The following is a 1027231-nucleotide window of genomic DNA, read 5'->3' as shown; positions in this document are numbered from 1 at the left end:
TAGAAGTTATTTTATTGCATGTAATAAAGATTTCTGCATCCTAAAGCTAATTAAGTCCCATGCTTAGGAGTGTGGTCTCAGTGTGCAAAACTGGAAAGGCAAGCCACCAAAACTGGTACTGTTGATCTGAAAAATGTGTATCCTAAAGTTCTAACTGTATTTATTTACATCTTTGATTAAAAACAGTGGGATGTACTACGACTTTAACTGTTATTTTAAACAGAGGTAGTTAATATTTCTATTTATGTTCTCTCCCCCAGCCATATAAAATGGTTCAAGCAGATATTTGGATTTTTCAGTATCTAAACCCCATGTTTGTAGAGCATGGTTAGAAATCTCTTACAGACATGAACAAGTAAAGCCACTTTCACTGTTGTATGTTTATGCTTCGGGTATCAGTCATGCTACCCATTCCTGTTGCTCATTCTGATTTTCTACATCACTTTTGCCTTCATTCAGTCTCCTGAGATTTGGCTTATCCCAAAGCTACCTCTCTTCTAAGTGCCCATCAAATATCATAATAAGCCTACTCTTCTTATTCTGTGATATAGTTATGTAGTGGTCACTGCCAAGTGTGAATTGGCAACAAGGGAGAGGCCCTTCTCAGTGGTGGCCCCCAAATTATGGAATGATCTTGTCGATGAGGTGCGCCTGGCGCCAACACTGTTATCTTTTCGGCACCAGGTCAAGACTTTCTTCTTCCCCCAGGCATTTTAGCATGTGTTTTTAAATTGTTTTTAATTTTTTTAAATTGTGTTTTAAATGGTTTTTTGTGTTTTAAAATTTGTATATTTGTTTTTATTGTTTTTAATTGCTGTAAACCACCCAGAGAGCTTCGGCTATGGGGCGGTATATAAATGTAATAAATAAATAAATAAATTAGCCAAACATCATACTAGACCATGAGCAGTCAATGTGGTACCCTCCAGAAGATGCATCTCTTTAACCTGGCCTTTGACGCTAAGGCATATATATTTTAGGACCCACCCTATTTTGTGACTGTAGGTGGTTTTAAATTGTTTTAAATGTGTGTTGAAGAAGCTGAGAGCAATGCCATCAGGAGTCTAGACCAAGAGGCTAGACTCCTAGCAGGGGCACCCAAGGCAGAATGGTCAAAGCTGAAACACCAGACTAAGATGCATCCAAACTCAGAGGAAGGCAATGGTAAACCACCTCTAAATACCTCTTACCACGAAAACCCTATGAACAGAGTATCCAAAATGCAACATGAGATAGTGCTGGAAGATGAGACCCCCAGGTCAGAAGGCACTCACCGAGCTAGTAGGGAAGAACAAAGGACAAGTACGAGTAGTGCTGTGACTAATGACGCAGCTGGGTCAAAGCCGAAAGGAAGCCCAGAGGCTGATGTGCACAGATGCGAAAGGAGAGTCTGGAGTTGTACAATGCTCACAATAGGAACATAGAATGTGAGAAGCATGAACCAGGGAAAGTTAGAAATTGTCAAGCAAGAAATGGAACGTATCAACATTACAATATTTGGCGTGAGTGAATTAAAATGGACTGGAATGGGACATTTTCAATCAGGCAACTACAAAATATTTTATGCAGGAAATGAGAAATCAAGAAGAAACAGGGTTGCTTTAATAGTGAGAAGTGATGTAGCAAAAGCAATTAGGAGCTACAACGCAAAGTCTGAGCGAGTGATCTCAGTGAGATTTAACAGGAAACCTATTAACATAACCATCATCCAAGTCTATGCTCCAATGGCAAATGCAGAAGAAGAGGAATTTGAAAGATTTATGCAGACGTACAGGAAGAAATTGATCACACACCAAAACAAGATGTGCTGATAATCATGGGGGATTGGAATGCAAAAGTAGGAAATAGAGAAGAACTAGGAGTTGTGGGGAAATGGGACTTAGGAGACAGACATGAAGCAGGAGTAAGACTTATTGAATTCTGTGAAGCTAATAATTTGTTTCTTGCAAAAACATTTTTTGAGCAACCAAAAAGACAACTGTACACGTGGACATCACCAAATAGTCAATATAGGAATCAAATTGATTATATAATTGGCAACAGAAGATGGAGAAGTTCCATACCTTCTGCGAAAACAAGACCAGGAGCAGACTGTGGTACAGATCATGAACTGGTCATATTGAAAATCAGAGTAAAGCTAAAGAAGATCAACAAAGCAATCATAATGCCAAAATACAATTTAAATAACTTCCCAGAAGAATATAAAGATCAAATAAGGAACAGGTTTGAGGCTTTAAACTTAGTTGACAGAGAACCACAAGAACTATGGAATGAAGTCAGAGAAATTATCAGGGAAGAATGCAAAAAGACAATACCTCTAGTTAAAAAGAAAGACCACAATGGATGACTGAAGAAACTCTTAAAATTGTTAAAGAGAGAAGGGAAGCAAAAGCAAAAGAAGACAGAAACATGGTCAGAACCCTAAATGCAACAATACAACGACTAGTATGTAGGGAGAAAGAGAACTATTACAATAGTTATTATAGGGAAATAGACGAGGACAACAAAAAGGGTAGAACAAGAGCCCTATTCCAAAAGATTAGAGAAATGAAAGGGAAATTTAAAGCAAGAGTAGGGATGTTGAATAATCAGCAGGGGAACACATTAACTGACTGAGATGAAATAAAAGGAAGATGGAAGCAATACACTGAATAACTCTATAAAAGAGATGCCAGGATGACAGATTCATTCACTGAGGAACCATATGATGAAGAACCAGAAATTTTAGAATGTGAGGTGAAACCTGCTCTTAAAATACTTGGAAGAAACAAATCACCAGGAACAGATGGCATACCAATAGAGTTGCTACAAGCTACTGAGACTGAATCTGTCCAAATTTTGACAAAAATTTGTCAACAAATATAGAAAACTAAACAATGCCCCACAGACTGGAAGTGTTCAATATACATCCCAATTCCAAAGAAAGGGGATCCCAGGGAATGCAGTAATTATCAAAATATTGCCTTAATATCCCATTCAAGTAAAGTAATGCTCAAGCTCTTACCATATATGGAGCGAGAAATGCCAGATGTCCAAGCCGGATTTAGAAAGGGAAGAGGGACCAGAGACCATATCGCAAACATACGCTGGATAATGGAACGGACCAAGGAATGTCAAAAGAAAATCACCCTGTGCTTTATAGATTACAGCAAAGCCTTTGACTGTGTAGATCATGAAAAACTATGGAATGCTTTAAAAGGAATGGGGGTGCCACAGCATCTGATTGTTCTGATACGCAACCTATACACTGGACAAGAGGCTACTGTAAGGACAGAATATGGAGAAACCAATTCGTTCCCCATCGGAAAGGGTGTGAGACAGGGGTGTATTTTATCACCCTATTTGTTTAACCTATACGCAGAACATATCATATGGAAAGCAGGACTGGACCAAGATGAAGGAAGTGTAAAAATTGAAAATTAAATTATCAATAATTTAAGATATGCAGACGATATCATACTACTAGCAGAACCCAGTAATGATTTGAAACGAATGCTGATGAAAGTTAAAGAAGAAAGCACAAAAGCAGGACTACAGGTGAACATCAAAAAGATCAAAGTAATGACAACAGAAGATTTATTTAACTTTAAAGTTGACAATGAGGACATTGAACTTGTCAAGGATTATTAATACTTTGGCACAGTCATTAACCAAAATGGAGACAATAGTCAATAAATCAGAAGAAGGCTAGGACTGGGGAGGACAGCTGTGAGAGAACTAGAAAAGGTCCTCAAATGCAAAGATGTATCACTGAACAGTAAAGTCAGAATCATTCAGACCATGGTATTCCCAATATCTATGTATAGATGTGAAAGTTGGACAGTTAAAAAAGCAGATAAGAGAAAGATCATTTGAAATGTGGTGTTGGAGGAGAGCTTTGTGCATACCATAGACCACAAAAAAAGACCAATAATTGGGTGTTAGAACAAATTAAACCAGAACTATCACTAGAAGCTAAAATAATGACACTGAAGTTATCATATTTTGGACACATCATGAGAAGACATGATTCACTAGAAAACACAATAATGTTGACAAAAACAGAAAGGAGTAGAAAAAGAGGAAGGCCAAACAAGAGATGGATTGATTCCATAAAGGAAGCTACAGACCTGAACTTACAAGAAGTGAACAGCGTGGTTCATGACAGATGCTATTGGAAGTCACTGATTCATAGGGTTGCCATAAGTCGTACTCGACTTGAAGGCACGTAGCAACAACAAAAACAAATGCTGTATTTTAAAATTGTTGTAACCTGCCCTGGGACCTTTGGGTGAAGGGTGGGTGATAAATGCTAACAACAACAGTAGTAGTAGTAGTAGCAGTAATGGTGATGATGCTGATGCTGTGGACTACGATTCCCATTAACTCCAGCCAGCATGGTTAATGATCAGGAACAATGGGAGTTGTAATCTACAACACATTGGCTATTCCTGCACTAAGCTTTTCCTAGCTCTGCAAAATACTGCTGGGCAAAAGCCTAAAAACAGGTATTGTTCATCTCTCAAATATCTGTGTTAATAAATCTTTGGTTAAATAAAACCTTCCAATTTTTGTCAACTTCCAAGTTCTACAATAGCATTACTAGTTTATTTGCAGGTGAACCATTATAGCCATGTGCTGTTTGCTTAGACACACAAATGAGAAAAGCTGACTATCTGTGCAACATATGCTAATATTATTCATTAATACTTACAGACCTAACAAAGTTATCAAGTGTATTGACTTGACCGCACACATTTCAATTCTCAGAGGAGTCTCTACAGCAACACCTGAAGTCTATTATACATGAACAAAGTGAACTTTGTTTTTAATTAATATGCATGATTGATGTGCTAGAATCTCATTTCCAAGGAAATGAATATGATAATTTGATGGTAGCTCATTTTCATTCCTCATTTTAATTAAAGTATTCTTTTATAAGTATAGGGATATCTAATTAGAAAGTAATAACACTGAATTGTTTTTAGTCAGGATTTTCACCAACAAAGGCAAGGTCAACCAGGATCCTAATAAACATTGCCATCCTGGTCTTGCATTTTCAACAAACAAGAGAGCAAACACAGTGGAAGTCTCTTCAGCATTAATACTGAAACTTAGATAGAGAGAAACAAACAGAAAGGAGGGAAGAAGGTGAAAGGGAGAAAAAAGAGAAAAGACAGGAACTTGGAAAGGAAAAGGAAGAAGAGAAGGAAGTTGGTATCGGCCAGCAGATGGGTTGCCTGATGATTGAATCTCTGCCCTATGGCATGCCAAATTCTGTAAGTTATAACCAATAAAGTTGTGGCCATTATAACACAATTACAGTCTACGTGTAATTATTGTTCCCAAGGGACCTCCTCAACTCAGCGCTGCTGGAAGAAAGAAGATGAAAGGGAGAAAAAGTAAAATAAAGTCAAAGGAAGAAGACAAGAAAAGAGGAGTAAAGCATAATATGTATGGAAAGCAAAAACATGGTTTCTCTTTCTTCTCAAGTAGAACTGTGCCTTATATCAGGTGTGGAGAATATTTGGCTCTCCAGATGTTGCTGAACTACAACTCCCATCATCCTCAGCAAGCATGGCCAATGGCCAGAGATGATGGGAGCTGTAGTTCAGCAGCATTTGGAGGGCCAAAGGTTCCCCATACCTGCCTTATATGAGTCAGATGGGATAAATAAGAGGATTGCTGTGTTGTGGGAAAGTACTGAAGAGAGAGCTGAAATTCTGAAACCCTGGATCATTGCATAGTATAGGGAATCTAACAAAGTGATAAGAGATGCAAAGCATATACAAGAAACTGGTGCTATCTTATTTACACCATGACTGCAATTGGCGTTTAATAGCCTAGTCATTTGAACCTTTCATGGAATAATTTGTCCATCACATATGAACAGCAGCCATCTTTAGATTCACATGTGGTTGAATAGTCACCAGTGAAGCAGTTCCATTAGCACAAGGACTTTTCCCCTCCCTCTCTCCCCACATTCCTCCTGAATCTGTTCTAGGGTTTCCCCCCAATTCTCCAGAACAGATTTGGAGAGGTTGTACAGTAAGGCACACAAAGAAAGGAGTGGGAAGGAAGTTCCTTGTGCAACATAAATTCTTGTGCTAATGGAACTACTTCATTGGATACCACTGCATGTCAATGATCCAGTAATATGTGGTGTGAAGCTGCTCTCAGTGCCTGGAGTATAAGAGCAGAACAATTTTTGGGTGTGGGTGTGTTTAAGCATAGCAAAAAGAAATTGAACTTTTCAATTTCATGAAATGGATCTGACTTGTTTACTGAAATAAATGCTAAAGTATACCTGATAATATGCTGAACAGTTAAGCATGTTTGAGGAATCACAGGTCTTAAAGCAGCGATTCCCAACATGGGCGGCAGCGCCCTCCTGGGGGGCGTTACAGCCTTTCAGGGGGGCATTGGCGTGACTACAAACTTTAGGGGAGCATTTGGGTTCATTAGGGGGGCATTAACATTTAGCGGTCTGATGCGACAGTTGAAGCATTTAAGTTTAATTTTATTTAATACACAAATCATTAATTTTTAAACTGTTTTGTCCCCAGTTAGAATGTATTTAATAGTCTCAATTCATGGAAATAACACTATAAATAGTGTGTGCTCTTTAGTAAAGAAATTCTGAATAGCGGCCAGTGTCATATCAAGGAATGGGGATATTAGCCATGCCCCGGCACTAGGTAATGTTCCGATGCTGTCTTGAGGGATGTTGGAACCAATCACAAGAGAGTGTTTGATAAGTTGGGTGTATTGGTGGAGGGCGCATTCTTCCAACGGATGAGTGCTGTGTGCAAATGGGTGACGCAGACAGTCAGTTATTCGCTGGTTTTCATCAGGAATGGGACACGCTCGCTACCCGTTGTTTCTGTGATGTTTAAATGAACTTGTTTAATGAAACAATGCTGGTAAACTGACTGAGTTTGTTGTTAAGTATCACAGTGTATTCTATTGGTTCATACTGTGTGGACTTAATTAGTTAGGATTTAGTGCAGTGAATTGCATACTAGTGAAGAATCGAAACCGTTTGGATATTGTTAGTCGTGGTGACTTAAGACTATTACTATCCAAGTATACTCCAGATATTGTGAAGTTAGCCAAAACTCATCAAGCTCAAGGATCACACTAGTATTTTATAATAAATCTCATTTTATTTACTTTTCTATAACTATGTATGTATATTAATAAATCATACTAAGAATTCAATATGTAATCTAAGTGCAATAAAAAGGCATGATAAAAACTATCAGTAATAATTGAAAATACCTTTTATGCATTACTCATATTTTAAGGGAAGAATAGGAAGCATTGGCATATATTTAATCTGAGGCACACAAAGATTTGCAAAGGGGCATTGGGTTGAAAAAGGTTGGGTAACGCTGTCTTAGAGGAAGTTGGCCAAGTTGGTATTTGAGATATCTCATAGTCTTATCCAGTATTTCTATTAATTTAAATTATAATTTTGCAAGTTTTATATTAGAATATTACTGAAAACAATATTTATGCTGCAATGATTCTTTTGGATAACTTCTTTTTAGCCAAAGATTGAAGATGAAGCTTCAGTATATTAGTAGAATATTAGTAGAATATGCAGTCACTGCCACCACAGTCTGCAGACAGCTCTTTCTTTTGAAAGCAATGTCCTTTCGAAATATTTTTGTCAGTGTTGGCAACCTCAAAAAGAATACCAAGGCCATTCATTTCTGCTACAGTGGATGAGTGGGTATGTCCTGAATTCTTCCTTGTATTTTAGGTTGGGACTCAAAACTAATTCCCCTGGCTGTCCTAAAGTTACTTAGGGAAGAACCCTAAATTCTGCTCCATCTGATTGTATTAAAGTAGCCATAACTACAATAATAAGAACATTTATTACATCAGGTCTTATTGGAGGACACCAAATGTGGTTTGTGCTGGTCGACAAGGAGGAAAGAGATAGAAGAGGCCAGCAAATCCACCTGCATGTCCCTCCCTAGCATCCTTGCTGACCTTGAGGCCCGTGAGTTTGGTTGGGACCAAGAAGGGGAGAGGAACACCAGCTGTGGCTGATTGCCACTTTTTTCTTTTGTGTTTGTGTTTTGCTCTGTTGCTACTATGGACAAGGGGTGGGAACGTCTTGCTATGGATGCTTGTGGAGAGGACAAGCACCAGACTGCCATGGGCCCTTGGGCACCAGACAGCGACAGGCCCATGCGTGTGCTTTAATACATCCAGTCGTGCTACCTTTTGTGGTGCTGTGACAGCGCACATGCCTGCCATCACCCAAGATGGCAGTGGGGGTGTCAACTTGCCCCTGTCAGCATCTTGGGTGATGGCAGGCAAGCAACAACACAACAGGAGGTGCGACATGGCATATTTAAGGGTGCACCAGCTGCATATATATGCGGTGGTGATGACACCTGCTATAGTGGAGCTCCCACTCTGCAATCCACACCACCATCCAGTCACATTCCATGACCCGATACTGGATGGGGATCATGGAACAGAAGCTCCACCCTCCCTGCCTCAAGGACCCTCAGGTAGCTTCAGGGGCCCTCCACCAGTGCCCAACATGGCCATCTGCAGGCACCAAACCTACTTGTGGACAATGATTCATATCACTCAGAGTAAGTTGGAAAGTAGGGGTGAAAGGTGTTACGTTGCTAAAAAGTCACAGAATGAGAGTCTGCTGGCACCACATTGGCGGAGGGGTGTGAGTGTGCTGCCATAGTTGATAAATGGGGTAGATGTTGTTAAGACCATTGGCTGTTTAATCTGTTTGAATGTCCTGTGTTTGGTTCTGCCTTGGTGAAATTGGAAGCTTTACTTTTTGTCTTTATTGTCCTTTTGCTTGCCTGCCTTCTGACAGGATTGTATATTGGACCTGTTTATATAATTTTGCAATTTTTATATATTTTTTCTGATTATTACTTTGTTCCCTGCTTTGGAATTGAAATTATTCATGGAGCAACAGGTTATAAATACTGTAAATAAATAAATAAATAACACTAGCTTTGTTGTACTACGATCTGGGAGACCAGGGTTCGAATCCCCACACAGCCATGAAGCTCACTGGGTGACCTTGGGCCAGTCACTGCCTCTCAGACTCAGAGGAAGGCAATGGTAAAACCACCTCTGAATACCACTTACCATGAAAACCCTATTCATAGGGTCGCCATGAGTCAGAATCGACTTGAAGGCAGTCCATTTTCCATTTTATTTAACCAGTTTACTGATAGCTAATTGACTGCACAGTTTTTCATTTATCATACATGTGATTTTAGCGTTAAATTCTTCATTTAATATCTTATCTCTCCCATTATTATTTGACAAAGTTATTATGGAAGTTAAGTGTTGCGTGCAATCTGGCCCTCTTCCCATTATAGCCAGATTTAATAAACATTAAAATTGAGTTGATGTACAAATTGTCCTATAATCCCTGATGACTCAAGGATTTGGCACAACTAGATTTATTGTTGTGTTCTTGTAAATATAATCTATTTTGTATTACACTGGAGAAGGATGCCAGTGAATTTAAACTACTCTTCAGAAAAAAATAACTGAACATTGCCAATGATGACTGCATGGAGAAGCTAACTACTTCTTATTTTTAAGTTAGTATTACCAAACACCAAAGGTGAGAGTAGAAGGCTCTCAAAGGGGAGGGAAAAAGTAGGCAAAACCCACTGTGCAAACTCAGTTTGAGATATATATTGATAGTCATCAAGTGCAGTACTTCACCTTTTCCCATGGGAGTGAATGGCAGTCATTCAGTTCTGTGAAAAACTTAAGGGATGTGCTTGGGGACATCAACAGTTGAAATAAAATTTTCCCCCTGCATTAGTGAATCCAGTGTTTTAAATGAGGTTTAGGTTTCCTATCAACTGTCCCACATAGCAGCCATTAGAATTCAATAGGAACCAGGGAGCATCAAGCCCTGGAATAGAATGATGGCAGTGTTTGGTGGAATGTTGGAATCCAGCATTTATTTACACAGATAATCAACTACAAATGGAAACCATCCATCCATTTCTGTTGGATCTTACATCTTATAGTTGGAATGGTTCCTGAACTTATCTGTATTTGTAACCCACCTCTCCTGTGCACTGGAAGAAAGAAATAACACGTTTTTTATTACGTTCTTGATTTAAGTTCAAATCATTCACAACTTTCAAAGAGCGCATGGTGAGGTGAGGAAAAGGGGATCATGATGGCTGTTCCCATCCTAAACCTATGCATGCTCATTTTTAAGGTATGAACGGTCCCATCCATACAACTATATGCATGGTTATATATGCTTTCACCTTGCAATCTGAAATGCCCAGTTTCCAATCACATTGAACTCTCGGTCTGTACAGTTGTACATATAGAGGCTCTTCAAAAGGAATATCTTTAGGCTGGGACAGATACTGCTGCCATGTTCTCAGTCTTCACCATCATTATGCGCATTCACTGAGTGTGCGAAGGGAGCTATTCTCTGGCATTATCAAGAAAAAGACCCATAACTGATCAGTACTCAGCAGCCCCATTGTTTGTGTGCTAGTGAAGCTGTTAAATGGCTCCATCATCAGCATTTAGCATGAGATAGTAAATGTGAGACAACTTCAAAGAATTTCCAAAGAAAGGAGCACCTATAGCAGTGGTGGAAAAACTTTGGCCCTCCAGATGTTTGTTTATATCGCTTAATCATCAAAATCCCTGATAAAATTCTGTTGAACTTGAGCTCCTTTCAGCCCCAGACAACATGGCCAATGGTCAGAGGATAATGGAAGTTGTAGAACAGCAACATCTATAGCAGGGGTGGGGAACCTCAGGCCTGGGGACCAAATTCAGCCCTCCAAGCCTCTCGGTCTAGAGCTTGGGACTCTCCCCAGGGCACATCCCCTTCCCAGACAAATCCTGTACTGGTTCTGCTTCACACACTTCTAACGTTTTTGTCCAGTTGAAATGTGTCCTTGAACTGTGATGATGCCTCTTGCTTGTCTGGATAGGAGAAGGCATTTGGCTGTGTAGGAGCAAGCCTAGAGTACAAAGGTAAAATTTACATCCACTGCTCCACCTGCTTTTGCCTTTGTCCCCTCCCAAAGCCGGCATGTGGTTCCTGGAAGATTGCCCAGAATGGAGTGCAGCCCTCACGCTAAAAAATGTTCCCCAGATCTACTCTAGAGGACAACAGGTTTGCTACACCTGCCCTCCTGCCATATGGCAACCACAAACAATGACTTCATCTGCACCATTGGCAAGAAAGCTTGGTGCATTAATAGTACAGCTGATTTCAAGAATATAGGACACAGGCTGTAAAATAAATTCTGTTAAAGTTATACAGCTTTCCATAGTTATACACTTTTCCAAAGTATGGCCTATCTACAAAAAATTTTTTCATTTCTTTCCTCTTTTTTATTAGTATGTTGAACCAATACTAATACAGTATATAAATACATAAAGAACTCATAAATATATGTATACAAATCAGAACAGAAACTTAATATTTTACAAGGTGCTTAATATTATATGTTTCTCAGTATTTTCTTGGATCTTGTTACATCAGTATTCCATTTTTCAAGATATAATTTGTTAGATCATCTACCTCCCCTAACCCTGATTATGTTGGTTCATTTTACCATGTTCACTAATTTCCAAGCCCTCAAAAAATAATTTTTTCTAATGCTGGGTATTTTTCCAATTGGCACAGACTGTCATGTACACAGCTGTTAATAAATGGATTATCATTTCTCAGTCATCAAGTAAAATTAAATCTTTAACATGTCCAAAAGAATAACCTGTTACGGTTTTCACTTCATTTAGAATAACCAACCAGGGGCTCATCCAGACGACTGAAAAATGTGTGACACGTGCGCTATGTGTGCTTATTATTTTTCAGTCGTCCAAATGACGTCGCTCTGTGTCACGCATTTTCGCGGGTTAAATCCGCTCCTTCCAATACCAGCAAAAATGCGATTTGCTGTTTGAAATCGGGAATTTCATTGGGACATTTTTTTTCATTGGGAAACAGCGAACAAAAAGGTGAAAAGTGAGGACTATCAGCTGACAAACCGGATATGGAAATGGTGGATTATCCCGCTCCATTTGGATAAGCCCCAGGTGGTTTTTATTCTGGGGCAAAACAAAGGCTGCATTCAGAGGAGTTCATTCCATTTTCCCAACATTTCCTTACCTGATAATTTCTGCATTTTATTTAATCTTTCACATGTCATAAAATCTTCTGGAAAGCTAGCAGAATATATTGGAAGTTTAGCACTCATTTTCTTCTTGTTTCCAGAAAAAAATCTGTTTGCAACCCCATTAACCCACAGAATTGCAGGAGTAAAGTGATGAAATTTGGGACAGTATACTGCACTGGCATACAGTTCTTTCTTGCCATTTTCATGGGGAAATTATGAGGGAACAGAAGTATGCATGTACAGAATGGATGTAGCAACATGTCCAATGATGTTCATTGTTGTGTTACAGCATGCCCACTGGTGTGAATGAAATTTAGCATTACATGGCAGTATATCAGTCAAAAAGCCAACGTTCCATAATGCAACAGGTATTGCAGTGTGAAAGGAACATTAGAAAACAGAACAGATGTGCTACCATTATAATCAGTAAAACTAACAGAATAAACCCTATGTCTGAATGCAGCCCAAAATATATGGGGCATATCAGCATTTATTGCTCCACATTTCCAGCATTTATAATTTACTCAGGAATATATTTTATTCAATTGTACAGGTGTCAAATACCAGTGGAAAAGGAATTTATAACAGCTTTCTTTGAGGTTTGCACTTAGGGTTTCCTGTGAAGCAGCATGTCTCTAAAGGAGTCTCATACCTTAGATAGCTTTCCCATTTGCTTTGGCATGGATTGCCAGAAGAGTTGATACTCATAATTATACTACACAATCTATTTAGTACCTTCTGGTTTGCCATTTAGATATTAAATTCTCAGAGTCATTACTTTCCCACTGGGTGACTGGCCCAAGGGCACTCAATGACCTTCATGGCTGCGTGGGGATTCGAATCCTGGTCTCCCAGGTCAGTCCAACACCTTAACCACTACACCACACTTCTCTTAGTGCACAATAAAGATTTTTGACATAATGGAATATAAGATATGAGTTGACAACATGCAATGCAAACTTTATAATAAAGCATATTCCAGTGTATGTATTGCCTTCAAGTCGATTCCGACTTATGGCAACCCTATGAACAGGGTTTTCATAAGGCTGAGAGGCAGTGACTGGCCCAAGGTCACCCAGTGAGCTTCATGGCTATGTGGGGATTCGAACCCTGGTCTTCCAGGTCGTAGTCCAACACCTTAACCACTACACCACACTGTCCAGTAATAGGTGCTCAGCCATAAAAGAGATAGTTTGTAGTTTTCAATCTTTTTCCACACCAATATATACATTTAGGATGCAATCTTAGACCCACTTTCGTGGGAATAAAGCCATTATAATTCAATGGACTTACTTTTGAGTGGACATGCATAGGATCACATTATTCTTTACCCAGCGAGGAACCATTTTCAGGAATGTTAATATTGTCTCATACTACCAGTAATTTAATCACCAAAATATGTACTACCAACTTGGGCAGGGTGGGGGGGAGAAACCCTGGCTGCTCAGAACACTGTAGCATCTTGTACTATGTTTTGCAGTTCCTAAAGAGAACTCCATGTTAAAGTAATGCTCGCTCATGACAGACCTTTAAAATTGTTAGGCAATAATATATTGTACCTTAATAGTATGCAAATCTGCATACCTTCTAAAACCGAGGCTAGAAAGGCAGCACTTTCTCGGGAATCCTAAAACGTGCACACAAAATTCATTTTATTCCTCATTAACTTTAAATGTTCTGCACTTCATTCATAATCAAGATACTGAGTCAGTAACTGGAAAGTATGAGCAAGGCCCTGCTAGCGTAAATCATTAACACCAGTATTTCTATAGATTTAAGACTTTGTTCTGCAATTTGTTAAATTCCGTCTCTTGATTCAGCACAGTAGGCGACAGGGTATTGTGCTAAATCTCTATTTATTTTATGAAATAATGTTGTTTATTCACATCTGAGTAATGGCTAAGTACACTCAGTGACTCTGCAAAAGCAAGGAACACACATTATCAAGTTCTCCACCCACTCAGTTGATTGGAGAAAATTATCAGTTTGGCTGCACTGGCGCTACCAGTTCATATCAACTCAACAGCTTTACAGCATTTGAGGCTCTTTTCTTTCTTTCTTTTCAGTCTCTGTTCTGAACCCACCTTCAATCTAGGCTTGTGCCTGAACAGTTGTGTCAAGATGTATAGTGGGGACTACGTAAGTACAATTAGACACGGTTTTCATGTTATTCTTTGCTTCCTTTTTACAGACAGACTGAAGATCATCTGCCATCAATTAGTAAAATAATTTGGTGACTTAGGCTGCAATCCAATACATGTCTACTCAGAAGTAAGTTCCATTGGGTTCATTAGGACTTACTCCCAAGTGAGTGTGCATTAGACGGCAGCCTTACTAAAGCATGCTTTGTCTAAAGATGTAGTAAATTTATAGCACAATCCTATACTTGTCTACCTGAAAGTAGATCCCACTGAGTCCAATGGGCCTGGGCGTCCGTGTGTGTGTGTGTTAAATGAAAGGGGAGCAGCCCAATTTCTCAAAAAAAAATGGGAACAATAGTGTCTCATATCTCAGGCTCTACAAATACTAGGAACTTACTCTTTAAAAAAGAAAAAGAAAGTTAGGAATCTGCAGATTACGGTTCAGGGGGCAGGCAACTGAGTGACCAACTGATGAAGTGACCAACTCATAAAAGTATACCATGCAGAATATCATTAACAGAGCCTGACAATAAATTGCTTAATCCATGAGTGTGATGATAATAACTCCTCTTAAGGAGTTCATTATTAATATGGCTACTAACATTCTTCTCCATTCTAAATGCTTTTAGCATATGCCTTACAAATTGCTTTGAAAAATCAATAGAAGAATATCATAATTAACAATTTCTCTAGCTATATAACTAAAAGAAAATATTTACTAATAGGCAAAACATCTTGTGGTTTAAGAACGTACCTATAGCCAAAACATATTTCTATCAAACTTTTAAAAGCAGGGAGATTGGGCAGCTATAGTGAATGCACCAGGGGAGCAGGAGACTTGACCTCCTCTCTGAGATATTATACTCTCCTACAAATTTGTCAAAATGCAAACACAATTTGGCTTGGTCTTTCACAGTCCAATCCACTTCCTGTGTAGCTTGGAAGAATTTGGTAACATGTGCCTCTGAGCATATGGGAGCGGTGGCAACACCTGCAATCAGGACTACATTTCCAAAGATGCAGAATTACATTTTTTGTATGTTTGTTGGTGTTCTTTGCTTCTTTCCTGTCTTACTACTGTTTCTAGAAAGAATATAACCTAGAAAATTATATTTCTCTCATTATTCATCCTAGAAATATGTGTCAAACCTATTTCCATTAATTTCAAAGGCTTTTTCACAGTCCATGGTATCTGTAAAGCTCTCCTCCAACACCACATTTCAAATGAGTTGATTTTTCTCTTATCCACTTTTTTCACTGTCCAACTTTCGCATCCATATATAGAGATCGGGAATACCATGGTCTGAATGATCCTGACTTTGGTGTTCAGTGATACATCTTTGCATTTGAGGATTTCTAGTTCTCTCATAGCTACTTTCCTCAGTCCTAGCCTTTTTCTGATTTCTTGACTAGTGTCTCCATTTTGGTTAATGACTATGCCAAGGTATTCATAATCCTTGACAAAATCAATGTCCTCATTATCAACTTTGAAATTATATAAATCTTCTGTTGTCATTACTTTAGTCTTTTTGATGTTCACCTGTAGTCCTGCTGTTGTGATTTCCTCTTTAACTTTCATCAGCATTCGTTTCATATCATATGGTGTCATCTGCATATCTTAAATTATTGATATTTCTCCCTCCAGTTTTCACACCTCCTTCATCTTGCTCCAATCCCACTTTCCCTATGAAATGTTCTACATGTAGATTAAACAAATAGGGTGATAAAATACACCCCTGTCTCACACCCTTTCCGATGGGGAACCAATCGATTTCTCCATATTCTGTCCTTACAGGAGCCTCTTGTCCAGAGTATAGATTGCGCATCAGGACAATCAGATGCTGTGGCATCCCCATTTCTTTTAATGCATTCCAGAGTTTTTCGTGATATACACAATCAAAGGCTTTGGTGTTATCTGTATAGGACAGGGTGGTAAGGAAGGGTGGGCATGGTCAATTAAAGATATAGAGCACACCTAGAAATTTGCTGGAATATATTTCACCTCCCACTGTTTTATCTTGTGCAAACTGAGACACTCCTCATTGGAGATTATTGAAGAATAGTCAGTGCCATTATTCCATAATTATTTTTGAGGGTTTTTTAGTGTAAATTATGCAAAGTGTTGCTTGTACTTCACATATTTACAGAACCAGAAGCAAAAGAAAATGATTTATTATGGGAAACTTCACCAAACTTCACTAAAATTACAAAGTAAATCAAACATATTTAAAATGACTATCTGAACTACATCAGCTGTCTTAATATTGTTGCTTCCTCCCTGCTAAAACAAGATCAGCACAGCACATGTCTTGTTTCTGTTATATGGGCTGATTGCAAGTATTGCCACTACTCACCATATGCTCAGAGGCACGTTACGAAATTCTTCCAAGCTACACAGAAAGTGAATTGGACTGTGAAAGACCTACCCAGATTGTGCTTGCAAAAAATCCATGCTGTCTATAGTATACAGCCACGAATTTGTAGCAATTTAACTGAATTTTACTGACAATCCATTTCCTTAAGGAAAAGTATACTGATTCCACTTGTCTTTTCTAGCACCATATTAGTCATTTTCATTTCCATTCCATTTTTCTTCGTATTTGATTATCCAAGTTCAATAATATTTGAATAATTCACATGTTTTGCTTATAGGCCTAGATTAACTTGATTTACTGCTACTTTTTAAATGCAGCAAATTATTTTACTGTTAGGTCCAGAAGGACAACTGGAGGCTGATTTACTTGTTAAATTGGCTGCTTATTTCCTCTCAAGTCAGCTTGTGCATATGATCTAATTATGTGAGTAGCATATCTTGTGAGCTAGGAAGTGAATATAAGAGCAGCAACTTCACAGAACTTCACATGTGACATTTCTCATGTTTAAAGTGGCATCAGCTGAAAAACAGTTCCGCTATAACAATTGAATCAGATTTTAACCTAGTCTTAGAAATAATTCATTTCACATCAATGTGTAATAACAATTGCTTAGCAAGTATTTGATATGTACAAAATACCAGGGCTGCAAACTGAAAAAAAGATTATCAAATCCAATCCCACTGCTGCAGGGCAAAACCATTCAGGCACTAGGCTTCTCCAAATCAAACTGCCATAATGCAGTCACAAAGGCGATACTGGAATAAATAAATATACCACACCCAAGATTCCTGCAAAACAGAGAAAGCAAATTGGAACTGCATCAAATTGGAGTGTTTCTGTTTTGGGTTCCAGCCAGCCAGCCATGCCATTTTCCAGGATATGCCATTCCACTCTCCCATCCCTATTTTTACATTCCCCTCACAACAGATGTTCAACACTCTATGGGCAAAGCACATGCTCAGTCCCAGTGCTTGGAAGACTCATTTAAAAAAGGAACTAGTTCCAGCTCAACTTCATCCTTTTACACAGTGCTGGGCTGAAGTACAGGGTCCAAAAGTAAATCAGGAGCCACACCCAAGTAATAAGACACTTACATACTTCAGGGACAGGTAAAATTGTAAAGAGTCATTAGCCATTCCGACCCACTATAAGAGAGAATTATTTTATGATACTACATACAAAAAACAGTGACTCTTTGAACATAAACAGAAGAACCATCAACCAAAAAATATTTCGTTGGGAATATATCCACTTCATCCAATGTCTTTTCTAACTGTGCCAAACAGTCCCTGATGCATCCACCTTTTTTTTAAGCCAACATTTATAAACATCACAACAGTAAGCTGGTTAAAAAGAACTGGCCAAGGAAATTCCTTAATTATACAGCCACAAGAATGGCTGTATAATATAGCCAGAGTGGATTTTTCACAATCCGCAATGGTAAATTGAAAATACCCCCATGCCATTCTGATGCTTCCCATAAGCTCATTTCAAAACAAAACATTACAGAACTTATAGTCCTGAACTCAGAAGTGCTTGCTTCACAACCCTCTTGATTTTCATGGCGATACACAAAACAGTCAGACAGAATAGAGAGTTCAAAGTCTAAATAGAAAGGGGAAAAAACCCAGAGCCCTTGTGCACTTTTTTCTGTCAAAGTTCTCACAATCTCTTGAAATTCATTAAAAATCAGCCATGTCCACAAAGTACCTGTAATCCTATTACTGACGTTGCCCCATACTCTGACATTCATCTTCTTTAGTTTAAAAGTTTTAAAAAAATGCCTGACTGATTTTTAATTAATTTAAGAAATTTTGGCTGGAATTCAATAATAATGTCGGGCATGCTCAGTAAGAACCAACTGTCAGTGTTTGCATAGCCAGACTCACAGCTGCTGGGCTTGGTTAATCAGGGGGCTACACCCACACCAGACTTTGATTTCACTTGAGACAGTCATGGCTTCCCCAAAAGAATCCTGGGTAATGTAGTTTGTGAAGGGTGCTGAGAGGAGACTCCTATTTCACTGACAGAGCTCCAGTGGCCAGACTGGTTTAACAGTCAGCCACTCTGATTGAAGGTCTGTGAGAGGAACAAGGAGTCTCTTAGCAACTCTCAGAACCCTTCACTAACTACACTTCCCAGGACTCTTTGAGAGAAGCCATGACTGTCCAAAATGAAATAAAGGCCTGGTGTGGATGTGGCCAGGGACAGCTTTGGTTTAAATTTGGGTGGGAGGCTACATTTGCCTGCTGTAGAATAAAAAGGTGGGGAAAACACTGAAAAGCAATGATACTGTTCACAATGTTTTCCTTTTGGAAAGGAAAGGGACTTCCCTTCTGCCCAGTGCGCACCCACCCAATCTCCTCCCCTCCCCCTCCTCCTCCTTCCCTGCCCATCCCCCAGGTCAGTGTTGGACTATGACCTGGGAGACCAGGATTTGAATCCCCACACAGCCATGAAACTCACTGGGTGACCTTGGGCCAGTCACTGCCTCTCAGCCTCAGAGGAAGGCAATGGTAAAACCACCTCTGAATACTGTTTACCGTGAAAACCCTATCCATAGGGTCACCATAAGTCGGGATTGACTTGAAGGCAGTCCATTTCCATTTTCAAATATGATTGCACAGAAATAAATCCCATTGAACTCAAAAAGTATGCAACTGATCAAACCCACCCTCTCTTCTCCTCCCTCTTATCCCCTCCCTCTTGCCCCTTCCCTCCCCATCCCCATCCCCTTCCAATCCCCTCCTTCCCCTCACCCCTCCCCTTCCTCCTCCCCATGGTCAGTTTTACCTATCTTGTGACTGCATGGAAGTAAATACCATTGAACTCTAAAAGCATGTAAATGATCAAACCTGCCCTCCCCTCCCCCTTCCTTTGCCCCCCTCCAATCCACTCCTTCCCCTTTCTTCTCCCTCTCCTCCTCCCCATGGTCAGTTTTACATATCCTAACCATGATTGCATAGGAGTAAATCCCATTGAATTCAATAATCACGCAAATGATCGGACCTGCCTTGCCCCTCTTTCCCTTCTCCTGTCCCTTCCTCCGCCCCTTCCCTCTTCCTTCTTCCTCCTCCCGTGCCCACTCCAGCCCTCCACTCCCCCACTGGTAAGTTTTACCAATCCTAAGCATGATTGCACAGGAGTAAATCCCACTGAACTCAATAAACATGCAAATGATCAATCCTGTCCTCCTCCCCTCCCCCTCCTGCCTGCTCCTATCCCCCTCCTCCCATCTGCTTTCCTCCCCTGCCTCCTTCTCCTCCTCTCCTCCCCCTCCCCTGTGGTCTGTTTCACCTATCCTAAGCATGATTGCAGGGGAGTAAATCCCACTGAACTCAGTAAGCATGCAGATGATCAATCCATTCTCAGCAAACTTCCACAGGATCCCATTTCTTACCTTCTGGATTAAATAGCGGAGAAATTCACTAATAGGCAAAAAACCTTGCAGTTTAACAACGTACCTATAGCCCACAGATATTTCTATCAAACTTTAAAAAGCAGGGAAATTGGGCAGCTATAGTGAATGCACCAGGAGAGCAGGAGACCTGACCTCCTCTCTGAGATATTGTACTGCCCTACAAATTGGTCAAAATGCAAACACAATTTGGGTTGGTCTTTCACAGTCCAAGCCACTTCCTGTGTAGCTTGGAAGAATTTGGTAACATGTGCCTCTGAGCATATGGTGAGTGGTGGCAACACCTGCAATCAACCCAAATAACAGAAACAAGACATGTGCTGTGCTGATCTTGTTTTAGCAGAGAGGAAGTAACATTATTGTATTGTATATAGTTTTGACTAATGTACATATTTTTGCAAGCAATTTTTCCTAATGTAGTTTATTCTTGTATAATATTTTCACTAATATATTCATTTTTATGCACACTTTCCCCTAATATATGCATTTTTGCAAGCATTGCTTAGCTGGAAAACCACATCACAAAAATTTGATTGTTTTAAAGGATGGCTGGATTTCGGTTCTCATGTTGTTTCAAAATGTGAAAATTTGCTAAATTTGGCTTTGAATGCGAACTGAATCAAATGTCTCAGACATCCCTTATAAGAGATTTGTTCTATTCAGTTCTGCCCATGGATCTCTAGAAAGCCTTTGTTTTACAAATCGCACGGATATTAAGGGAACCGTTTGTTTTGCTTGCCCTTACGACACCATTGGTGGCCATTGGTGGCCTTGCCTTGCTTTTCACAGCCCAAAACGCTTGTTGCTGCACCACACCAATCCTGATCAGAGCACACCAAATAAGTCCAGAAGGAGCATGGGAGAAAAGGATGAAGTGTTCCTTTCTGCTGGGCCCCTTCCATGTCATCATTCTTTCTGCAGTCATTATGTAGCACAGCATCAAATAGGTCCACTACTTCACTGGTACAAGTCAATAAATTTCTAACCCAGTTGTATACATTAGGTAACTGGTGGGAATATTATGCAATGTACACAACAGTCTAGTGAAACTTCTGATTTTGAGAGCTGTTTAATGTAGCATAGATCTATTGCATGACATATGATCCAGCAAGCCAAATGTAGCCCACCAGAGGTTTGACAGGCCTCAGGGGATCTGGCAGGTTACAATACATGGGCTACAAGATGGAGTTTAGCTTGATGGGCCAAAACAGGAGTAGCCAATGCGGTGCCCTCCAGATGTTGTTCAACTCCATCTCCCATAAGCCCCAGTTACCATGGATGGTGGAGGATGATGGGAGTTGGAGTCCAGCATCATCTGGAGGACACTTCCATTAGCTACCCCAGTTCAAGAATTATGCAAGCCAGGCATAATTAAATAAGGTAACAGCCATTGCTCTTTCTAAAATACATATTTTGGCAACAGATTTGAAAAAAATCTGGTGGTTAGAAGAACTGAAATATGGATTGTATCAGTGCAGCACACACACAAGGAGAATTTCCAAACCCTGCTTCCCCACTGCAGCTGCCTGCATCATGAGGAGATTCTCAGGAAAGACCTTGGTTTAGGGTGGCCTCTTACACATCACCCCCCAAAAAGAGAAAAGGCATAAATAAAAAAGACAACAGAAGACATTGATTAGCATAAAAGTGCATGTGTTTTTTTATATGTATGGTTGCAAAATGTAGAAATAATGACTATAATTTAAACAGAAATCTCATCATAGTGAGGAAGGCTGTGCCCAGGTGACTTGTTTTTTTTATCATTAATTTTTATTCAAATTTTCAAAAACAAAACAAAACAAAACAAAAATAATTAAACAATAAAATAAAATGTTGACTTCTGATTTGTCGCAGATCAGTTATAGGTCTACAATATATAACAAACCTGTCTCTTAAATTATATTACAAAATCACTTTCCTCCAGTAGTTATCTTAATTAATCATCAAATCTCATAAACATTACTTTATTCTTTCCACAAAAAGTCAAAGAGAGATTTCAATTCCTTGAGAAATATATCTATCAATTTTTCTCCAAATAAACATGTCGATTAATCCATCTCATCAAATCTGTTAGGTCCAATAATTTCAATAGACATTCTTCCATTATCAATGTTAATTCCATCTTCCATCTTCAATAATCCTGTTAAGTCCAGTAATTTCAGTAGCCATTCTTCCATTATCAATATCCCATAATAATCTTGCTGTCATAGCCATAGTCATATAATAAGAGTCTGATGGGAATTTCCTTTATCACAAATATTTCCTTGCCATCAATTCTGAATGTGTTGCTGAAATATTGTTGTAAAATCATATCTCTGTTCTTCTTTTTTACGAAATGCACTGGCACATCTCTTGAGAGTTTTTCCATTGTCACATATCTGTAATTAATTCCATAGATTTTTTCTATGTCAAGCTCCATCACATCATTCCAGTCCAGAAATTTATCCAAGACATTGATAGCTTTATCTCTAATATCTTCATTAATTTCTTCAGAGACAACGTTGAATTCCAAACAATAAATTTTATCTCTAATATCCATAAACTCCAAGTCTTTTTCCAGTTCCACATTTGTTCCAATCTCCAGGGCTTGCATCTTCCCTTTAATTTTTCTTTTTTCATCTTCTAATGCTTGTCCAGTTGTATCTCTGATCTCATCAACCTCCTCTCTCACAAGATCCCCTATTTCTTGAAGCTCCTGCTTCATTTTGCCAAATTCAATTTTCATCTCCTGTCTACCCGGTCTCAGGGTTTGTTTCGTTATCTCAATCTCATCCATTATTTTCTGAAGCATAATTACTTCCAGGATCTCAGCCACTTTCTTGATTGCCATTCTTAAAACCACGAAGAAAAAAAAACCACTTCTTATTCCAGCAACAATTGGGTTAATATTCCAAGCCTGATGACATCACAGTGTAGACAGCACAGCCTGCCTTATCTCTTATATGTTCAGGAATGCAAAACAAATTTAGTTCACAGCATCAAAACAGTTAGTGGCATCGTGAACAAGCAGATTCATCAAAATGAAATAGACCAAAAAAAAATAGTCCCAAACATATAATACTCCAAAAGTTCATAAATCAGATTTATTTATTTTTTTTCTCCTCGGAATAGAAATCCCTCATCCGTTTGTATCTTTAAAATGCACAAATTCCAGGCCAGCTTTTTGCAATTATAACAAAGATAAGCTTTTTCAATTTCTTTCCTCCTTAATTTCGTGAATGAAAGAGAAGAGTTATAACTCACCCAGGGATTCTTTATAGCTGATTCATTGACAAATCTCTTTTTGCTGCAACAATTTAAACCAGATGATAAAAATAGAAAGGATGCTTGCCTGTTAAAATCCGTTTTCCTTTGAAGAAAAGATAAACGTGTCGCTTAATCAGTTAGAGCTTGTTTGGAAGTCCGTCCGGCACTGCTGGCTGAACCTTCTCTCATAAACTAATGAAATCCAGTCCTCCCAACAAACACAGGCTTTTGTGGTTAATCTCTACATTTCTCCCTGCCCGGGAGAAAGTCTTTACCTGTCAAAAAAAAAAACGTTCTGACTGATTTTAAAACTGAAAAAGCTTCCTCTGAGACGAGAGCTCATCTCAAAGGCAGGCACAGGCGAAGTCACCCTTCCCGGAAGTCCGTGCCCAGGTGACTTGTGTGCTGCTGTTCAAGAACTGTTAATGGGCAACTTCAAAACCCCAACTCTCTGTTTATCTTTACATTGGACTTGAACAGGTATGTTTTCCTGGTGGGATGCTCCAGGATGCAGCTCTGTTACGTTTTTTGCAGCCATCCCCCTGCTGGAGTCGCTGTCTGTCTCTACAGTCAATCAAGCCACTGCTTGATGCAATGTGGAGTGTATGGTTGCATAAAGCTACACTCTTTCCTCTTACCTTAGGAGAGCCGGAGAATCCAGCAAGGTCAGGAGTCACTACAGTTAATCAGCAGTCAGTATGAATCTCCTTGCATGCTAATTGGCTCCCACCATCTATTGTTGTGGGGAGGAGAGAAACACGAGGAGGGAGAGAGTCAACAGGAGTTAAGAGGGGAGTTTACTGAGAAGAGGAGGGACAGCCAAGCCTGACTTGAGAGGGGGTTTGCATCAGTATCTTCCTAAAACGAAGGGCTTTCAAACAGTCCCCGCAGACCCATAGCAGCCAATGTGGAGGGTAGGTTGAGACAGCCACACTGGGGGCTGGGGAGGATGAGGTTAAGAATGAGGCAAAGCAGCGTTTTCTCACAGAGAAGGGGGACTAAGGAAGGAAGGCTGAAAGAAGGAAGGCTGCTTGTAAAATACAAGGTGCATTGCTTGCAAAGCATTTTTTTCTTCCTCAGTGGTGCTTTTTGCAGATTGTCTGGGATAAAGTGAAGGGTCAGAGGAGAGAGACAAAGGGCTAAGAAGAGTGGGAGTATTTTATAGACATCAATGAGCACGACAGAACTCCTCACAGCTAGTCTACAAAAAGCAGGTTTCTTCCAGACTCATTGTTCTTAGCCCTTTGCTCTGTCTTCCCCCACTCCCCATGAGGCTCGCTCTCCCACCTCCCTCCACTTTTTCACAATCTGCAAAAAGCACAATCCAGGGAAAAAGAACTGCTTTACAAGCAATTCCCCCTGTATTTTACAGGCAGCCTTCCTTCTCCTTTTCTTCAGCCTTCCTTTGCCCCCTTTTTTGTAGGAAATGCCACTTCACCTCACTCTCCACCCACTCTTCTTAGCCCTCTTTCACTCTCTGCCCAAGCACCCTCCATTTTGGCTACAGTGAGTCTATGCAAGGAGAAAAACACTTGTCAAGCAATGCCCCTTTTATTTTACAGGCATCATGTGTGAAAGAGAAGTCTTTTTCTCTGCTGATATGCAAAACGGAGGGAGAAGAAACATGCTTTTTGCAAATCAGCTGTGAGAGGGACTTTTCTTTCAGGCAGCAATACCTGTAAAATACCAGCTTCTTTGTCCCCACTCCCCATGGGGAGGGGAGAAACAACCACTTTGCTAGCTCTGTGTTTGGTGCCTTGGGTAGCACTGAGCACAGGGCTTAGCAATGCCCCATGTGCAGCAATTTCCAAACACCTGATTGATGGCAGGATGTTGTGGCTTGGGAACCCCCTGCAAAGGGCTTTGATAATTGGGTTGGATAATGATGTCATGTGATTGGCAGGAGGGCGTCCCTAGTCCCCTGTCAAATTTGGCCTGTGAGGCCGATTCTGATGACTCATGAAGGTACCCTGGACTTCTACATTTGCCACTACACTACTGGACTTGAGCCAGTTTGTCCCCTGAAAAGGAGGAGCCATGGTTGTCCTAACTGGAATATAGAACAGAGAGCTGCAACAGAAGGGGGGGAATGGCCAACATTAGGTGAAGGCAGCTTGCACAAGTGGAACACTGCTCACACAAGCATTGGTGCCAAAATCACAAACGGCAGGGTGCAGATCTGGGGGCCCTACAGCCTAAGAACCCTCAAATGACAGCAGAAAGTCACCAGAGTGTCTTTTGTGGCCAGTTGCACTGACTACTCAAAGTTAGGAAATGAAAGTGACCAGTGAGACTGAGATTTACTCCCAAGTGTGGCTGCTCTGTGTAACACTATTTTAAAAATTAAAAAGAAAAAAAGATACACTGCTACAATTATTACTACCACTATTTCCAAACAGGACCCCCTTAAGTTTTTGGAGGTTGGAGAGAAAGTAAAAAAGGACATAGTAGGTGACTCTCTTAATGGCAGAGGGTGAGGGCAGAACCACCAATACTTTATTCAGGGCCCTCCCAGCCGAGGGCATACCTTGCCACCATCCTGTTTCCCTTTAGTGCCTTCATCTCCCCAGCCTTGCAGAAGCCAAAGGTTACAAAATAAGATAATAAGCCAGCTAGCTCCTCCAGAGAGGCAGATCCTGCTACATTCCAGCTTGTGTCAGCCCACATAAGGATTCAAGACCACGTCTTTGGTAGCTGACTTAGCAGGACCCTTGGAGCTGTCCAAGGTCCTACATGATCTCTACGTGACATGTGCCTAGCCACTGCTAGTTTTCCTGTGAGCCTCAAGCACCCACAGAACTGGACAGCCATCTTGCCCAGGGTCCCCTCAAACCTGCCAACACTACTCTACATGAGCTGCCTTCACCTGATTCTGGATAATTTCCCCCTCCCACTGCAGCTTCCCATGATAACATCCCAGCCTTTTTGTAAAGGGGGGGATTTGGGAGGGGAGGTGTAGGGAGCTGTAGTGGGAGGGGAAATGTCCCCTTACACAAGCAGATTTCCACTCGTGTAGCATTGGATGCAAGCAGATATGTTTTAGGAAGTGTGTGTGTGCGTGCATGCATGTGTGTGTATACGTGTGTGCGCGCGCGCGCGTATATACACACACACATATCAGCAACAACTATTGGGTTGTCATTGTCATTGTTGATAATGGTAATTAGCAATAAAGCTGTTTCACAAATGACTTCTTTGCAAGAGTACAGCAAGAGTACAGCTTATTCACTAGTATGGAACATAGCTTGTTTTAATCCAGAATTCCCAGATGAAAACCATTCAGTCTATGAAAACCTAACTTTCAATGTTTGTTGTAAGCACAGTGACTTGCTAAACAAACAATATTAGAAGACTGTTCATGCTTCAGATTGCTTTTGCAGCCACAATGTTTTTATCATCAGAACATTATGTACCATAGAACCATTAAAAGGAAAAAGAATCCGCCAGCACATGTTGGGTGATTCAACTTCAGAGCCCAGTGGTACACATGGGAAGTAACCATATTGTCTAATATGTGCATAAGATGTTTCTTTACAAACATCCTCAGGACATGTTTATGCTTGAATTGGGCCCGAATGAAAACCTGCTGGATTTATTGTTTACTGCTAGCAATTACATCTGCACCATGTATTCAATATCTGATGCTCCAGCCCTTCTCTGCTTAGTGATGTGATGTGGCATTTCATCTGCTCTAATGCTTACCGAGGTAAATGCTAATCACATTTAGCTTTAACTAAGGTGTGCAAACCAGCGTCTAACCAATAGTGCCAGTGTAGACATAATTCTGTATCATAGTTCATGGTAACCAGAAAGGAGCAGGAAAATTGCAGGAACAAGAAAAGAAGGGAAACAGGGGGAGTGTGCAAGCCAACAACTGATCTCCTAACAATGAGATTGCTAGTGTTTTATTTCAGGTGGCCTGCTTTAAATAGAATATAGGTCTACAAAAGGACAGTCCTCTAATGGAATGAATATTACCCAACAATAGTTAGCATCTGGATGGCAGACTAAGCAGGCATGCAGATCACTTGGCCACAGTTTTCCCCACTATGATGAGATCTATTGTAGTTCTGCTTAAATTGTAGTAAGTTTATATCTATATCTATAAATCAGTATAATCAGGTTTTATGAAAATCTGTCTTCTTTTGCCTACTTTTTTTTTGTAATGCATTTCCTTGTTTTTGGTGATACATAAGTGGCCACCCTAGTTTTATCTGCATTGGAACACTGTGTGGGACAACCTTCATTTTGATCCCGGAAATATGGAACTGGGCCAGTTCTATTCTACTTTTCTGTTCTGAAATCAACAGCTTACTGGTAACTATTCTTTTTCTTCCCAGATCCTTTTATATTCTTCTTGGGTAGAAGCCTGGCAATAGTGAAAAAAGCTAATTTGTGCTATATTGATTTAAGTTAGGATAGTACAGACTCTTACAGTAACTATCTTTAAGTTCAGTATGCATGTGTGCAGGAGGCTGATTATTGGCATTTTTTCTATTTCTTCTTCTTTTGTAGACTGCATTTAGGGTAGCTCTGTAGTCAGTTATCCACAGTATTTTGTGAACTGCCTCACAGCAGTTGCAAACACGTTTTCTATTTTAAGGAGAAACTTTAGCGAGTCTGCAGGCTCTTCTTTATTTTGATTTATGATGTGCTCTCCCATCCTGAAAAATATCTTAAACTAATCTGCAGAAGGAGTTATTGTGATGAGATTGCTGTGTCAAAGCTGTTGGAATCATGTGATGGCACCAATATAATGCCCTTTTTAATAATTCACTCTGATCTGTGGGGAGATGTTAGTTGAATATTTCAAAGCCTGGCAAGGTATCTTATTCACCAGAGGGTATTTAAGGTCTTATTTCTCTTGGACTTTCAGATATATATTTTTATTGCCAAAGATTTTTTTTTACTTATGCTATCAAGATTTTAAAAATGGTGCTTTGGAAGAACAAATTCAATTTTAAATTGATCATGAACTAGGAAGATGTCAAAAGGGGAAACAATATACATTTGTAGGCTAATTCTTTTCTAAATCTGATGTTGAAATGAAAGTGGATTAAATGTTTGTGTATCCTTGTTTCAAACAGAAGCACAAGCAACTTATGTAAGAAGAATATTAGGCAGGCACCATCTCTACTATCTTTTCGGCGCCTTTTGAAGACTTTCCTCTTTCAACGAGCCTTTTAGGTTGAGACCTATCCCAGTCTGTGTCTGTGTTAGAATTGCTTAATATATTTTTTAATAATGTTTTAACCTTTTTTTAAAGTTGTTTTTTAAAAAAATGTTTGTAACTCTGTTTTGTTTTAATGTATTTTAAGATCTGTTTATGTGATGTTTTAAAGTGTTTTTAGTGCTTTATATGCCGCCCTGGGCTCCTGCTGGGAGAAAGGGCGGGATACAAATTAAATAATTAATAAATAAATAATGAAATTAACTCAAATTCAAAGTTTTAAAACTATCCGAACTCCAGGGGTTATGCATAAAAAACATTGTTTACCTAGGTGTGATGAAGCAGCTGTCATATCTGCCTTGTCCCTGGGGGAGGTGTCTGTTTCAAAAGGAAAATTGTATACTAAAGATATTTTAAACTGGAGCTCAGCTTACACAAGGTGGCTCCACCCACTTTAGGCAATTTCCTTCCCCACAGCAGCCGCCTAAACCTCATCTCTGCCCATTTGCTACCGGTCCAAGTTCAAGGTTCTAGTTTTGGTGTACAACGCCCTATACAGCTTGGGACCAGAATACCTGAAAGACCATCTTACCCCTCATATACACAGTCGATCACTGTGCTCTGCAGGTGAGGGCCTCCTGTAGATACCATCTTATCAGAAGGTCCATTCTGCACAACATAAGAAATGGATCTTTAGTGTGGTGGCACCTACCCTGTGGAATTCCCTCCCCTTAAATATTAGACAAGCGTCATCTCTGCTATCTTTTCGGCGCCTTTTGAAGACTTTCCTCTTTCAACAAGCCTTTTAGGTTGAGACCTATCCCAGTCTGCGTCTGTGTTAGAATTGCTTAATATGTTTTTTAATAATGTTTTTAACCCTTTTTTAAAGTTGTTTTTTAAAATGTTTTTAACGCTGTTTTGTTTTAATGTATTTTAAGATCTGTTTATATGATGTTTTAAAGTGTTTTTAGCGCTTTGTATGCCGCCCTAGGCTCCTGCTGGGAGGAAGGGCGGGATACAAATTAAATAATAAATAAATAAATAAAATCTCATGCTGTTCAAGAGGTTTCCTCAATCCTCCTGAGAGATTCTCAAAGTGAAGAAGGGAGGAGACTGGAAGGGGCAACAAGGGGATTGGAAAGCCTCATTGCATAAGCTTCCATTTGTATTACATGGGATCCAAGTTGTTGTTGTTGTTCTTAAACAGTAGCATTTTTATCCTACTCTTCCATCTGAAAGGTTCCTAGAGTGACTTACAAATATCAGTTATAAGACCATTCCTGCCCTCAGGCTACAATCTAAGACGCACAGCATGAGAAGTAATAGGAGGGAATAGGAGAAAAGTAAGCTGAGGCACTAAGGACTCATCCAGACATGCTTTTTTATTGTGCATTCATTATGATTTTTGCTCATTTTAGGTATCAGGGTGGTTATATGTGATCCAGCTTTCAGTGCTGTTTGCACCTGAAAGTTTCAGGGTGGGCATGCTGTTTTGTGTCCAATTGGTGCATGTCCTGTTTCCTGCAGAAATTCTGTAACTTTTCATACCACAAATGTTCACGGGGGGGGGATTTCCAGCTTGTATTGCACTATAGTGCAAGAGTACTCCTCCAGATGGCAATAATGCACTAACATTGGAGAAGCATCACAGAACAACTAATAAAGCAGAATGATATGTGGGCTATCCAGTATAAATCAGAGCTTGGAAAAGTTACTTTTTTGAACTACAATTCCTTCAGCCCCAGCCAGCATGGCCACTGGATTGGGCTGATGGGAGTTGTAGTTCAAAAAAGTAACTTTTCCAAGCTCTGGTATAAATCCACTATTAATGAATCAATGACATGTATACACCCAGGGCCGGTTCTAAAGGGTGGCCAGGTGGGGCACTGGCCCGAGGGCCCTGGATCTACAGGTGCCCCTGAGGGGCCCTCAGCTCCCCTTCCACGATCCACTCAAGCTGCCCACCATCCCCCCACTTCACCTACCTTTCTGTCTGCTGTTTTTTGCAGTGCACACAGGGTTGCCATCAATCAAGATGGCGGCAGAGGCTTCAGCCCCTCATAGAAACATCAGCCACCATCTTGATTGATGGCAACAGCCGCAAAATACAGCAGAGAAAGGTAGGTGAAGCAGGGGGATGGCGGGCAGCTCGGAAGCTCCTGTCCTGCGATCCACATAGTGGCTCCTGCCGCAGATCACAGAGGGGCCTGGGACAGGCTGATACCCAAGTGCCCCAGCATGCCTGGAGCTGGCCCTGTATACACCTACCCCCCCAAAAAAAACAGTATGGAGGGGTTCTGAATCTTAGTTACAAAGTTAGTTAGTGAACAGCAGGAATTGAAAAATTTAGGGAGGAGCCAAAAGTTGCTGGTTTTCCAGCAGAGCCAATGGAGATACCTTGCAGTCTCATCTCTCCCCCTCTCTCACAGGCTGCTAGATTGGCTGCTGTAGTGGATGACATTAAGGGAGGATCCGGATCCAACTGGTCTTTCAGCAGAGCAGATGGAAGGGCCCAAAAGTCCCATCTCACTCACCTCCTCATAGTTCTTACAGGTGCTACAAGTCCATTAACCTTCAGATCTTAATGATTTTTCAGAACTTAATAAAATTTAATTAACGTATGAGGCTATCTTTTAGTAACTCAGACCATCTGTCTGACAGTGGCTGTCCAAAGTCTCAAGCAAAGGTCTTTCCCCAGCACTTGATAGCCTTTAACTCAGGGGTAGCCAGCGTTATATCTTCCAGGTGTTGAACTACAACTCCCATCAGTCCCAGCCAGCACCAAGGATGTTGGCAGTTGCAATCCAACAATACCAAGAAGGCACCATGTTGACTTCCTTTACTTTAACTGGAGAAACTGGGGCTTGAACCTGGGGCTTTCTAATGACAAGCAGGTGCTCTACCGCTGATCTATTGTGTTTTCCCAAATAGGAATTGCTTGCTGCTAATAGTATGTGGGCATTTCTATCCTTCCTAGTTGAGGAAAGACATTTGGATATCCCACAGCAACTCAGTAACAACTTTGCATTTATAGTGTAATAGAAGATGTCAAATCGACTACTTGGTGCAATACTAAAGAAGTTCAATCAGATGTAAACCATCATTCAATTCACTATCTTGCAGATTTTACATTATAGTCATATACAGTGATTGATAGCAACAACTAGAATCAGTCCACTTTTTCAAATCTCTCCATACTGGCAAGATATATTAACTGACCTTAACAATGACTACTGTTGACTCTGAGAACCTTCAGAAAAAATGGATTATGTGCAGGTAAGAAGAGGAAGAAAAGTAGTAACTAAAATAAATAGCCCAAACAGCTCTGAAATTGCCCTAGTCTGGCTTGGTCCTCTTCCTTTGTATTACCAAAAACCCACAGAAAACAGATGTGTCAAACTTTATTGTGTGTGCCATTCCCAAAGATTTTGAAACGGTTCTCAGCATTAAGTCTAAAAATGTGGTTCAAGATGTATGGCAGAAATTTAAGTAATGGAAAAACTGTGCTTGAAGTATCAGATGACAAAGATGTCAGTGAGCAAGCAAAACATTTATTTTTCAAGGCTTGCAATATGATTTAAGCCACACTAGTTTTAGCAATGAAAAGAGCTTTTGCATGCAGTAATACCCCCTTGCACCTAATTATTGAATCTTGGTAGAATTATGGTTCTGTTGTTAGAATAAACTTTCCTCACATGTAAGTCATACTAAGGAGCAACTTGGGAACATTGAAAGTAACTGTATACAGAGTCAGATCATTAGCTCAATACTGTTCATACTAACAGGCAGCAGCTCCCCAGGGTTTCATACAGAGGACATTCTTAGCCCTGGAGATATCAGGAACTGAGCCTGGGACCTTTGGCATACAAGGCAGATGCTTTGCCACTAAGTTACAGCCCTACTATAGGATGTCAACTAGCACAAAGGTCTTGATGGACAAAGGGACAAACCACACATTAAGTGCAGGAGTTTGCTGTCACAAATAGCCAGCATGGGATGACTGATTTGGACTGGGACCATGGCATAATGGAGGTGGGGTAAGGGCACTTTGACCTTTTGCCCCCTACTGTGATCCCAGTCTGGAACAGGCTCCCACACCTGCTATTTGCAGTGGGGGAAACTCCCATCAACTTCAGTGGGAGCTCTCTCCCCATGCAAAAATCACACATGGGCTGAGATTGGGACTACAGCAAGGGAAGACAGGTTAAAAGCCCCTGCAGCTCCTACATCAATGTCCAAAATATTTCACTTAGGGGCAAATCTCATGATCAATGTAACATGCAGTTTTGCCCCAAAAGCTGAAAATGATAGGGAACATGGAAATTGTGTACACTATGGAAAAATATATTATGGAAGAAAGTTGTTCACATGCTCTATTCTACAAATTGATAACAAATGTTTCACTTATACTAGGATATTAAAAGACGTTATCCTGCAGTCATGCTTGCAATTATTTTGGATTTAGAAAAGTTGTCACATAAACTGCAATGGTCATGTGGTTTGTATAGCTCAGAAAAGCTACATTTATGGAAGTGGATCCATGATGAAAGCCAATCCAGGCAGAACTAAAAATTTGCATATGATCAACTTAGTCTAGGTTTATACAGCCCAGGCTCCTGTGTGTCAGCATGGGATTCCTTCAAATGTCACTGGGACGCACACTGGAATTGCTGCTGGTAACTTATAAACTGGTCTATATGAAATTATAGAATCATAGAACACTAGAGATGGAAGACACCTATAAGGTCATCAAGTCCAACCCCCTGCTCAATGCAAGAATCCAGCTTAAAGCATACCCAACAGATTGCTGTTCAGCTGCCTCTTGAATGCCTCCAGTCTTGGAGACCCCACCACCTCCCTAGGTAATGGGTTCTGTTGTCGTACCACTCTAACAGGAAGTTTTTCTAATTTTCAGTTGAAATCTCGCTTCCTGTAACATGAACCCATTATTCCGTATCCTGCACTATGGGATGAATGAGAAGAGATCCTGGCCCTCCTCTGCCTGACAACCTTTCAAATAGTTGAAGGGTGCTATCATATCTTCCCTCAGTCTTCTCTTCTTGAGGCTGAACATGTCCAGTTCTTTCAGTCTATTCTCATAGGGCTTTGTTTCCAATCCCAGATCATCCTGGTTGCCCTCCTCTGAACCTGTTCTAGTTTGTCTGCATCCTTCTTAAAGTGCAGTGTCCAGAACTGGACACAGTACTCACAATGAGAGCTAACCTGTGCCAAATAGAGGGGAACTAGTACTTCAGGCAATTTGGAAACTGTTAATGCAACCTAAAATAGCACTTGCCTTTTGTGTAGCCGCATCGCACAATTGGCTCATATTCAGCTTGTGATCAACAAAAATTCCAAGATCCTTCTTGTATCCAGTATTGTTGAGCAAAGTATCCCTCATCTTGTAATTGTGCATTTGGTTTCTTTTTCCTAGGTATAGAACTTTGCACTTATCCCTGTTAAATTTCATTCTGTTGTTTTCATCCCAATGTTCCAGCCTATCAAGATCACATTGAATCTTGTTTCTGTCCTCCAGGGTATTAGCTTTCCCTCCCAATTTTGTATCAGCTGCAAACTTGCCTGCACCTCCTCATCCAAGTCATTAACAAAAATGTTGAAGAACACTAGGCCCAGGACTAAGCCGTGCAGTACCCCATTTGTTACCTCCTCCCACTTTGAGAAGGAACAATTGATAAGCACTCTTGGAGTACGATTCAGTAGCCAACTATGGATGCACCTGATAGTTGTTCCATCCAGCCCACATTTAGCTACCTTGCTAATCAAAATATTGTGGGACACTTTGTCAAAAGATTTGCTGAAGTAGAGATGTATTACGTCCACAGCATTCTTACAGTCTACCAGGGAGGTTACCCAATCAAAAAATGAAGTAAGATTAGTCTGGCTGGATTTGTTCTTCACAAATCCATGTTGGTTTCTAATTACTGCATTGTTTTCAAGGGGTTTACAGACTGACCACTTTCTAATCTGCTCCAGGACTTTCCCAGGGATTGATTACAGGCTGACTGGTATGTAGTTCCCAAGTTCCTGCTTTTATTCCTGTCTTCAAAAAGTTTTGCCCTTTTTGAAGACAGGGATAACATTAGCCTTCCTCCAGTTATCAGGCACTCAGTAGTGTAGTGGCAAATTCAGAAGTGCAGGGTCCCTTCATGATAGTCCCAGCCAGACACCTTTTTTTTTTTGTCTGCTGGTTTAATGCCTTCAACAACAACAACAGACATCCCTAGGACCCAAAAAGCATTAAAGGGAGGAGGGTTAGGTACTGGAAAGAGTCTTCTCTGTGGCTGACTCACCTCCTTTCATTCTGATTGGTTCCAATCAGCAGGAAAGGGCAAGGAAACATCTTAGGAGACTCTTCACACTGCCCTTTCATGCTGATTGGCTCGTATGATCCTGGAGACATACAGGCCCTGCTGGAACCTGCTCCCCAAAAAGTAAGGGGTCTAAGACCCCCCGAGATCCTGGATGACTACACCGTTGCCAGCATTTTGCCCATCCTTCACAATTTCGCAAAGATTACAGACAGTAGTTCCGAGAGTTTTTCAGCCAGTTCCTTTAATACTCTAGGCTGCAGTTCATCAGGCCCTGCAGATCTGAACTCGTTCCAAGTGATTTCAAATTAGTAACATAGGAAGCTACTTTTATACCCTCAGACTATTAGCTCAGTATCATCTATACTGCCTGACAATGGCATTTCAGGTGAGGGAAAAATTTAGACCCATACATTTATTTCTCTTACAATGACTTCTAGGACTTCTGTTCTATTTCTATTTCACACTTACAGTGAAATGCTGGCTGTACCAGAAAAGGAAGTATAGATGTACTTACACTTGCCAAATTATATGTTGTTACCTATTATTTATTTATTTATTTATTAGATTTATATCCCGTCCCTCCCCTTCCTCCCATAAGGAACCCAGGGCAGCAAACAAAAGCACTAAAAACTCTCTAAAATATCATAAAAACAGACTTTAAAATATATTACAACCTACGTATTATCTACGTATCTGTAGTTTTAAGCACAAGGTTGTTGTTTTTATACAAATTGCCAGTAGAGGGTGGGAGCAGTAATCCAGACTGGAACACTAGCATGGAGGGTAGGGGGACTTAAGCCCTTTGTCCTCTGCTGTGGTCTTCATCCAGAGCAGAGGACCCATGCCTGCAAGTTGCCTTGGAAAGAAAACTTCCATTCATTTAAATGACAACTTTTTCCCTATACAAACTGCAGTTGCAAATTGCAGACCTAATCTGGATTGAGACTGCATGGGAAGGGAGGCAAGCCCTGCACTCCCATGTACTTGTAAATCTAGTTTAGGCCTACCTTGTCCACTACTTCAGGGCATTCTTTTATGTAACTGGCCCAACTTTTATTTATGTTATTATTTCTTTATGTAAGGCATTTATATACCAATCACTAGCATTTCTAATCAATGAAACAGCCTAATGGCATTCTTTTTCTCTTGACAGATTCAAGGGACAATCTTTCCAGCTCCAAATTTTGATCCTGTAATGGATGCCCAGATGCTAGGAGGAGCTCTGCAAGGAATGGGTACGCACATTTGTGTAACTAGCACCAAACGCGAGCCAGGGGCAGGGGAGCAAAGAAAAGAAATCCAGCATTCTCATTTGGACAAAATACAATATGTAGAACAGACAAAACCCTGTGAAAACATTTTGTAGAAAATAAATAACAATGCATGTTTTTCAACCCATACTTTTCAAAAAAAGACAAAACCTTAATTATATACTCTGAAAAGAAAAGAAAGTAATTGCATCCCTTAGAATACTACTTCATTACTAGAATAAAACTAAATGAAGGCTGCAGTCCAAAAGCTGCACCATTCCCTGTCCCCAGCATCCAACTCAAATGAAGGTATGCTACATCCTCCCCCCTCCCCCATTTTCACCCCAAAACAGTTTGGAGATTATTCACAAGAGCTTTTTGAAAACTTGAAATTAGAACCACTCTAGAATTATGGGACTTGAATATGGACTCCAGAATGGAGTCTTGAAAAGCCACAAAGCATTTGACCTCTATTATTGTGCAGCAAGGTCTAGCATTTTTTGGGGATGTCCCCAGACTATAATAGATCTCAACAGGTATGCTCAGAGCCATCTGGATTATACAGCCACAAGAGTGGCTGTATACTATAGTCTGCATGGATTTTTTTGCATTCCACAATGTTAAATTGAAAATACCCCCCATGTCATTCTGATGCTTCCCATAAGCTCATTTCAAAATGAAACCTTACAAAACATATAGTCCTGAACTCAGAAATGCTTGCTTAACAACCCATTAAGTTTTCATGGCAATACACAAAACACTCAGAGAGAATTGTCAGTTTAAAGTCCAAAACAAGAGTAAAGGTTCCCAGATCATTGTTGAACTTTTTTCTGTCAGTGGCCTCATAATTTGTTAAAATTAATTAAAAATCAGCCATGTTCACAGAGTACCTATAATCCTATTACTGACCTTGCCCCATACCCTGACCATCTTCTGCAGTTTAAAACCTTAAAAAATTCATGGCTGTTTTTTAACTAATTTAAGAAAATTAACATTGGAGTCAATGATAAGCACAGGCATGCTCAGTAAGAACCAACTGTCAGTGTTCTAAAAGCCAGACTAACAGCTATTTGGCTTGGCTAATCAGAGGGCCACACACAATCCAGACATTTATTCCACATTGAGCAGTCATGGCTTCCACCAAAGAATCCTGGGAAGTGTAGTTGGTGAAGGGTGCTGAGTGCTGATAGGAGACTCCTATTCCCCTGACAGAGCTCCAAGGGCCAGAGTAGTTTATGAGTCAGTCCCTCTTCCCAGAGAATTCTGGGAATTGGAGCTCTGTGAGGGGAATAACAGTCTCGTAGCAACTCTCAGCACCACAAACTTGACTTCCCAGGATTCTTTCAGGGAAAGTGGAATAAATGTCTGGTATAGATGTGGCCAGGGACAGCTTTGGTTTCAATTTGGGTGGGAGACTACATGTGTCTGCTGTAGAATAAAAAGGTGGGGAAAGAATTTAAAAATAATGATGCTGTTTTCCTTTTAAAAATATTTTCCTTTTGGAAAGGAAAGGGGCTTCCACTCTGCCCAGTGCCCAATCTCCTCCCCTCCCTACCCCTACCACCTCTCCCCTCCACCTTCCTCCCTTCCTCCCCTCCTTCTCCCCTCCCTGCCACTCCCCCACATCAGTTTCACATATCCTAAGCATGATTGCACAGGAGTAAAGCTCAATAAGCATTGCAAATAATCAAACCTGCCCTTCCCCCCTCTCCTCTCCCCCTCCTCTCCCTCCCTTCTCTCCCCTTTTTTCTCCTCCCCCTTCAAAACCTCCCCCTTCAAAGCCAATAAATGGCTTTGAAAATAATAAAAATTAATTTGACACAGATTTCTAGGATGAATGAGTGAGAAATAATTTGCTATGCTAGATTTTCTGTAGAAACAGTACTAACACAGGAAAGAAGCAAAGTAAGAACACCAATGTACAAAAAATGTAATTCTTGGAGATGCAATCCTGATTGCAGATGTTGCCACCACTCACCATATGCTCAGAGGCACATTACCAAATGCTTCCAAGCTACACAGGAAGTCAATTGGATTGTGAGAGACCAACCAAAATTGTGTTTGCATTTTGACAACTTTGTAGGGCAGTTGGCTATAGGTATGTTCTAAAACTGCAAGGTTTTATTTGCCTATCAGTGAATAATTGCTACGTTGATGATGTCATCAAACTGGATACAGGACACTTTGGCACACATTTCCAGGAAACCCATTGTGGTCTAAACATCCCAGTGGTTACCAAGATCCTCTACCTCACTTTTGTCCTAAGTATGCCCCTTAAGTACTTGTCTCCTACAGCTTTGCTCCACATGTGACTGTACCAAGCAAGGGTGTAAACCAGCATAACCAAAGAAGCAAAGTATGGTGTCCACTAGCTGCCTCACAAATAGGAGTTAAGGTTGCCCTACTTGTCTATTTTGTTCAATGATTCTGGATTGATGCAAAACATTTACACCGCACTTGACTCATTTTGGAAACAGCAATCAAAGGCATGCTCTTCTATTTGGTCAGTCATTAGTCCCAGTGAGAACAAAATCACCTTTCTAACTAGCACATCCCTACCGGTAAACTAATCGTTTGCCACAAAGTCTACGGTTACATTGATGGACACTCTCCAGTATCACTTCTTTGTTCTATTTGGTTCCTCTATCTGATCAAGACATCCTTTGGGGCATTTGAATGAGCCATGTATGTTAATCAAGCCGTAATTCCATAAGTGTATATGATTACCACTGTAGGTATCTTAAATGTCAGTGAAGAACAACTCTTGCTCTACACAAGATAGTCTTTTGAAATTTTGTTCCTACCAATTTATAAGATATATATGAAGACTAAATTTTTTGAAGATAGTAGAATTTTATTAATCTCGACTTTAATTATAGTGACTCAGTTATAACTAAGAAATGTCATAAAAGCCAAACAGTAGGAGATTTGTGCTTTCTTAATAAATAAATGTAACTCAACAATTCTTGGTTTCCATACACTCAGTCTTCAAGGATTTTCCATGTTGACACTAACTGAAGAGTCTCTCTGCAGCAACCATAAAATCTTTTTGTGTTGCAGAGAGCATCATATCCCTCTCACTCCATCCTTCCACGGTATGATTGAGGATGCCCTACAATGTGTACACAACTTCCCTGCAGGCTGTATACTGCAAAGGAAGATCATTAGTGGTAGGCAAGCTGTCTATCCATAATGATCTTATCTTATCAAGAAGCTTCTGAAAGTCCTGTAAAAGTTCTGAAGCTACCTAGGATTGCCTAGAAAAGTTTTAAAGCCACTGTTTGTAAGTTATCAATTTAGGACTAAACCCCAGTCATAACCTGAAGACCATACACCTTCTTCTTCTTTTCCTTTTTTAAAAATTAGGCTACAAAGGCATGGAGCATTATCCAGAAGCCGCTGTGAAGAAAACGGGGAGGGGGGGAGAGAGAAACTGCTGTATTATACAGCCACGAGAGTGGCTGTATACTATAGCCAGCGTGGATTTTTCACATTCTGCAATGTTAAATTGAAAATACCCCCATGACATTCTGATGCTTCCCATAAGCTCAATTCAAAACAAAACTGTACAAAACTTATAGTCTTGAACTCAGAAACACTTGCTTAACAACCCTCTCAATTTTCATGGTGAAAACAGTCAGAGAGAATCGAGAGTTCAAAGTCTAAAAAGAGAGAGAGAAACCTCAGAGCCCTTTAGGACTTTTTTCTCTGAGAGTTCTCATAATCTGTTGAAATTCATTAAAAATCAGCCATATTCACAGAGTACCTGTAATCCTAATACTGACCTTGCCCCATACTTTGACCTTCATCTTCTGTAGTTTAAAAGTTAAAAAAAAATGCCTGGCTGATTTTTAATTAATTTAATAAATTTTGGCTTGAACCAAATTATAACGTCGGGCATGCTCAGTAAGAACCAACTGTCAGTGTTCGAAAAGCCTCACAGCTGCTTGGGTTGCCTAATCAGGGGGCCACACCCACACCAGACTTTGATTTCACGTGAGACAGTCATGGCTTCCCTCAGAAAATCCTGGGAAGTGTAGTTTGTGAAGGGTGCTGAGAGGAGACTCCTGTTCCATTGAAAGAGCTCCAGTGGCCAGACTGGTTTAACAGTCAGCCGCTCTGATTGAAGGTCTGTGAGGGGAACAGGGAGTCTCCTAGCAACTCTTAGCACCCTTCACTAACTACACTTCCCAGGATCCTTTGGGAGAAGCCATGACTGTCTAAAGTGAAATAAAGGCCTGGTGTGGATGTGGCCAGGGACAGCTTTGGTTTAAATTTGGGTGGGAGGCTACATGTGCCTGCTGTAGAATAAAAAGGTGGGGGAAACACTGAAAAGCAATGATACTGTTCACAATGTTTTTCTTTTGGAAAGGAAATGAGCTTCCCCTCTGCCCAGTGCCGACCCACCCAATCTTCTCCCCTCCCCATCCTCCACCCCTCCCTGCCCCTCACCTGGGTCAGTGTTGGACTATGACCTGGTAGATCAGGGTTCAAATCCCCACACAGCCATGAAGCTGACTGGGTGACCTTGGGCCAGTCACTGCCTCTCAGCCTCAAAGGAAAGCAATGGTAAAACCACATCTGAATACCATTTACCACGAAAACCCTATTCAAAGGGTCGCCATAAGTCCGCTCGACTTGAAGGCAGTCCATTTCCATTTTCAAACATGATTGCACAGAAATAAATCCCATTGAACTCAAAAAGTATGCAAATGATCAAACCCACTCTCCTATTCCCTCCCTCTTGCCCCTTCCCTCCCCCTTCCTTTCCCCTCCCTCCCCCTCCAATCCCCTCTTTCCCCCTCCCCATGGTCAGTTTTACCTATCTTAAGCATGATTGCACAGAAATAAATACCACTAAACTCTATAAGCATGCAAATGATCAAACCTGCCCTCCCCTTTCCTTTGCCCCCCTCCAATATGCTCCTTCCCTCTCCCCCTCCCCCATGGTCATTTTTACCTATCCTAACTATGATTGCATAAGAGTAAATCCAATTGAACTCAATATTCATGCAAATCATGATTCTATATTGTTTTACATTTTTAAATTGTGTTTTAAATTGTTTTTTAAAATATGTATTTTAAATTGTATTTGTTTTTAGTTATTGTAAACCGCCCAGAGAGCTTCGGCTATGGGGCGGTATACAAGTTTAATAAATAAATAAATAAATAAATAAATCAGACCTGCCTTTCCCCTCCTTCCCCTCTCTCCCTCCTCCCCTCCCCTCTTCATTCTTCCTCCTCCCCTGCCCACTTCAGCCCTCCGTCCCTCTCCCCCCCGGTCAGTTTTACCTATCCTAAGCATGATTGCATGGGAGAAAATTGCACTGAACTCAATAAACATGCAAATGATCACATCTGTCCTCCAGTCCCCCTCCTGCCTGCTCCCATCTCAGTCCTCCCCTCTGACAAAGTTGTCAAAATGCAAACACAATTTGGGTTGGTCTTTCACAGTCCAATCCACTTCCTGTGTAGCTTGGAAGAATTTGGTAACATGTGCCTCTGAGCATATGGTGAGTGGTGGCAACACCTGCAATCAGCCCAAATAATAGAAAGAAGATATATGCTGTGCTGATCTTGTTTTAGCCGGGAGGAAGCAACATTATTAAGACAGTTGATATAGTTCAGATGGTCCCTTTAAATATGTCTGATTTACTTTGCAATTTTAGTGAAGTTTCCTATAGGAAATCATTTTCTTTTGCTTTTATTTCTATGAATATGTGAAGTACAGCAACACTTTGCAACATTTACACTAAAAAACCTCCAAACATAACTGTGGAATAATGGCACTGACTTCTGCAGAATAGTCTCCAGTGGACCTCAGAAGTGTCTCAATTTGCACAAGATAAAACAGTGGGAGATGAAATATATTCTAGCAAAATGCTAGGTGTGCTCTATGTTTTTAATTGATCGTGAACACCTTGCCTTAAATAAAGTAGTTTAAACATAGCAGGCTGAAAACATCCTCTTTTTCCCAACAGCTAGAGTCATTGCTGAAGTAGCAACATATTATAATCAGTCTGATTTTACATCAAACTGCAGTTTCAGATTCCACTGTTAATGCACCCAAAATAGAAATAGAACATAACCTCCAATTTGAAACACAAAAGGCTGTCTTCACCATCATATGACACTGACCGATAAAAAGGCTTTGAAATTAATAAAAATAAATTTGACAGATTTCTAGGATGAATAATGAAGGAAATAAAATGTTCTTGTTAAGATTTTCTGTAGAAACAGTAGTACCACAGGAAAGAAGCAGAGTAAGAAGAACACCAACAAACATACAAAAATATAATTCTCCATCTTTGGAGATGGCAAGTGTTGCCACCACTCACCGTATGCCCAGAGGCACATGTTACCAAATTTTTCCAAGCTGCACAACAAGTGGATTGGACTGTGAAAGACCAACCCAAATTGTGTTTGCATTTTGACAAATTTGTAGGGCGCTCCAATATCTGAGATAGGTCAGGTGTCCTGCTCCCCTGGTGCATTCACTATAGCTGCCCAATTTCCCTGCTTTTTAAAGTTTGATAGAAATATCTGTGGGCTATAGGTACGTTCTTAAACCGCAAGGTTTTTTGCCTGTAAGTGAATTTATTATACAATCCCTTTGCACACATATATATGCAGTTTCAATCAGTAATCCAGCTGTAAGTAGCCATAAAAACTGGCACCCTGTAACATTAAAATAAAGATTTAAACAGTATCTGAAAGATGTAAACACAAGGGTCAGATACAAATCTTTACACAATGACTAGCTCTTCTTCAGTAAAAGCTATTATCTATTCTTTTGATGTGCTCATGTCCATTGCCCTTGAGAGATATGGCAATGCTAACTATTTGTAAGTGGTACACCAGCAAGTCAAGGCACATAAATACTCTAAATACCACTGGGGTTTGTAAACGCCAATGGGATATTAAACTGTTGATTTTTTTTCTACAGGAAATGCAATTAACACAATTAGCACAGCAATCACTGCCCAGTGCCAATAACACCAGCATGATAAACAAATTACTGCTCTCTAATCTATTATATTTTCTTTCTCTTGAAGACTGTGATAAAGATATTCTGATTGATATTCTAACACAGCGCTGCAATGCTCAGAGACTCATGATTGCTGAGGCTTACAGGAACATGTATGGCAGGGTAGGTTTTGATAATTTCATTCATGTCTGTACTTTTCAGTCTCGCGTTCCTATCACTGGTTACTGGTTTTATACATTTTGTCCTGGAATATCCAGAAGTATTGCCACGTGATTGGTTGGCTACATGTGAACATACAGTTACTTGCTTCATGACCATCATATTTCTAGATTACTGGTAGGAAACCTCAGGTCTGAGCACTAATGGGGTTCTTACCCCATTTGGCTATTACTTTGACCTTGTTCTGTTTTGATCCAGCACAATACTTATCTTCATGAGCAAAGACAACTGGAATGGAGCCTATAGAGCACAGTGTGTGGGGGGGGGGGAACACCTTAGGTGAACCAATGGTCTTGCATTCACCTAGTGGAATCTCTTCTATCCCTCCTTTCAATAAAAAAGTATGTGCAAGAATATACCTAATGCTATTTCAAGCTGCTTTTACAAGTTGCTGATCAAGCCAAAGGCCCATCTAGTCAAGCACTCTGTTATCATTGTGGCCAACCAGATGTCCATGGGAAGGCTACAAGCAAAACATGAATACAACAGCACTCCCCCCACCAGCAGCAACTGGTATTCAGAGGCACCCTATCTCAAACAGTGGAGATAGAACATTGCCATCATGTTTAGTAACCATTGATAGCTTTATCCTCCACAAATTTATCTAATCCTCTTTTAAAGCCATCCAAGTTGATGGCCAGTACTATTCGCTTCTGGAAGAGAATTCCATAGTTTAACTATGTGCTCTGTAAAGAAGTGTTTTCTTTTGACTGTCCTAAGTCCTAGTGGAAGGCAGCATGGTGGCAGACCTTTGCACTAGAAGCAAACCCTTTCTGAAGAAGCTAAGTGACTGTGTTGAGACATGATGCTAAACTATGGTTTAGAAATATGTGAACGAGCCTCAGATTTGTTATGTCCAAATCCTGTCAAACTTTGGTTACTGGCAACTGTGATTTAAGGGAACGTGTTATATAACCCTGATTTGTTTCCATAAACCAGTAACTACAGTTCCAACATTTGGACATAACAATAAACCATAGTTAATTGAAAATGGAAGTGAAAGCTTCCAATCTCCTCCCTGAGGCTTGTGCATGTTACTCTAAACCATAGTTTAACTTTATGTCTGAACTAGATCATATGATTTATCCAGACCTAGGGTTGACAGCAGGCAGCCATGGGCTTTTAGCAGGGCAAATTATTTGTACAAATGAAATCCTCCTAGAAGGGTATACGTTCAGCTAAATCAGATTATCATGGCCACGTCACACTTTATTCAGCAATCACATTTGCTGCAGGTGCACCAGTTTTACAGCAAACATATAAAGTGTGAACAACAGGTACATATCTTTAAATACAATATGTAAATGCTTAAAAGTGAAGACTTGCTTCTATCATAGGCTGAGTGAGCTCCAGCTGCTCAGCTCTCCTCCCATGCCTCAGGGGACAACACTAAGGATGACCAAGGTTGAGAACAGGAAATGTCACCTGAATGATCTCTCCCAAAGGGATATTTTCTATTTCTGATATGAGATTTGAGATATCATTATCATGAGAATGTTTTGTAAGCCACTTTGAGTGCCTATCACAGCTATGAAACAGGATATAAGTATCCTAAATAAAATATATAATGCTGCAATCCAATACATGTCTACTCAGAAGTAAGCTCCATTGGATTCAATGAAACTTACTGCCAAGAAAGTATGAAGTGGATTTCAGCCTAAGTGCCTATACATGTGGCAAATGTGATTGTCAGATAATGTGATGCAGCCCAGAGTACTTAACCAAATTTCAGCTGTTAAGTGATGTTGGAAAAATTTGGTATCACTCTACACCCATCTTGGGATGATCTCATAGCTTTTATATGCAGGCAGAAAGAAAGTGGCACCACACAGGATCTCTGTGCACTACACAACTTCATCAAATGATCAGGATCACTGTCCTGTCTACTGACTGGTATCTATGGGTCGAAAGAGAAGACACATGTGAGACAACCAAGGTTGACACAGCTCAAAACAGTTCACAGACAGGCAAGGTTTTAGGCTGAAAGAACAATCAGACCACTCAATACTCCTACTTTCAGTTTCAAAATGACTGAAATCATTCATAAGGAAGGTAAAATTTTTGACACTGGAATGAATTTTACATTGCAAAAGGAATACATAAGAAGACAAAACCAGATATAAATTGAAGCACATATTGAAACAATATCATCCAAACTGGTTCTCTGATTCAGCCATAAGCACAAGAGATGCCTTCTTACAATTACCCTATGCTGATTTCTCATAGCCAAGATAATTAGAAAATGTTAATAATGACAACTCAAACTTGTCTTATCTTATTTTTCACTGCTCTTCTTCATTTACCCTAGTTCCAATTGCAGGGGGTAATTTTTAATTAGTCTCCATTTGTATTATTAATCAGTTTTCCTACAGGCATGCTGTCAGCAGCAAATGTCTTAATGAATTAATTTCTATTCCACGTGTGATTTAGTGGCTGTCAAATGTATCTAATGTGCATTCAGCAAAGATTACATATTGTTTCTTCATCATAAATTCATTTTTAATTTGTATGTCTCTTTCCTCATTGCTGTTCTGTCTGCTGTGTTAATTATATTCACTGGGCCTGTGGTTACCTTTAATTATTCACCATCTGAGAGCAGCTTTTGCTCTAACTGTGCCATATTTCATTTATAGTTTATATTACCCCTTCATTGCTAGTCCCATGGTAATGAAAGTAATCATACACAATTCACAAAGAAACACTTAAAGCCAAGTTGCACTGGAGGACACATCCCCTCATGTTTTGATTCAGTCAATCAAAATCCAACCCAGAATTGGTGATCAAACCAAAATAAAGGCTGGTTAAAGAGGGAAAGATCCTCCATGGCGCAGAGTGGTAAGCGGCGGTAACGCAGCCGAAGCTCTGCTCACAGCCGGAGTTCGATTCCAACGAAAGGAGGAAGTCGAATCTCCGGTAAAAGGGGTCGAGGTCCACTCAGCCTTCCATCCATCCGTGGTCAGTAAAATGAGTACCCAGCATATGCTGGGTAAAGAAAGGCCGGGGACGGAACTGGCAATCCCACCCCATATATATGGTCTGCCTAGTAAATGTCGCAAGACATCACCATAAGAGTCGGAAACGACTCGCACTACAAGTGCGGGGACACCTTTACCTTCAAAGAGGTTGCAGTTGCAAGTGCATTTGGAGGAAGCAGATTATCTGGATCCATTTCAGTCAGGCTTCAGGCCTGGATATGGGACTGAAACAGCCTTGGTCGCCTTGGTGGATGATATGAGGAGAGCGTTGGATAGGGGTGAGTGCACCTTCCTCGTCCTCCTGGACCTCTCAGCAGCTTTTGATACCGTTGACCACGGTATCCTTCTGGATCGCCTGGAGGAGTTAGGCATAGGGGGCACTGTATGGCAGTGGTTCCACTCCTTCCTCTCTGATAGGCACCAAAGAGTAGCATTGGGGAATGAGGTTTTGGACCCTTGGCCTCTCACTTGTGGGGTGCCACAGGGCTCCATCCTCTCCCCAATGCTATTTAACATCTATATAAAGCCGCTGGGGACTATCATCAGGAGATTTGGGCTGCAGTGTCACCAATATGCAGATGACACGCAGCTCTATCTCTCATTTAAATCTTCACCAAGGTTGGCTGTAGAAACCCTACCCAAGTGCCTGGAATCGGTGAGTGGCTGGATGGGAAGGAATAAGCTGAAGCTGAACCCTGACAAAACCGAGGTACTGTTCGTGGGAGTCAAGGGAAGGTTAGGGGATTTGGACCTAGTGCTCAATGGAGTACAATTGCCCCTAAAAGACCAGGTCTGTAGCCTCGGGGTCATTCTTGACTCCCAACTGTCCATGGAAGCTCAGGTTTTGGCTGTGAGCCGGGCAGCGCTGTATTAACTCCATCTGATACGGAGGCTACGCCCCACCTTCCCAATCATCTGCTCCCATCGGTGGTACATGCCCTGGTCTTCTCTCACCTAGACTACTGTAATGCGCTCTATGTGGGGCTACCCTTGAAAACGGTCCGGAAGCTGCAACTGGTACAGAATGCCGCGGCGCGCCTGATTAGAGGCAGCCGCCGGTGAGATCACATCACTCCAGTGCTAAAAGAGCTGCACTGGTTACCAGTTGCTTACCGGGCCCAATTCAAGGTGTTGGTTTTGACCTTTAAAACCTTATATGGTTTCAGCCCAGTCTATCTAAAGGAGCGCCTCCAGCATCATCAGCTATGCCGCCCAACAAGATCAGCCTCAAAAGACCTTCTCTCCATCCCATCAGTCAAAACAACTAAACTGGTGAGGACTAGAGAGAGGGCTTTTTCAATTGTGGCCCCCACCCTGTGGAACTCCCTCCCAAATGATCTCCGCCATGCCCCTTCTATGATGAGTTTCCGCGGGGCTTTGAAGACCTGGCTCTTCAGGCAGGCTTTTGGGGTGGGTTAGATTTTATCTTCATTGTTTTTAGATTTTCAATGTCTAGGTATTATATGCCTATGTTGTACGTTGCCCAGAGTGGCTGGACAGCCAGCCAGATGGGCGACTAATAAATTCTATAAATAAATAAATAAATAAATAAATAAGCCCCCATCCAGTGAAGATGATTCATGTATGGAGACAGAGTGAGGAGCCACTTGCTGAAAGAGGTACCATAAATGCAAAGATTGGTATACATCAGCCTTTCTCAACCTTTGGGTCCCCAGATGTTGCTGGACTACAGTTTCCATAATTCCTCACCATTGGCCAGGTTGGCTGGGACTGGTGGGACTTGTAGTCCTGCAACATCTGGGGACCCAAAGGTTGGGGAAGGTTGGACATGGTTAAAAAAAAAAATCCTATATTCAGTATCAAGGAGCTATGCACACAGTGATCCCTTCTAGAGCCCTATTGCATCCTCTGACACGTAGTCATCATGCCAGCTTTGGGAAGACCAAGGAGGATGTGGGAAACAAACCTTCCAAGTGAACAGCACCTATAAAGCGGGTCATGCCAACTATTTGTACAGTGGGCACTAACACTCACAACCACACATGAGAATCTTTGGATCAGGGCTAGGCATTTTTGGAATAGTGCTATTGAGAGAGAGAAAGAGAGAAAGAAACACACTGATAAGCTTTGGCCAGTTTCTCACATCAAGAAATATCACATTTTAATTTAGCCAGAAGCAGATCTGGGAAACACTTCACAAGACCACAACCTTCAGAGTGTTTTCAGACCCCTCTTATGTTAGAGAGCAGGGCTTGAGGCCACATCTGGTCGTAGACCTAGGAACCCCAGCTCATCCTAGGAGAGGGCTGAGGACTTGCCTATCCCTCCCTTCAGCTAACCATTACTACAGTCTCCTTCCTCTCTGGTCTTGGTGCTTCTGAATTTCCTCTCTCACCTCTCCTTGTCCCTTGCCTCTGCAAGCTGTAAGATCACAGACTCCATTCCCATTCATCCCTGTACCCTGCTCATTTCCCTTCTGCTCTTAATTATGGTTCATTGTTACATCTGCAGCACTGTTAAACATAGTTAACACTAACTAGGGTTTGCTAGAAATTAGGATCTGATTAAAATTCCTAGTTGAGAACAACCATGTTTAGCATTGGTACCAGACATAACCTAATTCTAACTGTGGTTAGCATTGTTATAAACATAACAATTAGTGATGATTAAAGACAATAATTGAATGGCAGAGCTCTTTGCACGCAGAAAGAGTGTGAGATCCTATAGCCCACAGGATCTCACACTCTGTGATTAAATCCCTTAACCACAGCGATAGCCTTATTACAGCCAAACAGAATGTATACATATGCAGAAATGAAAAGTAGAGAAAAATGAGCTTATTTCTTGGTTGCAGCTTAATCCCATGTATGAACCAAAACGGTTTTAAATTATTGTGTATATATATGTATACCATTGCTAATAACCAGGGCAGTGGTTCTAAAAGTGGAAAGCACATCTCCCTAATGGAGTACAAACAGCCTTCCCCGCTGTATGTCTTGGTTCAATCAGGAGTCATTCCCTCTCACTCAGTGTGGAACAGAGCTTACATCCCATATCTCTTATTTATTTGAAACACTTGTATCAAATAAGCTCAAGGTGGCATACATCGACCCACTAGTGGCCAGCAGGAAGGGTCAGTGGCACACACCTGACCTCCCATTAGCAGAGTCACTCCTGCTTACTGGGAGGGAGAGGGGTGAGGTGAAGGGGAGGTTGGTACAGAGCAAAACTGATGCTCCTGTTGGTGCACCCACATAGTACCGATTTCTCCTTTGCCTCACCCCTCTCCCTCCCAGTAAGTGACAGTGACTCTGCTGATGGGAGGCCAGATGCACAGAGATGCCCCTTCCTGCTGGCTGCTACTGCATGGACCCAGGTTGGATTCTTTCTTTTTAAATGTTGACCTATTTATTTCCAAGATGAGGGAAAAGGCATTTTCTTTTCTTAAATACATTGCGGGCTAGTGGTTTCTACTTAGTATGTTCAGTATGATAAAGCTGAAAAATTCCTGGATAACTAGGAATTGAAATGTGTACTGTGTTTTCTATCACTCTCATACACTAAAGCAATGAATTTGTACTGATAAATCCAGCATGTGCAAGATGACAAGAGCTAACCTTCTTTTCCCAAGGATCTGCTAACGGACCTGAAAGAAGCTCTCTCACATCATTTCAAGGAAGTTATGGTTGGACTGATGTATCCACCTGTATCATACGATGCCCATGAGCTCTGGCATGCTATGAAGGTACCTGTTGAACACTCAAAACTATAAGGAATACTATATAACTACAGTATTTTTTATTTTTTTCAATAAATTATACTTTATTTATTGAGATTTGGCTACAAATGATGCAGGTCAGGTTTTTATGACTGAATCTGGAGTGATTTTATGTCCAGGATACCTGGCAGACCAGGATATCTAGCAGACCATCTCCCCCAGGACAAGCTGATCTTTGGAGAAAACCCTTCTGGGCATTCCAGGGTCAGCAGATTGTCACTTAGTGACAATGTAGAAGCAGGCCTTCCTGAAGTTAGGACACACCCTCTGGAAGGCCCTCCCCTAGGTAATTTGTGCAGCAGACATAGTAATCACCTTTAAACATCTCTTAAAATCTTATATAATTACCCAAAATTTCCTGGACTTAATTTTTTAAATTCTCTTTTTTTGAACACTGCTCATTCACATCTCTAATATATACTTTTGTTGTGTTTTTACCTAGTTTTTAGGAAATTTTTATTGAATGTTAGTGTTTGTACTTTTTATGCATACTGCTAAGATGAGTGGTATATTAAGTAGTATAAAGATTTTATAAACATTTTATAAAATAAATAAATAAAATGAGAGATAATATGTATATGATTATTTAGAAACATTTCAATCTGGGTTCAGGCCTGTCCATGGGACTGAGTCAGTATTGGTTGCCGTGATGGATGACCTTTATAGAGACTGGGACGGGGGAGTGCAACCTTGCTCTTGCTTCTGGATCTTTCTGTGGCTTTTGATAGCATTGACCATGGAATCCTCCTGGACTGGCTCCATGGAATGGGAATTGAGGACACAGTACTATGGTGCTTCCGGTCCTACCTCTAGGGTGAGTCCAGAGAGCAGCACTGGATGATTGCCTTTTGGCCCCCTGTTGTGGGGTGCTGCAGGGTACCATCTTATCACCAATGCTATTTAATATCTATATGAAGCTGCTGGGTATAGTCATTAGGAGTTTCAGGACAAGGTCTACTTCTCTATAACACTTGAGCACTTTGATCTGTGGGACAGGTACTGTTACAGGTGCCACAATTCCACACTTGTAAGAAATTGTTCTTTTAGTGTGGTGGCACCAACTCTTTGGAACTCCTATTGGCATCAGAGAAGTGCCCTCGCTGTATTCTTTTCAGTGCTTGCTTAAAACATTTTGGTTTAGGCAAGCTTATCCAGATGCATAGATGCTGATGTTTTAATTTTTTTTGTCTGTTGCCGTTTTTAATTACTTGTTTTTAACTGTTTTATCAATAATTTTAATGTGTTTTGTAAACCACTTAGATGGGTTTTTTTATAATCAAGTGGTATATTAATTTTTATTTTATTATTTTATTTATTTATTATTTAATTTATATCCTGCCTTTCCTCCAGGAGGAGCCCAGGGCAGCAAACAAAAGCAATTAAAACACTTTGAAACTTCACAAAAACAGACTTTAAAATACATTAAAACAAAACATCTTTAAAAACATTTTAAGAGCTTTGAAGACATCTTAAAAAAGAAAAGAAGAAAAAAGGTTAAAAACACATTATTTTTTTTAAAAAAGGTTTACAAACATATTAAAAAGCAATTCCCTAGGCTCCTGCTGGGAAGAAGGGAGTGATATAAATCAAATAATAAATAAATAAATTCCAACACAGACGCAGACTGGGATAGGTCTCAACTTAAAAGGCTTATTGAAAGAGGAAGGTCTTCAATAGGCACCAAAAAGATAACAGAGATGGCACCCGTCTAATATTTAAGGGGAGGGAATTCCACAGGGTAGGTGCCGCCACATTAAAGGTCCATTTCCTATGTTGTACAGAAGGAGGTATTTGCAACCGGTTGGTAATTGTTACAGACCAATGGATCCAGGGTGGGCTTTTTCAGGAGCAGTTGGATCACCGCCTCTTTCAGGGCAGCTGGAACTACTCCCTCCCACAATGATGCATTGACCACACCCTGGATCCACTCAGTCAGACCCCCTCAGCAAGCTTTAATAAGCCAAGAAGGGCAAGGGTCGAGAGGACACATTGCTGGCTGCATCATCGCAAGCACCTTGTCTATGTCATCAGGCCGCATCAACTGAAACTGTTCCCAAGAAGTTGCAGCAGACATTGCACTGGACACCTCATTGGGGACTACAGTAGATGTGAATGGAACATCAAGACTGCTAGGGAGGCGAGCAACTTTACCCTCAAAGTGCTTTGCAAACAATTCACAGTGGGCCTCTGAATGGTCTAAAACTCCATTTTCTGGAGTTGATGTAAACAAACCCCTGACAATACAGAAAAGCTCCACTGGATGGCTACTTGAGGATGTGATAGAGGCAGAGAAGTGGGCCTTCTTCGCTGCTCTCACCACCACACAGTAGGCATGGATGTTTTATTTGTGCCCAATCAGCTTCACAGCACGTCTTTCACCACTTGCGCTCTAGCCGTCGTCCAGCCCAGCCTGTTTCATTGCCCTTAGCTCACTGGTGTACCAAGGTGCAAACCGGGTTCCACAATGCCACAATCCTACTTGGGGGCAACTGTATCAAGAGCCCAACGTGCCTCGCTTTTCCACAGCATGACAAGGGCTTCAACAGGGGTCACCTGCTCTACCAATTTCAAACTCCCCCTGGGCATTCAGGAATCCAATGGATTCCATTAGTCTCCGGGGGCGGACCATCTTAATATGTCCACCACCCCTGCAGGGAAGGATCAGAGCCATAAGTCTAAACTTCACCAGGAAGTGGTCAGACTAAGACAATGGGGTGACATCCACCACCCCCTACCTCCAGACCACCCCTTCCTCCATCTGGAGCAAAAACCAAGTTGAGGGTGTGCTCTGCCCTATGTGTCAGGCCAGTAACAACTTGAGACAGCCCCATGGTCATCATGGAGGCCAGAACACTAGAAGCAGCCTCAGCATGGACATTGAAATCACCCAGGACTATCGTTCTGGGCTCCTCCAATACCACAGCCAACATGGCCTCCACCAGCTCAGTCAGAGAAGCTGCTGGGCAACAGGGTGGACGGTACACCAGCAGCAACCCTAGTTTCCTGTCTTCTTGGCCCAACACCAGGTGCACACCCTCACAGCCTGCTCCAAGACGGAGTGGTTTCCTGGTGACAGAGATGGATGTTCTGTAGACCACAGCAACTCTTCCCCCCCCCGTCCCTGCAGCCTATGCTGGTGTTGCACTGAGGATCCCGCTGGGCAAAGATGGGTCATATCAACTCCTCCCAGGTCATCCATCAAGGTCTCAGTAATGCACACCAAATTGGCACCTTCATCCACAATCAAATCATGGATGAGTGTGGTCTTATTGTGTACTGATCTGGCTTTAAACAGCAACAACACACACAGGCCAGTGGGCACAGCAGATGAGCAATGAGAAACCTATCCATGAGAGGAGTGGGAGGGAGGAACAAGGTGTAGATAGCCTTGTTTATTTTAATAAATAAAATAAAAATAAATCAATAACTTATGATTCCACAGGTTTATTTTATGGCCAGAACTACTGGCTATTAGGCACACTGTCCAGTTATTATATACATAGCCCAAATTCTGCACATTTAACACAACACAAATATATATAGTGCAACTATTAGTGGTGAAACTATTTCTACATAGACTGAAACCTTGTATCTTTAATAGATTGCCTAAGCTTTAAATAGTTTGTTGCCTGGTCCTATGCTTATTTATTCAGAATTTTAAGGGGATGGCATTGTCAAGTAAGTGTGCATAATGTTGCAGTCTTAGCAGAGCAGCATGCTATTATTAAACTCCACATACACAACAGTTCTTTACTCAGCAACAAAGGAGAGCACAGTATCCCTGCTTCACCAGCCTGATTTGCTTCCACACTGGCTGCAGAGAGGCTACCAGTATTTAATCCAGCTGGACCGATAAAGCAGGAAGAAAGTATTCTGCTTCACCAGCACAACATGGCTTGCCATGGAGAAACAGATTGCTCTCTTCCTCCATGGCCATCTTGCTGCAATTATGTAGGGAGCAGAACTGGACAGGTGAACAAGATGGTGAGTTAGAGAGAGGGAAAGTGGATAGCCAAGGGAGAGTGCCGGGGCCAGATTCATAGGCCTGGCAGACTGGATCTGGCCCACAGGCTGAAGGTTTTTCATCCCTTCTTTACTGCTTCATAAGGATGCAAGAGCAAATAGTGCCTTGCAAAAGTAATGTCCCCTGACCAATCCTCTCACATCACTGAATTACAAATGATACATTGTGATTTCGTTCTGTTTGATAGTGCTATGGGTTTGGGGTTGAGATGGATGATTTCTGTGAGTCCCCTTCCAGCCTCTGATTTGGAACCCTGCACCTGGAGGTGAAAAACCCACTCTGCGGTTCAGATGAGTTTCCTTTGTCAGTCTAATAGAGTGGCCAGATGAGTTAATGGGCCTGTCAAGTACCCATTAACTGGGCCAGGGAGATCCTATTGTTATTGCAACTCTTCAGGACAGCCCCCCCCTTCCTGAGGCCAAGGAGAGGCTTGAGTTTTGAGTTGAGTCTAGGGAAAGGTTGGGAACTGGAGGCAGGAGAGAGGCTGGCTCTCTGCACCAAGACTTTAGGGTGCCTCCTGTAAGCCTAATGTAAAAGCAAGATATTGGACTGCTGATGCTTTGGACCCCTCCATCCTAAGCTCAGGTTGGAATGTCTGTAAATAAACCATATTTCATAAAGACACCACAGCCTCCACTGACCTTCTTTCCAAAGAAACCAAACCCCTGGGTGTGCGCAGGGAACCCTGGAAATATCTCACCACTCAGAGATTGGGGTGGCACACAAAAATATTTTATTTTGAAACACTGAAACTCAAAATCAATTATTGTAAGGTGACATTGGTTTTATGTTGGGAAATGCCTGTAAGAAACAAAAACCGGAAACATATTGCTTGCATAAGTATTCAGCCCTTGTGCTGTGGAAGCTCCCACTTTACACACATGAAGGAAATTGCCCTGTCAAGGACACAGTTACCTTACCATTGGCCTCCACCTGTGAACCATTAAAGTTGCTGTCACATGTTGCTTGCATAAGTGTTCAGCCCCCACCCATTAATATTGCAATTAATTGCAATTAATTGGTATATTGCAGCTATGAGCTTGTTACATTTCCCACCTTGTTTCATCAAAGGAATTACAATGTTCTAATTGATACTGATAAACTGTCATAGGCTTAGGCAGTCTGATGTTCAGTAATCAATGTGCTGTTAAAGCAAATGGGATAAAAATCACTACTTCCCAGGAAAACAACAACTTGAAAAAGAAACCAGCATGCTGCATTTATTCTAAATAAACATATTAATTGTATTTTAAACTATTGTTTGTACTAGCAATGTTTTTCTCATTCAATGTAGGGCGCTGGCACAGAAGAGAACTGTCTCATTGACATATTAGCCTCAAGATCAAATGGAGAGATCTTCCAGATGAAAGAGGCCTACCTAATGCGTAATTACCACCATAATTTTCTGAAAATGTACAGTAACAACTGAAATCCAGAACAGGCTATGACTAAAGACATAATTACATTACAAACATACATGTTTCATACTATTTTGCCATGGGCTTTCCCACAGAATCTCAGGAATTGTGGTTTGATGAGGTGCTGACAGACCTCCACACACACACAAGCAGAACTACAGTGCTCATGATTCTCCCCTATTAAACCACGTTAAGGCTACAATCTTTAAAGTAGTCCTTGCTGACTACATTTGGTGTTATATCCCAGCAAACATTATTGGACTGTGCAGTCAGCTAGTGGCATGTGTATACTTTAAATATGCCCCTGAATTGCATACTGAAGCAGATTTTAGATGTGTTTCCAAACTGTAATGGACAATTCGTATTTCTTTTATTTATGCCCACATTTCTATGAAGACAGAATTGTTTATCCAAACCAACAAACCCTGTCTTCAGAAATATGTGTTTAGAGAAAAATGGTTTCTGTACGCAGCAAACTGCAATAGCAATATTTATTTATTATTTATTTATTTATTATTTGATTTATATCCTGCCCTTCCTCCCAGCAGGAGCCCAGGGCGGCAAACAAAAGCACTAAAAACTTTAAAACATCATGAAAACAAACTTTAAAACACATTAAAATAAAACATCTTTAAAAATATTAAAAATACAGCTCTATTACCCCATCACTTAATGAAGGAAGTAGTGTTTTAGAAATATAATGTACTAAGGGGGCTCACCAATCCCCCAACACTGCTGTCACCCCCAGACAACCCCATGCCCTTTGCCAACTCACTTGCCTCACCGGTTCCTCCGCACCACACCACCCCGGATAAACACTGCCGCCTCCCCAAGAGAAACTCCACCACCATGTAGGCCTCCCACCTGCCGCACCCTCCCACCCAGGCTGCTGCTGCTGCACATAAACCATCCACTTGCTCACCCACCTAACCTACTAGCTTTGGCAGGCGGTGACAGGCAGTGCGAGAGATGTGCAGGTGAGGGGGGAAGCATTTTGCTGTAATTTGCAGCACCACATCTGTGGCACTATGAACTGCACAGTGTGACATCTACATTTTTATGTATATATAGATTGTGCTATTTTATTTCTCCTACACTCTGAAAATGTATATGCAGTAAAAAAGGGGATTTTGATGACCATTGGACCCAGCTTGTTCAACATTATGTTTAATACCAAGAATAATAAAAACCATGTGAACCATAATTATTCTGTAGTCACAATAAGTTCTTTGTTGTACTAATTTTCCTCATTGAACATGTGGTCAGACTGGTTAAAAGTAAAAAGTTGGCATTATTAGGTCTTCAGAAGAGGATCTTAATACTAGCAGACAGTTGTTAACAATTCAAATTCAACCAGAAAAGCAATAAAATATTCAGGGGCGTCACTACCGGGGTGCGGAGGGTGCGGACCGCACCGGGGTGACACCCTGGGGGGGTGACACCCAGAGCCGCCCCGCCCCGCGCCGTTACCCGGCAAAGGAGCCGAGAAGCACTCCGAGTCGGTGCAGCCAACTCCTCCTCGGAGGTGGGCGGGCGAGACCAAAAGCAGGCACCTGCTTGCTGATGGTGAAGCTGGGACAGGCCTCCCACCACCAGCCTGGAATGCATGGTGAGTGCGCGTGTGCACGCACACGTGCGCACGCAAGACCACCCCCATCCATGCACCTGGGAGGGCATGCACCAGAGGTACGCACCCCCCTCCCACACTCCCGCTAGTGACGCCGCTGACAATATTGCATACAATTTTGTTATAATTCAGTCAAATACATTATATGAAGATGTTTTTGTATATTTTACAGCAGCCTTTCCCAACCTTTGAGTCCCCAGATGTTGCTGGACTACAGTTCCCATCATTGCTGACCACTGGCCATGCTGGCTGGTGCTGTTGGGAGTTGTAGTCCAAAAACATCTAGGGACCCAAATGTTGAGAAACGCTGTTTTAGAGTTTCAACATTTACTATTTTAGTCAGACACATTGTGCTTAGAGAATCATTTCTCACCCCATTTATATTCTATTTTACATTTTAGGGACTGATTTTGTAGTTCCTGTTCAAGAACTTACTCTGCTTACTATGCTAAGCCTGTCTTGCAGCATATTTATTATGATTATTTATCTGCTTATAGCGGAAAAGTCACACATAGTATATCTTCTGTTCTCAGGATCCTTACATTAGAGACAACATTATTTCCCACTAAGCTGTGCAGTGGCTTTCTACAGCGACCTGCTTGCCAAGAAACCCTACTATACCTCCAATGGAACTTCTGTATGTTCCAAAGGATTCTAAGAAATATTCTAAGGTGCACAATCAGCTCACATTGGGCCTCACCATCATTCCACACAAACTGATTTATGCACATTCAAGCACACATAGCACTTCTGCAGAAACACATTACATGGGATAATTGTACAAGCTGTTTCTCAGGGAAGCTCAGCTGCCATTTCTGCTCTTCTCTTGGCAGAATTGTTTTTGTTCTTGATTTGTCCTACCAAAGGTCTTTGCAATCTCAAGTTCTATGTGACACAGTTGAAAATCACTGTTCTAGCTAGTAGACAATTAATTACTTTTGAAAAACATCAAATTGACATCTTTTGGCATGTGAACACTTTTGTTCATATTGGCTTGAAATGTTTTGCTGACCCATTAAATGTTCAAAAACTTATTTTGTTCTTTTTAGAATACGATAGTGACCTTCTTCAAGATATTTATTCTGAGACCTCCGGACACTTTAGGGATACCCTTATGAACCTTGCTCAGGTAATAAGTACATAATTATTTTAAGAATCTGATGGTAAAAAGGCAAAAATCTTTTTGTTCAAGGATCTTTTGGTGCTCAAGTTGATCAGAATTTAAAAAATTAACTTTTGTAGAAAGAATAGGGGAAATTGATTTCTGAATTTTCATCTATAACATCTTTGGCCAAAATTTGAAAAATTTTAACTGCTGAAAGAAAACTCAACTCCGACCTTATTTCAAAGGTATATTCACATTCTAGTACTCTTCTACAACTTCCACATTTCTTTCCAAAGAAATATTCAAGAAATCAGTGTACGTTATGGGTTTACAACATTTTGAAGAAAGAAAGGGGAGAAATTATATGTAGATTTGAGCTGGGAATGGCAATTATATACATATAGAATGTTTGTATGAATAAATTCGGAAATGTCTCTGGTTTGTTTCCTCTTCTGGCTTTTCTTTTTCTTGGAAGCTTTTTAACTGCATAAATGAAATATTTTTTTAAAAGAAAGCATCTATGGCCCAGTTCACATTAATGCCTTACTATTCACTCTGTGATTTCCTGGTTCACAGGAAACCATAGTTTGCCATTACATCTGAATCAACAAACAACAGCTTGCACTTACCCTCCAAACCCAAATTGGAAGTTATGGTTTGAAGATATATTCCAATTCTGGTTTGAAGGGCAAGTACTAACCAGCTTGTGAATTTGGATGACAAACTAAGGTTTGCACTATATAGGAACTTAGGGAAAGAATCAGCATGCATGAGAGCAGAAGGGGCATTGCAAGCCCAAAGTTTGCTCATGAAATACTAAACCGTGGTTTGGGTTACCTGTGAACTGGCCCTTTGGGTTCTCCTCCTCTACTCTCCCAACAACATTATATAAAATAGGATGACATGGGAGAGGTTGTTTAATTAGACACGTGTACAAAAAAAAATGAAAGACAGCATGGACAGAGTGTGAAATAACTGGATTTAGGAGAAGACAAGAGTGCATATATAAAAGGTGAGTACATACACATGACGCCATGTAGATGTAGGGGCTGGGCTCAATCTTAGAAGATGTGGAGCAATACTAAAAAGGATTCTGAGCATGCGTAGTGCACTATTCCCTCAACTGAGTAGCTACAACCAGGTTCATATGAAATTAAAGAGATAAGTTGGCTTCTAGGGCAAAGGATGTGGTACACTGGTGAAATGATCACAAACTCTCACTTGAAGTTACACATATCTAACTTTTTCCAGGGAACCAGACAAGAAGGATATGCAGATCCCGCTATGGCTGCTCAGGATGCTATGGTACCAGCAATTTTTAGATTATTTTGAAAAGTTGTTTGATGTAGTTGCCTCTTGCTCATTAGTCTTCTTCTAATGCTCTAGGTCATATGGGAAGCATGCCAGCAAAAAACTGGAGAACACAAAAACATGCTGCAGATGATTCTGTGCAACAAGAGCTACCAGCAGTTATGGATGGGTAATTTATTTTCATCACAGCTTAATGATGTTAATATGTAATGGAAAAATCCATATAGCACTTGCTATGCACAAACACTAACATTCTCAGAAATCAGCGAACTTAGTTTAATTCATACTGATTGTACTTGAAGGCCATTTCACAGATGTTTCATGGAGGGTAAGGCTATCAATGGCTGCTAACCATAATGGTGATGTTCCACCTCCATTGTCAGAGGCAGTAGGCCTCTGAATACCAGTGCTGAGAATCACAAGTGGAGACAATGCTGTTGCGCTCAGGTCCTGCTTGCTGGCTTCTCATAGGCATCTAGCTGGCCACTGTAATAACAGGAAGCTAGACGATATGGGCCTTTGGCTGATCCAGGAGAGCTTTTCTTATCTTCTTATGGAGCAGCTACTTCCCCCACCCACCCATGAACACACCTTCCTATATATCGGATCGCACAGATGACCCACAGCATGAAATAAGACATGTGTGCCATCCATCCCACTTGAGTGTACACACTTTTTGCTGCACTCAACTGATATCAAAGGAGAGAAGTAACCATATCTGAAACAACAATAAAGTATAGTATAAAATAGCTAGATAATGGGCTAGAATCAATCATGTTAACATTCTTATCTTGGCCAAATCAAGTCCCCCAGTGACAATAGCTACAGTAGTTATTACTTATGGCATACAATGTAAGTATAGCTAGAAGCAAAAATCTAAAAATTTGTACAATTTTATTGGTTGGATCAGTAATGCTTATCAAAGCATATTCCTCAGCCAGAGGGCTAATAATATTTCAAATCACTGAATACTACGTTGGATCTTTATTTTAAAATCTTCAAACTAGCAATGAACTGGAGTGCTAATATTTCAATTCCTTTATTAAAATTGACAAAAACAACTGCTCATTAGCCATAAATATATTTTCTTAAGTTTTTCAGGAGTTTCAGACTATCTCTGGACAAGACATAGTAGACGCCATTAATGAATGTTATGATGGATACTTTCAGGAACTACTGGTAGCAATAGGTAACAAAATATTTATAACTACAATATGTTACAATCTTACTATTTTATTAAAATAGCTTTTGTATTATCACTTTGTAAAAGTGACACATTTTGAATACATGTAATATATTACCACATACTCAAAAAGAAAATTTTGAAATGCAAGCTGGGAGAAGCACTTTGTTCATCTAAAATAGCACTACAATAAACTTTCCAACCTACTATTTACCTGGAGGAAATTGCTGCTCACTCTTGAGTGAGCAGTTAATTGTACTCCTTGTTTTATTGCTGTTGCTACAGATTTCCTGCAGGAATGTCTAGATCTATTCTCAGTGAAACTACTGGCATCAGTTAAAGCACTTTAGACTCCAGTCCAAATACTGCTTTTCTGTGGAATTCATCTTGTTGACTTCTGAAGAGTCCCTTTCAGCTGTAAAATATTTAATCAAATAGAGGGCACAAAGACAATTAATTGCCTGCAAACTTTGGAACTTCTAGTTCTATTGAGTAATTATTTTGATAGCCCCAATAGAAGGTTAGAAAACAAAGCATTTTAAAGCCATCATGAAATTTGAGTTCCTTACCTTGAAATATGAGCTATGGAATTTTAGGACTCTTTAGACATTAGTGTTCTTTTTTTTGTTCCATTCCAACCCATTCGCCATCAGATTTCATCATCAATTTTTTTAAGAAAACATTCCACAAAAGGTGAAAAGAAATGGGCAGAATCCTACCACCTGACAAACAAATAATGATTACTAATGTCTGATTTGTTTGGTTTTGAATCTTGTGTAACTTCTTTGTCTGATTTCCCCCTCAGTTCTGTGTGTGAGAGATAAAGCTTCCTATTTTGCTTATAGGCTTTACAATGCAATTCACGTGAGTATTTATGTAGTTTGAGAAGCACAATGTACTATTATTGTGTTTGTATGTAGCCCAGTTCTCCTCTAGAAGAGTTATAATCCACAATTTTAAAGTGCTGCTTGCTAGCTTTAGGGCTTTATTATAATGATGTCAATTACAAATCCCAAACAATTCACTTAATGTAATGACACAGCAGATGCAATGCAACTACACTTTTTTAAAATGTCTTGGATACAAATCACGGCCAGCTTTACAGCATGATCCTAATTGTGTTTACTCAGAAGTATGTTCAGGGGACACTTACTTCTTGGTAAATATGCTTACGATTGTAGTCCTAAACTCTAGTCAGTTACGTCCAGGAATATAGGACTGTATGTTTGGCCATCCCTTATTGAAGAGCTGCTGCTTCTAGCATACCACATGTTCAGGGTAAACATCTGCAGTGGTCTATTAGTGTTGGTTCCCCACATGATTTTGAACCCTGGAAGAACCTGCTGCAGATGTTTGCTCTGAACATGTGGGAAGGCAGATGGAGCCAGTTAACAACAGGAGCACTAAACATGGAGCATTAGCTCTTTACGTGAGTAATGTCTAAAGGAAGCTTAGGGGGGTTGCTATTTAAACAGGGCAACATTAGTGGGGTTGGAAAATTGAACTGATGGGAGTAAAAAAAGTGACTGTATTAGAAATTCTCCATAACCGCTGTTTAGATCAATGAGATCCTGCTGCAAACCCCCTCCTACTGAAAATATGCAACAGCAAGTACATATCCTTCAATTGAAGACAAATCTTCACATTGAATTAAAAAGGCACAATTCTGCACAGATTGGTGCTCCCTCTGGTGTACAAACATGGAATTGCAAGTTATGTGCCATCATGCTGCTCCATAATCTGAAAAATATTCTGGACACTTTCAGTTGCACTCTTCTATATAAACTTCATTTGTAATCAGAACACCTAAAGTGCCAGCTTGTGGCCATAGGTCAAGCCCCTGTACACCCCAAAGAACCCTAAATGCTGCATAATTCATTGGTCAGTTAGTGCTCAACCCCTGGCTGGGCTTTGTTGCAAGAAAGTGACTGTCATTTTTTTAAAAAAGTCTTAATTCCACACAGTAACTTCCTTACAACATCTGAACAGACATCACAAGGAACTTCCTCTACTTCCTTGAGCATTGATAAACAGGCTGGAGATAGTCATATTCCAATTCCACCAACTCATTTATCTATTTTATTTCATTGATGAAATGTCTATGAATTTTAACTTCTCATGAATAAGTCCTGCTTCTTCATGCAATTATTCTCCTGCTATTTGCACAAGAATATGTTGGGAGGACTAACAATGAGGTACAGCTTGACCCTCCTTCTTCCAGGGGGCACCTGGATAGTGCAGACACATCTTAGGACAAAATAGACATGAAGAGGTAGCTATAAGTATTTTATTCATGCATACATAAAGGGTCTCTGTTTTGTTGTTTTTAAAAACATGAACAAGAGTGTGCAGAATGACGAGGGAAGGTAAACCTTGCCCCCTCCCTCATTTGAACTCACTGCACTCTGAAGTTCAAGCAATTGTCTCTCTAACTTTCAGTATCAGACCTGGGATGGGAGGAAATTGAAACAACATACAAGGGGAGGCGAAACTGTTTCATTCCCCATCCATACACACTCAATTTCACTTAAGAAGAGAAATGTGAATGGTTTGGTCCTTCGATTTTTTTCTCTCATAAATGCTTAAAGGCTATGAGACTTGCTTAAAACTACCTGGCTAGATTCCTTGGATCTTTTTCAGACCACAGGACCATACATGCAAAGAAAAGCATTTTAAAATGCTGGTAATGCAGCAATTTGCACATATTTCTAATTGCTGCCTTGTTAGCTGCTTCCCTTTTATCCCACATAATTGCTCAAGTTAAATCTTTAAGTTAGATGTTAAAAGTAACATGTGTACATCCCATCCCCTGTAAAGGATGGGGAGGAATAGCACAATAGTGAGAGGTTACATCAATGCAGTCCAATTAAATTAAACTGCAGAGTAACTCCGACTTGGCATCAGAATATGGAATCATGACAAGTAAATTGGAGAAAATAAAGTATTTTTCAGGCATAGTTCTTGAAGGACAAGTGAGGCTATGACTAGCTGCACAGACCTTTGAGTCTTCTCTCAGTGAATATACCTGCATCCGTGTACCAATGCTATAGTCGCATTAGCACTGATGTTCTGCTTGCATGTGCTCAATGGTGCAACAAATACTCTTCTGAAAAGAACTCACAAACACAAAATACATTCGCCTGTTAATTTTAAAGGTATCTGACACAGTATAACTAGGTGTAAATATAGTATAAAGGCTTTCCTGTAAAAATAAGCATTTTACAAGATTTCTGTAAACTCTTCATCATAAGAATCAAATCCTGAAAATAGCTATTTCATTCCCTCTCCATTGTTTCCTCCTGGAGAAAACCCCCATCCTAAGTAAATGACAAATATGTCTTGCCATACAGAAATAACATGCAGACCAGCAAAGTGCAGTTTAGCTTTCTCTGTCCACTAGATGTCACCATGGTTCCACTAACATGTAGTCAAAACTCTTGTTTGTCTAGAAACCAGTCAAGTATCCAGATAGCGGTTGTGCCGGCTAAATTAATATACTGAAGTTGTTGGTTGTGCTAACTAAATGAATATGCAGCTACTGAAGTATCTATTGCAATAATTCAGCAATTACTCAGGGATTTCTGCAAACAGAGTTGCGCTTCATCATTATTTGAAATTGACTTACTATTATAAACTCACATCCTACTTGAAAATTTCGTTGCCTAAAAGTAACAAATGAAACTTATGCTACTCTCCTATATACAGTTACTTGGAAATCAAATCCATTGTTCTCAATGGGATTTACTGTGAGTAGCCATGTATAAGATTACACTGTTAGATTAAAACAGGAGCTAATTTTATTTTTCTGGTTCTCCTTTTGTTTGGTTCCTTGCTGTGCTCAATGCAGTTAGCAAAAAAATTCTGACTAACATTTCTCACAGCTACATTCCATGACTGTTCATCCTAATTTATTCTTTGGGACAAAACGTTAACATATTTCAGTGCTATGTTTTATGTATATAAAAGCACCCTGACACTTACAAGAGTCAATTGTCTGGTCTTCTTTCAGGAGTTAGGATTCCATAACAAAACAGTTATAAGGATTCTGATTGCCAGAAGTGAAATAGACCTGAGGACCATAAGACAACGGTATAAAGAGAGATATGGAAAATCACTATTCCATGATATCAAAGTAAGTCTGTTTGGGTTTAGACTGTGGTAATTTATTCCGCCCTGGGCTCCTACTAAGAGGAAGGGTGGGATATAAATTTAATAAATAAATAAATAATTTAGCCATTACAAAACAGACAGTAATTCTAGACACCCATGTTGATCCTCAAATACCAAGAAGACAGAGAGTAAATAATTCCTTCTGAATGGATAAATGGACCTTGTTTCTTAACACAAATTGACCCCGTCCCTCTTAACTGTTTACAACATGGCACAGATACAGCTGGAAAGATGCACTGCAACTCTGAAAGATGTGCTTGTTATTACTGAACAACTTCACAATTCCCCCTCCCCCCATCACCTTGGAAGCCAAAATAAGCTTGATGCCTGCGGGGCTTTATGCATTGTTACTCTCGATTACTGTGTAAGTGCTCTTGTTGTAGCTGCTGCACTCCTCATTCTGCATGCGGCATTTTGTCTGGTGAAATGGGAGTTTGTCTGAGAAAGAACATCCACATAAGCAACTGAAGATCATCCCTAACTTTAACTTTCCTGTCCTGTAGGTTAACATGTAGTAGTACCAAAACAGTCCTCAAACTCCTCTTGATTAATTTGCCCTCCTATCCCACATTCCAAGCCCACACATTCCCATCAGGAGCCTTGCCCTTTAAAGAGCCTTTGGGTTCCCCCACAAAATAACAGGGTTTTGTTTTTTAAAGATATAAAAAGTTTAATAAATACCTGTTTATATTGCAGCATTTTTCTTCTGGACATTACGAGAGAGCATTGCTTGCCATCTGTGCAGGTGATGCTGAAGATTATTAAAAGGAAGAAAACAATGTTGGAAATGAAAATGTTAAAGGCTGAAAATGTTTTAAATATTAGAGATCCAAGCTGTGCCCGTTATTTCTCTGTATTCTATCATACTTCTCAGTGCAATCTATTTAATATCTTTTTTTTCCTAAAACCCTTTTTTGAACAAAGATTTTCAGGCAGAAGACAATTTTCTTCTGAATGTTTCACATTTTTACATTTACAATGCTCACTTCATTCAGAGCTCAACCCTGAGCATGCTTACTTGAAAGTAGACTTGACTAAAAACCAGTGGAACTCCTTTCTATGTAAATCTGTTGTATAATGTTAAGTGCAGAGTGAGAAATCTCTGGGGTCCCATCCAGCCTATACCTTGAGTTTGGTTTCCTTGGAATGGAGGTCACTGGAGGCTGCTGCCGTCTTCTGTGATATCAATATCATTTACACATATATACAAGCCGGGTATAAGTTGGAAGACTGACTGTTGTTTTTCAGACACATGCATCCTGCTGAGACCAACCCCAGCCAAGGGAAGGGGAAGGCCTGCCCCCTTCTGCTCACCTTCCAGAAGGTTCTCCCACTGTATGTTTCTGTGCAACTCATTGCCCTACCTTTCATTACAAAGCAGATAACTGACCCAGCTAGACTTCCGCAACACTAATTACTTTACAAGGAAATTGGTTTGACCAGTCTCTTTTTCTACAGAATCCAGTCTTATAGCTATAAAAATCACAGGATTGGAAGGGATCCCCCAAACCCATTTAATCTAACCTCAAACTCATTACACTATCAACAACAACATAACAGCACAGACCTATACATGTTCAGAAGTCCCATTATATTCAATGGGGCTTTTTCCCAGGCAAATGTGCAAAGGATTGTAGCCTAAGAATCACAATGTGACATAGATAGGCTAGTTTTGCTTCTGTTGCACACAAAGATAAACTAGACTTGTTGACAAGAGAGCAACATCTACTTAATCAGTTTGTTAATATCTGTTCTTAGTAAGCTCTCCAAATTCATGCTTAAACAAAGTCAAGATCCTGCTTGTACCTCACTGACTTCCATAGGGCGTAATCCCATTATCAACTACTTACATTTTGGCAGTTCAATCTGTGGTCATTATTAGCATATTTGCTTAGTTATTCCTTAGTTGCATTTTCATAGAATCATAGAATAGTAGAGTTGGAAGGGGCCTATAAGGCCATCAAGTCCAACCCCGTTTTGTTAATTTCTGGTCTGCATTAACACATTTCCCATTGTTTAAATATGTAAAGGTTTTTTTTTTCTTATGCACTTATTTTATACATTTCTATCCTGCCTTTCTTTCCTCATGGAACCCAAAAGGATGTACACGAGCTTCTTTCTATGCAGTCTCCCATCCAGGTACTAACTAAACCTACTTATTTATTTGCATGAATATTTACACACTGCCAACTCATTTAAAAAATATCAAGGCAGTGCCCAATACTTAGCTTTAGCTACATGATGGTTCCTCAGACTATGCCTGAGACAAAAGGTCAAATGTTAGGGAAGCAGGTGAGGGCATGCATGCGTTAAAATCTACAAGACCCAGCTCCTGACTCCCTCCATTTCAGCCAAAACATTGGCCATCTTCTAAAAACAGTAGGTAAAAAGGTTGGTATAGGAAATAGAGAAAGCTGGGGTTCCTCTGAAATTTGAATACTTATATCAAACACCAGACCTATACGTAAAACCCATTTATATCAGATTTGCAAATCTATGTGTGCAGATTATGCAGTAGCATGTATTTACTGAGAGCCAGTGTGGTATAGTGGTTAAGGTGTTGGACTATGACCTGGGGGACCAGGGTTCGAATTCCTACACAGCCATCAAGTCACTGCCTCTGCATAAGTAAACCAAGATACGAACATGACTGCAGTGTTAGATTAATACTATTTTAATTATCAATTGAGATTAAGCTTTATTGACCTCATAATTGTATTGCATTTGAAGCTACCTATCTAGCTCCAAATACTTTTAATCATCCATAATTAAAAGCTATAAGCAAGCTGCTGGCCTATCCTTGGGAGAGCCTATTTAAAAAAATGTGTTTGTATCCCAGATTTGTTTGTAACTTTTTCTCACCCTCCGTTTTGTTGATGGGAGAGTCTATATTGTCATTGGAGAAGGATGCTGCCCAACAATTCTCCTTTGAAATGATATTTTAAAGGGGTGGGGCATGACTCTAGCTCTATTTCCCCACCACCACCATTGATTGGGCCCGAGTGAAGAAGGGGCACGTTCCGATAGTGGCAATTACCAATAACTGACACTGTTACTGAAGTCAGCACGTGACGGGAAGTGAGTTCCTTCCCTCTTTCAGGGGTTTGTTTAGAATGCGTTGCAAAGGACCACAGGGTCATCTTAATAGCAAACAAACAACCATGAAGTTGTTAGGAAGCTCTCTGCCGATGCATGCGTAAATGGAGCCGAGCCTAACTTGCGCCGTCTGCCTATCGCTCTTCCAGGACATGTTGCCGGTCTATTCGCACAACTTTTGCCAGCCAGCCTGGTTGGGTGTGTCAGCCAAGCCCTGAGTGAGGTAGAACTGCCTTCCTCTTCCTCATGCCAGGCTCCGCGAAGCGATGAGCCAGAGGTTGGGCAGATCCCCGGGCGTGCCTCGCGGATTGTGTCTTCGTTACCATGATGGTGGCCTCGGGGGGCCATCGCCTTGCTGGCCAACACCACCCTGGGCCGGGTGGCGCAGCTGGTCAAGGGCGCAGACCACGCGAAGCCTTGCTGCTCTGCTCCTCCAGCCAGCCGTGTCGGGAGCCCCCCATGAGAAACACCCGGGTGGTTCCTGCGGACGTGTTGTCGTGGGGGCTGCATTATATAAAGAGCGCTGCAGCATCCTCCACTCCGTCAACCTCATCATCACGGCCTACCAGGAGGGAGCCTGTAAGCACTTCTCTCCTTTGCACTGGCCCAGCTGCCCAGCCCACCGCTCGCCCTCCTTATCTCCCTGCACTTGGGACAACCTAAAACCATAAAAGTCCCGCGTGGCCTTGGAAGCATGCAGTGGGAAACACAGCAGGATCTCTTCTCCCTCCAGAGCTTGGAAGATTACTTTTAAAAAGTAATAAATTACAGTTACAATTACTTGACCAAAAAAGTAGTAATCACTGTTACAATTACAATTGCTCTGAAAGCAACTGATTACTTTACTTTTTCTCAAAAGTAATCACTACAGTTACATTTCAGTTACTTTAAAAAAAACGCCTACAAGGTGCTGGCCTTGGCTGCTGCACATCTAAGTAGCCTAAAACAATATTAAAAATAAACACACACACACAGGGGGTAGTAGAATACTTTTTTTATTCATAAGATTAACAGAATGGCACAACAGAATTTCACTGATACCCCAACACTTGAAATCAAATTTTACACTTGAAATGCTTTTATGATACATTCTCACGATAGTGCTCACTCAGAACTCAACAAAACCACATATTAGTTGCTAATTAAGATTGTACATCCAGTCAGCTTGAATGATGACTCACAAGTCCCCTCCCTTTCCCCCCATAGTAAATTGTGGCATACTTCACCTGTTTGGGCAATTTGTCCTAGAAGTTTACAGGCGGCAAATGAACTTTGGAGCCTTTGCCTTGTAAAAGAATCTAATGTGGTCTGATGACAGCAGGCCTTGTTCTTCCGGCAGCGTGGGAACGAGAGGTGGGGGGTGGCAGGAGGTGCAGTGGTGGGGGAATGAAAGGCGGGGTGGTGGGGGCAGCAGGAGGTGCAGCGGCAGGGAAATGAGAGGCAGGGGTGGCAGGAGGTGCGGCAGGGGAATGAGAGGCGGGGGGTGCAAGAGAACGAGAGGCGGGGTGGTGTTGGGGGCGGTAGGAGGGGGAATGAGAGGTGGGGCAGCGGGGGCAGCAGAACATGCTGTGGGGACAGCTGGGGGCACAAGCAGTGGTGGGGGTGGCATTCCCTCTGGTATATCTGTGCCATTTGAGATCGGATCCATATTACAAGGGCTATTAAGACAAAGACCAAAAAAACTTGACATATTAGAATCACCACAATGGGGTGCATTAAAAGGTTTAAACCTCCTTTGGCGCCTCCTCCCCAGCCAAACAGGGAATCCCACCATTTATGTGCCCCTATCTGTTTGATCTTGGCTGCTATATTGGAAATTGTATGGCGCTTGTATTTTATCTGGAGTGTAGCTTGCTCTCCCATTTGTTTAACTGCTTCTAATTATTTCTGTAACATAGGATGAGAAAGTAACTTCTGGAGATCAGCTAAACCATACCCTAATACAATGGGTTTGAGGTATTGAAACAAATCTGGATTAACTAATATTCTCTGGATGGTCCATACAGGGACTTTAAATGAAAAATCACATCCTACTATTTCCTCAATACCACAAAAGCATCTATTGATATATCTTAGCATAGGTTCAGATTCAGATTCTTTATTCGACCAATGGTCAGCTTAAAACATGGTAAAATAAAACATACATGTAGCAATATGCTATATGGCATTTAGTTAATACACTGTTTTAAATTTGAATATTAATTATTAAAATGGTATAAAACATTAAAAGACTTTGATTTGTTAATTAGTTTCTATAAAATCAAAGTTAAACCTTAAGTAACTATATTAACAACCTTTTATTAATTTGTTTATTAATCATTAAATAACATAACATAACATCCAAGGATTAACTATACCCTATTATGTGAAGCTCTATTATTTCTTGAGGAATCACCATATTTAGCACTAAATATCAACCAATATGTCAGATTATGATTTTTCGTTTTCAGTGAGAAAGGTTTTTATGATATCAGATCGTAAGTTTTGTACGGCTACACTAAATTTTGCTACTTGGTTCGTTATTTTAGAGGACGTATCCCCAAGGAGATATTCCATCTGATCAGATTCAGATTTATAAGGAATGATCGCTAACAGAGGAGTAATTATTTGTTGCCTTAAAGTCTTGTAGAGAGGGCAGTGGAGAAGTATGTGTACATTGTTCTCCACTGCATCTTCGCCGCAAAGACACACACGCTCTTTATAAGGTATTTTAAGTAGTCGACCATCCATAACTGCTGAAGGCAATACATCCAATCATATCTTAGAAAAGGCTTTTCGATATTTAGGTGTTTCTAAAGTCAACAAGTATGACATTGGCTTGAAAAATTTAGGGTTATGTCTTTGTTTTTTATTAAAAGTAGTTGCTGTTGATGGTCTATATCTGTGAAACGCTGTCGTATTCCGACTGATGCTGCTTCATATCCCATAAATTTGATAAGGTGAAGAGAGAAGCCTATCTGAGATGATTTATCTGTAATTAATTTTGCCCAGGGAGATTGGTAATTATCAATCAAAATATCTGGCGCAATTCCTGACGGATTAAAATTAAGTTTTAGCCATAAATTAATCCTCATTGCCCATATCTTGGTTTCAATTAGTTGGGTTCCTACTTCCAATCTTAAAATATTATTGGGAACACATGTCGGAATTGACAGAATGGATCTCAGAAAAATGGTTTGGATTGATTCAAATGTATTAAATTTCAAGTTCTTATTTGTTTGGGATCCGAAAGTCAATTGTGCCAGTATTTTGGCATTGAAAATCTTCATGGCTGGGAGAATAGCCTGTCCTCCTCTTGAATAGAAAAAAGCCTGCAATACTTTTAAGGTTCTCCGTGCGTTCAGAATCATACATTGATTATGTATCTGATGGCTACCAGAGGTATGGAATACATATCCTACGTACTTTTGGGATTTAACCTGTTCTATTTTGTGTCCATTAATTTGCCAATTAGGTTTAGATTTTTTATGGGTGAATGCTATTATTTTTGTTTTTTGGTAATTTATTGTTAGTAGCTCAGTCGAACAGTAAATTGCTAATTTAGCTAAAAGCCGCTTAAGATCTATTGGGGTCCTAGCATAGGTTGTATATAATACTTATCAATAACAGCATAATCACAAAACGTTCTAAGGCACACACACCCATGTCCAGAATATACAATGGTTGAACTTGATTCATTTCTTAGCATGAAAGAGCAATACAATACATTAATCATTCTGAGAGAAAAGCAATCTTGATGGGATTCCAAACTATCATCTTCACAAACAAATCCTAACTTCTTATGATGTTGACAACCTTTCACATTAATGGTTACCCATCTTGTATGCTTAATTATGGCCCACTGGTGAACTTCCTGGGCATAAAGAACTAAATCTTGAACTACAGTGATTCCCAATGGAATTACAGGATATACAGTAATGATTTCAGACGCTTCTACCATTACAACAGACAATCTTAATGCATGATTTTGCTTATCATATGTGGCATTGACAAGGCTCCACCAGTCTTCCAATTTTCTTTCTCCCTTGGACACGATGTCGAATTAGGGACCTAATTTCCCTGGGTATAAACCCACTATCTGTCATGTGAATAAGTTCCATAGCCACCGTATGGGCCCAATTCTGCATTTGGGTGCATGTAATGGCCAAGGAAATAGTCTGTTGTAAGGACTGCATGGTAGTTATCATGTCATGATAATCTTTTTCCATTCTCTGTTCCCACATTGGAAGTAAACTGGCTATGATTTGGGGGGTTTCAGTAGTCTTTTCCAGAGCCCTATTGATAGGTTCTGTCATCTTACTTATTTCTTCAGTGGTATAATGTCATTTGTTGGCTAATATTTCAATATTGGTAGCATCCAGAAAAGCAGCTCCAGTACTCAGCCACCCTGACAAATCCCGCTTATTTCTCTTCCCATTCTCCCCTTCCCATAATTTAACCCAATTATCCCATCCCTTATTACTCATCTCTAAATATGATGCACAAACAGGGAATTCCTTTGCAATGTTTAATTTCTCAAATGAGACTACCACTTCCTTAAGTGCAGTCCCTGGTTTTATCAATAATTGCTGGGGGTGGTTCAATTTAATCACATGAGATCCAACAAGATCATAATCTATTGAATTAAAAGGAATATATTGTCCATAATGGCAGTACTTTTCCTGGATAAACATTATCCAGTCTGGAGGACCGACAGTGTGTATCTTGGTTACGTCCATAAGTCCATTGAACCTCTGCCAATTTGTCATAGTTCTGGGATATTCTTCCCCTTTTGATGAAATCAGGACAAGAGCCAGTTCATCGGTGGGTCTTCTTTTCTTGGCACTTGCCATAAAAACCTGAAGTGTAAAGGTGATCCCTCCCCCCAAGTGACCATAGAAATCCATAAAATGTTGCAAACTTCTTCATGAATCATGTCGCTACCTTGGGACATTTCACCGAATCGTGGGGTGCAAGAAATCTTGGTGTCCACAGAAGAATCATGGCAAAAATGAACTTGCTGCTTCTGGGGACCCTTGGTGCATTTAATTAATCGTGACTCCTCACAAGCAGCACTCTGTGAAACAGGTAGCCGATGGAGGATATATTTTTCCAATTGTTGTCTCCTGGAAGCATTACTTAGCAACCCTGGAAATCGATAGGCCATCTCCACCTCTGTGTCCTGATAACAGATCCAAGCATTTGTGGGGATGGGCTCGATGTCAGTATTTTCCAGGACACCTGCCTTCCATGCTGCATGCGCTCCTAAGATTCCCCATATCATCAACAGGATAGTGGGCATGTTCTGGTGCTTTAAGAAAATAAAACAGAAATTATTTTTTTCCCTCCCCTTCCCTTGAGTCAATCCATTAATTTGCCCAAGACATTCCTTACCCACCACAAATAGTCACTGACTCTTTAACCTGTTCACGGTTTTTCTACGTTTCTCAAACCTTCTGTCTACATCCTGTATGCCTCAATCTTAAAACTACCCCTGTCCAATGGGAACTGGGGTTCCTTCCACATACCACCCTTTATTAAAGGTTATGTCACTATACTTTTACCTGCTATAGGGAAGCTTAAAACTTCCAGGACCACCTCTGCACTCCCTTCTCCCATCCTCTCTTCTTTAATCATTTGCTTAGACAAACAGAGCAAATTTCTTCAAAAAACAACAACTAACTGAACAATTGCAAAACCCAGGGAAAGAAAAAAATGCATAGAACACCATTCAAGCTGTGCCCATTGAAGAATACCATATTACATCTTGGGCAATGAAGTCCTGAATTTGGGATGCATGCACACAACTAAAACTGGAGGGAGAAAGCACATCAGGTGGTTTGTCCTTCCACTCCTTAGTTACAAGAACTTGTACCTTCAGTGAGGCACCAAGAAAATATTTAGTATTACAGGCATCTTTGTCAGTGTGTCTGTAAGTCTTACCCTCATGTCTTTGTCTGTACACCATCTGAATGCACTTTCCCTGCTTCTTACCATGGGTCACACTCGCATCTTCCCATTTCTTAGATTTGGATTTGCTTACAGGATCCTTTGCTGCTTTTGTGTCCAAATCTTTTTTGTGTAATGCATTTGAATCTGAGATTCCTTTCCTTAATGTTGTGCTTAATTCTGATACATGTGGGATCTTCCTCTTTTGGATTTCTCTTGCTGCAGATGCAAAACAAAGCACAGTTAGTAGCACCAGCATATAACATGCCAAATACAATTGTGCTTCCATTTGTACCATGTACCCTGTTTGCAGAGCAATTGTTCTGGGTTCCCTGTTACTCACCCTGTCAGGGACTGCATGCAATAACACATTTGCATCAGTGCTGGAATTTGCACACACAAAGCGTGACAATGAAGAAAGCAGCTCCCTGTTGGAATTGGGGTTTTGCAGCTTGTCCATTCTCATGCAGATGGCATCAGAAACCAGCTGCTGTTTTGGAAGCCAAATTGTATTAATTTTCAAAGTAACTTCAGATTCTGGATAGACTCTTCCTGAAGGTAGAAGCTCTATACTTTGAGTCTTGTTTTGATCCAAAGGCTGTTTGCCAGCAAGAGATTGTTCCTTAGGAAAATAATGTTCATTAGCAAGAGACTGTGGTGTAGTAGACCCAAAGGAAACATTTAAATCAGTATTTCTTTCCATGGAAGTGGGCACATCTTGTGTGTTTTCAAGCAAATCTGAAGCATTTAAATAAAGGCCTGCAATTTCAGAAGATATTTTTGTATGTTCCTCTTTAAGAACATTAACAGGACTTTGCTCAGTAACAGAAGCCCTTCTGTTTCCAGCTGTTTCTGGACTTTCAACTTCTTTGGTTAAAGAAAACTTTTCCTTTTGTGCCAAAGAGGGTTTTGCACTGTGATCCATGACACCCTGTTCTAGGAGAGAATCGCCTCCCTCCGTAGCTACAGACTTTGCACTACAGACCTTTGTTTTTTGCAGACTGGATTCATCTGAAAAAGCCATGCCTGGTTTTCTGGCCACTGTTCCCAGTTGGTGGCCTCCACATTCATTCTGCCCCACAAAGCTGGTGCTAACATAGACACGGTTGTGACTGGAGCAGCAGGAACTGGGCAGCCCTGGGTTCGATTGTGGACATCTTGTATGGCCTGCCTCTGCTCTTCTGAGCGAAGCTGGATAGGAGCAGTGGGGGCAGTGGGGGGGAAAACAGAAGCAGAGGTGGACGGGGCCATGTCAGGAGCCTGTGCTCTCCTGTTTAAAGCATTCAGCAAAACTTCAGTGGGTTGCTTGTGAAATTGATCCATATTTTCTCCCAAATTTCTAAGTATGGACCAAAGCTGATTATGGAAGGGATCCCCAAAATCCACCTGTTCATTCCCCTGTCGTGTCTGAGTAGGGCCTTGTTGGGGGGGAGAAAGGTTGCCGTGATTGCTGCTGGAGTTATTGAACCCAGATCTTCTTTCTGCCCCTTTTGATTCGAAATTACCCCAATTGGAACCAGGGGCCAAGAAAGGGCGATAGTTTCCTCTTCCCTGGGGTCCCCGATTTGCATTGGGTACAACAGATGAATGAGGCCCCTGACTGGTATATGTGACAGTTTGAATCGGCTCAAGCTGAACCTTCTTCTGTGCAGTGGTGGCTCCCCTCCAACCTCTTGAAGGAGCTCAGAGACTTGCGAAATAGCTACACTCAATTCCCGCCAAGTAACACCTTCAAGATCCATTCTCCCTATTGCTAACTTAGTTTGAGCATTTAACCCCATGTGCACAGCTTCCAGAAAGTCTCTGTTATTATACTCATACTGGCCATCTTCCCGAAGTCTGACATGCTCTGATAAATGTGCAAGGAATTTCTTCCGATTCACATGGGCTTTCCCCTACACCTTGACTCTCCATAACATATGCCTTCAACACATTCATCCCAGGCAACAGAGCCTTGATCACAATTCTCATCCAATCATACACATCCCCTGCATTCCCCATTCTGAACCTTGCCTCTATGGACACTCCATCCTGCTCAGTGGCACAATATCTTGCCACTTGCATTAAATCTTGAGCATAATAATAATAATAATTTTTAAATAATAATAATAATAATTTAATTTGTGTGTCGCCTATCTGGCCTATGGCCACTCTAGGCGACGTACAATTCAATTGCAAAATGCATCACAATAAAATACAAATAAAATACAACATGACAGTAAAATAGTAACAGTTCAGAGTAATAGGCAATTTGTACTAAAAATTAACCCTCCCCGGCCTGTCTGAAGAGCCAGGTCTTCAAGGCTTTGCGGAATACGTTCAGGGAAGGGGCATGCCGAAGATTGTATGGGAGTATCAGCAGTAGAATACATTTCATCTGCCCTAGTTAACCATGTCAAAACTATGTCCTTATTCAAAGGACCCAAACTATCAGTCACTGCCTTTGCCTGGGGAGGGGACCAACATACAATCTCTTGGACAATTTTATTACGAGCTGGCCCCATCCCAATGGTTTCCACCACATTTTTCATTATAATGGGTGCAAGTACCTGTGACTCCTGCCATTCAGGATTTAAAGGAGCAGATGATACAGCATCTTCTGGGAGGGGGGGAAGGGCCCATTCCTCATCCCCATCACCCGAAACATGCATAACTGTGGCCACCAGCCCCTGTTGGACCTGCAACTGTCTTTCCAGTTCTTTAAGTTCTCATCATGGCTAACATTCAACTTTTGCTCTCGTGCTCTAACCACCAGGTGTTCAGCAGTTAATTCTGCCCTGGTACATTCATCCTCTTTCTTTTTCAACTCCTTATGAGCCATCTCAGCCTGGACTAATGCTTCATCTCTCTCCCTCTCCATTTGTCTTAAAGCAGCATCCCACCTGATTTTTTCTGCTACCATATTCATTCGTTCACAGCCAAAATTGTCACAATCATTTCTTCATCCTTCATTCAAATCTACCCGTTCATTATTCTTTGCAGTATCCCACATAAGCCTGTCATGGTTTTCATAGGGTCATCTGTCTTAAAACAATCATCATCCCATACACACCTTCCTTTCTTAATCAACCATTTCTCTAGGCACTCTACTGGAATCAAAAAGTGTTTTGTGCCCTCCGTGGCTGCCACTTTTGCCATAGCTTAGAAATCTCCAACACCAAAAGCCAAATGCAAAGAATACAATAGTGCACACACAAACAACCAAGCCTAGTCTCAAAATAAGTTCAGGTATGAGCCACCTTCAAATCCCACATTCCCAGATCAAGTCACTTATGAGTAAAGCTGTTGTCACCAGCTTTTCCTCCCAGATTGACTCTCAAAAGGAAAAACCAGAGGTGGGGGGGTATCTAAAGGGACAGGAACCAGTTAGGAGTCTCTGCCAGCCAGAGCACTGAACATTCCCAGTGCAAATCCTATTTCCACCTTTTCCAAGTACCTAGCCCCACCGGCTCAAAATACTTGCAAGGCTTCGTTCCCCAGGACGTTGGGGAAGGGGAGGGAGACACAAATGTTATCAAGGGCTTTCAAAATGGATGGGACCCAGTTTAGGGAACCCCCTTAGTAGTTTCTGGACACCAGTGGGTTACTCTTCTCTCCAATATCAACTTTGGCTAATCGCTGTGCCACAATCACAACCACCATGTGCCAAAGCTTTGTTGCCGGGGACAGAAGGGGAGGAAGATAACCATGTGCCAGAGAATTTTATATAGCCACGAGAGTGGCTGTATACTATAGTCAGCGGGGATTTTTCACATTCCACAATGTTAAATGGAAAATATCCCCCCATGCCATTCTGATGCTTCCCATAAGCTCATTTCAAAACAAAACCTTACAAAACTTATAGTTCTGAACTCAGAAACGCTTGCTTAACAACCCTGTCAATTTTCATGGCGATACACAAAACAGTCAGAGAGAATCGAGAGTTCAAAGTCTAAAAAGAGAGAAAAAAACCTCAGAGCTCTTTTGGACTTTTTTCTGCAAGTTCGCATAATCTGTTGAAATTCATTAAAAGTCAGCCATGTTCACAGAGTACCTGTAATCCTAATACTGACCTTGCCCATTCTCTGACCTTCATCTACTGCAGTTTAAAAGTTGACTTCCCAGGAGGATCCCTCCGCCTGTGCAGCCTCTGAGACGGCTCCCGTCTGGATGAAACTTTTTCAGTTTTAAATCCAGTCAGAAGGGTCTTTTTTGACTGGGGATAATTTCTTCCGGATAAGAAAGAAACGTGAGATTTTCCACACAGCTTTGTTGTGATTGTTGGAGACTGGAATTCGTCAGAATTGTCTGTGAAAGAAGGTCTTCCAGCAGCTCGGACGGAGCAAGAATTTCTAGCTAGCTCAGCTGAAAAAGTGACCCATTTTTTTTTCTTTAAAGAAAAATGGTCTAACAGGCAAGCATTCTCCTGTCTGCGCTTATCACTTTCTTATCTATACAGCTAAAGAGATTTGTCAAAGAATCAGCAATTAAGAAAATCTGGGTGAGTCAAAACTTTCCTTCTCTTTTACTCACGGAACTAAGGGGGAAGAAAATAAAAATAGCCTATCCCTTTTTATTGCAAAAAGCTGACATGGAAAATAGCATCATAAAGATTACAACGGATGAGGGTTTTCTTTTTGACTTATAAGACTTTGGTGTAATATATGTCTGGGACTATTTTTTCTGATTTGCCACCAGCAATGTCCTCTTTGCCTCAACCTGACAATAAAAGATGTAAGCTGTGGCCCATGAAGGACCCCGCTTCTGGCCCATAAAGGACCTCGCTTCTGGCCCATAAAGGAACCAGATTTTCACCCCAGCACCAAGTATGATGCAAGCTAAACCATTATGGGGCAGTTAGCCACCAACAATGTGCTCTTTGTCTCAACCTGACAATAAAAAATATAAGCAGTGGCCCATGAAGGGCCCCGCTTCTGGCCCATAAAGGACCCCACTTCTGACCCATGAAAGAACCAGGTTTTCACTCCAGCACCAAGTATGATGCAAGCTATAACATTGTAAGGCAGTTAACCATCAACAATGTCATCTTCTCCTCACCCTGACAATAAAAGTTGTAAGCTGTGGCCCATGAAGGACCCTGCCTCAGGCCCATAGAGGACCTCGCTTCTGGCCCATAGAGGACCTCGCTTCTGGCCCATAAAGGACCCCACTTCTGGCCTATGAAGGAAACAGGTTTTTGCCCCAGCACCAAGTATGATGCAAACTAAACCATTGTGGGGCAGTTAGCCACCAACAATGTCCTCTTTGCCTCAACATGACAATAAAAGATGTAAGCTGTGGCCCATAAAGGACCTCGCTTCTGGCCCATAAAGGACCCCGCTTCTGGCCCATAAAGGAAACAGGCTTTTGCCCCAGCACCAAGTATGATGCAAACTAAACCATTGTGGGTCAGTTAGCCACCAGCAGTGCCCTCTTTGCCTCAAGCTGACAATAAAATATGTAAGCTGTGGCCCATGAAGGACCCCGCTTGTGGCTCATAAAGTACCTCGCTTCTTGCCCAAAAAGGAACCAGGTTTCGCCCCAGCACCAAGTATGATGCAAGCTAAACCATTGTGGGGCAGTTAGCCACCAACAATCTCCTCTTTGCCTCAACCTCACAATAAAGGATGTAAGCTGTGGCCCATGAAGGACCCCGCTTCTGGCCCATAAAAGAACCAGGTTTTCACTCCAGCACAAAGTATGATGTAAACTAAACCATTGTGCGGCAGTTAGCCACCAACAATGTCCTCTTTGCCTCAACCTGACAATAAAATTTGTAAGCTGTAGCCCATGAAGGGCCCCGGTTCTGGCCCATAAAGGACCCCACTTCTGACCCATGAAAGAAGCAGGTTTTCACTCCAGCACCAAGTATGATGCAAGCTAAACCATTGTGGGGCAGTTAACCATCAACAATGTCATGTTCTCCTCACCCAGAGAATAAAAGTTGTAAGCAGTGGCCCATGAAGGACCCTGCTTCTGGCCCATAAAGGACCTCGCTTCTGGCCCATAAAGGACTCCGCCTCTAGCCCATAAAGGAAACAGGTTTTCACTCCAGCACCAAGTATGATGCAAACTAAAGCACTGTGGGGCAGTTCGCCACCAGCAATGTCCTCTTTGCCTCAAACTAATAATAAAAGATATAAGCTGTGGCCCATGAAGGACCCTGCTTCTGGCCCATAAAGGACCCCACTTCTGGCCTATGAAGGAAACAGTTTTTTCCCCAGCACCAAGTTTGATGCAAACTAAACCATTGTGGGGCAGTTAACCACCAACAATGTCCTCTTTACCTCAACCTGATAATAAAGATGTAAGCTGTGGCCCATGAAGGACCTGTTTTTGGCTCATAAATGACCTCACTTCTGGCCCATAAAGGAACCAGGTTTTCGCCCCAGCACCAAGTATGATGCAAGCTAAACCATTGTGGGGCAGTTAGCCACCAACAATGTCCTCTTTGCCTCAACCTGACGATAAAAGATGTAAGCTGGGGCCCATGAAGGACGCCGCTTCTGGCCCATAAAGGACCCCGCTTCTTGCCCATGAAACAACCAGGTTTTCACTCCAGCACCATGAATGATGCAACCTAAACCATTGTGGGGCAGTTCACTGTTGCAATGAGTTAAAATTAAAATGTTATGCTGAAATAAAATCAAATAATGCTAAATGAAACATATGCTTGCCTCCCTTATGAAAAGTATGGGAGTTTTCCGCTTATCAGCTTCATTCACAATTAAAAATGTTGTTCCCAGCTTACCGGACCAAAGGTCAAGGATAGAGGAAGTTTGGAGGGAGAACAGAGAAGTGGACCAGAATAGACAGATGCTGAGAAATCAAACAATGATGTATTTCTGATTAGCTATGCATTTCTAATGTTATGTATGTGACGCATCTATAGCCTATAAATATGATGGCTGTCAGCAATTCTGGAGAGTCACTTGAGACTGGCCCTCCCTTTGCAAAGGTTCAAATAAAGGCAAGCATTTGCGGTACTCTGGTCTCGTCTCTATTCCTTATTGGCATCTCAGGGAATATAGAGTTCCTATCAGTCTGGCCTCCATTCAGGCCTGGCTCCTTTTGTAACAAAACTGGCGAGCCAGCCAGGAGATTCCGCCTCAGACGACCTCTGCTGTCTCGTACGGGGCTGCAGACAGTTGGATGAGAGCGCTCCAGGCCCAAGTTGTTTGGCCTGCATCCGGGCCTGCACCAGGCCGGCCGAGGCGGCAGAGTATCGTCACCATCAACAATGTCCTGTTCTCCTCACCATGACAATAAAAGTTGTAAGCTGGTGCCCATGAAGGACCCTGCTTCTGGCCCATGAAGGACCCTGCTTCTGGTCCATAAAGGACCCTGCTTCTGGTCCATAAAGGACCCTGCTTCTGGTCCATAAAGGACCCTGCTTCTGGTCCATAAAGGACTCCGCTTCTGGTCCATAAAGGACTCCGCTTCTGGCCTATGAAGGAAACAGTTTTTTGCCCCAGGACCAAGTATGATGCAAACTAAACCATTGTGGGGCAGATAGCCACCAGCAATGTCCTCTTTGCCTCAACCTGATAATAAAAATGTAAGCTGTGGCCCATGAAGGACCCGCATTTGGCTCATAAATGACTAAGCTTCTTGCCCATAATGAAACCAGGTTTTCGCCCAAGCACCAAGTATGATGCAAGCTAAACCATTGTGGGACAGTTAACCACCACCAATGTCCTTTTGGCCACAACCGGACAATAAAAGATGTATGCTGGGGCCCATAAAGGACCCCGCTTCAGGCCCATGAAAGAACCTGGTTTTCACTCAAGCACCAAGTATGATACAAGCTAAACAATTGTGGGGCAGTTAGCCACAAACAATGTCCACTTTGCCTCAACCTGAGAATAAAAGTTATAAGCTGTGGCCCATGAAGGACCCAGCTTCTGGCCCATGAAAGAACCAGGTTTTCACTCCAGCATCAAGTATGATGCAAACTAAACAATTGTGGGGCAGTTAGCCACCAGCAATGTCCTCTTTGCCTCAACCTGACAATAAAACATGTAAGCTGCGTCCCATAAAGGACCTCGCTTCTGGCCCATAAAGGACCTCGCTTCTGGCCCATAAAGGACCTCGCTTCTGGCCCATAAAGGACCTCGCTTCTGGCCCATAAAGGACCTCGCTTCTGGCCCATAAAGGACCTCGCTTCTGGCCCATAAAGGACCTCGCTTCTGGCCCATAAAGGACCTCGCTTCTGGCCCATAAAGGACCTCGCTTCTGGCCCATAAAGGACCTCGCTTCTGGCCCATAAAGGACCTCGCTTCTGGCCCATAAAGGACACCGCTTCTGGCCCATAAAGGACACCGCTTCTGGCCGATGAAGGAAATAGGTTTTTCTCCAGCACCAAGTATGTTCCAACCTAAACCATTGTGGGGCTGTTAGCCACCAGCAATGTCCTCTTTGCCTCAACCTGACAATAAAATATGTAAGCTGTGGCCTATGAAGGACCCCGCTTCTGGCCCATAAAGGTCCTCGCTTCTGGCCCATAAAGGAACCAGGTTTTCACCCCAGCACCAAGTATGATGCAAGTTAAACCATTATGGGGCAGTTAGCCACCAACAATGTGCACTTTGCCTCAACCTGACAATAAAAAATGTAAGCAGTGGCCCATGAAGGGCCCCGCTTCTGGCCCATAAAGGACCCCGCTTCTGGCCCATGAAAGAAGCAGGTTTTCACTCCAGCACCAAGTATGATGCAAGCTAAACCATTGTAGGGCAGTTAACCATCAACAATGTCATGTTCTCCTCACCCTGAGAATAATAGTTGTAAGCAGTGGCCCATGAAGGACCCTGCTTCTGGCCCATAAAGGACTCCGCCTCTAAGCCCATAAAGGAAACAGGTTTTAACTCCAGCACCAAGTATGATGCAAACTAAACCATTGTGGGGCAGTTAGCCACCAGCAATGTCCTCTTTGCCTCTAACTCATAATAAAAGATATAAGCTGTGGCCCATGAAGGACCCTGCTTCTGGCCCATAAAGGACCCCACTTCTGGCCTATGAAGGAAACAGGTTTTTCCCCACCACCAAGTATGATGCAAACTAAACCATTGTGGGGCAGTTAGCCACAAACAATGTCCTCTTTGCCTCAAGATGATAATAAAAGGTGTAAGCTGTTGTCCATGAAGGACCCTGCTTCTGGCACATAAACGACCTCGCTTCTGGCCCATAGGGAACCAGGTTTTCACCCCAGCACCAAGTATGATGCAAGCTAAACCATAATGGGGTAGTTAGCCACCAACAATGTGCTCTTTGCCTCAACCTGACAATAAAAGATGTAAGCTGTGGCCCAGGAAGGACCCTGCTTCTGGCCCATAAACAACCCCACTTCTGGCCTATGAAGGAAACAGGTTTTTCCCCAGCACCAAGTATGATGCAAGCTAAACCATTGTACGGCAGTTAACCATCAACAATGTCATGTTCTGCTCACCCTCACAATAAAAGTTGTAAGCTGCGGCCCATGAAGGACCCCACTTCTGGACCATAAAGGACCTCGCTTCTGGCCCATAAAGGACTCCGCCTCTAGCCCATAAAGGAAACAGGTTTTTGCCCAAGCACCAAGTATGATGCAAACTAAACCATTGTGCGGCAGTTAGACACCAGCAAAGTCCTCTTATCAACCTGATAATAAAAGATGTAAGCTGTGGCCCATGAAGGACCCCGCTTCTGGCCCATAAAGGACCCCGCTTCTGGCCCATAAAGGAAACAGGTTTTTGCTCCACCACCAAGTATGATGCAAACTAAACCATTGTGGGGCAGTTAGCCACCAGCAATGTCCTCTTTGCCTCAAGATGACAATAAAAGATGTAAGCTGTTGTCCATGAAGGACCCTGCTTCTGGCCCATAAAGGAAACAGGTTTTTGCCCAAGCACCAAGTATGATGCAAACAAAACCATTGTAGGGCAGGTAGCCAATAGCAGTCCTCTTTGCCTCAAACTGATAATAAAGATGTAAGCTGTGGCCCATGAAGGACCCGCTTTTGGCTCATAGATGACCTCGCTTCTAGCCCATAAAGGAACCAGGTTTTCGCCCCTGCACCAAGTATGATGCAAGCTGAACCATTGTGGGGCTGTGAGCCACCAGCAATGTGCACTTTGCCTCAACATGATAATAAAAAATGTAAGCAGTGGCCCATGAAGGGCCCCGCTTCTGGCCCATAAAGGACCCCGCTTCTGACATATGAAAGAAGCAGGTTTTCACTCCAGCACCAAGTATGATGCAAGCTAAACCATTGTAGGGCAGTTAACCATCAACAATGTCATGTTCTCCTCACCCTGAGAATAATAGTTGTAAGCAGTGGCCCATGAAGGACCCTGCTTCTGGCCCATAAAGGACTCCGCCTCTAGCCCATAAAGGAAACAGGTTTTCGCCCAGCACCAAGTATGACGCAAACTAAACCATTGTGGGGCAGTTAGCCACCAACAATGTCCTCTTTGACTCAACTTCATAATAAAAGTTGTAAGCTGTGGCCCATAAAGGACCCCGCTTCTGGCCCATGAAAGAACCAGGTTTCCACTCCAGCACCAAGTATGTAAAGCTAAACCATTGTGGATCAGTTAGCCACAAACAAGGTCCTCTTTGCCTCAACCTGACAATAAATGATGTAAGCTGTGGCCCATGAAGGACCCTGCGTCTGGCCCATAAAGGACCTCGCTTCTGGCCCATAAAGGACCCCGCTTCTGGCCCATAAAGGAAACAGGTTTTTGCTCCAGCACCAAGTATAATGGAAACTAAACCATTGTGGGGCAGTTAGCCACCAGCAATGTCCTCTTTGCCTCAAACGTACAATAAAAGATGTAAGCTGTGGCCCATGAAGGACCCCACTTCTGGCCCATAAACGACCTCACTTCTAGCCCATAGGGAACCAGGTTTTCACCCCAGCACCAAGTATGATGCAAGCTAAATAATTATGGGGTAGTTAGCCACCAACAATTTGCTCTTTGCCTCAACCTGACAATAAAAGATGTAAGCTGTGGCCCAGGAAGGACCCTGCTTCTGGCCCATAAACAACCCCACTTCTGGGCTATGAAGGAAACAGGTTTTTCCCCAGCACCACGTATGATGCAAGCTAAACCATTGTAGGGCAGTTAACCATCAACAATGTCATGTTCTGCTCACCCTCACAATAAAAGTTGTAAGCTGTGGCCCATGAAGGACCCTGCTTCTGGCCCATAAAGGACCTCGCTTCTGGCCCATAAAGGACTCCGCCTCTAGCCCATAAAGGAAACAGGTTTTTGCCCAAGCACCAAGTATGATGCAAACTAAACCATTGTGCGGCAGTTAGACACCAGCAAAGTCCTCTTATCAACCTGATAATAAAAGATGTAAGCTGTGGCCCATGAAGGACCCCGCTTCTGGCCCATAAAGGACCCCGCTTCTGGCCCATGAGAGAACCAGGTTTTCACTCCAGCATCAAGTATGATGCAAACTAAACAATTGTGCGGGAGTTAGCCTCCAGCAATGTCCACTTTCCCTCAACCTGACAATAAAAGATGTAAGCTGTGGCCCATTAAGGACCTCGCCTCTGGCCCATAAAGGACCTCGCTTCTGGCCCATAAAGGACCCCGCTTCTGGCCCATAAAGGACCCCGCTTCTGGCCCATAAAGGACCCCGCTTCTGGCCCATAAAGGAAACAGGTTTTTGCTCCACCACCAAGTATGATGCAAACTAAACCATTGTGGGGCAGTTAGCCACCAGCAATGTCCTCTTTGCCTCAAGATGACAATAAAAGATGTAAGCTCTTGTCCATGAAGGACCCTGCTTCTGGCCCATAAAGGAAACAGGTTTTTGCCCAAGCACCAAGTATGATGCAAACAAAACCATTGTAGGGCAGGTAGCCAACAACAATGTCCTCTTTCCCTCAAACTGATAATAAAGATGTAAGCTGTGGCCCATGAAGGACCCGCTTTTGGCTCATAGATGACCTCGCTTCTAGCCCATAAAGGAACCAGGTTTTCGCCCCTGCACCAAGTATGATGCAAGCTGAACCATTATGGGGCTGTGAGCCACCAACAATGTCCTTTTTGCCTCAACCTGACAATAACAGATGTAAGCTGTGGCCCAGGAAGGACCCTGCTTCTGGCCCATAAAGGACCCCACTTCTGGCCTATCAAGGAAATAGGTTTTTCCCCAGCACCAAGTATGATGCAAATTAAATCATTGTGGGGCAGTTAGCCACCAACAATGTCCTCTTTGCCTCAACCTGATAATAAAGATGTAAGCTGTGGCCCATGAAGGACCCACTTTTGGCTCATAAATGACGTCGCTTCTGGCCCATAAAGGAACCAGGTTTTCGCCCAGCACCAAGTATGACGCAAACTAAACCATTGTGGGGCAGTTAGCCACCAACAATGTCCTCTTTGACTCAACTTCATAATAAAAGTTGTAAGCTGTGGCCCATAAAGGACCCCGCTTCTGGCCCATGAAAGAACCAGGTTTCCACTCCAGCACCAAGTATGTAAAGCTAAACCATTGTGGATCAGTTAGCCACAAACAAGGTCCTCTTTGCCTCAACCTGACAATAAATGATGTAAGCTGTGGCCCATGAAGGACCCTGCGTCTGGCCCATAAAGGACCTCGCTTCTGGCCCATAAAGGACCCCGCTTCTGGCCCATAAAGGAAACAGGTTTTTGCTCCAGCACCAAGTATAATGGAAACTAAACCATTGTGGGGCAGTTAGCCACCAGCAATGTCCTCTTTGCCTCAAACGTACAATAAAAGATGTAAGCTGTGGCCCATGAAGGACCCCGCTTCTGGCCCATAAACGACCTCGCTTCTGGCCCATAGGGAACCAGGTTTTCACCCCAGCACCAAGTATGATGCAAGCTAAATCATTATGGGGTAGTTAGCCACCAACAATTTGCTCTTTGCCTCAACCTGACAATAAAAGATGTAAGCTGTGGCCCAGGAAGGACCCTGCTTCTGGCCCATAAACAACCCCACTTCTGGGCTATGAAGGAAACAGGTTTTTCCCCAGCAACACGTAGGATGCAAGCTAAACCATTGTAGGGCAGTTAACCATCAACAATGTCATGTTCTGCTCACCCTTACAATAAAAGTTGTAAGCTGTGGCCCATGAAGGACCCTGCTTCTGGCCCATAAAGGACCTCGCTTCTGGCCCATAAAGGACTCCGCCTCTAGCCCATAAAGGAAACAGGTTTTTGCCCAAGCACCAAGTATGATGCAAACTAAACCATTGTGCGGCAGTTAGACACCAGCAAAGTCCTCTTATCAACCTGATAATAAAAGATGTAAACTGTGGCCCATGAAGGACCCCGCTTCTGGCCCATAAAGGACCCCGCTTCTGGCCCATGAGAGAACCAGGTTTTCACTCCAGCAAGTATGATGCAAACTAAACAATTGTGTGGTAGTTAGCCTCCAGCAATGTCCACTTTCCCTCAACCTGACAATAAAAGATGTAAGCTGTGGCCCATTAAGGACCTCGCCTCTGGCCCATAAAGGACCTCGCTTCTGGCCCATAAAGGACCCCGCTTCTGGCCCATAAAGCACCCCGCTTCTGGCCCATAAAGGAAACAGGTTTTTGCTCCAGCACCAAGTATGATGCAAACTAAACCATTGTGGGGCAGTTAGCCACCAGCAATGTCCTCTTTGCCTCAAGATGACAATAAAAGATGTAAGCTGTTGTCCATGAAGGACCCTGCTTCTGGCCCATAAAGGAAACAGGTTTTTGCCGAAGCACCAAGTATGATGCAAACAAAACCATTGTAGGGCAGGTAGCCAACAGCAATGTCCTCTTTGCCTCAAACTGATAATAAAGATGTAAGCTGTGGCCCATGAAGGACCCGCTTTTGGCTCATAGATGACCTCGCTTCTAGCCCATAAAGGAACCAGGTTTTCGCCCCTGCACCAAGTATGATGCAAGCTGAACCATTGTGGGGCTGTGAGCCACCAGCAATGTGCACTTTGCCTCAACCTGACAATAAAAAATGTAAGCAGTGGCCCATGAAGGGCCCCGCTTCTGGCCCATAAAGGACCCCGCTTCTGACATATGAAAGAAGCAGGTTTTCACTCCAGCACCAAGTATGATGCAAGCTAAACCATTGTAGGGCAGTTAACCATCAACAATGTCATGTTCTCCTCACCCTGAGAATAATAGTTGTAAGCAGTGGCCCATGAAGGACCCTGCTTCTGGCCCATAAAGGACTCCGCCTCTAGCCCATAAAGGAAACAGGTTTTCACTCCAGCACCAAGTATGATGCAAACTAAACCATTGTGGGGCAGTTAGCCACCAGCAATGTCCTCTTTGCCTCTAACTCATAATAAAAGATATAAGCTGTGGCCCATGAAGGACAATGCTTCTGGCCCATAAAGGACCCCACTTCTGGCCTATGAAGGAAACAGGTTTTTCCCCAGCACCAAGTATGATGCAAACTAAACCATTGTGGGGCAGTTAGCCACAAACAATGTCCTCTTTGCCTCAAGATGATAATAAAAGGTGTAAGCTGTTGTCCATGAAGGACCCTGCTTCTGGCATATAAACGACCTCGCTTCTGGCCCATAGGGAACCAGGTTTTCACCCCAGCACCAAGTATGATGCAAGCTAAACCATAATGGGGTAGTTAGCCACCAACAATGTGCTCTTTGCCTCAACCTGACAATAAAAGATGTAAGCTGTGGCCCAGGAAGGACCCTGCTTCTGGCCCATAAACAACCCCACTTCTGGCCTATGAAGGAAACAGGTTTTTCCCCAGCACCAAGTATGATGCAAGCTAAACCATTGTACGGCAGTTAACCATCAACAATGTCATGTTCTGCTCACCCTCACAATAAAAGTTGTAAGCTGCGGCCCATGAAGGACCCCGCTTCTGGACCATAAAGGACCTCACTTCTGGCCCATAAAGGACTCCGCCTCTAGCCCATAAAGGAAACAGGTTTTTGCCCAAGCACCAAGTATGATGCAAACTAAACCATTGTGCGGCAGTTAGACACCAGCAAAGTCCTCTTATCAACCTGATAATAAAAGATGTAAGCTGTGGCCCATGAAGGACCCCGCTTCTGGCCCATAAAGGACCCCGCTTCTGGCCCATGAGAGAACCAGGTTTTCACTCCAGCATCAAGTATGATGCAAACTAAACAATTGTGCGGGAGTTAGCCTCCAGCAATGTCCACTTTCCCTCAACCTGACAATAAAAGATGTAAGCTGTGGCCCATTAAGGACCTCACCTCTGGCCCATAAAGGACCTCGCTTCTGGCCCATAAAGGACCCCGCTTCTGGCCCATAAAGGACCCCGCTTCTGGCCCATAAAGGACCCCGCTTCTGGCCCATAAAGGACCCCGCTTCTGGCCCATAAAGGAAACTGGTTTTTGCTCCAGCACCAAGTATGATGCAAACTAAACCATTGTGGGGCAGTTAGGCACCAGCAATGTCCTCTTTGCCTCAAGATGACAATAAAAGATGTAAGCTGTTGTCCATGAAGGACCCTGTTTCTGGCCCATAAAGGAAACAGGTTTTTGCCCAAGCACCAAGTATGATGCAAACAAAACCATTGTAGGGCAGGTAGCCAACAACAATGTCCTCTTTGCCTCAAACTGATAATAAAGATGTAAGCTGTGGCCCACGAAGGACCCGCTTTTGGCTCATAGATGACCTCGCTTCTAGCCCATAAAGGAACCAGGTTTTCGCCCCTGCACCAAGTATGATGCAAGCTGAACCATTATGGGGCTGTGAGCCACCAACAATGTCCTTTTTCCCTCAACCTGACAATAACAGATGTAAGCTGTGGCCCAGGAAGGACCCTGCTTCTGGCCCATAAAGGACCCCACTTCTGGCCTATGAAGGAAATAGGTTTTTCCCCAGCACCAAGTATGATGCAAATTAAATCATTGTGGGGCAGTTAGCCACCAACAATGTCCTCTTTGCCTCAACCTGATAATAAAGATGTAAGCTGTGGCCCATGAAGGACCCACTTTTGGCTCATAAATGACGTCGCTTCTGGCCCATAAAGGAACCAGGTTTTCGCCCAGCACCAAGTATGACGCAAACTAAACCATTGTGGGGCAGTTAGCCACCAACAATGTCCTCTTCGACTCAACTTCATAATAAAAGTTGTAACCTGTGGCCCATAAAGGACCCCGCTTCTGGCCCATGAAAGAACCAGGTTTCCACTCCAGCACCAAGTATGTAAAGCTAAACCATTGTGGATCAGTTTGCCACAAACAAGGTCCTCTTTGCCTCAACCTGACAATAAATGATGTAAGCTGTGGCCCATGAAGGACCCTGCGTCTGGCCCATAAAGGACCTCGCTTCTGGCCCATAAAGGACCCCGCTTCTGGCCCATAAAGGACCCCGCTTCTGGCCCATAAAGGACCCCGCTTCTGGCCCATAAAGGACCCCGCTTCTGGCCCACAAAGGAAACAGGTTTTTGCTCCAGCACCAAGTATAATGGAAACTAAACCATTGTGGGGCAGTTAGCCACCAGCAATGTCCTCTTTGCCTCAAACGTACAATAAAAGATGTAAGCTGTGGCCCATGAAGGACCCCGCTTCTGGCCCATAAACGACCTCGCTTCTGGCCCATAGGGAACCAGGTTTTCACCCCAGCACCAAGTATGATGCAAGCTAAATCATTATGGGGTAGTTAGCCACCAACAATTTGCTCTTTGCCTCAACCTGACAATAAAAGATGTAAGCTGTGGCCCAGGAAGGACCCTGCTTCTGGTCCATAAACAACCCCACTTCTGGGCTATGAAGGAAACAGGTTTTTCCCCAGCACCACGTATGATGCAAGCTAAACCATTGTAGGGCAGTTAACCATCAACAATGTCATGTTCTGCTCACCCTCACAATAAAAGTTGTAAGCTGTGGCCCATGAAGGACCCTGCTTCTGGCCCATAAAGGACCTCGCTTCTGGCCCATAAAGGACTCCGCCTCTAGCCCATAAAGGAAACAGGTTTTTGCCCAAGCACCAAGTATGATGCAAACTAAATCATTGTGCAGCAGTTAGACACCAGCAAAGTCCTCTTATCAACCTGATAATAAAAGATGTAAACTGTGGCCCATGAAGGACCCCGCTTCTGGCCCATAAAGGACCCCGCTTCTGGCCCATGAGAGAACCAGGTTTTCACTCCAGCATCAAGTATGATGCAAACTAAACAACTGTGCGGCAGTTAGCCTCCAGCAATGTCCTCTTTGCCTCAACCTGACAATAAAAGATGTAAGCTGTGGCCCATTAAGGACCTCGCTTCTGGCCCATAGAGGACCCCGCTTCTGGCCCATAAAGGACCCCGCTTCTGGCCCATAAAGGACCCCGCTTCTGGCCCATAAAGGACCCCGCTTCTGGCCCATAAAGGAAACAGGTTTTTGCTCCAGCACCAAGTATGATGCAAACTAAACCATTGTGGGGCAGTTAGCCACCAGCAATGTCATGTTCTGCTCACCCTCACAATAAAAGTTGTAAGCTGTGTCCCATGAAGGACCCTGCTTCTGGCCCATAAAGGACCTCGCTTCTGGCCCATGAAGGACTTCGCCTCTAGCCCATAAAGGAAACAGGTTTTTGCCCAAGCACCAAGTATGATGCAAACTAAACCATTGTGCGGCAGTTAGACACCAGCAAAGTCCTCTTATCAACCTGATAATAAAAGATGTAAACTGTGGCCCATGAAGGACCCCGCTTCTGGCCCATAAAGGACCCCGCTTCTGGCCCATGAGAGAACCAGGTTTTCACTCCAGCATCAAGTATGATGCAAACTAAACAACTGTGCGGCAGTTAGCCTCCAGCAATGTCCTCTTTGCCTCAACCTGACAATAAAAAATGTAAGCTGTGGCCCATTAAGGACCTCGCTTCTGGCCCATAGAGGACCCCGCTTCTGGCCCATAAAGGACCCCGCTTCTGGCCCATAAAGGACCCCGCTTCTGGCCCATAAAGGACCCCGCTTCTGGCCCATAAAGGACCCCGCTTCTGGCCCATAAAGGAAACAGGTTTTTGCTCCAGCACCAAGTATGATGCAAACTAAACCATTGTGGGGCAGTTAGCCACCAGCAATGTCCTCTTTGCCTCAAGATGACAATAAAAGATGAAAGCTGTTGTCCATGAAGGACCCTGCTTCTGGCCCATAAAGGAAACAGGTTTTTGCCCAAGCACCAAGTATGATGCAAACAAAACCATTGTAGGGCAGGTAGCCAACAACAATGTCCTCTTTGCCTCAAACTGATAATAAAGATGTAAGCTGTGGCCCATGAAGGACCCGCTTTTGGCTCATAGATGACCTCTCTTCTGGCCCATAAAGGAACCAGGTATTCGCCCCTGCACCAAGTATGATGCAAGCTAAACCATTGTGGGGCTGTGAGCCACCAACAATGTCCTTTTTGCCTCAACCTGACAATAAAAGATGTAAGCTGTGGCCCAGGAAGGACCCCGCTTCTGGCCCATAAAGGACCCCACTTCTGGCCCATGAAGGAAATAGGTTTTTCCCCAGCACCTAGTATGATGCAAACTAAACCATTGTGGGGCAGTTAGCCACCAGCAATGTCCTCTTTGCCTCAACCTGATAATAAAGATGTAAGCTGTGGCCCATGAAGGACCCACTTTTGGCCCATGAAAGCACCAGGTTTTTAGTCCAGCACCAAGTATGATACAAGCTAAACCATTGTGGGTCAGTTAGCCACAAACAAGGTCCCCTTTGCCTCAACCTGACAATAAAAGATGTAAGCTGTGGCCCATGAAGGACCCTGCTTCTGCCCCATAAAGGACCTCGCTTCTGGCCCATAAAGGACCCCGCTTCTGGCCCATAAAGGAAAGAGGTTTTTGCTCCAGCACCAAGTATGATACAAGCTAAACCATTATGGGGTAGTTAGCCACCAGCAATGTCCTCTTTGCCTCAACCGTACAATAAAAAATGTAAGCTGTGGCCCAGGAAGGACCCTGCTTCTGCCCATAAACAACCCCACTTCTGGCCTATGAAGGAAACAGGTTTTTCCCCAGCACCAAGTATGATGCAAGCTAAACCATTGTAGGGCAGTTAACCATCAACAATGTCATGTTCTGCTCACCCTCACAATAAAAGTTGTAAGCTGTGGCCCATGAAGGACCCCGCTTCTGGCCCATAAAGGACCCCGCTTCTGGCCCATAAAGGACCCCGCTTCTGGCCCATAAAGGACCCCGCTTCTGGCCCATAAAGGACCTCGCTTCTGGCCCATAAAGGACCTCGCTTCTGGCCCATAAAAGACCTCGCTTCTGGCCCATAAAGGACCTCGCTTCTGGCCCATAAAGGACCTCGCTTCTGGCCCATAAAGGACCTCGCTTCTGGCCCATGAAGGACCTCGCTTCTGGCCTATGAAGGAAACAGGTTTTTGCCCAAGCACCAAGTATGATGCAAACTAAACCATTGTGCGGCAGTTAGACACCAGCAAAGTCCTCTTATCAAACTGATAATAAAAGATGTAAGCTGTGGCCCATGAAGGACCCCGCTTCTGGCCCATGAGAGAACCAGGTGTTCACTCCAGCATCAAGTATGATGCAAACTAAACAATTGTGCGGCAGTTAGCCTCCAGCAATGTCCTCTTTGCCTCAACCTGACAATAAAAGATGTAAGCTGTGGCCCATTAAGGACCCCGCTTCTGGCCCATAAAGGACCTCGCTTCTGGCCCATAAAGGACTCCGCTTCTGGGACATAAAGGACCCCGCTTCTGGCCCATAAAGGAAACAGGTTTTTGCTCCAGCACCAAGTATGATGCAAACTAAACCATTGTGGGGCAGTTAGCCACCGACAATGTCCTCTTTGACTCAACTTCATAATAAAAGATGTAGCTGTGGCCCATAAAGGACCCCGCTTCTTGCCCATGAAAGAACCAGGTTTTCACTCCAGCACCAAGTATGATACAAGCTAAACCATTGTGGGTCAGTTAGCCACAAACAAGGTCCTCTTTGCCTCAACCTGACAATAAAAGATGTAAGCTGTGGCTCATGAAGGACACTGCTCCTGGCCTATGAAGCACCCGCTTTTGGCCCATAAAGGACCTCGCTTCTGGCCCATAAAGGAACCAGGATTTCACCCCAGCACCAAATATGATGCAAGCTAAACCATTGTGGGGCAGTTAGCCACCAACAATGTCCTGTTTGCCTCAACCTGACAATAAAAGTTGTATGCTGGGGCCCATATAGGACACCGCTTATGGCCCATGAAAGAAACAGGTTTTCACCCCAGCACCAAGTATGATGCAAGCTAAACGATTGAGGGGCAGTTAGCCACCAACGATGTGCTCTTTGCCTCAACCTGACAATAAAAGATGTAAGCTGTGGCCCATGAAGGACGCCGCTTCTGGGCCATGAAACAACCAGGTTTTCACTCCAGCACCATGAATGATGCAAATTAAACGATTGTGTGGCAGTTAACCATCAACAATGTCCTGTTCTCCTCACCCTGACAATAAAAGTTGTAAGCTGGGGCCCATGAAGGACCCTGCTTCTGGCCCATGAAGGACCCTGCTTCTGGCCCATGAAGGCCCCCGCTTCTGGCCCATGAAGGACCCCGCTTCTGGCCCATGAAAGAACCAGGTTTTCACTCCGGCACCAAGTATGATACAAGCTAAACCATTGTGGGGCATTTAGCCACAAACAATGTCCTCTTTGCCTCAACCTTAGAATAAAAGTCATAAGCTGTGGCCAATGAAGGACTCTGCTTCTGGCCCACCAAGGACCTCTCTTCTAGCCTATAAAGGACCCTACTTCTGGCCTATGAAGGAAAAAGGTTTTTGGCCAAGCACCAAGTATGGTACAAGCTAAACCATTATGGGGCAGTTAGCCACAAACAATGTCCTCTTTGCCTCAACATGACAATAAAAGATGTAAGCTGTGGCCCATAAAGGACCTCGCTTCTGGCCCATAAAGGACCCGCTTCTGGCCCATAAAGGAAACAGGTTTTTGCCCAAGCACGAAGTATGATGCAAACAAAACCACTGTAGGGCAGTTAGCCAACAGCAATGTCCTCTTTGCCTCAACCTGATAATAAAGATGTAAGCTGTGGCCCATGAAGGACCCGCTTTTGGCTCATAAATGACCTCGCTTCTGGCCCATAAAGGAACCAGGTTTTTGCCCCAGCACCAAGTATGATGCAAGCTAAACCATTGTGGGGCAGTTAGCCACCAACAATGTCCTCTTTGCCTCAAGATGACAATAAAAGATGTAAGCTATTGTCCATGAAGGACCCCGCTCCTGGCTCAAAAAGGACCTTGCTTCTGGCCCATAAAGGAACGAGGTTTTCGCCCCTGCACCAAGTATGATGCAAACTAAACCATTGTGGGGCAGTTAGCCACCAGCAATGTCCTCTTTGCCTTAATCTGATAATAAAAGACATAAGCTGTGGCCCATGAAGGACCCCGCTCCTGGCTCAAAAAGGACCTTGCTTCTGGCCCATAAAGGAACCAGGTTTTCGCCCCTGCACCAAGTATGATGCAAACTAAACCATTGTACGGCTGTGAGCCACCAACAATGTCCTCTTTGCCTCAACCTGACAATAAAAGTTGAAAGCTGTAGCCCATAAAGGACCCTCCTAATGGCCCATAAAGGACCTTGCTTCTGGCCCATAAAGGACCCCGCTTCTGGCCTATGAAGGAAACAGCTTTTTACCCCAGCACCAAGTATGATGCAAACTAAACCATTGTGGGGCAGTTAGCCCCCAGCAGTGTCCTCTTTGCCTCAAGCTGACAATAAAAGATGTAAGCTGTGGCTCATGAAGCACCCTGCTTTTGGCCCATAAAGGACCACGCTTCTGGCCCATAAAGGACAACGATTCTGGCCTATGAAGGAAACAGATTTTTGCGCGAGCACCAAGTATGATGCAAACTAAACCGTTGTGGGGCAGTTAGCCACCAACAATGTCCTCTTTTCCTCAACATGACAATAAAAGATGTAAGCTGTGGCCCATAAAGGACCTCGCTTCTGGCCCATAAAGGACCCCGCTTCTGGCCTATGAAGGAAACACGTTTTTGCCCCAGCACCAAGTATGATGCAAACTAAACAATTGTGGGGCAGTTAGCCACCGACAATGTCCTCTTTGCCTAAACCTCACAATAAAAGATGTAAGCTTTGACCCAGGAAGGACCTCGCTTCTGGCCCATAAAGGACCCCGCTTCTGGCCTATGAAGCAAACAGATTTTTGCCCGAGCACCAAGTATGATGCAAGCTAAACCGTTGTGGGGCAGTTAGCCACCAACAATGTCCTCTTTTCCTCAACATGACAATAAAAGATGTAAGCTGTGGCCCATAAAGGACCTCGCTTCTGGGCCATAAAGGACCCCGCTTCTGGCCTATGAAGGAAACACGTTTTTGCCCCAGCACCAAGTATGATGCAAACTAAACCATTGTGGGGCAGTTAGCCACCGACAATGTCCTCTTTACCTCAACCTCACAATAAAAGATGTAAGCTTTGGCCCAGGAAGGACCCTGCTTCTGGCCCATAAAGGACCTCGCTTCCGGCCCATAAAGGACGCCGCTTCTGGCCCATACAGGAAATAGGTTTTTGCCCCAGAACCAAGTATGATACAGACTAAACCATTGTGGGTCAGTTAGCCACCAGCAGGGTCCTCTATGCCTCAACCTGACAATAAAAGATGAAAGCTGGAGCCCATGAAGGACCCCGCTTCTGGCCCATAAAGGACGCCGCTTCTGGCCCATGAAACAACCAGGTTTTCACTCCAGCACCACGAATGATATAACCTAAACCATAGTGGGGCAGTTAACCATCAACAATGTCCTGTTCTCCTCACCCTGACAATAAAAGTTGTAAGCAGTGGCCCATGAAGGAACCTGCTTCTGGCCAAAAAGGACTGAGCTTCTGGCCCATAAAGGAAACAGGTTTTCACTCCAGCACCAAGTGTGATTCAAACTAAACCATTGTGGGGCACTTAGCCACCAGGAATATCCTCTTTGCCTCAAACTCATAATAAAAGATATAAGCTGTGGCCCATGAAGGACCCCGCTTCCGGCTCATAAAGGACCTCTCTTCTGGCCCATAAAGGAACCAGGTTTTCGCCCAAGCACCAAGTATGATGCAAGCTAAACCATTCTGGGGCTCTGAGCCACCAACAATGTCCTCTTTGCCTCAACCTGACAATAACAGATGTAAGCTGTGGCCCAGGAAGGACCCTGCTTCTGTCCCATAAAGGACCCCACTTCTGGCCTATGAAGGAAACAGCTTTTTCCCCAGCACCAAGTATGATGCAACCTAAACCATTGTGGGGCAGCTAGCCACCAACAATGTCTTCTTTGCCTCAACCTGACAATAAAAGATGTAAGCTGTGGCCCATGAAGGACGCCGCTTCTGGCCCATTAAACAACCAGGTTTTCGCTCCAGCACCATGAATAATGCAAATTAAACCATTGTGTGGCACTTAACCATCAACAATGTCCTGTTCTCCTCACCCTGACAATAAAAGTTGTAAGCTGGGGCCCATGAAGGACCCTGCTTCTGACCCATGAAGGACCACGCTTCTGGCCCATAAAGGACCCCGCTTCTGGCACATAAAGGACCCCGCTTCAGGCCCATGAAAGAACCAGGTTTTCACCCCAGCACCAAGTATGATGCAAGCTAAACCATTGTGGGGCAGTTAGCCACCAACAATGTCCTCCTTGCCTCAACCTGACAATAAAAGATGAAAGCTGTGGCCCATGAAGGACGGCACTTCTGGCCCATAAAGGAACCCGCTTCTTGCCCATGAAACAACCAGGTTTTCACTCCAGCACCATGAATGATGCAACCTCAACCATTGTAGGGCAGTTAACCATCAACAATGTCCTGTTCTCCTCACCCTGACAATAAAAGTTGTAAGCTGGGGATCATGAAGGACCCTGCTTCTGGACCATAAAGGACCCTGCTTCTGGCCCATAAAGAACTCCGCTTCTGGCATATGAAGGAAACAGTTTTTTGCACCAGGACCAAGTATGATGCAAACTAAACCATTGTGGGGAAGTTAGCCACCAGCAATGTCCTCTTTGCCTCAACCTGATAATAAAGATGCAAGTTGTGGCCCATGAAGGACCCACTTTTGGCTCATAAATGACCTCGCTTCTGGCCCATAAAGGAACCAGGTTTTCGCCCAGCACCAAGTATGATGCAAACTTTTCTTTTCTAGCCTATAAAGGACCCTAGTTCTGGCCTATGAAGGAAAAAGGTTTTTGACCAAGCACGAAGTATGATGCAAACTAAACCATTGTGGGGCAGTTAGCAACCAGGAATGTCCTCTTTGCCTCAAACTCATAATAAAAGATATAACCTGTGGCCCATGAAGGACCCCGCTTCTGGCTCATAAAGGACCTTGCTTCTGGACCATAAAGGAACCAGGTTTTTGCCTCTGCGCCAAGTACGATGCAAACTAAACCATTGTGGGGCAGTTAGCCACCAACAATGTCCTCTTTGCCTCAAGATGACAATAAAAGATGTAAGCTGTTGTCCATGAAGGACCCTGCTTCTGGCCCATAAGAGACCACTTTTCTGGCCCATAAAGGACCCCGCTTCTGGCCCATAAAAGAAACAGGATTTTGCACAAGCACCAAGTATGATGCAAACTAAACCATTGTAGGGCTGTGAGAGACCAGCAATGTCCTCTTTGACTCAACCTGACAATTAAAGATGTAAGCTGGGGCCCATGTAGGACCCCGCTTATGGCCCATGAAAGAACCAGGTTTTCACTCCAGCACGAAGTATGATGCAAGTTAAACCATTGTGGGGCAGTTGAACATCAACTATGTCCTGTTCTGCTCACCCTCACAATAACTCAAACTCATAATAAAAGATATAACCTGTGGCCCATGAAGGACCCCGCTTCAGGCCCATAAGGGACCCCGCTTCAGGCCCATAAGGGACCCCGCTTCTGGCCCATAACGGACCCCGCTTCTGGCCCATAACGGACCCCGCTTCTGGCCCATAACGGACCCCGCTTCTGGCCCATAACGGACCCCGCTTCTGGCCCATAACGGACCCCGCTTCTGGCCCATAACGGACCCCGCTTCTGGCCCATAACGGACCCCGCTTCTGGCCCATAACGGACCCCGCTTCTGGCCCATAACGGACCCCGCTTCTGGCCCATAACGGACCCCGCTTCTGGCCCATAACGGACCCCGCTTCTGGCCCATAAAGGACCCCGCTTCTGGCCCATAAAGGAAACAGGTTTTTGCCCAGCACCAAGTATGATGCAAACTAAACCATTGTGGGACAGTTAGCCACCAGTAATGTCCTCTTTGCCTCAAGATGACAATAAAAGACGTAAGCTGTTGTCCATGAAGGACCCGGCTTATGGCCCATAATGGAAACAGGTTTTTGCCCAAGCACCAAGTATGATGCAAACAAAACCATTGTAGGGCAGGTAGCCAACAGCAATGTCCTCTTTGCCTCAACCTGATAATAAAGATGTAAGCTGTGGCCCATGAAGGACCCGCTTTTGGCTCATTGATGACCTCGCTTCTGGCCCATAAAGGAACCAGGTTTTCGCCCCTGCACCAAGTATGATGCAAGCTAAACCATTGTGGAGCTGTGAGCCACCAACTATGTCCTTTTTGCCTCAACCTGACAATAAAAGATGTAAGCTGTGGCCCAGGAAGGACCCTGCTTCTGGCCCATAAAGGACCCTGCTTCTGGCCTATGAAGGAAATAGGTTTTTCCCCAGCACCAAGTATGATGCAAACTAAACCATTGTGGGGCAGTTAGCCACCAACAATGTCCTCTTTGCCTCAAGATGACAATAAAAGATGTAAGCTGTTGTCCATGAAGGACCCCGATTATGGCCCATAAAGGACCCCGCTTCTGGCTCATAAAGGAAACAGATTTTTGCCCAGCACCAAGTATGATGCAAACTAAACCATTGTGGGACAGTTAGCCACCAGCAATGTCCTCTTTGCCTTAAACTGATAATAAAAGACATAAGCTGTGGCCCATGAAGGACCCCACTCCTGGCTCAAAAAGGACCTTGCTTCTGGCCCATAAAGGAACCAGGTTTTCGCCCCTGCACCAAGTATGATGCAAACTAAACCATTGTACGGCTGTGAGCCACCAACAATGTCCTCTTTACTTCAACCTGACAATAAAAGTTGAAAGCTGCAGCCCATAAAGGACCCTGCTAATGGCCCATAAAGGACCTTGCTTCTGGCCCATAAGGGACCCCGCTTCTGTCCTATGAAGGAAACAGCTTTTTACCCCAGCACCAAGCATGATGCAAACTAAACCATTGTGTGGCAGTTAGCCCCCAGTAGTGTCCTCTTTGCCTCAAGCTGACAATAAAAGATGTAAGCTGTGGCCCATGAAGCACCCTGCTTCTGGCCCATAAAGGACCACGCATCTGGCCCATAAAGGACCCCGCTTCTGGCCTATGAAGGAAACAGGTTTTTGCCCCAGCACCAAGAATGATGCAAACTAAACAATTGTGGGGCAGTTAGCCACAAACAATGTCCTCTTTGCCTCAAGATGATAATAAAAGGTGTAAGCTGTTGTCCATGAAGGACCCTGCTTCTGGCACATAAACGACCTCGCTTCTGGCCCATAGGGAACCAGGTTTTCACCCCAGCACCAAGTATGATGCAAGCTAAACCATAATGGGGTAGTTAGCCACCAACAATGTGCTCTTTGCCTCAACCTGACAATAAAAGATGTAAGCTGTGGCCCAGGAAGGACCCTGCTTCTGGCCCATAAAAAAACCCACTTCTGGCCTATGAAGGAAACAGGTTTTTCCCCAGCATCAAGTATGATGCAAGCTAAACCATTGTACGGCAGTAAACCATCAACAATGTCATGTTCTGCTCACCCTCCCAATAAAAGTTGTAAGCTGCGGCCCATGAAGGACCCCGCTTCTGGACCATAAAGGACCTCGCTTCTGGCCCATAAAGGACTCCGCCTCTAGCCCATGAAGGAAACAGGTTTTTGCCCAAGCACCAAGTATGATGCAAACTAAACCATTGTGGGGCAGTTAGCCACAAACAATGTCCTCTTTGCCTCAAGATGATAATAAAAGGTGTAAGCTGTGGCCCATGAAGGACCCCGCTTCTGGCCCATAAAGGAACCCGCTTCTGGCCCTTGAGAGAACCAGGTTTTCACTCCAGCATCAAGTATGATGCAAACTAAACAATTGTGCGGCAGTTAGCCTACAGCAATGTCCACTTTCCCTCAACCTAACAATAAAAGATGTAAGCTGTGGTCCATTAAGGACCCCGCTTCCGGCCCATAAAGGACCCCGCTTCCGGCCCATAAAGGACCCCGCTTCCGGCCCATAAAGGACCCCGCTTCCGGCCCATAAAGGACCCCGCTTCCGGCCCATAAAGGACCCCGCTTCCGGCCCATAAAGGACCCCGCTTCCGGCCCATAAAGGACCCCGCTTCCGGCCCATAAAGGACCCCGCTTCCGGCCCATAAAGGAAACAGATTTTTGCTCCAGCACCAAGTATGATGCAAACTAAACCATTGTGGGGCAGTTAGCCACCAGCAATGTCCTCTTTGCCTCAAGATGACAATAAAAGATGTAAGCTGTTGTCCATGAAGGACCCTGCTTCTGGCCCATAAAGGAAACAGGTTTTTGCCCAAGCACCAAGTATGATGCAAACAAAACCATTGTAGGGCAGGTAGCCAACAGCAATGTCCTCTTTGCCTCAACCTGATAATAAAGATGTAAGCTGTGGCCCATGAAGGACCCGCTTTTGGCTCATAGATGACCTCGCTTCTAGCCCATAAAGGAACCAGGTTTTCGCCCCTGCACCAAGTATGATGCAAGCTGAACCATTGTGGGGCTGTGAGCCACCAACAATGTCCTTTTTGCCTCAACCTGACAATAACAGATGTAAGCTGTGGCCCAGGAAGGACCCTATTTCTGGCCCATAAAGGACCCCACTTCTGGCCTATGAAGGAAATAGGTTTTTCCCCAGCACCAAGTATGATGCAAATTAAACCATTGTGGGGCAGTTAGCCACCAACAATGTCCTCTATGCCTCAACCTGATAATAAAGATGTAAGCTGTGGCCCATGAAGGACCCACTTTTGGCTCATAAATGACCTCGCTTCTGGCCCATAAAGGAACCAGGTTTTCGCCCAGCACCAAGTATGACGCAAACTAAACCATTGTGGGGCAGTTAGCCACCAACAATGTCCTCTTTGACTCAACTTCATAATAAAAGATGTAAGCTGTGGCCCATAAAGGACCCCGCTTCTGGCCCATGAAAGAACCGGGTTTCCACTCCAGCACCAAGTATGTAAAGCTAAACCATTGTGGATCAGTTAGCCACCAACAATGTGCTCTTTGCCTCAACCTGACAATAAAAGATGTAAGCTGTGGCCCATGAAGGACACTGCTCCTGGCCTATGAAGCACCCGCTTTTGGCCCATAAAGGACCTCGCTTCTGGCCCATAAAGGAACCAGGTTTTCACCCCAGCACCAAATATGATGCAATCTAAACCATTGTGGGGCAGTTAGCCACCAACAATGTCCTGTTTGCCTCAACCTGACAATAAAAGTTGTATGCTGGGGCCCATATAGGACACCGCTTATGGCCCATGAAAGAAACAGGTTTTCACACCAGCACCAAGTATGATGCAAGCTAAACGATTGAGGGGCAGTTAGCCACCAACGATGTGCTCTTTGCCTCAACCTGACAATAAAAGATGTAAGCTGTGGCCCATGAAGGACGCCGCTTCTGGGCCATAAAACAACCAGGTTTTCACTCCAGCACCATGAATGATGCAAATTAAACGATTGTGTGGCAGTTAACCATCAACAATGTCCTGTTCTGCTCACCCTGACAATAAAAGTTGTAAGCTGGGGCCCATGAAGGACCCTGCTTCTGGCCCATGAAGGACCCCGCTTCTGGCCCATGAAGGACCCCGCTTCTGGCCCATGAAGGACCCCGCTTCTGGCCCATGAAGGACCCCGCTTCTGGCCCATGAAGGACCCCGCTTCTGGCCCATGAAGGACCCCGCTTCTGGCCCATAAAGGACCCCGCTTCTGGCCCATAAAGGACCCCGCTTCTGGCCCATAAAGGACCCCGCTTCTGGCCCATAAAGGACCCCGCTTCTGGCCCATAAAGGACCCCGCTTCTGGCCCATAAAGGACCCCGCTTCTGGCCCATAAAGGACCCCGCTTCTGGCCCATAAAGGACCCCGCTTCTGGCCCATAAAGGACCCCGCTTCTGGCCCATGAAAGAACCAGGTTTTCACTCCGGCACCAAGTATGATACAAGCTAAACCATTGTGGGGCATTTAGCCACAAACAATGTCCTCTTTGCCTCAACCTTAGAATAAAAGTCATAAGCTGTGGCCAATGAAGGACTCTGCTTCTGGCCCACCAAGGACCTCTCTTCTAGCCTATAAAGAACCCTACTTCTGGCCTATGAAGGAAAAAGGTTTTTGGCCAAGCACCAAGTATGGTACAAGCTAAACCATTATGGGGCAGTTAGCCACCAACAATGTCCTCTTTGCCTCAACATGACAATAAAAGATGTAAGCTGTGGCCCATAAAGGACCTCGCTTCTGGCCCATAAAGGACCCCGCTTCTGGCCCATAAAGGAAACAGGTTTTTGCCCAAGCACCAAGTATGATGCAAACTAAACCACTGTAGGGCAGTTAGCCAACAGCAATGTCCTCTTTGCCTCAACCTGATAATAAAGATGTAAGCTGTGGCCCATGAAGGACCCGCTTTTGGCTCATAAATGACCTCGCTTCTGGCTCATAAAGGAACCAGGTTTTTGCCCCAGCACCAAGTATGATGCAAGCTAAACCATTGTGGGGCAGTTAGCCACCAACAATGTCCTCTTTGCCTCAAGATGACAATAAAAGATGTAAGCTGTTGTCCATGAAGGACCCCGATTATGGCCCATAAAGAACCTCGCTTCTGGCCCATAAAGGACCCCGCATCTGGCCCATAAAGGACCCCGCATCTGGCCCATAAAGGACCCCGCATCTGGCCCATAAAGGACCCCGCATCTGGCCCATAAAGGACCCCGCATCTGGCCCATAAAGGAAACAGGTTTTTGCCCAGCACCAAGTATGATGCAAACTAAACCATTGTGGGGCAGTTAGCCACCAGCAATGTCCTCTTTGCCTTAAACTGATAATAAAAGACATAAGCTGTGGCCCATGAAGGACCCCGCTTCTGGCTCAAAAAGGACCTTGCTTTTGCCCCATAAAGGAACCAGGTTTTCGCCCCTGCACCAAGTATGATGCAAACTAAACCATTGTACGGCTGTGAGCCACCAACAATGTCCTCTTTGCCTCAACCTGACAATAAAAGTTGAAAGCTGTAGCCCATAAAGGACCCTCCTAATGGCCCATAAAGGACCTTGCTTCTGGCCCAAAAAAGGACCCCGCTTCTGGCCTATGAAGGAAACAGCTTTTTACCCCAGCACCAAGTATGATGCAAACTAAACTATTGTGGGGCAGTTAGCCCCCAGCAGTGTCCTTTTTGCCTCAAGCTGACAATAAAAGATGTAAGCTGTGGCTCATGAAGCACCCTGCTTCTGGCCCATAAAGGACCACGCTTCTGGCCCATAAAGGACAACGATTCTGGCCTATGAAGGAAACAGATTTTTGCCCGAGCACCAAGTATGATGCAAACTAAACCGTTGTGGGGCAGTTAGCCACCAACAATGTCCTCTTTTCCTCAACATGACAATAAAAGATGTAAGCTGTGGCCCATAAAGGACCTCGCTTCTGGCCCATAAAGGACCCCGCTTCTGGCCTATGAAGGAAACACGTTTTTGCCCCAGCACCAACTATGATGCAAACTAAACAATTGTGGGGCAGTTAGCCACCGACAATGTCCTCTTTGCCTAAACCTCACAATAAAAGATGTAAGATTTGACCCAGGAAGGACCCTGCTTCTGGCCCATAAAAGACCTCGCTTCTGGCCCATAAAGGACCCCGCTTCTGGCCTATGAAGGAAACAGATTTTTGCCCGAGCACCAAGTATGATGCAAGCTAAACCGTTGTGGGGCAGTTAGCCACCAACAATGTCCTCTTTTCCTCAACATGACAATAAAAGATGTAAGCTGTGGCCCATAAAGGACCTCGCTTCTGGGCCATAAAGGACCCCGCTTCTGGCCTATGAAGGAAACACGTTTTTGCCCCAGCACCAAGTATGATGCAAACTAAACCATTGTGGGGCAGTTAGCCACCGACAATGTCCTCTTTACCTCAACCTCACAATAAAAGATGTAAGCTTTGGCCCAGGAAGGACCCTGCTTCTGGCCCATAAAGGACCTCGCTTCCGGCCCATAAAGGACCCCGCTTCCGGCCCATACAGGAAATAGGTTTTGGCCCCAGAACCAAGTATGATGCAGACTAAACCATTGTGGGTCAGTTAGCCACCAGCAGTGTCCTCTATGCCTCAACCTGACAATAAAAGATGAAAGCTGGAGCCCATGAAGGACCCCGTTTCTGGCCCATAAAGGACGCCGCTTCTGGCCCATGAAACAACCAGGTTTTCACTCCAGCACCACGAATGATATAACCTAAACCATTGTGGGGCAGTTAACCATCAACAATGTCCTGTTCTCCTCACCCTGACAATAAAAGTTGTAAGCAGTGGCCCATGAAGGAACCTGCTTCTGGCCAAAAAGGACTGCGCTTCTGGCCCATAAAGGAAAAAGGTTTTCACTCCAGCACCAAGTATGATGCAAACTAAACCATTGTGGGGCACTTAGCCACCAGGAATATCCTCTTTGCCTCAAACTCATAATAAAAGATATAAGCTGTGGCCCATGAAGGACCCCGCTTCCGGCTCATAGATGACCTCTCTTGTGGCCCATAAAGGAACCAGGTTTTCGCCCAAGCACCAAGTATGATGCAAACTAAACCATTGTGGGGCAGTTAGCCACCAGCAATGTCCTCTTTGCCTCAAGATGAAAATAAAAGATGTAAGCTGTTGTCCATGAAGGACCCTGCTTCTGGCCCATAAAGGAAACAGGTTTTTGCCCAAGCACCAAGTATGATGCAAACAAAACCATTGTAGGGCAGGTAGCCAACAGCAATGTCCTCTTTGCCTCAAACTGATAATAAAGATGTAAGCTGTGGCCCATGAAGGACCCGCTTTTGGCTCATAGATGACCTCGCTTCTAGCCCATAAAGGAACCAGGTTTTCGCCCCTGCACCAAGTATGATGCAAGCTGAACCATTGTGGGGCTGTGAGCCACCAACAATGTCCTTTTTGCCTCAACCTGACAATAACAGATGTAAGCTGTGGCCCAGGAAGGACCCTATTTCTGGCCCATAAAGGACCCCACTTCTGGCCTATGAAGGAAATAGGTTTTTCCCCAGCACCAAGTATGATGCAAATTAAACCATTGTGGGGCAGTTAGCCACCAACAATGTCCTCTTTGCCTCAACCTGATAATAAAGATGTAAGCTGTGGCCCATGAAGGACCCACTTTTGGCTCATAAATGACCTCGCTTCTGGCCCATAAAGGAACCAGGTTTTCGCCCAGCACCAAGTATCACGCAAACTAAACCATTGTGGGGCAGTTAGCCACCAACAATGTCCTCTTTGACTCAACTTCATAATAAAAGATGTAAGCTGTGGCCCATAAAGGACCTTGCTTCTGGCCCATGAAAGAACCGGGTTTCCACTCCAGCACCAAGTATGTAAAGCTAAACCATTGTGGATCAGTTAGCCACAAACAAGGTCCTCTTTGCCTCAACCTGACAATAAAAGATGTAAGCTGTGGCCCATGAAGGACACTGCTCCTGGCCTATGAAGCACCCGCTTTTGGCCCATAAAGTACCTCGCTTCTGGCCCATAAAGGAACCAGGATTTCACCCCAGCACCAAATATGATGCAAGCTAAACCATTGTGGGGCACTTAGCCACCAACAATGTCCTGTTTGCCTCAACCTGACAATAAAAGTTGTATGCTGGGGCCCATATAGGACACCGCTTATGGCCCATGAAAGAAACAGGTTTTCACGCCAGCACCAAGTATGATGCAAGCTAAACGATTGAGGGGCAGTTAGCCACCAACGATGTGCTCTTTGCCTCAACCTGACAATAAAAGATGTAAGCTGTGGCCCATGAAGGACGCCGCTTCTGGGCCATGAAACAACCAGGTTTTCACTCCAGCACCATGAATGATGCAAATTAAACGATTGTGTGGCAGTTAACCATCAACAATGTCCGGTTCTCCTCACCCTGACAATAAAAGTTGTAAGCTGGGGCCCATGAAGGAACCTGCTTCTGGCCCATGAAGGACCCTGCTTCTGACCCATGAAGGACCCCGCTTCTGGCCCATACAGGACCCCGCTTCTGGCCCATACAGGACCCCGCTTCTGGCCCATACAGGACCCCGCTTCTGGCCCATACAGGACCCCGCTTCTGGCCCATACAGGACCCCGCTTCTGGCCCATACAGGACCCCGCTTCTGGCCCATATAGGACCCCGCTTCTGGCCCATAAAGGACCCCGCTTCTGGCCCATAAAGGACCCCGCTTCTGGCCCATGAAAGAACCAGGTTTTCACTCCGGCACCAAGTATGATACAAGCTAAACCATTGTGGGGCATTTAGCCACAAACAATGTCCTCTTTGCCTCAACCTTAGAATAAAAGTCATAAGCTGTGGCCAATGAAGGACTCTGCTTCTGGCCCACCAAGGACCTCTCTTCTAGCCTATAAAGAACCCTACTTCTGGCCTATGAAGGAAAAAGGTTTTTGGCCAAGCACCAAGTATGGTACAAGCTAAACCATTATGGGGCAGTTAGCTACCAACAATGTCCTCTTTGCCTCAACATGACAATAAAAGATGTAAGCTGTGGCCCATAAAGGACCTCGCTTCTGGCCCATAAAGGACCCCGCTTCTGGCCCATAAAGGAAACAGGTTTTTGCCCAAGCACCAAGTATGATGCAAACTAAACCACTTTAGGGCAGTTAGCCAACAGCAATGTCCTCTTTGCCTCAACCTGATAATAAAGATGTAAGCTGTGGCCCATGAAGGACCCGCTTTTGGCTCATAAATGACCTCGCTTCTGGCCCATAAAGGAACCAGGTTTTTGCCCCAGCACCAAGTATGATGCAAGCTAAACCATTGTGGGGCAGTTAGCCAACAATGTCCTCTTTGCCTCAAGATGACAATAAAAGATGAAAGCTGTTGTCCATGAAGGACCCCGATTATGGCCCATAAAGAACCTCGCATCTGGCCCATAAAGGACCCCGCATCTGGCCCATAAAGGACCCCGCATCTGGCCCATAAAGGACCCCGCATCTGGCCCATAAAGGACCCCGCATCTGGCCCATAAAGGACCCCGCATCTGGCCCATAAAGGACCCCGCATCTGGCCCATAAAGGACCCCGCATCTGGCCCATAAAGGACCCCGCATCTGGCCCATAAAGGACCCCGCATCTGGCCCATAAAGGACCCCGCATCTGGCCCATAAAGGAAACAGGTTTTTGCCCAGCACCAAGTATGATGCAAACTAAACCATTGTGGGGCAGTTAGCCACCAGCAATGTCCTCTTTGCCTTAAACTGATAATGAAAGACATAAGCTGTGGCCCATGAAGGACCCCGCTTCTGGCTCAAAAAGGACCTTGGTTCTGGCCCATAAAGGAACCAGGTTTTCGCCCCTGCACCAAGTATGATGCAAACTAAACCATTGTACAGCTGTGAGCCACCAACAATGTCCTCTTTGCCTCAACCTGACAATAAAAGTTGAAAGCTGTAGCCCATAAAGGACCCTCCTAATGGCCCATAAAGGACCTTGCTTCTGGCCCATAAAGGACCCCGCTTCTGGCCTATGAAGGAAACAGCTTTTTACCCCAGCACCAAGTATGATGCAAACTAAACTATTGTGGGGCAGTTAGCCCCCAGCAGTGTCCTCTTTGCCTCAAGCTGACAATAAAAGAAGTAAGCTGTGGCTCATGAAGCACCCTGCTTCTGGCCCATAAAGGACCACGCTTCTGGCCCATAAAGGACAACGATTCTGGCCTATGAAGGAAACAGATTTTTGCCCGAGCACCAAGTATGATGCAAACTAAACCGTTGTGGGGCAGTTAGCCACCAACAATGTCCTCTTTTCCTCAACATGACAATAAAAGATGTAAGCTGTGGCCCATAAAGGACCTCGCTTCTGGCCCATAAAGGACCCCGCTTCTGGCCTATGAAGGAAACACGTTTTTGCCCCAGCACCAAGTATGATGCAAACTAAACAATTGTGGGGCAGTTAGCCACCGACAATGTCCTCTTTGCCTAAACCTCACAATAAAAGATGTAAGATTTGACCCAGGAAGGACCCTGCTTCTGGCCCATAAAGGACCTCGCTTCTGGCCCATAAAGGACCCCGCTTCTGGCCTATGAAGGAAACAGATTTTTGCCCGAGCACCAAGTATGATGCAAGCTAAACCGTTGTGGGGCAGTTAGCCACCAACAATGTCCTCTTTTCCTCAACATGACAATAAAAGATGTAAGCTGTGGCCCATAAAGGACCTCGCTTCTGGGCCATAAAGGACCCCACTTCTGGCCTATGAAGGAAACACGTTTTTGCCCCAGCACCAAGTATGATGCAGACTAAACCATTGTGGGTCAGTTAGCCACCAGCAGTGTCCTCTATGCCTCAACCTGACAATAAAAGATGAAAGCTGGAGCCCATGAAGGACCCCGTTTCTGGCCCATAAAGGACGCCGCTTCTGGCCCATGAAACAACCAGGTTTTCACTCCAGCACCACGAATGATATAACCTAAACCATTGTGGGGCAGTTAACCATCAACAATGTCCTGTTCTCCTCACCCTGACAATAAAAGTTGTAAGCAGTGGCCCATGCTTCTGGCCAAAAAGGACTGAGCTTCTGGCCCATAAAGGAAAAAGGTTTTCACTCCAGCACCAAGTATGATGCAAACTAAACCATTGTGGGGCACTTAGCCACCAGGAATATCCTCTTTGCCTCAAACTCATAATAAAAGATATAAGCTGTGGCCCATGAAGGACCCCGCTTCCGGCTCATAAATGACCTCTCTTCTGGCCCATAAAGGAACCAGGTTTTCGCCCAAGCACCAAGTATGATGCAAGCTAAACCATTCTGGGGCTCTGAGCCACCAACAATGTCCTCTTTGCCTCAACCTGACAATAACAGATGTAAGCTGTGGCCCAGGAAGGACCCTGCTTCTGGCCTATAAAGGACCCCACTTCTGGCCTATGAAGGAAACAGCTTTTTCCCCAGCACCAAGTATGATGCAACCTAAACCATAGAGGGGCAGTTAGCCACCAACAATGTCCTCTTTACCTCAAGATGACAATAAAAGATGTAAGCTATGGCCCATAAAGGACCCTGCTTCTGGCCCATAAAGGAGCCCGCTTCTGGCCCATAAAGGAGCCCGCTTCTGGCCCATAAAGGAAACAGGTTTTTGCCCAAGCACCAAGTATGATGCAAATTAAACCATTGTAGGACAGTTAGCCACCACCAATGTCCTCTTTGCCTCAACCTGATAATAAAGATGTAAGCTGTGGCCCATAAAGGACCCGCTTTTGGCTCATAAATGACCTCGCTTCTGGCCCATAAACGAACCAGGTTTTCGCCCCAGCACCAAATATAATGCAAGCTAAACCATTGTGGGGCATTTAGCCACCAACAATGTCCTCTTTGCCTCAACCTGACAATAAAAGATGTAAGCTGGGGCCCATGTAGGACCCCGCTTATGGCCCATGAAAGTATCAGGTTTTCACCCCAGCACCAAGTATGATGCAAGCTAAACCATTGTGGGGCAGTTAGCCACCAAAAATGTCTTCTTTGCCTCAACCTGACAATAAAAGATGTAAGCTGTGGCCCATGAAGGACGCCGCTTCTGGCCCATTAAACAACCAGGTTTTCACTCCAGCACCATGAATAATGCAAATTAAACCATTGTGTGGCAGTTAACCATCAACAATGTCCTGTTCTCCTCACCCTGACAATAAAAGTTGTAAGTTGGGGCCCATGAAAGACCCCGCTTCTGGCCCATGAAGGACCCCGCTTCTGGCCCATAAAGGACCCCGCTTCTGGCCCATAAAGGACCCCGCTTCTGGCCCATAAAGGACCCCGCTTCTGGCCCATAAAGGACCCCGCTTCTGGCCCATAAAGGACCCCGCTTCTGGCCCATAAAGGACCCCGCTTCTGGCCCATAAAGGACCCCGCTTCTGGCCCATAAAGGACCCCGCTTCTGGCCCATAAAGGACCCCGCTTCTGGCCCATAAAGGACCCCGCTTCTGGCCCATAAAGGACCCCGCTTCTGGCCCATAAAGGACCCCGCTTCTGGCCCATAAAGGACCCCGCTTCTGGCCCATAAAGGACCCCGCTTCTGGCCCATAAAGGACCCCGCTTCTGGCCCATAAAGGACCCCGCTTCTGGCCCATAAAGGACCCCGCTTCTGGCCCATAAAGGACCCCGCTTCTGGCCCATAAAGGACCCCGCTTCTGGCCCATAAAGGACCCCGCTTCTGGCCCATAAAGGACCCCGCTTCTGGCCCATAAAGGACCCCGCTTCTGGCCCATAAAGGACCCCGCTTCTGGCCCATAAAGGACCCCGCTTCTGGCCCATAAAGGACCCCGCTTCTGGCCCATAAAGGACCCCGCTTCTGGCCCATAAAGGACCCCGCTTCTGGCCCATAAAGGACCCCGCTTCTGGCCCATGAAAGAACCAGGTTTTCACTCCAGCACCAAGTATGATACAAGCTAAACCATTGTGGGGCATTTAGCCACAAACAATGTTCTCTTTGACTCAACCATAGAATAAAAGTCATAAGCTGTGGCCCATGAAGGACCCTGCTTCTGGCCCACCAAGGACCTGTCTTCTAGCCTATAAAGGACCCTACTTCTGGCCTATGAAGGAAAAAGGTTTTCACTCCAGCACCAAGTATAATGCAAACTAAACCATTGTGGGGCAGTTAGCCACCAACAATGTCCTCTTTGCCTCAACCTGACAATAAAAGATGTAAGCTGTTCTCCATGAAGGACCCTGATTATGGCCTATAAAGGACCTCGCTTCTGGCCCATAAAGGACCCCGCTTCTGGCCCATAAAGGACCCCGCTTCTGGCCCATAAAGGACCCCGCTTCTGGCCCATAAAGGAAACAGGTTTTTGCCCAAGCACCAAGTATGATGCAAACTAAACCACTGTAGGGCAGTTAGCCAACAGCAATGTCCTCTTTGCCTCAACCTGATAATAAAGATGTAAGCGGTGGCCCATAAAGCACCCGCTTTTGGTTCCTAAATGACCTCGCTTCTGGCCCATAAACGAACCAGGTTTTCGCCCCAGCACCAAATATGATGCAAGCTAAACCATTGTGGGGCATTTAGCCACCAACAATGTCCTCTTTGCCTCAACCTGACAATAAAAGATGTAAGCTGGGGCCCATGTAGGACCCCGCTTATGGCACATGAAAGAACCAGGTTTTCACCCCAGCACCAAGTATGATGCAAGCTAAACCATTGCGGGGCAGTTAGCCACCAACAATGTCCTCTTTGCCTCAACCTGACAATAAAAGATAAAAGCTGTGGCCCATGAAGGACGGCACTTCTGGCCCATAAAGGAACCCGCTTCTGGCCCATGAAACAACCAGGTTTTCACTCCAGCACCATGAATGATGCAACCTCAACCATTGTAGGGCAGTTAACCATCAACAATGTCCTGTTCTCCTCACCCTGACAATAAAAGTTGTAAGCTGGGGCCCATGAAGGACCCTGCTTCTGGCCCATAAAGGACCCTGCTTCTGGCCCGTAAAGAACTCCGCTTCTGGCATATGAAGGAAACAGTTTTTTGCACCAGGACCAAGTATGATGCAAACTAAACCATTGTGGGGCAGTTAGCCACCAGCAATGTCCTCTTTGCCTCAACCTGATAATAAAGATGTAAGTTGTGGCCCATGAAGGACCCACTTTTGGCTCATAAATGACCTCGCTTCTGGCCCATAAAGGAACCAGGTTTTCGCCCAGCACCAAGTATGATGCAAACTAAACCATTGTGGGGCAGTTAGCCACCAACAATGTCCTCTTTGACTCAACTTCATCATAAAAGATGTAAGCTGAGGCCCATAAAGGACCCCGCTTCTGGCCCATGAAAGAACCAGGTTTTCACTACAGCACCAAGTATGATACAAGCTAAACCATTGTGGGTCAGTTAGCCACAAACAAGGTCCTCTTTGCCTCAAACTGACAATAAAAGATGTAAGCTGTGGCCCATGAAGGCCCTGCCTCTGGCCTATGAAGGACCCGCTTTTGGCTCATAAATGACCTCGCTTCTGGCCCATAAAGGAACCAGGTTTTCACCCCAGCACCAAATATGATGCAAGCTAAACCATTATGGGGCAGTTAGCCACCAACGATGTGCTCTTTGCCTCAACCTGACAATAAAAGATGTAAGCTGTGGCCCATGAAGGACGCCGCTTCTGGCCCATGAAACAACCAGGTTTTCACTCCAGCACCATGAATAATGCAAATTAAACCATTGTGTGGCAGTTAAACATCAACAATATCCTGTTCTCCTCACCCTGACAATAAAAGTTGTAAGTTGGGGCCCATGAAGGACCCCGCGTCTGGCCCATAAAGGACCCCGCGTCTGGCCCATAAAGGACCCCGCGTCTGGCCCATAAAGGACCCCGCGTCTGGCCCATAAAGGACCCCGCGTCTGGCCCATAAAGGACCCCGCGTCTGGCCCATAAAGGACCCCGCGTCTGGCCCATAAAGGACCCCGCGTCTGGCCCATAAAGGACCCCGCGTCTGGCCCATAAAGGACCCCGCGTCTGGCCCATAAAGGACCCCGCGTCTGGCCCATAAAGGACCCCGCGTCTGGCCCATAAAGGACCCCGCGTCTGGCCCATAAAGGACCCCGCGTCTGGCCCATAAAGGACCCCGCGTCTGGCCCATAAAGGACCCCGCGTCTGGCCCATAAAGGACCCCGCGTCTGGCCCATAAAGGACCCCGCGTCTGGCCCATAAAGGACCCCGCGTCTGGCCCATAAAGGACCCCGCGTCTGGCCCATAAAGGACCCCGCGTCTGGCCCATAAAGGACCCCGCGTCTGGCCCATAAAGGACCCCGCGTCTGGCCCATAAAGGACCCCGCGTCTGGCCCATAAAGGACCCCGCGTCTGGCCCATAAAGGAAACCAGGTTTTCGCCAATGCACCAAATATGATGCAAGCTAAACCATTGTGGGGCATTTAGCCACCAACAATGTCCTCTTTGCCTCAACCTGACAATAAAAGATGAAAGCTGTGGCCCATGAAGGACGGCACTTCTGGCCCATAAAGGAACCCGCTTCTGGCCCATGAAACAACCAGGTTTTCACTCCAGCACCATGAATGATGCAACCTAAACCATTGTAGGGCAGTTAACCATCAACAATGTCCTGTTCTCCTCACCCTGACAATAAAAGTTGTAAGCAGTGGCCCATGAAGGACCCACTTTTGGCCCATAAATGACCTCGCTTCTGGCCCATAAAGGAACCAGGTTTTCGCCCAGCACCAAGTATGATGCAAACTTTTCTTTTCTAGCCTATAAAGGACCCTAGTTCTGGCCTATGAAGGAAAAAGGATTTTTACCAAGCACGAAGTATGATGCAAACTAAACCATTGTGGGGCAGTTAGCAACCAGGAATGTCCTCTTTGCCTCAAACTCATAATAAAAGATATAACCTGTGGCCCATGAAGGACCCCGCTTCTGGCTCATAAAGGACCTTGCTTCTGGACCATAAAGGAACCAGGTTTTCGCCTCTGCGCCAAGTACGATGCAAACTAAACCATTGTGGGGCAGTTAGCCACCAACAATGTCCTCTTTGCCTCAAGATGACAATAAAAGATGTAAGCTGTTGTCCATGAAGGACCCTGCTTCTGGCCCATGAAGGACCCTGCTTCTGGCCCATAAAGGACCTCTTTTCTGGCCCATAAAGGACTCCGCTTCTGGCCCATAAAAGAAACAGGATTTTGCACAAGCACCAAGTATGATGCAAACTAAACCATTGTAGGGCTGTGAGCCACCAGCAATGTCCTCTTTGACTCAACCTGACAATTAAAGATGTAAGCTGGGGCCCATGTAGGACCCCGCTTATGGCCCATGAAAGAACCAGGTTTTTACTCCAGCACGAAGTATGATGCAAGTTAAACCATTGTGGGGCAGTTAAACATCAACTATATCCTGTTCTGCTCACCCTCACAATAACTCCAACTCATAATAAAAGATATAACCTGTGGCCCATGAAGGACCCCGCTTCAGGCCCATAAAGGACCCCGCTTCAGGCCCATAAAGGACCCCGCTTCAGGCCCATAAAGGACCCCGCTTCTGGCCCATAAAGGACCCCGCTTCTGGCCCATAAAGGACCCCGCTTCTGGCCCATAAAGGACCCCGCTTCTGGCCCATAAAGGACCCCGCCTCTGGCCCATAAAGGACCCCGCCTCTGGCCCATAAAGGACCCCGCCTCTGGCCCATAAAGGACCCCGCCTCTGGCCCATAAAGGACCCCGCCTCTGGCCCATAAAGGACCCCGCCTCTGGCCCATAAAGGACCCCGCCTCTGGCCCATAAAGGACCCCGCCTCTGGCCCATAAAGGACCCCGCCTCTGGCCCATAAAGGAAACAGGTTTTTTCCCAGCACCAAGTATGATGCAAACTAAACCACTGTGGGACAGTTAGCCACCAGTAATGTCCTCTTTGCCTCAAGATGACAATAAAAGACGTAAGCTGTTGTCCATGAAGGACCCGGCTTATGGCCCATAATGGAAACAGGTTTTTGCCCAAGCACCAAGTATGATGCAAACAAAACCATTGTAGGGCAGGTAGCCAACAGCAATGTCCTCTTTGCCTCAACCTGATAATAAAGATGTAAACTGTGGCCCATGAAGGACCCGCTTTTGGCTCATTCATGACCTCGATTCTGGCCCATAAAGGAACCAGGTTTTCGCCCCTGCACCAAGTATGATGCAAACTAAACCATTGTGGGGCAGTTAGCCACCAACAATGTCCTCTTTGCCTCAAGATGACAATAAAAGATGTAAGCTGTTGTCCATGAAGGACCCCGATTATGGCCCATAAAGGACCTCGGTTCTGGCCCATAAAGGACCCCGCTTCTGGCCCATAAAGGAAACAGATTTTTGCCCAGCACCAAGTATGATGCAAACTAAACCATTGTGGGACAGTTAGCCACCAGCAATGTCCTCTTTGCCTTAAACTGATAATAAAAGACATAAGCTGTGGCCCATGAAGGACCCCGCTCCTGGCTCAAAAAGGACCTTGCTTCTGGCCCATAAAGGAACCAGGTTTTCGCCCCTGCACCAAGTATAATGCAAACTAAACCATTGTACGGCTGTGAGCCACCAACAATGTCCTCTTTGCCTCAACCTGACAATAAAAGTTGAAAGCTGCAGCCCATAAAGGACCCTGCTAATGGCCCATAAAGGACCTTGCTTCTGGCCCATAAAGGACCCCGCTTCTGTTCTATGAAGGAAACAGCTTTTTACCCCAGCACCAAGCATGATGTAAACTAAACCATTGTGGGGCAGTTAGCCCCCAGTAGTGTCCTCTTTGCCTCAAGCTGACAATAAAAGATGTAAGCTGTGGCCCATGAAGGACCACGCTTCTGGCCCATAAAGGACCATGCTTCTGGCCCATAAAGGACCCCGCTTCTGGCCTATGAAGGAAACAGGTTTTTGCCCCAGCACCAAGTATGATGCAAACTAAACCGTTGTGGAGCAGTTAGCCACCAACAATGTCCTCTTTTCCTCAACACGACAATAAAAGATGTAAGCTGTGGCCCATAAAGGACCTCACTTCTGGCCCATAAAAGACCGTGCTTCTGGCCCATAAAGGAAACAAGTTTTTCCCCAGCACCAAGTATGATGCAAACTAAACCATTGTGGGTCAGTTCACCACCAGCAGTGTCCTCTTTCCTCAAGCTGACAATAAAAGATGTAAGCTGTGGCCCATGAAGGACTCCGATTCTGGCCCATGAACGACCCTGCTTCTGGCCTATAAAGGACCTCGCTTCTGTCCCATAAAGGACCTCGCTTCTGGCCCACGAAGGAAACAGGTTTTTGACCCAGCACCAAGTATAATACAAGCTAAACCAGTATGGGGCAGTTTGCCACCAACAATGTGCTCTCTGCCTCAACCTGAAAATAAAAAATGTAAGCTGTGGCCCATGAAGGTACTCACTTCTGGCCCATAAAGGACCTCGCTTCTTGCCCAAAAAGGAACCAGGTTTTTGCCCCAGCACCAAGTATGATGCAAGCTAAACCATTGTGGGGCAGTTAGCCACCAACAAAGTCCTCTTTGCCTCAACCTCACAATAAAGGATGTAAGCTGTGGTCCATGAAGGACCCCGCTTCTGGCCCAGAAAAGAACCAGGTTTTCAATCCAGCACAAAGTATGATGCAAACTAAACCATTGTGCGGCAGTTAGCCACCAACAATGTCCTCTTTGCCTCAAGATGACAATAAAATTTATAAGTTGTAGCCCATGAAGGACCCTGCTTCTGGCCCATAAAGGACCTCGCTTCTGGCCCATAAAGGACCCCGCTTCTGGCCTATAAAGGAAATAGGTTTTTGCCCCAGCTCAAAGTATGATGCAAACGAAACCATTGTGGGGCAGATAGCCACCAGCAATGTCCTCTTTGCCTCAACCTCACAATAAAAGATGAAACCTGTGGCCCATGAAGGACTCCGATTCTGGCCCATGAAGGACCCTGCTTCTGGCCCATAAAGGACCTCGCTTCTGGCCCATGAAGGACCCCGCTTCTGGCCTATGAAGGAAACAGGTGTTTACCCCAGCACCAACTATGATACAAACTAAACCATTGTGGGGCAGTTAGCCACCAGCAATGTCCTCTTTGCCTCAACCTGACAATTAAAGATGTAAGCTGTGGCCCATGAAGCTCCCCACTTCTGCCTCATAAATGACCTCGCTTCTCGCCCATAAAAGAACCAGGTTTCCACTCCAGCACCAAGTATGATGCAAGCTAAACCATTGTGGGGCAGTTAACCATCAACAATGTCCTGTTCTCCTCACCCTGACAATAAAAGTTGTAAGCTGTGGCCCATGAAGGACCCTGCTTTTGGCCCATAAAGGACGCCGCTTCTGGCCTATGAAGGAAACAGGTTTTCACTCCAGCACCAAGTATGATGCATGCTAAACCGTTGTGGGGCAGTTAACCATCAACAATGTCCTGTTCTCCTCACCCTGACAATAAAAGATGTAAGCTGTGGCCCATAAAGGACCTCGCTTCTCCCCATAAAGGACCCGGCTTCTGACCCATAAAGGAAACAGGCTTTTGCCCCAGCACCAAGTATGATGCAAACTAAACAATTGTGGGTCAGTTAGCCACCAGCAGTGTCCTCTTTGCCTCAAGCTGACAATAAAATATGTAAGCTGTGGCCCATGAAGGACCCCGTTTGTGGCTCATAAAGGACCTCGCTTCTTGCCCAAAAAGGAACCAGGTTTTCGCCCCAGCACCAAGTATGATGCAAGCTAAACCATTGTGGGGCAGTTAGACACCAACAATGTCCTCTTTGCCTCAACCCCACAATAAAGGATGTAAGCTGTGGCCCATGAAGGACCCCGCTTCTGGCCCATAAAAGAACCAGGTTTTCACTCCAGCACAAAGTATGATGCAAACTAAACCATTGTGCGGGAGATAGCCACCAACAATGCCCTTTTTGCCTCAACCTGACAATAAAATTTGTAAGCTGTAGCCCATGAAGGACCCTGCTTCTGCCCCATAAAGGACCACGCTTCTGTCCCATAAAGGACCCCGCTTCTGGCCCTTAAGGAAATATGTTTTCGCCACAGCGCCAAGTATGATGCAAGCTAAACCATTGTGGGGCAGTTAGCCACCAGCAATGTCCTCTTTGCCTCAACCATACAATAAAAGATGTAAGCTGTGGCCCATGAAGGACCCTGCTTCTGGCCAATAAAGGACCTCGCTTCTGGCCCATAAAGGACACCACTTCTGGCCGATGAAGAAAATAGGTCTTTGCCCCAGCGCCAAGTATGATGCAAACAAAACCATTGCAGGGCAGGTAGCCAACAGCAATGTCCTCTTTGCCTCAACCTGATAATAAAGATGTAAGCTGTGGCCCATGAAGGACCCGCTTTTGGCTCACTGATGACCTCGCTTCTGGCCCATAAAGGAACCAGGTTTTCGCCCCTGCACCAAGTATGATGCAAGCTAAACCATTGTGGGGCTGTGAGCCACCAACTATGTCCTTTTTGCCTCAACCTGACAATAAAAGATGTAAGCTGTGGCCCAGGAAGGACCCTGCTTCTGGCCCATAAAGGACCCTGCTTCTGGCCTATGAAGGAAATAGGTTTTTCCCCAGCACCAAGTATGATGCAAACTAAACCATTGTGGGGCAGTTAGCCACCAACAATGTCCTCTTTGCCTCAAGATGACAATAAAAGATATAAGCTGTTGTCCATGAAGGACCCCGATTATGGCCCATAAAGGACCTCGCTTCTGGCCCATAAAGGACCCCGCTTCTGGCCCATAAAAGAAACAGGTTTTTGCCCAGCACCAAGTATGATGCAAACTAAACCATTGTGGGACAGTTAGCCACCAGCAATGTCCTCTTTGCCTTAAACTGATAATAAAAGACATAAGCTGTGGCCCATGAAGGACCCCGGTCCTGGCTCAAAAAGGACCTTGCTTCTGGCCCATAAAGGAACCAGGTTTCCGCCCCTGCACCAAGTATGGTGCAAACTAAACAATTGTGGGGCATTTAGCCACCAGCAATGTCCTCTTTGCCTCAACCTCATAATAAAAGATGGAAGCTGTGGCCCATGAAGGACCCCGCTTCCGGCTCATAAAGGACATCTCTTCTGGCCCATAAAGGAACCAGGTTTTCACCCAAGCACCAAGTATGATGCAAGCTAAACCATTCTGGGGCTGTGAGCCACCAACAATGTCCTCTTTGCCTCAACCTGACAATAAAAGATGTAAGCTGTGGCCCATGAAGGACGGCACTTCTGGCCCATAAAGGAACCCGCTTCTGGCCTATGAAGGAAACAGGTTTTTCCCCAGCACCAACTATGATGCAACCTAAACCATTGTGGGGCAGTTAGCCACCAACAATGTCCTCTTTGCCTCAAGATGACAAGAAAAGATGTAAGCTGTGGCCCAGGAAGGACCCTGCTTCTGGCCCATAAAGGACCCCGCTTCTGGCCCATAAAGGACCCCGCTTCTGGCCCATAAAGGACCCCGCTTCTGGCCCATAAAGGACCCCGCTTCTGGCCCATAAAGGAAACAGGTTTTTGCCAAAGCACCAAGTATGATGCTAATTAAACCATTGTAGGACAGTTAGCCACCACCAATGTCCTCTTTGCCTCAACCTGATAATAAAGATGTAAGCTGTGGCCCATAAAGGACCCGCTTTTGTCTCATAAATGACGTCACTTCTGGCCCATAAAGGAACCAGGTTTTCGCCCCAGCACCAAATATGATGCAAGCTAAACCATTGTGGGGCATTTAGTCACCAACAATGTCCTCTTTGCCTCAACCTGACAATAAAAGATGTAAGCTGGGGCCAATGTAGGACCCCACTTATGGCCCATGAAAGTATCAGGTTTTCACCCCAGCACCAAGTAGGATGCAAGCTAAACCATTGTGGGGCAGTTAGCCACCAACAATGTCCTCTTTGCCTCAACCTGACAATAAAAGAAGTAAGCTGTGTCCCATGAAGGACGGCACTTCTGGCCCATAAAGGAACCCGCTTCTGGCCCATGAAACACCCAGGTTTTCACTCCAGCACCATGAATGATGCAACCTAAACCAGTGTGGGGCAGTTAACCATCAACAATGTCCTGCTCTCCTCACCCTGACAATAAAAGTTGTAAGCTGGGGCCCATGAAGGACCCTGCTTCTGGCCCATAAATGACACGGCTTTTGGCCGATGAAGAAAATAGGTTTTTGCCCCAGCACCAAGTATTTTCCAAACTAAACCATTTTGGGGCAGTTAGCCACCAGCAATCTCCTCTTTGCCTCAACCTGACAATAAAAGATGTAAGCGGTGGCCTATGAAGGACCCCACTTCTGGCCCATGAAGGACCTCGCTTCTGGCCCATAAAGGAACCAGGTTTTCGCCCAAGCACCAAGTATGATGCAAGCTAAATCATTGTGGGGCAGTTAGCCACCAACAATGTCCTTTTTGCCTCAACCTGACAATAAAAGATGTAAGCTGGGCCCATGAAGGACCCCGCTTATGGCCTATGAAAGAGCCAGGATATCACTCCAGCACCAAGTATGATGCAAGCTAAACCATTGTGGGCAGTTAGCCACCAGCAATGTGCTCTTTGCCTCAAACTCACAATAAAAGATGTAAGCTGTGGCCCATGAAGGACTCCGATTCTGGCTCATGAAGGACCCTGCTTCTGGCCCATAAAGTACCTCGCTTCTGGCCCATGAAGGACCCCGCTACTGGCCTATGAAGGAAACAGGTTTTTACCCCAGCAACAACTATGATGCAAGCTTAACCATTGTGGGGCAGTTAGCCACCAACAATGTCCTCTTTGCCTCAACCTGACAATAAAAAATGTAAGCTGTGGCCCATGAAGGACCCCGTTTCTGCCCCCTTAAAGGACCCCGCTTCTGGCCCATGAAACAACCAGGTTTTCACTCCAGCACCAAGAATGATGCACGCTAAACCAGTGTGGGGCAGTTAACCATCAACAATGTCCTGTTCTCCTCGCCCTGACAATAAAAGTTGTGAGCTGGGGCCCATGAAGGACCCTGCTTCTGGCCCATAAATGACACGGCTTTTGGCCGATGAAGAAAATAGGTTTTTGCCCCAGCACCAAGTATTTTCCAAACTAAACCATTTTGGGGCAGTTAGCCACCAGCAATCTCCTCTTTGCCTCAACCTGACAATAAAAGATGTAAGCGGTGGCCCATGAAGGACCCCACTTCTGGCCCATGAAGGACCTCGCTTCTGGCCCATAAAGGAACCAGGTTTTCGCCCAAGCACCAAGTATGATGCAAGCTAAACCATTGTGGGGCAGTTAGCCACCAGCAGTGTCCTCTTTGCCTCAAGCTGACAATAAAATATGTAAGCTGTGGCCCATGAAGGACCCCACCTCTGGCCTATGAAGGAAACAGGTCTTTACCCCAGCACCAAGTACGATACAAAGTAAACCATTGTGGGGCAGGTAGCCACCAGCAATGTCCTCTTTCCTCAAGCTGAAAATAAAAGATGTAAGCTGTGGCCCATTAAGCTCCCCGCTTCTGCCTCATAAAAGACCTCGCTTCTGCCCCATGAAAGAAGCAGGTTTTCACTCCAGCACCAAGAATGATGCAAGCTAAACCATTGTGGGGCAGTTAACCATCAACAATGTCCAGTTCTCCTCACCCTGACAATAAAAGATGTAAGCTGTGGCCCAGGAAGGACCCTGTTTCTGACCCATAAAAGACCTCGCTTCTGGCCCATAGAGCACCCCGCTTCTGGCCTATAAAGGAAACAGGTTTTTCCCCAGCACCAAGTATGACGCAAACTTAACCATTGTGGGTCAGTTAGCCACCAGCAGTTTCCTCTTTGCCTCAAGCTGACAATAAAATATGTAAGCTGTGGCCCATGAAGGACCCCGCTTCTAGCTCATAAAGGACCTCGCTTCTTGCCCAAAAAGGAACCAGGTTTTTGCCCCAGCACCAAGTATGATGCAAGCTAAACCATTGTGGGGCAGTTAGACACCAACAATGTCCTCTTTGCCTCAACCTCACAATAAAGGATGTAAGCTGTGGCCCATGAAGGACCCTGCTTCTGGCCCATAAAGGACCTCGCTTCTGCCGATAAGGGACACCGCTTCTGGCCGATGAAGAAAATAGGTTTTTGCCCCAGCACCAAGTATTTTCCAAACGAAACCATTTTGGGGCAGTTAGCCACCAGCAATGTCCTCTTTGCCTCAACCTGACAATAAAAGATGTAAGCTGTGGCGCATGAAGGACCCCGCTTCTGGCCCAGGAAGGACCTCGCTTCCGGCCCATAAAGGAACCAGGTTTTCGCCCAAGCACCATGTATGATGCAAGCTAAACCATTGTGGGGCAGTTAGCCACCAGGAATGTCCTCTTTCCCTCAAACTGATAATAAAAGACATAAGCTGTGGCCCATGAAGGACCCCGCTTCTGGCTCATAAACGACCTTGCTTCTGGCCCATAAAGGAACCAGGTTTTTGCCCCTGCACCAAGTATGATGCAAGCTAAACCATTGTGGGGCTGTGAGGCACGAACAATGTCCTCTTTGCCTCAACCAGACAATAAAAGATGTAACCTGTGGCCCATGAAGGACCCCGCTTATGGCCCATGAAAGAACCAGGTTTTCACCCCAGCACCAAGTATGATGCAAGCTAAACCATTGTGGGGCAGTTAGCCACCAGGAATGTCCTCTTTCCCTCAAACTGATAATAAAAGACATAAGCTGTGGCCCATGAAGGACCCCGCTTCTGGCTCATAAACGACCTTGCTTCTGGCCCATAAAGGAACCAGGTTTTTGCCCCTGCACCAAGTATGATGCAAGCTAAACCATTGTGGGGCTGTGAGGCACGAACAATGTCCTCTTTGCCTCAACCAGACAATAAAAGATGTAACCTGTGGCCCATGAAGGACCCCGCTTCTGGCCCATAAAGGACCACGCTTCAGGCCAATGAGAAAACCAGGTTTTCACTCCAGCACCAAGTATGATGCAAACTAAACCATTGTGCGGCAGTTAGCCACCAGCAATGTCCTCCTTGCCTCAACCTGACAATAAAAGTTGTAAGCTGTGGCCCATGAAGCACCCTGCTAATGGCCCATAAAGGACCCCGCTTCTGGAATATGAAGGAAACAGTTTTTTGCCCCACCACCAAATATGATGCAAACTAAACCATTGTGGGTCAGTTAGACCCCAGCAGTGCCCTCTTTGCCTCAAGCTGACAATAAAAGATGTAAGCTGTGGCCCATGAAGCACCCTGCTTCTGGCCCATAAAGCACCTCGCTTCTGGCCTATGAAGGACCTTGCTTCTGGCCTATGAAGGAAACAGGTTTTTGCCACAGAACGAAGTATGATGCAAGCTAAACCAGTAAGGGGCAGTTAGCCACCAACAATCTGCTCTCTGCCTCAACCTGTCAATAAAAGATGTAAGCTGTGGCCCATGAAGGACCCCGCTTCTGGCCCATAAAGGACCCCGCTTCTGGCCCATGAGAGAACCAGGTTTTCACTCCAGCAAGTATGATGCAAACTAAACAATTGTGTGGCAGTTAGCCTCCAGCAATGTCCACTTTCCCTCAACCTGACAATAAAAGATGTAAGCTGTGGCCCATTAAGGACCTCGCCTCTGGCCCATAAAGGACCTCGCTTCTGGCCCATAAAGGACCTCGCTTCTGGCCCATGAAAGAACCAGGTTTTCACTCCAGCACCAACTATGATGCAAGTTAAACCATTGTGGGGCAGTTAACCATCAAAAATGTCCTGTTCTCCTCACCCTGACAATAAAAGTTGTAAGCCGTGGCCCATGAAGGACCCCGCTTCTGGCCCACAAAGGACCCCGCTTCTGGCCCATAAAGGACCCCTCTTCTGGCCCATAAAGGACCCCGCTTCTGGCCCATGAAGGACCCCGCTTCTGGCCTATGAAGGAAACACGTTTTTGCCCCAGCACCAAGTATGATGCAAACCAAACCATTGTGGGGCAGTTAGCCACCAGCAATGTCCACTTTGCCTCAACTTGACAATAAAAGATATAAGCTTTGGCCCAGGAAGGACCCTGCTTCTGGCTCATAAAGGACCTCGCTTCGTGCCCAAAAAGGAACCAGGATTTCGCCGCAGCACCAACTATGATGCAAGCTAAACCATTGTGGGGCAGTTAGACACCAACAGTGTCCTCTTTGCCTCAAAGTGACAATAAAATATGTAAGCTGTGGCCCATGAAGGACCCCACTTCTGCCCATGTAGGACCTCGCTTCTGGCCCATGAAAGAACCAGGATTTCACTCCAGCACCAACTATGATGCAAGCTAAACCATTGTGGGGCAGTTAACCATCAAAAATATCCTGTTCTCCTCACCCTGACAATAAAAGTTGTAAGCCGTGGCCCACGAAGGACCCCGCTTCTGGCCCACAAAGGACCCCGCTTCTGGCCCACAAAGGACCCCGCTTCTGGCCCATAAAGGACCCCGCTTCTGGCCCATAAAGGACCCCGCTTCTGGCCTATGAAGGAAACACGTTTTTGCCCCAGCACCAAGTATGATGTAAACTAAACCATTGTGGGTCAGTTACCCACGAGCAGTGTCCTCTTTGCCTCAAAGTGACAATAAAATATGTAAGCTGTGGCCCATGAAGGACCCCACTTCTGGCCCATGTAGGACCCCGCTTCTGGCCCATAAAAGAACCAGGTTTTCACTCCAGCACAAAGTATGATATAAACTAAACCATTGTGCGGCAGATAGCCACCAACAATGTCCTCTTTGCCTCAACCTGACAATAAAATTTGTAAGCTGAAGCCCATGAAGGACCCTGCTTCTGGCCCATAAAGGACCTCGCTTCTGGCCCATAAAGGACCCCACTTCTGGCCCATAAAGGAAAAAGGTTTTTGCCCCAGCTCAAAGTATGATGCAAACTAAACCACTGTTGGGCAATGAGCCACCAGTAATGTCCTCTTTGCCTCAACCGAACAATAAAAGATGTAAGCTGTGGCCCATGAAGGACCCTGCTTCGGGCCCATAAAGGACCTCGCTTCTGGCCCATAAAGGACCCTACTTCTGGCCCAAAAAGGAAATAGGTTTTTACCCCAGCACCAAGTATTTTCCAAACTAAACCATTATGGGGCAGTTAGCTACCAGCAATGTCCTCTTAACCTCAACCTGACAATAAAAGATGTAAGCTGTGGCCCAAGAAGGACCCCGCTTCTGGCCCATGAAGGACCTCGCTTCTGGCCCATAAAGGAACCAGGTTTATGCTCAATCACCAAGTATGATGCAAGCTAAACCATTGTGGGGCAGTTAGCCACCAGGAATGTTCTCTATGCCTCAAACTCATAATAAAAGATATAAGCTGTGGCCCATGAAGGACCCCGCTTCAGGCTCATAAAGGACCTTGCTTCTTGTCCATAAAGGAACCAGGTTTTTGCCCCTGCACCAAGTATGATGCAAGCTAAACCATTGTGGGGCTGTGAGAAACCAACAATGTACTCTTTGCCTCAACCTGACAATAAAAGATGTAAGCGGGGGCCCATGAAAGAACCAGGTTTTCACCCAGCACCAAGTATGATGCAAGCTAAACCATTGTGGGGCAGTTAGCCACCAACAATGTCCTCTTTGCCTCAAGCTGACAATAAAAGATGTAAGCTGTGGCCCATTAAGCTTCCCGCTTCTCCGTCATAAAAGACCTCGCTTCTGGCCCATGAAAGAAGCAGGTTTTCACTCCAGCACCAAGTATGATGCAAACTAAACCGTTGTGGGGCAGTTAACCATCAACAATGTTCTGTTCTCCTCACCCTGACAATAAAAGATGTAAGCTGTGGCCCAGGAAGGACCCTGCTTCTGACCCATAAAAGACCTCGCTTCTGGCCCATAGAGCACCCCGCTTGTGGCCTATAAAGGAAACAGGTTTTTCCCCCAGCACCAAGTATGACGCAAACTAAACCATTGTGGGTCAGTTAGCCACCAGCAATGTCCACTTTGCCTCAACTTGACAATAAAAGATATAAGCTTTGGCCCAGGAAGGACCCTGCTTCTGGCCCATAAAGGACCTCGCTTCTGGCCCATTAAGGACTCCGCTTCTGGCCTATAAAGGAAACAGGTTTTTCCCGCAGCACCAAGTATGACGCAAACTAAACCATTGTGGGTCAGTTAGCCACCAGCAGTGTCCTCTTTGCCTCAAGCTGACAATAAAAAATATAAGCTGTGGCCCATGAAGGACCCCGCTTCTGGCTCATAAAGGACCTCGCTTCTTGCCCAAAAAGGAACCAGGTTTTTGCCCCAGCACCAAGTATGATGCAAGCTAAACCATTGCGGGGCAGTTATACACCAACAATCTCCTCTTTGCCTCAACCTCACAATAAAGGATGTAAGCTGTGGCCCATGAAGGACCCCGTTTCTGGCCAATAAAAGAACCAGGTTTTCACTCCAGCACAAAGTATGATGCAAACTAAACCATTGTGCGGCAGTTAGCCACCAACAATGTCCTCTTTGCCTCAACCTGACAATAAAATTTGTAAGCTGTAGCCCATGAAGGACCCTGATTCTGGCCCATAAAGGACCTCGCTTCTGGCCCATAAAGGACCCCACTTCTGGCCCAAAGGGAAATAGGTTCTTGCCAGAGCTCAAAGTATGATGCAAACTAAACCATTGTGGGGAAGTTAGCCACCAGCAATGTCCTCTTTGCCTCAACCGTACAATAAAAGATGTAAGCTGTGGCCCATGAAGGACCCGCTTTTGGCCCATAAAGGACCCCGCTTCTAGCCAATAAAGGAAAATGGTTATTGCCCCAGCACCAAGTACGATGCAAACTAAACCACTGTGGGGCAATTAACCCTCAACAATGTCATGTTCTCCTCACCCTGAGAATGAAAGTTGTAAGCAGTGGCCATGAAGGACCTCGCTTCTGGCCCATAAAGAACTTCGCCTCTAGCCCATAAAGGAAACAGGTTTTCACTCCAGCACCAAGTATGATGCAAACTAGACTACTGTGGGGCAGTTAGCCACCAGGAATGTCCACTTTGCCTCAAACTCATAATAAAAGATATAAGCTGTAGCCCATGAAGGACCCCGCTTCTGGCTCATAAAGGACCTTGCTTCTGGCCCATAAAGGAACCAGGTTTTCGCCCCTGCACCAAGTATGATGCAAGCTAAACCATTGTGGGGTTGTAAGCCAACAACAATGTCCTCTTTGCCTCAACCTGACAATAAAAGTTGTAAGCATTGGCCCAGGAAGTACCCTGCTTCTGGCCCATAAAGGACCCCACTTCTGGACTATGAAGGAAACAGGGTTTTCCCCAGCACTAAGTATGATGCAAACTAAACCATTGTGGGGCAGTTAGCCACCAGCAATGTCCTCTTTGCCTCAACCGTACAATAGAAGATGTAAGCTGTGGCCCATGAAGGACCCTGCTTCTGGCCTATAAAGGACCTCGCTTCTGGCCCATGAATGACACCGCTTCTGGCCGATGAAGAAAATAGGTTTTTCCCCAGCACCAAGTATGATGCAAACTAAACCATTTTGGGGCAGTTAGCCACCAGCAGTGTCCCTTTTGCGTCAAGCTGACAATAAAAGATGTAAGCAGTGGCCCACGAAGGACTCCGATTCTGGCCCATAAAGGACTCCGATTCTGGCCCATAAAGGACCCTGCTTCTGGCCCAGGAAGGACCCTGCTTCTGGCCAAGGAAGGACCCTGCTTCTGGCCCAGGAAGGACCCTGCTTCTGGCCCAGGAAGGACCTCGCTTCTGGCCCAGGAAGGACCTCGCTTCTGGCCCAGGAAGGACCTCGCTTCTGGCCCAGGAAGGACCTCGCTTCTGGCCCAGGAAGGACCTCGCTTCTGGCCCAGGAAGGACCTCGCTTCTGGCCCAGGAAGGACCTCGCTTCTGGCCCAGGAAGGACCTCGCTTCTGGCCCAGGAAGGACCTCGCTTCTGGCCCAGGAAGGACCTCGCTTCTGGCCCATGAAGGACCTCGCTTCTGGCCCATGAAGGACCTCGCTTCTGGCCCATGAAGGACCTCGCTTCTGGCCCATGAAGGACCTCGCTTCTGGCCCATGAAGGACCTCGCTTCTGGCCCATAAAGGAAACAGGTTTTTGACCCAGCACCAAGTATGATACAAGCTAAACCAGTATGGGGAAGTTAGCCACCAACAATGTCCTCTCTGCCTCAACCTGACAATAAAAAATGTAAGCTGTGGCCCATGAAGGACCTCGCTTCTGGCCCATAAAGGACCTTGCTTCTGGCCCATAAAGGAAACAGGTTTTTTCCCCAGCACCAAGTATGATCCAAGCTAAACCATTGTGGGGCAGTTAGCCACCAACAATGTCCTCTTTGCCTCAACCTAACAATAAAGGATGTAAGCTGTGGTCCATGAAGGACCCCGCTTCTGGCCCAGAAAAGAACCAGGTTTTCAATCCAGCACAAAGTATGATGCAAACTAAACTATTGTGCGGCAGTTAGCCACCAACAATGTCCTCTTTGCCTCAACCTGACAATAAAATTTATAAGCTGTAGCCCATGAAGGACCCTGCTTCTGGCCAATAAAGGACCTCGTTTGTGGCCCATAAAGGACTCCGCTTCTAGCCCATAAAGGAAACAGCTTTTTACCCCAACACCAAGTATGATGCAGACTAAACCATTGTGGGGCACTTAGCCCCCAGCAGTGTCCTCTTTGCCTCAAGCTCACAATAAAAGTTGTAAGCTGTGGCCCATGAAGGACCCCGCTTCTACCCCCTTGTAGGACCCCGCTTCTGCCCATGAAACAAGCAGGTTTTCACTCCACCACCAAGAATGATGCAAGCTAAACCATTGTGGGGCAGTTAACCATCAACAATGTCCTGTTCTCCTCGCACTGACAATAAAAAATGTAAGCTGTAGACCATGAAGGACCCTGCTTCTGACCCATAAAAGACCTCGCTTCTGGCCCATAGAGCACCCCGCTTCTGGCCTATAAAGGAAACAGATTTTTCCCCAGCACCAAGTATGACGCAAACAAAACCATTGTGGGTCAGGTAGCCACCAGCAGTCTCCTCTTTGCCTCAAGCTGACAATAAAATATGTAAGCTGTGGCCCATGAAGCACCCCGCTTCTGGCTCATAAAGGACCTCGCTTCTTGTCCAAAAAGGAACCAGGTTTTCGCCCCTGCACCAAGTATGATGCAAGCTAAACCACTGTGGGGCTGTGAGCCACGAACAATGTCCTCTTTGCCTCCACCAGACAATAAAAGATGTAACCTGTGGCCCATGAAGGACCCCGCTTCTGGCCCATAAAGGACCACGCTTCAGGCCAATGAAAAAACCAGGTTTTCACTCCAGCACCAAGTATGATGCAAACTAAACCATTGTGCGGCAGTTAGCCACCAGCAATGTCCTCCTTGCCTCAACCTGAGAATAAAAGTTGTAAGTTGTGGCCCATGAAGCACCCTGCTAATGGCCCATAAAAGACCTTGCTTCTGGCCCATAAAGGACACCGCTTCTGGCCTATGAAGGAAACAGGTTTTTGCCCCACCACCAAATATGATGCAAACTAAACCATTGTGGGTCACTTAGCCCCCAGCAGTGCCCTCTTTGCCTCAAGCTGACAATAAAAGATGTAAGCTGTGGCCCATGAAGCACTCTGCTTCTGGCCCATAAAGCACCTCGCCTCTGGCCCATAAAGAACCTTGCTTCTGGCCTATGAAGGAAACAGGTTTTTGCCCCAGCACCAACTATGATGCAAGCTAAACCAGTATGGGGCAGTTAGCCACCAAAAATGTCCTCTCTGCCTCAACCTGACAATAAAAGATGTAAGCTGTGAACCATGAAGGACCCTGCTTCTGGCACATAAAGGACCCCGCTTCTGGCCTATGAAGGAAACACGTTTTTGCCCCAGCACCAAGTATGATGCAAACTAAACCATTGTGGGGCAGTTAGCCACCACCAAAGTCCTCTTTACCTCAACTTGACAATAAAAGATGTAAGCTGTGGCCCATGAAGCTCCCCGCTTCCGCCTCATAAAGGACCTCGCTTCTGGCAAATGAAAGAACCAGGTTTTCACTCCTGCACCAAGTATGATGCAAGCTAAACCATTGTGGGGCAGTAAACCATAAACAATGTCCTGTTCTCCTCACCCTGACAATAAAAGTTGTAAGCAGTGGCCCATAAAGGACCCCGCTTCTGGCCCATGAAGGACCCCGCTTCTGGCCCATGAAGGACCCCGCTTCTGGCCCATGAAGGACCCCGCTTCTGGCCCATGAAGGACCCCGCTTCTGGCCCATGAAGGACCCCGCTTTTGGCCCATGAAGGACCCCGCTTTTGGCCCATGAAGGACCCCGCTTTTGGCCCATGAAGGACCCCGCTTTTGGCCCATGAAGGACCCCGCTTCTGGCCCATGAAGGACCCCGCTTCTGGCCCATGAAGGACCCCGCTTCTGGCCCATAAAGGACCCCGCTTCTGGCCCATAAAGGACCCCGCTTCTGGCCCATAAAGGACCCCGCTTCTGGCCCATAAAGGACCCCGCTTCTGGCCCATAAAGGACCCCGCTTCTGGCCCATAAAGGACCCCGCTTCTGGCCCATAAAGGACCCCGCTTCTGGCCCATAAAGGACCCCGCTTCTGGCCCATAAAGGACCCCGCTTCTGGCCTATGAAGGAAACACGTTTTTGCCCCAGCACCAAGTATGATGCAAACTATACCATTGTGGGGCAGTTAGCCACCAACAATGTCCACTTTGCCTCAAGCTGACAATAAAATATGTAAGCTGTGGCCCATGAAGGACCCCGCTTCTGGCTCATAAAGGACCTCGCTTCTGGCCCATAAAGGACCCCGCTTCTGGCCTATGAAGGAAACACGTTTTTGCCCCAGCACCAAGTATGATGCAAGCTAAACCATTGTGGGGCAGTTAGACACCAACAATGTTCTCTTTGCCTCAACCTCAGAATAAATGATGTAAGCTGTGGCCCATGAAGGACCCCGTTTCTGGCCCATAAAGGACCCTGCTTCTGGCCCATAAAGGAAATAGGTTTTTGCCCCAGCTCAAAGTATAATGCAAACTAAACCATTTTGGGGCAGTTAGCTACCAGCAATGTCCTCTTTGCCTCAACCTGACAATAAGAGATGTAAGCTGTGGCCCATGAAGGACCCCGCTTCTGGCCCATGAAGGACCTCGCTTTTGGCCCATGAAGGAACCAGGTTTTCGCTCAAGCACCAAGTAAGATAGAAGCTAAACCATTGTGCGGCAATTAGCCACCAACAATGTCCTCTTTGCCTCAACCTGACAATAAAATTTGTAAGCTGTAGCCCATGAAGGACCCTGCTTCTGGCCCATAAAGGACCCTGCTTCTGGCCCATAAAGGACCCTGCTTCTGGCCCATAAAGGACCTCGCTTCTGGCCCATAAAGGACCTCGCTTCTGGCCCATAAAGGACCTCGCTTCTGGCCCATAAAGGAAATAGGTTTTTGCCCCAGCTCAAAGTATAATGCAAACTAAACCATTTTGGGGCAGTTAGCTACCAGCAATGTCCTCTTTGCCTCAACCTGACAATAAGAGATGTAAGCTGTGGCCCATGAAGGACCCCGCTTCTGGTCCATGAAGGACCTCGCTTCTGGCCCATGAAGGAACCAGGTTTTCGCTCAAGCACCAAGTATGATAGAAGCTAAACCATTGTGGGGCAGTTAGCCACCAACAATGTCCTATTTCCCTCAACCTGACAATAAAAGATACAAGCTGGGGCCCATGAAGGACCCCGCTTATGGCCCATGAAAGAAACAGGTTTTCACCCCAGCACCAAGTATGATGCAAGCTAAACCATTGTGGGGCAGGTAGCCACCAGGAATGTCTTCTTTGCCTCAAACTCATAATAAAAGATATAAGCTGTGGCCCATGAAGGACCCCGCTTCAGGCTAATAAAGGACCTTACTTCTTGTCCATAAAGGAACCGGGTTTTCGCCCCTGCACCAAGTATGATGCAAGCAAAACCATTGTGGGGCTGTGAGAAACCAACAATGTCCTCTTTGCCTCAACCTGACAATAAAAGATGTAAGCTGGGGCCCATGAAGGACCCCGCTTATGGCCCATGAAAGAACCAGGTTTTCACCCCAGCACCAACTATGATGCAAGCTAAACCATTGTGGGGCAGTTAGCCACCAACAATGTCCTCTTTGCCTCAACCTGACAATAAAAGATGTAAGCTGTGGCCCATGAAGGACCCCGCTTCTAGCCCATACAGGAAATAGGTTTTTGCCCCAGCACAAAGTATGATGCAAACTAAACCATTGTGGGTCAGTTAGCCACCAGCAGTGTCCTCTTTGCCTCAAGCTGACAATAAAATATGTAAGCTGTGGCCCATGAAGGACCCTGCTTCTGGCTCATAAAGGACCTCGCTTCTTGCCCAAAAAGGAACCAGGTTTTCGCCCCAGCACCAACTATGATGCAAGCTAAACCATTGTGGGGCATTTAGATACCAACAATGTCCTCTTTGCCTCAACCTCACAATAAAAGAAGTAAGCTGTGGCCCATGAAGGACCCCGCTTCTGGCACATAAAAGAACCAGGTTTTCACTCCAGCACAAAGTATGATATAAACTAAACCATTCTGCGGCAGTTAGCGACCAACAATGTCCTCTTTGCCTCAACCTGACAATAAAATTTGTAAGCTGTAGCCCATGAAGGACCCCCCTTCTGGCCCATAAAGGACCCCCCTTCTGGCCCATAAAGGACCCCCCTTCTGGCCCATAAAGGACCCCCCTTCTGGCCCATAAAGGACCCCCCTTCTGGCCCATAAAGGACCCCCCTTCTGGCCCATAAAGGACCCCCCTTCTGGCCCATAAAGGACCCCCCTTCTGGCCCATAAAGGACCCCCCTTCTGGCCCATAAAGGACCCCCCTTCTGGCCCATAAAGGACCCCCCTTCTGGCCCATAAAGGACCCCCCTTCTGGCCCATAAAGGACCCCCCTTCTGGCCCATAAAGGACCCCCCTTCTGGCCCATAAAGGACCCCCCTTCTGGCCCATAAAGGACCCCCCTTCTGGCCCATAAAGGACCCCCCTTCTGGCCCATAAAGGAAATAGGTTTTTGCCCCAGCTCAAAGTATGATGCAAACTAAACCATTGTGGGGCAGTTAGCCACCAGCAATGTCCTCTTTGCCTCAACCTGACAATAAAAGATGTAAGCTGTGGCCCAGGAAGGACCCTGCTTCTGCCCATAAAGGACCTCGCTTCTTCCCGTAAAGGACACCGCTTCTGGCCGATGAAGAAAATAGGTTTTTACCCCAGCACCAAGTATTTTCCAAACTAAACCATTTTGGGGCAGTTAGCTACCAGCAATGTCCTCTTTGCCTCAACCTGACAATAAAAGATGTAAGCTGTGACCCATGAAGGACCCCGCTTCTGGCCCATGAAGGACCTCGCTTCTGGCCCATAAAGGAACCAGGTTTTCGCTCAAGCACCAAGTATGATGCAAGCTAAACCATTATGGGGCAGTTAGCCACCAACAATGTCCTCTTTCCCTCAACCTGACAATAAAAGATGTAAGTTGGTACCCATGAAGGACCCCGCTTATGGCCCATGAAAGAACCAGGTTTTCACCCCAGCACCAAGTATGATGCCAGCTAAACCATTGTGGGGCAGTTAGCATCCAGCAATCTCCTCTTTGCCTCAAACTGATAATAAAAGATATAAGCTGTGGCCCATGAAGGACCCCGCTTCTGGCTCATAGATGACCTTGCTTCTGGCCCATAAAGGAACCAGGTTTTCGCCCCTGCACCAAGTATGATGCAAGCTAAACCATTGTGGGACTGTGAGCCACCAACAATGTCCTCTTTGCCTCAACCTGACAATAAAAGATGTAACCTGTGGCCCATGAAGCACCCTGCTTCTGGCCCATAAAGCACCTCGCTTCTGGCCCATAAAGGACCTTGCTTCTGGCCTATGAAGGAAACAGGTTTTTGCCTGAGCACCAAGTATGATGCAAACTAAACCATTGTGGGGCAGTTAGCCACCAGTAATGTCCTCTTTGCCTCAACCAGACAATAAAAGATGTAAGCTGTGGCCCAGGAAGGAGCCTGCTTCTGGCCTATAAAGGACCTCGCTTCTACCCATAAAGGACACCGCTACTGGCCGATGAAGAAAATAGGTTTTTGCCCCAGCACCAAGTATTTTCCAAACTAAACCATTTTGGGGCAGTTAGCTACCAGCAATGTCCTCTTTGCCTCAACCTGACAATAAAAGATGTAAGCTGTGGCCCATGAAGGACCCCGCTTCTGGCCCATAAAGGACCTCGCTTCTGGCCCATAAAGGAACAAGGTTTTCGCTCAAGCACCAAGTATGATGCAAGCTAAACTATTATGGGGCAGTTAGCCACCAACAATGTCCTCTATCCCTCAACCTGACAATAAAAGATGTAAGCTGGTGCCCATGAAGGACGCCGCATATGGCCCATGAAAGAACCAGGTTTTTACCCCAGCACCAAGTATGATGCAAGCTAAACCATTGTGGGGCAGTTAGCATCCAGCAATCTCCTCTTTGCCTCAAACTGATAATAAAAGATATAAGCTGTGGCCCATGAAGGACCCCGCTTCTGGCTCATAAACGACCTTGCTTCTGGCCCATAAAGGAACCAGGTTTTCGCCCCTGCACCAAGTATGATGCAAGCTAAACCATTGTGGGACTGTGAGCCACCAACAATGTCCTCTTTGCCTCAACCTGACAATAAAAGATGTAACCTGTGGCCCATGAAGGACCCCGCTGCTGGTCCATAAAGGACCCCGCTTCAGGCCAATGAAAAAACCAGATTTTCACTCCAGCACCAAGTATGATGCAAACTAAACCATTGTGGGTCAGTTAGCCCCCAGCAGTGCCCTCTTTGCCTCAAGCTGGCAATAAAAGATGTAAGCTGTGGCCCATGAAGCACCCTGCTTCTGGCCCATAAAGCACCTCGCTTCTGGCCCATAAAGGACCTTGCTTCTGGCCTATGAAGGAAACAGGTTTTTGCCTGAGCACCAAGTATGATGCAAACTAAACCATTGTGGGGCAGTTAGCCACCAGCAATGTCCTCTTTGCCTCAACCTGACAATAAAAGATGTAAGCTGTGGCCCATGAAGGACCCCGCTTCTGGCCCAGGAAGGACCTCGCTTCTGGCCCAGGAAGGAACCAGGTTTTCGCCCAAGCACCAAGTATGATGCAAGCTAAACCATTGTGGGGCAGTTAGCCACCAACAATGTCCTCTTTGCCTCAACCTGACAATAAAAGATGTAAGCTGGGGCCAATGAAGGACCCCGCTTATGGCCTAGGAAAGAGCCAGGTTTTCACTCCAGCACCAAGTATGATGCAAGCTAAACCATTGTGGGCAGTTAGCCAAGAGCAATGTGCTCTTTGCCTCAACCTCACAATAAAAGATGTAAGCTGTGGCGCATGAAGGACTCCGATTCTGGCTAATGAAGGACCCTGCTTCTGGCCCATAAAGGACCTCGTTTCTGGCCCATGAACGACCCCGCTTCTGGCCCATAAAGGACCCCGCTTCTGGCCCATAAAGGACCCCGCTTCTGGCCCATAAAGGACCCCGCTTCTGGCCCATAAAGGACCCCGCTTCTGGCCTATGAAGGAAACAGGTATTTACCCCAGCACCAACTATGATGCAAGCTTTACCATTGTGGGGCAGTTAGCCACCAACAATGTCCTCTTTGCTTCAACCTGACAATAAAAGATGTAAGCTGTGGCCCATGAAGGACCCCGCTTCTGCCCCCTTAAAAGAACCCGGTTCTGGCCCATGAAACAAACCAGGTTTTCACTCCAGCACCAAGAATGATGCAAGCTAAACCATTGTGGGGCAGTTAACCATCAACAATGTCCTGTTCTCCTCGCCCTGACAATAAAAGTTGTGAGCTAGGGCCCATGAAGAACCCTGCTTCTGGTCCATAAAGGACCTCGTTTGTGGCCCATAAAGGACCCCGCTTCTGGCCCATAAAGGAAACAGGTTTTTGCCCCAGCACCAAGTATGATGCAAACTAAACCATTGTTGGGCAGTTAGCCACCAGCAGTGTCCTCTTTGCCTCAAGCTGACAATAAAATATGTAAGCTGTAGCCCATGAAGGACCCCGCTTCTGGCTCATAAAGGAACTTGCTTCTTGCCCAGAAAGGAACCAGGTTTTCGCCCCAGCACCAAGTATGATGCAACCTAAACCATGGTGGGACAGTTACCACCAACAATGTCCTATTTGCCTCAACCTGACAATAAAATTTGTAAGCTGTAGCCCATGAAGGATCCTGCTTCTGGCCCATAAAGGACCTCGCTTCTGGCCCATAAAGGACCAAACTTCCGGCCCGTAAAGGAAATAGGTTTTTGCCCCACCTCAAAGTTTGAGGCAAACTAAACCATTGTGGGGCAGTTAGCCACCAGCAATGTCCTCTTTGCCTCAACCTGACAATAAAAGATGTAAGCTTTGGCCCAGGAAGGACCCTGCTTCTGGCCCATAAAGGACCTCGCTTCTGGCCCATAAAGGACCCCGCTTCTGGCCTATGAAGGAAACAGGTATTTACCCCAGCACCAACTATGATGCAAGCTTTACCATTGTGGGGCAGTTAGCCACCAACAATGTCCTCTTTGCTTCAACCTGACAATAAAAGATGTAAGCTGTGGCCCATGAAGGACCCCGCTTCTGCCCCCTTAAAGGACCCCGGTTCTGGCCCATGAAACAAACCAGGTTTTCACTCCAGCACCAAGAATGATGCAAGCTAAACCATTGTGGGGCAGTTAACCATCAACAATGTCCTGTTCTCCTCGCCCTGACAATAAAAGTTGTGAGCTAGGTCCCATGAAAACCCTGCTTCTGGCCCATAAAGGACCTCGTTTGTGGCCCATAAAGGACCCCGCTTCTGGCCCATAAAGGAAACAGGTTTTTGCCCCAGCACCAAGTATGATGCAAACTAAACCATTGTGGGGCAGTTAGCCACCAGCAGTGTCCTCTTTGCCTCAAGCTGACAATAAAATATGTAGGCTGTGGCCCATGAAGGACCCCGCTTCTGGCTCATAAAGGAACTTGCTTCTTGCCCAAAAAGGAACCAGGTTTTTGCCCCAACACCAAGTATGATGCAACCTAAACCATGGTGGGACAGTTAGCCACAAACAATGTCCTCTTTGCCTCAACCTGACAATAAAATTTGTAAGCTGTAGCCCATGAAGGACCTTGCTTCTGGCCCATAAAGGACCTCGCTTCTGGCCCATAAAGGACCCCACTTCTGGCCCATAAAGGAAATAGGTTTTTGCCCCAGCTCAAAGTATGATGCAAACTAAACCATTGTGGGGCAGTTAGCCACCAGTAATGTCCTTTTTGCCTCAACCGTACAAAAAAAGATGTAAGCTGCGGCCCATGAAGGACCCTGCTTCTGGCCCATAAAGGACCTCGCTTCTGCCCATAAAGGACACCGCTACTGGCCGATGAAGAAAATAGGTTTTTACCCCAGCAACAAGTATTTTCCAAACTAAACCATTTTGGGGCAGTTAGCTACCAGCAATGTCCTCTTTGCCTCAACCTGACAATAAAAGATGCAAGCTGTGGCCCATGAAGGACCCCGCTTCTGGCCCATGAAGGACCTCGCTTCTGGCTCATGAAGGAACCAGGTTTTCGCTCAAGCACCAAGTATGATAGAAGCTAAACCATTGTGGGGCAGTTAGCCACCAACAATGTCCAATTTCCCTCAACCTGACAATAAAAGATACAAGCTGGGGCCCATGAAGGACCCCGATTATGGCCCATGAAAGAACCAGGTTTTCACCCCAGCACCAAGTATGATGCAAGCTAAACCATTGCGGGTCAGTTAGCCACAAACAAGGTCCTCTTTGCCTAAACCTGACAATAAAAGATGTAAGCTGTGGCCCATGAAGGACCCTGCCTCTGGCCTATGAAGGACCCGCTTTTGGCTCATAAATGACCTCGCTTCTGGCCCATAAAGGAACCAGGTTTTCACCCCAGCACCAAATATGATGCAAGCTAAACCATTATGGGGCAGTTAGCCACCAACAATGTCCTCTTTGCCTCAACCTCACAATAAAAGATGTAAGCTGTGGCCCATGAAGGACCCCGCTTCTGGCACATAAAAGAACCAGGTTTTCACTCCAGCACAAAGTATGATAAAAACTAAACCATTCTGCAGCAGTTAGCCACCAACCACGTCGTCTTTGCCTCAACCTGACAATAAAATTTGTAAGCTGTAGCCCATGAAGGACCCCGCTTCTGGCCCAGAAAGGACCCCGCTTCTGGCCCAGAAAGGACCCCGCTTCTGGCCCAGAAAGGACCCCGCTTCTGGCCCAGAAAGGACCCCGCTTCTGGCCCAAAAAGGACCCCGCTTCTGGCCCAAAAAGGACCCCGCTTCTGGCCCAAAAAGGACCCCGCTTCTGGCCCAAAAAGGACCCCGCTTCTGGCCCAAAAAGGACCCCGCTTCTGGCCCAAAAAGGACCCCGCTTCTGGCCCAAAAAGGACCCCGCTTCTGGCCCAAAAAGGACCCCGCTTCTGGCCCAAAAAGGACCCCGCTTCTGGCCCATAAAGGACCCCGCTTCTGGCCCATAAAGGACCCCGCTTCTGGCCCATAAAGGACCCCGCTTCTGGCCCATAAAGGACCCCGCTTCTGGCCCATAAAGGACCCCGCTTCTGGCCCATAAAGGACCCCGCTTCTGGCCCAAAAAGGACCCCGCTTCTGGCCCATAAAGGACCCCGCTTCTGGCCCATAAAGGACCCCGCTTCTGGCCCATAAAGGAAATAGGTTTTTCCCCAGCTCAAAGTATGATGCAAACTAAACCATTGTGGGGCAGTTAGCCACCAGTAATGTCCTCTTTGCCTCAACCTGACAATAAAAGATGTAAGGTGTGGCCCAGGAAGGACCCTGCTTCTGGCCCAAAAAGGACCCCGCTTCTGGCCCAAAAAGGACCCCGCTTCTGGCCCAAAAAGGACCCCGCTTCTGGCCCAAAAAGGACCCCGCTTCTGGCCCAAAAAGGACCCCGCTTCTGGCCCATAAAGGAAATAGGTTTTTCCCCAGCTCAAAGTATGATGCAAACTAAACCATTGTGGGGCAGTTAGCCACCAGTAATGTCCTCTTTGCCTCAACCTGACAATAAAAGATGTAAGGTGTGGCCCAGGAAGGACCCTGCTTCTGGCCTACAAAGGACCTCGCTTCTGCCCATAAAGGACACGGCTTCTGGCCGATGAAGAAAATAGGTTTTTGCCCCAGCACCAAGTATTTTCCAAATTAAACCATTTTGGGGCAGTTAGCTACCAGCAATGTCCTCTTTGCCTCAACCTGACAATAAAAGATGTAAGCTGTGGCCCATGAAGGACCCCGCTTCTGGCCCATAAAGGACCTCGCTTCTGGCCCATAAAGGAACCAGGTTTTCGCTCAAGCACCAAGTATGATGCAAGCTAAACCATTATGGGGCAGTTAGCCACCAACAATGTCCTCTTTCCCTCAACCTGACAATAAAAGATGTAAGCTGGTGCCCATGAAGGACCCTGCTTATGGCCCATGAAAGAACCAGGTTTTCACCCCAGCACCAAGTATGATGCAAGCTAAACCATTGTGGGGCAGTTAGAATCCAGCAATCTCCTCTTTGCCTCAAACTGATAATAAAAGATATAAGCTGTGGCCCATGAAGGACACCGCTTCTGGCTCATAAACGACCTTGCTTCTGGCCCATAAAGGAACCAGGTTTTCGCCCCTGCACCAAGTATGATGCAAGCTAAACCATTGTGGGACTGTGAGCCACCAACAATGTCCTCTTTGCCTCAACCTGACAATAAAAGATGTAACCTGTGGCCCATGAAGGACCCCGCTTCTGGTCCATAAAGGACCCCGCTTCAGGCCAATGAAAAAAACAGGTTTTCACTCCAGCACCAAGTATGATGCAAACTAAACCATTGTGGGTCAGTTAGCCCCCAGCAGTGCCCTCTTCGCCTCAAGCTGGCAATAAAAGATGTAAGCTGTGCCCCATGAAGCACCCTGCTTCTGGCCCATAAAGCACCTCGCTTCAGGCCCATAAAGCACCTCGCTTCTGGCCCATAAAGGACCTTGCTTCTGGCCTATGAAGGAAACAGGTTTTTGCCTGAGCACCAAGTATGATGCAAACTAAACCATTGTGGAGCAGTTAGCCACCAGTAATGTCCTCTTTACCACAACCTGACAATAAAAGATGTATGCTGTGGCCCATGAAGCTCCCCGCTTCTGCCTCATAAAGGACCTCGCTTCTGGCCCATGAAAGAACCAGGTTTTCACTCCAGCACCAAGTATGATGCAAACTAAACCATTGTGGGGCAGTTAACCATCAACAATGTCCTGTTCTCCTCATCCTGACAATAAAGTTGTAAGCCGAGGCCCATGAAGCACCCTGCTTCTGGCCCATAAAGGACCCTGCTTCTGGCCCATAAAGGACCCCGCTACTGGCCTATGAAGGAAACACGTTTTTGCCCCAGCACCAAGTATTTTCCAAACTAAACCAATGTGGGGCAGTTAGCCACCAGCAATGTCCTCTTTGTCTCAACCTGACAATAAAAGATGTAAGCTGTGGCCCATGAAGGACCCCGCTTCTGGCCCAGGAAGGACCTCGCTTCTGGCCCATAAAGGAACCAGGTTTTCGCCCAAGCACCAAGTATGATGCAAGCTAAACCATTGTGGGGCAGTTAGCCACCAACAATGTCCTCTTTGCCTCAACCTGACAACAAAAGATGTAAGCTGGGGCCCATGAAGGACCCCGCTTATGGCCTAGGAAAGAGCCAGGTTTTCACTCCAGCACTGCAAGCTAAACCATTCTGGGCAGTTAGCCAAGAGCAATGTGCTGTTTGCCTCAACCTCACAATAAAAGATGTAAGCTGTGGCGCATGAAGGACTCCGATTCTGGCTAATGAAGGACCCCGCTTCTGGCCCATAAAGGACCCCGCTTCTGGCCCATGAAGGACCCCGCTTCTGGCCCATGAAGGACCCCGCTTCTGGCCCATGAAGGACCCCGCTTCTGGCCCATGAAGGACCCCGCTTCTGGCCCATGAAGGACCCCGCTTCTGGCCCATGAAGGACCCCGCTTCTGGCCCATGAAGGACCCCCGCTTCTGGCCCATGAAGGACCCCGCTTCTGGCCCATAAAGGACCCCGCTTCTGGCCCATAAAGGACCCCGCTTCTGGCCCATAAAGGACCCCGCTTCTGGCCCATAAAGGACCCCGCTTCTGGCCCATAAAGGACCCCGCTTCTGGCCCATAAAGGACCCCGCTTCTGGCCCATAAAGGACCCCGCTTCTGGCCCATAAAGGACCCCGCTTCTGGCCCATAAAGGACCCCGCTTCTGGCCCATAAAGGACCCCGCTTCTGGCCCATAAAGGACCCCGCTTCTGGCCCATAAAGGACCCCGCTTCTGGCCCATAAAGGACCCCGCTTCTGGCCCATAAAGGACCCCGCTTCTGGCCCATAAAGGACCCCGCTTCTGGCCCATAAAGGACCCCGCTTCTGGCCCATAAAGGACCCCGCTTCTGGCCCATAAAGGACCCCGCTTCTGGCCCATAAAGGACCCCGCTTCTGCCTATGAAGGAAACAGGTATTTACCCCAGCACCAACTATGATGCAAGCTTAACCATTGTGGGGCAGTTAGCCACAAACAATGTCCTCTTTGCCTCAACCTGACAATAAAAGATGTAAGCTGTGGCGCATGAAGGACTCCGATTCTGGCTAATGAAGGACCCTGCTTCTGGCCCATAAAGGACCTCGCTTCTGTCCCATAAAGGACCTCGTTTGTGGCCCATAAAGGACCCCGCTTCTGGCCCATAAAGGAAACAGGTTTTTGCCCCAGCACCAAGTATGATGCAAACTAAACCATTGTGGGGCAGTTAGCCACCAGCAGTGTCCTCTTTGCCTCAAGCTGACAATAAAATATGTAAGCTGTAGCCCATGAAGGACCCCGCTTCTGGCTCATAAAGGAACTTGCTTCTTGCCCAAAAAGGAACCAGGTTTTCGCCCCAGCACCTAGTATGATGCAACCTAAACCATGGTGGGACAGTTACCACCAACAATGTCCTCTTTGCCTCAACCTGACAATAAAATTTGTAAGCTGTAGCCCATGAAGGACCCCGCTTCTGGCCAATAAAGGACCCCGCTTCTGGCCCATAAAGGACCCCGCTTCTGGCCCATAAAGGACCCCGCTTCTGGCCCATAAAGGACCCCACTTCCGGCCCGTAAAGGAAATAGGTTTTTGCCCCAGCTCAAAGTTTGAGGCAAACTACACCATTGTGGGGCAGTTAGCCACCAGCAATGTCCTCTTTGCCTCAACCTGACAATAAAAGATGTAAGCTTTGGCCCAGGAAGGACCCTGCTTCTGGCCCATAAAGGACCTCGCTTCTGGCCCATAAAGGATCCCGCTTCTAGCCCATACAGGAAATAGGTTTTTGCCCCAGCACCAAGTATGATGCAAACTAAACCATTGTGGGTCAGTTAGCCACCAGCAGTGTCCTCTTTGCCTCAAGGTGACAATAAAATATGTAAGCTGTGGCCCATGATGGACCCCGCTTCTGGCTCATAAAGGACCTCGCTTCTTGCCCAAAAAGGAACCAGGTTTTCGCCCCAGCACCAAGTATGATGCAATTAAACCATTGTGGGGCATTTAGACACCAACAATGTCCTCTTTGCCTCAACCTCACAATAAAAGATGTAAGCTGTGGCCCATGAAGGACCCCGCTTCTGGCACATAAAAGAACCAGGTTTTCACTCCAGCACAAAGTATGATATAAACTAAACCATTCTGCGGCAGTTAGCCACCAACAATGTCCTCTTTGCCTCAACCTGACAATAAAATTTGTAAGCTGTAGCCCATGAAGGACCCCGCTTCTGGCCCAGAAAGGACCCCGCTTCTGGCCCAGAAAGGACCCCGCTTCTGGCCCAAAAAGGACCCCGCTTCTGGCCCAAAAAGGACCCCGCTTCTGGCCCAAAAAGGACCCCGCTTCTGGCCCAAAAAGGACCCCGCTTCTGGCCCAAAAAGGACCCCGCTTCTGGCCCAAAAAGGACCCCGCTTCTGGCCCAAAAAGGACCCCGCTTCTGGCCCAAAAAGGACCCCGCTTCTGGCCCAAAAAGGACCCCGCTTCTGGCCCAAAAAGGACCCCGCTTCTGGCCCAAAAAGGACCCCGCTTCTGGCCCAAAAGGACCCCGCTTCTGGCCCAAAAAGGACCCCGCTTCTGGCCCAAAAAGGACCCCGCTTCTGGCCCAAAAAGGACCCCGCTTCTGGCCCAAAAAGGACCCCGCTTCTGGCCCAAAAAGGACCCCGCTTCTGGCCCAAAAAGGACCCCGCTTCTGGCCCATAAAGGAAATAGGTTTTTCCCCAGCTCAAAGTATGATGCAAACTAAACCATTGTGGGGCAGTTAGCCACCAGTAATGTCCTCTTTGCCTCAACCTGACAATAAAAGATGTAAGGTGTGGCCCAGGAAGGACCCTGCTTCTGGCCTACAAAGGACCTCGCTTCTGCCCATAAAGGACACCGCTTCTGGCCGATGAAGAAAATAGGTTTTTGCCCCAGCACCAAGTATTTTCCAAATTAAACCATTTTGGGGCAGTTAGCTACCAGCAATGTCCTCTTTGCCTCAACCTGACAATAAAAGATGTAAGCTGTGGCCCATGAAGGACCCCGCTTCTGGCCCATAAAGGACCTCGCTTCTGGCCCATAAAGGAACCAGGTTTTCGCTCAAGCACCAAGTATGATGCAAGCTAAACCATTATGGGGCAGTTAGCCACCAACAATGTCCTCTTTCCCTCAACCTGACAATAAAAGATGTAAGCTGGTTCCCATGAAGGACCCTGCTTATGGCCCATGAAAGAACCAGGTTTTCACCCCAGCACCAAGTATGATGCAAGCTAAACCATTGTGGGGCAGTTAGAATCCAGCAATCTCCTCTTTGCCTCAAACTGATAATAAAAGATATAAGCTGTGGCCCATGAAGGACCCCGCTTCTGGCTCATAAACGACCTTGCTTCTGGCCCATAAAGGAACCAGGTTTTCGCCCCTGCACCAAGTATGATGCAAGCTAAACCATTGTGGGACTGTGAGCCACCAACAATGTCCTCTTTGCCTCAACCTGACAATAAAAGATGTAACCTGTGGCCCATGAAGGACCCCGCTTCTGGTCCATAAAGGACCCCGCTTCAGGCCAATGAAAAAAACAGGTTTTCACTCCAGCACCAAGTATGATGCAAACTAAACCATTGTGGGTCAGTTAGCCCCCAGCAGTGCCCTCTTCGCCTCAAGCTGGCAATAAAAGATGTAAGCTGTGCCCCATGAAGCACCCTGCTTCTGGCCCATAAAGCACCTCGCTTCTGGCCCATAAAGGACCTTGCTTCTGGCCTATGAAGGAAACAGGTTTTTGCCTGAGCACCAAGTATGATGCAAACTAAACCATTGTGGAGCAGTTAGCCACCAGTAATGTCCTCTTTACCACAACCTGACAATAAAAGATGTATGCTGTGGCCCATGAAGCTCCCCGCTTCTGCCTCATAAAGGACCTCGCTTCTGGCCCATGAAAGAACCAGGTTTTCACTCCAGCACCAAGTATGATGCAAGCGAAACCATTGTGGGGCAGTTAACCATCAACAATGTCCTGTTCTCCTCATCCTGACAATAAAGTTGTAAGCCGAGGCCCATGAAGCACCCTGCTTCTGGCCCATAAAGGACCCTGCTTCTGGCCCATAAAGGACCCCGCTACTGGCCTATGAAGGAAACACGTTTTTGCCCCAGCACCAAGTATTTTCCAAACTAAACCAATGTGGGGCAGTTAGCCACCAGCAATGTCCTCTTTGTCTCAACCTGACAATAAAAGATGTAAGCTGTGGCCCATGAAGGACCCCGCTTCTGGCCCAGGAAGGACCTCGCTTCTGGCCCATAAAGGAACCAGGTTTTCGCCCAAGCACCAAGTATGATGCAAGCTAAACCATTGTGGGGCAGTTAGCCACCAACAATGTCCTCTTTGCCTCAACCTGACAACAAAAGATGTAAGCTGGGGCCCATGAAGGACCCCGCTTATGGCCTAGGAAAGAGCCAGGTTTTCACTCCAGCACTGCAAGCTAAACCATTCTGGGCAGTTAGCCAAGAGCAATGTGCTGTTTGCCTCAACCTCACAATAAAAGATGTAAGCTGTGGCGCATGAAGGACTCCGATTCTGGCTATTGAAGGACCCCGCTTCTGGCCCATAAAGGACCCCGCTTCTGGCCCATGAAGGACCCCGCTTCTGGCCCATAAAGGACCCCGCTTCTGGCCCATGAAGGACCCGGCTTCTGGCCCATAAAGGACCCCGCTTCTGGCCCATAAAGGACCCGGCTTCTGCCTATGAAGGAAACAGGTATTTACCCCAGCACCAACTATGATGCAAGCTTAACCATTGTGGGGCAGTTAGCCACAAACAATGTCCTCTTTGCCTCAACCTGACAATAAAAGATGTAAGCTGTGGCGCATGAAGGACTCCGATTCTGGCTAATGAAGGACCCTGCTTCTGGCCCATAAAGGACCTCGCTTCTGGCCCATAAAGGACCTCGTTTGTGGCCCATAAAGGACCCCGCTTCTGGCCCATAAAGGAAACAGGTTTTTGCCCCAGCACCAAGTATGATGCAAACTAAACCATTGTGGGGCAGTTAGCCACCAGCAGTGTCCTCTTTGCCTCAAGCTGACAATAAAATATGTAAGCTGTAGCCCATGAAGGACCCCGCTTCTGGCTCATAAAGGAACTTGCTTCTTGCCCAAAAAGGAACCAGGTTTTCGCCCCAGCACCTAGTATGATGCAACCTAAACCATGGTGGGACAGTTACCACCAACAATGTCCTCTTTGCCTCAACCTGACAATAAAATTTGTAAGCTGTAGCCCATGAAGGACCCCGCTTCTGGCCCATAAAGGACCTCGCTTCTGGCCCATAAAGGACCCCGCTTCTAGCCCATACAGGAAATAGGTTTTTGCCCCAGCACCAAGTATGATGCAAACTAAACCATTGTGGGTCAGTTAGCCACCAGCAGTGTCCTCTTTGCCTCAAGGTGACAATAAAATATGTAAGCTGTGGCCCATGATGGACCCCGCTTCTGGCTCATAAAGGACCTCGCTTCTTGCCCAAAAAGGAACCAGGTTTTCGCCCCAGCACCAAGTATGATGCAACTAAACCATTGTGGGGCATTTAGACACCAACAATGTCCTCTTTGCCTCAACCTCACAATAAAAGATGTAAGCTGTGGCCCATGAAGGACCCCGCTTCTGGCCCATAAAAGAACCAGGTTTTCACTCCAGCACAAAGTATGATATAAACTAAACCATTCTGCGGCAGTTAGCCACCAACAATGTCCTCTTTGCCTCAACCTGACAATAAAATTTGTAAGCTGTAGCCCATGAAGGACCCCGCTTCTGGCCCATAAAGGACCCCGCTTCTGGCCCATAAAGGACCCCGCTTCTGGCCCATAAAGGACCCCGCTTCTGGCCCATAAAGGACCCCGCTTCTGCCTATGAAGGAAACAGGTATTTACCCCAGCACCAACTATGATGCAAGCTTAACCATTGTGGGGCAGTTAGCCACAAACAATGTCCTCTTTGCCTCAACCTGACAATAAAAGATGTAAGCTGTGGCGCATGAAGGACTCCGATTCTGGCTAATGAAGGACCCTGCTTCTGGCCCATAAAGGACCTCGCTTCTGTCCCATAAAGGACCTCGTTTGTGGCCCATAAAGGACCCCGCTTCTGGCCCATAAAGGAAACAGGTTTTTGCCCCAGCACCAAGTATGATGCAAACTAAACCATTGTGGGGCAGTTAGCCACCAGCAGTGTCCTCTTTGCCTCAAGCTGACAATAAAATATGTAAGCTGTAGCCCATGAAGGACCCCGCTTCTGGCTCATAAAGGAACTTGCTTCTTGCCCAAAAAGGAACCAGGTTTTCGCCCCAGCACCTAGTATGATGCAACCTAAACCATGGTGGGACAGTTACCACCAACAATGTCCTCTTTGCCTCAACCTGACAATAAAATTTGTAAGCTGTAGCCCATGAAGGACCCCGCTTCTGGCCCATAAAGGACCCCGCTTCTGGCCCATAAAGGACCCCGCTTCTGGCCCATAAAGGACCCCGCTTCTGGCCCATAAAGGACCCCGCTTCTGGCCCATAAAGGACCCCGCTTCCGGCCCATAAAGGACCCCGCTTCCGGCCCATAAAGGACCCCGCTTCCGGCCCGTAAAGGAAATAGGTTTTTGCCCCAGCTCAAAGTTTGAGGCAAACTACACCATTGTGGGGCAGTTAGCCACCAGCAATGTCCTCTTTGCCTCAACCTGACAATAAAAGATGTAAGCTTTGGCCCAGGAAGGACCCTGCTTCTGGCCCATAAAGGACCTCGCTTCTGGCCCATAAAGGATCCCGCTTCTAGCCCATACAGGAAATAGGTTTTTGCCCCAGCACCAAGTATGATGCAAACTAAACCATTGTGGGTCAGTTAGCCACCAGCAGTGTCCTCTTTGCCTCAAGGTGACAATAAAATATGTAAGCTGTGGCCCATGATGGACCCCGCTTCTGGCTCATAAAGGACCTCGCTTCTTGCCCAAAAAGGAACCAGGTTTTCGCCCCAGCACCAAGTATGATGCAATTAAACCATTGTGGGGCATTTAGACACCAACAATGTCCTCTTTGCCTCAACCTCACAATAAAAGATGTAAGCTGTGGCCCATGAAGGACCCCGCTTCTGGCACATAAAAGAACCAGGTTTTCACTCCAGCACAAAGTATGATATAAACTAAACCATTCTGCGGCAGTTAGCCACCAACAATGTCCTCTTTGCCTCAACCTGACAATAAAATTTGTAAGCTGTAGCCCATGAAGGACCCCGCTTCTGGCCCATAAAGGACCCCGCTTCTGGCCCATAAAGGACCCCGCTTCTGGCCCATAAAGGACCCCGCTTCTGGCCCATAAAGGACCCCGCTTCTGGCCCATAAAGGACCCCGCTTCTGGCCCATAAAGGACCCCGCTTCTGGCCCATAAAGGACCCCGCTTCTGGCCCATAAAGGACCCCGCTTCTGGCCCATAAAGGACCCCGCTTCTGGCCCATAAAGGACCCCGCTTCTGGCCCATAAAGGACCCCGCTTCTGGCCCATAAAGGACCCCGCTTCTGGCCCATAAAGGACCCCGCTTCTGGCCCATAAAGGACCCCGCTTCTGGCCCATAAAGGAAATAGGTTTTTGCCCCAGCTCAAAGTATGATGCAAACTAAACCATTGTGGGGCAGTTAGCCACCAGTAATGTCCTCTTTGCCTCAACCTGACAATAAAAGATGTAAGCTGTGGCCCAGGAAGGACCCTGCCTCTGGCCTATAAAGGACCTCGCTTCTGCCCATAAAGGACACCGCTTCTGGCCGATGAAGAAAATAGGTTTTTGCCCCAGCACCAAGCATTTTCCAAACTAAACCATTTTGGGGCAGTTAGCTACCAGCAATGTCTTCTTTGCCTCAACCTGACAATAAAAGATGTAAGCTGTGGACCATGAAGGACCCCGCTTATGGCCCATGAAAGAACCAGGTTTTCACCCCAGCACCAAGAATGATGCAAGCTAAACCATTGTGGGGCAGTTAGCATCCAGCAATCTCCTCTTTGCCTCAAACTGATAATAAAAGATATAAGCTGTGGCCCATGAAGGACACCGCTTCTGGCTCATAAACGACCTTGCTTCTGGCCCATAAAGGAACCAGGTTTTCGCCCCTGCACCAAGTATGATGCAAGCTAAACCATTGTGGGACTGTGAGCCACCAACAATGTCCTCTTTGCCTCAACCTGACAATAAAAGATGTAACCTGTGGCCCATAAAGGACTCCGCTTCAGGCCAATGAAAAAACCAGGTTTTCACTCCAGCACCAAGTATGATGCAAACTAAACCATTGTGGGTCAGTTAGCCCCCAGCAGTGCCCTCTTTGCCTCATGCTGGCAATAAAAAATGTAAGCTGTGGCCCATGAAGCACCCTGCTTCTGGCCCATAAAGCACCTCGCTTCTGGCCCATAAAGGACCTTGCTTCTGGCCTATGAAGGAAACAGGTTTTTGCCTGAGCACCAAGTATGATGCAAACTAAACCATTGTGGAGCAGTTAGCCACCAGCAATGTCCTCTTTACCTCAACCTGACAATAAAAGATGTAAGCTGTGGCCCATGAAGCTCCCCGCTTCTGCCTCATAAAGGACCTCGCTTCTGGCCCATGAAAGAACCAGGTTTTCACTCCAGCACCAACTATGATGCAAGTTAAACCATTGTGGGGCAGTTAACCATCAAAAATGTCCTGTTCTCCTCACCCTGACAATAAAGTTGTAAGCCGAGGCCCATGAAGGACCCTGCTTCTGGCCCATAAAGGACCCTGCTTCTGGCCCATAAAGGACCCTGCTTCTGGCCCATAAAGGACCCTGCTTCTGGCCCATAAAGGAGCCTGCTTCTGGCCCATAAAGGAGCCTGCTTGTGGCCCATAAAGGAGCCCGCTACTGGCCTATGAAGGAAACACGTTTTTGCCCCAGCACCAAGTATTTTCCAAACTAAACCATTGTGGGGCAGTTAGCCACCAGCAATGTCCTCTTTGCCTCAACCTGACAATAAAAGATGTAAGCTGTGGCCCATGAAGGACCCCGCTTCTGCCCCCTTAAAGGACCCCGGTTCTGGCCCATGAAACAAACCAGGTTTTCACTCCAGCACCAAGAATGATGCAAGCTAAACCATTGTGGGGCAGTTAACCATCAACAATGTCCTGTTCTCCTCGCCCTGACAATAAAAGTTGTGAGCTAGGGCACATGAAGAACCCTGCTTCTGGCCCATAAAGGACCTCGTTTGTGGCCCATAAAGGACCACGCTTCTGGCCCATAAAGGAAACAGGTTTTTTCCCCAGCACCAAGTATGATGCAAACTAAACCACTGTGGGGCAGTTAGCCACCAGCAGTGTCCTCTTTGCCTCAAGCTGACAATAAAATATGTAAGCTGTAGCCCATGAAGGACCCCGCTTCTGGCTCATAAAGGAACTTGCTTCTTGCCCAAAAAGGAACCAGGTTTTCGCCCCAGCACCAAGTATGATGCAACCTAAACCATGGTGGGTCAGTTACCACCAACAATGTCCTCTTTGCCTCAACCTGACAATAAAATTTGTAAGCTGTAGCCCATGAAGGACCCTGCTTCTGGCCCATAAAGGACCTCGCTTCTGGCCCATAAAGGACCTCGCTTCTGGCCCATAAAGGACCTCGCTTCTGGCCCATAAAGGACCCCACTTCTGGCCCATAAAGGACCCCACTTCTGGCCCATAAAGGACCCCACTTCTGGCCCATAAAGGACCCCACTTCTGGCCCATAAAGGACCCCACTTCTGGCCCATAAAGGACCCCACTTCTGGCCCATAAAGGACCCCACTTCTGGCCCATAAAGGACCCCACTTCTGGCCCATAAAGGAATTAGGTTTTTGCCCCAGCTCAAAGTTTGATGCAAACTAAACCATTGTGGGGCAGTTAGCCACCAGCAATGTCCTCTTTGCCTCAACCTGACAATAAAAGATGTAACCTGTGGCCCATGAAGGACCCCGCTTCTGGTCCATAAAGGACTCCGCTTCAGGCCAGTGAAAAAACCAGGTTTTCACTCCAGCACCAAGTATGATGCAAACTAAACCATTGTGGGTCAGTTAGCCCCCAGCAGTGCCCTCTTTGCCTCATGCTGGCAATAAAAGATGTAAGCTGTGGCCCATGAAGCACCCTGCTTCTGGCCCATAAAGCACCTCGCTTCTGGCCCATAAAAGACCCCGCTTCTGGCCTATGAAGGAAACAGGTTTTTGCCTGAGCACCAAGTATGATGCAAACTAAACCATTGTGGGGCAGTTAGCCACCAGCAATGTCCTCTTTACCTCAACCTGACAATAAAAGATGTAAGCTGTGGCCCATGAAGGACCTCGCTTCTGGCCCATAAAGGAACCAGGTTTTCGCCCAAGCACCAAGTATGATGCAAGCTAAACCATTGTGGGGCAGTTAGCCACCAACAATGTCCTCTTTGCCTCAACCTGACAATAAAAGTTGTAAGCTGGGGCCAATGAAGGACCCCGCTTATGGCCTAGGAAAGAGCCAGGTTTTCACTCCAGCACCAAGTATGATGCAAGCTAAACCATTGTGGGGCAGTTAGCCAGCAACAATGTCCTCTTTGCCTCAACCTGACAATAAAAGATGTAAGCTGTGGCCCATGAAGGACGGCACTTCTGGCCCATAAAGGACCCCGCTTCTGGCCCATGAAACAACCAGGTTTTCACTCCAGCACCATGAATGATGCAAACTAAACCATTGTGGGGCAGTTAACCATCAACAATGTCCTGTTCTCCTCACCCTGACAATAAAAGTTTAAAGCTGGGGCCCATGAAGGACCCTCCTTCTGGCCCATGAAGGACCCTCCTTCTGGCCCAGAAAGGACCCTCCTTCTGGCCCAGAAAGGACCCTCCTTCTGGCCCAGAAAGGACCCTCCTTCTGGCCCAGAAAGGACCCTCCTTCTGGCCCAGAAAGGACCCTCCTTCTGGCCCAGAAAGGACCCTCCTTCTGGCCCAGAAAGGACCCTCCTTCTGGCCCAGAAAGGACCCTCCTTCTGGCCCAGAAAGGACCCTCCTTCTGGCCCAGAAAGGACCCTCCTTCTGGCCCAGAAAGGACCCTCCTTCTGGCCCAGAAAGGACCCTCCTTCTGGCCCAGAAAGGACCCTCCTTCTGGCCCAGAAAGGACCCTCCTTCTGGCCCAGAAAGGACCCTCCTTCTGGCCCAGAAAGGACCCTCCTTCTGGCCCAGAAAGGACCCTCCTTCTGGCCCAGAAAGGACCCTCCTTCTGGCCCAGAAAGGACCCTCCTTCTGGCCCAGAAAGGACCCTCCTTCTGGCCCAGAAAGGACCCTCCTTCTGGCCCAGAAAGGACCCTCCTTCTGGCCCAGAAAGGACCCTCCTTCTGGCCCAGAAAGGACCCTCCTTCTGGCCCAGAAAGGACCCTCCTTCTGGCCCATAAAGGACTAAATATTATGACATAGATCAGTGGTTCCCAACCTGGGGGGTGTGAAGTAATCCGGAAGGGGCTGCAAACAGTAAAGAAATTAATTATTAATTTTTTAAAAAAGTCTTCACTCCCTGGACACAGTCTGCTCCCCACTGCCGCTGCAAATGACACCTCCTCCTTGCTCCAAATGAGAAGGGAGGACTTTTGCTCCAGTGCTAGAGCATCTTTCAGGCGCACCAAAGGCAGGCATCTGCCTCTAAAATACATGGCAGACACCAAAGGAGGCTGAGGTGGAGATACCAGAAAGAAGAGGGAATTACTACCACTGACTGCCGTCTCCTCACACTACCACTACTGATGACGTCCTTACTCAGAACGAGAGGGCTTTTTGTGAAGCAAAAAGAAGCAAGGCTGCAAGGAAAGGCCGCTTTCCCCCTTCCTTCCTGGCAACCAAGCTGCCTTCCTGGAGGGAGGAGGTCACAAAAAGCTTTGAGCTTATAAAGGGGGTCCCGTACTCATAAAGGTTGGGAACCACTGACATAGATCATTAAAAAAAGATACTGATGATCACTTTTTGATACTGAGCTACAAACATTTCTACTGAAAAACCACAGCCCAGAGCTTTCCTCTTTCCCAAATACCAGGAAAGGCTTTCCAGGGGACAGAGTATGTTACAGTGGGAGCAGTAGGCTGGAAAGCCCAACTGATAAATAAAGTTCCCCACATTTATATTTTGAGTGTAGTTTTGTGTATTTAAACGCACAATATCCTCAAGAAAGAATCAAGTGTACCATGTTGGAAGAACAGTTTCAGTTCATAATCTTTTAAGCAGCTTGTTTTTGTCGCAGCCCCCTCAAAATATTTTCATATATAAATATTCGATATATTTAGGTCTGCACTTTCACACATTTATCTATGAGTAAGTCCTATAGATCTCTATAGGACTGTATAGACATGTATAGGATTGTTCCATGAAAGCCTACATCAAAACCCACACATACTCTAATAACGGGCAATGAAAAATGCAATATTTTAATAACTATAATGATGATAGTGACAGGTTAGTATTTTCTTTTTAAAAGTTGGTGTTTTGATTTTAAAAACTTAAGAATCTGCAGGAAAAATGAAAAGAGTAAAACTACATTCCTGTTTCTGCCAACACTCTTTCATATTGAATGCACCCCTTGACAGGAAACAGTTTCAGGAAATATAACAAACGCAGAATGCCTTGCCTTGTTGCCAGTAAAAGGGAATTGCTTCAATGGCGCATTTAATAAGTGTCATTGAAGCCATTTTCTTTCCCTGGCAGCAAATGTGTATATAATAGACTGTACACTCGTTGAATGTTACATGTGAATAACTGTACGAGTGTACAGCCCAGCTACTTGTGTACCCAGGTACACAGACTGTACACTCGTTGACTGTAACGTGTGAACAGGGCCACAGAGACACAGCAGTTCAGAGAGGAGCTGAAAAATGATAGCAGTTTGAATATAATAAAGGAAAAAGCCCTCCAAAACAGAATCCCCTTTACATCAACCCACTCACCAGCTTCAGCATCCTGGCCGCCATCACCATTGCAGGTACGCCGTGGATCGCACTCATCTAGCAGGGTGGCAGGTGCCGTTTCTCCAAGAAGATCTACGTGGCTGCATCAACAACAACATCAACATCATAGTATAGTGGCAAATCCAGAAGTGCAGGGTTCCCTCATGATAGTCATGCCACGGCCCCTTGCTCGCTTGCTCTCAGTCGTCATCTCCACACTCCTCAGTCCTTCCCGTGTGTGCCTTCTCCCACAACAACAAAAGTTCCTAGAAGCCAATCAGCATGGAAGGGGAGTGTGTTAGTACTGAGAAGAGCCTTCTCAGTGGCTCTTACCTCCTTTCACTCCCATTGGCTTCAATCAGCAGGAAAGAACAAGAAAGCATGTTAGAAGATTCTTCTCAATGGCTAACACACTTCCCTTTCATGCTGAATGGCTTGTAGGATGCTGAAGACATAGGGACCCTGCTCCCAAAAAAGTATGGGGTCTAAGACCCCCTGAGGTCCCGTATGAATACATCCCTGGTCTTCAGTATATGACAAAAGCTGTACAGTGAAGGTGCCAGACGCATCTCTACAGGGAGAGAATTGCACAACTTAGGGCCTGCCACAAAGAATGCCCTTTCCTGGGTCACCACCAGCCAAGCATCTGAGGGTGATGGAACTACCAAGAGGGCCACTTCTGCCAATCTCAACACCCTAGAGGGTCTGTAGGGAAGGAGCTAGGCCCCAAATATCTGAAAGACCAAGTCATTTAAACACAAGCATAAGCACCTTGCATCAAGCCCAAAAAGAGCAACCCAGAGTTTTATGCTTTATACATAAAGATACAAGGGGGTTGGGAACAGCATAGGCACACAGTCACAAAGCAACAAGCTATAGAGAGACTTAGGCAAAGTCTCTGGGAGTATTGGTTACAGGAAGTGACTGGTGGTGCTGCCTAGCAGTGGGATCTAGTGAGATCTATGCTAGAGCCGAGTGAGAAACCATATGATGAAAAAAGAGGAGCTGGTGGAAAAATGTATAGAGTACCATTTACCTCATGAGGGTAAAGCGGTGGATGAATTGAGAGTGGCATTAATAACACATATGACAATCCAAACCAAAGAACCTGCAAGAGAAGAAACCCCAGAAGGGTGCTTACGTAATCCTGCTTATGTGGCGTATTTAAGAGAGAAGTTAAAATTGGAGGCTGAGAAATTGAGAATGGAGGCAGAAAGATTTAAAATGGAGGTGGAGGAAAAGGAAAAGCAGCAAATGATGCAGATGGAAAGGTTGAGAATGGATACTGAGATACAAGTGGAAAGATTGAAATTGGATAGAGAGAAATTTCACTCTGAGGAGACAAGGAAAGAGAGAGATGGAGCAAAAATAAAAATTACTCCAAAGGACTTTGCTGTCTATGAGCCTGGTCAAGATCCTCAAATTTACCTCACAACATTTGAAAAGGCAGCTCAGATGTGGGGGCTACCTGAAGGTAAATACATGCAGTATTGATCAAATCTGATTAAAGGGGAATTGGCTGAAGTGTATCACTATTTCCCCTCAGACAGGCCAGTAACATATGCTGAATTCAAAGAAGCAGTGTTACAAGGGGGATTCACACGTTACTCTGTAACCAGGTAGAAGCCCCCTGTACCTGGGTACAGCTGCTCTTGAGAAACAGTCTACACGTGGTGATTTCAAAACTCACCACGTGTACAGGCGTCCTGAAAAAAGCCGTCTTCTGCTCATGTGGTGATTCTCCCTGCATGCTGTCCCCGTGGAGCTGGTCATGAGCAATTAGTTTTTCTCCCCAGGGACAGCCTGAGCCTTGTTCCAGCAGCAGCAGCAGCCAATCAGAAATGGGCTGAAGGAAACGTCAGTTGCCACGGAGAGGGAAAGAAGAATAAAGCTAAAATGGAGGCAAGGGAAGGGAAGGGAGACCAGCCTGAAGCAAGGAATGAGCTTGAGGGAAGGAAAGAGGCAAAAAAACGGGAGGGGGAGCTTTGAAGGACTCACTGCAATTTTTAAAAGGTCTACTCAGAAGTAAGTCCCATTGAGTGCAGTGCTTGTGTGCTGGCAATGAGTGAGTTTGAGGAAAGGACAGAGGGGGAAAATGGAGAGGAGACAGCTTTGCAGGATTCACATTTGAATTTTAAAAATGTCTACTCAGAAGTAAATCCCACTGAGTTCAGTGGGGCTTACTCCCAGGTAAGTGGAGCAGAGCTTCTGTGTGAGCAATGAGCTTTAAGGGAAGAAAGGAGGAAAAAATGTCTACTCAGAAGTAAATCCCACTGAGTGCAGTGGGGCTTACTCCCAGATAAATGGAGTGACTAAAAATGTGAGAGACTTGTCAGGAAGCTAGAGCTAGGTTTAAAAAATAAATTTGTTTTACAAACTTAAATGGAGTTTAAGCCTCTTGTGGGCTCAGACAAGTGGAAACGGCTATTTTGAGAGAAGAGCAGAAGGAAAGCGAGTGAAGAGAGAGAAGGGAGAGAGATTCTGAGGCCTCGCACTGTAATTCTAAAAATGTCTACTCAGAAGTAAGTCTCAGTTCAATGGGGCTTACTCACAGGTAAGTGGAGTTAGGATTGCCTAAAAAAAGGCAAGTGTTCTGCCAGAGAAGCTAGAGCTAGGCAAGGACTGTTTACATTCTTAAAGTACAATCCTAACCCCATGCCTACTCTAAAGTAAATTCCATTCAGTTTGGTGGGACTTACTCCCAGGTAAGAAGCATCAGGATTCCAGCCCCTTAAAAGAAAGAGTTGGGGGGGCAGAGAAAGGGAGGGGAGTTTGCCTCTGTGTCTGCTCACAGTCCAGTACAGTCCTAGCCATGTTTACCCAGAAGTAAGTTCCACTGAGTTTAATGGGGCTTACCGCTGAAGTGAATGTGAATATAGAATTACAGCCTTTAACGTCTAAATTCAATCCTTTCCTTTAAATACTAGGTGATCTATCAATAAATATTATAAAATTTATGATGTCTGTTAAATGTTCAATGTGTCATCACGTGACTCTTATTGTTGCTTGTTACCAGTAGTACACCTACTATTCAGGATAGTGCCACAAATAGATTCCAAACCTTGCTCCAACCCCCCTGTGCAGGTAATGAATAATAGCTGCTATCACAGCTGCAATAATAAAATAACTCAATGGCTAGGTAACACATTGGTCAGAAATGATAGTTCTCAATAGATAATAGAAATTTTGGGTAATAGCTATCCCTTCTATCTTAACAACATAATCCCAAGCAGGTTTATCGAAAGTTACTTCCACAGTTCAATGGAGCTTACTCTCAAGTAATAGTGCAAAGGATTGTAGCCTTAATCTTATTTAATGCCTTATTTCCTTTACGTCTCAACTTTCTTGCAAAGAGCTCAGTGTGGCATACGTAGTCCTGCACCTCTCAAATATATCCTCAGAATAGCCCTATGAGGTAGTTTAGGCTGAGGTGGTGACTAGCCCAGACGTCACCCAGTGAGTTTCATGGCTGAATGAAGGTTTGAATCCAAATCTCCCAGGCCCTAGCCCAGTACTCTTATCACTACACCACACTGGCTTTTGCAGAACTTCTACACTACAGTACCTCTATAAATCCAATATAAATTACCCACTACACTTCTCTTCCTTGGTCTTTTAAAACCTACTGAAATCAATGGTAAGGTAAATTCTCTTGTGTGCTTTCGATTTCCTCCTAAAGGTCAAGAAAGAAAAATGTAGCCAAGACTCTTCCAATAATTTGATGACATAGGTCAGCAGTGATACATGGGGGGGAGGGAGAATGGCAGTGGCACAGAGATGGCAAGGTTGGGGGTGCTTTGGTGGAATGCAGCACAAGCTTGCAGGTGTGTGCCCACCTGCTGCAGGATGGTGGTGCCACCAGCCCTGAACTTGCAGGCACCTTGTCCCATTCAGTGAGTGGCAATGTTGCCATTACTGAGAGAGCACTGCTACTGCGGAGTCAGAGATCCACCCTGCGTTTTACTAGAACCTCAAGAACCACCAACTGCAGCCAGCTGCAAAAGACATACGTCTAGTATGAAAGAACATGGTGTCTGAGAAGCTGCTGAGCACAGGGTTATCAGAACTGAGATGAGCCACAGTCTTTCCACACAAAAACCCACTCAGATTACCCCCCACTTTCTTCATTTCAGCAGTATAATGGTGGGATGGTCATTTTCTTGTTTACATTGTGAAACAGGAGTCTGAAATCCTCACTGATCTTCTGTGAGTCATCCCGAGATACACCAATACATTTTGATCTACGTTCTGCCCACCCTGCATTTAAAGTGCTATCCAAAAGCTAAATATTATGACATAGATCAGTGGTTCCCAACCTGGGGGGTGTGAAGTAATCCGGAAGGGGCTGCAAACAGTAAAGAAATTAATTATTAATTTTTTAAAAAAGTCTTCACTCCCTGGACACAGTCTGCTCCCCACTGCCGCTGCAAATGACACCTCCTCCTTGCTCCAAATGAGAAGGGAGGACTTTTGCTCAAGTGCTAGAGCATCTTTCAGGCGCACCAAAGGCAGGCATCTGCCTCTAAAATACATGGCAGACACCAAAGGAGGCTGAGGTGGAGATACCAGAAAGAAGAGGGAATTACTACCACTGACTGCCGTCTCCTCACACTACCACTACTGATGACGTCCTTACTCAGAACGAGAGGGCTTTTTGTGAAGCAAAAAGAAGCAAGGCTGCAAGGAAAGGCCGCTTTCCCCCTTCCTTCCTGGCAACCAAGCTGCCTTCCTGGAGGGAGGAGGTCACAAAAAGCTTTGAGCTTATAAAGGGGGTCCCGTACTCATAAAGGTTGGGAACCACTGACATAGATCATTAAAAAAAGATACTGATGATCACTTTTTGATACTGAGCTACAAACATTTCTACTGAAAAACCACAGCCCAGAGCTTTCCTCTTTCCCAAATACCAGGAAAGGCTTTCCAGGGGACAGAGTATGTTACAGTGGGAGCAGTAGGCTGGAAAGCCCAACTGATAAATAAAGTTCCCCACATTTATATTTTGAGTGTAGTTTTGTGTATTTAAACGCACAATATCCTCAAGAAAGAATCAAGTGTACCATGTTGGAAGAATAGTTTCAGTTCATAATCTTTTAAGCAGCTTGTTTTTGTCGCAGCCCCCTCAAAATATTTTCATATATAAATATTCGATATATTTAGGTCTGCACTTTCACACATTTATCTATGAGTAAGTCCTATAGATCTCTATAGGACTGTATAGACATGTATAGGATTGTTCCATGAAAGCCTACATCAAAACCCACACATACTCTAATAACAGGCAATGAAAAATGCAATATTTTAATAACTATAATGATGATAGTGACAGGTTAGTATTTTCTTTTTAAAAGTTGGTGTTTTGATTTTAAAAACTTAAGAATCTGCAGGAAAAATGAAAAGAGTAAAACTACATTCCTGTTTCTGCCAACACTCTTTCATATTGAATGCACCCCTTGACAGGAAACAGTTTCAGGAAATATAACAAACGCAGAATGCCTTGCCTTGTTGCCAGTAAAAGGGAATTGCTTCAATGGCGCATTTAATAAGTGTCATTGAAGCCATTTTCTTTCCCTGGCAGCAAATGTGTATATAATAGACTGTACACTCGTTGAATGTTACATGTGAATAACTGTACGAGTGTACAGCCCAGCTACTTGTGTACCCAGGTACACAGACTGTACACTCGTTGACTGTAACGTGTGAACAGGGCCACAGAGACACAGCAGTTCAGAGAGGAGCTGAAAAATGATAGCAGTTTGAATATAATAAAGGAAAAAGCCCTCCAAAACAGAATCCCCTTTACATCAACCCACTCACCAGCTTCAGCATCCTGGCCGCCATCACCATTGCAGGTACGCCGTGGATCGCACTCATCTAGCAGGGTGGCAGGTGCCGTTTCTCCAAGAAGATCTACGTGGCTGCATCAACAACAACATCAACATCATAGTATAGTGGCAAATCCAGAAGTGCAGGGTTCCCTCATGATAGTCATGCCACGGCCCCTTGCTCGCTTGCTCTCAGTCGTCATCTCCACACTCCTCAGTCCTTCCCGTGTGTGCCTTCTCCCACAACAACAAAAGTTCCTAGAAGCCAATCAGCATGGAAGGGGAGTGTGTTAGTACTGAGAAGAGCCTTCTCAGTGGCTCTTACCTCCTTTCACTCCCATTGGCTTCAATCAGCAGGAAAGAACAAGAAAGCATGTTAGAAGATTCTTCTCAATGGCTAACACACTTCCCTTTCATGCTGAATGGCTTGTAGGATGCTGAAGACATAGGGACCCTGCTCCCAAAAAAGTATGGGGTCTAAGACCCCCTGAGGCCCCGTATGAATACATCCCTGGTCTTCAGTATATGACAAAAGCTGTACAGTGAAGGTGCCAGACGCATCTCTACAGGGAGAGAATTGCACAACTTAGGGCCTGCCACAAAGAATGCCCTTTCCTGGGTCACCACCAGCCAAGCATCTGAGGGTGATGGAACTACCAAGAGGGCCACTTCTGCCAATCTCAACACCCTAGAGGGTCTGTAGGGAAGGAGCTAGGCCCCAAATATCTGAAAGACCAAGTCATTTAAACACAAGCATAAGCACCTTGCATCAAGCCCAAAAAGAGCAACCCAGAGTTTTATGCTTTATACATAAAGATACAAGGGGGTTGGGAACAGCACAGGCACACAGTCACAAAGCAACAAGCTATAGAGAGACTTAGGCAAAGTCTCTGGGAGTATTGGTTACAGGAAGTGACTGGTGGTGCTGCCTAGCAGTGGGATCTAGTGAGATCTATGCTAGAGCCGAGTGAGAAACCATATGATGAAAAAAGAGGAGCTGGTGGAAAAATGTATAGAGTACCATTTACCTCATGAGGGTAAAGCGGTGGATGAATTGAGAGTGGCATTAATAACACATATGACAATCCAAACCAAAGAACCTGCAAGAGAAGAAACCCCAGAAGGGCGCTTACGTAATCCTGCTTATGTGGCGTATTTAAGAGAGAAGTTAAAATTGGAGGCTGAGAAATTGAGAATGGAGGCAGAAAGATTTAAAATGGAGGTGGAGGAAAAGGAAAAGCAGCAAATGATGCAGATGGAAAGGTTGAGAATGGATACTGAGATACAAGTGGAAAGATTGAAATTGGATAGAGAGAAATTTCACTCTGAGGAGACAAGGAAAGAGAGAGATGGAGCAAAAATAAAAATTACTCCAAAGGACTTTGCTGTCTATGAGCCTGGTCAAGATCCTCAAATTTACCTCACAACATTTGAAAAGGCAGCTCAGATGTGGGGGCTACCTGAAGATAAATACATGCAGTATTGATCAAATCTGATTAAAGGGGAATTGGCTGAAGTGTATCACTATTTCCCCTCAGACAGGCCAGTAACATATGCTGAATTCAAAGAAGCAGTGTTACAAGGGGGATTCACACGTTACTCTGTAACCAGGTAGAAGCCCCCTGTACCTGGGTACAGCTGCTCTTGAGAAACAGTCTACACGTGGTGATTTCAAAACTCACCACGTGTACAGGCGTCCTGAAAAAAGCCGTCTTCTGCTCATGTGGTGATTCTCCCTGCATGCTGTCCCCGTGGAGCTGGTCATGAGCAATTAGTTTTTCTCCCCAGGGACAGCCTGAGCCTTGTTCCAGCAGCAGCAGCAGCAGCAGCCAATCAGAAATGGGCTGAAGGAAACGTCAGTTGCCACGGAGAGGGAAAGAAGAATAAAGCTAAAATGGAGGCAAGGGAAGGGAAGGGAGACCAGCCTGAAGCAAGGAATGAGCTTGAGGGAAGGAAAGAGGCAAAAAAATGGGAGGGGGAGCTTTGAAGGACTCACTGCAATTTTTAAAAGGTCTACTCAGAAGTAAGTCCCATTGAGTGCAGTGCTTCTGTGTGCTGGCAATGAGTGAGTTTGAGGAAAGGACAGAGGGGGAAAATGGAGAGGAGACAGCTTTGCAGGATTCACATTTGAATTTTAAAAATGTCTACTCAGAAGTAAATCCCACTGAGTTCAGTGGGGCTTACTCCCAGGTAAGTGGAGCAGAGCTTCTGTGTGAGCAATGAGCTTTAAGGGAAGAAAGGAGGAAAAAATGTCTACTCAGAAGTAAATCCCACTGAGTGCAGTGGGGCTTACTCCCAGATAAATGGAGTGACTAAAAATGTGAGAGACTTGTCAGGAAGCTAGAGCTAGGTTTAAAAAATAAATTTGTTTTACAAACTTAAATGGAGTTTAAGCCTCTTGTGGGCTCAGACAAGTGGAAACGGCTATTTTGAGAGAAGAGCAGAAGGAAAGCGAGTGAAGAGAGAGAAGGGAGAGAGATTCTGAGGCCTCGCACTGTAATTCTAAAAATGTCTACTCAGAAGTAAGTCTCAGTTCAATGGGGCTTACTCACAGGTAAGTGGAGTTAGGATTGCCTAAAAAAAGGCAAGTGTTCTGCCAGAGAAGCTAGAGCTAGGCAAGGACTGTTTACATTCTTAAAGTACAATCCTAACCCCATGCCTACTCTAAAGTAAATTCCATTCAGTTTGGTGGGACTTACTCCCAGGTAAGAAGCATCAGGATTCCAGCCCCTTAAAAGAAAGAGTTGGGGGGGCAGAGAAAGGGAGGGGAGTTTGCCTCTGTGTCTGCTCACAGTCCAGTACAGTCCTAGCCATGTTTACCCAGAAGTAAGTTCCACTGAGTTTAATGGGGCTTACCGCTGAAGTGAATGTGAATATAGAATTACAGCCTTTAACGTCTAAATTCAATCCTTTCCTTTAAATACTAGGTGATCTATCAATAAATATTATAAAATTTATGATGTCTGTTAAATGTTCAATGTGTCATCACGTGACTCTTATTGTTGCTTGTTACCAGTAGTACACCTACTATTCAGGATAGTGCCACAAATAGATTCCAAACCTTGCTCCAACCCCCCTGTGCAGGTAATGAATAATAGCTGCTATCACAGCTGCAATAATAAAATAACTCAATGGCTAGGTAACACATTGGTCAGAAATGATAGTTCTCAATAGATAATAGAAATTTTGGGTAATAGCTATCCCTTCTATCTTAACAACATAATCCCAAGCAGGTTTATCGAAAGTTACTTCCACAGTTCAATGGAGCTTACTCTCAAGTAATAGTGCAAAGGATTGTAGCCTTAATCTTATTTAATGCCTTATTTCCTTTACGTCTCAACTTTCTTGCAAAGAGCTCAGTGTGGCATACGTAGTCCTGCACCTCTCAAATATATCCTCAGAATAGCCCTATGAGGTAGTTTAGGCTGAGGTGGTGACTAGCCCAGACGTCACCCAGTGAGTTTCATGGCTGAATGAAGGTTTGAATCCAAATCTCCCAGGCCCTAGCCCAGTACTCTTATCACTACACCACACTGGCTTTTGCAGAACTTCTACACTACAGTACCTCTATAAATCCAATATAAATTACCCACTACACTTCTCTTCCTTGGTCTTTTAAAACCTACTGAAATCAATGGTAAGGTAAATTCTCTTGTGTGCTTTCGATTTCCTCCTAAAGGTCAAGAAAGAAAAATGTAGCCAAGACTCTTCCAATAATTTGATGACATAGGTCAGCAGTGATACATGGGGGGGAGGGAGAATGGCAGTGGCACAGAGATGGCAAGGTTGGGGGTGCTTTGGTGGAATGCAGCACAAGCTTGCAGGTGTGTGCCCACCTGCTGCAGGATGGTGGTGCCACCAGCCCTGAACTTGCAGGCACCTTGTCCCATTCAGTGAGTGGCAATGTTGCCATTACTGAGAGAGCACTGCTACTGCGGAGTCAGAGATCCACCCTGCGTTTTACTAGAACCTCAAGAACCACCAACTGCAGCCAGCTGCAAAAGACATACGTCTAGTATGAAAGAACATGGTGTCTGAGAAGCTGCTGAGCACAGGGTTATCAGAACTGAGATGAGCCACAGTCTTTCCACACAAAAACCCACTCAGATTACCCCCCACTTTCTTCATTTCAGCAGTATAATGGTGGGATGGTCATTTTCTTGTTTACATTGTGAAACAGGAGTCTGAAATCCTCACTGATCTTCTGTGAGTCATCCCGAGATACACCAATACATTTTGATCTACGTTCTGCCCACCCTGCATTTAAAGTGCTATCCAAAAGCTAAATATTATGACATAGATCAGTGGTTCCCAACCTGGGGGGTGTGAAGTAATCCGGAAGGGGCTGCAAACAGTAAAGAAATTAATTATTAATTTTTTTAAAAAGTCTTCACTCCCTGGACACAGTCTGCTCCCCACTGCCGCTGCAGATGACACCTCCTCCTTGCTCCAAATGAGAAGGGAGGACTTTTGCTCAAGTGCTAGAGCATCTTTCAGGCGCACCAAAGGCAGGCATCTGCCTCTAAAATACATGGCAGACACCAAAGGAGGCTGAGGTGGAGATACCAGAAAGAGGGAATTACTACCACTGACTGCTGTCTCCTCACACTACCACTACTGATGACGTCCTTACTCAGAACGAGAGGGCTTTTTGTGAAGCAAAAAGAAGCAAGGCTGCAAGGAAAGGCCGCTTTCCCCCTTCCTTCCTGGCAACCAAGCTGCCTTCCTGGAGGGAGGAGGTCACAAAAAGCTTTGAGCTTATAAAGGGGGTCCCGTACTCATAAAGGTTGGGAACCACTGACATAGATCATTAAAAAAAGATACTGATGATCACTTTTTGATACTGAGCTACAAACATTTCTACTGAAAAACCACAGCCCAGAGCTTTCCTCTTTCCCAAATACCAGGAAAGGCTTTCCAGGGGACAGAGTATGTTACAGTGGGAGCAGTAGGCTGGAAAGCCCAACTGATAAATAAAGTTCCCCACATTTATATTTTGAGTGTAGTTTTGTGTATTTAAACGCACAATATCCTCAAGAAAGAATCAAGTGTACCATGTTGGAAGAATAGTTTCAGTTCATAATCTTTTAAGCAGCTTGTTTTTGTCGCAGCCCCCTCAAAATATTTTCATATATAAATATTCGATATATTTAGGTCTGCACTTTCACACATTTATCTATGAGTAAGTCCTATAGATCTCTATAGGACTGTATAGACATGTATAGGATTGTTCCATGAAAGCCTACATCAAAACCCACACATACTCTAATAACAGGCAATGAAAAATGCAATATTTTAATAACTATAATGATGATAGTGACAGGTTAGTATTTTCTTTTTAAAAGTTGGTGTTTTGATTTTAAAAACTTAAGAATCTGCAGGAAAAATGAAAAGAGTAAAACTACATTCCTGTTTCTGCCAACACTCTTTCATATTGAATGCACCCCTTGACAGGAAACAGTTTCAGGAAATATAACAAACGCAGAATGCCTTGCCTTGTTGCCAGTAAAAGGGAATTGCTTCAATGGCGCATTTAATAAGTGTCATTGAAGCCATTTTCTTTCCCTGGCAGCAAATGTGTATATAATAGACTGTACACTCGTTGAATGTTACATGTGAATAACTGTACGAGTGTACAGCCCAGCTACTTGTGTACCCAGGTACACAGACTGTACACTCGTTGACTGTAACGTGTGAACAGGGCCACAGAGACACAGCAGTTCAGAGAGGAGCTGAAAAATGATAGCAGTTTGAATATAATAAAGGAAAAAGCCCTCCAAAACAGAATCCCCTTTACATCAACCCACTCACCAGCTTCAGCATCCTGGCCGCCATCACCATTGCAGGTACGCCGTGGATCGCACTCATCTAGCAGGGTGGCAGGTGCCGTTTCTCCAAGAAGATCTACGTGGCTGCATCAACAACAACATCAACATCATAGTATAGTGGCAAATCCAGAAGTGCAGGGTTCCCTCATGATAGTCATGCCACGGCCCCTTGCTCGCTTGCTCTCAGTCGTCATCTCCACACTCCTCAGTCCTTCCCGTGTGTGCCTTCTCCCACAACAACAAAAGTTCCTAGAAGCCAATCAGCATGGAAGGGGAGTGTGTTAGTACTGAGAAGAGCCTTCTCAGTGGCTCTTACCTCCTTTCACTCCCATTGGCTTCAATCAGCAGGAAAGAACAAGAAAGCATGTTAGAAGATTCTTCTCAATGGCTAACACACTTCCCTTTCATGCTGAATGGCTTGTAGGATGCTGAAGACATAGGGACCCTGCTCCCAAAAAAGTATGGGGTCTAAGACCCCCTGAGGCCCTGTATGAATACATCCCTGGTCTTCAGTATATGACAAAAGCTGTACAGTGAAGGTGCCAGACGCATCTCTACAGGGAGAGAATTGCACAACTTAGGGCCTGCCACAAAGAATGCCCTTTCCTGGGTCACCACCAGCCAAGCATCTGAGGGTGATGGAACTACCAAGAGGGCCACTTCTGCCAATCTCAACATCCTAGAGGGTCTGTAGGGAAGGAGCTAGGCCCCAAATATCTGAAAGACCAAGTCATTTAAACACAAGCATAAGCACCTTGCATCAAGCCCAAAAAGAGCAACCCAGAGTTTTATGCTTTATACATAAAGATACAAGGGGGTTGGGAACAGCATAGGCACACAGTCACAAAGCAACAAGCTATTGAGAGACTTAGGCAAAGTCTCTGGGAGTATTGGTTACAGGAAGTGACTGGTGGTGCTGCCTAGCAGTGGGATCTAGTGAGATCTATGCTAGAGCCGAGTGAGAAACCATATGATGAAAAAAGAGGAGCTGGTGGAAAAATGTATAGAGTACCATTTACCTCATGAGGGTAAAGCGGTGGATGAATTGAGAGTGGCATTAATAACACATATGACAATCCAAACCAAAGAACCTGCAAGAGAAGAAACCCCAGAAGGGCGCTTACGTAATCCTGCTTATGTGGCGTATTTAAGAGAGAAGTTAAAATTGGAGGCTGAGAAATTGAGAATGGAGGCAGAAAGATTTAAAATGGAGGTGGAGGAAAAGGAAAAGCAGCAAATGATGCAGATGGAAAGGTTGAGAATGGATACTGAGATACAAGTGGAAAGATTGAAATTGGATAGAGAGAAATTTCACTCTGAGGAGACAAGGAAAGAGAGAGATGGAGCAAAAATAAAAATTACTCCAAAGGACTTTGCTGTCTATGAGCCTGGTCAAGATCCTCAAATTTACCTCACAACATTTGAAAAGGCAGCTCAGATGTGGGGGCTACCTGAAGATAAATACATGCAGTATTGATCAAATCTGATTAAAGGGGAATTGGCTGAAGTGTATCACTATTTCCCCTCAGACAGGCCAGTAACATATGCTGAATTCAAAGAAGCAGTGTTACAAGGGGGATTCACACGTTACTCTGTAACCAGGTAGAAGCCCCCTGTACCTGGGTACAGCTGCTCTTGAGAAACAGTCTACACGTGGTGATTTCAAAACTCACCACGTGTACAGGCGTCCTGAAAAAAGCTGTCTTCTGCTCATGTGGTGATTCTCCCTGCATGCTGTCCCCGTGGAGCTGGTCATGAGCAATTAGTTTTTCTCCCCAGGGACAGCCTGAGCCTTGTTCCAGCAGCAGCAGCAGCCAATCAGAAATGGGCTGAAGGAAACGTCAGTTGCCACGGAGAGGGAAAGAAGAATAAAGCTAAAATGGAGGCAAGGGAAGGGAAGGGAGACCAGCCTGAAGCAAGGAATGAGCTTGAGGGAAGGAAAGAGGCAAAAAAACGGGAGGGGGAGCTTTGAAGGACTCACTGCAATTTTTAAAAGGTCTACTCAGAAGTAAGTCCCATTGAGTGCAGTGCTTCTGTGTGCTGGCAATGAGTGAGTTTGAGGAAAGGACAGAGGGGGAAAATGGAGAGGAGACAGCTTTGCAGGATTCACATTTGAATTTTAAAAATGTCTACTCAGAAGTAAATCCCACTGAGTTCAGTGGGGCTTACTCCCAGGTAAGTGGAGCAGAGCTTCTGTGTGAGCAATGAGCTTTAAGGGAAGAAAGGAGGAAAAAATGTCTACTCAGAAGTAAATCCCACTGAGTGCAGTGGGGCTTACTCCCAGATAAATGGAGTGACTAAAAATGTGAGAGACTTGTCAGGAAGCTAGAGCTAGGTTTAAAAAATAAATTTGTTTTACAAACTTAAATGGAGTTTAAGCCTCTTGTGGGCTCAGACAAGTGGAAACGGCTATTTTGAGAGAAGAGCAGAAGGAAAGCGAGTGAAGAGAGAGAAGGGAGAGAGATTCTGAGGCCTCGCACTGTAATTCTAAAAATGTCTACTCAGAAGTAAGTCTCAGTTCAATGGGGCTTACTCACAGGTAAGTGGAGTTAGGATTGCCTAAAAAAAGGCAAGTGTTCTGCCAGAGAAGCTAGAGCTAGGCAAGGACTGTTTACATTCTTAAAGTACAATCCTAACCCCATGCCTACTCTAAAGTAAATTCCATTCAGTTTGGTGGGACTTACTCCCAGGTAAGAAGCATCAGGATTCCAGCCCCTTAAAAGAAAGAGTTGGGGGGGCAGAGAAAGGGAGGGGAGTTTGCCTCTGTGTCTGCTCACAGTCCAGTACAGTCCTAGCCATGTTTACCCAGAAGTAAGTTCCACTGAGTTTAATGGGGCTTACCGCTGAAGTGAATGTGAATATAGAATTACAGCCTTTAACGTCTAAATTCAATCCTTTCCTTTAAATACTAGGTGATCTATCAATAAATATTATAAAATTTATGATGTCTGTTAAATGTTCAATGTGTCATCACGTGACTCTTATTGTTGCTTGTTACCAGTAGTACACCTACTATTCAGGATAGTGCCACAAATAGATTCCAAACCTTGCTCCAACCCCCCTGTGCAGGTAATGAATAATAGCTGCTATCACAGCTGCAATAATAAAATAACTCAATGGCTAGGTAACACATTGGTCAGAAATGATAGTTCTCAATAGATAATAGAAATTTTGGGTAATAGCTATCCCTTCTATCTTAACAACATAATCCCAAGCAGGTTTATCGAAAGTTACTTCCACAGTTCAATGGAGCTTACTCTCAAGTAATAGTGCAAAGGATTGTAGCCTTAATCTTATTTAATGCCTTATTTCCTTTACGTCTCAACTTTCTTGCAAAGAGCTCAGTGTGGCATACGTAGTCCTGCACCTCTCAAATATATCCTCAGAATAGCCCTATGAGGTAGTTTAGGCTGAGGTGGTGACTAGCCCAGACGTCACCCAGTGAGTTTCATGGCTGAATGAAGGTTTGAATCCAAATCTCCCAGGCCCTAGCCCAGTACTCTTATCACTACACCACACTGGCTTTTGCAGAACTTCTACACTACAGTACCTCTATAAATCCAATATAAATTACCCACTACACTTCTCTTCCTTGGTCTTTTAAAACCTACTGAAATCAATGGTAAGGTAAATTCTCTTGTGTGCTTTCGATTTCCTCCTAAAGGTCAAGAAAGAAAAATGTAGCCAAGACTCTTCCAATAATTTGATGACATAGGTCAGCAGTGATACATGGGGGGGAGGGAGAATGGCAGTGGCACAGAGATGGCAAGGTTGGGGGTGCTTTGGTGGAATGCAGCACAAGCTTGCAGGTGTGTGCCCACCTGCTGCAGGATGGTGGTGCCACCAGCCCTGAACTTGCAGGCACCTTGTCCCATTCAGTGAGTGGCAATGTTGCCATTACTGAGAGAGCACTGCTACTGCGGAGTCAGAGATCCACCCTGCGTTTTACTAGAACCTCAAGAACCACCAACTGCAGCCAGCTGCAAAAGACATACGTCTAGTATGAAAGAACATGGTGTCTGAGAAGCTGCTGAGCACAGGGTTATCAGAACTGAGATGAGCCACAGTCTTTCCACACAAAAACCCACTCAGATTACCCCCCACTTTCTTCATTTCAGCAGTATAATGGTGGGATGGTCATTTTCTTGTTTACATTGTGAAACAGGAGTCTGAAATCCTCACTGATCTTCTGTGAGTCATCCCGAGATACACCAATACATTTTGATCTACGTTCTGCCCACCCTGCATTTAAAGTGCTATCCAAAAGCTAAATATTATGACATAGATCAGTGGTTCCCAACCTGGGGGGTGTGAAGTAATCCGGAAGGGGCTGCAAACAGTAAAGAAATTAATTATTAATTTTTTTAAAAAGTCTTCACTCCCTGGACACAGTCTGCTCCCCACTGCCGCTGCAGATGACACCTCCTCCTTGCTCCAAATGAGAAGGGAGGACTTTTGCTCAAGTGCTAGAGCATCTTTCAGGCGCACCAAAGGCAGGCATCTGCCTCTAAAATACATGGCAGACACCAAAGGAGGCTGAGGTGGAGATACCAGAAAGAGGGAATTACTACCACTGACTGCTGTCTCCTCACACTACCACTACTGATGACGTCCTTACTCAGAACGAGAGGGCTTTTTGTGAAGCAAAAAGAAGCAAGGCTGCAAGGAAAGGCCGCTTTCCCCCTTCCTTCCTGGCAACCAAGCTGCCTTCCTGGAGGGAGGAGGTCACAAAAAGCTTTGAGCTTATAAAGGGGGTCCCGTACTCATAAAGGTTGGGAACCACTGACATAGATCATTAAAAAAAGATACTGATGATCACTTTTTGATACTGAGCTACAAACATTTCTACTGAAAAACCACAGCCCAGAGCTTTCCTCTTTCCCAAATACCAGGAAAGGCTTTCCAGGGGACAGAGTATGTTACAGTGGGAGCAGTAGGCTGGAAAGCCCAACTGATAAATAAAGTTCCCCACATTTATATTTTGAGTGTAGTTTTGTGTATTTAAACGCACAATATCCTCAAGAAAGAATCAAGTGTACCATGTTGGAAGAATAGTTTCAGTTCATAATCTTTTAAGCAGCTTGTTTTTGTCGCAGCCCCCTCAAAATATTTTCATATATAAATATTCGATATATTTAGGTCTGCACTTTCACACATTTATCTATGAGTAAGTCCTATAGATCTCTATAGGACTGTATAGACATGTATAGGATTGTTCCATGAAAGCCTACATCAAAACCCACACATACTCTAATAACAGGCAATGAAAAATGCAATATTTTAATAACTATAATGATGATAGTGACAGGTTAGTATTTTCTTTTTAAAAGTTGGTGTTTTGATTTTAAAAACTTAAGAATCTGCAGGAAAAATGAAAAGAGTAATAAGTGTCATTGAAGCCATTTTCTTTCCCTGGCAGCAAATGTGTATATAATAGACTGTACACTCGTTGAATGTTACATGTGAATAACTGTACGAGTGTACAGCCCAGCTACTTGTGTACCCAGGTACACAGACTGTACACTCGTTGACTGTAACATGTGAACAGGGCCATAGAGACACAGCAGTTCAGAGAGGAGCTGAAAAATGATAGCAGTTTGAATATAATAAAGGAAAAAGCCCTCCAAAACAGAATCCCCTTTACAGAGACTCTGAGGGATCAAACTGTGTGGGATAATGGTGTGCTGTACAGGCTGTGGTTGCATAATGAACAGGAGAATCACTGTGAACCAGTGAAACAATTGGTGGTACCTAGCAAATTTAGAGCCAGATTGCTAGAGGTAGCCCATGATGTCCCATGTTCAGGGCATCTTGGAATAAAGAAGACCAAGAAAAGATTGGCTGCACACTATTATTGGCCCAATATTTCTAAAGACGTCAAACAATATTGTTTATCTTGCAACAGATGCCAAAAGGTGGGGAAAAGTGGAGTAAAGACAAAAGCACCATTGAAGCCCCTTCCTATAATAGGACAACCCTTCTATAGAGTGGGAATAGATTTGGTGGGCCTTTTTTCCAAATCCACAAGGCATGGCAAGAAATACTTATTGGTGGTGGTGGATTTTGCCACCAGATACCCAGATGCTGAAGCACTAGTGGAAGCCCCTGTAGTGGCAGAGGCTTTATTAAAAATCTTTATGAGACTGGGTTTCCCTCATGAAGTGTTGACGGATCAAGGCAGCATATTCATGGGAGAAGTGATGCAATGTATGTGGAGGTGTTGTGGACTAAAACATTTAAAGACAACTACTTACCATGCAGCAACTAATGGATTAACAGAGATTTAATGGGGTTCTGAAGGGCATGATAAGAAGTTATGTTCAAGATCACCCACAAGACTGGGATGAACGTTTGGGGTGCTTCTTATTTGCATACAGAGAAGTCCCTCAGGAGTCAACAGGCTTCTCACCCTTTGAATTGATGTTTGGTAGAAAAGTGCGGGGACCTCTGGAACTGTTAAGAAATTCATGGGAAGGGACCCTGCGAGAGTACAAAACATCTGTGGTCAATTTTGTATTAGACTTCCACAACAAATTAGCATCAATGATGGAAGTTGTGCAAAAGAATTTAAGTCAAGCTCAGCAGAAGCAAAGTTACTGGTATGATAGAACAGCCAGAGAGCATGTGTATGGTGTGGGAGATATGGTTATGGCATTCATACCCAGGAAACACGATAAATTACAGGCCAACTGGGAGGGGCCATATACCATAAGGGAAAAGCTGACACAGTGACTTATGTGATAACCACAGACCAATTAAAAAAGCATAAAGTGGTTCATGTAAATATGTTGAAACCTTATCACACCAGGGATGCAAAGGTGTTGCAAGTTACCTTATTCCCTGAAGGAAGTGGGCCTGATTTACCAGATTTGGTTCAGGAAAGTAAGGCAGAAGATGGGTTGGATCAGTTGGAATGGTCGGGGGAAGTCGATGGAAAAGTCCAAGAAGAAATAATGAGGGTGTTGAATGAATACAGGGAACTTTTCAGTAACAGACCTGGAAGAACCAGTGTGGCAAGGCATAGTATTGACACTGGAAATCATTCCCCTATTAGATCTGTCCCTTACAGAGTGAATGGGAAAGTGTTGGATGAGATACGAAAGGAAGTATGAAAGAAACAAGTGAGAGCATTTTTAGGTATGGCAGGTTTTTACAGAAAGTTTATAAAGGGGTTTGGAGAGATAGCAACCCCACTGCATGAGTTAATGCAGAAAAAGTGTGCTGAGTTGTGTGAGATGGGATGAACGGTGCCAAAAGGCTTTCGATCAACTGAAGCAAGTGCTGTGTCAGGGTCCGATATTGATAGCTCCGGACTTTGAACAACCGTTTATAGTGGCAACAGATGCATCTGATTTGGCTCTTGGAGTTGTGCTGATGTAAGAGCGAGAGGGCATCAAGCACCCCATTGCCTACTTAAGTCGCAAACTGTCGTCAAGGGAAAGACACTACTCTTCAGTCCAGAAGGAGTGCCTGGCAGTCGTGTGGGGCCTAGGAAAGCTGAGACCCTACGTCTGGGGAAGGAAGTGCACGGTCATCACGGATCATCGCGCACTGCTGTTTCTGGGCACTATGAAAAATAGCAACACCATGCTGCAAAGGTGGTCCTGGGCACTGCAGGAGTACCAGATAGACTTTGGTTACATCAAGGGAAAGGACAACGTGTTGGCAGATGGACTTTCGAGGCAGATGGCGGATACTACAATCGAGTGAGCAAGATGTAACATATAAAGGACACTTTACCCCAAAGTGATGGACACTTGTATATAAACGCGATGTATTAGTCCTGGGTACAGGAAAAATACTCTGCTGTTATTTAAAGGGGGGGGAATGTGATGTTCCTGTAGGTTAAGCATCTGTAAATATGGTAAGTGTGGGTCTATTAGGTGATGTATTGTAATTGACTGAGAGAGAAAGGGGGATTACATGGGTGAGAAGCTGAAGTATGCTGGATGATGATTGGCTGAGTGGCTGGCTGGCTGAAGGTATAAATGGAGGTTTGTGAGTGATGGGGGAGAAGTTGTTGAGTTGGTTGGAGTGAGGTCGTTTGGTGAGGGTTGGTTGGCAGAGTTCTGAGGGAAGTTTGGATTGTATTTGGCTGATATTTAAAGAGTATATATATGAACAGAAACATAAAGAGTGACCATATATGAAACCATACGCTTGTGAAACATTCCTAAAGTAATCTTGTTATTTCCTGTTGTTAGTAAATAAATACTTATTTGGTTTACCAAAGGCCTGATCCTTGGCTGGGGGAATATACAGACCCGAAGGTAGGGCAAGGTAATTACCAAGGCTGAACAGAAACTGTATCTAATGGTGGCAGCGGTGAAGGGAGATATTGTAACAAGTCAAGTATCCAGAGCAACCCAGGGTTGTATGCTTTATATATAAAGATACAAAGGGGTTGGGAACAGCATAGGCATACAGTCACAAAGTAACAAGCTATAGAGAGACTTAGGCAAAGTCTCTGGGAGTATTGGTTACAGGAAGTGACTGGTGGTGGTGCTGCCTAGCAGTGGGATCTAGTGAGATCTGCGCTAGAGCGGAGTGAGAAACCATATAAAGGACGGTCCTGACTGGTGGTGTCCCTGGTGGTGCCTAGTGAAAGGCAGAAGCCACAAGCAGGTGGGAACCTGACAGGGAGAACCAGGGAAGGACGTCAGAGTCCAACAACATCTGGAGGGCACAAGGTTGCCTATCCTTGGCCTAAGAGAGATGCTCCAACTTTGAACTCTGTGGGTGACCACATGGGGGCACATGTGCACAGCGATGGGGGCTCCCCATTCTAACCCCTGGGAATCCCTCTAACCTTCTGCATCAATAGATTTCTACTAAGATGCGGTAAGGCCCAGGTTGAAAGTCTCACTGCTGGGAAGCGAAGGCAGAAAAATACCTTCCCACAGTGGTGGACTGAGGTCACTCCCTACTGTAAAAAACAAACTGGAGGAGAAGGAAGAGGGGGATCACTGCAGCATTCAAATTTCCTGAAGCATCGTACCCAAAGATATCCCCATTGCGCAAGTAATAATTTGACATTCAGGTCCACAGTCCATCTTGGCCGAGCATGTAAACATCATCATTAAACAGCCCGCCCCTCCTGGCCTTGTGTCATACAGGTTGTTTCTCTAGTCACAGATCTGCAATCCCAGCAGTCACCAACCCCGTTAAAACCATTGCGGTGTCCTGTTGGCCTTTGTAGAAGCTGAATTAAACATTAGCATCTCTATTTGGGTCAGCCTCACGTTCCTACATAAGCAGCTCTTCCAAGGAAAGAGAAAGGCTGCTTTTGAGCAAGCGAGACATCCACTTACCAGAGACAGAAAGGACATTTGGTCCCTGACTGAACAATTAGGATAGCCTTAGGATTGAACAAATAAGGCAGCTTTGGTCTGGGAAGAACAAGCATTAGCCAGAAGATGATACAGGGCAATCAGTTAAGACCAGGTTGAACACAGGGCAACCACAGCAGAATTAAGAGTCTGTTCTCCAGCTGATATAGGTTTTGCCAGGTAAAAGCTGAGTCACACACTTGAGAAAAGCAACCTACCCTGTTCTGAGCTTCTAGGATTCTGGGGGCCTATGTTGATTGATCCTTGTTGGAAACTGGCAGCCCTCTAGAAGGTTGCACTACAGCTCCGATCATCATCACCCCTACCTGCTGGCCATGCTAGCTGCTGGGGCTGAGGGACACTGGAATCAAACAACACCCGAAGGGTCCCCCACTACCTCTGGCATAGGCAAGATGGAACTAGATGGAGTAATGGCCTGGCTCTGTAGAAAACAGCTTTCTATGTCTATTATAATCATCATAATCATAATATAATTTATATCCCAGCCTTCTGCCTGAAGGAGCCCAGGGCAGCAAACATGAACAAATCAATTCATCAGAAAAAATAAAAGCACACTAAAAACATTCTAAAATGCCATTACAGTTAGAAAGATTCTAAAACTTACTGTTCCTAAAAAAACACCAAAAAACATTCTTTCAAGCAGTGACCTTTGGGTTGCCAGTAAAACTCCAAGGGATGCCTTCAGGGGCTGGGGTCCCAGTTACAGAAGATATAAAGTTTCACCAAAGTACTCACCCAAGGAGAACAGGGCTGCAGATGTAGCACAGGCCAAACAAACCAAGGGCAAGCACAGCCCAGAGAAACAGTTTAGGTCCAAATGTGATCCAGAGACAAAGTCAGGCAACACTGCAAGGTCAATAACACAGGACATTCAGGCAAGACACAATTCAACAAGGCAGAAAGGCTAATCACAAGCTAGAGACCAGAAACCTGTGTTGCTTCCAAAAGCTGAAATGTTCAAAGGGGAGGCCTTATATCCTCTGGCATTCTAAACCACACCCTAACCACAGCTGCAAATAGTGGAGGAGTATCTATTACTTACTCACTCCTTACTCATGAGTAGACCAATCAGTCAGGTTTCATGGACACATACCTTGACATCACTCTTCAGCCTGGACCCGAAGGTTCTTGCACCATCACTCTAGAGCAGCCTTTCCCAACCTTTGGGCCCCCAGATGTTGCTGGACAACAACTCCCATCAGCCCCATCCAGCATGGCCAATGGTCAGGAATGATGGGAACTGTAGTTCAGCAACATCTGGGGACCCAAAGGTTGGGAAAGGCTGCTCTAGAGGATGCCGGAGGCATTTCCATAAGAATGTAAGAAGAGCCTGCCGGATCAGGCCAAAAGGACCCATCTAGTCCAGCCTCATGTTCTCTCAGTGGCCAACCAGATGCCCCAATGGGAATCCCGCAAGCAGGACCTGAGCGCAAGAGCACTCTCCCCCTCCTGTAGTTTCCAGCAACTGGTATTTGGAAGCATACCACCTCTGGCCATGGAGGCAGAGCGTAGCCACCCACCCCCTCCTCTGACAGTTCCATGGGTTCATCATCAGGTATCAACCCAAAGGAGCCCTCAAGGGGGCCATCAGCGTTGGATTCAGGGTGGGGCTGCCTGCTCCCCAAGGTCCTCAATCTGTGGAGTGTCTGGTTCACCCTCTGAGGACTCCATGTCTGGTACCAGGTCAGGGCTACGCATGACAGATCCTGGGTGTGAGCAGAGCTTGGAAGATTACTTCTAAAAAGTAATAAATTACAGTTACAATTACTTGGCCAAAAAAAGTAGTAATTGCCGTTACAATTACAATTGCTCTGAAAGTAACTGATTACTTTTTCTCAAAAGTAATCACTACAATTACATTTCAGTTACTTTTAAAAAAACTCCTACAAGGTGCTGGCCTTGGTTGCTGCACATGTAAGAAGCCTAAAACAATATTAAAAATAAACACACACACACACAGGGGATAGTAGAATATATATTTTTTTATCCATAAGATTAACATAACGGCATAACAGAATCTCACATTCCCCCAAGCAATGAAGATACCCCAACACTTGAAATCAAATTTTACACTTGAAATGCTTTTATAATACGCTTCTGTTATGTCTCAAAAGAACAAGATGCTCAAAGAGCACGTCAGACAAAGAATGTCTTTTTACAGTTGTTACGTTGCCACCAGTACTGAACAGGCATTCTACTGCATCCAGGATCTCGCAGATAGGCAAAAACTCCACCTCAGCCTCCTCCTGGTCATCACCATCATCATCATTTGCACTGGTGTCTGCAGCTTCTGCTGGTTCTTTGGCCATGAAAACTCTGAACACTTTCACAAAGTTGGAGCCATTGTCTGTAGTCGTGCACATAACCTTGTTGTGAAACCTGTACTGCACATGCACATCATGCAGTGCTTTTGCAAGGACGTGGTATGTATGGCGCCCCTTCAGACGCTTACAAGCCAAGGCCCCGACCTCACGTTTCAGTGTAGTTAGGTTGATCCAGTGGGCTGTTTACCCCAAAATAACTCTTCTTGCCATTGGTCCAACAATCTGCAGTGGTTGCTATATATGCCACAGCACCCATTCGGTTTGCAAGAGTTTCTCTCATGTGGCATTAAATAATGGATGCAAACTAAATAGTTAAATAAAATCCAAAAGTTCACAGATATTTATATATAAATATTTATTTTTATATTTGTAGTTTGTATTCTTCTAAGCCACTTTGGACAGGCTTTGCCCATAAAAGTGGCCTATAAATATTTAGAAAAAATAAATAATAATTTTGTAAGGTGGAACATTCAGCCCTGTGGAACGCCACCACCACCTGAAATGATGCAACAGGTTTATCAATGGGCTCCTACTGGGAGAAAGGGCAGGATATAAATCTAATAAGTAAATAATAAATAAATAAAAATCACATTAGTGAGAACTAGGCCTTCACTGGGGAACCTGTGGCCCTTCAGAGACTGCTGGACAACAGCTCCCATCTTCCCTGACCGTTGGCCATGCTGCTAGGGGTGATAGGATATGGAGTCCATCAACATCACGAGGGGAGCAGATTCTCCACCCATGACTTAAATCAGCCTTTCCCAACCTGGTGTCCTCCAGATGTTTGGAATTTGGACTACAACTCCCATCAGCCTGAACCAGCACAGAGAGAAAGCACATGTCATGGTTATTACATTAAAGAACCCCATCATAAAACAATCAAATTGCCCCTCCCTGTAGATTTTACCAAATCAAAGTAAGTAAACAGTTAACCTTGCAGGATCTGGCTTCTCAGTATAAATTTATTTAGGGTTTGCCTAACCCCAGGCAAAGGTTATCAGTTCTTTCTCTGTGTGACATTTCCCTAAGTCTTTATATCAGTCTGCCTCGTTTCCTCAGGGGCAAGAGCTTCAGTACACCAAGTCCCAACGCTTCTTTTCCCCTGACAAAGATGCTTATGCCAGTAAGAGCAGGACAGCAGGAAATTTAACAAGTTATCTCTGAGCTCTCACCATGTAAGATGTACCAGTTCTTCTGATAACAGCAACAACAAAATAAACTCTCCTGGTGTTGTCACCCTGATACAGTGCATACAGTGCAATACTGCATATCAAATCCATTTTAACATTTGAAAATGCCAGGAGATAAATTGAAAGAAAGCGCAACATGGATCTGCTTTCCCAATCCTCATTAAAGCAATGAAAGTTATGTGGATAAATCACATGACTGTACTGTGATCACAGCATGTCCTATCAATAGTGAGCATGATTATACTATCTGCAATATGGAAGGCAAGTAACAGGCAGACCTAACTGTAAACAGGCTAACTGCAAACATTTAGGCTATTCCTATTTACCACAGACATTTCTAATTCCTGTCTGTTATAATCACTTTCCCTCGTTTGCCTTAAAAAAAATGTTAGTGTGTGAACACATTCCCGTTCCATGCCCGGTACTTCCAGGCAAAGGGGCAAGTTTGCAGCCACAGCCGAAGCCCAGGCCTCCATCATGGGGGGGGGTGCACGTGGCGCACCGGCACGCCATCGTGACACACAGAAAGGAGGCGGGGCGGCGGAAGGCCATTTAAGGCCACACCACCAGCCTCCCGCCCTCCTTTGAATTTTGGCAGCGGCGGCGGCGAGGCGGCTCACTCTCTGGCGCACGTAGCTTGGCACTGCGATCAGCGGCGAGGCACCTGGCTCGGCGGTGTTGAGGCAGCATGCCCTTGGCCACGGGAGGCCCTTCAGCGTGGCAGGGATCCAGCGGAGGGGCTGGGCGCTGCGAGTGGCAACTGCGGCAAGGTGCCTGGTTCGGCGGGGTTGAGGCTGCGAGCTGGCAAGACCTAGAGGCGGCGGCGGATCCAAGGCCTTACAGGCGGCACAAGTGCACAGGCGAGGCGGCCTTTGGCTGCGTTCTTTCCTCGAGGGTTCCCCATGGGGATCCCCGTTGGGGTGGGTGGGAAGATCATCAGCCCCTCACCCCACCACAGAACAGGGGAATTGGGTGCCAAATCAACACAGAGATCCTGATAGGAGTCAAGCTTTTAGTATGGTTTATGGCATAGCTCCATTTGTCGGCTTTAGCAGCGTATGTTAACAAACCAAATACCATAAATATGAAAGGAAAATAAAGACTTCACTCCTTAGCATCCACTCCTATTAATTTACACCCCTTGGTTGCTAAGCACAGTCTTTTTCTTCTTACAAGTTTATAAGAAGGAGAAGAGAGACAGTATAGTCAGAACTACTACAGAGATGACCTAGCAAACACTGAACAATAACCACTAAACAAATATTAACCAAACTCACCTACAGGTAAATCACAAAAGCTAGCCAAGTGGTTCCAGCAGCAAAGTAGCACAAAGGCATATATTCAGCTCAGAGTCAGGATAAAGGAGAATAGTAATGCTATCTGCCTCCTCTGTGCAAGACATCTTTCCTGGCTGTCAAAACCTTTGTTCTCAAACACAGGCTGAGCACAGATTTTTTGGAATATGCTTTTTAAAAGTAGGAGCTAGACCACAAAAGAGCAAATGCACAATTGCAACACAGCTGTATATGACACTCTCCTCTATGTTTAAAAACATTGTTTTCGATAAAGAAGCACTTCCCACCTTTCATTATCCTGCACCCAGATAAGCTCCATCACACATCCCATTAGGTCACTTGGTGGCCCAGGAGGCCGGGATTGTCTGGGGCTGTACAGGGGAGCCAATTGGTTGGTGACTGGGGGGTGCAGGGTGAGAAGAGGGCAGTCTGGCCAAGCTGTGAAGGTGCTGGGCCCCCTTTAGTGCTTCCTCACGCTTACCACCTCCTCTTTCTGGAGGCACTCCCCTTGCTTTAGTGGAAGGGAATAGACCCGGCAACACGCTCAATCTCAGGATGCCACCCAAAAGGGCAAAGTGGGCCGAAAGGGAAGGGCAGGGCCCCCAGGGCGGAGGGTAGACGCCCATCCCCAGCTGCGGAGTGGAACATAGCCAATGCACTTCATGTGTTGTTATTGCTGGGATTATTTTACCATTTACAGAGATCTCGGACCCTGGAGATGAAGGATTGTAGCTCAGTAACAGATCACTTGCTTTGCATGCAGAGGGTCCTCAGGTTCAGCCCTCAACACCTCCGGTTGGGGCCAGGAGATACTTCTATCTCCTGAAATAGGAATAGACTCCTCTTCTTGATACTGAAGTATATTTTTAGTTTAAACCGACTGTTTCTTTTCATTTACCAATTACCTAGAGAGGTACTGGGCTATTTGACACTGGGGACATTCCAGGGGCAGCTGGACAGCCATCTGTGGGGATGCTTTTATTAAGGGATGTACTGAAAAGGCCATTCCACTTCCACACTGTCTTTGCAAACCAGGAAAGTTTGGAGAGGGGGTTAGTCAATTGGGGAGAACTTGTGGATGAGGGGCAAAATTTGCCTGCACTCCCACACCCTCCTGCTGCCCGTGGTGGCCTCTATGGCATGCACCATTAAAATGGCAGCCGCAAGCAGCGAACGCTGTGAGTGATGTTTCATCCCAGAGCATTTGGGGAGAAACATGTGGCCATCAGTTGGAGGCCATTTGGATTGGAACGATGCAATGTAATCAGAAGGAGGTTGCAGGAGCCAGTAGGGATCCCAATTAGTGCTGCAACCTCACCTCCAAAACTACCTCACCTCCGCAAATGCAAAGGGAGCTCATCCCCTCTTTCCACTGTCAAGCTTCTCCTCCCCAAATACGTTCTTCAAAACCCAGGTAAAAATATACAAACCTTTCCATTAGTTAAGTCCTATAAACCTCAGTCCAGACACCCATTTAACCTTTGATATTCTGAGTAAACACACTTGGGATTCTCTGTATGGGCGCAATCACGGGCACCCTTCCATGGGAAGAAGTAACAATACACTCGGTGGGATTTTCTTATAAGTAAGGATGCATAGAATTGGTCCAAGTCATATTTCTCTGAGTAAATTATTTAAACATAATGGAATTCCTTTCAGTAATGATGTGCAGGCTGCATATTTGCTTGCATCTTCTCTTTAGCTAGTTTGCAAACTGACTGTAGATAAGGTGGCCACCTTTTTTACAGGCCACTAGTCCTGTGCTTTTAAGAGTCATTTGATCTGCAGACATTAGAAGATGACATTGCTCAACTCCATGCCATCTAATACCCGCTGAATATGAACCCGCAATTAAACACGCCAGAAGGTTAGCAGAGGCTGCTCAAGGAAAGTGTCCCTTCCCAGCTAAGCTCGAGGTGCTATGGACCTTGCTGGCAGACTGCCCAGTTTATGGGGAGACTCATTTTATGATGCGGTTTTTTCTTTATTAGGCGGTTTTTCTGGATCCTATATTGTGGCCCCCGGCTTGCCCTTATGGCCGGCAATTTTAAATCAGTCTTAGGTACGGACGCACTGGTCCAGGGGACGATTGATAAAGACATACAGTTGGGCAGGGTTATTGGCCCCTTCCCATCATCCCTACAAGTGGGGTCAGTCAGTAATGGCTTCATACCGGATAGTTTATGCACAGTGCACTACACTGCATTCAATATGGTGCGCGCCTGTGGCAGAGGTGCCTTATGGGCAAGTGTGGCAGCTAATCTGCCTGCATTGCCGGCTGTTGAGTTTTGCCTTTTAGGTCGACTATGCAGCAGAGCATTACCTATGGGCTGCTGTATTCTTGTATGGAGCACTTCAGCTCTTTCTTGGAAGGGACAGTCGGAAGACGAGAGGGCTCAGAAGCAGTGGGGCACTATTTTCATGGTTTACGGTTCACGGGTAGGGCAGACTTTGGGTGCAGGTTAGCACCTGACGGCACCATTTATAGCGTGGCTATGAGCTAGGGGGTTCCTTTGGCAGCTGGGAAAATGGAGGACCCTGCCCCAGGGTTCACTGGGTTTATGGTGCCATAACAGGGATTTCACAGCCTTACCACAGCTTCAGGGTTTGTTTTGTTTTGGCTGCCTTATGCGCCAGCCTGTGGTGTGCCCCCCTTTTTTTCCTGCAGTGTGTCAATGGTGTTTCAGTTAGAGGAGGGACCGACTCTGGGGGGGGGGAGAATTGCTAGTCCCATACCACACACCGGGAGATGGGGGAGGGGAGTCAGAGATGGCCATATGCCTATCTGTTGCCCCAGCATGCTCACCAGCTATCAGAGGGCAGGAGGGGATTTCTGGGAGTTACGGGCCGGCAGGGGCTATACAAAGTGTCCGTGCTCAACTGACCCGCCAGGGATTGTTGGTCAGTGAGGTGCCCTGTGACCAGCAGTTGCATGCAGCAGCCCTCACACTTAATTTTGGAGCCTTCCGGATTGGGGGTGGGAGTGTTTGGGTCCAGGTCAGACTTCCCTACGAGCCATCCGGCTGTCCAAGGTTTGTTTCCAGGCAGACCAGGGGCGCAAGAGGCACACCATTATTTTATCCTGCCCCAGGACTGGGCACTTGTCCCGTGAGGGCGTCATGGTGTTGTTTTTTGGCCTGTAGCTACAGGCCCGATTGCCTGATATTCAGGGGGAGGGATCTTCCCTCATAAAGTTTTGGTCTAGCATCACAGAGCCTGGGAGCAGACGCATGGGGGTTTTGGGGGGACATGCTCCTATGGAATTGAGGCAGAATACCCAGCAGGGGAATTGCCTACCTGGAGTACGTTCGCCCCTGGGGCGAGTCTGAAGGTCCAGGACCCAACTGTTCACGATTGTTTCTGTTTTGGCAGATTGCTGGACGGGGATGGAGCAGATGCGCAGCCAACTCTACAGCCATGGCATGATCTTCTAGGCTGGCCGTGGGGCCGCAAATGCACATTGGTTCACAGCTGGGCCTCTGATGGTGGGGCCACAGTTTGGTGGCTGGGTCGACAGAGTATGTGCTGGGATGGTCTCCTACCCATGTTGTTCCAGCAGGGTTCAGTGCGGAAGATCCCACAAGTGGTGGTCATTCCCCTGGGTGGGAATGACCTTGGTTACTCAAGGGCAAGGCCCTCAGTGGCAGGCATGTGAGGACATGTGGTTGAGGCCACAAAAGCCTCTGGTCGTCTGCCATGGTCAGACATAGAGGGCAAGGCCCTCAGTGACAGGCATGTGAGGACATGCAGTTGAGGCTATGATAGCCTCTGGTCATCTGCTGGAGGGCAATGCCCTCAGTGGCAGGCATGTGAGGACATGCAGTTTGTGAGGCAACAATGGCATCTTCTTGACGGACCTGCAGAGGGGTCTGCACAAGTTTCTTATCGGGTGTGGGGTAAAGGGAGACTAAGCAGAGGCTTGTCCCCCTTTTGTGGCAAGGAAGTGCGGGGGAAAGGTTAAAAGGGAAAGGGCAGCTAGGTGACACCTTTAGGCACCTTTGGGGGTGATTGGTGGTCCGGGGGCCTGCAACTCAGGGCTATACGGCCCGGGGGCAGAACACGGGCCACCTTTGGGGCCAACGTGCCTCATCCGCTCGGAGTTTCAGGGCTCCAGGGGGCGGTGATGCGGGTTGGACCCCCTACACATCTTTGGGTGTGGCCCGAGCTGGGGTCTGGCACAGGGCAGCCCCGGGCTCAGGCAAGGGTTTGGTTGCCCTATGGCTGCAAGCAGGCTTTGCCTGGATCATCAGAATGCTCCCGCACTTGATTTCCCCTCTGCAGGTCCATTATTCTAATTGATTCCGTTTAATAAAGTGGCCCATGATTTAACCCAATGAATGGTGTTTGTGTTTTATTTTGGCAATAGGCCACAAACCAAAAGTCTTCAGTTTCCAGCCCCTTCCCAGCATCTAGAAGTTGAACTGTGAGGTGCGGCAAGGTGGCACAGGAAGAGATACAACTTGAATCTAGTGCATATGAATGTAAATGCACAATAACTAACACCAAATATCAGAGAACTGCTCAACTTCTACACACACACCACGAAACAGATAATGAAACTGATCAACTTTTTATACGGAATTATTAGCAAAATATCCATCACATATACATCAATAGTCTCCATGTATTAGGCATGCTCCCTATTTTCTGCTACCTGTCTCTATATTGTGTGTTTGTGTGTGATTGCTGTTAGCTACACACCACCATGTTCCTGCTTTGGCTTTTAGGGAGATGTCTATTTAAAAAGAGTGTACCAGTTTCCCTTTTAACCTCCTAAAGCTAACCTGTTGTTATAGTAAATGCACCAGAACGTGTTTTAAGCTGGAGATATTTTACTTGAAACATGAACAACCTGATCTGTACTGAAAATTAAGATATTCTATTAGTCATCCTTAAGATTAAAAAATAAACTGTTAGAGATTAGTTTAGTAATATATTTGCTTCAGAAGCTAGTTCAGGGCAGATGATTACAGCAAATAAACTTTTATTGTTTCAACAAAAGTAGCCAACTTAAGAGAATACAGAGGTAAATTAACAGAAAAACCTTTAGCAAAGGCAGGGTGAGTGGCTTCAGTCAGACTGTGATCCACAGCTTGGAAAAGTTATTTTTTTAAACTACAACTCCCATCAGCCCCAGCCAACATGGCCAAGGGATTGGGCTGATGGGAGTTGTAGTTAAACAAAAGTAACTTTTCCAAGCTCTGATGCTGTAAGAAAAGAATAGGATATCAATATTTGATTTTTGTTTTCTCTCTTCCCCTGGAACATACTGGAGGCAGCAGCGAAGAGTCACCTTAGAGCAGAGATGGGGAACCTCAGGCCAGATAGTTAAATGCAGCCCACAGACCTCTCTATCTGGCCCCTGGGACTCCCCCTAAACCACCCCCCTGTGCATTTGTCAGGGCAGAACAAACTCTGATCCTGCCTCTTACTCTCCTGGACGGAGGATAGAGAGCGATGTCTGGGAGCCTATAGGAAGTAGCCTACTATACCAAGGTAAAATATATTCTGTCCACTTTTGCTTCTGGCCCCACCAACCACTGGCATGTACCCCTCCCCTCTAGGTTGCCCAGATAGGAATGCAACCCTCAGGTAGAAAAAAAACCCCTCCTCTCTTTAGCTTAGCAGGCCCAGTCCTAATCATGTTTTGACTTTGATATAAGTGCCACGGAAGCCAATACACCTTGCCTCATAGGAAGGAGAAGATGTAACTACGGACTAGGGCTAAAAAAACTTTCTCCTCCTCCCCCCCCGCATCATCTTACAAAATTCTTGAGGAGGTGCTGGGAAGCCCCCTCTCCCCTCTGTTTCTTACCAGAGTCTCCATAGAGCTATTCCTCAAGCCGGAGGCTGAGACGACCAACAAATACCACAGATGCGCGAGACTAAGGCCCTTCTCCCATATTTGAAAACGTCGCTTTATCCCGCGGCACACGCGCACCAGTAGGGAAGGCCGTTCATTGGCCAGGTGTCTTTTGTGAGGCTTATCACAAAAAGGCAGGGGGGACGGATGGAAAGGATGGAAGGAGAACGGATTTTTTTAAAAAAAAAATCTATACTTGATGTAGACCTGCACAGAAGATTAACTTGTGGGTTTAGTTTGACTGCCCGGGCAGAAGTGGATGTCCATAGATAACAAAACAGCACTAAAAACAGCAGTTTCTGTTGTAACTCAGGAATTCCTCTGTATGCAAGTTAAGATTTTTAAAAAAAATAAAAAAAATTGATAGGAACAGTGACCGCAGCAATTGTTTACAACAGACAATGCTCCCCCTTATTGTCTATACACCCAGGGCGGTCTGCACCCACCGTGCCGCCCTTGGCACACCACTGGAGTGAGGCACATGTCTTCTGTTCACCAAACACAGGAGCAGAACACTTCCGCTTGTGTGTCTGTGTGTGTGTGTGAGAGAGAGAGAGAGAGAGAGAGATTTTCAGGTAAAACTCGGGGGGGGACGACTGGTGGGGGGGCGGGGGCAGCAATTGGTGGCAGCGGGGGGGATAGGCAATGGTGGCGATTGGTGGCGGCAGGAAATAGAACATGCGGTGGGGAAAGCAGGACTCTCAGGGGGATGGCAGAAGGTGTAGGGAGGGCATGCGCGCGCGCACACACACACACACACAATCGTCACTTACCTCCACGCCTCTTCATCTCATTCTGCTGCTGCCTTCTCCTCCACCATCCATTTTTTTCTCTCCGGAGCTCTATGACCCCGACTCTTCACCTCCTTCCTCGTGCCTCCTAACACAGAGCATGAGGGAAGAATGAGGCTGCGCAGAAGTGCAGTGTGAGTGAGGCACATGTCTTGTGTCCACCAGTCACAGGAGCTAAAGACTTCCGCTTGCTCTCACCCCCTCCCACCCCCAAGTAACATCCAAACCTAACGCTGGAAACATTAAAGTCGCGGCTGAAAAGTAGGGAAATTACTAGTAGTTCTATTGCTTGCAAAATGTAATACAATTACTCCCTCGTTAGTTAAAAAAGAAACAAATTACAAGTAACTAATTATTTCTAATGAGTTACTTCCAAGCTGTGTCTCCCTCTAATTATTTGTTGCATTTGAAAACTTTGAGAATCACTGCCATTCATTCTAAACTGCAAGCGATTTAATAGGTTTCTCTCCCAAGCACGGAAACTTAAGCAAATGGTTCCCAAACATTTTTCCCCACTTGGAAATGGAAGAACGCTTTATGATTTTTCTGCCTGTTACAGAAATTACAATGTGCTGTGCTAGGCACTGTGATTTTTAATTGAATTTTTATTGCTTTTTTCCCTTATATTGTACTTTACTGTACTATAATTTGAATTCCATAAAACCCAAATTATAATACCATAAAATACAAGATAAAAAATAAAAGAAGTAATAAAAATTTAATTAAAAATCAATATCAGTATTTAATATGATGGATTTGCCTTCTCCTGTAGTCAGTCTCAAATCCACATGCATGCCATGGACTTCCTGAATAATGCTTGCAGATTACTGGTGGTCCGTGCACCACAGTCTGGGAACTCCTGGTTTAAACTAAACAGGAGAGTAAAAGAATTCAAAGATCAGATGTAGGTTAAAGAAAAAGAGATGATGCTGAAGTTGGTTCCTAGTTCCCAGTTCCTTATTTGCTGGAAAGTTCAAAACACTAAAAAAGAAGAGAAGTTGACAGCTACAGCAACTTTAAGACAAAGTTAACTTGTCTCTGAAGCCCAAAATATATGTTGGGGCACCCCGTATGATATATCACTGTGATTGGGAGACTCCCCCCACCCCATCAAGAATAACAATAAATTTATTCAGTCAAAATGATCAGGCTTCTGAAATGGTCATAAATGCATAATGGTATCTTAAAATCATAAAAAATAAGTAACTGAGGGTGCCCACCCCAAAATCTGCTCTGGGCCAGGACAAATCATACACCCCAGGAAAGGGGAGGGTGTCCTGTATGAGATGCCACTGCATCCTGCCTGGCCCAGAGCTTCTGCTGGGCACAGGACTCGGATGAGGGCATCTATGCAAAACCAAAATAGAGAAAACACGCAGGAAAAAAGTAACTGGGAGTGCCCACCCCAAAATCTGATCTGGGCTAGAACAATCATACACCCCAGGAAAGGGGAGGGTGTCCTCTATGAGATGCCAATGCGTCCTGTCTAGCCCAGAGCTTCTGCTGGGTGCAGGGCATGGATAAGGGCATCTACACAGAACCAAAATAGACAAAAACATGCAGAAAAGAAAGTATCTGAGGGTGCTCACTCCAAAATCTGCACTGGGCCAGGACAAATCATACATCCCAGGAAGCGGGAAGGTGTCCTCTACAATCTGCCAGTGCTTCCCACCTGGTTTCTGCTCGGTGCAGGGTACTCGTAAGGGCATCTATGCAGAACTAAAATAATGAAAAGTAGAGAAAAATATGTAATTTGGGGTCACCACTCCAAAATCTGCTGTGGGCCATGAAACATCATTCACCTGAGAAAACTGCCCACCTATTGTAAACCACCCAGAGAGCTTCGACTATGGGGTAGTATACAAATGTAATAAATAAATAAATAAAAAGGGAGAGTGTCCTCAACAAGATGCCACTGCATCGATTTTCTTCTCGAAACACAAAATGAATATGTGCATCTATGCACAAGTAATGCAGAACGTATATAAGGAACTGTGGGTTCCCACCCCAAAACATGCTTTGGGATCTACAAGTCATACATCCATGTATGCAGGAGAGAGTTCCCACCCAATTCAGAGCCTCTTTTGCATGTATGGTACTGGCAAGGGCACATATGTATTAGAAAAATAGCAATTATGTAGAGGAAAGAAAATAAGAAACGGGGGTGCCCATCCTAAAAGATGATTTGGGGCACCACAAATAATATTTCCACGCATGTTGAAGAGTGTGTTCTATGAGATGCCATCCATGCATACTTTAGAGTGTCATCTATTAAATTACATCTTCACGAAGTCATTGTTTGTTGACTCTGCCACAAGTCATTCTGTCACGAACATCAGCGACTTTTAAAAATAATAATAATTGAGCTATAACAAGGTAACAGGGAAGACTAATACAAAAATTAAACATTAAAAAATTCCACAAAGATCATAAGCATTGGCCATAAGCACTGGAGTACCATAGAAGACACCGTATCATTTTCTGGGGTGTTTGATTTGTCTTGGCCCAGAGAAGATTTTGTGGTGAACACCCCCCAGATACAGTACGTACTTTTTCTTCACTTTTTGTCTCTTTTGGTGGTGCATAGATGCCCTTATACATGCCCTGCACCCAACAAAAGCTGTGGGCCAGGTGGGAAGCACAGGCATCTCATAGAGGACACCCTCCCCTTTCCTGGGGTGTATGATTAATCCTGGCCAGGGCAGATTTTGAGTTTGGCACCCTGTTATTTTTTTGTACACGTTTTGTCTTTTTCGGTTATCCATTGATGCCCTTATATATGTCCTGCGCCCAGCAGAAGCTCTAGACCAGGCAGAAAGCACTGGCATGTCATAGAGGGCATCCTCCCCTTTCATGAGATCCATGAGTTGTATTTACCCAGAACATATTTTGGGGTGGGCACCCCCAATTATTTTGTCCTTTTGGCAGGTAGTCTATTTTGGTTCGGCATTGATGCATCATCTGTACCCTGCACCCAGCAGATGCTATGGGCCAGGAAGCACTGGCATATCATGGGAGATCACCCAACCCTTTCATGAGGTGTGTGATTTGTCCTGGCCCAGAGCAGATTGTGGGGTGGGCACCCCCACAGTTACTTATTTTTTTCTGCATGTTTTTGTCTATTTTGGTTGTTCATAGACACCCACATCCATGTCCTGTGCCCAGCAGATGTCCTGGGCCAGGCGGAACACACTGGCATCTTGTAGAAGACACCCTCCCCTTTCCTGCTCTGTATGATTTGTCCTGGCCCAGGGCAGATTTTGGGGTGGGCACCCCCAGTTACTTATTTTTTTTCTGCCTCTTTTTGTCCATTTTGGTTGTGTGTAGATGCCATTATTCCTGTTGTGTGCCAAGCAGATGCCCTGGGCCAGGCAGGATGTGGTGGCATCTCGTAGAGGACACCCGTTTCCTAGGGTGTATGACTTGTCCTGGCCTAGAGCAGATTGTGTATTTGGCACTCCCAGTTATTTATGTTTTTCTGCATGCTTTTTTCTATTTTGTTTTTGTGTTGGTGCCCTTATCCATGCCCTGCACCCAGCAGTTGTTCTGGGCCAGATGGGATGCATTGGCATCTCATAGAGGATACCCTCCCCTTTCCTGAGGTGTATGATTTGTTCTGGGCCAGAGCAGATTGTGGGGTGGGCACCTCCAGTTACCTATTTGTTTCTGCATGCTTTTTTCTATTTTGGTTTTGTGTAGATGTCCTTATCCATGCCCTGTGCCCAGCACATGCTCTGGGCCAGATAGGACACCCTCCCCTTTCCTGGGGTGTATGATTTGTCCTGGCCCAGAGCAGATTTTGGGGTGGGCACCCTCAGTTATTTTTTATGATTCTATGACATCATTATGCATTTGTGACCATTTCAGAAGCCTGATTATTTTGATTGAATAAATTTACTGTTATTCTTGACGGGGGAGCCCCTCGATCACAGCAATATATCATATGGGGTACATATATTTTGGGCTTCAGAGATACGTTAACTTTGTCTTGAAGTTGCTGTATCTATCAACTTTTCTTCTTTTTAGTGTTTTGAACTTTCCAGCAAATAAGGAACTGGAAACTAGGAACCAACTTCAGTGTTGTGAAAAAGAGTGTGTAATACTTTATTCTAGCAAATACACCACAAGCCACTTGCAGCCTGAAATAGTACAGAATTAGAACTTAAGCACCTAGATGCATAGGACCAGGGTGGGGTGTGTGTGTTTGAGAGAGAGATGGGGTAGAGCTTGCATGTATGTATAATACTGAGTTGCCACTCAGTTAAGGAAACTTTGATTGTTTAATCACATCAGTTTTACAGACTCATCCTATATATATCTCACAACTTAAAAAAAATACTATGGTAGGTAATAAGGAACAAAAGTAAAATTATACAAATCAAAATAAAATAAAAACTATCCTATGGATAGTTCAGTGCACCTAAATCATTAAGGCTGCAATCTAACACATGTCTACTCAGAAGTAAGCTCCACTGAGTTCAATGTGTGTATTGGATTGCAACCTTAATTAGCAGGATTAGACACTGTTGGATGCACATAGGACTTTAGTGTTAATTGATAGCACTGGTTTTGAAGAGGGAACACATCTCAGTCCTCCCCTCTGCCTTTTCTCCCCTCCCTCCTCCTCCCTTCCCCATCTCCTGTGGTCAGTTTCACCTATCCTAAGCATGATTGCAGGGGAGTAAATCCCATTGAACTCAATAAGCATGCAAATGATCAATCCATCCTCAGCAAACTTGCACAGGATCCCATTTCTTACCTCCTGGATTAAAAAAGCAGAGAAATTCACTAATAGGCAAAACACCTTGCGGTTTAAGAATGTATCTATAGCCCACAGATATTTCTATCAAACTTTAAAAAGCAGGGAAATTGGGCAGCTATAGTGAATGCACCAGGGGAGCAGGAGACCTGACCTCCTCTCTGAGATATTGGATTGCCCTACATTGTCAAAATGCAAACACAATTTGGGTTGGTCTTTCACAGTCCAATCCACTTCCTGTGGAGCTTGGAAGAATTTGGTAACGTGCCTCTGAGCATATGGTGAGTGGTGGCAACACCTGCAATCAGCCCAAATAATAGAAAGAAGACGTGCTGTGCTGATCTTGTTTTAGCAGGGAGGAAGCAACATTACTAAGACAGTTGATATAGTTCAGATGGTCACTTGAAATATGTCTGTTTTACTTTGCAATTTTAGTGAAGTTTCCTATAGGAAATCATTTTTTTTTGCTATTATTTCTATGAATATGTGAAGTACAGCAACACTTTGCAACATTTGCACTAAAAAAACCTCCAAACATAATTGTGGAATAATGGCACTGACTTCTGCAGAATAGTCTCCATTGGACCTCAGAAGTGTCTCAATTTGCACAAGATAAAACAGTGGGAGATGAAATATATTCTAGCAAAATTCTAGGTGTGCTCTATGTTTTTAATTGACCGTGCCCACCTTGCCTTAAATAAAGTGGTTTAAACATAGCAGTCTGAAAAAAAACATCCTCTTTTTTTACAACAGCTAGAGTCATTGCTGAAGTAGCAACATATTGTAATCAGTCTGATTTTACATCAAACTGCAGTTCAGATTCAACTGTAGGGATGGTGTGTCTTGAGGCATGGGCAGTGTTAGGTTTGTGCCACACAGCATTTTGAGTTTTAGCCAAAAAGCTCTATCTTGGTCTCATCTGACACAAACCTTTTCCCACATCACAGCTGGGGCACTCTCATGCTTTCTGGCAAACTCCACACATGCTTTCAGATGGTACTTTTTGAGTCACGGCTTCTTTCTTGTCACCCTCCTATAGAGGCCAGTGTTATGCAGAGCTCTTTATATGGTTGAATGGTGCACCATTACTTCACTCCCAGCCACTGAACTCTGTAGCTGCTTCAAAATGATTGTTGGCCTCTATGTGGCTTCTCTCACAAGTCGTCTTCTTGTTCAAGCACTGAGTTTTGAGGGATGGCCTTTTCTTGGAAGTGCCTGGGTGGTGTGAGGCAGCTTTCACTTCCTGATTATTGATCCAACTGTGCTCGCTGGGATATCCAAACACTTGGATATTATTTTGTACCCTTTCCCTAATCTATGCATTCATATTACATTCTCTCTCCCATCTGTAGAATGCTCTTTGCTCTTCATTTTCCTTCAGATCCACAGCCTGACCAATGTTCCTTCAAGAGTGGGGGTTTTATCCTGACAATGTGACAGCAACTTTAGTGGTTCACAGGCCAATGGTCAGGTGATTGTGTCCTCGATAGGACAATTTCTTTCATCTGTGTAAACTGGGAGCTTCCACAGCATGGGTTGAATACTTATGCAAGCAACATGTTTCAGTTTTTTATGTTTCTTACAGACATTTCCCAACATAAAACCAATGGCACCTTGCAATAATTGATTTTGAGTTTCAGTGTTTCAAAATAAAATATACAGAACAAAATTACAATGTATCATTTGTAATTCAGTAATATGAGAGTATTGATCAGGGGTCTGATTACTTTTGCAGGGCACTGTAACTAGTTAAGCTAGGAGTAATTTTTTATGGAAACACACAAGCATTTTTATTTGAAAAATGTTTTTTACTTCCAATGTGTTAAAATGATTTCCCTGGTGCAATTTAGTGAAGTTGAAGTAGATTTGAGTTCTGGTCCATTTTATCATTGAAAGTAAGACCTGCCATTTCCTGCCTTTTAGCCAATCAGTGCATACCGGTCCTAGAAGGATCACTGACAGCCTGTTTATTTATTTATTTATTCGACTTATTAGTCGCTTATCTGGCTGAATATTCAGCCACTCTAAACAATGTACAAAGCAGAACATGTAAACATCAAAACATTAAGAAACTTAACAAAAAAACTAACAATAACGTAAAAGCAACAAATTCCAATAACAGGGCTTCTCTCCTGTATAGTCCGGAGGTGTAACTACCGATGGAGGTTCCTGGTGTAAGCATAGAACCAGTGTGGCAATAGTTCATTTGCGAGATGTAAAGCAACATCCTCCCCCAATCTTAACATCCAGCAACTCCAAGAAAGAGAGGGGCGGGACAACAGACCCCTCAAAATCAAAGCCAACAGGGCAGTTCTCAAGGAAGCCAAGGCAGAGGAGCCAGGGTGTAAATGCAACTGATAACAGGCAAAACAAACAGAGGCCGCATGGGGTGCCTCCCACTCCTCAGAAGCCGAAAGATTATCACAGCAATGGCATCTTCCAAGGTCAGGCTGCAACACCCGACCCGCCAGTCTCCAGATCCAGCCTGCCTCTGTGTCCAGCCCTGCTTGGCGCTCTCCACCGCGAGAGGCAGTGGCGACGGCGGCGGCCTGATGTAGGTAAAGTCTCTGGGACATACCGGTAGCTAGCGTCCAATTCAGGTCAAATAACGAGGGAGGCAGTATAGAAAGTATGGAAAGAAGGGAGGGGGGCTCCCCCATCTTTCCCATGCACTCCCAAACGTTGCAGCTTCCAGTGGGGGGGGGGGAATTACTCCGTAAAAGCCATCAGTAGAAGAGCTCTGTTGACCATAGCTCCCTCACCCGTAGCCAGCAATGACCAGGAATTATGGGAATGCGCCAGTTGCCTGCAATTTCAAGAGTGACACCTCAAGTAAGCATCGTCAGGAGTCCCACTTTATTTATTAAATAAAAATTTCCCCTCCCCATCATATTGCTCTTTCAGAAGCTCCGTATGTGGAGCCTAACCTGCACCTCACAATTCTTCTAGAGTTATATTTTCTGAGGCCTGGTTTCTACCCCCACCATTCTCTATTAGATTACCACGGTGCCTGAGAGTGTATGTATGCTGGTTCCTGTTCTGAAGGCAAAATCTAAGAGGCCTAATTCTTCTGTCCATCCATCTACATACCCATTCTAATTTACAGCTTGCCACCACTGGCAACAAGAACACTCTTCCTGGAAGTGATGATGCTTAAGATTCCATTCCTAGCTTTTTCTGAAAACTGTCACCTGTCACTTCCCCTTGGACTTGCCCCATCTGTGCTCCTTTCACACTGCAGTCAGTACATCATTTGCTTGACAATAGTATGCTTAGTAGCTCTTCCTAACTACAATTGGTAAGTCACAGTCTGGGGTAACTTGCATGCTTAAGAACCAATCTTCAGGTTGTTTGGGCCTTATTAGGTGCAGAGATGCCATTAAGGGAGTAGGAGCAAATGATGCATGACTGTGTCCAGTGAAAGCGAAGTTCTACTTCCGCTGAGAGGCAATATGCCTCTGAATATCAGTTGCTGGGAATCACAGGTGTGGAGAGCACTGTTATTTAGAAGTTCTGCTTGTGGAATTCCCATTGATATCTGGTTGGCCACAGTGAGACCAACCTGCTAGACTGGATAGTTCCTCGACCCGATCCAACACAGCTCATCTTGTGATACATGATAAACCTTGGACCTTAAATGTAAGGGAGAGGGCAGGCAGAATGGAACCATCTATTGTGACATGTAGGAGCAGGGAAGCCCAGCATCAGTATATTTCCCCTCCCATTTCGACCACTGCTCACAGAAGGGTGTCACCTTAATACTGGTACCATTGTTTGCAATTGTAACACCAATAGGAAGAACCATCAACTGAGGGCATATTTCATTTTATAAATACATCCATTCTACTTCAGCATGTGGGGGTTGTATTTGGCTAAGTATCTTAAGGGATAACTGTTCCTGCCTGTCTGGCAAGTGAAACCACTTCTTTCCCAAGGATAATGCTGACAATCCCTGTTGCTTAAAAGCATTTTAAGGAGCAACTATCTTTAGGCATGCCACTGTCTCAATTTCAGTTTCACATCTATATATAGAAATAATATGAAGCTGTGAGGACCAACAAGCCATGAGCTGGAGATCAGCAGTTACTTGTGAAGCAATGCTTTTATTTTTAATTTCTTAGTGGAAAGTAAAGCAGGGAGAAGAGCTGGATGTTTTGCACAGTTGGCCTTGCCAAATATTTATTTTATTTAGTCCATTTATGGACTGTTTACTATCTACAGATCTCAAAGCAGTTTACAAAAAATCAAAATGCATCGTCAAAATACCTAAATATACAATAAGCACAATTTCAGATGATTTACATTAAGAAAAATCCAAATATATAAAATACAAGATATCTCTATAATATCTATGGAATTAAGATTAGAAAAATTGTTAGGCAGCATGATACAACCTCCCAACCAACATTAAAACATGGTATGAATACAACCGCTGTACCCATTCACCATCTCATACAATATCTTTATCAACCAACCACTCCTATCCAAACTAGTCACATTCAACAATGTTACAACCCACATGCACTCATTACTTTTATTTATTAATTCCTCCTAGAAGGAGCCCAGGGTGGCAAACAAGTGATAAAACACTAAAAACATATCTCTTACAAAGGATCATTGTCAAGGATATAAAAATAACGTCCTCATCTCTGCAGTGCTAATGATCTCATACCCTGCACCCACTGAACTCTCAAATACTCCCCTTCCACATCTCACCTTGGAGGGGACCAGTTCCATACTAGGCTATCACTCTAGGAGGTAAAAAACTACTTCTCACTAAAAACTGCCAACAACAGAATTGTCCAACATATGGTATAACTACATGAGTTCACCCCATCCTTCCTGGGGGGAAAAAACTCCATAAAGGGAAATAGAAATTACTTATTTTCATTTTTTAAATTTGCAAATATAATGGGGGGAAAGAGAAAAATAGAATAATTATAACTATTAAAAATTGCCAGCTGACATTAACAATAAGAATATCCCACCAAATCTTATTTAAAAGTTTAAATTAATGCAGGCAATCCAAATGTCCAATGAAGTATCTAAACAAAATTGACGATAAGCCACATATTTAAATGTAAAAAAGGGCAGTGAGATTTCAAACTCCTGGGTGATATGTGGTGGATGTTTGCTCTTCCAACCTGCAGTAAAAGTCTCAGCCCTTGTAAGAGCTCACATAACCCATTATCTGTTAGTCCTGCAAATATCAAGAATTTCTCCAAAACAAAGTTGATAAGAGCAGTAGTTTGCCGAAAGAAAGCAAACATTACAGGATATGCCCACATCATATGCCTCAAAAAGTCATTTTTAGCATTACATCACTAACATCTATCTGAACTAACCAATCCCTTCCCATAAAGGTGCTGTGAAGTCCAATATACTTGAAACATTTTTTGTTTTACCTCTGTGAGGGTTAAACTACAGTTCTCAGGATTCTTTGGGGAAAGCCATGTGCTGTAACTGCAATGAATGTATCGTGTGGTTGTGAACAGTATCTCAGCATCTATGTTAAAGAAACAGCCATATCATTTGCACAACTAGTATGATCTTTATTGGGCTTCAGAATAACAGAGATATGATCATATACATTGAAATTGGCAGGGTCCCTAACTCTAAGCAACTGAGGAACTAAGCAATCTGAATTGTCTTTTATCATTCTATTGGAAAACTATCTGGCCCCAGGGCTTTCCCATTCCTCATGCTATCAATAATCTTCTTAATTTCTTCCATCCACAAAAGTTCTGCAAGAATTTCCCATTGTTGCAGTTCTAATTATGGAAGGACCAACTGTGAAAAGAAACTTTCAAACTCACAATCCATAAAAAATTGTAACAAAGGGAATGAGGATTCACTTATTTATTAGTATTTAAAATGTCCCCAATACTATAGAATTTATTTAAAAAAAACAAATTCACACAGACACTCAAACTAAAAGAAGTAGTCAATGCCCAAATACTCTTCCTCGTGGATTTATTTAAAAATAGTTAGGTATGCTTACTTGAGATTTTGTGTCAGGTATTTGGCCATAAGTAGAAGAGAAGCATTTGGAGAACAGATGGAGAAGCATTTTCATTTCCAAAACATATTATAGTAACCACTGGGTGAGCAAAGTGAATGGGAAAAACTGGAGCAAAACCAGTGGAAAGAACTTGCTTGGGGAAACAGAACTTTTGAGAGGGGTGAGCAACCCTACTGTTGAATAAAAATGATTTCCCCTTCACTGTGTCCACAGTAGTTGAGTGCTCCAACAAAAATGGTAAAATCTCTAAAATTGTCCTGTGTATTACAAGCAAAATGAAGGCATAGCCAGTGAAGACTGGGCATACTCAGTAGTCACAGACTGCAGACTAACTGTTGCATGAACAAAAACAACTTTTTGTTGCTGGTCCAACAGATAAGTCTAAAATCTTTAAAACTATATACCTATATTAAGGGAGCAGACATAATCAAACTAATGCTAGATATCCAATCAACAAATCACTGATAATAATTTGATACAACTGAGAAGTATTATTCTTTCTACAATGCATAGTTTTTCAGCGCAGGCATTTTCAATGTACCAAAAGATTCATTTGATGATTAGTTCCAGTTAAACCTTTTCCAGTTTCTCCCAGTAATTCTGACTTAATTGTTCAAATGCATGCACAACATTGTCATCCTTATTGTCACAAAGTTCAGACAAAGAAACACTGGAAAAGAGGAGAAACAAAAGTTAATTAAATGCTTTGATAAGAAAAAATATAAGAGGCGTACTTCAACCCTGAAAAGTGCTTTCTTGTATTTTGTGAAAATGGTCCTGGCCCAAGACATTTGTGCCTGAAGCACAGCGCAAATGACATCATCCACTACCATCACAGGGGCCAATACTTTGAAGTCTTGCTGCACCATTCAGATATCAATTCCTGTCTTCATAAAAAAAAAAAAACCCAACCCAATATATACACAATGGTGCTTCTTGAAGCAGGTCACTTCACCCAGTTATATAGCCGGGACAGCCCTGAGTTTCTTTCTGGTACACCTGAATTTAGCATCTGTCTAAAATAAATATTACTTTTGTTTAATAGTTTTGTTGCCTCTGAATTCTGACCCTATGAACTACAGTGCTTTGAACAGATGTTCAAGGCATGTTATGTTTGAAAATACAGAGAAGAGCAGTGGCCCAAGTCAAATATAGAAAGTTTTTGTCATTTGCATTCCTCACTGTTAGCAAATCCCCATGAACAGCTTATCACCTTGGATGTAAAGAAAGAAATGGAGGTGATGAAGTGTACTGGTGTTGGTCTCCAGTGTGAAAACTGGTTAGACTATTACATGTTCGATAATGAAAGGCATAGAAAGTCATCTAGAGTAGAATCTAGATCCATGGTAGAGATCAAGCCATTAACCTGTTAAATTGTTCTAAAGAACAAAAGCAAACAACCAAAACTTCATTGCAAGTCCAATGTATTGCTGTATTTTGCATACCTGATTGCTTTAAGAGCAAGGGCAAAGTCTTTCAGCAAAAGATAAGCGTCTCCTTCATGTATACTAAAAATTTAAAAAAGTAGGTTAACAAAGTTATATATATCAGGTACTTTTAGTATTCAGTTAATACAGACATGATTCAACTAGCAAATGCATCTTTCCCTCATAAAGAAAAACTGTCCTGCAGTTCATGAAAAACTAGCAACAAGGAAACTTTGCATTTGACTTAATTTAATTTAAGCTCTGATAAGGATACAGAAGTGACAGAGTGAAACTATTGTGACCAATACTTTTCAGTATTCAAAAATCCCATGTATTGATTGAAATGCACAACAAGTGGCCGTGACCAAAAAGGAGGGTTGTAGCTTACGGAGATGATGCTGTAGAGCCCCATTATGTTTAGTGTACGCAATGCATTTAGTCATTTAGTTTTTTATACTAATAATGAAAGGAATCAAGAAAAAAAAATCTCTCACCCATTATCCTGAGCCATTGCTACCAATGATCCATGTTTATAGAAGTCAAGCGCATATGCATTAAGTGGCATAATTCTTCCCTGATTATCATGCATCTTTGAATAGAGGATTGGAATATTTGCAGCAGTAATACCTATTGTTCGCAATATGACCTGCAGAAACAGTAGAACACATTTCTTTTTCATACTATTGTTACTTATTTGTATATCTTCATCATACAGCAATAAATCCATTCTGAACCTATAAACATTCTAGACGGGATCCCAACAACCCATTTCATGTGCTTAAGGGGAGAGATGGCAAGTCTCTCAGACAGAAGCAGACCTTGGTAGTAACCAAGAGACTTTCAAAAGCATGGATGTCTTCTGTCAGAAAAAGAATTAAAAAAAACCCACTCAGACAATGCGCATGAAGTACCCCTTTCATTCCTAACCCATTTGTCCAAAATTAACAATAGTTCATTTTATTTTATTTAGATATTTTTAAACCACACTTTCATATAAGGCTGCATACAATCTAAAAATAGAATATTACAATAAAAAAAACAAGAACGTCAAACACATGAGTAAAAGCTGCTTGGCAAAGAAACTCAAGTGCAAAAGGCCTGTCTGAATAATAGTTTTCAGATCACTCCTGCCAAATCTCTATTGGGAAGGAGTTCCACAGGGCAGGGCCACATCAAAGGCTCAGTCCCTGGTAAAGGCCAGCCAAACCTGGGCTACCCATGGATCCACTTGATCGTTAGCCAGTCCAGCTCCCAGAGAGGGGCCCAGTCTCTCAAGTGAATTATCTAATGCCCTCACACTGGTAAGTCTGATTTCCATATATATATATATATATATATATATGAAGTAATTTGGTACCAGAAAACAGGGAATACACAAGTACAATATAATCTACAATCCATGACCTCTTTAGTTCATATGGCATTTCCAAATGCTCTTGAAATTAGTAGTCAAACCTTTAGTAATACTTTATAAATCTTCCCCACTTACACTGTTGACAGTCCCTGCATGTAGTAAATCAAGTTCTGTATTTCTTGAAAGGCACGCAAAAGGTGAAACTGCTGTCCTTCCCTTGTCACAGCTCATTAAGTGAGATGCAAGCGGAGAATCAGATTGTTCTTTACTTGAAAAATCTAATAAAAACATTGAAAATGTAAATTAATCAGTGGATAAAAATAGCAATAAATATAGAACAAGGTATATTTATTCTATATGACCAAATATATTTATTCTTTATATATATATTATGACCAAAGTCCTCAGATCTCCCAATATATGTGAACCATACATTCTTTTATTCTTCTTCACTTTTTTTTGTCTGTAGTGAAACTAAGCCAAAGGGTATGTAACTGAAACAATCAGATATTCATCCCTTGTCTACCCATGCCTCCGTTTCTCCTCTTCCTCTGTTGATTCCCTGTGGTATTTTAGGTTGCAATATATACATATTGCCATACAAATATATATATGCACTTTATTTGACATTTAGGATCAGATTTGGAAGAGACCGAAAAGACCAACCAGTCCATCCTCCTATACAAACACAGAATCAACTCCTATCAGCCCCACACAGCAACCTTTTCTAAGGGTGGGGGTTCAGGATGATTAACAGGTAGCATCACACATATTGACTAATATACTCCACCTGACAGAATGCACCTCCCTGGTTTTGCCCCCCTTCAAAATATCCGCATGTTGAGCTCTATGGATGTAGGCTTCCCCTTTTTAGATGTCCTCACTCAACACGTGGACATAGGGGGCAGGAGAGAAGAGCAGGGAGGTACACAATATAATAATTCAGGTTCATTTCCAGAACAGAAAAAATAAAAGTTTCATAGAATTTTTGGTACAGCTTGGATTGTTTTGGAGGACTCACATGTAACTTGAATAGAAAACTAAGCCAAATCTTTATTTGTAACCCTTGCCCAGGCAGTCTGATCTGTTGCCCAGACAAATGTTGAGCCATCTTTGATGTCAACAGTGTAGTTATATGTGGCAAATTAACCCTTAACACTGAGGCCCAAAATGTGCTGAAGTGTTAACTGCACTAGAATCCATTCCACTCCAACCTACGGATTTTGCCTATGCTTGAAAGGTGTGACTCTCATCTACACTGACAGAACACCAAGAAAGTATAAGAATGCAAGAAGGGAAAAGCTCTGGAAATAGGAGTAACCTGACAATCTTGACCATAATCAAGTCAATAAGACATTTCATGCAATTGTAAGATGGCATTGAATCTCTCTCTGTCTCTCTCTCTCTCTCACGCACGCATGCACACACAGGGATAGGTCTCAACTTAAAAGGCTTGTTGAAAGAGGAAAGTCTTCAAAAGGCGCCAAAAAGATATTCAAGGGGAGGGAATTCCACAGGGTAGGTGCCACCACATTAAAGGTCCGTTTCCTATATTGTGCAGAAGGAAACTCCTAATAAGATGGTATCTGCAGGAGGCCCTCACCTTCAGAGCGCAGTGATCGACTGGGTATATAAGGAGCAAGATGGTCTTTCAGATATCCTGGTCCCATGCTGTATAAGGCTTTGTACACCAAAACTAGAACCTTGTACTTGGCCCGGTAGCAAATAGGCAGCCAGTACAATACTTTCAGCAGCGGAGTGACATGTTGGCGATACCCCACCGGAGTGAGCAGTCTCGCTGCCACATTTTGCATCAGCTGCAGCTTCCAGACCATCCTCAAGAGCAGCCCCACATACAGCACATTACAATAATCCAGCCTGGAGGTTACCAGTACATGGACAACAATGGCAGGGCTATCCCGGTCCAGAAACAGCCGCAGCTGTCTTACCAACTGAAGCTGATAAAAGGCACTCCTAGTCATGGAGGTCACCTGGGCCTCTAGTGACAAAGATGGATCCAGGAGCACCCCCAGACTATGGACCTGCTCTTTCAGAGGGAGTACAACCCTATCCAAAGCAGGCAACTGACCAATTACAGTAGGGCCCCACTTTTCGGCATTCTGCTAATGCGGCGGTCTCAATTAGACTCAGTTAGATTAAGGCCCTACTCATACAGTGCTTGTTCCACTTTTATGGCATTTTTTGGGTGTCGGGCACCATTTTATTGATGGAGTTCTGCTTTATGGAGGGTTTCGCTTTTCAACTGGGGTCTGGAATGTAACTCGCCATATGCATGGGGCCCTACTGTATCCGAACTTGGGAACCACCAACCCACAGTGCCTCCATCTTGCTAGGATTCAGACTCAAGTTTATTGGCCCTCATCCAGCCCACCACCGAGTCCAGGCAGTGGTCCAGGGCTTGCACAGCCTCTCCTGATTCAGATGTTACGGAGAAATAGAGCTGGTATCATCAACATACTGCTGACATCTCGCCCCAAATTTCCTGATGACTGCTCCCAAGGGCTTCATATAGATGTTAAACAGCATGGGGGACAAGATGGTACCCTGCAGCACCCCACAGCACAACTGCCAGGGGGCCGAAAGACAGTCACCCAATGCTATTCTCTGAGAGCGACCCTGTAAAACAGTGCCTCCAATACCCACCTCACCAAGTTGGCCCAGAAGGATACCATGGCTAATGGTATCAAAAGCTGCTGAGAGATCAAGTAAGAATAACAGGGCCGCACTCCCCCTGTCCTTCTCCCAATAAAGGTCATCCATCAGGGCAACCAAGGCCGATTCAGTCCAATAACCAGGCCTGAACCCAGACTGGGATGGGTCAAGATAATCTGTTTCACCCAAGAGTACTTGCAATTGCTGCGCCACAACCCTCTCAATCACCTTCCCTAAAAACAGGATATTTGCAACCGGTCGGTAGTTGCCACAAACCAGTGGGTCCAGGGTGGGCTTTTTCAAGAGTGGTCAGATCACCGTTTCTTTCAAGGAGGCTCGAACCACTCCCTCTCACAATGATGCATTGACCACACCCTGGATCCACTCAGTCAGACCCCCTCGGCAAGCTTTAATAAGCCAAGAAGGGCAACGGTTGAGAGGACACGTTTCTGGCTGCATCATCACAAGCACTTTGTCTACATCATCAGGCTGCATCAACTGAAACCGTTCCCAAGAAGTTGCAGCAGATGTTGCACTGGACACCTCATTGGGGACTACAGTAGATGTAGATGGGGCATCAAGACTGCTACGGAGGCGAGCAACTTTACCCTTAAAGTGCCTTGCAAACAATTCACAGTGGGCCTCCGAAGGGTCTAAAACTCCATTTCCTGGGGTTGATGTCAACAGACCCCTGACAATACGGAAAAGCTCCACCAGATGACTACTTGAGGATGCAATGGAGGCCCTCACCGCCACACAGTAGGCACAGTTATGATGTTTTACTCATGCCCGATCAGCCTCACAGTGCATCTTTCACCACTTGTGCTCAAGCCATCGTCCAGCCTGTTTCATTGCCCTTAGCACACTGGTGTACCAAGGTGCAAGCCGGGCTCCACAATGCCGGAGAGGGCACTCAGAGGCAACTGTGTCAAGAGCCCGACGCACCTCGCTGTTCCACAGCATGAAAAGGGCTTCAACAGGTCACCTGTTCTATCTACTGGGAACTCCCCCAGGACATTCAGGAAGCCTGTGGATTCCATTAGGCTCCGGGGGCAGACCATCTTAATCTGTCCACCACCCCTGCATGGAGGGATCGGAGCCATAAGTCTAAACTTCATCAGGAAGTGATCTGACCATGACAATGGGGTGACATCCACCCCTCCATCTCCAGACAACCCCTTCCTCCATCTGGAGCAAAAACCAAGTCAAGGGTGTGCCCTGACCTATGTGTTGGGCCAGTAACAACTTGAGACAGCCCCATGGTCGTCATAGAGGCCATGAAGTCCCGAGCTGGAACACTAGAGGCAGCCTCAGCATGGACATTGAAATCACCCAGGACTATCGTTCTGGGCTCCTCCAACACCACAGCCAAGACGGCCTCTGCCAGCTCGTTCAGAGAAGCTGCCGGGCAGCAGGATGGACGATACACCAGCAGCAACCCTAATTTACTGTCTTTACAGCCAGCTCCAAGACAGAGTGGTTTCTGTGACATTTAAGTTCTGTAGACCACAGCAACTACTCCCCCCCGTCCCTGCAGCCTGTGCTGGTGTTGCACCGAGTATCCAGGTGGGCAAAGTTGGGTCAGATCAACTCCTCCGAGCTCACCCATCTAGGTCTCAGTAATGCACACCAAATCGGCACCTTCATCCACAATCACATCATGGATGAGAGTGGTCTTATTCTGTACCGATCTGGCATTAAATAACAACACACACAGGCCAGTGGGCACAGCAGATAAGCAACGAGGAACCCATCCATGAGAGGAATGGCAGCAAGGAACAAGGCGCATATAGCCTTGCCCTCGTCTTCTATGGTAATTCACCACCTCCTCATGGCTATATTTCCCTCTGCCTGTAATCATTGAAATTGGGGTGGCATCCACCATGTTCCTCCACACTAAGACTCCTCCTAAACACCTGATACGGACCCAACACGAGCCCACCAACAAAGCCTGCCGGAGCCAATTATCCCAGTAGGCCTCTGCGAGAATTGGAAACAGTCATACCCATTCAATTTTTTTCACGCAGGACCCATCTACTCCACTTCCTATCTCACACCCAGGGAGGGCCAGCGTTCTGCCAGTTACAGATTCTCACTCTGAAGGCATCTGGCGACTTTCTCCTATCATTCAGTTCACTGCAGACTCCCACCCTGTGCAGGAACTACACATGCACCACACAGCCTCCCCACCACCAATCTCCTGTAGATTGGTTTAAAAGAAAAGGTAATAGAAGGGGGGGTAGTGTCCTCATGACTCCCTAAGGGACTCCCCAAGGGGCAACCCCCTTTGGTGTCACCACTTTGGTGGCGACCCCGGCGGCGGCAGACCCACCGCCCAAGGGCAGCTGGGCTTTTATGTCTCCTGCTCCCAGCCAGCAGCTGCTGCGGGAGGCTACAAGATTAACTGTAGCCTCTCTCTGGAGCCAGGGTCAGACAGGGGTCCCAGTCCTTGCAGCACTTACTAGGGACTTCAGCTGTCTCAAGGGACGGCAACCCAAAGGAGCTAGCAGCAAGCACCCAGATGCTCAGATACTCACTCCCAGTCACTATCCTTATAGTCACTTCTGAATCCAGCTAAAAGTGATCTCCATGTTGTAATACCAAACCGCTGTAGCTCTGGTAATTATGAAGAACCTTGGCCAGGTTGATGAGAGACATTCTGCACATATCTACTCAGAAGAAAGACCCATTGAGTTCAATGGACTTATGCCTACTGGACCACCATTATAACTAGTGTGACATCATGCCCAGGGAGTGGAACTAGTATTTATATTTAGGTTTCTATGATCTGAGTTCCTTAATACAGGGTTCCCTACCAATCTCCCAAGCCCCCTGCCACTAGGGAGTCTGTAACCAAACCATCTTATTGTGGTAGCAGCAGTGGGAGATCCTGTGGTGGAAGAACCGCTACTACATCCTAAGTGTGAGTGGCTTGGTCTAGCCAGGGCAGATGAGGGAGGCCCTTTTCATTGGTTTTTTTCACCCTTCAGCTCTCCTCCACTGGAGGGACATTTATGTTGCTTCCCAAAGCCTACTGACAGCTGACTAATGGGTTTCAGGTTTGCACACTATATCAGTTTTGTATCAAAGATATATAAACGATGTCTGCTTACCAAGGTCTGAAAGTGGAAGTTTATATTCTTGCTTCATATCAGCCAAGGTGGAAACAGTCTGTAGAAACTGTCCAAAATTCTCTGCTATTTTGCAGTTGTATTCATGCAAAGCATTAGCAAAATCTTCAGGGAGATCTTCAAGAAACACCTAAAGGCAACAGAATATTTGCCTGAGAGGTAAATAATTTTCAACCCTGAAAAGTATTTTCCCATTGATACATTTAGACCAGGGGTTCTTAATCTGAGGTCCATGGAACTTGGATGGGGAAAAAAATTACATCTTTATTTTCACTAACCTGTAACTGAAATTTAGCATCTCCTTCAACTATGAATGTAGGCAACAAATCACAGTAGTATTAGCAGTACCTGTGACTTTGTCACCAATAGAAATCACAGATATTTTCATATCACATTACAGTTGTTGCAGATATCTCAAAATATTGTTTACACTCATCACTACTTCGAAATTATGGTAGTTATTAGACCTGGCTCTAGATCGCACATGATCGCAGTCTTCCTCTCTACAGACGCTCATGCGACATAGCTGGCCAACTATCGGGCAACTCTGTGCCTAGTAGTCATTCAGCCACCAAAAGGTAAAGTCAAGCAAAACTTTGACTGGAAAGAAAAGCTTCATACACTTTGCACAGATGGAGCTCCTGCAATGCTTGGTAATACATCTGGTTTTGCTACGTTAGTGAAAAAAGAAGCTCCTCACGTTGTCGTCACTCATTGCTTTTTACACAGACATACACTGGCAACAAAGACTCTTCCAACAACCCTGAAAGAAGTTTTGTCAACAGCTATAAAAATCATCACCTTTATCAGAAGCAGGTCTCTGAATCATCACATTTTTAAAAGATTTTGTCAGGAAATGGGAGCAGAATATGAAGTGTTTCTCTACCACACAGAAGTTCACTGGCTTTCAAGAGGACAAGTCTTGAAGCGCTTGTTTGAACCAAGGGCAAAAGTTTCACTTTTGCTGAAAGAAAAAAAAACCCACCCTTGGAACACTTCGAAAGAAAGGATTTTTATCCATGGGTTGGCTTACCTGGCAGATATTTTTAACCATATAAATGAGGCTGAGAGGCAGTGACTGGCCCAAGGTCACCCAGTGAGCTTCATAGCTGTGTGGGGATTTGAACCCTGGTGTCCCAGGTCATAGTCCAACACTCTATCCACTACACCACACTGGCTCTCGTGAATGAGATAAATCTTTCAATTCAAGGTCCTGAAGTCACCATTATGGATGCAACTGACAATTACAAGCTTTCTTGGCTAAGCTGCCGATATGGAAGAAGGGAGTAGAGGCCGACATCCTTGCAAACTTTCAAATGTTGGAGGAAGTGCTTTACCAAGATGGAGTTGAGATACAAAATTCTCTGTCAATTTCTTTGAAAAGAGAAATCTGCATATACCTGAAAACACTTCAGAACTCTTTCAAAAGTTATTTCTATCTTGATGGCATTAAAGTTGAACCATGGATCTGCAATCCTTTTCTTTCTGATATAAACTGTATCGAAGATGTTGACCTAGCCAAAGATGAACTCATTGATCTTAGGACAAAAAACTTACTACAATTGGAGTTTAACTCAAAAAGCTTTTGAGAATTCTGGTGTTCCTTGAGAGAAGCCTATGCTCGCCTTGTAAAGCGAGCTATGGAAGCTTTAATTCCATTTGCAACAATATATCTTTGCGAATTGGGATTTTCAACACGTAATCATCAAAACAAAAATTCAAAATTGATTGGATGTCTAACATGACATGTGTGTTGCCTTGTCAAAGACCCCACAGTTTAATGTTCTTATTCAAGCTAAGCAACAACAGCCTTCACACTGATATGTCTTCAAAAATAAAATTTAACTTTAACTTGCCTATATTTTAAATGTATTGTCTTATTTAATGTGTAAATAAAGAAGCACATATATTACTATATCACAAATTTGTTTTCTTAATATTTTGATAAATGTATTTCAATATAATTACTTTCCTTTGTAATCCTATGTGTTTTATTTTATGCATTTAAAAACATTATTCTGAGAAGGGGTCCATAGGCTTCACCAGACTGCCAAAGGGGTCCATGGCACAAAAGGACCCCTGATTTAGACATAGCTGGACTAACTGCTGCTCTTGTATATAGTTATTTCGATTAGGGATAGAATGATCTGTCAAACTCGGTTCTCTCTGTTTCTCATTTTTCTAATCTTAAATGTGGTTCTCCACATTTCTGCAGCAATTTCCATTTATTTATTTTTTTAAAAGCCTCATGAAAATTCTTCAGGATTTTAGTGTAAGTTTCTCTGAATAAGTACATTTTTGTATGCAATTCTGATGAATGTACATATTTTTGCAAGCAATTTATCCTAATATAATGCATTTTTGTATGTTATTTTCACCAATATGTTCATTTTGTGTACACTTCCCCCAATACATGCATTTGTAAACACTGCTTGGTTGGAGGACTGTATCACAAAATTTGGATAAGTGCAATTTTCAAAGGATGGCTGTGTTTCATTCTCACATTGTTTCAGGAAGTGTGAATTTGATACATTTGGCTTTAAATTCAAATGGAATCAACTTTCTCCCCCATCCCTAATTGGGATATATTGTTACAGCAGTTCCCATTTATATTGTATTGTGCTTATAGCAATGAAGCCTCTGGCACTAGTCATGTGGACTTGTGTAGTAGGTCAGTTGCTCAAGGAACTAAACCCTTTGCAATCCAGCTTCTGGGAGACAGAAAGTTGACAGTTTGGCTGGGACTAAAACCTCACACCAGGGGTAAGTGAAAATCAAGAAGAGATTAAAGGATTTAAGGAATCAAGCCCAGAGGCAAGGAGGTTGAAGGAAGAATAAAGGAGTAGGGGAGGAAAATTGACAGTTTCGTCCATCGCTAGTCACCAGCATCCCTTTTTTTCTTTCCATTTGTTAAAGGGCAGCAGTATTCAGTATTCAGTGTGAGGTGAGGCTGCAGCCACCACCATCTTCATTTTTCCAGAATGCCTCTACACAGCCAGACTGGAAAAATTAAGATAGTGGCTTCTCTTCCCTGAGCCAGGCTGAGTGCCAATGACTGTCTCTCAGGTGGAGAGAAGGTGGCAATGAAACTGCAGGGACAGTGGTGGGGATGCACAGTGGTACTCAGCCTGGTACTGAGAAAAGCAGCAAGGGAGAAATGGCTACAGCAACTGCCACCTTCATTTCCTGGGGGCAGTACAGAGGGCACCCTGAGTTCCCTCAAACCCAACATGGAAATTGCTCAGAAGCATAAAGGGGGGGGAATAGTCCTCCAATGTCTAGGTTTAACGTGAAAATTCTGGTCATTGTGCATTCTACTGTCACTGCAATGCTGTGACTGGCAATTTCAAATTGGGCTGAAAAGCAGGGGCAGGGACAGGATGCATTCCACATATTTATTTGAACTTACCAGCTTTCTTTAGCTGCAGGCTGCCCATCATGTGTGTCTGGAGCAGGAGCAAGGGCAGCAGTTTCCCACTTGCTCCCTGTCCCTGTGAAACATAACCCCCAGATTCCTAGCTTTCATTTTTAAAAAGAGTATGTTTCTAGCATTTGTAGAACCTGAGATATGAGGCAAAATGTACAGGCACTATTTTTCTCAGGGTTTTTTGTGATAAGCCAGCCTGCCCTGCTCCTCACTTTCAGTGTTTCACATCCACCATCACCCTGAATACTTTCTGCAGACACCCATGCTTTCAATCTGCGTTTTACAAAGCAATCCTAGCAACTGAAAGCCAGTGTAACGTATAGTGTCATAACTTATGTCAGTTTAACTTGCCCCTGTTCCAAACTCCATTCAGGAGGAATCTGACTTATACCACCCTTTTTGCTGTCTAATTTTTGCCAGGTTGCTAGGTTATGTGGCCAAGCTGAAAAGGGTTTAGAATAGGTGGAAATCTCTACTCGTCCCATCCCTGCCAAACACCTCAGAATGCCCCTTTTTGAGGGAATTACATTGACGTACGTTCTGCGAGGCTGAGCTGGGCTGAGGGATTTATGCTAGCATATCTCCAGCTGAGCTGGGAAGAGGGATGTATGCAGACATAGCCGTGGCTGAGACAGCCCAATATCCACCAAATTCAAACTCTCTCATCCCAGCAGATCTTGGGTTTGGATGGCTCCTGACCATGACGTCTGTGACACCAGCTGGTGCTGAATTACAAAGTGGTCGCAAAAGTTCATCCTCCAGCTTCAGAGAGATGAGGGAGGTGTCAGGTTGGCTGGGTTAAAAGCTCACACATGGCTATGGAAGTAGGGGCAGTGTAGAGTGAGTTGAGGGCTGAAAAACATACTGGAACCAATCCCCAGAAGGAAGGACAGAAACCCAGAGGCAAGCTGGCTAAAGAAAAGGCCATATAATAACTTTGAGATTTAATGAAGATTCTGTACCCTGAATAGATATATTTTTATATGCAGTACAGAAATGAGTAAGGTGATGAAACAAAACACAGGAAGCTGGCATATATAGGTGGAAGAGATAGAGACTCAAAGAAGAGGGGTGTGTCTAGAGAGCGAACAGGAAATAGAGTTGCCAGATCTAGACCCCAAGAAGGCTATTGTGCTTTTAGCTGTATTGATTTGGAATTTTTTCTCATAATCCAAACCACCTCACAGTATTAGAGTCCAATACAGAAGCTGCTTACTTGCAATTCTAGATGCCTTATTTCCCTAGTATAAATTTAATTTATCATTCAAGGAGTTGTCAACACAGAATAAAAAAATGGAGGCGAGGAGAGCAGTACCCAAAGAGAATTAACAGCATGTGGATTCTTCTGTTCACCTTTGATCACTGTTTATCGCACCTTCTTTAAACTATATCATTCTTTCCAAATTTGGCATTACCTCTTCATCTTTGTACCTTCTGAATATCGGTGGCCAATGTTCTTTCTCACATTTTCAGTGGCAAATAAACAAGATTTTGATCTTACCATTGATTGGTAAAATTTCCTTTCAGACTTAATAGCAGCAGCTGGTATATGCCTTCTTCCGAAAAGATGTGCCAATACTAGCACCAGCTTTTCCATCACATCCTTAGAGAAAATATGTGATCCTGTTTGGTACAGAAATCACCATTATATCAAATTAACCGGCATAATATTTATTTTTAAGTAATACAGAGTACTGCGATTTTAATGAACACACTTACTGCACTCAGCTCTTTAAGTTGGGTAAGAACTTGTAAACGTAACAACTGTAGTGACTCATAGGCAATACAGTTTTACAGAGGAATCATAAAGCCTTCCTTGCTCCCCCAACCTGGATTGGAGGTGGCCTCCAAAACAGGATTGTGGTAGGTAAATCATGAACCCCACACCTTCCCCTTCTCTAAGCAAAACAGGGAGGGAAAAGAAGTAATTGGTGCCCCTCCCCCTGTGCTCATCTAAACATACCTTTCTTACTTGGTTGACATAACTTGTGGAACAAGCCTTTCACGAGAAATGTAACTAGAACAATATTGGAAGGTTCGTGATAATGCAAATGGGTCACGAGTCCACAAAATCCTGTAGTGTTACCTTCCCTATCCACATATCCCTAAAAGAAGAAAACATTTTTGTATTTTAATAGATTTCCTACCCTAACTCAAGAGGCAAGCTGCAAAATACCATCTCACTTCAATCATGAGGTAACTTGTGAGCTGAAAAAAAGCAATACTCTCACATTGGTGTAACAAACTGTGCAGATGTTTTACAAAAATAATACAAACTAATTAAATTTCTTAAGTATTATAATAGTCATGAAATGGAAATGGACTGCCTTCAAGTCAATTCCGACTTATGGCGACCCTATGAATAGGGTTTTCATGGTAAGTGGTATTCAGAGGGGGTTTACCACTGCCTCCCTCTGAGGCTGAGAAGCAGTGACTGGCCTAAGGTCACCCAGTGAGCTTCATGGCTGTGTGGGGATTCGAACCCTGGTCTCCCAGATCGTAGTCCAGCACCTTAACCACTACACTACACTGGCTCTCTATAATAGTCATAGAAGATTAAAAAATGTGAAGCCTTCCATTTGTTCTAGAGCACACAGCTCATTTTGCAGAGTTTGGAGAAGTGAAGTGCCAAGCACTGAACTTTGAAATTTACTATCTGTAAGTGTGGACCAGAATGAAAGTTTGCAAAGTTTTCCAAAATTGAGCTTTCAGGAATAAATCTTGTGGGGGAATATTTCATTGGGGGTGGGTTTAAATCATTTAGGTGCAGGGCATTTTTTCCTATTCTTTTAAAACAAGGAAAATATACTTGATGGTGGTAGCAGCAGCAAAAACTGCGGTCTTCTTGGTGACAACCATTTTTCTAAGCCAAAAAGATCCTGCAAAAATGCTACATTGTATCACTTCAGAACCATTCTTGGGGAGAAAATGGCTGCTCCCAACTGGTGGCATCCGAGAAGTACTCCATTGCTGTTGCCACCAAAGGCAGTAACAAAACTAAAAATTTTCCCTGATTAAAAAGAAAGGAACAACCTTCCAACATTGCTTACTACCAGAGTAAGGGCACCACCCCCTACCAAAAATCTAATACACCTGAACATTAACAAAATGTCACATACACACTCCAGAATATTCACCACCTGCAGGCTGGTGAATTTCAAGTGATTATTTACTTTTTCAGTCCTGTGAGCTCAGAGACCCATACCATGCAGGACTCTTGCGTATCAGAGGGTGGTGCTACGTAAAAGGTAAGACCAAACCATTTGATTAAATAAGACTTGAAACCTTACCTCCTTCACAAGGAACTGTAAAGAAAACAAAAAATAGAGCTTCAACATCTTGAGGGCCCTTGGTTGTTTGAAGGATAACAGTGAATGTTTCAGTAACGACAGGACCTTTTGGAGGGGAGAAATTGATTAATACATTCCCAACATGTATATCTGACTAAAATATTTGAGATTTTAAAAATTTGATTGATTCAAAGTATTTCTTAACCACCCATCATCAAAAGATTACAGGGTGGTATACAAAAGTGTGAATGAAAATGCAATTTAAAACAACAAAGAACAGTGATATAATTGCACAACAATTGTGCAATGAAGAAAAACACACCATTCAACTAAGCAAGGGAGAGGGACTTCAGTCTGGTAAAGTGTGCATGTTTTCAAACAATCATTCAAATAATGATTTGAAAATTGTGAAAATGACACAAGATTGCCTGCTGTGGCTGAAGCGCATCCCAGATATTGTTGGGATATGTGGTTCAACTCCAACTTGTGGGTTGAGGCTGCATGGGGTTAAAAAGGGTAGCTAGAGAGGAGACCTCCTGATTGCTAGGCTAATACCTATCCTTTGATCTCCAGCTGTCTCTCCCTTCCTGCTAGACTGATATGCATAGGATGTTGACCACATCTCCTTCCTTCTTCCTCTCCAGGGGGAGAGCAGACATCTTCTCTTTGTCTCTCCCTCTTCTCCAAGCATGAGGGCAAACACTATGCTTAGTGTTTCCAGCTCAAACTTAGCTAGATGTTGAACTCTTTCCTATCAAGTATGTACATCCAGAATAAAGTAGTTATTTCTTATTTTAAAGCTTAAAGTCTCTGTCTGACTAATTCGCAGGGAAGGTGTAATCTTTAGCAAAGATTCAAATACACAAAGTTCATTCAGACGCTCAAATATCTAATTTTGCTACTCTGCAATAGATATGTGATTCCATTTTGCAGAACGATGGAAATATCCATACCAATAGTCTGGAAAGTTTTACATATCCCTGATTGGTGCCTATGTCTCTCTCCCCCCTTCCACCTGTTAGAAGTGGGAAAACAGCAACTCCCATTTGGTCCTCTTTGCATGGGGAGAGAGACAGAGAGATGGTCCTCATAGCTGGCTAGGCTGCCACTGAACTGCGCTCATCTTTTCTGTCTGTCTTCCTTCCATGTAAACTGATATGTCTCAGGGAGCTATTCACACCTCTGGCTCACTTTCCTGTTTACTCTCTTCTCTGCTGACCACCGAAGAAGAAGGAGCCATGTTCTCTTTGTCTCCTCTCCTCTAGCATGAGGGGCAACGTCCAGGCATGGTCATTGCAGCCTCCAACTTAGCTAGATAACTTAGCAGTTAATTTACTAAATCTCTAATTGGTCTACCAGCCATTGGAGCACCCAACACCACTCTCCCCATCCTGGTGATGGAATAGCATGTGTTTCACTGATCCAAGATCTGTGGAACTAAGGTGGTGGTGCATATTATGCCAGAAGCATGAAAAGCAGATATGTTAGTCGTGCACCCGCTGCTGCTTTGTCATTGTAATGTCCAAACCACCCAGAGAATCTAGCAAATAATTTATCATCTCAAAAAACCAAAGTCACTTTATTTATTTATTTATTTATTTATGCCTTTGAAAAACAGATTTCTAGCTCTGTTGGTTTCAGAAAAAGTTTGGAAGCATGCAGGCCAGTCCTGGAGCCCACAAGTGCTATGTAGGGACAAAGCAGATGTGATGTTAAATGAATTGGTCCATTTAAAAAACTACTCTTAAAAAAAAAATTAAACAGTGGTCACTAAGGAGGGAGGTGGGATTACCATTGTGGCAAATGAAGAGGGGAAGGGTCACAATCCTGATGCCAACCACACTGCTGTTTTCATTGCAAGGAAAGCTCCCATGGATACCACTGTGATCTTTCTTCTCAATACAAAGGGCAGCAGTGGGGGGGATTTACATTGGAATAGCAGCGAAGGAGAAAGGGTTAACCTCCCCCTCTTCACCAGGTACAGTCCAAATTTTGAACGCTCCTTACTGGTGGCTATTTAGTGTTTTTTTTTAAAAGTAACATACATGTTAAATTCATTAAGACATTTAGTGTCATGTATAGTATGGCCTAGAGTCTTCCAGTAATCAGAACTATCCAGAAACATCAATATGCTATAATGGCTAATGAAGCTTCCATTTGTTCCATACAAATATACTTAATTTATTCCCATTTACTTGAAATTAAAAGTAGATTAAACCTTGGCCATTACCATTTAGTGTTGATTTTTAACTTGTAGAATGAATTTTGAAAAACGCACTGGTTTGAAATTCTGTGAGGAAATTAGAGACGTTTAATTTAGCCTGCATTCCTGTAAAGCTTTCCCAGGTCTAAGTCCCACTGAAGTCAGTGGGTTTATTTCTGAGTAGACACATTTATGATCACACTGTTAATTAAGCTTGGAAGGTTTCATACATTGTTTTCCAATGCAAACCTCTGTATGTCAGCAGCAAGTCCCATTTGTGTTCAAACCCATTGTGTAGGTATAGGATTGCATCATAGATTATCAAAGATTGCTTTCATATAAGGATGTGGACTACCTTTGCTTTTGCATCCACTTTATCATCTGCTTTTGAAGCCAACAGCATGAGTCTCAGTATTAGAGAAATACTCAGAGGAAACTGTCCTCGAAGTTCAGGAACATTTGATTTAATGAGTTTCTGTATTTTAGGCAATGGAATGTCATAGAAAAAGACATCTCCCAACAAGTCGTAACCTCGTCGCCCAGCACGTCCAGACATCTATGAGGAAGCAATCAAATTTAGAAATCATCAAAGCAAATAATCAAGCAAAATTTGAAATCAACACATTTAAGACTATAGCAGAGAAGCTATTCATTCTGAACAGCAAATATTCACTTTTTTATTTATTTGCACCAATTTCTCTTAAGAGTGTTGTACCTGCGGAGGTAGTAGGGTAAGGTGAGACAAGCTTGGTTAATATATATTAAAATCTAAAGAGGGGAAGCCCTGAAAAGCCATCAAGTTGACATTTCCAAAAGGTTCTCAATACCAAGTTTGAGGGCCAAACTACACATGACATTAGTCATGCAATTCTGCTCTTAATTGTAGGGTGTGTTTTTCTTTTTCTTTTTTACAAATAGCCAGCATGGGAGGCCTGATCTGGATTAGAACCCTAGCAGAGGGGTAGGGCCAGGAGTGGTTGGTGCCCATTAGGAGGGGTAGGGTGGAAGGCAGGGAGACCTATAGTAAGTGCAACTAAAGCCAACAACAATTAATTCTAATTTTGTTCCCATCCTCCTCTTTTCTGAGTTCTGCAAGGGCAACACTGAGACTGAGGGTCCCTCCAGACTGGTATTTTTTGTGAGTGTATTCTGCAACATCCCATTGACACAATAATAATGCATTAGTGGTTGATTTATACTGGACTGTCCACACATAATTATGTTTTGTTAATCGTCCTGCAATGCTTCTCCAATGTTACCACATTATTGCCATCTGTAGGGGCATTCTTGCACTATAGTGCACCAAAATGGGTCAAAAGAAACCCTGGGACATTTGTGGCATGAAAAGTACAGGATTTCATCAAGAAGCTATGGGACATTCACTAACTGGAAATGAACCAGCATATCCATGCCAATAAGTTTGCAGGCACCAACAGTATTGAACACAGGACCATGTATAACTGCCCCAATAGCATCTTGAGCACAAATCAACATGATCATAGAATAAAAAGGATGTCAAAAGGGGCCTAATGGAAGAGGCAGCTGGCAATCAGTGCCAACCTGCTGGACTGGTTATAAGCAAGAAGGCAGGGCAATTGGGGGCTGACTGAAGGGCAGATGAGGTTGATGGGGCAGTGCTTAATTTATCTAATGGACCGGCCTCTTTTGACTGGGTAGGGGGGGCTTCAACTCTTTGCCCCATGCTGTGGGTCTAATCTGGATTGGGGTCCCTGCAACATAATTTGCATTGCTGTAAAAGATCTCATTTAAGTGCTATTGCACTTGGGGGCTCTTCATAGGCAACTGGTTGGCCACTGTGAGAACAGGATGCTAGATTAGATTCGTCTGATTCTGCAGGGATCTTATGTTCTTAAACTGCAAGGGTTAAAACTTCCTACCTATCACACCAGCATCCAAATTTGGATTGGGGCTCCTGTGCTAATTATTAGTTTTTTTAAAAGTCAAGGGCAAAACCATGTGAATAACATCATGTGTGGTTCGGTTTTAAGATCACTTATGCCTGCTCAGCAAAGGAGCAGAACTGTTAGACCAGCAAGGTAGTTGAAACACCAGCAGAATTTTCAGTTGTCCAACATCAGGTACTACTACAAACATTTGAAAATGATTTTCAGGGATCTTGAAAAAAGAGGTGGAAATCTCCCTATCCAACGCACTGTAAGATGAGGCATAGGCAAGATCCCACAAGCACTCGTGTATATGGGACAGGAAAAAACTGATTCAGCAAGCCAATCAGCAGGCTTATACTTTTAGACAGCAGAGGGAACCTAGATCTTTTTCATTTCTGCTTGAATTATTATTGAATAATGCTACCAGATTTATTTATTTATAATTTGCATAGAATTTATGGCATCTATATATTCCATTAAAATTCATAATCATATTTTAAAAAAATACAAGGTATAATCCATCCCCATGTAGGTATAGCCTTGCACTGGCAGGGATTGGCACAGGGCTCAATGAAGCTTTTCCTTGCTGTTCTTACACAACTGGCCCTCAGCATGGATTCACTGCAGCACATCAACCATTACAGAGAATAAGAGCACTGTACATTTCTTCAGTATTAACCTGGCATTCTTCTCCTCCGGCGGCCAGAGTAACTTATACGCCACAGCCCTGGCAAGGAAAGCAACATCTGGATGAGTTTATGTGATGAATACATGACATACCCATGGATACCTGGTGTCCCACATGGATGAATCCTGAGTGCTGGGCCCTGTGCCAGTCCTTCCCTTCACTTTGGATGTGCTATTTTTTAAAGTATATTAATTATGCCCATCTCCGAAATATGTATGAGCTTTTGACTAGTCCTAAAAATTAATCTCATTACCTGTCTATAGTTCAGAGCATCCAAATATACAGAATTCTGTACAAAAACAACAGATTTACATGGCATGTTGATTCCCAAAGCCAATGTTCCTGTGGCTGTAACCACCTTAAAAAAAGAAAAAAAGAAGGAACTCAATTACAGTGCCATCCTATGTATATAAATGCAGAAGAAATCCCCATTCATCTTAATGGGACATACTCCAAGGTAGGTAGGTGAAGGATTGCAGCTCTTATTGTAGTTTTAAAAGATGACTGTTAACACCAACTATCAATGTTAGTACTGCGATAAAACCTATCCATGCAGCACACAGTGGAGCTACATAAACAGGGACAGAGTTGGGGGAAGAGATTAATATAGGAGCATACAAAAATAGTGGCAGCATCTGAATCAATGCCAGTTATTGGATCTTGTGTATATTTAGTTAGTTTCAATTTCTATTCCACCTTTTGCTATCCAGTACACTTTCAAATATTCTATTAATAAAATGTCATCCATCCAGTCCATCAAGAAACTATTACATCTGTGACTTCAAAGCCAATTTTAAGCATACGATTTTTTTAAAGCCTCAAACTATTTTCATTCATTGCAATCCCTAAAACCTGCACTCATAGAAATATTGCAAGGAACTGACCTAATGACACTTCTGTGTTAAACGTCATGTTCATACAAGTTGGCCCCAAAACCACAAAGGGAAGGGAAATCTCTCTTAAAAACACACCAAACAGTAAAGGTTTCTCTTCCACAGAAGAAAAAACCAACTCCACCCATCAGCCCGAAATTTGGTGGGCTTCAGTAGAGGCTCCTATGGCTGCAAATTTCATCCATTTCTGCCAAGAAATAAAAAACTTAATAGGAATCCCCCCTTTTTAAATCCCATTTTGAAGGCTTCTGACACAGAAAACCATGCACTGTTTATCTCAAATTTGGCAAGCTTCATCCCCTCAGAAGGGGTTCTTATGCTAGCAAATGTCATCCATTTCTGTGGGAAAATAAAAAGTTATAACTATTTGTTCATTTCCTTATTATCGGCAATAGAGAAGACCCAAAAGCTTCTGGTTCAAAGTGAAACAAGAGCTCTATTCAAAACATCAATGCAGGTTCCAAAGTGAATTCTTTTTTGTGCATGCCTCTAGAAGGACAGGGAGAAAGGAAATTAGCTGGCCCAGTTTATTCCCCTTCCCTCACCTACCCTCTTCTCTCACCATAGAACCACTGTGTTTGTGGGGTACTCTTTCCATTCAGCAATAGAGGCCTTGCATGTGTCTTACTTGCACAAGAAGTAGGACCAACTTGATTCATGGACTTTGATGTGCCCAGGAAAGGAGCATACTTGCCAAGTACTGCTAGGACTCCCAATTCAAATGGGATACTACACATTTCTTACACAAGGTTCATGTCCAATGACATATTTAAAGTAGATCATTATCTGTTTTCCCTACAGCATTAGTAAATCAGCATAGTACTCACTCAGACAATGGATCCCTAGGATACTGGTGATAACATTTAAGTTTACTTATATAATGCTTTTCCAAGGTGAGCTATGCCCAAAGTGGCTGACAATGAACATCAGCTTCTTATCAAAATACATACAACTGGGAGCAGGGTAGCAGGTTTTTTACAAAGCATATCAATAAATAACAAACAAAAAAAACAAGCAATTTGATAAGCATAGGATATATTACAATGAAATAATCAAGACTAAATATATGTAAATTCTACAGAGCAAAATCAAAATTATCAGGACAATTTGTTTTAAAAGTAACCCAACACTACTAGTGCTAGGCTTGCTGCACTCCATGGGGTCCCAACAGCCTGATTTAAACACAGTGCAAGGTATGGGGGGTTCTTCCCATCTGTACAGAGCAATTAACCAATTTAATTTATTATTTATTTATTTATTAAATTTATATACCGCCCGACTAGCAATAGCTCTCTGGGCGGTGAACATAAAATAGCATAAAAATACAATGAATAACAAAATAATACTAAAATACAATCAACAATCCAATACAATAAACATTTTTAAAAGTAAATCAGTGTAACTTAAAATGCTTCAGAGAATAGGAAGGTTTTGACCTGGCGCCGGAAGGAGAGCAGAGTCGGCGCCAGGCGTACTTCCTCGGGGAGACTGTTCCATAGTTCGAGGGCCACCACTGAGAAGGCCCTAGATCTTGTCATCACCCTCCGGGCCTCCCTGTGAGTTGGAACCCGGAGGAGGGCCTTCGTAGCAGAACGTAGTGCACGGGCCGGTTCATATCGGAAGAGGCGTTCCGCAAGGTATCGTGGTCCCGCACCGTATAAGGCTTTATAGGTTAATACCAACACTTTGAATCTAGCCCAGAAACATATTGGCAACCAGTGCAAGCTGGCCAGAACAGGTGTTATATGCTCGGACCGCTTGGTCCTTGTCAGCAATCTGGCCGCCGCATTTTGCACTAGTTGTAGCTTCCGAACTGTCTTCAAAGGTAGCCCTACGTAAAGCGCATTACAGTAATCCAAACGTGAGGTTACCAGAGCATGTACCACTGATGTAAGGTCCTCTTTACTCAAATAGGGACGTAGCTGGGCTACCAACCGAAGTTGGTAAAACGCATTCCTAACCACCGAGGCTACTTGAGCCTCAAGTGAGAGGGAAGAGTCTAAAAAGACTCCCAGACTACGAACCCGGTCCTTTAGGGGGAGTGTAACCCCGTCCAGGACAGGGTATATATCCACCATCCGATCAGAGAACCCGTCCACCAACAGCATCTCAGTCTTGTCTGGATTGAGCTTCAGTTTGTTAACTCTCATCCAGTCCATTGTCGCGGCCAGGCAACGGTTCAGCAAATCGACAGCCTCACCTGAAGAAGATGAAAAGGAGAAGTAGAGCTGCGTGTCATCAGCATACTGATGACAACGCACTCCAAAACTCCTGATGACCTCTCCCAACGGCTTCATGTAGATATTAAAAAGCAGGAGGGACAAAACTGACCCCTGCGGGACCCCATATTGGAGAGCCCACGGTGTCGAGCAATGTTCCCCAAGCACTACCTTCTGGAGACGACCCGCCAAGTAGGAGCGGAACCTCTGCCAAGCAGTACCTCCAACTCCCAACTCCGCGAGCCTCTCCAGAAGGATACCATGGTCGATGGTATCAAAAGCCGCTGAGAGATCAAGGAGAATCAACAGAGTTACACTCCCTCTGTCTCTTTCCCGACATAGGTCATCGTACAGGGCGACCAAGGCTGTCTCGGTGCCAAAACCGGGCCTAAAACCCGATTGAAATGGATCTAGATAATCAGTTTCATCCAATAGCGCCTGGAGCTGGCCAGCAACCACCCGTTCCAAGACCTTGCCCAGGAATGGAACATTCGCCACTGGCCTGTAGCTGTTAAAATTATCTGGGTCCAAGGAAGGCTTTTTCAGGAGTGGTCTCACCACTGCCTCTTTCAGACAGCCCAGGACCACTCCCTCTCGTAAAGAGGCATTTATCACTTCCTTGGCCCAGCTACCTGTTCCATTCCTGCTAGTTTTTATCAGCCGGGAGGGGCAAGGATCCAGTACCGAAGTGGTTGCACGTACCTGTCCAAGCACCTTGTCCACGTCCTCAAGTTGAACCAACTGAAGCTCATCCAACAAAACAGGACAAGACTGTGCTCCGGACATCTCACTAGGATCTACTGCTATAACTTGAGAGTCTAGGTCCTGGCGGATACATGAGATCTTATTCTGGAAGTGATCGGCAAACTGATTACAGCGGGCCTCCGATGATTCCACCGTGTCCGGAGGATTTGAATGGAGAAGCCCCCGGACAACTCGAAAGAGCTCCGCTGGGCGGCAAAGAGATGATTTAATAGTGGCAGCAAAATGATGTTTTTTAGCTGCCTTCACTGCTCCTACATAGAGCTTAGTCGAAGCACTAACCAGCGCATAATTGTATCCGTCGGGAGTTCGTCTCCATTTCCGCTCAAGCCGCCTCCTATCTTGCTTCATCGCTCTCAGCTCCGGAGTATACCATGGAGCTGTATGAGCTCTACACAGGAGAGGGCGTGCAGGAGCGATCGTGTTTACAGCCCGGGTCATCTCCGTATTCCACAGAGTGACCAGGGCTTCAGCAGGAGCGCCAGTCCTATCAGCCGGAAAATCCCCCAGAGCCCTTTGAAAACCTTCAGGATCCATTATTCTCCGGGGGCGGACCATTTTAATAGGTCCCCCACCCTTGCAGAGGGAAGAGGTTACTGAAAGTCTAAACTTCAGCAAGCAGTGGTCTGTCCATGACAAAGGGAGTGTTGTAAAACTCCCCACATCCAGATCACTTTCCCCATGCTCAGTAGCAAAAACAAGGTCTAGAGTGTGCCCCGATACATGTGTTGGACCACTAACATATTGAGACAGCCCCATGGCTGTCATGGAAGCCATGAAGTCCTGAGCCGCGCCAGACAAAGTGGTCTCGGCCTGAATGTTGAAATCCCCCAGTACTATTAGTCTGGGGGACCTCAACAATATATCCGAGACCACTTCCGCCAGTTCAGTTAGGGAAGCCATTGGGCAGCAAGGTGGGCGGTACACCAAAAGGATTCCCAGCCTGTCCCTCTGGCCCAACACAAGGTGCAAACACTCCAGGCCAGTAACTGAATGAACATGGTGCTTGGTGAGTGAGATGGAACTCTTAATTTAAATGTTATGCCAGCTACATGGAACACCACATGGGTAATTTAAAAAAAAACAGCATCATTTTTAATGAGGCCTAAGTGATGGGAAGGAGAAAGGATAAGTCATGCCAACCAATCCGGTCTCTCCATTCAACTGTCACTCACCCCTCTTTCTGCCAGCTTCCAGTCCCCTGCACTCTAGTAGTGTAGCAATAATAGCTAATTTAAAAGGGGAAGAAGATGAGGATTCCCAACCCCTAAGGAAATATAATCCAGTTGATTTGACTTTAATAGCCAGGAACATATTTAAACAAACCATATGCCAAATAACTTGCAAGCATACAGAGGGTGATTGATAACATTAAAAAGGCATTCTCTCTTTCTCCATATACATACACATACATACATAGACACATGTGTGCGCATGTGTGTGCACACACATATGGATATTACATTGAGGGAAAATCAAATCGGTAAACCTGGATAAATCCCCTTCTGAAAAGCATCTCCACCATTTGCCTCCCTTTGGCTTCCAGAGAAGCATGATGATATCCAATGCCTCTTAGTGCCAGGTTTCGCAGTATTTGGTTCTTTTTCAAGAATCTTGCTCGATCAAATATCTTGGTCAAAGACTACGGAAGGAAAAACATTGTCTTAATAATGAATACGTAATAATAGTAGATGTGTCAAATCAGTTTGTCATTTCTACAACTTATTACATAAATGTAAAATGTAAATGTACGGCCTTCAAGTCGATTCTGACTTATGGCGAACCTACGAATAGGGTTTTCACGGTAAGCGGTATTCAGAGGTGGTTTACCATTGCCTTCCTCTGAGGCTGAGAGGCAGTGACTGGCCCAAGGTCACCCAGTGAGCTTCATGGCTGTGGGGGGATTCGAACCCTGGTCTCCCAGGTCATAGTCCAACACCTTAGCCACTACACCACACTGGCTCTCGCATAAATGTAAACTGACTTTAAACTGAATATATATTAGAAACCTTTGCCTATGTAAGTTTGACATCTTCTAATTATAAATTTGGGGAGATTTTCATAATCTGGAATATGCTGTGGACATACACAAAATATAAACATAAGAAATAATAAAATGGACAATTGGTGTATTGCTATTATATGTCTAGTTTTTAATGAAGATCAAGGGAAGCAGTTATTTATCAGAGTTTTATTTTAATACTGGAAATTAAAGAGTTTTAACCTCACCTCATTATCAATGGCATGTTCATTTGCATAGGTGCAGTCTGAAGGGATTTCAGAAATCTTCTCCATTTGCTTCCTTATGCTATCAAGCTCAGCCTCCCAGACAAATTTTTTGTCATCTTTATGGGTTACTCTAGTGTCGCTGCACAGAAGAATAAATTAATTACCAAGCAACATTTCAACATTTGTTGTTTCAGTTTCATGTATGCAATGAGACCCACCACACCTTGTGCTTCATTATGCATTTTGCACTTGAAAGGATGTTCCTAAGAACTCATTACAGGTGTGTGTGTGTATGCGTGATAACCAGACAGACAGACAGACAGAGGACTCATTTATATGTGATACAATGGTTCACATGTCATAGTAAGACTTGGTTCCTGGATTACTGTGAATGGGCTGTGAGAACAAACCTTGGCTTCCCATTGTGGCTTGTTTCAAGAGAAGCAAAATGTGGTCTTAGATTTGAACATCATGCTACGCCAAACTTCTTGTTGCTCCTGTTTGCGTTAGAGGAGACATGAAATGGTAGCTATTGGGCAGCATGCGCTCATTAATGGCAAGCAATTAACTATGGCTTACTGCAGGATAGTCAACGTGGTGCCCTCCACATATTTTTGACTTCCAATTCCATCCGCTCCAACCAGCATGATTGATGGTCACAAAAGATGGAAGTTGTAGTCTATCAACATCTAAAGGGCTACCCCACACTTAGTATGATGTGCAAACAAGGTCAATTAAAATAAAATGGACTAAGAAAATACCAATTGTTCACATATGCTGAATCATCAGACAAGAGCAGGAACTGGAAGAACGAGGCAGCAGTGAAGTTGGGGCTGCACAGGTGGGAGTGCTGGATTGACTCCGCCCATGCATCAGCATAGCCTGCCCTCCACTGCCGCCTCACCCTCCTGATAAGACTCCATGGCCAGGAGTCTATAGTCTCTTAGTGTAATATTATTCTTAGAGTGATTACCTTTACACTGTGCTCACAGAGAACACATTTGCGGGTAAAATTAGCATTTTTGGAGCACAGTATGATACAGCATTATTGTATTCTGAGCATTTGGGAACAAAGCAATTTGAGATGTGGCATGGAACTTACTGGCCACTACACTGGTGAGAAGATATTTAAGACAAGGGCTAACTCAGCCAATGTGTCCCTACTCAAAGATGGAAGTGACTCAAGGTTACAGGGTGTGGGGGGACTTCTTCAAGCTAAGAGGCAGCGTAAAAATGTTTTTAATAAATAAATAAATAAATAAATAAGAGAAATAAATAAGAAATCAAGTGATTACTTGTTCCTGGAATACATAGAAAAATTCTGCACAAATACAATGAGAGTCTCTGAAATCTTTCCCATTTCTAGTTATCCTGCCTCTACTATATTTTATCACTTAGTTTCTCTTTACATTTTGTCATTGTCCTAATGGTCTCCAACACTAGTCTGAAACAGGAAGTTGGTTAGGGAGCTAAGGATGACTGAGTTAGATTCAGAAATCACACTAAGGGTGGAATTCAATCCCAGTACTACTCAGAATAGACCCATTGAAGACCATTAGGTTCATTAGTTTCAACAGGTCTACTTTGAGTAGGACTAGGTGGAATACAACCTAAGAAAGCTATCCTAACTGCCCCCCACTACTCAGTGAGGGGCACTACTGCATCTGTAGCCATGTTGCACATAGCAGCCAGGCAGAAGGTGGAGGGGGTAGGCAAATTGCTGAGTCAGCCTGGTACTCAGCTGGGCTCACGGGCATTACATAATGGTGTGGAGCTGGCTTGGGATCCAATGGATCCTAGGCTGGCTCAGCCCTTCCCTGCTCTTGGAACACTCTGTTTTGAGGCTTTCTTCTGGCTGCCACCAGTGGGAATCCTATCAGTGGAATGCCCACCAGGACATTGGGTGGGTGAAAGGGGAGCTCCACAATAATGGAGTGATGCTGCTGTCACTCCGCAGGTGGTGGCTGGTGGGAGACCAACAGAGCTGGGTAGAGGTGGGACATCTGTGCCAAATCTAATCTCCCCCCTCCCCTAGCCTGGCACAGAACGGATTGCATTGCTCTGCCAGACACCAAACAAAATTTATTTATTTATTTATTATTTGACATATATCCCTCCCTTCATCCCAGCAGGAGCCCAGGGTGGCAAACAAAAGCACTAAAAACACTTTAAAACATCATAAAAACAGACTTTAAAATACATTAAAACAAAACATCTTTAAAAACATTTTTAAAAAAAAGCTTTCAAGACTTCTTTAAAAAAAGGTTTAAAAACATATTAAAAAACAATTCCAACACAGACGCAGATGGGATAAGGTCTCGACTTAACTAAAATGTGTGCAGTACTTACAAAAGGTTTCCAATACTTACTCAGTCTGCTTTTTCTTCACACTTTTTTCAATCTTTTTTGATTTTTTTAACATTTGTTCTTGTTTTCTATTCATGTGGTTATCTCCTAAGGAGCTGCATACTTTTTCAGTCCGTTGTTCTGGTCTTTTAATGCTGAATGCAAGAATTGTCAGTTAGTGTTATCATAAAATGATGATTTCAAGTTGAAAACTGGATGGTATAAAACTATGAAAATGTAGGAATAGAAGATTAATCATTGCACATTTTTGTATCTTATTTGCCTTTTTAAAATGAAGGTTAAATCTATTGATATAGAAATGATAAGTTTATCTGAGATTATGTACAACTGAAAAGCAAAGAACTGTCATGTACAAATTGGTTGATGCCAATTGTGAAATTATTATCAAATTTAGCTCAAGGAATGGGAAGGCAGAGAATAAAATGGATTAGTAATCCTTTTTTTATAAAAGGCCTTTCTTCATTTGTTTTATAAAAGCAGGTGTTTTCATTTTAGACATAATTAATATTGGATGTGAACTATCTACATACATTTTATACGTTAAAAAATAAATTCCAAAAGAAGGTTTATAACACTTACTCATTTTGATCTGCCAAAGATTTTTCAATCTTCTTACATTTTTTTGTTAACCATTCTTCTTTTTCAGAACCTGGGATTTGCTTCTTACTATGCTTGTCCTCTAGGAACTGGCATACATCTCGAGCCAATTCTTCCACTTTTTTAATGCTGAATCTTTTAAAAGAGGTGTTTAAACTCTGATTACTTACTGGTAATTAGATCCCTTACAGTGTAATTTTATACATGACTACTCAGAAATAAGTCCCACTCTAATGTGCTGCGGTTTTCCTTAGATTACCATGACAGAACAAAGAGGAGGGTAAGAAAGAGCAAGTAAGGTCTAAGCTCAAAGGCTGATAGGAGAGGAGAGATCAACATCTGCTTTGGTCACAGATAGGGGCTAAACTGTCTGAAGGGAGAAAGACTATACAAAAGGACAAGCCACATGCTCCTGTCTTGGGTGAATCAAGAGACACAACCTTCCAAGTGGATGTCTCCCATATCAATCTGAGAAATGCAATCTATGATAAAAATGAGCTCAACTAATTTATTGTACAATTCACACAGTTTATATGTTCAAATAAAAACAGCTGAAGAAACAGGAACTTAGTAGAAAGGAAACAGAATTAATTGCAAAGGCACCCAAACCATCAGTATAATTTGCTTACCAGGTTTGGGGTGGGGGAAAGGTGGAGCCACACTCCATAATCTCTGTCTTTATCCCACCCATCTGGACCTAGGAACATTTCATTTGTACCTCTACTACTTTTCTTGATGGGCTGCCTCCCCCCACTCTGACCCTGCCTATTGTGTATAGGCTCTGTATAGAAGACCCAATCAATAAATTAAGACTGGAAGCAGGCATGGCAGCTGTGATATCTCACTCCACTTGCCATGCATGATTATCCTCATATTTTGGTCCTCTACACAGGAGCAACGTTGAACAAATTGGTGGAACCAGAGAAGTAATAAAAGTATTCAGAAGGATTACCGCTCACAGTTGATATGCACATTCCTGTGCTACCAAATTCAAGATGCCCTGATCAAAAAAGGCAGACAAGCAAAGTTTACAAAAGCAATTATTGAGAATACTTTCAAAAATCACTTACACAGGACTGCTTGTGCTAAAATAACATTTTTAAGAGGCTTTTTAGTAGTCTGTATTGCTTCTGCATGCAAAAGATTTTGGAAGAAAGCACTGTCATTTTGAAGTTTAAAATCATTACTGCACGTCTGATAGTTGCTTTTGCTTCTTGTTGTTTCCTGCCCCCCTCTCCCCAAATCTGAATTACAACTTCTCTACTTGTCTTACTCACTCTATTTGTCTTACTCACAGGAAAAATAGTGCAGGCAATTTATCCATCAGTTTTAGTTTTTCAACAAAATGAGGAAAGTACATCTGCATCTGTGTTTCAGAAGAGTAAGATGAAGGTTGAGGTCTGAGCAGCAGCAACACTTTGTTTGCCTAGACAAAAAGTTAACTGCAGTGAAGAATATGCAGTTCCATTCCTGGATGTCACTTTTAGATAAACAATAATGAAAAACAAGAAGACATGGCAGCACTGTTACTCCATTTCAGTCTGTAGACCTGAGTTTGTTGTTCAGATACAATATTTGATGCAGAGAGTAGTATCTCTTCGTTCAGCTGCAGAATCTGAACACTTTCCAAAGTGCAAACCCCAGTAAAGTGTGTTCAGTAGTCTTGCCAAGATGTGACCAAGGCATGCATGACAGTAGCCAGATCTGTTTTCTGCAGGAAGGACCACACCTAGTGCACTAGCCAAAGGGTGTAAGAATGTTTCTGGCCACAGCCACAATCTGGCCATGTGGTAGCAAAGCTAGCCAAGAAGAACTCCCACACTGCATACTTGATTCATTTAATATAGGCTGACTACCCAAGCCCCCAAAGCTATATCATCATAATGCCTGGATATTCAACAATTGACTTTTTAAAAAACACAACCTTAAGGATTGTATTCAGTCAATAGCAGATCCACTGAAATTAACAAACGTGAGTAATTTAGATCCATTCATTTAAATGGGACTACTCTTCATAGAACTTAGTTGGACGCAACCCAACTAAAGCCAAATAATAGACTGTAAAGATTAAAGACTATTTGAGACCTTTGGAAAATAAGAGGAGGATAAACTGGTAAATAGATGGGAAATAATAAATACCTCCTTACTGTTACCATGTTTAGTCCACATTTCTAGCTCTTCTTTCAGCTCTCTCTCATAATTTCTAGCATCAGCCTTTGTGATGACAATTTTGTCCTTAAAAAACTCCTCAGGATCCAGCTCCTTAATACCAAAGATCAAGAGGGAAATAGTGACTATAACTATTCTCTTCTTTTTGTAACAATTGCTCTGAACATACACACACACACATATATATAGCATATACTTACATTTGCCCTTGGCCAATTTCTCTGAGCTTTTACCATGATGTCATACAATATAACAGTTTCTCGAGGAGACAGTGAAAGGTCCAAGGGAAAGCCATACTTTTCAATCTGTAATGTTAAATAAAGAAAAATAAAAAAGGTCTTGTTTTGTTGTTCTTATTTATTTATTTATTTATTTATTTATTTATTTATTGTACTTTTAGACCGCCCTATAGCGACAAGCTCTCAGGGCGGTGTACAGCAGAATAAAACCACATTAAAATACAGGTGAGTGTGGGTACAATACAACTATAAAAACATTTTAAAAACACAGTTAAGACAAAAATTAAAATAAAATTACAATTAAAATTACTTCGGTCACATCCCTACCGTTCATTTAAAGCTCTCTTTAAGAGTCATGGCTTCCCCCCAAAGAATCCTGGGAACTGTAGTTTGTCAAAAGCCTCCCAGCTCGCAGTAACTTTAACAAACTACAATTCCCAGGATTCTTTGGAGGAGACCATGACTCTCAAAGTGGTTTGAATGGTTTAAATGCACGCTGGGGATGTAACATAAAGAACACTGCTCAATGATGCAGTATCAGTTTCAGTGATTAGGATTTGCTTTTAAGCACTGATTAGCATGTCTCAGATTTCTATAGTTATGGCTTTTAACCAAGCAACAGATTGCTATTTCACCTAATGTAATATTAAACTTACATGCTTCACAGTTAATGCAGCATAGGGATGATAATGATGAATAGTGAAATCACCATGGTCAAGGGAGCATACATGTTTTTCTAAATCATTGTATCTCTCTCCATACACCACTGAAAACAGAAAATTTGAAATAAGTGATCTGGCCATACTTAGATAAGAAAGCCAAACACAGGCTGTTTTTAAACTTCTGTGTCAACATGATGTAGTTTTAACATAACGTATTTTTGAAACTCACTCACGACAAACGCGAAAATATATTTTCTGGTGTTATAACAAATTTGCTTTTCAGTACATACCTAATTTAACCCTGTATGATGTATTTTGTCTTTTAATACTTTTCTTTTCTTTTGCTCCTTTCTTCATAGATGTGAAACAGTCAGAACTTCGTGCTATTGCAGCTTCAGTATGTTGCCAGTATCTTTTTACTGACTGCAACCAACTTTTTGAAAAAGAAGAATTACTTTTCCAGTAAACAACAGGCTCTATCTATACCAGTAGCAGCCTGTATGGTGGAACAGAGCCCCAGAGCCACCCTCCTGACACTAGCATTGCTGTAACTTACCTGGGTAGGGCTGGAGGGGGACAGGGCTGCAGCAAAGTTGGGGTTATGTGGGCATAATGGCTGGGGCCCTGGAATCACTCTACCAGTAGAGCCGTGCAGGCTCAAACTCAACACCACCTAGCCCCATCTAGGTAATCTGCAGTGTCACCGGTGTCTGGAGGGTGACTCTCTGGCTCTGCCCCACCACATGGGCTGCTACTGATCGACACATTCTTCAGAATAAAAATATCTCACTCTTATAACATTGTCAAGCACACTTCATTGTATTCAGGGCTACATTAAGTTTTTTAAGCAAAGACAGGATGGCCACCTAGCAGAGATGTTGTAACAGTAGATTTCCTTTATCAGCAGAGGCTGGATTACGTCCTTTGATGCCCTTCCCAGTCTATGATTCTTGTTGTTGTTCTTATGTGCCTTCAAGTCGATTACGACTTATGGCGACTCTATGAATCAGTGACCTCCAAGAGCATCTGTCATGAACCACCGTGTTCAGATCTTGTAAGTTCAGGTCTATGGCTTCCTTTATGGAATCAATCCATGTCTTGTTTGGCCTTCCTCTTTTTCTACTCCCTGCTGTTTTTCCCAGCATTATTGTCTTTTCTAGTGAATCATGTCTTCTCATTATGTGTCCAAAGTATGATAACCTCAGTTTCATCATTTTAGCTTCTAGTGATAGTTCTGGTTTAATTTGTTCTGACACCCAATTGGTCTTTTTCGCAGTCCATGGTATTGGTAAAGCTCTCCTCCAACACCACATTTCAAATGAGTTGAGTTTTTTCTTATCCACTTTTTTCATTGTCCAACTTTCACATCCATACATAGAGATCGGGAATACCATGGTCTGAATGATCCTGACTGATTGTTATGTATGTGTAAGTTATCCATGAGAGCTGATGTAGCATGGTGGTTAAGATAATGAGTTATGTTCATGAAACTCCTCAGTTCAAATCTCACCTTTGCCACAAACTTGTATGGTGGTCTTTGACAAACCATACATTTCTCAGCTTTAGTCCACCATCTGAACAACACTGGTTTACCTCACAGGACTGCTGTAAAGTTGACTAAGATGTGCATCTGGATACAAAGTGCTTAGAACATTAGGACACATGCTATATGAATGCTAAGCATAATTACTGTGCTTATTTACTGATTTGTCCAAGAAGAATCGATCCAGAGATGCAATTTCATTCCATGTTATCCCTGACATATGGAGACCTGCAAATTTTCACAAGATCAAGCTGTAGTTGAAGACACACAGCCCTAACCTACAATACAACACTTTCAAAGTATGTTTTGGAAATGAGTTCACACCCCGCTTAACATCATTCAGAGTTTACAGCCATCTTACTCAGCGAGATGTTTCGGGTTGCTTATGGTTGCAGAGAGGGCCAAAAACGGGCATCGAATCATAACCAGAAGATGCTCCCAAACTTCTGCTCCAATTTCACCTCCAAGACAATGGACCTGAAGAAAAAAACAACTACCCATTTATACCAAAGAATATAAACATACACACTCAAGAGTCTCAGCGTCTCATTGCAGTACAGGCTATGAGCTACTCCTGATGGTAATTTAGTCCTTTCTCATCAACATTCCAGACTGCAACCTATTTCCTTTGCCCCACAGAGTTTAAGGGAGCCATGGTCCTACCTGCATAGCCATGCCTCCTTACCTGCTGCCCACCAAAGCCCAATCTTGTATTCTTAGCAGTAGTGGTGCATGTGGTGGGCTGGGCCACACAGATACACCAGCTGGAGCATCACATTGGTGGCAGTGGTCCACTGGTGCAACCACATGGGCATCCCACTCTGGTAAGCAGCAGCAACATCAGTGTCAGGAGAATGGCTCCACCTGACCACACAAGCCACTACAGAATCTTGGTCACACTAGAGTATAGTGTAATTGGCTTTCATGTATAAGGATCTAGATATAGTAGGTAACAATAAATATTTCATTAATTCTGCTAAAAAATTATGCATACATACCTCATCAAATATAACGTATCTTATCCTTTGAGCCCATTTCTGGCGACGAGGTGACAGAAGTAAGATTTCTAAACACTGTGGCACTGTTACCAGTATCTGAAACAAAATACTGATGGACTTTTAGAAGCATCCCTGCTAATAACAGTTTAAAATCAACATGAATATTTTTGAAAAAGCAGCTAAATGCCAATGATATGAATATGACTAGTGTTGATGAAAAGAACATCATAGTTATTTATAGAACTACTTACACTAATATATCCCTGATTTTCTGCCAGCATAAATCCACTGGCAAAAGCATACTTCAACATATGCCAGCATATTGGTGCTTCTGAGGTTTCCTTTTTTTTTATCATTAATTTTATTCAAATTTTCAAACAAAACAAAACAAAAAAGAAACAAATTAAACAATAAAATAAAATGTTGACTTCCGATTTGTCGCAGATCAGCCATAGGTCTATGATACATAACAAACCTGTCTCTTAATACATTACAAAATCCCTGTCCTCCAGTAGTTATCTTAATTAATCATCAAATCTCATTAACATTACTTTATTCTTTCCGCAAAAAGTCAAAGAGAGGTCTCCACTCCTTGAGAAATATATCCATCGATTTTTCTCCAAATAAACATGTCAATTAATCCATCTCATCAAGTCTGCTAGGTCCAGTAATTTCAATAGCCATTCCTCCATTATCAGTGTTAATTCCATCTTCCAACTTCCATCCTTGCACCCATAATAATCTTGCTGTCATAGTCATAGTCATATAGTAAGAGTCTGATGGGAATTTCCTTCATCACAAATATTTCCTTGCCATCAATTCTGAATGTGTTGCTGAAATATTGTTGTAAAGTCATATCTCTGTTCCGGTGCTTCTGAGGTTTCCTAAAGCCCGTAGTCTTGTGCCAATCCTGAACACAGGCCTTAGTGAATGTACTAGGACTGTCTGATGATTACATAGAGAGGATTGCACTTTAACACTACTGTGGAGGTAACCAACATTGTGCCCTCCAGATATTCTTGGACCAGAACTCCCTGTCCCCTGGCCATGCTGGTTGGGCTGATGGGAACATTGGCTACTCCTTCACAATTGGCTATTTCTTTATCTATTTAATACAAAAAAGCCTCATACTGAGGAAAGGCTTGACTCTGAAAATATTTTCATTGTTACATTTTGCTTTGGTTATATTTTCCTTCCTACCTTCCTTTCTTTTTCATTCTTTCCCAGTTCAACTGTTTTAGAACATTTCCCAGGACCTTTACCCTGACTAAATGTATTAGCTGAATAAATGCCTTTGCTAGGGAAATCAGTAACAACCATATATGACTTACCTGGCAATTCAAGGCATCATGGCGATAATCTCGAGTGAAAACACCACATACAGCAAGACCAGCTGGCAATGCTTTGTCAAATCGATTGCTAATGGTTGCCCACACTTGATTAACGAGAGCCTAAAAGCAGCACATTAGCAACACAAGTTAAACTGTGGTTTAACCAAGTATGAATTCATAACCCACTTTCCTTCATGAGAAAATTCAAAGCAGTGGGACTAGTCTGCTCATTTCTTTGGTAAATGAATAGACAAATTGCTTTGGTCATCCACATAAAGAAAAGCGGGTTATAAATGTTTCAAAATAAGTAAATAATGCATACATGTATCATATAAGAAATACAGAAAAAGTACAGACAAATCTTTAATCTGCAATTTAACTTAAGGATGGGTGCAACTACATCCTCACTACCCGTTCATCAGCTAAGTGGCATTAGAACAAGCTGGAAGACTTCTGACATCACCACCAAAAATACACAAGCAGAAATTCCTCTACACACTGTGGAACAGCTTCAGCAGCTCAGCCATTTCACCAGCCAAGTCCCCCAAACTGAGTGAAATGTATGGCAATCATAGCAAAGAGCACACCCATCCTGATTTCTAACCTTCCTCATTGTTCAGACACTGCCATGGTGGAAATCTACCCAGGACATAACCTGATGTAAGTAATCCACCTCCCACTTATTCCAACCGAAGGGAAAAGGAGAAAATCAAGATTGTCCCTTCTACTTCTTGCCACTTATTTTCGGTGTGTTTTCTGTGTCCACCTCCCATTTATTCCAATGGAAAGAAGGTTGCTCTTCCCACTTCCTGCCACATTTTTTCTGTGTCTTTCTTCCCCACTTCTCCCAAGCTGGGATAGTTTGGATACAGGGGATGTTTTGTGGATGCAACTGTCAAAAACATCTGGTTTCTAAAATGGTTCTGAGGCAAGAAATTGTGGGGGGAAACATCTTGTCTGAAATGGGGCCTCTGAAAGGCCATGAGTTTGCAGTTTTCACAGCTGAAGCTAGTTAATTAGGCTACAAGCAAGAACACCTGCTTATCAGTTGTCTGGTACTTCAAGGCCAACCGGCCTGGGAAGGTTGATGAGTGTGCGAACGTTAGGCACAAAAGCTCCAGAAGATTTCATCATCAGAAAGCCCCCTGATTGGCTAATTAATTCTTGATTCTCTTATGGTTGCTGGTGCTACCTGAGGTGAGGTTCCATTTTCCATCTGCTATGCAGGCTATACATCTCTGGGGGGATGTGGAACCATGAAGTTATTCTGCTATTTATCTCTTTGTAAGTACAGACTAGGTTAGACAGTTTTGTTATTTTGTTTTGTGACTGTAACTCTCTCTGTATTTTACCTGGCCCTCAGGGGTGTTTTTGCTATTCACATATTTTGCTGCTATATTTGTGCACTTATATCTTATTAAATAAAGCTACTTCTTATTTACCAGTGTGTGTTCATTGCAGTGGAGATTTGGCTCCAGATCCAGAACCTTGGCCAATTAGCCACAGATGACTGTATAACAGGATATTTTGCCTAAGGCTCCAAGGCAAGGTGTGTATCTTTGGCTAGTGTCTGTTGGAATCCTTGGCAGGTCTATTTCTGGCACTTTGGATTTCCCCTTGGCCCAGAGTGGGTGCCCAGGTTAAGGGGTGGTGGTAGTTTACCTACTTTGCAGGGTTGGTGTTGGTTTACACAGCCCTGGTAAGGGAGGCACAGGTTTGTGCCTTGCCAGGATCAATTGCCCTGGGTCTGGGAGTTGAGTCCTGGGACTGAACCGGGAGTGGTTCATGACAGTAACTATGGTGAATTCTCCCACCCCTTGAAATACATCAATAGGATTGTTCTGTAAATCTTGGTTGCATGTATCCACTTGCAGAAGCATGCTGTGATCCATAAAACAATAGTTACCTGTTCTTGGGGAGGGGATTATATGTATGGAAAATGAAGAGGGGCGAAAGTCAAGTTTTGCAATCTGCATTTGGTATTTTTGATCCTTAAATTTGATCCTTATGGGCCAGAATCGAAACAAAACTATGATACATAAGAAAATAAGAGCCTTCTGGATCAGGTCAGTGGCCCATCTAGTCTGGAATCTTGTTCTGACAGCAGCCAACCAGATGCCCATGGGAAGCCCGCAAGAAGGAGGTGCAAGAACATTCTCCCCTCCTGCCATTTCCAGTGGCATTCCACTGGTATTCAGAAGAACACTACCTCTGACTATAGATGCAGAGCAAAACCATCATGGCTTAGTAGCCATTGATAGCTGTGTCCTTCATTAACTTGTCTAATCCTCTTTTAAAGCCATCCAAGTTGGTGGCCATCACTACCTCCTGCGCAGAGCTTGGAAAAGTTACTTTTTTGAACTACAGCTCCCATCAGCCCAATCCAGTGGCCATGCTGGCTGGGGCTGATGGGAGTTGTAGTTCAAAAAAGTAACTTTTCCAAGCTCTGCTCCTGCGAGAGTGAATCCTCTAGTTTAGCTATACATTTTACAACAGAATGTAGATATGACATATACTTTTTCAGAAGAAGTTTTAAGCTGTTTCCTACCTTTGTAGGAGCAACATACACAACCACACTTTCATCACTGTCTCTCAGGATTTTTTCCATGCAATAGTAAGAGGCATATGTTTTTCCCGATGACGTAGGAGCAACAATGACTGCAGACTCATTATTATCCACAATGTCAAGAAGTTCTCGCTATAGATTAATAATGATGTGATTGCATGTCATTATCTTGTTTATATTATCCACATTCATTAATATTTAGCATCTGTACTATAATATAAACAGATGTGTATATATTTGTGAAACTTTAGCATGATTGCTTTAATTTTTTTTATCCATTCAAATCCTGAAGTTGCAGAAATAAATGACCAATAACACAAAGTATCTGCTACCGTGCCTGCACAACATGACATCAGATTCAAAGACATAGTGGCACTCTAGATGGTTGCTTGGACTACAACTCCCTTCATCCCTTATCATTGTCCATGCTTGCTGAAACTGATGGTAGTTGTAGTCCAACAACATCTGGAGAACCACAGGTTTTTCATCCCTTGCATAGACACTTAGGATGATAAAGCACATTTATGTTTTCTTTCAAATTACCAAACTGTATGGAATGGTTCCTGTATGTTTTTCCCAGTGAGACAAATAACACCTTGGGGGTGGATGCACCAGGTGAAAGTGTTCATAATCATACCTCCTGCCAAAAACCAACACCCACATATACTAATGCCTTGAAATAACTTCTCTATAAAAATAGGAAAATTCATTGAATAGCATATTGATAATAATACCTGCCATGTATCTGGAATAAAATATTGCACTCTGGGATCAGGATCTTTTCTTTCTTCTCGTATAAGATAGGGGCTCATGTACTGTAGCTGAAACCGGGAAGACCCCATGCCAACAGCATATTTTGAATACTTCCTCTTAAGTGCCTTTCTCTCATCTTCCGATACCTACAAGCATTTAGAGGTTTCAGTTTAGCTGCATGTTTAAAAATGAATGGGCCTTTTTCAATATAAATAGTATGAATCAAGTAGAAATAGTATACCTAATTAAACATATCTTGTCATAGTCAAAATTCAGCTAACAGAAGTCACTTCTAAGAAAGTCACTTTAGTAGAAGTGACTGTTACAGAAAAAGCCGCATAGTACATTTTGCAAATGGGGCAACTGCCATGAGAAAATCTAAGTGAAACACATTTACATTTGCATGCAGATGTTTCATAATTACATAGTTACCTTGATATATTTTAAAGAAATTGCCAAGTTGTCAAATCCAAAGTACCAGAGGCATTTGGCAATCTGATGAAAGTCCGTCTCCTTCAATAAATTCTCTTGATCATAATTTGCAATCAATGAGTGGATTCTTCTCATCACTTCAACTGCTATATTTAAGTTTTTGTTGGTTTTGCCTTGAGGGGTAAAACACATGAAATTTCACTCATAATGGTAATCAGATGATAAATTGTATTTTCCCCAGATTTTCTCAAAAGAAATCATTTGGAAGAGTCGCTGTATTGGGGCCCCTTTAAATCCAACCATATGAAGATAGCTCCATGTGGTAAACCTAAAAGATGTAGAAGGTCCCTGCATGGAACTTCTAAAGCTCACCATGCAGCAGTAAAATGTTGCAATCCAAGAAGAGCATCAGCATGTTTATGCAGAGCAAGTAGTTTAGCAATAAGTATTCACTAATAGGCAAAAAACCTTGTGGTTTAAGAATGTACCTATAGCCAACAGATATTTCTATTGAACTTTAAAAAGCAAGGGAATTGGGCAGCTATAGTGAATGCACCAGGGGAGCTGGAGACCTCACCTCCTCTCTGAGATATTGTACTGCCCTACAAATTTGTCAAAATGCAAACACAATTTGGGTTGGTCTTCCACAGTCCAATCCACTTGCTGTGCAGCTTGGAAGAATTTGGTAACATGTGCCTCTGAGCATATGGTGAGTGGTGGCAACACCTGCCATCTCCAAAGATGGAGAATTGCATTTTTTTATGTTTGTTGGTGTCCTTACTTTGCTTCATTCATGTTACTATTGTTTCTACAGAGAATCTAATCTACAAAATTTTATTTCTCTCATTATTCATCCTAGAAACCTGTGTCAAATTTATTTTATTAATTTCAAACCCTTTTATTGGTCAGTGTCATATGATGATGAAAATAGCCTTTTGTGTTTCAAATTGGAGCTTATGTTCTATTTCTATTTTGGGTGCATTAACAGTTGAATCTGAAACGGCAGTTTGATATAACATCAGACTGATTACAATATGTTGCTACTTCAGCAATGATTCTGGCTGTTGGAAAAAACAAACTCAGCCTGCCCAAGAAGCATGTTTTCAGGCTGCTATGTTTAAACCACTTCATTTAATACAAGGTGGGCACAGTCAATTAAAAACATAGAGCACACCTAGAATATATTTCTCCTGCCACTGTTTTATCTTGTGCAAACTGAGACACTCCTGATGTCCACTGGAGACTATTCTGCATATTCACAGAAACAGAAGCAAAACAAAATGATTTCCTATAGGAAACTTCACTGAAATTGCAAAGTAATTCAGACATATTTAAAGTGACTATCTGAACTATATCAACTGTCTTAATAATGTTGCTTTCTCCCTGCTAAAATAAGGTCAGGTCAGCACAGCACATGTCTTCTTTCTATTATTTGGGCTGATTGCAGGTGTTGCTACCACTCACTATATGCTCAGAGGCACGTTACCAAATTCTTGCAAGCTACACAGCAAGTGGATTGGACTGTGAAAGACCAACCCAAATGGTGTTTGCATTTTGACAACTTTGTAGGGCAGTCCAATATATCCAAGAGGAGGTCAGGTCTCCTGCTCCCCTGGTGCATTCACTATAGCTGCCCAATTTCCCTGCTTTTTAAAGTTTGATAGAAATATCTGTGGGCTATAGGTACGTTCTTAAACGGCAAGATATTTTGCCTATTAGTGAATTTCTCTGCTTTTTTAATCCAGGAGGTAAGAAATGGGATCTTGTGCAAGCTTGCTGAGAATGGATTGATCATTTGCATGCTTATTGAGTTCAGTGGAATTTACTCCCCTGCAATTATGCTTAGGATAGGTGAAACTGACCACAGGGGATGGGGAGGGGAGGAGGGAGGGGAGGAAGGGCGAAAGAGAGGAGAGGGAGGGGAGCAGGAAGGAGGTGGAGGGGAGGACAGGTTTGATCATTTGCATATTTATTGAGTTCAGTGGGATTTACTCCTGTGCAATCATGCTTAGGATAGATAAAACTGGCTGGGGGAGAGGGAGGGACAGCTGGAGTGGGCAGGGAAGGAGGAAGAAGGAAGAGGGGAGAAGGGAGAGGAGGGGGAAGTCAGGTCTGATCATTTGCATGCTTCTTGATTTCAATGGGATTTACTCCTATGCAATCATGGTTAGGATAGGTAGAACTGACCATGGGAGAGGAACAGGGAGAGGGAGGGGATAGGAGAGGTAAGGAGAGAGGGGAGAGGGGAGCAGAAGGAGCAGGACAGGGAAGGAGGGGATTGGAGGGAGGGGGCAAAGGAAGGGGCGGGGGAGGGTAGGTTTGATAATTTGCATGCTTATTGAGATCAATGGTATTTACTCCCGTGCAGTCATGCTTCAGATAGGTAAAACTGACCACGGGGAGGGGGAGGAGGAGGGGGAGGGGGTTGGAGGGGAAGGAAGGGGCAAGAGGGAGGAGATAGGATGGAGAAGGGTGGGTGGGGTTGATCAATTGCATACTTTTTGAGTTCAATGGGATTTATTTCTGTGCAATCATATTTGAAAATGGAAATGGACTGCCTTCAAGTCGATCCCGACTTATGGAGGCCCTATGAATGGAGTTTTCATGATAAACTGTATTCAGAGATGGTTTTACAATTGCCTTCCTCTGAGGCTGAGAGGCAGTGACTGGCCCAAGGTCACCTAGTCAGCTTCATGGCTGTGTGGGGATTCGAACCCTGGTCTCCTAGGTTGTAGTCCAACACTAACCTGGAGGAGGGGCAGGGAAGGTAGGAGGAGATTGGGTGGGTGGGTACTGGGCAGACGGGAAGCCCCTTTCCTTTCCAAAAGGAAAACATTGTGAACAGTATAATTGCTTTTCAGGGTTTCCCCCACCATTTTATTCTACAGCAGGCACATGTAGCCTCCCACCCAAATTTAAACCAAAGCTGTCCCTGGCCACATCCACACCAGACCTTTATTTCATTTTGGACAGTCATGACTTCTCTCAAAGAATCCTGGGAAGAATCCTGGGAAGTGTAGTTAGTGAAGGGTGCTAAGAGTTGCTAGGAGATGCCCTGTTCCCTTCACAGAACTTCAATCAGAGCAGCTGACTGTTAAACCAGTCTGGCCACTGGAGCTCTCTCAGGGAAACAGGAGTCTCCTCTCAGCATCCTTCACAAACTACACTTCCCAGGATTCTCTGAGGGAAGCCATGACTGCCTCACGTGAAATCAAAGTCTGGTGTGGGTGTAGCCCGATTAGGCAAGCCCAGCACCTGGGAGTCTGGCTTTTAGAACACTGACAGTTGGTTCTTACTGAGCATGCCCGACATTATCATTTGGTTCAATGCAAATTTTATTAAATTAATTAAACATCAGCCAGGCATTTTTTTTTTACTTTTTAACTGCAGAAGATGAAGGTCAGCATATGGGGCAAGGTCAGTAACAGGATTACAGGTACTCTGTGACCATGGCTGATTTTTAATGAATTTCAACAGATTATGAGAACTCTGAGAGAAAAAAGTCCAAAAGGGGTCTGGGTTTTTTCTCTCTCTCTTTAGACTTTGAACTCTCAATTCTTTCTGCCTGTTTTGTTCATCGCCATGAAAATTTACAGGGTTGTTAAGCAAGCATTTCGGAGTTCAAGACTATAAGTTTTGTAAGGTTGTTTTTTCAAATGAGCTTATAGGAAGCATCAGAATGGGAAGGGGGGTATTTTCAATTTAACATTGCAGAATGTGAAACATCCACACTGGCTATAGTATACAGCCACTTTTGTGGCTGTATAATTTATGCACATAATATACAAAATGTCAGAACGTCATTAGTCATAGTTGGAAGCAAGTAGACAGTGGAAAGGAAAGGTCATATGGCTACTGGGAGCAATTACTTATTTGGGGGAGGGGGAGGTAACCCATTTCTCAGAACCTGCTTTGTGAACAAGTCTGGGTATTCTGATATAAAGCCAATAGACCTCTTTTTGGATCCTACTTAAAGCTATATGTGTTTGGAGCTGCAAAAGCTCAAGTCTGTTTGAAGGTCTCATCCTCTGGCCTGTGATTCTTCTGAAATGCAGAAATTTAGGAGTTGGCTGTAGTTACTCAGTAGTGAGAGAAGCCATGTGTAATACTTTTTCTTTACATGCTAGCCTGAACTCTAGCACTAAAACAAGTTCTCCTATAAACTCTGTTTAAAATTAAGTTGTGCATTCAGGCCTCCTTTCAGTTCTCTTACCTGATGCATGTCTTTCTTATCTCTATGTTTACCACGTCTGGGCTTCTGTGACATCAAAGTAGCCAATTGTTAAGATAGATCTAAAGAAATCACAGGCATGTTCTGGCATTTGCCTGAGTGTTTTGAGCACCAAACTATGTAGGGGGCAGGGAATATAGACAACTCTGCCTTAATGCAACTGAGCATTGCCTCCCACCCACACTCACTCTGACTTTATCATATTTGGGGGGGGGGACACAATAGTGTAGTGGCAAATTCAGAAGTGAAGTGTCCCATGATAGTCACACAAAGCCCCTCACAGCCATGCCCCTTCACTTGCTTGCTTGCTGTCCACTGTCATCTCTGCACTCCTCAGTCCTTCCTGCATGTGCCTTCTCCCACAATAGCAGATGTCCTTAGGAGTCTATCAGCATGAAAAGGGAGTGTTAACTACTGCGAAGAGTCTTGTCAGTGGCTGACCCACCTCCTTCACTCTGATTGGCTCCGATCAGCAGGAAAGGACAAAGAAGCATGCTAGAAGATTCTTCTTAGTGGCTAACATGTTCCCCTTTCATGCTGATTGTCTCATGGGATGCTGGAGACATAGGCACCTGGCTAGGACCTTGCTCCCAAAAAGGGGTCTAAGACACACACCCCAAACCTGGATGAGTATACCGCTAGGGGAAAGCTGCATAGGTATTTCTACTCAGGCATGTTTGAACATGAGTAGAACTCTCAGTGCGATCAGCAGGATTCCTGACTGCACAGAGTTCTACTTACATTCCTGTGAATGTGAATAGCAATCCTATGAAGGTCTTCCCTGCGCAACACAGGGAAGGTCAAGGACCCAGGGGCTGCAAAACGTGCAATTATGTTAGGGGCAGAGCTTGCATGCATGCCCCCATCCACCCCCTACTAGGGATGGAGTTTGCTGCCTAGTTCCGATTGAACGATAGTCCATCGTTCAATCCCAATCCACCTTTTTCTTGTTCCCACTTGCTTTCACGCTTGCCAATTTGATCTGCTGTTTTAGTTTCTTTGGTGGAAAAAAATATATGTAATTTTTAACGTAAATACCTATGTAAATCCATGGAAGTTGATGAATAATAGCAATTATAATTACAAAGATAATTACGTAAAATTGGGAGGAAAATTCAGGGGGAAGAAAGCCATGCTGATTACAGCTGCGGCCCGCCACAAGAAATCAGCGCTGGTCCAAAAAGACAGCGGACTGTCGGGTTCAGTCAAAATCCAGGACTAAGTCTGATTTAGCGGATATTCTCCCCCATCCCCACACATTTGGGGGCTTGTATGAGCACTGAGCAGGCCAATAGTTGAGTATGCCTTACCAGCCTGCCTTGTGGACTGCTCTAAGTTGAAATTAAATGTGATGTTCTACCATTAAATACTGCCCCCCTCAAAAAAAGATAGAGCAAGTTTTTCCAATTCTAAAGTGTAACAGAAAAATTCTGCAGGATGGGAATCTGATGCCTTAGGTTTGGAAGTAGTCATTGAGGGCTATACATAGAACTTACTGTGTACATCGGAAAGGGAAATTCCACACTCTGGTCAAATATCCCTGCCTTTTCATCTGATGGCTCTGTCCATGGATTGTACACTATGTGAAGCTTCAGTGGTTGAAATGGGGACTATATAAACTACTATTTATTGAATGTGGGTGTGAGTTTTGTTCCTGGCACTATTTTTCCCCCAAATATGAGCATTCTTAGCTTTTAAATACCTCATGATCTAAATGTGCCAGGCCTTGAGAAGGTCTCCCAATTACATTAACACTTAGAGAGAAGAGGTTCTCTCTATATCTATCTCTATAGAACCACTAACAGGTGTTGCCACAAGGAGACAGCAACTTCATGAGCTCACATACCCTCTGCCTTGCACTGTTCCATCCACAAGCCAAAGCAAACATTCAGTGCTGTCATTTCAGCACCACTTTTCACAGATGCACTTTGACATTTTTTAAGAAATTCTTCTAGATTCTTAATCCCAGATGTCATATTTTCTTTAATGTTGCTTTCCATCGTCACTGAAAGGGCACCCCAGCGACACTCTTCTTTTTTCTCTTCTTCAATTCTCTTCCTTTTTTTGTTCTCCTCTATAATAATTTCTGCTTTTGTCTTCTAGGAACAAAAGGAATAACAGAAAATCAGCCCAACAGCTCTCACTTTATTTCAGTTCTTTGAGGCTGAGATTGGTAGGGTCCCAGCTTCAAAATGTGTTTATGTACCCATGCAGTTTTCAAAAAAGATCAGTGAAGAACTAGAGCGTTCAGAAGGCACCTGGCCTTGGATGCAACTAGGGATGGAAGGATCTGTCAATTTCAGTTCCTTCCGTTTCTTATTTTTCCAATCTTAAATTCAGTTCTCCACATTTCTGCAGTAATGAAAATTCTTCAGTGTTTCAGTGTGAGTTTTTCCAAAACACATTCTGTATGCAGTTTTGACTAATGCACACATTTCTGCAAGCAGTTTCTCACAATATAATGCATTTTTGTATGTTATTTTCACAAATAAATGCATTTTCATGCACATTTTCCCTAATATATGCATTTTTGTAAACATTGGTTGGAGAACTGCATTGCACAATTCAGATAAGAGTGAATTTCAAAGGATGGCTGTGTTTCAATTCTCATGTTTATTTATATTTATTTATAAAAATATTTATATACCACTAGTCATAAAAAATGCAAAAGCAGTTTACAACATATATAAATACACAATAAAACTACATAGAAATTTAAAATCAGAAATCATTAACTATTGTTTCAAAAAGTGCAAATTTGATAGATTCAGCTTTAAATGCTGAATTGACTGAATTGACTTTCTCCCCCATCCTTAGACGCTACCAGGCAGACAGACAGATGGCAATACTTCAATGGACAGGCAATCAGCATAGACTGAAATGGATATGGACTATGAAGACCTGCTGCATCACATAACAACATCTGACACTTCAAAATAAGCCTAATGAAGGACAATAAGCAAAGCTATGCTCTTTAGTTAAATAAAAGTTAATGGTTTTGAAAAACAAATTTAAGCGAAATTTCAAACAAAACCAAAGGAAATCCTTGGAGTTGGATCCCATCCAGAGCACCTCAGGAACTCAATATGAAATTCCTCAACTACCATGCAAAATAAGTAATATCACAAAACAAAGAGTTTTCTTACTAGAGGCCTGCAAGGCCAGTATAATGCTGTTTGGGTACAGGTACAGGATCCAGGAGAAATTGCAAAGCTATCCCTCTAAAGCCTAGTTCTTGCCGTAAACCAGCCTTTCCCAACCTTTGGCTCCCCAGATGTTGCTGCACTACAGTTCCCATCATTCCTGACCATTGGCCATGCTGGATGGGGCTGATGGGAGTTGTTGTCCAGCAACATCTGGGGGCCCAAAGGTTGGGAAAGGCTGCTCTAGACTTATGTGTGGGTCACATTACTTCAGACTTTAGGTATGCATTGAACTGATATTTTTGTAAATTCCCTCTATACCAAGAGCTACGTAGCTTTCTATGTGGAAGAACGTTATTTGTACAGAGGAGCATTTACTTCCATCTAGAATGATACACTCAGATAGTTTTGCTACCTCAGTGAGACCAATGCCTCAATTCCTAGAAAGTACAGTTAAGACTAGAATTTTTGGGACTTCCAGGAAGGGTGACTTCGCTTGTGCCTGCTTTTGAGAAGGGCTCCCGCCTCAAAAGAAGCTTATTCAGATATAAATCAGTCAGAACATTTTTTTTTGACTGATGAAATTTCTCCCGGGCAGGGAGAAACGTAGAGATCAACCTCAAAAGCCTGTTTTTGTTGGGAGGACTGGATTTCATTAATTTATGAGAAAAGGTCCAGCCAGCAATGCCGGATGGACTTCCGAACAAGCTCTATCTGATTAATGCAATACGTTTATCTTTTCTTCAAAGAGAAAACGGACTAACAGGCAAGCACCCTTCTTTCTATTATTTTTTTTACTTGGTTTAAATTGTTGCAGCAAAAAGAGATTTGTCAAATGAATCAGCTTTAAAGAACTTCTGGGTGAGCTATAACTCTTCTCTGTTATTCACGAAATTAACAGCTTATCTCTGTTTCTATTGCAAAAAGCTGTCCTGGAAGTGCATTCTAAAGATATAAACAGAAGAGGGATTTCTATTCCGAGGAACATTATATTGTCTGGGACTATTCTCTTTTTGGTCTATTTTATTTTGACGAATCTGCTTCTTCACGACGCCACTAACTGTTTTGATGCTGGGAACTAAATTTGTTTTGCATTCTTGAACATAGAGAGATAAGGCAGGCTGCTCTGTTTATACTGTGATGTCATCAAGCCTGGAATATTAACCCAATTGTTGCTGAAATAAGAAGTGGTTCTTCTTTATTTTTGTTTTGTTTTGTTTTCGTGGTTTTAAAAATGGCAATCAAGAAAGTGGCTGAGAATCTGGAAGTAATTATGTTTCAGAAAATAATGGATGAGATTGAGATAACGAAACAAACCCTGCGACAGGGCAGTAAGGAGCTGAAAATTGAACTGAGCAAAATGACGCAGGAGCTTAAAGAAATAGGGGATCCTGTGAGAGAGGAGAATGAGGTCAGAGATGAGAAAAGAAAAAATAAAGGGAAGATACAAGCCCTGGAGATTGGAACAAATGTGGAATTGGAAAAAGATCTGGAGTTTATGGATATTAGAAATAAAATCTACTGTTTGGAATTTAACGTTATCTCTGAAGAAATTAATGAAGATATTAGAGATAAAGTTATCAATGGCTTGGATAATCTTCTGGACTGGAATGACGTGATGGAGCTTGATATAGAGAAAATCTATGGAATTAACTGCAGCCATGTGACAATGGAAAAACTCTCAAGAGATGAGCCAGTGCATTTTGTAAAAAAGAACACAGATATGACTTTACAACAATATTTCAGCAACTTATTCAGAATTGATGGCAAGAAAATATTTGGGATAGAGGAAATTCCCATCAGACTCTTATTATATGACTATGGCTATGACAGCAAGATTATTATGGAATACTGATAATGGAAGATTGGACACTGAAATTACTGGACTTAACAGGACTATTGAAGATGGAAGATGGAATTAATATGGATAATGGAATAATGGCTATTGAAATTATTGGACCTAACAGATTTTGATGAGATGGATTAATCGATATGTTTATTTGGACTATGGTTATGACAATAAGATTATTATTATTATTAACGAGATGGATTAATAGACATGTTTATTTGGAGAAAAATTGATAGATATATTTCTTAAAGAATTGAAACCTCTCTTTGACTTTTTGTGGAAAGAATAAAGTAATGTTTATGAGATTTGATGATTAATTAAGATAACTACTGGAGGAAAGTGATTTTATAATATAATTTAAGAGACAGGATTGTTATATATTGTAGACCTATAACTGATTTGATCTGCGACAAATGGGAAGTCAACATTTTATTTTTTTGTTTAATCATTTTTGTTTTGTTTTGTTTTTTGTCTTTGAATGTTTTATGATTTTGTTTTGTATGTTTTATGAAAAATTGAATAAAAATTATTGTAAAAAAAAAAAAAGACTACAATTGTCAAATTTTTGGACACGACACCTCCAAAGCCACTGTATTTGAAGTCACAGCCCAAGGGTGGGCTGTGCTAGAAAGCACATAATGTAAACACCTACTAAACAACTGTTATTCAGCAGTCACAGAGGGTGCAGGAAGCCACACATTCCCCTCTTAGTGCCGGGTGGAGTGAATCTCTTCTCAAAGAGGTTTAAAAGCACTCAAATTGGCATAATAATTCCTGTATATAAATGGATATTGCTATCTGTACAGAGTACCTGTTTGTACTATGTACAGGTGTAGTTGCTGTATTTTAATTTAAGGGCAACAGACAGAGAAAGGAAAATCCAATTATCACAGGGGTGGAACATTGTTCCTATAAAGAAATGTTAAAACAAAAAAAAGTGTTGTTGTTTTTTAAAAAAAATGTGACTAAGGAGGAGCATGATAAATATTTAGAACATTATGGATGGCATGGAAACAGCAAAAAGAGAGAGAGATGTTCCCCAAGGAAGATAATCAGAAAATGGTCTAGAGCAGGAGTAGCCACCATGGTGCCCTCCAGATGTCTAGGACTATAACTCTCATGAGCCCCTGTCAGCATGGCCAATGGTAGAGGATGATGGGAGTTGTAGTCCAAAGCATCTGGGGGGGTACCACAGTAGCTACCCCAGTCTAGAATAACTTTGCTGTGCTGCAAAGCATCCAAACCATCTGCCTTAAACAATATAATGAGAGAAAAGGACAATGTACTGAGAAAAAAAATGGCAATAAGATGGTACCTAGTGTGTGTGAGAGAGGTAAGTCCATTAACAAAACAAATGCGATCCTGACATGTGCTCAATTGCCTAAATAAAAAACAATGTCATTACATTAATATTAAATATTAATGTAATAATATTAACACAGTCTTCGTCTGTGTTAGAATTTGTTTAATATGTTTTTTAATGTTTTTAACCCTTTTTTAAAGTTGTTTTTTTAAAAAAGGTTTTTAACACCACTTTGTTTTAATGTATTTTAAGATCTGTTTTTATGATGTTTTAAAGTGTTTTTAGCATTTTGTTGGCTGCCCTGGGCTCCTGCTGAGAGGAAGGGTGGGATACAAATTAAATAATAAATAAAATAAGTAAATAAATATTCATATGGAAACTATTTACGGCTCTTACTTGGACTTTCTTGTTTTTTGTGGCATGAGGATAAGCCTTCTTTTGAGTATCCGGCTGAGGAGCAATTGTTTTCGAAAGGTTACCTTCTAGAGATTGACCATAAAATCGTAGAAAGGTTTGCAGTTTTTGATTGCTTCGAAGGGCCCAGGGGTCTTTGCTTGCTCCTGCAAGACACACAAATGGGGTTGCACACTTTATTTAACTTATGTCCTACCAGAGCATCAGCATTTCCCTGCAATCACACCTCTGTGCCTTTTAACATTACATCTTCCCTAAATTACACTCATAGTGATCAGGAACTAGACTTCAATGAAATGCCCACCTTCTTTGTGGCTCCTACTGCCTCCTTACTCCTACTACTCTTCAACTTGTTATCTACATTTTACTGTCTACCCAGTTGTCCTTTGAGATGGGCCAGGGCAGCTGCATTTCCCCAGTTCTACTCCCTGAGAGCAAGAAAGGAGGAGAACCCAGTACTGTTATGTAGTCTCCAGTTTGGCAGAGAAAGGAAGGAATAATTTTGTACACAACCAGGACTAGATTCTGCATGGCTACAGACAATTCTGTTTGGCAGAGGTACATGTGGGAAGTATCATCCCCTGGCCCATATCACCAATTTGGAATCAAGAAGACCATGTCTGATTATCACAAAATTGTTGGCTAGTAAAAAACGTGATGAGTAAGCCAGCCTGCAAAATCCACAGCAACCAACATAGCCACACTGATGACATGGGATCATAACGGCTAGAGACACAGAAGGTTCTCCCCTTCATTGCCCAGGTACCTTCTTTGCACCTTTCCTTCAGTTTCTAGTCGGTGAATTATTTAAATCACTTCATTTGACTGGCTTCTTGAAACAAGGAATTTTGACTTTGGAACTACAAACTTAACTCATACCTGACTTTGTAAAGCAAAACTTCAATATAAGCGTAGTTGCCAAGATTGTTCTTCCTATGCAGGTACATTTCTATTTCCTTAAGAGAAGCCCACGTTTGGACAAACTCTGTGTGAGCACTGAAGATGAGAGGGCCCATGACTGAAACAAATCCCCCCCCCTTTTTTGCTCTTACCTAGAAATCCCATATGTGTCCTGTCATAATCATCACTGAGAGGCCTTCTTGAATGCCAGTGCAGAAGTTCATCAAATTCTTTCTGTTTTTTAAGTGAAGTAACCACAGGATCATCACTAAGAAATAAAAAAATGATTGCATACATGATGATGTTTAAGTAATTAAAACATTATTTTTGGGGAGATCTGCTCTCAGTGCCACAGTGCACAAATCGGTCACAATGTATTGCAGGATAGGAAAACTGAGGCCTGTGGGCCAAATGCAGCCCTCCAGACCTCTCCATTTGGTCCTTGGGACCTTCCCCAGGCTATGCCCCCTCTTACCAGACCAAACCTCTTGGTAAACAAATATTGTTAAATAAATACATATTCATTCTTAAAAATCAAAGAAATGAAAAAAGATACATACCTTTTTAAATATGGCAGCTCAATTAAAATATCCCCAGCAAATTCATCCACTATGCTACTCATCATTGGTATAATTCCTGGTTTAGGAAATGTTATCTTCGATGCATTGTCTTTACCAAAAATAACATTATTGTTGTTAAGAAGATTACTACAGTAACAAGTGAAAAATGTAAATAAGAATTCAATGTCAGAAAATAGCACTTTTGTAATATAGGGAGAAATGCTGGCAACATTTCCCTGGAATACAAACGTGCATGAAGAGTGTCAGTGCTGTAGGAAGGAGATTAAAATATTAACTCATAAAAGTATGATCATAAATGTAATTGCTCTGGTACCAAATATGTGTTTAAAAATACACTAATGATTGCATTATCATATGAAATTATTATTGTCAACAGCAATATATTTTATAAAAATCATTACATTATTATATAAAATTATATTTATCAATGTAAATACATTATTAATATCCTATAGTATGTAAAAACAGTATTAGAACTATATTATATGGTAATCATAGAATTGGAAGAGGCCAACCCTTGTTGTTGCAAGAGATCAGCTGTTAACAGAATCCTTTATAGGCAGCCATCCAGCCTCTGCTTAAAAACCTGAATGGAACCCAGAAGGTTGTTACCTTTTCTAGGGGAACAGTCCTCTTCAAGAAATGTTTTAGAAGTTATTCGTAGAGGAAAAGATGGTCCAGTACTACAAGTTCCAGACAATGCTGTGATATGTTTCCACAAAAGGTTATAGTCTCTATTCATTTCTGTTCCTACATCCAAATCAAACTCTAAGAGAAACAGAGTGTGAAAATTAACCTTTGCAAGCAATTTTTGTACACATTTTTGCAAGCAATTTCTATATGTTTGAATGTTATTTTCACTGATGTATTCAGTTTTATGCAGACTTTCCGCTAATATGCATTTTTAAAAACATTGGTTGGTTGGAGAAATGCGCGGCAAAATTTTGATATGTGCAGATTTCAAAGGATCACTGTGTTTTTGTTCTCATATTGTTTTAGAAAGCGTTAATTTATAGATTTGGCATCACATGTGAATGGAATCCAATTTGTCCTCCATCCCAACTCACAAACTTTGTTCCTTTCTTCCTTCTCTACTTTTTATATTTCTCTTTGATCTTGATCTCAAAATAGCAGTCTTTGGTTTTGTCCTTGCAAAGTTCTCTCCCCCCAACCCCCAATCTGTGTTTTGCCCAAGAAAAAACGTTCCGTGTGTTTCTCATCTTTTTCACTGAGACTCTATGGCTAGGCTACTCTCAGCCTACTCAGTGTATACTCTACAGCCCACTCAACACACTCATCCATTGAAGCAGGAGGACAAAGCAGCAACACACTGGCAAGTATTATTTTAAAATTTTTACTACATGTCTATCCTGTCTTCGAAGTGCTAAAGGCGGTTTGCATGATTTCTCCATTTTTATTCTCACAACAACCCTGTGAAGTAGGTTAGATTGAGGGGTAGTGACTGGCCCAAGGTCATCCAGTAAGGAATAAGGAGGAGGAACCATTTGCTGGTCCATCTCAGGCAGAAAAATATATTGTATTAGCCCTGGTTATGAAGCTGTTAAGATTAACCAGTTTAGTGTTTAGACATAACATTAACTGTGGTAAATTAAAAAAATAGATATGAATGCTTCTGATCTCCTCCTCGTGAGGAGGAAAGGGGAGAGGAAGCACATGATCCTAAGACTTGCTGCAGCATGTTCCCATCATTTCTCATATCTGAGCTGACCCAATATAAACATTCTATATTCTATAATTTAAGATCTCCAAAGCAGAGGTCCTATAAAAAGAAAATAATGAGCTCCTCCACTGGCCTACATTGCTGTCAATTCCCAGTGACATTATACTAATTGGGAAACATCCTGGATCACAGGAGAGGGATATATGACTAGGTGTCACCTCTTTCATCAACAGCCTGCATCTCCGTGAAAGGGTTGCCTTACACAACGAAAATCCTGGGTCTAAAAATATTATAATTGAATGACAACATGAATGAAGTACCTGGGCCTTTTTCCAGTTCATAATAATATGCTATGTTCTTCCACAGGATATCATCACTTAAATCAGGCAGGGAAGAAAAATCCATGGTCCTCGAGGCCTGAGTGGCAAGATGCTGAAGAACATGAAATTCACAGAGTTTTTGCTGAAAGGAGAAGGAAAAAGATCTCAGTAGAATAAACACAATAGGGTTCATTTCATTCATTCCTACAGTGCAGTGTGCCAATATACAAAATGGAAATAATAAATTTTCAGCACAGCTGTGAATGTCAAGACTTCAGCATAGCTGTGCCCTGAGTCTTAAGGCTGTATGTTTATTTATTTATTTATTTATTTATTTATTATTCAATTTATTAGTCGCCCATCTGGCTGGTTGACCAGCCACTCTGGGCAACGTACACAATAAAACGATACATTAAACATTAAAATTTAAAAACCTAACAATAAAAACTTAACCCATCCCAAAAGCTTTCCTGAAGAGCCAAGTCTTCAGAGTCCGGCGGAAAGTCATCCCAGAGGGGGCATGGCGGAGATCATTTGGGAGAGAATTCCATAGGGTAGGGGCCACTATTGAGAAGGCCGTCTCTCTAGTCCTCACCAGTCTTGCTGTTTTTACCGGTGGGATCGAGAGAAGGTCCTCTGAGGCTGATCTTGTTGAGTGGCAACCCTGACGATGCTGGAGGCATTAATGAGCCTTCTTTCCTGTAAGGCCTAAATTCATTTTTCATGGTCACAGGTATCCAAATTATTTTATAAAACAAGTCAAGAACCTGTCTCCCTTTCCAAGAATGCCTGTCTTAGGACCACAGACACTGGAAATGATAGTAATTCAAATCTGGACAGCTGGGAAAGAGGAAGACAGGCAAAGTACACTTGCTGTGTTTCTAGGAGATGTCAGTGCCATGCTAAAGACATACATAATTGTCAGAGACCATCAGGGATTAGTGGGATGAAATTAGAAAACTAGACAGTCAGATTTGATTAGGTGAGAACCACTGATCCACTGGCAAATGACACTCTTATAAATTGAGGGCACCAAGGTGCCTTGGCAACAGGCCAGATTCCTGTGCTCCATTCAGATTGAGGGCACTTTCAGGGCTTCAGTTGCCCTCAAAGATGCTGCCATATACTCAGATCTGATTGGCTATATGGTATCTTGACCATCAGTTTCTCTCTTCACCCTGTAACCATTTTCTCACCCATTTGACACACATCCTGAAAAACTGGCTAAAGAAGAGCACTTTCTAAAGAAGAGCATGTTCACAAACTCACCACCCCATTTTAGTTTATCCCTGGTTAAAAACATTTAAAGAAAGGAGGCCAACATTCATAGTTACTTTATTGGAATAATATACTGGAAGTAGTCATTGCAATGTGTACCTGTTGCATAAATGTTAATACTTCCTTATTCCAACAGGCATCAATGAATCTCATCCGTGATCGTTGAGAAATGGGCAAATGATGTAGAAAAACCACACTGAGGCAATACATCCGAAGAAGGTCTCCAGCTTCTTCCAGCGTTAATGCTGTTTGCACAGGTGTCTTTGATGAAACAAAACCAAAGGGATTTTTTTAAACGAAAGAAATATATCCTACAAATCACATTTTGAGAAGGGGCTTCATTTGGCTCCCCATTTTTAATCTATCATTTTGCAAATGTGTCAAATTACATTGTCATGTGCCTTCAAGAATTGCCCACTGGTTTTTAATTATTTATGCCTCAGTTCTAGATACTTGTACTTGGCAGCAAGTCTAACTGATATCAGCCAACATCAAGCTAAAGCCTTAGAACCCAGTCAAATGGGCAGCTTTAGTGTGTGTTTTTAATTGTTACTGTACTGATGTTGTGTTTGATATATATTGGGATATTATACATTGTTTCATGTATTGGAGAAGGGCTGTAGCTCAGTGCTAAGAGCATCTGCTTTGTGTACAGAAGGTCCTAGGTTCAATCCCCAGCATCTCCAGGTGGGGCTGGGAGGGCATTTTGCCTGAAACACTGGTGAGCCATTTCCAGTCAGGGTAGACAATACTGAGCTGGATGGATCAATGGCTTGACTCACTACTAGGCAGCTTCCTATGTTTTCTCCTCTTTTATTGTTCTTGTTATGAAATATATATTACATATTTAACAAATATCACTAGTTGAGGACTTCCCAGGAGGATCCCTACACCTGTGCAGCCTCCGAGACGAGCTCCGTCTTGGATGAAACTTATCCAGGTTAAATTCAGTCAGAAGGCTCTTTTCTGACTGGGAATAATTTCTTCCGGTTAAAGAAGAAACGTGAGATTTCCCACATAGCTTTGTTTTGATTGTTGGAGTCTGGAATTCGTCAGAATTGTCTGTCTTCCAGCAGCTCAGACAGAGCGAGGATTTTTATGCTAGCTCAGCTGGATAAGTGACCCGTTTTTTTATACGGATTAACAGGCAAACATCCTCCTGTCTACATTCATCATTTTCTTATCTATACAGCTAAAGAGATTTGTCAAAGTAACAGCAATTGAGATAACCTAGGTGAGGTAAGACTTTCCTTTTTTTTATTCACGGAACTAAGGGGGAAGAAAATATAAATAGTTTATCTTTTTTTTTTATTGCAAAAAGCTGACATGGAAAATAGCTTTTTAAAGATTACAACGGACGAGAGATTTTTGATTGGGAGAGATAAGAAATCTTTTTGATCTACGGCTGGGACTATTTTTCCTGGTCTACTTTTTTTTTTTTTGACGAATCTGCTCATTCTCTCTGCTACTAGCTATTTCGACGCTGTGAACTAAAGCTGTTCTTACACTTCCGGGCAGATAAGAGATAAGGGCTGTCTAGCGTGTGACGTTAGTTTGTTGGAAAGATTAACTCCTTTGTAACTGGTTAAAGAAATAAGCTGCTCTTTGTTTGGGACATTGAAAATTGAAGGAGTTTTGTTCCTTTGGCTTTAAGAATGACAATTAAGAAGATCATGGATGTACAAGAAGGGACTTTATCTCTAGACATGTTTCAGAAAATAATGAATGGGATTAACTCAATAAAACAAGAACTGAGAAATAATAGACAAGCGTGGAGAATTGAATTTCACGAAATGAGACAGGAGCTGAAAGAAACTCAGGATTCTATGAGAAAGGAGAATAAAGATAGATCTGGAAAACAAAAAAAGGATGAAAGAGAAATTAAAGGCAAGGTTCAAACTATGGAGATTGGCTTAATTATGGACATGAAAAAAGATTTGGATTTCCTGGCTGTGATGGATCCTGGAGACAAATATTACAGTTTGGAATTCAGCGCTGTCCCTGAAGGAATTGAAGAGATTGGAGATAAAGATATTATCGGTTCAAAAAAATTCTTGGACTGGAAGGATTTGATGGAACTTGAAATGGAGAAAGTTAACAGAATTAATCCCTGTTTTGTGTCAATGGAAAAACCTTCAAGAGATGTACTAGTGTATCATGTGGAAAAGAGGAACAGAGATGCGGCTTTGCAACAATACTTCAGTGATACGTTTGGATTTGGTGGCAAGAAAATATCTGTGATGGAGGAAATTCCTATCAGACTTTTATTATATGACTATGACAGCAAGATTTTTGGGTGCGTAAAGATGGAATATGCAAGATGGACCCAATATGGATAATGACAGAAGAGCGATTTAAAATTACTTGACTTAGTAGATTTGATCAGTTGGATTAATTGGCATGTTTATTCAGAAAAAAAAATGGATTGACATATATCTCAAGGATTGGAAACCTCTCTTTGACTTTTTATGGAAGATTAAAATGATATGATATTAATGAGATTTGAAACCAACTAAGATAACCGTTGGAGGAAGGTGATTTTATAATCTATTAAGAGATAGGTTTGTTATATATTATATTTATAGCTGAACTATGACAAATCGGAAGTCAATATTCTTTCTTTTATATATATATATATATATATATATTTCTTTTTGTATTGTACTAGTTATTGATTTGTGTTGTTTTCTTTTTGTATTGTTTTGGTTTTGAAAATTGGAATAAAAATTAATTAAAAAAAAAACAAATATCACTAGTTATAAACAGGGCTTAATACATCTTAATACAAATTCTACTATGATACCCATAACCGATGAGGGTAATACTGTATTATTTCCCCCCAAAATGTTTAGTATGTTTTTATTATGGATTATATATATTGCAAATCACTTTGAAAGTTCTTTTTTAGTATAAAGAAATACATAAAAACTAATACAGTAGGGCCCCACTCATACAGCGGGTTACGTTCCGGCCCCCCACAGAAAAGCAAAAACCGCTGAAAAGCAGAGCTCCAGCCACCGTGCTCCAGCTGACAGCGATCAGCTGGAGTGCGCGAGCTCCCTGCACTATAGCTGATATTGCACTACAGCTGATTAGCTGTAATGCGGGATCAGCTGGAGCGCAGGGAGCTCGTGCACTCCAGCCTCCGCACTCCAGCTGACAGCAATCAGCTGTAATGCAGGATCAGCAGGAGCGCAGGGAGCTCGTGCACTCCAGCCTCCGCACTCCAGCTGACAGCAATCAGCTGTAGTGTAGGATCAGTTGGAGCGCAGGGAGCTCACACGCTCCAGCTGATCGCTGTCAGCTGGAGTTCCCTGTGCTCCAGCTGATTGCCCCACTTGCACTGCCATATTAGCGGAACGCCGTATAGCGGGGCCTTACTGTAAATCAAATGAATCATTAGTAATTTACATTTCCAGCCAAAGAACTCAGAAACTGCAACAGTTTCTTTAAAATGATAAATAAATAAAAATCTGACAAAAACAAAACTAGTAGTAGTAGTAAATTTATGACCGGCCCTTCACCAACAGGTCCCAGGGTGGGTTAAAAGTTTAAAATTTTATATTAAAAACAATTAAAACAAATTATAATCATAGGAATAATGTGGGTCCTGAAGACATGTATTTCAGGTGTCAAAGGCAGAGGTAAAGAGGTTTTCAGTATTTGCCAAAAACTGTCCAACCTCCTGCCCATCAACCAAAAACCACCCAGAACAGGAAGCCTCTGAACACTTCCAAAAACAATCAGGGTTGGACTTTGGTAAATCTCCCAATGGATGGGTTGTCATGTTTTTACTGCTCCTGGTTCTGTGCCCTTTACAGTAGCCTATCATCCAAAAATTAAGCAGGTGACACTTGTGGATGGTATCTAGGTGTGCTTGAAGCTGCAGAATGACCGTTCATTCAAGCATTGTCCTCAGAAGACCATTCAAATACGAGGGCCACCACAGAGGAGCCATTGAAAAATTGTTATTTTGGCAGCAGCTGCATACAGAGTCAGCAACACTTACAGTGTGGATCAACACAACTGCAGAGTGTTTCTATCCCAACACCATACAGTCCTGATGGCTGCTGGTACTGGTGCAGCAGGTCTGAGGTTGAAGATGGAGAAGTCACTAGCTGAGGAATTATATAGTATTGATGAAAGTAGGAAAAAAGGGGACAGAAAAAACCAAGTGTATGCGGAAATGTTAATTGCAAATATACAATAATATTTAAATGAAACTAATTTATTTTAACAATTTCCAGAAGGGTAGCCATGTTAGTCTGTTGCATCAACAACAGAGACTTGTGGCACCTTAAAGACTAACACATTTACTAAGGCATCAGTCTTTTATCCACTAGTCCACTTCATTAGTTACATGAAGATGCATGCCTATTTAGGATTATATTTCATGCATATGATGAGGTAGATTGTGGTCCACAAAAGTGTATGCCATATTAAATGTTAGTCTTAGGCTGTGGGCACACTAGTCGCTTCAAAAGCAGCCAGAATGCTTCTTTCGGTTGCATTTTGAAATGACTCTGCCCTAGGGTTGCCAGGTTCTTGGCCTGATCCTGTATCTTTAGAAGAGAAAGTCAGCCAAGTGCAGATGTTCTTGCAACTCTGTAATGGGAAACCACAAGGTGGAATTCTCCCTTCCCCCTCCACAACTTTTAAAGATACAGAAGACCTCTTGGTTGCCAGGCCCGGCCTCCAAGAGGTCTTCTGTATCTTTAAAAGTTGTGCAGGGGAAAAGGAGAATTCCACCTTGTGGTTTCCCATTACAGAGTTGCAAGAACACCAGCACCTGGCTGACTTTCTCTTCTCCTTAAGATACAGGATCAGTCTCAGGCCATGGACCTGGCAACCCTACTCTGCCCTCAGCTTTGCCAACCTCCCTTCGCCACTGCTCACTTCAGGCCTTTCAGGACTGCCCACAGTCATTGGGCCAATCACGGTCTCTGCCTGAGCCTACAGCAAAGCATTTCCATTGGCCTTTCCTGGAATTCAAATAGGTTGACCTACCAGTGAGTTGCAAAATCCTCCTGAAGCTAAATTTTTTAAAAAACATACTTGAGCTGAGCTGACCAGATTTTAGAGTAAAGAGGGGCAGAGTTTCACTAGCATTGAGTGCCCCCATTTTCAGAAAAGAGAGGTGGAGACGCACTTGAACTGGCACCTTTAATGTGCAACAAAGCTCTTTTGTTGTATTTTAGTACATAAGAAATTCTCACCTCTTTTGTAGAGGTAGTTTGGCTTTCTAGAACGTGACTGTGCATTTCCAGAACCAGCGAACAGGTGATAATACACACAATGTACCGAAGATCTTTGATATCCTTCTGGAATTGAATGAGCTTTTTATAAGCCTGCCATTTCAGAAGAAATAACATAGAAATATTAGTTAAAAAATTCCTTCAGATACAGATTTTTGTTTTACCCTTGAGGGTTTCTGTTGCTGCAGTACACACACGTCAGTTTCTTCCCATCTTTCTGAAGTTTTGCCAAGAATATATAAGCTCCCCACATAAGTCTAAATTGCATGGAGAGCCTACTTGGGCAGAGCAGGGTCCCCGCTTCAAACCCTCCCCCCCATTTGTTGTATGGAAGTTGGTAGGGACACGACTGAAAGGGCAAGGACAGCAAGCATGGTCTCACTCTCCCCCTCCCCTGCCTCATGCACATGATGGAACATGTCCAAACAGGGCTGATATCTGAAACATTTGCATTTGATGTTTATTTTGTCCCCTTCCCTGTATATAGGAAAAAGTACATGGGAAAATGTTATTCTCCTTTTCTTTCTTCCAATTCTTTTAACTCTTTTCTTTTTTCCACCTGACACCGCCTGTCACCCTTCCTTAAGAGCGAATGACATGGTGACACGAGAGCATGGAGTGGACTATTGTAAATATTGCATTTATATTTTGAGCAAATCAGAAATATGATGATGCTGATGAGAACAATGGGGGTGCTAATTTCATAATTGGTGAAAGGACCTTTCACCTTTCCTGCCAAAGCCTCTAGACTTGGACATCCAGAAAGAGGTAGGCATGCTTCTGTCCTGGACTCCTTCCAGTACTTCACCAGAGTTTGATAGTAATGATTAACTGTTTTTTCATGCTGAAAAAAAACAAAAAACATGAGCATAAGTTGTGCAGGATAACCCAGCCAAAGTTAGCACTTCTGAATTGCACTGATTTCCCACTAGAATCAGTTCCAAGTGTTTTGTTCATTATTACCCTTAATCATCAATTACTCATGTGCATGGCATTGCTGTGATGACTAGAGAGGGGTCACACTTTTAGCCCCACCCCCAATGTTATGTCTTTTTCTTTAAAGAGCAGAGCTTTGGCTGCAGTTGTCTGAAGAGAAAGCCCAAGGTGTGAAGTGGTTCTGTGAGATCAGGGCAACCTGCACCAATTGCATGCATTCCCTACACATGAGTAGGAGATCACACTTTGGGCTTTCAATTCAGACAACTGCAGGCAACGTGTAGTTGTTTAAGAAAAAAGACGGGACATTGGGAGTGGGGTTGAAGAAAGAACAGCCCTGCTCCAAAATAATGAGGGTTACATGTGTGTAGCATATGAACAGGGCTATTATTTTCAAGATATCCATTTCTCTTGAGTCCACATGAGAAAGGGGCAGCACAGAAACACCACTGGCTTGCCTGCAACTTTGCACCCGCCCACACAGCTTTATCCTGGACCTGTGTGTGTGGGTTAGGCAAAGGTCTAGAAGGGGAGCCAGCTGTATTCTTATAAGGTCTTCCACATGATTGGAAGCACAGCATAGGTCTCCCGAATGCATGAAGAAGCCTACATGAGTACATGGATTTCAGAAGATTCAAGTGACTGAAAGGTGCCCTACATTTATCAGGAATTAGATTTTAAAAGCTGTTATTACTGGCATTAATGCCATTATTTATTATTGCTGCCCTGGGCTCCTGCTGGGAGGAAGGGCGGGATATAAATCAAATAATAAAATAAAAAATAAATCAATAAATAAAATTATCAAAACTGAAGATAGCAAGCACCATCTTAATAAAAGAGCAGTTCCCCCTTATCTCATACTCACAGTGGAATATCTCTTATAAGATGATCTATGCTACAATACACATGCTTCATCCATAAAAAAGGCGGGTTGCCTATGTTGTTTTCCTCATATGCTAATATAATCAATTATTCTATAAATTTATGATTATTTTGTCAAATGACAGCCTTAATTAATATAAATGAAAAATATAAAAATATGGAAATCTTAGTTTTTATGCTATATTACCTAAGTAATTTATCCTTTTTATGTATCCTTGACTATTTTACTTGGTAATTACTTCCTGATTCTATCCGCTCAAGTTGCGTGACACACGTTAATTTCAGAATGCAGACTTTTAGAGAATGTTATGGGGAGCCACAAGTTCTATTGGCAAATACACGTTCCCAGATCCACATTCCCATTTGGGGAAGGGCCATAGATTAGTAGAACATTTACTTTGTATGCAGAAGGTCCCAGGTAGTGCTGGGAGAGAACCCTGGGAGTCACTGTCTGCCAGTGTAGACAATACTGAGCTAGGTGAACCATTGGACTGATTCAGTATAAGGCACCTTCCTTACAAATACAAATGATCCGTCCATTCTCAGCAAGCTTGCACAGGTTCCCATTTCTTACCTCCCGGATTAAAAAGCAAGCAAATTCATTAATAGGCAAAAAAAATAAAAACCCTTGCAGTTTAAGAATGTACCTATAACCAACAGATATTTCTATCAAACTTTAAAAAGCAGGGAAATTGGGGGGAAAGGACCATATGCTCAGAGGCACATATTACCAAATTCTTCCAAGCTACACAGGAAGTGGATTGGACTGTGAAAGACCAACCCAAATTGTGCTCGTATTTTTACAAATGTGTAGGGCAGTACAGTATCTCAGAGAGAAGGTCAGGTCTCCTGCTCCCCTGGTGCATTCACTATAGCTGCCCAATTTCGGTGCTTTTTAAAGTTGATAGAAATATCTGTTGGCTATAGGCAAGTTCTTAAACTGCAAGGATTTTGGCTATTCGTGATAACGTTAAGACCCTTGTTTACTTAATAAGGTTCAAAACATAGTACCAAACCTGAGGATGGCAATTAGATATTCACATGCGTGTTCACACACTCATTTGTTTCCAATGATGGCATATAAGAATTGAAAAGATATTTACTTCTGGCAAATGTGAACTTAAGAGGGATATTTATGTTCACTGTTCTTACGCTATTTATTTTTAATCTTTTGTTTTTGTCTTTTTACTATCACTTCCCCATATATGCATGCATATATATACATGTATGTATATATGCATATTGTATTTTATGTATTTTAATTGTACTTTATATATTTTAATTTACTGTAATGTCTTGTGTTTTTATTGTGTATGATTTTATTATGTATGTGTGCGATTTTATTGTAAGCCACCGAGTGCCCTATTGTAGGGTAGAAGGGCAGGATAGAAATATTTTAAATAAATAAATATTTATTGTGTTCACTTTTGGTTATTATTGTTGAATGTTTTTTTAAAAAAATTACTATGTACGTCACATTAAGAACTTCAAGTATATGGCAATCAGAAATAAAATCGTAGTACTAGTATTTTGGATTATGTTTTATTCAAGGAATATTTTCCCTCATGACTTCTGCCCAGATTATGACAAAGAGCAAAGTCAAGGAAAACTACACCTAATAAATGAGTTCTAAATGCTACCCTGTTCTGACCCTTTGTCTTAAAAATGATAGATGTGTGTGATCACACGGGAAATGCCTCAGAGTTGTTGCCTGGTGAATCTAAGGCAGCCTTTCCCAACCTTTGGGTTCTGAGATGTTGCTGGTCTGCAACTCCCATCAGCCCCAGCCAGCATGGCCAATGGTCAGGAATTATGGGAACTATAGTCCAGCAACATCTGGGGACCTCAAGATTGGAAAAGTTTGAATTCTAAGGTTTGTCATGCAATAGTTGGTGAGAAATATTGGAAAGGCAGGGCTAGCCCTACCTGTACGCAGACTGCCACCTCACACAACTGATTGTGGCTGTCAAAAAGAGCAGCACATTGCTAGTTGTTCAATTGATTATTATTGTATTTTCACTGCCAGAAAGGGAAAGAGGGAACTGTGGGATTTTCTATCTCAGGTGGAACAATAACTTGACCGGTCTTGGGTACTATGCATTTTGACTTGAACAAAGAGGAAGCACTCCATTTTCTGCTCCACCTCAGGCAGCAAAGTGTCTTGGTCCAAACCTCTTCCCTTTCCTTCATTGAAGGGAATTTTCCTCTACATTGCTGTTCACCTGTTTAAAAAAAGCATGATGTCTGTGTAGACTGTGGATGTGGTACCCGTAAACTCTGATTGCATCTGATTCTTGGCCTGAAGTAAGCACCACGTTGATTTTCTTTGACAAAGTATGCAGAATAAATACATGGAGAAAATATGTCTGCAGTTGATCCAGCCCTTCATCACAAATTATTAAGAAATATGGATAGTACTCTTGCAGAAAGTCCTGCCACTTGCAGTCTAAGCAGTTAGAAAATTCAGTGCGTATAGCAATTTCAGTGTTGTTTTTCAGATGGATTATCAATGCAGTACGCAAAGAAAGGAGATCAGCATTTTGGAAATACAGATATTCAATGTCCTGTAAGGAAAAAAAATGTATGAAATACCTCTCATTTTATTACAATAACCTACACAGACATTCAAAATAATATATTCTTTCTTAAGAGTTACTTTTAAGACTGCAATCCTGACTTACATACAGTGAACTCACTAAAGTTAATCATATTAACACTCCATACACACACATACGTGCACATGATTTCTGTCATCATCTCACCATCAAGTAGCAACCTTGCATGTGGAATGTGGGCGTGGACCTATCCAGTAAGCCCTGAGCTAAAAGAACGCGGTAGTCAAGAGCCCAAGTCCTTTCCACCAGGATCCTCAGAGACGCTGACCATGAAACAGATTCAACCAAGGAATGGGGACCCTACATATGAGGAGACTGCCAGTGCCCTCTCTTTGGCCCAGCCAATGCACCCGACACAAACACAGAGACAGATGATGGACAGGTGATGGCTGCCACTTTAAGACTCTTTGCTCCACAATGAAGGGTAGTGCTGGGAGGGGTAGTCAGGGCCAGAATGGATATAAAGGCACAGTTGGACCTGAGACTCTCTTATCAAACAACACATTATGTTAAGTCTGTTTCTTATAGCACATCATTACAACTGTCAACCACCTTTCTTTAACAAAAAGAAGACAACTGCAAAGAGAGAGAGAAGGTAAAAAAGAGAAAAATGAAGTCTCCAACCACTTTTGGCTCTTGTCCCCACCCACCACTGGCTCCAAAACTGCAACTATGCAACATGCACCACCCCTGACTAATTATACCTGAACTAATGCAGCCCTTGACATCAACAAGGTTCTCCACTCCTAGTGACCTGTCCATGATCCTGAAAGCCCTGTATCTGACTGCCTTTGCTATCTAGACTCTGGAATTTAGACTGTATTTTGCTTGTCTATGTGTTTATCCTTTGCTCACCACCACCCACCAGGGTATTGACCGTGAATTGGACTCTGGCTGTCAGTGGACTTTGCCTTGACTGGACAATTTCAGACTGAGTGATTATATTTCCACAGTATTGCATCTTTTGTCTACTATTAATTGAGAGAACTTTAACCCGTAGCAATGCCAGGGCTCATGCCATTGTGCTCATATCCTGCTTGTGGGCCTTAATAGGCATCTGACCAGTCACTGAAGGAACAGAATGCTGAACTAAATGTTTTTCTGGTCTGATCCAAGAGGGTTCTTCTTACACTTTTATGATTTTACAAAAACCTTCCAGAATTTCTAGAACTATGTATTGTATTCAGCTAAGTCCTGCTATGAGTAGACCCACTGAAATTAATGTACCTAAGTTATCTGTGCCCATTAAATTCAGTGGGTCTACTCTGAGGATGACTAGCATTGAATACCACCCTAAGAATTGTAATAATCTGAAGTTAGTCATGACCATTAATTTAAATGGTTCTAGTCTGGGTAAAAGTTAGTTGAATAAAGGTAAAGGTAAAGGTGTCCCCGCACTTGTAGTGCGAGTCGTTTCTGACTCTTAGGGTGACGTCTTGCGACGTTTACTAGGCAGACCGTATATATGGGGTGGGATTGCCAGTTCCTTCCCCGGCCTTTCTTTATCCCTCAGCATATGCCGGGTACTCATTTTACCGACCACAGATGGATGGAAGGCTGAGTGGACCTCGACTCCTTTTACTGGAGATTCGACTTCCTCCTTCCGTTGGAATCGAACTCTGGCCGTGAGCAGAGCTTCGGCTGCGTTACTGCCGCTTACCACGCTGCGCCACGGAGGATCATTATTATTCTAAAACAAGAGTGGCTAACCTTTTTTAGCCCAAGGGCCACAATGACAGTCAGCCACCCCTCCAAGGATCACGTGACAGCACTGGGTGTGGCCAGACACACATTCGTGCACACATATAAACACACACACACATTATACATATAGCACATAGACAGACAGACAGACCACTCACACTTACACTCACCACGCATGCACATTTACCACATACAAACATACACACAGAGCTCATGCTCTTACCAGACACCCAGGCAGACAGCACTCTCTCTTTCTTACTTCTCTCTCTTGCACACATACATGCACTCTTACATACACTCTCACACACAAACACATACACAAACCTACCCAGAACCAGTATGGAAATGTTGCCATTTAATTTTAAAGAGCAGGCAGGCTTTATCTCTGATCTTACTACTGTGGCCCTTAGTGCTGAGATAAAAAATCCCTCCAGCTGCCCTCCAGATAATGTCTTCAAGATTTAAAGAGCAGGCAGAAGGCTTCTCTGCAATCTTAGTGCTGTGACAGTGCTGAGATAGGAAAGAACAGATCATTTTGACTGCTCTTTAGAGATTCCCTCTAAAGGAAAGTCAAAAGGGATATTTTATCTCCTGATTGGAGAGCTTCTCTCTGATTTCAGCACTGAGATCAGAGATAAAAGATCCCTCTGGCTACTCTTTACAGAGAATCTCTAAATGTTAAATGAATACTAGAGGAGTTACACATTCCTTCCTCCAGTAAAGAAAACCACCTTACATAGTAAAAACATAAATGTATTTGTTACCTTAAAGAAAACAATGATATATTTTGCTCCTTTACTTGTTAAATCCAGGAGAAAGCGTTCAGCTAGGAAAAAAAAGTGCAAGTTTTGTCCTCGCTGTAATGTCAGTTCGCCTGCACAAGTGATGAATAATGAATCACCATCAATCAGAAAAAACTCTGACTCAACGTAGTCATTCAGCAAGCTGACATAACTGGATTAAAGACATAAATAAAATAAACAATGCAGTTTAACAGTAATTAAGTATACATAAAAAAACAACCTAATGCCAAATTGACCTCTCTAGGACCTTATGGTGAAGGGCAGGTAATAAATCAAATCAGGAAAAAGAAGACGACAAATATCTATTTTCTGAATAAGCTAAATGAAGAATGATTGCAGTCATAGTGGTTTCAATCTTCAAAATCTTAAGAATCAGATCTTTAGAAATCCTGTTCATGACTACATAGTCCATTAAATGCATGGGCTAATACGTGTCAGTGCCCAGTAGAAAGCTTGGGATGAACTAGTTTAAATTTAACTTAGGGTATTCTGGAATATGGGTTAAGACAATCTCCTTCTCCTCCTTCTCAAACACTACATACTGTTTCTCTTCCCACTCTGCTGCCTGACCCAAAACTGTCCAGACATAAGAGCAACTAAACCAAAGACAGCTTTGGGGAGAGGACACCTCCACTGTGACATTGATTACAGGAGCTTAGCCTATCATACGTACTCAGCTTTTGGTATTTCATGCAAAACAAAATCAGTAATTTCTCCCATGCATCTTTGTAGCTCTGAAAAAGAAAAAGGTATGCATATCTTAGATTCATTGCACATCTTATCCATTTTGCCATCAAGATCCTAGAGCAAAACCAAATGAGAAGCTATTATTTCAGATATTTCTTATTTCTTTTTCAACTTTTAGAACAATTTCATAAAAACAAGGATGTCACAGTACACAAAAGCCCTCTTCAGTTGCTCATCCCCCATCCTTGCCGGCCCATGACTAGAACTGTGTGTGGGAAAGGGCAGGAAGAGTCCATTGGCTCTGCTCCCTTGTTGCTCCTCCCTGCCATACTCTTCTTAACATAAGAACATAAGAAGAGCCTGCTGGATCAGGCCAGTGGCCCATCTAGTCCAGCATTCTGTTCTCACAGTGGCCAACCAGGTGCCTGGGGGAAGCCCGCAAGCAGGACCCGAGTGCAAGAACACTCTCCCCTCCTGAGGCTTCCAGCAACTGGTTTTCAGAAGCATGCTGCCTCTGACTAGGGTGGCACAGCACAGCCATCACAGCTAGTAGCCATTGATAGCCCTGTCCTCCATGAATTTGTCTAATCTTCTTTTAAAGCCGTCCAAGCTGGTGGCCATTACTGCATCTTGTGGGAGCAAATTCCATAGTTTAACTATGCGCTGAGTAAAGAAGTACTTCCTTTTGTCTGTCCTGAATCTTCCAACATTCAGCTTCTTTGAATGTCCACGAGTTCTAGTATTATGAGAGAGGGAGAAGAACTTTTCTCTATCCACTTTCTCAATGCCATGCATAATTTTATACACTTCTATCATGTCTCCTCTGACCCGCCTTTTCTCTAAACTAAAAAGCCCCAAATGCTGCAACCTTTCCTCGTAAGGGAGTCGCTCCATCCCCTTGAGTGCTCTCTGCAGCAGGGAGCCTGCTCTAGTCATAAAGGCTCCCCCTGCAGTTTATAACCCTATGTCATTGGGATTCTGAGAAGGCTCCCCAATGCAGTCATTCAACCCACAGCACCTGTAGGGCTGTAGAGATAGGTGACAAAGGTATATTGGAGGGTGGGGTGAGTGTGTGAGTCCCCATTTCCCTACACGTTGTGTGATGGGCATAGTGGGTTGTCTTCAACTAAGTTTACTCATGTCCATTAATTTCAATGGGTTTATTGTAAGTAGGATTAATGTTGGATACAACTCAGGGACTGAAGATGGTTGAAAAGAGCAACAAAATAAATTCACAGTGGTTTTGTATCACAACTGTAGTAATAAATGACTTGGGCCCCGAATGTCTGAGAGACCATCTCTTTCCCTACAGACCCTCTTGGTTGTTAAGATCAGCAGAGGGGGCCTTCTTGGTAGTTCTGCCACCCTCAGAAGTTGGGGTGAAGGTGGTTCAGGAGAGGGCTTTTTCTGTGGCAGCCCCTAAGTTGTGGAATTCCCTCCCTACAGAGGTGCATCTGGAACCTTCACTGTAAACTTTTCAGTGGAAGCTAAAGATGCACCTCTTTACCCTGGTCTTTTGCACTTGGGATATATGTTTTCAAATCCACACTATTCCTGTGAAGGGAATATGTTTTAATTGTTTTTAATACTGTATTTCAAATTTCTATAACCTGCCCTGGGATTTACTGGTGAAACGTGGGCAACAAGAATAATAAGAATAAGAATAAGAATAATAATTTGAAGATAAAAGCAGTCACACCAACAAGATTAAAGTTATTCAGAGACATGTACAAGCCATGGCTTTGCATACAGTTCTCCCACTGGAAAACAGCTACTCAGATAAAATGATGAGAGGCTCGTTCCCATCAGCTGAGACTCACTAGAGAACCCCTTTTGCACCCTGCACTTTGAAAGATCTCTTAGTCGCCCACACACCAGTATTGAGGGTTCTTCACATTTTCCCTGAAGCCTAAAGCTGTTCAGAGTCCTTGTATGTCAGCAACTGCACTCACCTGGGCTTCCATAGTTTCCAACAGCAGTGTATCCAAACAGGAGGACTCAAAGCGGAAACCCCACCAGAGACATTTCAGGACTGAGGATAAATCAGAAAAATAATGGAGTTCCACAACAGAAGGAGCTTATGCTTTTTACTGACTACACGTTTCTATATGGATATATATGAGCATACATAAACTCTGGCCATAGCCAGTAAATCAGCATTAATAAACACAATGCTGTTTGTTCAATTTGTGTTGATTTACAACACAAATCCAAAATTTATTAAGTAATACAACATGTTCTTTAGGAATTTCACACAATACACTTGCGTAGTCAATAAAAAGCTGATTTTCCCTGATTTATCTTCAGTCCTGAGATAAGTCTCTGGTGGGGTTTCCGCTTTGAGTCTGCCTGTTTGGATACACTGCTGTTGGAAACTGCACAAGCCCAGGTGTGTGCAGCTGCTGACATACAAGGACTCTGAACAGCCTTAGGCTTCAGGGAAAATGTGAAGAACCCTCAACTCTGCGCGTAGGCAAGTAAGAGGTTGTTCAAACGACTTCAACTTTCTCCCACCATTTCAACACAACCCTCCATGGCAATGGGCCATTCAGGATGGCAAAGCTTACGGATACCCCTCACCCCAACACCATTTTTGCCCACCTATGCTGGACAAGTGATAGTTTGGCATTTGGCAGATGTATGAGGGCCCTACACATGCATAAAGTTAAATGTGTACTGTCATGAACCTGTAATGGTCATGAATTATTAAAAATCTAATAGCAATACTTTGGCTCCAGTAAGGGACTCTGGGAGACGGTTACAGTTGGAAAAGACAAGCCTTTGCCAATTTGCAAATCTGAGTTTCACTTCCCAGCTGAAGATGGTTAGAGAAGCCTTAACAAGCCGCACCTGTTTATCTTTGCTGATTAGCAAGTGCCTGGTACCCAAGGTCATCCTTGGCCTGTACAGTTGGAAAACACAGTTGGGACGGGGGCCTGAAGGCGCGAAAATGTGACAAACATCAAGAAGAAAGTTACATCAGCCAATTCCTGATTGGTCAATTAATCTTGGACCGTTAGGATCCTTTTCCTTTAAGTATAGGGCTAGAGAGCCATAGCCTTTGTTCTCTGTTCTCTGCCTATGCTGACTTGGCACCAGAGTTCCAAACCTTCTGCCTTATGGTTCCAGGGGTTGCTTATGGGAAGGTAACCTATGTCTGGTTCCATTGCTTTATGTTGAACATCCATCTCTCTTAGGAGGGGTGCCACACAACCAACTACCTCGTGTGTAAGTAGTTAGGTGAGTTTAGTTTGTTATTTTCTTGTTGTGTGTATGAATTCTCTTGTAAGAACCTAAACCCCTGTTTGGGTGTATGGTCTTAAAGGATTACTTGCTGCTATATGTTATGTGCACTTATATATCTTAATAAAGCTACTTCTATTTAACCTGGTGTGTTCATTGAGAGAAGGGGTGGTTCTGGATTCAGTACCTTGACCAATCTCAGTCACTAACTACCAAAGAGGGTTGAGAAGTTAAAGGCTTAGATTTTAAGTGTTAAACCAGAGGTGCCTGGCAAGGAGTGTAACTGTGACTCTTGCCTTTTAGGACCTTGGTTTTATATATCCTCTGGGCTCAGAGATCCCCTGGCTCTGAGTAGAGCAGTATACAGGGGTGGTGGCAGCCTACCTTCTACCTTGCAGGGTTGTTGTGAGCGTACACAGCCTTGGCAAGGGTGAAGTAATAGCTTTTTGGTTCCAGTCTCATTTCCCTAAGGGTGGGGGTTTGAGTCTGATGCATGAACCCAGTACCTTGGTGGTCTAGGGGTCATGACATGTATGGCTCCACCACATGAGAAAGAATCTTGACTAGCTGGTGTGACCTCCCACCCCCAGTGTAAAACTAAAATGAAATAGGACCATGGAAGTGGCATCTTCTCTAAATAACATCAAGAAGAGTATAGACACAAATGAAAAACCATGCAGTTACTTACCTGGATTTTGGAAATCATGCAAACATGGTTCTTTTGGAACATTTGCCAAGGGTGATATTTGCTTGGACAGCCTGAACCTGTTCAAAGAGGCCTTATCTCCTACTAAACTTGCTTCATAAGCCATGATGGATATATGGTTTTTGACACAGTGTTACATGTGAACTGGGCCACCTTTGGATACTGGATGTACTTAAACCTGGGTCATTACTGTTCCATACACCTTGAAATTACAAAACACAGATATATCATTCTACTATTTTAACATTCTGTACTTTTCATAACTGTAATTACAAACATTACATCTGTAAATACATTGACACTAATTTATGTCTGTTCAACCCATATTACCCTATGATTCCCCTCAAAGATCTATCAATGGCAGTCACACACTGTTAAATTTACTAGATTCTTCACAAAATTAATCATTAGTGTTACCACTGCAATGTACTGATACATTTAATTCCTCCTCATTGTTAGCATTCGTGTGTCACTGCTTTTACAACACAAAGTAATGATAAATCTTGCTCTGGATAGCAGGAAATGTGACAATAGCAGTACTCATACAGAATTATGAAGCTCTTATGGATAAAGACTCAGTAGAAATGTTTTTTCCTGTTACAGGCTTATAAAACCATGTTGGATCATTTTCCCTAACAGGTATTATTGGGTGGCAGTCCCACCATCAGTGGCTACTGCTAGCCATGTCTATGTTCTGCCTCCACTGTCAGAGGCTGTATGTCTCTGGATGCCACTCCACCAGTGGGGAGCGTGCTGTTGCACTCAGGCCCTATAAGAAGCAAAGCCTACCAATAAACTTTGTACCAACTTCAATAAATATGTTTCCATGGCAATTTGTTCATGGCTTTTAAGCAAACCTACCCCGAACAGCAGAAAATGCCTTCAGCTTGAAATCTGCAAAAGTAGCTTAGTTATATTGCTGCCTATTTTTAAACACAACCTAAAATATTCTCTCCAGAAAGGTTCTTTGTTAAGTATCTACAGGGGGAGGCTATATGGACTTGGCTCCTTCAGATATATTCCAGGTTATCTCAAATATTTTCATTTTCATATGTCGGGCTAAAATGGCATTCCCTTATATTCTGCACAAAGAATCTATCCTCTTCTCTCCACACTGCATTACTCACATAAACTCCTTTCACCACCACCACCACAAAAAAGTGGGGCTCACACAGTGATCCCCCAGCCATATCCATGCATTCCAATGGCCATTCTGAAGGGCAATACTTTTCATTCAGGCAATTTGCAGTCCATCCCTGAAAGACCATTGTTTTATTTCAGGTGAGCATCCAAGTGGCCTTGGCATTGCAGTGGCCATTTGGAAAGTGAGAAGTGGCATTCGTTTTAGTATGCCCAATTAAAGATTGCAAGCTGTCCTCACCTGGGTGACCAAACCTACACTTGCAACAAATGTTTGCTTCACATTCTCTGCCCCTCCCCCCCACAATCCCGACTGGAATTGTGTGTGAAAAGCTAATGAAAGAGAAAGGGAGCCGTTTAATATATCCCCTGCCTGCCAACCTCTTCTCTTGCAAGCTGCATTTTGTCCTGCAAAGGAAAAGATGTGGCGAGCTGTATCCTTTCCCTTGTGGGGGAATTGGTTTTGAACAGATGACAGGAAAGGTTTAAGCAACCACACCTTTGTCTATGAGCATCCTCCCCTTAAGAGTCAATTCTAGTCTAAAAATGTGGGAGATTCCAGTTCTGCACAGCCCAGCTTGGCTCTTACGATGCAAATTATATGTTTCATTTATTTAATAAATCCCTATAACGCCCTACATCAAATCGGACCAGTTCCTCTGCCTCTGCAACTTTGCGGTCGGGTATAAACGGGGATCCACTGATCTATTTTCAATCTCGTTGGCGGATGAAGCGGACTCGGTTTACACTAGTCCCGGCCTCTGGAAGAATCTGGGTTTGAATCTAAATAGATCAGGGAAGGTGAAATAGACCTGGCGTCTGTCCCACTTCCAAACCATTTCCAAGTCCACCCCGGCACTGGTTTCCAGTCTACCCTTCATTCCTAAAATAAGCGGTGCCAAGACTCAAGCCTGCCGCAAAATTAGATTCTCTCTGACCCGAAGAGACCTGTTCACCACTGCCGTGAAGGGAAGTAGGTGGCTCCCTCTGCCTACTCTGGGGAGAAGGCAAGGCGCTCTGCGTATCCTCAGAGACACAGATGACCTCTTGGACTGCCTGCGCAGTAGTAATTTACTACTGTACAAATTGTGCCCTAATGACAGGCTCCAGGGCATAAATTCTACCAAGCTCTCACATGAAGCACCGGATGATATCCAGGCCTTCTCCTCCGATGGACCCTCCTTTTCAGTAAAATAACCCAAGGATGCGCGCACAGGAGCACGCACGCACGCACTCTTTCCCGGAGCGTCTCTCGCTTCCGCGGCGAAGCAGCGACCGGCTGACGTCTCTTCCTTCCACGACGCTTCTCTGATGTCTGAGAGGTAAAAGCGCACCATCGGGAGCTGGGCGAGTTCCTTTTATATTTACCAACGCGGAGCTGGAGATGTTGTCCACTCAAGACGGCACATTTCACTTTCGTTTCCTTCTGGCCAGACGTCATCAAGCGCATAGGTTTCGTTTCTCGCAGAGCCCCTGTTGAGAGCTGCACCCTCTGTGCGCCTCCTTCCAAGCGGCGCAGGCGACACCCTCCCCCCTCCAGTGTGTGGACCACATTGATGCGATGGGCATTAAAACAATAGCTTCTTCCTCATGGTCTTGGGTTGCAACCATCATACACTGTACAATGAACGTGTTCGGTGTGTGTGGGGGTGAGGAATGGGCCCGACCCGACCTCTGGACTTGACTGACTGACCCAACCTTGAAGGAATTTGCGCGAGTTCTTTCGCCGTGGTCGGGAACCTTATAAAGCTTCCCGCCAGATTGGCACCATAAGGCTTGTAGTCTCTGTGCGCAGGCAGGACTAGCCTGAGGCTGAGATGGGCAGTTCAGTGGCCGTGATCCACTCCCTCTCCATGCATTCATTGGCTGGGCATAACTAGGAGGTTACAATACTTGTGGAAAGGATTCTTCATCATTCACCTAGAATGCTTTTTTGTATATCTTCAATATTATGCGATCTGACAACAGTGCTTAGGCGGGGGAGATAATGTCTGTGTCATTGTATATAGGGTGAGGGTTAATATATTGAAATTTTTTATTTAAAAACATTTTTTTAAAAAAAATCAAAAGCAGGAAATAATCCACGAAGATGGCAGACTCTTAAAGGTAGGAAAGGATTCCTGAAAGAGAGTGGGGAGACTGCAGAAAAGCAAAATGAATTATTTCCATCAGTTTTTACCACATCCATGCCTGAGCCATATTTTAGTGGGCAGGCAACTGAATTAACAAATCAAATAGAAATTACAAGAGATTTAAGTTTTAGAGGAAGAAAAAAAGTTGACAAATCTGATCTGGACTCATCATGTACCTCAGAGTTCCCAAAGAACTCCATCCTTAACAGATTGGAAGCAACATAACTCAATTTTTAAAAAGGAGGGGTATCCAAGAAATTACAGACCCATTTGCCTAATGCCTGTCTCATGTAAATAATGAAAATCATTACCAAAAACAAACTAGAATTATTAAACGTATAGGAGAACTTGTTGCTAAGGCATAATCAACATGGTTTCTTCAAAGGAGTGTCATGAAACATGGATAGGAGCAATTTGTGACTGTGAGACATTAAATATTTGGACTAACAAACAGCTTCTGAGCCTAACTGCAAATGAGGTGCAGTATAAGCAAGTATAAAGTGATGCACATGGGGGTAAAAACAAACACACACCCTACTTTAAAATTAGAGTAATGGAATCTAAAAGGACTGTAACTAATCAGGAAATGGATCTTAGAATCATGGTGTATAACTCGATTACAACAGAGTCAGTGTGTTATATTGCTAGGGATTATTAGGAAAGGACTGAAAATAAAATGACCAGTATCACTTCCTATAAATCTTGAAGTTCTGCAACGTTTGGAATAACTTGTACAGTTCTGGTCGCCTCATCTCAAAAAGTAAATTGTGTGCTAGAAGTGTGAAAAAAATGATGAAGAGGTTGGATCACCTTCTGTAGAAGGAAGGGCTAATGCCTAGGGCCTTTTGTTTAAAAAAATTGTGTGGTAAAGAAAATGGAGATATCCCACACACACACTGGAACTGGAAGTCACCCAGTGAAATTGACTAGCCGTAGATTCAGGACAGACAGAAGAAACAATTACTTAACGGAATTCAGTTAGAAAATGTGGTGGTGACTTTTGGCTTAATTGGGTTTAAGGGGGAATTAGACAAATTCATGAAGGATTATTTATCAAACAGGGTGCTTATGTTCTTGGCTTAGGGCACATGATGGCAATCAGGATGAAAAGATTAAGTCTAATAAAGTATCTCAGAAGAATGGTTGTGGCAGAAGTTCTGAAAGGTATGCGAGAAGGTGTGTCCTCATTCCACTGGTGCTTTCCTAGAGAAACACAGATATTTTAACTATAATGCATGAATGTAGCCATGATATCTGTTTTGATGAGTAACTTCTTTCCATGGCTAGAAATGGTGTCACACCCAAATCTTCCTTTATTCTTTTTGACAGGTACAAGGGTGGTACGACCATTCTCTCTCCTTTTCCTCCTGCAAGCTACTCTTTGGACTTCCTGATACTTTTTTACCCAAATCTTTCTTTATGACAGGACTTAGCTGGTATTGAGATTGGGGTGGGGAACTTCAGGCCCAGGGTTCAAATATGTCCCTCAAGGTTTCTCTGTCTGACCTTTTGAACTCTCCACAGTCCATACACCCTCTCCCTAGGCTACACCCCTCTGCATTGTTCTGTGCTCTCAAATGTGTTTGCCTCACTAGAATGTGTGTTTGAATTGTGATAATGCCATTTGCTTGCCTGGAGAGTAGAGATATGTTATGGGGGTGTGTGTATGTAGAAACCTCTGACTTTTGCATGGCTGAAATGCAGCCTATTGTGCAAAAGTAAGAGTCCCATCTGTTGCTTCACCCACTCTGGCCCCATCACTTTTGTCCATCACTGGAATGGGTTGCCCAAGAGGGAATACAGTCCTTGGGCCAAAAAAGGTTCCCGACCCCTGATTTTGCTGTTGTTGTTGTTTAAAAAGGACAGACATTTTTTCCTCACCTATTTATTTAGTATTTATATGACACCCTTCCAAGACAGTTTACAACAAATTTAAGAGAGACTGTTCAAACAGAGTACCATTAAAACAGATAAAATAAAATGCTTTACAAGTTCTGTCCTTGCATTTGACACCTGTCCCTAATGTGCTCTGTCATCTCTGGCTTTGTTTTTGCTAATTTGGCATTTGCCCACCTGGTAGCCTCCAGATGTTTTGGACTCCATCTCCCATTAGACCCAGCCAGCACAGCCATTTTTGGACTGCATGTAAACATGTTTTTCCTGTACTGTTCCCTCCAAGAGCATCAACAGTCCCTTTGCTTCCACGGAGACTTGCTTCCTCTACTGTATTCAAGTGCATGACAGTAAGAAGCGCCACGCAGTAGCCTCTCCAGGCTCTGGGTGGTTGGAAGACCTCAAAAAAAAAAGGGGGGGGGGGTGAAACTGGGGACAGAGGCAGTGCTGAAGCCTTCAGACCACTTCACCAATACTTTTATTTTTACATTCATATTTCCATTCAGATTTTAGGGGATTTTCCCTTTAAATCAGAATGGAAATGGAACAAGACAGACACAGGCTGCAATCCAATACATATCTACTCAGAAGTAAGCTTCATTGGGTTCAATGTGACTTACTCCCAGTTAAGTGTGTACTGCATAGCAGCCTTAGTCCCATCCCCATTTACAACTAGGACAGAATGGACTTTAATGTGTCCATCCATCCTATATATGATGCATTTTTTCAGTTAAAGCAGTAAAATAAATTTAAGATAAAAAAGCAAATATGCATATATTCAATCCCCCCTTTTCTTGTTTTTTTCTCCAGGTTCAAAGTTTCCAGAAATTTTATATCCCTAACTACCATACAGTGCTTGCTTGCTGCTATGAAGAGTATTGTTCTAAAAATAATGTTACAGTATGGTTGCAACCTGCTGTACTTTGCTACTTTAAGAGAAATGCTTCATTGTACTGTTCTTGGCTATGCTGAGTTGTCCAAACAGGAAAGTTTATTTCTGAAATTCTGATTAAAGAGTAGTTTCATGAAGTAATATTTCATTACCCTATTTGTATGCATTGTTCATTTTGTTTTTAAACTGCTTGGGTTTGTTTCATAAACGTACAGAGATGCAAACTTATTTGCACAGAAAAATCATACTGAAACATCAACATTTTGATTTGAAAAAATCAGGCGTTATGCTGTATTCCTAGTCAGAATATTGCCACCTTTCCTACGTTAGTCATTAAGTAAACAAATACAGTTTTTAGAAAATTGGCTGAGTCATTGCTAATTAAATTAGAACAGAGGAAGTTTGAAGAAGCAGTGATCTAAGGGAAGGGAAGGGATGTCAAAAAATACTTGCATATGACATAGAGCACCCTTCCTGAATCTAGTGAGCCAACCATGACTACAACTCCCCATCAACCTCAGCTAGCATGACCAATGGTCAGGGATGATGGGAGCCAAAAAACTGGGAGGTGCTAGGCTGGGGAAGGCTAGCCTATTATATGTTTATCTACAGCCAGTGCAGTGCTAACCTGGGGAGGCACAAGGGCAACAGATCAGGGGACTGTGGAATCATGAGAAGACAAATTTCTGGATTTCACATACTGATTTGAAATAACCAGTCATACTGTGAGGTATTGGCCTCTACTACATCAAACATAATTTCACAGCAATTGCACAGATTCCAGACTTAAACTTTATCCAATTTTGCTTTGTAGCTTTCAGCCAGTTGCTTAAATGCAAGTACAACATTGTCATCCTTGTTTTCGCATAGTTCATCCAGAGAAGTCCTGCAAGTAGAAACAAAACTAAACTAAATTAAATGCATCAAACCTAAGGGGTATATTATATTCGCTGGTAGTAAAATATATTTAGGATCATACCCTATAGCTTTGATGGTAAGTGAAAAATCCTGGATGATGTTGTAGGTGTCTCCTTTATTAAAGCTGGGGGGGAAATACAGAAGCATTTACTCAAAACAAGTAGAGGTACATATCCCTTAAATGGTAGCAGTTAGAATCAGTTGTGTATGTACTATTCATTATTTCCCACAAATGCAGGAAAAACATGAAATGTAATGTGCGAAAAAATAAGCTTCCTAAATTGTTTTGGTTACAACCATTTTCAGAGTCTTTTTGCAAAGAGATAAGTGCAAATTTTTGCATGAAGTGAAGGAAGAAGCTAGATTTCCTCAGCAACCAGGGTGTAGTCATCCAGGGTTTTAGACTCCTTACTTTTTGGGATCAGGGTCCCTATGTTTCCAGAATTCTATTAAACAATCAGCATTAAAGGGGAGTGTGTTAGCCACTCAGAAGTGTAATCTAACATGCTTCCTTGTCCTTTCCAGCTGATTGGAATCAATCAGAGTGAAGGTAGGTGAGTCAGCCACTGAGAAGACTCTTCTCAGTACCCAACCCTCTCCCCTTTCATGCTTATTGGCTCCTAGGGGTGTTTGTTGTTGTGGGAGAAGGCATTAACAAGGATCTCATTCTCAACGCAGCAGCAAAAAAAGGGGGAAGAGGGCATGACTGTGACAAACATGAGGGGACTCTGCACTTCTGAATTTGCCACTACACTGCTGCTCAGCAACAAAATATTTGTTTGAATATTGAAGAAGTTGGATTTCCTCACATTTGATGTCAAACTATGAGAAACGATGTCTGGATCCCCTGCAACAGACAAGTTTATAAGTTGTCACTTATTGTGTGAAAACAGTGTCATCTGGAAAGTCCCCAATACAATCAACAAGTCTTGATAATATTACTGACAGCTGTGTATGTGTAGGAAGTAGCTACTTTGTGGGGGGGGGGAAGCCCACACCAATAGTATTGTTTGGTCACAGATGAAGTTATATGCTCAGATGAAAGGAGTAGCTTCAGCACTATATGGCAAGAATAGGAAATATGTTGAAACTACATTTCACTGATTATCACATACTTCAGTCTTTGCCAACTTGATGCCTTCCATGTGGTGGTGAAGCCTGAATACACTATTTTTTGCTAAATTTGATAAGTCACACTTCTGAATTACTTTGGAATTATTGTCGGCCATTGTTCTGAAATTTACTTGGTAATTGTGCTAGAATGAATGTTTTACTGCAGGTTGTTACGAGGCAGGGCCATGGAGCCTGCTAAACTACAATTCACACCCCACACCCCCACCTAATGGTATGGCTGGTTATGCTTTCCCACGAGGTTTTGTGCGAAGAGTAACAAGGGCAGAAATTAAGATACAAAACTAAAGCTACGGCATAAATGTTCTGCATAAATGTTATCTTGCTCTTTGACAAATTTCCCTCACCCACAGTGAATCCCATTGTTTGTTAGGAGCCTTAGTTTTCAGGGTCAGTTAGAGATACACACACACATACACAACATCACCAGACTTTCACACCCTCCTTCGCAGGAGGGGGAGAGAGGAAAAAGTCTTTTAAAACCAAGGCTTGAATCTAAAAAGAGAGGAAGAAAGAGGAAGGGGGCTGAGGAACATCAGAGCTCCCACACATGTGTACGACGCTCTCAAGGAACGCATCAAGGACTGCAGGGACAGAACCGGGGAGACTCTGGGTCTCGGTGCAAAACCTTGAGACCAAGAGATTCCTTCCTCGTTTTGGATCAGAGCTCTTCCACATAGCTTCAGCTGTATTCAACCGCCCACTCCGGGCATAGGATAGGTAATCTCTCCTACCTTTCACCTCTTATAGTAATAGGGTCCTTTGATTTCTTAACTTTAAAGTTATGAATGGGTTAGGATATTAATGATAAATGCTGCCACGCACCCAAGTAATTCTGTAATGCTTTCCTACTCTTTCTCTCAATAAAATCAAGCTTTGCTTTATTTTGGTTTGGACCTGCATTTCTTGGGTTAAATATATACACCATTTAAGCACATTTCAGGGCAAAGGGCTTGTTTTATCCCTAGCAAAAGATCCCCTCCTCTCAAGGAGGTGCGTTTCATGGGACATGAGGGTGGCAAATGCACACACTCAGGTTCCCAAGAGCACATGTCGTAACAACATCTGTGATAGTACAACTTTAGAAAGTGTAGAATATAATTTAAAACCAAACCTAATATATTGTTATAGGATTTCCTTCCAAGGAAATCAAATTCAAGGTGTGTGTTGGCAACTCTGAAATCTTGCACTGCTCGTAAATCAGAGTGCATGTAACAATATATGTACATGCATACACACACCTCACAGCATCCTAAATATACCCCATTGCCCTCCACCACCACAAAGTACCCATTATCACATGTCAGTGCTTCCAAGGAACCATGTTTGTAGAAATCAAGAGCATAAGCATTGAATGGCATTCTTCTTCCAACACAGTTTTCTCCATCCAAAGCACAGGAGCATTACTAGCATTAACACCAAGAGTCTGTAAGACAGCCTAGAAAACAATCAAATTTGTAGCATCAGACTTGAAACTGTTAGCCTTCAGTTTCGAAACAGTTTTGCTTTGGTATACACATAAGCTCTCATCACACATACTTAATCTTTATCTGTGGAGCGGTGTACAGGGCTGTGTATGCCAGCACTGACCTCTCTGCCTCCAACCTTACCACATTGAACCAGAAAGTCTGAAGGGGGATTATAAGCTTGTTTGGCTAAATGAAATTACAGTGCTCCCTGCAACCAGGAACACTGAACAGCCATGGATAGAATTTTAAAATGTCTGAAGTTGACTATGATACTCAAATATTTCTAAACAAGTTTTGTCTTCCACTTCTATGTTTTTGGAAAATTCAACATGCATGAACAAGAAGACAAAGACATGACATTTAATGAGTTTGGTGACCATCCGATAGTTATGAATGAAGAGGATGATAAAATGTAGTAGTAAACATTCTGTTGAAATGACAACTTAGGCCTTTTTGATTGCACAGCACAGAAGGTGTAAAACTACTGCAGTATTTTGTTACTTTCGACATAAGTTGAAAACCTTAGAGATGTAGGATAGTTAAAAGTTACTATTTTTAAAAAAACAAACAGAATTACCTTGTTAACATTGTGAACACTGAACAAATCTTGGTCTATCATTCCCGACAGGCATGCAAAAGGTGAGATTGCTGTTATTCTTTTTGTGCTCTTCTTTAAATTAGATGCCAAGTCAGAGTTGTCACAGTTTCTATCTGTAAAATCTTACAGGAATAATTTAGAGTTAGGCTGAGGTGAGTATACATGTCCACATCTTAAAACTATCTGATGAAGTGGACTTTAATCTGTGAAAACTTTTGCCACAATGAACTTGTTTGTCTAAAGTATAATACAGCTCTTTGTTGTTTTTTCTGCAGCAGGAAAATACGTCTGGAGGATCTTAAGCATGTTTCCCCTGCCCTCCCTCAAGGGGCACAGAGTGGAATATACAGGGCAATATCCTCTAATACTCCTAATTATCCTGTGAGGTAGGGTCAGAACTTTAACTGTATTTTGGCAGTGTGTCCACTTAACAAGCATCTCGCTTTTATATGGGCAATGACAGCATTCCTTTTTAATGTGAGCAGTCTTTGCTTCATTCATATGTTACCATAATGGTGCAGGAGTTGTTTGATTCCATGTGGTTCCTTTCCACACTGCTCCACTAATATCTAGATTTGCTGTTTTCAAACTTTCCTTTTTTAGGGGTCCCTTTCCTCATCCTCAGCTGACAAACAAGTAAAGGTTTGCTACAGAATCCCAGCATACAGCAGACGGTTTGGGATTGTGTTTTTTAGAACATATATGTTAATTCCAGAGTTCACACTCAGTTCATGAAAGGCCAGGTTAATCGGGTCTTGTTGTTTCCTCTACTTGATTAATCTATTTGATTAGGCCATGCCACAAGTGTCCCTTCTGTTCCCAGCCAGATCTGTGCATGGCCAACCAGAAGGGCCCCTGTGTCATGAGTACCTGCATGCTGGCTGCCCAAATCCCTTTCACTTCATAAGGCAAAGAACAAAGGGCTACTCTAGAGAAGCAGAGAGCAGGACACCCTGGTGAGCAGCAGGCACAGGCCAACAGGCTGAATTCCTTTCATCTCCCCAAGCTACATTTCCTCCTCTCAGCTCCCCTCTAGGCTGGGTACCACAACATCTAACAATTACTGCAGGGAAGTTTAATGGTGTGCAAGCTGCCTTTTAAGGAAATATGTTCACCACTACTGATTATCTCACTGCAAAAACCCCTTGAAATGCAAATAATGTGCGGTTACCCCCCCCCCGGACACTTTCCAGCATCCTCCTCCATGTAACTCCAGGTAATATTAGCAAAGAAAGCAACTTCAGCATTTCCAGGTAGAGCTGAGAATGCCCCTTGCTGTAAGCCTTGAAGAACTGCTGCTAGTCAATGTGGACAATAAAAAGCTAGATGGATTAATAGTCTGACCAGGGCCAGTTTAGGGGTGGGTGAGCTGGGTGGTCAACCTGGGGAGCCGAGCTGAGGGGGGAGCGCCAAGCTGAGCACATTGGATGATCATTTGTACAAAACTCTGAAAACAATAAAGACATCTCTGTAAATTCTAAAAAACAGTAAAACCATATCTGCTGCTATTATTATTATTATTATTAAACTTCCATCCCACCTTTCCTCCCAGAATGAGTCCAGGGAAGCAAACAAAGAACAAAACTCTAAAAACATCTTAAAAATAAAACATCTTAAAGACATCTTAAAAAGCAATTCCATCACAGACTGGGATAAGGTCTCTACTTAAAAAGCTTGTTGAAAGAGGAAGATCTTCAGTAGATGCTGGAAAGAAAACAGAGATGGTGCCTATCTAATATTTAAGGGAAGGGAATTCCAAAGGGTAGATGCCATAACACAAAAGGTCCGCTTCCGATGTTGTGTGGAATGGACCTCCTGATAAGATGGTATCTGCAGGAGGCCCTTACCTGCAGAGCGCAGTGATCGATTGTATATTCACTAATAGGCAAAAAACCTTGTGGTTTAAGAATGTACCTATAGCCCACAGATATTTCTATCAAACTTTAAAAAGCAGGGAAATTGGGCAGCTATAGTGAATGCACCAGGGGAGCAGGAGACCTGATCTCCTCTCTGAGATATTGGACTGCCCTACAAATTGGTCAAAATGCAAACACAATTTGGGTTGGTCTTTCACAGTCCAATCCACTTGCTGTGTAGCTTGCAAGAATTTGGTAACATGTGCCTCTGAGCATATGGTGAGTGGTGGCAACACCTGCCATCTCCAAATATAATTATATTTTTGTATGTTTGTTGGTGTTCTTCTTCCTTTGCTTCTTTCCTGTGTTACTAATGTTTCTACAGAGAATCTAAACTAGAAGATTTTATTTCCCTTATTATTCATCCTAGAAATCTGTGTCAAATTTATTTTTATTAATTTCAAAGCCTTTTTATTGGTCAATGTCATATGATGGTGAAGACAGCCTTTTGTGTTTCAAATTGGAGGTATGTTCTATTTCTATTTTGGGTGCGTTAACAGTTGAATCAAACTGCAGTTTGATGTAAAATCAGAATGATTACAATATGTTGCTACTTCAGCAATGACTCTTAGCTGTTGGATAAAGGAGGATGCATGTTTTCAGCCTGCTATGTTTAAACCACTTTATTTAAGGCAAGGTGGGCACAGACAATTAAAAATATTGAGCACACCTAGAATTTTGCTAGAATATATTTCACCTCCCACTGTTTTATCTTGTGTAAATTGAGACACTCCTTTTTTTTTTTTCAATAATTTTTATTCAGATTTTCATAAAACATACAAGACGAAATCATAAAACATTCAAAGACAAAAAACAAAATCAAAAATAGTTAAACAAAAAAAAAAAAAGAAAAAAAAAAACAAAAATAAAAAATAAAGAGTAAAATATTGACTTCCCATTTGTCAAAGATCAAATCAGTTATAAGTCTATAATATATAACAATCCTGTCTCTTAAGTCATATTATAAAATCACTTTCCTCCAGTAGTTATCTTACTTAATCATCAAATCTCATAAACATTACTTTATTCTTTCCACAAAAAGTCAAAGAGAGGTTTCAATTCTTTAAGAAATATATCTATCAATTTTTTTTTTCCAGATAAGCATATCGATTAATCCATCTCATTACTAATTATGATAATCTTATTGTCATAACCATAGTCAAAATAAACATTTCAATTAATCCATCACATCAGAATCTGTTAGGTTCAGTAATTTCAGTAGCCATTGTTCTATTATCCCTATTAGTTCTATTTTCCATCTTCCATCTTCAGTAGTCTTGTTAAGTCCAGTAATTTCAGTATCCAATCTTCCATTATCAGTATTCCATAATAATCTTGCTGTCAAAGCCATAGTCATATAGTAAGAGTCTGATGGGAATTACCTCTATCCCAAATATTTTCTTGCCATCCATTCTGAATAGGTTGCTGAAATACTGCTGTAAAATCATATCTCTGTTCTTTTTTTCAAAATACACTGGGTCATCTCTTGAAAGTTTTTCCATTGTCACATGGCTGCAGTTAATTCCATAGATTTTCTCTATATTGGGCTCCATCACATCATTCCAGTCCAGAAGATTATCCATGCCATTGATAACTTTATCTCTAGAATCTTCATTAATTTCTTCAGAGATAACATTGAGTTCCAAACAATAGATTTTATTTCTAAAGTCCATAGACTCCAAATCTTGTTCCTGTTCCACGTTTGTTCCAATCTCCGGGATCTCCTCTCTCACAGGGACCCCTGTTCCAGTCTCCAGGGTCTCCTCTCTCACAGGGACCCCTGTTCCAGTCTCCAGGGTCTCCTCTCTCACAAGGACCCCTATGTCTTTAATCTCCTGTGTCTCCAAACAATAGATTTTGTTTCTAAAGTCCATAGACTCCAAATCTTTTTCCTGTTCCACGTTTGTTCCAATCTCCGGGGTCTCCTCTCTCACAGGGACCCCTTCCAGGGTCACCTCTCTCACAGGGACCCCTATATCTTTAATCTCCTGCTTCATTTTACTCAATTCAATTTTCAGCTCCTTACAACCCTGTCGCAGGTTTTGTTTCGTTATCTCAATCTCATCCATTATTTTCTGAAACATAGTTATTTCCAGATTCTCAGCCACTTTCTTAATTGCCATTTTAAAAGAAAAATATAGGAAAACCACTTCTTATTTCAGCAACAATTGGGTTAATACTCCAAACTTGGTGACATCACAGTATAAACAGAGCAGACAGCCTTATCTCTCCATGCTTAAGTAAACAAAATGCAGTTCCCAGGATCGAAACAATTAATGGCGGTCGTCAGGAAACAGATTCGTCAAAATAAAATAGACCAAAAAGAGAGTAGTCTCAGACAATATAATATTCTTCAAAATAAAAATCTGGAATAGAAATCCCTCTTCTGTGTATATCTTTAGAATGCAAATCCAGGACAGCTTTTTGCAACAAAAACAGAGATAAGCTATTAATTAGTGAGTAGCAGAGAGAAGTTATGGCTCCCCAGTGAGATGTCAAAAACCGATCAATCTGGCAAATCTCTTTTAAACAGCAACAATTTAAGTCAAGTAAAAGAAAAATATAGAAAGAAGGGTGCTTGCCTGTTAGTGCGTTCTCTCTTAGAAGATAAGATGAACGTTCGCTTTATCAGATAGAGCTTGTTGTTGAAAATCCGTCCCACCTTCGTCGGCTGGACCTCGTCCCATAAATTAATGAGATCTGGTCGTCCCAACAAAAATAGGCTTTGAGGTTAATCTCTTCGTTTCTCCCTACTCGGGAGAAGTTTAATCAGTCAAAAAAAAAAAAATCTGACTGATATATCTGAATAAGCTTCTTTTGAGGCAGGAGCCCGTCATAAATTGAGACACTCCTGATGTCCACCGGAGACTACTCTGCAGAATAGTCAGTGCCATTATGCCACAATTATGTTTGGATTTATTTTAGTGTAAATTTTGCAAAGTGTTGCTGTACTTCACATATTCACAGAAATAGAAACGAAAGAAAATAATTTCCTATAGGAAACTTCACTAAAATTGCAAACTAAATCAGACATATTTAAAGTGATCATGTGAACTATATCAACTGTCTTAACAATGTTGCTTCCTCCCTACTAAAACAAGATCAGCACAGCACATGCCTTCTTTCTATTATTTGGGCTGATTGCAGGTGTTGCCACCACTCATGCTCAGAGGCACATGTTACCAAATTCTTCCAAGCTACACAGCAAGTGGATTGGACTGTGAAAGACCAACCCAAATTGTGTTTGCATTTTGACCAACTTGTAGGGCAGTACAATATCTCAGAGAGGAGATCAGGTCTCCTGCTCCCCTGGTGCATTCACTATAGCTGCCCAATTTCCCTGCTTTTTAAAGTTTGATAGAAATATCTGTGGGCTATAGGTACGTTCTTAAACCACAAGGTTTTTTGCCTATTACTAAATTTCCCGGCTTTTTAATCTGGGAGGTAAGAAATGGGATCCTGTCCAAGTTTGCTGAGAAGGGATTGACCATTTGCATGCTTATTGAGTTCAGTGGGATTTACTCCCCTGCAATCATCCTTCGGATAGGTGAAACTGACCACAGGGGATGGGGAGGGGAGGAGGAGGAGGAGGCAGGGGAGGAAACGCAGAGGGGAAGACTGGGATGGGTGCAGGCAGGATGGGGAGGGGAGGAGAAGGACAGGTTTGATCATTTGCATGTTTATTGAATTCAGTGCAATTTATTCCTGTGCAATCATGCTTAGGATAGGTAAAACTGACGGGGAGGAGGGAGGGCTGGAGTGGACAGGGGAGGAGGAAGAGGGAAGGGGGAGGAGAGGGGAAGGAGGGGGAAAGCAGGTCTGATCATTTGCATGCTTATTGAGTTCAATGGGATTTATTCCTATGCAATCATGGTTAGGATTGGAAAAACTGACCGAGGGGGAGGGGGAAGGGGAAGGAGTGTATTGGAGGGGGGCAAAGAAAGTGGGAGGTGAGGGCAGGTTTGAACATTTGCATACTTATAGAGTTCAATGGTATTTACTTCTGTGCAATCATGCTTAAGATAGGTGAAACTAACCATGGGGAGGAGGAAGGAGAAGGAGGGGATTGGATGGGGAGGGAAGGGGCAAAGGAAGGGGGAGGGAAGGGGCAAGAGGGAGGGGATAGGAGGGAGGAGAAGGGAGGGTGGGTTTGATCGTTTGCATGCTTTTTGAGTTCAATGGGATTTATTTCTGTGCAATCATGTTTGAAAATGGAAATGGACTACCTTCAAGTCAATCCCGAATTATGTTGACCCTATGAACAGCATTTTCATGGTAAACAGCATTCAGAGGTAGTTTTACCATTGCCTTCCTCTGAGGCTGAGAAGCAGTGACTGGCCCAAGGTCACCCAGTGAGCTTCATAGCTGTGTGGGGATTCGAACCCTGGTCTCCCAGGTCGTAGTCCAACACTGACCTGGGGGATGGGCAGGGAGGGGGAGGAGATTGGGTGAGTGGGCACTGGGCAGAAGGGAAGCCCCGTTCCTTTCAAAAAGGAAAACATTATTTATTATTTGATTTATTATTTGATTTATTATTTGATTTATATCCCACCCTTCCTCCCAGCAGCAGCCCAGGAGCAGAAACGCTAAAAACATTTTAAAACAGCATAAAAAGACCTTAAAATACATTAAAACAAAACGTTAAAAACATTTTTTAAAAGCTTTAAAAACATCTTTTTTTAAAAAAAGGGTTAAACACATATTATTAAAGAAAACATATTAAAAGCAATTCTAACACAGACATAGACTGGGATAGGTCTCAACTTAAAAGGCATGTTGAAAGAGGAAAGTCTTCAAAAGGTGCCAAAAAGATAGCAATATTCAAGGGAAGGGAATTCCATAGGGTAGGTGCTGCCACACTAACATTGTGAATAGTATCATTGCTTTTCAGCGTTTCCCCCACCTTTTTATTCTACAGCAGGCACATGTAGCCTCCCACCCAAATTTAAACCATAGCTGTCCCTGGCCACATCCACACCAGGCCTTTATTTCACTTTGGGCCATCATGGCTTCTCCCAAAGAATCCTGGGAAGTGTAGTTAGTGAAGGATATTGAGAGTTGCTAGGAGATGCCCTGTTCTCCTCACAGACCTTCAATCAGAGTGGCTGACTGTTAAACCAGTCTGGCCACTGGAGCTCTCTCAGTAGAATAGGAGTCTCAGCACCCTTCACAAACTGAGGGAAGCCAAGACTGTCTCAAGTGAAATCAAAGTCTGGTGTGGCTGTGGCCCCCTGATTAGCCAAGCCCAGTAGCTGTGAGGCTTTTAGAACACTGACAGTTGGTTCTTACTGAGCATGCCCCGCGTTATCATAGGCTTGCAGCCAAAATTTCTTAAATTAATTAAAGATCAGACAGGCATTTTTTTAACTTTTAAACTGCAGTAGATGAAGGTCAGAGTAAGGGGCAAGGTCAGTATTAAGATTACAGGTACTCTGTGAACATGGCTGATTTTTAATGAATTTCAACAGATTATGAGAACTCTCAGAGAAAAAAGTCCAAAAGGGCTCTGAGGTTTTTTCCTCTCTTTTTAGACTTTGAACTCTCAATTCTCTCTGACTGTTTTGTGTATCACCATGAGAATTGACAGGGTTGTTAAGCAAGCGTTTTTGAGTTCTGGATGTTTTGCAAGGTTTTGTTTTGAAATAAGCTTATGGGAAGCCTCAGAATGGCATGTGGGTTATTTTCAGTTTAACATTGCAGAATGTGAAAAATCCATGCTGGCTATAGTATACAGCCACTCTCGTGGGTGTATAATAAAAGGGTAAGACAGTCTTTCAGGTATCCTGGTCAAGCTGTATAGGGCTTTGTACACCAAAACCAGTGTCTTGAACTAGTGAGCAGCTAATGCAATTCTTTCAGCAGTGGAGCAACATACTGGCATTATCCTGCCCCAGTGAACAGTTGTGCCACCACACTTTCTACCAGCTGCAGCTTCCAGACTAACCTCAAGTGCAGCCCCACACAGAGTACATTACAGTAATCCACACTGGAGGTTACAATGGATGGACAACAGTGATCAGGCTATCCTGTAATTAATGTTCTCTCTCAGGAACTGGGAATGGCACCCAGCGTTCAGAAGCCAGAAGAGCTAGCCAGCCCAACCTGCACAGCCCTGCCAGCCTATACTGCCTCTGGGGCATGTGGTACTCTCCTCAGTGCCCCATCAGAGAAGAGCAGTTGTTCAGCAGGAATACTGTACATGGGATAAGGTGATCTCTTAGGTAAGTTGGTTCCAAGTTGTTTAGGGCTTTAAATGCTAAAAGCAGAACCTTGAACTGCACCCAGTAGTATATAGGCAGCCAGTGCAGTTCCCCCAGCAGAGGTGTGATTTGGTGTCAACAAGTTACCCAATTCAACAACCTAGCTGCTGCATTCTGCTACAGCTCTGGGTTAAGCCCAAGGTAAGCCCCACATAGATTGTTTTGCAGTAATCCAGTCTGGAGATTACCAATGCCAAGATCACAGTGGCCAATTAACAATGTGATCAGTTATTCATATTGTTTTGTAGTAATACAGCACAACCTATATAACAAATGTTAAGAATATACCTATTGCCATTACCTGTTTTTGACAATGGAAGGTGGTATTCTTGTTCCATGTCAGCCAGTTTGGCAGCATTCAGGAGAAAGCAACCAAAGATGTTTTCTATTTTGCTGTTATATGCTTTTACTGCATCAGCAAACTCTTCAGGAAGATCATCAAGAAACACCTGCAATAATTACATTAGTGTATCTGAGAAGAGCAAAAATACTAGGCCCTAGAATTTATTGGCAGCAAGCAACGGTGAGTTTATCTTACAAAGAAAAGGGTCTAAAGAAAATTAAACCTACCAGTTTCTCTTGAGGAGTGAAAGAGAGAACTAATAAGAGTTTTATTTTTATTTACACTACTCTCTGTGATTGTGAATAACTTTGGCCAACAGGGGCAACCATCTTTTCTTCCCAAAAATCTCTTGGGAATAATGCTGTGTCATGACATAGTGCCGTTCTAAAGGGGGGTTCTATATCATATTACTAAGGGAATACAATCAGGCTGCTCATAGCAGCCAAGCTGCTGCTTAAAGAGGCAGTCAAGCTTTTAACCTCACCTTTACAGAAAGCCCTCACCCAACAGTTCTTGGATTTTGCCCGCCTGTGGAGTTTCCCTTTAAGCCCTTTTTGAGACAGCTGAGAATAATGGTGAGCTGAAAATCGGCTGAAGGAATTTAGCCCTTTAAAAAGTGGTAAAAAGCAACAGCAAATTATTACCATATTTGTGTTTGTTATGCATGGTATTTAGAATAAAGTTTTTATTATCTACTTCCTGCCTTGCCTCTTGGGCACAACACTGCTCTAGGAGATTAATCCAATGTTTGGGCAGTGTTTTCACCCCACCTCACCACAAAAATAAACAACTGAGCTAAATACTAAGCCCACTGCTAGATTCTTTAACAATTAATAATTAATGATTTGACAGTTGACATCATATTTCACAGTTCTTGTCATTGTGAGCGGCACGTGAGATCTTTTGCACCAAGTCATGATGTTGTGCTTTCAAAATATTCCCCAACTTGCCAAATATTTATCTACTGGTAAAGAAAAAGTTACAACCAATCTGTAAATGGTAGCGATGGGCTCCATTTCCACAGTAATAGGATTTCCCATCAGATTATTTATTTATTTATTTTATTTATTTCATTAAACTTATAGACCGCCCCATAGCCGAAGCTCTCTGGGCGGTTCACAAGACAAGAAACATCAAAAATACAAGAAACGTGTAACAATATAAACACATTAAATGTTTAAAATGTTAAAAAATTAAAACAATATCAGCGCATACAAACATGTTAAAAAGCCTGGGTGAAGAGAAAAGTTTTAACCTGGCGCCGGAAAGATAGTAACGTTGGTGCCAGGCATATCTCCTCTGGGAGATCGTTCCACAGTTCGGGGGCCACCACAGAAAAAGCCTTTTTCTGCGTTGCCACCCTCCGAGCTTCCCTATAAGTAGGAACTCGGAGGAGGGTCTTTGATGATGAGCGTAGTGTACAGGCAGGTTCGTAACGGGGGAGGCGTTCCAGCAGGTATTGTGGTCCTGTGCCGTGTATTATTTCTGATATACTGTCTTTGTGGAGAGGATTTAGAAGTCACAATTCTCTGCACCTGTTTTCCGATTCAGTTTTTTTAGAAAAAAATCCACTTTGAAATCATTGATAGTGTGAGCATTAATTAGGAAACTGACAGAAAGCAGGCAGTGGGAAGACACTGACTTAAGCAATTATTACAGAGTTCACAAGATCGATACCAGTGAAGGAGATTCATTAATAAATAGCTATTATAATATTGATAATTCTCCACATATATATATGTATTGGAGCAGATTGGATAAGATAGCAGAGGAAAAAGGAACTGGATCGTTAAAGACCACAAGGGGGCCACGATTAAAAATGAAATGTAAAAAAGGAGAGGATTCCATCCTTTGTCAATGGTGCACATATCCTTTACTGCAAAATATAGATGACATTTCTATCTTACCTTTGATTGGCAAAATGTGTTCTTAAGTTCCATAAGACAGGGTGGTAGATATCTCCTTCCAAAGAGGTGGGAAAGAACTAGCACTAATTTTTCCATCATATCTTCAAAAAATATAGTTGCATCTGCATACAGCAGGGTAGATTTGTTACTTAGAGTAAATATGAAAACGTTAAACTTTATAGTGTTAAACCAGAAGATCATGTTTCACATTGGCAGTGGTGCTTTCAAATCCCTCCTTTCCAACAGCAACTAACTTTATCACTCAACAATTTATCCCTAAAATTTAGCAGAGCTTCAAACACCATCTCTGACAAAGTGAGGAGCTGTTGCTGGAGAAGGTATGGGGTGTTACAGAAGCTATGGCTTGCACAGAAGTCTTCACCTAGATGTTCTATATGGATCATGGCCTAAAAGTAAATGAAGAGTTTTCAAGAATAATTCATGTATAAGTGTGCATCAAGAATCAATGATAAACCTAACAATAAAAAGTAACAATAATAAATGTATCAAGTGTGTTTGTGCAGTCGGTGATGTAACATGTTTTGAAGTTTACAATCTGTGGTTATATAAAAAGGTAAAATGAAGCTTTCATGTAACAAATGTGTAATTGTTTCTCAGCCAGTTCACATCTTCACTTGAATATGTTCTATAATATTGTCACTAACAAAAGGCATTTCTCCCAGATAGCAACAGATGCACTGCATGAGAGTTTGAAGTAGTGATTCCCTAACTTTTTTCCCCATGGACCACTTGAAAATTGCTGATGGCCTTGGTGAACCACTTAATTATTTTTCTGCCCGCTGTAGTAATTGGAATGCATTGTGCCGGAAGCTGTATCATTTTTCATTGTATTTTTCTTGCTTCTTTTATTTCTTACATTGTATTTCATTGCATTACAATCTACATTCCATATAATTCAAATTGTACAGGAATAAAATATAAGAAATAAAAGAAGCAAAAAAAATACAATTAAAAATCAATATGAATATTTAATATGGACATGCCATTGACAACATGAATGAAGCTCATGGACCACTGGTTTGGGAACCTCTGGTCTAAGGCCCTGATTGGATAAAAGTGTGCTTAGCACAAAGTGTTGCAGTATGAAGATCTCCTGTTTAGATTCCTCCATTTTTATTCCCCCTTGTTTCAGTTCCCCTCTTTCCTACAACAGTCAAACAGCATTCCACAGTCACTGAGAATTTAATTAGTCCTCATTAGGCTATCTGGGGGGGAGTTCTAATGTTTGTTGTTGTTGTTATACTTCTGTAAATCTTGGAGTGCTCACAAGCCCACTGATACCTTCCTTTGTTGTATGGATGCTGCTGGCTTTGGCTACATAAGGACAAATGCTTGGAGAATTGGGTTTCCTATATATGGGGGGAAAAGATCCTCCGTGGTGCAGAGTGGTAAGCAGCGGTAACGCAGCCAATAGCTCTGCTCACGGCCGGAGTTCGATTCCAACGGAAGAAGGAAGTCGAATCTCTGGTAAAAGGGGTCGAGGTCCACTCAGCCTTCCATCCATCTGTGGTCAGTAAAATGAGTATCCGGCATACGCTGGGGGGTAAAGAAAGGCCGGGGAAGGAACAGGCAATCCCACCCCATATATACGGTCTGCCTAGTAAACATCGCAAGACGCCACCCTAAGAGTCGGAAACGACTCGCACTACAAGTGCAGGGACACCTTTACCTTTTTTATATATGGGGGGGAGAGCTGAACAAAATGTTGCAGCCTTCTGTTCAGTATTCCAGTATGTTATGTTATGTTATGTTATGTTATGTTTCTAGGCCACTTTTTGCCAAAAAAGGCCCCCAAGGCAGCTTACAAAGAATACACACATACCAAAAAAAACCCTCACAACAGATTTTACAAACATTTAAGCCAACAAAATCATTAACATTTTTAAAAAGCAATAGCAACTAAAACCTGGTAAAGGGTAGTCCCCAGAAAGAGGTCAGAAAGAGTAGGGGTGAGGAGGCAAGGCAGGTGGAGAAATATGCCCTTCATCAGACTGTTGCAACTGGTGACACTGGATCTTATGCTATGGCAGAGGGGAATGGAGCCAAGGGGGTTAAAAATATTCCTGTTTAAACATACATTAACATTAAAAAGTCCACTGGGAAGATTTGGGGTGGTGGTAGGAGGATCAAAGTCCCTCTGGGAGTCCAAGTCTGCCATCCATAGAGTATAATGGGTAGGCCTGGAATCTGCTTCCTGATGGAAGCCTGAATGGGGATGAATTAGTCCAGCTTAGCTGAGACGAGCTCCAAGAGCTTGGATAGGATTTCAAACTTATTCTTATCCAGGTGTCTGGTTCCCAGAGGAGCCCAGCATGGGCATATGTCCAGCCTCAAGAGGGAAAGCTGAAGCAGTAGATCTGGAGTCTCTGGGTCCAGCCATAAGATCTATGAGAGTGGGTAGACATGGCTTCCATGGAAAACCAATAATAATATAGACCTGGAGTTACTGGGACCAGCCACCAGACCTACCAGAGTGGGTAGACATGGACTCCACACAAACAAATAAAAGGTAGACCTGGGGTCCCTAGGGTCAGTCACATAAGAAGAAGGAGGAAATGGAGGCAGGAGTAAAGAGCGGGAAATATACAGTTTTTATGATTGCATGTACAAGATCAAAGCACAAACTATTTGTTTCTTTCATCTCAAACAAGATTTATATAATGATCTATGGGTGTGGCTAGTACAGATAATAAATATGATTTTATTGCCTGTACTTATAAAGCTGCCCTCAAGCAGGAGTTCTCCAAGTGGCTTACAAAGCAAATAAATAAATAATAAAAATACAACATTAAAATACAAAATAGAACTGTAATAAATTAATTAAAAATGAAAGTTTAAAACTGAGAGGCCCAGACTGTGAAGCATGTTTAAAAGACCTGGGCGGTGTATACACCATGCATTTAAAGCACATCCCCCCTCCCCAAAGAATCCTGAGAGCTGTAGTGTACCCCTCAGAGCTATAATTCCCAGCACCCTTAATAAACTACAGTTCCAGGGATTCTTTGGTGGGGGAAGGAGGAGTAATGTGCTTTAAATGTGTTTTAAACATATGGTATATATGCAGCCTGGCTTGTAGCCTGTTCTCCTAATTTTTTTCTCCCCCCTACTTTTTTTTTTATAATATCAAAAAATTAAATTTATTATAGGACAAAATTCTCCCCTCTACTTTTTGGTTCCCCACAACCACCAAACCTTAAAGCTGGCTGCAAGCCTGTATGCAGCCAAAGATAGTGCCAGGTGAACCTTTCTGAGAAGACTAATTCATAACTAGCATGTGTTTTTAAATTGTTTTAATTTTTTAAATTGTATTTTAAATTGTTTTTAAAAGATGTGTTTTACATTTGTATATTTATTTTTAATGTTTTTGGTTACTGTAAACCGCCCAGAGAGCTTCGGCTATGGGGCGGTATATAAATACAATAAATAAATAAACTGGTGTACCGCTACAGAAAATGACCTATGAAGAGGAACCTGAAGTTTGGGCTGATACATATGAAAGAATTTACCTTTCTCACTTGGCTGGCATAACTTATGCAGCAAGCCTTTGGTGAGAAAATCAACCAGAACAAAATTGGAAGGTGCGTGATAATGCAGATGAGTCACTAGTCCAGTATATCCCATAGGATTACCGTCCTGATCCAGATAGCCCTAGGCAAAAAAAAAAGTTTAGTTAATACATTTGGTAAAGTTCCTTAATTCTGTGAAATAACCAATGAGGACGGAAGTTGGTCTGAGTAAAAAGAATTACCTCTCTGAGAAGAAATTGTAAAGAAAATATAAAGTATATCTTCAACATTTCCTCATTCTTTTGTTGCTTGAATGATAACAGTGAGTGGCTCAACACTGACAAAACCTTAATTTTTTAAAAAATGCAATATTTAGTTTTTTAAAAAATATTTAAAATTCTAACACACATTTGGAAAAATGCCTTTTCAAATATTACAATTCCAAAGGAGCACTACTAATATTTATACTTACACTTATGCCCTGGTCATTAAGCAATTTCTGTTTTTAGTTATGGAATTTTTAATCATTCATGTGAACTTGGGAAGTTGCCCGGTAAATTGTGAACTGTATTGCTATGGGATTGGGATTGAACTTGGTGGCCTCTTGGCATCCCTTCCAACCCAGTGATTCTTCACTTTCTGCAAATGATTTTTTATCAGTATAGTGGCCTGAGGCATACTTGGGCACAGCCTTGGTCTTGAAAATAGTCCTGGCAAAGCTATGCACTACTTTCCTCTCGTTAAGGAGATTAGCTGGCTTTCACAGAAACTGTTCTGAAAGCGGGTGTGTTTTTCTTCCAACACCCTGCCCAGGGTATATAGCGATCTAGATCTGTGTGTGAAGAAATAGCAAGCAGATTCAGACTGAAAGCAAGTCAGAGGATGTTTAGGCTCTGTGAATCTACTCTTGTGCTCAGTGTGTATTTGCAAATATTTGTAAAATGCAAATATTACAGAATGCCAGTAAGCTTTCAGTGACCATATTCCAAAGGAACCAAACGTGGATAATGTTGGAATAGGCAAATGTTGCATGTTCCCTTTAAGGGATATTTGGGGAATATCCCATGTACCTGTTTTACCATGATGTAACTTCCTAACGGGTGGAGTTACTTACCTGACTTCCTCCTCCTTTGTCCTGGGGGATTTTTGAATATTCTCCATTGCTGATCTATCCACCATTGGGAGAGGCCACATGGCATGATGCTCTCTCTGCTGAGAGCATCAATACTAAAGAGTAAGATGGACTGAGACTATTTTTCTTTCATCTAAGCTAGAGCCTATGTTTCTGAACATATGAAGAATTTGTGAGTAAATGTTCTTTATCTTTTACCTAAGAAGATTGTGTCTGTCATTATTTATATAGAGAAAGGTTGGGACTGGTTACATTCTCACTCCGCTACTTGTGTTTTATATCTCTGCTAAGAAATAGGACCAACTGAATTAGTTCCTATTTCTCTCTGGTATTTTTATAATACCGAACAGATAAGTGCTACTGTGTGCCCCTGGGACCTTCTCACTGCTCAGGGAATCTTTCTTCCTCTTCTCAGGCTGTGAATGAACCCAGACATTTACTCCTGAGAATTATTTTGCTAGTACTATCAGCAGCCTTAAAACTTTCTGTATCTCTTCCATTCTATATTCGAAAAAAATGGAAATGGACTGCCTTCAAGTCGATCCCGACTTATAGCAACCCTATGAATAGGGTTTTCATGGTAAGTGGTATTCAGAGGGGGTTTACCATTGCCTTCCTCTGAGGCTGAGAGTCAGTGACTCGCCCAAGGTCACCCAGTGAGCTTCATGGCTGTGTGGGGATTTGGACCCTGCTCTCCCAGGTTGTAGTCCAACACACTAACTACTATGCCACACTGGCTCTCTATATTTACTTACCTTTTTAATTAGCTATACTAGTCTTAAGCAGGTTTCCTCAGAAGTAACTCCCACTGAACTCAGGGGGACTTCTTACTCAGTGTGTCAAGGACTTTAGCCTCAAAATATTTGTACTGCAAGTATTGTGGTCTCTCAATCACAAGGTTTTCTGAGGCAGCTAGTAATATCAAAACAAAACAGCCAATAAAATAGCCCACAAAACAGCCAAAACAAACAATACCACCAATTAAAATAGCTTATACAAGATCAACAAATTACATTCAACAGCAGAAGCAAATATCAGCAACTCCCCACCCCCCCAAAGCACAGGAAAAGAGCAGGGTTTTTCACCTATCCCTCAAAAGAAAGCAGTGGAGGGCCTGATAAACTGGCTCAAGCTGGGAGTTTTGAAGGAAAGGTGCCATGACCAAAAAGGCTCTGTCTCTTGTTTCCAGCCACCTCAGAAGATGGGAAAACTCTGAGCAGGGCCTCTGAATAAAATCTTAATAGCCAGGCAGATTCACATGGGAATCTTTTAGGTTCCTGGCCATTTAGAACTGTATAGGGCAACAACAGCACTTTGAAATGTCCTGAGAAATTGGTAGACAGCATAACTCTTTAAGAACTGGAAAGCTGCATTCCCTCCTGCCAACAAAAAAGTGCATCAGCATAATTATACAGCCACGAGAGTGGCTGTATACTATAGCCAGTGTAGATGTTTCACATTCTGCAATGTTAAACTGAAAATAACCCCCATGCCATTCTGAGGCTTCCCATAAGCTTATTTCAAAACAAAACCTTGCAAAACATCCAGAACTCAAAAACGCTTGCTTAACAACCCTCTCAATTCTCATGGTGATACACAAAACAGTCAGAGAGAATAGACAGTTCAAAGTCTACAAAGAGAGAGAAAAACCTCAGAGCCCTTTTGGACGTTTTTCTCTGAGAGTTCTCATATTCTGCTGAAATTCATTAAAAATCAGCCATGTTCACAGAGTACCTGTAATCCTAACACTGACGTTGCCCCATACTCAGACCTTCATCTACTGCAGTTGAAAAGTTGAAAAAATGCCTGGCTGATTTTTTAAATAAATTTAATAAATTTTAGCTGGGACCCTATGATAACGCAGAGCATGCTCAGTAAGAACCAACTGTCAGAATTCTAAAAGCCTCCCAGCTGCTGGGCTTGCCTAATCAGGGGGCCACACCCACACCAGACTTTGATTTCACTTGAAACAGTCATGGCTTCCCTCAGAGAACCCTGGGAAGTGTAGTTTTTATGAAGGGTGCTGAGGGGAGACTCCTGTTCCACTGAGAGAGCTCCACAGGCCAGATTGGTTTAACAGTCAGCCACTCTGATTGAGGTCTGTGAGGGGAACAGGGCGTCTCCTAGCAACTCTCAGCACCCTTCACTAACTACACTTCCCAGGATTCTTTGAGAGAAGCCATGACTGTCCAAAGTGAAATAAAGCCCTGGTGTGGATGTGGCCAATTTGGGTGGGAGGCTACATGTGTCTACTGTAGAATAAAAAGGTGGGGGAAAGCCTGAAAAAGAATGATACTGTTCACAATGTCTTCCTTTTGGAAAGGAAAGGGACTTCCCTTCTGCCCAGTGCTCACCCATCCAATCTCCTCCCCCTCCCCTCCTTGCCCCTACCCTGGGTCAGTGTTGGACTATGACCTGGAAGACCAGGGTTCGAATCCCCACACAGCCATGAAGCTGACTGGGTGACCCTGGGCCAGTCACTGCCTCTCAGCCTCAGAGGAAGGCAATGGTGAAACCACCTCTGAATACCTTTTACCATGAAAACCCTATTCAAAGGGTCGCCATAGGAGGTGATCGACTTGATGGCAGTCCATTTCCATTTTCAAACATTTGCATAGAAAAAAATCCCATTGAACTCAAAAAGTATGCAAACGATCAAACCCACCCTCCCATCTCCTCCCTCCTCTCCCCTCCCTCTTGCCCCTTCCCTCCCCCTTCCTTTGCCCCTCCCTCCCCATTCCCATCCCCTTCCAATCCCCTCCTTCCCCTTCCCCCCTCCCTCTCCCCTTCCCCCCTCCCCCTCCCCTTCCTCCTCCTCATGGTCAGTTTTACTATCTTAAGCATGATTGCACAGAAGTGAATACCATTGAACTCTATAAGCATGGAAATGATCAAACCTGCCCTCCCCTCCCCCTTCCTTTGCCCCCTTTTCCACTCCCACTCCTCCTCCCCCATGGTCAGTTTTTCCTATCCTGTCATTTTCTTTTGTTTCTGTTTCTGTGAATATGTGAAGTACAGCAACACTTTGCAAAATTTACACTAAAAAAACTCCAAAAATAATTGTGGAATAATGACACTGACTATTCTGCAGAGTAGTCTCCGGTGGACATCAGGAGTGTCTCAGTTTGCACAAGATAAAACAGTGGGACGTGAAATATATTCTAGCAAAATTCTAGGTGTGCTCGATGTTTTTAATTGACCATGCCCACCTTGCCTTAAATAAAGTGGTTTAAACATTGCAGGCTGAAAACATGCATCCTCTTTTTTTGAACCGCTAGAGTCAGTGCTGAAATAGCAACATATTGTAATCATTCTGATTTTACTGATGTAAGCAGTTTCAGATTCCACTGTAAATGCACCCAAAATAGAAATAGAACATAATCTCCAGTTTCAAACACAAAAGGCTGTCTTCACCATCATATGACACTGACCAATAAAAAGGCTTTGAAATTAATACAAATAAATTTGACACAGATTTCTGGGATGTATAGTGAGGGAAATAAAATTTTCTAGTTTAGATTCTCTGTAGAAACATTAGTAACACAGGAAAGAAGCAAAGGAAGAAGAACACCAACAAACATACAAAAATATAATTCTCTATCTTTGGAGATGGCAGGTGTTGCCACCACTCACCATATGCTCAGAGGCACATGTTACCAAATTCTTCCAAGCTACACAGCAAGTGGATAGGACTGTGAAAGACCAATGGTGTTTGCATTTTGACCAATTTGTAGGGCAGTCCAATATCTCAGAGAGGAGATCAGGTCTCCTGCTCCCCTGGTGCATTCACTATAGCTGCCCAATTTCCCTGCTTTTTAAAGTTTGATAGAAATAGCTGTGGGCTATAGGTACATTCTTAAACTGCAAGGTTTTTTGCCTATTAGTGAATAATATATTAAGAGCCAACACAGCAAATTATCCATTAAAAAATTGTCATCAATGATTGCTCAAAGGTAGAGAGTTTGGCAGAGTTTTCCTGGGAAGGAATTCCACAGTTGTGGGACCACTACTGAAAAGCCTCTGACACCAGCCAATCTACAAGAACAGGGTTCCCCACACATTCACCCAGTTGTAACACTTTCATTATAGAATTCCCTTCTGAGGAAGACCCATACTTGTTTTCTTCAGAAGATTATTTAATGCATGGGTGAACAATATTTTTGGCGATAAGAGCCATATTGACCCATGGTCAATTCTCCAGGGACCACATGTCAATATGGATTTGGCTGAAGTGTAAAAGCAAATGTGGCCAATTTTAGGGGTTTTTTAAAGACACATTTGGGGTTGGAGGTATCAGAAACATCTTTTGGCATCATAGACACAGAGCTGCAGGAATCAGGAATGGGGGAGAGAGAGAGAGAGAGAGAGAGAGAGAGAGAGAGAGAGAGAGATCACAGTATATTTTGTGGGATCACAAAAAACCCTTTTGTCATCACAGTATTACATCCAGCTTTGTTTTTAAGATTTTTTAAAAACATTTTTAAAATGACAACTTTTGTGGTATCTTGGAGTGGGGGCTATGCTTGGCCAGCCTTAATTTACAGTCTTCTGCAAGGGTTTGGAAAGTTTTGCTGAATGTTCTTTAAATCTCTTCTGCTCATTTATATACTTTTTGTATGCTGTATGACAGTCCTGCTGGATCAGATCAAAGGCTTATCTAGTCCAACATCCTGTTCTTAAAGTGGCCAACCGGCTACCTATGGGAAGCCCACAAGCAGGACATGAGCACAATAGCACTCTCCCACTATTCTGTTTATTCTGCTATTGTTAATGTTTATCTCTTTATACAGCTTTACTGTTTCCGTGCATGCATGCCCCAAGCTAGATCTAAGCAAAAGTCTTAAAAGATGGTACGTGACCAGTATTACCATAACTTTAAAATGAAGTAACCTTTATCATAAAGGAAAATATTTTAGGCTTCTTGCTTCTTGTGCCTTTTCTGCCAAAGTTTCTATTTTAAGAGATTTAGAGATTTTGGAAATATTAAGCGGCATATAAACTATTTTAAATAAATAACAGAGTAGTAGTATAATGGGAAATATAATTTCTTAGGCTATTCAAATAACATATGTAATTTACATTATTGTTTTACATTAGCAAAGTAGTCTGTTCATGTACCTTTGCCTTGGCATCTGCTTTATCCTCTGCTTTTGCAGCCAAGAGCATGAGTCGTAGTATCAGGGTGATGCTCAAAGGAAACTGGCCTTTAAGTTCTGGTACATTGGATTTCATCAGTTTTTCAATCTTGGGTAGAGGAATGTCATAGAAAAATACATTTCCCAACAAATCTTGTCCACGCCTTCCAGCACGCCCACACATCTTTAACAAAATAAAATGAAATAAAGATAATGCCACTGGGCCAGACTAGTTCAGATTGTGGCTTGTTTGGAGTGAAACAAACAAATATTCCTGGTTCAGACATGATTCTAAGCAAAGGATTGTAGCTCCCACTTATGCTACATGGGAATGATAGGCTCATTCACAGGAAACCATAAATCTTGGCTTACTATGATGTGCAAAGGAGGTCACTGCGTCATTTAAACAAGCAAACTTACGTGAATTAATCATTCTTGTTTTTCACTACTTTTCATAAAATGCCAAAATATTCTTAAGTGGCAAATAAGGATGATATCATTATTACCTGTCTGTAGTTCAGGGCATCTAGATATACCGAATCTTCCACAAAAACAACTGATTTACATGGCATATTAATTCCTTTTTTTTTTTTTACAATAATTTTTATTCAAATTTTCATAAAACATAGAAAACAAAATCATAAAACATTCAAAGACAAAAAACAAAACAAAACAAAAATGATTAAACAAAAAAAAATAAAATGTTGACTTCCCATTTGTCACATATCAAATCAGTTATAGGTCTACAATATATAACAATCCTGTCTCTTAAATCATATTATAAAATCACTTTCCTCCAGTAGTTATCTTAATTAATCATCAAATCTCATAAACATTACTTTATTCTTTCCACAAAAAGTCAAAGAGAGGTTTCAATTCTTTAAGAAATATATCTATCAATTTTTCTCCAAATAAACATGTCAATTAATCCATCTCGTTAATAATTATAATAATCTTATTGTCATAATCATAGTCCAAATAAACATTTCGATTAATCCATCTCATCAGAATCTGTTAGGTCCAATAATTTCAATAGCCATTATTCCATTATCCCTATTAGTTCCATCTTCCATCTTCAATAGTCCTGTTAAGTCCAGTAATTTCAGTGTCCAATCTTCCATTATCAGTATTCCATAATAATCTTGCTGTTGTAGCCATAGTCATATAATAAGAGTCTGATGGGAATTTCCTCTATCCCAAATATTTTCTTGCCATCCATTCTGAATAAGTTGCTGAAACATTGTTGTAAATTCATATCTGTGTTCTTCTTTTTTAGAAAATGCACTGGCTCATCTCTTAAGAGTTTTTCCATTGTCACATGACTGCAGTTAATTCCATAGATTTTCTCTATATCAAGCTCCATCACATCATTCCAGTCCAGAAGATTATCCAAGCCATTGATAACTTTATCTCTAATATCTTCATTAATTTCTTCATGGCATATTAATTCCTAATGCCAGTGTTGAAGTTGCTGTAACAACCTAAGAAAAATCAATACAAGCACAACTATTAAGAGCACCCAGTAATGGATTTAGACCTCGTTCACAGCCAGAAAATCATGGCCACTTTGCTTCTCCCCTGCTGCTGCCACACTACCAGGAGCTAAGCCATGGTTTGGTTTAGTGTTACATGAAACCCATTAAGGATGGGAACCGCCATCCAAAATATGCACACAGAATCCCTTTTTCTCCCCACACACTTTTGCATGCATCAGCCATGAAAGGGAAAGGGAAAGAAAAAATCCTACCGGCATCCTAAATACCCTTCCCCTTCCCTACATAAACTTTTATAAATTGATCAAAAACTCAAAATTGCACACAGTCCTTTGGGAGTACAGTTGGGTTCAGTCAGCTCAAGTTTAACCTTCCTGACTCTCCTTCCCTTCTCATCTCCCTTCCCCATGTCCATTTTTATTATTTTTATAGTTTGTTAGGACTGGAAGACAACCCATAGCTTGCTAGTGCTTGGGTTTTCCCCTTCTTAGTCAATCTAAAGGGCCAGGGTCATCTGACCCTCAAGAATTTGTAAGGAACAATCCAAGTAACTCCAGTTACTAAAGTCAAGGGCAATGTCCTAATTCACAGCAGAGCTTAGAAGAAAAGTCAACTTCTACCCCTTTGTAATGCCAAATAACAGAATCTCATTGAGATATATGGAATCCAGCAATTGTCCCTTTAATGCCCAATCTGGTCTAAATAAGGGTCTGAAATTGCTTAATAATATGCTTTTATATGATATAGGCATATGCCATGGTAATGATGCCTTAAAGCTGCATCTTGTAAAGAGTTAATTCTAAGAATGGATGATGCTATATTATGTCAAAAGAGGGGAGAGGCTAAAGGCAGTCTAATTAGAATAGACTGGGAGGGGATAGAGGCTCCATGTCAGAGTCATAGAGACTGTCAGGAGAAGTGGGGGCTTACTGGGCAGTCCTAGACAGGAAGGCCAAATAAGGAATGTGTACAGGAAGCATCAAATATGGGCAAACCTTTGATCTGTGGGTGCTTATCTTAATGGGCTGCCTGGCAGGCAATTACTCATGCTGCTGGGCAATGCTGGGCAGGAAGGTCATACATGGCCTTCCAGGATGGTAGATAGTTGGGCAGACTCTTCTGAAGCAACCAATGGGAGGAGGACAGCCCCTGGGAAGTAGGGATAGCCCATTTTGTATATAAGGGATAGCAGCCCATTGTTCTAGGAGATTCCATGTACCAATGTTAAGAGACCAGACAGGAGGGAGTATGTGACCCAGCAACTGCTACTGGTAACATCTATAATGGGGTGTCCCACTAGCTGATCAGGTTGTATAATATCTGCTCTGTAGTGTTAAGTCTATGTAGTACTAAAGTATATCTGTAAGCTGAATAAAACAAGTTAACTGGCACATCTGGTGTTAACTTTCATTGCTTACATGGATCTATTGGAAAGAACCAGTTGCCAGTATAAGATTTATGTCAACATACCCTTCTGTTTTGGAGAGTGAGGAATGTAATATCTGCTCTCCTTTCTATCTGAAATTTTGCTTCCTCTTCTTCCTCTCTCCAAGCAAGTACCCTTGCTATCTCCAGTTAAATGTTATTTATATCTGCATATCATTCTCTCTCCCTAAACCCAATTCATCTTTCTTCATGTTTCACTCTCCCCTCAACTTGATATTAGGATCCCCCCCTTTCCAGCCTTCTTGTATCACACATTGTTCTTTCTCACCCCAGCTTCCTGATTCCCAGATTTAACCAGATAACTATCAGCCCAATCTAAATTATGTCTACATAATTGATCTATCCATTTTCTGTAATAAACAACATTCCTTGTTACATTAAACTTCAGCTTGTGTCCTGATCGATGGGGAAGCCCACCACCATGGATAAGTGATAGCCCAAGTAATGGGGACATCAGTAGTTCTAGGGTTCTGCAAAGAATAGAAGGCAAGGCACCTTACAGGGCCCTAAGTGTGGGTTTCAGGATCACAGTTAGTGATCCTGCAGTTAAGGTAATATACAAATTGTCTCAGCGATGTCCTGGAGTGACTGGCAGATCTTTATAGCCTGGTCTAGGTATTCACTAACTGGAAGCCCTACCACCCTGAATGCAGCATCTGGCCATTTAAAGGGTCAGTGCCTTCCACTGCATCCATTGTCTTCTTCTAGGCCCTGGAGTTTCAAGTTCTGGGTATATGTTCTCAGGGCTCCCCTGATCTTTCAAGGAGTGTGTGGACCAATCATTGCAGCCTACTGGCAGAGGGGTTTTCTTCGGATTCAGGGGCTCCTCCACATGTGCCCATAGCTCAACATGGAATGGACCAGGAAGCAGATCCTTATCGACCTCAGGGCTGCTGTTGAAGGAGGCCTCTGCCTCCGAGAATTTCTGGTCTGAGACTTCCAGGAAGTTTGCTGTCTGGTTGATAATAATCCCTCCTCTTGAAAACCCAAATTCAACCATACCTGTGGTGCTAATCTAAAGATCCAAGCATGTGCCATTCAGCCACGCATCTAGGTAAGAACATATTACAACATTATATTTACTAACCTGAATATATCCCATTCTGAATAACATTTCCACGGATTGTCTTTCTTTGGCTTTCATAGCAGAATGATGGTATCCAATGCCTTTCTTTGCAAGATATAGGAGTTTAAAGAAATTTGTCTCCCTGCGCAATTGAAAAAATATCTTCCTGAAAGTCTAAAAATATAGAAAGTGGTATAAAAATGTCATTTATTATAATAACAACCTTATCCATGTCTCTTGTTAGTAACATGAATGTAGACACCATCAAGTTCTCAATATTCCAGCTGTAGTCTCTCCCTTCCATAAAAGGACACCTCAGCACCTTCTGAAGACCATCTTGCCTGGAGGAGAGGAAAGATCTAGTTTTCAAAAACTTTTGTAGCTTGTCTTTGCTGTTTTATTCTATATTTTTAATATTTCCATGTAAACCACTTTGTGAGTCTCACCTGAAAAGCAGTGTATAAATATATATTTTTAAAATGCTTCTATACCACCACAGTAAATGAGTCAAAGGTTTTAAATTTAGATAGTATCATGTGCAAAAAAAGATTTAAAAGTCCCAAGTTCTGTGCCATAATCATACTATTTCCCACCTTTTTATGCTTTTATTTCAGTAGGAATTTCATGTAATTCCTCCCAATGGTTTGTAGCACCATCCTGCCTCTGCAAGCATTAACACAAGACAATCAGAACATAGAAAGGGTAATGTTGTTGTTTTACATAATTAGATAGGCTTTTAGACAAAAGTATAAAACGTTAATGCTGAGATAAGGAAACACAACATTATGTCCTAAATTTAAATTTACTTTCCCATACTATTCCAATGGTGTAAAAAAACCTAGGGCAGTGCTTTTTTCCTAAAGCTTTTTTCACCATGGACTGACAACTTATTCATTTTTATGCCTGTTGTAGCAATTGTAATGCACTGTATGCTAGATGCTGTATTATTTTTAATTATATTGCTACAGGTTTGGGGGTTGAGATAGATTTCTATGAGTTCTCTTCCAGCCTCTGATTTGGGACCCCATACCTGGAAGTGGTCTCTGCAGCAGAGACGCCTGCTCCATTGGTCAGACTAGTCTCCTTTGTTAATCTAATAGAATGGACAGGTAAGCTAACGGGCCTATCAAGTGCTCATTAACTGGAGAAAGGGCCAGGGAGATCCCATTATTGAAACTCTTCAAGACAGCCTCCCCCTCCAGGGGCCAAAGAGAGGCTTGCAGTTTTAGTTTAGTCTGAGGAAAGGCTGGGAACTGGAAACACATAAAGAGGCCTGCTCCCTGCATGATGGCATTAGGATGCCTCCTATAAGCCTGATGGAAAAGCATGATCTATTGGACTATTAATGTTGTGAACCCCTCCAACTTATGCTTAGGCTGTGAATGTGTGTAAATAAACTATATATTATAAAGACAACATAGTCTCTGCTGACCTTCTTTCCAAGAAAACCAAACCCTGGGTAAGCGCAGGAACCCCTAGAAGTCTCGCACCACTCAGAGATTAGCAAGCAGCACAGGTTGAGAAAGATCACCAGGAAGAACAGAAACGAAGGCAATGAAAACACCAGGAAGAACAGAAACGAAGGCAATGAAAACGCCAGGAGGACCAGCAGCAAAGGCAACGGGAACACCAAGAACACTGGTAACGAATAGGGAAATTTGTTCAAAGCACCTTTGAAGACAAAAAGGGAGGCCCCACGTGAGGAGGTGACAGCAGTGCCTGGACAGCCACTGCAGGGGGTTGAGAGTGCCTCAGGAGCCCAGCTGCATAGCACCCAGACTGAGGTGGCTAAAGAGATCCAGAAAGTGGATGGGCAGCTGGAGAGCTTGGACTGTAAGGAGTTGCAGTCAATCACGGAGGAGGAAGAAGAGACAGAAGAAGGTGCCCCAGAGGAAAGTGGAGTACAGGCTGGAGAAGAGCTGCTGCTGATAGATTTCTTCACCCCGTGTGGCAGAGAAAGTACAGGAGGAACCGTATATACAAAAGGAGCTTCTAGCACCTGGAGAAATGGTTGTGCAAGAGAAAGTGCAGGAGGAGAAGTCTGAAGTGATAATGCAAGTCCAAGAGAAGCTGCCAGCCCCTGGAGAAATGGGTAAGATCAAATCCTTGATTGACTTTGCAATTTGGGTGCCCAGTAATGGCCTTACCATATGGGACCTGGCTCCTGTAATGGATGAAACCCTTAAGCAGACTTCAGCAACGACGGACACCCAGGGTCCCATGAGTTTTGAGGGCAAGAGACACTGGGAGGGTTACCTGCCTTTGTTTGGGCCCATGATTTACCCTGGAGATGGGTTGAGGGAACAGAAAGAAGATCCCTTTCTGCCAACCTGTGTGGATTAGACCAGCTAGTCCTGAAGAAGAAGCCCCCAGATAAAGACTTGTGGTAAGACTTTGATTTGGAGTTTGGAGCAGGAGATGAAGTGGACTGGCTTAAAGATTTTTCTCAAGGCAGCAAATGGGAGATGGCTACAGTCTGCTGTGTGCTGATGACAGAGCAAATGTGTCCCTAGAGAGGTGCCTTGAGGTCCCATGTGCAATCCCAAAGATCACTTCAACAGTGAAGTTTAAGTTAGAAGGTTCTGATCCACAACCGGAGAAGACCAAAAAGAATTCGAAGGGCACCACAAAGACTGAATCTCTGAATTGGGTTCAAGATTGAGGCATTGCCTGTTAAACTGTGATTTGTGCTCTTAGCAGGTTAATGTTTGAAGACTTTTTAGGAATTATGCCGATAGCTTTATGCAGTAAGGTTTTGATATTGAAGATTTGCTATAGCATGCCTGTTAGATTTTGTGTGTGTGTGCATGCAACTGTTTGGAAGGGCAAAGGGTACCGAGGCTGTAATATGGCTTAAACATGTCAGGAACTCACTATCTTGGGCAGTGCCAAATATGAGGACTGGGTAAGCGGTTTGGATGCAGAACTGTGTCTGGGAAGTCCAAGAAAGAAGAAGTCTAAAGAGAGAGTAATTAACTGAAAACTTGCTGTAGATGGATAGACTGTTTTTGTACTTGTGTTGTGTGAAAATGTGACTGTGCTATGACTATGCTTTTGATGATGTTATGTTTCAATGTCTTTATTAACCTGGCTGTTATTTCTCTAAAGCTGTTATTCTGTTGGTTGTTTGCAGGTCTGGGACAGACCTTTTTCAGGGAAGGGGGTAGTGTTATGGGTTTCAGGATTGAGATGGATGATTTCTATGAGTCCCCTTCCAGCCTCTGATTTAGGACTCTGTGCCTGGAAGCAGGCTCTGCAGCAGAGAAATCTGCTCCACTGGTCAGACTAGTTTCCTTTGTTAATCTAGTAAGAGTGGCCAGGTGAGCTAACAGGTCTGTCATGTGCCCATTAACAGATGAATAGACTTTGGGCCACAGAAATCCTATTGTTATTGGAACTCTTCAGTAGAGCACACACACCCATCCTGGATCCAAGAGAAGCTTGTGTTTTAGTCAGGAGACGCTGTGAACTAGGGTGACACACAGAGAGGCTTGCTCCCTGCACCATGGCCTCCTACCAGCCTGATGATAAAGCAAGATCTATTGGACTGCTGATGCGTTGAACCCCTCCGTCCTATGTTCAGGCTGTGATTGTGTGTAAATAAACCATATATCATAAAGACACAATAGTCTCCACTGACCTTCTATCCAAGGAAAACAAACCCTGGGTAAGTGTAGGAACCCCTGGAAGTCTCGCACTGCTCATAGTTTGGGGTGGCGCACAATAGTATTTTTACTGCTTCTTTTATTTCTTATATATTGTAATCTGTTGTATTACAATTTCAATTCCATAGTAATACAATAAAATACAAAAAATAAAAAATAAAAGAAGCAATAAAATGCAATTAAAAATCAATATGAATACTTAACATGATGGATGCACCATCTCCCATCTTCAACCACAAATGGCATGTCTGTTGGCCACAGAGCATCTGAATGAAGCTCGTGGACCACTAGTAGTCTGTGGACCACAGTTTTGGAACCGCTGACCCAGAGCATGGGAACAAGGCAAGTCACCAACATTTATTTATTTATTTATTTAAAATATTTCTATCCCGCCCTTCTACCCTATAATAGGGCACTCAGAGCGGCTTACAAAAATAAAATCAAACATGTACGTAATAAAATTGTAAAATCACAAAAACATTAAAATAAATTAAAATACAAAAATACAATTAAAATACAGAAAATACTATATATATATATATATATATATATATATATATATATATATATATATATATGGATTGGTACTAAAGGGACTACAAAGGTAAAATTTAATGTAGAAGGCATAAAATCAGTGTCAGGCTCTACCTTCAGTCACTCCCAAAGGATCTCTGGAATAAGATCGTTTTCAGAACTCTCCGGAAAACCATCAGGGAGGGAGCAGAGCAAACTTCTTGGGGTAGAGTATTCCAAAGCTTGAGGGCCACAGCTGAAAAAGCTCTCTCCCGCGTGCCTGTCAATCTAACATCTTTCACTCCAGGCACGCAGAGGAGACCAGAGGCAGATGATCTTAAATCCCAGGCAAGTACATATGGGCGTAAGCGGTTCCTCAGGTACACTGGTCCAAGGCTGTTAGGGCTTTAAAGGTCAGAACCAGCACTTTGAATTGGGCCCGGAAACAAATTGGGAGCCAGTGGAGTCGATAAAGCACAGGGGTGATATGCTCCCTGTGCCATGCTCCAGTTAACATAGTTATTTTCAAGTCTAAAAATTGCCACCATCATCCCCAGCAAAGAGGGCAATATTAGCATGGGAAATAGCTGTGCTGTCAACTCTTCCCACGCAACTTCAGGATACCTATGCTACTACAGTGTCATTCTTCATAAGAAAGAATCATTCTTCAGCAGCTCACAAGCTTGAAGAACACAAGCACAAGACAATGAATCCATGGTGAATTACTTACTTCTTCATCCATACGTTTATCATTTGCATATGTGCAGTTCTGAGGGACCACAGTTAATTTTTTTTTAATCTTTCCTTTAAAGCTGTATATTCATTAAGGGTAAGGATCGAGTTATCCACTCTGGAAGATGCCTGCTTTTTTGTGACACTGCATAAAATACACATATATTTAAAAGTTTTCTTAACTTTAATTTGTCTTATCTTTGTCAGTTCCATCCCATTTCCACATTAATCTTCATTTTTTTAATTTGCATGAAAATTTGTATTTAAATACATATTTAAATAATTTTCCTCACAAAATACACATTTCTGCATGTATTTTATCATAAAATGTGCATCTTAAAACATAGTTTAGTATGTTTGTTTCACCTGAGCGCTGCATCAAAAATCTGGAGTAATATGAAGTCCAAAAGATAATTATGTTCCACTCTGCACATTAGCCCAAAAGGTGTGGTTCAGGTTAGTTTACATCAGAATGTGCAAAGAACAAATTCCTCAGGAATTCTTATCTAAATCCCGCCACTCTCCTTATAGTCTTTCCTGCTATATCCCCCATACCATTGGGTCTTTATTTTCCTTCTCTTGCTCCTCTTTCTTTCTCCCTTTCCTTATAAGAGTGTTAAGCACTAATAAAATTTAGCATTTTTTGAGAATATATTTCTCTCTCATTTTTATGCTGCATGTAGTGCCTTCCTTCTTTGCTTCTCATCTCCTCAGCAGGTGCCCCACTATGCCAGGTGCAGATGCCAGGCCAGCCTATGACTTTGTCCTTGCTAGATGGCCTGTTGTTGCTGGTGAATAGCTGTTTTAGGTCTGGGGGGCTATCTGTAAGCAAGGACAAAGGGACAGACTGCTACAAATCCAGATGTCAACTCTGTCCCCTTATCTACTTAGGCAATATGATTACAGGACCTAATAACATCAGCCACAACATCAAGGGTTCATTCACCTACTTATCTTCTAATCTGATATATGCTATCATCTGAGTCCTCATTTCTACGTAAGAGAAAAAGGTCAGCCTCTAGACAAAAGAATAAGAACATAAGAACATAAGAAGAGCCTGCTGGATCAGGCCAGTGGCCCATCTAGTCCAGCATCCTGTTCTCACAGTGGCCAACCAGGTGCCTGGGGGAAGCCCGCAAGCAGGACCCGAGTGCAAGAACACTCTCCCCTCCTGAGGCTTCCGGCAACTGGTTTTCAGAAGCATGCTGCCTCTGACTAGGGTGGCAGAGCACAGCCATCATGGCTAGTAGCCATTGATAGCCCTGTCCTCCATGAATCTGTCTAATCTTCTTTTAAAGCCGTCCAAGCTGGTGGCCATTACTGCATCTTGTGGGAGCAAATTCCATAGTTTAACTATGCGCTAAGTAAAGAAGTACTTCCTTTTGTCTGTCCTGAATCTTCCAACATTCAGCTTCTTTGAATGTCCACGAGTTCTAGTATTATGAGAGAGGGAGAAGAACTTTTCTCTATCCACTTTCTCAATGCCATGCATAATTTTATACACTTCTATCATGTCTCCTCTGACCCGCCTTTTCTCTAAACTAAAAAGCCCCAAATGCTGCAACCTTTCCTCGTAAGGGAGTTGCTCCATCCCCTTGATCATTCTGGTTGCCCTCTTCTGAACCTTTTCCAACTCTAGAATATCCTTTTTGAGATGCGACCAGAACTGTACACAGTATTCCAAATGCGGCCGCACCATAGATTTATACAATGGCATTATGATATCGGCTGTTTTATTTTCAATACCTTTCCTAATTATCCCTAGCATGGAATTTGCCTTTTTCACAGCTGCCGCACACTGGGTCGACATTTTCATCGTGCTGTCCGCTACAACCCCGAGGTCTCTCTCCTGGTCGGTCACCGCCAGTTCAGACCCCATGAGCGTATATGTGAAATTAAGATTTTTTGCTCCAATATGCATAATTTTACACTTGTTTATATTGAATTGCATTTGCCATTTTTCCGCCCATTCACTCAGTTTGGAGAGGTCTTTTTGGAGCTCTTCGCAATCCCTTTTTGTTTTAACAACCCTGAACAATTTAGTGTCATCAGCAAACTTGGCCACTTCACAGCTCACTCCTAATTCTAGGTCATTAATGAACAAGTTGAAAAGTACAGGTCCCAATACCGATCCTTGAGGGACTCCACTTTCTACAGCCCTCCATTGGGAGAACTGTCCGTTTATTCCTACTCTCTGCTTTCTGCTTCTTAACCAATTCCTTATCCACAAGAGGACCTCTCCTCTTATTCCATGACTGCTAAGCTTCCTCAGAAGCCTTTGGTGAGGTACCTTGTCAAACGCTTTTTGAAAGTCTAAGTACACTATGTCCACTGGATCACCTCTATCTATATGCTTGTTGACACTCTCAAAGAATTCTAATAGGTTACTGAGACAGGACTTTCCCTTGCAGAAGCCATGCTGGCTCTGCTTCAGCAAGGCTTGTTCTTCTATGTGCTTAGTTAATCTAGCTTTAATAATACTTTCTACCAGTTTTCCAGGGACAGAAGTTAAGCTAACTGGCCTGTAATTTCCGGGATCCCCTCTGGATCCCTTTTTGAAGATTGGCGTTACATTTGCCACTTTCCAGTCCTCAGGCACGGAGGAGGACCCAAGGGACAAGTTACATATTTTAGTTAGCAGATCAGCAATTTCACATTTGAGTTCTTTGAGAACTCTTGGGTGGATGCCATCCGTGCCCGGTGATTTGTCAGTTTTTATATTGTCCATTAAGCCTAGAACTTCCTCTCTCGTTACCACTATTTGTCTCAGTTCCTCAGAATCCCTTCCTGCAAATGTTAGTTCAGGTTCAGGGATCTGCCCTATATCTTCCACTGTGAAGAGAGATGCAAAGAATTCATTTAGCTTCTCTGCAATCTCCTTATCGTTCTTTAGTACACCTTTGACTCCCTTATCATCCAAGGGTCCAATCGTCTCCCTAGATGGTCTCCTGCTTTGAATGTATTTAAGAACATAAGAAGAGCCTGCTGGATCAGGCCAGTGGCCCATCTAGTCCAGCATCGTGTTCTCACAGTGGCCGACCAGGTGCCTGGGGGAAGCCCGCAAGCAGGACCCGAGTGCAAGAACACTCTCCCCTCCTGAGGCTTCCGGCAACTGGTTTTCAGAAGCATGCTGCCTCTGACTAGGGTGGCAGAGCACAGCCATCATGGCTAGTAGCCATTGATAGCCCTGTCCTCCATGAATTTGTCTAATCTTCTTTTAAAGCCCTCCAAGCTGGTGGCCATTACTGCATCTTGTGGGAGCAAATTCCATAGTTTAACTATGCGCTGAGTAAAGAAGTACTTCCTTTTGTCTGTCCTGAATCTTCCAACATTCAGCTTCTTTGAATGTCCACGAGTTCTAGTATTATGAGAGAGGGAGAAGAACTTTTCTCTATCCACTTTCTCAATGCCATGCATAATTTTATACACTTCTATCATGTCTCCTCTGACCCGCCTTTTCTCTAAACTAAAAAGCCCCAAATGCTGCAACCTTTCCTCGTAAGGGAGTCGCTCCATCCCCTTGATCATTCTGGTTGCCCTCTTCTGAACCTTTTCCAACTCTAGAATATCCTTTTTGAGATGAGGCGACCAGAACTGTACACAGTATTCCAAATGCGGCCGCACCATAGATTTATACAACGGCATTATGATATCGGCTGTTTTATTTTCAATACCTTTCCTAATTATCGCTAGCATGGAATTTGCCTTTTTCACAGCTGCCGCACACTGGGTCGACATTTTCATCGTGCTGTCCACTACAACCCCGAGGTCTCTCTCCTGGTCGGTCACCGCCAGTTTAGACCCCATGAGCGTATATGTGAAATTAAGATTTTTTGCTCCAATATGCATAATTTTACACTTCTTTATATTGAATTGCATTTGCCATTTTTCTGCCCATTCACTCAGTTTGGAGAGATCTTTTTGGAGCTCTTCACAATCCCTTTTTGTTTTAACAACCCTGAACAATTTAGTGTCATCAGCAAACTTGGCCACTTCACTGCTCACTCCTAATTCTAGGTCATTAATGAACAAGTTGAAAAGTACAGGTCCCAATACCGATCCTTGAGGGACTCCACTTTCTACAGCCCTCCATTGGGAGAACTGTCCGTTTATTCCTACTCTCTGCTTTCTGCTTCTTAACCAATTCCTTATCCACAAGAGGACCTCTCCTCTTATTCCATGACTGCTAAGCTTCCTCAGAAACCTTTGGTGAGGTACCTTGTCAAACGCTTTTTGAAAGTCTAAGTACACTATGTCCACTGGATCACCTCTATCTATATGCTTGTTGACACTCTCAAAGAATTCTAATAGGTTACTGAGACAGGACTTTCCCTTGCAGAAGCCATGCTGGCTCTGCTTCAGCAAGGCTTGTTCTTCTATGTGCTTAGTTAATCTAGCTTTAATAATACTTTCTACCAGTTTTCCAGGGACAGAAGTTAAGCTAACTGGCCTGTAATTTCCGGGATCCCCTCTGGATCCCTTTTTGAAGATTGGCATTACATTTGCCACTTTCCAGTCCTCAGGCACGGAGGAGGACCCGAGGAACAAGTTACATATTTTAGTTAGCAGATCAGCAATTTCACATTTGAGTTCTTTGAGAACTCTTGGGTGGATGCCATCCGGGCCCGGTAATTTGTCAGTTTTTATATTGTCCATTAAGCCTAGAACTTCCTCTCTCGTTACCACTATTTGTCTCAGTTCCTCAGAATCCCTTCCTGCAAATGTTAGTTCAGGTTCAGGGATCTGCCCTATATCTTCCACTGTGAAGACAGATGCAAAGAATTCATTTAGCTTCTCTGCAATCTCCTTATCGTTCTTTAGTACACCTTTGACTCCCTTATCATCCAAGGGTCCAATCGCCTCCCTAGATGGTCTCCTGCTTTGAATGTATTTATAGAAATTTTTGTTGTTGGTTTTTATGTTCTTAGCAATGTGCTCCTCAAATTCTTTTTTAGCATCCCTTATTGTCTTCTTGCATTTCTTTTGCCAGAGTTTGTGTTCTTTTTTATTTTCTTCATTTGGACAAGACTTCCATTTTCTGAAGGAAGACTTTTTGCCTCTAAGAGCTTCCTTGACTTTGCTCGTTAACCATGCTGGCATCTTCTTGGCCCTGGCGGTACCTTTTCTGATCTGCGGTATGCACTCCAGTTGAGCTTCTAATATAGTGTTTTTAAACAACTTCCAAGCATTTTCGAGTGATGTGACCCTCTGGACTTTGTTTTTCAGCTTTCTTTTTACCAATCCCCTCATTTTTGTGAAGTTTCCTCTTTTGAAGTCAAATGTGACCGTGTTGGATTTTCTTGGCAATTGGCCAGTTACATGTATGTTTAATTTAATAGCACTGTGGTCACTGCTCCCAATTGGTTCAACAACACTTACATCTCGCACCAGGTCCTGGTCCCCACTGAAGATTAAGTCCAGGGTTGCCGTCCCTCTGGTCGGTTCCATGACCAACTGATCTAGGGAATAGTCATTTAGAATATCTAGAAACTTTGCTTCTTTGTCATGACTGGAACACATATGCAGCCAGTCTATGTCTGGGTAGTTGAAGTCACCCATTACTACCACATTTCCTAGTTTGGATGCTTCCTCAATTTCATATCTCATCTCAAGGTCTCCCTGAGCATTTTGATCAGGGGGACGATAGATCCTTCCCAGTATTAAGTCCCTCCTGGGGCATGGTATCACCACCCACAACGATTCTGTGGAGGAGTCTGCCTCTTTTGGGGTTTCGAGCTTGCTGGATTCAATGCCTTCTTTCACGTATAGAGCGACTCCGCCACCAATACGTCCTTCCCTGTCCTTCCGATATAGTTTATATCCAGGGATAACCGTATCCCACTGGTTTTCTCCATTCCACCAGGTCTCCGTTATGCTCACTATATCAATGCTCTTTTCCAGGCTTACATAGGGATGGGGGAGAAATTTGATTCAGTTCATATTTAAAGGCAAACTTACCTTATTTGCACTTTCCAAAACAATATACAAACCGAAACACAGCCATCCTTCAAAATTTGCTTGGATTTTGCAATGCAGTTCTCCAGCCAAATAATGTGTACAAAAATGCATATACTAGGGTAAAGTGTAATTAAGAATGCATATATTAATGTAAATAACTTACAAAAATGTGTTATGTTAGAGGAAATATGCTCTGCAAAAATGTGTATATTAGGTAAAATCACATACAAATATGTATTAGGATAAATTTGCACTAAAATGCTGATGAAGTTACATTAGATCTTTTTTTAAAAAAACAAACTGCAAACTGATGTGGAAATGTAGAGAACTGAACTTAATACTGGTCATATGAGAAACTGAGAGAAACCAACATTGACAGATTTGGCCATCCCTAATTGTGCAAAGGAGCTGCCTTTTACAGTCATAAGCATATTTGCTTCTTTTCAGGAAATGGGGGAGAGAGAACTACCAGTGGAACTGTCTCCCACTTTCAGGAAATACAGATCAATCTACATGTACTGCTTTCAAAATGCGTGCCACATCTTCCTGTTTTAAAGAGTGGAACCGGGTTCTAAGAGCAGTACTTGAAGGCTCCTTTCTGGAAAGAAGATAAAAACCACACATAGCTTTCAGAAATCAGTTCTGCTTTTTTCCCCCCACCGAAAAGGAGAATGGAACAGGCCTGTGTCATGGTCAGTACATGTTAGCACCGTGCTCTTTTCACAGTCCAGCGCTCATTTTGCAAAGAAGAAAGGTGAAGAGAAGTGATGTTCTTCCTTGCAGATGGATAGGGCAAGTGGAGGACAAGCAGTCACATTTGCCATTGTATCAACTAGGTGAGTGATCACTGGTGGAAGGAGCAGCAGCTTCCACCACTTGCCTTTTCTGTCTTGGCAATGGATGGGGGAGAGGAGCTATTGCCTACACAGGTGGCAGCAGCATGGTGCCAAGAAGAGCGAGCCACCAGCGGGACCAAAAACTCCCAGTGGTCCAGATCCCAAAGAGAGAGACAGACAGACAGACAGACAGACAGAAGGCTAGTGGTGGTTGCTTCTGTTTCTCCTCAGTTGTCTGTGTTGTCCCTTGGAAGGGTGCTAGGGTCTCTGAAGCTACCTAGCAATGCCAAACTCTTGATGCTGACTGAGAGGTAATTTTATACTTTGAGCTCAATGTGAATAATTTTTTCAGTGATTTAGGGAGGTTTAAACCATTATTTAAAATTGTTGATGTGCTGTTTCTTCAAAAAACATCTAAAAGTGTGTTGAACCAGAACACAGCGAGTGGCAATCCAGACATTTGCAGTGTTTCTGAAACAGTGGACTATGACCTACCAGTGGACCTTGAGCTGCCTCCAGGTAGGCCTCAGTGGCATAGCCTGCCCAGTGCCTCCTGACTTGCCTGCCCCACCCTCCTGTCCATTCCAGCACTAGAAAGTCCTTGCATGCTGAGTCAAGATGACCGGGAGACAGAGTAGTTTGAGAGGGAGGGAGGGAGGGAGGGAGGGAGAAGGGAAGGAAGGTCTCTCTCTCTTCTGAGGCGAAAGAGCCAGAGGAGGTGTTGAAGGAAATTTGAAAGGGAGATGAAAGTTTAATAATAAGCAAATTGGGAATAGCAAGGAACAGAATAAGGGAGGAAAGACGTTAGATGAGGAAAAAGTGAATATAAAAAGACCAGGCAGAAGGGGTGGAAGAAACTGGCCATTTGGGGTGGGAGGAAATAAGGCACTATTTGAGTATGAAAGGAGAATAAGAGAAGAAATTACAGGAGATTGGTAAAAAATACTTTGCAAGGTATGTGGGGGTGGGAAGGGGAACATATAAAAGAAAAAGCCTTCTCCACTTAAAGCCTCTGGATCAGGAAAATTCTGTGTAAAATGGAGAGGCTGAGTCAATACCTGCAAAGCAAATGTCTGTACTTAGTTTTAGGAATGCTGAGCTATGGAACACCGTGGTATAAGGAAAATGCTGCAACAGAGAATTTAGCAGTTTCCAAAAATGCATTAGATAGCAGTAGAAAATGACTGGCTCTGCCCCTGCACCACTGCTTTGTGACTAGTGGGCCTCAGTAATTTTCAGCCTTCTCAAGTGAGCCCTGTGGGGTAGAAAGTTTGAGAAACCTCTGTACTAAGGAATTCTTCGCATCTGTTCAAAATATCACAATCTACTGAAATCTACCATCAGGTAGAGCTCACGATAAAAATAGTAGTGTGATTCAGCCCAATTGCCTAGAGGTGGAAGTAAGTGTCAGAATCAGAATCTTACTTTTTCACATGTTAAAGAAAGCAGAGGAAAAAGAAGCATGCCTAAACGATGCTTCCTCTTTGGGGCTTCCTGTATGACATCCACAGTGGGGAAGTCCACATCTTGCCACAGGGCAATTCATGATTCTTTACACAATTTGGGATATTGCAGTGGGCAAGAGCACAAAAAGAAGCACATGTCATTAATGCATCTTGTCTCCCTGCTTGTGTGCAATGCAAGCCTGAGCAACCATTGCCTGACCCATCAATCTCAATATTGTAGCCTAGACAACCCCTCTCTGTTATTTTCAATATCCAGCAGGCAACAAAACCAAGATGTTTGATCAAGTTCCATGGTGCAACACTATGCATGTCTAGTGGGCTGTGTTCAGCTTTCTGTGTCACCAGTTATGCAAGTGTGCTATAATCCAACAGTTCTCACTCTGAAGTAAACTCTGGTCTCTTATATACTATCTAGTACTGTTATTTCACAAATATTCACAAACAAAAAGGGAACATGGGAAGGTGCTAGGGATGGGTGAGAATTTCTATTCAGTTCGCATTTCAAGCAGAATTTATCAAATTCGCACTTCCCGAAACAATATGAGAACCGAAACACAGCCATCCTTCAAAATTCTCATTTATTAGAATTTTGGGATGCAGTTCGCCAACTAAACAATATTTACAAAAACGCATGTATTAGGGGAAAGCGTCCATAAAAATGAATACGTGAGTGAAAATAACAGGCAAAAAAGACATGATGTGATGAGAAATGGCTTGCAAAAATGTGTACCTTTGTCAAAACTGCCTACAAAAATGTGTTTATTTGAAGAAATTCACACTAAAATGGTGGAGAATTTTCATGAGGATTCTTTTTTTAAAAAATTGCAGATTGCTGCAGGAATGTAGAGAACTGAATTTAACATTGGAAAAATGAGAAACTGAGAGAACCAAAATTGACCGATCTTTCCATCCCTAGCAGGTGCATCTCATAAATTATTGGAAACTAAATTGTCATTGACCTACCATCGTTATAAAAGGTAATGCTTGCGTAGTCCAGCAAGAATGGAGGATTCTCATTTGAGCCCGTTGTGAAAGTGGCAAATGACAAAGGAAAGCCACACTGAGGCACTGCATTCTACAAAGATCTGCTACTTCTTCCAGGGTTAATGCTTCTATCTTGTCCTGTGTATTGTGACAAGTCAAGGCATTGTGAGGTTCATTTTTAATTTCTGACAGTATTTTGAATATCATATTATTGTTATTTTTCTTTGTTAATGCACTCAGTCAGTTTAGTATTTAAAATAAACTCTCTTTAGTTCTAAACATGTGTGAGATACCGTAGTTCTGCATAGCTGTACCTGGAATACAGAATGGCTTTTGATGTCACAGCAACAGCTAGCATTCTGTGCCTGTGAAGTAGAGCTCCTTGGCTATACTACCTGTCAATGCAAAAAAGCCACACAAAACATAGTCCATTTCACAAGCTCTTAAAAGGATCTGCATACTGACTATCTTCTGGTTTAAAATGGGATTCGACTACTAAGGAATACAGGAACACAGGAAACTGCCTTATACTGAGTCAGACCATTAGTTCATCCAAATCGGTACTGTCTACACTGACTGGCAGCCGCTCTCCAGGGTTTCAGACAGGAGTCTTTCCCAGTCCTACCTGCCTTGCGGGACCTGACTGAGGACATTCTGCATGCAAAACAGATGCTCTACCCCTGAGCTATAGCCCATCCCAAATGTATTCTAATTCCCTCCCTTAAGAGATGCATCCAAAATGTGTCTTTTTCCACACACAGACACACACCAGTGGAAGCAATTCTCAACCGACTGACATAAAAAGAGTCCTCCTGAATAACTCTGACAAGAGTTTATTCCTCCTTTCAAACAAAACACTGTTTTCTAGGAAGGTGGTAAACAAGTCATATTGCTTTGCCATCAGTTTCCTTAAATGGTGGCTAGGAGTGCAGCCGTTTCTCGACTGGGATAGCCTGACTACTGTAGTCCACACACTGGTAACCTCCAGGCTGGATTACTGTAATGCACACTATGTAGGGCTGCCCTTGAGGCTGGTCCAGAAGCTGAAGCTGCTGCAAAATGTGGTGGCGAGACTGCTGACTGGAGCAGGGTATTCCCAACATGTCACCCCACTGCTGAAAGAACTGCACTGGCTGCCCATTTCAGGATACCTGAAAGTCCGTCTTATCCCTTATCCCGTCAATCACTGTGCTCTGCAGGTGAGGGCCTCCTGCAGATACCATCTTATCAAGAGGTCTGTTCCACACAACATAGGAAACGGACCTTTAGTGTGGCGACACCCCCCCCCTTTGCAATTCCCTCCCCTTAAATATTAGACAGGCACCATCTCTGTTATCTTTTTGGTGCCTATTGAAGACCTTCCTCTTTCAACAACCCTTTTAAGTTGAAACCTTATCCCAGTCTGCGTCTGTGTTGGTATTGCTTTTTAACGTGTTTTTAAACTTTTTTTTTAAGAAGTCTTGAAAACTTTTTTTTAAAAAATGTTTTTAAAGATGTTTTGTTTTAATGTATTTTAAAGTCTGTTTTTACAATGTTTTAAAGTATTCTTAGTCATTTTGTTTAACGCCCTGGGCTCCTACTGGAAGGGCAGGATATAAATCAAATAATAAATAAATGGAAACAAAAAGAAACTTTGACATATTTGAGTATTATTATATATTTCCTTCTTCTTCTGTGATCTTACTCTTAGGGTAGAGATACACTTACTGTTCCACCGGTTCCAGTGTGTCTCTACCTCTCTTTTCTCAAAACGGGGGCACACAACACTAGTCAAACTCCACTCATTTTTATTCTTAAAACCTTGTAGGATCAACTCCAGGTTGTTTTTGTAATTCAGCTTCAGAGAGGTTTCGCAACTGATTGTTGCAGACCACTTTGTCTTCCAGGTGTGGCCAATGGAAACGCTTTGCTGCAGGCTCAAGCAGAGACTGTGATTGGCCCTACACTTTACTGTGGGCAGTCCTGAAAGGCCTGAAGGCAGGAGTGGGAAAGGAAGGTGTGGTCAGAACACGGCAGAGTAGCTTCAAAATGCAGCCAGAAAAACCATTTTGGCTGCTTTTGAAGCGACAAGTGCACCCACAGTCTTAGAAAGGTAACTACCTAGATGACACAGCTCTCTCTCTGCCACCTTAGTCATTCATGCCACCTTTGTTGTCCCATCTAGACTCTGTCCCCCCTTTCTCCAGTCAAATATTCTATAAAAAGGTATGGTCACCACTTTTTGCTTCTTCCCTCCTGCCACTTAGACTGTGAAGAAAGTGAAGGGAAAATATAATTTCTATCAGCCATGATTTAAAACTGTGATTAAAGAGTTCCATACCTCTTCATTGAAAGGTTCTTTTAATGTCTCAGTGGATTTTGCTTTTCCTATCATGCTCTTGTAGATTTTCAGCACCGTTGCACATGTCAGAACACAGACAGCACACCTAATGTCTGATCCTTCTGGCTGCAAATCCTTAAGCAATAATATAGTCTGACAGACCTACAACAACAGTATAGATCAAAGTAAGGTATTTCTACATGAGAGAGGTTATACAGAATACTAGCCATAACATGAAAACAATGTGGGTTAAATTAGATGGCAGATAATGCCCCGAAACTCCCATGGTTTACCACTATGTAAATGAACCCCGTGTTCACATGCGTTCTCCTCCCCTTGCATACTCTGGCTGCCTTCTTATTTCTAATCGTAATGGCAAATCAGTTTGCAATTACACCTGAACTGCTCAATGATTTGTGCAAACCATAACATGCCCAAAATTGCAAAGCCAGTTAGAACTGTGGGTTCTAATCCTGTTTTGTGGCTAAACAATTGTTTGTGCTAACCATAGTTTGCCTGGTTTGGATTTAACAGTAAACTATGATTTGCTGCTTAATAAGGAAGAAGGAAATCAATGAGTGCAAGGGAAAGAAAGATCACATGAACACAGGGTTCATTCATGTAGGGCCATACACATGGTTTGGCATTATATCTGACCCAATCCTGAAAGAATGGATCACTTCTGTTTCTAATGTCTGCCTCTCACAAGACATACTGAAGTCTATTTTCAGAATGTGGGTAGACAATTCACACATAGCATGTCAATTATGAAGGGCACACTTGCACATAAGTACAATTTTTCTCCCTTCCAACTACTTGTGGGTTGGAGCTTGATGTTTTTGGGATGAAAAATCTTTGATTACAATGAATGTCTGAAACTGAGGAAATGTTAACATTCATTTACTTATGAATGTTGACAATCCCAAATTTTGTGAATTCCAGATTAATCCTTGCTTATTGAACGAGCATTAATGAATACAGACTTGCCATTGTATCTGTGTTTTCCAGTATTCATCAATTTATCTAGGATTGTCAATGTTTATGTATGAATGCCAACACTCACCAAGTTTCATTGTTGCACATACCTGGGTGCACCATTTAGCATGCTCTGCTCTATAATCCTTATTACAAAATATCATATAACTTACAACTGAGGACCAGTTCATACACAGTGGAAGTGTGTTGATTTGGCCTGAAGTCTGGAGGTTCCCTACCCTGCTGTAACATACTGCAATGCTCCTAAGCAGATCAAACCAGGTTACATTTTCATTTGTGGATGTAGATGATGTTATTTAATACAAACCTATTTGCTAATTAATTAATTCAATTATTATTATTATTATTATTATTATTATTATTATTATTATTATTATTATTATTATTATTATTATTTATACCCCGCCTTTTGGCCAAACGCCCTCAAGGCAGCTTACAAAGAAAAATAAACACAAGTATAAAAATACATCAATGAAAGCAATACAATTTACAAAAATTAAACTAAATAACAATTAACATTATTAAGAAAAAAAATGTCCAGGAAAGAAACACAGAATAAATTACATACATCCACAGCTGCCCTGCTTTGGGACTGTGATGGGTATGGGTTTCCCCAGGCATGACATCTTCATCCGGGTGGCAGAAATAGGAACAGAGGCAAACATAGTGCCCCATCCAGGTTCTTTCGACGCCAGGAGCACAGAGCAAAGGGTGGAGAGTCCGTGGGCTCAGGCAGGGCGTGCCTATCTTCCCACGTAGGGGCAAAGGAAGTGAGGCGTCCTCCCCGTGGGTTTAGTCATTGGGGGTGCAGCTGGGGTGGAGCTGGGCTGGGCTGCAGACGCTGCCAGTGCTGGAGCTGCTGTCGCCCAGGTTGTGGGGCCCGCAGAGCAGGCTAAGCTCTGAGGAGCCGCCACCAGGGCTGGGCTGGCGTCGGGCCATGCAGAGGCACATTCCTCCTCAAGTGCCAGGCAGAGCAGCTCCAGGTTGTCCTTGGTCAGGTGCTCCTGGAGGCCCTCCAGGCTGGCCAGCTTGTGGAGGCAGGCAGCCACCTCATCACACAGCACCTGTGCCACATGGTGCCCAAACAGCTGCCAGTGGCGCACCAGGCACTTGGCCTTGAGCCGGTCCTCGTCGAGGAAGCAGCACAGGTCGCACAGCTCACAGTTCTCAGCCTGCCGCCGCCCACTGACCGCCTTCAGCTTGAGGATCTCGCAATTTTAAAAGTTTAGTATATTTATTCATATTTTTATGCAAGTGCAAGGCAAACAACTGTTGTTTATTTTTTCCTATATGAGAAGATATGACTGTAAAATAGTTACGTTACCTCCTCATGCATCTTTCTTAAACTGAGTGTCAGATGTTTGTATAGCCATTGTTCGGTATCCTGGAATTTTGCTAAATATTTGAACATAGTTTCACAAGTATATAGAATATATTTTTCATACTAAATATGAAAATTATATAGTTATCAAGACAATATCTTTGTACCCTTTAAAAAGTACACATTCTAATGAGGCTCAATGCTGTAGTGAGGAGTCAGTGATATAATCTGTGACATCTTGGCCAACAATTAGAAAAACATTGCTATATTTGTTTAACAATGTGTTGTAATAAAAAGTCTGAAATAAAGATGTTATGTGGTCAGTACGTAGCAAACAAACCTTATATATGCATATAATATAGCATAGAACAGGGATGGAGAGAAGGTAGATTGAGATCTTCTACCTCAGAGAGTAGGTCTCTGGCTGATTTGCAGTAGATTGACAAGGGTTTCTGACTTCCAATTATTTAACAATAACAGCAACAAAATTACTTTTGCCTCCTAAATTAAGCAACCAAAATGAAAAATCCTAACTAGGAATGTACTTTTAAATACAAGGACTGTATGTTCAGTTCAGTTCTGATTCTGAAAACAAATCTCCTACATTCAGAATGTGCTCAGATGCATTCTACTCTTTAATTCTAACTTTTGCACTTGTTTCTAGTTGATAGATCTTGGAGTTCTAGTAAAAAACAAATCAGGTCTGACAATTGCTAAGTCTGGCCACCCTTAGCACAGAAAATATGACCTTTCCACTTCCAGAAAAACAAGATTAATTTAAAATATAAGTTTAACCAATTCAGTTCTTTAAAATGACAGCAAACTGGAAAATTTAATCAGCAAAGTCAGAAGCAAAACTAATTTCCTCCAATTCTTTAAAATATGTGTTTTTGGGGATTTTCTGGTGATTTATGGCGCTGACTCATGAGCAAGCAATAAAAATATTTACTCCTCATAATATGGCAAAGTACAGTGGTAACATCTGATTGGAGAGTGACTGGTGTTTAAAAAAAGCACTATTCTTACAATTTAGACTGCAATCCTCTACACACTTACCTGGGAGTAAGCCCCACTGAACATACGGAGACATCATTCTGAATACATATGTATAGGATTGCACTGTTACTTCACAATTCTGTATACATCCACTGAAAAGTAAGCCCTACTAAATTCAATGGGACTGTCTCCCAGGAAAGAGTGCATAGCAATGGATTGCAGTCTACATTAGCAGTAGCGGTAGGAGCTATGTGTGATGTTTATTTTGGATTTTAATCTGAGTTCATGTCACTCATGCCAATCAATTATAGGTAAACTCAGGTATTTTAAGTTGCTGAAATATTAAACATGGAACACTTGGATCACTGTACTCCTAACTCCCTTGCTCCCTAACTTAGGAGTGTTTGAGCTTGCAACTAAACACTATGGTTTTGTGCTTTTTCTCCTTCACATGCAGACATCTGATTCCCTGAAAGCAACCCAGTCTTGTTTAGGTTTATTATGATTCTTCTTTCCTTGTCCTCCATGGCTCTCAATAAAATTAATTCCAGATAGGCAGCTGTTTCCTTTCCTACAATGTCCCTGATTTGGCTTCTGCCAGAGCCCACCAATTCCCTGCCCACCTCTTTGTTGCCATTAGAATTCACAAGAAAAATGTAACATACCTGTTCAAAAAATTCCCTGTGTTCATACTTGCTCTTAATATGATAAGCAAAAACTCTAAGTGCATCAGAATTGTCTCCTGATGGGAGTACCACATTGATTTTCTTAGACAAAGAATGACTGAGGAATATCTTTAGATAGTCTGTGTGAGGGTAGGAAACCCCAATATCAGATATTATCATGAAATAGGGGTAACTTTTCTTAAGGAAAATCTGCCATTCTGCTGATAAACAATTAGAAAATTCTGTATGAAGAACAATATCTGTGTTGTGTTTCAGGTGTTGAATTAACATTGTACGTAGGAGAAGCAGATTAGGTTGCCTGAAATACATCTGTTCCACATCCTGTAGAAAACAAACACAGCGAAGTTATTTCTGGAAAATAAAAAACAAAAAACATGAAGACATACCCCTGACATTCCCCATAATTAGGATTTCTTGTGAAGGCACTCACGTTTGATCATATGTCTACCTCTTCATATTTTACAGCAGGTTTCTTTTTTAAAAGTAGTTTATTTATTTATTTATTACATTTATATACCGCCCCATAGCCAAAGCTGTCTGGGAGGTTTACAGCAATTAAAAACACTAAAAACAAATATACAAATTTAAAAACACATGTTTTAAAAAATAATTTAAAATAATTAAAAAAAATCAAAACATGATACAATCTAAATGTAATTGTGCAGCATCCTCTTCAGATGAATGGGTAACCAAGTGTCTGTGTGCACTATGATGCCAATTTACACAGTCATACCTTCCCCCAAAGAATCCTGGGAACTGTAGTTTAAGGGTGCTGTGAGTCCCCTCACAGAGCTATCGTTCCCAGAGTTCCCTGGGAAGCGGGATTGATTGTTAAACTACTCTGAGTATTGTAGCTCTGTGAGGGAATAAGGGTCTCTTCTCAGCACTCTTACCAAACTACAGTTCCCAGGATTCTTTGGGGGAAACCATTACTATTTAAAGTGGCAGAATGCTGCTTTAAATGTACAGAGCAGATGGGGTCCAAAAGAGAATGACATCTTATTACACAGCAATAGAGTGACAGAGCTTCATGTGAGTGCCTCCATATGACAATTCAACCACAGAAATGACAGGGAAAACATTCTTTTAATTTTTTAGTTCCTCTTGTGTCAATAGTTGACAACTGTAAATGATAATGGTACTAGAGGTTAACAAATTCCAAAAAAATGTAAATGTACTGCCTTCAAGTCGATTCCGACTTATGGAGACCCTATGAATAGGGTTTTCACAAGGCTGAGAGGCAGTGACTAGCCCAGTGAGCTTCATGGCTACGTGGGGATTCAAACCCTGGTCTCCCAGGTCGTAGTCCAACACCTTAACCACTACACCACACTGGCTCTCCTTAAATTCCAATTTGGTTATAATTCTAATTTTAAAGATAAGCAAACTGCTCAGGAATAGGACTCCCTAATAGGGCTCAGGGGTAGGAAATGCAGCTCCCAATAAGGAAGACCATCTGGGAGAAAGGGTAAGGGCAGTTATAAATGCCGAGGAAGCACTGGGAAAGGGCAAGTAGAAGAGTGGCAGTGGGACTGTTGCAGACTCTTCCTTGTACCCAGGATGCCTTATGTGTGACTGAGTGGCCTCTGGGAGCATGTGCTGCTTGTCATGCTTTCTTTAGAAAGCTGGAGAAAGGAGAGAGGAAGTGTGCTCAGTTGCTATCTCTACTACCCTGGAGCAGGGCTCAGGAAGAAGGAGGTTCCCAACCCTAACCTCCATATTTGAAACCCCATGGAATTCAAGGCAAGTTTGGCTAGAAGCTAGGAAATGGTGTGTGACCAATCAGGCATGGCTCAACCCCAAGAGAGACCCTGACAAAAACAAACATCAAAATGATTGATTGTCCATCCTTGTAGTGCACAAGGGAAGAAACCTTGCCTACATGGATAAGAGGAAGATCAACCTAGCTCAAGATTCTATTTCCAGCAGTGCCCAGACAGATGCCTCTTGACGTTTACAAGTAGGCTATGAAGACAACACTTTTCAGTGGCATATTGCCTCCAAACTGGAGGTTCTGTTTCCCTGTCATGGCTAATACTGGAGTATGGAAATTATCCATTCCATATACTATGAAATGCCTTCCCTGAGCATTCCCAGATGTGAGGCTCCATCTCTTGCTGGTGTTCAGCATCAGCTCAATATGTATATAATTAGCTAGGTCTTTGATGCCTAGAGGTTGACTGTATCTTCAAATATTTTATTGATCTGTTGCTGTTATGAGTTTTGTAAATACATATTTTTAGCACTTGATTATTACATTTAACATACATTTTAGTCTTTCTTTCTTTGAAATTTATTTGCATCAGCCATTGCAATTTATATTGCACATCATTGAAAAATGCAACTGAACAGTAAAAATTGCTTTAGACATTTGTAAGCCAATTTAGACAGCATTCTTTCATTGAAAACGGTGATAAAATCTATTAAATAAAATGAATTAATTAATCAAATAAATAAAATTCATTAATAGACCCATCCTGCATTTTGTCAAACAACCATCTAGGATAGTGGCCATCACAACATCCTGTAGTAATGAATTAAGTAATGGTGCATTGTACTACATTTTTTGAGGGTTGTCTGCCCTGAATCTTATCTGCAGTATTCAACAATGCCTTCCTTCCTGAAATACTGTCACATTGGAGAGAAGTTTGGTTAAATATAAGATTGATACACATTGAATACAATCCAGTCAAAGTTAAGTATTTTTTAATCTCACTGATTTCAATGGAAAATCTGAATTTACTCCAGTCGAATTTATTAGAATTTCAAGTGCCTAACTTTGGCTGGATGTTGCACATTGTCTGCAGTTTCATAAGGCTGCCTACAAATACAAACTGAACATGATTTGAAAGGTGTCCAGTTCTATGGAATATGTGTACCTGAAGAGAATGAACTTTGTAGCAGTCCATGCCAACATCTGACCATATAAGAATTAATCCAGGGTCTTGCAATGCTATGGGCACTATTATTGTGTAAGTTCTACTTTTTTCTAAACCATAGCATAGAATTCATTTGAAGCAGGGGTGGGGAACCTGTGGCCCTCCACACATTACAGTACTACAACTCCCATCATCCCTGACCATTAGCCATATTAGTTAGGGTAGATGGAAACTGGGAGCCATATTTGAAGGATCACAGGGCCCCCATCCCTGATTTAAAGTCAGTCAGCTAAACAAGAAAAATGAGGGTGGGAGGTGAACAGCAAATTAATACAACAAATGATACAAAAATACTGCTATAGGATGGAGGGTTTCAACTGGATGTCATCTTTCAGGTGCCTGGGTGTCATCTTTCAGATTTTTTATCTGTAAGATGAGATTCTAGAGATTACTAAAGTGGTTCAACCAGTCTCATTGTTAAGGTAATAGCTCTATATAAGTTAGTTAAATATGTCTTTGCATGACTAAAGAATACAAGTGACTTGTTACCACAGAAACTATTAATTGGAGATGCTTCCAGAAGTTGAGCTAAAGAGAGCAGGCCTTTCCCCCTCCCCTGCTGGAAGTGATGTCATCAGTATGACATGCCTCCATTGGATGAGTCCTCAGAGAAGGATGAGGAGCAGTGGATTGGCACAGCAGACCCAGGAGAGGGAACAAGCACAATCACCCAAGATGCAGCTCCAGAGCTGCCATCACTGGAAGATTTTCAGAACACAGCTGGAGCCCCTCAGTCAGACTGAACAGGAGGCCCCTCTGCCTCCTGCAGAGGTAAGACGCCTGCGACTAACAGAGCAACTCAGGCATTCTGGCTGTTTATGGTTACAAGCTCCAGGAGTCAGAGGACTGATTGGTATCACGTGAACCAAGGAGGGAAGTTTAAAAGGCAGTCAGAGGTCTTTTGCCTTCCACTGGAAGCAACATCAGACACCAGCATCAGACCCTTGCCAGCTGTGCCTAGACCCTTTCACGTCTTGAAACCTGGATTGCTTTATTGCAACATTGAACCCTTGAACTGCTACTGACCTTGTTTTTGGAAGATGAACTGATACGAGGAGCTTGGACTCACAGACCTTGCTTACCCTCATTATTCTCAAGCCTTGTCTGATTTACAACTCAGCTCCTGCCTGGCCAGCTGCTAATTGTTTTACAGTGCCATTAATCACCTTGGTGGAGCCAGCAGAGAATGACACAGTAAGTGTAAGAGAACAATACTTATTTATTTTATTTAAGATATTTATATACTGCTTTACAGATATATTTGGCTGGGAACAGACACAGAGGCTGGACTTGTTCTTGGTACTGAATCGGCCTCCTGGACATCTAACAGGAAAGCAAGATCTGTGGGACCGTTAATGTTGTGAGCCCTTCCATCTTATGCTTAGACCTGTATATATATGTAAATAAAGCCGTATATCACAAAGACACCATAGTCTCCTCTCCAGTGATCTTCATTCTAACAAAACCAAAATCAAGGTATGTGTTGGCACCTCTGAAATCTTGCATAGTTCAGAGATTGGAGTGTGCCTAGCAATATAATAGCAGTGCAATCTATTCTATTCAGAGGAAAGCACCATGATGGATCAGTTGATGAAAAGGTAGGGGTGCGTGCGTGCACCTGCGCGCGCACGCACACACGCACATACGTGTGTGCATGAGCATGTAAGAGGATGTGATGGCCACACCCACTTTTGGTCATATTCATCATTGGCATATGGCCCCTGGAAGGTTGGCCAAGATTGAATGTGGCTCTCAAGCTCAAAAAAAATTAACTATCCCTGGATTAGAGGCTAGAAACCTGAATAGACAATGAGAGTTACTTAAAAAAGGCTTAGCCAAGCTAGAATAGTTTTATGTTTATATATTGTAATTATGTTATATTTTGATGTATTCTTAATGTTTTGTATATGACTTTGTTTATATACATTGTTTAGAGATAATTATGTTACTTAAAGTGTGGAAATACTATTATTGTTACTGTTGTTCATACTAGTAGTAATATTACTTGGTTTTGAATGTGGAATTTGTATTGCATTTTTATATTGATTCTTTTTCGTTGGGTGTTAAAAATTGCTTAGAGATCTCTGCTGAAATATGAAGCAGTATATAAATTAACTAAAAAAAGAATTAAGTAGTGCTCTCATGTCACTCCAATTCCCATTTTATGAGTCTTGGGTCACATCCACACCATTCATTTAAATCACATATATACCACTTTTACGATCATGGCTTCCTCAAAAGAATCCTGGGAACTGTAGTTTACCTCTCACAGGGCTATAATTCCCAGCACCCTTAACAAACTACATTTCCCAGGATTTGAGAGGGGGGAACCATAACTCTATAGTATAGATGTAACCTTAAAATGCATCACTTTTTGCATGATTACTAAGAATATAGCCTTATCCAGAATAGTGTTAGAAATACTGGGCACCTCTGTCAGAAGCAGACAAACTAATAGCAAGAACAGATTAACAGAGTACACACACACACATGTACCCCTTCTTTGAGGCACTGTGGGGAGATCTGAAGGAGCACAATCTGCTTTATTGGTCCTAGCTGTATTCTCAGTCACTGTTCCATAGTAGTCTGAGATATGTACTTTGTGAAGGAAATTCTACTGACCTTGATTGCCATAGGTAAACTGAGGCATCTAAATGCTTCTTGCCCCCAATTCACCCATTCCTAAACGGTCTTAATATTTGTTATTTGATTATTTGTATGCCGCTTACTATCAAAATAGTTTTATATTGTCCTGCTGACTCACACAAAGAACAAGCCACTTCAGGGCAGTTTTGTGCAAAAGAGAGACATGTTTTAACTGGACTGTCTGTTTTCAAGTTTCTCCAGGAGTAATGGGATATCCACAGTCTTTTCCATAATCATAGGACAAAACCAACTTCAGAATTGATACAAATAAGACGTCAAAAAACAGACCATGATCTCCTATATTACTACCAACATGACCCAGTTTTCCTGAAATGCTGAAACCATGTAAAAGGATAATAAATAACATTTGTTATTACTGTACCCTGAAGAATACAATTACATATTTTGCTCCTTTTTTAATGAAATCACTCAGAAAGCATTCCACTAAGTAAATAAAAGACAAATATGGTTCTTTGCAGAAGCATCTGATAAGTAGTGAATCTCCATCAATCACAAAAAATTCAGATTCTACAAAGTCGTTCAATATACTGACATACCTATAGGGGAAAGAATGTAGAATAAATACATGAAACAAATGAAAACAAGGAGGCAATCTGATTTCTGTACGATTAACTTGTTATAAAACCCAATCCACAATTGAGCACAATTTCTCTACTCATAGGTATAAACTTTGGGGGGACGACTCTGGGGCTCAAGCCACCACCACCCCGACAGCCATTGACAGGCAGTATTGACAGGCTCACATGACGGACTCAAGTTACAAAAGCACCTGCACCACAAGACTGTCCCATCTTGTCACGAAGTCCTGTCTCAATAACCTATTAGTTCTTTGAAAGTGTCAACAAGCATACAGAGTTGACATTGTGTACTTGGATTTTTAACTACTTCATAAACAGTCTAGAGTTAGGGGTAAGCAGCAAGGTGGCCAAGTTTGCCAATGATACTAAAATGTTCAGGGTTGTTAGAACAAAACGGGATTGCAAAGAGCTCCAGAAGGTCGTCTCCAAACTGAGTAAATGAGAGGTAGAATGGCAAATGCAATTCAATGTAAACAACTGTAAAGTTATACTCGATGAAGATGTCAACCCAGTGCAAAGGGCAAACTCCATGCTAGGGATCATTAGGAAAGGTACTGAAAATATAACTGCTGATATCATAAGGCTGTTATACAAATCTATGGTGCAGCCACATTCGGAAAACTGTGTACAGCTCTGATTGTCTCACCTCAAAAGATATATTGTAGAGTTGGAAAAGGTCCAGAAAAGGGCAACCAAATGATTAAAGGGATTGAGCAACTCCCCTATGAGGAAAGGTTGCAGCAGTATTTGGGGCTTTGTAGTTTATAGAAAAGGCAAGTAAGAGGTGTCATGATAGTATAAAATTATTCAAGGCACGGAGAAAGTGGATAAAGTATTTCTCCCTTTCTCCATAATCCTAGAACAGCCTTTCCCAACTAGTGGGCCACCAGATGTTGTTGGACCACAACTCCCATCAGCTTCAGCCAGCATTGCCAACGGTCAGGAAAGATGGGAATTGTGGTCCAACAACACCTGGTGGCCCACTAGTTGGGAAAGGCTGCCCTAGAACCTGTGGACATCCAAGGAAGCAGAATGTTTGGAAGATTCAGGAAAAACACAATAAAATATTTCTTCACACAGTGCATAGTTAAACTATGGAATTCATTCCCACAAAAGGTAGCGATGGCTACCAACTTGGATGGCTTTAAAAGAGGATTAGATAAATTAGTGGAGGATAAGGCTATCAATGGCTATGAGCTATGATGGCTATGTTTTGCCTTCATAGTCGGGGCATTATGCTTCTAAATACCAGTTGCTAGAAACCATAGAAGGGGAGAGTGCTCTTGTGCTCAAGTCCTGCTTATGGGCTTCTCATGGACATCTGCCTGGCCATTGGGATGGTGGACTAGATGGACCACTGGCCTGATCCAGCAGGTTGTTCTTATGTTGTGTCATACTACAATTTCCAGTTCTTTGGGCTTTGTTCCCCCAAAAAGCCTGCTCCACTGGTCAAACAAGTTCTTTTGATAATCATTCTGGCCTGGCCAGGCTCTTTGTTCTCACTGGATGGATTAATGTACATATGTAAAAATGTTGTCAAGAGAAATCCTATTGACATAGGAACAAATGGGCAGGGATGCTCCTTGAGGACAGTGATTCCCCACACCCAAGGAAATAGTTTCTCTGTGTGTTTAGAGTTAGTCTGAGAAAATGCTGGGAACTTAAAACAGACTTGCTCTCTGTGTCTGAACCCCAAGCTATTGCTGGGAAGACTTCCCTATGAGCCTGATTTGGAAGCTGTGAACCCCTCCATCTTTACAGAGATTGGGCCTGATTGCCTCCACTACAACCCCTTCCACTGTGGAAGGGGTCGCTCCGCCACTCTGCAAAGCCCCACTGACCGAGAGTGGGAGTTTGGATCACACTTAAGATTTCTGTAAATTATACTGTATACAATTAGTTAATGTTTTACAGTATGACATAACTGTGTTAAAAATGACATGTATAGGAAATAGTGAGATCTCTTCTGAAATATTTATTTATTTAAATTTCTATACTGTTCTTCCATCCATAGGACCTCGGGATAGTGTATATCATAGTCAACTAAAACATAACCAATTCTAACAATAAAGTAAGACATATAAAATAAAATATATAAAATAAACAGCATATTTATACTTAAGTAAAAGTCCCATACTTACTCAGCTTTAGATAAAGATTTCCAAATAAATCTCGATAATTTGTTCAGAAATATTTGACTTGATTTTAGTTCTGAAATATATAAATGCACCCATGAATATAACTTTTAAAATACCACACATTAAGCCATCAGCACAAATTCAAAATATTAACTCAAAAAATCTCACCAGGATCTTGGGGATTGCTTATGTTTTCAAGCTCTGTTGAATCTTTAGAACTTTCCTGAATGTTACCATAGATTTTAACATCATCAGATTCTTTGTGTCCTTCACATGGTGGGGATATATCTTCTAAGAAACAGTCAGAAACCTCATTCTCATCAAAATCAGAACAATCATTGTCACCGTCACTCCCCTCCTTATTCAATTCTTCTTCTGAATCAGTTCCTGCAGAAGCCATGTCCGACTCTGGTGGGAAAGCATGTGCTCAGAAATTCTGGAAACTATAGATGTGATTGATCTAAATTGAAGCACCTTAGGGTTTTGTTTCAGTGGAAGAGTGAAGCATCTGTTTAACTTTCTCTCACTGAAACCAATGAGACTTCAGTCACTTTACTGTACTTGATTCATGTCCTATATGACTATCAATACCCACTAGTACAAATATCATAATACATGGATATCTTGTTTCTGGTGTTTACATTACTATTATAGCAACTGTATGGGAGTAATGGGCCATAGTTTTCCAGGTCTATATATTTGTGACATACAAATTGCAAATTATTTTTTATTAGTCTAAAGTCTAGTTAGTAGTTAAGAAATTTACATATTCCATATTAACATTTACCCAGTCCAGCAAGGAAGACCCAAATGAGGAAGCAGCCTTCCACACATGTAGCCAATGTGGATACAGATGCACATATGTATGTGGACAAGGAGGTACATCTCTATTAGAAACAGGCAAACTCCCCTGGGCTTTTCTCAGAAAGGCAAGGCTTGGAGTAGGCAGGCAAAGAAGTTTCTGCCACTTTTGAGGTCTCCACTGATCACACAAAGGAAGGGTAATTTGAACTATGAACTCTTGTCAAACAATTAGAATTAGGCAGCACCAAAGCAGCAATTATCTGGACCCAGTAGAAACATACGATGCAGCTGCCACCTTCCCCCATCTCTTTCCACACCCTAGTTCCTTGCCTGTTTTGAAAAACTGACAAGACAGGCTGGTTACCTTTAAGCTTTTTGTGTTGTTCCCTTTGTTTAATCTCCTTATGCTTCTGGTTGCCTGATCTGAACTTATGTGTTTTACGGCCCCTCCAGACAAGCTTTTTATTGTGCATGTATGATGATTTATACTAATGATGCTATTGGTGTGGTCATACACAATCCCACTTTGAATGGCATTTGCACCTGGAAATGTTTTGGGGTAATCACACAGCTTCATTTCCAATTGGTGCATATCTTCTAACTTCCTGCTGAAAATGTGTAAACTTTCTGTGCCACAAACGTTCTGGATTTTGTTTGTCCTGATTTTGTTATGCTATAGCCCCTCCAGAGAGCAATCTTGTGGTAGTGTTGGAAAACCACTGCAGAACAAACTAAAGCTGAATACTTTAATGCACTATTCCACTAATGCACTATTATGATGTCCCGAACACATTGCAGAATTCAGCCACAAAACACTAGTCTGGAGGGGCCCTTAGTTATACACTAGTGACAAATGATCTTTAGAGACGCTTCTGTTGAGACCAAAGATCTAAATCAGTTATTCACATATATTTTAGGGCCTGAAATCATATCAACAACACTGGCCCAGGGTTTTCAATGTCCCTAATTATGATTATGCTTGTCCTTCACATTCACTGATTTACCTGGCTGGTTTCCTGACTGTACATTGAATGGTAGGATAAGGAACTCTGGATTTTTATCTCTTGAGAGCATGCCACTCCAAGAAACACGCATCTATGCCTCAAAAATTGCAAGTCCTAGTTTCCTGTTCTCAGTCTCCTCTCCGTTTTGAAAGATGGCCTAGGCCAGCAGCTTACTGTTCAGTAAATTTCTTGTTCTTTTATGGCATTACTTCTAATTTGCTCTAGTCAATCTCACAAAATCATACCAAATTCAAGATCTGAACACCCCCTTTAGCTGTAAGTTTTAGAATCCCACTAAGTCTCTCTCTGTCCCCCACCCCAATTTTGAGGGAGGCAGGGAAATACTGTGGGCTGAAAAGGAGCCATTTCTACTCAGGTTCAGACCCTGTGTCCTAGTGTCAGGCTCCAGAACTTAAAAGTCTATCAAGCGCTCACATTAAGCACAGGATGACACCCACATGAGACAATGGAAGTCATGATGCTCCTTTCCAATAAAATAGCCTGGTAAGCATGCACACATACACAATTACACACACACTTTAACTGAGAATCTCATATTCCCCTTCCCACCCACCCACATTACGTTGCTTCTGTGGATGAAGTGGGGTCCAGCAGATGTCTCTTCACTCATCGATGCTCCTCTGATGTAAAAGTGCACAATCAGGGAAGAGCTTATCTTTTTAACCACGAGAAAGCTGGGACTTTGCCCGGGTGAGATGCACAATCAGCTGTTCCCTCCTTCTTCCCCTTCTTGTTGGCCAGAAGTTAAGTTTCGTTTACGATGCTGAAGTTGGTTACTAGTTTCCAGTTGTTTGAAAATTCAAAACACTAAAAAAGAAGGAAGTTTGTATGTCACTGAACCTGCCCTGTAGCCAGCCTTCCTTGTTAGGTTATATTGTTATATTTTTAAAATATAACATTAAACCCAATGCCTGGTCTCTGAGTTGTCTTCATGGGTATGGGAGCAATGGCTATGGAATGGTCAAGTTAACAGAAAATTTAGTATGAACACAAGGAATTAAATGACTGGCATATTTTTGCTTCACAAGAAAAAAGGTTAAGGAAACAGTGGACAAGGGGATACCCAAAGGTATTAGCTCTTCCTTGAGGGTCCCTCCTTCTAATCTTGTTCCTGGCCTTTAGATTTTCCTTCCTGTTAGACAATCAAGGGAAAAACTGGTTACTGGTTCTTAACTGGTTGCTGTATAAAGGACTAACTGTCCTGCTTGAACTCACTGAAGTCAGACTCGAACATGAAGGTGTGCTTTTATTAGTTCAATAAAAGGTTTCAGTTCAGAGCGCTTCATGAATCAGCTTACAGGTTACACAGGAATCAGCATCTCTACAGTACTTTACTACATTACTAGACCGGGCTACAGATATTGCAGCAATTAGTCATGCACCCTTCACAGCCTTAAGGATGGGGCTTCCTACTTGAGTGAGAAAAGTGTTACTGTAGGAAGCGTGCATGTACATGAGTGCTCCTTTGTAGAGGACAGTAAAAGAACATTGAGATTGTCATCACCACACCCTACGTGTCTGCAGTGAGGGAGGCTGGACCGCTTCAGCAAATCTTCCCCCTCAGGAGAGGGACTGTGTGGCAGTGGCGGAATGAGAGAGGAAGGGGTTGAACCACCTCAGCAAGGTCCTACTCTAGAGGAGTGGGGCTGTGCAGTGATGGCGGTGGCACGGACAAATATCTTATGGAATCAACTTCCCTGAGAAGTGTGATGGCTACTGGTTTAATAGCATTAAAATGTGATTAGACAATTCATGGAGGACAAGTAAAGGAAGGGCTACTAGCCATGATGGTTAAACTTCCAAGTTCAGAGGCAGTATACCATTAAAACATGAGTTGCTAGGAACCAAACAATGTAGAAGGTTACTCACTTTGTTCTGCTTGTGAGATATCCAGAAACAAACATATGGTTGGCTACGGTAGGAAGTGCCAAAATTCTTTTTTTTAAGAGGACAATAATGAACAAATGAGATTCAGGAGCAGTTAAGGTGCTGGACCACGACCTAGGAGACCAGGGTTCAAATCCCTCCAGAGCCATGAAGCTCACTGGGTGACCTTGGGCCAGTCATTGCCTCTCAGCCTCAGAGGAAGGCAATGGTAAACCCCCTCTGAACACTGCTTACCATGAAAACCCTATTCATAGGGTTGCCATAAGTCGGAATCTACTTGAAGGCAGCCCAATTCCATTTTTTTAAGTTTCCCAGGCTTAATCCCATTTCCAGACTATGTCACCACTGCAGTTCTGGCAGGTCAGTGTGGGAGAAACTGTTTCCCCTTTTAAAATTGCATGACTATTTTGTCCTTAGCTCTGTGTGAGGCAATTTCAATAAAATGAAGCTAGAGAGTTCTTGCAATAATTAGTTTAGGATTCTTAAAATAGCAGCGTTTGAATTTACTTCATGGTTCAGTTAAAAAAAATGCCTCTGTGACTTAGGATTGTCCCCAACTAAGTCCTACTCAGAGTAGACCCATTCAAATTAATGGACATATTATTCATGTCTATCATTTCAATAGATCTACTTTGAATAGGACTGGATGCAATCCTTCATTTCTTTCTACATAGAAATCTAGCTCTGCAGTCTGCACGGCATCCCTTTTTAGTTGAAATAGACCAACCAACAGAAATGTCTCAAAAAGGAGTGGTGTGGGGGAGAGGAGGAAAGGAGGCTTTTTTTTAAAAAAACACCCTAGTGACTTTAAAAAAAAAGTTTGGCTCAACCACTACTTAGCTTCCTCCATCCAAAGTAGCAGTTTTGATGAGTTATTCATCTTTACATTATTGCATATTTATTATGGAAGCACAGAGAAGGAAAGATAGAATATGGACAGTATGAACTGGCACTCTACTCTTCCCCTCCTCCAACCCCACATCCATTTGTGGGCTGTGAGCGCACTAGTAGCCTACAGCAATGCATTTCCATTGGCGACACCTGGAGGGGCAGTGGGTTGATATGCTAATCAGTTGTGAACACACTTTGAAGCTGAATTTTTTAAAAAATGCACTCAAACTGATCCCACCAGGTTTTACAGTAAAAGGGAGTGGGGTATGCCCCCATTTTCAGAAAAGAGAAGTGGAGGCGCACTGGAACTGGCAGAACAGTAAGTGTGTCTCTACCCTTGATGAGCCAGGGCTTAAATTGTGTTTATTTTTTCCACAGCATGGTTCAGTGACAGAATAAGGAGCACAGGATATCAAAGCATGTGCCTTTCTATTACTACTGTGTAACTAATACGAGAGCCAGTGTGGTGAAGTGGTTAAGGGACTACGACCTGGTAGACCAGGGTTCGAATCCCCACACAACCATGAAGCTCACTGGGTGACCTTGGGCCAGTCACTGCCTCTCAGCCTCAGAGGAAGGCAATGGTAAACCACCTCTGAATCCCGCTTACCATGAAAACCCTATTCATAGGGTCACCATAAGTCAGAATCAACTTGAAGGCAGTCCATTTCCATTTTCAACTGTAATACAAAGGATGTGCCAGTTTACAAAACATATAATGAGTTCCCCACAATCTTGGTTAGGCAACGTGTCTGAGGACATAGCTAAACCTTTTAGGGAAGTCAAGTCTTCCTCTTCTTTTTTAAAAAGTAAATTCTTTCCTCCCTCAGCTACTGATCAGCAGGCACTTAGCAACAGAATTTGTTGAATCCAAGAACTCAGTCTGTCAACATGTGTGGTACAGATAAAAAGTGGCTTTTAGCAAATTCAGAATTCCCTAATATGTACTAAAAAGAATCCAAAATCCACAGTTGGGCAATACCTTTATTAGGACCAATCAAAATATCACAACATAGTGAGCAATCTTTCAGGGGTTCTTCAGAATTGTTCATCAGGGCAAGATATTACACAAGTTGGGGGGGGGGGAGACAAAAAAGGACAAAAATTATACTTGGTATTGTAGCCACGACAGTAGCATTTAGACTCAGTTCCATGATGGAGACTGCAGCAGGTAGCATGTTACACCTAGGAAATACAGGATAAAGCAGCAATGGCTAATCTCCATATCTGAAAACATAAAAGCCCAGCTGTTACACAGATCACAAACAAAAAACACACGTTCCTGGTTAGGCACAGAGCAGAAGTTTAGAGAAACATTAGACTTTTTATGAGCAAAGCTGGAGATTAATTTTAGGTGGTTTACCATGTAAGAGAGTCAAATGCAGCCCATTTGTGTCATTCTTTTTGAATGACAATTGGATTAACAATTGTCTGAATGGCAGCTGGAATAGAACCTGCATTTAGTGGTAAATTTGCTTTGCACTGATCTTTTGTTCTGGAGTCGACAGTCTGGAGAATTTAAAAGTGCTTTACAGTAAAAGATAATGAAAACATAAGAACAAAAACAATTTAAAGCACAGCGGCAACAGGAACTCATTTGCAACTAAAAAAAAGAAACTGTCAGATTAAAACAACATCAGAAAGATGACATTAAAAGACCTGCGTAAATAAAAAGACAGCAAAATCTGTGCCAGGCAAATCTCCTTGGAGAATAAATCATTGCTCCCCATAAACACACATTGCTTTTAAAGAAAAAAAACTTCAGGTCGAAAGCAATAATTCCTGACAAGTTTGAGTCATGGTTCCTCTTATTTTAGAAATTAACCTGTATCACCTGTACAGATAACCAGCTATTCCAGCTCAAAGAAATATTTGGCATCTCCACTTGCCGTAACTGAAGCAGCAGCTTCGATGGTAGAGGTACAGGACATACTGGAGAGGTAAGCTGAGCCTATGCACAGTTAAGAAGACGTAAATCTCATTGAACATAAGAAAAGCCTGCTGGATCAGCCCAGCATCTTGTTCTCACAGTGGCCAACTAGATGCCTATGGGAAGCCCACAAACAGGACCTAAACACAAGAGCACCTTCCTCTCCAGTGGTTTCCAGCAACTGGTATTCCGAAGCATACTACCTCTGACTATGGAGGAAGAACATAGCCATCATGGCTAGTAGCCACTGATAGCTTTATCCTCCATCAATTTGTCTAACCTTCTTTTAAAGCCATGCAGTGGAGTTCAGTGGAGACTTGCTCCCAAATCAATGTGCACTGGATTAGTCTTTAGGCAACTGTTTGAACATTTACACTCAAGAATATACTGAGAAACATTTTCATTTTTACAGCATTCTTACAGACAGAACGGTAGATTGTTGGATCTATTGTACGAAATAGAAAACAGAAATAACAACAACTTCTTAACAATTGCATAACATATCAAAACATGTTCAAAACATGACACATGTATTATCAAGTTCAAGGGTGGGAAATCTTTTTCAGCCTGATGGCCCATCTTTCCCTCTGGGGAGCACATGCCAATAGAGGGTGGAACCAGAGGTAAAAGCATGTGGAGAAATTAATTTAATTCAACTTTGTAGAGTAGGCTAGTTTCTACATACATACACCTATATCCTCCATCAGGAAAGCAAGAGTCATTATCAAGAGTTCAAGGACATATTTCAGCCAGGTAAAAACCGTCAAGGAAGGTGTAAAGTAAGGCTAGTGGTGTGTGTGGCCTGGAGGAATAGAGTGTGTCTGAGGAGAGGTGTATGGCCTAGGGAAAGTCCCAAGGACCAGGCAGAGAAGCCTGGAGGGGGACATCTAGGCTTAAAGGTCTCCAACACTGATCTAGCTGAAATCCTTGCAACCCTTAAAGCAAGTCTGCCCTTTTTGGAGCTGGAATATTAAAGCATATTGGTTTTTATGAAAATGTAAAATCTTTAAACTTACACTTATATAAAGGTTGAGATCCAGCTGCGACAACAGCTATTCCACTAGTGGGAGCTTCATGCATAGTGTGGCACATGAACCAAATCCAATTAGCAACTTGGGCCAGCAGAAGTGTTGTGTAATGTTGACCTATTGTATACTGTTTTGTACCATTATGTTACTTCGGTCTGCACAACAAAAATAGCTTGTGCAACAATTACAACTATCCTGCTTCTTTGACTTACACTAGATCTTGCCCCAAAATAAAGAAATGTCATGCTAGATACGCTCCAGAAACTAAATCACTGAAACTCATTTGAAAGAGGTAACACATACGGGGTCAAAATTTTATTGTCACAACAACCATTTGAAGTAGGTTAAGCTGAAAGATAGTGATTGACCCAAGTTCACTCAGTGACCAAGAAAAAGTTTGAAACTAGATTTATCCTATTCAGATCCCGAACACTATCTGTTGGCTTCCCAGTCATATAAAGAATTAGCCAATCTACAATGCATAGTCTTCCAGCATACTCAAATTCAATGTACACACAGGTTAATTTTTCTGAACCATTTCCAGTTTTTTCCAGTAGTGGTTGCTTAATTGTTGAAATGCCCACACAACATTGCGGTCCTCACTTCCACAAAACTCACGCAAAGAAACACTGGAAAACAGAAGAAACAAATATTGAACGTTTTTATTAAAGTTGTGATATTGGAGCTGTGCTCCAGCAGTGTGCACAGTTTTGTAACAATGCCACTGACGTTTGCGTGCTGGTTTGCTCTCCTGCCTTAATTGCTCAGGAAACTTCGGGTTGGGCTGCAGGACTGTGATCCTAAGCACCTCTTTTGGAACCAAATCAACAAAACTTAACATGCAAGGAAATGCAATTAGGTTTGTAGAATAAGTAGTTTCCAAATGTTAGCAAATGCTAATGTTTGTCAGAGTATTATTTAAAACACAAAACATTCTCATGGGAAATCCTTCAGCACTTTAGTGTGAATTTCTCCTAATAAACACGTTTTTATATGCAGTTATGACTAATTAACACATTTTTGCAATCAGTATTTATTTTTATGTGTATTCCCCTAATATAAGCTTTTTTGTATACACTGATTGGAGAACTGTTTTGCAAAATTCAGACAAGTACAAAGTTTGAAGGATGGCTGTGTTTCAATTCTCATATTGCTTTGGAAAGTGTGAATTTGGTAATTAGGCTTTAAATGAGAAGTGAATCAAATTTCTCCCCCATCCTTACTTAGTCCCACTGAGTTCAGTGGGGTTTATACCCAAGTAAGTGGGAAAACAATTGGAGCCAGCATCAATATTGCCTGTCAATTCATATATAGCAGTGGATGATGTTAATCCATATAATCTATAGAATTGTGAGATGCTTTTAGCAGATGTTTTTTAAAAAATAGAAAAGCAGTATAGAAATATTTTAAATAAAAGCATGCAAGTATAGTGGTTCATAGGATCAGGGCAAAAGTCTGTTAAAATCAATTGTCTAAAGATGTCTAAAGAGAAGCAAGATTTCAAGACCAGTGTCCTGTTAAAGTAATAGTATGCTTGCCTGATTGATTGAATATTAAGGGCAAAGTCCTTCAGCAAACGATAAGCTTCTCCTTCGTGTAGACTAAAAAGAAAAGTAGATTTGCAAAGTATTAAATATTTTATGCAATCATTATTCAGATAATAAATTAAAAACAAGCTAAAATAGCAATTACACATTTCCTTCACGTTCCCTTGAACTTGAAATTACTTTGGTTCAAGAAAACTTGACAATATGGGATTTCAACACTTGGTTTAATAAATTTCAGGGCCAGTGAGAATGTATCAGGTGAATTAAAGCACTGTAATGAGGTGACTATGACTAAGAGCCTTCCTATATGCAAGAACAGCATGTGTGTACTGTGGATTGGATCGCTTGGGATTTGGAATCTCAGACACTTCATCGGGAGTGGCTATAACTATTAAAAGGGAAAATCTTATTTGCTGAAATAATGCTATTTTTAAAAACTGGTATACAAAGATGATCACTTGTCTTTGGATCATTTTTTCTTGGGAAGCGGACACAGTTTGGAGGTAGAGCTCCTGTTTTGCATGCAGAAAGTCTCCAGTTGTGTCCCCGGCATCTCCAATTTAAAAGGACATTAGTTAGCAAAGTTGGGAAAGATCACTGTCCGACACCTTGGAGAGATGCCGCTGGTCAGACTGGGCCAAAGTTGGGGAACCTGTGGCCTTCCAGATATTGTTGGACTCAACCTCTCATCATCAGCCCCCATCAGCATGGCCAACAGTCAGAGATGATCGGAGCTGGAGTCTAGCAACATCTAGAGAGCCACAGGTTCCCCATCCATGACCTAGGCAGTACTGGGCTAGGTGAACCAGTGGTCTGACTTGACAAGGTTACTTTATAGATTTCTGCATAGATAGACTGAAATTGCCTACCCATTTTCCTGAGACATAGCTGCCAAAGAACCATGTCTGTAGAAGTCAAGCACATAGGCATTAAGTGGCATTCTTCTTCCTTGTTTATCATATTTTTTTGAATAGAGGACAGGAATGTTTGCAGCAGTAATACCTAGCATGTGCAATATGACCTGCAGAAAGAAATATTATTCATTTATTTTTATTTATTTAGCTACATTTCTATCTGACTTTTCCTCCAGAGCTTAAGGCACTGTATATGACTGTCACTCCCTGAATTTTAACTTCACAACAACCCACTGAGGTAGGTTACGGCTGAGTCAGTGACTGGTTCAAGGCCACCCAGTGCCACACAGGGATTTGAACCTGGGACTCCCTGAAGGTAGTCCAACACTCTAACCACTGTACCACACTGGATTTCTGTTTCCTGTTCAGACTTTTCAGTTACTGTGGATTTTAGATTATTTTAATGCTTATGTCTTGAATCTGTAAAAATGCAATCATTTTTCTGAACATTACACTTAACAGTGGTCTATCACCGGTCACATTCACAAAATATCAAAGGATTTTCCACCCATAGCATATTTCTATGATGATTTGTTCACTCACCTTGTATCTTTAACTTGGTAACCTTCTACAGGTAACTACACTTAACTACATTAAGTCATAAGATGAAGTCTAGTCCAAGATAACACTTCCTGCACAATACTTGAATGCCATTGTTGTAAAGTCTGTGGAAATGCTAACATGCTTACATTTAAACATACTTATTTACATTTTCTAACTGCTATCCGGCTATGGGGCGGTATAGAAATACAATAAATAAATAAATAAATATAAACAAGGGGGGATATCAATGTGTTGTACCAAATTTTTTTCTTCCTCCACTGGAGGAGGGGAAGAGAACATTTGGATCCAACCAGTGTTAATTTCTATGAGGTACTTTATTTTCAGACTCTGTAATAAAAGCAACAACTTTGAAAATATGTGTCTTCTTGGTGCAGGATGCTCCAATTTTGTTTTTTTTCAGAAACAACCCCCTTTTAATATAAGCCTATTTTTTTAAAAAAAAGGAGTGACATAATTTAATACCAAAGATCTTTGTTAGACTTTTCTCATCTGTGAAGCTGTACATTACACATTGCAAACCAACCGGATAAGGTAGGATTGGATACTTTATGCCCCATAGACCTTGGATGAAAGGATACAAACAGAGACTCCGTTCGTCGAATCTCTTGGGTCCTAGACAGGTAGGTCTTGAGAGCCCTCCGGACATCCAACGAATGCCAAGCCTTCTCGAGAGGATGGGTAGGATTCGGGCAAAAGGAAGGCAAAACAACGTCCTGGTTGCAATGAAAAACTGAATCGACCTTGGGACGAAAGGAAGGGTCAGTCTTCAGCACAACAGAGTCCTTATGGAAGACGCAGAGGTGTCTAGCAGAAGACAATGCGCCCAACTCCGAAACGCGTCTGGCAGATGTGATTGCGATCAGAAACAGGACCTTGAAGGACAGAATACGTAGGGGCACAGTCCTGATGGGTTCAAACGGAGGGGGTTGCAAAGCCTGCAGAACTTTCGGCAAACTCCATGAGGGGAACCGATGGACAACAGCCGGAGAGCGTAGGGCGACTCCCCTCAAAAAACGTTTGATGAACGGATGTGAGGAAATATGATCTCCAGGAGAGGACACTGAGAGAATGGATGACAGAGTAGACGCATGTCGACGTAGAGTGTTGGGTCGAAGTCCCATCATAAAGCCACTATGGAGAAATTGGAGCACCTGGTGCACATTGGCCTGGGATGGATCGTGGTGGTGGGACTGACACCACTTGGAGAAAGCCACCCAGGTATGTTGATAAATGCGAGTGGTAGATGGTCTTCTCGAGGCCAAAATAATATAAATCACAGCGTCAGACAGTCCAGCTGACCTCAAGTGTCTCCGTTCAAACGCCACGCTGTTAGATTGAGCCAAGTAGGGTCCTGGTGCAGTACTGGACCCTGGGATAGGAGGTCTGGCGTTACTGGAAGTGTCCAAGGATCCATCATTGACATTGCCAGAAGATCTGAGAACCACGGTCGGCGTGGCCAAAATGGTGCTATCAGAACCAGCTGTGCCCTTTCGGTTCGCGCCTTCCTCAAGGTTTTGGCTAACAATGGTATGGGAGGAAAGGCGTACAATAGACCGTCTGGCCACGGTGTTGTCAGAGCATCCACTGCTTCTGCTGTTGAGTCCAGGTATTGGGCAAAGTACCTTGGAAGCTGGCAATTGTGACTGGAAGCAAACAGGTCGACTGAGAGGGCGCCGAACCGACACTGGAGACGATGGAAAATGGCTGGATGAAGTTTCCATTCTCCCGGGAAGACTTGTTGTCTGCTGAGCCAGTCTGCTGTCACATTCCAAATCCCTCTGAGGTGCTCTGCTTTCAGGGATTGTAGATGTTGTTCTGCCCAGACAAAGATGAGGGAGGCTAAGTCCTGCAGAGGACGAGACCTGGTTGCCCCCCTGTCTGTTCAAATGTGATTTTACACACGTGTTGTCTGTTCGAATGAGCACATGATGCAAAGGGAACAGAGACTGAAAATGACATAGAGCCAAGTGGACAGCCTTTAGTTCCAGCCAGTTGATGCTTCGAGATTGCTCTGCGTTGGGCCAAACCCCCTGAACGTACTGGGAGTTGCAGTGGGCTCCCCAACCTATGAGGCTGGCGTCTGTGGTCACGACGGTTCTGCGGGGTTCTCTGAACGACGTGCCCTTGGAGAGATGTTGGACCTTGGTCCACCAGCGGAAGGAGAGGCGCAGAGCGGGGCTCAAACGAACTTTGCGATGGTTGGAGCTGGCAATGTCTTTTTGAAAAGGCAACAGAGTCCACTGAAGGGGCCGAGTGTGAGCTCGAGCCCAGGGCACAATGTGGATTGTGGAGATAAACATCCCGAGCGCTCTGGCGAGAAGCATGACGTCTGCGGATGTTTGTTGCATCAGGGACCTTGCGATGCTTGTGATGGCAGTGATGCGATCTGGAGCCAGGAAGACCATTGCCTGCAGGGTGTCCAACATTGCCCCAAGGTGTAGTAGGCGTTGGGTTGGTTGGAGATGGCTTTTGTCGAAGTTGACAAGCCAGCCGTAGGCCTGCAAAACATTGCGGGTGATCATTAAATGATGATGAGCCAGCTCTTCAGACTTGGACCGTATCAGCAGATCATCCAAATATGGGTAGATATGAACCCCTTGGGTCCGAAGGTAAGCCACTAGGATGAGTAGCACCTTGGTAAATACTCTTGGAGCAGAGGAGAGGCCAAATGGCATCGCTCTATATTGAAAATGTTGGTGGCCAAAGGCAAACCGAAGAAACTTTCTGTGGGCTATGCAAATGGGCACATGGAGATACGCTTCCTTAAGGTCGATAGAAGCCAGGAAGTCTCCTTCATGCAGACTCTCGGTAATGGAATGGAGAGATTCCATTTTGAACCTGCGGTATGTTACAAAACGGTTGACAAACTTGAGGTCTAATACCGCCCTCCAAGATAAATCTCGTTTTGGCACAGCAAATAGGAGGGAGTACACCCCTTCCGACCTCTCAGTTGTTGGAACTGGCTCTATTGCCGCTATGTCCAAGAGGTGATGTATAGCTGTCTGCATGATGTTGTGCCTGGCTGGTGCCCTTGGGCAAGGAGACGGATGGAATCTGTCTGATGGGGTTGCCCAGAACTCTATGGTATAGCCGTAAGTGAAAAGGTCCCTGATCCAGGAGACCGTAGTAAGGCGCAGCCATCGATCTCCAAAATTAAGTAATCTGCCACCTATGGGGAGGGCGTTAATACTACTTGTGTAGGCGAGGGCCTCCCCTATATGAGGACGATGAGTTGCCCCTGCGCCCTTGGTACTGACCTCTGCCCTGGAAGCATCGGTTCCAGGAGCCCCTGAATGCGTTGGAGTCATAGGGTCTGAAGTTGCGGCCTCGTCCTCCTGGCCGCGTTCCTCGAAAGGACTGGTTAGAACGAAAGGAGGGAAATCGCCTGAAGGGCCTGTGGTCGATGTTCTTGACTGTGGCCAGAACCGGTTTTTGGGCGTCTTTTGGATCAACCAGAACTGCCTTTAGAGCTTCCTCGCCGAAGAGTAGAGATCCGGAGTAAGGAGCCTTGGACAGGTTCAGTCTGGCCGCTGAATCAGCTTGCCAGTGGCGAAGCCAGAGGGTGCGACGAGCGACTATTTGAGTCGTCATGGCTCGTGCCCCTAATTGAGTGGCATCCAAAGTGGCATCGGCCACAAAAGCTGCTGTCTTACGTAATTTCGATAGTGCTCTTCTGAAGGCGACAGGATCAGGGTTAGCATCCTCTAGAAGGTCATCCAGCCACATCATAGATGCTCTGGAGAAGATGGAGGCTGAAGCGGAGGCACGCATGGCTAAGGCAGTGGCCTCGTGATTCTTGCGGAGGGCGAAGTCTATTCGTCGCTCAGTAGTATCTTTTAGGTGGGATTCCCCTTCCCTGGGCAAAAGAGATCTTGAAACGAGGCGAGCGATTGGTTCATCTATGCCAGGGACATCTAACTTGGTGGCAAAGTCTGGGGCTAGGGCGTACAATCTGTCAGCCAGGTTCTTGAAGCGTCGGGCTTTGAGTGGATGAGCCCATTCTTCGGAGGCTAATTTGGCAATTGGGTCCGGCACCGGGATGTAGTGTTCAGTAGGTGCAGGGGATTTGAGGACCTTGGCCCCTTTGATAGCTGGGGCGGACGAAGTTGAAGGCGCAGTCTGGAGACCAAGGGTATGAAGTACCCTACGTGCTAGCGGTTGATAATCTGAGGTATCGAACAAGCGATACGAAGTATCCTCCTCATGATCTGAATAGTCGCTCCAGTCGTTTCCTTCAACATGGTCAGTGAAAGTTGACTCCTCCGCATACGAGGCTTCATCCGTACATCTGCCTCTGGCTACATCAAAGGGATCTGGTGAACAGGAAGGATGAGCTTCATGGAACGCACGTTGGTCCATGTTGAGTGGGGGTATGGCAGGAACTTGTGGTAGTGACTGCATACGCGTGAAAAAAGCCAGCATGGCTTGGAGTTGGGAGAGAAAATCAGGAGACAGCTGCAGACCAGATGTGGGAGATGTATGTGCCTGGTGAACTGTTTGAGGCGGTAAACCAGAGGTAGGTTCGTTAGGCGAACAGTGAGCGGGAAAGCCAACAAACTCTTCCTCGTCAGAGGCAGTAGTAGGAGAATGGAAAATGTCACTTATGTGTGTCTGTGCTGTGGCGTTGGATGGCACAGAGACATAACGAGGGCGCTTTGGTTTACTATGGCTGGAAAGATGTTTTGTCTTAGCCAGTGCTTTGGCATGTCTGGTCTTAGACGTGTTAGGATGTTGTGGCTTGGCTGATTGTGGCATGTCTGGCTGATCTGGCACCATGTGTGTTGATGGTGACATGCCTGTCTGTTCTGCCATCTTATATAAACCTGGGTGCAGTACACTGCCACGGAGGGGGCAGGATGTAAAGACCCGAACTGGCACAGCGTACTACCACGGAGGGGGTAGGATACACTGGCAGATGGCGAAATGCACTGCCACAGAGGGGGCAGAATGCACTGAGGTATCAGCGTTAATATAATATAGGCTGTTTTAGAGTTGGCACACTCAGATTAGTGCTGTAGGCTGGGTTTTTGGCTTGTTCACGGCCCCAGAGGGAGCAGGATATACAATGTAAATCAGATTTAATACAAGTCAGCCACTGATATTAAAGCTCCAGCCTTGATAATGTAATCCAGCCACTAGGATTAAAGCTCCAGCCTTGATAATGTAATCCAGCCACTAGGATTAAAGCTCCAGCCTTGATAATACAATCCAGCCCACTAGGATTGGAGCTCCAGCCTTGATAATATAATTCAGCCACCAGGATTACAGCCACAGTAAAAATGTGTGTAAATCAGCCCTGTGTAAGTTTGTCAGCAGCACATATACACAAACATACAGATAGATAGCCTGCAGGGGAGGTATCCGATGCTTAATAAATGGTAACAAAAAAGGCGGGAATTTTGAATTTCAAAAAATGGTGCCCGGAAAAACGGGCGGGAAAAACGATCAAAAAGGGGCTGAGGGAGAAGGAGCAATGGCGGCCGTCAGAAGCGAACTGGGGGAAGGGCTGCCCAGCACGGACTCGCCGAAAGCCGCAGTAGCGGCTCTGGAAAAACTCTGGAAGAAGCAGGTAGAGGAAAAAACGGCAGCCGCCACAGAGAGAGCCGCCGTCGCGGTCTGTAAAGCCCTTCGCAGTGGGATTTAAGCCACGTAGCGAGGGCGATCTGAGGCAAGGGAGTAACGGCGGGAGCCGCAGCTGCAAGCTCCCACTGAGATCGGATCAGCCGCAGCCGCGGCAACGATCGGGGGGGGAGGGAGGGGGATTCCCCTTCCCTCACAAGCGATCAAAAGCGATCAAAAAAGAGAACCGCAGCCGCGGTGACTGAGGGAGCCCCCTGGCTACGGATACGACAGAGCCGGGGGGGGGAGGGGGCTTGAAACTGCCAAAACAAAGAGAGCCGCAGCCGCGGTCTCAGAGGGAGCCCCCAGTCAAGGAAATACAAGAAATTAAATAGCTCTGAGGAAAGGGGAAAGAGAGCCGCAGCCGCGGTCTCTGAGGGGATCCTCAGTAGGCTAGACACAAAAACGGAAAAAAAAAAGCTTTAAAGAGAAATAGACAAACAAATACGAGACTTAGCTAAATGCTACGTGAAATTCCAATCTTGTTCGTACGAAGGCAAGAATGAACTGGAGAGTGGGAGGGGCATGACGTCCCTAGTCTTGACTTCAAAAACATTCTTGCCTTCGCACGATAGGTGGAACTATTTCCCACAGTGATGGCCCACTTCCTATGGAAAATGGTACAGCTCTGGAATATAGAAGGCAGACAGTGCATAACTAAATGTTGATTGAACAATATGGTAACCTACCCACTCACCCCACTTCCAGGGCTGAGAAAATGGTTCTACACATACCAGAATAATAGGGAGGGGGAGGAAATAATGGAAAGACAAGCAGATCTAAGTATAGTTACTTATACCCATGTTTCTCTAGTGGCTGTGGTTACATACGCCAGCACATCAATAATAGGAAGGAACATTTGAATAGGTTTCTAGGGGCTGGGTAGCATTGCGAAGTTCTCTCTGGAAATACCATCAGGCCCATGCTGAGGTCTGCCTATGTGTCTAAAAGACATGATACTGTTAGAGCTGACATGTTACAACCTCCCACTAAGACCACCAGTCAATTTCTAGAGAGCAGGCTTGGGAAATCAGAATTCTTTGTGTTTGCTTTTTCAATTATTTTACAAAAATGTTAGTAGACTGAACTCTGGCACAGTAGATATAATTAAATGCTTATGGGCACAATATAAAGCAGGAATGTGGAATTTGTAACCCTTCCAGATATAGTTGGATTCCAACTTCCATTGTCCCTGACCGCTGACCATGCAGGCAGGGGCGGATGGAAGTTGGGAATCCAAAAACATCTGGAGGGTCACAGGTTCCCCATTCCTGACATAGTCTTTGAAACCTGCCACAGTACATGAAAGGTTAACGAAACTGTTAATGAACAAGAATACTTGCCTCTCTGACAAGAAACTGTAATGAAAACAGGAAATAGAGCTTTAAAATATTCTGGATCTGAGGTTGTTCAAAGGACAGAAGTGAATTCTTCAGTAATGACAGAACCTTTAGGCAGAACAATATATATGCGATTAATATATAAAGCAGCATATCCAATTTGAATAGGGTGAATGTATCCAGATACAGTGCTCAGATAGACTGCAAGAAAAAGAGGTAAAAAACCAGAATGCTGAGAAGATATTTATTATTATGTACAGAAGTACTATTAAAAATATTAAAAAGTTTTTGCAAAAAAATATGTGAGAGCTTGAGGATATATTACAAGATGCTCTATAGAAGCTCAAAGCCCAACGCGTTTCAGCTTGTGCAACCAAGCCTTCATCAGGGGACACATTGATTCTTCATCAAATTACTATAACCAACTCTTACTAATAGTTTTGTAACTTCTCCAGAATTATAGTGACCCTAATCTCAAAGCTCAAAAATAGAACAGGGGAGAAAAAGTCAGAAAATTGGAATAAACTGCTCTCCAGAAGCATCCTGTGTTTTACATGAAGCAGAAAAATTAAGAGTTTGATCAGTTGCATCTTAAAAAGCTTCATAAATAGTTTTCATTAAATAAGGATTGGTTTTATAGGACAGTGAATATTACCTTTTCTCTTGCACCAGCTTTGTCGCTGGCTTCTGAAGCAAACAACATGAGTCTCAATATCATAGAAATTCGCGGAAGAAACTGACCCTTAATTTGGGATCTGTTAGATTTCATGAGTGTTCCTATTTTGGACAATGAGATATTGTAGAAAAATACATTTCCCAACAAGTGATGGCCACGTTGCCCAGCACGCCCAGACATCTAGAAAGGAAAAACAATCACAAATGGCATATTTTAAATACATTCCCCTTGTGATTAAAAACAATACATGCACAAATCTGCCACCACCTGGCATGTGGAAAGCAAGATGAGCAATGTGTGAAGAACCTGTACAAGTCCATAAAAAATGGAAATGGACTGCCTTTCAAGTCGATCCCAACTTATGGCAACCCTATGAATAGGATTTTCATGGTAAGCGGTATTCAGAGGTGGTTTATCATTGCCTCCCTCTGAGGCTGAGAGGCAGTGACTGGCCCAAGGTCACCCAGTGAGCTTCATGGCTGTGTGGGGATTTCAACCCTGGTCTCCCAGGTCGTAGTCCAACACCTTAACCACTACACCACACTGACTCTCTTTTTACAAGTCCATAAGGTAGGCCCATTGTTGTGCTTTTTTGATAGGCTTGTTTGATTGTATATTTTAATCATGGATTTTTTAATGTTTTGATGGAATTGTTTCATCATGTATTTTAATTATGTGTTGAATTTTATAGTCAAATTTATACTTTGTTAAGTGGTATATACATTACTACTATTGCTGCTGCTGCTGCTGCTACTGCTACTACTACTAGTAGTAGTAGTAGTAATAGTGGAGTTACAGTCATTGTTTGGTTCATATGGAATTTCACCTCAATCGAAGTGAATGGTGAAACCCTTCTTTGGAGTTTTATATGCCCGAAAGATTTCTAAATTACCAAGAAATGCTAGATAGGGCGTGCATATTTATTAACATGTGAAAAAAGTTTAGTGGCATATGTGGGTCAATGTTACCAAAACTTATGAGAGCTGTGGAAAAACTTCATATGTAGACAATGGTTTTTTTTATTCCTCCGTCCTGCAAATATATGCATTTCTTATATAAATTAATATTGAAAAATAACAAGCAACTTGTATATGTCAGTACCCATCTATAAGCCTGAGCATCCAAAAATTCAGAATTTTGTACGAAGATAACAGATTTACATGGCATGTTGATTCCCAAAGCCAGGCTCCCTGTGGCTGTCATCACCTGGGAAAAAAACAAGGCATAATTAAAAACTGGCTAATGACATCAGATACTGAAAGTGAAACAACTAGGCACAATGACAGAAAAAAGGCAGTGGAAATAAACCATATCAAAATAATAAGTGTATCAAAAATACTAGGGCTAACTAACTAGACTTTCCTAGTTATCGTTGTTGAGAACTGGTACACTTCAAGAAGATTTGAGGCAATTACAGTGCTTTTTATTTTTTATTATTCAGTTTTTACATTACAACTGAAAGAAAGATATTAGAGATCTTACTATGAATACCTGTGAAGTTATTAAATAATAACATTTATTTGTAAACACCAAGAGGAAAATAGGATGGCTAGCACTTATTTTGTACAACGGGGGGCAAATTTGAGAATGGCAAACCTGGATAAAACCCATTCTGAAAAGGGCCTCTTCAAACTGCCTCCCTTTCTGTGCCACAAAGGCATGATGATATCCTATGCCTCTTAATGCCAGTTTGTGCAAATCTTGATACTGTATCGGGAATCTTGCATGATCAAATATCTTTTGCAAAACCTAAATAAATAGGAAAAAAACAGTTTACATAATGCTCACACTCTTTATTAACATGAACTTCATTTTTCCAGTGATAAAACAGAATGAAGCAATTTAGATGCATCTCTCTTGGGTCCTCTTACTTTTTTTTCTTTTTGGCAAAGACCTTATGAGTTCTATCCCAGAACAAATGATTGCACTAGATATTTTTGGCAATGAAAAATTTGATGAGAGGATGACGGGTGCTTCTAGACAACAGCCAAGAAATCTTTTATTTTAACACTGCCCTTGAATAGCACTAGTCCAATGGTAATTGGGCTCCCTTTGGGAAGAAAGGTAAGAGATAAATAAAATAAAATAACAAATGTGCGTAGTGGTAATTATACCTGATTGCGTTTCCAGAGGAGACACTTGCCCCCTAAACTACTACAACAAAACAGCACAAAAATACACCCTCAAAGTTTACCTGTGTGCCAGATACGAAAAGAGCGGATCAGGTATTTTATGAAAGGCCACAGCTCAGTGGCAACAGCATCTGTTTTGCACACAGAAGGCCCAAGGTTCAATCCTTGGCATCTCATGGTAGTCTGGGAGAAAACTATGTCTAAATCCTGGAGCTCCACTGCCAGTCGGTGTAGACAATACTGAGCTACACCAATGGCCTGACTCAGCCTAAGTCCTTCCTATGTTCTTCCTGTGTTCTGATTATAAACACAGTTCAGTTCTGGTACTGACAATTGGTAAGTGCTGAATCTAATAAGAATCAGAATACATCCAGCCAGTGTGAAGTCTGCCCACTCCTGGCCTACAGCACATCTCTTGATTTTGCAGGGTCCTTGGGATTCCTCAGGATAGCTTTTCAGTTAAGGTCAAGGAATTGTTTTTCAGAACATTAATTTTAACGTTATAAATCAAAATATTTTTCCGCACCTTCATATCAACATCTTGATAATTTGCATAAGTGCAATCAGCAGGCACATCAAAAATCTTCTCAACTTGTTTCATTGTATTTTCAGGTTCCATCTTCCTAACTGGTATCTTGTCATCAGTACAGGATGCTTCCATGTCACTGCACAGAGACATATATATTAATTACTAAAAAACTTTACCAAAGATTTTTCTTTGTTATTACAGCTAGTGGTTTTGTAATTCCTGCTTTGGAATACAAACCTTAACTCATGACTCTTATCTTCATTGCAAGATGGGGTATTACTTTGCAAGTTCTTCTGCTCAGCACAGAAAAATGTCTCTATCCCAACCTGCCTGTCTTCTTTCCAACTAACCTTTTACCTATTTGGTGGTGGCAAGAAGTTATGGGAGGCCTGCCTTCATAGCACTTTCTGGATTGCTAGCACAGCACCCTAAAATATTAGGGACCATATGACATATAATTTTTTCAGGGGTTCTGAGTCGTCCATTGTATGGGTATCAGACATTTTCAAGGATCATTCGTCTGCTGCTGTAGCAGCAATTTAGCAAATGCCAGGGAGGGAGGACTCTAGCACTAGCTCTGCCTTTCCCAACTGATGGGCCACCAGGTGTTGTTGGACCACAACTCCCATCAGCATCAGCCAGCGTTGCCAATGGTCAGGAAAGATGGGAATTGTGGTCCAACAACATCTGGTGGCCCACTAGTTGGGAAAGGCTGCACTAGCTCTTTGAGTTTAATCCCACCCAGCTGGGCAGGCTTTATGAGTGGAAGTTTGGAATTTGCATGTCTTCAGGAGTGTGATAGGATCCAAATTGGGCTCAGAATGACAATGACAAAGCAGGAACTAACATTTATAGAAGATCTAAGAGACATGACAACATTCAGATATTTTGGGACCTGCTTGATAATAATTGAGAAAATAATTAGTTTGACATGCTATTTTATACAGAAAACATTGCAGGTGTAGTTTGTATTCATACTATATGTTCATTAGAACAATTTTGTTCAATTGAACTTACTCTCTAGATAAATGTGCACAAGATTGCATCCTGAGGATCAGTAACATACACATGGTTTTGTACATGCCACATGTTCTTAATACTTACTCAGTCTGATTTGCTGTCACAGATTTGGCAATCTTTTGACACTTTTTTCCTAATGATTGTTCTTGCTTTACAGGGTCTGGGATTGGTTTATTCCTTTGCTTCTATTCTAAGTAACTGCACACTTTTTTAGCCAGTTCTTCTGCTCTTTTAATATTGAATCTTTAAAAACAGATGTTAAAACTAAGAGTTACTTTCAAGTTAACAATTAAGTGCTTCAAATACCAGTTTTTACAGATGCTTCAAAATATGACCTGGGAAATGTTACCATTGTTGTTTATGCAATTCCTTGTTAAAGTACAGCTTAAGGGAGCAAACCAACTCATATTTCCGCCAGGTTGGGGGGAGTTGGATACAGCCTCCAAGGCCAAGGCAGCACCAGGACCCTGTCAGCTCAGCTAGGGGTCTTCTGGGGATGGCCAGCCAGGCTGACAAAGAACTGGCGGAAGCCAGCAGCAGCCCCAAAAACTGAGCATTCTGGGGTGTGGCAAGGGCTCAGGGGGGGACTTATGTGAGATCCTCCTTGCATTCAGAGCCCTCCCCCAGGTCCTGATTCAGCCAAAATTTCCCCTGGGCAGAAGGCCACTGGAGTAAATAAAAATTGTAATGGCATCTATGGAGAGCACATACTCCCCAGGATGCCAATTTGTGGGAGCCAGCTTCTTCCTGATCATACGCGCAGCTCCCAACAGAGCTGGTGCTTAGCTGGGCCAGTGGCTCCTGAGAGAGAAGTGCATGCCGCGGACCCTTCTGCTGGCTCCTCCGCCACAGCCCCCCCATTTGGATTGCTCTGTAACTTTCTTAGAACATATCTGAACGCTTCTTTCAATGTATCTTTTGAAATAAAATATAAATATGGTCAACATCCCACAACAATTCAGCACTTTGAGGTTTCTTTAATTCAGTGAGAAAGAAAGTCACATGCTTCAATCTCTCCTTGAAATCAGTGGGATAAAAATTGCTTAGTAACAGATTGGACCATTCCCTATATTTGTGAGAATGCCAAGTGAAGTCAGTACTTGATTTGGCAGATTAACACAGTCCTGTGCTCGAGAGGGGGTAGGTGGAGAGGTGAAACTAAAAGAGTATTTTAAGGCGTATGAGAGACAAAATCCTGTGCAACACAATCTAAAACGACATTGCAATGAACAATAGAGGCTAATAGGTAACATTTATAGCAGCAGTTCAAGGATTCTTTCAATAATGAAGAATCTCTTACATATTAAGCATGTGGCATTGTAGTACCGTATTTAGGAGACAGTGCACTATATAAATCATAGTCTAGTACCATTTATAGATGCGATGGATTTTTATAAAAGAAATAATCATTTTGAATCCTTTACTAATGATTCATGTACGACTGATGGGTTTTGCTTACTTAAATATTAGAGCTTTTTTTTTTTTAGAGTTCTGGGATTTATTTTTTGTTTTGTTTTCAGTATACTTTTATTGTAATGATGTAGAATAAATCTAAAATTATACAAAACAAGTGGCCCCTTTTAGTTTGTGTGACTTACGTAAAAAACAGAGCAGGTAATTTATCCATTTGTTGTAGTTTTTCAACAAAATATGGAAATCGGTCCCTCATTTGTTTTTCAGAACAGGATACACAAGGGGGTGTGAGCATTTTTAGCACTTTGTCAGCCTAGACAAAACAGCAATAGTTCAGCAAGTAAGAATTTCCAATCTTTGTAGAATGTCTTTCTGAAGCATATTTTTATAACTACACAAACACATACAAAAATATTTTAACTTGGTAGATTTCCCCCTCTATTTCAGTCTGAAAGACTGAGACAGCTGTAATTAAATTTGGCCCAGAGAGGTTTGGCTCTTTGTCTTCTCAAAGAATTATGGAGCATTTTTTTCAGTAGCATAGCTTAACACATTAATTGAGCAATCCAAACTGTAGGGAGCCAGTGTAATTTACCCCTATTCCAAACTCCATTCAGGAGTGGTGCTACTGCCAACTGAGCTGGCCCAAGCCTTTAAAAGAAGAGTTAACTTACACCCTAGCTGGGTTGCTAGGTCACATGATGGCACTGAACAAAGCTTGGAATAGGGTCAAGTCTCCTCCTGCTTTGTCCCACGCCTGCCACTCCCCTGCAATGCCCCCTTTTCAGGACTTACCCCAAGATAGAGGACTTCATGATGGCATTTCTCTGGCTGAGCTGAGCTCAGGGACTTCAAGTCAACATAGCACTGGCTGAGCCCAGACTCATCCAACTTAGCCAGAGATCCATCTGTTCCAAACTCCACTCATCCCGGGAGATCTTGGGCTTGGATTGCTCTCTAAGAAACTAACAACTCTGCCATATTATGCAAAAACAATCATCTAACAAAGTGTTCAGTCTCCAATACTGAATATTTCCATTTGGTTTAAAATAGGGCTGGGCAATTTGTTTGAGGCAATTGACTGCATTATGTTCTTAATTTATAACTGTTTTGTATTGCATTTAAACACAGATGCTTTAGTTGTAGTATATGTTCCCTATTAACTTCTCCTGGTCTTTTTTATAATGCTTTATCACACTACATTTCAACTGTCTTTTCTCAAAAGCTACTCAACTCTAATATTGTTTTGCCTCTTCTTGTAAAAAAAGTGCTTTGCTGTTATTTTCTGTAACTGTTCTAGTCTCATGTTTACATTTTGATATGATGATCAGTGCTCATGGTGGTAACATGGCTGATTTTTATAGTAATGTTATGCCTTCTTTATTATTTCTTCTTTTCTAGATACATAACATTGTGATTGCCACTTTGATGGTAGCTCCATAATATACTGCACTCTGCAAATGTGCTTCCCAAAACCACCCCCATCCAGACCCGCTGCATGCAGTGATGCATAAGTGTAGTCCTTGCCACCTATTTCAGTGCAAAACAGAGACTTCAGAGAAAAGGTCTGTGTATTCCCTTTATAGCACTTGAACTTACAAAAAAGAAATAGCTGGGTCATTGTGAATTATTTCCAGAAATCTTAAGCATATTTCCCTAAAGGAAGGTCTATTTAAATAGGTGGACATTATTTCCAAAAAAGTGGGCTTTTGGTTGAGATAAAAGAAGTCTTACTTGAATAGCAATGGCTAATTTAGGACTGAATTGCATGTGTTGTTTATTTTTCTATGGTTCATCCATCTTAGACAGCTGGAATAGCACAGTGGGGAGGAGAGCCTGGCTGGGAGTCCGGAGTCTGTGAGTTCAAATCCCCACTCGTGTCTCCTGGGTGTAAAGGGCCTGCTAAAGATCACCCCCACAGTGAGTGGCTCAGGTGTTATGTGCCCTGCCACCTGGGCAGCCGTGGGCAAGCTGCATAGTCCCATGGAGCCCAGTTGCCCCCCAGCTGGCAGTTGCGGACAAGGAAGGGGCTGGCTTGTGCAGCTGTGGCAAGCTGGGCAGGCCCTAGCCAGCTGGGGAGGACTAGCCTCAAAGGGAGGCAATGGTAAACCCCCTCTGAATACCGCTTACCATGGAAACCCTATTCATAGGGTAGCCATAAGTCAGGATCGACTTGAAGGCAGGCCATTTCCATTTTCATCCACCTTAAGCTTGAGAAATTTCTTCTTATCACAATGACAACACATAGTATTAGTTTTTATAAGACTCTAACAATTCTAACATTACCTTTCCATCTCTTCCTTTTGTCAAAATTTGTAGGCAGACATAGGCCTAGCAACAGACTGAAATTAAAAGCATGTTGAAATAATAGCAATAAACTTAAGAAATACCTCCTTTTTATGATTATGTTCAATCCACATTTGTAGTTCATACTTCAGCTCTTCCTCATAATATCTTACATCTCTCATTGTAATTACTGTCTTGTCCTTAAAGTAGACATATTCTTCAGGATTCAGTTTCTTACATCAGATAAAGGGAAAAAGTATTACAATTTTACATTTTATATATTTATTTAATTTTTAACCTACCGTTTTCCAACATGTTATCCCAGCACGGGTACATCAAATACAAAATCAAACCAACAATAAAACAACTCCAGTAAAAACATTAAAATAATGTAAAATCAATCAGTTTAACAACTTTTCCTCCTCACTATAAAAGTCAGTGGCCTAACACATCAAGAGCCCACATCATTAAATGCCTTACTTAAAGAGGCAAGTGTGATGTCACCTGTTTATATGTATATTGTTTGTGGTATGTAGTGTTTAAGAGTGAATGGAAGGAGTGACAGGAAATGAGTATTTGCATATGGATGGATTGGCTGAAAAGTGGAGGGGGAAGAGAAGAAGGGTGATATTTTTAGGGAATGAGGTGTGCTTAGGAAGTTCAGAAAAAGTTCTATGGCAGTTGAAGATAGAGTTAAAAGTTACAACGTCCACAATTTGAGTGGGGTCCAGGGAGAGACTAAGGGCAGAAACACACTCACTATTCTGCAGTTTCCAGTGTGTCTCCACCTCTCTTTTCTGAAAATGGGGTCACATGATGCTATTATTATCATCATCATCATCATCATCATCATTTTTACCCCGCCCTTTTTCCAAAGCTGGAACTCAGGGTGGCTTACAAATAAAAATGAATACATATAATAAAAACATAAAAAACCTGCATTTAAAATTGAATTAAACTATATACGACATTAAAACATTTAAACATACACTTAAAATGGTTAAAAACAGTTTAAAGATAGTGCAATTTAGGCAGTAACGCTAGTCAAACCCCCGCCCTTTTTTACTGTAGAACCTGGTGGGAACAACTTGACTCCATTTTTAAAAAAATTCAGCTTCACAGAGATTTCACAGGCTTCAGCAGATCAACCCGTTCCCCCTCCACGTGTGGCTAATGGAAACTCTTTGATCAGTGTGTTTACAGCCTGAGTATGATTGTAAAAGTGAATAAACAGAAGATAATCTAACTAGTAAAACTTAGTAACTTAAATATACAGTATGTGCTGGAGGAGAATGAAGTTGTTTCTTCCAAATGCAAATAACAAAAATTCTATTGTTTTCATCATCTCACACCTATTGCTTAATTGCTATTAATAGGGATGATAATACATATGTAATAAGAACTAACAACACGTTTTCACATCCTCACATCTTAAATAGAGCAAGAATTGGACCTGAGGGAAAGGTCCTGGTGGCATCATTACTTAGCGTGTGATGGAAGGCATTGCCTGTTGAGATATAGGTCTGGTAAGACAAGGTATTGCCATTAAAGGAGAGAGAGCAGGGACACAACAGTAAGCTTTTAGCTGAAACAGCTTACTGGGTGGGGCAAAGCTGCTATGCTAGCTTCACTGTTGTTTGCTGGGAGGGGGTGGTCGGTGCAATGAATTGACAGGAGCCCGATTGTGATTACCAATAAAAATATGTAAACATATATACTTACATGTTCTCTTGGCCAGTTTCTCCAGACTTTTACCATAGTGTCATATAGTTCAACAGTTTCTTGAGGAGACAGAAAAAGGTCCTCAGGGAAGCCATACTTCATAATCTGTAACACCAGATAAAGAAAAACACAACCATTATTTGTTAATTTCACATAAAAAGTTTAACAATGTCATTTTTCAGTGAAACTGGGAATACACACATATGTCCCTATTTCTATCTAGCAATTTCACAGTTCCCTATTTATTTAAAACCTTTGTGCCCTGTTTTTCCATTAAAATGCCCAAGGTGATTTAACAGCACAATGAAAATAGGAAATATACACTAGCTTCTTAAGATTACAATCCAATACACACTTAGCTGGGCATAAGTCCTATTGAACCCAATGGAGCTTACTTCTGAGTGCACTGTAAGACACCGCTGTATCCCATATGTGCCCACTTGAGCACTTTGCTCTTCAGAACAGGCACTGTTACAAGTGTCATACAGTACTCACTCTGCACTTGTAAGGAATTGTTTTAGTGTGGCAGCACCTAATCTTTGGAACTCCCTGCCCATTGACACCAGGCAGGCACCTTTGCTGTATTCCTGTCACAGCCTGCTTAAAATTTTCTGTTTAGGCAAGTCTTTCCAGACACACAGATGTTGATTTGTTTAATATTTTTAGTTAGTAACTCTTCAAATTGTTTTAAATATGTTGTAATTACTTGTTTTTACTGTTTTATTGATAATTTAATGTCATTTGTAAATGCTTAGAGGTCTTTATGTTCAAGTGGTATATAAATTTTGCTAAGTAAATAAAAATAAATAAATAAATAATATGCTATTACACTTACATGGTCAGCAGTCAGTGAAGCATAGGGGTGATAATGGTTGATACTGAAGTCATCATCCTTTAAGGAACATACGTGTTTTTCTAAATCATTGTACCTCTCCTTATGTACCACTGAAAATAAAATAAACTTTAAATTAAGTATTTTATAGGGCTCCAATGGTGTTGTTCAGCTGACGCCAGTAAGAATTCTGTCAGCAAAACAGGGAGGGAAGCAATTTTTTGTGATTCCCTTTCCCCTTGCAGACCTCAACCCCATACCATCGCCTCCAAAAGGTTGCAGGGGAGGGACAACTACTGAAAATTGCTTCCTGTTATCCTGACAGAAGCCTTAAATCTGAGCAACAACCCAAATATCTGCCTTATAAAAGGAACAGGAATGGCTAAGAGTGCCTTTTACTAACTTCAGCTAGTAAGACAATTAAGGCCATTCCAGGATCAGGGTAGCATGATCACAGTTGGCCATGCATTGGTAACCTCAAGGTTGGATTACTATAATGTGCTGTATGTGGGGCTACCCTTGAAGTTGGTCCAGAGACTGCAGATGGTGTAGAACACAGCAGCTAGGTTACTTGTGGGGGCAAACTACTGTCAGCATATAACACCTTGCTTGCAGGATTTGTGCTGGCTGCCAGTCTGCTACTGGACCAAGTTCAAGATGTTGGTAGTAACATATAAGGCACGATATAGCTCACGACCAGGTTACTTGAGAGACTGCCTTATCCCTTATACACCCAGTAGTTCACTGCAGCATGCAGGAGAGTTTTTCTTGCAAGTTCCAAAGACATCAGAAGCCCACTCCATATTAACCTGGAGCAGGACTTTCTCTGTGACTGCCTCTGTTCTTTGGAATAGCATTCCTGTTGAGATGCAATAGGCATCTGCTATGTGCTTCCTGGAAACAACTGAAGACATGTTTGTTCCGATGGGTCTTCCCAGATGGATGAATGGGCCTTTGCCATGGGTGTTTTGTGTTTTTTGTAATATCTGTTTTTTGCGTTTTTAACTTTTTAAAGCTATTTTTATTGTACATCGTCTTGACATGGGTGCATGGAAGGCAATAAATAAATAAATAAACAGGGGTAATATGCTGGAACTTCCATCCTGTACCCACTTTCTTAGGTGCAAGTCCCCATTTCACTCATTGGGGCTTACTTCTGAGAAGACATGTACAGGGCTGCACAGCAGCCAACTAACATACTTTTGCTTCAGTAAATGAAACTAAACCAGAACTATCACTAGAAGCTAAAATGATGAAACTGAGGTTATCATAGTTTGGACACATCATGAGAAGACAGGATTCACTAGAAAAGACCATAATGCTGGGAAAAACAGAAGGGAGTAGAAAAAGAGGAAGATCAAGCAAGAGATGGAATGATTCCATAAAGGAAGCCACAGACCTTACAAGATCTGAACAGGTTCATGACAGATGCTATTGGAGGTCGCTGTCGACACACACAAATGAAGCATAGGGAAAAAATGTTATTTTAAGTTATTTTTATGAGCATGCTGTGTGTGAGATCTGATATTTTGTGCTAAGAGTGTGAGCTTGGACTCACTGCCTGGGAGACCAGGGTTCAAATCCCCACAAAGCCATGAAGCTCACTGGGTGACCTTGGGCCAGTCACTGCCTCTCAGCCTCAGAGGAAGGCAATGGTAAGGCACCTCTGAATGCCGCTTACCATGAAAACCCTATTCATAAGGTTGCCATAAGTCAGGATCGACTTGAAAGGCAGTCCATTAACCTTGAAATGATTTGGCGAGTACTCTCTCAGCCTCAGATCTGCAATGTGGAGATGGTAATACTGGTCTATCTGACAAGGTTGATACAGTACTGAAAGCACTTTGAATGCTAAAAAGATGTTACATAGATGTTAAATATAATAATTATTATGACACATACCTAATTTCACTCTGTATAATTCTTTGGCACCTTCCCTGTTGTTTGTCTGAGAAGCCGTTGCATAAGAGCCAGAGTTCGACACTACTGCAGTTTTGGCACATTCCTTCCAGTATCTCTTTACTTTCTGTAGCCACCTTTGTTTGAAAAGAGGAAAGAACTATTACATACCCAGTCAACATAGGCTGCCTGCACACAAAAAAAACCTCCCGGCATTTTAGACCTTAATACTCTTCAGCAGGGGCAGAGTCATGGGGGAGCAAGCAGCCCCCCAAGCAAGGAGCTTGCCCTCCCCACTTGCCCCCCATTGCTGGGTCCTTATCTCCAGCCAATCAACATGAAAAAGGGGCATATTAGCCAATAGCCACTGAGAACAGTCTTCTGTCTTGGCTTGCTATTACATGTCCTTTCTTGCTGATTGGAGCTGATCGGTGAGTCAGCCACTTAGAGAAGATCATACACCTCCCCTTTCATGCTGATTGGCTCCTAAGGATGTCTGTTGTGGTTCTGGGAGAAGGCAAGCGCAGAGGGGAGAAACCAAGGAGTGTGTACACTTAGAGTGGAAACTCACTCATTGTTCTGCCGGTTCCAGTGCATTTCTACCTCTCTCTTCTGAAAACAGAGGCACACAATGCTAGTCAAACCCCACCCCCTTTTACTGCAAAACCTGGTGGGAGCAACTTGAGCACATTTTTTAAAAAATTCAACTTTACAGATATTTTGCAAGTCATTGGCAAATTAACCTGTTCCCCCTCCAGGAATGGCTAATGGAAACACTTTGGTCTGGTGACTAGTGTGCTTCCAGCCCTTAGGATGAGGGCACAGCAAGCAAGCAAGGAGCTCAGTAGCTTACCATTTTTATCACTGCTTTATTTTTCAACAGCCTTAGGAGGTAGGGATCTGTGTGTTTGCTTCTGTTAAAATGTGAGCAGAGTGGGAGCACTACTGGGAGGGGGGAGAATTTTTTTAAAAACTTTCATTGCTTGGGGTGGGGGTGAGAATCCTTGAAGCTCCTGAAATGCTATCCTATACAAGGCACCTTCCTTCTCTTGATAATGTTTGTAAGATTGGTCTGTCTGCTAAAGAGGTCAATCCTGTTTGTGAAATGAATGGGCCTGGGCAAGTCTGTTAAGTATCAATTTACATGTCTAAAGAATTGCAATAGAAACAAATAGCTAGTGATGCCTCCAGGAGTGGGTAGGCCTCCCCCCCTTTCTCACCTTGCTGGAGACTAGGGGCTAGTCTTTGGTTGCTTTCACACATGGGGCTGATTGCATTAGTTTAACAGATTAAAAAGGTAGCGCTTCTGTCCCGATTTCTAAAATCCCTTTCACACTGCAGTACCCTTTTGTGTTAAGGAACAGCAGCCTTTCAGCCAATATAACAGCATTATGCGCAACTGTCTTTCACATGGCTTGTTTTCGTCCGTCACCCATTATATACATAAGCACTGTTCCCCACTGTGTAGAGGGTCTAAGCTCTCGTCCCATTGCCGTGCAAGCCCTCTCCCTTTAGGATGTGACTTTTTAAATTATTTTAGTTGTACTGGAATGGGTGCGTGTGGAAAATGCTGCTATCTGCACCAATGCTGGAATATCAGTACAATTTTCATCAGGCAAACCCCCCATGCAACTAAAGAGCAGGAATGCACTGCATGCTGGGATGCCTGTCATGTGAGCAGCTGCAGCTAGTGAAAACTCTGGGTTCCCAGCCTTATTAACGGATTATTTTTGGTATCATTGATCATGGAAATTTGCACTAAACTTGCACTACATTCCACTAGAATTCCGGAGGTAGTTTGTATGTTGTGTGAAAGATCAAATATGATACACAAAGTACCAGGTAAGAAATTGTCAGAATAACGGAATAAAGTGCAGTGTGAAAGCAGCCATTGTGTAGTCTTGTCTGCAGCAGGGAGTTGGGAAGACATACAGGCGAAATTAAAGGCCAGCAATAGATTAAGAGAGATTTTTCACACTGCACATCCTGTAGTATTGGCTACTAATTTAGACGCCTTTTAAAAGGTGGTAAGACAAAGCTTTTGAGGCCAAAGAAAGCCTTTTTCTGTTGTTAGTTGCCCCACCTTCAGCATGTTAAGGTACCTTTCCTAATAGTGGTTCAGAGGCAGTCTATTTTTGAATATGCTGAAGGAGACAAACAACAGAAAAGCACGATTGGTCTTTTTCCTTACTGTAATTTGAATTTGGTTACTACATTCTATAAATACAGATATAAAAAAGGTAAAGGTGTCCCCGCACTTATGGTGCAAGTCGTTTCCAACTCTTAGGGTGATGTCTTGCGACGTTTACTAGGCAGACCGTATATATGGGGTGGGATTGCCAGTTCCATCCCCAGCCTTTCTTTACCCCCCAGCATATGCCGGGTACTCATTTTACCAACCACGGATGGATGGAAGGCTGAGTGGACCTCGACCCCTTTTACCGGGGATTCGACTTCCTCCTTCCGTTGGAATCAAACTCTGGCCGTGAGCAGAGCTTCGGCTGCGTTACCGCCGCTTACCACTCTGCGCCACGGAGTGTGTACATATATATATCCATATATGCCACCAGGCTTATGCAGATAACTGAGGGGATATCTTGCTGCAATAGTCTTTTAATGCTTTCTGATTTTAATTTTTTTTGCATGGCTTTACTGTGTGTGTATGTTTATATATGACAGTTGTAAACTGCTTTGCTTTTTTTAGTGGTATATAAATATTTGTTTAAATAGATAAAATATAAAATTTATATTATATAATTTTTTAAAAAAAATTACCTAAATCAATCAATATATGACTTATTTTAGAAAAAAAGAGTTTAGGAGGGCAGCTTTAGAGTGAAATACACTGTTATTTTACTTTGAGAGATCTTAACATGTGGAATACAGCTCACCCACCCGGAAATATACTTTGCCCTTCTGTGCCCCCCCCCCTGAAATATTTTTTCTGGTGCTGACACTGTTCTTCAGAACAACAAATGCAACCTTATAATCCCACAAATTATTTAAAATAAAGATGTTTATGACCATTTATTACATTTTCAAAAACCAGGGACCATTCTGCTTTACAAAAAAGACCTGATCCATACTTAATTTTTTTAGCATTTGTCTGTATCTGCTAAAAACATAATAAATAGTCATTGAAAACACACTTTAAAACAGGGGCAGGCAGAAGGCAGAGCAGGATTTTCTGGTAGACCTGTGCATGATTTGTAGCAGATCACGAAGGATTTCTGACTACCAGTTGTTTAGCAATAGCAACAGCAAAAATTATTTTTATTTCTAAATTAGGCTGCTCTAATGAAGAAAACTTGGGGAAAGCCAGGAAAAGGAACCTACAAGTATGCTTTTTGGGGAAGCATAATTTATGGCATAGCTAAGACCCAATAGCATATTGCCCCATCTTACTCAGCAAGATGTTCTGGGTTGTTAATAGTTGCAGAAAGAACCAAAAAGGGACACTGAATCATAAGTAGTAGGTGTTCCCAAACTTCTGATCTAACATGTCCTCCATGATAACAGACCTGTGATTGAAAATGAATGTTCAGCATTAGATATAGATGTGTAATGCGTGCAATAAAATAATAATGCGAACAGTTTTTTATTCCATTTAGAACATTGTGGCTGAACAGTACCTTCCCAGTTTTTTGAGTTCTAAACCAGGGTCAGATTCTGATACTCAAAAATGACAATGAACAATAGCTTATAAGTGGAATTTGGCTATACTGTTTTATAATACTAATCTTTAAGACAAATGACTGATATTTGAAGATTTTTCTAGCATGTTTCGCCTACCACCACCATCACATAGTCACAATAAGCAAGTTGGTTGATGCAGGTGACAGAGAATAATTAGGCAGCAACCATGTCAATTGACCACATAAATAAGATTGGCATTTGCTGCTCCTTCCCACAGTATTGCTTCATAACTTGCCAGGAGAAGGCAGGATTAAAGGCTTTAAAAGGCCTTGTATCTACAGCTATTACAAGATCATTCTGAAATAATTAAAAAAAATGTCTCAAGGGAAACCTAGGTTATTCAAGCAAAATCTTTGATCTCCACGGGTATTACATCCGGAAGAGGCAATATCAGGCTGAGGAATACCATGCTGGTTTAAACTCATCTGCAAGCTCAGTTGGATATAGCTAGCAGTTGAGGGCTCAAAGTTTACTTTAGACACACAAGGTGTGCAAAACCTTTACTGTTGTAGTTGTTGTCGCTGTTTAGATTTATTAGTCACTTGCTACCTGAAGGTCTCCAAGCAACTTACAACATTATTAAAACAAAGTAAACATGCCATACCATAAAAACAATAAAACAACAATAACCACCACCATACAGCCACTGAAAGCTTTGGCTAATACAATCATCATCACTAATACAAACTACATCATCTCAGTTTATCAAATACCTAGGGAAAAAGACAAGTCTTTGTCCGGCACCGAAAAGATGTCAAGGAAGGTGCTAGGCAGACGTTACTGGAGAGTCACAACTGAAAAGGCTCTCTCCCTTGTCACCCCTCTCCAAGTCTCCCTCAGAAGGTGGACCTGGAGAAGGGCCTCAGAAGAAGACTTAGGGTCCATGTAGGTTCATATCAGGAGAAGCATTCCAGAGCCATAAAATGCTTTAAAGGTCAAACCCAGCACTTTCGAGTTAGGCTCGGAAGTGCACAGGCAGCCAGTGTAATTGGCAGAGCTTGGAAAAATTACTTTTTTGAACTTCAACTCCCATCAGCCCAATCCAGTGTCCATGCTCTCTGGGGCTGATGGGAGTTGTAATTCAAAAAAGTAACTTTTCCAAGCTCTGGTAATTGGAACAGAATTGGTGTTACATGATCTGTTCACCTTGAACCCATCAACAGTCAAGTTACATTCTGCACTAACTGAACCTTCTGAACCATTTTCAAAGGCAACCCAACTTAAAGCACTTAAGGTAAATGGATGAACCCTTAACAACCACCTGTTTCAAAATCTCACATTCTTGAAATACAGCAATTTTGTTTTGAGGAAGCATCTGAGCAGTAGTCAATGGCATAACCAATGTAAACCCCCCAGAGATTATGCATAATTTACAGACATAGGCCTTGCCATGCCTAATAAAAACTTGGTACTGCACTTAGTTTTCTAATCTCAGGAAAAGCCACACGGATACTTAAGTAGCTTCCGCATCTCCGTAAAGAGCTAGATGGTTATGCATCTTAGTTCATCATGGCTGTCCTGGGATTAGCTGAATCCAGTAGTTGTCAAGATCTAACAAGGTCAGATTAACACGTATAAGATCAGACTAATTGTCCATCTAGCCGAGTGTTGTCTATCAGAACTCTATCAGGGTTCTGATGAATCTTCAGGGTTTAAGGAACAAATCCTTCCCATCGTTTGTTATCTGCTCCTTTAATCAGAGATATCAGAGGACTGAACCTGGGACCTTCTTCATACAAAGCATATCTTGTCCCTCTGAGCTATGATCCCTCCTCAGTGGAAGGTTTCTTTATCTATGGTCCCTTAAGGTATGAGATCTCTGTCAAAAAAATTCCCAGGAGCATTCCCTTTGGCTCTGAAAGTAGATAATGGATCCCTAATACCGGGGGGGGGGAGAGGAGAGAGAGAGAGAGAGAGAGAGAGAGAGAGAGAGATACGCACTTGGTATGGCAGATGCATCTGTAGAGATTTACAAACACTTGATCAGGGCAATATACTAAGAGCAGCCAATATCATGAACAAAGATTGTAAGCAAATTCTGAACATTAAGTACAAAAATGTCCTGTGTACATCTGTGTACAAATAGCAGATTGAATATTTCTTCTTTAAGAATAGCAGAAAGGAATAAATACTTTGTTATAAAAATAAGTGATGGATAACATATCCCTCATCAAGTATAACATATCTTATCCTTTTGACCCATTCTTCGTGATCAGGTGACAGAAGTAAGACTTCCAAACAGTGAGGCACTGTCACTAGTATCTGAAAAGAAGTATTGATGGCCTTTTAGAAAGCATATTTGTGACAACTCTTTGTTACTGGAATGAACAGGTTAGGTACATAAACACTCAATGGCCTGGATCCAAAGATACCCTTCCACTAGCAGAAACCCTCTTCCACTCAGGGAAAGTTTTTTTCCCAACCCATCAGAACACAACTGTATGAGAAAAATGACCCCAAATCCAGAGACGCTCAAATAAACTCTTTTTCGAGACCATTTTATGTCCTACTTCATATGCTACAACTTGTATTTTCTATATGCCTTCAGAGTGAGAGTCTGTAACTGGCAGAAGGCTGGCCCTCCCTAAGTGTGAGACAAAGGGGGAGATGACGTGCCCTGTGTTATAAATATTAAGTGGGTCTGACTGTTCCCAATTCTTACAGAAGCCTACTGGGATAATTGGCTCAGATAGGTTTTGTTGGTGGGTTCTTGTTGGGTCCATACCAGGTGTTTATGGGGAGTCTTAGTAAGGAGGGACATGGGTGATGCCACCCCAATTTCACTGATAGCCATGGGGGGATGGTGAATTGCCACAGAAGATGAGGGCAACGCTATCTATGCCTTGTTCCTCCCTCCCATTCCTCTGATGGATGGGTTCTTTGTTGCGCATCTGCTGTGCCCACTGGCCTGTGTGTGTTGTTTAACACCAGATCGGTACACAATAAGACCATACTCATCCATGATTTAATCACAGATGAAGGTGCTGGTCTGGTGTGCATTACCAAGACCTGGGTGGGTGAGATGAGAGGAGTTGATCTGACCCAGCTTTGCCCACCTAGATACTCGATGCAACACCAGCAAATGCTGCAGGGATGGGGGGAAGGGGTTGCTGTGGTCTACAGAGCTTCCATCTCTCTCATCAGGAAACCACTCCATCTTGGAGCTGGCTGTGAGGGCCTGCACCTGGTGTCGGGCCAAGGAGACAGGAAATAGGGTTGCTGTTGGTGTACCGTCCACGCTGCTGCCTGGCAGCTTCTCTGACTGAGCTGGCGGAGGCCATATCGGCTGGGGTATTGGAGAAGCCCAGAATGATAGTGCTGGGTGATTTCAATGTGCACACTGAGGCTGCCTCTAGCGTTCCAGCTCGGGACTTCATGGCCTCCATGACGACCATGGGGCTGTCTCAAGTTGTTACCGGCCCAACACATAGGGCAGGGCACACCCTCAACTTGGTTTTTGCTCCAGATGGAGGAAAGGGTGGTCTGGAGATGGGGGGGGTGGATGTTACCCCATTGTCATGGTCAGACCACTTCCAGGTGAAGTTTAGATTTGTAGCTCCAATCCTTCCCTGCAGGGGTGGTGGACAGATTAAGATGATCCGGCCCTGGAGAATAATGGAATCCACTGGATTCCAGAATGCCCTGGGGGAGTTTCCAGTAGATAGAGCAGGTGACCCTGTTGAAGCCCTTGTCACGCTATTGAACAGCGAGGCGAGTCGGGCTCCTGACATGGTTGCCCCCGAGCGTGTATTGTGGTATTGTGGAGCCCGGTTTGCACCTTGGTACACCAGGCTGGACGACGGCTAGGCTAGAGTGCAAGTGGTGAAAGACGTGCTGTGAGGCTGATCGGGCACGAGTAAAACATCATAACCATGCCTACTGTGTGGTGGTGAGGGCAGCGAAGGAGGCCCATTTCTCTGCCTCCATTGCATCCTCAAGTAGCCATCCAGTGGAGCTTTTCCATATTGTCAGGGGTCTATTGACTCCAGGAAATGGAGGTTTAGACCTTTCGGAGGCCCACTGTGAATTGTTTGCAAGGTACTTTAAGGGTAAAGATGCTTGCCTCCATAGCAGTCTTGATGCCCCATCCACATCTACTGTAGTCCCCAACGAGGTGTCCAGTGCAACGTCTGCTGCAACTTCTTGGAAACGGTTTCAGCTGATGTGGCCTGATGACATAGACAAGGTGCTTGCGATGATGTGGCCAGCAACATGTCCTCTCAACCCTTGCCCTTCTTGGCTTATTAAAGCTTGCCAAGGTGGTCTGACTGAGTGGATCCAGGGTGTGGTCAATGCATCATTACAGGAGGGAGTGGTTCCAGCCGCCCTGAAAGAGGAGATGATCTGACTGCTCCTGAAAAAGCCCACTCTGGTCCCATTGGTCTGCGACAATTACTGACTGGTCGCAAGTACCCCCTTTTTAGGGAAGGTGATTGAGAGGGTTGTGGCACAGCAATTGCAAGTACTCTTGGATGAAACATATTATCCTGATCCATTCCAGTCTGGGTTCAGGCGTTGTTATGGGAGTGAATCAGCCTTGGTCGCCCTGATGGGATGACCTCTATCAGGAGAAGGGCAGGGGGAGTGCGACCCTGTTACTGTTGCTTGATCTCTCAACAGCTTTTGATACCATCGATCATGGTGTTATTCTGGGCCGACAGTGGTTCCGATCCTATCTCCAGGGTCATTTTCAGAGAATAGCATTGGGTAATTGTCTTTCACCCGCCTGGCAGTTGTGCTGTGGGGTGCCGCAGGGTATCATCTTCTCCCCCATGCTGTTTAACATCTATATGAAGCCCTTGGGAGCAGTCATCAGGAGATTTGGGGTGAGGTGTCAGCAGTATGCTGATGATACCCAGCTCTATTTCTCTGTAACACCTGAACCAGGAGAGGCCATGTAAGCCCTGGACTGCTGCCTGGACTAGGTGGTGGGCTGGATGAGGGCCAACAAACTGAATCCTAGCAAGATGGAGGCACTGTGGGTTGGTGGTTCCCGAGTTCAGATAATTGGTCAGTTGCCTGCTTTGGATGGGGTCATACTCCCTCTGAAAGAACAGATCCATACTCTGGGGGTGCTCCTAGAGCCATCTTTGAAAGTGCTTTGAAATGAAATGGACTGTCTTCAAGTCAATCCCGACTTACGGCTACCCTATGAATAGGGTTTTTATGGTAAGCGGTATTCAGAGGAAGTTTACCATTGCCTCCCTTCTGAGGCTAGTCCTCCCCAGCTGGCTACGGCCTGCTCAGCTTGCCACAGCTACACAAGCCAGACCCTTCCTTGTCCACAACTGCCAGCTGGGGGGCCACTGGGCTGCTTGGGACTATGCAGCTTGCCCATGGCTGCACAGGTGGCAGGGCATGTAACCCCTGAGCCACTCATTGTGGGGGTGATCTTTAGCTGGCCCTTTACACCCAGGAGACACGAACAGAGATTTGAACTCACGGTCTCTGGACTCTCAGCCAGGCTCTCCTCCCAACTGTGCTATACCAGCTGTCTAGGAGTGCCTTTTACCAGCTTCAGCTGCGAACATTTCTGGACTGGGATAGCCTGACCACTGTTGTCCATGCTGGATTACTCCTAAAGTGCTCTGTGTGGGGCTGTCCTTGAAGTTGGTTCGGAAGATGCAGCTGGTGCAAAATGTGATGGCATGACTGCTCACTAGGGCAGGGTATCGCCAACATGTCACCCCGCTGCTGAAAGAATTGCACTGGCTGCCCATTAGCTACCATGCTAAGTTCAAGTTTCTGGTTTTGGTGTACAAAGCCCTATACAGCTTGGGACCAGGATACCTGAAAGATTGTCTTGCCCCTTATATACCCAGTCAATCACTATGCTCTGCAGGTGAGGGCTTCCTGCAGATACCATCTTATCTGGAGATCCATTCCACACAACATAGGAAGCGGAACTTTACTGTAGTGGCACCTACCCTTTGAAATTCCCTCCCCTTAAATATTAGACAGGCACTATCTCTGTTATCTTTTCAGTACCTACTGAAGACCTTTCTCTATCAACAAGCCTTTTGAATAGAGACCTTATCCCAGTCTGCGTCTGTGTTGGAACTGCTTTTTAAGATGTTTTTAAAGCTTTTTTAAAAAGATATTTTTAAGGATGTTTTGTTTTAATATGATTTTAAAATGTTTAGTTTTGACATATTTTAAAGTCTGTTTTTATGATGTTATAGAGTGTTTTTAGTGTTTTTGTTTGTCACCCTTGGCTCCCACTGGGAGGAAGGGAAGGATATAAATTTAATAAATAAATAAAAATAAGAATATTTAACATTTATCTCTATTTTAATTAGGAGTACTGACAAGAGTAAAGAACTGGTTTTTTTCCAGCTCAGAATTAACAGACTTAAATTATTTAAGTACCCTAATTTCAGTGGGTCTACTCTCAGCATGACTTAGTTGGATATCATCTATTGCTTTGAATAATTTATAATTTGAATAAATATTTTTTAAAACATAAACAACATATAACATACCTTACAATTCAGGACTGCACGGCGATAAGCTTGTGATAAAACACCACATAAAGCAAGTCCGCCTGGAAATGTTTTGTTAAATCGACTATGAACAGTTGCCTCCACTTGATTAACAACAGCCTGATAATTAAAGAAAAGAAATGCATATGAAACATAAGGGTCAAATGTCCCCTATTAAAGAAACACAAACAGCATCCAATCTAACTAAAATTAATCACAAAATAAAGTTAAGCACCAATTTCAGTTGAAGAATTCAGCATATCCTTAAGGCTTTTCCTTTGAAATTATTGTGCCTAAACCTTGGCAGAATTGCACTTACAGAGTCATCTGTAATTTATAAATCAGCCCAACCTGCATGTCTCAGGTTGCAATGCATGAACAGTGACCAAAAACTTCAGATTTTTTTTGTCTTATATACAGAGCCTTGATTTAGTAGCTTGCCAAGTTACTTGAATTTTTGCTTAAGTTAGAACTATGAAAGTAGTTTAAGATTTCCTTTGTAAATGGTCAGAAGTGATGTTACAATGTATTGGTCCAAATTGCACATCATGGGGTAAGCCATAAAATAAACCATGTCTGACCAAGATTGAGCAGTGTGCTAATGCACACTGTTGAATCGCTCCCATTTCCCTCCACATTCCTTGAGCGAGGAGCAACAAACCATGAAGTTTGGCTTATGACATGCAGACTAGCACTCATGGTATGTTTTGTCATGGGACCCAAGGAGAATCTCTGGCAAGGTTGGGAGAATGGACAAGAGGTTACCAACATTGGGAAGGACATTGCCAGCACTGATGAAGGAAATGTGGGGGTTACAGAGAATGTGTCTCCAGAAGCATCGAAGCTGGCTGCTGAAGTTACTGAGGAAGGCTCAGACAGCCTTTCCTTGTCTTGGCTGGCTAGTGAGGTCTCTCTTCAGGCACCAAGGCTAAGCATAACGGCAAAAGAGGTAAGTGCTAGCAAAAATACTGGAACTTCTCTGGCGGAGGAAAATGAAAGCAACTCAGCAGTCAGAAACTGGCATGTCTCCAAGGTCACAGAGGATAGAGACGGTTACAAGAAGCCAAATTTTGTCCACCACCACCCCGTCATAGCCTCTGCCTTGCAAATTGTGCTGAAAATAGTGCCCACCCTATATCTGCATATAAGAAGTATTTGCTGTTGCAACAACTCATCTGCTGTTGCTTCTAGCAGTCTGGTATGCCTGTTCCTGTTTGAATCCTGGTTTAGGCCTAGCATGAGATGCTAGATCCCTGTTCTGATTTCTGGAATAAAGCTTTATGCAGAAAAACTCAGTTTCCAAGACCCGAGTTTGCTTATCTGGTTAGGAGCCAGGTCATGTTTTCCCCAAACAATTCACAACTAGTTAGTCAAGAACAAGCCTCGGTTTACCATTGTAGTTTATTTGAAGAGAAACAACCCACACTAGCGGCTAGTGCAGAAATAAACCAAAGGCTGCAGTTAGTGCAGAATGCCATTGCCAGGTTACTAGTGAGAAGGGATCATGCTGATTCTTAGAACTCTGCATTGGCAGCCACCAGACCCAATTCAAGGTATTAGTACTAGTGTGTGAAGCCCTATACAACTTGTAACCCAAATACTTAAAACAGCACCGCCCCAAATACCTTCCAGTTTGAACTTTAAGATCTGCAGAGGAAGCCTGCTCGTGGTGCTGCCAGTAGGCAAGGCCTATGGTGCAGTGGGACAGGAAAGGGCAGGTCTTCTCACTGGCAGCTCTCCACTTATGGAACTCCCTCTCAACTGAGTTCAGATTGTCTCCCAAACTGCCAGGGTTTAGGCATCGCCTTAAAACATATTTATTTCACCAGGCTTTTTGATGGCTATCTGTACATTTAAAGCAGTGAGAGTTATATTGCATGCTGCTGTGTTTTAAATTTTGTTTTTAATTTGTTTATTGCATGCTGCTGTGTTTTAAATTTTGTTTTTAATTTGTGTAATTTTATGATATCTGCATTGTGTTTTAAGATGTTTTTTAATCACTATGGGGTCTAGCAGGAGGACAGGTGCGGGATAAGAACAATAAAATAAAAATGGCATGCTGCTGATTCGCAGTAAGCCACCTTACTGTGACATATAAGCATGACCACTGTACACATTTTCTGAAAACTGATAAAGTATTTGTTAAATGCTGTAACTAATAAGTTGTGTCATACCTGTGTAGGTGCAACATAAACAACCACACCGTCATCACAATCTCTCAAAATTTTCTCCATGCAACAGTAAGAAGCACATGATTTTCCTGATGACGGAGGAGCAACAATCACTGCAGACTCATTATTATCCACAATATCAAGAATTTCTCTCTATAGATAAACAATAATGTGGTCAACACATCAAGATATTATCTTAATTATGCAATCCACCATGTGTTCTCATCTTCACAATATAAATATGTGATTTAGCCAACAACTTATATCTAAGTTGAACTGTTGTTTAGTAAAATGCCCAGGAGGCAAGAGTAGAACCACTGAAGTGCAGTGCTCCCAACCCCCACTTCCCTGAGCTGCTCCAGAAGAATACCATGGTCAGAGATATGGAAAACTACCAAGAACGAGCAGGGTCATACTCCTTCCATTTTTCTCCTAACAAATGCCATTGACCGGGATGACCAAGGTATTTTCAGTGCCATGACTAGATCTGAAGCCAGACTGAAATGGTTCCAATCATGAGTTTTTCCATGCGTGCCTGAAGCTGGGCTGCCACCACCATATGAAGCATCTTGCTCACAAAGGGCAATAATTGTCCATTACTGGCAATAATTGTTAAACACTTCTGGGTCCAAGGAAGTCCTCTTAAGAGGGAGACGCACCACTGATTCTTCAAGACTGATAGTGTCTTCCCCTCCTCATGTAGGGGAGCTTTAAAATATATTACAAGTGTTCTGCCTGCCACTGCCCAGCCAATCAGGTCTCAAGGAACAGGGGGTGCCCTGGGTCTTGCCTGCTGCTGCTCAGCCAGTCAGGTCTCGAGGAACGGGTGCCCTTCCAAATGGAAGCAACAGGAGTAGTATTCTACAAGTGTCAATCAACTGTGTTGCAGGCTGTTTAGAGGAACGGCAGCATATCTTCAATTCTATCTCCAAACCAGGGGTAGTATGTTGCTGAACTACAATTTCCATCAGCCCCAACCAGCATGGCCAGTGGTCAGGGATAACGAGCTGTAGTTCAGCAACAGCTGGAGAGCCAAAGGCCCCCCATCCCTGCTCTAGAATAGAATAGAATTGGGGCAAAATGGGGAATAGCATCATGCATGGGCTCTATACTCCCTTCTAAAACATTCTAGTTCTGCAGCTGTGCCCCACTACAATAACCTACTCTAATCCGGGGAAAAATCTTTTATAGATTTTGAATACTGTACACCACTGTATAACATCTAACAAATAAATAGAAGTTAGTGGGAACATGAAAATGTCAAGAGCAGAGCTCTACCGTATCAGAAGTCTAGGCAAGTAAAACTAAACTACCATTTCAAATCTTATTATGTTTAAGTAAGAATTTAACTGTGGCTTCTCAACTCAACATGTCTGGACTGTGAGATCCAAACTATAATTTGTAAAGCATGTTTTCAATATAATTTTATAAAACTCGAACTTCCTACTCCCCATGTTGTATTTTCAACTAAAGTTGCTTCTCTCCTTCCCAACACCTACCATTCGACTCAGGAACCATCTTGCCCTCAGGCAAAGAGAGAGAGACACACACACAACTTTATAGCATGTCTAGGTTGTTTTAGTGTATAGTTTTAATTTATGTTTATTCAAATATAAATTATTATCATAGCGTATCACCTCTGTGCTTTATCGATTCCACTGGCTCCCAATTTGTTTCCGGGCCCAATTCAAAGTGCTGGCTCTGACCTTTAAAGCCCTATATGGCCTTGGACCAATGTACCTGAGGGACAGCTTATGCCATTATGTACCTGCCTGGGATTTAAGATCATCTACCTTGGATGTCCTCTGCGTGCCTGGAGTAAAAGATGTTAGACTGACAGGCACGCGGGACAGAGCCTTTTCAGCTGTGGCCCCCAAGCTTTGGAATACCCTACCCCAAGAAGCCTACTCTGCTCCCTTCCTGATGGTTTTCCAGAGACTTCTGAAAACAATCTTGTTCCGGAGAGCCTTTGGGAGGGACTGAAGGTAGAGCCTGACACTGATCTTATGCCTTCTATGTTAATTTTTACCTCAGTAGTCCCTTCCGTACCACTCCTTATATATGCATGTATGTGTCTGTGTGTATTATTTTATGTATTTTAATTGCATTTTATGTATTGTAATTTATTTTAATGTTTTTGTGATTTTTATTGTGTACAATTGTATTATGTACATGCTCAATTTTATTGTAAGCCATGCTGAGTGCCCTATTATAGGGTAGAAGAGTGGGATTGAAATATTTTAAATAAATAATTTGCTTTGTAAACTTTGCCTGAAAAGTGATTATACAAATAAATATATACATAAAATAATAAAATGAGTTAATGTATTTTTATACCCTTCTAAACCCATATTTATTAAAGTATTGTCCTACAAAATACAAGAGTTCACAAGATATGAGAATACCTGCCACGTATCTGGTATAAAATGTACTCTGGGATCTGGATCATTTCTCCTTTCCCTTATCAGGTATTGGCTCATATACTGTAGCTGAAATCGTGCTGACCCTATGCCAACAGCATAGACTGAATTGTTCTTCTTTAAAAAATCATCTCCCTTTTTTCCTGAAACCTAAAAGCATTTAGAGATTTGAGTTCAATCTACATGATATAAAAGTAACTCAGTTATTTATTTTCATCATTTAAGTAATTATACAGCCATAAGAGTGGCTGTATACTATAGCCAGCATGGAGTTTTCGCATTCAGCAACATTAAATTGAAAATATACCCCATGCCATTCTGCTTCCCATAAGCTCATTTCAAAACAAAACTCTACAAAATATATAGTCCTGAACTCAGAAACGCTTGCTTAACAACCCTCTAAGTTTTCATGTTGATACACAAAATACTCAGAGAGAATCAAGAGTTCGAAGTGTAAAATGAGGGGGGGAAATCCAGACCCCTGTCGGACTGTTTTCTGTCAGTGGGGCTGACTGTTAAACCCTTCTGGCCACTGGAGCTCCGTCAGGGAAATAGGAGTCTCCTAGCAACTCTCAGCACCCTTCACTGGATGTGGCCAGTGACAGCTTTGGTTTAAATTTGGGTGGGAGATTACATGTGCCTGCTGTAGAATAAAAAGGTGGGTGAAACCTGGAAAAACAACGATACTGTTCACAATCTTTTCCTTTTGGAAAGGAAAGGGGCTTCCCCTCTGCCTAGTCCCCACTCACCCCATCTCCTCCCCTCCCTCCCTACCCCAATCCTTCCTCCCCTTCTCTCTCCCCTTCTCCCACCGAGGGAACGTTACCAAATTCTTCCAAGCTACGCAGAAAGTGGATTTGACTGTGAAAGACCAACTCAAATTGTGTTTGCATTTTGAAAAATTTGTAGGGCAGTACAGTATCTCAGAGAGGAGGTCAGGTCTCCTGCTCACCTGTTGTATTCACTATAACTGCCCAATTTCCCTGCTTTTTAAATTTTGATAGAAATATCTGTGGGCTATAGGTACATTCTTAAACCGCAAGCAGATTTTTTTACTTATTAGTGAATATATATAGTATTAGCATAAATGCACTGGTTGTCTGTACATTTCTGGACCCAATTCAAGGTGCTGGGTTTACTCTATAAAGACTTAAATGGCTTGGGACCACAATACCTGACTGACCACCTCTCACATCATGAATATACCCAGACCTTATGGGTGACATCTAAGATTCTTTTCCATGTGCCCCCTCTGAAAGGCTCAGTGAGTGCCCACAAAAAAGAGGGCCATTTCGGTTGTAGAGCCTGGAATGCTTTTTTGAGTAGGGCCCACCTGATAATGATGCTTTCTCCTTTCTGGTGCCAGGTTTTGGATATTTGAGGGAATTTGATCCAGCTGAGAAAAGCCTTTATGTTAGTGCCGCTCTGGCTTGCTGACATTACCATCACCAACCTTGCTGGAAGTTGTATTGTGTATTGATTTGCTTTCTACATTTTGATGACTGTTCTTTTTAACAAATCCATGTTTTTAAACTTGACTGTAAGGCACCTAGAGCAGGGGTGGGGAGGCTTTTTGGCCCAAGGACCACAATACCTCATGGGCAACCTTCTAGGGGCCCCATGTCAGTGCTGGGCAGGGATAATGCAAAAGTGGGCGGAGGAATGAATGTGACTCTCACCTTTGTACATTAAGTTACACTCCAGCCATACAAAAGTCAGAGGTGTCTACACATACATGTATCTTTCCGTCCTCCATCTATTTATTTTCTTTCATTATATCCTGCCTTTTTTTCACCAAGGAACCCAAAGTAGCAAACATTGGTTCTCAGGTGGCCTCCCATCCAAGCCTGCTCAGCTTCAGCAAGGTGGTGGCCTCATGACCCTTCAGACCATTCCTTGGGACACAAGTTCAAGAACACGTTCCAGCCAAGCAAAACCACTCAAGGAGGACATGGAAAAGAGCCAATGAGAGGTGTGGACTGAGGAGGATGAGACCTGAGGGCCGAATAGAGAGGCATGGAGAACCACTTTTGGCCCCATATCTTAAAGTCCCCGCTCTTGATCTAGAGACTGCCCTTTGTTAGGAGACTAACAAATAAAATAAACAAATGAAAACAGCTCATCTGAGAAATCTCTTAGACCAATATATCATAATTGGTATAGTATGTGGTAGACCCAAGTTACATTTCCACACTTGCCCTCTTTCCTATTCTGCGTGCACGGACAAAGTTGAGCAGATGGTTTGTTCCCATCTTGGTTACGACAGAAGAGGATGGAAGCCGCAACCCCTATAATTTTATTATGGATATCAATTTTTTAATGCAAACAAGTATGTACCCATCATGATAAAATTACAGGGGTTGAGGCTTAGCTGTATAATTAATGTTTAATTACATTTTCATATATTACCTTGGGGTGTTCTGAAGTGACTATCAAATTTTCAAATCCAAGATGCCTTAGATAGTTGACAATCTCTTTATAATCAACCTTCTTCAAATAATCCTGATAGTTTGCGATCAGTGAGTGGATTCTTCTCATAACTTCAACAGCTAAATTTAAATCTTTGCAACTTTGGGCTTGAAAAGAAAAAGCTGAAAGAACACCAGTTTCAATAATTAAATACTCTCGTTCATTTGAGTAAATGGCAGGTGCTGAAGAAATAATGCTATATTAGCACCCACATTCCAGATAGATAATGTAGGATAGGCAAAATATATTGCCTATATTTTCCAGGTACATTCAGGACTGATCTGTTGTGGTTGTGGTTTCCTTGCCCAGACACACATTTGCAATGCAGCAGTCTGATCTTTTTACTGGATACACCTGGATACACCAGACAACATATATTCTAAGAGATAGTGGACAAATTCAAACAGCAAGTATCTACATGCTGCCTAGAAGTACAAGTCTCATGGGCTTGTAATGCTCATCTTATATATTGTATAACATGAGCATTAAAAACTAACTATTCTTTTCTGGCTCAGATTTTAATTAAAGCCAAAGAACTGTTTTATCCTTCCTTCCACTAATCACCAAATTCCCATGCTCCCTCACACCATTGCCACTCCCAATCCTTCCAGCCCTCTTCTTTCCCACCTACTCACTTTGCTGCTGCAGCTGCTGCTCTGGAGGTGGCAACCTGGGGATGGCGGAAGGAGAGTCTCTCCTGCCATCCCCTTCATCCACCCCCCAGCAACTGGAGAACTGCCAGACACAAGATCATTAAGAAATGTAGGACCTGGGTGGGAGTCCCTTATTGAATTGTAACATTGTCTGGATTATTTTGGATTAATTCAGATTAAGTCAAACAATTGTCCAATTTTTATTTTTATTTTGCAGGGGGTGGGGGTGGCGTAGCTTAATCTGAGACAGTCCGATTCTAGCCTGGGGAAGCTAGATGACTACTTTCAATCTGACCCTCTGGAGACTGTTCTACAAGGACAATGGGCTGTACCTGCCCAGGTCTCACTACACCACTGAATACCATCAATATATGTATGCTGACATGTTTGGTTATCTACAGTGGTTATTGTTAACTTTCCAGAATGTGCATGAGATAGCAGGATAATAAAATATATATGATACACACAGAGAAACTCATTTATTCTTTTTTAACAAGTGAATATGTCAGCACAATTATTTACTGCATCTTGTACAAAATTGGCTAGAGTCACTGAGGGTCAAATAACTCCCAAGTGCCAGATACAGTGCATGAGCTACCAGTTGGTTATTCCTGGGATATAGGATTACTGCTCATCTCTAATGCAAAGAAATATCAACCTACCTTCATCGTCACAGTGTTCTTTCCACACATCAAAGCAAGCCTTCATGTTTGCCATTTTTGATTTCTTTTCCTAAGTAGAAAGTAATAATGCAAATCACGATGCATATTTTACATTTGTATAAAATTACATCCAACAAATATTCTAGCCTTTCAAATAAAATAATAAAGCACAGAGGTGTAAGCAACACTCCACAAGTGGAGTTCTGATCTCACAATGGGACTTTATTTTCCTCACCTCCCCCTTACAGCTTCCTGAGTACCCTCCAAATCTGCTCCAGAGTGTCCCCCCAACCCTCTGAAGCAGATTTTGTGGGGGTGATTGGGCTGCAGGGGGAAGGAGAGGAAGGGGAAATCCCACTGCACAAGTGGAAATCTGTTTCACTCACACAACAGCAGCACAGAATAAAACCCAAAGAAATGTAGAACTGTCCAAAGGTTGATATTAGCATAAAAAGCATAAGACACCTTAAGATAGTTGTCTTCCAACATTATATAGTGTTTGGGTGAACAAGAGCCTGTAAAATTGCTGATAATGGAATCCCTATAAAGACAATGATGTATTCCAACATGATCAGCCAGGAGGATGGGCAGTATCTTCTGAAGGGGAAGAAATGGAATTTGGGACCTAGCACATCCCCACTGAAACTGTTGGGACATAATAACATGTGAAATCATTTGAACAACTTCTTTCTTGCCCATGCACAGGACTGAGGGCTCTTCACATTTTCCCTGAAGCCTAAGGCTGTTCAGAGTCCTTGCGTGTCAGCAACTGCACTCACCTGTGCTTGCACAGTTTCCAACAGAAGTGTATCTGAACAGGCAGACTCAAAGCAGAAACCCTATCACAAACTTATGTCAGGACTGAGGATAGATCAGGAAAAATAATGGAGTTCCACAACGGAAGGAGATTGTGCTTTTTATTGACTACACATTTCTATATGTATGTATAAGAGCATACATAAACTTTGGCCATAGCCAGTAAATCAAAATTAATGATACAACACAATTTCAAGGTTTGTAAGTAATACAATATGTTCTTCAGGAATGTCACACACTATACTTATGCAGTCTAGATAGCTTAACATAGAGATAAAAAAGAATGAATATACTTAAGTCTCAGCCATGGTGGCTAAGACAAGCCTCAGAATTTCAGCAGTCCAGCCAGGCAAACATCTGTTGGAAAAGTTGGATCATTCCACAAAGGACTGATAAACAACGGCAGGAGATATCTCTCAGCTAGGTCAACTGATCTGAAATAGCGGCACCTTTCTGTTCCCGCAGTCAGTTAAGATCTTTATCAGGACTTAGTAAGGCTAGCTAACTAGACATCTGGAGAGTCCCTATGAGGCAACACATTCTGGCCTCTCCATTGCTGACATAAAGCTCAGGATGTTGACCTAAGAGCCAATGCCTGGCTGTATGCCCCGATGTCCAGGAGGAAAGAAAGATGGGGAGAAAGAAATGGCTTGCCTTTTACCGGAATAAATACACTGCCTTGCATTAGAACTCTGAGGGGGGCAACGTATACTTCAAAACACTGAATACATGGACATACATAATACATACATAATATATAGGAGGCCCACCACACATGCAACCAAAAATATACAAAACCTCCCTAGAAAACATAGCCATCTTTATTCCTAAATACACCCCCACACATCCCTAATGGCCACATTTGCAGGATCAAATCCTGGCTTAATAAGCTAGGATATGCACAAGCTATATGCAGCGTCTTTTCTGCCACTATGCTCCTCCCTTCATGCAAGCAGCAAAACAAACCAGGAAGCTGCATATGGTGATAGCTTACTGTCAGTAGAAAGCTAACCATAGGTTCTTGTTACCTAAAAACTGGGAATTTTGGCAAAAGGCTACCAAACAAGCCAGAGTCACAATCCAACTATAAACTATTTGACTCTGGCTTGTTTGGAAAACATTAACTATGGTTTACTGTTTGCATTCAACTGTAAACTATGGTTAACTGAGGCTTCCTGGTTTTTTAACTACTTGTGAAGGGGAGAAATGAAGCAGCAAAAAGGCTGTGTGTAAGTGCATGCAGCTCATACATATCCTGGCTTATTAAGCCAGGATGTGATCTACTGAAGATGGCATGCAGATACCCAAGGCCACTATGGCTCTACTTTCATACCCATCAGCTCTGTTGACAATCAAGGAATGGATCATGGTAGATTTGTACAATAATGAATTAAACCTATGAAAATCTGATAAACTGCATAAATTCACCCAATGCCCAGCATAAGCCCCAGTGAAGATGTATCATATGTTCTGTAAAACTTTATTGTTTTGAGAATCAATGACTAGGGCAAATTTTCAAAAACAGGCAAATAGTACAGTAGGGCCCCACTTTTCAGCGCCCTGCTTTTTGGTGTTCCACTAATACAGCACCAGTGGGGCAATCAGCTGTAGTGCAGGGAGCTCCAGCCACCACACTCCAGCTGATAACGATCAGCTGTAAGGCAGGGAGCTCTAGGGGCCAAGCGCTGTCAGCTGTAGCACGGGGAGCTTCAGCTGTAGCGCGCAATCAGCTGTACTGTACAGGTGATCGCATGCTATGTCCCACTTTGCAGCGCTTTTCGCTTTTTAGCGGGGGTCTGGTCCCTAACCTGCCATATGAGTGGGGTCCTACTGTATTTTGAAGAGATCTTAAATAATTCTGGTTTACATTGTTGTTATCTAAAATATACAGTTTATCATGAAAGATTACCAAAAGGTTAGAAAAGAAGTTGCTGGGCTCTCTTCTTCTCTACCCATTGAGCATGTTGGCTGGGCCTGATGGGACTTGTTCAACAAGATCTGGAAGTCACAGGTTAGCCTGCCGCAGACTAGAAGGCATTTAATGTAACATCATTATGTTGTATCCAGACTTAAGTAATGATTAACTAGTCCCACTTATTACAGTGGGGCCTAAATTCAATTTAGTTTGGATCCAACCCATTGGTTTTTCAAAAGGGTTTAGAAAGAATCTAGAAAATTTTAAATTCTCAACTTAATCTCTTTCAAAATTAAATTGATGTGAAGCATTGTTTCAGGTTAGTTGATGGAAAGTATAATTTGAAGCAGAATTATAGAGAGTAGACTAAAACCTAACATCAAACGAACATTGACATGGACCTCAATACTGTCCCTATTTATGATGGCAAATCTCTCCAAACTCTATGCATATCTATCTCTTCTGAACCTTGATTGTTATGCACTTCTTTGTCCTTGGCAGCCAGGCCCACAAATCTAAAGTGCAAATATCTATGGCCAGCATTATCTTCTCTTTCTCACATGGTTACATCTTTGGCTTAATGAGCCAGGGTTTACATGAGCTCTGTGTACCCACACACAAGGCTCCTCTCTTCAAACAAATGAAAACAAAAGAGGAGTTAGCAGTTAAGCATAACTTTCCAGTAAGTAGAAACTGGGAAATATGTTTAATGGTCTGCAAATAAGATAGGTTTTATAAGTCAAACTATGGCTTCCTATCCTGGCTTGTTTGGAAGCCATTAAATAGTTTCCTGGTTAACATATAACCAAAAGCTATGACTAACTGTGGCTCCCTGACTTGCTTCCCTGTTTGTATTAAGGGACAGCATGTGGGTGCATACAGCTCATGCACACCCTGGGTTATTAAGCTATGATATGATCATGTGAATGTGTCATGTTCAATTTGTAGTGACTTTTGCAAAAGATAATTGAAACTGCAAAAACAGTATTTAAAGGAAGGGAAAGGTTAGAAAACTGAATAATGAAAAATTAAAAGTAACAACTCACAAACTATTTCAAGCACCTTTCCTGTTTGATGTATTTGTATTAATAAAGTATAAATAAAAGCAATCTCACATCTCTGATTTTTTTGCTCTTCTTGACATCAGTACGATACATTTTTGAATTATCCTCTTCTTTATCAATTGTTTTTGAACTGGCAAGTTCTTGCAATGGTTCATAAATACACTGAGATGCTTGCAATTCAGGATAGATTTGTAGGGTCCATAGGTTTTCGGCTACTCCTTCAAAATATAGAAATATCATGCACGCATATCCCTTTATCTCTTTTTTAACATTTCATTTTTCTTAAATTCTACCTTCAGTGGTTATAAACCAATACATATACACACACACTTATATCAGGGCAGCTAATGATTAAAATAAACTGTAAAACACAATACAGTAATACCTCAGTTAACAAATCCTCCAGGAAAGAAGCTCCTTTAACAAAGTCTTTTTCGGGTGTGGGGTGCACACTCTGACATAGTCAGAATGTGACTCCTTGTCTACTGAATTGTGGCTGCTGAACACAGCTCTCTCATGCATGGCTGGAATGGTGCTCCTTGTCAGGTGGTGCAGGTGCTTCCACGTATGGTTGTGTGTAGGGGAGGGTGGCACAGAGAGAGAAAGGCAGAGAGAGAGAGAGCAATCACAGGAGGGTGGCTGCCCTTTGCCTGCCTGCTTGAGTGTACAAAGCCTTCAAGTGGTCTGTACGCAAGGCTTACCTGACCTGGTTGTTTCACTCCAGGCATGGGTATTGTTAGCTTTGAATAAAAAGTTTGCTGAAATATGTTGAACTACTCTTCTTTTTTGTGGTGTAGGAACCTATCCCTATTCTTTCCATGTTTTTCCTCCCTCTGGAACCAAAGTTTCTGTTAAAGAAGTAATGTCCAGGAATCCATTCATTGGCGATCACTCGTGGCAGAGTAAGATTGTCTTCCAAGATAAGGTCATTGCTTGGAAGACGCCTGTGCGTGAATTTGTTTTATGTGGGGAGATCGGCGCATGACGATCAACACACAATCTTGACAGAAAAAGGCTTTGATCCAATGGCATGGATACCATGACAATTGGAAGTCTTATCTGCTGCAGCCTTCATCCACCTTCACAGCCATTGTAACGTACACAGTGTTATCCTCCGCCTGTTCTGCCGTTGAGGAATGCATGTACTTCATTAACTGAGGTATTATTGTAATGTAAAAACACTATATAAAAACACACATAATATAATAAAAACATTAACATGTGGAGCAGATCACAATATGTAGTCTGGGGGTGCTCGCAGATTCAGCATTGTCACTTCAGGTCCCAGTGGAATGGAAATCAGTGCCTTCTTACGTCCTTAGCCAAGACACACCTCTTTACACAGGCCTTTGGGGGTGAAGGATGAGTTCAGCTATCATTCCATCAGCAATGCTGCTGTTGGTTTTGCTTGTTGTTTGTTGTATTTTAGCTGATGGTTTAATGTACTTATGCAGTACATGGGCTTACTTGTTTTACAGTGTATGTAACCCGAGTTAAGACTGCATGGTCAGGGCAGCCTATAAGTAATATTAAAAAATAAGCCCTGACCTAGGTATTTGGAAAGAGCACCTCTCCCCACAGCAGTCTGCTGGGTTATAGTGGCACACTGGCAATGAACCTCCCTCCCCCTCGAGGCACGGACAGCTACAATATTGTCAAAATACTGTTGCCTAGTCAAAACACACTTGTTTTCCTAGGACTTAGGAGAAGAGTGTTGCTTTGTTTAGGTTGCTCTGCGACCTAGGATTATCTGAAATATGATACTGTTCATTTTCATTATAATTTTAAATAGCTGTGTTCTAATTGTATTTATGAGTTTTAACTGATATGGGGTTGAATCATATTCAGAGTAGACCTACTGAAATCAGTGCAAATGACTAACAAGTCTATCAATTTCATTGGGTCTACCCTTGTTATTTAATTGGTTTGCTGGAAACCACTTTGTGGTCCCATTGTGACAAAAAGCAATCTATAAGTATGACAGATATAATATCTCATATTTAGCTAATTAAAACAAATACAATCAAGGATGTATGTCACAAAAATACAAATAGGCCCACATCAGTTGTTCCAGTTTGCCATTTTTGCAATTCAGTATATTAATATCCACAATTTCCTTCCTAATATTGTCAACTTATACAGTAAATTGTGTATACCTTAAGTATACCTTTGTCATTCAGTCATGGCAGGGACGGGGGCATTTGATGCGATGACTAACCCTATCCTTTCAATGAAAGGTCTCATCAGCCTACTCTTGGGATTTTGGTATGTACTTCTATGTGGAACATTAACTCTATGCTACATGGGTGAATCCTTTCAGAATATGAGACATTGCTACAATGTCCCTACTTCTCCACGAACCCCATCAACTGAAAGCAAGGAGTAGTTTACAAAAATTTAAAGTTCTTGAAAACTAGAAGTTTTCAACTTAAATTACATAGAACCCAGATTGTTTGGAGTTCAGAGTACACGCACTCACACTTTTAACAGCCATACATTTGAGAATGAAGTGATAAAAATGAGAACAAATTTTTGAAGAAAAATCACTTTAAAAACAACAACCAGGAAGAAGCCTCGCTCCACTCGCCTGAGCGAAGCCTGGACGGGCGGTGCGCATTTGCAGTCTGGGGTTGGAAGCTCCATCTGCCATTCCAGGGAAGGGCAGCGTCGCGCATCATGCCATTTGTGCATCACGTGTTTCGCTGCAGTAAGGGGCAGGGCGGCCTTATGCTATTTAAGCCTGTGCCGCCCTCCTCCCTTCCCCGCTTGGCTTGTGAAGGCGAAGGTTGAAGAGGATCAACGACGGCAAGGGACCAGATCGCAGCAGCCATTTTAACTGCTGCACGCGGTTGGCGCCATTTTGCGTGGCAGCCTACGTGGCCATCAGTGCAGCAGCGGCCTCTCTCTGAGTGGGAAGGCCGGTTTTGAGGCCTCTGATGAGGCTAGTTAGAGGCTTCTGGCCTCTTGGTGGAGGTTTTCTGCCTTTTCGGGCAGCGGCGCAGCAGCGCTCTTTGAAGCAACGCTGCCAGCCTAGGCCTTGGGGGAAGCGGCGGGCAGGCCTCACAGGCTCTGGGCCTGACAAGCCCCCCCCCCCGAGTATCACACAAGCACTTATATTCACACATCATCTGGAGTGGGGTATATGGGAAGGGCGTATGGAGTGGGGTAGAAGGGAAGGGAGCTCCCCCCGTTAATACACAGACAAGTTTTTTATATTATAAAGTGCCATAGGCATTAGGTGCCTCCCTATACATTAGCTCTCTCCCCCATATACCCCCCATATGTTAGGCTTGCTTTTAGCGTGCCTCCAAACAAGTTGATATATAATTTGTTCTGCGATTCCGTGGCCATAATTCACTAATTGTTCACCTGATATTTTGCATTACCTTGTAGTAGGGCAGTGATTGCTTATTGATTGGCTCTATAGATCAAGGTTTGATTGATAGATAGATTGATCAGGCCAATCGTCAGTTATTGATTGATTTGTCAGATCAGTCAATAGTGTGTGTTTTTGACTTACCATGCCCCAGCTAAGGAGACAGTTGATGACCCATTAGGGTCGGTGGCTGCAGACACTGTCCCATTTGGAGAGACGTCAGTGCCTCTTGGCTTTCATTTACTCCCAACCACAAAAGAAAAAATCTTAAAAGGGGAGTATGTTGACCTTTTCTTCCTTTTATACCGGGAGCCTCCCAGAAAGGACAAGGAGAGAGGGGAGGGTTGCGATCTGGATAGGTCAAAACGTAAGAGAATGGATAGATCGTGGGCCAATTGGCTGTCGGCCTTTCTGATCTATGCAGGGGTTATAATACAGAAGCAGCCGCGGAGGGGTCCGCTGCTGCTCAAGTAAGATATTATCTATAGGGGATACTCAGAGTTCTCTGGCCTGGCATGGCTTTCTTATGATCAAGCCTTTAGAATGCGGGCGGCATTTGACACCACTTTGCCATGGGATAAAAAGGAGCCTGAGTTATGGTTGCAATTTTTGGTGGCCACCCATGCACTAGGGGGTGAGAGGAGCGACAGTGGACATCTCCTGAACAGGCAGACAGCAGCTACCCTTCCCCATGTTAATGAGGGGCAAGGGATTCAACAGTGGTTGCTCTGCTGGGAATTTAGTTCCAAGGGGGTGTGCACTCACAATCCCTGTCATTTCAGGCATGAGTGCTCCATCTGTGGAGGTTCCCATGCATGTGCCAATTGCCCCCGGGGTAAGTCATTTAGAGGGGGAGGAGGCAACCCCCTCCTGGCGCTGCTCAAGGTAAAGGGCCCTTCCCCAATTAAACTGGAAGTGCTGTAGACATGGTTGGTTGGCTACCCAGTTCATAGAGGTAGTCTGTTTTTGTTACAAGGTATTTCATTAGGTTTTAGGATACCATATACCGGCCAAAAGATTGCTTTCATGTCTCAGAACCTTAAGTCTGTCAGGGGCATGGAAGCGATTGTACAAAGTAAGATTGACAAGAAGGTACAGGCGGGTAGGGTACTGGGACCTTTCCCTGCCACCCCCTACAGCCACTCTGAGAGTGTCCCCCCTGGGTATAGCACCTATAAAAGCTCCTGGGGAATTTAGGTTGATTCATTACCTGTCCTATCCCAGGGGGCTTTCTGTTAATGATTTCATACCAGATAGTCTGTGCACAATGCGATATAACTCATTTGATTCCGCAGTGCACATGGTGCACGCATGCGGTAGAGGTGCCCTTATGGGCAAATGCGATATCAAGTCTGCTTTTCATCTCTTGCCCGTCCACCCGGGAGATTTTGAGCTCTTAGGATTCGCCTTTTTGGGCCAATTCTATGTTGATAGAGCATTGCCTATGGGCTGCTCTATTTCCTGTGCTGTTTTTGAGAGCTTTAGCTCATTCTTGGAATGGGCGGTCAAGAGGAGGGCAGACTCTGATTCGGTGGCACACTATCTGGATGATTTTTTGTTTGCGGGTGCTGCATTTTTGGCAGAATGCCAGCAACTGATGTCTCACTTTTCTGACCTGGCAGAGGAACTAGGGGTTCCCTTGGCCACGGAAAAGACTGAAGGTCCATCCCCAGTGCTGACCTTTTTAGGTATTGAAATCGATACTGAGGCACAATGCTGTAGGCTGCCCAGGGACAAGCTTGACCTATTGCAGGTCAAGCTCCAGGAAGTCTGTAAGGCCAAGAAAGTTTCATTGGCAGTTTTACAAGAACTTGCTGGGTGACTAAATTTTGCGTGCAGGGTAATAGTACCAGGCCGGGCATTTATCAGGCGGGTGTATGATGCCATGATAGGGCTTTCACCCTCACCCTAACCCTAACCCTACCACAGATATCGTGTCACAGCTACTCTGCGTGCTGACCTGGGGGTGTGGTTATCCTTTTTACAGGTTTTTAATGGGGTTTCTTTTTGGAGGGAGGACCTGCTACTGGAAGCAGAATTACAGGTTCAGTCAGCACCTCTGGGGCGTTTGGTTTTGGGGTAGTTTTTGGGAACTCATGGTGCAGGGGAGATTGGCCACAGGCTTGGATTGAGGATGGGCTAACCAAAGATTTGACTTTTCTCGAATTCTTTCCCATCGTAGACGTGGCCTTTGTCTGGACAGAGAAGCTACAGAACTCTACTGTCCATTTTTGGTGTGATAACTTTTGTTCTCCAGTGTTTACACCATAATGTCTTATTTCGGGCGATGCATGTGCCAGGTATTGATAACGGTGTTGCTGATGCTCTGTCGCGGAACCAGATGAAGAGGTTTTGACACCTGGCGCCGCTGGCCAGGGCTCAGCCGGAGACCGTGCCACCCAAGATTTGGGAGATTGGAGAACGGAGTCGGAGAGGGCCATAAGTCTGTCCGTTGTGCCCAGCACGCTGGCCAGCTATCAAAGAGCAGGTAGGGAGCTCCAAGAGTTTAGGGGCAGCAGGGGCTACCCTCAAGCGTGCCCAATCCCTGTGGAGCACCTACTGGAATTCCTGGTGGAAGGCCAGAGGAAGGGCCTTTCTGTCAGGACATTGAGAGGTAAGCTGGCGGGGCTTTCATTCTTAGTGAAAGCAAGGATAATACAGATGACTTTCGTGTCCGTCGGATGTTGGCTGGCTGGGCTCACGAGAGCCCTGCTGCCCCTGATGTTCGTTATCCGATGTCACCAAATTTATTAATAGGGCTTCTAGGGTGTTGGGAGGGCATCTGTTCTTCCCTTTACGAGGCTCAGCTGCTTCATGCAGCAGCCCTCACTTTATTTTTTGGAGCCTTTAGGGTTAGCGAAGTGGTGGCGGGATCCAAAGCGGACTCATCGCTTCGTGCACTAATCCTGTCAGATATTACTGTACAGGATGGGTGGGCAATCATTACTTTGCGCTGGTCTGAGACAGACCAGGGGCATAAAGGACACAGGGTGGAGCTAGCGTCCTCCCCTGTAGCAGATATCTGCCCAGTAAAGGCATTAAGCCGTTTCTTGGCTGTGAGGGGGACACAGCCGGGCTATTTGTTTATTCACGCTGGTGGTTCTCCTCTCACTAAATTCCAGTTCTGGGCACTTACCAAGCAGGCTCTCACAGGTTTGGGGGTCGACCCATGCAAATTTGGGACCCATTCTTTTAGGAAAGGGCCCCCTCCACCACAGCCACTATTGGATTTTCAGCCAAGAAGGTGCAGGCTATCAGACAATGGAAATCAAGAACGTATCGTGGCTATGTTCAACAGCTGGAGGAGCCTGGAGGGCATAAGCCCTAACCCCTTGTACTGATTTTTTTTTTTTGCAAGTTGCTGGTGGGGGACGGAGCGGAAGCACATCATAATCTGCGGCCACAGCATGGTCTTCTGGGCTGGCCATAGGGCTGCGAAGTCACGTGTGGGTGCGCAGATGGGCCTCGGTTGGTGGGCCACAGTGCAATGGCTGGGCCGACGAGGGATGCACTGGGATGGGCTCCTCCTCATGTTATTCCAGCAGGGTTTAGTGCGGGCTGTTCCGCACATGTTGGTCATTTACCTAGGAGGTAACAACCTGGGTTTAATGATGGGCAAGGCCCTTAGTTTGCAAGCAGGTGAGGACTTGCAGTTTATAAGGCAATGTTGGCCTGGGGTTCGTCTGCTGTGGTCAGACATTCTGCCACGCAGGGATTGGCGTGGGGTGTGGGACCCCTATGGGGTAGATTGGACTCGAAAGAAGGTCAACCGATAACTTCGGTTGGCTCTTCTTGCTCATGGGGGTTTGGTTTTGCACCACCCCAAAATAAGACAGCAAGGGCTGAATTGTACAGGGCAGATGGTGTTCACCTAACGGATGCAGGTAATGGCATCTTTTTATATGACCTGCAGAGGTGTCTGCAAGATATTCTTCTCAGCAGTGGGGTAAAGGGCTACTAAATAGAGATTTGTCCCCCTTTTGTGGCGGATAGGTGCAGGAAGGGAAGTAGGTAAGGACAGCTTGGTGGCTCCCTTAGGCACCTTTGGAGGTGATTGGCGGTTCTGGAGGCCTGTCAGGAAGGGCTTTACGGCCCGAGGGCAGGATATGGACTGCTTCTGGGCCTTCTTTCCTCATCCACCTGAGGGTTGTACGGCCCTGGGGGGGTGATGTTTTTAGGCCCCCCTTCTCACCTAAAGGTGTTGTTGGGTTAAGGGGTAAGATAAAAGGGGCTTACACTTGTACCCAGCAGGGGCTGGTTGCCCGACAGCTGTAAACAGTCTTGCTTATAGATAGTTCCACACCTAGGTTTCCCTTCTGCAGGTCAGTTAATGTTCTGTTTTGATAGTTTAATAAAGTGGCCCTTGGTTCAACCTAGTTTACTATGTCTGTGTTTTTATTTCAACGCTCAGCCGCAAGCCTCGCTCCGCCCGCCCGAGCGAAGCCTGGACGGGCAGTGCGCATTTGCGGTCTGGGGTTTGAAGCCCCATCTGCCATTCCAGGGAAGGGCAGCATCATGCGTCGCACCATTTGTGCGTCACATGTTACAATGCAGTAAGGGGCGGGGCAGCCTTAGGCTATTTAGGCCTGTGCTGCCCTCCTCCCTTCCCCGCTTGGCTTGCTTGCCACTTTTAAAAAAACAACCAGGAAGGAAAAAAATTACATTCTCCACAAATCGAAATAAACCTGCAAGAGCTTGTTTTATTATGGTCCGGAATATACTACTGTAAAGTTTAGTTGAAGTGATAATTATATATGATAAAATCATTTTTACATTATTTTACAACCGTTTCAGACAAGTAATTTTCACAGTACCCTCCCACCCTCCGTGTTCATAAACTTTTATCCAACCTGATTTTACTCTCATACTTAAATGTAGACATGAAAGTATGCCCCTCAATATGGCTATCCCCATTTGCCCACAATATAACAGAATCAAGCAAACTTAAGCCCTCTGATTTCATACGCTGAATGCACTTAATTTTGTGCTGGACTGTGGCTACATTTAATTACAAAACAATGTTATTGCATTGTACTATGATATGACACCCAGTCAAATCAGAGATCAGTCAGACTATTTTTTTTAATTAAAAAAATCACTCTCACAAAGATTACTCATTGTTTCTATTATTTCACTTTGTTGAAGTCAGTATGGTCTTATCCAAATAATGGCAAGTCAGTTTATGAACTATTTAAGTTAAGGGATCAGAAACTCTGATGCACACATCATCTGACCTGCCATCTAGAGTTCACTGTTCACTTCTGCGGAAGAAGCAGATCAGCACACGTCTTTCTTTGTACACATCTGCTCTCTTTATCAAAAGGAACTGGACAGCTTGCACATGGAAGAACTTTGCTGATGCAATAACGTGCAGGCTCTTGATTAAAGTGAGTGTTTTTATATTTTACCTGTTCCAGGATAGTCATCAAAGAGGGGTCTTCTTGAATACCAGCTCAAACGTTCTTTGACTTTCTTCTGTTTTTTTAGCAAGATAACAGCAGGATCATCACTTTAAAAAAAGTATACACAAACTGTAATATATTACAATGTTATTAAAGCAGGATTAAAACAATCCTGCTTTTAAAAATAAAGGGTTTTAAATGCATGTGCTGTAAGATATGTAAACTGTTAAAAATGTTAAAAATATATGGACTACTTTTATGCTGGGAAATATAAGCTTGATTTTACTATAAAAGAGCATGAGGTTTACCTTCATGCCAAATATTTGTGCCAGTCCAGCAGGTAATAATTGATACCAAGCTCTGAAATTATTTGAAAGACTATAGAAAACTCACCATCATTCTAAAATCCAACTAAGTTTTATTTTTCTGGGGAAGTCAGGAATACTTAAGAGTCTCCTTGAAGTTCTCCTTAGAAATCTCCTGTTCTAGGCCACAAATGGAATTAGGATTTATCAACTTCATTGAGTGGGGATTTGAACCCTGGTCTCCCAAGAACTAGTCCAATCTTCTAACCACTACATTCCACTGGCTCAACTACAGACCCCTATGTTGTTATGTACCTTCAAGTCGATTATGACTTATGGCGACTCTATGAATCAGTGACCTCCAATTGCATCTGTCATGAACCACCCTGTTCAGACCTTGTAAGTTCAGGTCTGTGGCTTCCTTTATGGAATCAATCCATCTCTTGTTTGGTCTTCCTCTTTTTCTACTCCCTTTGTTTTCCCCAGCATTATTGTCTTTTCTAGCTAATCTTGTCTTCTCATTATGTGTCCAAACTATGATAACCTCAGTTTCATCATTTTAGCTTCTAGTGAGAGTTCTGGTTTAATTTGTTCTAACACCCAATTATTTGTCTCTTTCGCAGTCCATGGTATGCACAAAGCTCTCCTCCAACACCACATTTCAAATGAGTTGATTTTTCTCTTATCTGCTTTTTTCACTGTCCAACTTTCACATCCATAGAGACCGGGAATACCATGGTCTGAAAGATCCTGACTGAAGTGTTCAGTGAACAGACCCCTATATAGACCCCTTATTACAAACTAATGCCTAATTAACATACAGACACAACAAAAATAACTTAACATAGCAATATGAAGGAAGGAAATTTAAAAAGAGTGGGCATGGCTAGGCAGATCTCCCTCTATGCGCTCTGTGGTTCCAGTTTCTCGCAAAACTCTGTTCACTCTTTGGCTAATTATAATTTCTCCAGGTCCTGCCTGCCTGCGCTTCCTCCTCCCCCCGCCCCCGTGATCTGCTCTCTCCTCCTGAGCTCTGAAGACCGAGAGAAAAAAACTGTGGGCTGCAGGCTTGCTCGGGCTGGCTCCTTTACCGCCCGCCTCCATTTCCTGGAGTGGGGGTGAGAGCCGGGGCAAAAGCATGCGCGTGTGTCTTTGCACTTGCATTTTCGGGGATGCTGGAGCCCCGGATTGCACACCTTCCTTTCTCCCACTTCCCCCAATACATTTCCTCCTCGAGGGGGAGAGGGGGAGAGAGAGGGGGAGAGAGGGGGAGAGAGAGAGAGAGAGAGAGAGAGAGAGAGGGAGAGAGAGAGAGAGAGAGAGAGTAGGACCTCTTCAGCCTCTTTTGAATAAACTAGCAGAGCCTCTAGCCTCTGCTGCAAAGGACTGCATTGTAGGACTGCAAACGCCATGCACACTTTGGCAAAGAGCCCCATTCAGCATGTCTGAATTAATATGCTTCGTATGCTATAGTTGCTGGACTTTTCCAAGTTCTCACTGCTCACGTAAACTGCTCCTGTCTGAAGTTGTTGGGCAACAAAACAAAACAAGAAACCCAGCTGGGGCCAGTGTCTGTGATTTTTTCTCTAAAGATAATTTTGTGCAGGGTGGGAGAGATTCCCTTTCTTTCAAGCACCTATTCCTTTGTTTAGGGAAACACCGCCCCTTCCCCTCCTCCGCAGTTAACATGCTAATGTGTGGGCACTGCAACAAGGAAACACTGATAGCAATAAACGCACGCGTGTGTGAACACTACAAAGAAAAACAGGCAATTTATTCGTAGCGAGGGCGGAAGTATCTGAACTGTCAAAATCAATTGCGATGGAAAATGCAGCATGTTTAAAGTGGATCTGGGGTCCCATGTAAACAAGCCCTTCATCTGCATGAAAGGGAAAATGACAGCTGATCTTGGGCTACTAGAAGTTAACACAACAGTGGGAGGAAGAGAAATGGGCAGGCCAGAGAACATGGATGGGGAAAAGCATATAATTAGGGAATAGAAAGCAAACAGCATTAGCGCTTCCAGTAACCAGGCAACAGCAGACTGGGTTTAGATTTTTATTTTATTTTCAGATTTACCGAAGATCAGGGAAATCCAAACTCACTGTAAAAAAAAAAGTGACATGGCTGCTGCTTGAGGGCAACATCATGCAGATGATGCCCAGAAAAATTAAGACTCAAATACACAGTAAACCCCCAGTAAGACGAGCCCTAAGTCTCACTCAGTTCAATGGGGTTTACTCCCAGTTAAGTGGGGGCTGCAACCCTGGATGCTTGAAATAGCTAAAATGCCTGGGTGAATGAAAAGGTTTCTGGATGGCACCCAAAAGAAAGAAATGTCAACACAAGACTAGCAATCCTCCTCCCAACGATGCAGGGAACTGAGGAAGCTGCTCCTGGTTATATAAATGGAGACTGGATTGCTGACTTTTAATTCTAGCCTAAGAGTAAAGCTATGAATGGACAGTCTATGTTTCTTTCTCAAGGTACAGAACGATCTTATTCCATAGTCAGATATTTAAAAATAATAATTGACAAACTAAAGCAGATACGTACATTTTTAAAAATGGCAGGTCACTTAAAATATCTCCAGCAAATTCATCCACTATAGCACATGCCACTGGTATAAGCCCTTGATTAGGAACTGCCACCTTAGATTCTTTCCCTTTACCAAAAATAAAATAGTTATTTTCAAAGAGATGATTCCAGCAACTTCTTCAAGTAAAAACTTGATGTCAACATATAGGAATCATTTAATAAAACAAGTCTGTTAAGTGTAGCATTGGGTGTCAGCAAAAGGAGTGGTCTAAATTCAGTCTCTGTGAATTTTACATGTGACTGAGAGATAATCAATTTAGTCCTGTTGGCACTAGCATCTTTGTATCTTTTAAAATATACATGGCATTCTTTGGAGACAAAGTACCTACATTCTACAAGTCGATCTAGAGGCTTAATTTTAAACTCCCCCGTCCCCTCTTTAAACGGTTAGAGCGGCTTCCGGTGGCTAGTAAGCACAGCAGATGCCACATGCCTTGAAAATGGTGTCACAATAGCTCAAGCAAGCAATGACATGTCATCTCTTCCCAGGGAAAAAGATGACTGCCCCCATCTACCCATAGAGGAGGGATGGCACATCACCTCACTCGTTACTCCCAGGGGCAGCTGCTGCACTTTCTAGACATTTCAAGCAGCTAGGACATGTAAAAAACACAATTAAAACACAGCACTGGGACCAGTTCATAATATCTGGTGGGCATCTGAAACACTACTGTCCATTGTGCACCAGAAGGGAAGATGAAAAGAATCTTTTTATTACAATATATGCACTATGCAGAAAATATGCACTAAGTAGAAAAAGGAATACTACTAGAACACAAATTTTTTAAATGTTCCCAAAATATACTGCAATCTTTCATAATTAGTTTATCCTCATGAGGATGTATTAGGTGATCATAGATAAGCTGGAAGATTTGCTGATGAAAAGAACACATATATATTTATGTGTATAAACAAATAAATAAAGGTAAACAAAATATATTACAGAACACAGCTTTAAGAGACGATTCCAAAAATCATAAATACTTGCATGATTAGAATTTACTGCAATCAACTGAGTGTGCATAGAGGAGCCAGAGATGAATGCACAGAGTTCTTATTAAAAAGTTTAAATCCCACCACACTGCTGTTTGGCAGGGAAATGCAAGTGAAGGGTGGGAGCAAAATATGACTGTCTACATCATCACCCAACTGCTGAGATTTTAGCTTTTAAAAGAAGACTTGCACATGCAGCCCTGACTGCTAGATTGGAGATGTGTAGCAGCCAGTTTCATGTTCCCCACTCCAGTCAGAGTATGTGGCCAGAAGTCAGCTTCCATGCACATAAAGTACCTAACTGGATTGGAGTATATATCTCACACCATTATTAGATGTATTATTATATTGGTTATATTATCACAACCCTGAAAGATGTTACCTTCGCTTGGTGAGCAGGTTGTTGTAAGAAAACACTTAGAACTTGTTCGCAGGGGAAAGAAATCTCCAACATCAACTCCCGTAGATAGCGTTGATACACTTTCCCACAAATATTCATAATCTTGGCCAATACTGGATCCTATATACAAATCACACTCTAAAAATATATAATATGGAAACAAATATTTGATTAATATTTTTTTTTAGTTTAACGTAGAGATAAATTAGGCAGCATTTCTACAACTTTGGGGTGGGACTGGCACTTTTTAAGTAAGTTTGAATAATTTCTTAGGGGGGCAAACGCTGGAATTATTTGGTGGGGTCCTACGTGAGAGAGAACTTTATTTATTTGACTTTTAATGCCACTTTTCAAAAGCAAAGGTCCACCCAAAGCAACTCACAATTCAGAAGTTATAAACAAAGACGAAAGAAAGCAACACCATCAAAAAATATACTATAGCCAGCATGGATTTTTCACATTCCGCAATGTTAAATTGAAAATACCCCCATGCCATTCTGTTCTACAACCTTCTCACTCTCTCACACACACACACACTCTCTCTCTCACACACACACACACTCTCTCTCTCACACACACACTCTCTCACACACACACTCTCTCACACACACACTCACTCTCACACTCACTCTCACACACACACTCACTCTCACACACACACACTCTCTCACACACACACACTCTCTCACACACACACACTCTCTCACACACACACACTCTCTCACACACACACACTCTCTCACACACACACACTCTCTCACACACACTCTCTCACACACACTCTCTCACACACACACACTCTCTCTCACACACACACTCTCTCACACACACACACTCTCTCACACACACACACTCTCTCTCACACACACACTCTCTCACACACACACTCTCTCACACACACACTCTCTCACACTCTCTCAGGAGAGCATTTCTGAATGAGCAGAGATCTAGGTTTCTGTTCACTACTGAGGAGGTATGACATAACTGTGTGCACACTCAAGAGTGAGCATAGGACTAAAGCTCTGTTAGGTGCTCAGTATTATTAAAACTTCAATTTTTAAGTGCCCACTATTTCTTTGCGAAGGAGGATAGGGAAAGAACCAGAATAAGTGGAGATCACACAACTTTTCTCTCATCTGAGAAGCTACTGTGACAGCAAGGACCCCTTCTGAACCAAAGTAAGACACTTCTGAACCAAAGTAAGACAATAGTTAGGTGCTATTTGTAAAACTGCAATGCTTAAGTGTCCACAAGCGAGGAGCATGGGGAAAACCAGCAGTTGGCCATGACCTCATTGGCCACGCCCCCATATCAACCCCACCAAGTCTAGTGGGCACCTACCAACAGTGAGGAAGATCCATATTCTAGGAACTAAACCCATCAGGAGGGAGTCAGCACCTCAACAACTCACCTCACTACTAAAAGGTTTGCTTTAGATTTTGACATTCCAAAAGGCTTCATTATTCAAGGACTTAAATAAAATGTACCTGGGTCTTTTTCTGTTTCATAATAATGTGCAATGTTCTTCCACACAAGATTATCACTTAAATCAGGCACAGTAGAAAAATCCACATTCAGTGATGTTTCATGGGCAAGATATTTCAGAACATGAAATTCACAATGTTTATGCTAAATGAGAAGAAAAATATTAAAGAAAACGCTTTCATTTTATGGATTTAATATTCAACTAGGCTGGCAGGGATTTTAATCAAGGCCACACAGCAAACGGGGGGGGGGATTAAACCTTTGCTGTTGCTGTCCGGCCAAACATATCACACTCCGATATCATCTCCAAACCAGCCCTCAGAGGAAAGGAGTGTTTTAATTTGTAATGTTGCTGTTGCGATATTTTAGATGTCGGAGAGGGAGGGTTTGCACATACCTGCCACCACTACTTCCTCAGAGTCATGTAAATCTGGGACAAAGGAAGAGAGTAGAGAGAGAAGGTTTAAGGGTTCATGTGGGTATTGGGCAGAGCTTGAAAAGTTACTTTTTTTGAACTACAACTCCCATCAGCCCCAGCCAGCATGGCCACTGGATTGTGCTGATGGGCATTGTAGTTCAAAAAAGTAACTTTTCCAAGCTCTGGTATTGGGGACTGGGGATGTTATTGAACCCTGTCATATTCCTAATAAAACAAAAAAAAACCCACCCTTTTGGGTTTGTGTGTTTTAAAACACCTATTTTGGAAAATAGTTTGGTTTTTCAAGCCCAATTCCAAATCTAGCTAAGGGGAGTTCACCTATCATTAGTTCCAGAACAGGCTGAATTCTGGGTATGGCAGCTCAAAATTCATCCCCAGACCATTTAGACTCCTTGTTGGCTCAACCTCTGTCAGCTGACTCATGCAAGTGACTCTCGTGTGTTAAGCAGAAATTGTTGGACTTTGAAAATACCCACAAGCTACTTTGCTGAAAGTAAAAAGTCAATATGTGATATACTAACTATCTGTTATTCTAAAAGACCCATGTACTGTGGTGATTTCGTAGGGAGGTTCCCTTTACATCTCCTTTTAAGATAGCTGGGACTAGGAGTATTCCCCGCTCCGCACAGTACTTACCGGCTGCGGGGCGAGATTTGCGGCCTGGGGTGAAGCCCTAGCCGCCATTTAGAGGAAGGGCAGGGGCGCCAGGACTGGCATGACATCATCAAGGCGCACTGTGGGCGACTAGCAGCCGAGCCTATTTAAGCTCGCGCCGGCCCCTCACCCTCCTCTTCTACTTCGGCGAGCGACGAGAGGACGACGAGGGACATAGCAGAGAGAGCTGCAGGACAGTTGGCGTTGGTTGGGCCTATTAATTGGTTACCCCCAAAGGGGGTTTTGGGAGCCCCAACAGCTGTGGGTGGTAGCACTGCAGCATGGCTGTGACTGGGGCAGGCCTCGTAAAGGGGCCTGACCAGCGGGCCTCGTAGTGGGGCCTAGCAGCAGCACGTCCAATACCCCCCCCCACCTAGCAGTTGTGGAGGGGTTGATTGCGGCCTTTTATTAAGCAGTGCGACGTTAGTGCTGCTGCTGGTTAAAAGAAAGACACACAGCATACTAAAAGGAAGTTTAAAAATAAATGAGACTACACTGGATATACAAACAAAATTAAATATAGTCAGGTTAATACACTGGTTAAAGACAGACTCATGCACATAAAGGGAAATTAAAAATAAATCAGAATAAAAGGGACGAACAAATGAAATTGTGTCTAATCCTTCTAGTTTAAGTTCCCTCTGAGCACTCCCCCCCCAACAGGTTCATCTTAGCCCCCCCCCCCCGATGATATACACAGGTTGGTTCTTTATTATATTATTATAGGGTGGATGCATGATGTGATGGCAGAGCACTTTCGTGAGGCTTATGACTTCTTGCTAGGCCCAGACATAGGAACAACTTCTTGCTAGGCCCGGGCATGTAGGAGGTTTGAAGTACTTAATTATATGATTATTATACTACATACTAGTATATTGGTGGGGCCTAGTGAGCCTTTTTAGCCTTTGGGCCTTTCACAGTTATATGATAATAAGGGCGGAGATAACAGTTTGCTAGAAAATGTCTAAATCGCTGTATCTTAAGTGAGAGGTCCTTTTGCATTCCAAGTGTTAATTTCAGGCTATTTGTTCACTCTGAGACAGAAGAGGCATTTACCTGAATTTAGTTAGGAATGGAAAGTTTAGCAGATGGTAATCATATTGATTGGGGAATAGGAATAAAGAGGAAAGCCCAATTTGCCTAATAGAGATCCCTCATATTACAGGATCTTAGACTCTTATTGACATAGGGCTGCCTTTTAAGGTCCAGGCAGACTCTTCCCCCCTTTACTGAGGATTGTGGCACCAACAACGAAACATCATTACCTGAAATTACATTTTAGTTAGGACTTCTGATATCATTACCTGGAATTACATATAGCATGCAACGGTTGCATTGGCTCATCTATTTAGATATGTGTTGGAAAACCTGCTATAGTGCAGCCACATATTGGTGACAGCAACACATCCTCATCATCTGCTGCTCTTGGATTTATGATATCATTTACTAGAAAGGGATATAGGATGTTAATTTTGCATTTTGGACATCTATTATGATAGGTGCCTACAAGGGGGAGGCTGCTGCAGTCGGCCAAATATGGGTGGCAGCGCCATATCTCCAGTATCTGTGCTTTGGGGAACTGGGTTAGCTGCACTAAAATGGTGGCTGGGAAAGTGTGCTTACTCATAAATTATTTCCTTTCTTTATGTGAAACAGGGAAATATGAGGCCAGTGGCCCTCACAGTGATGAGGAGAAGCACCCAGCAGTAGCTGCTCAAGGAAAGCGTTCCTCCCCTGTTAAGCTGGAGGTACTGGGACCTTGCTTGCAGACTGCCCAGTTCCTGGGGAGGTTTGTTTTGTTATGGGGTTTTCTTTCAGTTTCTGGATCCCATATTGTAGTCTCAGGGCTTGCGTTAAGGGCCTGCACTCTTAAATTTGTCTTGGGCATAGACGCAATGGCAATCAGTAATGGCTTCCTACCAGTGGGGTTACAAGGGGATTTATAGCTGCTGGGTTTTTTGCCTTTTCAGTCAATTCTATGAGGTAGAGCATTACATATAACCTTCCTGGGCATACCACCTAATTCACCACCAATCATACTCATGTGGTCAGTCAGTAAGGGCTTCATGCCAGTTAGGCCAAGAAAGTGTTTCTTGTCTGCCCTCCAGGTATTAGAGGACTTTTCCGGTGGTTTATGAGGTCGTAGCAGGGCTTTCACAGCCTTACTACAGGTTCAGGGTTATGGCTGTATAATAATTTAATGCTTGTTGTGATCAAATATTGATCAAGAAATTAGAGCCAAACTGCAGGCAACATTTTCTATTCTGGCCCAAATCATTTGGTCTAGTTTTCCCACACTCCTGGGGAAGAACTAACTAACTTGCTGTAGAATTACGTGACATAGCTCAGGGCTAGAGCATCTGAACTGCGAGCTGAAGGTCCATAGCATCTCTAGGTAGGTCTGGGAGGTAGAACTGGAAGTCCATGGATGCATCGGGGTTTTTGTGCTGGCTGCAGGCTTGGACTTATAGGCAGTGAGGCTTGGGAACTCTCCCGTCCATTTTAGTGGGATAACATGGTCATGGGAGAGGTCTGTGACTTCCTTCTATTTCAGAACGGTAGGGTTATGGCCCTTGTCTGTTCCTTTGTTCTCTAGTGCCCAGATTTTAATGTTTTCTTTTGGGGCATGGTAAGGTAGAGTATTGACACTGTTTTATTGAGGTGCTGTCATGGACTCAGGTGGAGCGGTTCAGCTGTGCTGTGCAAGCACACATTGGGAGATTGGGGAGCGGAGTCAAAGATGGCCATAAGCCAGTCTGTCGCCCCAGCATGCTCAACAGCTATCAGAATGCAGGAGTGGGGAGCGGAGTCAAAGATGGCCATAAGCCGGTCTGTCGCCCCAGCATGCTCAACAGCTATCAGAATGCAGGAGTGGGTTTCCCCAGGACTTCTGGGCCGGCAAGGGCTATGCGCCAGAGTGGCCTATTCGGTGAGTCACCTGCTGGGATTGCCTAGTGAATGGCTGGAGACTGGGCCTCTCAGTCCAAGCACTTTGAGGTAAAGGCTGATGATTTTCCCACTTATTCCAGGGACTTTAGAGTCCGCCGTATGTTAGCTGGGTGGGCTAGAGAACACCCTGCCACCCTCGATCCCCGTTGCCCTTTCTCACGGGACATTTTATTGAGTATGGTGGGCCAGTGAAAAACAGTATGCTCCTTAAGCTATGAAGCCAGACTATTCCAGGCGGCAGCCCTTATGCTGGTTTTTGGAGCTTTTAGGATAGGTGAGGTGGAGCCCAGATCCAAGGGAGATTTGTCTCGATGGGCCCTCCAGCAATCAGATGTCTCCTTGGAAGGGAGTTGTACCTGTATAACATTGATGGACCGGCAATGTTGCTGGACAGGGATGGAGCAGCTGCGCACCCTATCCTGGGCTTACAGTTAGCCCTCAGTCAATGGGCTGCAGTGTGGTGGCTTGGCTGGCGAGGAATACTTTGGGACGGGCTCCTACCCACTTTGTCCCAGCTTGGTTCAGTGCGGACATCTCTGCATGTGGTGGTCATTCTCCGAGTTGGGAATGACCTCAATATTTGAGTCAAAGCCCTCAGGTGGCGGGCATGTGCAGACATTCAGTTCGGGATGCAACGATGGCCTTGGTTACCTAAGGGCATGGCCCTCAGTTGCAGGCATGTGCGGACATGCACTTGGCGAGGCACAAGAAGGGCATGGTCCTCAGTTTGGCAGGCATGTGCGGACATGCAGTTGGCGAGGTAACGGAACGGCATAGCCCTCAGTTTGGCAGGCATGTGCGGACATGCAGTTGGCAAGGCAATGATGGCCTCGGTTACTAAAGGGCATGGCCCTCAGTTGCAACGAAAGGGCATGGCCCTCAGTTCGGCAGGCATGTGCGGACATGCAGTTGGCGAGGCAACGGAAGGCCATGGGCCTCAGTTTGGCAGGCATGTGCGGACATGCAGTTGGCGAGGCAACAGAAGGCCATGGCCTCAGTTTGGCAGGCATGTGCAGACATGCAGTTCAGGAGGCAACGATGGTCTCGATTACTTAAGGGCATGGCCCTCAGTTGCAACGAAAGGGCATGGCCCTCAGTTTGGCAGGCATGCGTGGCATGCAGTTAATAAGGCGACGTCGGCCTTGGGTACGTCTACTTTGGTCAGACATACTCCCACGTGTTGGCACACAGCTGGGGCTTAGCCAGTGGGCCACAATACAGTGGTTGGGCCGCCGAGGGATGCACTGGGACGGGCTCCTTCCTACGCTTTCCCAGTAGGCAGTGGTTCGTCATGTGCCACAGTTTTTGGTTATTCACTTGGGCGGTAATGACCTGGGTATGCTGAAAGACAGGGCTCTTATCGAGCAGGCGTGTGCTGACTTCCGGGCCATCGAAGGACGCTGGCCGGGAGTGCACTTGGTGTGGTCTGATGTTTTACCCCGTAGGCATTGGAATTGCGAGGGTGACCCTAGGGGCATAAATAGGACCCGCAAGAAAGTCAATAGGCAACTCAGGCTGGCTCTTTTGGACTCTGGTGGGTCGGTTATTCACCATCCAGAGTTAAGACGCAGTAGGATAGAGCTATATAGGTCAGATGGAGTCCATATGACAGATATGGGTAATGACATCCTTCTAGGGGACCTGCAGAGGGGTCTGTGTGAGTTGTTGTTTGGAGGTGGGGCAAGTGGGGACTAAACAGAGGTTTGTCCCCTCTTTGGTGGCAAGGAAGTGCGGGAAAGTGTAAAGGTGAAGGGCAGCTAGGTGACACCTTTAGGCATCTTTGGAGGTGATTGGCGGTTCCGGAGGCCTGCAGCTCCAGGTTATACGGCCTGAGGGCAGGATACGGGTCGCCTTTGGGGCCAACATGTCTCATCCACTCGGAGTTTCAGGGCACCGGGGGCAGGCGGTGATGCAGGTTGGCCTTCCTACACACCCTATGGTTGTGGTCAGGGCAAGGGGTTGGCAGATTGGCAGCCCCTTGCCTGGCAGGGGTTGAATCGCCCCAATAGCTGCAAGCAGGCTTTGTCTGACTCACCAGGAGAATCCCACACTTATGTTCCCCTCTGTAGGTTCGTTATGCAATGTGAACTTGGTTAATAAAGTGGCCCGTTATTTAACCCAAATATATATTGTGTCCATGTCTTATTTCACCCCTGGGCCGCAAAGAGCCAGCTGAACGGATTTAGCCAATAAAAAAAGAGATGGGACATAACAATTGGAACTGCTAGGCCTAGGCATACTTGCTATGATTGTTATTTTTTTATCTTAGAATAAAGTCCTTGTTATTTACCTCAACCTTGAATTTTTGACACAAGAAACATACCGTATAACCTCAAAATTATTAAATATCCAAAAAGAAACAGACCTTTAATTTAATTATATTACTCTAAAGAGAATTCACAAAAGCTTAAACGATATAATACACCTGTTGGTTTTTAAGGTACTACAAGATTTTTTTATGATTTTGGTGCAACAGACCAAAGATGCTTCTAGACAGGGGCTTAATATTACAGATGGGTCGTTTTGCTATCACAAAAAAGTCATTAGCAACAGAGTTTTTTTCTCCAACTTACCAGATTTTTTCACAGAAAGGAAAAGGCCTGATTAAATGTGGAAAAATACAGGCTGCATTTCAATGCTAACAATGTTGCATTGATACTGCAAAAAAACTTGCTTGTCTGAGGAGAACTAATCCCACAATAAATACCCATCTGGAAGCACAGTAGCAACATGGCTACCTCTCTAGAAATTGCTCAAAGTGCAATCCACAACACAACTCTCAGAAGAAAGCCTCATTGAACCAGAGCTTGGAAGTAATTTGTTAGGAAAAACAGATTTGTAATTTAATTACTTTTTTGAGAGATGCAGTTTCAGGGTAAGCGAGGGGCAGGCAGAAGTTGCAGCAGCAAGCAGCCAGGGTCCTAAAGAGCTGCCACTTCCAGTTTTCTTTCCTGCCCTTCCTTGCTTCCTAACAACCAGGATGCATCTTTGTCTTCTGTGGAAGGTATTTCCTGGAAATTCTTTTGTGCAAATTAAAAAATCCCCCTCCCTATAGGAAATGCAAAGATTTCCAAACAGATACCTGTCCAGGCACTTGTGAAAAATCAATTGGATTGCAGCCTTACTTTTCTTTTGCAGCCATTTTAATTCTGCCTTCTGTACCTTCACAACAGCCATGTGAGATAGGATAGGCTGAGAGTTAGGGACTGGGCTAAGATAGCAAATAAGCAAAGACAACGATGAGTAAAAATTTAAAATGTGAAAATGCTCATGCTCAGAGTATTTTTGTTGCTTGTTTGTCAAGGCTTTGTGTGTTTTATGTCTACTGTCACACAACTTCTTTTTGCCTGAGAATGCCGTATTTCAGTTACAAATGTTCTTTTTTAAAAAAAAATTGCCCAAATTCTGTGGTGGCTATTTGTTTTCAACTTGAGTTCTTTGCATGGTTTAGGGTTGGCATTGCAGGAGATCAGGCTCTTGTGCATTTAACAGGTGTGTGGCAGGTAGAAATTAAATGAAGCAAGCCTTTTCTACTATGGAAATATAATTATGGGGAAAGCTTCACCTTTTAACATTTTGTCTTTCAGACATCTTATTACTTGTGTGTGCCCCCCTCCCCAGGTTTAATTTTGATTTGTGAATGCTACGACCACTGCCATTCCCTCCCCCCAGTTACATTTGCAACAGCCCTGTGAGGTAGATTAGGCTGAAACAATATATGTACATAAGCAGCAGTGGGTACTTGTAGTTGGTACAGCATTAATAAAGTATAGCCCCTGAAATGTATTCTGGTGGAGTCCAGTCCTATATATGTCTACTCCAAATTAAGCCTCATTGATTGATTGATTGATTGACTGCGCTTGTATACTGCCCCATAGCCGAAGCTCTCTGGGTGGTTTACAGCAATCAAAAACATTAAAACAAATATACAATTTAAAACACATATTTTAAAAACAATTCAAAACACAATTTTAAAATTTAAAACAATATAAAAACAATTTATATTCATTGAGTTAAGTGGGTAAGTATATGGGATTGCAGTTTAATTTTTACCTCTGAAAGGAATGTGAAAAAGTGTAAGTGTTGGGGTATCACCATTGCAGGGGTGGGGTGGGGGGATGTGAGATTCTGTTATGCCATTCTGGTCACCTTATAGATAAAAAAAATGTATTCTACTACCCTGCGTGTGTGCATGTTTATTTTTAATGTTGTTTTAGGCTACTTACATGTGTAGCAGCCAAGGCCAGCACCTTGAAGGCGCTTGTTTTTAAAAAAGTAACTTAAGTGTAATTGTAGTGATTACTTTTGAGTAACGGTAAAGTAATCAGTTACTTTCAGAGCAATTGTAATGCTAATGGTAATTTATTACTTTTTAGGCCACGTAACAGTAATTGTAACTTTTTAAAAAGTAGTCTTCCAAGCTCTAAATTGAACAATGTGGGATGTACTTGTTGCCACTAAGTATGCAGAGGTTTCAATGATTTTCAGTTGGGTATGTTTCTTCACTTAGAAAAACTGCATGGACTCAAACAACAGAATGTAAATCTTATTTCATCTCTTACATAAGTAAGAAAGCACCTCCAAATTTTCAGTAAGTGAAGACATACATGGATGGAAATGAGTTTTGCAACAAAAACCTTAATAAAAATGATCTTCAATACACAGTCAATAATGACATCTAATTCATTTCAGAAACACAAGCTGCAATACCTACCTTTTGAATTAACACGCTGGATCCTTCATTCCAGCTGTTACCAATGAGTCTAACTTGAGCTCGTTGTGAAAGTGGTAAATGATGTAGAAAAGCCACACTTAGGCAGTACATCCTGATGAGGTCTGCAGCTTCTTGTAGTGTTAATAATTTTCTTCTCTTTTCCCACATGCAAACAAAAGGGAACATTGTATAAAACACATTAAGCCAACCACATTTTAAGAGGGAAATTCATCTAGTTTCCCATTTCGCCACTTCTAGTTTGTTTATTACATTTCTATCCCATCTTTCTTCCAAAGAGCTCAAGGTGGCATACATGGTGCCCCCTTCCTATTTTATTCTCAACAACAATCCAGTGAGGCAAGCTAGGCTGAGAGACAGTGACTGGCCCAAGGTCTAACCACTACACTGCTCAGTTTGTAATTGCTGTGGGCATGCTCTTATGTTAAGCAAAATCTTTCTTTTTCTCCCTGGTTTTTTTGTACAACCTGGAACTTGATGATAGACAATACAGTTCTGATGACCTTCGAGTACTCAAAACCACTGGAATTTGTGTTCCATTTCACCAGTCTGCATAGGGCTGCTAGGACAAAACAGTTCTCACAAGTTGCACTGAGGATGGGAAGAATGTCAGTCTGAATTTGGAGCTTGTTAGAAAAGGTTGGTAACTGGCATAAGCAGCACCTGCTGGAGTGTTGATTTGCCACAGAATCATTTCTGCAAACTTTTGTGTGTTTTATCCCATCTGATATATTTGTAAAAAACACCACTAACTGCAAGAGACATAGTTAAGGCTCCAGTATCATCTCCTTAGAACAGTGTTTCTCAACTGGTGTGCCTCCAGATGTTGTCGGACCACAACTCCCATCAGCCTCAGCCAGCATTGCCAATGGTCAGGAAAGATGGGGATTGTGGTCCAACAACATCTGGAGGCACACCGGTTGGGAAACACTGCCTTAGAAGGTAAATGAGCCTGTAAATGGCTGCCCTGGAATTTCCAACCACTTTGGAAGAGGGGATAAAGAGCACAAGATAGTAATACGTAAGACTGCTCCAAATGTTTATTTCCCATCTCACTTATTGGCTGTGAGCACACTAGTTGCCTACAGCAAAGCGTTTCTATTGGCCGCATCTGGAGGGGCAACCAATTGATCTGCCAATCAGTTGTGAAATCTATCTGAAACAAATTTTAAAAGCACACTCAAGCCAATCCCACCAGGTTTTACAGTTAAAAGGGGTGGGGTGTGCCCCTATTTTCAGAAAAGTGAGGTGGAGACACACTGGAACAGGCCCAACAGTAAGTGTGTCTCTACCCATAGATACACTGACTTAAAAGCAGTGCTGGTTGCTTTTAAATTGACAGTTTGATTTCTCCCTGTGAAATATTTAGGACCTTGTGGGTGTTAGGTGAGAAATATGAGTAAGAGTTGAGGCCCCTGTCTTACTGTGGAATGCTGAGATGGGCAGGGCCACGCATCTTGGTCCTAAGCACCCTCTCCAACCATGGGTTGGACTCCTTGGTTTTCTCAGAAACTGGGCAATGAAGCAGACTGGTTAACTGCTGGAGCACAGGTAGCACAAATCTCATCAGTACAACTGGAGAGGTGAAAGCTGAAATATTTTATATTGTTTTACTATCTTGCTATGCTTTTTGCTGTTATACACTGCCATGAGAGCAGGTAAAATTTTCTAAAACAGATAATGATGATGGACTGCCTTCAAGTCGATTCCGACTTATGGCGACCCTATGAATAGGATTTTCATGGTAAGCGGTATTCAGAGGGGGTTTACCATTGCCTTCCTCTGAGGCTGAGAGGCAGTGACTGGCCCAAGGTCACCCAGTGAGCTTCATGGCTGTGTGGGGATTCGAACCCTGGTCTCCCAGGTCATAGTCCAACACCTTAACCACTACACCACACTGGCTCTCTTCTAAAACAGAAGAGGATTGTATTCAGTTGAAGTCCTACTCAGAGTAACCCACTGAAATTAATTAAATTAAATTAGTCTTCTCCATTAACTTTAATGGCTCTACTCTGAGTAGAAACCATCACGGAATACCACCCTAAATAAAGAGACACATACAAAATGTGTCAAAAACTATTTACTTAACAACCATCAACCTCCACATGTAGGAAATGTTGGAAGGTGAGAGCAGGTCCAGCACAAGACATTGTGCCACCCAAGGTACATGCTATCACTGCCACCCCCCACCTCCACTCCTCTCCCACTCCTCCTCACCTGTTTTGCTGCCTTCCTCTCTCAGCCTCTGCCTCCCCTTCTGCTTCACTTGGAGGAAGAATGAGGCATGGGGATGGGGGAAATGCTCTGCAGAGCTTTGCACAGAAGCCTCAAGTCTGTGCGTGGACAGAAGCTACAAGATTGCAAGGACCAGGAACACTAATCCACCACCCACCATCTCCTGAGGCAATTGCCTCAGTTTGCATTGTGGAAGCACCAGCCCTGGGTGGGAAGTTAATTGGCTCAATACAAACTGTGAAGTAGACACAATATGAAGAGTGGGGGGAAATTGTCCACAGCAACTTTTATTGCAAGCATAGCATTAAGTAGACGCAAATGTGATATAGGAACAAATGAGCTCTCACCTGTTTTTTAGCGGTAGTTTGTAATTCCTTACTGTGCATGTCAAGCACCAATGAGGCCGAGACAATGCAGACAATATGTCGGATATCTTTTTCCCCCTTCCGGATTAAAGACATTTTATAGGCAATCTTGGTATGCGTGTATTAAAACAAAAATAGAAAGACAAGATTAGCCAAAATGTTCCAAGGTTTGGGGACTCTGCCAGAGCTTGGAAAAGTTACTTTTTTAAACTACAACTCCCATCAGCCCCAGCCAGCATGGCCACTGGCTGGGGCTGATGGGAGTTGTAGTTTAAAAAAGTAACTTTTCCAAGCTCTTCCATTTGTAAAGAAACTAGTACAACTCTATAGTCTCTTCATGTTTCTTAGGAAACCCTGCCAAAGATATACATAACAGCAGACAGTGCTTAATAGCATTTCTGTGACAGTGTTTTTGGCTTTTTGATTGACATTGCTTAGTGCAAGACAGTTCACTACAAATGCAAGAGCATCCAACAATATTAACTCTTATCTTTTGAGGATATCCACACCTACAGTACTGCAGTGCCTACATATATATCTACTGATCCTACTCTTATACATACATACACCAAAAAATTATATAGGCCACCTACTAACATGTTCTCTGGGTGGCTCATATGAAGTAAAGAATAATACACTATATTCAAGTTCAAGAACAAACAAAACAATTGCAGGTAAAAATGAGTTTATGCTGCTGAAAACATAGTTTAGCATTACAAATGTATAATAAATCACATTTTGGGACCCTCTAGACATCCTTTTTATTGTGCATTCATGATAATTTGTGCTCGTGATGCTATCGAGGTGGTCACATGTATTTTTCAGTATTGTTTTCAGCATTGTTTGCACCTGCAAGAGTTTTGGGGTGGCCACACTGTTTCAGTACCAGTCAGTGCATATCCTGTAACTTCATGACAAAATCCCATACTATTTTACACCACAAATGTTCTGGTTTATTTTTGTCCCGCTTTTGTTGTGCCATAGCCCTCCAAACAACAACGTGATAGCATTGCGGAAGCATTGCAGAACAAACTAAAATGCAAAATAAATTTACACACTTATTGTATTATGTTGCAGAATACACCAGCAATAAAGCACCAGTATGGAGGAGTCATAAGAGTCCAGATATTAAATTCACAAATTCTTTTACAGGCTTGAGTGAATAAAAGATCATGTGACACTGAAAATACCCTAAAACAGGTGTCAAGCGAGCCTATCTAAAGTGGTTACTCCATGGTCAGAACACTCTCTCCCTAGTAGCCATCCTATCCTGGATTGTTGGGCTGCGACAAATGGCCAACCAGTTTCATCTGGATAGTTCAAAAGGCTTTTAATCCGAGATTCCAGGAAGTATGTCTCTATCAAAGAGAACATGTCTTTTGTGGATGGCTGTGTGTTTGGCCAAAGCCATTGCTTGCAGAGCAGGAAATTGTCAGTTCCAGCCTTGCTGCACAAGGAGAGCCGTACACAGAGGAAGGGGCCATAGCTGAGTGGTAGGGCATATGCTTTGCAAGCAGAAGGCCACAGGTTTAGTTAAAGGGTTAGGAAGCAGGTGATGTAGGTCCATCTGAGACCCTGGAAAGCTGCTGCCAGTCAGAACAGAAAAGACTAGGCTAGATAGGCAACTAGTCATCACCTGGTAGAAGGTCGTTTCATATGTCAAATAGCCCACATGTCCAAGTAGAACTACAATAAAGTGAGCAAATGAACTCCTGTATTTCCATTCTACATTTTTGATAGCATTCCACACTTGATGTAGCTCATAAACTCCAAATTAAGAGCACAAGAGACTGATATCAAAAAACTCCTATGAAGTATTATCCAACTATTATTATTTGTTTACATCTCTGCCCCAGAGAGCTTACAATCTAAAATATGTAATCCTGCACAAATTTGGGGAGTCAGGATCAGTCTGTGTGATTGTTCCCCCACCCTAGCCCTCCTTCTTCTATATGAACTCACACACACACACACCCCTGTACAAGGGTTCCCTGGTAAAAATGAAATGAGAACATAACTAAAATATTTAATAGAACTTTGAATAAAGTGGGAATCTCAAAATAAGACAGCTTTTACTAAAGCACAATTCCTTTCCAAACCTGGAATCAGTTGAAAAGCCTAAGGTTTGCACTTTAATTTCTTCACATGGGTACAAATATACATGCAAATCAGGGCTTGCAGGAGGTGGGGGCTCCTCCCTGCAGCTTTAGCTTAGCTTCTCCCAGCCTTCACAACACATTTGACAGATTTTCTGGTCAAATGTGATTCAATAATCTGTCTTGCCTCTCTCCCCATACTTCAGGCAGGGTCACTCTTTACAATAATAATAATATTAACAATAATAATAATGCACATACATTAATTCAGTTAAATGTGCATTCATCCTATCCTTAAAAAAGAAAAAAGGAGTAATTTTTAAAACTGAGTGCTGCTTCAGGGAGCAGGAAGAGGTGAGTCGGTGATGTCACTGGTTTCTAGCCAAAGACCATTGTGAACAGCCAGCTTTGAATACAAACCCTCAGGTCTAGTTTCTCCAGAACAGGGTCTGGAGCAGGGTTAAACATACTATCTGGAGTAGATGCTGTGTTTAAACAAAATGAAGTGAGAGTGTTTCCACTATTCAAATTATGTACAATTATGCCCTTAGGGTCTCTAATCACTTCATTTTATTAAACAGGACCTTTTTCATTAGTGTGCAAAGAGCATTCTGTTCACCATCTGCAGAATGCCAGCTAAATTACAAAAACACCAGTTTACCTTTTGTTCCATAGTTTTCGTACATCTACAAGAAGAAAGTAATTCTTCTGTGCTAGACTTCTTCAAGGGTTCCAGTAAAATTTTCAAATACTGTTTAATCTTTGCTTTGTGCTTAAAAAGAAGGAAAAACAATCTTATTATTCATTTTTATATTTACTATGATTACATCAAAGTTAAGTGTTTACTTTCTACTTGTGAACACTAATGTAAGCTGAAGTAAGGTTAAGGAATTATATACAGGCAGGCCCCACTTTACAGCGCTTCCTTCGCCTTTTGGTGTTCCGCTAATGCGGCGACTTTCAATTAGGGAAAATCCCCACTTTAAGGCACTTGTTCCGCTTTTACGGCGGTTTTTGCTCGTCATGCACCATTTTCACGCAACGCGCACCATTATCATCAATAGTTTCCGCTTTTCGGCAGCAGTCCGGAACGGAACTTGCCATATAAGCGGGGCCTGCCTGTAAAACCAAAACAGAAAAATCTACAATAATTAAGTTGTCTGATCTTAAGATATTGAAGCCGCTCAATACGGCAACAATTAACAGGTGCCAGCACAAGCATCATATCACAAATACAACTAACCAAGCCATCCTACTGTATTCACGGTAAGGGAAACCTACACATATATGCATATGTGTGAATCAAAATCCAAACACCTGCTTCTTCTAGAGGAGGGTTATGGGGCATGCAGCTCTACGGTTATTGCTGGACTCCAAGTCCCATCATCCCATTAAAGACAAGTATTAGGTCATTTTGCTGGGATCCAGAAGATAACAGAAGGAATTTAGGTGGGATCATATGGTCTGAACAACAAGAATAAAGTTGAGAGGGCTAAGTTGTGACAAAGAGAGACCTGACAGTAGGTTGCTGTATTCTGAGAGAGTTTAGATCAGAGTTTTAACTTAGGGGTAGCAAGGAATCAGATTTTCACCATGTGGTACAGAAAGGATGTAGAACCTATGATCCTCTACATCTTATTGGACCTCAACTCCCATCAGCTTGAACTAGCACAGCTGATGGTTAGGAGTGGCCAGTGTTGCAGTCCAACATCTGGAGTGCCATAGATTCCCCGTCTCTGTGGTCCAAAGAGAGAAACTTGATGGTGAGAAACTGGAAATGAAAGTAAGGAGACAAAGGAATCCAAAGCAATTAAAGCTTCATGCCTTGTTGGAAGAGGGATGGTGATTTGCCAATGAGTACAAAGGCAGAAAGTCTTGGAAAGAAAGATAAAGCACTTCATTCTTGGCCACACAGAATGAAACACCCAAGTAGAAAATACCAGTGACGCAGTTGGAGATGTGGGAATGGAGGAAAGGTCTGCAATATTGAAAGTCACAAGATAGGATGAGGTTATCCTAAGGCAGTGTGATTTCAGGATCAGAAAAAAATAACATTTTCCCCCAAAGCCTTTTTTTGTTTTTCTGAAAAATTGGAAAAATTGAAACATTTTGAACTATAACATGTGTAAGGGTATAGAAGCTTATTTCAACCTGCCCAAACCTTCATTTTTTAGAAGTCCATGATAAATATTAAAAAGCAGAAACTAATAGTGATAGCTCAGAAAATAACAGAGATTAAATCTCATGTAACATTAATTGAGCCTTGGTTTCCTGTCCTCTTTTTCTGTTTTTTTTTTCTGGAAATGGGTGCTTTATGTCTGCTGGACACTATGGAGGGCTAGATGAGGCATAATAATTTCCAGAATACATAATAATTTCCTTTTTTTATTAATGTTGATGTTTTTTCCTTTTTTAATAGTTTTTTGCCTGTTCCTCATGAACTGGCAAAGTAAAAGAGATGCTAGGCTCCTAACAATTCAGCAGCTTTGTAGCTCCATTTGTAACAAAATAAAAATAAAAATTTAGAAAGTAAATTCGTAATTACTGGTCAGAATGAACTGTATTTTTAAGATACCAAACATGGTATTTTAATAGCAAATCAAGTTGTCCATAATCCATTTTAAGTATTATATAAAAGTGACTTTTTATCTGCAAAACGTGCAAAAAAAAATAAGTACTGCATATTTTTCAATTCCCTCCACCCAATAATATGTTTTCCCCTGGGAATAGAGCTGTTTTTTCCCATGGCTTCAAAATTTCTGGAAATTTTAAACCTCTGTCCACCCAGCTCCATTATCATAGATAGCAATGCATGTATAAAGTCATTCAGGAAGAGCCACTAGCAAAATCATGATTATTGGAGTCTAGGGGTTGAAATTAACTGGGTTAAAAATGTTACAAGTATTTTCTGCATATTAGGGTGCTTCCAGACTGTCACTATTTTGAGTGGGATTCAATCACATATTGGCAAATTCAATTTGCACAATTAAAGCTAAACTAACCCACTTTCACCAAAAATCAGACTTTTTGTGATAAAGGAAGTGACGGGAAAATGGATGGAAAAGCGTGTGATAATAATTGTTTGACCCCAAATCATATAACCTCCCCATAAACCATTCAGAATTAATGCCCAATTGCTGACAACATATAACCTTCCTCCAAACTTTGCACAAACAAATTAGGACAAACACTTAAAAGAACAGGTCGTCTGGAAGCAGCCTTAGTTTACACAAAATTGTTCTATATCATTATTCACCTGTTTAAAAAATTGTCGGTAAGACTGTCCACTGTGAATATGGTACCCATACATTCTGACTGCATCAGATTCTTGGCCTGAAGTAAGGACAACACTGATTCCCTTGAACAAGGCATGAATAATAAATATATGGAGAAAATCAGTCTGCCACTGATTCAGACCTTCATCAGAGATTATTAAGCAATATGAAAAGTTGTTTCTCAGAAAATCCTGCCAGCTGTCATCTAAGCAGTTAGAAAATTCAATCCGGACTGTAATATCAGTGTTGTTGGTAAGATGGAGTATCAATGCAGTTCGCAAAGAAAGGAGATACGGATTCCTTTGATATAAATATTCTGCATCCTGTTAAAAAAGTATATATGTAATATTTTTGAAGTCATCATAATTTGTAATAAACTGCCACATAACTATCAAAGCAAGTTATTCATTCTTAAGGATTACATGAAGGCTGCAAAACTATGCAATCACGGTATATCCACTTGGGTTAATGAAACTAAGGCCCTCTGAATATCCATTTATTTATTTATTTATTGCTTAGTTATATCAGCTTAGGTTAATGAATTCAAGGAACTCTGAACATCACAAAAATTCTACTTCGCAGCCCAATCTTGTGCATATTTACTCTGAAGTAAGTGCCGCTGAATTCAATGGAACTTGTTTTCAAGTATGAACAGCACTGCAGGCTTAGTTGCACATCAACATGAATATGGATTATTTTGTTTTAAGAGAACCATATGGATTATACATGTCTTCTCACCAGAGAATATCAGTCTAAACAGTAAGTCATAATTAAAAAGAATCTTCTACTTGTTACCTGGAAGAAAACAATTATACATTTGGCTCCTTTGCTTGTTAAATCCATCAAAAAGCATTCTACTAGGAAAAAGAAGTGCAAGTTCTGCCCTTGCTGTAATGTCAAGTCACTTGCACAGGTGATGAACAATGAATCGCCATCAATCAGAATAAATTCTGTCTCAGTGTAGTCATTTAGCAAGGTGCCCCTGAATAAAAGGAAACACATGTTAACTTTGTAGTAATGAGTATGTCCTAGATTAAAAGGAGGAAAAAACTTGTGCATACTTAGTAGTTCTTTAGAGCAGGACATTTTGATAGGTATACCCAGGCAGCTAAGCCAATGGCTGTCAGAGATGTCATAATATCAGTGACTGCTGTGCCATCAGAGCACTTCAGCCAATGGGATCAAAGGTGAAACAGGTAATAAAACTAAGATGGGTAAGGAGATGACAAAAATGAAGAGGTTAGAAAAAATATATATATATTATCAATAACTTGGAAGAATGTTTATCACTAATAAACCACTAATAATAGAAGGATAATACCAATAGTTATTTATATTAAACGTATAACAAAAACTGTGTTTGGAACAACAGATACATCATTGCCTTTGATGGTACAAAAAGAGGCTTCTAATAATTAAATTATGTCACTGTTGCTACAACCTTACAACTCTGAGAAGTTAATGAAAAAACAGTTTTCTCCTTTCTTCTGAAGATCAACAGCCTGGAGGCCAAGGCAAAATCATCCAATACTACTCTCTAGAACTGCCTCCGTAAGTAAGAATGAAACCACCATAAAATGGTGTCCCTAAACCCCAACTCATAGAGATGGTCCAGGAAAATACCGTAATCAATCGTATCAAAAGCTGCTGAAAGTTCCAGGAGAATCAACACTCCCCTTGTTCCATTTATAACCCATTCTTCCATTCAAGGGTATGATGTATAGGGTTGCCATATTGCCCGGTTAGCTGGGTTTTACCCAGATTCTTTGCATGCCACCTGGTGCCCATTTAGCCCCTCAGGTGGCCCGGACTCTCAGCTTTAATTTAAAAAAAATATTAAGTTTCTAGGTGGTCCGGTTCTCGAGATATACATAAAAAGGTCAGCCGCCCCCATGACTGTTAAATTTTTCTTTAAAAAGTACTGTGTAGCACTTCGTAGCTTTAACCCCGCCCATTCAGGATTGCAGCCAATCAGTGAAGCCAGGGTTGCATTTGGTTGACCAAATGTCTAGAAAACCTCATAGCAATGCCAGAAAATTGTGGTTCCCCCCCCCGTTTATCTGAAAATCTCATAAATTGGGCAAGTATATACATTTCAGTTTCTTTTCCTCTTGTGTGCAGGAGTCAGATCTTGGGCAGTGTTTTGAAAACCTTCCCAATACTTGCTTTTGTAAAAGCAATGCTAATCCCATATGCCCAGAGTAAATCCCACTGAATTCAACAGGACTTACATTTGAGTAGACATGGTTATGAATGTGCTGAAAATCAATGGGACTTTGGAGTGAATGTAAAAAAAAATTGTGTTTGTGTTCTAACTCTTTCTGTCTCCCCCCCCCCCTTCAGTCCTATTTTAAAGCAAGTAGGCAGGGCTTACTTAGGTATTACAGTTTTTATTCTGTAGGAAACGAATACTGATTTTTTAAAAACTAATAGTGATTTTTCTGCAATGACCAACTGGTTTGACAATAAACTATTGTATGGGCTGTATGTATTTATACATCTGCAGTGTGTGCGTGTATGGAGTGTTTCCAACAACCCTGTGAGGTAGGGTTGGAAACCAAGGCAGCTCACAACAAGAAATGAAGCCATTTAAAATCCAATAACCATAAAAACAAGTATAAACAGTTGCAAAACAGCATAAAGTGGCATGATTCGGAATTTTGGGTTGTGTGAATGAAGTTGCTTATCACTTGAGGTTGCAGTTCTGCCCCTGTTTGAGTAAGCCCCACTGAATACACTAGGACTTGCTTCTGAATAAATAAACCTAGGATTGCACTATAAATATCTTTACAGTTTGTGTAAATAATAAATATATTTGATAGTCATGCTTATATAAATATTCATGTATCATATTTTTGGTTTTTGGTTAGGAATCCTGACTGGTTGTGAGATGCTTAGTTTTCTGCCTTACTCATAGGAATCTTGTTGTGGTTGGTATGGTGTTGCATTTGAGAAATCATGGTATGAAATGGTCTGAATGAGTATAAGGCAGATTCCTTGCTTCCTAAAAGTGGGAAGAGACTCAAGGGCCACAGTGACTCCAACATGTGTTTTTATTTACAACATTTATATACCGCTTTATTGTAAAAAATCTCAAAGTGGTTTACAGAAAGAATTAAAACAATAAAATTATTGGCAAAAGCATTAAGGACAGATACTTAAAAACATTCAAAATAATAAAACCAACAATGAGTTAAAAACAGATTTAAAAATACAATAGGTTCCACATGCCTGGAGAGGCTTGCCTCAAGAAAACTGATTTTAGCAGGTGCTGAAAAGAGGGGTCTGCCTAATGTCAATAGGCAAGGAGTTCCAAAGCGTAGGTGCTGCCACTTTACAGGACTGATTTCTTACAAGAGCAGAACAAGTACTATGTGGCACCCATAACATGGAAAGCACAGCTTGAACTTGGCCTGGTAGCAAATCAGCAACCAATGCAGATTTCAGAGCAGAGGTATTATGTGCTGATAGGATCTCACTCATGTCAGCAATTGTGCTGCAGTATTCTGCATTAACTGCAGTCCCCAGGTCAGGTTGTGCTGCATGGGGGGATTTCTGTGACCTTGGCTGACTGGCTGCTAGGATTTTTTTAGTTTGGGTTTTTGGTTATGAATCCTGACTGCTTGTGGGATGCCAAGTTTTCTGCCTTACTCATAGGAATCTTGTTGTGGTTGGTATGGTATTGCATTTAGGAAAGTGTTACTGCCTTTTGTGTTGTTTTTTTCCTATTTGCATTTCACTAATCTTTAACCTCACTCCGTTACAGCCATAGAAGCAACAGCAGCATATGCAAGGTAATTAACTCCCATTAGTGATAAGAGCAAGAATTTATAATTATTATTTTAATTAAAACAAGAGGCTTATGAGTACTTTGAAGAGGACCAGATATTTATTTTCTTTCTGAGTCCAGGACTGGGTCTTTCATGATGCCCGGGGGGGGGGGAGCAGGAGAGTAGTCGATAAGACAGACATCCTGGCATTGGTAATCTAATTAGCAAGGTATGTGTGGGGTTGTTGCACACTTCCAGGCCCAGTTTCATTTTGAGTGTGGAGGTGGAAACTGTGTAGATGTGGTTGATCAAAGGGAGAAGAAATTTTGAGTTAAGCAAAGCTCTGCTTTTATAAAACCTAAGAAACATACAGATACTTTGAATGTCTGAGCGCCTGCACCAGTGGAATACTGGAGGAACTTGTAAAGCTTGCTGCAACAGTATTTACAACTCAGCATGTGGTATGAAAGACTCCTTTTCCTAACATTTTGGCTTGTTTTTCTCCACCCACCACATCTCTGAAATATATCGTATATGTAATGGTTAACCATACTAAAAAATGTAAATAAGTTTATTTCGGTCAATGACCAGCAAAGGTTAACCATACTGCTGCCCTGACTTACTTTATGTTTGTTGCTATTTTGTGTTTTTATTATGTTTTTATATTGACTGTGTATTTTTATTGTTTTTATTATATTTGTAAGCTGTGCTGAGCTCTGTTTTGAACAGCAGAAGAGCAGGATATAAATCCTCTTAATCAATCAATCAATATTCCATAGTGTTGGAAACGAGAGTCTAACCATTTAAGGCTGAAAATGTTGCTTTTTAAAAGATTTCTCACATCTTTCCCCAGGTTTTGGTGGTAATTCCTAGGCACAACAACAAAACAACTGGACAATCCAAATATTAATATGCAAATAATATGCAAATAATTTGCATAATATGCACATTAGCCTGCCCAGATTTGTGGAACTGGAATATGGCAACCCTAGTGATGTATCTGTTGTGTGTGATTTTTTTTCCAACTTCTGTCCTTCAGTTACCCCTTGTTATTGTCCTTTTTTAAAAAGCCTCAAAGGAGAATTCACAGAAGAATCATACTTACTCCGCTTTTGGCAGTTCATTTAAAATTAAATCAGTTATTTGTCTCATGAAGCTTTGTAGCTCTGAAAAAAAATGATTAATTCAAGTTATTTAGGGAACAAAGAAGTGTGCTGAGGCCCAGTTCATGTTACCAGAGAGAAGCCCCTTTGCACCCGAGATCTGAAGCAAAGTGGGAATAGAACTCTGTGGCTCCTGTGTGAGTTGGAGTGCTTTTTTGAAATTAATTTATGTTTTATTATTTTGAATTCAACTACAGAGGAGGAGATGATTCTTAAAAAGTGCATAAAGGAGGAAAAATCCAGTTCAGATAGCAATATGATAACAAATATGTTATCTCTCTCTTTCCTTTAGCATTTTCTTCCTTCCTTTTCTTTCTTTTCTTTATGTGATTCTGACCTTAAATTCATGTAGGGAAAATAAGTTTCCGATTCAAAGGCAATCTCTAGAATCCTTTTTTGTTTAATCTACAGACAACTACCCCTTCATCTGGGGTCTGGGCATACACAGTTTGCCCTTCAGTTTAAAGTGAATCTCCATAATGACATCCATAGAAAAGAAACGCTCTCCTTTTATTAAATGTCTTTCTTGGAAAAGAGCAGATAAAAACTGTATTGGTTGTCAAAATTTGTTTCCTGCCATGATGTTTGCTGAATAAGCATGGTTTAACCAGCACTGAATAGGATGCCTTTATCACCAATTCCATTGAGCCACAGTTTCAAATGATTGTGGCCATTCTGTAATTTGGATTGGTTTGGATTCAGTGCAAAATTGGTTTGTGTTTCTTCAATTTATTAATTTGGGTATTCCATGTCATCCTTCCATCAAAAAGATTTAATTAAACCATCAGGATTTAAGATAGAAAAACCCAAAATCAACAGATCTAAGCATCCTGACTTAAAGCATGTTAAAGTTTTTAGAGAAAGAATAAAAACATTTTTGCCTGGTATTAATGAGCCTTCCTGGGAAGAGAGTTCCACAAATGGGGTGCAACCACCATAAATGCCTTCTCTCTGATCACCACTTGCCTGTCCTCCAACAGCAAGGGTAAGTGGAAGACAGCATCAGCAGCTGATCTCATACAGACAGGTTGATATGGGAGAAGGTATACATTTATGCCTGGATTTGAAGTAGTGTGGCAAACTAGCAAAAAGAAGGCTATACTCTCAATAAACCAGGAGTAAGTCATCCTGGCAATGAGAAGGCAAAGACGGAGAATGACTGGGCCTATTCAGGTTGCAGCAGGCCATGGTCTTTTCCCCTCTTCTCCTCATCCACACAAGCCACGATCAATCCAAGGCCCTGCACTGGAATGTTGATCACAGGTGGGAGGAGGAAAGAAAACTTGGTAAACTAGGCTACATAGCAACTACATAGCAGCATACAGTTCTCCACCTACCTTGCATCCCTGTTCAGCCCATAGTGTTGGGTGAATGGCAATAGCACAATCCATCTTCAATCCAGGCCAGCAGGATTAGAGCAGGAAAGCCATGGTGTAAACCACTGTCTCTTTCCTCTAATCACACTCCACAAAGCACAACTTCAGAGCACAAAATCGTTTGCAAGTCCTGGTCCATTTCCAAGGACAACACAATGTGCTGCTATTAAGTTTTAAGGTTCCAAGTAGTAAGAACTGCCTCCCACATCAACCTACCCAGATGATATCATCATGCTCAGAAGCCATTCTATGTCAGAGAGGAGGTGGGATAAGGCTTTTCAGCTATGGCACTCTAAGGATGCTTCCAGACTGATTGCTTTGAACACTCGCTCACTTTTAATAGGGCAAAGAGTGGGAATTCCACATTCAAATACTAGCATGGAAGAACCCTGACTCTGGAACTCTCTCTTCCTAGAAGTTTTGCCTGGTGCCTGGGGTGTTTTCATTTTTGGAAGTACAGTAGGGCCCCGCTTCTCAGCGCTCTGGTTTTTGGCGTTCTGCTAATACGGCACCAGCAGGGCAATCAGCTGGAGGGGGGCTGGAGCTCCCTGCACTCCAGCTGATCGCGCCGGAGGGGAAGATCAGCTGTAGTTCGCTACAGCTGATCTTCTCTTCTGGCACGATCAGACTCCTGTGCTCAAGCTGATCGTGCTGGAGGAGGGGAAGATCAGCTGTAGCTCGCTACAGCTGATCTTCTCCTCCTAGGGGTCGGTCAGACTCTCATACTCCAGCTGATCATGCCAGAGGAGGGGAAAATCAGCTGATCTTCTCTTCTGGCACGATCAGACTCCCACTCGAGCTGATCACACCCGAGGGGAAGATCTGATCTTCTCCTCCTCTGATGCGATCAGCGGGTTAGGTTCCAGACCCCCAAGCTACAGCTGATCTGCTTTTCACTTTTCGGCAGGGGTCTGGAACCTAACCTGCCGTATGAGTGGGGCCCTACTGTACATGAATACCTTTTTATTTGCCCATACCTTCCATACAGTTGTTTTACTAATGGATTTCACACACACCCACTGCTCTGCTTTTAATGTCTTATTGTTCCTATTTTATTGTATGCCATATTATGGGACTGGAAATAAGGGAAATACATAGCAGGGAAATGCACAGCATAATGCATAGAAAGGGAGAGAAAAAAACATGCTGAACTTTAACATGATCAAAAGAGCCTGACAAGGTTGCAGATTACTGGGCCATGATCTTTAGGGGATGCAGTTATGACAAATCAGGTAGTAACACCTTCCAGCTGTTGGTATTACAGCTGTTGGTATTACAGGCTGTATTGGGGAGGAATGACTCTGTGATTTATAAATCTTTGATCTCCTTCATGTTAGCTGCTGCTAGAATGAAAGCTGCTGGAACTGGAAGATGGCTGAGGCTTTAAATTCTGAATCTTGGCTGTTTCAGCTATGGCACATTGTCCTGATAGAAAAATTAACACTGAAAGTAAAGTCAGTGAAGTGTAAAGCAAAGCCAACAAACTGTTATGCTGTTGGGAACATGTTCATAATGTATGCTCGGGGTTATTGTGCTTCAGTGTTCATGTCATCTGCATTTCTTAAACTCTGGCACCATGACTAGCATTTACCAGTAAAGGATAACAGAGAGAGATGCTAATTGATTGTTGTTCTAATTCTCAAATAACAGTTTTTCTCAATCTATCCCAGTTAACTCCTGGGGAACAGAGATGTTTGTTACTATTGTTATTTTCCATTTACAGATGTTGGATTATCACTACTGCATAATATACCTTGGTATACTTATTGTGTTACTTATCTGCACTTGATATCAGTGAGCTATTTATATACAGTATATGGAAAATAGGTTTTTTAAAAAAATGAGGAAAAAAGAAAGAGGCTGATTCAATATACGCAACAAAAGTCTTGTCCAAAGGCATCAAGAGCAACGATAGACTTTGGAAATCATACATACCTTGTTCACAAGGAACCTTTTCCAAAGTTTCTGTCTGTTTTGCCAACTTGTGCTTGTTCTGAGAGTCAACATCTCCAGTCCTGTCTTCAGTAACCTTAGAGACTTCAGATTTTTTGGCCGCCTTCTTTCCCATATTTAGGTTTGGATATCTACATATCCCAGTACTCTTTCATATACCTTTGAACAAACAAACACATGTATCTACGAATCTAGTACTCTAAATGCTCATATATTTAGGAAGCTGCAGTCAAATGTTAGTTGTGCTGAGAACTTTGGTTAACAAATAACTAACATGTCTAATTAATATTAATAAGCAGCCACTGATCAGCAGTTGGAGCAAGCCCGATTGGCACCAAAAGCAAATCTTCAAAGGAAGTTGCTGTAACCGCCCGTCAACTGATTGGCGGTTATAGAGACCTCATTAAGACATCAGGTGCAAGTAAAGGAATTATGGATCCGGCTCTCTGGACCGATCCAGTTCCCTACCCTGTTCACACCCATACATTCAAACAGTACATGCATAAAACTCACGTTTGCCTAGGCATTTGTTGGGTGCTGCTTTGCTGCTGTAATTAGTTTTATATTGGGAGGGGAAATTATACAGTCATGAGAGTAGCTGTGTACTATAGCCAGGGTAGATTTTTCACACTCCACAATGTTAAATTGAAAATACCCCCATGCCATTCTGATGCTTCCCATAAGCTCATTTCAAAACAAAACCTTAGAAAACATATAGTCCTGAACTCAGAAACACTTGCTTAACAATCCTCTACATTTTCATGGCGATGCACAAAACAGTCAGGGAGAATTAAGAGTTCAAAATGTAAAAAATGGGGGAACCGAGACCCCTTTTGGAGATTTTTCTTTCAGAGTTCTCATAATTGGTTGAAATTCATTAAAAATCAGCTGTGTTCACTGAGTACCTGTAATCCTAATGCTGACCTTGCCCCATACTCTGACCTTCATCTTCTGCAGTTTAAAAGATAAAAAAATGCCTGGCTGATTTTTAATTAAGAAATTTTACATTGAACTCAATGATAACGTTGGGCATGCTCAGTAAGAACCAACTGTCTGTATTCTAAAAGCCACACTCGCAGATGTTTAGCTTGCCTAATCAGGGGGCCACACCCACACCACACTTTGATTTCACTTGAGATAGTCATGGCTTCCACCAAAGAATCCTGGGAAGTATAGTTTCTAAAGGGTGCTGAGAGGAGATTTCTATTCCCGACAGAGCTCCAGTGACCAGAGTGGTTTAACAGTCAGCCACTCCGATTGAAGCTCTGTGAGGGGAACAGGGCATCTTGTAGCAACTCTCAGCACCCTTCACTAACTACACTTCCCAGGATTCTTTGGGAGAAGCCATAACTGTCTAAAGTGAAATAAAGGTCTGTTGTGGATGTGGCCACGGACAGCTTTGGTTTAAATTTGGGTGGGAGGCTACATGTGCCTACTATAGACCAAAAAGGTGGGGAAAACACTGACAAGCAATGATACTGTTCACAATTTTTCCTTTTGGAAAGGAAAGGGGCTTCCCATCTGCCCAGTGCCCAACCACCCAATCTCCTCCCTGCCCCTCCCCCAGGTCAGTTTCACCTATCCAAAACATGATTGCACAGACATAAATCCCACTAAATCCAAAAGTATGCAAATGATCAAACCTACCCTCCCTTCTCCTCCCTCTTGCCCCTTCTCTCCCCCTTCCTTTGCCTATCCCTCCCCATCCCCTTCCAATCCCCTCCTTCTCCCTCCCCCCCATGGTCAGTTTTACCCATCTTAAGCATGATTGCATGGGAGTAAATCCCACTGAACTCAATAAGCATGCAAATGATCAAACTTACCCTCCCCCTTCCTTTGCCCCTCCCCTCCCCCTTCCTTTGCCCCTCCCCTCCCCCTTCCTTTGCCCCTCCCCTTCCAATCCCCTCCCTTCCCCCTCCTTCTGTTCCCCCCTTCCCATTTCTCTTTCCCTCTCCTCTCCCCTTCCCCCCTCCCCCATGGTCAGTTTTACCTATCCTAACCATGACTGCATGGGAGCAAATCCAATCAAACTCAATAAGCATATAAACGATCAGACCTGCCTTTCCCCTCTCCTCTCCCTTCCTCCTCCCCTCCCCTCTTCCTTTTTCCTCCTCCCCTGCCCACTCCAGCTCCCTCTCCCTCCCTCCCTCCCCCCAGTCAGTTTTACCTATCCTAACCATGATTGCACAGGAGTTAAATCCTACTGAACTCAATAAACATTCAAATGATCAAACCTGCCCTTCTCCCTCCCTCCTCCTCCTTCTGCCTGCTCCCCTGCCCCTTCCTCTTCCTCCTCTCCCCACCCCATCCCCTGTGGTCAGTTTCACCTATCCTAAGCATGACTGCAGGGGAATAAATTCCACTGAACTCAATAGGCAAGCAAATGATTTCAATCCATTCTCAGCAAACTTGCACAAGATCCTATTTCTTACCTCCCGAATTAAAAAGCAGAGAAATTGTCGGGCCTGGCAACCTGTATCTTTAAAAGTTGTGCAGGGGGAAGGGAGAATTCCACCTTGTGGTTTTTCCCATTACAGTGTTGCAAGAACACCTGCACTTGGCTGACTTTCTCTTCTCCTAAAGATACAAGATCAGTCTCAGGCCCTGAGCCTGGCAACACCTTGCCACACCTCAGTTTTTCTTAGAGCAAACATTAGGGAGGATGCTTTTTCATTACCAATGATCTAGCTTGCTCCTAATAACAGATGTGACATTGTCAACACTTGCTCAGAATTATGAATCACCAAAATTTATTCTTGATTAAAGATTGTGGCTAGTGAGCAGAATGTTCAAATTACACACATTGAACTTTAGCTTACAGTAGAAACACACTCACTGTTTTACTGGTTCCAGTGCATCTCCACCTCTTTCTTCTGAAAATGGGTGCGCACAACACTAGTTAAACCCCACCTGTATTTACTGTAAAACTTGGTGGAAGCAGCTTGAGTGTGTTTTTTTTAATTCAGCTTCCACAAGATTTCACAACTGATTGACAGATCAACCCATCCTTCCTGCAGGTGTTTCTAATGGAAACACTTTGATCTGGCACCTACTGTGTTTACAACCTTAGTTTGGAATGGCAGCAAAAATGACTGGGGAAGAGCAAAGTGGCTATGAGCTCCTCTCCAGGAGCCTGCACACTCATACAACAAAGAAATCCAATCAATAGTAATACTTAGCCAAGTTTTGACATAGCATGCTGTGTGAATCAGGCCAGTGTGCGCTATTTGGTATGCCATTAATTCCTTCTACACCCTTCCTCCAGCTACCTCATAATTAACAGTAATGTTTGGAAAAATACATAGAAATTTGGCATTTAGGGAGCTTCTGGGAGTATGACTATTTATCTCTTAAAAAAAATGGAACATATGTATTTAAAAAATGCCTGCATGCAGTGATCAGCTCTGTAAGTAAGGTGCTATATATGCAGTGCTTTTTCTGCTGTCGCTGCCAGGCAAAGATTGCAATCTACCCACTTACCTTTTTGAATTCAATGAGACTTAATTCTGAGTATACAAGTATAGGATTGCACTGTTAACATGGCTTGCCCCTGTGCAGTGAAAAGTACTTGCAGATCTGGTACCCAAATGGTAGTCATAATATTCATGAATCATAAACTTGGATTTAAACTTCTCCAGGAATTTTCTTTAAAAAAAATACCAACAAAAAGAGTTGTTTTGGCACGGTAAACTAATGTACACCTTTTAAAGTCCTGATTTAAAATGCATACAGGAATTCTGCATGCGTTAATGGTCTTCTACACAACTATTAATATATTCTCTATTGCTTTTGGTTACCCTAGTCTGATACTTTTAAGCGGGATAACAAGCAGATTGCCATCTTCCTCCCCCCTCAGCGGAACTTCTTTATCTTTAAGAAGAATATGAATAATTAAGGCTTTTCCATGTATACAAATGCAATAATAGGAGCTTTTTATCTGTGGAACTTATCATATAGCTTGCAAAAAAAGTTCAGAAACCCTGTAGGTGGAGGAGGGGGTGTTACAATTATACCTATAGGACATTATATTATTGCAGTGACACTCTATGAAGCAAGGGTTGCCAACCTTTTTAGGCCTGTGGACACATTTAGATTTTTTATGTTTATGTTGTGGATGCCATCCCCTCTGCTAACCTCTCTCCTACCTGTCCAGGATCTCAGAAAGCGATTCCGAGGCACCTGTGTAAAAGTTGGATACAGATAAAAGTAGGATTAATCTGAGCCTTGAAAAGCCCATAGAGCTGAAAGAGAAGAGGTGGGAATGAACGTCACTTTTCCAACTTCTTCCTTCAGCTCTATTACTTTTCAAGGGAGAAAAAAGTAACTATTCTCACCACCTCATGGCCAAAGAAGCAGTGAGTGGGGGGTGAGAACTCAGAGGCTTCATGCATAAAGAAGGTGGCCCAGCTTCTCACAAGAAGAATTATTCCTGCTGGCTGGGAAATTAGAAGGTGTTACAGGAGTAAGAAGTTAATACTTAGTTTAAAGAACATTGAACCATGGAACTCCTTGCCACAAGGAAATTGAAGTGGAAAAGAATTTAACCGTTTCAAAAGGGGGATTAGATATAAATTAAAAAATGACATCAGCAACTGTCACCCGATTATGGCAAGCTTTCACCTCCATACATTGCCATTTTATGACTGGCTTCCAATCTTTCAACCGGTGGGCCTCAGTAATTTTCAGTCCTCCAAAGTGGGCCTGTGGACAGAAAGTTTGAGAAACCTGCTCTAGTATAAAGGATAGCAAGTTAGACTGGCGAGAGCCAAGTTGAAATTCCTGCTCAGGCAATATCTTCCTAGCTTTCATCAAAGGGTTGTTGTGAGGATAAAATTGGGGGAGGGGGCGAGAGACTACTAACACAGCTCTGATTTACCTAAGGGTGGGATAAAAACACAATATAATATTATCATGATCCAACAAAAATATTATTATGATCTATCCATCCTTAAAGGTAAAGGTGTCCCCGCACTGTAGTGCGAGTCGTTTCCGACTCTTAGGTTGACGTCTTGCGACGTTTACTAGGCAGTCTGTATATATGGGGTGGCATTGCCAGTTCCTTCCCCGGCCTTTCTTTACCCGGTACCGCTGCTTACCACGCTGCGCCACGGAGGGTCTATTATCCATCCTTACATAATAGAATATATACAGATTTCATTCGGCTAATATTGTCTGTGAGTCTGAATTACTGAAATCATCACAGCAAAATATATCCATGCACACCTCGGGTTGCAGCAAAGATTAATGGCATACCAAATTAATGGCATATCAAATTAGTTAAATTGCCACCCCCATCGGCCCTTTAAGACATATACACACACGTTCCAAAGCAAGCGCTCAACTGAATGCAGAATCGGTTGTGCTCTTACTATGCTCACTTACCATGGAGTTAAGTCCCACTGAACTCAATAGGGTTTACTTCTGAGTAGACACGTAGAGGATTGCGCTTTGGGAATGTAAAACAGATGGCAAGCCCTGTGTTCTCTCCCTACCACTACGGCTACTCCCGAGTCCTGTGACTATAGCTTAATCTGAGCAAACCAAGGAGGTTGGATCTGCAGTTAACTTTCGATTCTCAGGAAACACATGGTAGGCGCGCAAGGGGGACCACAGCAAGTGCGGGGATTTGAAACTCTGGAACCGTTCGGCGGATGCCAGAAGCTGCCATAATAGCAAACGTTTTTTTCGTGCAGCCCTCCTCTACATACGCTTACCGGGCAGTAAGTCTCGCTGAACTACGCGCCGGCTTACTGCTGAGTAGGCACGTATCTTAAACTGCCCAAATTGCGATGGTGGGGGATTTATAATGCTGAGGTTACTTACTCCTATATAAGAGGAGGGCAGGGGATGAAGGGGCTTCGCATGACGGTTGGAACTACAGGAGGAAGAGGCTGAGGTTTCCCATGGGAACGAAAGCGAAGGACCAGAAGCAGTTTCAGGAGCGAGGCTGCAGCAAATCGGAAATGCAAGGTACTCCAGAGCATGAAGAATCATCAAAAGGTCCTCTAGTCCAGCCCCCTCTGAGTAAAGGAAAGACGCGCCCAGAATAATTAACTTGCTTTACCCCACAGATTGGCCAGACACATATGTCAGAGTTCACACAATCCACCAGAGAAAATAATATAAACATAATAGTTGCATGATAAAGGAACAGCTCAATAAAACCATCAGTTAGGTTGGAGGACAGACCTGAGGGGCTTATCCAGATGATCAGTAAGCGCATGCTCCAGCTTCACTTTAACCCAAGACCCAGGAAACAGTATAATATCCAGCACACATGTAATAGATTGGGGGGCTGGGGGCTCACCTCACTGTATTGGCCAATTTTTACAGATTGCCATTTCCAGACTTCTGTGCAACAGCAAAGTAATGTAAAGAAGCAAGTACTGTATTACTCAGTATCTAATGTATTGAGAGCTTGGTGCTTTCCCCTCGCTGAATCGTCACCTTGTAGTGGTGAGTGGGCTCGCATGTTCCAATGAACCCTATGAGCAATTATTATTTATTTATTTATTATTTAATTCAATTTTTATACTGCCCGTAGCAAGGCTCTCTGGGCGGTGTACATCAAATAAAAATATATATATTTACATTCAAATTAAAACAAAAACAAAAACCACCTAATCATCAAATCAACAGTTAAACAAACAGATGAAACATATAACTATCTTTACAAACATTAAATACAAATACTAAAAATACTAAAAATATTAAAATGTTAAAATGCCTGGGCAAAGAGGAAGGTTTTCACCTGGCGCCGAAAAGATAGTAAAGTAGGCGCCAGGCGTATCTCGTCAGGAAGGGTGTTCCATAGTTCCCCCTCCCCACATCACCAGGTAAGGTTTGGAGAGACCCTTGCCTGAAACCTTGCTGGAGAGGCACTGCCAGTCAGTGTTCACATTACTGGGCTAGATGGACCAATAGTCTCCATATAAGGCAGCAGCTTCCATGTACCCATGGCTACTCAAAACTAAGTCCCATTGAGCTACAACACAATCCTTATACACACTTACCAGACAATAAATCCAACAGAACTCATTTGGCTTCACTTCTGAGTAGAGATGTATAGAATTGCACAGGGATTTTCAACTTGTTAAAAGATCAACAGTACTGCCAATTCAAACACTATTTCTATTGCAGTGAGGTCTTGCTGTCCACGCTTGTTGCCATCACCACCCAAATGAAAGAGAAGTAATTTCTCTTTGTAGTCAGGGTTTTCCATAACCCATTTCTTCAGCATTTATCCTGATTTGTTTACACAAAGCTTACATGGTGGTTAGACTGTGGGTGCTTTCACACTGCACTTTATTCCGTTATTCTGATGATTTCTTACCTGGTAATTTGCACATTATATTTGAGCTTTCACACGACATACCGGGTAGCTCCAGAATTCTGGTGCAAGTGTAGCACTAATTTCCACAATAAATGATACCAGAAATAATCCGTTAACAAGGCTGGGAACCCGGAAGATCATGGGAGTTTTGCGCTAGCTGTTGCTGCTCACGTGACAGGCATCCCAGCATGCAGTGCGTTCCCGCCCTTTAGTCTCGCCGTTTTTGTGTGTGGCCTGATGAAAATGTGACAGTATTCCAGCATCAGCGCAGGTAGCGGCAGCATTTCTCCTGTCGATACAACTATTAATTATGTCAGATGGTAAAGGGAGAGGGGTTGCATGGTGACGGGATGAGATACTAGACATCCTAAACCTATGGGGTGAAGAAAAAATCCAGCTCCAATTAAAGAGCGGTCATAGAAATATAGATATTTTCGAGGACATTTCAAAAGAAATGAAGAAAAGGGGCCATAATAGATCTGCTGTTGACTGCAGATCAAAAACCAAATGAGGCTTGACTTTAAAAAGGCGGCTGCCCACAATTCATTGTCTAGACATCAGCAGGTGACATGCCCATTCTATGATCAGCTTCAGGAAATTTTGGGTGGTGATGCCAGCATAACACCACAACGAATTGCTCGAAGTCTTGAGATCAGACTGCAGCCATCCATGACAGAACACAGCATTCATGATACACAAGAGTCCTGTGAGGAAATGATGGTGGTATCACAGGATTTAGAGACAATTGACATGACTCAGTATCTTGGGGACAAAGGTAAGTTTTGTAAGTTATTTACTACCTTGGCATACCTGAGTTCTGTTGTTTCATTGTGATATACATGTTGTAAGTATTTTTTAATATGTGGTTTACTTTAATGTTTTTGTGATCTTTATTGTGTACAATTCTACTATTGTAAGCCACCCTGAGTGCAATATTATAGGGTTGAAGGATGGGATTCAGATAATTTAAATAAATAGATTTTTCACAGTTTCTCTTTTATATGCCATCACATAGATACAGACAGATCTACTGTGATGAAGAGAAAATTATTAACCAAAACGAAGAGTCACAAGATGTTTCAAGTGATGATGTTTTTGAGTAGGTAGGTTCCACTTTCTGGAGTTAAGACATTTATTTTAAAAGATACCAGGCTGGCATGCCTATATCCTGATAATCAGTGTAATACAAAACCCTGCTCTGTTCCCTTCACCCGCCTTTCCCTTCACACATTTTCCGGGCTGGCATGCACAGTTTACAGGCTGTACTCTTGAACCCCTCCTATTACTCACTCTCTGTTTCCCCCCCCCCATTCCCTGGCTTATTACATATATATATGTTCTTATTCCTACCTTCAAAAAATGACCTAAGTGATACCAACAGGAATGCAGCACCAGAGAGGCCAAAGGACACTCTAATGCCAAAAGAGGGGCTAGATCTCATGAGATCAAGGAAGAGAAAGTGCAACTATATGGGAGGTATGGTACAGATGTTTACGGAGCATACCAGGCAGGAGGCCTTGAAGGTACAAGAAGAAAGCAAGAGGGAGAAAAAAGAATTGTCTGAGAATCTAGATCGTGAGGGGGCACTGTTTGAAGAGTTCCTAAATAAAATTCAAAATGACTCTGAAGAGTGTAGGGAGGAGAGGAGGAGGAGGATGCAGTCTATGCAGTCAAGCAATGAAATCATGGCATCCATAGCCTCTGGATTAAAAGGCCTGTCAGAGGCAATAATGAAACAATTGCCAACAAACAGTAAAGAACTGGGCACACAAGACACTGCATCACAAAGTGTTGAATCTCAAAGTGGCCAATCAATATCTATTACTGCTGAAAGATCAGTGCATATTTCCAAAAAACGCAAACCTTACAGTCCCTAAAGTAACTGATGCAAACAATCACTATTCCACTAATATTTAACTTTAAACATTCATGGCTTCTCCACAGCAATCCTGTGATTATGCACAAACTCTGTGTCTCAGGATTATGAAACAGAATCCAAGAATGTTTAAAGTGAAATAATAGCAGAATAAATGTATGGTGTGGATCTGATTAATGCACATATATTTTTGTAACATCAACCATAAATGTAAAAAAATTGAACCTTTTCTGTAAAATAAACTCTTTCTCTAAAGTCTCTTTAAAGTTTCCACACTTACTTATTGTATATTGTATTTTCTCTCGTAGTTGTAATTGCTGCTTTTTAATAATGTTACTTGTTATCTAATTTTTGTGAATTGTATTGTTTGATGTATTTGAAAGCAGCCTTGATGGTCTTTTGGCCAAAAGACGTGGTAGAAATAAACTATAATAATAATAATATTAATAATTTCATTGATATCCCTTATAGGCTAGGCTGAGAAACTGTGAGTGGCTGGGTCTATGGGGATGTGCACTCTGGTCTCCCTGGTCTTATTTTGACACTCTAAGCACTTCACCACACAAGCTGGCATGCGGAGGGGCTTCTTCATGTATGAAACAACCCCCATAATTGTTTTCTTTAAAAAAAACAACCTTTTCAATAAAACAAGTTTTCTTTATTTACATAATTAAATTCTGTCTAGGAACATAGCTTTTGTTTAAAATAAATGCAACACGATTATTTCTTTTGTTTTCTTACAAAGATGAGTAAGAAAACAGATGTAAAAATAAATCTCAATATTCCACTGTTTTTTTAACACAGAGTAAAAATAAATTTAGAATACTCAAAAAACTCTCTCATTTTTAGAAACAAAATAAACATAAAGAACTATTAACATCAGAGTGAAATACAAAACAAACTCTCATTTTTAGAAACAAAATAAACATAAAAAACTCAACATTACATAATGTGGTATGGTGAGAGAACTCAAATGAAATGCTATAGTCCTTTTATTCACTTCTGTCATCAGATGCATTGATCATCTCACTTAGTTGTGTTACTTCATTCCTTATTTGTTCAACTTTGTCAAACAGGATCTTAATGGGGGAGGGAGAAAAACAGAAAAGTTAGAATACAGCACATTCAAACTGAGAGTTGAGGTTCCAATTATAAATTCAAAGCAACGTGTGAAATGCATTATAAACATATGGTAGGCAACCAAAATACATACTAACATGTAGCATTGACCTTGTGATCCAGGCCAGTTATATTTCTCATGATGCCATCTAGGCTTGTGGTCTGTGCGGCTTCATTCGCTGTGGGGTCAGTTTGAACAGCACTGTCTGTGAATGTATGAACTGCAAATAAATAGTAATGGATATAGTAAATACAATTGAAGAGTGCACTGAAAAATGAGTAAATGCTAGTTAAAGAAACACGATGCATACCTGAGTCATTTCCACTTTCCTCCACAGGTCTGGGCACATCCTCATCTTCCTCATTTAATTCATTTGTTATTCTGTAATTTTATTTGCGGTCGACAGGTGAAATAATACGCAGACAACAGCAGCTATGGTTGAATAAAGGGCCACTTTATTAAATAACAAACAAGAATGTTTAAAGCGACCTGCAGAGGTGAAACCTAAGTGCGGGAACTAACTATAGGCAAGCAGCTTGCCCTACAGCTCTCGGGCGACCAGCCCCTGCTGGACCAAAGGGCAAGCCCCTTTTGCTTACCCCTTGCCCCGGCCACACCTTATAGGTGAGTAGGGAGGCCTTCCCACGTCACCACCCCCCGGGGCCGTAGAACCCTCGGGTGGATGAGGTAAGTTGGCCCCAAAAGCAGCCCATATCCTGCCCTCGGGCCGTAAAACCCTGAGAGACAGGCCTCCGGAACCACCAATCACCTTGAAAGGTGCCTAAGGGGGCCACCTAGCTGTCGTTACCTATTTCTCCTCCTGCACTTTACCGAATCCGTCTCTCAAATGTCCACATTAAGATTTTGATTTGAAACAAATTAGCCAAATTAGCCAAAATACAACCCATTAATCACAACACCCCCTAACCCAGCTCCCTCCATCTCCCAAAGTGTGGAGCAGGCAAAAAACCTGCCCGCCAACAAGGGTGGGCAGGATAAAAATTCCTACTCGGCCCCGAAGCGACCATGGGCACACTGTAAAAGAGGGAGGGCGGGGTGGGCGTCGCGAGCCAAGAGGAAGTCGGAGGCGGCGGCATGGGCTTAAATAGCCCCTTAGCTCCGCATCCTCCATGCAGAACTTCGCGCGTCATCTCAAGGTGACATGTGACGTTCCCTTCCTTAAAATGGCTTCTGCGGCTTCACCCTCGGCCCCAACTATGCTCCGCTCCCCAGAGCTTCACGCAGGTAAGCGAAGCTGCACTTCTGGGGAGTACTTTTCTTCTTGTTGCTAAAAAACACATGTTAATACATAGGTGAGGCTTTGACCTTCTCGGATGCACACCTTAACGTGGTGAGGGGGTTTGAGAGTGTTGAAGAAGCTAAGAGCAATACGGTCAGGAGTCTAGACCAACAGGCTAGACTCCTAGCAGGGGCACCCAAGGCGGAATGGTCAAAGCTGAAACACCAGACTAATTTGCATCCAAACGCAGAGGAAGGCAATGGTAAACCACCTCTGAATATCTTTTACCACGAAAACCCTATGAACAGAGTATCCAAAATACAACACGAGATAGTGCTGGAAGATTAGACCCCCAGGTCAGAAGGCACTCACCAAGCTACTGGGAAAGAACAAGGGACAAGTACAAGTAGCGCTGTGACTAATGACGCAGCTGGGTCAAAGCCGAAAGGAAGCCCAGAAGCTGATGCGCACAGATGCGAAAGGAGAGTCCGGACTTGTACGATGCACACAATAGGAACATGGAATGTGAAAAGCATGAACCAGGGAAAGTTAGAAATTGTCAAGCAAGAAATGGAAAGCATCAACATTACAATACTTGGCGTGAGCGAACTAAAATGGATGGGAATTGGACATTTCCAATCAGGCAACTACAAAATATTTTATGCAGGAAATGAGAAATTAAGAAGAAATGGGGTTGCTTTAATAGTGAGAAGTGATGTAGCAAGAGCAATTAGGAGCTACAACGCAAGGTCTGAGCGAGTGATATCAATGAGATTAAATGGGAAACCTATCAACATAACCATCATCCAAGTCTATGCTCCGACAGCAAATGCAGAAGAAGAGGAATTGGAGAGATTTTATGCAGAAGTACAGGAAGAAATTGATCACACACCAAAACAAGATGTGCTGATAATCATGGAGGATTGGAATGCAAAAGTACGGAACAGAGAAGAATTAGGAATTGTGGGGAAATGGAACTTAGGAGACAGAAACGAAGCAGGAGACAGACATTGAATTCTGTGAAGCCAATAATTTGTTTCTTGCGAACACATTTTTTGAACAACCGAAAAGACGATTGTACACGTGGACATCACCAAATGGTCAATATAGGAATCAAATTGACTATATAATTGGTAGCAAAAGATGGAGAAGTTCCATACTTTCTGCAAAAACAAGACCAGGAGCAAACTGCAGTACAGATCATGAACTGATCATATCAAAAATCAGAGTAAAGCTAAAGAAGACCAACAAAGCAATCATAATGCCAAAATACAATTTAAACAACATCCCAGAAGCATATAAAGATCAAATAAGGAACAGGTTTGAGGCTTTAAACTTAGTTGACAGAGAACCAGAAGAACTATGGACTGAAGTCAGAGACGTTATCAGAGAAGAATGCAAAAAGACAATACCTCTTGTTAAAAAGAGAGAAAGACCTCAATGGATGACTGAAGAAACTCTTCAAATGGTTAAAGAGAGAAGGAAAGCAAAAGCAAAAGGAGATAGAAACACAGTCAGAACCCTAAATGCAACAATACAGCAACTAGTACGTAGGGACAAAGAGAACTATTACAATAGTTACTGTATAGAAATAGAAGAGGACAACAAAAAGGGTAGAACAAGAGCCCTGTTCCAAAAGATTAGAGAAATGAAAAGGAAATTTAAACCAAGAGTAGGGATGTTGAATAATCAACAGGGGAACACACTGACTGACCGAGATGAAATAAAAGGAAGATGGAAGCAATACACTGAAGAACTCTATAAAAGAGATGCCAGGATGACAGATTCATTCACAGAGGAACCATATGATGAAGAACCAGAAATTTTAGAATGTGAGGTATATCACATATACGCTCATGGGGTCTGAACTGGCGTTGACCGACCAGGAGAGAGACCTCGGGGTTGTAGTGGACAGCACGATGAAAATGTCGACCCAGTGTGCAGCAGCTGTGAAAAAGGCAAATTCCATGCTAGCGATAATTAGGAAAGGTATTGAAAATAAAACAGCCAATATCATAATGCCGTTGTATAAATCTATGGTGCAGCTGCATTTGGAATACTGTGTACAGTTCTGGTCGCCTCATCTCAAAAAGGATATTATAGAGTTAGAAAAGGTTCAGAAGAGGGCAACCAGAATGATCAAGGAGATGGAGCGACTCCCTTACAAGGAAAGGTTGCAGCATTTGGGGCTTTTTAGTTTAGAGAAAAGGCGGGTCAGAGGAGACATGATAGAAGTGTATAAAATTATGCATGGCATTGAGAAAGTGGATAGAGAAAAGTTCTTCTCCCTCTCTCATAATACTAGAACTCGTGGACATTCAAAGAAGCTGAATGTTGGAAGATTTAGGACAGACAAAAGGAAGTACTTCTTTACTCAGCGCATAGTTAAACTATGGAATTTGCTCCCACAAGATGCAGCAATGGCCACCAGCTTGGATGGCTATAAAAGAAGATTAGACAAATTCATGGAGGACAGGGCTATCAATGGCTACTAGCCGTGATGACTGTGCTCTGCCACCCTAGTCAGAGGCAGCATGCTTCTGAAAACCAGTTGCCGGAAGCCTCAGGAGGGGAGAGTGTTCTTGCACTCGGGTCCTGCTTGCGGGCTTCCCTCAGGCACCTGGTTGGCCACTGTGAGAACAGGATGCTGGACTAGATGGGCCACTGGCCTGATCCAGCAGGCTCTTCTTAAGTTCTTAAGCTGCTCTTAAAATACTTGGAAGAAACAAATCACCAGGAATAGATGACATACCAATAGAGTTGCTACAAGCTACTGAGATTGAATCTGTCCAAATTTTGACTAAAATCTGTCAAGAAATATGGAAAACTAAACAATGGCCCACAGACTGGAAGAGTTCCATATACATCCCAATTCCAAAGAAAGGGGATCCCAGAGAATGCAGTAATTATCCAACTATTGCCTTAATATCCCATGCAAGTAAAGTAATGCTCAAGATTCTACAACAAAGGCTCTTGCCATATATGGAACGACAAATGCCAGACGTCCAAGCTGGATTTAGAAAGGGAAGAGGTACCAGAGATCATATTGCAACCATACGTTGGATAATGGAACGGACCAAGGAATTTCAGAAGAAAATCACCCTGTGCTTTATAGATTACAGCAAAGCCTTTGATTGTGTAGATCATGAAAAACTATGGAATGCTTTAAAAGAAATGGGGGTACCACAGCATCTGATTGTCCTGATGCGCAACCTATACTCTGCACAAGAGGCTACCGTAAGGACAGAATATGGAGAAACCGATTGGTTCCCCATCGGAAAGGGTGTGAGGCAAGGGTGTATTTTATTACCCTATTTGTTTAATCTATACGCAGAACATATCATACAGAAAGCAGGATTGGACCAAGATGGAGGAGGTGTGAAAATTGGAGGGAGAAATATAAATAATTTAAGATATGCCAATGATACCATATTACTAGCAGAAACCAGTAATGATTTGAAATGAATGATGATGAAAGTTCAAGAGGAAAGCACAGAACTACAGAAAGCAGGACTACAGCTGAACGTCAGAAAGACTAAAGTGATGACAACAGAAGATTTATGTAACTTTAAAGCTAACAATGAGGACATTGAACTTGTCAAGGATTATATACCTCGGCACAGTCGTTAACCAAAATGGAGACAATAGTCAAGAAATCAGAAGAAGGCTAGGACTGGGGAGGGCAGCTGTGAGAGAACTAGAAAAGGTCTTCAAATGTAAAGATGTATCACTGAACACTAAAGTCAGGATCATTCAGACCATGGTATTTCCAATCTCTATGTATGGCTGTGAAAGTTGGACAGTGAAAAAAGTGGATAAGAGAAAAATCAACTTATTTGAAATGTGGTGTTGGAGAAGAGCTTTGCGCATACCATGGACTGCAAAAAAGACAAATAATTGGGTGTTAGAACAAATTAAACCAGAACTATCACTAGAAGCTAAAATGATGAAACTGAGGTTATCATACTTTGAACACATCATGAAAAGACATGATTCATTGGAATCATTGGATTTATTGGAAAAGATAATAATGCTTGGAAAAACAGAAGGAAGTAGAAAAAGAGGAAGACCAAACAAGAGATGGATTGATTCCATAAAGGAAGCCACAGACCTGAACTTACAAGATCTGAACAGGGTGGTTCATGGCAGATGCTCTTGGAGGTCACTGATTCATAAGGTTGCCATAAGTCGTATTCAACTTGGAGGCACATAACAACAAACAACAAAGGCTTTGTACGTTAATTCCACCTAGGGCCTTTTTTTCAGTGCAAGAGTAATCACAAATTACAAATGTTCTATTACAAATGGAACAGTGCAAACAAACTTACTATCAAAGTTCACATGTGTAAACATGCCAGTGTTATGGCACAGCAGATTTGGGTAATGTGAAGGAATTAACCCTTTCCTACAATTTTTGCAGCAGAAAAATTTTGTTGCGTGTATTTCAAATTTCAATAAATAAAGACTTTTTTTTTTAAAGCCTCTTTAAGAGACAGTACTATTTGGAGGGCGCCTGTCCTCCCAGGAAGGCTTCCCACCGGCCTTCCATAGCCATCACATTTGTTTATAGAATGGTGGTCTGTGTTCTCTGGGAATTCTCCCCTCCCATTTTTTCATGGCGTCGTAGAATGCACACTTTATTCTTTTGAATTTGGAGACCACCTGAACCTCATCTCTTACATAGCCCTCCAGTCTCAATAAGCGAGAGACTTTTTCAAAGATTTGTGAACTGGGGACAGGAGTGCTAGCCATAATGTGCTCTATTCCCTCCGTTTGTAGAATAAGCTTTAAACACAACTCTGTCTCATTGGTACGCCAATACGTACCTTGTCTCTGCCTCCTCACCATTTTGGTTAGCACTCCACCCGCAAAAGACTGCATACCACGTGTTCCAGCACAGGAAGGTTTTCAAACTGCAAACTGTGCGTGCGGTACAATGATAAACAAATGTCCCTGCTTCTCCCCACCCCTATGACTCACACACAAAATGTTATGTGATTGTTTTTATTGCTAGATCGGCATTATTTTCTTTATTTCAGATTATACCAGCATATCCTGGTATGCAAATTCATCTCCTTATCTTGATACTGGATGGCTTGCCCAGTAGTTATTAGCAGAGATAATGGTAACCAGCTTTGATTTTTAATAAATACCAAGTGCTCATATACAAAAATTGTTTGATTTATTCATACAGAAAACATTTTTAAACAACAGGTCTTCTTAAATAATTTATTTTACAGGAAAGGTCAGAATAACATCATAGCAGGTAAGTACCTCATTTTCCAGGATAAAGAAAGAGATTGTAGTTCTCACTGCTTCTCCTTCCATCAGATGTCTGTTTTGGCGTGGCCTGAACACGGAATATGGTGGCAGAATCAGCTCCGATGCTGCAGTTTGTACTTCATCGGGCTGATCTGCAGTCACTGAATGTCCCTTGCACTCGCATATGTTGTGCAACACCACACAAGCTGTAATGACAGCTGCCACATTTTCTTCTGCTACTGGCAGCGTCCCACTCGGACCCCACCAGCGACCCTTTAAACGTCCAAAAGCTCTTTTCACCACGTTCCAGCATTGGTAAAATTCCTGTTATACATAAATTTCAAACGTCAAGATTAGCTCCTCCAAATGGCTTCATTAGCCATTTTCTCAAAGGGTAAGCGCCATCAGCGAGAATAATTGGTGGGATCTGACTGCCATGGATTGTTATACTGGGGTTTCCAGGCACCCTCATCCATAGTCTGGCAGATGGCTGAATTTATAAAAATGAAAGCATCGTGGTTTCTTCCACTCCACCCAACTTCTGTATTGATGAAGCATTCTGTACGGTCCGTTGTTCCTTGGAGTAACATAGAGTGGAAGTTTTTCCTGTTTATATATTGGTCTGATTGACCTGGGGGAGAAATTATTTTGATGTGGCACCCATCTACCACTCCAATACAATGGGGGAACCCCATTTTACCAAATCCATCCATGATCTATGAAAAGATTTCAAGAAAAGAAACAAATATTATTCCTCACTTTTTACTGTTATACCGGTGTCTAGCCAAATAATAATACATTGCATTTCTATAAAGTTTTGTACCTTGTAGTGGTTGCCCAGATTCACGAATCTTTTCAGAAGTACATATTCAATTGTGTAGCATAATTCCAGCACCATATTTGCCACAGTTGACAGTCCAACTCCAAATTGGGCAGCCACTTCCCAGTAGCAGCACAAATTAGTTAGCCACCAAATTCCTATTGCCACCTTTTTTTCTAGAGGGATGGCTGTCCTCATGGACGTATTATGACATTGAAGGTGAGGCTTCAGAACGTCTGCAATTTCAAACAGGGTGGCTCTACTCATACGAAAATTCCAAATCCAATGTTCATCATCCCACATTGCCATTACAAAGTTTTCCCACCAGCCAGAGTCTGCTGGGTACACCCACCAGCATCTTTCCACAGAGCCAAGCTGAAGTGATTTCAGGGCAACAAGTGCTGAGAGGACAGTATTCCTTGAGCACCTTTGTATCTGCCTCATGAGGGCACGTCTCCTCAACAATGTTTCCTCACATATATGAGAATCTGATGTCTCCATTTCTGCCTCTGCCACTGCCTCTTCCAATAAAGTAATATGTTTTGGACTGTTCTTTTAAACACAATAATCATAGCCTGAAGATACAGTTGAATCATTTGAATGAGAACCATAAACTCAATTTCTAAGCACAACCACAGTGAACTCCCAGTATATTGGTATACACTGAGGCAATTAAAAAAAATGAAGGGACCACACTGCGCATGTGCTACTACTTGAGGAGCTGCAGTGCGCATGTGTATAATGGGAGAGGGATGAAAACGAGGCTCTGTTCATTGCAGTCTTGTGAAAGACAGTTGCGCGAAATGCCGCTATATTGGCTGAAAAAGTACTGTTCCTTATCGCAAGAGGTCCTGCAGTGTGAAAGGGATTTTAAAAATCGGGACAGAAGTGCTACCTTTTTAATCTGTTAAACTAGCGCTATTAGCCCCATGTGTGAAAGCAGCCTGTATCCAGTGTTTACTGAGCATTCATTCTGATTTATTTATGAGGTGGTTATAGGACAATGAGCATTCATCGTTATTTATTTGTGGCATGTTTACACTTCTTCCTATTAATTGCTCATCTCACAACTTTCCGATGTTTTTTTTTTAAGTGGATTTGTTGCACTAGGGCAACAGAGTGCTTTAATTCACGTTAACTGTACAAACCTAAACTTCCAGCATGCACTTGAATCCCTCCCACAAAATACTGTCCATTTGCAGGCACCCTCAATCATTATCACTGTAACCAAATGACATATGAGGAGGCCTGGAATCCTTCTGCTATCACCTTCTGGAGCACCTGTCTATTAGCCAATCAAATAAGAAAAAAAAATCTGAAGACTCTCCAACTCTGTGGAAATTCTTTCCAAAAATAGGCCTGAGCAGCTAAGTGCCTTCCAAACATTTCCCTTAACATTTATACTCTCTCCTGATCCTCTCCCTGCCTTGTGTCAAATTCCCTTTGTTTTGTTGTTGTTGTGTTTTATCAGTCAAATGCTATTTGGTTTAACTAGGACACATTCCTGTAGGAGAATTCGCTCCCTTGTTTTCCCATACAGTGTAACCACATCCTTTCACATTGTCATATTTGTCTCGCGCACACACAGCTTCTGTCATCGTTATACAGCTGTCTGTATTTGTCTAATATCAACTGCCTTTTATACTTGCAAAGTAGAAATCTTGATATACAGCCTCACTGACTCTTACAAGAAAAATTAAATAACTTATCTGCATTTTTAAGAATTGAAAATTCAAGAAGGTATCTTTTAAAACATTGAACTAATTGCGTCATAAACTCATGCAAGGTAAGTCCCTTTACACAGGTTTAACCATATAAAATTACTAGATTTTAGTTCATTTGTGGGTTCGGTCTGTAGCCAGCCATAAACAGATTTCAAAGCTGCACACGTAATGGCCCAATTCAGATGTGATTATCTAAGTCTAAATAAACCATGGCTTATTAGACCAAGAACAAGTGTTATCCCTACATGCTTCCTCCTCTCCTTTTCATACCGATGCACAAAACACTCAGAGAGAATCCGGAGTTCAAAGTGTAAGACAAGAAAAATATCCAGAATCCTGTTGGACTTTTTTCTGTCAGTAGTCTCATAATATGTTGAAATTAATTAAAAATCAGCCATTTTCACAGGGTACCTGTAATCCTGTTAGTGACCTTGCCCCATACTCTGACCTTCATCTTCTGTAGTTTAAAGGTTTAAAAAAATGTATGACTGATTTTTAATTAATTTAAGAAAATTAACATTGGAGTTTATTATAAGCCTAGGCATGTTCAGTAAGAACTGTCAGTGTTCTAAAAGCCAGGCTAACAGCTGCTTTGCTTGGCTAGTCAGGGGGCCACACTCACATCAGACATTTATTCCACTTTAAACAGCCATGGCTTCTGCCAAAGAATCCTGGGAAGTGTAGTTTATGAACAGTGCTAAGAGTTGTTTGGATACTCCTATTCCCCTGACAGAGTTCCAGTGGCCAGAGTGGTTTAATAGTCAGCCCCTCTTCCCAAAGAATTATGGTGATTGTACCTCTGTGAGGGGAACGGGGCATCTCCTAGCAACTCCCAGCACCCTTCACAAACTACATTTCCCAGGATTCTTTGAGGGAAGCCATGACTGTTTAAAGTGGAATGAATGTCTGGTGTTGATGTGGCCAGGGACAACTTTGGTTTAAATTTGGATGGGAGACTACATGTGTCTGCTGTAGAATAAAAAGGTGGGGGGGAACCCCAACATTATTATACTTTTAACGATGTCTTCCTTTTGGAAAGGAAAAGGGCTTTCCCTCTGCCCAGTGCCCACCCACCTAGTCTCTCCCCCTCCCCCTCCCCCTTGAGGCACATGTTACCAAATTCTTCCAAGCTACACAGGAACTGAATTGGACTGTGAAAGAGCAGCCCAAATTGTGTTTGCATGTTTACCAATCTGTAGGGCAGTACCATATCTCAGAGAGGAGGTCAGATTTCCCCTGGTGTGTTCACTATAGCTGCCCAATTTCCCTGCTTTTTAAAGTTTGATAGAAATATTTGTTGGCTATAAGTACATTCTTAAACCACATGAGTTTTTTGCCTATTAGTTAATTATATATTTTTCACCTTGATCCAGCAATGTATCATGTATTAGTGTCAAAGGGTCCAGTGCTGTGGAAAGATGACCATTCACAGCAATGGTTACATATAAAGAATTACATGCATTACACAGAGAGGTGTGAAGGCTCAGAAAAAACCTGGAAAATTCTGGAACTCTCTCTCCTCCCCCCTCTGTTTTATCCAAAGACTTTCTACACACATAGGGACAAAATGAAACAATTGGAAAATTTTGATTATAACATATTTTCTTGTACGACGATGAATAAAATGTTTAAGACAAGGTGTTCGCTAAACCTTTACTCCCCCAAAATTATTTCTAAAGACTATGTAATTGGATGATTTTTTCTGTAAGGCTATGTATGGTAGCACAGTACACTTCTCAAATGCAAGAGCTACATGCACTTCTGCTTCCAAGGGGTGCTGCCATTTTCACAAGGAAGGATTCAGTGCTTTCTTTGCTTGTGGGTTTCCTCTTGTAATTTAGAGGTTGGTGATCTGTTTCTATCCTCCTGAACCAAAGGAGTGGCAGCAGCATCCCTTTATTGCAGTAGCTTGTAGTCTGTTTGTAAGTTCAGTTAGTGTAGTTATGGAGTGAATAAACTATACTTTTAAATTTAATGTATCTAACATGATAATGTACGGGCAAGCCAAATTATACATAATACATTTTATGTTCCAAAAGTAACAAAGTGACTTCAGATCTGTAAAGGCTACTAAAAATGTGTATTTTTACATTTCTCCCCAAATTTAATATTTTTCCCAAAAGCAAAAAAAGTCTATTGCAAAAAACTTTTTTCCCCATGGCATAAAAATCCAAAATTTGTACATCTCTAATTACACTACATATGCCTATATGGGAGCCTGACCTTGGCAGCTATGACCTCAACAGCATGCCAATAGCATTTTTCTCCATTCCCTAGACTGAGTAAAAGTTTGTCGTACAGTGATAAGGACTGGAAGCTTACTCTGTTTTTAAAATGAAATCTAATATCTGTGGAATGGTCTCAATCAGTGTGCTGAATATGAACACATATGGGATTCACTTGAGGGTTTATATTCTGATTGAGTCTATTGGAATATAAATCCTCCACTGAATCCCACAGAGCCAGAAAATCTTGACTTTAAGCTTAGAGCTATCAGCTTTTCTGTCTCTGATCTGATCTGTTGTGGGTTTGGGGGGAGTATCTTCCCAAAGCTCTGATATATATTGAATTTACTTACACAAAGCTTTGATTGATGGAGAATCCAGAAGAGACACCTGTGATGTTCCTATATATTAGTGTATATATGGTAAGTGCTGGTTGTTTAGAGTATACATGGTAAGTAGTGAAAGAGGAGGGGGAGTGAATGGGCAATAGAATGCTTGATGATTGGCTGAATGTTTAAAATGGCTTACAGTATAAATGAAAGGATGACAGGTAAATCTGGGTGAATGTGAGGTGGTGAATTGTGGAATCTGGGGGGGAGAAGAGAAAGAGTGGATTGCTTGGTGGGGTTTGAGAGAGTTGTTTGCCAGGAGAGCGTGAAGAAGGAGGGAGGTGGAGTTCGGATTAGTATTGAGTAAAACCATATGCTTATGTGCCTTAAGAAGAAATCTTGTTAATCTTGTTAGCTTTGTTATCTTTAATAAATACTTAATTTGGTTTACCAAAGGCCTGATCCTTGGCTGGGGTTTCACAGACCAGAAGGGAGGGTAAGGTAATGACCAAGGCTGAAGGGGAACTGTAACAAATGGTGGCAGCGGTGAAGAGAATAACAATACCAGTATTCAGAGTCTCTGGGAATACTAGTATTGGGACGTTACTGGTGGTTGCCTAGCAGGGGGATCTGTTGAGATCTGTGCTAGAGCGGGGAGAGAAATCATAAGAGAGAGCGGTCCGGACTGGTGGAGTCCCTGGTGGTGCCTAGAGACAGGCAGTAACCACGAGCAGGTAGGAACCTGACAGGGAGAGCCAGGGAAGGACGCCTCACAACACCCTCTGATCTTAACACTATTTTGCTATGAGGGACTTTTGCATCGCCTTCCATGGTATCACTTTCACCTCCCTGGCCAGGAAGTTCCTTGGATTTCATTGGCAAGAAACTTTATAGCTCAGCTGTAGTTCATGCTTCTTCACCTTCTAGTTAAATCCTGTAAGCCTCACTGTGCTTGTTAACTGTCAAGGGATATTAAATCATCAGAGAAATGAATTTTAATTCCATACATGAGTCATCTGGGTTTCCATGGAAACCCACTAAGCATAAAGCCATTCTCCACCACCACAGCCACATGCCCATAAATTTTATTTTGCCATCCTATCCCAGCAGTGTAGCCTTCAATTAAGCATATTCAGATTTAAGGTGCTACAGTGTTTACACCAACTTGATAGGAAAGTGCAAATCTGGCAGATCTATATCACATAACAGATTTTTTATATCTTTAGTTCAGACTCTATGTTATATATGTAGTTTAAAAATGTTGTTTCCTTTTTTGTCCCCTCCTCAACCCCTTTTGAAGGCAACTTCATTGACTAAGACTCTTCAGAAAGAGATAAAACAATCTGCACATTCAGTATGTGAATATGCTTGACCATACTGTCTCCATTTTGAATGTAAAATCTTAATTTTCCTTGCTGTACTTGCTTTGGGCCACAGATTTATGGATCTCAAACTTGATTATATATCTAAATCACAGAAAGCTCATTATGGCACTTGTTTTGATCACCACCAGCATTCACTCACTGATGGCATGGCACTATTAAAATTCTGAAGTGACCTAAGATTGGTTGAACAAGTGGCAGAAGAGGAGAGCAAGAGAAGCAGGAAGATAACAGGGAGGAGAAAAAAAGACAATACCACAAATTTAGAATCATAGAATCTTAGAATAGTAGACTTGGAAGGGGCCTATAAGGCCATTAAGTCCAACCCCCTGCTCAATGCAGGAATCCAAATCAAAGCATTCCCGACAGATGGCTGTCCAGCTGCCTCTTGAATGCCTCCAGTGTTGAAGAGCCCAGTACCTCTCTAGGTAATTGGTTCCATTGTCGTATGGCTCTAACAGTTAGGAAGTTTTTCCTGATGTCTAGTCGAAATCTGGCTTCCTGCAACTGGAGCCCAGTATTCCATGTCCTGCACTCTAGGACAATTGAGAAGAGATCCCGGCCCTCCTCTGTGTGGCAACCTTTCATGTACTTGAAGAGTGCTATCCTATCTCCCCTCAGTCTTCTCTTCTCCAGGAGAAACATGCCCAGTTCTTTCAGTCTCTCCTCATAGGGCTTTGTTTCCAGTCCCCTGATCATCCTTGTTGCCCTCCTCTGAACCTGTTCCAGTCTGTCTGGATCCTTCTTGAAGTGCGGAGACCAGAACTGGATGCAGTATTCAAGGTGAGGCCTAACCAGTGCTGAATAGAGGGGAACCAATACTTCATGCGATTTGGAAACTATACTTCTGTTAATGCAGCCTAATATAACATTTGCCTTTTTTGCAGCCACATCACACTGTTGGCTCATATTCAGCTTGTGATCAACGACAATTTGAAGATCCTTCTCACATGTCATATTGCTGAGCCAAGTATCACCCATCTTATAACTGTGCATTTGTTTTCTTTTTCCTAAGTGTAGAACTTTGCATTTATCCCTGTTGAATTTCATTCTGTTGTTTTCAGCCCAATGCTCCAGCCTATCAAGGTCCCTTTGAATTTTGTTTCTGTCTTCCACGGTATTAGCTATGCCCCCCAATTTTGTATCATCTGCAAATTTGATAAGCATGCTCTGTACCTCCTCATCCAAGTCGTTAATAAAAATGTTGAAGAGCAGGACCGAGCCCTGTGGTATCCCACTCGTTACTTCTGCCCAGTTTGAGAAGGACCCATTGATAAGCACTCTTTGAGTATGATTCTGGAGCCAACTGTGGATCCACCTGATAGTTGTTCCATCCAGCCCGCATTTAGCTAGTTTGCTAATCAGAATATCATGGGGCACTTTGTCAAAAGCTTTGCTGAAGTCAATATATTATGTCCACAGCATTCCCACAGTCTACAAGGGAGGTTACCCGGTCAAAAAATGAGATGAGATTAGTTTGGCAGGATTTGTTCTTTATAAATCCATGTTGGATCCTAGTAATCACTGCATTGTCTTCAGGGTGCTTACAGATTAACTGCTTTATAATCTGCTCCAGAGTTTTTCCAGGGATTGATGTTAGGCTCACTGGTCTGTAGTTCCCCGGTTCCTCCTTTTTGCCCTTTTTGAAGATAGGGACAACATTAGCTCTCCTCCAGTCATCCGGCACTTCACCAGTCCTCCATGATTTCGCAAAGATAATAGACAGCAGTTCTGAGAGTTCTTCAGACAGTTCCTTCAATACTCTAGGATGCAGTTTATCGGGCCCTGCCAATTTGAACTTGTTCCTTGACCACTTGTCTATCAATCTCAAGCTCCAATCCTGCCCCTTCTACTTCATGTTTCCCGGGAGGGTCACAGACCCTTTTTTAGGAGAAGACTGAGCTAAAGTAGGAATTGAGCACTTCTGCCTTTTTTTGTCATCTGTTATCATTTTGCCATCCTCACTGAGTAGCTGTGCCACCGTTTATTTTCTCTGTCTTTTACTATGGACATACCTGAAGAAAGCTTTTTTGTTGCTTGTAGCATCCCTCACTAACCTCAGCTCATTCTCACCTTTACCCTTCCTGACACCATCTGTGCAATTCCGTGATACCTGCCTGTACTCTTCCTTTGTGGCCTGGCCTTCTTTCCATTTCCATCCCTGGTCTCCCAGGTCGTAGTCCAGCACTTTAACCACTACACTACACCACACTGGCTCTTGCATGTCTTTCTAAGTAGCTTAAATTACTAAATGTATGTGACCTTCCTCTGTGTTCTTGGTTTTTGTAAAGAAGGTGACTATTTGCTAATTAAACTATCAACTCAGTTTCGTTTGCAACTAAAAACTCATAGGCCATAAGACACTTGGTTTATTCCAAGTCAAACCATTGGTCTATCTAGTTCAGTACTGTCCACATTGACTGACAGTGGCTCTCCAGGGTTTCAGAGGTCTTCTCAGCCACAGCTGAACATACTGGGAACTGAGCCGGGGACTTTCTGCATGCAAAGCAGATGCTCTGCCACTGAACTAAAGTCCCTTCCCCCAGATTTTATGGGAATTTAAAGTAGCTTTTGAATGTGATTGTGTTGTTATAATGCAGAGGTTCTGAAACTGTGGTCTGCAAGTTCCATTCAGGTAGTCTGCAGAAAGGTTGTGGCACAATCCAGAATATCTGGATTTTATTTAGTTAGTTAGTTCTGATAAGAATGATCGAGGCCATTTTGACCAGGGTCAAGTTTATCAAGCAAACTAACAAGGGCCTGACTTAGGGCCTTTTTAAAAAATAAAATAAAATAATATGGCACTAGTGCAATCATCCATTCCTTGTCCCCAGCATTTTACCTGTTAAAGTGGCCCTTCTCAGATGCATGGCCTAGGGACCGTGTTTTTGTTAACAATGTACTGGGTTTGACAATGATGTAGGCACTAAAGAAAAGAAGTTTATTAAGTGATCCATGGAAACCCTTAGCAATTTTTAGGCTCCCCTAAAAAAAAAGTTTGAGAACCCCTGCTAGAATTAAACAACAAACGTGGAAGGGTGTGCAAGAGAAAGAGATAGGAGACACATCTTATAAGAGTTTTTTCAAAAGATCAAAAACCATGTTGGTGTAGATCAATGAAAAGCACAAATCTGAATTTTGTGTGTGTGTGTACGACAGGACAATTTGATTGCAAAAGGTATTTGACCAATTTACATCTAGTTTGCAAAATCATAATTAAATTAAAGCTGAATTATTTTCTAAGGAATCTTATTTTCTAATGATCAGCCAGCCCATATGAATTCTTCCCTAGGCTTACTGTTATTCAGTTGTAAGTATTACATTTTCTAAATGCTTCAGTATAAGTGAGAACACACTGAACTGCTTTTTGTAAACTCCAACAACTCCAGGTTCCTTGAATATATAAGTATGAAGCACATAGAAGTTGCTCGTTCATCTTGGCCCAATGTTCGTCCTGCTGGAATTCCAGATAGTGGTAGTCTGCTGAAACATGAGTTCAGTTACCAAATATAGATGAGAGGGTAGGAATTACATAGTCAGAGAAGACAGATGTAACTCACAGGCCACAGTCACCTCGATGCTTACTGTGGACCAAGTAATCTTGAATGAATAGCTAAAGCAACTTCCAGCTTTCTTAGACAAAAGGGAGAAGAGCTTCCATGTCTGAAATTTATTCTATATGAAATTCTTCACATTGGCTTGAGATTTGAAAGGTTTGTAAGATACTTTTGGATTCTTTATTAAACATAATTAATTCTGCTTAGTTAATTTTGTCTATATATAAATGTTAGTTTACATTTGCTACAAATAAAGAGATTTCATTGACTATTGCCATTCTTCCTGGTTGCATAAGGTATTTTGAAAGCATTTCATTTAATTTTTAAAGAAACTTTTTATAGCCATAATTAATTGCTTGTATTTTTGTTCTTTGCATTTCCTTATCTAATTGCACCAAGAATCAGACTTCCACCATTTTTAATAGTGCTAAACACTCTATTCTTATTTATATCAATTTGATGAATTATTATTAACTTTTAAACAAAAAGACACAGTTTTGTTTAAATCTTTAATGTTTAATATAATTGGTAGTCTAAACACTAACATTTTTGACATTTTATTGTTTGTATAAAAAAATTAGGCCTGAGAATATTATAAAAAATAAAGAAAAACATGAACTAATAGATTAGTTACATTTATTTTTCATCAGTTTGTTTCAAACTGTACAGTACATTGTTTTACCATCACCAATAAGCTCATTGGGGAGATGAGGAAAGGATTTATAAATATGCTGCTGTCTAATCAGAAGAGTCTGGAAATAGCTCACAGTCTAGTTCTAATTATGATCATGTATGCTATTTGATAGGGTTCAAGTGTTATTTTAACTAGATTAGCTGTGATTTGAAGAAGCAGAGTCCTGGCAAAGGAAAATTGGATTTCCTAGATGGCATATTCAGAGCTATACATTCTGGCCATGATCCAGTACAAAAGGAAAGGCACTTAATCCCACTGAAATAACTCAGGTGGGCTGGGAGAGGTCTTAATTCAAAGCTCATAGATTTGAAGGCATAAGGTTGGAGATGTGAACCCATTTTATAAGCATTGAAATAACCAGACAAATGTTAAGAAGAACCATACAGTTGTGGTTCTTAGTAGGGAACTTGACATTTTGTTCCTGAATGAAGAAATGTTGTACCTTCTAGTAATCTAGCTACATTGCCAGGTGCCAACATATTTGCATAGGTATCTATTTTTAGGCACCTGCAATCCTATTAGCTGTTCTGAATGTGAATTCTTATCCTTTCTTTGTGTTGGTGTATGGACTACTTGAGAATAACTGGACAAGTCACATTACATGCTCTGGATTGCACAATGAACACAAACCAATATCAGTGGGCCTGAAGAATACTTACCTCTCCCTTTGTTGCATGTGTTGTCCCACTAGAAATAAATTGCCCCATTCTGTTTAATGCTTTATTGGGTTCAAGTTACAGGAAGCCAGATTTCAACTGAACATCAGGAAAAACTTCCAAACTGTTAGAGCAGTACGACAATGGAACCAATTACATAGGGAGGTGGTGGGCTCTCCAACACTGGAGGCTTTCAAGAGGCAGCTGGACAGCCACCTATTGAGTGTGCTTTAAGTTGGATTCTGGCATTGAGCAGGAGGTTGAACTCGATGGCCTTATAGGCCCCTTCCAACTTTACGATTGTATGATTCTGTCTAATTCTCTGCCCACAGCCCCATTGCACATGGGGAAATTCTTTACTGTGGAATGAAATAGGAGAAGTGACTGCTTGCTCTGAGCATTGTGTGCACTGGAGCCTCGCAAAGATCTCAGCCACTTCTATGATGAAAAAAAGAACTTTAGCAGGATGCTAAGTGTTATATTTTTTAAAAGTTGGGAGGTTTTTAAGAAAAATATACAATTTATAATAATTTATTTAAAGATTACCTATTTTAAAAACCTTTAGGGGAGAATTAAAAAACAATGAAAATAAAAACCTGGACATGATCCATCTAAAGTTACCCACTAATATGTCCCCCTGATTTTAATTGCAGAGTACCAGATGTGATGAAAGCCCCCTTCATCCATTTTACATGTGAACTGAACCACACAATTAAGGTAGCACACACATCCCCATGTCAATGTGTCGCGTGTGGACATCTGAAGAAGGGAAGCCTTGCTATCAGATTCCAGACCATGTGGAACTATATATGCATAGAGCTGTATGCAAGTAGGCTTCCCTCTCCAGACAGCCATGTTCAATGTATGGATGTTGGAGGGCAGGACTGCTCACAAGATCAGAGATGGGCCAGGGGCATGGCCCTACTTTCCTTGAAGTACTTGGAGCCCCTGTCATACATATCACACATGAAGGAGGCTAAAATATCTTTCACTGAAATTGATGAGACTTAAAGGAGCTCATCTTTGGCTGGATCATTTCCTTAATAAGCATATGAAACAAATTTAGCTCCGATTTCCTGGCATTTATCCAGATGCCTTGGCAGCTGATTCCCTAGACCAAAGTTTCCGTCCAAATTCTAGGCACACAACACTGTGCATACTGATGATAAGTGAGGTCTCCGTACATGCTTCCCCATTTACTTCAATATCAGGAGCAGGTATGTCTGTAGAGTGATGCATAATATTCAGCCCCTCCATCAAAGTGAATGGGGAAACTCTTGCATATGCTGAAGCTCCCACATGAGCAAGGAGTCTGTATAGAAATACAAATGTTGTTTAACCTCTCATATTCTTTTCTTAAAATGTTAAGCTACAGCTTGTACAACTGTATGCACTTTTAAATTTTTGTCTTGGAAACTGTAAGGGGTAAACTACAGTTTTCAGTCTTCTTTGGAGGAAGACATGTGCTTTAAATGTATGGCCCCTAGGTTGTAATTTGTCACACAAACTCGATTAAAAAGGAAGCCGAGAACGTAAATAAAATGCAGATTCAGTGGCTGAGAGATGCAAATCCTAAAATCACAAGGCAAATTAGCTTCCTAATTGTTTTCATGCTCACTTACCCAGCAAATAATATGGCACTGAGAAAGAGATATTAAGAGATGTCCATGCAAGCCCAGAGTTTCAAGCACTCTACCAATCCATTAACAGTTTCATGCAAGATAAGCCCCAGAGGAGCAGTTAGATGTAACTGGAGTTTACAGAAGTCAATGTAAAATACATCCGATTGCAATTAATGACTATTAGTCAGGTCATACAGCTCTCATTGAGGAAAAGTAATATGACATATTGTGAAATGTAACTTAAAATATGAAGTAGAAGGATCATTGCTGTCTTGCTAAACAAGCTTGGTTTTTCAGTTGCTGGTTGTGTTTTGTTTTGTTTTAATTCTTCCCCCTATATAGAAATGCTATTATGCATTCATTTTACTTTTCTTCTCCTCACATTTCCAAATGAAATGCCTCCAGTTCCTTTCAAAGTCGTGAATACTTTTTCAATGCTCCTAAAATATATTAGACCTGTATCCATGTGTGTAAACCACAGCTTTCATCTCTTATTCCAGTCTTTGAGAAGGGGAGAAAGGAGGAGGCGAGTGGTTGAGTAAGGAGTGTTGAAAAGGAGTGCTGAGGTCCAGGCCAGCCAATCCGGGCTGCATTTCTAGAAATAGTAAACCCTTTGGGTCTTGTGGATTACAGGTACTGGGAGGAGCATGAGACTTGGAAGGAGGTGCTTCTCTGATCCATCTGAACCAGGATTGGGTGGGCCCTCATTTGTTGGTCTTCTATTCTGTGACTTAGAGCTAGATGAGGAAACTGGTGAAGTGACCATTTCCTTTCTGTTGTTAAACTCAGTACAAAGACTTTGATTCACCCTTGTCTGCTTCTGTGAGGAGAGTACTTGTATGGAATCCTAAGATGTAGAGTTATCACATGCCAGCCCCATGTTAGCATGTGGCTAAGAGCCACTGATAGGCTTTTCATCCAAAAGTTTGTCTTTTCATTTAAAAAAAATCCACCTAAATGGCCATCACTTTTTGGATTCTACAAATTATGTGTATGTCTTTTCTCTGTTCTGAGCTTCCTCCCAAACAACTCCTTTGGCATTATGACCCTGAGCTCTAATGTTGTAAGAGGAGTGAAAAATGTCTGTTTGCTCTCTCCATGCTATTCAAAATTCTCTAAACTGCTATCATGTCCCACTGAGCTGTCCTCTTCTAAATTAAAAAGTCCCCAAACCAGGTTTGCAGCCTTTAACCATTAGATTAATTAATTAAAAGCTTACATGCATGAGGGCTGGCCCTACCATTAAACAGCATGAGGCAGCTGCCTCAGGTGGCAAAGGTGGGCTTGGTGCAGCAGCACTGCTGTTCTTCCTGAAACTTTCCCTCCTGTTTGAGAACACAAATTTGTGTGCCACACAGCCTGCCCTATGATGTCTAAGTTAGCCTGCTGCTCTCAAGTGAAGGAGGCTGTCCTGTCACCAGTGCTGAAGAAAGAGTCAGCTTCCAGTCCACTCATTTTCTGTATGTAGAATGGGGAGAAGGGTGCCAACCTGTCCTTCACCTCAGGCAGCAAAATGTTGTTGGATGAGCCTATTATGGCATGTTTAGTTTGTTGTTATGTGCCTTCAAGTCGATTATGACTTATGGCGACCGTATGAATCAGCGACCTCCAAGAGCATCTGTTATAAAATACCCTGTTCAGATCTTGTAAGTTGAGCTCTGTGGCTTTCTTTGTGGAATCAATCCATCTCTTGTTTGGTCTTCTTCTTTTTCTACTCCCTTCTGTTTTTCCCATCATTATGATAGAGGATGCAAAAGAAAGGGTTAAAGATAGCTGGTGTGGATGGGCCACTACTCTGATCCAACAGGTCATTCTTATGGTCTTTATTGGTGACTGGCACATTTTTGTTTATTAATTGTGTTATCTTGCATTTTTGTTATTAATTGTAAGTTATCTTGCACTTCTCTCAGTACCTACGAAGGCACTTCTCTCAGTACCTACGAAGGTACTTCTGTTGAGCTTCTAGTGATATGTACATTTATTTACATTTTAATTTGTTTAATTCAGGTGTGGGGAACCTGTGGCCCTTCAGATGTTGTTGTGTTCCAGTTCCCTTTAACCCCTGGCAGCATGGTCAATAGTAAAGGATGATGGGACTGGTAGTTGAACAACAGTGAAGAGTCACAGGTTCCTCATCCTTAGTTTAAATGATTTAACATGCTAAAGAAGAAATTATTAATCAGCAAGTATTTCTTTAAGTGGTTGATGCTCTATCCAGAACACTGTTTGGAGCAGTGTTCAACTTCTTCCATAGCTGCTGTTATGATCCACAAGAGCTTCCTTGTGTCCTGTGGCTGTAGAGAAGTTTTAGAACACTGTACACAATATACTTGATTTCTTAGATTTGGGTAGTGTGGTAGTTTTTAATTGTATTGTTTTTATTTTTGTGTGTTTGGTGCCCTGGCTGGATATGAATGTAATAAATAAATGAAATTGTAGTTTTGTATTTAAAATTTTATATTTTAGGCAAAACATTTGAGATCCATAGTTACAACTACATAGAACCAGCTACAAGCCTCTGGTACTTTCACCTAGGTACATACATGTTTTCAGCTATTCTACCATTTTTGCTCTGGTTTTGGAACCAATATTATATGAATGGGGGGGAAAGCAGTTAGCAGACAAAGTTTATAGTTCTTACCAAGACTGGGTTTATTGTGTTCTAGCATGCAGGACAGAAGTTGTGAGAAAGCTGTACCCCTGTCTTTTATGATGGAGGCTTACTCTACAGAGAAAGGCACTCATGTGGGAAATCATGAAAGCACATCTGAGGATTCCTCATCTTATGAACTCTTCTATGATTCCCTATCTGACATACAGGATCGGGAATTTTCAAATGAGCTGTCTGCCTTCCTCAGTGAAGATGAGGTAAGCAAAAGCCTGGAACTTGCTCATAAATCTATTGTGAAGCCTGTAAAGGAGGATGGAAAAGCAAACCAGGAGTTAACATATGCCTCTTCCTGCAAGACCAAAGGAGATGATCAAGACACTTCCAAGAGGACTCAGGTGACCAGCCCAAACTCACTACTGATTTCAGCACAAACTCTCCCAGAGCAAAAGAATCAGAATACATATCCTCAGGAAGCAAACAGGGTTCACAGTGTTACTGGGAAACAATCCAGTATATCACCCCTGTTGCCTGCAAGACCCAGCTTCATTCGGAGTCTAAAACATGCTGAAAGATGTAGTCCAAGCATGCAAAAGCTGAGCCCCGACTTCAAAACAACTTCTGCAGGTGATGTTCCCTTCAAGAATAAACTGTGTGACAAAGCAGCTAATTTAATTGAAGAACTCTCTTCCATCTTTCGAGAAGCCACCAAGACAAGAGTCAGGAGCCCAGATGGGAACTCTTCTTCTCCAGATAGTGGATATCTTTCTCCAAAAAACAAACAAATAACCATGTCTAATTCCTTAAGGAACCCCACCCCTGACAAAACATGCCCAGAGATCACACCTGAGAATGAGGTATCTGAAGTCACTCATACTGGAACATCTGTGCTCCAAAGGAAAGACGGCTCTCAGGCCAATGAGAATGCCTCCCTGTATCAGGTCAAACAAGAGATCCACAGTCAACCTTCACCCCCTCGATTTACCCAGAAACTCAGGAGTCAAGAAGTTGCAGAAGGAAGGAAGGTGCTGCTTGAGTGCAGAGTTGCTGGAAATCCAACACCTCATGTCAGGTAAGACTGAGCATTCAATCTCAACATCTCATGTCAGATAAGACTCGGCATTCTTTTCATTAGATTTGACCAACAGCTACTATATTTCCATATGTTAATTTTTAAATTATTATTACAGGGTTTTTATTACAGTTCATCACATTTTAATCTTAATGGGAATCTATTGTTATGGATATAATATGGATAATAATATAAACTGGTCCTATATATTTGAATCATATATGTTCTAGGGGTGTGCAGAAACCACAAGATCTGTCTTATATCTGGATCTGTAGTGTTTGGAAGCAGCCCAGTCTGTTTCAAATCCACACCCTGTCATTCCGATTTGAATCAATATTTGGGTTTGAATCTGATCTGTTAAATCTGAAGCTCTGTTTCACCCCCATTGACTACAGTGGGAATGTAAAAATGGTTATAACTTTTTTCCTAAAAGAGGATAAAATTTGTAGATAAAGGAGCCCATCCAGAGTGGATTAAGCCAGGCAGATACATATGGGGCGGGGGGGGGATTGTGTGTGCAGGCAACCTCTAAATTTGATTTTTAAAAATTCATGCTAAAATGCTAGAGAATTTTCATGAGTATTTTTTAAAAAAATTGAAGCCAAGAGAACCGAAATTGACAGAATTTTCCATCCCTACCTCCAAGGTGCATGGCATCTCCTGAAGTCAAAAACAATAGGCATGGTGCATCTAATCATGCATTAATATTTGAACATGTATAACATGGAGTCAGTGTGACACTGCCATGCAAACACTGGAAATTTAAAACTTGAGTTAAGTGTCTCCATTGTAAAAGTGGTCCCTAAACCCTTAATTCAGCAAAATGAGTTTAATTTGCTGCTTGCCAGCACATAAACACAAGCACAGTGTGTGACCTAACAGGTATGTAGAGAATGCCTTCTGAATCTTAACATATCAGTTTCATTTTCATATCAGATGTATTCCTTAAAAGAGTGTGAGGTCAATAGAATTGTCATTCATTCACATTTTGGCAAGCTTATATTGTTACAGTTATGGTAATTGCTTTTACATGCAGCCAGTGCTTTTCCATTCTCCCTGTCCTGAATTCCTCTTAATTAAATGTGAAACTTATAATGGCCATGTTTAGGTAACCTTTAGTTATATGACAAGTACCACACTAGGCACATTAAATACCCATGTAAAGTGGGCTCCCTCATACACTCTCTCCTCCCCTCCCCTGTCCTCCAGTGCAGCCATGAGGAGTTCAGAAGCTTTCTTTTCCATTTTTACCTCTGAGCAAAGAGCCCTTAATCATAATATCATTACTAAATTTTGAAGCTGAAATGTGACATAGTGTTGGGGAAGTGTGATAGAATGTAGGCAACCTATATGTATAAAAGCTAGTTTTGAACATTCTGTCACACACTCCCAACATTCTAGTATTAACATCTAAAGAAAACACTCCCAATATAGGAAGCATCCAAAAATAATGTGCACAAAATAAAATAAAATAAAAAAAACTGTATCTCAAAGATGCCACAAAGAAAGATGGGGTATTTATCTGTATATTAAGCCCAACATGTTTTGGCCAAAAATGCCTTTATCAATGGCTTGTTTTATTGTTTCTTAACATATCTATTTAAAAAACTTCTGTTCTAAAAAAACCTCACAACCCTATTAGGGCAAAATCTTGGCCTCTAGCAACACCCGTAACTATGATTAAGAGCCATTTCGCACACCACTACTGGAGCTCACTGGAGCAGGATATTGCCATCATATCACTCTGCTACTGAGAGAATTGCACTGGCTACCTATTAGCTATTGGGCTAAGTTCAAGGTTCTAGTTTTGGTCTACAAAGCCCTATACCACTTGGGACCAGGATACCTGAAAGACCGTCTTATCCCTTGTATACCCAGTCGATCACTGTACTCTGCAGGTGAGGGCTCCTGCAGATACCATCTTATCAAAAGGTCTGTTCCACACAACATAGGAAACGGGTCTTTAGTGTAGTGGCACCAACCCTTTGGAATTCCCTCCCCTTAAATATTAGATAGGCACCATCTCTGTTATCTTTGCGGTGCCTACTGAAGGCCTTCCTCTTTCAACAAGCCTTTTAAGTAGAGACCTTATCCCAGTCTGCATCTGTGTTGGAATTGCTTTTTAATATATTTTAAAACTTTTTTTAATGTTTTTAAACCTTTTTTTAAAATGTTTTTAAAGATGTTTTGTTTTAATATGTTTTTAATGGTTGTTGTGTTTTAATATATTTTAAAGTCTATTTTTATGATGTTTTAAAGTGTTTTTAGTGCTTTTGTTTGCCGCCCTGGGCTCCTACTGGGAGGAAAGGTGGGATATAAATAAAATAATAAATAAATAAATAATACTTAATGTGAATGCCTAGCATGGTATTTGTCACACAAAGAAGCCCTCTCTGCACATACATAATGCATGTCAAAATTAGGGGCATCCCCCCTCCCCAGTGATTATATAATCTTTTGTAACCATTACTTTTCTTTTCAAAAGAAATCAGACCAGTTCTAAGACAACTATTTTACTGGTGCAAACCTTTACACTTATGGGCAAGAATGAATTAACATATGCATACTTATCACTCAGTGACCATCAGGTGATAGTTTGTATGTGTGAAAGAGCCAGCACTGCTCAAACACCTCATATAGGCCTTTCATATCACCTGATGCTGTCTCAAATGTGTTTCTTCTTGCTGTAGGAAGTTAATGTGTAAAGCTATGGATTAAATCATGCAACTTAAATAATGAGCTATTGAGTGATGGAATAGTATACTGCTGTTGCTGGACTGGGGGAGTGCAGGAGTCTCAAAGTGTATTGGAGTATACTTTGTCCAATTAAAGAGAAAAGCTCTTATCCTCTCCATCTTCATAATCTAACATATCAAACCTCATTTAGATGTCTATTTATTATGTTGATGTCTGCGGTACCCCCAAATGCTGTTACAGCCTGGGCTTATCAAACCAATTTCTAAATGCATATTTTCCCCAGTTTTAGCTAGGTGTCTTTTCCCTGTGGTCTATCTCCTCAAGAGATTCAGAAAGCCAAAATCTATTTATACTTTCCGCGTAGCCATCCTTCTAGAATATGTCTGGGCAGAGTTTCCCTCTCACTAGGCAGATTGATGGAAACACCCTATATCTTCTAGCCTTGCTTTAAAGTGCATAATTGGTGCCCATAATGAATAAACAACTTGAACTTAATGAGCATATGCAACTTTTCCATGTGGGCACTCGGCAAGCATCACAACACCTTGGATGCCAGATCAGGTCAGCAAACCGTGTGCACAGTTATTTCTGTGGAGCAATGGGAGCAAGTTCTCCCTCACCATTCAGCAACAGTAGGCCTAATTCTGCTTCAGTAACCTGAGAACTATGCAACTAGAATGAAGGAGAGAGGAAGCTTTGCTTCCAGAAGGATAGTCTTGCTGGAAAGAGGAAAATCCAGTTTGATCCTTAAAATACACAGAGAAATGATTAGGCCTGAAGAAGGAGCATACATCTTGCAAACAATTTTTTTTTTAAAAGACCATATAGTTGTCCACGTTGAGGAAATACGGTCGGAATCTCCAACCTTAGGAATAGCTGAGGCCTGCTTCTTCTTTGAGGCACTTTGTGTCATATCTGGGGCCAGCAAATTTATTTCTACTACAGATTGAATTGAACCGGCATTACACTTAACGTCTGCCACTCTTTGAGGGAAACCCTCTAATGGGCTGGTCTGTCCAGTATCAAGTGCCTCAGGAAACCTGATCTCGTCGAGTTGGCTTTCTGTGTTATCGCCATTTCTGGAGGTCGTCATCCTCCTTTCTAAATAAGCTATTAGGCTATAGAGTCTTGTCAAGATTTCTGCTTGTGCCACTATAGATAGAGCAGAAAACATATCACGTAAGTTCTGTTCCTCTTCTATAAGCTGCTCCTTCTTCTCCTTTTTCTCCATTATTACTGGTAGTTGCTCACATGACTCTACTGCTTCTTGACTCTTCTGGGCCATTGGCTCTATGTCTCTAGATTGCAAGGGAGCTAGATCTAGCTCCAGGTCAATCAGATTATTTTCCAAATTATTTTCCAGAAATGGGGGGGGGTCATTTGCATCAATATCAGAGTGAAAAGTTAGTAATTGTGGAGATGCTAGATTCTCAAAAAAACTTGTTATTAAAAGAGCATGGGTTGAGAGTAGGTCTTTAATGTCGATCAACGATTTAGTTTTCTCTATGTCTGTAAAGGATACTATGAGACGGGCATTGACGTAATTATAAAATAAATATTCTATATGTGTTATATCATGAATAGTTACAATCCCCGGAGTAATGCAATCCAAAGACTTTTGCAGATGGATTTTGCGATCTTCTTGAGATAAGAAACCTTTCGGTTTTGGGTAGTTAGACACAGCCAATTTAGAGCGGTTTAGGACTAAAGCCCACTCCATATTTCTCTTCTGTCTTGAAAGTGGCTTGGGTTCTTTGACTATAATTGACCAGGGATCTTGTTGGTCAAGAATCTGGTTCGGTATTATGATCTTAGGTCATAATCGTCGGGGAGAAATCTCCAAAAGTGCTTGTGTAACTTTACTATCAGCAGACTGCTTTTGCTCCTGTTGAGAAACCTTTTTTTGCACCAACTTCTTACCCTGTGTCTGTGAAGTATCAAGTAGTTTAAAAAGATTTTTAAAATTCATTTTACAACTACAGTGTCTTTTTAAAGTTTTGACGTTCTTACTCTTCTTGATCGATCCAGTAATGTGGGATCTGCACTTCCGTTTCTTAGCTTGGGATTTCTTATTTCCTCTTGTGGAAGCACGCTTTGGTTGCATATTTTGATTAATAACCAAAGTTAGAAGAGAACTTACAACCTTCTCCACATGGTTTAGATCAGATTTTATGAAGGCTTTGGTTAAAGTAGTTAAAAGTTGATTAGATTCTGCTAGGAATACAAAAATTCGATTTAGAACAGTTGTCATCCAGTGGGACCAAATCTCATCCAACTCAACATTTTCTAAATTTACATCTTTTGATTCCTTGTCCAGTTCCGTCTGGTTAATATGATTTGGGGAGTCATTCTTCTTACTATCCCTGTGTTCAGGTACTTCGGGAAATTGAGCTGGGGAGGATTTAATTTGAGCAAATTGATTACTATCCGGGAGAAAAACTGCTGCTCCCTGTCATGATCTATTCTCCGCCCAGGCTATCTCTTGAGCCAGATTTACAGTAGACAAATCTCCAATATCGCATTGCCGATCTGGAAAATTATTTATTGACCAGTCCATTACTAAGTTCACTTGCTGCGAAGTTTCAACAGCATCCTTTTCTTTTATATCTTCACAGATTGTCTCCTTAAGAGGATAAAAGTGAGTTATTTTCACCTGCCTGGTTTGAGTAGGATGTGTGTTAAGCTCAAGCGAAGGCTCAATTCCTAGCTCTTTATAGTTTTTCCTTGTAAAAACCATGTTGTTCAGTAGCTGCGTGTCTCAACGAGCTCAAATGTAAGCAGGATCGATCCATTACTAGACAAAATTGATTGCTGGGAGAAGGAGCCTGACCCGCCACACGCAGCAGCTATACGGCAGAATCTACCACCATATCAAGGGGTTCCCCCCTGACAAAGAGCCAATCAATCCACTTCGCATCTACTGATTCTCTCATGGAATATCGCAGGCTGGAAAAATAAACTGTCTGATCCATCATTCTTGAATTATCTCAAAAAACACGATATTATTTTTCTCCAAGAGACCTGGTTTAGAGGAGAGTTAGGATTAAATGGATTTACTGCTCATTCTCTAGATGCTACACCAAGTAATAAGGGGGGCCGCCCTAAGGGGGGCCTGTGCATGTTTATCTCCACGAAAATACGTGCTTCTATTAATAAGCTAGACCCCCTCATGGCTCTTGCTAACTCTACAATTATTAGATTCCCTTGGGCGACTCTACTACTTATTAATGTCTACGCCCCTCCATATCATCAAAAAATATCAGGTAAAGCTAGCATGACAAAGCTGGAAGAATATCTAACAAAACTGACATCGGGCTACCCTGAAGCCCTGGTGATTTTAGCGGGGGATTTTAATGCAAGAGTTGGCCCGAGTGATGAAGCTCTTTACTCAAAATTCCAGATGCTAGCACCGCAAGTGGATAGTCCTATAAATGTTCCAACTAGATGCTCAAAAGATAATGGCACTAATTATATTGGTTTACGCCTTATGCAACTGTTGATTAATATGAACTTAATATTGGTAAATGGATGGGTGAAAGGGGATGTTATTGGAGAATTTATCTATCGGGCCGGGGAGGGTCGACAATTGATTTTTTCATTGTATCCCAGGAATTGTTCCGGGCGGTGTCCTCATGTTCGGTTGTTGACCACCTGGAAAGTGACCATTTTCCTTTTGTTCTTTATCTGGACTGTGGTAACCAACCTATTTACATGGACCAAGAACCAATTATAGAAGCAGATCTGGAAATACGGCCATCTCGTATTAAGTGGCTCCCCAGAATAGAAAAAGATTTAAAAGATATATTAAACTCCAGTCAGTGCCTTTCTTTACTCAGCGCATAGTTATGGAATTTGCTCCCACAAGATGCAGTAATGGCCACCAGCTTGGATGGCTTTAAAAGAAGATTAGACAAATTCATGGAGAACAGGGCTATCAATGGCTACTAGCCATGATGGCTGTGCTCTGCCACCCTAGTCAGAGGCAGCATGCTTCTGAAAACCAGTTGCCAGAAGCCTCAGGAGGGGAGAGTGTTCTTGCACTCGGGTCCTACTTGCGGGCTTCCCCCAGGCACCTGGTTGGCCACTGTGAGAACAGGATGCTGGACTAGATGGGCCACTGGCCTGATCCAGCAGGCTCTTCTTATGTTCTTATGTTCTTATGTTTCTCTCCGAAAACTTATACTTACTGCGACCACAGCAACAATGGCTTTTCGGTCCTTCCAACAACTGACTATAGTTTTACAAAATGTCCTGCTTCCTAAACCTAAAAGTGAAACATTGAATATGGTTTCCAAATCTAAACCTTGGTTTGATAACGAATGCGTAGGGGGGAAAAAACAACTAACAGCAGCATATAAGGCCTATAAGTCCAACAATTCACGAGCCCTACTCTCAGAATATCTTGAATCAAAGAAACAGTATAAACATCTAATTGCCCGGAAAAAGAAACTAGCATTAAAAGATAATTGGCAACATTTGCTAAAAGCTTCTAGATCAAAGGATTCCTCCCAGTTTTGGAGGTTGGTTGCACAGGGATGGCCAAAAGTCCCCTCCAATTCAGACTGCTACATCACAGCCAATACCTGGGAGAAGTATTTCACTAAAATTTATACAAGAGATCAGAGTTGCCAGTTGCTGCCTAAATTGGCTATGAACAATTTACCGGATTGGCCACCAGTATCTGCTATGGAAATTTCTAATCTCATAGCTAAAATGAAATTGAATAAAGCCCCAGGTGCGGACAACATACCAGCTGAGGCTTTTAAATCAAATGTAGATTGGTGGGCCCCGATACTAGCGGCTCTATTTACGAAGATAGATCATTGTATTCAAATTCCACAAGATTGGGGCCTTGCGATAATAGTGCCCATATACAAAAAAGGTCCTAAATATGATCCCTCTAATTACAGACCTATTAGCCTTGTTAACACCGTTAGTAAATTATATGCTAGCCCCCTATATGGTGGTCTGAACAAGAGAATATCATAGCAGATGAACAGGCTGGATTTAGAGCCGAACGATCCACCATAGATCATGCTTTTGTTCTACAGCATTTGGTGAATAAATATACCGCCTACTTTGGAGGAGCCCTATACGTGGCTTTTATTGATATCAGGGCAGCTTTTGATTCAATTTCCAGGGAAAGGCTATGGGAGAAATTAGAGGATACCAATATTAATAAGCGCCTATTATGTCTAATACGTGGCTTATATGCAAACACTTGTTTACGAGTCAGATGTAACAACGTAGGACATCTAACTAGGCCTATCCCCTATAAAGGGGTTAAACAGGGATGTATCTTAGCCCCTCTCCTGTTCAACCTCTATATTAATTCGCTAGTTGAGAGTTTGCAGCAGGTTTGTGATCTTAAACTGGGTCATACAAAAGCCAAAGAAAGCATCCTCCAACGGATCCCAGATGTTGATCTTCAAGGCCATCTGATGTTAATTGCTAAACATAGATACAACCCAAGGCCATTCATACCTGCTTCTTATTTAAGCACGCTGTCTGTACCTAAATTCCAAAGAGCATTTACATGGGCTAGGTTTAACATCTTGCCCTCGGCACTTTTAGAGGGTAGATATAAAAAAATCCGTTATAAGGAGAGACTTTGCCCATGCCATGGTGGGGTAGTAGAAACGGTAGAACATGTGCTACTTCATTGCCTATTATATCGAGATCTCAGACTTCAGTTAATTATTCCAATTATACAAAATCTTCCTGGTAGAAGTGAGGCCTTTTATGCAAATTACCTTCTGTCCGATCAGACTCCACAGATAACAGCTAAGGTTGCTAGTTTCTGCTCTGCTGCTATCCAATGCAGAAGATCTATGTCAAATTGAGGGTTAGATATAGATGTAGCCCAGGTTATAATGAAATTTTAACTGTTTAATTGTTTTAAGTCGTTTTTATTGTATTTTGTTACTTTTATTGATGCATATATGTATTTTGGTCTATGACCGCAATAAATATTCATTCATTCATTCATTCAGACCATATATACAAACAATGAACTCATGCTCACAGTGTGGATCCTTGTGTAGCCAAATGGTACCATCCACATACGAAAGGGGAGTATTACCAGGCTTAGTGAAATCCAACGTTTGCAGAAGTTGAAAGAAAATCTGGGTAAACAGTGGGACAGTATGTCTGTGGTAAAAACAGACCTAGCATGCATCCTCAGTGGCCACAGAATGCTAAGCATCTGCTGCAGGGGGGAAGGGAAAACCAGGAGGCGCTTGTATCCTGTAAAAGGATATGGCTGGCTGGAACCTTGAACAAAAGCACTCCATGCTACACCATTTTGTAGCAGGTCCCACTTGTTACAAAATATTTTTAAAAGGAAAAGGAGCATTATACTACCTTCCATCATTTCTTCCCTTTAGAGGGATTCATCAGTATGATACACCTGTCCTTTCATGTTTTAAAAAAGTGGAAGAAACCCTTTAAAATAGTTCCAAAATTATTCTTGAATGTGTCAGCAATTGTTATAGGTGCTACCCAGCAGATTCCATGACATTCACTTCAAAACGTTCACAACAGCACTGATTATGTTTCTAGAGGCTAGTTTTGACATTTTTAGGACACAGTGAGAAGCCGAATGAAAATCTGGTTTATCAGAGAGTCTGGACCTTTTCCTATATGGCAGAGCCTCTCCTCTCCCCCCCACCCATTGTGAGTGGTAGTACGTCAAGCCACACCTGGGTTTGTGACTGCACTGTGCTCGTACAGTGATGCCATGTGTGCAAAGTGACACTGCCATATTGGGGTTCTCTATGCAGTGGATGCTCTTCATGTGATCATAGGGTGGTATTCAACACTAGTCCTACTAAGAGTAGACCCATTGAAGTTGGTGGATATGGCTAACTTGGGTTAATTAATTCCAATGGATGCATGGTGAATAGGACTTAGCTGAATACAATCCATATTTTTAAGATGCTGTAATTGCAGTGGCGACATATATAGTCCACCTATGGAGACACTGTTTCATAAAAACAGTGTCTCTGCATGGGGTGTAAACTGGCAATGACTCCTTGTGTGTCCAAGGTGCTTTTGTGGGGCTACTGTCAAATGTGAACTAGCCCTAAGGCAGAACATACAAAAAGTGAAAATGAATACTACTAGCATTAATACTCTAGTGTTGCCTCCAAGTCTCTAGAAAGCTGTTGTCTATATGCAGACTCTATTTCTTTCAGAGGAATTGCTTGTGGAGAATATGATGAATGGCTGTTTTTTGTTGGCGAGGTATCTTTCACTGAATCCTTTTCAGTGCTGGTGTGTAAAAGATATCCCTGCCACTGCCAACTGTTTTGTCCTAAGAAATATTATTTTAGTTATTTCAAATCAAATCAGCACAATTTCCCCCCTTTATTTCAGTAAAAAACAGTTTACACTAACAGTTTAAGGCTGCAGTCCTATGCACACATACCTGGGAATAATCCCTACTAAACGCAATGAGATTTACTTGTGAGTAGATTGCATAGGATTGTGCTGTAAGAGTGTTTGCTTCAGCTTATCATGTAACACTTTAAAGCACAGCACTAGGCAGAATGAGAAAAAAGCTCCATGGATGTTGGAGAGTTGTTTATCTGCTATATTATATTAAACTACTTCCTCTAACAAGGACTGTTTAATTATGAATATATAAAATGATGGTAATTGGGAAAACCTGGAAAGCTACTAGATCTCGACAGCATCTATGATTGCACTGTAGTCACATTTTGTCAACTGAAGATGTCACTCTATCCCAAGCCAGGCAAAGGGGAGAAACGTTCTCATTTCTGGCTTAGTGAGTAACACCAGGGGGCAGAATGTTGCATTTCTATGATCAGCTACCCACACAGTTAATCTTAAATGGTGAATTTTATGCTGTTATTCAATTCAGTGACTAAGAAATAAAGGTTAGAGACCACATTAGATCATGGTTTTTGAATGTGGATCCTACTATTTTGTCCAATTCAGTTTTCATTTATATGAGAGGATTTTAAAAATATTATTTTCCATGCAGGTTATAGAGCTTGGCAAGCTGTTAAATTTTTTAAATATTCACTACAATCGTTCAAGCAATCATTTATTGGAATATAGTGGTGTTTATTTTACAAAAAAGGTCCAGTAAATTCAGCATTATTCAGTTCAAAATTTCCTTTTCCCCGCTCACCAAACTGATGAAAGGACAGCTATTTTATAAATAGTTTTTTATATAATTTTATAACTTATGAAGTAACAACAAGTTACAGGTAGCACTGTGAGACAATAACTAATTGGGTTGCATCTACACTAAGGCTGCAATCCAATACACACTTACCTGGGAGTAAGTCCCATTGAACCCAATAGAGTTTACTTCTGAGTAGGCATGTATTGGATTGCAGCCTAAGTAAGATGCACTTAGGTCCCACTGAAATCAATGTAAAAAGCTACCCATAACTTAATTTAAGCCCCATTGATTTAAATGGGGTCTAAGTGCAATCAACATAATCTGGATCCAACCCACTGTGTCGTCAGATAAAACTTTAGGAGAGAATTTCGGAATGGAGAATATACAGTGATTGCAATCTATTTCCTTATATTCATAAGCCATGACCTAAATGTCCACATCAATTGAGCCATGCTAAAAGTAAAGTCATTTTTCAAAATGTTAATTAATTGGTTACAATTCCTGTACAACCCTTAAAAAAACTTCTTCATACTACTGTGTACAATAACTTCAGTCAGGTATGCTTGCTCAAGCCCCATTCAATCTGAAAAATTAAATGTGGGTGTAACCTTCTGGTCTGGGACTGGATGTGAGTACTACCCAGATGGCAGAAGGCCTGAGAATCCTATATACACTACCTTGTGTCTCATGAAAGAAAAGCAGGATATACATAGGTCAATAAATAATAGATTTCTGGTTGTTGGTGTTTTTTCAAGAAACTTACCTGGTTTAAGGAGACCTTGCATGACATCATTTGTGCAGTTAGCAATTACATGGATTTTTTTTAAAAAAATAGCAACTACAGGGGACCCAAATCCAGATTGGGACTGCAATCCACAGAGAGGCATTGTCTTCTGCAGACTAGGGGCCTACATCTGGTATACGCATTGGGGGAAAAGCTCCCATTGGTGCCAATGGGAACTTTCCTACTAATGAAAATAGGAGGTGCTAGTCTCCTGATCAAGACTGATATCAAAGTGAGAGACAGACAGGTAAAGTCGCCACTATCTCCATCATGGACCTAATCAGATGGCCCTGTGCCAGCTTTTAACTCTTTTTTTAAAAAGCTATTCACATAGTTACTAGTGCATTTTGTTTTCTTCTGGTAGATGTTGTTTATCTGAATTTCCCAAGCTCTTTTTGCTTAACTGAATCTGAATTTATCTTGATATTGTTTAGAAACATTCAGTGGAGAAATAAACATTTTGAATGTAGATTAAAACTGCTAAATCAAAAGCAAATTGCAAAGCATCAATAGATAATATTAAAGAGTGGGAAATAATTAGATCTAATCTTGTTTGCACATCACATGAAATCATAGTTAAATACAAACTATGGTTTAATACAAACAAGCAGTGTGCTAGCACTTGCTGCTGAAAAGTCCTTGTTCTGCTCCTTCCACAGAACTGCTGCTGCTAGGAAACAAGCCAGAGTGTGATTTGTCATGATGTGCAAATCCAGGCTCATGATTTGTTTCTCTTCAAACAAATCACAAAATGTAAGGTTTTCAGCAGCATGCACCAGCACATTGCACACTCATATTAAACCATAGTTAAAACCAAACTATGATTTAATGCGATATGCGAACCAAACCATTGTCTACCACCCAAAGATGAATAGCTGGCAGGTTTGAAGAAGAGGTTTCCTATATGTGTTTGTGTCTGTATATACTTTGATAGCAACAGCATATCAGTAGGACTAAGTGCACATAGTATTTTTCAGAACTCAGATTGTTAAAGTTGGTGGTTTCGAAAGTGATGATGAATGAAGAGCCTAATCAGAACCATTTTTTTTCATACATTGAAGTCTATATAGAGTTAATTAATTTAATTTGTTAGTGACACTTTAGTTGTCTTACTGCTGCATTTCAAGTAATAGTCCTCAAAACTATTTACTTCAAATGACCCTAAGCCAGAAGACCCGTTTAAAATAAAATGTTACTCATACTTTCCAGTTAATTCCTATTCCATTTCAAGGCATAAAAATAGAATCATACACATAATTATCTGGGAGTAAGCCCCATTTATCGCAGTAGGATTTAACTTCTGAACAAACATGCATGATTTGCGCAAAGGCCAATGAACAAAGGGCAGTCTTGAGCACAACACAACAGCATTTTGGAGTCTACATCAATCTGAACTGAAAAAAAGTGAATGAACAGATTCATTCTGTTCCAGCACAGGTTATTGAATGGTGTGTTTTTTCCCATGGCCTTCCATTGTTTTGGACTTGAAAAATGTATTAGGCAACAGAATTTTCTCTGTTGTTTTCAGCCACCTTCCATGACTCTGTCTTACAAGCAGAGGTGGGCAACATTTTTTTCTATGGAGGGCTACATTTCTGCAGGTGTAATCTGGAAAGGGTCACATGCCAAGTGGGTGGAGACAGAGCCAATAATGGCAGAGCCAGAAACAAAGGCATTGGGGATTAACTCATCCAGGATACAGACTAATCTAGAATAAAAATGCCCCAGAATAAAAAGCATCAATTTATTTTTAGCAATAAAATACTGCCCCTTCCAATTGTTCTGAAAGTATTACATAGAAAGAGGAGGAAATGGCAGCAGTGAATTCCACTGCTAGGAGGTAAGTGCTACTGCCCCACCCCACCATCCACAACTGGAGATTTAGGCTGCATGCGGCCTCTGGACTGTAGGTTGCCCACCTGTGTTCTAGAGAAAGAAAGGCAACATTCACACTTAAAATATTTTTCTTCTAATATTCTAAAATGTTGAACCATCGTATCCTCTAGTACTTATACTGACTTTTTGTCAATTCAAGTTAGGAAACTGTTTTATTGTCATTACATTTTTAATCATTTTGGGAACTGAATTCTTCTGGCGTCTAGTTGTGCTGTTTTGCAAAAACTACATTCTGTAACTTGTGTTGATATGCCCCACAGTCTTACATGTGGGAGGAAAAGCAATCCCTCTTTGATCTGTTTTCCCTATTCCATAGATTTGGAGCCCTGGGGCTGCTATAAATTTGGTAAAAACAAACTTTGCGGCAAGTTCTCTATAAATCAAGATCCGTTGTTAAAATGGAGTGTTTGAGCAAAAGCTAGATTTAAGATGTCTTCTTCCAAAAACTAAGGGCCTGTTTACATGGGACCCCAGATCCACATTAAAAATGCTTTTTCCATCGCGATTGATTTTGACAGTTCACATACTTCCACTCTCGCTACGAATAAATTGGCTGTTTTTCTTTGTAGCATTCACACGCGTGTGCGTTTATTCCTATCAGCATTTCCTTGTTGCCACGCCCACATATTAGGATGTTAACTGAGGAGGCGGGGAAGGGGCAGTGTTTCCCTAAACAAAGGAATAGGCACTTGAAAGAAAGATAATCGCTCCCACCCGTGGCTGTTAGGCTGTCCCTGCGTGAGATTGGTGTGCCTTTGGCACCCCGGGACAAGCCTCAGCATGCGTTCTGGGAAACATGGAAAAACCCCAAACAGTTATCTTTAGAGAGACATTAAAAGCAGCTACTAAAGGAAGCATTGATCGTTTAATATTATCACTCTCCGTGAGTGGAGCAGATCCTGGAATGAGATGCCAAGGCAGCTCCCCTTTCCCCTAACCCCGGTGGCGCCTTCGCCAGCCTCATCTCACTGTGGCTGCCAATATGGCATATGCATCAGCCCAACGATGGGGAGCGGAGGGATGTAATGAGGCAGAAGAGGTCCTCCACACACACACTTTCTCACACTCTCGCGCACACACACACACACTCTAGACCAGCCTTTCCCAACCAGTGTGCCTTCAGATGTTGTTGGACCACAACTCCCATCAGCCTCAGCCAGCATTGCCAATGGCTGAGGCTGATGGGAGTTGTGGTCCAACAACATCTGTAGGCACACCGGTTGGGAAAGGCTGCTGTAGACATAAACAACAGTGCCAAAACCACAGCTCCCAGGAAGGAATTTTATGAGCTCCAGCCCTGCTACCCTCGATGAAGGGGTGGGGAATGTGATTTTGTTTAAAGGAGCGGGGGAGGAAATGTATTGGGGCAGAAGCGAGAGTAAACAGGAGAAAGGAAAGTGAGAGCAACCAGAAGTTGCTTCGTCAACCGCAGGTAATAAAATGACACCCAGAGACAGTGAAAGGGGCGGAGAAAAGGGAGGATCTAATGGCGAAGACACTGCGTAGCCAGAAAAGGCGCTTAAAAGGTAATACACAGTAGAAGCAGGTGCGGATTTTAAAAGCAAATGCTGGTTTTTATTGCATCCATTTAATCTGGAGTTAAAGGCAAAAGCAGTAGTATGCACGCGCATTGGGTAAAACGTCAAGTAAACGGTCCAAATTAAAAGGATCTGCAAAAAGCAGCGGATGCACATTTTTTGGGCATGTAAACAGGCCCTAAACTAGCCATTATATCCGAGTTATTCTTGTCAATGGAACTTGGGAAATGTTAGGGATAATCCAGACATGCATGTATATTTCTGGATCTATCTAATCATTCAGTGACTCACAACTGAATGCAGCAGCAGCAGCTCATCCAGGAGTTTACTGATGGCCTGTCAGCTTCCATAGATGAACATAGATCTATGAGCACTGTATGGTGAAGGAAACCCAACATCCACATGAGAGGGAACCTTTGAGAGGCAGAGGCATGGAGGCTGCTACCTCAGTACTATTGGAGTAGCAGCCCCCCATGCCTCTTCTGTCACTTTGCTCAGCTGTCTGGCAATAGTGTTGGTTCCCCTCTCCCCACCGTAGTGATGCTCAACTCTCCAGTGGACTGTGATGTAAGTCACCACCTGCCAAATATATGACTTACTTATATTGAAAGTATTGTGTTTGAGATTATGTCAGGCAATAGGAAAGCTTTGTTTATGGGAGTTGTTCAACACACTCAAGAATTTACTTGATGTTGTAGTCCTAAAATGATAAACATGCATGTGTGAACTCACACTTGACCTCTGATGTGAAAAAAAGAATTAAAAGGAAAATGTGTGAAAGTGCTTAAGTTTATAAGTAATAGAAGTTAACAGGCTTTTGTGATAACATGAACAATTTAAATGTGGTATACGCTACTAATATACAAATGTCATCAATGTAAATATGCCCTGAATATACTCTCTCTATCTGTGTTGATCAGATGCTATTGATGCTTCTTTGATGGACAGTTTTAATAGGATAGCACAATGCGGTGTTCCTAGTGTATATAATAAGAGTTGGATCTAGACGTAGTCATGCTTATTTATTATGATTTTTATTGCAAGCTTTTCATCAGAAAAGATCACAAAGTGGTTTACAAAGGAAATTCAACCACAAAATTAAATAACACAATATATAAAATAATAAAACATCAACATCCATAAAATAGGACTGCACTCACTCAGTATACTTCTATTCAATCAATCAATCAATCAATCAATCAATATCCATGTAAATGCCACACCCACTAATACACCCATACCTCAGTCAATCTATATATATTCACCCAAGCATGTATACAAAAAGACCATACCATGACACTGTCAGCCTAACACTGAAGCTAAAACCAAATTTAATTTAGGACTCCATCATCCCCAGTAAAAACCTCACACCATTCACCCAAACACTCATTCACACAGAGTAACGTCTATAGCTGAGGAACCAAGCTCTCTAGTTAACCTAGTCATCGGCTACCAATTCCCAGCTCCCAGCTTGGTCAGACTTCAGCACTTCCTCCAAATGTCCCACTCTCTCATCCTAGGACAGCATCACACATCTCCACACTCAGCCAAAACACAACCATAAGAGGGGTGGGTCTCTTACCTTCATAGCACCCTGAAGCTGTCATGGCTCTCTACAACTCTGTAGGATCAAGTGGAAAATCCAGTGCCCTCTTTGGCAGTTCTTGCTGATTTTGATTTCAGGGACCCGTAAATCTCAACACCCCCATCCTCATACTCCTTACCACCCATTTTTAAAAATGTTAATGAGGTGACAACTCCTTGGGAGCCAGGGGCCAGATATTCACAGTTCAGCTCCCGCTTGCTCCCAATGATCTGGCTGCCTTCTGGCTGCTCCTGGGTCTCATGATCTGTCTGCTGTTCCTGCCTCCACCAGTGTTGTCTTTCCCTTGTAGTGTTGCTCTTCGCCTTGAGCCAAAGACCAAGGAGCAAGACTGATATTACCTGGAGAGAAGGGAGATAAAACCTATTCTAAGCACAACAGTCTGCATCCACTTCATGAGTACTCACAGTGTACAGATAGCCATCTAGTATTGGTGGTGAATACCAAACTTCCTAGAAAAATTAATTAGAAAAGAAAGTGTTTTCATTTTGTAAAATCCTCTTCAGATATATCAGAAAAATGGAATCTAGATATTGCAGACAGTCAACAAGGGATCCAAAGAAGCGCTCAACCTCAGTTCACACATAATGCTAAACCATGAATTAGTATTTCAGGGATAAGCCTAGATGAGCCTTAGACATGTGTGTGGCCACAAGGAAGAGATCTGAAGCTTCCACTTGTGATTGAGATTGACCAGTTTTAGCATTACATTTGAACCCTAAACTGTGAATAAACCTAAGTATTGTTTGTTGAAACAAGCCAGCTTTATAAAATCAGATTTGAAGTTGCCTTGTTTCAACAAACAATACTTATGAACCAAAAGTATTTTTATTTATTCAACAAAATTTATATACCACTTGACTGTAGAAAACATGTACATAGCTTCCAAAAACCATAAAAGTTATCAATAAAAACCATTAAAAACAAGTAATTAAAACATTTTAAAAACAATCAAAACAGCAATAGACTAAAAAGAGTTTTATGTCAGATTCAGAACTTGGAAGATTACTTTTAGTTACTGTTACATGACTCCAAAAAGAATAAAATTACCATTAAAGTTACAAATGTTCTGAAAGGAATTGATTACGTTACCATTACTCAAAAGTAATCACTAGAATTACAGTGAAGTTACTTTAAAAGAAGAAAAAACTAGAGTGCCTACGAAGTGCTGGCCTTGGATCCTGCATACCTAAGTAACCTAAAACAACATTAAACATAAACACACACACAGAGGGTAGTAGAATAACTTTTTTTTTCCTATAAGGTAAAGTGGTCCTACAGAGAGAGTGATCTCTCTGCTGGTAAGGGAGATGAGCAGGAAGGCAGAGGTCACAATTCAGAGCTTCTTGCATCAAATCAAGTGCAACCTCTCTCTCTCTCTCTCTCTCAGCCAGCAAGCACTGACTTTCTAACTCAGCCACCTCCCAGACCCTGCCCTGACACCAACTAAGGGACACCCACCCACGCAAACATTTTTCCCTGGGGTGCAAAAAAATTAAACACTGCAAATGCAGCAAAGTAGCCAAGGAGAGTGACGGAGGCCGCTTCACATGCCAAGTTTAAACACAGTATTAACGCACACATATACGTCGTCATCTCTCACCTCCACAGTTCTTTATCTCCATGCTGCTGCTGCCTCCTTCTCCTCCTTCATCTATGTCCTTTCCCTCTGGTTCCTTTCTCCCTCTACTCCATTCTTCTCCACCACAGTCCTTTTTTTTAAAAAAAGAATTCTTTCCACTCCACGCCCGGCTCACTCTCCCCTCCTTCCTCGTTGCCTCCTAAAAACCCACAGAGCATGAGGTAAGAGCAATGCTGTGCAGAAGCCCAGTTTGAGGCACATGATTTTCATCCACAAATCAGAGGAGCTCCTCCCCTGCTCTTCCCCCCATAACACTCAAAAGTAATGCTGCCCTAAATTTTTTAGCAACTTCATGAACATTCTCCAACTTGAGATGAAGACCTGCATTTGGTAGCATGGCTGAAGATCTTTGCATCCTGGCCAGTTACAATGAGGTCAATTTTTAGAATGCACTTTGTCTCAGATTATACTAAGTCAGAGGAAAGAAATGTGCAGCGCCTAGCCAGCATGGCAAATGACAGTAGTCCTCCTGCAGCAATGGGACAGCCACAGATTCCCCACTCTTACATTAAAACATGGGATTCAAACACCAGCACACATACTTCATTTGTTGGGAAATAAGGATCATTGTTAGATTCCCTGACTGTGTCTGGAAATTTCAGACACTGGAAATCCTGTCTCCCAATTTGTGTATATAGATTTATGCATGGAATTCTTCCTCTAAGTTTTGCCTACCTCCAACTAGAAAGCACTTTTTTTTAGTCTTAGCTTGGGTGAGACTTGAGGATTGACATCCTTGTCAAACTTTGTTGTATGATAAGAAAAACATTGGCTACACTTGTGTGTGTGTGTGTACAACCTTTCAGATTAAAAATGCAGCCATACTTGTAATGCACGTTGCCCACATTTCATTTCTTTCACATTACACATTTTTAAAATGTGCATGTTAATAGCAATGATCTGAACATTTTGATTGTTAAAAACATATTACAAAAGAGGCCAAGTTCTCTTGGCAGCACTTAGCAATTATCAGCGCTTCCGTTAACTCAACACATTGTCTGGATTTCTGCCCTCTCCCACCCCAGTTCCCTTAAGGTTTCACTAGTTCACCACTATCCATTGGATTTGACAAAAAGAAAATAGATTGCTTATGTTCTAATCTGATGGTCATATGTTTATGTAGCAACTTTCACAAATCAATGTTTCCCTTTTTCAGTGGTACACTAAGTGGAATGTTCTGAATACAGAAGAGTTCCCTTTGAAATTATAGGATTCAGCCCACCACTAGCAATCTGGGAGAGAAGAGTTCTCAGCAAAGAATTCCAGTTGGAATCAATTGCAGTGGTGGAACTGCAGTTGTTGATTATCAGTGTTCATGCATCTCCAATGTGGTGCTTACACGCCATCCTAAATTGTTATGCTTAGTGAGTTTTTGATATCTATGTTTGCTTTCTGGCAAAATTGCATCTTGGACTGTTTAAAATTCTTGGAGGCAAATATGGCAATTGAATAACCAAATTTAGATGGCACATTTTTGTGGGATGCAGTACGTTGGTTCATAAATATTAATGCGGTAGATACAATTATCACTTTAAATGATGACATGGTAAGCAAAGAATGTTTCAAAGGATCTAAACTGTGCAATGTCTGTAGTGTGTGTATGTGTGTGAGAGAGAGAAAGTGTAAGGAATAACAAAATAGAATAGTAGGTGCTGACTGAATATATTAGATTGGGAGTTGGAACTCCTTTAGTACTTGCGGTTTTGAGGACAATTTTATACTGGCTGTAGTACTGCACCCAACAAAAGTATGGTCCGGGCCAAAATATACCCAATGAGGGCAGTCTCATTTTTGTTTATGTGTCTGCTCTAAATAAATAAACCAGAAAGGTATGTATTATTTTGACATCAAAAAAGACATGTGGTTGAGGAAAGCTAAATACATTCATACTCTTCCTTGCATTACCTACCTACACTCCATCACTTCACACACTTTTCTCCCAACCTAGCACATTTCCATGATCAGAGCTAGGATGGAAGAAATATGCCTGGAGCAACAGAATGTTGGAAGATAAGGTGTGAGAAGGAGAGCTTTTTTCATACACTTTTTCATGTTAACATAAGCCTCTTTTTTTACTTTAAATGTGAATGGGGCAAACACTAGCATGGCTAACCCCTTATATCTAGTTTGGTCCTATGTCACTAGAGCTGAGGAGGTGATCTTTCCCTGTTATTAATGCAGGATGATTCCATCTTTGTGGTGAAATCAAGAGGCAATCAAGGCAAATGCAGGGTTAGGGGCACTGTATATGTTACACTTTTTTGGCAGATACTTGCTAAAACTGGGACATTTAAAGTATGTACATACAGTTGCTCCTCATCTTATGTATTTTTAAGTGCATACACATGTTTTTAAAAAGACAGGAGGTTGTATCCAACATTAGTCAAACTCAGAACAGACCCATTGAAATCAAGGGGCATGCCTAATTTAAGTCCATTAATTTCAAACTTAGTTGAATACAACCTCATGATATCATCATAGCATGTATTGATACACAAAAGGGCTCTAGTTTATACCACCTAAAAACATAATGCCCAAAGTGGATTTCCATCTTCATTGGTTGAAATTCATAGGGCCCATCCAAACCTAACGGCAAAATCCATATTTTCCATAGTCATTTGGTGGCCTTGAGATCCATACATGTCCTGTTTGTGGTCAGATTTATATTGTGAAAACCCGATTTTCAAGCATCCATATGTATGGGCTTTTTTTTTTGTCTAAATTGCTTTAGCATTGACCACTCCCATAAGTTCACTCCTTTTCAGTGATTAGTCCATAATGGTGGTTTGCTTTTTGCATGCTTTTTTGGAAGAGCGCAGAAACGTATATCTTTTTTTTAATTCCCATGCATACGCAAGTTTGTGGATGTGCAAAAATTTAATGACACCCCCCCCCAGTACAAGCAAAATAAACAACTGGGCTGTTACATATAACATAGTGCATACTAAGGATGGGAGCTGCTGGTTACACCCGATTCCATTGAATTTGTTGAACTGGGAGGCAAATCCCTTTCCATGTTTGATTGTTTCCCACTATCTCCTGCTGTTACCATTTTGAAAGGGCTTACCTTCTGCCCAGTGCACCCACCAAATCTCCTTTTCATGCCTCCTCCTCCCAAATTGTATTAGATCCTCCACCACCCACCATGGGAGAAAGCAAGAGATCATCTGTTATTCAGTTTCAAGTTAGCAAAGGAAGGACCCAGACTAGATAGGTTCAAGCTCACACAAAAAGAACACAACTTGCAGTGTGTGTGCTTGCAGAGAGAGATCTGGCTGCCTGGCTTTTTGGTCTGTTTGGCTTCCCCTCCCATCCCCATCAGCTGTTGGGCAGAAAAAGAGAGGCTTTGCCTGCTGCTGGATGGGCTGCAAGATCAATGCCACATTAAAATACTAAAGCTTGCTCCTTTTCCTGTCCCTTTCCCCCATCAGCCCAAGGAAGCTCAGTTAAAAACCTCCTCCTTTAAACTCTGTGTTTTCAATTAATTGTTTTCATAATACCGCATAATAGCTTTTAAGTGAAAATATTATTAAACATTTGATTTTACGTTTGATCGCAAAATAGTAGTGTTGTGTTGTTGTTTTTAAAATGCAATACAGTTGCAGAAGCCAGAAGGAGGAAATACCCCAGTTCAGTACTAGAAGCAGGAATGAACTGTAAGAAAGGAGGAGGCATGGACAGAGGGTGGATCCAACTTCAGTACCAGAAATGCAACTGGCTATTAGGGCGGAAGGAGACAGGGGCTTGGCATATGACGGAGGAACGCCCGTGGACCGCCTATTGCAGGAAAGTCCACAGCATTGTGTTCAAGCACATGGATGTTAATGCAATTGATTATTGATACAGGAAAACATATCAGTTTTTCGGTGGTATTTCTAATGCGGATTTGTGAATGTGAAGATCTGTGCTGGCTTGCAACGTCATATGGACAACAGTGAATTAATAAGGATACAAAGCAATAACATTGCAGATTATACAGTCATATGGATGGGCCCATAGTTTTACCACATAGGTGAGACACCCTGAAAAAAGTCAAAGAAAAAATATGAATGGGAAAAGCCTATGCAGCACTGCACATTATGAGTTCTCATTTGAGTAATTGACTTTGCCATTACAAGTATACTGAATGTTACAGTTTATCTTAGGAAGAGGTCCAAAAGGGGATGAACCTATGTCACCTTGGCTTCTTGAGAGCTCTGAGATTTCTCACCTAATTAGCAAATGGGATTCCCCATAAAAGATGTTCTTGAGCAAACTTCAGGTAAAAGCAAGCATAAGGCTTTTAAGATCTAGCACAAGCCACTTCTGCTGTTGAGGTATTTGCACCTCAGCCTCTGCTATGGCCTCAGAGCAAATACAAGTTGATATTCCTTGATGTTGAGCATGTATGTAATAAAAAATGATTATTACTTTGCCCTTGCAATGCCTTTGTATCAAAGGATCTGCATGTTTAACTCTATCATAGCATCCTTGTCTTGTGTTCAAAGATCTAAAATAGGAATCCTTCCCCATGGGGAATGAGAAGGTAGATTATAAAGTGTTGTGTGGGGTTGTTAAACACACAGAATAAGTCTGTATGATTTGTGGCCCATCAAGGCAAAAGAGCCCACCAGCCAAGAGCATGACAGCCCACCAAGGGCTCAATAATTCCCCCCCCCAAAGCCTAGAATTTCAAAATGGAGGTAGGAGGTAATCAAGCATCTGGCAGTCCACAATGCACAGCTGATAGACTGCATTCAGGTTGGTTGGTCACAAATGGTGAAAACTGATGCAGTTTACAGAAGCTGGATCTGAAGAGAAAGCTGGGCCTCTTCGCTATAAAGTGACCATGTATTTTATTATAAGCCACAATCTCTTGTGGGAAATACAGTAAGAGTCAAAACACACTTCTCCCTTCAGAATAATAACCTGGACTCTAACCAGCTTTCCAGGGAAGAGAAACAGTGTGCTACTGAGCATACTTAGAAACATAGTTAGATCCCCAAGGAGGGAAGTGTACTAAAGAAGAATTCACTTCAACAAATACCTGCTAAAATAATTAGTCTAAAGTTCATGTAAGTTCACTTTGTCCAACCATGCCCAATAATGAGGAAATAGGGCTTAGTACAACTGCAAAAATATTTTTAGTGCATGTGTGGCCATAGATACTTACATATCTATAAAACATACCCATTGATCTTGATTATATAGTCACATGTTGCTAAGCCCAATGTTTTCACAGTTGGACAGATAAGAATCATTTATTTGTCTGCAATTAGCAGACATTGGAGTATTATGGAAGCAATAGTGGGAAAAGATTGCAGTTTCCATTATTTTAATTTGTAATAAAAGAGTTCACAATGATTCCTCCACAGAAAATATTATTTAGCAATTCTAGATTTCTGTGTACCCTCCACTGGAACTCTGTAAAAACTAGTTTCTATAAAAACCTGTAGTGTTTTTTTTCCCTTGTGATATGAGAGAAGGTAGAAGCTAGTGAGGGGAAAAAGCCTGTCCTACTGTGGCTCCAGCAGAATGGCACCTCCTACTTCTGTCTCCACCCATGGCAGAAGAAAGGTGCTGTCAGGTGGGGGGGGAGGAAAACCCATTCTGCTATATCGCTAGCTGTCTAGCAGGAGACTTATGTCTACCCACCACCTTAACTCTCACAATGAAAGAAGATAGAGACAGATAGATGGGAAATGGGATTGTGCCATAGTCCCTAGCAAGAGCTTTTGCTCTGGTTTTGGCTTATTTCCTCAGACCTCTGTCTCTATAGCTCAAGGCATGCAAATGACAATCAAAACCAATAATTTTTGTGAAGCTTGTTACATGCATCTTCATACCACAGAAACTGCTGTAGAATATCCCAGCTAAGGAAAAATAGTGTGTTCTTTTTTGCCTTGTCATCTTCTTTTTAAAAGGCACTCTCCAGCTTGAGAGTTGTAGATCAGAAAACCCTAATACACAGATATTTAAACGTTAAATCTAAATCTTCATCATATATTCCACATACACACATTTGCTTTAAAAGTTGTTTTTTCCTCTCCCCCTAGCTACAGCATAGTCCAGCACCAAGATAGGATAATGTTATACATAAGCTACCATTCTTTATTTCACAAATTTAAAACTAGGCTTGAAAATTATATATCATTAACTCAGACTGTCAAAACGAGCTATGAAACATTTCCTTTACTTTTCCCTTAAGGAAGCATGATACTCTTTGAACACAGCATTTTCTTCTTAAGGATATATTACCATACCAGTTTTAACAGAAGATGACAATGCCAGAAAGCCTGTTATTGCTTGCTTTGCTTTTATTTTATGTGTACTTGAAATGTGAATATTTTCCAGGCTGTAGATAATTAGTCCATTATTAAGGAAATGACAAAAAGAATATTCTAGCATTATAGGTGTCAAAACATATCAACTAAATTCTTTGTTTGAATCAAAAATTATTGTCCCGGCGCAACCTATTCAAATCAGACTCAAACCTGCTGGTGTATCTTTCTCCAGTATGTTTAATGAAAAACTCCAGTTTAGTGCACTTCATGGATTAGTTTACAGGTTACTCAAGATTCTGCCGCTCTATATGGCATAACTAGACATCGCTACTCAGAGCTAAGATGTTGTAACATCAATTAGACACACACCCTTAAACCCTTAAGTAGGTTTGGGCAGGATCTTTCTATTTGCATGAGGAAAGTGTCATAAAATGGGAGTGCACATGCACATGAGCTGTCCTTCGAGATGGGAAAGTGGGAGCCAACTGAGCCTGCCTTCTCATTTGCATGTCTGGGGTGATGGGGGCTGTGGCACATCAGTGAGATCCTCCTCCTGTGGAGGAGGTATGCATGGTGGCAGTGCCCTGGGAGGACATGGGGGGAAAGGGACAGGCTCCTGATCAGCCGGCATCCTGTCTGTTGTAACTGGAGCTAAGGGGGAGGAGCTGTCACTGTCAAACGTACTGATGCCTAAAGCCTCAGCACTTCTTGGTTGTAAGTTGCTAGGACCCTTCCCCGGGTTCCAATCTGTATCTTCATCCTCCTCCTCTTCATCATTCCAGGACCTCTCCACAGAGCTCATGACAATGATAGTTGCAGCCCAGTCCTGTACATGCTTACACAGAATTTTCTGATATCAGTGGAATTTGCTTCCAAGTAACTATTCTGAAGACTGTATCCTTAGGCCAGGGGTCCCTAACCTTTTTGGGGTCCATGTGCACTTTTGGCATTTTGCTGTGGGCACCATCCCCTCTGGTTGCTTCTCTCCCACTTCCCATAGGTCATGCTGTAAGTGGGTAAGGGCATCATTCTTACAAGTCCTTCCTTCAGCTCTAGGTAATTTTCAAGGCTCAGGTGAGTAGCTTGGTTGTCAATCTTGTTGGATGTTGTATCTGGCGCAAGCAGATGCCCAGGATGCAGAACAGTATAGTGACAGGCTGGATGCCAGTTGAAGCAATGAGCCGGACAAGCAATAAGTTTTAAGAGTCACTTTACTGACAATAGAATATATCACAAGCTCTCTCTCTGTACAAACTCCTCGACCCCCACACCGACTGGCCAGATCTGCTAAGTCTTATAGATAAGGCCAGCTGGTTGCCTTGGATACTTGTCCTTGAGATCTGCACGGACTCTGTGCTTCTTGGCCTTGTAACTCTGCTGTGGAAAAATACATTCAGGCACTCTTTCTTTGCCAACACCCCCCACCTATTTTTCCATAGCATAAACCTTTATCATTTACATTACATCTTTCATGTTTCTTCTAACTTTTGTTATCACAATTACAGTTACATTTCTTGCAGTCACTTAAATTACATTTCTCCACATGATACATTTCTTTTCTTCAGTTTACATCAGTTTCATTTGTAATACAGTTACTCCATTGCAATCTCAGCATCATTTTTATTACATTTATTTCAGCAATTATTTTTCATGATTCCCATCATCCCACTTTCGCTGTCATACCTACTTGATTTATCAGTTTTAAGAACTTGTCTTCACTTAGTGGTTTTGTCATAACGTCAGCCAGCATATCAGCAGTGTTACAATAAGTTAATTCCACAAACCCTTGTTTAATCATTTCTCTGACATGGTGATATTTGATGCTGATATGCTTGGTTCTCTTGGTGTGTGGTTCTGACTGAGCTAGCTTAATGCAGGTCTGATTGTCCTCATATATTTTGATTGGTTTGTCTACGCCTTTTCCAATTTCAAACAGTAGATGGTCGAACCAGGTAAGTTCGTTACAAACCAGAGACAATGCTATATATTCAGCTTCTGAACTCGATGTAGCCACTATAGTTTGCCTCTTACTGCACCAATCAATCACTGAATCATATAATAGAATGACAACACCAGTAGTAGACTTGCGGCTACTGGGATCGCCAGCATGATCCGCATCTACATAGCAGCACATACTCCCGTGTTTACTGCTGGACAACACTAGACCTTTACTGCTAGTACCTTGCAAATACCTCAGGACTCGTTTTATTCCTTGCCAATCTGTCTCAGTAGGCTGTTCTACTTTTCGACTTAAGATGCTAACAGCATTACAAATGTCAGGTCTTGTTACCTTAACAAGATATTGCAACTGTCCTATGATGTGTCTGTACCTAGCAGGGTTTTCACAAGCTGTCTCTGTGGTTTCTTGTTGAAATGATGTTGTCATGGGAGTCCCTACTGCCTTACATTCAGACATCCCACATTCTGCTAGTATTTGTTTTATCTTTCCTTCCTGTTTTAACACGAAACTCCCGTCTGAACCCCGTATGACCTCTGTACCTAAATAATGACTTACAGGTCCCAAACTTTTCGTTACCACATGTTGTTTCAGACTATTATGGAACTCTCTTTCGTCTTCCTCCCCATGGGAAAAGTACAGGATGTCATCTACATAAACTAGGCAGTATGTGAGCCCCCCTTTGTTTCTTTCACATACACACAGGGGTCTGCCACACAACGCTTGAAATTCATTGACTGCAGAACATCATCTAATTTTTCGTTCCAACAGCGCGCACTCTGGCGCAGACCATAAAGGGATTTCTGTAACTTGCAAACTAGACCTGGCTGTGTTTCACATCCGGGAGGCTGTTCCATATAGATTTCTTCTTTTAACTCCCCATGTAAAAACGCCGTGCCGATGTCATAGTGGCTTACATGCATATTTTCTATGGCAGCTATTTTTAGCAAAACCCTGATTGACTCATGTTTCACCATGGGAGCGAAAACTGCATCGTAGTCCGTCCCGAATTGCTGTGTAAAGCCCTTAGCTACTAGGCGTGCCCTATACCTTTGTATCTGTCCTGTACTCGACCGCTTACGTTTAAATATCCATTTACACCCTATAGCTTTCTTCCCTGGGGGCAGAGGTACTAGCGTCCATGTGCCATTTTTTCGCATTGCTTCCAGCTCCTCTTTCATCGCTGCATGCCATTCATTCTGTTCGGCTATGGGTAATTGTTTTATATCCCCGAGGCTTGAGGGCTCTTTGTCCTGCTCTGTTTTATTAGCCACAACATCAGCATCAATCACTGGTGTCTGTGCTTTCACTGACTGCGTTAGGTTAATCCCTATTGAACCTCTATGTGTCCTGTCTGTGTCTTTACTGAGGACTCTCAGCTGCATATAGAACAGTGACTTCTTTACTATCCCTTTCATTAATATTTTTCCTCCTCTCATTACATGCACTGAACCCCTTTTGAACATTACTGTGAACCCCATTTCATTGAGTTTCGACACAGCCATAATGTTGCATTCAATATCAGGAACAAACAGCACATCTGTCATAATGGTATTGAAACCTGCTAATTTCACTGTACCCCTACTTTTCATCAGTTTCTTAGATCCATCAGCCATTATTACATGATCCTCTACGTCACAAAATGTATGAAACATAGATTTATCTTTGATTATACTATTTGTTGCCCCACTGTCAATTGCCCATAAATCTTTACAGTTATTTCCCTGCTCATTGTTAATACATTGCTTATTCTTACTAGCATAGATCACCTGTACACATGGTTTTCTTCCTCTTTCTCTTCTTCTTGCTTCACAATTCCTTTGAAGATGTTGCTTGGAACCACAAAAATAACATGCCTTTTGTCCATACAGTCTCTTTTGTGCAGATTTGTTGTTCTGTTTTTCCACGTTGTGTTTAGACTCAGTCTGCTTTGTCATTTCTTGCCTTCTTTGAAATTCTTGTAAAAGTTTGCCTTCTATATAATCCATATTGAGATTGGCATCGTCCATTGCTTCCAAAGAGCTCACCAGACTATCATAACTTGAATCTAGTGAAGATAGTGTGATATACACTTTTTGCGTTTGAGAATGTTCAATTTCACGTTCTGACAACTCAGTAAACAGTCTGTTTATTTCCAACAAATGCTCTGACATGGTTGTATCTCCAGATAAGCACATCTGATACAATCTTCTGGCAAGATATATTTTAGAACTAGCAGTCTTTTTCACATGAATATTTTTCAGTTTCCCAGGTTTCCTTTGCTGTTACTGCGTCACGCACGTGCAGTAATTGAGAATCATCAATAGCAAGAACAATTAACGCCTTTGCCCTCTCATCCAGCCTTCTCCAATCTGCTGGAATTGGCACTACGGCGGGTGGGTCTTCTGCGATTACATTCCAAACTCCTTCTTTCACTAGAAAAGCCTGCATTCTCTGTTTCCAAGTGCCATAATTTTTCCCTGTCAGCCTTTCCAAGGGAATCCCGGCCGATAACGTAACAGACATACTTTCACTTTTCACAGTTCACCACCTTTGTAATTAGAGCTTCTCACCTCTGTCCTTCAGTCAGGTTTTTTTTTCCCACGGCTCTCTCACAGCTTTCAGCTCAGCTTTCGGTTTCTCTGTCTCTCTGCTGTTTTACTTGCTGGTCTGCAGTTCTGGCTTTTTTCTGCCGCTTTTCTGCAATCCTCAGCACCAGGTAACCATCCTCAGCACCAGGTAACCATCCTCTGCTTGTTGGATGTTGTATCTGGCGCAAGCAGATGCCCAGGATGCAGAACAGTATAGTGACAGGCTGGATGCCAGTTGAAGCAATGAGCCGGACAAGCAATAAGTTTTAAGAGTCACTTTACTGACAATAGAATATATCACAAGCTCTCTCTCTGTACAAACTCCTCGACCCCCACACCGACTGGCCAGATCTGCTAAGTCTTATAGATAAGGCCAGCTGGTTGCCTTGGATACTTGTCCTTGAGATCTGCACGGACTCTGTGCTTCTTGGCCTTGTAACTCTGCTGTGGAAAAATACATTCAGGCACTCTTTCTTTGCCAACAAATCTGAGCCTTGAAAATTACATAGAACTGAAAGAGGAAGTGGGACAAAGTCAATTCTACATACTTTTTTGTGTGTGGGAGGAATCTACCCTTACTAGCTCATGACAAAGCAGACAGTGAATGGATTGGGTGAGTGGCTTCACTGGCACCAGGAAAAGGTTCTCAAGGGTACCATTGCGCCCACAGATATCACATTGGTAACCTTGGCTCTGCAAATAGACTTCATATCTAAAATAACACTGTAAACAACTCTATAACTGATAAATTATTAGCTTATTCTCACATAATAGTCCCAAAGTGAAGGTTGTTGGAAATGCTGAGAAGTGGCAGTGATTTCTTAAAGGGACTGTAATTTCTGAATAATAGTGACATATCAGTAGTCCAGGTGATACACATGAGAAGTGGCTTTGAAATATTACAACTTCCACATGAAGTAGTTATCATGTAGATACATTTTCAGACATCTCTCCCGGTCAGAAGGCCATAAGGCCCTTGAACGAGTGGTGGCAGGCCAGCTCCAGAGACTCTTGGATGAGACCGATTATCTGGATCCATTTCAGTCAGGTTTCAGGCCTGGTTTTGGCATGGAAACAGCCTTGGTCACCCTGTATGATTACTTCTGTTGGGAGAGAGACAGGGGGAGTGTGGCTCTGTTGATTCTCCTTGATCTCTCAGTGGCTTTCGATACCATTGACCATGGTATCCTTCTGGGAAGACTGGCTGAGTCGGGATTGCATGGCAGTGGTTCCGCTGCTACTTGGCAGGTCAGCTCCAGAAGGTGGTGCTTGGAGAACATTGCTCGGCACCCTGGACTCTCCAGTATGGGGTTCCACAGGGGTCAGTTCTGTCCCGAATGCTGTTCAACATCTACGTGAAACCGTTGGGTGCGGTGATCCAGAGCTTTGGAGTGCATTGCCATCAGTATGCTGATGACATGCAGCTCTATTTCTCCTTTTCATCTTCTTCAGATGAGGCTGTCAATGTGCTGAGCCAGTGCCTGGCAGCGACAATGGACTGGATGAGGGCTAATAAACTGAGGCTCAATCCAGACAAGACTGAGATGCTGCTACTGGGTGGTTCTTGTGACCGGATGGTGGATGTCCAACTTGTCCTGGATGGGGTTGCACTCCCCCTGAAGGAGCAGGTTCGTAGCTTGGGGGTTCTCCTAGAACCACCTCTGTCACTTGAGGCTCAGGTAGCCTCGGTGGCACAGAGTGCCTTCTACCAACTTTGGTTGGTGGCCCAGCTATGCCCCTATCTGGACAGAGATAACCTGGCTTCAGTTGTCCATGCTCTGGTAACCTCCATGTTAGATTACTGCAATGTGCTCTAAGTGGGGCTGCCTTTGAAGACTGTTCAGAAACTGCAGCTTGTGCAAAATGCAGCGGCCAGATTGGTAACAGGGACCATACGGTTCGAATATATAAAACCGATTCTGGCCCGCTTGCATTGGCTGCCTGTATGTTTCCGAGCTTGATTCAAGGTGGTGGTTTTAACCTATAAAGCCTTACATGGCTTGGGACCACAATACCAGATGGACCGCCTCTCCCGACACGAACCCACCAGTACACTACGCTCAACATCCAAGGCCGTCCTCTGGGTGCCTCCTCCATGGGAAGCTGGGAGTCTGGCAACAAGAGAGAGGGCCTTCTCAGTGGTGGCCCCCAAATTATGGAATGATCTCTCTGACGAGGTGTGCCTGATGCCAACACTGTTATCTTTTCAGCGCCAGGTCAAGACTTTCCTCTTCTCCCAGGCATTTTAGCATGTGTTTTTAAATTGCTTTTTAAAAATGTGTTTTTAAATTTGTATATTTGTTTTTAATTGTTGTAAACTGCCCAGAGAGCTTTGGCTATGGGGCGGTATACAAATGCAATAAATAAATAAATAACATGAAAATTAGGCCTAAGACTCAATTGGCTAAAAGTAGATCTTCATCCATGTGTCTCTCAGAAGGAACCGAGATTCTGTATCCTCTTTATATTGCTTTCCCCATGCTCATGGCCGTTGTTTGCATCCAGATGTTATAAAGAGAGATGAGCAGCTGTCCTTTTTTCTGTTTTGTAGTTGTTCTGTAGGTTGGGTTTGTCTTTTACATTACCTTGTTTGTCTTTTACATTACCCTGGAGAAATTTCTAGAATTAATTTTGGAAACTGGCACATGTCCTGTTTCATTTTGCAATTCTTCCCCCAGCCCCCTTTCCTGGTACTGATACTAATGTGCAGCATAAGTACATGGATTAAATCAGAGTACAAAAAGCAATCTTGATGTGCCACACTAACCTGCACTACAATGGAGTGGGGAGAGGAGGTACATGAAAACTGCAGTACAGATACTGCAAAGCAGTTTGAACCAAGTCCAGGAATAAAGTAAGAAATTCATGTACTCCTCGTAACATCTAAGTCTGTCCATAGAACAGGGATGGGGAACCGGTGTCATCCAGATGTTGCTGGAATCCAGCTCCCATCACACACACCCAGCATGGGCAGTGGTCAAGGATGATGGAAGACATTGTCCATCAATATTTGGAGGGATACATGTTCCCCATCTCTGAGAGCCTCCAGTATACTTATGTCTCTTTAGAAAGCAAATGTTTATGATGGCTTCATTGAAATTAAAATAACATTTTTTTCTCAAATTCAGTTTGATTTAATGGTACTCTTAAGTAGAAACCACAGTGGGTAGCAATAAATTGCCTTGGGGCCCCTTCAGGTATCCTTTTTATTGCACATTCATGATGATTTGTGCTCATGATGCTATTGGGGCAATCATACGCAATCTCGCTTTCAATTCTGTTTGCCCCTTCAAATGTTTTGGGGGGCTTCCTTTCCAATCAGTGCATATCCCATAACTTCCTGCTGAAATCCCATAACTTTTTATACCAAGATGTTCCAGTTAATTCTTGTCCTGCTTCTGTTGTGCAGCAGCCCCTCCAGACAGCAATAATATGGTAGCATTGGAGTAGCACAGCAAAACAAACTGAAGTGGAATAAACCCACCACCGATGCATTATTATTGTGTCAGGATCATGTTGCAGAATACACCAGCAATAAAACACCAATCTAGAGGGGACCTTGGACAGGACACAAAGCTTGGAATAGTTTTTCTTCTCAGTGCACAAGTTGCTCCAACATTTCAGGAACCATTTCCGGAAACTTCCTTAACTTTCTTAAAATCATTAGGATTAGAACAACAACTCTGTAGAATGGAAGTCACAGGTGGGTAATCTCTCATTTTATTTCTCTTTGGCTTTTAAAAGCTTTCTTTGGAACATTTTCCTTAAGCACAAAGACTTACTATGAGAATATAAACAGTCGTTTAATTTTTGTGGATATATATTTTAATCCAAAAAATGAAAAGGCAGCAAAGTATTTAAATTACCAAATTGTTTAAACCTGACACAACATGGTTTGTTTCATTCTGTATAAGAAATACATTCTAGTATGCCATTAATATAAGCTGTGCATTCTTATGAAAGCTTAGTGAGCTATACTAGACAGAGGAAGAGAACTACCTTCGGCTCCACTAATATCTTTTCTTTTGTTCTTGTCTTTTCCTTCAAGAGAAAATCAACATAATTTAATCCATACAATAAGCACACCCTGCAACATATTAAAAACTTCAGGTACATTCTAATCCCTCAATTATGGTGTTGTCTCTGTCCCATCTTCATTTTAATGCTTCCTTAGGCTGAGAGTGGTGAAGGTGACAGAAGAGCAGCACTTAAATACCAAATACATTCATTCATACATACATTACATATCTTACTGCGCAAATGTCTAATGGCCCTTGTGACTGATAATAGACGGCAGTCTTCCTGCTGGTTACTCCTTGTATCCAACAGAGGGTGCTATAAGATCCAAAGATCTCACACTATCCTTGGCAAAACCAAACGTTTTCATTACCAAAAGGTGATATAATTTATGGACACAATTCTGTTGTCCTATTAATTGTGAGATGGGAATCTAGAGTATAAAGTGCATTATTATTTCAAGCATGCCTCCATAGCCTCACTCTGGATACTATAGTTACCAGATCAGCCCCTGACTGAAGTTATTAAAGAATATTCTTCAGTTTACAACTTCTGTAAACTTTTTGCCTGTTCATTACCAATTGGGAGTGGGTTACTCCAATTGGACCTTTACTCTTTTGGCTAGATCTTGTTTGCATTTTTGCTCTTCATAGTAATGGGACATGCATATCTCTTGCACTGCACATCCTTCTAGACCGACTGCCTGCCACTATCCGTCCCCACTCCCGCTTATGCAGAGTGTGCCCATGTATGTGTGTGTATAATGCTGCTGTTGTTAATAGTGTTTTTATTATTATCATTATGATGTCCCATCTGTCCTTTGCCAGAGGTAGACCCCAGCTAGGTCCCAGGCCTGACAAAAATTAGCACACTCTTCTCCCCAGATGTGTTAGTTTTCAGTTGCAGAATTTTTACATAGAGCATTCAAAAATTGCATCCTCCACCAGCAATCTGAAATAGTACAGTTCATTCTTACCACCTTAATATTCTATGGCCTCATTCCACAGCATTTACCAGGTCCTATTCCATAGTTTGATTACAATGCAGTAGTGTGAAGTCCTGTGTAGCTTGAAAGAATTTGGTAACGTGCCTCTGAGCATTTGGTGAGTGATAGCAACACCTGCCATCTCCAAAGATGGATAATTACATTTTTGTGTGTTTGTTGGTGTTCTTCTTACTTCGCTTCTTTTCTGTGTTACTTCTGTTTCTACAGAGAATCCAACCTAGAAAATTATATTTCTCTCATTATTCATCCTAGAAATCTGTGTCAATTTTATTTTTATTAATTTCAAAGCCTTTTTATTGGTCAGTGTCATGTGATGGTGAAGACAGCCTTTTGTGTTTCAAACTGGAAATTATGTTCTGTTTTTATGTTGGGTGCATTAACAGTTGAATCTGAAACTGCAGTTTGATGTAAAATCAGATGGATTACAGTATGTTGCTACTTAAGCAATGCCGCTAGCTGTTGGAAAAAACAAACTTGGCCTGCCCAAGATGCATGTGCTTAGCCTGCTATGCTTAAACTACTCCACTTAAGGAAAGGTGGGCATGGTCAATTAAAAACACAGAGCACACCTAGAATTTTGCTAGAATACATTTCACCTCACACTGTTTTATCTGGTGCAAACTGAGACACTCCTCATGTTCATTGGAAACTCTTCTGCAGAATAGTCAGTGCCATTATTCCACAATTGTTTTTGGAGTTTTTTTAGTGTTGCAAAGTGTTGCTGTATTTCACATATTTGCAGAAACAGAAGCAAAAGAGAATGATTTACTATAGGAAACTTCACTAAAATTGCAAAGGAAATCAGACATATTTCAAGTGACCATCTGAACTGTATCAACTGTTTTAATAATGTTGCTTCCTCCCTGCTAAAACAAGAGCAACACAGCACATGTCTTCTTTCTATTATTTGGGCTTATTACAGGTGTTGCCACCACTCACCATATGCTCAGAGGCACATGTTACCAAATTCTTCCAAGCTCCACAGGAAGTGGACTGGACTGTGAAAGACCAACCCAAATTGTGTTTGCATTTTGACAAATTTGTAGGGCAGTACAATATCTCAGAGAGGAGGTGAGGTCTCCTGCCCCCCTGGTGCATTCACTATAGCTGCCCAATTTCCCTGCTTTTAAAGTTGGATAGAAATAACTGTGGGCTGTAGATACGTTCTTAAACTGGAAGGTTTTTTGCCTATTAGTGAATTTCTTTCCTTTTTAATCCAGGATGTAAGAAATGGGATGTTGTGCAAGTTTGCTGAGAATGGATTGATCATTTGCAGGTTTATTGAGTTCAGTGGGATTTACTCCCCTACAATCATGCTTAGGATAGGTAAACTGACCGAGGGGAAGGGAGAGAGAGGGAGGGGAGGGGAGGGGAAGGAGGAAGGTGGAAGGCGGAAGGGCAAAGGAAGGGGAGCAAGGGGCAAGAGGGAGGGGATAGGAGGGAGGAGGAGGAGAGGGCAGGTCTGATCATTTGCATGCTTTTTGGCATGGAGGGAAGGGAAAAGCAGAGAAAAAAAGAGGTGGCAAAGAGAGACAGAAAAGTCTATGCAATGCTCAAAACTATGCCCACATTTGGCTCTGGCCTCATCCGTTTTTGAATCTCACCCTGCCCACTGCTGCTGACATACATCTTCCAGCAGATGTCACCCACAGGAATGCAGCCTTTGGCAGAAGAAAGGTTCTCCATCTGTCTGGCATGACCTTTCAAAGCAAGGATCCTCAGATGCATAGAGTGGACAGAAGTTGATGGATGTAGAACGAGTCATGGCAGGGGATGGCCATAACCAGAGTGGGTGCATCACCTCATCTAGAGCATTTGATTGCTTTTAAATTTGTGACACAACAGCTTCCATTTAAATAATAAGAGTTCATTTTTAGAATATTTCTAGATAAAAAAAGAAAGGGTTGCATGTGGGATCTTATTAAAAGTGGTGGTAGTAGTACATACTCCACCCTGACTCATCCTGCTTTGCCAACCCAAAATCCCTTCTGGCTCAGAGCTGATTTTTCAAAATCATTCTTACCCTCATCAGGCTTAAGTGATATTGGGTGTGGGAGATTCCCTCTAACTACTATGATATGAGAATGATTGTGTGTCAATGGGCTACAGATTAAATTAAGAGTAGGAATGACCAAATTCTTCTGTCTGGAGGCCAGATTCTCCAGGGCCACTGATCACAATTAATTTTCCATTACTCTTGACTTAAATATAGTCTTACTTATCCAGAAATTTACCATTTTCACATGAGATATGTGTTTATTTAAGGCAGGTTGTGTTGTATCTAGGTAAAGGCTTCTGAACTTAAAAAGAATAGTTCTTAATTTCTTATACATTTTAGAAGCGACACACTGAATTGTGTTGGTCTGTTGCAGCAAAAACCACAAAGTTTTATGGTACCTTCAGGCAGAAGGTGCTTCCAGATGGGTGTTTACTGTATGACTGATCCTCCTTATACATGCAATTTTTTTGCAGCATCCACACATTGTTGGCATAAAAGTGCCAGCTCTTATTCCCCCCCATTTAATCTAGATTTACCTTTTCTGATAAGTAAAAAACACCTGCTGTCAATGCTCCATTTGCTATATCTCAACAACCCATCTACAAATTAAAGCCCCCATCTAGAAGCACCATAACAGATTTATTGTAGCTTTTGTGAGCAATGAAGAAATCACTGATTTTCCATTCATTTCCACCACCTGGAAATGTGATAGGGCCCACCTAATAAGGAATACTGGCTAAGGGCTAAAAGACCAGCTCTATACACATCTACTTTGAAGTCCCACTAATGAGGCTTTCTTCCACATAAGATGGTATAGTATTGATGCCTAAGTCATGTTTCACTGCTTCAGGATCTCCCATCCCATCTTGACTTTTTATTTATTTATTTACTAGCATAGCAACCCATTGCATCATATATTAATGCACGAATAGTCTCAAAGTTTATTACTGACCTCAAAGTCCCTCCTAAAGCAGAAAAAAAACATATGTAGCCTTCAGTGGAGACTGGTGGCTTGATGTTAGTGGGGCAGTGAATCTGCTCCAGGTTTTAGTCTGAACTTTCAAAGAGCTGTCCAAGGTGCAAAGCATGTCACCAAATATCATAGCACCTTGGAGATTGCCTTGAAAGTTTGCACAAAAACCTGGAGCAGATTCACTGTCCCACTGACATTAGAGCCACCAGTCTCCTCTGGTAGCCTCCTGAATAAAAGCTATATATATGTATATGTAAGCTATATATAAATGTGATCAGTTAATATTTTAAAATATGATAGAATCGGAATCATATCATACTACATGCAGATAAAATTGCTGTTAATGAAGAATGGTGTTTACTGCATAGCATGCTTTCCAATCTTTCCAGAAAGTTCACAGTTAAAGAAATGGGGGGGGTATCTATTTTACCTGCATTAGAGACAATCTTATCAGCTCATTTTAGTCAAACAATGACTTCTTATCAACAAGAACCAGATTCAGTCTTATGAATGGGCTGGATTGGCAACCATCTCCATCCACATAGCAACTGGGCAAATATTATTCTACGCCTGTGAAAAGGCCAATAAGACTTCAGGTCAAGACATTTTCAATATGCACAATGTTAGTGCGAACAACCTCTCTCTCTCTCTCTCTCTCTCTCTCTCTCTCTCTCTCTCTCTCTCTGACTTTCCTGTTCCTAGAATATGATCTCATCAGCAGACTGTAAATACTTGGAGCTTTTATGGAAGGAAAATATTACAAAGAACAGAATGCATGAAGAATTTAGATAGGAACCGAGTGATACAGTTCTAATTACTTTTTGCAATTTGCAGACATCTATGGGATGTTTATCAAAAAGTGGCCTAAAGGTAATCAATACATTTATAGCTGTGATGTTTGGTGACATGTCTTGACCTAATAGCTGCCATGTGATGTTGTGAATGGTAGATTCAAGCATGCATATAGCAGCTGCAGAGAGAAATAGCAGATTCGGGGGGTGGATTTAAGTGGGGAAATGGTGCATGGGAAAACGTTTTAAAAGCCCTCCCATGCTCTGTAGTTCCAGTCTGGATTGCCATCCCCACCATGGTTGGTATGAGCTTTGAAAAGGAGATTTAAAGATGTGATTAATGTCACATCTAGTGTGACCCTTCGATTGAGGAGACCTGAGTTTAAATCCCACCTCAGCTGTGAAACTCCCTTAGTGTCCATTCATCGTCTTGAAGGCCTGTCCACCTCACAGGATTGTTGTGATGATAAAATGGGTGGAAACCAAATTCATCAACCAGAGCTTTGAGAAAAGAATAGGATTAAAATGTCATGAGTAATTTTATAAGAATGCTCTTTACAATTTGTGTTAAAGGAAATACACACAATGTGTATTTTCTGATTTCTTTCCAGGTAGCGAAATGTTCAGTTTTATGACATCAAAGGGTTCATTACTTAACCTTTGTTTCTATTGATATAACTGTTATAGGTGACCATCTGTAATTTTTTTTTTACATCCATTCATTTTTTTAAAAAAGGTTGCCAGATACTAACACCTTTCCTTTGCCTTGCAAGCTGTAATGGCACTGACTCTTGTTTGTAAAAGAGCAAATGGAGATTAATTCAGCACACTTTCCCATAGCCACAGTATGGGCACTGGACAGTAATTTTCAATTCTCACTATTGCTTACATGTGATATATATTACTGTCTGATTTCCTCTATCTCTGTTACCCATGTCCACTCTAGCTCAAGCTGTTAACTGGTTACGTTTGGGTCAGCCTATCTCCTTTGTGTAATAAGTTGTTTCGTAATTTGTCAAGCCTTCTGATTAATTTTCTCCTCTCTCACATTAAGTGTCATGCCCTGTACAGACTATTCAACACCATTTTTGGGGATAATTTACCAGTACCACTACAACAGGCTCATTGGAGGGCTGCTCTAACTTATTTTTCTCCAGATAAACTCTTCCAGTGGGAAGGAAAAAATACTTTTATTCATGAATAATTTGGATTAGTCCTATTCAAGTGTTCTTCTCCCCACACATTTCTTTCTCTGAAGAGGCTAACTCTGCCAGGACCAGCCAACGACATTTTGTTGCCTGAGGCAAAGGTCAGGATGGCACCCTCTCCCAGTCCAAAAGTTAACCAGACTGGCAATTGAATTTTACTTCAGTGTTGGTGATGGTGAAATGTCTTCTACTGCACCTGAAGGCAGAAGACTTAGACAATGCTATGGTCTGAAGGCACATAAGGCCAGCTCCCTGCTGAAGCTAAGCAGGGTCAGGTCTGGTTAGTGCCTGGATGGGAGACTGCCTGGGAACCATATGTATACCGCCTTGTGTTTCTATCATGAAAAGAAAGGTGGGGTATAAATGAAATAAATAAATAAATGTTGGGCAGGCCATGTGGCAGACCCCCAGCAGCTGCTTCCTGAGGTAGCTACCTCCTTCTTTCTAATGGCAGGGACAGCCCTATCTCTATGCCCTCTCTCACATCCTTACCACCAGCCCCTCCACTCCACACCTTGCACAATCAGATTTCTAAATCAGCAAGGAACTTGAATGCTGCCCCCTGCAAACATTTGCTCATGGAAGGCAGTGGGCCCAGGCACAGGGTGTAGTGGAGGGGACAAATCTAGCCAGTTACATAATTCCATTTGTATGAGAGGATGCAATGCCTGCATAGAACTATTGAGTCAAGTCTTGAATCCCCGAATACGACTATTGAGTTTTTTAGGGCTGGGCACAGGGATGCAAAGGAGATGGTGATGCTACCCCAAATAGGACTAATGAGCCTTTCTTCCCAGGAAAACCATTTTTAAGTCACCTGATTTGTTAATATCACTTGAAATGTTATTATGGCATCTATGAAATGTATGTAACACTGAAGCACTTGCTTTCACTTTCCACTGATGGTCTTGTAGCATCTCTGCCAGAACTGTTATGTAGTGATAACATAGTGGGGTGAAGACACATTTATTTTGGATGCTAGAGCAAAGGCTTGGCTGCCAGACTACTCTAACATTGCTGCAGCTCCCTGTCATGTATGGCATTTGATTATCCACAGGTGAGTGTGAGAAATGACTCCATTGCATTTACGATCTATCCTAAACTCACTTAATTGTGATGGAGTAAGTTCCATTGAACTCAGTGGGACTTGCTTCTGTGTAAACATGCATATGATTGTGCTGTAAATGGCTGAACTGCTCAGCTAAGAAGCCTACTTGCATCTCTGCGTAATTATTTTAAAAGATTATTAAGAGATCATGATATTAGGACATTTGATAACCTCTGAGCCCTTCAGTTAAGGTAGGAAAGAACTTTAAATACATGTATGCACATGCATATTGGTAGCAAGGTCAACTAGCATATTAAAACATACAAGTTTTCCAGAGAGATTGTTAAAATCTATTGTAATTTATTCAGATTTGTCTAAATTTGGCAAGTGTCAAATAGTTGCAGTATGCAGGGGAGGAAGGCAGTTTAAAGTTTAGAAAGTAGAATGCTTCTAGACTGAGATTTTGTTGTTGTTATATGCCTTCAAGTCAATTACGACTTATGGCAACCCTATGAATCTTTTTTGGATATATTCATAGGGTTTTCATGGTAAGAGGTATTTGGAGGTGGTTTACTATTGCCTTCCTCTAAGCCTATGGCATCCAGTATTCCCAGGCGGTCTCCCATCCAAGTACTAACCAGGCCTGACCCTGCTTAGCTTCTGAGGTCAGACAAGATTGGGCATGTTCAGGGTAGTATGTTCATAGGCAGACTAACAGATGCTAAACATTAGACTAAATTTGATTTTTTTCAAATTTGTATGAGATAGGCATAAAATGAATATTTCAGCACAGCAGAGTCTGTAACATTTTAGCTTTTTATGAGTCAAGGTTCCTTTTTTTCCACAGAAGGATCCAAGCCAGAAACAGTATCCATTAAGAAAGCAAATAAGACTTGTGGGACACATTTTTATAACCATATTGCGGAAATATTCTAAAAGATCCAAGCTCTTGAGGTCAAACTGAGGAACAGCTGTTGCTTATGCTTCTTTAAAAAGTTACAGTTTTTTTTTATTTTTTATCCCTTTCCATAAGTGATGGCACTTGAATTTCCTTTAATTGGGTGAATATTTCATTTGTGTTTCTCATGAGGTAATGAAAGTACAAAAATATGTCACTGATTTCAGACACAACTCACTAGATATTTCATTCTCCATAAGATACTTTGGACAGGATAGTTGATTTTAACGCCAGTTATTTATGAATGTTCAAGTTCCCAATTATATCATGAAGAATACACTAAATTGTAAGTGGTCTTATTAGAAGTCAGATGAGTAAAATCAAAATGCCACAGAATTCTTGCCATCTTTGCCATGAATTTTTTTCTCATAGTTCAACTTGCATATATTTAACTGTTAATTAAAAGTTCAGTCACTGCCTGCCCTTTGAAATATACCTGCTTCTGCTGTTCCTTGCTTGGATATACAAGTCTGCAGTCCTATGCACACTTATGTAAGAGAAAATGCCATTGAAATCATTAGTATTTATTTCTGAGTACTATTGCACTGTAAAAGCTGTATTTCCAAGAACTGTTCATGCTGTCCTGGAAAATGTATTAATCAGTGGCAGAATTAAGTCTGAATACAATACCACCTTCAGTAGAAAAATAGCTAGTTCCAAACATGGCAACTGGGAGGAATCAACAGACTTTCTGACATAAACATGTGAGAAGGACTGACCCCAGAAATTTTTGTCAATGTTTGGGAACCCTTTACACTGTCTTGTACTGGCCTTATGAGTTGATTGCAGCTTTGCTATTAACAGAAACATTGGACAGAGCACTTTTTTAAAAAAAAAATCCCATTAATATATCCCCCACCTCAGTACAACTTACATAAAAAATAGAACTCTCATGTGGCTCTGTTTAGTTTATTGTGTACTATTTACTCATTCACTGAACTGTGCAGGCCTAGAAAACTGGGCTGTCCTCATTGTTTGTTATGTAAATAGTATTCATGGAGAAGTATGAGCCGCCTAGGAAGCATGGGAGGGGTGGCAGAGAAAAGCTTTTCTCTCCCTGTCACTGGTTTTGTCAAAAATTACCTCTCTGAAGCTGCTATTTGCATTTCAAGGGAAGCTCCCATTGGAGCCAGTGGAGGCTTCCCTTGAAATGTAAATAGCAGCTTCAGAAGGGTGATTCGGGGGGGGGGGACAGTGGCAGGGAGAGAAACAGTTAAACTTCCCTTCTCCTCTCCCTACCCCATCCTGAGGATGTTCTGGCTTCTCTGTGGCTACACATAATTTCACTTTCCAACATAACACATTCTGCCTCTTTTCTATGTTTGGCATAAAATTAGCAATAACATGTGCAATGTTAAATATTTATAGGTATGCTTATTTTATTCTCTGTTTTAAAAAATCAAGTGTCATTTTTATTACGTATGTTTAAGTCAGGTAAGAAGCACCTTGGGGAGGGGGCATCAGATGAGGATAAGAATATAAAATGTGCTCTTTCCTATGGAGAACATCCATTATTTCCTCAGAACACATTAGGCAGACCAGGGGCTCCAAAGAACATTCAAATAATATGTGTATCCTTCTCAGTGCTGTCCCTCAAAAGAGGCCCATTTAGTCTCCTCTCTGATCACTTTCTGTTGACGGGTGAAAACTATTTATTCAGACAGGTTTTCAGCCTGTCCAGCTTATTCATTTTATTTTTTGCTGTCTCTCTCTTCGCATGCCAGTTTTAAAAGACTGTTTTATCAAAGGCTTTATCTGTTCAAGTATTATATGGTGTGATTCTTATATACATACATACATACATGATAGTGTTTTGCTTCTCTTAATCACCTGTTGATGATCTTGATCTAGTTGGTTGGGCCATCACCCCTATTTGTTGATGGGTATCCCTGTAGGTCAAGAGCCAGTGTGGTATAAAGGTGCTGGACTATGACCTCGGAGACCAGGGTTCAAATCCCCACACAGCCACGAAGCTCACTGGGTGACCTTGGGCTAGTCACTGCCTCTCAGCCTCAGAGGAAGGCAATGGTAAAACCACCTCTGAATACCGTTCTTTCTACATGCTGTGACCTACAGGGATGAAATGGAAATGGACTGCCCTCAAGTCGATCCCTACTTATGGCGACCCTACAAATAGAGTTTTCATGGTAAACGGTATTCAGAGGGGGTTTTACCATTGCCTCTGCCCATTGCCAATCCATCCAATCTCCTCCCCTCCTCTCCCCCTTCCTCCCTCCACCATCCCCTTCCTGCTTTCCTCCTCCCCTTCCTGCTCCACCCCCAGGTCAGTTTCACCTATCCTAAGCATGTTTGCACAGGAGTAAATCCCACTGAACTTAAAAAGCATGCAAATGATCAAACCTGCCTTCCTATCCCTTCTCTTGCCCCTTCCCTCCCCCTCCCTTCACCCCTCCCTTCCCCTCCCCAATCCTCCTCCAATCCCCTCCTCCTCCTTCCCCAGCACAGAACGTCTTGTTTGTGGTATTCAGGCTGATCACAGGTGTTGCCACCACTCACCATGTGCTCAGATGCACATGTTACCAAATTCTTCCAAGCTATCTAGGAAGTGGATTGGAGTGTGAAAGACCAACCCAAATTGTGTTTGCATTTTGACAAATTTGTAGAGCAGTATAATATCTCAGAGGGGAGATCAGGTCTCCTGCTCCCCTGGTACATTCACTATAGCTGCCCAATTTCCCTGCTTTTAAAAGTTGGATAGAAATATCTGTGGGCTATAGGTACATTTTTAAACCACAAGATTTTTTGCCTATTAGTGAATCTATACATGATGTTTTAAATTGGCACATCCTAAATATTTGTACAATCTGTACAAGCAATACAGCACATATGAACTATCTGAGCAAAACCACTTAGTTTAAAGTGGTCATTTCTGTATATCATTGTTCTCTTAATATGCTGAGGTAAGCCAAACACATTTTGACAAAGTATATACCATATGTTCACTAACACCACCTGATGTCTGGAAGAGTCCTGGTAGAAAAACTGTTACTATGTCACAGATGACTAAGCAAATTGTATTCTCTTAATGACACAAAGTCACAAATTACACCCATGATTAATTGTATGTGGAGATGGATTAGATGGGTCCATACTCAGTTATAATTCAGCTACTTTGTTCTCATCCAGTGATTTCTGTTCCTTTTGCATTAGTTGGACATATAATAGCCAGGATGCCAGTTTACACATCATAATCTGTCCAGAGCTTGGAAAAGTTACTTTTTTGAACTACAACTCCCATCATCCCAATCCAGTGGCCATGCTGGCTGAGGCTGATGGGAGTTGTGGTTCAAAAAAGTAACTTTTCCAAGCTCTGCTGTAGCCTATCTTTGCATTATCCTTGTGCAGATGGATCAAATAAAGGGCATAAATGCTGAATGACTAAATTTATTTATTTATTACCATTATTCCCGCCTTTCTTTTCATGATAGAAACCCAAAGCAGCTTACACATGGTTCCCAGGCGGTCTCCCATTCAGGCACTGACCAGACCTGACCCTGCTTAGCTTCAGCAGGGTGCTGGCCTCATGTGCCTTCAGACCAGAGATGTTGGTTCACCTTATTTCCAAGTGTTCATTGCTGATGGATAGTTCCTCTGCTACCAGCCATAATTACTGAACAGTATCTGGTGAACAGGAAAGTGCATGCTGTTCTTTTCCCCTACTGGAAGAAATTTTTTACAAAAATGGGCAAGAGTTTACTGCTGACAAGAGATGATATCTGTTGAGTCTGATGATGTGGTATTGGGGGGGATATTTACTATATTTATATCTGGGTCTGACATGGGCTCACAGTGATCTACCATCCAATGAATGGAAAAGGTGCATACTTGTTAAGCTTCAGCAATGCTGTAGTCTGAAATGCCCCATACTACTTACTGGAAATGAAAAAACCAGCAACATTGATATAAGGCAGGTTCAGATGACCCCCTCATATGTTCAAGGACCAAGTGATAGGGTCACAGGGTCATGTGAAGTAGCCCTATCACCCACACCCACCACATCTGTTGCCCATCTCTCCCACCCTTTGTATTTTCAGTGTGCATGAGAAGGGATTCTGTGCATGTACTGATAAATGGGTTTAGTGATCTTCAGTGTATCCGGGGATCCTGACTAGGCTCAGATCCCCTTTTGAGTGGAGGATCTCTATGCACATATGTCAGTGAGTACTTAGAGCTGCTTCTCATGCATACGACATGTGCAGATGACAGGGAAGTAGCTGCTAAGTGCATTGAGAGGGCTAGCCACATTGCCCTATGTGACCCTCAACACATGTTCCTTAAGAATGCAGGGTGGTCATCTGAACCCCCTGTCTATTAAGGATGCAATTTTAAGTGTTCTAACCAGGAAGTAAGCCCCATTGAACACCGTGGATGAACATCTCAGTAAATGTGTTTCAGATTTGGTATAAAAAACCCTAAAGATGTGTACTGGATATTTTCCAGGAATTAAATCCACCTGCTGCACACCTGGCCTTCACAATCAACTCAATGCTGTTGTCTTCTCCCCAGAGAACCAATAGTGGTGAGGCCAATACAACAGATTCAATTTCCACACCATTGCAGGAGCAATACAAGCATGGACATCACCAGAGCCACACTATTCGGTTCCTAGGAATATCATTTCTTTGAAAAGGAAAAGCAATGACAAATGCCACTAGGAACCGTAACTACACTAGTTCATCATTCTTTCACAGGAGATAGTTATCAAGCAGCCCTTTGGCCTGTGGTAATGTGCAAAACTGTTGTGGTGTCAGTTTCTGTCATTGTTGTTAGTAAAACACTCAGCACTGAGGTAAAATGATAAACTACTCCCCCTGGAGGAAAGGAGTGAGCAGTATCAGTCAGTGCTAACACATTGAGGTTATTATACGGCCATGAGAATGGCTGTACTGTATACTATAGCCAGGGTGGATTTTTCGCATTCCGCAATGTTAAATTGAAAATACCGCCATGCCATTCTGATGCTTCCCATAAGCTCATTTCAAAACAAAACCTTACAAAACTTATAGCCCTGATCTCAGAAATGCTTGCTTCACAATCCTTTAAATTTTCATGGTGATACACAAAACAGTCAGAGAGAATTGAGAGTTCAAAGTCTAAAAAGAGAGAGAGAAAACCCCCAGAGCCCTTTTGGACTTTTTTCTCTCAGAGTTCTCATAATCTGTTGAAAGTCATTAAAAATCAGCCATGTTCACAGAGTACCTGTAATCCTATTACTGACCTTGCCCCATACTCTAGCCATCTTCTGCAGTTTAAAAGTAAAAAATATGCCTGGCTGATTTTTAATTAATTTAAGAAAGTTTGCATTGAACTGAATGACAGTGTTGGGCATGCTCAGTAAGAACCAACCATCAGTGTTCTAAAAGCCAGACTCACAGCTGCTTGGCTTGGCTAATCAGGGGGCCACACCCACACCATACTTTGATTTCACGTGAGACAGTCATGGCTTTCCCCAGAGAATCCTGGGAAGTGTAGTTTGTGAAGGGTGCTGAGGAGACTCCTATTCCACTGATAGAGCTCCAGTGGCCAGAGTGGTTTAACAGTCAGCCACTCTGATTGAAGCTCTGTGAGGGGAACAGGGCATCTCCTAGCAACTCTCAGCACCCTTCACTAACTACACTTCCTAAGATTCTTTGAGAGAAGCCATGACTGTCCAAAGTAATATAAAGGTCTGGTGTGGATGTGGCCAGGGACAGCTTTGGTTTAAATTTGGGTGGGAGGCTACATGTGCGTGCTGTAGAATAAAAAGGTGGGGGAAACCCTGACAAGCAATGATACTGTTCACAATGTTTTCCTTTTGGAAAGGAAAGGGGTCTCCCCTCTGCCCAGTGCCCATCCACCCAATCTCCGCCCCTCCCATCCTCCCCTCTCTGCCCATCCCCCAGGTCAGTGTTGGACTACGACCTGGGAGACCAGGCTTTGAATCCCCACACAGCCATGAAGCTCACTGGGTGACCTTGGGCAGTCACTGCCTCTCAGCCTCAGAAGAAGGCAATGGTAAAACCACCTCTGAATACCGTTTACCATGAAAACCCTATTCATAGGCTTGCTATAAGTCGGGATCAACTTGAAAGCAGTCCATTTCCATTTTCAAACATGATTGCACAGAAATAAATCCCATTGAACTCAAAAAGTATGCAAATGATCAAACCTACCCTCCCTTCTCCTCCCTCCTATCCCCTCTCTCTTGCCCCTCCTTCCCCATGTCCATCCTCTTCCAATCCCCTCCTTCCCCTTCCTCCTCCTCCCCTTCCTCCTCCTCCTTCCTCATGGTCAGTTTTACCTATCCTAACCATGATTGCATAGGAGTAAATCCCATTGAACTCAATAAGCATGCAAATGATCAGATCTGCCTTTCCCCCTCCTCTCCCTCTTCCCCTCTCCTCTTCCTTCCTCCTCTCCTGCCCACTCCAGCCCTCCCTCCCTCCCCTCAGTCAGTTTTACCTATCCTAAGCTTGATTGCAGGGTAGTAAATCCCACTGAACTCAATAAACATGCTAATGGTCAAACCTGTCCTTATCCTCCCCTCCCCCTCCTGCCTGCTCCTATCCCCCCCTCCTCCCCATCCCCTGTGGTCAGTTTCACCTATCCTAATCATGATTGCAGAGGAGTAAATCCCACTGAACTCAATAAGCATGCAAATGATCAATCCATTCTCAGCAAACTTGCACAGGATCCCATTTCTTACCTCCCAGATTAAAAAGCAGAGAAATTCACTAATAGGAAAAAAAACCTTGCAGTTAAACAACGTACCTATAGCCCACAGATATTTCTATCCAACTTTAAAAAGCAGGGAAATTGGACAGCTATAGTGAATGCACCAGGGGAGCAGGAGACCTGAACTCCTCTCTGAGATATTGGACTGCCTTACAAATTTGTCAAAATGCAAACACAATTGCATTGAAGACCTTTCACAGTCCTATCCACTTCTTGTCTAGCTTGGAAGAATTTGGTAACGTGCCTCTGAGCATATGGTGAGTGGTGGCAACACCTGCAATCAGCCCAAATAATAGAAAGAAGACATGTGCTGTGTTGCTCTTGTTTTAGCAGGGAGGAAGCAACATTATTACGACAGTTGATAAAGTTCAGATGGTCACTTGAAATATGTCTGATTTCCTTTGCAATTTCAGTGAAGTTTCCTATAGGAAATCATTTTCTTTTGTTTCTGTTTCTGTGAATATGTGAAGCACAGCAACACTTTGCAAAATTTACACTAAAAAAACTCCAAAAATAATTGTGGAATAATGGCACTGACTATTCTGCAGAGTAGTCTCCGGTGGACATCAGGAGTGTCTCAATTTGCACAAGATAAAAGAGTGGGACGTGAAATATATTCTAGCAAAATTCTAGGTGTGCTCGATGTTTTTAATTGACCATGCCCACCTTGCCTTAAATAAAGTGGTTTAAACATTGCAGGCTGAAAACATGCATCCTCTTTTTTTGAACAGCTAGAGTCATTGCTGAAGTAGCAACATACTGTAATCATTCTGATTTTACATCAAACTGCAGTTTCAGATTCAACTGTTCAGATTCAAAATAGAAATAGAACATAACCTCCAGTTTCAAACACAAAAGGCTGTCTTCGCCATCATATGACATTGACCAATAAAAAGGCTTTGAAATTAATAAAAATAAATTTGACACAGATTTCTAGGACGAATAATGAGGGAAATAAAATTTTCTAGATTAGTTTTTCTGTAGAACCTTTAGTAACACAGGAAAGAAGCAAAGTAAGAAGAACACCAACACACATCCAAAAATATTATTGCGCGCCTCCCCAATCTCCAAGCGGTGAGATTTCCAGGGTTCCTGTGCTCATCCACGGTTTGGTTTCCTTTGGGAAGAAGGTCAGCAGAGACTGCGGTGTCTTTATGAAATATGGTTTGTTTATTTACACACATTCCAACCTGAGCTTAGGATGGAGGGGTTCAAGGCATCAGCAGTCCAATATTCACCTTTTCCATCAATGTCACAGGAGGCACCCCAAATGCCATGATGCAGAGAGCCAGCCTCTCTGCCTGCCTCTAGTTCCCAGCAATTCTCCAAACAATTCTCTACCCACGCTCCAAGCATGAAACATCTGCTAGCTGCCAGGAGGGAGGGGGAAGGCCCTCCTGCAGAGTTTAAATGACAAAAGGATCTTCCTGGCTCATTCACCAGTTGCTGGGCACCTGAAAGGCCCATTAGGAACCTGGCCACACTATTAGCTTAACAAAAGAAATTCATCTGGCCAGCAGAGCCAGCCTCAAGGCATAGGATTCCAAATCAGAGGCTGGAAGGCAACTCACAGGGACCATCCATTCCAACCGCAAACTCACAACAATATAATTCTCCATCTTTGGAGATGGCAGGTGTTGCAACCACTCACCATATGTTGAGGGGCACGTTACCAAATTCTTCCAAACTACACAGGAAGTGGATTGGACTGTGAAAGACCAACCCAAATTGTGTTTGCATTTTGACAAATTTGTAGGGCAGTACAATATCTCAGAGAGGTCAGGTCTCCTGCTCCCCTGTGCATTCACTATAGCTACCCAATTTCCCTGCTTTTTAAAGTTTGATAGAATTCTGTTGACTATAGGTACGTTCTTAAACCGCAAGGTTTTTTGCCTGTTAGTGAATTTAGGATAATTCATACAGAACAATTCAAGATAGTATTCTCCTTTTGTGGTTTAGAGGTTGGTGTTTACAGTGAAGGGACTAACATCTGGAACTAAAAAAGGGAAAATGTAGAGGCCAGATTAGTAAAGTTACATGGGACAATTTGGGGTGGTATTCAATACTAGTCCTGCTCAGAGTAGACCACTGAAGTTACTAGTCCTGACTAAGTTAGGTTCATTAATTTCAATGAGTCTACTCTGAGCAGGACTCAGCTGAATTCAACCTATAGTGTTCAATTGCATATGTCATTTTAAAATGACTAAATATTTTTTTAAAACAAGACAGGTATTATTAAATGTCATAGGAAGAGCTATGTAAGCAAAATGTCAAAAGATATCAAAGCAAAGAGAGAATTAATGTAAAAGAAGTAAATAAGTAAGTAAGTAAGTGGTCAGAATGTAAATACCAATGTTGGAATTTAGCTAGGATGTGATAATGCCACACCTATGTTTCAGGATTTCCTACACTGCTGGAGAAGTCTTCATCCTTAGTTTTGCTTTACACTCCCATCCCTTCAATAACTGGCCCAGTTTCAATCTGCTTAATTGAAGAGATGTGAGCAAATAATAGACTGAGGATCTACTAATGGATATTATTCCATCTAATCAGACCACAGGAAATTGATTTTTGTAGAGGATGTGAATAGTTTTTATGTAGAAAAACAAGTCCATCTAATCTTATTTCATTTTATGTGAATTTGTTCTTATTTTGCATGGCATTTGAGCCTGATATGAATTATACTAATAATTTAAGAGACACATCTCCAGTAAAGAATAACAACATGCACTTAAAATAATTTATCAAAATTAATTTGACAAAACATTATTGCAATTAGGTTTGAATCCTAAAATTGGGCTATTTAAATTGAGAGCCAGTGTGGTGTAGTGGTTAAGGTGTTGGACTATAACCTGGGAGACCAGGGTTCAAATCCCCACATAGCCATGAAGCTCACTGGGTGACCTTGGGCCAGTCACTGCCTCTCAGCCTCATGAAAACCCTATTCACAGGGTCGCCGTAAGTCGGAATTGACTTGAGGGCAGTACATCTACTCTCTACCTATTTAAATCAATTGGCCTTTCAAGAAAACATGCTTAGGATCTGTCTGGAAATTAAAGAAATAGAAACTAATGAGGAAAATTATATTTTGAATGGCTGTTTTGTTTGTAGCAGAGTAACTGTGTGGTTTGCTGCTGCATTCATACAGAACTCATAGTGGTGGTGTTGAATTACTTCATTTTGGCTTATGATGTTGATCTCATTCCAGCTCCCCAGACTGCCATTGTTAAAGCATTGACTAATTTATTCAGCAACTGATGTTTTCTTATTGTTGGCTTGTGTTCACAGATCCTTGCCTTCTGTAGCCAACAGTAAGACCTGGGTTGTGTTTGTTTTTTACTAGATTGGGATCACTGGCATAAAGCAAAGACCTCAAAATGTTTTGGCCATGCCATCATCTACAATTATCTCTAAACACTGTTAAATTCAAAGGCCAATCTTAATTAAAGTTCAAGAGATCAGGCACTTGTGTTTTACTTTGAGAGTTCAGCAAATTTGCAAGGAATAGCCTAGGGCAGAAATTAAAGGCACAGACCATGGCTGTGTAAATGTCAACTTATGATAATACCTTAATGAAACATGGTTCCTTCATCAATTCACACACACGCAACATCATATTTTAGGTAATTTTGTCTTGTTAATTGTGCAAAGATTTTCTTTTTTCTAGAAGCTTTTTTGCATAACCAACGTGTTCTCCAACTGCAATTCTGCCTACAAGCCTCTTTTTAGCAACAACAGCATGGTATCCTGATGTATGAGGCTTGATGGCATTCCTGCAGGAATACCTATGCTTCAGCTCTGTCCCAATCCCCTGAACCTCCCCCAAAAAACCTTTTTAAAAACATGTCTGAATATTTGAACCATCATAAGAACATAAGAAGAGCCTGCTGGATCAGGCCAGTGGCCCATCTAGTCCAACATCCTGTTCTCACAGTGGCCAACCAGGTGCCTGGGGGAAGCCCGCAAGCAGGACCCCAGTGCAAGAACACTCTCCCCTCCTGAGGCTTCCGGCAACTGGTTTTCAGAAGCATGCTGCCTCTGACTAGAGACATAGAGCTCATAATATTAAAACAAATGTTTTAATTAAAAATGGAATGAAACAGGAGAGTAACAAAATTGTGTGCTTGCTTCTCTTTTTTCAAATGAAATAAAATAAAATAAAATGGTTAGATAAGTGTTCCACTAATGGGGATTGGGTGGCCACATGCAATGCAATGTGATGCAGTGCAATGCATTATAAAATATAAAGTACAGGTGTCTTGCACCTTTAATAGTTGTGTGAAAAAGTGAAAGCCAGGTCTTCTTTAAATCACTAAAGATGCAGACTCCCAGAACACTGTCTTCTTTTGCAGCTGGCTACCCTGAAGTGGAGATGGCAGTGGACTGTCAGCACGTGTAGAACTTTAAAAAATTAGGGCAAGGTTTAAATGAAGTTCACAAAAGAATGTGAACCTGAAGTGTTGGTTGCAGCTGTGTACCTCATCCCTAAAAGCAGCCTCTTAGAAAATACCACATAGATCAGCCTTTTTCAACCAGTGTGCCTCCAGATGTTGTTGGACCATGACTCCCATCAGCCTCAGCCAGCATTGCCAATGGTCAGGAAAGATGGGAGTTGTGGTCCAACAACATCTGGAGGCACACTGGTTGGGAAAGGCTGACATAGATAATAGTGCACGAAAAACTAATGTGATGATGCTATTGCCACACAATCCTGTTCATGTTTATTCAGAAGTAAATCCCCTAGTATACAGTGGAGCTTACTCCCAGGTAAGTGTGGTTACTTTCATGTTTACTTTGATGATAAAGTATCATTGCAAGCGTTCATTATTGAGGCCCTAGCTTCACTGTGGGAGAGCAAAATGAATAGGACCATTGACACAATCACTCCAGAGTGCCCTCTCTGTCACTGTGTGGAGCTAGGGGAGCTCGCCAGTTTTCAGAAGTGGCTTACCCAGTAGGATGGAGTTGCAAAACCATCTTCCCAGCAGTGAAGTTGCTGCCACATTTTGGGAGGGGCAAGGCAATGGGAACGTCAGGGCTATGTGGGCACACTAGCAGAGCCAATCCAGCATTTCTGCCAGTACATCTGTACAGCCCTAACTCCCTGCTTTCTTGCACTTCCCCGTCTCCCTCTCCATCCCAGTAATAGCAGTTATGCTGCTGCCTAGAAGCTAGCACTGCAGCTCTGCCCTAGTAGGTGAGCTACTTGCTGATTTCCCTGTGAGCTGCAGGTGCTGCTGCAGGCCAGCCAATGCCTGGAGAACAGATGGCAGAAATCTTGTAGAGAATATGATTAAGTACAGGTACAAGTACATAACTGGGCCTCCTGAGGGGCAGCAATGAAGACAGCCTACTTCTCTGCCACTGCTGCATCCTTAAGTAGCTATCCAATTGAGCTGTTTAGGGTTGTGAAGGGGCTAGTTGGTTCCAGTTTACATTTCAGCCAGTAAGGCCAGCTATGATAAATTTGCAGGGCACTTTGAGAGGAAAGTCACTCAGATTCACTCTCAACTGGATACCACTGGAGTTGGAATTCAGATGAGGTGTTCAGGGTGCCATCTTGTCTGAATTTATGGAATCACTTTCTGTTGTTGCAGCCTGACGATGAGACAAGATATTTGAAAGAGTTAATCTTGCCACCTGTACTCTTAACCAAATGCTATGCAATAAAATTGGCATACATTTTGACATATAAGAACTAGCCGGAGGGATTGGCTAGGTGGAGCCAGGGGATAGTAAATGCTTCCTTGGGGGCGGGGTGCACCAAGGGCCTTGAAAGAAACGTCAGAGCACACCTTCCTCAAGAACCCTTCCCTGGACCCTGAGGCATTGAACAACTACTACCCAGTAGCTAATATACCCTTCTTGGATAAGGTGGTAGGTAGAGAGGGCAGTGGCTGTCTCCAGCTCCTATCATCCCTAATCATTGACCATGCTGACTTAGGCTGATGAGAGTTGTAGCTCAACAACATCTGGAGGACACCACATTGGCTATCCCTAATCTAGATCCATTTCAGTCTGGGTCCAGGTCTGGAACTGAAAAGACCATGGTCATCCTGGTTGATGACCTGTGCCAGGAGACAGACAGGTGGAGCGTGATCCTGTTGGTTCTCCTCTGTCTATTGACAGCTTCCAATACCATCGATCACTGTATCCTCCTGGGTCAGCTCTGTGAGGTCAGAGTTGGAAATAGGGTGACATGATGGCTCCATTCCTACCTGCAGGACCGTTTCCACAGAGTAGCACTGAGAAACATCTGTTCAGCCCTGTTGCAATTATACTGCAGGGGGTACCTCAGGGTTCCATTGTATCCCCCACACTCATTGATTTCTATATGAAACTGCTCGGAGAGGTTCCTAAGGTTTGGGGGCTCTGTCTCTCTATTACTTCTGAATCAAGAGAGGCAGAGAAGGTGCTGGATCAGTGCCTGGAGGTGATAATAGGCTGGATAAAGACCAATAACCTGATACTGAATCCTGACAAGACAAAGCTCCGTTGATGAGAAATTTCCACATTTGGGAAATGTCCTGCCCATCGTTGAAGAACTCAGTCACAGATGTGTCTGTGGTTTTTTTCCTTTTTATTAAAGTTATAGACACATCAAAAGGAGTGCGCCTCATTAACCTAACTACACCTGCTAGGAACTTTGGCCTTAAGCTAACACGGATTAAGCATGCTAACGCGGCACTAAGACTTTGACTCAGCAACTGGCTCCCCCCCCCGAGTCAGCTTAAATAGACTTGGATTGAACATGCACACGAAGGCTCCGGCTCCGCTCCTACTGTTGAACTTCCCACCTCCGAGCATGGGGTGAAGGTGGATTGATCTCCAGCTCCCCCTCCGATGGAAGGGGGCTTCTAACAGTCAGTTCGGGTGTGGGAAACTGGGCAGCGCTAGGCTGGGAAATGTCTGACATGCCCAGCATTTTCTCAGAGGCAGGCACCTGGGGCATGTCTAGTTGCAGAGGGTCCAATGAGCTAGGTGGTGATTTTGCAGGGAAGTCACGAGAAGGGGAAGCTGAGCCATCAGAGACAGGGGTAGGGGTACCCTGTGAGTCCACCCCGCTGTCATCCCCCACCCCAGGCTCCCAGTCCAAGTCCTCATCATCTGACTCACCTTTGACAAGCCTCCTCCCTTCTGCCTGGGTAACGACATCATCCCCCTCCTCATGCCAATTCCCCCTCCACCCCGGGGGCTTGAGTTTGTCAGGATAAGCTTCATGGAACTCTCTCACCAAATCTGCCCATCATCAGCTCCCAGGATCTTTCCTTCGGACCAAATCCCTTCCAGTGGATCAGATATTGCATCCTCGCCGCCAGTGAGAGTCAAGGACCTGCTCCATTTCATACTCTTCTTGCCCATCAACCAACACAGGTGGGGGGGAGCCTCTGGCACCCAGTGGGGGTCTGGTGGCTTCTGCACAGTGAGCAGGGATTGGTGAAATACTGGGTGGATCTTTAAGGAGATGGGTAATTGTAAGCTGTAGGCGACTGGGTAGATTTGAGCCTCCACCTCAAAGGTTCCTAATCTACGTGCTTCTAACTTGTGACAGGGAACCCGCATCGGCAGATGAGTGGATAGCCACACTTTGTTGCCCACTTGTATCTCGAGACCCGTCTGATGGTGCTGAGCTACAACACTCTTGTAGTCAGCTTTGGCCCTGGCTAATTGTTCTTGTAACAGTTGCTGCATTGCCTGCAACTCTTGCACAAATTCCGCCACCGCGGGAATGCCTGGGTTAGAACTGGGGAGGGCGAAGTTATGCAAGCGGTAACCAAAGTTGGCAAAGAACGGAGTCTGCTGAGTGGATGCGTGCACCAAGTTGTTGTAAGCAAATTCTGCTAAGGGCAACAGAGACACCCAGTTATCTTGCTGGAAGTTCACATAACAACGCAGGTACTGCTCTAGGGCTGCGTTCACTTTCTCCATCTGCCCAGCAACAGAGGTCTTTAGGTTCTTGGTTCCTGATGCTAGGTGGCCTTCTTTGCTGAACTCTCTGTGGAATTAATCTTAGACTGTTCTTGCCCTTATTTCTGGATTTTATTTTGGACCTAGACTGATTTTCTGTGCTTGACCTTGGCTTGTTGAGACTATGGTGCACCTTGAACCCTGCTCTGTTGGAACATTTGAACCCATAAACTAAAGCTCCTAGGATGGTGTGCTGCATACCAAAGCTGTGACAGGGGTCTGTTCATCATAATTCTGAAGGGTTCCCCGACAATAGAAGATTCCACAAATCTGAATCAAGAAGCATGCATCCTATCCATGACATCTGATGAATTCAATAAGTCTTTCTTCTGTGAGAAGAGGTAAGCAAAGTGAAATGCAGAGATCAAGGGGAAAGGATATTTAGGAAACAACATCCAATAGCCACAGCGCAGGAAACAACAACTCTGCAGGCCTTTGCAGAGCCAAGCTGGGGAAGAAGAGAGCGACTCTTGAATTTCTCCAGAGACTCCTTCCTCTGCCATCTAAATGGAACCTCCAACAGACAACAAAGGCAAACACTCCACCAGCTGGTCACCGCCCTCCCGCCGTCTGCCTCCTTCGACTTTCTCTTGCCATGAGTCCCAGTGAGAAGCCGCCGCCTCCACCACCCCGGAGAAGCCCCCGGGCTTGCCAGACGCCCTACCAGTGGCAACGCAGAGGGCTTATGGCGGGGGTTCGGACTTCCATCCTTGCTGAGTCCTTCCAGAAGCACTACAGTCTCGGCCCGGGCTGTGGACTCGGTGAGATGCGGATGCGGTCATTGCTGCTGAGCAGGGCACCGGGACAAGGAGGGCAGCCGCGGGAGAAGGAGCGCCCCAGGCGGGCCAGCAGATTCCCCGAGAGGCAGCAGACTTAAGATGGCTACCATTCTGGAACCTGAGAATCTGGGGGTGTTAGAAGGGCATAGCAATTGCTCTTTCTTCAGAACCAGCAGAAAACCTCAGGACGACTTGCTGTTCAGCTGAGGCATAAACTGTAAAAAGATGCTCGCAAGGCTGTTCTTTTTTCTAAGGTCGGCATGTGCTATTTGTATGATTTCCACCATCAATATCTAATGAAGGTTAACTATTTAATTTTTGCAAATTGTATTGTTTTTATTGTTTTACTGATGTATTATTGATGTTTTATTGATGTATCTCTATATTTGTGTTCTTTTGTAAGCCGCCTTGAGGGCCTTTTGGCCGAAAGGCAGGGGAGAAATATTAAAATAAAGTCAAATCAAAATTAAATCTGTCTGGGGGTGGTTTGCGGAAGACATCCTCAGCTCACTCTACATCAGCTGCCACAGGACACACCAGAAGAAAGCTGTGAACTGGGTTCCCTAGTCCGAGACCAAACTGGTGGGGTGTCCGTGCAGCCAGAACACATGCTGAACAAACAATTGGGCCATCTCCCTCATGGTTGGGGCAGTCCGATGCAAGGGATGAAATGAGCCATTTTACTGAAGGTGTCTACAATGACTAAGACCGATGTCTTCCCCTGTGAGGTGGGCAGATCCGTGATAAAGTCCAGAGTTACCATCCACCATGGCCTATCAGGCATGAGGAGTGGCTCTAACAACCCTGTTGGTCTTCCCAGAGCATGTTTCGCTCTCATGCAAGTGGGACAGTACATATCTTTCCATGTCATGCTTGACCCTAGGCCACCAGAAGTCTTGCATGACTGTCTGCAGCATTTTAAACACCCCAAAATTGCCTGGGGTTGGGGAGCCATGGCACTGATGGAGGACCTTGGCTTGAACCCCTCCTGTGGGCATGTAAAGGGCATCATAGTGGTAGAGCATTCCTTCCCTCTGCAAGAAGCCTGGCACACTATCTTGGACAACAGTTCCAGTTAACGCACTCTCTCCTGCATGAACTGGTCTTGCTCCTGAGTGCCACATAGTTCCTCTAACCAAGGATCTGGGGAAGCGGCTGCCACCATTTTCTACAGGGTTATAATGAGATGTAGCAGGGACAGAGGTTGGTTTTCTTTATACTGTGGCTTGCGGGAAAAAGCATCATCCCATTGGTTTTGTGCCTGTGGAATGTAGTTAATGCAGAAATAGAACCTCATGAAGAACTGTGCCCACTGCACTTGTCACTGGTTCAACTTGTGGGCCATCTGGAGGCTCTCCAAATTCCGATGGTCAGTGCAAATTTCCACTTCGTGCTGAGCTCCCTCTAGGAGGTGTTGCTAGGTCTCGAGCACATCATGGATGGTGAGTAATTCTTTCTCCCACACAGTGTAGTTCTCCGTGCTAGTCAACTTTCAGGAGAAGTAAGTGCAGAGTTGTAATCCCCCCCTTTTGGTCTGGCTGTAACAACACCGCTATGATGGCTACGTCCTACATGTCAGTCTCCACCATAAAGGGGTATTAGGGGTCTGTATGCTGGAGAATTGGCTCAGAGGAGAACAGCAGTTTTAAGTCCTGGAACACCTGTTGTTGGGCTGCTTCATTCATCAGAAGGAGCCTGCCCCCTTTAAGCAGTCAGTGAACGAGGCAGTCAAGTTGGAAAAGGCTGCGATGAAGTACCGATAATAGTTGGCAAAGCTCCAAAGCTGCTGTAGATCCTTCTTGGGCTTGAGGTGGTGGTGCCAGGAGAGCACGTAGCACACCTTTCCCGGATCCATTTCAACTCCTGTGGGGATGATACAGTAGCCCAGAAAGTCCAGGCTGGCCAAGTCAAAACTGCACTTCTCCAGCTTGGCATACAGGTGATGCTCTCTCAGTCTCTGTAGTACTCATGTAGCACATGAGATTCATGCTGCTGTGGGGAATCAGAGTAGATAAGGATGTTGTCTAAACAGACCATCATAAAGTAGTCCAGGTAGTCCTGAAATATGTCGTTCATAAAATTTTGGAAGACAGTTGGGGCGTTCGACAGTCCGAACACCATGACCAGGTATTCAAAGCGACCATACCTTGAAGGTAGTTTTCCACTCATCCCCTTCTCAGATTCTGACCATCTTTCCTGACCATTGGCAATGCTGGCTGAGGCTGATGAGAGTTGTGGTCCAACAACATCTGGAGGCACACTGGTTGGGAAAGGCTGAGTTAAGGTATGATGTTGTCAATGGACACCTACCATAATATCCTAGCCAGCAGGTGCCTCCAACAGCCACCTAATCCTGTATGAGACCCTAATACATTGTTCTGTAGGGATGAAACTTCCCAGGCACCTTCACAACACACCCCAAACTGGGGGAGGGGTGTTACTTCCACATTGGTCACTGTGACAAAATTGTAATACTGGTGTGAGTTTGAGGGGTTGGGATTGATGCTGCTCAGTGAGGATGGCAAAATGTTGACAGATAACGAGGAAAAAGCAGAACTGCTCAACGCCTATTTTGTCTCCGTTTTCTCCCAAAAAGGGAACAGTGTGCAACCTTGCATCGGTAGCAATCTCAGTAAGGGGTCAGGATTGCAGTTCAAGATTGATAAGGAGATAGTCAGGAAATACCTAGTTAACCTAAATGAGTTCAAATCTCCAGGGCCTGATGAACTGCATTCCAGAGTATTGAAGGAACTTGCAGATGTACTCTCAGAACCTCTTGCCATCATCTTTGAGAAATCATGGAGAACAGGAGAGGTGCCGGAGGATTGGAGACGGGCAAACGTCGTCCCGCTCTTTTAAAAGGGTAAAAAAGAAGATCCAGGGAATTACAGGCCAGTCAGTCTGACTTCAATACTGGGAAAGATATTAGAACGGATAATAAAAGAGTCCATTGGCAACTATCTAGATGACAATGCTGTGATTAGAAGGAGCCAGCATGGGTTTGTCAAGAAAAAATCCTGTCAAACTAATCTCATCTCTTTTTTTGATTAGGTCACTAGCTTAGTAGATGGTGGAAATGCTGTAGATGTCATCTATCTAGATTTCAACAAGGCGTTTGACAAAGTCCCCCACAACCTTTTGATTAGCAAACTAGTCAAATGCGAACTACATGGAAATACTGTCAGGTGGATTCACAACTGGTTGGAAAACCGTACACAAAGAGTGGTCGTCGGTGGCTCTGCTTCGGACTGGAAGGAGGTCTCGAGTGGAGTGCCACAGGGTTCTGTCCTGGGGCCGATACTCTTCAACATTTTTATCAATGACTTAGATGATGGAGTGGAGGGAAGCCTTATGAAGTTTGCGGATGATACGAAACTGGGAGGGATAGCTAACACAATGGAAGACAGGAATAAAATCCAAAGGGACCTGGATAGACTAGAAAATTAGGCTGAAATTAATAAAATGACATTCAATAAAGACAAATGCAAGATTCTGCATTTAGGCCACAAAAACAAAATGCATGGGTACAGGATGGGAAATACCCAGCTTAGCAGTAGTGCGTGTGAGAAGGACCTTGGAATTGTAGTGGACTGCAAGTTGAACATGACCCAGCAGTGTGATGCTGCGGCAAAAAAGGCAAAGGCGGTTTTGGGCTGCATAAACAGAGCTATAGTTTCCAGGTCGAGGGAAGTAATAGTCCCACTATATTCTGCATTAGTCAGGCCTCATCTGGAATACTGCGTCCAGTTCTGGGCGCCTCATTTTAAGAAAGATATAGACAAGTTAGAGCGGGTTCAGAAGAGGGCGACGAGGATGATAGCCGGTATGGAGAACAAGTCTTATGAGGAAAGGTTGAAGGAACTTGGCATGTTCAGTCTGGTGAAGAGAAGGCTGAGGGGTGACATGATTGCACTCTTTAAGTACCTGAAGGGCTGTCACATAGAGGAGGGTACAGATTTGTTCACTGCTGCCCCAGAGGGTAGGACTAGGTCTAATGGTTTTATGTTGCAGGAGCGTAGATTCAGATTGAACATTAGAAGGAACTTCTTGACAGTAAGGGCAGTTCGGCAATGGAACCGACTGCCTAGGGAGGTGGTGGGATCCCCTTCGCTGGATGTCTTCAAGCAGAGGCTGGACAGCTATCTGCGGGAGATGCTGTAGCTGTGGATTTCCTGCTGTGAGCAGGGGGTTGGACTCGATGGCCTACAAGGCCCCTTCCAGCTCTATGATTCTATGATTCTATGCTTTCTATGAGTCTCATCCAAGCCTGTAATCCTGTATCTGAAAGTTGGGATGAGTAGTGGAACAAACCTGTTGTACTGGTAAAGCCAGTTTCTTTAGGTTAATGGGTCTGTTAGGTGCCTCATTAACATGTGAAAAGATTTTGGTCCAGCAAATTCCTGTTGCTATGGGAAATCTTTCAGGACAGAGCCCCCCCATCCTACAGCCAAGAAGTGGTTTGTGTTAGTGTTAGTCTATGGAACAGCTGTGAACTGAAAAGACACAGAGGGAGGCCTGCTCTCTGTGCTCAGTCCCAAAGCTCTGGCTTTAGGTTACTCCTATAGAAACCTGACAGGGCACCTAGGTCTGTTGGACTATTAATGCTGAGAACTGCTCCATCTTACACTCATCTATATGTGTAAATAAACCATATATCATAAAGACACGACAGTCTCTGCTGTCCTTTATTCCAAAGAAACCAAATCCTGGGTAAGCACAGGAACACCTGGACCACTCAGAGATTGGGGTGTATGCAACAATGCTTAAAAATCTTAAGCCATATGAATGACTGTAAGAAAGAATGAACCACATGAGGAGTGCATAAAACAAATTCACCCAAAAAGATAATAAAGGCAGCATAAAAAAAATCCTTTCCTGGCCCACATAAAGGGTGATAAACCCAGTGTGAACCCTAACTCCATGGATAGGTGGGAGATTTCTGCTATCTGCCTAAATCAATCTAGCCTCAAACAGAGGCAGGGTAAGACCTTATATAGACCTTCTTTCCACCTCTTTCCCAAAGTCCCACATATTTCATAATCTTTCTTAACTAACCCCCAACTGGCTAGCCTTAACCGGAGGCCTTGATTAGGCCCAAAGGCTGTCGCCTCTTCTATCCCTCTTTGCAATAGCACCTTCTTTGAAGGTTTTGGGGGGGAGACCCCTTGTTCATTCAACCCAGAATTGTCTACACTTATTAGAAGTGGTTCTCTACAACCTCAGGCGGAAGTCTTTCCTATCACTTTTTACCTGACCTTTTTAATTGGTTATGCCAGAGATTGAACCTGGCATCTTCTGCAAGCAAAGCATGAAGTCTGCTATTGAATAGAAGTTCCATCCCCACTGAGGAGTCAAACCTAGATCTCCAACCTGACAGTCAGGGATGCTAGCCACTGTACTACAAAGCCTACCTTGTTTCCCTTTTGTGGGTAAAGTTCTACAAAAAATAATTTTTAAGTCCACAAGCTTGCAATTTGTTGGAGCAGACAAAGGAAGAGGAGAAAGAACTCTCTGTTCCTAATCCTCCAAAAAAGTTTTACCATTGATGAAATTAATTGCAAATTGGAAAAAAAGGGATTACTTTAGTACTGAGATATAATTTACTATCTATAGGCTCCAATATAACAACCAAGAGAGGGATCAACTAATCTACATGGGGAACCATTGGGTAAATCAGCCAATACTGGAGCACATTAATTATAGGTTGTTTCTTATGCAGTGCACATGCCTTTCCCATTACACTAGCAATGTTTTGAGTTTGGGATCAAGTTACTATTGAATCCCTGAAGGTTGCTGTGAAATATCTGAAAAGATTATCTGTATCAAAATGTGTTGATTTGTGTGGGAATAAACTGAGGGTTAAAATTGCAGCTGTTGATAAAAGCATAGATGCAGTGTGTCTTTGGCCATTTTCTTTACCGTGAGATAGCACCTGACTAGAAAGCTCAGCAGTCAGACAGATGTGTGAAACCATACTGGAAATAGAACAAATCCTATATGGGAAATTTGAAGTACACAAAACTATCTTATGTGAAATTTCACACTGCTTTCTTACAGTAACCTAGTGTGCTGGAATATAACATTGAAGCCAAATGGAGTTCCTGCTGGTGCCTTCATGATAAATCACATGCTTCCATGAAATCAGTTTTACAAACAACTTAAATTCCTTACCTATTACTGATTTGTTGTTTGGTACAGAATAGTGCTCTTCTTTTATAATAATAATTTTAAAATCCTCTCCAAACTTGCTTCTTTCTACTATAATTTGAAGGAACTTAAAAACAATAAAAAACTGCCTTTGAAAGTATATTTAAAGGAAATGCCAGTAAAATATAGTACACAGATAGGATGATGCTTGCAAGCTGACCCAGTGATTCCATTTCCTTAAGCAGGAGTGCATCGTTAACTACATAAAGTTCAAGGGTTTTGGAACCTTTAACAGTACATTTCATTGCATGTAATTACCCAAAGGAACTGATCTGGAATGTTTATGTGGTAATATTTTGTACATTTTAGTGTCTGAATGCTTTCTTAAAATGATAACAGGTGTTAATTAAAAATGATTAAACAAACCCAATCTGATTGCCCTGGTTACTATTAAATTAGGATAAGGATTTCCTGTTCCTGTAATTTTAGTATGCAAGAACTTGATCTGATCATGTCATCCTCATTCAGCAGTGAAATTGTAACAAATGGTATGTAAATTATCAGAAAATCAGAATTAAGAAAGTGAAACCAAACTGAAGTGCCCACAATTGCTTGTGAGCCATAATGGCATTTCAAACAATCAAGTTTCTTTTCTCAAAAGATAGCTGGAACCCTTTTGTAGAAGTTATTGGCATTTACTACACTTTTGTATGGCTCGAACCATATTTGTTGTGCTGCCTTGATGCTCTCTCACACACCTTATATTAAGATTGCCTTGCAGAGCACACTCACTGGGGAGCAAAGCCCAGTGAGATGAATAGCTTACTTGTAGTAAACAACATACTATGAATATATTTATGCTATCATGCTGGAGTTTTTAGTTAGACCTGAGATATCATTTGAAGCTGGAAGAAACAAAAATAAACAGCTCTATAAATATGCAGAGGGAGTTACTGATTTTTGTTGATGGTGATGCTAAATTCTGTTTAATAAATGTTAAGAGCACATGTATGTAAGAATGGAATAAAATAGCACAGTTACAGCTAGCAGTTCCTGGCATGAGATTATAGCAAGAGAATGGTGAATACATTTAACTATAAAACATACTTAGCTTTTATAATGGTAAATTTAAGGTTTTTACAGTGCAAACCTATACAGGTTTACCCAGAGGTATCATTGTTTCCAGTGGAGTTTACTCCCAGGTAAGTATGTATGGGATTACAGCTTGACAGTAAAAGCCTATGCATGGCTACTCAGAAGTTCAGCGAGGCTTATTTTCAGGTAGATGTGTATAGGATTGCAGCCTTAGCCTCTTACTTCCTTGTTATGTCCTGTAAACATTAAAATAAAAAAGAGTCTGGGTTTTTTTTTTAAGTGGTGTATGTGTTCTGTGCCTCTTCTTTAATTTATGCACTGCTGGCTGGGTTTCTTCATTTTCTGGCACCATATTGCACCAGTTGCTTGTGTATTTCCAGGCTGATTTCAAGGTATTGACCTTTAAAGCCCTAATCTATCGATTTGAATGATCACCTTTACTCATACAAACTTTCCCACATTTTTGAGATCAGCTTCAGAGGTCCTGCTTGTGTGCCTGCTAATTGCTTGGTGAACATGAGGGACATGGCCTTTTTTGATGTGGCTCCCTGTCTGTGTAATTCCATCCCAAATGAAATACATCCGGCCTTATCAGTTCAGTCCTTCAAATTGTCTCCAAAGGCCCCTGTGTTTCAAGTCACTTTCTCTTAAACAGATACTGGGTGCTGCTGTTTTAAACTGGTTTTATATTGTCTAGAAATAGCTTTAACTGTATTTAAGGTTATTATGTTGGTTGTTACAGTTATTAACTACTGTTTTATGGTATTTTGATATGATATTAGTGATGTGTTGCATTTGATATATTGGAAGCTATGTTGTGAGGGCATGACCCTGAAAGGGGGCCTAGAAATCTCTTTAAAAAATAAATGATAGCAATTGAAAGGATATAGTATTGTAAAGAAACTGTTCCTCTGTCTACTGTTTTCAGAGATATTGCAAGAGTTAGTTAGCTACCTCTTGCTATGCCATCTACACCCAACTACCTTAGAGAGTTCAATTCTTGCCTTACAGGAACATGTGAAATGGCCTGATCCAACTCTGCCTTGGCAACATCAATGCTGATCGTATTACCTACATTTTCACATATTGGTTACATGTTCCTGATATTCCTGTGGTGGGATTGTCTACCAGTATTAAGAGTTTCCTTAGTGCAAAACAAATAAGTAATAATTAAATAAAAATGATCCTTTCACAAGTACCTGAAAGCATTTTACTGTATAAGTTCTGCCTAAAACTATGACAAATAAACTAATTCTTTTCAAGGACTTGTAACACAAAGACAAAGCTAAAACTGGATGAGCATGTTAACTGATATCAGAAACAGGTATGTCTAACATAACACGTTTTGCAATCCCTTCATTGTTTTCTCATAAGTTCCAGTTTCACTGTGTTCGATAAGGCTTACTTCCTAGCACATGTTTTTAGTACTGCAGCCTTAAACTTAAAAAGTCTTTAAAAAGAGCTAAGTGTAACTAAAATTAGATGTTACATGACAGACATGTGTAACAACTTGCCAGTGCCGACTTATTTTTACTGAAACCAGCCACAGAAGACTGGTCTTAGACTGCAGATACACTAGTTGCTTCAAAAGTAGACAAACTGTTTTATCCGGCTGCGTTTTGAAACAACTCTGCTCACGGTTGGACACATCTCCCTTCCCCACTGCTGATTAGGACCACCCACAGTAAAACATTGGGCCAATCACTGTGTCTACCTATAGCTATACAAAGGAGGGGTGTAAACCCAGAATGCCAAAGGAGGGAGTTTTTAAAATGTTTATTGTATATCTTCTGTGAGGAAATGGCTTGTAGTATAAAATGCCCAACGCGTTTCAGCCCAACAGGGGCTTTCATCAGGGGCTACAATCCAACAGAAAAACATCATCAGGACAAACATATCTTAGGACAGACATATATTAGCTTCATAATAACTATTAAAATCCCTTACACTATATTGTTGGAACTCATGCTTTGTTTATAAAAGATCCTTTTAGGAAATACACATGTAATTGACCCATATATACACAGCAATAAAAATGTAGATACATGGATGTATAAATATAAATATAAACCCACATAATACATGTGATTCTATGAAAATCTTTGATTTGGCATTCTGGGTTTACACCCCTCCTTTTTTTGCATTTTATTGTATGCCTTCCACTTTTTTTTTTCTACCTATAGCTATAGCCTATAGCAAAGTGTTTTCATTGGACACACCTGGTGTTGATGGCCAATCAGTTTTGAAGAGTGTGTGACGTTGTCTTCAAGATAAAATGCACTCAAGCTGCAATTTCTGAGGTTTTGGAGTAAAAGGGGAGGAGTTTACCAAGAGTTGTGTGTGTCCTCCCCATGTTCAGAAAATAAAGGTGGAGATACACCGAAACCAGCACAACTGCAGGTCTCTACCCTTCCCTTGGAAGCAGACACACACATGGGAGGGTGTGCATAACCCCATTTCTCCATCCATTTTCCTGCTTTAAATGGTCTCCAACTCCCAAAACTGAAAGAATTCACCCCACTGCTGAATGAATTGCGCAGGCCACCCATTAGCTACCGGGCCAAGTTCAAGGTTCTGGTTTTGGTGTACAAACCCCTATACAGCTTGGGACCAGGATACCTGAAATATTGTCTTATAGGAAGCAGACCTTTAGTGTTGTGGCACCTACCCTTTGGAATCCCCCCCTTTAAATATTAGACAGGCACCATCTGTACTCTTTCAACAAGCTTTTCAAGCAGAGACCTTATCCCAGTCTGCGTCTGTGTTGGAACTGCTTTTTAAGATGTGTCTAAAGCTTTTTTAAAAAAGATGTTATTAAAGATTTCTTGTTTTAATATATTTTAAAGTCTGTTTTTAAGATGTTTAGAGTGTTTATAGTGTTTTGTTTGTAGCCCTGGGCTTCTTCTGGGAGGAAGGTAGGGTATAAATTAAATAAATAAACTGCTTTCCATGCTGTGAGGAGAAAAGTAGCTTGAGGGATGATTTTGAGTGGAAACATTGTTGGAGGGAAAAGGGTTAAGTAATCCCTCTCCCTTTTGATCCCAATAACAGACTCTTACATTGGTTACTCATAAAAAAAAAGATTTGAAAGACTGTTATATGTATCTGCTGTGTAATGTCTAGTTTGGCCCTGATTAGATTGCTATCTAAAATAAGGCAGCAAGCCTTAAATCTAATGTGTTTATGGGACATTCTGAGGTAAAAATGCATGGAAATTTACTACACATTCTTTTTTTAACAGATCAAAACTGATAATATTTAAATAGCCCCTTGATACCTAGAAGTGATGCTGCAGTGATCTATGGTGCAAGCCAAAGAGTGGATGGAATCACTTGCAAGGACTATGGCATCAGTAGAGCATCAAAAGCCACGGGACTTGTACCAGTGCACAAAACATCCTGGACAGTTACCAGTGTAGCAATTCAGTCTGATGGAATTTCACCCATATAGCTAGATTGCTCAGTGAGCAAAAAGAGGATTCTTGGCAATACCAAACACAGATCCAATGCATTTCAATAAGATTGGTATGTGTGTGCACATAAGCATTAACTAAAAAATGTGTGTTAAGGTCTATAGACATCACAGAACACTGACAAACACAATAGAGAGTTCTGTTGTACACAACAACCATTTATTTATTTATTTGTTTATTGCATTTATATACCCCCTCATAACTGAAGCTCTCTGGGTGGTTTATAACAATTAAAAACATTAAAAACAAGTATACAAATTTGTGTGTGTCACATTTACATGATTGTGCACTAACTAGACTGCATTACAGCAGCACTCAAATATTTATATCAGTAACCAGAACAGGACTAAAGAGCCTTACAGGATTACACTCAGTATCTACACATCTGTACTTGGAAGAAAGTACTGCGGTTTTCACTGTAATGTACTAATTAAATAGCTAATTCAAGTGTGTGGGGTGAGAAAACCTCATTCCAATTAACAATTAATTAAGGCTGAGAACCAGTAGATCAAGTGAAAGAACTTGTCATACAGGACAGGAAATAACTCTAAAACTGGACGTGCACAGCAAACAATAGAGAAAGGAGGGGCATCCTCAACATACTGGTCCAAGAGCAGAAGCAAGTATCGAAGAAGTAATGGTTGCAAAAGACAGTCCCTCCACAGTGCACCATGAGTCCTGGGAGGTTTGTACAAAGGTCTATTGTTAATTACAAAGCTCATAAATGGAAACCATACCATGACTAACGTATCTTGTCTCGCTATTCCCAGTATCTCCCTTCTATGATATGTTAGATGTTCAGACAATGCAATCTCCCACACCTGAGACCACCAACCCTCTTTGATTGGAACACCTTCCACTTTGCATTTGCTGGCTTCCTCCGTCCTAGCTGCTGCCATCAGCAATGAGACCAGTTTTTTGTAATGGATAGATGGGTTCACAGCACCCTCCAGTGATAACAAATCTAATAGGGAATCTAACTGAGAACACTGGGAAATAATATCAGAAATCATGGTAAACACCCAGTTTCAGAAAGTGAAGCTTCCTGCAACCCCACCACATATGGATCAGGGTGCATCTTTCCCCATAACTTACCCAACAAAATGGGGAAGCCAAAGGAAGCAGGCATGAAAGCTTGACAGGGGACCCATGGCATCTAAGTAATACTTTTAGTGAAACTTCTTGTATTTTTGCTAAGATCATTTTCAGAGGTGGGCAAGACCATATGTGATCCCAGGTATCATCATCTACTGCAGAATTTAGGTCCTCCTCCCGGATTTAAGCCAGTTGACCTTCCCATGGTCATATATTAGGATTTTGTAAATATCTTCTGCTGCACCCTTCAGATTATAGTTAGAGTCAATGCACAAGTGTTCAAAGGATGTGAGAGAGCACACAGAAGTCCCTTGCCTCGCTACGTTTCTCATAAAAAACCAAATCTGGGCAAGATGAAACCAATTAATCTACAGTCCATGGAGTTTAAGACAAAGTGAAGCCTCCCATATGGGGCAGCCCTTTTCAGATAGTTCCCTAGCCCAGTATAATCCCCTTTTTCCCAGCCTCTAAACTGCGGTTGCTTCTCAGGGTAACAGAAATCCTTATGTTCCAAAAATGGGCTAAGTGGAGATTCCCCAGATGACAGCGTGTCTTGCCACCTTTTACAAATCTGCATAGAAGTCTTAGTAAATGGATTAGAAATAGCATGTACCACAGGCCGGGTAAAACACCCAAATGGCAATGCTCTTAGTCAGGTCAAGGATGTCGGTAGTTCCATTTCCAACCATGAAATGTTGGTAGAATTCCTAATAATATGTATTAGTTGTTTAAGTTGAAATGAGTTGTAGTAGCATCTCAAAATTGGACACAACCAGGCCCCCCTTCCATTGAGATTTATAGAGTGCAGTTGCTGACTCGACTGCGTTTACCCCCATGAATGAAGTCATTAAGGAGACGCTGCCATCTGGGCAAGCAGTTGTCAGAGATATAAAGGAGGAGGGTCTGGAATAGAAATAAAAACTTAGGGAAGAGCAACATTTTCACCACAGCAATATGACTGAATGAGCTAAGATTAAGGTGACACCACTGCAGAAGCAATCTCTGGATTGAACTGTGGAGGTTGCCATAATTTCTTCTCCATAGTTGACTAACATCATGTGTTACAATGATCCCAAGGTAGCAAAAACTGCCATAGCAGGGAGAAAAACCTGAAGCACTTGGAAACCAATCCCTACCCTGAGTAGGTTGATTAAATGGCAGAACTGTAGACTTAGAGGAATTGATTTCCAGCCCAGCCTTGGTATGAAACTGTTAAAGAATGTCCTTTAACGGCCCCAGTGCTTCAAGAGATTTGCTCAACATTAGGAGTACGTCATCAGCAAACAAATTGTTTTTTTGTTCATTTCCCCCTACCACTAACCCCACGATTGAGACCTGGGCACTTATTTTGGGGGCTAAGACCTCAATCACAAGGGCAAACAACAGAGGTGATAATGGGAATCCTTGCCGAGGATGTGAGATGAGAAGGACCCATTAATAGTCAATGAGACTGCTGAAGTTGAGTAGAGCTGATCCAAGAAGTGGAGGGACCAAAACCTAGCCTAATGAGAAGTCACTTTAAGAAGGTCCATTCGATCTGATCGAATGCCTTAAAAGCATTGAGGGAGAACAAGGTCATAGGGGCACCTGCACCTCACAAACTACATTCAGCACTCTGTGGATAGAGTATGCAATGTTGCAACCCAGAATAAATCCCATCTGATCAGGCGCCACATATGTACCAATAAATGTGTTTAGCCTATGGACCATAATCTCAGTGAGAAGTTTTGCATCTAGATTAATTAAGGCCATCAGGCAGTAAGACCCAACTTGTTTCAGATCTTTACCTCGTTTAGGGATTGTGATGAATTTTTACTCCTTCCACATTGCAGGTATCTCCCCACCTCTAAGATGCAGTTGAACAATTTTATCAACCAAGGGGATAACTCTGTTTGGAATTTGTGATAAAACTCTGCCATGCATCCATTGGGACCCAGGGCCTCACCATTGTTGAGCCTTTTAATAGCATCAGTTACTTCCAGCTCAGTAATAAGACTATCCATCTAGTCCCTGTGCTTGTCAGAAAGAGGATTCAGACCTGTTCCTGCTAAGCAATCATTAAATTTATCATAATCCCTAAATGAGGTAAAGATCTGGAGGAGTATAATTGTGTATAAATTTTTTCAAATTGCTGGTTAATACTTTGTGTGTCATGGCACATAACCCTTGATTCTAAGTGAATGCTGGCTATAAATTTCTTGTTCTCCTCTGCTTTAGACCATTAGCAAGAAGGCAGGAGGATTTATTCCCTGCTTCATAGTATTTACTGTTAATATAGGTTATAGCAGTATAAATAATTCCTGTCTTAAGCTTTGCCAGCTCTGAACATGCTTTTTGTAGTGCACTGTTGGCTCTAAGGGATCCCAATTTGTACAGTTCAACCTCCACCATTGTTTCATCTTGCCCTCCCTAACCTGCAATGCGCTCTACGTGGGGCTGCCTTTGAAGATGGTTTGGAAACTGCAGCTTGTGCAAAACGCAGCAGCCAGATTGGTAACAGGGACCAGATGGTTTGAACATATAAAACCGATTCTGGCCCACTTGCATTGGCTGCCTGTATGTTTCCGAGCTCGATTCAAGGTGCTGGTTTTAACCTATAAAGCCTTACATGGCTTTGGACCACAATACCTGATGGAATGCCTCTCCTGACACGAACCCACCCATACACTACGCTCAACATCCAAGGCCCTCCTCCAGGTGCCTCCTCCATGGGAAGCTGGGAGTCTGGAAACAAGGGAGAGGGCCTTCTCAGTGGTGGCCCCCAAATTATGGAATGATTTCTCTGATGAGGTGCACCTGGTGCCAACACTGTTATCTTTTCGGCACCAGGTCACGACTTTCTTCTTCTCCCAGGCGTTTTAGCATTTTAGCATGTGTTTTTAAAAAATGTGTTTTTTAAATTTGTATATTTGTTTTTAATGTTTTTAATTGCTGTAAACTGCCCAGAGAGCTTTGGCTATGGGGCAATATAAATGCAATTAATCATCATCATCATCATCATCATCCCTCCTTTGCCCACTGGTTTCTCTAATACAGCGGCCACTGAGGACCGCTTTCATCACATTCCAGATGGTATTAGTGGCCTGGAATAACATTTTGAAAGTGGAATTCAGTGGCACTTTGCAGTTGTTCCCAGGCCACTGCATCAATGAGCAGAGAGCCATCAAATGTCCAATACAGAGAATGAGTTTGAAAACCTCCTCCATTAAAAACTAATATTATTGGGGCATGGTCAGAGGTTGTGACACTGCCTAAAGTAGCCCGAGAGATGTCTGTTTTCAAGTCCTCTGAGACTAACAAGTAATTCAACCCTGAGTGCGAATTAAGCTGCAAGGAGTAGTGAGTGTAGTCCCTCTCTGAAGGATGCCTCTCTCTCCAAATGTCAATCAGTCCATGAGCTGTTAACAAAACTGCCATCATGGAGTCTTGGGAGCTCGAACCTTTTCTTCATCCACGCTTATCCAGGTTGTCGTTAAGACACCTCCAATGATAACTGTGCCTTTCTTAAAGTCCTGCAGTATTTCTAATGTTCTCTACAGAAAGGCACATTGCCTGACGTTTGCAGAGTAAATCAATCCCAGGGTAAGACTGTGTCCCCTTAGAGAGCCTTTCACAAATAGCCTTCTACCCTCTGGGTTCATCAGACTATCCTCTATTTGAAACAGGCAGCTCTGGGTAATCAGAATAGCAATCACCCTGGACTTGGAAGTGCCAGGGATATAGAGTTGGTCCTCAATCCATGCACATTTTAGGATGCAGTGCAAAGGTTTCTTCTTCTTTTGGTGGGTTTCCTTCAACTTCACAATGTCTGGCCAGTTTCTTTTCAGTTCAGCCTTGACACAAGCTCTCTTTACTGTTGTTTCAAGCTCACTGACATTCCAGGAGACCAACTTTATCAATGCATTATCAGAAGCCATGACAGATTGAAGGTGGTGCATAAATCCAGGTTGGTGCAGACATGGTAACAGATGTAGTTATGCTGCTCAGTAGAGAGTGGTCTTGCCCCTGTGACTGGTGAACCTTCGGGGGGGAAGTGTCTCCAAGATAAAACTTAACATTGAATAAACATTCCAACATGAAGGCAACGTGCAAAATGCAAAGCATCATGGGGAAGAATGAGGTAATGCCCCGTGTCATATCAGAAACCGGGGGGGGGGGAAGAGTAGTAAGACACAGAAAGCAGTTCCCCTTATTTCTGTGAGACTTCTGTAATGTGAGAGTAGTTCTGTGACAGGTGCTGAGCCATTCAAGGTCAGCATGGGCAGGCTAGCCCTTCCCATGTTTTCTCCAGGATTGCTATTGAGACCATGAAAGGCCTGCTGAAATTCTTCGGTTACCATTTGCATCTCTATCAATGCTATTTGGTGGCTGAATGCCTAATTCTTGTAAAAAAAAAAAACCCTCTGCTTGGTACTCATCACTTGCAGTGTGAACTTTATCCCTGGAGTCCATGATAAGCTTGAACAGGAACCCCTGTGTATGAGAAACCCAGTTTTTTAATGCAGTTGTGTATGGGCACAGAGAGCGGCATCTTTGGAGTGTTTCAGGGCAGATGTACTGAAAAACCTCTATTTTCAATTCTGTGAAATTTCTTTGAAAATCTCTTTAACCTTATATCATTTAAAACGTATCACAACGTCTCAAGGCAGCTCAGTGAAGTGGCCTTTCAGACCTGTTACTCTGTGGGCCCTTCCAATAGCAGTCGCAAGAGAGCAGTCCCTAAATGCAGTTCCTTAAACCATCCAAGGAAAAACTCCACCATATCTCCCTCCTCTTCTTTCTCTGGGAGACCTCTACAACAGAAATTCTTTCAACAGCCCCTATCCGAGTGCTCCTCCTGCTTTAACTCTTGCTTTAAAGTAAACCATTAATTTCAGCAGCTCTATCTCTGACTGATTATCAAGACTTAGCGATTTAGCTTAATTGGTTGTTTTAGTTAAATCTGCTAGGTTCACATTAACCATCTCCAATTTAACTTCTAAGGGTTTAGGTGCCCCTGCCCAGTCTGTCTGAAGCGCTTACCTTACTTTCACCACATATTCATCAGTTTCAAATTGACTGTCAGAAGCACTGGTCAATTTTATGCCTTTAAGCCACCCTGTGCCATTTTGTCAGGGGAATCGTCTCCTGACAATTCCGAGGTGTACTGGGGAAATACCTGGTGATTGTCCAGACAAAGTATTTTTGCAAGGTCTCCTTGTGATCCCTGCTGCATCGCCTTTACAATAGTGTCCTTAGGAAGAAGTGTGCTAATTCTGACCACCTGCAAAGGCCTTAAAGAGTCTCACATTAAGTACAGGAATTAAGCTAACAAGCCATTAGCATCACTGGCTAGCTCCGCCCCCAAGCAAAAAAGTTTTTAACAGGAATAAAAAATGAAGGCTGTTAGTGGTGCTGTTCCAGTTCTCTGAGAGCCAGTGTGGTGTAGTGGTTAGAGTGTTGGACTACGACCTGGGAGACCAGGGTTTGAATCCCCACACAGCCAAGAACTTCACTGGGTGACCTTAGGCCAGTCACTGCCTCTTGGCCTCAGAGGGAAGCAATGGTAAACCCCCTCTGAATACTGCTTACCATGAAAACCCTATTCATAATGTCGCCATAAGTCAGAATCGACGTGAAGGCTGTCCATTTCCAGTTTCCAGTTCTCTGCTTGGTTTTCTCCCTAGTCAGGCAACAGCAAGAGTGGGAGATGGGCCAAGAGACTCTGAACAATGTGCTCTGGCAGACTGTTCCTTCACATTAAAAAACCATAGCTTATTTTTAACTGTGGTTTAATGTGATGTGTGAATTGAGCATATGTATCCTAGAAAACCAGAAACCCTAATGGTCTTATGATTTTGAGGTACCGACTGAACTTTTCCACTTAAACATATCAGAATAATTGGTTCCACATTTTTCCACTTAAAGGTTTACTATTAAAAGGAGACTAGTCACATTTCTTGATATGCCAAGAATTGTTTAATGGAACATGAAACATAATGCAAGCCACAGCATCAAAAATATCCAGGGTTATTTTCGTTCTCTTGTAATACTGCTACTGGACTGTAACGTGGGAGCGCTCTCTCTCTCTCTCTCTCTCTCTCTGTGTGTGTGTGTGTGTGTGTACCACTTGATTGTATGAAAACCTTTAAGCAGTTTACAAGAAGCATTAAAGTTATCAATAAAAAACAGTTAAAAACAAGTAATTAAAAACATTGAAAAACACTTAAAATAGCAATAAACTAAAAAGAAATTAAAACACATCAACATTTATATTTCTGGATAGGCTGACCTAAACAAATGTTTTAAGTAGGCACCAAAAAAAGATAGCAAAGGTGCCTGCCCAATGTCAATAGGCAGGGAGTTCCAAAGTGTAGGTGCGATCACACTAACCAAATGATTTCTTACATGTGTAGAATGAGTATTATGTGGCACCTGTAATAGTGCCAGCTCCACAGATCAAAGTGATCGAGTGGGCACATATGAGGTAAGGCAGTCCTGCAAGTAAACTGGTCCTAAGCTATTAAAGGCTTTATATACCAATAGTAACACCTTGAACTTGGCCTGGTAGCAAGTTGGCAAACAGTACAGATCTCTGAACAGATGTGTTATATGCTGGCAGGGTCTCATTCCTGTCAGCAACTATCCTGCAGCATTCTGCACTAACTGCAGTTTCTGGGTCAAGCACAAGGGAAGCCCCCACCTAGAATGCCTTGCAGTAAGTGTGTGTGTGTTTGTGCGTTTGTGTGCATGCAGTACTTATACACTAGCCATAATCATCTTTATGCAAAAAGAGGTGAATAGAAAATATTCTAACTGGCTACAGCGTTCCAGCTTAGGCAGTAAAAAATTACCCATCCAATAACTGAATTTTGAGGCATAAATGCTTCTTTAGTTTACACTTTGGTGCTGTGGCATTTGGTTGTATTGTAGAATGCTCTGTTTATGGATATTTCATGTTACAGAGCAAAACAGACACAAAGTAAATTAAGTCCAGTTCTCTGAGAAGTTAACCTTTGCAAATCATCTGACTAGATACTCTTCTGAAATTGTTTTCCCCACCACATTAACACCAGAAATATATGGTTTGTTTCAACTGCTTTTGAAGAGTTACTGTTACATGGTAATCCTCTTGAATGGCATTTTTAAGAATTTTGTTGTCGCTGTTCCCAATGATGAAAGCCAATTTATCCCAGAAGTGGGTGAAACAGGCAGCCTGGTGAAACTCATCCTTCACTTCACACAGCTATCTAAACATCCAACATGAACTTGTTCTGTTGATTGATTCATGAATACAGGAGGCCCATTGCAGCTGAAGTATGAACTGATACTTCTGTGGTACAGTCAGCAATCTCTACCAGTGATCTATGAGGAAGATTTCCCCCAGCTGACCTAGTCTATGGGATCTCTGCCAAACATATTTTATCTGGAACATTGCATGAGTTCAGAATTGCATTCTCAAATGTGGAATGTTATAGGTCCATATAAACATAATTTTAGTTCAAAACAAGAAAGCTCCCAAGTGTTGCGTAAGCCTTCTACAACTATTTTAGGGACTATCTGATCTTTTATATCCTGGACCAATCACTGAGATCTTTGGGGGAATCCCTGTTGGTGGTCCCTCATGGCTCAGATGCTTCACTTGTAACTACCAGAAGCCATGCATTCAGTGTAGTGCGCCCAAGCCTGTGGAACTCCCAACTGAAATTAGACAGACACCCTCCTTGTTGAACTTTAGGCTCATGACTAAGATTTTGTTGTTGCAGCAGTCAAGGTGTTTGGTTTTATGATGATTTTATTGTTTCCTTTTATGTTTTTAAGCACTTTGCTTAGAAATATTAATGATTAAGTAGTAAATATATGTCTTAAATAAGTAATATTTCCTATATGTTTCTATGTTACTAGTGTAGGTGGTGTGGGATAACTGACTTCTCCAGTATGCTTTTTTTTAGCTCCTGCTTCCAGACTTACATTCTCACATTGCTGAACCTTTAAAATCATAGAATTGTAGAGTTGGAAGGGGCATATAAGGCCATTGAGTCCAACCCCCTGCTCAATGCAGGAATCCAAATTAAAGCATACCTGACAGGTGCCTGTCCAGCTGCCTCTTGAATGTCTCCAGTGTTGGTGAGCCCACCACCTCCATTTTTGTTAAGGTGACAAAAGTGTATCCAAAGTCTAAGGGTTTCTTGTATGCAGGTGAAGAGATGTGCTGCATTCAGACATTAATGAGCATAGCCTCATTCCAGATTTGTGTGCTCCCCCTCACCTCTCCTCCTCTTGGGCAGCTAGAGGGAGTTTGGAAGGTTTTTGGTTTTGCTTTACATTAACCATGATTTCCCATGTCTTTTGATGCAACAAACTGTGATTATCACTAACTATAGTTCATTTTGAACAAGGCAACTTCAAACCATGGCTTACGAAGCTAGCTTGTTGAAAGTAACCATAGTTAACACTACTACTCTGTCAATAATATGTTGCAGAATACACTCACAATAAAACACCAGTGTGGAGGGGCTCTTACTGTATTTGGGGTGGATTTATTCTGCATTTGTTTGTGCTTCCTCAAAGCTACCACGTTATTGCTGTCTGGTGGGGCTATAGGCAATAAAAGCAGGACAAAATTAAACCAGAACATTTGTGGTATAAAAAGTTATGGAAATTCATTAGGAAGTTACAAGATATGCACTGATTAGAAATGAAGCAGGATGACCACTCAAAGTTTTTGGAGGTGCAAACAGTATTGAAAGTGGGATCGCTTGTGACTGCCTCAATAGCATCATGAGCACAAATAATCATGAATGCACAATAGAAAGGATGTCCAGAAGAGGCCTAAAAAGAAGAGTAATTGTTTTATTTTATTTATTTATTATTATTTATTTATTATTATTTATAACCCTTCTCCGGGTTCCAACTCACAAGGAGGCCCGGAGAGCAGTAACGAGATCTAGGGCCTTCTCGGTCGTGGCCCCCGAATTATGGAATGCTCTCCCTGACGAGATACGTCTGGCCCCTTCTTTGATATCTTTTTGGCGCCAGGTAAAGACCTACCTCTTTGCCCAGGCGTTTTAATCTTAGTTTTCATTTTACTTTTATAGTTTATTAATTGTAATCTCTATTAATTTTATCTTATCTGTTTTAATGTGTTTTTATACCTATATATTGTAATCCACATTCGTTGGTTTTTAAATGTGGTTTTATTCTGTTGTACACCGCCCTGAGAGCCTGTTGCTAAAGGGCGGTTTAAAAGTGCAATAAATAAATAATAATAATAAAATAATAAATAATAAATAATTGCTTTATGAATGCTTACATATTCCACACAATTAGACTTTTAAGGTAATTATTTAGTATGTGAAATTGCAAATATTCCATGGATGTTCTCATCCAACATTCCAAAATAAAAACAGTCTCTCTCTCTCTCTTGCTTACAAATTTACACAAGTGTGAACACTGTAGCAAGGCTAAAAACATACTTTAAGTAAATTGTGAAATCACTCATCAGTTTTTCACAAGCAAGGCCATGAAATTCTTTAGTTCCATAAATGCACATTTCAATTACTTGACATATGGGCACTCTTGGGTTTGCATATAAGCCAAAAGAGTGTGAGAGAGTGCACTTTTCATTGAAAACATATGGAACAACTAACATCAGAAACCAACAAAATTCTTCCATTTGTTCTCTGGCACTACAGTCTTCAGGGAGATCCAGTTAGAATAATAAAAAGACAAATATTGAGCAACAGCGTTCATTAAGTTAATACCCTGAAATACCATAAGTGGGACGTGAGTAAACTCAAGCACAAATAACAAGGGGAGGGTCTTTGCTCTGACCACATTTATTGTGGTTCCCTTCCCACCCCCAATCAGTGCAAAATTATATGTAACCAAAAATGTTTGGAAACTCAGATTTGACTGAAAAGAATTAATGTGGAATAATTTTGAATCAGATTGCTTTGTTTGAGGGCCTGCAAAATACTATTCACCTGAATTAAAGATGCACATGCAGCATAATCCAAAACATAATAGACTCAGAGTGAACAGAGCAATTCTAACCCCCATAGAAGACTTGCTGAGGGGGGGAAGAAACACCTCCTCTTTTGTCAGGGAGAAGCTTAGCTGGCAGGGCAGCGCATCCACCCCAGAGGCCACCAGTATGCCTGCAGAAAGCTCTGTGGGCATGTATCTACTACTGGCAGCGTTCCCACCCGCATTAAGGACTAATTTGGGGCATCCTGGAGACATTATATGAACTAGGTGAAGGACAGCTTTGGATCCACCAGATCAAAGTCCCCTCGCTCTCCTGGCACAGCATTGGATGGCACCCTGTACCTACACCAGCCTTGAGCTGGCATAGTTATTTCTCCGCCGGTTGAAAGGGAGGGAAATTGAGAATGGAACCCTGCTGGAGAAGTTAAAGTAAAAAACCCAGAAGACTTCTACCTCCTGCCCTGACTGGAGTGAGTTAACAAGGCTTTGGAAATGGCAGAATGTCTTCCCCTTAACTCCCACTTAACCCACTTAGTTAGAGGGAGTTTCTGAGCAATCTTAAGTTAAAGGGATACAATAAGCATGTTTAGGATTGCAGCCAGTCTTAATTTTTTTTAAAAGGATTTTTCTTAATAATTTAACAAACAAACAAAATTCCAGATTTGCTGAGAAACTAATCTTATTTACAGACTACTTTCAATACAATTTTATCTGTGTTTCTTTTGCTTGGCTTTCGTGTTCTATTTTCCACTTTTAGTATTGTGTCTTTCTGGAAGTATTCTCTTAAAACTTTAGGTTCCCTTATTCATTCTGTTGGTGTATATACTTGATTCCTCTTTAAAGGTTTACCCCAAACCATATGGCGCAGCTTAGACTGCATTGGTTATAACATGCCAGTTTTACTAATCTACAGTACACAAGGGAGGATGTGGTGCACAGTATAACGGACCACATTTTTTCTCTTTTGATCTAATGGATCAGATACCTGCGTCAGCTGGATGTATGGACATCAGAAGGCCAATGACAAAAGATGCTTTCCTGCTTTACTCATCACTCATTTCCAAACTATCCCATCACTATGGAAATTTAATTCCAGTTATTAGAAATGTGAATCCATCTATTTGCCTGTTAGAAGAGAAATGTACAATGGACTAAAGGCAGAACTGTTCCAAATAGGAAGCCGGCAGGAAGTTGAGACAGACAGACAACATGGTGGAACCAGGAAGGTGAGAGCAGCACCAGAAGATATCAGGTAGCCTAGCAAATAGGGTGCTGCTCTCAACCTGTTCATTAAAAGTATTGTTATCCAGGGCTGGCCCTATCATTGAGGTTGCTGCCTCAGATGGCTGGCTTGGGGTGTTACAAAAGGGCAGCAAACTGCTTGTTTATTTTTCTAACTAAAAAGCTACAAAATGTTGTAAGCTTTCCTCATAGGGGAGTTGGTTGCCCTTTGCCACCTCTACAATAATCTGCTCTATTGACCTCTGTCTAATTACATCTTTGTTCATTTCTGAACCAACAGCAATTCTTATGAACCAATCTTCAAACTAGACAATGGTAAACTATTCCCTATATTACTGAGTGAGAGTGGCTTGTGTATGAGTAGTTGATTGATAATGTATGAGGTAGTGAATGATAGTAGTGATTGAGAGAATGGATGGTGAGAGATTTGGTGAGTGGTTTTAGGAATAGTGTGTTTATGTTAGTTATGTTAGGCAACAAAAGCAGGACAAAATTAAACCAGAACATTTGTGGAATAATGTTTTTAAATTGCTTTTTAAAAATGTGTTTTTTAAATTTGTATATTTGCTTTTAGTGTTTTTAATTGTTGTAAACCACCCAGAGAGCTTCGGCTATGGGGCAGTATACAAATACAATAAATAAATAAAAATTTAGGGTAATTTAGCAGGATGCTCTCTGACTGTATATTGAGACTGTTTTTATGGATATGGATACAGATACCATTTATGTATTTGGTATTTTATGTAAATAATTGGACACTGTTTTTATTGTATATATGGATGTGGACAGGACTTTGGGAGAAATGAGGGCCACTACTTGTTCTCTTCACCCTTGCCCATCCTGGTTAATTAAATCTGCCAGAGTGGGAGTAGCTGACTGGTTGGCATATTTAATTAACACCTCCCTAAGGGAAGGTTCTATGCCAACATTGTGGAAGGAGGCTGCGATAAGATCTTTGTTATAGAAGCCTTCATTAGATCCTGCAGATCTTAACAACTCCCACCCAGTCTCTTTTTGGGCAAGGGGATTCAACTCTATCTCTCACTACCACCTGATTGCAGGAAGGGAGTGCTCATCGGTGCCTGTAGGCTGTGAAGGACTGGATCTGGGCTAACAAACTGAAACTTAAGACAAGATGGAAGTGTTGCTGGTCAAGGGGAAAACTGCACCAGAGATAGGGTTGCAACCTATTCTGGATGGGCTTGCACTCCCCTTGAAGGAGCAGGTCCGCAGTTTGGGAATCCTCCATCCTGCCCTGCTGCTTGAATATCAGGTGGCTGCGTTAGCCAGGAGTGCTTCTGGCCAACTCAAATTGGTCTACCAGCTGCGCCCATTCCTGGAAGCAGTTGACTTAGCCACAGTGATACATGCATTGGTGAGACAGAGGCTTGATTATTGTGACTCACTCTATGTGCCTTTAAAAACGGTTTGGAAATTACAGTTGGTTCAGAATGCAGCAGCCAGAATGTTAACTGGAGCATGGCGCAGGAAGCATATCACTCCTGTGCTTTATCGACTCCACTGGCTCCCAATTTGTTTCTGGGCCCAATTGAAAGTGCTGGTTCTGAACTTTAAAGCCCTAAGCAGCCTTGGACCAATGTACCTGAGGGACCGCTTACGCCTATATGCACCTGGCCGGGATTTAAGATCATCTGCCTCTGGTCTCCTCTGCGTGCCTGAAATGACAGATGTTAGACTGACAGGCACACGGGAGAGAGCCTTTTCAGCCATGGCCCCCAAGCTCTGGAATACCCTACCCCAAGAAGCCCACTCTGCTCCTTCCCTGATGGTTTTCTGGAGACTTCTGAAAACCATCTTGTTCCAGAGAGCCTTTGGGAGGGACAACTGATATTAGCCTTCTATTTTAATTTTACCTCTTTAGTCCCTTCAGTACCACTCCCCTATATAAATATATGTATGTATATGTGTGTATATGTATGCATGTGTGTGTATGTGTGTGTATGTATATGTATATATAGTATTTTATGTATTTTAATAGTATTTTAATTTATTTTAATATTTTTGTGATCTTTATTGTGTACAATTTTATTATGTATGTGTTCGATTTTATTGTAAGCCACCCTGAGTGACCTATTATAAGGTAGAAGGGTGGGACAGAAATATTTTAAATAAATAAAGTGTGTGTGTATGAGAGAGAGAGAGGGGGGGGAGAGAGAGAGAGAGAGAGAGAGAGAGAGAGAGAGAGAGAGAGAGAGAGAGGGTTTAAGATCTCCAGATAGTAAGTGGTCTATAAATAGAAATGTTAACAACAACAACATAGCAGTGTGGACTGCTGTTTCCTGCTGGATGAAGTATCATTTATCGACTTATGATAATACCTAAAATCAGCAATAATAAATGCATACTTTGGTTAACAAAAATAATATTTAATAACATATAGCTTCCTAAATAAATTGATTAATAATAGGTCAACCTTCCCCAACCTGACACCCTCCCAAATGTTGTTGGAGTACAATTCCATCATTCCAGGCCATTGACTATGCAGGCTGGGCTTATGGGAGTTCTAGTCCAAAATGTCTAGAGGGCACCAGGTTGGAAAAGGCTGGGCTAAGTCATAATTTGAATTTATATATAAATTACATGCTTTCTGCAAGGCTTATTGTATTATTTGTTATTATGGCTTTCATTCATATGAGTAGTTTATTTGAAAAAAGGATTAACAGCATCACTGATCTTCAGTTACAAATGTTTGCTAACTATCCTGAAATACCAAGGTTTTCAAAACCAGTTCAGATCCCCCCCCCATCCCCCTGTTTTTCGTGTAGCATGGGGCAGTCAGTATTCTCAAGCACGGCAAATTGTTTCATTCAAGTTATTTCACACAATATTAAAATTTATTCCTCCAAATGGTTTCTGACATTTTCCATAGTGTTGCCAAGAAGATATATCTGGTCCTGGTTTAGCTACGCCTAAAAGAATTTTCTTATAAGAAATTGCCGTTGGGTACAGGGTACCACAGAGGCTTATACAATTACCTGCTGCTTTCAATATTTAAAAAAACTTGAATTCAAACTTCATTTGTTAGCTCCAACCTAGCTGACACATAAGCTTTTCCAGTCCTGCTAAAAGCTACTAACCTACACTAACCAGTAGTAGGTAGGAATGAAGAGTTGGAAGAAACATTGGAGATCAAACATATAGCAACAACAGGATTCCATAGACCTTAGATCCAAGGGGGACCATGCTGTTGCAATGCATTGGTCTAGATAGCCCATGATACCCTTTCCACAGTTATGGATACGACCTTCTAAATGCATGGCCTTCTATTATTAATGACCTTCTATGTGTGGTTTTAGCACCACCTGGATACTTAGCTACCTCTTGTAAATAACACAATGACCTTTTTGTGTCTTTCATCCCCCCAATATCATATAATGCTTAGCCAGGAATGGGAAACCTGTGATGTTGTTGGCCTCCACTCCCACCAACCTGATCCCTTCCAGATGCTTCAGTCAGGGATGATGGGAAATGTGTCCAACAACATCTGAATGGCCACAGGATCGCCATCCTAAGTTTCATCCTTAATACGTGAACCTACACTTCATCTAATATTGTTTAGCTTTCCTAGTCTCATTTAGGTTTCCTGACCCTTCAGTTTAGATCTCTTTTACCCACTGGAGGTCTGGGAGATGCCATTTCAATTTCTCACTATGCTCCAGAATGATGCAGTGCTTACTGATGTAAGAAAGGGCATGGCAGTGAGCACTGCACGAAGGGTGCCTTCAAACTGGACCTGCCTAAAGGAGATTATCTGGGAAACAATCCTAGGTAAAAAATACAATCATATTATTAATATTTTAACTTATTTCGATAATGGGCTTCACAATAATATCCTAGCTGGTGAATGATGGAAATCTCAAAATTGTACCCTTTTATTCTAACAGAGTCCCTTGAGATAAAAGCCATCCAGCTTGCAGCTGTGAACTTACTCCAGGACAACAGCGTATTTTTATGTAGCATGCATCTAGCTTTAAATGTGTGCAGGTTTTGGTATATGCCTGTGCTGGCTCTAGGCTTTGGAGGGCCTTTGGGCAAGATGGCAGCTGTGGGTTCTCTCCTCTGCTGAAACTCTCTTTGCATCACTGTCACTGCTGTTCATTTGCTTCCTCTGAGCCCAATCCGCCCAACCACTTGTTGATGTAGTGGTAAATTCTGAAGTGCAGGTGCTCTCCATTACAACCTCCATAACCACAACTATACAACAAGACAGACTTTATGGCTGTAATCCCAAGCCAACTTTTTTTCTCACCCTCCCCCGCCCAGTGAAGCATTCTGGTGGACTCAAAAGCTTGCTCACTTTCTTCTGACATTTTGATTGGTCATACTACACAAATTTTAGAATTTTTCAAAACTGAGGTGGCAGTTTAATCCTTAGCCATGCGTGCGTATTCACAGTGCTGGAGTAATACTTCTGAATAACAACTCTGCTTTTTAGTCACATAAATCTAAACAGCAAAAATAGCATAATGCCTTTGTTGGGAGCCAATAAAAAGTCACTTAGCAGAAAGCAAGCTTCTGGGTTCATCAGAAATCTTCTCCAGGTTGAGTGTTAAACAAGAACAAAGGGTGGGAAGTGAGAAAGTGTTGCTGGACATCACTGTAGGTTTTAATAGTCTTAACATGAATGGAAGAGATGACTAATAGCACAAGGCTATGTGTTTTCAATGAAAACTAAGTTGCAATCCGTGGGACTTACTCCCTTCTAAATTTATTTAGGGCTATGGAGTAAGCGTAACTGAACATATTGGAATTTATTGTTAAGGAAAATAGGATTGGGCACAGAGCAAGAGCAATGGCTATTTCCCCTCTGAAAATATGAAATGTAGCTGTTATTTTGATCTTTCTAGCATAAGCCAAGATATATAGGTCTTTTGTAGGGTGCTGGGATGTTCCTTTAAGGCTGCAGTCCTACGGACACTTACCTGGAAGGAAGCCCTATTGAACTCAGTGGGACTTACTTATGAGTAAATATGCATCAGATTGAGCTGCATTCAAGCTATTGAAAACACATGGCTTGAATTTATACGAGTGGTGGGAAGTTCTATGTGTTCCAAAACTTTTGATGTGGTAAGTACATATCCAGAACCATTCTACTTGGGCTTAGCATTGGAGTGTAAATTTGCTCTCACAGTAGCAACTATCAATGTCTTTCTGGAATATGAAAAGTCTAATTGTTGTGGGTGGTGATACCGTGCCCCAGGAGGGACTTAATACTGGGAACGATCTATCGTCCCCCTGATCAAAATGCTCAGGGAGACCTTGAGATGAGATATGAAATTGAGGAAGCATCCAAACTAGGAAATGTGGTAGTAATGGGTGACTTCAACTACCCGGACATAGACTGGCTGCATATGTGTTCCAGTCATGACAAAGAAGCAAAGTTTCTAGATATTCTAAATGACTATTCCCTAGATCAGTTGGTCATGGAACCGACCAGAGGGATGGCAACCCTGGACTTAATCCTCAGTGGGGACCGGGACCTGGTGCGAGATGTAAGTGTTGTTGAACCGATTGGGAGCAGTGACCACAGTGCTATTAAATTAAACATACATGTAACTGGCCAATTGCCAAGAAAATCCAACACGGTCACATTTGACTTCAAAAGAGGAAACTTCACAAAAATGAGGGGATTGGTAAAAAGAAAGCTGAAAAACAAAGTCAAGAGGGTAACATCACTCGAAAATGCTTGGAAGTTGTTTAAAAACACTCTATTAGAAGCTCAACTGGAGTGCATACCGCAGATCAGAAAAGGTACCGCCAGGGCCAAGAAGATGCCAGCATGGTTAACGAGCAAAGTCAAGGAAGCTCTTAGAGGCAAAAAGTCTTCCTTCAGAAAATGGAAGTCTTGTCCGAATGAAGAAAATAAAAAAGAACACAAACTCTGGCAAAAGAAATGCAAGAAGACAATAAGGGATGCTAAAAAAGAATTTGAGGAGCACATTGCTAAGAACATAAAAACCAACAACAAAAAATTCTATAAATACATTCAAAGCAGGAGACCATCTAGGGAGACAATTGGACCCTTGGATGATAAGGGAGTCAAAGGTGTACTAAAGAACGATAAGGAGATTGCAGAGAAGCTAAATGAATTCTTTGCATCCGTCTTCACAGTGGAAGATATAGGGCAGATCCCTGAACCTGAACTAACATTTGCAGGAAGGGATTCTGAGGAACTAAGACAAATAGTGGTAACGAGAGAGGAAGTTCTAAGCTTAATGGACAATATAAAAACTGACAAATCACCGGGCCCGGATGGCATCCGCCCGAGAGTTCTCAAAGAACTCAAAGGTGAAATTGCTGATCTGCTAACTAAAATATGTAACTTGTCCCTCGGGTCCTCCTCCGTGCCTGAGGACTGGAAAGTGGCAAATGTAATGCCAGTCTTCAAAAAGGGATCCAGAGGGGATCCCGGAAATTACAGGCCAGTTAGCTTAACTTCTGTCCCTGGAAAACTGGTAGAAAGTATTATTAAAGCTAGATTAACCAAGCACATAGAAGAACAAGCCTTGCTGAAGCAGAGCCAGCATGGCTTCTGCAAGGGAAAGTCCTGTCTCAGTAACCTATTAGAATTCTTTGAGAGTGTCAACAAGCATATAGATAGAGGTGATCCAGTGGACATAGTGTACTTAGACTTTCAAAAAGCGTTTGACAAGGTACCTCACCAAAGGCTTCTGAGGAAGCTTAGCAGTCATGGAATAAGAGGAGAGGTCCTCTAGTGGATAAGGAATTGGTTAAGAAGCAGAAAGCAGAGAGTAGAAATAAACAGACAGTTCTCCCAATGGAGGGCTGTAGAAAGTGGAGTCCCTCAAGGATCGGTATTGGGACCTGTACTTTTCAACTTGTTCATTAATGACCTAGAATTAGGAGTGAGCAGTGAAGTGGCCAAGTTTGCTGACGACACTAAATTGTTCAGGGTTGTTAAAACAAAAAGGGATTGCGAAGAGCTCCAAAAAGACTTCTCCAAACTGAGTGAATGGGCGGAAAAATGGCAAATGCAATTCAATATAAAGAAGTGTAAAATTATGCATATTGGAGCAAAAAATCTGAATTTCACATATACGCTCATGGGGTCTGAACTGGCGCTGACCGACCAGGAGAGAGACCTCGGGGTTGTAGTGGACAGCACGATGAAAATGTCGACCCAGTGTGCGGCAGCTGTGAAAAAGGCAAATTCCATGCTAGGGATAATTAGGAAAGGTATTGAAAATAAAACAGCCGATATCATAATGCCGTTGTATAAATCTATGGTGCGGCCGCATTTGGAATACTGTGTACAGTTCTGGTCGCCTCATCTCAAAAAGGATATTCTAGAGTTGGAAAAGGTTCAGAAGAGGGCAACCAGAATGATCAAGGGGATGGAGCGACTCCCTTACGAGGAAAGGTTGCAGCATTTGGGGCTTTTTAGTTTAGAGAAAAGGCGGGTCAGAGGAGACATGATAGAAGTGTATAAAATTATGCATGGCATTGAGAAAGTGGATAGAGAAAAGTTCTTCTCCCTCTCTCATAATACTAGAACTCGTGGACATTCAAAGAAGCTGAATGTTGGAAGATTCAGGACAGACAAAAGGAAGTACTTCTTTACTCAGCGCATAGTTAAACTCTGGAATTTGCTCCCACAAGATGCAGTAACGGCCACCAGCTTGGATGGCTTTAAAAGAAGATTAAACAAATTCATGGAGGACAGGGCTATCAATGGCTACTAGCCATGATGGCTGTGCTGTGCCACCCTAGTCAGAGGCAGCATGCTTCTGAAAACCAGTTGCCGGAAGCCTCAGGAGGGGAGAGTGTTCTTGCACTCTGGTCCTGCTTGTGGGCTTCCCTCAGGCACCTGGTTGGCCACTGTGAGAACAGGATGCTGGACTAGATGGGCCACTGGCCTGATCCAGCAGGCTCTTATGTTCTTATGTTCTTATTAGGTAGAATAACTAAGTTTATGTTGATGTTATGAGAATGAAAATAGTATTCAGGGGTTTATGTACTATGTATTTATTAGTTTATGTGCAGGGCATATTTATTTGCATTGCATTTTTATTCGAATGCCACGTGTATTGGTTAATGATATTTGCATTCCCTTTTTTCTCAATATATGTTTTTGAACAATTATAGTAGTACTTTAAAAAAAGTTTATTTCACAAGTTTTGCTATGCAATATTGGGTTTTGAATTTGTGTAAGCTGGGTGAAGACATCACACTAACTTTCATTTTTAGCCTGGGGTAGTGGTTAAGGTGTTGGACTACGAGTTTGGAGACCAGGGTTTGAATCCCCACACAGCCACGAAGCTCAGTGGGTGACCTTGGGCCAGTCACTGCCTCTCAGCCTCAGAGGAAGGCAATGGTAAACCACCTCTGAATACCACTTACCATGAAAACCCTATTCACAGGGTCACCATAAGTCAGAATTGACTTGAAGGCAATCTCAAAGGTTAGTTATTCCAATGCACTTTGTCTATTTTCACTTTTTAAAAAACATCGTAAAAGGACACACCTTCAGAAAGAGAGCCTGGATTGGCAGATCCAGAATCACTGACAACTGAAGACCATTTTGATTACAAGAACAGAGTAAGTCATATCCCCCAAGCCTTCCAATGCAAGACATGGCATCGCTTGTCTTTTACCAAACAAACATATAATCCAAAGAAGCCGCCTTTATTGGAGCTGCAAAGTTGACTGTTGTGAAAGGACCCTGTAGCCAATGTAACAGCAGCAGTAGGCTGGAATCTCACGTGATGGGAAAGGAAACCATTCGGGACTTATTGCTGTCAGGTGACAAAGGAAACGTTCAATAGCTGTTGTGTTGTGGAGGAGGGGCGTGGCAGGCAGGCAGACCGGCCAGTCGGATAAAAGCCACATTGTGCTTCGTAATTAGCTGTTAATTGGCGCTAAACGGTCACTGTGCCCATGTTGTCTGCGTAGATTCTGAGCCCTGCAACAGAGGGAGTTACAGATTTATTTATTTTAAAAAATACAAACTGATTGCTCGGAGCGGAGAAGGAAAACTTTGCACACTTTTCTCCCACTCACCGGCTCGCAAGCATCGGTGGCATTTTTCTCCCTTACCTTTCTCTACGAGATCACAAAGAGAGCCCGGGCAAAGAAAGATAAAGCGTGCGCACATGTGATTAGGAGAGACGAGGGCAGAAGGGGGAAGGATTGTCCTGGTGGTTTTCTCTGTCGTGTTATTTTTGGACATCTCCAGCATTCCACCCCGACGCACACCCTCGCCTTCCCAGCCCCCAGCAGCTCCTGCATGCTTTGCGAGAGCGAACTCACAAATGCGCGTTCCTCCTGGGGAGCAATAACAAGAGCAACAAGTTGGCCGCACGCCAGAGAACTTCAGCTCGCCTCTTTCGTTGCCAGCAGCCTTTGTTCTTGCTTGGGAATTGCTCCGAACTCCTCGCAGGCAGCGACCGTCTTCCTTCGTTTGCGGCGGCTCCTGCACCTCCTTGTAAGTGGCTGCAAATCTGGCCATTCAGTTGCCTAAATTCTCTCTCTCTCTCTCTCTCTCATTCTATAAAGTAGGCTGAATTTAGAGCAGCGTAGTCGATAGCCGGCGAGCGGCTGATAGCCCGAGAACAAGGAGGCCCAAAGTTCAGTAGGCAGGGAGGGAAGGGTGATGCTTGCTTACTTCTCCCAGCACGGCGGTAACTTCCAGTGGTTACATCTAGGTAGGGAATAAACAAACGTGATGGGGGGGGGCAAAGCGAGCGGAAACACTCAGAATCTTCCTTTCTGTTTTTGGGAGTGATCCTGTCTGTACTGAGTGATGTCTCAGAACTGTTTCTTTAACTGAAAAGCTCTCTTTTCTCTATTGCCCGTTTCTCATTTGAAGCAGAAAAAGAACGAATGCAAGGCTTTAGCTAAATTCCAAGGTACTTCTCTTGTCCTGAAAAAAGGCTTTGTTCCTGAGCTCTGTGTTGAGTTCTTTTTTTTGGGGGGGAGGGTCTTTATTTGTTAAGTGTTCTCTCTATGTGGTGCACAATGCTCTGCTATCTTGGCTGGTGGGTCCATTTGCCCATTCACCTAAGAAACTTTCTGAGGTTGTGGGTACCACAGAACCCGATTTTGAAAGCGGCAGTACCTGACTTCTGACTGTGGAAGTTGTATCTAATTCTTTTAACCAGAATTGACTAACCTGTGGTTTGCCAAATGTTGGACTACAACTCCCATCAGCTCCAGCCAGCATGACCAATGGTGAGGGATGATGGAAGTAGTAGTCCAGCAAAATCTGAAGGGCCACAGCTTAGCAGGCCCTAACAAGTGTTGAGTACCTGGAGGGTGGAGGATTATTCTGTCTGATACAAGTAATGAAAACATTTGTGGAAGTCAGTAGTAGTTCATAAACCCCCCTTGCAGAACTCTGCTCAGTGGAAGCCACAAATATGTTAGTCCTTTGAGCTGCGTTCATTCATTCAGTACGGTTGTCTGTCCAGCCCGCTCCCTCCCAACTTCTCAGTTTGTCTTGCTCAAAGCTAAAAACCAAAAGGTACCAAAATATCTGAGCATGTGTTGTTTTTAGTGAACTGCATTATTCAGTGGAAAATGCTTATTCAGGCTTTTGTGCTGGTACTGCCCTCTGTCATCACTTTTTAAAAAGATCCTAGACTTTCACCAGCAACCAAGAAAGCTGGGCACAATCCAGCAGGACTGAAATGCTTTGAACCCCCATTGAGTTTCATGGGAGAGAGTTGAATATCTGCAAAGAGTCTTCATAATGCACTTCTCTGACTGGATCACATCTTCTGCGATTATGTACAGTAAAACCTATAGTTAAAATGGGTGTGGGGGGGGGAAGGAGATATTGGCATATACCTCTGATGGTTGTCACTGCAGTTGTCTGTAGTTGTCTACCAGTCAATAAAATGATTCCTTTTGGTTTACTCTTCTTTGTTAAAAAAAACACATACAGACCACTGTGTAAATCAGAAGTTTAACAACAACGATAGACACCTTGCATGATTTTAAATGAGTATTGGATGCTGTCTTAACAATATTTCATAATACTAATTCAACTCTCCTGCTTTGACAACCAGGCAACATTTATGAATAAGACTTTCCCCAAGGAAGTGTTTTGTCTTGAACATTATTGATGTGCAGTAAAGTTATAATGCTACTTGCTATTTGTGTCAGTAGCAGAATCCGACCAAATTCCCTTGGCCTGATGGTAATCTAGTCTACTTATGCAAACAAACAAGCAGGAGTGTAAAAGTGGTATGAATTAGTAGCAATGACGATCCAGTCTGAATAAAAATGGTGGAGAATAAAACATGCTTGACTTCTTTCCCCCCTCAGTAGTTGTTCCAAAGTCTGAATAATAATTCCAGCGTCCTCTGTTGATCTCTGTAGGGGCACATTGTGAGCAAGGGTTCTGTTAATCTAATCAACTGCTTGCTAATAGGGATTTTGAGTTCCCATTTAATGTGCTTAAGGTTTCATTCTCCTTTTAGTGGCTTTTTTCCCTTAATGCAGCAAATTGCTGTCACTGCATTGGGGGAAAGCATCTCCTCTCACATGCTGTTGATTAGTCTATTTATAAGATAGAATTCACTCTGTTGGAACTGGAGACTAGAACTACCAAAGATTCCTGTTCAGAGCTAAAATTGGAATGATCCTTTCTGGGTTTGTACTCCTCCTCCAGATGGCATTACGTCCACCAATATTTTAAATTACTCAATTTCCAGAGGTGCAATGCCACTTCTGGCATCAGAAATATACTGCTAAGTTTCCTCTTTTTAAAGCCTACAATCCTAAAGCCTACACACTAAGGAGTAGCACTATTGAACGCACTGGGACTTATTCTTGAGTAAATAGGCATAAGTTTGTGCTTTAATCAATTCAGGTTTCAAGAATTGATTTTCATAGAGCTGGAAAGAACCAAAGAGTTGCATCCAAAGCAATTTCTTTGGTCCTGTGCAGGATCCCTATAAATCCACTCCCTGCAGACTTGCATACACACTGCTAACTACCATAGTGTATGACAAATAGAAAGCATGAATGAACAAAAGGCGCCAAGGTAAATGTAGAGCAGCAAACAGCTCCAGTTAATGAAAGCTACAGGAAAAACATGTAAGGAAAAGGGAGAAGCCAGACTCACCTATTCTGTTTTGGGATTCCTCCCACCCTACCCTTATAAATATATACCCTCAACAGACATGTTAGTAGGGCACAACACCATCCCATGTGTGCTAGATGTATAAAGACAAAGTCTACTGAATCTACACTGTAATAGTTTAACTGCTCTATTTCTTAATTGTAGTTCTGTCTAATCATCAGATGGTGAAATTCAAGATGTAAAAAAAGTAGATTCTTATAGGTAGAAGTAACCTGCTGTTTGGGATACATGTTGGCTTTTGCAATAAGTTCATTTTTACTCACATGGTGGACTGTTTCAAACGTGTCAATTGACACTGAGTGACATTTATCACATGGTTGATGACACAAATATTGCTCCTGCTCTGGGAGCAGATGCTGTGCGCTTGTTCAGGGGTTTATAGTTTCAGTGCTTAATTATTAATTGTCTGAATGCTTTGCTTAAATGGACTTGTAGAGAATTAATTCTCTCTATATCAAACTTGTTTAGGTTGGGTGAATATTGGAACTCAAGAAATGCTGGCAATTTACCTACAAATTGGCAAGTGTACCTGCGTCATCCAGAAAATCTAATACATGTGTCAGCACCTTGTTTGAAAGGTTCAGCCAATTTCTCTGACCCTACAAACTCATGGGCTAAGTGATATACTTGCTGACATATTCAGCATGCTTGGCCCACTTGGAAATTACACAATGCTGGCTGACTAAGGTGGAAAGAGCTTGCAAAATGATGGGGGTAATGCTACTAGAGATGTGAAGGCTCAGGGCAGGCAGATACGTTTTTGAGGGGGAAAACATTTTTCCTGATTTCCCCCCCAGGTTTTTGCTGGGCCTTCACATCTCTAAATGCTACAGGAGCAATTTTGATTTGTACCCTGTTGAATAATTAAAGTCCCAGTTAGAGCTCCTGCACAGGGTTGCTGGTGTAAATTGGTTGTATGTAGTTTGGCATAGGGGTGGCAATTTTCATTTGTAAGGGGGCAAGAGAAGCTTGGTGTCATCAAGGAAGGAAAACATCTTGGCAAGATCACTAGGGTGAAATCACATTTTACTTGAAAGATTATGAAGAAGCCAACAGCACTTTTACAGTATACATGTAAGGAGAAGTAATATTTTTTTGTTTTTTTAACAAAACACCCAAATGTAGCAAGGTCAATGTCACTGATTGGCTCCTCCAAATATAGCTGGGTTTAGGAATACACAACCATCTTTGGATGATATAATTAACCAATGTATCTGTCTGCTGGTTATGGTATACCTATATGCTTTACACATGAAAAACCTAAACTGGTCTGTCTGACATTGTCTAGCAGCTGTGGTTTGTGGTACCTTGTGGTGACTCTACAACAGTTTAGATCCTTTCCTCCCAGGCTGACTGAACCATTATGTCACTTTCTACCTTCAACTCTTTAACCTTTAAGGGATTCTACTATGACTCTTTACCCTGAGGAAGTGGTAATTGTCCCCAAAGTCCATTTTAGCACAGATCTGTCTACTCAAGCACATTCCAATGCTTAAAAAGCTTAAATGACTTTTGTGGGCAAAGCAATTTAGAGCTGGTTAAATGATTTTTAAAAGAATATGCAACATACATTTTAACAAAATACTATTTTTGTGCGTTAATTTTCTGCCTTATTTAGACCACATGTCTCCAATTGACATTTTTTAACATAGACATGTTTGGCTCGGTTGCTTGAAATGTATTTCTTTCCTTTTTCTTAACTGCTTGGAGAGAGAGTTGAATCATGTCAGAAGGCTTGGGTGTGAAGTCAAGATATATATCTATATCTATAAAGGATATTTCTAGGCAGAAGATATTTTGTATGATGGGCATGCTGCCAATTCATTATGGCAGACACACATACCATATGGGAAATGAACCTGATCTTTGGAAGGCTGACATGTTAGGCAATTGGCATATATGCCAAAATCCAAATCTTGTTGCACGTAGCCCCATACAACTTTGATCAGACCTGCACATTCAGCAGAATGAGGTGGGAAAGAGGTATAGAGTCTCAAGTTAATAATATAACCATGGAGCAAACCACGTTAGACACAAATGTATATAATGAATCTCTGGAAGTGTATTGGGGATTGCTAGCATACCAGGCTGGTGACACTTGTGGGTTTTTTTGGGGGGGAGGTGTTTCTGGAAATGGCAGGCAGTTCCTTTTCCCATGGAGATGCTTTTCTGAATGTATGTGTAGATGTTCAAGTATGCTTTGTGTGTATCTGACTGAGAGAGATGCACTTGGATAGAGAGAGAGGGAGAGATGTATGTGTGGTGTCTCTGTGTGACAGAGGGCAGAGGTATGCATGAATGTGTAGTCTGAGAGAGGCAGATATTTATATGTGAAGTGTTTGTATACAAGAGAGAGATTCATATGCACCTGTGGTCTGTATGTGTGTGGTGAGCATGCATGTATATGTGTGTCCAATTTTGCCATTTCCCCACAGCAGACATTTTGTTATCCCACACCTCCATGTCAGACATTTTATAACTGGCACTTGTAGCACTTTTTCAAAATTAAAAATGTGCCCACTGGTCCAGAAATGTTGGCAATCCCTGGTTTACATGATGAAAAGCAGCCTTTGGACGAATGGTTTTGAGTAGAGTAGCAACCTGGGAAAAGTGGAAGATGTAACCCTTTTTTTTTCCTATTCAAATTGCTCCCCCAGGGACTCTTCCCATGTGTATTTCAGATACATGTTTATGAACGCACATCTTCCCTATCTGGAGAAACAGACACATCCTTTGTTACATCCAGGCTAGTTTACTGTAATATTGTCTGCATGGGGCTGCCTTTAAAGGTAGTTCAGAAACACGCAAAATGTAGCAACCAGAATGCTTGGAGGGGGCAAGTTCTCTGAATATATTACTCTAGTTCTGCACTAGTACCACTGGTACTCTCTTTGGTTCTTGACTCAAAGTGCTGGGTTTTGCCTTTAAACCCCTAAATGGTTTGGAACCATGTTATCTGAAGGACTGCCTACCTATGCAGTAGGTCTAGGCATTGTAATTAGCAACTGAGAGTCTGTTCCCTGGCTTGTTAAGAGGCATTAGATTGATGGGGACTTTAATGTTGTGGCCCCACACTCATCAGGTTCTCTCCCAGAAAAAACATGTGGCCTCATCATTAGAAAATTTTAAGTCTCTTAAAATATTTTTTTTAAATTTCAGACCACTATTTATTGCTATGAGAAAAGTTTTCAGGGAGTGTAATGTAGTTTTAATTGGATGGCTATATTATGATTTAATGATGATGTCCGTATGACATTATGTACATCTCCTTGGCAGGGCAACTGTGTCCTGAAACACTGTTTGTTGGCCATTAAACAAATCCATTAAATTAATTCTGGATCCTTCCTAGGAAGGAAAAGCGTCTGGGGGGTAACTTTTCAGCAGAAGACTCTGCCAAAAAAAGATCCCCTCTGCCAATGCGCCATTAAAAACTATCTCTCCTAAGCTTTCTCATTTTTTTAATAAGCTTCTTGGTCTCTATTACCCATTCATAATTGCACTGGCTGCCCATTTGCTACCGGGCCAAGTTCAAGATTCTAGTTTTGGTGTACAAAGCCCTATACAGCTCGGGACAAGGGTACGTTAAAGACCATCTTATCCCTTATATACCCAATCGATCACTGTGCTCTGCAGGTGAGGGCCTCCTGCAGATACCATCTTATCAGGAGGTTCGTTCTGAACAGTATAGGAAACAGACCTTTATTGTGGCGGCACCTACCCTGTGGAATTCCCTCCCCTTGAATATTAGGCAGGTGCCATCTCTGCTATCTTTTTGGTGCCTTTTTTGGGGCACCTTTTGAAGACTTTCCTCTTTCAACAAGCCTTTTAAGTTGAAACCTGTTCCAGTCTGTGTCTGTGTTAGAATTGCTTTTAATATGTTTTCTTTAATATGTTTTTAACCTTTTTTTTTTTTAAAGATGTTTAAAGCTTTTTTTAGGATGTTTTTGGCGTTGTTTTGTTTTAATGTATTTTAAGGTCTTCTTATGATGTTTTAAAGTGTTTTTAGCGTTTCTGTTTGCCGCCCTGGGCTCCTGCTGGGAGGAAGTGTGGGGTATAAATCAAATAATAATAATAATTCATGTATAATGCACATTTTTCTCCTGATACTTCAGACCACGAGGGGAAGTACCACTTTTGAAGGCTATTCAATCTAAAAAGCTCCTTGTGGGTAGAAAATTAGCCTTTAGAGGGAGAGGTGCTAGCCTCTACGTGCAAGGAGCTCCTTGTATAAAGAACGTTCAAAAAACCCCTTTTGCCGTATCTAATATGCACCAGAGGTTGGTTGCAACATTTGTTTCAAAACAGAAGAGGTACTTACAGTGTGGTTACTTTCCAGAGATCTCAAGTAAATGTAGGAAATGCAAGGTCACCTGGGAAAAGTTGACAGTGGAGCAATTTTCATGCCATGTTGTATCTCCCATGAGCTTCAGCAATGCTATTATTGGTGGGTAGTCATGTAGCACCTCTTCTACAGGATCTGCACTGCCTCTGTATTACTGTGTCCCATTGTGTTGATGTATAACCCCCCTGAATGACCTGGGACCTAGGTATCTGAGATAACTCATCTGCTGATACCAATCTGCTTGGGCCTTGAGACCAGCGGAGGAGGCCCTGCTTGTTGTCCCCCACCTCACCCTGCCCCTGGGATGTATTGCTTGCTGTGTGGGAATGCAAAAGAGGGCCTTCTTGGTGGTGGTGCCCTGGTTATGGAGTTGTTTCCCTAGTGGCACAGACAGCTACATCCTTGATGGGGTTCTGTTGCCACCAAAAAGATGTTTATTCACCCAATCTTATGTTGGGTTTGGTTAGCTGCTGTGATCTATGAATTTTTGAATGTTAATGTTGCTCAGTACTGTAGGTTTTATGATGATTTGATATTGGATGGCTTATTATATTTTCATGTCTATTTCAGTTGTTTTAAATTCAATCATTTATGTTTTTAATTTTGTTGGACTTTTAGAAACCACTTTGTAATCCATTTTTCTTGATGAAAAGCAATGCACAAATACTAGAATAAATAAAATAAGCAGCCATGTCATTGTCCTTTCTGCCTTAGCTAGAGTAGCATGGGAAGGAGCCATTCTTTAGCAGCAGCTTCCATGTCACCAAGGCTGAGAACACCTTGTTGTGCCCTCAAAGAGGCAGGAGAGCCTCTGTCAGAACCCTTTAATGACTATTTTGCTTTTTCTAAGAATAGAATTTGCCTTTAAAAAGTAAAGTTACTTGTAGTTGGAGCACTGTTCCTCTCTGGTACTGGAGTCTGCATTTTCCCAGATGATGCTGATTTGTAAACACATAGTCTACTTCCAATTCCATTACATCAAGGATGGAGAACCTGTGGCCTTCCAGATATTGCTAGTCTTCTATCATCCCTCATCATTTACCATGCTGGCTGGGGCTGATGGGAACTGGAGTCTTTAACAACTGGAGGGCCAAAGTTTCCCATCCCTGCATGGGACATCTCCTTACTGGTGCTGGATCAAGGCTATTGCTAGGAACAAGGACAGCCTGTGTTCTAGCATCTGGAAACACCCTATTATGCTATGTGTTATCAAGAATGGGAACCCATAAAGAGAATCTATTTGCAAATAGTCTCTAGGATTGACTGATACAGGAGCCATCTTGTCTAGTTCCAGGGTGGCCTTTCACTTTCTGGATGTATAATGTCCACTAATAAAACAACCATACAGGCAGCCCTGAAAAGGCGTCCATCCTTGGCCTTGCAGATACCATCTCAGACACTTGGGTGCACAATGCTTTTGTTGACTCCAGTCAGGTGTGGAGGAGAAGGCAACTCCTCTGGGCCAGCAGGCAGGCGGTGGTAGAAAGAGAGAATGTGGAGGAGTCTGGTTTACTCATCTAGTAGTTTGTTGTGATTAACAGGGGCTTGCAGTGCTGTGAACATTCTGTGAGCCCTTTGTTAAATATATTTGTCATTGCCTTGGACATTTGCTGCCAGTGTAGTGGTTAGAGTGTTGGACTACAACCTGGGAGACCAGGGTTATAATCCTCACACAGCCATGAAGCTCATTGGGTGATCTTGGGCCAGTCACAGCCTCTCAGCCTCAGAGGAAGGCAATGGTAAACCACCTCTGAATACCGCTTACCATAAAAACCCTATTAATAGGGTCGCCATAAGTTGGGATCGACTTGAAGGCAGTCCCTTTCCATTTCATACCTGTTTCTGCCCAGGAGCTGGTGTTTGCAAGTCTGATAGCCCTAAAGGACCAAAGGCAGCCTTCAGCTGCACTGAATGCATCTGTCTATCCACTGTATTTTTCAGTTTATCAGTATTTTTAGCAGTGCTGTGGGAGAGTGAAGTGACTGCCCAGTCAAAACAAACTTAAATTTAGCAGTATCATTATTCTGTCTTCACATATTTCTTCAGAACTTTCCTGTTCTACATATAATATGTCGGTTGTAAAACAGAGGATGGAAGGCATCCATTTTATCTAAGATATAATAATCATTAGTAATCCACCATCCTAGACTGCCATTATAATGGCCAGCACAGAACTGTGGGAGTCATTACTTACAAAATGCTGTGAGTTGCCAGGTGGAAAATTTTAACCTAGCTGGGGATTCATTTAAGTCACATTATCCATTCCTTATGACACAAGTGACTTTTAAAATATGTACATTAATCATGGTTCACTTGAACTTTTTGCCCCAAGTTTGATTAATTTCTTGTTTGTTTTTCAAACCAGAGTGAACATCTTTTGTGTGTGATTTACCCAATAATATTCAAGAGTAATTAATAGTTCTTGTTTAAAATGTGATGCTCTTTTGACAGGCACACTATTTGGCAAAGCCTGTTTAGGGCCCACTGGAAATAGCTGCATTGGAAACCACACATCAGTCTCAAAACAGATGATTGACTCCTTTGGGGCAGGTTAGGAGACGTGGCTTTCTGCCAAATGGATTGCTGTGGCAATTTGAGTACATGAAGTTTGCAGCTAGTGGGCCAAAAGTGAGGCCTTAATGGGCTGTATGAGGCCCCGATGCCATGTATTAGTTACCGCTAATATAGACCTTGTACAAATATTCTATTTTAAATTCTGATTAAAAACTAGAGCTATACTTTGTAAATCTCTTCTTTTCACTTTATTATAATAATAATACTTAAAAATTATGAAGGGTATCTATTAAGAGTTGTTCTATTGTCCAGTAAGGAAACCATACCACTACTGCATAGATCTTATTGGAATATGAGAGGTTTTTTTATAGGGGGTTGGGGGAGACGGTTGCTGCATAGTAGACTTCAGTGATTGTTCAGGATGGCTCCTGTGTTGGAAACTTGGAGGTATGGTGTGTTTTGATTCTGGAAAAGCACTGAAACATTCTTGGTCAGGATGGGGAACCATCTGTCATCCCTGACCATGGATGGGGATGATGGGAGTTGTAGGCCAACAGCTTCTAGAAGGCTACAGGTTCCCCATTGCTGTTCTAGGTACTTCTATAATACAACAATATTTTTGTTCTACAAGACCTACAGTATGCTGTTTTAAAGCATACTGCGTGTCTGAAGAATTTTTGAAGTTCTGTCCCTCAAGGTGATCTCTCAACGCACTTGTAATTATTATTGTTTGATTTGTAACTTATCGTGAAGACTCAAGACAGTTGTGGCATCAAATAACCTTAAAACCATTAAAATACTAAAAGGACCCATCAAAAATACTATTAAGACATTAAGACATTGCTTTCTGTTCTTAGGTATCAAAAGTTAACAGAAGTTTATTTTATTTATTATTTTATTTATATCCCACCCTTCTTCCCGGTAGGAGCCCAGGGAGGTTGGTTAGGCTTTGGAAGGGACAGGGCAATTACTGCTCATCTTATTTCTGACAACCAAAATCCTGCTTTTAATCCCTGTTACTGCTTTTAAAGATTACAACTTTAAGGGCTGGTTCTGACATAACTCCTGGTTTAATAAACCATGGATTATTAAGCTGGGAATGAGCATTGGTCCTATGTACTTCCTTGCACACCAGCTTCAAAGTCATGGTTTCTTTCAAACCGCAATTTCCTATTATGTCTAGAACAGGATCTGTATTAAACCACGTTTTGATCCTTAAGTAATCCAACAATGAACCATTTCAAACGTAACTGGTTTAAACAGACCACAGTCCAACACTAAAACTTTCACATAATAGAAGGGGTAGAGTGCAGACCCAGCATGTATTCTTAACTCTATAAATTATATTTTTTTAAAGCCAGAAATGTTGCATCTGAACCAACCCTAACAGTGGAATGGAGGATTGCCTGGGCCCCCTTTCAAATACACCTAAAGTGTGATTCCACAGTGGGGAGTGTGTGTGAAGAAAGCAATTATATATTATTTATTTGGACTATTACTTTCCCATCTACTAACCAAAGTTCTTGAGTCAGCTTCCAATATATGTAAAAGACAATAAAACAGACAAGAGTTACTATGTGTGTAATCACAACAAATTATATACATTTTCCCATGACCCAAAAATGGCTACCAACGCAGCCAGATGTTGGTCCCGCACTGGAAGGGGCTTCCTTACTAAGCTGCTGTTGATGCGTCTCTCAGGCTCTTGTCAGTGGTTGGCCAGCGTTGTTGACTGAGTGGGAAACGTCTATGCTGTTGCTCTGTCCGTAGCTTTATTAACACACAGTTATATAGGCTTGCTATGCACACCTAGATGAAAACCCCATTGAGTTCAATGGGGCTTATGAGTATGTATGTATAGGATTGCACTGAAATTTGTCTTTATCTGTGAGAGGGGCAGAGGGTATGCAAACCTGCTACTTTTTCTCTACCTCTCAGCAGCTTTTGATATTGTATCACATCCATGGATGGATATTGGGGGCATTGTATATTCCTCCAGAACACCTGAGTGAGGCCATGCACGGGGTTTGGATGCAGTGGTGAGGGCTAATAAACTGATTCTGATTCCTAGCAAGACAGAAGCACTGTAGGTGAGTCATTCCCATGTCTGAGAATACTCCCAGACCATGCTTTGTCATTTGAAGCTCAGGTTACCTCATTGGCTAGAACTGCTTTTTACTAGTTTCATTGTTTCTGGATCAAGATTGGTAACCTTGAGGATCGACTATTATAATGTGCTTTATGGATGGCTACCCTTGAGGCTGATTCAGAAGAATCCTGAAGTCCAGTCCTGAAGCCTAATGCAGAAGAATCCTGAAGCCATTGGCTGCCAGCAACATAAAACACCAGTGTTTGAGGTGCTGTGCTGGCTGTCAGTATGCTACCAAGCTATCTTCAAGGTCTTTGCAGTTTGCTGCAGAGACACATCTGATAGTGCTTGGCAGTGTCAGACTATCCTCAACAAGCAATTGCGGTTTTAGTTTGGTGGCAATTCTTTACCTAATGAGTTCAAGCTTTTACCATCTGTGATGAGTTTTAGGTGTCGGTTTAAGACTTGGTTATTTCAGCAAGCCTGATGAAAATTATTTATTGTTTTTGTAAGCTTCCTGTCAAATTACCCTTTCTGTACTTTTTCTTTAATTTGCTTTTCTTTATGTTGCTTTAGTTTAAATTGAGGTTTGGTACACCACACAAATATATTTTATATGGCTAGGCAGTACAGAAATGAATAAAATAATAGTAAATAGTTTGCTAGATGGTTGTGTGTGGCTTATGAAGGTTTGAAGGTTTTAAAACTAATCAAAATGAAAAAGAACGAATTAGGTCATAGACCATGCATGAAATAATACAAAACATTGGCTTCCAGAAAAGTGATATCACCATTGGTTTTACTAATTCATTTGCCTAGTCTTTCCTTAAATAGTCTCGCTATAGACACTTTTTGAAAAATGCCCCAAAACACAAATTAATGCCTTGAGCTCTTCTTTATAGCCTGCTTTATGCTAACAAATAGTGAAAGCAATCCATATCCTATTGCTATCCCTGGCAAAAACTTCAATTGATTTCTAATAGTTCTGGATTGCACCCAAAATAACTATATAGCATACTGACAAGGAAGGGAAATAAGAGGGTTTTATTTCTTCCGGATCACTGAGGGGAATCAAGAATACCTAAAATAAACTGTGTTGTTTTTAAAGAAAAATGACTTAAGTTATTTTCCTAAATTGAAACAACAATAACAACCAAAAATGATCCATTTTGTTTGGTGTATGTATTAAATAAGTAAGATGTAAAGAAGCCAGAATAAGTAGAAACCAAATTTAGAAAGCCAAATGTTTTTCCAATAAGTGTGAGTAAATTTGACCTCTCCATTCTGGTTTTTCCGCCTGTAGAGAATACAGGCATAAATGATAGCAAACATATGATTGAAAGTAATAGAACATTTTTAAGAATGCTAGTTTCTAAATTTCAGTTGCATATTACAGCTTCAGCTGGGCTTGTCAATACTACTATTTCACCTGCTGCCCATGTTAATTTGAAGGTGCTCTAATGTGCATCTGATATGTAGGAGCTGCCCCAGAAAAGGCAGTCTGCATTTTCTTAATATTTTTGCTGATGTTCCTTGTGCAGTAGTATAAATGATGTAATACATAATAGGTGTTCATGGAATTCTTTTCTCTGTGATTGCACTACCACCCCCATCCTATGTCATTCGCTAGTGTGGTGTATGTCCAGAATTGTTGTTTTTAAAGGCAAGCCTCTTCATTCATTTATTTTATATTCCACTTGTTAAAATCAAGTGTATGTAGCAGAGGAAAAGAAATGAATGTGAGTGAAGAATAAAATAGTGGTATATAATACCTAATAATGCATGTGTGCTTTTCCTGGCTAATCAAGAGCAAAAATGCTCATCCAGCAGCTTTAAACTTTAATTGGAACAGGAAAAGTTTATGCAGGCCATATTCGTTGTGTATTCCAACATTTGCAACTTAAGCAGAGATTTCCCACTATTTTTTCATCTTCCCATCACCTCCTGTAGTCTAATTCCAATTTTCAATACCTCTTCTTGGGAGAGGTTCAGGGAAGAAAAAATATTGGCAGTAACTGGCCCCCTGTATCTACTTATTGACATGCTTTTCCCTATGCTCCAGTGAGGGATGTGGCAACCATGGTGGGAGATTTATGTGCATGATTTCCTTTTAACATTAACAGGAGTAGCCTGTATTGCAATACATTAGTGGACCACCACCCCCTTGGCCACTATATAACTGGCAGTAATTTACTGCCTGATTGAGCAGTATGAGAAGTTGCATGCCATACATCCAGATCTTTGTTCACTTCACTATGCTGGGTAGTAAAAAAAGAGAGCTGAAGAACTTTATGGCTAATAACATTAGTAATTCTATACGTTCAGGATCCAATCTAATTCTGCAGAGCAAAATAGTAAAAGGAGGGTGGCCTTGTAGTCATAGTACAGGACTCTTGATTTGAACTTTGGGGTTCTGTTCAAGCTCTCCATAAACTATCAGCATGGAAACAAGCTGCTTATTCTTGCTTTCTTGAGAAAGAAATATAATCGGAAAGTTTACTTTTGCAGGCCTTTTTTGTAAAGGGAAGTGCGATATCCAGAAGGAACATGATATATAACCTCAGTCTTTCCTGAGCCTAATGTCCCAGGCTATGGTCTGAAGGCACATAAAGCCAGCTGAAGCTAAACAGGGTCAGGTCTGGTCAGTACCTGGATGGGAGACTGCCTGGGAACCATAAGCCGCCTTGTGTTTCTATCATGAAAAGAAAGACGAGGTATAAATGTAATAATAATAATGGCTCTATCAGGCTAATATAGTTAAGGTTTGGAGCTTTTTAGTTTAGAAAGATGGGGCGGGGACACACGATGATAGAGGTGTACAAAATTATGCATTGTGTTGAGAAAGTGGACAGTCATTTTTCTCCCTTTCTCATAATACTAGAACCTTATTCAAGAAAGCTGAAAGTTGGCAAACTCGGGACAGACAAAAGAAAGTACTTACCTATACAGTGCATAGTTAAACTATGGAATTTGCTCCCACAAGATGTAGTGATGGCCACCAACTTGCATGACTTTAAAAGAAGATGAGACTAATTCATGCAGAATAAGGCAACAGTGGCGACTAGTCATGGTAGCTGTAGAGTACCCTGAGGATCAGAGGCACCAAGATGAAAATTTATCTGACAGTTTTCCTTGAAAAATATGCCAGGTATCCACTGGAAGCTGGATTGAATGGAGGGACAAACCTTTTACCAGTATGAGGTTATCAAAGTTATCTGGCCTGTAAACATTTAACTAGCATTGGTACAGGTTCATTATTTGGTTTAAATTATTTGTTTAGCAGTTTCCATGTTGCACCTAATGCTTTTCTAATTTTGCTTCATCTTTTTCTTTTAGTTAATCTGATGATATTGCCTGATGATCTCAGTGGGTTAAGGCCTCCCTTTTTTCCCGGAGGGAAAACTTCTGTATGCTGGCTAGTGCTGCCCACCTTTTCATGCTTCAAATTGCATGGCAAGCCTGTGCAGTGAGGGATATACCACAGTTTAGAAATCCCCTTTCTAAAGCTCCTCTTTTTAAATTCATAGTTGCTTGTATAACTATTAATAAGAGTTTGGAACTTGTCAAGCTTCAAAAGTGATAGGTCAAGAGGTGAGCGAGGCTACTTGGGATGGGGAGAAGGGAAGCTGCATAGGTGGAATCATGCAGGCTATGTAACTACCTTTCAGGATGCATGAGGGTTCAAAGAATGCATGGAGAGGGGATGAGGATGCACACACCAGCCCCCTTGTCCCTGCACATGCTGGATGTGCCTGCTTTACCCCTGACCTTCCTTCATCACACGGGAAGGTTTGAAGGGAGCTTCAGAAAAGGTGGATATAAATTATGACATGTGTTTTAGACCCACTGACTCAATGTGGGAAGGTCAAGGGTAGAACACACTCCCCTCCCCAGTTTGAGCCTTACAAATTTTGCCTAAAGAAGGCTGCTTGCTCTCTAAATTACAGCTGAATACAATTTGTTTATCAGTTCACAACTGCAAAGTTTGCAATTTCTAAACTATGCATGTAGAGCTGGACATGTCTCCTATCATCTTGTGTATAAGTTCTCCTTTTACAATTCTCCCTTTTACAATTTTCTAACCATGGTTTAGTGTTGCATCCACATAAAAGGTAACTTTGGTGAGAACAATCTATGATCTATGGCTTTTGCAAACAATTTGAAACTCTTTCTGTAAATAAGACATCCATACTTTTCATTTTTATTTTGCAGTCACTTTTGTCCTTTTCAGGTGGCATGCCCTCAGCAAAATTCAGGTACGTGCTTGCTGGCCCCACCTCATCGCCCTCACATGTTGGAGGAGAATGTCTGAAGTAGGAAGCCTGCTGTAGAAATGTGATCTCCCAGCACAACTTAGAACTCTGCACTGTCAGGATTCTAAATCATGTGGGGAGCCTATGCATGCACACCAGTTCCTCACTGCAGACTTTCATCCTCCAGGGTGTGCAGAATAATGGGACTGGACAGTGAAGACATTTAGTTTCACTTCACACACTCAAAAGGAGTCCAGAAATCATTTACAAGTCAAAAAAAAAATACAAAAATTAAATATACAGTAGAAAGTTCATCCAAACAATACAGATATACTAGACGTATTCATCTAAAAAAAATCACCTAAAACACCCATCAACATTAAATACAAGAATGAGCACCAAAACAGCCACTGAAAGCAAGACCATTAGGGCTCTCCAAATGCCCAAGAAAAGAAAAACTTATTTGCCTGCTGCTGAAAAATATAAAATATATAACTGAAGTCAGTCTCAGGTAAACTTACCTAGGGACACATTCCATAGATACCACAGAAAAGGTCTGTCTAAGCATTTCAAAAGGGCAGAGCCATTTCCCCCTCGCGTTTGGCCCTGAATGCCTGAAGAGGGCTTTCGATTAATGGCTAATCCTCATAGCGCTCTCACTCTCTTTTTCTTTTTTGGTGGCAGTGGGATAGCTTTTTCTAGCCCAAGATTTTTAAAAATGTTTAAAAAGTCTGCACTTTAACTGGCTTCATGTGAAGAGATAAAGCAGATGCCAGTATCCAGTCTGACATTCTATAAAATATATCATTTTAGGCACCTCCCCAAGAGTCCCGTCATGAGGAAAGCCTGCACAAACTATAAAGTCCCTGTAGTCTGAGTAGCCTAGCTGCACAGTAATACAGGGCCAGTTATCCGTAGCAAGAAAAAACACACTCACAGGGACAAGCCCCCTAAAACAGCCTCCCTCGACAAATCTTGCCTCCACTGCTGAAAGGCTCTAGGCCCGCCACAGACATCCTCTGCCACAACCAAAACCAATTCTTGCACCATTGAGGGGTGAGCAGGGGAGACGGAGCACCCAATCCCCATGGATGCAGTTATGCTTTGGTAAGTGCCTCCACTAAGTTGTACATAGAAGCGGTAAGGGCAGCAAAAAAGTGTTATTTTGCTGCCACTATTAGATCATCTTTATGCCGCCCAGCGGAGCTTTTTAAGGTAGTACGTGGGCTTTTACACTCTGGCCCTCAGGATACTACAGAGTCATCTGAAGCCCGCTGCAACGAGTTTGCGAGGCACTTCCAAAATAAAATCGCATGCATCCGTAGGGACCTCGACTCTAATGTTAGGACAGTTGAATCCATTGAGGTACCTAGATCACGGTCTTGTCCTCAGTTGTTGGATGAGTTTCAGTCGGTGCAGCTTGAGGAAGTTGACAAGATGCTTGGACTGGTGCGTGCAACCACGTCGGTACTCGACCCTTGCCCTTCTTGGCTAGTTAAAGCTAGCCGGGCTGGAACTGCCGGCTGGGCCAAGGAAGTGATCAATGCCTCCTTGAGTGAGGGAGTTGTCCCTCGTTGTCTCAAGGAGGCTGTAGTGAGACCTCTCTTGAAGAGGTCGTCCTTGGACCCAGATAATTTGAACAACTATCGACCGGTAGCGAATGTTCCATTTCTGGGCAAGGTCTTGGAACGGGTGGTTGCCAGCCAGCTCCAGGCGCTCTTGGATGAAACCGATTATCTAGATCCGTTTCAATCTGGTTTTAGGCCCTGTTTTGGCACAGAAACAGCCTTGGTTGCCCTGTACGATGACCTTTGTCGGGAGAGGGACAGGGGGAGTGTAACTCTGTTGATTCTCCTTGATCTCTCAGCTGCTTTTGATACCATCGACCATGGTATCCTTCTGGAGAGACTCGCGGAGTTGGGGGTACTGCTTGGCAGTGGCTCCGCTCCTACTTGGCGGATCGTCTCCAGAAGGTAGTGCTTGGGGAACATTGCTCGATACCCTGGACTCTCCATTGTGGAGTCCCTCAGGGATCGGTTCTGTCCCCCATGCTTTTCAACATCTACATGAAGCCTCTGGGTGCGGTCATCCGGAGTTTTGGAGTGCGTTGCCATCAGTATGCTGATGACACGCAACTCTATTACTCCTTTTCATCTACTTCAGGTGAGGCTGTTGATGTGCTGAACCGTTGCCTGGCCGCGATAATGGACTGGATGGGAGCTAATAAACTGAAACTCAATCCAGACAAGACTGAGACGCTGTTGGTGAGTGCCTTTTCCGCTCAGATGGAGGATGTTCATTCTGTTCTGGATGGGGTTACACTCCCCCTGAAGGAACAGGTTCATAGTCTGGGGGTTCTTTTCGACCCTTCCTTGTCACTCGAGGCTCAGGTAGCCTCGGTGGCTTGGAATGCGTTTTACCATCTTCGTTTGGTAGCCCAACTACGCCCCTATCTTGGCGGTGACGACCTCGCCTCAGTTGTTCATGCTCTAGTGACCTCTAGATTGGATTACTGTAATGCACTCTACGTGGGGCTGCCCTTGAAGACGGTTCGGAAGCTGCAGCTAGTGCAAAACGCAGCAGCCAGACTACTGACGAGGACCAAGCGGTCCTCACATATTACACCTGTTCTGGCCCGTTTGCACTGGTTGCCGATTTGTTTCCGGGCCAGATTCAAGGTGCTGGTATTGACCTATAAAGCCTTACATGGTGTGGGCCCGCAATATCTGATGGAACGCCTCTCCCGCTATGAACCTATCCGTACACTTCGTTCGACATCTAAGGCCCTCCTCTGAGTACCATCTCACCGAGAGGCTCGGAGGGTAATGACAAGATCTAGGGCCTTTTTGGTGGTGGCCCCCGAATTGTGGAACAGTCTCCCCGAGGAGGTACGCCTGGCGCCTACACTGCTATCCTTTTGGCGCCAGGCTAAAACCTTCCTATTCTCCCAGGCATTTTAATATATTTCTATGTATTTTACTGTTTTAATGTTTTAGCTATGCTAATATCATTTAGTGTTATTATGAATTTGTATTTTTATCTGTGATTTTGTTCATTTATTGTATTATTGTATGTTGTACACCGCCCAGGGAGCCATTGGCTATGGGCGGTTTATAAATTAAATAAATAAATAAATAAATGTGGAGCAGAGCTCGGCAAAGGGATCAGGGATCACACACGCCTGAGGGGCTAAGCATGGGTGCCAGGCAGAAAGGAACAACCACAAGGAGGCATGCAGTCTCCCAGGGTGAGTGGGATGTGAGACTGCAGCCTGAGCCTGAGGCAAACACTTGTACCAGCTCAAGTGAGCGGGATCTAGGGCCGAGGAGGCCTGTCCACGACATTAAGCACAAAGAAAATGCCTCAAACAGCTCTTAACGCTCTGAGATAAAAATGAATCCACAACAAAGTATGAAAAGAGTAGAAGGGGAGGAAAAAGGGAGGAAACTGATGTGTTTTGTTTTGAGACGGGGAAAAACAAGGACTAAAAAACAAATAGCACCAACCATAAAAAAAGACTCAGATTGGACAAACTTGTTGAAAAAAAAGATTTCTGAGGAGACCAGAAAGCCCCGACCTAACTGCCTCAGGCAGGGAACATTCTGGAGAGTGGAATGACTCCTCCCCCTAGAAGAGGAGACTCAAGATCTTAAAGCCCTGCTACTGAGTCCAGGGGGAGGAGGAACCCCATTCACAGAATGCATCCCAGCATAATCGGCAAACTCCAATTTACAGTATGTACCAATCTCCATTTTTCATTCCTCACTGTATTAAAATCCTTTCCTTCTATTGAGAAAAAAAATATGTGTATGGGTTAATCAGAACAAGGTTGACTCAGGTTTTGTTTTGTTTTCCTGGTGGTAGAAATGCAATGGCTGATAAGCTCCATGATCGCTTAATTAGAGAGCTGTGTGTGTAGCTAAGGCAGTTTGAGAGAGTTAATTCACCTGGGAATATCAAGTAGCAGCTCCAGTTCTGAAGTCTTACACTCCAGCCTTCCCTTTTTCCGTAAGCAAACAGCAAGCAAATAGACCCCCCTTTTTTTGGGGGGGGGGAGGGGCAGGACAACAGAAGCAGATAGGAGTGAGATGCCTGACATCTCACCAAATGAATTAGTGAGACCACTTGAAAAAAGTAGATAAGCCTACCATACTTTGTCTTCAGGGTAAGGCATTCCATCTCCAAGGAGGATGTTGTACAAAGACATTTGGTTAATTACCTGTCAAAAGAAGCAAAACGTCTGGAGATTACATAGATAAAGCTACAGATGCATTTCTTCTGACGATTGCAGTGCCTCTAGTCAGCAGCAAAATTCACATGGCAGCAATCTCACTTCTTCACATTTTACTTAGTATCATCACAGGGCCAAACAACACGGATCTTCAATTTGTTAATTAAATCACAGCTGTGGGAGGAGTGCATTTTCTGTCCTAAATGTAGCACATGATGAGAGGAGGTTTACCTCTTGCATCTCCAGGCCTTATTGGCTAGGATATTTGAAGGGGGGAAAGTCCCCATTGCATGCATGGAAACTGCAGTTCTTAAAACAGTAGCGTCAGTGACAGCTTAGAGTCCCACCTTTATGTTATAAGTACATTCTGTAACTTAAAGGTAGGAAATTTTAAAGTCTACACTTAGACACAACTTTGAAAATAAGATAAAATCTGTTTTGGAGATTTGATAAACTGGGTGGCAGCCACAAGAGTGGCTGTATACTATAGCTAGAGTGGATTTTTTGCATTCCGCAGTGTTAAATTAAAAATGCACCCATGCCATTCTGCTGCTTTTCATAAGCTCATTTCAAAACAAAAACTTACAAAACGTATAGTCCTGAACTCAGAAACACTTGCTTAACAACCCTCTAAGTTTTCATGGTGATAAACAAAACAGTCAGAGAAAATCGAGAATTCAAAGTGTAAAATGAGGGGGGAAATCAGACCCCTTTTGGACTTTTTTTCTGTCAGAGTTCTCATAATTTGTTGAAATTAATTAAAAATCAGCCATGTTCACAGAGTACATGTAATCCTATTATTGACCTTGCCCCATACTCTGACCTTCATCTTCTGCACTTTAAAAAGTTTTTAAAAATGCCTGGCTGATTTTTAATTAATTTAAGAAATTTTGTCTCCTAGCAACTCTCAGCACCCTCCACAAACTACACTTCCCAGGATTCTATGGGGGAAGCCAAGGGTGTCTAAAGTGAAATAAAGGCCTGATGTAGATGTGGCCAGGGACAGCTTTGGTTTAAATTTGGGTGGGAGGCAACTTGTGCCTGCTGTAGAATAAAAATGTGGGGGAAGCCCTGAAAACGGTACTGTTCACAATGTTTTCCTTTTGGAAAGGGGCTTCCCATCTGCCCAGTGCCCACCTTCCCCATCTCTTCCCCTCACCCTCCCCTTCCTACCCTTCTCTTCCCCCATCATTGCCCGTCCTCCAGGTCGGTTTCACTTATTCTAAGCGTGATAGTACAGGAGTAAATCCCATTGAATTCAAAGCACATGCAAACCTGCACTCCTATTCCCTCCCTCTTGCCCCTTCCCTCCTCTTCCTCCTCTCCCATGTTCAGTTTTACTTATACTAAGTATGATTACATGGGAGTAAATCCCATGGAACTCAGTAAGCATGCAAATGATCAAACCTATCCTTCTGTCTTCCCCCTTCCTTGCTCCTCCCCCTCCCCCGTTCCCCTGCTCCTCCTTCCTTCTCTCCCCTCTCCCCTTCTCCTCCTCCCCCCCCCGTGGTCACTTTCACCCATTCTAAGCATAATTGCAGAGGCGTCAGTCCCACTGAACTCAATAAGCATGCAAATGGTTTCAATCCATTCTCAGCAAACAGGATCCCATTTCTTACTTCCCAGAGTAAAAAGCCTATTCACTAATAGGTAAAAAAAACACTTGCAGTTTAAAAACGCACCTATAGCCCACAGATATTTCTATCAAACTTTTAAAATCAGGAAAATTGGGCAGCTATAGTGAATGCACTAGGGCAGCAGGAGACCTGACCTCCTCTCTGAGATATTGTACTGCTGTACAAATTTGTGAAAATGCAAACACAATTTGGGTTGGTCTTTCACAATCCAATCCACTTCCTCTGTAGCTTGGAAGAATTTGGTAACATGTGCCTCTGAGCATATGATGAGTGGTGGTAACACCTGCAATCATTTCAAATAATAGAAATAAGACATGTGGTGCGCTGATCTTGTTTTTGCAGAGAGGAAACAACTATTAATACAGATGATATAGTTTAGGTAGTCACTTTAAATATGTTTGATTTACTTTGCAGTTGTGGTGAAGCATTTTCTTTCGCATCTGTTCCTGTGAATGTTTGAAGTACAGCAACACTTTGCATAATTTACACTAAAAAACCTCCAAAAACAATTGTAGAGTAATGGCACTGACTCTGCAGAATAGTCTCCAATGGACATCAGGAGTGTCTCAGTTTGCACAAGATAAAACAATGGAAGGTGAAATCTATTCTAGCAAATTTCAAGGTGTGCTGTATGTTTTTAATTGATGATGCCCACCTTTCCTTAAGTGGAGTGGTTTAAGCATAGCAGGCTGAACACATGCATCTTGAGTTTGTTTCTTCCAACAGCTAGATTCATTGTTTAAACAGCAACATACTTTAATCAGTCTGATTTTACATCAAACTGCAGTTTCAGATTCAACTGTTAATGCACCACAAATAGAAATAGAACATAACCTCCAGTTTGAAACACAAAAGGCTGTCTTCACCATCATATGATGTTGACCAATACAAAGGCTTTGAAATTAATAAAAATAAATTTGACACAGATTTCTAGGATGAATGAGAGAAATAGAATTTTCTAGATTAGATTCTCTGTAGAAACCATAGTGATACAGGAAAGAAGCAAAGCAAGAACACCAACAAACATACAAAAATGTAATTATCTTTGGAGTTGCAGTCCTGATTGCAGGTAGTGCCACCACTCACCATATGCTCAGAGGTACATGTTACCAAATTCTTCCGAGCTATACAGGAATGGATAGGACTGTGAAAGACCAACCCAAATTGTGTTTGCATTTTTACAAATTTGTAGGACAGTAGGATGTCTCAGACAGGAGGTCACATCTCCTGCTCCCCTGGTGCATTCACTATAGCTGGCCAATTTCCCTGTTTTTTAAAGTTTGATAGAAATATCTTTTGGCTATGGGTGTGTTCTTAAACCGCAAGGTGTTTTTTTGCCTATTAGTGAATTTCATTCTAGCCAGTCTGTGAAATTTAAGTCGCTAAGCAGAAAATTAGAAGAAAAATCTTCTCTCATAATCTTTTCATCAATATAATTCAACTAGGCACTTCCTTAGTCAGCAATTCGATCAGTGTCCTTTCATTACAAAATGAATAACTGAACAGCTGTGTTCTGTTCTACAGTCTAGCTATTAAAACTATATTATTATATAGCCATGAGAGTGGCTGTATATAGCAGGGCCCCGCTTACTGGCGCTTCGTATTCTGGCGTTCCGCTAATGCGGTGGCTTTAAATTGGGGGAAACTCCCCGTTTTAAAGCCGTTTTTGCTGCATTTTTGTGTGATGCGCCCCATTATACTCAATGGGTTCCACTTTACAGCGATTTCTGCTTTACAGTGGCAGTCCGGAACAGAACCTGCCGTATAAGCGGGGCCCACCTGCACTATAGTCAGCATGGATTTTTTGCATTCCACAATGTTAAATGGAAAATGCTCTCCATGCCATTCTGGTCCTTCCCATAAGCTCATTTCAAAACACAATCTTACAAAATGTATAGTCCTGAACTCAGAAACGCTTGTTTAACAACCCTCTAAATTTTCATGGTGATACACAAAACAGTCAGAGAGAATCGAGAGTTCAAAGTGTAAAAAGAGAGAGAGAAACAGACCCCTTTTTGACTTTATTCTGTCAGAGTTCTCATAATTTGTTGAAATTCATTAAAAATCAGCCATGTTCACAGAGTACCTGTAATCCTACTACTGACCTTGCCCCATACTCTGACCTTCATTGTCTGCAGTTTGAAAAATGCCTGGCTGATTTTTAATAAATTAAATAATTTTTTGCTTGAACTCAGTGATAATGTCAGGCATGCTCAGTAAGAACCAACTGTCAGTGTTCTAAAAGCCAGACTCACAGCTGCTTGGCTTGCCTAATCAGGGGGCCACACCAGACTTTGATTTCACTTGAGACAGTCATGGCTTCCCCCAAAGAATCCTGGGAAGTGTGGTTTGTGAAGGGTGCTGAGACGAGACTCCTATTGCCCTGACAGAGGTTCAGTGGCCAGAATGGTTTAACACTCAGCCTCTCTGTTTGAAGCTCTGTGAGGGGAACAGGTCATCTCTTAGCAGCTTTCAGCACCCTTCACAAACTACACTTCCCAGGATTATTTAGGAGAAGCCATGACTGTCTCAAGTGAAATCAAATCTAGTGTTGGTGTGCCATTATTGATTTGTAGGGCGGTACAGTATCTCACACAGGAGGTCAGTGCTCCCCTGGTGCATTCTCTATAGCTGCCCGTTTTCCCTGCTTTTTAAAGTTTGACAGAAATATCTGTGGGCTATAGGTACATTCTTAAACTGCAAGGTTTTTTGCCTATTAGTGGATCTTAAACCACTTGATTATGGTTAACTTTCACATAAGCGATTTCTATGCTTTATTTTCCGTTTTTTTCTCTGTAAATTTATCTGTGAAGCAGTAACATCTATCAGGAATAACACTGGACACACACTACTTTTTTTAGGATGTACAAGAAAAAAAGACTTTTAAAATGAATGGAGAATTGAAAGTTTAAATTTTCATTTATTTCAATTGTATATATTCTATTTGGACAGCATTTCCTTGGTTTTATTCCCATTAATTTCCCCCAGCCTGCTGTTGGTACCTGTAACCCTGCTTTTCATCCAAATTGCATGAACTTTTCAGGCTTTCTGCTGTTCCTTGAGGCATGAGAAATCCCAAATTTCCAAGGAATGAAAAAAGGATCCCCATTTTATAAACAATCACACAAAACATATAAATTAACATATTGTCTATCTCTTTACAAATTGTGGTCATCAGTGTTGCTACTCAAATACTAGCTTTAGGTATGTGTGGGCAAGTCCAATCCCACTTCTTTGTTTGACCTCAGGCTTAATACTAGCCCAATACTTTCTTGACCGTGCTCTGAGAAAGCTTCTTTACCCAGTTCAGCATAAAAGCAAGAGCTTCTACTAAAAACACCATAATCAGAGCTATTGCCTCTTAGCCTATACCTCTCTTAGCTTTTTAGGTCACTGCAAAAAGCTTCTCTCCCAGATGCTTCTGGGATAGAGGATTTTTCACAGAATTATATAATAGATATCAGGTCATCAAGCCCAACCCCCTGATCAATGCAGGAATCCAAATTAAAGCATAGCTTGCAGGTGGGGGGAAAACAAATAAATGAATAGGCTTTCATTTGGAATTCACTTATTTAAATTTCTATTATGTTTGTAACTGAAACAAATGGACCTAACTCATTTTAACGTCCCATCCCCTAGTATTTCACGAGGAGGGGATGAGTAATATCTTACACAGAAAGGATCTGGCAGTGTAGATAAAACCAGTGATCTTGATCCATTTGAATCTGGCTTCACGCCTGGTTCTGGTTAATGACCGGTATCAGGTGAGAGATGAAGAGAGCGCAACCCTGTTGATTCTCCTTGATCTGTGGCAGGGTAGATTTTGATACCATTAACTATGCCATCCTCGTGGAACCACTCTGTGCGTTGGGGATCGGAGGCACTGTGTTGTGGTGGTTCTGTTTATACAACAGCAGCATTGGGAGCCTCCTGTTCAGTACTTTAGCAATTATGCTGTGGGGTGCTGCAAAGTTTTAGTCTGTCCCTAATGCCATTTAGCATCTATATGAAGCTGCCGGGAACAGTAATTGAGGATTTAGAGCTTGGTGTTGTGAGTATGCAGAACATCCTCAGCTCTGTTTCTCCTTTTCACCTCAATCGGATAAAGCATTGTCAGTATCAGACAGTTAATGGGCTTGATGGGGCTCAAAAAACAGCTTGAATTCTGTCAAGTTGTGGTTACTACTGGTGGCCAGTTGTCATGTCTGGGAATTGGGTCTATGGCCTGTTCTTTTTTATATATATTTATAAAAATATTTATATGCCACCCTCTGATAAGACATCAGGGTGGTGTACAGCAACATGAACAACCTTTAAAAAATACAGCATGGAGTTGCACTCCCTACTCATGGAGCAGATTCATATTCTGGAGATATTCCTCAATTTAGCACTGTCATTTGAGATTCAGGTTGCTTTAGATGTGAGGGGTGCTTATTGCCATTTCCATCTGATGCACCAGCTATGATAGGGATTGTCTTGTCACTGTAGTGCATGTTCTTGTGACTAGGTTACTGTACCATGATCTACATAAGACTTCCTTTGAAGACAGACTGGAAACTGTAGCTAGTGCAGACTGCTGCCGCTAGAGTGTTGACAGATGTTTTGATGTATTATACCTATTTTGTGGATCTGCACTTGCTGCCTGTCTGTTACTAGGCCCAATTTAAGGTGTTAACTTTTCAAAACTTAAATGGCCTGGGACCCAGCTTTTTGAAGAGCACCTTTTTCCATATTAGCCTGCCTCGATCCTATGGTCACCTGGGCCCCTGCTCCTGCCAGCTCTCACTATACAGTGACATGCAGCAAGGCCTGCTCTGTTGTGGCAACCTGGCTACGGAACTCTTTCTCCCTCAAAGCACAGGTAGTGACATCGTTGGCATTCAGTCATCAAGTAAGAACATATATTTTCTCCTGGGCCTTTGGAGGAAATCTGTCATTATTTTATGTTGCTCCATTTTGTTGTGGTTGGTACTACTAATTATTGTGTTTTTAATGGTTTATGCTATATTAATTTTTCTATTATATTGGAAACCACCCTCTGATCATATGTATGGTGGAGAGCAGTGCAGACAGTTTCTAAATGAATAAAATAGAGGACACATGGTCACCCTATTTATAAGATGTTTGCCCTGCCTTCCCTTCCCACATATACAGTCAGAGTAGATTTTAATGAAAGGATTTTAACCACATAGAAAACTGCCTTATTTTGAGTCAGACCATTGCTCCATCTAGTTTAGTGTCATCTACACTGACTGACAGCAGCTCTCCAGGGGTGCCAGGACTGGAAAAGATTCCTATCTAGAAATGCCAGGGATTGAACCTGGGACTTTGGCATGCAGCGCATGTTCCCTACCATAGTTTCAACTCTTCCCATAAACCACTATGGCTCTGAAAAATACTGTTGTTGTGATGTGTGTTGGAAGTAGCTGATGTTTTCACATGTTGAGCTTTTGCTTGTGAAATCTTGGTACATGTCTGAAAGATTTCCAAATAAAGATGTCAAAAGAATGTATTTGTTATAATTTTTTAATGTGAGGCATCAGGTAGGAAAGGGGGTACTTTTTACTGGAGCATCTACTGCTGAGGGTACATAAGCCTTTTTTTAGTTCTACAGACTTCTTCTGAAGAATATGTAGGCCCAAAATCCATAAAACATGATCTAACCTTTTTTTACAAAAAGATTGCATTGTTCATAAAAATGTTTCCATGAACAAATTTCAGTTTTGTTTATCTTCACACTTACATTGTAAAAAACCTTGATAATTTTTTTTTTAAATCCCAAGTGAAAAATGATTTATTCTCTAGAAATGTCAGATTGTGGTAGATATGTCATGCTCAAGGGAGAACTGGAAGGGACAAAGTCAACACTTATAATATTTTTAACCATTCAGCTGGACAAAGAATAATAGTGGAAGCACTGTAGAATTTTGCCCAAGAAAAAACAGTAATAACTGGAGATCTTAATGGCACTGTTAATGCTGCAAATGACTGAAAGACCCAATAGTATCAAAATCTGACAACAAATTACACTTCTCATTTGAAAAGATTTTTTTATGATTTAGACATATTTCAGTTGAAAGATCTGTGGTGTTTCTATAGCCCCAAAATACACATTTCTCTGCCATGTTCTTTGACTCTGAATAATCTTGCTACAAGTTGCAAAATAGAAATGAAATCTCTTTACAGAGATCGCATACCTATTGGCTGCATGTAAAAGGAAAAACCTATCTCAGTGCAGATTTTATACTCTTGTTTTCAATGGCTAAAAGATAAATGTTTTTCATAATTGATAATAGAGGTGAGAGACTGGAGAACTGTGTGGGATACTTGTGAACTCAACATATGAGGTGGGGCCATACAAATACCTTTCCAATTAAAAAAGAAAAATGCTTGGAAATGTGACACTGTAGAGTGAGAAAGCAACAGGTATTTTTTTTTTAAAAAAAACCACTCTTAATGATAATAGTAAACATTAAGGATAAAATTGCCTTTTAATTTACAACTTATTTCTGTTTCCATCTTGTAATGACCAGAAGTATAATTCTCTCCTTCATCTGTCTTTTGGTTTTAGTACAACTGCCACTTTAAATTATCTTTTAAAAGGGTGTGGAAAGAAAGCCTTCATTATTCCTTGGTGGCCGTTACCAAACACAGGTTGCAGCAGGAGTATGCATTAGAGAAAACTGTGAACAGTTTCTTAAGACCCTAGTTTTTAGCTTCTCAGCTTTATTGCAGTTTCCTTTGCCTTTTTCTAATCCCAGATGTATAAACTTGGTTGCATTTTCATATAAATTCATATATTCTTTCCTATGACTAGATTGCTGTTGGAAGTTGCTGCAACCACAAAGGTAGGAAGAAAAAGACAAATTGTATAACTGGCTGACTTGAGTCAGTTCCAAATGCTAAACGCAGGGCTGACTCCAGGTTTCTGGTGGCCCCTGGGCACAGGCTATCGGTGGGCCCCATGCCCTCTTGCTTTCCTCCTCAAACCACACTCCTTTTCCCTCTTGGTCCCACCCCTTTTAAGAAAAACAACTCCTGGCTGATATGGCAAACGCTATTGTCAAAGAAAAACAGTACAACATCTTGAACGTTTGAAATGAGTGCCATTTCTTTATCATTGAATGGAAATACCACTCCCTCACTTCTAAAACAATCTCTTTGGTTCTCTCTACTGTAATTTCATTTCACACTTGTTATATTTTTATCTCCAAAGAAATTGTACAGACAAAGGATGTATATCAATAATAGTTGATACTGTAGCAACATCCATAAGTTGGATCTGCCGACAGGGTTCTCTGAGCGTTCAACCCCTTCGCTAGTGTCCCATTTGGCCCATTGCTGGAGCCAGACCTGGCTAAATGGGTGCTGTTATTCTCGTTATTATAATCCAAAGTAAAACTCAGATGCTAAGGCTACAATCCTTTGCAGATTTCAGTATGCCTAGATTCATGGCTTTCAGCATCCATAACTGCATAGCTTTAAGCCATTATGTTAGTGTAAATATGGAAAATGGAAATGGACTGCCTTCAAGTTGATCCCGACTTATGGCTACCCTATGAATAGGGTTTTCATGGTAAGTGGTATTCAGAGGGGGTTTACCATTGCCTCCCTCTGAGGCTAGTCCTCCCCAGCTGGCTAGGGCCTGCCCAGCTTGACACAGCAGCACAAGCCAGCCCTTTCCTTGTCCGCAACTGCTAGCTGGGGGCAACTGGGCTCCTTGGGACTATGCAGCTTGCCCACGGCTGCCCATGTGGCAGGGCACGTAACCCCCGAGCCACTCACTGTAAGGGTGATCTTTAGCTGGCCCTTTACACCCAGGAGACACCAGTGGGGATTTGAACTTACAGACTCTGGACTCCCAGGCAGGCTGTTCTCCCCACTGTGCTATACCAGCTGCTAGTGTTAATATAAGGAACCATTTTAATAAAAAGTCTGTGCTACCTATGTTTACAAGATCTGAACAGGGTGGTTCATGACAGATGCTCTTGGAGGTCACTGATTCATAGGGTCGCCATAAGTCGTAATCGATTTGAAGGCACATAACAACAACAAACCTATGTTTTCCTTCCCTGGCCTCGCTCATCACATTATTCAGTCATCTGTGCTGGTCATTGACCGTAACAATAAAGATTTGAATTTGAATTCACTCATTTGGTTAATAGGGAGAGGGTAATGAGTAGGGAAGAGTAAATAGGGTTGAAAATCACTCCATCCCATTTGACTCTGCATACTGAACAAGCAGCACTTTTATCTCATGTGTAGCTTGGGGAAGAAGTTAAATGCAGGCGGAAGTGTTGAGCCTCAGCTAACCCAGAATGGACAGGGAGGGGGGAGGCATGAGTTTCAGGCGCCTCCGCTGCCAGAGGAAGCAGAGTTGGGAGTTGTTGAGTCTGAGCAGGACCTTGTGGGAGGGGGTCAGCCTGCACACCAGCCAGTTCCCATGGGTACCGCACTCTCCGAGGAACAGAGCGCACCGCCCCCAGCTGATGCAGAAGACTTGTTGGGGGAAGCTCCAGAGACAGTGCCAGCTCCTCCCTTGCCAAGCAGTTCCCAGGAGGATACCAGTGTGGCACAGCCCCCTGATCTTGAGCCTGTTGCTCAGGAGCAGGTGTCTTCCGATGAGCCGTTGGAAACACTCCCCCTGTCCCCTCGCTCCCACCGCCGCGAGAAACGGACAGGGCAAAGACAGGAATTACGAAGGAGTCAGAGATTACGTTCGAAAATGTTCCCTTAAGCTTGCCGCTTACAGTGGGGAGTCGTTGAGTCAACTTCCTTCACACGCTGCAGAGCATGTCTAGAGTGTAGTTACGGATTCTAGTGAGTTAGCGCAGGGTTTTCTATGAAGCGCAATGCCTTTGATGTATCCATTACTCTAATAAAATGAGATTTACTTGCACCCACGCTTCAGCCTCGTCTTTCCGGCTCTGGACGGGACAGGAAGAGACAATGTTTTCAACAACCAAACCTCCCTCCCCCACATCTAGTTAGCTTGATTGTGTGAACCTACCATCACCTGATCATCCAGGTATTGTTTGATAAATGTGATTCATCTGAATTGCATGTCTGCTCCTGATACATGAAGAGATCTTATTTACCATTTGGGAGAAGAATACAAAAAAAGGCTGCTCCAGAGTATGAGGGAGAGAACTTGCCCTGGGGTGACTTGGCTGTGTGTTGGACAATGTTTTCCCCCAAAGAGCAGCTTGCAAATGGAAGTAATTGTAGTAACACCAGAATAACATCTAGTTGCACAAGAGAATTTCAATTTATTATTTAGTGCTCAAGATCAGACACAATGGCCTGGTTTGCATGTCATGCTAAACCATGCTATGGCTTAGCACAAATGTGAGGGCTCTTGGAAAGGAGAACAAAGCTGCGTTGCTCTTCCCCACACGTTCTGCTGCTGTGTGCTGAGCCAAGCCATGGTTTGGTTTAGTATGTGTCATCTGGACTTGGCTTAGCTGCCTCCAGGCTAACCGTGAGCTGTAACCAAGGTTTGTTCTAATGTTTTCAGCTTGTGGTTTGTACAGCAGAGCTAAATCATAATGCCAGATTTGGATGACATGCTAAGGGAAACTATTGCTTAGCTTAGTACAGCAGCAGAATGATTAGGGAGGAACAAAGCTGCCACAGTTTCCTCTCCCAGAGCCCGTGCATTCATGCTAAACCATGGTTTGGCTTAGCACAAAGTGTGTACCAGGCCTATGTATCCTCAATCTCTTGTTCCTTACATTTTCCCCCCTGTCTCAACTTCTGTCTTTTCTGCTTTGACTGATGGAAGAGAAAATGTATTTAGAAACACACTTATTAATGTGGGATGATTGTAAAATACAATGAGCTGATACTGGGAAAGCAAGAAATGAAAGGGTTATGGCTTGCTGTGGTGGTATCCTGGCTCATTGCAGAAGATATTGCAGTGTTGGGACAGGTGATAAGTTTTCATTTGCAAGAAAAAAGGTTACTCAACGCCCTTATAGGTTACAAAGGCAACTTATAATGCCACAAATGAAGGCTGCAATCCAGCCCAGAGTTATATATGCATGCCACTGGAACATAAACACATGTAACTGTGGACTGGGTGGCAGCCAACATCCTTTCTTCAAACTGAAAGGAATGGCATTGAAGGGTGTGAACCCCCTCGCCTTCATTAATCTTCTTGAAGAGCCAGCTCTGTAGCTAGCAGCACAATGATTATCTTTTGTCACATCTAATTGGTTGTTTTTTATCCTCCTAACAAGATAGAATATGGAATCAAAATCTAGTGTCTATGCTGGGAATTGCTCTAGGAAGGACATGCAGTAAACAGAATTGATTTAGTGAAAACCACGACTGACAGGATGTTAAAACAACATACATAAAGCAGTGACAAGAGTGTATATTTTTGTTTCCTCTATGTGAACTTAATGCCACAGAGTGTGTATATGTGTGTGGGGAAGAGAATAAGAACTAAGATACACTTTGCTTCATCACATCTAAGTTTGGGACTCCTAAGGTTATCTTTCTAGTACATCAAAGGCTTTCCCTCTGGTCCCTCTTCGTTCCCAGCAATGATTGCTTAGCTGCTGAAATGTGATGAAACTGCTCTTGGAAACTGTGTCACAGCAAGCAATTAACATGTGTCTAATAAGTTCATTTCTCTTTTGTCTTTGCTCATTCTGAACAACTGATGCCCAGACCAGAGTTGTTTACTTAAAATTCCCATCATTGTTCCTGGTTACTGGTCACTTAAAAACAGTGCCCAGTGTGTTCCACAACCCATTGATGTTATATGTATTTATCTAAATGAAATTATCTTGGATACAGTAAAACATAATTCACCATCTCTGTTCTCTATATAATCAAACCTAAGCTCAGCAAGGAAGATCTCATGAAATCCAGGCTCTTCACAGTTTCCGAATTGGAGCTTGAGTCACCACTGCAGCATAGAAAAGGGGATGGAGAGTACAAAAATACTGGCAGCTGAACTCACTGGATGCATTTGTTTCCAGAACCTGTTTGTACAATTGGGCCAAATGAGGCTACTGAGTAAACAAAGGACATTTATTAGTTCCATGCAGAAGTGATATTTTTGGGGGAGCACAATAGGGCACACAATAGGAGCTTGTTGGATTTTAATTAGAAGAAAGGAATGGTATAGTGTTTTAGTTCCATCATCAACATTTTCTAGCCTTAAGGGATATAGGGTTTATCCTTTCTTCCTGCATGGGGCAATTGTGTATGTTGTTTTTCATTAGCATGAATGGGAGTCACTTCGCATTTATTTATTATTTATTTATTTAATTACGCTTTTAAACCGCCCTATAGCAACGAGCTCTCAGGGCGGTGTACAGCAAAATAAAACCACATTTAAAAAACGAACAAGTGTGGATTAAAACATACAATATAAAACATATTTAAAAACAAAATTAAAATGCGAATAAAATAAAAATACAATTACAGTTAAGTTTAAAATAAAATAAAATTTAAGTTTAAAAGTTTATTGTAATGTCTATTGTACATTGATTAAAGAAGGCAACATTCCTATTATGGAGTCCATCTTAAATAAAAATAAACATTATTTCATGATGTTATTTTTTTACTGAGGCATAAGTTCTATTTTGTTAACCGCATACGAAGAAATGCAAGCATGTCATATGGCACTCTATTTGTAGAGGTTCATGTTTTGGAATTTGTACATGGTCAACATGATCTAAATTGATCTGATGGTGGGATGATTTCATTCAATGTGTATTCACTAAAACATAGACAATGTGTTGGTGGATAATTTTCTTTGATGTTTGTGGACCAGGGCTAGACAAAGGACAGCTTTGTCATATATAAAAGTGCCCGTTGGCTGCTATAACTTGAAATGCCAGCTAATAAGGGAACTTTTCTTAAACAGTAATGGATATTATTGAACTGTAACTCATTTGCCATTGGCCATCATTCTGGCCATGTGGAATGAGCACACAAAGGTGGGGGCAGCAGGCTCTCACCACCAATCTACATGTGTTCATTTCAGTGACCAAAAAGTGAGTCTGCATCCACTCACTTGTGTATGTGCATGGATAGGGTGAGGATGGAGCCTGCTGATGTGGTGCCATCCCACCACTGTATGTCTGTTCAGCATGGTAGAAGAGCTGAAAGGACTATTGTGCAGCAAATATGGCTGTTGTATATATAACCCCACCAATGATAAGATGTCATCAAGTATTGGGAATCAGTTTTTTAGAAGCTAAATTTCATTACACTCTGAAAACAGGCTGGCATTTGGGCAGAATTTGGAGTTCCTGTGTGATTTCTTGGAGTTATATTTTTTCCCCAGTGCACATTCTCATTTTTACTGTATTATTCCTAACAAGTTCTTTGTGGTGGCAAAGTAAATTCTTATTCCTTCTGAAAATCTGGTCTTGGATCATCAAGTAGCCATTGCAAAATTACTTCATCATGGGGTCATGCTGTACCCACAAGCTGTCACCCCATATACAAATGGGTCTTGATAACAACTAGAGATGGACAAAACTATCTTGATCAGGTCCATGTCCCTTGCAAATGGGTAGATTGGCAAGTTTTAAATTGTTTTCAAGAATTAACGACATAGGCTTCCCTGGTTCGTTGATTCATTTAAACAAACAGCAAATAGAAGCACAGTACTTGCCACACTTCTTGAAATCATTTGACTCAAAAGCCCCTGGGATGCTATTGTACATTATTATGTGCCACCGCTTCTTGGATAATTGTATGGAGTACAAGATAGTTGCCACCATGTACCTGTGGGTGCAGCCATCATTTTTCCTGTACAATGTCCGTGCTACCTTACAGTGTCCCTGCAAGTAGCTAACAAGGATTCTTTTTTAAAAAGAAAGAAAGAATGAAACAGTGAAGCCCTCAGACCATCTTGTACAAATTTAAGTTGGGATGAACCATGCTTTGGACAGGTTCATAAACATGCAAACTAATCCATGTGCTGACATTGTATGATCCAGCAGGTGTGGAGTAGGGAGATTCATTCCAAATTGCATAGTGAACTGAAATCCTCCCCTAATAACAAGATAACAACATAATAAGAGCCCTGCTGGATAAGACCAAAAGCCAATCTGATCCATCATTCAGTTCTCTTGATGACCGGCCAGATGCCTATGGGAAGCCTGCAGGTAGGACGTGAGCTCCACAGGTCTTTTCTGCTTGTGATCCTCAGCTATTAGTATTCAAAGTCCTACTGCCTCTGATACTGGAGGTAATATGTAGTCAACATGACTAGTAGCCATTTGATAGCCATAAAGAATTAGGCACATTCATAAATGTGCCTAATCCCATTTTAAAGCCATCCAAGTTAGTGGGAATTGCCATACCTTGTGGTGGTAAATTCCATAGTTTCTATGCTCTGTGTGAAGAGGTACTTCCTTTTACCTGTCATGAGCATCCTACCCTTCTGCTTCACTGAATAATGGGTTCAAATATTGAGAGAAAGGAAACTTTTTTCTATCCATTTTCTCCATAACATGCATAACTTTATACATCTCTGTCATCGCCCCCCTTTTTTTAAAAAGCCCCAAATATTGCAACCTTTCCTCATAGGGAAGTTGCTCTAACCCCTAGGTCATTTTGATTGCCTTTTGTGTGTCTTGTTCAGCTCTACAGCTTCCTTTTTTGGTCCATTAACCAAAACTGTACACAGTTTTTCAAGTGTGGTTACAAACCACACCATAAAAAGAATACAAGGGCTTTACGTATTTTATTACAGAGGGTTTGATACCATTCAGTTACGGGTTCTGCTGCTTACCTGAATACTTACCTGAGAGGCTTCATTTGTTTAGTTCTAGAGTTCTTCTCTAGTTGTTCATAAATTAAACTGAAAGGGACTTTGGGTTCTAGGGTTTGTATGTAAGCAAAATAATTACCTATATGTGATATGCTGAATCTGCTCACTGTTCCTCTGGAATCACTGTGGTTTCTTTCGGGAAAGCAAAAAAAGTTAACAAAATTATACACACACACACACACACATACACACACACACACACACACACACACACACACACACACACACACACACACACACATATATATATATATATATATATATATACATACAGGGGCTTTAACTTAGGCTGAAGAGGCAAACCCTCATTTTCTTTTAAAAGAAAGCATAGCAGTTAATCCATAGTTGCTCTGGTTGAAATTTGATCTGCCAGACCTCTTGTTTGGAAAAGGAAAGTTCTGTCCGCTAAAAATGAGTTATAAGTCTTATGTGAGAAATGGTATCTGTAGGGTGATGTGATCTATCCTGGAAGCATTAACCTCTAAAACATTAAGGGCATGGAGGGTAATAATATACAACATAGTTGTGTCAATTAGGCATCTGCAAGAAAGATTCAAGCATACTGGATTGTGGAACAGTAATAAACACTAAGAAGACTGATTACCTACCATGTCTTGCAGCAGATTTAGGACTTTGTAACCTCTTTTCAACTTAATTCAAGTTACTGTTTAAAAAATTAGAGATTAACCTTACTAGTTGAAGCTCAGGACAATGTTAATAGTCAACATGAATGCATACCTTGCTGGCTGTTTGGGAGGATAAAAACTGTCGTGTTGAAAAGATGCCATTCCTTTTAAAATTCAATAAAATACCATGCTTCTATTCAGGTTCATGGAGCTGCTTCACACAGCACTTCCCCTCCCCTACACATGCATTAGTGTTCATGTTAGATAATGTGTATACCTTATTAAGATAATATGTTTCCTTCGGTTGACATACATGCATGTGCTGCATATTTATGAGGTAGGCATTTCTGACACAGAAAAAAAGTAGTGCGTGAAAGCAACCAGCGTTCTCTTGAAATGAAGAGCTTAAGATTCTCTTAATGCCCAGACTTAGTATGCAGTTGAGCACCCATAAAAATAACTAGAACCAAATACGTTCTTTTTTCATGGACCTGAGAGAATGGGAGGGGGTGTATTCAACTGTGAAACATTCTGTGAAAGTGCAGATTCTTGTGGCCTATAAATCCCTGCAAACGGTTATGGGTATCGTTTTTTAAAAAACAAAAACAAAAGCATAGATAATGCACCCTGGTTTTTTGGCCTTCAGGGAGGAGTGGGGTTTCTGGTGGAAAAAATGGTTTATTGCTTCTCTTCCAGTGCTTGGCTAGTCCCTCAGTAGGACTTGTTAATCTGCTTCTCATAAATAAAGGTTGGCCCTGTTGCTATGACTAACCCCTAAACTATGCATTGTGGGATGTTGAACAAGAGCATGATTCTGTCTGAAGCAACATCAGTTGAACAAAATCTGATTAGCCCAACTAGTCCACTGTTGCCAGTGAGGACAGCCATGTTTCACTAAGCAAGGACAACTTACTGATGTTTTAAACTAATCCATGTTTGCCAGCTAAGTTTGACACCTTAACATTTAAAATTATTATGCAATGCAAACTTATTTCTATATAGTCCTGTTACATGGGCCCTATTGTATTATTTCTAAGAACAGAGTATGTGACAGTTTTGGATCAGCTTAGATGCTGATGCTCTGAAACATCTTGATCTGCTTATTTGCCATTAGAAGCAATCACTTACCAGAATGGCCTCTGGCAATAGACTTTCTTTTAAAAAGAAGTTAGTCTCATGGATGGCAGTAGGCTTCACTACCGCCCAATCTCTGCATAGTAATTGTATCCTGCTTTTTTAAGGTTCTCAGTTGTATGGGTTGAGCCCTCTGAATGTACAGTTCTGTGTGCAGGAATCTTTCCAGACTTTATAATGAATGCATGTAGATTAGAGCCTACAACCCCGCCACACACATGATAATAGCAACATATTCAAAGGGCTATAATGTTTGTTATAGCAAGATAAACTTTAGGAAATGCCTTCCCAACTAGCCCTTAACAAGCCATTGACTAACAGTCTTGTTTCTTGCATATTTCTTTGTAAGATGCTTCTAAAAAGAACAAGTATTTCTCCCATAGATTTCTTCTCTGAATGAATCCTTCTTGATTTACATGTCTGCTAGTACTATGTAGCAGTTTCATTATGTACACATTCATCAATGCTTTTTCTTTTCTGATCTGGCTTTCTTTTTCTTTTCTGTGGTATATTGATCGCAGGTGGTTCTGTGAAGGCGAAGAGCTGCAAAATTCTCCTGATATTCAGCTCTGTTCTGAAAGCGGAGGACTCCACACACTAATTATAGCAGAAGCCTTTGAGGACGATACAGGGCGCTACTGTTGCCTGGCCTCAAATTCTGTTGGTTCTGATTCTACTTCAGCGGAACTATTTGTTGAAGGTAAGAGAGAGCAGCAGCCAAGTGAAGAGGCTGCCTATGCCATATCCAATACAAGGAGTGAAAACATTATGCTTTTAGATTCTCTTGGTTCCAAGCGACTGGCCCCACCTTGTACAAGGCTGAAGGGATTATGAATGACTGCTTGTATGTATGTATCTTATTCTGCCCATTCTTCAGTGGTTACCTGGACATGTAATTAAGAGTCTAATGTGTTCATTGCAGTCCTGTAGTACTCAGGGTGGCCAGCTCCTTTTCGTAAGGTCTAGAAAGCTACAGTGTTCAGAATAAGACTTCTGAAAACCATTTGATGAAGTGTTGAAATGACACTGAATCATAAATGGGTTTGTTATCATTCTGTAGGTTCAGGATAGAAGTTTGTTTTTAAACTTCTTGTTTTGAAGCATTGCGGATGACAACTTCATGGTCTATGAATGTATTATTTTCTACCCCCTGTAGGTGCCAGCTCTTCTGATTCTGACAGTGAAATTTTCAGATCAAAATCTGGAGGCATGCCACAGTAAGTTTACATAGCAAAACTTAATTATAGACTATGTTTCTAGGACACTCTGGAAGGATTATTGCAAAGTTGTTCTGCTTCACCTACTGCAGTCACTCAGTGGAGGAAAAGGACTAACCAGGGTTAATTAGTGATCAGTTCGTGTTAAAATCCTGTACTGAATGTCGAGCATGGGGGAGCACAGACACAGATTCTGGTTCAGAGTCTCTAGAAAATTTATGCTGCCTGTTATTTGTTCTGCAGAAATAGTCGACTACATTTTCATACTGCTGTGTCTTTTTTTTACTATATGCTTGTACAGAGAAATAATGATCACCTTTTTTTAGGTATACCTGGTATTCTGCTATATCTGAAATAATGGTACAGCAACAAAATATTTGTAACCCTTTGTTGAACACATGCCCTTTCTTCTGTTTTGTGACTGAGTGTACATACATGAATATGCATGGTACCAAATTCTGAAGGCAGACTTCTGAGTGCGTTGGAAGTATATCCATCAGAGTATTTGCATTTTGTCTATTGGAAAGGACTCCAAAGACTCCCTGAATAGAATGTTTTACAGTTTTGCAATTTAAACACTAGGATTAAAGATTCATTTTATAATTCTTGTCCACTACATTGGAAGTGTTGTGCAAAGTCATATTCCCAGCTGCTGGTTCTTGTTGCTGTTGGCATTAGGCAATAGGCAAGTGGATGAGCTTCTGTTGACTTGTTAATGTCCCTGATTGTGGCAGACCATGGATGGCCTTTAGCAAGTCACAGCCTCTCAATCCAATCTGTCCCAAAGAGCAATTGTGAGGATAAAATGAGAAGCCAACTGGAGGCCTTCATGCCAAATCCAGTACTCTGAGAAATATCAGTTGGCAACCCAGAGGCAAGATAAACATTTGAAGAAATTGGCAGTGAGACTAGATAGTGGGTGATCCCTTAATAAACTACCTATGTCAAGATCTCACATTCCTGAAATACAGCGATATTGTTTTGAAGAAGCATCTGAGCAGTAGTCACTGATCCAAGCAACGTAAGCAGTCTAAGCCCCCCAGAGATGATGCACAATTTGCAGGCCAATGCCTTGCCATGCCTAATAAAAACATGGCACTGCACTTAATTTTTTTTAATCTCAGGGAAAGTCACACTGACACTTAAGTAGCTTCCCTGTCTCAGTAAGAAGCTAGACTGTTACGCAACTTAGTTCATCATGGCTGTCCTGCAGTTGCTGAATCCAGTAGTTGTCCAGATCTAACTGGGTCAGATCAATATGTACAAGATCAGACTAACTGTCCATCTAGCCCAGTGTTTTCTACTGGTGATGGATCTCCAGGGTCTCAAGAACAGGTCTTTGCCATCGCTTGCTATCTGCTACTTTAATTGCAGACTTCAGAGGACTATGCGAGGCTTGCTCTGCATACTTGGTTCCAGCCTTCTCCAAACTGTTGCTTTCCAGATGTTTTGAACTATATCTCCCACTGGCCCTGGCCTTTGGCCATGCTGGCTGGGGTTTATGGGAACTGTAATCCCAAAACAACTGGAGGACACCACTATGGGGAAGTCTCATTTATTGTTTCAAAACGAGTTGCTGACAAAGAGTATGTGATGACTTGTCCTCATCCCCTGGTGGCATGAGGATCTAAAATGAAATTTAACTACTTGAATGACCAGTTCATCCCAAGAAAATTATAGGGAAAAAGTTATCCTGGTTTGACTTTGAGCAGTCAGCACATGAAATATTCAAATCTTCACATGTCAGAGCATGTGTGGCTTACCTTTAGCCCTCCAGAGGTTGCCAGACTGTAGCTCTCATCATTCCCTACTATTGGCCATGCTGACTGGGTCTCATGGGAACTGGAGTCCCACAATCTCTGGAGGGCCACAGGTTAGCCACCCCTGTGCTTCATCTTTAATGTGGTTAAGTAGTGTGCAACATGCTGAATCTTTTGTGGGTGAGCTGGTGTGCCTTATTAGTTAAGACACAGTGGAAGTGGGAAGTTAGTAGTGGGCTAGGCTATTTCTGTGGCTACTGGAGACTGAAGTGATCATGAGAAGAAGCTCTTCATTGTGCTTCACCCAACAGAAAGGTGAAAGAGGGAAGCTTTTTATAGGAATGCTTACTGACTAGTTCTTGTCTGACTTATTCAGGGCCCAGAAGAAAAGCACTTCTGTTTCTTTAACAATAGGATCTTCTGCTCCAAAGGCTGGAATCACTACAGCAGTAATCCAGCCTCTATCTGTGCCTAATCATCAGGTATGTAGAGGTCTCATTTTTAAGGCATCAAAACTTGACTCAAGTTCTTGGTAGCATGCTGTGACATGTTTGCACAGCACTTTGCAGGTAAAATGTCTCCCATCCTTTCTACCTTGGACTCCTCTTAGATGCAGTTGTTGTACATGAAATGTCAACTGCCTTTTTACCAAAGTTGCTTGGGTGACCGAGTTTCATTTGCAGCTTGAAGATGAAGACAGGAGTTTTGCAGGGGTTTGGCTGACCACTGTTCTCTGGATCTTTCAGTAAGTGGTTAATTGCCACTTGCTGAAAAAACTGACCACTTGTATTAAAGCTATAGCAAACGCCACCATTAATAACACAATTCTATGCATGTTTATTCATAAGTAAATGTCACTGTGCCCAAAGGGCCCTGCTCCCAGGTAAATCTGCCTAGAATAGCAGGCTAGGAGGTGATGAGGTCCAAGGGTCTGTCAGCAGGATGTTTCTGAAAATGTAATCCCCAAACCCATTAGATCCAGAGAAATATAGCCAATCTCAAATCTTCCATACCTGGACAAAATAATTCAGTGGGTGATGGATCTATTTTCTTGTGAGCTTCAAGATGTGGAATCATAACTCCGAGCAGCAATTCCTAAACGCTACTTTTTTTTAATGTGGTGGGAGCCGCAATTAGGAAGGACTAGTGGTTAGCTTCTGAAACTGCTTCTTGCCATCCAACACCAGCATGTCATTCTTTCACTTCTTGCCTGCCAGAATCTGATTACCAGTATGATTGATGGCTCCAGTTGCCAGCCAAATGGTACACCTCTGCAGTCTAGTCATCCCTCCACCCATACTAAACTTTGATGTTCAGATCATGCCATAGGCTCATGGTTTTTCAGGGTATTTACCAGTTGTGGAAGATTACAAACAAAAGCACTGTCTGTTACAAACAACTAGTGAAGCAGTCCCTAAGCAAGTGGGTCCTAAAGCTGTCAGCCCAAAAAGGAAAACTGGTGAACCTATCAATACCTGGAACCTATTGAACTTTGATCCCAAGCCCCACCTAAAGGCAAAGTGCTAGGCCCTATAAGAGCTAATAATACAATTTCACAAATATCAAATAGTGATGTCTTAAATGCTGTGGAAGCCCTGAATTTACACTGCTTACTCTCCCATATTCTCTTGTGTACCATAAGGTATGGTACACAGAAGAACAGGTGCTTTTATTGTGCCTGCCTAAATATCCCTGTTACTTCCTTCCCACAGACTAAAAGGTGGTACTATTTATTCCTCACATTTCCCACACAGCTACCACCTTGGTTATAAATGCTTTCAACCTGCAGCTTCCTCACTCCCCACACTACAGTATAGGCCATATGCTTCTGATATGAATGGAATTTGGGTGAGGTGGTGGTGAAGCATGCAGTAGCAAACAGTCTTGAGGTTAGCCCCTTTTGCCCTACTAATGGCACTCCTTCCTAGCTCTGAAGTTCAATAATTTGTGTAGAGTGTTGTGTGCCCTATTGACTACAAAAGTTCTCACAATCTTGTCTGTCGTTTGTGTCCTTTGTTCTTTTCACATTTCCTAGTCACTCCTGTATGTGTCCTTCCATGTTGCTTCCTGCTTTTGTTCTTTTCTTCTCTTACTGTAGATTCCCACTCCCTCCACAAAACTTTTCCTGCAGCATCAAACTTCTGCTCTCAGCCTTTGCTGCATATTCAGTCCATGTTATTACTTAGAGACTCAGATGGTACCTTAGTAGCATGGGAACTACTGCAGCAAGTAGCATCCTGTACCTTCTGACAGTAATGTCAGAAGTTCCAGATCATGTAGGAAGAACCTATAGCACAGCACTTTCTCATAGAAGTGTTTGTCCCAGCTCCTGGGAAGGCAATGCAGGCACTGTCTAAAGCTTCTGATGTTAAGAGAGTGGCACAGGAGATGCTGCACGTGCCACCCAGCTAAGGTCATGGCAGAAAGTGCTCTTGGTCATCAAGCTGTTATCACAATAAATCTTTGTCCTGTCCCTTTTGCCAGAAACCATAATAGTGTAGCATATTTGTTGGTATTCACACCTCCTTCTGAATTATGGCCATTCTCTGATGAGGTTGAGGAAGGACCTTTAAAATATTTCCCGATGACATCATAAATGAGCCCCTTCCAGTCAGAAACGTAATGCTCATGTTGAGGATTGGACCATTAAATGTTAAATGGCAGTAATTGCAGTCAACGTCGTCTAAGGGTATTCAAAATCAGGATATGCAAAGAACTTATTGGAAGATTATGTTCTCAATACACTTCATTTTGTTACTATAAATGGTCAGTACTGGGCAAAAACTGGCAACTGTTTTTGCTGAATCAGCAAAATAAAATCCTAGGGTAGTAGCATTGGAAGAATACATATACTATCTTGGTAAGTATGTATAACTGGGATAGGAATATATGATTGCAGACACATTGTATTACGAACACTACTGACACTTTGCATATGTCTGGGTTTAACTGTTTTCCAGGTCCAAAGTCCTACTTCATACCTCTGCAGATTAGATGGGTCAAAACCTAGTCATGCTGCGCCTATCTTTACAAAGGTCTGTTTTCCCCCCCTCTGAAATGCTAACTCTGTCCTTTTGGGATGGATAGCAGCATGTTTTTCAGTGCAAGGATAATGAAAATTCTATTAAAATTATTGAATCAATATGGGATGATAATAGGTTTTTAGGGAAGGCACCTTTTCTAAAATAATTATTTTTATTCTCTTTTATCAACTTATTTTGAAGTATAAACTTTTTTTAAAGAAAACTCATCATATGGGTGATAATGAAAGTTTATGCCTTCAACGTAACTGAGAAGAAAGCCACCTGAATGTACTCTTGTTCAAGCATGACTGAAATGAATACCGTGTGCTTGTGCAGCTTTCACCCACTCCCAGGTGGATTGTGTCCAAATTGCACATGTGCCATGACTGTATGAAGATGAGTTTATCCCTATGTTACCACATCAAAAAATATACCCCACTCCCCAAAGAAAAAGAGTTAAGTGTCTTGTGGATTTGAGAGAGATTTTTCTGCACTAGCATAGTTGTAATCCAGATTTCCCAACTAAGAATTCCTTTAAATTAATTGCTATGCCACATTAAATAAGCTAAGAGTGGGCAACAGTGTCTGCATTGCTGTGATTATCTGCAGATAGTTTGTCTGCTGAAAGGGTTGAGGGTTTTTTAATCTCATGGGGGAGATTCATATAATCTGTTACCAAACTTTCAGGAACTACAAGATTCAACAGCAAGTGAAGGACAAGTAGTTGTACTTGAGTGCAGAGTGAGAGGAGCACCTCCTTTGCACGTCATCTGGTCTCGGCAAGGAACTGAAATACAGGATTCCCCAGACTTCCGAATTCTTCAAAAAAGTAAGCAGAAGATTTCTTTCTGCTTCTAATATCCATGTCATATAGAACGGGTGGGAACCCTTTTCTGGCTGGGAGCCAGATCGTTATCTCCCCACACACTCTGGCAGGCCAAACTTGACAGGTGGGTGCGGCCACCTACCTGTTAATCATCTGACATCATAGTGATGTTAGGTGATTCTGCACTTTGGAGCACTGATTATTGGGGACTTCAAAGCACAGCACTGGGTTGTTTGCAAGCCCTTTGGAAGCAGCTTCACACCCTGCCTAAGGATAGGGAAGCAGTTTCCATTCCATGATTTCAGAGGTTTAAAGAAGCAATGTGAACTAGGTTCCAAAAGGCTTTGTAAACACCCCGTCCTGCTTCTTTAAAGCTCCGAAACTGGAGGTTTAAAGAGCAGCGTGGGAGGAAGATTCTGTTTCCAGTCGGTGGAAACTGTTTTCCCCTCCTTGAGCAAGGTGTACTCCTACCACCCATCAACTGATTGGCAGTTGTGAGAGTGCCTTGTTCCAGCAAAGGAACAACTGCGAGCCCACTTTAAGCTCCCAATTATTCCTTTAAAGCCTCCCCCTTACCTGCCTGATACTATTATCAAAGGTGCTGTAGACTTTGAAGAAGCACGAATACAGGGTGAATGGGACAAACGAGCTAAGCGGAAGGCACGTCAAACAAATCCTTATCACAACAATCTTCCATCTGGAAACCTATGTCCTCACTGTTGGAGGCTGTGTAGATCCAGAATTGGCCTCCACAGTCACTTACGGACCCACTGTTAAAGACCTTACCTTGGAAGACAATCTTACTCGGCCACGAGTGATCGCCCATGATGATTGATTGATGAATGATCCTACAGGTGTAGAGTAGGTGGGCGTGGCTTCCCCCCCAATGGTCTGGCAGGCCAAATGGGAGACAGGTGGGCCAAGTTTGCCCCATGGGTCAGAAGTTCCTTATCCTGAAGTATAAAAACAGAAACAGGAATATATGCTCAGACTTGTTTTACTTTGCATAATCACTTAATAGGCTCACAATTTCTTTGATACTCCTTTCTCTTACTTTTCACCTGTGTCCATCATAGTATTCAATAAATAATAGGTCACTTTGTTAACTATCATTACTACTCTATAAAACAGGGACCTCCAGATGTTGTTGGACTCCAACTCCCATCATCCTTTATCATTGGCCACCCTGATTAGGGCTGATGGGAGTTTATTTTTATTTCAACAATTTATATACCACAATACAGTACTCTTCATGCTAAGTTGAAGTCCAGTGACATCTGAATGGTCCCAGGTCCCTAGCCTTGCAATAAAACCTTTACTTTTGCATATGTAATTGATTTCTAATATGTTTTGTTCTTTTCCCTTCCCTTCCCTCTTCCCTATTCTTTGTTTGGATGATGTGATATGCAGAGCCCCGGTCTGCCTCTGAACCTGGTAAGCATCATGTGAAACAACAGTCTTTTTGTTCGCTTACTCTTTTTGTGTGTGCATTGAAACTAAATAGTGTAATGTTTCTGCAAGGAACTGGTAACGTGAAACCCCCTTCAAGGCAATCTATTCTTTATCACAGACTTCAAACCTGGCTACCCTGTGCTTGATATCAATTCCTTTATTAGTGGAACTTCAAATCCCATCCAGACCAATGTGGGGAGGCCCAGTGGATGAACCTTTTTAAAGAACTTTTTCTCAGAAAATTGTTTTCCTCATTATCTTGCAAGTTGCTTAATCTTCACAGTTCCATATTTTCAGTAGTATCAGACCACTCAATGCTACTTTTCCTCTTCTCAAATATATGCTAAATCGAATGTAATCACAGCCATCCTTTTTCAAACTAAGTCCACAGCAAAACACCCAGAATTCAGGAAGCCTAAGATACAAATTGAAAGAACTTCTTTCCTTGTTTTATCTCCTTTTGTTTATAATATTTTCTGCAGTTGTGTAACTAAATTTCCCAGATGTTGTGTTGTAACATTTGCATGTTATGTTGTAGGCATTTGCTCTTATTTATTTATTAAATGTATATCCTAAACTTCCTCCCAGAAGGAGCCCAGGACAACAAACAAAACACTAAAAACACTCTAAAACATCTTAACAGATTTTAAAATATATTAAAACAAAAAATCTTTCAAAAAATCTTTTTTAAAAAGCTCTTGTTATACCATCTTCTAAGTGGATAAGAGAAAAATCAACTCATTTGAAATGTGGTGTTGGAGGAGAGCTTTGCAGATGCCATGAACTGTGAAAAAGACAAATAATTGAGTATTGTTGTTGTTATGTGCCTTCAAGTCAATTATGACTTTTGGTGACCCTATGAATCATCGACCTCCAATAGCATCTGTTGTGAACCACCCTGTTCAGATCTTGTAAGTTCAGGTCTGTGGCTTCCTTTATGGAATCAATCCATCTCTTGTTTGGCCTTCCTCTTTTTCTACTCCCTGCTGTTTTTCCCAGCATTATTGTCTTTTCTAGTGAATCATGTCTTCTCATGATGTGTCCAAAGTATGATAACCTCAGTTTCATCATTTTAGTTTCTAGTGATAGTTCTGCTTTAATTTATTCTAACACCCAATAATTTGTCGTTTTCGCAGTCCATGGTATGCGCAAAGCTCTCCTCCAGCACCACATTTCAAATGAGTTGAATTTTCTCTTATCCACTTTTTTCACTGTCCAACTTTCACATCCATACATAGAGATCGGGAATACCATGGTCTGAATGATCCTGACTTTGGTGTTCAGCGATACATCTTTGCATTTGAAGACCTTTTCTAGTTCTCTCACAGCTGCCCTCCCCAGTCCTAGCCTTCTTCTGATTTCTTGACTATTGTCTCCATTTTGGTTAATGATTGTGCCGAGGTATTGATAATTCTTGACAAGTTCAGTGTCCTCATTGTCAACTTTAAAGTTACATAAATCTTCCGTTGTCATTACTTTAGTCATCTTGATGTTAAGCTGTAGTACTGCTTCTGTGCTTTCCTCTTTAACTTTCATCAGCATTCGTTTCAAATCATGACTGGTTTCTGCTAGTAGTATGGTATCATCTGCATATCTTAAACTATTGATATTTCTCCCTCCAATTTTCACACCTCCTTCGTCTTGGTCCAATCCCACTTTCCATATGATATGTTCTGCGTATAGATTAAACAAATAGGGTGATAAAATATACCCCGTCTCACACCCTTTCCGACTAGGAACCAATCGGTTTCTCCATATTCTGTCCTTACAGTAGCCTCTTGTCCAGAGCAGTGGTTCCCAACCTTTATGAGCACGGGACCCCCTTTATAAGCTGAATTTTTTTTGTGACCCCCTGCCCCCAGGGAGGCAGGCTGGCTGCCAGGAAGGAAGGGGGAAAGCAGCCGTTCTTTGCAGGCTTGCTTCTTTTTGCTTCACAAAAAGCCCTCTCCTCTCATTCTAAGTAAGGACGTTGCCAGTAGCGGCAGTGCAAGGAGACGGGAATCAGTGATAGTAATCCCCTCTTCTTCCTGGTAGCTCCACCCTCAGCCTCCTTTGGCATCTGCCATGTATTTTATAGGCAGATGCCTGCCCTTAGTGCACCTGAAAGAAGCTCTGGCGCTTCAGCAAAAGGCCTCCCCTCTTGTTTGGAGCAAGGGAGAGGTGTCATCTGCAGCGGCAGTGGAAAGCAGACAATGTAGGAGTGAAGACTTTTTAAAAAAATTAATAAATAATTCATTTCTTTACTGTTCACGGCCCCCTCTGGATTACTTTGCGGCCCCCCTGGGGGTCCCAGCCCCCACGTTGGGAACCACTGGTCCAGAATATAGGTTGCGCATGAGGACAATCAGATGCTGTGGCACCCCCATTTTTTTTAAAGCATTCCATAGTTTTTCATGATCTACACAATCAACAGCTTTGCTGTAATCTATAAAGCACAGGGTGATTTCCTTCTGAAATTCCTTTGTCTGTTCCATTATCCAATGTATGTTTGCAATATGATTTCTGGTGCCTCTTCCCTTTCTGAATCCAGCTTGGACATCTGGCATTTGTCGCTCCATATATAGTAAGAGCCTTTGTTGTAGAATCTTGAGCATTACTTTACTTGCATGGGATATTAAGGCAATAGTTGGATAATTACTGCATTCCCTGGGATCCCCTTTCTTTGGAATTTGGATGTATATTGAACACTTCCAGTCTGTGGGGCATTGTTTAGTTTCCTGTATTTGTTGACAAATTTTTGTCACAATTTGGACAGATTCAGTCTCAGTAGCTTGTAGCAACTCTATTGGTATGGTATCTGTTCCTGGTGATTTGTTTCTTCCACGGATTTTAAGAGCAGCTTTTACCTCACATTCTAAAGTTTCTGGTTCTTCATCATACGGTTCCTCGGTGAATGAATCTGTCATCCTGGCATCTCTTTTATAGAGTTCTTCAGTGTATTACTTCCATCTCCCTTTTATTTCATCTCAGTCAGTCAGTGTGTTCCCCTGTTGATTCAACATCCCTACTCTTGGTTTTAATTTTCATTTCATTTCTCTAATCTTTTGGAATAGGGCTCTCGTTCTACCCTTTTTGTTGTCCTCTTCTATTTCTATGCAATAACTATTGTAACAGTTCTGTTTGTCCCTACGTACAAGTCTCTGTGTTGTTGCATTTAGGGTTCTAACCGTGTTTCTATCTCCTTTTGCTTTTGCTTTCCTTCTCTCTTTAACCATTTTAAGAGTTTCTTCAGTCATCCCTTGAGGTCTTTCTCTCTTTTTAACAAGAGGTATTGTCTTTTTGCATTCTTCTCTGATAATGTCTCTGACTTCATTCCATAGTTCTTCTGCTTCGTCAACTAAGTTTAAAGCCTCAAATCTGTTCCTTATTTGATCTTTATATTCTTCTGGGATTTTATTTAAATTGTATTTTGGCATTATGATTGCTTTGTTCTTCTTTAGCTTCACTCTGATTTTCGATACGATCAGTTCATGATCTGTACCACAGTCTGCTCTCGGTCTTGTTTTCGCAGAAAGTATGGAACTTCTCCATCTTCTGCTACCAATTATATAATTGATTTGATTCCTGTATTGACCATTTGGTGATGTCCACGTGTACAGTCGTCTTTTCAGTTGCTCAAAAATTGTGCTTGCAAGAAACAAATTACTGGCTTTGCAGAATTCAATAAGTATGTCTCCTGCTTCATTTCATTTCCCCCATAATTATCAGCACATCTCGGTTTGGTGTGTGATAATTTCTTCCTGTACTTCTGTGTAAAATCTCTCCAATTCTTCTTCTGCGTTTGATGTTGGAGCGTAGACTTGGATGATGGTTATGTTAATCGGTTTCCCATTAAATCTCAGTGATATAACTCACTCAGATCTTGCATTATAGCTCTTAATTGTTTTTGCTACATCACTTCTCACTATTAAAGCAACCCTGTTTCTTCTTAATTTCTCATTTCCTGCATAAAATATTTTGTAGCTGCCTGATTGAAAATGTCCCATTCCCATCCATTTTAATTCACTCACAGCAAATATTGTAATGTTGGTTTGTTCCATTTCTTTCTTGACAATTTCTAACTTTCCCTGGTTCATGCTTCTCGCATTCCATGTTCCTATTGTGTGCATTGTACAACTCCAGACTCTCCTTATGCATCTGCCCACATTAGCCTCTGGGCTTCCTTTTGGCTTTGACCCAGCTGTGTCATTAGTCACAGCACTACTCATACTTGTCCTTTGTTCATCCCCAGTAGCTCATTGAGTGCCTTCCAACCTGGGGATCTCATCTCCCAGCACTATCTCATGTTGTAGTTTGGATACTCTGTTCATAGGGTTTTCGTGGTAAGAGGTATTCAGAGGTGGTTTATCATTGCCTTCCTCTGAGTTTGGATGCATCTTAGTCTGGCGTTTCAGCTTTGACCATTCCGCCTTAGGTGCCCCTGCTAGGAGTCTAGCCTCTTGGTCTAGACTCCTGATGGCGTCGCTCTCAGCTTCTTCAACACTCTCAAACCCCCTCACCACGTTAAGGTGTGCATCCTAGAGGGGGAATTGGGTATTAGAACAAGTTAAACCGGAACTATCATTAGAAGCTAAAATGATGAAACTGAGGTTATCCTACTTTGGACACATAATGAGAAGACATGATTCACTAGAAAAGACAATAATGCTGGGAAAAACAGAAGGGAGTAGAAAAAGAGGAAGGCCAAAGAAGAGATGGATTGATTCCATAAAGGAAGCCACAGACCTGAACTTACAAGCTCTGAACAGGGTGGTTTATAACAGATGCTATTGGAGGTTGCTGATTTATAGGGTCGCCATAAGTCATAATTGACTTGAAGGCGCATAACAGTTTTCAGTTGTATGGACATCCTAACACTATGGCTTTGCTAACATAATCTTATCTGTAGCTGTCTATATTTAAACAACAAAAGAAACATGGTAACAGTAAATGTAATTTCATAATGATTTCCAGAGTTCACAGTTGTCAAAAGCTGGTATAGCATACTGGCTAAGATAATAATTAACTATGAACTGGGCAGTCATAAACATGTAAGAAAAGCTGTACTGGATCAAATGCCTATCTAGTCCAGCATCCTGTTGTCAGCATCCTGTTCTCACAGCAGCCAACCAGACGCCTACGGGAAGCCCACAAGCAAGACAAGAGCAAATAGTCCTCTTCCCCCACATGTATTCCCCAGCAATTGGTATTCAGATGTATACCACCTTTGATACTGAAGGAAGAACACTAGTAGCTATTGGCAGCCCTAACCTTCATGTAATTTTGTGTAATTGTCTTCTAAAGTCATCCAAATTAGTGGTATCACTACATCTAGTGGTAGTGAATTCCATAGTTTAACTTTGCACTGTGTGAAGAAGTACTTCCTTTTGTCTGTACGGAACCTTACAACGTTCAGCTTCATTTGGATGACCCTGGGTTCTAGTATTATGAGACAGGAAGGAAAAACTACATTCTATTCACTTTTTCCACACCAGGCATATTTTTATGCACTTCTAGAGCCCCAAATAGTGGAAACTTTCCTCATAAGGGAGATGTTCCAGCCCCATGATAATTTTGCTGTCCTTTTTTGAACCTTGAACAATATCCTTTTTTAGGGGTTGCAGTCAGAATGCTACACAGTATTTCAAGAGCAGCTGAATCAGATTTTTTTTTATAAAACAGCATTATGATATTAGCAGTTTGAAGTCAATCTTGCCTTTGCTATAAACTCACTAGATGTTCTTAAGCAGTGTGGCTCAGTCCCTCCATCTGCAATATGAGGAAGAATAATACTGACTTTTACAGTGGTTGTTGTATGGATAACAGTTAGGTATTGCAAAGACTGTGACAGAACATGCAACTTAATGTTAGCCAGTACACTGAGGTACTTCAGTACCTAACAGTAAGTATAAAAATGAGAAAGCAAGGGGTGAGGATGGTCTAGCTCAACTCCAGAAGCCTGCACTTCAAACAAGGACTCAATGAAAATAGACTAGCTTGCCAGGAGTGTTACCCTTCACATGTGCTGAATTGTCACTGTTTCTATTCTTATGCTGAATTGTCTTGTTCCATTCCTAAAGTCTATCCTTCCTATGTTTGTTTGTTTTTTTAATTACCAATCTAATAAAGAGAACAGGAAAGCCAACAGGACAGTTATATCTGTGCATCTGTTAAACCCCAGCAGTCAGAAAGAAAGAAAAAAATCTTGGGATAGCCAATTGCTGCATGGTTACAGGTCAGGCATAGTGAGGTCAAGAGCAGAAAAAAACCTATGCTTTGCGGATTCAGGCAGCTGAGTGATTATGAAACAGGTTTTTCTTGTCATTGCTAAGTTGTATCTGTCTAATGTGTTTTACACTCTTTTCTCTGTCTAGACGGAAATTGGCCTGCATCACAAATCTCTTCAGACTGTTTTGAGAATTAATAGTCAGTCAAATTACTTAAGGCCAACATCAGTCTGTCAAATTACCTGCTCAGTACTACGTTATTTTGACATTTGGGCTTTATGCTGATTGACTCCTTCAAAGAACAGTCTGTTTTAGGAGGGAGGCAAGAAACCTGCAAAATCATTTGCCAGCTGTCGATGCTTTGGCCATTACTCAGCTGTCTGGAAGCAGCCACAAAGTATATTGGATTTCTTTAAAACAATTGTCTTGCTGGTATGCAAAATTGCTATACTCAGGATCTTTTATCTTTGGTCTGTGATTAGGGAATTGCTAAACAGAAGAACACAGAGCTGAATTCGTTGGACACACACATACAAAAAAAAACCTTCTGAAAAAGTTGTTTTAAAATATATTTATCTTCTGTTAGAGCATATGTTTGTAAAACTAGTTTTATTGCTCCTCTTTGAGCTGTCTTCAAGTCTTCCTGCTGTAGTAAAGAGCCCTAAGCAAAACAAAACACATCTTCAGTGTGAAGAGGTTTTTGGTTTTGAAGTTGGCTGTATCTAAGCCCCCCCTCCTTGCCCCTTTTTAATGCAGGAAAGGTGCCATGCTTGAATGTCTCAGATGCCATAAAGCATAAATACTGTAGCTCTCCCTGTTTCTGGGAGGAGCAACCCTGAAGTCAAAGCACTGTATGGGCTCCTCCCATGTAGCTCAGGACTCCCCATTGCAGGAAGGAGCCATGCTTGAATGGTTCACATGATGTAAAGGTAACATGAGAAGGAGGTAACAGATGTAAAGTGTGCAGCCTTTGGGATGACTGGGGTATGGGGAGGGGAGGGTTGGAGAAAGGGCCTAGTTGCAGAATAGCACAAGCTAATGTAACCGCATGGTAGCTGTATCGCAGGACTCCTGGAAAGGAAATATGCCATCTCTGTATGTAGTTTTTTTTTTTTTTAAGGAACAGAATTCAGAAGCCAAATCAGTTTGGCTGTTAAACTGTGTCATTTAAACAGAAGCTTGAGATAAACTGAAACCATCTAATGATATTGATCCTGTCTTACCATAGCCGTCTGCAGGCATTCAGCACTATACAATGCCGTCACATTTGTATTGCCCCTCCTGCATTCCTCCATATGTTAGGAGCTGAACTTCAGTGAGGAGCTTGCTTTACTTGCATAGGCTTCCTGTACAATTCAGAACTTTAAAAGATTGTGCAGGGAACGTACATGAGCATAATAGACTTCCTGCTGCAGAAGGTCAGCTCCCAACATGCAGAGAGTTATGGGAACAACGACAGTGATGTGATGGAGGGGGTGCAGCTAAAGAATGCAACAAACCCTTCATGTACTTGGAGAGCACATGATTTTAAAAAGTGAATGAGGCTTGTGGCACCCTTCTTTTCTGCACTTTCTCTGTTTGCTATACTAGCATACCTACAGTACCGTTCAATTTCATTGCCTGTTACCTACACTATATTCAGTTGAACTCTCCAGATTTCTTTGGGCACCTTCTCCTGCACAACCCACTGAAGTTCTGGGTCCTTCCTCTAGGAAGGGGAACAGTTCAACAGATGGATTAGGCTGAAGAACAACAAGGTTGCTGCCAGATAAAGAAACTGGAACACACAAAATAGCTTGGAGAGCTGATTCAGCACTTTCAGATAATCAAGGAGGGGAAAAGAAGGGTAGGAAATAGGAGGCTAAAGAATAAGACTGGAAACTTCTGTAGATAAATTCTTGAAACAGCAGACTTTTCCTTCCCTGATAAAAGAGAATATATTTTACAGTTTACTTGTCTTTTGGGTGTCAGCTGCAGCAGCTAGCGTGTCTATAACTGCTTATAGAGCTCCGACAGAAATGGCACATTTTTATTTTCAGAATAGTGATTTCATGAAATCCCAACACATGCAACTCCTTGATCATATTTCCTCCCCCTTTTTACACTGCCATCAAATGGGGCCTCTTTTGTCTTAGTAAGAAGCTTGTAAATACCCATCTCTCCCTTTGGAGGCGCTGATGAGATGCTTGCTCCTCTCATGCAATGTAAGAATGGATTAGAACAAAATTAAATTTAATCTATGGCAGCAAAATGTGGGCTCTGGAAGTCTAGATGGGTTAACTAGAAAACTCATGACTGTCAGGGGCTGAATTAGTAGTTGGAAGCTTGAAGCCCAACAAGCCATTTTATAATATCAAAAATAATCATATTAAGAAATGTATGTATTAACAAAAGCCTTCAGTTCAAGCATGCTGCAGGGGAAGCAAGTTTGGGTGTGTTTTTTTAAAAAAATATATACCATTCTGTTTTCAGTTCTGCAGAGTGTCTGCTGCCTCAACATTTGTCAGTATTGGCCCTTCTTAAGCATTCTCCCATTATGCAATTATAGTCATGTGAGGGAAGAAGTGGGGCCATGCTTGCTAGCTCTGCTGTCTCACCATTACTAGTCCCGGCCCTCCCACTGTCGACATAAGGGAAGGCCTAAAGTAGGGAGCCTGTGGTACACATACAGGCTCCCCATGCAGTTTAGAATCCTGGGTGATCAGGATTCTGAAATGTATGGGAGCCTACATACATTCAACAGGCTCCTTGCTTCAGGCCTCACCACCCCCATGCTGGGTTGAGAATGAGATACTTGTCAATGCCTTCTTTCACAACAGCAGACATCCCTAGGAGTCAATAAGCATGAAAAGGGAGAGTGTGTTAGCTACTGAAAAGAGACTTCTCAGTGGCTGACTTACCTCCTTTCATTCTGATTGGCTCCAATCAGCAAGAAAGGACAAGGAGGCATGTTAGAAGATTCTTCTCAGTGGCTGACACACTTCCCTTTCATGCTGATTGACTCAGAGGTTGCTGGAGGCATAGGGACTCTGATCCCTAAAAAGCAAAGGGTCTAAGACCCTACAAGACTATGGATGACTACACCCCTGAGTGGGAGGAGCAGGAACAGAAAGTATGGACCTGTTCTTCCTGCTCATGTGAGTGAAAAGGGCTTTTGTCTATGTGTGTTCATTTTATTTACTACACTTTTATTTATTTCTTCCTCCAAGGAGCTGAGGGTATGTTCTTTAACCTAGTTTAACTTCGCAACCACCTAGTTGAGGCAAAAATGTAGTGACTGGCCCAAGGTCATCGAGTGAGCATTATGGCTGAGCTAGGAACTGAATCCAGATCTCTCCAGTCTCTGTCTCAAACATGAACCATTACACTGGCCACACATTATCATCTTATTAAGCTAGAAATTCCTTTTTTCTGATGATGTGAAATTTCAGTTACTTTGTAGCAAAATAAAAAGTAGAAGCAGAACTATGGAGGATTTTTTTTTTAGTTTTCAATGCATCATCCAAAGGGGAAACTGGCGAATTTCTATTATAGAAAGTTATTTGAATGGTTTCTCCCATATTGTGCTTGTGCATCCCACCCTTTACCCTTTTCCTGGAAGTACAAAAAGTGTGTTTGTTTGATGTCCTTCACATAGTGCTGCAGCTTCTTCAAAGCCCAATTTCTATGATGCAATCTGATGTGGCTGGTTACTGCATGTGAAGTTGTACCCTGATGGACAGAGCCTCTTTTCCACCCAATCACCACCCCAAGTGGTTTCATCTTTCTCTTTTCCTTTCTTTTTTCAAAGCTTTATTAGAATAATTAATAAATGCATACCTCTAAAAAGAAAATAGTGTGTCTGTATGGAAATACTAAACAAGATACAACATAATACAATAATTTAAAATAAAATTTTAGGTGGTAAATAAATGAATGTGTTATAAATATAAGCTGTGCCAAAACATTCAGCTTTATTCAATGTAAAATATCCCAATCACAAATTTTAATTTGTATAATAATTGAAATTGTGGTTGCATCTTTCACATGAGTCACTAGCTACTTGAGACAGCATCGGGTACAAGTGGCTTCTACACAGCTGTGGCTGTGTATGAGAAACACCAGCATGACTCATATCTATTACTGCTTTCATTTAACGCTCAAAGTGGCTCTTTCTGCAGAAGTACACATTATACAATATGCAGGGTTTTCACCAAAGATGGCATCCCCACATCATATTCTCCCTCAATCCCGCTTAACATGTTATATAATATTTTCCCTGTGACATAGTGGCATCATGTACATTTCCCTCACACCCACCAGCAGAAGGAGACAATGATGTGGATGTAACCAATAATGTGTAGTTCTGTCCTTAGTTTCCATGGGAATGTCTCTTCCGTTATCAAGTCAGTGCAACTGAGTAACTGGTAAAATGCAGGCATAACTTCTCAGATTGCTTAATTGTAAATGTCATCAAGTTTTTTATTGCTTCTATTACAGACTCTAAAGTGCATATATATTTATATAAAAATGGAAGTTTTCACAAGAGTGATCTGATACCATCTATTGTTTTAGTTGGGACCTTGCTGTGGAAACTGGGCTGTCTCAGGTTTCTTACAGGAGTCTTGAATTTTTTGTGTGTGCCTCAGACTTTTTTCTTTATATTTCCAACCTACTATGTCATTGTTTAATGCATTGTCATTTAAAACTGGAAACTCTTTTACGGTAGACAAAGAACCAAGGTTGGATGTAGAAAACAAGTTTGATATGTTAATTTCTGGAATTTATAAGCTACTTTTCACCTAAATAGCTTTCCTCTGTTAGTATAATATCACTGCTATTAACATATTATGCTGTCTTATGCTAACGGATTTTTTGCAGCTTTGAATTTCTGTGAATGATGTAGCACTGATCACTTAATTATGTTAAAATAGCTTAATGAAAATGTTTGCTTCCTAGAATTTAATATAAAGCATAAAACAGGAGACAAAGATCAAAGTTACAAATGAAAGCAACAATGGTGTAATGTTTTTAGTATAACCCAAGCTCTATGCAGGTGTGTTTTTTATTTATATAATATAAAAAAACTATATCCTGCTTTTCACCATTTAGGTCTCAAAGCAGCTTATAATGATAACTATACAAAATTTAAAATATAAATTAAATTTCAAAAATTTAAAACAAATTACAAAGCATCAGAAAATTTAAAATATGAGAGAAGCATTCATGATACAAAGGCGGTTTATAATGCAAAGGTGTTGCAATTGTGGTAAATTACATGGGGGTTAGTGGAGACAAGCACACGAGTTTTGTCCCCACATCTATGTCTGTGGAGGCTCCCCACACATATTTTAGAATCCACAGTTACAAAATGTTCCCCAGCTCATGAAAGGTGAGTAAAACAGTGACTTGGGGTGAAGGTAGGGGAGCAAAGCTAGAGCATTCATCCCCACTGCCTTTTCTCCCATGTTATTTACTTGTACTTAAATTGTAGTGCCTGCATAAGGCCACATTTACAGCCCAGTTCTATACATGGCTTTACTCATAGTTCCCAGCTGAATTTAGTGGGACTTACTCCTAACTCTGCACGAGGCTGCAGCCTTCAAAACAGTCTAGTATCTGCTTGGCCTTAAAAGATCTTAGGAATAGTTTTGAGTAGAGATTTACTGACTATATTTGGTGGTCTTGCCTCACAATTTTGGATTTGTTAAAGATGAAATGCAGTCTTTAGTGTTAAAACAACCTAGTTCTTTTTTTGAGAGAGAGAGGTTTACATGACTGCATTTTTTGTTATAATAAAAACAATATTTAGATATTTCAAATTACAGGAAGTTAGATTTAGACTGAACATCAGGAAAAACCTCGTAAGTGTTAGAGTGATATGACAGTGGAACCAATTACCTAGGGAGGTGGTGGGCTCTCCAACACTGGAAGTATTCAAGAGGCAGCTGGACAGCCACCTGTCAGATATGCTTTAAGTTGGATTCCTGCATTGAGAAGAGTGTTGGACTCAGTGGCCTTATAGGCTCCTTCCAACTATTCTATGATTCTACTTGTTAAGTAAAAATGTGAGGGGGTGTGTGTCTTTGGATCTGTGTGACCTAGCTCTTCTATACCTTGTTGTCCTCATCACCCTCCTCAGGTTTGAGAAATACTGTCTGAATTGCCAACACAATTTTAGAATCCTGAAAACCAAGTTTCTTAAGTGTGTGGGGAACGTCCATAAGTACAGGAGGTTCCTTGTTTCAATCAGTCACCAGTCATTGATAGCTACGAGAAAAATGATGGGGCGGGTGTGGGGAACTACTCTGATAATCCCTGCGACCTCCCCACAAAGGATTACAAGAGAATGTGCACACCTGAAGAGGGCTCTGGGGTTGAGTGCTATTAGTATATGATGATGCTTGATGATTTTTTTAAAAGCATCTGGGCATATGAAAAAAGCCTAGTGTGTTTCAAACTGCATTTCTTCAGGGACACTGCAGATAAGAATACTTAACAGTTTATAGATTAATACTATTAAAATTACATAATATAAGTAAAACAAATAATTAAGGTCAATGAAAAATAAAGACAACCTTTAAAACTTTTTAAAGCTTTGTAAACTTAGACAAAAATGCCTAAATACAAATAACTAAAAAAATTAAAGTTTAAAAGCAAATTGATAAAAATTTATGTTATGCCACCCGCACCATGGTCTTGTGTTGTAATCTTCTTTTGGGGCAGGTTAGGGTGATTATGAAAATGGGACAGAGATTCAGTGGTTGCCACCCCTGTGGAGCCCCTTTTGCTGGAGAGGTGCCAAAGCCTGAGTGATCTTAAAAAGTATAGGATCTCTTTTTTCCTTTAGATGATCTGTTGCTATTTGAGAACAAGCTGGCACAGAATGAAACTTCCAGTACCAGCTATACTTGTGTTTAGTTTGATTTTATTGGATTCTTCACATAGGTTCTCTTCTCTTATATTATTGCCTCTCCTGAACTTTCAGGATAGAGTGAACTAGAATTTAAAACAAATTGTAACTTTGTCTGTAATTATTATACAAATAGTAGTTTGCACTTCAGTTAGCTGGCATCATTTTACTGATTGAATCAAGATAGCAATCCTGAGCCTATTTATGTGTGCTTATTCTTGATCCTGTTGATTTCATCAATTTTAAGATATACAACTTGACTTTGTACATGAAAGGAATCTGTGCAGTTAACACTGCAAAACTGCATTATATAAAAGAATCTATTGTCTGAAACTACGAATACTGTAAAAAGTCTTCCTAGCTGAAAATAACTATCTTGCTATTAATTATCTGATGTTATCTTTCATTAGTCATAATCTAGATCAGATTAAAATGGATGAGTTAAGTAATTCTAGACAACAAAAGTTTTGTCATATTCCACAGGCTGTGCTGCCAGCTGAAATTGTACTACAGTCTGGAGAGAGGATGGGATCCTATACTGAACCTTTTTAATTCAGTCCTTCATTTTCAGACTGTCTTTAGCACAGGAAGTCTTTGGATATATGATAATATATAATAATTTCTAAAAGAAAAGCAGTTCAACTTAATTGAGAGACCAATCAGCTGCCACTCACTGTAACCTGAAGAATTGCTTCCTGGGAATAATAGTTGAATTTAAGGATGAAGACAATTGTCGTTCATTCTGTATGGCTACATTACTTTCCTGCAAACATTGATATAGTGAGGCTAGAAATACAAAAAGTTGTCCAAGTTTCTGCACTCTAAAAGGCAAATGTGATTGTACCACAGCAAATCCTGTACATCTTCATTTGAAAATAAGTCTCATTGAGGTGAATGGAGTTTACTCCCTGGTAAGCAGGCACAGGAGTGCAGCCTTAAGAATCTTAAAATTCTTTAAAATTTGCTTCTGAATTAATCCAACCTTCAGGACTACAAGCACAAGATCACATCTGCATACTCCGGTACTGTAGCTGGACTAAGGACCCACTGACTTCAGAGTGTACAATTACTAGTACAAAAAACACTCAGTTTCACTCAGTGTTTTTGAAAGAATAAGGGAAATACCCAAGTTGGCTTGGTTTGAAAACAAGCCATAGTTAGGATTAACCACTCTTTGTCAAGTTTAGATGACATGACAAGCTGTGTGTGACTAATCAAAAATAGAAGCAAAAACTTCTCAACTCCTTTGAGCCAAGCACATCAACCTGAAGCTCGACTCAGTTCATTCTGGTCAGGCTAAACTATGATATAGTGTGAATCTGTTCAAGCTATGGCTACTTAGTAGCTTTTAATAATGACAAATGGTGGCATGAGAAGAGCTGCAGTAAAATGCGAAATATTTTATTATAGCCCAGGTATCAATAGGTTTCAATATGTTAATAAGTGAAATGAAGGCAAATGTTTAGCACAGGCAATTCCTAATGGTGGATGCAGGGATGTATGCAATTCTTATAGGCTTGTTTAAATGAAAAAAATGGATTGCTTGTGAACCATATTTGCATTTACGGCACAATTATGCAATACTGCATACGAGATTAGCCACACGCAGCTGGCTCTTTTTATCTTTCATTTTTAATTCCCAATGCCTGTACTGAAGTGACAAACTATGCTTAATTTCCCCAGAAGCTAAAAACCATCTATACAGATGGTGCAGTTTTCTGTATGCAAAGCACAAATCTCTTTGGAAGATGGTTCATGGATATGTGTTTATGTCTACGACTTTTGCATTTTCAGAACTTGGACTGTGCTGAGTGACTAATGTGTTTATTTCATAATTAGCCCTTCTATCTAGCTGTGCAAATTACTGAATATGTCTGTGTACAACTAGAGTGCAGCTTTAGACGCTTCACAAATGAATAATAGAATAGTCCCCTTCCAACTCTACTATAAGGCCATCAAGTCCAAGCCTTTGCTCAATGCAGGAATCCAAGTGAAAGCATACCAACAGATGGCCATCCAGCTACCTCTTGAATGCCTCCAGTGTTGGAGAGCCTACCACCTTCCTAGGTAATTGGTTCCCTTGTCATAGTGGTCTAACAGTTAGGAAGTTTTTCCCGATGTTCAGCCAAAATCTGGCTTCCTGTACTTTAAGCCCATTATTCTATGTCCAGCACACTGGGATGATTGAGAGGAGATCCTGGCCCTCCTCTGTATGACAACCAAATACTTGAACAGAGCTCTTATATCTCCCCTCAGCCTTTTCTTCTCAAGGGTAAACATGACCAGTTCTTTCAGTGTCTCCTCATAGAGCTTTGCCTCCAGTCCCTTGATCTTCCTCGTTGCCCTTCTCTAAACCTGTTTCAGTTTGTCTCCATCCTTCTTAAAGTGCAATGTCTAGAATTGGAAGCAGTACTTGAGATGAGGCTTAACCAGAGCTGAATAGAGAGGAACTAGTACTTCACGTGATTTGGAAACTATACATCTGTTAATACAGCCTAAAATAGCATTTGCCTTTTTTGCAGCCACATGGCACTGTTGGCTCATCTTTAGCTTTTGATCAACTCATTCCCCCCCCCAACAGAATGGTGTGCTCATATATGTTGAGCACATCTGATGTCATTATATGCATGACACCTGGACAGCAAGAGGCTGCCTGCATCCACATGAGGCTGTCTGCTTGTTGTGATGGTCCCCAGAGATTCTTCTTTGGGTGTCCCTGCTGTCAGAGGTTAAGCAAGTAGCATGCAAGGAAAAAGTCTTTTCTTTCATGGCAACTTGACCCTAGAATGCTGTCCCAAATACTGCATTGCTTACCTGGCACCCAGATCTACTGGGATCTTCTAGGCACCTTTTTTATTCAATTAGGCTTTTAAATGTTAATAAAATTGGTCCTGCTTTAGACTTTATCTGTTTTATAAAAAATATGTATACTGATTTGTGTAAGCTGCTCTGAAACATTTATTTAACATTAGGCACTCCCTGTCCCTGTGCACTTCATGTGCCAACCCCTCTACCCAGGTTGCCAAGGCACCCCCCCCAGCAAGCCACACAGGAAGACTGCCCTAGCCTGTCACTCCATGGCTTGCCCAGGCTGCCACCCACCACTCATTCTCCCGCTTTCTGCCCTGTGTTGCCTCCCCCATCACTCGCCCTCCTTCCTCGCTCCCTCACTGCCACCTGCCACTGCCTGCTTGCTCTCCTGCTCTCACCTCCCTTCCCACCCATCCTTGGTTCAGTTCCCAGCTTCAGCTGCCACTACCACCATCACCATATCACCACAGCTAGGCTGTGCCTACAGTGTGATGCCTCACAAAAAATTATATAGTAGGATAGGATATTTGTATTGGTTTCATCATATAAACACATAAAAACATACCAACAAGAAAAGAAACAAGCATACACAATCATGGAGTACATCATTCTTGTCACAATCCAGTTTAGGGCTCAGCCCTCCATGTATGTATTTCTGTCTAAATACAGTTCTCCATAAGTTCCCATGGGCTGAAATTGCATGTATGTCTTGCTGAAGCACATTCAACCAGCTTGTACCAAATGCTTCGAAATTTATCTGCCTCTGTTCCTTTACTTTGTGCTTTAATCTTATAAGTAAGATTTTCCATTAAAGCAATTTGCCATACTTTCTGGTACCAAAGACTTTGACACATGTTTTAATTACAAAGGAAGATTTGGGGATGGGGGAGGGCCAAATGTCTGATGAAGCTGATATGTGGATGATGAGCCTGTGACCTATCAGTGGTCTTGGATGTTTTAGACCTTAAGTCTTAGTCTTTGGTCAGAAGAAATGCATGTTGTATTGAGGGGGGTGTAGAAGAGGCAAATTGAATTTGGGGAAGTCTAGCTTTGTCCCTCATGTTAGATTTCTAAAGAGAAATAATTGTATATTTCTTATTTACACTACTATCTTAATCATATTTTATCTGATATAAGTGTGCATTTGTGGCAAGGCTACTATGTGGTAAAGTACACCCTGTTGCCACTGTCCCATGAACCTCAATAGCCCTACCAAACTGAAGTAAGCCTTCTTGTTTTTGATGGAGTCAAGTAAGTATTCTTTAGGATTACAGTCTTGTTTTAACTTGCACTTTATGATTTAGTCATAATTTGCATGTGAAAGTAACCACAGGGATCCAGCAATATGAAAGTGAGGGCAAGTTACTCTTCTGGGGTCCCTTCCCTCTCCTCACTCTCCTTCTGGCACTGCTTATGTCTTCTGTGCTTCTTGTTTAACACACAACATGATTCACAATTACATATTGAATTCAAACTCATAGCAGTCCTTATGATCTTGTATACAAAGTTGCTCACTTATTGGTTTGTATTCCCCCCCCCTATTTATTTTTAGAGGAGATATGTACTGTTGTAATCGCAGAGACCTTTCCTGAGGATGCAGGAACCTTCACATGTACAGCAAGAAATGATTATGGATCAGTCACAAGCAGTGCAAAGCTGACTGTACTGTCAGGTATTCAGCAGTGCTGATATAGTGTTTAATGTGTATGTGGAAGCCAGTGATGTTTTTCTGGCCGTTCTTGGACACAGCTGTGGTAATGTAGTGAGACCACCTCTTTCCCCTTCTGGGTGCATCTCATGTTTAGTCTCTGATGGTCTTTCCACATCCTGTAGTGCTGAGTTGATTACTCTGTGTCTGGGTAGGAAGAATGTGTAATGGACTTGGAGAAGAGGCTTTTACATAATCTTCAAAGGCATTCATGAAATAAGAAAATAAGCTACATAGATCTCCCTCAACCTCCAGAAATGCAGCTGCTAATTTTGAAGGTCAAGTATACCAAGCATCTGCAACTGAAACAGGGTTGCCTCTCCTCCCCCAGAGAATTGTGGGCAGCTATTTGATCTCTGTTTCAGTCAGTATGCTAATTGTATGGACCAAACTCTCTAGTGTTACGTACTTACAAACACAAAGGAGGTTAATCTAAGGATAAACTATGTATAAAAGGCAGATTCAGAACCTATCTTAAATGATATATACAGTGAACATTTTTAGGCAGTTTTATGAAATAATAGATAATGATAGTGACTGGCCAAAAAACTCTTCTCTTCCATTAAATAACAAACTTTACTGACATCCAATTAATAGTGTGTATTGTAAACAATTGACATCCCAATGCATCCAGTTAATTACAAAATAATATTTTGTGTTTAGTTGATATTTATTGATAAAAATAATTACTGAAATGTATTACAATAATTTAATATTTTGTCTTGCACCTAGAGAGAACTTTTAAGTAGATCTGGCAGATTTTAACACCAAGTTTCTGAGGCTAGGTGGCAGCAGAGGCAAAATGGAAAAAGTTGAGTTTACACTGACAAGCGAAAATGCAATCCTTCTGTCAGTGTAAAATCTGAAACAGAAGTGCATACAAAATCCTTAGAAAAAGTTGGCGGTTCTCACGCACAGTGATGTCAGATATCTGTGGTGAGTGCTAACAAAACTGATGCATCGAACTCAGTCACTCAGCCAATACTGTATATTCATAAATCAATTACTGTTGTTAACTGGCAACTAGTTCAACCTACATAATGGACAACAGCAGTGAATAAATATTCATTAAGATCATTACATCAGCTCAAATGTGCATGAGACCTTGAGAAAGGCAGGCCTTTTGGCATAGCTGTTAAGTGTAACGAACTAAAATGGCGACCTCACCTTCAATGAACTAATGCTATGTTTGTGAAGATAATTGAAATTATCTGTTGTAGTTACAATCTCCATCTATATTATCTTTTTCCCCTTCTATTTTAGCCTCTTCTGAAAGCTCCAGGTATGACTTTTCAATGAGAGAACAGAACAATGATGACTTCCTCCACTTCCCACCTCCACCTCCAAATCTTGAGATTAGTTCTGTTGAGCTTCCTCCAAAGCACTCAGAGAGCCACCAGATGAACAATGCTAGATCGAGTGTAGCAGCATTTCAATTACAGCTCAACTCTTCAGAGAAGGAAACAAATGGTGTTCATCCCAGTCATGGAGTAAATGGGGTGATTAATGGCAACACCAGTATTGATAAATCTGCTCCTCATCCTGATGGCCTGCTTTCACCCACAAAAACACCACCACCGGTGCTTGCTAAGCCAAAGCTGTGAGTAGTTTGTTAATATTTCTTCTCATTTTATGAACTGCTAGCTGATCAAAGGCATGCATAGGATCCTAAAACCATTGGATAACAGGCATGAATGTACAAATCTGTAAAAAATGGCACATGCCAGTATGATGTAGCGTCTCGACTGTTGTGCCTAGGATTGGGGAAACTCTGGTTCAAAGCCTCACTCAAATGTGAAGCTCATTAGATAACATTGGGCTATTTGCTATCTCTCATCTTAACTCTCATGTGTTTGTGGATGGGATGCCATGTGCACTATCTTGATCTCCTTGGAAGATTTATACCACAAGGTATGGAATAAATGTTACTTCACCACATTACTTGCAGTGAAAGCCTGCTGCCAAACCAGGTGATCTCCAGGTTTGAGAGGACTCTGGGCAAGCTGCCCTTTGTTGGGATGCTATCATGCCAGGCATTGCAGAACACAAACCGCTTGAAGTGGTGAGGCCCAGAACAGGTATTTGTGCTAGAGGGTCCTGGTAGCTCTCCTAGAATGCCAGATGTTAATGCAGGCCATGCTGTCAATTGTGACTTATACTTACATACATACATAAGGACACCAGTGTTATATGCATTTTCCCCACATTATGGTATAGTTCCCCTCACCTCCGCATACCCATGTACACCTGAGAAAACATATACTAAGCAAACCTGAATACTTTTTAATTTAATGTTCTGGTCTTTCTTCAGCTCCTATTTCTTATCCTGTTAATGTACTATGTTGGCTATTTTTTATGATTTTGATTATCTATAAAATTTTACCTGAAATAGCAGTGATGATAGCCTCTGTTGTGTTATTGCTTGGTGAGGATGAAAACGATTGAGCCATATGAAATATGTTTGTGTTCAATCATTAATCATCTTTGTCTCATATGTAAGCATTCCTAAACTTTAAGATGCAGCAAAGAATGTCTTTGAATTTATAGGGTGTTATTTAATATTGATTTATTAGTTGGGTGTGTGTGGGGAAAAAGAGAAGCATCCAAACTAACATTTTGCTAAATATAAATTTGGATAGTCTGAGATGCTGAACTTGCCAACAGCTTAGGTACTTCTGGGTCAAAAGTATTTTTGATGTACATTTTTTTAAAAAAATCCGAATATATTTTCTTTATTCCTCTGAAAATCAGACACAATAACTTTTGTGGTTATTTGTGAGGTTAAGACATAATTCTTGTGAAATGACATCATCATCATAATCTCTCTTTATGAGCTGTATTTTGAGCACTAGGCTCAGGTATAAGCAGGAAAGTACTACTGTGTTCAGACTCGGCTACAAATTATTGTGGATTTCTTGTCTTATAATGAGATTCAAAAGAGGACATGTTCCTGTTCAAACATACCAATGAAATACTTAATTAACAGGATTACTAACACAAAATCCAGGAATCTGAGAAAATCTGAGGAGCAAGCACAGGAACAGGTGATGCTGCAAGCTTGGTGCAGTAAAGGTGGACAGTTGTAAGAAGGATCGAGGCAGCGAGAAGGGGTTTTTGAGAAACTGTTGCTGACAGGCCATATTTAGGTAGCAGCAAGTAGGGAAACGTGCCAAATGTAAGTGCTAGGAGTTTTCCATTTCTCTGTGAAACCGCTGTGGAAAGAACAAAATGGGATATGGTTCAGGACACTTCTTAATATCTGGTCCAAGACTCACATAGAACAAATCTGGTTATGCATCTAAAGCAAATTCTACAGACACCTGGATTTGCCTCAGGATTCAAAATTTGAGACTTTCACATTCTTACTTACAAGTAAATGTATTTTTAGACTAAAGGTGGTGTTCTCATGCTAGCTTCTTAATGTGGCTAAGATATATGACATCTCTGTTGCCTTTCTAACTTATGATTTTGTAGTTCATGGTTCTCTTCAACCTGTAATTCACATTTTGGCCAGTATATATGAGAGAGATGCAGTGTATCACAAAAGATTGTGTATGGCATGGCTGAGCGTTGGTATTTGGACCAAGTTGTTTGCCCATGGTCCTCCATTCACACATGCAAGTTCCTCGAATTTACACATAAGTTATAATTGGAGGTTGTGATCAATAAGGAGCGTGGCAAATAAGCTTTTTTGTTCAAGTAATTATATTGAGGTTCTTGCTGTAAGCACCTTTCTAATTTGTAAAAGGGCATGTCATATAAATACGATTCCTGTATGAACAGTCCACTATGTCATACATTTTTAAAATAAGGAGAAAAGAAGTATTGTCAGATCTAACATACTCTCACAAATGAGTCCAGTCATTCCAACTTTAGCAGCTTTTCTGTAATATCCGTGGAGGCTATAGTATGGAAATATCTTATTTATAAGTTGGTGTTGCTAGAATCAATGTCTTCCTTCTGCATTCTTGGAAGGGTGCTACCAAGGTGCCCCTTATGAGGATTGGTTGTGCTCCTGTGGAGATGAAGTTGTTGAATCACTGGATCGTGTCTTTTTTACATGTAACTGTTATAAGGAGGAGTGTAATAGACTACTTGGCCCCATCATGAGGAAATTTCCTGGAAGGTCATTGGACTGATACTTGAAATTTTCTTTTGGCTGATACCAATAAGCTAACAGCAGAGTCAGTGGCCAAGTTTTCTTCTCTGCCCAAAGGAGGCGCAAGAGGATTCTTTTTTCTTATCTTCTGTAATACTGTATTTTAACTATTTTGATGTTTTATCGAATATGTATCTTATTTATTTTAATGGGTCTGTGACTGTATAACAATAAACAATGCCAGTAAATATGGTTATGAAAATAAGGATTGATTAAAAGCAGAGCAATGCCTCTTGCCTATTGGATTATGGTGCGCTGTGTGGGACTAAAATGATTGATATCTACTTTTTTTATACTCAATCAACTTTACATGTAATTAGTTCTTGACATTGCTGAAATCAAAGCTTTCATATACAGAGTTTGTGCTTTAAGTTAAGAATTGCTTTACAAGAGACTGGCTTCTAGATTCTGTGGATCAGTCATGCTATTAGACACAATAGTTCTTACATTGTTTGACTTTCCAGTATTTCCTGTGTTGATAACTCAGCTGGCACCTTTTAATCTCTACTTGACTTCACAAATCAATACAACAAAAAGAGCTGCCAGGTGTGTTACAAATATTTTCTAAAAGCATTTCACTTTAAAATAACAACTGATATTTATTTATTTAAAATACTTTTAGGCCAACTTTAAGACCAAAAGCCCTTTCGGGGTGGTTTACAAGATAAAATAAAATGCATCCACAATCTCAAAATACATAATAAAAAGGCAGCAATAATAAAAGCTCCAGCCTATAACTACATAAACCTGCTACAAGTTTACAATCCAGAATAGTCAGCAATTCTGTAATACAACCATGGAAAACATCTTAAGCAAATACCATTGAAAACAAACAGGTCTTAAGGCTCTCCTAAATGTCTGTAATGATGTGCCTTGGCTTCCCCCATCAGCAATGGATTTCAGAGGCATGTGGCCATGACAGAAAAGGCCCTCTCCCTTTTGACTACCAACCTGACCACTCTGAGGCAGGTGCATGAGAAGGCATGCTGATCTTGACATGCATGCAGGCTTGCCATGCACACTGATATGGGTGGGTGATGGTGGTCCTTCAGGTAACTTCAGACCAAACAACTGAAGGATTAAAAGATTAAAACCAGCATGTTAAATTGGGCTTTGAAATTCCCTGACAATCAGTGCTGCTGGTGCAGTATAGATGTTACATGAGCAGATGTCCTGGCTCCAGTCAGAACCCAGGTGGCTGTGTTTATGAATTACCTTCAAAGACAGCCCTATATAGAGCACACTGCAGTAGTCTAACATGGTTATCCATGCACTTTTGACATCCAACGTAAAATCAGATCTCCTGATACGACCACAGTTAGCATAGCAGCCTAAGCTGTTAAAAAGTACTCCTAGCTATTTCAGCCACCTGAGCATTCCCAGTTCATGCCAAGTTCAGGAACACTCTCAGATTATAGACTTGGTCTTTGAGAGGGATTACAACCCCACCCAAGACTAATTGTAAATTTCCATACCCACAATACCTCCACCTTGTCTAAGATTATAATCAGATGGCTAGCCCAAGATGCCTTGCCCTAGGTGGACAAAGGACTAAAGAGCAAGTGATGGGGTCTCAATCCTCCAAGTAGATAATATCCTTAGGATGCGCAAGCTTATAAGAAATCAATGAAAATATGAGATTATAGTGTTAGTCAGTGGGTGCACCACTGACATGCTATCAGTTGCTGACATGCTACTCAGATTACATACGAATCAACCAAAGCATGTGATAAATGTATTTAAATGTGATGGGGCACAAATGGGAATCTTATATGGGTAAGGGATTTCCTATAGTCATCACTGTGTATCAATTAGGCCAAAGTCCATTTTAATCATGACTAAGATTATTGGTTTTTTGGGTGGGAGGATCTTTTTCAAGGCATGTCTATGCTGCTATGTTGTGGAGATAAAGAATGCATTTGCACATCTTATCCATATAAATTAAATGGCACTGGGGTGTTTCCTGCCAAGTGCATAGTAGTCTCAAACTTTATAGATCAGCCTTCCTCAACTAGGTGCCCTGCAAATGTTTTTGATTCCCATCAGTTCCAGGCAGTATGACCAATGATCAGCAATGGTGGGAGTTGTAGGTTGGGGGAGGCTGTTCTAGACTATGCATGTACAATACATTATGGGAGGATATAGGAACCCCTTTGTCATATTGTCAACTTGTCTTAGATTCTGTTTGCATAGGCATGGGAAGCTCCACTGTGAACAGTGCCTTTTTTGTTGTTGTTGAAGCAACATAAATAAAATGTAGTTCATCCAAATGGAAAAACCGATTGGTTCCCAATTGGAAAGGGTGTGAGACGGGTGTATTTTATCAACCTATTTATTTAATCTGTATGCAGAACATATCATATGGAAAGCGGGATTGAACCAAAATGAAGGAGATGTGAAAATTGGAGGGAGAAATATCAATAATTTAAGAAATGCAGACAATACCATACTACTAACAGAAACCAGTAATGATTTGAAACGAATGCTGATAACAGTTAAAGAGGTGTCTTGCCCAGAATGAGAATCACGAGACGGAGGCGAGACTGGAATTAATTCCTGTTTTATTAGAGTAACATCAAAGGCAAAGCTACCTAGGTGTACTCTGCAGCGTGTGAAGAAAGTTGACTCAGCAACTGGGTCAGGGGGCGCCACCTTGAGTAGGGAAGGTCATCGCTTGCAATCTGACTCCTTTGAAGTTCCACCTTCTCTCGACATCTCGTACGGGGCAAAAGGGGGTGAGCCTCTGCCGGCTCATCTGACAGTACAGGCTTGATAGATGCCTCAGGAGGCGGGGAAGCATTTGAAGTGCCAGGTGGGGAATCTTGGGGGGGTGGAGCTGGTGCACCTGCCTGGTCATCTCCCAACGGCTCTGTTGGGGTGTCTATAGGTGGAGCGAAGTCTACTTCGGTGAAAGAACTGTCTGTAGGAACTGGCAGGCTGTCAACTACTCCCCCTCCCTCATTGTCCTCAAAAGTCTCATCTACCTCTGATTCCTCCCCCTGGTCTATCTGAGGAGGCTGGGACCTGGCCAGCTCCCCACCCTGATTCCCCTGGGAGAGCTGGGGCTCAACAAGAGGAAAGCACAAATTTGTTTTAAATTTTTTAAAGTGTGTTTTAAATTGTTTTTAAAAGATGTGCTTTAAACTTGTATATTTGTTTTTAATGTTTTTAGTTACTATAAACCGCCCAGAGAGCTTCGGCTGTGGGGCGGTATACAAATACAATAAATAAATAAATACAGCTGAACGTCAAAAAGACTAAAGTAATGACAACAGAAGATTTATGTAATTTTAAAGTTGACAGTGAGTACATTAAACTTGTCAAGGATTATCAATACCTTGGCACGGTCATTAACCAAAATGGAGACAATAGTCAAGAAATCAGAAGAAGGCTAGGAATGGGGAGGGCAGCTATGAGAGAACTAGAAAAGGTCCTCAAATGCAAAGATGTATCACTGAACACTAAAGTCAGGATCATTCAGACCCTGGTATTCCCAATCTCTATGTATGGATGTGAAAGTTGGACAGTGAAAAAGCGGGTAAGAGAAAAAACAACTCATTTGAAATGTGGTGTTGGGGGAGAGCTGTGTACATACCATGGACTGCAAAAAAGACAAATAATTAGGTGTTTGAACAAATTAAACCAGAACTATCACTAGAAGCTAAAATGATGAAACTGAGGTTATACTTTGGACACATCATGAGAAGACAGGATTCCTTTGAGAAGACAATAATGCTTGGAAAAACAGCAGGGAGTAGAAAAAGAGGAAGGCCAAAGAAGAGATGGATTGGTTCCATAACAACAATATTATTTTTGGATTTAACGCAAACCTGCTTCTACTGTTCGAGCTGCATTCTCTTCACACAAACAGACCTGCAATTTTGAGGGTGTGTGAATGGTAAACAAATATAATCAACTTACTGTGAGCTGAAATGTTTTTTCAGCTACTTCCTCCTTTGGGAATTGATGAGAAGGATGAGAAACATTTTATAAGAATGTTAATTATCTGGTGGGATTGATTTAATGTCAGTTGGCTGCCATAGAACCAAACTCTCAGCCCAAGATGTGCACATTTGACATGTCAACACCCTTGTGAATACCCAAAGCTTCCTGGAGAAGAGCTGACAGCTACTTTTAAAAAGTGCAACTCCCTTGTCCAATTAATCATGAACAGCATTCAACATGTGTGTCTGCTTGGTAGTCCAATGCCACCCTTCTTCCTAGAAAGGAACAAAGCTGTCAAACGTAGTAGAGAGCTACATCTTCAGAAATGCTAAGTAAATCAATCTGAAATTAATGACTTGGAATTCAGATTCTCTCTCTTCAATTTGTTCATGTTGTCTGATCATTCACATTAAATTGCAGTGGGCTTTGGGAGAGGATGGCATTTTACAAAGTGGGATGGACCATTGTAGAGAGAGTAAATAGCCACTTGATCAAAGACTGCTGATTATATTAATCAGTAAGATGCTGCAGACAGTGGCTTCATACATTGCTGATTTGGTGCTGATGTGCACATCCAGAACCACAGGATCAGTGTCCTGAGAGAAGATTCCCTCCCCGAGTTCAACTACAGTGATAATAAATGATGTCACATGATTGGGTTGACTCCTTGTGTCAGTCCTTCTCAGCCACATCCACTAGTGTGGGCCAAGGCAAGATGAGACATACTGGGGAAATCTGGTCTATTTAAACTGTTAAGTTGCACTATGTTTAAGTACAGGCATGACTGCACATTTTCTCTGCAAATGCAGGAGTGGAGGCAGCATTTACAGGAGAGAGCTGATGAGCAAGAGGGAGGTTATGTAATCTTTCCCATCTCCTGATGTTTTTCTTCTGTTTTTTTTTTCTGTAGCCCTTCCCTCCCAGACCTATTATTCTGCCCCCAGCCCTAAAATCTGGCTTATTTCAAGAAACTGGGTTGACAGAAAAGTTTCAAGGAGACTCAGCAGTAGTGAACAGCAAAGCCATTTGGCTGTCCCAGTTTAATTTGAAAATGGGCTTGGCAAATGTTGTGACTCTTCTTATTATATAGCCACGAGAGTGGCTGAATATTATAGCCAGCATGGATTTTGTACCATCCACCATGTTAAATTGAAAATAACCCCATGCCATTCTGCTGCTTCCCATAAGGTCATTTCAAAACAAAATCTTATAATCCTGAACTCAGAAACGCTTGCTTAACAACCCTCTAAGTTTTCATGGTGATACATAAAACACTGAGGGAGAATCAAGAATTCAAAGTGTAAAATGAGGAAAAAATCCAGACCCCTGTTGGACTTTTTTCTGTCAGTGGTCTCATAATTTGTTGAAATTAATTAAAAAAACAGCCATGTTCACAGAGTACCTGTAATCCTGTTAGTGGCTTTGCCCCATTCTCTGACCTTCATCTTCTGCAGTTTAAAAGTTTTTAAAAATGCCTGGCTGATTTTTAATTAATTTAATAAAATTAACATTGAAGTCAATAATAGCGTGGGCATGCTCAGTAAGAACCAACTGTCAGTGTTCTAAAAGCTAGACTCACAGCTGCTCGGCTTGACTAATCAGGGAGCCACACCCATGCCAGACATTTATTCCACTTTAAACAATCATGGCTTCCCCCAAAGAATCCTGGGAGGTGTCATTTGTGAAGTGTGCTGAGAGTTGTTAGGAGACTCCTTTTTCCCCCGATAGCTGCAGTGGCCAGAGTGGTTTAATAGTCAGCCTCTTTTCCCAGAGAATTCTGGAAATTGTAAGTCTGTGAAGGGGAATAGGGAGTCTCCTAGCAGCTCTTGCCACCCTTCACAAGCTACATTTCCTAGGATTCTTTCACATAGAGGCACCACATCTCTTTCTGGATTTTTTTTTGTTCCATGGATTAACAATATTGTCCAAAAATTTTAAAAGTTACCCAATGGACTCATGTTAAAAAGAAAATATGAAACTAGTCCAGGTGCCTTTAGAGCTATCTGGTGGTGCCAACTGTAATCTTAATCTAGACTGAAATGTGCTGATTCTTAGCTGGGCAGAAAAACAACTTTTACAAAGGGAACAAATTACTGAAACAGGAAATTAAGGCTTTCTGGCTAATTTCTGCTATGCAGAACAAAAGCAATTTACATTTAAAATGTGCAGAGCATTTTGCTAAGTTCTACAAAACTGAAAGCTGTTAGCATGTTTGATACGGAATGTCAACCTTGCAGAATCATACAATGGAGAAAACACTGTTGAGGTAACATGAGACTTGTAACTATTGCAATTTAACTGTAAAATCTATGTACCAAGTGAGAGGCACAACTGATGGAATTTATAGTCTGGCGGACAACCAGGTTTTCAAAGACTGGGGATGTAGGAATTAATGAGCTAAGAATTGTGAAGTACCCAATGACCTATTAAATAATTACATTGTTGTTATGTGCCTTCAAGTTGATTACAATTTATGGCGACCCTATGAATCTGCGACCTCCAATAGCATCTGTTGTGAACCATCCTGTTCAGATCTTGTAAGTTCAGGTCTGTGGCTTCCTCTATGGAATCAATCCATCTCTTGTTTGGCCTTCCTCTTTTTCTACTCCCTTCTGTTTTCCCCAGCATTATTGTCTTTTCTAGTGAAAATGTGAAAAACCCACACTGGCTATAGTATACAGCCACTCTCGTGACTGTATAATCCTGTCTTATCATTATGTGTCCAAAATATGATAACCTCAGTTTCATCATTTTAGCTTCTAGTGATAGTTCTGGTTTAATTTGTTCTAACATCCCATTATTTGTCTTTTTTTGCATTCCGTGGTATCCGCAAAGCTCTCATCCAACACCACATTTCAAATGAGTTGATTTTTTTCTTACCCACTCTTTCACTATCCAGCTTTCACATCCATACACAGAGATTGGGAATACCATGGTCTGAATGATCCTGACTTTGGTGTTCAGTGATGCACCTTTGCTTTTGAGGACCTTTTCTAGTTCTCTCATAGCTGCCAGTCCTAGCCTTCTTCTGATTTCTTGACTGTTGTCTCCATTTTGATTAATGACTGTGCCAAGGTATTGATAATCCTTGACAAGTTCAATGTCCTTGTTGTCAAAAATCATCATTTTAGCTTCTAGTGATAGTTCTGGTTTAATTATATATTTATATATATATTTATATTGTATAATTATATATAATTAAAATGATTATATATAAAAATATGATTATTCATAATCTTTTAATGTGGTGTATTCCTTACTGTAGTGTTGAGACTTTTCAAAGGGCAGCTTTGGATTCTAATATTCAACCTTTGTTTCCCATGGTAACATCTCTAATGGTTAGGTCAAAGAGCTCCTTATTTATTACATGCTTTCTTTTTTGTTTTTTAGTACCAAGCTGTTCTGTTCTGGTTCCAGTCTCTGTCTGCTGCCTATCTATTCTTCATTTGCTTATTACAAGCAAAAAAGCTACTGATGCCAACCCCTTTGATTTTTTTGCTACCACTCCTTTGACATACATCTTTCTCATTTATTTTGGAAGCTCACTATTCAGTGCAAGACTTGTCCAACTGGTTCTTCTTTGTTGTTTGTTCTGGAATTTTCAGCCAGCTTCATGTCAGCAGCAAGCTTCGTATTGTCCATTTAGGTCTAGGTTATCTGATCTGGAAAACACAATTCAGGGAGTCTTGCATTTCTCAAAAGCTGAGATTTAGTTGCAATCTCCTCCTCTTTCTTGTAACTTGTTTCCATTTCCCCATAGACAAACCTGTCTGAAAACATAGCTGGTTTTTAGTGTACTTGTCCATTGTGGTGTGGAAGTTTTTAGAAGCATCCCACTGCTCCTGAAAATCAGTTAACAAGATGCAAAGCTGCTTCATCTGAAACCAAGGATGAAACCTGGAAGAATCTGGTTATAAAAGACAAATGTCACATAAAGCAAGGCCACTGAGACTTAGTGGGACAATACTTTTCAGTGAAAATAATGTAGTCCAACGAAGGTTATAGGTGCCTATAGTGTTTCTTTACTTTTTCTGTTAACAAAACCCAACTTCCACCCGGATATTTTTCCTAAACCCTTATTGTTGCCATGATTTAATCTCACTTATACCCTTTGCACAGTGCATAGGGATGCAAGTGGGAAAACTTCTGTGTAATCTGGGCATTGATTTAAGCATCCAGACAGCTATTCTGCCAAATGTAGTTATGTGGCACTGGATTCACTACACTGAAGAGGAAGTTGTGGTAGTGGGTGCATAATCCAGCTAATGTTGATTTAACACACCTGCTTTTTTAAAAAAACCTTCTTCTATTCAGCCCTTTTCTTTCTTTGCCTCCCTCTCTTTCCTCCTGTTCTCCCCCCCCCCACCTGCCCAGTTCAGAGTAGAATGAGCCATGTGCAGCTTTCTATATACACATCTGTGGAGAAGAAAACCCAGCAGGCAGATCTGAAGGGTGATATTACCTTCCAGGTAATACTTGGCCAGGTTCTTCCTTTAATGCCACGGTTCCTTCAAAGCTAAAAAAAACAATTTCTTTGCTTGAAACCATAGCCATATAGATACTTATATATTTCTTTTAAAAATCCACAAATGCAAACCTTTTATATGGAAAAGAAAGTGAGAGACATGAGGCTGGGTTACTGTCCTAAATCAGGCAAGTGGGGAGAGGTTTTCCTTGGGAGGGCGCTTGTCCATGTTCAGTCACGTCCTGACAGCACAGGTACCTATGCATCCTCAGAACCACCCAGCACACCCTTATCGACCAGATGGGCCTTTAACATGTTGAAGATGTTCAGCTGTTGATCTGGCCGCAGAGTTAGCAACTGCTGGCTCAGTTTGCTCTCACCCACCAGTTCTTCCACCTGGAGGACAGGTTGGAAAGCGCCCTGTTAAGGACCTCTGGGGTGTCATCTGCCGGGGACGTTTGGGCAACCTCAGATTTGCCCTCGCTGTCTGACGCCGTTTCTCCATCCAGCTTGCTTTCCAGCTCCGATTCCTTTCCTTCGGAGTCCTGCTGCCTATCGGCTCCCCAACCCAGCCTGTGCCTGAGCTCGCTCATGTTGGGCTCTCGCTGCCGCCGCTCCTGATGCTGCCCCAACGCTGCCCTCGCCTCACCCAGCGCAACTCAACAATTATCCCAGTAACTGCGAGATATAGGCATGATACAAAGATATAGGCATGATACAAAGATATTAAGATATAGTTACTGTATTTCACAAATATATTAATGTTTATTTATGACAATATTATGTAGTTCACAGGCTTATGTGGTTATTTTAATAGAGTACTATCTCTTTAAATAGGAATACACTTTGCTAATTTGTTACTGTCACTTTAAATACCAACATCTTATTTTACAATACTTTTATTAAACCAAGACAGTTTTGTGGAAGCCATTAGATAACTCCATTAAAACTTTTTTGCCAAATTGCCCTTATATTTACTCCCCTCCACCAGTTAAGCCTCACCAGCACTATCACTGAGGGCTTCTGTTGAAGCCTCTGTTTCAAGCCCTACGTGAGCTATTGAAGTGCAGCTTTTTTTTCTGTTCTGGCCTGGAATCTTCCTCTGGCTGTCCTACCAGGCCCCGGAGCCTAGCATTCCAGACCGCCTCTCACTTCTTCCCCCTCAACACTGTAGACAGATTATCCCCTCATCTCTTCAGCCTCAGCCAAGTGATTCAGCAACCCCCAGCAAGTCTTTGGCCATTAAGTTATTCTGCCATCTTCTCAGGCTTTCTTTCTTCTTCCTCAATCCTCTTCCTTTACTGTTTTCTTCTGGCTGTCCACCACGAACACCAGGCGCAAACCCTCTATCCCCATCCAATCACACTATCTGTCTAAGAATTCTAAACATGCAACCACCAATCAGAATATGCATATATTTTATCCTTTTACACACTGAGAATACTCTCTCCAATCCCTCCTCAGATGTCAGTTAAGGCCCCTCTGTGACAGTTAAACCAATGTTCATCTGACCAGACAGGAAACGTACCTCATGAAACACGTTACAGAGTACGTTGCAATACAAATGACAGAATAAATTGCGCAATACTCACTAAAACGCAGGTTAAACAAACAGTCTTTCTTTACAAGCTGACCTGAAGTCAGTGGAGTTTGAACACACTATAAAATGATGTGGTGCCCTCCAGATGTTGGGCTACAACTCTCATCATCCCCAGCCAGTATGAACAATGTTTGGGGATGCTGTTTGGGGATGATGGCAACTGATGTCCAACAACATCTGGAGGGCACCATGTAGATGCCCAATGGAATGGTTCAACAGAACCAATGGCTGTTACACTCTATATGGGAAGACAAACCCAGGTTTCCCACATAGTGCCTGTTCATATGTTGCTGCTTCTCTCAGATCAGGAGGGAGACTATGAACTTGTGTGCCTTCTCCCTGTACTTTAGGTTGTGAGTGAAAAGGGGGATCCTGCATTTATTTAAACATGGGGTCTCCCTCACCCTTTAGTGATACAGAACCTGTTTTTCTTTTTTCCATAATACTTTGGGGGTTGCTATTCCCATGCTATATGATACTTTGCAAGCTTTATGTTGTATTCCTACAATCCAGATGGACTTCATCTACTCCTATCTAATCTATTTGCCTCCAGTTGTGTGGTGAAATTAATGTTTTGTAGTTTTGTGTAGCGATGTAACACACCAGACACATAGAAGTATGTGAAATCAGGGAGGGGGAAAAGAGGGAAGCTCTGAAAAGATATCCATTTAAGGTGAGTGTGTACAATATAAGGGTGTTTTTAGTATTACTAAAAATGCATTTACAGACATCCAATCAGATTAAAGATAAATAATTAAAAATAAAAGGAGTCATGGATGAAAAATGGAGGAAAGATGGATCACAGAATGGGATGGATGGTGTGAAATGGTTATCCAAACAACCTTTGGGATGAAGAGGCATCATGATGTTATGGGGTTTAATGTTTTGAGCGCATCCTGTATCTTATCTCTGTGATCCTTATGACTACGCTATTATAAACGCCAATAGCTCCATATTGCAGATGCAGAGTTAGGGATTAGGAAGACAGTTCAGTCCCCAATAAGGCAGCCTAATTTGTTCATGTCTGGGGGAAGATGATGTTGAGAATCTCTCAGCTTGTTTCTGCTATTGTTCACTATGCTGCACCAATAGTATATCAAAATTGCTTAAAGCAGAGTACCAAGTCAGAACTGTATAGTCACTAACAGTATATAATAACGTGGATTTCACTGGTGTGGACCTCTGTTAAAATAATTGATTCTGTTCTGCTACTAAAATATTTCACAGGAGGCTTGGTGAAAATAAAACATTTAATCATAGAGCACATTGAAAGTGCTCACACCTCCTATGCATGGTAAATGATTTTAATAGATAGCAAAATTGATCTGCAAAGTGTGCCTGATTTAAAAGATGCATATCTGGTGTCCTGGATATTTTGGAAGTCTAGTTTAGAATATCACAAAGGCAAAAGAAATAAAAATAGCTATTTTTTTTTTTGCTGGCAGTTAATATGTGATAACACTTACCTGCTAATGGGATACTATCTTTAATTGTGCTTTTAAGTTGATGTTTGGCAACATTCTGTTGCATAAAAGAGCAACTACCAGATGTAAATGATACCAATTTTTTTCTGTAGGTCTGCTTGAATTCAATAGATATCGTGGGTTGTATCCCAAGCTGTCACTGAGCTTGACAGTAAGGCTTCCTTCAGTGAAATGAGGAGGGAAGCAATGTACAGTTATTTCCTCTGCACCCCATTCCCTAAATCTGCTCTGGAGAGTCCCCCAACCCCTGGTGCAGATGTAGGCTGTGGGGCCACAGGGAAGAGCGGGAGTTGCTGAAAACTGCTTCCCTCCCTATTCTGCTAACAGAAGCCGTACTATCAGCTGAGCATCAGATACAACACTATATTTGCCCTTGAATAAATCCCATGTTATACAAGTCTCGATTGATTAAAGGGACTCTGGTCAAACGTGCATAACTGAAAGTGAACAAAGAAACCAGTTATTAAAAACTGACTTAGAGTTTCATCTAAGAGATGTTCCCTTCCTAAAGTTTGTGTGTGCACATAATTATTATTTAACAGGGCCATTGTATGTGCATTGCCTGATTTTCTGCATATGTATAAGAAGTATGAACATTTCAAGAGTACTTTTCCTCATACATTAGGGAGTGTCTTCCTTATTTTAGCCTTTAGGAAACATATACTCATTCTAGAGATCTGGCAAAAAAAAAAAGCAAAGACATCTTTAGAAGACTATCTTTAAGAATTCTTCAAGCAGTGTAATAGAGTAAAGCAGGGAGAAAAATTACAGCTGCAGTTCTGTTCCTCCTCTCTCACTCCCCAGACAAAACTAGCTTACCTCATGGATGCTAACTGCTGGGATAAATTTCCTAATTGGCGTAGAATAAATGTAAAGTGGAAACACATTCGGAATCTTTCAGGCTAAGGTTTTTAATGCTGAATTTTTCAAATTATTAGATGATCTCTTCTTTTAAAAAGTACATTACTTTGCAACTGTCACAAGCTCTGCCACTTGGGAGTGAGATAGTAGTTTCTAAAATGTATTCGAAGATACTTTAATCTCCATTTGCGTTTTTACTCCACACCCATTGAAAGAGACTCTTCAAAATGAGATCATACTGCACACTTACCTCACTCTGACTAGGGCCTTACACTGTTCTTTACTGTCTTACCATTGCAATTTTTAAAGGGACAAAAGAAGTGATACGATTCAGCCGCTTTAACAAATAAAGGTCTGATAGTGAAGTTTGTGAGACAGAGTGCTTCTGTCGGATTAGGCACTACTGGACTAGATGGTCTAATTCAGTCTGAGACAGCTAAATAACGGATCCAGACTTGCAACAATCAGAAAATGAGTTGTATAGTCTTTCTGTTCATATTAGCCCTCTAATTATTTTTATTCTCTTGTTCAGTAGTTAAATTACAATTCCATACAAGTGTGATCTACAGCAAAATGTTGTAGTGTGGAGTGTTTTGTTCAGAGTTCCTTCCATTCCATTTTTACAGACTATCTCCCCAGCAGTCATTCAGTTTTCCATGACAACTTAGCATGCTCAGTCCTCGGTTGGGGGTTCCCTCTTAATTTCTTTCCCAAAAGAATTTATTGTACTCATACAAACCTTAGGGTCCCTCCAAGTCTCTTGTTAACCTTCCTCTTGTGTGTAGATGGTGCCGATTTGGCCACATAAGCCTGCAGCATCAGGCCAAAGGGCCATCTAGCTGTACATCCTGTTCTACCTGACTCAGCAACTGTGGTGTACTAACACTTTGATATTAGTCACATTTTTTTTTTACAATAATTTTTATTCAAATTTTCATAAAACATACAAAACAAAATCATAAAACATTCAAAGACAAAAAACAAAACAAAACAAAAATGATTAAACAAAAAAATAAAATGTTGACTTCCCATTTGTCGCAGATCAAATCAGTTATAGGTCTACAATATATAACAATCCTGTCTCTTAAATTATATTATAAAATCACTTTCCTCCAGTAGTTATCTTAATTAATCATCAAATCTCATAAACATTACTTTATTCTTTCCACAAAAAGTCAAAGAGAGGTTTCAATTCTTTAAGAAATATATCTATCAATTTTTCTCCAAATAAACATGTCGATTAATCCATCTCGTTAATAATAATAATAATCCTATTGTCATAACCATAATCCAAATAAACATATCGATTAATCCGTCTCATCAAAATCTGTTAAGTCCAATAATTTCAATAGCCATTATTCCATTATCCATATTAATTCCATCTTCCATCTTCAATAGTCCTGTTAAGTCCAGTAATTTCAGTGTCCAATCTTCCATTATCAGTATTCCATAATAATCTTGCTGTCATAGCCATAGTCATATAATAAGAGTCTGATGGGAATTTCCTCTATCCCAAATATTTTCTTGCCATCAATTCTGAATAAGTTGCTGAAATATTGTTGTAAAGTCATATCTGTGTTCTTTTTTACAAAATGCACTGGCTCATCTCTTGAGAGTTTTTCCATTGTCACATGGCTGCAGTTAATTCCATAGATTTTCTCTATATCAAGCTCCATCACGTCATTCCAGTCCAGAAGATTATCCAAGCCATTGATAACTTTATCTCTAATATCTTCATTAATTTCTTCAGAGATAACGTTAAATTCCAAACAGTAGATTTTATTTCTAATATCCATAAACTCCAGATCTTTTTCCAATTCCACATTTGTTCCAATCTCCAAGGCTTGTGTCTTCCCTTTATTTTTTCTTTTCTCATCTCTGATCTCATTCTCCTCTCTCACAGGATCCCCTATTTCTTTAAGCTCCTGCGTCATTTTGCTCAGTTCAATTTTCAGCTCCTTACTGCCCTGTCGCAGGGTTTGTTTCGTTATCTCAATCTCATCCATTATTTTCTGAAACATAATTACTTCCAGATTCTCAGCCACTTTCTTGATTGCCATTTTTAAAACCACGAAAACAAAACAAAACAAAAATAAAGAAGAACCACTTCTTATTTCAGCAACAATTGGGTTAATATTCCAGGCTTGATGACATCACAGTATAAACAGAGCAGCCTGCCTTATCTCTCTATGTTCAAGAATACAAAACAAATTTAGTTCCCAGCATCAAAACAGTTAGTGGCGTCGAGACTTCCGGGAAGGGTGAGACTTCCGGGAAGGGTGACTTAGCCTGTGCCTGCTTTTGAGACGGGCTCCTGCCTCAAAAGAAGCTTATTCAGATATATCAGTCAGTTTTTTCTTTTTTTTTTGACTGATTAAACTTCTCCCGGGTAGGGAGAAACGAAGAGATTAACCTCAAAGCCTATTTTTGTTGGGACGACCAGATCTCATTAATTTATGGGACGAGGTCCAGCCGACGAAGGTGGGACGGATTTTCAACAGCAAGCTCTATCTGTTAAAGCGAACGTTCATCTTATCTTCTAAGAGAGAACGCACTAACAGGCAAGCACCCTTCTTTCTATATTTTTCTTTTACTTGACTTAAATTGTTGCTGTTTAAAAGAGATTTGCCAGATTGATCGGTTTTTGACATCTCACTGGGGAGCCGTAACTTCTCTCTGCTACGCACTAATTAATAGCTTATCTCTGTTTTTGTTGCAAAAAGCTGTCCTGGATTTGCATTCTAAAGATACACACAGAAGAGGGATTTCTATTCCAGATTTTTATTTTGAAAAATATTATACTGTTTTGAGACTACTCTCTTTTTGGTCTATTTTATTTTGACGAATCTGTTTCTTGACGATTGCCATTAATTGCTTCGATCCTGGGAACTGCATTTTGTTTACTTAACTATTGGAGAGATAAGGCTGTCTGCTCTGTTTATACTGTGATGTCACCAAGTTTGGAGTATTAACCCAATTGTTGCTGAAATAAGAAGTGGTTTTCCTATATTTTTCTTTTAAAATGGCAATTAAGAAAGTGGCTGAGAATCTGGAAATAACTATGTTTCAGAGAATAATGAATGAGATTGAGATAACGAAAATTGAATTGAGTAAAATGAAGCAGGAGATTAAAGATATAAGGGTCCCTGTGAGAGAGGTGACCCTGGAAGGGGTCCCTGTGAGAGAGGAGACCCCGGAGATTGGAATAGGGGTCCCTGTGAGAGAGGAGACCCTGGAGACTGGAATAGGGGTCCCTGTGAGAGAGGAGATCCCGGAGATTGGAACAAACGTGGAACAGGAACAAGATTTGGAGTCTATGGACTTTAGAAATAAAATCTATTGTTTGGAACTCAATGTTATCTCTGAAGAAATTAATGAAGATTCTAGAGATAAAGTTATCAATGGCATGGATTATCTTCTGGACTGGAATGATGTGATGGAGCCCAATATAGAGAAAATCTATGGAATTAACTGCAGCCATGTGACAATGGAAAAACTTTTAAGAGATGACCCAGTGTATTTTGAAAAAAAGAACAGAGATATGATTTTACAGCAGTATTTCAGCAACTTATTCAGAATGGATGGCAAGAAAATATTTGGGATAGAGGTAATTCCCATCAGACTCTTATTATATGACTATGGCTTTGACAGCAAGATTATTATGGAATACTGATAATGGAAGATTGGATATTGAAATTACTGGACTTAACAAGACTACTGAAGATGGAAGATGGAAAATGGAACTAATAGAGATAATAGAACAATGGCTACTGAAATTACTGAACCTAACAGATTCTGATGTGATGGATTAATTGAAATGTTTATTTTGACTATGGTTATGACAATAAGATTATCATAATTAGTAATGAGATGGATTAATCGATATGCTTATCTGGAAAAAAAAATTGATAGATATATTTCTTAAAGAATTGAAACCTCTCTTTGACTTTTTGTGGAAAGAATAAAGTAATGTTTATGAGATTTGATGATTAAGTAAGATAACTACTGGAGGAAAGTGATTTTATAATATGACTTAAGAGACAGGATTGCTATATATTATAGACTTATAACTGATTTGATCTTTGACAAATGGGAAGTCAATATTTTACTTTTTATTTTTTATTTTTGTTTTTTTTTTTTTTTCTTCTTTTCTTTTTTTCTTTTTGTTTAACTATTTTTGATTTTGTTTTTTGTCTTTGAATGTTTTATGATTTTGTCTTGTATGTTTTATGAAAATCTGAATAAAAATTATTGAAAAAAAAAAAAAAAACAGTTAGTGGCGTCGTGAAGAAGCAGATTCGTCAAAATAAAATAGACCAAAAAGAGAATAGTCCCAGACAATATAATGTTCCTCGGAATAGAAATCCCTCTTCTATTTATATCTTTAGAATGCACTTCCAGGACAGCTTTTTGCAGTAGAAACAGAGATAAGCTGTTAATTTCGTGAATAACAGAGAAGAGTTATAGCTCACCCAGAAGTTCTTTAAAGCTGATTCATTTGACAAATCTCTTTTTGCTGCAACAATTTAAACCAAGTAAAAAAAATAATAGAAAGAAGGGTGCTTGCCTGTTAGTCCGTTTTCTCTTTGAAGAAAAGATAAACGTATCGCATTAATCAGATAGAGCTTGTTCGGAAGTCCGTCCGGCATTGCTGGCTGGACCTTTTCTCATAAATTAATGAAATCCAGTCCTCCCAACAAAAACAGGCTTTTGAGGTTGATCTCTATGTTTCTCCCTGCCCGGGAGAAATTTCATCAGTCAAAAAAAAAATGTTCTGACTGATTTATATCTGAATAAGCTTCTTTTGAGGCGGGAGCCCGTCTCAAAAGCAGGCACAAGCGAAGTCACCCTTCCCGGAAGCGATATTAGTCACATTTGTGTGAAAATAATTCAAAGAAGCCTTAAAGTACATTAAAATAGGAATGGATAAAATGTTGCTTCTCCTTGTGTGGACCTAGTTGGATTGTGTGGAGAGACCCTGTTTCAGATTGCATCCTTGTGATGTATTAGAGCCACCCGAACATGATACCTCCCCTCCCCCTGAGTACGTTTTCCCACTCCCCTTTTGTCTACAAGGCCCTGTGCTATATTCCAGCCCTGCAGATTGTGAGGTTCTGTTAAGTGATTGGAGCTGGGCATTCTTAGTGATGGAGCCACAACTCTGGAATACTCTGCCTGCAGATCTCCTTCAGGCTCCTACATTTTGGGAGATTAAATATGTATCTATAGAGATAGACATAAAATCTGGTTTGCCAGGTTTTAGGCTACTGGTGGATTGGTGTTGGACATAATGGTATTTTTGATCTGTTGTTGCATTATGGTTTCTGTGTGTCTTAACATTTTTCTTGCTGATTATTGTTGCTTGACTGTAATTCACCTTGGGTTATCAAGGCAGGCTAAAAATTAATACATGAGCAGACAACTGGTGTCACATAAGAAGGAAGTTGTCTTTTACCTTTAGGATCTCACTGTGATTTGCTTGGACAGCATGTTCATTGGTGTATTACATTCACACACCAAAGTTGTAAAAGCCCCTTGCTTTGACCCAGCAAGCCCAGGTCTTTTGGATTCATTTAGCTGCCTATAATAGGAGCTTCTACCTGGTGTTTACATGTTTTTCCCTATGCTGTTTAGGGACAGCTGAAAGAAGTAATACTCTTCTTAAAATACATGAATTCTAGACACAGTTAGACAGAAGAGTAATGCTGTTTTGAATATTTCTTTGAGAATGCAGGCCAAAATGACGTTAAGAGCTGTTTAGCATTTTCAGAGACATCTGTGTTCCATTTTGTGGTGCTGTTTAATTAGCATCACTTTTGCTAAACTGTACAAATCAGTTTGCAGAAAATAGTGTCTTGAAGGAAACGGCCTCTATTTAATAATTTTAAAAGAGAGAGAAAAGAGAGTACTATAAGCTTGATTTAATTTATTCTGTACTGTATGATTTCATGTCTTTTTTTATTGCCTCACTCCCATGATGATTTGTTTCAGCAAAGTCAGATCATGCTCCAGATGGCATTTTGTTCTGAGCTTGTTGTTGATCTGCCGAAAATGGAAGAAAAATTAACTGTAGAAGTGACAACAATCTAGGGAAGGTAAACCCTCTTGTTTATCTAAGCTATTTTGGTTTCTAGACAAATGAGAGTCCAGTTCCTACAAAGCTGCCATTTTGGTTTTGTTCTTTAGGAAAGAAAATCTACATTAGAAAATAACTATCTTACAGTTTTAGTTTGCAAAATACTTAAAATAACTGCAGTGTGAGGTCGCTTCTTTGTTTTTAAAAATTGTCATTTTAAAAAATACATTAATCTCCCCTGAGAAAAAGGAAAGATTTTTGCCAAACTGAGCTCATTTCCCCCCAATGTCGGTGCAACACATGTGCTTTAATTCTTGCATTTCAATAAAGAGAGTGGCTTTATTTCATTGTGTCATCATAGAATAAAGACACTCTTCCACAACTGAAATCCATTTATCTATAGCATCTGGCGCAAAAGAGAGGAAGAAATGTCCTTGAGCAGAAATTCAAAAACAGAAACAGCAATTGGCAGAAAAATGATAGTTTACACATAGCGGTGGCCTTGGGAGTGCATAAGGTGGCTGCTGATTTTGCAGCTGGCTCATGCTCATGTGGAGGGAGGATTGGTTTGAGCCACTCTCATGCTGCTTATAAACATACCTTCCACATGGAGATGTAAGTTCATAAGTGGTCCCTTCCCATGGGTAACACCCTTCTGGATAGATGCTACAACACTAAAGCCCGATTCCTATATTGTGTGGAATGGACTTCCTGATAAGATGGTATCTGAAGGAGGTCCTCTCCTACAGCTTGCAGTAATGGATTGGGTATATAAGGGGTGAGATTATATTTTACATTGGGCTATTGGGTGTTTGTTCTCCCTAGAATAGTTGTGGGAGAAAAAACACACACACGTTGAATCAAGGTTTAAGACGAAATGCAACAAATTTATGAAGAATATCTTACTGTTTTCAATTCTGATTCCTTTGTCGATTTTCAGAGAGACTCCACATTAGTTTTCAGAGTTGTTAGTATTTTCTGAGTACTGAATATCTTCAGGTAAGAACCATAATAGAAATACGGTATTTTGCTTACTATGAACTGTTTTTGTGACATGTGTCTTAATATATTAATAAAATTCTCCTGATGCCCAGAGGTTGCATTGCTGTTAAATATTTTAAAAATAACACAGCAAATTGATTACAGATTAAAATTTATTAATATGGTTTAACATATTTGATATTTGTTGTTTGAGAATAAATGAGAATTTCCTTCCGTCTGCTTTCCACCTTGAACTTCTGAACTGGTCCTAGGCTATGGTCTGAAGGCACATGAGGCCACCACCTTGCTGAAGCTAAGCAGGTCTGGGTCTGCTCAGTGCCTGGAAGGGAGACTGCCTGGGACCCACATGTATGCCGTCTTGGGTGTCATGGTGAAAGAAAGGCAGGGTATAAATATAACAAATAAATAATAGACTTGATCATATATCTTTATATGTTAGGGTTGGTGGGATTCAACCTATCCTTTATCAGAGGAAACCTACATGGTAGTTGCCAGGGGATCTTTTTATTAGCTTAGGCTGGTGTGCCAGCTGTGACCCTATCTCCAGAGTGACCTTGGTTCAGTTATCTGCCTTGGTACTTCTTCTTGAAATAAAAGGCACTATATACATTTGTTTAATAGTTTATAATATCCATGGACTTGCCTCATGAAGATTAGACTTCTGTAAAACATTCTGCAAGGGGCTGCTCTTGAAAACAGTCCACAAACTTCAGCTGGTGCAAAATACAACTGCCAAGCTGCTGGTGAATGCCAGGCAGAGTACATTCTCTAACCTTGTACATATTGTACTAGTTACCAGTACATTTTAAAAAGCTCTTAAAATCTATCTCTATATTGACCCTCAATAAGGGATCATAACAGGAAGGTTTGCTTGGACAGTTTTTTAAAATCTGTTAGTAAACTGTTAATTGTATTGTAGATTTCATCAGTTAGTGGAGAGTGTTAGCGCTTTGTCTAGGAAGTTCCTCAAAAGGCAGGTTAAAATAATCAAATCCTGTTGTTCCCTTAGAAATTACTACAGATGTATATTATTTTGTCTCATATTCAAGAATGTGGCAACTCTTCACACAAAAAAGTTATGTTTATTGCCGCCCTGGGCTCCTACTCGGTGGAAGGGCAGAATATAAATCAAATAATAAATAAATAAATAAATAAAATGTTACTCAACATATCCAAGGAAGATCATACAAACACATATATAATAATAATATTAAAAACAAGAAATGTTGACGGTTTACATTTGCTACCGGCTTATGGGGTGGGGTGGGGTGGGGTGGTGCAGCAAGTGCCCATTCCCATTCCTCTGATACCACTAAGCAGTGCATGGGTCCTGACTGAAAAGAACTGGAAGTAAGCTATGTTTGTTTACTCAGAAATAAATCCCACTGAGTTCAGTGGAGCTTATTTCGAAGTAAGTGTGCATAGGACTGTAGTCTCTAAGACTGTCTTTAGTTCCTCAGAAAGATTTGCTTCCAGATCTTAATGTGAGCCTTGAATCTGTTCTGGAACATGTGAAAATCAGAGTGGCTCTGAACACTTTTGTTTGCTTTAAGGTATTTTTATCCTGCTCTTGCAAATAGCCTCGGGCACTTTGAAATGATTTAAAAATAAAAATAGTTTATTTTTGTTAGTTTCTTAACATTAAAAACAGTAGAATAAAACAGCAGATGACAGCAATGGGGCTTGCAACTAAAAGAAAAAACATATTAAAATAATCAATTAAAGCATTTATACAAGATTGGCTCTTGTAAAAAAAAAAAAAAAGCCATGTGTGCCTAAAATTCAGAAAAGGGTGGCAAGCAAATATAGTCTAAGGAGGGAGTTCCAACATTTAGATTCTGCCACAGAAAAAAATCCTTTCTTCAGTAGCCAAGTTTCAAATGTGGGTGCGCCTAAGGAAGATCTTAGTTGGTGGGCAAGTTCATGAACATGTACAGAGTTTGCTTTCCTTACCACTGAGTAATTATTGTCAACCAACCACAAACCTGGATTATTGTTGCTTCTTGTTCTGTTTGGAGCAAGCTTGTCTGGATTGAGGACTGTGGCTTCCAGGCATCCTTTGACTTTTTAAAGTAAACTAAATGCAATCTGTATTCAACTTTAAAAAGCCTGGATGTAAATTTATTGTGGAAGGTCTAAGAGCCAACCTGGATTACTATTAGTCTGTTCCTTTAACCAGGTAAAATAGCTGCTTTTTATTTCTTTTTGTGCTGCTCTTGGTAGAATGACATTTTGCACAGTATATTTGTTTATACTTTTTGACTGCTCTTGTTTATGCTTATTATGTCTGCTTGAAATTGGCAGAGAGACAAAAAAGGAAGGCTGTCCCACAGTTTGGTATGCTTGGCAAAGATTAATGGCAAAAAGTACTTTGGCAGTTTCTGCCTATTTCAAGAAATAAATTTATCTGTGGTTGTGCCTCCTATTGTGCTCTCTGTATCATTTTCTCAATCAAAATACTGTGTTCTTACTTTTCATATTAGAAAAAAAGAGGAAAACAATAAGAAAAATAATTAAGATTCCTTCCCTACACATTCTTGGCAGTGATGTTGCCAACATATTTGTTCAAGCTAGAATAGCATGGCCGAGCCAGTAAGAAAATGAAGGCACATGGTTTTAATGCTATAACTTGTTTTGACTATTTTGGAGAACAGACGTCAAATGAGAGAGGACTGACAGTCTTACCTTCTGTGGTGGTCCCATTATCTATTATTTGTAGAAGACCCATCAGAGTACATCAGTGATTAAACTGAAGGGGTGTGGGACTTGTGGATTTGGCTAAGGCTCCCCTTACTTTTCTTGCATGATGCAAGTCTTGTGGATTCATATTTACAGAAATTGACATTCATCCAGCAAATAGGAAATGCCTGCATACCAGATAGTGTCGTGACTGAGGTAGTTCACATGGAATAAATATTTTATTTATTTAAAGCAGAGATAGGTAACCTGCAGCCCTCCAGATATTGTTGGACTCCTATTGTTGGCCATGCTGATTGGGGCTGAGGGGAGTTGTAGTTCAGCAACATCTGGGGGATTGCAGGTTCCCCATCCCTGAGATCGAGATAGTCATTCAAATGTCTACACACTGTTCAGGGTGAGTTACAACAATTTAAAATAGAAATGTCATAAGATGCAATAAAATGCAACAAAGGTAGAGACCACAGGTAAACATAATCTTGGCATAAAACAGCATATACTTCGCGGGCAGAAGTAGATTTTACCAACTAATGAAAGATCATGTAGAGGGGCATCATGGGGCAAGGTGTTTTGCACCATATTGGCGTAACCACTTAGAAGGTACTATCTTTTGTTTCCATCAACCATGCCTCCACCCTAGGTGTGGAGCAGAGAGAAGAGCCTCTCCTTCTGTTCTTCAGGAGTAGGCATGATCAAATGGGAAGAGGAGATCATTCAGGTATCCTGGACCCAAGCCATGTAGGATTTTAAAGGTTATCACCAACACTTTGAACTGGAAGCAAATTGGCAATCAGTGCAGATATTGCCACATAGGTGCCCCATGGGTTTATGCCCTTGCTCCTGCACTCTGGATTAACTGCAGCTCCTAAAGACTCTTCAGAGGTAGTCCTTATAGATCACATTGCAATAATGTAATCTTGATGTAACTAAGGCAATAGGCAGGACTGATTTCTTCAGGAATGGGCACAGCTGGTGTACCAGCTGAAGCTTGGCAAAGGCACACCCAGCCACAGCTACCAACCTCTTGTGTTTTTTTTTAAGGTATATTCTGCAGCATGTCATTAATGCAATAATAGTGGTGGATTTATACTGGGCTGTCCACACATCATTCTAGTTTATTAGTTGTTCTGTGGTGTTCTGTCTCACTACATTATTGCCTTCTGGAGGAGACCTCTTGTGCTATAGCACAACAAAAGCAGGATAAAAACAAACAAACCCCAGAACACTTTGTGGTATGAAAAGTCAGAGGATTTCATTAGAAAACTATGGGCCAGGTAGAGACTGAAAATGAAGCAATATGTCCTCCCTGAAACGTTTGCAGATGCAAAGTCATAATGAATGCACAATAAGAAAGATGTCTTGAGGGGTCCCTTGTCATCCAGATGTAAAGCTGAGTCCAGGAGTCTCCCAAACTGCGACTATGGTACGACTCTCCAACTTCCTGCAAAACAGGTTCAGTCCATCTTGACCAGGAGCACATATATCTGGACTGAGCTTCAGTTTCTGTCCTCATCCAGCCCATTACCACTTCCAGGCAGCAGTTCAAAAGCTTAAGTAAATAGGTTTCTTACGTCCTAGAAATCCTGGCTTCAATCACTGAAGAGTATGTTCTTTAGTTCCAAGTGGCTCCCACTCTTTGAGGAACTTGAGCTGAGAAGCAGTTTATAAATCTTAAAATAAATATAGCCATGCCTGAATCTCCAGGATAGCGTATGTTGGAAATAATAAGCAACTTACCTTTCCTTCCCCGGGGAAATGGAAATGGACTGCCTTCAAGTCGATCCCGACTTATGGCGACCCTACAAATAGGGTTTTTTCATGGTAAGCGGTATTCAGAGGTGGTTTTACCATTGCCTTCCTCTGAGGCTGAGAGGCAGTGACTGGCCCAAGATCACCCAGTGAGCTTCATGGCTGTGTGAGGATTATAACCCTGGTCTCCCAGGTCGTAGTCCAACACTCTAACCACTACACCACACTGGCTGTCCTCCTAAGGGGAGTGTGTAGACAATCAGATATAGCTTCAGTGTAAGTGTAGTTGTGCCAGGGAGGCATCTTGGTGGTCTGCCCTTGCCAGTTTCCCTTGGCATCTCAAACTGTAAGAGTGTTGAGCCCCAGCTCTCCCAGGAGGATCAGCGAGGGTAGTCAGTCAAGCCCCAGCTTCCCCAGATAGAGCAGGGGGAGGAATCAGAGGTAGATGAGGCTTTTGAGGATAATGAGGGAGGGGGTGTAGTTGACAGTCTTCCAGTTCTCACAGACAGTTCTCCCGTCGAAGCAGACCTTGCTCCACCTACAGATGCCCCAACAGAGCTGTTGGGGGATGACTTGGCGTGCACGCCAGCTCCACACCCCCAGGACTCCCCGCCTGGCACTTCAAATGCTTCCCCGCCTCCTGAAGCTGAGCCAGCACCTATCAAGCCTGTACTGTGAGAGGAGCCGGTGGAGGCTTGCACTGCGTGAGATGCTGCGAGAAGCGGGTTGGCGAGAAGGTGGGACTTCGCAGGAGTCAGAGATTATGAGCGAAGACCTTTCCTACTTAAGGCGGCGCCCCCCTGACTTGGTTGCTGAGTCAGCTTTCTTCACACGCTGCAGAGTTCACTTAGGTAGCTTAGTAAGGGACTGTAGTAAGTTAGCATAGCTAAGTCTATGAAACACACTGCCTTTGATGTAACCATTACTCTAATAAAACAGGAATTAATTCCAGTCTCTCCGTCTCGTGTCTCACACTCTGGGTAGAACAAAAGATTGTAAACAGTGTCTCTTAATAATTTAGGTGTTATGCAACATTATTATAAAGTAATCATATCTTTAGTCCTACATCCATCATTCATTGCTGTGTGGCAGCAGTGGGAAACTTCCAGCCCATGGGCCAGATTAGACCTACCAGGCCACCCAGTTTGGCCTGTGAGGCCATTTTTGACTGGCCACACACATCTGTCACTTACCTCATGTCATATGACATCAGGCAGGACAGATAAAGCTGTTGTAAAGAAACTGTAAGGAACCTTAGAATGCACTGTAGATTGCTCCTTGACAGCCCTGGCATCTCCTGATTACAATCATGGTAAGATGTTGTTGTCTGGGTACAAGTACAATTTCAGTATAGCACATCTTCAACAAGTTCAGTAGTAAGGGAAGATCAGCCTAACCCAGACTGGGTTTAAATGCCAGTTTATAGCTCCCCACTTTATTCTGGCCTTAAAGAACTGATCTTCCTTCCTCTGCCTTTTCCCTTCACTTCCCTGCCTTTGTATGTCTCTATAAACCTTGCAGTGTCGTCTTTTCTTTTTAATTCATGTGAACTGCTTTGGGAGATAATTGTCTAAAAAGTGGATTAATATAGTTAGTAAATAAATAAATAGGCAAGTGTCTGGGCCTTAGATAAGCTCTGTTTTCATGCTCAGAGGCTTTATGGTAGATGGACTCATAAACCTGGGAATTGTGAATGCAAAGAGGCTTGTTAATTTATCATCCCTCATGCAGGATTATGCATAACATGGCACAAATACAATCTGCTTAAACTTGAGAGAATTGTCAAAAATTCATAGCTTTTGTTCTCTTTATTTTTTTATTTAAATGTTGTGGATCTATTGTAAATGGCGTGACTTCATCAACCACAGCTAAAGGATAGGGAGGACGTGAAGGAAAGAAATGAAGGAATACAGCCTTGCCTCCTTTGATGTGGCAGAAACCTTTTTTTTATATTAGGTTTCCTTTGCCAGCTCTCTGCAGGAGAATGTATGCATGTCAAATCCTTTTCCAAACAAGCTTCATTGATTCCTGCCAGAGAACCTTTTCTGGTGGGGGGAGGGGAGCCAAAGTTAACCCCTTTTTACTGTTTTTCTTTATGGTAACTTTATATAAACAGCATATAATATTGTGGCTGAGTACAAATTCAAGACTCACTGAAAGTACTAAGTACACAAATTTGCTGTGAGGGTTGAGACTCCACATATTTTATTTTAACATGCGTTGATCCAGTGAGATCAGGATTGCATTCTTTGTTGGACATCTGTCACTAAATTCTCATTGATTTGAAGCCCTTTTTTGCTCCTTTCCCTTTCTAAATCATCCTTCTTGATTTTCTCTGTATATATATTAATAGTTAATATTTAAAACATTATTTATTGCCTTTATCATAACTTAGTGCTATGCAGAAATTTCGGTTTGGAGCCAGAGGTCTGTGAATGGAGCTCTACACAGAGAATGGGGTGCTCTTGGGTCTCCGTTCCCCCTCTGCCCCTCCCAAATCTGCACTGGCAGGTTGGGGAATCCTCCAGTACAGCATGATAGGAGGTGTGGGAACTGCAAGAGAAAAGAGGAATTGCCACAAAAGGGTCACCTCCTTCTCACCTCCTCCTTTTCATGGATGCCTCCACTAAGTCCAAGCCCCTGCTGTGACTCCTTCCACGAACAGAACAAAGCAACGCCTTTGGGCCCCACCTGTCACACCTAGAAATATTAGTGTAACACTGTCCTATGTAAACCAATGGGCAGCATGGATTTATGTGATAAGTGTAGCTGGTGTATGCGCTGTCAGTTATAACCATGTACAGCTGACTTCACACTAATGTTTCTCCAGATTATCCTGTAACTGAGAATGGTTGAGAAAGGAATGGGTACGGAGAGTCAAATAGCTTGAATTCTGTGAATGGATGCTTAGAGGGAGGCCTGAGTGGAACCAATTACCTAGGGAGGTGGTGGGATCTCCAACACTGTCCATGCTTTAAGGTGGATTCCTGCATTGAGCCGGGGGTTGGACTTGATGACCTTATAGGCCCTTTCTAACTCTACTATTTTGTGAGTGAGGCACCACACATCCTGCCCCCATCTCCATATTTTAAGACAGTGATGAGGCACCTGAGACCTTCCAAATGTAGCCTCCATAGTCTCTGACTGCTGGCTGTGCAGGCTGTTGGGACTCGAAGTCGAACAGCAGCTGGAGGGCCACAGGTATCTCATCCCTGTTTTAAAACCCAATAATGTTATTATTCAGGAACACCTCTATTATCTGGTTCTATATGCTAGCTCGGTTTAGACATTGCATTCCTTATCTTCCAAACCAGGCTTACACTTTCTTCCCCTGCAACGCACAGATCCCATTCTTCTTTTCCTGGTTAGCCTAACCATAGCTTGGCATTACATTTCACATTGTGAAAAATATGTTTGGCACCAGCCAGAAATTGTCTTCAAGCGAGAGGTGCTACAGGATTGAGTAGACCTTGGATGAAGCACTTTGGGGCAGCACCATCTTGGCTCCCCTCAGCTGAAATGCTGCCTGTCCAGATTTCTTTTACTTTCTCTCACCCACTGCCACACATCTAGACCTAGGTGGCCGGCTGGTTTCTGGAGTGCGTAGGCAATGGGGAAAGGGAGCCTGAGAACAAACAGTGCCAGCAGCCAAGACTGTCTGCCGCCATATTAGTTTAACTAAACTGAACAATGAGTGTAGCAGTGAGCTCAGCCATTCAAGGGCCACCTTTTGAGATTGCAGAGCCTATGAGGGCGGTAGAGCAGTGACTGCGCAAGCCAAGTTGTTGCTGCCAGTCTCATCACTTTGGGGAAGTTTCATGAAATTAAAATGATAGTGGACAGCTGCTGCCTTGGCAAGTTTCTATCATTGGCTCACCGCTATCACCATTTGCCTGGCAGTCATTTGGTAGACATATGCCCCCAAATCCATGGCTAATGGTGACACTGTTTCAAATTGTGGATTGGTGGAAATACCAGGCTATTGCTAACCATAATTTACCCAACTCAGATATCATGGCAAGCCAGAGAAAAGGAAAGGGAATGTGTATGTGGAGGGGAAGAAGAGTGCAAGTCTGTGATAGTTCTTAATATCTCAAGATGTGATTTGGAGGATTGTGGATGTGATGTTTGAGGTACTAAGGGTGCAATCCTAAGCATGTTCATTTGAAGCACAAATTTGATGGGATTTCCCTTGTTCGAATGTTTAGGTTCATAGCCTGAGTGACTATTGTTGAAAACTGGGGTGGGCAGGGATACCTGTGGCCCTTCAGATGTTGCTGGGCTACAATTCTTATAATCCCTGACCATGCTGGCTCAGGTTAATGGGAGGGGGGAGGCTGAAACATCTGGTGAGGCACAAGTTCTAAATCCCCGTTGTAATCAATTAAATGGGTCTGTGTAAATGGTAAACATGAATAAACTCAAGTCTGGGCTTTTTAACCTTGCTGAGAATATTGTTTTCCCCTCTACTGAAACATCTCTTTCCTCCCTCTCTATTGAAATGCAGTGTTGACAGGGTGCCATTGTCTCTTAATTGCCTTACATCTTGTTGTCATACTATTTCAACATAGGAAAAATGAACCAGGTTTTGTGCGACTGTTTGTTTCATAAAACTATGGTGGTTTATGTACACTTCCACCACCACCCTTGTGTAGTTTGTATTTGACCTAGTGTACCGTATAAATTAGACCATATTTTTAGTCAGTCAAAGAACTTAGTTTAAACCACCAAGATAACTGACTCTATAGTCATCAGTGTAAACAAGATTTTTTTCTTTCTCTCCTTATGCAGAAACACTAAATGCATGTCAGAGCTGTCCAGCAACATTTTATTTTTGGTATAAAAGTATTATAACATAAACTCACCAAGGCCACTGCAGCTTGCTGAAAATGTATTAAAAAATCTGGAAAAGTCAGCCTTTTCCATAAGTTTTTATATTACACACAATTTTAATAAAAAAACCTGAGTTTTATAACACTATTGAGATTGCACTTTAAACGTTTCCATTTCCCTTTGAAATATCCCAGGAGATTTTATAGAAAAGTTCAAACTACTCCCACAGTGCCCCAGTTCACATGATGGTAAACCATAATTGTTAGTTTACTGTGATCATGCTGAGCTGGGCTGTTCTGCTCCTCCCCACTTAAGCTGGGGAGAATCAAACCCTGATTCCAGGCTTGACGTTGCACCTGAACCAGGTATCATGGCTTGTTTTGTTCCCAAAAAAATCATGGTCAGTAAGCCAAGAAAAAAACCTTGTTACCCAACATGGTTTGTTGGTAGTAAAATAAACTGGTTCAGACTTAACACTGAGGCAGAGAGCATGGTATGTTTCTTCCCAGCATAAGGTAAGAGGAGCATGACAGAGCAAAGCAGAAGTAATTTACTTGTGTGTGTTCTTTGATTCTCCTAAATTCTCTGGTGAGGGATACATTTTTACAAGCCCCTTTGAAAGAGATATGAAAGTGGAAAGAGCCAGAGAGTATAAAGAGATTCTCAAAAGAACAGTCATTTCATCTATCTTGAACTTGACACAGTTAATTAGTATGGCCTGGAAATGTTCAGAAAAAATACTTTTAGCATGCTAAAGTAGAAACCAGATATTTATTTCTTTACAACCTTTGACAATATGATACAAAACAGTTGCGTGTGGGGAAATAGTATTAAAATTTCTCTTATCTATGCTTGAACATTCTTTCAGATTAGCTGTGGGCACAATACAGACTCCCAGGATGCTTGTTGGACTAGGTGCTCATTTTGAACAGCCTGTTTCATACTTGCAGATAAAAGCATAAAGATGTGACAGCAGTGTCCCCTGACTATTTAGGAACCAGTATGCATCTATAAAGCAGCTCTCAAGTATTTTTTCCTAAATCTTATTATCTGTATGAATTTTTAATGAATTTTTTACAATTCCTAGAGCCTGGTATATATTAGTTTGAAAGTCTATTTACAGTACTTCTGAATGTAGAATGCTTGGTCTGATGTTTGCAAATATGCATAATTTTATCGTTACAGTGATAACTCAATGGCAGAAGTAATCTACCGCTCTTCAGATATTCTAAAACTCATGGAAGGGGATTGGCATTGTAGTGGCAGGCCTCACCCTGACTTCCATGTATTGATAATTCATTTGTAAACAGAGACTGAATTCAAATAGTTATGTCTCTGCTTAATAGTATCTGTCCTAGTATCTTTCAGTGGCTTTACAGAGTACCTGAGTTCTGACCTGGATGACTTATTGCACAAGTTGAGAATGGCTCATCCACCAGTTGACACTGTTCAACCTCTTATTTTTATGGCTGGATGTGCTTCTAATTATTGCTGTTGGCTAACGGTGGGACTTTTCTCATGCATTGTGGGCATAGACCTGTGTTTGTATTTCTCAGAAAAATGAAATGGTGCTATAGATTTATTTTCACCCTGGATGAGCTATTTATATTGCATGGTGAAAGATCCTTCATCCAAAAATAGCTTTGTATTTCACTTGGCCCAAACTGAAACTTGATTTGTATTGGTTCCTGACTGTTATTTAACGTCATCTCTGTAAAGATGTTGCTTATCCTGTGCTTCCTATTGGTTTCAAAGAAACACAGCTTTATGAATGCATGCAAACATTGTTCTTATGGTACTGCAAGAAGCTTAAGACTTGAAGACCACATTGTGGTTTTCCAAATTGAACTGAATCATGCTGATGCTTAGTTTCCACTTGGATTTCTCTGTAATGGTTCTACAGCCATTCTGTTCATATGGAAGCATTTTAAAGCCTAACTGCTGTGTGTGGATTTAAGTGCAGTCTAAATGCAATGCACACTCACTGCTTCCAAAATGCTGTTAAATATTTTTTTTAAAAGCATGTTAAGCATAAGGATAATAAAAACTATTTCTATGAAAATGTCAGGTAAGATGTTTCTTGGCACTATTTATGAATAAATTGTTGAATATATGATATATAGAAGGCTCCTTGTCTGGGATTTACCAAATTGGGCAGCAGAGGGTGGGCTACAATCTCCCATTGTGAGGCTCCCACAATATCCCAGAGTGATGCTATATGTCACAGTAGTGGGTGGATTTTAGGCACTTCCTGCAGAATAAGTTCACTGCCTGTGTTGAGGTGGGTGGGCCACTATTGAGGTGGGTGGGCATTTTCCCCATTGCCCTCATGTATTCCTGGTGCTAGCTTTGTGACTTAAGTATTAAGATATTCTTGCCTAAGAATATAAGTACCTTTTTGCATCATCCATTCAGGACCAATTGGGCATTATTTTGTAAAGATCTATAAACTGGCCAGTGATGTGCCAGATCTTCCCTCTGCAGAAATACAGATTGGATACTATACATTTCTATGTTGCTATTTACCATAAGTTTCCAGCCTTATAAGCAAAAACAGCCATGGTGGCAAGCCACAATGTTATTAGGTTACCATAATGTCTTAGTAATCACCATGACTGAAAAAGCTTCAAGTGGATTTCCTTCTCCGTTTATAAGATACTGCCATGGAGTAAACATAGTTCTGAAGGATGCAGTAGTTTACTAGCTAGACCAATAAGCACTGTTAAGGGTTTTCATTATCATATTATAGGTTTCATGTAGTATAAACTATTGATAGTGATATTTTTTTTAACAGCAATTATGGTATAAATTGAGGTGCTGCTGTATCTGGAGCTGCTGTTGAGGGATGGCTTTATTCTGGGATGGTTATGTCTGGACTGTTGAGGATCTTAAATTTGATGCTCAGTTTCAGAGTCTGGAGAAGATGGAGTTAAAATCGAGACAAGGGAAGAGAGAATGTAGGAAAGAGTTTTCAGCAGATCTTGGAAGATTATTTTTAAAAAGGAATAAATTACAATTACTGTTACATGGCCCCAAAAAGGAATAAATTGCCATTACAATTACATTTGCTCTGAAAGGAATTTATTACTTTGCCATTACTCAAAAATAATCACTACAATTACACTTAAGTTATCTTAAAAAAACTAGAGTGCCTACAAGGTGCTGGCCTTGGCTGCTGCACACTAAGTTGCCTAAAACAACATTACAAATAAACACAGAGAGGGAGAGGGAGAGGGAGAGGTAATAGAATAATTCTTTTTATCCAGAAGGTAGCAGTGGTGATCTCTCCTCTGGTAAGGGAGGCAGAGGCCACTACTCAGATCTTTGCATGTCAAACCAAGTGCAGCCCCCACATATACACATACTCTCAACCAGCAAGCATAATCTCTCTCACTTAACCACCTCCTGGACGCTGCTCTGGCACCAACTAAGGGACACCACCCAAGCAAACATTTTCCCCTGAGATGCAAAAAAGTTAAAACACTGCAAATGCAGCAAAGGAGCCAGGGAGGGCGGTGGAGGCCACTTTGTGGGCCACGTGCGCGCACGCACGCACACACGTCATCTTTCATCTTTATCTCCATTCTGCTGTTGCCTCCTCCTCCTTTATCCATGTTCTCCTTTTCCCCTCCACTCCATTCTTCACCACCACCATCCATTTTTTAAAACAATTGTTTTCTCCACTCCACCCCTGTCTCGCTCTCCACCTCCTCCCTCATTGTCTCCTACCCACCCACAGAGCAGGAGGGAAGAGTGATGCTGCACAGAAGCCCAGTTTGAGGCACATGATTTTTATCCACAAATCAGAGGAGCAGAAGACTTCCCCTGCTTCCCCCCCCCCAAGTAATGCCCAAAGGCAATGCTGGAAACATTAAAATTACTACTCAAAAGTAATAAAATTACTCCTATTACAATCAAAATGTAAAGGAATTACCCACTCGGTCCTCAAAAAGTAATAAATTACAAGCAATTCATTTTTTGTAACTAATTACTTCCAAGCGCTGGTTTTCAGGTTACTGGCGTTGATCAAAATAATGCCGCATTGTGATGAACCACACCACCTCCAACACAATTTATTTCAGAGATGTCTTGCACCTTAGTTTTCTTTACTTTAAACTATAACCTTTTACTTATTAAGCTAATTCTTTTACCACTGCCACTGTGTATCTAAGTACTGTCAATTATATACCTTAGTTTACCCACTAGTAGCAATGGATAAAACAGCAGACTCTACTTTAAAGTGGAAAAAAGTAAATTATATTTTATTTTAAATAACTGTTAACATAAACAGATTGTGATGTTAGCTTGTATGGTTAGCATATGTTGAACTTTACTGGGTTACTGTTTCTTGAACTCAGAGTGGTTATATTTTAAGGTTACTGTTTCCTTCCAAAGATAGCTCTGAGAGATTTCTGTTCCTCTTCCTATTCAAGCATATAGCCAGTTTCCCTAAACTACTCCCAACACAGGTAACACTTATCAGCTAAGCACTGAAGACTGTACCTGCAGTCTTCACTCATGTCTGCAACCTTTGACCTCTGGAGTCTTCAGGCTTCCATTAGGGTTTCTACTGAATCTTCACTTAGGTCCATCAATCTCTGCTATCTCAGGCACTTTGCAATCCCACTGACTCATGGCTTCAGAGCTCTCGAAGTCTCTTGGGACACTTTCTTTTCCCCACAGTCCTTCTCAGCTCTACACAGTGATTTCAGCTCTTTGCTTCTCTCAGGCTTCCCAAGCCTTTAAGCACTGGCATACTTTGCCTGGCTCCAGCTTCCAGCTATTTATGCTTCTTCTTCTGTCCTCTTCTTCACACACCCTCAGACACACATTGACTGACCCCTGACTGTGGCTTGAGACTCCCCTTTCCAGCCAGGGTTGTCTCCAGCCAATCGCTTCAAATTTTGGTGGGATTCTTTCCCCTCACCGGGCCGCTACTCTGGTCCAATGGAATGACACAGAATTTCCATTGACTGACCAATCAAATCCCACCAATGTTTAATCCACTTGCTCCAAGAACTATGACAGTTAAACAGTCACCTGCTGTGCATATAAAAGATAACAGTTTATATACAGATAACCCTTTACATTTAACAGTGTGAATTCCCTTATACATTACCTCAGAAAAAAAGAATAAAAATTATTTCCACACTGCCTAACATGTTCCTTCTGTCATTGTTGGTAGATCTGAATATTTGATTTTAGCTACCTTTAGAAAATGTTGGTAAACAGTGCTATTACACGATCTTATTGCCCACCTTTTATTCCTCAGATTATAGTCCACATATATAGGACACAGGGTCTGACAACAGCTTACATTTTAAAAATCCAATGGGATGATCTTTGCTTGGTAAATGCTAAATACAGCTGTTAGCAAATAGTTAAGAGGGGCTCCCAGTCAATGTGATGCTTCCTTGTGTAGCTGGTTGCACTTCATGTGTCTGCATATTTGGGAGTCTGTATGTGAAAATTCTATAGATTCCTTGTATCTTACTATCTGTTGGAGGTCTGCAGAGCTGTTTTTGTTGGCTCATTTATCTAGGACATCAATGCGTATGTGGGAATTTGCCTGAGCCTGGATGGATGTTGGTCTATGCTCAAGCTGTGATGAAATTCAAGGAGCAGAATCTAGGTTGTCTTTCCAGAAGATAAATATACCATTCTAGATGATAAATATACTAGTTAACATTCCTTGCCATGTAAAGAATGTTTTTTTCCAGATATTCTTCATTAAGGGCTATGAAAAGTTATAATGGAGGGAAGGCAGAAACATCTTAGTTGTTATAGTGTCCATGGCACCTCAGCAGCGTGACATTTTTCTTTACAATGCTGGAGGCAATCATCCTGGCAGCCTAGGAGAGTTTATGTGAGATTTATCCCTGGGTAAGTCCATACATTGAGTTGGTTTGGACATAATGCTAAACCAAAGATTAGTTTTATTAGAATGATTCACAGCAAGTCTAGACTTGCCTGCTCCCTTCACCCCCACAGATATGAGACGATCACAAGCTTTGACTTCCATTTTAGATTAATGGCAGCTTTCTGTATCCTCCAAACCTAGACAAACTGCAGCTAATCTTAACTATGGATAATGGAGACAAATCAATTTCAGACCTAGTTTATGAAGCTGGCTTGTTTTCACTATCCATAGTTATGATTAACCACGGTTTAGAGTTTCTGATGCCGTGGTAAACTACAGCTAAACTAGCTTCTGATTACTTCTCATGGCTGTACCAGAGAGGTAGGATAACAGCATGTAAACCATGGCTCACCTAGGCTCATTCTCATAAAACTGAAGTATGGTTTAATGTGTCCAAATGCAGCCCATCTTTCTCCAAATAGCTTTAACACCTATTCAGGCCCACTTAATTGGCTTCCAAATGCTTTTGTGTGGGGGCATGGTTTTGGTTCCATTGCTAAGTCTGCTTCCATTTTGCTGCCTGCTTCACTACCCAGCAATGACTTAGGCTTATGTAGTAGTAGCAGCTTTTTTAAAAAACTACAAGCAAATGGGTAAGTCATCACTAGTTACTACTTTCCAGGAGATTCTCCTTATAGCAGCATTGCATGGTACCAATAAATAAAAGCTTTATTTGGTGGGGTCAGAGAGCTGCTATGGTGCTGTCACATCACACAGCTGTTTGTTAAAATGTTGGAAAATTTCTGGGAAGGAGATGATGATGTACATAAAGTACAACATGTATATTTGATATATGAATCACTCTCTATAACAGCACAGTATAATACCTAGCAGAGAGAGGGTAGTGTGGGATAGGGAGAGGGGTGCCTTTGCAAATATAAGTAGCAGATGTTGGGATGATTACTCCCTTTCCACAAGCAAGGACTTCCAAACAGGCTTAGTCTGCAGGTTACACATGTGTGTAACACTTGCATCCTAGAGGGCAGCTTACATTGGTAACATGGAGGGGGGGTAATTGAGTTGGCTTGAGGGAAGTAATCAGAGCTTGCTGACCTCAGTCAAATGAAGGAACCACAAATCCCACCTTTACTAGTCACTTCAGGGGCAAAGGGAGGCCACGCTCACATTTCACTTGTGAAATTATTGTCGTAGGCAAGGAATCGCTGGTCTTGGAAGCAGTACTGTCTTTGACATGATGTCTCTGAACCTACATTTCTACCCAAAGGGACTACTATCAGAATGAAAGGAGGCCTTAAAGTGATAATTGATGGGAGGGACTTTTAATACAGCAAATTGGTTTTGGGGTGGCGAGAGGGGGTCATGGCCTCAAGTGCGTCAAAGGACAAGCCAGCCAGGTCCAGGGCTACTGCACTGTCAACTGGAGAACTGAACCAGGTACCTCATGGTGGTGTTTCAGAGCCAACAGAGCCTGTGTTTGGTGGTGCAGAGTCCACAGAACCCGAGGCTGATTGTCTAGACCTTGAGCAGGGACCCTCACAGATGCTGTCTTCTGAACCTGACTCATCAGAGCAATCAAGGGCTTCCTATGCTATCACACCTGCCCAGTGGCCGAGGAAGTGTGCCAGGCTGGATGCTATAGAAAGGTGAAAAAGTTCTCATCTGCAAGCCACAGGGTTGGCCCTCTGTGATGCACAGTCTTTAGGCCAAGGAAATAGAAGTTGGGAATGGAAGAAGAGACTTAAAATGCCTCAGTTCACCTCCAGCCTTTGTTGAAACAACTTGTTCACTTGGAGCTATCAATGGGTGCTGCTTTTCCTTTGTGGGTATCTGGTAAAGATGGGTCGGTACAGAAAGATCCCTTTTCCTCCTTTCCTGTCCCTGCCAGATGGAAGGGTGAAGTAGGATGGAGACCGCATCTTGTCTTACATGGTAAAGCATTGGCTCACTCCATAATGAGCCTTTGAGGTTAGCTTTTATCTTCTGATGTGATTGAAGTGGGTGTTGTTGAGATACACTAAGTATCCCATCTCATCCAGAGATTTTATTTTTCTGCCCAAAGCAGTCACAACCACTGCCTCTGGCTGGCTGTGTATCTGGGACTATGTGGTAGAGGCAGCACATCTGTTATACTTCATCTTGGATGGCTCCACTTCTGGGCTCAGTGATTGAAGCTGTGGTGGACAGAATGGCCTCTGTTCACCTGGGACCATGTGCTATTTGGGCCTGACTTCTGTAAATGCAGTTGAGAGATCCAGTACACTACCAGACTGGGCATCACAGTGCAGTATGGTCTCTGTAGTATGTTAGCTTTGGATTGAATCAAACAAAGCAAGCAAAGCAAGCTCTCCTTCCTAGGGTATGTATGTTTCTGTTTGTTCATGTGTCTGCTTAAAAGAAATGAAACAAAGTATCACAGCATTTCCATTTTAGAAGTAGGGACATTTTATTGTTGAAAGGAGGTGAAAAGTAGTCTAAGGAAGTTTACATCCACTAAATTTTAGATTTTTTAAATCTAACATTCTTCTGTGCAAGATATAAACTATTAGTTCCTCTATTAGAGAAAATGTTAGGTTTGTGCTTACTGTTGATTTGATATAATTTACTGATTCAGATTTTAATTCTCTACTGGGAAATAATAAAGGGAAGCAGTCCTCTGCCCTGTAATGTCCTGCCCACCCTTTGAAGATTGCTCCGTGGCTGGCCATGAACACATTTCATCAATGACATTGTCCCAAAAGCTAACAAGGCAGCCTTTCAGGTCAAGAAGTAAAAGACCTCTCTGCTTATGCTGTGAGGCAGAAAAAGAACAAAATAGCAAAGGATTTATTTATTTATTTTAAAAAGCATATTCAAAGATAGCACTACTTGGACATCATTGGGTGCCCCATGGGCACCAAAATATAAATATGGTCTATATGAAAATACCTCCTGAGCTCCATTGTTTTCTCTTCCCCTTCGTTTGTGTATGTGTGCGCATATACCTGCCAACTGACAATAATCATGTTTCTGATAAAGTATAGGTTTTAGTCAATAAAAGCTGATGTCACAACTGTGAGTCTCTTAACAGCCAAACCAGATATGATGTGGAAGTTCTGTTGTTATAATCTCACTTTAAAAACAAAAAGAGTAACAACTGGGAGGGCAATTCATATTTGGGCCAGGGTACTGGGAAAAGATGTTTATCTCTTGTTCCTGGCATTTTCCTGATCCAAATTGCCCCCTCTTGAGCTGCTTTTTCCCTACAGGTTGCCTTTATGGTTGCCCTTCCCCTCTGACAGTACCAACCCCCCCCCCAGTTCAAATTGCTCCTCCCTGGCAGATATTAATACCTAAGAAAATACAAAGCCAGAGGAGATCATTCCTACAGATCTTTCTACACCAGGTGTGGGGAACAGGATCAAGCAGGTGGGCCAGACCCTGAGCTCACCTACCACATGCAGGCTAGTTTGACACTTGGACAGTCTGACCTGCCTGTCAATCACCTGTTGTCACCAAGATGTCAGATGACCCAACTTTAAAGGAAATAATTGGTTAGGCACTCTACTAAGCTCACTCTTGATTATTTCCATTCATCCTTTGCAGTCTGACTTGAGTTCAAGCTGTCGCTTGAAATGTTACTTCACATCCCATCTTGAAGACAAGCTGGACTGAAAAGCAAGATCCCTGCAAAAAGCAGGGTTGCAGTCAGCACTAATCAGTCTGATTGGCTCTGACTGCAAGCTCCAATTTCAGCAAGGTTTGGCTGTACTCAACAGCTGATAACCAGGAACTCCAAAGTGCAGCTGATTCCGGTGAGGCTTGCCATCAGTGCTGATTGCAAGACATAATAATGTCATGTTGTGGCATCATAGATGTGGCTGCAAAGGAAGAATCGGGAGTGCACTTTAAAGCTCCTGATTGTTCCTTTGCAGCCATGTCTTTACCTGCCACAACTTCACATTATCATGGACTTCCAATGCTAAATTAGGCCTTGTGGGCTCCTGCTGGGCCTAAATTGGTTCTCAGACTGGAGGTTCCTTATGCCTGGTTCAGTCCTAGAGTGTTGCAGAACTCTTGGAGGTTGTTGCTACAACATAATGGCTAACTCTCTGGGATTCATGAATATATAGTAGCACCTTTTCTCCCCAGCGATCTAAAGTGCAGAATAGACGGGTAGATTTCCGTCTCCTGGAAGAAAAGAGTAGATGAGGAATTTCACAGGAGGTGAAAGGTTTAAACCTCCTTTATTACTGAGTGGAGAATTATTTTTCCCGTGAGTGCTGTGCAGAGTTAATATTATTTTCTATTTCTTTTACAGAAACATTTACAGAAACTGGTCTGATTGATAAGAGTACAACTAAAGCCCTCTCCGTGGATGCATGCATGAAGGGGTTTGCTCATAGAGCAAGGAGTGGGGCTGTGTTGCTGGCTCACCCTTCATGTTACACAGGCAGCCTGGTTCCACCACTGACATTCGTGCATTGATGATGGATGTCTGAACAGAAATCCTTAGGAGTGAGCAGTTGCTCACGCATAGGGGATCCATGCGGATTGGGACTCCCAATTTTATGGGCATCCCAATCGTCACGTAGGACATCTTTGTTCAGTGTGCAGCTGTCACAGGGTGGCTGCCCTCTTTGTATGAGCCCTCTTCATGCATGTAAAATATGAAAGGGACTACTGTTTGGTTCCAACCTATTGTGTTCTAACATTTCTTTTTGTGTGTATGTGTGCATGAGGGAGAACAGGAGGGGGGATACACATAATCTCCATTTGAGATCTGGCTGAGAAAATTAGTATCTGTTATTTAAACAGAATGCTAGTTTTTGAGTAGTTTAATCTGTTCAATATTTCTGACCCTGGTTTTTTTAAAAACAAGTACCTTGACAGCACTTTTATCAGAATCTTTTCATGAATATTAAACCTTGATAAACTATAATAGGGGTTCCTAAACCCCCCCCCCGACTACTTAAAAATTGCTTAGAGTCTTCTAGGCCACTTAATTATTTTTCTGCTTGTTGTAGCAACTATAATGTGCTGTGCTAGATGCTGTATGATTTTTAATTGTATTTTTACGGACATGCTGCTGACCACCTAAATGAAGCTCATAGAGCACTGGTAGTCCACAGACCACAGTTTGGGAAACCCTGAACTTTTTAAAAAGTTGCTAGAAAGGCTCCAGAGCAGCTGATATCTTATTATTTTTAGTCTTTCCCCAGTAATTATTGTTAGGAACATGAGTTTAATGATGTAATGGAAGAAAGAAATGGTTACTACCATGTTTTTCTATTTGTCATTTAATTAACACACTGCCTGTGGAGAAAATATTGCATTCTGTTGTCTTTACACTATTTTTGTGTGGTCATAGATCAAGCTGACTTTGCTTTCTGGATTGGCTACCAAAGTTTGTAAAAACATGGTAAATTCATCAACCATTAATTTATCATTTATTTTGTTATTACTTCCCATCCAAACTATACCCGTTTTTTTTCTTTTCTTTTGTCATTCTTTTAGTTGATTTTAAACCTTTGCCTCAGTGTCGCACACACACACACACACACATGTCAAGTTCAGCCAACATCAAATAGAATTGAATTCATCTATTCCCTTCCACAGTAAATTAGGAAATGGCCCTAAAATATGTCTTCTGTTTGGCAGCACTGCATAATTTTGACCATTTTACTTCTATATGGTAAATTGTTCAATGTGTTATGCCTGTGGCATGAGCAGTCACCTCAAGCAAACATTTCAAGCCAGCCTCTCTTTGGCTGGCATGCAATGTACGCCAGCCCTTGGACATCCCCCTCCATTGCTTTTGTCTTTCTAGCTGCTCTTGGTTACGATTCTGGACTACTGGGAACCTGAAACTATGGGGGAGATTATTATGGTGCAGAGCTGGGGCTCACCTTCTGTGTTACTCCATTCAAGGTGATGAGTATTTTTCTTCTAACTTCTGTCTTTTCCTATCCCAGACTTGAAGGGTGGATGTTGGAGACACCTGGAAGACAGAATTAAAGTGAGCTGATTTGATTTTAGCCTGCTTCAAAACTTTGTGCATTGGGTAACTCTCTTTAACCTATCTGGATGGTCCCAATTTTTGTTTTAGGTGCAAATCTCCCTTTTCATTGTTTCCCTTCCACCCTCTCCAACAGTGCATTTCTTAAGAGCTAACGTCCAGCACGGTATGTTGAAGTAATTCTTATTTTCCTACGTAGAAAATTGTGAAGGAGTCCTTAGATGTACATTCTTAAACTGCAAGGTTTTTTGCCTATTAGTGAATTTTAATAAGGATGGTAGCTTACCTCCAAATTTGAAATGTGTGTCATGGTATGAAAAATCATTGGGGCACACACATTCTGCTTAGTGTTGTTGCCATAAAAAACTTAAAAGTTAAATATACAGTTGTCAGTGATCCTTTTCCAGTATTCATCTCGACAAATAAGTTGTTAGTTTATTCTGGAACAAACAGAATATATATATATTAAAAATGGTCTCTGTCTGATCTAAAAATTGTTATGAATTGAGTGTGCCTGAAGCATGCTGAGTAGTTGTGAAGACAACTTAAACATAGAAATCATTAATGTTTGTCAAGGATGATATGTATGTTCACCCCCATTTCCCTGATAACAAACTGTAGATGACAGTTGGCATTTACCACTGAAGCAGAATTTTTAGCCCATTATTTCAAACATGTGTATGCTTATTTTACCTAGTCTTTTCTTCATTTCTATTTTTGAAATATATAAAGGAGGGGGGAACTATGTTTGAAACACTAATGGAGACAAGAGGGAAGAAAGTATTTTCAAAAGTATATGTATTATTAATGATGAGAACACCCTTGATTGAAATATGAATACATGAAAAACTGGAAAATGAAGAAATGTCAGATGAAATCTGGGCGTTCTTATTTGGAAAGGGTCCAACATTTTCAAGATGGCAGTACAATGATATTGATTGACTTGGAAAGGGAAGTGTGAGGAGACTTGGAAAAGACTTTTGCAAGCCTTCCCCTCCCCCTTTTAAGTCCCTGAACTTGCACAAGGGATTTTGAAAGCCAGAAATGTTCCCCACTTCTGGTATATACAAGAAATCAATGGTGCCTCTGTGCACAGAATAAAGCTACATCTTTTCAGCATTCTGGTCTTTGACCTCCTATTTGTGCTTCCAGTGGATGCTTCACACTTTTATCTTGTTACTGACACTGTGTAAGGCAGTTTCCTATGTCAGTATGTTCTCAAACTTTTTGCGGTGGCGGAACCCTTCACTTTAAACACAACTTTGGTGGAACCCCTGCAGTAAAATCTTTTTAAATGATTTAAAAAGTGGGGAGAAGGGAGTCAATTATTGAGGGAACCAGCCAGAGTGGCAACTTTTCAAAGCTCTGAGTCCTAAACTTTGGTGTCAGTCTCCTGATCTCTTCTGATGGGAGAAGCCTTTGCTTTATTTATCATCCTAAAGCCTTTGACTCTTAGGGAGAGTTCTTATCTCTCCATCAGTGATCATATATTGCCTGCCATTAAAACTGTTTTCTTCCTGGAACCCCTTGGAGTGCTTTGCAGAGCCTCATGATCCCTCAGAAATGTGAGTTTGGGGGTTGAAATGGATAATTTCTATGAGTCCCCCTCCAGCCTCTGATTTGGAATCCTGTGCCTTGGGGTAAGAAACTGGCTCTGCTGGTCAGATGAATTTCTTTTGTTAAGCTAATAGAGTGGCCAGGTTTGTTAATGAGTCTATCAGGTGCCCAGCAACTGGTGAATGGGCCAGGAAGATCCTTTTGTCATTGAAACTCTTCAGGAGAGCCTTCCCCCCCCTCCTGGCGGCTAGAAGAGGTTTGTGTTGGGTTGTGTCAGAGAATGGCTGGGAATTGGAGGCAGGCAGAGAGACTGGCTCTCTGCACCATAGCTTTAGGATGCCTCCTGTAACACTGATGGAAACCTGGATACTGGACTGCTGATGCCTTGAACCCCTCCATCCTAAGCTCAGGTTGGAATGTGTGTAAATAAATAAACCATATTTCATAAAGACACCACAGTCTCCATTGACCTTCTTCCAAGGAAACCAAACCCAGGGCGAGCACAGGGACCCCTGGAAATCTCACTGCTCAGAGATTGGGGTGGTGCACAACAATACAGGTTGAGAAACGCTGTCATATGTAAAAACATAGGCTGAGCAAAAAAGAACCAATAAGGAGCTTATGGGGGGAAATTTTGATTTATAAAATTCAAAAATGATGTTGGAGAGCCAGAAAACTCGTAAGGGATGCTTAAGCTGTTGGAGTCCAGTGTAGAAACAGGGAGATACATAAAAGGAAAGTTCCATACTGAAGGCCACTGAAGTAGCTGGCCCTCAGAGGTTTAACAAATTAATATGGAAGCCAGAAGTGTAATGATGTTTACTTCTTAAATAAAAAAGTATTAATTGTATTAATCCAATGGATTTATGTTTATCTCATTTTGTAAATGTGAAAACTTTGTAATTTTGATATTTTGCCTTTTTTTTAAAAAAAATGGACTTACGATACCTGTGTTTATGGCCCATAGAACCCAAGAGGATAGCAGCTTATCAGATGTGCAAGAAAGCAGTCTTGACTTCTCAGACACTCCTTTTTAAACTAGACAAAATGACTTATTTGGTGTTTTAAATTTTTTAAAGTTTACAGTTCAAGCCATTACGAAATATATTGTTTGGTTACTCAGTACCATCGATGAAACTTCATGGCACCATAGAACTAAGTGTGATTGGCTGTAGTTCCTTGACTGAAGTATAGCTCTGTTATCAGTGTGTGATGGGATCTTGAAACAATCAGAATCATGTGATATGTGCATGTTGCTGAGTCATACTCCTCCAATAGTCAGAAGTGTACATAGCTGACCCCATTACTTGTGCAATATAGGACATGGCTACATGAGTTCATTTCACTTCACTGAAATGTGCCAGCTCCTCTTTCTATTTTAGTAATAGTGAACTCCTGCTGTTACTAATCTTACTAAAATGCCTACCAGAGTAACCCCTTTTCCTATCGGTGCTGTCAAAGGAACGTTATTTTATGTTGGTTTTAATTTATTTCTAAACCACCTATTTAATTTTAGGCTGTGTTTTGCCAAGGGTGTGTGTGTGTTCAATCTGTTTAGGTATCATATATGTCACCCTGGGCTCCTTTTGGGAGGAAGGGTGGGATATAAATTTAATAATAAATAATATATATATATATATTAAGGCTGCAGTGCTATGTACACTTACCAGGGAGTAAGCCCCTTTGAACTCAGTGGGGCTTACTTCTTAATATTTTATTTATTTTCTATTACATTTATATCCCACCTTTTCTCCAACAAGCTCAGGGTGATGTACAAACATAGTTCTCCCCCTCCCAATTTTATACCCATTAACAAACCCATGAGATAGGTTAGGCTGAGAGACAGCTACTGGTCCAAAGTCACCCAACAGGCTTCATGGCTGAGCAGGGATTTGGACTCTGGTCCCCCAGGTCCCAATCTGACACTCTAACCACTACACCGCCCTGACTCTATAGATGCATAGTAGGTATGTATAGAATTGTCCTGTAAAACTCCTGAAGTGCATTATTAATACACCGCCAAGGATCTAACTAAGCAGAAAATCACAGCTGATGTCTATGCAGATGGCCAAAAGGTCCTTCTGCTTTGTTTTCATCAGGTTTTTTTATTTTATTAAATTTGTTTTAAAATACATATATCCTGCGTTTATATGTTAAAAAAAATCTCAAGGCAGTTCTGAACATATTTAAAATGACTGTTATATCCCTTCCCTTATTTTTGATATAGGTTATAAACTTAGTTTTGCTTTGGCTGTGGAAGGCATTTACTTGTAGCATCCTGAATAAGTCAGATGTCATGTGCTAAAAATACATGCCAAAGAAAAAATCTCTTTACCCTTTCAAGAGACCCTGTAATATGTTGAGTTCTGAAACTGAAGAGTAGATACAATTGATGACCAGATGGGAGGATCATGAAACAGAAGAGCAGCAGAAATGTTCCTTTTCTTCAAAGTTCATGTGTATACATACTCCAGCAGAGTTTTAAAGATAATTAAGAAACAACAGTGAAGAATCTCATATTCTCACCTCTGTTGGTTCTTCATCTTGAAGGATGGCTATGGGCTACTAATATTTGAGGTCCCACCAGAACACTGCATAGAATAATATAAATGAACAAAAAGTGTGCAAATAGAGAAAGGAAGCCAGGCCAAGGAGTCAAATGGTTTCTAGCAGATTGACAGCTAGGGATACAGTGGAGTCAGTAATGAGGCCATTGAATGCTGAAGTCACTGACTATTTCACAGCATTGACACAGTTGGATTATGCTGGGAAACTGGGGGGAAAGTGCGAGATTGTGATGCAAAGGTGCTATGTACAAAATATTACATCTTCCTTAATCTCACTATCTGGCTGAATCAGAGATTTGATCCGACCAACTGGAAAGGGTAATATTGCCTGTGTCCCTTTTGCTCTGCATCTCAGAGTGACTCATCACTAGTGCACAGCCCCACAAAAACATTCTGGTTCAAGTCCCTGAGCAGGGAAGGGACCTCACCAAAGCAAGAAGCTTGCAAACAGGATTTCCAATTAGCATGCAAAATAGGGTGTGTAGCTTGTTTCCACTAGTTTGAGGTGGCTTCTCATAAATGACCAAATTTTTAAAAAGGAGCACATGTGTACAAGTAGTGATTTTTCCCTTTCAAAATTAGAAGTGGGCGGTCTGATCAACTTACACCTTCAAGCAACTGTGATTCTAGTCCAAATACGACTATCAGTGGTGTCAGAGGAAGGGTTACTCTTTATTTTGCAACTATTTGTGCCTCCCTAGGGAGCTGTATTTCATACTTAGCAAGCTAAACTGAAGAACCATGGCAGAGGCAGTGTGTGTTCCCACAGAGTTCTTCATTGTTTTTTAAACATGATTTTATTTTATTAAATTTCTTACCTGCCCTTCATCCTGTGCAGGTTGCATACCATTAAAAACATACATCATGATACTAAACCACAGTAAAACACATTAAAACAGCAATGCTCAAGACAAGGCTGAGTGGAATCAGAGAAAATACCACCTTACCCCACCCCACCGAAAGGTAGGGAAAGAGGTTTGTCTGCATTGTCTCCTTGAATGCCTGCACTACAAATTAACTGTAATTCAATTTGAAATACAATTGAACTAATTTTCAGTTCATAAATTTGTCGATGAAAAATATTATGAAATATTACCGAATTGTTTCAAATTATAATTGAAGGATGTAATTTTTTCTTTATAGCTATTGTGAGGATACAGGAGAAGAGGATGTGTTGCTAACCACTCTGTGCTGTAATGATCTGGCCAGGTTTCAATATAAATAAATTAGTCTAAGGTTTCTTTTTAATGGTTCCAAAACATGGTTATAACCCTGCTTCTAGGTATTTGATATTTACTACTGCCTCTTCACTAAGATCTTTTATCAGTTGTGTAAATTGCAGAAGTGTGGGGAGATAAATATTCCAGATTATTCTTTCCCCCCCCCCAATCTACTTCTGTGGTATAGTTCTGCCCCTGGGCAAAGTGCAACCCCTCTAGGGGAATGCCAGGAATGCAGGGTACACTGCTCCTGCTTTCAATCATCTCCACCTGACATTAAAAATTGCATTTTGGAAATGCATCCCTGCCTTGCAGAATGTTGGCTTTATGTTGTAATACGGAGGGTCACTGCCTTTCTGGTGTTAATGCTGCGATTCAATAGGAGTAGGTGAACTAGAAGGAAAGCATGGAAACTCTTCTGGTATATGAAAAGGAGTGGAGTAGCCATCTTTTAAATTTCTGTGGAAAAATAAATCCAAATTAGATGCCCTCTTTGACCATCACCTCTCGAATTCCAAGAATAGGAAAGCTGAAAATGGATACAAATATTAAAATGAAGTTCACATTGCTGTCAGCATGCTGTCAGTTCTCTTTTTATATTAGTATCTCTCCAGCAGATCAGCAAATCAAGCCCTGCTATGTCAGTCTCATCCCACCCTGCTCATTCACCTGCTTGGTCACTTTAATTCTTCCTCCACCTGACACAGATGCCTTAGATGGTAAGGTGTTTTGTCACACACATTGTAAGCAAAAAGGGATGTTTTGTTTTCTAACTGGAGGACACAGCAGTGGCAGTGATGACTGACCAGGCAGGCAAAAGGGAAGAAAGAACAATGTATCATTCAGTTTGCTGTTTGCATAATACATCTGACTTGAGCATAAGGGGTTATATGATGTTCACTTTTGGACTTTGCTAACCTAGCACCTTTAGGTTGTGCCATCTGAGGCTGATGAAAGTTGTCATCCAAAACATCTGGAGGGCACCAGGTTGATGAAGGCTAGTCTCATCTGTCCTGCTATTCTGTATATTTTTTATGGTATGGGAAATGTCAAAAATTCAATGAATGCTGACTTTCCCAATAATCCTTAAAATTCTCAAGTTTAGCTGTCTTTGGCTGGTTCTATCCCTGATATGTGCCTTCCCCAGCCCATGTCCATGCATTAGGCAGGAATATCTGAGAAGGGAAAACTGAAGCCCTGCAATTAAAGTCTCAGTAAATGCCAGCATGACTATAGCTAATGTGAAAAGCAGGGTGTATAAACCAAACAAAAAACCCCAACAAATTTCTGTGACATTTATAACCTAAAGCTTGATGCAGTGTGTGCATGTCTTAGGAAACATTTCTCTAACAACTGTAACCTTAAATTATTAGTGCCATGCCAGCACTGCCAGTAGATTCCCTCCAGAAATATGTAGGAGGGCTTATACTTTGCCTAGACAAGTAGCTCTGTCCTTAAAATATCTAACTGTACTTTAAGATCCCTCTTTAGTTCCAGTGAAAAATATGTTTAAAGTTCTTACACTGTTTATGTTAGAAGCTCAAAACTCCCCCTCTTCCTCTTTCTCTGATTTAAACTCTCAGCATCAGTTTCATAGCATATTAAAACTGGCATAAAAACTGATTTGAAAAATATAGAATATCTGTGCATCTTTTAAAGATTAAGTCTGCCATCTTAAATGCATTTTATGTCTGACTGAACTCAGAGGGACTTGCTCCTGAATTGTCATGCTTGGGATTGCACTGTTAATATCTTGTAAAGAAATTAGAAGCAAACAGTGATGATCAGTAGAGATGTATTTAGGCTGCCCCCCCCCCAAAAAAAACACAAACACATTCACACACACTGTTTTGATCTGGTTTTTGGTCAGAGCAACGAGACTGTAAAAATAAAATCCATGCTTTGTGCTCACTTCAGTTTCTGCAGCAGAGCAAAACTTTCCAAACAGCTGAAAACTCCTTGTCGCTTTGCTGATTTCCAAAAGGAAAGGTAGTCCATAAATGGGCATAACTGATGTGTGATTGGTGTGTGAGCTACAAACGAGGCTGAGTCAGAGTGACCTGCTTGAAGCCAGACTGTATGTATGAAGGGGGGAGGGATGGAGGGAGTATGGATGGAGGAGAGGCGTGCAGCTTCCCCAGAATGTTTGAACAAGACAAAGAACAGTTCCAGCAACCAAATAAGGAAGTAGAGTGCTGGTATTTCGCAATACAAGTATGTTAAGGATTTTGGGAAAGCTGGGAGAGAGGGAGTAAGGGCTTGGGTAGCAAAGCATATGGAAAGAGCAGGAAATCCATCCATCTTTATCCTTGTTAATCCACTGTCAGCAACTCTTACAAACTCAAGCAGGGTATCACTTTTTATCACTTCTCTGTGGAGCTTTCTATGGAAAAGAACAACAGTGGGCAGAACTTTTCCAAAAAAAGTCTGAAGGGCAATGGCAATGGTGCATGTTCCCCACTCAGAACTTCAGGAATATCCCAGTTGGATTGAAAACATTTAATCAAATCAATTAACTGCTTTGCAGTTCTGTGTTTTTTAGTCTGTTATTTATATAAAAAATGCCTGTAATCACTGAAACCCTGTGGCCTTCCACTATTTTACAGTTGGATTAGGATTTACAGGATTATGCCAAAATATACTAGAAGAGGGTTTTTTCCTTTAAAAAAATAATTGGGATTCTAAACAGTGCTGTTTTTTAAAGTCCATCCTTTTTCTTTGATTCTGTGTGTATGACATGGGGCGGGGGGGGATGATACATTTATTTTTATTTTTTTTTAAAGCCCTCTTATCCTTTACCCCACTTAAAACTGAGTTGTGTCTGGGGGTGAAACCTTCTGGGTCAGGAGATCAGTCCAACACTGTGTTTGGTGAGCCCAGGAGTGAGGTTCAACACAAATACTGTCTAAGTCCACAGCTAATAAAAATTGCAAAGGAGAATGGGGAAAGGGAGCCTTGCTCCTTATGTTTCTGGCAACTTAGCTGCAAAGTTGTGTGGTGGTGGGATTTAATGCTTAGTGTGTTTGTTCTTTCTTCTAGTTGCTAGCAACACCATGCCTTGTAACCTTTTTAAGGTGTTCTAAACAACAGAAATGCAATAAGCCTTTTGTATTGGGTTTTTTTTTTGAAGGAGAGTAACCTGTAAATCCAGACTGAAGTTTTGAATACTGCACACTGTCAAAGAGTGCTTGCCTCAGGCTTCAGGGTATCCAGCAGATTTGCTTCATAGTTTTCCACACAATATAATTGCCCCTTTCAGCTTCGGAATCTCAGCTATGAGTTAATTCGAGGAAAGCAGAGCATTTTAAGTAGAGTTCTAATTTGGCATCTAAACAGAAAAACAGTCCTATTGTACCTTTACAGTTCAAAAGTGATTTAGCATGCACATCCCACTGTGACTGGAATATATTACAAGATTCAATGGAAAGGGCCGAATCGGAAGAAGGAGTTTACAGCTTCTGGTTTCTTTTGTGCCTCACACTTTCAACAGGTGTAACATGGTGTATCTAAATCATGGCTAAACTGTAGCCAGTTATGTATGGTGGTGATAAAGGAAAAACAATTAGCACAGAGAGATCAGCAGAGCCTGATTTAGGGTTGGGAGAGGTTACTCTTTCTTTTCCTGCTACCTCTTATGTTAGATATCAAGACGTGGATTTTATGTCTCGTCTCTGCTGATCTCTGATGGTGTCTCCACCATTTGTATGCATACTTTTAATTGCATTGTTAAAAGAATATGCAATTATTTAAGCTGAAGTTTTAAGGAAAAAGGGGTGCAGACTGCAATTAAAAGTATGCATACAAATGGTGGAGACACCATCAGAAATCAGCAGACAAATGGTGTAATTCGGAACACCTGCAAAACACCTTTTACAACTTTTATGTTGCTCCTCAAAGTCCACCTTTTCTGGGGAACGTTGGGCTCAAATCCGTAGCTCCTGTGTCCTGCCGCACCTGCAACTATACATAAGCATGTGTAACTGTACCAATTGCATTTTCTTTTCCCATCTTCCCCTGCCTCCACTTCCCTCCCTTTCCTGTTTTGGAGCATAGAATTTTAGACTGTGAACTCCTCAGAACAAGACCTTTTAAAGTGAGAAGTATGCTGATGGTGATATAAAATTATAAATAATAATTAATAATGGTATCAAAATCAGGAGTAGCTAAGTTGACGCTCACAGGCCTACCATGACCTCACAAAAGAAGCTCATGATTTTTTTAAGATAGTTCAGAATGCCACCTTTCATAAACTTTCTGTACCCTTGTACTTGCAGGACATATGATGGGAAATATTTCCAGTGTGGTTCTTGAAGCCAAACACATGTACAACTCCTCCAGTTAACTTCTTTAAGGAATCTTCATTGCCACATTATTCTTGACCTTCATTTCCTCCCCTCTTCATTCCTTTGCTGCAAAAGCAGAGCTGTCAGATCAAAGCATAGGCCAGACGGAATAGGAATGCCAATCACTGGAATCAACTATTAACTTAGGCCCAGGGCTTTGAGGTGCTCTTGGACTTATATCTTATCCATAACAGAGCCACTAATATCTTATCTGTGGCTCCATTTTATTTATTTGTTTGTTAAAATATTATATATTGCCGTTCATTTCAAAAACTAACACCAAGGTGATTCACAAACTAATAAAACATCACCAAAATATCACAGTAAAAAACCCTCAATAAAACAAAGTTAAAATATCAAGCTCAGTAACCAGGAATGTCGGCAACCGGTATTAATGGCCAGGAAAATTCCCAGGTAAGCAGATAAGCTTTTAATTGTCAGCAGAAAGATCTCACAGTCAGATCCTGCCTGATCTGCACAGGGAAATCATTCCACAATGAAGGTGCCCTCACAGAATTTAACGTTAGCTATGGATTATGTTCAACAGCTCTGTTTGATAGGAAGCCTACAACTCTATTTTATTTTATTTTTAAAGGTAGTTATTTCATTATTTTCTCTCATACCCTGTCCTACCCTAAGGAGCCAGACCTATGTACATAGAGTTCTGAAGGGTCCTGGCTCAGATATCCTGATGATAATTACAGTGACCACTCCCTGAGGTGTTATGTGGGTAAAGGAGCAAAATATGATGATGATGATGATGATAAATGACATAACCTTTTATGGACAAGAGTGCAATTCATCAGATACATGTGTATGTTGGGGGTGGGGGAAAGAACTATAAACATGAAATGTGGAAAAAATACCATCTGTGACTATTCTAAAGTTAAAGATAAACTAAGTGACCATTTTAAGGATAGCAGGAATTGGTGACAACACAATCACCCTTCTTTCATTTGTTAATGAACACCTATTAATGAGCTAGAACAGCATTTTTACTTATGTGGACTGCTAAGGATTCCATTATCTCAGTTTCAATCGATTTAGCAAACAATCACCTTAACAAAAGATGGTCAGTCAACAGCCATACATAATCAGTATTCGGTTAGCAGCCGTATATATTCAGTAGTCAGTTTTGCATCCTGAATTTCAAACTGGGACAAGTTTGAAAAATCCTCAATTGTGTCCCCAAGAATACCCATTTAATCCCTAAATGTGGGAACAGTGTTGTGGAAGCAAAATCTGCCCAGCCTCATTGACAAGAGTCTGTAGCAGGAATGCAGTGTGACTCCATACACTTTGTAAATTACGTGGATAAATCCTAGAGCATCACTTTAAATATATAGACCTACCTTCCACAACATCCTGCCCATCATTATGAGAGGCACATCAGTAGCTAATAACATAGGACCACTTATATGAGATTTGGAAGTAAAATCCTTCTTAAAAAACTGTGTTAGTATAGCTAATATTATTCATTTTTATAGCCATAACAGAAGTACTAACCCTAATTTTATCACTCTTGTGCCATTTGTGATCAAGTTTGCAACCCACTGCATTTTTTCACAAGCAGTCAGAAAATATAGTGGACTGCAATGAGCATCTCAAGAAGTCTGGCTATTATCAACAAAATGGCCATTTCAAAGCATAAGAATTGCCTTTCCACTACTTGGGAAACTTCTTATGCTATAAATACCTTCTTCCTGGGTTGCTTTGGGGGACTACTTGAAAGGACAGCTACATGGCTATTTTAACAATTATGAATAATGCCAAAGTGAAAGCAATTATTATATTTTAGTTAGAACATCATTTTGCCTGTTATGTGGACTCTAGTTTCCTGAATCATTTTTAATTTCAAAAGTAGTTTTACATACCTTCACTATAGATAAATGTATCACTTTGGAAAGGTAAACATATAGCTGCGATCCCTGTCCTGTTGCTGTTGCCACCTCCTTCTCCTAATTGTCCTAATTGTCACCTGGCAGTAGTTGAGGACATGCAGTGCCTTTCTAGGTGTTACAGAGAAACAGGGCTATGTGTCATCAGCACATGCTGGAACCGTCCAGAGGGACGGCAACCCTGGACTTAATCCTCAGTGGGGACCGGGACCTGGTGCGAGATGTAAGTGTTGTTGAACCGATTGGGAGCAGTGACCACAGTGCTATTAAATTAAACATACATGTAAATGGCCAATTGCCAAGAAAATCCAACACGGTCACATTTGACTTCAAAAGAGGAAACTTCACAAAAATGAGGGGATTGGTAAAAAGAAAGCTGAAAAACAATGTCCAGAGGGTCACATCACTCGAAAATGCTTGGAAGTTGTTTAAAAACACTATATTAGGAGCTCAACTGGAGTGCATACCGCAGATCAGAAAAGGTACCGCCAGGGCCAAGAAGATGCCAGCATGGTTAACGAGCAAAGTCAAGGAAGCTCTTAGAGGCAAAAAGTCTTCCTTCAGAAAATGGAAGTCTTGTCCGAATGAAGAAAATAAAAAGGAACTCAAACTCTGGCAAAAGAAACGCAAGAAGACAATAAGGGATGCTAAAAAAGAATTTGAGGAGCACATTGCTAAGAACATAAAAACCAACAACCAAGAATTCTATAAATACATTCAAAGCAGGAGACCATCTAGGGAGGCGATTGGACCCTTGGATGATAAGGGAGTCAAAGGTGTACTAAAGAACGATAAGGAGATTGCAGAGAAGCTAAATGAATTCTTTGCATCTGTCTTCACAGTGGAAGATATAGGGCAGATCCCTGAACCTGAACTAACATTTGCAGGAAGGGATTCTGAGGAACTGAGACAAATAGTGGTAACGAGAGAGGAAGTTCTAAGCTTAATGGACAATATAAAAACTGACAAATCACCGGGCCCGGATGGCATCCACCCAAGAGTTCTCAAAGAACTCAGATGTGAAATTGCTGATCTGCTAACTAAAATATGTAACTTGTCCCTCGGGTCCTCCTCCGTGCCTGAGGACTGGAAAGTGGCAAATGTAACGCCAATATTCAAAAAGGGATCCAGAGGGGATCCCGGAAATTACAGGCCAGTTAGCTTAACTTCTGTCCCTGGAAAACTGGTAGAAAGTATTATTAAAGCTAGATTAACTAAGCACATAGAAGAACAAGCCTTGCTGAAGCAGAGCCAGCATGGCTTCTGCAAGGGAAAGTCCTGTCTCAGTAACCTATTAGAATTCTTTGAGAGTGTCAATAAGCATATAGATAGAGGTGATCCAGTGGACATAGTGTACTTAGACTTTCAAAAAGCGTTTGACAAGGTACCTCACCAAAGACGTCTGAGGAAGCTTAGCAGTCATGGAATAAGAGGAGAGGTCCTCTTGTGGATAAGGAATTGGTTGAGAAGCAGAAAGTAGGAATAAACGGACAGTTCTCCCAATGGAGGGCTGTAGAAAGTGGAGTCCCTCAAGGATCGGTATTGGGACCTGTACTTTTCAACTTGTTCATTAATGACCTAGAATTAGGAGTGAGCAGTGAAGTGGCCAAGTTTGCTGATGACACTAAATTGTTCAGGGTTGTTAAAACAAAAAGGGATTGCGAAGAGCTCCAAAAAGACCTCTCCAAACTGAGTGAATGGGTGGAAAAATGGCAAATGCAATTCAATATAAACAAGTGTAAAATTATGCATATTGGAGCAAAAAATCTTAATTTCACATATACGCTCATGGGGTCTGAACTGGCGGTGACCGACCAGGAGAGAGACCTCGGGGTTGTAATGGACAGCACGATGAAAATGTCGACCCAGTGTGCGGCAGCTGTGAAAAAGGCAAATTCCATGCTAGGGATAATTAGGAAAGGTATTGAAAATAAAACAGCCGATATCATAATGCCGTTGTATAAATCTATGGTGCGGCCGCATTTGGAATACTCTGTACAGTTCTGGTCGCCTCATCTCAAAAAGGATATTATAGAGTTGGAAAAGGTTCAGAAGAGGGCAACCAGAATGATCAAGGGGATGGAGCGACTCCCTTAAGAGGAAAGGTTGCAGCATTTGGGGCTTTTTAGTTTAGAGAAAAGGCGGGTCAGAGGAGACATGATAGAAGTGTATGAAATTATGCATGGCATTGAGAAAGTGGATAGAGAAAAGTTCTTCTCCCTCTCTCATAATACTAGAACTCGTGGACATTCAAAGAAGCTGAATGTTGGAAGATTCAGGACAGACAAAAGGAAATACTTCTTTACTCAGCGCATAGTTAAACTCTGGAATTTGCTCCCACAAGATGCAGTAATGGCCACCAGCTTGGATGGCTTTAAAAGAAGATTAGACAAATTCATGGAGGGCAGGGCTATCAATGGCTACCAGCCATGATGGCTGTGCTCTGCCACCCTAGTCAGAGGCAGCATGCTTCTAAAAACCAGTTGCCGGAAGCCTCAGGAGGGGAGAGTGTTCTTGCACTCGGGTCCTGCTTGCGGGCTTCCCCCAGGCACCTGGTAGGCCACTGTGAGAACAGGATGCTGGACTAGATGGGCCACTGGCCTGATCCAGCAGGCTCTTCTTATGTTCTTATGGGGACACTTAGCTCTAAATATCCTAATGATCACCCCCAGCGGCTTCAAATAGTAGATGTTAAATAACATTGGGAACAAAAGTGTGCCTGTTGCATCCCACAGATCAACTGCCAGGGGGCAGAGGCACATCCTCCCAGTATTATTTGGAACCAAACCCTTAAGTAGGAGTGAAGCCACCGTACAACAGTACCCCCACCCTCCATCGTGTGGAGACGGTCCAAGAAGATACCATAGCAGATATCAAGGTAAAGCTACTGAGAGATCAAGGAGAATAAACAGGGCCCAGCTCCCCTGTTCCTCTCCCAAAGAAAGTCATCCATGAAGGTAACTAAAGCTGATTTTGTCCCAAAACCAGACCTGAAATGGGTCAAGGTAATCTGATCAAAGAGCATCTGTAGCTGAACAGTCACCGCCTTCTCAGTCGCCTTGCTCAGAAAAGGTGTATTGGTGACTGGGTGGTATTTGGCATAAAGCTCTGGTTCCAAGTTGTGTGTTTTTTTCTGAAGAGACTGCACTACCACCTCCTTTGAGGCAGTGGGGACCACTCCATCATGCAAGGAAGCAATACCACCCCTTGAATCCACCCAGTCTCAACCTTCCATGGCTGGCACAGACCAGCCATGAAGGGCAACGGTTGAGAGAGCATGTAGCAGGCCACACAGACATAAGTGTCTTGTCCACATCTACAGGCATCAATAATTGAAACTGACCTCACAAAATAGGACAAGATGGTGCATTGGACATCTCAACAGATAATGTATCAACAGCAACCTTTAAGTCCACATGAAGGCAAGTATAGGACTGCATTGTTAAAAAAAATCAACTTTACTACTCTCTTGTCTAGGGAAAGACAAGTTTGGCTTGTGTCAACTTCAGTTTTGTACACAAAGAGATTAGTCCTATAGCCTGTTTCCACAGTTTGTACTTATGAGGTGGTCCAGGGGCTTTAAAGCTTTTTAAACACAGGTGCTAGCCACCTGGAGCAGCTGGGAAGCACAGCTGCAGCTGTGTGGACTGCAAACTGCACATGCCTCTGGGAGTGCTGGGGCAGGATGATGTCCCATCCCTCTCCTTGGGACGTTGTATGGGGAAAAACATGGTTACCTCCATGGTCTGTTAGTACCTGTATTAAAGAAAGGGAGAAAAGGTTGTAAAGCCCTCAAAGCACCTTGTGGAGCAATTTGGTGAGGTCCAGATTCTAAAGTGGATCTGATAGACACATTGGTGCAGGAAGGTGTGCATCAGGCGAGCCCACTGTGGAATGCAAATCTCCAAATTTGTCTTGACAAGACTCCATTGAAAGCTTAGAAATAGTCACAGTGGACCAGTTCTGATTATCATATCTTGACTCAGAAAGATAAGAAATGAATGAGCCTTTTGTCCGTGTATAGATCCCTTTGCTTCTCCCTTCACAGCACAAGCAGTCAAATGAGAAATCCACTAATTCAGGGTTGGGGAACCTGTGGTCTGCCTGATGTTGTTTAACTCAAACTCCCATGACCCTTGGCCATGTTGGCTGGGGCTGATGGGAGTTGGAATCCAACAATATCTGAATAGTCAAAGGTTCCCTATTCTTCCTCCAATTAATGAAAATGCCTGTTTCATCTGCAATGGAAAACGATGGTTGCCAGCTTCAGAACAAACAAGGGTATTAAACCACCATTTGACATTTTTGTTCTGCATAACAGCTTCTCTTTCCCGGGAAAAACCTGTTCAATACCTATTACAGTAAATAGAAAGTGTGTGGTTGCATATCTAGGTTTTATGGCTTATCACTTGGTTGCAGTGATACAAAGTAAATTGTCAATGAAATGTAAATTCACCCAATAATGGTCTGCTAGGTTATCACTATCTGAAATTGCTCAGATTTTCAATCTCTTTTAGAATGAATGTTGTGTTTGATTTTTGCTCAAATGATTAAGGTACTTTTTATCTCTCTATTTCTAGGACATACAGCAATTATAAATTCTGAGCAATACAATTTTGGATCAGAATGTTCTATATGTTGTCCTTTCTAAGATGTCAGCCTTCGTCAGGGGCTACAATACATACATATATACATTTACATCATTAATACTTCATTTGTATTACTTTTGAAATTCTTAATACAATAGGAAAACACACATTTAAAAAAATTTTTTTACTTACATTCTTCTTTGTCTATTTGTTTCTCTAAATTGTTTATAGCATTCTCTTTATCTTCTTTCTGTGTATTTGTTAAGACTAGATGTCGTGCTTTTATATGTAGAGTGGTACTCAGCTGAGATGTGTATTTCATTATCTATTCAGAAATTGCCTGTAAGGGATCCTCTAAAAACTCTGTGTTACTACAAAAGAGGAAGAAAATCCAGTTCTTCATTTAATCCTGAAGGTGACATAGTCTTCAAAGCCAAAATCCACCATATTTCTCTTTTTAGGAGTCTACTGTTATTTTGTCCCCACACTTTTTCTACACCCCAAAAATGGAAATCTTTCAGAGTGTGTTTGTATTCAAGAAAATGGTCTACTAATGGTGAACCCTTTCTGTTACACCTTATATTACTAAGATGTTCTCCTATTCTTACCTTCAAGGGTCTGGTTGTTTGTCCTATATATAATTTGGAACAGCTACATTCTATGGCATAAATGACATATGAAGTTGCACATGTAATATAATTTCGTAAAGAAAATTCTTTTTGATTCTGGGGATTTTTAAAGAACGTTTTCTTACTTGTATATTTGCAATATGTACAATGTCCACATGGGTGATGACCTGTAGGTTTAGTAAAATCCATTATTGTTCTTTGTGTATCCTGTTGCTCTCTATATGTGCTTTTAATTATGCATTCTCTTATATTTTTTGTCCTTTTGAAAGAAATAATTGGCTTTTCTGCACACCCTGGAATATGTTTCAAAATATACCAGTATTTTTTAATACTATTTTGTAATCTATTTGTGATATGATTAAATGTTAAACTGCAATGCATTCGGTTGGAAGTTTTCTTAGGTTTAGATGCTAGAAGGGTGGTACGATCTTGTTGTAAAGCTGATCTAAAGCTCTCTTCTACTCTTGATAATGGATATCCTCTGTTTATTAATTGTTGTTTTAAAGACTGTGAATGATCTATAAATTCTTTGTTGGAGCTACAATTCCGTCTAATTCTAAGAAATTGTCCATAGGGCAGATTATTTTTTATGATTTTTGGATGTGAACTTTCATAATGAAGATACGTATTTCTATCAGTAGACTTTTTGTATAATGTTGTGGAAAGTTGTTGACCACATTTAATCACTTTTAAGTCTAAAAAATGTACAGTTGTTTCATTATATACTGAATCAAATTTTATACTGGGATGTTTGTTATTTACCCATACCAAAAAGTCTGATAGCTGTTCTTTTGCTCCTGTCCAAATAAGAAATACATCATCTATGTATCTAAGCCAGCATTTTATGTTAAGATTTAAATGAACTAGAATTAGTTATTTCCCTTTCATAATCTCCCATGAACAAATTTGCCACTTCTGGTGCCATAGGGCAACCCATGGCTACTCCTGTTTTTTGCCAATAAAATTTTTCATTGAAAGTAAAATAATTATTTTCTAAAGCTATTTCAGCCAAAGTACATAAAAAATGTGTTGGTGGATGTTTATCTGATCTTTTTTCCAAAGTTTCTCTTATGATCTTTATTGCTGATTCTTGTGGGATATTAGTATATAAAGAGCAAACGTCCATGGTGACTAGTAGGTCTTCAGGTTCCACATGTAGATGTTGTATTTTGTTAATGAAATCTACTGAATCTCTTACATAGGAAGGAATTTCTTGTATAAAAGGTTTTAGAAAAAAATCAACATATTGAGATAATGGTTCCAAAACTATGTCACCTTCAGGATTAAATGAAGAACTGGATTTTCTTCCTCTTTTGTAGTAACACAGAGTTTTTAGAGGATCCCTTACAGGCAATTTCTGAATAGATAATGAAATACACATCTCAGCTGAGTACCACTCTACATATAAAAGCACGACATCTAGTCTTAACAAATACACAGAAAGAAGATAAAGAGAATGCTATAAACAATTTAGAGAAACAAATAGACAAAGAAGAATGTAAGTAAAAAAAATTTTTTAAATGTGTGTTTTCCTATTGTATTAAGAATTTCAAAAGTAATACAAATGAAGTATTAATGATGTAAATGTATATATGTTTGTATTGTAGCCCCTGACGAAGGCTGATATATAATAGAGCCGAAACGCGTTGGGCATTTTTAAAGAAGACAAAATAGAATAAACAACTTCAGAACGTTAATGGTCATTTGGGTTTTATACCCCCTTTCCTTTTTGCATTGATATTTGACCATCACCCCTCCTCTTTTCTTTCCTTTCTAAGATAACAGGGAACTGCTTTTTTGAAAGTATACATACCAGTACATCCAGTCTCCAAGCAGTCAGTTACAGGTAGTTTGTGGCCTGTTTTTAGGGAAGGAAGTTGAAAAGACAGACATTTTAATGTTTCAGATTTGTCTGGAGGTTGCCTACTTTCCATACTAAGAGTTAAGTTTTCATTTTGGATGATCGTGCTGTTCCAGAGACTAAAAAATTAAAAAGTATTGCTACTTCTAGAGCAGCGTTTCCCAACTAGTGGGCCACCAGATGTTGTTGGACCACAATTCCCAACTTTCCTGACCATTGGCAATGCTGGCTAAGACTGATGGGAGTTGTGGTCCAACAACATCTGGTGGCCCACTAGTTGGAAAAGGCTGTAGAGTAAGATTGCCAGCTTTTCAATGAACAACAACTATAGCTGTCTTTTAACAGCAGCTTGATGTGCATATGTTTTTCTATCTCCAGGCAATGAAAAGCTTTACCTGCTACGATTGGCATTTCAAGGTGTTGTTAGCCACAAGAACAAGTTAGCCTGTTTTTATTCTGACCAGTCTCTATTCCAGAGACTGATGATGAAGAAGAAAAAAAATAGTGTGTCCTTGAATGGTGTTGACTGTGATGCATTTATGATATGGCTGCAGGCTTTGAGCAGTGTGTGTGGGATCTGTCCTGTGTGGATTTACGTGCTCTTTATAGGAAGAACTTTGTAGGTGATGAGGAGTCATTGCTCATCATGGTATGTCACTGGAATGTTCCCTGTGGGGTTTCTGCAGCCACTGGGCTTTTTCCACAGCTAATAATATTTGGGGACTGGATTATCATAGTTATCATTTGGAACACACTGCACCAGTACTTCCTGTACCTTAGGGGCTCATTTTGGCCTACAAAACCCTTAATACTATGGGTCCAACATACTTGAGGAACTTAGGCAAATGCCTTATACCAAGTCATACCAATAGCCTGCCTTACTCAGTACTGTCTGACTGGAGGTGGCTCTCCAGGCTTTTCTCAGCCCTACCTGGGGATGCCAGAGATTGAAACTGGGACTGTTCTCATGTGTTTACCACTAAACGACAAACTTTATCCAGTGTGTTCGTAATAATCTGAAAGAACAACCCAAAGCACCCTCTTACCATTCATCTACCAATTTCAGAGAACTGCCGTTGATGTATAAGCTTTTTGTGGCTATCCCTCCACCATGGATGTTTCTTTCTCTTCTGGACACTTACCAAACGTTGAGTCTTAATATCTTTCCGGTGTATTTTAACTATTTTATTCTGGCTGCCTTTATAATATTAGGTTTAAACTTATAAAGGGATGGGACTTTAGTATCTTTAAACTATCTTAAAATGTAAATACACTGCCTTCAAGTTGATTCAGACTTATGGTGACCCTATGAATAGGGTTTTCATGAGGCTGAGAGGCAGTGACTGGCCCAAGGTCACCCAGTGAGCTTCATGGCTATGTGTGGATTTGAACCCTGATCTCCCAGGTCGTAGTCCAACACCTTAACCACTACACCACACTGGCTCTTAATCCGGTTTTAATCCAATATTTTACATTGGATCAGGGTTCTCCTGAAACCATCTCTGTCCCTTGGCTGCCTGTATGTTTCCGAGCTGGATTCAAGGTGCTGGTTTTAACCTATAAAGCCTTACACGGCTGGGCACCACAATACCTAACGCCTCTCCTGACACGAACGCCTCTCCTGACACGAACCCACCCGTATACTACGCTCAACATCCAAGCTCCTCCTCCCAGTGCCTACTTGGAGGGAAGGTGGGAGTCTGGCAACAAGGGAGAGCTCTTTCTCAGTGGTGGCCCCCAAATTATGGAATGATCTCCCTTACGAGGTGTGCCTGGCGCCAACACTCTTATCTTTTCAGTGCCAGGTCAAAACTTTCCTCTTCTCCCAGGCATTTAGCATGTATTTTAAATTGCTTTTTAAAAGTGTGTTTTTTAAATTTGTATATTTGTTTTTAATGTTATTAATTGTTGTAAACCGCCCAGAGAGCTTTGGCTATGGGGTGGTATATAAATGCTGCTGCTGCTGCTGTTGTTGTTGTTGTTGTTGTTGTTGTTGTTGTTGTTGTTAAATTTAGTTACCTATTGTTAAGCCTTGGGGAAGGGGCAGATTTAAAAAAAAGGCAGTGCAATCCATATGTGGCTATTCAGGAGTAAGCCCCATTAAGTTCACGGGTACTTACTTTAAGGTAAAACTGCAGCCTTAATCTGAGAATTTGAATGATCTCTGTTAGTATTACCATTCATATAATTATACAGCGCTTCCAGTATGTAGACTCTTCCTAAAACATTTTCCAAATATAACGTTGTTTCCTCGTTTAATGCCTCAGATTCCTGCTTCTGCCAGGTCCAATTCCAATGCCCTACCCGCAGACCATTATTTGTTCTCCATTTTTAATCACATTTATTGTTAGGGAAAAGTGTTAAAATAAGCATCTTCATAATGTTGGTCTATCTTGAACAATGTATACTTGTATATTTTTACAGTATATGCATGTTGGCATATTGACAGGCGCCACCATGGAATAATTATCCCATTTGTGGTCTAAACTTATTGCTTACCTGTCAAAAATAGCAAGTCCTCTGCACATCCAGGTGCTGGATTGGCAGCACCATGATGATTTCATCAAACAAAGATTGTTTTTTTTATCACAACGTCAAACTGTTTTTGAAACCAAAGTCTCTAGTCCTTGGTCTGACCTGTCCTACAGACCACTAAATTGGTGTCCTCCAGATGTTGTTAGATTGCATCTCCCAGCATCGCTGGCCTTTGGCTGTGCTAGCTGTAGCTGATGGGAGTTGTAGTTCAAAAAAACTGGAGGACACCAGGTTGGAGAAGGCTGCATATACTTTAATGAGGCTACTTTAGGGTAAATCATTTTGGTGACTGATACATGAATATAGGAAAACTGAAGAATTTTCTAGCACTGGTGTGGGCATTCTTCAGGCCTGTGGATCTTTGTTTTTGTTTTTTTTACAAAACTCTTGAGATCCTCCAAAAGGAACAAAGTGAAAAAATAGTAGTTCAAGTAGTTAAAGCAAATGCTCAGCCCGAGAATTTATTTTCAGTATCAGAGATGAGCTCAAAGTCCTTTCACACACAAATCCACTTTTAGTTTTCTCCCAAGCATAAGGGGAAGGGGGGCACCCTTTTGTTATATCTGATGTTTTAAAAAAAGGAGAGCCAGAAACCCTTATGGATCTATTCCAACTCATCCAGGGATCTACCGGTACCTTTGACCTACCTCTGCTCTAATATATGTCTGTGGGAATAAGGCCCTGTGACTGACTTATGAGTAAATATATATAGATTGCACTAAATTTTTAATTGGAGGATAATTCCTATAGGCATTAAATTAATGCCATGCATTTCCTTTCTGCCACTCTGTTCTGCTGAAAAAAAGTAATGTGACAGGTAAGAAAATGTAATCTTCATTCTGTGTGCTGTAAGGGTTGCTTCAGAACCCGTAGCAAAACTCTTTAAATTGCTGTCGTTTTAAAATACACTAATGCCACAGAACCCAGGCTGTTTCTTACTCATGCTTGATTAAGTAGAAGATTTCTCTGTAACTTTTAATGGAAACAGACACAAAGGCACTGTGGAAAAGAGACTATTGCTAAAACAGCATGCTACCATATAGCCAGAAGCCCATCATGGAGACATTTTAAAAATTCCAAAATCCTGCCTGCTCTATGGAGACAATGAGAGAACTTTAGCAGGCTGTGGCTAAAGAAGAGGAGCCGAGAAGAAATGAAAGAATATGACAGTATTCTCTCCCACCCCTCCTTTCAAACATTGCTTTTTAGCAACTGACTGCTTGGATTCTCAGGAACTTTGAGGGACTCTTATTGTGAAATTGCTAGAGTTAGAAAGCTTTAGTGAAGAATCACTGAGTCATGAAGTTGGTGTTTTCTCCTCTGACTAATCTGTATATATTATTGAGTACCTGCTCAACTCCACTTCAGTTCCCAAAGTGCTGGTATTACTACTGCAGCTGGTCTGCCTTATTGCTTCATGTGGAAAAGCTGCACAGTGGTGTGAACTAGACACAGGAAAGATAAGGTGAGAGGGCGATGTGTAGTAGTTCTGTGTGTGCTGTGTGCCTTTTGTGCATCAGATAAATAAATATGCTGAGCAGAGGGCTAGAGGATGGCTGATTTAATGTAACTGAATACACATGATTGTGTAATGTGATTGCTTATGCAGCTAGCTATGCTAGACTCTTCTCCGTATGGATTCTTTCTGTGTATCTTACAGTATTAGTTAATCTTTCTGTAATTGGAGACATGCTTTGGTAGCCCTGGGTTATTTGCAGTCTTTGGCATTGCTTTAGTTTTTTCAAGTCCAATTGGGATGCCAGTGTGGCGGCAGCTGTTTTGGTCTATGTTCATGTGTGATTTCTCACACATAGGCAGGGATTTCTGATTTTTTTAAAAAGAATTGCACTTTAAAGGAAGAACATTCTTTTTCTATTTTAAAACAAAAATACCCCTGGGGGGAAAAAGGAAAGGTCAGGGTAAGCATATTTTCTAGTGCAAAGAATTTTAAAAGTTTCAGTGAGGATATCAAAAACAAAAAAAGGCAATGCATAGTTTTGAGTTGGGGCCAATCTTCAAAACAATCCTATGATTTTACAAACAGTACAGAAGTGTTTAGTTAAGTAAGCAGCCCATAACCTCAAGGATTTTGGATATTTTACCAGGCTTTCTCTCACGGTGCTATGGGTCATTAGCAAACTCACCAAAATATTTAGGATCCTGGTGGTTCAGTTCGCAAAATGCCTTTGGGGAATGTTAAATGGTGTAGTCTGTTGCTGTTGGTTTCTTTTTGTCAGATATCTCAAACTGAGAGTTAAGATAAATTTGTGTTAGTGGTACTCTTGGATAGTTTTGTGAATTGCAGAGCAGTTGCCTCTACCTTTTTTTCCCTGGTTGTCCATCTTGCTGACTGCAGTAGACATTTGTTTAAATGGTCGAACTGGACAGAAAGTATGTGAAAGTTTCCTGGCAGCAGGCACCTAATTAGGAAGAATGTTGGGAAAAGTAAAGCTTGCCTCCTCTCCCCTTTGTAATATAATGATGTGTTTACAGAAACTTGGAAAGCAAAGAGATGCATTGGCTTTCAAAGAGAAACCAATGTCTGCTTTTGGAACGTTTAGATCAGCGTTAGATGAAGGGATATGAAAAACTCCACTCTAAAAATAGGAATGGGTGTGTCTTGTATTTTAGAAGGCGTTTGGATGAAGGCACCAAATATTCTGTGTTTTGTGCTACACTATGGCATGGTTTAGAGAAACAAATAGCAATGACTGCAATACTGTCATCTATCAAAAAAGTCTAAGAGCGCACTTGTGCACACACACATCACTTTATATTTTATGGATGGGGAAGAGAGGGAGGGATTATGCTGTGTGTCTTATTGGTATTTGGCCTTCCCTGATGGCCTTTGGGAAGGTGAAAGAGCCTGTGAATAACTAGACAAATGCTAACCATGAAAAGGCTAGGATGAGTAACTGATGATGTCTGTAATGCAGTTCATAAGGAAATGTTTATCTTTTGGCAAATCTCTTGACCTCAAGAAACTTGTCTAAACGCTTGAGTTAGTCATTGGCAATTGCTGCTGAGCACAGAATAGTTAAGAAAGTGGACCCTGACATTTGTGTGCAATTACCACAAGAAATAATAATGCATCCATGTACGTTTTTGTTCTCACTGTTGATTTAGCAATATTTCTGTTATTGTGAGACTGTCTATAAGATGAAGACATCATTAAAATGAATGTACATCGAGTTTGATTCAGACTAACAGTGCAGTCTTATACACGTCTACTCAGAAGCAAGTCCCCCTGCGTTCAAAACAACTTACAGATAAGTGTGTATAGGACTGCAGCCTAGCCATGTTTTTTAATTCTGTTGAAACAATGACATTGAAGTTAGCCATGACTAAAGCACAGCTAATTTAGTCTGGATGTAATCCATCAAGAATGTGTTGCAATACCACATACAGAGCCCAGTTGCCAGAATGTTACTCTGAGATACAGGAAATACTGATAGTCACTGCTGTAGAAACTGGCATGAAATAGTAGCTTGTGGCTGTTCCTTTTATTTAAACCAAGAAACAAACTATGCAAAATAAATGGCCAGATCTAAAATTATTATTACAAATTGATAACGGAAGGAGAAAACACAGACTTATTTCTACTAGTCAAGCTTGCCTTAGAGTGTTTAGTAAATGCAACACCCCATTATTGAATTGACATATTCACCATAAAATTACACAATTCAGCATTCAATATATTGAATTGTTTAATGAATAGTTGATTCATGGTGGTGTTGGAAAATGTAAGAGTAGAACCATATAAAATTCATTTGATGTCTTAAGTGTGTAGAGAAAGTAGCAAAAGTGAAAGCAGCATAAGTAATCTGGTACCCAGTGAAGAATGTGCCATTCAAATGGCTGATCGTAAAGTCTGGAGTATGTTTATAGACTACTTTTATAGACTACCATCTGAAGGCCAGCAAAAGGTATGTGGGGATTTTCCCCTTGTAAGGGAAATCCAATAGTTTGGTGCCCTATCAAAGAAGGCTCTGTTCTGCATCATCACCCACCATGGTTCAGATTATGGACGTACACAGAGCAGGGACTCAGAGAAAGCTCTCAACGTATGAGTAGGTTCATAAGGGGTTGCATGATCGTAAAAGTATGCTGTTCATTTATGGATTTAATAAATGTATGCACTTCTGAGAATAGGATAAGCAAAGCAGTAACACGTATTTCTTTTCTTTCTTTTTAAATTACTACATCTTAAAGATGTGCTTGCACTTACATTAACAGACTAATACATCACAAGCAAATTGATCAAAACTGATATCAATTGTACCTGCATTGCACAGAGGCAACTAGCTTTTCAGTTCAATCTTCCAGAAGGCAAAAACTGTAACTCAAGTGGCAAATTTATATACAGCTACTTGGAGATACAGATTCATGGATAAGTCTATTTCTGGTCTGTGTTTTTTTTAATATGTTTATAAGTCTGTCCTGTCCCATTTCAATATCAATATTTAAATTAACATTTAAATATATATTTAAATAGTATTTCTAAGCATATTTTATATAAAAACACATTTTAAACAATGTTTTTTCAAATTTAAGAAGTGCATCACAAAATTTAGAGAAGTTAAGACTTCAAACCTTGTTCCTGTCCACACATTAATCCAGGAGGTGCGGAGCAGATTGGTATTTGCAAAACAAATAAAATAAAAATTCTCAGCCACCCCTACCTGGCAGTAAATATCAATGTGCACAGTATGACTTAATTGAAGCAAAAATGTGCAGCATCTAGTTCTGAAGCAGCTGTTATAAGCAATTGCTATTATTCTCGATTGTTTCTGCAACAGTGTATTTTCTGGATCTAGCACTGCGATTGCATACACGCTGATGCTAAAATCAGCCTGCCCTTAGTGCTAACAGGTTTTCTCCCATCACTGAAGAGTCAGCTGTAGGAGGAGAGAATGACAGAACCTGGGAATGGATGCTGTGGGGAAATACTTCCGTATAATTTGAATGTTAATTTAGTATAAAGGACTGTAAGGCACTCGCCACAAATTACTGCAGCTTGCAACTTTAGTAACATACTGATTAGTTAAAGCATAAAAAGTGCCATTGCCTGAGGTCTTTTCACCATCAGGTAGTAGCATCAGAGTTTCCACAGAATCACATGAATATTCATTGGGAATAATAGGCCTGGTAAACTTGCCAAGGCTTGCTTCCAAGCCAACATTCATACAAACTTCATTTTTTGTTTGCCCTCCTACTATACAAATTAACATTTGACTAAGGTGCCCAAATCCTTCAATTAGATTGCTACTAAAAAATAACAGTTTCATTTTACAACAAAAATAAATCAGTTCTCATCTATTGTATTATTTGTATAATATCAGAAGTGTTTGCATTTCTTAGCATAACCTCTTTTGAGGTATTTGCCTAAGCTGAAGAGAAAGAAGGCTGAATTGGATATATGGAACATGGGGAAATATTTTTATTTTTTTTAAATTGACTTAAGCAAGAGACTAGTAATATAATAAGCACAGTCATCTGCTGCCCCTGCTTGTATTGGATTCCATAAAGCAAGCATAGAGGAGTCCACTACGCACTCATAATAGGATGCAGTGGGGAAACTTTACATCTTTGGAATATTGGAACATTTCTCATCATAGTGTTTATGGTGCCCTTCCCCCTTGCTTCTTTCTAGCAGTTTTAGATCCTGGATTACAGCTCATGCAGGATCTTCAGGGAGAAAGATCAGCAGAGAAGGGCAAATGCTATAGGTTGCATCATATGTGATATTTTCCCTAAGTTACTGAACATGGTACAGGAAGAAATAGAAATACTGTGTGCAAGACATTTCACAGTTTTGCCAACTGTATTTTGGCTGCTGCAGTTGATACCAGCGTCGCACAGTGGATTCCTTCAGGATGTTGCTTCCGTGTAGGAAAAATATAAGTACACAGTCAGATATGACAGCTGCAAATCTCTGGTTTGCTATGCAACGATGGACCAATTCCGAGACCAGGGAACTAGTGACACCAGTTCCAGAACTCAGCTTGAGAATAGTTTGAACTATTTATTTGTGTTTATATATCAAATTGTAAACTATCTTGGGTGCCTTGAAAGAAAAGTGATAAATAAATGAAATGAATGAATAAATAAATAAAATGTACTTCTATGTGTAGTGTGTGGCAAAGTGGTTAGAGTGTTGGACTAGGACCTGAGAGACCAGGGTTCTAATCCCCACTTGACCATGAAGCTAACTGGGTGACATTGCGCCAATCACTGTCTCTCAGCCTAACCTACCTCACAAGGTTGTTGTGAGGATAAAACTGAGAGGTGAAGAAACATGTATGCCACCTTGAGTTCCTTGAAGGAAAGGTGGGATATAAAAGCAATAAAATAAATAAATAAAAGGTTGGGGAACAGATGCTGGCTGGCCCATACCCTGCAAACACCTGTCCCATCTCTGAGCTCCACAGACTTCCATATGTGTGTGTCTCAAGTGCATAGACCCTATGTGTGAAAAATGTTTCATATGTGTGACTTGCACAAATGATTGTCAAATTTTAATGTGTATGTCCTATGCGAACATGCACAGGCAATCAGCAGGCTTCAGAGTGGGACAGACACTTGAAGGGAGGAATGGTATGCAGAAATGGTCCACCCCCTCCCCCGTCGCCATGTAGAGTAAGTATATCACCAGGCCCGTCAGCAGCAGCATATGACAATGTAACAAAATAACAAAATCACTACTAGTCACGATGTTATATTAAGGCCTGTATCAGAGGGAATATGCTGGGGATCAGAAGTGGGAGTGTGCTATAGCTCTAGTACTAGTACTAGATGGGCCTTTGCTCTGATCCAGCAGGGCTCTTAAGTTCTTAGCTATTCAGCCTAAAGGAATTTATCTTAGTAAATTGCTCTTGAGCAAAAAATCTTTAATGGCATATATCTACATTATACTTTTAAACTATGAATCCCTCTCCCCACAAAATCCTAGCTATTGTAATTCTCTATGGGTAAGGAACATTGTGGATCGCTTAATTCCTGGACTCTTTGGGAACTACAGTTCTCGGGGCTGTTTGGGGGAAGCCATGTAAAACGGATATAAACCCCCTTTATAAGTTTATGTAGATATGCCTGGGTCTCCAAATTATAATTGTCACTTGTGTCTTAGATGAGGTTACCAAATCAACATTTCAATTGTTATTCTTATGTGCCTTCAAGTCGAATACGACTTATGGTGACCCTATGAATCAGCAACCTGCAATAGCAACATTTCAATTAGAAAGGATCAATTATCTGATTGAATGCTTGACCAAGGTTTATTCTAATGTGCAGCTAGACACATTTTGTGCAGTGTCAAAAACTTTTGTGCAGTGTGAAATGTTTGTGCATTTGACTATATGGAATTTAATGAGTTAGGTAGTTTCTAAAAAAGAATTAGATGAGAAAAGATGAAAAGAAATAGAAAATGAAGATAAATACTGGTTCCTTTTAAATCTTCGTAACCTTACTTGTCAGTGCTTTTTTAGTAAAAAAAAAAAAAGGTGCCAATACTCATATTGACAAAAGTACTGTGGGTGCCTTGGTTTTTTTTTTACTGAAAAAGCACTGACAAGTAGCATGAGGTTACGAAGATTTAAAAGGAACCAGTATTTATCTTCATTTTCTATTTCTTTTTATTTTTTCTCATCTATTTCTTTTTTAGAAACTACCTACCTCCTTATTAAATTCCATATGCTCAAATGCAAAAACATTTCACACTGCACAAAATGTGTCTAGCTGCACATTAAAATAAACCTTGGGTCAAAGTACAAGTACAAAAAAGTACAAGTAAAAAAACAACAACAAGGTGCCAGTACTCATATTGACAAAAGTACTGTAGGTGCCCTCAAATGCAAAGATGTATCACTGAACACCAAAGTCAGGATCATTCAGACCATGGTATTCCCAATCTCTATGAATGGATGTGAAAGTTGGACAGTGAAAAAAGCGGATAAGAGAAAATTCAACTCATTTGAAATGTGGTGTTGGAGGAGAGCTTTGCACATACCATGGACTGCGAAAAAGCCAAATAATTGGGTGTGAGAACAAATTAAACCAGAACTATCACTAGAAGCTAAAATGATGAAGCTCAGGTGATCATACTTTGGATACATAATGAGAAGGCATGATTCACTAGAAAAGGCAATAATGCTGGGAAAAACAGAAGGGAGTAGAAAAAGAGAAAGGCCAAACAAGAGATGGATTGATTCCATAAAGAAAGCCACAGACCTGAACTTAAAAGATCTGAACAGGGTGGTTCACGACAGATGCTCTTGGAGGTCACTGATTCATTGGGTCGCCATGAGTCGTAATCAACTTGAAGGTACATAACAACAAGAACTTGTTTATATATGTGGTAACACTGTGTTAGGTGTCAACCAGAAATCAGAATCAGGACAGGATAGAAGCCCATTTGGAAGAAGACAGCCCCTTACACCCCAGTTTTCACAGTTCTGTGAATTTAAAGCTCTCAGTGCCTGGTGGCTGGGAAAAAGGCAAATTCCATGTTGGAGATCATTAGGAAAGGGATTGAAAGCAAAATTGCCAATATTGTAATGCATTTATACAAATATGTGGTACAACTGTACTTGAAATGCTGTGTACATTTCTGGTCACAGCACCTCAAAGAAGATATAGAGCTGAAAAATGAATAAGGGGCTAGACCATGAGGAAAGATATCTATACATATGAGATATTTTGGTTACTAAAAGGGGACATGGTACAGGTCTATTAAGCTATGCATGATCTAGATAAAGTGGTTAGAAGTTTTTCTCCTTCTGCCATAATACTAGAACTTGGGATCATCCAGTGAAACTGAATTGTGGGAGATTCGGAACAGACCAAAGGAAGTACACTACACATAGTTACTATGGAACTTCCACCGACAAGATGTTGTGATGGTCACCATCTTTGATGGTTTTGAAAGAAGATTAGACAAATTAATAGAGGATAAGGTTGGCAAAGGCTGCTAGTCACAATGGTTATATTCTATTTCTGAATGTGCAGTATGCCTCTAAATACCAGCTGCTCAGAATATGAGCAGAAGAGTACTATTGACCTTTTGTTTACTTGTGGGCTTCGATAGGCACCTGGCTGGCTACTGAGAACAGAATGCTGAGAAGTTTTAGAATGTTGGGTCTGATCAAACAGCTGCTGTTACGTTCTTAAAGCTGGTTTTAAAATTTGGCAAACTAACATGGTTTGGAAGCTTTTTACCACCTTGTCTCTACTGCAGCCACCTCTGCCCAATAAAATCTCTTCTTAAGGGTCTACTAGGTGTACTTGATGAGAGCCAGTGTGGTATAGTGGTTAAGGTGTTGGACTACGACCTGGGAGACCAGGGTTTGAATCCCCACATAGCCATGAAGCTCACTGGGTGACCTTGGGCCAGTCACTACCTGTCAGCCTTGTGAAAACCCTATTCATAGGGTCGCCATAAGTTGGAATTGACTTGAAGGCAGTACATTTACATTTATTTAGGTGTACTAGAAATTATATTGATCAAATCTCAAGGCGCAGCTCATGCACTGATAGATATGTCTTAGCAATTTGTGTTCTTGTTCATCGGATATAGTATAAAGGGCAAAGGGAAGCATCTCCTAATAAAATGAGACTAATCAAGGTGTGCTTACTTTTAAAAATGTTTTATGTTTTAGCTGATTGCTGAAACACTTAAGTGTTTCCTTGTGCACATTTCTATGCTGTTTACTCCCCCATCACAGCAGGTTCATTTGATCAATTTTTTAAAACCTAGCAAAATTTCCACCCTTATGATACACATTGTGTGTGCGTGCGTGCGTGCTATAGTAGATCCCTGGGGAAGAGAGCGGAGGGATTGAAGTATTCATAGATAAAATATTTGGGGGGGCCTGCTGGTTGAGGCTGCACCATCCACTATTGGTTGAATCTGGGTTTTGCTTTCTTTTTCTCCATATGAATACATGAAAGGTAAACTTTAAGGCCCTACCTGAGATGGGTACTAAACCTGCCCATGGTGCCATCCATGTCTAGGACAAGGGTCAAGTTGTGTCCCAGTCTCCTCTGCGGTTGTTTTTTATCAGTATTAATAGTATTTATTTTTTGTAAACCACACTGAGATTTTATTACAGTCAAGTGGTATAACAATTAAACAAATAAATAAAATAGCAGCTGTATGGGGATATGGATTTGGACTGGGGCTGCTGTGCTAACAGAGGAGGTCCCGTCTCTCTCTTACTTTTCCTGATTTTATGTCGTAAGAACATAAGAAAAGCTTGCTGGATCAGGCCAGTGGCTCATCTAATCTGGCATCCTGTTCTCACAGTAGCCAGCAGATTCCTATAGGAAGCCAGGACTTAAGCACAAGAACACACTCTCCTCCTGCGGTTTCCAACAACTGGTACTTGGAAGCATACTTGCTCAGGGGGGTAGAATCGGGAAGTCTGTTGTCTCCCTGGGGCACGCATCCGGGACGTCGCTGACAACCTGCCGAGGCTCATTGGGAAACAAGATAGGTACCCCTTTCTCCTCATCCATGTGGGGACGAACAACACAGCCAGAAACACCTTGGAACAGATCGCCTCGGACTATGAGGCTCTGGGTAGGAAGGTCAAGGATTTGGGGGCGCAGGTGGTCTTCTCGTCAGTTCTTCCCGTGAAGGATAGAGGACTACAAAGGGAAAGGAAGATACTGCAGGTCAACGACTGGTTACGCAGATGGTGTCGACGGGAGAGGTTTGGATTCTGGGACCATGGTCTAAGCTTCTTGGAGGGGGGACTGTTGGCAAGAGATGGGCTGCACCTCCCGAGGACTGGGAAGAATCTCTTTGGCAGAAGTATGGCAAAACTCATCAAGAGGGCTTTAAACTAAAGCCTCTGGGGGATGGAGATGATAGCTTAACTACCGATCCAAAGACAGCGGGTTGTAAACGCAACAATTTGAAGGGTACAGCAGACACTGGGAGAGAGAAAGGGATGCACGGCAAAGCTCACGGTATATTAACGGAGGAATCCAATCAGGACAAAAGAGACTTCTGGTGTCTATATACCAACACGCGGAGCTTGGGAAACAAGCAAGGGGAGCTTGAAGTCTTAGTGCATCAAGGCAAATATGACATCATAGGGATAACAGAAACTTGGTGGGATGACTCCCATGATTGGAATATAGCCATTCAAGGATATATTATTTTGTTATTCATTGTATTTTAATGCTATTTTATGTTCACCGCCCAGAGAGCTATTGCTAGTCGGGCGGTATATAAATTTAATAAATAAATATAAATAATAAATAAACTCTACAGAAAGAATAGAAGCAACAGAAAAGGAGGGGGAGTAGCGTTATACGTCAAAGACAAATACACCTCTATGGAAATCCAAGAGAGCGAACAAAGGGGTCCGGTAGAGACCATTTGGATAAAAATAAATGGAGAAACAAATAAAACCAACATGGTAGTAGGTGTCTACTACAGACCCCCTGGCCAAGAAGAGGTGGTAGACGAGGCCTTTCTCAAACAAATCTCTGAAATCTCAAGGAGGCAAGAAGTAGTAGTGATGGGGGACATCAACTACCCGGATATCTGCTGGGAGACAAACTCTGCGAAGCACAAAGCCTCCAACAAATTCCTGATGGGCCTTGCTGATAATTTCCTCTTTCAAAAAGTAGAAGAAGGAACAAGGGGATCGGCAATCCTGGACCTGATCTTAACTAACACGGACGAATTGGTCACGGAAATTAAAGCGGTCAGTACCTTGGGGGAAAGTGACCACGTAATGCTGAAATTCGTGATTCTGGGGAAAGCCAAAGAAGAATATAGTCAAACATGGACCTTGGATTTCAGGAAAGCCGATTTTAGCAAGCTCAAGGAAATGATGGGTAGGATCCCGTGGCTAGATAGACTAAAGAAAAAAGGAGCCCAAGAAGCGTGGGAGTTCATGAAGAACATATTACAAAAAGCGCAATCGCAAACAATTCCAAAGAGGAAGAAAAATGGAAGACATCGGAAAAAGCCAATGTGGCTACATGGAAGACTGGTGGAGGAGGTAAAAATAAAAAAAGAGCATGTATAAAGAATGGAAGGAAGGACGCATCACCAAGGAAGAGTACCGACGAGCGGCTCGGGCTTGCAGGAATAGCGTAAGGAAAGCTAAAACCCAGAATGAGCTGAGGCTGGCGAGGGAAGGGAGGAACAACAAAAAGGTTTTTTTCAGATATGTTCGAAGCAAGAGAAAGACCAAGGAAACAGTGGGACTGCTGCTCAATGAGGATGGCAAAATGTTGACAGATAACGAGGAAAAAGCAGAACTGCTCAACGCCTATTTTGCCTCCGTTTTCTCCCAAAAAGGGAACAGTGTGCAACCTTGCATCGGTAGCAATCTCAGTAAGGGGTCGGGATTGCAGTTCAAGATTGATAAGGAGATAGTCAGGAAATACCTAGTTAACCTAAATGAGTTCAAATCTCCAGGGCCTGATGAACTGCATCCCAGAGTATTGAAGGAACTTGCGGATGTACTCTCAGAACCTCTTGCCATCATCTTTGAGAAATCCTGGAGAACGGGAGAGGTGCCGGAGGATTGGAGACGGGCAAACGTCATCCCGCTCTTGGTAAAAAAAAAGATCCGGGGAATTACAGGCCGGTCAGTCTGACTTCAATACCGGGAAAGATATTAGAACGGTTAATAAAAGAGTCCATTGGCAACTATCTAGATGACAGTGCTGTGATTAGAAGGAGCCAGCATGGGTTTGTCAAGAAAAAATCCTGTCAAACTAATCTCATCTCTTTTTTTGATCGGGTCACTAGCTTAGTAGATGGTAGAAATGCTGTAGATGTCATCTATCTAGATTTCAGCAAGGCGTTTGACAAAGTCCCCCACGACCTTTTGATTAGCAAACTAGTCAAATGCGGACTACATGGAAATACTGTCAGGTGGATTCACAACTGGTTGGAAAACCGTACTCAAAGAGTGGTCGTCGGTGGCTCTGCTTCGGACTGGAAGGAGGTCTCGAGTGGAGTGCCACAGGGTTTTGTCCTGGGGCCGATACTCTTCAACATTTTTATCAATGACTTAGATGATGGAGTGGAGGGAAGCCTTATGAAGTTTGCGGATGATACGAAACTGGGAGGGATAGCTAACACAATGGAAGACAGGAATAAAATCCAAAGGGACCTGGATAGACTAGAAAATTGGGCTGAAATTAATAAAATGACATTCAATAAAGACAAATGCAAGATTCTGCATTTAGGCCACAAAAACAAAATGCACGGGTACAGGATGGGAAATACCTGGCTTAGCAGTAGTGCGTGTGAGAAGGACCTTGGAATTGTAGTGGATCGCAAGTTGAACATGACCCAGCAGTGTGATGCTGCGGCAAAAAAGGCAAACATGGTTTTGGGCTGCATAAACAGAGCTATAGTTTCCAGGTCGAGGGAAGTAATAGTCCCACTATATTCTGCATTAGTCAGGCCTCATCTGGAATACTGCGTTCAGTTCTGGGCGCCTCATTTTAAGAAAGATATAGACAAGTTAGAGCGGGTTCAGAAGAGGGCGACGAGGATGATAGCCGGTATGGAGAACAAGTCTTATGAGGAAAGGTTGAAGGAACTTGGCATGTTCAGTCTGGTGAAGAGAAGGCTGAGGGGTGACATGATTGCACTCTTTAAGTACCTGAAGGGCTGTCACATAGAGGAGGGTACAGATTTGTTCACTGCTGCCCCAGAGGGTAGGACTAGGTCTAATGGTTTTAAGTTGCAGGAGCGTAGATTCAGATTGGACATTAGAAGGAACTTCTTGACAGTAAGGGCAGTTTGGCAATGGAACCGACTGCCTAGGGAGGTGGTGGGATCCCCTTCACTGGATGTCTTCAAGCAGAGGCTGGACAGCTATCTGCGGGAGATGCTCTAGCTGTGGATTTCCTGCTGTGAGCAGGGGGTTGTACTCGATGGCCTACAAGGCCGCTTCCAACTCTATGATTCTATGATTCTATACTTCCTCTGACTATGGAGGGAATGCATAGCCATCATTGCCTCCTGTGGGAGCGAATTCCGCAGTTTAACTATGCGCTACGTGAAGAAGTACTTTCTTTAGTCCGTCCTGAATCTTCCAGCATTCAGCTTCATTGGATGTCCACAAGGTCTAGTATTATGGGAGAGGGAGAAAAACTTTTCTCTCTCCACATTTTCCATGTCTTGCATAATTTTATACACTCCTCTTACTCGGCTTTTCTCAAAACTAAAAAGCCCCAATTACTGCAACTTTTCTCCATTGTTGAATTGCTCCATCCCCTTGATCATTTTCTGAACCTTTTCCAACTCTACAATATCTCTTTTTAGTTGCAACAACCAGAACTGTACACAGTATTCCAAATGCAATTGTGCCATAGACTTGTATAATGGCATTATGATATTGGCACCTTTATATTAAGTTCTTTTCCTGATGTTCCCTAGCATAGAATCATAGAATAGTAGAGTTGGAAGGGGCCTATAAGGTCAACAAGTCAACCTCCCTGCTCAATGCAGAAATCCAACTTAAAGCATACCTAACAGCTGGCCGTCCAGCTGCCTCTTGAATGCCTCCAGTGTTGGAGAGCCCACTACCTCCCTAGGTAATTGGTTCCATTGTCATACTGCTCTAATAGTTAGGAAGTTTTTCCTGATGTTCAGTCAAAATCTGGCTTCCTGTAACTTGAGTCAATTATTCTGTGTGCTATACTCTGGGATGATTGAGAAGAGATCCTGGCCTTCCTTTGTGTGACAACCTTTCAAGTACTTGAAGAGTGCTATCATATCTTCCCTCAGACTTCTCAAGGCTAAACATGCCCAGTTCTTTCAGTCTCTGCTCATAGGGCTTTGTTTCCAGTCCCCTGATCATCCTTGTTGTCCTCTGAACCTGTTCCATGAAGTTTGCCTTTTTCACAGCTGCCATACTCTGTGTCAACATTTTCATTGAGTCATCCACTATGACCCCAAAGTCTCATTCTTGGTCAGTCACCACTGGTTCAGACCCCATGATCATATATGTGAAATTAAGATTTGTTTGTCCCAATATGCATCACTTTACTTTTGTTTACGTTGAATTGCATTTGCCATTTTACCACCCATTCACTCAGTTTGGAGAGACCTTTTTGGAGCTCTTCACAATCTCTTTTTTGTTGTAACGTCCCTTTTTGTTTTAATGTTAAAGATTTAAGTCTCTACCTGATCCAAACGTATTATTTGTCTTGTATAGGTGAAAACATGGGACCTATATTTTCTGCCCCATGGGGCAAATAGCATTCTTGGGAAATAATTTTAATCAGGAAGCTTTGCCTTTAGTTGAACACTCTTTCCTACTGGGGACTTCATGGTTTACCAGGTCAGAGTCAATTGTAGGAAAATTGCTTTGCATGGGATTAGCATAGTCTTTAAAACTGAACACACTGTTAGGAATGTGGGTATTGTTAGGAACATTAGGCTTGTGTGTTACTGTATACACAAGCCTAACATGCCAGAAAACACCAGTATCGTGTGTGTCTGTATGTGTGTTTTCATGGCATTTGCATGCATGGCCTGCCTTCTCTGTATGTTGAAAACTACGCAATCTGAAGGGCTATTAAGGATACACCTGTTTCAGGAGTGAGTCTGACATTGGCCCCAAATAGGAAAAGAGAACCCATTTATTGAGGAAACCAATTTATTATAGGAAATCTCTGCTGTATTTTTAAAGTCCTTTCTTTTCTGAAATATGTGTTCTGGGAAGTCACGCCAACTTGGGGAATATTTAAGAGTATTGTTTTGATTGCTGGCATTTCAGACTTAAACACCATTTCTTGGAAATGTCTAATTGATGGTATTTTAATGTAGGGCTTGCTTAAGGGGCTGAATTTTAAGTCACTTCAGTTAACCACTGACGTATCATTCCAACTGCACTGAATGTATCTTAGAACTGCTGAACACACCACTGAAAATTGTACAGTTCAAACTTAATTTACTTTTCTGCTAATATTTACACAACACAAAAACACAGGAAACATAAGTCTCCAAATTTAAATGCTAACACTGCTTCTGAGTGTGATGGGTACTGTATGAAAACAATGATGGTGTATCATTTTTATCCTTTCTTGTCTTGTCTAATTTTCCCATTAGTTATGTTGCCTGCTAAATTGAAGCCTGTCCTAAATTGAAGCACTGGGTTTCTTTCACAGTTGCATAAATTTGTAATTATATTGCATTCTTATGGAAAGATGTAAAAGTTGCATATTTCTCTATGATACTTTAAAATATGTATAATCAGAATAAGCAACGATGGTGATGAAAAATCAAAATACTTGCCAGTTGAGTGATTGAACTGAATCTCACAGAATTGGCTCAAACTCTGGCATCAGTTAATCTTAAAATAATACAAACATATATGAATTGATATAGTGCAAATGAGATGGGATATACATATAATAAAAGGCTCTTCTACAGATGCTCACATGACTACTATATCAGCGCTGTGTTCCAAATATGTGTATGAGCATTCACAAATTTTTATAGCTTCTCCTCTCAAAAGATATCCACATAAAAATTCTAAACTCTAACTAATGAAGCTTTGAAAAGCAGTCTGGGGATTAAGTATAAAAGGTTTTCAAAGGGAAAATTACATCCAGGGTGCATGTGTCTGAATTCTCATAGAAGAGAATCATAGAACTGGAAGAGATCTCTAAGAGAATCTAGTCTAACCTCCTGTCGATGCTGGTGCAGGAAATCCACTACTTCAGCGCCCTTGGTAGGTAGCCATCTATCCTCTGCTTAAAAGTCTCTAAAAAAGGAGTCAACCATCTTTCACAGCTCATGCCATTAGGAAGTTCTTCCTAACTTATAGTCAGTATCTCATTTCTTATACTTTCAAGCCATCAGTACAAGTTCTGCCCCCTGGAGCAACAAAAAACAAATTTGCTCCATCTATATGACAACCATTCGGCTATTTGAAGACTGTTATCATGTTGCCTCTTAATCATCTCTTTTCCAGACTAAACATACCCAATTCCTTTAACATTTCCTCCTAGAACTGGGTCTCCAGATCCTCATCTTCTTTTTTCCTCTCCTTTAGACATTGTTCCACTTTGCTGATAACCTTAAACTGCACTGCCCAGAACTGAACACACTTCTCCATCCAGGTGAGGTCTGACCAAAGCAGAGTAGAGTGGGCACCATTAGTTCTCATGAAGTGGGCACTATACTTCTATTGATGCAGCCTACAACTGCATTAGCATTTTTTTTGCTGCTGCTGCCTTGCACTGCCTTCTTATTTCTATCCTGTCCTTCCTCCCAAAGGAGACCCAAAGGCAGCAAACAACAAGGCAGCAAAATAATACTATTAAAATAATAATATGGTTATAAAATTAATATTTTAATGTTTTTGCTTGTGGTCTACTAAAATACCTATATTATACAGTCACAAGAGTGGCTGTATACTATAGCCAGCATGGATTTTTCACATTCCACAATGTTAAATTGAAAATATCCCCATGCCATTCAGATCCTTCCCATAAGCTCATTTCAAAACAAACACTTACAAAACTTATAGTCCTGAACTCAGAAACACTTGCTTAAATATCCTCTACATTTTCATGGCAATACACAAAACAGTCAGAGAGAAATGACAGCTCAAAGAGTAAAAAAAAGGGGGGGAAGCCAGACCCCTTTTGAACTTTATTCTGTCAGAGTTCCCATAATTAGTTGAAATTAATTAAAAATCAGCTGTGTTCACTGAGTACCTGTAATCCTATTACTGACCTTGCCCCATACTCTGACCTTCATCTTCTGCAGTTTAAAAGTTTAAAAAAATGTGTGGTTGATTTTTAATTAATTTAAGAAATTTTACATTGAACTCAATGATAATGTCGGGCATGTTACCAAATTCTTCCAAGCTACACAGGAAGTGGATTGGACTGTGAAAGACCAACTCAAATTGTGTTTGCACTTTGACAAATTTGTAGGGCAGTACAATATCTCAGAGAGGAGATCAGGTCTCCTGCTCCCCTGGTGCATTCACTATAGCTGCCCAATTTCCCTGCTTTTTAAAGTTTGATAGAAATATCTGTGGACTATAGGTATATTCTTAAACCACAAGGTTTTTTGCCTATTAGTGAATTATTTTCTCCGCTAGTGCTGTCTAGTCAGGTGTCACCCATCCTTTTGTACACCTGATTTTGGCTACTTTAATGCAGAAATTTATCTCTGATTAAATTCATTTTGCTAATTTTGGTCTGGCTCTCTATTATGTCAAAATCATCTTGAATCCTATTTCTGGCTTCCAGTTTGGTGCTGTCTACAAATTTGGTGAGCATCACCTTTGGCCAATCTGGAAGTAACCTAAAAGTGCGTTGTCATGAATGGAAAATAGTAGTACATTTTTACAGCTGTGGCTGGTGCCCATTAGGACTGACAAGTTGGAAGGCAGGGAGGCGAGCATTAAGTGGAGCCAGAGCCAATAAACATGTAGAGCCAATTCTAGGTTTGTCCCCATCCTCCTCCCTGCTGAGTTCTATACGGGCAAAACTGAGACTAAGAAGAAGGAAGCTGACAGCCAGGGCCACCCCACCCCCCAGTCTGGTTGTAAGAAGGCAGGCAGGTGGGTGCATGCTGATAGCAGACTGAAGTTGATGAGATAGTGCCCTATTTGTCCTAATGGACCATCTTCCACTGACATTTTGTCTAAATCTTGAACATAGACTTTATGTTCTCACAGTAATCGTTCCTTTGGAAATCCTTTTCATGTGTCCTTGAGGGGAGAAGATCATATTTTCTGGGAAAGTCAATTCTCTCATTACTTTCTCATTTTGCTTTCTCATTCCCCATTTATGTGTCTCTGACCCATCACCAAGGGAACAAGCACATGAGAAGGGAACACTTTACCCAAGCCCAGGTTGGGTTTGCAAGCCTATTACCATGAGGAAAAGCTGAGACCAAACTGGAGATCATCCTTGCTGATGATATTCTGCCCCTTCTTCTGCTCCACTGCCCCCTCTCTGGCGCTCCACTCACCTCTTACCTTAAATGAACAACATGGCAGAGGGTTGTCTGTTTTTTTTAACTTAAAAGAAAGGAGCTCATGGCATTCACAACAGCAACAGCCCCTCTATGTCTGCTTCCTCTGTTGACACCTAAACTTCCTAGGTCTTCAGAGTGACATGACGCAATAATGGTATTTCATCACTCTGAAGCTGATCCAGGAATTGTGCAAGCCAGCTAGTCTCTCTTCCTGAAGTGGCTCCAGAATTATTAAGGTTCCAGAGTATAGAGGGACTCATTCTGCTGTGAACAGTGCAATCCCCTTCTTTTAAAGGTTAAAAAAAGCCCAATCACTCCCCCTTCTGATAAGCAGAGCCCACTCTGAGTAGCACTGGACCTGGACCTGCTTTTCTAGCCCTAATGGTGCCAGTGTGTGTATATATAATAAACATAAATGCCATGTTGCCCTATCTGTCTATAAATACAAACTGGGCATGCAGAAACATCAGGAGCTTAAACAAAGGAACCTAAAGAAGTTAAAGGACACAGATCAATACTCCAGTTTTTCAATGTCTTTTGTATTGGGGTGGAGTGGACCCTGTGTTACACATGAAACATTGCTTGGATGTTGCCTGTCACTTCCTGGCTTGAACTGATGACCCACTTCTTCTAACTTAAAGTGACTAAATGGCTGCTTACACAGTAAGCACTGTCCTTACACAATTTAAACAAGTTTTGAAAACCTTTAAAATGTTGAACTTTTCAGATTTCAGCATTTCGTGCAGGCAAGCCTGTGATTAACATTTAGGCTAAAAGACACTTTAAGTGTAGTCACAAATGAATTTGTCTAACTTAATATTCACACAAAATAAAGAGTTCCTGCACAGCATCTTTGAGATAGTTCAAAATGTGGTTTTTCTTTTTGGCTGCTATATATAGAAAGCAAACTTGTGTAATCCACTGTTAAAATAGAAGAGAGGGGAGAAGCCAGTTGCATTTTTTCCATTACAGTTCGTTTTAACAGATGTTTTCTATTCCTTCCCCTCTGCTGCGACCCCCTCCATGACAAACCTACCAAGGGACAAGTCTTCAGGCTCAGCAGGGAACTGTAGCAACACTGCACAGAACAATAGTTGCATCATCTATCACTCATCACCATTTCGGTCCAAGTTTTGTTTCAACTTAAGACTTGATTGATGTGTTATAAACATAGTTTTACTATTATTTATATGAATGTTTTGAGAATAACACCAAATTGCTTTTCATGCTCATGGACATTCCTAGAAAGGAGACTTTGGTGGTGAAAACAAAATCTTTTGAAACTAAATAGCGACAGAAGCTTGGGTGCCCTGAATGTATAGTTTTTGAATGAAAAGTGGAGTAAGATGAACCGCTCATCTCTTATATACTGTAATGCATTGTACCAAAGATAAAGTTGGCCTCAGCAATGTTTATTGAAAAACTCAACTATGAGAGTGAACAGTAAGAAGCTTCTAGTTAGCAACAAAGCATAGTTTGCCGTTTCGTCCTATGAACTCTCTTCAGCTGTTGCTCAACATGGGAGGAGGGATGCACCAAGTAGCCCTACTCCTAGCATCTGCACAAATATCTGTAGTAATGGAATCTTTGCCCATTCAGTTGCACACACAAAGGCTTCTGTGCAGCCTGGAGGGTTCCAGATTGCATGGAAGCCTTTGGGAATTACAGCTGTATCTGCAAAGGCTAAGTTGCTACATTTGTGCTATTAGCACAGATGTTATGGGGTGGAGCTACTCAGTGTGTCTCCACTCCCATGTTGGGCAACAGGGGAGCAATAAGTGCCTGAAGAGGGCAATGGTTTACTCTAAACAAGGATCTCAAACCATGTTTTGATTCTGATGGGCAAAATATAAAGTTTGTGTAAAGCAAAAGCATACTATAGTTTGTCACTAACTTCTAATTTTGGAGAGAAAAAAGTTTGCTGCACAGATTGGTAGTTCCAAATGCATTTTGAAAAATGATATTTTCATTATGAAAAACTTCTTTTATAATAGTAACTGCTTAGTAAGACTTTTCAGACTACAGCTAACTTTCCCTTGATTTAAGGAACATTTTTGGCAACACATTGGGAATTGTCAGTCCAGCTTTTTTTGTTGTTCCTTTTGTGTGTTTCTTATGGCTGTATTTGATCCCCTGTTTTTGTGTGATATTTTCACCTTATGCCCAGAGGAAGGGGAAGATGGAGTATGTAGTCCCAAGGGTCATTACTGCTGGTTACTGATCCTCCAAACCATGGTCTTCAGCTATCCTTTGGAGCACTGTTCTCCAACCGTGGGTCCCCAAATGTTGTTGGACAACTCCCATCAACCCCAGCCAGCTTAGCCAGTGGCCAAGGATGATGGGAGATGTGGTCCAATAACATATGAGGACCCAAGGTTGAAGAGCAGTGCTTTGGAGGATTGTCTGGACCTGACCCATGTCTCCAATAGTTAAATTACATGAAATGTTGGAGATCCGTGATCAGATCTTCCATCTCTCTAATTTATCTCATCTTTGTTTGATACAGTGTACTGAGGGGTGGGGGTTTAATTTATTTCCTGTTGTAATTTCCCCCAAATTTAAACAGCTTTTTCTCCTCAAGCTGCTATTTTCCCTATTAGATAAAACCTACAGGCACCCATAATGGGGCACCCATAATAGGATCAGTGTGATCCTAAGCATGTTCACTCAGAAGTAAGATCCACTGTTTTCTGTTCTGTTGAAAATAACAGTTTGAGGGGTAATTACATTTAGTAGATGGCATTTGGTGGGGAAGGTTATCACTCCCAGCATTGTCTCCCTAATAAACTTGTGGGGTTGAGGCACAGCTGCTTTAAAGGAATTTTAAATAGAATTGAGATCATCAGATCACCTATGTCTTGCCTAGTTTGACTACCAGATTGAAGCCAGAAGTTTTTGTAGTAATAGCAGAATGTATTCAGTGCTTTCCTTGAATATTAATACCTAAGTGATAAAGCAAACGTTTCTAGTTACTCTCGCAAGTCTTTGCACCGACCCTGGAGGTTTTAGATATTGAGACAGCTCATTTGGTTCTCTGAGTCATAAGATAAATAGTTAATACTGCTTTTGACTTCCCAGAGTATTTGTTTTTCCTGTCTCCCAGTCCAGCAAACACCAGTTCCAGAGTGGTAGGCCTAACCAGTCCTGGAGGCCAAGAGTCAGTCTCCAGGCCAACCCTATGTCCTTTTCCCCCTTTTTAACTGTAACTTGTCTCTTAGGCTGCTATCCTATCATAGCAGTCTTACAAATGTAACCTCAGGAGGTGTCTGATTTATAGCGAGGCTGACTAGAGTTTTAAAATGAAATACATATCCCTGGTGCCCAAATGTTTTCTGTTCCCTCCAATCAGTTGACAATTACATACTGGTTTATAACAGGACTTGTATTCTGTAAAAGGCCTCCAGTGATAGCTTCAGCTCTTTTCATTTTCCAAAATAAGCAACTTTGTAGCCTGGACTTGCTTGGCATTTTCTGTGTGGTGATGCCTTGATAAAAAAAAAAATTAATGCTGAATAAAATAGAAAACACACAAATGCATTTCTCTTTACATTGACTTGAAGAAAAATTTCGGTTGTGAACATGGATGGCAAATGCTAAACGTATAGCAATTTGGAATGTTTGCACTTGTGATACGGAAGAAGCATTTTCAGCATTGAATTATAGTATGTAGCATATCACTTGGCATCCATTAATGTTTGCACTTGTGATACGGAAGAAGCATTTTCAGCATTGAATTATACTTGGCATCCATGATTCTTGAACATCAGTGTGATCCTAAGCATGTTCACTCAGCAGTAAGACCCACTGTTTCCTTTTCTGTTGCAAAACGTTAAAAGCCTAAGAAGATTTTCTGTTTCTTTAGTGTTACAAGAGCTGTGAAGTTTTGAATATTCTAATTGCAAACAAAATTGCTTCTGACCTTAAACTGTTTCTGATTAAGACATCAGCCTTCTAAGATGATCCTCTCTGAGAACTTAAATGGAGACACTGAAGCAAATTGTTAGTTGGAGGAGAGGTTTCCTATTAAGGAAGAGTGATGTAATGCCAGTGGAACACAGCCAGCTTCTCTCCACTCATTTTATTTATATTAGCTGCATACCAGAGAAAGATACCCCAACAACATGAGTGTTGCTCGCTATATTTAGTCAAACTAGTTCAGTAATTTCAGGAGGTTATGTTTATATGCAATGGAAATCATAAAAAGGTATTTTGAGCATCTTAGTTCAATCAAATGGTTTTTTTAAAAAAGGATCATAAAATTCGGGTGGTATTCAGCGCTGTATGTCTTGAGGTATTTAAAATAGTAGTCCCCTTGACTTAAACATCCATCAGCTCTTAATACAGCATCTTTATTTCTTTTTTGTGCTTCAACTCTTCAGCATTATTTGTTGTTAGAACTTAGCCTTGGCTGTAGTAGAGGCTGATTGACCAAGTTTAAACAGTGCATGGTGTGTCTTTTACACAATCCATCTTTCAGTGATGTATAAAATTAATTGTGGATTTAAATGTTTCTTTGCATTATGGGGATATCCTTCCACCAGCCTTGAGCTTACACACTCCCTCCTCCTCCTCTTCCTTTGTACCTGCAAGGAGATTGAAAGCTTTCACTTTCGAATTAACTGTAGATTTCTGTGACTGCCAAACTTCAGGAACTGTGGTTAGTTTGTTAGAAGAATCAAGGATCAAACCTCAGTTTGATGTTCTGGTTTAACTAACCATATTTAGAACAGACCACAGTTCTGAGTTCAGACATCATGGGGAACAGTGGTTCGTTCTAAAGTGGAAGCTTTATGTCTCTTCCTCATACATAGAGAAGGGGAGAGGGAAGTTGTAGTTCAGTGGCAGAGCACATGCTTTGTATGCCGAAGGTCCCAATTCATCCCCTACCTTCTTGAAAAAGATTCCTGTCTGAAACCCTGGAGTGCTCCTGCCAGTTAGTGTTGACCATACAGAGCTAGATGGACAAATGCTATAAAATAGTTTGTTGTGCTCCACATGAACCAAAGGCTTGTGTAGGTTTGATTCTGTAATGTTACATCTTGGTTAAGCATTATATCTGTACCAGGCCTGAGTCTGATTTGGGGGTTATAATTTCCATCTCCACAAGTTTAAATGGATGTGTAATTCATTGGAATGTTGGATTTCTATGTTTGGCCTTGGAAAAAAGTGTTTCAGCCCAATTTTTAATGTGTTTTAGAACAAAAGATGTAGCTTTTCCTCTCACCACAACACTGTGGCAAGCTTGACTGAAACCACTCTCTGATTCTCTCCATATTATGTAGCTATAAAGGCACATCAATTACCTGTGAGCATTCCTAAGCAAATATCATTGCCCTAATCAACTCCTTTTGTGTGACAAGTAAAGGGAAGTGGTTTGTTGAAACTACACCAGCCTGGCTAGGATGGATGAGAAGTGGAGGTTGTCTGCTCTGCCCTCTTGCTTTTCCTAACTAGGGTTACCAGGTGTCCGGTTTTTGGCTGGATTCTCCGGTTTTGGGGGGGTCCCCTCCGGCTCTCCAGATAACTCACCTTAATCTCTGGATTCTCAGCTTCAATTTAAAATTTCTAGGCGGTCTGGTTCCCGAGATATACACCAAAACGTCAGCCGCCGCCCCCCGCAACTGTCTAATCTGTTTAACAGATCTGTATAGCAGCTCCTAGCTCCAGAGCTTGGAAAAGTTACTTTTTAAAACTGCAACTCCCATCAGGCGCAGCCAGCATGGCCACTGGATTGGGCTGATGGGAGTTGTAGTTCAAAAAAATAAATTTTCCAAGCTCGGGCTCTAACCCCGCCCTTTCAGGATTGTAGCCAATAAGTGAAGCCAGGGTTGTGATTTGTTGACCCAGGCAGTGTCTAAACTTCATTGCAACGTCAGGAAATGGTGGTTTTGAGATCTTCAGTTTGAGTAAGTAAGAATTTACTTAAGTTAATTTACTTAATTTATTAAAGTTTTTTTTCTCTTGTGTGCAAGAGTCAGACCTTGGGCTGTTGGAGAGGGCAGTGCTTTGAAAACCTTAGCAATATGAAAATATTATAACAAAGAATTGTGTTTGTGTTGTAAATCTTTCTCTCCCTCTCCAATCCTGTTTTTTAAAGCAATTAGGCAGGGTTTACCTGGGGATCACATTTTTTATTATGTAGGAAACTAATACTGATTTTTAAAAAAATGTTCTGCAGTGACCAACTAGTTTGACAATAAACTATTATATGGAGTGTATTTTTACAAGTGTGTGTGTGTGTGTGTGTGTGTGTGTGTGTGTGTGTGTGTGTGTGTGTGTGTGTGTGTGTGTGTGTGTGTGTGTGGAGTCTTTCCAACAACCCTGTGAGGTAGGGTTGGTGATTGGAAACCAAGGCAGCCCACAATAAGAAATAAATCCCTTTAAAAACCAATAACCATAAAACAAGTATAAACAGTTGCAAAATAGCTTAAAGTGGCATGATTCTGAATTTTGGGTTGGGTGAATGAAGTTTATTTATTTTTTTATTTACTATTTGATTTATATCCTGCCCTTCCTCTCAGTAGGAGACCAGGGCAGCAAACAAAAGCACTAAAAACACTTCAAAAATCATAAAAACAGACTTTAAAATATATTAAATCAAAACATATTTAAAAACATTTTTAAAAGCTGTGACTCCAAAATTTATTTATGTATTTTATTTACAACAGTTATATACTGCTTTATTGTAAAAAATCTCAAAGCGATTTACAGAAAGAATGGAAACAATAAAATTATTGGCAAAAGCAGTTAGACATGTATTGAAAAACATTTAAATTAATAAAACCAACAATGAGTTAAAAACAGATTTAAAAACAAAACTTCTACATGCGTGGATAGACTTTCCTAAACAAAAATTATTTTAGCAGGTGCTGAAAAGAGATGTCTGCCTAATGTCAATAGGCAAGGAGTTCCAAAGCGTAGGTGCTGCCACTTGGTTGTTGTTGTTGTGCCTTCAAGTCAATTTTGACTTATGGCAACCCTATGAATCAGTGACCTCCAATAGCATCTGTCATGAACCACCCTGCTCAGATCTTGTAAGTTCAGGTCTGTGGCTTCCTTTATGGAATCAATCCATCTCTTGTTTGGTCTTCCTCTTTTTCTACTCCCTTCTGTTTTTCTGTATTGTCTTTTCTAGTGAATCATGTCTTCTCGTTATGTTTCCAAAGTATGATATGTGTCCAAAGTCAGAGGAAGGCAATGGTAAACCACCTCTTACCATGACAACCTTATGAACAGAGTATCCAAAATGCTGCCACTTTACAGGACTGATTTCTGAGCGGCCGGTGAGGATCCTCCCCCGGGTAAGACACTTATCCAGCAGCTCGTGGAGCTAGTAGCAATTATATCTGAAATAATACCCAACATAACTTGGAATTTTGAATTTTGAGTCTCCTTTGCCAAGCTGATTTGCTGAGGTTCTTTATTACTCAAGACAGGTTAAAAGTAATAAAAGAGAGGCAGCAGAGCGAAGCCTCATATACTTGGACTAATTGCCGCCATTAACCTGACTAACTGCTGCAATTCACTGCTATAATCTATGCTGCAATCTATGCGAGAGTAATTAGAACGCCTTCTAATTTGAGTACAAAGCGGTGTGAGGCAAACATATCAACAGATAGATTGGAGTGAGGGGTGTAAGAACCCCAGTGCATTGACTGCAAGTAACGATTTAAAGGAAGATCTTTGCTAGTATAAATATAAGGAAGTGGGGAAGTGCTCAGTTATGGAGGACGGAACTGGATTAAAGGATCGACAAACAAAGATAACTAATTATTTTCCCCGTGCTCAAGAAATACCCTGTCCTTTTAGGACTACACAAATCTCTCAGTTAAAATACCCTACACGGGCAATGCCTCATGAATGGCCATTGGGAAAATCCTTCTTAGTAAATAAATATACAGAGAATGCTGCTAGAATATCAGTTACAAACTTAGAGGAGGAGCTCATAGATGCAGGCTTCAAATGTTCTTATGACCCTTTTAACTTATCTGACGATCTACCACCTTCGGAACCTGTCACTATTGACTCTTATCATGAGCCACTCAGTGGAAACTCCTCCATTTTCAACTCTCCTGGATCCCTTGAATTATGTTCGTCAGTATCTGCGGCACTTGATGATTCTAAACCAGCAGAACCTGACTGGCAACACATTATCTTTCAGGAACTGAGATTAATTAAATCCTTTATCACTGAAACTAACAACCTACTTACCACCCTGGTGAAATATAAGGGGTCTCTTACTGCATGTGATAATGTGGAGCAGTCATTGCCGCCCGTGGTGGATCCTGTCTCTTCACAGCAGCAGCCATCTGTAAAAGAAACAGATAAAAATAAAAAAAAGAAGAAGAAGAACAAACATCAGCAGCCCAAGGTCATTTCTGGTGGGAGAGGAAAGTTAAGGCAAACAAAGAATACAAAGAAATCTAAAAACTACAAAAACTCAGAAACCCCAGCACCGGCAAAAATGAACTTTAAACCTTTATTTAAACTGCTTGAACAACCAAGACCGGATCCCAAGCTAAGACAGCATGTTTTATCTAAACAAAACAATCATCAGACTGTACCCTCCACATACTTCATGGGTAACTCTGCAAGCGAAACTACAATAACATCGGGGAACGAGAGCCTTACCTTAGAGCTCACTCAACTGGACAAAAAGACATGCTGTACCAAAACGTATTCCAGACCTTGGGAACTAGTTTTGCAACCTGATAAATTGGCAATAACGTACAACTCTAGGACTTTAAGAAGATGCCCCCCCTTTCCAAGTGTGCCCTTTCTGGACAATTATTTTGCTCGCTTTTTACACCCTGGACAACCCACTAACTATGTCAGATCTTTGATTAATGAATCTTCTAAATCTGGAGTGTGGCGTTTGATTGTGACATTCCATTCCTCGATAATAGCTAATCAGATATATCGTGTAAGAGAGGAGCTACACTATAGCGGCCTCTTAATACAACGTTATTACATTAACGCCTCTGCCCCAGTACCCTTATGGACTCACACAGGGAGATCAGTGAGTTCTTCCTCCGCAGAATCAGAGATAGATATGAACTATGCTTATTCTCAAGACAAGGAACGATCTCCTGTTGCACCACCTGTTTCGGCCCTATCGTTTTCGACCTTGCTGGGTGAATTGGAACCGGAAGAGATCCAACTTACTGCATTATGTTCTCAAATATCAGATCTGGAAAGAGACATGGTTATCCAAAGACTATATGGCCTGATACAACGTCTTACAACTACGAACCAACAAAAGGGCTCCATTGGGGACAAGTCTACTTCTTGCAATTCTGGGAGGACTACGCCCTCATATGTAGTACCCCGATCCCAGGTTGCAACTCGGAAAATGTGCCCATCTTCAGGGGCGGTATTTAATGACAATCTGGGCATTCTGAATCACATAGAAGAGTTACATTGACAGCCCCAGATTATATCACCCTTGCCAGCTGGGGACTCCAAGCCCATCCGTAAGTGTATTACCTCAGTGATGAATGACACTCCATTACACCTGCTGTCCTGGAATATAGCAGGATGGTCATCCAAACAAAATATTCCAGATTTTATTGATTTTTTAAATCATCAAGATGTAATTTGTTTACAGGAAACTTGGTGTATTAATGACCTAAACTTAGATGGTTTTAACTCTACAACTTTACCAGCTGTTAATCAAATAGACAAAACGAAAGGACGCCCTAAAGGAGGTCTGGCAATCCTCATCTCTACAGGGCTAAATGTACACTGTAACAGTATCCCAGCATGCCATAACTTAGCTATGGCAGTTCACTTGACGTTTGACAAACTAGCCTTTCTATTAGTAAACGTCTATATTCCCCCTGCCACTTCCAGAATAATTATGGATCAAATATGGGAAGAATTAGACCACTATATCACGGAGCTGGAGTCCCGATTCCCCAGAGCCTTGGTAATCATCATGGGTGATTTTAATGCTAGGATCGGCCAGGATAATGAGAGTCTCCTGTCCTCCAGATTATGGAGGGGGGAAACTAACTCTCATTTAGTTATGGACCTAGAGAGAACCTCAAAAGATCATACTGTGAATTATCAGGGAATTTGTTTAACTCGTACTGTCGGTAGCCACAACCTTGTCATCTTAAATGGACTAAAGCCCCTTGATGCCTGTGCGGAATATACATACATTTCAAATAGAGGAAGCAGCGTGATCGATTATGCTATCACGTCCCCCCATCTCCTGAATTTAATTACAAAATTCTCAATTGGCAAGAGACTAGACAGCGACCACTTACCTATTACCCTTCTACTACAACCAAAGGTGAACTGTAGGTTAGTGGCAGAGTATAACCCGGTTATTAACCAAATGTATTTTAAATACAAACGGCCCATGTGGACCTCATTAGTTGCCGCCAAAATTGAGAAATTCATAGATTCTCCCCTGGCCAAGAATATACAAGAGTCTATTGAGAATTCTTCCAATCTTTCTCAAACTTTAATTATATTTGACTCCTTGGTTGAGACTCTCCAACCTTTGCTAATCCCGAATAAAGTGCCCAGCAGAGCAAATATTTACAATGGCCCACATAAATGGTTTGACCAAGATTGCCTAAATCTAAAAAGACAACTCAGAAGCATATATCTATGCTATCGCCATCAAAATGCTAAAATCTTGCCTGAGGCCTACTATAAAACCAAAAGGATCTATAAAGCCCTTATAGCTAATAAAAAGAGACAAGCATTACAGCTGGGATGGGAGTCCTTAAGACAGGCAGCCAAAGATAAAAATTCAAAAAAGTTTTGGTCACTAGTTAATGGCTCTATCAGACCCTTTAACCTTGCCACCTGTAACATCCTCCCAAGTGTTTGGGAACAACATTTCGCCGACTTCCAAATGGACTTTCATTATTTTCCTTTAAAGTCCCCTCCTGTAGCTGATCACGGATCCCTTCCCATCTGGCCGCCGGTCACACAGATAGAAATACTCGATTTGATTAAAAACTTAAAACTGGCTAAAGCTCCTGGTGGAGATAATCTCCCCCCTGAGCTTTTAAAAACACATCCAGATTGGTGGGCGCCTATTTTAGCAAATTTATTTACTTTGATTAATAACAAGGGTCACTTCCCACAGTCCTGGAAGGAAGCCATAATTGTGCCAATCTATAAGAAAGGTTCCAGGACCGACCCTGCCAGTTATAGACCAATCAGCTTACTTTCTGTGATTGGAAAGCTATATGCTAAATATTTAAAGAACAAATTGGCCAACTGGATGGAGGAAGAAAATGTCCTGGGTGCGGAACAGGCAGGCTTTAGGAGTGGTAGATCGGTTATGGACCATTGCCTCCTTCTTAATCACCTTGCGGAAAAATATAGCAATCACGTAGGGAGTGGTTTATACGTCGCTTTTATTGACCTGAAGGCTGCGTTTGACTCAATTCCACGGGATTTGCTGTGGGCAAAACTGGCTAAAACATCAATGGATAAAAGATTACTGTTTTTGATATATAAGTTACACCAGAACACTTCCCTCCGCGTTCGCTGCGGCCAAAATGGTGATCTCTCCAACTCAATCATCACATCAAAAGGGGTCAGACAAGGCTGTGTGTTGGCCCCGCTCCTTTTTAATCTTTTCCTTAATGATTTGGCCTCCAATTGTCTCTCTGCTGACCTTCACTCGCCTAAAATTAAAGGAAGTAGATGCCCCATCTTGCTTTATGCTGATGATGCAGCCTTGCTCTCCTTTTCAAAAGTTGGCCTAAAACGTTTGATTAGAATTTTTATGAAATATTGTTCAGAGAATGTATTAACAATCAACTTCTCCAAAACTAAAATTCTAGTCTTTGCAAAATCATCATTAACTCCGGAATGGAAAATCAATGGCCATGTAATTGAGCAAGTTAGAGCATATAAATATTTAGGCATCTTATTCCATTCTTCCCTTTCCTGGGTGCCTCACATCAGTGCGGCTGTTGCAACGGCCCGAACAGCGATGAAGAGCATTGTCCGATATTATTATAATAATGGGGGGCAATACATTCCAGCAGCATTACAGGTGTTCAGAGCTAAAATATTACCCCAACTTTTGTATGGTGTCCAGATTTGGATATATGCTTTCAACCCTAAAGTGGAGTCAGTGCTATCTATTTTTTTGCGTCGAATTTTTGGAGTCCAAAATTGTGTTCCTAACGCCGCCTTGAGAATGGAAGCGGGATCTTACTCAGTTGAATGCTTAGCATGGTTATTTTCCTTTAAGTTTTGGACCAAAATCATGTATGCATGCCCGACAGGTTATCTTTCATCTCTTGGGGAAGAAGGTCACCTATCCACTTGGATGAAATGCTTTTTGGACAAACTACCCTATTTAGGCCTTTCGATTGAATTTCTTTCTTCTATAGAGTTTAGTAAGGCCAGACAGATTATTAAGGATAGGCTTAAGGATATTGATAGACAATCCACAACACAGGCGGCAGCTAAAACATGTTCCCCTTCCCAGCATAATCTCGGTTTTCACTTTCCAAAATACGCCCCATACCTAGATGTCCTAACGAATCCTAAATTCCGTCTAGCCTTTACCAAGGCTCGTTTCAACTGCCTGGAGTCTGCGCTCTTGGAGGGCAGATTCAAGGGCATGCCCTTAGCCCAACGTTTCTGTATATGCAGAAAAGGACACTTAGAAACACTTCACCATGTCCTGATTGCCTGCCCACTTTATATTGAGGAAAGGGACTTATATATTGCACCCCTTATACAAAAACAATCCAATAGATCTCCAGAACAGTGGTTAACATGGCTTCTATCTGGCAAAAATAGCTCTTATTTGATTCCAGTCGCTAAGTTTTTTTATACAGCACAACGCAAACGTATGTTATCTAATCCTATATTGTAATGTCTATTGCTTTTTTATCCTGTATGTAACTGGCTGTAATTTTATTTTCTTGACGGGTCATTGACCGTAATAAACGTAACGAAAGGACTGATTTCTTGCAAGAGCAGAACAAGTACTATGTGGCACCCATAACATGGAAAGCACAGCTTGAACTTGGGCTGGTAGCAAATCAGCAACCAATGCAGATTTCAGAGCAGAGGTATTATGTGCTGATAGGATCTCACTCATGCCAGCAATCATGCCGCAGCATTCTTCATTAACTGACTGGCTGCAAGGATTTTTTTAGTCTTGGTTTTCAGTTATGGATCCTGACTGGTTGTGGGATGCTAAGTTGTCTGCCTTATTCATAGGAATCTTGTTGTGTTTGGTATGGTATTGCATTTAGGAAAGGATCACTGTATTTTGTTTTTCATTTTCTGTTCGCATTTCATTTACCTTTAACCTCACTCCATAGAAGCAACAGCAGTGGTTGTATGTGCTCAGCTCAACCCCCTAAAACCCATTGATGATGCACCTTGTTGGTTGCATGGCAGTTTGTTTCTTGCCCAATAGTGGTAAAAGAGAATTCACATATTTGAAAGTGTGGCTGCAGTTGTTGTTCCCAAGCTGCTGCCTGTGAAGTTAGACCAAACCATGCATGTTTTCTCTCTGTCAATTATTACTCACTGGAATTGGGTTGGCTGTCAAAGTGAGTTTATAGCAGCCCACAGGGTAGACAGAAAGGGTAGAGAATCTTCTTACTCTTACTCATTTCTCAGACCTCTTTCTGAAGTGAAGGGTCAAATCTGTAAAAAAAGTTTGGAGCAGCCACATTAAAAGATAAGGGCAGGGCATTCCAGGCAGGGGGTCGCCAACCCTGCTTGGATATGAATGTCTTTGCAGAGGATCCCTAGTCAAGCTTTACCAACAGCACAATCCAAACTATATGTATTCAGAAGTAAGTCCTGTTGAGTTCTATGGGGCTTAGTCCCTTAGTACGTATGTTTAGAATTGCAGCCTTCAAGGGCATCTGTCTTTACTCCCGAATGCTCCAATCTAACATCTCCACAACACTAGGCTCCTTTCAGTGGCCTTCTGGTGACTGGCCTGGCCTGAAGGCACTTAAACCCTTCTTGCCAAAAGCAAGTAGGCTAGATTAAATGTTCCCTACCCAGGCTCCATCTTTTAGCTAAGATTTCTAGCTTAATTTCCAATCAGATATTTTTTTAATTGTACGCTCCAAGCAACTGTGATTGATGCTTAATGTATCATGCTTAATGACATCACTTGGGTCCGCCCCTGTGACATCACTCGGGCCCGCCTCTAAAATCTCAGGTTTTGGGATGCTTCTGACCTGACAACCCTATTCCTAACTGCCTTTTGTTCCACCTTATGACTTTTACAAATACTGTTTTTCTTGCTGATATTTCTGTTCTGTAATTATTTTATTTAATTAATTTCACATCCTCCTAAAAGCGTTTACCAGGGAGCAATCTTTGTGCAGGACTGCAGGCTCTCCTCTAAATCCAGAGCTGGACAAAGGAAATCCATTTGTTTGATGCTGTAGGGAATTAACCAAATATTGTTCACTTAGTTACATGACCCACATATCTGTGTGCTGGCTTCATTTCTACCCCATCCTTCAAGGCTCCCAAGATGGCTTGCAGTAGTATGAGGGCATTATTTCAGGCACTTAGGTAGTGTACGGGAGATATTATATTAGTTTGTACAATATCACCCAAATCATAATCTGAAATGAAGACAGACAGTGATGCAAGACAGTCCTGATTCAGTACCTGGAATGTGATTTCTCAGACCTGCTCAAGTCAATGCATGCAGACCTTTGTGCCAGGAGCCTCCAGGTGTCAAGCAAGCCTCCCAGGAGAAGCATGAGCAATTGCTAGAGGAAGCATGAGCTGATCTGGCCAACCAAACCCTTCCACCCATATTCCTACTTGATTAGGAGGTTAGGTTCCACTTCCCTCAGTGTCCTAACAGCATCCTTGCATTCTGTACTTTTACTGGATTTACAAAGTCACTCCCTTTTAAATAAATATAGAAGATATGCTGTTGCCCATGGTTGTGCACCTGCAGTCACTGAAATGGTTTGGAATCTCTTATAAGCATACATCAAAGGGGAGACATGACTAAATGGTGTTTAGCGATAACCAGAAAGTAGACAATTATGTCTTGCAACTTCCTTGGGAAGTCTAAGGCAACATGACTGTGTGTGAACAACACAAAAGAGGGTTCTTTTCCAACTTACAAGGAGCCGCTCAAAATCACTCAGCCTTTTCTTCACATCTGAAAAGGACAGCAGGATTATGGATCTGTCTGCAAATAGGAGGTATACCTAGAGATGATGAGATGTAGCAGAATTGCCAAAATGAACTGTAGATACTTTTTCCACTCATTCATTTCAAGCAATTCATGAGGGAAGCAGATTATGCTGCTAAATACTGACAAGAACATTTTAGGTCAGCCAGGAGTCGAAATAACCAATTTCCTTTTAAGTATAAAGCATGCTAATAAAGCTGTTCCCTTCCCCTTTCTAGTAGAGTTCATTTTAATTTCAAATCCCAAATTAAATTGCAACCAAAAGAGAAGATTTAAGAATATCTCAGCCTTAATATTTCTGATACCATGTTCCAAAGGACTAAATATCTCCTACAGGATTATAACAGCTGACATTGCTAACATATGAAGTATTTCCTGGATGGTTTACAAATACAGATTATGTGTAATCACGTCTTTAAAAAAAAATCCCATTTGAACTAAAATAGAAAAAAAATTACTTTTCTTCAACCTGCTTTTCTAACAAACCACTCCCAAAATATTATGGTCATAATCTAGCTTTAGTCAAGGGGAAGCTCCATTGATTTTCAGTGGGAGAACTAAGACATGCGACATGCAGTGGGATTTCAAAGTGGTGAACAGTGCCCTGTGTGCCTTTTATATTCTGTATTACGATTCTATATAATACAGCCTTCCCCAGCCTGGTGCCTTCCAGACACTTTGGATACAACTCGCTTCGTCCTACAATTCCCATTAGCCCCAACCAGCATGGGAAAGCTGGTATAGTGCGCAACTTCAAGGAACAGTACTTGAAGACCCAGAAACACTAAGGCTTAGTGCACGTATGGACTTCTTTGTTTAATGGCATTAACCATTATAGTGCCTGGATATGGCTGTAGCAGAGAGGGGTCACTACACTGGGTAATAAAATATGATTCAAAAGCATACATTTGGGCAGTGTGTAATCATTAAAGCTGGGTGTCAAAGATACAATGCACAGCAAAATCAAGGTGTAGCATATCTATTAGTTCCATCTGCTACTACTTTACTACTTACCAAGATGAGAATTGTTCAAAGGTTATCTGCATTCAGTCACGCAACTGAAACTGGGTCACATGTCAAAATGTAGCTCTTTCTCAGTTTCTGTAGTCTTTCGGAGCTTGTCCTCATTCCCACTACAGGCAACCTGCCTAGTGCAAGTTGGCCACCAAGCACTCGTTTTCTGCACCATATGAAAGAACTTTTCATAAAGGGTTCACACCTTTAAAAAACTGGTTCTCATGACCCAGCTTGTCATACTTTGTCACTGAAGGAGACACTCCCCAGGTTCCGTGTGTGTGTGTGTCTGTTGCTGCCCTCTGGTGTGATAAGTGACAAGCCTTCCTCCCAATCTTGGAGCTGCAGAGGTAGGTGCATGGCAATCCCTGCCCCTTCCCCAAGTCCAGTGTTGGGAGGAAGGTTGGTGGTTGCTGCTTCATTGCTGAGGCATGTGGTGTGGCTGAACAGAAAGTTCTCTACCCCTCTTTCCTGTAGGAAAAAGTCAGGGGCAGTTTTCTTGACCTTTCTGAGGCAGAGATGGCTAGAGCATCTAAGCTACACAGGGCCACACTGGGATCCGGTGACCACAATTCTTTTGTTTGGCCAGCAAAAAAATTGTGGAGTCCTTATACCCCTTCCTCCCACATATCTTTAATTTGTATAAAATTGTATTCAACTAATTCCTACTCAGAGTAGGCCTATGGAAATTAATGAACCTAAGTTAGTCATGTCTATACATTTCAATAGGTTGACTTTGAGTAAGACTAGCATTGAATAGCACCCATAATGTATAACTTCATTTGCCACATGTAAGAAATGTGCCTTCATTGATGTACAGTTTACTGAAAATGATTTTTTGTGTTGTATTGAAATTCTCCCATTTTACAGATAAAATAAAAGCTGGAGTGAACATAGACGGGAGATAAGAACATTGGGAAGCAAAAAGAATATATATATAGACAATGAGTAATGATGGTGCTGGAAAAACAAGAAGCATGAACTCATGTTTCAAGAGAGTATCCCACTTCCCATGTCACAACTATGCTAGAGTTCCTTCCCTTTGACATGATGGGTAATTATGAAGGTACCATGGGAGATGAAGGAATTAAAAGAGAGGAGATCTCAGATGAACAAAAGACCATATATTACCCATTATGTTTTGAGTTTAAACTCTTCCTCTGAGTCCATTCTGATTTGATACATTCAACATAACCCAAAAACTGTCTTGTCTTCCTTGCCATCTCAAAATGACTGGGCTATTTCCTTGCATATGGTGTTCTCCCTTTTTTCCTTCCAATGTGGAGCACTGTCTGCCCCTGTGACATTACAGATTATGCTTGGGCACTACACGTGGATCATATGGTGCTCAGGAGCACATTTTTGGAGTGCAGACAAAGATTTCCATCAAAGGAGGACAAGATTGACAGCAAAGATGTATTTAATATATAAGGAACATAGGAAGCTGTTACAGAGTCAGACCGTTGGCTTCACTGAGTTGCAGTGGCTGTCCGGGGTTTCAGACAGGAGTATTTTTCCAGCCCTACCATGGAGATGTCAAGGACTAAACCTGGGACCTTTTGCATGCAGAGCATGTGTCCTGCCACTAAGTTGTGGCTTCATCTTTACTAAGGATTAAATTGCCAAATCATAAACAAACCACTGGTGTACTAAGAGCATTATTTGTGACAAATTTTTATATTCTTCCAATAACCAGAGAAAGTGCTGGTTCTGAGGAATAATCAGAAATAATGTGAGATGTGACTACCTCTTCCTTGCCCTGGTGGTGGTCTTGATGCCGCTTCAGGCCCTGGTGGTTTCAGTGGATGATCCAAGAGGTGCATACCAGCATCCTCCTGGAATGCACTGATTGGATTGTACACTGTAGTCACATATAGACATAAGTCTTTCCCTCTATTATCAAGTAGTCTATGCACCTTCCAGCCCCATTCCAGTGGCAAAATCTCACATATTACCATCTGATACCAGGAACCTGTGAGTTTCACGCTTAGAGTAATGATGTTGTATTTCTTCTTTATTGTTTCAGAAAATACCCCCAAATGGGAACTGAGCTAAAAGGTGATAGGTGTTCTGTGATCATTGGCAGAATTACTGTGAAGATGTGAACATGGCCTAAGTTCTGACTTCTACCAGCCATCAAACCACCCTGTGCTCTGAGACATTCAGAATAGTTTTTTAAAACCAATGGTTCTTCATGGCTGTTGCCACACTCTGTGATGTGGCTTCCCTCCCCCCAAAAAAACCTTGGAAATAAGATGTTAATGAGGTAGGTAGTAGGAGAGACCTCCCATGATCTGAACATATGCTTTACCCTTGCTGTCCCTCTATGCTAAATGTTATCCCTCTAATTCCTCTGGAACTCAAGCCCCATTTCCTCATCACTACCCAAAATCTCATCCAAATTCTGCAAAACAAACATTTCATGGCCAGTACTAGGAATGCAAATTAAGCAAAAGCATGCAGATATTTTGCCTGCTTTTGCATAGTACCTTCCAGCTGAAGAAGCTTGGTTTTCTTAGAGCAGCATTCTAAGCTCATTGAGTGTCTGTGTAGCAGCTAGGTGGTGACATGTTCAGTTGAAGTGATTAATAAAACAGTCTCTCTCCTGCTCGCACTTTTTACAATGTTTTTAATTGATGATCTTGCCCAGCTACAATTTTATCTACCAGTTGAATTCACTGTGTCTGTTGGTAGTGGTTGTTGTCATCTTTTACAGTGAGGCTGTGGTGGTGGCGGCTGTTGTGCCAAAGAAGAGTGGGTCAGGTGCCTAGGCTGGGTTGAAGCAATATGAGAGGGAAGAGTTGGTTCCTGCCAGTAGCAAGGAGCCAGTGAAGCATCTTTCCCACAGTGGCATCCATCTGTTATTTTCAGGTGTATCTCAGTAGCTCTTGAAGCATGTCTCCTTTCCTGTAGTTCTTCCCAGACGATGCCCCATCATTCATATTTGTAAATACCCCTTGGGGCAGCAAATTAAGAAGCAACCATTAACTGTCGGGGGGGGGGAGGCATTACCTTGAGCTCTCTGCTTTGTAAATTGTTGATCCTGTGGTTATATTACCCTTTGTCTTCAGAGCGGGTTGGACACAGTTGCCTCCTACTAGATTTTCCTACAGAAGAACAATCTTCTTTGCTCTTTTGAGTTTTATGATGAGCAACTGTGACAGTTGCATGTCTCTGAGATGTCACTGATCACTAAAATGGAGCCATTTATTGCCTTAGCCAGGCTCAACTTCATCACAGATTACATCAACTGGTCAATAAATTGTTTGCTTATCTGATCCATATTGCCATACATATCCCGTGTTCCATTAGTCTGTTTTTAATAAGGCCTTTTCCCTCCTGAGCCTGATTTATGAAGTGGTGGGTGGTTTGTAAGCCCGGTGTGCATCACTGACACTGTCCTCCAGACTCGAAGCAGCATCACGCAAGACTTTTTGGACGAGTGACAAAAGGATACCTGATATACTTGTCTTTGGCTCATGGTGAGGATCTTGTAACCCACCTGTCACTGGAGGACAGGTGGGTCCTTGGCTTGCTCCAACCCGGTCATAATTAACAGGATCCCTGTGAGTGTAGCTAGGTGTAGTGGGATGTATCTCATGAGAAGTTTCCCTGCTTTTTTCCATTAGGTGTTGCTGTATCATCTTCAGTGCCATGCCAAAAATGTCTTTTGCATGCAAATCCATTGACCAGGGCTTTTCTGAACCATTGTCATGGGACTCTGGGGTTGCAACCTTACGTTCAGCAGTAAGGGGCTGACGCATGCTGCTACTGCTACTTTCCAGTTTATCTTTGATCTCCTGGCGTGCTTTTTGAACAACCATGGAGCAAAGTTTATTGACATATGAAGGTTCATCTGAACTTCCTCTTTGACCAGTGGCAGCGGTGTTCAATTTGTCAGCTGATATTGTGTATTGTTGAGTTTTACGTGAACCACCTGAAGGTGTTAGCGCATGCTGAAATCCAATTGCATATTTCTGAAGGTCATTGCTTAGCCAGCTCACAACATTGAGTTCTTCAGAGGAGCCTTGCTTGAAAAGGCAGACTGCTCCTTCAGTATTGTTGGGATTGTTTCGCTCATTATCTTTTATTACAATAACTTCTTTTTCCTCCAGACCCCCCAGGTCAAGTTCATTGTATCCTCTCTGATCTTTGTCCTTCACATTTAAGCTGGTCACATCAACAAAACATATCATTTTGCGGTCCTGGTCTTTCTGTCCTTCAGCGCTGTAGTGGTTGACTTTACATACACCTGCATGGCTGCGCAACCAGTCAATTTCTTGAGCCATATCTGTTATGTTAAGGTGGAGCTGTACCCAGGGCCATAGAGTGGTGGTGTTTTAGTTGAGCAGTTTTGATCCTGCCAGACTCAAGTTGTTGCCTCCTCTCTTAGCTTCCCATGCTCTTCTACTGGCAGATGGGATTTTCATTTGTGTGGACAAGTGGTTTCTATGGCAACAGTGACATCATAAAGCATCAGTGTCACCCAGCAACCAGTGATATACTTGGACAGTGCTTTAAGACCAGCTTGCAGAAAGAGAAGGCAGAATCTCTCTTTGCTTTGTAGGGATTATTTATACAGTCCACATTTGAGCCATAGGATCATTTTCTCTTTAAGGATCTTAGGTCTGGAATGTGCCTGAAGATTGTCTAGTTCAGCCCTTGCCCTAAATTTGTCTGCCAGAAAGACTGTTAAAAGCCTAATTTGGGGGGGTCAATTTAAAAAGAAAGTTGCATCCTTTTATTCTGGATTAATTAGTCTGGAATAATACCCATGATTCTTAAACTAGAAATCGGATTATGAATAAGGGAAAAAGGCTGAGAAGGATGTTTTGGGTGGTACTGCTATTAGCCTGTTCAAGAGTTCTAAATAGGGCTGTAAGTCAACTTGCAAGGAGGAGAGAGTGTGCACAAATATTATTATTATTATCTTTATTTATACCCCGCCATTTTTCCAAAACTGGAACTCATGGCGGCTTCCAGATAAAAAAATACATATAATTAAAAACATACAAAGTCTACATTAAAATAAAATTAAACTATTTCCAATATTAAAACCATACACACATATAGCTAAAAAAAGTTCAAACTAGTTTGAAAATGATATAATAGACATTAGCAATGCAGCACCCTTCACGCCCTATCCTTAGCCTTCAATTCCAAAGGCTTGTTGGAACAGGAAGGTCTTTGCTTGTCGGCGGAAGGACTGCAAAGAGGGGATCATTCTTACCTCCTTAGGAAGGGAATTCCAAAGCCTAGGGGCAGCCACCAAGAAGGCCCTCTCACGCGTCCCCACTAGTCGTACTTGAGAAGATGTGGGTATTGAGAGAAGGGCCTCTCCTGAGGATCTCAGGGCCCGGGCAGGCTCATACAGGGAGATACGGTCTGATAAATAGCCTGGACCTAAGCCATATAGGGCTTTATAGGTCAACACCAGCACTTTGAATTGTGTCTGGAAACAGACTGGCAACCAGTGGAGCTTTTTTAACAGGGGGGTAGTACGGTCCCTGTAACCAGCCCCAGTTAACATTCTGGCTGCAGCACGTTGTACCAACTGAAGTTTCCGAACAGTCTTCAGAGGCAGCCCCACGTAGAGTGCGTTATAGTTATCTAAACGGGATGTAACTAAGGCATGTGTCACCGTGGCCAGATCAGACAGCTCAAGGAACGGGCACAGTTGGTGCACTAATCTTAATTGTGCAAAAGCACTCCTGGCCACTGCAGAAACCTGGGACTCCAAATTTAACGCTGAGTCCAGGAGCACACCCAAACTGCGAACCTGTGTCTTCAGGGGGAGTGTAACCCCATCCAGCACAGGCTGTATCCCTATTCCCTGATTCGCCTTACGACTGACCAGGAGCACCTCTGTCTTGTCTGGATTAAGCTTCAATTTGTTCACCCTCATCCAGTCCACCACTGATGCCAGACACTGGTTTAAAACTGAGACTTCCTTGGAATTAGGTGGAAAGGAGACATAGAGTTGGGTGTCATCTGCATACTGATGGCACCGAACCCCAAACCCCCGGACAACCTCTCCCAGCGGTTTCATGTAGATGTTAAATAGCATAGGGGATAAAACTGAGCCCTGAGGGACCCCACAGGTCAATGGCCAAGGGGTCGAACAGGAATCCCCCAGCACCACTTTCTGGGTTCGTCCCTCCAGGAAGGAATGGAGCCACTGCAAAACAGTGCCCCCAAGTCCCATCCCAGCAAGGCGGCCCAGAAGAATACCATGGTCGATGGTATCAAAAGCCGCTGAGAGGTCCAGCAGAACCAACAGGGATACACTCCCCCTGTCCAGTTCTCTGCGTAGGTCGTCCACCAAGGCGACCAAAGCCGTCTCCGTCCCATCACCAGGCCTGAAACCAGATTGAAATGGATCCAGATAATCTGTTTCATCCAAGAATCCCTGGAGCTGGGAGGCCACCACACGCTCTATTACCTTACCCAAAAATGGAATACCAAGGGGCTGGTTTGGCTCCACTTCGTGAGAGGGGACGCTCAGGAGCGATCATGTCCACCGCCCTGGCCATTTCCCCATTCCAGAGGTCAACCAGAGCTTCGACAGAATCGCCTGCCGAGGTGGCAGGAAAATCCCCAAGAGCCATCAGGAAACCATCCGGATCCATCAGCCTCCTGGGGCGGACCATCCTAATCGGTCAATATACTAAGTCAATCCCTCCATCCTCTCTGCCATTGCCCTCCATGTATACCCCAGTAATTGTCCACAGCAGGGAAGTCCCTTTACTTGTAGAGACTGGAAGATCAGCGTTCCAAAACACATGAGAGCCTTCACTAGTACAGGAGGCTTCCCCAGTGCTGACAGTCACTGGAAAACACAAATAGGGGAACAGCGGGGGGGGGATAGCATGTTTGTGTGTGCTGTTCAGAATGTCTGAACAGGGCTTTTGTTACTGAGGCGGATTAGAATTCTCCATCTGCTCCCTGAAGAAGTGGAAAAGGGAAGATTTACTTCTTCACCATGCATTAGCCAGTTAATGGAACTCAGATGATCCCGCTTATGTGAATGAACACTGCTATATGCAACTGGTTGAAGAATGATGTTCGGTTTGAGGTCCTCCATAAGTGATCTTGAATATTTCCTAAAGGGCATGGGATCCCTTGCCTTTAACATTTTGTGTAGAAAGGAGAATTTTCTTGGATGCGACTTCTTCCGTTATAGTACTTTAGCAGAAGAAAAATGTTGAACCTGCTAAATTCCCTCTTCCACTTACAGGAACAGATGCTGTGTTGCCATTTGTTTAAGTTGGTAAACCTTTTAATTAAGTTTAATTTAAACACAGCAATCCCTGCAACAAGGGAGGGGGCATAACTCAGTGGTCAAGCATCTGCCTTGCATGCAGAAGGTCCCAAGTTGAATCCCTGGCATCTTGATGTAGAGTTGGGAGAAACTCTACCTGAAACTCTGGAAACTGCTACCAGCCATTGTAGACAATGCTGAGCTAGATAGACCGATGGTCTCACTCTGTATAAGACAGATTCCTGTGCTCCTCTGTTCCTAGTGCTAGAACAGTTTTTTGGTGCAAGATTGAAAACTGCCATTAATAATGCAGCTGAGTTGTGTCTTTAACATATTAAATACTATAGATGAGCACTTTCTCCGCTTAGCCATCCCTTGTTATCTTAGTGGGTACATAATTTTGAAAAAAATATTATAGTATTATAGTGATATGAAAAATACTTCCTGTAACTGGAAGAATTGCTCAGAGATACCACATGTTCACACCAAGTACTAGTCTTATCGTGCTTCTGGTTTCCTCAGGACAAACATTAGCTTGAGGCCTACTTGTCAGATAACAAAACAAAAAATGGAAAATAGGCATGACTACAACCACTGGGTTTCATTATGATAAGGCAGGAAGGTTGGTAACAACAGAATTAGAGCAGGATATCCTAAAACAGACTTCCATTAATACAGTTGGAACTGTTTTGTCTTCCCTACAAAAATAATTTCACTTTCAGGACATATTTGATGAATTCTGCTGTATGGCTGCAGCTCAACACAGAACAAAAGGAGGTTAGAAACACTGAAATCAGCGAGCTTATCTCTGTGTTAACTCTGTGTTTGAGCCTAACAGTACACTTGAAAGGGGCTAACTGCTATTAGGCAGAGTGAGGTGGCTGCCTTGGGCAGCTGATTTTCGATGTTATGAAAGGGCAGCAAATTGTTGATTAATGTATTATGGTTGTACTGCCAGAGAGGCAGAGAAGTGCTTGTGGGTTTTCCTGTCTCAGGTGCCAGGATAACATGGCCAACCTTGAGTAACAGCGAGGCACCATTTCCTGCCCTGCCTTAGGCAACAAAATGCCTTGGGCCAACCCTGCCTTTAAGAGGTTTTTTTTGCTGTAGATTTTTTTAAAGCAACTGTTAACATTCCTTCTAAATCTCACTTTCTTTTAAAACAAGGCATAACTGCATATATTAGTTTCCTAAAGGTTTTACCATCAAATGTACGCAGGGCAGAATGGAATGGCTTTAAGGGGATAAATACGTGTCAGTGAATGAATATGTTTGTTGATTAGATGAGCTTCAAAATCCATGTGTAGCTACATCCAAACAATGTCCTCTTGAACTCTCCGTAACAGTACTTTTAATTTTTGCTCTTTCACAAAATCTGTATGAATGGGCTCTTTTGTCTGAGACCTAAATGAGGGTGTGTGTTTCTTGAAATATGGGATGCAATAATTGCACTGCAAGAAGCTTTTGTATTAGTGCTACATTGTTTGGCTTAATGTTGTGTTAGGATTCTGTCTGTAGCAATACAGTTTAGCTTGAGAAACACACCCAATTCTTCATAGAACATGTTAAGGCTGCTTCAGGCATGACAGCATTCCTATTCAGAAAGCACAGGCAGTGGCTTGGAAAAAATTTCATGTAGTTTTTGCATGCAGGGCTGGCTCCACCTTTGAGCTGGGCCTTGGACCCAGTGCCCTTTGGTGAGCTCCCTCAATAGTTGTGTCCTGGTGGGCTTACCTGGCAGTGGTAGCAGGCAGCACTGGCAGCAGCGACACTCCAAGAAGCATTGGGAGCAGGGCCGGCTCCAAGCATACCGGGGCCCTTGGGCATCAGCTTGCCCTGGGCCCCAGCATGTGCACATGAGCACGAATGTGCATGCCCCCCACACCCCCACCTACCTGTTTCCTGTCTTTTACTATTGCCCTTAATGAAGATGGCAGCTGCGGTTTCCCTAAGGGGATGAAGCTGTGGCCGCCATCTTTGTTGATGGCACATGTGCATGCTATGCGCGCGCATCTCTGCCATCAACTAAGATGGCGGCCACAGCTTCATTACCTTAGGGAAGCCATGGACGCCATCTTCAGTAAGGGCAAAGCTAAAAGGCAAGAGACAGGTAGGTGAGGCAAGGGAACGGTGGGCAGGTGGATGGTATCGCGGATCGTGGAAGGGGAGCGGAGGGCCCCTCGGGCTCCTGTAGCTCCAGGGCCCTCGGGCCAGTGTCCCACCTGGCCGCCCTTTAGAACCGGCCCTGATTGGGAGACTGGGTCTAGCTGTCATTTACACTTCCTGCAATGCCCTCAGAGCAGTGCTACATTGGAGGGCATTCTGGGGACAGTAAATGGTGGTTAAGACCCAGTTGTCTGGTGACCCAAGGCAGGCAGGTGTCAGTAATGGGTGCTGCCATGGTTCTTCCCAAGGATGCCAAGTGCTGACACCAGTCCTGCTTTGGCAGTACAAGGGGTATTCTCACAGCACTCTACCCCTGATCTTGATGTGTCTGCTGGCCGTAATCCCTGGTGGCAGTGCATTCAAAATTGGGTGGGGCCCTACAGGTATACAAATGTATAAATGGATGGAGCATTTTCCACGTGAGCAGGAATCCTGGCCAAACTATTTGCTTTCATGTAGTAGCCCCTGTATGTGGACCGTCTGTGTACACATGGAGCAACTGTACTTCCTCCTTCAGGTGGAGCACTCAAGGAGGGGTCATTTGAATGCCCCTATGGAGTCTTGCATGAAAACCCATCTTTTAAGATGGACCAATATTACCTTTGATAAATTTATCATCTAAGATAAAGGTAGACATTGGCAGAAGTCCACAAATTTTGGTTGGGCTTGGAAGCCAAAAACTGTGTTTGTCACCGACACTGCTCTTCTCCCAATGTTGGAAGAGGGAGATCTGCTTGTCTGTGATGTCATGCTAAGCACCAGAATTTCTCCAAGGCCATTTGCAGTCCTGCATATCATAGCAGGTCCTTCTATAGGTTCTGTCAGGGCAGGCTCCAAAGGGTGGCCAGGTGGGGCTCTAGCCAAGGGCACCTGGGGCTACAGGGGCCCCTGTGGAGCCCCTTCTCTCCCCTTCTGCAATTTGCAGCAGGATCGCTACCGCGGATCACCCGCCATTCCCTCGCTCAACCTGCCTTTCTCGACTGTGTTTTGTGGCTGTACGTGCAGGGCTGCCCTTAATCAAGATGGCGGCTGAGGTTTCCCTAAGGTGCATTCCTGCCATCAACCAAGATGGCGGCAGAGGCTTCAGCCCCTTAGAGAAACCTCAGCTGCCATCTTGGTTAAGGGCAGCCTTGCGCACGCAGCCTCAAAACACAGCCGAGAAAGGTAGGTTGATCGAGGGAATGTCGGGCAATCCATGGTAGCGATCCTGCTGCAAATCACGGCAGGGGAGCACTGGGGCCTGGGGATAGGCTGGTGCCCATGGGCCCAGGCATGCCTGGGGCTGGCCCTGGGTTCTGTAGATAAATTCACCACAATGCAATCCCAGATCTAGCACTGAATTTAGTTGTAGGCAGAACTGCTGCAACTATATGTGTGGATGTGAGGGCTTATGAGCCACTGCACAGTTGTGTGAATAAGCCCTAATTTCTATTTATTAAATATCTTGAGAATGCATGCAACAGAACTTTTCTAAAAGAAGTAAGTTACCTATGCAGTAAACTTCCACAACCACTATTCTGCAGCAAAATGTTTAATGATATAAGCTAATCGGGGATTTACATCAGAATAAAGATGAACAAAAATATTCAGGATACCAAGAACAGACTTTTCCAGAACGTAGAACATTGCACTGTTTGAATCACTCACTGTTCTGGGAGGGTGAAAGCAAAACTGCATTCTTTTATGCCTTGCCTAATGTGAGTTCTGTCCTGGAAATTGTGCAAGATCACTCATCTTGCAGCATTAATCATGTAAGTGGTCTATTTAACTCAGCCTCAGCAGAATGCCTGTTTAGAATTATTTTTGTATATTTTAAAGCTTGCCTTATGTACAGTTGACTGCTCCTGGCATGCATGGACGAGTCAACGTAATGTGCTGATGTTCCATGGTTTCAAGAAATATGTGCAGTAAATACAGAGCCATTACATTGCAGATTGTGGTATAGGTTGCTGTTTTCTTTTCTAAGGAATAAGCTTGTGAAAAGCCCTTCTGCTGCTGTTTGATTTACAGTTTGCTTTTTTCCAAACAGAAGCCTCCAGCTTGGAATGTGCACTGTTTTTCTTCCTTCCCTGGTTGCTTGTAATTGTTACATGTTATATTTATCAGGTCCTCTGTTGAGCACTTCTTCTACAGTTGACCCAGGCCACACGGTCAAAGCAGAGAACCCAGATGGAACCATCCTAAAGCAGTGTTTGTGATGCATTGTTTATGGCAGGTTGCCTTGAATCTGCTGTTGCTTTCCTGTGGTGTTATCACCACGCCCCATTTGACTTCTGTGTCAAGGTAACTGTGCTGTTCTTCATTATGCACGTGCAAGAATTGCTTGACTGTCATTCGTTGGACCTTCCCAACACTCCAGATGTGAGGAATCTTGTCGGTGAAATCTACATGGGCCAGCTGCAGGCATAACCCTTTGAAAAGTGCGCTCCCCCCCCCTTCCTAGTTTTAATTCCTTTTTTCTCTTCCCTTGTCTGTTTTAACATTACGATTTAGCATTACATCTATGCTAATGCTAACTGTCCACATTTAGACATCACACAACATTCAGACATTTTGTTTGCAAAGCCAAATTGTCATTTGTTTTTCAGTTTGAACTGATGTCAGCATGCACAACATGGTGGACAAGGGGTGGGCAAACCAGGATATCAAGCCATGGTTTGAAATTGGTTTGCAAACCACAGATTGTGCAAACTGTATTTGCTGTTATGGGTAAATTCAAAAATCATTGATAAACAACATCTAGGACCACGGCTGCACCTCAAGAGATTGTTTCACCATGGAGCAGGGAGTGATGTTTATCAAGTCAGGTTGTTGAATGCTAAGCTGATGTGAAATGAAAGCAGATAGCTAGGTCTCAGCCATAGTTTGCCTGTTTTATGTTTGGAAGCTCAAACCATGCTGTGGGTTCTAATGTGCTGCAAACATATATATAAACATAGAACAAAACTTGAATCCCAATTAGGGACATCATAAGGCATGAATGGCTAACCTGAACGCTGCATCTGACCCCCAAGAGGTTTATTGTGCCCCCCCCAGACCTCCCAAAATTGTTCATTTAAAAAATTAATTTTTTTTACTGGTTCCATAGATCCCACACTGTGATACAGCAATGGCACAAGGATTCTTTGTACCCCTCCAAGCCCCTGCCCCATTTGTTCATTTTTAAACTAACCATTCCCACACAAGTCCCAGCTGTGATTCTGTGATATCAAAAACAAAATTTGTGTGTGTGTCCCCCCAAAAATCCCTGACCTTAAACAAACAAACTCATGCCTACTTTTAGCTACATTCCACTTTGACATGCAGCCCCCAGAGGTTTGACTGGGGGTCATTATGGCCCTCTGCCCAGAGATGAAACAATATGTAGCAGTTTTAGAGATGGAAAACTCATACTCCTGTCTGCTATGCAATGTAGCTGATCTAAAGGAAGCAAACGTTTTCACCATTAACTACAACTCTTGTAGAACCAGTCACATAATGTCCTGGCATCCGTGTAATCCAAAGAAAGGATTTTAGAGGGAAAGGGACACCAAAATGGAAATAGACTGCCTTCAAGTTGATCCCGACTTTTGGCTACCCTATGAATAGGGATTTCATGGTAAGCGGTATTCAGAGGGGGTTTACCATTGCCTCCCTCTGAGGCTTGTCCTCCCCAGCTGGCTAGGGCCTGCTCTGCTTGGCACAGGTGCACAAGCCAGCCCCCCCTTCCTTGTCCGCAACTGCCAGCTAGGGGGCAACTGGGCTCCATGAGACTATGCAACTTGCCCACAGCTGCCCAGGTGGCAGGGCACGTAACCCCTGAGCCACTCACTGTAAGGGTGATCTTTAGCTGGACCTTGACACCCAGGAGACACGAGCGGGGATTTGAACTCATAGACTCCGGACTCCCAGCCAGGCTCTCCTCCCCACTGTGCTATACTAGCTGTATAAAAAAGTTATTAATTCTACATAACTGACAGTCAACCAGATAGATTTGATGAAACATAAATCCCAACTGATATGAACAGGAGCTGTGCTGAAGCTTGTCATTTCATTTCACTCAAGTCCCACTGGCTTGTGCCCCACTAGTAAACTGTAAATTGCTTTCACTAGCCAGTGGGCCCTTCCTCAAAAGGAAAGCATGATGCTCTTAAGAAAAGACTTTCCAGATGATGTTGGACTCCCAACTCCCGTCAGCCCCAGCCACCCTGGCCAATGATCCAGGATGATGGGACCTGTAATCCAATAACATCTGTAGGGCCATAGGTTCCCCATTTCTATCTGAACTTAGGGATGTAGAAAGCTGTCTCATAGTGTGCCAAGTCATTGGTCCATCTGGCTCAATACTGTCTGCACCAGTATTGGGGAACCACTTTGGTCTGGTAGGCAGTGCAGGCTGGTCTACTGGGGCACAACCCTCCCAATGAGAATGTCAAGCAATTTTTTAAAAAAAACAAAAAATCTCAAAGCCACACACTCTTTCTTGCTCCACACACGTTTTATATTTCTATTTAAACTCGGAGAAGTTCTGCAAATATTTCAATCTACTGTTCTTTGGCCAGTCAACTTCTTGTTCTCTGGCCAATCAGCTCTCTGCACCACTCAGCCAATCCTAATCCAAAAGTGTGGCTATGGCAAAGAGGTCCCTCCCTTGTTCTGCCTGCTTTTCAGTCCTCCTAGGAAAGCCCTTACCCCATCTGTTGTTATGAGGCCTCTCTAACACAGCTATTATAGCAAATAGGGAGGAGTCTGGACTGATTCAAGAACAGTCCCACTTGGCAGCCTTAGCCTATATCAGAATCATATATTGGTTCTGAGCATGCTCAGAGTGATTTTCTGAAGGCCATACCTCCTCACACTTGAACCATGTTCTTTGTAGGCAGCAGGTGGAAAGGAGTGGTTGATACTTTCAGGAGCAGTGCTTAGTATATTTGGAAGGGGAGAGAGAGGAAGGAAGGACCCAGTGTGAGTCTCAGTCTTGTCTTTCTCTGATAAATATGAGTATTTTTGTGTTATTTTATTTGCATTTGTTTTTGGAAATTTATGGGGGAGAGAATTGGGAGGAGTAACGTCAGCCTACCTCTGTATGTGTTGTTGCAACAGCTTGTTTTGCTTGCCTTGAAACAAGGGAGAAGAGCAGGATGGGGCGGCAGCTGTTGCTGGTGGTTTATTCTTCATGGACTTTCCCGATTGTAGGATCATATTGTTGCGCGCCTCCCCCAATCTCTGAGCGGTGAGGTTTCGGGGGTCCCTGCGCTCCTCCAGGGTTCGGTTTCCTTTGGGAAGAAGGTCAGCGGAGACTGCGGTGTCTTTATGAAATATGGTTTATTTATTTACACACATTCCAACCTGAGCTCAAGGATGGAGGGGTTCAAGGCATCAGCAGTCCAATATCCAGCTTTTCCATCTGGGTTGCAGGAGGCACCCCAAATGCCATGGTACAGAGACCCAGCCTCTCTGCCTGCCTTCAGTCTCCAAGCATTCTCTAGATACTACTCAAACTACAAGCCTCTGCTGGGCTCCAGGAAGGGGGGGATGCTCTCCAGAAGAGTTTCAATGACAAAAGGGTCTTCCTGGCCCATTCACCATTGCTGGGCAACTGATAGGCCCATTATCTTACCTGGACACTCTATTTGTTTAACAAAGGAAATTCATCTGGCCAGCAGAGCCAGCCCCAAAGCATAGGATTCCAAAGGGGAGTGGAAGGAGACCCACAGGAATCATCCATCCCAACCCCCATGCTCATAACACTACACCCTTCTCTGAAAAGGTCTGTCCCAGACCTGCAAACAAACTATAGAACAGCTTTTCCTACAAAGAAATAACAGGTACAGGTTAGTAAGACATTGAAATATACATCATTAAAAGCATAGTCATATTACAGTCTCATTTCCACACAAGTACAGTCCATTCCCTTACAGCACCTTTTTCAATGAATTACTCTCTCTTTAGGCTTCCTCTTCTTTCTTGGAGCTCCCAGTCACAGTTCTGCATCCAAACAGCTTACCCAGTCCTCATAACTTGGCGGTGGCCAAGACAGTGAGCTCCCGACATGTTTAACCATGCCCTCAACCACATGCACATTTTTTCCTTGCTCCCCTAAACAGTTGTACATACACCCACAATCTGTTGGAATAGTAAATCTTACTATTAAGTCACATAATAGTTAATCTTAACATTAAAATATTATTGCAAAAACCTATCAACATAATCCCTAAAAAATAATTAAACAGCTCATATCCCCACCAGCATGCAAAAAAGCACAAATCAACAGCATTTCAAAAAGCAATACTAAAACCATCAGAAAAATTCCTGCAGCAAATCAGTACAGATCAGTACACAGTCCCATCAGTACACAGTCCCATAAGCACAAAACCCACCCCCAAACCATGCAGTCGGTCACATGGCCCTTTGTCTTGGGGCTTCATGGAGTTCCCAGTCCAAGCTGATCCCTGCTGCTGCCTGCAGGGGGTTGGGACTCCTCTCCAGGAACATATTTTTTTCCTCATCAGCACATGGCAGGCTGTAGCCATTTTCTTTCCACTCTCTGCCCTGGGAAAAGTCTGTAAACCAGTCCACTTGGTCTCCTGTCCCAAACTCCAAATTAAAGTTCTGCCACAAGTCTTTATCTGGGGGCATCTTCTTCAGGATTAGCTGGCCTAGCCCACCCAGGTTGGCAGAAAGAAATCTTCTCTGTCCTCCCTCACAATCTCCAGTGTGAATCATGGGCCCAAACAGAGGCAGGTAACCCTCCCAGTGTCTCTCGCCCTCCAAACTCACAGAGCGCTGGGTGCCTCTTACTGCTGTAATTTGCCCAAGGACTGCACCCATCATAGGAGCTGCATCCCACCCTATAAGACCATTATGGGGCACCCAAGGGGCAAAGCCAATTGGGAATTTTATCTCACCCATCTCTCCAGGTGCTGGGAGCTCCTCTTGCTCACACGCCTCCAACTTTTCCTCCTGCACTTTCTCTTCCACAGCTGGCACACATGGGGCGAAGAAATCTATCGACAGCTGCCTTTCTCCAGCCTCTAGTTCACCTTCCTCCAAGGCTTTTTCTTCCTCCTGCACTACTTCTTTAACAGCAGGCACATTGGGAGCAGAGAAATCTATCAGCAGCATCTTTTCTCCAGTCTCTATCTCACTTTCTTCCAAGGCATCTTCCTCTTCATTTTGCAGCCTGTCCTCTTTCAACTCTTGGGGCTTCACTTCCAGCTTTCTTCCCCCTTGGCAGGCTCCTGGACAATCAAAACTTCCTCCTCCGCTACTGACTGCAACTCCTTACAGTCCAAACCCTCCAGCTGCCCATCCACTTTCTGGATCTCTTTAGCCACCCCAGTCTGGGTGCTCTGCAGCTGGACTCCTGGGTCACCCTCGACCCCTTGTAGCGGCTGATCAGGCAGGGCTCTCACCTCCTCACATGGGGTCTCCTTTTCCTCTCCCAAGAAGCTTCCAATCATCTCCCCTATTCGTTGCCAGTGCTCCTGTTCCTCCTGGCGCTCTCTTTGTCTTTGCTGCTGGTCCTCCTGCCTCTGCTGGAAAAGCAATTTCATCTGTTCCCGGAGGGTTGCTGTTATCTCCTCCACCTTGACTCAGGCACACCTTGCTCCCAATGCTTCTCCCAGGAAACTCAATCCCACTTCTAACACCAGTGTTGCGCACCTCCCCAATCTCCGAGCGGTGAGATTTATGGGGTCACTGCACTCATCCAGGGTTTGGTTTCCTTTGGGAAGAAGGTCAGCGGAGACTGCGGTGTCTTTATGAAATATGGTTTATTTATTTGCACACATTCCAACCTGAGCTTAGGATGGAGGGGTTCAAGGCATCAGCAGTCCAATATCCAGCTTTTCCATCTGGGTTCCAGGAGGCACCCCAAATGCCATGGTGCAGATGCCAGTCTCTCTGCCTCCTTCAGTCCGCAAGCATTCTCTAGACACCACTCAAACTACAAGCCTCTGCTGGGCTCCAGGAAGGGGGGGATGCTCTCCAGAAGAGTTTCAATGACAAAAGGGTCTTCCTGGCCCATTCACCATTGCTGGGCAACTGATAGGCCCATTATCTTACCTGGACACTTTATTTGTTTAACAAAGGAAATTCATCTGGGCAGCAGAGCCAGCCCCCAAGGCATAGGATTCCAAATCAGAGGCTGGGAAGGGGACCCACAGGAATCATCCATCCCAACCCCCATGCTCATAACAATATGTTGGTGTTGGACCTATTGGACACTCTGGGTCTGGCAGTTGCTTGCTCCTTAGGGTCTTGGACTGCAGGACTGGGGAAGGGAGTGTGTGAATCTGGGCTTGCTTTGGCCTTCGTTGCAGGGCTGTGGAGTCAGAGTCAGAAGCAATTTTGGGTGGAGTCGGACGGAAGCAATTTTGGGTGGAGTCGGAGTCGGTAGAAATGTACTGACTCCGACTTCAAAATAAAATTAATATATTAATATTAATTTATTAATATTAATACATTAATATACATTTGCCATTTATGAAGGAGTCGGAGTAGGACAGTAGAAAAATAGAGGAGTCGGAGTCGAAGGTTTGACATACCGACTTCACAGCCCTGCTTCGTTGCCACGGCACTTTCTCCTGCATGCAGTTGCTTTTTCAATTTGAATCTCGCCTCTGCTAATCCACTTCGTGGGATTTGGCATTTCCCACCCATCATATACCAGAGATGCGCAGTACTAAGACTCAGCATTCTCTTTTTCTTTTTGTGTTGAAACATGTCATGAAATCTTAGCTTTTATCTTCCATATATGGATAAGTGGAAATTGTAATCAAGCACTAAATTATTGCACAGTTGCACTCCACTAGGAAGATAAGGACAACAGAACAAGAATGCTTTTCATTACATTATCAATTTATGCCAAACTTATCATTGATACTGGAGCCACAGTCCTTTTTTCAGCAAGGGCCCTTTCATGTGTTGCATACATTAACATCTCCTCACAAAACAGTGTGTATCCAAATGTTGGACTTATTCGCTCTCCATCTTTATCCTTCAGTCTGGGCCTGAGATCCAGTTAACTCTCAGCTGCTGTGGATTTGTAGGAGAAAATCCTACCAAGGAAACCTATTTGGCTTTTCACAGCCTTCTCTTTTAGAAAAGCTTTACTAATTCTTTTTAAATTATTATTATTATTTATTTATTTTAATAATCTTAAAGAAAAGAAAAATTACCAAAAAAAACAAAGCAGAGAGAAAAAGAAAGTTTTTTTACAGATACAACTTGTTCGTCTTGTGTATATATATAAGAAATAATAATACGAATAATAAAAAAGAAAACCATATTGCGAAAACCATAAACATAGTTACATATATTGAATAAATCAAATCAGAGAAAATAATTTGTATGGATATTTATTCTCCTGATACATTTGGTTCCAAAAAAATAAAATAAAAATTGCCCAGGTTTCTATATATTTATTTGTCCATTTTTTTCTCTTCAATATGTTACTTTTATCAAATTGATGGTGTTCAGATTTTGTTAGAACCGATGGTGCTCTTGATTGCTTCCAATGTTTTGCAATTTCAATTTTTGCTAACGTTAATAAAGTTCCTATCATTTCTAAGTCTGTATTTATAACTACATCTTTCAGATAATTTAGGTAAAATAATAAGCCTTACTAATTCTTGATTCTCACGCTGTGGTGCTATGCTAGCTGTTTAGACTTGAAAAGCCATCATTGTCTGCGGTATGCACACTGATCATCTATGTTTTCCCCCTTCTTGTTATGGTTTCCGGTCAAATGAGCTTTTCAGGTTTATGTAGTTCTTCAACAACTTACAAAACCAATTTGCTCTGAAACCATAGCAGGACGGGCGGGAGAAAGACTGTGTTCCATACGCAGCAATGGCTGTATCATGCCACCTTAAAAACTCTGAAGATCAGTTCTCATGTTCCAAACTCAAAATCTTATGCAGGAATGGAAAAAGTATCAAGCACTCAGTTTTTAGGCACCTGGGAGTTCTTTCCAGCTCTGTTTATAAAGATAAATCCTAACTGGAAAGCTTCCCAGATACTTATCTGAAAGTAATGGGAGGTAACAAAACGTAATCAGAAATAGTTTCTTCCCCCCCCCCCTGTTTTCTCCAGGAACACCAGACATAAATTAATACATCTGTACTGTTGCACTTCCCTGCATCTTTAACAGCAAAGGAGTGATTATTAGAGCTCACACGACCTCTTGGGCTTCACTCATGCAGCCCTGCCAAGTCTAGAGTCCATCAATCACCACTGTTGGTAGACCAGATCCATAAATGGTTAGTAGACCAAATCCAAAAATGGCTGCCTTTCCACAGGCCACTTTCAGGTGGATGTCAGATGGATCTGTGCCCGCATTCGATGCTGAATTTAAACAGTGCTGAATGCAAGCCCTGTTATCAGTTGGGAGCAAACTCCTATACTCTGTGCTCCCAACTGTTCCTTGGTGGAGGAGGGGGGTTGGATTCAGGGCTGTTTAAGTTTGGCAACAAACTAGCAGATTTGTTTAGTTGGATACCACCCAAGCTCTGCTGGGTTTTGCAGAGATCAGCTCCATGTGGGAGCTCCAGTTGGAATGTCAGAAATCCATGCATTACAAAATTTGCATTACCAAGTTTAAACAGCTGTGACTTTACCTGCCCTGCACCTAATGTGACAGATGGGCATAGCTGACTGAAAAGAGCTGTGTTTGTGAAATTGGTAGGCTTGGCAGGCCTAATTTTGACCCATGGACCGGAGGTTCCCCACCTTTGGTCTATACTAACTTGCAGCGGCTCTCCAAAGTCTCAGATGGGGAGCCTTTCCCACGCCTACCTGAAGATGCCCGGGGTTGAACCTGCGACTTTGTGCATGCAAAGCAGGTATTCTACCACTATGCAACAGCCCTTCCCCCAAAATTAATTGTGACAGAGCTAACATGGCCTTAACTGCATTTTTTAGGTTGGGAGCCTTTGTAATTACATAGCTTATAACAGTTGCTATGTGTAGTGGGGGAAAATCTATCTCTAGAGTAAGACTATATTTTATAATATTAAAATCAGGCTGATCCTGTATTACTACCGCTTTTGCACATCTCCTAGGCTACAACTATTGTGACCACATAATGTATGAGGCTTCACTTGCAGGGCAATACTCAAGCCAATTTTTTAAAGCTTTCAGTTACATTGTATGTATATGCCTACCATTATAAATATTTATCTGCTAGATAAACTGAAAAAGGTGTGTGCTTATAATAATATATTTTTAAAAACAGCATCTGGAACATTTAAGACAACTCTGGACTTTCCAGCTGTGATAGACAGTATGTAAACAAGACAGATGAATCTTCCATTCAGAGATATAGCTGATCTTTGCTTGGATTAAAGCTTTATTGAGAATCAGCGTTGCACTTGCTTATAATACTAAAATGGATTGTGTGTGTTATGTCACATAGTAGTTGGCTGCAATCCCATGTGCAATTATTTAGCACTAAGTTCCACAATAAACACACACATCAGATGATGAACCTTCCATTGCTTTTTTCTTTCACACAAATCCAGCAGTCACCGTGGCTGCCACTGTTGTTTAAATCATTCATGTTCTTATTTGAAAAAACGAGCTCTCGTTGTTCAAGGCTGCTCTTCAAAAAAAATTTTTTTTAAAAAGCCTGGGTGGAGTATGCCAGGGCTCCAGGTGTGATCCTACTGGTTCCTGGCTATGAACCTGGGGTAGGCTACGCAGGGAGCAGACATTCACAGAATGTTCAATCTGCCATCTTTGGGGCAAATAAGGGATCTTCTCTGTAGCACTTGTTCAGGACCTGCAAAGTTTAGTATAGATTGGAGGGAAATAATTCCATAGAGAAGGATTGTTGGGGTTTAATCTTGTACTACCTTGTATTTAATCACTTGCTCGGTTGCCTTAAGTGTCAAGCAGATGCATCCAGGCAAGTGGGCTGCAGGAAGAAGGATGGAACATTCTCCCTGGCTCCTCCATCAGGCTATGTTTCTAGGCTGGGCAAGGCCCTTTTTATGCATGCCCTGTACTTTTTTATTTATGTATATATTACACTATTGAAGTAGACTCAATGTTTTCTGACTGTTTGGTTTGATCTGTAACCATTATCACAAGTCTGTTATTTTGTATTGTTTGAAACAATCAATAAAAAGCACTTACTGAAAAATAAAATATAGAAATGAAGCAGGCAGGTGGAGGAGGTACAGAGTGCTCTGCCTTCATACATCAGCCCTTTGTACTGGTTAAAAGCAGGCTCGTGGTTTTTGTTTTTATTGCAAGAAAGGAGCTTTTGTGGACTTGCTTCTAGTAAACATGCATAGGATTGGACTGTAAGGCCACTTGTGTTCAGTGGAATTAACTCCCAAATCAATGTGTATAGGATCAGAGCCCTATATAAAAGGTGGCTGGTGGTGGTGGTGTCATATGTCATGTGTTTCGTTATTTTGTGATGCCAATATGATTTTGGACATTGATAAAGAATTTTTGCAAGCTAGTAAAACCTTTTTCACCATAAGGAAGCTGAGAACAAGATTTCCTGGAATGTTGGACTATAAAAGACAAGATAATTGTCTCGGATATCTGGCATATCGGTTTTAAGTGTTTATTGTACATTTGCTCTATATGAAATATTCTGTAGTTTTATATAATGTGTACTGCTAGCTTCTGCTTTTATCTAAAAGAACCTGTTGACACAGAGATAATCATGTGGTACAGCTGTAATGGTTATGAGACTAGAGATTTTGCACATCGTCCCTTACATCCATTCTCGTTTGCAAATTCTCCTTGCCTTTTGCCGTGCCCCAAGATCTTCACCATGGTTAAAGCTTACTTTATATCTATGCTTACCTTAACCATGGTTATCACTAAGTATATTTCAATCAGGATTTGAAAAACAGCTTCAAATCCTGGTTACAGTGGTAACTCTGGTTCTGTTGGTACAGATGTAACTTTTAATTATTAATGTTATTGTGAAAAGGATGGGGAGAGTTTACATGTCCCAGGGAATAAGCTGGTGGTTCCACTTCTGGTCCATTAACAATGGTTGTAGGTCAAGAATGTTTTATCTGTACAGGACCAAGCCAGTATTTCTCTTCTTGTTGTTGTTGTCCTCAAAACAAAATTAAATTTCCTCCAGTTAGTTTTCTCTTGTTTTTAAATACAGGGACCCTCTGAGAATCCAGCAGCTACAGAACCAAATCCGGTTGGAAAAAGAAGCTGACCAGTGGTGTCATCAGAAGCAAGCTGGTTTCCGCCAAACTCTGCCCTTGTCTCCTACTTTCCCCCCTCCACCTTCATTCCAAGAACTTGAGTCCAGCCACTCTGTTGCTTCTCCTGTGCAAATGAGTGTTCTCAACTCCCATTCTGCTCCAGCCATGCAGTCGTCCAGCTCCTTCAACTATACCCGTCCTAAGCAGTTCATTGCTGCACAGAACATCAGCCCTGCTTCTAGCTACATGACTCCTTCCTCTGGATCTTCTACATCAAGCCTCCCATCCCCCATGTCTCCCACTGCTTCTCAGAAACAATTTGGCAGAACATCTGTTCCCCCTTTCTCTCAGCCCTTTGCTCCTGAGGGAGAGTACGCTTGGTCTCCTTCCCCACCCCCTCCCCCTCCTCCTGTTTTTAGTCCAACTTCTTCCTTTTCTGTAGCTGATTCCTTTCCCCTACCACCCCCTCCTCCACCCCCTCTCCCAGCCTCAGCCCCTTCACCCTCTCGCAGTCTTTCTCCAACATCAAGATTTTCAAACTCTAGCCAGTCCCCAGCAGCCTTCCTCAGCTCGATGCTACCCTCCCAGCCACCTCCAGTCTCTGTTAATGCACTAGGACTTCCAAAAGGTGTCACACCTCCGTAAGTATACACATTTGGTGAACTTGGTTTTATTTGTAGTGTATACTTTTCGAAGGCACCTCCATGTCCATTTTCATAGTTTATTTATTATTCCAGTATGACATCTTAGCACATCTGTATGACAGTTGTTTTAGACATTTGTGGTTTTCTGCAAGCATTCATTCTCCATCCACTGCAGTCAAAGTACTGGTAGCTTTTAACTGTTATCCTTTCTTACATGCACATGCGAGTTGGATGCTGCCCTTATTTTACACTGACTGTGCCCAGGGTAAGAAGTTGCATTTGAAAGTCAGACAGAATTGCAATTTACTAGTCAATCCACAAAGTCCTCACTGCCCAGCAGTAGTTGGCTTAAATATACAATAGCTTCCGCTTCCCTTGGTCTCATCCTCCTGAGATGACTAAACCTATTGTTATAGTCTGTGTCTCTCTCCTTGGCAACATGACGACTTCCCATGTTTGCCACTCCTGTCTAAGAAGATAAGGAGGTGGTCAGTGTCTAAGCATGCTCAGTGCCAGCAAACATGCAGTATGAGAAAAAGTTGGGAGAAAATGGCATTGGGCACCACTCTGACAGAGCTGACCTCAGCAATATTACACCAGCTGCCCCACATGCGTAGCTGGGGCTATCACCTCCAGCTTTCCTTAGGCCTTGCTCTGTTTTCCTGTATACCTTGGTATCTGACATCCATTACTGAGTGAGTGAAAAATAGCTGTTGTAGTTTTAATGAAAATATCATTTCTAATTGGTTGAAAACTTTGTGGGACCAGAGAGAGGCTGAAAGCTCCACTGTTGGCTGTTATGATTATGACATCACTGATCTTTCCTTCCACCTGCTGCTAATGAGGCTACTGAGACTGAGCTAGACTCTCACTAACTCTTCTGCCTTTATTGATTGCGTCCACATTCAGGCCCTTTAGCACTGCTATAATGCATTGCTTTTCAGCCAGTGGTTATGAACCAATCATTTTGATAATTAATCTGTATTGGTTTATGTTATTTAAGGCTTATTGCACTTGTAAATTTTATTTATTTATTTATTTATTTTATTTAATTTATATACCGCCCTAAGCCCGAAGGCTCTCTGGGCGGTGTACAAAAAGATAAAAAACAAGCAATGTATAAATACAATAAATACAATAAATCAAGAAAACAAAACAAACAAACAATAAAAGAACCAAACAACATCCAAAATACAAATAATGATGAAAATGCTATTAAAACACACTTTAAAATGCCTGGGAGTATAAAAAGGTTTTCACCTGGCGCTGAAAAGATAGTAGCGTCGGCGCCAGGCGCACCTCATCGGGGAGGCTGTTCCACAGTTCGGGGGCCACCACGGAAAAGGCCCTGGTTCTAGTCACCACCCTCCGAGCTTCTCGATGGGATGGCACTCGGAGGAGGGCCTTAGATGTTGAGCGCAGTGTCCGGGTAGGTTCATATTGGGAGAGGCGGGTATTGCGGTCCCATGCCATGTAGGGCTTTATAGATCAAAACCAGCACTTTGAATCTAGCCCGGAAACAAACAGGAAGCCAGTGCAGACGGGCCAGAACAGGTGTTATATGAGCGGACCTTCTGGTCCGTGTCAGCAATCTGGCCGCTGCATTCTGGACTAGTTGTAGTTTCCAAACAGTCTTCAAGGGCAGCCCAACATAGAGCGCATTGCAGTAGTCCAGTCTAGAAGTTACCAGAGCATGAACAACTGAGGCGAGGTCGTCACTGTCCAGATAGGGACGTAGCTGGGCTACCAGGCAAAGATGGTAGAAAGCATTCCATGCCACTGAGGCCACCTGGGCCTCAAGTGACAAGGAAGGATCAAAAAGAACCCCCAAGCTACGCACCTGTTCCTTCAAGGGGAGTGTAACCCCATCAAGAACAGGATGAACATCCTCCATCTGGGCAGAGAAGGCACTCACCAACAGCGTCTCGGTCTTGTCTGAATTGAGCTTCAGTCTGTTAGCTCCCATCCAGTCCATTATCGTGGCCAGGCAGCGGTTTTAGCACGTTAACAGCCTCACCTGAAGAGGATGAAAAGGAGAAATAGAGCTGCGTGTCATCAGCGTACTGATGGCAACGCACCCCAAAACTCCTGATGACCGCACCCAGCGGCTTCATGTAGATGTTGAAAAGCATGGGGGACAGTTCCGATCCCTGCGGGACTCCACAATGGAGAGTCCAGGGCATCGAGCAATGTTCCCCAAGCACTACCTTCTGGTGATGACCCACCAAGTAGGAGCGGAGCCACTGCCAAGCAGTACCCCCAACTCCCAACTCCGTGAGTCTTCCCAGAAGGATACCATGGTCGATGGTATCAAAAGCAGCTGAGAGATCAAGGAGAATCAACAGAGTCACACTCCCCCTGTCCCTCTCCCGACAAAGGTCATCATACAGGGCGACCAAGGCTGTTTCGGTGCCAAAACCGGGCCTGAAACCGGATTGAAATGGATCAAGATAATCAGTGTCATCCAAGAGCCCCTGGAGCTGGCCGGCAACCACCCGTTCTAGCACCTTGCCCAGGAACGGAACATTCGCCACAGGTCTATAGTTGTTCAGGTTATCTGGGTCCAAAGAGGGTTTCTTCAGGAGCAGTCTCACAACCGCCTCTTTTAGGCAGTCAGTAAATGTGGTTGTACAGTGTTCTGATATTTTATGTGAGGGGTGGTCTATAAATATTTTTAAAAATAAATAAGAATAATGCTATATTAAGTGTTGCATAGAGCCACTGTTTTAATTCCACAGCAAGCTAGCAATGCATTGCAATTTGTGTGTTATGTAAAATATATTTGAGACATTATGTTTGGGGTGTCATTTGAATTTAGGTAGGTAGAAGGAATAGAGCTCCCATCTTCTAAAGACTGCATCTTTCTCACTTTAAGCCCTACTGTGCCAAGGCAAAATTGGCGGCCTACAAGAAGATAGCAGATAAAAGCAGGCAAGGTGATGAAAGTCCATCTTAAGAGCAGCTGCCTCACTTGTAGAGAAAGGAATTGGAGGGGGGGCATGAAAACAGATGCAGCATTCTTCTTTTACTGGCTATAAGTAATTAATATGAGGCTGACAAGGAAAACTGAGATTAAAGAAAGAATCTCTGTAGTGATGAAGGAGGAGTGCTTCTGTTTTTATTTGAGTTCTCTGGCATAGATTCCTAGATTACCTGTTGAATTTAAGCCTCAGAGTTTCACTTCTGTAAAATGGAAAAATGTTTTCTAGAATTTATTTTATTCATGCATAATTTCTTGAGTATACGTATATGAAGAATTTGGCCTATGGTTTGCTTCCTTGAATTATCTGTTCTGTGTGCACACCCTTCACTACTGATATCTGATTATGGCACAGTTGTCCACATTGTGTTGTGGCTTGTGGAGGCCTAATGCAGTGTTTGGGTTGTATTGGTTAGTAATACCCCAGACCCACGAGAGATTGCTGACCACTTCTGCAGGCAATAACTCCTTGTATTTCCATTTCTTGTAGTTCTGATATCCAATTTTCAGTCTTTTCTGTTTTAGCTGTCACTTTAATGCAACAGACACAAAATGGGGATCAGGCATGGGGACTGTAGCCTGTTTATGTTCTGAGGATGTTTTCCTTCTGATTTGTTTGAAACTTATTGCCAGATATGTTGAGGGTTTCCTGAAAATCAGCTGTTAGTTTTTGAAGGGAAATGGCCTTTTGTGGGTAGCAGCATACAGTAGAGCTTCATGTTATGAACCAAATATGGAATTTCTAATCACATGTTTGGCCTGCAAACTGGGGGAGGGCATGAGCAGGCAAGAAAGAATTAGTAGGCGTAAGGCAAAGTGCTGGCCTTTCTCACACCCACTGATTCTCCATTACAAATCCCCAGCATTTATTTTGTGTGTGTGCTCCTCCAGTTAGGCTCTGCTGTGTGTGTTTGTGGCTGCAGGGCAGAGAGAGAATAGCCTGATGAGGCATTGTAGGCAAGGATGAACAGATGTTATAAGACTGAAGAAACCTTCCTCCAGCCCACCACTTCTGTACTGCAAATGGCCTCGCTCATTCATTTTTCACAATAACTGGCAGACACATATTTGGGGAGACACCTATTTGCTAATATAATCTGTAGCTCTGTCTTTACTTAGGATTTTGCTAATTATGTCCATCGGTGCATCATTCTCATGTACACTATTATACTGGAGTAGATCCGTGGTCCCAGCATTTCCCTCCTGCCCAAACAATGATCAGTATTGTATAGGAAACTTAATCACCACAATCCTTCCTGGTTATTTTGAACTGTAGCAGAGATAAAGTGTCCCATTGGCCTCCATTGATACTACTGTCTGTTCTAACCCTGGTCAGGCCATTCCTTTTACTCTTGCTCGTTATCCTCATGTCTTTCTACACCATGCCTTTTTCATTCCTAATGTTGTTCAGCTGTGGTCTGTTGTTTAAAAGGTCAAAAGCTCAGCTGAGCTACCCTACTTCCTGGTGGCTGTTTCCAACTGGCACAAAGGCTAAGGAATTAATAGCAAACATGTCCTCCACTGTTGTGGTAAAAGTTAAGGAAATAATGGATGAAAACTTATTGTATCTATGTAAAAGTATGGAATCGGCTTGTGGCCAAAGGAGAGATTATGATTTCCCATGAAATCCAAGGTTTATAGAGCTCTCAATCAAGGCTCAATAACATTTGTTCCCAAACATGTGGCACGGGAACATGAGCGATAAATATCACATAAACATTTTCAGCCCAAAGGAGCTTCATTTTTGTGAATTAGAGGTCTCTGTAGGTTGTGGATTTGGCAGTGTTGTCGAAACCATCATTGTTCAAGTGAATATCTTCCAGTTGGATAGCTTTAAGGTGCTAGATTGCCAGTATACAGGTTTAGCCATTCTATAATCTTGCATTTAAAAAAAACACAACCAAAATCTGTGTTTCTAAAGGTTTGTTTATTGCATACAGAATACATTTACAAACAGTAACTTGAATACATGATAAAAACCAGTTAAACATTTGGTTGACTTGAAACACACACAAAATTGAAGAGTGTGTTAACTGGAAGTAGAATGCACCAGGGATCAGTGGACTGTGGCAATCCCTGGTAAAATTCCTGGAGCCTATCCAGACCCCTTCTCATCCATCGAGACCTATAAAGTTCTTCACAAACAGCTTTTTCTAAAGAAACCTCTCCCACCCACCCCTGAGTTGTTTTGTAGGGACAGGTGGGTCCAAATAGTAAGCTGATTTGGAGATGTTGTCCCTTTTTAAGGAACTAGGATTTAGATTGTCTCCTCCATTTCAGGCTACCCTGTTTCTCGTCCACAGCCAGGATAACTTTAACTGCTGCTGTTCCTTGCTTCTGCTTACAAGCTGTTCTCATGGTCTGCATGGATTCCTGCTTCCTATTCCTTATCTCTTCTGTGTCTCTGGGTTGGGTACTTTGAATTAGAAGATATAGAGTGCCTTTTTTCAGTTGCATCAAGGGACAAATTGCAGATTTATTCTCAAGATAGGTTAAGGCCAGAATGCAGTTTTTTATGACTAATTTTTCTCTCTTGAATTGACTGTGTTCATTTTGGCCACCAGGTGCATAGCTGAATCTGTCTCCTAAACCTCTTCAGATCAGCAGAACCATGGCAAGAACCATGTAGCAGAATCTAAAGCTGATTCTGTTTCATTCCTTTCTGTTCATGAAAGTGCAGTTTTATTCATCTCCAAAGGGAAATCCAAATTCTCCTTTTATTTATATTCATGGAGCCGCATGGGTGCGCCTGAAAGCACAGCTGGCTCACAGGGAGACACTGTAAATATACAGTACATAACCACTTGAAAGAGAGTGTAGAATTAGTCATCTGATCATGGCCAGACTGGAATCCCTTTCAGTCAGAGGGCAGGGAATGCATTTTCAGCTTATGGATATGTCAGCTTGAAAGAGGGAGACTTAAGCAGGATTTGCCCAAGATCTGTCGTTCACATTCTTTGGTGCTGTTTCTCTGGACTTTCCCAGAGAAGTCTGATGTGTGCAGAATACTTAGCAGCAATGGCTTTGAGTAGGAATAGCTGGCACCAAGTTAATAAAAAGCCTTTAAAATTTAAAAGAACACATTGCTTTGGAATGGATGTTGTTTATACATTCCAAAATTACCATAATTTTCTTTTCTTTATTGCTGATGTTAAATTTAATTGCTGTTTCCATGTTCTTCAAAGCAGGGAATCAAATATGAAAGACCTATGGGAATTGAGAAGATTAAGGAAAGTTACAGGGAAAACAGGATTGAAAGGGGGGTGCATTTATCTGAGTGAAAGCAGCTGGTTGTCTCATCTGAATGTGTCTTTTGAATTTGACTTTGCTTCAGTAACTACCAAGTCCCCAAATGTTCACTGATTTTCTCATTTATTTTCATTGATCAAGGAAGCTTTTGAGCAATATCAAACAAAGGCAATATCATGCTGCTGAGCTCTTCATTATAAACTGCCAGGTATGCTTTAATTTGGTTTCCTGCATTGAGTAGGGGGTTGGACTTAATAGCTGTCGAGCCTCCACTCTCTCTCAACGAGCGGGGAGGGGGAAGGCATGAATTGCAGGCGCCTCCACGACCAGAAGGCACGGAAGGTCCAGCTGTTGTTGTGTCTTTTCCAGCCTTGGGGGAAGGGAGGGTGTTAGATGTTCCGTCAATTCCCATGGGTGAACCCTCCCCCTTTCAGGATAGTGCTCAGCCACCAAACGCCCTCTCGGAGCCATTAGGGGAGGATTCCGAAAGAGCAGTAACTCCTCCTTTGCCAAGCGGTGAAAGAGTCGTAACTCCCCCTTTGTCCACCCGTAACTTAGAGATGTCTGAGGCTTCCCTGCCTTCTACTTCCCTGTCTGTTGATAAGGACCCTGTTTTGTCAGACAAGCCCTTGGAAGTTTGCCCCCCTTCACCCTGCTCTCGACGGCGGGAAAAGCGCACTGGTCAGAGGGCGGGGGTACGAAGGAGTGAGAGATTGCGCTCCAAAACTTCCCCTATATAAGCTTGCTGAGTTGGGAGGGGGGTGTTGCGTCAACTCTCCTTTACGTTGCAGAGTAGGTCTAAAGTGTTGTTAGGAATTACAGTGAGTTATTGTAGGAATCCTATGAAGCGCACTGCTTTTGATGTTTCCATTACTCTAATAAAACAAGATTTACTTGCACCAACGTCTCAGCCTCTTGGGTTCGACTCTGGACGGGACAATAGCCTTATAGGCCCCTTCCAACTCTATGATTCTATGAAACAATGCCCTACCTTTTAAGTGAAACTGGCAGGACTTCTGCCTGAAAGAGGCGGTAGTGAGACCACTCCTGAAGAAATCCTCCCTGGACCCAGAAAAATTTAATAACTATAGGCCGGTGGCAAATGTGCCATTCCTGGGCAAGGTCCTTAAACGAGTGTTGCAGGCCAGCTCCAGACACGCTTGGATGAGACTGATTATCTGGATCCATTTCGGTCGGGTTTCAGGCCTGGTTTTGGCTTGGAAACAGCCTTGGTCGCCCTGTATGATGACCTCTGTCGGGAGAGAGACGGGGGAGTGTTGATTCTTCTTGAAGATACCATCGACCATGGTATCCTTCTGGGAAGACTGGCTGAGTTAGGAGTGGGAGGGATGGAATGGCAGTGGTTCCGCTCCTACTTGGCGGGTTGGCTCCAGAAGGTGGTGCTTGGAGAACATTGCTCGGCACCCTGGACTCTCCAGTATAAGGTTCCGCAGGGGTCAGTTCTATCCCCCATGCTGTTCAACATCTACATGAAACTGTTGGGTGTGGTCATCCTGAGTTTTGGAGTGCATTGCCATCGGTATGCTGATGACATGCAGCTCTATTTCTCCTTTACATCTTCTTTAGGTGAGGCTGTCAATGTGCTGAACTGGTGCCTCACTGCGACAATGGACTGGATGAGGGTTAATAAACTGAGGCTCAATCCAGACAAGACTGAGATGCTGCTAGTGGGTGGTTCTTCTGACTGGATGGTGGATGTCCAACCTGTCCTGGATGGGGTTGCACTCCCCCTGAAGGAGCAGGTTTGTAGTTTGGGGGTTGTCCTAGAACCATCTCTGTCACTTGAGGCTCAGGTAGCCTTGGTGGCATGGAGTGCCTTCTACCAGCTTTGGTTGGTGGCCCAGCTACGCTCCTATCTGGACAGGGATAACCTGGCTTCAGTTGTCCATGCTCTAGTAACCTCCAAATTAGATTACTGCAATGTACTCTATGTGGGGCTGCCTTTGAAGATGGTTCGGAAACTGCAGCTTGTGCAGAATGCAGCGGCCAGATTGGTAACAGGGACCAGATGGTTCAAACATATAAAACCGATTCTGGCCTGCTTGCATTGGCTGCCTGTATGTTTCCGAGCTAGATTCAAGGTGCTGGTTTTAACCTATAAAGCCTTACACGGCTTGGCACCGCAATACCTGATGGAACGCCTCTCCTGACACAAACCCACCCATATACTACGCTCAACATCCAAGGCCCTCCTCCGGGTGCCTACTCTGAGGGAAGGTGGGAGTCTGGCAACAAGGGAAAGGGTCTTCTCAGTGGTGGCCCCCAAATTATGGAATGATGTTTTTGACAAGGTGTGCCTGGCACCAACACTGTTATCTTTTCAGTGCCAGGTCAAAACTTTCCTCTTCTCCCATGTATTTTAGCATGTGTTTTTTAATTTTTTTTTAAAGTGTTTTTAAATGTGTATATTTGTTTTTAATGTTTTTAATTGCTGTAAACCACCCAGAGAGCTTAAGCTATGGCGTGGTATATAAATAAATAAATAAATACTTCTGCCATAAATATGTGTGTGCGCACACACATGATGTTGCATGTAATGACTTTGGTTAAGTGTTTCAGCCTTTTGTGCGCAAATCCTTTGTCAGCTATTGTAGGAGAAGTGCTGTACTTGCTAACTCAAAGCTTCCTCAATATTCATATATATTACACAAAGTGCTATGAGCTTTTAATCTCTTCCTACCTTGGGTCATGATTAGCACAGCCTCCAGTGAATGCAGTTTGGACTCTTCATGCTCCTTATCTATAAGTTTGTTTTCTGTTCAGGGAATCTCCTTCCTAAATTTTATATTTTCTGACATGCAATCCAGTGTTTAGCTAAATGCACCCAGAGTAATGAAGGACAGAACCAGATCTTTGTTCAGATGCCCCAAATCTCATTTATAATCCAGATGTGCTGTGGGTTACTCCTGAATTAAGCATTTATCAGGAATTTGAATTTATGAGACGGGAGGTGCTCTCCAGGCTAGTGCAGTAGCCAAAAGGACTGACCTGTTCTATCTTGATAAGTGGTTGCATCTGGAAGGGTTTATTGTCCATATGCTTTTTATCTTCTTCTCTTTCTAAGCGATTGCTGCAAGTGCAGTAAAAACATTTTTGAATGACAAGTGACTTGCTGTCAGTCTAAACTAAACAAAGCTATGATGCATCTGTTGTACTCTATTGAAGAGAGGGAAGGGCATCCTGGTTTATTTACTCAGGGTCCCTTGGTAGGGCATGAGCCAGCAGTTTGCTGCTTTTGGCTTACTGACCTGGCTAGAGGCCTATGCACATCGTCTTTGCAGGCAGTAGTGCAAAATCCTCTCATACTGGGTTTGAAAGAAGCCTCATAGTTGAGTGAAGTTAATGCAAATTTACTTTTTAATGGGCTTATTGTTGGTTTTGATAAGTTTTGGATTATATCCACTGGGCTCTGCAAGCTTCAGCCCCTGTTAAGATTCCTATGAGATGAGCTGAAGTTGTGCAAGAGCTGGGTTTGGTGGATTGCACCAGTGGCTGAAATAACTGATTTGGTTTATTTTTCCTATAAGTGGTGTATTTTTCTTTTCTTCTTTAAAAAATGATGTGTTTTCTTGTTGTTGGTAAAAAGTGCTGGGGGTTGATATAAAGAGGTGTACTATTATCATGAGGATCCAGCTAGACCAGAATCTGTTTCCTACAGTGGCCAAAAGCATATCCTTGGAAAGTCTGTAAACAGAGCGTGACAGCAGAAGCCTTCCCTGCTATTTCCTCCATCTCCAGCAATTAGTATCTAGAGAGATACTGCCTGCAAACATGGAAGTTCTGTTTAGTTGTCAAGAATATTGGTCATCAGTAGACATATCCACCACAAACTTGTCTAATTCCCCTTTTCTAATAATATTTTATTGAAAATATGTGTATGTGAAATACAGGAAAAGGCTTGAACCTTTAAGCAAGTAGTTATAATAGATTGTGCATAATAACTGGGATATGTGTAAGGAGAAAAAATTGTAAACATTAATATTGGTGTCATACGTTTGTTTCCAAAATGTCTTTAAGAGTTAGTATTACATCATAGCTTATCATTCTGTTAATTTTGATTGCACAGTGGAACATAACTAATACATTGTGTAAGGAATTGGCCAATGGAAAGTTGTATCTCGAACAATGAAAAGTTATATATTTTTAATTCTGGTCTTATTTGGAGTCGTATACCTAGTATAAAACTTCACATTTTTTTTAAAAAATGGATTTGCATTACTGAGAGCTAAGCCATCATTTGACTTAGCATTATGTGTGAACCTGGGCTTGCTCCAAACAAACCATGAGCTTTAACCAAGGTTTGTTCTTGGCTTACCGCTCATGGTCTGTTTGGGAGAGTCAGACCAGGAGCCCAGACTCACATGTAACACTAGGTCAAACCTGATTGATAAGTAACCTCCACCACCACCCCAAGTTCTTGTATGAACATGAAAACTATATACTCTCTGTGCATTTATTTGTGATTTTGCAAATGGGCTTCAATATATTGTTTTTGGTACATTCAAGCAAATTACACTGATAATCTACATTGAGTTTGAAATAAATATTGCTGTTCTAATTGATTTGAAAGCATTTTTTTCATCAACAAATATATAAAATACTTTCTCATTGAGAAGACTGCACTTATTAATGATGGGAAGAAATGTATAGTATCAGCTAGTTGTCTTCCCAGCTCCAATATCAGGGTATGCATAGTTGGGCATCTGCCAGGGCCTGCACCACTCCAGGGTCCCACTGTCAATCTTTGGAGCCTGCTGGTCCTCCTTCTCTTCCTTGCTGTCATTGCCTGTTCATTGGGCCAGAGTGAGGAGATAAGAGTAGCATCCTTTGCTTACTTTGCAATCTTTCTCCGCGTGGTCGTACAAATTGCACCCAGAGGGAGAGGGCAAGTGAATGGGCAGTGGGAAGAGAAGCAAGGAGGAGGTGGGTCTACTTCAGGAGGAGGCCACTAATATCTTGCTCAAGGGCCCTCCAAAATCTGTCTCTTGCACTGTGTCTTCCTAAAATGAAAGCTGTTTGGTCGGGGAGTATATGCTTGCTATTTAATATTTATATTAAAGATTAGTATGATTTCTGCAACTGCTATCTCTATATATAGTAGAAAGTATCTGTAAACTATCTGTTTTCTTTGCAGGGGATTTCCAAAGAAAACAGGCAGAACTGCTAGGATTGCATCTGATGAAGAAATTCAGGGCACAAAAGATGCTGTTATTCAGGACCTGGAAAGAAAGCTTCGTTTCAAAGAAGATCTATTGAACAATGGACAACCGGTACGTAATTGCAAGATTCGAGGGTTACATCAGTCATAGTGCTAGCAGTAGCGCTCTGAACAATTTCCTTAATTTTCATCAATTTGGGGGAGAGGGGGGGAGTCCTTAAATTCACATGGATTTCAATTTTATATTCCATTGTATCTTATTCAGTCCTGAATAAGAAGGAAAAACATACCCCAAAATACAGCCGTGGGTCCAAAGAACCTTCCAAGCAAGCCAGTTTCCACACGCTCCTATATCTGCAGACCCACTTGGCTTTTGCAAATTCACTCAAGGTTAAGGCTTCTCTAGAATAGCTTTACAGCAGTGCGGAGGGCTGCAGGGGCAGGGATGGGGCAGGAAGAAGAGATTGGCAACAAATCTCTGCGCAAGCAGAAATTCCTCCCACTTGTGCAGTAGAATCTTTGCACCCAAGCCACAGTTATTCCGTTGGGCAAATGATACATTTGTCCCATTATATCAGCCTTCCCCAACCTACTGCCCTTTAGATGTTTTAGACTACAACTCCCATCAGCCCTAGCCACTATCTGGACAAGCCTTAATTCTCATTTCATATAATTAATTCTCTCTGTCGAGGTTATGGGTGAGCGATTCTTAAGTTTGAATATACATTGTCATCTTCCAATAATTTTTAATTGACCTTATATACCAGAGTAACTTCGCTTTCACCTCTAACTCTGTTGCTGAAACCATAGACTACAGTAGTAAGGGAGTTCACCTAAAGCTGCCAGCCGGATTAGAAAATGAGTATTGAGAAACACTTTATTCTAAGCTGTAGGTCCATTCTTGATCACTTTTTAGGCCTACCAGTAAGTGAAAGATTACTTCACTTCAAGTACTTTGAACAATAAAATCTAAATTACAATAAATATGTGTATTTTCCATCTGTTCAACACCTTTAATATGGAGGATTCTGGAAGCAAGCTTGTGTGAATGATACAGACTGAATGAGCTATATAGCTAAGACAAAGCTGCAGTTGAGTTATTACATATAAATACCACTAAGTGAGTTTCTAGGATCTTTGCCAGCAATGGGAATTTTGTACGCAGCTAACTTCTAAACCATACCCATAAGTTTTAAATGTCGTTCTTCACCTGAAGAATTCATGTGACATTTTTGCACTGCTTTTAGTTCACACCTTTTATATTTTCAATGGAGAGAAAGAAAATTAGTATTAAGTGGGCTACTTGGTCCCTAATATTTTTTCGTATACAGTACCTCCTTTCGGGGGGGAAGAGGGACCATCACTGCCAGCTTTGCAAGTTTTAGTCTTTATTTATTTATTTATTTAAAGCATAAACCTTTGTCAGCAAAGATCACTAGAGCACTTTTCTTTTGAGACACTGGTTTTGGTTTTAATGTGATATGTAGAATAAAGGACATGGAAGAGGGGGAAGTGCAACTGTAAACTGACAAAATGGATTTTGTTAAGCACCTGAAGCAGGCAGTGTAGAGCGGGGGAAATAACAGATGATCCCTTTAGAGTAGGTTGGAACCAAAAGTTCCTTTCCTCTGACAGAAGGAGTCTTTCCCCAGAGGAAAGAACCTTTTGGATCCAGCCTATTGTAAAACATTGTTGTTGCTTTGGAAGACTGGAGTGTTGCTTAGATCAGTGATGTGCAAAACTACAGAGGCTGGGCTTCCTTACACACTTTAAAGATCATTTGTATTGGGGCTGTGAGGATGAAGTATACCTCCAGTTTTTATTCAGGAAAAAAATGTGCTTCGACCAACTCTGGGAAACACTGCCCTAGAAACTAACGCGTTACATGGATATATGGGTCTCAAAATTTGCTACCATATCCACATCACTGTTCAGTGTATTGGCCATTCATTTATCAGTGACTGATGCTAGCTTCTCTTTCTCCCTTTGGTGTAGAAGTTAACCTATGAGGAGAAGATGGCTCGTCGACTGCTAGGTGCTGACAGTGCTGCAACAGTCTTCAACATTCAAGAGCCGGAAGAAGAACTGGCAGGACAGGTGCTTCTATGTAGCTTTCCACTTGCACAATAAAAGAGCCACTTTCTTTCATTTGGTTCTCTCTGCACCTGATTGCTTGAAGGCTGATGGAAGGCATTGCTTTTTTGTAGTAAAGGAAATCTGGCTGGGGCTGATGGGTATTGTTCCCACAATACCTGGAAGGCCATAGATTAGCCACCACAGCCTTAAAGCGTATAATAATGATAAATCTATGGAAGTCCAAAGCCTTGAATAGGAAATATGTTGGCAGCCTTCACAGAGGGAACATGGATGTAAGTTCATCAGTTAAATCAACTATCAGCAGGTAAACTTAAAGAATAAACTGAAGGTTTTCTGGGGTGCCTAGCCTGTTTCTGCTGGGAGAACAATTATGGTTGGGGCAATTATTTTATTTAGATGGATGCATGATTACTCTTACATCTGCGAAATGTGATGTATGAAGTTTGCTTGAGACATTTAAACAAAAATGATTTAGCCGTGTAATTTTTTAGAAACAGTTGTATCACAGAACATAGTGATTTCTCACTACAAGATAAAGTGGAAGAGAATTTTTAACATCTGAACCTTTCTAGTTCATTCTTTGCTTTTGATCTTTCACTATCTCAACATAAAGCACAGTATCTGCATCTTGAGATCCTTTTTTTGTTTTATCTGTGCTTTTGGATACAACCCAAGTAGAGAAGAAAAACATAAAGTAGGAATGGTTTTGTTGGCTGTTAAAAAACTATTTTTAGTTGAGATAGGCATTGTAATCAATCTGCTTGTGTTAACATATGTAATACATTCTGACAAGAGTTCTCTGTGACTATAGTAGAGTCCCTTTATGCATCTTACTTTCTCTGTCTATCTTCTTTTCTGCCTTTACAGGGAATGGGCTCTCTTGATGGTTCTGTAGTGATTCCTGAGGATGTTCAGAAGGTTTCACTTCTCTTCTGATTTGCTGTCTGCTGATTTCTGTTGATTTTTCTGGTGTTTTTTCCTTTCTTGGCTTTACAAAGCTGTTTCCAGAAATTTAGCAATTTAACTATTTCTTTGTTAGGGGTAATTTTTTCACATTTATGACTAACATTGTAAAGCTTGGCTGTGCTGTACAGTTGAACATGTGTGAGTAGAGATTATCTATTTCTTTCATAAGGAAGACTTTGTGTGAAAACATAGATGTGTAGCAAAATTATTTTGTTAAATCCATCTGTGATGCATTTATTGGATGGAAACCACAAATTGCACTTAAAAGGTTAGCACACCTTAACTCTGGACTCCTAATAGGATGGTAATCTCTAGCTGGTCTAGCAGTATGCTAAATCCAGTGTTACCATATCCTCTGCTTTCCTACTGCCAGAAGGTGGAGGCAACCACCTTTCCACATAGTAAACCCACTATGCAGTACATTTGCAAGTCCCTCCTACATGCACTGTCAGTTTCCACCCATTATTTATTGTTTGCTTAGAAACAAATTGAAGTGCCAAATTCAGAAAGGGAGAAAGTTGGTAGTATGTGGGAGAAACTTTAGAATACTTTGAAATTCAACTAAGCATCTTCTCATATGTGCCCATCTGTTCGTAAGGAATTCATTTAGGACAGAGACTTTTACATTTTGCTTTATATAACGGAGTTTCCTTCTTTACTGCAATCCTAATAGATTTTATATTTTTTTAAAACAAAATCTGGAGAATGAACCATAATCCCATCAAACGTCTTTTGGAATAAAATTGGGACTTGAGTTTTTCTTGTTTGATAGGAATATAAAGTCTCCAGCTTTGAGCAGAGACTGATCAGTGAGATTGAGTTTCGGCTGGAGAGATCTCCTGTAGAGGAGTCTGATGATGAGGTGGAGGATGGAGAACACCTCGACAACAGTGTGGCACCGTATTTTGAGATGAAGCTGAAACATTACAAAATATTTGAAGGAATGCCAGTCACCTTTACATGCAGTGTGTCTGGAAACCCAAATCCAAAGGTAAGAGAAAATAAACCACTTTGGAGGTAAACAGAAAGTGTCCATGTGGTTTTCATGTAAAAACCATGTGGTTTTCATTGACACATGCTATTTCTCTTTTGGAGATTCAGTTAAATGTATTTCTTGTATTTTCCTGCTTTGTTTACATGGAACCAGTTCACACAAACTGAGCATATGGTAGCCAAATTTGAGCATGTGTCAACTTTCAGCTCACGGGAAGGTGGTTGTGTAACAACATGTGGTTGTGTGGTACACTAATATGGTGTAGTGGTTATTGGATGAACTGGGACCCAGGAGACCAGAGTTGAAATCCCCACTCAACCATGAAGCTCACTGGGTGACCTTGGGCCAGTCACTATCTCTTGGCCTAACCTACCTCACAGGTTTGTTGTGAGGATAACATAGGAGGGGGAGAACCGTGTTTGTATGCCACCTTGAGCTCCTTGGAGGAAAGATGGGATATAAATTTAATACTAATAGAACAAAATAAATAAAACAAAAAACATAGCACATGTCATACATGCCTTTTGAGGCTTTCCTCAGAACTCAATGGAACTAGGCGGTGTGGCATTCTGCTTAACTAGAGGTTCAGGCATGTTAGAATTTCCTTTTGGAGTATATCCAACAGGAAGCACTCAACTTCAGAGGCTAGTGATTGCCAAAGAGTAGTGCACCCCATCTTTGTGCAATATGCTGTCTTCTTCAAGAACCTCAAAAAAGCTTTTGTATATTATTATTATTATTATCTTTATTTATACCCCGCCATTTTTCCAAAACTGGAGCTTATGGCGGCTTCCAGATAAAAATACATATAATTAAATACATACAAAATCCACATTAAAACAAAATGAAACTATTTCCAATATTAAAACCGTACACACATATAGCTAAAAGAGTTCAAACTAGTTTAAAAATAATATAATATAATATATATAGACTCTAGCCAAAGTCCAGTTGGCCTTGTGGACCATCTGCTATCTTGAGAAGTGCATCCATTTGGTAAACAGCTACAAGACTGGGGATCATATCATGTGCAACTTTGTAGTGAGGCAACATAAGCATAATAGCATGCTTCAGTCATGTGTGTGGATTGAAAAAAGCTCATACAAGGCATAACAACATACCTCAATCGTGCATGCAGTTAGATGTGATTGCTACATATGAATGAGGCTTTCTTTCAAATATGCATTCTCCTAACCATCATTAAATGATTTACTTCAGCCTAATTAATTACATAACAAAGACGTCTCTCCTGCTGATACTTTCCATAGAATAACTAATTAAACATGCATTTGGAGGGGTTCCTCCTACAGGCTTTTATTGACATTAGCTTGGGTTCATAGCAGTGGTCAGCTGTGGCTAGAATTACAAACCCAGGCAAAAGCATAATGCTCAAGGACTTTTCAAGCCACTACCATGGTCCTAAAACGTCCCTTCTCTGTTTTGAACTGGAGCCAGTTATTCTCAGTGAGACATCCCAAATGACAGCCAAAGATCTTGCATACAGAGAAATACTTTTGTTTCTACTTTTAGCATATTTGTTGAGAATAGTTTGTCATGGAGAATCTCTTGCATAAATCTTTAATGTTTTCCTGGCTAGCATAACCAAACCAGTTAATGGCCTCTCTAAAAGGAGGCAGACATTCCTGATGCTACCTCTGCCTTTAGATCACCATTGGCAGTTGTCAGAGAGGCTTTGCAATATTATATGTGATGAAGATATCAGAAAATGTAATTGAACATGAGAGTCTTCAAAGTGCTGACTTAATGACATTACCATGCTTATTTTAGTTTCCTTGTTTCCTGTAGCTGCATGGTTGTATCCTTTGCCTGTCACACTGCAATATAATGTTTTGGCACAAGGTTGTTCTTAATTGCCAATGAACAGCATCTCCAGTTCTTGTCAGGTCTTGGTCTAATAGTCAGTTCTGGATAACGTGAATAACCAGGTCTGATACAGCCACTCTCGTGGCTGTATAATACAGTATTTCTTCCACAAGCATGCATGCGTTCATGAAGTCATTTCAGGAAGTGATCTTATGTTTTCCAAATTATGGGTACTGAAGGGCCTGTTGTGGTGTGTGGCCAACTCCCTTTTCAAGAGCTTCAAAAACAATTGTGAAAGGAGGAAAACTCATTTGAAATTCTGGAAGCTCTTTTTGACCTGTGGCGGTTGGCTGTCACAAAAGGCAAAAACTGTAGATCATTATTATAATTGTTCACACTTTTAAAAATATAATTTTCAAAATCTGATTTCAATTTTTGGATTTTGGAACATTCAACATTTGATACTGGGTTACAAAACCTATTTTCAGCTAATGGAAGTTTTGCTATCCACAGTTTAAATACATAGCTATCTCAAAAACTAAAAATTTGGATCTTGAAAATCTTGAATTTCAAAATTGTTTGAGATTGTGAAACTTAGATTTCTGCATTTTCAACTGAGAATTTGTTTTTCTCTGAAATTCACTGCAACTCAGTTAAATTGAATTTAATTAATAACTATTTTAAACATTTTTGCATTATTTAATGTTGACGGAGGCAACATACATAATATAATAATGGTAACGTCTTGCAGGAAAAAAAAGACTGGCTTTAGGGCAAGGAGAAGAAATTGACATCCTGAATAAATTATTGCACAACAGAATTAAAGTTTTTTTAAAAAGCCATACTTGGAAGCCGTTTGCTGCTTTATAATCATGTTGATCTGGGACAACAGGTATTTAATGTATCGTTACTTCCTGGCAAGCCTTCTGATTCTGCAATGAAAGAAGTGTGTTATAAAACAATTACTGACTCTTAACAGATCTGCAGATGTAAGGTAATGTTACGAAATCTGAAGTGTGCAAGTTCAAACCTATTTTTGCATATGTTTGTTAAGACCTATAGGTTTATAAATGATAACATGACTTTTTATTTGAAACATAAGAGTTATGTCAGCAAATGAGAACACATTAACAAGCCTTTGTTGGCAGCATAGATATTTTGCAATCCTGCACACACACACAGAGCATTAGGAAGAAATATAGCTGACTACTGGGTGAAATTGACACACAGTCCTTACCAGCATTGGTGAGCCTTATATGGAAGTGTGAGCTCCCATAAATATTCTTAGTTGAATAGCTAGTGTTAGGCTATAAAGACATGCCCATATTTTGTGCATCTAAGTAACAAATACATAGTGATCAAACATAAGGAAAGATTAAGATGGCAGAATTAGCTGTTGCAATCTATAGCTTTGGATCATCTCAACATCTTTACTTTTGCTTGGAAATGGAATGATACAGTAACGTTCCTTCCAAGTGACTGAGTGTCTTAAACCTATTCAAAGTGAATCTTGAGAATAAACATACTCCCTTAATCATCTTGCCCTGGTTCCACAAAGCCCTTTCACCAGCAATTTTAAGGCAAGTTGCCCAAAGATTAGAGATCTGTCTGTGAGTTTTCCTTGCACAGTCTCTTCAGACATGAATATTTGACACAACCAGTCAGTGTGCCATTGCCTCTGCAATCTTATTCACTCAGAGGTAACTAATGCTGCCAGGGATTGCTTAGTTTGTCGGGTCAGTTTTTACAACTGGGGTCCACGTGTACTATGGAAAATCGTGCTTCACTTACTACTACCAATGATTAACAACCCCAATTCTAAACATGTGTGCTGCCGCTGAATCTGCCTGCAATGTAAGCATAACATAATGTTCTGTGATGGGGAGTTGTTGAAGAAGTTGATTATATCCCTCCGTGAGTGTTTATACTTGATTACACTACAAGACTTAGGATTGGTCAAGAAGTCAAACAAATGTAACTTTTGTGTACGGTGGCTGAGGGTGGGGAAACTGTTTTTGGGCCCTGTTCCATCCTTTGCAAATGAAAGTAGCCTTTTCTTTCTTCATTTCAGAATTACTGATAACATTTCAAAGTAATTATAAGCAGCAAATGTATTCTGCCATAATATACTAATGCACAGCTGTTTGTCTCAGTGCAAACAAACCTTGGGTGGCAATATCTGACGAGGAAACCATGAGACAGACAGTAAGGAATGTTCACTGATAGATCAAGTCTAAATGTGTATCACCCTTCTTTGAGCAGACATTTTCATTTCACTCTGCTGGACAAGCTTGCCATGCCTAGCTGGATAGTTTATGAGCAGCAAAAAATATTCACAGAAAAGGTAGCTCCTATATCAGTGTTTCCCCAGCATTACATGAGCCCTGTTTGTGTGAGCTCTGGGTATGTGTACTGTATGTTCATTGGAGAGGAGAAAGTAACAGCAGCATGACCTGCTCTAGTCTACAGGCATTTGTAAATTGTTGGAACCAACCATATCCACATTCAAAATGTGCGCACAGTTAGGAATAAACAGGGTCTCTGATTTCACAGAGAAATCTTTTTGGTGTAGTTTGTTCTAACAGTCTATTGAATGTGTATAGGTTACGTGTAGGGCCTGTCACCATGACTTGTCTTTCTCACCCACCACCATCTGGTGTGTAACATTGATCATGTTGGTCAAAAGAACAAGTCTTGAATATCTCCACATGAACTCAAAAAGCTTAACTGCACATAATGTCTGATCAGAGGGGACTGGAGTATCTGCAACTTTTTCTGAAGCCTATATAAAACTGTAAACTATTTTATAGGTGGGATGGCATGTCACCTAACCATGATATGCCAGGAATTCAGAGTCTCGTGTAAAGAAAGGTACCTGTTTACAACCTGTCACTTTTTTAAAAAGCAAGGATGGGGTTAACTGACTTGTACACAGTTGTATGAGTTCGCTTCAGTACAGTGTTTTATAAGTCAAGTTTTGGCATTTTGACCCTGTTAATTCCTGCCTCAAAGTTTAGTCACCCAAGACAGATAAGGATGGATATCTGTTCAAGTTCAGACTTACATATGAAACCAGGTTAGGGAATGGGAGCAGGCAGTTTGTGCATGCCCTCCCCCACCCCCTTTACCCAGTTTTGGTGTTTTATGTGACACTGGTGGCATCCCAGGTTTAAAAGGATATGCTCCTCAAGTCACTTTGAGAGCTTTCCCAACCTGATGCTTTTCTACCATTTTGGACTGCAACTCCTGCCATCTCTGATCATTGGCCATGCTGGCTGGAACTGACAGGAGTTGTTTTGTTGTTGTTATGTGCCTTCAAGTCGTGGAGGGTACCAGGTTGAGGAAGGTTAGTCTACACTGACTGGCAATGATCTCCAAGATATCAAACAAGGGACTTGCTCTCAGTCCTACTTGGAGATGCCAAGTATTGAACCTGGGACAATACTTTTCATATGCAAATTGTGTGTTCTACCACTGAAGTTTGGCCCTTCCAACTCCATGAATCTATTATTCTGTTCAAGAATAGTGTAAGTTATGGGAAATATTAACTATGGATAAGACCTCACATCAGTTAAGACCTACAGCTAGTCCATTCTTATTTGTAATTTACTTAGCTGGAAATGCCACTCAGATTCTGTTATGTAGTACTCTCCAGATTAAAGGAGATATGTTACAGAATTCTTTTATGCGTGTACCCAAGCAGACCTTTGCTATACCTTTTTGATTTCTTGATGCTTATTTCTTAGTTTATATACTCTTTTATTCTAAATTGTGTCCTATATAAGAGGAACTATTGCTAATTTTAAAATGTAACACACACACGTACACACACAATCTAAATATGATATTTTTCAAAAAAGGATATAAGTAGTTGCAGGTTTGAAACTCAGCAAACAAACAAAAAATTACGATTGGATTCTTTTTATCTGTAAACATTGTTATTCCCAACAAGCATGCTTCTGTTTTCAGTTCTGAATACACTTCCTAGATTCTGTCTCCTCTGTGCTTATCTTTAAAAAAACATAGGTTTGGATCCAAAGGTGCCCTTCTACATGCAGACAGTGGCTTCTAGTCACAGAAGGCCTGCTTTACTTCTGGAGTGCTATGTGAAAAAAGTTACACAAAATCCAAGGACAGTCTGCTAGTTCAGGCAGATGTGCAAGAGCTGCTATATAACATGTACAAACCTTTCCCTGGCACTCTTATAAGTGTGTGCATACCAGTATTAACAATTACGTCCCTTCTGTTCACAGTGTTTTGGATCTAGCCATAGAATTCAACAGCTTTCTAGTCCAGTCCCTTGCAGCAAGGGAGGGTCACCCTTGCCTTACACAGTCCAGACCTCCAGTGGGCTGCAAATAAGCAGGTGCACCACTCACTGTTAGACTCAGAGAGAGCATTAGCTGCAGATTTTTCAGGCATTTGATCCAAGACACAGAATAGAAGGCAGGGATTTGTTGCAGATTCTCCTTGTTTCTTTCTAAAAAATTAGAACTCTAGCCATAAACCCAGGGCCAGACCCTCTCCAGGCTTTGTTCCTAATATTATTGTGCCATTGTAAACAGGTGAGACTTGTTCACACTATTCATTATGATTCCTGTATCTGTCTTCTTAACCATTTACGCTATGTTCTTGGATGCAGATCTATTGGTTCAAAGATGGAAAGCAAATATCTAAAAGGAGTGAGCACTACAGGATGCAAAGAGAACCTGATGGGACCTGCTCTCTCCATACCACAGCTTCCACTCTAGATGACGATGGGAATTACACTATCATGGCTGCCAACCCTCAGGTAAACCAAGGCTTAACTTCAGAGTAAGCATCCTCCTGGGCAAAAATCTTTGTAAGCATTCACAGTCTGACTTTTGGATAACTTAATTGATGGATGATGTCATTTCGGAGCAAATAATACTTAAAGCCTCATTGTTCATCTCACATCAATGGGGTGGGACTTGTAAGTGTTGCCAAGCTGAGAACAGGTTGCCTTCAAGGGATTATTTTTTAAAAAAGTTTTTTTAATTGTGATCTCTTTCTGAGCAACTGCCATCTATAGTGGTATTCTTCTGCAACCTTCATGCACCCCATGTTGAAGTTGACTTGATTTGAACAATGATCATTCATGCAAACTTTACTCCTGATAACCTTAGCATGTAATTATATAATATGAGAAAACCTGGACTCTTGCCCATAGTGATAATACCATGCTTACCCCCCCCCCCACATAATAAAATTTACCCTTTCTCCTTATGTTGTCTTGGGTGTTTCCATATACCCCACGAGGATAACCAGTTATGTGGAGTAGGAAACACACAGTATGATGATGACAAGACACGGGATAAGTTTTATGGCTATTGAAGAAAGAGAGGTGTGAACTCAACAGAGAGCAGCAGGATAAGCCACGCTTTTTATCACAGGCTGTGTGTCTTGTGTGGTTGCCAAGTAAAATAATCTAACACAGCTTGTTCTTGGTTATGCTTCCTAACATTTGTAGCCCCATTGAAACCTCAGGTCATCGAATGCTGTTCTGGATAGGTAAAGATTTTAGAAGCAGGGTCTAAAACCTGTTTCTCAAGAAACGCAAAGACCATAATGCAATCCTCCAGAGGGAAAATGGGTCCTTAGCTGCAGAGGCAGCAGTCTCACTGGGAGATTATTTTTGTCATCTTGAAACCACTGAGGTGATGTTGCTTTCTTATCTGAGGAGTTCTTTTCATCTCCAATATGCTAGAATAAAGTAGAGGTTGTCTTTTGCACTGAAGCATTTAAAGCAAGGATGGGAAACCTGTGGCCCTCAGATGTTGTTGGACTACATTTCCCATCACTCTTGACTCTTTGGCTTGCTGGGTGGGACTGATGGGAATTGGGAGTCCAGCAATATCTGAAGGGCCACAGGTTCCACCATCCTAGTTTAAAGCAAAAACAGCCTGAATCCTATGTATGCTTATTTGGAAGGGCATCCTACTGAGTGTGGATTATTCTCAAGTAAGGAATTGCAGCTCAAGTGTGTTTACCAGTACATCACTTTCCAGCCATTCATTTTGCAACCCTGTGGGGTGTGTGGAGACACAATATAAATAGTCAATTGAATAAAAGATTTTTGATGTAGCACCTAAGATCTTGCCAAACCCAAAATTGCCAAATAGGATTACATTTAAAAATAATGATCTCTATCACTAAAGCACAGCTTATCCTCTCAAAGAGTGTTGTAGTCTGTTATGAATGTTGCTAGGTTGCTTAACCATAATGGTTCCATTTCTGAAAGGCTCTGGAGCTGTCTTTTTTCTCCTTTTCTTTTTTGGAAGATATAAAATACATAGAATGTGACTTGATATCACAAATATTAGAAAATGATGAGACATAAATGTTGTATCTACATAAAATTAATACTCTGGACGTGCATAATTTCCTGTAAAATATATAGACTTCTCAGTAGCTATTTCTAAACTTTTATCAGGGCACACTGCACTGCTGCAAGAAATTGTGCCAGTTTAGACTTTTAAAGTTTTGACTTTTAAAGTAAGCAGAGTTCTTTATTATGTCTTAACTTGGGGAATTCTGGTTAGATTAAACTCTGGGTAGTTCAAACAACTCAGGATGGAACTATGGTATATGATCCTGGCTTGTTTACTAGCCAAAGTTTAAACTAACCAGAGTTCTCCTCAGATGTAACAAGGAGCTCTGTTTAGCTTAAAAGTAGAAGTGAAAGCTTTCCACCTTGTCCTTGCAACCTTGTTAGAGGAAGTGAGAAGACGAGATCATGTGAGCCTAAGGCTTGTTCACATAAACCCAAACTATAGTGACCTATCTGAAAAGCCCCATTGATTAAATATAGGGCCCGTGATCATTAAGTATCTGCCCACAAAGGAGGAAGACTACTGCATATTTCTCTTTCTCTCTCATCCACTGCTCTGGCCTTGCTTGCTTTCCGTCTGCCTCTGTTGAGTGTAGGTGGCTTTGCCCCATCTCCGTGTTGGGTCCTAAAGGAACATTAATAAACTCAGATGCAGACACAGCAATGTTATCCACTCTCAGAGGAGGCTACTCCTTGCGTCTCTGCTCTACTGTAGCCGTACCTCCATATAATCAGGAGGCATACCCAGGACAGTGTCTAATGTGCATATACAGGGGGTACATCCCTCTGAAACGGATTTTGGAGGAGGGGCCCAGATGAGCAACAGCTTGTTTCCGAGTTCATTTGCGACAGAACAGTGCAAGCAGAAAATCAACTCAAGAATTGATTATACTGAATATTTTTGGTTATACTGAATGTTCATGTGTGCACACACTCGGGAATGTGCATACTGGGACATAGCATAAATAAGCATTAAATATACTGAAGAAAGTAGCAGGCTAATGTAATCATTTATACGGCGCTTCCTAGTATACAAAGTTTTTTAATCTTTCTTATTTCTAGAGAGCCTTCTGTGCATGTATTGCGCTAATATGTATGTTCAAGAGTGATTGTGTTCTCCTCACCCCCCAAAATGGCAGTTATCCTCATTTGCCTGTGAAATCACTTTACCAGTAGTGGAGAGTTTTTATAAAATAGGTTAAGCATGCAGTGGTGGAATGTGTTCTGAGATACAATGTTTTATATGTGGATAGGCCTTTCTGCTTCTGTGGATAATGACCACTTTTGTCAATTGCACTGAACTCTTCCATTATCTGACATATGGTGGTCGCATTGTTCCTTTAATGTCCTATCACCAGTCATCTTCTGATGATTTAATTATCAGTCATTACTATAAGCAATAACTGAGAGGAAGGCTTAAAAAAAACCTGCTACTTTAATTCCTATTTGGCTGTAGGACAAAGGGTTCTTGATTCATGTATTTATTTTGGAAAATAACCAGAGAATTCTCTGGATGTGAATATGGAAGTTTATTTCATTATGCAACAAAGACAAGCATTTGCTTGGTTCATCTAGTCATTTTATATTCTTTTCTCACAGTATCATTTCCAAATAAACACCATTATGTCTCCTGGCATTAGCATACTTCCACTGGGCTTTTAACAGTACATTAGAAACTAAGGGCAGCAGTGGATCAATGCATGAGCTTTTCACAGCAGAAGATGTAGAATTCCAACTGCGTTGCATCATCATCAAATGGAAATAAACCTGCTTTGTAATCCTAAACACTACTAGAAGTATGTCAGTCGGCATCAAAGCCAGTGTGGTTGTGCACCGGTATAATGCATCAATATTAGAGTATGTTTGCGTGAAGATTTAAGGTAGCCTGATAATGAGTTTACCAGTTTAATCTTTTTAAAAGTAGTTGTAAAAAGGTATCTATGAATAGTGCAAACCAGTCTTCCTCAATCGTTTGTCCTCCAGATGGTGGTGGAGAAAAGATGGATTTGTCTCTCTCTTCTACCTCGAAGAAAGATAACCTATTTAGTAGGCAATAGTGCTGCTCAGACATCAGTCTGAAAGTGCATACAGGATAGAGTAGAATTGTTGTGACTGTTGCTGCTGCTGAGTTTTGACATGTAAGAAAATGTACTCAGACATTGCTCTGATACTATCTTAGATGTTCGTTCAGACTGTTGAATTTAGCAGGCAACACATGCTCATGAAAAGTATCTGTCTGAAAGTACCTGTGCACATACAAACTGTGCATGGATAGGCTGTGTCCATGCGATTGCAGACTTTGCCTGTTTGGAGGTCTTCAACTGTACTGCCAGAGTCTACATGCACTATGGGGAGGGAGGGAGGCTGGCAACCCAAACCAGCTTTGATCACACTCCCACCCTCTGTATGTAAATGCAGCAGAAGATTTGAACAGACCTAATGCAATTTTTTTAAAACCACTCCTGAATTAATAAATAAACATGAAATAGAAAAATAATCAACCTGGACTTTTTAAAAGCAATTCAGCTTATTTCTCTCTCTCTTTTAATAGGGAAAATTACTCATTATCGGATTCTGTCCTTAGTCGTTTATGCTTTTGCTTATTGTTTCCTATTTCATTCATAGTAATTGTAATCACAGCTGTATTACTGCCCATTTCCATCCATTTTGTTTTAGATCATGAGTCATCCTCTCACAAAACTATATTTGTATAGGTGCAACTCACATGTGACCATCTAAGACTGGGGGGGGTGTTTGAACTCCATGAGAGAGCGTTTGTGTGATTCCCTCTGCACTTTGGCTGATTTTAACTATGATAGTATAACACGTCCATGGTAAAACTTCCATTCACTTCCTTATACTTCCTTCCTTCCTTCCTTCCTTCCTTCCTTCCTTCCTTCCTTCCTTCCTTCCTTCCTTTCTTTCTTTCTTTCTTTCTTTCTTTCTTTCTTTCTTTCTTTCTTTCTTTCTTTCTTTCTTTCTTTCTTTCTTCCTTGTTTTATTTATTGACCACCTTCCACGCATGTCTCAATTTACTGTATAAAATGCATTTCTGCACAAGTGTTCTCAATGCAGTTTATAATCTTAAAAATTAAAACAAGAGAAAAGAATGAATACTAAGGAACAAATACAAAACAGTAGAAGCAGCCTACAATCTAAGAACCTTGCTCCCAAAGGCTTGGTGTAACAAACGAAAAGCTTTTACCTCTTCCAGAAAAAGGAGACAATGAAATAGACATGTGGACCTCTCTGGTATTCCACACCTCTGGGCCACCACAAAGAAAGCTCTGCTCCTAATTGATAATAGTCTTGTATCCAAATAAGATAGCTCTTGGAACAAAACTGGCTTAAATTTCGGAGGGAAGAACAACCTGTAGTTATTCCACTAATTCTGCTCCTTTATTCTGGATGTTCAGGCTACTTTTATGACAACTTTTTATTGATTGCATTGTTCTTGTTCTGTGGATTTCCATATGAACCAGCAGCGTACTACTATTACTATTATCTATGGGAGTGGCATCAGTCCTGCAGAACTCGTTTAACCTTTTCTAGGATGGCAATACAATTATGGCAAAAGCTTCACCTGTTCATATTCTGCCTGTCAGACTTTTTTTATATGTGTGACCATGGATTTATTTTTGGGCCTTCCACTCTACCAGCAAAAGAGGACACAGACTAGCATATGGCACAATGTGTATGCATATTTTATGCAGATCTGTGCCCTCTTTTATAGATCTTTTGAACGGCCTAATCAATATACAGTGTACTGGGCCTAGAAAATTCTGTTAGCATTAGTGCCCAGTTTTCCAAGTGATCATCTTTATGAATCAGTGAGAGCTACCTGTACATCCTTTGTCCAGCATCAAAAATCAAGGCAAGGAATACTATGCATTATGGTTTGCATCCTTATTTTCGAAGAAACCATACTGAAGGATACTGAAGGACTGGTAATAATCCATGTATAGATCCTTCTCCCAAGCAGCAAAAAAAAAGCCAAAGAACACAACAGTATACCATGGTCATGCCTCCCTGGCAACCTAATTAAAATCATGTCCTTATTAAGCACAAGACAGAGGTTTCCAGTTAAGAATATGTTTAATAGATACAGTATGTGCAGGTGCATGTATGCATTTACCTTTAAGAGAGGGGGGAAAGGGGACATCACATCCTGTACACAAATGACTCTGTGTGTAGTATGCATGCATTTACCTGAGGTTAAATCCCCCCCCCCCACTAAGTATGATTTAAGAACAGTCTGCATTTTGGTTGCTCTTCCTGTTACAAAATAGCACACTATAAAGAATGAAGATAAACTGTCATATGTGGAACAGTGTGCGCTCTGAGAAGCAATTGTGTTTTGCCGATACAGGGGTGCCTTGTGATCTTAAGGGGCTTCAGTGTGGATTGCTTTCTGGATAAAGACAGTAAATTTAGGAGAAGCAAACATATTTATCTCTTGCTAGTTAAGGCTAATTTATAGAAATGATTAAAGTAGAGATTTACAGATGTATTTGCACTCAGTAAAAACTTAATTTAAGACCTCATTTCCAGGCTATGTACAGTAATTTACTTGAACATGAATATTTGCTTATTTAAATTGGCCTGGACAATGGGAACATGGGCTTCCACCTTTTGGCCTCTAGTAATAATCATTGCTATGATTCCCAATAGTGAAACAACTTAACTCATTGTGGGCTTACTAAGTCACAAACATGAACAAGATTCAAATGGGCATAATTTCATTTCTGTTCACACTTGTTGCCTTTTGTTACTTATGTTAACGCAATCATAAGCATGAAGATGCTTTTGTATCAAACGTTTCACAAGCTATGTAGAATGCTTTTAGTGGGTTGAAATGAGCATTTAATATCAAAGAGCTTATATAGGTAGGCCTTTTATAAAAAGCTGTTCAAAGAAGAAAGTTGGCTTTATAATCACATCACTGGGCTGGTATTTTCCATAAAGCTGTATCAATCTAATAATACTACATCAACAGTTTTATCCAAAATACAATTTTTCAAATGCAGAATCCAAGCCAGCACATAATTAAGTGTACTTGAGTCTTGCTAAACTTAAGTGAGATTTAAATACTCATAATTGTCTTCTAGATTGCACCTAGGATTGTTGGGTCCTCACCTGCAAATGATGCTCATCTAAAAGCTTTGCAACACTGAGAGTACGTATTTTCTGCTACCCCATTAGTGCCTTAGTCCACCCTTTTCTCCCATTAGTTGTGGGGCAAAAGTAGAGTTCTGTTCTGTAAGGTGGGTGACCAACAGAGTGAGGACCTTCTCTATGATACCTACATATCCTTAGAACCCTTCTCAGTAGAGCTGCATTGGACTGTTATACTTGAGGCTTTTTGAAAGGCCTTAAAGACTCATTTTTGTCTTGCTTATTGAATAGAGGTTGGAATATTATTATGTTGTTGAAGTTCTGAATCTGTTATCTTTGTGAATCTGTTTTATTTCTGTTTTTAATAACACCTTATTTTTATGGTTATAAGCCACTTTGAATTGCCTTTGCCTAGGAAAGCAGCATAAAAACATTTTTATTTTTATTTAATGTAGCACACAGAAGATGAGGGAGGTGACGTGGCCTTACATCCTTTTAGTACTTAACATCTTTTAAAGAAGGCTTAGAATTGGGGTGAGGAACCTGGGACCCCCAGATGTTTACCTAGTTGGCTCAGCCAGTGGTTAGGCATGATGAGGTTTATAGTTCAGCAATATCTGGAGGGCCACAGGTTCCTGGCTCCTGCTTTAGAAGTTTAAAGCAGTTGTTTTCAACTTTTTCAGACCTGGGATCCACCTTTTAACCCCAGTCTGCAAATGGGGGTGGGAGGGCACTTTTAATTTTTAATTGCATTTGGCTGGCTGGCTGGCTGGCTCTCTCTGTGTGTCTTGTTCCATGATTCTTACCAGTCAAAGACTAATTTAATGTGTCAAATACTTAAATGACTCCAAAGTCGTAATATAACCCCCCCTTGCCAGTTTACTTTTAAAATTTGCTTTATGTCTTTACGGAAGATAACCCATTGGCTTTCCTCAGCGTGACCTCCTTCCCCCTGCCAGCCCCATTTCCAGTTTCATTTCAGTGACTTTCCTTGCTAAATGTATAAGTTGCTTTTTAAGTGGATAGTGTGCATGTTAATTCTTCTGGATAACAGCTATAGTTCAGGATTTACTGTCAGCTGAGAAAGTTGTACTGTTAAGAAATCCTGTTGGGAGCTGCTGTAGCACAGGGGCTAAGACACTGAGCTACGAATTGGGAAATCCCCCAATTCAACATCCACTCTTATTATTACAGACTTGGGGTGCTATATTTATGTAATTTCTCCCCTCCTTCTTAATGGTTTTGTGTTTTTACTTTGTATTTCATTTCTTTTTTAAAAAACTGAAGACATCAGTATACTGTCCCATAACATAAAAGTTCTCTGGGTCTTATAATAAATAAGGTGGAAAGCTAAACAGGTCTGAGCCTGTTCAGTGCCCAAATGAGAAAGTGCCTGTGAACCAAATGGACCCCTGCCTTGAGTTCCATGATGAAAGAAAAGTGCAGGACATCAATGTACTGAATAAATAACAGTTCTGTGTGAAGTGTTTTGAACACTCAAGAATGCTATTAAAATATTTAGCAGTAGGAGTAATAAACTGTCCATGTAATTGTGATAGCCTTCCTCAGGCTTTGGAGAACAAATTCCTTGTGTTACAAGTGCATAACAAAAATAGCAATATTTATTACTACTTCCACCCAGCTTTGCTGTTCTACCTCTTAGAGTTTTGTGGGGAGGATTTAAATATTTGTGCAAGAAACAATAGCTGACTGGCTACAGGCTCTTTCTGTGTTTATACAGCTGGCTTTGTATGCTTTTGGTGTGACTTTGAAATCCCAGAGGTGTGTAGCTTAATGTACTATTTTGTTAATAGGTAACTTAACTCTCCATACCTAGTTTTTCCCATAACGTAATAACATCCCATACTCCAGTGCCACTTTTAAATGCAATAGCTGCAGTAATTTACCAACCAATATGATTCTGTATGCAACAAATTTTCTTGAAGCCCATTGCAGGACTTCTTTATCAGTTTTACAGTGCAGTCCTATGTCTACTAAAAGGTAAGTCCCATTGTATTCACTGGGACTTATTCCCAGATATGTGTGTATAGAATTGCAGCCAAAATGTCTGAAAGAAGTTCTTCTTTCAACCTGAGTCTGCTACACTTATGGATGCCTTGACCTAAGATTTGCTGGGGATGCCATGTTCTTATGTTTACAAGGTCACCCCATTCACTTCAGTGCAAAAGACAAATTCATCCATGCATAAAATGTTGCATTTTTCGACACACAAAGATTTTGCGCTTTGAGGGAAGGTGAGTTACAAATGTCTAATAATTGTTTGCTGGCAATGTTCCAAAAATATTTAGAAAGACCTTTGGGAGTTGTACTCCAGATAGTTGCATCTTTAAAATGACTTTCAAAGTATGATAAAATACACAGTTGCATTTACTTTGTAGCTGCTGTTCTAGTATCAGTGCAGTTGCATGTGGGATTGTGCCTATGCAGTGTGAAAGCTTTACAAGTTCATACTTTAGAAGAGATCTATGTAACAGCCTTGTTTTGAATTATTGCAGCACGCCTCAGATCTACCTTCAGATTTTGCAATATTCTAAGCCTGTAGCAGATCAGATGATACAATAACATGCTAGGTTATTTACAGAGAAGTCCCAGTGAAATAAGTGAGACAGGATAGATATAAAATGGGTGAAGACAGAGACGAGGGTGTTATTTAAAAATGAATTTATGCAATCATGGATGCTCATTATGCTTAGTGTAATTCCATCACACAGTGGCTTGGCATGATCCTGTTTCTACAGCTGATGATTAGAGTGTGTGCACTTGGCAACGAGTTCAGCTCCAGGCTGAGACATGTCTCCTCTTGTGATGCAGAGGTACTGTCGCTGCCAAGCCTGGTGTCAGGGAATGACATCATTAGGCACTTTCTTAGGCCTATACCCCAGCAAGATGGTCTCTGACTGCTGGAGCCTCCTGGGCCCTGATCCTCCTCCTCTGCTTACCCACCCTCACTAAGTGAGTTAACAACAATGGAGTAGGGAGAAGGAGGGAGAAATTGCTTCCCAGGTTGCACTGTCCCTCTGGATGACAGTGTAGATTGGTCTAAGAAGGAAAGGAAAAATAAGTGGATGAATGCTGTGAGGGTGAGGAGAAGTGATCCCACTGAGGTCATTTTCCCCAACAGCTGGACAAACCTTGGAGCTGCCATTGGTGGTTGTTGTACAGCTTGCTTCATATTCTTTGTGCATCCTCAGTGGCTTTCTATAGACTCCCTGGGTTCTCCTGCTCTTCTGTAGATGTTCCAGTGGTATCCTCTGCCCTTTTATAGGGTCCCTCAGTTCGACTGGCCCTCTCCTTCTCTCACCCATGCATCCACCAGTTGTGGGATTTGCAGTAGAAGCTGGGGTGACACTACCATGGAGGTACACAAAACTGAAATAAAAAATATCTTGGAACATTTTGTTTTTAAAAAATACAAGCATTTGGTACAATGCATTTGGTAGATTTAGTTGTCCGGAAGTATTTTCAATATAGTTTTTCAAATGTATAACTTCTCATTTTTTTTCTTCCAATGTTTGATAGGGCAGGGTAAGCTGTACAGGAAGGCTGATGGTCCAAGCTGTCAACCAGAGAGGGCGTAGTCCCCGGACACCACCTAGCCAGCCTCATGTCAGAAGGTACTATAGTCATATGTGAACCTTTCTCAAGAGCTCTAGACATGAAGAATTTTTTATGGTTCCAAAACTGAAATAAATACTTGCATGTTTATTTCTTGCTTTGATTACCAAGATTCTTGATGTTGTTAGCAGTTCATCTTAGGAAACTTTGCAGTTAGCTGCCCAAAAGGTTCACCTCAAACCTGAATCTAATTGCTGCTGAACTGTGCCTTAAAATAGTGACATGAGTATAAGAAATGTATACCATAGTAAAATTCATAGATCACCCCAGGTGCACATGTCTAGGGCTGGGGTTCCATGGTTTGGGTGCCACTACTGAAAAAGTCCCCTCTCTTGTAATCACCTGTTTTACCTCAGAAAGTATATGCCAATTGCCAGGCAGATGTTTGTGGGAGAAGGCAGTCCTTAAAATCCCAAGCCAGTTAGTGGTTAAAGGCTGAAATTCCTACAAAAAACCAAAGTACTGTTGGATCCATTTTGATGGAGGCCTGGTTTGTACATCACATTAAACCAAACCATGGCTTAGTGCAAAGGCACAGGTTCCTGGGGAGGAGATCCTAGCTGCTTCACTCCTCTCCAGTTATTTTGCCGCTGCACGGTGCTAAACCAAAGTATGGCTTAACATCTTGTCCAAACCCGGGCTCATGGTTTGGCTGTGTCCTGACTAACCACAAGCTATCCTGTGGTTTACAGCTCATAATTTGTCCAGAAGTGCTAAACCATGAGCCCAGGTATGGATGACATGCTAAGCCAAACTATGTGCTCAGTGTGGCACAGCAACAAAACAACCAGAAAGGAGCAAAGCGACTGGGAACTCCTGTTCAGGAGCTCATGTGTTCAGTTAGTGTGACATTGTTTTCGCTTAGCATGATGTGCAAACAAGGCAGTGCATCTTAGAGGTTGCTCCAGGTTTTATGCAGCAGCTGGGTTTCACTGGTGTTCACTGCGTTGGACATATAAAAATTGAAAAGATGCATGACCCCTCAACAATGTACATGTGTACCATGGCAAACACTAGTAGGACACACATAAAGTGTGAAGCAGCACTTAGCAGCCTTGTCCTGATGTTCACTAGAAAAAGCTTCCCACTGCTGTGTTTCCTCCAACCTTAACCTAGTTGGAGTAAGCAAAGTAAGCTTTAGCGTGAAAAGCATGATTTATTTATTTTATTTATTATTTGATTTATATCCTGCCCTTCCTCCCAGCAGGAGCCCAGGGCGGCAAAGAAAAGCACTAAAAACTTTAAAGCATCATAAAAACAAACTTTAAAACACATTAAAACAAAACATCTTTAAAAACGTTTCTTAAAGCTTTCAAAACATCGTCTTAAGATTAAAAACATTTTAAAAAAGAAGGTTTAAGAACATCTTAAAAAGCAATTCCAACACAGATGCAGACTGGGGTAGGTCTCAACTTAAAAGGCTTGTTGAAAGAGGAAGGTGTTCAATAGGTGCCGAAAAGATAACAGAGATGGTGCCTGTCTAATATTTAAGGGAAGGGAATTCTACAGGGTAAGTGCTGCCACACCAAAGGTCTGTTTCCTATGTTGTGCAGAATGGACCTCCCGATAAGATGGTATCTGCAGGAGGCCCTTGCCTGCAGAGTGCAGTGATGGACTGGGTATATAAGGAGCAAGATGGTCTTTCAGGTGTCCTGGTCCCAAGTTGTATAGGGCTTTGGAAGTTTGTTGTAAGAAACTGAGTTTAGGTTTTCATTAAAATCTTTCCCTCAGTGATGTGTGTTCTACAGAAACTAGTTAAGTGTGTGTGCATACTGCCATATTTTCAGACATTGCAAGGATGAGAAATGTAGAAGGCTATGATAACAGAAAGGCAAGAGGAAAAATCCAGAAAAAACTAAAATAAGTAGTGAAGGATGTGATCCAGTCAAATTTAAGAATTTTTGATCTACAGCCATTTTCAGCAACAGATTAAACATGGGTTTGAATCTCTCCCACTGAAATCATTTAGACTTGATAAATTTGGCAGGATAGTTTCCAATTTATGTATGTATGTATGTATGTTTCAAGCTACATAACATATATTTGGTCCAGAGAGAGATTTAGATGCACCATTCCACATTCTCATATTGATGTTCTTATATGGGTGTGTGTAATATATCCAATACTAATTGAAACATGATGGTGTTGCTAACATCTGGCACTTCATATATTTTCAAGCTTCTGTCAGCACTCAGTTTTGGATGTGTGTATAATAGAGCAAACCCCATGTGACTCATGAATAGGAAGCCTCGATTTAATTTTATGTCCTAGAAAGCATGCAGAGGTTGCCTTTTGCTCCCTTGCATCTTACTCATTTTATTGACCTATATTGAGTAGAGTGCTTTCATCTCCCTCCCCCCTGCAAAATTATTCCGAAAGCCAACAATTTGTTTAGGGTGCATAAGAAGAATCGTACCCACCTCAGTCCAAGTCTAGTTTGAAATTAATGAAAGTTTAGGGAGGAGATGTAGGTGCTCAGAAGTCAGAGAGCATATGTTTAGAATCTAGTCCATCATTTTGGTCATATTTGCTTTTTTAGAGTGCTTGGGTTGCTGAGAGCGTGGGAATAATGTTTATCATGAAAAACCTCTGGTTTTTTACATTCCCTCTTCCCATTGCTACTCTCACCCCTTCTTATTTAGATTCTTAAATGGAGTTAACCAAGGCCAGTTTTAGTCCCCAATCCCTGGATGATGTGCTCTTCTTTCTTCTCTCCCCCTGCCGCAACCAATTTTCCCCCTGGCAGGGCCATTCTGAGGCAAAAGACAAGATGGTGGTTCCCCATTCTGTGTCCAGACACTCACTATAGTGTACTGGCAGTTGAATCTTTATTCAACAATGGCAGGGGATCACCATCCTCCACTTCATCTGAGAGCAGCAGGCTAGCTTAGGAGGTGAATGAAAAGCCTCTGGCACACATAGCTGTGACCTCCAGCAAAGATGTATGGCTAGAGATGTGTAGGCCTGGGGGGGGGGGAATGGTAAAATTCAGGGGAGAAAGCCTGTTCTTTATTTTTTGTTTTCCACTGGGCCGTCACATCTCTAGGAATGGCTGGGAGAGCTGCGCTGCCGTTGCCTCCCAGCATACGCTGCCTGAGCGATTGCCTTCCTCTGCCTAATGGTAAGACCAGCGCTAATAGGTTGCATACTCAGGGAAGGAAGTGTTTCCAAGTTACTGCTCATATTGTAGACAGCCAATCTTACCTTAAGTGGCATCACCACAAAGTAACTGTGTTAGGAAACTGCAAGCAATGGGTTGGAGGTTTCTTCAATTAGCAGAATGGTACCTACAACCAAGTCTGTATAAGCAGTGGCACCTTGGAGATGTTCTTGCATCGCTAATGCCGTCACATAGGCAGCATTTTTGTTAAAGCATTTTAAAAACTTGTTTAAAGAAAGAAAAAAGAGAAAAGCTGCCACCCGTAAGATCTCCACCATCTGAAGTGGCCATCTCACCTTTCCTCCCAAGGTAGTAAGCCCACATCTGGAGCTGATATGGACTTGGCTATTCATATTGATTATTCATTCTCTCCACAGGCAGCCCCCAAAGTGAGTATAGCTAAATTAAGGTGTGTGTTTTAAAAAAGAGAGATAAATTCTGGGCTCATCCTATAATCATTGGCAAATAAGCAGGATAGATTCAGTGAGTGTTGCATAGGTGCAATGTCTCAATCTCTGGTGCTGTGCTGACATTATGAGCTTAACCAGGACAATGTGCTGGTATGCCAGTACAGATCAGCACTGCTTAGTTGGAAACCGTCTGTCAACTTTGTTAGATACAGCCTAGCAACATTGTACAGAGCTGTTGCATGGTAGAGACTCAAGGTTACTTAAATGGTTAGGGCAGAACCTGGGGTGGAAAATGAGTGTATTCTGTATATTTTTACAGACCACGATCTCGATCAAGGGATAGTGGAGATGAAAATGAACCAATTCAGGAACGTTTCTTTCGACCTCATTTCCTGCAGGCCCCAGGAGATCTGATTGTTCAAGAAGGAAAACTTTGCAGAATGGACTGCAAGGTACATTTTTAGTTTTATTTTAACCTTTGGAAATAGGTCATATTCAACTGGATTTTACAATCATCATATTTACTTTTTGTCAAATATATGGGAATGTTTTGGGATGGTGAGCCTAATAGTAAACTTAAGTACATTTCACTTTTTTCACTTTAAATCTGTCACGCTATTGCTTATATAGAGGTGACTCCAATAAAATTGTGTTGTAGTTTGATTACTGATCAGATCATAAATGTACAGGCTGAGTTCCAGTTCAGCATTTTAAAGTCAGTTCTATATCTCCAGTAGATACCAAAAATTATTAAGCCAGAGATTTATAATATGTTATGAAATGTTAGCACATGAAAAATGACATTGTAAAAGTTAACTGTAAGCATAGAACTATATTCATAGACAAAGTATGTGCTCCCTCTAGTGGATTTGAATTAGTGAATTTCCAAAATAGAGTAAGCCCCATTAAAAATAAAATACACATTGAGTAGACATGCATTGCTGGAACAATGAGAGCAGGAAGGATAGAAATATGTCCAGGAGAAATACTCCAGCATATCAGAAGTCAGAGGTCATCTACTTTTGTTCTCCCATTTCTAGAGTACAACTATTATGTAGTTAGAAAAACAACAAAAAACCTTCTTATCTCCAAGCGCTGTGTCCCTCTGTTAGGTTGTAGTCCTAACCCTCACTTACCTGGAAGTAAGCCCCATTGAATTCAATAGGACTTACTTTGGAGTAGACATGGTTCAGATTGCACAGTTAGGCTCTTTCAGAGAGTTCCTTCTCTCAGCGGTGCCTTGCTGCTCCTGCAGCTATCACCCCTCCTCTTAAGTCTGCTTCCTTTCCTGACCGGGGATCCACAAAGCGGCTTCCAGATCAGAATGTGCATGTGCCATCTATTGTCTCCCCTCCCCTCCCTATCCCAGCTGAAGCACAAGTGCCACAAAGAAGCCCTTTCCGAAAGGGCTTGCTTCTGGACCAGATCCTCTGTATGCATTGCTTTGAACTTGCCAGTCAGCGCCTCACCCCATCTCCCCTCCCATGCAGTACCTGTTCCTTTTCCAGCTGGAGAGCGACTGCCACAAAAGGACTTCTGGGCCTGCCAGCTGGTTGTTTAGTGGTGAGGCAACTTGCTGGTGGTGCAGAGACTCCCCAAACGCTCTGGCTGCATGCTGTGTACACATCTGTTAAGAGATTCTGACCTGGCCCCACATCCTGCTCCCAGTAGCTGCTGTCAGTGCCAGGTGCATGCAGTCATCCTGATTTACATGAACCCCTGAACACCCGGTGGGGTCAGGCTTGTGAGGGGTCCTCCTGGGTCCTTGGCCAGTGTCTGACCTGGCCCATTGCTGCCACTAGGCCTTGGTAAGATATATTCTGTTTATCTTCTCTACATTCAACTTGATTTTAAAAGGTCTAATAAGTCTTTGCTCTGAGCATGCAGAAAATGTCACACCACTTCCTCAGGGTTTTTAAAGATAATTTCTTATCCTTTTCAGCTAACTTTAATTATACAGAAATTTTCCCTTGCTTGCTGATGTCACCAGATTTTCACGCTTTGTGTTACTTGACCTGCCAAACGTAATATAATTTTGTATCCAGTTGGGAAATAATTTTTCATCAATGAATTTATCCTATTTACAATACATTCACAATGGGCAAGCTTAAAATCTCAGTAAATAAATGGCTAGATGTAGTCTGATGGCTGACTCCGATACCTCCTTGTGAAATGGACAAATTGCCTGCCTGTAAAGCTGGCATAGTGCCATGTTTCCTATATTATGTTAGCATAACAATTACATCGCCTCACTTGAGCCACATGCGCAGGTGAAGGCTGTAATTCACCTGTTAACAGTGAGCCAATGTTGAAGTAAGTTCTGTATTGAAATACATCTGCACAGACAGGGAAAAATAAAATGCAAATTGTAAGCCTTCAACATTCCGTTTCTCTTCCTCTTTTTAACCCAGAGGTGGGAAACCCCAGGCCCCCAGGGGCCAAATGTGGCCCTCCAAGCTTTTCTGCCCAGTCCTTATCACTTTCGCCAGACCACACACCCCACTGGCCTTGTTCCAGCCCCTCCTTAAATGCTATTTCTTGGCTGAAAGGTGTCCTTGAAGTGTGATAATGCCTCTTGAGTGCCTGGATGGAAAGATGGGTGTGGGTATGTAGAAACATCTGGCTTATGTGTAGCTGCTGGAATGCAGCCCGCTGTACAAAGGTAAGAGATTCATCGGTTGCTGTGTCTACTTTTTGCCTCTGGCTCCTTCCACCACTGGCATGTGGCTCTTGGAAGATTGCCAGTGATGAATGTGGTCCTTGGCCTGAAATAGGTCCCCACTACCATTTTATCTCATTTAGTCTTCTTGAATTCTTACATACATGCAAGTTGAAAGCAATCCCATTTGATAGGTGTTCAGGCACTTTGTGTAACCAAACTATGTAATTCAGAATTGCACTTGTCTGCTTTTAATAATAATAATAATAATAATAATAAAAAATTTTGAGTCGCCTATCTGTCCGAGTAAACGGACACTCTAGGCGACGTACAATAATATAAAACATAATATACATATCAAACAACAACATAATTAATCTAAAAACCAACCTTCAATTTAAATACAGCATGAAACTAATCTGCCCCAATCCTGTAGGCCTGCCTGAACAGCCAGGTCTTTAAGGCTCGGTGAAAACCTATCAAGGAGGGAGCATGTCGCAGATCAAAAGGAAGGGAATTCCAGAGGGTGGGGGCCACAACCGAAAATGCCCTCTCTCTGGTCCGCACCAGCCTGGCTGTTTTAACCGGTGGAACCGAGAGAGTCTTGTGAGGCTTGTGAGGCTGATCTCGTCAGGCGGCATGATTGGTGATTCTGGAGGCGTTCCTTCAGATAAACTGGGCCGAAACCGTATAGGGTTTTAAAGGTCAACACCAACACCTTGAATTGGGCCCGGTAGGCAACTGGTAGCCAGTGAAGATCTATTAACACTGGAGTGATATGATCACAGCGACGGCTATGCTTGATCAAGCGCGCCGCCGCATTCTGTACCAGCTGTAACTTCCGGACCGTTTTCAAGGGTAACCCCACATAGAGCGTATTACAGTAGTCTAAGCGGGAGGAGACCAGGGCATGTATCACTCGTGGGAGCAGATGAACAGGAAGGTATGGTCGCAGTCTCTGTATCAGATGTAATTGAAGCCCTCCTGAGCTTTTCATGACATGGGTGCTAAAACATTTTATAAGCAGTAGTTGTTATTAATGATACACATATTTGAACAAGCTGTGGTTGGTTCAAAGCATCCTGAATACAGAGTATAATAAGTGGCAAATGGTGTATCGCTGGAACGGAATTTCAAGTTCAGTGAAAGATTTCCAACACATTCCTCCTTTTATTTATTTATTTATTTATTTATTTATTATTTTACAGTGCTTGGCTCCATGCAATTGCTGTGGAGAAAAGACTATTGAAAAGATTCCTACTCTTGGTAGTAATCAAGGACAAAAGTATAAGGAGCTGACTGACTGCATGTGGAGGTTTATCATTCTGTATGTCATGATATCTAAAGCTATTAAGGAACGTCTATTCAGATGGAACTACACTTTGCCATTGAAGGCTAAGGGTGCTTGGAAGTCCTCTCAAATATAGCTTTAAAAGTGATGATGGATTTTGATACATATATAGTCTTGAAGGTCTGGAAGGGGGGGGGGATTTTTTCCAGGCGGTAGTTCCAAGCCTTCAGTTCTCAATGCACTTTAACACAATATATCCAAACAAATGCTGATACTCTTTCTACAGTCTCTCCATGCTTTTGGCTCACTGAGGCCTCTTCTGCTTTCTGTTTGAAAGGTCAGTGGCTTGCCAACTCCAGATATCAGCTGGCAACTCAATGGAAGAGTAATGCGTTCTGATAGCTCCCACAAAATGCTTGTACGTGAAAATGGTGTGCACTCCTTGATCATAGAGCCTGTCACAGCAAAGGATGCCGGCATCTATACATGTGTTGCCACCAATCGAGCTGGTCAGAACACATTCAGCCTGGAACTGATTGTAGCAGGTAACAAACATCTCCATAACTGGTCTCCTGCTTAGTTTACAAGGAGTCATTTATTCTGACATAGTGTTGCTTTTTGCGCTGCTCTTTTTGAAGATGCATTTTGCCTCTTTGACAGTGAATCATTTTCTCCTTTGGCTTTTAGAATTTGGGGATAATCAATTACACTCTTCTTTATTTTCCAAGAGTCCTAGAGAGATGTTCTCAGGAAAAAATTAATAAGTGCTCAAAGCACTTCACAACCATTTTCTTGGTACATAAGCCCACATTTGGGGAGATGATGGGTAAGGCTACCATGTGGTCCTGACTGTAAGAGGGGATTGCTTGCCTAAAGCTATCCAGTTAGGCCTGTAGCACCGCACCACCACCATCCTCGAGCTGTGCTTTTTTTAGAAATTGCCTTTTCAGTTTGTGACATGACAATGACAACCTCCATTTAAAGAATAATACTTTGATTTAAGAATAGAAGCAATTTAAGAATAGGAGCCTCTGAAAAATTTAGTGAATAAGGCAGAGCGAGGGCACACAAAAGCCTCATTTGGTTGTTCAACTGGAAGGAAAATATAAAGGCCAGGAACAAGGTTAGAAGGAGGGATTCTCAAGGAGGAATTAACAAACATACCCTGAAGTATTTATTTTCTCTCTACCCTTCCCTAAACTTGTAGTGTGGACAAATTCGTTTTTCAGGTGGAATCTAACACTGAGATACCTAATGCAACATCAAAGCTAGGCTCAGGAGCTGACTGTCTTTACCAAAGTAGTTCTGTTCATGAAGAATCAGACCACAGGTGAAAGGGGACTGTACTGTGCAGTCTGAATTTGCTGGGATGTGATTGAATCCCACTTGAAAATTATGACAGTCTGTAGGCACCCCTAGTTAATTAATGGGCAAACTGAACTTTCAGCTGATGCCTTCTGTTTAAACTGCACTACACCAGCTTTCAAATAAGCAAGAAAAATGCTCGCAAGTATATAATTAATGGAAGATACTCTAGATGGGTGAGCAACCACTGCATTTCTCTCAGTGCTATCAAACTGCATATGGGATGTTTAGTAGTTCTTGGTGGATTCATTCTAAATTTGGTGAATTGGTGAGCTGAATTCACTCTGCAATAGCTCACATTGTAGAGACGAGTGCATCCAGAGCAATGACTGTATGAAGGAGCAGTGTGTTTGACTATAGGGGATGTTTAAATGTTATCCTAGCTTCTCTGAGTAGTTTCCATGTTGCTTTGCTAATATGTGAAAGTTCCAACCACAAATGGGAAAAATTGCCTGGGTTCTAATCATGGGATCAACATCCTGCCTTCAAGAAGGGGAGGGGGTCTCCTTACTTAGTAAAAAGGCCCTTGAAATCAGCCCCTCCCACACCCATGTGCTTGGATAATTTAAATAGCACTGCACCTGGGGAGGGGAATTGTGCAAAAGCAGGTCCGGTGCAGCTAAGAGAAGGCTTACAAAGCCTCTGTGTGAGGGGGAAATTAAAGCAGGGACGTTACCCTCATCCCACTAAAGATATGAACAACTTTTATTAGCATTTGCTCTTCTGTGTTTTTTGTTTGTTTAAAAAACACAATTAAAAACTCAGCATAATCCCCAGGCAGCTGAGCACTTTTAAGTTCCTGATTTCAGCGGGTGAGAAATAAGAATCTGTACAACTTTCAGTTGAAATCAATGTGAGGCTGCCTTGTATATTGCCCTTGTATATTTTTCTAATTTGTTGGGGGCATTAGGTTCCTGCATCATGACCATTGGCAAATGGAGAAAACTTTGCCTTTCCCAGTGCCACTAGCTGCCATGTGCTGCTCCTGCTCAGAAACACCAAGGCAACTCGGGAAAATAAGTATGAAATATTTTATTAGTGCAAAGGAGGGATGACAACAAGTCATGTCTTTTCTTACAGCTAAGGAAGCACACAAGCCACCTGTATTTGTAGAAAAGCTACAAAACACAGGAGTAGCTGAGGGGTATCCCGTGCGACTGGAATGCCGGGTTTCAGGTGTGCCACACCCTCAGATCTTCTGGAAGAAAGAAAATGAGTCACTGACATACAACACTGACAGAGTGAGGTTAGTTGCCATTTGTTAATTTCTGAATCTCTGATGAATATTGAAAAGTTCATGTATTGCAGGTGTGGGGAGCCTTTGGCCCTGCAAATATGACTGAACTACAATTAATGTTTCTGTGACTGTATTGTGTATGATTTTATTGTGAGCCGCCCTGAGTGCCCTATTGTAGAGTAGAAGAGTGGGAGAGAAATATTTTAAATAAATAAACTTCCATCAGCCCCAACAAGCATGGTCAACAGCCAGGGATGATGAGAATTGTAATTCAGCAACATCTGGAGTGCCAAAGTTTCCCCACAGCTGGTGTATTGTGTTGGTCAGCGGTTAAATTCACTTTGATTTCTTGAGTAGGCTTGGGATCTGTGGATGGGCTGTAATGGCGGTAGGTTTTTGGAGGGGGGGGGACTGACAGTCTCCTGGCAGTGGGAAACACAGTATAGCTGAATTTGATTTTGTGGCTCACAGCATAGGAAGACTGAGTTTTGCAAAATGAAATTGAATTAAAAGCTTTCTTTTTATTTTTATTGAAAGCATGTGTTGATAGGAGTATATCTACCAGATGCTTACTTTAATGATCAACATATCATTCACCACATTGGGTCATACTGCTTTATTATATATATTTAAAAAACCCTGACAATTACAGTACAATAAAGTAAAGTTTTAAATAGACAAAAATGCTGTGTTTGGCTAAACAAAAAAATCCCAAAAAATAACATGTAATAAAGTGTTATTTCTAAATTCTTCAAAAATACCCATAATAAGTATTGCAAACAAACAGCTGAACACAGCAGGATGCCAAACCTCCACTCTCCATCTTGATGTCAAAAACCTTCTCCAAACATAGTAGGCTGCAGAATGCCATAGGTTTGGGTGGTGGAGTATGGGATGAGTATAGCACAAGAAAAAATAGGGAGGGAAGGAACAGGAGATAAATGTTGGTTTCTTATAGCATGGCCAATGGTCAGGGATGATGGTACTTGTAGTCCAACAACATCTGGAGAGGCACAGGTTTCCCATCCCTGAATTATATCTTTTCATTTCCCAATGGGAGGGGGCAACAGTGGTAAAAGTGATGGGTAAGCTTAGATTTACCCGGGAAAAGTTGTGGGTAGGCTCAACTTGCCCTGAAATTAATCGCTGGTTTTGATCTAATCAAGGGATTGAAAACTATCATCTTAAATTCAAATTCTGAATGAGAAAACTATTACAGTTAAAAATCATGCATGTATGCAGCTTTCTCACTATTCTTATTTACTTCCTTTCCAGCATGCACCAGGATAACCATGGCTATATCTGCCTGCTTGTTCAGGGAGCTACAAAAGATGATGCTGGTTGGTACACTGTGTCAGCAAAGAATGAGGCTGGGATTGTGTCCTGCACAGCAAGGTTGGATGTGTACAGTAAGTTTATTCTTTAGGATGCTTTAGGTCTTTGGGTGAAGAACAATAGTATTCAATAGCAGGGATGGGGAACCCGTGGCCCTCCAGATATGGTTGGACTTCATCAGGCCCAGCCAACATGACCTATGGTGGGGGGATGATGGAAGTTGGAGTCCAGCAACATCTGGAGGGCCACAAGTTCCTCATCCCTGTTCTATAGAATAAACCAGGTTTATTGCACTTTAGATCAGGCCTACCTATACAATATAGCCTTCTACCTGTAGACTATGTGGTGAATACCAAACATATTTTTGCAAAACTATCAGCATATATATGGAATTTGCAGGTGGAGCTGAAATAATGCCTTCATTGTGCTCTGCATTGCTTGTACCATCCCTAGCTTCAGAGGTGTGCATAGGTTTTTCCAGCCTTTTTTCCAACCAGCCAGGCATGTTTCATAGTCTGCCTGTGAATGAGACTACTTCAGGACTGAGTTGTACATAATATTTTAGGTGTACTACCACAATATTTTATTAAAACGTCATTAGGAAAACAACAGCAAGATGTGAATGAGTGACATGTTAAACCAATGCACTCAGTGAAGTGTCCAGATTGGCTGCACTCACTCTCAAACCCAGGCTAGCTGCAACATAGTATATGGGAAAGTCCCTACTGTCTGAACTGCTGAGAGTGAATTCCGTATGTCCTGTTGCAAAGTTCACTAAGGGGTAGGGGCAAGCAGAAGGGGCAGGGGATAGTGCATAAAAATGGAGTAAGATATGTGTGGTTGGAAGAAAGTAGAGGACTACAGGTAGAGGGCTACCTATATTGTGTAGATAGGTTTGATCTAATGTGAATTAAACCTGATTTATAAATTTTTGTAGAACAGGGATGGGGAATTTGTGGCCTTCCAGATGTTGTTGGACTCCAACTTCTATCATCCTTCAGAGAGAAGGTCCTGAGACATATTTATTTTATTTATTTATTATTTGATGTATATCCCGCCCTTCCTCCGAGCAGGGACCCGTACAGTAGTAGTGCACAGCACTTTGGGATGGAAGAGAAGAAAAATATAAATTACCAGAAAAAGGGACGCAGAGAGGCCTGTCGTTCTGTAGAGGCACAAGTGTATGTGCTAGGGGGTTATCAGAAAATAGATGAAAATATGCTGCTGTACGTTATTTGTATTAGGCTTTTAAGACTTGTTTCAGCTGGTGGAGTTACTGGCCATGGCTTCAAATGGAAGGGTTACAAACAAAGGAATCAGTCTGATACTGAGTCAGACCTCTGGTCCATCTAGCTCAGTATTGTCTCCACCAGCCTTCCTTAATATGGTGCCCTCCAATGTTTTGGGCTACAGCTCTCATCACCCCTTACTATTGGCCATGCTGGCTGTGGTTGGTGGGAGTTGTAGTGTAAAACATCTGTAAGGCACTAGGTTGGGAAGTCTGGTCTACACTGACTGGCAGCAGCTCTCAAGGGTTTCAAAATGTTCTAAGCCCTATCTGAGGATGCTGTGGACTGAGCCTGGTGCCTTCTGGGTACAAAGCCTATCACTGAGCTCTAGTCCTTCCCCTAGAGTTCTGTTATAGGTAAAGTATCCTCTTCAATGAAATAACTCTGTGTGTCATCATTGTGACACCAGAAGCTGTCCTTTGTATGCTCACATTTGAGGAAAGGGAAAATGCCTTTTTAGGATTTTTCTTCTCTTCATGCTGCTTAGAAGACAAATAATCCTTCCAAACCTGAATGTTCTCATAGCACTAGTTTAGAATAACATGACAAAGAAGAAATGCTGGGTCAAGGAGATTTCCTTTAATATGTTGCCAAAGGAGCTCTTCCTCTTAACCAATGCTAACAAGCTCTTAAATTTCCAGTTGTGATGCTTATGTTACAGCAGCAAATGCTTTTCTCTTTCACTTTCTGCAGCTCAGTGGCAACAACAACCCCAGACCACCAAGCCAAAGAAAGTGCGTCCCTCAGCTAGTCGATATGCAGCACTTTCTGACCAAGGACTAGACATCAAAGCTGCATTTCAGCCAGAAGCAAACCCAGGACATCTGACACTGCAATCTGGATTGGTAGAAAGTGATGATCTGTAGATCTTAGCTATCAGGTCTACCATTTTCTTTCACAGTGAAAACACTGAAAGCCATTGTCTTGACCAATGATAACTTATGCCACTTTATGTGAAAAGCAAACACTTTTGTGTGCAAAAGATAAAAAACACCTGAATCATCTATTTCTTGCTCATTATAACAAATTAAAGTAGGGATTATTAAATAGAAATGTACAGCCCCCACACACAAAAATCACCTTCAGCATAACCATTTATTATAACTATGTGAGTAGTACAATTTTGAATAATCCTATTCACAAATGCCAAATGCTGACGTGAATGAGGTTTTTCAAAAGCAAGCACACAGCAGAACTTATTACCAAGTGCCTTTGCCAGTTGTAGGTGCTATAACTCATAATGAATAGTGCTAGTCATTTTATTGGGCCACAACACAGCTACAAGTATATTGACAACACATCCTGATAATGGCAGTGAAAATGTGCAATACCAATAAAGAAGATGAAGAAAGGGGGAGAGATCTAAATGAAATGTGTATCTCTGTAAATGGTTTCCTATTCTTAACGGAAAAGGGGCTACTTGCTTAAAGGGGCTTAGTATGAGCAAGGAAGCTTCACATCTGAAGGCTTCATTTAACTTTTGCCAATTAAGAAGTGGTTGACTTGCAATGGTATTGCCAGGCTAACTCAGCCATAAAATTTAAAATCTGGACATTATGATAGGATTGTTTTACAGTGTTAAGTTTTGTAACAGTGGGATGGGACAGGGGCAAAAAAGCCAGACCTTCCTCAGAGAATGAAAATGCATGAAAAAACATTGCACTTCTCTTTGAAATTCCAGGGTTACCTAAATGCTTTAAGTAATAATAATAATACTGGAGATTTGCTTGACCAGAACCTATTTGACATAAGCAAGGATAATCAGGAGTATAGTGTAAGTGGGAAAAGGAGCGAGTCTGCAAGGGTTTAAATGATAAGCACACATCATAGAGAATAGCTGAGTAGATATGAGGGAATGCAGAATGATAAAGAAAATGGTGTTATATTTTAAACACTGCATGCATGTGTACTAGATGTTACTTTTCGTGTTCTTGCTTACTGCAGAATGAACAACCACCCTGCCTATGGCTGTGGCCTTGTGAAGAAAGTAAAAATGGTCAAATTCCCAGAATGTAGACTAGTTCTGCATCTAACTGGACTTCACTTAGATAGCATTAAGCCATTTCGATTCAAAATCAATTTGAATTGAAGGAGTGGAAGACTTCAGTTGGGTCTGGCAGGAAAAAAATGTGGCTTTGATGGTACAAGAGTATTTTGCTACAAAAGGAAAACACTGTGTTCCTTATACGAAGCACGTTTATAGTATTTATAATAAAAATGTTGAATCTTTTATCTCAACTCAAGTTATTCAAGTGCAGTACTTTTTTTAAAAAAGTTTTGTATTATGTACCACACCATATATTTTGCATTACTGCTATACATGTATTGCTTTGCACCTCATGTTATGTACACAGACCAGGTTTTTAGTGGCTAATAAAAACATTTAGCACAGAAGATAGTTCTTTTTCTACGCAAATTGCTGCAAGTGGTTACGGCCTCAGTTATAGGAACTTCTTGCATATTTGTACTGTCGTACACAATCTGTCCTATAAGACTGTCCTAATGTCATATCATTCGCTTACCAAATTCTTCTCAAATGTGACTTGCTAATCTCTTATTTGTTTAGCTTCACTAGTAGCATTTTGCTTATTTTTATTTGTATTTATAAAAAAGTACAATCATAATTCTTTGGATTGTTGTGCTGATATGTGGGTTTAACATCAATAAATATTACACAAATCAATAATGTGTGTGCTGTCTGGATTAAGAGCTGAAGACATCACAGCTGCACTCCTACCTACTTAACTAAAGAGTAAGGTCTATTGAATTCAGTGAGACTTGAGTTGCATGCTTAGGATTCCACTGTATGGTTACAACCTAGTCATGTATTTTTTTTAAGCCAATCTGACTGAAATTAGTTTCTCCTGAAATCTGGACCACTTTCCCTATTACCTGAGTTAATGGCAAATAAGTCTTGACAGATGGGAGCTCTAACCTGGAAGATGCATTTGCTGTCACCTGCGTCTACCACTGCATCCCAAAGGTATGTTAAGATGTTGGGGAAGGGACTTGCTTTGTTTTGGAGCCTAAAGAAGGGGGAAAACACCTAAACAATTAATACATACAATCTGAGTGGTCACTATGTCATCTCTGATAAATATGGTGGGAAGACCTCATGGTACTCTCTTCAGTCCTTTATTTTAACCTACATGCCCTTATCAATGTGAAAGTTTCAAATTAGACAGCTGTTTGTCATGCAAAACATAGGATTAGCACAGGCACACACCAAATCCTCCTTACACGTAGGAACACCATTCTCCACTTTTACATACCCTGAGATATGGAGTGGCCTTCTACTGAGTCACTCCACTGGCCCATCCATCTAGCCTATATTGTCTATTCTGACTAGCAGAGTCTCAGGAAGACGTGTTAAGAACATAAGAAGGCCCTATTGGGTCAGGACAAAGGCCCATCTAATCCAGCATCCTGTTCTCGCAGTGGCTAACTAGACACACATAAGAAACCAGAAAGCAGAACATGGGGGCAATAGCAGTCTCTCCACTTTTGACTCCCAGCAACTAGTATTCAGACACCTCCATTCGTGGAAGAAGAACATAGCCATCATTGCTAGTGGACACTGAATTTGTCTATTGCTCTTCTAAACCCATCCAAACCTTGTTATCTGAGATCCTTTTAACTGGAGATGTCGGGTTGAACCTGTGACTTTCTGCATAGAGAGTACATGTTCTGCCACTAAGCTGATGCGTGTTACATGGAACATTAACTAAGGCAGGCAGAGATGTCATCCAGACTGCTTTTTCTTTCTGCAAGATCTAAAAGGGGCAGGAAAATACTTCTTTACAACATGTTAATACAACCAAGAGAACAGATCAAATATCCTTGAGAGAAAAATTTCTTGTTATGTAGTAATGATTTCAGATTAATTTCAAACAGCCTAATTTTTGTGGTTTGATGTTTCTGTGCTACTAAGACAAGGTATTTCACATTTGGTATGGAACCATAACAGCAGAAAGAATTCTTGAATTATACAGCCACAAGAGTGGCTGTATACTATAGTCGGCGGGGATTTTTCACATTCCGCAATGTTAAATGGAAAATAACCCCCCATGCCATTCAGTGGCTTCTCATAAGCTCATTTCAAAACAAAACCTTACAAAACTTATAGTCCTGAACTCAGAAACGCTTGCTTAACAACCCTGTCAATTTTCATGGCGATACACAAAACAGTCACAGAGAATTGAGAGTTCAAAGTCTAAAAAGAGAGAAAAAAACAGCCCTTTGGACTTTTTTCTGCGAGTTCTCATAATCTGTTGAAATTCATTAAAAATCAGCCATGTTCACAGAGTACTTGTAATCCTAATACCGACCTTGCCCCATACTCTGACCTTCATCTACTGCAGTTTAAAAGTTAAAAAAATGCCTGGTTGATTTTTAATTAATTTAAGAAATTTTGGCTGGAAGCCTATTATAACGCGGGGCATGCTCAGTAAGGACCAACTGTCAGTGTTCTAAAAGTCTCACAGCTGCTGGGCTTGGCTAATAAGAGGGCCACACCCACACCAGACTTGATTTCACTTGAGACAGTCATGGCTTCCCTCAAAGAATCCTGGGAAGTGTAGTTTGTGAAGGGTGCTGAGAGGAGACTCCTATTCCCGAGAGAATGGTTAATAGTCAGCCACTCTGACTGAAGGTCTGTGAGAGAAACAGGGCATCTCCTAGCAACTCTCAGCACCCTTCACTAACTACACTTCCCAGGATTCTTTGAGAGAAGCCATGATTGGCTTTGAGCCATGGCTTTGAGAGAAGCCATGATAAATTGTTTTTAAAAGATGTGTTTTTAAATTTGTATATTTGTTTTTAATGTTTTTAGTTATTGTAAACCGCCCAGAGAGCTGCGGCTATCGGGCGGTATATAAATACACTAAATAAATAAATGAATAATGATTGTCCAAAGTGTAATAGAGGCCTGGTGTGGATGTGGCCAGGGACAGTTTTGTTTTAAATTTGGGTGGGAGGTAGGGTTGCCAGGTTCAGGGCCTGAGACTGATCCTGTATCTTTAGGAGAAGAGAAAGTTAGCCAAGTGCAGGTGTTCTTGCAACATTGTAATGGGAAAAACCACAAGGTAGAATTCTCCCTTCCCCCAGCACAACTTTGAAAGATACAGAAGACATCTTGGTTGGCAGGCCCAGCCTGGTCAGTTTTACCTATCCTAATCATGATTGCATAGGAGTATATCCGATTCAACTCAATAATCATACAAATGATCAGACCTGCCTTTTCCCTCCTTCCCCTTTCCTCTCCCTTTCTCCTCCCCTCTTCCTTCTTCCGCCTTCCCTGCCCGCTGCAGCCCTCCGTCCCTCCCCCCCCAGTCAGTTTTACCTATCCTAAGCATGATTGCACGGGAGTAAATCCCACTGAACTCAATAAACATGCAAATGACCACATCTTCTTCTCCCCTCCCCCTCCTGCCTTCTCCCATCCCAGTCCTCCCCTCTGCCTTTCCACCCCTCCCTCCTCCCTTCACCATCTCCTGTGGTCCGTTTCACCTATCCTAAGCATGATTGCCTGGTGTGTGTGTGTAAATCCCACTTAACTCAATAAGCATGCAAATGATCAATCCATTCTCAGCAAACTTGCACAGGATCCCATTTCTTACCTCCCGGATTAAAAAGCAGGGAAATTCACTAATAGGCAAAAAACCTTGCGGTTTAAGAACGTACCTGTAGCCCACAGATCATTCTACCAAACTTTAAAAAGCAGGGAAATTGGGCAGCTACAGTGAATGCACCAGGGGAGCAGGAGACCTGAACTCCTCTCTGAGATATTGTACTGCCCTACAAAGTTGTCAAAATGCAAACACAATTTGGGTTGGTCTTTCACAGTCCAATCCACTTCCTGTGTAGCTTGGAAGAATTTGGTAACGTGCTTCTGAGCATATGGTGAGTGGTGGCAACACCTGTAATCAGCCCAAATAATAGAAAGAAGATATGCCCTGTACTGATCTTGTTTTAGCCAGGAGGAAGCAACATTATTAAGACAGTTGATACAGTTCAGATGGTCACTTTATATATGTCTGATTTACTTTGCAATTTTAGTGAAGTTTTCTATAGGAAATCATTTTCTTTTGCTTTTGTTTCTATGAATAGGTGAAGTACAGCAACACTTTGCAAAATTTATACTAAAAAAACTCCAAACATAATTGTGGAATAATGGCACTGACTTCTGCAAAATAGTCTCCAGTGGACCTCAGAAGTGTCTCAATTTGCACAAGATAAAACAGTGGGAGGTGAAATATATTCTAGCAAAATTCTAGGTGTGCTCTATGTTTTTAATTGATCGTGAACACCTTGCCTTAAATAAAGTGGTTTAAACATAGCAGGCTGAAAACATGCATCCTCTTTTTTCCAACAACTAGAGTCATTGCTAAAGTAGCAGCATATTGTAATCAGTCTGATTTTACATTAAACTGTAGTTTCAGGTCCAACTGTTAATGCACCCAAAATAGAAATAGACCATAACCTCCAGTTTGAAACAAAAAAAGGCTATCTTCACCATCATATGACATTGACCAATAAAAAGGCTTTGAAATTAATAAAGATAAATTTGACACAGATTTCTAGGATGAATGAGGGAAATAAAATTTTCTAGTTTAGATTCTCTGTAGAAGCATTAGTAACACAGGAAAGAAGCAAAGTAAGAAGAACACCAACAAACATACAAAAATATAATTCTCCATCTTTGGAGATGGCAGGTGTTGCCACCACTCACCATATGCTCAGAGGCACATGTTACCAAATTCTTCCAAGCTACACAGGAAGTGGATTGGACTGTGAAAGACCAACCCAAATTGTGTTTGCATTTTGACAACTTTGTAGGGCAGTACAATATCTCAGAGAGGAGTTCAGGTCTCCTGCTCCCCTGGTGCATTCACTATAGCTGCCCAATTTCCCTGCATTTTAAAGTTTGGTAGAAATATCTGTGGGCTATAAGTACATTCTTAAACCGCAAGGTTTTTTGCTTATTAGTGACTTGTATTTAAGTCACTGATGCTTAACAGCTTTTAATATAGAATTCAAACCACTTAAATTAACTTCCTAATCATTGGACACTAACATACAACACATCATAAATTGGTATCTCTTATCAAATCCATTAGACACAGCAGTAACTGAGGGTTAAATGTTTAGGTTTTAAAGCATCATCCTAGTACCTAGACCATATTGAGCCCTTAAAACCTGCTCTGTTCAGATAATTTGGAGGGGGGGGGAGAAGAAACAGCCAACCTGTGGCACTCAAAAGAAACAGCCAACCCATGGCACTGCTTGCTGCTGCTGTCCTTAGTGGAGGGGTTTACGACAAATGTGGCAAAGCAACATTATGAACTTTGCTTGCCAAATACAGGCCACAACTTTAGTTTTAACAGTCAGCACTAGTGTATGTCCAGTAGCATCTCAAGATGTTTCATAGAATTTGCTCAGATCCAGCTAGCTGACCTACCTGTAGAGAAGAGTCATGCACAAATAAGCACAGCATGCAACATTACCACCACTGAAAATATTTGTCTAGCAGCTAAAGCTATATGCACACAGATCCTGTTGTGGAATGATGGTGTAAGGGACTGGGTTCAGTGCCCACTCTTCTATCCAAATAGCTTGTTGGAATTATGACCAATAATTTGATTGAGGCCTTTGTGAATATAGTCCTAACTGCTGGATGGAGAGCAGGAGAAATGGTGCACACAGCTGTCTATTTCTGCCTGTTGGTATTCTTTGGAAATAGAGCATTGGGTTTGATGGAATGGTAGCTTTGTGCTAGTGAAGTCCCATCTGCTACCACGTGCTCCATTTTCACCATTCCTCATCAATTGCAGCCCTCTATGCTATATCTCATGCTGTTCCCAACCTTCAGGAGAAGCTGGAGGGGCACAGTGTGCTGCATTTCATTGTATAAGAGGGATCTGCAACAATCAGGTGCCACGCCTAAAGATTTAAGAATTTTGACACAGCAGCCTAAACCCCATAAAATTGCTAAATATTAAGAAAAATATTAGAAGCTGTTCTTAAGTTCAGAATGAATAAGCCTTGCATATTTCTTCCACCATCAGTTTCTATCTCTAGAGTAGAAAGTATTTTTAGGGGGGGGGAAACAGTATTCAAGTTAAAAACTAGTCTCTTAAGAGAACTGATAATCTATATACTGATTCACCCACAATAGCCCTGGGTATAAAATAAAATGAATTGCATCCCACCTGATTATGTAGGTGAAATGCAATACAAATTAACAGTCTTGAATATGGCCTTTAAGTAAAATTGAGACTGCTTTTGACAGCAGAGTAACTTTAGAGGGACTGGAATGTTTCCTTCCTGCAATGACTTCTTGTGGTTAATTTTGTTGCTGGTGTGTCATAAGATCTAACCAATAATAACCAATAATTTATGGGAACATTTTAGTTGTCAAACAGTAGAAGAAAATAGATGTCTGTGTTTCGTTCAATGTATTCATGATCACAGCAGAGGTGACTCAAGCCTCAAATATAAAATAACAGCCTTGCATCCCTTTTTAAAAAGCTGTTGCTATACAAACAAATACTTCAGCACACTATTAGATTGAGAGCATGATGGTTTAACAAATGCAGAAAAGTCTATGGTACAAATAAAGGAAAACATGTGGGATGTTGAAGCAGAAAACTGAAAAAACAGAATGAAAAATATCATTACATTTCATAGTCATCTCTGCCCTGCTTAAGCACAGATAAAGTACTCCATAAATAAAACTATCTCAAATAATTCTACAGAGGCCTATTTGTCATCCTTTAAAATGTTTGATAAGGTCCATCAATTAATCTGATGATGCAGTGACAACCTAGGAAAGTTTCTAAGTGTGTGGAAAGAGATATTCACTATTACAGTAGTAGGAGTGGCAGAACTCAAATATTTCAAACTTGCAAGATACAGCATGAACACATAATCACCTCCTTTTCCTGGAAACAAAATCCTTGTGGCAGCTAAACAAATGCTCACAAAAATACTTATTGGACATTTATTTTCAGCTGTCAAAAATGGAAGGGTCTAGCCAGTTTGGCACATGAAACACAAAGCTTGGTGTGGGAAAGCTGCTTGCTAAATCTTATGAATCCCAAATACTTTTGAAGTTTAGTAGTAGGATCCTTAAATGGCTTTAAAAAAAAAGATTTGTTTTAAATAAATAGTTTCACTCAGTTGTAGCTGACTGGTTATATTTAAATTAAATTCACTTATTTATTCCAGTAGATTTTATTTATTTTTGTACAAGTAGAAAAAGTTAAAATGAAATGGCACAGCATGATAGAAGGGAAAAGACACCTTGATTTTCTTGAGGTTATGTCAAAACACATAAACGTTATATGAAGTGTAGGTGTCCTGTCCCAACCACTGGAAAGTCAAATCCTGAGTTTTTACCAAAAAAAACCTGCCAACAGGACGGGCAGCCTTTTCTCCCCAAACAAGCTAAAATGTACTCTTGGTTCTACTCTATCTGACAGTTAAACAAAGAATCTTGTGATGCTTCCAAAACACAAATTTTACTATGGTACAAATTTTTATGGAAAGAGTCTACTACTGCATCAGATACATAGTGTGTAACCCTCAGTTGCATGTATATTCACTAATAGGGAAAAACCTTGTGGTTTAAGAGCGTACCTATAGCCCACATATCTTTCTATCAAACTTAAAAAAGCAGGGAAATTGGGCAGCTATAGTAAATGCACCAGGGGACCAGGAGACCTGACCTTCTCTCTGAGATATTGTACTGCCCTACAAGGGCACATGTTACCAAATTCTTCCAAGCTACACAGCAAGTGGATTGGATTGTGAAAGACCAACCCAAATTGTGTTTGCATTTTGACAAATTTGTAGGGCAGTACAATATCTCAGGTCAGGTCTCCTGCTCTCCTGGTGCATTCACTATAGCTGCCCAATTTCCTGCTTTTTAAAGTTTAATAGAATGATCTGTGGACTATAGGTACATTCTTAAACCGTAAGGTTTTTTGCCTATTAGTGAATTTCCCTGCTTTTTAATCTGGGAGGTAAAAAATGGGATCCTGTGAAAGTTTGCTGAGAATGGATTGATCATTTGCATGCTTATTGAGTTCAGTTCACTCCCCTGCAATCATGCTTAGGATAGGTGAAACTGACCACAGAGGATGGAGGGGTGGAGGAGGAGGGAGGGGAGGAAAGGCAGAGGGGAGGACTGGGATGGGTGCAGGCAGGAGGAGGAGGGGAGCACAGATTTCATCATTTGCATGTTTAATGAATTCAGTGTGATTTACTCCCATGCAATCATGCTTAGGATAGGTAAAACTGACCAGGGGGGAGGGAGGGAGGGCTGGAGTGGGCAGGGGAGGAGGAAGAAGGAAGAGGGGAGGGGAGGAGAAAGGGAGAGGGGAAGGAGGGGGAAAGCAGGTCTGATCATTTGCATGCTTATTGAGTTCAATGGGATTTGCTCCTGTGCAATCATGGTTAGGATAGGAAAAACTGACGAAGGGGGAGGGGGAAGGGGAAGGAGCATTTTGGAGGGGGGCAAAGAAAGGGGGAGGGCAGGTTTGATCATTTGCATGCATATAGAGTTCAGTGGTATTTACTTCCATGCAATCATGCTTAAGACAGGTAAAACTGACCATGAGGAGGTGGAAGGGGAGGGGGAAGGGGGATATTGGAAAGGGATGGGGATGGGGAGTGAGGGGCAAAGGAAGGGGGGAAGGGGCAAGAGGGAGGGGATAGGAGGGGGAAGGGAGGGTGGGTTTGATAATTTGCATACCTTTTGAGTTCAATGGGATATATTTCTGTGCAATCATGTTTGAAAATGGAAATGGACTGCCTTCAAATCAATCCCGACTTATGTTGACCCTATGGATAGGGTTTTCCTGGTAAACAGTATTCAGAGGTGGTTTTACAATTGCCTTCCTCTGAGGCTGTGAGGCAGTGACTGGCCCAAGGTCTCCCAGTCAGCTTCATGGCTGTGTGGGGATTTGAACCCTGGTCTCCCAGGTTGTAGTCCTATACTGACCTGGGGGAGGGGCAGGAGGGGATGGGGAGGGAGGAGATTGGGTGGGTTGGTGGGCACTGGGCAGAAGGGAAGCTCCTTTCCTTTCCAAAAGGAAAACATTGTGAACAGTATCATTGCTTTTCAGCGTTTCCCCCACCTTTTTATTCTACAGCAGGTACATGTAGCCTCCCACCCAAATTTAAACCAAAGCTGTCCCTGGCCACATCCACACCAGGCCTTTATTTCACTTTGGATAGTCATGGCTTCTCTCAAAGAATCCTGGGAAGTGTAGTTAGTGAAGGGTGCTAAGAGTTGCTAGGAGACGCCCTGTTCCCCTCACAGACCTTCAATCAGAGTGGCTGACTGTTAAACCAGTCTGGTCTCTGGAGATCCCTCAGTGGAACAGGAGTCTCCTCTCAGCACCCTTCACAAACTACACTTCCCAGGATTCTCTGAGGGAAGCCATGACTGTCTCACATGAAATCAAAGTCTGGTGTGGGTGTGGCCCCCTGATTAGGCAAGCCAAGCAGCTGTGAGTCTGGCTTTTAGAACTCTGACTGTTGGTTCTTACTGAGCATGCCTGACATTATCATAGGATTCCAGCCAAACTTCCTTAAATTAATTAAAAATCAGCCAGGCATTTTTTAAAACTTTTAAACTTCAGAAGATGAAGGTCAGAGTATGGGGCAAGGGCAGTAATAGGATTACAGGTACCCTGTGAACATGGCTGATTTTTAATGAATTTCAACAGATTATGAGAACTCTGAAAGAAAAAAGTCCAAAAGGGCTCTGGGGTTTTTTTTCTCTCTTTTTACAATTTGAACTCTCGATTCTCTCTGCCTGTTTTGTGTATTGCCATGAAAATTGAGAGAGTTGTTAAGCAAGCGTTTCTGAGTTCAGGACTATAAGTTTTGTAAGGTTTTGTTTTCAAACTCGAGTGGCCGTATAGTAAACATGGCCATAAAAAGGAAGGATTGTAAGCTGGGGCAGGTGGTCAGTGGGAAATAACATGCAAGAAGTATACATAGTGATAATTAAATTAGACCAAATGTCTTCAAATAAGCAGAGTGATCCTTTACAACATCTGTACTGAGAAAGGAAGACATTGTCCCTACTCAAACCCAAATGAAGTGTTGACCTTCTAGATTAATTCTAATTTGGTAGTTTTATGCTGGATCCTCCCCTCTGAAATTCTTTAGGTTCACCTTTGGCCATATTAAGGTCAATAAAAGTGTGTCCAGATTTGATTACTTTGCATAGGACTGAACTATATGTCTTATGCAAAATGCAGGAAAAAATGCTGACATATATTATAATAGACAATGAGCAGATAGGGTTGCCATATTCCAGTTCCACAAATCCGGGCAGGCTAATCTGCATATTATGCAAATTTTGTATATTATTTGCATATTATGCAAATTATTTGCATATTAATATTTGGATTGTCCAGTTGTTTTGTTTTTGTGCCTAGGAATTGCCACCAAAAACTGGGGAAAGATGTGAGAAATCTTCTTTTAAAAAGCAACATTTTCAGCCTTAAACCTAGACTCTCGTTTCCAACACTATGGAATATTTATTGATTAAGAGGATTTATATCCTGCCCTTCTGCTGTTAAAAACAGAGCTCAGCACAGCTTACAAATCTAATTAATACAATAAAAATACACAATCAATATAAAAACATAATAAAAACACAAAATAGCAACAAACATAAAGTAAGTCAGGGCAGCAGTATGGTTAACCTTTGCTGGTCATTGACTGAAATAAACTTATTTACATTTTTTAGTATGGTTAACCATTACATATACGATATATTTCAGAGATGTGGTGGGTGGAGAAAAACAAGAAGCCAAAATGTTAGGAAAAGGAGTCTTTCACACCACATGCTCAGTTCTAAATACTGTTGCAGCAAGCTTTACAAGTTCCTCCAGTATTCCACTGGTGCAGGCACTCAGACATTCAAAGTATCTGTATGTTTCTTAGGTTTTATAAAAGCAGAGCTTTGCTTAACTCAAAATTTCTTCTCCCTTTGATCAACCACATCTACACAGTTTCCACCTCCATACTCAAAATGAAACTGGGCCTGGAAGTGTGCAACAACCCCACACATACCTTGCTAATTAGATTACCAATGCCAGGATGTCTGTCTTATCGACTACTCTCCTGCTCCCCCCCCCCCGGGCATCATGAAAGACCCAGTCCTGGACTCAGAAAGAAAATAAATATCTGGTCCTCTTCAAAGTACTCATAAGCCTCTTGTTTTAATTAAAATAATAATTATAAATTCTTGCTCTTATCACTAATGGGAGTTAATTACCTTGCATATGCTGCTGTTGCTTCTATGGCTGTAACGGAGTGAGGTTAAAGATTAGTGAAATGCAAATAGGAAAAAAACAACACAAAAGGCAGTAACACTTTCCTAAATGCAATACCATACCAACCACAACAAGATTCCTATGAGTAAGGCAGAAAACTTGGCATCCCACAACCAGTCAGGATTCATAACCAAAAACCCAAACTAAAAAAATCCTAGCAGCCAGTCAGCCAAGGTCACAGAAATCCCCATGCAGCACAACCTGACCTGGGGACTGCAGTTAATGCAGAATATTCCAGCACAATTGCTGACATGAGTGAGATCCTATCAGCACATAATACCTCTGCTCTGAAATCTGCATTGGTTGCTGATTTGCTACCAGGCCAAGTTCAAGCTGTGCTTTCCATGTTATGGGTGCCACATAGTACTTGTTCTGCTCTTGTAAGAAATCAGTCCTGTAAAGTGGCAGCACCTACGCTTTGGAACTCCTTGCCTATTGACATTAGGCAGACCCCTCTTTTCAGCACCTGCTAAAATCAGTTTTCTTGAGGCAAGCCTCTCCAGGCATGTGGAACCTATTGTGTTTTTAAATCTGTTTTTAACTCATTGTTGGTTTTATTATTTTGAATGTTTTTAAGTATCTGTCCTTAATGCTTTTGCCAATAATTTTATTGTTTTAATTCTTTCTGTAAACCACTTTGAGATTTTTTTACAATAAAGCAGTATATAAATGTTGTAAATAAAAATAAATAAATGTTGGAGTCACTGTGGCCCTTGAGTCTCTTCCCACTTTTAGGAAGCAAGGAATCTGCCTTATACTGATTCAGGCCATTTCATACCATGATTTCTTAAATGCAACACCTTACCAACCACAACAAGATTCCTATGAGTAAGGCAGAAAACTAAGCATCTCACAACCAGTCAGGATTCCTAACCAAAAACCAAAAATATGGTAAATGAAGAAATATTTATATAAGCATGACTATCAAATATATTTATTATTTACACAAACTGTAAAGATATTTAAAGTGCAATCCTAGGTTTATTTATTCAGAAGCAAGTCCCAGTGTATTCAGTGGGGCTTACTCAAACACGGACAGAAATGCAACCTCAAGTGATAAGCAACTTCATTCACACAACCCAAAATTCTGAATCATGCCACTTTACGCTGTTTTGCAACTGTTTATACTTGTTTTTATGGTTATTGGATTTTAAATGGGTTTATTTCTTGCTGTGAGCTGCCTTGGTTTCCAACCCTACCTCACAGGGTTGTTGGAAACACTCCATACACGCACGCACACGCACACTGCAGATGTATAAATACATACAGCCCATATAATAGTTTATTGTCAAACCAGTTGGTCATTGCAGAAAAATCAATATTAGTTTTTAAAAAATCAGTATTCGTTTCCTGCAGAATAAAAACTGTAATACCTAAGTAAGCCCTGCCTACTTGCTTTAAAATAGGACTGGAGAGGAGAGAGTTAGAACACAAACACAATTCTTTTTTACATTCACTCCAAAGTCCCATTGATTTTCAGCACATTCATAACCATGTCTACTCAAGAGTAAGTCCTATTGAATTCAATGGGATTTACTCTGGCCATATGGGATAAGCATTGCTTTTACACAAGCAAGTATTGGGAAGGTTTTCAAAACACTGCCCAGGATCTGACTCCTGCACACAAGAGGAAAAAAAACTGAAATGTATATACTTACCCAATTTATGAGATTTTCAGATAAACGGGGGGGAACCACCATTTTCTGGCATTGCAATGAGGTTTGCTAGACACTGCCTCAGGTCAACCAAATGCAACCCTGGCTTCACTGATTGGCTGCAATCCTGAACGGGCGGGGTTAAAGCTACGAAGTGCTATGCAGTACTGCTTAAAGAAAGATTTAACAGTCAGGGGGGCAGCTGACGTTTTTATGTATATCTCGAGAATCGGACCACCTAGAAACTTAATTTTTTTAAAAATTAAAGCTGAGAATCCAGGCCACCTGAGGGGCTAAACGGGCACCGGGTGGCATGCAAAGAATCCGGGTAAAACCCAGCTAACCGGGCAATATGGCAACCCTATGAGCAGATGAACCACAATATTGTGACTGACATTATTGGGTCCTATAATAGGGAAGAAGCAGGGACAGAGTTGCATCTGGGTTTGTTCCAGGGTCTGGCTCCTGTTTCTCTATGATGTGGCCTGTTGTTGCTGGTATTGAGCTTTAGGTCTGTAAGCAAGAACAGGCCTACCACTCAAGGCTTGGGGGAGGCAAGTATTGTTCAGAATGAGTTTGAGACATACACTGGCAGTGGTTTTATCTAGGAAATGTAGGTGGTAACCACTGATGTTGTCACTTTCTCTTCTGCATCCGTCCTGTGGTAGGTTATTCACACATATTTGCTTGACCATATTGATGTGTATCTTTACTTCATTGAGTGGGAGATGACCTATTGATTCATACTTAAAACTTTCCCACAGAAATCAATGGGATTTAACAGTGCTTAACTTTGCTTGGATCCTGTCCGTAGGAGACATTGTGTGTCATGATAATGCCTATATGATGTTCTGCACACTTTGGCCATACTTCAACACAGAGATAACTTAAGCCCATTGATTTCATTGCAATCGTGAATTTAATGAAATAACTCTGTTTAAAAACAGAGAACGAATATTCACTTTCCAACCATGAAGGAGATATGTAGATAAATAAGATAATCTTGTCATTTAAAATTGGGATTTTTATTATGTATCAGTTCTAACAAAATGACTGAGAAAAACCAGTCACTTAAAAATACTGACTCTGAACATTCCAGCCAAACTAAAATTGACTATAGATAGCACAACATTTGTTAGAAGTATGTATGTGGTGTTTTGTACTACAGCTACTTAACAAATTGCAATGAATTATTTATCCCTTAAGTTATACTGACCTCAAGAGGTGAAAAGGAGATCTGTTCCAGGTGCTCACACCCCTGATAATGTCAGTGAATATATACATTAAATTTGCTTCCACCTTTCATTATTGTTGGACTGATCCTACAAGTAAATCAGCTATACAGTATTTCCAGACTACATTTTAAGACCTATAGTAGACCTGAATAATTTTGTTTGTATTTTTATTCTATGCTTACATTTCTGCCAAATTTATTTACAGATCTACACTCACAGCTGCATTTTTAGGTAGCCCACTTTTTAATTTAAAATTGGCAGCTTGCATAGGAATAATCAGATTGCAAATTTAGTACAGATGAGACATTGGGAGACACAATATTATTTTAGTATTTTAAAATGCAGACTTTTGTACAAGATATTACTATAATGTAGCTATTGGTTAATAATTAATAGAAATGATCTGAGGCAGATGACTTTGGAAAAACTAACCAAAGCAGCTGGAGGAGGAGAGGAGGTGTGCAGAGGCTAGAGAAAGAACTGTGAGTGGAGGAATGCCCTATTTGCCATCGTTGGGCCCCCCTGGGAAACTCACCAAACTAAACCTGCTGTAGCCTAGAACCAGGTGTGTGCAGTGCACAGCTGTGGACAGCCTGAGGAAGCTGCATCCACTTTGATTCCTGTCCATAAAAGCTAGCCTAGAGTGACAGATTAGGATGTCAGCGGTTTCCAGGTACCCTCTTTGTTGTGAGATTTTAGGGGTGAGCTGTATGTATGGGTGAGAGCCAGGGTGGATACATGGAGTCTTGTTGAGAGCCAGGGGGTTTGGAGGAGTGGGATGTCAGAAGAAACTGATATTGCTTTATATTTATTACTGATGTGTATTGAATGTAATATTTGTATATGTAACGTGTATTTTTGTAACATTTGTTGTTTAAGTTGTCTGTTTTAGTTTTCTGTAAATTGCTTAAAGATATCTTTATACTGTATATTACACAGTAAATAAATGGTCTAAATAAATATTAAAATAAAAAATAATTTAATTATACTAAGAGGGAAGCCAAATTAGCTACATCAAAAATGGGAAGTAATGACTGGAGAATCAATTTCTGATGATGTATGAAAACATATTTTGTTAACTATCAAAAAAATATACATCATCTCTGTAATAGATAATGTATTAAGATGCATTAAACCCTGTCAGATTATTTAGGATTTATAATACAAACAATTCTAGCTGTTGGAAATGTGGAATGGAGGAACTGACTTTTTTCACTGCTGGTAGACTAACCTGTGGCAAAGAACTCCTGGCAGATTTTACGGACTATCCAAATGATTTAATATAGCCTACACATAGACCAGGGAGAGCCAACATGGTGCTCTCCAGATGTTTTGTTTGACTCCAATTTCCATAAGTGTTAGTCAGCATGGCCAATGGTCTGGGATGATGGGATGTGTGGTTCAAGGACATCTGGAGGGCACCACATTGGCCATCCCTGGTTAAAACCCTTAAGTATTTTTACATCTTATTTGAAATATGTTATCTCAAACGACAAACAGAAATTATGATTTTATATGTTTGTCACAGTGAGGACACTATATGCAAAGTACTGGAAAAATAATGAATCTCCTTGATTGTATGAATGGTACATTAAATTGTAGAATTTCACAACGTTAAGCAAGATTTCTTGGATTCTATGGGTAAAGCTAGGAGAAAGGATTTAATGGGTTTCAACAAGAATAAATTTCCAGATTGAATGGCTGAGCCCCAGCAGCAACAGGGGACATGCATTAGCTGGAACATGTGAAGAGAAATTTACTTGCTATCTACTACTGCTCTGCATTAGCTACTGCCCCCCCCCCCCGGTTAGGAGACAACTGTCAGCCCATCCCTGGAGGAAGACCCACTCCCCCACTGATTTGCAGCAGCTGACTTCAAGGCCAAGACTCCTAGAAAAAACAGTCCCTCTGTCATGGTCAGATCACCTGATGCTGAGCTTTAGACTTATAGTGGCCTGTTCCCTCTGCAGGTGTGGGGGGCCTATTAAGATGGTCCATCCCAAGAGATGGATGGATCCTATTAGTTTTAGAGGGTTCTGGGGAGTTTTCTAGTTGGCATGGCCAGCTCATCTGTCAAAGCCTCTCTGTTGGGAGAAAGATACAGAGAGTGTGACTCTATTGATCCTCCTTGATTTTTCAGTGTCTTTCAGTACCATCAACCATAGTATCCTTCTAGGGCAACTGTCTGAGTTGGGTGTTGGGGGCACCACATTCTTATTTGGATGGCCAGCTCCAGGTGGTTCTTGGACAATATTGCTTAGATCCGTGGATTCTCCAGGATGGGGTCCCACAGGGGTTGGTTCTGTCCCCCATGTTGTTTAACATCTACATGAAACCACTGAGGGGTCATACAGAGTTTTGCTGATGACACGCAGCTCTATTTCTCCTTTTCATCTTCTGCAGGTGAGGCAGTGGATATGCTGAATCATTGCTCAGTTGTGATAATGGACTAGATAAGGGCCAGTAAACAGAAGCTTATGTCAAGAACGAGATGCTACAGGTGGGTGATTCCTCTAGTCGCCTGAATTGTGTGCTGCCTTGAGAGGATTTCTTAACTCTGACACCATGTTATATTGATCAGGATGAGACCAAGGATAAAATAAGAGCTTCTTTATTTAATAATTCTCAAACAGTAAAACACCTGAGCTTGTTCTGTGCTAGGCCTCACCCAGCACACACCACTGGCTAACTAACTCCAGTAACTAAATCAGTCTAACTCCCCCTAGGCTGTGTAAAACCCTCTAGAGAAAGTTAACTCTTTCTTTGCTGTGCATCTACCTTAAAGACACATTTCACTACACTGCCTGCTGTAGGTGGGATTATAATCTTTCTGAAGGAGCAGTTCATAGTTGGGAATTCTCTGGATCCACTACTGTCACTTGAGGCAGAGGTGGCCTCTGTGGAATGGAGTGCTTTCCATCACTTTAGGCTGCCCAACTGTCACCCTATCTGGCTACAGTAATCTATGCTCTGATAATCTCAAGGCTGCCTTATTGCAATGCATTCTATTGATTGACTGACTGATTGATTGATTTATATCCCACCCTTCCTCCTGGCATCGTAAAAACAAACTTTAAAACACATTAAAACAAAACTTCTTTAAAAATGTTTCTTAAAAGAACTTTCAAAACAACTAAGATTAAAAACATTTTTAAAAAGAGAAGATTTAAGAACATATTAAAAAGCAATTCCAACACAGATGCAGACTGGGACAGGTCTCAACTTAAAAGGCTTGTTGAAAGAGGAAGGTCTTCAATAGGCACCAAAAAGATAACAGAGATGACGCTTGTCTAATATTTAAGGGGAGGGAATTCCACAGGGTAGGTGACGCCACACTAAAGATCCATTTCCTATGTTGTGCAGAACGGACCTCCTGATAAGATGGTATCTGCAGGAGGCCCTCACCTGCAGAGCGCAGTGATGGACTGGGTATATAAGGGATAAACAGTCTTTCGGGTATCCTGGTCCCAAGCTGCATAGGACTTTGTACACCAAAACTAGAACCTTGAACGTGGTAACAAATGGTCAGCCAGTGCAATTCTTTCAGCATCAAGGTGACATGTTGATGATACCCTGCCCCAGTGAGCAGTCTCACTGCTGGACCAACCTCAAGGGCAGCCCCACATACACTGCATTACAGTAATCCAGCCTGGAGGTTACTAGTGCATGGACAACAGTGGTCAGGCTATCCAGGTCCAGAAACGGCTGCAGCTGCCTTACCAGCCAAGGCTGGTAAAAGACACTCCTATCCACTGAGGTCACCTGGGCCTCTAGCAACAAGGATGGATCCGGGAGCACCCCCAGACTAAGGACCTGCTCTTTCAGAGGGAGTACGACCCCATCCAAAGCAGGCAACTGACCAATTATCCGAACTCGGGAACCACCAACCCACAGCGCCTCCGTCTTGCTAGGATTCAGACTCAGTTTACTGGTCCTCATTCACCCCACCATTGTGCGGTTGCTTTTGAAAATGGTTCGGAAGCTTCAATTAGTGCAAAATGCAGTTGCCCAATTGTTGACAAGGCCAACCAACCGAAGTTGGTAGAAGGCACTCCATGCCACCGAGGCTACCTGAGCCTCAAGTGACAGAGATGGTTCTAGGAGAACCCCCAAGCTACGAACCTGCTCCTTCAAGGGGAGTGCAACCCCATCCAGGACAGGTTGGACATCCACCATCCGGTCAGAAGAACCACCCACTAGCAGCATCTCAGTCTTGTATGGATTGAGCCTCAATTGATCAGCCCTCATCCAGTCCATTTTGCAGCCAGACACTGGTTCAGCAAATTGACAGCCTCACCTGAAGATGAAAAGGAGAAATAGGGCTGCGTGTCATCAGCATACTGATGGCAATGCACTCCAAAGCTCCGGATGACTGCACCCAACAGTTTCATGTAGATGTTGAACAGCATGGGGGACAGAACTGACCCCTGTGGAACCCCATAGGTCCAGGGTGCCGAGCAATGTTCCCCAAGCACCACCTTCTGGAGCCGACCTGCCAAGTAGGAGCAGAACCACTGCCATGCAGTCCCTCCCACTCCCAACTAAGCCAGTCTTCCCGGAAGGATACCATGGTTGATATATACATATATATGTTTTTTTCTGGAATGTGCAGACTAGATTGATTTGAGATTTCAGCCTGTTTTATGATATTTTGTGGTATTATTTATTGATACTGTTGTAGTTTATTATGTTTTGAATTGTTTTTATCATATTATTTTGTTCTTGCTATGGAAGCCGCTTTAAGGTCACCTGGTGATGAAAAGCGGCATACAAATATACTAAATAAATAGTAAATAAATAAAAAATTTAAAAATGGAATAAGAAAAAAGGGGAGGCAGCCCCTTACCATTAACCCTTTTCCTGGTTTGCAAGAGTTGTAGCTAAATAGATTAATTTTATTTTATTATTTTTATTTGTATTATTTATTAAATTTATTAGTCACCCATCTGGCTGGTTTACCAGCCACTCTGGGCAACGTACAACATAAAACATGAGGGGAGAGAGACTCTGTTGCCATCAGGGGAGGCTGCTTCCACCTGCCTTGCCCCACCCTCCAGCCTTCAAAAGGGAGCTGCCTCAAGAGAAGGACAATGAGGGGAGAGAGACTCTGTTGCCATCAGGGGAGGCTGCTTCCACCTGCCTTGCCCCACCCTCCAGCCTTCAAAAGGGAGCTGCCTCAAGAGAAGGACTGTGAGGGGAGAGAGACTCTGTTGCCATCAGGGGAGGCTGCTTCCACCTGCCTTGCCCCACCCTCCAGCCTTCAAAAGGGAGCTGCCTCAAGAGAAGGACTATGAGGGGAGAGAGACTCTGTTGCCATCAGGGGAGGCTGCTTCCACCTGCCTTGCCCCACCCTCCAGCCTTCAAAAGGGAGCTGCCTCAAGAGAAGGACTGTGAGGGGAGAGAGACTCTGTTGCCATCAGGGGAGGCTGCTTCCACCTGCCTTGCCCCACCCTCCAGCCTTCAAAAGGGAGCTGCCTCAAGAGAAGGACTGTGAGGGGAGAGAGACTCTGTTGCCATCAGGGGAGGCTGCTTCCACCTGCCTTGCCCCACCCTCCAGCCTTCAAAAGGGAGCTGCCTCAAGAGAAGGACTGTGAGGGGAGAGAAACTCTGTTGCCATCAGGGGAGGCTGCTTCCACCTGCCTTGCCCCACCCTCCAGCCTTCAAAAGGGAGCTGCCTCAAGAGAAGGACTGTGAGGGGAGAGAAACTCTGTTGCCATCAGGGGAGGCTGCTTCCACCTGCCTTGCCTCACCCTCCAGCCTTCAAAAGGGAGCTGCCTCAAGAGAAGGACAATGAGGGGAGAGAGACTCTGTTGCCATCAGGGGAGGCTGCTTCCACCTGCCTTGCCCCACCCTCCAGCCTTCAAAAGGGAGCTGCCTCAAGAGAAGGACTGTGAGGGGAGAGAAACTCTGTTGCCATCAGGGGAGGCTGCTTCCACCTGCCTTGCCCCACCCTCCAGCCTTCAAAAGGGAGCTGCCTCAAGAGAAGGACTGTGAGGGGAGAGAAACTCTGTTGCCATCAGGGGAGGCTGCTTCCACCTGCCTTGCCCCACTCTCCAGCCTTCAAAAGGGAGCTTCTTTAGGAGGACTTTCTGATCTTTGGGTTGGGCTGTGTGGGTTGGGGGATAGCTTCTACTTTGTTGTTTAGTTTTATTGCTTCTTTTTTGATGTTTATATACTTTTATGTCTGATGTTTATATACCTTTATTTTGTACGTCGCTCAGAGTGGCTGGGTTTCCAGCCAGATGAGCGACTAATAAATCGAATAAAATAAAATAAATAAAAAACATATAATTCACATTAAAACCTTGAAATTCCAACAATAACACTAAAACCTAACCTGCCCCAAATGCCTGCCTGAAGAGCCAGGTTTTCTGGGTCCGGCGGAAGCTCATCATGGAGGGAGCATGGCGGCGATTATTATTATTATTTATTATTATTATTATTTATTAAATTTATATACCGCCCGACTAGCAATAGCTCTCTGGGCGGTGAACATAAAACAGATTATTTGGGAGGGAGTTCCACAGAGTGGGTGCCATGATTGAAAAAGCCCTCTCCCTAGTTCGCACCAGTCTAGCTGTTTTAACTGGTGGGACGGAGAGGAGGCCTTTTGAGGCTGATCTTGTTGGGCGGTGTTGATGATGCTGGAGGCGCTCTTCCAGATAGACTGGGCTGAAACCATGCAGGGTTTTAAAGGTCAAAACCAACACCTTGAATTGGGCCCGGAAAGCAACTGGTAACCAGTGCAACTCCTTCAGCACTGGAGTGATGTGGTCTCGCCGGCGGCTACCCTTAATCAGGTGAGCCACCGCATTCTGTACCAGTTGCAGCTTCAGGACCGTTTTCAAGGGTAACCCCACATACAGCGCATTACAGTAGTCTAGGCGAGAGGAGACCAGGGTATGTACCACCAATGGGAGCAGATGTTTTGGAAGGTAGGAGAGCAGACTTCGTATTAGATGGAGTTGATACAACGCCGCCCGGCTCACAGCCGAGACCTGAGCCTCCATGGACAGCTGGGAGTCAAGAATGACCCCCAGGCTGCGGACTTGGTCTTTCAGGGGCAATTGTACCCCTTTAAGCACAAAGTTAACATCCCCCAGCCTTCTCTTGTCTCCCATGAACAGTAGCTCGGTTTTGTCAGGGTTCAGCTTCAGCTTATTCCTTCCCATCCAGCCACTCACCAACTCCAGGCACTTGGACAGGGTTTCCACAGCCAACCCCAGTGAAGACTTAAACGAGAGATAGAGCTGCGTGACATCCGCATACTGATGGCATTGCAGCCCACATCTCCTGATGATAGCTCCCAGCAGCTTTACGTGGATGTTAAATAGCATTGGGGAGAGGATGGAACCCTGTGGCACCCCACAAGTGAGGGGCCATGGGTCTGAAACCTCATCCCCCAGTGCCACTCTCTGGAACCTATCAGAGAAGAAGGAGCGGAACCACTGCAGTACAGTGCCCCCAATGCCCAGCCTCTCCAGGTGGTCCAGGAGGATGCCGTGGTCAACGGTATCAAAAGCTGCTGAGAGATCCAGGAGGACGAGGAAGGTGCATTCGCCCCTATCCAACACCCTCCTCATATCATCCACCAAGACGACCAAGGCCGTTGCAGTCCCATGTCCAGGCCTGAAGCCAGATTGAAATGGATCAAATAATCTGCTTCCTCCAAGTGCACTTGCAACTGCTTTACCACCACCCGCTCCACCACCTTGCCCAGAAATGGTAAATTTGAGACTGGACGAAAGTTGTTCAAGACTTGGGAATCCAAGGAGGACTTTTTTAGAATTGGTTTTATTATTGCCTCCTTGAGGGCTGATGGCATTATTCCCTCTTCCAGGGACATATTTACCACCGCCTTGATCCCCTCGCTCAGTCTATCTTTGCAGCTCATAATGAGCCATGACGGGCAAGGGTCAAGTAAGCAGGTGGTAGGGTTTAAGGTTGAAAGCACCTTGTCCACTTCCTCGGATGGAAGAAGCTGGAACCGATCCCAACCCGTTGAGATGCCCCTGGCCGACTCTGGCTCACTCACTGTATCCACAGCGCACAGAATAGCACTCTTTATACGACTGATTTTATCCACAAAGTGCCTTGCCAATTTGTCACAGGAGGCCTTAGACTGTTCCATCGGCTCCGGGGCAACTGGACCGACCAGGCTCCGGACCACTTGGAACAACCTCCTGGGACAGCACCATGTGGACTCAATAGAGGCAGCATAAAAATCCTTTTTTGCTGCCCCTATTGCCACATGGTAGGCTGCTGCTGCCGCTCTAACCTGTGTTCGATTGTCCTCAGAGCGTGATTTCCGCCACTGGCGCTCAAGCCGTCTCACCTCCCGCCTCAGAGTTTGCAGCCGTGGGGTATACCACGGCGCCATCTGAGCTCTATTCCGGGGGAGAGGTCTATTGCCCCAGTGATTGCAGTGTTCCAACTCTCCACCAGAGCCTCAACCGACTGCCCGTGTGCATGCTCCAAGGATTCCCCAAGTGCTTTCATGAATCCATCTGGATTCATCAGACGCCTGGGGTGGACCATCCTAATGGGTCCTCTACCCATGCGGAGGGTTTGTGGCACTGAGAGGTCCACTCTTACCAAGTAATGATCTGACCATGACAAGGGGGTGACAGATGTATCCCCCACTTTCAGATCATTTCCCTCCTCTCCCGAGACGTAGACAAGGTCAAGTGGGCCCGGTTGGAATAAGGTGCAACTCCCAGGAAGCCATGGTTTCCATGAAATCCCGAGGCGCCCCTGTGAGTGGCCTCCAAATGTACATTGAAGTCCCCCCACACCAAAAATTTGGGGACTGCACCTGCACATCGGAGATCACCTCGGCCAGGAAGTCCGTTGTGCAGCAGGGTGGACGGTACACGAGCAGAATCCCTAGACCGCCCTTTGGGTCCAACCTCCAGTACATGCAGTCGACAATCTTGGTCTCCTGGAGAGGGGTGTGATGTTCCTGCTTATATTGTAAATATGGTAAGTGTTGTTTATATAGAAGACATATGGTAAGTGGAGTGAAAGAGGAGGGGGAAGTACATGAGCAGTAGAATGCTGGATGATTGGCTGAGCGTTTGAATGCCTGGGAGTATAAATGGAAGAATGACGGTTGAATCTGGGAGGTGGTTTTTAGAGGGTGTTTAGGAGGTGGCGTTTGAGAGGTTGAGAGAGAGGTTGGAGGTGTTAGGAATAAATTTATTCTCGACCCCAAAAAGTTGCCCAGGGCTGTCAGGAGTGGTTTAAAGGAACCTACATTTCTGTCAGAACCAATGTTGCAAAGATTTCTGGAACCCAGAGAAATACAACTCAAAGTTCAGTTTCTTCCCTCATGAGAAAAACCCTCAAAGGCGCCTCTCTGACCGTAAACATCTCTGTAAAAACGAGATAAAATGTTTCCCTTCTGATGTTATTATTTCACTCTGTCTTAAAGTCACCATACCCATCCTGCAACATTGTAAGCTAAGTCAGTACAAACAAGACATTTTCTCATAATATCTTATTACAATGCTTCCTTAAGTTTTCCGTAATATTGCTGACTATGTTAAGTTCATAAGCACAGTAGAAACATTTTTATCTCTTTGGTGTCAATCTGCCCCTTTTCCTCGCCTTCTTGTAGCTCTGATCTCACAACAAGTTTCCTTTTGACTGACAAGTATACAAATACGTTATCACAACTCTCGCCTTTTAGAATCAAAAGCAAATGTAACCATAATGAGCTAACGCGCTTACTTATCTCTATAAAGATGTAATATTGTATTTCCTTTGGGTATGCCTTGTTAAAAACATAATGCCTTGTTTTGCTGTAAAACCCTATATAATGGGACTTTTACCTAATAAACGCGGTTCTCTCTCCCAACAGACTGTGGTCTGTGTGGTTAGAGACCCCTTTCTTGATCAAGCAAGTAATTGTCTGTTTGTCTGCTTTACTTTTGGTATCTGGCTGGACCACTAACAGGTAAAATAAGCATACTAGGCTTCTAGCTCACCCTTCCGAGGAGAGGGGAGGGGGTATTTTCAATTTGTTCCTAACAGAGGTTTGGAGGTTTGATGGTGTGGAGAGTGAGTCAGAGTTCTGAGGCAATTAGTAAGAAGTTAAGTACCTAACAGAATATAGATGAAACCATACGCTTGTGAAACATTCCTTAAGTAATCTTGTTATTTCTGATATTAAATAAATACTTGTTTGGTTTACCAAAGGCCTGATCCTTGGCTGGGGGAATATACAGACCAGAAGGGAGGGCAAGGTAATTACCAAGGCTGAACAGAAACTGTATCTAATGGTGGCAGCGGTGAAGGGAGAGATTGTAACAAGTCACGTATCCAGAGCAACCCAGAGTTGTATGCTTTAAATATAAAGATACCAGGGGGTTGGGAACAGCATAGGCACACAGTCACAAAGTAACAAGCTATAGAGAGACTTAGGCAAAGTCTCTGGAAGTTTGGGTTACAGAAAGTGACTGGTGATGCTGCCTAGCAGTGGGATCTAGGGAGATCTGTGCTAGAGCTGTAAAGGGTAAGAATAAACCTGACGTTCCTGTCTGCTGGTAGCCCCAAGTGAGAGCTTCACAGGTGGTGCTGGGGAAGGACGTCACAAGGGGGTCTGGCCAGAATCAGGGACCCTCGGTAGATGACTGCCACTCCCCCTCCCCGACCACCAACCCTTGGCTGCTGTGCATACAAATACCAGCCAGACACATGGCCTCAAGAAGAGGAGCCAAGGCTTCATCCAGTCAGGTTTTTGTAATGCATGCCAGGCCCGCGCCCTCATCCAGTATCATGTCATGGATGAGAGATGTTTTTTGGGCAACCAACCTCGCATTACACAGCAGCAATCGATGGCCGGAGTATGGAGCCACGCATCCCCCAGCTATCTTTCGGTTCTGGACAGGCCAGGAGCAAGGGACAGATATTACACATCTCTCCCTAGTTCCTCTTACCTGACGTGGCCTGCCCCTAGCACCCCACCAGCATCTGCCTCCCAGCCTCGTTAGATATTGGCCCCTCTCCCGTTCCCCAGCACTCCCCTCCACTTGGCACATACCCCCAACACTGGCAACCCCAGATCAGGCAGGCCCCCCCTCTTAAAACCATCAAAAACAACCCCACCACCCACAGCCACCCCCAAAAAAGACTTCCCCCACAGTCTCGGTTTTATCTGCCAGTCCTTCTGCTGTTACAGTTGAAGAAGGACTGCAACGTCACAGCTGATGAGGCCTAAATCTACAAGAGTCTAACAAGTAGAACTAACCCGGCATAAATGGTAACAGCAGCTGGATGGCACATTTATCAGGCGTCGTCTCTCTTACAAGGATGTTCTAGAATAAAAATGTCCTTGGATGAAATTTTTCTTCCTATGGCATATACTCAAGTGTCCACAGCTCTCACAGGGGAACTTGCATTAGTCCGGCAGCCCCTTAGAAGGTTGTTGGCAAGCTATTAGCTGCTCCTCCCTTGCTGCAACTGGGAGAGATAGTAGATGTTGACAAGCTATTGAGTCACAGCTGATGGGGCTGAAGGGGGTTGAGTCAGCAAAGAGGTAGACCTCTCACAAAGCCACAATGGTAACGTCAGCCCAACAAAAGCAGCATCAACAATTAGGCAAAACGCTATCTTGTATAGCTGTTGCCGAAGTTTTATCTTGTCCTCCTGTGGTATTTCGGTCTCTGAGCTGGGGATCGCTGGGGAGCAACTCCTCCTGACTGAATCTCTCTCCAGACCACTACAGCACAGCTCCATATGACATAACATATGACATAACAAGAAGCAGATAAGTAGAAGACAAATAGGAGGATGTAAATAATAATAATAATAAAATTTTATTTAGCAGACGCCCATCTGTCCGACTGAACGGACACTCTGGGCGACGTACAATATAAAATACAATATAAAATACAATCTGCTCATATACATAATCATCACATTATTAATATCTTAACATCTCATCTGAAGACCATCTTACATTAATACAGTGTAAAACCTAACCCACCCCAGAGATCCCATAGGCCTGCCTGAAGAGCAAGGTCTTCAAGGCTCGCCAAAAAGTCAACAGGGAGGGGGCATGCCGAAGGTCAAAGGGAAGTAAGTTCCAGAGGGTGGGGGCCACGATCGAAAAAGCCCTCTCCCTGGTCCGCACCAACCTAGCTGTCTTAGTCGGTGGGACCGAGAGAAGGTCCTGTGAGGCTGATCTTGTTTGGCGGCATATTTGGTGATACTGGAGGTGCTCCTTCAGATAAACTGGGCCGGAACCGTATAGAGTTTTAAAGGTTAAAACCAACACTTTGAATTGGGCCCGGTATACAACTGGCAACCAATTCAATCAACACTGGGGTGATATGATCGCGGCGGCAGGTCTGTAGACAAAGATAAGGTGGCTATAATTCTTCTATAGGTGGAAGGTCAATGGGAGTGCAGGGGAGTGCAGGCAATAAAACAATAGATAAACACAAAGATAACCATATTTTCTAATAATGGTCCTCTTCTTGGGATTTTTTTCTATGCATTTTTTCTATGCATTTTCATAGGATCATAGGATAGTAGAGTTGGAAGGGGCCTATAAGGCCATCAACTCTAATGCCCTGCGCTCAATGCAGGAATCCAAATTAAAGCATACTCAACAGGTGGCTGTTTGGCTGCCTCTTAATGCCTCCACTGTTGGAGAGCCCACCTCACTGGGTCAGTGATTCCATTGTTGTATCACTTTAAAAGTTAGGAAGTTTTTCTGATACTCAGTTGAGATCTGGCTTCCTGTGAGCCTATTATTCCATGTCCTGAACTCTAGGATGATTGAAAAGAGATCCTAGCTCTCCTCTGCGTGACAACCTTTCAAGTACTTGAAGAGTGCTATCATTTCTCCCCTCAGTCTTCTCTTCTCAAGGCTAAACATGTCCAGTTCTTTCAGTCTCTCCTCACAGGTCTTTGCTTCCAGTGTCTTGATCATCCTTGTTGCCCTCTTCTGAACCTGTTCCAGTTTGTCTGCAGCCTTATTAAAGTTTGATGTCCAGAACTGGACACAGTACTCAAGATGAGGCCTAATCAGTGCTAAATAGAGGGAAACTAGTACTTCATGGGATTTGGAAACTATACTTCTGTTAATGCAGCCTAAAATAGCATTTGCCTTTTTTGCAGCCACATCACACTGTTGGCTCATATTCAGCTTGTGATCAACAACAATTCCAAGATCCTTCTCTGATGTAGCATTGCTGAGCCATTAGTCATGATGATTTCACTTTGTATGTTTATATAATATACTTTATATTTATAGTCTTTAAATATTATGTTTCTAATTTTTCAAAATGTAAACTGTTTTGTAAATTAATTTTGAAAAGCATGTTTTTAAAAATTGGCAGCTTAGTCACTACACCCAATAAAATTCCTCATTTCTAAGCCAGAAAATGTACAAATTTTTTAAAAAAGTTATTTAACATCTATGTACTTCCACAAACATCTGATATCTAGAGATGGTAATTGACATTTGGGTGCAAAAAATACTAGGAGCCATAAAACATCTAGCATAAGGAAGAATAGTAGATAGCTTCTAATGTGATAAGCAATTATAATTTTTTGTTTTTTAATGCAGGGAAATGGTACCCACATCTTTGAAAGTGATATTTGTTTCTTCTCTGAAGAATGAAACTTTTCCAAAAATGCTGCAAAGTTCTTTGTTAAAACTAATAGTCTATTACAGCACTTCTGTTTTGCAGCACCATGAACCTTTTTTCTTTTATAAGTCATCTAGAAAGACCTTTCTGAAGTGTTTGAAAAGACAAATATTTATGCTTCAAGTAGAAATATCATTTCTAAATAATAATTTGTCACTCTTTCAAGCACTTGAAACAAAACATCAGAATTATTGTTCTATTGAAGAAACGCAACATTACAAAGTTCAACACGTTATATTCTTTGTTAGAAACCACTTAATAGAAGCAAAATAAATGTGTGCACTACATAGCCAAGCTATTGACTTATTAACATTCCTAAACACTTTATCATCACTTTCCTTTGCCTATCTTGTGACACGCAATTTTTCCAACAACAAACTATGAAATAGGTCATAACTTTACTTACAGAATGATCTAAAAGTAGCTCAATGTTTGTAAGTATTGCCACATTATCCTTTCTGTAAAAAAGAACAAATAGTCTTGTGATAACTTAGAGACAAACAGGTTCATTATGGCATCAGTTGTTGACTAGAGCTCTCTTTATCTGATGAGACACACTTTATGGCACAATAAAACTGTTAGTCAATAAGGTACCAGAAAAGTTTTTTAAAAACAGGTTGTTTAATTTCAACACACACACACACAAAATCTTGGAATCTTGTTTTTTTTAATTCAGAGTAATACATCGGAATTTGCTTATTTAAATGCAAATAGCCAGATAAGTACATAATTTAAAGTTTATTAAACTTCCAAATTGTACTACGTTAATTTAAAATGTTAGCAAAACAGGTATCAAAGTCCACTGCTTGGGACATTCAACTGCTGAATAAGTTTCCCACAATTCACGACTATTTAAAACAGGAGTTGCAAACCTCCATCGATAACTAGAACTTGGCCTGTTACATAAGAAGACTGTAGAAGAAATACAACAGCTTTGGCAACTTCTTGAGGCTCCCCAAATCTTCCAAGAGGAATAGTTTTCTTCAACTGTTCTTCTTTCAAGTGTGCTGTCATATCTGTATGAATGAAGCCTAACACCAGCAGGGTTGGGGGGGGGGGGAAGATAGATTTTTTAAAATAAGACAAAGTAAAATCCTGATTTGATTCCTATCATCACAACTATATAGTCTCCTGAGGTCATGTGTCATAAGTCTGTCAAAACCCATAGCACAATTGCACAACTGAGACTCATCTAAAGAAATATATGTGTTCAGACTTACCTGAAACTTTTTGAAATTGGGATCATCAATCCAGATAAAATCAAGTGTGGCAAATTTTACACAGCCAACTTCTTGCATATATAGCCCCATCTTAACCATGTTTGTTTCGTACAAACAATTACAGATTTCAACAGAGTGTACCTCCAAAGCTATATCCAATCAACTTGGATTTGGTTTAAAAGATGAGTTGCACAGTGTGCTGGTGCATGGGGCTAGAATTGCAGGCACATCACTCCTCCCCCTCCATTCCTGCTGCATTGCCAGGAGCTAAGCCATGGTTTGGGCTTAGTGTTATATCCAAACCTGTGCCTATGGTTTATTTCCCACAAACCAGTCACAAGTGGCAAACCAAGAACAAACATTCATTACAGCTCTTGACTTGTTTGGAGAGAAACAAACCACAAGCCCAGGTTCAGATGTATCGGTAAGCCAAACCATGGCTTAGCTCCAGGCAGCACAGCAGCAACAGGAGCAGGGGAGTAAAGCACCTGCAATTTTAGCACTGTCCACCAGAACACTGCATGCTCAACCCATATTTAATTATGGCTTAAAATGATGTGTGAGCCAGGCCAGTGCAAACCTACAGTTTTTACTTTTTGCTATATAGGGCCTGTTTCTGCTCCCTATCTTATCAGACATAGAGTTTGGGTGGTGGAGTAGCGGTCTCAGCCTTGCATACTCCACGTGCCCTAACCCATCAAAATCTTTGAGATTTTTCTTATTTAAACCAGGATTCTACATTACAGTGAGAGGCACATCCTATGTTCAAATGACTGCAGAATCTGCCACTGTAGACATAAACTCTTATGTGCAATAGTGGGCAGAAAACAAGCCCAAGATTTGTTTCCAACTTACAGCAATTTAGGACTTGGATTCAAAGAGAAGTAGCACCTGAACAAGGTCTTGAGGAAAGTTTCCATATTTAGGCTACCAGAGTCCATACTTTCCAATCTCTTCAAGTAAATTGAAATGTTTCATTATGAAAAAGTGTATTTCACAATACAGTAAGTACAAAGCAACTCTTACACATATAGTCTTAGTAAGATAAAATCAAGGATTGAATACAACGAATAGAGACAATGCATCAGAAATGCATTTCTGCCTTGGCTTAAGAGGTTGAAGGTTAAATTCTGATATCCAGGACCTTTACTTAGTGCATTGCTAGAAGCATTCTGACATGTCAAAAGGTGCTAAAATTCAAAACCAAATCTTACTGTAGTTAGTAGAGACACACTCCAACTGAGTTATTCAAAATAAAGTATGGAATTTATGCACGAATTTTATTTATTGCATGTGTACATACATAAAATTAAGGCTATTTGTATTTTGCTAAGCAGATAATGAGTCATCAATCAAGCAGTCACTACACAGTTATACTTTAGAAAAAAGGAAATAAAATAATTGATTTTACTAAAGCAGAAAATGTTTGGAAACTTTTTCTGCAAAGAAGAAATTATCTAAAGAAGCAAAAGAGATATGTGAGGATCTTAAATATTTTTTTAACTAAAGAGCTCTGTTTATATTTATATACTCCTCAAAGATAGTACTAAAATAGCTGCATTCGCACTAAATACTAAAACATGGTTTAGTGCTATGTAAATTAGCCTAGCCTCCTTCCAGATTAATGCACTTTCCACTTTCTGCTCCCTGTTCAGTTGGGAGGAGTAGTTTGGAAACTTGTGTTTTACCTTTTAGTTAACCAGTTTTGTTTGAACCAGTGATTGTGGTTTAACACTAAGTATGGTTAATTGCAGCACAAGCCAACTTCAAACTGTGGCTTATGAAGCTGACATGTTTAAACTAACCATAGATAATATGAGTCACAGTTCCTAGTTTGATCAAAACAACAAAAATTAACTAAATGCCTAAGCTTCCAAACTCCTCCTCCTGCCACATGACCAGAGGAGGGGAAGTGTGCAAGCCCATGAGGTGACTAAGCTTGGTGAGGTAGTTCTAAACTATGGTTTAGCAATATGGCCAGATGTGGTCAGAATCTATGACCTCTTAATCACAGTAATATATTCTATAAATGAACAACAAAACAGAGACTTTATGTAGCAAACAAACATTTCAGCTTCCACCTTCATCACAAATAAAATCTATTTATTAATCACAGTAACATATATATTATTTTAGTGATTAGATTAACCAAATCCTAAAAGGATCCAGAGAAAGCCTATGTGAAGTGCTGTTTGATACTCCTTGTACACTAAAGGATCAGGAGCTTAGTGTCCTTATATATAGTTATATTCTTCAAATGCCGAAGGGCTAAGTGATATATTCCTCATTTTCAGAAAACAATTATTAAAAAAGTGGATGATGTAAGGTGCCCTGTGCAAAAAAAAAAAATGGGCTGTTTATATTTTAGACACACATTTACATTTTACTCTGTTTCCTTAGGAAAAAAAGTTGTTCTTGGGCTTTAACTCAGTTAAACTCAACTCACAATACTTCAGACCAGTGGTTCCCAACCTGGGGGCCGGGACCCCCAGGGGGGCCGCGAAGTAATCCAGAGGGGGCCATGAACAGTAAAGAAATGAATTATTAATTTTTTAAAAGTCTTCACTCCTTCTACACTGTCTGCTTTCCACTGCCGCTGCAGATGACACCTCCCCCTTGCTGCAAACGAGAGGGAAAGCCTTTTCCTGAAGCTCCAGAGTGTCTTTCAGGCGCACTAAGGGCAGGCATCTGCCTATAAAATACATGGCAGATGCCAAAGGAGGCTGAGGATGGAGCTACCAGGAAGAAGAGGGGATTACTGTCACTGATTCCCGTCTCCTTGCACTGCCGCTACTGGCAACGCCCTTACTTAGAATGAGAGGAGAGGGCTTTTTGTGAAGCAAAAAGAAGCAAGCCTGCAAAGAACGGCTGCTTTCCCCCTTCCTTCCTGGCAGCCAGCCTGCCTCCCTGGGGGGAGGGGGTCACAAAAAAATTTCAGCTTATAAAGGGGGTCCTGTGCTCATAAAGGTTGGGAACCACTGCTTCAGACTGTTGGTTGTTGATATCATAATGGAGATTTCTCTAAATTTCAGAATTCAGTGTGTTATCATAAGAACATAAGAAGAGCTTCCTGGATCAGGCCAGTGGCCCATCTAGTCCAGCATCCTGTTCTCACAGTGGCCAACCAGGTGCCTGGGGGAAGCCCGCAAGCAGGACCCGAGTGCAAGAACACTCTCCCCTCCTGAGGCTTCCAGCAACTGGTTTTCAGAAGCATGCTGCCTCTGACTAGGGTGGCAGAGCACAGCCATCACAGCTAGTAGCCATTGATAGCCCTGTCCTCCATGAATTTGTCTAATCTTCTTTTAAAGCCATCCAAGCTGGTGGCCATTACTGCATCTTGTGGGAGCAAATTCCATAGTTTAACTATGCGCTGAGTAAAGAAGTACTTCCTTTTGTCTGTCCTGAATCTTCCAACATTCAGCTTCTTTGAATGTCCACGAGTTCTAGTATTATGAGAGAGGGAGAAGAACTTTTCTCTATCCACTTTCTCAATGCCATGCATAATTTCATACACTTCTATCATGTCTCCTCTGACCCGCCTTTTCTCTAAACTAAAAAGCCCCAAATGCTGCAACTTTTCCTCGTAAGGGAGTCGCTCCATCCCCTTGATCATTCTGGTTGCCCTCTTCTGAACCTTTTCCAACTCTAGAATATCCTTTTTGAGATGAGGCGACCAGAACTGTACACAGTATTCCAAATGCGGCCGCACCATAGATTTATACAACAGTATTATGATATCGGCTGTTTTATTTTCAATACCTTTCCTAATTATCACTAGCATGGAATTTGCCTTTTTCACAGCTGCCGCACACTGGGTCGACATTTTCATCGTGCTGTCCACTACAACCCCGAGGTCTCTCTCCTGGTCGGTCACCACCAGTTCAGACACCATGAGCGTATATGTGAAATTAAGATTTTTTGCTCCAATATGCATAATTTTACACTTGTTTATATTGAATTGCATTTGCCATTTTTCTGCCCATTCACTCAGTTTGGAGAGGTCTTTTTGGAGCTCTTCGCAATCCCTTTTTGTTTTAACAACCCTGAACAATTTAGTGTCATCAGCAAACATGGCCACTTCACTGCTCACTCCTAATTCTAGGTCATTAATGAACAAGTTGAAAAGTACAGGTCCCAATACCGATCCTTGAGGGACTCCACTTTCTACAGCCCTCCATTGGGAGAACTGTCCGTTTATTCCTACTCTCTGCTTTCTGCTTCTTAACCAATTCCTTATCCACAAGAGGACCTCTCCTCTTATTCCATGACTGCTAAGCTTCCTCAGAAGCCTTTGGTGAGGTACCTTGTCAAACGCTTTTTGAAAGTCTAAGTACACTATGTCCACTGGATCACCTCTATCTATATGCTTGTTGACACTCTCAAAGAATTCTAATAGGTTGCTGAGACAGGACTTTCCCTTGCAGAAGCCATGCTGGCTCTGCTTCAGCAAGGCTTGTTCTTCTATGTGCTTAGTTAATCTAGCTTTAATCATACTTTTTACCAGTTTTCCAGGGACAGAAGTTAAGCTAACTGGCCTGTAATTTCCGGGATCCCCTCTGGATCCCTTTTTGAAGATTGGCATTACATTTGCCACTTTCCAGTCCTCAGGCACGGAGGAGGACCCGAGGAACAAGTTACATATTTTAGTTAGCAGATCAGCAATTTCACATTTGAGTTCTTTGAGAACTCTTGGGTGGATGCCATCCGGGCCCGGTGATTTGTCAGTTTTTATATTGTCCATTAAGCCTAGAACTTCCTCTCTCGTTACCACTATTTGTCTCAGTTCCTCAGAATCCCTTCCTGCAAATGTTAGTTCAGGTTCAGGGATCTGCCCTATATCTTCCACTGTGAAGACAGATGCAAAGAATTCATTTAGCTTCTCAGCAATCTCCTTATCGTTCTTTAGTACACCTTTGACTCCCTTATCATCCAAGGGTCCAATCGTCTCCCTAGATGGTCTCCTGCTTTGAATGTATTTATAGAATTTTTTGTTGTTGGTTTTTATGTTCTTAGCAATGTGCTCCTCAAATTCTTTTTTAGCATCCCTTATTGTCTTCTTGCATTTCTTTTGCCAGAGTTTGTGTTCTTTTTTATTTTCTTCATTCGGACAAGACTTCCATTTTTTGAAGGAAGACTTTTTGCCTCTAAGAGCTTCCTTGACTTTGCTCGTTAACCATGCTGGCATCTTCTTGGCCCTGGCGGTACCTTTTCTGATCTGCGGTATGCACTCCAGTTGAGCTTCTAATATAGTATCTAATATATCAACAACTACTCAATCAACAAGCTATAAAAGAAGAAAAATATATCTAGTTAGAGTTTTCATTAAAAAAATACTTTAAAGTTGGTTGGGAAAATGTAATTCTGAAGACTGAAAATGCCCCCCATCCCCAGATGACAGGATTATGACAGAAAAATTCAGCTCCTCTTGCAGCTACAGCCAAAAAGGACTACTGAGTTGAGTTTTCACAATCTCTTTTTGCCTTTTTTTATAACTTTGTTATCATACATACTTTTTGTCCTATAGAGTTGATCAAGGAAGGCAGATAAGATATAGAAATAATGCATCTCAGTTAACAATAAGTGAAGGAACAGAACCCACATCTTTCTCCTATGTAAAAGACTTCAGCTTGCTCACCTTACAGGCCTGACAGGATTTTGAGACCTGTCAAACAACTGCAGATGTATTGAAACAGGGAGAATAGAGTTACAATTCCACTAAATACCTGTAGATTGATTGGGAGATGAAAGAACTGTATGGTGATGTAATAATCATATCAGTCAAATGGAGGGAATATTCAGTATCCACTGCTGCCAGCTAAAGTACATTTTCTTGAAAACTGTACTAGCAGCAGCAATGGTTCATGTTCTTTTACCTCAAGAGCAGGGAACCTCTGGCCCTTCAGATGTTGCTGCATTACAACTCCCATCATCTCTGACCACCACTGGCCATGCTAGCTGAGGCTGACTGGAGTCGGAGTTCAACAACACCCGGAGGGACACAGGTTCCCCACCCTTGCTTTACCTATTGAATATGTAACTGATGCAATTATGGGGCTAATATTAAAATTTGAGAGTTACAAGAAATCCCCATTGTGTCTTACATTTAGTATATAAGGAGCTGAAAGTACTTTATCATTCTGCGACAATCAGGAAATAAATTAAGTCAAAACTAACCTGGAGCAACCACATTGACTCGAATGTTCTTTCTTGCTATTTCTTTAGCAAGAGAGCGTGAAAATCCAACTAATCCTGCTTTGCTGGCACTATATACACTCTGACCAGAATGGCCCTTCAGCCCAACGATGCTTCCTAAAATAAACCAAATGGACAGACAGGCAACTCAAACCTCAAGAATTCTAGCCAGAAACATTTTGTTTTACAGGAGCTGTACTGATCTTCTGAACTTTAAAATAGTTTAAAATGCCTTATGTTACTTGCCTAATGTGTAAGAACTCCTTTCCAGCACAGTTAGCTTCACACCAGGAAAAGACATGGTGTAATGGTTAGGGTGCTGAACGACAACCTGGGAGACCAGGATTCAAATCCTCATTCAGCCATGAAGCTCACTGGGTGACCTTGGGCCAGTGACTGCCTCTCAGACTAACCTACCTCACAGGGTTGTTGTGAGATCAAATGGGGAGGGGGGAACCATATATACAGCCTTGAGCTCCTCAGAGGAAAGGTGGGATATAAATGTAATAAATAAAATAAGTAATTTCTCCCATCTCACTAACACACAGTCAGATGTAAATGTGCGTTTTGGCCAGGTATATAGATAAAAGGATAGCAAATTTAGACCTCAAATCTATGATGGGGAGGGGTGAGTCCATGGCAGAGCAACAGGCACATCCAAAGCCCTGCCACTAGTGGTGCCTAGGGGCTGGGGGAGATACACTTTACTTTTTTGACTCCATTTTTTTTTATTATTGTTTACTCCAACAGGATGTCTCTGCAGCTATACCAGGGAATCTCCAGCAGGATCTGTCATCCTACTGGCAGACCTCCCTCTCCAATGGCAGAGCATTTATATCACTTCCAACAGCCCCCAACCTTTACTCAGTATTAGGATTGCTTGGCAAAAGTAAGGTTTTGATTCTGAAAATTTTTTAGCACAAAACGGACACTTGGGGTAGTACTACCAAGAAAAAAATATTCACATGTACTAAAGCAGCTGTATGGGCAAAGCTTTAAACTTATAAAGCAATTTTACTTATGGAACCAGACAACTAAATGGGATGGAAATAATTATGATGTTCTACTTTCTCCTCACATGGTTCTACACGTATCTCTTCCTTGTACACAGAATGTTACAAACCTGTATCAAACAATACAGAATATAGAAAAGCAGAGCAGCTCAAATATTTCACCTATCTTTAACTTATTCTTCTACTTCCTCTGTTTTAAAACCATCTGTATGCAGAAATGTTTTGTCTTATCAAAATTAAAACGTAAGGGCATATGGTCAGTGTTACGCTGTGTTTACTCCCGTGCAATCATGCTTAGAATAGGTAAAACTGACCATGGGGAAGGAGGAGAAAGGAGGAGGAGAAGGAGGGGATCAAGGGGTAAGAGCGAGGGGAGAGGAGGAGAAGGCAGGGAGGGCAGGTTTGATCCTTGGCATGCTTTTGAGTTCAATGGAATTTACTCCTGTGCAATCCTGCTTAGGATAGGTAAAACTGACCATGGTAGAGGAGGAAAGGGAGGGGAAGAAGAGGAGGGGGGAGGAGGGGATTGGAAGGGGAGGGGGGAGGGAGGGGCAAAGGAAGGGGGAGGGAAGGTCCAAGAGTGAGGGGATAGGAGGGAGGAGGAGGTGAGGGCATGTTTGATCATTTGCATGCTTTTTGAGTTCAGTGGGATTTATTCCCATGTAGTCATGCTTACCATAGGTGAAACTGACCTGGGGGAGGGGCAGGGAGGGGGGAGGAAGGAGAAGGGGAGGAAGGGGGTAGGGAAGAAGGGGGAGGGAAGAGAAAGGGGGAGTGGGAGTGAGGGGAAGAGATTTAGTGGGTGGGCACTGGGCACAGGGAAAGCCCCTTTCTTCTCCAAAAGGAAAACATTTTAAACAGTATCATTCAGGGTTTCCCCCATCTTTTTATTCTACAGCAGGCACATGTAGCCTCCCACCCAAATTTAAACCTAAGCTGTCCCTGGCCACATCCACACCAGACCTTTATTTCACTTTAGACAGTCATGGCTTCCCCAAAAGAATCCTGGGAAGTGTAGTTAGTGAAAGGTGCTGAGAGTTGCTAGGAGATGCCCTATTCCTCTCTCAGAGTTCTAAATCCTCAGAAGAGGGGCTGGCAGTTAAACCACTGTGGCTACTGGACCTCTGTCAGGGAATAGGAGTTTCCTAACAATGCTTGCCACCCTTCACAACCTACACATCCCAGGATTCTTTGGGGGAAGCCATGACTGTTTAAAGTGGAATAAATTTTTGGCATGGGCATTGCCCCGATTAGCAGAGCCAAACAACTGTGAGTCTGGCTGTTAGAACATTGACCGTTGGTTCGTGTTGAGCATGCCTGCGCTATCATAGAGTCCAATGTTAAATTTCTTAAATGAATTAAAAATCAGCCATGCATTTTTTTAAAAACTTTTAAACTGCAGAAGATGAAGGTCAGAGTATGGGGCAAGGTCAGGAATAGGATTGCAGGTACTCTGTGAACATGGCTGATTTTTAATTTGTTTCAACAAATCATGAGACCACTGATAGAAAATAGTCCAACAGGGGTCTGGATTTCCCCCCCTCGTTTTACACTTTGAACTCTAGATTCTCCCTGAGTGTTTTGTGTATTGCCATGAAAACTTAGAGGATTGTTAAGCAAGCATTTCTGAGTTCAGGACTATAAGTTTGTAAGGTTGTATTTTGAAATGAGCTTATGGGAAGGAGCAGAATGGCATGGGGAGTATTTTCAATTTAACATTGCGGAATGCGAAAAATCCATGCTGGCTATAGTATACTGCCACTCTTGTGGCTGTATGATAGTAGTTTGAGTTTATATTACAATTATTGAAATTAATATAATTTAATAAATAACACAACTGAATTTAATTTAAAACAAAATATACAATTAAAATGTCATTAGGATCAACTGATACAGAGATGGAAAGCTTGCATAACAAACACGATTGCTCACTATTTTACATATCTGAACATGCCAACATCACAAGGGAGTCCTATTGTGAGAACTTTATAAATAAATTGGCTGTATTACACTGAAAAATGATGATATTGTTCACAATGTTTTCATATTGGAAAGGAAAGGGGCTTTCCCTCTGCTCAGTGCCCCCCCTCCTCCTCTCCCCCTCCCGCAGGTTAGTTTCACCTATCCTAAGCATGATTGCGCAGGAGTAAATCCCACTGAACTCAAAAAGCATGCAAATGATCAAACCTGCCCTCTCTTCCTCCTATCCCCTCCCTCTCCCTCCCCCTTCCAATCCCCTCCTTTCCCCTTCTTCTCCTTCTTCCCTCTTCACTCCCTTTCTATATACCAACGCGCGGAGCTTGGGAAACAAGCAAGAGGAGCTTGAAGTCTTAGTGCATCAAGGCAAATATGACTTCATAGGAATAACAGAGACTCAGTGGGATGACTCCCATGATTGGAATATAGCCATTCAAGGATATAAACTCTACAGAAAGAATAGAAGCAACAGAAAAGGAGGGGGAGTAGCGTTATACGTCAAAGACAAATACACCTCTATGGAAATCCAAGACAGCGAACAAAGGGGTCCAATAGAGACCATTTGGGTAAAAATAAATGGAGAAACAAATAAAACCGACATGGTAGTAGGTGTCTACTACAGACCCCCTGGCCAAGAAGAGGTGGTAGACGAGGCCTTTCTCAAACAAATCTCTGAAATCTCAAGGAGGCAAGAAGTAGTAGTGATGGGGGACTTCAACTACCCGGATATCTGCTGGGAGACAAACTCTGTGAAGCACAAAGCCTCCAACAAATTCCTGATGGGCCTTGCTGATAATTTCCTCTTTCAAAAAGTAGAAGAAGGAACAAGGGGATCGGCAATCCTGGACCTGATCCTAACTAACAAGGACGAATTGGTCACGGGAATTAAAGCGGTCGGTACCTTGGGGGAAAGTGACCATGCAATGCTGCAATTCGTGATTCTGGGGAAAGCCAAAGAAGAATATAGTCAAATATGGACCTTGGATTTCAGGAAAGCCGATTTTAGCAAGCTCAGGGAAATGATGGGTAGGATCCCGTGGCTAGATAGACTAAAGAAAAAAGGAGCCCAAGAAGCGTGGGAGTTCATGAAGAATGTATTACAAAAAGCGCAATCACAAACAATTCCAAAGAGGAAGACATCGGAAAAAGCCAATGTGGCTACACGGAAGACTGGTGGAGGAGGTAAAAATAAAGAAGAGCATGTATAAAGAATGGAAGGAAGGACGCATCACCAAGGAAGAGTACCGACGAGCGGCTCGGGCTTGCAGGAATAGCGTAAGGAAAGCTAAAACCCAGAATGAGCTGAGGCTGGCGAGGGAAGCAAGGAACAACAAAAAGGTTTTTTCAGATATGTTCGAAGCAAGAGAAAGACCAAGGAAACGGTGGGACTGCTGCTCAATGAGGATGGCAAAATGCTGACAGATAACAAGGAAAAAGCAGAACTGCTCAACGCCTATTTTGCCTCCGTTTTCTCCCAAAAAGGGAACAGTGTGCAACCTTGCATCAGTAGCAATCTCAGTAAGGGGTCGGGATTGCAGTTCAAGATTGATAAGGAGATAGTCAGGAAATACCTAGTTAACCTAAATGAGTTCAAATCTCCAGGGCCTGATGAACTGCATTCCAGAGTATTGAAGGAACTTGCGGATGTACTCTCAGAACCTCTTGCCACCATCTTTGAGAAATCATGGAGAACGGGAGAGGTGCCGGAGGATTGGAGACGGGCAAACGTCATCCTGCTCTTTAAAAAGGGTAAAAAAGATCCGGGGAATTACAGGCCAGTCAGTCTGACTTCAATACTGGGAAAGATATTAGAACAGATAATAAAAGAGTCCATTGGCAACTATCTAGATGACAATGCTGTGATTAGAAGGAGCCAGCATGGGCTTGTCAAGAAAAAATCCTGTCAAACTAATCTCATCTCTTTTTTAGATCGGGTCACTAGCTTAGTAGATGGTAGAAATGCTGTAGATGTCATCTATCTAGATTTCAGCAAAGCGTTTCACAAAGTCCCCCACGACCTTTTGATTAGCAAACTGGTCAAATGTGGACTAGATGGAAATACTGTCAGGTAGATTCACAACTGGTTGGAAAACCATACTCAAAGAGTGGTCGTTGGTGACTCTCCTTCGGACTGGAAGGAGGTTTCGAGTGGAGTGCCACAGGGTTCTGTCCTGGGGCCGATACTCTCCAACATTTTTATCAATGACTTAGATGATGGGGTGGAGGGAAGTCTTATGAAGTTTGCGGATGATACGAAACTGGGAGGGATAGCTAACACAATGGAAAACAGGAATAAAATCCAAACGGACCTGGATAGACTAGAAAATTGGGCTGAAATTAATAAAATGAAATTCAATAAAGACAAATGCAAGATTCTGCATTTAGGCCACAAAAACAAAATGCACGGGTACAGGATGGGAAATACCCGGCTTAGCAGTAGTGCGTGTGAACCTACCCGGTCACTACGTTCAACATCAAAGGCCCTCCTCCGAGTTCCGACCCACAGAGAAGCTCGGAGGGTCGTTACAAGATCTAGGGCCTTTTCAGTGGTTGCCCCCGAATTATGGAATAGTCTCTCTGATGAGGTGCGCCTACACTTTTATCCTTTCGGCGCCAGGTTAAAACCTTTTTATTCTCCCAGGCATTTTAATCTATTATTTTAATCTATTTTTAGCTCTTAATGTATACCAGGTTGTTTAATTGTTTAATATGTATGCTTTTACTGTTTTTGTGATTTTATTGTATTTTACTCCCTGTTGTGCACCGCCCTGAGAGCCTTTTGGCTGTGGGCGGTATAGAAATCGAATAAAATAAATAAAATAAAAATAAATAAGGACCTTGGAATTGTAGTGGATCGCAAGTTGAACATGACCCAGCAGTGTGATGCTGCGGCAAAAAAGGCAAACACAGTTTTGGGCTGCATAAACAGAGCTATAGTTTCCAGGTCGAGGGAAGTAATAGTCCCACTATATTCCGCATTAGTCAGGCCCCATCTGGAATACTGCGTTCAGTTCTGGGCACCTCATTTTAAGAAAGATATAGACAAGTTAGAGAGGGGTTCAGAAGAGGGCGATGAGGATGATAGCCGGTATGGAGAACAAGTCTTATGAGGAAAGGTTGAAGGAACTTGGCATGTTCAGTCTGGTGAAGAGAAGGCTGAGGGGTGACATGATTGCACTCTTTAAGTACCTGAAGGGCTGTCACATAGAGGAGGGTACAGATTTGTTCTCTGCTGCCCCAGAGGGTAGGACTAGGTCTAATGGTTTTAAGTTGCAGGAGTGTAGATTCAGATTGGACATTAGAAGGAACTTCTTGACAGTAAGGGCAGTTCGGCAATGGAACCGACTGCCTAGGGAGGTGGTGGGATCCCCTTCGCTGGATGTCTTCAAGCAAAGGCTGGACAGCTATCTGCGGGAGATGCTCTAGCTGTGGATTTCCTGCTGTGAGCAGGGTTGGACTCGATGGCCTACAAGGCCCCTTCCAACTCTATGATTCTATGATTCCTCTTTCCCTCTCCTCTCACCTCCCCCTCCTGCTCCCCAGTCAGTTTTACCTATCTTAAGCATAATTGCATAGGAATAAATCCTATTGAACTCAATAAGCATGCAAATAAGAACATAAGAAGAGCCTGCTGGATCAGGCCAGTGGCCCATCTAGTCCAGCATCCTGTTCTCACAGTGGCCAACCAGGTGCCTGGGGGAAGCCCACAAGCAGGACCCGAGTGCAAGAACACTCTCCCCCCCGAGGCTTCCAGCAACTGGTTTTCAGAAGCATGCTGCCTCTGACTAGGGTGGCAGAGCACAGCCATCATGGCTAGTAGCCATTGATAGCCCTGTCCTCCATGAATTTGTCTAATCTTCTTTTAAAGCCATCCAAGCTGGTGGCCATTACTGCATCTTGTAGGAGCAAATTCCATAGTTTAACTATGCGCTGAGTAAAGAAGTACTTCCTTTTGTCTGTCCTGAATCTTCCAACATTCAGCTTCTTTGAATGTCCACGAGTTCTAGTATTATGAGAGAAGAACTTTTCTCTATCCACTTTCTCAATGCCATGCATAATTTTATACACTTCTATCATGTCTCCTCTGACCCGCCTTTTCTCTAAACTAAAAAGCCCCAAATGCTACAACCTTTCCTCGCTCCATCCCCTTGATCATTCTGGATGCCCTCTTCTGAACCTTTTCCAAGTCTATAATATCCTTTTTGAGATGAGGCGACCAGAACTGTACACAGTATTCCAAATGTGGCCGCACCATAGATTTATACAACGGCATTATGATATCGGCTGTTTTATTTTCAATACCTTTCCTAATTATCGCTAGCATGGAATTTGCCTTTTTCACAGCTGCCGCACACTGGGTCAACATTTTCATCGTGCTGTCCACTACAACCCCGAGGTCTCTCTCCTGGTCGGTCACCGCCAGTTCAGACCCCAAGAGCGTATATGTGAAATTAAGATTTTTTGCTCCAATATGCATAATTTTACACTTGTTTATATTGAATTGTATTTGCCATTTTTCCACCCATTCACTCAGTTTGGAGAGGTCTTTTTGGAGGTCTTCGCAATCCCATTTTGTTTTAACAACCCTGAACAATTTAGTGTCGTCAGCAAACTTGGCCACTTCACTGCTCACTCCTAATTCTAGGTCATTAACGAACAAGTTGAAAAGTACAGGTCCCAGTACTGATCCCCTCCTCTTCCCATCACCTCCCTTTTGCCCCTGCCCTCTGTCTACCTTTGCCCCTTCCAATTCCTTCCTTCTCCCTCCTCTTCCTCCTTCACCCCTGTCTCCTCCCTTCCTTCTTCTCTCTCGTCTCCCCTTCCCCCATGGTCAATTTTACCTATCCTAACCATGATTGCATGGGAGTAAATCCTATTGAACTCAGTAAGCATGCCAATGATAAGGCCTCCCTCTCCTCTCCCTTCATCCTCCCCTCCCTTCTTCCTCCCCTGCCCACTCCAGCCCCCCCACCCTCTTCTCCCCCATGGTCAGTTTTATCTATCCTAAGCATGATTGCATGGGAGTAAGTCCCACTGAACTCACTAAGAATGCAAATGATTAAACCTGCCCTCCTCCCCTGCTCCCCATCCTGCCTACTCCCATCCCCCTCCTCCCCTCTGCCCCTCCTCCTCCCCTCCCCATTTATTTATTTATTGTATTTGTATACCACCCCATAGCCAAAGCTCTCTGGGCGGTTTAAAGTAACTAAAAACATTAAAAACAAATATACAAATTTAAAACACATCTTTTAAAAACAATTTAAAAATTTTAAAACAATCCCATGATCAGTTTCACCTATTCTAAGCATTCCAGGAGAGTAAATCCCATTGAACTCAATAAGCAAGCAAAGGATCAATCCATTCTTAGCAAACTTGCACAGGATCCCTTTTCTTACCTCCCAAATTAAAAAGCAGAGAAATTCACTAATAGCAAAAAAACCCAAAACCTTGCAGCTTAAGAACGTACCTATAGCCAACAGATATTTCTATCAAACTTTTAAAAGCAGTAAAATTGGGCAGCTATAGTGAATGCACAGGGGAGCAGGAGACCTGACCTCCCGAGATATTGTACTGCCCTACAAAGCTGTCAAAATGCAAACACAATTTGGGTTGTTCTTTCACAGTCCAATCCACTTGCTGTGTAGCTTAGAAGAATTTGGTAACATGTGTCTCTGAGCATATGGTGAATGGTGGCAACACCTACAACTAGAACTGCATTTCCAAAGACAGAGTATTAATTTTTTGTATGTTTGTTGGTGTTCTTACTTTCTTTCCTGTGTTACTACTGTTTCTACAGAGAATCTAACCTAGAAAATTATATTTCTCTCATTATTCATCCTAGAAATCTGTGCCAACATGTCACCCCGCTGCTGAAAGAATTGCACTGGCTACCTATTAGCTACCTGACTAAGTTCAAGGTTCTAGTTCTGGTGTACACAGCCCTACACAGCTTGGGACCAGGATACCTGAAAGACCCTCTTACCCCTTATATATCCAGTCGATCACTGTGCTCTGCAGGTGAGGGCCTCCTCCAGATACCATCTTACCAGGAGGCCCGCTCCCCACAACAAAAAAAGCGGACTTTTAGTGCTGTGGCACCGACATTTTGGAATTCACTCCCCTTAAATATTAGACAGGTGCTATCTCTGTTATCTTTTCAACGCCTATTGAAGACCTTCTTTCAACAAGCCTTTTAAGTAGCGGCCTTATCCCAGTCTGTGTCTGTACTGGAATTGTTTTTAAAATGTTTTTAAAGTTATTACAGATGTTTTTAAGATTTTTTGTTTTCATATATTTTAAAGTCTGTTTTTAAGATGTTTTAAAGTGCTATCAGTGTTTTTGTTTCAGCCCCCCTAGGATTTTTTGGGGAAATTGCCTTCTTTTTAATTGTGACATGACAGACTATGGCAACCTCCATTTGAAGAGTGATAGCTTGTTTTAAGAACAGGAGCAATTTAATAGGATCCTCTGAAAAAATCAGTGAATAAGGCAGGGCGAATGCACAACAGCAGCTCACCTTCAACAGCCCCCAAAAGGTGGCTCACTCAAGGCTTTCCCTGACTAAAGGTGGATTTTTCATGATCACAATCACCCTATAATTACATGTGATCCTGAAGAAAACAGTATTGTAGAACTTTGTATTATGGGCTACAATTAGACTCCACCCCTTGGACTTTTCTTTGCTCTGCTTTTTCAATTTCATTTGCGCTCTCTACCCAGCCAGCAATAAAGAAGCATGTTTGTTTCTCTAGAGAAAGAAGAGTTTGTTTATTCTGCAGTTATTATAATGAGTACAGCAGGATTGTGTGCTTATTGCTAAGGGTGAAATAAAGAGATAACTTAAAGATGGATTCCAGCAGTGAGCTGGGGGTTGGACTTGAGGGCCTTATAGGCCCCTTCCAACTCTACTATTCTATGAAATAAATAAATAAAATAAATGGGCACCTTTGGATCCAACCCAATGTCCCTCAAGATATTTTGGTGATTTTTAATAACCACTTTCGAACCTGTAACACAGTGTACATAGTTTCTAGAAAAATTACTATCAAAGGAATATAATGACTTTTGCTTAAGCAGACACACCTATGTTAACAATAGCTCCACCCTGTTGTTGAATCATACTCTTCACAGCAGCTTTGCATGTCAACATTGTTCCCAAAAGATTAGTCTGAAGCTGGGATATCATATCATCAGCCTTGGTTCGCAACAACAAGCCATCCCTAGTCAAAGATGACAGAAATTTATAGTAATTCTTCAGAAATACTATTAATTAAATGCGTAATTCTTTACAACACACTGAAAAATATGAAAAGTAATTTAAAATATTGCCATTTCAGCCTTTTTGCTAACAATTTGTTGTTTCAGCCCAGAAAGACACTAAAGTGCAAAATCTAGTAAGTTCATTATGAAATGAGTACCTGACCACACATACCCAATGTTGCTTTATTAAGGACTAGTATCCTGAATTAGCAAGCTTTTTTATCCATGAACCTTTGCTCACTAAAGTCACCCTGTAATTGTAGTCAATTTTAACAATCCCTCAAGGCTAACACAAGATACTGATTATGTTATTGTTTAAACAAGTCATTTAAGATGAAACAGAGGTAAACAGCCCCATCACGAAAATCAGCCTTTGATCAGTTTGGAGACTGAAGCAAATTAAAGGGTTCTTTTAGGATAATGAAATGTTAAGTCAACTATCTTAAGTCAAAAAAGGCCAAAACTAGTCCATAGATATTTCTTCCACAAGCTCTTAGATAATTTAAATACTTTAACTGTAATCTCTCTCTAAAACAAAATAAACCATGCTATTTTGTTTTTTACTTGTACATTTATATTAGATATTTTCAAAAGTGTACCTTTGATTGTAGTTTAAATCTGAAACTAACCTGTTGATACCTGCTGCATTAACCAGAAAGCTTATATGACCTAAACTCTTCTCCATTTCTCTAAACACATTTTGTATGTCTTCTTCTTTGGAAACATCACAGCTAAATGCTAGATGTCCTGCTATGTTGGAATAAAGTCCACAGTGAGATACAAACTTTTTCAATAACGTTCAGAGACTGCAATTATCAATAAACACAGACATAGAGAGCTGTTAGCAGATGTATCCCAGAAAACAATACACAAATTATATGAATTAGAACAAAGTCTGATATTGACCGAATGTATATTTTTAAGTTACACAGAACTCTTTATCAGAAGAAAATTAAACCAGTTTCCTATGACATTCATAAAATCTTTACCTGACCCTTCACTTACACTATAGCATGTAAGACTTGCAAATAAGATTCAACTTCCATATAATTCTGCTAATTCATTTAACACAGATGTATTATTTTAATAGTGCATTGCATTTTCCAAGTTTAAGATGTATGTAAAAACACCAAAGTATACATACCTCCCAAGCTGTTTGCAGTAGTTTGAGCTCTATCAAGATTTCTTGCAATAACGGCCAGGCAATATCCTTTCTGCGCTAGCAGCTGAGCTACAGCTTGACCGATTCCCCGAGATCCTCCAAAAATGGCACAAACCTTTGACATCTCCATAGAATAATTGACAAAACAATTGTTAGTACTAACAGACAATATGCATGTTGGTGTTGCATTTATTGTACTAGTATGACAAGATGGAAAAGTCACAAATTGTACAGAATTGCTACATGTTACAGTTATAATAAAAACAAGAATTAATGAGGTTGTGCGACAGGAAAAAGTGCTCTCTTCGAATAGAGGGACGGCGGCGGACAAAGCCCGACGCAAGAGGGCAAGGGCGGCGGAGGAACGGCGATACTCGCCGCGGCAACGGGTGAGGCGTGAAAGGCCCGGCAAGGCCAAGCGAGGGGGGGCGGCGGAAGAGGCCGGGCGGAAGAGGGAGAAAAGGGGAGGATCTTGGCGACCGGGAGTGAGGGGGCTGGCTGAAAGATCCATTCGGGGAGGGTTAAACTAGCGTCATACAAATCCATGTGCCATGTTTATTGGATCACTACCATCGACGTGCTTGTTAACACGCTTTGGTGCCGCCGCTAACTAGCGTAGTTATAAGGCGTGGGCGAAGCTGCTATTATCCAAATGTATATAGTTTTTGCTTTCACAAATAGGCATGATTTTAACTGATGCTGAAAGGTTATAAATATTTTTTAAAATTGATTTTATTTATCTTTACAGGCATACAACAACAATAAACATGAAAATAAACTAAAATTTTAAGAGAGAAGAAATATATATTGACAGTGTTTACTGAATAGATCCCAGGATTAAACATACATTAGAATTATTATTTTGCTGCTATTATTCATCAGGCTGTTCATGCGAAGATATTGTAAAAACCGCCTTTTCGTGATTCTAGGTAAGTGTAAACAACAGCATTTTTAAATGGGGGGGGGAGAGTTGCTTAGGCTACAATCCTGTGTACTTACCTGGGAGGAAGTCCCATTGAACACAATAGGATTTACTTCTGAGTGGGTATGTGTAGGATTGCATGCTTTTCCTCAAAGGTAAGTTTCTTAGAATTTAAAGGGACTATAGGTTGTATTCAATGTTAATCCTACTCTGAATAGACCCATTGAAATTAATGAGCCTGTTAGTCATGTCTATTGACATCAGTGGGTCTATTCTGTGTAGGACCAGCACTGAATATCACCGTTCCTTTCTAGTAAGAATATCTCCTTCCCCAGCAGGTAACTGTAATTTAGAGAATGAAATGCAAAGCATTCCCCTTCAGTTCTGAATATATTGGGATGGATTCAGACTGTTAGCTGAACTTAAGTCCCATTGAAAACAATGGGAAATAAATGCTATTAACAAACCCTTTATCCAAATCCTCTTAAAACAAGATAGAAATGCATGCCCAAAAAGACTTTCTCCTTCCATCCTGTCACCCAAAACAGAGCAGGACAGAAGAATTGCCTCACATGGGCTCTGAACCTCTGACAGCTGTGTGTCAAACAACAGCCAACTGAAGATGCTGAGTTGGTTAATGCTTCACCTGTTGAACCGCTGCCTGTATGTAGCTGTTTTAAGAACAAGAACTCTGCCAGAAAAAAAAGGGGAGGGGACATTTATGTTGACTAAAGTTGTGCAGGTAGAAAAATAATATTGTGTCGATACTTTGCATGTGCTCAAGTAGGCTGTACTTTACCTATTTAGCACCACAAACAAGCATTCTGCCAAAACTACAGAGAAGAATAGCATTCTACCCATGACGTCATTCATAGCCCAGGATATGTAAAAATTTGTTCTTACATATTCCAGCACTAAGTCCTAATACTCAGAAACTGCATCTGAGCATATACAGAGCACATTTCTATTAACAACCATTCCATCTTGCTGGAGAGGGACAGTGAGTGTCCTGCTCTGATGACATTCCCCTTCCCTGAACTGTCTCCACCCAAGCAGGCAATTATTAGAATTAGTCAACTGAGTTTGCTTATTTGTGTCTTCCCTCTCCATCCCCTTTTGTGTCCTGTCCACCAGACTGTAAAGCCTGCAGGAACAGATTCTCTGTCGTTTTTAAAAAAAATAAAAATCTTTCTATGCCACCTAGTAAATATTAGATCATTATAAATGAATAGTAATAATAGTAGTAGTAATAATTTCCTTCACTTCTACAGAAGTGCCATAACTCTGGCAGAACATCTGCCTTGCATGCAGAAGGTCCCAGGATCAATACGTGGCATCTCCAGGTAGGGCTCGGGAAGACTTTTCTGAAATCCCGTAAAGCTGCTGCCAGTCAGTGCAGACAATAGTGAGCTAGAAGGACCAATTGATCTGACTTGGTATAAGGTACCTTCCTTCCTATGTTCCTTTATACTGAGGAACTGCAGAGGCCCCTCATCTCTTCACATAGTTTATAGTAATTCTTTTGTTTTTTAATACCGTAACTCAATTTAAGATGTTTATTCTCAATCCCAATATCCCACTTCTACCATTGCTCACTCAGAAATAAGTGTCAGTAGTAAAATGTCATTTTCTCCCAAATAAACATGCATCTATTGTTGTTGTTGTTGTCATCATCAGAATTTATTACCCGCCCTTCACCCAAAGGTCCCAGGGCGGGTCACAACAATTTAAAAACAGGATAGAATTGTGGCATTTATATTCAGCAGGGGGGAGGGAGAAAAGCATGTGAACAAGGGCCTAATAGTCACTTACAGAAAAACATCTTGCATTTCCTAAGCATTAAAAATGTTGTCCAAATGCCCACACAAGGCAACAATGACAGTTTACAGGAGGCTCCTGGATGGCATTGCCCACCTTTGTGATGATGCCTCCTAAAGAAGCTTCTTCTGGAGGAGGTCGCTCCCTTCCTCTTAGACTGGTTCTGCCTGTGAGCGGGTAGGCAGGGTTTTGTCAGGCTCTTGCAGCCTATTTTTTCAGAGCTGGGTCTGTTTTACTGTTTAAAAAGGTGTTTATACTTATTTTCTGTTCCTTCCCCCCATCCTGTTTTTTATTCCTTCACTTCCTGGGGCTAGTTAGGGACCTCCAGGGTTCCACAAGTGGACGTGAGGAGGATTGTGCGGCCTAGCTTCTGCCAGAAAGCCAGTATGGTAGTACCAGAGGCTGCTTGAGGAAACCACAGAAGAGGTGCTCCTTTGGGTGGTAGTGGGGGTTTGTAGCTGCTTAGCAGACTGAGGAAGGCAGCAAAAGCCTTGGCCACCCTTCTGCTAGGCAGTGGCAGGTAAACATCACACCATGCAGGATGCAATTGAAGAGAAGCCATCCCACTTTACCAGCTGTTGGGCTTTGCCCATCTGGTTGGTGTGCCTTGTCGAATCCCTAGCCCAGAGGTGAACATACATTGTGCAAGGGCCCTGCTTATAACTGAATTGGTGGTCCACTCCCTTCAGGGAGTCAGTCCTTCAGAAGACTCAGCTAGGATGGTGTTAGACTGGGTCCCTCATCACCACATCCAGAGCCGAGCATCACTGCCATCCTGAGGGGGTCAGTCCTATGCCAGCCCCACTGGTATGTTCTCTGGGGTTTCAGGGGAGGCAGCCCTGGGAAGCTTTGCAGACTGGGTCCAGAGCGAGCACACATTCCTCACAGGTCCCATTCCATCTCAGGGCATAGTAGAGGAAGGAAAGGAAAGTGAGGGCATAAGTCGTGGAAGAGATGTAAGGGAAAACTCAACAGGGTGTGTAGAGACTCTTTTCTAGTTATGGCAGTTCCTCAGAGTTGGATGCCTCTTCTCATGAGGGGACGGGGAGATCCAGGAATAGGAGAGCTTTGTCAGTCCAGAGCGCTCTCAGCCACACTTCCCCTGGGGCAGTGGCCATTCCCAATACATCCTTGCCTGTGGGGCTGAATAAGGAAGAAAGGGAGCTTTCTGGTGAGGGTTTAGAAGCTCCCTTTTCTCAAGACAGGCTTTTGTCCCCAGACCTTTTTCAGGTACTTCCTGGTTAAGGTTTGTAGAACTTTGAAGCTTCCTTTTGGACAGCCTCCTGCTGAATCAGAGGAGGGACCTTCTCTAAAAGGGGATAAGGTGGCCTTTCCACAGAGGGCTCCTGTGGCAGTGACCTTATCTGAGTCTTTTGAAAAAGTATGGCTAGCTGAGCCTATTTACAAGGTTGCTATTAGAATGTATTGCCTCCCTGACCATTCTATGAAGCGCCTTAGGATGCCCATCGTGGATGTTCTTATCTTCCTCTGCTGTCATTCCTGCAGAAGGGGAAGGGAGGCCAAGGGATGCTTGTGACAAAAGGGTCGAAGCAGCCTTGCACACATGCTTTAAAGTGTTCCAGCTGCCTTTCATGCATCTGCCATCAATTCAGTTTTTGCATGGGCAGCATTTAAGTGAGCAGAGGAGCTCTCTTCTGCTGAGCAGATTCCCAAGCAAGTTCGTGATGGTTTGAAGAAAATTTCCTTGTCTGCTGCTTTCCTGGTGGATTCAGCTTTTGAAGCGAGGTCAATGGAAGCAAATGCTTCAGCTTGTAAGAACATCTGGTTATGGAACTGGGAAGTTGACGCTGGCTCCCAGTCTAGACTTACTGGAGCAGTCTTTGAAGGTGGCATGCTCTTTGGAGGCCCCCTTGAGGCTATCCTTGTAGAAATCAAGAATAAACAAAAGGCCTTGCCATCAGCTAAAAAAGAAGCCAAGACTTCAAAGGGCCAGTTTTCCTTTCATTTTTCCCAGAGTTCTATCAAGTCCCATTTCAATAACTATATATTAATTTACTCATATATCTCTGCCCAGCAATTGTGCTGATCAGTTGGTACCAGATGCCCCAGAAGTGCACTTACTTTGTACCAGAAACTGGGCATGTTGCAGCTCCAGCCTTCCAGAATGAGTTACCAACTGAAACAAGACAAGCACGGTCTTTTTGTGGAACATTAACTACTGTTGTAAAAATTATTTTATTGTTTTTAGTTTATTGTGTCTGCATCTTGTGTATTTCATTTTTCTGTACACCACTTTGGTAGCTTTGGATCATTTAAAAAAACTTGCTTTTTATGCCACAAATTAAAACACGTACATACCTTACATTTTAAAAGCATAATCTTGCTTTTCTAATGCAATAGATAGAAGTGGGGATTATTATTTTTTATTCAGTACCAGCATCATAGTTGAAAGCGGTGCTTGTTAAAATCATGAGCACTAAGGCAGGCTGATGAGAAAGGGCCTTTAACTGTTAATTTCTTAGGGAAAAATTAGTACACACTAGTACTATATTATGAAAATAATGGCCCTAGCCCAGGGTCCTGATAGCCTGTTTGATAATCCAGCCCTAATCAAAACAGTCAATCTCTGTCATCAAAAAAAAAACAAAAAAAAAAAACACGTGCAGGGCAAAGTATAGATGTTCTCTACTGTTTTGTAACCTTTCTCTGACCTGTATGAATGAAACTCTTTGTCAGTTTTTAACAGGGCCACATTTTCCACTATGCAAGGGCTGAAAAGGCAGCACCAATGTCATCACCCACTGGCTCACTCCTCCCCCCAACCAAGAGAAAGGCAAGGAGCTTTTTCGTCCCTTTCCTGCAGTAGGAAGAGCTCCAGAGGTTTTGGCACAGAACTTCACTTAGGCTCTTCAGCTACTTGCTACTATTTTCCTTTGTCTTGGCTCATGCATAGGAATGAGGTGCATAAAAAGGAGCGCTGTACCAAAGCTTCTCTTGCTGTCCACAGTGACACAAGGGTGAAATTTCCCTGCATCTCCCAACTTGGATGGAAATTGCTGGGGATTAGGTGTTGGGATCAAGCTATGCTAAGACTCCCTTAATAGGAAATAAGACTTTGGGCACCAGATTTGAACACTTAGCTGCAGGGCTGTGGAGTCGGTACTCCAAACCTTCGACTCCGACTCCTCTATTTTTCTACTGTCTGACTCCGACTCCACCCAAAATTGCTTCCGACTCCACAGCCCTGGAAAGGGCTGTAAATGTCTTTTTGAATTGGAAGCTCTCATAGGAGCATGTTTATCGCTGCCTGAATATGCGCTGATCTTGGCATCACAGCATTTGTCTTCATCTGGGTCCTGTGTCATACACTGACACACAAAATGTTTTCCATCTTGAGTTATGGTGAAATGCTCAAGTACTGCTGACTTCATGGGAAGCTTCTTTGACATTTTGAATTTATATTTTAAAAAATTTGTCAATCAAAATTTATTTTGAAGTCGGAGTCTGTACATTTCTACCGACTCCAACTCCACCCAAAATTGCTCCCTACTCCACGACTCTGACTCCACAGCCCTGCTTAGCTGCTAGTTGTCTGTCCCTAGTGTAGATTCATACAAGAGAGGCTTCCCCCTTTTTAAAAAAAATTGCAACTTGTGTGCTGCAGATGAAAGTGTTATTCTATTGTAGGAATGAAAGAAACTGTAGCCACTAGAGTTCCACCTTCCACCTAATAAAACAATATAAACATCTTATTACATACCACATCTGTATGGGCCACTGTGGTGCCCTAGGTAGACTCTTGGACAGGAGCATTCAAATCCCCATTCGGACATGAAGCTACTTCACCAGTTTACAATTGTAAATGGAATTCAATGTATTCTCACCTGCCCTGAAACCTAAGAATAGGGTGGAGAAGATCTCAACAGAATTATTCCTCTAAGGAAAAATTCCATCTGAATTACATTTCCATGCTTTTTAATTTTTATTTTGTTTATAAAATGTGTGTCATACCTCCTACAAAGATGGCTCACAACATGCTTAAACTTTGTCAGCGATTAAATATTTCACACAAACAAGCAAACCATTATAAACAGTCCCAGTCCAGCGTCAGACTCCTTGAACATCCTGCTGGCTTTTCTCACACCCATTTATCTCTAAAGAGCTAGTAATATTTCTTCCATCACTATAGCAGAATCATGGAAGAAAGCACATCAGTGAAATTTCTTCCTCCCACAGAGCTTTTAAAAAGATGTGTTATGGGGTAAATTGGCATGCTGATCACTTGTAATCATGTAATCTGGGATGGTCCACTCACTGGGCTGTAGCTCAGTAGCAGAGCATCTGCTTTGCATACAGAAGGTCCTAGACCCTGGCACCTCCAGGTAGGGCTGGGAGAGACCCATCTGAAACCCTGGAAAGTGTAGTCAGCGTAGACAGTACTGAGTTAGATGGACCAAATGATCTGACTTGGTATAAAACAGCTTCTTATATTCATCCACGTGGAAGCATAGCTACCATCACACCGAAACAGAATCTAAATATTGGCTATTTCATAAGCTTGACAGTGATTGGAATAATGCAAAATTTTAAAGAGATGTTGCTGTTTGTTGGAATAATGTGTCAAACATTTATTTTGTTCAAGAAGCATGCATTGCTATGATCTGATAAGCACTCTGCCAACTTCAGTGGGGCTTTTTGCCATCAGAGCACTTAAACAATTTGACTGTAAGAAGAAACTTTCATTCAAGCGAAAGAGACAGAAGCAAGATTACTTCAAGGAATAGATTCAGTCCCTGCTAGGAAAGGATATGGCTAATTTGCTAATGCTTGTGGGCCATAATAATAGACCCCAGGACATTTGGTAGACAGCAGGCAAAAACGTCAGCAAAATGACTTAATTACAGTTTAATTATTCTCTGTCACACGCCTTGGGAACCTTGCTGGCAAAACTGAGGAACCTTTTAAGACATTCATAAAGCAATGTTTCTCGTACAAACTGAACAACACAGTAAAAAACAAGGATGCTGCTTATTTTTGAAGAAATGCTAATCTCCAATAAGAAAAAGAATAATGGGAGGATATAATGCAGCTTTCATTATATGAAATTTTAAAGCCCATTCACAATATAGCAGATACTGCTACTTTGCACAATTCAAGTCCAATTTACTGGACAAAATTTATTGTTCAGACATAAATTACTACAAAGCACCCCAATCATGATCCTGTACTATTGGGTCCCCTCGCTGGATCGTCACCTTGCAGTGGTGAGTGGGCTTGCGTGTTCTAATGAACCCTGTGAGCGATGCCATCCGGAGTCATGTACTCCCAGCAGGGTCACCCATGGTGGTAAGGTCAAGGGAGAGGAACCAGACAAAGGACGATCCAAGAAAGTCCTCAATGGCAGAACAGGCGGAGGATAACAATGTGTACATTACAACGGCTATGAGGGCGGATGAAGGCTGCAGCAGATAAAGGACTTCCAATTGTCATGATATCCATACCATTGGATCAAAGCCTTTTTCTGTCAAGACTGTGTGTTGATCGTTGTGCGCCGATCTCCCCACATAAAACAAATTCATGCACAGGCGTCTTCCAACCAAATTATCTTGGAAGACAATCTTACTCGGTCACGAATGATCGCCAACCACTATTGGGTGCAACCCAGATAAAGTTTGAGGCACTTAGCAATGTGATCCAAAGCATTTTACTCTGAAATAAGTCCTGCTCAGTTCAGCTGGACTTCAATCTGATACCTATTACCTGAGTTTATGATTGCAGCCATGCAGGGCAGTCCTACAAATGTTTACTGCCAATCCCCGCCTCTTGATCTGGCCCTCAAAACTCTCTTCAGACCACACCTCCTCTCTTCAGATCACACCCCACACCGGCCCTGCTTTGAGCCCCAGATGTTTTTGCCTTGCTGGAATGTTTCCTTGAATGCTGATAATGCCTTTTGCATGCCTGGATGGGATGATGCACCCAACCACCAGGCTGTCAGTTTTACTAGAGAAGTGGCCAGATCTTTCTAGAGACACCTTCAGTCTTAGGAAAAGATGAGGAACTAGGTAAAAGAGCTGAACTAATTAATCCAATTGATAGTGACGAAAGAGACACATTTTGCTGCCTCAGGCAAAGGACAAGATGGCACCAGCATCCCAATTGCACATACAGAAACCAACCAGACTGGCAGGTAAATCTTACTTCAACACTGTTGATGGGACAATGTCCTCTACCACACTTCAGGGCAGTAGGGTAGCTTAGGAAGCAACAGGGCAGGCTGCCCATGGAACACACAGCATTCTTCTCCAAAACCTCATCGCTCCCCCTCCCCCATATCTGCTACCTGAAGCAGCTTCTTCACTCTGCCTAGTTGTTAGGCTAGTCCTGTCCAAATATGTACAACTCTATGGAAAAAACCCAGTAACAGGGTGCTTTAGACAGAACACATCTGTTTGCCAGTAGCACAAGAAATGCAATGTGAATCTGCCTTTGCTGGATGCCCATGAATTGGTCAAAAAAACTGATACAAGAGCATTTAGGACTCCATTTCTGCCTTTTACCCACACAGACCAATGCCAGGAGAGAGACACAAAAGATTTGTAAGCGGTATGGTGTTTCATATGCTTACAGGCAGCAAGAAGGGAGAAAAAGGCACAGCTTGCAAATGAATGTAAAGGACACGCTGAAACGGATTATGTTGCTTAACTCAGAGCAACATCAAAATATGATCCCCATTTTAAGGTGCAAGAGATTTCTCCAGGTTTTTTCCTTTGCTTATTTTGGGTTCATATAACTGTGCTTTATCATGTGATACGTGCAACATTTTTTTGAAATTTCCATCATGTGGCAGTTTTCATGGATTTCACCAGGCACACATATCAGTAGGAGGCAAATCTGATGGAAAAATCAGATAGGCTTGCTTAAAGAAAAGGTGTTAATGCTTCTAGTATAGCCAGGCTTCCTCCTCTCCTCCCCGCACCTGTCATCAACCTTCCCACACACACACAGATCGCCAAGCTTCTGTCCAGGTCTTGTGGTAGCAACACAAGACTTCCCGGAGCAGCCCCAACCTGCTGTTCCGTGGGTGTTTTGAAACCCCAGGTACTTGGTGTCCGGCTCTACGACTCTTGATCTCTCACTCTTCACTATGGGAGGCCAACCTTCCTCCTTTCCTTCCACCCTGGGTCGCAAACCTTTCTTTGCAGGCCTCACGGTAGCAACACTAAGGTCTTCTGCAGCTGTCCCAGCCTGTCATTCCATGGCTCGGCCAGGTCACTGCCCATCCGGTGTCTAGTTCTCTGGTCGCTTGCCCTCCTGATCTCTACCATGGGACGCCAGTTCATCATACTGCAGTTGGCAGCACCACCTGTCTGTGGCCAAGCCAACTGGAGTGTGATGGTTTAAAAATATATATAAATATTTACTAGGGGCTCTGCCTCTGCTCGTTTCACTCGCCAACCACACCCACCATCACCAAAGCCTATCCTCTTCCACCTACAGGTTTTCACGGCCCTCCTCTTCCCCTATGGATTACCAGGGCTTTCCTCGTTCCCCCCAGCGGGTTACCAGGGTCCTCCCCCTTCCCTGCCATATGGGTCACCAGAGCCCTCCTCCTTTGCCCTCTCCTGCCTGGCTTCTTCCATCACTGCCACCACCAGTCTATCATGCCTGGTCTTGGCAGGCCTCACCCGGCACCACCGACATTGGTGGCCTCCCTTGCCAAACCTCTCAGACCTCCCCCACTGCTATCAACCTCTCCCACCTGGCCAAGCCCACCCCCACAGCCAGCCTCATCCACCACCAGCCTCTCCCATCCGGCCTTGCCTGCCCCCGGCACCGCTGCATAGTCTGCCCACTTCACAGGTAAGCAGTCTTTGCTGCCACACTGCACCTCTGACATCACATTGCCACGCTGCATGACATCATGACAACATGATGGCATAATGGCTTACCTTTTTATTATATAGGAAAAAAAGAAAAAAGAAATAAAATCAGAGGGTTGTATCCAGCATAATGGTAACTCAGGATCCTGACAGTGCAAGGATTACTGCTAGCACAACAGGACTTCCTCCCCTTTCCTTCCCCACATTCCTACTAAATCTATTCTACAGGTTCCTCCAACCCTTCAGAGCAGATTTGGGGAGGATGCAGGGTGTGTGCAGAGGAAGGAAAGGGGAGGTCTCATTGCACTAGCAGTAGGTTTTCCACTGATTGGATACATTAGTAAAATACTGCCCAGTAAAAATTAACCAGAAAACTTCCTTAAAATGTCTCCTGAATGTGTGGCACCATCCACAAAGAAGAGGTTTAAAGAAGCGCAAAACAACTTTAGAGAAAATCCTAAGGCGTAGAAAAGTCCAAAAACACTGGACAGGAGTAATCTACACAACATTTTGTTTCAGGTTTTAAACTAAATTTTCAAATCTACTAAAGAAAAATCCTGAAATAAGTCTAGCATAAAACCGATTTCATAAATATACAGTGAGGCTATTTGAAAATACAGATATTCTTGAGAAAAATGTTTTCTGAAATGTGCTGTATCTTGTCAAAGCACATACCTTTTAACTTCATTTGTATTTTGCTGGGCATTTTGGATAAATCTAATCTGGAACTAATTTGGGCCCTTTTGTCTAATTTTTAGTAGCCAGTAAATGTCATAGTCCTACAGCACTATCTATTTCTATATGGTTAAACCAGCGTTGGACAATCCTTGAAATGCTTGTCAAAAACTCTCTTGAGTATTGTTTTAATTTATGAATCACTTCTCAGGAAAATATCTTGAAGTGATTAACTATAAAAAGCAATAGTAAAAAACAATTAGATATTAGATAACTAGATGTTAAATTATTATTTATTTGTGTATAAATAAAGATAAGGCAATGAAATACTGAATACTTGGTAAAGTCACCTTTTATCAATATTGTACTTCAAAGCAGCAATAAACAAATGTTTTGAAGATGTACAATATGTTTTTTTTGAGTATGATGTTAAACTGGTTTCATTGGTTGTTTTTCTCTTCAACTGAAAAACTGATTAAGAGCTACTCCTTTCCAGTACAATTTGAAATTTTGGACCAAAAGAAATGTGGCCAAATCACAAACCTATCTTCATGTAATGTAAAAGTTCTGAACGGCCCTCACTATAGAATTGGCACATTTCAAATTCCACCCCAAAATCCAGCATGATCTGGTAATTTTTGTACTTAGCGGTGGTGAAATAGTACAGTCTGCCTAGCTATTATTGTAGTGGAACAAAAGCAGACATCATATACTGTTTTGTCCTGCTATGCTGATATAGAGGGAGAAGGGGATTAAGGATACAGTTTCAGCCTTCACATTGCATTTTTCTACTTTCAGTGATTGAAAAACATGTCAAGCCATCTGTCTGAACACTGCTGCCATTGCAGGGTATTAAAATTCAGCTTGCTTGTTCATTCTTTGATCCAGCAGAGAATGGGAACCATCATGAAGGCAGTTCAATCAGCCCATAAGGGAAAATGCCTTGTGCTATTGCTGTTGCTCCTGGGACAGTCAAGAACAGTGTTTATGAACAGCAGAGGGAGCCATGGGTTGCCTCTCTTATCTCACTGTGTGACAATTCATATGGAGTTTTAGAACTACTATAAAATAGTTGAGACCTCCAACGCTGTTTATTCACTCAGCTCTCTGTGCAGTTTTTTTTCATGCACTGGAGGAGCATTTTCATCTTACCCAACCACCCAGGGGTAAAGAGGAACAGGCAGAACATAACCTTTTGTAAGTGCCAAATTCAACTATAGGAAACAACTGAAGGCAGGACTAAGTGGCAGCTGGTGAATATTGGAGCTGGTGACTGGTGGAGGTGTATATCCTACATTATTTGCCACTTCAACACATGTATATTTTTCTTGTGGCGGTGAATGCTTTTGGACAAACCTAGCTGCCTTAGCATTATCTGGAACTTAGCAGACAGGATAGTGCCTCTGAATGTGTGCAGAGTACATTTCCCTTACTACTGAATAATCAAGCTGCGTGCCCTCATAGGATAGAAGGTAAGAGATCTTATCATGCAATTTTCTATGCAGTGTCCATAACTTTCCTTGCTCTTGTCTGAAAGGGCATCAGTGAGCAGGCCTGGCATCAGCATCTAGCATACACAAGCAGCTGCCAGGACTCGTGCCCTGGCAGGGTCCAATAGCAGCTCATCCTACCCTGCCTGTAGCCCTGCAGCCAGGGGTGTAGTTGTCTAGGGTCTTGGGGTTTTTTAGGAAAAGGGAGTGTGTTGGGCACTGAGAAGGTTCTTTTAACATCATAGTGAAAGGACGCAAGTCAGCCACTAACAATGCTTTTCTCAGTAGCTTACACACTCCCCTTTCATGCTCATAGAAGGCTGTATAATCTTAGAAGGAGGTATGGCTATGAGGAGGCATGGCTGTGACTATCATAAAGAGACCTTGCACTTCTGAATATGCCACTACACTAGTGCCTGCAGCCATCAGACTCCCCCTAGTATTTCCACCATCACCCACTGCTACTGCTACTTTCTTCCCTCTGGTAGCATTGCAACCACAGAGACACCCATCAGTCCCCCCATCTCCCAGAACTGCCCACCTGAAGGTGATGCTTTTGAGAGGAGGCTGTGTGCCTACTCAGCATTAGGCAGCCACCTTCTTGAGAACACAGGAAGCTGCCTTAAAATGACACAAACCATTGGTGTATCTAGCTCCGTTTTCTCCTGAATGGCAACAGCTCTCCAGGGTTTCAGACAGAAGACTTTCTCAGCCCTACATTGAACTTGTCAAGGATTATCAATACCTCGGCACAGTCCTTAACCAAAAGGGAGACAATAGTCAAGAAATCACAAGAGGGCTAGGACTGGGGAGGGCAACTATGAGAGAACTAGAAAAGGTCCTCAAAAGCAAAGATGTATTACTGAACACCAAAGTCAGGATCATTTAGATCATGGTATTCCCAATCTCTATGTATGGATGTGAAAGTTGGACAGTGAAAAAAGCAGATAAAAGAAAAATCAATTCATTTGGAATGTGGTGTTTTCGAGGAGAGCTTCGTGCATACTATGAACTGCGAAAAAGACAAATAATTGGGTGTTAGAACAAACTAAGGAAGAACTATCACTAGAAGCTAAAATGATTAAACTGAGATTATCATACTTTGGACATATAATGAGAAGACAGGATTCACTAGAAAAGACAATACTGCTTGGAAAAACAGAAGGATGTAGAAAAAGAGAAAGGCCAAACAAGAGATGGATTGATTCCATAAAGGAAGCCACAGACCTGAACTTACAAGATCTGAACAGGGTGGTTCATGACAGATGCTCTTGGAGGTCACTGATTCATTGGGTCACCATAAGTCGTAATCGACTTGAAGGCACATAACAACAAGAACAACACCTGGACATGTCAGGGATTATTATTATTATTATTATTATTATTATTATTATTATACCCCACCCTTCCTCCCAGTAGGAGCCCAGGGCAGCAGACAAAAACACTACAAACACTATTGAACATGGGATAGATGCTCTATCACTGAGCTATGGCTCTTTCCCCTTTTTTAAAATCTCTGAAAATGGAATATCCAATGTTTAGGGAAGAGACTGGCAAGTGAACTGCTGCCAGGAGAAGGTGGCACTGCTTGGCAGGGGCTCAGATTAGTACTGGTGAGAGTTTCTGAGCCTCATAGCTGCAACGGTAGTTGCTTTTCCTTGGAATTGTAGCTGGGGAGGGAAGGTTTAAACCATCCCAAATTAAGAGGCCAGTCTTCATCACATGTAAAAGGACAAACTCCTTAAGTTACTGTGATCTTTTTATTAAGCATAAATAAAAGAATGTGCTTATCTTTATCCAATCACTTGTGTATCTCTCGAGTTGTGACCAGCTCAGCATTTTAATCTTATGATTACTTACACAGCAGTACTGTACATGGTTGAAGTGTATGGTGTTTTACATCCAGGATTAATGTGACCACAGTGTTTCTTATGTTGACATATGACACAAGAAAAAATTTGAAATAGAAAGAAACTGATTTATATGGAGAATCTTGTGTTGTTATTGTTGCTTTAGATCCTGTGGGGCAACCTTTTTCAGCCCAAGTGTTGCATTCTTTTGGATGCAACGTTCTGGTGTCCACATGCCACATCTCATAGCAGAGGCAACAATGTGTGGTACAACTTATGTTAATTTTTTGTTTGTATAGTAGGCTTGTTTCTACACACACTCAGACATCCTTCTCCCAGGTAAGCAAGAAGAATGATCAGACTTCAATGACATATTCTAACAAGGCAAAAACACTCAAGAAGGGTGCAAGAATGACCAGTGAGGGGTGTAACTGGGAAGGGGGGGAGTCCTAAGGGCCAGGTTGGAGGTTCCTACTTTCTGCTTTAGATACTGTGGCCATAAGTGAGATGTACTTACAGCAATGAAGCTGCTTTTAGGCTGCGATCCTATCCAAACATGCCTAGGAGTCAGTCCCATTGAACTCATCTGGTTTCAACAGATGATTGCAGTTAGAGCCATATGAAAAGCAAATCCAAGGAATATAATCCATCTTGTTTTCTTACTGATCGAAACAAAATTCTACCCTAACATCTGCCTTATGTCACTTATTTTAGTCTTAAGATCTTTATATATCATAAGATATTTCATATCTGGGCTCCTGCTGGGAGGAATGGCGGGATATCAAATAAGAAATAAATAAATACCATAAAACTCACAGCAGTGGTGTTCCTTATGTGCCCTGTGCTCCAGCCTACAGGAGATTTACACCTAATGCAGATTAGATATCCCTAATCTGCTAGCAAAGCTGATTACGGAATCCACCTTACTGCTGGGCTGCCTAGCAGAGTTCATTGTATAATACGTTTTGTCTTCACAGAGATTATTGTGAGAAGATAATAACTCACAATACAATCCTATACATGTTTACTTGGAAGTAAGTCCGAGCTGAGTTCAATGATAGTTACTCCTAAGTAAGTGTGCATTGGATTGCAGACTATGAAACACAGAAAGGTGCTTTCTTTCACTGAATTCATTTTGCCTATTATTTGGTTAAAATTGAAAAAAGATAAGCATTTGAGGCTGCTGCTTGTATGGTACATCATAAAATCCAGGAAACGAGAGGTTTGGCCAATTAAGAGTACATTGCTCTTCTTCCCTGCAATAATTCACATTAATATCACTGTAGCTCTCATACTGCAAACCATGCACTTCAGTCTGTATGAAGCTGCTCACTCAGTTTTCTCTTTTCACCATATCCATTTGCAAATCTACCCTAATCTGACCATTACCTGTAGTTCTTAAGCTTGCACTATTCTTATGCTTGCTTTATAATTTGACAGGTATGTAGATCATAGCATATTGACAATACGTGATCTCTTGCAAAGACAATGATGCAAGAGTTCTCACTTCCAATATTTTCCAAATCATAATTCAAATGGTTCCCCAAAGTCTCTTTGGCTGCGTGAGATCCTCTCTAAAAGAGAGGAAACCAAGCATTAAAATGTTCACAGATCCTTTGTGTTCCTAACTCAGACCCCCTTAGAAGGGACTGCATGTTAAGGCTGCATACACACAATATTTTATTCTAGAATGAATAGAAATTGTGTTCTTGTTTTATCTATTTTGTCCACATTTAGACCTACCAGATATCTTTTGCCCCTGAAATAAAATAAAATAAGAACTCACTGAAGATTGATCTGCATTACTCTGAGCTGTGTCCATTTGAAAACAGATGTAGGGGTGGGTAATAGGGTTGCCAGGCTCAGGGCCTGAGACTGATCCTGTATTTTTAGATAAGAAAGTCAGCCAAGTGCAGGTGTTCTTGCCAGGGGCGTCACTACCGGGGTGCGGAGGGTGCGGCCCGCACCCGGGTGTCACCATGAGGAGGGTGACACCCAGAGCTGCCCCGCACCATTGCCCGCAAGGCTGCTCCAACTCCTCCTCGGAGGCGGGCGGGCAGGCGGGCGAGACTAGGAGCAGCGTCGGCTGGGCGAGGGAGGTGCACCGGCGTTCCCAGGCCTTCTCCGGCTGGGTGCCCCTCCGGCGCGTGCCCTCCCAGGGGCATGGATGGAGTGGCTGGCCTTGAGTGCGCGTGCACATGCATGCGCACGCAAGCCCAGCCACCTTGTCGATGCCCCTGGGAGGGTGCGCACCGGAGGTCCACCCCCCCCCGCACTCCCGCTAGTGACGCCGCTGGTTCTTGCAACACTGTAATGGGAAAAACTACAAGGTTGAATTCTGCCTTCTCTCTGCACAACTTTTAAAGATACTGAAGACCTCTGGGAGGCTGGGCCTGGCAACGAAGAGGTCCTCTGTAGCTTTAAAAGTTGTGCAGGGAGAAGGCAGAATTCCACCTTGTGGTTTTTCCCATTACAGTGTTGCAAGAAAACCTGCACTTGGCTGACTTTCTCTTCTCCTAAAGATACAGGATCAGTCTCAGGCCCTGAGCCTGGCAACGTTACCTAGTATGCTGTGCATTCATTAGTGAAATGAAAAGAACAATTTTAACGGATACTGGGTTTAGTATCAATGGGTTTGAGGAGGTTGAGCTGACCACATGGAACCACTGTTGTTGCTTCTATGGATGTAAGGGAGTGAGGTTAAACATAAATGAAATGCAAACAGAAAAAGAAAAACAAAAGACAGTGACGATTCCTTAAATGCAATACCATACCAACCACAACAAAATTCCTATCAGTAAGGCAGAAAACTCAGCATCCCACAACCACTCAGGATTCCTAACCAAAAACCAAAACTAAAAAAAATCCTAGCAGCCAGTCAGCCAAGGTCACAGAAATCCCCATGCAGCACAACTTGACCCAAGGGCTGCAGTTAGTGCAGAATGCTGTGACTTGATTGCTAACATGAGTGAGACCCTATCAGCCAGAGCTTGGAAGATTACTTTTACAAAGTAATAAATTACAGTTAGTTACATGGCCCAAAAAAGTAGTCATTACCATTACAATTACAATTGCTCTGAAAGTAACTGATTATTTTTCCTCCAAAGTAATCACTACAATTACATTTCAGTTACTTTTAAAAAACACCTACAAGGTGCTGGCCTTGGCTGCTGCACATCTAAGTAGCCTAAAACAACATTAAAAATAAACAAACACATACAGAGGTAGCAGAATAATTATTTTTCATAAGATAGCAATGGCAGTCTCTTCGCGGGTAAGGGTGGTGGGGAGGGAGGCTGAGGCCACTACTCAGATCTTTGCACGTCAAACCAAGTGCAACCCCCCCCCAGCCAGCCAGCATAATCTCTCTCATTTAACCACCTCCCAGACCCTGCCCTGCCACCAACTAAGGGACACTCACTCAAGCAAACATTTTCCCCTGAGATGCAAAAAAGTTAAAATACTGCAAATGCAGCACAGTAGCCAGAGAGGGTGGTGGAGGCCACTTTGTATGCCAAGTGCAAACACAGTATTCTCTCTCTCTCTCTCTCTCTCTCTCTCACACACACACACGTTGTCATCTTTCACCTCCACAGTTCTTTATCTCCATTCTGCTGCTGCCTCCTTCTCCTCCTTATCCATGTTCTTGACCTCCGGATCCTTTTTCCCTCCACTCCATTCTTCACCACCACTATCCGTTTTTTTAAATAATTGTTTTCTCCACTCCACCCTGTCTCACTCCCCGCCTTCTCCCTCGTCGCCTCCTACCCATCCACAGAGCATGAGGAAAGAGCAATACTGCACAGAGGCCCAGTTTGAGGCACATGATTTTCATCCACGAATCAGAGGAGCAGAAGACTTCCTCTGCTCCCTCCCCCCCCAAGTAATGCCCAAAAGTAATTCTGGAAATGTTACAATTACTCCACAAAAGTAGTAAAATTACTCCTAGTTCTATTGCAATCAGAATGTGAAGGAATTACCCACTCGTTACTCAAAAATATAATGAATTACAAGTAATTCGTTACTTGTAACTAGTTACTTCCAAGCTCTGACTACTCTGCATGTGCATGTGTAGTCAGACAGAAGGAGAGAGTTATTTAAAAGAGTTTCTAGTGTTGTTCATGGCTGAATGGGGATCTTCCAGATCTTAGTCCAATGCTCTAACCATTGCATTCACACATATATAAATGCTCATTTTGTTTGATTGAAAATTTTATTGTGTTCTGTGGATTCCTTCTAAACCAAAGTAAGACATTGTTTAGTTTCTTTAGGTTCTATTTGTAAAACTGCAATTAATCTTTCAATGCAGGAGGATGGGAAGAAAACCAAACCTTGGCCATGCCCCCGTGACCTTGTTGATCGTAACCCCATGACCTCATAGCAGCCCCACCAGTTTTAGAGGGCACCAGCCGCCACTGGTCACAACCATCTGCTGGAATATGAGCATATAAATTTTGAGTTGGGCAGAATTTCTTATCAGACAGAATTAAAAGAGCACAGCTTCACCTCATTAGAGCCCAAAAATATGTACACATTTCAGGACTCATGGGGAAGATTTATCATGGGGGGAAAACACACAATTTCACAGTGCTTTTTAAGTGGTTTTTTTTTTTTTGCTGGAAGAACTATTTCCAGTAATTTAATTTTATTGCTGGAACAATCATCCAGTGCAGACATAATATGAGGTCCGTGCATAAACTTTGGTTTGAACACTGGGAATGCATGCTCCTTTCCCCTCCCTCTTTTCCTTCTCTTGTCTGTCTGAACCATTGTTCAGCTCTACATCTAACCATTAATACTAACCAGGGTTCCCATCCTTATGTCTCATAAAACTCAAAAGGTAGTCATTGGGGAGTTTATGTCAGCTCCCAGGCAGTTATGTGGAATTCCACAAGACAGGAGGCTTGTTCACACTTTACAATGAACACAAGTGCAAGGTATCGTTACACATGTACAAGTGTTTGTGTGAAAGAGCATACACTTGTTGATTTGTACACAGATATACAGACTCTACACTCATTGCAGGTTACATGTGCAGCTTACAAGTATATAGCTCAACTGTTGCTTATATAGGTACACAGATTGTACACTGGTCAAATGTAACTTGTGAACTCCCCTACAGTTTTTACTGATGCAGTCCAACATGCATACGAAGCTTTGGAGTTGGGTGTTGTGTTCAAGACAGCACCCCCGGGGCACTTCTCTCAGTGCCGAACCAGCATTTGGAAGGTGTGGTCAAGTGGATGAGGGAGGGTAGGTTAGCACTGGATCCAGACAAGAAGGAGGTGATGCTAGCAGGGAATGGCAATAGTTGGGGGTGGAGGGATAAGACTGTTTGTGACTGATGGGGTTTCTGCATCCTCCCACCTGCACTGATATATCTGCCTGGCTCTGCAGCATGGATTTTTGCCACATACACACACTTGGCTTTATTTACTTATTTATTTAACAACATGTATATGCTGCTTACTAGAACAAATACCTCTAAGCAGTTAACGAGACAAACTCAGTTCCATCTCCAGTTGCCCTGGGACTACGAAAGCAAGGCGAAAGGACTCTGGCCCCATCCACTGGCCAAAAGCAAAAGATCCACCAGCTGCCATTCAAGCAAGAATACAAAGAAAGAAAGATCAGCCCAGCCCAGAATGGATATAAATGCCTGCTTATAGCTTACTATAGGGACCCTTCACACTGATCTTTTATTGCAGGTGTATTCTGCAACGTGTTCTTAACACAATCATACAGTAACTCCTCAGTTAACAAAGTACATGTGTTCCTGGACATTGCTTCTTTAACAGAAACTTGGGCACCAGAGGTAGGAATAACACGGAAAGAACAGGGATAGGTTCCTACACCACAAAAAAGAAGAGCAGTTCAACATATTTCAGCAAACTTTTTATTCAAAACTGACAATAAGCATGTCTGAAATGAAACAACCAGATCAGGTAAGCCTTGCAAACAGACCACTTGAAGGCTTCTTCCAAAATGCATCTAGGGATGCCTGCCTTGCCTTTCTTCTAATATCAGGAATGTAGTTGTTTGGGGGGTCTTAGACCCTTTACCTTTTTTGGAGCAGGGTCCCTATGTCTCCAGCATCCTACAAGCCAATCAGCATGAAAGTGGAGTGTGTTAGCCACTGAAAAGAGTCTTCTAACATGCTTCCTTGTCCTTTCCTGCTGATTGAAGTCAATCAGAGTGAAAGGAGGTGAGGCAGTCATGGAGAAGACTCTTCTCAGTGGCTAACACTCTCCTGTTTATTGGCTCCTAGGAATGTCTGTTGTTGTGGGAAATGCATTCACAAGGATCTCATTCTCAACCCTGCAGCAAAAAGAGGGGGAGGGGGCATGGCTGTGACTAACATGAAGGGACCCTGCACTTCTGATTTTGCTACTACGTTACTGTCTTATATCATGTAGCATCTTGCTATAGCAGTCTAGAGCAGTGGTTCCCAACCTTTATGAGCACAGGACCCCCTTTATAAGCTGAAATTTTTTTGTGACCCCCCTCCCCCCAGGGAGGCAGGCTGGCTGCCAGGAAGGAAGGGGGAAAGCAGCCTTTCTTTGCAGGCTTGCTTCTTTTTGCTTCACAAAAAGCCCTCTCCTCTCATTCTAAGTAAGGACGTTGCCAGTAGCGGCAGTGCAAGGAGACGGGAATCAGTGATAGTAATCCCCTCTTCTTCCTGGTAGCTCCACCCTCAGCCTCCTTTGGCTTCTGCCATGTATTTTATAGGCAGATGCCTGCCCTTAGTGCACCTGAAAGACGCTCTGGAGGTTCAGAAAAGGCCTCCCCTCTTGTTTGGAGCAAGGGGGAGGTGTTATCTGCAGTGGCAGTGGAAAGCAGACAGTGTAGAGGGAGTGAAGACTTTTAAAAATAAATAAATAAATCATTTCTTTACTGTTCACGGCCCCCTCTGGATTACTTCGTGGCCCCCCTGGGGGTCCCGGCCCCCAGGTTGGGAACCACTGGTCTAGAGGTTTGAAAACAGTTCTCCGTACACTCAAGCAGGCAGGCAAGGGGCAACTGCCACCACCACCCTGTGCTTGGTCTCCTCTCCCTCTCTTTACTACTCTCAAGCAGGCACATCTGCAGTAAACAGTGCTTCCAGGGCACCTGAAGTGCCATTTATTGCAGATGCGCCTCACCACCTGGCAAGGAACACCATTCCATCCACGTGTGAGAGAGCTGCCTGCAGCAGCCAAAGTCCAGTATACAAGGAGCCACATTCTATGTCAGAGTATATCCCCCCTCTCATGCATCCAAAAAAGGCTTTGTTAAAAGGAGCTTCTTTCCTGGAGGATTTGTTAACTGAGGTATTACTGTAGCGCGTTCATTGTGGACTTTTTCTGCTTTAGTTTGTTCTGCAATGCAACAAAATCAGGACAAAAATAAACTAGAACATTTGTGACATAGAAAGTTACAGGATGTCAACAGGAAGTTACAGATATGGACTGACTGGAAGAGAAGGGGTGTGACAGCCCCAAAATATTTGCAGGCACAAACAGTCTTGCGTGTGACCACCCCAATAGCTTCAAGAGCACAAATCATCATGAATGTGCAATAAAAAGGATGTCTGAAGGGGCCCTGCTTTGCTCTGGACTTCAAGAACCCTCCTCTACCTTTTCCCTCTACCTCCCTTCTGTGTCTTTGTAAGCCTGATGACAATATTGATATGAACAAGCAAACTAATATTAATGTGAACCACTTTGGGAGACAACTGTCTGAAAAGAGAAATAACAATATACATAACAAATAAAAGGATGAACCTGAGATGTAGCAGATGCTCTTTGTGTCATTCACTGTCTTTCTGAAAACATGTCATGTCCTAAAGAATTTCCCATTCCCCAGTTTTAATGGAAATTGTTTACCTCAGAGCTTGGAAACGTTACTTTTTTGAACTACAACTCCCATCAGCCCAATCCAGTGGCCATGCTGGCTGGGGCAGATGGGAGTTGTAGTTCAAAAAAAGTAACTTCTCCAAGCTCTGGTTTACCTTTATTTGAATGTCTGGCCTGCTTTTTCCATTTAGTTACTATTGTTATATTACACATATGCCATGCTCTAGCCAGCCTTAAATTGCTGGCATCAAGCTTCTGTATGAACTCTCTGAGCATTTCTGCAATGCCTTTGGAGTGCAAAGCTTTTATATACACAAAACCCATTCACATTTGCTTGACTGAGTCATTATCCAGAGTCACGAGCGTCCTTTCACAGGCAATTAGTCTGCTCCAATAGAAAGAACCAACCGACTTACATACATTGGAAGACAGAACAGTCAATATGAAACAATTGTCTTTGGGGAGCTTTAAATTTGTATCAGTGGTAGTGATGGGGAGTCAGCAAACCATCTGGATGAAAAATAAAAATAAAGCACTCACTGTTTATATCCTTTGGGCATAAAGACAAGAATGCACATTATACAGTATCTTACATACAACAGAAATGTAAGAGTGTAATCATGCAGCTCCCATTGGAGGATTTGTAGTGCCGCATCACAATCCTGGATTTGCATGAAGTCAGGGTGGGATAGGGAAGCAAAAGAGAAGGCAAGTTCCACAACAGCAGTGTCCATGGCATGGGAATGAGAAAGGAGGGACACTGACGAGGGAAAAGTGGTGGTTTCAAACAATGAGAGAAGTCTGAATACATTGGGAAGGGAGGAACATCTAGGGTTTTTTTTAACAAGGAGAAATAGCATCTCTACTAACACAACAGAGCCTCTTCCTACTCCCTTCATGCTGTACTCAAACTCCTATTCATTCTACTTAATCCTCTGCCGTTGTTTAAAACCACCATTTTCATCTCACTGTTCCTCAATCTCCGCTTTACTCAAACTTCTGCTGTTGTTTAAAATTGCCATTTTCTTCTCAGTGTTTGTCAATTCCTGCTTCAATCAAAGCTCTGCCATTGTTTAAAACCACAATTTTCCTCTCAGTGTCTTTCAATCCTTGCTTCACCCAGACCTCTGCCACTGTTTAAAACAGCCATTTTTTTCCTTTTAGTGTCCCTGTTTCCTTGCTGTACTCAAACGTCTCCCTCTCCATTCCTTTGTTTCTTCACATGAGATTTAAAGGATGCAGAGACCTCAGATATTCCATAGTACCTTCACACAATGTATTTCACTCCTGGTACCATTGTTGTCTTCAACACAAAGTTCCAAATCCAATGTAGTAATTTTGAACTGGTATTTTATTAACAAGCAAACACCCATATATGTATCATATCTATAACTGAACTTAATCTTCTCTAACAGGAAAGCTAATTGACAGGATTGCTCTTAAGACTCTGTTCATCTTAAAGATAGAGTAACATATATCATCAAGGGGTGTGTGAGTGCAAAGGGAGCTGCAGAATAGGAGGGAAGAGGAGGCATGGAAATGGGATGGTCTGTGTGCAAGGGGGAGTTGAGAAAATGGAGGAGAAGAGGGGGGAAGAAGGTAAAGGTGGAAAAGGGGGTACAAACGGGATTGCAAAAATGAGGGAGTAGGAGGCATGGGAATTAGGGTTGCCAGGTCAGAAGCATCCCAAACCCTGAGATTTCAGGGGCGGGCCCTAGTAATGTCATAGGGGGCATGCCCTAATGATGTCATGGGGAGGGCCCTAGTGATGTCATTAAGCATGATACATTAAGCATCAACCACAGCTGCTTGGAACATACTACTCAAACAAAAAAATTCTCTGATTGGAAATTAAGATAGACATCTTAGCTAAATGAGAGTGTTTCCAGGTCCAGCTGAAGCAACGGGATCATTCCTTCACACCTGCTTAGAGAGCCTGGGTAAGGAACATTTAATCTAGACTACTTGCTCCTGGCAAGAATGGTTTAAGTGACCTCAGGCCAGGCCAGTCACCAGAAGGCAGTTGTAGGAAGAAAGCCTAGTGTTGTGGAGATGTTAGATGGGAGCACTCAGGAGTAAAGATGGATGCCCTTGAAGGCTGCAATTCTAAACACACTAAGGGACTAAACTCCACAGATCTCAACAGGACTTACTGCTGAGTAGATATTGTTAGGATTGTGCTGTTAGTAAGGTTTGACTAGGTATCCTCTACAACTATATCTATATCAAAGCAAGGTTGGCAACCCCCTGCCTGTAATGTGCTACCTGCCTTTTAATGTTGCTGCTCCAAACTTCTTTACAGACTTGACTCTTCACTGCAGAGAGAGGTTTGAGAAAGGAGAAAGAGTTAAGAAGATTCTCTACACTTTCCTGCCTACTCTGTGGGCTTCTATAAACTCACTTTGACAGCCAACCCAGTTCCAGTGAGTAATAATTGACAGGAGAAAACACACAAGGTTTTGTCTACCTTCACAGGCAATAGATTGGGAACAACAGCAATTGAAACCACACTTCCCAGTATGTGAATCCTCTTTTACCACTATTGGGCAAGAAACAAATCATCATGGAAACAACAAGGTGCATCATCTGTGGGTTTAAGGGGGTTGAGCTGAACACATGGAACCACTTATGTTGCTTCTATGGATGTAAGGGAATAAGGTCAGAGGTAAATGAAATGCAAAAAGAAAAAGGAGTGATGATTTCTTAAATGCAATATCATACCAACCACAACAAAATCCTGAGTAAGGCAGAAAACTCAGCATCCCACAACTACTCAGGGTTCCTAACCAAAACTAAAAAAATCCTGGCAGCTAGTCAGCCAAGGTCACAGAAATCCCCATGCAGCACAGCCTGATCCGGGGGCTGCAGTTAGTGCAGAATGCTGCGGCATGATTGCTGACATGAGTGAGACCATATCAGTACATAATACTTCTCCTCTGAAATCTACACTGGTTGCCGATTTGCTACCAGGACAAATTCAAGGTGTGCTTTCCATGTGATCAGTTCCACATAGTACTTGTTCTGCTCTTGTAAGAAATTGATCCTTTAGTGTGGCAGTACTTACACTTTGGAACTCCCTTCCTATTTCCATTAGGCAGACACCTTCATTGTACTCATTTTGGCACCTGCTTAAAATATTTTGTTTAGGCAAGCCTACCCAGTCATGTGGAAGCTATTATGTTTTTTATCTGTTTTTAACTCATTGTAGGTTTATTATTTTAAATATTTTAAGTACCTTTCTTTAACAGTTTTTGCCAATAATTTTATTGTTTTAATTCCTTCTATAAATCGCTTTGAGGTTTTTTTTACAATAAAGTGGTATATAAATGTTGTAAATAAAATACAGTAGGGCCCCACTCATACAGCAGGTTACGTTCCAGACTCCCATCTAAATATGAAACCTGCTGAAAAGTGGAACTCATTCAATAAAATGGTGTCTGATGCCCAAAAAACACCGTAAAAGTGGAACATGAGTGGGGCCTTACTCTAATTGAAAGCCACCATATTAGCGGAATGTCACAAAGCAGGCCACCACAAAGCGGGGCCCTACTGTACATAAATAAATTTCTGAGTCACTGTGGCCTTTTATAAAGTCAGGCCATTTGGTACCATCTAGTTCAGTACTGATGATATGGACATTGGCTCTCCAGGATTCCAGGCAATAGTCTCTTCCAGAGATTAAAGTTTGGACCTTTGCGTGCAAAGCATGTGCCCTGCCACTGAACTACAGCCCTGTTTAAATAAGTATCTTTTAACATTGTTATTTTCAATTCACTAATGAATGAACAGCATACTAGGGCAGATTCACACTATTCATTTAAAGCACATTCAACATACATTTGAAGTGCATGAATCCCACCACAGAATCCTGGGACCTGTAGTTTAAGGGTGGTGGGCACAATAACTGTGAGGGGAAAACTACACTTCCCAGGATTCTTTGGGGGAAGTCATGTGCTTTAAATGTGAGTTGGATGTGCTTTAAACGTATTGTGTGGTTCTGCATTACTTCATAAACTTTGCCTGCATATAAATCATTTTAATTAAATTTTAAAATGGAAATAAGCTACAAAGTTTACTGGGTGACCATGGGCTACACAACTTCTCTCAGCCTAATCTGCCCCTCAGGGTGAAAACAATAGAGGGGGACCATGACCACCCCAAGGAAAAAGGGTGCACTTAAAATGTAGAGGAAAAAATAATGTACAACCATAGTGTAAAATCGGATACATATCAAGACATAGAATGAAGAAATATTTATATAAGCATGAATGTCAAAGATGTTTATTATTTACACAACCTGTAAAGATATTTATAGTGCAATCCCATCCATGTTTACTCAGAAGCAAGTTCCAGTGTATTCAATAGGGCTTACTCAATCAGGGAAGCATGCACAGGACTGCAATTCAATGATAAGGAACTTCACTCACCCAAAGTAAAATTCAGAATCATGCCACCTTAAGCTGTTTTGCAACTGTTTTATACTTGTTTTATTGGTTATTGGATTTTAAATGGCTTTATTTCATGTTATGAGCTACCTTGGTTTCCAACCCTGCCTCAAAGAGTTGTTGGAAAGACCACACACACACACACACACACACACACACACACACACACACACACACACAAGGAGATGTAAAAATACATATACCCCATATAATAGTTATTGCCAAAACTAGTTGGCCATTGCAGAACATTTTTTAAAAAAAATAAGTATTAGTTCCCTGTCAAATAAAAGCAATGACACCTAAGTAAGCCCTACTTTAAAAATAAAAGGATTGGAGGGCGATAGAAAGATTTACAACACAATCATTTTATCTGGTCACTTAAAAGTCCCATTGATTTTCAGCACAATCCTGGGTAACCTCCCAGGTATGTGGAATTAGCACTGCAGCTTTACTCCCAGAAAAGCTTCATATTGAGAAGGTTTTCAAATTGGTTATGAATAAGACAAATAAACTGCCCTCTTCAACAGTCCAGTAAAATTTAAACTTGTTTGACTCCTTAGTTAGAAAAGTATAACACTGCAGCATGTACACTTTTTAAAGCTTCTGTTCAAAAATAATTTGAAAGATATGCCATTTTTGCAAGTAATTAAAAAACCCTGCATGTACCCTTTTATGCCTACCACGATTCTGCTGTGATCTTCTGTTATAGTGCAATCCTATGTATGTTTACTCAGAAGCAAGTCCCAATCCTGGACAGAGAAAGTACTCCTTATGCTGCTGAAAGCTATATATTTACTGAATTCCTGATGTGAGACAAGCAGGAAAAAGAAACTGTGGATTTAGCTATTGCCTGGGGGTGAACAAATCTTGTCAATCACAACCCTGACTTCACTTACTGGCTAAAAACCTGAGAGTGCAGGTATTAGAGCAGCTGGTACTGCAGGGGATGGTGGCTGACATTTTGGTTTATATCTTTTGAACCAGACCACCTAGAAACTTTTTTTAAAAAAATGAAAGGTAAGAGTCTGGAGATTAAGGTGAGTCACCTGGAGACCCGGAGAGGACCTCAAAAAACCGGAGTCTCTGAAACCGGACACCTGACAACCCTAATGGGAACAGAGGTGAAGCTGAAAATGAGGGTGTGAAAGTTGCTCCAGAATAGGAGATGGTGGCTTCATAATTGGGTAGACGGTGAAAAGGGTGCTTACTGGTTGCAATGTGTGGGAGGAGAAACACAACAGGAGGTTACCATGGGGTAGTGTGTGCGCAAGGGGAAACTGCACGAAAGGTGGGGGAGGAAGAAATATGGATATAGGGATGAAGATGAAAACAGGAGTGCAAAGCTGGGCTGCAAAACAGAAGTGGCTTCAGAAATGGGGATGGGTAGGTGAAAAGACAGATTAGCAGTTGCATGGGTAAGAACAGGAAGTTCTAGGGGGTGCATCTGTGTGTGTGTGTGTGTGTGTGTGTGTAGAGATAGACAGAGTTAGGCCTTAAAGTTACAGTATTGGGGATGTAACCTAACTATGGTTTTGAACATGCAAAAGCCTTGGGCTTGCATGCTTGCCCCCTCCTATCTCTTCCTCTGGCACAGCTTTAGGGATGAAATCAGAAGAATCTCTGTTTTAAACCAACCAGAGTTCTTTCCAAATTTGGTGGTATTCTGGTTATTTCAAAAATATGGTTACTTCAAACAAGACAGGATCAAACTACAGTCCAAACCAGACCGTTGGTTCAAATATCCTTTGGAGGCTGTTCCATATAGCCATGCTGGTTGGGGCTGATGGAAGTTGTAATCGAAAACATCTGGAGAGCACCATGTTGATGAAACCTGCTCTAGAACTCATTTGCATGATAATTCTAAAACCAATCATAGCACTGGTTACTCTGGAACATCAAATGACTGCTCCATTTATTTTTATTCTTGTTACCTGAAATTTTGTTTTTTAAAGCAACCACCACCATAGCTTTCCCTGAGTTCCTGCTAATTCAACCTCTTTATATGAGTACCAAAAGAATGATGAAAGGCCCTGCCACTGACATAATCCAGTCATTCAAAGGAAATTATTTTTAAGCCTTTTGGTATATAATACATGCATATGTCATTAGTTTAAGAAAAACAGTCCACAAGGACATTTGCTAAGTAAATTGCTTCCATCCTTTCTGCCGCCCATGGACATCTGGAATTTCCCAGCAGGGGATTCTGAAATAAGGTTCTGTGATTTAACAAATCTGGTATGCCATCAAGGAGTAATTCTGCTTTTGATTGAGATGGCATACTCTAAGGATGGAAGAATCCTATGCAAAAAGTCATCTGTCTTGGTCTGTTCTGCCTCATTTGTTTGAATAAAAGATGACTTAAAGTATATCATTTTTCAAGAATAAAGAAGGCAGCAAATATTTATTTAATGACAAAAACAGTATGTAAGGAGCAGCTCCTAGAATTGCATACAGTGCTGATAATTCAAGTGACTTGCATATCAAAAAAAATTTACACTGGTATAGAAACCATTAGGGAAAATTTTGGAAATAGACCAACAGAAAAGATAATATTTCATTTAACTGAAGTTATTGATAGCTCAAAAAAGGAAGGAAACCAAGGCACCTGCTATAGTAGAATGGGAGATTAAATGTTGGGTGCTGTTGAAAAGCTTGAAATGTATTTACTATATGAAGTTGAAGGAACAAGGTATTTATTGAAGGTAAACTTGGGGGGAAATGATAAATACACTGAATGGTACAGAAATGGCTGTCAATACTTGGATTGAATGTTTGCATTTATGAGAATGAATGAATAGTAATAAGAACTAGGAATGCATAGGTAGTATTCAATGCTAGCCCTATTTAGAGTAGACCCACTGAAGTTAATGGACAGGACTAACTTAGATTCATTAATTTCAATGGATCTACTCTGAGCAGGACTTGGTTGAATACAACACTGTATTAATCTTTTGGGTTTAAATTGTATTTTAATGAATTTTTCCACATGTGTGATAAAACACAGGACAGAAAACACTGTTCTTACAAACAAGACAATAAACAAGACAACAAATTAGTCTCTCAACATTCCCTATAATAAATAGATGGAGCAGTGAAAGCCATGAGGGATGTGGGGAGACAGGCTGAGTGGAATATAGAAAATAGCTGACAGTCAATGGAGAAAGCCCCTCCAAAAATGGTTTGTGAGCTGCTGGTGGCTTTTGGCTGTCCTCTGATCCATTTACAAATGAAAAGAAAGGGAATCACATTTCCACAGCAGAGCAGGGCTTGAGTCAGTCAGCCTTACCAGCAAAGCCAGGGACCAAATGTGAGCAAATTAGTTCTCAGTGGTGAAGTCTGAGGATGTTTTCCAAACCCCCCCCCCAATTGTTATGTGAGCAGCTGTCAACAGGAAGACGATAAGGTTCACGTGGAGCAATTTAGGTCCCAATTGCAAAGAAAGCAGTGCTCGGACAAGGGACTTGGAGACCACCTGATGTGTGGTCTCTGAGAAATGATAAAAAATAACATCCCAAAATTAGCTTTTCTGTGTCTTGATATGGGATAAATTATATGTGTATTGAGGAATGCAGCATTTTAGAATTAGAAATGTGTATGTTATTGTTCACTTAAAATACTTGTGTGTACTGAAGAACTGTGTAAAATAATTTATATATAAGAATTTTAAAATGGGTCACTTGTAGATTCAGTTGCTCTCTTAGCTTACCCACTTAGACCAATTATTCCTATTTCCTAGTCTGTCCCAGATATTTATGTATTCAAATTAGATTTGATTTTCCAACTTCCATTTTTAGCCATCTCATTTCTCCAATTGCTGTTACTCTTTTGACTTTGCTTTTCCAACCAGCCTCTAACAACTTTCCAATCTCACCACAGGCTATTACCCGTGATTAACCTCAGAAAGGCACAAGCTGATCAAATTCATTATCCGACGCTGCCAAGATTTCCTTTATACTATTTTAGCATTCAGCTCACTATGCTAGCTAAACAACCTTGGACATAATATAAGCAACCAATTGAGAGGCTTTCCAAGGCAGTGGACTCTCTCTGCTTTATCTTTCTGTTTTCAATGGGGTTTGGCAGCTGGTAGGCCAGCTGCACTCCTTCCTTGAGAAATCAGACCTGGCCACAGTGACCCATGTTTTAGTAACCTCTAGGCTTGATAATTTATTTTATCTTATTTATTAAAATATATCTCGCTCTTCCTCCCAGAAGGACCCCAAGCTACACTTGAAAAGCATCTGGAATCTTCAACTGGGTACGAAGTTCTTCAGGCAAATTGTTGGTTGGGACTAGATGTCCAGAATACATAGGTTATATGATCTACACTGTTTGTCTATTTGTTTGTGAGCTCAGTTCAAGCAAGGTGCTGATTCTTATCTATAAAGTCATAAATGGCTTGCAATCTGGGTACTTGAAGGAACACCTTCCCCCATATATACTGCCTTATGCTCTCTGCTCAGTATCTGAGATCCTGATTCAGATGTTTTCACCAACAGACATTCAGCAACTGGGTTTTTGTTTTGTTTTTAATGCTGGTACCAACTCTTTGGGCCCTCCGCGGGGAAGCCTATCTGGCCCAAACAACGTTATGTCTTAGACCCATGCCCTTTTTTTCAACAGGCTTTCAGGACTGGCTGAGGCTGTTTCTGGGTGTCTTCTGTCTGTTGCTGTGCAGCTAATCAGTGTTACTTTTTATCTATTCCTGCTGCAATATTGTTACTGTTGTTGCATTATTATTTTACTTTTTATAACTGATAATATGCCTTGTTTTAAACATATGTGTAAGCCAGCCTAGAATTATTTAATAGAAGGAAATAGGGACTTAATTTAAGAAAAAGAAATAACAGATAAGTGTACCAGTGTAGATACAACTTTGCTCCCAGTGAAGCAATCGGGTATCTTCAGCAAGATCATGTGCTACCTTCCTAGGCTCTGTATTTGGGGAAGAAGTCTGCCCCTCACTTTCACCATGGTAGCTAGGCCCACCATCAATACTGATGGTAGTTTACGGAGGAAGAGGGACAGGTTCCTGCCCCAAGAAACTTACAATCTAAAGTTTGACATTGCAGGGTAGTAGTGCAGTTAGGCAGTTTTAGCTTCTGAACTCATAGCACCACCTTAACAAAGGAAGCTGCTTCAGTGTTTCCCAAACTCTTTTTATTTTTTTGTTGCTGGACTACAGTTCCCATAATTCCTGACCATTGGCCATGCTGGCTGGGGCTGATGGGAGTTGTAGTCCAGCAACAAAAAAATGAAACGAGTTTGGGAAACACTAGCTCATTGTCCACACTGACTGGCAGTGGCTTTCCAGGGTCTCAGACAGGGAACGTTTGCAGCCCTCCTGGAATATGTTGGGGACTGAACCTGGAACCTTCTGCATGCAAAGCAGACACTCTACCGCTGTGTGGTCCAAGCCGCTGGAATCAGACCTAGACTCACTGGTGTATCTTTCTCCAGTATGTTTAATGAAAAATTCCAGTTTAGTGTGCTTCATGGATAAGATTACAGGTCACACAAGATTCTGCAACTCTAAACAGCATAACTAGGCATGACTACTCAAAGCTAAGATGTTGTCCCAGCAGTTAGACACCCTCCTTACAAATCCTTAAGGAGGTTTGGGTGGGCTCTTGCGTGAGGAAGATGTGACAGAACCGGAGTGTGTGCACTCCTTTGAGGTGGGAAAGTGGGGGGAGGTGCCTTACCTGCCCTCTCAGTTGTCTGTGTTGCCAGGGCAATGTTGGCAGTGGCACTTCATTGACATTCTCCTCCCCTAGAGGAGGTGTGTGTGACGGCAGCACCAGGGGGGGCATAGGGGAGAAGAAGGGACGGGCTCGGATCAGCTGACATTCCTTCTGTCGTAACTGGAGTTAAAGGGTAGGAGTTGTCACTTTCAAAAGTACTGGTACCTACTGCCTCAGTGCTTCCTGATGACAAGTTACTTGGACCCATACCCAGGTCCCTCTCTATATCACTCCAGGATCACTCCCTGGGGCCATGACACCCACTGATCTACAACTGTTCTCTGTAGATGGTAATATGTATTGCCTCACTTACTTAAAAACTGATGACCCTGCCCTGCTGAAGTTGGGTGTCCTCGTGCTTGTTCTGCTGAGTGGGGCCCTAGACCTGTAAACCAAAGCCCACCCTGACAATAGCACCATTGCCAGGGGAAACAAAGGGAAAGGGAAAAGATGAAGGTAAAGATACATAGGGAGAGAATGTCCAGTTACACATACTTGGGCTTGCTTTTAGGAGAGGGATGAGGCTGGCTTCTGGGGGGAAATGGGTTTTGAGGAAGGACTAAAAGGAAAAGAGGAAAGCAGTTCTAGGTATAAAGGACAGCAAGGGAGAAAGGCTGGAAGGAGCAAGAGGTAGCCTCTGTGTGGCTGAGGATGAACATTTTAGGCAGAGATGCATTGGAAGGTGAGAACAGGGAGGCTAGAGTAGATGGCAAGGCAATGGGTGGCTGTGAAGGTAAGGATGAGGAGGCCAGGGTTAAGCCTCAGCACCAAGATTAGCAGTATAAACAGCAGTTAATGGCAACCAGGGTTACTTTGTTTAAATAAGGATTTAAAACTGATTAGCAAACCTTGGCTACATGATGAACCTTAACTACTGTTAACGTTGGTGCCAGTGTAATGCTTAACCTCAGATATCATGGGAGATGGGAAGAATGGGAATGTTTCATCCAGGAGTCTGCTACTGTTCTCTTGACTGCTGCTAAAGCATCTATAAATGTTGTGCCTGCACTGGCCCAATAAGTTATACTCCAGCCCATCTTACACTCCAGCCCATCCTCCCAGCTCCTGCTGGGAGGAAGGGTGGGCTAGAAATCAAATAAATAAATAAATAAATAAAATCTTTATATAGATCCCACCCATCTCCCATCTATGTGCTGACCCTTTTGGTCAGCAGCAAGTAAGGATGGGTGAATCTGTCGATGTCGGTTTACCTCAGTTTCTGATTTTTCCCTTCTTCAGTTCAGTTCTCCACAGTTCCACTTCAGCAGAGGGTTGTTTTTCAAAAAAAAACTTACAAAAATTCATCAGTATTTTAGTGCAAATTTCTCCTAATATACACATTTTTGAATGCAATTTTGCCTTATATAGACATATTTGCAAAGCACTGTTTCCTAATATAATGGATTTTTATGTTTTCACATTCAAATATATACATTGACATGCACACTTTACTCCAGAATATGCATTTTTGTACACATTACTTGGTGGGAAACTACATTGTAAAATTTGGAGAAAGGTGAATTTCAAAGCATGAAAGTTCACATCTTCTTTTGGAAAGTGCAAATCAGATAAGTTCACTTTTAAAGAACTTAATAGGATTTCTAGTAGCAAAGTTACTAAAATGTATGGATGTAGCCCTCTGTCAATGAACATTTGATCGCTAATGTTTTAAGGTACAAACCCTGTGCTTTGTAACTTGCTAGGGGTAAGCAGTGAGGTAGCCAAGGCTGCAGACATGCTTGCAGTTATACTGTCTTCATTGCTTCTCTGTGTCTGTTTTTTAATCCGGGTGCACACAATGTTAGCTATGCTCTGTCCCTCCCCCCCCCAAACTGGGCATTTTGAGTTCTGATGCATTTCCCCTCAGAGCCAGCATCACGCCAACTTGAAAAGTGTTGCAACTTCAAAGGGTGTACAATGACAATGCTTTGCTGTGGGCAGTCCTAAGATCTCTGACATCAGCAGGGGGGTGGCTGTATTCCCACTTCCTACCTGTGGTTTGGGGTCATTTCTGGCTCTCCAGCTCTCTGCTACTGCTTACCTCAACTGACACCTCCTTACTGTCCCAAAAAAGGCTCAGCAGTCGCTTAGCAACACAAAAAGGGGGTGTGGTCAGAGTTCTCTCTTCTCCCCTCCCCTGCAACACACACACACACTGCTCCACTTTCTGCACTTACACATATGCATGACAAGTGTTTGCGTGGGGAGGGGGTTTAGTCACTATAACCGGAGAGTGTGCATCTTTGTAAGGCTTCTGCAAAAGGTAGGGGATGAGTGCATGCATGCTTGTGTGCGATCCCCTTGACAGCTCCTGTGTGCATGTATGTGTGTCTTGCCCCTTTTCACTATATCAGCAGGGGCCCATTACCTCCATCCCAATTTCTTCCTTCTCCCCCACCTTTGCCTTGTCCCCTTTACATCTCTCTCTCTCTCTCTCTCTCTCTCTCCTTCTCCTCTCTCACACACACAACTACCACTTTGACAAATGACATCCAAGCAAGCAACTTGCTATTCCTTGTGATTCCCCCCATGGGGGCTCCACTAGCAACATGCGCATCATCATAATCAACAACAACATATCTCCGCCCCCTTCCTTCTTCACTCTTTGCAGTTTGTACAAGTACAGTCCCCCAGAACAAAGCAATTATTTCTTAGGTACAAGCTTGTGCAAAGAGTGAAGAAGAAGGGGGAGGAGATGTTGATGATGATGATAATAATAATAGTGGAGCACACACACCCCCGGGGGGATTGCTAGGGACAGAAAGTCACTTGCTTGGATATTGTTTGTCAAAGTGGGGGTGGTTGGAAGGTGAGAGGGAGGGGCAGGAGTGGAGAGATAACAGAGAAGACCATAAAGTGGGAATTGGAGGCATGTATGTGTGTGTGGGGAGTACACATGTAATGGAAAAGGGGTCAAGGCGAAGGTGAGGAAGAAAGAAGAAATTTGGACAGAGTTAAGGGGATCTAGTAATCTAGTGAAAAGTAGCAAGACACACACACAGAGGCACAGTCAGGGAGATCAGTGTGTTAACACACACGCATGCATACACACAGCCCCCAATTTCCACTTTGTGGTCTTCCCTCTCGCCTACCAGCTCCTCCATGAAGGACGGGGGAGGGGGAAAGAGGAGTTTATTTCAATGTATGTTATTTCATTGTCTTTGTAATCGCACACTTTACAAAAGGAAATACAAAAAGGGGTGTCAGAAACTAGAGGGAATTGCAGTAGCAGAAGTTTGAAACGGCACTTGGCACTCAAGAGCCTTTCCCTGATCTGGTTTGTCTGTGTATTATTGGGGGGGGGGTTAAGGAGGCAGCATCCCATCCCAGCACCTCTAGAAGGGGGCAGAAAGTTTTAGTAGCACAGGTTACAAATGGATTTCTAGGATCAGAACCAAAGTTCTCTGATCCATCACATAAGTCCAGCACAGCCCCAAGAAAAATGCTGGTGAATACAGGGGGAAAAGAGAAGGTGCACCGCAGAGGTTCATGGCTAAGAGAAGGGGAGCTTCCGGAATATCACAACATGCAGTGGGTAATGAATGCGCATTGGGGTACGACATCACGACCCCCCTCCTCCCACTGGTGATATTTGCCCACCCACTGGTGTGTACATGGGGCCCTAAGATACTATACAAACAGACAAAAAGATGTGTGCGGATTCGTTTCAAAACTGAGAAAGACAAAACGACCTCACTGTTCTTTAAGCAAGTAGTGTGCATGTAGCCCAAGTTTGCTGATGAACCAAAATTGTTCAGGGTGGTTAAAACAAAAAGGGATTGCAAGGAGCTCCAAAAGGATCTCTCCAAACTGGATGAATGGACAGTAAAGTGGCAAATGTAAATCTGTGTAACTAGGTCTGAAGTGATGCTTGCCAGGATAAAAAAAAATATCCTAATTTCATAAATTCTGTGTTAAGGATCATTAAGTAAGGGACTGAAAATAAAACCGCCAATATCATAATGTCATTATACAAATCCACACTTGGAATACCCATTACAGTTCTGGTTGCCTCTCCTCAAAAAGGATACTGTAGAGCTGGAAAAAGTTCAGAAAAGGGCAATCAACATGATCATGGGGATAGAGCAACTCCCCTATGAGGAAAGGTTGCAACATTTGTAGCTCTTAGTTTAGAAAACAAGACAAATAAGAGGGGACATGAGAGAGGTGCAGGGCAGAGCAATCCAAACTATAGGAAGCCAGTGTAATTTACACCAGGCTAAATTATGCCAGTGTAACTTTCCTGTTCCAAGCTCCATTTAGGAGCAGGGCTACTGCTGGCTGAGCTGGCTCAAGCCTGGCAGAGTGAAAACAAGCCTCTAAAATAGGGTGTGACTTATACCACACTTTTGCCGTTTTTGCTGGGTTGCTAGGTCACAAGACCAAGCTGAACAGAGTATGGATCAGGCTAAGTCTCCACCTGCCCCATCCCACCTACACCACACTCCCAGAATGCCTTTTGGGCTCAGCTGAGCAGGATGGAGAACTTTTGTTGGCATATCTCCAGCTGAGCCCAGGCTCAGCCAGAGATCTGCTATTCCAAACATCATTCATTCCAGCAAATCTTGGGTTTGGATTGCTCCCTAATTTATGGAATGCAGACAGTAGAGACAAATTGATCTCCCTCTCTAATAATAGTAGAGCCTGGGGCCATCCGGTGAAGCTGAATATTGGAAGTCCAAGACAAGCAAAAGAAAGTACTTCTTCATGCAGTGCATCAATTTTGCTTCCATAAGATGTAGTGATGGCCACCAACTTGGAAGGCTTGAAAAGGGGATAAGAGAAATTCATGAGGGATAAGACTATCAAAGGCTACTAACCATGATCATTGGAGACTATGTGCTACTTCCACTGTTGGAGACAGTGTGCCTCTGTATACCAGTTGCTGGGAATCACAAGTTGGGAGAGTGCTGTTGCACAGGGATCCTGCTACATGCAGGCTTCCCATAGGCTCCTAGTTGACCACCATGAGAACAAGAAACTTCCAGCTGATCGAGGAAGGCTGCCCTTATGTTCTCATCAAGCTAAAATATTATTAATATATTACCTATTCAGATATGGTCCACTCAGTTCACAGTGATTAAACAAATAATCAAAACACTGTTCTATTATTCAGTAGCACTTGGCCATATCTAGGTCATGCTTAATCCTCTTACTCTCTTCCCAGTCATGGGAAAAATCACAGTCCAAAGTTACACTTTCAGAATCAACAGTTGGGAATGTGCCCCAGAAGCAAACACCTCCAGCTTTTTCTAGGACACCAGGTGTTAGCAAGGGACTGATTATGATGCTACCTTTTGTTAAATTGTCCAAAGTATTTGATGTCTGTATGCTTTAGGAGACTGGTGACTATACAGGCTGGCTCTCAAGTAGCCCCAAGCTACCTTCACTTTCATGGTTTGCAAGAAAGAAAACACACCCATACCCACACCATTTGTTAGAAAACAACTCTGCACATTGCCTACCTGAGTCATGGATTAATTATGCCAGGGGTTTGAAGCAGGGAGTAATGACTCATGGCACTGCATAGTAAAGTGCATTCCATGTAAATACTAGATTAAACCAGATAATCCCCCCACAATGGTTTCTCTCTTCCATTGCCTAGAATGCTGAGATGGGCAGGTTAAAGAAATATGGAATTTGCAGGTTTCAGGGCTGAGCCCAGTCAACGCAGGCTCTAGAGTTTAGCCTTGCCTGTATTGTTTGATATAGATATGCACATCACTGCCACAGAAGGCAAACAACACCCATGACCATGTGAAGAGTATATTTACATTTCTTTTGGGTGACCTCCACATACCCCAACAAATTTGGGATTAAGACTGCAAATTTATACACTGTATAGTATATGTTTTACTTGTTGTTGTTGTTATGTGCCTTCAAGTCGATTACAACTTATTTTACTTGGGAATAACTTAATTGGCTTTGCTTCTTAGAGGACATAGGATTGCATTGTAACTGTGTGTGTTTTAATTTAGTCATTTCTAAGCAGGCTTGCATTTCTTTAGGTTAACAACTAGAACTGGCCTAGAATAGGATAAATCCACATGCACTAATTAGTCAATTAAAATGGGATTGCTATGTCATAGATATTAGAAATCAACAATATCCATTGGACAGTACCTTTGAAAAAAAGGTAAGTAAAATGCCATCCAATAATTTCCTTTAATGACAATTATAAGAAAGGAGCTGAGATTGCTTAGTATCAAGAGGAAACTGCATTTTAAACATTCTCCCCACTTTTGTTGAAGGAAACTTCTTGGTCTAAGGTCTTTCAGTTGTATCGACAATCCCAGCCAACTGAAATAAACAGTCTGACCTAGGGCACATCCCTTGCTGTATGGATGATCACCACTTTAAAGTGATACAGCTGCTGACTCATCTGTCCCATGTGTGTACCGATAGGCCGTGAGAAAACCATGCAGCAGTTAACCACAAGAGAACTTCTTCAAAAAGCTAAGTTGCACTCTGCAATTAGGCACCCATCAAATATATGGTTGTATTCAAAAAGTGACCAAGTCTTTCATGAGCTCTTGGGCACTGTTAAATACAGTTATTTTAGGACAGAAATGCTTCCTTGAGGATCTAAATTTAAGTATCTCATTTCCCCCTCCCACCATTCTGCTGGTCTGATTTGTTTGCTCTTATGCATCAACGTGTGGATTCATACAGGAACAGGTATGATGTGATCTTAAAAGCACACGGACTTTGAAGTACATTTTATTGACATCAATGGATTTGCTGCCAAAGCTGTATAAACATACAACTCATCTCACCCTCTCATAGTGGACTCAGGTGACTGAACAATGATCAGTATGGAAATGAAAAACGCATGCAAAAAAATAAAGTAATGGTTTCTGCATACTTGGTGCACTTTCTTAGCTATGCAGAAATATAGCTAGCTGTAATTAAAAAAAATTACTACCCCAAAAAACTATCTGACAAGAGTATGTGAGCTTGCAGAATGCAAATAGTAGTTGAATCTAGAAAGAGAGTGGGAAGGAAAGGGGTCTAAGGAAATCAGAAGTCAGGCAGACTGTAGCTGTGTTCAGCTGTTCACTGGGATGGAGTAGGGGCATGCATAAATGTGCTTAGGAACCACACAAAAGAGAGAACTTTGGTTTATCAGGGTTCCTGGTCATGAGGAGAAGATCGAAGAGTATCCAATCAAACACACTGTAAAATGCTTTTCAGACGTTGCACTAACTATGTGAAGATCTGGACTCAGGTTGCTCCCACCAGGTTTTACATAAAAAGGGGCAGGATTTGACTAGTGTCCTGTGCCCCCATTTTCAGAAAAGAGAGGTGGAGACACATGAACTGACATAACAGCGAGTATATTTCTACCCTTACATCACACACACACACCCCGACTTGTCTTTTAAATGGCATCAAGTAAACTTTAAGTGCAGAAATGTGCAAACAATGTTTTTAGCAATAAAAAGGTAGGCTGCTTATCGGAAGCACAGAAAAGAAGGGCAAAACAGACCATTTTGCTGAACATTAAATCAGCATTTGATTGGGTGGCAACTACATCTGTTTGAATTACAAAGGCAGGGGAAAGCCAGATTAACTGTGCAGAGAAAAATACTTCAGCTTCTATTGAGATATATGTCAGGTACACACTCATGTGTTTAGCATTAAAGGTACATTTGCCAAGCAGTTTGAGGGCACAGCCGCAGTTCAGGTATGTTTTGTTGTTATGTGCCTTCAAGTCGACTGCGACTTATGGCGACCCTATGAATTAGCGACTTCCAATAGCATGTGTTGTGAACCACCCTGTTCAGATCTTGTAAGTTCAGGTCTGTGGCTTCCTTTATGGAATCAATCCATCTCTTGTTTGGCCTTCCTCTTTTTCTACTGCCTTCTGTTTTTCCAGGCATTATTGTCTTTTTCAGTGAAACGTCTTCTCATTGTGTGTCCAAAGTACGATAAACTCAGTTTCATCATTTTAGCTTCTAGTAATAGTTCTGGTTTAATTTGTTCTAACACCCAATTATTTGTCTTTTTCACAGTCCGTGGTATGCACAAAGCTCTCCTCCAACACCACATTCCAAAGGAGTTGATCTGGGGCCAGTCAGGAGCGGCCATGCAGCAGCAGGGAGACTCGCCTGAGATGACTGTGACGGCAGCAACGCCAGCAGCAGCGACCTGCCTTTCGCAGCTCCATTGCCGCCTCTGGCCTGTGGAATAGGTAGACATTGCAAACAGCAAAAACACGCTCTGGTATTCACCCAGCGCCCAGGAGCGGCCTTATAAAGGCAGAGAAGAAACAGCGCTCCTTTCCTGCCCCAAGGGAGGGACGCTCTGTCGTGTGGGTGGATCTTCTCTTTGCCAACCTGGAGAGGGACAGATATCCCAGGCACTTTGGGCTGCAATCCAATACATGTCTACTCAGAAGTAAGGGCCATTGGGTTCAGTCGAAGTTTCTCTATTGGTAACAAGATGGGGTTGGGGGGGAGAAGCACAATGGGACATTGGAGAATAGTTTTAGATAGTTTTATAACGTATGTTTGGTTTATTTATTTTGTTATGTTATGTACATCGTTGAGATTTATTGTTTAGTTATGTTTATTTAAAATGTGATGTATTTTTCCTTTTAATTGTACTGAATATTAATTGGATATTATATATTGTACTTATTTTTTATGTTGTAAACTGCCCAGAGAGCTTCGGCTATGGGGCGGTATAGAAATTTAATAATAAATCAATCCTAGGTAAGAGTGTACTGGATTGCAGCCTTGGTTTCTGTGTGGGCAGCCTGCCTGCCTATCTGTTTGGGCAAAGCCGCCTAGCCTCGCCAGGTCCTAAAGCCCCTCGGGTTCTGCCTCCACTCTCCCTTTTACCCATTTCTCTCAGGTTTTCTAGATCAAGCCCGGGCTGTAGCTGCAGCTGCCAAAAGGTTCAAAGGAAGGGGGGGTGTCTTGGGGTCACAGGAGGATCAGGGTTAATCTGGATGTGTGTTTGTTTTCCTTTTCCTTTTTTGAGGCCCGATGCAGCAATTGGTATGTTGTGTTCCCTGCTTCTAGGGGGCGGGGTGACTGATTATGGTCAGGGTCTGGCAAGTGATTCTCTTCCAAAGTCTGCCTTTTTTTTTCAATACCGGTGTATGCGTGTCACTTGTGAATGTGAGACAGAATGTGGCAAAGAGCCGTTTAAAAACAACAACACTGAATGTGCTGTCTTGACAGTCCAGGATTTGTTATGGATGCAGGAAATTTGGGGGGGGGGTAACAGTGCAAAGCATGCTGGTGAAACAGATGGTGGCGTTTTTCATGGAGGATGTTTTGAAATGTGTTGACTTGGGGAGGTTTCAAGCATACCCACACGGATGGGAATTGCCCTTGCTGCTGAGTCACTAGTCCTCATGGTTGAAGCCTTGGAAACAAAGGATAGAATAATAGAATCATAAATAGTAGAGTTGGAATGGGCCTATAAGGCCATTTAGTCCAAGTCCCTGCTCAATGCAGGAATACAGGTTAAGGGCCTGGATTTTTATAACATCCAGATTCCAGCAGAGTGAACAGGCCACCCCACCCCCACCTGGTTTCATAATCCTACTTCACTGTTGGCACATGTGTGTTTGTGTGTGTGTTGAATTAATATTTATGTTTTGTAGTTACAGTAGAAAGTGGTATTGAACTGGGTTTGGGTGATGTGGAAAACACTCCTTAAGTGTTGCCACATCTGTTCTCCTGCCTGTTTCATATCCCCTCCTCTTTCCGAATGCTTGGGGCTTGCGCACAAGACACTAAATGTGAAAGTTCCATACTTCATTCACATACTTTTTGAATGGCATATCCACATGACATGCTCCTCCAGTCACTGTTCCTCAGTGTTTTCCACATGATTCTTCCATCTGTTTGCAGACCAAAAAAATCTTGAGTTTTTCTTGTTGAAAGACCAAAACATAAGAACATATAAAGAGCCCTGTTGCATCAGGCCAGTGGCCCATCTAGTCCAGCATCCTGTTCTCACAGTGGCCAACCAGATGCCCCAATGGAAAGCCCACAAGCAGGACTGAATGCAACTGCACTTTCCCCACTTGTGATTCCTCGCAATGGTTATGCAGAGGCATACTGTCTTTGATAGTGGAGGTAGAACATAACTATCATGTCTAGTAGCCATTGATAGCCTTATTTTTGTGAGTTTGTCTAATCCAGGGGTGCAGTCATCTGGGGTCTGTGATGCGTCCTTCCCTGGCTCTCCCTGTCAGGTTCCTACCTGCTCGTGGTTACTGCCTGTCTCTAGGCACCACCAGGGACTCCACCAGTCCGGACCGCTCTCTCTTATGATTTCTCTCCCCGCTCTAGCACAGATCTCAACAGATCCCCCTGCTAGGCAACCACCAGTAACGTCCCAATACTAGTATTCCCAGAGACTCTGAATACTGGTATTGTTATTCTCTTCACCGCTGCCACCATTTGTTACAGTTCCCCTTCAGCCTTGGTCATTACCTTACCCTCCCTTCTGGTCTGTGAAACCCCAGCCAAGGATCAGGCCTTTGGTAAACCAAATTAAGTATTTATTACAGATAACAAAGCTAACAAGATTAACAAGATTTCTTCTTAAGGCACATAAGCATATGGTTTTACTCAATACTAATCCGAACTCCACCTCCCTCCTGGTAAACAACTCTCTAAACCCCACCAAGCAATCCACTCTTTCTCTTCTCCCCCCAGATTCCACAATTCACCACCTCACATTCCCCCAGATTTACCTGTCATCCTTTCATTTATACTGTCAGCCATTTTAAACATTCAGCCAATCATCAAGCATTCTATTGCCCATTCACTCCCCCTCCTCTTTCACTACTTACCATGTATACTCTAAACAACCAGCACTTACCATATATACACTAATATATAGGAACATCACAGGGTTACACGGGTCTTCAACGCTTTACTTTTTTTAGGAGCAGGGTCTCAACAGGGTCGCTATGTCTCCAGTTGTGAACCAATCAGCATGAAAGGGGAGTGTGTTTGCCATTGAGAAGTTTTCTAACATGCTTCCTTGTCCTTTCCTGTTGATTGGAACCAATCAGAGTGAAAGGAGGTGGGTCAGTCACTGAGAAGACTCTCCTCAATAGCTAGCACACTTCCCTTTCATGCTTATTGGCTCCTAGGGGTGTCCATTGTTGTGGGAGAAGGCATTAACAAGGACCTCATTCTCAACCCAGAAACAAACAAACAAAAAGGATAGGAGGATGTGTGACTGTGACTATCATGAAGGGACCCTGCATTTCTGAATTTGCCACTACACTACTGAACGAGAATATGTCCTTGAATTGTGATAATGCCTCTTGCTTGCCTGCATCCTATACACAGGTACAAATCATATATGTTGCTCCACCCACTTATGTCTCCATTATTGGTATGTGGGCCCTGGCAGGTTGCCCACAAGGAAATGCAACCCTTGGGCTGAAAAAAGGTCCCTCACCCCTGCACTAGCTGATAGTACTTACAAGAAAGTTGGGGCACCTAATTTTCGTCAATCCATCCCTATCTACTGCAACTGTCTCCTCATATTCCATAATGTTCCAGAGAGTACCCAACCCTCAGGAGTGCTTTTTGGGGTGAGAGGCATTGGGGGGATGCAGTGAGTAGGGGGGATTGGCAGAAATCTGGTGTCCTGCCTTCTGTGAGTAGAAGTGCTTTTCACGACTGCAAAGCTACAATTGAATACAACCCATTATTGTTACTGGCGTTGGTGTTAGTAGTCCTGCTTGCAGGCTTCTCAGAGGCATCTGGTTTCCCACAGTGAGAACAAGATGGTAGATTGGATGGGCTGGTTTTCAAGCCAGTGGGAACCAAAATCTGCCACCACCTCCTACTATGCCCATCTTGGAATGGTGATGCTAAGGCTATGGTGTAACTTAGCATCCAATCACAGCCCACCTCAAGTAGTATATAAACTGTACACAGAGAGAACAGAAGTCAGATGACAGGGTATGAGCCACTGCAGTGTAGTGCTTAGAGTGTTGGACCGGGACTTGAAGTGAAGGTAATCATATTTGTCTTTAATAGGTTGTTAGCCTCATATGTAAATATTATAATTACAAATATTCGTAAATAAAATCTCTCTCTCTCTCTCTCTCTCTCTCTCTCTCAATACGTATATATAGAGAGAAAGAATGTGGGGGGGGGCAACTATGCTTTTGCCCCAGGCCCCTCACAAGCTAAGGGTGGGCCTGGTCTGAATGAACCTGACTTTAGTGTTCAGTGATACATCTTTGCATTTGAGGACCTTTTGTAGTTCTCTCATAGCTGCCCTCCCCAGTCCTAGCCTTCTTCTGATTTCTTGACTATTGTCTCAGTTTTTGTTAATGACTGTGCCAAGGTATTGATAATCCTTGACAAGTTCAATGTCCTCATGTGAACTTCAAAATTACATAAATCTTCTGTTGTCATTACTTTAGCCTTCTTGATGTTCAGCTGCCCTGCTTTTGTGCTTTCCTCTTTAACTTTCATCAGCAATCGTTTCAAATATTACTGATTTCTGCTAGTAGTATGGTATCGTCTGTATATCTTAAATTATTGATATTTCTCCCTCCAATTTTCACACCTCCTCCATCTTGGTCCAATCCCGCTTTCCATATGATATTTCTGCGTATAGATTAAACAAATAGGGTGATAAAAGACACCCTTGTCACACACCCTTTCCGATGGGGAACCAGTCAGTTTCTCCATGTTCTGTCCTTACAGTTGCCTCTTGTCCAGAGTATAGGTTGCACATCAGGACAATCAGATGCTGTGGTACCCCCATTTCTTTTAAAGCATTCCATAGTTTTTCATGATCTACACAATCAAAGGCTTTGCTGTAATCTATAAAGCACAGGGTGATTTCCTTCTGAAATTCCTTGGTCCGTTCCATTATCCAATGTATGTTTGTGATAGGAGCTCTGGTGCCTCTTCCCTTTCTAAATCCAGCTTGGACGTCTTGCATTTCTCACTCCATATATGGTAAGAGCCTTTGTTGTAGAATCTTGAGCATTACTTTCCTTGCATGGGATATTAAGGCAATACTAATAATATATATCTAATAATAATTACTTAATATTTGCTGACAAATTTCTGCCAAAATTTGGACAGATTCAGTCCCAGTAGCTTGTAGCAATTCTATTGATATGCCATCTGTTCCTGGTGATTTGTTTCTTCCAAGTATTTTAAGAGCAGCTTTCACCTCACATTCTAAAATTTCTGGTTCTTCATCATACAGTTTCTCCTTGAACGAATCCGTCATCCTTGCATCTCTTTTATAGAGTTCTTCAGTGTATTGCTTCCATTTTCCTTTTATTTCATCTTGGTCAGTCAGTATGTTCCCCTGTTGATTTTTCAACATCCCTACTCTTGGTTTAATTTCCCTTTAATTTCTCTAATCTTTTGGAATTGGGCTCTTGTTCTACCCTTTTTGTTATCCTATTTCTATAGAATAACTATTGTAATAGTTCTCTTTGTCGCTGTATTGTTGCATTTAGGGTTCTAACCTTGTTTCTATCTCCTTTTGCTTTTGCTTTCCTTCTCTCTTTAACCATTTTAAGAGTTTCTTCTGTCATCCATTGAGGTCTTTCTCTCTTTTTAATGAGAGGTATTGTCTTTTTGCATTCTTCCCTGATAATGTCTCTGACTTCACTCCATAGTTCTTCTGGTTCTCTGTCAACTAAGTTTAAAGCCTCAAATCTATTCCTTATTTGATCTTTATATTCTTCTGGGATGTTATTTAAATTGTATTTTGGCATGAGGATTGCTTTGTTGTTGTTCTTTAGCTTTACTCTGATTTTCAATATTACCAATTTATGATCTGTACCACAGTCTGCTCCTGGTCTTGTTTTTGCAGAAAGTATGGAGCTTTTCCATCTTCTGCTACCAATTATATAATCAATTTGATTCCTATATTGACCATTTGGTGATATCCATGTGTACAGTCATATTTTCGGTTGCTCAAAAAATGTGTTTGAGACGAACAAATGATTGGCTTCACAGAATTCGATAAGTCTTTCTCCTGCTTCATTTCTATCTCCTAAGCAGGGCTGGCTCTAAAGTGCAGTGAGGTTGGGCCCTGGCCGAGGAGTCCCTGAAGGGCCCCTCTTTAGGGTGGGGGAGTAACGTTCCCCTTTTGCCATCCGCGGCAGAATCACCACCAGTTCCCTCATTTTGCCTACCTTTCCTGTGTTTTGCAGCTGCGTGTGCAGCACTGCCCTTAACCAAGATGGCAGCCGAGGTTTCCCTAAGAGGCTGAAGCATCCACCACCATCTTGGTTGATGGCAGCCCTACGTGTGCGTAGCATGCATGTGTGCCATCAACCAAAATGGCAGTGGAGGCTTCAGCCCTTTAGGGAAACCTCAGCCGCCATCTTGGTTAAAGGCAGTGCTGTGTGTGCAGCTGAAAAACACAGGACAGAAAGATAGGTGGAGCAAGGGAACGGGCGGGCGGTGTGATCCACAGCAGCGTGTGCCAGGGCCCAGGGCAGGCTGGAGCCCAAGGGCCCTGGCATAGCTGGAGCTGGCCCTGCTCCTAAGCCCCATTTTCCCACAATCCCTAGTTCTTCTCTGTTCCCTACTTTTGCATTCCAGTCCCCCATGATTATCAGCACATCTTGTTTTGGTGTGTAATCAATGTCTTCCTGGACTTCTGTGTAAAATCTCTCCAATTCCTCTTCTTCTGCATTTGCTTTTAGAGCGTAGACATGGATGATGGTTATGTTAATAGGTTTCCCATTAAAGCTGCTTAAAGGAAAAAGAATAAGTCAATGCTACAAAAGTACCTGCAGGCAACACCTTTTTATAATTCCCTTCAACCTGAAGCAATGTGTTTCTGATGAAAGCAAAACGGCACCCAAAACATATAAATATATGTAATCCAAGTGTAAAGATGATTGATTCTCTCTAGTGTACCTCCTTGGGAAGTGAGGAATGCTTATCTTCATTCATAATTTGCACTATCTGAGGGTTTGAGAGCATTTCACTGAAAGAAAAGAGAGAAGCTCTGAAGTTGCTACAGTTACCCAAGGAGTGCATGGCTAACAGGGATGAAGTGGCATCTCCTAACAAATTCGGGTTCCATTGGTTTTCATGAAGATTCTTTCAAATCGTACTTGTGAATAGTTTCCAGTGAGCCACAATCCATATTCAGCCTTGTGGCTACTAACCCACAGCGAACTCTAGGATATTATTTTCCTAGAACAGAGCTTGGAAAAGTTACTTTTTTGAACTACAACTCTCATCAACCCCAACCAGCATGGCCACTGGATTGGGCTGATTGGAGTTGTAGTTGAAAAAAGTAACTTTTCCAAGCTCTGTCCTAGAGTTCTGCAAATTGGTGGGGGCAGGCATCCCATAGGGTGTAGGGAAGATCCTCAAGACATACAAGACTCTCATGAGTCTCCAGTCAAACATTTTAGCATTACAGCCATTGTTGCTTCCAAGAAAGCAACAAGACCAATCTGGCATGAGATGTGGGGAGGGGAGAGAGGGAAAAAATCCAGGGAGGAAGAGATACCAAGGGCTCCTCCTGATGTTTGCCGCCCTGGGCTCCTGCTGGGAGGAAGGATGGGATATAAATCAAATTAAATAATTAAATAAATATGACCTGTTTATTCATCATTCATCCTGATTTGCTTGCACAAAGCTTACGTGGTGGTTTGAATACAAGGTTGCCAGGCTCAGGGCCTGAGACTGATTCTGTAACTTTAGGAGAAGAGAAAGTCAGCCAAGTGCAGGTGTTTTTGCAACACTATAATGGGAAAAACCACAAGGTGGAATTCTCCCTTCCACCTGCACAATGTTTAAAGATATAGAAGACCTCTTGGTTGCCAGGCCCAGCCTTTTCTGTATCTTTAAAAGTTGTGCAGGGGGAAGGGAGAATTCTACCTTGTGGTTTTTCCCATTACAGTGTTGCAAGGACACCTGCACTTGGCTGACTTTCTCTTCTCCTAAAGATACAGGATCAGTCTAAGGCCCTGAGCCTGGCAACCCTATCTGACTATATCCAATCTTTACTGAGCATTCATTCTTATTAGTAAGCTGTTTACAAATCTTCCCATTAATCAATTGTTCATCCCACACTTTTCAGTGCATTGCCCCATCACTTTTCCAAAGCACACAAAGTCTTTTTTTTATTTTAAAAAGTGGGTTTGTTGCATTAGGGTGACTTGAAAATGGACATGGACTGCCTTCAAGTCGATTCTGACTTATGGTGACCCTATGAATAGGGTTTTTCATGGTAAACTGTATTCAGAGGGGGTTTACCATTGCCTTCCTCTGAGGCTGAGAGGCAGTGACTGGCCCAAGGTCACCCAGTGAGCTTCATGGCTGTGTGGGGATTCGAACCCTGCTCTCCCAGGTCATAGTCCAACACTCTAACCACTATACCACACTGGCTTTAATCTACTGTAATTAGACAAATATAACATTTTGATATGAGCTTGAATCCCCCTCCCCCTGCAAAACAGTCTGGAGTCACTTCTATAGAGCATCTTTGCCTCTGTCTTTCTCCCTACACCTCTGGCATCTGTAGATCAGAATGACTGCCACTGCAGCTAACATGCTTCAGAGAAATGTCTTGTTCTGCATGGATGAGTTGTTGTTCTTGCCCACAGCAGCAGGCTACACATATGCAGTTATGCACAAGAATCAGCCTCAGAACCGATTGTGGATCCTGGAGGAAGAAAGAACAGCTCTAAAAGAGGGGCCAGAATTCAAGATGTTTTAAAAACACTATTCACAAGTTGGAAATCTCAAAACACCACTGTATGTACTTTCTCCAAAGGAAAAAAAAATTAAAAGGAGCCTCTGGGATTGCTAATTTCCATTGAGAAATTCATTCTGCTCGTTTTTCTGCTCAACCCTCCCCCAACACAAACTGCTTTTCATCCCACAGTGAAAATATACAGGTACCTGTGTCTTTTTTTCCTACAGGGCAACAAGCACCTGGAAAAGGAGGCAGGGAAGAGAAGGATTTTGAGTGGAAAAGTAGCCAAAAGGAAAAGAGCTAAGTAGCCTCTTCCCCTCTCATCAATTAAATATGTAGCCTCAGAAGCTGAGTGTGCGTGCATGTGCCTGTGCACACCCACACATCCTGAGCAAATATTTCGTATGACTGCGTGTAATATGTAGCTTAGCCCTCTATGGAGTACCCATTAGAAGGGTCAATAAGACACATTGCAGGGAAAGTAATTCTTTCCCATTCCCCCCCCCACCAAACAATACAAGTGTAAAAGAAATGTGGGCAGAAAGGTTATTCCTATTTGCAGATAAAACACTTCTGAAACCATATTGGGAAAAATATTGATGTTATTTGATGGAGTGTGAAGAATGCTAGTCTTTTCTGCCTGATATAATGGATGCAGTGGGCCTTTTTTTTGCACCATTCTAAGCTTGTTCATGTTTCTTTTCTTTCTCTTTGTGACTATCTTAAAAACACCTCTCTGAGGAAGGTATTAACATTTGAACAAGTAGAATATTCCACATAATTCTCAAATTTAGAAAGGAAGGAAAGGAAGGAAAGAAGTGGTCAGCCCCTTCATAGCTTGTATTTGAATGCTGGTCAGAACCATTTCAACAATCACCAATAGCCCCTGATAAGACAATTTTCTCTGCAAGTCTCATATTCTTTGCTGCATGTTCTCTTTGCTCCACTGCCACCACTTACCCCAGAAAAAAGAGTCCAGCCCAGAGACCTCAACAGGGACCCACCATTCTGTACTGCGAAAAGTAGTTCTATGGTGTTTCAGTATGAAAAGGCCATTTCTCCTAGCGGAACTCTACACATCACAGTTGTCCTACATAACCACATAGGGCTGGTCCAGCCCATTAAGTGAGGGTGGCCAGATGCCCTATTTTACATTTGAAAGACTATCAGAGGACAGTCCTCTGTTCGAAGTTGTCCAAGTCTGGTTTAAAGATAAAGAACCGGAAGAAGGAAGAGCAGGAGCATTGAAGTTGTCCATCAAGCTGGCACCGGGACAGCATACTAAGCAGCCACACAAGTCATCTGGTCACAGTCTTCCCCATTATGGTGAGATATATTGTATTTCTATTTAAATTACAGGGTTGTATTCAATGTAGCGCTAAACAGATTGTTCTGTCAACACAAGGATTTTTCCTTGCCTGACAGAACGCTCTCCCCTCTCCTTTCCCTGTGCATGTTTGAAATCTAAATCTGTTCTGGATTTTCTCCCAATCCTCCAGAGCAGATTGGAAATGGTGCAGCATGCGCAGAGTGGGGGGGGGGAACCCCATTGCGCTAGTGCTAACTGTTTATATTTGAGTCCCTGACGGTTGACAGACAGGGCTTAGTTTAGTGATAGAGGTAGGGGGCTGGAACGGTGGTTTACAGAGAGCTAGAGAGGCAGTGTTATTACTAGTAGTAATTGAGGAACTTATTAAGTATTCTTGAACTAAAGGACAATAACTGAAACCACATGCTTAAGAACTGAGTTAAAGTAATCTTACTTATTATGTTTTTCCGCTTTAATAAAATCTGTTTATAAGAATGCCTGGTTCTCGGTTAGCTATCAAGCAGAACATAAGAGTTGGCTAAACATAAACAAAGGTTTTGAAATAGTATCAATGGTGGCAGTGGCGTTTACCTCAAAGAAACAGTAGCAGGTTAAGGGAGCAGCCCATAACTGTAACCTTTAAAAAGGCAAAAGATAAACGGTGTGTGTGTGTGTGAGGCTTGCCTGTAAAACCTGGTTTTTCATAGTCAAACCTGAGGGAAAAGCAGAATCTCTAGTAACAGCATTGATATAAAAGTGTGTTGGGCAAAAATAACATGCCCCTCACCTGTTACAGATAGTGTGGTGGCAGGTGAGGGCACAACAGGCAGCATATGCTACCAAGGGGTATATTGGGGCAGCCGGTCCCCTTTGATGGATTACAGGTCTGTGTGTGCCATGAGGCCCTGCAGATATTGTTGGATTACAATTCCTATCATTCCTCCATTAAGATTGCTGTGTTCACAGATGCCATGTTCCCTGCCCCGCCTTCAAGCTTGTGGCCACCATTTTGTATCTTGCGGAGGGTGAATTTTGAAAGTAATTTTTGGCACCAAGAAAGCCAAGGGTTACAAATAACCAATCTAGTGTATGCTCTGTATAAGAAGAAACAAGATGCTATCTATATGTTGAAGGAGCAGCACCATTAAGACATTGTTTTCATTATCAAAGGCACAATGGAGTTCAGAGCAATTGCTATATTCATAGCTTTAAGCTGCTATCCGGCTTTGGGCATACATGCAACCACCCCCCCATTCCCATAATCCTTGATAATTGCTTGTGATGACTGGCAATGATGGAAGCTGAAGTCCAACAACATGTGGAGGACTAGACTCTTCCCCCATTGCTAAAAGCTAGTCTTCTGTCCTCAGGTGCAGTGAAGGAGGCTGTCCCACTGCTAGTGCTGAAAGAAGATTCAACTGGCAGTTTGGTTGGCTTCTAAATGTATAATGAGAGGGGCACCATCTTTGTCCTTTGCTTCAGGTAGCAAGATGTCTGAGCCAGCTCTGTGCCATGAAGAACCCACACTACCTTCTGTAACAGTGTCCTGGTTGGCTTCTCCATCTGGACAAAGGCAAACATGAGAAATCGTCCCTAAAGCTACCATGTCATCTGAAGGGGAAAAGATCATGGCCCACCAGATGCCAGCAACCAGTCCCCTCCATGCACAGTATGGTTGGAGGTCTTACAGCAACTGAATGATTAAAAACTATTTTCCTCTCCCTCCTCTTCTCAGTCAGGAATGGAGGAAAGACTTTAAAACTTCACACTCAATTCAGCCTAGAGTGGAAACAAGCTGGTATCATGACAATGCAGTTTACCTCCATAAAGGGCAGAAGTAGCGATGAAGGCTCTGCAGCCAGGCTGTAGGGCAAGTTATAGAAGGCAAAAAGGCATAGAAGATATGAAGGATAACAAGGAATAAATGCCAGCAAGCTGGAAGAAAACAAACCATTCCAGTCTCTTAAAACTCCTTTATTTCAGTGGGCCGTGCACAGACCTTTCTTATTTAGAGAACTAAGCACACCCCCATAATCTGGTTACAGGGAGTACAAACCTTTTCCCTCCAAGTTGCACTGTTGCTGCTGAAAACCTATAATTCACACCTCAGTGGGAGGTTGCTGGTTAAATGCTATGCTCCCTCCAGCAAAAGCCTCCCTTTGCTGTGTGTAAGGTGGGCTGTACAGAAGCTAGCTTTCAAAAGTGTGTGTAAGTATAAGAAAAAGGCAGTCTCAAGCAAGCATGTCTGTTTTCTGCAGACAGTTTTCAAACATTTTGTTTGGTACATGCAATTTTCTTTTTCTTTTGAAGGATGTATGCTGGATTTCCTAATCAGTGTACTCTTCTCATATTCGTTATGGGCAACAGAAACAGCCCTCCCTCCCCAGCCCCAAAGAAAGAATCTCCCTCTTTCTAACACTTGACCCGTTGCTGCACCATGGTTGCAGAACTGGAGCTAAGACAGCAGTACTGTGGAAGGCTGCCTGAGAAAACCTTTCTTGTACATTTCTTCTGAAAAGCCTCCTGATTATGTATGCCACATAAGAAAAATTATACTCTAAAAGCAAACATTTCCTCAAGAAGGTGGTAGCAAACTACATCACAGCAGGGAGTTAAAAAGAAAAGATTAAATGTGTTCTAGACAAATTGGTATGCCACCTTCCTTCTCACAGTGCACTATGTTAAGTAACTAGATGTTCACACATGAATATGGTTCCACTCCTTTTACTGAACCATGTATGATATAACTTGAGCTGGATCCACCATAGGATTATTAATTGCTCCCTCATCATCTCTCTTCCATTTACACATTTGTCCAAATTTACATTTATTATTTTCTGTCATTAGCAGGTGCTCCAAATGTTTTTGGTACCTGTCCCAGATGTGTTCCTATTTTGCTTCTGGAGATTTTCAGGGTGCCGTAAAATGCTGTTAGTATGCTCACAGGTGCACTGAGATTAGTCATACAGGCAGGCCCCGCTTATACGGCAGGTTCCGTTCCGGACTGCCGCCATAAAGCGGAAATTGCCGTAAAGCGGAACCCATTGACGATAATGGGGTGCATTGTGCGAAAATGACATCAGAATGGCACGCGACGGAAAAAAACCACTGTAAAAATGGAACAAGCACCTTAATGCGGGGACTTTCCCTAATTGAAAGCTGCCGCATTAGTGAATCGCTGTAAAGCGAAGCACTGTAAAGCAGGGCCCTACTGTATATCATAGAATCATAGAATAGTAGAGTTGGAAGGGGCCTATAAGGCCACTGAGTCCAATCCCCTGCTCAATAGGTCAGGTTATTATAGAGAAAATTAATACAGTATATAGCAGGCAGTCAAGAGCATTCAGTAGTGTGTAACAACACATAGGTGAGTCTATACTACTTAGGTGTTTTTATAAATAGACCTTGATGTAAAAAAAAAAGCATATTCCAAGTACACAAATGCCCCTATTTCCGACTTTGTGATGTTGAAGAATCTGCACTCAGACACAGAACATCTGCATGTCAGAATACTTTCTTATTTCAACAATTTATACACTACTTAACACTGCAGTCTCTAAGCAGTAAACAATAAGGTTAAAAGATACAATAAAGAAAATAAGTTAAACTTAACAATTAAGTCAGAGAAACTTGCTTAAAATGCTTGCCAAAATAAAAAGGTCTTCACCAAGCACTAGGAGTTCAACAGGAAAGGGGCTTGCCTGATCTCAGAATTGGATCCATAGTACTGAATAGACAGCTCCTGGTGGATACAACCCATGCAATGAAGCCATGGGAGACTACTAACAGTGACTTCTGAGTTGTCAACAAAAGGTGCTGGTGTCTTTGAATGCATAAGGGCAGAGTAACCCCAATAATTTAGTCAGATGCAAGATTGTCACTTCAAGAAGTCTTGCATAATTGATAGGCATATGGGCTCAGTATTCCTGTATTTGGAATCTATATGAGGAGTAGGGATGCGGAACAAATTAGTTTCAGTTTACATTTAAAGCCAAATTTATCAAATTCGCACTTTCTAAAACAATATGAGAATTGAAAGAGCCATCCTTAAAAATTTGCACTTACTTGAATTTTGCAAACAAGGTTTATAAAAATGCATGTATTAGGGGAGAATGTTCATAAAATTAATATATTAGTGAGAATAACATACAAACATGCATTTTATTAGAATAAATTGCTTGCAGAAAATGTGTACATTAGTCAAAACTGCATACAAAAATGTGTTTAGCAGGAGAAATTCACACTAAAATGCTGAATAATTTTCATGAAGAATTTGTGAAGAAAACATTTGCAAATTGCTGCAGAACTGAGTTCAAGATAGGAAAAATGAGAGACTGAGAGAACTGAATTTTTTTCTATCCCTAATCTCTGTGCTGACTGTTTTTTAAAAAGGTAGTGCTGACCTCTTACACTAGCTGGTAGGTTTCTCTTCTGTAAGGCACCCTGCTTCCTGTTTGATTCTACCGCAACTGGGGATGGGGGGAATATTCTGCTTCCAAACAGGAATCCTTACAAAACAATGACATTGTTATAATTATCAGTGTTGTCCTATGATTTTGATGCCCCAAACATGGACAGGATTTTTTGGGGGGTGGGGAGGCAAAGGAAAACACTGAAAGGGAGGAGCAAAACAATTGAGAAGAACAGTGTCTGCATATTTTGTCATGTCTCAGCTTCTACAAATGCTAGAGACTTTTTTTTAAATGAAAGCTAGGAATCTGGAGATCATGCTTCACTGGTGGTGGTGGGTGACTGCACCCTTGCCCCCCGGGGTTGCCCATGGCCCCAAATGTTATGTCAAAAGTAGCCAATTTTATTGTGGTGCTTGGAACATAAAAACAATACCTTTGCCTTTGCAGTGTTCACATGCTTGTGGTTAGTTTAAACCAGGTTGCCTCAGTTATGCTTATTGGAGACCTGTGGGCTGGTGGGTGTTTCACTGATACTCTAGACCTACAGGTGTAGGGTGTCAAGGGCCCAGTTGAAATGAGATGTTGGCCATATAGAATGCTTCATGTTGTATGCATGGTTTAACATGTCAGGTGTCACATTGAAATCAGGCTCAAATAGTAGCAAATATGTATTATAAATTACAAACCAAATCAATGTTGGTAGATGTGGTTAAAAAGTGTGGACAACTCATCTAAGGGCAAGGCACACTTGTTTTTGAATACAGCCAAGCAAGGCAGATTATACAACTGTCAATCTAAATAAACAGAGTGGCTGTCATGACTATAGGATACAGCATCCCACTAAGAAGGTGGGGAAGGAAACTTCTATTGTGCATCAGCAATAAAGAGAGTTAAAAGCCCATCCCTACTTACATTCATCCTTGATTTGTTATCTTTCAATACAAAATCGATTTCTTCTACTACAGAACTATTCCAAGTTCCCACATCCTCTCTTATATAATTAAACTCTATATAAAAGGAAGCAAGTTTGTTTCACACTCGCATTTTGGTTTTGTTTGGGGACGGGGGGGGGGATGGGGGAGATTAAAGTTTGAATTTCTAAGAAGTAATGAACCAGATGTGCTCCCTGCATAACATTACACAGCAAGGACTTGTTTTTAAATGTATTATGAATAAAAAAACATTAGATGCTTAATTTCATGTTTCAATGAGTAGAACAAGATTAAGAATGACTTTCTCCCCTTTATTTTTCCTCTGCTAAGAATCTGCAGTTGATTACAGCATACATGCCAAGTGAACCCTATTCTGTGCCTGCCTACTGCATGCCCCAATTAGTTTGACTTATTCATCATTTGAACTAATGTGGTGTAGCATGCCGCTCATGCTCAAATTATGTAAATATGATGCAGATCCAGAACAATTTGTCAAATACTCAGGGGGTGGGGAGGGGAAAAAAGAGGTGGGGAGGATGAACAAAACGTGGATTTCTAAGAACAAGCAATTAGGAAAGAGAAGGGGGGAAAAGCACAACCCTTTAATTAGTTTTGTTCCAGGGCAAAGGAAACTATATAATAAACCTCTGACTTCTGTGCCTGTGACAGCTGTCATGTGGGCATGCTAGTTTTTTGTTGTTAAAGAGGCCATGACCGTATATTATAAGCTAGTACTCAAATCTAGTTCAAAAGATCAGGCACATATTCAACCTAGTTGAAATATCAGAGGGAACTGCCAAACATTGGTCAAGAGTACTGTCAGTTATTTTGAGACTACAGTGAATGGAAGAGAACTTGTAAACCAAGTTTTCGTATGAGTACTTCTAAACAACATGAAACTGATTTCTGCAAAAGCATTAGAGCAATTTTAAATGCAATCCTGGGTGAGTGAAAAGGAGAGTTCCATGTGGCTCTTTGATTTTTAATCTATGTACTGGTCACTATATTTGCCTACCAGTGCAGCTTCGTCAGAGATATAGGTTTGGGGCATTACAAGTGAACACTGCATGCATAGGAGGTGGAACATAAGTTAAGGACCCTTTAATTGTGATGTCAGGCTGCATAGTATCCTGCCCAGGTAAGTGCTTTCCACACATCCAGCTTCTCAATAAAATCAGCCCATACTCAACAAAGCTGCAGTGTAGCCATAACATGCCACAAAATGGCATCTCCTCTTTCCGTTACCATCCTTTAGAAGCTGTAGTATAGTCTCCTGAATCTCATCCCACCTTTTTTCAAGCAAATTCAACACATTAAATGTAAAATTGGCTATCCATAGATTCAACTAAATTATGTTGCTATAAATCTATTCCTAAATTGCTTATCTTCAGTGTAGCTATTCTCGAGTCAGCATACGTTCGTTACTCTGCTGCCTGATACCAGATGTTAACTTTTCTACTGCTACATTATAATCATTTCTTTACCCTCTATTCTATTGTTCTCTCAGACTATAATTGCTTTGAACAAGATGTAATGTATATGCTTGCTGCATAATAAAATATTAAAACACTTACTGATATTTTCACCTTACACCTGGTTGGGGAATTGCCTATTTACATGATTGAGAGGCAATGATCTGTTATGCCCAGCCATGCAGCATTGACAGCAGTTCACACATTAAGATAATCAATAATTGCACAATTATCACATGGAAATCATGGTATGTGAAATCACCCTTCACTCTTTTATAGCATTGCTTCACTCCATTTATTCTAGAGTATCTTGATGTAGATGTTCATATGTGTTCTGTCAATGTTAACTTTCCCTCATTATGCACTGAGGAAACCTTGAGTTAAAATAAAAGATACTTTGCTCATAAAAACAAATTACATTTTATATAATCACATAAGATGCAACACAGTATCTATTAGCTTAATTACCTGTTTGTTAATTACATCTGTTAAGGGAAGAGCGAATGGAGCATTAACTCTAAGAATCTCTAGCGATACACTCCTATATACAGTCCTATGATTTCTTGATGTAATTTCTGTATAAATTTGAGGCCTTTAGGAAGTACCATGCTTCTTAAAAAGGCCCTACCCCATCAGGTGTAATGTGTCAAGCAGATGATCAAAGGGGAATGTTCTGTATCATCCTGTGTAAGCTGTTTCTCTAAAAACAGTTCTCCCCTAGCTGATTACAATGGCTGAACTGTAGACTCCAAATCCATTCACCATCTTGCTATGCATCAGATATGGGATAGTTATTTTTCAGAAAGCTGCTTAGCATAGCATGGCTAGTTGCCTTATACAATTCTACAAAATGCTACACTAAACATTAAGAATCTTAGCTTTTTTTTAAAAGCAAATTTTTGCCATTATGATTTGTTCCATATCTTGATTTGTTTCCATGGAGTAGGATAAATGAACAGGTAGCCAACTCAAGACCTCCTCCCCCCAGTACAAGCAGCTTGCTCAGTTTCACAAATGGAACTATATGTTTGAAAACATGCAGACACTGTATCGATCTACTTTGCAGTGTTAAGTAGGTGAAGCTTCTTTGCCTTGCCCTCTTGTGTATCCCAGCTCGTTTCCCTTCACCATATGCCTTTCCCACTTTTCCTTATTACAAGATATTCAGCTTCTATAAAAATGCCAAACACTGAGCAAGAACACTTATAAATATAAGGACACTTTCTTGTTTTAAGTGTATGCAATTTATGTGCTAACGTTGTTTTTTGCAGCTCAGAATTTTCTCTGCTTCAGTGCAAGCAAAAATTGAGATTTCAAGTTTCTCTGGAAACACTCCTTGTATATACATTTCATTTTGCTGATCTGTATCCAAGTGTATACTTTTTCTTCAATAGAATTACAACATGATTTACAAAAATGTGTAGTTTACATTGTTTTAAAAGGAGGCAGTAGTGAGACCTCTTTTGAAGAAACCTTCCTTAGACCCAGATAACTTGAACAATTATAGACCGGTGGCAAATATCCCCTTTTTGGGCAAGGTTCTGGAGCGGGTGGTTGCCAATCAGCTCCAGGTGCTCTTGGATGAGACCGATTATCTGGATCCGTTTCAATCCGGTTTTAGGCCTGGTTTTGGCACTGAAACAGCCTTGGTTGCCCTGTACGATGACCTCTGTCGGGAGAGGGACAGAGGGAGTGTGACTCTGTTGATTCTCCTTGATCTCTCAGCGGCGTTTGATACCATCGACCATGGTATCCTTCTGGGGAGACTCGCGGAGTTGGGAGTTGGAGGCACTGCTTGGCAGTGCTTCCGCTCCTACTTGGCGGATCGTCGCCAGAAGGTAGTACTTGGGGAACATTGCTCGACACCTTGGACTCTCCATTGTGGAGTCCCTCAGGGGTCGATTTTGTCCCCCATGCTTTTTAACATCTACATGCAGCCTCTGGGTGCCGTCATCAGGAGTTCTGGAGTGCGTTGCCACCAATACGTTGATGACACGCAGCTCTATTTCTCCTTTTCATCTTCTACAGGTGAGTCTGTGGATGTGCTGAATCATTGCCTGACCGCGATAATGGACTGGATGAGAGCTAATAAACTGAGACTCAATCCAGACAAGACTGAGACACTGTTGGTGAGTGCCTCCCCTGCCCAGATGGTGGATGTTCACCCTGTTCTAGATGGGGTCACACTCCCCTTGAAGGAACAGGTTCATAGTCTGGGAGTCCTTTTCGATCCTTCCTTGTCTCTTGAGGCGCAAGTGGCCTCGGTGGCAAGGAATGCGTTCTACCACCTTTGGTTGGTAGCCCAGCTACGCCCCTATCTGGACAGGGATGACCTCGCCTCAGTTGTTCATGCTCTGGTAACTTCTAGGCTGGATTACTGTAATGCGCTCTACGTAGGGCTGCCCTTGAAGACAGTTCGGAAGCTTCAGCTAGTGCAAAACGCAGCAGCCAGACTGCTGACGAGGACCAGCCGGTCAGCACATATAACACTTGTTCTGGCCCGTTTGCACTGGCTACCTATTTGTTTCCGAGCCAGATTCAAGGTGCTGGTTTTGACCTATAAAGCCTTACACGGCGTGGGACCGCAATATCTTGTGGAACGCCTCTCCCGCTATGAACCTACCCGGTCACTTCGCTCAGCATCTAAGGCCCTCCTCCGGGTACCAACCCATCGAGAAGCCCGGAGGACAGTTACTCGATCTAGGGCTTTTTCTGTAGTGGCCCCCGAACTGTGGAACAGCCTCTCCGAAGAAGTACGCCTGGCGCCTACGCTTCTATCTTTTCGGCGCCAGGTTAAGACCTGGCTATGCTCCCAGGCATTTTAAGCGTTTATGTTATAATTTAATTTTTTTATCTTTTCTTTTGTTGCTGCTTGTGTTTATTGTTTGTTGTCTGATTTTATTGTTGATATTTTGTATTTTAACCTTTTTGTACACCGCCCAGAGAGCCACTTGCTATGGGCGGTCTATAAATGAAACAAATAAAATAAATAAAATAAAATAAACTATAAAAACAGCGTGCTCTTTGCATAATATCACATATTAGCAAAATTTCTACAGTCACGTTTATGGTAGGAGCAGGGTTTTTTTGTTTGTCTTGGGCATCACCACCTACTCCTTCTGCCACCTCCCAACTAATGGGTGCAGGGACCAGGCCTTCTGCTAGGAGCATGGATTTCTCTACTGAAAGCCTCCTGCCTTCTTGCATTTGGCTCTTCAAATCTTTAAGCTACCCCTGTGCACATATGCTTTCTTCACACAGATCCCTACATTAAAATCATTTTACTGGTAACATATTTCCCGTGCTTCACTTTTGTCCTTGTGGTATCCTTAGGGTTCCTTTAATGCCATTTTCATAAGAAAAGTCACCAAAACACCTCTGCTATTGTAAATTGAAGAATACCATCAAATTGTATTGGATTTTTCATTTCTACAGGAAATACACTTATGCATAAACAGCTCTGAAATACCTGTTGGTATGCATGTAGCAGACCTAGACTGATTTAATAAAAGCATGAGCAGACTGGCACAGAAACTACCTCCTACAGATATTAATAGAATCAGACAGAGATAGAGAAGCTCATCAGCAAGGAAAGCTCCATTTACTTCACAGCCATCTTAACGACTTTTCTCTCCACTTGTAATTCATCTTATGTAGCTTAACTGGATTTTTGTTTTATTGTTTTGTTTAATGAACATAGATAAGCAAAACATGTATTATTTGACCCTTAACCTTAACAGTCTTTTACACACAATAGGTTTAAGATGTTTGCTAAGAAAATATTTATTAGGAATGGAAATTTAACAGAGAAAAACATGTAACATTCACTGGACCTTAAATATAGGCATTAAAATTTTCCACAGAAGTTCTTAATGGAAATACACAAAATGAATGTAAAGAGTGTTTTGTTCTTATACCAGATGACACACTAGCCAAAAAACCCTAACCCAACTCCCACAAGTTTATAAAGGTCACAAGGCATAGAAAACTGCATTTTTGTTATTGTTGTACTGTTGTGTAACAAGCCCTTAAAAACAAAAAGTGATTCCTTTTCTTAAAAAGTCATTAGAAAATGTATTGTATCTAACAACACTATCATATTCATTTATATTTTGATAGACTTTACATAATAAAACCCTATGAATAGAGGTATCTGTGTCACACAGATATTCTACCTTATGGAGAAAAGAAAAATTATTTGCAGTAGTCTGTTTAATATATAAAAACTAATTTGTGAAAATAAGTTGACACATTAGTGTCAAGTTATGCTGAACTAAAGTTCATTTCAAATAGCTTGTATATCACATGAATATTCAAGTAACTAATCTTTTTAAAATCCACAAGAATTGACTTGTACAGTGTCTCACATGGGTGTTAAATTAGGAATGATTTGTTTCAAGAAGATAATTTATATTAAGACCATCATGAAACTACTTGATATTGCAAGAAACTCCTCCAGCTAATAATTTCCTCCTCACATGTAAAGCAAAAATCAATTGTTTTATATCAGAAAATCATTAGCCTACCAGCGAGTCTGTATTTTTCTCCTGTATATTGCATATATCTCCTTTAATTCATATTGTGCAGCACATTCAATTCTGGAAAGGAATAAGAGCTTTCCAAGCCCATCAATTCTGATAGTTGAGAAAGTGGTGCTGGTCACCTGCTGTTACTCATAAGTTATTGTCCTTAGCAGCTGTATGATGGACAGAAATTCAACAGATGAAGCTTTCCCCATGACAGCGTAACTATGCCAAGAAAATCTATACTGATTAATTTTTTTGTCTGTTGCTTAAAGAAGCAGGAGCCCTACCAGATTAAAAGGTGGTAACAAGTTAAAACCTGATGTAGAAACAGGCCAAAGCTGTGTATGGTGTAATGAGATTGCTATAGTCAAGCAATGGTATAACATACAACTCATATATATACCAAATCAGTGCCAAATCATTTTTTAAAACGCTGAAAATATATTTTTCGTACAGGATTCATTTAAAAATTAGCAGCTGCCAGTTCCCAGGCACACAGGGGTCTGGCCTGTCAGTTGCCAACTTGCTTCTCCCTAACTCCGTATTTGTTGAGAGGAATCAAAGGCAAAGACAGATGGACTTGAGGGTGGGGAATCTCTTGCCTTTTTCAGCTGGGAAGCTGTTCCAAAAGCTGAGAATGGGGGAAGATTTGAAGGAGAATCTCCTTTGTTTCCATCCCTTCCAGTCAGGGAACAATTCAAGAAGGAAACTAGAGGAATGTGCAAGAGACAAAAAAGGAGTATCTTCCCATTGTACTCCACTCGCTTAGCTCTCCCAGCCACTTCAGTTAAAATGGAGAGGAAGAGGGAAGATTAGTAATTGGATATGGGTAGATTGGTAGTTGGACTGGGCAGAAGATTTAGACCACTCTCACTCCCTCAAAAAGATGGACAGAAAAAAAGGTTTCAAGAGCGTTACATTTTATCTGAAATGAGATGTGTAACAAGAATCATAAATAAAGCTGGAACACAATCCTCTCCCACATCTATGTTGGGACTTGTAAACTGATATCGCCACATATACCCAAGGCCAAGATCAACATACTGGGATGGAAACTGAAGAATGTTGCCACTGCTGTATTGTCTCGGTCCCTGTGATTCCATGTAGTGGAGCACAGAGAAAGGAGTGATATGGAAGTGTTCATTCCCCCCATCCCTGTTGTAAAGAAGTGAATTTTTAGTGTTTGATGAGTAAGAGTGAAAAGGTAGCAACGGGGAAAACTAAGAGCAAGTATGTTCTTCCATTTCTGAAATGTGGTAAAGGACATGCTCCCCAAACATCTTACACTTCTAAATATTAATGGCTGAAATGCTATGAAGGTTTAGAGTATTCTCTACATAATTAGGACTCACTCACTAGTCTTGGTCAGTAGCTTCTTTGCTAGCAGATATCTGCTTGATTTAACATCCCCAAATGGGCACTTTTAAAAACCCACAACAGGAGACTGGAATGTAATCTATAAATCATGCAATGTTTTGTATGCCTGTGATAATTTGGTAATACATGCAAGACAATGAGTAGTTAAGACATATAAAAGTAGCAATAGTTACAAAATTAGCAAAATTTTCACAGTGTTCTTACAGCCTTTACTTTAAAAACACAAGTGTATCACTTACCACCACTATTGCTCAAACATGGTAAAATTGTCTCTTAGCCATGCAAATCACTTTGAAAAGGTAAAAGCAAACAACATTTCTTGGCACATTTAGACAGTGAATGCAACTTGAATTTAAATTTTAAACCCTCCCAATTCTTACAGCTAATTACTATTTCCCATTTCTCCAATTGTTTTGCTGCTAACATCTTTTTATCTCATTTATATTCTGTGAGTGCCAAGTATCCAAAGAACTAGCCAGATCTTCAAAGCTAAATCTTGACAGAGGTCCAAAATTCTTGAACAGACATGAATTAGAGGAAGATGATTTCCCATTTTCTGGCATTTTTTTCTATTTTTCTCTTTCACGTTGAGAATGTTAACTCTGTTGTACTGTTATATCTTTGCCTTTCAGAAAGATTATACTGTCTGGGGAATTTATACATGTCATTGACACCCAAAGTAAGAAAAGCCCACAGTACCATTTTATCCCAGTTTGCAGATTCAATTTGACACCACATCACCATCATTACAGCCAACATTAAGCCATAAAACAAACTCACTTCACTGTCACACACAGTGGGAGAAAGCAATCTGTCAGAAACTATTCCTTTATATTTAAGGAGATAATCCAGCTTCTCCTTTCCTAATTTCATAAATTAATAACTTGTTAATCATAATCACCAAGATTAAGCTACAAAACAGAATTCAAGTTTAGAAATCCAAGAATAAATTAGTTACAGCCTTGTAAACAATTGCTCTTTTGTGTTACATATTTCAAAGAAAACTTCCTGTGCAGAACAAAATCAGACATTACAAGGCACACATTACACTTAAAATTTCAAAATAATAATAATAACAATAATAATAAAAAGCACCCAGCAAGACTCTCATAATCTTTCTTTGCTGGCAAAATTGTGCTGTGGGGTACTGGAAAACATAAACTATAAATTTGTTTATATTACAGATATTTAAAAGGTTTTCCATGGCTGCACTCTCTCTTGTAAAACATTTGTGCTATTTTATAGTGCTGTGCGATTTGAAACATTTGAAATGAGTCTTCTCAGATACTCTCCACAAAGCTGCCAGGGAAAAGGCCAGTTTTTCCATTTCTCTGCAATGTGCCTTTGAACCAGCCATCTTCACGTTTTTTGTGTACAAAAACAACATCTCCTTCTTTAAGTTCAAGCTCAGCTTCACTCTGAGGAGGATACGATACCACAACCCTGTATCTGCAGAGTAAGAAAAAAAATACATAGTTCAGGTTTTTATTACAGAGACTGCCGTTGTTTGCCAAAAGAAAGCATCCCCCCCACAACCCCCCCATAGTTGCCTTGAACATCTCAATTAAAAAATAAATGTATATTAAGTAAAAGAGAAATCTGTGTTAGGAGTCAACACACAACTATTAATGCAATTTTGTGTAGCAGAACAAATTAAAACATAGTGAAGTTTCATAACTATGAACTGACTTGCATATTTATAACATAGGAGTGGCATACATGGCCAAATAATGCTAGAGGAGTTCACCATAACTGGTGTAAATGTGGTCATATAAATATATACTGACTATAGTTCGGGGCAGAAATATATGTGCATACAGTATGAGAAGCAAACCTGTTTCAAATCACTTTTAGCTCTCAATCTATTGTCTGCCTCAAATCCAAGTAAATATGCATTGAATTATGCAGAAACTCTTATTATCATCAGGTGCAGGAAGCAAACCTACAGAGAACTGTACGCTAATTTTAACCTGGATGCTCCGAATTAAAACCTCCAACAATACAAATACAAAAGATTGTTCATAGGCAAGGTTTCCACTGGGATTAAAACACAATTGGTAAGCTATTTCACATGAATTAGATTCAGTTATAGAGCTGTGAAGAAAACAAAATGGTGATGGTTCAAATATATGCCTAAATTTTCATATGCATTGAAATAATTGTTCTACAGTCTTGCTCAGGTTAAAGCTCAACCAGGAAATTACATGTATGCATTGAAAACCCCAATCCAAAAGCAGCCAAAATATAATAATAACCTGAAAAGTATAGTGGCCTGTAACCTTTTTGCCTTTTTTTTTGCGTTAAATACATTTCCCTATAAATATTTTTGCTTATTCTTAGAAACACATAATTGTAAGTGTAACTTTTTTTGAAGAGGACATACACTTTTTTGGGGCAGTGGCGGAGAGAGGAAGTGTTATGAAGTGTATGTATATACAATCTACAGAAAATTAGTTTCTTCTGATTCCATAAACTGATTATTTTTTCCCCTGGCTTTTTTATTGGTTCCAACTCTACTGGGTAGAACGGACCATTGGTCTCACATGAAGGGTGGTTTTCCCAGGTATCATGCCATCACATGGGTTATAGCACCATCTAGCGTTCGAAGGCAAGAATGTATTGAAGTCAAGACCTGGGGCAACAAAGCCCCTCCCACTCCAGTTCATTTGTGACGAGTCCGAAGTGAGATATCTGAGAAAGAACCAAGGGCCAACAGGCCTACCAGCAAGGAAAACAGAGACACTGTCCCAAGTAACACAGAACCACATTCATTCCTAATAGATCTAGCAAGGTCTTGACTTGATTACACAATCTAAAACAGTACAACTCCGAACAATAATAATTTGAAAGGTGGTACAAAACTCTAGGTACCCTCCAACAGGGAGGGCCGTGATGGCATGATACCTGGGAAAACCACCCTTCAGATGAGACCAATGGTCCGTTTTCCCCAGGTGGCATGCCATCACATGGGATGTACCAAAGCAGCCCCAACAAGGAGGGACCACCACTGATTACTTATCAGAAAGAACCTGTTGCAGAACACACCTTCCAAAAGAGGCATCAGCAGAGGCGTAGCAGTCTATCTTGTAATGCTTGATAAAGGAATCTGGAGTAGACCATACCACCACCATACAAATATCTGCAAGAGGTGCGTTGGTTGCAAAAGCAGCCATAGTGGCTGCCGACCTAGTCGAGTGTGCCATAATTTTACTAGGCACTGGAAGCTTAAGCGACTGTAAGTCAGTGCAATGTAGGCGCGCAACCAACAAGACAAGGTAGACAAGGCCCAATAATAATCTTCATAAAAATGTAGGAAGGAAGCCAGACCATAAATCACATTATCTTTGATGTCTATACACTAATGTCCAGAGTAGGGGAAACAAACAGAATGAACTTGAACTCTTAATACAGGATAGGTATAACTGAAACTCGGTGGGATGAAGCTACAGCAACTGAAGGATATAACTTGTTAAAAAACCCCAGAAGGAATAGAAAGGGAGGTGGAGTCACACTATATGTTAAAAATATATATTCCTCCACAGAACTACAGGAGGATGATGAGCTTGGCAGCCTCAGTGAGAGAATCTGGATTAAAATAAATAGGACAAGGAATAAAAGGAACACGGTGGTTGGAGTGTACTACTGACCACTCAAACCAAGGAGAAGACGAGGACACTCTCCTTGTGCTCTGTAGCAACTGCTATTCAGAAACAGACAGTATCCAGCCAACAAGGATTCTTGGTTGAATCAACTTTCTGCATCTTTCCTACTGCACGACTGCACAAGCACCTATCAAGGAAAAGCTGTATTGGGCATGAACCAGTGATGTGGGACTGTCTTATGGCCACAGATAGCACTGGCAGGCACATGCATGCATGGACCTCTAGACTGTTGCCACTATCAGACTGGTATTAAGATGTCATTTTAGATACAACATTGTCATCATAGGAAAAATATCAACATTCAGTTTCTATTATTTTTCATAATTAGCATTTCTAGGTGAGATGTGAAATTTTATACTTTAGTTACTGGAAAATGACTTACCGTTCACAAACTACAGGCCTACATTCATTCAAGATTGGGGCTAATGAAGAGCAGGGTTGCCGTGGAGGGGGAGCTATAGGAATACTGGAATCCACAGAACTTGCTTTCCGATGAGTATTCTCTTGCACTGATGCAGATGTTTCATTGTCCACAGGGCAGGACTCAGCTCTTCCATGACTAGAAGTTGATGGAACTTCTGGTCCTACAGCACCTTGTAGGGCCAGCTCCACAGCTGCCTGCTCAACTTCCAGAGTTGGTGATGATGGTGGTGATGCTCGAGGTTTGCGCTTGGTAGACGCTCCTGCAAGTAACTTCAACAACCCCTTTTTTTCTTTCTAGAAATAAATAAAAATATTTCTTTTGAAGCACAAATACTCACTAGACAACAATAACTGTTTACACTATGTAGGGCCTTGCTGACCTCAATAGATTTAATAAATATTGATATGAAAAGGGGACTTTGGTCCTTACCTGAAATAAATTTCTCCTGGATGACAGTCCATCAAGTGGGTATAGGGCACCACCTAGTGTCCATAGGCAGGAAAAACAACTGAATTGCAGGAGGTAGGTCGCCTCAAGCACGTGATCTCTCCAGTCCTTTCAAGAAGAGTTGGAGACTATAAAACCCTAGATGCACTCTGACAAGGAATAAGCAACAGGTAAGATCCAAACCCTTAAAGACCTACTCCCGAGACGTAATAAAAAACACACTTAAACTATAGGAAAACAGTTCAACCAAGTAAATTGTATTGACGAAAAACCTCACGGAACAAACAAGAACAAATGTATGCATAGCTTAAGTAGCATGGTTATTAGCTTGGTTCCTAAAATATTAGACAGAAGAGCCACACTGAGGTGGGCCTTGATGGACTATCATCCAGGATAAATTTATTTCAGATGAGAACCAAAGTCCCCTTCTCCCTGGATGATAGTCCATCAAGTGGGATATACACAAGCAGTTCCCACCCAGACCGGGGGATAATGAGGCTCAGGATATAATGATAAACTGCAGAACTCGACGACCGAAAGCAGCTGTGGCCGAGGCATAGGTATCTATCTTATAATGAGATGCAAATGTATTGGGAGACCAAGCAGCCACCCGGCAAATCTCTAACAGTGGGGCATTAACAGAAAATGCACCTGTGGTTGCGGCTGTGTTGAATGCGCCGTTATGTTTTGGGGGCACAGGTACCTTTAAAGCATCATAAGCTAACTTAATACAGGCTTGCAACCAACAAGAATGTGGAATTAGATACTCTGTTTCCCAAAGATGCAGGATGAAAGGAGACAAACAGTGAATTAGACAGTCTAAAGTCCTTAGTTTGATTGATGTAAACCTTTAATGCTCTTCTAGCACTGAGAGAATGCCAGGCCTTATCTCGTGGATGGACCAGCTTCGCACAAAAGGATGGCAAGATGAGCTCTTGTTGACGATGGAAGAATGAGTTCACTTTGGGCACAAACAGAGGATCCATTCTTAAGATGACCTTGTCCTCATGAAAGATGCAAAGATGTTTCGCCACTGATAACGCATTCATCTCTGAGATGCATCTGGCAGAGGTAATTGCCACTAGAAAGAGCACCTTAAAGGACAGGAGGCGAAGAGGAACGGTGCTTAGCGGTTCGAAGGGTGGTTTCTGAAACACAGTCAGGACTGTTTGAAGGCTCCATGAAGGGTATCTCTGAACTGTGGGTGGGCAGACTGCCCCTGTCCCTTTGAGAAAACACTTAATGGATGAGCATCCATTCCTTCTGGAGCACAGAGAGACAGCACCAACAACAAGGCTGAAACTTGGTGCTGCAGGGTGTTGACCTTCAATCCCATGCTGAGTCCAACCTGCAGGAAATTTAGTATGTCCGAGATCGAGGCCTTCATTGGACGGATGTACTTTCAAAGACTCCAGGCAACGAAGCTTCACCATGTGGAGCTGTAAGTTCATTTTGTAGATGGGCGGCATGAAGCTAAGACAGTAGATATCACCTCCTGTGACAAGCCCACTGCACTTAAGCAGTGCCACTCAATCGCCAGGCTGTCAGCTTCAGCCAGGTTGGATCCGGATGGTGAATCAGTCGTTGTGTTAAGAGATCTGGCTGAGACGGGAGCTTCCAAGGGGCCTCAGATGAGAGGCGTAGCAGCTTGAAAAACCACAGACGACGCAACCAGTATGGGGCTATCAGAATTATTTTTGCCTGCACCTCCCTCAACTTCCTCAGGGTAAGTGCTATCAGAGGAACTGGAGGAAAGATGTAAAGTAGCCCCGGGGGCCATCTGGCTGAGAGGGCGTCTATTGCCTCTGCATGACTTGATGGATAATAGGCAAAGAACCAGGGAAGCTGACAATTAGCTAGAGAGGCAAAGAGGTCCACGTTCACTTTCCCGAAACTGTGCTGTACCAGGAGGAACACCTTGGGGTGAAGCATCCACTCCCCCGCCTGAAGGTGCTGGTGGATCAACCAATCCGCGGTGAGGTTGCTGTTCCCACTGAGATCCTCTGCTGACACAAAGTCTATGTGAAGTTCTGCCCAAGAGAAAAGCAGGGTGGCCTTGTGCTGAAGACTGTGACCGTGTTCCCCCTTGTTTGTTGATGTGAGCTTTCATGCAAACATTGTCAGTACAAAGGAGAATGTGGTGCAGGTGGAGTACTAGAGCAAAATGTTGAATGGCTAGACTGGCCACCCTGAGTTCCAGCCAGTTGATGCTGTGATGTACACCTGCTGCTAACCACTGTCCCTGGACTACCATTGCCAGAGCCTGGAAAAAACCTACGTAGAGAATGGGAAGAAGCTTGGCATGGTGTTCATCCCCGATGATAACTTGAATGGGCTGTCAGGTTCTACTGATTTTGGAAATGTTACCTTTGTGGTTCCTGGGATCCATCCTTATTTTTATATTGGCTCTGATGCACTAAACCATACTGAGCAGTACACAACAGCTTCAGGTTAGTGAGTTTTGTGTGTGCACGCACATTTCTCCTTCAAAAAACTCTTGAGAACACTAAGGTAGAAATTACATAGAACTATTTACTTGTTAAATTTCCCTCTGCCTTTCCTTCAAGGGGCTTACAGTGGTATATTGGCCTCTCAACACCCTGCTGAGGTTGGTTAAGATCAACTTGTCCAAGGCTGAGCAGGCTTTGAACCTGGGTTTTTCATATCTGAATCTTACTTCCAAGAAGGGTACATATTTCTGAGAAATATATTTATCAATGCCTTTGTAAGGAAATAATGAGAAATTGTGAGGGTTTATTGATTATGCAATTGTGACATTGTATTAATGAAAGCTACATAAGTAGGAACAGATGTTGCATTCACGTTCTTTTATGTACACCGCCCAGAGAGCCTTTTTGGCTTAGGGCGGTATATAAATTAATTAATTAATTAAATTAAATTAAAAATTGAAAGGCAATGTGCACCCCATCCTGAGAGACTGGTATCTGTGGTAATCATGGCATGCGGTGGATCTTTGAAAGGAATGCCCTTCTGAAGGTTGGGAGAGGCCATCCACCATCTGAATGAGTTTCTCAGGCAAGCGGGAATGTGTAGCTGACGGTGTCTGCAGGCCATGATGTCCTGCTGATAGGGAAGTAAGAACCATTGCAGTGGGCGGAAATGATGATGTGCCCATGGAACAATCCAGATTATGGAGATGAAGAGACCCAGAGCCTTGGCCAAGAACATGAGATCCATCAAATCCGAGGTGAGATTCCTTGTGGCCCCCTGCAGATTCTCTACCCTCTCTGATGACAGTAGAATAATGGCCGCCGAAATGTCGAGGACTGCCCCCAGATGTTGGAGCCACTATGTGGGGACCAGGTGACTTTTGACTTGGTTGATCAGGAACCCATGGGATGTCAAGACCTGCAAAGTAAGGCCAATGGCCCACTTCACTTGAGAAAGCTCTCCGTCTGGATTAAAAGGTCGAGGTAAGGGTAAAGGGGGACACCCTGGCAGAAAAGATAGGCCACCAGGGCGACCTTCGTGAAAACTCGAGCAGCGGATGAAAGGCCAAAGGGCATTGCCTGGTATTGATAATGATGGTGTCCATAGGAGAAGCAGAGGTACCTCCTGAGTCATGGATAAATAGGGATATGCAGATAGGCCTCCTAGAGATCTACTGATGCCAGATAATTGTAGCGGTGGAGGGCCTCCCTGGTGGATGAGATGATCCTGAACCTTTGGTACCAGACAAACTAGCTTAGGAGTGTCAAATCTAAGATGGCTCTCCACACTGTTTTGTCGTGTTTTGGCACAACGAAGCAGATGGAGCAGACACCTGAGAATAATTATTCAGCAGGCACCTCTATTGCTTGAATCTGGAGATGTTGAATGGCCTGTTAGCACCTGCCATTTCTGGGGGCAGCTAGAGATAGGGGAAGGCACAAAATGGTTTGGAGGAACGCTTGCCAGTTCTACTGTGTAGCCTTCCCGAATGGTTTCCAGTACCCACCAGTCAGTAGTTATATGAGACCAGCTCAGAGAAAAAAGTAGGAGCCAAGCCCCCATTGGGGGGATGTCGGCATCAGTACTGACGAGATGGCTGTTGGGACGTGCTGCCCTTGGATCCTGTAGATGCTGGGGTGAACTTGTTTCTGGCATGTGGACTGGGTTTCCTGGGAAAATGGTTTCTGAACCAGTTGTGTTGAACAGGCTTGTAATGCCATCCTCTACACAATGAATGACTGGAACAAAAGGGCTGGAATGATGACTGGTAGGAGACATAGCGGCGAAAAGGTCTCCGCTCATCCTGGTGGAATAGCTAAGAACGGTTTGTGCTTTTCTTGAGGGTCCACCAGGACCTCCTGGAGGGTCCGTTCCCTGCAAAGTTTCAGTCCTACATACTGGGTGGTAGACAGACTGACCCGTGCTCCTGAGTCAGCATCCCAGTAGCACAGCCAAAACATACGTCTTGCAACAATTTGTGCCACTATGGACCTTGCGGAGAATTGAACTGTATCTGAAGTTGCATCCACAATGAAGGCTGCCGCCCTGTAAAGCTTGATAACTGTTTTGCTGAGTCTGTTAGGATCCCTGTTGAGAAACTACAGCTGGTACAAAATGCGGCGGCCCGTTTACTTACAAATAGCCGCCGCCGTGATCACATTACGCCGGTGTTAGTTCATCTACACTGGCTTCTAGTTGCTTTCCGGGCCCAATTCAAGGTGTTGGTATTAACCTTTAAAGCCCTATACGGTCTCGGCCCAGTTTACCTGAAGGAGCACCTCCAGTACCACCAACTTAGCCGCCTGACTAGATCAGCCACGCAGGGCCTTCTCTCAGTACCACCAACGAAAACAGCTAGGTTGGTGGGAACTAGGGAGAGGGCATTTTCAGTGGCGGCCCCCACTCTCTGGAACTCCCTCCCGTTCGATCTTCGCCATGCCCCTTCCCTGGATGCATTCCGCCGAGCATTAAAAACCTGGCTCTTTGGACAGGCCTTCGGGACCTCCGGGGTGGCCTAAGCTTTTATCACTATTACTGAACGCCCGTTGTTTACATACTGTTTTATGCTGTAATTTAATCCTTTATTGTCGACTGTATTGTATTGCTATGTATTTTAAATCGTATTTTAAATTGTATTTTACTGGAATTTAATTGTGTACGTCGCCTAGAGTGGCCTTGGCCAGATAGGCGACACAAAAATTAAATTATTATTATTATTATTTATTATTATCAAGGTTGGCCCACAGAGTACAGCCAGATAAAGATCTGGCCCTGGAGCCAAAAAAGTTCCCCATCCCTATTCTAAGCAATTTCTATGAAATGAACCAGCCCGACTGCTCCTGCCCGTCACTCTTATCACAGCCAATGAATGAAGTCAGAGCTATAATTGATAAATGAGTTGTATGGATAACAGGAAATAGGAATCCCCGGGGTCCTAAAGCGCTGCTGTTTTGCCCTCTCTTTTAGTGCATTTTTCCTGCTTCTGTCTCTTTTTCTAGTTCTTGGAATCTCCAGTTTGCCATTCCTTTTTCCCTAGCAACCAGGATGCATCTTTTGTGTGCTGGGTTCACCTGACATCAAGGAGTGCCCAGAAATTATTTTCTGCAAATACTACTACACAATAAGTGTGGGTGAATGTTAAAGAATCCTCCTCCCCGCAAAAGGCAAATGTGAAAACTTTGCAAAGTGGCTTAGGCATATCTCCTGCTTTGCAGAAGCTAAAGACCAGGTACTCACTCACTCACTCATTCATTCATTCATTCATTCATTAATAGTGTGTGTGTGTCTACTCAAAAGTAAGTCTCTTTGTGTTTAATGAGGCTTACTTTCAGGTAGAAGTTTCAGGTAAAAGCCCTGGGCTCCTGCTGGGAGGAAGGGCGGGATAATGATGATAATAATAATAATAAGTTGGTACAGGATGAAAGCCTAGGCTTTGGTGTAGGGTTGGCATTGAGGAAAATCAGGGTTCTTGTTCCTTTAACAAATGCATAAGCAGACAGAAATTCAACAGGTCAAGCCTTTTCTAGTATAGAAATACAATTATAGGAAAAGCTTCACCACGGCTACTCTAATTTTGTGTTATGCCATGCCCTCATGGTAGCCATATTGTGACTGGTGCCCCCAGCACACTCAAAATTTGAAATGTGCCATCTGGTCGAAAAAGGTTGGTGAGCCCTGGTTTAATGTGTCATACAAACAGGCTCTGCCAAGAAATCAGAAAAAGGCCAATCGTTGGAGTTATATCTAATAAAAAGTAGGTCAAAAATCCCCATTATCTGTTCCTTTTTGTATTTAAGATTATAATAGAAGCTGTTGAAGTGAAATATCCTGAGTGGCAACCAAAATGTCATGCTCACCTTGCCATCTCTGTCTGATTTATTGACAGTAGTAATTCCTCCAACTGCTAATGTATTCTCTGGGGAAGCTGGAGCTCCAGGGTGAACAGTCATAATTCTCCCATTTGCATCTCCATCCAGAGATGCAGATGTGACAGGAGAAGATGCTGTACAAGTTAATGGGACATTTGTCCGGTTGATATTCACAGCAGTGATATAAGCAGCAGCAGCATTAGAAAGCTGAGGTTGGAGCTGTTGGGAGGCAACAGAATGGTGTGGAATAATTACAGCAGCAGGAATAAGGCATGCTGAACTTTGAGCCTGAATCGGCATCACGGTGGCTGTAGGTCTTTCTTGGCTGTGTACTGCAACTGTAATGAGAGGGGCAAACATTTCATGACATTTAAAGCAATACACCATCAAACTGTTCTGCTATTTAAAAACTCTTCCCCCACTATTACTTCCTCAGTCTCAAGCATTAAAAATGGTTCATATGGGTGTTTCAATATAGCAACCTAAATCTCCAAACCACCTTTTATTGTATGAAAGGTATCTGACCAATGGCTTGTGCTATACTGAATACTGTCAATGCAGAGAGAAATATTGTACGTAAACCATCAATACTAAATGAGCTAACCCACTTCAGTATTAGAACTAGTTTTTCCAAAACTTCATTGTGAACCAACCTAATCTGACATACAACTACTATTTTCTTTCTATTTTCTTTTTTTAAAGAGAAGGTGAAAACAGAACATTTGGGGAGGGATGGAGGATGACAGAAAGGTTTAGGAGACAGGAGAATGGATATGATTGATTATATATCCATGTCTAAATACGTGGGGCAGGATGGGGGTTAACAGTGAATCCCAGCACCAAAGGAGTTGAAGACTACATAGACTTCACTAAGAAATTCAGGACTGCCAAACCCTGAACATGGACAATATAGTACTGTACCTAAACTAAATTTTGTGCTCCTACTGGGAGGAAGGGTGAGATATAAATCTAATAAATATATAAATAATACCCAAATGAAAAGTTTGACTTTCACTTCAGTAAACAACTTCAGCTGAAGCTAAGTGGATACATGTTGGCAAATACTTCCTTAATGATTAGCTTCCTCTGGATCATCACAGTTATGACCTGTACTCAACCTGTCAATAAATCTACACTCGATGGGGAAAACAAGACTGACACCACTACCTCATGGATGCATTGCAAGATCAATGTTAAAAGGTATCACTACACTGTACTCCAGAGCACCAGGGAATCATTTCATTTCAGATATATTTATTAGCTCCTCTATATCCCACTCTTCTTCCAAGACGATGTGCTGCATATATGTAAGTAGCCTACATTATCCTCACAAGAACATCTTCAGGTTAGATGGAAGAATGAACCCTGGTCTTGTTGACCACTGAACCGCACTGTCACTGAGTTTGTTTTCCATCAAGTCTGAAAAACTGTAACTAGGGGGAGTTATGTCTTTGCCCAGTCTGGGAACGGACTGCCAAGGCCGTTGCTATGGTAGCCATCGCGATAAACTGGGAAAAGTTCTAGCAGCTATCTGTGTTAAGCTGTGTCTTCTGTGTATTGCCTCTGAACTGAGAGGTTGTCTTCTGTGTTTACCTTTGAAGAGAGATGTACCAGAAGGGGGGTGACTGAAGAAACTCTACATGTATTTACTCTTAAGCCTTTGGCCATGATGTCTTAATAAAGACTCTTAACATGCTCTAATGCTCTGAAGAAGTTTCTTGCTCAACTTAACTCCAACGTAATGTATGCTGTTTCACGCAACAACGCACACACGTCAACAGGTCTTCCCATTCAAAGTCCACTACACTATCTACTTCAGCACACTGACTGTCCTCCAATATGTGTACCCAGTAAGAATGTAAGAAAAGCCCTGCTGGATCTGACCATGCTGGTCCATGTAGTCCAGCAACCTGTTCTCACAGTGGCCAACCAGATGCCTATGGGAAGCTTGTAAGCAGGACCTGAGCACAACAGCACTCTACCTAGTTGATTCCTAGCAACTAATATTCAGAGGCACACTTCCTCTGACAATGGAGGTAGTACATATTTATTTCTTTATTAAATTTATATCCCACCCTTCCTCCCAGAAGGAGTCCAGGGTGACAATAGCCATCATGTATTACAATCCATCGTTAACATGGAGTTAACAATACATAGGGTTTCAGAGACGTTCATCCTGATCATACCATCACCTAAGGAATAAAGCAATGTTTTACCTGTTCTAACTGCACTGCGAGCCTGGTTGACCGTCATTTGGCTAGTCATGTGCATAAGAACCTTGGTCTGTGGACTCGTTTGTATATGTGCTGCAGAGACCACAGCTGTTGGTACTGCACTGGAGTTCATTGTCACACCATTTCCCTGAAGTTTTTGCAATGTTCCTCCAGCAGTTGAAGTATTAACCATAGTCACCACCCGCCCTGTCTGACCAGCAGTAGACACAGGTATTTTTGCTTGGGAGGCACTTGTCACTGCCCTGTTAAAAGTAATGCAAAGAATTTATGCACATCTTATTACATCAGGAAAAGCCTATTCTCCCTCTCCCAACATACCACTACCACAGAAAAACTGGACATCCAAAAGGGGGTGCTTTCCTTAACTTTATAAAAAAAAAAAATTCAACAGAAAGGCATACCTTGTAACTGGTGCCACATAATTGCCAGGGAACACGCCAATTTTGCTTGTATGCATGGATGTTCCTTTGAACCAGCCATCCTGGCAACGTTCGAATACCAAGAACATCTCACCTTTCCTCAATTCCAGTTCATCATCTTTTCTAGGAGTGTACGGATAAATAGCAATATACCTGGAAAACAAAAGTGCTTAAAAATGGTCTGCAGGAAAACTACAAGAATAACCCCCCTCTGTTTATCCACCTTTTACTGTATAAAAAATAATGCAAGTCATAGGTTCGCCTATGCTTGAAAATGGAACTACGTGGAAGTCATTCAGCAAGGAAAGTAGGTCTGTAGGTAGTCACATACATTTCAATCACAGAAATAGCTGCAACCAACAAAGGATTCTGTCTCTAACCCCTTATCAATCAGTCAATCCCAACTAAGCAAATGATAGTTTGATAGTTAAGGAAGGCTACCATCTCAATAGCTAAAATATCGTTTCCTGATTTCATCTTTCTTCCATAATTTAGATCTATCCTTTGAAGGCCGATATCGAAGCCAAAGTTGCAAGTGTAGTTGGCTTGGAAAAAGGAGGCTTTTGCCAATGCAGAGGCCTGGTCCACACATAATGCTAAACCATGGTTAACATTAACCATTGTTAATAAACCATAGTTAAAACCAAGGCACCTGGCAGACAATTACTTAATCTTTGGTTTATTACATCACAGAATAGTTACAAGCACCAGCAAGAGCAGCCAAGCCTTGAGTGCCTTGCATTTTTTGCTGTTCTTCACTCATGGCTTTGTAATTTTGGGGCAGTGACAGACCTTAACCACAGTTAAGGAGGTCATCAGGTTTGTAAATAATATGCTATGGTTAACATTAATTAAGGTTTCTACATCGACTACAAATTTTGGTGGAAGTAATCTGTAGTTAATAAACTATAATGAAACTGCTGGGATGGGTTCACATACAATACCAAGTCATGGTTTAATCAGTAACGGATGGCACGGTGCAGCAGTGGTACTCACCTGACCTCCGATGGATCACATCACTGCTGTTTACCTGGAAGTAAAGGGGGACGGGCAAGGAGGCAGCAAGTTCGGTGCAGTGAAAACATACTGGCAGGAGTGCCAGATTGGCTCTGCTGCTGTGTTTGCACTGTATCTACCTCACCCCTCTTCCTCTTCCTCTCAGTAAGCAGCAGCAACACGAGTAACTGGAAGTCAGGTGAGTGCCGCCCCCCACCACGTCATCTGCTACTGGGTTTAACAGACCATAATTTAGCATTATGTGTGAAACAGGCCGCTGTGTCAGAGCCATCCTGGAGATTTTCTGTCCCTCTTATTATCGGATATTGGTGTGCATGCACAGGAGTCCACAAGGTACAACTGGTCATGGCAGCCAAGCCAAATTTTGGATTGACAAAGATCCTGCCCCTCCCCTTCAGTGAAATTCTAGGCATGTCTGTTGAGAAATAAGCCCCACTGTGTCCAATAGCAACTGGAATTGTAGAAGACTGTTTACTGATTTAAATCTTTAAATGTTTTAGACTACAACTCCCATCAGCTCCCAACCAAGGCACATGCTGCACCACTGAGCTACATCTGGCCTATTTTTTTTGCTAGTTTTTAGTTAGAGCAGGTCTATGGTGAGAGGAGGCTTTTTAAAAAAATATCAAGGCTGTCTTTATGACTGCACCTTCAGTTCTGTCAGTGGGCACATTCCCTGCTTTTTGGTTCCATTGAAAAAGACAGGCACCCCTGTTCCCTCTCACTAACTCTTCTTACCTAGGGAGGTGGTGGGCTCTCCAACATTGGAGGCATTCAAGAGGCCACTGGACATCCACCTGTCAGATATGCTTTAAGTTGGATACTTGCATTGAGCAGGGGGCTGGACTTGATGGCCTTATAGGCCCAACCCAACTGTACTATTCTATGATTCTATGATGTTAAACTATATTTCAGATACTCCATGTGCCTGAACACTGTGCATATTACTGATCTAAGATGCATGGGTAAAGGAACACTGAAAAAACCTGCTGGCCTATCTAGACAATCACAAACCTGCTTTTACTGTATACCCTCTTGAGACATCTCTCCCCCAAAAGCCACCCTCTTCCTTTGTGAAGACAAGCAGTCTACAGAGAGCTGGTGGCCAAGACCTACCTCTGAGGCATGACCCAGAGTAGTAGCATTCAGTCAAAATGTATGAGACTGTGTAAAAAGTATTGGTCAAATTCCCTTAAGCGAGTAGGTTCATGGTAACACCCTTCAAAAAACGCTTAATTCTTTAATAAGGTAACCCAGACTCTATTGTCATTGTGTGATATGTAATAATGGCCTGACTTGCATAATTTATTTTGGCTGCAATAATCCAATGGATTTGCCCTTGTATTGATGCAATTTTTACTTTTAATATAGTGAACGAAAGCTCCACTTTTGGAACTCAATCTGTGAGTTTTGGCATCTCTTTGCCTGCCATCTTTCCCAAGTAATGCATGAAGCAACTTTTTAAAAGGAAAAAGACAAAATATTTATGTGTTCAATTCAGAAGTGTGAAGAGATTATAGGAGGCAGCAGCTTTTTGCCATCACTCCAAACTTCCACCCACTAATTAAATGATATACGCTTCAGTAAAAGCAAATATGACCTGTAACATTAACTTCCAGATTGCTGTTGGTTATATTAATTATAATTCACAATTTAGAGAGAAGTCTGTCAGTCATCCCCAACACTTTAAGGATGAGAAAACATGCTCACTGTTCACATCATTGATGTTTTCACATGTTCAGTTAACATACTTGCAGCAGTATAGTTTATATCAAAACTGTAAATACTGTCAGCAAGAAATCTGATAAACTGCTAAAAGAGGTAATGTAACAAATCATATTCTGTTGCTTTTGTTTCCTGGTCACATGTACCAGGTGGTTCTTAACCCAGATGATAAGCCAAACATTCCTTCTCTGTTCCAGAAATGCTTCAACTTTTTTCCTTTGCTAATTCTGACCTTCCACCCCATTTCAAGTTTATCTTCAATAAGTTTCTATTCCACTTACACACTTGGTCTTGTCTGTGGTCGCAAATGTGTTATTTGCTCAGTTGATCCCGGTGCAGATTTTTGAGTCGCTCCTGAAGGCAGCCCAGTAGAAGTTGGGGCAATTATTGTAGCAGACAAGAGAGGTGGTGGTGGTAGAGGGGGATTCATATTCTAAAAATAAAATGTTTAGAAGATCAGATGTGTCATTTTGCACTGATAGTCAACTGCAAATTGTATCCATAAACAGACTTATGGAAACACACACACTCCAAAATTGACCTGGATTCAGCAATAAACCAACTTTTCCACCTCCTAATGCAATGTAACTGGACAGTCCCTTGCATTTCTCTTTTCTCAAAACAACATGTCAAGCAACAAAAACAGAAAAAGCTCAAAGGATTGCTTCTATATGCATATTTCAATGGGCAGAAATACAAAAGCCTTTCAAATGTAGTTCAAATATCCAGCTGTCCGAAAAGGACTGCAATCGTGGCTGTTTTGAAACCAAACACTGAAACCCAGTGAGAAACAAATTTCAATACAAGTCACCCAAACTTTACTTTAGGGACAAAATTTCCTTTGATACTTGGGGTACAAAGAGTAAATACAAGGCAGAGCACAGTTACTGTGCTATTGTACTGTTGCTTTTTCCCGCTTATTCTTCTATTTTAAGTGCCAGCATTAAAAAATTAGGATTAAGACTGACGAGATGAGCAGTGATAGACCAGAGTTCTTTTAACAGGCAATTTCTAACAGGGCTACCCTCTGGAATTCCTTGCCTTAAAAACAAAAACCAGTTATTATTTTCATGTACAAAACTTCAGACCATTCTCAATGTGGTTACACTCATGGGTAAAAATGCACTCACAAAGAGTCTGGGCTCCCCATCAATCTCTGAGCTAAAACAGATAAACATTAAAATAAAATTATGTTTTCATGGTTCAATTCAACTTCAGTAAGCTGGGCAGAGCAATCATATATTAACGTTATATCAGAACTAAAGAAACACCACTGCTATGCTGGCAGAATAGCCACCGTATGCAATGAGTGTTCAACCCAAGTGAAGAACAACCCATAGCCAGAAAATTCAAATACTGTGTAAAAATGACAGGCATGCCCACATTTTTCTAGCCCACATTGCTGCAGCCCATCAGTCGGGGACAGTACATCAACAACGTCAACACACCATATGGACAAAGAGGCAGCCAACCTACACAGGCTGACCTGGGGGCAGATTCCCCCCACTCCATGTCCCCAATGCACAAGAAACACAGATAACTAGGCAGCAACCACAGGCACACTCAGTGGAGCCACATGGCACTCTGTTAACTACAGCAGGAACAAATGCATTCAGGAGGTTGCTGGTTCAAATGCTCCTTCAAATACAGAAAAGGTGTACAAGCAGGCAGCAGTGACAAGTGGTGGTGCAGTCTGCAAAGCAGAAACAAGTGTGCTCAGCAGGCAGGTGGTTCAAATCCACAAGGGTGATTTATTTCACCCTTCTTTGTAAACATTGTTTATTGAAAAGGGGATGGCCAGAGCAATTGTGGCAACATGTGGATGAAGTCACACACATTCTCAGGGTCACTGGTTTAAACACCCTGAGGGAAAAAACATCCCTTGTGCATCTCACACCCTGATTTGGACTGGGAAGTTCTAGGAGAGGATGCTCCCAAGGTGCAGCAGCTGAGAAAGAGCAGCACTACACCAGAGCTAGGATCCACGTGATATCACAATCTGGGAAAACATCAAAGACTTCTCAGTGGATGGCAGGGAACACAGAATTGGGGAGGGGGAACCACAGGCATCAAGTTGCTGGACCAAAGTGAGCAGGCAGATTGGGAAGAGTGATATAGCCCCATGCTATGTATCCTATCATATGAATAACATGTTCTGTGTGTGAGATTTATATATTGGTGGTGGTGTGTTGTGATTACATGCTGAGATACATCAAATCCTATGTTCTGCCATAGCCGGTTTTAGCATCCTTGAGCATACTGGCATCTTTGAACAGCTTCTGGGGCCCCAGTGCTCTGGGAGGACCTACTGGTAACACCTGCCCTAAGTCACCAGCTGGCTGGATCTAGCGGCCATTGAAATTTCCCACAATGCACCCAACATAGGCTTGCTCTGATGCATTGTGAAAAACTATGGTAACTAGACCCAGACACTTAGTGCTATCTGGAGCATTGCTGCTGCTTGTCACCACTACCCATTAAGCCCACCAGCACCCATCAACAGAGGAGGCAGCCCACCAAAGAACACCTAGTCCAGGTCCCCTCAAATCAAGGTGACATGGGTGGAGCTGCCATTGTTAGGGAAGGCTTTTTACTTATTTCTCCCACACTGTTCTGGAGCTAGTATAAAAGAAATGTACTACTTCCCTGTGCTGCCCACATCCCACCTCCACCCTATTTCAGTCTTTCTGCTGGCCTATTTAGGCAGATATGCTAGTGTAGGCATTGGGGTGGCAGAATATCTGGAATTCTGCCAACATGTTCCCCCCGTCAAAAGATCTGCAGTAAAACATTGCGTTCTTAATTTTTCTAACCATCTTACAATTGCATTTCATCTCTGGATGTTCAAAACAAGATTTGTTATCTGCCTATTTTCTATTCCTTTAACTGCCAACATTATGTTCAGTGACTTTTATTATTACTATTATTATTATTACATTTGTATACCGCCCCATAGCCGAAGCTCTCTGGGCAGTTTACAACAATTAAAAACATTCAAAACAAATATACATATATACAAATTTAAAAACACTTTTTAAAAAAAAAAATTAAAAAACACATGCTAAAATGCCTGGGAGAAGAAGAAAGTCTTGACCTGGCACCAAAAAGGTAACAGTGTTGGTGCCAGGCAAACCTCGTCAGGGAGATCATTCCAAATTTGGGGGCCACCACTGAGAAAGCCTCGGAGTAGGCACCCAGAGGAGGGCCTTAGATGTTGAGTGTAGTGTATGGGTGGGTTTGTGTCGGGAGAGGTGTTCCATCTGGTATTGTGGTCCCAAGCCGTGTAAGGCTTTATAGGTTAAAACCAGCACTTTGGATTGAGCTCGGAAACATACAGGCAGCCAATGCAAGTGGGCCAGAATCGGTTTTATAAGTTCGAACCATCTGGTCCCTGTTACCAATCTGGCCGCTGCATTTTGCACAAGCTACACTTTCTGAACCATCTTCAAAGGCAGCCCCACGTAGAGTGCATTGCAGTAATCTAACCTGGAGGTTACCAGAGCATGGACAACTGAAGCCAGGTTATCTCTGTCCAAATAGGGGCATAGCTGGGCCACCAACCGAAGTTGGTAGAAGGCACTCTGTGCCACTGAGGCTACCTGAGCCTCAAGTGACAGAGATGGTTCTAGGAGAACCCCCAAGCTACGAACCTGCTCCTTCAGGGGGAGTGCAACCCCATCCAGGACAGGTTGGACATCCACCATCCGGTCAGAAGAACCACCCACTAGCAGTATCTCAGTCTTGTCTGGATTGAGCCTCAATTTATTAGCCCTCATCCAGTCCATTGTCGCAGCCAGACACTGGTTCAGCACATTGACAGCCTTACCTGATGAAGATGAAAAGGAGAAATAGAGCTGCGTGTCCAGCATACTGATGGCAGCGCACTCCAAAGCTCTGGATGACTGCACCCAACAGTTTCATGTAGATGTTGAACAGCATAGGGGACAGAACTGACCCCTGCGGAACCCCATACTGGAGAGTCCAGGGTGCTGAGCAATGCCCCCCAAGCACCACCTTCTGGAGCTGACCCGCCAAGTAGGAGCGAACCACAGCCATGCAGTCCCTCCCACTCCCAACTCAGCCAGTCGTCCCAGAAGGATACCTCCACTTTCAGGCAGCAAGGGACCACCCCTTCTCGCAGAGAGGCGTTAATCACTTCCCTGGCCCAGCCGGCTGTTCCATCCCTGCTAGCTTTTCTTAGCCAAGAAGGGCAAGGATCCAGCGCAGAAGTGGTTGCACAAACCTGTCCAAGCACCTTGTCAACATCCTCAAGCTGTACCAACTGAAACTCATCCAAGAAATTGGGACAAGGCTGTGCTCTGGATACCTTGCTTGATTCACCTGCACACTGGAGTCTAAGTCCTGGCGGATGCTAAAGATTTTATCCTGGAAGTGCCTAGCAAATTCATTACAGCGGGCCTCAGATGGATCTACCATGTCCTTGGGGCCAGAGCGTAATAGTCCCCGGACAATTCTGAAGAGCTCCACTGGGCGGCAGATTGATGATTTAATAGTGGCAGCAAAATATTGTTTTTTTGCTGCCCTCACTGCCGCTAAATACAGCTTACCATAGGCACTTACCAGTGTATAATTGCATCCACAGGGAGTTCGTCTCCATCTGCACTCAAGCCGTCTCCTATATTGTTTCATCGCTCTCAGCTCTGGTGTACAGCATGGAGCCGTACAACCTCTACACAGGAGAGGGCGCTCAGGAGCAATCGTGTCAACCGCCCGTGTCATTTCTGTATTCCACAGTTCAACCAGGGTTTCGACAGGAGCGCCAGCCCTATCAGCCGGAAAACTCCCCAGAGCCTTTTGGAAACCATCTGGATCCATTAGTCTCTGGGGGCGGACCAACTTAATAGGTCCCCCACCCTTGCAGAGTGAAAAAGCCGCTGTAAGTCTAAACTTCAGCAAGCAGTGATCTGTCCATGACAGAGGGACTGATGTGAGGCCCCCCACATGCAGATCACCATCTCCATGTCCAGTTGCAAAAACCAAGTCTAGAGTATGTCCTGCTACATGTGTTGGGCCAATGGCATATTGGGACAGTCCCATGTTGTCATGGAGACCATAAAATCCTGAGCAGCCCCGGAAAACGTGGCCTCGGCATGGATGTTGACATCTGCCAGAACCAACAGTCTGGGGGATCTCAACAGTACACCCGAGACCATCTCCGTCAGCTCAGCTAGGGAGTCTGTTGGGCAGCAGGGTGGGCGATATACCAACAGAATCCCCAGTCTGCCCCGTTGACGCAACACAAGGTGCAAACACTCCAGAGCAGTAGTCACATGGACAGGGTGCTTGCAGAGCAGACATAATTTGCTAATAGTGCAATAGGAAAACTGTAGGCATTTTCAATAACTATATCCTGGATCTTGGAACCCACACAATACTGTATCTTCTGCACTTCCTTTGAGAAACTGAGAAAAGATTTGCAAAAAATTGCAACCGTTCTTCCCCCCTACTCCAATCCCATAGCCCCATACATTTTACAATGACAAATATAGATTATAATTAAATTTGAATAAAGCCAAAAATAATCTTAACCTTGTCCTTATATTTGACAGTTAGTTGAATCACATTAACATACAAATGAAGTCTCTTGAAAATAACTGATGATGACTTAGAGTATTTCCCAAATGTTTTGAGCTTTTTAAACTTGCATTGCAATCCTACCTCCACTTATCTGGGAATAAGCACCATTGAATTCAACAGGACTTACTTCTGAGTGGGGATAGTTAGTTATTTTATTGTGCACCAACCATCTGTTCCACAGTAAAACATATTCATGCAACCTGCTGCTGTGTGCACAATTTCCTGGATTGAAGTAGTAATAAAACACTGGCATTGTAAAGGGGAATAGTGAAAGGCATTGCTGGCTTCTCCTAAAACCATACATTGGAAGAGACCATTAGAACAAAACACCAGCTCTTTCCAAAATAGGTTGGGGTGATAGGAGATGTGGGGGAGCAGACATCCCGTACAAATGTGAATCTAATATGAATCAATGAGAATTTTTTGCTCCAGGACATTCATGTCTTGGCTGGTGAGGAGAGACACCTCTTCCTGCAGTTCTAAAATACTTCTGAGTGTTCAGTGCCCCCCCATGTGGGGCCCCTCCATAACTGAAGAACCTTTATCGGAACAACATGTACATAACTTCTGTCCAAAACAAAGGGGCAATGGGAATATCCACAGTGATTTAATAACAAAACCCAAGGTCATATGATAAAAGAATAGTGAAGTGCATGCATTTACACAACTGATTTGAACGCACAGACTCTGGTCTCCTAGCCAGGCTCTCCTCCCCACTGTGCTATACCAGCTGTGAATGCTTTCTAGCTCTTATCAAATTAGCAAGCATTCAATCAAGCTTGGCAATGAAAGATTTTCAATGCAGATGGAAACAGGTCAGAAATAATTAGCCACTCACCTGTGGCCAATCATGCATTTTGCATACTACCTATTGAGAAGCATCAGAAAACAGAAGCCCACATGCATCACTCAGTAGCAAGTACATGATCCAAGGGTTTATAATTACTTCTTACAGATATTTCTACCCCGCTTGATAGCCCAAGGACCTTTCTAGGTGACTTTCCCTAAGTGCTCTTCACAAGAATTGTGTTCATAAGACCAATCAAGCCCAATGTGCATCAACATGAAACTCAACATTTCAGGAAAGATTATATGACAATGCATTCTAGGAAGCACACCACTTCAAAATTGTGAAACTAGTCCTATGAATCCACAAAGCTTTAAATTGTTCTTGAACAGCAGAACTGCTTTTCAAAACTGGCAAACTGCTTTTCAAAAACGCAAAGCAAAACAAAAAGCAACCTCCTCATAATTCTATATAATCATAAAGGTTCCTATACTGAACTGTATGAAAATGTTTTCTTAAAAATAAACGTTTTAAAAAATCCTTTTACCACTGAATTATCAAAGCCTCTCACTTGTTTTTTCCTGTTGGTAGAATCCATTTCCAATTTCAAAATACTGTCATACAAAAAGAAAACCTTTCCTATTTATAGGGGGGAAAAGGCAAACGTTCTACTTTATTTATTCCACATTCAACAAGCAACATTAACAGAATTTTGTGACCCTTTTAAGCATTTTGCTCCTCTAATAAAGATTAGCTTAGTTTTATCTGAACCAAATCTCAAACAGCTAAAACTCTTCCAGGGCCACAATACCAAGATGGTTGTACGATGAATTGGTTTGGATGTAAGCCAAATTACAGAATTCAGTATCAACAGGATGCCAATTACAACCTATGGGTTTTTCAAAATCGTCCACTATTCTTGTACATATTGTATTCCATGGTATAAATAACATTTTCCTCTCTAAAAAAATCATCATCCAATCTTTTAGTTATTACTATCTTCTGTTAAGGGGTTAAAACTAGGATACATATTTGATGTATGACTAAAAAGGACAAGTCTCTGAACACAGGAAATGCGTCAGAACACAGGAAATGAGTCAGACCATTGGTCCATCTAGCTTTGTATTGCCTGCACTGACTGTCATGGGCCCCGTGGAAAGTTCTTGGCAGAGTGATCAGGAAGACAAGGAGGAGGACTGGAATCCTGGGGTGGGACCCAATGGGCTGCAATGGGAGGGGGCTGAAACAGGAGCAGACTTCAGCAGATGGTGACTGCTTCATTCTCCCTAATTCCAGTTATGTCTGGCAAAGAGCTGTCTGACAGCAAACCTGTCCCTGTCTCGCGAGCCATGACTTGTGCCTTCCACTGAGGGGAAGGAATCAGAGGCTCAACGACAGGCGGCATTGGAGGAGGAGCTGGCTAAAGTATCTCCATCCCCAAGGACGCAGCATCAGATGCACAGGCACAAACAGATAGTACTAGCTTTTCAATCAGTTTGTAGGAGGGCCCACTTGCTCACCCAGTCCTGTTTTGAGAAACCTTCCCCACGCAAATACAAAGCCTACTCTAAGCCTTCTTACAAGGTCTCAAGGGGCATATCCAATTGCTGCAACTATGTTGTAGCTTGAGGAGTCATGCCTAGTTGTGCTGTGTAGAGATGCAGAATCCTGTGTAACCTGTAAACTGATCTATGAAACGCTCTAATCTGAAATTCCACATTAAACATAACAGAGAAAGACACACCATAAGTCTGAATCCAATGGGGTTGGTCAGGACACTGACTCTCCAGGTTTCTGACAAAAGACATTCCTAGCCCTACCTGGAAATGCCAGAGATTGAACCTGGGACCTTCTGCATGCCAAGCAGTTGCGCTACCACTGAGCTACTACTCATCCCCAAAGGCTTGTACAAGATTAGAAACAGTGGGCATCTCAAGGATGGCAACCCTTAAGTACAACCCATGCCACATAACACAACTGTGAGAAAAGTATGAATTACATTTTGGGGGGTTAAGAGTATAACAAACTTTAGCTCCATTTAGATAAAAGGTAAGTGAAAGTAATACTGCTACACCTGCTAGGGTACACAAGGCAGAGAAAAAAGAACCATGCTCAGGCTAGGTAGGTCTGGGTTTGCCCAGTGCCTAGGAGACTGTCTCAGAAGGAACAAAAGGTGAAATAATATAATGTAATAAAATACGTAAGTACTATGAAGGAAAGCCTAACAATAAATGAGTGCATCAAAATACTATTATACAAATGGATTGTCAACTCCAAAGCAGTGCTTTTGTTCAAGGCTCCAGACAGCTTTGAACAGGAGGCTTGTAAGCATTGTTCAGGCCGGGGGGGAGGGGGAGGGATAAGGACACATTTTTTCTCTCCACACTGAGGCCTTCCCCTTTTGTGTGATATAGCAAGAGAGGGCTGCCAGTCCCAACCTTGGTACAACTACATAGCAGGGGACATGCAGTTCTAGAGATGTGAAAGACATCTTCCCTTGCTAGGATACTTCCTATAAGCTTTCAGGAGCTTAAGCATGTCAATTCTCTCTTCCTCCGCCCTTCATTTTTCCTTTTGTTTTGTTTTCAACTGACACATGGACTTTCTGTGTTCCAAATGGCTTTTAGCCATAGATTTGATTGGCAGACTCGACAATGACCCCTTCTCTCTGTCTGTATGGTCAACTGTCTTCAAGGTCAAAGGTTCCTGCCAGGTAGTTTTGGTTTAATTCATAAACATCTGTATTTCTTCATACCTAGGATGTCCCATGAATATGCAGAAGCCACAATTTGAATTTTGATGGGCCCATTTTTCTTCCTGATTATCTTGGTTCATTATTAGAAGAAATGATTCCATCTAGCACTTCATAGTAGATTCTATATATTAAATTCTTTGGAAAGCATAAGACTCTTTTATTCCTAACATCAAAATATCCATTATTTTCAAAGGGCTACAAGTCATTACATTACAAATCAAATTTATAAAAAGATTTAATACATTTCAAAGCAGCTTGCAAAAATTTGCAGCTTCTAGGATTTATAGAAAAGCGAATGGCAATTCAGATAAAACAACATCAATAGGAGATGCTAGACAGGTGTTTGGAGGCAGTGATGGGCTGGATGTGGGCCAACAAATGGAAACTGAATTCTGAAAAGACAGAGGTGTTATGTATTCCAGAGTCTTGAGTCCAGCAGGTGGAAGGGCAGCATGTTCTGAAAGGGGTTGCACTCCCCTGGAAGGAGCTTGAGGGTCCTCCTGGAACCAACATTGTTACTTAAGGCCCAGGTGGCCTCAGACAATAGGAGTGCCTATTTCCAGCTATGGCTGGTTAATTACCTATAGTCCATTTTGGACAGAGATGACTCGGCCACGGTACTTCATGTTCGAACTTCCAGACTGGATTATTGCAATGCGTTCTACATTTGGGGCTGCCCTTGAAGATGACTTGGAAACTTCAACTGGTCCAAAATGCAGTGGCCAGACTATTGGCTGGGGTTGCCTTTAGAACTCATATAACTCCCATTCTAAAACAGCTGCATTGGTTGCCAGTTCATTTCTAGGCCCAATTCAAGATGCTCTCATTAGTGTTTAAAGCCATAAATGACTTAGGCCCCAAATATCTGAGAGACTGCTTCCTTCCCTACAGACGAGCAGAGGGGGCTCTCTTGGTACTTCGACTACCCTCAGAAGTTCAGGGATTGCTGGTGGCCCTGGAGAGGGCATTCTCTGTGCAGCCCCTAAGTTGTGGAATTCCCTACCCACAGAATTGTGTCTGACACCTTTAATACAGAGCTTTTGATGAATGCTGAAGACTCACCTGTTTACACCTGTTTAACTCACTTAAGATACATGTTTTCAGGAGCCACTCTATTCTTGTGAATGTAATTTGTTTTAACTGTTTTTGATACTGCTTTTTAAATTGTTGTAACCCCCCACTCCCAGGACCTGTAATACATTCAATAATTGTAATTTTTATTTCTGTCAAATGATACTTACACCAAGAGCAGCTTGGTAGGTGACTTCAGGTGGGAAGTTAAATGAAGGCCCTGTTGTCACTGGACTGCTGGGTGGTGGGGTTACAATTAGCCCCGTGGTACTAATATGAACCTATCAAAAAGTTAAAAAAAAGATAAGTGAAACAGAATGAATGTGCCTATCCACATATGAATAACTTCTATGAATAATTTAAATTTGTGTCACAGTGGCCTGGTTTTCACATAATGCTAAGCTATGCAGTTGAAGCTATACTTTGCTGTGGGCCCTTGTGCAAAATACATTTTGGGGTTGCCCTCCAAACAGATGAGCAAGATCTCCAAAACACAGCAGAATGTCAGGTGGCATATGACATGTGCACTGACATCGATATATCAGTGCACATTTTAGCCTCTGGAAAATTCCCATTATTGGGATTGGTAGCAGCTGGCAAGCTTCAGACTTGGCACATGCCTGTCAGAGAAAAAATAAAAGCAAACAAAAATTATTGTATAACTGCCATGTATGTATAAGATTTCTTGGTTTGGTGGACCTTGTAGAGCCTGTGATCCCTTGAGCACCACACACCTATATGGCCACCATACGTTGTTTAGGCAATGGTTTGTTTAATAAACCACAAATTAATCATGAATTGTTCCATAGACAAACAAACCATGGCTTGTTCTACCAAAATTTGGTTTGTTTTCCAGCCACTCCTGCCTTGTGCCTTTCTAGTTTAGTGAATATCTAAAGTGGGGTGCTGGGTTCACATGCAACATCAAGCCATAATTAAAACAAAGGTTTGTAAGCCAACAACAAATCATGGCTTCGGATCATAGTTTGTTACCCACAAATAAACCATAGTTAAGCTGCTGGCAGGGTTCACAGATAACATTCAAGCCATGGTTAAATAAAGCATTGCTAAGCTATGGACTAGCTTTATGTAACTTTATGGATTTTATTGTACTTGTGAGAGGCAATCAAAATACTTTTGCAGTACAAAAGCGGGCTATATATTTTAATATAAACAACTAAACTGCTATTCTTAAATTCATATAAGATATTGTGTCAAATCACCAAAGCATGATTTCAAATGGGTTTGCAGTCTATGTATGGTATGTAGTTCAAATTTGGCAAGTGCTAGCTATAGCTTGCTTGATCCATATGTCACAACAAACAATTGTACTGCAAACCATGGATAGAAGAGGGAAGGATCATAAAAAACAAAGGCAGGATGAGAAAAAAAGAGAACAAAATAGAGCAAATGAGCCTGTGTTCTTCTGATAACCAAACCAAGGTTTGAAGAATGGACAACATAATGTCTGGTTTTGGGCCACAAACTTTCAATCAAAACAAAAGAACCTTCAAGTATTTGTAATAGTGTAAGTGTAAGTTGTACTAACAACTGCTGAGACAAGGTAATTGGCCCAGACGTTTTCAGTACTGTAAGGACATGGAGTGAACATCCGATTGGACTTTAGCAACTTCAAATGATGGCTTGCCTGCCCTCAGCAGTTCTCCAGCATCCCCTTTGTAATTTGAGAAAGGATGCCCCATGGTAGTGACACTACTTCCACCCTCAACAAAACAAAACAGAACAAAACAAAACAAAATTCAGCCAAGGTAAACCCACCCTCTCTTCTAAGTTCAGGTTCACTCATCTCAAAAGTCACTGGTATCCATCCCCCCCCTTTCACCCAGTCTAACAACCAAACTTTTTTTGCACTCTGTTTTGTTCAAGAAATCAAAATGTCTTATCCTTTAATATTTCATGCAAAATATTTAAAAAATCATTTGTGTCATCCATGTTTTTTAAACAAAAAGCTGTTCAAACTGAAAGAAACCTTTCAGTTATTTAAAGAGCAATAGAAGCTCTCTTTAGGCTATAGTTTTTTGGAGTGCATGAAAATGGTCCCTTTATTATGTATAATTAATGACTGCTTGCACATATTCAAAAGTCAGCCGCAATTATCTTCCATTTATTTTGACAACCTTTTAAATTGTTCATTTTTAAAAAGCTATGATATGCTTTGTATTCAACTTTCAGCAAATTACCTGAGAAGGTGCACTGCAGGAAAGGCCTGTAAGTTCACTTATGCGGGCTGCAGCAGTGGGATTACTGGAGCTGATGAGGACAGGAGGACTGATTTCCATTGAGTGACGATTTTGAGAAGACTGTGAGGCCTTGTTGGACATGGTAAGGGAGGTAAAGGAGTGGCGTTTTTTGGTGTTCTTCTTGGTATCTGTGTGCTTTTGAACTGAGCTGCTGTGGGATGCACCAGAGGTGCCTTCTCCAGAGTCTACTGCAGAACCTGAGGGTTTGTCCGTTTCTATCAGTTGCTTCGCTGTTGCGTTAAACTGCAAAACAATGACACACAGAATTTTAAATTGATTAATGAATTACACTTGCACATGAATTAAACTGAGGTTTCAAATGAAAAATGGCTAATTTTTAGGCATTGTTTCATAAAATAAAAAGAAGACACTCTTTGTTGGGGCATCTCAGCAAGAGGCAATACAAAAGAGAAAGAGAAAGAGAGAGAACACACACATAGCTCTCATTCTGCACCCAGGATTTCAAACATCATATTTTGCTCTCTATTCCCAACAGATGCAATCTCTTGCCCTAAGATGCAATTTCTTCTCTGTCCCCCCGCTGAAAAATAGTGGTATAGTTTTGCGTCCTATTTCCAACACTGCATCTTATTCCCAATATTGGGCAGAAAGTGGAAATTAACATGTTACACACACTCCCCCTATAAACATGCAAGAGACAGGGGGTGGGTCCTGTGAGCATCAATCCTTTTGCTACCCTCATAACCTCCTGGAACAAGAGGGATAGCATACGGAATTAAATGCCCCTTCATCATTAAAGAGATTTCTTCTAGGGGCAAAGTTAACACTTTAAAATTTATAAAATAGCAGATATAAGAACATAAGAACATAAGAAGAGCCTGCTGGATCAGGCCAGTGGCCCATCTAGTCCAGCATCCTGTTCTCACAGTGGCCTATCAGGTGCCTGGGGGAAGCCCGCAAGCAGGACCCGAGTGCAAGAACACTCTCCCCTCCTGAGGCTTCCGGCAACTGGTTTTCAGAAGCATGCTGCCTCTGACTAGGCTGGCAGAGCACAGCCATCATGGCTAGTAGCCATTGATAGCCCTGTCCTCCATTAATTTGTCTAATCTTCTTTTAAAGCCGTCCAAGCTGGTGGCCATTACTGCATCTTGTGGGAGCAAATCCCATAGTTTAACTATGCGCTGAGTAAAGAAGTACTTCCTTTTGTCTGTCCTGAATCTTCCAACATTCAGCTTCTTTGAATGTCCACGAGTTCTAGTATTATGAGAGAGGGAGGAGAACTTTTCTCTATCCACTTTCTCAATGCCATGCATAATTTTATACACTTCTATCATGTCTCCTCTGACCCGCCTTTTCTCTAAACTAAAAAGCCCCAAATGCTGCAACCTTTCCTCGTAAGGGAGTCGCTCCATCCCCTTGATCATTCTGGTTGCCCTCTTCTGAACCTTTTCCAACTCTAGAATATCCTTTCTGAGATGAGGCGACCAGAACTGTACACAGTATTCCAAATGCGGCCGCACCATAGATTTATACAACGGCATTATGATATCGGCTGTTTTATTTTCAATACCTTTCCTAATTATCCCTAGCATGGAATTTGCCTTTTTCACAGCTGCCGCACACTGGGTCGACATTTTCATCGTGCTGTCCACTACAACCCCGAGGTCTCTCTCCTGGTCGGTCACCGCCAGTTCAGACCCCATGAGCGTATATGTGAAATTCAGATTTTTTGCTCCAATATGCATAATTTTACACTTGTTTATATTGAATTGCATTTGCCATTTTTCCGCCCATTCACTCAGTTTGGAGAGATCTTTTTGGAGCTCTTCGCAATCCCTTTTTGTTTTAACAACCCTGAACAATTTAGTGTCGTCAGCAAACTTGGCCACTTCACTGCTCACTCCTAATTCTAGGTCATTAATGAACAAGTTGAAAAGTACAGGTCCCAATACCGATCCAATCCAGCTCATCCATTCCTAAACTGCAATGCCTTGCTTACCTGGGAAGGTGCTGAGACCAAAGGCCGGCTCAGCCAACTGAGATGCTGCCACTGCTGTCCCTCCAAGAAGAGGTGGCAGTGTTAAGCATCCATGATACCAATGAGATTATTACATCCATGATACCAATGAGATTATTACATCCATGATACCAATGAGATTATTATTTTTGAGGCACTACAAGTTCCTTGAGTGGTACCTATGAATGGCACAGTAAAAATATTTTCATTGTGGCATACAGGGAGAACTTACTCCCTGGGAGGCCTGTTTGTGTGAGCCAGTGCTTCCCCATTGGCTTGTGCATGTGGCTCCCAATGGAGCTGGCGTTTAGCTGGGCCAGCAGCTTCTAAGCAGGAGCAGGATCCCACAGAATTTTCCGCCGGCTCCTCCTCCACCAGCCCCCCTTCTGCCAGCTCCTTGACATTTGGATTGCTCTGTTAGTGAGGATGTTCCATCAGAATCCAAATCTCATTCCATTGTTGATCTGGGGTAACCCATCCCAAATCTCTTTCCCAACTTGTTCGATACGTTATCTTTTTCTTCCTCATATCCATCAATATCTTGTAATTATCTGACACAATCCCCTATGTCTTGTTTATTTTATTCTCTTCAACTTATCTCTTGTCTTAGTGTGAATGTTAGACCCAAGATTTCTAACAGGAAAGTCTTATATTGAAATATTGATACTGCAGGGGTAGCCATCCTTCTATTTTCTGAGAGATTTCTTCCCTTATAATAGTCACCCGTCCTGTATTAATTCTTCAAAGCTTGAAATCCCCTTCTTTTCCCAATAAACAAAGTTTGCTACACAATCTATGATGTGTTATTACAGATGCTAGTCAAGAAATATCTGGACTCAGCTAAGTTTTATACTTATCCCATACCTCCACTTTTTGTCAAAAGTATAAGATTGGAGAATATACTACATCAGCCCTCTGAATTCTCAAAGTCTTCTTTGGGAGTGCATTTGCTATAGTATTCTTACTTTCTGCAATGTACTTAGTATTAAAATCAAACTTCAAAAAAAGACCTGCAAGTCCCTACCCTCCACATCCAGCACCACCAGTGGCTCATCTCTTGTTCACTACTGGCCATGCAAGCTAAGGTGTGAAAAGTAAACAAAGCCTTGATAAACTCGTATTAGCTTGAGGATTTCATTAGGGTGTATATTGGCCTGAAACTAGGGCCAAGTATTACATCAACATATGCATTCGAAATTAAACATTTTTATGGTTCTCTCACCTCAACATATGAAATAGGAAATATTCCTATTTTGTCAGCCAACATTCCTTCAGCCCAGTTGTCATCTACTCGGCGAATCACAGTCAGAATGTCATCCTACATTAAAAAGAAAGAGGTAATTTGTGTTTCCCACTATTTTATTTTAAGAACACACATATTTCCTGACAAAGGGTAGTATACCGGACTGAGAAAAAATATTACAAAGCTGATCTGCAGCCATTCAGATGAAAGAACAATATTTTCCTATTATTGTGAAGTCATGAAAGCAGTCCTACAAACAATAGCTAGTCATCCATCAGGCTGAATGTTTACTGAATCACATCCATTTAACTGCATACATTTTTTTTTCATCTTAGCATCTGAATGCCTGTCAACAAGAAAGTTGTGCTAATTACTTGAGGCTTTTATTTGTCCCAAAATATAAGAAAGCATTTACATTAATTCACTTCAATGATCTCCCCAGTTATTTAGAAGAAAAGTTTAATGGCATTCCATATGCAAATAGTTTATGTTCATGTGGGAGTGAAGAGTTAGAAACTATACTGTTGCTGTCTAATTTTCATTTAGATGAAAGAATCACATTTATTTCTCCTTTGATTTCTACTTTTCCAGAACATAACAACATAAGAAGAGCCTGCTGGATCAGGCCAGTGGCCCATCTAGTCCAGCATCCTGTTCTCACAGTGGCCAACCAGGTGCCTGGGGGAAGCCCGCAAGCAGGACCCGAGTGCAAGAACACTCTCCCCTCCTGAGGCTTCCGCCAACTGGTTTTCAGAAACACACTGCCTCTGACTAGGGTGGCACAGCACAGCCATCATGGCTAGTAGCCATTGATAGCCCTGTCCTCCATTAATTTGTCTAATCTTCTTTTAAAGCCATCCAAGCTGGTGGCCATTACTGCATCTTGTGGGAGCAAATCCCATAGTTTAACTATGCGCTGAGTAAAGAAGTACTTCCTTTTGTCTGTCCGAATCTTCCAACATTCAGCTTCTTTGAATGTCCACGAGTTCTAGTATTATGAGAGAGGGAGAAGAACTTTTCTCTATCCACTTTCTCAATGCCATGCATAATTTTATACACTTCTATCATGTTTCCTCTGACCCGCCTTTTCTCTAAACTAAAAAGCCCGAAATGCTGCAACCTTTCCTCGTAAGGGAGTCGCTCCATCCCCTTGAACATTCTGGTTGCCCTCTTCTGAACCTTTTCAACTCTATAATATCCTTTTTGAGATGAGGCGACCAGAACTGTACACAGGATTCCAAATGCGGCCGCACCATAGATTTATACAACGGCATTATGATATCGGCTGTTTTATTTTCAATACCTTTCCTAATTATTGCTAGCATGGAATTTGCCTTTTTCACAGCTGCCGCACACTGGGTCGACATTTTCATCGTGCTGTCCATTACAACCCCGAGGTCTCTCTCCTGGTCGGTCACCGCCAGTTCAGACACCATGAGCGTTTATGAGAAAGAAGACTTTTTGCTCCAATATGCATAATTTTACACTTGTTTATATTGAATTGCATTTGCCATTTTTCCGCCCATTCACTCAGTTTGGAGAGGTCTTTTTGGAGCTCTTTGCAATCCCTTTTTGTTTTAACAACCCTGAACAATTTAGTATCATCAGCAAACTTGGCCACTTCACTGCTCACTCCTAATTCTAGGTCATTAATGAACAAGTTGAACAGTACAGGTCCCAATACCGATCCTTGAGGGACTCCACTTTCTACAGCCCTCCATTGGGAGAACTGTCCGTTTATTCCTACTCTCTGCTTTCTGCTTCTTAACCAATTCCTTATCCACAAGAGGACCTCTCCTCTTATTCCAGCGTCCTCAGAAGTCTTTGGTGAGGTACCTCGTCAAAAGCTTTTTGAAAGTCTAAGTACACTATATCCACTGGATCACCTCTGTCTATATGCTTGTTGACACTCTCAAAGAATTCTAATAGGTTACTGAGACAGGGCTTTCCCTTGCAGAAGCCATGCTGGCTCTGCTTCAGCAAGGCGTCTTCTTCTACGTGCTTAGTTAATCTAGCTTTAATAATACTTTCTACCAGTTTTTAAGGGACAAAAGTTAAGCTAACTGGCCTGTAATTTTCAGGATCCCCCTTGGATCCCTTTTTGAAGATTGGCATTACATTTGCCACAGAGGAGGACCTGAGGGACAAGTTACATATTTTAGTTAGCAGATCAGCAATTTCACATTTGAGTTCTTTGAGAACTCTTGGGTGCATGCCATCTGGGCCCGGTGATTTGTCCATTTTTATATTGTCTATTAAGCTTAGAACTTCCTCTCTCGTTACCACTATTTGTCTCAGTTCCTCAGAATCCCTTCCTGCAAATGTTAGTTCAGGTTCAGGGATCTGCCCTGTATCTTCCACTGTGAAGACAGATGCAAAAAATTCATTTAGCTTCTCTGCAATCTCCTTATCGTTCTTTAGTACACCTTTGACTCCCTTATCATCCAAGGGTCCAATCGTCTCCCTAGATGGTCTCCTGCTTTGAATTTATTTATAGAATTTTTTGTTGTTGGTTTTTATGTTCTTTGTGCTTCTCAAATTCTTTTTTAGCATCCCTTATTGTCTTCTTACATTTCTTTTGTCAGAGTTTGTGTTCCTTTTTATTTTCTTCATTCGGACAAGACTTCCATTTTCTGAAGGAAGACTTTTTGCCTCTAAGAGCTTCCTTGACTTTGCTCGTTAACCATGCTGTCATCTTCTTGGCCCTGGTGGTACCTTTTCTGATCTGCGGTATGCACTTCAGTTGAGCTTCTAATAGAGTGTTTTTAAACAACTTCCAAGCATTTTCGAGTGATGTGACCCTCTGGAGCTTGTTTTTCAGCTTTCTTTTTACCAATCCCCTCATTTTTGTGAAGTTTCCTCTTTTGAAGTCAAATGTGACCGTGCTGGATTTTCTTGGCAACTGGCCATTTACATGTATGTTTAATTTAATAGCACTGTGGTCACTGCTCCCAATCGGTTCAACAACACTTACATCTCGCACCAGGTCCTGGTCCCCACTGAGGATTAAGTCCAGGGTTGCCATCCCTCTGGTCAGTTCCATGACCAACTGGTCTAGGGAATAGTCATTTAGAATATCTAGAAATTTTGCTTCTTTGTTGTGACTGGAACACATATGCAGCCAGTCTATGTCCGGGTAGTTGAAGTCACCCATTACTACCACATTTCCTAGTTTGGATGCTTCCTCAATTTCATATCTCATCTCCAGGTCTCCCTGAGCATTTTGATCAGGGGGATGATAGATCGTTCCCAGTATTAAATCCCTCCTGGGGCATGGTATCACCACCCACAACGATTCTGTGGAGGAGTCCGCCTCTTTTGGGATTTCGAGCTTGCTGGATTCAATGCCTTCTTTCACGTATAGAGCGACACCGCCACCAATACGTCCTTCCGATATAGTTTATATCCAGGGATAACCATATCCCACTGGTTTTCTCCATTCCACCAGGTCTCCATTATGCTCACTATATCAATGCTCTCCTCTAAGACCAAGCACTCCAGTTCTCCTATCTTGGTTCGGAGGCTCCTAGCCTTAGCGTACAGGCACTTGTAAGCAATGTCTCTCTTCAAGTGTCTTTGGCACTTTTGGTTTGGCCTGTGGTAATTTTGCCCTTCTGAATTGATATCTTGTGCCCCTGCTCTCACAACGCCTACTTTTAGGCCTACCCCTTTTAAAATTTCATCATTTCTTTGGTCTTTATCCCAGGGGGAAGGTTTATTCCGAACCAGACCTTCCTCAGCTCCTGTCGGGTTTCCCCCCCTCAGTCAGTTTAAAAGCTGCTCTGACAACTTTTTAATTTTAAGTGCCAGCAGTCTGGTTCCATTCTGGTTCAAGTGGAAACCGTCCCTTTTGTACAGGCCCGGCTTGTCCCAAAATGTTCCCCAGTGCCTAACGTATCCAAACCCCTCCTCCCAACATCATCGTCTCATCCACGCATTGAGACTACAAAGCTGTGCCTGTCTGGCTGGTCCTGCGCGTGGAACCGGTAGCATTTCAGAGAAAGCCACCTTGGAGGTCCTGGCTTTCAGCATCCTACCTAGCAACCTAAATTTTGCTCTACAGAAGCATCTGTAGAGTTGTGCACAACCTCCCTTGTTATGGTCACACAATGTCATGCAAGCAAATAAGTTGCAAAGTTTGTATTCTAGGTTATTAAGATCTGTAAACAACTTTTACAGAATTGTTAGTGGGTACTGGCTGTTTTCAGTCTTATTTAAGCTTCTTAACAATGAAAAATGTTATGGGCTTTTAAAATTTTTCTGTTAGTGGGCCTTTTCATATGTTTGCTGCTTCCCCCATTGTATAGAATCAAATGCCTGTATTTTATAATTTGAAGATTTGTGGACCATTAGTGAACTGAACTGAATGAACGTCTCTCAAAATAGAACATTCTGTTAACCTCTAACTGTACTGTGAACTATCAACACGTATGCCATGACTCTTTCGTCTGGAGCAACTCAGGACTTCATGGCTCCCATGATAATCATGGCTGCCATGATAATGGCCAACATGCCATTGGTCCAACACGTAAATTGGGACAAACACTAGACTTGCTTTTCTCAAATGAACAGGAGTCCAGTAATCCGAAAGTCTGGGATTTTACATCTATCCCACTGTCATGGTTGGATCGCTTCCTGTTGATAGGCTGTCAGTTTACCTACAAGGTTGGGGACTGACTGAAACAGTCTGTCCCAAAGACTGATGGATTCATGAGGGTCTGGGGAATTTTCCAGCTGGCATGGTTGGCACTTCTGTCAAACCCTTATTTTATTATTTATTTGTTTGATTTATATCCCGCCCTTGCTCCCAGCAGGAGCCCAGGGCGGCAAACAGAAATGCTAAAAACACTTTAAAACATCAGAAAAACAGACCTTAAAATACATTAAAACAAAACATTAAAAACATTAAAAAAAAGCTTTAAGAACATCTTTTTAAAAAGGGTTAAAAACATTTAAAAAACCATATTAACAAGCAATTCTAACACAGACGCAGACTGGGATAGGTCTCAACCTAAAAGGCTCGTTGAAAGAGGAAAGTCTTCAAAAGGTGCCGAAAAGACAGCCTGCCTAATACTCAAGGGGAGGGAATTCCACAGGGTAGGTGCTGCCACACTAAAGGTCCATTTCCTATATTGTGCAGAACAAACACCTGATAAGATGATATCTGCAGGAGGCCCTCACCTGCAGAGCACAGTGATCAACTGGGTATATAAGAGGTAAGACGGTCTTTCAGATATCCTGGTCCTGACTGTATAGGGTTTTGTACACCAAAACTAGAACCTTGAACTTGAGTAGCAAATGGGCACCCAGTGCAATTCTTTCAGCAGAGGGGTGACATGTTGGTGAAACCCTACCACAGTGAGCAGTCTCACCACCGCATTTTGCACCAGCTGCAGCTTCTGGACCAACCTCAAGGGCAGCCCTACATAGAGTGCATTACAGTAATCCAGCCTGGAGGTTACCAGTGCATGGACAACAGTGGTCAGGCTATCCTGGTCCAGAAACGGCTGCAGCTGTCTTACCAGCCAAAATTGGTAAAAGGCACTCCTAGCCACGGAGGTCACCTGGGCCTGTGTCAGCTCTACACTGCGTCAGCAGTGCCGGTGGGGGGCTGGAAATTCCTGGGTGGTTGCCAGGGAAGCAAAGTCCTTAGCCGGCAGTCTGGTCATAAATGTGCCAGGTCTAGGAGGAGGGGAGCTGATAAGGGCCAGGCTTGTCCGAAGCGTACTTGCCGAGTCCGGAGTCCGGAAGTGAGGTCAGTAGAGGTCCGGGATCAAGTGCCAAGGGGTCAGTCCGAAAGAGGGTGCCAGGAAATTAGGAACACACAAGCCACGCCTGACGTTGCAGTCAGCAACAAGCTGCAGCCAAGGTGTGCCTTATAAAGAGCAAGGTTGACAGCAGGTGTGAGTCCTCAGCGTTTGGGCCTTAAGGAGACAGGCCTGCCTCTCTTCTGCCTGACCTTCTGCTGTCTACGTTCTGCAGGTGAGGGGGGAGTATCCTGTTCACTGTCTGTGTCTGGCTGCAGGGACTCTGCTGTATCTGGGGTGCTCTGCAGCTGAGGGGGAGAAGGAGCTGGATTCTCAGGAGGCTCCTCCATGTCTCCTTCTGAGTCTGCTGCTCCTGGGTCTGCTGCTGTTACTCCCGAGTCGTCCTCATCTGAGGAGTCCTCTGACGGGGCCATGACACCCTGTAGCAACAAAGATGGATCAAGGAGCACTCCAAGACTATGGACCTGCTCTTTCAGAGGGAGTACGACCCCATCCAAAGCAGGCAACTGACCAATTATCCGAACTTGGGAACCACCAACCCACAGTGCCTCCATCTTGCTAGGATCCAGACTCAGTTTATTGGCCCGCATCCAGCCCACCACTGAGTCCAGGCAGTGGTCCAGGGCTTGCATGGCCTCTCCTGATTCAGATGTTACGGAGAAATAGAGCTGGGTATCATCAGCATACTGCTGACACCTCACCACAAAGCTCCTGATGACTGCTCCCAAGGGCTTCATATAGATGTTAAACAGCACAGGGAACCAGATGGTACCCTGCGGCACCCCACAGCACAACTGCCAGGGGGCCGAAAGACAGTCACCCAATGCTATTCTCTGAGAGCAACCCTGGAGATAGGATCGGAACCACTGTAAAACAGTGCCTCCAATACCCACCTCACCAAGTTGGCCCAGAAGGATACCACGGTTAATGGTATCAAAAGCTGCTGAAAGATCAAGTAAGAATAACAGGGTCGCACTCCTCCCGTCCTTCTCCCGATAAAGGTCATCCATTTGGGCGACCAAGGCCGATTCAGTCCCATAACCAGGCCTGAGCCCAGACTGGGATGGGTCAAGATAATCTGTTTCATCCAAGAGTACTTGCAATTGCTGCACCACAACCCTCTCAATCACCTTCCCTAAAAAGGGGGTATTTGTAACGGGTCGGTAGTTGTCACAAACCAATGGGTCCAGGGTGGGCTTTTTCAGGAGTGGTCAGATCACCGACTCTTTCAAGGTGGCTGGAATCACTCCCTCCCACAATGATGCAGATGTCAGACCCCCTCGGCAAGCCAAGAAGGGCAACGGTCAAGAGGACACATTGCTGGCCGCATCATCACAAGCACCTTGTCCACATCAACTGAAACCATTCCCAAGAAGTTGCAGCAGATGTTGCACTGGACACCTCACTGGGGACTGCAGTAGATGTGGATGGGGTATCAAAACTGCTACGGAGGCGAGCAACTTTACCCTCAAAGTGCCTTGCAAACAATTCACAGTGGGCCTCCAAAGGGTCTAAAACTCCATTTCCTGGAGTTCATGTCAACAGACCCCTGACAATACAGAAAAGCTCCACCGGACGGCTACTTGAGGATGCAATGGAGGCAGGGAAGTGGGCCTTCTTCGCCGCCCTCACCACCACACAGTAAGCACGGTTATGATGTTTTACTTGTGCCCGATCAGCCTCACAGCACGTCTTTTGCCACTTGTGCTTTAGCTGTCGTCCAGCCTGTTTCATTGCCCTTAGCTCACTGGTGTACCAAGGTGCAAGCTGGGCTCCACAATGTCGGAAAGGGCGCTTGGGGGCAACCATGTTAAGAGGCCAACGCGCCTCGCTGTTCCACAGCGTGACAAGGGCTTCAACAGGGTCACCTGCTCTATCTACTGGGAACTTCCCCCAGGGCCTTCAGGAATCCAGTGGATTCCATTAGGCTCCAGGGGCGGACCATCTTAATCTGTCCACCACCCCTGCAGGGAAGAATTGGAGCCATAAGTGTAAACTTCACCAGGAAGTGATCTGACCATGACAATGGGGTGACATCCACACACACCCCGTCTCCAGATCACCCGTTCCTCCAACTGGAGCAAAAACCAAGTTGAGGGTGTGCCCTGCCCTATGTGTTGGGCCAGTAACAACTTGAGACAGCCCCATGGTCATCACAGAGGCCATGAAGTCCCGAGCCGGAACACTAGAGACAGCCTCAGCATGGACACTGAAATCACCCAGCACTATCGTTCTGGGCTCCTCCAACACTACAGCCAAGACAGCCTCCGCCAGCTCAGTCAGAGAAGCTGCCAGGCAGCAGGGTGGACGATACACCAGCAGCAACCCTAGTTTCCTGTCTCACTGGCCCGGCACTAGGTGCAGGCCCTCAGTCAGTTCCAAGACAGAGTGGTTTCCTGGTGACAGAGATGGAAGTTCTGTATACCACAGCAATTCCTCCCCCCCCCATCCCTGCAGCCTGTGCTGGTGTTGCACAGAGTATCCTGGTTGGCAAAGTTGGGTAATGGACACCAAATTGGCACCTTCATCCACAATCAAATCATGGATGAGAGTGGTCTTATTGTGTACCGATCTGGCATTAAACAACAACACACACAGGCCAGAGGGCACAGCAGATAAGCAATGAGGAACCCAACTATGAAAGGAGTGGCAACAAGGAACAAGGCGCAGATAGCCTTGCCCTTGTCTTCTATGGTAATTCACCACATCCCCATGGCTATATTTCCCTCTGCCCATAATCACTGAAATTGGGGTGGCATCACCCATGTTCCTCCGTACTAAGACTCCTCCTAAACAGCTGATATGGACCCAACACGAGCCCACCAACAAAACCTGCCGGAGCTAATTATCCCAGTAAGCCTCTGCGAGGATTGGGAACAGTCATACCCATTCAAACTTTTTCACACAGGGCCCATCTACTCCCCCTCCTGTCTCACACCCAGGGAGGGCCAGCCTTCTGCCAGTTACAGACTTTTACTCTGAAGGCACCTGGCGTCTTTCTCCTATAATTCAGTTCACTGCAGAGGCTCCCACCCTCTGGAGAGATGACTCATACAATTGACACAATCACTCCCAAGTGCCCTCTTCTGCTGAACAGAGCCCATGTAGCTCTGTGGTACACACCTGAGTTGAGGGCAATAAAGTAAGCTGGAGCACAAGTGGAGAAAAATTCATGACAAGTCTGAACAAACATTAATGAGTCTATTATTAGACCTACTCTGTGATGGTGATGGACATGAAAAACAGTTCCTTTCCACATTATATCCTGTCAGTGTCATCCAGATGTTTCCCAGATGATGGCCTTTTGAAATATGGCCCAAGAAAAGGGTTGGTAGAACCCTTGGAAAAATGCTGTGGTACATTTGCATGATACTCTGAGGATAAGCTCACCTATATCTGCCATGACATATACATCACAATTAATGTAATGACATTAGTGGAGGTGTCCGGAGCACCATCTAGTCCAGTTTTGTTGGATGGCTTTCAGTTATTGGAACCTGAGGATTAGGACAAGCTGCTTGGCCAAGTCTGGCCAGCAATTTGTATGCCTGAACTTTCCCCTGAGGCATGGCATAGAATGTCTGCATCCAAGAGGCTGCAAATGCTTCATTGAGAGAGGGAGCAGTTTCAGCTTATATATTTTTTTAAAAGCCATAATTTGACCATTCCTGAACCTGGCCTGGAGCAAGGTGACATTACAGGCTAGTGGTTAACATTCCCTTCCTGGGCAAGGAGACTGAAGCAGTAGTGCATGGGCAACTCCAATCACGCTTGATGAAAGATGACCTAGTTCCATTTTAATTAGATTTCAAGCCTGGTTTGGGACAGAAATATTATAACCCTGTGGGATGACCTTTGTTGAGAGAAAGACAAAAAGAATGTGATCCTATTGATTCTTCTGGACCTCCCAGTAGCTTTCTATTCAATTGACCATGGTATTCTTCTAGATAGGCCGTCAAGGTTACGTGGGGGAGGCACTTCTTGGCAGTGGTTCTATTCCTACATGGATGACCATTTCCAGAAGGTGATGCTAGGAGATTATTGTGGCAATAATGCTTTGGAATTCCTAGGGTTCTATTATTTCTCTCATGCTATTTAACAACAACATGAAGCCACTGGGAGATGTCATCTGGAAATTTGACTTGAGGATCACCAGTATGCGGATGACACCCAGCTTTCTCTTTTTCATCAGATGCAGGTAGGCCTGTTGCTACTCTGAGCCTTTGTTTGGGATGGTAATGGACTGGAAGAGGGCAAACAAACAAACGCAATCCATACAAGATGGAAGTACTTTTTGTCGGTAGTTCATCTCAAAGTGAATTATGTTCAGCCTGTTTTAGATGGGGTTGCACTCCCACTAAAGGATCAGATTTGCATTATTATTAGAAGCTAAAATGACTTCTGTTGTTTGAAGCAACTTTTAACAGCTCTGACAGATATGCCTACCTGGATGAATAAAGCTTGGCCACAGCAATCCATGATCCAGCAATCTCCTGTTTAGGCTACTGCAATGTGCATGGTGTGCCTTTAAAAATGGTCCAAAAACTGCAGTTGGTCCCAAACAGGACAACAAGACCTGCCCTGGGAGTGAGTATCTGAGCATCTGGGTGCTCGCTGCTTGCTCCTTTGGGGTGCTATCTCTCAAGACAGCTGAAGTCCCTGGCTTTCAAAGGAGATGAAGATTTTTACTTGCTTTTTCAAGAGTCTAGTAGTCCACATGCGACATTACATGCTTATGTAAGTACCCCTTCTCAGAGCAAAGCCTCTCCAACTTTGGTTGCAGAACAATCTCACAATCTATTACTCCACTGGGCTTTACAACAGGCCTTGGGTTTTCTGTTTCTGCCCCACCTGTGGCTTCCACTCAGGGCAGAAACACCTGCCCCCCCTTTTTTGTTGTTGTTGCGGCTTTTCCCTTACCGTAGCGGTAAGAGAGTATTGTGGTGGCCGCCGGAGCGCTGGATACAGCCTGCTTTTCCTGCCTCTGGCGCCAAGGGCGGAGGGCGTTGGCGGTGGTGAGAGCGCCGCTGAGGCCAAGGAGGAGGACGCCCGGAGCTGAGGGAGTGAAGGAACGTTGTGGAGGCTGTTGACGCAGAGAGTCGGGAGGAGTATCGGCCTGACGGTGGTGAGAGCACCGAAGGGTGTCAGGTTTTGGAGTACGACCCGGCGGTGGTGAGGAGAAAACTACAGCAAGCTTGGCCTGGCGGTGGTGGCAGCGCCGCAGAAGCAGAGGACGCCCGGCGGATGATGCCGAGGGAGTGAAGGAGGCTTGTTTCCCTTACCACTGGGCGTTGGCGGTGGTGAGAGCGCCACTGAGGCCGAGAAGGAGGACGCCCGACGCCGAGGGAGTGAAGAAACATTGTGGAGGCTTGCTGATGCGGAGAGTCAGGAGGAGCATTAGCCTGACGGTGGTGGAACATCGTGAGGGTGCCAGGCTTGGAGCCAGGCTTGGAGCGCGCCCTGTCAGCGGCGGTGGGGGAAGCTGGTTGGCGAGAATTTGGACTGCTTGTTACTGTGCTTGTTTGTTGATGGATATTGGTTGGGGCTATTCTTGATGGAGTAAGGGGTAGCTGAGACAACGCTATTTTGAGGCAGCTTTCCATTACCAAGGACTCTATTAATCGCGGATTGGCTTTTGGCTGCCTCTATTTCCTGGATAGTGGGTGTGTACGTGGTGAGTGTCTGTGTGATGTTTGGTGTCTGTTGTAAGTGTGTGTGGTTGATGTTTTATATTATGTGCCTGGCAGAGAGGAATTATAGTCAGGAGGAATTTGTAGGGGCCCCAATAGGCGTAGTGACAGGTAGAGGGAGATATCACATTGTGTGGAAGACAGGCCAGGTGAGGGGAACGCGGCCCAGGCAACTGACGGCTGTGCCATGTTCCGGTCTTCCACGCATCCACAGGTATGCGGGATGTCCTATCAGCCAGATCTCTGATCTCCGGATGCTGCTTTTTAATGCTAGATCGGTACACAATAAGACCGCCCTCATCTGCGATTTAATTGTAGATGAGGCAGCCGATCTAGCGTGCATAACTGAGACCTGGGTGGGTGATCAGGGAGGAGTTAGTCTCTCCCAGTTGTGCCCACCAGGGTACCCAGTACAGCATCACGGTAGATCTGAGGGCCGGGGAGGGGGGGTTGCTGTGGTCTATAGGAGCTCTATCCCCCTCTTCAGGCACCATGTCCATGTAACTACAGGCCTTGAGTGTTTGCATCTTGAGTTGGGCCAGAAGGACAGACTAGGGATTCCATTAGTGTACCGCCCACCCTGCTGCCTAACAGACTCCCTGACTGAGCTGACTGAGGTGGTCTCGGAGGTTTTGCTGAGATCGCCTAGACTATTGGTGCTGGGCGATGTCAACATTCATGCCAAGGCCACCTTATCTGGGGCGGCTCAGGACTTCATGGTTTCCATGATGACCATGGGGCTGTCCCAATATACCACCGGCCCAACCCATGTGGCAGGACACACTCTGGACCTGATTTTTGCTACGGGACATGATGATAGTGATCTGTATATAGGGAGCTTTACATCAGCTCCTTTGTCATGGACAGACCACTGCCTGTTGAGGTTTAGACTCGCGACGACCTTTCCCCTCTGCAAGGGTGGGGGACCCATTAAGATGGTCCACCCCCGGAGGCTGCTGGATCCTGAAGGTTTTCAAAAAGCTCTGGGGAGTTTTCTGGCTGATAAGGCTGGCGCCCATGTCGACACCCTGGTCGATCTGTGGAATGCAGAGATGACCCGGGCAGCTGACATGATCGCTCCTGTGCGCCCTCTCCTATGTAGAGCTCATACAGCTCCATGGTATACTCCGGAGCTGAGGGCGATGAAACAATATAGGAGACGGCTTGAGTGCAGATGGAGGCGGACTCCTGACGAATGCAACTTGGCACTAGTGAGGGCTTATAATAAGACGTATTTTGGGGCAGTGGAGGCAGCGAAGAAACAACACATCACTGCCTCTATTCAATCTGCTATCTCTCGTCCGGCGGAGCTTTTTCGAACTGTAAAGGGGCTTTTACACTCTGGCCCTAAGGACGTGATTGAACCGTCGAAAGCATGCTGTGATGAATTTGCCAAGCACTTTCAGAATAAAATCTCTTGCATCCGTCAGGACTTAGACTCCAATGTTATAGCAGTTGATTCAAACGAGGTCTCCGGAGCACAGTCTGGTCATGTTTTGTTGGATGAGTTTCAATTGGTGCAGCTTGAGGACGTGGACAAGGTGCTTGGACAGGTGCGTGCAACCACCTCTGTGTTAGGTCCTTGCCCTTCTTGGATAATAAAAGCTAGTAGGGATGGCTCTGCTGGCTGGGCCAGGGAAGTGATTAACGCTTCACTATGTGAGGGAGTGGTCCCGAACCGCCTTAAGGCGGCGGTGGTGAGACCACTTTTGAAAAAATCCTCCCTGGACCCAGAAAATTGAAAGTTATTCAAACTACAGGCCGGTAGCAAATGTACCATTCCTGGACAAGTTTTTGGAAAGGGTGGTTGCATCCCAGCTCCAGGCTCTCTTGGATGAGACCGATTATCTAGATCCATTTCAATTGGGTTTCAGGCCCGGTTTTGGCACGGAGACGGCCTTGGTCGCCCTGTATGATGACCTTTGTCGGAAGAAAGACAGAGGGAGTGTAACCCTGTTGATTCTCCTTGATCTCTCAGCGGCTTTTGACACCATCGACCATGGTATCCTTCTGGGGAGGCTTGCGGATTTGGGAGTTGGAGGTACTGCTTGGCAGTGGTTCCGCTCCTATCTGACAGGTCGTCTCCAGAAAGTAGTGCTTGGGGAGTACTCGATGCCCTGGGTCCTCCAATATGGAGTTCCGCAGGGATCAGTCTTGTCCCCAGTGCTCTTTAACATCTATATGAAGCCGCTGGGTGCGGTCATCAGGTGTTTTGGAGTGCGTTCTCATCAGTACGCTGATGATACGCAGCTCTACTTCTCCTTTTCATCTTCTTCAGGTGAGGCCGTCAAGGTGCTAAACCGATGCTTGGCCGCGATAATGGACTGGATGAGAGCGAACAAATTGAAGCTCAATCCAGACAAGACTGAGATGCTGTTGTAAATGGATCCCCTGACCAGACGATGGATGTTAGACCTGTTCTGGATGTGGTTACACTCCCCCTGAAGGAGCAGGTGCGCAGCTTGGGAGTCCTTTTGGACCCATCCTTGTCACTTGAGGCGCAGGTGGCCTCAGTGGCACGGAGTGCTTTTTACCAACTTAGACTGGTGGCCCAGCTACGCCCATATCTGGACAGGGAACATTTTGCTTCAGTTGTTCATGCTCTGGTAACCTTGAAATTGGACTACTGCAATGCACTATACGTGGGGCTGCCCCTGAAGACGGTTCGGAAATTGCAGCTCATGCAGAATGCACCGGCCAGATTAATAACTGGGACCAAGAGGTCAGAACATATAACACCGATCCTGGCCCGCTTGCACTGGCTGCCTATATGTTTCCGGGCCCGATTCAAGGTGCTGGTTTTAACCTATAAAGCCTTACACGGCACAGGTCCGCAATACCTGATGAAACGTCTCTCCCGATATGAACCTACCCGTACACCGCGCTCAACATCGAAGGCCCTCCTCCGGGTGCCTACTCAGAGAGACACCCGGAAGGTGACTACAAGAAAGAGGGCCTTCTCGGTGGTGGCCCCCGAATTATGGAACACCCTTCCTGATGAGGTTCGCCTGGCGCCTACATTACTATCCTTTCGGCGCCAGGTGAAAACCTTCCTCTTTGTCCAGGCATTTTAATATTTTTAATATTTTAATATTTTTTGTACTTGTTAATAGTTTGTATTTGTATCTAATGTTTTAACAGACAGTCATACGACACACCTTTTATAATTGGATGATTAGCTGGTTTTTAGCTGCTTTTTAAATTGTTTGTAAGTGTTATTTTTTATGTACACCGCCCAGAGAGCATTGCTATGGGCGGTATAAAAGTTCAATCAAATAAATAAATAAATAAGTCTATTAATTGGGCATGAGTGCACTGATCATATTACACCTTTGCTTCTCCATCTGCACTGTCTCCCAAGCCATTTCCGGACACAATCTAAAGTGCTGGTTTTAAACTTTAAAGCCCTGAAAGACTACCTTCTCACGTATGAATTTACCCAAAGATCCTTAAGATCCTGGGAGTCTCCCAGAACAATCATCCTGGGAGTCCTCATCCTTATTTATTCAGGTTGCTGGGCAGGGCAGTGGGTGAAACACAGCAGTATTGCCAATCTGTCCTGAGTGTCTAACACAGCCTTTCCCAACCAGTGTGCCTCCAGTTGTTGTTGGACCACAACTCCCATCAGCCTCAGCCAGCATTGCCAGATGGGAATTGTGGTTCAACAACATCTGGAGGCACACTGGTTGGGAAGGGCTGGCCTATAGGAGTTCTCGCTCACTCGTCAAGCACCCTGTCCAGTTGACGACTGGTCTGGAGTGCCTCCACCTTGTGCTGGGTCAAGGAGACAGACTGGGAATTCTGTTGGTGTACCGCCCACCCTGCTGCCCAACAGCTTCCCTAACTGAGCTGACTGAGATAGTCTCGGAGGTATTGTTGAGGTCTCCCAGACTATTGGTACTGGGAGATTTCAACATCCATGCCGAGACTGCTCTAATTGGGGCAGCTCAGGACTTCATGGCCTCCATGGCAACCATGGGGCTGTCTCAATTTGTTACTGGCCCAACGCATGTGTCAGGACACACTCTTAATTTGATCTTCGCCACTGGACACGGAGATGGTGATCTGGAGGTGGGGAGTCTTTCAACGACCCCATTGTCATGGACAGATCACCGCTTGCTGAAGTTTAGGCTTACAGCGTCCCTTTCCCTCCGCAAGGGTGGGGGACCTATTAAGTTGGTCTGACCTCGGAGACTACTGGATCCACATGGTTTCCAAAGGGCTCTGGGGGATTTTCCGGCTGAGAAGACTGGCGCTCCTGTCAAAGCCCTGGTCGAACTATGGAACACCGAAATGACCCGGGCTGTGGACACGATCGCTCCTGCACGCCCTCTCCCTTGCAGAGCTCATGCAGCTCCGTGGTACACCCCGGAGCTGAGAGCGATGAAGCAAGAGAGGAGGAGGCTTGAGTGCAGATGGAGGCGGACTCCCGATGGATGCAATCATGCCTTGGTAAGTGCTTCCACTAAACGGTATACAGAAGCGGTGAGGGCAGCAAAAAAGCGATATTTTGCTGCCACTATTAAATCATCTCTCAACCGCCCAGCGGAGCTTTTTAAAGTTGTCCGAGGGCTTCTTCATCCTAGCCCTCCGGATATCTTAGAACCATCTCAAACCCGCTGTAATGAGTTTGCTGGGCACTTCCAAGATAAAATCTCATGCATCCGCCGGGACTTAAGACTCCAATATTATGGCAGTTGAACCTAATGAGGTATCCGGAGCACGGTCTTGTCCTCACTTATTGGATGAATTTCAGTTGGTACAGCTTGAGGACGTTGACAAGGTACTTGGACTGGTGCGTGCAACCACTTCCGTACTGGATCCTTGCCCTTCTTGGCTAGTGAAAGCTGCCAGGGTTGGAACAGCCGGCTGGGCCAGGGAAGTGATAAATGCCTCCTTGAGAGAGGGAGTGGTCCCCTACTGTCTGAAAGAGGCGGTGGTGAGACCACTCCTGAAGAAACCTTCCTTAGACCCAGATAATTTGAACAACTATAGACCGGTTGCGAACATCCCATTTTTGGGCAAGGTTCTAGAGCGTGTGGTTGCCAACCAGCTCCAGGTACTCTTGGATGAAACCGATTATCTTGATCCATTTCAATCCGGTTTTAGGCCCGGTTTCGGCACTGAAACAGCCTTGGTCGCCCTGTATGATGACCTATGTCGGGAGAGGGACAGGGGGAGTGTAACCCTGTTGATTCTGCTTGACCTCTCAGCTGCTTTTGATACCATCGACCATGGTATCCTTCTGGAGAGACTCACGGAATTGGGAGTTGGAGGTACCGCTTGGCGGTGGCTCCTCTCCTACTTGGTGGATAGTCTCCAGAAGGTAGGGCTTGGGGAACATTACTCGATGCCCTGGACTCTCCATTGTGGAGTCCCGCAGGGATCGGAACTGTCCCCTATGCTCTTTAAGATCTATATGAAGCCGCTGGGAGCGGTCATCAGGAGCTTTGGAGTGCGTTGTCACCAGTATGCTGATGACACACATCTCTATTTCTCCTTTTCATCTTCTTCAGGTGAGGCTGTTAACGTGCTGAACCGTTGCCTAGCCGCGATAATAGACTGGATGAGAGCTAACAAACTGAAGCTCAATCCTGACAAGACTGAGACGCTGTTGGTGGGCGCCTTCTCGACCCAGGTGGTGGATGTTCAACCTGTTCTGGATGGGGTTACACTCCCCCTGAAGGAACAGGTTCGTAGCTTGGGGGTCCTTTTCGATCCATTCCTGTCGCTTGAGGCTCAGGTGGCCGTGGTGGCACGGAATGCGTTCTACCATCTTCGGTTGGTAGCCCAGCTACGCCCCTATCTGGATAATGATGACCTCGCCTCAGTCGTCCATGCTCTGGTAACCTCGAGATTGGACTATTGCAATGCACTCTACATGGGGCTGCCTTTGAAGACAATTCGGAAACTACAGCTAGTGCAAAACGCAGCAGCCAGACTGTTGACGAGGACCAGACGGTCCGCACATATAACACCTGTTCTGGTGCGTTTGCACTGGCTACCTATCTGTTTCCGGGCTAGATTCAAAGTGCTAGTTTTGACTTATAAAGCCCTACACGGTGCGGGACCACAATACCTTGCGGAACGCCTCTCCCGTTATGAACCTACCTGCTCACTACGTTCAACATCTAAGGCCCTCCTCCGAGTCCCATCCCATAGGGAAGCTCGGAGGACTGTTACTAGATCCAGGGCCTTTTCAGTGGTGGCCCCCGAATTATGGAACAGCCTCCCCGATGAGGTGTGCCTGGCGCCTACTCTTCTATCTTTTCGGCGCCAGGTTAAAACCTTTTTATTCTCCCAGGCATTTTAATGTCTAATGTTTATTATTAAGTTAATTTTATACCAAGTGTTACATGCTCAAGCTGTATGTTTTTAGTGATTTTACCTGATTTTTATTTTACTGTATTGTATTTTATTCCTTGCTGTGAACCGCCCAGAGAGCCATAGGCTAAGGGCGGTGTAGAAATGGAATGAAATAAATAAATAAATAAAATAACACAAGGTACTAACACTCCAGACTGGGATTAGAAGCCTATAGAACAACTCCCCTTTCTCATTCTTTCAGCCTATGTTGATGCTGCACTAAATACCCAAGCAGGCATAGCTGAGAGAACCTAACTCCTCCTAGCACTCCCACCCAGCTCTCTGTGATACAAACCAGGTCAGTCTCCTCATCCATGAATAAATCATGAAGCGACCTGGCATTCCAACAGCAACACCAGCAGGCCAGAAAATGGACTGGTAAAATAATCAGGTACCTTCTCGTTGGGGAAACAACCAGAAGAGGGAATAAATATAAGACATTGAATCACTCTTCTGCTGCTTATCTGAACCCCACCACCATAATTCCTGCTACCTGTAACCACTCTTATAGCAGCACCCCAATCCCTCCCCAAATTAACTAACTCACCCAGGCACGTAATTAAAACAGAAGCAAACCAAACAGAACAATGCCTTTGCCCTCATGACTCCTGCTTAGGGAAACCCCTTTGGGTTCTATAAGTCTTAGAAAACAAGCTGTTTGTTATACATACATGTAACTTTTGGGCGGATGACAAGCCAGGAAATGTCAATATCAGACAGCCTCTCTGGTACTGTCATTCTAAGATGGAGAGTGTAGGGAAGAGAGGGATCTGAGCTCTTTAAAGTCCACCCTACTCGCTCAGTATAGAGCCTAAAAAGCTTATCAGAAAACTGTCACTGGACCAGATTTTAAATAGGTAAATGGTTAATAAGAGCAAAAACGCATATGATAAAATTGGATATCCCTATATAACCTGCATATAAATTTAAATAAATTTAATAATTTAGCAAGCATAGCTTGTGAGACAAAATAATCAGTTTGAGAAGTAACAAAACTGACAATACATCTCATTTAGTTCTAAACAGTCTTAAAGAAAGCCAATTTAGTATAAAGTATAACGATTTCAGCTGGGAAGAAGAAGTTCAAATCCCTAGTAAGCCATGGAGCTTACTAGGAGACTTTGGCCCAGTTTAGCATAGCCTACTACACAGTGTTGTTTTGAGGATAAAATGGGGGTGGGTGGGAGTGGAACAATGTATGCAACCCTGCATACATCCTAGCAGAGATGTGCAGTATGAAAAAATGTAACAAAGTCTTTCCTGAATGATAATTAAAAACATGTTAAATATTGTCCTTAGAGGAAATTAAGTTATTCATTCCCAAAATTTAAAAAACAAAACAAAACAAAATCCAATAATAAAAGGGACATATAAATGCCTGTAAGTAGGAACGGAAAGAATTAGAAAAACAGTAAGTAATAGCCCGGGGTGCTCACATAGATCTGTCACTGACTTTTCATGTGGACACTGGCAAATATTTCAATGTTCTTAAGACACTCAGTAATATAAGAAAATAGCATTGTGTTTTACCTTTGAGAAGGGTAAACAATCCTTATCTGCTTCCTTGTCTTTAACTTCAAAGTCATAAAGTGCTTTGCACTGAGGTGGAGGTTGAGGTAAAGGTTTAATAATCTGGACAAAATTGGTAGGAAAAAATCCATGGACACCATTAACTTCTCCGTGATACCAATTTTCATCAACTTGCCGACGTAATATGATGATGTCTCCTTTGCTGAATTTAAGATCTCCAGACTCTTTCCCCTCATAGTTATATAATGCTTTGGCACAAGGTAAGTGAGGTACACCCTACAGAAGGAAAAAGACAAATTTTATAGTCACAAAATATAAAAAAACTGCACATACATCCAAATGGAAGAACAATCCATTGCTTTAGAAAGAAGACCATCTATCCAAACTCTGTCACTGACGTTTCATTTGATTTTCATTCTTACATCAGTTATGGTAAGACAATATATGAAATAACAGAGGGAGAACATGAGTTTGGATATTAACTAGGCTTCTGCAAACAAAAGGGCTCCTTCCATTCATAGACTGTACCATGATCCAGCAGAGGATCCCACCAGTGAAATGGGGGCTGTTTTTGTCAGTTTCCTCTTCCTCCTGAGCCTCCTTACATGCTGCTCCAGAAAGTTCCCTAACTCTCTAGATCATATTTTTGGCAGCATAAGGGGCTGCAGGGGGATATCAGCCAGAGTTGCTTCCCCCCCACCCCCTTTTGGTGGGAAGAGCATCACAAGAGTGGAACTCTGCTCAGGATCCTGGCCATGAAACATTCCATACTTTTAACAGTTAAAAATCTATGCATTTTACAGCACTCTCTGAGGATCAATATCTAGAATTCATGATCTCCTGTGAAAGTTATGTCAGTATAATATAAATAAAGAGGGAGCCATTTTACATTCACTGAAAAAAAAATCTGTCTAACTGTGTGCCTGGTATGACTCCTCCTGTTTTCTTATACTGGTGAGATTCTCTTTCTTACAAAGCGACTGAACATTGAGCACTAGTTATGTGGAAACTGGAAGACAAGGATTTTTCTGCAAACCATAATTCTCCCTGTGCCACGTTGCTCTAATCAAGATTTAAAGACCATCTCAAATTTCCAGGTATGCTCTTTTGCATTCTATGTAGACAGGAATTTTATTCTTCTCTCAGTATGATTTTCTGCAAAACAGAATTGCGTACAATAAAAATCTTCTCTTTTATTGGGAAAATAAGAGGACTAGAGACTTGTTTTGTGCTCCATGATGGGGAAAATTCAGGCTCTCTCTCCAAATATATACATCCCCTAAAAAATGCATTGCTTGCAAACTGTTCTTCAGTATAACAGTCAAGTTTTTTATTTAGCTAAAACTGTAAGAATATTCCCCAGAAAAGTTTGTGAATTATTATATATTGTGCTCTCTCTCTCTCTCTCTCTCTCTCTCACACACACACACACACACACAAAATTCTCAATATTTCATCCTATTATTCCAGCTATTCTGTGATAACATAGTGACAATTGCCTAGTTTTCACTGAAGTGGTAAACTTCTATATAAGCTGTATCACTTTAGACTGCTAGTTTAAGAACGCAAGAACAGCTTGCTGGATCAGGCATAGTCCAACATCCTGTTCTCACAGTGGCCAACCAGAAGCCTTATGGGAAGCCTAAAGCAGGACCTGTGTACAACAGCGCTCTCCCCACTTGTGATTCCCAGTACATGGTATTCAGAGGCATACTTCCTCTGACAGTGAAGGTAACCACCATGGCTAGTAGCCATTGTTTGTGCACAGCTGTAGTGTTTTTTTTGTATGGAGGAATGCAATTCCATCACCTGCAGTTTGAAGCAGTACAGCTCAGACATAGACCTCTATCTCACTTGTAACCAAAAACACGATCACCCAAAATGGTATGGCTGGATTATAAAGGTGCAGCTGAAATAACTGCACCAAGGCCCATGCCACGTTATATTTCATTTCGAAAGTAGTATGTCTCTAACACTCCTAGAAGGACATTATGAAGCTAAAGCTACAAAGCAAAATGTGCAGACAACCTTCTAAATGATTTCTGTCAGATGAGCCAGCATGGCTGCTCCCATCTTTCAGTTTTTTAGCCAATGAGTGAAGTCCGAGCTGTGATGGATGAACTAGTTGTCTGGCACCAGGCTACAGGAATCTCTGGAACCCTAAAGACCTGGTGATTTCCTCTCCTCTTTACTGCACTTTTATTTCCTGCTTCTGTCTTATTTTTTAATCCTTGGAAGCGCTGTAGTTTGCCTTTCCTTTCCTTCCAGCAACTAAGATGCATCTTTACTGTGATGGGTTTGTCTGACATCAGGTGCTCCTTTTATCTTGTGCAAACATAATAAGCATGGGTGGATATTAAACCCCCTACCCCGGCAAAAAAGTCCAGGCACTCATTACCAATTGACTATATAACTTATAGTACAAAGGTATGCGTGTCTGCTCAGAAGCAAGTATTTGTGTTTAATAGGGATTACTCCCAGGTAAGTGGGTATAGGATTGCAGCTTTGGCTTCCTTGTGAATAAAGGGCAGAAGCTATGTCACTATGAGACAATCACTGTCTCTCAGCCTTGTTGTTGTGAAGATAAAACTTGGGGGGGGAGAAGACCATGTTTCTATGCCACCTAGAGCTCTATGGAAGAAAGATGGGATAGAAACGTTATAAATAAATAGTTATTTTATAAAAGAAGGGCATAAAATCAAATAATTACATTATTATTAATAAAATAAAATATTTTATAACATTTAAAAATCCTGGTAGCTATCTCAGTATTTTTGCTGCGGGAGCAGATTATTTTTCTCCCTCTAGAACTCACGGACATCCAGTGAAGCTGATTATTGGAAGAGTTAAAGGCTTCTTCACACAGTGCATAGTTAAGCTATGGAACTCGCTCCCAGAGGCGGCAGTGATGGCTACCAATTTGAATGGCTTCAAAACAGGATTAGACAAATTCATGGAGGATAAGGCTATTAATGGCTGCTAGCCATGATGGCTATTGCTCTACCTCCATGGTTGGAGGCAGTATGCTTCCAAATACCAGTTGCTGGAAACTACAGGAAGGGAGAGGGCTCTTTGTGCTTGCAGGCTTCCCACAGGCAACTGGCTGGCCACTGGGAGAACAGGATGGACAAGATGGGCCATTGGCCTGATTCAGCAGGCTATTCTTATGTTCTTGTGAAAGTGGGAACAGTTTTTTTTACTGAAAGAAAAAACACTGATGTTGACCTTTTCCTTGCTATTTTACCTATAAAAGTAAAATAGTAAAAAGTTTTTTTTAATCATTTTTTAAAACGAAAACAGACCACTCTGCTTTCCATTACCCTTCACTCCCAGTGTCTACAGGCCTAAGATAACTTCTCTTATGTATCAATTCCCTATGCACACTAACCGGGGAATATGATCAACTGAAAAGAATGGGAATCATTCTAAAACAAATGTTAATCAAGCCAGATTAAGATTGATGCAATCCTTAGAACTGTACCAATTAGTGGTGGTGGGCCTCTGTAGAAAAATACTGTTTATAGAAAAAGAAAAAAGATGTTCTTTACAGTAAAAGAGTTATTGCCTTAATATCCCATGCAAGCAAAGTAATGTTGAAGATTCTACAATAAAGGCTCTTACCATACATGGAGCAAGAAATGCCAGACATCCAAGCTGGATTTAAAAGGGGAAGAGGCACCAGAGATCGTATCACAAACTTACGTTGAATAATGGAACGGACCAAGGAATTTCAGAAGGAAATCACCCTGTGCTTTATAGATTACAGCAAAGCCTTTAATTGTATAAAATGTAATTGGACTGCCTTCAAGTCGATTCCAGCTTATGGTGACCCTATGAATAGGGTTTTCATGGTAAGCAGTATTCAGAGGGGGTTTACCATTGCCAACCTCTGAGGCTGAGAGGAAGTGACTGGCCCAAGGTCACCCAGAGAGCTTCATAGCTGTGTGGGGATTCGAACCCTGGTCTCCCAGGTCGTAGTCCAACACTCTAACCACTACGCCACACTGGCTCTCATGTATAGATCATATATAATGAAAAACTATGAAATGCTTTAAAAAAAATAGAAGTGCCACAGCATCTGATTGTCCTGATGTGCAACCTATACTCTGGATAGCAGGCTACTGTAAGGACAAAATATGGAGAAACCAATTGGTTCCCAATCAGAAAGGGTGTGAGACAGGGGTGTATTTTATCACCCTATTTGTTTAATCTATACGCAGAACATATAGGGAAAGCAGGATTGGACCAAGATGAAGGAGATATGAAATTGGAGGGAAAAATATCAATAATTTAAGATATGTAGACGATACCACACTCTTAGCAGAAACCAGTAATGATTTGAAACAAATGCTAAAGAAAGTTAAAGAGGAAAGCACAACAGCAGGACTAAAGCTGAACGCTAAGAAGACTAGAGTAATGACAACAGAAGATTTATGTAACTTTACAGTTGACAATGAGGACATTGAACTTGTCAAGGATTATCAACACCTTGGCACAGTCATTAACCAAAATGGAGACAATAGTCAAGAAATCAGAAGAAGGCTAGGACTGGGGAGGGCAGCAATGAGAGAACTACAAAAGGTCCTCAAATGCAAAGATGTATCACTGAACACTAAAGTCAGGATCATTCAGACCATGGTATTCCTGATCTCTATGTATGGATGTGAAAGTTGAACAGTGAAAAAAGTGGGTAAGAGAAAAATCAACTCATTTGAAACGTGGTGGAGGAGGGCTTTGCGCATACCATGGACTGTGAAAAAGACAAATAATTAGGTCTTAGAACAAATTAAACCAGAACTATCACTAGAAGCTAAAATGATGAAACTGAGGTTATCATACTTTGGACACCTCATGAGAAGACATGATTCACTAGAAAATAATGCTGGGAAAAACAGAAGGGAGTAGAAAAAGAGGAGGGCCAAAGAAGAGATGGATTGATTCCATAAAGGAAGCCACAGACTTGAACTTACAAGATCTGAACAGGGCAGTTCATGACAGATGCTATTGGAGGTCACTGATTCACAGGGTTGCCATAAGTCGTAATCAACTTGAAGGCATAAAACAACATAGTAAAAGAAAAAAATTGATGCCTATGATACAAGCAACAAGTTCCCTCTTGCAGGCATTTTATATCTCCTTCTATATCTGAAAAATAGCCATGCAAGGTAGGTTAGTCTGAGAGTTAGTAGCTGGTCCAAGAGAAGAAGTGAGCAAAAACACTTAACCGAGTTTAAAATGAGTATTTTTATTTTGTCTTTCGGGGTTAGCAAAATGTTATTTGTTTGTGTTTTGCTGAGATTTGTGAAATTGCATGTGCTCAGAGTATTGTCTGTAGTCCATGAAAGCTTATGCCATAATAATGGGGCTTAGCAAGACTTATTTTGTGGTACCTTATTTCATGTGTTCTTTAGCTTCTGTTTTCAGAACTGCACAAGAAGCCCCAACTACCTTAATCTGGCTTTGCAAAATGGGAACATGCAAAAATGAAGAGAAGGGCTTATGAAGATAGGAGCAGCCTTAATTACTGATGTCATTGGGAGTCACTGGGGACAAGGAGTTTAGTCTTCACCCCAATAATGCCTCCAAGTGCAGTCCTTTACTACACTTATATAAGTGAATGATTATAAGACCACTGCTGAAAAAGCCCTCCCTGGATCCCTCTTTACTAGGTAACTACCGGCCAGTCTCCAATATTCCATTTTTAAGCAAGATAATAGAGCATGTGGTGGTCGCCCAACTCCAGAGATTCCTGGATGATACGGATTATCTGGATCCATTTCAATCTGGTTTCAGGCCTGGCTATGGGACAGAGACGGCTTTGGTCGCCTTGGTGGATGACCTACGCAGAGAACTGGACAGGGGGAGTGTGTCTCTGCTGGTTCTACTGGACCTCTCAGCGGCTTTCAATACCATCGATCATGGTATCCTTCTGGGCCGCCTTGCTGAGATGGGACTTGGGGGCACTGTGTTACAGTGGCTCCAGTCCTTCTTGGAGGACTGAACCCAGAAGGTGGTACTGGGGGACTCCTGCTCGACCCCTTGGCCATTGACCTATGGGGTCCCTCAGGGTTCCGTTTTGTCCCCCCATGTTATTTAACATCTACATGAAACCGCTGGGAGAGGTTGTCCGGGGCTTTGGGGTTCGGTGCCATCAGTATGCTGATGACACTCAACTCTATTTCTCTTTTCCACCTGAAGCCAAGGAAGCTGTACAGGTCCTAAACCAGTGTCTGACATCAGTGATGGACTGCATGAGGGCAAACAAGCTGAGATTAAATCCTGACAAAACAGAGGTACTCCTGGTCAGTCAGAGGGCAGATCAGGGAATAGGGATTCAACCGGTGCTGGATGGGGTCGCACTCCCCCTGAAGTCTCAGGTTCGCAGTTTGGGTGTACTCCTGGACTCAGCTTTGAATTTGGAGGCCCAGATTGCTGCTGTATCCAGGAGTGCATTTGCCCAATTAAAACTGGTGCGCCAGCTGCGCCCGTTTCTGGAGCTGCCTGATCTGACTAGGGTGATGCATGCCTTGGTTACATCCCGCTTAGACTACTGTAACGCGCTCTACGTGGGGCTGCCTTTGAAGACTGTTCAGAAACTTAAATTGGTACAAAGAGCTGCAGCCAGAGTGCTAACCAGGGCTGGTTACAGGGACCATACAGCTCCACTGGCTGCCAATTTGTTTCCGGTCACAATTCAAAGTGCTGGTTTTGACCTACAAAGCCCTATATGGCTCAGGTCCAGGCTATTTGACAGATCGTATCTCCCTACATGAACCAGTCCGGGATTTGAGATCTTCAAGTGAGGCCCTTCTTGTGTTCCCCACACCTTCGCAAGCACATATGACGCGGACACGAGATAGGGCCTTTTCGGTGGCCGCTCCTAGGCTGTGGAACTCCCTTCCGAGTGAGGTGCGATCTGCTCCCTCCTTGCCGTCTTTCCGGCGACAAGTAAAGACTGTTTTATTTCAACGGGCATTTGGGATAGAGAACGACCAGGATTAAGTGTCATAGGTTTGGTGATTACATTATATGATTTTATTATTTTAAATTGTCTGCTGTTTTTAACCTATATTTTATGGTTTTAATTTTTCTCATAGTTTAATTCTTTTTTAATGGTATATTTCTGTATGTTTTAATTGGTGTTGTTTTTAGTTGTAAGCTGCTCTGAGTCCTATTGGAAAAAGGGCGGGGTAGAAATAAGGTTGTTTATTATTATTATTATTATTATTATTAATATTATTACCCTTTATCCACAGCTGTAGTGAGAAAACTGCTGCAATGTACAGTGGGTGAGTGAATGATGTTGTTGTGTTGTCCTGTCCACCACTCCTGACACTGAGAAGTTCAACTCTCACTGACAAAGATCTGCAGGAAGAGCCCTTGTTCCACATGCACCCTGCCTGTCAATTATGGACAATTTCTAGTAAGTTATAAATCCCACAAATCATGCCTAATATATGAGCATAAGTACAAATTTGATTATCATTCTGATCGTGCTGAAATCCTGTTTGAAAGACTACATTACACTGAATTTTCACTATTAATTAATGATTGATTTTGGTGGTATTAGAACTATCAATTACACAAAGTAACTATAATCAAACATTAGTACAGATGATTATCCCCCCCTTTACAAGTATATCTGAATGCAATATTCTTTTAGAAATGCACATTAAATACAATGGATTCCACAGTGTGATTTTCGGTTCTACTAATCATAAATAACAAGAAAAAATTGTTAAACTACTCATAAGTGAAATAAAGGAAATACCTTTTCACTCTTCTACATGTGTAAGCGAAAACCAGAACAATTGCTTTGGACTGTGCAATATTATTATTTTGAATGCAATATATTCAGAGGCCACCAGGACACATGGTTCTCAGATTCTTTGGATGAGAGCAAACTCACAGTTGGGGATTTTTGGCCTTTTGAACAGGCTTCCTAAATCCTTGACTCCTCCCTAATACTCGGCAGCTGTTTGTTACTTTACAGGTCCTTGAACATTTGCTGAATTAGAGTTTACATTTCATTCCAAGCCTCTCTTTCACTTGACTAAACATGAAAGGATGGCTTAAGGTATTGGGGAAGGGTGGGAGGGACCCAAGGGACCCACTGATTTACAGCTGTACTTTTACCCCATGAGCTATTTTCAAAGAAAAACTATTTCATACAAGAGCATATTATCCAAACTATATGTACATATCTATGTAAGTATGACTACTTTTGACTTCTCATTTTATTTTTGAAGACAATTCAAGTCCGATTCTCTTGCTGAAAAAGGCACAAATTGTCATCAACAATTTATCCCCAGATCAGTCTACCACTGAAGCAGCCTTTTCTCATACACCCTGTAGTGCGACAGTAGCTTCAGCATGATGCAACCCCACACTTCAGTAGTACATATGTCTACATGGGCAGGGTTGGTGATGTCACATGCTCCCCAGAGTCACCACAGGCTCATAATTTACCGAAGTGGCTCCCATGCTGAACAGCATGTGTGTCAAGGGCTTGGAGAAGAACAGGCTGTAGAATACTGTCCTACCTACAGTGAACAAAAGTACAACATTCGGCACTGTTTAAAGTTAGAAATTGTCAGCTTTGGGGCTGGGAGCTCGGCTGTAACTAATCAGCTGGCAGTTAGCTGGGTTGTAAATCTGCCAAGGCCAGCAGATAACAGGAGCCGGCTGGAGAAAGGAATGCTTCTAGCAACCATACCAGTAGCAGTGTCCGAAAGCATCGTCAAGGTGGGGAAGCTGGGTTCAGAAAGCCAGGGGTTCAGTCCGAAAGGTCTGGAGTCTGCAAACTATGTTTCATGTGGAGGTCACGCCTGACGTTGTAGTCAGCAGCCTGCTGCAGTCACAAACTGCCTTTTAAAACCCACTTCCTAGGCAGGTGCAGGTGATTAGTCTCCCAACTTCTCAGAGCCGCTTGTTCTTAAACGGCCCGACCTCCTCCTCCGTTGCTCCGATACTCGCTGGCATCTTTGCTCTGCAGGGGGGAGGGGAGCCTCCTGTTCATCCCCTGAATCTGCTTGAAAGGCTTCAGCCGGGACCTGGACTTTCTCCAGCTGGGGAAGAGCTGGAGTTACGTCCTCAGGGATTCTGCTTGTTCCTTCCTCTGGGTCCAGCGCCACTGCCTCTTCCTCCTCCTCTGAGGAGTCCTCTGAAGCGGCCATGACACTATCCCCCTCCCCACGATCAGCCCGCCCCTTCCCATCTAAGTCAGGTTTGTCCAGGTAGCACTGGTGGAACTGACGGACCGGACGGGGGGGCGTGTACCTGTGAGGCATTTTCCCAGGAGCATTCCTCTGGGCCATACCCCTTCCAGTCGATCAGGTACTGGAGTTGGCCTCGACGCCTACGGGAGTCCAAGATCTGCGTCACTTTGAATTCTTCCTCCCCATCCACCTCCACTGGTGGCGGAGGTCAAGAACTCAAGGGATGAGGCAGGAGGGCCGGAACCAGCAACGACCTATGGAAGACGGGGTGAATGTGAAGGGACGTGGGGAGTTGCAGCCGGAAAGCCACGGGGTTAACCTGCTGGGTGATACGGAAGGGACCAATGTGTCGAGCATCCAGCTTCTGTGACGGCCGTTGGGATCGTAGGAACTTGGTCGAGAGCCACATCTGGTCTCCTACCTTCAGTGGAGGGCCTGGCTGGCGGTGGCAGTCTGCAAACCATTTGTACGTGACTTTTGCCTGCTCCCACTGCTCCTTCAAGACTGCCTGCAGGGCCTTTAGTACCTGCAGCATGAGATCTGCGGCGGAGACCGGTGAGGGGGGTAGGACCGAGGGTGATAGCCATAGGAGGCAAAGAAGGGGGTTTGGCGTGTGGATGCATGAAGAGAGTTATTATATGCGAATTCAGCCAGAGGCAGCAGATCCACCCAGTTGTCCTGTTGGTAGCAGGTGTAACATCGTAGGTACTGTTCCACCATGGCTTTGGTGCAATGGATAAACTTTCAAGCCCCTGCCTTTGCTTTATGGTGAAACTGATCTGCCAGTGTCTTTGCTATCAATAAACTCATAAGCCTGTGCCTCTCTGCTTTCCTGGGGTGAAACTGACAAGCCTATGAGTTTGCTTTGCATTAAAGAGAGGGGTTAATGGGCTAGTGAACTAGGCTTCCTGAACTAGTCTTAAACCTCACCCTCTTAACTACTATGCTACATCAGCTGCCACTATAACAGGGTGGTTTCAAAGCCAGAGCATTCACTTTAGTGAAGGGTTTCCTAAAGTGGTGTATGTAGACCTCTAATGGTCCATGAGCTTCATTTATGTGGTCTGTGGTAGCAATTCTATGGAACAATGCAGCTGCGTGTGTGTATGAGAGAGAGAGAGAGAGAGAGAGAGAGAGCGAGAGAGAGGGTGGGCCCAGCAACTATGCATGTCTGAAGAATGGTGGACACAGTGGCTATTCCATCATTCTTAAAACCCAGTCCTCTGTCTGGAAAGTGAGCAGGATGGACTGGAAGAGATGGGGAAAGAGCTTCTGCCCTATTCGGAGAAGTAAAGCCATGGGTGGCAGCATAAAAACATAAGAACATAAGAAGAGCCTGCTGGATCAGGCCAGTGGCCCATCTAGTCCAGCATCCTGTTCTCACAGTGGCCAACCAGGTGCCTGGGGGAAGCCCGCAAGCAGGACCCGAGTGCAAGAACACTCTCCCCTCCTGAGGCTTCCAGCAACTGGTTTTCAGAAGCATGCTGCCTCTGACTAGGCTGGCAGAGCACAGCCATCATGGCTAGTAGCCATTGATAGCCCTGTCCTCCATGAATTTGTCTAATCTTCTTTTAAAGCCGTCCAAGCTGGTGGCCATTACTGCATCTTGTGGGAGCAAATTCCATAGTTTAACTATGCGCTGAGTAAAGAAGTACTTCCTTTTGTCTGTCCTGAATCTTCCAACATTCAGCTTCTTTGAATGTCCACGAGTTCTAGTATTATGAGAGAGGGAGAAGAACTTTTCTCTATCCACTTTCTCAATGCCATGCATAATTTTATACACTTCTATCATGTCTCCTCTGACCCGCCTTTTCTCTAAACTAAAAAGCCCCAAATGCTGCAACCTTTCCTCGTAAGGGAGTCGCTCCATCCCCTTGATCATTCTGGTTGCCCTCTTCTGAACCTTTTCCAACTCTAGAATATCCTTTTTGAGATGAGGCGACCAGAACTGTACACAGGATTCCAAATGCGGCCGCACCATAGATTTATACAACGGCATTATGATATCGGCTGTTTTATTTTCAATACCTTTCCTAATTATCCCTAGCATGGAATTTGCCTTTTTCACAGCTGCCGCACACTGGGTCGACATTTTCATCGTGCTGTCCACTACAACCCCGAGGTCTCTCTCCTGGTCGGTCACCGCCAGTTCAGACCCCATGAGCGTATATGTGAAATTCAGATTTTTTGCTCCAATATGCATAATTTTACACTTGTTTATATTGAATTGCATTTGCCATTTTTCTGCCCATTCACTCAGTTTGGAGAGGTCTTTTTGGAGCTCTTCGCAATCCCTTTTTGTTTTAACAACCCTGAACAATTTAGTGTTGTCAGCAAACTTGGCCACTTCACTGCTCACTCCTAATTCTAGGTCATTAATGAACAAGTTGAAAAGTACAGGTCCCAATACCGATCCTTGAGGGACTCCACTTTCTACAGCCCTCCATTGGGAGAACTGTCCGTTTATTCCTACTCTCTGGTTTCTGCTTCTTAACCAATTCCTTATCCACAAGAGGACCTCTCCTCTTATTCCATGACTGCTAAGCTTCCTCAGAAGCCTTTGGTGAGGTACCTTGTCAAACGCTTTTTGAAAGTCTAAGTACACTATGTCCACTGGATCACCTCTATCTGTATGCTTGTTGACACTCTCAAAGAATTCTAATAGGTTACTGAGACAGGACTTTCCCTTGTAGAAGCCATGCTGGCTCTGCTTCAGCAAAAGGGAGAAGGTGATTAGGGGGAAAAAGAGGCTGACAAGGTACTTGAAAGAAGTGCAGAGTCAATACATGGGCAGAAGCAGGATGAATGCTGAATCTGACCTAAGACTCAAGCTGATCAACATTACAAAGAAAATCAAAGAACTTTGTTTACCATAACAGGCACATCCATCGCATTAAAATATTCATACTGATTTTTATTGCTCCTTTTACTTCTTAATATATTCTACAGTATTAACATTTGCATTCAATATAATTTAAAAAAATACTTTAGCATCTAACACAGTGCATTACAATTGCTTAACATCAGGCAGAAAAATCTTTCTGACACTTCCAGGAAGGGTGACTTCGCTTGTGCCTGCTTTTGGGACGGGCTCCCGCCTCAAAAGAAGCTTATTCAGATATAAATCAGTCAGAACATTTTTTTTTTTGACTGATGAAATTTCTCCCGGGCAGGGAGAAACGTAGAGATCAACCTCAAAAGCCTGTTTTTGTTGGGAGGACTGGATTTCATTAATTTATGAGATAAGGTCCAGCCAACAATGCCGGACGGACTTCCGAACAAGCTCTATCTGTTTAAGCGATACGTTTATCTTTTCTTTAAAGAGAGAACGGACTAACAGGCAAGCACCCTTCTTTCTATTATTTTTTTTACTTGGTTTAAATTGTTGCAGCAAAAGGAGATTTGTCAGATTGATCGGCTTTGGACAACTTCTGGGTGAGCTATAACTCTTCTCTGTTATTCACGAAATTAACAGCTTATCTCTGTTTCTGTCGCAAAAAGCTGTCCTGGAAGTGCATTCTAAAGATATAAACAGAAGAGGGATTTCTATTCCTGATTTCTATTCCGAGGAATATTATATTGTCTGGGACTATTCTCTTTTTGGTCTATTTTATTTTGACGAATCTGCTTCTTCACGACGCCACTAACTGTTTTGATGCTGGGAACTAAATTTGTTTTGCATTCTTGAACATAGAGAGATAAGGCAGGCTGCTCTGTTTATACTGTGATGTCATCAAGCCTGGAATATTAACCCAATTGTTGCTGAAATAAGAAGTGGTTCTTCTTTATTTTTGTTTTGCTTTGTTTTCGTGGTTTTAAAAATGGCAATCAAGAAAGTGGCTGAGAATCTGGAAGTAACTATGTTTCAGAAAATAATGGATGAGATTGAGATAACGAAACAAACCCTGCGACAGGGCAGTAAGGAGCTGAAAATTGAACTGAGCAAAATGACGCAGGAGCTTAAAGAAATAGGGGATCCTGTGAGAGAGGAGAATGAGATCAGAGATGAGAAAAGAAAAAATAAAGGGAAGATACAAGCCCTGGAGATTGGAACAAATGTGGAATTGGAAAAAGATCTGGAGTTTATGGATTTTAGAAATAAAATCTACTGTTTGGAATTTAACGTTATCTCTGAAGAAATTAATGAAGATATTAGAGATAAAGTTATCAATGGCTTGGATAATCTTTTGGACTGGAATGACGTGATGGAGCTTGATATAGAGAAAATCTATGGAATTAACTGCAGCCATGTGACAATGGAAAAACTCTCAAGAGATGAGCCAGTGCATTTTGTAAAAAAGAAGAACAGAGATATGACTTTACAACAGTATTTCAGCAACTTATTCAGAATGGATGGCAAGAAAATATTTGGGATAGAGGAAATTCCCATCAGACTCTTATTATATGACTATGGCTACGACAGCAAGATTATTATGGAATACTGATAATGGAAGATTGGACACTGAAATTACTGGACTTAACAGGACTATTGAAGATGGAAGATGGAACTAATAGGGATAATGGAATAATGGCTATTGAAATTATTGAACCTAACAGATTTTGATGAGATGGATTAATCGAAATGTTTATTTGGACTATGGTTATGACAATAAGATTATTATAATTATTAAAGAGATGGATTAATCGACATGTTTATTTGGAGAAAAATTGATAGATATATTTCTTAATGAATTGAAACCTCTCTTTGATTTTTTGGAAAGAATAAAGTAATGTTTATGAGATTTGATGATTAATTAAGATAACTACTGGAGGAAAGTGATTTTATAATATGATTTAAGAGACAGGATTGTTATATATTGTAGACCTATAACTGATTTGATCTGTGACAAATGGGAAGTCAGTATTTTATTTTTTTTTGTTTAATTATTTTTGTTTTGTTTTGTTTTTTGTCTTTGAATGTTTTATGATTTTGTTTTGTATGTTTTATGAAAATTTGAATAAAAATTATTGTAAAAAAAAAAACATCAGGCAGAAAAATCGTTAAGTGTTCTACCAAGACCCTCAGCAATTGTCAACTGGTCTGGGATAAAAAAAGTTTGGGAACCACGCTTGTAGTGTTTATGACAGCAGCATGTTCTCCACTCACTTTTTGATACTCTTTAGTGCTTAAGTAAACCCTTACTCTGAACATCTTCCATGCCACCAATAGCGCTTCTAATCATTTTAATATCTATAGCATGTATGCATAAAACCACACTTGTGTGGTTTTCAATATCTCTCGTTTGTCTGCATCTTGTTATTATTGCTTCAAGTAGCAGCAATTCAGTTTGCAAGTAGTTTTTCTGCTTATATAAGTAAGAATGTGATTATGGTTTGTCATTAACATAAACCATTCATTTTAAAACTGTAGTAAATTTTCTACACTACACTGCTATCTAATAGCTCTTTTCATTCCTTTTCTTTGCACTTTCCAGATCTTGACTCTGCATTTCGCATGGAAAAGTAGACAGCTTGTTAAAATGTTCTTCTTTATTGTGGACGGTACTTGGTAAGATGGACCAATGGTCTGAGTCAGTATAAAAGCAGCTTTGTACATTTGATTTTTGCAGAAATAATCTTTAAAGCATTTAATTATTTAGAAATACAATTCTTTGACATGTATTTAGTAATCAACAGAAGCTGGTACCTTCAAAGTGTGGATACTGCAAGTCCCACACACCCTACAAGCATCTCTTATCACACCTTCCACCCATGCAATGCTCCTCCTAACTGCTCCAGTCAAGCAAGCCCATCCATATCAGCTGGGATAGCTACATGGACAAAGGCTGTATAGTCTGGAATATCAGATGTTGAAAACAAGCAGGCAGTGTTGCCCTCATACTAGACTCACTAGATGAAGACTAGCCTACACCTGATGTATATGGCAGAAATGGAGTATGAGCCCCCAAACCAAATCCAATAAACATTCCTTTGCCCCTATTTATTTTTAAAATGTATACACCACTTTTTACTGCATCTGGGTCTCAAAGTGGCTTACACAATAAAAACATACAAAATACAAATTTTAAAACAAATTAAACAGATTAAAATATCAGAACAGCATTCATGGAGCAAAAAAAGCCTCCTGAAATAAAACTGTTTTAACCAGACATCTGAAAATTAGCAGGAACAGTGCCTGTCTGATTTCTACTAGGAGGGAGTTCCACAGAATTGGGCCCTCTACACTGGAGACCCAACTCCTTGTTGACATGAGTCATGCTTCTGGTCCATGGGGGACTACCAACTGTGTCCCCCCAGATGATCTTAGTGATTGGTTTGGGACATACAGAGTAAGGTGGTATTTAAGGTATCCTATGCCTAAAATATTCTAGGCTTTATACACTAGTACAAGAACTTTGACCCTGGCCCAGCAGCAGATGGGAAGCCAGTGCAGGTCTTGTAACACAGGTGTCATATGTTTGCAGTAGTCTGCTCCTATCACCAGTCTAACTGCAATGCCCTGCACTTCTGGAAGCTGAAACTTCCAGACGTGATGCAAGGGCAGCCCCACATAAAGTGCATTAGAGTAATCCAGTCGTGAGGTTACCAGTGCATGGACTACAGTGGTCTGGTTCTCCCTATCCAGAGCAGCCATGCTCTAAATTGCTCTTCTCTGTGTTCAGACCCCCCCCCCATCCTCCACCAGGTTTGCTGAAAAACAAATTAAGGCAGCTTCATAATTCAATGCTGCACACATTACTTCTACCCACAATGTATAATTAAATCTAGGGAACACAGAGAAGGAAATCACCTTTACAGTCAGCTTGTGAGCTTCCCAGGACATCTGGCTAGATGCTGTTGAAAACAGGATGTTGGAGTAGAAGGTCAAATAGACACTAATTGGTGGCATCCAAAATGTTCTTTTCTCTGAAGAAATATCTCTGAATGCAACCCAGTGTTCTTAATGTCCAGTTGCCACTCTCCTACCTTATATGTCCTGAAAATAATGTTGGACTTTCCAGATTCCTTTATTGCCAGATTCCCCTCAGAATTCATCCACGACCTACAATCTCTCTCAGATTTCCCTCTCCAAAAACTCATCCCCCAAGAATTTCCTGCTCACCCTACAAAAAGGAAAATAGATTAACAGAACTTTGATTCTGTAATGGTGCTTTTCTGGCTCCTCACCCCCACTATAGTCTTCTGTACCTACAGAAAAGCCAGGGCAAGCGACCCTCTGGAATGGCATGTGATGGTGCATGGGGGGCTGAAGTGGGATGAGTAGATCAAGATAATTCAGCAGGACTGCTTTTCAGAAGCAGATGTGTGTTTCCACTTACACAAAACATCTCTGTATCCTAATCAGTTTCTCACTAAATGTGAACTTTGTTTCTTTTTCAGTCTTCTTTAACTCATAAGGCCTGATCTTATACTATTTTAACTCAACAAGTATGTCTGTTTTCCTAGCTCTTGTCGAATGCTGACCAGTCAACAGCTACCCACGTGATGAGCCAGGCTTTCTTCTCTGCTACGAAGAGCAGAGTAGGCACTGGTGGAGCACTTCAACATAATCCAGGCAGGAAACAAACTCTGTGAGCCCTTTTTATGCACCTGCACCAACACAGTGGAAGAGGGCTCACAGCCTCACAAAACAATTTGGTAAAATAAAATTTAAATGTTATGCATGCACAAAAACTGTCTCATACATGCACTGCAATTCTGTTTCTCTTGGGGCAGAGTTTTTTATTTACTTTTCCTTCCATTAAGATTGTGATTCAATATGCTATGTACTGTACTGTGCTCTGCTGGAATTGCATGCATGCTGAAGGGGTCCAGAACATTATTAAAACTAGAGTCCTGGAATTATATATAAATCCTGTTTGGCTCAGTGAAATGTTTAAAATATGGGCTGGATCATATTCACTTTAATGAGGTAAAAGGCAGGAAATGAGAGATAGGCTGCCCATGAGGCCTTCTAGCATTTTTCCCTGTAGTCATACACCCCACTCCTAGATTTTATCATTATAACTTTGGGCTTATTATTTGGCAACTTGTACACAGGAAACCTATTGAGCACCAGAAGAAAGAGTAGAACATATATAATTAAATTATGACATCTATACCCACATTTCTTCCATTATAAAACCCAAGATGATATACATAGGGATTCTCCATCCAGATACAGACCAGAATTCAAACTATGCCATGGACCCACTTGCTTGCATAGTTTACCTGATGCTTCACTATCAGCTGGATGTAAAGCAGCAAAGAAGTAGGTAATATAAATTAGAACTCTTCTGTCTTCACAGCTTTAAAAATTACATGCAGAAGAAGTCAAAGTCATGTGATACTGAGGGAGTTGCCACAAAAGATTTTCATGAATACAGATACAAGCGATTCGAAGTATCTTATCCACAGCCCTCTAAAATATAGGTCAATGGATAAAACACACCCACCCACTTCGCTTTCTTTTGGCTAAAAGAAAGACCTATTCCATCACAAATGAGATTTACTTCTAATACATGCTTAGAAATGTTTTCTCTAGCGCCAATCTTCAAAAAATTTAAAGGTCAGTAGGATTAGCCATAGGAAGTACAGCCACCAATTAATTTTCATCAATACAGTGAATAAAATACTATACCGTGTCCTTATATTTTATAGTACTTTTACAGAAGCAGAAAGTGCACAAATTTGAACTACAATTTCTTTATATGGACATGTAATAATCTACATGCATACTGCAGATGGAAAGCTACATTCATTAACTGCTTCTCTTTGAATTTCCATGCTGTACAAAACACCATTTCTGAAATAGTCTTCTCTAAAAATTGTTAGGAAATTCTTCTTGAAAACACCTTGTTGGCCTCTTGAGAAAGACAACTATTTTTAACTGAAATATGAACTTCTCATCTATTTTTAAATGGAGTGCAACACAAAAGGCTGAATAATCATTGCAGAAAATGGAAATAACACTTGTGCCTTCCTTATACAGAGTGCAGTTGGAGGTGTTTTCATTATGAGCAGATTTACCAAACGGAAAAATTATCACACAAAATAGGTTTTAACCAATACAGGAGCATATACACAAATTTGCCACACCTTGTTATGTGCCTTCAAGTCAACTATGACTCATGGAGACCTCCAATAACATCTGTCATGAACCACCCTGTTCAGATCTTGCAAGTTCAGGTCTGTGGCTTCCTTTATGGAATCAATCCATCTCTTGTTTGGCCTTCCTCTTTTTCTACTCCCTTGTGTTTTTCCCAGCATTATTGTTGTTTCTAGTGAATCATGTCTTCTCATTATGTTGCCACACTTATGTGTTATCATGTCATGCTGGCACAAAGAGTTTTGGCACATGTCTACCATAGCCAGTCTCGTAATGGAACACTCGAGCTGACAACATCCCAAATCCAGATTCAAAAGGGAATTCATAGTCTTCCAACCTCTTTTTTCTTAAATGGAAGCAATAAAATAATATATAAATATGTAAGAAAAATATGAATTACATGTTGCCTATTTTGAGAGTTACTGGAAATTAAAGTATTATGTAGCCTTGTACAGTATGGCATAATTTAGCCCTGATGCTTTTAAAAAAATGCAGCTATTGAGCTGTATTCAATGAAATAATAATGCTAGTGCAAGGATTAGTGCTAGCATGTAGGATTTACCCCCCTCTCCTCCCGTGCACACCCTGTGCCATCCCCAAATCTGCTCCAGAGGGTTGGAGAGATTTAGGGGACATATATGGAAAGGACAGAAGGAGAAAGTTCCATTGCAGAAGTAGAAATCCTTGTACTGATGGAACCAGCAACTTAACGCTTCGTTGAATATAACCTATTAAGTTTTATTCAATCCTACAATCTTTGCTGACCTAGCAGTTTAAAGTAAAGCAGTCATGCTTGCAAGTTAATCTTCTCTCATCCTTACTATTCTGCATAGGTTTGTGCTAATACAACATGCATAAATCCAAGTTATAAACAAGCACAGCAGAATAGAAGTGAAGAGCTGAACCTTTTCCCCCCACTTTCAAGTTTTATTTCCAAAGTTTACATTTATATCTGAGCAACTGTAAACTGTTTTTTCCTGAAAAAATTCAGAAAAACATATTAGAGAGCATCCTTCGTTTGTCCTGCTAAAGTGATCTGATGGAAATACCTAGTTTAAACCAAACAACAAAAAGTACACAGTCCCATCTGCTGATATCTGATTTTAAAAGCATTTCTTTGGGTGGTATCCAACTAAGTCATAGTCAGAATAAACCCAATGAAATAAATGGACAGAACTTCCAATGAGCCTACTTGAAGTAAGATGTAGTCAGATACCAGTGATCTGATGGAAATACCTAGTTTAAACCAAACAACAAAAAGTACACAGTCCCATCTGCTGATATCTGATTTTAAAAGCATTTCTTTGGGTGGTATCCAACTAAGTCATAGTCAGAATAAACCCAATGAAATAAATGGACAGAACTTCCAATGAGCCTACTTGAAGTAAGATGTAGTCAGATACCATCTACTGTAAATTTACTTACCATTTTTACAAGGGGGGATATGTACAAACACAATTGAATTACCATGTTTTCAGGTGGGGATAAATAAACACAGGCAAATATCCAGAGGATAAGCTCAGCAAGATTCCAATGCCAACAAGACATCGTAACTCATCTCCACCCTCTGTCAAACAACAAACTACATTGCAGGGGACCAAGTTTGGCGACTTCATCCCAAATATATATCCAGGGATGAAGCTGGATGCAAAGTTGTAGTTTAAAGGCTCTTAGCCTTCTTTTGATTTGATCTTAGAATTTTCACTCCACTGAGTCAAACTGGGGACTATATTGTTTGGGACTATAAATCCCAAGCTAACTTAGATTGTATCCCTTGCTCTACAGGCAGCCAACAAAAAGAATTCTGCAACAAATGACACTGAAGCATTGCTGGAACCACATAAAAGACGGAATTGACTAATAAGAAGTTATACTTTATACTTGTTAGGGTGAGTTGTAATGTCAATATGGGATAAATGTAGACAGAACTTGTGCAGGCTGTATTTCAATTCTCAAACTACACCTGATGTCCAGGTATTCATAGATTAGTGTGATTAACCATGGCTAATTTTAGCACACTGATTCAGTACAATTGGAAGGAAACTTTCCTAGATACCAACCTAAAGAGCAACTCATATGCGAATCTGCAAATACAATAGCCCCACTAAAATTTTCACTGTGTATGTAATATATTTCGTTAGGAAAATATTTGTGTAGACTCTAATCAGCTCAAAGGTGAGGACCCCACAAGCACACTGGAGAAAGCAATGAAAAGAACGGGTAAGTAACCTCCTCCATTGTAACAACAATTCTAAGATCAAAGCAAAAGGAGAACTAAGAGCCTCTAAAACCAAAACATTGTATTCAGTTTTGTTCCTGGACATTATATAGTCAGGATGAAGTCTATTTGGCTACTGGACAAAAGAACTAACTCCTATAATGTTCAAGTTAGTCTTTAGATGTTTGGTAATCCTATAGAGAAGTTTCATTCAGTCTCAAACTACTTATAGAAAAGAAAGTAAATGAAAAAATTATTATATTCTTGCTATGTGATTAAATCAAATTTTGATCCTATGATAGTCTTGTTGGAAATTATGGACCAGGAAGAAATACCATGGATCAGACTGCCCTTCTAATAGTGGCAAAATTCCAAATTACAGCAAAATGGAAAAAATAAAAACCCTCCTGCCATCCAAGTATGGTATGGTAAGATTTGGAAAATATTAACTGTGGTTAAGATCAGTTCAGTTAAAAGCCACAAGCTGACCCTTACGGCTACGATATTCAATGTAATCCTTTTTTTCCTTATCTCATTAACTCCTGCTTTGTGTAACATCTTGACTGATGAAGAGTTCTGGAGAGCATTATTTTGCAGCACTTTGGTTGGTTCTAATAAAGGTATTGCCCAACTGTGGATTATGGAGTTTTTTTCTTATGGAAATACAACATCACTCAGATTCTCTTCAATACTTTATTGCAATCCTATACACACATACCTGGAAGTATCGCTGAAACAAAGTGGGACTTACTTCTGAGTAAACATGCATAGAACTTGTTACTGAATTCTTTTATATATGTATTGAAGCAAACCTTATTATGCCTTTTCCTTTATGCTTTTGTTAATTTATAAAATTTGTTATACTCAAGAGGAACTGTGTTATTCAGTTAAACTGTAAACAAACAAAAAATCTAAAATTTTAAAAGCTAGTTAAATGCTCACTCTAAATGCTGCAAAGGAAAAGGCAGCCAGAAGCTCCATAACTTGTGAAAACTTCTTGGTTTCCCTCCCTTCCCAAGTGTCACTGGCAAAAATAAAAATGGATACAATGTGGCATCCAGATGTTGAAATAAACAGAATATGAACTTGTCAATTTATCATAGCTTTAGGAAGAAAACATTAATGAAAGAAACATATATTGCTGGTGGTAAAAGTATATTTTAGTATGCTTTGCCAATTAAAAAATATTTAAGGTAAAACCTACAGCCAATAAAATCAGGGACAATGTTACAACAATATTAAAATAATAATTCCCTGCAACAATAAACAACAGCAACACAACAGTCAGATAAAAATTCATCACTGCCAAAGTCAAGGAATTAATGTTTATCCCTGTCATGCTAAGCAACTCTGAGGCTCAGCCTGAGTTCAGGGAGATTCTACTGCCTTGTGCTCAATCCTGGAGAAAGGCAGGAAATCTACCAGATCTCACGAAGTTTGGAAAGATTTGAAAAGCATCTCAATGTCTTGCTGCTTTCCAAAGTTAGAAAAATGAGCTCTTCTGTGCTCAGGGAAATCTTGCCAGAGACAGATTTATGGATCCTTGGCCAAAACAAGAGGTAACCTGCAGGATAAATCCCATGGACCAGAGCAGCAGTCATCACATGCTAGAGATGCCAAGAGAGCTAAAAGAGGAACTACTGCAAAACAGTAAGATCCCCTCCCAGACTGTACAGATAATCCAGACGGGACTTGTAATACATCACTCTTCTGATTGTGTAGCCACAAACTGAGAGTGGTGGGAATGGCTGAGTTGGATGCAAGAAGCAAAGAAACATAGAACACTATTATCTTGCTTCCTTCTACCCTCCCCCACTTGATCTTCGATCCAACTGCTTTACATTTGAGGAACAGAGGTGGGGAGACTCAAGGACAAACAAGGATTGCAAGGCCTCCCCATTTGGGCTACTATGCAATTTTGCCCAAGCCAACACCCACCCTACACTGGACATCATATGTCATCTGGTGTGGGGCAGGTAAAGACACTTAAAGGCTTCACTTAAAGGAGTTGGCACCTGAAGCCCTATACAAAGCGCTATGCACCTGGCTGTGCAAGCCCACATGATCAGCTGATCAGTGGGTCTTGCAAAGCACTGGGCTTCACAACTCTAACAAGGCTAAGCCTTTGCCCATAAGGTTTGATTTGGAACCAAAGATGGATCAACTGACATCATTGTGACATCAGATTGAGAAAAGAGCAGCTATCCCCACCTATCAAACTTGGCCTATGAGGGTGACAAGTTCCTCACCCTTGCCTTACAATTTCTAAAGAGAAGTGCTTAACCATTCAGCTGGTCCTGTGAGCTGCCTATGTGGGAGATTATGTTGAAATTACACCAGAAACCAGTGTTCCTCAAGTGTTCTGAAATGGGGCCAACTTGTAATTTACTCAACTGTTTGGGACCCATTTGTAAAACTAACTCCACCTTTCAAGTCCTGCTTTCCCCTTGTAGAACAGAAAATGCAGGAATACTTCATCAGTAATTTACATTGAACCATTTTATAATTTTCATTTGTAATATTAATATAGAAAGAAAAAACTATTAAAACTTGAGATATGAAGGGCAGGGAAAAAATGGGACACCCCCCCCCAAGAAAAACACTGATTTTCCCATGGCCCTTCACACTAAGACATGTCAGGAGCAACCTATGTGTCACAATCTGCTCTTCCTCCAAAGAGCTTCAAGGCAGCTTACAGTGTGATATACAGGGTACATGCACGAAAATTAAAGATAGGTGGGGGAAGGCACATGAGACTATGATGGTACTAGGCACTCCAGAAAGCTATAGTTCAGAAGTTAGAAAGAAAATTATGTGGGAGCTTGTAATCCTGTGGCCTGAACCAGATCCCCTAACCATTATAAAGGGATTGCGGTTTGTTATGTTGCACTCACCACTGATGTTCAAAATTCAAATGAGTTCATTTTTTAAAAATGTTTTTAAAGTTGTTTCGTTTTGATGTATTTTAAAGTCTATTCTTATGATGTTTTAAAGTGTTTTTAGTGCTTTTGTTTGCCGCCCTGAGCTCCTGCTGGGAAGAAGGGCGGGATATAAATCAAATAATAAATAAATAAATAATAATAAATGGGTAAAAGCATTCAAAAGATCAAAACATGAAGTATTAGCTAATGCACAAAATTAGGATTAACTCTTCTGCTTGAGTGTCATAGGGCTCTCAATGCTTTAAGTTGTCCAACTCTACAACTGGACACAATTAAGCAAGTATCTGGTGCAAACAAGGGCTTGTGCATGCCTGAAAAACTCACCTCCTTCAACACAGTTGGCACATTTCTTTTAAAGCTTCTCAAGTTTAGAAAGTGATCTGCCACAGGAACTGCTATAGAGAAGAGAATATGTTACGTTCTTCTGGCTATGCAGTGCTATGAAAAATGGAAATTGACTGCCTTCAAGTCGATCCCGACTTATGGTGACCCTATGAATAGGATTTTCATGGTAAGCGGTATTCAGAAGGTGTTTACCATTGCCTCCCTCTGAGGCTACTCCTCTCCAGGTGGCTAGGGCCTGCTCAGCTTGCCACAACTGCACAAGCCAGCTCATTCCTTCTCCGCAACTGCCAGCTGGGGGGCAACTGGGCTCCTTGGGACTATGCAGCTTGCCCACAGCTGCACAGGTGGCAGGGTACATAACCCCTAAGCCACTCACTGTGGGGGTTATCTTTAGCTGGCCCTTTACACCTAGGAGACACAAGCAGGGATTTGAAGTCACAGACTCTGGACTCCCAGCCAGGCTCTCCTCCCCACTGTGCTATACCAGCTGTGTTTACATCTCTGAAAAGTTTTAAACCAGAGGTGAACAGATGATAGCTCAGAACTACTGGTAGATCTCTAGGTACATCAGCAAGGATTTCTGGCTCCCAAAGTTCTTACAAACATTTCCCAACATAAAACCAATGTCACCTTACAATAATTGATTTTGAGTTTCAGTGTTTAAAAATAAAATATCATACAGAACGAAATTACAATGTACCATTTGTAATTCAGTAATATGAGAGCATTCGTCAGGGGACTGATTACTTTTGCAAGGTACTGTATATAGCTTAAACTAAGGCAGCTAGGAGGGTGGGGTAAGCAGGAATGGTTTTTTGTGTAGACTGTGAACTCATTTGAATTTTGGTAATCAAAACAAATTTCTAGGCTTAGAAATCTTTAATTCCAAGTAAACTTTTGTGCATCTGGCTCCAGTTGGTGGAGCAAAAAACAAAATAGACCCTATAAGCCTGAAATCTACCCAAAGTTTTAAACGTAATACAGTTTAGACTATGAACTGCTATTTTAAACACATTTAGGATGGTTACTACTACATTGTTAGTGCTGGCAATCAAAATTGTACTATTAATGGTAAACAGAAATGTAATATTACTAACTACCTGCACATTAACATTTCAAAGAACAGTGAATGAAAAATAAATTTGCCATTGGAAAATGTAACTGAGCTGCCATTACTTAGAAATATACATGATATGCAAAAAATGTTGTTTCCTCTGATTATCTTCATTTACATATTAAAACTATCTATTATATGACTTTAAATATAGAAATATTATGCATTCACTTTTTGAATTTAGAATTGACTTGGACAGTTTTTGTTGTCTTTTAAACTAGATTTATACAGTGACAGGAAACTACTTTTCCTGGCATACAAGCTATTTTTTCATTGCCCTTTGCTATTCTACAGACAATAGCTGCTACTGTCCAGAGTTGAAATGACCTTTGCACCTCCACCTACTTTGTTTCCTTTTGGAATGCCATTCATCCATTTGAAATACAATTCAACTTATTATTGCCTCATTTTCTCCTGCTGCATTTTTCTACTGTTCAGGACGGGAGTCTCACTGTACTAGCAAAGGAGGTTTCATCTTCTTCTGGCAAGACAATCAATGACAAATATGTACTAGTCTTAAATGTCATACATTGCTGGTGTCTGCATTATCTGTAAGATGGGTAAGAATATTAACTGGCCAATATTTGACTTGTCCAACCAGTAAAACTATTTTGTCAGGTGACTAATGTTTTGGTGTACAATAACAGCAAATTCCAGACTCTGTCAGATTTCACATAGGAACTACTTCTGAAAAACTGTTTCACCTCTTACTCTAGGCACAACCTCTGCTTGTTTAGTAGGCTTTTTAAAAAATATCAAGTGTAAGCAACAAGAATACTTGGCCAATAATTCTGAGAGGAAAATATGCACAAAGTTTTATTTTGCTAATACATTTGTGACAAAATTAAAACAACACTTAGTGATGTTTGTTAACATATCACATGTACAGAACCTCTGGATGGTATCCAATACTGTCTGTCCACTGATGGAAGGAGTCAAACAAAGGACAGCAATGGCAAAATTTTCCCCACCAGAGGCCTTAGATTTCACCAGGCCTGCAGCATGGCCAGATTGGAAGCAGAGGTTTTCCAGATACCGCATTGCTACAAAACAGAAGGAAGAGAAGGAAGAAATTCAGGTATGCTCCTTGATTTATGCCATGGGCCAGCAAGCAGAAGAGATATTTAAATCATTTGGGTTTGCTGCTGCAGAAGACCAGGATGACTATCTCCTAGTCCTAGGGAAATCTGATGAGTATTTTGTGCCAAAGAAAAATCTCATTCATGAGAGGGCATGCTTTCACCAGAGACATCAGAAACCAGAGGAATCTGCAAAGGCCTACATAAGATGGCTGCATAAGAAAGCTGATGAATGTGCTTTTGGGGACACCAGGAGTGAAATGCTCAGAGACCGACTAGTAGTGGGAATTTTGGATAAAGGCTTGTCCCAGAAACTGCAGATGAAATTCAATCTCACTTTGGAGAGGGCTGTGGCGATAAGAAACTCAGAGCCAGGTCTAAGACCAGGGTGCTTTAAAAGGTCTGTAAGAAATAGCCAAGAAACCCCTGCAGAAACTGAAGCCCCAAACTCCAAAATACCAGAAACAAAAATACAGCCAAACATCTAATCAGGGCTGTGGAGTCGGAACGCCAGACTTTTGACTCAGACTCCTCTATTTTTCTACTGTCCGACTCCGACTCCTTCATAAATGGCAAATGTATTGGGCTCGTGGGAGTTGTAGTTCAAAAAAGTAACTTTTCCAAGCTCTGGATTCACGTGGTGGTGATGAAATGCCTTGTGCTACCATTTTACTACAGTAAATTTGTTATTACTAGTTAATATACATTTGCCATTTATGAAGGAGTTGAAGTCGGAGTCGGTACATTTCTACTGACTCCGACTCCACCCAAAATTGCTCCCGACTCCGACTCCACAGCCCTGCATCTAATGCTCAAATAAAAGCCCCTAGATGCACAAGATGTGGGAAAGGGCATACACAAAGAGCAGTCTGTCCTGCAAAGGCTGCAAAATGCCACAAATGTAAGAAGATAAGTCATTTTGTCACTCTGTGCCACACTAGAACGGTGAGTGAAACTGTGGAGCAGCAGAAACGTCAAGACCAATTTTTTCTGGGTCCAGCCACATAGGTGGAAAATTCCAGATCCTCGGGAAGTATCACTACAAATCAGTGGACTCCTGATAAAGTTTAAAATAGACACTGGTGCAGATGTCAGCATAATTTCTGAGTCTGTTTACAAGTCTTTTTCTAACCCACCTAGTCTCCAGCAAACAACAGCAGTTTTAACTGATCCTGGAGAACAAAATCTAAATTGCATGGGATACTTCATAGCAAGAACCTGCTATAGAAACAGTGACTATGACTTTAAGGTCTATTTGATCTGTGCAAAGACTAATAACCTCCTAAGCCAAGATGTTGCAACTATGATGGGGTTGGTGCAATGTTTAGATGAGCTTTCCACAGAAAGTCCTGACACAGTTGGAACTTTGAGGACACCACCAGTACAGATAAGGCTCAAAGAAGGGGCTGTACCTTATGCTATTCACAGTGCCAGAGTAGTATCAGTTCCACTGCTACCCAAAATAAAGGCAGAACTGGACAGAATGGTTCACTGTGGAGTCATAGAACCTATCATAGAACCTATTGATTGGTGCACGCAAATGGTTCCAGTATCAAAAAAGGACGGAACAGTACACATATGTGTGGATCTAAAACAACTAAATAATGCTGTCAAGTGGGAAAAGTATATTCTTCCTACTATTGATGATATCCTGCCAGTCAGCTGGTGCCCGCGTATTTTCATTGCTTGATGCTTCAAGTGGATTTTGGCAGATCCGCCTTGCTGCCAACACTTAAAAAACTCCTCATCAAAAGCAAGTACCCACCTATGGCCTCGTCCATTCTCATTCACTTCATGCCTAAGCAGCAAGCAATGTGAAAAGCAATCCACCATTTCCCTACTTCACACTTTCTATTTATGCTTCCCAAAAGCTCCTGAAACAGGAGCCTTTGAACCTCTCTGGAGCAACTGCTTGTTTCTAGATTTGCTACTCAAGACAAAAATATTTATTTATTTAATAGCATTTATATACTGCTTAATATTTAGTATAGCAAAATAAAATAATGAAGGCACATATTAAAAAACAAGGAAATTAGAAGCATTCATATTTTAAAGGCAAAAGAGTGTATTGACAAAAAACATAGGGACACATGAAGATGCCTGATTTGAGGTCAAACTATTTTGTCAGTCTAGACTAGCATTGCCTAAAAAACCTTTGCCATACAACTCTAATTTTAGAACCACGTAGGTTGACCAAGGGGAAATAACGGGACTTAAATAACATCTATCTATGGCAAGCTACTCTGAAAGCCTATCCAGTGGAAAAGCACCCTAGAAATATTAATATAAATAAGTACATAAAATGTAAGATTACAAAATGCTGAAGAAATCACAGTGAGTTTATCTGCTTATATAAATTTTATTGGCGCTATACACAGATAATGAATGACAAAGGCGGGGGGGGAAATGGCAGCATAAGATACAGTGAAGCTAGTGAGTTTGTTGGCTCCAAACAATTATTTCCTTTTTAGGAATCAATAGATATGCTAAACAATTCTGAATATTTAATAAATAACCTAGCTAGATTAAAATCTGAACTGAATACGATACTCAAACAGTACTGGTAGATGGCTGTATCTCTTCCCCATGAGAATTATTCTTAAAAGTCCCACATAGATCTGTTATACCTCCATTGTTCTTTATAGACTGTTTAAGAAACATCAACTACAGGAGTGAGGACAGATGTAATCAATCCAGTTCTGTTTCTCTATCTACCAATTCATGAGCTGTAATTTCAAATTTGATCTAGGGCATCATAGCTTTTGGCAAGTGCAGGAGCATGAGGGATTACTTACATTCATAATTAACACAAAGAAGAAACCATGTCACAAGACAATTACGTAGGGAAAACATTTCCTATAAATACCATCATGTACTTCTAGATGTCCAAGTGTGAAGAACAGGGACTCTGGACCAGGACAACAGACAATAATCTGCCTGTGGACAAAATAACAAAATGTGGCCTTTCCAAAGATTTTTATTACAGATAAAAGAAACAAATACCCACCTAATTATCATCTGAAGTCTTTCTCCACTTCCGCCACCACCAAAGAAGGGGTGTGGAACTGGATCTTTGCAACTGCAATTATGACATAAGGTGTGGGACAAGTGTTTGTGATCTGGGAGAAATGGCCTTGCGGGCCAAATTAGGACCCCTACCAAGCCTAATTAACTGGAAGATTTCCTACTATTGGTCTATATGAATAGGTCTTTGCTACTTTAGTTTGTTGATTACTGTTCTAATTTGCTGTATTCATTTGTATGCTATATTTTAGAATTATTGTTCAACTGTACTTTCTGTTTCTTACTAGCCTGTGTCCCATCCTGGGAATATAAACTTATGTTGAAGGTGTGTAATTTCAACGACGTACAGAAAAAAACCAAAACAATCCATGTTCTATGAGTAGCAACCTTTATAAAAGCTAAAATACTAGTTGCCCATTAAGCTGTCACATTATGACAACAGACTATCGCAAAGTTGATTTGGATCTCCATCTACTCAAAACATATTACCTGGAAGAGCAACGGTGTCCTTCCTGGAAATCTAGTGTAGTATAAATAAATTCCAATAGCCATCTGATATCTAATGAGTAATGCTCTCCTTTCTGGAGTGGTCAGATACAGGTCAGAGAGAATAGGAAAATGCCCTAGCAAATTATCATCTTAATAAAAAGGGTATGATATTATGACCATTCTATCTGCAGGAAATTGCCACAGGGCACCAAACTCAAGAGTACCTCAGCGTTAGAGCAATATGTACATCCACATTATATAATTTACTTACCTATATTCGTTTTAAAAGTAGTGCTGCTTTCATCTGTGTTTTAATGGCAATTAATTTACGTACTTATTTTTAATAGTTTTATGGATTTTAGCTGTGTTTTATCTAGTTTTAGTGTGTACACTGCTTAAAGAGATCTCTAAGCAGTTTATAAATCTTTCTAAATAATAAAAATAAAAAATAAAGTTGTATGTAGTCTGTAGTACCATTCTCTTGACAATTCAAGCTGTTGGGTAAGGCTGCTTCCTTGAGGTTTTAGACTTTGGAGAAAATGCAAAATGTGGCAATGAATAGATAATGTGTAATAAGACAATATGGTAAATAATGTTTCTTAATGAGCCCAAATGTTGCTGCTCTGCTAACAAAATGTATGAGGCTTCATCATAATTCAGATTAAACTATTAAAATTATCATGTAAAGAGAATACTCATAAATTTAAGAACCTGCTGTTTCATGACTGTAATATTTCTGATGTTAGAAGAGGCTCTGGAAAAAATATATTTTTATATCCGAGAAAAGAAGATTTAAGTTAGTTCCTAATGGCAATCTTCTTGGCACACAAATAGCTTGATTAACTATTGCATTACAGTACATACAACACACATACACAAAGAGTATATAGGTTGTGGATTTTTTTTACCTGTACAACTTGACGTTACAGTTAATTTTATCATTTAATTATATATGCTTTTTTCCTAATAGTCTCATTTCATTTTTCAGATAGGTACAAGTTAAGATTACATGTGGGCAATTTAAGTAAAACATGTTTACAGAGAAAATATAGCTAAAGATTTGCTATAATGTTATTTGCTCATTGGTGGGGTTTTAAAAAACTAATTAAGTTAAATCAAACATTTAAAAAACATACCAATCTTTATAGTACCTAAAAAAAATGATCAATAGGAATTTGTCTGGCTGTTATGATGTCCTCAATATACCTTCTCATCTTTGTCCTTATAATCCCATTTGGAGTCATCAGAGCATGAAGATTTGCAGTTAAGAGAAAGTAATAAGGATGCAAAAGCTGAACAATAACCTAGGGGATCAGACCATAAACAAGCAGTTTTCAATCTGTTAGTACACATAATGTTCAAACACCCTCTCTAACTCTTTTTTTTTCATGTGACAACTCAATCCACCCAAAACGGCACTGGTCCCCAGTTGTTCCAAACAGTTTTTTTAAATACTTCCATCTCTACCTTAAGGTTATATACATCACTATGCATACAACAGTGCTTCATCTCAAAACTGTCATGTGGCATCTTGAACTAGCATCTCAGAACAGAATTCTGCCTAACTGGCTGAACCTTCAAGGTCCTGAGAGGGAATTTCCTATTGTCACAGCCTTTATCATCTGTGATAAAACAGTAATGGTTAATGCCTTAACGGAAAGAGGAGCTGCCTTCATTGTGATATTATCAGGACAAGATTAAAAGTAGGTGGGAAACATGGTAACAATGGTTTTGGAAACAGACTTAGGCGAACTTTCTTTGTAGTTCACTCTGTTTAAAGCAGGTTAACTTTGGACTTCTCTTACTTCTACTCGAACATATAGGGTCATTGAGGGGTGGGAATATAAGGAGTACATCTGTACCAGGCTCAGTCAGTAGGGAGCCCAGATTCTGAGCTTTCATTTTTAAAAACAAGCCTTTAGCCCTTTTAGAACTAAAGCTATAAAGCAAAATGTGAAGGTACCATTTGAAGCAATTGCTTTGTGAAATATGAGCCTGCTCCTGCCTTTCAGTGGGTTTAGCCAATGAGTGCTGTGATTGATGGATAGTAGAGATAAATTAAGAGTCAAACAAGCCCAAGGAGAAGGACTTTCTGGTTTATTTTTAAACTCTTTTGTGTCTTCCTTGGTACATGTATTGTTCTAACTTTCTCTAGATTTAGAAAATGAAGAAGGACTGACTGGTTCATTTTGAAGGGTTTTTTTATCTTCCTTGGTAGAGAAGTTATTGTTGCAAAGAGAAAATTGAAAAAAAATCATTATTTTAGCATAGCTGTTATTGGGCAGCAGCATATCCACCCAAAAGCAAAAGTTAGCAGAAAAGACAGGAGTTCCTGCTCTTTCCAACTCAGGTTTGATTTCATGCAAAAATGTTACTTTTTTCTGAGTATCTAAACATTTTTTTAAAAAATACCGTTAATGAAAATAAAAAAACATCATTAGTATATCTATATTGAAGGGGTGGTACTATGGTTGAAAAGGTGTGGGTACATCCCCTCTGCAACGTAGCACAATGTTGTACTAATACTGCTGGGTGCTCCGAGTAGTGTATGACATCCCTGCAGTATGGTCCAGGGTTGTACTGCACTCTTCTCATAGGGTTGTGTATATTTGTTTTCAAAAGGGTCTGTTAAGTTGATTGTAGACACTATGTGCAGGGGTGATTGTCTTCTCACTCATGGGTAAAAAAACCACGTGGATTCTTGCAGGCGGGCTGTTGCTGCGGGTATAAACACTTAAATGTATGTATTTATGTTCATCACACAAATCTTTTTTTTACCCAAAAACGATAGGTGGCTGTTTGAACAATGCTGGTAACATTGTTTTAGTTATTATGAGTAGTAACTAATAACCATTAAAATGCTCTTAGAATACACTGCTTGCTTTTAACAATTTAATCTAGAATTTATCCATATATGGGATAAATTGGTTGTTGTAAATTTCTTTTGACACACCTCCATCTGAAATACCATGCCTCATTCTTGTACTGAATGAAGCACTGCCAGCCTAAGATAAATTGATGAAAGACCTAAAGTAACGGAACTGGCTTACAACTCATGAAACCTGAGTTCTTTGCATGATTGAGAGTTGGACTGGGGGAGATCAGGGCTTTTGCTCTTTTAACAGCTGTGGGGCAGGCAGAAATCCAACAGTTCAAGCCTTCTAGTATGGAAATAAAATTATGGGAAAAGTTTCACCTGTTCACATTCTATCTGTCATAAATCTTAATACTTGTTTGTGATTTGTTGTGTAATTTATTTTTGGGCCCTCTACCCCATCTGCAAAAGAAGATATAAATTTGCATCTGACACAAAGCATATGGTAATTTTATTCAGATTTGTGTCATCTTTTGCGAGTGGTACAGAAGGCTCAATCCACATGGTGTACTAGACCCAGAAAATCCCAGATCTACTATGCATCAACTATTGGCCTCTAATAGCACGTCACTGGGTATTGGTACTGCATTTGTATTGGAATTGTTTATAAGATGTTTTTATGTTTACTGCTCTGGGCTCATTTGGGAGGGTGGGATATAAATTTAAATCACCATCATAATCACCGACCAGGCAGGGGCCAGATTTGGCTGAACAGCACTGAAGTGTATGGAGTGATAATTATCAGCAGATGAAGTTACTGCTTTTCTGAACCATACTCCAATTCCCTTTACTCCAACCCAAATGACAGGAATATCCTTTAAAAAAAATCTGTAATTGCAATGTAAAGAAGTAGAGTTAGATTGGTAAGAAATACTGAAAACCCTCAGAACTTGAGTCTGAACAGAGGCTAAATATTTGAACAGGTAAGTCTAGGAAGACAGAATAAATCATTTATCTAAACTTCCCACTACAGGACTTGCATTTTGTTTACAGAGATTTATTAAATATTAATAATTCATAAAGTGCTTCAAATGGTGGGTGGTATATAGTAAAAATATCCTCACAAAAATAGTCATGAACCTAATTTCAGTTCATTTTACTTATTTATATGTACATATGCGATAGATATACTCTTCCTTCTAATCCTCTGCAGAGCAAAAGGCTTTTGTTGTCGATTTATTAAGAAACAAGAACAGGCTCATGCTGCTACACTAAATAAAAGGAGCCTTGTGACATCTTTAATAAACATACAATGACATGAGTTTTTCTGGATTAGAGTTCATTTCATCATATGATTTTAACAGGTATATAAACACATGGATATTGAGGGGGGAAATGTAAACAATTAGATCTGATGAAATGAGATGCAAAAGATAGTCTATGACAATTGTGTTACAATTACACTAAAGCTTAAAATGTATAGGGAAAATGCAGTAACCATTAGTAGCAGTGGTACTGATGGTATAACAAACATCCTGGCATTGTTAAGTTAATCAACACCTGAAGTGAGATATGAGGCCACTATCACAATTTAATCCAGATATCACAGAACTGAACTTCTTGATAAACTCCTATTCAGCAGTTTCACACTGCAGTCTCCCTTTGGAGCTCTTGTTTCTAAGAATGGTAGCAATCAGGTCAGCAACAGTGTCCTGAGAAGTTGATGATGGTTTCCCCACTGATTTCTGAATAGTGCTCTTACTAATGTCATGTGTCCATTTATTCCTTTGTGCCGATTGAATTGTTGGTCCTATGTAGAATGCAGAGGGACTTTGCTGGTGAAATATATCATGTTGGAAGGAGAACAGGTACAGCATATATCATGTTGGAAGATGAACAGGAATGAAGTCTTGATGTTGAGGCTGATGTTATAAGGTTCCCAACTAGATATGGAGACAGAATTGGCATCTGTGTTTGTTGTAGGGTCTGGTCCTTGTTGTCTCTGTTGGGTGGCCTGTTGAAGCTATAGTGAGGTGCTGTTTTTACATTGGGGAGCTGTCTGTAAGCAAGGACAGACACCTCCCAAGCTTTGAGAGAGGAAGTATTGTTGTCCTGGATGGGATGTCATGTTCTGACGATATGCTGGAGTGGTTTTAGTTTGGAACTGTAAGTGAAACAAGTGTCACTTTCTGCTCCTAGATACCAGTTTAGTTTTTATATCTGCTTTTTTCACTTTGAGTGGGTATTCTAGTTTAATAAATGCCTCATATTCATGCATAAAACATCCTAATTTTAACCAAAAAAAAGTTGATAGGTGTTAGTTATAATTTTAATGTTTAAGTTTCTCTTACAGGTTTGTGATAATGGTTTGTAGACTATTCATTAAAAGCACCTTAATTTTTAATGCTATTTAACCCTAAAAAGTTGGGCAGATTCTTTAAAATAATTCAACTTGAGCTGATTAAAAAAACTGCAAAATTGGTTTTAACATCTTATTCTAAACCAATTTTTGAATAAATATAAGCTTAGTTAAAATATTCTCCAAATCTAAAATCATCTCTGGAAAAACTGTGCTATGTAGAACATGACATCTCTCAATAAATTTAATACCTACCGTCACAAGGTTGTCTCACAGCTGTATTACAGCCTTAGTTGAACCTGAATCTCATATTTCATGACTGCCATCCATACTTGCTGACCAACTTGCAATGTTAAGATATTTTGAGACACTGAAATGCTACCAAGACAACTTTAAAGCTGCAATGCTACATACCTGGTGCTGTTAGACTACAACTCCCATCAGCACCAACCAGTATGACTAATGTTCAAGGATAATGGGAGTTGCAGTTCACAAGTTAGCCACCCCTGCTGTGCACACTTAGTAAAGCCCACTGAACTCAATGGGGCATACTTCTGAGTAGACATGTTTAGGATTGCACAGTAAATGTGATAAAGTTCTTCCTTTAAATCCCCGAAAAACCACAAGCTGAAATTTTCAAAATACTTTCTCAGAAGGGAGACCACAGTTCAAATGTTAATTATTCAGAGCCATTTTGCTGCATAAACATTTTTATCACATATTTTTATCTGTAGAATGAAAATTACCAAAGTGTAAGCAATATAAACATTCATAGTTAAACTTTAACCTTTACAGATTACAGCTCCAAATGTTAGTTAATGGCTATTTCTGAGAAGTAGTGATCTGCCTAAGTCAAACTAGAACAGCCCATAGCAGAGTTCAAATTGGATCCATGATTCTGATCAAACATTTTCTGCAGAGGCAAAAGCCAACATAACAGCCTAAGATTACACACACTCTTCTCTTGATTTCCCATCTAAAGAGGCAAAGTAACACCTAAGCTAGGCTGTACCACAATTGTTTGAATGCAGGATCCTCACCCATTCCTGATCTGTCCCTGGGATGGATAGGGGTATTTCTCAGGGTCCCTCCAGATTGGTGTTTTTTGTGGGTATATTCTGCAGTAGGTAACTGATGCAATAATAGTGCATTAATGGTAGATTTATATTGGACTGCCCACATATCACTCTATTATTAGGTGTTTTGAGATGATTCCCCAATGTTACTGCATTATTGCCCCATTTGGAAAGGCACATTTGCTATATAACACAACAAAACCAGAACAAACAAACAAATGCTGGACCATTTGTGGTATGAAAAGTTATACGTCTTCACCAGGAAGCTACAGGACATGCACAGATTGTAAACAAAAAGTATATCTGTTCCAAAACTTGTTCAGGTGCAAACCCCACTGAAAGCAAGATTGTGTATAACCACACCAGATCATCATGTGCACAGTACACAATGAAAAGGATGTCTGGAGGGGCCCTCATTAAGCATCAGCAGCTACTCCTTTCAAGTTAGTGAAGGACAGCCTGGATCACATGTTCTTTTCTCACTTGGCCAACTGGGGACAAAGCCATACAATTTATTATGAATAGAGCTGTTAGCTAATTTATAAAGTTCCTTAAACTGACTTATCAGCTAACTTTAACTAATCAATTGAATTTAAATTTAATTTGCATATTTAAAAAGCTTCTCTACTACATTTTAACAAAAGCTACCAAACTCACTGTTAGAAACATAGTATTTTCTTTCAAGCTCTATTACACAGCCTAATTAAAATAGCTTCAGAAAATCATGTATGCCTTTCACTCAGTTCCACTAATTAAAGATTGCCATCACAGATTAAAATATGCCCCCACAGAATTATAACTGAATTTTTAGTTGAGAAGGCTGCAGGTTTTACAGTAGAGTTGTTATTAATAATAAGCATTCACTGTTCACATGTTACTTTTAATAATGGATGGGCCAGGATCAGGACTGCATGTTCAAGGTGCTGTTTTTGGTTTATAATAATAATAATAATAATAATAATAATAATAAAATTTTATTTCTAAGCCGCCTATCTGGCAGAATTAACGGCCACTCTAGGCGGCGTACATAAAAATTAAAATACAACATATAAGTACAATTATAACATCAGTCTCTAATTAATCCACCCCCCCACATCTTTACAAACTAAAACCAGATTACCCAGGAGTCCCGTAGGCCCACCTAAACAGCCAAGTTTTCAATCCTTGGCAGAAACCTACCAGGGAGGGGGCATGGCGAAGGTCATATGGCAGAGAATTCCAGAGGATGGGAGCCACAATCGAGAATGCCCTCTCTCTGGTCCGCACCAGCCTACCTGTTTTAACTGGTGGGACCGAGAGAAGGTCTTGTGAGGCTGATCTCGTCAGGTGACATATTTGGTGATGCTGAAGGCACTCCTTTAGATAAACTGGACCGAAACCGTGTAGGGCTTTAAAGGTTAACGCCAACACCTTGAATTGGGCCCGGTAAACAACTGGTAGCCAGTGCAGATCTTCTAGCACTGGAGTGATATGATCACGGCAGCGGCTGTTCTTAATCAACCGTGCCGCCGCATTCTGTACCAGCTGTAATTTCCGGACCGTCTTCAAGGGTAACCCAACGTAGAGCGCATTACAGTAGTCTAAGCAAGAGGAGACAGGGCATGTACCACCCGTGGGAGCAGATGGACAGGAAGGTAGGGTCGCATCCTCTGTATCAGATGTAATTGATACCAAGCTGCCCGGCTCACTGCCAAAACCTGAGCCTCCATGGACAGCTGGGAGTCAAAAATGACCCCGAGGCTGCGAACCTGGTCCTTCAGGGGCAATCTTACCCCATTCAACACCAGGTCAATATCTCCTAACCTTCTCTTGTCTCCCACAAGCAGTACCTCGGTCTTGTCGGGGTTCAGTTTCAGCCTATTACCTCCCATCCATTCACTTACGGACTCCAGGCACTTTGAAATAGTATCCACAGCCAACTCTGGTGAGGACTTAAATGAGAGATAGAGCTGAGTGTCATCCGCATATTGGTGACACTGCAACCCAAATCTCCTGATGATGGCCCCCAGCGGCTTTACATAGATGTTAAATAGCATGGGAGAGAGGATAAAACCCTGTGGCACACCACAATTGAGAGGCCAAGGGTCTGAAACCTCCTCTCCCAATGCCACCCGTTGGTGCCTGTCTGAGAGATAGGAACGGAACCACCGTAAAACCGTGCCCCCATTCCTATTCCCTCCAGGCGATCCAAGAGGATACCGTGGTCAACGGTATCAAAGGCCGCTGAGAGATCCAGGAGGACGAGGAATGAATGTTCTCCCCTATCCAACGCCCTCCTCAAATCATCCACCAGAGCGACCAAGGCTGTTTCAGTTCCATGTCCAGTCCTGAAGCCCGATTGGAATGGATCTAAATAATCTGCTTCCTCCAAGTGTGTCTGTAACTGTTTGGCCACCACTCGCTCGATCACCTTGCCCAAAAATGGTAGATTAGAGACTGGGCGAAAGTTGTTCAACTCTTGGGGATCCAAGGAGGACTTTTTCAAGATGGGCTTTATTACCGCCTCCTTGAGGGCAGATGGCAGTGCACCCTCTTCCAAGGAATCATTTACCACTGCCTTGATCCCTTCGCTCAGTCTCTCTTTGCAGCCCACAATGAGCCACGTGGGGCAAGGATCAAACAGACAGGTGGTCGGCCTCACAGTAGAGAGCACCATGTCCACTTCCTCAGAGGGAAGAGGCTGAAACCGATCCCACCGGACCGGAATGCAACTGGCCATCTCTGACCCACTTCCTGTATCCACGGCGTACGGAATCGTGCTCTTCAGGCGCTCAATTTTATCAGCAAAGTGTTTGGCAAATGCGTCACAGGAGGCTTTAGAATGCTCCATGGGTTCCTGCGCAACTGGACCGAACAGGCTTCGGACCACTTGGAACAACCTCCTGGGACAACACTCTGCTGATGCAATAGAGGCAGCAAAGAAATCCCTCTTTGTTGCCTTTGTTGCCACTTGGTAGGCAGCTATTGCTGCTCTAACCAGTGTCCGATCGTCTTCGGAGCGAGATTTCCGCCACCGGCGCTCTAGTCGTCTCACCTCCTGCCTCAGACCCCGTAAGCGTGGTGTATACCAGGGTGCAATCTGAGTTCTATTCAGGGGGAGAGGACGTTTCGGAGCCACCCGGTCTATTGCCCCGGTGATCTTCCTATTCCACTCTGCCACCAGGGTTTCGACCAGGCGACCTTCTGACGGCTCCAAGTCTCCCAGCGCATTCAGGAATCCCTTTGGCTCCATCAGGCGTCTGGGACGGACCATCCTAATAGGTCCCTTTCCCCTGCAGAGGGTGTGTGGCAATGAGAGGTCCATATTCACCAAATAGTGATCTGACCATGACACGGGGTTCAAAGAAACAGCCCCCATTTTCAGAGCACTTCCCTCCCCTCCCGAGACAAATACAAGGTCAAGAGCATGACCGGCTACATGGGTGGGCCCAAAATTACTAAGGTGCAGTTCCCAGGAAGTCATGGTTTCCATGAAATCCCGAGGAGCTCCTATGAGAGCCGCCTCGGCATGCAGGTTAAAGTCCCCCAAAACCAAAAGGTTGGGGGAGAGAACCCGCACGCCCGAGACAACCTCGAGCACCTCGGTCAGGGAGTCAGCTGTGCAGCAGGGTGGGCGGTACACAAGCAGAATCCCTAAACTGCCCTTTGGGCCCAACCTCCAGTACATGCACTCAACAAACTTGGTCTCGTGGAGAGGGAGTCTGGCAAAACTCAAGGACCCTCGGTAGATAACTGCCACTCCCCCTCCCCGCCTACCAATCCTCAGCTGCTGTGCGTACTGGAAACCAGCTGGCCTCAAGCACAGGAGCTGAGGCCTCATCCAGCCAGGTTTCCGTAATACACAACAGGTCTGCGTTCTCATCCACGATCATGTCATGGATGAGCAATGTTTTCTGTACCACAGACCTGGTGTTACACAACAGCAGTCGAAGGTTGGATGGAGTCGTACATCCCCCAGTTATCTTCTGGTGGTGAGCCAGCCCGGAACAGGAGATGGATATTATGCATCTATCCCTTGTTCCCCGAAACTGGCCTGGCCTGCTCCTCACACCCCTCCAGCATCTGCCGCCTAGCCTCTTAATATCGTGGCTTCCCACCCTCCCCACAGGAACCCTCTCTGATATGCACATGTCCCCCTCTCACCTGGGACTCGAGCAGAATCCCCCACCCCCAGACAAGTCCACGTAAAGTTGTCAAAGTGCTTCGTTGTCCTCCTCCCTTCACAAATCCTGTTCTTCCGGAGCAGCCGGAGCGGCCGTGTCGATGGTACTTTATAAAGCCCTATACAGCTGGGGACCAGGATACCTGAAAGTTCATGTTATCCCTTGTGTATCAAACTGATCACTGCACTCTGCAGGTGAAGGCCTCCTACAGATACTATTTTATCAGGAGGTCCATTCCACGCAACATAGGAATTGGGCCTTTAGTGCTGTGGCACCTACCCTCTGGAATTCTCCCCCCTTAGATATTAGACAGACACTGATGTCTTTTGTCTTTTCTACGCCTACTGAAGACTTTCATCTTCCAACATGCCTTTTAAGTAGAGATATTTCCCCAGTCTGTATTGGAATTATTTTTAGATTTTTAAAAAAATGTTTTTACTGTCTTATCGCTTTGCTGCCATGGGCTCCTTTGGGATGAAGGGGGAGATAGAAGTTCAATAATAATAATGTAATCCCTCCACGCGTTCAGCTTAGTGTGTGCAAAGATCTAAAATGTGTTCAGTGTAAGATGTGATAAGTATTTTACATCATTAAGTAACAATTACCATGCAAGCCTTATATAACTGTGCACACATGTGCATACACACTTTGTTTTGATGCATGCAATTAAAATAACTTTTCCAAGGAAATGAAGATTCCCTTTTTCCAGGGAATGAAGAGTTCAGATAAAGAGAATCTACACTTATAAATTTGGCTACTATCTGCAAAAAGGCTAGCGTTACCCATATATACTTTAAAAACTTGCTTTAAAGAACTATGTGAAATGGAATGCGAGGGTGTGTCTTGTATATATCCACACCAGAATGACCTCACCTGTAAGAAACCAAGTGAACAGAACAAAGGTTATTTTCTTGAAAGGAATTAAACTCCAGGAAACTGTTTCAGTATTCTAAGTATTTCAGCAAGATGCTTAAAACCTTTCTTGTTTGGCATTAGAGAACATAATACAAAAAAGCAGATACCCACAGCCTCGCTTGACTTCAGACAGTAATAGTATACTTGCATTTTCAGTAATGAATATGGCAATACATATTTCCTAGTAATTACAACACTCCTTTTTTTACTTCTGTCTAGTTAATTACTTGAGCTTTTGCAAGCTCAAGGGAAACAATCCTGATCCCAGGTTCAGATCCTTCTTTGCTTTTTATCAATCATGTTTCTCTGGAAACTATTATAAAACCTAGAGATGGAACCCTAAATACATTTATAGCACAACCTTGTATATTCAAACTTTCCAGTGAGTTCAGTAGAGTATTTTCTGGTAAGTGTTCTTAAAACTATAGCCTTAATTTAGTAAAAGAAATTCCACAAAAATTGGTAGGACATGCTTTCAAGTAACCACATTAAGGATGATGTACTAATCTCCCCCGAACAACCATTATTCTGTTTCCTCTAGGCGACTTTTCATTGGCTTAGAAAAACAAAAAGAGTCTTTTCACAAAGAGAAAAAAGTGGTCTTCTGGCAATCTCAGCTCAAATTAAGCCCTGAAGCTCTAAACCACAATATAAAGTTTTCATGACCAATATGTTAACTCATGGGTTATCAACAGCACTGAGGAAATGCTGTTTTAGCATACAGTCCAGTAAATCTCAATCACAAAGTGAAAACTTATCTCAAATCACTCCTATTACAGTATCTGTAGTCATATGTTCCCTTTAAGGAATAAATCATAGTTTTTTTTCTAACCACTTACTAATACTTCAGCTAAGTAGCAGATGCTATTGTGATGCTGCCATCTTTTATTTAAAAAAAAGATCAGTTTTACGATTGTTTATTAGCACAATCCTATACCTAGCTATACAAAAGAAAATCCCACTGAGTTCAATGACGCTTACCTCCACATAAGTAGGTTTCTAAGTTTATGGTGGATAATATTAATAAAATGTAATTAGAATTTAATATACATATTTTAGTTAAAAAACATTTTTGCAGAAGCTTGGGTGCATGTTTTTCAAGGGGTATACTGAATCATACTATTGAACTGAACATCACTTTTTGGTTCCTAGAAGCCTCACAAAATCAAAGTCAGAAGTATTCCATCAAATGCCATTCATACCCTTTTTCAGGCATCAATTTAATAAATAGTTAAAGCAGGCATTAATTTACAAGAAGGCAGAAGATGTCATTTGCATCTCATGTAGCGTGTCAGATTAACACCAATTTTTTCCTAGCCACAGGCATATTTCAGAAATGTGTTATGCAGCCACACTGACAGCTGAAAACAGCACAATCCTATCTGTGCTTACTCAGAAGTAAGTCCTACCATCTTAAATGATGCTAGTAGGGGTGCAATCCAACTCACCTTTCTGCCAGGCTGGGGTGAGTTGGATGCCATGGAATCCCAGCTGCACTGGCAGGCTCCTTCCTGGTTGTGCCAGGCTCTGCCTGTCGGCAGTAGCCCTCCGCCATGGCTGAGCTGTGGCGCCGCCAGGAGTATGCCAGCGCCACTGGGGGTCCACCAGGACAGTCATCCTGGCAGGTGGAGGGCCAGCAGAAACCCCGAAAATGAGGCAGGGGCATGGCAGGGGAGGAGCCATGGGGGAGGGAACTTATGCAAGATCCTCCTCACATTCAGAGCTGTCCCTCGGATCCCAATCCCCTCGCAAAGGTCAGCACCGTAAAATAATTTTATTTATTTCCCATTGTGGCCTAAGTGGAGCGCTTACTCCCCAGGAGGCCTGTCTGTCAGAGCTGGTGCTTCCTGGCTGGCTTGTGCACATGACTCCCAATGGAGCCAGCATTCAGCAGGGCCTGCGGCTCCCAAGCAAGAGGAGGATCCCACAGAGGTTTCCACCAGCTCCTCCTCTACCGGCCCTATGTCCACTGGCTTTCCAGCATTTGAATTGCTCTGCCAGTGTGTTTAGGATTGCAGCTGAAGCTGTTCCAAATCTACAAAAGTAAACAGGATGCTCACTGTAAGTATATTTAAAAATCTGAGGGAAGAAAACAGAATAGACAAAATAAAATGTATACATAAAAAAGGAAATTCAGTCATTAGCTGGTACTTTATGATGCCACATTTTAATGATACCCAAACAGTAAAGTAGTAAGTTCAAACAGTAAAAATATTTTACTGATACCTACTATTGCTTACATTATTTTCCCCAATGGAATAGAAGAACAACGCTTTCCCCTACATAAATTGTAAGTATGTGTATCACATATCAATTTGTTGCACCTATACTTCTACTCCATTGTTTTAAACATTTTCCCATTTCAAAGAAAACTCTTAGTGTATCCAAACTGTATGCACCAATAAAAGAGCTAAGTAAGATGGGCTGCTTAAAGAAGCATGGTTTTCCACTACTACTCAGAAAACCATGCTATTCGTAGGACCAAATGGAAAAAGTTATTGAAAAGAATTATATGAGTGGGATAGAGAAATATAAATACCACCTTGGACTGGTGTGATACAACTAGTTGCTGACAGTGCAACCCTATATATGTCAACTCAGCCCCTAAGCCCAACAGATTTCAACAGGGCTAAATATGTACAGGATTGCAGGTGGTGTTACACTTGTGTAGCTAACTGGAATCAGCACCAATGCAAACCATTACTATCACAAAGTCAGTTACCCTTTACCAGATTAAAGGTGGGCAGAGAAAAGGGATAATAAGGTGGGGAGAGACCTGGCCTCTTACTTGGCATGTTAATCACCATCCCAGATAAATTAAGACTCCCTTTTATGTCAGTGCAACATTATCACAGGTTCCTCTTTGGACACAAAATGTTGGTAATCAAAAGCACAATCTACTGAAATCAAGTAGATATGCAAAAATACTTAAATCATACTTTAAGGGTAACAAATACCTATTAGACCATATATTCTCATTTCCATTTAATAGCTTATTCCTGATTCCACATCTGCTAAAAATCATAAAGGAAACACAGTGAGGGTATGTAATCAGAAAAATAGTACACCCTTTTAAAAAAAACTTAAAAGTAATTTTTATGAAATCATAAATGAACAATTTCAATCAATACAAAACAAGTTTCAAAATACAAAGCAGGGGCAAAGATTGTTACAACAAATTATATAATCAACTGGAACAACTGAGTAGACAAGTAAAAATAATATACTTTGCTGACAGTTTCAAATTAATAAATATCTTCCTTGCAGGTTTCAGGTTGCCCTATTACTCCCTCCCAAACCCAAAGTTATTACTGCAGCCACAAATGAGAATATGCTGCAGGTGGGGGATGACCATGTGCAGACTCCTGTTTACTTGATAAAACAATACCATACAGCTGTAAACTTATCCTGTGTACTTTGCATCCTGGCAACTTTCACTTTTTGTGCGAGTTTCTCTAATAATTTTGATACCAATATTCAGCCACAGTTTTTATACAAACATTCAAGATTATTAATTTGGAAATCCTTCCAGTGCTTAGCAACTGTTGCTCTTGCTGCCACAAAAAAGTAAGATTTCAAGTCGTTATGAAGCACAACTTTGTTCTCTTCCAAAAATAGTCTCAGTCATATCAGCTGTGGGAAGGGGAGTACAGTCTGTTTTGTGATCAACCCAATTTCCATAAATATCTTTTTCTAGAAATTTTGCATTTGCAGGCACTTCCCCAAAATGTGCCAATATGTACCAATTCCACAACAACCTCTCCAGCACAAAGAGGAGGACTCTGTATAAATAAAGGATCATTTCCGTAATAAAAGAACAGCACAGTGGGGAGAGAGCCTGGCTGGGAGTCCAGAGTCTATGAGTTCAAATCCCTGCTTGTGAGTTCAAATCCTCACTCGTGTCTCCTCGGTGTAAAGGGCCAGCTAAAGATCACCGCCACAGTGAGTGGCTCAGGGGTTTACGTGCCCTGCAACCTGTGCAGCCGTGGGCAAGCTGCATAGTCCCAAGGAGCCCAGTTGCCCCCAGCTGGCAGTTGTGGACAAGGAAGGGGCTGGATTGTGCAGCTGTGGCAAGCTGAGCAGGCCCTAGCCAACTTGGGAGGACTAGCCCCAGAGGGAGGCAATGGTGAACCCCCTCTGAATACCATTTACCATGAAAATCCTATTCATAGGGTAGCCGTAAGTCGGGATCAACTTGAAGGCAGTCCATTTCCATAATAAAGGAATATTTCCACTTGTGAATAATTTTAAAACCCATTTCTCTAGCCTGGGCTAATATCAATTTAAATGGAGGCTTGGACCATCTTTGATTCCAGTCTTCTATTTGTAAATTACATTCTTGCTCCCACATCACCTTAAGATCAGGACTCCACCCAAACAATGTATATATTGCGATACTTGTCTTTTGGAAATATCACATGAATACTAGGCTAGTACATTTATCACAGAACATCATTAAATCATCCTATGTATGCAGACTTGTTCAAAATGTATGGATTAGAAGACACAGGCAAATGTGATATTTTATCGAATATATGACTGAGTGATGTATTTATACTATATGAATAGCTTAAGACTCAGCCAGGAACAATGGCAAAAACCTTCCATAAAAAAGGAGCTCATCAGACCATTCAAGGGCCCTTTATATCTGCAAGACCTACCACATTCATACAAAGCTCCTGCACAAACTTTTTCACAGAGCTGGATGTTAAGAGCACATGCAACACCATGTAAAGACAGTAGGGAACACCTTGCTCTCATAGCAGCTCCAAGGGTGCACTGGAGCACACAAAGGCTTAAGGAAGCAGGGATACATATAAAATATGTATTTCATAAAAGGAAAATTCCAAATTTAATTTTAAACATTAATAGAATATTCAGTACAGTGGACCAATTAGTATAGAGTTCTACTCCCTCTAAATAAGATGACCAAGGCTTAATACATTTTCTTTGGAAAAAATGAGATATATAATGCTGACAAAGATTTCAACGAAATAGAATCTGTAACTGCAATTTATTGAAAGTGGCAACAAAGCTACCCTGCATTATGTGTTTTTTCTGTAGTGTGGATGCCAATACACACACAAAAAACATAACCAGTTAAACAAGGTTAAAAGATTACCACAAAGCCACATAACACAATCAAAAAGGCCACATAATTCTATCACAAGATGTTAATATATCATAAAAAGAAGTCACAGCATCTTCTAAAAAGGGCACAATGGTTTAGTATTTCCTTAGGGTATAAGCAGATTGTATGATTCAATAGCACTCATCTAAATTCATTTCATTCAACACAACAGCAGCTGTCATTAGTTTTCCCCGTAGTTGAATTCCAAAGTCCCAGAAATCTACTGTTCAGTAAAAAGGCTACTAGAATTCTACTGCTCAGTATGAATATGGTTCATGCTCAATGGGTACAGCATCTATGTTGCATGCAGAAGGTCCCAGGTTCAATCTCCAGGTAGGGCTGGGGAAAACATGCTTACAAGTTCACCATTAGCAAAGAGAAATCGCTTCCTAGTGGTCTCCATTAGTGAATAAAACAAGAGATCCTTTCCTTGAACTTTGAGGGTGGAAACCTCTCGCTTTCAGCAGACAGATCATGTCCCTTCCACAGTCACAAGAATATATGAAGCTGCATTTGACTGGGTCAGACTGTGGTCCATCCATAAATAAATAACATAAATCTAGCTCAGTACTGTCTACACTAACTGGCAGGGTTTCAAACAGGAATCTTCCCAGCCCTACTTGACAATGCCTGGAACTGAACCTGGAACCTTCTGCATACAAGACATGAGTTCTTCTACCAAACTACAGCCCTTCTGGCACATGCAAAAAACTTACAGAGAAAAGAGTCAGCCTCCTACTTCACAAAAGATGGACATGCTCAGTCAAAGCAAAATTAGTGTGAGATAAGTGAACAATCCTGCCCCACCCTAGGAAAGGAACCACTCTCTCACTTTGTGCCATTTTTTAGAAGCATTCATAAACAGCCAGAGATGTTCCAGCCTGATGTAAGGCAAGAGGCGTATCCTTTCCTTTCCCTAGACCTCTGGAAGAACAGGGTCATTCACTTATGTTTTACTGGGTGGCTCAGCACAGGGAAGCAGCAAGAAACCTTCTCATCATTTCCAAATGTGTCCCAGTCCAAATCAAGATTAATTAATGACCCTGCCCCATTCCTGAGAGAAGGGATCAGCTTCACCCCATGCCAGTCGGAGAGATAGTGTATCTTCTTGCCCCAACCCTGTCTGCTGTGGGGCAAAAGCCTCACTCTGTTCTGCATGAACCACAGGACTTGAGGAAACGGGTGACCTGAAGCTTGCAAACAAAAATAATGTGCTGGCCACCAAAGAGACAAAAGTTGTGAACCTCTATACTTGATTGCCATAATCTCAGTCTGTTCATTGGTTAATATTCTTTCAACCCACTGTTACTACTCTTTTTTGAAATCCTAATTCAGGGGTCACCAGCGCAGCATCCATGACCACCATAGCACCCAGGTAGGCCTTCACTGGCACCCCTAGGAAGAGCTTTCTTTTGAGAAAAAAACCCTCTTAGAAAGAGTTATGAAGCAAAATATGCAGGTACTCTTCTAAGTCATGTGTGAAATGAGCCAGACTGGCTGTTCCTACCCATCAGTATTTTTAATCAACAAGTGAAGTCAGTGCTCTGACCAATGAGTTGTTTGGACACCAGGCAATAAGGGTCCTAAAAATCTGCTGTTTCTCCCTTCCCTTTAGTGCACTTTTCCTTCTTCTGTCTTATTTTCTAGTAGTCCTTGGAATCTCCGTTGTTTGCACTTCCTTTGTTTTCCCTTTACCAACCTGGATGCATCTTTCAAATGGTTGGTTTGTCTGAGATAAAGTACTCTCTCTAAATTATGTTTTTGCAAATACTACTACTCAGTAAGTGCAGGTGATGCTAAAGAGTCCTCTCTCCAAATGGCAAATTAAAAATGTGAACACTTTCCAAAAAGACTTAGTTATATGTCTCCTGCTGCTCAGGATCCAAAGCCAGGCACTCATTAAGAATTCACTGCACAGTACATACCCATGAGCGTCCCAATTGGAGGTCGGCTATTATCAAAGGTGCTATGGACTTTGAAGAAGCACGGGTACAGGGCGAAAGGGACAAATGAGCTAAGCAGAAGGCAAGGCAAGCAAATCCTCATCGCAACCGTCTTCCATCTAGAAACCTATCTCCTCACTGTGGGAGGCTGTGTGGATCTAGGATTGGCCTCCACAGTCACTTAAGGACCCACCGTTAAAGACCTTATCTTGGAAGACAATCTAACTTGGCCACGAGTGATTGCCAGTGAAAATGTACACATGTATATTCAGAAGTAAGGCTCTTTGTGTTTAATGGAGCTTACTCCCAGGTAAGTGGGTACAGGGTGGCACTCTGGGATTCGGTTTATGGTTGGTATTGGGGAAACAGGGTTCTTGTGCCTTTAACAACTGTGCCTTCAACAACTGTATCTCCACAATCAGGACTGTCAAGACGTAGCTGACTTACTACTGTAAGCATGAGGTTGTCCGAGGGAGGGGAGAAGTAGCAATTACTGTACTCGCTATAATTTTGTGTTATATCATGCCCCCCATATGGTGTTATGCCCTGCCCCCCATGGCAGTTACTTTATGCTATGCACACTCCCATGGCAGCCATTTTGTAACTGGTGCCTACAACAGGGGTTCCCACACTTCTCCCCCCCATGGATCACTTTAACATTGCCAAGGGTCTTTGGTGGACCACAATGATTTTGTAGCAATTGTCATGCACTGTGTTAGATGCTGTATGATTTTAATTGTATTTTTATTACTTCTTTTATTTCATATATATTGTATTTTGTTGTATTGAATGCTTTGGAATTCAAATTGTAATACAATATATAAGAAATAAAAAAAGGAAAATATGCAACGAAAAATCAGTGTGAATATTTAATGCAATGGATGCATAAGGAACAAAAATGGGAGGTATCTGCTGAGGGATTTTTGTGTGTAGGTGGGACTGCTTGCAAAAGGCAAGAAATCAGTGTAAGGGGTGGGAAATGGATGAAAAGGCTTGTACTGTACTCAAAATACTCCACAGATGTAATCTCCATTATCTACAAAAAAATCCCTTAAAACCTGTCAGTATTTCCCTTTCTCCTCCTTCGCCCTCACCCCCTCCCCAATAATCTCAGTTTTGTCTCTTTTTCTTCCCAAACTTCATCATGTAGCCAATCCCATATTTACTCAGCAGTAAGCTCCACAGAGATCAGTAGTGGATGTGCCTAGGACTGCAGTCTGAAAATCCTATGCGCTTTTACTCAAAAGGAAGCCGAACTATAGTCTCTGGCACTTACTTGCAAATAAGCATCATGGTTTGCAGCCCTGAAATATCTTTATTCTTTTTCCTGCCTTCATTCATATTGAAAATGTCCAGGCAACTGAGGAGGAACACTTTAGCTTTGGGGTGGTGGTGGTGGTACATTAAAGTGTGCTAGAAAACAGAGGAGAGAGAAAAGGATGTGTGGCGGGTGTAACAGGGGAATTGATACCAGTTGTACAAAAGGAAGAGAGCTGTTTGTCAACGCTCTCTTGTTTGACTTGACTCCATTACTGCCTTGAGGTGCAGGTATGCACAAACACTAGAAGAGAGAAAGGGTGGGAAGGACCACCAGAATGGACACCAAGGATGAGGAGGGAGAGACAGACTACCTGCCTTCTGCAACTACTACAGCTAGAACTGGAGCCTGGGTAAAAGAGGTTGCTACAGCTTCACCTCCTGGGGGAGGGGACTTTTCAAATCCAGTAATCTTCCATATTCCACAACGAAGATTTAGAAGAGTGAGACAAGGGGGAATGCAGTATGCTCTGCTAGCCCCAAGGGCGGGCGGGAAGGAAGATGGGAAACAACATACAATACAAAGCCTTAGAGCAACAACAAGGGAGCAGCCACTGCTCCTGACCTTCTTCACAGACACACAGTGGACCACCAGCATGAAGTTCACAGACCACTGGTGGTCCATAGACCATAGTTGAGGAACCTCTGACCTGCAGCACTCTCATTGGTCCAAAAAGGTTGGTGCCCCCTGGTGTAATACCTCCCATGTTATTACTATGACACTATTATTTTAGGATCTTTTCATAAGTTAGATAGATCCGATCTACAAAAACAAGGAGTCCCTCCTGCTGAATTAAAGTAATTCAGTTACCAGAATGTTTAAGGAATTCAGTATAACAACTATACCTCTGTATAGCAGGCGTACCTTGCCTTTCATTACATGATTGCTCAGGCAGAAATAAAACACATGGTAAGTGAAGCATTTGACTGTGACTTCAGAGGTTGATTGGTAGAACAGAGGAGGAACATAGAGTATAACAACATGCAGGAAGCAACAATCAATTCTCAAAGGACTGGCAGACGGAATAGTCAAGTGGAAGTGTGGTAACAGGAAAGGACAAAGTCGTGAGGGAATAGAAAGGAAAAGCTGTAAAGGAAAAGCAGAAAAAAGAACAAGTAGAAAGACAAGGAATGAGAATCAGGCAAAGATACAACAGAAGAGGCATGAAAAAAGTTCTTAACCATCTTCCACTTTGCCTATTGTGTCTTTCAATGTTGTTGATCTCCAATTCCCATCAGCGCTAACCACTGGCCATGCTGGCTGGGGATGATAGAGCCCACCAACATCTGGAAGGCAGCACATTGGCTATCCCTGCAATAAGAGAACCACTGTTAATTATTTATCCACTAATTTATTTCAAGAGTAATCACATGAAAAAGTGGACTCTAGTCTACAACATTTATGTGGCAATAAATCTATTAGTCTCTGAAGATGCCACAAGATTCTTTGTTGGTTTTGCTGTGATAAGCTCATACTGCTCCCCATCTGGAAGCTGATCTAATTCTGTAACATTAGAACTGTGGAAAGCCCAGAATAAGGAAGATGGTCCAACAGAGCAACAAAAAGTCTTGTGGCACCTCAAAGACTAACAAATTTATTATGGCTTAAGCTTTCAGAGTACAGTCAAGCTCATCAGATGCATGAAGTGTTATCATATATACATGGTTGGGATAGAATTGTAAACAGTGTGGTCAGAGTAACATTTAGAGCTGCATGAGGAGTCACCTGGTCACAATCTGGTCACACAGTATAATAAAATTAATAAAATGAAGTAGGATTGAACTCTCTGCCCTGCAAAACATACAGAAAAAAGTGTTGCACAATATATACATAACAGTGTTGCAGAATGTAGTCCAAATGATGGCATGATCCAGTATTTTATTTAATTTTTCCATTTTTAAAAAATGCATAAAAGCTTTAATGAGTGCATACAATAGTGATATTCAACTTTAAAATGAAGAGTAGCATTTTCATGTTTAGAAATAGAGATGTGAAGGCCCAGAAAAAAAAATGGAAAAATTCAGCAGGGGAAAGGGGGTTTTACGGGGTTTTTTAAAAGTCTTTGTTTTTTCCAAAAAAATTGAAAGAAAATGAAGAAAAATGGATTATGGAATGTTTTATTTTAGCATGATGAATAAAATGTTTCATTGACTCTTCCCCCCCCTTTTTTTCCTCAGTTCTTTTTATGGGAATGGGTGCTTTATGTCTGCTTGACACTGTGGAGGACTAACAGAGACATCAATCATTTTCTTTATTAATCTTGATGGTTTCTTCTGGGTTTTTTATTGTTTTTTGCCTGCTCCTCATAAACTGGCAAAATGAAAGGGGTTCCTTACAGTTCAGGATCTTGTAGATCCATTTGTTACCAAAAAAAAGTAAAAATTTTAAAAAGTAAATTCAATTTGTAATAATTGTTTGAATAAAATGTACTTTTGATATACCAAATGTGATAATTTTATGCCAAACCAACTTGTACACAATTACATTTGATGTTCCTGAAGTAACAAAGTGACTTTCAATCCGTAAAAAGTGCTAATATTGCATTTTCCTGAAAATTTCCATTGTTTTCTGGGGGAAAACCAGAAAAAATCATGGCTTCAAAATTTCTGGAAATTTTACATCTCTATTAGAAAACATACTAAATGATAAGAAAACACACTATGCACCGACATATCACATGTATGATCAAGATAAGGGTAAAACATATAGCACATTGCCCCCAATATACATATGCATAGACAGCATGCCTATTAAAATCCAATCTCAACTTTCACTTTAAAAAAGATCAATGATCTCTAGACCTCATACTTGTGGAGACAAGCCTGAAAGTGTGTGCACACATGCATGTGTGTCTGAAAGACTCGAACAAAGAGGGCAGAAGAACATTCCACTTCGTTTGTCTGCAATTTCTGAACTTGGCTGATGAGTTTATATACATATTTACAGACAACATAAAAACCAAATGTAATGAACAATACAGTGAAAAGGGCATTGTAGAACCTGGCATCTAATATATTATACCAAAAAAAAGGTATCTGTAGCTTTTAGACCATGAAACAGCATACTCTGCCTCAGCAACTGATTGCATATCTATACAGAGCCCATCTCATACTTCTAACTTTGCTATAGGATGTATTTATGTTTGTTCTCAGTATCAGAAAGTAATGGAATGAAAAATACCGTACTTTAAATGCTTAGATGCCTTAAGGCCTCTGTTCCCTCCCTACATTGGTTGATTTATTACTCAGTCTAAATACAATGCATTCTTCAGAACTGATGAAGCACTTAATCACTGCACAACAAATTCAAACCATACCCAGAGGCTCTGTACGTACAAGTATTACTGGATGAGAAGCAAAGACTTTTAGAAAATCTGATCTGACCTACCATTGGGCATATGCAAAATTAGGTCAGTCACTGTATAAGATTACATTTTTTAATTACAGGTTCTGGATTAAATTGTAATAATTCTAACTACTGAGGTTGGTGGCTAACATATCCAACAACATGAATAAATGCAAAAACAACCACCACCAAGTAAAAGATGGAGCCATTTCAACAGACATACTACTAACTGGCAACACTGAGGAAGATTCTGAAAAACTCTAAATTCAGAAAATTATTAGAGAATATAAGCCAATGTCCATAACCCAGATTGCAAATAAATGAAAACTTGAAATCCTTAAATGGAAAAATGTAGACAGCTTATTTGAATAGCAAAAGAGAATTCAACAATTAGATCCTTCATTAAAGATTACTGTATGGTGTCATATCTATCATAATCAGGCTTCCATATTTTTGCTCACCATAGCAAATGTGTCACCACCCTCTTGCAAGCAGGATCAGCCTACCTCTCAATTTTGAAACTGAAGTTGGTAAGGCTCATCCCAGCAGTAACACATGGTCTTTTCTCCCTTCCATCTCCAGCATTAGGAGATGACCTGGGGGTTGTTTGGATGGTGTTTGGCCAAGGCACCTGGAGCAGGGCCAAACTGGCAAGCCTACCATCAACTCTTTCCTGCTCCAGAATATTTCACTGGCCTTGCTCAGAAAGAGGTGCTCCACTGCATCCGCTGAGCAATGGCTAAACTAACACATATCCCACCTCTCTTTCCTGCAGGACCTTTCTTTTCTGCAGGTCCTTCCTTAACACTGCTTGATGGAGACACCTGGAGCCCCTCAGCCACACAGACCAAACGAGCAGGGAAGGGAGGGATATGAATCTAGCAACTACAGTTTTTTGATTGGCCATTAAGACCAGACAAAAATTGTAGAACCTTAATCATAACTAATCAACAAAATATAGCTTTAGGAGCTGGTGCATGTGAGCTTTATGCTTACCATTCAGTCTTATTCTTAATCCTGTTTAGCATAAGAAATGAGCCTCAAAATAAGTTTGTGCACTCTCTCTCTCACACATACACAGAATTATAAGTCTAGGTTTCCCTAGAGGCTCTCCAGTCAATCTCTATCAGTAATAACAACATTAATTATATTCATTCACATTTAATAATACCAGAAAGTTGAAAAAGCATTCTCAAAGAACAAAGTGCTTTCTCACCTGTTTGTGGGTACAAGGCAGACATGGGGGATAAAAGGGAAAAAAAGATTCCAGTGGTGAATAATTTTTCACACCTCATCAGCCATCATGGTGAGATGGGTATTGGAGGCACTGTTTTACAGTGGTTCCGATGATATCTCCAGGGTTGGTTTCAGAGAATAGCATTGGGTGATTGTCTCTCGGCCCCCTGGCAGTTGTGCTGTGGGGGTGCCTCAGGACACCATCTTATCCCCAATACTGTTTAACATTTATATGAAGGCACTGGGAGCAGTCATTAGGAGATTTGGGGCGAGGTGTCAGTAGTATACTGATGATACCCAGTTCTATTTCTCAGTAACATCTGAATTGGGAGAGGCCTTGCAAGCGCTATACTTGGTGGTAGGCTCGATGAGGGCCAGTAAACTAAATCCTAACAAGATGGAGGTATTGTGGGTTGGCGGTTCTCAAGTCTAGACAATTAGTCAATTGCCTGCTTTGGATGGTATCATACTTCCACTGGAAGAGCAGTTCATAGTCTGAGGGTGCTCCTGGATCCATCTTTGTCACTAGAGGCTTAGGTGACCTCAGAGGCTAGGAGAGCCTTTTAAATTTTTGGCTAGTAAGACAGCTGTGGTCATTTCTAGACCAGGATAGCCTGACTTGCTGTTGTCAATGCACTAGTAATATCCAGGCTGGGTTATTGTAATGTGCTCTATGTGGGGCTGTCCTTGAGGTTGGTCTGGAACCTGCAGCTGGTACAAAAAGTGGTAGTGCCAGCTGCTCACTGGGACAGGATACTGCCAACATGTTATCCTGCTGCTGAAAGAATTGAACTGGCTGCCCATTAGCTACCAGGCTAAGTTCAAACTGCCAGCTTTAGAATGTAAAGCCCTATACAGCTCAGGGCCGGGATACCTGAAAGATCATCTTACCCCTTATATATCCAGTTGATCACTGCGCTCTGCAGGTGAGGGCCTCCTGCAGATACCATCTCATCAGGATGTCCATTCCACACAACGTAAGAATTGGGCCTTTACTTTTGTGGAACCTACCCTTTGGAATTCCCTCCCCTTAACTGAACGGGAGCCATCTATTGTCTTTTTGGTGCCTGCTTAAGACCTTCTTCTTTCAACAAGCCTTTTATGCCTTTATCCCAGTCCGCATCTGTGTTGGAATTGTTTTCAAGATTTATTAAAAAAAAATTAAAAGATGTTTTGTATTTATTACTTTTTAAAGATTTTTTTTAGATGTTTTATAAATGTTTTGTTGTTTGTTTGCTTGCCACCTGGGCTCCTTCTGGGAGGAAGGGCATGATATAAATGTAATAAATAATAATCATAAAATCTTCCTCAGTCATAGCAAGCAAGGAATGGACTAATACTGTTGGTTTTTCCAGCTGAGCCATTTGAACAATCTTCTGTTGACTCTCACATTGAATCTAATTTTCTTGAATTGTCAAAGCAGATTGACAGCTAACACCAAAATGAGCATGTGTGTCTCTCATATGAGTTACATATTAAGACACTTACCCTAACAGGAGGACTCCGTGCTTGTACTCTCTGCTGCTGACTACTTTGAGAACTTTGTAGGTCTTTTGGAATGCAGTTAGCAATAGTGCTAGTCTGGACCTTTAATGAATTTGTGCAACTCACCACACCACCAAGTTTCCGAGGCCTCTGCTTGATGCCATCCAGTAGCCGAACCAGCAAAATATTACTGGGGAGTTCATCAACACTGCAGTCTACTAACGTCCTGCATTCTGGGCATCGAAGCTCATTTCGGGAGCTCACAATGCCCAACAGACACCGTTTACAAAATGTATGTTGACAAGGCAAGACTTTTGCAGAAGCATCAAGGCGTTCTAAGCAGACAGGACACTCCAACAAATCCAGTAAGGCTGATTCATCCATCTTTTATCTAGTTCACCAAGGAATAAGCTTTTACAAAATTCATATCCTTTCTGAGCATGTTAGGCAATTCATGTTATATCCATGCCTCTTCACTCTTCTTTCTGAAATTATTTGTAAAGTAAGAAAAAGAACAGATATTAAAAATAATGGGAAATGGAGGACAGATGTTGCAACACCAGAAATCTTGCTTCTTTTTTGTGCGTGTACAAATGAATGTTAAAAACAATGAAAGATTTCTTTAAACAACAATCCCTTAGGAGTATTTGTACAAAAAACATTTGTGTTTTTCATGTGTAATCCAGCAACCTTTGCTTTAACATGTTAAGAAACGTGTGGGGCAGGAATAGCCTTTTTTAAATATTACCTGGCCTCACCAAAGTAGCGTCTGTAACAGTGAAATAACAATCTTTCACACAAGTGGATCTAAAGCAGGGGTGGGGAACCTGTGGCCCTGCAGATGTTGCCGGAGTATAATTCCCATCATTCTGACTATTGGTCAGGCTGGCTAGAGCTGATGCTCCGCAGTCTAACAATATCTGGAGGACCACAGGTAGGATCCTCATATTAGTGAACTACTTAACTGAACTGTACTGATTACTGGGAAGAATTGCCTCAACTTATTCCCTTTCAGTGGTAAAAGTCAGCAATAACAGCCAACATCAAAGTATCACTAAACTGAGTACCTTCCAAGCTGTTTACAAAATACATGTAGTCAACTGTAATCATCACTACTGCCATAAATCTTTAACCCTTTGCACATTTTCTAGCTACTTCAAAATTATTATTTTTTACACAACAGATCAAACATATCTGAGAAACCCATTGTTTTAAAACCCTACACAGATTTAAGTGTGGCAATGAGAGCAATCTAATTTAAATAAGAAATACAAGTCTAGGAAGTAAACGGCTTGATGACCAACATTCAGTACTAAAACAAAAAGGGAACCATTTATTAAGAAACAGCTTATTACTAAATCATAATTAATTATCTTAAGATCCAAATTTTATATTGAGCATTTGAAAAGCAGAAGACACAATGTGCAAGACCAGAAAACTGTGCAACTTACATTTCTAAATCCTCTGTTTTGCAAATAGCAGCCTCCACCTCATAACACACAGCAAATCATTCCTAAAATTGAGGGAGCTTTCAAAAACAGGTTGCAATATGGGTGGTGTTGTGTCTGTTGTTCAAAATAAAAAATCCCATTGGGTGTATCCAAACCTCTGAGTGCACATAAAGTAGCTCTTTGGATCACAGCCAAGAGGATATTTTAAGTTAAGATTCCAATTTCTTGAAAAACCCTTTGTCATTAAACTTTTAAACTCCTTGGAGAAAGAGAAAAAATGAACTACAGCAGATAGAATGCTGCCAAGTATCTGTTAGAAGACTCTGGCCATGCATCCAACCACAGCAGCCATCAAACATCTATCTAATAAGAGAAGGAAACTCAATATTTAAATAATTTAGTTTTTGCAGCAGTCTGGTGAAAAATGAAAAACAAAATGATTCTCATACTCAAAGACTACCCTTTAAGCAACAAATAATTCACTATCCATTACACAGACATATATAACATAAGAATTTTCGTTGCTAAAGATTTTGAAATAAGCACGTTTAAGATTATTTGAGTAAACAGAAACAGGAGGCCACTAGTGTATGATTATGATAACTGTAGACAGAGCCGTCAGACAGAAATCGTTAAGATGCCTACTACTAGGTTGATTCTGATCATGCGACTTCCTTAAAAGTTCACTTCAAGGCTAGATAAAAGGAGGAAAGGGGAAACCCAGCAGCTTGTTTCTATGGCATACAGGAAAGGGTTTAAGTTTTTGTTTATAAGGCAGAAATAATAACCGAACCGAACTTGACAGACAGAGCGCCTTCCTTATGAGATCTGGAGAGCGTAAATTAAACATTATGGCTTCCTGTACGTGCATAGGATACGTTATAGAGACGCACACCTCGACATACAGCAGAGAAAGAGAGAGATACCCATTTATAAACACAAAAACGTAAAAAGCGACAAGACGCTCACTGGTTTTGGAGAAACATGCATTAAATATAAGCTACCAGCTACCGGCTCCCACTGGAGGGCGAGTACGGTCTCTATGGAGATTTAACTGGTGGTGTCTCATTACCAAAGGTGGACAAACAGAAGACTCGCACAACCCGAGGTTTGTTGGTACTGTAGGAGGCGCAGAGAGAAGGCTTCTTCGTCTCCGCAGAACATTTCCCTTCTCTCACAGCGGCCCCCGGGATGGTAGGCATCGGCTCCAAGAAATCGGGGAGAGGGGACACTAGAGATCAGCATCAAGTCAAGCCTACCTTGTCCCTCCCCCTTAACTCACCATCTCCGCAGTGGCCGTTGGAGGGAGAAAAGGAGTTCTCGGCCTCCCCCCCTTTCCCCCTCAGTCCTCGCTTTCGCGCCTCTTTGTTCCCGTGAGAAGCCGCAACGCTCCGTCTCTCACAACGCGGCACAGAAGAAGCTCTTTTCTACGCTGGTCTTCCTCCCCCCTCCCCACTTCCTTCCCACCCCAAAAGGGGGCTGACGCGGGAAGCCGCCCCGCCTTAAGGAAGGAGCTAGGCTCGGAGGCGGGGGAGACAGGCTGCGAGCAGGTCTCTAAGCACGCAAGCACGCCTGCCGCTTCCTGGAACTCCTGCCTACGTGGGCGGGCGGAGCTCGGTGTGTCTCTCCCAGTCTCCCTCGCACGCTGTCCCGGGGGGGGGATCGCGTGGAAAAGCGAACTGCCAACCTTCTAAAGTGCTCCTTTTCCAGCCGCTGTTCCCTCCCCCTCAGAACATCCTCGCTCCCGCCCATAAGCCCTCCGATCTGGTGCCTGGATCCAGCACCATCCACCCGCCCACTCTTTTCCCTAAGGCACCCCGACTCCTCTCTCAACCTTCATAGAGTCCCTTTAGAGAACAATCTAAACCTTTAATCACTGTTTTCTCCAGACAAGGCTCCCCCGCCGTCTCCACCTACTTGGTTGTTTGTTTCACCCACACCACAGGCAGGACTCACGGGTAATATTACCGGACTCACGGGTAATATTACCAGCCAGGCAAGCTGACGCGGTCAGTAGAAGAGAGTCTGAGGTACGCAGGCAGGCCCCAGGACAGAGCATTTGCGAGAGTTACCCTGCTGCAAAGCCAAGCAGAAGGGAGATGAAGTAAACATAAAAGAGCTGGTCCTCGGATTAGTTACCACCCTGGGCAAGGAGTGCTTTCGGTTGCCCCCCCCCATCAGCTTGCAGGGAATCCAAAGGGTTTATGAGCCTTGGTGCAGGTGTGATGGGGGCCTTTTTGCTGCCCCCTACAAGGACCCATGCATGTGTGTACAAAGCTGGTGCCCACACGCAAGAGTTTCTTGATCTACATTGTGAGAAGTCTTGCCTGCAGGTCCTCGGTTCTCTGGCATCAACCTAAAGGATAGATTTGCTTCATTTTTCCTTACATAAGGATAAGGGAATAGGGATCGGGTTGTGCTTCTCCCCAGTACTCCCTCTAAATTCCAAGCCACTTCTGGCAGAGTTTCTACTTCCTGGGGCCTAGTCTCAAAAGGTTTTCTGGTTGTGGCCGGCTGCTGGCCTTTTCCATTACTCACTGAGGAAGGACTCATTAAGGCCAGGCCTCTCACCACTCCTACGTCTTGCCCTGTGGTAACTGCCACAGAAAATTATTCTCCAGTGGAACTTTGCCTGGAAATCTTAGGTGGTGTTCACTCACTGACTACTTGAACTGTTTCCCTGGAGTTTGTTCTGTGGCAAGAACAGGCTGCCTGCTCCACAGAATCCCTCTTTAAAGCCTACCCTGTTCCTTTTTCTCCTTACAACAAACTGTAACCGGGGCTACTTGGCCTGGACCGATCATAAGCCTGCCTGACCTATCACATCTCTATTGCTGCCCAGGCATAAAGGAATATTTTACCTTACCGTGCTTGGTTTAGACTTCCTTACATTTGGACTACAGGCCCCTTCCTTTCAGCTTCCCAATCATGCATTTTACAGCTAGCTTAAGCCGCAAATTAGCATCTATTCTGTTTCAAACATACCTATGTAAAATATTTACTTCATTACCGGGAAGAGGTTCCATTATGTCGCAATTACATGTTGAGATTCAGTGTCATCTTACATTCTATATACCATTTCAACTTTTTATGAAAACTTTAAACAAAATACCAAGAATTCTGGCGAATGTTGTGGCAGGGGGCAATGGTATGCATAGAAAATGAGGCAGGTGGCTTCTTGCTTTGTGGGGGGCCTGGGGCAAAGTGTCCCCCACTCTGGGCAGCTCTGCAGCTTTATCTATTTATTTATTATACTTGTATACCGCCCCATAGCTGAAGCTCTCTGTATGTATGGCTTGTGCATGACTGCAAAACATAATAGCATAACACTTATAGTTACAGTTGCCAGTGGTGAGAATAGCTTCTCAGAATCGAAATGTACTTGCAATCTACCATAGTGGATGAGACGTTCACATTACTTGCTTTCCTATCCATCAAGAACATTGCTCAAAACCTTCATCTCTCACCACTGTGCTACAGTTTGCGCAAGCCAAAGCTTGAAAAGCCACATTCTGAGCAGTGGCAATAAACTATGCAACACAGAATTATCACAGGTTTTATTTTTAATTTTTTGTTTTGTTTTGTAGCTCTTTGTTTGGTAAGCATTCTTTATTTTAGAATTTCCTTTTTTATCTTTAAAAAGAATAAGATAAATAAAACAGGTATATAGTTGATCTCTTACTGCTTAATTTTGTTATTATTTATGTAATTTTTATTAGGGGCTCCACCCCTGCCTGCTTTGTGCACCAATCCTACCACCTAACCCCAGGAACAGGAACCCCAGGCACCAACCATGCTAAACTGCCTAATGGCTCCAGGCATTGCTGTGTGGCTGTTACTGCATCACTTTTCTCACACTTGCCAACTCTCCCAGGTTGTCTAGGCACTTCCCCCAGATCACCAAGTCACCCTCTCCCCCAGGTCATTAAGGCACCTCCCCCCTCAGATCTCCTACAGAGAAGAAGGGAAGCAAAGGTGGGTGGTAGAAATGAGCTGCACGAAAAGGACCAATGGTAGAGGCCTGGGCAGCTCTGCAGAGACAGTCCTTTCCTGCTGCTTCCATTCTCCTTGCCCTCCAATGGTGAGGTAGGCAGTGGCAGCAGCCAAGCAGGATGACTGCTGAGGATCTGCCTTGGCTTGTCACTCCATAGCTTGCCCAGGCCACTACCACTGCTCACTCGCTCTCCACATTGTCCCTCCATCCATCCCCACCCCACATAGCCTGGAGTAGCGAAATTGAGGCCTCCCATGAACTGGCTCCATGGCTCACCCAGGCCACTGCCCACTGCCGCTGCCCACTCACTCTCCCAATCTCCACCTAGTCTTGCCCACCCACTCACTCATCCTCACCACCACACAGCTCCTTAGAGTAGTCATGTGAACTGCAACATAATGCGTACAAGGCTAACAAAAATATATAGTTAGAGATAGTATTTATTGTATATGAAGTGTGAAGTGCTTGATAATGTTTTCTCAAAGTAAAGCTGTGTTCCACTCATTTTTACCTAGTCCAAATGACATCAAAGTGGATATTGAAAAAGAAACATACTTTAAACCTAATTGAGGGAAGATAATTTTTATAGTTATTACCGAAACAACCTGTAGAACCTTGAAAAAAAGTTTACAGACACTTGCTTTTTGCCACTGTAACTCACTGCAGACAGTACATTTTAAAAAAGCCACCAAATTTAGCTTGGTGACCCCTTCAGCTCAACTTAGCGAAAATCTCAGCTCAACACCCAGGGTGACCACCCAGCTCGCCCACCTTAAGGTCAGTCCTGAAAGCATACATACTCATACATTCTCAGTGTCAGGAAAGCATGTTACTTTCAGTCAGGGGGAAAAAAAAGAGCTATGGTTCATTTATATAGTTTTTTAAAAGATTGAGAAGGAGAGATGGGACTCCATGGTGATAATAAAAGTGATAAAGAAGGTATGCAGCTGCTACGTCTAGCAAACAACTGAAAATATGAGACACACTTAAAATAATGCCACCAAATGACTTTTGGAAATTTATTTATTTATTTATTTATTTATTTATTTATTTATTTATTTATTTATTGAATTTATTAGTCGCCCATCTGGCTGGCTGTCCAGCCACTCTGGGTGACGTACAACATAGGCATACAATACGTAGGCATTAAAAATCTAAAAACAGTGAAGATAAAATCTAACCTACACAAATGCCTGCCTGAAGAGCCAGGTCTTCAAGGCCCGGCGGAAGCTCATCATAGAAGGGGCATGGCGGAAATCATTTGGGAGGGAGTTCCACAGAGTGGGGGCCACAATTGAAAAAGCCCTCTCTCTAGTCCTCATCAGTTTGGCTGACTGATGGGATGGAGAGAAGGTCTTTTGAGGCTGATCTTGTTGGGCGGCATAGCTGATGATGCTGGAGGCGCTCCTTTAGATAGACTGGGCCGAAACCGTATAGGGATTTAAAGGTCAAAACCAACACCTTGAATTGGGCCCGGTAAGCAACTGGTAACCAGTGCATTGGTTCCATCCAAATAGCCGTAGAAATAGTGACCTTTCTGCCCCTGCAAAAGGCTTCACGCTAAGTGTCAATCTCTTCCTTGAATTACCCAAGGATTTAATGGATTCAGGCTTCAAAACTGGGCTCCTGCTGGGAGGAAGGGGGGGATATAAATCAAATAATAAATAAATAAATACTATAAATAGTTTACTTGATTCCAGGACAGAGATGGATGCTTTGCTCATCTGTGTCCATCACCTACTATTGCATCAACTGAGGACTTTTCCAGGTGAAAGTTATCAATGATTAAGCACTACAGCCAAAACTCAAACTCAGTGGCAACTTAAACAATACTTGTCAGTGGGGGCAGTCTACTTATTTTGCTGAAATGTATCAAGGGATGAGAGATAATGTGATATGTATGCCTGCAGGTGTAAAACAGCTCCCAGCAGGGATTCTGGATGAGAGCTAATGGAGGGTCTAGAACCCTTACTAAGATTGGCCAGATGTGGCTGAGCCTACACAAACACACACACACACACTGTAGATGATCAAGTAAAAAATACTTGTAGTCAAGACTAATTGATAAAGAAAAAGGAGAGGTGGAGCACATTTTCTAAAACTCAGCAAGCGACTGCACCATCTTGCTTCCTGTGCCTTGGGAGAAGAGCTTTGCTCTGAATGAAGGGACCAAGTTGAGTTAATATATGGAGAGAAAGAGAGAGGGGGAGATGGAGTTGACGGTGAAAGTGAGTAGGCTGAGCCCAGAACAGTGAGCTTTTGGGTCCCCTGCACACATTACTTATGAGAAGGGACAAAGCATGTAGAAGGGGCTGCTGGGCTGCACTTCTAGCCTTGTCCCTGTAGTCCATGCATTGGTTGGAAAGGTCTGCAGTAGAAAGCCTACTCACTTAATTTAGAACCATGGGTGATGAGGGTTCTAAAGCACATTGTAGAGCAGGCTGCCTGGTACAGAGCTTTTCCTCCAATATATGGAGGATGCTGGGCTGAGCAATGGGGATGCAATGAAGGGTAGGGCCAAGGAGCACAGCCACAGAACATATTTTAAACCCTTCAAATGGCATAGTGTTTCTACCATTCTACTGTATTCATTATGTCTTTTCATTACAGTTGAGCCCTCCCACCTTAAAAAACAAACAAACTTGTGTTTTTAAACTCTCCATGGAACTTGTGGAAATTCCTGAAAACAGTTTGTGGATTGGGGCCCTAGTTATATACTTCATGTCTCATTTTACCAGTTTGTTTAAATTAAAGTTGAAATAAACTGGATATTGGGGAGTGAGTTGAACCTGTTATGGCAATACAGTAGTAGAAGTTACCATGAAAACAAGGAAAAGGACTCAGCCATTTAATTTCAGCCCATAAGTTAAAAAGTAATATCAATATTTTTTACAAAAAAAATCTGTCTGAAAGTTCAGAAAATGATATTGCAGATAAATAAAATTCTTCTCTCTTGGTTAGGACAGAAAATGCTTTTATTAGTATTTTTCATCTAAGTAATCCATACATTCTACCAAACATTACAATAAAAACATACGAAGTGTTTTTCAGTATGCTTATTTGAAGGATGTACACGCACAGAACACCATAACCATTAATATAAGTCTCAGAAAGAGTTTGAAAAAAGAATATTAACAATTCAATCATATGTATATTTACCCAGAAATGAGCCATACTGAAGGGTACATACAATTGAAACTGGCAAAGCATTGTTTTAAAAACATGACTTGTTTAGCATTGGGGTCCTAGCACAGCAATCAAACACCAAGGTCCCAAGGTCAGTACCTAACACCTTGTTAAAAGGATCCTACGTAACAACGTACATTCCAGTACATAATGAAAGTACTCCTTCAGTAATACACAGTACTGATACAGTATTTTTTATTATTATCCACAGGAATGTATGTTATTCATTGTAATGATGTAACAAAGGTGTAAGTTATTATTTAATGGGGATAATTTGATCTTTGATATGTTTAACTGGTTAATTTTTTGTAGGAAATTGACATATCTGTAAACTGGGAATATCTTGTGACAATGTAAAACATATCTTTAAGTGTTACAAGTGTTACAAGAAAACCTTTTCTTTTCCTGTCATATTTGAGATACTCTTAATAAAAATATTGAGTTACATGGACCAATAATCTGACTCAGTATAAAGCTGGTTCATATTCACTAATAGGCAAAAAACCTTGCGGTTTAAGAACGTACCTATAGCCAACAGATATTTCTATCAAACTTTAAAAAGCAGGGAAATTGGGCAGCTATAGTGAATGCACCAGGGGAGCAGGAGACCTGACCTCCTCTCTGAGATATTGTACTGCCCTACAAATTTGTCAGAATGCCAACACAATTTGGGTTGGTCTTTCACAGTTCAATCCACTTGCTGTGTAGCTTGGAAGAATTTGTTAACATGTGCCTCTCAGCATATGGTGAGTGGTGGCAAATTAATTTAAAATCAGCCAGGCATTTTTTTAACTTTTAAACTGCAGAACATGAAGGTCGGTGTATGGGGCAAGGTCAGTAACAGGATTACAGGTCCTCTGTGAACATGGCTGATTTTTAATGAATTTCAACAGATTATGAGAACTCTGAGAGAAAAAAGTCCAAAAGGGCTCTGGTTTGTTTGTTTTTTTGCTCTTTTTAAACTTTGAACTCTCTATTCTCTCTGACTGTTTTGAAAATTGAGAGGGTTGTTAAGCAAGTGTTTCTGAGTTCAGGACTATAAGTTTTGTAAGGTTTTGTTTTGAAATGAGCTTATGGGAAGCATCAGAATGGCATGGGGGTATTTTCAGTTTAACATTGTGGAATGTGAAAAATCCACACTGGCTATAGTATACAGCCGCTCTTGTGGCTGTATAATATTGTCAATGATTTTGATTTAAAAATAACTGGTCAGTGGGTGAAGCCAGGGTGAGTTTGCAGACAGAGACTGGTGCGTGGTCACTAGCAGTAATGTGGTCCTGGAAGTAAAATTTAGGTTGCTAGGTAGGAGGCTGAAAACCCAGAGCTTCAAGGTAAATTTATCTGAAATTCTACCTGCTCCATGTGCAGGGCCTGCAAGACAAGCAAACATGACAGGTCTCAGTATGTGGAACAATGGTGTTGGGAGAAGAGGTTTGGATTTCTGAGGAATGGGGAAATGTTTTGGTATAAGCCAGACCTGGATCATCACCTTGTAGTGGTGAGTGGGCTTGTGTGTTCCAATGAACCCTGTGAGTGATGCCTCCGGGACTCATGTACTCCCAGCAGGGTCACCCATGGCGGTAAGGTCAAGGGAAAGGAACCAGGCAAAGAACGATCCAAGAAAGTCATCAATGGCAGAACAGGCGGAGGATAACAATGTGTATGTTACAACGGCTGTGAAGGCAGATGAAGGCTGCAGCAGATAAAGGACTTCCAATCATCATGGTACCCATGCCATTGGATCAAAGCCTTTTTCTGCCAAGATTGTGTGTTGATCATTGTGCACTGATCTCCCCACATAAAACAAATTCATGCCCAGGTGTCTTCCATAACAAAAATCCCATGGCAATTGACAAATGGTGACGGGGACAGGAATGTGAAATCCAGAAGCCCCTAGTCATGGTCTGGTACATCGGCAGTGGATACAGATTCAGATGGATCCATTGTTAAAGACTATATTTTGGAAGACAATCTTACTTGGTCACGAGTGATCACCAAGAAGACTTGAACCAGAATGGAATCTTATGACTGGTACTTAAAATACAAAAGGTGGCACAACATCTTTTAAACTGACTCCTGTGGGAAAGCTGACAGGAGTGCCGGAGCATCCAGTTCAGGATGAACCATCCCTAGGAGATGAGGGTAAAAACATTTCTGATTGTCCAAATGCGGTAAACAATGAAAGTGAAGTGGGACATGATAGCCAATTAAAGAAACCAAAGGGTCATAATGGAAAACACAGATGTCGAAGGCATTTGAATAGGATACCATGTATAGGTGTTTATATGCTAATGTCAGAGGCCTCTAAGCCAAGACTGGGGAACTGGTGTGCTTAGTTTTAAAGAAACACACACACACATACCACCCTTCCTCCCAATAGGAGCCCAGGATGGCAAACACTCTAAAATATCATAAAAATAAACGTTAAAATATATTAAAACAAAATACCTTTAAAAACATATTAAAACAAAATGTCTTTAAAAACATCTTTTTTAAAAAAGCCTTAAAAACATCTTTAAAAGCATTTCAAACACAGATGCGGGTCTGGGATAACATAGATATAAATGAGCATACAGAAACATAACAAAATAGAAAAAACTGGTGGGGCATGATTATCTCTGGATAAAGAAAGGTGTACTGGGAGCAGTGTTGCTCTGTATCTGAAAGAGGACATTGAGTTAACAGCCTACAAATTTCAGAACGGGTGGATTCCTCCACAGAATCTCTGTGGTTGGTCATACCAGCCCCCCAAATAAATTTAACACTGGGGAAATAATATCCCCCCCCACTTGACCAAAAATGCCCAGGGTGATTTTGAGGTGGAGAATGAAATCAGGGAGTCATCCAAAAATGGAAGTGTTATAGTAATGGGTGGCTTCAGTTACCATCACATAGACTGGGTGTATTCTGGTCATGAAAAAAAGTAAAATTACTGTTGGTCATAGAATCAACCAGAGAGGAGACAACCCTGGATTTAATCTTAAATGGTGTCCAGGAACTTTGGTGAGATGTAAGTGTTGCTGAACCAATTGGAAAGACCCATCACAGTGCTATCAAGGTCAACATAGGTGTACGTGGACAATTGCTGAATAAGTCCAACACAGTCACATTTGACTTCGAAAACTTCTTAAAAATGAGGAGATTGGTAATAAGGAAGCTGAAAGGGAAAGTCAAGGGTTCAAATTTCTCCAGAACACATGAGGAAGAATAGTAAAAGCTTAGCTGTAACATATACTGCAAACCAGGGAAGGTACCACCAAAGCCAAGGGGATGCCAGTGTGGTAAATGAGCAGAGTTAAGTAAGCTATTGTTTATTGATTTTATTTCAAAAGCTTTATATGCCATTTAATCATAAAGCTCTGAGTGGTTAGAGGCAAGAAGGCTTCCTTGAGGAAATTAAAGCCTGGAGTTATGTGTGAGCAGTGAGATGGCCAAGTCTGCTGATGACACCAAAATTTTAAGAATAGCAAAAACAAAAAGGGATTATGAGAAGCTCCAAAAGAATTTTTCTAAACTGGGGGAAAGGGCATCAAAATGTCATGCAGTTCAGTCTAAGTGGTAAAGTGATGCACACTGGGGCAAAATTCTAAACGTCATTTACTGACTGATGGTGAACTGGTGGTGACTGACCAGGAAAGAGATCTTGAGGTCATGCTGGATAGCTCAATGAAAACATTGACTTAAGTGTGGCCGCTGTGAAAAAGACTAACTCCCTATTAGGGATAACTAGGAGATTAATTTAAAAAATAGAACTGCCAATATTGTAATGACTTCATACATATCTATGATGTGACTAAAGGTAAAGGTGTCCCCGCACTTGTAGCGCGAGTCGTTTCCGACTCTTAAGGTGATGTCTTGCGACATTTACTAGGCAGACCGTATATATGGGGTAGGATTGCCAGTTTCGTCCCCGGCCTTTCTTTACCCCCCAGCATATGCCGGGTACTTATTTTACTGACCACAGATGGATGGAAGGCTGAGTGGACCTCGACCCCTTTTACCGGAGATTTGACTTCCTCCTTCCGTTGGAATCGAACTCTGGCCTTGAGCAGAGCTTCGGCTGCGTTACCACCGCTTACCACTCTGCGCCATGGAGGATCTATGATGTGACTACACATGATATAGTGTGTACAGTTCTGGTCATCACACCTCAACAAGAGCTGTAAAAGGTACAGCAAACGGGAACCAAAAGAATCAAAGCACTAGCAACTCCCCTATGAGTAAAGGTTACATTGTTTGGGCCTATTTAATTTAAAAAGTAATGAGTAAAAGAGGACGTGATAGAAGAGTATAAAATTATGAATAGTGTGGATAGACAGACATTTTTCTTCCTCTATCATAATACTACCACTCAGGGTTGTCAAATGAAAATGGATGGTAGAAGATCAGGTCAGACAATGGGAAGTACTCTTCAGACTATGGGATTTGCTACCACTAGATGCGATGGTAACTATTTACTTTAATCCCTGTAAGGGATTAAACTAATTCATGCAGGATCAATGGCTACTAGTCATGATGGCTGTTTACTACCTCCAGGATTAGAGGCAGTATGTTTCTAAATACCAATCACTGGAGAATAACAGGGAGAGAAAGCTATTGTGCTCATATCCTACTTGTGGACTCCTCAGAGATCCAGTCAGCCACTGTGGGAAACAGGATGCTGGACTAGATAGACCTTTGATCGGATCTAGCAGGGTTGTTCTTACGGGTTTTGTGTGGTTCAGAGCAGTTAGCTGGTCTAGTGGGACAGAGCTGCAGAGCAGCTCTTCTTACATTGGTGTTGCTGCAGCTTAACTGGATGGGGCTGGCTTGGGACAGGGTATTGATAAGGTAGGGGCAGAAACTGGCAGATCAAGCTCTGATATCAGTAGAAACTAATCATTAATCACAGAGCCTGGTTTATTGAACAATACCCATGAGGGAAAAACAAGTTCAGCATGTAAAATGGAGTAGTTGGAAATCCTAGTCCTGTCTATTCATGATCAAATTATGAAGAACACAATTGTATATAATTCTTTTAAATAAAGCCTAGGCAATCAATGTGAACAAGGGGTTTCTGAATGAAAGTAACATGCTTCTAAATAAACACTTTAAGTACAAAATAACAAAGGCTACAGTCCTTTGTATAATTAGGCATGCCTAAACCCATTGAATTCAATTTACTTAGTCATGCTGAATTCTGCATAGGTTCAAATTGCATTTTGCCACACCCTTGAGTGTTTAAGTACTAAACTGAATTTGCATCCATTGCTCAAATCTTGTAATGAGATCTAGGATCTTAATCCTCATAGGATTTCTTCTCAATAAAATTACAAGGTTCTATTAATGTTATTATATAGTTGCAAAGGGAGTTGTATAAAAGTGAAACTCTTCCAAATAAAGAATTATGAATTGATGCATAGCTAATATGATCATGTGGGTCTCTGGCACCTCAGATGAATAGGAATGCCAACAATATTTTTTAAGATACCTAATAAAAATGCTTCCTTCATAAAGAAAAGGATGGTAATCTGTACATAGGAATGTTGTTGTTGTTATGTGCCTTCAAGTTGATTACGACTTATGGCAACCCTATGCAACAGTGACCTCCAATAGCATTTGTTACAAACCACCCTGTTCAGATCTTATAAGTTCAGGTCTGTGGCTTCAATCCATCTCTTGTTTGGCCTTCCTCTTTTTCTACTCCCTTCTGTTTTCCCAAGCATTATTGTGTTTTCTAGTGAATCATGTCTTCTCATGATGTGTCCAAAGCATGATAACCTCAGTTTCATCATTTTAGCTTCAGTGATAGTTCTGGTTTAATTTGTTCTAACACCTAATTATTTGTCTTTTTCCAGTCCATGGTATGCACAAGGCTCTCCTCCAACACCACATTTCAAATGAGTTGGTTTTTCTCTTACCCACTTTTTTCACTGTCCAACTTTCACATCCATACATAGAGATCAGGAATACCAGGGTCTGAATGATCCCGACTTTAGTGTTCAGTGATACATCTTTGCATTTGAGAACCTTTTCTGCATCTCTCATAGCTGGCCTCCCCAGTCCTAGCCTTCTTCTGATTTCTTGACTATTGTCTCCATTTTGGTTAATAATGACTGTATTGATAATCCTTGACAAATTCAATGTCCTCACTGTCAACTTTAAAGTTACATAAATCTTCTGTTGTCATTACTTTAGTCTTCTTGACATTCAGCTGTAGTCCTGCTTTTGTGCTTTCCTCTTTAACTTTCAACAGCAATCATTTCAAATCATTACTGGTTTCTGCTAGTAGTATGGTATCATCTGCATATCTTTAATTATTGGTATTTCTCCCTCCAATTTTCACACCTCCTTCATCTTGGTCCAATCCTGCTTTCCGTATGTTATGTTCTGCATATAAACAAATAGGGTGATAAAATACACTCCTGTCTCACACCCTTTCCAATGGGGAACCAATCTGTTTCTCCATATTCTGTCCTACAGTAGCCTCTTGTACATAGTATAGTTTGCGCATCAGGACAATCAAATGCTTTGGCACCCCCATTTCTTTTAAAGCATTCCATCATTTTTTGTGATCTACGTGATCGCAGGCTTTGCTGTAATCTATAAAACACAGGGTGATTTTCTTTTGAAATTCCTTGGTCTGTTCCATTATCCAATGTATGTGTGAAATATGATCTCTGGTACCTTTTCCATTTTTAAATCCAGTTTGGACATCTGGCATTTCTGGCTCCATATATGGTAAGAGCCTCTGTTGTAGAATCTTCAGCATTATTTACTTGCATGAGATATTAAGGTGATAGTTCGATAGTTACTGCATTCCCTGGGATCCCCTTTCTTTGGAATTGGAATGTATATTGAACACTTCCAGTCTGTGGGCCATTGTTTAGTTTTCCATATTTGTTAACAAATCTTTGTCAAAATTTGGACAGATTTAGTCTCAATAGCTTGTAGCAACTCTATTGGTATGCCATCTGTTCCTGGTGATTTGTTTCTTCCAAGTATTTAAAAAGCAGCTTCCACCTCACATTCTAAAATTTCTGGGTCTTCATCATACGGTTCCTCCATGAATGAATCTGTCATCCTGGCATCTCTTTTATACAGTTCTTCAGTGTATTGCTTCCATCTTCCTTTTATTTTATATTGGTCAGTCAGTGTGTTCCCGTTTATTTCTCAACATCCCTACTCTTGGTTTAAGTTTCCCTTTAATTTCTCTAATCTTTTGGAATTGGGCTCTTGTTCTATCCTTTTTGTTGTCCTCTTCTATTTCTTTACAGTAACTATTGTAATAGTTCTGTTTGACCCTATGTACTACTCGCTGTATTGTTGCATTTAGGGTTCTAACCATGTTTCTATCTTCTTTTGCTTTTGCTTTCCTTTTCTCTTTAACCATTTGAAGAGTTTCGTCAGTCATCCATTGAGGTCTTTCTCTCTTTTTAATGAGAGGTATTGTGTTTTTGCATTCTTCCCTGATAATGTCTCTGACTTCACTCCACAGTTCTTCTGGTTCTCTGTCAACTAAATTTAAAGCCTCAAATCTGTTCCTTATTTGATCTTTATATTCTTCTGGGATGTTATTTAAATTGTATTTTGGCATTATAATTGCTTTGTTGGTCTCTTTTAGCTTTACTCTGATTTTCAATATGACCAGTTCATGATCTGTACCGCAGTCTGCTCCTGGTCTTGTTTTCACAGAAAGTATGGAGCTTTTCCATCTTCTGCTACCAATTATATAATCAATTTGATTCCTATATTGACCATTTGGTGATATCCACATGTATAGTTGTCTTTTTGGTTGCTTAAAAAATGTGTTCGCAAGAAACGAGCTTTTGGCTTCATAGAATCCAACAAGTCTTTCTCCTGCTTCATTTCTATCTCCTAAGCCCTATTTTCCCACAATCCCTAGTTTCTCTCTGTTCCCTACGTTTGTATTCCATTCCCCCATGATTATCAGAACTTCTTGTTTTGGTTTGTGACCAATTTCTTCCTGTACTTCTGTGTAAAATCTGTCCAATTCCTCTTCTTCTGTGCTTGCTGTTGGAGCATAGACTTGGCTAATGGTTATGTTAATAGGTTTCCCATTAAATCCCATTGATATCACTCGCTCAGACCTTGTGTTATAGCTCGTAATTGTTTTTGCTACATCACTTCTCACTATTAAAGGAACCGCGTTTCTTCTTAATTTCTCATTTCCTGCATAAAATATTTTGTAGTTGCCTGATTGAAAATGTCCTATTCCCGTCCATTTTAATTCACTCATGCCACGTATTGTAATGTTGCTGTGTTCCATTTCTTGCTTGATGATTTCTAACTTTCCCTGGTTCATGCTTCTCACATTCCATGTTCCTATTGTGTGCATCATACAACTCCAGACTCTCCTTTTGCATCTGTGTGCATCGGCCTCTGGGCTTCCATTCGGCTTTGACCCAGTTGCATCATTAACCATAGTGCTATTCGTACTTGTCCATTGTTCTTCCCCAGTAGCTCGCTGAGTGCTATCTGACATGGAGGTCTCATCTTCCGGCACTATCTTGTGTTGCATTTTGGATAGTCTATTCATAGGGTTTTCATGGTAAGAGGTATTCAGAGGTGGTTTACCATTGCCTTCCTCTGAGTGGCTGCATCTTGGTCTGGTGTCTCAGCTTTGACCATTCCGCCTTGGGTCTTCCTGCTAGGAGTCTAGCTTCTTGGTCTAGACTCCTGCTGGCATTGCTCTCAACGTCTTCAACACTCTCAAACTCCCTCACCACGTTAAGGTGTGCATCGTAGAGGGGGGTATATAGGGATAGTTGTAAAAAAAAAAGTAAAGTTTTAGACTTTTCAGAGGATTGTAAAGCTAAAGAGCTTGTAAAGAAATCTGGCAGCACTCAATTTACTGAACATCTGCAGCAATATTAACATCACTAATAAATAATGAAAAAGCATATGAGATGTCAAAACACTGATAATACCACAGCTCCCATGTGGAAGTGAGGAACTATGCAACAGATGATGCTGGATACAGAAAATAGTGTGGGAAAGAGCACTAAATAGGTGTCAGAACTAATTAATTCCTGGCTCGCAATTATCATCAAAATCTGTGAGGTTCTAATAGTAATTCATTATGTTAATATAATTCCTTTATAGTAATGTCACACCGTGAGAAAGAAAAGAGTGCACAGCTCGTCTCTCTCCATTGAAAGTAGCAAGGAAACTGAACTTCTGAGCAAGGGAACATTGAATCGAAAACTTCCTCACATCAGATACTCCCTACAATTGTCTAGTCTTCACTATCATTTATATCATCTATCATTAATTGTTACAAGGATCTATAACCTGTCCTGAACAATGATGCATCTTCTTGCAAGGCCTTGGACTTCTCTTTGTTCCCTCCATTGAAACGAAGATATAAGTTGTGATAAACTAAGATAAGTTGTGTAAGATGTCCATGTCTACACAACCACCTTTGGGTTCAGTGAAAAAAATTAATCTAACTCTTCCCCTACTCCTGGGTTTCCATTACATAATCCTCTAAAGTGAACAAGACTTTAACCTCTGCTATTAGACAGTTACTCTATTCCTCCAGTTATTTCAATTGCTCTTTGAACCTGTTCCAATTTGAAGTCATTCTTCCATGAACACAGAACAGTGGATATAGTATTTCAAATTGTGACTTATCAGATCTTGAACAAGGGTAATTCATCCCTTCTCCCTGATAAAAATATATTTAACACAACTTTGCCTTCTTTGCTGCTGCATTATAGTCACCTGCAGTTATAATAAGATCCCAATAAGTCATTAAACTTCCTTCATAACCCCATGATATCACGTATTTGTAGCTGAGAGTAAATCGGTCCAAATCCTTAAATCCACAATTTTATAGTGTTGCAATCTTATGAAATCACTTTGAATGAACAGTACATCCAAACAGATGAGGGATTTTCTATACATTTCTAATCCTATGTTTAACCTGTAGAAAAAATTGAATCCAAAGTAGTTGATTCCTGCATTGAGCAGAGGGTTGGACTTGATGGCCTTATAGGCCCCTTCCAACTCTACTACTCTATGATTCTATGACTATTATTCTACTGCATTCTACTACCCATTCTACTGCATGTTGAAATTTATTGAATCTAGTTCTATTCTAGCAGAAACCACAGATGTGTTCATCATTAACAACTACAGGTACTTGTTTGATATTGTCTACTTATCATTCAGGTTACATTACTCTTTTTTTATTCTCTGCAGTGGCTTCTCTCTTCTCATCTTCACTTTAGGGTTTCTGGAAAACCCTTCAAATAGCGTGTTCTTGTTCCTATTATTTTCTGATGCTCCCTCCCAGGTTCTTTGCTCTTTTTGACAGTAACTATTTATCTCCACCCTCATACACATCATCTCTGGAATGCTAATCCACCTGTCATACAAATCTCTTTCTCCAGTAGGTAGAATCTCCCATCCAGGTGACTCTTCAACACCAATTTCTTATTCATTATGTTCCCTGACTCTGCCATCCTTTCCATTCTTCCATAACATATCCAGTCTTTAGTAGGCTATAAGCCTTTCAGTAGGGCCTGTCTTGTCTTTTAAATGTTGTGTATAACATCTTGCTAGAATCATAACTAGACACTATACATTGAATTGATCTTAGAGAAAAACAAGGTTTCTTATGATTGCAATAGAGTAAAAAACAAAACAAAAAACGTTCAAGTTGTGAAGTTCAGGATTGCTCCTCCAAGAAGCAGTGCTCCTTATTCTGGAGTTCTGTTTGCCTGCACATTAATTTACGAGTGTGTATCATACTGCTGTACTGAGCGGGTCAAAGTTAATTTCAGTAGGGAGCATCTTAATCAACATCCAAGGTCAGTGCTTGGCCAAACATATTCCAGTTGTACAAGTGAATAATAACCACCACTACTATTGCAATAGATGAGGAACAATGTCAAAGTTGAAGTATGTGGTTATTAAATGATAACTTCCACATGTTCATATACCACAATATGTACATTTTTCAATCTCCAAATACTAATACTACAATGCAACATTTCATGGAAAAATAGCCCTATGTATATTTAAATTTTGGAAAATATTTTCATGTCCTAATTGCATTGCTAGATGGCTAGCCATATTGGCTTAATTAAAGCATGCCAGCTGAAAGCAAAGGTTCTTCTCAAAGGATTTTATTTTTGCGCTATTGTTTTCCCCCTCAAACAACAAATACTTACCTCCAATTATAATATTGGCATAATGCTAACTGCACATGAGTATATGTTAACATTTTTTAAAAGAAATAGATTGCACTAATTAAGCAAGTATACAGCACTGAAGTTATACAGTGCCAAACCCACACAGTTTTAAATCTTTTTCCACGTCTTTTATTAGTAGTTGCAACAGAGGTCAAATAATGGAAAACCATTTGATAAGGAAGCACTGGACCTTAAACTGTTTTAAAAGAATTGAATATTTAATTTGCATAATGGCCACAGGAGGGTGGTCACACTCCAGAGATTTCCTCTAGTTGATTTATGCAAGAATTGAGCAAAATAATTATGTTAAGGAGACAAAAATGTGAAAAATAAAGCAATGCACATTGATCCTCTTCAGAGGGACAGCCAACATGGTTCCTTCCAGATGTTGGACTGCAACTCCTGTCCCAGACAACATGGTTAACAGTCAGAGATGATGAGAGTTGTTCTCTGGAGGGCACCATGTTGGCTACCCCTGCTCTTCAGTGTAATTTAGTTTCTGCCCACAATGCAGAGAACAATGAATTGTGTACATCTGATGGGACTTTGTCCTTTTTCATCATGTTACATCACATGCACCAAGATTCCCGCACCTTGCCCCTCTCCCTCTCTGTCAGTGGCATTGGCCATTACTGCTATGATGATGATGTTTGATGTATGTATTGCAATCATTACAGTCTCACAGTTAATCCTCCACATTTACTGTGTGGAGTTCTTGAGAGAATATCTTCCCAGATCTGGGTCTGCCTTTGGCATGTGACAGTCAATGGAAATAGGTGTATTTCATTTCATATTGGGGCCAGGTTGTGCTGAGGTGAAGAGCAAGCAGAAGTCAGTGTATGAGGACAAGAGACCACCCACTGAAAATGCTACCACACACATAATAAACCACCCCTTAAAAAAGTGCTAATAAGCTTCTGCACCAGTAGGGACTTCAGATGAATAACTGGTTATTTTTACATATTGGATATTCTGCGGGAAGGGAAATCTGGATTAAATGTAACCAAAGTATGGAATAGCATTGTGATGACATTATGGAAACTGTCATGTGGAAACTGCAAACTAACTTGTGGCCATGAGCAGCACTGATTCCACAATAAACCCTCATGTCTAATTACCCATTATCTCATGGTCTCCTTTCTCCTGTACTTGAAGGACCATGCAGTTTTCTTTCTCTTTAGTGAGCAAGTGCTCTATACTGAGTTAAGGGATATTTTAGTCGGTTCTCATTTCTTAATCTTATGTCAGTGTATTCCTTTTCACAGGGAGATGGTCATTCAGATTCTCTGTTACATGCATATTAGGATACTATGGACTCTGCCGTGCTCATGTTGCTCACCAACCTCACCTACAACCCTGTGTGATGTCCCTGTATTTTAATATCTGTAAATATGGTAAGTGCGGGTTTGTTAAGTGATATATGGTAAGTGACTGAGTGAAAGGGGGGAGTACATGGGCTAGAATGCTGGAGAAAGCTGTATGATTATTGGCTGAGTGTTTGAATGGCTGAAGGTATAAATGAGAGGATAACAGTTGGTTCAGGGTTCTGTTTTGTGGGGGAGTTGTGGGCGGTTGGTTGTGGAGTGTGGATTGGAGTTGGTTGTGGGTTGGATTATATTTGGCTGGTATTTAGACAGAATATATAAGACTGGAAACATAAAGAGTGACACTATATGAAACCATACACTTGTTGAACATTCCTAAAGTAATCTTGTTATTTCCTGGTGTTATCAAATAAATACTTTTATTGGTTTACCTAAAGCCTGATCCTTGGCTGGGGATTCACAGACCAGAAGGGAGGGCAGGGTATTTACCAAGGTGGAGAAACAGTATCAAATGGTGGCAGCGGTGAAGAGATAGTGTATCATCAAGTATTCAGGGCAACCCAGGGCTGTATGCTTTATAGACAAAGATACAGGGGGGTTGTGGACGGCGAGGGCGCCAAGGCAAAGTCTCTAGCAGTATTGTTTACAGGGAGTGATTGGTGGTGCTGCCTAGCAGTGGGATCTTGTGAGATCTGTGCTAGGGTGAGCTAAAGAAAAATAAAAACTACGTTTCTCCCTGATGGGAGCCACGGGTGGGAGCCTGACAGGTGGTGCCAGGGGAGGAACATTACACCCTGCCCCCAGAAATCCCTCACCCCTCATCCCCACCACCCAGCCCTAGACCTCACCAATACCCACCTACCCACTCACATTAACCCATCAATCAGATCAGGGGTAGGGAACCTTTTCAGCTCCCACCTTTTGGGGCCAAATTTGACAGATGGGAAGGACAACTCATATGTCAACCACATTATGAAATGTGATGTCACATGATTGACAAGTGAGTTGCCCCCTGCCCATCTGTCAAAATTCCAACATCAGAGCTGGAAAAGGGTAGTATGGGAACGGTTGCAAAGTACTCCACAATGATCCTTTCAGCCTTTTGTGATTCTCCCCAATGTTGGAGATACAAAGGAGTGCTAACCTCCCCTCCCCCCTTGCCAAATCCCCCACAGCCCACAGCCCTTGCCAAACCCCTTCCCCATAGACTTTGCCAAGCCTCCCCCCTCCTTTTAGACCTTCTACCACAAGGAGGAGGGAAGTGGAGAATGGAGATAGAGGCAGATGGATGGACGGACCAAATGAGCCGCAGAGGAACACTCAGGACATGACAGCTCTTCAGCAACTGTCATGCTGTCCCACTGTTCACCAGTTCTCCTCCTTGGCCTCTGCTACTGAGGCTGAGATGGCATTGTTGTCTGTCATGACTGTTGCTCTGTGGATCGCCTGGGCAATCTGCCTCCCTCCTTGGATGCCCTATGATGGTGCTGTGATAACCTGCCAGCTCTCAGAAGGCTGTTGTCTTGCTGTAGTTTGCAGTGCCATCTGTAAGCAGCCAAGTGAACCGCTGTGTGATGATGGCCATAGGCAAATATAGCAGACATATTAGGTTCCTGCACTCTTATCAGGGCCGGCACCAGAGGACAGCCAGGTTGGGCCCTGGCTGAGGGCCCCTGAAGGGCCCCCCCTTAGGATGGGTGGGTAGTCCTCCCATTCTGTAATTGGTGGTGGTGTCAGCTCCCAACCCTGCCATGGATCGTAGAGGAAGCTCCCAGGCACGCCCTACGACCATGCAGGCCTATAACTCCCGCCTGCCTGCCCCACCTACCTCTCCTGTTGTGGTGAATGCTGGCCATGATGCATGTGCATGCCTCCCATCAACCAAGATAGCATCAGTCCCTTAGGGAAGCCTCAGCCAACATCTTGGTTGATGGCAGGCATGCATGTGCAGTGCAGCCAGCATTCACTGCAGCGGGAGAGGTAGATGGCACATGTGGGTGGGCGCCACGGGACTGGGGCAGGCTGGTGCCCAAGGGCTCAGTCATGCCTGGTACTGGCCCTGACTCTTATTATTGCACAACTGGCCCAGTGCAGTTTTGAACAGTATAGAGAAAGCTATGGTTCCCTTTAGCTGGTTGGTTCCACAAATCAAAATCAAGTAACAAAGATTTCAGATGGATTAGTATTTATATTAGGAAAACGTTGGTTATTTCATCTGCAGAGAATGCTGAATATACTGTACATATACCCCTTCAGAAGCAGACTAATTCCAAAAACAATATCACAAATGAAAGAAGCATCAGTATCCCTTTATGTTCAGAAAATGTTAATTTTAGAATAGTGCTAACTAGGGGGATTTCACAGCAAAATCTCTACCAAAAGTAGAAATCTACAACTACTCGATATATTTCTTACAGCATATGTTGTAAGAACACATTCCTGGACAGAGTAAATTAAAATGGACACAACCTATTGGCTTCACTTTGCTGCTCCGCTAGTATGTGGAACAGACCATGAAAGTACAACTGATAGCATCAAGTCAATTTCATTTTGCTTTCTGCTGCATAGAGTGAGAATGACAGAAGAAATGTTATCTTGTTCTTTGTAATTTATCCGCAGAATTGCTAGTTCTCCAAAGAACAATAAAAAAACACCTCAGGCTTTGGAAGCATTTAAAATATGGAGTAGAGTTTGGTTTACATTAAAAATAGATTACAATTGATTCCTTCTGAATATGTGTAATTAATTGTTTTCATAAGTTTAGCATTGTTAAACAGTGATTAACAAAAAAACTAAACAATCTTATTATAGTCAAGATTGTTGGCTGATGTCTGCCTGTTTGCTTAAATTCTGATTTTGGAGTTTTTATTATAGGGCATCTAGATTTACCCTCTGCACCCAAATTTTGCAACTAGAATTTCCAGATTTGGTAACAGCTTGTGAGGAAGATCATTATAATGCTGGGGGATAACAGGTTCATAGAGGAGTCAGGATTAACTTGGGAGCAATGATAAATGTAAAACAACAGAGAGTCTTGTGGCACCTAAAAGACTGATTGAGAAATGTAAGAAGTTAATTTTATGAATTACTTAGGGTTGTATCCAGTGCTGTTGGCACAATGTGACCAGTTTTCTCTCCCCCTTCCCCCGCACTCCTCCATCTGCTCCAGAGGATCTACCAAACCTCTGGAGCTGATTTTGAGGATGAGCATGGGATTGGAAGGGACAGTCTCTTGCACCAGCAGAGCTGCAGGGCTGACTATAGTAGTTTCATCACTTAGCCCTCTTTGCCATCTTTTCAACCTTTTCATATTTTAACACCAATATTTTTCCTGGGTTTTAAACCTTTTCTTCATGAGCACAATCTGATAGAGGCATAGCACCTCATGTGCTGGCAAGGAACTTTATCCCTTTTATGGGCCTGATGTGAGGTCCCCATTATCTGTGCAGCAGTGGTCTAAGTGGAAAGGAAAATGTAAGGGAAGTTTGACTGGTGACAACATTGGCATCTTTTTGGGACCAGAGAAAGACATTTCTCTTCTCCCACGCCTTTCCCAAAAGTTAGTGGTATTTCCCTTTACCTCTAAGTGACTGACTGTGGTGGTTAGATCCCTAGATGGAGGGATTGTTTTATGGTTTTTATGGCTTGTGTTGTACTTTAAAAAAAAATAATAATACCCACCCTTCAATCTGAGGTCCCAGGGCAGGTTACAACAGTTTAAAATACAGCATTAAAAGCAATTAAAAACAAATTAAAATCACATCACAAAAATGAAGTGGGACTTAAAAATATACATCCCAGGTGTCAAAGGCAAGGGTACAGGGTACTTCACTTTTAATTATTTTGTTTCTTATACATTGTGTATTTTACTACCTGTAAGTCACTTTGAGATTCTTGTGTAAAGCAACTAATAAGATTAAGTAATAATAACTGTGAATAGAGAAGGGAAGGGATGTAGTTTAGTGTTATAGTCCGAGGTCCAGTCCTCAGCATCTCCAGGTACGGCTGGGAAAGACCCCAGTCACATTCACCCCATACATTTAAAGCGCTTTTATGCCACTCGGCTTTCCCCCACATAATTCTGGGAATTGTAGCTCTGTGAGAGGTAAACTGCAGTTTGCAGGTTTCTTTAGGGAAAGCCATGACTGCTAAACTGGTATAAATGTGCTTTAAATGTATGGGGTTGATATGACTGTCTGACACCCTGGAAAGCAAGTGAATGTAGACAATACTTAGTGGATGTACCACTGATGATATATGATAAAGGGCAGCTTGTGTTCCCCTTGGTCAGATTTTAGTAATGAAATGTGTTTCATCTAATATCTGAACCAGGTGAAGCAACTCAGTTTTTGTTGTTGTTGGAGAAGCAATTAGCTTCTCAGTAGCAGTGTTATGAAACCTTGTAACAATCTGGTTAATGTGACTACTGCTCAATCAAGGTGTGGCCTGCTGGGCCAATCTGTTTATATATATGGTTATTATCAATGGACTCCACTAAGATGAAAAGAAGCTTCTAAAGAAAGATATGCGTCTCTTCTTGCCAAGTCACTGACTTGGTGCTGTAAATAATGTTTTCTGTCAAAATTGTATTTTCTGTATGGACAATGGTGAAGAAAAATCAAGACAGTAAGATGGTTCATCTGGAGTCTTAGATAGCAGATACCCTGAGGCCCCTCTCCCATTGGCTAAGGTCTCTCTGCGAGACCTGACCAGATACACTGTTTTAGATCCCTGAACTCTTGCTGCTAATGGTGCTTCTACTTATGAGATATGAACATATTGTCCATATTTTTAGGAGTATTAAAAACATTTAGCAGAAAACACACCTCTGCTGATTCCTTCAGGCAATGAGATGGGAAAGGAGGAGGAAGGAAGACCACTTATTGGAGGGTTGTTTACAGGAATAATTCCCATTTCCCCTCTCCTGGCCTGTAGTTTTGGTAGGAACTGTTCCTGGCTGTTTTGGCTCTAATCTACCTGCCACCTTTGACGTTAAATAGAAAAACACACTGACAGAAAACTTGACCTAATGAGCTATTACAGATTCAATTTCTTCTTAGAATAGATCCCTTTCCTCTATAGAAATAAGCTTAAACCTCTGACACTGACAGGTACTTCACACACATAGGTGCCTCTGAGTCTGGGTTGCGATATCCCTCCAGGAGATGGAATAGCATGATAATAGCTGGACAGTAATTATTTAGATACACTCCTAAAGTGATTTGCACGGATGCATTAAGAAGTGAAAAAAGCTGGAGATGGAACACTAGTGCATAATTAAAGTTCTGTGACTCGGAACAGCTCAGGCAGCACTTTTATCTACTTTTACTGGAACCTGGAGACAAGCTCCGTTACCTCTTCAGACTGGTCTTAGGTGAGCAGGGAAAAGTGGGCAAATACAGGGAAGATCTGAATAACACCCATGTGCCTGTCTTGCAGTAGGTTTGTTTAGCAAGGGATTTTCCATCAGGGTGGAAAAATTCATTTTAAATGATAGTGTGGACTACAGAAGCCCTGTTGGCCTGACCTTTTCAAAAGCCTTTGAAAGTGGAAGTCTCCCAGGATGACATGCTTTATGGCCCGCAGTATGAGATGGTTATTCCAAGGTAAAGATCTTCAGTTCCCTTCCATAATATTGTAGAATTGGATTAAGGGATGATTTGAGCATAAAAAATGTGAGGGTTAAAAACCTTTAGAATAGGCTCAAGTAAAAGAGAAGTGAAAAGACGACAACAAGACAGATGTAGCCCAGGAGGTAGCACAATGCCTGCTTTCATGCCAGGAGAAAGAAATGACAACCATGGGAAGGTGGGGAGCGAGAAAGAAGAGCCACTCCTTGACTCCTGCTGTCAGAAGTTTTTAATATCTGCCTTATAACACATGAAGAAAACATTGCCCCATTCCTTGCTGCCTTTCAAGAATACCCGATGAGCTGTAAGAGGCTTCAGTGTCCATCAAGACACAAGGTCTACATGATGTTGGTTCTCTAGGTCACACTAGATACTTTATGGCACTTGTGATATCTACTATCCCTTTCTGTCCAAGTCCAGAAATGGTTCACTGTGCTCGTGTTACACCCAGATTTTGTTTTTTAACAGTATTAGGTGTCCCCATTTATAAGAGACATTGAAAATAACACACTTTTATTACTATGTCTTGCACAAACAATAGCCCAGACTGTAGAATGCAATACTAAAAGTAATCCAGAAAAATCTCTATGTATACATACTCTTCCAAGAGAATCTCAAAACCCCTATGTTAAAAAGACAGAACTTATCACATCAGTTGCTTTTGGGCATAGAATGACTACATTATAGATCTGACTGAATGATCAACTCAAAAAGCAGAAATTTTGTTCTTGACAAATAGAGTATTTTACTTTGACTTGCATATCAATGCTTAGGACAAGGGTGGGGAACCAGTGGCCTTCCATATTTTCTTAGATTCCCAGCATCTATCAGCCTGAGGCAGTTTGGGATTGGTTAGGGATGAGTTGTAGTCCAGCAACATCTGGAGGTCTCATTTAGGGGAAAACAGAAGTTTTGCATGTAGCTAACACATTTTTCTTCATTTATGTTCTATTTGCGTTTTCTTCCCTTGTTAGTCATACTAACACACACACCTAACAATGAAGAAAAACATTCCTTGAAGAACATATTCAGAAGTTGTACATCTGAATTTTTCATGTAGCCAGATCATTAGGAATACAGTATGAATTCAGTCTTTGTAACATCCAAACAGAAGTGATAAATCATGTATCTTCGATCTCAGCCAAGTATCCTCTGAAATTGTGTTACAGAGGGACTCTATTCAGATGTGTGTTCATAGAAATTTATTACGCATACCTCTCAAAGAGTAGTAGAGGTGCTTAATGGGTTTCTGGACCATATCACTTCAAATTGTAGCTGGGGCCAACATGAGGATGAATGCTCCGGGGGGCTGGCTTGCACTTAGAAAGCTAGCATGCTAGTCTGGAAACGTTCTCAACATGATAGTGTTTTATGTGCACGGATTGTTTTCTTCTTTATGGGGGAGAATTCATGGATGTGAGCCCATTCGTTCTGGCTGAAGAAGTTCAGTCCAGGAACAGGTTTACTTTAGTTGCTGTATGTGATAACTAGGCCTTAGGAGGATAATGAATCCCTATCTAAGAAAGAAAGAGAGAGGAGATGATTATGGATGCTTCTTGTCTTTTGTTAGGGTGACATCCAGTGTTGTCCTCCCACTTGCACAATGGGACTTCTGGTTTCTCCTTTTTGCTCCAGCAATCCTGTATGCCCCCCCCCACTCCAGGGGAGTTGGGAAGACTCTGGAGCAGATTTTGCAGGCACACAGTGGGTTGCAGAGGAGAGAAAAGGAGAAGCCTTGATACATAAGTAGAGGTCTGCTCCCATTATATCGGATCTCACTTTTAAACTGTGACCTATAC

General features: G+C 42.0%; 7 protein-coding genes, 2 long non-coding RNA genes and 1 pseudogene across 22 annotated transcripts; 3 read left to right on the top strand and 7 right to left on the bottom strand.

The window, feature by feature from the left end:
* The first annotated feature begins 35207 nt into the window (after positions 1-35207).
* On the top strand, positions 35208-65608 carry ANXA10 (annexin A10). The gene is made up of 12 exons (XM_061582935.1): positions 35208-35219; positions 35988-36069; positions 43140-43234; positions 49859-49972; positions 55324-55414; positions 58124-58203; positions 59431-59484; positions 59566-59659; positions 60584-60679; positions 61479-61537; positions 64683-64805; positions 65540-65608. The coding sequence occupies exons 1-12, from the start codon at positions 35208-35210 to the stop codon at positions 65606-65608; spliced, it is 969 nt and encodes a 322-aa protein (XP_061438919.1).
* Positions 65609-195232: 129624 nt separating this feature from the next.
* On the bottom strand, positions 195233-272137 carry LOC133364085 (probable ATP-dependent RNA helicase DDX60). 2 transcript variants are annotated; one of them, XM_061584137.1, is made up of 39 exons: positions 271838-272137; positions 269545-269764; positions 265600-265660; positions 264888-265077; positions 262027-262368; positions 258714-258830; positions 257948-258079; positions 252831-252992; positions 251454-251595; positions 250065-250220; positions 249432-249540; positions 249024-249139; positions 247954-248117; positions 243109-243361; positions 237032-237204; positions 236581-236745; positions 235829-235978; positions 233281-233400; positions 231950-232045; positions 231313-231428; positions 229699-229841; positions 229403-229512; positions 228708-228812; positions 228478-228600; positions 227634-227764; positions 226321-226473; positions 225744-225875; positions 223375-223513; positions 222635-222787; positions 217525-217629; positions 215032-215232; positions 212474-212578; positions 211147-211288; positions 210685-210806; positions 205739-205886; positions 200088-200230; positions 199093-199244; positions 198617-198679; positions 195233-197841 (listed from the first exon to the last, which is right to left on the bottom strand). In XM_061584137.1, exons 2-39 carry the CDS (start codon positions 269666-269668, stop codon positions 197742-197744), a joined length of 5358 nt encoding a protein of 1785 aa, XP_061440121.1. In that variant the 5' UTR covers positions 269669-269764; positions 271838-272137; the 3' UTR covers positions 195233-197741. The 2 variants fall into 2 exon arrangements, with proteins under 2 accessions (XP_061440121.1, XP_061440122.1); XM_061584138.1 differs by having other exon boundaries at positions 271937-272137.
* On the top strand, positions 271588-275712 carry LOC133364086 (uncharacterized). Its single transcript, XR_009757831.1, has 3 exons — positions 271588-272024; positions 273918-273998; positions 275538-275712. It is a non-coding gene; the product is annotated as an uncharacterized LOC133364086 (long non-coding RNA).
* Positions 275713-276405: 693 nt separating this feature from the next.
* On the bottom strand, positions 276406-335305 carry LOC133363660 (probable ATP-dependent RNA helicase DDX60). The gene is made up of 18 exons (XM_061582934.1): positions 335142-335305; positions 332924-333163; positions 332759-332828; positions 324413-324754; positions 320435-320596; positions 318094-318252; positions 303982-304134; positions 301408-301436; positions 300462-300537; positions 299939-300139; positions 293931-294035; positions 293689-293830; positions 290909-290929; positions 290162-290262; positions 288213-288360; positions 277255-277384; positions 276599-276661; positions 276406-276505 (listed from the first exon to the last, which is right to left on the bottom strand). Exons 4-18 carry the CDS (start codon positions 324740-324742, stop codon positions 276406-276408), a joined length of 1920 nt encoding a protein of 639 aa, XP_061438918.1. The 5' UTR covers positions 324743-324754; positions 332759-332828; positions 332924-333163; positions 335142-335305.
* Positions 335306-338333: 3028 nt separating this feature from the next.
* On the bottom strand, positions 338334-430231 carry LOC133364081 (probable ATP-dependent RNA helicase DDX60). The gene is made up of 28 exons (XM_061584135.1): positions 430110-430231; positions 424710-424886; positions 421341-421401; positions 417261-417447; positions 416447-416788; positions 413852-413962; positions 411077-411202; positions 408477-408632; positions 399723-399864; positions 398218-398373; positions 396801-396909; positions 393946-394046; positions 385213-385379; positions 381367-381436; positions 379992-380173; positions 377568-377732; positions 375166-375315; positions 372992-373111; positions 366219-366334; positions 362817-362950; positions 360918-361027; positions 360083-360187; positions 358465-358593; positions 350960-351160; positions 350308-350412; positions 342737-342888; positions 341859-341921; positions 338334-340949 (listed from the first exon to the last, which is right to left on the bottom strand). The coding sequence occupies exons 2-28, from the start codon at positions 424840-424842 to the stop codon at positions 340841-340843; spliced, it is 3702 nt and encodes a 1233-aa protein (XP_061440119.1). The 5' UTR covers positions 424843-424886; positions 430110-430231; the 3' UTR covers positions 338334-340840.
* A 21406-nt stretch (positions 430232-451637) lies between these two features.
* Positions 451638-782693, top strand: PALLD (palladin, cytoskeletal associated protein). 8 transcript variants are annotated; one of them, XM_061584126.1, is made up of 22 exons: positions 451638-451751; positions 457234-458247; positions 585136-585314; positions 585771-585831; positions 587968-588073; positions 590552-590626; positions 591302-591443; positions 592851-592874; positions 610354-610473; positions 611773-612109; positions 734186-734872; positions 746260-746395; positions 748279-748380; positions 749248-749298; positions 750119-750337; positions 756807-756956; positions 767172-767266; positions 771157-771289; positions 775125-775332; positions 777233-777398; positions 778665-778798; positions 780707-782693. In XM_061584126.1, the coding sequence occupies exons 2-22, from the start codon at positions 457235-457237 to the stop codon at positions 780877-780879; spliced, it is 4311 nt and encodes a 1436-aa protein (XP_061440110.1). In that variant the 5' UTR covers positions 451638-451751; position 457234; the 3' UTR covers positions 780880-782693. The 8 variants fall into 8 exon arrangements, with proteins under 8 accessions (XP_061440110.1, XP_061440112.1, XP_061440111.1 ...); XM_061584128.1 differs by lacking the exon at positions 734186-734872 and having other exon boundaries at positions 451639-451751; XM_061584127.1 differs by lacking the exon at positions 749248-749298 and having other exon boundaries at positions 451639-451751.
* Positions 498984-499102, bottom strand: LOC133364654 (5S ribosomal RNA; annotated as a pseudogene).
* LOC133364082 (uncharacterized) lies at positions 670280-703942 on the bottom strand. The gene is made up of 3 exons (XR_009757829.1): positions 703655-703942; positions 673873-673917; positions 670280-670597 (listed from the first exon to the last, which is right to left on the bottom strand). It is a non-coding gene; the product is annotated as an uncharacterized LOC133364082 (long non-coding RNA).
* Positions 782694-808057: 25364 nt separating the features above from the next.
* CBR4 (carbonyl reductase 4) lies at positions 808058-829264 on the bottom strand. Of its 4 annotated transcripts, XR_009757859.1 has the most exons (6): positions 828729-829262; positions 828214-828334; positions 827408-827544; positions 817317-817451; positions 810329-810953; positions 808058-808614 (listed from the first exon to the last, which is right to left on the bottom strand). XR_009757859.1 is itself a non-coding variant. In XM_061584356.1 (5 exons), exons 1-5 carry the CDS (start codon positions 829255-829257, stop codon positions 810775-810777), a joined length of 1098 nt encoding a protein of 365 aa, XP_061440340.1. In that variant the 5' UTR covers positions 829258-829263; the 3' UTR covers positions 808058-810774. The 4 variants fall into 4 exon arrangements, 3 of the variants coding, with proteins under 3 accessions (XP_061440340.1, XP_061440339.1, XP_061440341.1); XM_061584356.1 differs by having other exon boundaries at positions 808058-810953; positions 828214-828331; positions 828729-829263; XM_061584355.1 differs by having other exon boundaries at positions 808058-810953.
* A 60378-nt stretch (positions 829265-889642) lies between these two features.
* SH3RF1 (SH3 domain containing ring finger 1) lies at positions 889643-1001817 on the bottom strand. 3 transcript variants are annotated; one of them, XM_061584113.1, is made up of 12 exons: positions 1001379-1001817; positions 998649-999130; positions 943382-943657; positions 924007-924102; positions 920747-921049; positions 918716-918826; positions 908616-908767; positions 905575-905745; positions 905156-905415; positions 902928-903277; positions 896131-896465; positions 889643-893535 (listed from the first exon to the last, which is right to left on the bottom strand). In XM_061584113.1, exons 2-12 carry the CDS (start codon positions 999027-999029, stop codon positions 893367-893369), a joined length of 2604 nt encoding a protein of 867 aa, XP_061440097.1. In that variant the 5' UTR covers positions 999030-999130; positions 1001379-1001817; the 3' UTR covers positions 889643-893366. The 3 variants fall into 3 exon arrangements, with proteins under 3 accessions (XP_061440097.1, XP_061440098.1, XP_061440099.1); XM_061584114.1 differs by having other exon boundaries at positions 998772-999130; positions 1001379-1001816; XM_061584115.1 differs by lacking the exon at positions 998649-999130 and having other exon boundaries at positions 1001379-1001815.
* Between the last annotated feature and the right edge of the window lie 25414 nt (positions 1001818-1027231).

This window comes from Rhineura floridana, chromosome 9 (genome assembly GCF_030035675.1).
Source record: "Rhineura floridana isolate rRhiFlo1 chromosome 9, rRhiFlo1.hap2, whole genome shotgun sequence".
Lineage (NCBI taxonomy): Eukaryota > Metazoa > Chordata > Lepidosauria > Squamata > Rhineuridae > Rhineura > Rhineura floridana.
Note: the sequence above shows the minus strand (reverse complement) of the source record. Positions and strands in the feature narration are given on the sequence as shown.

Coding starts and splice junctions, on each gene's coding strand:
- LOC133363660 (XM_061582934.1), bottom strand. CDS start 324,742: ATGTATTTCAGGCAACCTAATCTGCTTCTCCTACGTACAATGTTAATT. Junction 300,538..301,407: donor GCAACTTCAACACTGGCATT/AGGAATTAATAT, acceptor AAAAAAAAAAAA/AGGAATTAATATGCCATGTA. Junction 300,140..300,461: donor ATGCCCTGAACTACAGACAG/GTAATAATGATA, acceptor ATTTTGTTAAAG/ATGTGTGGGCGTGCTGGAAG.
- LOC133364085 (XM_061584137.1), bottom strand. CDS start 269,668: ATGGCTTATGAAGCAAGTTTAGTAGGAGATAAGGCCTCTTTGAACAGG. Junction 251,596..252,830: donor TATTAACATTTATGCAACAG/GTACACATTGCA, acceptor TTCTCCTTTCAG/CAAAAACTCTGTGAATTTCA. Junction 200,231..205,738: donor ACTTCCACTTTCAGACCTTG/GTAAGCAGACAT, acceptor TGTTTTTATTAG/ATTTTTCAAGTAAAGAACAA.
- ANXA10 (XM_061582935.1), top strand. Junction 58,204..59,430: donor CCCTTATGAACCTTGCTCAG/GTAATAAGTACA, acceptor AACTTTTTCCAG/GGAACCAGACAAGAAGGATA. Junction 64,806..65,539: donor CACTATTCCATGATATCAAA/GTAAGTCTGTTT, acceptor TTTATATTGCAG/CATTTTTCTTCTGGACATTA.
- SH3RF1 (XM_061584113.1), bottom strand. CDS start 999,029: ATGGATGAATCAGCCTTACTGGATTTGTTGGAGTGTCCTGTCTGCTTA. Junction 924,103..943,381: donor ATTGTTTACCCTTCTCAAAG/GTAAAACACAAT, acceptor TTTTTAATGTAG/GATGACATTCTGACTGTGAT. Junction 908,768..918,715: donor CCTACCAAGCTGCTCTTGGT/GTAAGTATCATT, acceptor TTTTATTTTTAG/AATATGAATCCCCCTCTACC.
- PALLD (XM_061584126.1), top strand. CDS start 457,235: ATGCAGGACAGAAGTTGTGAGAAAGCTGTACCCCTGTCTTTTATGATG. Junction 585,315..585,770: donor AGCGGAACTATTTGTTGAAG/GTAAGAGAGAGC, acceptor TACCCCCTGTAG/GTGCCAGCTCTTCTGATTCT. Junction 767,267..771,156: donor AGCCAGCCTCATGTCAGAAG/GTACTATAGTCA, acceptor ATATTTTTACAG/ACCACGATCTCGATCAAGGG.
- CBR4 (XM_061584355.1), bottom strand. CDS start 829,257: ATGGATCTTTCAGCCAGCCCCCTCACTCCCGGTCGCCAAGATCCTCCC. Junction 828,335..828,728: donor TACTGCAAACAGCTTGGGAG/GTATGTATACTT, acceptor ATTCCAACATAG/CAGGACATCTAGCATTTAGC. Junction 810,954..817,316: donor AGTCAATGTGGTTGCTCCAG/GTTAGTTTTGAC, acceptor TGCTGGTGTTAG/GCTTCATTCATACAGATATG.
- LOC133364081 (XM_061584135.1), bottom strand. CDS start 424,842: ATGGGAAAGAAGGCGGCCAAAAAATCTGAAGTCTCTAAGGTTACTGAA. Junction 421,402..424,709: donor AAAGGTTCCTTGTGAACAAG/GTATGTATGATT, acceptor ATTTTTTTTCAG/AGCTACAAAGCTTCATGAGA. Junction 413,963..416,446: donor ACCGACAATTTTTTAAACAG/GTGAATAATGAT, acceptor CTTCTTTTTAAG/CACAAAGCAAAGATTAAACA.